Source organism: Hypomesus transpacificus, chromosome 19 (genome assembly GCF_021917145.1).
Source record: "Hypomesus transpacificus isolate Combined female chromosome 19, fHypTra1, whole genome shotgun sequence".
Lineage (NCBI taxonomy): Eukaryota > Metazoa > Chordata > Actinopteri > Osmeriformes > Osmeridae > Hypomesus > Hypomesus transpacificus.
In genome coordinates, this window is record NC_061078.1 from 9,105,893 (window position 1) to 10,235,191 (window position 1,129,299).

General features: G+C 41.0%; 74 protein-coding genes, 2 long non-coding RNA genes and 1 other non-coding gene across 163 annotated transcripts; 43 read left to right on the top strand and 34 right to left on the bottom strand.

Annotated features, from left to right (window-relative positions):
- Nucleotides 1-1,820: 1,820 nt before the first annotated feature.
- On the bottom strand, nucleotides 1,821-11,851 carry LOC124481905 (CD151 antigen-like). 2 transcript variants are annotated; one of them, XM_047042191.1, is made up of 8 exons: nucleotides 11,755-11,851; nucleotides 9,413-9,497; nucleotides 7,940-8,131; nucleotides 5,187-5,261; nucleotides 3,843-3,947; nucleotides 3,477-3,635; nucleotides 3,141-3,227; nucleotides 1,821-2,922 (listed from the first exon to the last, which is right to left on the bottom strand). In XM_047042191.1, the coding sequence occupies exons 1-8, from the start codon at nucleotides 11,760-11,762 to the stop codon at nucleotides 2,863-2,865; spliced, it is 771 nt and encodes a 256-aa protein (XP_046898147.1). In that variant the 5' UTR covers nucleotides 11,763-11,851; the 3' UTR covers nucleotides 1,821-2,862. The 2 variants fall into 2 exon arrangements, with proteins under 2 accessions (XP_046898147.1, XP_046898148.1); XM_047042192.1 differs by having other exon boundaries at nucleotides 11,660-11,842.
- A 100-nt stretch (nucleotides 11,852-11,951) lies between these two features.
- Nucleotides 11,952-14,656, top strand: LOC124481906. The gene is made up of 2 exons (XR_006957703.1): nucleotides 11,952-12,552; nucleotides 12,774-14,656. It is a non-coding gene; the product is annotated as an uncharacterized LOC124481906 (long non-coding RNA).
- Nucleotides 14,657-15,855: 1,199 nt separating this feature from the next.
- On the top strand, nucleotides 15,856-24,202 carry LOC124481903 (transmembrane protein 138-like). 3 transcript variants are annotated; one of them, XM_047042187.1, is made up of 5 exons: nucleotides 15,856-16,237; nucleotides 21,290-21,979; nucleotides 22,381-22,552; nucleotides 22,944-23,019; nucleotides 23,249-24,202. In XM_047042187.1, exons 2-5 carry the CDS (start codon nucleotides 21,852-21,854, stop codon nucleotides 23,359-23,361), a joined length of 489 nt encoding a protein of 162 aa, XP_046898143.1. In that variant the 5' UTR covers nucleotides 15,856-16,237; nucleotides 21,290-21,851; the 3' UTR covers nucleotides 23,362-24,202. The 3 variants fall into 3 exon arrangements, with proteins under 3 accessions (XP_046898143.1, XP_046898142.1, XP_046898141.1); XM_047042186.1 differs by lacking the exons at nucleotides 21,290-21,979; nucleotides 22,381-22,552; nucleotides 22,944-23,019; nucleotides 23,249-24,202 and adding an exon at nucleotides 16,402-18,231 and having other exon boundaries at nucleotides 15,856-15,992; nucleotides 16,091-16,237; XM_047042185.1 differs by lacking the exons at nucleotides 21,290-21,979; nucleotides 22,381-22,552; nucleotides 22,944-23,019; nucleotides 23,249-24,202 and adding an exon at nucleotides 16,402-18,231.
- An 898-nt stretch (nucleotides 24,203-25,100) lies between these two features.
- On the top strand, nucleotides 25,101-40,309 carry ddb1 (damage-specific DNA binding protein 1). Its single transcript, XM_047042183.1, has 27 exons — nucleotides 25,101-25,247; nucleotides 26,140-26,288; nucleotides 26,397-26,513; nucleotides 26,857-27,078; nucleotides 27,264-27,378; nucleotides 27,777-27,874; nucleotides 28,118-28,276; nucleotides 28,457-28,540; nucleotides 29,029-29,145; nucleotides 29,594-29,696; nucleotides 30,533-30,608; nucleotides 30,936-31,044; nucleotides 31,671-31,849; nucleotides 32,205-32,365; nucleotides 32,555-32,662; nucleotides 32,892-33,099; nucleotides 33,309-33,404; nucleotides 33,749-33,860; nucleotides 34,641-34,764; nucleotides 34,975-35,139; nucleotides 35,547-35,641; nucleotides 36,215-36,385; nucleotides 36,931-37,040; nucleotides 37,476-37,645; nucleotides 38,677-38,779; nucleotides 39,370-39,493; nucleotides 39,681-40,309. The coding sequence occupies exons 1-27, from the start codon at nucleotides 25,187-25,189 to the stop codon at nucleotides 39,762-39,764; spliced, it is 3,420 nt and encodes a 1,139-aa protein (XP_046898139.1). The 5' UTR covers nucleotides 25,101-25,186; the 3' UTR covers nucleotides 39,765-40,309.
- A 5,390-nt stretch (nucleotides 40,310-45,699) lies between these two features.
- Nucleotides 45,700-89,279, bottom strand: tspan4a (tetraspanin 4a). Of its 2 annotated transcripts, XM_047042190.1 has the most exons (8): nucleotides 89,145-89,279; nucleotides 73,946-74,025; nucleotides 58,633-58,824; nucleotides 54,531-54,605; nucleotides 48,548-48,649; nucleotides 47,443-47,574; nucleotides 46,302-46,385; nucleotides 45,700-46,117 (listed from the first exon to the last, which is right to left on the bottom strand). In XM_047042190.1, the coding sequence occupies exons 2-8, from the start codon at nucleotides 74,006-74,008 to the stop codon at nucleotides 46,049-46,051; spliced, it is 717 nt and encodes a 238-aa protein (XP_046898146.1). In that variant the 5' UTR covers nucleotides 74,009-74,025; nucleotides 89,145-89,279; the 3' UTR covers nucleotides 45,700-46,048. The 2 variants fall into 2 exon arrangements, with proteins under 2 accessions (XP_046898146.1, XP_046898144.1); XM_047042188.1 differs by lacking the exon at nucleotides 89,145-89,279 and having other exon boundaries at nucleotides 73,946-75,310.
- Nucleotides 89,280-89,595: 316 nt separating this feature from the next.
- Nucleotides 89,596-92,477, top strand: LOC124481901 (zinc finger protein 501-like). The gene is made up of 2 exons (XM_047042184.1): nucleotides 89,596-90,003; nucleotides 90,215-92,477. Exons 1-2 carry the CDS (start codon nucleotides 89,826-89,828, stop codon nucleotides 91,306-91,308), a joined length of 1,272 nt encoding a protein of 423 aa, XP_046898140.1. The 5' UTR covers nucleotides 89,596-89,825; the 3' UTR covers nucleotides 91,309-92,477.
- Nucleotides 92,478-93,163: 686 nt separating this feature from the next.
- On the top strand, nucleotides 93,164-100,066 carry taldo1 (transaldolase 1). 2 transcript variants are annotated; one of them, XM_047042664.1, is made up of 8 exons: nucleotides 93,164-93,412; nucleotides 95,607-95,730; nucleotides 95,811-95,921; nucleotides 96,347-96,478; nucleotides 98,405-98,580; nucleotides 98,704-98,901; nucleotides 99,336-99,481; nucleotides 99,619-100,066. In XM_047042664.1, exons 1-8 carry the CDS (start codon nucleotides 93,313-93,315, stop codon nucleotides 99,649-99,651), a joined length of 1,020 nt encoding a protein of 339 aa, XP_046898620.1. In that variant the 5' UTR covers nucleotides 93,164-93,312; the 3' UTR covers nucleotides 99,652-100,066. The 2 variants fall into 2 exon arrangements, with proteins under 2 accessions (XP_046898620.1, XP_046898621.1); XM_047042665.1 differs by having other exon boundaries at nucleotides 95,814-95,921.
- A 1,777-nt stretch (nucleotides 100,067-101,843) lies between these two features.
- LOC124481474 (paired amphipathic helix protein Sin3a-like) lies at nucleotides 101,844-117,827 on the top strand. Of its 5 annotated transcripts, none has more exons than XM_047041410.1 (21): nucleotides 101,844-102,056; nucleotides 103,971-104,178; nucleotides 105,338-105,520; nucleotides 105,638-105,744; nucleotides 106,084-106,393; nucleotides 106,524-106,784; nucleotides 106,905-107,057; nucleotides 107,207-107,362; nucleotides 107,536-107,622; nucleotides 107,833-107,951; nucleotides 108,145-108,355; nucleotides 108,474-108,590; nucleotides 108,742-108,980; nucleotides 109,098-109,281; nucleotides 109,686-110,295; nucleotides 110,699-110,868; nucleotides 111,159-111,332; nucleotides 111,611-111,703; nucleotides 112,292-112,386; nucleotides 114,950-115,157; nucleotides 115,382-117,827. In XM_047041410.1, exons 2-21 carry the CDS (start codon nucleotides 103,993-103,995, stop codon nucleotides 115,598-115,600), a joined length of 3,882 nt encoding a protein of 1,293 aa, XP_046897366.1. In that variant the 5' UTR covers nucleotides 101,844-102,056; nucleotides 103,971-103,992; the 3' UTR covers nucleotides 115,601-117,827. The 5 variants fall into 5 exon arrangements, with proteins under 5 accessions (XP_046897366.1, XP_046897369.1, XP_046897367.1 ...); XM_047041413.1 differs by having other exon boundaries at nucleotides 101,851-102,056; nucleotides 109,713-110,295; XM_047041411.1 differs by having other exon boundaries at nucleotides 101,851-102,056; nucleotides 107,539-107,622.
- A 134-nt stretch (nucleotides 117,828-117,961) lies between these two features.
- Nucleotides 117,962-122,869, bottom strand: LOC124481475 (cellular retinoic acid-binding protein 1). Of its 3 annotated transcripts, none has more exons than XM_047041417.1 (4): nucleotides 122,679-122,869; nucleotides 120,743-120,921; nucleotides 120,439-120,552; nucleotides 117,962-118,221 (listed from the first exon to the last, which is right to left on the bottom strand). In XM_047041417.1, exons 1-4 carry the CDS (start codon nucleotides 122,746-122,748, stop codon nucleotides 118,171-118,173), a joined length of 414 nt encoding a protein of 137 aa, XP_046897373.1. In that variant the 5' UTR covers nucleotides 122,749-122,869; the 3' UTR covers nucleotides 117,962-118,170. The 3 variants fall into 3 exon arrangements, with proteins under 3 accessions (XP_046897373.1, XP_046897372.1, XP_046897371.1); XM_047041416.1 differs by lacking the exon at nucleotides 122,679-122,869 and adding an exon at nucleotides 121,805-121,993; XM_047041415.1 differs by lacking the exon at nucleotides 122,679-122,869 and adding an exon at nucleotides 121,623-121,799.
- Nucleotides 122,870-125,665: 2,796 nt separating this feature from the next.
- On the bottom strand, nucleotides 125,666-128,339 carry LOC124481623 (solute carrier family 25 member 44-like). The gene is made up of 4 exons (XM_047041737.1): nucleotides 128,086-128,339; nucleotides 126,827-127,495; nucleotides 126,568-126,695; nucleotides 125,666-126,206 (listed from the first exon to the last, which is right to left on the bottom strand). Exons 2-4 carry the CDS (start codon nucleotides 127,452-127,454, stop codon nucleotides 126,015-126,017), a joined length of 948 nt encoding a protein of 315 aa, XP_046897693.1. The 5' UTR covers nucleotides 127,455-127,495; nucleotides 128,086-128,339; the 3' UTR covers nucleotides 125,666-126,014.
- Nucleotides 128,340-128,884: 545 nt separating this feature from the next.
- psma4 (proteasome 20S subunit alpha 4) lies at nucleotides 128,885-132,625 on the top strand. Its single transcript, XM_047041739.1, has 9 exons — nucleotides 128,885-128,985; nucleotides 129,622-129,650; nucleotides 129,928-129,970; nucleotides 130,263-130,425; nucleotides 130,707-130,784; nucleotides 130,925-131,013; nucleotides 131,171-131,301; nucleotides 131,809-131,932; nucleotides 132,361-132,625. Exons 2-9 carry the CDS (start codon nucleotides 129,648-129,650, stop codon nucleotides 132,513-132,515), a joined length of 786 nt encoding a protein of 261 aa, XP_046897695.1. The 5' UTR covers nucleotides 128,885-128,985; nucleotides 129,622-129,647; the 3' UTR covers nucleotides 132,516-132,625.
- A 1,071-nt stretch (nucleotides 132,626-133,696) lies between these two features.
- Nucleotides 133,697-137,383, bottom strand: oaz2a (ornithine decarboxylase antizyme 2a). Its single transcript, XM_047042364.1, is given in 7 exon segments — nucleotides 133,697-134,218; nucleotides 134,368-134,453; nucleotides 134,676-134,848; nucleotides 135,455-135,535; nucleotides 135,537-135,609; nucleotides 137,052-137,122; nucleotides 137,124-137,383. Coding segments are annotated over 7 exon segments (648 nt in total). The 5' UTR covers nucleotides 137,157-137,383; the 3' UTR covers nucleotides 133,697-134,087.
- Nucleotides 137,384-154,814: 17,431 nt separating this feature from the next.
- On the top strand, nucleotides 154,815-162,632 carry rbpms2a (RNA binding protein, mRNA processing factor 2a). Of its 2 annotated transcripts, none has more exons than XM_047042232.1 (8): nucleotides 154,815-155,282; nucleotides 156,735-156,812; nucleotides 158,108-158,146; nucleotides 158,392-158,454; nucleotides 159,485-159,635; nucleotides 160,239-160,402; nucleotides 161,330-161,399; nucleotides 161,576-162,632. In XM_047042232.1, the coding sequence occupies exons 1-7, from the start codon at nucleotides 155,049-155,051 to the stop codon at nucleotides 161,393-161,395; spliced, it is 795 nt and encodes a 264-aa protein (XP_046898188.1). In that variant the 5' UTR covers nucleotides 154,815-155,048; the 3' UTR covers nucleotides 161,396-161,399; nucleotides 161,576-162,632. The 2 variants fall into 2 exon arrangements, with proteins under 2 accessions (XP_046898188.1, XP_046898189.1); XM_047042233.1 differs by having other exon boundaries at nucleotides 154,816-155,282; nucleotides 160,239-160,387.
- Nucleotides 162,633-167,173: 4,541 nt separating this feature from the next.
- Nucleotides 167,174-170,764, top strand: cln6a (CLN6 transmembrane ER protein a). Of its 3 annotated transcripts, none has more exons than XM_047042262.1 (7): nucleotides 167,174-167,337; nucleotides 167,767-167,881; nucleotides 168,002-168,100; nucleotides 168,822-169,010; nucleotides 169,137-169,192; nucleotides 169,291-169,413; nucleotides 169,834-170,764. In XM_047042262.1, the coding sequence occupies exons 1-7, from the start codon at nucleotides 167,279-167,281 to the stop codon at nucleotides 170,102-170,104; spliced, it is 912 nt and encodes a 303-aa protein (XP_046898218.1). In that variant the 5' UTR covers nucleotides 167,174-167,278; the 3' UTR covers nucleotides 170,105-170,764. The 3 variants fall into 3 exon arrangements, with proteins under 3 accessions (XP_046898218.1, XP_046898219.1, XP_046898220.1); XM_047042263.1 differs by having other exon boundaries at nucleotides 167,225-167,475; nucleotides 167,846-167,881; XM_047042264.1 differs by having other exon boundaries at nucleotides 167,241-167,337; nucleotides 167,846-167,881.
- A 521-nt stretch (nucleotides 170,765-171,285) lies between these two features.
- LOC124481958 (calmodulin-like protein 4) lies at nucleotides 171,286-173,947 on the top strand. 3 transcript variants are annotated; one of them, XM_047042265.1, is made up of 5 exons: nucleotides 171,286-171,559; nucleotides 171,671-171,701; nucleotides 171,912-172,052; nucleotides 173,204-173,392; nucleotides 173,624-173,947. In XM_047042265.1, the coding sequence occupies exons 1-5, from the start codon at nucleotides 171,557-171,559 to the stop codon at nucleotides 173,719-173,721; spliced, it is 462 nt and encodes a 153-aa protein (XP_046898221.1). In that variant the 5' UTR covers nucleotides 171,286-171,556; the 3' UTR covers nucleotides 173,722-173,947. The 3 variants fall into 3 exon arrangements, with proteins under 3 accessions (XP_046898221.1, XP_046898222.1, XP_046898223.1); XM_047042266.1 differs by having other exon boundaries at nucleotides 171,314-171,559; nucleotides 173,641-173,729; XM_047042267.1 differs by having other exon boundaries at nucleotides 171,317-171,513.
- Nucleotides 173,948-174,652: 705 nt separating this feature from the next.
- rxfp3.3a2 (relaxin family peptide receptor 3.3a2) lies at nucleotides 174,653-176,461 on the bottom strand. Its single transcript, XM_047042261.1, has one exon. It carries the CDS (start codon nucleotides 176,348-176,350, stop codon nucleotides 175,115-175,117), a length of 1,236 nt encoding a protein of 411 aa, XP_046898217.1. The 5' UTR covers nucleotides 176,351-176,461; the 3' UTR covers nucleotides 174,653-175,114.
- Nucleotides 176,462-177,194: 733 nt separating this feature from the next.
- LOC124481802 (A disintegrin and metalloproteinase with thrombospondin motifs 7) lies at nucleotides 177,195-235,615 on the top strand. 5 transcript variants are annotated; one of them, XM_047042047.1, is made up of 25 exons: nucleotides 177,611-177,627; nucleotides 180,681-180,743; nucleotides 180,848-181,048; nucleotides 185,043-185,223; nucleotides 186,307-186,503; nucleotides 190,160-190,243; nucleotides 191,804-191,928; nucleotides 192,568-192,717; nucleotides 194,928-195,071; nucleotides 198,143-198,287; nucleotides 203,984-204,076; nucleotides 204,291-204,436; nucleotides 206,149-206,318; nucleotides 206,904-207,037; nucleotides 208,334-208,454; nucleotides 208,714-208,958; nucleotides 210,678-210,825; nucleotides 218,904-219,030; nucleotides 219,378-219,591; nucleotides 220,082-221,989; nucleotides 222,235-222,387; nucleotides 222,556-222,729; nucleotides 222,906-223,052; nucleotides 223,920-224,082; nucleotides 232,366-235,615. In XM_047042047.1, the coding sequence occupies exons 2-25, from the start codon at nucleotides 180,735-180,737 to the stop codon at nucleotides 232,512-232,514; spliced, it is 5,328 nt and encodes a 1,775-aa protein (XP_046898003.1). In that variant the 5' UTR covers nucleotides 177,611-177,627; nucleotides 180,681-180,734; the 3' UTR covers nucleotides 232,515-235,615. The 5 variants fall into 5 exon arrangements, with proteins under 5 accessions (XP_046898000.1, XP_046898002.1, XP_046898001.1 ...); XM_047042044.1 differs by having other exon boundaries at nucleotides 177,195-177,627; nucleotides 180,681-181,048; XM_047042046.1 differs by lacking the exon at nucleotides 198,143-198,287 and having other exon boundaries at nucleotides 177,195-177,627; nucleotides 180,681-181,048; nucleotides 206,957-207,037.
- A 1,923-nt stretch (nucleotides 235,616-237,538) lies between these two features.
- LOC124481780 (neuronal acetylcholine receptor subunit alpha-7-like) lies at nucleotides 237,539-249,832 on the top strand. The gene is made up of 10 exons (XM_047041984.1): nucleotides 237,539-237,715; nucleotides 239,265-239,404; nucleotides 239,844-239,888; nucleotides 240,431-240,540; nucleotides 241,624-241,703; nucleotides 243,930-244,097; nucleotides 244,408-244,602; nucleotides 247,729-247,815; nucleotides 248,196-248,305; nucleotides 248,725-249,832. Exons 1-10 carry the CDS (start codon nucleotides 237,664-237,666, stop codon nucleotides 249,265-249,267), a joined length of 1,530 nt encoding a protein of 509 aa, XP_046897940.1. The 5' UTR covers nucleotides 237,539-237,663; the 3' UTR covers nucleotides 249,268-249,832.
- Nucleotides 249,833-251,939: 2,107 nt separating this feature from the next.
- trip4 (thyroid hormone receptor interactor 4) lies at nucleotides 251,940-291,626 on the top strand. Of its 2 annotated transcripts, XM_047041982.1 has the most exons (13): nucleotides 251,940-252,119; nucleotides 252,501-252,682; nucleotides 253,026-253,156; nucleotides 253,282-253,500; nucleotides 253,752-253,830; nucleotides 253,920-254,022; nucleotides 254,262-254,477; nucleotides 254,593-254,722; nucleotides 255,140-255,327; nucleotides 255,735-255,859; nucleotides 256,064-256,155; nucleotides 270,392-270,494; nucleotides 291,258-291,626. In XM_047041982.1, the coding sequence occupies exons 1-13, from the start codon at nucleotides 252,040-252,042 to the stop codon at nucleotides 291,320-291,322; spliced, it is 1,713 nt and encodes a 570-aa protein (XP_046897938.1). In that variant the 5' UTR covers nucleotides 251,940-252,039; the 3' UTR covers nucleotides 291,323-291,626. The 2 variants fall into 2 exon arrangements, with proteins under 2 accessions (XP_046897938.1, XP_046897939.1); XM_047041983.1 differs by lacking the exons at nucleotides 270,392-270,494; nucleotides 291,258-291,626 and adding an exon at nucleotides 257,456-257,843.
- A 4,990-nt stretch (nucleotides 291,627-296,616) lies between these two features.
- LOC124481548 (zinc finger protein 609-like) lies at nucleotides 296,617-344,756 on the top strand. Of its 3 annotated transcripts, none has more exons than XM_047041594.1 (9): nucleotides 296,617-297,049; nucleotides 306,062-306,955; nucleotides 330,286-330,511; nucleotides 338,279-338,366; nucleotides 339,343-341,674; nucleotides 341,879-342,251; nucleotides 342,478-342,846; nucleotides 343,112-343,190; nucleotides 344,300-344,756. In XM_047041594.1, the coding sequence occupies exons 2-8, from the start codon at nucleotides 306,191-306,193 to the stop codon at nucleotides 343,183-343,185; spliced, it is 4,227 nt and encodes a 1,408-aa protein (XP_046897550.1). In that variant the 5' UTR covers nucleotides 296,617-297,049; nucleotides 306,062-306,190; the 3' UTR covers nucleotides 343,186-343,190; nucleotides 344,300-344,756. The 3 variants fall into 3 exon arrangements, with proteins under 3 accessions (XP_046897550.1, XP_046897549.1, XP_046897551.1); XM_047041593.1 differs by having other exon boundaries at nucleotides 343,112-343,181; XM_047041595.1 differs by lacking the exon at nucleotides 343,112-343,190.
- Nucleotides 344,757-348,073: 3,317 nt separating this feature from the next.
- Nucleotides 348,074-367,283, top strand: gramd2aa (GRAM domain containing 2Aa). Of its 3 annotated transcripts, none has more exons than XM_047042253.1 (12): nucleotides 348,074-348,371; nucleotides 353,111-353,221; nucleotides 357,099-357,156; nucleotides 358,972-359,044; nucleotides 359,706-359,809; nucleotides 360,853-360,951; nucleotides 362,094-362,165; nucleotides 362,293-362,355; nucleotides 363,337-363,514; nucleotides 364,622-364,715; nucleotides 365,224-365,328; nucleotides 365,609-367,283. In XM_047042253.1, the coding sequence occupies exons 1-12, from the start codon at nucleotides 348,106-348,108 to the stop codon at nucleotides 365,610-365,612; spliced, it is 1,227 nt and encodes a 408-aa protein (XP_046898209.1). In that variant the 5' UTR covers nucleotides 348,074-348,105; the 3' UTR covers nucleotides 365,613-367,283. The 3 variants fall into 3 exon arrangements, with proteins under 3 accessions (XP_046898209.1, XP_046898211.1, XP_046898210.1); XM_047042255.1 differs by lacking the exon at nucleotides 348,074-348,371 and adding an exon at nucleotides 349,628-349,767 and having other exon boundaries at nucleotides 365,609-367,282; XM_047042254.1 differs by lacking the exon at nucleotides 348,074-348,371 and adding an exon at nucleotides 349,674-349,906 and having other exon boundaries at nucleotides 365,609-367,282.
- A 4,966-nt stretch (nucleotides 367,284-372,249) lies between these two features.
- senp8 (SUMO peptidase family member, NEDD8 specific) lies at nucleotides 372,250-374,279 on the bottom strand. 3 transcript variants are annotated; one of them, XM_047042117.1, is made up of 2 exons: nucleotides 374,186-374,279; nucleotides 372,250-373,663 (listed from the first exon to the last, which is right to left on the bottom strand). In XM_047042117.1, exons 1-2 carry the CDS (start codon nucleotides 374,196-374,198, stop codon nucleotides 373,035-373,037), a joined length of 642 nt encoding a protein of 213 aa, XP_046898073.1. In that variant the 5' UTR covers nucleotides 374,199-374,279; the 3' UTR covers nucleotides 372,250-373,034. The 3 variants fall into 3 exon arrangements, with proteins under 3 accessions (XP_046898073.1, XP_046898074.1, XP_046898075.1); XM_047042118.1 differs by having other exon boundaries at nucleotides 372,250-373,713; XM_047042119.1 differs by having other exon boundaries at nucleotides 372,250-373,751.
- A 178-nt stretch (nucleotides 374,280-374,457) lies between these two features.
- myo9aa (myosin IXAa) lies at nucleotides 374,458-452,116 on the top strand. Of its 7 annotated transcripts, none has more exons than XM_047041358.1 (44): nucleotides 374,458-374,773; nucleotides 390,096-391,063; nucleotides 411,767-411,861; nucleotides 412,111-412,173; nucleotides 412,955-413,054; nucleotides 414,873-414,926; nucleotides 417,865-417,962; nucleotides 418,103-418,229; nucleotides 419,662-419,751; nucleotides 422,628-422,744; nucleotides 423,180-423,314; nucleotides 426,312-426,433; nucleotides 426,525-426,666; nucleotides 427,483-427,678; nucleotides 429,351-429,470; nucleotides 432,266-432,341; nucleotides 434,316-434,459; nucleotides 434,620-434,659; nucleotides 434,753-434,875; nucleotides 436,285-436,365; nucleotides 436,657-436,767; nucleotides 438,044-438,166; nucleotides 438,817-438,966; nucleotides 439,485-439,804; nucleotides 440,232-442,100; nucleotides 442,351-442,450; nucleotides 442,756-442,968; nucleotides 444,081-444,184; nucleotides 444,355-444,485; nucleotides 444,643-444,863; nucleotides 445,125-445,241; nucleotides 445,409-445,597; nucleotides 445,766-445,813; nucleotides 446,056-446,167; nucleotides 446,475-446,536; nucleotides 446,802-446,994; nucleotides 447,136-447,264; nucleotides 447,434-447,539; nucleotides 447,731-447,862; nucleotides 448,117-448,240; nucleotides 448,518-448,571; nucleotides 449,762-449,970; nucleotides 450,175-450,317; nucleotides 450,445-452,116. In XM_047041358.1, exons 2-44 carry the CDS (start codon nucleotides 390,179-390,181, stop codon nucleotides 450,933-450,935), a joined length of 8,259 nt encoding a protein of 2,752 aa, XP_046897314.1. In that variant the 5' UTR covers nucleotides 374,458-374,773; nucleotides 390,096-390,178; the 3' UTR covers nucleotides 450,936-452,116. The 7 variants fall into 7 exon arrangements, with proteins under 7 accessions (XP_046897314.1, XP_046897315.1, XP_046897316.1 ...); XM_047041359.1 differs by having other exon boundaries at nucleotides 374,458-374,631; XM_047041360.1 differs by lacking the exon at nucleotides 448,518-448,571.
- A 2,230-nt stretch (nucleotides 452,117-454,346) lies between these two features.
- Nucleotides 454,347-460,680, top strand: scamp2l (secretory carrier membrane protein 2, like). The gene is made up of 9 exons (XM_047042394.1): nucleotides 454,347-454,620; nucleotides 455,076-455,153; nucleotides 455,269-455,355; nucleotides 455,785-455,905; nucleotides 456,019-456,147; nucleotides 456,428-456,587; nucleotides 456,725-456,826; nucleotides 457,498-457,615; nucleotides 457,875-460,680. The coding sequence occupies exons 1-9, from the start codon at nucleotides 454,564-454,566 to the stop codon at nucleotides 458,019-458,021; spliced, it is 999 nt and encodes a 332-aa protein (XP_046898350.1). The 5' UTR covers nucleotides 454,347-454,563; the 3' UTR covers nucleotides 458,022-460,680.
- Nucleotides 460,681-461,634: 954 nt separating this feature from the next.
- Nucleotides 461,635-472,365, top strand: dapk2a (death-associated protein kinase 2a). Of its 3 annotated transcripts, none has more exons than XM_047042650.1 (11): nucleotides 461,635-461,881; nucleotides 462,045-462,185; nucleotides 463,641-463,862; nucleotides 464,139-464,277; nucleotides 465,549-465,678; nucleotides 465,803-465,878; nucleotides 466,014-466,166; nucleotides 466,526-466,571; nucleotides 468,400-468,489; nucleotides 470,444-470,531; nucleotides 471,192-472,365. In XM_047042650.1, exons 2-11 carry the CDS (start codon nucleotides 462,124-462,126, stop codon nucleotides 471,200-471,202), a joined length of 1,017 nt encoding a protein of 338 aa, XP_046898606.1. In that variant the 5' UTR covers nucleotides 461,635-461,881; nucleotides 462,045-462,123; the 3' UTR covers nucleotides 471,203-472,365. The 3 variants fall into 3 exon arrangements, with proteins under 3 accessions (XP_046898606.1, XP_046898605.1, XP_046898604.1); XM_047042649.1 differs by having other exon boundaries at nucleotides 470,444-470,527; nucleotides 471,192-472,364; XM_047042648.1 differs by lacking the exons at nucleotides 468,400-468,489; nucleotides 470,444-470,531; nucleotides 471,192-472,365 and adding an exon at nucleotides 467,018-467,990.
- A 1,010-nt stretch (nucleotides 472,366-473,375) lies between these two features.
- Nucleotides 473,376-519,016, top strand: herc1 (HECT and RLD domain containing E3 ubiquitin protein ligase family member 1). 16 transcript variants are annotated; one of them, XM_047042002.1, is made up of 80 exons: nucleotides 473,376-473,629; nucleotides 474,985-475,089; nucleotides 476,045-477,030; nucleotides 477,193-477,288; nucleotides 477,744-477,938; nucleotides 478,379-478,690; nucleotides 478,828-478,924; nucleotides 479,108-479,251; nucleotides 479,661-479,788; nucleotides 480,160-480,331; nucleotides 481,323-481,494; nucleotides 481,852-481,986; nucleotides 482,297-482,462; nucleotides 482,793-482,918; nucleotides 483,341-483,565; nucleotides 484,544-484,696; nucleotides 484,993-485,125; nucleotides 485,540-485,731; nucleotides 485,987-486,211; nucleotides 486,398-486,571; nucleotides 486,811-486,925; nucleotides 487,195-487,315; nucleotides 487,447-487,618; nucleotides 488,627-489,011; nucleotides 489,567-489,687; nucleotides 490,099-490,150; nucleotides 491,256-491,521; nucleotides 491,746-491,961; nucleotides 492,231-492,351; nucleotides 492,584-492,821; nucleotides 493,111-493,280; nucleotides 493,447-493,602; nucleotides 493,969-494,075; nucleotides 494,173-494,283; nucleotides 494,387-494,557; nucleotides 495,120-495,359; nucleotides 496,156-496,239; nucleotides 496,539-497,104; nucleotides 497,847-498,540; nucleotides 498,786-499,053; nucleotides 499,365-499,575; nucleotides 499,776-499,942; nucleotides 500,111-500,227; nucleotides 500,494-500,755; nucleotides 500,968-501,089; nucleotides 501,321-501,547; nucleotides 502,040-502,308; nucleotides 502,443-502,498; nucleotides 502,706-502,906; nucleotides 503,066-503,240; nucleotides 503,518-503,785; nucleotides 503,972-504,185; nucleotides 504,432-504,691; nucleotides 505,338-505,465; nucleotides 505,836-505,969; nucleotides 506,514-506,714; nucleotides 506,926-507,056; nucleotides 507,234-507,457; nucleotides 508,031-508,151; nucleotides 508,359-508,514; nucleotides 508,852-508,953; nucleotides 509,099-509,272; nucleotides 509,528-509,836; nucleotides 509,963-510,028; nucleotides 510,253-510,378; nucleotides 510,557-510,695; nucleotides 510,953-511,134; nucleotides 511,394-511,549; nucleotides 511,810-511,932; nucleotides 512,091-512,193; nucleotides 512,370-512,539; nucleotides 512,757-512,895; nucleotides 513,587-513,756; nucleotides 514,150-514,319; nucleotides 514,560-514,725; nucleotides 515,007-515,083; nucleotides 515,303-515,555; nucleotides 517,017-517,169; nucleotides 517,461-517,766; nucleotides 518,259-519,016. In XM_047042002.1, the coding sequence occupies exons 3-80, from the start codon at nucleotides 476,071-476,073 to the stop codon at nucleotides 518,442-518,444; spliced, it is 15,093 nt and encodes a 5,030-aa protein (XP_046897958.1). In that variant the 5' UTR covers nucleotides 473,376-473,629; nucleotides 474,985-475,089; nucleotides 476,045-476,070; the 3' UTR covers nucleotides 518,445-519,016. The 16 variants fall into 16 exon arrangements, with proteins under 16 accessions (XP_046897958.1, XP_046897957.1, XP_046897961.1 ...); XM_047042001.1 differs by lacking the exon at nucleotides 474,985-475,089; XM_047042005.1 differs by lacking the exon at nucleotides 474,985-475,089 and having other exon boundaries at nucleotides 508,362-508,514.
- A 93-nt stretch (nucleotides 519,017-519,109) lies between these two features.
- On the bottom strand, nucleotides 519,110-535,253 carry LOC124481790. Of its 3 annotated transcripts, XM_047042018.1 has the most exons (8): nucleotides 535,229-535,253; nucleotides 535,104-535,145; nucleotides 532,246-532,308; nucleotides 525,676-526,182; nucleotides 524,599-524,674; nucleotides 523,724-523,802; nucleotides 521,980-522,109; nucleotides 519,110-521,037 (listed from the first exon to the last, which is right to left on the bottom strand). In XM_047042018.1, exons 2-8 carry the CDS (start codon nucleotides 535,143-535,145, stop codon nucleotides 520,630-520,632), a joined length of 1,305 nt encoding a protein of 434 aa, XP_046897974.1. In that variant the 5' UTR covers nucleotides 535,229-535,253; the 3' UTR covers nucleotides 519,110-520,629. The 3 variants fall into 3 exon arrangements, with proteins under 3 accessions (XP_046897974.1, XP_046897976.1, XP_046897975.1); XM_047042020.1 differs by lacking the exons at nucleotides 532,246-532,308; nucleotides 535,104-535,145; nucleotides 535,229-535,253 and adding an exon at nucleotides 527,368-528,089 and having other exon boundaries at nucleotides 525,676-526,220; XM_047042019.1 differs by lacking the exons at nucleotides 532,246-532,308; nucleotides 535,104-535,145; nucleotides 535,229-535,253 and adding an exon at nucleotides 527,370-528,088.
- A 1,645-nt stretch (nucleotides 535,254-536,898) lies between these two features.
- On the bottom strand, nucleotides 536,899-551,977 carry LOC124481791 (tetraspanin-18-like). 2 transcript variants are annotated; one of them, XM_047042022.1, is made up of 9 exons: nucleotides 551,778-551,977; nucleotides 546,241-546,306; nucleotides 539,485-539,580; nucleotides 538,928-539,122; nucleotides 538,296-538,370; nucleotides 537,889-537,987; nucleotides 537,532-537,708; nucleotides 537,347-537,430; nucleotides 536,899-537,046 (listed from the first exon to the last, which is right to left on the bottom strand). In XM_047042022.1, the coding sequence occupies exons 3-9, from the start codon at nucleotides 539,545-539,547 to the stop codon at nucleotides 536,999-537,001; spliced, it is 741 nt and encodes a 246-aa protein (XP_046897978.1). In that variant the 5' UTR covers nucleotides 539,548-539,580; nucleotides 546,241-546,306; nucleotides 551,778-551,977; the 3' UTR covers nucleotides 536,899-536,998. The 2 variants fall into 2 exon arrangements, with proteins under 2 accessions (XP_046897978.1, XP_046897979.1); XM_047042023.1 differs by having other exon boundaries at nucleotides 546,232-546,306; nucleotides 551,778-551,899.
- A 9,358-nt stretch (nucleotides 551,978-561,335) lies between these two features.
- Nucleotides 561,336-576,977, bottom strand: LOC124481995 (CD82 antigen-like). Its single transcript, XM_047042318.1, has 9 exons — nucleotides 576,868-576,977; nucleotides 570,608-570,680; nucleotides 569,474-569,546; nucleotides 565,913-566,037; nucleotides 564,951-565,025; nucleotides 563,638-563,736; nucleotides 563,216-563,389; nucleotides 562,970-563,053; nucleotides 561,336-562,680 (listed from the first exon to the last, which is right to left on the bottom strand). Exons 2-9 carry the CDS (start codon nucleotides 570,668-570,670, stop codon nucleotides 562,603-562,605), a joined length of 771 nt encoding a protein of 256 aa, XP_046898274.1. The 5' UTR covers nucleotides 570,671-570,680; nucleotides 576,868-576,977; the 3' UTR covers nucleotides 561,336-562,602.
- A 1,642-nt stretch (nucleotides 576,978-578,619) lies between these two features.
- Nucleotides 578,620-595,241, bottom strand: LOC124482081 (tumor protein p53-inducible protein 11-like). 2 transcript variants are annotated; one of them, XM_047042430.1, is made up of 7 exons: nucleotides 595,115-595,241; nucleotides 584,750-584,904; nucleotides 582,966-583,024; nucleotides 582,723-582,771; nucleotides 582,519-582,609; nucleotides 580,929-581,030; nucleotides 578,620-580,401 (listed from the first exon to the last, which is right to left on the bottom strand). In XM_047042430.1, the coding sequence occupies exons 2-7, from the start codon at nucleotides 584,876-584,878 to the stop codon at nucleotides 580,268-580,270; spliced, it is 564 nt and encodes a 187-aa protein (XP_046898386.1). In that variant the 5' UTR covers nucleotides 584,879-584,904; nucleotides 595,115-595,241; the 3' UTR covers nucleotides 578,620-580,267. The 2 variants fall into 2 exon arrangements, with proteins under 2 accessions (XP_046898386.1, XP_046898388.1); XM_047042432.1 differs by lacking the exon at nucleotides 595,115-595,241 and adding an exon at nucleotides 591,004-591,160.
- A 2,747-nt stretch (nucleotides 595,242-597,988) lies between these two features.
- Nucleotides 597,989-606,952, bottom strand: kmt5b (lysine methyltransferase 5B). Of its 3 annotated transcripts, XM_047041529.1 has the most exons (10): nucleotides 606,622-606,949; nucleotides 603,952-604,215; nucleotides 603,595-603,742; nucleotides 603,300-603,465; nucleotides 603,103-603,212; nucleotides 602,746-602,912; nucleotides 602,523-602,542; nucleotides 602,300-602,436; nucleotides 601,970-602,169; nucleotides 597,989-601,858 (listed from the first exon to the last, which is right to left on the bottom strand). In XM_047041529.1, the coding sequence occupies exons 2-10, from the start codon at nucleotides 604,124-604,126 to the stop codon at nucleotides 600,357-600,359; spliced, it is 2,625 nt and encodes an 874-aa protein (XP_046897485.1). In that variant the 5' UTR covers nucleotides 604,127-604,215; nucleotides 606,622-606,949; the 3' UTR covers nucleotides 597,989-600,356. The 3 variants fall into 3 exon arrangements, with proteins under 3 accessions (XP_046897485.1, XP_046897483.1, XP_046897484.1); XM_047041527.1 differs by having other exon boundaries at nucleotides 603,300-603,742; nucleotides 606,622-606,952; XM_047041528.1 differs by having other exon boundaries at nucleotides 597,989-601,855; nucleotides 603,300-603,742; nucleotides 606,622-606,951.
- An 808-nt stretch (nucleotides 606,953-607,760) lies between these two features.
- LOC124481523 (heat shock factor-binding protein 1) lies at nucleotides 607,761-609,430 on the bottom strand. The gene is made up of 4 exons (XM_047041532.1): nucleotides 609,344-609,430; nucleotides 608,612-608,678; nucleotides 608,154-608,277; nucleotides 607,761-608,062 (listed from the first exon to the last, which is right to left on the bottom strand). The coding sequence occupies exons 1-3, from the start codon at nucleotides 609,386-609,388 to the stop codon at nucleotides 608,156-608,158; spliced, it is 234 nt and encodes a 77-aa protein (XP_046897488.1). The 5' UTR covers nucleotides 609,389-609,430; the 3' UTR covers nucleotides 607,761-608,062; nucleotides 608,154-608,155.
- A 150-nt stretch (nucleotides 609,431-609,580) lies between these two features.
- On the top strand, nucleotides 609,581-614,357 carry si:dkey-246g23.2 (solute carrier family 66 member 2). 2 transcript variants are annotated; one of them, XM_047041531.1, is made up of 5 exons: nucleotides 609,581-609,688; nucleotides 610,144-610,352; nucleotides 610,455-610,588; nucleotides 610,913-611,129; nucleotides 612,364-614,357. In XM_047041531.1, exons 2-5 carry the CDS (start codon nucleotides 610,147-610,149, stop codon nucleotides 612,536-612,538), a joined length of 732 nt encoding a protein of 243 aa, XP_046897487.1. In that variant the 5' UTR covers nucleotides 609,581-609,688; nucleotides 610,144-610,146; the 3' UTR covers nucleotides 612,539-614,357. The 2 variants fall into 2 exon arrangements, with proteins under 2 accessions (XP_046897487.1, XP_046897486.1); XM_047041530.1 differs by having other exon boundaries at nucleotides 609,596-609,688; nucleotides 610,111-610,352; nucleotides 612,364-614,355.
- A 1,718-nt stretch (nucleotides 614,358-616,075) lies between these two features.
- Nucleotides 616,076-618,994, top strand: LOC124482301 (potassium voltage-gated channel subfamily G member 4-like). The gene is made up of 3 exons (XM_047042832.1): nucleotides 616,076-616,447; nucleotides 616,812-617,625; nucleotides 617,728-618,994. Exons 2-3 carry the CDS (start codon nucleotides 616,867-616,869, stop codon nucleotides 618,562-618,564), a joined length of 1,596 nt encoding a protein of 531 aa, XP_046898788.1. The 5' UTR covers nucleotides 616,076-616,447; nucleotides 616,812-616,866; the 3' UTR covers nucleotides 618,565-618,994.
- A 1,204-nt stretch (nucleotides 618,995-620,198) lies between these two features.
- On the top strand, nucleotides 620,199-625,906 carry LOC124482305 (beta-1,3-galactosyltransferase 2-like). Its single transcript, XM_047042837.1, has 2 exons — nucleotides 620,199-624,689; nucleotides 625,152-625,906. Exon 1 carries the CDS (start codon nucleotides 620,953-620,955, stop codon nucleotides 622,141-622,143), a length of 1,191 nt encoding a protein of 396 aa, XP_046898793.1. The 5' UTR covers nucleotides 620,199-620,952; the 3' UTR covers nucleotides 622,144-624,689; nucleotides 625,152-625,906.
- Nucleotides 625,422-626,345, top strand: LOC124482040 (beta-1,3-galactosyltransferase 2-like). The gene has a single exon (XM_047042365.1). The coding sequence runs from the start codon at nucleotides 625,422-625,424 to the stop codon at nucleotides 626,343-626,345; it is 924 nt and encodes a 307-aa protein (XP_046898321.1).
- Nucleotides 626,346-628,273: 1,928 nt separating this feature from the next.
- Nucleotides 628,274-631,600, top strand: LOC124482303 (beta-1,3-galactosyltransferase 2-like). Its single transcript, XM_047042834.1, has 2 exons — nucleotides 628,274-628,891; nucleotides 629,354-631,600. Exon 2 carries the CDS (start codon nucleotides 629,357-629,359, stop codon nucleotides 630,545-630,547), a length of 1,191 nt encoding a protein of 396 aa, XP_046898790.1. The 5' UTR covers nucleotides 628,274-628,891; nucleotides 629,354-629,356; the 3' UTR covers nucleotides 630,548-631,600.
- Nucleotides 631,601-632,742: 1,142 nt separating this feature from the next.
- On the top strand, nucleotides 632,743-635,802 carry LOC124482304 (beta-1,3-galactosyltransferase 2-like). The gene is made up of 2 exons (XM_047042836.1): nucleotides 632,743-633,093; nucleotides 633,556-635,802. The coding sequence occupies exon 2, from the start codon at nucleotides 633,559-633,561 to the stop codon at nucleotides 634,747-634,749; it is 1,191 nt and encodes a 396-aa protein (XP_046898792.1). The 5' UTR covers nucleotides 632,743-633,093; nucleotides 633,556-633,558; the 3' UTR covers nucleotides 634,750-635,802.
- Nucleotides 635,803-636,957: 1,155 nt separating this feature from the next.
- Nucleotides 636,958-639,947, top strand: LOC124482302 (beta-1,3-galactosyltransferase 2-like). The gene is made up of 2 exons (XM_047042833.1): nucleotides 636,958-637,295; nucleotides 637,758-639,947. Exon 2 carries the CDS (start codon nucleotides 637,761-637,763, stop codon nucleotides 638,949-638,951), a length of 1,191 nt encoding a protein of 396 aa, XP_046898789.1. The 5' UTR covers nucleotides 636,958-637,295; nucleotides 637,758-637,760; the 3' UTR covers nucleotides 638,952-639,947.
- Nucleotides 639,948-648,206: 8,259 nt separating this feature from the next.
- Nucleotides 648,207-650,650, top strand: LOC124481575 (gamma-aminobutyric acid receptor-associated protein-like 2). Its single transcript, XM_047041639.1, has 4 exons — nucleotides 648,207-648,439; nucleotides 649,292-649,347; nucleotides 649,443-649,615; nucleotides 650,005-650,650. The coding sequence occupies exons 1-4, from the start codon at nucleotides 648,406-648,408 to the stop codon at nucleotides 650,093-650,095; spliced, it is 354 nt and encodes a 117-aa protein (XP_046897595.1). The 5' UTR covers nucleotides 648,207-648,405; the 3' UTR covers nucleotides 650,096-650,650.
- A 1,256-nt stretch (nucleotides 650,651-651,906) lies between these two features.
- Nucleotides 651,907-653,646, bottom strand: LOC124481576 (eotaxin-like). Of its 2 annotated transcripts, none has more exons than XM_047041641.1 (4): nucleotides 653,557-653,646; nucleotides 652,679-653,067; nucleotides 652,449-652,572; nucleotides 651,907-652,325 (listed from the first exon to the last, which is right to left on the bottom strand). In XM_047041641.1, exons 2-4 carry the CDS (start codon nucleotides 652,737-652,739, stop codon nucleotides 652,181-652,183), a joined length of 330 nt encoding a protein of 109 aa, XP_046897597.1. In that variant the 5' UTR covers nucleotides 652,740-653,067; nucleotides 653,557-653,646; the 3' UTR covers nucleotides 651,907-652,180. The 2 variants fall into 2 exon arrangements, with proteins under 2 accessions (XP_046897597.1, XP_046897596.1); XM_047041640.1 differs by lacking the exon at nucleotides 653,557-653,646 and adding an exon at nucleotides 653,191-653,230.
- Nucleotides 653,647-654,830: 1,184 nt separating this feature from the next.
- LOC124481577 (C-C motif chemokine 13-like) lies at nucleotides 654,831-656,323 on the top strand. The gene is made up of 4 exons (XM_047041643.1): nucleotides 654,831-654,933; nucleotides 655,213-655,602; nucleotides 655,709-655,832; nucleotides 655,956-656,323. Exons 2-4 carry the CDS (start codon nucleotides 655,542-655,544, stop codon nucleotides 656,098-656,100), a joined length of 330 nt encoding a protein of 109 aa, XP_046897599.1. The 5' UTR covers nucleotides 654,831-654,933; nucleotides 655,213-655,541; the 3' UTR covers nucleotides 656,101-656,323.
- A 240-nt stretch (nucleotides 656,324-656,563) lies between these two features.
- Nucleotides 656,564-662,581, top strand: LOC124481572 (uncharacterized protein KIAA0895-like). Its single transcript, XM_047041636.1, has 7 exons — nucleotides 656,564-656,725; nucleotides 657,285-658,092; nucleotides 658,358-658,501; nucleotides 658,672-658,804; nucleotides 659,099-659,404; nucleotides 659,598-659,695; nucleotides 659,903-662,581. Exons 2-7 carry the CDS (start codon nucleotides 657,316-657,318, stop codon nucleotides 660,062-660,064), a joined length of 1,620 nt encoding a protein of 539 aa, XP_046897592.1. The 5' UTR covers nucleotides 656,564-656,725; nucleotides 657,285-657,315; the 3' UTR covers nucleotides 660,065-662,581.
- Nucleotides 662,582-662,670: 89 nt separating this feature from the next.
- Nucleotides 662,671-667,639, bottom strand: csnk2a2a (casein kinase 2, alpha prime polypeptide a). Of its 2 annotated transcripts, XM_047041638.1 has the most exons (13): nucleotides 667,484-667,639; nucleotides 666,623-667,011; nucleotides 666,295-666,406; nucleotides 666,003-666,104; nucleotides 665,767-665,817; nucleotides 665,319-665,378; nucleotides 665,112-665,195; nucleotides 664,551-664,661; nucleotides 664,307-664,408; nucleotides 663,974-664,074; nucleotides 663,602-663,750; nucleotides 663,303-663,390; nucleotides 662,671-663,145 (listed from the first exon to the last, which is right to left on the bottom strand). In XM_047041638.1, exons 2-12 carry the CDS (start codon nucleotides 666,724-666,726, stop codon nucleotides 663,317-663,319), a joined length of 1,050 nt encoding a protein of 349 aa, XP_046897594.1. In that variant the 5' UTR covers nucleotides 666,727-667,011; nucleotides 667,484-667,639; the 3' UTR covers nucleotides 662,671-663,145; nucleotides 663,303-663,316. The 2 variants fall into 2 exon arrangements, with proteins under 2 accessions (XP_046897594.1, XP_046897593.1); XM_047041637.1 differs by having other exon boundaries at nucleotides 666,623-667,639.
- Nucleotides 667,640-667,967: 328 nt separating this feature from the next.
- On the bottom strand, nucleotides 667,968-673,205 carry LOC124482215 (zinc finger protein 319). 2 transcript variants are annotated; one of them, XM_047042669.1, is made up of 2 exons: nucleotides 673,020-673,205; nucleotides 667,968-671,966 (listed from the first exon to the last, which is right to left on the bottom strand). In XM_047042669.1, the coding sequence occupies exon 2, from the start codon at nucleotides 671,763-671,765 to the stop codon at nucleotides 669,966-669,968; it is 1,800 nt and encodes a 599-aa protein (XP_046898625.1). In that variant the 5' UTR covers nucleotides 671,766-671,966; nucleotides 673,020-673,205; the 3' UTR covers nucleotides 667,968-669,965. The 2 variants fall into 2 exon arrangements, with proteins under 2 accessions (XP_046898625.1, XP_046898626.1); XM_047042670.1 differs by lacking the exon at nucleotides 673,020-673,205 and adding an exon at nucleotides 672,780-672,980.
- Nucleotides 673,206-674,244: 1,039 nt separating this feature from the next.
- jph3a (junctophilin 3a) lies at nucleotides 674,245-683,538 on the bottom strand. Of its 2 annotated transcripts, XM_047042220.1 has the most exons (6): nucleotides 683,009-683,538; nucleotides 679,669-680,455; nucleotides 678,960-679,084; nucleotides 677,062-677,523; nucleotides 676,244-676,629; nucleotides 674,245-676,031 (listed from the first exon to the last, which is right to left on the bottom strand). In XM_047042220.1, the coding sequence occupies exons 1-6, from the start codon at nucleotides 683,388-683,390 to the stop codon at nucleotides 675,951-675,953; spliced, it is 2,223 nt and encodes a 740-aa protein (XP_046898176.1). In that variant the 5' UTR covers nucleotides 683,391-683,538; the 3' UTR covers nucleotides 674,245-675,950. The 2 variants fall into 2 exon arrangements, with proteins under 2 accessions (XP_046898176.1, XP_046898175.1); XM_047042219.1 differs by having other exon boundaries at nucleotides 676,244-677,523.
- A 3,030-nt stretch (nucleotides 683,539-686,568) lies between these two features.
- psmd13 (proteasome 26S subunit, non-ATPase 13) lies at nucleotides 686,569-690,618 on the bottom strand. The gene is made up of 13 exons (XM_047041744.1): nucleotides 690,403-690,618; nucleotides 689,677-689,755; nucleotides 689,561-689,595; nucleotides 689,411-689,466; nucleotides 689,232-689,275; nucleotides 689,049-689,135; nucleotides 688,763-688,934; nucleotides 688,519-688,598; nucleotides 688,252-688,377; nucleotides 688,013-688,075; nucleotides 687,838-687,918; nucleotides 687,309-687,425; nucleotides 686,569-686,929 (listed from the first exon to the last, which is right to left on the bottom strand). The coding sequence occupies exons 1-13, from the start codon at nucleotides 690,501-690,503 to the stop codon at nucleotides 686,834-686,836; spliced, it is 1,137 nt and encodes a 378-aa protein (XP_046897700.1). The 5' UTR covers nucleotides 690,504-690,618; the 3' UTR covers nucleotides 686,569-686,833.
- Nucleotides 690,619-690,913: 295 nt separating this feature from the next.
- Nucleotides 690,914-693,817, top strand: sirt3 (sirtuin 3). Its single transcript, XM_047041745.1, has 8 exons — nucleotides 690,914-691,228; nucleotides 691,349-691,439; nucleotides 691,708-691,884; nucleotides 692,015-692,247; nucleotides 692,411-692,511; nucleotides 692,732-692,893; nucleotides 693,081-693,293; nucleotides 693,419-693,817. The coding sequence occupies exons 1-8, from the start codon at nucleotides 691,138-691,140 to the stop codon at nucleotides 693,440-693,442; spliced, it is 1,092 nt and encodes a 363-aa protein (XP_046897701.1). The 5' UTR covers nucleotides 690,914-691,137; the 3' UTR covers nucleotides 693,443-693,817.
- A 5,985-nt stretch (nucleotides 693,818-699,802) lies between these two features.
- LOC124481630 (D(4) dopamine receptor-like) lies at nucleotides 699,803-702,942 on the bottom strand. Its single transcript, XM_047041747.1, has 3 exons — nucleotides 702,658-702,942; nucleotides 701,673-701,772; nucleotides 699,803-700,660 (listed from the first exon to the last, which is right to left on the bottom strand). Exons 1-3 carry the CDS (start codon nucleotides 702,908-702,910, stop codon nucleotides 700,033-700,035), a joined length of 981 nt encoding a protein of 326 aa, XP_046897703.1. The 5' UTR covers nucleotides 702,911-702,942; the 3' UTR covers nucleotides 699,803-700,032.
- Nucleotides 702,943-712,240: 9,298 nt separating this feature from the next.
- cdhr5a (cadherin-related family member 5a) lies at nucleotides 712,241-719,314 on the top strand. Its single transcript, XM_047042154.1, has 14 exons — nucleotides 712,241-712,455; nucleotides 712,977-713,149; nucleotides 713,412-713,474; nucleotides 713,718-713,807; nucleotides 713,891-713,977; nucleotides 714,089-714,193; nucleotides 714,445-714,630; nucleotides 715,004-715,094; nucleotides 715,188-715,285; nucleotides 715,649-715,855; nucleotides 715,984-716,097; nucleotides 716,203-716,269; nucleotides 716,524-716,684; nucleotides 717,011-719,314. Exons 1-14 carry the CDS (start codon nucleotides 712,365-712,367, stop codon nucleotides 717,611-717,613), a joined length of 2,136 nt encoding a protein of 711 aa, XP_046898110.1. The 5' UTR covers nucleotides 712,241-712,364; the 3' UTR covers nucleotides 717,614-719,314.
- A 74-nt stretch (nucleotides 719,315-719,388) lies between these two features.
- Nucleotides 719,389-724,373, top strand: ctsd (cathepsin D). The gene is made up of 9 exons (XM_047042155.1): nucleotides 719,389-719,587; nucleotides 720,428-720,584; nucleotides 721,921-722,044; nucleotides 722,187-722,305; nucleotides 722,462-722,661; nucleotides 722,764-722,886; nucleotides 723,050-723,194; nucleotides 723,437-723,535; nucleotides 723,782-724,373. The coding sequence occupies exons 1-9, from the start codon at nucleotides 719,526-719,528 to the stop codon at nucleotides 723,941-723,943; spliced, it is 1,191 nt and encodes a 396-aa protein (XP_046898111.1). The 5' UTR covers nucleotides 719,389-719,525; the 3' UTR covers nucleotides 723,944-724,373.
- A 1,645-nt stretch (nucleotides 724,374-726,018) lies between these two features.
- LOC124481637 (troponin I, fast skeletal muscle-like) lies at nucleotides 726,019-728,563 on the top strand. Its single transcript, XM_047041757.1, has 7 exons — nucleotides 726,019-726,068; nucleotides 726,835-726,866; nucleotides 727,025-727,061; nucleotides 727,433-727,561; nucleotides 727,714-727,803; nucleotides 728,068-728,247; nucleotides 728,350-728,563. The coding sequence occupies exons 2-7, from the start codon at nucleotides 726,859-726,861 to the stop codon at nucleotides 728,434-728,436; spliced, it is 531 nt and encodes a 176-aa protein (XP_046897713.1). The 5' UTR covers nucleotides 726,019-726,068; nucleotides 726,835-726,858; the 3' UTR covers nucleotides 728,437-728,563.
- A 5,661-nt stretch (nucleotides 728,564-734,224) lies between these two features.
- On the top strand, nucleotides 734,225-753,054 carry LOC124481639 (caldesmon, smooth muscle-like). 7 transcript variants are annotated; one of them, XM_047041760.1, is made up of 15 exons: nucleotides 734,225-734,483; nucleotides 738,022-738,168; nucleotides 739,714-739,975; nucleotides 740,061-740,197; nucleotides 740,712-740,976; nucleotides 741,160-741,300; nucleotides 741,474-741,497; nucleotides 742,018-742,059; nucleotides 742,330-742,373; nucleotides 743,296-743,377; nucleotides 743,931-744,071; nucleotides 744,228-744,347; nucleotides 744,953-745,036; nucleotides 745,180-745,282; nucleotides 752,688-753,054. In XM_047041760.1, exons 1-14 carry the CDS (start codon nucleotides 734,425-734,427, stop codon nucleotides 745,273-745,275), a joined length of 1,644 nt encoding a protein of 547 aa, XP_046897716.1. In that variant the 5' UTR covers nucleotides 734,225-734,424; the 3' UTR covers nucleotides 745,276-745,282; nucleotides 752,688-753,054. The 7 variants fall into 7 exon arrangements, with proteins under 7 accessions (XP_046897716.1, XP_046897718.1, XP_046897717.1 ...); XM_047041762.1 differs by having other exon boundaries at nucleotides 744,249-744,347; XM_047041761.1 differs by having other exon boundaries at nucleotides 740,715-740,976.
- On the bottom strand, nucleotides 745,517-754,926 carry LOC124481638 (mucin-5AC-like). Its single transcript, XM_047041759.1, has 3 exons — nucleotides 754,746-754,926; nucleotides 754,302-754,338; nucleotides 745,517-752,452 (listed from the first exon to the last, which is right to left on the bottom strand). The coding sequence occupies exon 3, from the start codon at nucleotides 752,435-752,437 to the stop codon at nucleotides 746,747-746,749; it is 5,691 nt and encodes a 1,896-aa protein (XP_046897715.1). The 5' UTR covers nucleotides 752,438-752,452; nucleotides 754,302-754,338; nucleotides 754,746-754,926; the 3' UTR covers nucleotides 745,517-746,746.
- Nucleotides 754,927-756,186: 1,260 nt separating this feature from the next.
- LOC124481451 (troponin T, fast skeletal muscle-like) lies at nucleotides 756,187-767,758 on the top strand. Of its 10 annotated transcripts, none has more exons than XM_047041347.1 (16): nucleotides 756,187-756,263; nucleotides 758,201-758,236; nucleotides 758,394-758,404; nucleotides 759,064-759,072; nucleotides 760,249-760,401; nucleotides 761,619-761,636; nucleotides 762,017-762,037; nucleotides 762,583-762,601; nucleotides 762,750-762,795; nucleotides 762,935-763,051; nucleotides 763,264-763,341; nucleotides 763,504-763,617; nucleotides 764,208-764,323; nucleotides 764,598-764,688; nucleotides 766,288-766,328; nucleotides 767,441-767,758. In XM_047041347.1, the coding sequence occupies exons 2-16, from the start codon at nucleotides 758,220-758,222 to the stop codon at nucleotides 767,475-767,477; spliced, it is 888 nt and encodes a 295-aa protein (XP_046897303.1). In that variant the 5' UTR covers nucleotides 756,187-756,263; nucleotides 758,201-758,219; the 3' UTR covers nucleotides 767,478-767,758. The 10 variants fall into 10 exon arrangements, with proteins under 10 accessions (XP_046897303.1, XP_046897302.1, XP_046897305.1 ...); XM_047041346.1 differs by lacking the exon at nucleotides 766,288-766,328 and adding an exon at nucleotides 765,125-765,165 and having other exon boundaries at nucleotides 756,188-756,263; XM_047041349.1 differs by lacking the exons at nucleotides 762,017-762,037; nucleotides 766,288-766,328 and adding an exon at nucleotides 765,125-765,165 and having other exon boundaries at nucleotides 756,188-756,263.
- Nucleotides 767,643-770,246, bottom strand: LOC124481453 (myoblast determination protein 1 homolog 1). The gene is made up of 3 exons (XM_047041357.1): nucleotides 769,564-770,246; nucleotides 769,362-769,440; nucleotides 767,643-768,994 (listed from the first exon to the last, which is right to left on the bottom strand). Exons 1-3 carry the CDS (start codon nucleotides 770,068-770,070, stop codon nucleotides 768,765-768,767), a joined length of 816 nt encoding a protein of 271 aa, XP_046897313.1. The 5' UTR covers nucleotides 770,071-770,246; the 3' UTR covers nucleotides 767,643-768,764.
- A 20,534-nt stretch (nucleotides 770,247-790,780) lies between these two features.
- Nucleotides 790,781-826,921, bottom strand: otog (otogelin). The gene is made up of 53 exons (XM_047042371.1): nucleotides 826,912-826,921; nucleotides 826,602-826,700; nucleotides 826,262-826,419; nucleotides 825,562-825,683; nucleotides 825,191-825,399; nucleotides 824,768-824,898; nucleotides 824,466-824,572; nucleotides 824,065-824,174; nucleotides 823,564-823,689; nucleotides 823,260-823,368; nucleotides 822,873-822,919; nucleotides 822,460-822,605; nucleotides 821,142-821,274; nucleotides 820,469-820,646; nucleotides 819,521-819,645; nucleotides 819,077-819,289; nucleotides 818,668-818,833; nucleotides 817,550-817,624; nucleotides 817,387-817,430; nucleotides 816,961-817,111; nucleotides 812,530-812,637; nucleotides 811,373-811,511; nucleotides 811,018-811,152; nucleotides 810,647-810,793; nucleotides 810,263-810,382; nucleotides 809,701-809,817; nucleotides 808,703-808,859; nucleotides 808,528-808,554; nucleotides 808,125-808,292; nucleotides 807,109-807,387; nucleotides 804,866-804,983; nucleotides 804,445-804,524; nucleotides 800,900-803,973; nucleotides 800,495-800,672; nucleotides 799,747-799,898; nucleotides 799,462-799,551; nucleotides 799,172-799,358; nucleotides 798,708-798,928; nucleotides 798,120-798,258; nucleotides 797,746-797,934; nucleotides 797,267-797,476; nucleotides 796,945-797,049; nucleotides 796,619-796,723; nucleotides 796,399-796,500; nucleotides 796,161-796,259; nucleotides 796,011-796,051; nucleotides 795,847-795,922; nucleotides 795,506-795,684; nucleotides 794,951-795,055; nucleotides 794,684-794,803; nucleotides 794,498-794,543; nucleotides 792,779-792,858; nucleotides 790,781-792,665 (listed from the first exon to the last, which is right to left on the bottom strand). The coding sequence occupies exons 1-53, from the start codon at nucleotides 826,919-826,921 to the stop codon at nucleotides 792,465-792,467; spliced, it is 9,753 nt and encodes a 3,250-aa protein (XP_046898327.1). The 3' UTR covers nucleotides 790,781-792,464.
- Nucleotides 826,922-827,596: 675 nt separating this feature from the next.
- Nucleotides 827,597-829,862, bottom strand: LOC124481420. Its single transcript, XR_006957640.1, has 3 exons — nucleotides 829,829-829,862; nucleotides 829,382-829,436; nucleotides 827,597-827,858 (listed from the first exon to the last, which is right to left on the bottom strand). It is a non-coding gene; the product is annotated as an uncharacterized LOC124481420 (long non-coding RNA).
- Nucleotides 829,863-831,899: 2,037 nt separating this feature from the next.
- aph1b (APH1B gamma secretase subunit) lies at nucleotides 831,900-835,840 on the bottom strand. Its single transcript, XM_047042714.1, has 6 exons — nucleotides 835,461-835,840; nucleotides 834,833-835,003; nucleotides 834,523-834,596; nucleotides 834,137-834,259; nucleotides 833,647-833,774; nucleotides 831,900-833,392 (listed from the first exon to the last, which is right to left on the bottom strand). The coding sequence occupies exons 1-6, from the start codon at nucleotides 835,571-835,573 to the stop codon at nucleotides 833,225-833,227; spliced, it is 777 nt and encodes a 258-aa protein (XP_046898670.1). The 5' UTR covers nucleotides 835,574-835,840; the 3' UTR covers nucleotides 831,900-833,224.
- Nucleotides 835,841-837,549: 1,709 nt separating this feature from the next.
- LOC124481925 (immunoglobulin superfamily containing leucine-rich repeat protein 2-like) lies at nucleotides 837,550-841,945 on the top strand. The gene is made up of 2 exons (XM_047042217.1): nucleotides 837,550-837,756; nucleotides 838,435-841,945. The coding sequence occupies exon 2, from the start codon at nucleotides 838,444-838,446 to the stop codon at nucleotides 840,574-840,576; it is 2,133 nt and encodes a 710-aa protein (XP_046898173.1). The 5' UTR covers nucleotides 837,550-837,756; nucleotides 838,435-838,443; the 3' UTR covers nucleotides 840,577-841,945.
- Nucleotides 841,946-842,330: 385 nt separating this feature from the next.
- LOC124481926 (receptor for retinol uptake stra6-like) lies at nucleotides 842,331-849,191 on the bottom strand. The gene is made up of 17 exons (XM_047042218.1): nucleotides 848,981-849,191; nucleotides 848,364-848,430; nucleotides 847,567-847,652; nucleotides 847,331-847,470; nucleotides 846,943-847,109; nucleotides 846,642-846,749; nucleotides 845,872-845,939; nucleotides 845,632-845,711; nucleotides 845,452-845,513; nucleotides 845,177-845,339; nucleotides 844,977-845,052; nucleotides 844,668-844,801; nucleotides 844,365-844,482; nucleotides 844,072-844,173; nucleotides 843,756-843,919; nucleotides 843,376-843,513; nucleotides 842,331-843,177 (listed from the first exon to the last, which is right to left on the bottom strand). The coding sequence occupies exons 1-17, from the start codon at nucleotides 849,079-849,081 to the stop codon at nucleotides 842,933-842,935; spliced, it is 2,019 nt and encodes a 672-aa protein (XP_046898174.1). The 5' UTR covers nucleotides 849,082-849,191; the 3' UTR covers nucleotides 842,331-842,932.
- A 4,059-nt stretch (nucleotides 849,192-853,250) lies between these two features.
- LOC124482097 (photoreceptor-specific nuclear receptor-like) lies at nucleotides 853,251-856,429 on the bottom strand. The gene is made up of 8 exons (XM_047042458.1): nucleotides 856,348-856,429; nucleotides 855,619-855,769; nucleotides 855,300-855,407; nucleotides 854,864-855,180; nucleotides 854,405-854,583; nucleotides 853,902-854,142; nucleotides 853,535-853,640; nucleotides 853,251-853,452 (listed from the first exon to the last, which is right to left on the bottom strand). The coding sequence occupies exons 1-8, from the start codon at nucleotides 856,427-856,429 to the stop codon at nucleotides 853,320-853,322; spliced, it is 1,317 nt and encodes a 438-aa protein (XP_046898414.1). The 3' UTR covers nucleotides 853,251-853,319.
- A 9,170-nt stretch (nucleotides 856,430-865,599) lies between these two features.
- Nucleotides 865,600-875,213, top strand: LOC124481608 (E3 ubiquitin-protein ligase arih1). 2 transcript variants are annotated; one of them, XM_047041710.1, is made up of 14 exons: nucleotides 865,600-866,046; nucleotides 867,193-867,260; nucleotides 867,522-867,666; nucleotides 867,962-868,054; nucleotides 868,403-868,458; nucleotides 869,574-869,640; nucleotides 870,106-870,212; nucleotides 870,427-870,469; nucleotides 870,601-870,672; nucleotides 871,103-871,233; nucleotides 872,072-872,129; nucleotides 872,596-872,880; nucleotides 872,985-873,097; nucleotides 873,313-875,213. In XM_047041710.1, the coding sequence occupies exons 1-14, from the start codon at nucleotides 865,771-865,773 to the stop codon at nucleotides 873,395-873,397; spliced, it is 1,599 nt and encodes a 532-aa protein (XP_046897666.1). In that variant the 5' UTR covers nucleotides 865,600-865,770; the 3' UTR covers nucleotides 873,398-875,213. The 2 variants fall into 2 exon arrangements, with proteins under 2 accessions (XP_046897666.1, XP_046897667.1); XM_047041711.1 differs by having other exon boundaries at nucleotides 872,620-872,880.
- Nucleotides 875,214-875,309: 96 nt separating this feature from the next.
- Nucleotides 875,310-879,887, top strand: LOC124481609 (very-long-chain (3R)-3-hydroxyacyl-CoA dehydratase-like). Its single transcript, XM_047041712.1, has 11 exons — nucleotides 875,310-875,640; nucleotides 876,291-876,333; nucleotides 876,427-876,500; nucleotides 876,688-876,852; nucleotides 877,014-877,065; nucleotides 877,299-877,409; nucleotides 877,606-877,733; nucleotides 877,884-877,996; nucleotides 878,104-878,210; nucleotides 878,362-878,493; nucleotides 878,758-879,887. Exons 1-11 carry the CDS (start codon nucleotides 875,560-875,562, stop codon nucleotides 878,832-878,834), a joined length of 1,083 nt encoding a protein of 360 aa, XP_046897668.1. The 5' UTR covers nucleotides 875,310-875,559; the 3' UTR covers nucleotides 878,835-879,887.
- A 1,049-nt stretch (nucleotides 879,888-880,936) lies between these two features.
- On the top strand, nucleotides 880,937-888,463 carry LOC124481969 (sodium/potassium/calcium exchanger 1-like). Its single transcript, XM_047042283.1, has 8 exons — nucleotides 880,937-881,905; nucleotides 883,555-883,663; nucleotides 885,720-885,800; nucleotides 886,488-886,651; nucleotides 886,804-887,019; nucleotides 887,274-887,363; nucleotides 887,610-887,776; nucleotides 888,214-888,463. Exons 1-8 carry the CDS (start codon nucleotides 880,937-880,939, stop codon nucleotides 888,461-888,463), a joined length of 2,046 nt encoding a protein of 681 aa, XP_046898239.1.
- Nucleotides 888,464-892,165: 3,702 nt separating this feature from the next.
- LOC124481509 (C-myc promoter-binding protein-like) lies at nucleotides 892,166-931,496 on the bottom strand. Of its 9 annotated transcripts, none has more exons than XM_047041491.1 (34): nucleotides 931,338-931,496; nucleotides 922,803-923,133; nucleotides 921,463-921,709; nucleotides 920,174-920,243; nucleotides 918,151-918,320; nucleotides 916,480-916,775; nucleotides 916,080-916,146; nucleotides 915,881-915,939; nucleotides 915,584-915,728; nucleotides 915,039-915,214; nucleotides 913,940-914,040; nucleotides 912,655-912,870; nucleotides 910,879-911,024; nucleotides 910,196-910,234; nucleotides 907,091-907,224; nucleotides 906,856-906,988; nucleotides 906,531-906,737; nucleotides 906,162-906,290; nucleotides 904,513-904,657; nucleotides 903,104-903,223; nucleotides 901,047-901,166; nucleotides 900,632-900,787; nucleotides 899,334-900,511; nucleotides 897,960-898,173; nucleotides 897,056-897,165; nucleotides 896,337-896,512; nucleotides 895,912-896,082; nucleotides 894,998-895,181; nucleotides 894,484-894,738; nucleotides 893,699-893,816; nucleotides 893,443-893,469; nucleotides 892,775-892,937; nucleotides 892,569-892,633; nucleotides 892,166-892,401 (listed from the first exon to the last, which is right to left on the bottom strand). In XM_047041491.1, exons 2-34 carry the CDS (start codon nucleotides 923,111-923,113, stop codon nucleotides 892,265-892,267), a joined length of 5,985 nt encoding a protein of 1,994 aa, XP_046897447.1. In that variant the 5' UTR covers nucleotides 923,114-923,133; nucleotides 931,338-931,496; the 3' UTR covers nucleotides 892,166-892,264. The 9 variants fall into 9 exon arrangements, with proteins under 9 accessions (XP_046897447.1, XP_046897446.1, XP_046897450.1 ...); XM_047041490.1 differs by having other exon boundaries at nucleotides 894,998-895,184; XM_047041494.1 differs by lacking the exon at nucleotides 910,196-910,234 and having other exon boundaries at nucleotides 894,998-895,184.
- A 642-nt stretch (nucleotides 931,497-932,138) lies between these two features.
- trnaq-cug lies at nucleotides 932,139-932,210 on the bottom strand. The gene has a single exon. It is a non-coding gene; the product is annotated as a tRNA-Gln (tRNA).
- A 3,716-nt stretch (nucleotides 932,211-935,926) lies between these two features.
- On the bottom strand, nucleotides 935,927-944,497 carry LOC124481922 (calcium and integrin-binding family member 2-like). Its single transcript, XM_047042213.1, has 6 exons — nucleotides 944,149-944,497; nucleotides 943,340-943,374; nucleotides 940,309-940,420; nucleotides 938,722-938,869; nucleotides 938,416-938,611; nucleotides 935,927-936,951 (listed from the first exon to the last, which is right to left on the bottom strand). The coding sequence occupies exons 1-6, from the start codon at nucleotides 944,197-944,199 to the stop codon at nucleotides 936,930-936,932; spliced, it is 564 nt and encodes a 187-aa protein (XP_046898169.1). The 5' UTR covers nucleotides 944,200-944,497; the 3' UTR covers nucleotides 935,927-936,929.
- Nucleotides 944,498-944,943: 446 nt separating this feature from the next.
- idh3a (isocitrate dehydrogenase (NAD(+)) 3 catalytic subunit alpha) lies at nucleotides 944,944-949,075 on the top strand. The gene is made up of 11 exons (XM_047042745.1): nucleotides 944,944-945,049; nucleotides 945,403-945,465; nucleotides 945,633-945,716; nucleotides 945,858-945,972; nucleotides 946,205-946,392; nucleotides 947,102-947,235; nucleotides 947,352-947,454; nucleotides 947,550-947,614; nucleotides 947,804-947,888; nucleotides 948,168-948,320; nucleotides 948,596-949,075. The coding sequence occupies exons 1-11, from the start codon at nucleotides 945,023-945,025 to the stop codon at nucleotides 948,677-948,679; spliced, it is 1,101 nt and encodes a 366-aa protein (XP_046898701.1). The 5' UTR covers nucleotides 944,944-945,022; the 3' UTR covers nucleotides 948,680-949,075.
- A 281-nt stretch (nucleotides 949,076-949,356) lies between these two features.
- Nucleotides 949,357-958,840, top strand: rab8b (RAB8B, member RAS oncogene family). The gene is made up of 8 exons (XM_047042429.1): nucleotides 949,357-949,600; nucleotides 953,540-953,600; nucleotides 954,062-954,122; nucleotides 955,389-955,466; nucleotides 955,731-955,820; nucleotides 955,950-956,015; nucleotides 956,130-956,180; nucleotides 956,302-958,840. The coding sequence occupies exons 1-8, from the start codon at nucleotides 949,477-949,479 to the stop codon at nucleotides 956,392-956,394; spliced, it is 624 nt and encodes a 207-aa protein (XP_046898385.1). The 5' UTR covers nucleotides 949,357-949,476; the 3' UTR covers nucleotides 956,395-958,840.
- A 551-nt stretch (nucleotides 958,841-959,391) lies between these two features.
- LOC124482046 (transient receptor potential cation channel subfamily M member 1-like) lies at nucleotides 959,392-968,087 on the bottom strand. Its single transcript, XM_047042376.1, has 16 exons — nucleotides 968,072-968,087; nucleotides 967,830-967,930; nucleotides 967,568-967,738; nucleotides 966,708-966,842; nucleotides 965,887-966,027; nucleotides 965,323-965,618; nucleotides 964,933-965,161; nucleotides 964,518-964,646; nucleotides 964,281-964,412; nucleotides 963,953-964,081; nucleotides 963,574-963,825; nucleotides 963,081-963,255; nucleotides 961,726-961,870; nucleotides 961,257-961,459; nucleotides 960,901-961,033; nucleotides 959,392-960,634 (listed from the first exon to the last, which is right to left on the bottom strand). Exons 1-16 carry the CDS (start codon nucleotides 968,085-968,087, stop codon nucleotides 959,392-959,394), a joined length of 3,630 nt encoding a protein of 1,209 aa, XP_046898332.1.
- Nucleotides 968,088-969,557: 1,470 nt separating this feature from the next.
- LOC124481660 (transient receptor potential cation channel subfamily M member 1-like) lies at nucleotides 969,558-974,417 on the bottom strand. Its single transcript, XM_047041800.1, has 8 exons — nucleotides 974,304-974,417; nucleotides 972,647-972,723; nucleotides 971,854-972,049; nucleotides 971,413-971,626; nucleotides 971,039-971,163; nucleotides 970,673-970,844; nucleotides 969,992-970,166; nucleotides 969,558-969,858 (listed from the first exon to the last, which is right to left on the bottom strand). Exons 3-8 carry the CDS (start codon nucleotides 972,031-972,033, stop codon nucleotides 969,723-969,725), a joined length of 1,002 nt encoding a protein of 333 aa, XP_046897756.1. The 5' UTR covers nucleotides 972,034-972,049; nucleotides 972,647-972,723; nucleotides 974,304-974,417; the 3' UTR covers nucleotides 969,558-969,722.
- A 13,279-nt stretch (nucleotides 974,418-987,696) lies between these two features.
- On the top strand, nucleotides 987,697-1,004,269 carry LOC124481529 (Krueppel-like factor 13). The gene is made up of 2 exons (XM_047041543.1): nucleotides 987,697-988,465; nucleotides 999,003-1,004,269. The coding sequence occupies exons 1-2, from the start codon at nucleotides 988,030-988,032 to the stop codon at nucleotides 999,302-999,304; spliced, it is 738 nt and encodes a 245-aa protein (XP_046897499.1). The 5' UTR covers nucleotides 987,697-988,029; the 3' UTR covers nucleotides 999,305-1,004,269.
- A 3,563-nt stretch (nucleotides 1,004,270-1,007,832) lies between these two features.
- LOC124482280 (OTU domain-containing protein 7A-like) lies at nucleotides 1,007,833-1,046,130 on the bottom strand. The gene is made up of 14 exons (XM_047042774.1): nucleotides 1,046,015-1,046,130; nucleotides 1,033,392-1,033,524; nucleotides 1,033,250-1,033,272; nucleotides 1,031,997-1,032,150; nucleotides 1,027,963-1,028,145; nucleotides 1,027,574-1,027,792; nucleotides 1,025,450-1,025,551; nucleotides 1,024,657-1,024,784; nucleotides 1,022,591-1,022,703; nucleotides 1,021,442-1,021,569; nucleotides 1,018,955-1,019,104; nucleotides 1,013,455-1,013,569; nucleotides 1,012,161-1,012,245; nucleotides 1,007,833-1,011,790 (listed from the first exon to the last, which is right to left on the bottom strand). The coding sequence occupies exons 4-14, from the start codon at nucleotides 1,032,079-1,032,081 to the stop codon at nucleotides 1,010,123-1,010,125; spliced, it is 2,976 nt and encodes a 991-aa protein (XP_046898730.1). The 5' UTR covers nucleotides 1,032,082-1,032,150; nucleotides 1,033,250-1,033,272; nucleotides 1,033,392-1,033,524; nucleotides 1,046,015-1,046,130; the 3' UTR covers nucleotides 1,007,833-1,010,122.
- A 1,289-nt stretch (nucleotides 1,046,131-1,047,419) lies between these two features.
- gtf2a2 (general transcription factor IIA, 2) lies at nucleotides 1,047,420-1,050,296 on the bottom strand. The gene is made up of 4 exons (XM_047042069.1): nucleotides 1,050,069-1,050,296; nucleotides 1,049,101-1,049,205; nucleotides 1,047,911-1,048,037; nucleotides 1,047,420-1,047,722 (listed from the first exon to the last, which is right to left on the bottom strand). Exons 1-4 carry the CDS (start codon nucleotides 1,050,138-1,050,140, stop codon nucleotides 1,047,697-1,047,699), a joined length of 330 nt encoding a protein of 109 aa, XP_046898025.1. The 5' UTR covers nucleotides 1,050,141-1,050,296; the 3' UTR covers nucleotides 1,047,420-1,047,696.
- A 30,563-nt stretch (nucleotides 1,050,297-1,080,859) lies between these two features.
- Nucleotides 1,080,860-1,081,807, top strand: LOC124482137 (forkhead box protein B1-like). The gene has a single exon (XM_047042507.1). It carries the CDS (start codon nucleotides 1,080,860-1,080,862, stop codon nucleotides 1,081,805-1,081,807), a length of 948 nt encoding a protein of 315 aa, XP_046898463.1.
- A 34,300-nt stretch (nucleotides 1,081,808-1,116,107) lies between these two features.
- LOC124482166 (annexin A2-B-like) lies at nucleotides 1,116,108-1,122,295 on the bottom strand. 2 transcript variants are annotated; one of them, XM_047042559.1, is made up of 13 exons: nucleotides 1,122,181-1,122,295; nucleotides 1,121,313-1,121,375; nucleotides 1,120,905-1,120,998; nucleotides 1,120,435-1,120,529; nucleotides 1,120,197-1,120,310; nucleotides 1,119,623-1,119,713; nucleotides 1,119,424-1,119,503; nucleotides 1,119,265-1,119,324; nucleotides 1,118,792-1,118,885; nucleotides 1,118,454-1,118,549; nucleotides 1,117,626-1,117,684; nucleotides 1,117,171-1,117,293; nucleotides 1,116,108-1,116,967 (listed from the first exon to the last, which is right to left on the bottom strand). In XM_047042559.1, the coding sequence occupies exons 2-13, from the start codon at nucleotides 1,121,361-1,121,363 to the stop codon at nucleotides 1,116,908-1,116,910; spliced, it is 1,017 nt and encodes a 338-aa protein (XP_046898515.1). In that variant the 5' UTR covers nucleotides 1,121,364-1,121,375; nucleotides 1,122,181-1,122,295; the 3' UTR covers nucleotides 1,116,108-1,116,907. The 2 variants fall into 2 exon arrangements, with proteins under 2 accessions (XP_046898515.1, XP_046898516.1); XM_047042560.1 differs by lacking the exon at nucleotides 1,122,181-1,122,295 and adding an exon at nucleotides 1,121,532-1,121,643.
- Between the last annotated feature and the right edge of the window lie 7,004 nt (nucleotides 1,122,296-1,129,299).

Genomic DNA, 1,129,299 nt, shown 5'->3' on the forward strand with positions numbered 1-1,129,299 from the left:
TCTCTTCCTCTCCTCTGTCTCTCACACACACATATGCCCTCTGTTGCTCTCATTCTCTCTCTCTGTCTCTCTCTCACACACACACAAACCCTGAGGTTACCTTGCCTGTAGGTGACCCTGAGAATAAATGCCTGAGGACAGTCCCTCATGTTAAAATCTAGGGACAAACTACACTGAATGTCCCTTGTGTTTGTTCTTAACGTCACCATCGAAACCAAAATGCCTCCTGCAAAGATTAAAGGTCAGGAGTGTAGGAGCTCCACCATAAATATGTTTTGGAGTATACTGGGCCAATAGGGCTCAACATAAGTGTGTGGCGCAAGGGGGCAGCAAGAGGACAACTGGCCGTGGAAGCATGCCGCTGGCGTGAGGATATGCATGACTTGTCATGGCACTGGTGTGGCTAGCATGCTATGGGTGCTAGCTGCTGGGTGTTATGGTGTTTGACAAGAAAACAAATAAATCTGCCCAGGCTAACCTATAGCTTGCAAGCGAAAGAAGGGGGTGGGGTCGGGTGTGGAGGAAGGGGGTATATTATTAGATTAAGTTAAATCCATAAACAAATAATGGCAGGACATATTGAGTTTGGCCAATTTCAAATATTTCCCAAATATATCAATTAGTGTAATTTAACATTATGCTCTATTTTTTAGAACATCCTACGTACCATAATGAAATGGCTATAATTCCAGAACACTTAATTTATTGTTATGATATAGAGCACAAAGACTTTTACATAAACTTGGTTCTTACCTAAGTAAACCTTAATAATAAATAAAATAGTAATGACAGGTTACTTCAAAAATGCAGATGGATATATTAAATCTATAACCAAGTGGCATTGTCTTTTTTGGTTTACTTGCATGCTCTGCTTTGTGGACGTTGACACTTATTATGGTCTCCAAAGCAATTGTCTAATTCATGCAATGAGATCTATTAATGTAAAGAAACAGAAAGCTGACCTTTCAAACTTGTCATTTGGTGAGCTACGTTTGAGACAATGGAAGTTTTACTGACATATTTTCCATGCTGAATTAGCCGATTAATTTACCAAAGTAGGAGTCACTTCATGTTACATGACTGCCTGCTCTTGAAAATACCTTTATTCACTATGGACTAATTCACCCTAATGGACTTTCTTCTTGACAGCGCATATTCTATTTGACAGTAAATCTCGTCATTTGGCATTATTAAGACAGGCACACTGGGGAATTATTAAGCTTTACGGAGGAAATGTATTGATACAGGCTTACCAGTTGTTTTCATCAGATTTTGCGTCAGACTCAAGCACATTGTCTGCACAAAAAGCTGAAAAGTGCTGCCATCATGTGTTTCCAAACTGTAATTACCACAAGGATGGCATGATATCATTGCAGGCCAATGTCGCATCGTGGGGTTATTAAAGGCTAAATAATTGCCAAGAGCGAGAATCGTGTGACTTCTACATTCTCTAGCTTTATTTTGTATTCAAAATCTATGCAATGGTTCATATTTCACTTGAATGGGAATAGTCGTACAGCAAAATATATCTTAACACAATGCAGCAACCTATATTGATCTTTAATTAACTTTTGCTATAAATCTGGTGCCAATTTATGGGAGCTGTTGACCATAAGCTGGTGAGAAAGTACTTAAACTTCAGAGATTCCTTTTGTTGATTGAGCGGAAGGTACAGAAGTGTTCAAATGTTTCAGGAGCTTCAATAAAATATCCATAAAAAAAACTAACTTGGATAACAAATTCTTACATGATGTATTTATATATATTCTAAACGTATTTAGCATGCAGCTTTTCTTATGCCCTAAGAATTTAACAATGCATGACATCCTTGTGTTTATTTCAAGAAAATATTATGGTATAAGATATTTAATGTGACAGACAAACATAACTACAGCAGATTGATTAATTCCGTGGTATAGCATACATATAAAACAAAACCGTGTTGTGTGATACAGTGATCGTAATAGTCTCTTAAATAAAATTATGTTTTGTATAAAAGAAAGATAACTTCAATTCTTTAAAAATACTACAAAAGCACAGACAGTATGGACATACGTTGGAAATGGCTGGCAGGAGTAGTCCGTTTGATATGATCTTACACAATGTCAGGGTTGACAACTTTGGCTTCAGTGGATAAGTCCCTCATATAAAAAGATAATGCTGACACTTCTCTTGAAACTTCTTGTAATGGAGCGTGAAATTGCCTTTTAGCCACATCTTGTGTGCAAAAGAGTCTTGCTAGGAAAATGCCTGGGGTTCAATATCCCATCACACCATATTGATTAATTGCATGTTCAGAATGTTTAATGTCTGCATTAGGTGTTATTGATTTTCAACAAGCAAAATCACACATCATAAAGTGCATCAACTTGTGTCAGAAAGGTAATGTTTCCAGAATAACAAAAAAAAGTTGTTACTTTATAAAAGCAGCAGTAAAAATATGTGTTTCAAAGCATAATAATCTATTAGCACAAAAATAAAATAATGTGTTTGTTATTGATGTATTCAGCCACTCAAGAGGTCTTCACTACCTAGTTAAACTGTGAGACAAGATTATTCCAATGGTAAGGTGAGTGGTTCTCAGGAGTAAATATGGAACTCTGCATGTTATTAGTATGTTACATTTAGTTCAGTAATCTGAACACCACATTGGGGTATAACCCAAATGATGCATTTGTGGCCTTCTCCCCAGATGACAATTTGGATCAAACAGCTATTTTGCATAAATGGAATCCTCAGTGTTCTACTCCCTTACACCTCATCCTCTGTTTGGCACGGTGTTTGTGAGAGGCCCATTTGGGTTTGGCAGGTGATGGAGACTGGACCATTATCTCCCTCCCTCCTTCACAAATCAGTCCTTCCTCAGTATGGCTCTGCTTTCAAACTGCGATATAGACAGCATGTAAACACCATCCCTATGACCTGAAATTGACAGTGAGGGGGGGGGGGGGGTCATGGACATGCCACCTGATTAAGCCTCCAAGCATAATCGATAACATTTAAATTAGCTTTACAATGGGAGACGAAAGCACAATGTGATAATTCAGCGAGTTTAACAAATGTGGCACTGGTCTCCATTTTGGATTGGGTTTATACAAAAAAAAAAAAAATTAAAGGGCAAGATGGTCTGTGCTGCTCACCTGCACACAGGCTATACCAACACCCACTGCTCCTATGATCTTCAGATGGTCCAAGATGAAGTTCTCCAGTTTAGTGATGCAACCTCCCTGGAGAGGGCAACAACATTGTGTGTATGTGTTTGTGTGTATGAGACATGAGCATATGTAATTGCAGATAGCTTTTTTTTGTGTGTGTGTGTGCGGGTACAGATTTACCAACATAGACCATAACATGTCACCATAACACCCCAGATTCACAGACTGAAACTGGAGATCACGCCACCCCACTCCCTACCACACCCCTTCCCTTTACGCTCCTCTCCCTCGGCCCAGCAGCGTCTCTTCCCAGCCCCTTACCTCCACTTTGTAGATGTTGGAGGGATGTTCCCGGCGCCCACAGCGCTCTGTCTGGGTCTTGCAGCAGCTGTCTGGCACGGCCCGCCCCTCGGCTGAGCTAGAGCGGATCCAAACACTCTCGTTCCAGTCAGATGAGCTGTTGCTCCCACAACACTTGAACTGGTGGAACGAACGTGGGGGCAAAGGGAGAGATTTGAAAATCATAAAGCTCCTGCTGCAAATGCTGAATGCTGATGCTAAGGCAGGACTGCAAGGCAAACGTCTACTGAAAATACAAAGTTGAAACATTCTGGAATCAAATTAATAAAAAATAAAAAAGATGACATGAGGAAAGGCCTAAAGACATCCAAATAACTGCAGCCTTACCTCCTGCTGCAGCTTGTCAACAGCCCCAGTGACGTGCTCCTGGCCCGGCTGCTGGTACTTCTGGATCATGGTCTCCCGCAGGTTCTGCTTCAGCTCCTCATTCAGCTACAGGAAAACAACATTTAGGTCAGATGCAAGTGTGGTCACTATGAGTGCCCTCTGTTTGCAGACTGACCAATTGGAGCAGAACTTATGAATGATGTAGCTAGTTAGTAAACAAGTTAGTAGAACACAAACTAATATGTATGGAGTATCAAGATTTGAGTGTGACTTAAACACAATAGCAATAGGTCTAACTATTGTTTTCAACATTTAAGACAAGCACCTGATACTTGAAAAAATAAAAAATAATACATATTATTTACATGTTTAAGTTCTTGTTTTGGACAGGGCATTGTATGACCACCCATTATAGACCAAGCATGTGTTCTTCAGATACAGCACAACAATAGCAGAGAGGGAAATGGTGGATGTGGCACCTGCAGTTTCTATGGTAACCTCAGCACAAGAGGAACTACAGCACTACGTAAGAGTGTAAAGGAGGGAGATGAAGAGAGAATGAATAAGTGGGGAAGAAAAAGGAATGTCAGACAGAGAAAGAATGAATGAGCAAAGAGAAAAAAAAATAGCTTTCATTTGATTTCAATAAGGAAAACACTGCAGCAGGGAGGTGAGAATAGCACAGGAAAGGAGGTGCAGGGTTCACACACAAGCTACCGGTTGTCTAACTTTACTCTGACAGAACATGCCCAATTGGCAATTCAATCACAATGCAAGTGGGCAGCTACGCCACATACCATGGATCTGAATGGGAGTCCTTGCCATAAGTTCTGGGCAATTATGTTCTGACACTTCACCATCACAATATGTCTTTATGAAAACTGTTAGAATACATTAAACACAGGTATGAAGACAAGAATAATGCCAATAAAAGAAAGGGCAAAGGTAGCAAGAGAATAATGGAATTTCATATTTGAAAGTTAGTTCTTGTAAGGGCAAACCAAGTGGTGGATCATCTGTCTAATCAGCATTATGGGGGAAATAAAATGTACTGACACATTTTTACACTCCTGCCCTTTGATGTGCCATAATGTTTAGGACTGTACATCACTATATATCACAGTAAGAACATGGAGAGAGGTAAACTTCAAGGGGGAGGGTTGTTATTGTTTTATGTGACACCAAACTGTTGAAATTTGTCACAAGTGCTGAACAGTGTGTGATTATCTCAGCGATGCCCTTCCATGGTGTGTGTTTGGACAAATGTATATGGCTGTGCGTTGGTGTGTGTGTGTTGGGTACTGAGAAGGTGGCATCAGGTGGTCAGGACGGTGGAGTGATTACCTGCTGGTAATAGATGTAGGCCAGGACACCAGCAAGGATCTCCAGCAGGAAAATACACAACAACAGGACAAAGTACTGTGGGAAACCAGAGAGCAAAAAGGTAGAGAGAGGTAAAGAAAGAAAGAAAGAAAGAAAGAAACGCAGTTAGAATCAATGACTCAGGGATTCAAGGTTACAACAATGAAAGGCAAATCTGAATTTAGTGAGGATGGAGTTGAAAGTAGTCAAGGACTTCTTGTGTTGACACTGAGCTAGGTAAGGAAGTTAAGCATGGTGACTGTGCAGTTCTAGTCACATTGTGTGTGAAAAGTTTACTGACACCACTTAATCACATAGGAAGTATGATGGAAAGAGTTAAATGCTCTAAAAACTGGTCAAGGCTGACAAAGAAAGACTAGAGTTTTTTTGTTTTAATCTTTCTGTTGAAGGACCCTTCATGAGAACTGTTATCTAGGCTGTAGAAACTCAGACTAAACCTTAATGACTGGTCTGTACTGGCCTGCTAATTACAGTATATACTGGTAAAACATGGAACAATGGACATAAATAAATTTGCTTCAAGAGAACATTACAAGTGCAACTAGTCCCCAGGTAAAATCAGAAAGATCTAGATTAGCAAGTGTGAGAGATGGATAGTGTTCCTCTGAAATATCAGCGTATCTCAAAGGAACACTATCTCTGCTGGCATAGGTGTGTACTTGCTCCCAAGACTTCCCCTTTAATATGGGCACAAATCACATGGGGTGGAGTGGTCCTATTCCAACCTAGAAGGCAGTTTACTTCAGACCACGCTGCTCCCCTGTGAACATTAACTTAAATAGCAATAAAAATAATGAGAAAGTCCACTTTTGCAGCCAAAGAAAATCAATGCTGAGTTTGACGTGTAAGCATCAAAACATCAGTTTCCCCCTAGGAGAAAGTGGTTTTGCTATACAATTACACTACTGGTGACAGATTGGATCCCCTATGTGATTTATGCTTTAAGTTCAGAACTGCACTTTGGAACTAACGTGTTATGGAAAGTATGGTTCATCGCCAAGCTTCTTTTGGAATTAGATGGACAAGGGGAGATGCAATCAGGAAAAACCTTGACCCGATTCCTTTGGACCAATGCTATCTGGTATGGAAAATCTGTGGAGTTAAATGGACTGGGTTCTTTTGATTTGATAGTGGCCTCTGATTGCATCCCAACGTGACAGGGCTTGAATACTGAGTGGATGGTTGAATGCTTATTGATGTGCCCATCTCTCTGGAAGAGATTGAGCTGGAAAGCGACAAACACACACAGTGCCACACAAACACAGTGCTGACAGGCCAAGTACCTGAGTTAGTCTACCAACTAAAATTACTCCATAGCAGTCTCCTGTCTCCTTGGGGCGAGGGTTACATTTCTTTTCCTTCCTCTGCTTGACTCTCCCCCGCTCACATAATCACAGATCCACATTCCTTTCCATTTTTACCTCTACTGCTCTCTCTCCAGACAAATACATTACTTCAGCATGATTCATCCTCATAATATTGACTCTGAAGCATGAACTCTGCATACTTTATGTATTATGGTAATATCGGTCTCTGTTATGAACAAAAAGGTAAAAGGAAATTGCTTTTAATGATGTTCCTTGCAGTCTCTTGCTTTCAAATCTAGCATTGTGCTAATTATAATTATTTTCATGTGAAATGAGAAGGAATGTCTAAACACTAGCTATCCCCTTCTTGTATGCGCATTGGTATCCTCAGACGCACACACAATCTATATGACAATACCTTATGACATAAGCCTTGTGTCCTTGTAGAATAATTATACTATATCCACACACAGTTGCTTTGGGGTTAAACAGTGAGAAACAGTGAGGAACTGACTGAGGTTCATAGGAGTACATGAGGTCAGTATCTGTTTGCACTAGGGCCCTGAGGGGGGTTTCTGTTCCGACTCAGCCAATGTTCAATTCATGTCATTTGGTAAGATGGAATTTTTCCTTTCCCTTTGTCACTCCTCAGACACTTCTTCCCTGAACAATGGGGCTGTGTTTTGACACACACACACACACACACACCACTCTTTCACAGGTTGTCCATCTCTCTACTTCTCTCTCCCTTGTTCTCACTCACAGTCTCACGAGTGTGAGTGGGTACATTTGAGTTATTCTCTGCTAAGGTGACTATGAGAGACTATGGGCCTGGAGAGTAAAATATTTGATTACAAGCAGGACAGACATGTAAAACAATTACCAAAAGTGTGTTTGTGTACGTACTGTATAATTAAGTTCTGTCTGTTCCATTTTACAGGTGATGGCTTGAACAGCGAGTAAAGCATTTTCCCGGCGCTGCAGGTGTTCCTATTGGCACATCTTGCCTCTCGCGCCATCTCTTTGGTTCAGCCCTTTGCCAACTTCTAAAAATCACAGATAACTGATGTCTCAGGTCATCTTGCTGCTTAAGCAGATGAGCTGCATTGCAATAAAGGCAGCAGTCTTACTGCAACTATGTTGATGTCCTGGTGTGTAGTTTTCTATTTGTGTGGAATGGCACTTGTCACCAGTTATAGTTTTTGAATTATGGCATCCAGAAGAGCTGGTGTGATGTTACATGGATGGCCCGGTGTGTGTCATAATAGATCATTAATTTGTTTTGAAATCCCCTACACCATATCCCACAATCACCAACTGTGTGTGTTCAGGCACCCTTTAACACAATTGTGCGAACACTAAATATGAACTTGCACCTGAATGTACATGAGTGTGTCCCATTCTCACCACTCTTAGTAGCCTCCTCTGCTCTTTGAAGGTAGCGCAGCATCCCAGCACTCCAGTCACCATGACGATGACCCCCGCCAGGATGAGGATGTAGGCAGAGGCAGCATAGGTCTTGGAGGAGAGCAGGCTGATGTAATCACTCTTTTCCACAAGTGTCCAGATGCCCACCGCCATTACTACTCCCCCTGCCAGCTGGGAGGATACAGCACATGAAAATAGTTAGATATTATTAAAGCCTACCATGTGTAGGATTCAGGTACTCAACAAGGAAGGGATATTTTGTCATTGTTAAAAATTGTACACTTTGAAGAGACTTCCATGTATAATATTGAACAGCTGCCTGCCTCATTTGCAGTTCCTTGAGGTCCTTAGTATCAATATTGGATTGGGTACGCATCCAGCAAAAGGTAAACAACTTAGATTTCTAGCAGAAAAGGGGAATCTACGACAATGTTATTTTTGTGTTCTATTCAGCAGACCTGTTTTTGTGGGAACAACACTGACTTACCGGCTTAATAAATTCTACACAACAAGCACAGCATATTCTCACACCCAATCATCATCCACATCATGTACACTTTTATATGTAATTTCAAGAGAGTACGCCCAAGTGAATACTAGTAGCCCACTCTACTGTGCAGAGTCAGCAGATGTTGCAGCACTGCACCAAAAATTTGTCCCATTGCCAAACCAATCACTTAGACAGCCTCTGATTAGACCATGTTTAATGCAAGGCCAATCAGAGAACAGATGCTTGCAGGCATTCTCTAGGTGTGTGTGTACACATAATATTTAAGCAATGAAGCTTTCATAGTTTCTAAACAGTTCTAACACAGTTTAAGCAGGTGGTGGTGTGTATTTCTTACTAAAAGACTATACATTAATACATTTAGTCTTCATACACGTTTAATGTGTGCACATCTATGTGGCTGTGTACATTTAGACATAGCAGATTCCATGTTCTAATGTATTTCAAATGTGATTAGGAATACAAGCACATTTCGTAAAAAGTGTTTGTGGTTCAGGGAATGTATTCAAATGCATGGGAGATGTGCAACTTCACACTTCAGCACTTGACTGAGAGATGTGCCCTGCTTGCATACCAAGTGAGAAATACATTATTTATTTTTTTAAGAAGGAAGACGTTGACAACTAAATGGTGACAAAAACATACATACACACTGACTGAAAAGATCGACACACACATAGCCTACATGAAGTAAAAAATTCCATTCCACATAATAAAATACTTCCTTAGCTTGATGTTGCCCCCCACTATAGAGTAGTAAGCAAAGCGCTGAAATATGGAACTGAAATTGTTCATGGTCTACATTTACCATTTATTGGTCAAACAGACATTATGCATATAGTTACTGTATTACATTACCGCATTGCACTTCTGTACATATCAGAAATCTTCCAAAGCATCACCAATATGCCTCTTAACTTTATTTTGAATCAAAAAACACTCACCCAGAATAGGAAGTTGAATGTAAAGAGCAGGTATTTCAGACAGATGGTCCCACATGTTTCTTTCTTCTCCTCGTACACTCCCATGCTACCAAAAAGAGATGGGAACTTGTCATTCTTTGCCACACCAACAAAATGCATCCTGACACTGAAAATAGGATGTACAATCTGTGACACTGTTGCACCAACTACAATCCATCAATAAAATCAATGCAATACATTGACACAGGAACACAAAAAGACAATGTGTGTTTTTATGAGAACGGGTAAAGTTGAAGACGACATGGGTGAAGTTCACTCTACTACAATAGTGTTTTTCTCAGGTGATAGTAAAGCCCTACAGTGTTGATATGAGCTCAGTACCGGAGGCAGGGTCAATGTGAGACTGAGCCAAAATGCCACTAGAGCATACAGAAGAAAAAAGAGACCTAAAAGTATGCAAATAGCACTTAAAAATTACTTGCACAGGACTTTCCACTGAAATTGGGGATGGTAACAACAACAAAAAATACAGGGGGAGGATTTCTATTGACAAAGATTGCATTTTACCTGACACAGATGGTAGACTTAGTAAAGCAGCTTAGATTATGTTACTGCTCCACTACAATAAGCAGGCCTAGGTTTTGTCAGAAACTAAGTTGCTTGTTAAAGAGAAGCAAAACCTACAGACACAATATTTTTTCTTTCCAAGTCTGATAATCTTCAGCCCAAAACTCTCTTGCTTACTCACTGCTCAAGTCCAGACTTGCCCACTTTTAGCTGGACTACCTCTTGCTCAGTCATCAATATATGGTCTTTCTGCTCTTCCCTTTCTCGTGGCTGGTAGCCTTATTCCTATACTCTGAAGTAAACTAGCCTGTATCTGAATACTCCTTTTACTTAAGCAGTGTGAAACAGCCTTCTATGGTTGTGCCTCTAATCAAGGCTATTTAAAGCAACAGTGCATACTGACTGAAAACTCATTTAGTTTTCCCTCTAAGTAACACTTTTCTTTGCCGATTAAACTTTAGGGGATTCAAAATAGAACCCAAAGACTTAACGTTGGTTTTCGTTTATCAGGCATACTACTCTTACCACGCCACCACATTGCACTTGATAATAATAAGATGGTATATTAGCTTTATATGTCTGGAAATTCAAGTGCAGACAACACAGATTTTCCCTATTCTTGTATTTTAAATGTATTTTAAAACAATAAATGTGTGTCTGTGCTCGTGTCTGTGTTGTGAGAGTGTGTGTGGGGCAGTTTGGACAACAGCAGCTGGGCTTTGTTGACCAGCTGTATATAGGACCTCTTCAGAGTGTCCCTGTCAATTAAATTCAAACAACGTTTTATTGACCGCACTTCATTACAGTATAGTTTACGAAAACATCCCCCAGCTGTGTCAAGAAAACTAGACTGATTACAAAAGGAGCAATTAAACATTCAAAGACTAACAAGATATCATTAACTTTCTTAGCTTTAAATGTTTACATGAAATGAGGCTTTGCCATATTTCTGTTATAGTGTGTTCCCACTATATGACCACTTCACAAGACAGCAGACAGCTTGTCAGACATACAATGATTAAAAATGACATGGATGATTTCTCAGTTCTGCATGACGAAATTAAAATGGTGGAACGTAGGATGCCATTTCAACTTTACCCTGTTCCCCAATACCTAAAACCATGACAAGGTTTTAATACCAAATTATATTTATTAATACATAACACCAAATTAGTCTATTTTAATAACATTTATGTTGTTAATATATTTAAATATGCTATTATGTATCAATTATGCAAAGAAATGCAAGAGGTTTAGTCAATTACTTTTCATTAATGCAATAAAGCACAAAATTAAGAGTCTAATCCCGTTGTTGCATTAAAAGTAGAGGCCTGCATTTTGATAGGCCTAATTAAGGCATGAAGACTCTGTTGAGCTTTAGCTATATCCAACCCAAAAATAAAACACGAAATGGTCAGACACGACATTGTTGATATGCGCAGAATCTCAGGAGTTGAGTGCGGTGAAGTAATTCACAAAGAAAAGCTAGGCTAACTATAAGCTAAATCAGAAAGCAATCACATATCTTACTGCTTCCAACAAAACAACAATTATAAAACAGAGTTTAAAAACAAAAAACAAACCAATCGTTTGGCCTTTAGCTCTAACTAATTTCTGCACAGAGCAACATTGTAATCGTTGGGAACAGACGGCATTATCCGTGTAACAAAGCGCTAGCAATTTAGCATAGTTCCTGCTTACCTGTTGGCTGTTCACAATAATAGGCTATCTGTGACACCTGGGAAACAAAACAAATGTAGTTGATAGTTAACGATGTAAAACAAAAACAATCTCACGTTTTCATTCCAAAATCCCCTGGAAGATTTCCTTTAGGTGGACTGCGAGATAATGGAAGTGCTAGGCAGGATAGCGCAAAATGTTACGCCCCGGGAGTTGTCTATCTTGCGTTTGTGGCTGTCGACTCCACCCCACCACCCACCATCACCTTGGCGATTTACTATTCTGTCATGCTGGGGCGCTATTCCCCTGTTTCGTAAAAGAGCTCGAATATTTTGGAATTATCATCCTACTAGCACTGTACAGCCCTATACGTTCTGTAAACAAGACTGCCTCATATCTGGGTTCATCTCTTCTATTCTCATAACAAAAAATAACAATGTGAAACAGCTGTCTCTCCTCAGTTACGATAATATAATATCAAGTCGACATCTTTCACTTTTTGATTCGAGTGGTTTGTGCACGCGCTCTCACGAGGGGGTGCCTCTCATGAAAGCCGTGCATCTGATCGCACAACACCGGAAATCAACAGAAGAAAGTCGTGTTGGTTACAGAGTGATATTTCTGCAACTTCTGGTGGCACTCAGTCTACAGTCGACAGCCAGAAGGCGTAAAAATAGGGCTACATTAATTAATGGTTACGTTCATTTCTTCTTTAGCAAAAATGGCTGGAATACTCACTCTGAAAGCGTTCGTTAACGAGCGACTAACCTCTGCAGCTGAAGAGATATTTGGAATGTTTGAGAAAACCATTAACGAACATCACGCGGAAGTTTCCCGTTTAAACAAGGAGCTCAAGATTCAACGCAGACAACTGGAGACCGTTTTACACCCAAACAAACCATTACACAGAACAGGTTAGTGACAGATAAGTTATATCTATCTTTATTGTAATAACGTACGTTTGGATACACGCGTATGTTTGGATAAAGTGCCTGTAGCTTTTAAGATTTCAACGTTATTCCTAGTATATCTAGCTAGCAAGCCATATGTGTCCAACAAGAACTGAAGTTGGGTGTCTTGCAAATAATGTAATCATACATGCTGGTTATGTCTAATGTTCCTATGCCCTCTTCAGACCCACAGCAGTTCATTCTCAATGATCCTGAACCGGAAGCTTGCCATGAACAACAACAGCACTGTGACTTGGATTGGAGGACCAATGTTATTCTGGTTATGGATGAACCAGCACCCCAACAAATTAAAGAGGAAGAGGAGGTACATCGGACCAATCAGGAAGAAGAGCGTAATCAAGGGCTGGAAGCTTACTCAAGAGAATGTATATTGACTTTTGAACATTTGAAGAACAATCTCGGTTTTCCAACACATACCTAACCAGAAGTGTAAAGAACATGACAGAAGAACCTCCTCATAAACTACCCAATCAAAGGGGAGGAAAGCATGCTGTGCAAGAACGGGCATGTAAGATGAATTCCATTGAGGTGTCAAATCCAAAATTGCCTGATGAAAGTCAGTCTGTGTATAGTTGTAAGGTGTGTGGAAATACTTTTCACTATAAGGGTAACTTGGTGAGGCATGTAAGATTGCATACAAAGGATGCTGAATGTCGTTGCGGTGTTTGTGGGGACTCCTACCTGGAGGCCACTGAACTGAAAGTCCACTTAAGAACCCATAAATCGTTTCAGTGCACTGTTTGTGGAAAAATATTAGTCAATGGTTCAAGTTTGAAAGTGCACATGAGGACACACACTGAAGAGAAACCACATTGTTGTAAAGTTTGTGGCAGAGGATTTAAACAAATGGGGCATTTGATTGTACATACAAGGACACACACCAGAGAGAAACCACATTGTTGTAACATATGCAACAGAGGATTTAATCAAATGGTACATTTGAGTGTGCATATGAGAACTCATACCGGGGAGAAACCTTTTTCTTGTCATGTCTGTGGTAAAGGATTTGTCTCTAGAGGAAATTTAGTTCAACACATTAGAGTCCATTCAGGGGATAAACCATACATTTGTAATGATTGTGGCAAAACCTTTACCAAGCGTACAAGTCTTAATTACCACATGAGGATACATATTGGAGAGAAAGCATTTTGCTGTCATATCTGTGGTCAAGATGTCTGCACTAGTGAAGACTTGAAAAACCACATGTAAATACACATTAAAGGAAAACCATATTCTGACCTGTTAAAGTATTAAGTGGAGGAAGGACATCATTATTTCTTGTAGATGTTTTCAAAGTACTTAAGGTAAACATTTAGAATGAATACATGGAAATAATACCAGTACTGATAATACTAATTCCATGGAACTTGACATGTTGATATACTAACATATTACCTTATAACACTAGACAGAATATTGTAAAGTAGACCTAGAATGGCTACTATACTAGCCACAAATACAAGCCACCAATACTAGGAATATTTAACAACATTTGATGTACGCAGGATAGGCAAGTTTTGCTTGAATTTGAAAGGATTCAAACCAAAATATCCCACCTATCCCTTCAAAGCCACTCCTCCAAAACACATGAACATGCTGCCTTACTATAGCCGAGAGGTAGGTAGGTAAACAGACAAGTAGCCTGTCCAATAATTGCATTCGGTCCAAATGCCGTGCAATCATAAGTGTTAACTTAATGATTGATCGTTTTTATTATAGTCCTGCGATGCCCACAGATATCAGGTTGATTTAATTTGACTGTCCAACGTTTATATTTATTGGTTCCTATCAGGATGCAGTTTATTTCAGCAAATATGTCAAAAAGAGCTTCTCAACAACATTACCTACCCTGCCAAGTAAATGGAACTTGTTTTAAGTTAACACCGCCTTTCTTTTATTCATCAGCCCACATTACAATTTTCTTCTTTGACAACACTTATATTTAATATAGTGTTACATATGTAAGGTTAGGCCCAAATGATTCCAATGTAGGCTTACCTGTACCGATAGAAAACGCAAATAAACTTGTGCATATTGCATTCTTATACCTTGAGCTGTTACTCTGCATTTCCTAGCATTTACATTTCATACTGTTCATAGTGTTCAAACTGTATGCATAGGCCTAAATACCGCTGTTCATACTATTGATTCTGTGCTGTAAATATTAGCACTGCACATTCATATCTGCCTGCCCTTATGACGTTTACTATAGCATTTAAGCACAGACACCTATCACCACAGACACTGTGCACACACACAAATCCAACTTTCTCTCTCTGGAGCTTTACAATCACTCAAGCCCACAGATGTACTGTCTCTACAGTGTACAAAACATGTTCATGAGTGTGATGATGACGCACACATGAGTGTGTGTGCTGGCGTTCCTCTGTCTAACAGTCCTGATCTCGAGGAGGGCTGGAACTGGGCCAGGGAGCTGATGATGGAGGACAAGGTATGGTTTCCCCCTGTCCCCTCTGAAGATGTTTCACTGGTGAGACTTTGACACTGGAATGCACATACACACACACACACTCATAGGGACACACAAACATGCTTGCATGTGTGCATCCCGTGTGTGTCCTGCCCCCTCCAGACCAGAGACAGTGCCAGTGTCCTGGCCCTCCAGAACCACGTGTTTGGGGACCGTGGCTCCATACTGCAGAGCCTGCAGTCCTTCATGATGCCTCTGAGAGCCAGCAGCCAGCCTGACCAGCCCTGAACTGTCCCCCGTGGTCTTCCTGGGGGACAGAGACTACTTCCCGAGGGAGTGGCCCGACATCCACTACTTCCCTAATATCCATTTCACAGCCAAAAGACGAATAGGCAGACCGTCTTTGTATTACTGAAGCTGCTCTCAGACTACCCCTTTTCTCCCTATTTTTTTCCCTCTCTCCTGTCCTCTCTCCCTCCAATGCCAAAAACCCCCTCTCTAGTTGATATTGAGTTAGCCTATATGTTTCGTAAAACTGGCAAAAACTTTTTTTAAAGTTTATGTAATATGGTTTTGAGTTAATGAAATGTCGTTTTGGGGAGCGTGTCTTTGTATTAGGGGAGGTGATTCTAATCATCCTATTTGGGGGGAGTTGACTCGTATTTGGTGGGATGTACTCACATTAGGTACGTTCGACTTCATGCAGCACCGGTGTCGCCTGCAGCAGCCTGCAGCCCGGCTGACTTGAAGCAGCCAATGACATTCTCAGCTTCAAGGCAGCCGGCTGCAGCCGCTGGTGCTGCATGATTCGAATCCACCCATCATTAGTGGCTGTGTTTTGCACTTCAGGGCCGCCATACCAAAGCGCCGTTGTCGTGTAAACGAACGGCCAAACCGCATTCAACGTTTTCCGTTATTAGTTGAAAACGTTGTCGTGTAAACATCCCTTTCGGTAGGCTATATTTAATCGTAATTAGCACTACAGTAGTTATTAGTTTGTGAAAATGTCTCAAATAAACACACTGAAACTATTTGTCAACGAACGATTAGCTGCTGCAGCAGAAGAGATATTTGGAATGATGGAGAAAACTTTTATCGAGCATCACGTGGAAATTTCCCGTTTATCTAAGGAGCTCGACTATCAACGCAGGATACTGGATATTGCCCTCAAACCCCAGTTAAAGTTGCATAGAACCGGTGAGTAACCACTATCTACTGTGCATTTTCATTATTACACAGCAGAGTCGGATACTTAGCTAGCTAGGTAGCAACTGTACCATACGAATCTTATAAGTGCCGTATTGCAGCTACAGTAGTACGCTAGCTTCACTGAAGTGTATTGTTCCCATGTCTCTTCCTAGACCACCAGCATAAGAGTAGCGTCTATTCTCCTGTAAAGGAGATTTCCCCAAAACAGCAGCATGGTGAATTGAAGTTGTGCTTCAGTTCAGTGAAGGAGGAACCAGAGACCCCACAAGTAAAAGAAGAACGCGAGGAAGTTTTAATCAGTCCAGGAGAACCTAATCAAGGGCTGGAGGTTGACACTCAGGAGTTCATATTGAGTCAAACTTCTGTGAGAAGTGAGGACCAAAGCCCAACCAGAACTCAAGAGAAAAGTGAAGAACTGCCTGGCACACCAACCAACCAAACAAAAACAGAGCTTGCATGCAAGCTGGATTCCATAGAGTTGTTGCAGTCAAAAACACACACTGCTCCTTATACATGTAAGATTTGTGAAAAGGCTTTTCAATATAAAGGTAACTTGGTCAGACATGTCCAATTGCATGCCAATGATGCAAAATGTATTTGTGGTGTTTGCGGTGAATCCTTCCTACAGAGCTCTGAATTGAAATCCCACATACAATTCCACAAGACTGTACAGTACAGACTTGATGGCAAACCGCAATGCTGTAAAGTTTGTGGTAGAGGATTTAATAAAAGGGCATGTTTGAATGTGCACATGAGGAGCCACATGGGAGGGAAATCATTTTCCTGTCATGTGTGTGGTAAAGGATTTGGCTCTAGAGGAAACTTGACAGAACACATTAGGACCCATACTGGGGGGAAAATGTATAACTGTAATGATTGTAACAAGAGGTTTACAAAGTGTACACACAGAGTGAAACTATATTGCTGTCATATGTGTGGAAAAGAGGTCTATACCAGTGAGGACTTGAAAAAGCACATGGTAATCCACATAGGTGAAAAGCCATATTCTTGTCAGGTTTGTGGTAAAGGAGTCAGTTCCAGCACAAACCTGGACAAACACATGAAAATCCACATAAGAAAATGAATTTTACTCAGAAGGGTGCAGGTCCTAGTATGATTTAGAAGGAAATAAAAACATTGCAGTGGAATAATGTGCCCAATGTTGTATGTTTATGTCCTTTTTCCAGCAAGAGGAAAGGAGTAAATTAATTAGCATTTAATTAAATTTCAGTTAATTTATCCCCATGAAGTACTTTGTTTACATGTGACAAATACCCCCAAATTGTTGTGTTTCAGGAACATTTTATACCAGCCAATCAATGTTATCTAGGTCACAACAGGTACACATTTAAAAGCTAGGGTAAGAGTGGCAGTCCTGACAAAGTAGTTAAGTAATTAATTGTGGTCTAGTAAAGAGGCGTGTGTTGTTTTAGTATAATTTTTAGGTCTGAGGAATAATGTTCACTGGTATTCAGTGTAGGTCTGAATGTGTAATCCAGAGGGTTTGTTTTTGCACCTAACTGAGGTTTGCCATTCTGCCTTAAATCTTAAAATGGGAGCATTGTATTGTCTGTAAGTTTTGAGTCACATCTTTTCTTTTGACTTTGTTGTCACTGATATGACAGATTTTAAGATGATGTTTCACTAGTAAATAGAACTATAGCTTAACATGCAGGATGTTATATTTACAATGTGTTTAAATCTTGCATTCTTTGTCAATTCAGTAAATAAATTCCCAAGTTACTGTGTTTATCAGGGTTTTCCTCATACAAAATGTATTTACAGAATTGGATCAGAAGTGAGTCCACAGATGAAAACCCCCTTAACGTAACCCTGACAGCAGACACTTCTGGTTCTGGAAAGATTTGACAGACATGAGCAAACAAGGACTGTTAGACAGAGGAACGCTAGCACACACACTCATGTGTACGTGGTTGTAAGGCACATTTTCTGTGTACATGTACAGCCTGAGTATCTGTAAGGTCAAGAGGTCCTGCAGCGAGGCTCCCTCTGAGCAGAATATAGCACACAGCCCAGACAGTTAGGAGACAGTAAGGCAAAACATGTACAAACTGGGACTTGAATGTAATTAACGACCACCTCACCTGCTGAACGTTCTAGTGTATCAGTGTACTGACCACTGAAGACCCGTTAAGAAAGCGATTCTGTGCATTCTATGTTTGAACATGTCCCACAACTGTATTTAAGCTCTCTGAAGAGAGATCTTTCTCACTCATGCTCGCCACTCTGTTGTGGTTTGGTGACATGATCTGACGTTGAGCTAATAAAAACCAGAGTCAACCCTTTTTTATAGTTGTTGTGACTCTTTCCGGCCTGCCTGCTGACAGATCCATCCTTACAGTCATCATCACACTCATGAAAATGTTTTCTACACCGTAGAGCAAAAAAGGGCATGATGACTTAATATTTGGGAATGGACACTCACGTCTTGACATAGCAGGGATGCTGTAATACCACTAGATGTCATCAGTTCTAGTTTTCATTGTAATCCAGTTGACCAAAACCTATAGAGTTGCTTCCATGCAACAAAAAATAAAAAAAGTGCATAAATACACGGCAGGTTGTCCATCAAATTTTAGGCACAGATCATGTTAGTTTGAGTATCTTAATTGGATTTCAAATTAACGGTGGTGTTGGGGTTAGTTTTCGAATTACCAAACTAAATTGATTAAGAACCTGAATTTAAAAAATACAATTGTGTCAAAATACATATGATTATAAAGTGTACTCTTTCTGGGACAGAAAAATATGTGCACCTCTTTTAGGGGAATGGTGGTATTAAAGCTGTTACTGGTCAATGCATGGTGACTGCTCACAGCTTTGTGAATCCTCTAGAGTACGTGTGTCATTTGGAGGTAGCTACGCAAGCTGTGAGACGTCTAGTCGATTAGAATAATCACCAGGAATTTTCCAGGTAAGTGTAACTTTACTTTCGTTTGAAGTACCAATTTACTTTTGGTGGATCATTTTAGAAGACACCAAGCTGCCAGGTAGGTCCTTAAGATGATTAAGTGGTCTAAGAACACATTTTATAGATTTACCTTCTGGACCACTTCACTTGTGCCACTGCCTTGACTGAGTGATGCAAGCGTGGCTCAGTGTGATAAATGAAGTGATGATTGTACGAGGCTTGGAGCTAATCAGTGCAGTGACAGGAGCATTTTGAGATATATCTTCACAAAAGAGTTGCCATTGGACATCTACTTCCAGCTGTGACGTTTAAAGGTCTTAATTGTAGTTACAAGATGACTTGGTTAACAGCTACAATACATCGTACAAACAGTTAGAGCCCACATCAGTTACAACCAAAGTATTCCGGAACTGGCAAAAACTGTTGTTGCCCTCTAAATGATAATAGCACAATGAAAGTCCTGGAAGAAATGTAGTAGACTTTCTAACATACAGTAGAGTTATTAGTTTAATCCTCAAGTCTCTCTGGCTTCAGCAGGTGTTGGACAGGTCATTGCGATGAACATGGGCTTGGATCACAGGCTTATCCAGCCTTTAATCCTACTCCAACCTAAGTGAAAAAAAACAGCTGACACTAGTCGAGGTTGCCAATGTTCAGTTCTCAGTCAACCGTGCACATCTTCTTGGTGATGGCTGTCAGGTAGAGGAAGTACAAAGGAGGTCCAGGATTACATTATCAAAACATGTTAAACACAAGATTTTAAGTAATAAATTGAAATAGCCATAGGGTGTATAAACCATATCCTGGTTTAAATATGTTGGCATGTCTATTTATATTACTTACTTCCAAAAGATACCTTGCACATGTTTAGAAAATGAAATAGATGAGTATATTTCAAATGAGTCTGGAATCCATGTGGCAACATTCTTTGGCCAATGTAATAACATGTAGCACAATACCAGTGCTGATTATCTGACAGATTTGAACAGTTTTACAAATCAAGCATATGAAAAGAGCTTGCTGTACACGTACAATTCCAGTACAATCTCATAATTTACTATTGACGTTTCTGCCCCACCTTGTTTCACCATGTTACCACAAAGCTGTGTAACATGGTATATGTAAATATGTATGCATTGTGAGGTAGCATTGGCCATTCTACTTACAGCAAAGTATAGATTTTAGTCCTTGAAATATGTATGCATTGCAGAACATAATTTCATTTAAATCTCAAGCATCACAAAACTATCTTATTAGCTGTCAATCATGAAAGCTGATAATAGCAAACACATTTTATCCGCTCTACGGACAGTGTGAAATACTTGGCTGACATATCAGTCTGTGGTAGTAGACTAGTAGGCTTACCAAACCATCCTACCCTTGTTGCTAAGGTGTGCTGTAGATATGGAGCTTATTTCCTCTGGCTAAGTTTATAGTGAACTTCATGGGAAACAACAAGAAGTAACTTCTCATATACACCTACAACAAAGCTCAGTTGCTGTGGGGTAATTTCATGACTTACTGGCTTGCTACTTTAGTCCCTTCACTTAGTCATCTACAGTTAATATTCCATGCTGTGCCAAAGTAATTAATCTGGTCAAAAGAAGGACTAAAAGTTTCTGTGAATCCAAATCAATAGCTTGTGCAAGGCAAGACGTGTGTGTGTGCCCCAGGTTCCTGACAGGTACTGTGTTGTTGTTGTGCTTTGAAAGGAGGGCGAGAATGGGATTACTGCAGATAGTAAGGGTTTCTCCACTCAGTGAAATTAAGAATTTAATCCAGTGCCTGACCTCTAATTGCTTCTGTCTGCCGGTGTAACACGCTTACCTCATCCATGACCTTGTGCAACTCTGTCATAGGTAAGAAATAAGCAGTGGCTTAGTCACATGGTTAAGAAGTGTAAAGTATTCTTATACAGTGTGCTTTTACCTCATAGTGCAAAGACCGACCATTGAAGTCACTGGAATTCCATGAGAGGAAATATTTGAATACAAATGTTGCCATCTTTTAAAATGTGAACATTTTAAAATGAAGTAGAACACTCTTGACATTGAAGACACTAAAACTACATGTGATTCATGTTTTTCTTTTTTCTGTCTCCTAAACAGTGCTCAATTGATGTACAGCTGTGGAATGGATGTCTCTCCATCAAAAAAGTATGCATCAAGTAAAAGCAATGCATATTAAGTTTGAGAGCATTCTCCCCTATTGCTTTCCTGCCAAAACAGCCACCACCATGACATAAAGAGCTACGTATTGCACCCTACCTCACACTTGTTAGGACGTTTTGGACTAGGACTGAGATGCTGCATAATTTTACCATGTTGACAGACAACATCTCCAGAGAGCTGCTCCAACGACTCAACTTGGAAGACTTGACAGACGGAACAGGCAGCAGTGCTTTTCAGTCCATGCGAGTGATTCAGTTCACTTAAAATGGAGCCCTGAGGCAGGAGTTTGCGTTGTAAACATCCACATACTGTACCAGCAATTGGACAGGCACTGTACAGTGGACACAACAATATCAGGGGACTACTTTGCTAAAGCTCAGGACAGCCAGGGCACCATCGTGTGCTCCTATGTTTCTTTATAAGGTGAGTGTGAGTGTGTGCAACCGTGGATCCGTCGTGGAGCCACTCACCGCCCGGGCGAGCAGCATTTGGCCCCGAGATGCTACAGACCAACAACTACTCCCTAGTACTGCTGATCCAGCTGAGCCTGCTCACCTTCGACCTGTTTGTCAACTCCTTTAGCGAGCTGCTGAGGGCAGCGCCTGTTGTCCAGCTCGTGCTCTTCATGTAAGGGGGCGGGGGGATTCAGTTGACCATAGCTCAGGCTGTAAGGCCCTTTGTGCTAAGGTTCTAATCCCGGTCCAGGTGGAATCTCCCTTTCACCCCGTCTGTAACACCTTTTTATGTTATTTTATATTAATACAGCAGCTCTGAGTGATAAACCAATGTTTGAAACCATTGGAACACAGATCTGTTCATATGAGTGTTTTACGGTGGCAAAAGGAGGATTTCCATGGGAATGGATTGGTCTTTGTTCTGCATTGGGAAATGTGATATCTGAAACTTCTGGCCTGGTGTTTCAGGAAGACACTAGAATAAATCTTGAGGCCATGAAAATGGTCTAGTCAACAAATGTCAGACTGTTCCATTTCTTTCTCGTTCCCGTACTTTACCTGTCTCTTTCCCAGTATCCAGGACATCTCCATCCTTTTCAACCTAATCATCATTCTATTGATGCTGTTCAACACCTACGTATTCCAAGTCGGGCTTGTGTCTCTTCTTTTGGAGCGATTCAGAGCTTTGCTGTTGCTGTCGGCCCTCTATCTAACCTTCAGTATCTCATTACACTCCTGGATCGTGGTATGTATGCATTGAATAAATAAACTGTCTCTGTGTGGGGGGTCCATCCAAGCTTTTAGTTGCCCAGTCTTTTGAAATTATAATTGAAAGAGACAGATAAAACATAACAGCATATTTTATAAATGTGAAAATTTTAACCTTATCAATTGTTGAGTCATGTGCATGGGTATTTAGGAGCTAGAAACATACAGTCAATGTAAAATGTTATGGAGGTTGTTTTGTATTAAAGATACTTAATGCTAACTCTTTTCTATTTTAAATAGAAATGAGCAGTCATCTGGTGGCTGTATAGTTGACAGTAAACACAAGCTAGATGTTAAATGTGAAACCTCTCAAACTATATCCCTTGAAATTGGCAACAGACGAAATTCATGTTTTTCTGTCGTACCAGAACCTTCGCTGGCTGAATTCAAACCGCTATGTGTGGACTGATGGTCTCCAAGTGCTGTTTGTGTTCCAAAGAACAGGTGAGACTGTTGTTACAATGCAAAGCCTATTGAAAATAAAGCATGGTATTACAGCAAATATAGTGTGACATTTGCACTGTGAACCTGGAGTGCCAAATGGGTGTGAGTTTCATTCGCCTAAGTGGCCAAGTGGATTGTCAGTTTTGTTTGTTGTCCTTTGAGTAGTTGCAATTCTGATTTCTGTATTTGTTTGTAAATGGTACTGTGTATTTGTGTCTCTTGTGTGCAGCTTCTGTGTTGTACTATTACTTCTACAAGCGCACTACAGAGTACCTGGGAGATCCTCGCCTTTATGAGGACTCGCCCTGGCTGCGAGAGGCCTTTGCCAGGGCCCGCCAGTGAATGGACTGCATGTGCATTGAGATGAAACTGACATGAGTATAGCCAAATTGGACTTCTCCTTCACACTCAAGAGATATTCCCATTTGCATTGCCAGAATGGATACCACTAAGCTTAAACCCACACAGGCAAGAGATGCCAGATAGTAAGTGAGAGTTAAAGCAGTGTGAGTCACAATGTGTGAAGTCAAAGCAAGCCTGTTCTCAACAATGCAATATTGGCATCCATGTGAATCTCCCAGCGGAACATGGAATTCAAAAGGAAGAAATGGATCATGATACCAATACATTTAGTCATTTTACATTTAGGAAGTTGTCTGTGATGCTAACATTTTGAAACTATTGTTGTTACCAGCACTACACTCTTCTGTTTGAAAATGTGATAAATACATTCACTTATGTTAAAAGTTATGGTAAGTGTTAAAGGCATTCTGTGTAGTTGTTGTTCCCACCAATTTTATTATGCAGTACATACTCTATATGAATTTTACCAAATTTGCCAACATGCTCTATTTATTTCAGGATGCCTGCACTTTAAAAAGTGAACCCTCCCCCTTAGCTACCAGAAACAAACAAAAGTACAACTCAGACAATGTTTCACATCCCTCTAACCTGTTTTAATGCAAAGCACAGTTACACGGACAAAACTGTTCTTAAATTCAGTTATTGTGAGCTTTCTGATGCTCAAAACAAGCACAACACTGACACGAAGAACAAAAACTAAAATGTTCTACTAATCAAAAAATGTATAATGACAAGTGTGAAAAGTGTTTGCCAGATTGCCTTGTCTGTGTGGTGGTGTCTGGAAGGCCTTTGTGTTTATAAGGGCAACATTTATGTTTATAAGGGCATAATATTATTTTATTTATTTAATGTTGTGTGATTTTGCATGTTCTGTTTGATTTGTCTTTTCTTTTTTTTACAAATGTAATAAAAAAATAAAATAAATGTGTGACACCCTTTTTAATACTGCAGTGCCGCATTTACAGTATACAAACAAACACAATTTAACTTTTTAGTGACACCATTTTTTTTATTTTACGGCATTTGCATGTGTGTGTTTATATGTAATTTTACTATTAGACACATGTGCTTTACTAGTAACTTCTTCAATTGATTGTCAGCGGAAAACATTCAGACTGAGTGAGGCTATGAACACACTCACACACCCTTCATTGACAACAGACTAGGCTCTATTCTTATCCCTGGGATTAATTAGGGATTGAGGCCTGAAGGTTTCATCTACAAGCCATCTAAAAATAGCCTCTAGGCCAGTGCTGTTGACATCCATGACTTCAGTTACTGTAGTCACACCCATGCTCACACCCAAAACACACTAAGATGTGTAAGTATTAAGTAAAAAAAAAAAAAGAGGTGGGAAAAATGTGACAGAGTACAGACAGATAAGAGTGTGTAGTATGAATACTATAGTTAGTCATACCTATAAGCAATCCCCCCAAAAAATCTGCCTTGGATTTTGTATGTGTCCAAAGAGCTGACCATATTATTGTATTGTTATGGAACCAGACTTGAAAATGATAGGTAGAATTACAGGATCACAGCACCAAAGTAAAAGTGACGAAATGTAGGGGTGCATTGATGGTTATGTGCCAAACAAAATCCCAAAACAGAAAAACCTATTATCTTGGAGTTGTGAAATGGGGCCAATGGGAAATTGATTTAAATGTACATGCAAACCACAAGAGGCGCTGTGAGGAGATGTTAGGCACTCAACTGGGATATTGACTTCCGTCTGTTTTTAACACCTTCCTATCCATGGTGGTGTCTAGACTTGTGGAGAACTAAAACTATTTTGTAGGTGTTCGCCATGTCTTACAACTACGTGGTTACAGCGCAGAAACCAACGGCTGTCAATGCCTGCATTACAGGTACATGTATGCCTCCAATGTCGTATGGACTGTCTGCAGAGCTTCGTATCAACATATCGTCGAGCCCCTTATTCTGGCACGCAAATGCTCCCGCGCGAGAACTCAAGCTTCAGGCACATACAGGCCCCTGAAATTGCTATTGTTTCCTAAATGGTAGCAGCGTGTAACTGTCGATGTTATTTTGTAGCGAAATTGAGTTTCCATGCGTAGTCTAATTAAAAATGTCTATGACATGTGGTCAAGAGTATTTGCCTCTCAGCTATGGTGTAAAGTCAGCTAGCTTACTTTCATTAGCTTACTTAACTAGCTTGGTACTGATGTGTGTCACGCAGGATGTTTTGAAGCCAATGCGTTTAGTGTTACCCAAAGTAAGAGATCCGAATGTTTGTTTATAAGGTATTTGACTTACCGATTTCACAACAACAACACTATCGTCAACGACTAGCTCCAGTCTTCACGTATCGACTTGCAAATATGAACTAGGTAGTTGTGACACCAGCTAGCGAACTAGCTTGTTAGAGCTAGTCCAGATAGCTTGTCGACCTACATTTAATTAACTTAAGATATCCATAAAAATGGTTTGTAAAAATGGTTTGTATATGTATATGATATATCACTACAGTAACAAACATACTTCTTCAATAACTGCATTTAACCGGCCAGTCATTATAAATTGGGTTTCCCCCATTCAAATCAATGACAATATTTGGATTAAAAGAGGAATTGTTGATTTCAACAATTTATCATTGCAGTGACAAATTTGAGCAATTGTTGGTATCATACAGGTTATTATTGTTATTAATATGGCCCTAAAGGTTTATCCTCTACCACGGCATGGCTCTTCAACAGAGATAAAGCTGTTTGACGGAATTTTGTCTTTCTAATTCTTCAGGCCACTTCACCTCTGCTGAAGACCTGAATCTGCTCATAGCGAAAAACACACGGTTGGAAATCTATGTTGTCACTGCAGAGGGGCTCAGGCCCGTTAAAGAGGTGGGCATGTATGGCAAGATTTCTGTCATGGAGCTCTTCAGGCCCAAGGTGAGTACCAGGGTGGGTGGAAAAGCACAGTCAAACTTTGAATCAATGAATTGTTATCCCAATCAATAAACCTTGTGTATATTTGTTGTCTACAATGTAACTTTTTAGGGTGAAAGCAAGGATCTATTGTTCATTCTCACGGCTAAGTACAACGCCTGCATCCTGGAGTACAAACAGAATGGAGAGAGCATTGACATTATTACCCGTGCCCATGGCAATGTACAGGTAAGCACAAGCAGTAGTCCCACTTGAACCTTTCCATTAATAACTCAGTGTAAGTATGCTGTCACCTCACTAGGGAAGTTTGGACTTGCCAGTTACTATCAGTTTATCTGTTCAGTGTGGATTTGACTGAATCATTGCGGTTATACTAAAAACATAACTGCTGTAGAACAGTCTTGTTTTGCACTCATGAAGCCAACAAAGTATAATTCATCAATGAACAGGATCTACCTTCCTACCATGTGAGCCGTGTCGTTTCCGGTGTTTGCAGAGCAACTCAATGCTCACCAAAGAATGCTGTCTTCTGGAATTTTGCCATGCACTCACGACCCTCTTTTTCCATCAGGACCGCATTGGCCGCCCGTCGGAGACGGGCATCATTGGTATTGTGGACCCGGAGTGCCGCATGATCGGGCTGCGCCTGTACGACGGATTGTTCAAGGTGATCCCTTTGGACAGGGAGAATCGCGAGCTGAAGGCCTTCAACATCCGTCTGGAGGAGCTGCAGGTCATCGACGTGCACTTCCTGTACGGTTGCCAGGCACCCACCGTCTGCTTCATTTACCAGGTAGAGTGTGTGTGTGTGTGTGTGGTTCAGTGGTTGAACTGATCCTGTTATCCTGTATACATTTTTTGGTGGTTGCTGAACAAGCATTAAGATGAAAGAATGTGAGATTGACAATATATTAATTTGGGTTTCTAGGGCTGTACCGTACGTCTCTTATATCTGATTCGATGTTTGTTTTGCCTCAGGATCCACAGGGGCGCCATGTGAAGACCTATGAAGTATCCCTAAGAGAGAAGGAGTTTAATAAGGGGCCGTGGAAGCAGGAGAACGTTGAGGCCGAGGCCTCAATGGTCATCCCAGGTCAGGAGGAATCCTCAGAAGCCCAGTTCCAGTCACTCACTCACTCCAAATACTCCTCCACTGCCAACAGAAAAAGACAAAAATGAATTGTCCTCACATTCAGCTGTGTAAAATCTAAGATGTGTCTAAGATTGAAGAGGAAGGGATTCATAAAGTATTAGAAGTGTTAATAAAGGGACATAATCTGACCATCACCAATGCACAACTTGCAACTAATCCATTTTTAGTTTAGTCTGAAAACGTTTAGAGTTTGAGTTAAACATTGTTCTTTACTCAAAGGCAGATTTAATCACTGCAGATGAATAGAGACTTTTAGAGCATCATTTAAAAGGATATTGAGTAAATGTCTGAAATAAAACATTCTGCATGGATGATTTAATGTTTTGTTTATGTTGTAGTCCCAGAGCCATTTGGCGGTGCTATTATCATTGGACAAGAATCCATCACTTACCACAATGGGGACAAGTACTTGGCCATTGCACCTCCTACCATCAAGGTAACAACGCACATGGGAAACAGCGTCTGTTGTCAGTGATAGTGGGAACATAATCATCTGTATTCATTTGACGGGTGTAGCCTATTGTCTACACTCAGTAAACGACAGAGTAGGTAACTGAACTTTGTAGAGCATGCAGTAGGTAAAGAACCTGCGACATGTACATACCTAATCAGTTTTCCTTTTACAACTTCCCACCGTATCGTCCGCTGGTTTATTGAAACGTGACGTCTGTCTCCACAGCAAAGCACTATTGTGTGCCACAACCGCGTGGACCCTAATGGCTCTCGCTACCTGCTGGGGGACATGGAGGGCCGTCTGTTCATGCTGCTTCTGGAGAAGGAGGAGCTGATGGACGGGGCCGTGGTGCTCAAGGACCTTCGTGTGGAGCTGCTCGGAGAGGTGCTGTTTTCTTTCAGTCTGACTATCTCCACCAATCTATTTAGCAAGTGTATACATTCATTGTATATATGAATAACACAGGGCCTGAAAATACATGTATGGCTAGTTTAGTTCTGTATTAGCGTGAGATTACAGATATATCATCACATATCGTGATTGGCTGTTGTTTTTCCTCCCCAGACCTCCATTGCAGAGTGCCTGACCTATTTGGACAATGGTGTTGTATTTGTTGGCTCAAGACTTGGGGATTCCCAGCTGGTTAAAGTGAGTAAAACATTTTATGTCTTGTAACTGTCTTTAAATGAAACACCCTCTGCATTTATCAACAATTTACTGTCTATACTTAAAAAATTTGAATGTACTTGTCTGAATGCAGTTCATATTCGAGTCATTGGACTATGACACAGTTCTGATTTTGATTAAATACTCATGGACTGGCATGTATACACTCATGACGCAGACTGTAAACTGCTGTTTTAGAATCTTGACAGGATCTTCTTAATTTGATCACTTAAGGGTCTCAGTTCGAGATCTTAAGATGAGCCAAATGAGAACCCGCAGAGATTACTGGCACTATTTGACATTTTGTGTGAAGTTCACCTCTTCATATTTACAAGCTTCGTGATAATGTAGTTAGAAAGCTCCTAAGAAGCTCTGAGCGTTAAGAGCTTCTTAACGAATCTGGGAAAGCTGGCCCTTATCAGGTCAGAAATATGTTTGTTGCATTCAGAATTTTGTCTTGTTTCTAACAGCTCAACGTGGACAGTAACGACCAGGGCTCATATGTGGCTGTGATGGAGACCTTCACTAACCTGGGTCCCATAGTGGACATGTGTGTCGTGGATCTGGAAAGGCAAGGCCAGGGTCAGGTAAGAGCACACTAACATGAAGGCTGTTTTGCAGTATTTAGTGAATTCAAGGCCAAAATTGCTCAACCAACGATCACCATGCATTGAACAAACCATTTGAAGTGTTTTGTAACTTCTTGAATCCAAATATATCTCAGTGCCGTCCCGCTTGACAAACAGCACCAATTATAGCAGCTCAATTTAACAGAGTTTTTGCCCATAATTCATTACCAGCACAGTCTAGAAGTATAAAATGAAGTGAGAGGCATCCAAAAGCAAAGACTTGAGAGGGTCAATTTTCCATTTTTGTCCGAATTAAGGACTGAATTAATAATACCCAGGTGGGTAGATAAATCCACGCGCCTACACACACACTAGCGGACCGTGACCCGTTTTCTCTCTTTCTCGCTCTCTTCCTTCCTCTCTCTTTCTTTCGGTCTTTGTTCTCTCCTCATTGGTGACCCTACAGTTGGTGACCTGCTCAGGGGCATTCAAAGAAGGATCCCTCAGGATCATCAGAAACGGAATTGGTATCCACGAGCACGCCAGCATCGACCTGCCCGGAATTAAAGGTCGATACCTCTCTCGGGTGCCTTGATGTTTATAGGTCTCGGATCAAATCTGATCTGTTCTCTCCACTCTGCCGGAATTTAGATTATTAGCAGGGTTTCTTCTTTGCCTTACCTGATCTCAGGGGCTCAAAAGAGCAGAGTCGACTGGATTTAACATTCCATTCAGCGTTTATTCATTGTTGTTTGCAGACATGTTTTCTTGTGAGGTGTTAAATCCAAAAGCAAAGCAACAACTCATCTTCCTCAGTACACTTGTTTCTGGATAGCAGCTTTGTATGCAGCTCCATATTAGCCTGCAGTTTTCCTAAGAATAATTGTATTGGATAATTAAACACAAACACTTAAATGGTCTTAAGTAGTTGGTAAGTCACATTTATTATACAGGGCATATAAAGGCATGCAAATACTATGTTTGGGTCTAAACACCAAGTTTAAGTTTTAGACTGAAGACTTTATTTTAGACACTTGATTTTGAAGCCCTCAGTAACTTTTTTTTTTTTTGGCCTGGTATTCAATTGTGGCACTAAGGTCCATAGGCTCTTGTTTAATTAGGGTGTTTTATTGAATAACTGGACTCAGTAGGTCTATCAGACATTGACTCCCTCACCTTGAGCTAAGACTTCTTGATGGGATGTAATTACTCACTTACCCGATCAATGACTTGTTGAACCAAAACCTTTAGCCCCAGAAGTTCCCCTAGGACCTCCGTTTTGACAAATTAAACATTTGGGTAAAACCAAGCTGCATATATTATCTTTCTGTTACCCATATAGTGAATGTTCAGTGATCCATTTATTTGATCTTTCCCCATACCAATATCTTTTTTCCTGTTCCAGGATTGTGGCCCCTGCGCTCTGAGGCTGGGAGGGAGACTGATGATATGCTGGTGCTGTCTTTCGTTGGACAAACTAGGTGAGATAACCAGCCTCCAGACTCTTCTTTTTTGGGGGCCTTGTGTAACATGGCAAAGCTTACACGATGGTTATCTCATTTATGACAGTTAACATCGGTAGGTTTTTAAATGTAAGTGTTGGCTGAAAAATATGAGGGTACATACAACGTTTGTCATAGTGTCAACAATATCTCTCCTCCAGACAATTTCCAGATAAGATCCCAGTGGCCCAGTTGGCTCCATGATTCAAGTTCTTTAACATTTTGGTCTAAAAGCTACGGTAGAAGAGTCATGATTTGGGTGCTTTATTACATCTGTCATGACATGAGGGATTTGTCCTTCCCCAGAGTGCTGATGCTCAGTGGGGAGGAGGTCGAAGAGACTGAGCTGCCTGGTTTTGTGGACAACCAGCAGACCTTCTACTGTGGCAACGTGGCGCACCAACAGCTCATCCAGGTACACATAATTATGCTATACATTTTGGAGTAAATGAACACTTTATTCCACAATTAGACCCCAATAGATATTCCATCATTGGAATCTCATAATCTATTTCAAGATGTACTTTTCCAACATTCAGTCATTTGTAGTATTCATAGTTTCCCTTTATGTTGAATATTAACTTATACAAATTTGTGATCAATTATTCATTCTAGATTTTTTTTCTTCCCTTCAATAAAATATACTTTGCTGATGTCGGCTCATATATGATTTAAAGGGGCAGTGTTGTTTAAGGGCATCGGGGAAATATTGAAATGATACTGAGAAGATAAGGTTAGACTATGATAAGATTAAAACCAGGAATATTATTGTTATGGTTTCAGTTCTTATTCCTCTTGATCACTGTGCTGAGATGTTTCATGCTGTTAGCTAGTTGTTACACATTATGTAAGGCAAAATGTTAGCGGTATGTAATTGGAGTTTTATCATGCTCAAGGGATTACTTAGTGTGCATGCAATATTCAAACAGCAGCCTACCAGCTTGTTTAGCTCACATCAGTAAAGTCACCATATACAATTTTCAATTGATGTAAATTATGTTGTGTGTGTGTGTGTGTGTCACTGTTTTTGTGGCCCCCTAGATCACGTCGGGCTCTGTACGCCTGGTGATGCAGGACAGCAAAGCCCTGGCCAGCGAGTGGAAGGAACCACAGGGCAGGAACATCAGCGTGGCGGCCTGTAACTCGTCCCAGGTGGTGCTGGCCGTGGGCCGTGCCCTCTACTACCTCCAGATCCTCTCTGGGGAGCTCAAACAGATCAGGTACCTGAGGCACACTTGAGCATACAGGGACACACACACACACACACACACAGTAACTGATCCCCTGCCTATACAGCGTGGAACTACAGCCGTGCGTTTTGTCATTCTGTGTCTCTCTCGTCTGTCTCTCACGTTCAGATATTCATAGGCCCTTTTTGGTGTATAATGCTGCACCTCTCTCTCTCTCCCCTCTCTATCCTCTCTCCCTCCAACACAGCTTAGACAGTTGACACATAACAAGTGCAGTGTTCTCAGACACATTCTCACGGTACCTTAGTCTCTCTGCACACACGCACAAAATGAATCACAAGTAACTTGCTAAACCACCCCCCCCTTGCCCTCCCACCCCTACCAGCACCACAGAGATGGAACATGAGGTGGCCTGCCTGGACATCACGCCCCTGGGGGAGGGAGGGGAGTCGCCCCTCTGCGCCGTGGGCCTGTGGACAGACATCTCCGCCAGGGTCCTAAAGCTTCCCTGCTTCACTGCCCTGCACAAGGAAATGCTGGGGGGAGGTGAGAGTAGGAGGGGAGGGAGCTCCAACATGTGGGCATTGACAGTGGGTGTAGAGATGGGCAGAGATGAAGAACAAATAGAAGCAGGATAATTTTAAGGGATTTAAATGGGGTTTGGGTTGAAGTGTAGTATTAAAACTAGTCAATTTGTAATATGTGCCTCAACACAATTTCTGTGTGTGTCTGCAGAGATCATCCCTCGCTCCATCCTGATGACCACGTTCGAGGGCAGCTACTACCTGCTGTGTGCCCTGGGCGACGGAGCTCTCTTCTACTTCGGCCTGGATCTGCAGACAGGTCAGGAACTGAAGCTTGAATAAAAAATGTTTCACTGGTGAATGTTAAGGGCCTGAATTTGTAAATCAAGGTGTGCCACAGCAACACTATCTCTGATTGAAACACGGTTTTCACTTTTAAACAAAACGGTCATAATGCATGCATATTAATAATAAATAAGAGCTGTAATAATGGCAATCAAAGTAGTAAATTGTTGTTTTGTGATTGACTCTCCCACTGTGTATCTCAGGTGTCCTAAGCGAGCGTAAGAAAGTGACCCTGGGCACCCAGCCCACAGTGCTGCGCACCTTCCGGTCTCTCTCCACCTCCAATGTGTTCGCCTGCTCCGACCGGCCCACCGTCATCTACTCCAGCAACCACAAGCTGGTCTTTTCCAACGTCAACCTCAAGGAGGTCAACTACATGTGTCCGCTGAACTCGGAGGGCTACCCTGACAGGTCAGTGGCGTCTGGAAGACGGTCGTGCTACACTAAATGTACTGAAAAGTCTCTTGAAGTCTGATATTTTTGTTCAAGACTCCCAACATAACATTTAAACTCCTATGTGCTTTTTAATGCACCTGAATCAACTTGTGACATACCATGGTTGTTTTAATGAGATTTTGTAGTATTAGGTTGGTGTGTAATTTGTTTACGTTCTTCGACAGTCTGGCACTTGCCAACAACAGCACTCTAACCATCGGCACCATCGACGAGATTCAGAAGCTCCACATTCGCACTGTCCCCCTCTACGAGTCTCCCAGGTGAGCCCCCTCTGGCCAAACCGCTAGGATTTAGCAGTAGGGAAAGGGGAAATGCATGTGTCCTTAACATTTTTCATCAGAGTACTGCATGAACAAATTTGAGAACAGTGGCAAATTGATAGCTTCTCAGAATCAGTATTCTGAAGACATATTAGATAGTTCTTCACTTCCAATCCTGTTTGCCTGTTCCCATCATTGAGTGATGGGTTTTCTCTTTTCTTTTTACACCACTTGTTCCTCCATCTCTGGCCTGTCTACACATTTCCTCCTCTTCACCCTGCTTTGTTTAATCGAATACTCACTCAGCCGTCTCATTCTCCCCCCTCTCTTTGTTCCTGTCTCAGGAGGATCTGCTATCAGGAGGTGTCACAGTGTTTTGGGGTGCTGTCTAGCCGAGTTGAAATGCAGGACGCCAGTGGAACCACCTCGGCCGTTCGCCCCAGTGCGAGCACTCAGGTAGATATTCGAGCAATCCGGTTGCTATGCAAGTGCTCGGTTTGATACACCTAAACTGTGGTACACGCACAGTTAAGTCAAAGGATAACTTTGACAAAGTAAAAGCTTAGCTTCTGCCATAGACCAAAGCATAGGGTATTCAGATGTAACGTAGTATTCAATTACTCTGGTTTGGTTTTAGGATTTACAGGACTTACAAGTCTGACTCGATGACACAACCTTTGATAGCTCAAGGCTACATGCGCCTTGGGATTCACAGGTTCCAGCCCCCTTCTTTTCTGTGCCAATTCATTAAGCAACTGCTCACAGTAGGATAATTTGGCATTCGTGTTAAAAGGAATTGTATCCTGTGGGACTCAAACAAGGAACAGTACAGAGACTAGGAGGGATAATGAGAACATTTTCCTCATCCTCATTGTTTCAGCAGTAAAGGACATGAGCTGTGAATATTACGCCGCAGTGAAAATCATAGAAAAGAGAAATATTGTGAATTAGTTGTCTGGGTTGTTCAACATATTAAATACAACAATACAGCACAAAGGGAACAATGTATATACCAGATAGCCATGCTTGTCGATGTTATTGACCAGTTTTATTGAGGTCTAGAAGCAAACCCCTGTTCCATAACAACCCGACATGTCCTGGTGGTTTCCTCCTTTTCACTTGTAGAGACTAAACACCCCCAACAACCCCTCATCCTATCATATCAACCTGACAGGGGTTTCATGTCCTCATCTCTTTCCCTCACCGCCTCTTCCTCCCCCCACCCCCCTTTCCCAGGCCCTGTCCAGCAGTGTGAGCTCCAGCAAGCTGTTTCCAAGCAGCACCTCCCCCCATGAAACATCCTTTGGAGAGGAAGTAGAGGTTCACAGCCTCCTCGTGGTTGACCAGCACACCTTTGAAGGTACAGTGACATGGAAAAGATAACTGTGGTTCCTCCGATGCCCATTACTCTGATCATTGTCATTTACTATGTCGAAATGGGCAAAGTGCCTGGAGTTGTAGATGCCAACAACTGTTGTGCACATAGTTTCTACAGAAATAAAATGACGTGGTTATTTAGATAAGATGGACGCAGCAAATGAATACGTGCCCTTATACATTTTTCTGCCAGTCCTCCATGCCCACCAGTTCCTCCAGAGTGAGTATGCCCTCAGCATGGTCTCATGCAAACTTGGCAGAGACCCGGCGGTCTACTTCATCGTTGGCACTGCCATGGTGTACCCGGAGGAGGCGGAGCCCAAGCAGGGCCGGATCATCGTCTTCCACTACACTGACGGTGAGCAGACTGAAGAATGGTGCTTTCAATCAAGTGGCTTTTTTTTACTGTCTTTATCATTCAGGCCACTATCTCTGTTCCCACGCTGTCTTTCCTTTGATTGGAACTTTTAGTTTTTGCCCCCCTCCCTTCCCCCCCGGCTCTTCTGGCTTCCCTAAAGTCCCATCTCACCGTTTTAGCCTTGATCGTCTCCCCCCTAAGCTGTCTGTGTGTCACTCTTTCCTCGTTGTCTGCCCCCCCCACGCACACATTTTCGGTCCTATGATACTGGTAAACATGTACGCACCAGTCGAAATCTTCCTTTTCAAAAGGCCTCACGAACGTCAGTTTGATTCTGTGTCAACAGTGGAGAGACATTATGAATACCGATTTGAGTCCTGAATGTTGTGGTTGTGTCCCTTGTGCAGGTAAGCTGCAGACAGTCGCAGAGAAAGAGGTGAAAGGAGCGGTTTACTCTATGGTGGAGTTCAATGGCAAACTGCTGGCAAGCATTAACAGCACAGTGAGTGGCATGTTGGTTGATTAAATGTCACAGGCAAACCTAACACCCTAGACTTTTACTAGGTTGTGGTGAATGATATTTTGATTAGTGAGATAAGCCAAGGAGAAGCATTTTGAAAGTAGTCTATTTTTTTGGTTCTCATCACCCACCCTAGACATCTCACACCATTAACAGGATAAAGCCATAGGGCACTGAGGAGCTAGTGGGTATGTGTGTGTGTAATTGTGGTTGAAACACACTGTTGTAACCTGAGGGAAAGCATCTGGGCCTATTGCTGAAGTGCTAATGGAAAAACAAAAATGTGTGAAACTGCAGTTTGCAGTTTGGGCTATTTTAACAAGTGTTGTCTCATTTAAACAGTTTTTACCAACTTCTGGTCTATAAATGAAGCGGGTTAGACAAATAATTATAACCCTGTTCCATAAGTATTTTTGAATTTATTTTGTATTATTATTTTGAAGACAGGACCAAGTAAAACTTATTATTGAAGCCACTCCTAGTCAAGATAGATGTTTATTGAATTTTCTTTGTCGACTCACATTCGATCGATCCCCTGGACTGTGGTTGTCTCAGGTGCGTCTGTATGAGTGGACGGCAGAGAAGGAGCTGCGCACCGAGTGCAACCACTACAACAACATCATGGCCCTGTACCTGAAGACTAAAGGAGACTTCATCCTGGTGGGAGACCTGATGAGGTCTGTGCTACTGCTGGCTTATAAGCCCATGGAGGGCAACTTTGAGGAGGTGAGAGAAGATCTGACTCTTTTAGCGTGTTCCACTAAATAAGAATTCAGGGCTCGAGTCAGCTACTGCAATCTTTCTGTGGGTTTCAGCGCACCAGGGTCTTGATCGAGGCCAGCGTTCATAGTAATGGTTCCTAATTGGAACATTTCTGATTTAGTGGAGCCTAGCAGGAAGTTAAGAGCAGAGTTTAGTCCAAAGAGACATTAAAACACAAGGGGTTAGTTATTAGCTTGAGACAGTGACCGCTAATGAGATGCCAGGAGTTGGGTGATACTGATGGGTCACAGACTTCATGGAGTCGTAACATTTAAAGAATATGCCACAAAGTAAAAAATGAAATATTTTTTATTATTAATATTTAAGTTTAAAATAATTGGTCCAATTATTTGACTATATAAAAAATGACAAAGGTTCCTACATGCTTAAGTTTATGGGTGCACATTAAAACCCTCTAATTAAAGCTGGCAAGTCTGCCCTTTTTATCTCATTGTACACAATGAGTCATTGTTCCTTCCTTTTATGACACCTGTGTACTCTCATTTCAGATAGCACGTGATTTCAATCCCAACTGGATGAGCGCCGTCGAGATCCTGGATGATGACAATTTCCTGGGGGCAGAAAACGCCTTTAACTTGTTTGTGTGTCAGAAGGACAGGTAAGGACAGCTGGCCCATGTCAGCCCTCACTAGTAACCCCCTCTCTCTAGCTGCAGGGGGCTGAATTCATTTGACCTTAAGTTTTCAAATCACTTTTTTGCCATCATTATTTCTCCTTGCCGGCTCAAGTTAATTGTTACACGAACCATATGTGGGATGGACTTTCTCTAGTCTTTGAGCGTAACCTGACACAGGTGTTGGATTTGGTGCTTTTTCTGTCCTGAGGGCTCATGGTGTCTGTTTGGGTTGATGAACTGACCGCCTTGATGAGATTCTGGGTGGAGTTCATGTTTATCATTTGGGTAGACAGTTTAAAGCCTCCTCAGTGTAACAACTTCACTCAAGGAGTGGACTCTCATAGCCCTTACCACAGAATGCCTTCCACTCACTCTCTCTCCCTCCACCTCTCTTTCCTGTATCGTTGCCTTGGGCAGCGCTGCCACCACAGACGAGGAGCGCCAGCACCTGCAGGAAGTGGGCGTGTTTCACCTGGGCGAGTTTGTCAATGTCTTCTCCCACGGCTCGCTAGTGCTGCAGAACCTCGGCGAGAGCTCCACCCCCACCCAGGGCTCTGTGCTCTTTGGCACAGTCAATGGCATGATCGGTAGGCCGCCAATATGATTCAGTACCATGCAGAGCACAGAGTTATAAACTACCAGTTTGAATGGTCTGATTCCACATGACATAGTAATGCTTTAGCTCATATATTGGATACAGAAAAAATGGGGCGCAAACTGTCTTGAAGCACATACTGTATACAAGCAGAGTAAGTGAATGACTTTGAAGAGGCGTTTGATGGGTTTATTAGCCAGCAAGACTTCTCATAGGCATTGGACTGCATTCCTATTCATCCAATTTGAAGCACAGAGACAAAAACATTTTAATTTTAGGGCAGATTGATCTTTTAGGAGGGAAAGAAAGTGCAAGTCGGGTAGAATGATCACTTCATTCCATGCTCATTGTAGTTCTGTCATCCTAAAGGTAAGGGCAAGAAATCATTGAAAAGAGGTCGGTGAAATCATTTGGACATGCTTATCTTACCCTTAGGGGTACCGTGCACCACCATTATTTTCTCCTTGGCACCTTCATGCTTCTTCTGAAAGTATCCTTGGAAAGCTTTGAACAGAAGCACTTGGCTACTGCTGCCAATGGTCAGCCAAAGGGAATTGTAATGAGGGGGATAAGGGATACAGAACACCCTTGCATTGTTTCTGCTCTCAAATAAGCGATGATGTATTCGAGATGAGGGAAAAGGCAGCCCTTTTAAGGATTTTGTATTACTCTTGTCCAACGTTCACAAATCAAATTCTGTGTCAAAGGTATCCTGCTGTCAAACTAATGGGACTGCCACATAGGATTTTCACTTTTTTCGTTTTCCTTTGTTCTTTTTTGGTGAAAGAGATGACAGGGGACCAAGATTAAAGAAACATGTAAATGAAGGTTTGTGCAAGATAGAGATAAGGGGGCACTCAATATATGGGGGGGGCAATCAAGAGTGAAGAAGAAACCTTGAAAGCATGACATAGAAGAAATGGAGAGGAAGAGAAATGTTTCTCTGTAGATTATGCATTGTTAACTGCCATGAGACATCTCTATATGACTGACAGCCCTCCATCTCCCGCATGTGCTACACAGGTCTGGTAACCTCCCTGTCAGAGGGTTGGTACAGCCTCCTCCTGGACCTGCAGAACCGCCTTAACAAGGTCATCAAGAGCGTGGGCAAGATCGAGCACAGCTTATATCCTTTCACTGGACCCAGGGTGTCCACACACACTCACTGTCAAACTGTGTGTGTGTGTTCAAGATTCCCCTAACTGAAGGTGTGCTGTCAGAATGCTGGTCGTTGTCTTAATACACCTCAACAGTAAATGTCTGGCCACCTTGTCATGCTGTCCCATGTGTGAAACAAGTGCTGAGGAGCTGTATGATATTTTGTTATGTGTACAAGGCTGGTCCGTAGATACTGCCTCTCCCAAATGTTTTATTCAACTTCATTCATCGTAGTCATTACAGGGCAGAAATACTTGAGTACCTTGGCTTGTAAAATAATGACAACTTGTCAATGAGATGGGAATCTCATTTTATGCATGTTCTTTTGGCAGCACACCAAACGGTATTTTCCTGTAATAATACTTGGCCCTGAGAGCAATCATTTGAAACTAATTGAGAATCCAAGTTTTGTTGTACTGTGAAAATCTTTGCAATGCCATTTGTATCCCGTTTTGATGTATGAAATCCAAGTTCTGTATTGCCATGGAATGCTAAACGTTGCTATTTGTATCCTCTTTTGTTGTGCAATGGTTTTGTGTTCCTTGACCACCCTAGCACCTGGAGGTCATTCCACACAGAGCGCAAGACTGAGCATGCTACGGGTTTCATCGACGGTGATCTGATTGAGAGCTTCCTTGACTTGGGCCGAGCTAAGATGCAAGAGGTGGTCAGCAGTCTACAGGTATATGAGCAAGCACACTTCACCCAACTCACTCATTCAGTCAGACATAGCAAGCTCAAACAACTGGCAGTATACAATTCCTGTGTAAATATAAGTATAGGTTATTGCTTTACAGTTTACAAGACTAAACAGAGCTTGGCTGCAACGAAGGTTCACGACACAGTACTCCCCTCCGTCTCTATTTCAGATTGATGATGGCAGTGGCATGAAGAGAGAGGCGACAGTGGATGAAGTCATCAAGATCGTGGAAGAGCTGACGAGGATTCACTAGCCCCACACCCGGACCCCACGGGTCAGGCACACAATGTGCTGGGGTGAGAGGGGAGACGCTCGTGGCTCTGTAAATAATTATAAATAAAATCCAAGTGTGTGCATGTCCGTCCTTCGAACCTCAATGAATGGACACCTTTTAATATCTAAAGGTGCTAATCACACGCATACATAATTTGAATTTGAAGACCCCTTTGGACAAGATGGCTGGCATCCTGTATGCTAACTCAGAGGCAAACAAAGGGATTGGTCAGCGTGTGATTGTAGGTCGGTGTGTGCTAATGTCGTAAGACTCCCTACGGATCTTTGTATTAGGCTTTAATTATAGGAAAACCTTTGAGCTCCACCAAAATGTTCAATAAAGTTTGATGGAACAATCACTGTAGTGACAGAAGATGAAACTCTTAAACCGACATTCGCTGAGTAGAACTGTTTGGAGAACATAATGGCTAAGGAAGGATGGAAGGAAACACAAAAGATTCTTAGCTTTTTGTCTTTGTCAAGTTCTCCATGTTTCTTTTAAATAAAGTTTGCTTTAGTACTGTGTGCATTGTGTTTCAACCTTTTTTGTACTTGACATTCAATCATCCTGTCACTAAAACACATACTATATTCCATCCACCCACAAGTACATCAGAAGATAATTTGACATGGCAAGGTTGATGCCTTGGATTACAAGGCATCAAATACAAGGAACCTTGTATTTTTGACAAGTGATGTTCAACACCAAACTGGATTCTAAAGCCTCAATTTAGGAGGCATTAAAGCAATTACTTTTTAATAGTAATAATTGAATTAAAATTCATTATAGTCCAACGCATCTTCGAAGATGTCGGCAGTACATAACTTTGGGTCAATTCAACATTATACGATAGCAGTGTACACTCTAGAAGTTCACTTTCTACCCCGGCTGAGCTGTTTTGGGTTTGCCTTCAAACCTTTGATGAGGTAAGAAGGACCATATTATTTTCAGTTCACAAGCAAAGCATTTTAGTTAATTTAGTATGCTTGTTTATTAGGGTTTTGCCATTGGTTCCGTTTTCTGAAGTAATTATTCAGAAGAAACCTAAAGGGCGCATGTGAAGCCCTCTGTGACATGCTTGCGTGTAAAAAGGGCTATACAAATAAATTTGATTTGATTTGATTTAAAGGAGGCCTCAGGGGTTGACCAACAAATGAACAATATATTATTTTGCATTTAATCTTAGGCAACAGACAAATAGCAGTCATCCTGTAACTGTATGCCTGTCTTTAAAGTATCCATCACAGTTATTTGTTTGGAAGGTGATATTTGTCAGTCCTATCAGTGAGGTGTGTTGACTGCTATTCAGGTGCTGCAGATTTGTTTAGATCATTAGCTTTAGTTATGCCCTTGCTGAATAGTAGGCCTATGCTGTTGCATCAAAGAGGTTTTTGTACAATCGGCTACTTTGCCAGCACTATATGCTACAATGGCCATAGATTGCCTTGCATTATCTAATGCGTATGATTGATTGCATACAACCACTGTCAGGTTTCTCAGAAAATCAGTCAACACTGTTTTATTGTGCAAACGCTCCGGCGTCTGTTTCAGAGACGAGGCGATGGGATCGAGAGGTGAGGGAGAGTGAACGCAGCGCAGCGCAGTTATGTTTTATTGATCAAGAGCGGGAAGGGAGAAAGCTGGCGAACATGGGTATGAATTATGAATCAGATGAGTGAAAGGGAAAAGAGAGGTCGGCAGAGAAGGGAATGAACTCAAGAAGCCATAGATATGGGGTCTCATAGACAATGTAAAGCTGTGGCAAACATGAGGAGGGAGGAGTTGGAACACGTTCCGAAATAGGCTATGTTGTAATATTCTTAAAGTAGGCTTACGTGATTTGTCTTCATTGCAACCAGATGCCTGGACAGCCTAGATAATGCTAGAATAATGGCTTTGGTCTGCAAAGGCTAGAAATAGGCTATAGTATAGTGCTAATTTTATGTAATGCTAATTTCACTTTAAATGCCCTTAGCCAACCTCCACCCGGCCCCGATGAACATGGTCCTTATTTCAACCATGCATTCCGGTTATAATAATGATCATATTCATCAGTTTGTTGTTTATTGACTGTATTTATTGGTTGTTTCAGATATAGAAATGTTTGAAGTTTCCATTGCCGACCTATCAAAAGCACGTAGGCTATCTAACATTTTAGGACGAGGCAAGTGTATTGTCAAATCAATCGAGGGTATATAACGGTTTGGCTAATCTGCAGTCAGTGTATAACAAAACAAAGTTTATTTGATGAAGTAAACACTACTTGGGAAGATCACAGTTCTGATTTAGGCCTACTGCTTGTCAGTCTTGTAATTATATAATTCCAAATTATGGAATTATATAATAATAAATGTAATAGGCTACTGCTGGACTATTTGAACACGCAAAGTCTATCTAGGTTACAGTGAAGAGTTTATGTTTAATGTATAATAAAGTAAAGACTGAAGATGACTCGAAGCTGAATCAAGGCACCTTGAATGTGAATTGTAATAGAAATGTATTATTCAAAATTCCGAATAGGAATTTCTTGCTACGTTTAAGGTTAAGTTTGCAAAGAAATCTTTATTATGTAAAAAAATAAAATAATGCAATATCCATACACAAACGTCAAGGTGAACTGTGCCACAGTAGCCTATAGTGGATTGTACGGTGGCCCTGAAGTGCAAAACACAACGGCAAATAGGAAAACACAACGGCAAATAGAAAAGCACAACGGCGAATTGAAAAACACAACGGCAAAGACCAATTATCTATGGAAGCAAATTGTGACCAAAATTCAAATGAAAATGCATTTCCAGAAATGCATTTTCATTTTAAGAATGTGGCTGCATTTTTTGACTCATAAATGAAATTAGTAATCAATCACCCTATTTGCATTTTAATTTTCTTCCTTAAGACTGCTCATTCTTTCACTTAATTAAAATGAAAACGAAAAAGACATTTGAAATTTAATTTTCAAAATATGCCCCAGCAAATAGATACCAAAATTCAATTTGAAATGTAAAATTTGAAAATGAAAATGCATTTCCAGGAATGAATTTTCATTTTAAGAACGTGGCTGCAAAATCGTGACCACAATTCAAATGAAAATGCATTTCCAGAAATGCATTTTCATTTTCAAGAACGTGGCTGCAAAATCGTGACCACAATTCAAATTCAAATGCATTACCAGAAATGCATTTTCATTTTCAGAACGTGGCTGCAAAATCGTGACCACAATTCAAATTCAAATGCATTTCCAGAAATGCATTTTCATTTTAAGAATGTGGCTGCATTATTTGACTCATAAATAAAATTAGTAATCAATCATCCTATTTGCATTTGCATTTTCTTCATCAAGACTGCACATGTTATGCCATAATCAAAAAAAAACAGAGCGGACATTGCATTTTCATTTTCATGTTCTGCCCGCAAAGAACTGCCCATAATTCGAAAACGAAAATGCATTCTGAGCGGCGCAGTAGAGTGACGTCAGTAGCCGTTCTTCTTCAGCTCCCTGCTGACCGAGCTACCCATCTTGTTCGGTAGGGTGCGGTGTGCACATACGCATTGCATTACATGGCAAATGTGCCGGGAAATTGATTGAATTGCCGGGTCTTTAGAGGACGCATCACAGATCATGGCGCTCCCTCAAATTGTGCAGACACTGATATAATTAGCTGAGCTGGTAGAAACTAATAAATATCTGAGTCTGATGCCCGTGACCGAGTAGAACAAGTCACAGAGAGCTTGGCTGCATACTCTGCCGTCACAGACGTACACATTAATGAGGTTGCCATAGTAAACCTCTCTTCAGTCCTGGAACGGCTGGATGCTGTGGAGCCTCAAATGGGACGGGGACGACCAACCATCCACATCCCGTTCGAGTCCATCGAAAACTATTTGAATTGAATTTTGGTCACGATTTGCTTCCATAATTATCACCCTACGTCTCACAACTGTCAAGCAGGCTCAACTGCGCATGTCAGTTGCAAAAGACGAACTTCTCCCCGGTCTATTACACTTGGGCTGTGTCTACTACCGCGCACTTTATGAAGTACACCGCAATACAATTCCCTGCAAAACAGTGCACTTACATATTCAGTGCACTCTGTCGCTGATAAGTAATAAACGGAACACTTACGTTAAACACTTGGTGGAAGTGACGGACGCAAATCTGCTCGCCACACCCGCAAAACCTGCCAAAATAAACGCGCTTTTCCACTCAAGTGGAAAAAACTGCCGAAAGGGCTCCTCCTTTCCCGCTACGTAGCCAAGATGGCGCCCGTTTAGGGCGAGTAGTGTCCATCGTTGTACACTGTTTTTTTGGACCGTTTGCGGTGCACCATCCGGGTACTTTCAGTGCACTGAATTCTTCTGGTTTTGTGAGTGAAGCGCCCTAAGCACTGAAAGTCAGTGCTCGAAGTACACAAGTGCGCGGTAGTAGACACAGCTTTGGAGTGTCGATCAGGTCATCATATATCTCTGGCCACTGGATTGCAGGGCTTGATATAAACTTTTTGAGGCTCTTGGCCTTTGGACCAATACATTTACGTTTCACTTATCTATGCACAAAAGTCACTTGAGCCCGATACCCTTAAATAGCCTGACCAAGTGATCGATCGGGCAAAACTAGCCTGGCTAACGGAGGTCGCTTTCTCCGGCAAATGACGAATGAAACAGACTCGGTTAAAGAAATCCAAGATGCTGGCTATCTTCATCAGGCTTGTGTCTACATTAGGCAGTCCTCCCTGACGTTTTTCGTGTATAATGGAGTGAAATACAACATTGTGCACACTGCCAGTGAGCGAGTCTGACTGAGGCTAACATCAAAACAGTGTAACGGGGACAGTCTCACTCAGATTGCCAGTTTAAACAAATCAGAAAAATAATCGGACCAGCTGGCTAAAAGCACAATTCGCATGTATCTTGAAAGCTGCCCTGTTCAACTTTTTTGATGTAAAATTGACTGTAAAACTGTAAAATTATGAACTTTGTGACATGACGTGAAGACATGGTTACTCGACTATGTGGTCTGTACCGGGCGACATTCTCACTCAAATTTCAAGACTTTCGTGACCCAAATCAAAATTCTGATGCGATAGATCAATGGGTAATCGCTTTTTCTCTTGAAGGCTGTCCTCCTCGACCTTTTTGGTCTTTTTAAATCGAACTATTTGTATTATCCGTGTGGTCCTTTTGCCATTTAAAATGCTATCCTTTCTTGGTTTTCTGCAACCACGTCGCGCGCGCATCCCGAATGTTTACAAATAAATAGTTGGTCTATTCGAGATTAGTCCACTCGCAGATTTTGCAAGTGTAGTCGAAAGATATACAGCTACAACCTATTCTATTTCTAGCTCTGCTTCGCAATATGGCTGCCTATTGTTATAGGTTAATCATGTAATACATGAATGTTAATAAGGTATGAGACATAAACATGATGCAACACACCAGTAACCAATTGATAATATGTGTTAGTAGGCTATACCGAAAATGTCAGTAAATCGAGATGGTGCTGCTGTCTGTCCCGTCGAAAACCAATCAAACAGGTGCTGTTCATGTTTTTCACAGCTCCTTCCTGTTAAAAGACAGACAGTCCGTTTTGTCCAATCAGGAGGGTCCGACTTCTGCTGGAGGCCCTACCTTTTCCGTCAGAAGTTAATGTTGTTGTGTTTTCCTATTTGCCGTTGTGTTTTCCTATTTGACGTTGTGTTTTTCTATTTGCCGTTGTGTTTTCCTATTCGCCGTTGTGTTTCCTATTTGCCGTTGTGTTTTGCATTTCAGGGCCACCGTAGTACGGGCTATATTCATTTCTCATGAACAGAGTTATACTCAGGCAAGATTCTTGTTATGAGCCAAAACATTTAATCAACACCACACCTGTCAGAACCATGCACACATACTTGCATGGTGCTTAGCTTCCTTTTTTTAAACACTTACATCATAACGTTTTCAGAATAAATAAAAATTAATATATCTTTAAGAAAAAGAATCACATTTCTATATATGTTCGTAATCCTGTATGTTGATCACAAAACTGAATGTACAATCTTACATAGAGTAGCCTACTGTATACCTCAGCCCAATAATTAAATTGACTTAGTGTTGCTGCGTAACATTTACAGAAATGTTGTGGACTGTAACATAAGGGTAGGTCGGCAAGGCAACAAATTGAGTGTCACAGAGTAGACAAGGGTCGGAAAAAAAGCAGTCTTTGGAAGGAAAAGGGTAGGTCTATATCCCACCTTGAGATCAATCCAATTCTCTTTTACGACCAGGTTTTAGGCATAGAAGGTTTCCACTTTCACAGCCTGGCAGAACATGGTCATTGAGAACACCAAGCCAAGAATCTGTAGAGATGAAACAGAGATTACATTAGAGACAAATAATCCATGTAATGGACATCAAATCACCCATCACTTCTGCTGTTGAACCTTCTTGATTTGAATGTAGCTGCTGTTTTACTCTTGTTTTGAATGTAGCTGCTGTATTAGTCGTTTTGAATGTAGCTGCTGTATTATTCTTGTTATGTACCTGAGTGAGAGCAGTACACAGAGCAAATATCCAAAGTGCCACCAGGTTTTCATTTAGCCAATCCTTCACTCGCTCATAACATGGCTGCAAGATACAGAAAAGAATACATTAGAATATAGATACAATTCAATATATTACCTTCACTTCAAATAAACACAAGGTTTTAAAGTATTCAAGTGATTCAATAATGATTCGGTTATATGGGTAGTTTGATTCTACAATGATCACAAAAGTACAATTATAATCAACATTTTGAACACTGGCTTAGCTGAATGTTCTACTAATTAAACCAGTGAAGTCTGTTGTATGAAAACCTCAATATTTTAATATCTATACTTTAAAAAAAAAATTTGTATCTAAGAAGAAGGCCCTTGACTAGGATTTCTTTATTTCATCCACGGTAAAGTGTCTTCTCCTCCCCCTTGTCTATGTTTGCACTAACGATTAGGAGTAACTTGCACACAGTACTACAGAAGTGTGTTGGGACATCATTTAGACAAGAAAGCAAGCTTAATTTTTCATGGTCAGAAGTGAATTTCAAGCCCCTCCACTGAGGCCCTCTGTCGCCAAACGGTTTACTGAACATCCCAAATTATTAATGACCTTAATTGAACTTCCATAGACCGTTGTACATCATGAAAGAAGGATTATTATTAATGAGATGATAAAATTGAATATATAGATATTTCTCTTGATCTCCTGTTAAAAGAGAATACATTTCCTGAGAAGCAAAAATGTTGTGATATGTGGTGTTGCCATAGAAAGTAATGTGAGTGTCAAAATATGACCTGGAGAAATGTATTTAGCTTTGACATCCAGGTTCCAAAAGACAGAACCAAAGCTTGTAAACACTTGATATCTGCCCAGTTTTTCCAGTTTTTGCTGAGGAGAAATGTAGACAGATATTGAAGTATTTCAAGGACTCACGGCCTTAGAAAAGCATTTCACTATTTCTCACCAAATGAATAGGGTTTAATTCACTTGCTCCCCCACCCCCTACTGTTGCCATGATTCTGACACAGAACCAAATATGAAAAACAGAAACAGTTGGCCCAAAAATGTTTCCATAGCTCTATGCTGTGCTGCAAAAAAAGCATTTTTCAATTAGTTTGTTAGTCTGTCTGTGTGTATGTGTACGTACTGCAGTCCACCAGGTCCCTGGGTTATCCAGACCACAGTTGTCACTGTACTCCAAGCAGCAGGAGTCTGGCACACGTGTGGCATTATATACCTCAAACCAATCCGTATGATTGGTTACACCACAACACCGGAACTGCAAAACAGATAGATACAACATCAAAGGAGTACAAAGGATTTATTTTTTATGCTAGAAATGTCACACACAATCTCTCTCTTAGTCTGGGGTTCATTAACTTACACTGACAGTGATTGTTCAGGTGAGTTTATCAGCACAGTTACTCAAGCAAATAACATATACTGTCCCAGAGTCCGTGCACTCACAACCGCACCAACTGTTTCTCTCCATTTGTTTTATTTTCTCTCCATCTTTGTTTTCTATCTTTTTTTCTCTCTATCTCTCTCTCATATACACATTCCTCTATCCCATCACAGTCCTTTATTACAAGTAACAACCAGTCATCACAATCTCCATGTGATGTAAAAGTAGTCCACTCTATCATAAAAAACCCCACAGCATGGAATCAGCGTTTGATGTTTTCCAACAACTTTCACCACAACCGTGAAAGTTACGTTCCATTTCCTAAATCCAAATATCTTTCCTCACCTTGTGTTTACTTTGGTGTGGTGATTTCTGACTATGAATAATACAAATGGAAAAGCAAAATCAAAGTGAAGCTGTAAACAAACTCAGATCACTCTTTCGGCAGCTTTTGGTAACCTATTTTAAGACCCAAGGCTTCACACTAAATCAGATTATATTGCATCGCTTTAAGTCCACTCGGTGGTAGAAGTAAACATGTAATTTGACCATTTTCTAACAATACATTTGTATGCCACTTTTTTCATAGCCCAAGTTTTCTTTATTTACCAATTGTAATAATTTACCACCAGGGGGCACTTTAAGTAGCACAAGTGGCATGATCATGTGTGCAAGCATGATTACATCAGTAAAATTATTTTTCACACATTTAAAGACAGGGCCTGAAAACTATCCAGTCTGACCTTCTCTTTGAATGTGGATGTATGATTTGAGAGGGGCCTAAGGAAAAATGACATGAGGCTGGGCTTTTGAGAGGTAAAACCTAGCCTGTCTACAGGCAACTTACATCCGTTTGTACAATCATCCAGGCATTCGTCAAGCCCACGTTCCCCTCGGTGCCAAAAAGATGGAGCCCTCTCTTCAGATCCCTCTGGGCATAGTGGTCAATCTGAACAAGGCAGACAGGGAGAGAGGAATCAAAGAAAATATGTACATTAAAGGTTTGTGTTATACAAACCCCTCAGGGGCTACTTTTTGCTCCTTCACATCTTGGCCCAGTTTGAGGATAAACTGTACAGTATTAGTCTCGGTAGTGATAAAACATTTTTTTTTATACAACCTTCCTTCTGTTCTTCCTTTCTTAAACACGTTTGTGCAAGTGCCAGATTTAATCTAAGATTTAATCTAAGATTTAACTTAATGATGGTGCTCAAGGGAACTAGAGCAGTATGGATTGTCATGAGTTTCCAGTTGAGACTTGTCTCTATTTGAACTACATTTCATTTGGAGTGCAATTAGACACATACATGGATGTGCAGAGGTATTGATGAGGTTAACAAACATGAAATAGAATGGTAAACTATCACATGTAGGACATTTGTAATGACATATTGACAAATGACCATAACTGATAACCTTTATTGAACCAACTATAAAAAAAATATTATTTTAAAAACGGTGTCAAAGAAAAAGAAAGAGCCTTTCTTCCCCTCTCTCTCTCTCTCTCTCTCTCTCTCTCTCTCTCTCTCTCTCTCTCTCTCTCTCTCTCTCTCTTTCACACACACACACACGTACACACACACACACTAATGTGCGCCGTTTAACTTTACTCACACATTGGCAATGTCAACAACACATCGATCTCAATGATCTCCATTGACTAAGAATCCTATTCTCAACACTGGGACTGGATAATGTAGTTCAGTAGAATCTCAACCCAGAGGAGGAACTATGCCTGTCAACCCTGCTGTCAGCCTCCCTCTCCCCTCCTTGTTCAATTTGTCTACAGACCATTCTGTTTTGGACCCTAGGGCAGGGAACTACAGCACTTGGCTAGTTTGCCTTTAGAGTTGATCTGGTTGTTTTCCAGATTCAGTGCATCTGGGTACAATTATGTGAAAGGTAATTTGGTTATTTCCAATCCCTACATTACATTTGCTAACTAAATAAAACTGGAATCACACAAATGTTTTGAAGTACCATTTTTTAAATAATATTGAAAACAACATATTAAGCAGACTATTATTAGACAAATAACCCAGTAATCCTTTTTACAACTTTAGACACCACAAATCTCTGAAAGCTTTAGTTCCCCTGTCTACAGCATTTTGTCCTTCGCAACTGCAGTGGCCCTCAAATACAGCAGGTAACATGAGAATGAACAATCAATTATTCAGAATGAGAGAAGGGTATATAGAGAGGAGGGATTTTAAGAGAGAGTTCTAAGGGGTGAGATGGATAGAATGAAAGAGAGGGAGAGAGTGCACACAAGGGAGATGAGGAGAAGAGATGGTACAACACAGAAGAGATTAAAACAAACCTAGGTGAATAATTCACACCTATGTGGAAACTGCTGCCATCTAAAAGTACACCAAATAATGTACATTAAGGAGACCTTATCCCTGATTAAAAAGCATTGCACGAAAATCTTGGCATAAAGGGAGGAGAAGGAGCTAGCGGAAATAACTATCACTCTGGCTAAGAGTGTCTGCTAAATGACTAAAATGTACTAAAGAAGGAAGACAAAATTAAAAGAGAAGCGTCAATTCAGCTACCCACATGTAATGTTTCCATGTATTTGATCATAAATGGGAAGAAAGACAAGGACAGAGATTAGTTACACGGGAGAAAAAAAAAATACTGAGGACAAAGAGAACACATACCTTTGGATGACCCTTTTGAGCACATATTTTAATTAGCCCAGATACAGCTAACACGCCATAAACATGTCTTCATAAGTCAACTATCCAGGCTCTTTTGGCAATAGTTTTTCCATCTGCTGTGGAATTGTTTTATAAACCTTAACCATTTTAAGACAATTATTTGAATACTTTAATTTGATCAATTATCCTTGTCCTTGTTTGTTGTCCCATACATACATAACATGTTTGCTTTTGTTGAATCAAAATACTATTTGAGTCCTTGTAACCGAATCTAAAACTAAACCAATAATTTAGAACATTTTATGATATTGAGAAAAAAACTATTGTTTTATTTACTTTTTGCAACACAGGAAATATGAACAATAGCCAAAGACCCAAATAGGCCCAAAATTGCTCACATTCTTATCTTCGCTTTGTGTAAAATTACTCCCCGTGAGAGTAGTCAAAATAGGGGCCCTTTGTGTTGCATTTCTTCCTATATTCAAATGCATTCATATTTATTCATAGTTATTCATAGGAATCCTTACACATGCGTTTCCTGTCTGCGATTTTCCCATCATGGTTTTGCTTTACCTGATTGTTCTTTTATGTTGTGATCTCAACATGATTGTGACATTGAATCGTAACACTCAGATAATTGTTTAACCTTTTGTTAATTAACTTTAAATAGCTTTCATTACACAAAAAAAAATGCTTAATTAATGACAAAAGTACAAAAACAATCAAACATGCAGCCTGTATTAGGAACATTCAGATTATTGTCACATTGATGTCAGTTTTATATAATGGGCATAGCGATGTGATTCGTAGGACATTTTACCATCACCAATCAGATAGTTCTATGCCATAAAATAGAAACAATGTAATCAGGCACGGGTAAGACAACCCTGATATCATTGGTTGTCCCAAATTTCAGTAAAAAAGTTTCTGAGGTTAAACAAATGGGGCGGTTGATGCCAAATCAGATTAAAGGGAGCAGAGCGATGTAGAGTAGGTTGGAGATGAATTAAATTGTGATATTACTACTTTTCTGTTGTGCATAACTTATAAATGTATAATCACCTCACATCCAATGAACATTTTTCAATTATTTTCCACAGTTTCATGGGAAACTATGCTGATTGTCACAAGACAAACAACTCAGTCTCCAATCTAGTCGAAGTCATGAAGGCCAATTTTTACTTCAATGCCCAATTTTAAAATTATGATTGAAAGGGAAACAAGAGGGATGGGGTGGTGGTGTACAACCTGTCACTCACTATTGTGTAGTACTCAACTGGGTGATGCTTGGCTGACCATAACAGGTGTAGAAGCCATCTTAGATAGAAAACCTTACAGAGAAGGGATAAGATATGACAGAAATCCTATTTGTTGTAACCATATGCCACTTAAAAGACAGAAGGGAACAGTCTGGGAGACAAGGTTGTCATTTAGACACAGCTCCCATCCACAGCTCAATCGTTACACTGGTAACCATTTTGTTACATCGCTATGACCTCACCTTCACCTATTTATTAGGACCCGTCCATCTGCAGAGGGAAGAGAGGTCAGGTGTCTTGATTGACAGTCCCTGCATCCAACCAGACATTGAAAATGCTCACGGTAATATAGTACATTGGTCTCAATGGTAGCCTTGTACCTTCAGAGGCCTTATTTGGAGAATACAAATTGACAATAGATCCACTTACACCTAACAATGCAATACACTATGATTGTGTTATACTCCTCATATACAGGCTATGTTGGAGGGTTGTGTGAAAGCAATAAAGACAGACAGTATCCCATTAACAAAACACACTCATCCCAAGGCATGGTGGGTGGCTGAGGAGTCAGAATAAAAAATAAAAATACATGTCCACATTACAGTCATTTAACTTTACTTCTTTTCTTAACTTGATTAGATTTTAGTGATTAGATTTTGAGAACTTTAATATATAAATACAATTTAAAAAGTTCTGAACGAAACAAAGAGTTGATTACAGTCACAGGAAAGTAGGTCTTGATGTGTAGGCTTGATGTGTTACTGAAACAGTGAAAGTGCTTTTATAGTTTGAATACACCTCTTTTTACTTAGTTTTACTGACAACTTCCTTTTTATTTAGTAATATCAAATACCATACTGTGTTCCCTATGAAAACATGACCCCAGCATGTTAAATAGAAAATAGATGTTTCCACACTCTGAGTACCTCAGGGAGAAAAAAACTCCTTTATGGTCTATTAGAGTGCAACAGATTGTGAGCCTGAAGCCTCTGGTAGTATTACTGTAATCAATGCCAGGCCAATGCCCAGAACTGGAGTGGGGTTAGTGTAGATGGAGATGGCACAGACACAGCTGTACGACTGGCACAGAGGGTTAACCGCTGGCTCTTTGAGTGTATGTATGTATGTTTGATGTATGTATGTATGTATGTATGTATGTATGTATGTATGTATGTATGTATGTATGTATGTGTGTGTGTGTGTGTGTGTGTGTGTGTGTGTGTGTGTGTGTGTGTGTGTGTGTGTGTGTGTGTGTGTGCACTTGTATGTGTCTGTATGTGTGTGCATGCTTGTGTGAGTGTGCATGCATGTGTGTGCTTGTGACATGAGACAGCTGGTGGAAATCCAGACCAATAGTGGAGGCGAAGCAGTGTAGTAAACCAAGGCTACAAGACTAATAATATTGTAAGAGCCGGATCTTACCTTAAATAAGCCTAAGGATAGAATTACCATTCCTAAATCGTGACCATCAGTTGGGGAGTTGGGGGGTGGCAAGGGGGGTGGCGGGGTAATGGGTGTAAAGATGAAACTGATTTACAACTCTTTTTTGGAAGTAAAAGGTAGTGATTCAGTTTAATGATGTCCTTTTGTGTTTTTAAAACCTGCACATCCTAATGTGGAAAAAGAACTCCCTTCCAAAGTACTGTTCACAAGTGTTAAGGTACAAAGGTGCCCATTCTTTTGGTCAGACTAGCACCCACACTTGAAATTAAGCGGATAACGATCTGAATCCAGTCCAGTATAAATTAAACAAGCTTCCACAAATGTCAAAATAGAACATGAAGAACACACACTTTAGGCATTGGCACTGTATCTCTCTGATGAGTGAGAGTGCTCTGGTTTGAAAGATCACTATTGGTCTTCCCATCAAGCAGTTCCTGCATGTCAACCAGACTTGCTAATTTACCCTTTTCTGAAAACAAGTCTTTCTACTTTCTTCTTTTTCATTTTCTAATCAATGTGCTCAATAAGAGCAGATTGAGTTGTAACTGAATAATTCTGAAAGTGTGTGTGTTTGTAGATGTTGGGGGGGGGGGGGATTGTCCCACGCAATTCATTGGAACACAGACCCAGGGAGGCACTGAGTCCTCAGTGTTGATGACATTCATAGCAGTGAAAGAGAACTGAGTCTATTGGCTGGGAGCCCAGGAGACAGGGCCAATTCAGCAACAGTCATAGGATTACACACCAAGACACAGACTGCAAAGGAAATACAGAATGGATTGCTGCTTCCAATTGAGGCTGCATGCATATTACATAATGCCAGATAAAAGACAACACAAGGTACAATGCTACGGTGTCAAAGAGAATACACTAAACAAGGATGGGGGAGTTATCAAACATAGAGGCTTGGTATTTTCAAAGAGAGACATGGCTATACAAACACTGGCAGACTTGGCCTCAGACCTTGGGGAACAAAAAAATCCCAATTCATGCATAATGGAGCATGTGGTCAATACATTAGAGGACAACTTGTCATGGGAGCTAAAGATGGATACAATTTGCAATGCCATGAGTTGTATTATTAATCTCTTGAAAAATGCTCTGATGCACAAAAATTACATATTAATGTTGAAAAGGCAGCACTTTGTTGTTTTCAACTTGACTTGTTTATTTCACAGGGAAAACATTTAAAGCACATTTTCAACCCATATTTTCACAAAAATAACTTGGATGGGAGGCATGGTCAATATTTTTTATTCAAACCACACACCCAGCAAAATGTGTTGAAGGAGGACTACTAACCATCTAAAATTGCAATTCTTTTGAATTTCTAGAACGTCAACTTTCTTTGTAAAATAACATAAAATGCTTCCATCCTATTTTTCTATATTGAATGAAAAGATGTATTTATTATCAAAAATAAACAGTATGGTGATGGAATTGTGATTAGCAATAAACATACCTGATCTTGGTAGATAAAGAAGAGCATGATGGATAGTATCTCCAGGAAGAAGATGAGGACAAGAAGGATGAAGAACTGTGGGGAAAGGGAGACAGAGAGAACAAAGTATTTATGGGTGCAATTTATCAGGAGCGAAGGAGGTGAGCTCCTCTATGGTGACAACACCTGTCTGTGAAGAATGAATACTAACGCAGCAGCATAGAAGAGAGACAGACAGCTGGAGAAGCCCACGGTGTCAGAAGAGAGTGTTGCTGTAAGACGAGAGATCCTAAACCCTTACATCCCTCAATTTTGGTGTTTATGATTGACAGCCCAGAGAGAGCATGGATGTATAACCATCCTTCCAAGTTAGGCTGGTTGGAGTGGAACAATAGAATATCTACTTTTGGGCTCTATCATGTCTCCCGACAACACACACATACACACACCCATCCTGACAACCCATGTGAGCAATTGAGACAGTTAGCTGACTAATCCATCAAGCACCCTGCGAAAACTACATCTCACCCCTCACACAAGGGAGCACCTGTCCTCTTCACTGTCATTGAACAGCGGTAGCAAAAGGAGCGAGTGAGAGAAAGTGAAATGTGAAGGAAGATAGAGGGAATCGTAGCTCTAGAGGCCTGACGGCAATAAGACCAATAAACAGAAAGAGAAGGAGAGTGACAAAGAAGAAGGAAGGTGGTCAGTGTTGGTTGCTGCATTACCACCAAATCCTTCTCATTTTGTGAGAGCTATCCAGAAATGTGATTTGTGAATTGTCCGTGATACAGGCGTCAGGATGCGGTGGTACAGTCTATTTGCCCTCAAGGCCTCTCAGCAGCCACACCGCTTGAAGGCTAGACAAGGCATTAGTCATCAACAATAGGAAGGTATGAAACATCTCATTGTGAGCCACACAGTCCTTCATTCTTCTGTCCTCAATTCAAAGATCTGTCCCCACTGTTTCTTGATTTGTGCCTGAGTTTTTAGATATGCTTTGCAGTTATGCAACCATGTTGAAAAACATGTAAAGTAAAAATGAAATACTGTGGAGGGGGATAGACACAGAGAAACAATTGCGGTCAAACCTATATTTAATTTACACACTTTCCTTCTAGATTTGATGTTAAACTTTTGGGTTGTTGTGCGTGTGCACCCTGTTGTGACCTTTTACTAATCCGTCAGCTCATTATTATGTCAATGACACCTGAAATCATAGGATTTGTCTCTTAACTATTGAAGCGCAACATATACGGCTAGGGACAAAAAATAAATAAATGTATGGAATAAAAGAATAAAAGATGCAAATCGCCTCTTGGGAAGTTAATGTGAGTCAATTTAGTAAACTTATTAAGAAAAATAAAAAAATTAATTGACCGATCATGAGAAGACTTAAGCACTTCCTGTTTTGCCTCAGGCAATAAATATATCTCAAGATATTTCAGCTGTACAATCATGGTCATGGCAAACTTAATGGAAATCCTAGACAATGGCATTCAGACATAATTTTTTACAATATGGTGAACCAGAAAAATGAAAGGAAATGAATAACTAACTATATTGTAAGAGATGTGTTGCTCCATTGAAATGAGAGACAATCAGCTGTCAATTATAAAAACAATAATTGGATGGCAATTATGCTGACTGCCAGAGGATACTGCCTTCAAAATGTGTGTCTTAATCTAACTTAATTATACAAATTTGTCAACAGGAATTTGTCTGTGAATTCTTGAAGGAGAACCACATCAAAATCAGTTTGAAAAAAATTGTGAGAGCTTATGAGGACTCAACTGATCAACATTCATCGTAGTCAAACTGAAATGTTCACATGTTAAATCTCCAATGCTATGCCGATGTCAATGCCATGTACTCATAGTGTTTGTGACGCATTTCTGTGCATGACACATTGTTATGACTGTCACTGAAAATATATGATAACCCACGCAAACACTGTTGAGTAATTAGATGTGTTGTTCAAACAATATAATGTATACTTATTTGTTTTAGTGTGTGGGAGCACATCAGTGTGCACACGCATCAGCATTTGTGTCAGTTTGCTTTTATGTTTGTGTGTGTGTGTGTGAAAACTGTTTAACCACCCACCCACCCACCCTACACACACAAACACACACACAAATAACTGTGTATGTTATGATTCATTGTGCACACTTTGCTGATATTCCAATTTAGCTGAGATCAATCCCTTGGTAGGAGAGTGTGCCATGGGATGAGGCACAATCAAAGCCCTGGTGCCTAGATTGATTTCCCCCACATTTAGTCCCTGCTTAGGATTTCTACTTTTAGCTGTGCCTCTTTGTCCATAGATACAAACCAACACTGTTGATGACGTGCAGAGCTGACAGTTCAGCGCAGTTGGACATTTCCTCTCAAATCAATGGCATTTGGGCTCCAGCAGGTTGGGACAGCTTGCTAACACACGAGGGAGCACTGCCAGGAGTAATAACTCAACTGGTATTTAGTTCCTGCAGTGTCATCAGAATTTATTTTTCTTTCAGCTGGCCTATTTCCTTCTGTCACTCTTACATGTTATTATTGCATGTCCACTTTTCTGAAAAGATTGTTTGTGTATAAGCAGTTTGGTTTTGGTTTTCCAATATATTAAGGTAAAGCCTCAGCGACTTAACCCCTCCCCCCAGTTATCACAACCTCGCCTAATACCTTGAGCAAGTATTGACAGTCATGTTATATACGTGTGAAATGCGATTGTAATTTGGAATAAATCCGATGGAGATTGGATTTCTGGACCCTAATTAAATGTACTGGTGTGGATAGAAAGCTAGAAATATTTCTGATGAAGGTGAAGGGTAATGGATTCATAACCATTTTGAACTACATTCTGCTTTATGGATCTTCAATATTACAAATACAATCAACAGAATATTTACTCAGCTTCTGTTGACAAACCATAAACAATATCTAGCTCTCTGTTTGAGGAGTCTACCTGGTAGTTGTTGTCAAAATCATATTCTTAAGACAATGCTTTCATGATCCTATGTTGAATTAAAGGGAATAAGCTACCGTATATGGAAGAATGTCCATCCCTCAGTTAATGACTAATACCAAATGACCAATGAAAGCATATAGAAGACAACACTAAAACATGACGATTTGATGGAAAGTAACTGATGCATTATTTAGAGTCCTGGATAAACCATATGTCATATGTAGACATACCACAAATGACATACTAAGTCTTTACACTAAACTGATGTTTGAACATCTCTTAAGACTGTTTGTGTATCTCTCTCCTCAACCCGTAATTAAAGCACTAAATTCTTCTTGAAACAAAGGTTTTTGAAATCTTCATCGTCACACACAATGATCTCCGATCAATCTATATAATGTGCCGGCGTTTATAGAGGGGTTGGCTTATTATCTTGGCACAGCAGTCTGTGCCTTTGAGGGCCCATGGGAAATGTCATGACAGCTGCTAATGACGGGCGCATGGTCTTGCAATTTCTTTTTATGACTGTCCTGCTGAATAATTGCAACCCCTGCTGTGCCGTTTCATAAAAATTGTTTGGATTTGATCCGATTCTTTGCAGGATTATTGGGGAGCTTCTCTAATGAACACTTTTAAGTATCAGGTTTGCCAACTGTGTGCTGTATTCAAAGACATTTATTGAAGTTATTGATGTGTTGTTACTTGGTCATGGATGGCTGTGGCATGAGATGTGAGTGAGTCTCCAGATTGTTTAAGAATCAGGACAGTGAGCATGTTAGCTGTTTTCATTTGGAGATCTGATTAATGGATAAAGATCTTGTTTTTCAAACACTTTATTTTCAGCCTACGGGATAAAAAGTCAAGAAATTGGAGGTCATGCTCCGATTGTAAAAGCCTCAGAATAAGTTTGAACACATTTTCTTCCTTCATGAGTCAGTACTAACTGCTTTAATGCAGAGCGTGTCTAGTTAGTGCGACTAATGTTAAATTATTTTATTGTGGATGCAAGTAAATTGTTATGGAGTATTATGTCATATATTTAAAAAGATCCATCCTGTTTACCTTTAAGCAAAATTCTTTATAAATAAAAAAAATTACATCAACATTCCTTGTTATGTTGATGATGATGCAAGTGTTATCATGGCAGATACTTACACTCAACAACATAGGACGGCTTTCTTTGACAGCTCCGACGCAACCAAGGCACCCAATCACCATAATAATCGTCCCCACTGCAATCAGGAGATTGGCTGCTGACAGGGAGGGGAGGGATGATGAGAGTGTGGCAAAGTTCCCCTGGGTCACCGACAGCCACACCCCCACTCCGAGTATTCCACAACCCCCCAACTAAAGCAGAAAAAGAGACAGGGAGAGAGGTAAAGAGGGAGAAATAGAAAATAAAAAAGACATCATTAAACAAACTAACCCTAACACAAAATATAGCTATATCGAAAATATACCAAATTGTAAACCCATCATTACTCTCTAACACACTCAAACACACTCAAACACACTCAAACACGCACACACACACACACACACACTCACTCCCCAGGCACTGCCTAGAAATGCACATCTGCTCCACATACACATAACAAGTACTTTGAGATTTTCATGTGTAAATATGTGATTATTGTTTCCCCCTTCTCTCTCGTCTATTCCCAAATGTAACACAATGCTAAATCCCTCTTAATGAACTATTGAGCTAAAAGTAGGGCATGGCAGTAAATAAACCATGTCTTTGTGTTCCCCAAATGATTAGATAGGTTTTGTGTTGTGACCATGTTCTGAGAAGCTGGACAGTCATTGTTTGACAGTCTTCCATTGTAACCCCTATTCCCTCTTTAGAGTACTCAGCGTGGGAATGGTGTTCTGAGAGGAAGAGTGGGGGAGAGAGAGAGATGAGGAGAGATGATGAGACTGCGAGATAAAAGGAGAGTGAGAGATGGATGAGAGTTGGAAGAGAGATGACAGCGTAGCGCACTCTCTTGTACAGATATTGTGTTTTTTTTCCTTGGGCTATGCTCATGAAAATCTACCTCCAAAACGATCAGGAATGTGTCTATTCTTTAACTGTTCAAATCCTAACATCTCAATAACAGAAAGTGCCAGATAATGCCAAGGCTTTGAGCCAAGCCTATAATTCTACTGTCATTGCTGCTCCTGCAGACCTTTCTCCAATGACCCCTCTTTCACAACAATGTTCACAACAGTCGGATATGGACTATGGCAATCAGCTGACTGAAAGTTATTGGTTGACCTAGAAACAAGTTTGATTGACAAGTGCCTTGAATCACACTTTAGTCTGGACTCTCAACCGACAACTCTGGTACAGTGTGGACAATTGGGAGGGAGGGTATAGGTAATATTGCACTGTGTATAAATATTGTGGATGCCAACAAATAAGTGTCTACATTTGTTTCCAATGATCTTGACTAATCTGTGCAAGTGCTATTTATCAGAGGGTATGTGTTGAAAAGAAACACTCCAATGTCTGTGATCTCTGACAACAGGTGTAGAGTAACAATAATAATAATCATCATCATCTGTCTTTTTAGGCCACAGAATGCTTATGCTGATAAATTGAGTATTGCTAAATTGCCAGATGTCATGTTCTAACATACTGTTACTCTACATGTACCATACAGTATGTGCATGGGTGTGTGTAATAGATTATTTGTTTGACATTATATATGGGAAAAACAAGTGTACCTGAGAACGTCACTTGAAACATATGTATGTTGTCCCCATGGTCTAAGCCTTATCTGAGAGCAAGAAAGTAAGGGAGAGAGACATGAGGTTATCAGACAACTCTGACAGCTCCAGTGAGATGAGGGAATAGAGAAAAGAGTCTCTGGAGAGTTTTTCGAAGAGCTGCCTTGTCATACCTCCTTGAAAGACACTAGCCTACACTTTACTTCACTTTACATGGTTCACTGAACAACATGCACTCTCTCTTCATTGTATTAGTTTTCTAAACAAGACCCAGGCTCCCAGACTTGTGTCGAGACGGTATCTTAAAATCAATATATTTTGCAGCGTTCAGTCTTAAAGATTATGATGAGTTGTACACCCCCTAACACTGCCAACCAATGGCTTGGACTATCATGTCAACCAGAGGCTTTGAGAAGAAGATAAAGGGATTATGCACAGATGGCAACTCAAAACAGCTCTTCAACAACAATGAAAGTAATCTGGTTTGCTTATTCAAAGTAGAGATGAAATGACAGACACCCTTAATTTGTTGTAACTGATCATTTTTTCCTGTATAATTTCTAAATGTTTTCCCTTCCACAATCAACTGCATTTTATCCGGGGGGGGGGGGGGTTAACATTGTTTTTAGAACCTAATTAAAAGTCCCATTAGGAAAGACAGATTAATTCAGAGAATTAGCATAAACACAGCAACATCACACTTTTTATAGCTTTCCTGCACATAATGTAATTCCTGTGCATGAAGGTGTGGGATTTACCACACATAATGAAGCGTTTTTTTTCTTTCTTTCTGCATTAAATAAATAAATAATATACATAAACAAAGTTTTATTAATTCCATGTTTCTTTTAACAAGCAGTCATATGTTGAAGTAGGCACTCAGCTTGAGTATGTTTCCCATGTTGCTTTAGTCATTCCACTAGATGGACATACAGACATACATACAAAAAAGTCAAGGTTACCAAAAAAAGGCATTTACAAAGGTAGACGGTTAAGGTTAAACTTGTAACATTAAAAACCAATAGTTAAAAAAGTTTTAATTATGCCTAACTTCGGAACTTTGTTTCAGAAACAATACTTTGTACATCCTGGTAAAGCATTTTGTGTTGTGTTCCATTACACACAGTGCATGTCCTACAATAAGAAATCAATGAGAAACCTTTAAGTACACTTGTATTAATGTTTTTGTTGATTTTATGTAAAGCACCTTGAGCTGCAATTCCTGTATGAAATGTGCTATATAAATAAAGTCTTACTTACTTACTTACTTACTTACACAACACCTTGGACTGTTTCAGTCTACTTTTAATCTACAGAATATTGCCCAAGGTATTTTTGTTTTTGTAAAAAAAACATCTTTAAATTGATTACAAGGCTTACAAGGCTATGACTCACAGCAGTTTTGTATGACCCTGATGAGCCACAATAAATAGAAGTATATATTTCCAAAGAAAATGTATTGGTACACGTCTTTCAGACAGTGCTTTGAAATGAATGAAAGGAAAACAACCCATTTTGGAGTTTCAGCACTATATCTTTTCTCTGTGACTGGTTTTACAATCTACTTTTCATTGTCTGTTCCACGTTAACTGCTTTTGACCACCAGTCACTGCCAGAAGCAAAATACATTAACATTGCAGAAGTTGTTTTTTCCCCATCAAAAGTAATATGTAAATCTGTTTTTGTGCCGTTAGCAGTGAATGAGCCATTACAATTGGTTATACTTTCATGCATTCTTCAGGGAATAAAAGCAAGCTATAAGGTGCAATATGTATACTTTTTTTTAAACATCTATATTCTAAAACATCTTTACTTTGATGCATCTATACTATAATCTCTGTCTGTCTGTCTGTGCCCAAAATTCCAAGTTTTATAGTATTGTATTTCAACAGCATCACAGGCACTGTGCCCTGTGTATAATTCCAGGAATCTGTGTGTGCGTCTCACCAACATCTTATTCACTGCATCACGGGTAGTGCACTAGTTTATTTAATTCCATCATCTAGCAAAGTTGATGTCTTGCCAACAGCTGCAAGTTTGTTCAGTAAGAGTCATTTGATTAATTAAGGGATTCATTTGTTAGACTCAACAGCTGTGATCCATTCAGTGATTTATTGGGCTCATCAATTGCCCAAAAACGTGAATCCTTCACTTCACTCACTCACCAACTTCATAGTTAAACAACTATTCAGTAATCGATTCAGTAAGTAAAACCCTTAATTTGACTTTTACACTAGTTGTAAATTAGCTTCCCTGCTACAATGAATGACCAGTTAGTATGAACAGATCATTCTCTGTATGTTAATCAAGTGTAGAGTGGGAGTTGGATCGCCCTTGGCCCTTGTAATTGTCCTCCCTGTAAAAACTGATGCCAAGGAACTGGATTACAGCTGATCAGCATTCAAGAGGAGGTATCTAGTTATTCTCCACATGTTTGAGTTATCTCCATCCAAAATCCCTGCTCTCAGGGAACACACCCACATAGCTGTGTGCACACAAACATGCACACACACACTTACACATGTCATATACACACATTGATGGGAGACAAAGGCAGTACATATTTATTTTCCTCTGTCGCTCTCTCTATCTCTCACTTACTCACTCACCCACACACACACACACACACTCACTCACAATAACTCCCTCACACATCACATCATTATGTTCATCTGCTGAATGTGTTTTTGCAGTCTTTCTATTGTGGTGCATTGAACACAGTAAGTCAGTGCTTTTCTTATGTGAAGCTTCTATTTGAATTGGATAAGAGCTGGATACATTTCTAACTTGCATACCAGTGTTTAGTGCCAGCATAGCATACACAAGGACCATGTGCTGTGTGTGGAGACCCAAAACCGCATGTCGACCCCAATTGTGGGATTCTGAGACAGTTTATCTAGTTAGTCATCTACATAGTTACCAATGAAACAGAAAAATGTAAATAACAACTAATTATAATTTTTCTCTGTGTTGCATCCTGTGTAATACATCTTTGGAACAGGAACACCAACCCTCAATTCCCTTTCATGGCCATACTGCATACAATAGTTAAATAAAAAGAAAGTAATGGATGTAGTAATGGATGCAGCAATGAAAGTCGACAGCTTAGATGGTTAAATACGTGTTTGGGGGTTACGGAGCAGGAGGGAGTCAGACCAGGGCACAGTGAAAAAGGATTTTAGAAACTCTTCACAGCACGGCAGACCGGGTAGGAATCCAGGGACAGTCAAGATCAAAACAAAAAACAAAATTCTGGGTCAAAAAACAAGCATAAGTCTGAACAAGAATGTAACACATGTAAACGCTGGAAAACAGGAAAAATACTGGCACAATCTCGTAAGGATATTGAAATTGTACTGGGTTGGAGCTAGACTGCATCAGAAGCATGGCTATCCTCTGTTCTGCCCTTCTGCATTATATGGTCCCTGCTTGCCTGTCCCATGGGGCCTGATAGCATGAGGAAGACTTTCCTCATAAGTGTCACAAGCACACAAAGTAAATGCAAATACTAATATTATATAGGTGTATTCAAATAAGCCCAGTTGGCTTTTTGCCTCTTCCTGCACAGTGCTATTCATTTATCTCTATTATGTTTGTTTATTTAGTAATTGTATTGCTTGAATTGTGCAAAATAATATTAAAAAATAAGAATAATAAATGTATCACTCGAAGGTGCCCAATCTAAATACTCTCTTTTATCGAATGCAATCACAGGGAATGGAATCAAATTACTACTTTCCGAGCGGTGCTGTGTTCTAGGAGAGTGTTTCAATCGAGGTGTGCCCATAGAAGGGCAGGGAGGATTCACTGTTTCCAGGTTCTGTTATGAAATTCCATCACTCAAGCTGCTTATAGATCCTGTTCTAGATTGTGTGGTAGTTGGCCTACTTGATGACGGAGCACATTGCGCAATGCCCCTTTCTTTTTATTACAGATCTGTGATCTCTGCGTAGAGAACAAGCTCCAATGGCCACACCGTATAACAGGAGATGGGATACAAAGCCTCTAGAGCACTGCACCACACTAACAAAACTGCTCCTGCAAAACCCCTATAAATAAACCTTGTCAGATATACAGAGAGAGAGAAAGAAGGGAGCGAGAGAGAGAGAGGAATATCGAGGGAGAGGGAGAAAAAGAGCCCCCGCAAAGGGTAATCAATAATACTCTAATCTCTAGGGAATTCCTCCCTCTTTCCCTCTCCTCTTTCTCCTCCTCTGTTCCAACTGCATCCACTGTACAGTCAGGCATGCACACAAACAGAACACAGTGGGCAAACATGCACAAACACAGTATTCACATGCACCCATGTGCTGTCTGTGTACACATACAGGCCCTGTGTACAGTATGTGTGCATACCCAATCACACACACATACACACAGGTCCTGGCTGGGTCCTTAGTCATTACATTGACATTGGGCAGAGGAGTAGTGATTTGTGGTGGAGGCTGACTAGTTTATCAGACATCGTCACACCAGCCAAGGCAGCATTAATCTCAGCCCACGGTCATGTCACACAGGAAGGGTACAGTCCTCGATACCTATATTCCATGGTTATTTGCCTTAACACTGCACATTAACGCCAGCTCATAAAGCATTTGAAGTACATGCATACACACTAAATAAATACAACTCAGCACTACAGGCTCACATTTTGGGGATTTAGTGCCAGCAATGTTGAACATATTATTAGAAAGATTTGAGAGAAGCACAGCTAGGGCATTCGAACAGCATTTTATTGAGTTGTTATTTCATGAGTTATGGTGGCAGTGCTTACGTACGCATTATGAGAAGAACTAGAAGATGTTTTTATTAAGCGAGCCTAGTATTGACTGCCTAGTGGACAAAGGAATTGAAAGATGTTGTCCCATATCCAGGACATTTTTGATGGCACATTCAATTGAATGTGCCATCAATTTCCCTGAAAAAGTCCCAAACCTTTTATTTAGCAACACACATCGTTTATAAAAGCAGACATAAGATTCTGTATCTATATCTGGTCTCTGTTCTCCACTCATGAGGCATTTCGTCGCCATCGCAACTACCATGACATCAGAGCCAAGAGCTATACACTTAGCAGACCTCAATGACCTTGTGATTCTGTCTTTGAAAATGTCTTCATAAATGATGGCCCTTGCAGTAAACTGTTTTGTGCGTTAAGGTGAGGCTAATAGCATTACAGAGCTACGATATTCTACGCCCCAGTGGCTGGCTAAATAACTTCTAAATGGAGATGGGGTTGCTGGTAAAGCTCCAGTGGTCCATAGCTGTGTGCTCTGTAGATAAAGGCATCGCAGCTGACGTGCCTCGGATGAGGCTGGGAGAGATTCTCTCAGGGTTACACAGCCTGCAGGAGTTTGAGAACAAACAGGAAGGAGACATGAAGGGAGGATAGGTTGAGTGATGATAAATATAAACGGCAATGGACAGTGACCAGATGTGGCAGTAGAAATGACTAATTAGGGATGGAGGGTGAAAGAGGAAAAGAGAGAGAGAAAAGAGAGAGTCACCTTGACCAATTGCTACTGTACTATAGCAAGTAAACGGTAAACAAATCAAAGCCTGATGGATGGAGAAAGAGACAGAATGAGAGCCTGTGTATTTCTGTAAGAATGGACAGGGGAAGTCAAACAACCTCACATTTAGAGTCCCATTACTATCCTAAAGCTAATCAATTCCTGTCCATTTACTGCAACGGATGGACACAATCACTCAGAACACACACATTCACACACCCAGGGGCCTCCTCAACTTTCCTCAGCTAATAGAACCTCATAACAAAATGTGTTCCAACTCACTAGCTAGCAATCAACCCTCTGTCTTCCCCCACTGTGTGTGTGCATTTGTAATGTGTTTGGGAGAGTGTCTATGTTTTCACGTGCATGTGTGTTCATCAGTACTGAATGTTTGTATGTGCAACTGCCTTTTAGCAATCTCTGCATGTATGTTTGTGTTCACGCTGTAGCTGAGTGAGCAGCCATATTTCCCTTGTTATTCACCTTTCTCCTCCGATCCCTCCCCCCTCCCCTTCCCTCCCTATTCCTCTCCTCTAATCTGCTCTCCTAATTATCATCAGTCTGTCCTTATTCCCGTTTCTTCTCTATAACTGTATAACCTCTCTTTGCTGTATCCTACTCCTGCCTCTTTCCATCCATCTCCTCTCTCTCACTCTCCCATTTTCTACTGCCCCCCTTACCTTCTCTCCCTCCATCTCCAGTCTCCTCCACCTTTATCAATTACCTCCACCAACAGCAGCAGTATATTCAAAGGTTCAAACTTCTTAATCAAAAATTGAAAATGTGCCCATGTTAAAGAGAGTTTAACCAGGACCCCAGGTACCAAGTCCTCCAAACAACCAGAACTATTCTGAAAGGCAGGATAGGAAGAGTAAAGAAGAGGATTAACAGAGGGCTTTACCAGAGCTACACTGGCTCTGACACAGTGCACACATAAAAGGGGGCTTTGTGCCCCTTACTTCTTTTTTTGGACAGTCAGGTAATGTGTAGGGAGTGTTAGCCAGTGATGAATATTTCAACAGATCTTTGCATCAAACAGACAAGAAAAGGGTTGGAAGCAACAACATGAAGGGAGGAGAGAGTAGTTCATGAAGGAATAAAACCATTTTGTTTTTAGCAACTGAGCGCAAAGCTAGTGCATTCTATAGGAACAGATGAAAGATCAAACACTCCCAGAAGTTGGTTCTGTCTAGGATCATCCAGCTGCAATGTGCTACTGAATGTATATGTCCTATACAGGAGCACAGCACTCATTCTGTTCAAAACTGCTCCGTTTGATCTAGTGAGCATCAAATGTTTGTTTGGTTTTTCTTGTTGACCATGTTTGGTCTCCTAAACTACAATGTGAAAACGTTGGAACAATGTTGTTGAGTGTCAGGGAGCATCAACTGTAACATTGAAGTCACAAAATAAAGGAGGCTGCACACTACTTGGCTGCTGTCTTTGTTGGTGATTTTAAGCTAGTGCCTGTTCTGCCTATGAAAACTGACAGTATGTTTATAATATATATTTGCCAGTTTGTTTGCAGGATCCACTGTAAACAGAAGAATACACTGATTTGGTCACAGATTGAGTAAATAATGAAGATGGGACATTGCCAGCGGAGTTGAGAACCATACCCTGCACAAGTCTAACTCAGATATATACCACATTCCCTACTTACTTTGCAAGGCATTTTGAAAACCTATTCATAATTAAGAGTCATATCACCAGCTGCTGCGTCAACTCGTTAGCCACACAGGAGATTATTTTGGACTGTGTATCTGTAAACAAACAACAGTATGTATGGCACTATCTACTATGTAATAAATCCAGTACAATAAAGAAAAAGCTATTCTACCCCAGTATGACAGTCAGCTCTCTATTCTATGCTTTGTTTGTACCCCATGGTCCAACTACCTGAATGGGGAAGAAAACAACTAGAAAGATATTTTTCTCCCTTTTTCCTTTTGAAATGAGCCGTGTTTGGCACAATAATACTCTGACTCCTTCATTGTGACAACTACAATAGACAGGGCAGAGGTGCATCTTGAAATTATTCACATGGCACAAAGCTTTTTAATGGGCTCGAGCTGGCATGCAGTTATCTCCTTTGAGAAGGAAATGATGTAGCTTTGTGGTGGATGTTGTTACAAGGTTTTGCCAGGTGAGCCTGTCTGTTAGCAAATTCACAAGTGAAAGGTTGGGGTTAAAAGATACATTAACTCTTGAGTAATGTTGAATAGTATCACTTAGTACTGAAGCAGGTATGACAAAGTTGAGGCAAATATAAGTAAATATAATATGCACATCCTTAGTGGGTATAAAATACCAATCTAAGTAAAGGGCACTAATACCTAGCAGACATTGCAAGGCTGAGCCACAGGGAGAGCTCCATATTATGTGTACAAATCTCAGTAAATATTAAATGCATCAAGGTGGGTGGGAAATAATGAGTCCTAGAAAACATCAGTTATTTTATTTGAAGCACACAAAGGGCTTGTGACAGTTGACAGTCCAATGCTCACCAATCGATTGTGCATGGCTAATAGATGAGCAGGTAGGACATTTAGAGTCCACACTGGTATTCTGTATACTGTATCCTTCCCCCCTCCCCCACATTGCCTCCTGCTGTTTCTGCACCTGTTCTTCCTGACCTACTGTTATTCCTCTCAACATGCTCTCTTTTCCTCTCTCCTCTAACCCTACCTTGCTACTCCCTCATTCCACTGTGGTCAGTTTGGCTTAGCACGGGTGTGTGGCTTTCTCGCAGGTCCTTACATGTTTACAGTTAATTCCCTGCCATTTAGTCCCCTCATTGTGCACACCTCACGACCACCTCATTATGAGGAGGTCGTTTTTCTATGCCACCGGGTGGTTTGTTGTTTGTCACTTTAATACGGGTCACCTTTCTCCCCTGGACTGTTTGAGTGTTCTTGCAGAGCACATTCTCCGGTACAGCCACGGCTTAATTACAGAACAAGGGCACACAGATGAAACCAGAATCCCTCCCTCTGACTTTATCTCATTCTTTTCCTATTTGTACCTCTCTCTCTCACTCTTCCTCTCTTTGGACAGAAGGATTAGTGCTGAAAACCACAATTCTTTCATGCTGTGCCTTTACCCCAACCTCACTCTGATCATTTCTTTTAGGATTTTTACTCCTCATTTTTTCTCAGCTTGGATCGATGGAAACCAACTTCCTCTCAAGATACTTCTTGAGTGTCTCTCTTCTTTCTCTCTAACGCACAAATTCAATATCACTCTTTTGCTCTCACAACCAGTACCCATACCTACCTCTCTCTTTTCTCTCTAATTTCCTATCCTGTACCATCCTTAGTCTTGATGAACCACCCTTCTCCATTTCCCTTGTCGATAAGATGTTTTTTATCAGTGTTAATATACTTCTCTTTTTATAACCTGGCAAGGAAACAAGGCTGGCATCTTCTAATGTGTATGTGTGAGAGAGAAACAGAGACAGAGAGAAAGGGTCGACGTGTGGCGTTTATCTGCAAGATTAATATAAAGAAATTACAGAAGAAAGTGAAGAGGAAACATAAGTGGAGGGAGTGGGCCTATGCACAATTATCTTTATTTCAAAGCTGAAATGGCCATGTGGCTCCCTTGACCTGTTCTTGATTAGAAGCCCTCTTCTTGGCAGATTCTTCACTGTGCTGTGCCAATTCAGATGGTTCAGCTCAACTGCACAAATTGGTGCTTCTACAGTATATTTCTCTATCAAAATGTCAGTACATCATGTTAAACATGGCATCAGCTGCTTGACATCTGTTTAAAGTCAACATAGTCTTTACTTGTACAATATCCTACATTTCCTGACCAGCTTTGGTAAATGGTAAATCATCTTCCCTTGTCTATAAGTCTATGACCCTGCAGCTCAAGGTTGACCGATCAGAATGTCTCAGGTGTCACACATTGTTCAATGACTTCAACAGTCTCCACCTTACCAGTTACCCATTACTGCTATTGTGATATCATAGAAAAGCTTGCGTGTAGCAGCCAGGTGCTTGGTGTAATTATGAGGTGGCCGTCATTAACGTAATCAAATTAAATTAACTGTGTTCTTGACATGGACAAAGACTCAGAAACCAACCCTAACCATGGAACCTTTTCCTGTCTGTAACTGTGTGATTAGCCACATAATTTAAAATTATATTCGAACAGCACTAATTAAATGATTGAGGGGCTAAATAAATGTATCTTGCGGCTGACATTTCAACCAGAAGGGATTGTATGTAGGTTAGGATAAGATTTAGCTTCATACATATTGTGGATGAAGCAGGACAAGTGTATCCATTGTATTTCCATCTTTGGTCCAGATTGTTGTAGCTTACTGAATGAGTTGCAGATGACATAACTTGCTCGTACATTTCTCTGCAGTGGTGGGCTAATAGGAAACCGCCTGAGGCCAAGAAATGTCAATATAAAAGCAGCTTTTTACACATCCAGAGATGAATGAGAGCGCAGTAAGCAGCAAAGCCATTTATCAAAGATAATTTTTTTTGAAATTGACATTACTTTCCCTCTGTGGCTTATTCTTTGGACATAAAGAATTTGTCATTCAACATTTGTACATTGAGCCCCTCTGTTCTCTCCTGTCTTGCCTTACCTCAATGATAACCTTTTCTACCATTCTCTATCTTGTTCTTTTTTCAACACTTTTCTTTTCTGAGCAAGTCGTTCCTTTTTCTCATTCTCTCCTGACATGTGCTCATGAGTTTTGTGCAAAATTGAAGGGCCCCTTTTCTTTTTATTGTTGCTCAAACAAAAGTGTCTCCCAGCGCATTGTGGCCAGTTTTCAATCTTTTAGAGATATTTTTTAATTAACATTGATTCTCTTCCATTTGCAACTCTAGAACAAGAGGTTCCAACTGGGCACTTGAACCATTTTGCTGCAGGGATTATCCCACGACGCACCCAGTTTGATCAATGTCACTCAGCTGTTTACTCATTCCAAATGGGACTTCGGCACCCCCTGTTCCTTTGGCGACAAGGTGCTGTCAATTAGGAGTATTGAGCTCTTTCTTCATCTGTGCGTCAGCATAGATAGCGGGGGTGTGAGAGCACTTGCAAGCTCCATCTGCTACCCATCTGCAGGGATGAGAAAGATGTCGGGGTCCAAGGGTCTCTCACTGATGACGGTACTGGTGTACACTGGTACAAGGTAACAGAAATGTTTCTGGGTTGCAGCCATAACAGGCTTCTTGTTGTGTAAACCTCAAAACAAAGGTAGGCCCCCTTTTTGCAATACTGTCTTGTTGTCTTGTTTAAAGATAATCTGTGTCTTTTCTCCTGGCTCCTTGGCTCTGTGTAGTTGCTTTAGTGATATTGTTGCACAGATGTAGGTTAGCGTTAACTATTGGGTCTACTTGATTAAATACATTTTTGGATCATGGGTAATTAATAGCATGAGAACAGCTTCTTCCTTCAGACTTAGGCGCTTTTATTCAGCTCAAAACAGCAGATCTTTATAACACCGACAACTAAATTGGTACATCACTTTACTGTCCAGTGTATCACTCCCAATCAAATACTATCCTAAACATTGCAGTTAAACTGCATAGTGTTATATAGTTCCTAATTTACATAAATATATTAAGAACATACTGTATTTATCAAATCCTGAAACATTTATTAAATCATGTAAAGCATCCAAGATCAAAACAATAATATTCTAAACAATGATTTATAAAATCAATCTAATTTTACAATATGTATCTACTAGCATACATAGTAAATAATGTACATACTGTAGTTTATAGGACTGCAGTATGACATACAGGTAACAGGCCAACAATGCATATTGCTAGAATTGTTTAACTAGCCATAGATATAAGGAAGAATCACATACTGTGAACAAGTCGCCCAACATCGACTGAAAAAACTGAAAATTCTTGCCATAGACATTTATCACAACATGGCTGTTATTTACCCTGGAAAGTGCTAAGCTTATTTATGCATTTTTTCAACCTTCCAAATTGTCAGAGAAATAATAGTAGTGTGTCCCATGACAGAAGTAACCCATCATAGTCAGCCACATAGACTGTCCTTAACCCAACATAGTCAGCCACACAGACTGTCCTTTCAGAATTAGACTGTTGCTCCAACCTGTACGTAGAACAAGCTGTAGAGTCTTGGCATGATGTGAACACGCCAAAAGCAACAGACTCAAACTGCAGTCCTATTATGCAAGGCACATCAATCCTACAGGTATTCAATTGACTGACCAAGTGGAAAACCAAGATCACATGGAAGGCAAACTCAAAATCAAGGGGAACAGATTCCACCCAAGCCAATCAGAAGCCCTGCAAACTGTGCTTGATAATCCCACTGACTGCTGGGGTCTGACCTACATTTCCAAGGCAAACAAAACACACTTCTGAAGACGGAACTTCAATTTATTTCTCTCTCTCCATTTCTTTCTCTTGCTCATCAGCCTCCTCTTGCCCCCAGGTCCCCACAGTGTGAAAATGGTACAATGGTGCAAATTAGATTAATTAGGGAGTGACTGTAATTGAGAGCATTGAGAGCCTTATTTGGTAGTTGGCCTCTGTGCAGGGTTTACCCCACCAGTGAGATGAGGGTGACAGTATATGATTAGCGTCAAGCATCCTTGAGTATTTTGGGTGGCCATTGTTATTGTAATTCCTCTGTGAAGTAATTTCCGCTACACTGATGTCTTATTGCTGTTTGCCTTGAGAAATAGGATATTCTTTTATTTAGGTATTTTTATGCTATGTCTGGAAAGCACTGATACACCAGCATTTCTCTCCCAGCTTGGTAGACACAAATTCTCCAGGCTATTCCGAGAATGTATTCCGCTTATTTCACTCTGTTAAGGTAATAGAGGAATTAACATAAGGATAACTGAATATGGCCCCAGACTAAGTGAGTAGTTCTTGGATTTCAATTTGAATGAAGTGGCGAGGCAGATGTGAGTGTCATAGTGTCACCATGGACACAGACACACACACAATCCTTTTTTAAACCCATTGACTTCAAAAGGACTTGCTGCCTCACCCTGACAATTTGTGAATCATTTGTGTTAAGGACATTGTATTTCATTGAAGCGTTGAGTGGGGAGCAGAGAAGCGAGTGTGTGTGCACATGCATGTGAGAAAAGAACAAAGATGAAGACCAAGAAAAGAGAGAAGAAGTAAGTGCAACTGCATCACTTTCTTACCTTTCAACACTTAACACTTTACTTGAAGGGGGGTCTTCATAATCATTTGTTATACCTATGAAACCCACTATTAAACCTACACATATCAGTGGTAGTATAATAATTCATGCACAATAAAGGTCTGATCATATCCTACGGTTTTATTTGTTTTTGTGGACCAACTGACGAGCCATAGAGCTACTGGTCGCAGCCAATAAACAGGCTTTTTTTAAATGTGTGTTTTTGGCTTAATTATATTTGTAGGTAAGCATATTCATTGCCACAGACAATTAACCTCTACCACACTGGGCAACACTACACACAGACAAGCCACTAATCACAAACACATTGACCCTTCTCTGACAGCAGTTTATAGCTGATACTTGAAGGTATGGATGTCTTGAAGTCCCAGGAGAGGAGTGGACCTTGGAGCTGAGATTACTTTTTCAATGCCCAAGGTCTCATTTTATAACCAAAAGGACAGACACATTCACAGGGAGTCATAGGGAGCCATATATGGATGGTGGTGAGATGGTGGTGACTGAGAATACACCCCCCCCCCCCCGGGCAAAACAAAAAGACAGAGATTGAGATCTGGGAATTTTTGTCACACCAACAGCCAACACTGTGAGTTGGTTTGTTGTTATCTGTGAGATGACAAGAACAGACAGACAGGGACAGGGAGAAGTTCCCAAGGGTAAGGAGATAAGATCACTTTGGCTGACTAGACTGACAGCAAATGCTTTTGTGGGAGAAGGGATAAGCACTCACTGGGAACCATCTAAAGAGTTGCAGGTGGTAATACATTTTTTGTGTGTCCGTTTGAATCCACCGACAGCCACGATTCAGTTTGAGCACATCACAGCTAAACAAGGACATGTTTACACCCACTCTGGCTTGGTGTGTAAATACGGCACATTTGTATTATTGCAACTGACAGCACACATGCCTAAACCAGTAACTATTCAACTCCAAATGCACCATCCAACCAACCCCCCCCACACACATACACACCCCCAAACACACACAGACCAGGCAACGCAGTAAAGATGAGAGTATCCCAAAAGTGGTTATTACTCACCCAGAAGAGGAGGTTGAAGAAGACCATTCCATAGCGCAGCCCCATCATGCAGCCCTCGGCCATCCTGCAGCGCCGCAGCTCTAGAAGGAAGATGAAGGAGAGGTCCAGGTAAAACACCACATACTTCTTCCCAAGGGGGGTGCCATAGCGACCTTTAGTGGTCTGTGGCCCAGGCCCCGCAGTGTGGAACCCAAAGGCGAAGGGCGGACGCTTGTACTCAAACTCCCCGCTGTATCGGTGGAAACCAGAGCTGAACGGGGGAGTCTCTGGCTTGCTGTCCAGTGACGGGCTGCGCCGGTAGGGGGTCTCGTCTGTGCTGGAGCGCCTCATCTGGGGCCAGTGGACTAGACTATAGTCAGTTAGTGTTCTAGTAATTTCCTATTTTCGGAGCTCTTCAAAAGCCCACTAAAGTCTTCTTTGTTGGACTACCTTCTGCAAAACTGCCAGAGACTAAAACCAGATTGGCAGGGATGCAAAGTCCAACGGAGGAAAGCATCTGAGAGAAAACATGTGCTCAGAGGACAAATGTGCATATTTGAGAGCAATAACATAAAAAACCTGGCTTTCAGTACAGTATAAACACCAAAAACATAGCTGAATCTGACATTTGATTTGTTTTAGGATTTGAATTTGATTGCTGTTGAAAGATTAAAGTCCAAACCCAAGTAGTTTTTTTCTCCCAATTCGATCCAGTTTCTAATTCTTATCCTACAACATCTGGATATTCCTGTAGTCCATCATCTTAATCCTGTGAAGCACCTGTGGAATTACGTGGAATTTTCAGCAAATCCCTTAACACCTGTTCATCGCTGGCTTCACTCTGCTAATCCCTCAGCGCCTTTGCCTTGATCTGTGAAGATATCCCAACGAGCAATTAAATTTCTGCCTATTTTTTACCCAAACCATAAAACCATGGGGAGGACATTTTACACCCCAAGCCTCTGCAATCTGGACGGTTGGTGAAACACCTCGGATACGTCACACCTGGTGTCATAAAAGAATCCTGGGCAGGTTCCTCTGGCAGATGCATCAAAATCAGACACAGACAGGAAATCCTTTTTCACAGATCTATCTGCTTTGCACAAGTACTAGTTTCCAATCAAAAATACATGGAGTTAAAATAGATTTTTCACAAATGCCTGTTCTTGACTTTTGCTGACATGCTAAAAAAAAGTTAAAAGCAAGGTGCAGGATGCGGAGATGAAGTGATATGTAAAGCGCACGAGAAAAAACTTTGGTTTCTTTAGGTGAGCCTTAAATGTAGACCATCTTCTGTTCCTTTTCTTCTTCTGCCTCCTGTACAACTCCCACTCTTTCTTTTTTTCTACAAGTCTTCAGATATTTCTCTCTTTCCACCTACCACTGCTCCTTTTTTCCCTGTCTGCCTGCTGCTTATCTTTCTCCCTTTCTATCCCTCACTCTCACTCCCTCTTTCTGTCTGTTCCTCCACCTCTCCTTCCTTCCCTCTCTCTCTGTCTACCTCTCCGTTAGAGCTGATGGAGATAAATGTCCTTGATTCACAGAGTCCCAAAAGCAGAACTACACGGGCAAGCTGTCCTCTCTCCTCCTCGTGTCGTCGTCTTGTCTGTGCGCTTTCTCTGCCTCTTAGGTGGGTGAGAAAATAAAAGTGCACACCAGGGTCATGGCTATGCAGTGAGGGAGAAAGAGCAAGGCAGCTTCCTTTGAGAAAGGAGAAAGAACGAGAAGAAGAAAAAGACTGCAGTGTTCTAGCAGCCGTCCAGCCTGAATGCCTGGAGCTCCTCTCTCTTTCCCTCCCTCCCTCCCTCCCTCCCTCCCTCCCTCGCTCCCTCTTCTCTCCCTCCCTCCCTCCCTCACTCTCTCTCTTTCTCCTTGCCTCCCCTCCCCCCCTCTCCCTCCCTCCCTCACTCTCTTCTCCACTCGTGCAATCTCAGCCCCCCACTACCCCTGCCCCTCCTCCTTTGTCACTGTCCCCAAATCTGGCTGTGACATGGGCTGGAGCAGTCATTCACAGTCTAGCCACACCCTACTACGGAGCTGAGCCAATCAGTCACTTGCATCCCATCCTCCCTTGCACACACACACACACATAGATACAGAACCTCTTTCACTCTTCCACACCAACGCATGAACGAGAGAGATCCTTTTTGGTTAAGACAGCAAGGTTATGCAGCATGTTTTCCTTGCTACAGTGCAGTGTCTTCATTTCCTTTTCTCTCTCTCTATTTACATTTCAATATACAATTCTCTCTCTTTGTCTCTTTTTCTCCACTCCCTTCGCCTCTTTCTCTTCCTGCTCACTCTCATTCCACATTCTAAGGTCGTTCTTGCACACAAAAACCTGACCACGGTCTAGCTATGCCTCACTTCAGTTATGTTTCTACCCTAGTCCCTCTGGACAGGGTAACACGCACCAACACTGCATAGTTCAATTCCCATGTTACAATCAACTCTTCCCATTTCATGCATATGCATGAACACATGGAGGGAAAAGCGCATTGGCTCAACGCTCTGTCACACACACACACTCAAATAAAATAACAATGCGCTTTCTACATCCCTGGGTCAATACCCTATGAATCCTTATGAAGGTTGTATTGGTTTTTCATAATAAGGGTCAGATTGTATTGAACGTCTTTCTCTCAGGATGATGTTGTGGAAACTGACATTGTTCTCTTCAGTCATGAATCTTGGGGTGAATGAATACTGTGAGGTATCAATGTTGTGCTCACTAATGCAAGAGGTATCCATGGTTGATGTTTTCAATAAAAGCATTTGCACAATGCATTTACTGAGATCAAAATCTTGCTCTGTTGGCATGAAGACATCATGCTATGAATTTGTCATGTGCACCTGAACACTGTAGGTATGAATTAAAAGAAAGACACACACAGACATCTGTAGTGTATTTCACATCATCCATCGAACTGTTTTGACACTTTAAAACATGTCATTTTGTGGTTGTCTTTTTCCAAACTTTACAAATCTGTTCACTTCCTTAAAAAACATAAGAATACACAGGTAACAAATTATGTTATTTAAAAGAAGGAACTCCCTCTTGTCAGTTGATTTTTTGAAGATTCTTTTCTCAAGATTTTTTCTCGGCTCTAATTATTTCTTGGCAGTTTTTCCCTCAGCACAACCCCAGATAAAATAAAATCACACAACATCAACTTCCATCTGTATTTGTGCCAGTCTGCTCAGCAAACTCTCGATTAAATAAAACTGAATAATTTATCAAGTCTATATTGTGACGCAATTTACAGCCAACACTTATTCAGACAAAGTATCAGACAAAAACATATTCACACTCACATGTACATGGAATAAGGTTATAGGAAAGTGAGTAGGCTAATCAATTATGTCAAATACTGTGTAATAATTAAATCTTTAGCTGTTACAATGGTGTTGTGACTGTTGTGACTGTTTTAGATTCCAAAGTGTCAGAGACATCCATGTCAGCTATTAATCTCACTTGTCACCTTTGAATGGTGAGCATGAAAAAGATCCTCCAGTAATCATTCTGTATGCATATCTGTCACATCTTTCATTAGGATTATAGAGCCAACCCATCTTGGCTCACATAAAACATCTCATCCCTTTTGCCAGTTCACTTCCCTAAAGTAGTCAAAAAGTGGGAAGACGATTACCCTAAGGATTTGCGTGTTTGTGGTTATGCGTAGATAGAAAGGAAGACTGTGTAGGTATGTGTGTTACACAAGAGTTGACATTAAAGGAGGGCTTGGCTCATCGCATGGTATAAACCCACTGCTTTAGTCTCTCAAGGAATTAGATGAGATTAGAGAAGAAAATCTATCTTGAAGACAGGGTGTAAAGGATTGTGCAAATAATCCATCTGTTTTGCACATACAACAAGCACACTTGCGCACCCATACAGATACACTTACGCCAATCCAAGCAAATAAAAATATACATATACAAATTCAATCAAAAACAGTTACAGTATTCATACATACATTATATTAGAAAATTGAGCAACAAGCTAATTATCATTAGATTACTAATTATGCATGTAGGCTAGATCTTAATGAAAATGGTCATGTAGGTCTGGATTGTGCTTAACCTCCTGCAGATAAAACAGCTGGCTTTCCTATCTGTTACAGTAACCAAGCAGCCATGTTTACTGGGTAAACTGAAAGGCTGTGAAATGTTTTTAAGAAAATGTATGTGATATTTGCACAAAAGACCAAATACACAGGTTTTCCTGTATTGGCAACTTCAATGCTTTATGGAATCTAAGACCATTAAAAATGTGTATGCCACGTACTTCCATTTGATTGTTTTCATTTTAATGGAACTGATGTTCACACATGCTGAAGGATTTTTGAAATAACGGTTTACCTCATATGTGTTTTGGGGTACCAAGCCCACATCACCACACCTAACTATTAATTATTAAAATGTTATTAATAATTACTGTTAAAAGATGCAAGGCAATAGCATAATCATGAGAAGATAAAAGGAGAAAAACGAGACATAAGGCTGTCTGAAATCGCAAATGGTGCCTCCAGCAGATTCTCAGCTTGACAGAGCAAATATTGAATTAAATGTGACCATTTGTGCTTGGTTTAAAAAATAAATAAATGATAATAATGCAATAAATGCTGGTATCCAAACTCTGTGAATCGTCTCTGGAGGAGGGGATCCCTCTCTGAATTGCTCCTCCCAAGGTTTCTTCCATTTTTTCTCCCGGTGGGAGTTTTTCTGGGAGTTTTTCCTTGTCTTCCTTGAGGGTTTAGGTTGGTTGAGGGGCAGTTCTATGGGCGCATGTGAAGCCCTCTGTGACATGCTTGCGTGTAAAAAGGGCTATACAAATAAATTTGATTTGATTTGATTTGATTTGTGAATGTACATTATATACTTAAGACTGCAATGTATCAAATAACTAAAACTGAACATGGATTTCAATTGGAGGACATTTATAAAACAATATTATGGAACGGAACAGAGACAATGGGGGGAAACACAAAGAGCTACTTCAACCAAGTGTTCATGGGTTTTTGCGTTGACCCCTTCACCCCCATGTGGTCAATTTACACACTGCATGCAGACTACACTTCTGGCATCCATTCTAAAGGCTCATTATCTGTAAAGCACACTGTGGATTATGCACACAGTAGATGATGCACACTGCTAATGATGCCACAGGTCCCCTGTGTCTCAATCAGTTTCCCTGTAAATCAAAATACTCATAAACACTGTTCACACAAGGGGCCAACAGAAATTAGACAAGGCTGACAGCCAAGGTGTCCTTGCCTTGCAAATTACACTGAACACAAAAAGTCAGTAAAACTACAATAACTCCTGTATGCTTTATTTCAATCTATGTTGATATACTGCATATGTGATATGTGAATGTGGGTATTGGAAGGCAAGATTGGAGTTAGAAAAACGATGTGATGCACAAATTTATGCATCAAAAGGTTTGATGCTGTAAATAGACCGTGGGGATACAGAAAAATTGAAAAGAAGAAAATTTAGAGATTTTCTTCTGACATCGTATTTTCCTTGAGTCTCCATGCACACAGACTCCTGTCCTTTGATCAACCTCAAACAATTACACTTCCAAACATGATAACTGAATCAACAACAATCTCTAGCACTAAAGCGATATTGGATGCTTTGACAAGAAAATCCAGGATCTTGTATGTACACTGAAGTCTCAAACTTTCTTCACCAAAATAAAGAGCTGGAGCATTTGGACAACACATTCGTCCTGATTTTCAACAGATTTGTTTCCATGACAACTAAGCCCCTAGCTGAGGAAGTAAAAAAAGCACCTTGTGAACTTTTCAATGAAAGCTAGTCACCGTGGACTTCTGTGTGGTGAGCCGTGAATACTAATGACACCACAGGCCTAGTTAGGGATATGCAACACATACAGTGCCCTCCAAAAGTATTGGAACAGTGAGGCGAATTCCTTTATTTTTGCTGTAGACTGAAAACATTTGGGCTTGACATCAAATAATGAACGTGAGACCAGAGATCAACGTTTCAGCTTTTATTTCCAGGGATTTACATCAGGATCTGATGCACAACTAAGAAAATATCACATTTTGTTTGAATCCACCCATTTGTCATGTGAGCAAAAGTATTGGAACAGATATACTTAAAACATATTTAAGTGAATAAGACTTAATATTTAGTTGCAAATCCTTTGCTTTCAATAACTGCAGCAAGTCTGTGACCCATTGACGTCACCAAACTTTTGCATTCTTCCTTTTTGATGCTTTCCCAGGCTTTCACTGCAGCCTCTTTCAGTTGTTGTTGGTTTTGTGGGGTTCCTCCCTTCAGTCTCCTCTTAAGCAGGTAAAATGCATGCTCTATAGGGTTTAAGTCTGGAGATTGACTTGGCCAGTCTAATACCTTCCATTTCTTGCCCCTGATGAACTCCTTTGTTGTTTTGGCAGTGTGTTTTGGGTCGTTATCTTGCTGCATGATGAAGGCTCTGCCAATCAGTTTGGTTGCATCTTTCCTTAAATTGGCAGACAAAATGTTTCTGTAGACTTCCGAGTTCATTTTGCTGCTGCCATCATGTGTTACATCCTCAATGAAGATTAATGAGCCCGTCCTAGAAGAAGCCATGCAAGCCCAAGCCATGACATTACCTCCACCGTGTTTCACAGATGAGCTTGTGTGTTTGGGATCATGAGCAGTTCCTTTCTTTCTCCAAACTTTAGCCTTTCCATCACTTTGGTAAAAGTTAATCTTTGTCTCATCAGTCCATAAAACTTTGTCCCAGAATTTTTGAGGTTCATCTCTGTACTTTTTGGCAAATTCCAGCCTGGCCTTCCTATTCTTCTTGCTAATGAGTGGTTTGCATCTTCTGGTGTAGCCCTTGTACTTTTGTTCATGAAGTCTTCTGCGAACAGTAGATAGTGATACCTTCACTCCTGCCATCTGGAGGTTGTTGCTGATCTCACTAACAGTTGTTTTAGGGTCTTTCTTTACAGCTCTCACAATGTTTCTGTCATCAACTGCTGATGTTTTCCTTGATCTACCTGTTCGACGTCTGTTACTTAGTACACCAGTAGTTTTCTTCTTCTTCAGGACATTCCAAATGGTTGTACTGGCTATGGCCAATGTTTCTGCAATGGCTCTGATTGATTTTCCATCTTCTCTAAGACTCACAATTGCTTGTTTTTCACCCAAAGACAGCGCTCCGGTTTTCATGTTGTTTTCACCTCTGAATACAGTCTGCATAGACAAAACCTATCTTACCCAATCTGAACCTGAGTGTAGACATTCAGTGGTATTTATTGATTGAATAATGTATGTAATAGGACACACCTGGGCAACAAAACACACCTGTCAGTCATATGTTCCAATACTTTTGCTCACGTGACAAATGGGTGGGTTCGAACAAAAAGGTGATATTTTCTAATTTGTGCATCAGACCTGGAAATAAAAGCTGAAACGTTGATCTCTGGTTTCACATTCATCGTTTGATGTCAAGCCCAAATGTTTTCAGTCTACAGCAAAAATAAAGGAATTGGCCTCACTGTTCCAATACTTTTGGAGGGCACTGTATAAGGCAGATTTGGTGGGATTTTTTATTGTATTTGGAATGTATGTGATGCTTTCTCTCTGTATCTTTGTGTGTGTGAGTGTGTTGTGTGTATAATCTATCTGAGTGCATCAAGATTATATTGGCGTGATAAAGTACCTATGTTTATTTGGGTGATTTATTGGCAATACAGCCCTTGTATTGGCACTGTTTTAGAGGGGTTGGACACAAAAAGTAAATGTGCCCTTTTAACATGTGAGCTTCCAGCAGCTTCTTGTCTATGTTCAATTAATGAGGGCAATGCTACTCTGAGATACATTTTTAAACAAGTATTTGTTTGCTAATACTTTTTTTCCAGTCAATCATGAACAAAGCAGCATTTATTTTCCCATAAAGGTGGTCTGAAATCTGGTTCCAGTAAAGGTGGTTAGCTTTTAAACACTAATTGGTTTGCTTTCTTCATAGCTCCAAAAGTATAGTAGCTGTATCTGTCTCCAGCACAATGTTGTTCATATTCAGATCTACTGAGGTAGAAAGCTCTTAATAAAATTATCATAGAAGATTATCTTGTTGTTCAGTTTCACCCGTTGCTCTTCCAACTCAGTTTCCTGATAACAGTGCCACCTTTTCAGAAGTATTATCTACGTCTAAAGCTGCCAAAAACCCATACTGGAATGTTGGGCTCCTAAACATCAGATCTCTATCCACAAAGGCCGTTTTGATTAATGATCTGATGTCTGACTGCAGCCTGGACCTGATTGGTTTCACCGAAACCTGGCTAAAACCTGATGAATATTTCCCCCTGAATGAAGCTTCGCCTCCTGATTTTGCGTATTCACACATCCCTCGTGTTTCAAAGAAAGGTGGTGGTGTTGCTATGTTATATAAAGCTAGCTTCAACCTCAGCCTAAAATCTGTCAATACCTTTAAATCATTTGAGATAATTTGTATGAAACCACCAACTACTTTAAAAAGGACTAATTCTACTACTGTTGCCCCCCCTCCTTCGTTTTGTATAGTTACTCTATACCGGCCCCCTGGCCCATACTCCCTCTTCCTTGAGGAATTTGCTGATTTTAGTGCTGATCTTGTGACATACACTGACAATATCTTAATTATGGGTGATTTTAACATTCATGTCGATGACCCAAAAGATCCTCTAAGTAAGGCCTTTACTGCTCTTATGGATTCCACAGGTCTCACTCAGGTGGTTTCTAAACCTACCCATCTTCACTCGCATACATTGGATTTAGTTCTCACGCGGGGAATCAAGATTAGTGATGTCATTGTTCATACCCACAATCCTATATTATCAGACCACTGCCTGGTAACCTTTAAAATGGATCTCTGCCAGAGCCTTGGAGGCACCCAGAATATTTCTATTAGCCGCTGCTTAACCCCAAATACAGCTCTGGAACTGGCTAGTATTCTACCCGCTGCACTAGAAGCACTTGATGTCCCGAATAAATCATTAAATGCTAAAACAAGGGATCTGAATTTGGTTCTTCAGCAATCCCTAGATTCTGTTGCTCCACTCAAACCAAGGAAAAGAATAGACAAGAAACTGGCTCCATGGTATTCAGAGGAAACCCGCACTCTCAAGAGGTCCACTAGAAAATTAGAGCGTAAGTGGCGTACCACTAAATTGGAGGTTTTCCGCCTGGCCTGGAAGGACAGCCAAATAGAATACAAGCAAGTCCTCATCAGGTCCAGATCAGAATATTTCTCTAAGTTGATTAGTAAGAACAAACACAACACTAAGTTCCTATTTGATACTGTTGCAAAACTCACTAAGAAAAGTACACTCTGTGTTAGTTCAGATCTCTCTCCCAATGATTTCTTAGATTTCTTTGACCAAAAAATCTATGCAATAAGGGACAAACTACAGACTAGTCCTGGAGGAGTGGCCATCAACACTGATTTTCCCTCTGTACCCAGCATTCTGCATGTTGAGACTCTCACTCACTTTAACCCTATTTCTATGGAAGCATTCATCAAGCTGATAGATTCCTCGAAACCCACTAGCTGCCTTCTCGATCCCCTCCCTGCCAAACTTTGTAGGGAACTTCTCCATATTATTGGACCGCCCATGCTTAGTATTATTAATGAATCTCTTGTAACTGGACAAGTCCCTGACGATTTCAAACAAGCTATTATCAAGCCCCTTCTTAAAAAACCAAACCTGGATCCAGGTTGTCTTAGCAATTACAGGCCCATTTCAAATTTGCCATCTCTCTCCAAAATTTTGGAAAAAGCTGTGGCAAAACAGCTCACTGAGCACCTCTCCTCAAATCAGCTCTATGAACCTCTCCAGTCTGGATTTCGTCTTCACCACAGCACTGAAACTGCATTAGCCAAGGTAGTCAATGATCTATTATTAGCCTCTGACGCGGGCTTTAGCTCTGTCCTTGTTCTTCTAGACCTAAGTGCAGCTTTTGACACTGTAGATCATGAGATTCTCCTGGAACGTATGGAGAACTATGTTGGGATTTCTGGTACTTCACTTCAGTGGTTCAGATCGTATCTATCTGATAGATCACAATATGTCCACTATGATGGTTGCTCATCCAGGAGCTCCATTGTAAAATACGGAGTACCACAGGGTTCAGTTTTAGGCCCTCTGTTATTTGCACTCTATATGTTGCCTTTAGGAAACATAATTAGAAGTTTTGGGGTAGATTTTCACTGCTATGCAGATGATACTCAGCTATACATGTCTATAAAGCCGGGAGAATTTCCACATGCTATGGAAACCTGTGTTTCCGGGTTGAAAACTTGGATGACTGCAAATTTCCTTCTTCTTAATTCGGATAAAACCGAGGTTCAAATTTTTGGTCCGAAAAAACACCGAAATAATTTATCCCATCTAACCTTAGACTTAGACGGCGTCAAAGTATCTCAAAGCCAGCTGGTAAAACATCTGGGAGTCACAATGGACCCAGACCTTTCATTTGAGTACCATATTAAGCAAATCACCAGAACAGCATTTTTCCATCTACGTAATATTGCCAAAATACGAAAATTCCTCTCAAAGGATGATGCTGAAAAACTAATACATGCTTTTGTTACGTCCCGATTGGACTACTGCAATGTGTTGTTCTCTGGCCTCCCAATTACCTACCTAAAAAACTTACAGCGGGTGCAAAATGCTGCTGCTAGACTATTGACTAAAACTAGAAAGTTTGATCATATAACATCGACTCTTATCTCTTTACACTGGCTCCCTATCCAAGCCAGAGCTGATTTCAAAGTTCTACTACTAACTTACAAATCTCTGCATGGATTGGCACCACTGTACCTCTCCGGTCTCCTTGCACCCTATTGCCCCGCAAGGTCTCTAAGATCTCAAAATGCCGGCTATCTGGTAATACCCAAAGTTAAGAAAAAAACTGCTGGAGGTAGGGCGTTCTCATATAGAGCACCTCTTCTTTGGAACAAATTACCCATCTCAATTAAGGAAGCTGATACTGTCTCGACATTTAAAACTAGATTAAAAACGTTCTTGTTTAGTCAATTCTATGATTGTTAAAGGGAAGTATGTGTGTACTTTCTATGTAAACCTGGGATGTGTGCTTGCCTATGTGTGTATCACATGTAACTTTTAAATTTTAATTATAGCTTATGTTCACATTGCCCAGCTAGATGTTACAAATAAAGTAAACCTGTTACTGTATATTGTTAGTATTATTATTATTATAGTTCCGTTGCTGTATATTGTTACTGTTATAGTTTTTATTACTAGTTGGAGACAACGGGGGACTGGCTGTTTTCATCCTTATTCGTATAAGTATAACCTACTTTAGAGTTCTTTCCCCTGGAACAGATTTCATGTTCCAACTGAGGGGGGCTGTCGTTGTTTTGGTGTGTGGGGCTGCATCAAATACCCTTTTTGCTCTGTTAAATTGCTGCACTAGTCCACACTTGACCGGTGGGGATCTCATTCTATTTTGACTGTAACTGTTAGCTGCTCCTGGCATTCTCTAATCCCTGCTCTCCTCTCTGTCCCCCCCCCACACATTCCCTGTGGTGTGGGGGGTTTGAGCTGTCAGGACCTGCTTGGTCGTCGGTCTGCCAACGCTGAACCAGGTCGTCACCCGGAATCCAGTCTCCATGACGGCCAACAGCGAGTTTCCCGGTCCCATCCAACGTCTATAAAGCCGAACAATGGATTTTGGTGTTTCAAAACCCATTGACACTGTATGACTATGTTTAGCTTGTGTTCTGCTCCTCTCTCTTACCAACCGTCTCTGGAGGAGGGGATCCCTCTCTGAATTGCTCCTCCCAAGGTTTCTTCCATTTTTTCTCCCGGTGGGAGTTTTTCTGGGAGTTTTTCCTTGTCTTCCTTGAGGGTTTAGGTTGGTTGAGGGGCAGTTCTATGGGCGCATGTGAAGCCCTCTGTGACATGCTTGCGTGTAAAAAGGGCTATACAAATAAATTTGATTTGATTTGATTTGATTTGAGTTTGAGAGTTCCACTAAATCATGGTAGACACATGCTCTTGACTGGTTTCCTCCATTCCAATGAAACATTTCTCTCCAGTTTTTTCCAGTAAGGGTGTAGACAACAATGGAGATATTGTAGATCCATTGAATTATGTAAATTAATGGTTTCCTACAATGTGTATGTGTGTGTGTGGCAGTGCAGGCTCTGCCTATATGTCAAGCATTGCTCCTGGGACCCTATAATGGGTCCTAGGCCATTGCACTACTAATTTAATGTTGCCCACTCAATTGATGATGTCAGTGTCATCTGAAATTGTAAATTTGCCTCAAAAAAGAATTAGGTTTTTTCTCAGGACAGCCCTTATTCACAGGACATTCCCCCAGAGCCCCTCCCAAATCTAGCCAACGGCCCCTTGTAGCCTACATCCAACCAGATATGTATGTGTTAGTGTGCAGACAGGTGTGTGTTGTGTGTGTGTGTTGAGGTTGGATAAGGTGGAGCAGATATACTGTAGATGAGAAGCCTCTATACGAGGGTTAAAGGTTTGAATTGTTTGGAATTGAAGCTAAAATAGCTGGCTACGCAGAACTTGCCTACACAACCTTTAATTACCAGGCTGGGAATATACAGGTAACAAAGGGTAATGACGTGTGACATGAGCTACCGGGAGCTAATTGGGGATATGATTAGACAAAGCACCTTGAATCAATGTGAAAATAAGATATTTATTAAATGAGAACTTGTCATATTAGCAGCAATGTGATTCTGCAACTTTAAGACGGTGAGGATTAACCAGCACAAAAGTGATAATGTAGTTTGAGACCGATTTCCATGGAATAACAGTTTCTATATTCATGGGCCTCATTAACACCGTCCTTTAGTAATAGCAGTATTGGGTCAAGTTGATAAAGTTCTTACGCTGTTGAATCATGCAAAGATCTCGGACAAGCCATTTGTGCATTTAAAGCAGCTCTGTTGACAGCAGCAGAACAGAAACAATCATTTCTATTTTAAAGCAGCTTCTGGGACCACACGCCCATTTCTGTGCAAACCAAATTTCGACAAACCTCTATTTACAGTAGTAAGGACACGCAGTAAGTACATTATCTTAGCTTGTATTATGAGTTTTATTGTACAAAGAAAACCTGTCAGGAATACAGACTCAAAGCCTGTATAGAACCTCCATGTTTTAAATCCCCCAATTTGACAGATCAAATGTGACATCAAGACAACATTCCATTGAGTGCTGTTACGTGGCTGCATGCAGTAAAAGGTATGCACTTTTTTCTTACACATTACACTTAATACAGAATAATATTGACAAAGATTGTTGTTGTTGTAGAAAAACAGGGTATGATGGTGTGACTAAAAGGAAGAAAAGTGTGGTTCAGGCTTGTGGTATTATTCACTCCACAATGTCAGTACTCAGGGAATGAAAGCAAGCATCAGAAAGTAACACTAATGTGGCCTTACATACAACTTGACTCCAAGCAGACAGGGACACACAATAGCAAAGACACTTTAAAGGCCTCCACATTACAGTTAAGTTCAACCTTGTGGTGTAGTGTGAACACCCACTCTCTTTTGATATCAGAATTTTTATTGGATTTTTCTTTCATAATGCAGCACTTTCAGCAAAATGTTCTCAAAGAAGCTTAACTGTAATTTGTACCTCAATGTGTTCTCATTACCCATGTCTCCCTCTTATGCACACACATTGATAACATTTTTCCCTCACTCCCTCACTTTTACTCAAACCCACCCAGCCACACGCACACACACTGCTGCACTACAACAGTGTTGTGCTTTATCACTCTCTGTGGAGCCAGTGTTTAGGATAATTATCCAGAGGGTTGCCACACCTAGAGGGAGCCTCAAGTTGGCCACAAAATTCACAGAAAAACACAGCTGCCAGAGTAAAAAAAACAGTAACTCCCCTTTCTCACTCTTCCTTCTTCCTTCTTCCCTGTTCCATCTCTCTCTCTCTCTCTCTCTTTCTCTCTCTCTCTCTCTCTCTCTCTCGTGTATAGTCAACTTTCGCCTGCCTTGTGAAAGCATATTCCACATCTTAATCAAAATATTAAAGCCCAAACATGGAAGCAAAACCCACTACTTTGCTCTCAACTTGTGTAACTGTAAACATCGGCCAGCTGCCGTTATGGGTTCATCAGTTCATCCACGTTTGGATTTGGAAGCGTAGGAGCACATTTGGAGGAGGTTGTCTCTTTCTTATGTGTTAAACTGTGTACCATGGAGATACACAGCTTTACAAAATAGATGGGGTTGATTTTTTTTCTACATGTAGCAGACATAGCACAAAGGTTAGCAAAAACACGTTTGACAGCGTTCCAATTGAGAAACGTTCTGCCTTGTGTAATCTCTTGAATCAATACTAAATTAACTGAATCACACATTAACAGTTAACTAACCATGTTCTGGTTATTGGTCAAATACAGGACTGTCCAACTTTTAAGTTGGGTTTCTCTAACTTTAATCTGTCCTGCTTCTAATAATTGTCCGTTTGACAACCCAACTGACAAGAACTGTTGAACAGACCTACTGCATTAAGGCAGTACACATTACAAAGTTTACATTTTACCTTTGAAATGCAGGCACTTTGGTTTGGGCAGGCATTTGCCTTTCTAACCTCTCCACACAAAAAAAAGAAAACCAAGGGAGGGATCAGTTCCTGGAATGCTTGAAATTCCGAAATGTTATTCTCTTCCTGAAGTTTATTTTTGTCTTTCATCGAGAACCAGAGGGGAACGCTCTCTTGCTCTTTCCCTCTCTCTATGGACCAATCAGAGCTTATGCATTTAATTTTATCCCCCCTCCTCTCCCATCAATATGATAACATGGAGATTACTTTCTCAGTTACAACATGGTTGCTTTACCATGTACAGTTTGGTTGCCATGGAAAGAGCATAAATATTGACCGTAGTACAAATGCTGAGTGAATGTGTGACAATTATAAAGTCCCCCCTCATGATAAAGGGAGTGGTATAAAAAACCTAGACACTGTGGTCTGTATGTTGTCATTTCAGAAATAGAATACACTGATCACTGCAACCAACCATCTATATTATTTGTAAATTAAACAAGGACGGAGAAAAGTGATGTACTTGACTGTAAAACAAACTGAATGTGTTTGTCTGTGTCTGCCTGTACTCTGCAGGAGAATCCGTCATATCAAAGAGTCAACAGAATATTCATGAATGACGAATACAAAAGTATTTTCATGTTGCTCACCTCTGTAGTTCTCAGTTTACTTCAACAGTATTCTTGTCCGTTGTGTTAGAGTAACTTTTAAATGCCTCAGCTGTTTGAACCACTCTCTCTCTTTCTCTCCACTCTCTCTCTCTCTCGTAACATATTGAAACTGTGATTTTCCCAAAACAGTCATTCAAATGGAGATGGAACACGTGTGAATTCCAGTCGAATGTAGCAACAGGGACATCTAGTGGAGACAAGATCAATCCACCCTTTGTACCAGCCTGCAAAAATCTCACAATGTATCTTGTGCTACTGTAGTGAGCGCTCTGATTTATAAATTAAGTTAACTCCACTGGAGGTAAAAACCACACACATCTGAAATCTAAGACCGTCATGTTTTGGAATTGTGGATGAACAGTCTCTATGAGATTGCTGTGCCGTTGGGGAGAAGGGAAGTTTAGTCACACATTTGAGATAGAATTGTGGCTGGGTTGGGCGGTGGGTAGATAAAATGTTTACTCTAGGGTCGTAGATTAAGCTGTCATGTATGTAGGCGTAACTGGCTACACGCTCCTGCACAGTAGGTGGCGGTGTAAGCGTAGCCTACTACTTGGATGCGATCCACCAATAATTGTCGAGAGAACACTGTACCAGACTGTACCCAGTTAGCTTGCAGCATAAGCTGTATTTATTCAGCGTTTAGCAATTTCCCTGAAAATGGCCACATTACAACGGTTGAATGGATTTCTCACCGACCGACTAGCCGCGGCTGCTATAGAGATATTTGGGGCAGTTGAGAAGACGATGGTTGAGTATCAGGAACAAATTTCAGATTCTAAACAGGAGATAAGGCATCTACGAAAACTACTTGTGGATTTGGGTTACAAGTCAGACGGTAAGTGTGCTACAGTACAGTGGTTGCATTTTTTGCTTTTAAAGGATGGGAACTAAACGGTCCGCTTTTATCGCTGCCATGTGGCCGAATGAGACGAAACGAGAGGCACGTGTTTGCATAATGTGTGAAATGCAACAGCAAACAGTATGCATATTCAGGAAAATGTTTAATGCTCTTCACTGTTATAGAACTGTCCATTTATTTCAACCAGGCGTGCTTTCCATTGCCCCTGCCAGTGAAGACGTGTTTGTTTCTGAGCTAGAGGATGAGCAGGAGAGGGATGCCATTCCAATAGAGAAAGAAAGTGATGAAGACTCCCCAATAGAACCAGACGCCACTCAACATGAAGAGAGCAAAGGTTTTTGTGGGGTCGACGGAGAAATGACATTGTTCAGCACAAAAAGAACCAGGGTCACAAGAAAACGTAAAGAGAAAACAGCTAGTTACCACACCGCTGCTGCCCAAGTTGAAACCAGTGAACTGACAATGAGGGAAAACCCAGGGGAGAAACGCCACAGCTGTAATGTGTGCATGAAATGCTTTAGCAGGCCGAGCCATTTGAAAGTCCATCAGAGAACACACACTGGTGAAAAACCGTATCAGTGTAAAGACTGTGGGAAGAGATTCAATCGCAAGTATTGCTTAGAGGTGCACATTCAGACTCACACATCTGATAAGCCGTTTTGCTGCCATGAATGTGGCAAATGCTTTCGTCGAAATGCAGATTTAATTCTGCACATGAGAGTGCACACTGGAGAGAAACCCTTTAAGTGCCCTTTTTGCGACTCATGCTTTAAGTCGGGAGGTCACTTAGTTCGGCACCAGCTGAGCCATACAGGTGAAAAACCATATCAGTGCAATGACTGTGGCAAATGCTACAAGCGGAAAGAACACTTGACTGAGCATATGAGGGTTCATACAGGGGAAAGACCTTACTGCTGCACAAAATGTGGAAAGTGTTACAGTCTGCGGGGAAACCTGAGAGTCCACATGAGGACCCATGTGGGGGAGAAACCATTCAAGTGTAGTTTGTGTGGCATTTGCACTGTATCAGCAAACCACCTCAAACGTCACATGCAGATTCACACAGGAGAGAAGCCTCACGTGTGCCCAGATTGTGGAAAGTCCTTCAATCGGAAAGAAAAAATGACAGAGCACATGAGAACTCACACTGGGGAAAAACCATATTGCTGTCAAGCTTGTGGCAAATGCTTTAGGCTAAGGGCAACGATGAACATACACATGAGGACACACACATCCTCAGAAGATACTTTTCACTTTGAGGTGACTGAAGATGATGACTAATGCTCATAACCTAACAGACACCTTACACTGACAAGAAGGGTTAGTTTTGTGTATAAATCCAATAAGAATAATTGAAAAACTGTATTTATCCTAGCTAATGAAGCAAACTGATGTTGTGATGAAACATTTTCAAGGATGAAACCAGTTTTTATCCCATTTATTTTGCGTAAGTATGTATGATGGTGTCGGAGAAATGTAGAATGTAAGGTTATATTCTGAAAATACTGGCATTCCTTTGTCAGTAGAGAGCCCTCTCCCCACATGACCTATATGTATCGCTTTCATCACTGCCACATTCTTAAGAAATTTAATTTGTAACGTTTTGAAAGCTTCAGCGATTTATGTTTTCTCAAATTGTTATTTAAGTGTTCCAAAAAGTTGGCTCCTGAACCCCTGAGTACATTTATTCAGAGACTAAATAGCGGTAGTGACAAGGGGCTTTACCAAAATTGTAAAATCCCACAGCGCAGAACATCTTTTGGTACATCAGCCTTTTCTTACAGGGCTTGTAAACTGTGGAACTCACTGCCCACAGAGATTAAGATCATTTCTGAGTTTAAAATGTTCACCTTTAGACTTAAGGCATGGCTGAAAGCAAACCAAAACTGTACCCATGTAAATGTCTGAGCGTGAATGAGTTTTCGATTAGTACAATTGCATTGTGTACCCTTCAAATTAGTTCTTAGAATGCGTGTGTTCTGAATGTGTATTTTTCTATTCTGTATTTTTTTTAATGTATATTGTTTTTATTATGTGCTATTGTAGAAAGGCCCATCCAGGGACGGGAGTTGAAAATTAGCTCTTGCTATAAACTCCATGTGCATCACGTCAGCTGCTAACTTTGCTCTGTAGCTATGTTTAACTCCATTGTCCCTGTCAAATAAACAAATAAATACATAAATAAATTGATGACACTAGTCTTACGTAAACAAACTGACCTAGGTTGACCATTATCATACTAGAGGTGCAATAAACCTTATCTGTGTTGACTGAATCATATGGTCAAGCCTAGGGTCAGAAGTTTCCACGTGCATGCGCACTCTGTCTCTGGGATCGATCATATTAACAGCTGGTATGCCGGGGAGGAGACTTCTTACCAATAAATGGTCTTACCTGAAGACTTGTGAACTAAACAAACTTTGTAGCACAATAGCGTGATGTTTTGTCTCTGCGGCCGCAAGCAATAAAGCTTTCTAAACTTGTTCACTGACTGACTGTGCTATGCTTGATAGATTAATATTTCTGACAGATGGGTCTCCAGAACCAATTGTTCAAGCTGAGTCAGCACATGTAGGCCACTATGCTAGTTAACCCAATGGTTGGTGACCAACATTAACTAGTAAGATTTGTTTGCAAATTCCTGGTTTCCTTTACATTTCAGTGAAATTCCCATTGGAATTTACAATCACAAAATATTGTTTGTTATTGTTTTTGACATATATAATGTAGCTCATACAGGTGTACTAACATATATCTATTATACCATTATGGACTTAAATTTGGTTGTAAAAAATACTTTTAGTATTTTAGAACTTGTGACACGTTCGATTTAGCGATTCAGTAGAATTGCAATTCACTCATTGCAATGTGTGGAAAAAGCTTACATGATATGCACAGACACTGAACTAATAAAAAATCACACAACTGTAAGACACTCTACTGCATTTAGCCCTATAAGCATGCATTACTGTATGCTTGGACGCCAAATAAACATGCTAAATGTATGTGTAATCAAACGGTTATTGTTTATGTCTGATATGTAATACTTTCAAACTTAAATGACATATTTCCTTGTCGTATAAGACGCCTATTTTGAGCACTAAAGTGTCTTGCAGTGGGAGGTGTGTAAGCAAGTATTGCTCTCCATTGGTCGAGAGATCAGCTGGTGTCTCCCCATCTTGCATCTCCTCCGAGCGCTATCGTTAAGCAACCTCAACGCGTTCTCGTCTAAAATTCTTGTCTCACGTGCTTTCTGTGTATAAAAGCTCTCCGTTTCCCCTCAACATGTCCAGTGTGTCACCAGACAAACGGCGAAAGATGGAGTCAGCGCTGGACCAACTGAAGAAATACACCGTGGTTGTGGCAGACACAGGAGATTTCAATGGTAACAGCTCGATAGTTCGAATGGCCGCGCATTATACATAGGCTAGCTAATAACATTAGCTATATGGGGACGGATATGACTGTACGTGTAATGCTAATATATGGCATATTCGGCAGTTAAATGACTGTTTGCTGCTAGCTACTGTAGTTAGTTTGTGTCGTGTTTGTAACTAGCCAGAAGTGAATCATTTTAGTGAAAGTAGCCTGTGCAAATTTAGCTAGCTAGCAAGCTAATGAGCTCGGCCTAAACTTTGGCATTCGGATGAATCAGATAATCCGATTGATGCTACTACTGTAGACTAGCTGTCCCGCGCCACGGTAGCCTAGCATGCTAGTGACTTCGGTACGAGCTGGTTTGGTTATTCAAGTTGGTTACAAACAAGACAAACCACGGATCTGTATTGTGCACAACTTGACTACAGTTGCTAACTATCTATAAACACTTATTTTTTGCTGTGTGATGACTTGTAACTACCTAGTTATGGCTACCTAGCTAATGATCAACAAACTAATTTTGCTAGCACGAAGTTTCTTTGACTGCGTAATCGGCTACAAAAAACTATTGATACTGGCAACGATGGTTGACTGAGCTAGCTAAAACTACTTATTTTGCTTATTACCTGTTATTTGTATATGTACAGTTACCTTGTGTTATCAGAAATTGACACGTGGGCTAGTAGTTTTTTTTCGTACCTGATGTGCACATTTTGTTGTTGATGGTCACGCCCATGGCCATGTTTTCCTAACCAGCAAACTTCCTGTTTTAATGTATGGATTTACAAGAAGTCTTAACTAACCCAATATATATTTTCAATCAAAATGGCTAATCATAATCAGTTGTGCCTTTTTTATCAATACTTTGTCGTCTCATGCCTTGTTGGTACAAGGAAGAGGAAGTAAAAGTGAAGTAATCAGTTGCTCTTTCAATTGTGATGCAAAACAAACATTTCGCCATGCTTGCTTTGCGAGTCAGGATGACAAGACAGAAATGGTGTCTATGTAATGTAGGCTAGCTGTAATACAAACCGCAGTGACATGCTTTGTGACTTGCACAGTGTCAAGTCCTAAGTGTTTGATCTTAATGCAGGACTGGCCTTCACTTCACTCATGATCATAAAAGGGTACTTGATGCTGAATCACTTGTAAAAGGCTTTGACCATATTGTGAAAGTAACTTTAAAGCAGAGGTTTGGTTGTTTTCTTAAATGAAATGATTACAAACTCGAGTCTTAAATTTGCTAGCTTACATCCGTTGCTGTGCTCTGCCCTCCTTAGCTATCAATTTTATAGTTGGTGTAATTATCTGCTCATGACATGATGATGCTGGACCTGATGGCCTGATGTAAGCCCAAATAAATGGCACTGAATCCTCATGTAATAGCACCTTTAGGCCTCAGTGAAGGGAATAGTTAGATGAATATCTAAATTAAAGTGCAGGTTTACTTGCAGATGGATCTGCACTTCAGTTGGTCCATTTTTCTAAGAGGACTGACACCAAATCAGTTAAGGGTTTGAATGCCCATTTCTTTCATGTAGCCTACCATGTAGGCCTAATGGGAATTCTGTTTTCACACACACAGAAGGCCTTTGTTCTCATTGTAGTGTTCAGGCCAGTCCAGAGGCATTTGAAGCTGGTCCAAATTTGTCATAAAAACTGTGCCTTATCTTGATCTTGAGAAGGAGATGCTATGAGAACATCTCTACTTGAACCTTGTCAGACTGACAGCAGTGTTTACACATATATATTTTACAGGAACAAAACATAGAGAACTAACTTCGAGCATATGCTCTCTATGTATATCAGTACTGCACTACCGATGTCATTCTTATACTGTTTCTTAATTTGACAGAACGCCTCTCTTCAAATAAAAAAAATCTAGTAATTCAGTAGCTTATCATAATTGCTGCGTCTGGGTCAGAACCCACATGCGAGTTTGGTTTAATAGGCTGGGCATAATATTTGTCAGTGTCTTTTAATTTATTTTGAGGAATTCAGATGTGAAACTGTGACTACATACATTTGGCTAGGTTCTTGTGAGGGCAGGAATTGAGGAAATGCAGTCTTTTGTAACAAACAATAAAAAGGAATTCAAAAGAAGTTGTCCCACTAACCTTTGTGTGCTAATATCTGCTTGTGTCATATTTTTCAATTGGTCAACTTCCACTTTGTTTTGTTTTTCCAATTTCCCCTATTAGCTATTGAGGAGTACAAGCCCCAAGATGCCACCACCAACCCATCTCTTATTTTGGCTGCTGCCAAGATGCCTGCCTACCAACATTTACTTGACCAGGCCATCAAATATGGCATTGCCAAGGGCGGGTAGGATTGGTATTCATCTCACCACCTGGGGGGGGGTGTCTACAGGGCAAGAACATTTCTAATGCTACGTTTCTGTCCAGCAGATCTGAAGAGGTCCAGGTGACCAACACCATGGACAAGTTGTTTGTGAGCTTTGGCTTGGAGATTCTAAAGAAGATCCCAGGAAGGGTCTCCACGGAGGTGGATGCCAGGTACTAGAAACCCTCTGGTCTCTGAGCTAGCAACTGCAGTCTGTACTGTTGGTTTTACTTCCTTCATGTTTACAGCATAAGAGAAAAAGAATCCTAGACAGCTAATCCAGTCCCACAGGGTAGCAATTAATCATGCCAATAGCAATCATGTATTGTAATGTTGCACATTCAAAAGGTAGCCAAAGGTAAAGTTATTACATTTAAGAACATTAGTCTCAAATTACCCATTCCCAACTTTCAAGCAAAGTTTGTTTTCAAATACACGTTACATGACATGCTAACCTACCTACACTTAGAAGCATGATTTGCCGGAAATGGCAGAAGGGTAGATGCCTTTCTTTATACACTGTAATGCTCTTACAGACGTATTTGTTTAAACGTACAATTTGAGACTGCATGATCACTAATACATCCTCCGACTTCAGGCTCTCCTATGATAAAGACGAGATGGTGGCAAGGGCCCTGAGGCTCATTGCTTTGTATGAAGAGGCTGGAATTAGCAAGGAACGCATTCTCATTAAACTGTCCTCAACATGGGAAGGCATCCAGGCTGGCAGGTGTGTCCCTAATATTTTCATTAATCATGAACTTTTGTCTTAAGTTTTTACACTTAAAATGTGTTTGAGATCCAACACTCATTCATTTAGATGTACAGTGCCCTCCAAAAGTATTGGAACAGTGAGGCCAATTCCTTTATTTTTGCTGTAGACTGAAAACATTTGGGCTTGACATCAAACGATGAATGTGAAACCAGAGATCAACGTTTCAGCTTTTATTTCCAGGTATTTACATCAGGATCTGATGCACAAATTAGAAAATATCACCTTTTTGTTCGAACCCACCCATTTGTCACGTGAGCAAAAGTATTGGAACATATGACTGACAGGTGTGTTTTGTTGCCCAGGTGTGTCCTATTACATACATTATTCAATCAATAAATACCACTGAATGTCTACACTCAGGTTCAGATTGGGTAAGATAGGTTTTGTCTATGCAGACTGTATTCAGAGGTGAAAACAACATGAAAACCGGAGCGCTGTCTTTGGGTGAAAAACAAGCAATTGTGAGTCTTAGAGAAGATGGAAAATCAATCAGAGCCATTGCAGAAACATTGGCCATAGCCAGTACAACCATTTGGAATGTCCTGAAGAAGAAGAAAACTACTGGTGTACTAAGTAACAGACGTCGAACAGGTAGACCAAGGAAAACATCAGCAGTTGATGACAGAAACATTGTGAGAGCTGTAAAGAAAGACCCTAAAACAACTGTTAGTGAGATCAGCAACAACCTCCAGATGGCAGGAGTGAAGGTATCACTATCTACTGTTCGCAGAAGACTTCATGAACAAAAGTACAAGGGCTACACCAGAAGATGCAAACCACTCATTAGCAAGAAGAATAGGAAGGCCAGGCTGGAATTTGCCAAAAAGTACAGAGATGAACCTCAAAAATTCTGGGACAAAGTTTTATGGACTGATGAGACAAAGATTAACTTTTACCAAAGTGATGGAAAGGCTAAAGTTTGGAGAAAGAAAGGAACTGCTCATGATCCCAAACACACAAGCTCATCTGTGAAACACGGTGGAGGTAATGTCATGGCTTGGGCTTGCATGGCTTCTTCTAGGACGGGCTCATTAATCTTCATTGAGGATGTAACACATGATGGCAGCAGCAAAATGAACTCGGAAGTCTACAGAAACATTTTGTCTGCCAATTTAAGGAAAGATGCAACCAAACTGATTGGCAGAGCCTTCATCATGCAGCAAGATAACGACCCAAAACACACTGCCAAAACAACAAAGGAGTTCATCAGGGGCAAGAAATGGAAGGTATTAGACTGGCCAAGTCAATCTCCAGACTTAAACCCTATAGAGCATGCATTTTACCTGCTTAAGAGGAGACTGAAGGGAGGAACCCCACAAAACAAACAACAACTGAAAGAGGCTGCAGTGAAAGCCTGGGAAAGCATCAAAAAGGAAGAATGCAAAAGTTTGGTGACGTCAATGGGTCACAGACTTGCTGCAGTTATTGAAAGCAAAGGATTTGCAACTAAATATTAAGTCTTATTCACTTAAATATGTTTTAAGTATATCTGTTCCAATACTTTTGCTCACATGACAAATGGGTGGATTCAAACAAAATGTGATATTTTCTTAGTTGTGCATCAGATCCTGATGTAAATACCTGGAAATAAAAGCTGAAACGTTGATCTCTGGTCTCACGTTCATTATTTGATGTCAAGCCCAAATGTTTTCAGTCTACAGCAAAAATAAAGGAATTCGCCTCACTGTTCCAATACTTTTGGAGGGCACTGTATTTTAAACTGGTTTATAATCCATAATATGCAATTGTTGTTATATGTATCATATCAAGTACGGTCTTCCTTTTTTTTCAAATTTTACTGACATTTTGCCTAAAGCAACAATATGAGTGAACATTAACCTTGTCAGTGTCCTTCAACTGCCCACCTGCATGTCTTTGCAGAGAGCTGGAGGAGAAGCATGGGGTCCACTGCAACATGACACTGCTGTTCTCCTTCGCCCAGGCGGTGGCCTGCGCCGAGGCTAAAGTCACACTGATCTCACCCTTCGTGGGCCGTATTCTGGACTGGCATAAAGAGAACTCAGATCGTAAGAGCTACGAGCCCCATGAGGACCCAGGTATAGGACTTCTATCTTGGTATAAATGGATGTATTGTGAGTCAAATTCTTTGTCCATAGGCTCACTTTAACCATCAAAGTACAATCCTTTTTTTCTTTTTCTTACCTTTTCTACCTGTCTAGGAGTGGTCAGCGTGACCAAGATCTACAACTACTATAAAAAGTATGGTTACAGCACAGTAGTTATGGGTGCCTCCTTCAGGAACGTTGGTGAAGTGAAGGCCCTTGCTGGCTGTGACCTGCTGACCATCTCACCTAGCCTGCTGGGAGAACTGACCCAGGACCATGCTGTAGTAAAGCCAGCACTCACGCTGCAGAATGGTATGAAATCTATTCTTTTAAGGATGTGGAGGAGGCAGCATAAACATGCCCCACATGGTGCCCTGTATTATTAATTTCATACTTGTATTGAGTTGTATGTAGTGATACAGGGGTAAAGTTAGCATTGTACTTGTAGAAATGGAATGAGAAAAATTAGACCTACTCCAAACAAGACATTTGGTGTTCTTATTTGCTCTCCGAATGCAAAAGCTTTTAAAGGACAGGCTACAAGTCAAATTATGTTGATGAAAGTCCTGGTAACATTGTTTTGATGAAGTCCTGGTATTAATGTAGCTTTGTTATATGATAGTTGCAGTATTCAAAGCCAATTAAGGACATTGTTAGACAGGCCCCCTCAGACTTTCTGATGACAATCCTAAATTTGACTGTGCTGTAATCATTCAATTCAAAAAATTTTTTTAAACTCTTCCCAGCCAAGGCCTGTGATGTAGAGAAGGTGCACCTGGATGAGAAAGACTTCCGTTGGCAGCACAACGAAGATCGCATGGCCGTGGAAAAGCTCTCAGATGGCATTCGCAAATTTGCTGCTGATGCCATCAAGCTGGAAACCATGATTAAGGTAAAATGGAACTGGATTTTTCTATTTCTCTTACCATTTGTCAACCACTCAGTGGATCTGCTTTTTTTAGTCAGTTGACATTCTTTGCTTCTGCTATTCTGAAGTCTTTCTGATGGTATGTCTTCTCTTCTCCACAGGAGAAAATGCTGAATGTGAAAAACGGCCAGTAGAGAACTGTCAGTAGCCTTGGGATGGACTTCTACCACTTTGTGGGAATCTAAGGGACCAAACTCCTATCCTCCCCTTAAGCCCTTTTGATGGGCCCCACTGAACAGATGCCTCATGCCCCTTTTAAGTAATGCTGAGTTCGTAAAGTTAGGACAGCACTGATTTAAATGATCTGGAAGTAAGAAAATAAATGGTAGTTGCCCCTGGAAATTTGATCTGAAGGAAATAACACTGTAGTCATACTTGGCCCAGGCTTAGAGGTGACCTGTGTCAGGTCATTTGCACACAATGTTTGTTTTGCTTCTCAGGCCCGGAGGTTGATCTAATAACCCACACTGTAACAATTATGACATTCCTTAATATAATCAGAATTAAATATTTTTTTCTGAATCAATTAAACTGACTCCTTGTTGAGAAGTCTTGTCTTATGTCTTTCATAATCTTTTTGCCTCCAAAACAGGTGTAAGGCTTGGCACTGTAGTAAACCAGCCTGGTGGACTGTTTTTCTGGCAAATGAATGTGGCCAGGCTATCCATAAGTTAGTTACTTAGGGACACAATTATTTCTGTAGATCCAAGAAATTCTGTAAAAGATTTAAGCCGTTAATCTATGGAGAACACATTGGTGATACAATAGAAAGCTTCCTCATCCATGTAGTGTCACTTCACCTATCCAAACTGCAGGCATTGGTTAAGACTGCATCCTGAACTGCATATTTGTACTTATTTGTAATAAATGTATTATATATATATATATATATATATATATATATATATATAGCAATACTGTAGGATGCTGTATACATATACAGTTGCAATGCCGTTTAAGCTACCAACCAAAAATTGTGGTTTCAGAATAGTAAACCATCATGGCTTGCATACTGCAAAATGTGACCGGATGCAGTAGGGCATCTTGGTATTTTTGGCGTAGTGCATTTGACATACTATGTACTAGGATGTTCTATTTAGTATACCTGAACTATTTGGTAAGGTCGGATGGGTATTGGGAAGCACCAGCAGATAATTGTCTCTCCAGACTGCAACATGAAATCCACAAGGTGGCTCCAAACCATGCATTGGGAATGGGCCCAACCTACCACACTTTGTCCCAGAAATTCCTGATAATTGATGCAAAAGGGTACAGATGAATACGACGTGCTGAGGTATTATTAATGTCCACTAATATTTATCTTATGTCTGTCAGGTGGACTTCAAAGATGTTGATGACCATTTCTGTCAGGTCAGATTGATGGTTACAATACATTTTGTGTGGTTTCATTCAAAAAACTAATGTATCTTTTTCGTTATACAGCATATGGGAAATGGTGGTCTGTGCTGATTTGTCATCCCAGCCTTAAGTGAGCTTTGGTCAGCAAGGGTTCCTGGAGTTGTGAAAACCACATATTAGACAATAAATTGTGGCTAAATCCAGACATTTTAGTAGGTACTACCGCAGAACATGCTGTTGCAACCAATAAATATGTGCAACCATTTTGGGACACACTGTCATGGCATATACACCCCCTTCCTGTCCCCCCTCTATGTTTATGTCCAGACAGCATTTAACATGTTCCATCAAAGCTGGGACCATATCTTCCCCTCCTTTCTGATGCCTAAACCCGAAGGCCCCTGTACATCCTCACCATGCAGACAAAAGAGGTATTTGGCATTGTCTCTCTGGCCTTGAGTTTCACATCAGTAAAACTGCACCTGTTGAACTGAAAAGTCACTGAACGATGTGTATAAATGATCATGTTGTTGCAGAAAGGTAACAAACAGACTGCAGCCACAATTGGAGTTTTATAATTGTAATGCTTACAAGATGCTTGTAAGACAACCCACATGAATCTACTTTTGATAAATATAAAATTGTAACATGTGCCTGCCTTACATGACCCATCGACATTTACACATAAAGCTGTTGGATAAAATGCGTGATTGACTGAGATGGCAATCTCTAGTCACAAAAAAAGGCACAGCCAGCTCGGCAATACGAAGTGTTCAATAGAACGGCAAGTGTACAAATTGTCACACATCTAATCCACACATTCACGTATACATGCAACATCCATGCTGGCAAATACAGGAAGGATTCTCTGTCTCTACTGTCTCTGGGTAAGCAGCCCACTGTACACGACTGACCAATTGTAGTTTAGAATAGGAGGAGACTAACCCGCCTTCTTTGGAACCACGCCTCTGACTGTTCAAGGAACGTAGCCAGTGCTTCAGATTGTTGTTAGCGGTTTTGCTATCACGAGCCGTTCTTTTTCCAGACATTTCAATTGAAGATTGTACCATCAACTTTGAACAGCTTTGAAACTAAGTCTTCGTGCAAGTTTTTGTGAAGTCAACTAACTGTATCCGACTACATTTGTGCGACGAGTTGGTGTTGGCGGTGGTCTTGCGAGGTAAGTTTTAGCCCTCTCTCGAAGGCTTGTTCGCTAGCTACCTGCTAGCAAGCAAACACCATAGCTAGCTTAGTTTATTTGGATCTCGCTTACGTTAAGTGACGGAGCGAGCTCTGCTAGCTACATAACCTTGTCAACGTGACCAAATATCTTATTGACATTTCATAGCGTTTTAGACATTTGCTAATCGATTCCCTTAACGAATTTATGTTGCCGTCCACAAAATGTAGCTGGTTAGCTAGCTATCGACTTAAGCTATGCTACTTTCGACAATTTTACTGACTAGCTAGCAAAGTAGCTTTTTTTGCCGTCGTGTGTACCGTGGTGGCTATCATTAGCAACCTACAACAGCTTGAGTTGGCCAGTCTTCTTTCTAACCCTGGACAGATGATCTTGAACAGCGTATGGGTTTGTTGTGCAGTACAAGCTAATTATGTGTTACCAGATTCACGGTAGGAAATTGCAATGATCTGCTGCAACCAGTTGGCCAGCTTGGCCGAGCTAGTAGTAGGGTAGTTGCTAACGGAGAATGTGGCTAGGCTAGCCAGTCAGACTGTTGATTTGTTATTGTTACACCTTGAAAAATGGCACAATTGATCGTTTGAAGACACATCCAGTTTGTTTAATATTTCAGTTAAAATGTTGAATCTATGTAAACCAGCTGGTGGGGCAACAGTTGCAAAAACACTTTTGACCTGACATCGCTAGCTAGCCACAAGTTCGGGCGCGCTCGAGAGTAGCTAGCAAACATAGCGCAGCTAGTTGTGCAGAACCAGCAGTCCGATGATGGCGTCAAGTACTGGAAGGAGGGGGATGGGCAGGTCTAACGTCAGCGATAGTGTGGCGGCGCTGTTTGTGTGGCTAGCTAGCTTTGGGAAGCGTTGGATTTCCACTCTTAATGTAATGTTAACCAGCACTGGCTCAGTAGTAAAGTGTTTTGTTCCGTTTCTTAAAGGCTCAAGTTCGACTTTTCTTGCTCTTGTTGTCGATGTGGCCCGCCTTTATGTTTTCTACCTTGTATACGATCAATGTTGTAACACCCCTACTACCAGACTAGCAATGCACGTAGTAACACATCTCTATCAACGTTGGCTGGCTTGACGCCATACAAGTAACATTTTGTGTCTGCTAAATGAATACATTTTAATGTCACCATGCCATGTACCTAGCTGCTTACCACCGCTCCGTATCACTAACTAGCATTGTTCCACAACTACGTTCTGCAAACCATTAGCTTTCTTCTTATTTATCCACTAGTAATTTACCTATTTAGGTTACCTTTTGAGTCGCTGTAAAATTGTAATTTAATACCCCAAGTAGCTAAGTATTGCCAGGTGTTGTACGGATTTTGACAGGGGTTAGCGTTGTTGCTAAAAGTTAGCTCTACGCTCCGTTAGCTATGTTGTAGTATACATTTTAAATGGAGTGACGTGGACTAGCCTATATCATGGTCCCTGTTTCAAGATAGTTAGATTACTTCATATTGTAACTGAGAGAACTGCTCAGAACAAAATTATAGGACATGCAAAAAATCTCTGATAATGCAGTGTGATATTTCTGTTTTCTTCTAAAGGCAAAGTCTCATACCCAGGACTAGCTGATCCGTAGAGTCAGTTGTTTGTTACATGTAACTTACTCAAAAGTTGCATTTATATATAGATAAACCATTGTCCAAATATTGTTTGACTATATTCAGGCTTTGAACAAATTGTGGAATCCACCCTGTGAACAGCACGTGTATATATGGTATTGATTTTGGTGTAAATGTTGTGGTGAGGAACTTTTGGCAGAATGTTTTTAGCTGTGCTTTGAACCTATGATGCTTTATAAACACCATCTCCTCCTTTTACATTCACATTTTAGTTTATAACTGGACTATGCTAACTATTTCATGTATATGTTTATGATTTCCAGCCCCTTTGAGTATGAGTATACAATGAAGCGGCGCTTGGAGGAACAGGAAACGGTATTTGCGTCTCAGCAGCGTCGTCTCCCAGTCCCAGGCACCGCAGAAGCTTTCCAGCACAGAGTCCTAGCCCCAGCCCCAGCTACATACGAAGCAGTCTCAGACAACATGCAGCCTTCCACTGGCATCCAGTACTCAATTCCCCAGGGCTATCAGGTATGGTTTGGTCTGCTCCTCTTTATTTTGGCTGCACATTAAGTCATTTTCTAACACAGAACATACTGGTGTTTCCCACACATAGACAAATTTGTGGCGGTGCGCCAGAGAATCAACATCGGCCGTCATATATTGCGTTTCGTTATTATATATATTTTGAACGCTATTTAAAACGCACAGCGTATTCATTCAGCTGCATTTCCTTTCCCTGCTCTCCCTCCGTCTCTGTCACTCACGCGTCTCTCTCAAGTCTCTCTCAAATACACACACACAGTCACAACATCAGCACAGGGTAGCAACGACGCATAGATTCGCCCTTCTAGTAAGACAAACAGCTATATCAGCGAGCCTTCAGCATTAGTACCATAGCTAAAAGTCTCTGCTAGACAAGTGGGTTCCTCTTCGTTCTTTTGGTGAGCAGTCTCACAAGCCCTACTTACCCGTCATCATGGAGCCGACCAGCTAAATAGTTATTCAGCACTAGCGTTGCTACCTGCATATATATAGAACTTGTGAACAATATTTTCAGACTTCAACCAGTGCTGCTCAAGCAGAAGGACAGGGTCAGAGAGAGAAAGAGATAGATTCGTTAGGCATTGAAGAAAGAGTAGGAGAGGAGGACAGCATCCAACATGCTGCTGTCAGAGAGCCAGCTAAAGCAACAGGTAAGGTGGACAAACAGAGGCAGAAACAGGCAGCTAAGAAAGTAGGACTCAGGACAAGGGAACTAATTTCTAGTCTTTGGTTTCTGCCAGATTGGACTGGAATGGGGTGTGAATTTTGTTTAGGGTGTTAAAAGTGTGGTGTGTGAAGGTGTGAATCATTTTTGGTTAATATCTAAGTTCTGTGTAACAAATTATCACCCAAGGAATTATTGTCAAGAACACGCCCCCCCCCCCCCCCCCCCCCCCCCCGTCAGAAATGGGGCGACCCCCCCACAAATTGCGTTCTTATCTGTGGGAAACACTGCATACCCTTTTGTACTGGACATGAATGGATTTAACAAGTACTCCCACCGGCTCTCTTAGTGACAGTTTAAAGTTGCTGGCATATTGTTATACCTGTCACCTACACTCATGTCACAACAATGAAAGGTAAGGCTCAGGGCCATAAATGTAGGTGACCAATACAAATTAAATGTTTTCCCTCTTATTTTCAGGTTCCTACCATGCCCCAGAGTTCCAGTGGACACGGACATGCCAACAGTCCTGCCGCACATGTAGGGCCTCATCCCCACAGCCCAGCAGTCCAATCCCAAGGGCCTGCAGTGGTCCAAAGCCACACCCACCCCCCTGCCCCCATGGCTGCATCACAGGGACAGCAGCAGTTTCAAAGACTGAAGGTGCAACTAATTTACTTAACATCTAACAATAAGAACATATGTCTCAGGTTATAACTAGGTTTATGGTTACATTTAACTACATCTGTAATTAATGCTACTGTGAAATCTTGTTTACAGGTTGAAGATGCCTTGTCCTATCTGGATCAAGTAAAATTGCAGTTTGGGAATCAGCCTCAAGTTTATAACGACTTCCTTGATATCATGAAGGAGTTTAAGTCCCAGAGGTTGGTTGCAGTTTTGTAGTGTCTGTATTGCGCTACCTCTTGAGTTATATTGTTACTTATTTTACTCTTATTGAATGTTTGTAATTTGTATAAATATAGTATAAATGTGCATGTGGGGTTCGGGGCGGGAAGTTTGACTGTCTTTTATGGAGTCTTTTTTTGTGCTTTTGTTCGGCACCTCGATCAGCCTTGCTGTGTTAGTGTGCTTTATAAACAAAATGTACTTACTTACTGTACAATTATGGAAATTTCATAGTGCTGCAATCCCGCTAAAATGATGTGAAGATGCATTTTGTTGAAATTGGGTGCTAACCAATTCCCCCCCCCTTACCTTTACAGTATTGATACTCCAGGAGTGATTGGCCGAGTATCCCAGCTCTTCAAGGGACACCCTGATCTCATAATGGGCTTCAACACTTTCCTGCCACCGGGCTTTAAGATTGAGGTCCAGACCAATGACCTGGTCAATGTAACCACACCGGGTCAGATCCACTACATCACACCCCATGGGATCTCAGTCCAAAACATTCCTGTGACAGGACCTCCCAGTCAGCCAGTGCCCCATCACCAGGCCCTACCACAACCTGGGCCTCCCACCTCTGCTGCCCCAGCACTGCCCTCTCAGCCAACACCAGCCAAGACGAGCAAGGTCCTTCTTACTCAAGTTACAGCATCAAAAAGTGTATTTGAAATGCATTCAGTGTTGTCCTATTTATTATTACTAACAGATGTTTATATCGGAAGGAAGAGCTCATTGTAATTTCCCCATCTCTCAACAGCCGATTCAGTCTCCAGCTCTAACCCCAACCAGCCAGCCCAACCCATCTATCCCTTCATATGCCTCCCCTCGCTCCCCTTCAGTCCAGTCTCACACACCAGTGAGCAGCACACCCTCCAGTGGCCCACCTCTGCAAAACAACCAGCCTGTTGAGTTCAACCATGCCATCAATTACGTAAACAAGATAAAAAACCGTTTCCAGGGCCAGCCCGACATCTATAAAGCTTTCCTGGAAATTCTGCACACTTACCAGGTCAGAACAGTGAGTGATGCGCACAGGCAGCATTTATATCTGCATGCTGGGCTTAAGTTCAACATGTTTTAATGTTTACAGGAAGAAAATCCACCATAATTCCTAAAGGTGATCTTTGATATTTTACAGAAGGAGCAGCGCAATGCTAAAGAAGCAGGGGGAAACTACACTCCAGCGCTAACAGAGCAGGAGGTCTACGCTCAGGTAGCAAGACTTTTCAAGAACCAGGACGACCTGCTGTCAGAATTTGGCCAATTCTTACCAGATGCAAACAGTTCAGTGGTGAGTCTTGAGCAAAAACGAAGCGGTTTGCACTGTAAGTGATGCTGTTTGCAAGTTATTTCTTGTATATAATACGCTTTATGAAAAGACACCAAAACCAGCCCTACGGGTTGAGAATTGTTGCTCAAATGGTACAATTGTTTCCTCAGCTTTTGAGCAAGACCACAGCAGACCGGGCAGAATCTGTGCGCAACGACCATGGGGGGACGGTTAAGAGACCCTTATTGAACAATAAGCAAAGGCTTAATCAGAATGGCCTTCCAATCCGGAGGCACTCTGGAGTGGGTGCCACTCCCCCAGTCAAGGTAAACCCTTTCTTATTAAATAAGAAAAGACACCACAAGATTGTAACATTGTTATTTATGTGTAATTTTATTGCACCCTAACCCGTAATTAATTAAGAACATCAATTTTGAGCAGATCATGTGTTATCATTTGTAATACTCATTTTGATATTAATTATTTGACTTGACTACAGAAGAAACCCAAGTTGATGGGGAAAGATCATGCCACAGCAGAAGTCGGCAAACATAGTTGTGGCACAGAGTCTCTCTTCTTTGAAAAGGTTACTATCTACAGTTAATTTTGTGTTTATTTTCTAGTGTTTAACATTTTATGCAGATGAATGAAATGTGATCATATTTATTTTAATTTTAAACTTAAATACCACATTTTCAAAATCCATCCATGTCTGTGCCTGAGAATGTCTGCTTTACCCACAGAGTTTTCTCTGATATATGCCGTAATGGTTGTGTGTGTGTGTGCTATTCCACAGGTGAGGAAAGCCCTCCGGAGCTCCGAGGCCTACGACAACTTCCTGCGATGTCTGCTCATCTTCAACCAGGAAGTGATCTCTCGGGCAGAGTTGGTTCAGCTTGTTATACCATTCCTGGGGTAAGCATACAGAGTCATGTTTTCAGAGTCGAAGCGTTTTACTGAACAAACAAAAAAGATACTAACAAATGTACAAGTAGCATTGTTCGAATCTTGGTTTTCATGATTACAATTATATGAAAGTATGCAAACTTTTTGGATATTTACATAGCTGACTATGGATGGGTAACACGTTTTGGAATGACATTCACAGAAAATTCCCAGAACTTTTCACTTGGTTCAAGAACTTCTTGGGCTACAGAGAGTCCACACACATCGAGAGCTTTCCCAAAGAAAGAGCAACCGAGGGCATTGCAATGGAGATTGACTATGCTTCTTGTAAGAGGCTGGGCTCTAGCTACAGGGCACTGCCTAAGAGCTACCAGCAACCCAAGTGCACAGGGAGGACTCCACTGTGCAAGGAAGTGAGTTTTCTGAGAGGTTTATAGAACTTTTGAGCTGGTATTTCGATGGCCTTTTGGTTCTGCTCATGTTATGGAAAGTTCTCTTTTTATATTTTTTAATAAATCCATTCCCTATCAGGTTCTCAACGATACTTGGGTGTCCTTCCCTTCATGGTCAGAGGACTCTACCTTCGTCAGTTCCAAGAAGACTCAATACGAGGAGCATATTTACAGATGTGAAGATGAGCGTTTTGAGGTGAGGGCTGTTTCCTTAAATGTCCTGTCATACATACTTTCAGAATGTTTTGGTGATGGATATCCACCATATCAGCTTGTTAAGAAGCTAGTCCTTGTGCATACTGGTAACATATTAAACCCATCGCTCTTTTCTCTCATAATCCTGTTAGCTGGATGTTGTGCTGGAGACCAACCTGGCCACCATCCGAGCCTTGGAGACAGTACAGAAGAGAATCTCGCGCATGTCGGCTGAAGAGCAGATCAAGTTCAGGCTGGACAACTCCATGGGTGGCTGCTCAGATGTCATCCACCGCAAAGCCATCCAGAGGATATACGGGGACAAGGCGTCCGACATCATTGATGGCCTCAAAAGGAACCCAGCTGTCTCCGTCCCCATTGTGCTCAAGAGGTTAGTTGTTGTGAATGCAGTTGTGCACAAATGTAGATACATTGATCTATACATTATCTATATTGATTTGTTTCAAAAACGGTTTGATGTCTGGTTCTGTTGATAATGTGTTTCCAGGTTGAAGATGAAAGAGGAGGAGTGGCGTGAAGCTCAGAGAGGTTTTAACAAGATCTGGAGGGAGCAGAACGAGAAGTATTACCTGAAATCTCTTGACCATCAAGGCATTAACTTCAAACAGAATGACACCAAGGTCTTTCGCTCAAAGACCTTACTCAATGAAATTGAGACTATATATGATGAGGTAAGAGACAGCAAGCCACATTATCACCTAGACATTTTTAAAAGACAGCCTAAAACCTACCTTTTTACCAAAGCATTCAAGTAATTTTATCTCAAAAGGCTCTACTTTTATTAGTTATATTATTGTTCTTATAGATTAGCTATTTTAATTATTACTTTTGTCAGTTGTATTATTGTTTTTATTGATTTTATGTAAAGCACCTTGAGCTACAATTCTTGTATGAAATGTGCTATATAAATAAATTCTTACTTACCTCTTTAGAATCCGATAGCAGATTTCTCTCGAGCGAGTCAATATTGTGGTCTGATGTTGGTTGGTACACATTGGGTGTATTGTTCATGATGACATGGAAATTATCAATGTTTTTGTACTCTTGTGCTTCTATATCTCCCTTTTCATTTAAGTTGGACCAACCTTTTTGTGTCCCACAGCGCCAGGAGCAAGCATCTGAAGACGCAGCCACCCCACCCAACGGCCCCCACATGACCTTGACCTATGAGGACAGTCAGATCTTGGAGGATGCCGCTGCTCTCATCATCCACCATGTCAAGAGGCAGGTGGGGATCCAGAAAGAAGACAAGTACAAGATCAAACAGATCATCCACCACTTCATCCCTGACATGCTGTTCTCCAGACGTGGGGAGCTTTCTGATGTAGAGGAAGAGGAAGATGAAGATGAGGAAGATGATGCCGAGATGGAAGAAGATGGTGCAAAGAAGCACAATGGGCTACCAGGCAGTAGCTCTGGAAAGTCTAAGCTTCTGTTCAACAACACAGGTGCCCAGAAGTTGCGAGGGCTAGATGATGCCTACAACCTGTACTATGTCAACAACAACTGGTATATCTTCCTGCGTCTGCACCAAATCCTTTGCTCCCGCTTGCTGCGCATCTATGGCCAGGCCGAGAGACAGATCGAAGAGGACTGTCGAGAGAGAGAGTGGGAAAGGGAGATCCTCGGTGTCAAACGGGATAAAAATGAGAATCCTGCCATCCAGCTCCGACTGAAGGAGCCTAGTAAGTAGAGCAACAACTTTTCTGTATGAAAAACCCAGATAGACATGATGGTAAAACAACAGGTATTTTGAAGGGAGATTGAACAATGGCAGTCCATTTATTTTTTACAATACAGTTCATTGGTGCATTATCGCCAGTGTTTCGGTATACACCGTTTAGGATGGGGGTGGGGGGGCATTTTGTCACGTTGTCTAAGCAACAAGCAGAATGTGTAACCAGCATAATACCATGTGGCACGACATTTACTCATTATGGGAAATATTATATAGAAATGCATCATAATAATAATGCATTTATTGGCTACACTTTTATCCAGTGGGAGTTTCAAACTGACATCTCTTGAGCTACTGAGCTGGCTCCTTATATAATGTTTTACTATACTCAATTGTCCTCACCCCTGCAGTGGACATTGACGTGGATGACTACTACTCAGCCTTCTTAGAGATGGTGCGAAACCTTCTGGACGGTAATATGGAACCAGCTCAGTATGAAGACTCCTTGAGGGAGATGTTTACCATCCACGCCTACATAGCATTTACCATGGATAAGCTCATCCAGAGTATTGTCCGGCAGGTTAGTCAGAACAAAGACTTTCGTTTGGACAATTATCTACCCAGGCTACTCAAGTTAAAAAGTTCTGAAAATGCATATTTATATTAATAGTTCTTTTCAATGTCCTTAATGAAGCTAGAACTTGAACAAAAGCGTGTATTTAGGCCAAGTAAGTCCTGTTTAGAAACATACCATACAACAGACCAAGGAGAACTTTGTCAGATGCCTGTAATATCTATTTGTTCCATTAATTAACCAACTTGCACCCATTTGCCATGTCGCTGTATTTTTGTTTTCGACTTAATATCCAGCTCCAGCACATTGTGAGTGATGATGTTTGTGTACGGGTGACTGACCTCTACCTGAGCGAAAGTGCCAACAAGGCTACCGGAGGCAGTCTGTCCACCCAGGCTTCCAGGACCACTATTGAGGGAGCTTACCAACGCAAAGCAGAGCAGCTCATGGCCGATGAAAACTGCTTCAAGGTACAATGAGCTTGTTCATGAATGGCCATAAGTAAAATACTGTTTTCTCATAGGACTTTGAAACGTATGTGCAAATATATACAGGGAGAACTCATTCTACTTGCATGCATTTGTGTTTATAAAAAAGGTATGGCAGGAGCCCATTGACCATTTAAATAATGTTTGTGTTTGCGCTCCAAGTTTCTGCCAACACCCTACTTGTTGTCTGCATCCCTATCCTCCACTTTCTCCCATTAACCTTTTAACACATCTTTCCATTTTAATCTTCTGTGGTCTAGCTGATATTTGTGAAGAGTCGAGCAAGTGTTAACCTGTCCGTAGAGCTGCTGGACACAGAAGAGGATAACTCTGATGAGCCTGCTGAAGCAGAGGTATGTGTGTCATCACAAATACTTAATGGAGCCTGAACTGAGTGTTTTGTATTTAAGAACTTATATTTAGTCTTTAAGAAGAAACTATGCTCCCCCCTCCCACCTTACAGTGCTATGAGTGTAATAGAAACCAAAATATCACAGAACAATAGGAATATGTCCCATTCTCTACATTACAAATATATGGTTATGCCAGATCCACACATGTTATATTGTAGTACATAACTACTAGTATAACAGTTTAAAATAGAGCAGTTATGCTAAATCTATTAAGCAGGGGGAAATGGGCAAGTGTAAGGATTTGAGGATCAAATTGTGATGGCTGGGTCATAGCATCTCCAAAACTGAAGCTCTTGTGGGGTGTTCCCGGTCTGCAGTGGTCAGTACCTATCAAAAGTGGTCCAAGGTAGGAAAAGCAAGGCTCATTGATGCATGTGGGGAGTGAAGGCTGGCTGGTGGGGTCCAATCCAACAGACAAGCTACTGTAGCCCAGATTGATGAAAAGCAAAGATGGTTCAGGAATGGTTTGAGGAATGCAACAATGAATTTTAAATATACTTTAAATATCTTTTTTTCTTTTCTGTATAGCGGTGGTCGGACTATGTGGGAAGATACCTGAACTCAGACTCGGCGTCTCCAGAGCTGCGTGAACACCTGGCCCAGAAGCCTGTGTTCCTCCCCAGGTGAGGCCTCGGCTGTGTGTCCCTCTGTCTACACACTGCCAAAATTGATGTCCTGACTAGCCTGGCACTGTTTCACACGCCAAACCAGCTGACAAAAAAGGCTGATTTCAGAACCAGTGCCAGTCCTTTTCCGATGTAATGAAGGTTCTAGGTTCTCCTTAATATCAAACCTGAGCCTCAAAGGCCCATCTGGTAAAGCACTTGTTCAAAGGTTCTGTCGTTCTAATGGACAGTCGACAGTTGACTTGCAAGTATGTTTGTTTTTATTATTTTCTCATAAAATTGCCAGTGAAGTTAGTTTAAAAAGTTGAAGGAGGAATGCTGTTAGTACCAGTCTTCCTATGTGGGTCAAAAGAAGAAGAAGAAGAAGAAGAAAAAAAATAAAAATAATAATAATAATAATTGGAAGTGAACTTCAAAAGCTTTTTTTCTCAATTTATGATCCCTCTGCCTTTTTCTCATGAAGATTGCACTTTATCTGGCCACATTTTTTAATAGGAGGGACTATTTATTTATGCATTAGTTTAGTCTCTTTTTAATGGGGCCCTTTATTTATAAGTGTTGTATTTTTTTAGACTATAGTTGTAGACTAGTGTTCATTTGAACTTTCTACTTTTCCAACTGAAAAGCTATCAAATCATTGGGTTTGAGTATTGAAAATGTATTGCATTTCATGCAATTTTTATTGTGCAGATAGGGCATCTACATTGGTTTGATACATGAACTTAAAAGTAAAAGCCTATAGGTTTACTTTACACATTTCTTATGTAAGTATGGGAGTATTTTTATACCGTCACATATTGGAGTTCTGTACAACAACTATTTTCTCTGTTAGAATAAATCTATTTAGTTGAGCTTAGTCTATATGAACAAATTATGGTATACCCCATCTCATGATTTAATGTGATGTCACATCAGCTATTTTCTTAGTGTGACATTGAGATGAGACTGAATGAAACCATGCCTGTAAAGGCCAACAGTGAAAATATATCAGAGAAAAAAATTCGGATTAAAGTATACTTTCTTTTTCAACTTACTATCATTAGATGCCCTATGTTTGTGATTGTATTCATATGAGACGTCCTGTATGTGACTTATTTAATCACTGTTTAGATAACTGTAAATGTTGTACGATTTGAAAGTTTGGGTGTTCGGTGTACTCAATATAATGTGTAAAACAATTTAAGGATACAGTGCACTCCCGTTGCAATTTTTGTTGTGGGTGAGGTTTTATACAAGTTTTCAAGTGCTGATAACTCATGAAAACGCTGGTCAAGCACACATCTGCAACACTTGTACAGAAGAGGGGCTTGTGAATAAAATGGTCTGAATTGTATGTTCAAATGTTCGTGTATTTCTTTCCAGACGTCTCAGAGCATTGCATGGAGGGTTGTTTGGGTCTTGTTTTAAGCCCCAGATGAGTGTTGCACATCAAGCCTGTCTGTCTTTGATTTTCAGTGCTTGTAGCTGTTTTTTGAGATGGCTGTCCATAACCATAAACATTTCAATGGGCTGGGGGGAAAACCAGACAAAAGAGAAAATCTTATTCAGTTTTCCTCTTTTAACCCCATTGCTTAATTTGGTACTTGTCTTGACAAGATATGATTTATCAGTGCTCTCACCCACATCTTTTGTTTTTCATATTAAATATGAGGTCGGTGCGAAAGAACCTTTTCCGTAGAAATACTTTGAACAGCAGTAAAAAAAACAAAAAAAAACAGCAGTTTGTTTTGCAGTTCAGTTTGGTCCTCATTGCATGATCATAACGCTCTGTACATTGTCAGTGAAAGTATGTGCACATCAAAGTATATTTCAACCCATATCCTGGCTTGTTAACTCTTTTGGCGGCAATATAAAAAGTGTTGTTTGTCACATTTTATTGGAAAATTGGCTACTTCACTCTTATGTCTTTAAGTGGAGCCCTGAATGCAAAATATGCTTCATGGTTTCAGTCCTCGCTCACCTCTACCCTCTGTGGTAAGTACACATTTAAAACTTTCATTCCAGCGGGGTGTATAATTGCATTTTTTAATGCTTGCAAAATTGGATTAAATTTGATTGACCAAAATATTGTTTGCCAAGGATATTGAGACTTTAATTATAGAATCATTAAAAGAATGTTAAACGGAAGTGCACTGTACAGAAATACTGCTGCTGCTGCTGCTACAATAGAACCTCCCTCCCTAATGATTTGATTCCTTCATAAATTATCTGGACAGTTGCTACGCATGGATATCAAGCCAATTGTTTTAAGGGACAGTCCTCTCAAATTTCAGAATACTCCTTTCAAATTAAAGGGATCATGATTGTTACAATGTTGTCACAAGTTATATTACCAAAAACGTTGACTTGTGATTATCTCTTTTTTCTTTAGGTGAACGTGTTTTATTTTATACTTACACTTAGCCAGTGGTGTGTTTACATCTTTCACTATGATTTCCCGGAAATATTTAGAAATTTGCGTGAACTTTCCCTGTAAACATGACTGAGTGCTTGGTTTATGGGCACATTAAATTTATATCCGCTGCATTGTCATGTGTGTCTCTACTTTATTTTTTATCAGAAATCTCCGTCGGATTAGGAAATGCCAGAGGGGTTGGGAACAACTTCAGCAAGAGAAGATGACAAAAGGCATATCTGACAAGTCCCAGGACAGCACTGAGGACCTGAAAATGGAGTGCATGTTCAAGCTGAACTCTTACAAGATGGTGTACGTCTTCAAATCGGAGGACTACATGTACAGACGCACTGCATTGACACGAGCTCACCAGGTAAGCACCACAGCGTCTTTTTGTATTATGTCAAAGTAATATACCTATTGATTTTAGAACAATTTCGTTTTTTTTTTTTTTTTTTTCAAATGGTTCATTTTTTAATTTTTGGAACTACCATCCCCTCTTAACCTCCTTACCATTTTTAGTATTTTGATACTTACAATGTTGAGTGTTGTAGAAGGAAATGGTAGCTCACCTTATCAACTCCCATATGTCTCCAGTCACACCAACGAGTGAACACTCGCCTGCATAGACGCTTCCAAGCCTGGGTGGACACTTGGGCAAAGGAGCATGTAACCAGCGAAATGGTTGCACACAACCGCAAGTGGCTGATGGGAGAAGGGCGGGACGGTCTGCTGCCTTGCACTACAACCTGCAATCCCGAGATCCTCCATTACCTGAACATCAACAAGTACCGTGTGAAGTATGGAGCACCATAACCACCCATTCATCCTTGTATAGTATCACTTATCATTGTCAGAAAACATCCATGTGTCAGCAAGTATTTGATGCTGCCGACTGGGAAAAGTAATATAGTTGATGATTTTATTTGGACTGGTCTACTTCTGCTTGACTAAACGCCAAATTTTGGGGGCTGCCACTTTTCCATTAATTCTTAATCCCCCCATCTCCGCACCCGCTTTTAATTGTGCACTTCTGAAAATAGCTGCATTGTTGGGACTATGAACCGTAAAAGGACACGAGTAATAGAAATATGTTGAGTTTGGATTTGATCTTCCATTGTTAGCAGATGTAGATTATGATTGTAAGAACTTGAGCATATAGCATGCCATAGAGGTTTGTTGTCAAATTTCATCATACAAATTGAACTGCTCACAAGAAGTATTTTTTTTTTTCTAAGTAATTGGACATTCTGTAGCAATATTTGTGGTTTTTATAATGACCACTCATCCCAACAAATAATTGAGGAAAAAAACAAACAAAGCAAGTGTCACCATTTGCGTGATAGGAAGAACATGAATACGAGGAAGGTTTTGATCTCAAACTGTAAAGTTGTACAGGCTGTGAATGTTCTTTCCCTGTGGTGCAGGCCTGTGTGGACTATATATTGGCAGACATCTCTGGCATCATTGTTATGGAAATAGTGCACACACACACAAAAAAAACTTTGGTAGTACACCAGCTAGTCCAGCTCAGTAACATCCAGCTGCATACACACTGTCCACAACCTTCTGTAAATAGCTTGTTTATAGTTGTCTTTTTTATTACATTGATGTGTAGCGTACTCTAACAAACTTAGTATAAACCTTAGGTAGAAGTTGCAGAAAAGAAGTATATTGAAATTGCAAACATTTTAATGATGGTTTTTACCAAAGGATGTTTATTAGGCGTTTCCTTTGTGTTCTGTTATCGTGTTTTGTAGTACAAGCCTTCCTAAGCATAGCTAAGTCTTTTCATCTTGAAATCAGCAATTGGATCAGTTTCAAGACTGTTGTGTTACTGAAACATTGGCTTAAAATCTCACTCAGACTTTCTGAACAATGAATGTAGCCATCAAACAATTCATGCTTTTCAGTGTAGATGTTAGTTCTGAAAATCTGGTAAATAGGTCTTTACCGGCATAACAATGCTCTTTTCAGTCTCTGATTTGAAATGGATATTCCTTCAAAGTTGCAGTTGGTTATGGCCCCTGTTCCTTTAAACATTGTGATTGAGAAACTGGTGGGTTTTCAGCATGTAAAAGAACCTTCACTATAATGGGCTACAACATGGAACATTTGTCTTCTTACTCCTTCGACAGAGTGTGTTGACAATAAATTATGTTCCAATCTCAAAGTGGTTGCAGTATCAACAGAATTATTTGACATTATAGTTTCCTAAAGTCTAGCCAAGAGTATAAATTGTTTAAAAATCCACATAATTATTATGTGATTGTTAACCATGTAACCTCTACAAAGTCCTAAAACAACAACCAAGCAATAAATGCAAAATGCTTTATGGCAAGCTTTTGTTTTGTATAATACAAAAATGAATGTTTTCTCATGTGTTTCTAGTGACAAGGATTTATTTTATTTTCTTTTATTTTTAAAGTTTGATACAAACATCAACCAACACAAGGTTGCCCCTCAATGGATTTCTTGCTAACATATTGCACATCTTATGTCCCATGTGAACCAACCAATGAATCTAGTTCTATTGTCTGGTACCAGCTGTCAATTTGGACCTCAATTCACATTACAAATTAGGCACTAGGCCTATATGAGAAAGGAACAATGGACTAGACCACTCAACTATCATCTGACCAACCAAGTGAACTCTCAAAAGTAGACTGTACTTTTAAATCTCCAATTCAACTACCAGGAGAGCAGAGAAATAAGACCCCCACCTTCCACTCTAAATGAAATGTTTTTCAACAGTTTCAAGAAATCCTTGTGTATAAATCAGCTCTGTCAGCACTGTAACCAGCTACAGACAATCTTGGAACCGTTTATATCTTAGGACTGGTTTTTATTTTTATATATTTACTGTGTCGATACATTGAAATACAGGATAACTACCGGGCAGCTGGATTGTACATAAACACAAAGACTGCATTTGTAACCCATTTACTGTGTCTCTTTACCACCTCTTTTCTTGACTTCTATGATGTTGTATACTTTAGTGTAGTATGGTGTTTGGCATTAAACTATCCTTTGAATAGATACACTTTGGTGTCTTTGGTTTATTTTTGTTTTCTTCCTGTCCAAGAGAAGCATTTTTATACATTTGACATTCCTAAAGAGCCTTGAATAATGCTATGCTCCAAACAGTTTTTAATGAAAATGAGCTAGAAGAGAATGAACAACGCACACAGTTATTTTTTATTTCCATCACTGAAAGCACGTTAAATACATAACAGAATACATGTTACGGTCAGTCGCAAATGATTATTTTGCATAAACATCTATAGGTTGTTAACTATTTTGAGAGAAATGTTGTTGGATTAGATGATTCTGTTTTGCAAGCTTTGTTATTGTGGTGATCTGTGCAGGTAGCTCTTTCTGATCTGCTACTCTCGTAAGTAAATTCGTGTGCACACAATGTCATCTGCTCCAAAAGTCTGAAAAGAGGTGAGGGAAAGAACATGGTCAGTATATGATATATAATTTCATATTCCATTTAAGAACATTGTTTAAGCTTCAGACTGTGCAGCCTTAAGATGCTACATGGAGATTGTACACCTAGTATTTACACATTCACATTTGTTCCCATTGGACACCACGCAGTTAGTCACATGGCAGTTGGTAAAGAACAGTGCAGTCGCTGTGAATGAATGAACGCACGAGGAAGAGCGGGGGGGGGAAGCGTTGGAGAGGTGTGTTGCAAGGGGTTGGTAGTCAACCCTGCAAGATGCATGGGTGTTTCAGAATACTGACAAAACTGCATCTGAACTTCTACCAGCTCCAGAAATATTATCCCAGAACATGGGTTAGAAGCAGGGGCGGTTCTACACGAGGGCCTACAGGGGCCAGTGCCCCTGTAAAAATATCCCTGGCCCCCCCTGAGCTGACAATTTTTTTTACACTTTTCTTTTAGTAGTCATCATGAACTGAGAAAGGGACATTGCAGTCTTTTTTGCTCAGTAAATAAAAAAAGTTAGAGAAACATAAGGTATTGAGCCAGAGGCGTTTGCATGATTTCAATGTAAAGCAAAATTAAAGTATTTAATGTTTAAATATAATTTGTTCCCGTTTTTTATTGTGCCCCTCTGATTAAACACTGGCCCCCCCCAGTAAAATGTGTCTAGAACTGCCACTGGATAGAATAGAGGGAGGACAAAAAGATCGCTCGCCTCTGAAGAATGGTGGCAAGAAGAGTCCATCTGCCGTCGGTTGGGGCGTCCAGGGAGACATTAAGGCGCGGTGCGTCAGAGACCATCGGCATTTCCCCAACAGAACATGATCAATGAGGCCCATTACTGCAAGGAGACTTGGGCGACAGCCAGAAACCCCCGCCCCCTTTGCACTGTTGTTGGTATGGTCCTGCATCAGTCATTTATGACTTCCATTTTTCGGAAACGTTGGACATTTTCTTAGTTTCAAATCTAAAGCATAAAAGTTCTATAAAAATATATTTGTTATTCTGTTATTGTAGAAGACCAAGTTCAAATGTAGCCTATCTTCCAACTTATTTTCACATTGCTTCTAGATCCCAGTGTTTTTTGTATGGGAATCACTCATACATAGAATAACTCATAAATGGTTGATCTAGGAATCAAGCCCATAAGTTCAAAGTTTAACTGTGCCATGTCTATTGAAGAGTGAAGACAGCTACAACAGGACACGAGGATCTGAATTATTTCACTCATGTAAGGGTCGTGTATTTATTTTTTACCAATGATAATTTGTTATGGTTTACAAATGTTAATTATAACTCAATTATCTAAAATGATTCACAAGGGCTCCAAAAAAATACAGTGGTTGCAATTCCTTTAAAAAAAGACAACAAATGAATTAGGGTTGCCTTGATTTCTAATGATAAATGGATGACGACTTGATATTATGTGAAACAAGAAGAACATTTTGAAAAGTTTGGCTTCACAAAGCAACAGGCATTTGATCTGCTCTCTCCCTTTTTACCAGACTTCCATCCAACATGACCTCAAGGCCATATCATATTACTTATCAATCCAATATGGACTAAAGTACACACCCTTATGTTGGGTGGGAAAATGCTGTATTTTCTTGTTGTTCAAAGCCCATTTTTTGTTGTGAAGCCCCTGCATTTTTTTAAGCATTACTTGCAGAGGTTTTCCCCTCAATTTTACACTATTAGTTGGAGTCAATAAAGAGACTGTCCTCATCACATAAAAATGGAAGGATGCAGTTATTGGCCTCAGTCATTCTGTTCCCTTTGGTCTGTGAAACAAAACAGGCCAGATGTTTACAAAAAGCACATGGCTCTTGGTAATATCACAGCCGGTGCTGGCAAACGTGAGGTGTTTTTGATGGAATCAAGAACATCCAACTCTTTGTTAGAGGATAGTTAAACAACAAACGTATGGTTGTGTAATATCAGCCTGGGTGTGTACACCTCAAAGTATTCATTGAAAGTCCCACTGGAGTTTTTACAGAGGTGTTGTAGAAACTCTGTCCAGTCTGGACTATGAAACTTTCTACAACATTCCTTAAAAGGTTTTGTTCAATTTAGGCAACCTACACAAGTGTTTCTCATTTGGGTGCAGTAGAGGTGCAATTATCAATTGTTTATACAGTATTCTGTAGACCGGTGTATATGGTTTGTTAAAGAGAACTATGAAAACCAAGACGTTTCTTACCAGTATGAGTTCGTCTCCTTTCAGTTCCCGGGTCCAGTATGTCTTGGGGCCATTTCCATCCAGAAGGGTTTGCCTGCAGTGCATTTTGCTCTCGGTCTCCCATGTGGCAAGGCTCTGGGCAGAAGTGCAAAGCATGAGTATGACCCAATATAGAAAATGTGGTCTGTGTATATCGATATGATTGATTGGTAATAGCTGTGTAAAGGGGCACAGTTTCAGTAATTCAGTCATGTTGCATCAGACATAAAAATATAGTGTCTAGATTGGTATAATTGCAAACCGTCTTCTCTAGCCCAGTGGGTACCTTGCACTTCCTGCCATCAACAGTTTCCTCATTAAATTCCTGGCCAATGACAAATGTAATCTCTGTGGTGCGCACAGTGGTGGAGGTCTTGATGTAGAACTGCTCGCCAGTCTGCCTGATCTCAACGTGGGGTTTGGAGGCCGCTGCCACAGCCACCTTTCTCAGCATAGCATTCACCCCTGTGAAGTACAGACAACATTTTTATATTTAACTAATTTAGCTGATGATGTTTTACTAATGCAACAAATAAATCATGCATACAGCAAGCACAGCAGATAATCAAGGATCAGAAGTGGACAGTGATTTCAGTGTTTAATGCCATGGAACAATCGGTGCACACAAATGCAATATCTGTTAACCTGAAGTGAGCAGGGCGCTCTGGTGTCTCACTGGGTAGAGAGTCTCCTACATGGGCTAAATCCTTACCGCAGTGGCCCGGGTTTGATTCAAGCCCGGGTCGTTTGCTGCATGTCTTCCCCTACCCTCCCCTGCCTTTTCTGTCTGTCTTAAACTGTCTCTATCCAATAAAGCTGCCAAGCATAAAAATTGCCAACATCAAAAGGGTAATTCAAACCCTACAAAGCAGACCTATATTGCAGCATTTGGAAATACTAGGTGTGCATGTTATGTATCTTACCCAAAGCAAAGAAACAAATGCATCGGTCCATAAAGTGGCAACTGTGAAGTAGCCTCACAAAAAAAACTTTTCAAAAGTAATTAGTCAATGCATTCTACCTAGGTTTGCAAACATTTAGATGACTACAAAATAAGCCATAAAAGATATTAAAACACTACTGTCAGTTCGATTTTGGTATTTCATACCAGATTTTATAAGCCTCTATTTCTTCTCATTTCATCATGCAGAGATGAATACAGTTACCACATTTTTGTCTGCTTCTGGCGCCATGGAGTGGAACAAAAGAGATTTAAATTCCCCTTCTAAACATGAAATGTATCCTCACAAGAAGAATGGAATGCTTAAATAAAAGTAACTTCTTCATAACGTTGTAGAACATGATGGATATTCCTCCTGAGAAATGATTGCAGCAATACAGTGTTTACCTCCTCTGTCATAGTCACTGTACAAACAACTGGATGAGAAAATGTCGGTCTGTGCCCCATTTATTTCCCAAATTCTGCTTGTTTCCTATTCCTCAAGTACTGCTGGGCCAATACTAAAGCCTTATTGTTTCCACTGCAATTAAAACTGGTGTACAGTACTTGAGTTTCCCAAGGAGGGGATTTCAATCTTTCCGTTATTTTATTTTCTTTCCCTCACATCTTTGTTTGACGATGAAAAAAACAAATGATGATGCCGGGGAGTTTTGTCTGAGCCAATAAGTAGGCTAGACCTTGGGCTCAGGGAGAGAGATCTAATTTTGAGTCACAAGAGACAAATTGGAGAAAACAAACACAGTGAATTGTCTCACCCATTCAGCATCCATTTCAACTGAAATGGTGCTGGAATTATTTGAAGGCAGTAAAGGAGAAAATTGATAATTCCAAATGATTTGCATCACCAGCAAAAAACCCATGTAGGATATTTTATGCCCATATTGTACACAGGGCATACTTTTGAGTTTGTCCCTGCATGGAATCAAGCCCATAGGAATGCTATGCATCTGCCATTTGAAATAGTGATTATAATAAGGGAACTTAAGTTACTCTTAGTTCTGACCATTGAGCGACAGAAACAGAGAACGACTGAGAACCAGAGACAGAAATAGGAGTTAAAAAAGAGAAAGGGAAAACAGTTTAAATATACTCAAATCAAATTGACAAAACATAGCGTATTGAAAACATCTATAACTACTGTGTTGAGCAGACACATTAAGGTATCAAAAACACAGTCAACCAATGAGCCCTAGACATTGTGGTAAAGATTTAATTTGATCTCACCTTAAAATGCACAGTAATTGAAAGTATTTAGGCTTACCAAGGGCTTTCAGCAGATCATCAAAATGTTCACTGCTCTTCATTTTCCAAGTGCCGGCGAAATTGGGCATTTTCTTGGGGTGGCTGAAGATGTACCTGCCTGTGTCTCTTCTCCTCTTGATGTAGTCTGAATGCTCTCTTTCTGCCTCCTCGCAGTCTCTTCCTCTCTCTCTCCTTGTGTAATGATCCTTCACAGTGTGCCTCTCCCTCGCTTTATCACCCCCCCCCCCACTCTTCTCACACACACACACATTTTCTCTGTCTCCGACTCCCTCTCTTTCCCTCTTCCTCTCTTTATGGCTCTCTATTTCTCCCTCCTTTTTTCCTTCATTCAGTCCCTGGTTTTCTTCATTTTTCCCTGTTCATTTATATCTCTCAATGGTCAGAACTGAGTGAGTTAAATACCCTTGTTCTAATGACTATTTCAAATGACATGCAAAGAGGTTTAGATGGGCTAATTTTCAGGCTGTAATATAAATGGAGCCATAGCATATTCAAGTGGACCGAGTAAAGCCGAATGATGAGGCCATGATCATTGATGTATGATGTCACCACATCAATAATGCCACATTGCATACAATATGGCATTATTGCTGTAGAATGTTAATGGGAAAATTATATTTCATGAAACATATTTGAATGAGCCATTGTGGCAGTGAATTCCCCTTTATTCCCCCCTAATGATGGAATGTAAAGTAAACATTTCCCCTTTCTTGCAGATTTTTCTGCTTTGTTCAGATAAGGCAGGGCTGAAAACCAAGCTTACCAGGCTTTTTATGAATTTCCCATAAAGGTAAAGTCATTGGCCGGGTTTCCCAGATTCGTTAAAAAGCTCTTAACGCTAAGAGCTTCTTAAGAGCGTTCTATAGCGCTCTTCGAACGTTCTTAAGAAGTTATTGGCGTTAAGCGCTTCTTAACGAATCTGGGAAACCTGGCCATTGTCGGTTCAGCTGTGTACTCCCCAAAACCTATGAAGCACTGCAGCTCTTGAGAATAAGTGGCCCACCCAAGCACCCACACATTTCCCCCACCACCACTACCCAAAGTCTGACTTGTTCTCTGTCTCCATGCCTCTTCATCAGTCACTTTGACCGAGTGCCTTTCAGACAGTGGTTGATGAGACTCAGGAAGTCTCTTTTTTTTTAAGGGCTCCATCTAGTTCCCAATGTTTGCCTCAATTTGTCTCATTAAACATCTAATTGTTTTCAGCCTGGCTTGCTAATTTGCATTCTCTTTTTTTTTTTAAGCCCCCCAAAAATAAGAAAAACTGCACGAGGCAGAGTGAAAAACATCATCTGACCCACCGTGCTAATAAACAATGTTTGACATGTCTCGGATGAACTGTCCCAGGTGCATATTTTTTTCAAAACACTTTTTTATATTGCTTGTGAAAGACAACTCATGGATTACTGTAAATGCCACAGTAGCACATTTAAAGGACATCTTTGGAGCATGCCAACTCAAACAGTGCATGTGGGTTTCATTGGGCAATTGATTCTGTGTAGAGTCTGGGGTGTTTTTCTTCCTAAAATAAGTATGCCTTTGTCATTTCATTTTCAGAAATAGTTGAAAGTGGAGTGATATTGGAGGAAACCATTTAGATTGGATTATAACTAAGTTGACTAAGTTCTAAAGTAGACAATCTTTCTTACCTATTGACTAGCTAATTGAGACATTTAGTTATACATGTATGACCTCTATTTATCATAACATCAACCATTGATATTGACCGGGTTTCCCAGATTCGTTAAGAAGCTCTTAACGCTAAGAGCGTCTTAAGAACGTTCTAAGGGCGCTCTCGAACGTCTTTTAGTTGGATAAAAAAACACATTCCAAGAAGTAGTCCTCATTCAAGTCAAATTACTCCCTTGCTCTCTTGGTTAAGTATTTCACAGAGCAAGTTTTCAGAGGAGAAAATGATCCATTACGAGTGAAAATGACCCAGGGTCATTTTTTCCCACTGAAAATGGTGTGAGAAAAAGAGAAACGTGTTGGAAATATATATTTGAGGATTGGTCATGATATTAACTTACCACAGTATCCACAATATCTACTACAGCATCAGCTTTGCTAATGCCCAGAGAAAAGCAAACGGATCAGTTCCATGTGGTTGTGTAGATCCAACCATAAGCTTAAACTATGAATGCATGGAAAGTGTGTTTGTGGAAAAGCATTAGAGATGAACACTGGCGTGATAGAGATATCCAATGGGTGCTCTGTCCCTTTTAAATGGTCACTCAAATTCAATTTATTTACAAAGTCTGTCTAAAAATCATCACAAAATATTATTATGGCCTCAATTGTCATTTGATCTATATCAATATTACAGAAACTACTTGAAAGGGATTTATGTAAAATACTATATTTTTGTGGTTGCTAAAAAAACTACAACTGCATTTGAAGCCCAAATAATCAGACTTAATTCACACTGATTGCACTCCAGTGATTTACTGGTACAATACACAAAATCACAACTTGTAATTTCTTACACCTAACACTCCATTTGACATGGTTTCCTTTACAGAGTAGTTTGCTGGTGATCCATAACATTTTTACTTTACCAATGTTTTTGTTATCAATGCAGCAATGGTAAGTATTAAGTTACGTATAGAATTTGAGTTTCGAAGTGGAAACCTATTAATTTCCCTGCTTCCTTAAGTGTGTATTCATTCTTAATTCTAAAATACTGCAATTATTCAGGCAGGCATGATACTATACCACCATTTTTTGCATGTGTCTCATCCCTGGTAAACAAATAACCAAATTGTAAAAACGAATTTTTCAAGACTGGTGACTTCTCTTCCACAGTAAAAAGGTTTGGTGCAAAGTGAACTATATTGATCTGGTATCTTTGAGACTCCTCAGGCACAACACTTCACTAATTCTACCACCAGGGATGTGTCGGGAGATAAATGGTTACATTGGGCAGCTACAAGTTTACGTAGATACCCTATAGTTGCATACAAATGTTAAATGTACGAGATTCTGTTTCACATTTGGGGTATCCTTAAAGTAGATGAGCCACTATGGAGTCACATACAGATTATAATCCAAAATGGCAGAGTTATTACCCCACAGTAATACAACTCTCCACAATTTACTAAAAAGGCAACCATTCAAAAAAGGCAAAAATTAATTTACTTAATTAAAAGACAAGGAAGCCATAATGAAGGAACAGAGCAGGGAGATTCTGGCTCATTTCCATTTTGGCCCCTAAACCTTCAATCTGCAGCTATTTTAGTTTCTCCCGTCCAATCCTTTTATGTATGTGAGACCACCTCTGGATGCAAACCCCTGGGGCCAAAATGGAACTGTGCTGACATCAACAAAGTGCCTTCTACCAGTGTCTAGAGTCCACCAGTTCTGGTCGCAAACTCAGTTTCTTTAGGGTCTCATATCCGACCACCATGACGATTGCTGTGGGAGTGGAGGATATGATGCGAGCCGACAGGCCTTTGGTCATCCCCCAGAATCCCTCCTCAACTATCAGCTGCTTCAGCGTCTCAATGACGGAGGTCCTGCCTTCAACCTGTCAAACACACAAAGACTGTAGTCACAAAATTACCAGCCAATTAAGCAACATTTGTTTAAGATATTTGTGTTCAATGTCTGTTAAAGGCTTTAAATGCAAGTAGTTTTACAGAAAGAAAACTTTGAAATATATGGAAATTGTTCAATAGTTTTTTCCAATATGCCAGTGTGATGGCAATTGGATAAATGAATCACGCCTGAATTAAGGCTGTTATCCATCTTGCTACAGGACGTGGAGCAAACACTGAGACAGACTAGAAGTTGACAACCAACATTTGCTCTTTTGGTGAAAGTGTCAGGTGACAGTGACACCCCCTGGACTTGACCAATCTGCCTTTTCTTAAAATACTTAATTCTACCTGTACTCTAGCTCTAACCACATCCATAGGGTTGGTGACAGTTGATGCAGTTGCAGCAGCAAGTGGTCCAGCCATGGCTTGCAGAATCAGATGAGGGCAGTCACTGGGTGCCATTTTGGAAAGCTGTTCTGAAAGTCATTGAAAAACTCAGTATGATGAATTTGGGGTAAAATGCTTTAAAAATAATGTTCATAAATATATGTATCTAGAAATGGATTATACTGCAACAATAAAAAGACAGTACACCAGCTCGTTTTACCTGCATACAAGTGATAAAAAGGCCACCAGACGGCACTATTAGGGATGTAAGTCAGCAGAGAGGCCACATATCCCCTGTAAAAACCGCGAAAGCCATCGGCAGCAAAAATCTGCGCAATTATGTCCCTGGTTTGGCCAAACGTAATTTTGGCCTTTCCACCTTCCACTCTGGGCTTGATCCGGAAGCGAGTCAGGTGCTCACCTTGTCCCTGCATCATAAGCTGCTGAGAAACCACATCAATTGGGACAGTGATGCTCTGGGCGACCAGGGAAGCTGAGCCGCCAGCCACCAGTGACTTTATGGTATTGTCATTAGAATAGTTGGAAACATACTTCCTGACCAACTCATAGGTTGTGATGTATGCCTGGCCTGATATTAGCGTGAAGGTATTGACCATGAATCCTCGGTAGAGGCCCCGCACTCCCTCCGAGCGCAAGATCTTAAAAAAGGCATCAAAGGTCCCATTGTAAAGTGACTTGCCCTTTTGCACTTGTAGCCGGGTGCGTATTAGGGTGGCGGGGTATACCGTGGCCCTTATGGACATGGTCATGAACACCCCAAAAGAGTAGAACTTCCTCTTGTCAAGGTCCTCCCATTCGATGATCTGTATGTTCCTCTTCTGTTGCATCCTGCCTCCCAGAGATGCCCCTTCATCAGACTAGCAGCACTCTGATGAGAATAAGAAAAATGGTCAGCAGCCATTTACTATGCAAGCTTCTGCAGTGACTACAGACAGACCTGTGACCATTGGTTTGTTGTTATGCTGGACAGCTGTTGAATCAAAGAGAATTGTCATGAACTGCTGAACGAGAACTATTAATATGACCACAGTTGGCCCGCTATTACGTTACACTGTACCTAGGCCAGTTTATGGTTTTGAGACACTATTCACAACGTAAGTCTGTCAGTGATCAGTGACTGTTATGTAACGCTTCCAGCAACCTGGTTTACGTGATACTTTCATTCGCTAACTAGCTAACCTAGCTAGCCCAGGTCACACAGGACAAAATGTTCTGAAAGCTGACACACAGTACCAATCATATAAGGAACAATGCATATTGGAAGTTACTTTTTGACCTAAAAAAACCGACAAGCAGAATGTAATCGGGTGTTCGATGCTGTGTAGCTGGCAAGCTATTTATTTTGATATTAAAGCTAAACATTAGCTTTGCAGATGTAATGGCCTAGCACGGGCTTGTTCGCCGAGCTAGCTAGCTAAATGGCTAATGTTAGCCAATGGTCACCCAAGCAAAACTTACCTTGTTGGACAGGTGTTTACAAAAATGGTAAGGTCATCATCAAGATTAATATGTCATAGCTATTACCGCGTGATAAAACAACAACTAATTTGAAGAGATTCCCCACAGATGTAGCTAAATGTTATGACCGTAAGACGTCTAGTTAGCCTAGCTTGTTTGATTGCTGCTAGCTAGTAGTGTTCCTGTTCTCCCATCAAATGTCATGCTGCTGATCAACCAATTGCCAACAGTAATACCGACATAACTGCGGGTGGAAGGTTATCATAAGGTACGTGTCCGGATCATAGACTGTATGGTCCGGATGTCAATGTATTCTGACTAATGTAACTATTAGCGATTTATAATATATGTCGTTTCTTATATTAGTAAGATCTTATTTTGGAACAGACAAGCTACATGCTGCAAAGACTAGTAGTTAGACAATGCAACTTCAAAAAGAAAGAACAAAAGGATAAGACAGGTCAGTGCCTAATTAAATGAGAAGGGACATACATTAGCCTACAGAAGAGTCCATTAAGATGTTGAGGCATTTAAATATTTAAAAAAGAAGGGAATAACCATATTGTGGAAGGGAAAAGGGTGAATTCCCACAGGAAGACATCAACATTTTTTAATTTCAAAAAATGTCTTGGCCAAGACACTCGGATTTAAAATCTCAGAGAGGACTTTCTGGTTGAATAAAGGTTATAATAATTGTATTCTTATTCTTGAAAGCATTGAACATTACGTATCCACAAATTCTTCCCTTCAATTCAGACTCAGAGGCAGAGCCGACGACAGATGGCGGTACTGAGAAATTCGACAAACAAATCTGCTTCTTTTCTATCTTGCTTTCTCTACGCCCACAGTGTGTCAGCAACAAACCGCTAGCAAAGCAGACATCAGTATAAGGAAATCGTTGTAAGTTTTTGTTATTTTATTGATAACTTTTATTGAAATGCCTTGTGCAGTTTGATTGTAGCAAGAATTAGTTATCCAACCAATAAGTTGTAGTATGTGAAATGTTAGGTTTGTTACCGGTAGCTATATAGCTAGCTAGTAGCATTGTTACAGTAAGCATGCTACTAGTAGCTGCTAGCTGAATTTACTTTCTGTTTCCTTACCTTATGCGAACGACGTTATCGTCCATGATGATTTTGTTATCATGCTAGCTAATAGAGCTATGCTAGCTAACAGAACTATAAAGCTAGATATTAGATTGCAATCTTCAGTCAATCCATTTTTTTATATATTTTTTTGCAGACTTCGTACATATATGTACACCTTACAAGTTTGCTGGTAACATTTTAGTTTTTGCTCTCGGTTGCTAGAGATTTGAAAGCTAAGGCTAAAATTGCTAACCTAGTCACAGCCAGTCAGCTAGACTGACTAGCTTAGTTTTAGCTTCAAAAAGTTGCCAAGTGTAAAGTGTATTAGCGTTAGTTCAGTGCTTCATGTAGCGTTTAAGTAGCACAACATTTGATGATTGACTCCAAGTTGTTGTATGTGCTCAGTACCGTGATACACTTGGTGGTTAAATTATATATTTTTTTACAGGTGTAATTTGCCTTAAAGCTTGCAGAATGGTAAGAGTTGCAATTCTCTATTTTGCCCTAACACTGTTATGATCCTCTAAAATAGTCGTCAGGCCCAGATATGAAAACAGAGACGATCACTTGTCTCCCCAAAAGTTTAAATATATACTGACTTTTAACCTGCTCATGGTATTTAGTATGCAGTGTATTGCTAAGGCAAGGGTGGATTCCATGGCTGGGTTTTTTTTCTGCCAGTAGTATCCAATGAAATCTTGGAAGAAAAATGCAGTGCATATGCCATCCTTAACAATGCTCTCTCTCTTCCCAGTCCCGCAGATATGATTCCCGGACGACAATTTTCTCACCTGAAGGTGTGTGCTTCAGTCTTTATCTAAACCTTACTCTTAACCTATTGTTTGAAACTGTTCTTGCACCATAATCAATAACAGAAATATAGAAATTGACAAGATAACTACTATGTCTTGGGTAAAATGTTGTGACAGTTGTCTATTCTTTCGAATATTCGTAACTGAGCAGTAGCTTGCACCATAACTAAGCCAAGACCTTGATAGTGTTGCTTTATTGAGCCCTGGGGAGAAATCGATACAGCTGCATTACAGACACAATGACAAAATATACATAAACAAAATGTACATTTTACAGGTCGCCTCTATCAGGTGGAGTATGCCATGGAAGCCATTGGTCATGCTGGGACATGTCTGGGGATTCTAGCCAATGATGGCGTGCTGTTGGCAGCAGAGAGGCGTAACATCCACAAGCTGCTCGATGAAGTTTTCTTTTCAGAGAAAATCTACAAGCTCAATGAGTAAGTGGAGTTGTGACGTTCATTGGAAGTGGGTCACCTCTTGTCATGTGACCGAAAGAAATTTATTCATCTGATGTAGCCTGTCTTGTGACGACACTTGCTATTTTGTTGGTATAAAAAGCTTACATTTAAATTAAATTTGTGAAGCCCTCTTTGACATTGCTTGTAGAAAGGGCTATACAAATCAAATGTATATGAATTATAGGTAACTGTTTCTTAGATGAGCAGTGTTGCCGATTGCAAAAATGTCAAAAGTATGTAATCTGCATTTTGTTTTTCAGAGACATGGCTTGCAGTGTAGCTGGTATAACCTCAGATGCCAATGTTTTAACCAATGAGCTGAGACTAATTGCACAGAGGTAAGTGTGGTGGTGTAGTTTGATTAACCATCTACTATGGATGTCCATTCTTCCCTTTCTTTACATGAGTTCCAGTATTACCGGAAATAAATGTACTCTTTTCTGGATGATTTATAATGTCTGTAAATTATTTTGATCAGATATCTACTGCAATACCAGGAGCCAATTCCCTGTGAGCAATTGGTGACGGCCCTGTGTGACATCAAGCAAGCCTACACACAGTTTGGAGGTAATCCATCTAAAGATGAATTAATGGATAGGATAGGTAGCACCCTGTAGAATATGTAGGATGTATATAAATAGCAATTGATACACAATAGACATAAGGCATGACGGTAAATTAAACAGCAGATCTGTGTCTTTAAAATGTATAATTTGTTTTCCAGGCAAGAGGCCGTTTGGAGTGTCACTGCTGTACATGGGCTGGGACAAACACTATGGCTTCCAGCTGTATCAGAGCGACCCTAGTGGGAACTATGGGGGTTGGAAGGCCACTTGCATCGGCAATAACAGCGCTGTGAGTCTGTCCAAACCTTCAGCAATATTGCATGGTTACCTTCGCATTTTACTGGCAGGTGTGGTACATTTGCAAAGGGATCTTTGCAAATCTTTCTTCAAACCTGCATGTGCTCTATAAAACGGTATTGTAGAGAAACGGTCTCAATGAACAAGGCTGAAATGTAGGCCTAATGTGCGGTAAAAAGAAGTAGTTGGTGTTCTCCAGTGCCCGTAAAGAACAAAAAGTGTTTGAAGGCATTTAACTAGGTGGATATATGCAAAAAAAACAAAAGCACAAAAGCAAGTGTCTGAGATGGCACAGCAGTAGATGGCGCCATTACACTAGATTTATTTTTGAAATATTACTGGCATTTTGGAAATTGCGAACAAAAACATTTTGGTAAGATAATGTTGTATGGTAGTGTGGACAATTTAAGTTGTGAATATTAGTAAAAACTATCCAATAAAAGTGTGACCCTATGTATCTATTATTTTGAGATTCAAATGTTGTCTGCTGTTGTTTCAGGCTGCAGTGTCCATGCTCAAGCAGGATTTTAAAGAGGGTGAGATGACCCTGTCTTCTGCCCTGGCATTGGCCGTTAAAGTGCTGAACAAGACCATGGACGTCAGCAAGCTCTCAGCAGAGAAAGGTGAGGTTGACATTTCCTAAGCCGTGTCGAATGCCTCGACTAGCATGCGCTACATGGCTGTTGAGGGATGCTATTTTTGCATTCAGAGCACGACTGTTTATGTTTTTGTAACCAGATCTCATGTAAATACGTGGTGATGCCCTTTACCACCACTATGGTGTGCTAGTCCATACCAAGATTTTGACCAAGAACAATATACATAGTCCAGGGCTTCCAATGTTTAGATCTAAGTTTGGAATGGTGGTTAATACATGTGTGTTCCATATATACAAATAAAACCCCATCCATAGGAATACAATTAGTCAACACCATCTGGAAACACCATTTAAATTTAATTTGGTTACACAGTGCAACGTGCAAATCCTGAACAACAGCTAGAAATAGTCAATGGGATTATCTGTGACTCATGGATGTTCTGGCTTCTACAGTGGAAATAGCCACACTGACCCGTGAGGAAGGCAAGACCAAGATCAAGGTGCTGAAACTGAAAGAAGTTGAGGAGCTCATCAAACGTCATGAGGCAGAGGAAGCAAAGGCAGAGAAGGACAAGAAGGAGAAAGAGCAGAAGGAGAAAGACAAATAAGCACTCGTCAATTGCACAAGTGATAGTAAATTGAAAAATAGATTCATCCACCTCTAACATGTTTAACGTTTGTCTTTTCTTTAATAAAATATGTAAAACACTCTGTTTCATTCCGGGAGGGCGTCTTATGTTTGTCACCATTGACTACCCAACATTATTTCTATTTATGTTTGGAGCTATTGTTCTCTTAAGGATGGTGGTTTTTCTCTTTTTTTTTCTCTTCTATAATTTGCCATTCAAGCCCTTGATGTAACCGACCCGAGGTAGCTTATTTGCAAGTCAATTGTCAAAGTGTGGTGGGTGAGTTGGGGAATCCTGTTAGTGAAATCTGTTCTGGGAATATTTTACTAATTTAGTAAAATATTAAGAATTGTGGTTGTCAAAGAGAATTTTCTTGGTAAATGGTATCCCTGCCTTACATGATTATCTCTAAGCTACTTTTGCCACCAACCAACACCTAATGTTCAAATGTATTAACAATGCAACAGCTTACTCGTAAAAAGAACAAAGACTAGAGTCAGAGACAAAATAAAATGTTTATTTGACAATTTACACTACCCTGTGATTACCATTGCATGGGTATGGAATGTTACATTTTGGATATCTAGCTAAATAATGTGCACTTGGTTAAGTATAAATATGTGCAACTACAAATTTGCAGGAGGTGGCTAATACATTCTCACGCAAATACCAAATAGTTCTCTCAATTCAATGCACAACCATGGAAAAATGCTTTGCAAGCATTAACTTGACTTTCCTACCCTACTGCAGGTCCTGCTGAGCAATGGGATTGCTTTCTAAAACACAAACTGCACAAGCCAATCTTTGCATTTGTGTCTTGAAAAGCTATCAAATCATTCACTCACTACAGGAATATAGATTCAGGTAATGGCAGCACAGTAATATAACTAAGTGAACTGGTTTAAATTATTGAATACATCTGAGCAAACATAAGGATTAGAATTTGACATTTTGGATATCAAAAATCCAACAACTTGCTAGCTTGTGCTATACTTTCCTTTATAAACTGTCAAATTATTTGACTGTCTACTCTTTTAGACTTGTATTGCAACTACATAAGGTCGAAGGAAAAAGTAGTATTTTTAGCACCAAGTGACCCACTTACAGTTGAAACTGTGACACAAGCAACATAGTCGAAAAAATACAAACAACCAAATGGATAATCTTCAGTTTTTCTATTATTTACATTTAGTCATATTATTGAAGACTGACTAACCAAAAACATCCACCAGTCTGCATTTGAGCTACAGCATTTAGGGCTTTCTTCCAGTTGAAGTGACATGTAGGCTACTATGAAACAAGACAACAGACAAAAAGGTGATACAGCCAGTCCCAGTAGGCTTAACTAGCTTCCATCACTTCCATCCTTTCTATCCCAGTTACAGATCAGACCTAAGGTAATGAAAGAAGCTATGTAAGACTGTAGGGACAAGGCACTAAATAATTCTGAATAGAGTTAACCTGGAATCAAATATTGCTCCAGTTTGAGTCATTGTCATATCTGTCAACAATAAATAATAACAATCCACTGTATCCATCCATGTGTTCAGTTCAGTCTTCATCAGAGCAAGCCGGTGCGATGGAATAGACTAGGAACAGAAGGTCTGCCCTTACGGGCAACAGAGGGTGGCCTGGCTTCACAACTTCAAAGCCCATGTAGTGGAAAGTTCTGGTAAGAACGGCTGGAACGCAGACAAAATGGAGTGTCACTGCAGTTTCCACTACATTTGATTATGTATGTCATTATTTTGTAGCATGGGTAAAAGTGTTCAGTAAACCATTATTACTAGAGCCTGTTTACTGCACTAAATGTTGATAAAAATGCACTCACATCGATCCTCCCTGCTTTTGGAGAACCAAAGAAACACGTGGCTGACACCCAACTCCTCCTCTGCAAACTCGAGAAGACTGGTTAGACTGAATAGAGAGAATAGGAAGGGATGAGTGAATCTTAGACTAATCTTCATTTTCATTCCAATCTACTTATAATGCTGTATTTCCTTCTTCAACAGAACTGATACCTAAATCATTATACAGTTTAAAGTTATTTAAATTGAGAGATGCCCTTTTACACTAAGTCTTAAAGAGGATCATAATTACATTCTGACTATAAAAATCATTTGCATGTCAAGTCCTTACCCTTCTTTACTACCCTCTGGGAGAGTGCCCTCTGGGATTTCCAGGAAGAGGTTATCTGCAGTCACCACCGTCTTCCAGCATGCACTATGGCGCTCGCTCAGCCAGTAGTTAAAGTATAGGATGGGAAAGACTCCATGCACAGAAGTCACCTGAGTCACCGTCAACCTACCATCCTGAAGAAAGTCACAATTTATTACCCACAAATATTATTCATTATTGGTAACATCCTTTTTATTATGTTTTGTATTCTTTGTATTCAACTAGGCACGTGATTGGGATTGCCAATATGCTTAATCTTTTCAAAACAATGATGATTGATGATGATCATTTGATCAATGTTCCACTTCAGAGACAAATCACATGAATCAATTATTCTGAACCAATTATCCTACTTGAGGTCTCTTATTTAGTTACTCTTCTCTTACGCAGTCACCCATGTTTTACATTACAATTCCCGTGCTTCAAAGCTGTCTGAGGGTGCCAATCAAGTAATGGAATGCTAAACCTTGGATTTATATAATGTGGTTTAGTTTCTTTCTAGGCCAGATTATCTTGAATGCCAGATATAGTGACCCATATTCCCCAATACACATGCAAAACACTATTTGACTCAATTTTCATTGATGGACACAAGGACTTCCAATTCTTATAAGCATTCATTTGTAATGGAATTGTATTTTAAGTTTTTAACATTTACCCAACCTATGGGTTTGCTTGACTACATTTTTTTATAAAATGTTACACCAAGCTATAAAAAAGACACATGTAAAGAAATGTACATTGTGGAGGAGCTTTTGGAGAGGGGGATCCCTTCCAGTCCCTCGCCCACCCGGGATCTTCAGCTGTGGGTGAGGGACATCAGGAGCACCACAGAGGCCCCGGGGCCTCTTCTTTGGGGAAGCAAATGTTGGCCTTAAGCAACAACGCCACAGGGCTGGAATGACAATAAAGAGTAGACATCAGGCCTAGAATAGATTTGGTCTCTGATCATAGATTGTAAATGGCAACAATAAGTGTTCCCTGCTTTTCATCTGTTAACATTTTACTGGTAAGAGGTCCAGTCATTGTTTGATTTATCCTTTTAACTGATTTTGACTTAGGACGATTTGTTTATGAAATATGTAAATATAAAAAAAAGCTTGATGTTTCTTTTCATGGTCTAAATTCTCTTCAATCAGAAACATCTTGGTCATTTTAAAGCTTTAACAGACAAGTGGATTTGAGTCAGGAATTAGGACTTTCATGTATTCATTTAGACTTACCATAGGCTAAAAATGCATTATACCAACACCCAATGCAACAACATAGGTATAGTTGGTAATTATGCATTCAGGAGTAGATTCATTATTAGGAATGTCTGTGCAGCAGAATGTCAGCAACTTTCACCCACACACTGTAGCAATGGTTGGGAAACATGCATCCTAAGATTATACAAAACTTCCAAGGAACGGAGTAGACCCAAATACTTTAATTAGTTCTAAAAAAAATTCATAATTTACATCGTGCAGAGTGAGTAGGGGATTTTTCCACTGTTGAACAAGAGCGGTTTTGAAGTGTCTTATATAACGTCCTCTTGGGAGCATTCGCATAGAGCAGCGGTTGTGTAACAGAGCGAGATCGGGTGGCAGAGATTGTGCTGAGACATTAGTTCTCCTATGACCTTTCTCTGCGCAAGACTATAGTCTTATAATTATGTAGGGTAGATTTTCTTGAGAAACGTCATATTTTGGACAGAGTGAGTTTGAATGAATAAAGTGGTTGGTTTTTCTTAAAAATCGCATACATATGTCTTTATTGACATTGAGTCTGAGAGGTGTGTTTATGTTCTTTTATTATTGTATAACTTCCTTCCGCCCTATCTCTTCTAGGCCTACTATGTTTGCAAATGTGAAGCCATTCAAATGCAAGAAATTGATTAGCTAAGTTCAAGTTCAATGCATTCGACAAGGCTTTTAAAATAAGACCAATTTGTTTTTCATATTCCATTTTATATTCAATTTCTATGTGTCTTACAACATAATGTAGCCTATAATAAACAACATAACATCAACCATGTGTTGAACATATGTAACAAATAGGCTATCCTTGTCTGGCACTTTTTGGAGCCTTATTGGAGCTATTATAGATAATATAGCCTATGCTAGCTGTAATAGCTAGCTATAATATATCATATAAGCTAGGCCGATATTACATTAGCATACCTCAACGTCCATTAGGCCAACCAATTAATCGTTTTAAAATGGTGTTGACAATATGAACTTTTGCAAATCAAACAGTTCTGGTGGCATTAATGGTGAATTCTACTATCAATAGGAAGTTTTGGTGATACCTGTTCAACACGTCTAAGACATCCATTTGTGGTATGCAAAGTCTTACCTTTCCTCAGTAGCCAGCATTATTTTCAAAAAATGAACAGCAATGTCCCTACAACCGAAACAATAGCCTAACTAATAGCAAAAGTTCGACAGACAAATTCACCATCCGTGAGGTGCACACGATGTGCACACAATGACTTATCTTTCAGACAAGTGGAGGAGAGGAGAAAGGCTATGAAGAGAGGATAGACAGCGTTAAATCCAGAACATAACCTACAGCCACAACAGAGTATGTGCCTGGTCTATTTAAATCGTTCATGCTTACTTTCAGGCGCATGCGCTAACACGTCATTATCGCTGGACGTTGTTTTTCCGATCACCAAATTATACAGTAGCCTAACAAATGTCCCCTAAAATCTATAATTAGCATTACAGCATTTTTACCACTTTACCTACTGTGTGTAGCACAGATTTTAACTGCGGAGACCTCACCGGTGTGGAACGGAGGGGAAATCAGTTTCATATTCGAGGTTCAACAGACATTCATATTCGTATCTCCGTTCAGGTTCCGCGTCTTATTTAGGGACCGGGGGAAAATAATAGAACAGTGTTGACAGTCCGAATGTTTGTTCAATATCTTTGTCAAAATCGACCATACAAACTTCAAACTTCTTGCAAATTCTTCTACTACTGACTGACCAATTTGTCCGACCTTTGGTTTTGCGATAATGTTGAATATTGATTAACCCATAGCCAATACATCAATAAAAACATACATTTTCCGGTATTTAATCTGTATCATTGTCAAAAATGACCACAGAAACCACAAACTTGTTTCACATTCTTCTATTACTATCTGACCAAGTTGTCCAAACTTTGGTTTGGTGATAAAGTTGATCATTGATTAATCCATAGCCAACAAGTCAATAAAAACACCAATATTTCAGTATTTCGTCAATATCTATGTCAAAAATGAACATATAACCTTCAGACCTGTTTCCCATTCGTCTACTACCAGCTGACCAATTTGTCCGGGCTTTGGTTTGTGATTAAGATGATTATTGATTAACCCATAGCCAATAAATCAATAAAAAGACACATTTTCCAGTATTTCATCAATATCTTTGTCAAACATGAACATAAGAACTTCAGACTTGTTTCACATTCTTCTACTCCTAGTTGACCAAGTTGTCCAACCATTTGTTTGTTGAAGAAGTTGATTATTGATTAACCCATAGCCTATAAGTCAATAAAAACCCCAATATTTCAGTGTTTCATCAATATCTTTGTCAAAAATGATCATTGAACCTTCAGACCTGTTTCATATTATTCTACTACTAGCTGACCAGGTTGTCCAAGCTTTGGTTTGGTGATAAAGACGATTATTGATTAACCTGGGAAGCACCTAGGCTGTTAAGCACCTGGGAAGCACCTAGGAAGCACCTGGGAAGCACCTGGGAAGCACCTGGGAAGCAGCCTGGAAGCATCTAGGCTGTTAAGCACCTAAGAAGCACCTGGGAAGCACCTGGGAAGCACCTAGGCTGTTAAGTACCTTGGAAGCACCTTTGAAGCACCTAGGCTGTTAAGCCCCTGGGAAGCACCTGGGATCACCTAGGCTGTTAAGCCCCTGTTAAGCTCCTGGGAAGCATCTGAGAAACACATGGGAAGCACCTGGGAAGCACCTGGGAAGCATATGGGCAGCACCTTGGCTGTTAAGCTCCTGGGAAGCACCTGGGAAGCACCTTAGCTGTTAAGGGCCTGGGAAGCACCTGGGAAGCAGCTGGGAAGCAGCTGGGAAGCAGCTTGGAAGTACCTAGGCTCTTAAACACCTGGGAAGCACCTGGGAAGCACCTAGGCTCGGAAGCACGTGGGAAGCACATAGGCTTTTAAGCACCTGGGAAGCACCTGGGAAGCACCTAGGCTGTTAAGCACCTAGGAAGCACCTGGGAGGCACCTAGGCTGTTAAGCACCTGGGAAGCACCTAGGCTGTTAAGCACCTGGGAAGCACCTAGGCTGTTAAGCACCTAGGAAGCACCTGGGAGGCACCTAGGCTGTTAAGCACCTGGGAAGCACCTGGGAGGCACCTAGGCTGTTAAGCACCTGGGAAGCACCTGGGAGGCACCTAGGCTGTTAAGCACCTGGGAAGCACCTGGGAAGCTCATGGGAAGCACCTGGGATCACCTAGGCTGTTAAGCCCCTGGGAAGCACCTGGGAAGCACTTAGGCTGGGAAGCAGCTGGGAAGCACCTGGGAAGCACCTAGGCTGTTAAGCACCTGGGAAGCACCCGTGAAGCACCTGGGAAGCACCTGGGAAGCACATGGTAAGCACCTAGATTGTTAAGCTCCTTTGAAGCACCTGGGAAACACCTGGGAAGCATCTAGGCTGTTAAGCACCTGGGAAGCACATGGGAAGCACATGGGAAGCACCTAAGCTGTTAAGCACCTGGGAAGCACCTGGGAAGCACCTGGGAAGCCCCTGGGAAGCCCCTGGGAAGCACATGGTAAGCACCTAGATTGTTAAGCTCCTTTGAAGCACCTGGGAAACACCTGGGAAGCACCTAGGCTGTTAAGCACCTGGGAAGCACATGGGAAGCACATGGGAAGCACATGGGAAGCACCTAAGCTGTTAAGCACCTGGGAAGCACCTGGGAAGCCCCTGGGAAGCCCCTGGGAAGCCCCTGGGAAGCCCCTGCGAAGCACCTGGGAAGCACCTGGGAAGCACCTGGGAAGCACATAAGCTGTTAGCCACCTGGGAAGCACCTGGGAAGCACCTGGGAAGCACCTGGGAAGCACCTGGGAAGCACCTGGGAAGCACATGGGCTATTAAGCCCCCGGGAAGCACCTAGGCTGGGAAGCACCTGGGAAGCACCTGGGAAGCACTTGGGAAGCACTTGAACCCTATTAGGTTTGAAAAACCATCAGTAAAAAAGTAATTTAATTTATTGATACAAAGATATTTTGGCAATGTAGATATTTACATTGCCACTGCTACGCTGACGACACGCAGCTGTACCTGTCATTCCCTCCGACCGATCCGGGGATCTCAGCTAGGATTGAGGCCTGCCTCGCAGACATCTCCGCCTGGATGACTGAGCACCACCTCCAGCTGAACCTTGCCAAAACGGAACTTCTCATCATCCCGGCCAAACCCTCCATCTCCCATGACTTCTCAATCACCCTGGGATCTGCGACGGTGACCCCCTCATCCTCTGCCAGGAACCTTGGGGTTACCATGGATGACGAGCTCTCCCTCACGGCCCACATTGCTGCGGTCTCCCGGTCGTGTAGATTCACCCTCTACAACATCCGGAAGATCAGGAGATACCTGTCTGAGCACTCCACCCAGCTGCTTGTCCAAGCACTTGTCCTCTCCAAGTTGGACTACTGCAACTCGCTGCTCGCCGGTCTCCCATCATGCGCAACCCGCCCTCTTCAGAGGATTCAGAACGCAGCGGCCCGTCTGGTCTACAATCTACCCAGACGCTCCCACGTTACCCCGCTCCTCATCTCCCTCCACTGGCTACCCATAACGGCCCGCATCAGATTCAAGACCCTGGTTCTGACCTTCCGAGCAGTGAACGGGACTGCGCCCGACTACATCAAGTCTCTCCTGCAGCCTTACACCCCCACCCGCCACCTACGGTCTTCTTCAGACAACCGCCTGGTGGTCCCACCTCTCAAGACCGCCCGGTCCCAGCACAAGCTCTTCTCCTGCCTGGCACCCCAGTGGTGGAATCAACTCCCCACCTCCATCAGAGACACGGACTGTCTCTCCACCTTCAAGAGAAGGCTCAAGACACACTTGTTCCGGGAGTACAATGGTACTTAGGAATGGTTTGCTGAACCCAACGCTAGTTTCCTCAAGGTTCACAATGACTCTTGCTTAGACTGTTGCTCTTGTTGGTTAGTGGTAGCTGATTTAAACTGTTGTATTCTTTTTTAGTTAATCCTATTTTTATTGCTTTCCTACAGGTACACCTGCACTTAGAGATTAATGTTGTGTAATTTTTAACTTGTTTAACTACATGCTCTTATGGTTTCTTCCCTTTAGCACTATTTTTTGGTTGTTCACAATATGTACTTCTTGTTTTTCACTACCCGCAATGCTGTGGGGCTATCTTGTTGTTATTATCAGTGACCTATGCAGTTTGTGAAGCTCTCTCTTGGAAGTCGCTTTGGATAAAAGCGTCTGCTAAATGAATACATGTAAATGTAAATTTACATAAATACACCCTTTTCAGCCATTTTGAATTGCATTTATTATTCCATGTCACCCTATATAAAGACATCAATTATATACATGTGTACGTTTCTAATCATTTGGATCTTTGGTTTAATAGTCAAGGCATTTTAAAGATTTCCCCAAGTTTTCACTGTATAGGAAAATACATCATGGCAGACCTTATGGGTCCTCAGACTTTTTCGTTCCCCATGAGAAATCAGGCGTGTACACCAAGTTTCAGAAAAATTGGAGCAATGGGGTGGAAATGCTATCACTTTGAACATCGGACTTTAGGGCGTGGCCTGTGGCGCCCCTACAGTCAAAGTTGTCCCATATTTGGTGTGGGGGTACCCACTTGGATGTAGTATCAATGTGCCAAATTAGAAAATGTGTTACCAATAATATGTTGAGTTATTGTGGCGCAAGTAGAAGAAGATCAATAATAATAATAATAATAAAACTAACAAATACAAATGGTTCCCTCCCACCGGAGGAACCCTAATGAAAGAATGATATTTCACCTGGCTAGAACTACTTTACACTTTCCCCTGTGCTGATTGATATGACTGACTGAAATTATGTTAGCAGTCATTTTATGCCAAGGCCCAGCAAGCTTTGCAAACACAAAATGTATGTCGCTCCCAATATTGTTGGCCAAGTTTAATCTATACATCAGTTTTTTACTCTGAGAACACAGGGGGAACATTTCCCTGGAGGCCTGAGGAAAGGGGTCCCCCCCTGTATATTACAGCCTGATGATTTTGTACGCAAAACAGTGATGCTGGTGGTACACACTACATTACTAGTGTGTGTCTAGGGTCACTAGATGGATTAGCACTAGCTGTTACAGACCCTGAAAACAGGGACTGACGAACGATTGATTGCAATACAACTTACTACTACTGTATTTGTGTGCAAATTAACTAACCAACATCAATAAATGTACCTAAAGCTCAAGGAAAGTAGGTAGATTATATAAATCACATTAAAACTTAACCAAGCAGCAAGAGAAAACGTCATGATTTCCCGCATGCGCAAGAAAGGGAGAAGAGGGGAACTGAATTGTCCAGAACACCGGCAAGAAAGGGTTAATCTTTATGGAGGGATGTTGAGTGGACAGTCAGAATTTAAATAATGACTTACTAAGTGATCTGACAGCCCACCTTTACATCTTATCACCTCAAGTGGAATGTCTGAGCATTGGTGGGAGCTTCAGATGGTGCATATAAGACGGAAATGGCGAGGGAGGGGAGAAGTTACCACATTAATGTGTCATAGAAAAGGAGTCAAGAAAAGAATACAACAGAATACAACAGATAGGTAACTATTGCCAGTCAGATGGTGAACATGGACTAAAGTTTGTCAATCATAAAGCGTTCTACTAATTATTCACTACTTTATGGAATTGTTTTGGTGGTGATTTTTAAACGTTTTTCAGCAAAACAATCAACAAACATTATGGTTTTAGAGTTTTGTATGTTTTGCCACTTGATGGTGCTGTGCAGCAACTCTGATCACTTAAAGGACTGTGGACTTTTGTGTCCATCCTATGGTATTGTGGTATTGTATCTGCTTTTTAACAAATGCTTGATGTAATTCTTTAAATTCTTTAAATTTTTGCTCTTTATACATTATATTATCCTATCCGTCAGTGGTTTGTTGTACCACCATGTTGTCTATCTATAATGATTCATTTTTTTAATTGTTTTTCTCTTAGTGAAAGATTAAAGAGTTTTACCCCGTGTATCCCTAATTCATCAAGAATGTTTAGAAGTTATTTCTTTGACATTCGGTATGATTTTTTGTCTGACCAAGTTAAATTGATAGAATATTGAAACAAGTGGTGCCTTTTAGATAGTAAGCAACATGAGTTTTAGCAGTGTGTGGTCAGTATTAATGACTCAATTACAGTCCATCGGTTAAGCCTGTTGTCTCCATTGATACCAGCTGTTGCCATACCAGAAATGAAGAGACACATGTTTTAGTTCGAACAGATGCAAATTTTAAATTGCAAATGGAGGTTCTTCAACAATCCTAGAATAACATCAATGATATAATAATGTTATGAGATGTTAAAGATATATTGAAACTTTTATTTTATTCTTGATATAATTAATAAGTATTGAGATTGTTCCAATCTTTTAGGTTTTTCTGTAATCCTTTTACCACATTTGGTGAAAACTGTGGTTGAGTGTAATGGGGCAATTACATAATTTACACATAATTCATATCTTTAGCACACATAGCTTATGTTATAGGGTTTGAACAGTCTGTTGGAGTATCTGAACTAAAATGCCAGAACTAAACATTATAATTATGGAGATAAAACTCAGTAAAGGTAACATTGATCAGTTCTTGTTTTGGTGAAGGACCACCATATTCAATTCCCACTAGCACCATGATAAAGTGTTTAAACTATCGGTTGTCTATTGCTTTAAAATTCAATGGACACAATGTGTAAATCAACATTTATTATCTTTCAGATGGGGCAAAAGCGATGAGGTCATGTGCAAGCTTTCATTGTGTTGACCTATGGTCCAAGCCCGATTATTATAGAGAGGATCTTGGCAGCTGATGCTGTGGAGTAACCCCCTTGGCCCCCAGTCCTGAACCAAGAGAGAAAAGGAGGCCATTTTGCTGTTCACTGTGATGAAGCAAAGAGAGCAAGAGGTATATATATATATATATATAGAGAGAGGAGAGACAGAGGGAGGTGGGAGGCAGAGAGAGAGGCCCAATGCTGTCCATTGCATAGAGGGCAAGACAGAGGGAGAGAGTGAGAGGAGAGCTGGGTAATCTGTTGCAGTGTAAACACTGGCCGAGAAAGGCCCTGGAATGTCTCTGCAGTGGGAGTTAGAGGACGAGGTCAGACGGAGGCTAAGGCAGGTGGTATACATCAGCCCAAGAGTTGACGTCTCAGCACTAACTTATCCAAACAAGAGACAGGCGGTACACCAGGCCGCTCGTAGAGTAGGAGGAGGAAGATAAGGAGGAGTAGGAAGAGGAGGAGAAAAAGGAGGAGTGTAGAGATGGAAAGACAAGGACGGTGGTACAGAGCAGTCTGTTTTCATCCGGGCTTCCCCGTGTTTCCCTCCTCTATCCCAGATTTACAAAACAGACGTTAGCATATGAGGCTAAACATGAAAGGGGACTATTGCCTTACCAAAGCCCATGAGCTTGAAATCCGCACTGATCTTGTGAACTCCAGCCACAAATCATTCCCAGCAGGTTTAGAGATGGTTTATATTGCGCGACAGCACAAGAGATACAGCGTCCTGGGCAGGCTGGAGGAATGTGGCATACAAGATGATCTGTTTCTCCACTTCCTTCTGGAGTGCTAACACTGGCCCATACACTGTCTCTTGAAGAAACAAACTTGCTCTTCGAACAGCTTGCAGTCTCTGTCAGAGCAGTTGATGACATATGCACTAATATGGACTAGCATGCACTAGCATAATAAGAGTCTGGTAAAGTCAAATAAAGACTAGTTAGGATAATCTGGATTTTAGTATGTTAAAAAAGGAGCCATTTTTTTGCCAAATCTCATAGAATTTGTAGTACTTTCATAAATAGATTTTTTATGTGTTGGCTGACAAGGTTGGTGGCCAACATACCAGATGAAAAAAATCTATGATGTGTCCAGTTTATAGGAACAGAAGCAGCAGATAACAGAAACATGAAATTAGCTAACACTTTCTGTTCCTAATCCCAAATTCTTGTTTTCACATCATTTTGAAATGCACATAAAATTACGTTTTCCTTGTATATAACTTTGAAAGAATTACAGCTTATGTAACTCTCTTATAATATTTCTCAAATCAAGACTGTCTTTTGGTTCATATTGATTCTAATTTACCTTAAATGGGAACATTATTTCCATGGAAGTCATCAGTAATTACGAGCCTCTGGACTTGACCTAGTATGGAGTTGTATTAAGGGACTGTTTATACTGGCACATAATAACAGGTTGCATTGTGGGGAATCCTTTCAGAGCTTGGTGGAGAAAGAGGTGCTCTGTTCTTGTCTTGTTATGGCCAGGCAGAAACTTTAACTGAACCTTCATTGTATTCATTGTATCTGTGATTTTAGTTGAAAGGATAGGCTGAGCATTTTACATCATGCACTAATTGGTATTTTAGCTAGGATTGGTAAATATTAACTATTAAATAAAATTAGATACAATATCCAGACTGACTCTCCATCGCTCAGTTTATTTCTTACTTAGAACATACAGTTCTTCCTGCGATGCTAGTCTGTTTCTGCTCTCTGCTCCCACAGCTTGTCACCCAACACCAAATAAGGCAATGATGTAGCTTCATGAGTTTCATGTGAAATTAGTCAGGTATTGTCGTGAGGCTGGAAATGTTAGAGAGACATTGTGAGTTTTTTCATTTGCCAAAATAATAATACTGATATGCCTTGTGAAGCGGATTGTCTGAAATGATCTGAGTGCTTTAAACTACCTACATGTTAATAAGTAACAGCACATATCGTTCTCAACATCAGAATTGTGTGTGCTGTCACTACAATTTAAAAGATAAACACATAACACTAAACACCATTGAATCAGTTTCATAATTTTAGATTTAGGTACACCATGACAGATAAAGGACAAGTAAGTTGAGTATCCAGACTTTCATTAAGATGGTAGAGAGATCGTATACAGTGAAAGTGCATGCCTCCCTGTTTATGCTAAAACTAGCTTGTTTCCCAAATAATTACAGTCCCACTTAACCTTCCTGCATGCGTACATCTTTTTATGTGATCCCTTGACCTTTTACAGTACAGAATCACAAGGGTTGTTAGACTCCTCCTTGTCAACCTAAAATCCTTATTCTTACTGGTTGGTAGCTCTAATGGCTTTAGAGAGAGACCACTCACATGATACAGTACTTGTGCAGAACACAAGTCATCCAGTTTAAATGTTTTCTGATGTGAGACTTGATGCAATATCTATTGCATGTTGGACTTAAGAAGAGTAGGGTAGACCCTTGAATAACTTTCTCACAGAGCTTGCAGCATCAAAAACAGCTAATTGTTTATTTTCTTTGACTGACTGTTGAGACTGTAATAAATGAGGTTTTGTTTCTCAAAAGGATATGTTGCATCCTAAGACCTAGAACTATAGACAGACAAGTTGTCTACACCTTCTAGATAGACAGTTTAGAATGTTTAAAAGTAGAACCTCAAGAGAAAGACTAGATACTTTTTTCCCAAGAACTTTACTGCAGGTGTTTCTCACCTTTATGATTGTTTTGCTCTTCTACTGTACAGTAACAGATTCCTTCACCTTGAATCGTTCATCTGCAGCTGTACTCTCTGGCTCTCAGCCCTTTGCTGTAAGAGATTCTGTTCCTGGTTTATCACAGTTTAGAAACACTCACATATTTAAGGAATCCTGGATATGTACACTATATGTATAGTGTTTCTCTGAGGTAATCACTACGTCTGGTACAAAGCTCATACTGTATTTCCTTCATAATCTCCTCACAGATATTCACAGATATTTTCTGCAAAAATGTCCATTACAGTAGATAAACTATGGTTGACTATGATGCTGCGGGGACAATGACGTTTTTGAACAAGTACAGTGAGACAAAGCTCGTCAAAATGGTATCTGGTAGTTTTGGATAATCCAAATTTGTCTCTGTCTCTGATGCTTTTATATGGTGACTTTATCAAACTTTGACAACTCCTTGAGGGACATGTAGCATTCAAACAATTTTCTATGGCTACAAATGTAAATATATCCACGACTCGAATTTTAGACTGAACTAGAAAACTGTGTTGACAAAAGCAAACATTTCAAGATCCAAGCCTGTCAAGACTAGGAAGCTGCAGATGCATTAATACTGTAGATAGTCACAAATGGGTTTATTTAACTCACTCCAGTAAACCAAAGTAAAAAGTAAACTTGCAGATGCTTCCAAACAGGGGTTGAGATTTTTCTTTAGGCTCTGTATCAGTGTGCACACACATGCATGTTATAATGCCTCGTACATGTTACCATCCCAGTTAAGGGGCAAGTTTGAGAAAAAGTAGCAATTACACCCCCCCACATCCATTGTCTCAACAAGCTCATCTTCCATTCGGCCCTGAAAAGTACTCCCAGTACCTCAGTCTGTTACATTTTTGATTAGCAATGGGCACCACACACACCGGGTGGCATCTAAATTATGCAATGTCAGCATCCTCTTATGGGCAAAAGTAGAGTTTGGTCGAGTTGTTAGAGAAAACAAGTCATGACAGGCCCATGCAAAGGGGGAAGGTGGGCATGAAATATTGATGGTGCTAAGTAAGCCTCAGCTGCAGGAGCTGAGTGGAGGTGATGGGGGACGATGTAATGGTGCCAGCCCATAGGCCGCCCACGGGTAATGCACTTCAATACGCCTGAGGAATGCTCCCTCCCCTCTTGGCCCACTCCACATCACTGCTTGTTAGTTGCAAGAACACCAGCCTCAACACTCATCACCCCCTTAAATCGCTATAAAAATCTACTTGCAAGACTTTAGTTAGTAATAGTTCCTGTGAAACAACAGAGGTCACGTACAAAACTGGGAGTCAGATGGCTGACCGGTTAGGGAATCGGGCTAGTAATCTGAAATTGTGTCTTTGGGCAAGGCACTTCACCCTATTTGCCTTGGGGCAATGTCCCTGTACCTCCTGCAAGTCGATCTGGATAAGAGCGTCTACTAGTAGTCAAATGTAATTCTATATCAGACAATGAAATACTTATTTACATTTTTACTGTATCTGGACCTCGTTTCACCCATAATGTGAAACATACATTGGGATGGCAAATCTAGCTCAAGGTTTGGTACAGAGTGCTAGTTTATTTAATAGCCTCCACAGATTGAACAAACAGCACTTGTAATGAAACAAACAGTAATCAAATGAATTTCAAAATGGCTGCTTGGATTTCACTTCCTGTACACTGCATCCCGTAATCCAGCTGCCTTTTCTTTCAGACTGCAGGGAATCCCAGAGGACCCAGCTAGGCTGAACCAGTCGTCTAACCAGGTTTAATATTTGATGAGATTAGTTCTGCTCACTGGTTCTGCAGTGTTACTTCGGTTCAGTGCTTCACAGACCTAAATTGAGGTACTGGTATTCAGATTGCTTTTTTGTTGTAGGCTACGCCATATGGTCTTTATCCTTATCAAATGAAAACTTTTGTTGACAGTTTTTTGTATTAATTTTCAAGAATGCTGAAAGAGGCCACGGACATAGGTTTGTTTAAAAATATGGGTTGGACAGCTTTTTCTAATAACCAAGATTAACTCTATCAAATAATCATTAAATAAGATTTTCTTGAAGTGGGCCGTTTTCAATAACGGTCTGTATAATTAAACCTGCGCCCCTGATTGTGTTACGAAGTTGTCAAGTACCTAAAGGTTTCAGTTTTACCACAAGTTGACTCTGACTTTGTCTAGTTTGTTTTTGTGTTTAATTTTGTTTTTTAAATTTCCCTGTAACCTTTGCGGAAAGCACAAATTCCAAAATCTAGTGTTTGAGGATGATATAGTAGACCAAGATGAGATTTGTTTATTTGGAGAAGATTGATTTACTCTGTCTAAGTGGTGTAGGACTGTGTCTTACTGCCACTATGAAGTTCTTGTTATTGTCCATTAGTATCAGGGGTTTGTAAGACAGATCAGAACAGGAGGCAACGGGTTAATCATGTGTTTGGGTTTTAGCTGTTTGATTGATGTTTCACTGACACAAACCTTCAACATTGACTCCAGAGCTCCAGACTTGTAAAAGAAGAGGAAGGGATGTTTTTTTTACATATAAAGTGGACCTAGTAAATGTCTTTGTGGCCTTGCTAAAAGCAAACTAAGTAAAAGATTTGCCTAACCACATAAACAATACAAAATAAGAAGTGGGATAAGTGGGGAAAGCTTCTTGGTTGATTTACCTTTTTTGTACTTTTTGAAAATTGACTGGAAGCATTGTCAAATTAACTAGAGAAGTACTGGACCTGAAGTAGGCTTACTTCCAATAGGAAACCCTGGGATAGAGTCAAAATGTCTTGTCCTTAGATTACATGGCAATACTCTACATCCTTACATGGTAAGGAAACCAACTTATTTTCTGACAGGATCACACTTCGATAATATCATTACTCTCCGGTCTCTTGCAAGGCAGTTCAGTAATAACATCAACACAAACACTGCGAATTCTACACATATTTGGGGGACCATGGCAACATCCAAAAATACATCTGACCTTGAGCAAAACGTCCTAATGTAAAAAAAAGAGGCATAAGGAAGAAATCCAAAATGTAGCTATGAATGTTTTTAAGATGTGGGTAATCAAAGAAAGGAAACAAAATTATAAATGTTCTTATTACTTTAAAAAAATTTATTTTCAGTGTCTTTGCCCACATTTTGAACTATGTGTTATCTTGACACAACTTAAAAAGATAAATACTTTAAAAACATAACACAAATTAGCCTGTTGGGAGTTTTTGTAGTGGTTTTATACCAGAAAGATGGCCAAAGATAGAGTGGGTTATGTTTATAAACACAGAAAAGTATCCTTAAGTTGTCCAAATGTCATTTAATTACATGGAAAAAGATAGGGCTGCCTCAAACCTTGAGAGCCATGCTGTTTGAGGGAGTTTCAATCACTGACTGCTGCGATTCTTATCCAAAAGAACTTCCTGTCTTTGAAATTACGAGGCTGGCAGTATGCCATGGGCCTGTGCCTGCTTCCCTCATAACAGCCATGTAACAACTGAGCATAAACATGATGACGTCAGTGAGTGGTGGTTCACAATTAGAGAGTCCCAAAAGAACAGGTTTCCTCTGTTTACATTTGAGTTATCTCATTTGGTATCTGGAGAGATTTTTCATTTACAGATGGGGTAGTCGCAAGGATGGTGGTTCAGTTGTGTCATTCAGATAATGTCATGTGTTTGGTTAAACCATCTTGTTTAGTGATACCAAGAATAAAGACTTGTGTAATTCAGCAATATGTAGTACTTCTCTTCCTTCACACACACGACACACCCCACATACACACACATTCCAAAGCCCCTCCCCTTCAGAAACTGGCAGCAGGGTTGTAGATTCTACTATAATTTATTTTTGGGAATGTGTTGCCCTTTGATTGAAATAGCATTCCGCACTTTCCATGCACAAACAGGAAGTAAAGCCAATGAGGAGGACCGTTGCAAAGACAGGATGTCGCTAAATGGTTTGTGTTCGCACAGAATCTACTGTTGTTTTGTTATATTTCAGTTGTTAGTTTTTGTGTCATCCCGCAACTTCAAACCAAGTACTTATCCTTTGTATTTGGTGCATATGTAAGTGTATGTAAATTATTTTGCAATGTCAAAGGCTGAGTTCATACAATACACATTTACCCAATGTTTACCCAATGTTTGAACTTGGCCACTTTGACCATGTTTCTCTCCGGATAATATGATCTCCCATCTATTCTACTTTTCAGATTCCATGTGAGAATTTGTCCTATTTTCACTCATCCCAAAGGACAGATTTTCTCATTAAGCATTTCCTGTGTTCTTGGGAAAATTCTGAATTCTTAGATGTTAGAAGTATGGTCTTTCTATGGTAACTGGTTGAAAGGAAAGAAAGGGGAGTAACGTGAAAGGAATCTGTTGTTCTCTCTCTGTTTTACTGTATGCATTTTTAGATGGTCACAGTAGTCCTCTGGATCTCATACTTTAGCTAGGACAGAGTTGAGGATAAAGCTAACATTGTGACAATTTTGCCTGTCATATTCCAACCCGGTTGTTGAATTTCTTTCTTAATAAAACAATAAACACAGTCAATCTTGGAACAGGCTTTGTTGTCATAGGGGAAAACAGAACAGCACTGAGGCTGAGAGGGGTTGGAGGCAATGAACTGAAGTTAGTGACTTTGCAAAAGGTTTTGCATCTCAAGAATGTGAAAGATGGCCAAGATGTCAAAGACTGCTGTGGTCTCTCAGCTGTGATGTGGACCTGATACAGCTGGGTGTCCTGTTGATGTGAGAACCAGGAGATTGTTACAAATGTTTAATTTCTCATCTGCCCCATGTGACAAAGAGGATATTCAATAACGTATTATGTATGCAGCAATAATTGTATTTTATTTAGAGGAAATCTTAATCTAAAGAGGCAATGTAGCTAGAGTACTTTCAATACAAAACTCCCACATCCACTTTTGAGACTTATGGCATACATTCTGTTTGGAGCCTTGCACCTGCTGATAGGCCATATCTATCCATATATAGATAGCCAGTAATGGTTTTGGTCTTGTCTCTTTAGTTCTCTAATGTTCTTTAAAATGACAGTGGCAAGCTGTCAAACCAGCAGCATGACCAGCTATATTAGCCATACATCGCCTGATGATAGAGAAAACCTCTGATTGTCCACAAGTATCCTCCAAAACATCGGAAGGGGATTTAGTGCATCTCTGTGTGGGTGAGAACTTCGGTTTCCTTGGACTTCCAAATGGATTTTTAGCCCTACCACAGAGGACACTGGGAACACAAGCTAAGTGCTTTAACGCTGGGTGATACTAAAACGATGGGACAGGCTCAGTGTGGCGTGCAACCTAAGAGTGCTGTGTGAGGTGACTTATGGGACAATGGGGCCGCTTTCCGCAAATAAAACATGAATCTTCTCAAGAGCCTCTGAACTGTATGCCCAGGCTTTGTGTAGGGTGCTAGAAAAGAATAAAGAGACAAATCTGACTGAATGATCTTTAAAGGTTTCAGTATTTGAGATCGCAGGCTGTAATCTGATGTTTCCATGACAGTCTTACATCAGGCACATGTTTCAGAGCTGTGGTTGGAATCACAAGAGTGTTCCTGGGTTCAGATTATGAGTTTGTTAATCTGTGGACATTGTCAAACTGGCTTGATGGTAAAATGAGAATTGAAATTCAAGAAGCATTGTGTTCCTCACATACCTAATTTGGACTATATGGACTTTTGAATAGACTAACTGAAAGGCAATGACGTTAACCTATTCTCTGTCAATACTTGTTCTTTCTAAAGTTCAGTATTTAACAAGGTGACTTGGATAATGCTGACGAGGAACAAACATCTGAGCCACTTCATATACATCAGTGTATCTATGCCATACAATTCAGATATTAAAAATTATTTTTTAAATGCACAAGGAAAACAAATCTCGCATTTATATTGCAATTTCTCTTTTGTCAAATGTTATTGAAATTCTTTCCTTGGTCTGGTGCCAGTTAATTTGTCCCAAGTCTAATGCCTTCAATGTAATCAAGAATGTGTCAAACTGTCATAGTATTGTGTATGTGTGTGTGTATCCTAATCATCATACATGGTTACGCTTGTCTAGAACCCCAATTGTATAGGAGTCATGCAACATCCTAATAAAACAAACTAAATAAAATGTTAATGGATCACTGAATACTTAGCAATGGAGTCAATATTTTATAGTCAGTGAATTCTGTTGCAATGATATTGTCCTATGTCCTCTTGACCTCTTAATTTGTATTTTGAACCACAGTATACAATAGCTGATTAGAATTAGCCTTGAATACATCAGATTCAAAGCTAACAATTAGCGCTGATTTCCTATCAATCATAAATCATTTCCATAACAAGTTTTGATCTGTACCCTTCACTGTTCAGCCTCTAGAATAGACAGATATGTAGACAGAAAGTATTTTTCAACTTTGCAAACGTAATGAGGCTGAAGAATCGACTGTGTGGAAGAAGTGCAGTGAGATGGAAGACCCTTGGAGGACTGCTAAAAGCAAGGCCTTGACTTCTCCAGATCCCCCCCCCCCCCCCCCCCCCCCCCCCCCCCAAACCTACCACCAACTCCTACCACCTAGCAGAAATCTATTGGATATTCACTGCCAAATGGAGTCAGGAGAAATAAGCTGTTGTTGAATAGATATTTTCCTTCTTGTGGTTTTGGAATCAAATCAATGTACATTTTCCACTGACGGAGCATCAGAAATATCAAAGGCAATTATTGTATATATATATATATGTTTTATCTCTGTAGTTTTCACTTTCATTAAATCATATTAGGACAGAGCAGCTTAACAATAGGTTTTGGATCCTGTTTATGGTTGTCATAAGAAAAGATGTAGGTTTTTATTAATTACATTTCATACTAATAAAAAATAATAACAGAGACTGACAAAACATTCAACAAAGTTATATTATTAGGTAATACATGTATGACATGTTCAAGACATGTACTTTTTGTGACTCACTAAATCACTTTTTTGTTGTATCGACAATTATCATGACTATATTCAATACATCAAGCATCAACTCAATACTGGTCTCATAAGACAACTTTTGACTCCTCCTTCTACAGTGGTACAAGAATTTAGTTTGGCTCTCTGACACCAAAATGTCTACACATAAATATCTGGCCCATGGGATTTATTTGACCTATTTTTAGCACAGAACTCCCAGATGCACAATAAACATTGTCAAAGACTGAGGGATACAAATCTTTGCTAAATTTAGACTTTACAAAAAAACATTATGCCAAATGTTCTGAAATAACAAAATCTTTCTTTCGTCCAGTAGCCTACAATTTTTCAACTGACTGTTACTTCTGCACAAAGTCAGGAAACTGCCTGCTATTTGAGATTCTGAAGTCCCGCTGAGGAATACACACTGGGCATCCTTCCAGCACAGGACCTAATCATACCACATTTCTTTTGTTCTTCTTTTAACCTAATTTTCAGCAACAGCATTTCTATTGAACCTTTCTAATACGAAAGATAACTTGAAGTAGGCCTACTTACCTACGCTATATTATAAGAGAAAATCATACATTGTGAGAGTACACTTGATCACCTACTTTTGTCATGATGTCCAAAACAAAATCAGATGGTTTCATTTGATATCATTTATTTGATTTCGTTTATTTCATAATTTTGTTTATTTATGTAGCTATACTATGTCTAATTTATGAAATGTTAATTGTACATTACGTTTAACATTGGTGTTATATTGTATTATTACCATAATTATTTTATAAACGAAATATAGAGCGGGGTAGACAAAATAAAAAACAAATTGTTTCACAAACGAATCCCCGTAGCCAATTGTTGAATGGCCCCAACAGCCCCTTTAGCCCCTAGATTTTGACGTTATTCAAATTCAATAACATTGCCCCATATTTGTCAGCTTATATTTTCCGTTCACATTGTTAAAATTAAACGAATGTTACACATTTCCAAACTGCAAGAACTATCAATCTAATCTTACAACATCCATGTCAGTTTATCATGCTATGAAAGTTTCACGTGTTTCATAATGAAACAAACAATCGTTTGGATAGGCTACAACAATTTTGTAAAATGTAGCCCGATAAACAAAACGACGGGCCTAATTTGAAAACTCCAATCTCAGTGTTATAGGATATATTGTTGCATTACATCAAATAAGAAATTGATATCATAGTATATCCTACAACGTGAACGACAGAGGAGTGTTCTTTTTCATGCCTAGCAAAATTATATATAAAAAAGAAAAGAAATGCGAAGGCCTAGGAAAGGTTTTCTATTGGCTCATTGGGTCCCATAGAAACGATGATGAAGTTATGAAGGGGCTGGGTTTTGTGCCAGCTGATGCGAATCTTGAGCACGATTACAGCTCACAGAAGGCTGGAACATAATTGATGTCCTAATTGAAAAGCAGGAGAAAAACGACGGATACGAGCTCCAATGAAAAAGTTTACTTGTTCGCCCACCAGAGTCCCATTGCAACGACATTGATGTGAGCAGAGGGGTATACGCGCACTTCTTTTCCCCTCTTCACCCTCACAGTGCACCTACCCACTTTCTCACTGTTAGGTTATAGTTTTCTTTTATGAATGATTCTCTCTCGCAACAATACATCCCTGGATATCTCCTCTTTAGCACGAACTCACTTCGGCACATCTTTCCTGAAGTTCAAACGCCACCAAGAATTCCTCTGCAAACGCACTTGGGGAAAATATCCAACAAGAAAAAACTTCACTTTTTCTCCAACTGTCGCTGAAGCTAGTCTCAAAATGAGCCTTAAATCAGATTCCGAGACGAATAACAACGTATCCATTGAGGAAGAGGTAAGACCGTGCTTAATAACATTGTTCGTTAATGTATTGTGGAGTTAGTGCTGGTTTCTTTGGTTTGGAAGTCGTAATGGAAAAGGTTCCTTTTTTCTTTTGCTATACGGCAGAGTAAAAGTTGGCCAATTATTTACAGTCATGTTTGGGACCAGTCGTTACAAAAGGGCATACTATGGTTAAAAGGGTGTGCCTTCTAAAGCTCCCGGTCTTATTAAACAGTGTTTGGGCAAATAATTTAACGATTTAGACATTGCGTGTGAATTAAAACCCGTTATTTAAAGGCTAGTGTGTAATTTGTTCACGTTTAACTATGGCCATACTTGTATTGGAGTGGAAGCGTTTGTATTGTCATTGGCCGGGTTTTCAAGACTCGTTAATAAGCTCTTAGCGTTAAGAACTTCTTAACGAATCTGGGAAACCCGGCCATTGACAGTCTTTTACCTAAGGATCTAGGCTATTGATAGGCTACTAGTTCTTTTCCTACTGAAGGGTTACCGTGTGTGTCGAAGGCAAATGATTGGTCAAATAATGACTGATCACTTGAATTTAGTTGACTTATTCCTTACACGCAATTTTGACGAGACTAGGCTTGTGACGCAGTGTGCTATCTTTCAAAACACGAGCAGAGGGCCTATAGTTTGCTTGTAGGATTGACACCTAATAAATACATACTGAATTTATATACATCTGCATCCCCCATGAAGTAATTGCATTGGCTAATTGTGTCATCACCCAACCGCATTCTCTGCTGCACTAATATCTTCCTGCACGAGATTGACAAGTTCAACGGGCTTGCATCCTTCTGTGATGGGGTTACACCACACAGTACGCGTGGATGTGTGGGTCCCATGTTTCAGCTGCGAGGCACCTGAAAAATGCCGGAGCGCCGTCGAGATCGGGTGCGGGTCAAAGGAAGGAAATTGTGTCATGCTGTGCGCTGTTGTCTACCGCTGTTCCTCTGGCAGTCCATTGTACTCTGTAGGCCTTCCTGCCGAGGAACTAATGGTCCCGTCTCACTCCTGTTTATTTCCTCTGCCAGTGTAACACTTTCAGTCCATGTTTGTGTTGATTTCGATGTTAAATCTATAACTTTGGTTGTATCTCATCAGTGTCGTCAACTGATGGAAGTGCCCAGCATTAAAAAAACATAGTTTTTGGCACTCAAAAGGGTCATTACTGAAAGGAACACACCACTCAACATTAGTTGGTCCCAGTTGGGGGTTCTATTTGGATCCACAGGGCCACTTGGCTTGTGATTGCAAGAAGCAATTTCTTAGTTGGATATAATGGTTTAAAGGCCTACATATTACCGAGTGCGATTATTTTTATTTTTTTGCTGATCATGTGGCCTCTTGAGTTAAATGTAATTTCTATTTGTAAATATTTAGATTTTATATTGTTCCAAAGTGAAGGTCTATGGCGCATTACAGAACACATTTTGGTTTTCAGGTACGAACACTGTTTGTCAGTGGCCTTCCAGTGGATATCAAACCTCGTGAGCTTTACCTGCTGTTCAGACCATTTAAGGTAAGCCCAATGTAGCACTATTTTGGCGAAGATGCAGGCAACTATCCTTGAATGCAGCACATGACAGAAGTGTGCTTCAAGAGCACAGCTCGTTTGTCAAGTAGACTTTCAAGTTCCAATTATCCTTTTTTCAATAAAACATTATTCCTCGTTTCCCCATCACCATGAATTTGTTACCAGATTATAAATTTACTCCGTCTCATTTTCTTTTAAAACGTGAATATAAAAAAGAATGGATGATGCGTATTTCAGTAACTTCAGCTTTACAAGTTTGACGGAAATCTACAAGAGCACAGTAACTTCCCATTGTGCGGTGTTGGTAAATGTCCAATACATGGATGATTTTGTTCATCACTCATAAATCGCTAGCTATTTACATAACGCTAAGAAGGCTGCATTGCTGTTTGTCATTCAGACTCACAATCCAATTCCACAAAGTATCCCCATACCAATGCCCCCAACATATCTACATTGGAAGTGTATCCCTTACACATGGATGCCCCTGTGGAATGTGTAAATGAGTAGCTCAGTTATTGGCCAACCATCCCAGTGACCTACCTCCCTGTCCGGGAGAATATAATTTGTCAGTTTCTTGTGAATGGGGCCAAACATGGACGTTGTAAACACATGTTGGCAGTCTATTCCAAGTTTCTTGAGTTAGAAGTCTCATCATATTCTAGGTACAGGATATTTAAAACTAGTTATTGTCTAACATTTAATTGATGATTTGTCTATTAAAGGAAGATCCTAATCTTCTTACCCTAAGAATGTTCTGGATGACATCATGCTGTTTTCTAGTCCTGCAGGTTTTTTCTTTTGAAGAAGGAGAAGTTGGCAGGATTTGACAAGTTTGCTTGAATTGTTAGAACATTTTGAAAATGTAGTCTAGATTGCTGTAAAAAAATATTTAATCCACAGCAGTGTCATTTAAATGTCCATGGTTGTTAATCAGTCTGTCCCCCCCCCACACACACACACACCATTCATCAGTACTTTTGTCAGGCAATAACTCACTGGCTCATCCTAGGAATTTAATTGTGCCTGCACTGTAATTCCAGTCTCGGTAACCATATTGGGAGAAACCCCCCCCCCTCTTCCAAGACTATTGTTTCCAGTTTTGCCCCATCAACACACAAAGTGGCTAAAAGTGCCTGCTTGCCTTGCTGCACCCTCCCCTTAAGACTAGCAGACACCACGTTGGGAGGTTTCTCCTCATATGGCAAGATGGGTTAATTCCCCCTGCCTCTCCACATGTGACTGCATGCTGCTTAATTGGATATATTTTCTCTTCGCAGGGTTATGAAGGTTCACTGATTAAGTTAACGTCAAAACAGGTGAGAAGCTTTCCGTTCTTGTAGTGCAGCAACTTCGGGGTTTTATTCAGAGAACTTCACATGTATTGACGTGACTATTTGCATGCCATTTTTGACAGACTGTATTTATTCTGGTTCTGAGAATTGATTACATTTTTTGTTACTTTTGTATTCAACACATGACATGGGTTTCTGTGCCTTCTATGATTTTGAGGTGTGCCGTTACAATGCCGTAGTTTCATGGAAATGTTTCTTCTCTCTTCCAGCCTGTTGGATTTGTAACCTTTGACAGTCGTTCTGGAGCTGAAGCTGCAAAAAATGCATTAAATGTAAGCCCCATGTTGCTGTGAACGTTCACTCAAATCACCATTTACTTATTGAGGTTGTCTCTTTCAAGTCTGAAGCCAACGGTGCAGGATCCTCAAGTGTTTGTCATTTTTGCAGTTTCAGTTATTTCTGTAACGAGGGATGGATGGGGGATCACTGACCAAATTTCTCTCGTCCAGTCACTCAAAACCAACTATTTTGTCTCTCACAATTCAAGGGCAGGGCCATTTTTGGAAACTGAGACCAGAATCCTGTAGACTTACGGTAGTTTACTCTAACCTTGGTACACGTCTTTCATAGTCTGGTATTAATAGCCTTCCTAATTTGCAAACCACTGCTTAGCCTTAATTCCTTATAAAGACACAATGGTAAAGTTTTTGAACACATGTCCTGTAGTGTGTATGTTTATCAATATATAACCTCTTTGTCACTACTTAGCCACATTGGCAGTATCTAACACTTCTCTCATAGCTTAGCTCTCCTTAAGTGAGCATCACTTCCTAGACACATGAGTAGTCACACACAGACGCACACACTGAGATATTCACCTGCATGTGGGCACAACGCTTAGGGCACAAAAAAGCAGGGTCAACCACACACTCCACCCAAGAGTCTTATTGTCTCTTCCCTTTCCTAGTCTCCTTTCCATTTTAAGAACTGCAGTCAATGAAGTTCTAGCAGTGGAAGCAATGAGTGGAAATCAATCCATGTGCTGTCCCCTCAGTTTCATGGGTAAAGGAGACAACTTGGTTCAGATACTTCATAAATGCCTCCTCCTAACCTTCCCTTTAGTCAGAGGAATCGTGTGTCTGACACAATTGGAGTGGTGAAAACAATTTGAATTAACTTGTTCTCTTCAATCCAATAGCGTGCAGAACAGTGGTTGCCAAACGGAAGTATGGATGCATTTCCTAAGTATTAGAACAGGGCCTAGGAAAGGGGGGGGGGGGGCTATGTAAGACTGAGATACAGCCACAGTCTCATCCCACCTCCCTTACAATACTGTGCCCCCCTCATGTCTCTCCCACCCAGGGCATCCGTTTTGACCCCGAAAGTCCCCAGACCCTGCGCTTAGAGTTTGCTAAAGCCAACACGAAGATGGCAAAGAGTAAGCTGATGGCCACACCGAACCCCACAAATATCCACCCTGCTCTAGGAGCTCACTTCATTGCACGGGACCCATGTAAGTGTACGGCTGCACCCCTTTAGGCTCTCACCCACTCTCACCTATGCAGTGCCGATCCTCAATTCCCCTCAGTGCACCCATCGCCTCTGCAGGCCTGTTTAGGTAGATTATGAAATAATAATATTAAACACTAGGGCAAGAGTAGAACCCAAGAGCTAATGAAATAAAACTAACTCACATTCCACATGCATGTGTCATCCTTTCTGCGAAGAAACCCTTTCTGCGAAGAAACCCTTTCTGCATCATTTCTGACATGGAGTCTCCACCATTTCACATAGATTTCCCCCCCACTTATTTGCGCTCTCACCTTCCTGGTCCATCATTAGTTTAAGTTGGGATGCCACGTGGCTGGTTTGTAGTAGTGTAATATGAGGGGGGAAAAGTACATTTTGATTGAACTGAAAGCCAGGGAGGTTTCAGATTTTAGCAAGGTACACCTTACCCATTTCTTCAGTCTAGGCAATTATCCTGTTGTAACTTTTTCTAAGCCTCAATCTCTCCTTTCGTATCCTCAACAAATGTCAGCTTTTTGCATATAAAATGGGCCTTTGCTGTTTTTGTTTTGTTTTTTCCTCCTCATTTTTCCCTTGTGCGCTCCAGATGACCTGACAGGGGCAGCCCTGATCCCGGCATCCCCTGATGCCTGGACTCCGTACCCTCTGTACACCACAGAGTTGACCCCTGGGCTTCCCCATGCAGCCTTTACCTACCCAGCGGCTGCCGCCGCTGCTGCTGCCCTCCACGCCCAGGTGAGGGACCAACCGGTGTGTCTCCCCTCTTTTTTTCTATTCCATATGTAGCCCTAGAGTAGAGTGCAGGCATGTTGGTCGTTTATCTTTGGTGCCACCGCAGTGGAGCCTGCACGAAGGAATGCAAGGTATTAATTTGGACCAGTTGTCAGTCATGACTGTCGTCACTAGAGGTGCCAACTTGCTGTCCACAACCTTGGCTGGAACATATGCTGTCTGTGTTGGAAGACAAAGAAAAGGCTGCTAATTGCAATCTGGTGAAAGATTCCTAATATGCAGTGAATTCTCACTGAGCCCCTCTCTTTCCTAAGCTATGGATAACGTTATGATACCTTACTTGATAGTCTTCCAAGTTTACCAAACAAGAATTTGAAGGCTCAACAAAATTGGGTCCCTTCCAATGACAACCAGTAGCATGTAAACAAAGTTAACTGATGCTGACTTCCAATTATGCATCCAGGCTTGTAGCACAGCTATGGTATGGAAATGCATATTGTTTAACCCAACGGTAACTTGAGTGGAGGAAATGCAGGCAATTGGGTAAATGTGGTTACTCAGTGAAAATGGGTACTTTCCTAATTTCCATGCTTGTTAATTACTACACCAGCATTGTCTCCCATTGGGGCGCTATGTGACCCACATTCCGATTCCACAATAACCAGGGCTTATTCAGACTCCATCTAACCAACACTTTTGATCTTCCACAATGTTCCGCTAATTCAAACTTCTCAATAGAGCGAGTATGTAAAACTTGGCTCAATTTATAAGCACATTTGTTTTCAGCATGCCAACAATATCCAAGCAACCAACTGCAGCCACTGTGTGTGTGTGTGTGTGTGTGTGTGTGTGTGTGTGTGTGTGTGTGTGTGTGTGTGTGTGTGTGTGTGTGTGTGTGTGTATATATATATATATATATATATATATGTGGTTTTTTTACTCCAGATGCGTTGGTACCCTACTCCCTCTGAGACTTCCCAGCCTGGGTGGAAGTCCAGACAGTTTTGTTAATATAGTAAGTTACCAAAATGTGTGTTAATTATTTTTACATTCAGCATGTATTCATTTCGCTGTTCCACTGTAGTCATACGGCAACCTCAGTCATCTGTGTGTGTGTGGGGAATGCAACAAGGAAGACATTTTAATGACAGGATGGTAATTAAATAATGAGATATTGATTTCCCTTTTTAGACCTCCATCGGAACCAGATCTTCATCCAGTTGAAGAAAGGTTTGTCAATACAAAATTAATCAGGTTTATTTAATGGACAAATATAAACATCCAGTATTTATCTCCTCTGGATATTTCCCGGGGAAGTGAGAACTGAAACTTCCTCACCATTGACAGCCTGAGCGTATGATTCCTTTTTGGCAACTATTACGGTACAGTTTAGCACTTAAAAAAAATCAAAAATATAAAAACTGCTCTAGTCTATGGATTATATTTGCTGTGTAAGATGTGAGTTAAAACATTATTAAGCTACTACTTCGATAGGTTCTCATGGCTCAAGAGGGAGGTGTCATGAGTGGAGTCATTGCATGTATTTTGGCATGAATTAGAACGAAGAGTTCTGTGTATCCTTGTTTCTTAGTGCTTGTGTTGCCTCTTTACCTGGGCTAAACAATGAAGCCCTTTTGTTTTCGTGTACAGTATATACCTGTTTGATCTTGCTTCTGTGAAAGCTAGGCTGTTGTAAAAATGGCTTATCTTGCATGGAATTTGTGAATGCATCCCTTTGACAATCCTGGTCTTGCCCAAAATATTAATATTAACATCAGTTAAGAGTATATATGAGGAAAAAAGTACAAGTATTTTTGTACTTTTTTTGCGTGATGTATATTTATGCATTGATGAACCTGTATAAGTTGGGTGTTTAGTCGTCCTTTTGTGTTTTGTGTTATTTTGATCCTATAATCCTATTGAAGTAGTTTAAGTGCAATTGTATTTGTCTAAATGGGGAAGGGAGTTGAGGGTGGTATATTTGTTAAAGTACTGAAGTGTGCAGAATGTGTCCCATGTGCCATTCTGACTGCTAAAATGAGATTGCTGTCAATTGCTGATCTTTTCAGAATGTGAAACTGGACTACAAACATGAAGGGTTGCTTTGGAGGGTGCCATTTTTGAAATGGGCGTAAGGGTTGGATTGGAATTTCAGTTTGTGGTTTAGAACCTATTTGTCTTTGTATCTGCTGTGCATAGGATGTAAAAAATATTCCCATCTTATGAATTAAACAAGCAAGTGAATGCATTTGATGTTTGTTTTCATTTTTGAAGGGCTGGGCAAGGAGTTATTTTAAATAAAATGTAGTACTCAGTTTGTTACTTTCTCAGGCCCTTTAAATATTTAATTCAAACACCCATGCTGATCTAGCATATATCCTATACAATCTGGACATGTTTTTAAATTGCATTACATGTGAATTATTAACGTTATTACTGCATTAGTGTCGTTTTCCATCATGAGCAGAACTGACCCTCAAGTGTAAGCAGTTCTGCTTAACCAACCATTATGACCTCTCAGGAGACCCTTAAGTGGTCAATTTCAATAGGAACAGCTGCTTAATTATAGTGGGTGGTTATGCTTACTAACTTGGCAAGGTCCACTGAGTTCAGTGAATAATGAACTGAATTAGTAATTTAAATGAACAAGTTCAAAGCTTTGACCCTTGCATTATCTTGCAATGTCACCTATGTACAACTATATTCAAGGCACTAACACAGGACATTGCTTAAAACCTTGTCACATTTTAAGAATGGCAAACAAGCTCATGCTTATCAAGGCACTAGCACAACAAAACACAAGTCAGGAAAACATTGAGGCCAAGATGGTTAAGAATAGCCTACTTTTAATCCTAAAGAATGGCTTACCTTTTTTGAGGAGAGGCATATTTCTTTGAAGGAAAGAAAGGCAACATAACTTTCACACCAGTAATGAATTGACAGAAAATCAATTAGACCTGCCGGGGCATGCAGGCTATGGATTGAAGACAACCGTCTTCCTGCTGTCAATTTAAATCGAAAAGCAAACTTTGAGCTGAGCGCAAGGAAAAGTGCAACTGCACAACATATGATCAGTGCAGTCATGCACATCAAACGGTAAATCGTCAATGGCAGGATATGCAAACACTAACATCTGTAAAATAATGGATGTCTTAAAAAGGACACTGAATAAAATGTTGTAGGCTTATGTAGGCTACAGTAACCCTATTTACTTAGTAGTATAGGCAGAAGTAGCTATAGCCTAGTAACAATCGCTTTGGATAAAAGTGGCTGCTAAATTAAAGACATTTAAATGTAAGCCTATCCAGTGAATAAATATTAGCCTACATATGAACAGAGAATTTGCTCAAAATACATTATTGTTGATATTTCCACATTACTAGCCTACTTGGATAGGATGAGTGAGCTAGCTACTAGGCTACGTAAGGGATAATGCCCGACGAGGTGAACACCTGATAATGGCCGATGCGGAGGCGTGAACCGTCCGACGCTCAGCGGCATTATGCCGCTTATACCATGGTCACTTGCCAACGTTTCTTTTTTACAAACATTAATTTATGTTTTCAGGCGTTATGCAATATAAATCGAACGTTTTCTTTTTCTTTAACGTTTACCAACTCTGATATTTCTACATCGCTCAGCTTATAGAACCACCACCGGTATTTCTTTGGTTGAGCTATTAGCCCTAGAGCTAACGTTATGCTACCAAGATTCAAAGGCAATTTGAAAAGTAAAATTTTACAAATAGGTTAAAATAAATATTGAAGTCACTCATTGTTGCAAATACAAGTTAGCTTATTAAAGTATGTAAATGGAGGCTTTGACTGCGTCCCTGTAATAGTTACTTATTTCAGACACGTTGTAGGTTCTATCAAATTATTTAACTGTTTCTGATTGGACGAGAGACGTTCCATGAGTTTAAATATCACAGAACAACCCAACTCTGACCAGTGTTGCCACATTGGGCGGGTTCCCGCCCAATTGGGCTGCTTTTGATAATGCTGGGCGGGGCAAAATAGCCTTGGGCGGGTTGATCAAATTTGGGCGGGTTTCGTTACAATTGGGCGCTTTTTTTAAAGACTGAAAACATTAAAACAAACTATTTGATTGGCATGTGTTACATCCGCTACTTTCAAACCTCCCCGGCAAATGTTTGGGAGATTTGATTCTTCCATCTATTAGCCAGTAAGCTAATTGGCTTGTTCAGTGACTGTAGGGACAATCATTTGGAGTGGGGCTTTGGAATCCATGGATACTGCGATATCAACAATACTGTAAATTCTAGCAATTCATTTTTGTGTTTGTGTATAAGGGATAGAGAGGAACAATCGCGAAGGGGAGAGAACAATCGGAACAAATACAGGAGGCCTAGTAGTGTTTCTGTGCTTGTTGAAAAAAAAAATAGAGAGCTATATACATTTTAAATAGGTTGGATTTTGGAGTTTAATTGTGGCTTAATCTAGCGTTACATGTCATGGCAGAATGTCATTACTTTATTGTGTTGAGCTAAAAACTTCAGGTGTAATGTTTTTTCTCATTCTGCTCTTAGTGATCTGTAAATTTAATCTCCGTTTTTGCAGATTAAAGCTTTGAATGTTTGTGGCGTATTTTCTATTGAACATGTCATGGTTTTACACGGCTTTCTGGAAAAGTAAGGATTTTGGCGGTTTTTTATAGAAGTGGGCGGGTTTTAAATTGTTATTGGGCGGAAAACTGTCAATCTAATCTGGCAACACGGACTCTGACTTTTCACAGCTAATAATAAATCACTCCGCGATGAAAGATTCGCGTTGATAGAATTACTTTCTTCTTACAAATCTTGATTTTATTTGGGGACAATGACATGGCTCGATAGCTGGCTAGTCTTGTTGTTAAACATACTGTCAAATTATAATTACTGTTTGGAGAAAATGTCAAGTTTGATGCGGTCATCTCACATCCATTTGCTATTCAACTCGCTGGACAGGCTGCGGCCGTACTGTAGCCTACAGTACTGTAGTACTAGTATGGCCGATACTTTGTTCGTGAAAATCTTGATATTGATTTTGGGACAGTAACACCCGTGGGAATATCCCTTACCAACCATTAACTCTATGTTACCAACCCACTCGCACTCGTTGGCTACTCGTTGCTTAAATATAGTACTACGATGTATCCAGCGCAATAGTCAAGAACGGTGAAAAGACAGTTTTGCTGCAATTACCCGTTGTCGGTTTTGTTAAGGGCTATTTTAGGTAAAGCGTACACCGCATCGTGAGCTGTAGGCATATCAAATGTGTTAGGTGTTTGGGGGATGGCGGGCTGTTTAGAAGCGAATTCCTACCCTGCACACCCATGTTCGAAGGACAATCTATACAGGGTTGTTAGTTACCCACAACCGAAAACATGTATTCCGTAAAAATTGAACTAATCTCAGTCGCAGTCCTAGCACATTTCATTTGGCGCCTTGGACAAGGGGCAACCTCCCCCCATATGACGTGACGCGGTTGGCGCCTTCTGCTGGTAGTGCGTTTGAATCTCAAGAATAGCGGGATGGTTAATTCAGGGCCGTAATCATAATAAATATTGGGGGGACACATCCCCCCCAATATTCAAATCTGGTCAAAATGTCCCCCCCAATATATTGATATAAAAATATAAATAAAATATTTAAAAAAATGTTAATATTCATAACTAATCGTAAAAGGTTTTTAAAGAGGGGACCTTCAGACTCCCCAGCAGATTTTGTCTCCCCCAATGTTGACTCCATGGCTACGGCCTTGGGTTAATTTAATTTGATCCACTTGGGAAATTGCCGCCCCTCTTCATGCCACCCAGGGCGCCTGCCCGGTTCGCCCTGCCCAAAACCACTACTGGTTAAACTACACCACCATTTCAATAAGAGGCTATATTTTGACACCTTTAGAGGCATGCTAGTTAATCACTTTTTAGGTCGCCTGCCTCTTCTTGAAACAAGGATGCCTCCTTGTGGACAAATTAAAGGAGACTACTTTGAAGGCCTGACTGGTGTTTGAAGTCACATTGAATGTTACATAGGCTAAACTCTAAAATGAGTATAGGCTCATTTTAGAGCTCAAGGGGTCTCTGATTAATTTGATTCGTTTCAGATATAGCAGCCAAGGCCAGTGTGTGTTGTCTACTGTCTAATGAGGTGGTTTCACAATCAGATGACGCCTGTAAAGGGATATCCAAAACGTTAGAGCCATTTCCGTGACGAACCTGATGGCATGATGGCATGCAACGCGTCAAAACGCCCAGTGTATCGAGTGCAGGCCTACACTCCAGCACAGCATGTGGCAGTAATGTACCAATAATGTGAAGGCCACACTATTTTAAACATCCCTAGTTAAAGAAAGACGTGACAGAGGTGACGAAGGAAGCTGAAAACGATGGGATGATATGGGTAGGTTTACATTTAGTCATTTAGCAGACACTCTTATCCAGAGCAATTTACAGTAAATCAAGGGACATCCTCCCCTAGGCAAGTATGGTGAAGTGCCTTGCCCAAGGACACAATGTAATTTGGCACGGCGGGGAATCGGTCCGGCAACCTTCGGATTACTAGTCCGACTCCCTCGACGCTCAGCCATCTGACATCTGGTTTAAATGTCATTCGTGAACTATTTGGCTCTACATATAGCCTAGACTATAGGCTAAATATGTATTTATATGATGGGAGTTTTTTTAAATAAAGACGGTTGTAGATGAGAATAGTGTAGATAGACCATGACTGGCGTTACACTCCAGTACAGTAGGTGGCGGTAGATGCAATTTAAAGTTGGAATACGATCCGCCAACCAAAACTCAAGAACAAAGTTGTGACAGGAAGAAAAAGGAGGATTAACGATTTGAAGTTGTGCTTGACAGTCTTTATGCAACTGGAATTGAAAAATAATGCAGACGGTTGTACGAAAAAGACGAACCAGTACAGCACAACCAACATCAAACCCTAGGTTTGGATATTTAACATATAAATTATATTAATCACTGGTTGAACTACACTTTGTTGAATGTAGGCTGTGCCCGGTTCCCGAACTAGTCTGCACAGACATGCCACAAAGCGAATTAGAAAACATCCGGATTCCATTCAAGTAAGACCCGAGTAGGATAGCAAAAACGAATAAAAAATAACCACGAATGCATAGTTATAACTATGCATACGCCTACATGAAAAAATTACAAACATTTCTGCCAGCCTTGCATACTAACCGATTTTAAAGGAGTCACCAATTTATAAAGATAATTTGGTGGTTTATCTTGTGCCCAGTTTACAGAAAAATTCCAATATAAAGTGGCTAATGGAATATCATTTTAAATACCCACGTTTGTGGTATCGCTCAAAGCTCACTGTTGTAGTCCATCACGTGTCTCTTCTTCAACAGCATATCGGGGGCAAAGGAAAAATGGGCATCGAACAAAAAAAACTTCCACTTTGACATATGGTTCTGCCTGATGTTACAGAACTGGGTACTGGACTTCGGAAGGCCTATTGTTATGGTATGATCACTTATCTTGTTTCTGTTCCCAGTTGATGTGGTGTGTATTGATTGACCATAGATGGTTGTAACAACAATAATGGTAACCAGAGTGTGTAACGTCTTTGTATGTTATCTTTAGATTATCCTTCCTCTGGAGTGGTTTCCCCTAAACAAGCCTAGTGCTGGGGACTACTTTCATATGGCTTACAATGTCTTAACACCCTTCCTACTATTAAAGGTACAGTAAGACAAGGTCTATGTGTGTTTGTGTTTGGTAAAAGGACATGCCTTTGTTTTGTGTGGCTGAAATATAAAGAACAAGTCTTAACATGACTGGAGCACATTGATGGGTCACAATCATGAGGATAACCAACCAGACCAACACCAAAAACTCAGTGAGATTAACTGATCCTAAATGGCACAGCTTAAAGATGGTTCACAGTTCACACTTAACTAAAGCATTATTATATATTATAATAATTATTCAGTATAGTTTAAGATGTTTTCTGTATTCTGACTATCTCCTGACCTGCGAACTTGTGGAATACAGAAAATGATTAACTCCCTCAAGTTCTTAACAGGAATGAAAAGTCAAGTGACGAGGTGAAAATACCCCCGCTTTGTTCTCGTGACCAGGGAGTGGGGTGTATCCATTTCACAGGTCATAAAATGGACAATGAGGCTCATTTACTACTGTAATTATTTCCCTAGCCTATGTCCTGGAGCCTGGTTGTTTTTGGAGTTAGGTCAGGTCATTTAGAACTCATAAACAGCTACTATGGGGAAAAGAACACTATCTGTGACTTACACAATTAATGTATGATTTACTGATTGGAATAAATAAATGAATGTGCTTTCTAGTGTGTGAAATATGTACCAGTGTTTTTTAGCCCCTATCCTGTGATTATAGGGTTAGGGTTAGCACTCTGCACTTACACACTTAAATTTCCTCGCGCCAGCTGATAGAGCGCAGCCCCAGGTCTCTCCCACGATCGGCAGTTTACCTCTGCATCATCACATTTGTCATGGGCGCCAGCATCCACCTGGTGGGAGACTCCATCAACCATCGCCTCATCCTGAGTGGCTACAAGCTTCACCTGTCAGTCAGGGAGAACCCCATCATAAAAGATCTCAAACCCACGTCGTTGGTAGGTTTCAACAAGTTTTAGTGGAGGTTTTGTGCATTTATATACATTTCTCTGACTTAATGTTTAGTACGCATCATTTATTTTAGGTATTTTGTCACTTGCCTTTTTATGTTTTCTGTCTTTTAGATTGATTGTTTTGAACTGCTTTATTATTACGATGAACAGCTGGGACATTTAATGTGGTATGTGGATGAAACTATTTTGGTGTCACATATGATAGAAGTATATTTTGGTTGTCTTATAAAATAAATACAAAACTGCTTTCTGCTCCTTCCTGTAGGTACATTCCTTTTTTCCTTATACTGTTCCTATACTTCACTGGTTGCTTCACTCAAATCAAAGAGGAGAAGAAAATGCCTTTGTCTGGCTGGCTGTTACTCTGGCCCAGTGCTCTCTACTATTGGTCAGTTTCCTCCTCACATCCTCCTTTGCCTCTACTCCATCATCACAAACTTCACAATCATAGAATGTTTTTTACTACACCATTGGGTTTTGAATCCCTTAACTGTAAACTTGACAGTTATTCAGTTCTTTAATAATACTGAAAAAATAGTACCGTGGTACCAGCTTTGTGTTGACTTCTATGTGTATACATACAGTATCATCATATTTCTTAAGTAAATGCATCAAAATGGCATAGAAAAAATCTGATAGATGTAGCTGATCTCTAGTTTGAAGGCCCCTTTCTCTGCATCAGCTCAAATGGTGATAACTCAGCATTGAGGATGCCAATAAATACTATTTGGCTCCCTTTTGAAAAGCATCTTAGCTTCTTATCGTCCTCACATCCGTCCGTCATTAATCCATCCTTTAATCCCATCAGGTATTTGGTTACAGAGGGCCAGATCTTTGAACTTTTCCTTCTCAGCTTCCTTGCCATGGGTGCTTTGGTGGTGCACCGATGGCGAAAAGGCTCAAACTTGGACAGCAATGGAGAGTTTCTGTTTTACAGTTTCTTTCTTACCATGGGCCTGGTGGTAGTATGGGTAACCTACCTGTGGAATGACCCAGTGTTACGCAAGAAGTACCCTGGGCTCATCTATGTTCCAGAACCCTGGTCTTACTACACTCTATACATTAAGGACAACCATTGAAGAAAGGAAGGAAGCCTGTGAGCTTTTTTTTATGATCTGCCTGTTTCAGGGAGTATGATAACCACTGGCCTCGGTGCTATATTATGTACTATTTGGTTTTATGATATTTCATTTTAAGATGATTAAGTGAAATGTTTTCAGCACATTAAGTAAAAAATTGAAACGGCTAAAGTAGATAATTCATTGTAGACCTAATGGCTGTCTTCCTCTCTCTTCACAACGATCAAATGGTAAAAACGGTTAGGGTACACAATTATTATGTCATCTTATTTCTACGTATTAAATGTAGAAGTGGTCGTTATAAAGAATATGGGTCAAGTCTGCTAATGTTGATGTTCACATCCTTTTTCATTCCAGTTGCACTGTTTAATTGCAAGTGGAATCTGACTTGACCATCACTGAATTGTATCTGGCCTTTTTGTCACAACGTGCTTTACTGTTACCTGAGATTCAACCCAAACCCAGTGTTATTTTGTTATTGTTTTTGACTAGCTATATGCCATGAGTGGTCAACAAGGTAGTCTATTCCAGTGTTGCTGTAAAATGTCCTGTTGCACTCGAAAGACATGCAAAGGTCAGATATACTTGAACATATGCATATTCAAGGGATCAAAGTTTTTTTGTGTTATGTTTTATAATAATAAAAAAAAATGCCACTTTTGTGTCTTGGTTTTTGTGAATTTAATAACTAATATCTAACCCATTCATAGATCATTAGAGTACATCTAGTGACAATGTCACAAATTGCAAATACCTCAAAATTAACTCTGTAGTCAGTATATTGAGCCCATGAACCCAGCCTGTAAGGTGCTAACAGTACAAACTGGCAGCTGTGGTGTAATGATCTGGGGACTGTTTTCAGGTACCTGGTTACTAGCGGAGCAATGTTTCAATGGGACAGCATATTCGAACATTGTTGCTGCTAAAATGAATACCCTCCTGGCAATAGTTTACCTTTCATGAATAAGTCTAGTACAATAATGCGCCATAAAGCAAAGAATGTAGAAAGTTTAATTTACTTCAGTTGAAATGCACATTCCCAGACAAAATGCTTTGGATGAGATGGAGTGGGCTGTTCACAGCATGAATGTACTGCTGCCCAATCTGTAGCAACCTCGTTATGCTGTCACATCAGCACTGACAATCAACTCCTTGGAATGTTTCAGATACTTTGTAGAACCAGTTCTGCAGACTTTGCCTGTCCTGGAAGCAAAGATGGTCAGGAGCTGATAACATATATACTATGAAAAACACTTGTGTGCCACGTCCCTCTTATTTTGGATGTCATAAGACCATAAATGGCTGGTTTTATTGGAGCGTAATATGGCACTGGGAATGCTGTAATGTGTTTTCCACAGCAACAGCCATTAGATTACACATTCAGGAGGTGGACTTTGGAATCTGCATAGGTGAGTCACATCATTACAGGAAGCGAGAGACACAGCTCAAGACATGGTAAGAGAATTGTACGATTATCAATGTGATTTTCACTGTGAAGAAACAATAATAATAAGAAATAATAATATTGTCTTGTGAAATTGTGTCCAAATTGTGTCTATTTTGCAGGCTAAATTCCTCACACAAACTCAAATTAATGGTGAGATGTGTTTTGTTGCATGTTCCTTTCACTTTGGGTATTTGTGGACTATGTTAAGTAACAACAACTTTAAAATAGAATATCCAGTATTGTAGTCCTTAATAATAAATTATTTGTATAAAGATTTATAAAACACTGAATATCTAATAAACTCTGAACACCTCAATCATACACAGTAATAATGTAGTGTGCTATCCACCCTCCTAACAGAGTTCAAGGAATGTTTTTCCTTGTATGACAAGAAGCGTAAGGGAAAAATAGAAGTCAAGGACCTGATCACAGTAATGCGGTGTCTGGGCACCAGTCCGACCTTCAGCGAGGTGGGGCGACATTTACAGGTCCACAAGATAGGTAGGTATTCATTGTTTCGAACAATATATGCCCCTGCACTGCATATGGGAACATCTCAACACTTTGAAATACTCTTCTCATATTAAGCTATTGAAACTAACATAAATAGGGGATACAAAAAATGATGACTGTGTTCAATATCTGTCCATTATTACCAAATGTGTGAGGTATAGGTTAAGGCTTTGCAATGTGCTATCTTAAGCCTTAAGGCAAAGGTTAGAATTAACACAGTAATTGTTCACAATAAAGCGTGACTGTCAAGTTTAGATAACTACCTTATCAGGTAGTATTCCAGGGTGGAAGCACAAAATGCAACTCTGAGGAACACCTAAAAGAACCAGTTGTTTATCTTAATCAACAAAGACCATTTAGCCTACCCCCAAGATGTCCATCAAAATCTATTTTTCATTTTGTCTGACTTTCCATCCAGTTCTGAGGGTTCTATGGCTGATGACTTTATAAGTAAATCTCAATTTTAAAAAATTGCTTCAGAAGGTGGAAGGAACAAATGAAAATCTAAAGCAATCCGCACATTTACAAAACCACTTGAATTGGCAAAGTATGGCAAATTGAAATTAGGCTAATTCCCGTCCATTATTTTCACAGTGCACAGGACCTATGAGTTGTTTTGGAATTGGTCACATGTTGGTTTATCATTTTCTCTGCGTGAATGCATCATGGAAAATGTGGCCATTGAGAAAAACAAGATTAGTGCAATTACATAGGCCATTTATATTGAAAGAAAACATGTATTTAATGTCTCTCAGATGCTCATAATTGTTAAATAATATAAAATAAATTGGGAGAAGGGCTTTAGAATATACAATGTCCACTTTCCAAGTAAGTGCAATTTAACGAAACCTACCATGTCCTCCTAAGCACTTTTCTCCATCAGTCTCTGGCCCATTTTAGCACACCTTCATTTCGTGGATGGTTTGTCTGCTAAACCCTAACTCAACTTTGGGGCTTTTGAAGAAAGACCTTTAACACATATACCACTTTGTATTATAGTTATTGTGGCATTAATGTGCAGAGGCTCAACTTGAATGAACAATGATGTGTTATGTCCAAATAGGTTGAGTATATTGACTGATCCTCCACCATCAAAAAGCATCCTAATTCCACAAGTGGTTACTCTTGTCCTTCCCCAGATAAGAAAGGTGAAGTGGACTTCTCCACCTTCCTCACCATGATGCACAGGCAGATCCAGCAGGAGGACCCCAAGGCAGAGATCCTGGAGGCCATGAGGATGACAGATAAACAGAACAAGGGCTATATCCAAGCCACTGAGCTACGATCCAAGCTCACTAAGCTTGGAGAGAAGCTAACAGATAAAGAGGGTAAATATAATTTTATGAAGCCAGAACGTTATTATTCTTTTTTGTGTGGAAATTGAGAATGAAAGCATCTTTACTGGAGTTCTCTACTTACCTGGCTAGGCAATCTACTTCCTGAAATGTGATAGAACACGCTCCCAGGGGTCATTTTCTACAATACTGAATGTATGGACATGAAATGGACATTAGCCTATTTGATGTTGCTAATTATGTTTTCTTTGCTGTTCTTATCAGTTGATGATCTTTTCAAGGAGGCCAATGTCAAGTTTAATGGAAAGGTGCACTACGAGGAGTTCACCAGGATGGTGACTCTACCGCCAGTTGACTATTGAGAGCAGATATGATTTGCACCTGTTAATCATCATGGGGACACTAGCAACGATGGAGTTTTATAGTCCATTCACTGGTCATCTATTAGTATGGAACCATCCATCAACTAAAATGTGTGCATGCAGTATTTATGACCTTATTTTCGGAGGGGGTGTTCTGGGATACAATTATTGTTAATGTATTAACTCTGTTTTGATACAAACAATTTATAAAATGTAACTTAAATAATGGGTTTTGTTTTGATTTATTATTATCTACAGATGTAGGCATATTTGTTTCATGAAAGTAATTGCACTGAAAACTATTTCGGCTTAACATGAATATACTCATACAAGATTGCAACTTTATCTGGACTGTGCATAAATGTGCAGATTAACTGAGTGTACGTACAACTTCTACTCCTCTCTGTTTTGATTTATTACACACACAACTGGATCGTGTGCTCAGAGCTGCATGCGGGTGTTGAATTGGAACTGGTACATTTTCATTTAGATTGCTTAAATCCTGGAAAAGCCAGTGTTTTGTCAGTTCAGTCTTCATCAAGGACAACAGGCATATAGGATGGTAATTATCCAACAGAATAATACCTCCTCCAAATTATTAATAAAGATGATGTAGCCTATGTTAAACTGAAACCACTGATTGATAAAGAAACACACCCACTTGTGATCAAATAAATCAAAATAAAATAAAACAATTCATAGATGTTTCTCCGCATTGCTATAACTTTCCCATTCCCAATATTGTCTTTTGCGTCATTGTGGCACATGAAACATCAGTCATCACAAAGGCTAGTTACAAAGGCGCATTAAAGTTGGCTGCACAGTAACACCAAACTCAAATGAATAAAGTCTTTATTACAGTAAGTTCACATTACAGACATAGTATTTTATTTTTTACATGCCTACTATCTGCATTCAAATATGGTAGGCTACTATGTTTCAAACAATAGCCTATACCACAAAATTAACACCTAAAACCTAAGCTTCCATAAAATTATGGGTCAGTGATATTGACCAAACGGGTTATTATCGTTAACATTTTGCAAGAGACTTGATGTACCTTTAACATTAAAAGTTTTTTTGCGCTGGAGAATAATTCAACCCATTAGGTAGCCTAGTTTACTTAGACGTGTAAAGGTAACCAGAAATCATTAGATCCAGATTACGCGGCTCTGACAATACACATGCCACAAAATATGTGCATTTAATGCACTTTTAATTTAAAAGTATTTGACATCAACATTCACTTTGCTCAACTGAATTGCTTGCGAATAACCTATTGGCAATTTATGATGTGGTTTAGAACGTTCAACGTGTGGCACAAATACAGGTCCCAGTTCATGCGCATCGTGCTTTTCCGTTAATGTTCATTGAAATCGCGCTTGAATCACCTTTAGATGTGCGGGATGATGTTGGAGGCGGATAAGCCTTTTCTGTCAATAATGGAAAGTCGACATTGTTCTGCATCTATGACGTTTAAAGCGATAACCCCTTGGGTGCCATCGCACGGCGGGTTAAAGGAACCCGAGAACGTGCGTATCGCGCAGACCTTAGAGGTAGCTGGAGACGAAATTTTCCAAAACAAGTCCTTGAGCATCTTTCTAAACTCCCGTCGCATGAGACAATATAGTACTGGGTTCAAACAGCTGTTGGCGTGCGCAAGGCACACAGTCACAGGGAATACATAGGTGTGAACCATGTAATAAGACTTGTCCCAATAAACTGCGTTGAATTTGACCAAGACGCCCCAGAAGGTGATGGCATGGTTTGGCATCCAGCACAAGAAGAAGGATAGAACCACGATGGTGACGGATTTGGTCACTCTCGATCTCCGCTTTGGGTTATTGTTGTTATTCATGCTTCGCAAACGGATGAACCGTAGGAGCATCAGATAGCAAATACAAACAATTAGCATGGGTATGATGAAGGCTATGATAATTTTCTGAATGTGGTAGAGCGCTAGCCAGTCGTGGCCCTCTGGGAACCGGAGAAGGCAGAGTTTCTCTCCAGCTACAACAGTCACAGCAGAGAAAATTGTCGTTGGCGCTGTGGCGACAGTTGCCGAGACCCACAATACCGCACAGATCCATTTGACTGAACATGATCTCTGTCTGACTCGGCTCTTCAGGGCAGAGGCGACAGAACAGTATCGAGTCACACTCATTGCAGTCAAGAAGAAAACACTTGCATACATGTTCATAACGGTGACCGATAGAATGATTTTGCACATGGCGTCTCCAAATGGCCAGCTGAAATCAAGCGCAGTGTCCACTGCCCAGAACGGTAGTGTCAAAACAAACTGAAAGTCCGTTACAGCCAAGTTGATAATGAAAAAGTTAATACTTGACTTCTTTCGACCCTGTCTTAACCTCATGAGGAAAAATACTAAGAGGTTGCCCACTAAGCCTACTGCGCACACCACAGAGTACACAACAGAAATAACTATCCTAAGAATAGGGGTGCCATCTGCGGTCACATCAATATCCTCAAGACTGCCGAATTTGTCCTCGTCCAAAGAAGTCATGTTCAGTATCCCGCTCCCATTGTGGTTGAGGATCTCGCCCATCTTCACTGATAGGTAAACGACAACAGGTGCTTCGACTAGCACTTGGTCGTTGACCGATGGCATATCAAAGTCAGCATTCAGTCTTCCCAACTCATGCGACACCAGTTATCATGTTCAGTTGTATCATTTAAGTAAAGAACTTATAGTCTAATTTCGTGTCGTAATTTTGGAAGGTTTCGTCTCTAAAACAGGAGACTGAAAACGCAATGAGCGCTGGATTAGGGTTTTATACAAGGGCGCGTTCGGAGTGCCCTCCCCCGCAAAGTAAGGATTGGTTTACAGAGAATTGACGTTTTGGAGAGGACTGTGGGTAAACGGTTATGTGAAAAATGGTAAGGCACACATCTCAACTGCAAGAAACGTCATTACAAATAGCAACATGATTAAAAATCAGTATCCAAGGCTGCGCTAAAGAGGTGTATTCTTTCTTTTTTGTCTTAAATGTGGGAGTAGCTGCGGTAAATCTCGTCTGTCTATAACAACATCCATGGAAGTGATGACGATATCTCCTGGTGAAATGTATCTTCCGCTAGAGGGAGCAACAGATTGGGCACTCCCTCCTGCACCTATAGTTATTAACCTAAGCGTGCTTTGACTGATGCACCTACTAATTATGGCGTGTAGTTCTTACAAACAAGATAATATTGTCAATGTCTAGATTAAACACATAACCTTGATGAGGATTTTCCGATATAAAATGGGGTTGAAAGCCGCAGTAGCTCGTCTAAAATATGCAACATTATTGACATTGTTAGTACATGTGTTTTAATTCCAACATACAACCCAAGAAAGCTAATTTTGTTGAATTTTCCCAGACTCATAAAGAGACTTTTACATTGTTTTCTGAAGTCAACCCTCCCACTGTTTTAGAGGGCGGTTCTTCAACTAAGTTTGGCTTTGTTAAAAAGTTCCGAGCTGTCATGGGCTGCTTGAAAAGACCGATGGATGGAAGAGGGGACAGAGTCTAGTCAGCAAATAACTCAACCTGGTTAACATTCTTGGAATGCAAAAGACGCAATTGACAAGCTGTGCACAAGGGAGAACAATGTCTCAAACTAATGAAGTTTGGTTGGGTAGTCACCATTTCTCGTAATGTTTATATTTATGGTGGCCGAAGGACAGTAATTTATTGCACATGGAAAGTATTTAGAAAAATTAGTTTTTTCTTGGGGAAGGAATAGGTAAATGTTTCGTTTACTATCGTTCCAGCAAGATGACTTACTTCCACCGCGGCCTTCAAGCTCGTGCACAAACTCCATCTCCTATTCACTTTTTTGTCGCAGCGTTTTTTTTGTCGGTCATTGAAAACAATCCAAGTTTGGGATTTAACCAAGAGGCTGGTAAGTCAACGTTGTGAAATTCATATTCTAATTCCTCGGCTTTAGTTTTTGTGGAAGATGTTGAGGTTTGCCTTTTGTGGTTCGGGAACAAAGCTGAGCTGTTGTACAGCCTCTTCTACGGTGCATTCAATATGTTCAAATTTACTGTAGCTAATGTTTAAGATTGGAGTAATTATTTCTCAACAATGTTTTTTTGGATACGTTGTCGATACTGTAGGCTAGGTCGTTGTCTCTAACATCATATTATATGTTATATGAGACATGCAGTAGTATTTTGTGACTGTCAGGCTACCAGTCAAGAGAAGGCACATCACTGAGGCCTTAGGTAGTTGTTGATAGTCATGTATCACGCCTGAACAGCCCAATTACACACACGGGATTATGAGAATGACATGTTTCACCTAGGCTAGTTTATTGTGTTGTGAGAATCAAACAACAGGAAACATACGCCCTTCTGTAATATCGATTGACTCAACTCCCATCTGTATTCAACATGAGCACACCACCGGCATGACCACAATCATGAAATAATAAGTTACACGACCTGCATCCTTTTAACAAAGAGTATGACAATGAGAAATGCAGCTACTTTAATGCATACACACATTTGAAGCTTGATTGTATGCAAGGACCCATGTATTTAGAAGGAGTTTTAACTTCTTGCTCATTGTCTCATTTAGGAAGGGTTTGTATAATTTTTTTCAGGAAAATTCAACATAAGAGTACATTACAGCTTTCAGAGGTTTCACTGGGTATATAATTTCTGACTGTAATTCCCAGATTCTCCCTCATTAGTTTGAGCGCAAAGCCAAATCAGTCTTCTACTTTTGGCCTCTGCGCCATACTTTCTTGACAGACAACCGGATTATTTAAAAGAGAGGATTTGTAAAAATCTTAATGCACAAGATTCAAACTCTTATCACTTTTTAGTGAGTAAACCAGCTTATTAGTCCCTCTATCCGGCCCAGCCCCATTCGATGTAGCATATGAGCTCTTTTAAAAATGTCTCCACAGTCTAGAGATGTACCCTCGGGATAGGTGGCACGGCTCCTACAAAACCAACCATAGCAAGTGTTTTTGGAGAGGCAAAACTATGTTCCATGTGTTTATTTTGGGTTGAAGGGGTTTTGGGTCACGAAGAAGACTGCATAGCACAACATTGACACAATGGCACCCCGACAGGAACCATGAAACAACTCCTACACATCCTTGTAGAAAAGTACCCCTGTCCAGAATGTCCAGCATGAAAGTAAACAAAGTGACAATAAACTGTACATCGTAGGCTGTGTTGTAATTTGCCTGCAAGGGTTTATATGTGCTTCTGTATGGACAAAGTGAAATGTATGCAAGTGTGTGTTGATGCACATGTATTTGTGTAGAAAGAGAGATGACTCATCTTAGCACAGCAAGATGTGCATGTGTGTTTGCTCATTAAAAACATCTGACTCGCACTGCACTCAAAAGTGAGCTGAATACTGAATGATACCAGAGAAAGTTGAAATGCGCTTTGGAATGACTTTCATGGATTGCAAATACACTCACAACCCCCACAGAGAAGTGGCAGAGATACACAGGCATTTTCTAGTGGCTGAAGTGGCTTTTTGTGTGTATTTGCATGAAAGTGCTGTGTTTAGTCATATGAATGACTGCCTCTGTAGATTACCAGTCCCAAAATTCTTTCCAGTCCTTCAACACTATTGTTTGTGTGTGAGTCTGCGTGCCTGCGTGAGTGCATGCAAATAGCTGTATTCAATGCCTGTATTATTGTGGGTCTGGTAAATGTGTATCAAGAGTTTCCATTTCTGTCAGTGGAAGGATACATCGCTTGTGCGTACATACATACATAGCTATGTGTGTGAACTGACTCGCTGCGCTAGCTCTGTGGACCCCTTCCTCTCTTTGTTAAAGCTTGTGCTGCTGCAATCACACTTGTTGCCATGACAATGACTCTCGCCGGGTCAAGATGAGCATACAAAGAGTAGGGGCTGACAACTGTGACCAAACATGAGATGTTCATGCCAACCATGCATTTGCATGTGCACAGTGCATTTCGATTGACTTACTGTCAATATTCCCAGCTGAGATACTGGCACAGGATCTCAAGCCAAATGTATCAGAGCTGGAAAACCTGCAGGGTATGCAAAGTTTTTGGAACGTGTATTCCCTATTTTGTTTTTGAGATCTGTTTAGATGCATTGTCCAACCCTTGTATTAATCTCTAATGGTGGTTTGTGTGTGCACACCAGGGGCCACACTACTGAGATCTGTGCCATGTGAAATACCTCCTCAGTAATGGCTCAATAGTGTAATTGCACATTTGTCTGAGCTTCCCATGGTAGTGTAGATACTAGGTATATGATGATGTCCAGATGGTTTTGTCTATAGGTGCGTTCGACATGGACTGCGGCTGCATGAAACGACCGGCGAGAGTAGATGCTTGCAGTCGGGGAGGGGTTAAAAATGCCTCCTTAAAGTCGGACATTCCTGCTTATCGTGGTTTGCTGCGTTGACGTCAGTCATGGCCGATCAAGCGCTGATGCTTACTTTACTTTATTTATAATTAAACTTAGTCTTTCCGTTAGTGAAGAGGCGGTCTAAAACACTTTCTTCAACACATTTTTTAATTTAATGAAACAGTTTGGTCCGGATTTGAGCATTGACGAAATTGAAGGCGTCAGAATAATGACAAAACACGCGTAAAAGTTGTTGTGTGTGAGTCTGGCCAATCATGAAATAACTTTGTCGTCATTAGAACCCGTGCAGTTGCTCTTGAGAAAATGCGCTCGGCTACACAGCCGGTAGTTCTCGAATCGATCTCACGGTACTTTGATGGCTACGTCACAGTGACCTAGCCTCGGTGCCGTCTCAAATCGGACAAAAAGTCTAACCAGAATTCACTGCTTCAAGTCAGCTGTCTGCAGCTGGCTGCAGCGCTGCATGAAGTCAGTCCATGTCGAACGCACCTTATACTTCTCTCATGCTTGTTTATAAACTCAGTCAATTAGTGGATAATGACCACACATCCTTGTCCTCTCTCTCTCTCCTTCCCACAGAGAGTTTTCTGAGGGAGCTCCAGCAGTACGAAGTAGTTCATCCTTCTAGAGTGGATGCCAAAGGTCACTTCCTGTCCAACTTCCTGTTCCACCATGCTGGCCGGATACAGCGGCGGGAGGCCCCAGGGGATCTGGGAAGCTTAACGCGTGTGTTCTACCAATTGCAGCACGACGGCCACAATCTGCATTTCAACCTCACCCTTAACCCACACCTGCTGGCTCCTGGCTTTCTGACGGAACGCAGGTACGGTGGCTTGGAGGGCGCCAAAATACGTGGCCAAGGCTCCTTGCTGTGCCACCTTTCTGGAGATGTTTGGGATGAGGCGTCTGTGAAGGGGAGTGCAGCAATAAGTACCTGTAATGGCTTGGTGAGTTTATGTACTGACTGATATTGTTGTCAATTAGTGAAGAGGATGTAACCAGTTGGATGACACAAACAGGGCCTAAACGTTTTTGTCCAAACAGATGGGGATATATTTAGATATCACAGTGTTAGTCTCACGTGGATCCCCATCTGAAGCTCTGAAGTAATCAAGACACATTTATAAAACATAAATGTGAATACCTATTTGTGATGGAATTTATGCTTTTTTAAAGTGATTTTGATCCACTGTGGCATCAAAGGAAATCACCTCAAACCGTTTAATATGTATTTGATTGTGCATTCAAGTTCAAGTATTTTATTGTCAGATGCACAGAACAACACAGGGTCAGACTGGGCACTGAAATTCTTTGGACAAGACAACGCAAAGCAACTTGGCATACCATGACATAGGTGTAACCTATGTTCTGAGTACTTATGATAACAAGCCAACATATAATATAATAAACCTCCTAAATATATAAAATAATAAACCATACAGTATACTAAACCTATAAAACACATAATATCCTAAATTAACCTTATAACCTATACTAACCTAGAGACAAGTAGGGTACAATTAGTGCAATATTGCTGATTGTGCAACCAGTAGCTGAAGTGACAGTGTGTAAAGTGACTAATGTGTGTCGACAGTGTATCAATGTCCATATCAATGTTCATTCAGAAGCCTAATGGCCCTTGGAAAGAAACTGTAGTCCAGTCTGCGTGTGCAAGACCAAATGCTTCGGTATCGCCTGCCAGAAGGCAACAGGGCAAAAAGACTGAAGTGGTATGAGTGTCTTAGAATCCTGCCAGCTTTCCTGAGGCATCGTGTGAGTGGTAAGTGTCCTGTAGGGCAGGGAGCTTCCAGCCGATGATGAACTCAGCAGACCGGACCACACTACGTAGAGCCTTGCGGTCCCTGTCTGTGCAGCTCCCATACCACACTGTGATGCAACCAGTCAGTGTGCTCTGCATCTGTAGAAGTTAGTGAGGATGACTGAGTCCCTGCCAAACTTCTTCATCTCCTCAAGAAGAAGAGGTGTTTCTGGGCTGCTTTGACCACCTTGTCTGTGTGAGCAGACCAGGTGAGATCATTGCTGATGTTCACCTCGAGGAACCTGAAGCAGCTGACCTTTTCCACTTAGAATCCGTTGACATGAAGGTGTGCATGCTCCTCCTCCTGCCCCCTCCTATATAGTCCACAATCATCTCCTTAGTCTTGCTGATGTTGAGAGAGAGTTTATTGTCCTGACCCCATGATGTCAGGATATCAACCTTCTCTCTGTAGGCTGACTCCTCACTGTCAGATGAGGCCCACAATGGTTCTGTCGTCAGCAAATTTAACAAGGAGGGGGATGGGGGGGTCGTGTCCCCCCCGGGATTTCCGCTTAAGGCGGTGTGCATTGTCAGGGTGATGGCATCGTCTGTAGACCTGTTGGACCGGTGTGCAAACTGCATAGGGTCCAGAGTGGGAGCCAGCGAGGAACAGATGAATGATTTGGCTAGCCGCTCTAAACACTTCATGATGACAGAGGTCAGTGCTATCGGGCAATAGTCGTTCATGCAGGTGATCTTGGTGTTCTTGGGCACAGGCACAATGGTGGCGAGAGTTGATCTTTTTGAAGCAATGCCTCACCTCAGCTTCAGAACATTGATGGAAAGTATGATGAAAAAGGCAGCATCTTAAAATGTGTCCTGGAGCATCTCAGAGGAGATGCAGGTTTTTAAGAACATATACCGCTGCTTTGAACTTGCGATGAACTCCACTCTGTTGTTCTATTAAGGTTGGTGTCTGAAAAGTGGATTTTACTTGCTGCAAAAGCTTTAAATTATTGCATGTTTTTTTGGCAATCTCTAGAATACCTTTTATTTTTCATACACCGATTGAATGTTAAGCTATTGCATCAAACGATACACTCTAATCCCCTTTTGGTCTTCAGGACATCACCTCTGTGTGTCAAGGATGTGTTGCATCAGTTATTACTGTCAAATCATGTCCCATTGTAAAATAAGGGGCCTGTCTTTCTGTGATGCAGGTTTACAATAAAGCCTGTATATCTGTGTGAACGAGTGTGCACGTACCAGACAAAGCCTTTCATTCTGCTTCATTTAGCAACTAAAGCTCACCTCAAATTAAACGATGTACAAAGTGTGCAATTGTCTACATGGTTGCTCTTTTTATATCTCCTTCCCAATCTTATCATCAGAGGGTGATTTCAGAGTGTCAGATGAACGTGCCTCATACAGAGCAGGGGTATAAACTAACAACGTGCAATTTACTTTTCTTTTAGTCTTAATTCCATATCACATGCTATTATTATTGCTTTGTTGTGTGATTGTAGTCAATTTAGACAGTGTTTGTGCTAAGGTTATGTGTTTACTACACTCGCATATCGTTATCAGAAGGGCATTGTGAAACAATAAGAACAACTAAAACAACTCAAGCCTGCATGTTCCTGAGCCATGTTCTGACATCCATTCCTGTCAGAAGTGCACACTAAGGTTCCCTGCACCCACAGGGGATACATGTTTTAGTTCTTAAGATTAAGCTTGCCCCTCAGCTGTGAGGAACCAAGGTTGGATACTGTTTAACAGGACCTCTGGGGAAAACTGCAAAGAGATGAGAGATGGAGATGGAATTAATCCTTAAGAGGTGACTGGCATAGCATAGCATGGCACTTTGAAATAGGCTGCACCAACCAATCCTCTGTGCTCCTTATTAGTATCGGGTATGCACAGTAGAGTCACTGACATCTTTGCAAAATTCTCTTTTCATGGGGCCACTATGATGTAAAGATTTTATGATATGCCAGTAAAAGAACACTGGTACTTACACATTCAGGGGGAAAGAAAGGAAACATGAATTGTTATAATATCTGTTGCTTCATTAAGGAAATGTGACTTTTTGAATTTTCCAGTTGCGTCCCAGCCCATTCTCAAGGGTTTAAGAAAAGAAGACCAAATGAATGGTTATGATCAAATTTAATTTTGTTATATCATACTACAGCTTATCTTTGCCGCAAGGGTACTATAGCTTCTTTGTTGCGCACTGGTAGTGTAGACTAATACTTCTTATCTTCTATGCAGACAAAAGTACATGGTCTTTATTTAATCTTACAGTCATTGAGGGATTGTAAAATATTCTTCTCCCTTTGAATACATTGGAAACTCAGATCTCTTATATGGAATTCTGGATGTTTCTGGACATTTGCAAATTTAATTTTTTATCTTTACTCTTGATGCATGACTATGTTAAACATATGGTCTGCATCTCTCTGTGTCTCTGTCTCTGGCTGAGGGAATCCCTTACAGAATTGCTCCTCTCAAGGTTTCTTACATTTTTGTTGCGTTTTCCTGTGAATTTTTCCTTATCTTCTTTTAGGGTTTGAGTTGGTTTAGGTGCAATTTATTTAGGTACAGTTCCATACACCTAAATGGGCCAATGTGAAGGCCTCTGACATTGCTTGTAGTAAATGTGGTCGCCTATGTAAACATTTGTAGTTGGATATAATGACAGGTCATGGCCCTGTAATTTTATAAATGTCCAAACGGTTAGTCCAAGTAAAAAAGAAGAGTTATTCACTGTGATTATGACTCAATTTCTCTGTCCGCCTTTGGTCCCCGTGAGGCAGAGAAAATGATGCGAATAATAGTAATTTAATGAGTATAATACTGTATTCTATGGGTATTTAATACGCAGCTCTATGCATTGCCTTTTATTTCTTCTATTAATTTTAACATCTCTCCTATACTGTAGAATTTGCTAAATCATTTTTGGCCAAGCCTAAGAAGTTTGGATCCACATAAGTCTGTGTGTAATGGGCTTGATATGTTTCTCATAACAAAATATTCTGAACCCCACTGCCACCCCGTACTATGTTGTTCTCATTTCAGAGCAATCAAACCTTGCATTTCAAAATAATCTACGTTATCAATGTTCTTAGAATTTTCATTATGTCTAACAGCAACCAAATTTGATCCCCTCTTCCTCTCTGTAGACCGGACTGTTTAAGCTGACCAATGATGAATTCTTTATCCGCCCATTGGAGCAGTCCAGCGATGACTCTGGCAGGCCACAAGCCCACGTTATCTACAAACGTCATGCCTCCTCTTCCTTCAGTCAGATTGTACAGTCCTTATCTGGAGAGCAGGCTTTCAACAGTACCTGTGGTGTTAAAGGTGAAACATACACTTATGACTTCAACGTGCACCCTCGATTGGATCTCAGTCAATTGTTGTTGATCTTTCCTCTCAGTTTGGATGGCTGACCATTGGTTCCTTGGCACCAGGCAAATTCAAGCACTGCTAAAACATTTGTCAATCGATTTCTATTTACCAAGAGCAATCCTAAATGTGACTCCAGAGGCAGAAATAGGAGCTTTTTCAATCATATAACACACATTATCTTAAGGGACAGTAATTACACAGTATAACTGAGCAGGTCAAATCATGAATTCTACCTCTGCAGTACCAATCCTAGTCATGTCTGTGAATATATTTTTTAATTAACACAATCTAATTGATCCCACATGCTCCCCTGATCTCTTTGAGAATATTTGATTAGCACACACTCAATAAAAAATCACCCAGGCAGTTGGCTCAATACTTGTTCAGCTGAAAATATGACTTGACTTAATTGAGCCTGAAACGAAGAAAAACACCCACAAGGTGTGACTCTGACATTGGTAATTCAAGTAAAGCCTTTGCAGCTGGAGCTGAATGTATAAACACTATAATATACCGTAGCCTATTTCTTTGACTTACAAATTGGTTCTTGATTCTCTTGAGGAGAGAGAATAGGTCAGTTGGATTTCTTGAATATTCCACAAATGGCTTAGGATGGTTGAACTGGTTTGGAGGTTTGTCCGGTTTACATCGCATTTTGTTGGAAGAAAACAATTGTAGAAGGAATTATCCTGCTTGAGTGTAAGGGATCATTCTGGGATGAGACAGCCACCTGTCTCTTTGAGTGAGTGCATGTAGCATCTAATGGGGTGCCTAAAAGATGTTGAAGATGTTGGCATCTGTACTTATACTGTCTGGTGCTATACAGCCTTTAATCATTTTTATACACAGTTTTCTGAAGAGGGCTCAGCAGACATGTACAACACAACTTGTAAGACAGGGCTTGTGACCAGAAAATACCCTGTAGCACCCCAGACTGTACACATACATTGCATGGTCATCCAACATCTGACATCACACAATAATCTTGACTGCGCTGCTTATACATGAATGTCCCTGTTGGGGTCTTCTCCCCAGATCCAGATGGCACTTTGGAGCGTTTTGAGAGGCAACGGGAGCGCTGGGAACGGCGCCAGCGAAGGAAGAGGAAGATTCGCCAGCGCTCCATCAGCAGGGAGAAGTGGGTGGAGACTCTGGTGGTGGCTGATGCCAAGATGGTGGAGTACCATGGAAGTGGGGGCGTGGAGAGCTATATCCTGGCCATCATGAACATTGTGAGTTGCCAAGTACTTTTAGCGCTAGCCAAGTCACTATGATTGTAGTTACAAATACTTTGTAAATGAGTGTGCAACCAAGGAAGGGAAGTTTCATTAGTTTTTCACATCCAATCACGTCTTGCCTACAAAACCGATGGAGATGCCAGAAGAGGTAAATCATGATGTTTTCAGTGGTGATATTCCTGAATATTTAGTCAAGGATGATGTAAGGATTCTAATAATTGATTGGAGAGTTGGCAGCCTAGTTAATTAATCATTATTTTATAGACACCCTAATATCTCTCTCTATCTCTTTTTTTTTTCTTTCTCTCTATTTTTCTCTCTTCTCTCTCAAGTGCGAAAACGGCATGTGGAACAAAATGTCTGGTGAATCTCTGATCCCACATTATTCATATCAACTCTCCTTGTACCTATCAGAAGTCCCATTACACCTACTAAACATTCAACTATACCTTCTACAAACCTCACTGTCTATCTGAACGGTTCTTTCTGTGAGGTCACAATATGGGAAAATGTGTCCAAATGTTTGACTGGTACTGTATATATACATATTTTACCTTCATACAAATCATTCAAGATTCTACAGAAGTCACAGACTGTAAGAATTTCAACTTGACAAATTGAAGTGCCCATTTTGATGTGTGTGTGCGGGGTCATTGACTTTCCTCTCTTGCCAAAAAACATGGTTGTAGCTGTAATTTACATGTTATCAGAGCATGATTGGATATATTTCTGGCAGATCTACTTTGTCAGTAATTTGTTACACCCCATCCCCTAACAACACACACAACACACACAAGTATCCACACACACAAACACACTTGATTTGTATTGTAGCTGCCTTCCAACTGTAACCTTCATATTCCCTTTTTCTAAATGACAGCTTCCTGCCCATTCACCCTTACGTTTTACCACTTCTTGGATGGAGGCCAAGCTGAAGCCAGCTGACCTCGTCCATTGTCAGATCATTAGCTGCTTTTTCCAAAACACAGTGCGCTCGGTCTTGCCACAGCTGCTTGAATGGTCTAGCAAAGGATGCAATCTCAGGAAAGAAGACCGCAATGTCATAGTATTATGACGTTAGTTGGCTTCACAAAAAATAATACAGAAAGGAAGTAGCCTTTATCCTACCAATCCTCCCAAGATGTCTTGTTTTTCAGCCCCCTGCATCTCCCCTTTGAACTTGAAAGCTTCAAACCTGTGTTTTGGTTGGAAACTGTAGCATTTGGTTTGCAAACTCCAAACAAACAGAAATGGCATCATCTTCCTCTGGGCCAACCACTCCTCCATTGTCTAAGGATGTTGATCCAAAATGTGGAACTGTCAAAGGGGTTCACATTCTTTACAGGATGTTTGTGTCTTTGGAATGATCCTGTGGGCAAACTTAGGACCCACCTTGCAGGTTGAATACGACAGTCCTGAAAGTCAAATGAAAATGGGGTCCTCATATTTAGTCATATTATGTTTTGGTCTATAAATACAATTTTCAAGAGGTTTAAATGGGGTCATATCAACCTAAACACAGGGATACAAGTACACATGGGGAGTTACATTTATGCTCATGCAGTAGAAGTAAAATGTAAGCATAGCAGCTATAGCTATGAAAGTCTTTTCACAATACTTTTAAGCTACAAAGTTGTCAAGATGACCTGCGAATGTTGTTATAGGTCTGAATTAACCTTTATTTTGTATACAGTAAGGCTAGGAAACAATGTATTTCCAGTTAATTAAAATTATATATTTTGTATATGTGGGGGTTTTGGACGTTTGTGTAAAGGCTTTAAAAGAATATGGTGGAAAAGTTGATTTGGCACAAATGAAACCCCAGTGCTTTCTGTTCAGTTTGTACGTTTCATCTTTTAAATGGCCTTTTCTCCAGTTGAAGGCTGAGGAGTCTTAGGGATAGACAGCATGCTGATGAATGACTTCCATTATACATTGATTTGAAGCTGTGCTGGTCTCCAGTGTCTCAATGACAAAGCCACTGCACAGACAATGTGGTGTGGACACATTTACAAATCAATGAGGACAATGATTGGAATTTGACCCTGATGTTGGGGAGAATGTTGTTGAAAGTCAACGCCCATTTAAAAGTTGGTTTTCCTTTACATGGCACCCAAAGTAGAGAAAGGTTTGTGTTGTTATTTAGAAGAACCAAATAGATGTTTTTATGTATTATAAGAAGTAGTAGCATAACTTTTTTATATTATAGATTCTATAATAATTAAGTATTACATACTAATACGTACTACAGTTTAATGTAAACCTTTACTCCTAAGATTGAACAGAATTGGAACTCACAGAACCAGGACAACTTTGCTAATTGAAAGACAGAGAAATACATAAAAAACCTTATTCACAATGTTCTTCAGGGCTGAATGTTTTCTGTGCAGGGTGCTTAACCTTCTGTGGTATGACTTATTGCCTTGTGACATTATTGGTTCGTAAACTTGTGTAAAACTTTGGGGCCTTGGGGTCCCCACAGGACTTTTGTTTAAGACTGAACTCACCTTTTTTTATTTCATGTTATTTAGAAATATCCACTATATAATAGCTAAACTTGACGCTCCTCAGCCTTTTGCCTCTACAGAAAGATAAGTTAAAGAGAGCTGCCCCTGTACACTCTCCCTTGCCTCAAGGGCATACCATTAGCAGCCTCTTGTTCGCATATGTTATTCAGGCTTCAAGGTGTTCCCATTCCTCATGTGCACAACTGCCACTCTGAATATGGAACGTATTGTGTGATGGTTTGACTTCAAATACAGTAGCAAGGAGGGGCAAGGAAACATTTCTCTGATGAGTTTGGAGTTAGATAATTAACCACTTAATATGCAAGAGCTAAGCCAGGCAAGCGACAGCACATTAGCAGTCCAGGGTGTTGTAACCTCCTCGTTGAGTGAAGGGAGAGAGTACTCGGCCACTTAACGAGATTAGCTCTCTCTTCTGTTCAGCAAGGCGTCTTACCATCCATGTGTTTGTATGTCTGTGTCTATGCGTGCATGCGCATCTGTGTATATGATCACATCTCCAAAACCCTCAAGGTCTTGAAGATTCAGTTTAAGATTTTTTGTGAAGATTTGTTATTAAACAAGACTTGGTGTTCTTCAATTTTACATTTGAAAATGTCAACAGAAGTCAGGTCTTTGAATATATATATATCATATTATATAGTGTGTATATATATATATATATATATATATGTTGTTTCAAGGGGAAATTGTAAGATGTATGTGTGAGTATGTGTGTGGAAGGGGGGGGGGTCTTGGAGAAGCACTTTGTCTCCCCCCCAATCTTTAATATGACTCATCGTCATTTTGGTAAGCAGCACACTGTCTTGAATCAATAGTTTGCCTTTCAAGAGTTTGTGTAATGATATTTGTAAACCCTTCGGGTGGACTTAAATTGAATGAAGTACTTTCACTTGCAACCCATGGGATGATCTCATGAGATCCATCGATCACATTCACCCCACAGTCTGAGATAAAGCGTGTTCACTTAAGTAGCACGTCTTTTATTTACTATTTAGTATAATTTAAAACTTTAACATAGTCCTAATAAGTACTGTTCAAATTATTAGTTTTTCCTGTTAGAAAAACGTTCTCACTGTACAAATGTTATCTAATAAATTGCTCATTTTAAATATTTTGTTTTAGGTCTCTCTGATTTTTCGTGATGCCAGTATTGGCAATGCCGTCAACATTGTGGTGGTTCGTCTCATACTGCTGGAGAAGGATGAGGTAAGAGCGGTTTTCAGAAGCACGCCATGTGATCATTTTGGGCGTGGTGATCAAAGATGGAAATTGATCCAACTTGGGCTAAAAGTGATGCTCAATTTTCAGAAGCAAAACATAACTTGGTTTTCAATACACCTAAGCCTAATATTTAAAGTGAATTTACACCACATTATTTGTTTGGATGGTATAATTTTCTTACTTCTTGAGAATACAGTATAGAATACAGTATAGTCTACTTCTCATAACTATAGAGAACCTTACAATTCAAGGCTGCTTTGATAGCTTCATTGTAAATACTACAAATGAACTGGAATTAACAAATTGCAAGTTTTTCTCAGATTGGCTTTATAGTTCTCACAGAGGCAAAGAGATGGCAACATTACCATGTTCTTCTTTTGTTTCTAAAACATTGTCCGATTGACATTTCCTACTGGCTCATGTTAGAACCTTTCCATGATTAAGGTTTTGTATTTCCAAAGTCTGCAAACAGGAGATTCCTGTGCATAAACATGAACTGGTAACACTTAACTTTGTTGCGTGGGATGAAAGGCATTGCGTAATCACATCATCCACGCACCTTGTACAGTACATGGCATTGAGATGATGCTTTCATCTACCGTGACCAACATTAACTTTGGGAAGTTGAAAGACCTCAGCTGAACTCACACATACACACACACACACACACACACACACACACACACACACAGTCAGGCGACTAGCTGGCAGGAAAGAAGGCAAGTACACCTACTGGACACACAGTAAAAGTAACTAAATCCCTGCACTACCCAAAAGAGAACTTCTGAAGTTCTTTACAGACAACATTTTTTATGTTATTTTACAATTCAGTCAAAAAGAACCATACAAGTATCTGTCATTTTATTTTTTCCAGAGAGCAGTAATGCTTTCTTACAAGTGACAAAGCTCGAACAAAAAAGTAATGCCAGGTTAATAATTTAAACACTGTGTAGGCAAGTATTAATGCTAATTATATTTTGCCAGTCATTTACATTACATAACATTTACATTTAGCAGACGCTCTTATCCAGAGCAACTTACAGTAAGTACAGGGAGATTTTCACAGAGGCAAGTAGGGTGAAGTGCCTTGCCCAAGGACACAATGTCATGTGCACCGGCCGGGAATCGAACTGGCAACCGTCAGATTACTAGCCCGATGCTCTACCCGCTCAGCCACCTGACTCCCACATTACATTTACATTTAGTCATTTAGCAGACGCTCTTATCCAGAGCGACTTACAGTTAGTACAGGGACATTACCCCTGAGGCAAGTAGGGTGAAGTGCCTTGCCCAAGGACACTATGTAATTTGGCAAAGCCAGGAATCGAACCAGCGACCTTCTGATTACTAGCCCGATTCCCTAACCGCTCAGCCATCTGACTTATGCTTATACTTATGCGCTACTCTGCATTTATGCTTCATGCCCTATGAGTTATTATTCATTTCTGAAAACTAAACATGTATAAATTGTAATCTTACCACTTATCCAGTACCCAATATTTATATTTGTCATACACACTAGAAGGACATGCTTGTGCTTGACAGGAGGAACTGAAGATCACACATCATGCTGACAACAGTCTGAGTAGCTTCTGTAAGTGGCAGAAACGTCTCAACATGAAGGGAGATGAGCATCCAGTACATCATGATGTAGCTGTCCTGCTCACAAGGTACAGAGTGAATGACAGAGTGTCTTTTTAAGTAAACTTTAGCAACCTACCATTCAACTGCCCATGCACTTAATTCACCTCAAAAATGTACGTACCCTTTCTTTTTAATCTGGTTCCTTTGACCGTCAATGAGTTACAAAGTATTTCTGAAATGGACTCGAGACAATATTGAGATGATAAGATTCCCCTTTCAATATTATCCTCATACTCCCTCCTGAGCACTTCGGACAGCTGACTCTGAATCACTCTGTACCTCTCTGCAAATTGAAAACCACCTCTCATGCACACATCCTAAACTGTGAAACTCACTATCCGTTTCCATCAGAAATGTTACTTGGTCATTTTCTTTTGCTTAAAACTTACCTTTTTAATCAAGCTTTTAACTGTTCATTTAATTTTTGTCTGTTCTTATTGTTTTGTATTATGTTTTATGACTGTAATTTTTACTGTACTGTAGAACCTTGAGTGCAAGAAAGAACCATTATAAATACAATTTATAATCATTATTATAATTATTATGATCTTCTGGTGTCCTACATCTTCTTTTGTCCACCATCATTTTTTGTTCTCTATCATCTTTTGTCATCTATCCTGTTTTTGTCCTTTCTTCATCCTTTGTACTTTTTTACCCACTGACAGAAAGGACATCTGTGCAGCCATCAATAAGCCCTGCGAGACTCTGGGTCTGTCTCACGTGGCGGGCATGTGTCAGCCACATCGCAGCTGCAGCATCAGCGAGGACACGGGTCTGCCACTCTCCTTCACCATTGCCCATGAGCTGGGACACAAGTAAGATCACTTCGCTCACCTTAGAATACAGATGCACATGCACAAACACGCACACTTGCTAACTTGTACATGTTGTCACATGTACATGTGGTCATGTGGTCACATGTACATGATGTGGTCACATGTACATGTGGTGAATGGGAATGTTTCGTATCCTCTTTTCAATTGACGGACCCTGTGTTTAGTAAAATACTAAACACAAATTTCCACTGATGTCATGTGTACATAGTTAAATCATTCTTTCAGAAACCGAGTGTAGGGATCATGTTATTAAATATTGGGATATTACATTTGTGAGCTTACCAAGTGTTGTACTCTTAGTTTTTAAAGACCATTTCATATAGTATGGCATATGTTTCATGTTCCTTGAGGGTTTAAGTTGATTTAGGTACAGTTCAATAGACATTCTTAAAGCCCTCTGTAAAATTGCTTGTAAAAAGGGCTATACAAACAAAATGTTATTAGATCTAATCAATCAAATATATTTAATGCATTAAGTCTTCAGATACAAGCCAAAATGGCATGTTGCGCTATGAAATGCGCTATGAAAAACCACATTAAAACACCAAGTAAATTGGTGGGGGTGTCTTCAGATTTCAGATGTATGCAGAAATAATTTGTTTAGCAAGTTTTCCAATATGTTAAATAGCCCGTTTACTTATAAATACACATTTCTTTGATTATAGTAATGAAACAAATGCGCTTAATGTGGTTAGTGTGCATGCAGAGACACCAAGCAACAATTTTATTCAGACATTTCTGCCTATACAAGAAAAACAATTATACCACCAAAATGGCTTCATGTTATAGTCTCTAATGTGACTGTTAAAATAGATCTTTAGAACAAAACACTTGAAAAACATGTCAGTCATCTGTCAGATATTTGAAGATGTGTTTTAAAATGCATCTCCCACTCACTGTCTTGGCTTGGAAATCCAGATACTGTCAACTCAGGAATTATTGACACTATCAAAGATGAGTAAAAGTTGTCAAATGTCATAAAATGACACCTTTTTGTAATTTAGTTTAATGTCACACAAAAAATCATGGGATCAATCCAACTTTTGGTCTCATAATTATACTAACATGTTGCACTAAAAGTTCCTAAGTCCAACCAGCCAGGTGAAGTTTTTGTATAAAGAAATCCCTCAAAACAACAATTAGTCCTCTTAGTGCAGTGTAGAGTAGACAACCCAGTTTTTTTGACACACATTCCAAACACTTGTAATGTATTCCATTTAAGATAAATTTTTCACAGGAGATCTGTGGCTGAGTTATTCTTTCTGCAGCACATCATTCACTTTGGTGTGCCACAACACTGCAACAGGTGCTTTCATTTACAGAATTGCTGAATAAAATTATTTTGGATAAAGTATTAACTACTTTTTTTCTATTTTACAATAAACAATAAAGCAAGGCATACAGACCTTTTGTACAACAGCAATTAAATCTATGTTGGGAATCAATTTAATTTAGACTACTCGTATTGTATAAATCTTGTACCTAATGTATAGACTGTTTCTGAGGCTCAACTCAATTCAACTAGAAGTTATCGGAATCTGAATGGACTCTGACCTTATTATTTAGAAAGAGAGCTTGATCACTTCCAACTAAGAGCTTAGGAGCCCCCGTGTCCTGGCCTGCTATAAACCTTTGTAGATGTATTACTTGTGAGGCCCCCTTTAACGATCAATTGTAAAGGTCATGCTCCAGTGCCCATAGGGGATAATGGTGTCAGGAATGTCAGCATGAGGTTAACATCTGTCTGTGTTGATGAAATAAATCTCCTGTGTGTATGCATATGCGTGTGTGGGCGGTCCTACTGGGCCACCAAGCAAACACACGTTTTGTTAACCCATTAACTGTAAATAAGCAGTTTTATTTTGTCTATACTCTGCATGTGTTTGCACACTCTCATCATCTCTGGACATGTGTGCTTATGACAATTGAAGATTGTGATGATTGTAAACCAGGTACCCATCACCCCCTGTATGTTCGATGTATGAAATGCAAAGTGTAGCACACCCCCACTTTCCACTTTTTGACAGCATTATTTAGTAAGACAGCAGTTGTGCCATATATTCTAAACTTTTCGCAGTACATTGCACGTAGTGCCTTCATATGTGTGTTTACCCTGCAGTATCTGTCCCTTCAAGCCCATCCTTTCCCTCCTCACTGTGTCTGTGGGATGTGCTTCTTCTATGCCGCAGCTTTGGAATTCAGCATGATGGCAACGGCAATGACTGTGAGCCCATTGGGAAAAGACCTTTCGTCATGTCTCCACAGCTCCTTTATGGCACTGTCTCGCCCAGCTGGTCACTCTGTTCCCGCCAGTACATCACCCGCTTCCTAGAGTGAGTGGCCCACGCTTGTGACATCCCTGTGTGCGTGCGTGTTTGTGTGTCTCTGTCTGTCTGTCCGTCCGTGTGTCTGTCTGTCTGCCTGACTGTTCCGTCTGGGTTTGTCTCTAGCTACAGTTTTTGTGTCGAGTATTTTGGTTTGTCATGTTTTTCCTCAGTCTCATTCCCTTTTTTATCACTCTCTCTCTCTCTATCTATCTCTCTCTCTCTCCCCCTCCCCCCCTCCTTTGCTCCATCCTTCTCCACTTCTACCAGCTTGCTTTCTTTTCTATATATTCTTTGTTCACAGTCTCCAACCATGTTTCTTATCCACTCAAATTACCATTCTTTGAATTCCACTTTTATTTTTTTATTTTCCATTCCATAATGACATAAGGCTAGAGGGATCTCACATTTCTTTCTCATTTGTAATATTCTATTTAATAACTTTTTGTCTTGTGTCATGTGTTCTTAAGCTTTCCATTCTCCCATAGTTCCAATGTCCACTTCTCAGTCCTACATCTCTCTTAATATGAGCCTTTACAACTATACAGCTTTTAAGTATAATAAGGACCCACTCTAATGCCTTATATGTTGGGCTGTTAGAGACCCTTTAATACATTTTGTTGATACTCTGCTAAAAGTTGCTTCAAGCATTCTGTTCAAGTGAACAGCATAACAAATCTATTTACAGTCTTGTCTGGGAGCCAATAGTATCTTGTAGAATTCTGTCTCAGTGTTATGTTTCTGGTTGCCAGATGTAGAGCCGACAGGTTGGAATCCCCTTTCCGCCCCCTTCTCTAAAAACATTGCGCATTGGGTCTGGGTTGAATCGCCTGTCAAAGTTGCCCTAGTTCCGCAGCTCAAAGCACCATATGGAATCCATTAACCACGAGTTAGGGAAGAGGGAAGAGGAATAACACTCACTCATGGGAGTCCATACACAAAGGCCTCTTACCGCATGCATGGATGGGGGACTGTGTGCACGTACGTGTGTGTACTGTGTATGCACACATGCGTGTGTGTACAGTAAGTGTATGTGTTTTGCAAGAGCTTGCCAATTTAATCAATTATTTATCTTAACGCCTGGCCAGAAAACCCTTGGTCGCTTTCCCCTTCCAAGTGATTGGTCCCCTAGGATTTCTCATACTGTGAGAATCATGTTTCAATGATATAATCATTTGAATAGCTGTATTGGCACCAAAAGAAAAGCTGTGTTAGGAGTTTGCATCTGTTTGCTGAAAGTGAGTGAGTTAGAAATCTCAGAAAGTGTGTCTTTTGTTCTGCCTTTGTCTTGGCTGCAGTAAAGTTTGCTTGAATCCTGAATCCAAAGCTGCAGGGCAGTTTCAATATATTTTCTTTCTTTGAGTGGGTAAAAAAATAAACTTGTGTAGTTACATCTGGAAAAAACAATCAACTTCTTGTGCTGTATTGCAATTGGGTGGGACTTCAGGGACTTGTACTTGGTTTTATTAGACAGGAGAACTATGTGAAAGTTTTAAGTTTAGTTGTTCCTGGTACTGTACAACCAATTGATTTTCACCCTGTATAACTAATAACATTTGATGCCGTTACCTGCCAGAATATTAGTCACAACAAAGTGACTGTATAAAATATTGAAACTACAAACATATTTGTGTGTTGACTCTGAAGAAAAAGCCTTGATAAATTACTCTTTGACCATGTTTGACCTTTTCAGGAAAGCTTCCATTTCCAAAAGCTGCTTTCAACCTCCAGTATCCCTGTGAACCTCAATTCAGTAGACCCCATGCACAGTACAAAGTCACTCATGGAGAACAGTTTAATTGCTGTCGCATAGTGGCCAGTAGTAGGTCTCCCAATGTGTTTGATTTTTTGATTTGTGCATAAAAACTGGCCAGTGAAGTCTCACTGAGCAGGAAGTCTAGTGTATGGGTCAAAGTGAGGTGAGCAGGTGAAATAAATGTTGCCCTTTCTTAGAAAAAAACTATGCAGTTATTCTAAATAGTGCTGCCCTGAGATTAACCCATTAATCCACGTTTTGAATGGGGGAAAAATCATGTATATAGTTTTGGATTAAATTGAATGGGATTACTACAAATGTACACAGAGATTTGTTTTTATTACAATATATTAGTTATGTCTTTGCATAGTTAATTATCTGTAACTAGTGTGTGTTTTTATGTATTTCTTGTATAGTTAGGTAGCTTTAGCTGTGACAGTAATATCTTGGTAAAATGTATCTTAGATTTTACAAATGCGCTCTGCTGTGTCAGCAGTTTTGAGTATTTGACTATTTAGTGCAGCTGGACAGAGCACCTAGATTGCTTCTTCCAATTCATTTCAGCAATATGCATACTTTATCAAAGCCAACAGTCGTCTTTTAATTTCTTCAGTTCAAACCAATCTCTGTTAGATCTAGTACAGGATTCAGGTCACTGTGAACCCATTCAGTCCAGGAAGTTTTTGGAATTCACCTTGTGCTTTTGGAGAAAACCCTTTATCATACTTTCTTGATAATGACAGAAGTCAGGAAATTGATTATTTTATGCAAATGAAGTTTTAGATCGTCACTGCGTTCTTGATTAGTAGATTAAAGCTTCATCCTTCACGACAAGGTTAAATGGAAAGTATTGAGATACAAAAAAAACTGGGTTGGGGTAGGCCATGGAGGGGTGTGGAGTGTGTGAAGGCCTTGCTTAATGTGATATGTCATGGGCACTTCTGTCAAGTGTGTCACTTAGTGTTCTGTCAGCCTGTCAACGTTTTTCTAGTCATTTTCTATTCTGTCACTGTCAACACTGTCACATAGAGCTCTTCAACTCCATGACATATTAATTCATTTGAGTATTGACTGGCAAAATGCGCTTATGTCCTGAATCAGTAGATATACAGTATGTATTTATAGTATGTGTAACATAAAGTGCTTGGTGCATGATTGCATATGCATGTACCAGTGGTTTTATCCATGTGTGCCTACCATATATCTATCAGATCTATGGTTGTGTACTCATCTCTACATGTCAGACACATATTTATGTGTCTGACTTTACTTATAAAAGAGTCTGACTCCACTTTAACTGTGTATCATTGTCTCCCCTGAACAGTCGTGGTTGGGGCTGGTGTTTGGATGACCCCCCAATGAGAAATGAGCTGGCTCTTAACACCAGACCCGCTGGGGTTTTGTACGACGCTGCTCACCAGTGTCGACTGCAGTATGGCTCTGGGTCCTTGCTCTGTGACGACGTCGATGTAAGACACCCAAACACTTAAGCACCACCTTTATCTTTCTCACACAGAGAGACACACAGTACATGCACACAGTACATGCACAAGCTGCCTCTATCTGGTACACACGCAAGCTCTCTTGCTCTAACACACAACACACATACAATGTGCACTGTTTCTCCCACACAGCCTTGTGTGTCACATCCACACAATCAAATTATTTATATTTAGTCACACATACATACTGTACAAACCATCCTCACACACAAGCACACCACACCAGCACACTCACAGCTAACATAGTTTTTTCATACAACAGCCACATGTCTATTACCAGTACACCCCCTCACCCTCCACTCCTCTCATCTTCTGTCATGCATCTACAATCTTTAATGTGACGCCAATAAACCCCCCACACTTTCCCACTTATCCGCCCAAACCCTCTACTTCATCTTCCTCTCCTGCTTATCCCTTTCTCTTTGAGGATCACCAGCATACCCTTAGATCCTTAAGAGGATCCTCTGCACTCACTTTCCTCCGTTTGCTTCCACTCGTTTCAGAAACCTCTCTAGCTACCATTGCAGGAATTTGATATTTTTCACGCCACCTCAGATGCCTTTGCGCAGATTCAGTTTGCAGTTGAACATGTTTTGGGAAGTGGAGTAGGTGGTGCTAGTTCTAGGAGTGTCAGGAGGAGGCCTCAGGAGGAGGAGTGATGCATAAGAGGAGTGCCACACCTCCTACCAAATAGCCTTTTCATCATCGCATGCAATCAATGGTATCAACACCCCGAGTTGTTAAAGAAAGAACATTTGGTGCATTCAAATGCATTTCTGATTTGATTATATCAGGTAGGGGGAACCTACAATACAGTTATCAATACAGTTTTCAAAACCGGGGCTATGGCCTGAAGGCTTGGCAAAAGGCATTTTACTGACCATATGGGACGAACCATGTGTGTTTACTTAGGCTACTATTAATGGAGTGAATTGGCTGAGTTACCCACTTGCAACCTTAAAGCTAAACTCACGTCCGTCTCGCCTCAGCAAATAATATTTTGGTCTGAGGTGGAAGCAAACAGGGAAAATGTATACTTACTTATCCGGGCTGGAATGACTGTGATTTAAGATGGATTTACTGCAAGTGCCCCTGAAAAAAATAACACCATGTGTATTTGGTGCTTTGATACAGACATTTTAAACTATTAAAGCAACTGGATTGAAACGTTGTGGAGTAAGGGCGATGAGCAGGCCCAGCGCTGGGTGCTGAGCTCACAACTTGAGCTCACTGGACAAATTGGAAGTCATTTCAATGTCAGGGATGGATAGTGTTCTTTTTCTGAGATTTAACTGAACTGACTTTATTATGGGGAGTCTAGTTCCAGGATTGTGTGTGCATGAGAGAGTGTGAGGTTTTAATTATCTTAAGAAACAAACACCCTCTTGGTTGTTCACAGCTGTTCGTAACGTTTTTGAGAGACCTAATAATGGAGAAGGGGCAAGGAGAGGATGAAAAGAGAGAGTCAAGGGAGAAACAAGAGAACAAGAGACACAATGTCAACAAAGACAGCAGGAACACAGTACAATTAAGATTCTGTAGTGAGAAGAGAAAGGGGAGGTAAAAAGTCACAAAGACCCCCAAAGGAAAGACTACAAAGAAGATAAAAGAGAAATAGACATGAAGCAGGTGATGATAGAGTGTACAAGGCAGGGAGGATAAGTAACAGGAGAGCGACAAAGAGAGTGGGCAAACAGGAGAGGGAGAGAGGTGTATCACACGTCAATGCTCCAAGCCAGAGGTAGGATTGATTCCATGACAATGAATACCATTAGTTTTATAGAGAAGCCCACTCGGACAGACGCCTTTGGATAGACATCAGTCACTGCTTTGCCAAGAATTTGGTGCCAATGCCTGTAAACAAGAATGGGCAATACAATTTCCCTGAATTGCCTGTTCACGGGTATGTTGGGGCTACATTTGTCATCCCATTTGTAAATACTTTGAATGAAAATTACTTTTGAAAATCAGAGAAAGATTCCTATCAATCCATGGGCACAAACTTCACTTAATTTAATGCTTGATTAAAATACAGAGTCGAAATGTATTTAGGGTTGGGCGTTCAAGCTGGGCTGTGGTTTAAAAATAGAATGCTTAATACTTATCAATACATAAAGAGTTAGCCTTCAAAACAGTTGTAAGACTTGACATTAAGATTAAGCCTGATTGGCTAATGAGTGTTGAATATTTCAGCAGAAGATGCAAAGACATGAGTATTGTTTATGCAGATGAGGCACAACAAGAAAAAAGGTGACATTATTCAATTATGCATGTATTATTGGCATGGTATGGCTACACACAGAATTTGACCTTAAAGTATTATCACTTTTCTTTAGATGCACCTTCCTTGTAGGGTATTATTGTTAGGCTGACTGCAACAAAAAGCAGTATCACTACCAAAAGTCACTTTAGGTTACAGTCACACCCTGCCTTATCCCTAGTTATCCACCGTCAGCAGCATTTTCCGATATAACACATAATGTAACTTATATAAAACAGTTTTTTTTTTTTTGCTCTGGCCCCCTGGGAGGTATTGAATCATGCATGAGTACTGCAATCTTTGACACAGCTTTACTAAAGATAGAGGGGAAATGTCCCTCTCATGTTTAGAAAAGTTGTTCTGTGTTTGTTCCATTTACTTTTGGAATGGTGTATTTAAGTGATACACACCCAAATGGTTGTATTTGGTTTTATAACAATACATTGGTACACAATGCATTGGTGATTATGTTTTCTAGACACCATGCAGTACTCCAGATGACAAGCAACTGCGTAATGTATGACCTTCCTTTTGCCCTTTCCTGTCTCATTTTATCTCCGTAGTGACCAGCCAACTATCAGTCTCACCAAACATATTGTCATTTAAATAGAAGGGCATCAGATCCTTCACAGCTCAGTACAATTATCTATTGTTGTTTTCAGCTTCTGCAAGCCCAACAGACTTAAGTCCCCCAAGAGCCAAAGACAAAATTGAAAAACGCTCTCACAACCCTAGTCTAATCAGAAATGACAATATGGTCACCGGTTGTTTGCTCCAAATGTCACCACCTGAAAGCTACAACAGCCGCCTGAGAGCAACAAAAGACCAAGTTCCACATCTCAGATAATCTCCCAGCTGCTGCCTCTGATAAACTCGAAACTGACCTTTGGGCTCTTATTGCCATCTCAACGCACATACATTGCTAATTGAGGAAATAATTTAAGTTGTTCAATATGTACTACGTTTTCAACCAATATCCAAAGTGAAACTCAGCAAAGTTTGAGATTATTGACATAATCTTCTCGCCCTCAGCCCCTAATTATCCAGATTTGCACTTTGGGTTTAATAGCATCTGGTTTTCAGTAATATAAGGTGATTAAGAGGTTCATTTTCAATCATATAATCCATAATCATTCTTCATAGTTACAACAGTGTGTCCCCCTTAGTAACACATAATATATATTATATAATATACAGTGCCCTCCAAAAGTATTGGAACAGTGAGGCCAATTCCTTTATTTTTGCTGTAGACTGAAAACATTTGGGCTTGACATCAAACGATGAATGTGAAACCAGAGATCAACGTTTCAGCTTTTATTTCCAGGTATTTACATCAGGATCTGATGCACAAATTAGAAAATATCACCTTTTTGTTCGAACCCACCCATTTGTCACGTGAGCAAAAGTATTGGAACATGTGACTAACAGGTGTGTTTTGTTGCCCAGGTGTGTCCTATTACATACATTATTCAATCAATAAATACCACTGAATGTCTACACTCAGGTTCAGATTGGGTAAGATAGGTTTTGTCTATGCAGACTGTATTCAGAGGTGAAAACAACATGAAAACCAGAGCGCTGTCTTTGGGTGAAAAACAAGCAATTGTGAGTCTTAGAGAAGATGGAAAATCAATCAGAGCCATTGCAGAAACATTGGCCATAGCCAGTACAACCATTTGGAATGTCCTGAAGAAGAAGAAAACTACTGGTGTACTAAGTAACAGACGTCAAACAGGTAGACCAAGGAAAACATCAGCAGTTGATGACAGAAACATTGTGAGAGCTGTAAAGAAAGACCCTAAAACAACTGTTAGTGAGATCAGCAACAACCTCCAGATGGCAGGAGTGAAGGTATCACTATCTACTGTTCGCAGAAGACTTCATGAACAAAGGTACAAGGGCTACACCAGAAGATGCAAACCACTCATTAGCAAGAAGAATAGGAAGGCCAGGCTGGAATTTGCCAAAAAGTACAGAGATGAACCTCAAAAATTCTGGGACAAAGTTTTATGGACTGATGAGACAAAGATTAACTTTTACCAAAGTGATGGAAAGGCTAAAATTTGGAGAAAGAAAGGAACTGCTCATGATCCCAAACACACAAGCTCATCTGTGAAACACGGTGGAGGTAATGTCATGGCTTGGGCTTGCATGGCTTCTTCTGGGACGGGCTCATTAATCTTCATTGAGGATGTAACACATGATGGCAGCAGCAAAATGAACTCGGAAGTCTACAGAAACATTTTGTCTGCCAATTTAAGGAAAGATGCAACCAAACTGATTGGCAGAGCCTTCATCATGCAGCAAGATAACGACCCAAAACACACTGCCAAAACAACAAAGGAGTTCATCAGGGGCAAGAAATGGAAGGTATTAGACTGGCCAAGTCAATCTCCAGACTTAAACCCTATAGAGCATGCATTTTACCTGCTTAAGAGGAGACTGAAGGGAGGAACCCCACAAAACAAACAACAACTGAAAGAGGCTGCAGTGAAAGCCTGGGAAAGCATCAAAAAGGAAGAATGCAAAAGTTTGGTGACGTCAATGGGTCACAGACTTGCTGCAGTTATTGAAAGCAAAGGATTTGCAACTAAATATTAAGTCTTATTCACTTAAATATGTTTTAAGTATATCTGTTCCAATACTTTTGATCACATGACAAATGGGTGGATTCAAACAAAATGTGATATTTTCTTAGTTGTGCATCAGATCCTGATGTAAATACCTGGAAATAAAAGCTGAAACGTTGATCTCTGGTCTCACGTTCATTATTTGATGTCAAGCCCAAATGTTTTCAGTCTACAGCAAAAATAAAGGAATTCGCCTCACTGTTCCAATACTTTTGGAGGGCACTGTAGCTCTTTCTCAGCATTATGTATACCAAACACAATGATTATCAAACCCTGCAACACCCACGTTTTCTGAAATGCTCCTTTGACTGCAGTGCTGAGCACAAGCATACATGAAGGCATCATCAGCATGCATCAAGGGAAATATGAGATAATCTTGACTCTCCAGGGTACCATTTGGTGGACATTTGCAGTAAATGCTCAGATGTGGCCATTTCTCCTTCCATTGAGAAAGTATATAAAAGTAATCCTAACGTCAAATCTTTAATTTTCTATCTCTAATCCGTTGCTGAGCTAAACCCGTAAGGAAAAAGCTGTATTAATAACAGTAAATATTTGCTGCATAGGTCATTGCAGTATTTTATTGGTGAATGTAATCTTTATAAATGTTTTATGCAATTCGTGCGCATACATAAACATATTTTATGTCCACTCCAAGTACTAAATAATGTCCATTCTGACTACTGTAAAATAAAAAAAACATGTAGGTTTTAGATGGTTCACACATAAGGAGAGTCATCTGTAATTGATAGGCAATTGCTCTCCTTCTATAGAACATCTGCAGTACATTGTGGTGCACCGTGGGGACAACCTGCCACTCCAAGCTGGATGGGGCAGTGGATGGGACCAGGTGTGGGGAGGACAAGGTGAGAAGCATTCTGTAGAAACTAAATCTAATTGTCTTTTTACTCGGAACTCCTTTACCTATTGATACTCCTTGATCAAGTATAATAACTACTACATAACCATAATCCAAGGAATCACATCATACTTGTACCCCTACTGCAGTTGTAGTGCTTGCGACACAAATAACATGGTGATTTATTAGCTCTATGTAATAACGCAGTGTGTTTCCCTCAGTGGTGTTTCGATGGAGAGTGTGTGGCAGCAGGTTCCCAGCCAGAACATGTCAACGGAGGCTGGGCGCCATGGAGTGAGTGGACATCCTGTTCTAGAACCTGCGGGGCCGGAGTGCAGAACGCCCAGAGAGACTGTGTCAACCCTGTGTAAGGTTTTTGACAACCCTAAAATATGTTTCAATTTTTTTTTCATATACATGGAGATGGACATTACATTTACATTTAGCAGACGCTCTTATCCAGAGCGACTTACAGTAAATACAGGGAGGCAAGTAGGGTGAAGTGCCTTGCCCAAGGACACAACGTCATTTGGCGTGGCAGGGAATCGATCCGGCAACCTTCTGATTACTAGCCCGACTCCCTCACCGCTCAGCCATCAGACATCTGACTCCCGACATGAATCTGATACAGATTTCTCCTCAGAACTCTTGGACAGACAGTAGAATGGCTTTGACTATTGTCACGGGGGTCACGTACAAATGAAGCAGAGTTTCTTTTGAACTTAAGAGACAATTTTAGACTGCCCATCTTACTGCATGGGTGCACTTCTATGGTTACATCTTACTTCAGCTCAGTTTTTCCCTATAGAACAAGAAGAATCTGAATCAAAAGGGATTTTATTCGCCATGAATGTTTGCACAAACAAGGAATTTACTTTGGCAGAGAGGTGCATGCATTAAACATAAAGGAATATTGAAACTTAAATATGTGGACTAACTATACAAAAGGAGCAAAGTCTAGCTAATACTAGGGGGGTCTAGCTAATACTAAGGGGAATAAAATATAAAATATAAGTAGCCATAATTTACAATCTAACCTAAAAATACAGAGAGTGCAAGAGAACAATGGTGCAAATTGCAATGTAAGCCATAATACTACCTCCGTAAAAGTATTATTTCTCACGGTATTGTAACCAACTTTGGAACTGTAAATGGTGAGACCGTGTGTTGGAACTGTAAAAGGGGAGAACTATTCCAATGCCATTTCTGGATGCTCAGACAATAAGAAATACTTTATCATATTTTGAAAATGTGCAGTGAAATTGATACTTTAGAAGAAATAAAATCATCACCTCAGTCTCAGTAATATCTAGCTTTCGGTAGTGCCAGAATGATGCCTGTTGTCTCCAAGGTTATGGAAAATCATTTAATTTAGGTGAAACCTAAAGGATAGGACCTAAACCGTAGGAAACCTAAACCTACACCCAAATGACTGTCATCCTCTTAGAGGACAAGCCATTTTGTATTGATGGCAAGCAAGCAAGGCATCTGTATTAGGACTTAATATTGGTTTCCTGTCCAGAGGGAAAAGGGGGGAGCCAATTCATATCGTTTTCCATTTCCTCTGAAGTGTGCGAGTGGGGAGAGGGTGGAGGTGGGACAGCTGTAACTGTCATATCCTTTGGTGGATGCAAAAGAATCACAGAAATATGTTTAAACCATGTCGAAATGTACTAAATATACCCCTCCGTATTCCATTACCCTGATTTTAAAACCTCTCATATAAATGTTGATTGTTAAGTTATGGACTCACTTGGAAACAACTTGAAAGGTATTAGTATTCAAAGATGTGAAGATATGTACTGATGGCAACTGTAGTTGCAAGCTTTAGCACTGTGCTAAACGTTCAACTGTGTCAGTTATGTAATGTCTCACATGGCCTATTATCATATTTGGTATGATAAAATCCAATGTGTTTGTTCTTAGTTACTTTGGGATAATGAAGTGTTTTCAAAAGGGAATTGTGATATTGTGTTTTTCTGAAGCCACAAAGAACTTCTTTAACATATCAGAGCAACTATAAGTATTTTATTGGATTGAAAAAAGTCTGTTTGTTTTTCCTTCTGTCTGATCTTCTAGGCCAAAATATGGAGGGAAATACTGTGTGGGTGAGCGTCGGAGGTACAGGATTTGTAACAGTGCTCCGTGTCCTCCTGGACAGCCCACGTTCAGGCACAACCAATGCAGCCACTTTAACACAATGCCTTACAAAGGCAAGTTCTACAAATGGGTGCAAGTCAACAACAAAGGTGAGTGTTACCTTGGGACAGACCTTGGCGTGTACACCAATCAGCCATAGCATTATGACCACTTATGACAGGTGAATAGAATTGATCATCTAGTTATCATGGCACCTTTCAGTGGTGCCAAATTAGGCATGGAAGTGAACATTTTATCTTCAAAGTTGATGTTTTAGTAGCAGGAAAAATGCAAGTGTAAGGATTTGAGGGACTTTGACAAGGGTCAAATTCTGATGGCTAGACGACTGGGTCAGAGCATCTCCAAAACTGCAGCTCTTGTGGGGTGTTCCTGGTCTGCAGTGGTCAGTACCTATCAAAAGTGGTCCAAAGAAGGAAATCAGTGAATAAGTGGACTCCAAATTCCACAGATTTCAATCCAGTTGATAAATACCACAGCACACCTTCAGAGGTCTAGTGGAGTACATGCCTCGACAGATCAGGGCTGTGTTGGCGGCAAAAGGGGGACCTACACACACACAACAACAAATTGTCACATTTTAAGATACATTGCCATTGATACTTAAATAAAATGTGTGATGTTTTTGTTATCCGTTGGTCTTGTTTAGAGACTCTTTTATTGTCTACGTTTGTCAGTGAACCCTTGTGAGCTACACTGCCGTCCTCTGAATGAGTACTTCTCTGAAAAGATGCTGGACGCAGTTATTGATGGAACCAAGTGCTTGGAAGGCAGCACAAGTCGAGACATGTGCATTAATGGTATCTGTAAGGTAATTACTGATTTAATTTGATTTCACCTCTAGTATCTTACCTACACTGTGCATGTATTACAATTTCCCTCATCAATCGCCAGGTTGGAACCAGGGTCACTGCTGTTTGTTTTCAAGGTTATCCTGTTGACTCAGTAATCTTATTCTATCATGGTGCTCAGGAACTGCATTGGATATGTGCATTTTTTGTGTAGTCTGCTTCTTGTTGTGTCATTGTAAAATTGCACTACATGTTTCGCACACTGTATGAAGATACTTTTGTTAGTTGAAAGACTAACAAAGGGTCTCGCACATGCTGCACCATCCTTAACTGTTATATGGAAATCAATGTTGCAAAGGTGTCCTGACTTGACACAGATGTAACAATATTCATATTTCCCATGATGGTTTAGTCTGGTTGTTTGAAGCACAAGGAAAGGAGGTTTGTTATCTTAGCTTCAGTTGAGCAGCTCAGTTGGCTTAGTTGTTATGGTTTTGGCTACACGTTTGTAGACTTTAGACAAGTTAGTGCAGAATTTATGTTACGATCCGTCATCCTTTATCGTCCATTTATGTGTTCTTCCTGGCTCAGACTGATTTATTTAGACAAGTTACTCCCAGATATGATCTAAGGAATGGAAGACTAACATAGTTCTACTGCAAGTTCACTTGGAAAAACCAATTAACTGTAGTTACCAAAAAGAATGAGAACTTGCTTCTAAGATTTCATCTTAAAGTTAGTGAGATTGTCCTAGTTGAAGGGTTTAGACATTGACTCTTTAACTTTTATGAAGCAAGAGGGGAAACAATGTGGCCTTAGTTCAACTTCTTTGAAATTATGTAAATGTTTGACAAATATGATTTTAATGTATTATAATTGTTGCTTTTCAACCAGACTATGCTCATTGATGTATCTTGTACTTTCAACAGCATACATTTTCTATGGTCTAACTTTTTAACTAACTTGGGAGATGATTATAAAAATAGCTGTTTGTATGCTGTTAGCATGCTTTTCTAGCAGGTTTCAAATGTTATTTATACAAAAATTATGAATGTGTTTTGGAAAGCTTGTGTTAGTAGTTTATATAGATCTGTTCTTAGGTGAATCTGACTCTAATGGCTTTCAGAAAATTGAAAGTGTAAAACATTCCTCAGTCTCTGGTGAACCTATACAGATGAACATGAAAGTACAAATCATAGCATTTGCACATTGTTATCATACTACACTGTATCCTCCTTGAAGACAGGCTGTCAATATTCAATGCTCGCTGCAATTAGTATACCCAGAGTATGCATGTTTGGGTTTGTGTGTTACAGAATGTGGGCTGTGACTATGAAATTGACTCCAATGCTGTGGAGGATCGCTGTGGGATATGCAATGGCAATGGTTCTACTTGTGAGACAGTGAAGAAGACTTTTGAGGAGAGCGAAGGACTTGGTAAGGCAGCACACTGTCTTCAACCACTGATCAGTTTTAACCTTTGAAAAGTTCAAACTAAGGGCAAATACTATTTGCAGAGGATGACTCCAACTGAGAGATTCTAATAGATTACTACCCATGGGCATTTTGGGGGAGTATGCTATCCCATTCATAGTTGAAGGCACATCTTGAAAGTCTGTCTCTGTGACAATCCCTCTCAATATTTTTGGGGACAATATTTCAGTTCCACCAAATGTTTTGCCTGTGTGTCTTCCAGGCTACGTTGATATCGGACTGATCCCAGAAGGGGCGCGGGACATCCGCATTGAGGAGGTGGCTGAAGCTGGAAATTTCTTGGCACTCCGAAGCGATGACCCGGAAAAGTACTTTCTGAACGGTGGTTGGACTATCCAATGGAATGGAGACTACAAAGTAGCAGGGACGATATTTACCTATGAGAGGACAGGGCACCTGGAGAATCTGACTTCCCCCGGACCAACAATGGAGCCAGTTTGGATACAGGTTGGAGAGGCACACGTATACACGCAAACACCTGCACTCACACACACACAAGCCATCGTTAAACTAGTTAAACTGAGGACAATAAAACACATTTGGTAAGTACACAGCTGTACACACTGACTATTTACTCAGCTCAGAGGTTCTTTAGCAATGTAATTATTAACCTTGATTATTATTATTCACTCACAGGTTTTAAAACTTTGCAGCCCTCTCATCTAAGACATCATTATTATTTTTTTACTGATAGTTTCCCACTATGGGCATTAGTAAACAAGTAATTATTATGAGTGAATTGGCCTTTGAACTTAAGGCTTTAGAGGTGTTTGCAATGACTCACATTAACTCAGTGTTTGTCGGTCTCAAAGAGAGCCCTAAATCAGTCAAGCAACCTACCAAAACAAACTGTGCCCCCAATTTAGAACCTGTCTTCATGTTATCTTTTAGTTGTGTTGTGAAATTATTGTTTAATGACTGTAATGAGGTTCTTGAGAAACATTGTAGGCAAATTAAAACTTATTGGATACTACAATTTTTCCTCCTGGAAGTGAAGCTATTTTCATAATGTTCCCCCAGCATTTTTTTTCTGATGTTTTGTGGAACTGACCCCTTATCGTTTTTATTAATTATAGAAACTATGCTGAGGACATGTTTTTCGGGCTCTTTGAATTGAATGCGGCGGCTTCTGTCATGCCCACATGAAAGTGGCGGCTGGCATCATTAGTGGACTGGACCGGGCTGGGAGGGGTGGGGGCGGGAGGGGGCAACACCAGGCGGGTGTATAGTAGAAAGAACTCTTTCCTTTAGTGGGATTTGAATCCCACTCCACACAAACTACATATCGACACACGCACAAACAAACATACATACATGCATACCGTACTGTCAATATTTTCCCTCTCACATGCTGACACACACCCATACTTAACCAATCAAAACACACACACAATAACTAACGGGATAGATCATTCAGATTCTGAACGCTTGTCAAAAGTTTCAGTTCATTGTATTGTAGCATTTTAAAGATTTTGCAATGCAAATCATTGTTTTTCTGGAGTTTAGATGCCAGGGTTTGTTCTCGGCAGACTGTTAAGCTGGAGGGATCCCGTATTGTGCCCAAGCCTATAAATCCATGTTTGCTCAGTATTCAAAGCCAAACGTCAATGTCTGTTTGCTGGGACTTTCTCAGACTTTTAATGCAGTGTCCCAAGATGACCCCAGAGACTTAGTACTCTTGTTGGCGTTAAGAGTGTATTTGAGTAGCTCCATTAGGCTAGCAGGGCCTCCCTGCAACCATTGATCCAAGAAGGTGAGTGAAAATTGGGGCTTTGATTGAACTGTTCTATAACTGAAGCGTTGATGGCTCTGGAGAACTAGGAGGTTACATGGACTGTGGTCAGCATCCCCTGCAGTGTGTTTACCTTTATGTATTCTCCTTAACAAGTGGCACCTAAGAACAATTTTATATGCATACACACACACATGCATGCATGCACCCCACCCCACACACACACACCCTCACATGCACACATACACCACTTACACACACACACCACTTACACACACACACAGCCCACACATGCATGCACACACACACACACTAAATGTAACCACATATATACATCCCTAAATTGCTAAAGACTACAAGTGCACACATAATCCTTACTGTAAGTACACAGTGTACTGCTGACACTGATTATTTCTTTTCTCTGTGTGTTTCAGCTTCTTTTCCAGGAAACCAACCCTGGAGTGCGCTACGAATACACCATCAGTAGAGAGGTCTCTCAAGACTCTGACAACAACATCCCCAGTTCAGATTTCTTCTGGAAATTCGGCTCATGGACTGAGTGTAGTACCACCTGTGGTATCGGTAAGAAGCTCTATTTTAACATCATATGGGTTGAAATTATAAGTAAAACATTTATTGATAAGATGACAGAAAGTCTTTGTCTGTACTACTAGTATGGTGTTGTGAGCCTGCCACACTTTTATTATGGAATGTGGCAAAAGAGATTTGTTAAAGCTTTTTCTTCAGTGGTTGAGTGAGACATGTGACCACTTAGCCTGCTTATTGGAAAGATTAAATCTGCATGCTGACATGACAGTGAATATCTCTTTTGTAAAAACATTTTATACATTTCTTGTGAACATTTGTATGGTTAAGTGTCCTCACATTATATTTGACCTCACTCCATCATTCATGTTGCTATTTTTACTCTCCCTCTTTTTTTCTCAAAAACATGTATACAAAGGATATACACAGTTTCACTTAGTCACAACACATTTGCTAATATTGTGGATGAACACTCAAGGACATTACTTTTAGGTGTAAATGTGGACTGACTTGAGAGATTATAGTTAATTGGACATCAAGGGCCAAATGTTGGTCAAAAACATTCATTCTGCTTGAAAACCAAGCACTTTAGAGGAATAAAAGTAAAGGCACTATGTGGTGTGCTGGTTCTCCTAGGGTTGCACAAGGATGCCTTTGGGACAAAGGCCATCTGTCTGCAAACATGGCTGGCTGGCCTTCTGAAATAGCTTTTGGAGAGATTTTCCAAACAGGTATTTGTTTTTTTAATACCAGCCAGAAGGTTAAACGGTTTGTTACACATAACCATACAGTGAAGTAATCCTTGAAGGAAGCCATACTGTTTGTAAAAGGGCAGGCACTTTCAAAAATACTTGGCAGGTGATTGGCTGGATCTATCTGTCCACATCTATCACGGGCTAACTTCAACCACATCCATAGCTGGCAGTATTTACACATATGAAGCTGATTGGTCCAAATGACTGTGGTTCGGGCACAAATAGATAACTGGGGGTTGCCAAGAAAGATTATTGCATGGTCGTTATTCCGTGAATTTAGCCTCGCAAGGTTAAGAAGGTGGTACTCCAGACATGTTATTACAGCAGCAGAATCAGTTGGCATTTTAGTGATTTTTGTACATTACGTTGTTCTACAGTACTGATGTCAATGTGTACATGTCATACACACTACAGCCTTCCATGTAGTAGAAACTATAAGAAACGTCTCACAAAAGTTAACTGTGTAAGGCGTGTGTTGCTCGACAGGGTCTCAACTTGATGGCTCTCACAGCCCATTGTGTAACTTACTGTAGCCATGCTAGTCATATGTTGATAAGTAAGGGTCAAGATTTGGTCTGATTGGTTGTTCTTGTGTATAAAAGGAATTCTGAAGCATTGTTCTGTGGATTCTTCATCTCCTGAGACATTCTCCTCAGCTCTGGCCTGTCCTTGTACTCATTCTCTTTGCACAGCTCTTGCTGTCTCTCTGATTTACAATAATCATGGTAGAGTAGGTAAGAGTTAACCTTCATTTTGTAACATGTTAGTCTTGTAACACATTCATTTGCAATGTTATTAAATGTTTATTTCATTTAACCTTACTTTGAACATTCTTGCTCTGATTAAACCCATAGAGTCAAGTAACTATAATTCTATTTGTGTTGGCATTATTTGGTTCATGCTAATACACTGTTCAGTTTCCCATCTTCCTTTAAACCAGAGGAAATCGTTTTGGTTGTTTGGCCAATATTTAACCCCCTAAAATTGTGATTTCAACTACTTATATGTCTATGGTAGACAACAAAACCCCCCATTTAAAGGTCAGGTTATGGTTAAGTATTTAGTTTAAAAAATAAGCTCTGTCAAGCGGTTAATAGGCCAGTGTCCTTTGGCAAGTTAATGAGGCGTAGACGATGGGTATCTATCTTGGTCCCTCTTCTGTTACAAAATCCGGTGTTAAGGGGTTATCTGACTATGCCATTGTTTGCTTGCATTATGCAAATATATTCCTAATAGTTACTGTCAAGCATCTCATTGCCCTATCATTTATTTTCATAGCATTTACATTCCACTCAGAATATAGGGCAAGCTTGCCCTTGCTTGCAATGAAGCAATAGATAAGACACTAATGAGAACATTGCATAATTGCTTATGTCTTTATTAAGCGAAGCTTGATAATTGAAGGAGTTACAGTATACCTATGTATCCCTTTAAATTATCAATACAGATATGCAATTTTGAACATATATATTTTAATTTAGTACTACATAATACATAAAAAAAATCTCAGACTGTGTTTTTTTAGTGCTATTTTATTCTAGCTTTCAATGTATGTAAGTTAACGGAAAATTGGTTGATTGTAATACATAAATTACCCTTTAATCTTGGGGGACGGGGAAGTCATGCCATGCAGTGTTTGAATGGACTGACTCATATCAAATCACTAGTGTCAATACCTTCTGAGCTGGATACAGTATATTGCTACATTGCTACCGCAAACCGACAGTGATACTTCTTCATGTCTGAATAGATAGCCAAATAACTTAATTCCAGACACACTCTTAGCCATTGCTTCACCCTTGTTAACTTGAGGGCCAACCAATGACTGTAGTGGCTATACAAACATTTTGAAATAGTTTTTGAACCATATGATTTAGTTTTCTGTGTCATGAGTCTTAAAGCAATCTGCTTAGTGCACTGTTATGGCAGAACTCTGTGTGTTTCCCACATTCATCGTGTACAGTGTCATGGTGTCTTTTATACATTGGTTTGGCTGCTTCCCACAAGAAATATCTTCTTTCTGTCTCAAGTTTTACAGTGAAAGGGCTACTTTGTGCCTGCTATGATCATCTTCAACTTCTCACCTATTGATCACCTTTAGTATATCACAGCACCATAGGTGGCAGGTCATTCAACTGCACAGCCTTCATTCCACACGCAACAGACTTAGTGTGGCCCTTGGGATGATGGGCTGATTTGGAGTTTGGGGCGGTGGAGCACCCCCTCTGTGCTCAATTTGAGTTAGTTATCTGGTTCTGGGACTCTTTGAAGGTTTCTGGATAATCTGCAGAGCCCTGCCTGTTTGAAAGGTCTAATGATTGGGTGGGAGTTTTGGTTTGGGAACTCTAGGGCACTTTCTAGTGGGTTAGGGTTAGATCAGGTCCTACGTGATGCACTGCTTGGATTGGAAATAGATTAGAATGTAGGGAACAAAACAAGTGTAATGGCTCTAAGACAACCCTGAAGACATAGCTCCCAGGCACTCAAGATAATCCCCAGACCTTGCTGTGAGCAGTTTCACTATTTTCTTTCTACCAAAGATCTGCCCGGACCAGTCCAATCTCATCATTATAATTTATCCCCAAGGGCAATTGGTTCTAAAGCAAGACTAGTATACAGAAAAAAACACGTTATGGCATTCATTATAAACACCATTTTAAATACCATACAAAACACAACAAAACAACTCACAATAACAGCACTAGACAATATCCTCACTACCTACTACCTCTGCTCGCCCCCATACCTACATTTTACAAAGAAATAGCAATGTAAATGAAAGAATGTCTCTACCTGTTACTCCTAACAGGGGGATCTGAACCAAGATCCTGAAGGTAAAAGCTGAAACTCAGCATAAAGAGGGTGGGGTTTTCCTCATTACCTGACCATCGTATAGGTTGATAGGGTGACTCTGCTGGACATGTAAAATCTTACTACTACAATCTAGTTACATAATATTTGAGAGAAGGTCTGATATCGCCAAATATTGGCAACTCACACCAAAACAATCTAGATGGATACATAGTACTACAGGTAGGAGGAAAAATTGGTATTTCTGATTTGGGACGAACTGTCCCTTTAATTCGTATCTACAGTAGGAAGTTATGCCTAAGTTAACTTAAAACATAACTGTAAAAACACAACTTGCTGCTGCAATTAAAGCTTCCCTTCAGGCTTAACTGTAAAATGATGTATATCTGCATTTTCCAGCTCCATATTCATAGTTCAGTATTTTTCTTGAAGGTGTCACTGGCACCTTCTAAAAAAAAAAGCTTGCCTGACAGCTTCCTCTGTGACAGCAGGTGTTTTCATCCCTCACAACTCATTGTGCACTTCCTCCAGTTTAGTTTTTCAGTTTTTCCATGGAGTTGTTTCATCATCATAAAAAAAAAAAAATTGCCTTCTGATGGATCTTTCTTTTAACTTGATGTACCATATGACATTTATTGTTTGTTCCTCATATCCATAAGAGTGAAGAAGAACACATTTGTCTTTTCAATTAGCTGCAAAAACTCACAGTTGACTGTCCAGACGACTCTTGGTAATTTCGCTTACTTTATTCTTAAACAACAGTAGACCAAAACTTTGTTACGAGAATGCCAATTACCGCTGAGACTTGACATTTGCTTGTTGTCATTGCTTCAGTGGTGTTGCTATGCTATTCCCTTACACTAACACATAATTGATGAATTATGGTAGGACAGAATGCTCATTTGGTTTACTCCAGGCAACTCCTACAGAAAATCAGAATGATGAATCCAGATAATTGGTTAGAAGATTGATAGTTTATAAAACCATTTATGCTTTAATATTAACATGCGGAAAATGCAGTTCAATTCAAATTTTAAAAACAGTCTTGTCCATCCCAATAGGGGTAGAAAAGTGTCTTTAGACAGAGGTTCAAATAAATAATACAAAACAAACAAAAGCGAATAACAACAATATAAAAAACCCACACAACTTGTGGGAGACCTATTAAATTAAATATATCTTAAAATCATATTTGAAATGGAATATATTATGAAATAACTACTCGCTAAGTACTCTCTGTGTATTATATTATTGTTGCTTGCTTTCCTTCAGGTACACTTTTGAGGATCATGTTGTCTAATTGTAACTTGTTTAACTACATGCTCTTCTGATTCTACCCATTGGCTCTTATTTGCTTTTCACAATGTATGCTTCATGTTTTGGCTACACACATTGTTTTTGGGGCTATCTCGTTGTTTATGATCATTGACCTTCATTTCCTTCCTCATGTTAGTGAATCATGGGACAGTTCATAAGGGGAGTTTCCATGGGGCACAATATTAATCCCAGAAGTTTTACTTCGCAAACAAGGCTTATCTACTTTCAAAATAGTTCATCCAATGTGTGTTTTCCTGCAGTGTAGCGTACAGATTGTTAGCCCACTCCCTTAGAGGTTTTTGATTGAAATAATAGCTTGATGAGGTCTAAAAATACCTCTGTTTTTCCTCATTGGTTCACAACTTTTAATTAGCTCCGATGGGACACCATATTAGTTGCTCGTTAATGACGTCAATGTCGAAATTCACATTTTACTAGCCGTCTAAATAACAGCCCAGTTTAAACGTCTGGATATGTGAAGATAACTTTAGTTGTGACTGACTGAATAGCCCATGTTAGACGTACAACACCATCTATGTGCATTTGGTAATTAAATATTGGTATAGACTATGTAACGGTCCAACTTGGTATGGATTACTTGACCTTCTGTATAAAGGCCTGAAGTTAACTTGCAAATGAAGCATGCACAACATGTGCATGGTACATTTAAAAACATATTAATTATTCGGCCATATCATTGTTAATTGCCAAAGAATAATGAACGAGAAGTTGTTTACAGAACATCAAATAATCTGAAATAAACAGCACCATGGGGCCAATCAGCACAGCACTCTCTAATAAAGGGATTTGAGGCTTTAATGTTAGCAGTTGAATAATGAAGAAGGATGTTTAGTACAGTACCTTGTTTACACAACTTTCTAGATATGAGGTGTACTGACATATGCTGCACTGTTGTCTCATGTTTTCCCAGTGGGGAGGCCCTGCTAAATGATAAACTTTTTCATTAAAACTATTTGACATTTATCTTTGGGCATGGATGCTCTGCTACCTTGTGCTAGTTTACTGAGGAATAAAAATCGAGTTACTGATCTATTGCTCAGCTGGATTGATTAAAAGCAGTGTATGTCCTGTCCACATACTGTGCATGTACTGCATTTCTGTTTGAGGGGAAAAGGAACTACTGTAAGTAGTTTTACAAAACAATTTTGGCCAACACTTTATATTAAGGCTACATTAACTACTATGTAACTAAATAACAATACAGCATTGTATTTATATTCATTATGGTTTAGTGGTACATAATGGCATGGGGAGTTGGGCTTTCCACCGGTAAGTGGATGTTAACATTGATCTATTTTCAATTCCCCTTTTACAACATCCACTTACCCCTTACACCCCTCCCCCATACTGTGCCTTTACATTTGATAACCTATACCGCTGAAACTTAATATAATTTCATGAATTAAACCAATACCTATAGTATGTACCTATGTTTTTAACTTAAGGTTCTGTTATGGCAGTTAATGTAACCTTAATGTAAAGCCTCTTTACTGTGTGACCTTTTAAGATAAGGGTTTTCCTGTTTGTGTGTGCATATTAGAATTTCTTAATGTAGATACTTAATGCATTACAACAATTAGCAAAGTTTGGCAATATGCAAACAGAACATACTCTACTACATCCAAGAGTCTCTGTTGTCATGAAACATCACCACATATGTTTAACCACCATTGATCTTTGCGAGACAGCAAGGACAGACCCATCAATGCTACCACTCACAAAGCTGCATACACCTTTGTAAAAAAAAAAGGCATGTGGTGAAGGAGATGCCAATAGAAAGATAATGTAAAAAAATAAAAATTTTAACAGATCCCTAAGCTTCTTCTTGCCAAGTAAGGTTACAGTAATCAGTGGTAAATGGATCTAAAATAAGATATTGCTGTGTTGGTGCCAGCTATTGTTCTTTTTTCAAACACATTTAATTTCCCGCCATAGAAGGGGGTTTAACAATTTGGCATTTATCATTTTAATTGTTCAGTTTAATGTAATATGACTCCAGGGCTCCACATTTCCTGCTATGGAGGGACGTTGCAGTGCCTAACTGTTGAAAGAGACAAGTGAATATTTGGGGCTAAGATTCCTGTATGATTTAAACTGAAGAGGGGATAACATCCACATTGTGGATTTGCAGTCTTTTATTGTGATACTGTTAACTGGCAAGGGAGTGAAAACAGTGGAGACTCAGTATCTGCTAAAAAAAAAGGATTTTTACAGCTCAAGCATCAGACATTTCTCCAGAGCATTGCACCAATTGGCATCTCTGATAACAAAGCCCTCCAACACTTTCCTACCATCTGTCTTCTCCTCCTGCCTGTCTCCCTAGTCCCTTATCAAATGACATTCCCCTTCCTCCCAGCAGTCCTCTTTTACTTATCTCCTCCTCCTGTTAAGCAATGGACAGACACTGAAGAAGGCGACGGAATAAGTGGTTAAGCCTGTTCCGTCCCTCCCTCATTTATGTCTGTCTGAAGAGTCGTCTGTAAAAGCCTGAATAGGCTAACAGACATACAGTATTGTATAACCCTCAGTGGACCATGCTGACAGGAAGTGGGGAGGTGAGAGGAGGCCCCTGCTCAGCTGAGTCGGAAGCCCCTTAGGGGTAAAGGATAATTAGGGGGAGGAACATCAGAGGAAACAGATAAATCTGTGGCGACCCTGGGGGATGTCTCTTGACATGTGCTACTTTGTGCTGTTTGAAACCAACTCTCATCCCACCCTTTATTGGAGGTTTTAGGCTTGCTCACAATTTGACAGATCTGGCAACGGTTATTTTGTTATCTGAGGAATGTATTGCACTTTTGACCTCAGTATGCTAAACAGACAGAAATGTCACCCTAGTATAGATCTTAGATTACATAGTCAGTTAGCTACAGCACGGCATACTACTTGGGTAGATTGTAAAAAAGAAAAAAGCTGACTCAAATAAACAACTTAATGACATTATTAATTCATCAAAGTGGTGTCATTTTTGTGTTTTCTTATGCCCATACATTAGTTTTTTACTTTGATGTCTACTTTGTGACGTGAGTTTGGGGGTTCACTTCAGCAACTTTCTTCTATTGTCTTAGACAACCTATGTATAGTGTGTGTGTGTTTGTGCAAGAATGTGTGTAGACACAATATCTGTATAGCTATACTATGTGTATGTGTGTGAGTGTAGTCTGTGTGTAACATTTCAAACAGCTGTTCCACTCTTCCCTGGCATTCCAGGTGTCCAGCGTCAAATTGTGCACTGTGTAGAGAAGACCTCAGGGATAGTTGAGGAGCACTACTGTGATCCTTTGACCCGCCCCGATGACAAACGGGCCAGCTGTAACGAGGAGCTCTGCCCAGCAATGTGAGTTTTATCACAAGCAGCCACGCACAAAACAAAAACTCAGTAAAAACCCCTAGTCATAGCACACAGATACATACAGTATGCAAACAGTAAACAAGTGATGCACGCGCAGCATCAGCACCAAATTAGGACACCAATAAAAACACTTTTATCCAGTATAACCTTACTTCTCTCCATAGTGGTTCAGACACGCTCAATCACACACACACACACATCAATAACAAAGTCAAATTCCCTTGAGCATCAAAAGGTTAAACAACCCTAACAGGTTTGACATAATTCATAATTGAACAGACTTCCAGAAATGTCTCCCCTTTACACTCCCTATTGTTAACCCAATCCCTCAGATGGTGGGTGGGGGAGTGGCAAAAGTGCTCAGCCCTTTGCGGGAGCTTAGGCCTGGCCAAGAGGACCGTGCTCTGCATCCAAGCTGTGGGTTTGGAGGAGCAAAGAGCCCTACAGCCTTCCCAGTGTCAACACATGCCCAAGCCTGTGTCTGTAGCACCTTGCAACACACACATCCTTTGCCCTGCAGACTGGACTGAGGGCAACTGGTCAGAGGTGAGGCTGTTTGATGTGAATGTAGGTCAAATCAGCTCCTGAAGCTGTGGCGTGAGCCATGCAAAGAGGAGTGGGCCTGGGGTAAAACTAGCTTGTTCTTGTTGAGTGTGAAATGAGTCTGTGAAGACTGGAACCTTTTGAAATTGTCTTCACCCAAGTGAAGTTTTAAAGTTTGAACAATACAGCTTGGTTTGCAGATACTGCCACATAGTACAGTCCAAAATAAGTTATTTCAATTCAATTAAAGGTTTCTGCATCCTTTACAAAAAAAATAATTGACCAATAGAGTTTTTTGTTCTGGACAGTACAAACTCTTAAATACATTCTGTGGTCATTCTTGACTGTTATATAATGGTCTAAAATCTCAAACTCTATGTGCACATTGTATGTCATGATATTCCTTCCCTGTGTGTGTTATTTGAGATGTTCTTCAAACATAGCTTGGACCAGAGTGAGTTTTAATCTCAGTCCCTCCTCTGCTTCCTCACAGTGCTCACTAACATGTGGCAGTGGCGTGCAAACCCGGAATGTGACCTGCTCAAGAAACACCGGTGTCGACTGTGATCTCAGAAAGAAACCCAGTGGTGTCACTCCTTGCTACATCCGGGACTGTCCCCAGGTCCCAGACGTCTTTGGTGGTAGTGACTGGTCTGGAAGTGGTTCGTTCAGCAAAGAAGTCTTCAACAAAATCAACTCAATCCCTGATGCCAATTCTCTGCCCAAATACAGCACAACACGAGCACAGCCAAAAGACCGCAACAAACTGTATAACAGAATGGAAGGCGATTTCTCCCCCAGAAATACAATTGAAAAGGCCCAAAACAAGCCCGCTGACAATAATGTAAAGGTAGATGACTTCTACTATGACTACAACTTTATCAAATTCCATGAGGACCTTTCATACGACTTTGACTCGGGAATCATCAGTCAAGCTGAAAAGAATAGTATTGAACAGGAACCTAAACCCAATTCAGGTGTGGAAGAAAATATTGACAGGGAAACATCTCTTTTATCTAACACACCTGTGCCTGAAATAACGACTTCCTATCATTTACAAGATGACAAACAACAGAAACCGCGTGCGGAGGATGTTGAGAATAGCAATTCATCACTAAAGAAACTCGTTGAAATGAACCAGGAAAAGGAGGACGATTTATTTTCTGAAGACTATTTTCTGCCCATTGCAAATACTCCCCCACCACCAGGTTCAACCACAAAAATATGGAAAGAAAGCAACAGTAATCTTGGCTTGCCTCTTAACCCCAGCACAGCACACAGCCTGGTATTGACAACTAAAGTGGCCCCCGTGGACATAATACGAAGCAAACATGAAGAGAAACCAGTTGGAGACAAAGATTTTTTCCAAGATTTCAGCCAAGAAAAAAGCAATTATGGGAATATTGATGACACAGTTGAGGTGACTACACCAGTCAAAAAGGTGTACAAAAATGAGGACCTCCCCTCAGTGATAATTGGTAGGGAGAAAGAAAAGGCAGGGGAGTTAGGCTACAGCTATTATGAAAAAACTACAGCAGTCCTACAATTCCCCGACTCCCTTGGAGAAACAGACAGCAGGGCACCACATTCCCATTTTCCTCTTTCAGCCACCATGTTTGAGGTGAAGATGCACGAAGACAGCTTTTTCAGTACAACTTTGTCTGAGTGGGATAAAACGATGGTTGAAACTATTTCAATTACCACTTCTCTTCCATATGCATCATTAAACCCAACTTCTACTGAAGAAGGCAATCATGATGTGCTTTCACCTGAAGAAAAAACACACTTTGATCAACAGGACTTCAGTACGGATCCCAACACTGTTAACAAATACAATAATTTAGGAATTACAGAAGGTTACACAGTAACCTCACATCTGGTCTCTCAAGAGAAACCTCCTCCAACTCCCGCTCACCTCCGTCCCCTCTCAGAAAGCCAGGAGAACATCAACGCCCCATGGACGACCAGAAAGGACACCCTACTTCCTACACATCTGGAAAGCATAGTATCTCCACCTCCGTCCATTGTGACCCAGACCCAACCTGCAGCTAAGCCTGAAAAAGAGATTTACACACCCTCTTTTCCTCATTATGAAGTCTCCCTTGGTCAAACGGATTCTAGTCTTCTGACTCCTTCAACATATCTTTGGAATGAAATGGACCACAATGAAATCCTGATCCCCCCTAGGTTACAATTGAGTGGTACAGACCACCCATCCAGCACATTTCAACCCTTGACAGATGCTGTCACCACGGTAACTAACACAGCCACTCTGCAGGATGGTACGAGTCCCACGTCCACCACCCAGTCCCATCTGTCACTCCATTCTCTCATGCTACAGTCCCAAACCATCCCAACACCAAACCCAGCTGCCTACTGGGTTACTGGCAACTGGAGTGCAGTGAGTGACTACACCTACGTTCATGCATCCCATATAAATATAGCACAGATCTGCTGAACAACAGGTTTGACATCCCTTATTAGCTAGTTCTAATTAAAGTAAACAGTGAGCTGTTTAATTTAGTGCACACAAAGAAAGTTTGCCAGTGTCAATCATCTTGATTCAGGGACTACATAAAGCAGGTTACCATCAATTTAACTTAAAGCCTATTGTTTAATATACTCCTACTACTATTATTTTTGCAGTGCTCGACCAGTTGTGGCCTGGGAGCTATATGGAGGATGGTGGTCTGCAGCTCTGGTAAGGACACAGACTGTGACCTAGCAAAGAAGCCTGTGCCGGCCCGTCGCTGCTACTTGCGTCCCTGCTCTGCCTGGAAGACAGGCCAGTGGAGCCAGGTAGGGTCCCATGTCTGAATTTTGTGTGATCCTTATTTTAAATGTCCTTTTCATACTGTAGGCAGTAGAGTACTTCCACAATATCTCTACATTAAACTAAATACATAAAATCTCTGAAGACACACACGTAAACAAAATATATATAAAATGTGGAATACCTCATCCCAGTGTTCCAAGAAATGTGGTGGAGGGGTGACCTTGCGTGAGGTTCAGTGTTTTGACACAAGAGATCAGAGGCCTCTTCGACCATTCCACTGCCAACCGGTCTCCCCCAGGCCCACTGCACGCCTGCCCTGCAACCCCCAGCCCTGTTTGGAATGGTACAGCTCATCCTGGGGACAGGTCAGGACCTTGCCTCCATCCACACTCTTCCTATATCACAATTTTTGGCTGATGCCCTCAGTATACCTCACAAGCAACCTCATGCCCTGGGACATAAAATGCCCTGGGCTTAAAATAGTGTATGTAATAGTGTATGTAATATGTACGGTGTGGTTTGTATGTTTATGGATGGCCAGTGCTCAGAGGTGTGTGGGGGAGGGGAACAGCAGCGCCTTGTTACCTGTCCTGAGGAAGAACAATGCGATGAGGATGTTCTGCCCAGCAACATCCAAGCTTGTAACAGCCAAGTCTGTGCCCAATGGGTCACTGGCTCCTGGGGACAGGTACGGACAGGTGGATGACGTATTGCATGACACACAGTATACAATGTACACAAAACAATTTTAAAATGAAGTACTAAGATAATAGCTTTTGCACTTCATCATATGAACAGTCATTGTTCAGTTTAATTATCTGTAATGAAGTTAAATGCACAAACCTCATCTTGCATCATTTATCCACCTGCAATGACATGACTTGCGTGAGGCATATGTCCCTTGAACTCCATCTCTTTCTAAAGCCTCTCTTCAAACATTTCTCCAGCTTAAGAGCTGACATGCCTTTGATCATGAGTCTATTTAATTATTAAATAAGTCAGTACTGCCAGTAGCCCCCTCCAGTGCTTTTGTGTGCCATCCTCAAAAGTGCAACTGACCTCAGAAGCCCCCAGTGTAGTACGCAGTACACACCCACACACACATTGAACATGACATACCAACAATCACATATACTGCTCAAATGTACACTTATCCACATAATGCAGACATTAGTAGACATTAATATAAAACTGTGTACTCACATACATGCTAAATGCTTTGAGGCTACCATAAATACATACATAAACACCACACACACACAAACACCTTTTTCATTCCTTCAATACATGCTCAATCTGCGTGTGCTCACATATTTGCGCGCACAGAGACACATTCTAAACCAAGTTATACTGGTGTGGGGTGTGTTTGCTTGCACATGCTCACCTCAAAGGCTTAACTGAAAGCGGTCTACAGTTTTGATTGAAGCATGGAGGTCCAGGGATTTGATCACTGTCTGATACAAGGTTAAAATGGGAAAAAAAAACATCACATGTCACTGTCAATGAAACTCTGTGTGAGTGTGAGGGAGTCTTTAAAGTGTCTCCTTGCCCGCAGTGCTCTGCGTCCTGTGGCGGTGGTGTGCAACGGAGACTAGTCAAGTGTGTCAACTTGAAGTCTGACACAGAGGAAGAGGAGGAGCATGCTCAGTGTGACCATGAATCCTGTCCAGAAAACACTCAAAAGTGTAATATCCAGGAGTGTGAAAACATCACGTTCGGTAAGTGTACTGTATGCAGTCATCTCCATAAGATAAGTTATCCTACCTATAAGGTTTAAATGACAAACATTTATTTTAATTACTACATGAAGACATTCATGTGTTTTAGAACAAAATAAAGTATGCATTTTTTTTACTAGCTAGTTTGAGGTTAACGTTAGGTTTAGTTTTCTACAACATCTCTTCTTTTCAACTGTATAGCTAGGAGAGCTGGCCAAATTCTGTAACTGCTTTGAGTTATTATGGTGTGTCTTTTGTTCTGGAAAGTCCTGACATCACCATAAATAGCTTCATCTATACTAGTTTATGTTGGCTAGCTAGCATTGGTAGGCAGGCAGGGCAAGTCAAACAAGCCACCATTTTAACTCAATAAGGATTCAGAGTACTCATCTACTGAGACGTTGAAATATTGTGTTTGTCACTTAGGAACATGGTGGTGATCTGGAGAACAGCCTTGTGCTGTCATACATACTGTTTTCATCCTAAGCTGTTTTGAAACGGCATACAGTGTGTTACATTGACTTAAACAAAGGTTTGCTTATATGTTCTGAAAGACTTGTGTTTGTGTCCATATGTCTGTCTAAGTGGAGATGATGGGTCTGCATACATTTATTCAAGTTTGTCCCTCTTCTGGTTTTTAGTTTTGTTGCAGAAATGAGTCAAATATGGCATTCAGTTGGCATAGCACACAATTTTTCCTCGATTTGTGGTGTGTGAGTGTGTGTTGAATGCCCGAGTGGTTCAGTCCAGGGTCAACCTGAATGCCATAAACATCCTCGGGCAGGGATTGAATGCTTTAACAGCACCATGCACCCTATGTCCCCTTTCACTTCAGCGAGGTGTCTGATGAGTCACCAACTCACAAGGTAACTGAAGCATACTGCCCACCACTACCCATCCAAACATTTCCTTTCCATGGAGTTCCTCCCCAGTAGAGAAAGCTTGCTTGCTTGTTTCCAAGTCAGACACTTAGAAACTCAACCAAAACTATTTTAGTTATGTTTATCAATTGAATAAAATGCTGCATGGAAAAGGGTGAGGAGGCAGTATCCAATATGTTTGCATACTCTCAATCCTACTCGACAGTGTTTTGCACCAAACTGATATTGTTGAGAGACAAGTCTTTAGGATTGAGGTAGAAGTTTAGAATAGAGATAGTTTCAGATCATGTTATCCCTCAACAGTTTCCACAGTATAAGGTCCACTAAATTCTGTGTAGAGCTGTATGAAACCTTTTTGAAGTCTGCCTCTTCCTTTCATCCTTTCTGTTTTAATTCACCCTCCCCTTTGAATGAAAGAAGTGTCCTTACTTCAAGGGTCATTCATCATTATTCAAGCATAATTAATTTAGGCCTACACTGAATCTTTTAGACAAGTTCAATTTCCAATACTTCCAATACTCAAATATCCACAATGATATCGATATCAGAAGCTTTGGAGTATTAATTTAGATTATGTATTCCAATCAAGTTAAACTGTGACAGCTTATCCCTTGACAGCAAAGTAGTTTGTGTCGGAATGTCATGTTTGCACTTCTTTCATACCCTCTAGACTTAAAGAAGTGTGAAATGATCATGCCTTTTTTGGCTCCTCTTTTATACTTCATTGAAATGCATCTGAAGCTTTGAGTTTGAAAGATAGTAAGTGAGTATGAATGTGAGAGAGTGAGAGAGTGACTCATGGTTGGCTGTAGCAGATTTCTGATTTCTTTGCTTTCACAAGATGAGATGTGTGAATGTTAATGTCCAAGGGTCACACCATTCTCAGAATAGCTGTGATCTGTTATTGTTGCATTGCAGTATACTGTATATACCAAAGTATGGGTTCCTGTAAAATCAAATCAAAGCATCAGAGCATCCTCATGCTCATGGCTTACCCAGTAAGCAGAATGGGCTTGTTTTCTGTGGATGGTAGGCTGAAGCTCATTTGACTTGTTGTCCTGAGATGTGGAGAATTGGATGACAGCTAAAACAAATCAGAGTTGTCAGTTGAACTATTAATCATTCTTAGTCTTCTTAGCTGTAGGACAGATGTATTCTGTTTGGGTACAGCTCAAAATATGAACGGAGATTCAAAGACCATCTCAAATCCATTAATCTTCTTCCACTTAGTTTATTTAACACTAAAACATTATGCTAAAACATTTTATTTGTCATCATTGTGTTAGAGTAAGATAATACCAGCATAGTGAAAAAGCCCATGTGTGCAGCATCATTAGAATTCAAATGAGTGTAATTACAACAACAGTTTACTGAGTAGATAATTGCCTTGGCTGTCACACCCCTGCTAATTAAATACATTCAATCAACAGAAGTCAAGCCTGTTCTCCCTGGCTGTGCATTTCTGTCTAACCGTTAAGTTGCTAAATTAGATACATTTGTCAGAATTAACTTAAGTATTATTTGGGAACTTTACCAGGTCCTCTTTTGTGACATGCACACATGTATGCTATGTCCTTACAAACAGTCCATAACTCTTTTATCCATGAGTCACTGAACGGATTTTTTCCCCTGGCAACAGCCATGGCCGGAGACATTGTTTTGCAAATGTCTGTCTGTCTGTACGTATGTTGGTCCCATTCTCGTGACCGCTATATCTCAGGAACGTCTTAAGGAATTTCTACATGTTCTGCACAAACGTTCACTTGGATGTACTGATTCGATTTTGGTTTTCAAAAGGTAAAAAAAAAAATCTTGGTGATTGAAAAGGAAAAACTGGCTAGGTATGACTGTACAGTTTTTTCCTTTCATTTGCTAATTATACCCTGGCTAATTAGCTTTGACAAGTGATCAGCATACAGTAATGCAGCGCAATCTAGATAACAAACAGCAACAAACATGATACATGTACATGTACACGTATTAACATAGTCGTTTGTGCAAACATTCGTTAAGAACGGCCATAAGAAATGAATTATTCAGTATTTATTAACAATATCATTGAAGGGGAAGGCACATGAACTCTTTTTTTGGATGTCCCTAACCAAATAGACTACACTACATATTTTTTTCAACTTGACTGGCTGGCACTCGCATAAAACCACAAGGTGGATATTTCTAGTTGCCTACACTCGAGGACCTGCACACCTCGAGGACCCTGAGGCGAGCGTGGAAGATTGTGGCCGACTCCTCCCTCCCTGGTCACTCCCTGTTCCAGCTACTCCCCTCTGGCAGAAGGCTGCGGTCCATCAGAACTAAGACCTCATGCCATAAGAACAGTTTTTTTTCGATCTGCTACTGGTCTCTTCAACAAGGCCAAGGACTCCCACTGACAATAACTATGCACTACGCACAAGCCACTTTTTTTTCATTTTTTTTATTGTTTAGTTCTTATAATTAGTTTAACTATTGTACTTTTTTACTTAATTTAAGATCCGTATATGTTTATTGTCTGCACCTTCCTGCCACAGTAAATTATGTGTTTGTGTAACATACACGGCAAATAAACCGAATTCTGATTCTTGTCCAAGAGGTCAGTGATCCACGATATTTGCTGTGGCAATTGTATTTTTTATATTGCCAAAATAAATTGCTTTGGCTCTAGACCATAAGCTCTCATCTTGTATTTGAGTAGTAATCCTGAAAAAATATCAAATCTTCTTTGATATTCACCACTATCACATGCGTAGTTGTTTGTTTTGCAAGTCTTTGGAAGACATCACGTGTAAGGAAATTGGCATCTTCATTGCCTTCGCTCTGATGTTCCTCAACCTGTTTGCATCATAGAAACACTGGAATTGCTAGAATATTCAACTGATAGATGTTTGTTTGATGTTTCGTCATGATTTCATGACGTCAATGCTTGAAACGAGTTCTGGTTAAATTGTGAGTTGCCTTTATACATTGTACTTTGACCAGCGCTGGTCACAATTATCTTTCTTGATCAAAGCATGTGCCATGCCAAATAGAACGTATTTTATATATATAAACAATATGTTACAACATAACATATTTTATATAAATAAAATATGACTGTCTGAAGATCAAAGCCCACCCGCTCAGTGCTCACTTTAATATTACTTAACACAAAGCCTTTCATTGTACTTTCACACTTTAGGTTGGTATACCTGAGGGGAAGTACACAGAAATATGACATCCATTTTGTTTGGCTACAAAGGTGAGAGATTGCTTGCAGAATCGAAAACTAGCCAGTATACACCATCAATAATGCTGGTTTAATGGCTCAGCTAATTGTGACGTGTGTTATCTCACATGGACACCTGTTGGGTCTGTACAGTGAGATATTTGAGGTGGCACAGCCTTCCTGCTGGGAAGTCATTAATTCTCCCTCCATGTTTATCCCAGTTGTAGACACAGCAGGTGTTGTTGGTGAGACACAGAAAAATATTGAGGCAGTATCCGGATAGATTTCATGTTCCAAAGCTTCAAACAAAGAGCATGTATTGAGACAATATCTGTAAATGCACGTGGACATGAAATACACGTGTTGTGAGAGAGAATACATATTTGTGGGTGAGGTGGCTTGTTTTTTCTGTGTGTCTTGGTTGCTCTCTGTGATCTATTTGAATAGATGAATAAAACAAATTAAAGGGAGAGGTGAGGAGAAGGATGACGGTAATACATTCTGAGATAAATGACCTGTTATCCCTATCTGGGATCTGGGAAGTTTTGGGAGTGTTGATGGATATGTACATTATCCAGCGGATCTCAAACGTATTTGAGAAGGGTTTGATTTGGTTTCCAACAGGGACAATTCACTCTTAAACAGTAAAAATGGCTTCACAAGGAATTATGAAGAATTTTATATTGTGCTACTTTACACTGTGAGCTACCACATTTAGGTGGGAGTATGGATGGGGGCAGACATGTTCACATGCGTCAGGGGGATAGAGCATAGGACCTCTTCTTTTCAAACGTCAACTGAATGTGCCCACCTTTGTTGCCCTGGCCTCCCTTTCTTATTTATCGGTCTCTGTCTCCACCCTATTCTTCTTCATGCTTTTCCCTCCCCTTCTGTCTCTCCTGGAGAGAGAAGAGAGTGTTGACAGTAACAAGCAGTTTCCGTGGACCAATAATGAGGGCTACATTAGGGAGACTATACCTAGGGAGAGACGTACCAATGCTGACAGACAGGAAGACAGGCAGACTGGCAGCCATGTCGCAACTGCTCGAATTCTTTCACCAAAGCTCATCTACCGGCCAATCTGAGAGTTGCTTTATACAAAAAAGATGCCTTTTTAGTCAGACATTTAAAAATCAGCTCCTGTTGATGAAATGACAGAGCATGGCTCGGATCACTGATCCATCTTTTTAGCTCCTCAGTTTCCATTGTGAGCTTCTCCGCACAACCATAGGCTGTTTCTCTGACAGTCTAGCCATTTTTTTTAAACTTTTTTAACAATATTTCTGCTAAGAAGAACCATCACTTTTCCAATAACAGTGTGGGATACGAGTTAAGCCAGAGAACATCAGCCCGAGATGGGTTTGAATATCCCCCTGATGCTAAAATATCCAAGGTAACAGATGTAGTGGCCCTTTCTGATGAGTGGGGAAAAGAGCTTTGCGACAGAGGAAGTCATTCTATTCTTTGTTGTTCACTGTTGTGTGTGAGCCTTGGTAAGGTTTTGTGCGTTTAAAGGAGGTCGAGGGGTTGGAGTGGGTCCCTGTCATCTTACAGGAAATTCTGTGCGACTCTTGCAGCTGTGAACTCTGACCCTTCTGATGTCATCATTCTCTGGCCTTCCGGGGAAAAAACATGGTGGGTCCTGACAGCAGACCTTTTGAGGCAGAGGATGAATTGGTGGCTGTGTGGAGACAAAAGACTGGCAAATTAATGATGTTCTATTGGAAGAATGCATACTGGACTGATTGACGATTTACTTCTCTCATGCATATTAATGTTTGGAAACTTTGCTATTTGTGCAATACTGTCATTTATATCTTGAAATTCCACAGAAATTAACATGTTGGTTGGTGGATTCAAAATATAAAAACAAAAGCTTTTGTAGAACTGAGTATATCTGCTCTGTCAGGTCCTGTACATTCTTAAATCCAAACCTTTGCCTGTCTAATTATAAATGGCTTAAAGGTGTCTGGCATCATTAAAACATCACCTAGGGACACAATTCTCCATTTTTCTTTCTTGATAGCAGTCTTGATCTTAAAAAAATCCCTGAAAGGTGAACCCTTCGCTGACAGAAAGTAGAACAATATATATTTTCTAGTGCTGTCAGTTTAACGCGCTATTAACGGCGTTAACGCAAACCCATTTTAATGGCGTACATTTTTTTATCGCAAGATTATCGTTATTTTTGGCCAAGCAAACTTTTTCGTTTTTTTTCACATTCTGTTGCAGCAACTACTGTCGTTAGAAAAACTACAACACCACACCGGATCTAGCTATACCTGAAACAAAACAACAGGCACGCCGCACACACTTGTTTGTGCTTGCGAGCTGAGTAGCTAGTAGGCTAATGTTTTGAGTGGATAGCGAGCACGAGACACCAAAATGGATGCCAAAAAAATTCCTGAATGGAACATTTACTTTTTTGCCAAATGGTTCCATTGACAGGAGCAAAGCGATCTTTGTGTTTTGTCGTTGTGAACTGAGCTATCATCGCAGCACGTCCAGTCTGAAATACCACTTCATGGCCAAGCAAATAGCTGATGCGAATTCTCCGCACCCTCGTCAAAGCCAGGCGATTGCAGGGTTCTCAAGTTTTGAAGACAGGCAAGAGTGACATTCTCTCTCTTCCTCCCCCCCCCCCCCGTCGAGGGGTCAAAATTAATGAATGAATTGCTTTTTACCTGACATCTTTGAAAGGCAGCAATGCTTGATACATCCGTGGCCAGGATATAATAATAAAACATTACATTATTTTAAAAGTCCTAGGAACTGGGCCTCTTTACGTCCCGCACTGGGTTTGATCCTGACACCTCAGGCATCTCAAGCGCCGCCACTACCAACTACGCCAACGAAAAGCTGGATATTAGAAGATGCGGGTGGCGTTTTAGTTACGTACCTGAGGAGTAAGTTTCACCGATATACACCGGCTACATCTATGAACTACTTGTTCTGAGCAGGTGTTGTCAGTGAACAGGCTGTAAAACTGTTGGTTAAGAGACTCATGAAAAACTGATGCTAATTATCTGTGATTTTTTTTTTAACAGCAGTCAATGTTTGTGTCAAACAAGTTGTTAATTTGTTGTAACATGCTGTAAAACAGGAGATCATGACTTTGCTCAAAGTGATGCTCGAGCTCCAGCGGTTTGCTTTGTAGGTGAACAAAACTTTCGGAAGACGTCGCAGAATCACGAAAAATTACAGGATATGCTTTTTTTCAATTGGTTGTTGCATTAAATCTTACCCAGATACAATGGTGCTATTTTCCGATTGGCTATTGTATGGACCCTTTCTTTTTTTTGATTGGCTGATAAGTGGCAGGCTCGACTAAGAACTGAAGTAGGGCGGCCAGAGGAATTTTGGTTGGGTGCTGCGGCATAATAAACATATTATATATATTTTTTTTCTGCGTGAGAAATACAATGTGTGGCGGGAGGGCGTGACTAAAGACCAAAATGAGTGACTGTCACTCTCAATGCGTGACACTTGAGAGCCCTGCGATTGCAATGTTTGCACTAAGCAATCCGATCCACTTTTCTATGTTGATAAGAGCATCAAAATGAGAAAAAATAATAGGACAAAAAGAAATCAATGGCAATTTTGAATATATAAAAATGTGCGATTAATCGCAAGTTAACTATGACATTAATGCGATTAAATATTTTAATCGTTTGACAGCACTAATATTTTCCACAAAAAATAAATGAAGTGCAGTAGACTAACCAGGCTACAGTCCATAGTGAGCTTAAGTTAACAATACACAAAATGTAACTGCCAAGCAAAACCTAATTCACCCGAGTCAGCTCAGGATTCTGGATGGTTCCAGTTATAAGAATAGCTTCACCCATATCTCAGCCAAGAAACAGTAATTTAATCTCGAAGGCTTTGACTGTGATGGAGTTGGGCTCTGGGTAAGGTTGTGCTGCCTAGTATTATATTAGGTTAAGCCTGCAGACTCTGTACAGGTCAATCTAATTGGATCCCTGTTTTATCATAGGTATTGAAAATGTGTGTTTTCAAACACCAATGTTCTGAAATAAGATGGTTACTTTATTTTATGGGATAGGTCAAAGTATTGTGAAAAATGCCATAAGTGTAAGCAAAATGTATATCCCTGTTAATTTTCTGCACTATGGCAACAGACTTTTCCTTTTTATTAATTCTCTGTCTTCTCTCTGTTTCTTTTTCACTCTCCTGTAGGAGTGATGTGTGTTCGGGACCGGCTCACATTCCGGTTCTGTCAGACCCTTCAGTGGCTTGGCCACTGTAACCTCCCCACTGTTCGGGTGCAGTGCTGCAGAACCTGCAGCCAGCGTTCCCGTGGCAACGAACGCACATCACGTCGCTGAGATTCTGAGAGACATGTCCACATAGCCCTCCAGATGTGAACACATAGCCCTCTATGCACATGCATTGTATGTGAATGGGGACATATGGACACACACACGCACACACACAACTAAGGTTCTGGGCACCACACATTTAGCATTTGTTATCTGGAAGGTGAATCAAGCTCACACTTTATTTTAGGGGCCCTATCTATAATCTTTTCTGCACAATAAACCAAGTATTTTTTTACGCTTTAACAGGTAATAGTTAAGATTAATTGATAGTGTGCTGAATGTTTATTGACATTAATTTCAGCATTTACAGACTATTTCTAAATGTCCTCTCAGGTTAGTTTTTCTGAAATCAGTAAGTGAAAATGAACTCTGAGATTTGTGTACATCATAGTAGGATAGTAAGACACTCGCACTGTTTTCCAATAAGAATCAATGCTCGGAGCAGGGATGCAACCAAAACCAATAATCCATCCCAGAGAAGGAGGAGACACTGCCTGTCACCACTATACATGTTGTATTTAATGTATTATCTCAGTTCCGAACCGTCATTGCCGTACAACCCTCACAGACTCTCTCTTGCAGTTTCTTTACTTACTGACCAGAGTTTGAAAGAGGAAAAATCGTGCAGCTAGCAATTGGTGTTTTAATTTAGGTCTGGCTCATACCATAGCAGCATGGGATTTGACCAGGGTACTGATTTTAGCATCCAATACTTTTTACGGTATTCACTTTAGTTTATTAGCTTATAACAAGGAAAGATTGTTCAGACAACACTTTCTATTGATAGCAGCTGACACTGCAGTATATCCAAAACAGACTTGGGAACAAAAAGGTGGGTGCAAGTCTGGAAATCCTCATTTATAAATCCTCCAATAACATACAGCTTTGTTGATTATTTACAGATATAACATTACGTAACAGTTGCTTTAGTGTAGTGCAGATGGATAGATAAAAAAAAAAATAATGTTCGCTTTTTGAATGAGTTATTCAACAATACTGGCTTGTTAAAAAAACATTTGGTGTATGGAAACTGTGCTGCAAAAATAACTTGGTGCTACAGTATAGGCAGTCGCAGATTTCAACTCTCATGTCAGGTGTTGGGCAGGCCCAGTGCCTCTTCTACTTGAATCATAGCTTTTGTCTCAGAATTGCCTAAAATTGCCTATTTTGATCTCAAGTCAAATTTTACTTTGACCTTTCATGACAACAGAATTGTCATTTAAATATTGTGTGGAAGGCCCCTCAGGCCCACACTTTCCTGCTCTAAGGGGAAACATTTTGCTTGAGAAGTGTCCGTTATTCATTGGCTTCTGTAGCTTCTATATATTCATAGCCTAAGGGGAAGTTAATCCCATGGTAAAAGTTGTGCAAACATTCCACTGTCAGTTATATTCAACAAGAAGGGTCAGTCTTTGCCCACATTCAAATGCTATCTACTTGATTGTGGAAAGGAATTCATTCAGTTGATGCAGATCAACAAAGCCATTGTGTATATGTTATTTTGTAAACTGCTATTGCAGGGGTAACTTTAGGTTGTCAATAAATAATTTTATCACATGAAGTCAAACTATTGCAGAATGTGCTGGTTAATTGTATCATAAGGTGTAGAAGTATATGTTTCCAAAATGCATAATATTTTAACTCACAATTGAGTTTAAGTAGCACATTTTCAATTGTTTATTTAGTTAGCACAAAGTTGTGAAAAGCATGATCATAATATTGTAAAACCTGAATGGCATTTAAACTATTGATGACTACCTTTTGAACTGCAGATAATGGGATATAATGAAACATGAATGAGACCAGCTCTCTCCACTTCTGAGGGAAAGCCATCCAACAGATTATTAAAATCTCTATCACAGTCCTCTGTGAGCGCAATTCATCACATTAAGTCCATTTCTGCTCAAGCAATTCCAGGCATGAGGCTTATTGTAGCCTAAGAGACACAGTGCCCCTTACTGTTCCCTTATATCCATTACAGGAAGTTCCCTCCAATTTATCAAATTTGTGTACAGGTTGGAAAACCTTAAAATTGACTGATTCGCTTGTGTTTGTTGGCCAACTTGTACAAGTGTACAATTCATCAGTACAGCTTTGTCTAATCTCAAACTATCATTTTTCTGTATTCTGCATTGACAGAAAAGGTACAGATCAAAGAAGGGAACATTATATTTCATACATTTCTCCTCAGGCAGATTTTCTAATTTAATTACTTCATATCACAGGTCTCGAGGTTTAATTAAGGGATGCCAATATTCTCCTGGCAATGTGTCTAATGCTGTGTGTAATTCAGATATAAAAAATGCCAACATCTGTTTCACGGACTTTAGTCGAGAACTAACCAAGCAGCATAGGGTTCCACCTTAAACTAAGACCTTTGGGGCTCCAAAGCAATTGCAACATTTGAATGCAATGCCTTTTGTTAACATTCTCAGTATTAATCACACACAGCCAAGGACATTTTTGAGCCTTGAACAGTGTAGCTTTGAATCTCTGATTAATTGTTATGCGTACTATATATCAGCTTCATCCCAGGCCATAAATTGTATTGGAAGGAACAAGGACATAATGTACAATAATCATAATGGAATTAAATGACAAAGGACTCGTTGTCATGTGTATGTACACTGGATGTCTTGCCTTGTTTCCACAGCTACAAAAACAGTTTGAACTAACAATATAAAATACTGACAAAAGAGAAAAGACATTAGCTATGGTGACATGTTTATGATGCTTCATCAATTAGTCCCATCTGTAGCCCCATGGGTCAAGGCTTGGCCACCAGACACTCGCCGGCGAACTCCGCTCCCAGGTCTGACTCTAGGGCTTTCCCTTTGCTGGGCAAGGTGCTGCAACTACTCCGTGGCCGTTTTATACGGGGTCTAGTGCATCTAGTGACATCAAAAAAGAAATAGCTTTCAACAGAACCTACATGTAACCCTACTGTAGCTTCCACCAATGGTTCTAATCTACCTAATGGTTCTAATCTAGCATGTCTGTGTTTCATCATTTATAGGCCTACATCCTATTTGTTCAGACCGTTTGTGATTAAACTAGAGAGGGTACAATTTCTGGGGAAATTGTGGGGTGTGCATTTCTTGGTTGCAGATGGGTCCGTTTTTTTACAACTGATATTTCTGTATATTTTATATGAAAATGCATACTTATTATTTATAATGATTACATACATTTAAAAGAATACATTTGTTGCTGTTCATTTACAACAAAAAAATACTAAGAGTAGAATGAAACAGTTATCTTCTCATTTCCCCTGCCAGAGGGAATGGTGATAGGATATATAACAGCCTAATAGTTGAATCAAAACGAATAAATTGGGCAATCCGGTTAAAAAAAAGTCCTAACCTCTTTGACTTAAACGTCCCTTAAGTTTTTCCCCTTCTAGTGATATTTTCAGGCATTTAGCCGACTCATTGCATTCATTCATTAAGAACCCCCTTTGAAGCTTATTCTAACGACGTTGTGACAGGTGTCGTGGCAAGGCAGTTATCCCCGCCAGTAATTGCATCCCCTGGCCGCGGGAGCGTGCGTGCACTCAGAAGCGGAGTTTAACTGCTGCACTTCGAATTCACCTCTTAAATGGAACATATAACGCAGTGGAAGATTCAACAGGGTTTTCCATAGTAACAAGGGACTCATTTATCTATATAAATACTTTTTCTTGTCTGTTACATTAAGACGACAATTGTTTAATGCGTTATTTAGTGTTGTGGATTAGGCCTAATTGACAGTGTTTTCCAAAGTTCCATATTGACATGGACCTTAGCTTCATAGGCCGACTCGACATCACATGCAGGTTTATGAACAATATGTTTTCCTTTAATCTAGGCTACCTCCATCTGTCCATTCTCTGAGGGTGTGGTCTGACAAGGATGCCCCGTCTTTTTCTAACCCTTCCCTACCTGCCCTCTAACGTGATTCGTTTCAATTTAATTTAGTTGAATATGGCTATTCAATAAACTGCTTATGGTTTTGTCCTAAATCATTGTCAGGTGGGTTTATTTACATAAAAAATTATACTTTTGTGGAACAAAGGCTTAATTTCTATTTTGGGATTACCTACATTAGTGGTTCCCGAACCTGTCCTCAGGGACCACCTGTCCTGCATGTTTTACATGTTTCCCTGCTCCAACACACCTGATTCAAATGAATGGGTCGTTATCTAGCTCTGTAGAAGCTTGGTAACAAACATCCATTACATGATTGAGTTTGGTGAGTGTGTGCATTTCACAAGATGGGGCTAGTACCTGTAACCAGAGTAAGTTTCAGGCATGTACCACTTTCCTAGTCAGAGTTAGCAAGGGGTGCATTTCATGGCAAGAAGGAATACAACAAGCCTGCCATGAAATGCACCCCCCTCTAATGTCTCTTCTGCATATCCAAGCATCAAATGATTCTTACTGTACACTGAGGGGACTAATGTGTGTAACCAGATCAATGTTCAGGCATGTAACACTTTCCTAGTCAGATTTAGCAAGGGGTGCATTTCGTGCATCTGTTATTTACACAGATAACCGACATTCTTCTCTTGTATTCTATAACAAAAGTATAATGTGAGACATCTGTCACCCTTCCGTTTGGTTGTGATATCAAGACGAAATCCTTCAGTTTTTGTAAAGGATTTTTTGTGATAATGAGATATATGAGAGAGAAAAAAAGTTGTGCCCTAGCAGAAGGCAAAGCCAGGCACACCCAATTACACAGAACATGTCAAAGCAAAGCCTAATGTAAACCTAGCGCCATCTACGGTCTTGACTGGATATAATGAATAATATCAATCAGTCAATGAATACGATGCACATTTTGACAGTCACTACAGTCACCGCGGTAAAGTGACAGTAAATCTTCCCTAAGACGCCAGCATGTCATCGGCAAGTGCACAATGTGGTTGCAAATCACAAAATATATAACTATTTATATTGTCTTACAGGATATTTAGTAGGGGGCGTGGGACAACCAATATCGTTTACTCCTTCGTCCCTTTTCTCCTTCATCCCATCCCATCCCGCTTCGAGGTCTGTTATGTGTCAGGGGGCTGGCAAATATAGTCGATGTTAAACACTTCAAATGCCTGAAATAATCTAATAATAATATCTATTCTGCTACTCTGCTACTACTACTGAAATTCTACCTTAAAATGGGTTGGAATACGCTTCTATACATTGCAGTCGTTGCATGTCTCTTGAAAGGTGAGTTGGGAATGTTTTTAATTTAATTTTAAGAACATGACTACGCTATTTCGCGCTCTATTCATGTGAGCATGTCTAAGATCAGCGTCTTCGTCATATACATTATGCCATTGGAAATACCTTCATTGGCATGTTATTAGGCTATGTGAGCTTCCAATTAAAGTTACTAGAAATTAAATTAAATTGTTCTGTAATGGAACCCGTCAATAGAATCGAGAAAACCAGGACCAGGAGTCTTGACTTGACCCACAACAAGAATTGAAGTGAAGATCTGTTTTAATTCACTCTTCCTTGAAAGGTTTCACTGGATCAATTGAGAGAAGGTTTACTTAATGTATGCACAGTAAACTTTGAGTTTTAAGCCTGTATTGTAGCTGTAATCTTGAGAAAATGTAGGTTGCATCTTTCATGCTTGTTAAACAACAACACACGCAATTCTGCATGCGAAAAATATCTGCCTGTCGAAGTTGGCTAAATGTTCAATTAAGTGGCCACTAAACATCTGTACACTGCACCTGGCAATGCATATTTTATCACAAGACTATAAAACTCTACAGTTTACCTTGTAATGCATTTTAATATGTTTCTATACGCTGTCTGTTCAACATAATTGCAATGCCAAAATGTCATGGGTTCAAGCCAGTGTCCCACTGGTTATTGAACTGTCTCTTGCTTTTGTTTTTGACACTGTCGAAGACTTCTGTTTGAATTTATGTTGACATTGTGAGCTTAAACACGGATGTTTCCTTCTGTTGTCCATCAAAACCACTACTCTTCTCTGTTTTGTTTCAGTTAGACATTGGGCCTGAGAAAGAAAAATTGAAAGACAGAGAAAGAAAGACTTGGTATTGGACTGCTGTGAGCTTTGTCCATCTAGTTAACATTCGTATGACCAGTGAATTTGATTGAGTTACTGGTAATGCTGTGCCTTTTATTGTGGTGCCTTTGCTACTTCTCTCTCATATTGGCAAGACACCAGAAATCTTCTTTGTATCTCCATGCCACTCCATGCGCTCAGCTCAATGAATTAGATCTTTTGCACAATAGAACATTGATGTCATATTGCTGAAGGCAATACTGAAATTTGATTATTGGGCTGAGGGTAGGGGGTGAGTGCTGGAGTGTGAGTGGATGGCTTGGGAAAGATCCAAAGAGGATTTTTAGTCCACAGGAACAAAGGCAAGCTTTTAAGCTATCTGATCTTTCAGTTACAGTCCCTTGTCTGTGAAACATATCTGATGAGACACAGAGAACCAAAAACGCTTTGTAAAGGAGATGGAAACAATTTCTAGACAGTCTAGCTCTTTCTGTCTGCCCTTGCCAAATTAATGGAGCTAAGTGCGTTCCCATGGGTGTCTTCAGAGTAATTGTGCTACGGCCATTAGTAAAGTAAAGCAATTGGCACAAATGCCCAATTTATTATCAGTGAGGTAAAACGTTATCCAAGGAGTATGCTCTAAAAGGGTGACAAAAGATAACACATTTACTTTGACAACATACAGAATATTTTCCTCATCAAAGCTGTCTCTTTGCATGTAAATGTTTATAGTGTCCCTACAAGGGGACTCTCAGCGGAGACTCTACAGAGATCTGATGGTCAACTATAACCCTCTGGAGAGGCCCGTCTTCAATGACACCCACTCCCTCACAGTCTACTTCAGCTTCAGTCTGATGCAGATCATGGATGTGGTGAGCTACAACTGGTCTGCAACGTGCCTAGTACTGTAACTCACCTGCTGTCAGCTGATTGCCCACAGTAAACAGTGGTTGGAAAATGCTGATCAACTCCAGCTTACCAACATGTGCTGTCGGCAGACTCACGGCTCAATGTTAGAGGATTGTGATTTAAAGCATTGAATATTCAGCAAATCACAGTATTCAAGTTCAAGGGATATTTGAAGAGGGATGGATATTTTGGGATCAAGCAAGCAAAAAAAATATATTACTGTTTGAGAAGACAAGTACTGTAGCACAATAAGTTGCACAATAAATTGCAGAGATAAAAAAAAAATACTCTATGAAGGTCAGGTGTCCAAATACAGGCAGCCATTCTGACCCTACCATAAGACTCTTGATTCTAAAGTCTTGTTATCACAAGATGATGTTAACATGTGTCTTGATGCTTTAGGATGAGAAGAACCAAGTGCTTACAACCAACATATGGCTACAGCTGGTAAGCCAATTTAACATGGCATTATATTTTGATGTCTGTGTGGACCTCAGGTGGGATAAAGAAAGACAAATGAATAGTACAAAACATTACCATTTACAAAAATAATCTGTTTCAGTGCCAAGGGAAATGTTGATAGATCCTCTCTATGCAAGTAAATAGCTGCTTCAGTTCAGTTTGTGATGTGGCTAGAATGTCAATGATGTGAGATTTCCTATGAACATTTCTTTTTTTAACATAAAAGATGTCTTTCTCTTCACCATCTGTTACCTAATTTATCAAACTATTCAGTATTACGGGGGCATATTTTGCCAACAGCAATAGTGGCATTCTCAGCGTACAGTGCAACTCAAGCCCGGCTTGACAGTGTATTCAAATGTCTGATTATTCACCTAGAATTATAGGCCAAACCATTTCCTTAATTGGCTTAGATGAAAATGTGTCTGTGTGTGGATATATGTACCGTATGTGTGCAAGCCTGTGTTTGCTTGTCTGTGTGTACAGATGAATGTAGAATTAAACATGCATTATGTCTGTCTCTCCAGTACTGGAATGATTATTACCTACAGTGGAACACTTCAGAATACGCAGGTGTTACCAATGTGAGATTCCCTGATACCCTCATCTGGAAGCCTGATATCCTCCTGTACAACAGGTGAAGCATGGCATTGCATTTCTTTTCTGCTCTAAAATGGGGGGTTCTTTTCCACAGTAACTATTCACACAGAATATGAAGTAAAACAGCTTATGTACAGGATCTTCTGTGTAGACAAATGCATCTTTTATAACCAACATACTTGAATTCTGTGGCCATGGGCTACAATAAGAAAGAAAAAGGGTTCTTCCATGTCAGTCCTATTCTAGCTTGTGCACTACTTTTAAATTGATGGTTCAATTTTTGTACTACAGAACTGTTCTAGATTGTAAAGTAAACAAATCAACACATACAACATCAAATTCTAATTGGACACCATGGAAAAGAATACAACACGTAATGCTGATTTGCAAGCCAATTAATCAGAGGAAAATGTAAATTATTAGAAAGGGGGAATGTCAAAATGTTTACACTTTAATGAAAGAAAACACAGATTCAAGTCTCATTCATCACTGTTATATTCTCAAAAGTCGTTGTTTTAAGATGTGATTGCACCTCGGTGCATGAGCGGCTTTTTTTTTTGTCAGAACGGCAACTCTGAACTTCAGCTCACCTTGCTCTGTTTCAATCGAAACTCCAGGGAGTTAATTTAGAGGACTCAATTGTGGATTGCTGACGAGTCAGGCATTCCAAGATAATTACCCTTTACTGCACTAGAGAAACCACTTACTCATGAGGTACCCTACGTGTGCCACTGCACAGAAATAGACCTCCTGTTTCAGAGAGGGTACATTTCCCTGCTTATTTTTTACTTCCATGAGCACCCGCTGCTCTAGTGTTTCAATGCTTTATGGCAGGGGTGGCCAATCCTGGTCCTCAAAGGCCGCTATCCTGCATGTTTTAGATGTTTCCCTGCTCCAGCACACCTGATTCAAATGAATGGTCATTACCCGGCTTCCACAGAGCTTGATAACGACCCATTCATTTGAAACAGGTGTGCTGGACCAGGGAAACATCTAAAACATTAAGGACAGTGGCCCTCGAGGACCAGGATTGGCCACCCCTGTTTTATGGTGTTTGTTGCGACAATCTTATTACTAGTGCGTTTCAGAAGGTTAAATGAAGAGTCTGTTGTTTCCACAGTGCTGACGAGAGGTTTGATGCTACCTTTCACACCAACATTTTGGTCAACTCCTCTGGAACCTGCTCCTATTTACCTCCGGGTGAGATCAATTGGTTGTTTTACCCCATATTTAGATCTCTATATGGTCCAGCAGTGAGTCAGCTAGTCAGTCAGTGTAATGACGATATCTGATTGGGAAATAGTAGTGAAATAACTTAGATATTTTTTGATGTACAGGCCTAGAATCATTGGTCCATCACAGCCTATTGCTTGTTGATCAAATGGTGAAGCGGGAAGAATACAGAGTGACTTATATAAAATGTAGTAAATAAGTACAAATAGTTTCTAAGGTACAGCAAGAAATGATTAATTATCAACAAAGAATACTGTTGTGTACATATAATTGAAAGGGTGTACCTGTCAAGGTGAGTGTAGGGGGTGGACCCAAAAGCAAGAAGACAACGGCAGGTAACAAGAACTTCATCAAACAAAATAAGAGCAAGGCAGGGATACTCCCGTAACATCAACACAACGACCGACAAGGACTGACAAAGGGAGCAAACATATATATATATATACAGGGAAGGGTAATCACACATGGACAATCGCTGGGTAATTGGAAACAAGACACACCTGTGCAGGGAGCCAGGAGAGAAACACATAACCAGGACCAGAACACACAGATAGGGAGATGGAGCATTAGGGCAGTGAAAACCCAAACTCAACATTACATTAACAGGGGCACGGCCGTGGCCGTGACTGTACTATGACAATATTGTTATTTATCAAGGGTCTACTATCTCCTTACAGTCTCAAGCTGGATGCCTCATATATATATATATATATATATATATATATATATATATATATATAATATAGAACTGAGAACTGTCTGCAAGATGAAATATGACCTTGGTTCAACACGTGCCTAGCCTATACTACAGTCAGTCATTCAGTTTTAGCTGGGCCATGAAAGGGTGACAGAGGCTGCAGCTGAAGAGAGAGAGAAAGTAGTGTTTGAGCCCTTCTATTAAATATTCTGTTTTAAATGCTGTTGACATCCAGAATACATAATCAAATTTGGGCTTTGATATCCCTTTCTGAAAAGTCTAGAGTCCTTGTGTAGTGTCTTTGCCAGTGTGTTTTAAAGGTATTGTGAGAAATGTGAAGTCTGAATTCGATGTTTGCTGCTCAATTAGTTTAATTGATTTGAATTGGTTTTGCAGAAAAGCACTATAGTCGGATTGACCGCATCAGTGTTTATTGCTGTACACATTGCTGTACACATTTTTGTGAACCTATCTTCCACTGACCCAGTCTTGTCATTCAACAAGGGCTCACAATGTTCATAACACTGTCTTTGATCAGTCCAAACATACACAACCACAGACACACAATTAGCCAAAGAAGAATGATCTCCCCCTTCATCATCACAGGCGTTACCTACTTTTGTTTCTTGACCAAGTCCACACTCCCTTTTCTCCTGACTCAGCAGAAATACTTTGCCCGGCTGCTTTAGCCCAACATCCTAATCAATACAGGCGTAAATAAGCTCCATCACAGGGTTTCCTCCGGATTGATAGTGGCCCTGTGAACAAATTGCTTCCTAACTTTTCAAAATGAATTTGCTTTGAACCCTACAAACCGTTGTGCCACAAAACTCTTGTCAGTACTTTACTGCTAAGTCATCAAGCAAGGCCAGAGCAGTTGGGTGGGGGTAAAGGAGGAGACGGGTTGAACCCTTCCATTGAAATATCAGTGTTGGGGAACTGTAAAGGCAGAATTCGGAACCAAATTTAATTTTCAGACATTTATCTTTAAAGTGACAGGGCCGTCTTTTCCTCCATCCATCTCCCTTCTCTGTCTTTCGCGATTGATTTCCTTCTGCCTCTTCTTTTATAGTTTTTGTCCCCTGTGAGGGAGTCTGCTTGTTTACTACCGCCTGCTCATATTTTTTCTTAAAAATAATTGGGTTATTTCTGTGGCTGTCTTGTCTTCCTCCTGAAGGAAAACACAGCCTGGTTGTGTGATTAGACTTTACTGTTGGGTCTAGAATATGACCTCATATATTTTTTGAGTTGACAATTGAGTTTTCCAACTTCCTCATGCGTCTCATGTATTCATAACACACAAAGGTTTGCGTCACCACCCCCCCACCACTTTTTCATTCACTCATCTCTCACCTTTTCTAAACCTACAGTACATTTCCTCTATTACTTACAATAAAAACAACTATTTTCCTTAATTCATTACTCTGTCACAGTGTTCCTTGTTGACTTATGAGACTCTCCTATCCACACTTCTCTTTCATTTTTCACACACCAAGGCATCTTCAAGAGCACCTGCTACATCGACGTGCGCTGGTTCCCCTTTGATGTTCAGCGCTGCGACCTTAAATTTGGCTCCTGGACCTACGGCGGTTGGTCTCTTGACCTACAGATGGTTGACGCAGATATTACCGGGTACATCGCTAATGGAGAATGGGACCTTGTGGGTAAGAGCTCTATGGCAGGGGGTGCACTAAAATACAGTGCTTTTAAGTGAAAGTAGTTTTCTTCAACTTGTTCAGTTTTTGTTGTACAGCAGCTGTTTTGGATTTAATGAGCACAACAAGCATGCTTTTAGGAGCCAAGAGTTAAAGTTAAACTGCCAGGGCCACAAGAGGAGAGAGGAGCTAACTTACACCTCAGAAGTGTAGTTGTGCATGAAGTACCTCACAAACCTCTCCCTTTTCCACATTAGGAAAAAAACTGTTTAACCTACCATTAACAAATCATATCCCCGGTGGTGTGGGTTTGATGCAGAGGTCCCTGGACGGAGAAATGAACGTTTCTACGACTGCTGTCAGGAGCCCTACCCTGACGTGACCTTCACGGTGGTGATGCGCAGACGAACGCTTTATTACGGCCTGAATCTGCTCATCCCCTGTGTCCTCATCTCCACCCTGGCCCTGCTGGTCTTCCTGCTGCCAGCAGACTCTGGGGAGAAGATCTCCCTGGGTAAGGAGAGATTTTTTGTTTATTTGTTTCTTACTTGCTGTTCTTAAGGCAGTCTTAAGCTGTAGCTGCTGTTTTGTGAAATGCAAAACCTGGACAACTTTGTCCGTCCTGAATGCTTTTCCACTCAAAGATTTAAAGAGGTTTAAAAATGTTTTTATTGTATACAATTTTACCTGGGGGTCTTAGTGTAAATCAGAAGAATTCTCAACAGTGGTTCAAACAAAAGGAAAAAATATGAATACAATAATTTTAGGGAGTCAGGTGGCTGAGCGGTTAGGGAATCGGGCTGGTAATCAGAAGGTTGCTGGTTCGATTCCCGGCCATGCAAAATGACATTGTGTCCTTGGGCAAGGCACTTCACCCTACTTGCCTCGGGGGGAATGTCCCTGTACTTACTGTAAGTCGCTCTGGATAAGAGCGTCTGCTAAATGTCTAAATGTGAATGTAATTAATATACAGCCCAGTTTATGGAAATAAGAGACTGCACAACTATTCCTTTATTCTCAGCTGTGGCATCTCTTGTAATTCTGTGGAAATAGCGCCAATGCTGTTTGGATCTGAGACAAGATTGAGGAGCGATAAAAGGAGAGATGTAAATCTAAACCCTGTCTGTTCAAAAGCAAAGGATATACATAATGCAATCGTCAAAATTATTTGAGGCCATGAAAAGAAACAGGCAATGTAATCCATTAGATATGCACTTGCGAACACCAATAGGCACAATCTTTTACATTTTACTAATGTTTCCTAATAATGCATTGGTGTCAGTAGTAATCTTTTAGAACATTATTCACACAACAGCTACCAATCAGAGTCTGTCAGTCAGTTAAAAGTGGTTTGGGTGGCAACGTTGTACATCAAAACGAGGATAATATTATGATATTAGTCATTATCTTTAACATTTTCATATCCATTGATCTTATTCCTCCATTAAGCCTGCAGTGAAATCCTCAGAGATGCCTTTCTTATTCGTATTCTTGAATTATACCTACTGCTCTACTGTCACCTTAAAAAGCACATTCTGAAGTTTTATGTCTAGTAAGTCAGGTCTTCAGTTTATGTACAACTGGAGAATGACTTACCATCCAGTACCCAGTGAGGAGTATTGAGAGTCTTATTCCAAGTTCTACTGTCTGGCGGAAAGCCTCTGCTGACTTCAAACTGTATAAATTGTGGAAATTCTTCTTGGGTGAACAGAGCACACGCAAGGGTGGGGATTTATGACGACACATCTCCTTCGTAAGATTAGGGGCCTGCAATGCTGCCAGTTTCCTTAATTAACAAAGCAGTACTTAAGAGCCAGATGTGCGTGTGTGTGTTTCAGCTGTTTTGGTTTCTAGACTCAGTCAGGCCTCTTTAATCAAATCAGCAGGGAGCTGAGGGCAAGACGTAATCATGTTTGACATTTAATCAAACTTAAAATCAAGTGAAACGTACTGTATGACTTCCTGTTATGTCGGAATGATTACAAGTATCGGCAAGCAACAAAAAAAAAAAATCAAGGATTGAGTAGCAAGCTTTCTGAGTAAGACTTTAAATCATAACATTCAAATGTAAATACCTTTGCTCAGCACATTTTTATTATGGAATATTAACCTCCCATGAGAATCAAAGACGACAACATCTCTACATTACAATCGTCACACTGTCGTCCAGGACTCATCCATGCATAAAAGGAAATATTGTGCAAAGATATTCATAGCTGCTACAATTGAAGTGGTGGGACAGAGTACAGTACCGCAAATATATTAGCATTAAAATATAAAATATACATAGAAATAAGTATATAATAAGTATAATCTGGCACATGCTTGAGCATGTGCCAGATTTTCACCCACATACACATAGATTGATAGACCCAATGACTGCCAACATTTTGGAAGATGGACCACAGTATGCTTAAATCATGAGTTGCGCTAAGGTAATGACAGGTGCTGTTTTTATGTTTATTTGTCCATTATATGGTTCTTAAACCACATTTCTCCCTTTAACTTGTTTATTTGTTTTTAATTTCAGTGGTAATGGGTAACAATGTAACTTTTATTAAACAATTGTTAAAAATACCTGTTGACCATTTGATACCTCATTTGTGGTGTCAGTCAAAGATAGTTCTGAGGTTTGAGACTTCTGCTGACAATCCCTGAGGCACTCAGAGGTCCTATTAGCTATGGGAAGAAGACATAGTTGTTGTCATGGCAATGGAGAGGTAGATGTCTTTGTGTTTTTCAAGGTGTATCGGTGTTCTCTGAAATAATCCCAACTTGACACACACTTAGTTGAAGATCTCCTTTCCCAGGTCTTTTGCTGAATATCACTATTTTAGCAATACAGCAAGCTCATTAGTCAAACCCAACTGGGAGAGAGACCCTAAGCCTTCCGAATCTGCCCACCAACGTTTGATGTGGTGGTAACCTCTCCAAGCCACTCTGCCTTCAGCCATGTGCCTTTTAGTATCCCTAGTCATTAATGTTTTAACCCTAAAAGAGAAGCATCCATCACTCTGAAGACTATCCAATTAGCATAGACTAGAATATAATAGTTAGATTACTGGCAGTAAAATGGAAGGTGACAATGCAACATAGGCTAGAATACATTTCAAAACAAAACTAATAATATACAATGCTGAACCTGAAAGAGAAGTTGTAAAAAAGACTGTTTTATATTTAATTCCTGACTGATTTAACTCTGGTAACTTAACTTAACTGGTAAATTATAAATTGTCATTGTCACAAATGTTTTGACAATGATGTGCTTTGTGACTAGTGTGACATTTTTCATCTGAGTATGATATGTGAAATGAAAATTAAATGAGAAATGAATGCAATATCCATATTGGAAAGTAATTAAGTTCAGCATGTTAAAGGAACCAGGGCCCTGAACTCCAATCTGACGGAAGCAAACACAGACGGTTCCAGCATCTTCAAATATTAAATATTCATAATTTAGAATATGCATTGTAAACAAAATGTGGATATTGAATAACACCCATTTTTATTAAATCACCCCGTGGTCAAAGGACTTATTGACTCTATGATAAGGAGCTTCACAACCTATATTAAACTTCTGATGAGAGAAGTGCTAGCGACAATACTTTGGGAAAATGCTCACTCAATTGTTTTGTTTCAGGAATCACAGTTCTGCTTTCACTGACTGTCTTCATGTTGCTGGTGGCAGAAATCATGCCGGCAACCTCCGACTCTGTGCCTCTAATAGGTAAGCCACTGTGGAGAAGTCGATGTAAGACACACTTGAGTTACACGGTGTGCTTGAACTCATTCATCTACTCAGAGACAGTAAATGTGACCACAGAGTGTTTCTCATTAACAAGGTGACAATGAAAGTAAACTATCATGCAGGCTGCCCTGTCATGCAACCCATACAATATCTCTTTTTAATTTAAATCTGATTTGGAGCGTTGTACTTTTTACTCAGATCTAACCATCATTCTAATCATGCTTTCTTGCTTCTTCTTCTTTCTTTCTCTCACTCAACTCCCCCTTCCTCCTATCTTCAACCTTTTCCTTACCCCTTTTTATTCATCTTCTCATTACCTGTTCCATTCCTTTTTCATTACACATTTATGTATATTACAGCACAGTACTTTGCAACCACCATGGTGATTGTAGGTCTTTCAGTAATAGCAACAGTTCTGGTTTTGCAATACCATCACCATGATCCAGATGGTTGCAAGATGCCCAAGTGGGTGAGTGCAATACCTCTTCTGAAAAATCCCTTACATAATAAAAATATGTTAGTCATCTTATTTCTAATGTTCCCTATTTAAAGTTTGCCTGCTGCCAATGCAGTTGTTATTTATATATATAATTATATATATATTGAATATCAATTTACGAATTAGGCCTAGGCCTTCTAAAAGGCTTTGTAGGGTACAGTATTATCTGTTATTTGGGTTTTGTACATTAGATCAGCCATTTTCAATGGTTGACTTGAAGTGTTTATGTTAAAAGATTTACAATTATATAAATCTGGTAAATGTGAGTAAGAAAATATGTTCAGAAAAGCTCAGGCTCTAATGTTTCCTAACTTTGTAAAAAAAGAAATGGTATCATGAATGATCTTACTAAATGTGTCAACCTTTCCTCTTACTCTCTACTTGCAAAGACGCGAGTAATCTTGCTGAACTGGTGTGCTTGGTTTCTGCGCATGAAGCGCCCTGGTGAGGAGCGGGTACGCCCAGCATGCCATAACAAGCGTCCCCGAGGTAGCCTCACTAGTGTGGACCTGAATGGAAGCACATCGCCTCCCCAGTCTACTAATGGCAACATGCTCTATATTGGCTTCCGAGGCCTTGAGAGCATGCCATACTCCACCGCCGCCACCTCCCCTGACTCAGGCGTCCTTTGTGGACGCCTACTAGGCAGGTCGGGGGAAGACGAAGTTCTCCTACCCACAGGGCCAACCTCTTCGGTTGGCAATGTGGAGCCCGAGCTCGCCAAGATCCTGGACGAGGTGCGCTATATTGCCAAGCGCTTTCGTGACCAAGATGAGGAGGAGTCAGTGTGTAACGAGTGGAAGTTTGCGGCATCCGTTATTGACCGGCTCTGCCTCATCGCCTTCTCACTTTTCACGACCCTCTGTACGATCGGTATCCTCATGTCTGCGCCTAACTTTGTGGAGGCCATCTCTAAAGACTTTTTCACATGAGAACACAAAACATTAACCATAAGTCAGAAACACACTGCACGTCTTTAGGCGAAACCAATGGCTACCTAAGCTTTAACTTCAGACAGCCACTTCTCCCACCATATTTTTGAGAAATTTAACATTTGGTGATTACAGCAATAGCAGCGTGACCCATGTCGTGGAGCACTGTTGTTTTTCGAAGGCATCTATTGCTGAATAGTCAATCGCAGAAACTCTCGATTAGACCTCTATAATTTTAAATAGGTGTGATAGTGAGACCATTGTAGTAGGCCTAATTAAATCCTTTCTTGTCACACAAAGACCCCCACACAATGGCAATATCACTCAAAAACCGTTACCTTGAGTTTATGTTTTGAAGTAGGCTACTTACTCAAAAAATTTTACCTGCTATTGAAAGTAAAAATATGTTGTCCATATAATATCATAATTTTACTACTTTTATAATAATAACTACTTTTGCTGTAGGCCTATTCCTTTTTCCTTGATTGATTTCAGAGCTCCATTCACATGGATCGCTCCTACTGACAGTACCTATTTCTTATGGCTGTGGCTTATTGAATAAAGCAGGCAGTACTGGTTTATATATATATATATATATATATATATATATATATATACTTTTTATTTTACTGCACATCTATTATATATATGCTATATTATATTATATATATATATATATATTTGACCCCATAGTACACAGCCCTTGAAAGGCTGGCAAAGAAAATATATTATTATATACAAAATAAAAGATAGAAAGTTACACCAACCAAGTATGCAATTGTCTTAAAATAAACTATGCCTTTAAAAATGAAGCCATCAGAATAAAATGTATAGCCATAACTTACACAGTTCTTCAAGACATAATAATTTCCATTATGTACCCTAGGGCCTACATTAAATAGTCTGCTCTGGAGGGGGGGGGGGGGGGGGGGGGGGGGGATTACTGGATTATTTCAAATTCCAAAATTAAATGGCAATGAAAAATGCATCAAAATATCCCTCCCCAAATACCCTTACAATATTAGCATTGGATTAAGTTCAAGATTAAGATTCTTGGGCAGTAACATTAGTTTATGGTTAAGATTGAGTACCTGAGTACATTTGTTTATTGGGGTTTTTGATCCATCTAAACTGAGTTCCCGATGATGCTATAATGTATTTTGAACTGGTGTCAAGAAAGTAACTGGGATAGTAATAATTGTGTAGTGTTGTGTGTTGTGATTTGTTGTTTGAATATATTCAACACTAATGGTACAGTGTTTTGAGGTTTCCCCACCATATTAACAAGGAAAAATATATAACTTTATTTACAGGAACAATATCAGTATCAGCATACTCCAGTTTTAGGGTTGAATTGGAGGACATTTGGTAGATGGGTGGGCCCAACTCACAAAACAAGGGGGCATGATTGTTCAACTCAGCATGTCAGTAAAACTAAGAGCTGCAGGAGTCTAGCTCCCCCACCAATTCAAACCCTTATATACTGAATTGTCAAGCACTAATGCCATTGTTGTTTCATATGTCATGTTTTGTTTTGCTGCAGCTGGAAGGTCTATGTACACCAGGAGCAAGTGTCACCAAACAACGTTCAAACAAAACAAAAAAAGTTTATGCTTTGTTAAAATATCTTTTTTCTTTAATTGAAGGCACAATGATGACAATCTGACTTTTGTTATCAATGTTATCAACATTACATTTCTGTCACTGTTTGATGCTTGTTGGTCACTGTTCAATGCTTGTTTTTTCACTCTATAATCCAGCACTTGTGTGGCAAACATTCTTTTTCTCTCTCACAAATAAATGTATTTTTCTAAATGTGAAAAATGTGTAGCCTATCTGATATATATTTTATTTTTTTTACTAAATAACATGTCATTTGTAGGCTACACTAGGGTTATATTTAGTAAGAAAGACACATTTGATGTAGGGTAGTCTGCGTACTAAAAGGACACAGTATTTCACAAGATCACTGTGGATAGAAAAAGCCATATCATTTATAGAACAATAATTTCGTGCAGCTTTCATAACCTGCAATTAGATCAATTTATTGTTTTTCTTATGTTGTTCGCATAATCGTCCGCCACATAAATGACTTTTGCCTTTTGCAAATAATAATTGACGTTTGGAAATCCCCATAGGCCCTAGGCAAATTCTTTCTGATGCTCCACAGTCACATACACCTCCACATAGGTAGGGACGTGTGGCCTGAAATTGCCCGAACAATATCCCATTGAGATCTTTGGCTGGACCACTCTCGCGGGACCCCAACAAACTTAATTAGCCTTTGTCAAGGCCTGCTTCTTTGCCGTGGGATGGTCATTGTATTTTTAACCAAAAGTATTAAGTTTCATGAAATGAGGGTTGTTTTGCAAGAAGCTGTGAGACAACCACCAGAATAAATTATTTTACAATGGTTAGAGCTTTAACGTACGATGTCGTAGTACACTGCCATCTAGCGACTAAACATTTATTTATGAACCTAAGCCTGGACTTCAGTCTATGAAACCTTATGAATCGATTAAGTTGATCCAAGTATACATTTCGATAGTGTTTCAGATTATAACATATATATTTATAATGATATAGATGATTTAGAATCCTTTTCTGCACTATTCTCACAACATATTACCTTTGTGTTACATGGGAACCTTTGTGTCCAAAGCAATGTTTTCGACAGGAAGACATTTATGTTGCAACGTGCACGGATCTTAGTGTACTCCGACCTGACTCCGACTATTAATTTGCCTTGTTAAATTGAGTTTATATTCCATTATGTCGGATGCCTTGCTTCGTTGGTGTGTGGACCAATTACACCATACCTTTGGATTGGAAGCTTGTGAAGACATTGTCCAGTAAGTGAACTGTGTGTTTGAAAATGGTGTGTAAGCCAGCTGGCGTACTAGCGAACCCTAACACTAACCCTAACACTAGCTAGCTGTCAAAAAGTCTCACCAGCTACTAGCTAGTTTAGCTAGTCAGCAATGTTAAAACCTGCAACGCATGCTAGATAGCTGGTGGAGGTGCATATTTACATAGCTAGTCTCCGTTTAGGTAGCTTGGCTACAATGAATGATGACTATGTCATATCAACCTACTTACTAATTACACGCCTACTATTAGACAAGTATTAATGTTATATCACTACGTGAGTTATCTCTCCAATGATGGCTATACGGCCATCAGAGGTAGTCAAAGTAGCCTACATGTATGACAACATACATTTTTGTCCTTAGATACATTCTAGCCATAGACAATGAAGATGAGATAGCTGAATATGTTGGCGACCTCCTGCAAGGGACGGACGGTAGAAAAAGACAGTTCATAGACGAGCTGCTGGACAGGTGGCAGAAGACTCTGAGACAGACACCTGACAACTCTGGGATGTATCTCCTCAAAGACTCTGTCACAGGAGCAGGTAACATACTTTCTCCTGGCACAATACATTTAACAGAACATTTATTATTATTTAACATAATTCCTGTTGTGTACCAAGAATGTTTTGGTATGTATATGACTTGATTTCAAACCAAATGCATAACACTCATAACACAGTGAGTGTACACAACCTCATGATGCCAACCTTAATTGTCAAGAAGATGATTGTAACACAAAGTTTTTATTTTTACTTAATTCTAAAACTCAATTAATAACTGTGAGGGCTTGATGACTATACACAATATGGCTTTAATATTGTCTTTAATAATCAAATATTAAAGATCAATAATCTTTTTTAATAATCAAATGTGTTTTTTCTCCAGATGGTATAGATATGACCAAAGACTGTCAAAAGAAAACCAAGCGCAAGGGCAGGAATAAGCAGGAGGTGATGGCAGTAAGCCAAGTGGAGATAGAACCTGAAGCAGTAAAAACTCCTATTGACTTAATGAAGGCTAGTACTCATTACCATGCACTCATCATCACACACAGTAGTTCACATGTTATACCCTGACCACTTTCTGTTGCGTCTTGTATCTAAACTATAATTTTAATATGAATGGACCATTTTACCCACAGGCCCAAGAGAGTGGAAGTTCATCCTCGCAAAAGAAAAAGAATAAGTTTGTTAATCTCTATGCCAAAGAAGGCCAGGACAAACTGGCGATCATGCTCCCTGGGCGCCATCCCTGTGACTGCCTGGCCCAAAAGCACAACCTTATCAATAACTGTATAAGCTGTGGTCGTATTGTGTGTCAGCAGGAGGGGTCTGGCCCCTGCCTCTTCTGTGGAAGTCTGGTGAGAGAGATTTTACTGATGAGTTAGGATCCGGTTTTGTGCTCTTCCCTGACTTTTGTAGTTAAATGTATTTGTTGTATTTATATTCTTGATATTTATACTTTACTAATGTAATTCAGTTAGCATCTTATTCATACACACTTAAAATCTGTTTGTCATAAAAAAAACATAAGAAAACACATTTAGCTCTCTAATAATACTGTACAATTATATTACAATAATAATGACATAACTTACCATTGCTTAATCAGGTGTGTACCATAGAAGAGCAAGAAATCTTGCAAAGAGACTCTAACAAAAGTCAGAAACTACGCAAGAAACTAATGGGAGGTAAGAGGCAAAAACATTCCAAATAGTTCAAAGTAAAATGTTAAATTTTGTAAAGAGTTGTAATCCAAATATGTGTCTGTGTGAGCCAGAAGGGGATAGGGACCAACTTCCTCACCAGGAGGCTCGAATGAGTGCAGGGTTAGAAAAGGCCCTCCAGCACAAGGACAAACTACTAGAATATGACAAGAACAGGTACCTTATAAACATTATATACGTTCCAAATGTCTATCTGTGATATAATTGCTGAGTGTGGTTAGATAATTGGTGGGAATATGAAATAAAGTCTAATACCAATTATAGATTTACAACAACATTTTGATATACTTTGAAAACCATACTTTCAATGTATTTTTAGCATCTGAAGCGTTGTCCTTGTGTTCAAAGCCAGGACATGAAATAGGCTTTATTTTATTTTGTCTTTATATAAACAGTGTTAAGAGAACCCAGGTTCTGGATGATGAGTCTGACTACTTTGCCACCGACTCCAACCAGTGGCTCTCGCCAGGCGAGCGCGATAATCTGAGGAAACACGATGAGGAGCTTCGTGAGCTTCGCCACGCCTCCAGGAAGGACAGGAAAATTACACTAGACTTTGCAGGCAGACGGGTGCTGGATGAAGGACAGAACCTTAACCAATACTATAACAAGTGAGACCATTACATCCCCAATGACCTCCAAAGAATTCCTTATGATTACATTGTTGAACCTCCATACGTTTGGTGTAAAAATACTTAACATTTTACTCTGTTTCATGTTTTATAGGTTGGATGAGACAGTAAAGGCTCTCAGCACAGGCTCTCAGTTGAAGTCACCACAACGCTTTGAGGGACCAGGAGATCAACAGCATATGGGAGAGTTGGTGAACCCCAACATAGTGCAGTCTGCACCAGAGGTGAGTTATATTTCAAATGTTACACAGTTTAGACACATATTTGTTAATTGATGTCTTTAAAACATTGCCAGCGAATCCATTTCGAGATTGCAAGCTGTGATGCCATACCAGCTCCTATGGATGAATTTAACATAACGCAACATATTTTTACAATAACATTTCCCCAAAATATTAAATATTTGTGTGTACTGTAAAAACTGCTGTAGTACATATTCTAAAACTATTGTACTTTGGCTGCTACACATCAAAAAAGAGGCACAGTTTATCCAAAGCAGTGTGAGACCGGGCTGAATGGCTTCAAATAGCTCTCTATTCCTGTTCTCTCAGAGGGAATGCTGCATATTTTTGAGATTTTTAAAGCTTTTGAAGTTTGCCAAGTCACTAAGCATGTGAACATGCTTGTCCATTTGGTGCCAGTGGGTGAATGTAGGCTGTGGTGAGAGCTACCGGAAGAACCAGGGCAAAGGCCTGGTGCAGGAGGCTGCCAAGGTGGAGCGCTCCAGACTCCGTCTGCAGGACAGGGAGTTGCAGGAGATGGCTGACGGAGGCTGGTGCCTCAGCATGCACCAACCTTGGGCCTCGCTTTTGGTTAAAGGCATCAAGAGGTAATATGTTAAGAAGTTACTGACCATTAGGTAAGTGGGTCAAAGACATCAAGAGGTACTTATACCACAGGGCATGTTAAAGAGTAATCTAGTCTTAGTCAAACGCATCAAGAGGTACTTAAGCCTCTTAAGTTTTTGGGTGAGATTTTCCTTGCCTCCTCTGGGGATTTAAGTGTATCGGTGATGATCTGTAGGCTTCTGTGATGCTCTTTGTGATATTAAAATTACTACTACTAATATTACTTGTAAAAAGCGCTTTACAAATACAGTTAGATATCAATTGGTTCATTATTCATTGATACCCTTCAATGATATGTTAATAAGGATCATTACTTGGTCAAAGGGATCAGAGCAAGATACTCTAGCACTGTGGTAACAATGCAGTGTGTTTATGCGTGTCCATGCAGAGTGGAGGGGCGCACCTGGTATACTTCTCACCGGGGTCGTCTTTGGATCGCTGCAGCAGGCAAGAAAGCCACCCCTCAGGAGATCACAGAGGTGGAAAACATGTATCGCCAAATATTCAAGAGAGGTACACTCACAGAGACTGTGGTCAGAAAGAGAACAACTGTAACTTGCAGTGTTATGTAATGGATAATGTAGTTTAATAAAACATGGAATCATGCAGTTTAGCATGACATCATAGACTCAAATTCTTTAGAAGGTTTTCATGTAATTTGCCTTTTCTCGCAAAATTTTACAGATGTCTCATTCATTGTTGTTACGATTTCTACAGATCCTAAATTTCCTAAAGACTACCCTACTAGCTGTCTGCTGGGATGTGTCAACATGACAGACTGTTTGACCCAGGAGGACTACAAAGAACAGGTCAGTGTGCGTTTATAAAGATCAGTACCAATACAAACACACACATACACTAAAACATTTATGACAAACTCTGCTTGGAAAGTTCCTCTCATTGGTGACTTATCACCAAAAGTTTAGCCTGCAGCGGTAGTTATCCTTTCGTTTTATAATGCCGAATGACTTCTCCTTCACTTAAAATGTAAACATATTCTCAGTTACTTAACTGTTTATCTGAAGTATTACAATTAAGATCATTGGGCCTCATTCTCAAAAAATGTCGGAAGTTTCTTCTGAAATGTTTCTTACGGGCTTTGGAAAAACAACGTAAGAAAAAGACATCCGCCAAATTCATGAACGCTTGAAAATGTGTTCCTTCGCAGCAGAAGTTTTCTGAGCTGTGCTCCCCTGGAAGAGTTTTCTTAAGTTGAAAGCGTGTCCTCGTGCTCCTGAATTTGCATACATACACGCCCTGACAGCTCCTATTAAGGGTACGCAACAGCAGTGACGTGTGCAATCAGAATCAACACAATTAGGAAAGCAACAGGAACGCAAGTTATGTCCAAGCGAAAAGCAATCGTGCCATATTGTATGCCTAGGGTGCACACTCGTCCCTTTAAATAGGTCGAGTGATCAGTGATAATTGGATGGCCTGGTTGAATTTTTATGATCAAGTCCAAGTGCAAGTTAAAGGTTTTATTTGTCTCATACAACATATTACGTTTAGACATACAATAAACATCATATGTCAAAGCAAACACCTTCCTGCCAAAGCAAATTGATTGTCTTTGCAAACTTTCATGGCAAATAAATCCCATTCGGATTCTGATACCAGTAAGATGAGCAGTGGAATTGTTCTCCACTGGATCTAAGTGTGCACACTAAGCAAGGTAATTGCTTATTATAATTATTTTAATCCAAGGATGTCTGTAGAGTTGATGTGAACGGAATCACTAACAATTTCTCACGGAGAGTTTACTTAAATGCGATTGGCCAGCTTGTGTTTTTTTAAGGAATCGCATTTGAGACAACTCTGGGCGATTTACGACTGTTATTTCGAGTTCGGAAAGTCTTCTGAAGTTCAGAACAAATCCCAGATGATAAAAATTTCATGAATGCCTAATGTTTTTCATAAATCCAATTCAGAAGAAATTCCTTCTTAAATTCTTCTTACCTGCGTTCGAGAATGAGGCCCATTGTTCTGATTGGGTCTGGGGCCAGTCTCCATACATACATTTTTACTGCTGCTATGCTACATCCTATCAGTAGAGGGCGTGCAGCTCCACACAAGAGTCCACTCTCAACCCTCTTTTTTGCACTGCAGACAACAACCACCCTTCTGCCCACCCACAGAGCAACAACACAATCCAGTCCCAGATTATACCTATCCTCTCACTACCTCCTCTGTAGCAACAATGAACATGAAATTCACAGATTACGATGCCTCTTCTGGCACGAGGCTGTGTGATCGTACTAGATGCAGTAAAGGGCTTATTGCAGGAAGGTTTGGATTGACTTAGTTCCCTTCTTGATGAATAATAAATCAATAGGCTCCACTGCTGCTGCCTGTACCCTTTTTATCTTTTGCCTTTCATGCTGTTTAAATGTCTGGACGCCTCCGCCTTAGACGATCCTTTGCGAAGAATGGTGTTGTCAAAACACGAATAATAAAGATGTTTCTAAAGCTGTTGTGTAGACAGTGACACTAAAAAGGGTTGTTAAAGCGTTTTTATTTTTATTTTTTGTTTTTTTATGGGTACATTTTACATTTGATTAGTTTAGCACATGGTTTTATCCAAAGCGACGTACAAATAATGCATACTGCATTTTGAGAAGGTTGTTTTTCCTTATAGATTTATTTTCTTAAAGTGCCAGTCACTTTGTTGACCTACAAAATCATTTGTGCTTCTTTAAACATGAAACATATGCTTTGGTCCTTTCGTTCACGTATAAATACATATTTGATCACATCCCTTTGTGTGGTTGCACCTGTGCTTGCGTGTGTGCGTTAGTGTGCGTAAGTGTGCGTTAGTGTGCGTGTGTGTGTGGCTGCCTGCGTGTGCCTTTGAGCAGATAAAGCCTGGCAAAGCATCCAGCCTCTAATTTACCTCGTTCTTTGTTTAATTTCCTCAATGTGATTGTGACAGTGTGAACATCTGTGCCTGCCTCCACCACATCCTTACTCTCACCCCCCCTCCCCCCCACACACACATGCTACCCTCTCACACACATTAGCTTTAATGAGATATTGACACAGACACAGTTGTTGAAATTGCACATGCTTCTTTTCTGCTGAGACACAAACTGCACAAGGGAAATGTAATTGCCTCTGATTAGGTTGCAATGATGTGTGTGTGTGTGTGTGTGGGGGGGGGGGGGGGGGTCGACAGTAAGTAACCATGATACTGATCGTTCATATCTGTCCTCATAATTTATGCAGACAACATGGAACTAGCATGAAGGTCTGATAAATATGTGTCATGCTTCTGCTTATCTTCTAACCTGTTTGGTAAAGATACTTTGTGCTATATAGTATTTTACTCTGTATTCCCTAGGGTCTATTTGTCTCACCTCTTTCTATTCTTTCAAGGGCCAGAAGATCACGGGTTTGCTAGCTGTGTGACTGCCCTTTCATTGTGTCTGTGTGTCTGTCTGTGTGTGTTTGGGAAGGGGGGAGGGGGAGTGCAGAGGTCATAAATAACACCGCCACTCCACCCACCGTACTCCATGACAAAAGCCCTTAGAGGAAAGTAAGCGGGTAGAGAACAGAAAGCTCTTGAAAGAGAAACAACATTGAGAAACAAGCTGACCTGTACTGGGGCACAGACGCTTGTAATTATAACCCTTACTGTGTACCCAATACCAAACATGGTCGAAATAGCATGTAGCAGCAAATGTATCACTTTTATCTCTTATTTTTGTTAACCTATTTTAATACTCATGTAGTGTATGCTAGGAAAAATAATGTCATGTCACTAACCCTTTTAGTCGTATGTTACAGGCAAGCTAGCTGTTTAACTGCGTGTGTTGGGGAGTCCTACGAGACTAGGCTGCAACACATGTTAGTGCCTGTGTATAGGAAACATGTGAAATGCATGATGCAATCAAAGTATGAGAAGGTCTTTTGTTAAGAATTCACAGCACCACTTTACATTAAGGTTGCATGAACTACCATGTTACTACATTGCAGGACCTATAGTAACAACATTGTAGTAAGATATGAACTGCTATGTAGTTAAACTTGATTACAGTTTAGCTGTACAAGTTAATACACAACTAAAATGTGATATGGGTTGGGTTGGGCTTTACGTTGGAAAAACTTGGGCAGTTGAGAAAGGGGGCACCCGACAAGAGGGGTCTATTTAAGTGGTATGATGTAGCAATATAGATGAATCTCAGTGGAGAATGTGCTTTAACAATAGTGTGTCAGGTAGAAGGGGGTCTATTTGTCCCCTCAGGCAAAAAGGCTTCACATCGGCTTGACCAGACCAATCCTTCCTTTCATTAAACCATACCGCTGTATTGACGTTCTCCCAACGTCCCTCCGTCTCTCAATCTGCCTTCCTCCCTCCCCCCACTGGTGATGGGAAGCCTGTATGACCTATACCCCTACCTCTCCACCTCCCTCTCTGCTGTGCTCACCCAGCATGGGAGGAAGACATGCAGTTCAATGCACGTTTGGGAAAGAGGAGAAAGAGAGACAGGGAGCCATTTACAAAGCACACAAAGTGAGAGTCAGCAGTCTTTTCTCATTAGTCTAATTGTGGTTTATTGAATTGGACTGAATGTTTTGTATTTTGGATCTATATTACATTTATTAAACATTTCAAACACAGTCAATGCTTAAGAGATCAAGTTCATTTAATATCTGACAGATCATTGGAAAAGATCCCATGTGTTAATGCACGCATGTAGGGTAGGCTCCCCAATGTGTGCCCAATCGTGCATGTGAGCTCTGCATATCCAGCTTATTGCACATCCTGCACACTCAGCCTCACACTCGGCCTCACACTGAGCCTCACACTGAGCCTCACACTGCGCTTCAATCTACCTTGAAGCAGCATCTCCATACTCAAGTCAAATTAAGTTGATTGATCTGAACTGGTAATAAGGCCTGGATTTACTCTCTCTGCTGCATAGCTTAGCTAGGCTTTAAATTAAAATGAAAAAGACATTCTTATGTATTCCCAGTTTGGGATCATACACGTTGTACACATCAAGTTTAAAAATGGGGGGTCAGATGGCTGAGCGGTTAAGGAATCGGGCTACCAATCAGAAGGTTGCCAGTTCGATATTTCGGCCGTGACAAATGACATTGTGTCCCTGGGCAAGGCACTTCACCCTACTTGCCTCGGGGGAATGTCCTGTACTTACTGTAAGTCACTCTGGATAACGGCGTCTGCTAAATGTCTAAATGTAAATGTAAATTTAAAAATATAACCTTCCAGAAGATTCCTTACAGGGGTTCTATGCATGTGGACTTTGTATGCAATAAGCACCTTGCTTCAGGAGGAGAGAGGAATACATGAATGAGGTTAATTGCACACAGACAAAGGAGCAGGATAATGGAACAGTTTACTGGTTTTATTAGTAGAACATATCGATAATTGAGATGAGGTCACCTCAATGTCTTTTCATCAGCCGATGTCCGATCAAGTTCAGAAAATTAAATCACTCAAAAGACTTAACAGCAGTCTTTAAAGCAGTATTGAAACTGGAGGCAGCGCAGTGTCTTCTACTGTTTAAGAAGACACATTGAGAGCACTAAGGCCCTATTTCACCATCGGTGAGAGCTGAGTGTTTGTATTGATTTGTATTGACCATGAGGGAGCTTCAGTCAGTTTCAGGATAGAGATTCTACAGTGCTTCTGTGCATGTGTACGTGTAAGGGTACATTTATATGTGATATAGTAGCTTTCCCCCAACAGTCTTTGTCGATTAATAACACTTTAGGAAAAAACATTTATAGCTTAATGACCCCCTATCTCTGTTAGCACATGACCACACGATGATGAATCTCTCAAAAAGTTTGCAGTAAGATGCATGGCACATATGTGATATTTAACAGAAGTAATAACATTTCATAAAATAATGCTTAACTGTTATGCATTAAGCAGGCGAGTCTTATGTGGGACATTCCGTATGGCTTGTCAGTGGTCAGACCTCTAGAGAGGCTCTGCTTGTTAGTGCAGCCAAAGGCGCCAACTGGTGCATACGTTTCTTTGTAGTAATGTAATATTTATATGTTAAAAAGCCCATCCTTACCAAACACACACACACTATGACACACACTCTCACAAACAAGTACACACAGACACTCTCACACAATGGATTTATTGGAAAGAGTCCAAAGGAAGTCAGGCAGGCCTATTTTCTCCTCTTCCTTTTTCTCTTTAATGTTGTATGACTCTTATGTAGGCCTGCTGTCTTTCCGTCCCCCTGTCTCTATCTCTCCATCTCCTCATTTTTCTCACTTTCCTCCTCAAGAGAAGACATCGGTTTTCCTGTTAGGGCCATGAGTGTGGACGTGGTCACGGGAGAATTCAATTTTGCCTGGAACAAGCTTCATTATGTCTGGTGTGTGTTCGCGTGTGTGCAAGCTCATACTTGAGGAACAGAGGGAGTGTGAGTAGAAGCATGTGCATGTGAGTAGAGTGTTAGCAAGTGAGACAGACTTGGAGCAGTCACCCCAATGTGTACACCCCCCCTCTCCCAACCTCGACTACAGTCTTGTGAGCACACACACACTTCCTCTCCGTTTCCATGCTGGGCAGTTTGCCACAGTGGAGAGGTCAGACAGCATGTGATTCTGTCATGTGTAGAATGCATTCAACAAGGATCTCTACCACAGGACCACAACACCAAATCGCATAGGGCCATCTGCCAGAGTAAGTAGTTTAGTTGTTGTCAATTTCTCAGACCACATAACGTGGCTTGCTTGCCATTTCAGTTTGTGGAAACTTGTCAGTTGGGGTCTTTTGTTATGTCTGGCACTGTCATATAGTGAAATACTATATTTCATAGTTTACCAGTGACAGCTAAGGAGTTATGATGTGCTTGCCCTTCATGGTGACTCACTTTAGCAGTGAAACTTAACTATAACCTCCTAAGAGGTCACCAAACGTGAGTTTTATTAAATATGCAGTGTAATCTGTACAAATGTGGCCTTTTAATTACTTGTTTCAAAGTAAATTGTAACAGAGCTATGTTGACGCATTGCAATGTTTTGTAATAGAGCCACAGAAGATGTACTTGTATTTCCCTATAGGCTTAACTGTCTCTGGGTACAAATGTGCTGGACCCTAAAATCCTAAGTTAATGGTTTACTAAGGGTCTGTTCATTCCGTTTATTCATCTTTTTCATACACTTCAATGAAAATATCCAGGGAGGAAGAGGTTAATGTCTTCATAAAACTTGTAGACTAACAAGGAGAAGAAAACAGGAATTCCTTTGCCTGAAATGCTGCAATCCATCAGAACCTTGCCAAAGGCTAAGCCCCCCCACCCCTTATATGCTTTTAATGAAGTAAAGAGTCAATATGTTAGCTGTTCTTTTCTCCAGTATCTCTCCACATCTGGCTCACACACTGGAGGATGCCCCAAAATGTTTTGCTGTGAGGCCTGTGTTCATGCCAGTTTTCTGTTGGTAATGTTTGAATGGAAGCTGGTGAGTCTCTAGGTGTATACCAAACAGCCATTTGTCCTGTTATTTATAGTCATTGGAAATAGGAAATGTCTGAATATGTGCCTTTGTGTACTTCAGCTTTCAGTATCACAAAATATGTGACATGTACGCACTTGTTCCGGGAGTACAACGGCACTTAGGAATGCTTGGCTGGACCTGATGTTAGTTTCCTCTAGGATCACAATGACTCTTATTGAGTGACTTGTTGCTCTTGTAGGTTAGTTATAAGGAAGTTAAGTCTTGTACTCGCTGTGAAATATTTTACTGCTGATTGTTCTTCTACAGGTACAGTCTTGCACTTTTTGTGGTTCATGTTGTTTTTAATTTGTAACTTGTATAACTGCATGCTCTTATGGGTCTTCCCTTTTGGCACTTGTTTAGTTTTTTCACAATGTATGCTTCATGTTTTGGCTGCTTGCAATGTTTGGGACTACCTCGTTGTTATGATCAGTGACCTATGCTCTTTTGTAAAGCTCTCTCTTGGAAGTCGCTTTGGATGAAGGCGTCTGCTAAATGCATAAATGTAAATGTATTTGCAGTGTAAAATGTTTTAATCCAGTTGACATAGCAGTCATTGCTGCCTCGTTTGACGCTTGACAATGCCTAATCTTTTACGAAGAGGTGTTACATCATCACTAGCCGTTTCCTGTCTCAGAGTAAGATTGTACTCACAGTATAAATCTATCTAACATTTTAGCATTGTTATTTGAGTCAGCAGCCCACGGGTACTGGCTTTACCATCTTTTCAACTCAATGGAGACAGCTGGACACTCACAGTTTGTGTGTGCTTGGTCACATATTAATTCAAAAAAAGCTGTGGATGAGATCTGTGTGTGTGTGTGTGTGTGTGTGTGTGTGTGTGTGTGTGTGTGTGTGTGTGTGTGTGTGTGTGTGTGTGTGTGTGTGTGTGTGTGTGTGTGTGTGTGTGTGTGTGTGTGTGTGTGTGTGTGTGTGTGTGTGTGTGTGTGTGTGTGTGTGTGTGTGTCCATGCGTATTCATAGGGTGATGTCCTCTGCACCCATCCTGTCAGGCCTCCGCCCAGTAGCAGCACGACCACAGGCATCTGTCTTCATGACACGGGTGGGCGGAGAATCAGAGGAGAGATAGAGGAGAGAGGGCTTGGGAGAAGAAGAACCTCAGGGTCAGAGATTACAAACTCAATTGTGTTGTGGCGGCTAAGGGTTGTCTGCTCAGCAAGTTCCTCCCGGAGATAGATCAGAGGGTGGAAAGGAACAAGTACGTCCGCCTCATCTCTTCCTCCTTCTATCTCTCTGTGTGTCCCTAACACAGTAAAGATATCCTGCCTTCATTGAATGCTACAGGTTTGTCCCAGAGGGAAATGCTCTTGAAGTCAAATTCAAGTTTATAACATTTCTTCTCGTGCTCACATACACTTGGAATGGAACTTGAAAGGAAACAGAGTGATATTATATTGATAGGATAATACTGAGAAGTATATTGTAAATGTTTATGGAACATGTGTAGTTCCATTTGACAAATTCTATCTTAAGGGATCCCTTTCTGATAGGATATTTTTTACTATTGTGTGTAGTTTTCTTGAGCTGTGTTTCATGAGCATTTTTTTTATTACCAGTTTATGAATCAACTTAACACATTCGGCTTTGTGGAAAGATGAGAACGACATTCCCAAACTGCTCATTGTGTCAGTCCTTGGAGATGTGTTAACAACCAATTATTTTACCATCTCACCCTTTCTGAACTCCAAAGCCTCACTTGAACCATAAGGTCAAATAAATATGAGTCCTTTAGAATCATGTCAACTAGATCCTACTGTACATCTGTTTTCAACAGTTCCCTGTGCAAGCTGCCAAAAAAGAAACCCAGACAGAAAAACCGAGAGAGGGAGAGAGAGAAAGCCAGCTATTACCCACTGTGTCTGAGTGAATACAGATGGGGGGGCCAGCAAAAAAAAACAGAGGAAAAACAAGAATCAAAGCAAATACTCACCTCAGGAGACAGATGTGTCATAAAGTCCCACTCCTTCTCTATTTCCATATTACGAAATCAAAATGCCCGCCATGAAACGGTTTGTTACCTGACTTGAAATCGTATCCATTCGACTGACAGCGGCTGCGCTAAAAAGGGATGGATTTGTGGTGGCGATAAAAGCACATTGGGGGGGAAATAAGAAGTTAAGTTTTAATGCTTCAGATTCCCATGGTGTTCTTTGATGTCTGAGTTAGAAGGTAGACATGGTAATGGTCGCCAAGGGAGAGGTATGTGTGTGTTTGTGAGTTGTGTGTGAGAGCAGTGTGTAGGTGTAGTAGGTAGAGGAAGTGGGTTAAAGGCTCGTCCTAGGCAAAGAGTTTAGACTACCTATCTGGCTCAGCTGTAATGAGATCCAGATGGATGGTAAGTCAACAGCTTAATCAAATGTGTGCCATTATCCAATAATTTAAAAGTGCTTTTTCCCTAGTACTGTTTCTATTACTTTTACCATTGCTACGTGTAAGAAATAGCATTACAGTAAGAGTGTTAGAACATGTGTTCTATACTTCCTTTCCACATTGGCCTAAGAAGTGCATTAACTGTCCAACAACTGTGCCACAAATAAAAACACCCCAAAGTTTGAACTCATACTTTGCTTCTTAGTCCATATGTGTACAGTAGATATTTTTCACTCCATGGTTCTTAGACACTTTTCATATCCCTTAACAGTGGACCAACTGTGTGTGTGAGACATAGCCCCATGCCAGGGAAAGTTCCAGCACTTTGACTCGCTAAGTCTAAAAGAGCTTGACTGTTGTGAGGCAGTCTTGTTTTCCTACTGCCTCAAGGCCCACCACGGGAGGTGAAGTCATAAACATGGCTGGGAAAAGTGGAACCGGGCTAAGCGAGGCAGCCTGTGTAAATCTCCCTCCTGCGCAAACACATGACTTCACTACACCTGTCATCACCAGAGCTAGCTAAATGGCTAATGTTTGTCTTGTTCTCGAGGCAAGGTCCTCTTTGTAAGTAAATCGTTTGCTGAGGGGAGAGGTAGAAAACGAGCCTCACCGCTAATTAACAGGAGAGTTTTAATGAAAATATTCAATTTGTAGCAATGACTTATGTTATGCATTTCATGAGGCTTTAAGTTCAAACAGACGTTTTAATATCATAAAAAAAATGATATTCCTTTATTTGAAGCACTGAGCATACACAAGCAAAATGTGTACTTGTGTGTAGTTTGATCACAGTGACAGCTATCTTAAAAAACATAATCTGCCTTTTATGCCAGTATACGAGGGCTGCCTGTAAGATCAGATATCATTGTATATATCCTTGAATGGCTCAACAGGGTGTGTTTTAGCAGTTGAGAACATTGACACAATGGCAGGAAAAGAAAAAAACAATACTAGTGGTTAGCTCCTTAGAACTAGACTCGTCTCTCTTCACGTTGAGGGTATTAATAATGTAAATATTCAAGAACCTATGTTGGACACTCTTCGATAATTAATGTTCACCCTTCAACTTGACACCAGTTGATTCTGTGGCTGAGGGAGTGTGTTGAATTATTAATTCTCATCTCTGCAAAACTCAATATGACGAGTTGGAGAAGGCCTGCCCAAGCTGCCCACTCTGATGGAGCAATTTTATTTTGATTTGAATTACTCTCTTGTAGAGCTTTGTGGTGATAAAAAAAATAAAAAATCTGTAATAAAGGTTTTCAGCCCCAACATATAAGTGTGTTTATATGCTGTTGGCTCTCTCAAAGGGAATGAGTTAGGTTTTAATTTGGGTTTGCGGTCTTGTAATAAAATGGGATGGTTGCATTTTCGGTTCCAAATCTATTGTCCTTCTTGCCATAAGTCTTTCAGTAATATCTGACATATTGAGCCTTGATCCAGCAGTTCTTGACATTTCAGTGGTCTACACTATTGTTACGAAACAATCACTTCCAGTTTTCAAAACCATTAGTATGTCAAATACAGCATATCCCCATTTAGCTACAGTTTAGGATAAGTACATTTTATTATTATGGCACTGTGAAAGATAAGTGTAATAGGATATTGGAACATTGTAAAAATGATATGGATATAGCAGGCCAGCTTTACCACCGCCTCTCATCCTTTCATGAAGTGATCCCCTGGGATGTTAACACCCTGTCACCTCACAGGCGTCGCTTATCAACAGGGCTGAGTTGGATCCATCTGTTTCTTCATTTTGAGGGTTAAACCAGCCTTGACAGAGCCCTCTACTTATTATTTCACCTTTTCTCTTCCTTCCCTGGAGAAAACAACTCTCTTTTTCACCCTTTTTTTCTCTCCTGCTCTCAGTGACCCCACCTGTATTTCGCCCTTGCTGTCTAATCCCAAACCTCCCTTTGTCTCTTACCATCCTGTCGCACGGCTCCCTCTCCCCGGCTCTCTTCTCTTCTCTCTTCTGCTCTCTCCCCTGCTCTCTCCCTCTCTTCCAGCCCCAACCCCTTTCCCCATCCTCCTCATTTTTTAAAAGGCTCTCGCCACATGCTGTCTGTTCCCTTGCCTTGGTAGCACTCAACTGCCAATGAAGGCTGTGTTCATTGGGCTGAGATTGAATGCAGTCAAGCGGGGACGTGGCTAGGGCTGGGGGCCGAGCCAGACACACAGCTCTCCTATTACCACACAGACACCTGACCTGGCCCCACTCTGCCCTCGCCATCTCCCTCCCACCCCACCATTGGTGAAGGAGATTGCTTGTCTCTGCCTGCCATAATTGCCATCAGCAGAATGTGTTTTTGGACTGTCCCATGACTAGTTTACACCTTTCTGAGTTCTGGGTTCTTGTAACCAAGAGTAAACAGTTCAAGGCATTCTTTTTTTTTTTTTATTCATATAAACTTCTTTGTTTTCAAATATCCTAGACCTGGAACAGGGGCCTACTTGAGTGTTGTATAAAAAGGTCTTGGGTGGGCCACTGAGGTGGCTGTGTCCTTTCTCTGCCCTCTGATCTAGTATGACCCACATCTCCCCCTCCCCCTCAACCAGACTTTCCTCTTTGTACCATGTTCTCTCTTTCCTCAGCAGACTCTCTGTGAATTTCATATCATTACAGCCGGTTATTGTTGCAGTCCCACTGGCAATATCCCAGTAAATTGAAAATAATGGGTTTTTGGAGAAAGAATTGGTCATTTATTGACTTGGCAGAGTTGACAGAGGCAAATGGCAAATGTTTTTCCCCCTTCCACTGCTTCATTCGCTTTCTTTCTCTCTGTTTATTGGGCTTGAATTTTAATTCAATAAAATCCTGAGCTGCAGCAAAGTTGCTTGCCAACTCCAAGGAGCTACAGTACATGTAGGTCACAACCTTTATGTTGACTAGACACTTAAAATATCATGAATCTGGAGAGTCTGCTGTGATAGCTTTTAACATGGTTTGAGAAACTGTTTTCTACATATTATTATTCTCCAATAAGGGTGTCCTTAAAATGGTAATTGGCTTTAACAGTTTTATATGAAGTTTGTATGTGTGAACGTCGTTTAGAAGTGGTTCTATGACCCCTCTCTTCATGGAAGTTGGCATTATAATTCAGTTTGAATTTGAATGTGTATTCGCTCATTGCCTATGTGCTTTGAGTAACAGACACAAATGCTTCCCTTGTTTCATGCCCTTTCTATTAACACGATATAGAAACAATTAAATGGGGGAGGGGAGGCAGAGAATCTAGATTCAACAGCTTTAAATGCTAATTAGCTAATGGAGGATGAAAGAGGAAGGCAGAAAGAGCTGCATTTAACATGAGCTCACTCAACCACTTTGTCGAGTGAGCACAGTTACACTCCATTCGTTATACTTTCTTTCACACCCAAGAACGTATGGATTTACCATGAAAATTTAATGAAGGTTTAACTTGGTTTAGAATAGATTCATTCAAACTTAACCGATGACACGGAAATGTATTGTGTTGTTGTCACAGTCCAAAAGCACATGATTTGTTGGTGCTTGCCGATTTTTTCATGGCACAAGTTGTTGTCTACAGTCACAAATGGGATGTTTCACCATTATGTGTCATTCATTGAAGCAATGTTAAAGAAACTCACTAATTTCCTGTTTAAAAGCCATGCATGGTCAACTCACTATTAGCTCATCCATGTCTTACCTGTGTTGTTAATGTGAAAGGGACATTACATTCACAGACCAACAGTACTTTCATCTCCATTCTGTTTAATACAAAACATACAAAAATTATAAAATATTTCTAGAACATAATCTCCATATTTTGTGTGAGTGAAATAAGGAAGAAAAAAATATATATATATCATTTTTTAAATCCTGCCTGAACAACAAGGACCACAAGTGTTTACATATTTTATCACATAACGGGTATTACAGTAATACCTCAACATAGACTGCAATCTAAGATAACCAACTCCACCATCCCTCTCACTTTGTTAGGGACCACACAGAGAGACAGTGTGCTTGTCGATTTTCACCTTAAAGCTCTTGAGTTTATCACAACCTGCAGTGCTCCTTTGAGAGGGAGAGAGACAGAGACAGAGAGAGATTGAGACAGAGGTTGTAAGAAGGGGGAAAAAAGCATGCAGTCATAAAAAGCTGATGCTTCCTGGCTGCGAAGATGCAATCATTGGCACTATCTGATAGCGGTGGAGGAAATTGGATGAGCTGAAAACTGTTAGCCCCAGACAATTTGGAAAGATGACTCCTTTGTCATGGGCGTGTCAGTCAACCCCTCACCCCCAGCACCACTCTCATCTGAACAGCCGATAAATAAGACACAGAGAAGAAGATCTTTCTGGGCTACATTGCAGTCTTCGCAATGTTTGGGTCACATAAAGTTGCTTATTTTAGATCTTGTTGATTTGGCATTAAGTGTATTGTGAGGTGGTGCAAGACACCATTCAAAGTAGGTCATCATGTCTTTTGACAACATTGTTATCCACTTCTTGTACACATCAAATTCATTTATTTTAGTACAGACGTGCTCAAATTTGTTGGTACTCGTACAGCTCATTGAAGTAATGCTCCATTCTTTCTGAAACAATCTACCTGGAAGTAGTCGCTGTGTTGTTTGCCATCATTATGACCCAAAACACACAGCTAAGAGAAGGCACCCATCAAACCTGAGGGAGCAAGAGCAGTTTGCTCAGGAAGAGTTGGCCAAACTACCGGTTAACAAGTGCAGAAGTCTCAGTGAGAGCTACAGAAAACGTTTGATGGCAGTGATTGCCACTTAAGGTTGTTCAACAAAATATTAGGTTGAGGGTCCCATAATTTTGGTCCATGACATTTTCATTTGTTTTATTATTTACAATATTATGTTGGAAAACAAAATGAAAAGCAACTTCTGATTTCTATTCAATATTGAATCAACAATGGTGGATGCCAATTACTTTAGTCAGTTTCAAATGATTTCAGTGGAAATTGTGTATTCTTTGTTTTTTGTGGAGAGGTACCAACAAATTTGAGCACATTTGTTTGTTTTGTCTTCCCTCTAGGTTTTTCCATATTTGTGACACTGTCACTTCACTCACGTATACGGAAGCAATGCATTTTCAAGTGTGTCTAGTGGAGAAACAGCTTTGTGAGGTGATAGCTCACTACTCATATCCCTTAACTGTCTCCTCCCTGCAGTTTCCCAACACCTGTGAAGAGTCGGCATCTCCATTTGTTTTCATCTGTACCAACCCTCAGGAGTTGGTAGTGAAGTTCCCCATGAAAGGGAAGCACAAGATCTGTAAGTCCTTCCTTTTCCATGTCACAAATTAAGATGTTGAGATTTATTCTATATTGCACGCTAATGGAAACTATACAAATAATATATACCGAAAATGCATAAAATACTCATAGACGCATAAAATACTCATGTTTTGTATGAGATCTTGATTAATATGCACTTGTGTAGTAGATAAACGCCTTCTCTCAAACACACACAAAAACACATTTTTATTACAGTGCCCTCCAAAAGTATTGGAACAGTGAGGCGAATTCCTTTATTTTTGCTGTAGACTGAAAACATTTGGGCTTGACATCAAATAATGAACGTGAGACCAGAGATCAACGTTTCAGCTTTTATTTCCAGGTATTTACATCAGGATCTGATGCACAACTAAGAAAATATCACATTTTGTTTGAATCCACCCATTTGTCATGTGATCAAAAGTATTGGAACAGATATACTTAAAACATATTTAAGTGAATAAGACTTAATATTTAGTTGCAAATCCTTTGCTTTCAATAACTGCAGCAAGTCTGTGACCCATTGACGTCACCAAACTTTTGCATTCTTCCTTTTTGATGCTTTCCCAGGCTTTCACTGCAGCCTCTTTCAGTTGTTGTTTGTTTTGTGGGGTTCCTCCCTTCAGTCTCCTCTTAAGCAGGTAAAATGCATGCTCTATAGGGTTTAAGTCTGGAGATTGACTTGGCCAGTCTAATACCTTCCATTTCTTGCCCCTGATGAACTCCTTTGTTGTTTTGGCAGTGTGTTTTGGGTCGTTATCTTGCTGCATGATGAAGGCTCTGCCAATCAGTTTGGTTGCATCTTTCCTTAAATTGGCAGACAAAATGTTTCTGTAGACTTCCGAGTTCATTTTGCTGCTGCCATCATGTGTTACATCCTCAATGAAGATTAATGAGCCCGTCCCAGAAGAAGCCATGCAAGCCCAAGCCATGACATTACCTCCACCGTGTTTCACAGATGAGCTTGTGTGTTTGGGATCATGAGCAGTTCCTTTCTTCCTCCAAACTTTAGCCTTTCCATCACTTTGGTAAAAGTTAATCTTTGTCTCATCAGTCCATAAAACTTTGTCCCAGAATTTTTGAGGTTCATCTCTGTACTTTTTGGCAAATTCCAGCCTGGCCTTCCTATTCTTCTTGCTAATGAGTGGTTTGCATCTTCTGGTGTAGCCCTTGTACTTTTGTTCATGAAGTCTTCTGCGAACAGTAGATAGTGATACCTTCACTCCTGCCATCTGGAGGTTGTTGCTGATCTCACTAACAGTTGTTTTAGGGTCTTTCTTTACAGCTCTCACAATGTTTCTGTCATCAACTGCTGATGTTTTCCTTGGTCTACCTGTTCGACGTCTGTTACTTAGTACACCAGTAGTTTTCTTCTTCTTCAGGACATTCCAAATGGTTGTACTGGCTATGGCCAATGTTTCTGCAATGGCTCTGATTGATTTTCCATCTTCTCTAAGACTCACAATTGCTTGTTTTTCACCCAAAGACAGCGCTCTGGTTTTCATGTTGTTTTCACCTCTGAATACAGTCTGCATAGACAAAACCTATCTTACCCAATCTGAACCTGAGTGTAGACATTCAGTGGTATTTATTGATTGAATAATGTATGTAATAGGACACACCTGGTCAACAAAATACACCTGTCAGTCACATGTTCCAATACTTTTGCTCACGTGACAAATGGGTGGGTTTGAACAAAAAGGTGATATTTTCTAATTTGTGCATCAGATCCTGATGTAAATACCTGGAAATAAAAGCTGAAACGTTGATCTCTGGTTTCACATTCATCGTTTGATGTCAAGCCCAAATGTTTTCAGTCTACAGCAAAAATAAAGGAATTGGCCTCACTGTTCCAATACTTTTGGAGGGCACTGTATGTACCCAAGTGCCTTTCAAAAAAGCCGCCTGTAAGGGCAGGATTCTGTTACCCAGGCGACGTGCAAGGTTCAATTTCCGCAATGTTGTCAGTGCATTGTGTGATTTATAATGGGCTGAGCACATTCTCATGCGGTAGCTAGGCCAGAAAAACAATGTACCTGCAGGTGATTTTCTTAATGTTTCAAAATCTCTCAAGAAGCAAGAGGCAGTGCATGCTCCTTTTTAAGGTCCTTTAAAGTTCAACTGTAGATTTTTGGAATATTTATCATGAAAAGGCTTGATATGCCCTTTTGCTCAAATAAATAAGGTTTTTCTTGAGATGAATGCCAATGTTTGAAATCGTGGCACACTTCCAAAGGGTAAATGTCCTTATGTCCTGCTTGAATCTACTGAGCCACAGTACATACATCTGAAAATAACATGCCATGAGGGGATACTTATCTTTATTCTATGCCTTTTGTGGTCAGTTCTGATTGTACATTAATAACTTAAAAGCGTGCTTTCTGTAACAGAGAAATCTTGATGTAAAATGTGTATTTGTCTTTTTTAGAAAGTTTCCATGAATGACCTCTTCTGCATGTGTCCAAAAAAAAATTCCCATACGTTTTAGAAATGTTTTCACGATTCACTTTTTTATAGCAGCAGGAATGAAGGAATTTGGCTGAACCAGCCAACTAATGCTAGCTGAAGGTTTAGTGTCTGTTAGCTGACTAGTCTACTTACTGCTTTTCATGCTGATTTGACCACTTTTGTATCTTGTTGTGTATGCCAATACGGGGAAATGTGTGAGTGTGCTTTTGTTAGGAAGGCTCATACGAGGTGCTGCATTTTCCTTCATTCATCCAGTTACACGGATTGCATTCCACTCTCAACCACTCACCGCTTCATTTCAGTGTTAAAGCTGAAGGTCACCCCAAATGTCTAGAGCTGTTGGGTATTCAAGCAAGTGTCTCTCTATTGCAATCTCTTTATCCTTTTCTTTCTCTTGTCTGTGTGAATATGACTTGTTAGAGTAAGAGAGCTCCCTTACTATACGTGAGAGGGCTAGGAATGGACCACACGTACGCACACACACATACACACAAAGCCTGGTCGATTTGGATCAATTTTGCTCCCATGGCCAAACAAGAATGACCTGTCAATCAATCTGTCAGCTAGGGAGCACTGGAGATCCAGGTCATTATATCAGAATCTGGAGCTGAGACCCTACCAGTATCTGCAATTTAATTTGGGTCCGGTAATAGTCTGTAACACCATTTACTCTCAGTCACCGTATTAGCTGGGCCTCCTTTAACATTGCTTTTAATGGTTTGGTTCATTCATTTGGCCCATAATTATATTTAGGAAAATAACGAAAATATTGATATTGATAAAATGTCATCAAAGTTCATCCCTTCAAGTTCACAATGTATCTTCAATGGATTGACTGACATTTGAGATTGATACTTGCATGTTAGTTACTTCATCTAGAAACATATCTGTATTAACATGTAGTGTGCGTTTTTATGGACAAAGCCTGTGGGAATACTGTGAGAATTTATTTTGAAGCATGTTAATCTACCATAGGCCTATATTTACTTGTCAGTTCTTAAAAGCTACATGTCTTGGGAGTTGAGAGTACATCACTAGCAAAGTTTACTTGTTTACTCCATTTGTATTGTTGGATCCCATACATTCTGTGCTTTTCTCACTCTAATCATCATGTAATTTGCATTGTTTGCTTACATTAAGAAGCACTGCAATATTTATGGATTTGATCCCTTAGGTGGTGGCTTGCATACAGAAATGCCTGGGTATTTCAAGTGAAGTTGTGAGGAGAATTTGTTGTAGTAACCATCAGTTGTACTATTACCTCGTGGCTACCCTTTTGTTTCACGTGTGAAAACAAGGCACCATGGGATTGAAAACAGAGAAAGCCAATTAGCGAGCCAGCGTCCAGCTTTTCTCCTGAGGTGGTCATGATTTTTTTCTCCTTTCTTCTTCCCCTGTCCCGTATCTCCTTCTGTCATTTTTTCCATGCTTGTCTTCTGGGGACACAGAAAGGGTTTTAGAAAAGGAGGAAGTCCTTTTTCGTTATTTATTCATGAATTCCATTTAATATTCATGCCTTTTCCAGGGCTATCTGGGTGCGGAGGAGAATTTGCTGCCTTGGAGGCGGCTGGGCCAAAATCTGGTTTCAGCTCCAATGAGCCTAGCTGATGAAGGGAAAGAAGGAAGCGCAAGAGAGAGAGAGGAAGGTGGAGGGTTTTATGTGTTCTCCAGTAAATGCGAGGCAGGCCTGAAAGGTGACAGGCTGTGTTTATTACTGAGCTGTCATGCGGTTAATAGGGAGAGTAGAGTGGAGCTTGGCTGCCAGAGACTCGGCCAGCCAGTCAGCTAAGCTAGTAGATAGAGAGGGGGTGGGGAGGCTGTAAAGAGACCAGCAATAGGAATACGGGATTGCGGATGACTCCTCGAAGGACAAGGGATTTTATACAAGAAATCCTGATATTTATCTATTTTTCATCTCTGTTACATGTGATCTGTGATAGGCCAATTTTCTTCTGTTATCTCTCCCATCTTCTAATCAGTCATTTGTGATGACTAATTCCTGATTCCTTCCCACTCCTACTGTCTATTCTCTTCTCTCTTAATCCCTCACTTCACTGTCCTTTCCTCTCTTCCCATCTTCCTTTCTCTCTCCTTATCTTCCTCTGTTAAGCCCTTTGCAGTAGATCGATCCTTGGTCAGAGCTGTGCAGGCAAATGTAGACAGATGTGGTTGATAGTGATCAATGACCTTGATTAGCGAGAGATTATCCGGGTGTGAGGCAGTACTGGCCCAAGCTAACATTGATTGCACTTAGGCCACTGCCTTGTTTTTGTTAATTTGGCAGGTTAGGAATTGAGGATCAATAGCAGGTTTATTTGCCTATACTGAGCAGCACAAGGGATGAGGATGTTATTATGGTCGTTTTCAATTGGTCATGGTTACTGACTGGGCTGGGATATACTTTAGGGCTATAGATTTCAATAATTTATTTCACAACATTTTCTGTAGTTAATCATGATTATTCTGAAATGTTACATTTGCTTTGGGGCTCTAAATAATTGTAGTATTGTTTTTAAAACATTCAGCATTCAAGCTCAATTAATCTAACTAAGATTGGTACGTGTTGCTTATGACCTTGTCCATGGCCCTACAGTACAATGTGAAAATGGCAGAATATTAGCTTGCTGCATTTTCCCTCTTCCCTTTTCGTGGAGACACAGATGCAATAGCTATTAGACTCAGGCAGACTTCACAGCCATGTCAACATGGCAGACTTTTACAGATCAAGTGTAGTCAAAGTAAACAGCGCTTGTGTAGGGCCCTGTGTGGCTGAGCAGTGATCCAGGAACGTGGTCGACATTTCCCTGTGGCTCCAAACAGACCGTGACTCCAGTCCTCATTACAAGAGCGGGTCAGACCACCTGAGTAGGGAAAATAAATAATGCAGAGATAATCTGAGTGCTGCCACCTCACTGACACCATACCCAGTCCACCCCCACTCTTTGCCATGTGGTTGAACCCAAATCCTGGTGGAGTTACAGGACATACTGTAGTCAGTAAACCCATTACTTGGCACCTCTTTTACTGTACTTTCTTTTTGTATCCTTGCAATGGTTGATGGCAGAACACCTATGTTACCCTTTTCATCACAGAAAACACTTTTTAAGCATACCCAGAGATAGACACATGACAATGATGTTTGACACCTTGACCATGCCCTTTTGCTGATATGTTTCTCCACCATATTGCACCCCTATACAAGCAATGGCCAACAGCTTTGGTCTGGGAAAAAAACCCACTGTGCAAAATTCAGTTCTCTATCTTAATTCAATCCTAATTTTCTCCAACTGAGGGAATGAAAAGTCCAAGATAACATAGTTGCAATTCCAATTAAGTCTTATAGCAGTGCTGAGCTGATTGTGATATTTCCCCGTTTCCGTCTTTGTCCTTCTCATTTATGTTTAGCTTTGAAAATGTATTTCCTACTTTGTTATTAGAAGCAAGAGCCCTTGACTCGTTGGCCCCAGCCTCTGCCAAGACAGCCATTTAAGCTGTGATTAAAAATGTATATCTGAGTGAGAGGCTGGGGATGAGAGAGGGAAGTGGAGGGAGAAAAAGACTATTCCATGGCGAGATGAGAGTTCACATTTGGAGAGAGGAGCAGCCCAAGCAGCAGCTGCTCCCTGATAGCAGGTTGGAAGGTCTCTTCAGTACTCGGCCGTGTTCAACTGCTCGCCTCATGCCCTGCCATGAATATTGCATTAGACAACTACAGGGCCCCTTGTGTTAGACCCAGAGAGCAAAGTAGCAGCCATGGTACTAGAGCGTACAAGTGAAGATCTCACACACTTACTCTCCCTACCCCCACTGAGCACCTATCCATGTTATGAATGCACTGTGTTGACACGGCAGCAACCAGACCGGTTATAACACCATATAATCCCCTGACTGTCTCAGAAGGACCCCTATCTTGTAATGTGTCAAAAGCAATTACATTCATGTGCATCTGCAAAAATGTATGTCATTTGCTGTCATTTCCATGCGTGACTTTTTATTTTTGTCCTGTATTTTTGGGTCAGCATAATTGTCTTAGTGTCTTTAAGATGTTGTACGTTTCTGGCTCTGTTCAGAAATAAGCATTTAACATTACAGAGCAAAATAGCATTTGAGAAAAAGAGGGCAAGGCTGTCATTATAATAAAACCCAGTATTTGTTTATAAATGTTCATCTCAAGGGTAATTGAAAATTTGCATTTCTTTCAACAAGGTCACTGGAAGTGGAGGGACGGCCATATTTGTAAACTAGCCTGTATTACTATTAGCCATTAGCCTGAAACCTTGGCCCTTGCTCTGAAAGCTAAACACAAACACCTTGGAGCCAGAGGGGCCTGACCCTGAGTTCAACCAATGATGAGCAGAGGCTTTCATGTGTTCTCCCACCTTCCCCTCCCACTCTATAGTCTTTCATTACAGTGTTTCACTGAGTCCATTACCCAACCGTAATGTGCACTTAGCTGCCTAATCTCCACCGACATGCGACTCCCCCAGTGCACTACACACACTGTTTCTCATTTGAACGGGGACATCCTCTGAGGACGGCAATTTACGGGTTATTCAGATGAGGAATGCGTCCCCTCCCCCCTTTCCCCAGCCAGATTTCTGTTATTGCAGTCTATCTCTCCCTCTTCTTGCTTCTTACGTAATTTTTTAATTCTGTCCTATTTCCTTGTGTCTGCTGCTGCTGTTGCCGCTCAAGGTGGTGTTTGCAATGCTAATGAGGCAAGTCAGCAAGCAATGGTTTGTGGGGGGAGAATATATCCGAAAAGATGGGGATATGGTAATACAGCAATCTTAAACACAAGAGAGGTGCTCTAGAGAAAGCTGTACATTCTGTTCTTTTTTATGTATGAGACGTGTCATATAAGGAACGTTCAGAGAAACCAGTCTTGCATATTGCTGTTAACTGTTCAGGACTGTTGGTTTTTGTTTATATTTTAACCATTGCAATGTTCCTTCTCAATTTTCTCCAATTTGAATGTATTTGAGTTTTTTGCACCAGGCTTTTTATCTTCTCCTTGCTGAATCAGAATTAATGTTAGAAGCCAGAGGGTTCTCCACTGTGGAGAAGTAAGGACATGTCCAAGTAATTGTAGCTCTTTCTCAAGAGGTGGCACCTGCAGGCAGTTCCTGCTTAGTGTTTCCTCCCCTTAGCTTACCACCAATCGGGGGGAAAATAACTTCTGTCACGAGAGCCCAAGCAAGGACCCCTCAAGTGGATTTATGAAAAAGTATGAAGTTTTCTAAGAGGGTTCCTTGGTTTTGTTAAGGATTTAAAAGATTTATGGCTAGAAATGTTAGCGTTGTTTGTCAGCTTTCTTGGAGTGATCAAGAGTTGGTTAATGATGTCAGTGTTTTTGCTTATTGTCATAGTCTTTTTTGTGTCTTTTTCTTTAGTCTTATTTACTCTTATAAAGTCCCCAATGCAACTCTACACCATATTATTTGTTTCCAAAGTCCATTTGTAGATGCACTAATATACTCGACTTCTCATGATGCAACAGAATGTTTTTAAAGCATATACACTAACACTACTATTGTTTCAATAATTACTGGACCCAATTTAATTGGCTAGCTCGGTAGGCAAGACTATTCCAATGTAACTTGATATACTAACTTAACAATTAAAGGTGAACTAGCAGACTTTCCACAAATATAAAATCACAAGCCATTACAAGACAATAACAGTATCATACAACAATGAAGACTACAGTTTTTCCGAAACAATTTATGGACTGACAGTTTTTATTTCATTTATTGTGGCATGACATTGAAAATTAGAAATTGTTCCCTATACATATGGACCTTATTTTGTTATACGTGACTGTGACTCAGCCTATTTTTTGCGACTGACATCCAACCATCAACTTCTTCCTGACCTAGATTTTAAGACTCTAGAGATCTTCCTGAGTCCAGGAATATATGTTATTCCACATTGTTCCATGGAGCATATTTATTCTTCGAGCGCCTGAGCTAACTACCTTAGCCCTGGATCAGAGGCTTGAGCAGGATAATCCTTCGTCTGGCCTCCCCCTCCCCCACCCCCCGTTGTCCATGTTGGACTAAAAAGCAGTAACTGCCACATCCTTGGAAGAGAGCCACTTAGAAATGCCCTCCAAGCACCACTTAACACAATATCTCTCTTGATGGCGACCCTAACCTCATTCTACCTCAGGGGGGAGGGGAAACTGACCTCATACTTCCTTCTTCCCAGAGCTGACAGTATTGGAATTGGTTAATGCTATGTTTTAGACTCCTTATGTGGGATGGGTTTTAAAATATCATTATTTTTGTATTTTTCGAACCTCACCGTGATTAAATCATTTATTTGTTTTAATGTTCCACTTTAGGTCTCATGAGCCCTATCCCTCTACAAAGTTTAGTTGCAAGGGTATTAAGCCATATTAAGCCATGGCTTAACATCTGTCTATCCTCTGGTTTCTATAGTATGTGTTGATTGTAGACCTGAAGTGTAGACCTATTTGCTTAACCAACTACATATGTAAGTGTTAGTGGTTAAACCTTCAAATATTACTTGTGCTGTCAAGGAAGGAGTAATAAGCAAATTCATTTGAACAGGAATACCATGTTTGATACCCGCCGGCTTTTTGGAATTGTTCAGTGTGCCTGGAGGGTTCTCAAAAGCACCGGCACTATAAACAACACACAAACCTGTCAGATGTGACTCCTACATATAAGAGTTTTACTGCTTGAAATGAAGTATTTGAAACAAACAACAAGACACACACTGTGTGCAGTGAATACATTGACATAACTGCTCTTGGCTGACTTTACTGCAGTGAGCTTTGTTCCCATGCTAGAAAGCAAGAATCAAGTTTGTGTATATGGAAAGTAATGTGGAATAAAGTGAAGGGATAGGAATGTTTTGGTAAAGGAAAGGCTAGTTTTAAAAATAATTTGAAAGGATAAGTAGGATGTGCTCTGTAAGAGCGTTTGACTCTTAACTTGTGTAAACTCTCTTTGAAGGCATGTGATTTCAATCCACCTGTCTAACTAAGAAGCGTGAACACCAAAACACAGACCATGGTACCACTGGAAATCCATCATTACATCAAAATGGCTCTCAGTTGAAAACGACCCTCTTATAAAATATGTATTTAGTTAACAGGTTATGGGGATTTTATTTTAAATTGCCTTATGAATGTATTTTCTGTGGCATTCACATTAAAATAATTATGTTTTACATTCTGACTCTCTTTCCCTTCATAAAAAGGGATGTATAACAATAATATTTTATGTTTGTGTACACCATTATCTATTGGAAGAAAAAAAACTAAGCCTAGATTCTCAAAAATAAACCCTTACCAATATAAAATTTACAGTAAAAACTGCTGATATAAACTTGGAATATTAACTAAAACATATGCTACCCTCATGTTTTGTTACATCTAGCAAAAAAACATAGATACTGTAGGTGCAATGTAACATGCCACAATCATGTAGGTTATTGTTATTTTAAATAGTGCATCTGCCTACCTCTTTGAAATGCAATCTATTATTAGGTTTTACCACAACTTTGGTTTGTGAGTGCTTGTGATGTAGTGAGACACCCAAAGCCGTTTTGACACATGATTGACAGTGATTCTCGTATTGATTCAATATTCATGATTGAGCTTTACCCTACATCATTTCCGGCACCATTTGACCTAAGATACTTTTTCACATTGCCCTGTTTATGCCATTTTGCACTTCTCCTGAGAGCACCTGAGCTTCAGGGGGATAAGCACAAACATGTGTCACAGACACAGCTGATCCTCACTTTACAGTGCTGTTACAACAGCATCCTGGAAGCAGTCTGATTACTTATAGTGGGGAAGGAAATTGCCTTGGGCGTAAACAAGTCAAGTCCAATGAGATACACACAAAGGGCACACTGTCATCACTTACTGTCACTAATAGTTTACTAATTGTTTAAAAGTATGTCTTTTTTTTCACTTCAAAAGGTTCACATAGTTTACCAATGTGGTGGATTAGTCCTGTTTATTCTCAAGTTGTTATTGTCTACCTCTTCAATTTTTTCAAGTAAAACAAAGTATGTCCTTTATAAGAACCATTTCAACCCACTCTACTCCCTACTAAACACCTACTCATTCCCTCTCCCTACTGCCCACCTCCCCCGTACCCCCCTCCTCCTCCCACTCTACATGCAGATTCTCTCCCATCTTCTCTTCTGGATAATTATTGAGCATGCTGCCTGCTCGTTAAGCTTTCCAGGAGCAGGGTTGACCCACTTTGCATGTGGAGAGAGCCAGAGGGCCCTGAGTGAACGGCTTTGCTGTCTTAAATGAACCTCCCTGCCACACAGTAGGAAATATAACCCTTTCACTCACTGCAGGGGTTTGTTACCAAAGGAAGGGCGAAATGTACACACTGTTGCAATACTTCTGTATTGCAAAGTCTAGGTTCAAAAGCAAGTCTGACAGATGAAAACAGAGATTTTAGGGATATGTTGTCCCTGACCAAAACGTGAGATTTGGATCTCCACATCAGACATTACACTGAGTATTTTGAGTCAGCAAATAAAACTATTGGATACTTTCATTGGCCATGCATTGTCCACATTTTGTTAAATCTTTTGAGAGGTCACTCATAAGATGGGACCCTGCCGAACAAACAACACATAATGGCATACAACATGTAGAGACAGTACACACAATGTAATACACACATCCTGAAAATATCATAAAAAAGCACAAAGGCAAGACAATGGTCATAAAAAACAGTATGGGGAAATATATATATATTTACCTATTTCTATTTTTACGTCTCCAGCTTCAAAGCACTCCTGTTAACAAGTTTCATAGTTAATGCTTTTACAAGTAGTTTTTTTTTTTTTTTTTAAGAAGAAGCTACCTTGTCTCTAAAAACGTAAATAAATATGATGCAAGGTTGCTCCCTTGAAGAGATGGCCACCCAAACTTTTGAGACTGTCCTAAAGCAATCTCCAGTAAGTCATTTAAGGACTTTGTGGTAGACCGCATCAGGCGGTTTTAAAGTGGATGCTGTTGAGTGCAAATAAATTGTCACTGTAAGATGTTGCCTGAACCCTTTATATTCTGCATAGTATTGTGAAACAGACTTTATTTCAGTTGAACAATCTGTGTTTTGCTTTCAATTTCTTTATTTAATTTACATGGGTTTTAATAAACAGTTTATCATCCAGGCATTTGAATGAGGATATCTGTTGAGTTTGGATCCCACTAAAACTCCACTTTAGCAACAGATAATGGGTTTCCATTGTGGATTCTACAAGCTGACCTGATGCCAAGCCCAGCTTTCACGAAGAGACGATGGGAACACCCTGCACCAATTATCTTATCTGCCCTGCATGGGCCGGCCAGAACTGAAGTGCTGCCAAACTAGCTCTCAGAACAATTATTGCCTCGTCATTCGGAGGTCACACACTGGGCCATCATAACTAATCCATCTTTGGCTTTGTCGATCGCCAACAGCACAGTTCTCCATAAAAGCATGTAGTCCTCTTAGAAAATGCGGACCATTAGATACACCCCGTCTAGATACAAACCCCCATCTATGGAGAAATCAATGTCGGCCGATGGTGCGCGACTATGTCTGCTTTGTGGCTAAGAGCTGCAAGGAGCCAGAGGTTGGGCTTGATTGATTAAGTATCACACTGGTTTTTAGAGATGATGGATTCAGGAATGAGACGACCCACCTTGGCCTCTTGCTTTTTTCTCTGACGACGATAACTCTGTGTGTAGATATTATTTATTTTTTCCCTTTCACCTACTGCAATTAATAATTGGCCTTCGGTGTACATTCATTACAGACTACACAAAAATACCTGTGACAACAACGTTATTGTTACACAGGAACTGCTCTTTAAATGTGCGAATTAGTGGAATAAGAAGTGGAACGGGATATGGGGAAGAAGAGTGGGGGGCTTTTCGTGAGGGAGGTAGAGATTGTAGTTTATGTCTGTAAATCTAGCCTCCATTCCATGGAAGACATCTATTTCCATTTCTCTGTTGAACTTTTTTCAATCTCCCTTATACCCAGTGTGCTACAATGGTTGTCAAGAATGTGTCGACAAATTTAATGTATAAGCTGCAATCAGTTCCTTCGCTCATAGTGTCAGTCCTGTCATAAGCGTTATCCTTTAATAAGCATTTGACGTGAAACAGTGGTATGTTAACGATGTATTATTATGAGAGCCAATTGCGTGTTGTGGCATATTTTCCTTAATTATCACTCACCACCACTGCCACCACAAAAGGCGGATTGAATTGTTAACCCTCTTAAGTGTTTCATTTGGACACATGACAGAAAACTGCTAATCCGGAAGAGGATTTAAGAAATCATCCCTCTTCTTTATCTCTGTCTTTTTATCCCTCAACGCCCCCCTCTACCATCCATCTGTTTTTTTACCCTTTTATTTGCTTCATGCGCTACTGAGGAACACAATAATAGTTGGGAGGTAAGACAGCAGTGTGTCAGTATATCTGTGCATCTATGCATTCACGCATACTTTTCGTGTAGGACTGTGTGAGAGCAGCATGGCTCAATTTAAATTTTTATTAACAATCCGGTTACCTCTGTCTGTGAGACGGATGGCAAAGGGGCCTGCCGGATCAATGTCATCATGCCTCTAGCATGCCAAACAGCCTTGCCCATTGTGTTAACCACTTCCTATTCTCTTTTTCACTACACGATCACACACACACACACTCGCTCCCCCTCTGCCCTTTCTCACCAATCAGTGGGCTGGATGGAGATTGACAGCCCCATCAGCACTCCCTCATAGAGACAGGGACACGTCAATTGCCTTTAGAGAGTGAAACCTAACCTTGAGCTAACATACCCTTGGGCTAAATGGGCTACTTAGTCTGGGCCAATGGATCTTCATATTTGGCACTGTTCGGCATGCTGCATTCATAAATACCAAAAGTGGCCTCTTTAAAAACAGAATTTACTGTATTTCGAAGAGTATATAAAATTACAGAAATTAATGTCTTCAGATATAATTTTATGTTTCGCAGCGGTGCCCTCAAGATATCAGTGGTGCTGCCGTAGAAACCCCCATTGCAAAAGAAAAAAATTGATGAAGAGGTTAAACAACTTTGCAAAAATAGCTTTTGTCTAAATGTTATGAAGGTGGTGAGTAGATGCCATGAAAACTTCAATGGTGGTACTAACACATAGCTTTTTGGCTTTTTTCAAAACTGTAGGCCACCACAGAGGAGATCTGTATAATCTATTTAATGTCCTGGGGTTTGACTGTCAAAAACTGTCAGCTGAATCCTGACTAAAAGACAGATGAATCTTGTTTAAATCTGTGTGCAAGTATCTGACACCCACTCATGGACACCATGGATGGACAAACACACAAACAAACACACACACCATGGGGGTATTACATACACCCTGGGCAGACACTCAGAAACACACACACTGTACGAGAGCAGGATTGTATGTGCTGTTGACCTGAGCATAAAAAAATGCTACTGACAGTCTCATAGAAAGAAAGCATGTGTAAAGCTTCCTATCTTTTGGCCTTAAGCCTGTGTGTGCGTAATGCATGTGCACACATATACTGTAATTTTGCATGTCGATATACTTACCACTGTCCGTGTGTGTGTGTAGACGCAACTGAAGTGTATGCCTGTAGGGGTGTCAGCAGAGGTTTAAGATATTCAGCTAGCTGTCAGCACTGACACATTTCTACCTCTGCACTGCTGCACAGATATGCAAATTCAGCTTCCCCCTAGAATGCAGAGCACTGAAACAGCTTCAATTTATACCCCCTACCACCCACCCCCTACCCCCACCCCACCCTGCTCTGATTCTTCTCTCACCACTCTCCCAGGCTTTCTGTTTGGTCTTGGCTGCTCTGCTCATGTCATATGCCCTCGACAAAGAAATAAGGGGAAAGAATCCACAGAGACCATGAAGCACATGCTACTGAGTCTCACATATTCAGATGTCTGTGTGCACTATACACACCGCACGTCCTTTCTCCAATGGCACTATAGTATTAGGATTGTGTGGGTGTTGTACACAAAGCACTTCTCCCCACTCTGCCTCTCACGAATTAACCATGATGCAACACTGATAGCCCTTACTGCCACTGGTGAAATGCAATTAGTCAGTCACCAAGCCTCTCCAAGAGGCTATCTCACCAGCACACGGTGTCATCAGTAATCTAGTCTCTGCCTAATCTAAATGCCAATGTCTATCCCCAGTGATCCATTGCAAGCCGACAGACATTTGCATTCTAATTAGATGTGGGTAGGCATCTTTTATGGTGCTTTCCCTAATAACAGGCAAGATTCACCTTTTCAGAGTCCCACAGAGGCTGTTAAAAGTAGGTTACACTTTATGATATTCTGTCCCTTTGACATTGAGGCTGCCGAGGAATTAAGGAACGCTTTGAAACCACGCAGTGCAACTGCATGTCGCTTGATTAGACGTTTCCTCGAACGTCACATTAATTCACGTAATGCGTTCACTGCATGGGAATATATAGAAGGGGTTCAGAGACCCTTTTCAAAACCACTAACCCCATTTATATGACAACCTTTTCTTTCATCAATATTCCCATTCTTATACGAACATATCATGAACATGCAAAGATAGATGTGTCACATAGGCAGTATGGTCATACTTTTTTAATTGTCAGTAAGCTCATTATGTTACAATCTTAAGAAATCTGCATTGCTTTATTGGAAGACTATTCATAATGAGAAACCACTTGTGAGCTGTGAAAACTGCAATTTTAATCATGCAAGTTTTTAGAAGGGTTTGAGTTTCTCTACTTTAGGATATTAGCATGAACAATTTGTGAGCCAACGGTAGAATGGGATTCCTGCGAAAATAATAAAACCTCTAAATGTTGCTGCATTGCCAAAAGCATTCACGCAGGAATGACACAATAATCCAGTTTAAGACAGGACAGCTTCTTTGTGCAGTTTGCAGTCTGTGCTCAAGAACAGGAAGACACACCATGAGCAACCACCATGAAATCACTTGAAACATTTTACATAATAACATATGAGACAAGGAACATGCCTTCAAAACAAACAACACCAGGCGTGAATCCAGTCACTATCGTCTTCATCATTAAACGTAATTAAAAGATGTCCACGTTCTTAACGCTGCACATGCTGTTATTCAACAAAAATCAGAGATCAATTTCTGGGTGAGCCCAGGTTTAAATAAAGGAATCGGTTGATCAAGGACACATGCCATCTCCTAACATCACAGCGCACTGTATCAGAACACACTGCAACAAAGCGCTCAAGTCTCTCTCACGGTGAAAGCCTGAGGTGATTGATAACCAGCAAGGCGCCAGCCCCCTTCCAAGAATTACTCATGGCCGCAGGAGGAATCTGCTCTCTCTGTTAAGGAACATTAGCTCGGGCGACCCTTGTTACTGAGAGATTTTTCACTCCTGTTGCTGTAGACAGCAGGTTGGTAAGATAGAAGCTGAGAATCATCGGGTAATCTTGGACACTGGATCTGGGTGAGAAGGAGAAAGGGTCATAGATGTTCATTTTGAGTTGTGGAAAGATAAAGAAGGATTCTGAGAAATTCTGGCAAGCTAACAGATTCACATCCTCATTATTTTGTATTATCATATTTAAATGGGGACATACAAAGCCTGTGTTAACAACCTGGTGTCAGGCCATTTGGGCATTCCAACTATGTTTTTGTGAAGAGTCTGTGTCATGTTTCAGACTAACCTCAAATACTGCATTTAAAACATGGATATCAACATGCATCAAATAAATGGATGGGGTGGATGTTATTCAGTAAACAACAAGCCTATTCAAGTCTCACACATGGCACCGTCCTCTCTATAAATTGACCAGCCAGAGTGCAGGTTGTAGGAAGGGAATGTTAATTAGATGTGACTAACAGCAGGGTGGGAACCCAAGCTCCCCCCACCAAAACTCCCCTTCCCTCGCCATGGAAAGATTTGTTCACCTCTACTTTGCTGCAGCTGAGCTCCCTTGGGTATGTTTGGTATGTAGGATAGTTCACTTTCTGTGTACTATTGGCTCAAGATTGGCTCTAGATTAAAGAAATGGACTAGATGTCCTATTTTTGTAAAGGGGTTCAATTGAGTTGCGCTGACTCGAAGTCTAAATTTGGATGGTGTTATCCTTGATATGTGCGCTTTGTCATTTCATGGTTTAAATGGTCACTTTGTTTTACCCATAGTCATCTCTCACAGTTCAGATTGACTTCAGATCAACGTGTTACATTATCTATAGCTATTTAAAGTTGCATATTAAATCCATCCCAGTGAATATGGATCATTCTCAAGATAGATTTTCTGATTCCTCACTAGGTAAAATGCATTCCTTGCAGACATAAACAGCATAGCCCTATATTGTGATTATTTCAGGGTCAAGGCTAATGTACTTCAGTACGCTGAAAGGGGATCAATAGCTTTCTGGTAAATACTTTAAATGCATCTATATTACATTTATATTTACATTTAGTCATTTAGCAGACGCTCTTATCCAGAGCGACTTACAGTAACTACAGGGACATTCCCCCCGAGGCAAGTAGGGTGAAGTGCCTTGCCCAAGGACACAACGTCATTTGGCTCAGCCGGGAATCGAACTGGCGACCTTCAGATTACCAGCCCGATTCCCTCACCATTCAGCCACCTGACTCCCCATATTAGCTCTGTTGTGTTTCACAGATTTTATTTTTGTAATAGTTTGTATGCAATCAGAGTATGGAAGTTATTCACCGAACATTCTGTTTATTCAATTGGAAATGCATTTTTTAAATTGCAATTCGATATGCAAAGGAGCAATACAATCCGCAATTCAAATGGCGGCAGTTGTCAAATTGCAATTCAATGTGCAAATTACAATGCAATCCTCAATTCAGTTTGAATTTGTTGCAAAATTATTGCATATCATATTGACAATGTTTTTTTAACTCTTTATTCAAATGACATTTCAATGTGGCAGCGAAACAGGGCCCCCAGTCAATTGCATTACCATTTAATTGTCATCACGCTCTATTTGGGGCAAAATTCAAATGGGAATGCAATCTGTCAGTCCTCCCATCAAGGCGGGTCCCCACCCGTATTCAGGGTAAGACCCATCCCTACTCTGCTCCTGATTGGTTGATTGGCACTGAAAACCCAGTCATAGAGAGAAATGCAGCCGAAACTTAATCTAGCCAACAAAGGTAACAAGTACCAACCAATCAGAGGCAGAGTAGGGTTTTGGGGGGAAAACAGACGCAGCTTCGTTGCTAACAGCATTATGGCGACGGAAGAACTTGTTGCAACATTCACTGCCTTAGCAGTTGAATTGCCATTTGAAAAGTGTACTGCTATTTGAATAAAGAGTCTAATAAACTTCCATAGTCAGAGTAGTGAGGTATAGCTACATGTCAATGTGCTGCCCGGCAGGCAGTGCGTCTGTGTGTGTGCACATGCTCTGGGGAGTGTATTTACTGTCTTGATGATTGAGAGCTAGCCCTCTGTGAACACCCTGCACCTATTATACAGCCCCCTCCCCAGCTGCACTGTGAGGGCAATAAACCTCTCTACAGCAGGCCCCAAACAGAGTAGCAATCAATGGGAAATTATCTCAACCGATCGATGAGCCAGGCTTTCTATCTCTCCCTTTCCTCCTTTCATTCTGTATGTATTTCTGCCTCCGTCTTTCTCAGTCTCTTTTTGCTCCTTGCCCTCTATACCGGTCCCTCTTTGCATCTGTTTGATGTCCACCTGATAAACACACTCACTCACACACACACAGACACACACTGTGTCTCAAATATGCTCACACACACTCTTTACTGTTTCTTTCTCTCTCCATCGTTTGTCTCCTTCTCAAAAAGACTATGGCTCAGTACATCCAGAGCTATTAACTGTACCAGTCTGAACAGGCATTATCACGTCCTTGAAACAATCATCCCTGCTGGTAAAACACAGCCCTTAATCCAGCATTTGAGAGGAGTACTATTATCTCTATTTAATGCATTTCAAAATTTTTGAAGAATAAACAGAGAGCTTGATGTAAAAGCAATTGAGGTGAAAGGCCTGATAGGCCTAATCTATTTTAGGATTTTATATCACTTGATTATTTAATCTTTGTTCAATACGCTCGAGAGTTTTTGAATGCAGATTGTAACTGGCAGTATGGTCTCCAGAATATGGACGTTTATCTATTAAAGAATATAACACATTTAAATGCACTTTGAAATTGTTGAATGTTTTTGTACTATATTCTGCAATCACACATAAAAGAAGTAAGCCGTTTTGATGTCCATCTTAAAACCAGTAAACACGTTTTAGATCCCCTACATTTTCACCAGGATAAGTCACACTCCTTTTCTGGCTACAGCAAGATGCATTCCCTTTGCTGTGTAAGCTTTGCTCCAGGCATAACTGACAACACTTTCTGAAAACACTGACAGTATTTTAGACAGTATTTTAAATGATGAACAAACAGTGCTCCTTTCTAACACCTTGTTTACACTGCCACTACCCAGGTTCAGAGTTTAGTCTTAATGCGATGAGATGGATAGCAAACAGAAGTGACAACCACCAACGCTGCCTGATACACTTACATCATGTTTTTCCTAACTCCCCCAGTGAAAAATACCTATTGTCAGAGCTAAAGTTTGGAATTAAAGTTCAAGATTATTGTGTTCAATTGTTCACAGCTGGTTCCACACAGGTCATCTAATGCCCCTTTCACACCGAGAACAAGGGTCGTACCTGCTATATTGAAGTGGGTCAGACCACTTGTCTGACCAATTCAAAACAAACATGCAATACCTGTAATTCCTTTCTTTTCCAGTTCATACCAAAGACTGTGACAAAAGTAGGGCAGTTTACAGATCACCCATATCAGGAATTGAAGTTTGTGGGCAGACATAAACTGATATTATTAACCCAGTGCTCTATGGGTTAATAGAGTTTGGGGTTTACACTCCCTCTTGACCCATTTTGCTTACCCAGGTCACTGACCAGGGTTTCCATTTTCTCTGCATTTGTAGGTTATGCTTAAATGTGACATAAACTAAATGTTAGCACAGCAAGCAACTGAAATCATCTATTTATGTTGTTCTTCCGCTATTGTTTTTGATTGGTTCAAAAAAAAAGGATACAGAAATATGAGAGCCAATAAACGCTATCAATCTCAATTAAACAATGTAATCTCTTATCTGCCTTGTTTACCTCATGTAAAATATGTTTTAAACAAACTTCCTTCTATATTTGTTATCGTTATGATAATAAAAGAAAACACAAAGCATTGAAATAAATGATCCTATTGTAGTCTATTTTGTTTTACATATTTCTCTTTTCATACGTAGAACATATTTCTAAGTAAGACATTATGTTTAAACTGTGTACTACAGATCTTGGCATTACTCCCAAAAAGATGGCTTGCTAAGCGATTCGTTAAGTGTTACATAAGGTGGCTGAAAGGCCAGGAAAGTAAAGCCGCTCCTGTAAGATAAACAGCTACAAAAAAGTCCTCAGGTTTCCTGCAGTGGAGCAAGGCACTAGAACAGCTTGCCAAGTTTTATTGTCTAAGCTAAAGACCAAGCAAAAGTTTATATTTATATTTCAGCTATAATCTCCTTGTGTATGAATCACTTAGTAGAACATGTTTTTCCATGCATTTTGCTGATAAAAATACCAATTACAAAATTATTCAAAGCTATAGGAACAACATTATAGTATAATATAGTACATTGAATGTAATATGTTAATACAACACGAGTCAATCAATTCAATTCAGGAGATGGAAAATGACTATATGCTATCCAAACTCTAATTTATAATTAAATAAAAAGTTTGTATAACACTCTTATACATTTTGAATGAGTGGACTGTGTCACCTCTTATCTCCTCTTTCCCAGGCTGTCAAATTATTCCTACAATTTACAGGAAATTTCCTAAACAAAGCTCATTAGTACTACTGCTACAGCTTCATGTCAATATCATAGACGAGTGTCTCTGAATTTCTTAGCATCATAGTTTAGAAGATACATCTGCCTGGCTGAAAGACATGGATTAACGTCCCTACAGCTAAAGACAAGGGGTTAATCTCTGTTAGCAGTAGGATAAACAACCTCTCTGGCCTTTTCTCTAGCCAACCCCCCCTCTGTCTCGCCTATCTGCTGAGGCCGCCTCTAATCAGTGGGCCTTGAGCCCTCAGAAAGGTCACACTGTCCCTTTGATGGTACTTTGATTCATCCCTTCCTCCTCTCTCTTCCCTCCTCCCTTCCCCTCTCCCCTTATTTCCCCCCCCCTCTCAAACACACAGGGAAGCTGGAGAGCCAACACCACCAGGGTGCCAAAAAGGGGCTGGTTCCATCGGCAGCAGTGTGAATTCTGAGAGACAGAGGAGGAGAAGAGTGAGATGGAGTGAGATTGCGTAGGCAGTCACAGCTGGAGACGAGACGGAGGTTGACAGAAAGAGAACTTCAGATTCCAAATCATCTGTCTGTCCCTTGTGTTTTCATCAGGATGGACTAGCATGTATAACTGCTTCAAAGCCAGCCACATCTAATCAGGGGTTTTACAGTTAAAGAAAGTGACAGTGGAACCATATTAAAAAATCAAGCAAATATTTTGCCAAATTACATTGCCTTGAGCAGCTGTATTTTCTTCATTAATAAAAATAAAATATCTTCAATTTGTTTTTGCCTTTTACTGCCATATACACTCATTCTTTAATATCGAAATGTGTTGATCCCCTTTCTTGGTTTAATGAGGCAGCAAAGGCTAGGACATGCCATTTCTCTGGTGACTATAAAGTACCAATTGGCCATAAGAGCGATTAAGTCCCTGTTCCCTGTTCATTATTTCTGCAACAATGGCTGTCAAAGGCAGGCCTCTTGGATTCCAGGCCTTGGTGTGATTGAGAGTCCTCTTGGTGACAGCAGCGTCTTTACCTCAGTGAGAAATGAACAAAGGAGCCAAATGAACACCATGACTCCATACAGAGACTGAGCCTGGGTAAGCTGGAAGCCCTGGAGCCATTTATTATATTTGATTCAGTGTGGTTTTGCCACTTTAACCTTCAAGCTCATACAAAAGTTGTCAAAAGTCTTGTGTCAAAACAGACTCAGTTGAGTTATTTGCCACAACATTGTAACTGTGGTATAGCTGCTTGAGATGTGGTCTGTATATCTCAATTCAAATGTTTTGACTGTTTCCTGCCCAAGGGTGTACTTGAATGTGATTTGGACAACGTTGCACGAATCTCCAGTACAGCCCATCAAATGCCATTGTGTTTTTGTGTATCCCCATGCCTGGCATTGTAATTCCATTGATTGGCAAAGATTTACCCTTGTTTGAGTTGCAGATTAGCCAACAAAACCCTGCTCTGCAGCATTCAGCATGAGACCACCTAATTGCAGCAATACTCACAGTCATATCAGCCACCCAGTGCGTGTAAGTGCTCTCCTTTGTGAAGTTCCCCCACAAAAGGTGTTTTCCTGAAGGGGTGTTCAAGAATTTGTGAAATTCAGCCTCTGTGAATCAATGATGACAGCTTCTTGCCCTGTGGGTGGCCCTTATTCCCTCCTCCCCCAGTTCTGGACATTTCACTGGAAGAGAACAGACAGCAAGTTCAGACAAACAGATTGTTTGTGTTAGCCCGACAATCAAGCATTTGCAATTTTCTCTAACCATGTTTAAATAAACATGCCGTATATCATTTGTTGACATTTTTCACGCGTAAATGACTGAGATCTAATTATGGGCACAAAAGGCTTTGTGAGATACATTTGAATGTGAAAGAACTGCACTCACTCCAAATAGAATGAACTCTCACGGATGGTATGCGAGCAACAGCAGCTCTTCCTGTTTCTCAATCACGCTAGCTTCCTCAGGGCTCTTTCTCCCACTCCCTCTGTCCTTGCAGAAACTGCCTTGATAGCTACACTACTTCACAATAGCCGTATTCTTTTCTTACTCTAATGGTTGGGAAACAATAATAAGTGTACTTGAATCACTGAAAATGGGGCCATTGTCCAGCCCCCTTAAAAATTGGTATACGCATGACCACTGCCTGGTTTAGTGTCCAGTTTTATTCATTCCAATGCAGCACAAAGACTACATATTTAAACAGGAAATGGAAACAAATGTAATGTTGTACATTAGATTTCCATTGTTGTCCATGTTGTCTAATACAATTTCCAGATAAAAGTAGAATGTACGTGACTTGAACCAAACAAGAGTACTCAGAGCAGTTGCTTCTGCTTGGCCCCCTGCAAGGGTTAATTGGTGAACATCCCCCCACACACAAAAACACACACAATCTGGGATCGGAAACCACCCAATCTTCGAGGAAGTACATTTCTGCTCGGTGTTGACCGTTTGTTCAATGAAATACATTAAAACAACAAATTTCACTTTTGCAAGGGGGATGTACATTGTTGTAAAACAACAACAAAAACAATAATTTTATGGTAAGGTAAATTAAGGTAAACTAAAATCATGCTTCCATAACTTGCAAGAACACCGATACCGTCATACGGTTGTATGTCTTCTTCAATATCTTCTATTAGGTATTGTACATGGAACGTCCTCATAACACCCATGGTTGCCTGTGTATAGGGTGTGCCACAGATTCTTTGATGTAAGACCAGGCATGCATCGCTGTTAAGTAGAGCAGAAGTCCTGTCGGCAGCAGAGGCATGCCATCTCCTGTGTTCATCTACAGAGCCTGCGGTTTGGCTCATGACTCGTTGGCTTTGGTTAGTCAGGGGGTCTAAGCCATAGATGGTTGGAGGAAGTGAAGCATGTGAACTTCTGAAAGCCTGGTTCCCTCAAGCTAAGTGTGTAAAATTGAGATGAGAAAACAGTATATACAACATATTGTGTCTTCACAAGAAAGACAGGTGGCGATCAGATTTTTTTGTCCTCAAGGGTAGAACTGAGCTAGGTAGGATACCATTATCTATACTTGTGGTTGGCTGCTATTGTCTAACTAGATGCATTATTCATACCAAATGCATGGAATTGGTTTTGTTGTCAGACAATTCAAAAGATCTATTGATTAGTGATCAATTTTCCACTTAACATATTTATCTTAGTTACTCAAATGAAAACTCCAGAACAATAGTCCAATGTATCAATAGGGCAATTCTGGAAATTGTGTAATCCTACTTTATGATAAAGACAAAAGTATCAGCAATAAAAGTCAAGCTAAAGGTACACAAATATAAAGAAAACATAATCTCAGATGAATGTGCAGAATGTAAACTCAAGTACCAATATTGAATTTTTAATCTTAAAATGATTTATTTCTGTCTTTATGAATGCTATTTTGCTATAGTTGTGAAAGAATCTGCCCCAACAAGTCACTTAAATTTCTCCACTTTGAGAACCCATCGGGTTCGGTAGAGGTATTTTTCTGATATGTCATCAAGCTACCAGACTTCTCAGCTCTTGAAAACCTGAAAAAGGTAACCTCAAGGCTTCTATTCTCTTAGGGAAAGGGATCGTACAGGAAGAGGTAGGCTAGTATGGTTATAGCATATTTGTATATTATGTTGTTATTTTTTTTTATCACCAGAATGATTGCTAGCATAAGTGGTGCTATTTAGTTGAAGGGGAGAGACACAGGAGGAGACGCACAGTGAAATGGTTGTGAAACATCTCTGTGAAATGATCATCCTCAGGAGTCCTTTATTTTTCACAGCTGTCAGAGAGATAAAGTAAAGTATGTGGTTTGTGTCTTTTTTCTTCTTTTCTTCAAACTGCCAGATTGTTTTAAAAAATTTCAGTCATGGAAGAATGGTGTTTCTCTTGAGTTGACACATCCTTAAGGAATACTGAAGTATTCTACTGAGCCAAGACATTACACATTACATGTTGCTGTGCATTTTATGATTTCAGTTGTCAAATTAAAATTGTCAGTCAGGCCAAAGACAACAACAAAAACATATACAGAACTTAACAGTATTTTCCCTGGTATTTAAATAACATGACTTGAATGACATAATGAACTTGAAACATCATTCAAGTACTTTACATACTGAACTTTTACACTTGACATAGAGTGATAAAGGATACAAAACGAATCAAGCCAGCTGACTTGATTATTCCAAATGACTGATTGATTAGGTATAGTCATTTTTGCGTGAATGGAAATACATGTTTTGGACACTGCTTGTTCATTTTGGGTTACGGCTGGCATACCACTGTCACTCTGACACAGGGACTCTGTTTGAAGCCTCTGACTAGAAGACCCATTCATCAGTGATCTCTCTTCCCACTGTGCCCACTCACTGTTATTTAGCTTTCCGATGGAGGCTGGCTGCTCCCTTGGGGAGCCATGAGTGTTTCTGCCAGCGGAATCGCATGGAGGTAATGGAAAGAAGGAGGACAGGGACTGGCTGCTGCTTCTCCCTCTGTGTGAAAATGAGACCATTAATTCAGCTCCCCCTTCTGTCCTCCCTATGCCTGTTGTCTCTGTTTGTTAGTGAGATGATTCCTTCTGTCATGTCAAAGGCAACATTATCATATTCTTGTTGCCGGGGAAACCAGCTGAGAGAGAATCTCTTTAAGCTGCCACAACCACGTTTGAAGTGGGTAAACATGATAGTTTATCGGTGGTGCTTTAGGAAACTGTGAATATTTTGCACCATTCTACGAAAAAGTCACAATTCTTGAAATGTGTCTAATAGACTCAGCTTGTCCACAGGATTTATTATTCAAGTTTCACGTGATCTTTTATTGACCTGACCTTCAAACAGAGAATTAAGACCCGAAGGAAGACACCATTCCACTAATTAATTTTGCTACATCGGTTTATGTTGAGCACAGACCTGTTGTTAAAATTGCCACCTTACTTTAGTGAAGTAGATGTTTTGTATATCTCACCATGAACAGTTAGACCCAGCCATGATGTTTAAACACAATTCGGGTAACTTAGTGAATGGTCTGTTGAAATATAAAGATCAACTCAAAATTCAAATGTATTCGTATGTTTGCTTGAAGAAAAAAATCCCACATTCTCACTACTCCTCAAAACAAATAAGTGATTGGGGGTGAATGTGATAGATAGTGATAGTATGTTACAAGATCCACATGGAAATAGTTCCTCTTTCTAACCGTGACAACAAATCTACCACAGCGGATGTCTAATCATGTCTAAGAGTCTAAAAAATATTATCTGCTTGTGATTGTAGGTGGCTAATATAGCCTACAGTAACCTGCACATTAAATTGAAACAAGCACACATGCTACAGGGGTCAAAATAAAATAAAAACGTGTAACTGGAAAACATCCATGAAAATAAGGAAATCTGAGGTTAAATTCCGATTGCATTAATCTAGAAGTTCAAGTTCAAGTTCAATTTAATTTATTGAGCACATTTAAAGAAGAAGAAGGCATTTCTCATATTAAATACGAATTTACTGAAAGCATGTTTAGGCTACATTTAAAGCCATACGACAACTAAGATCGTGCATCAAAATTATCTTCTGTAAAATATTTAGTTGAACATTAAGAAATTACTTATGAAGGGAAGTTGTTGTAGATTTTCCTTAGTCATCATCAGTGCCAAAATCACAGTCCCTTTTACGATCCAGTTCCGTCTCTTTTTACTCGAACGCGCCCCTTCTGACAGTTCAATCCGAGTAGAACATTTGTCCTGGATTTCCCAACCGCGCGCTCTGCTTGTTGGTTACATTGTATCAATCTCTACTGAAGGAGATAGCTGCGAGCAACCAACAAGACTGTGCACGGAAGGACACATCGAAGGCTGAGGAATGATCCTGGGTTGGAATCGGTCGTTCTATGTTGGATTAATTATGCAATGAAGCAAGAAAAAAATCTTTATAGCATGTTAAATTTAACTTAAAGATGTCCACTTGAGCTGGTATGTTCTATTTGGAACGGGGAAGTATGACGGCAGGAGTCCAGTGAATTGCTGGCCTCTCCTTCCCTTGCCGTTTCGTTGGATTTCTTGTGGAGTGCATTGGTCCTTGGGCATTAAGGCTGATTTTGACAGAATTTGACCAGATTTTCGTGAATAACTTCCAGTCATCTTTATCTATGGAGTGTACATAACGAGACGACGCATCGGAATTAGTAAGAGGGGTAAGAGTTGTCTTAAATATCCCGTTGTTGTTTTTGGTCCACTGCTAGCACTACTAGCTCTGAAGCTGCCAAGGAGGGCTAGCTAGCTAGCAAGCTTTTTTTGTTGCTATCTAGCTAGTTAGCTTAGCACACTAGGAGGAAGCTAGCTAGCAAGCCATGCAGTTTGTGTCTACTTTGGCTTTGCCTCCGATCTCATTGTTCGAAATAACATGCTAACGCGTTTTCCAAAAGTTCATTGCAGAAAGCAAGTTCAATAAGGTTAGCATATTCCGAATCACTACCAATGCTCTCAATGTAAAATGGTTTTCAACATAGGATTTCTATGAAGATTCAAACTCTGGTATAGTTAAAATTAGAATGCTACTAGCTAGCTTTGCATATTGTACTATTATTGTAGCTAGCTAACTGGCTAACAAGCCTATCCCAAACCGTACTAGCTTGCTACCGAGCACAATGCCTGAAAACAAGAAAAGCTTTAAACGTAATGTTAGAGTTCCCTTGTTTACTTATCACCAAACAAGTTATATCTAATGTAGCTGGAAATGTCAGGTTTTTGGTAAAAAATTATACATTAGATGACCTAACTTGGTATATGAACCAAGTGATTAAATTGTGACTTCTCATTGTGGAGCACGTCTTGAGTCCATTGAGCTGTTTTAGGACATGGGCTTCAGGCTTCTTGGTAGTGACCCAGAACGAAGATAGAATTCATCCAATTAGCCAACAAATTATTGAAATGTTGGAAAATACTCCCCATGAGCTCGTTGAAAATCCCCAAAGTTTAACTCTGGAAGTCCTATGTTCCTTGTGGATAGCATTTGAGCAGAATTGTTAATTATATATTTTTGATGCAGACACACCACATCACCACTGAAGAGGCCAACAAATGTAGGTTTTGGTACAAGTGTTATAACACTTGGGTTAGCCATTTTCAATTGGAGGTCGGCTAAGGTATGTTGTGAGTAGTTGGCTGGCAGTGCCTCAAATTAATCAAGGGGATTTCCAGCATGTGTTTTGGAGCTGTAAGTATTTGAAAGTAGTTGTATATTGGTAGAAAGCTTTACAAAGGATTAAGTAAAACTCCAATCATCTCATGCCACTGCTCCAGTTGATGACATACTCATGATGTACACATACAGGTAACGCAAGTCTGGGATGTGAAAACACTGGGGAGACTTATGGTGACTTGAAGTCCCTATAAGGGGTACCTAAATGTGAAAGAAAAGGGCTACAATGTAGACTTGCAAGGTTTGGTCAAGATGACATGAATAGCTTAAATCAAACTATTAATTTGTTTTAGTATTTTTGTGTTAAGGGCATGTTGCATGGACAATGTACTCGGAGGGACCTGTTTCTCCTTTCATCCTTTTTTATTGATTGAAACTTGTTGTATACCTATAGGTGGTGAGAACAACATGAGCAATCCAAGAGCGTCATTGTTAGCACTTTGTTCATATTTAATGGTATACAGGTGTGGATAAAAAAGCAAAATCCTGCATACACACCTGATTTGCAAGGCATAGTTGAATTGACAGACATCAAAATGGTACTGGTTACTTGAGATGGTAGGCTACACAAAATATCTAGATTCTTTTAATTTGTTTTTATCAATGCTGTTGGCTAGCAGTGGATGATGGAGTTGACTAAAGAAAGACGGACGACTCGGTTGTGCAATTGTAGCAAATACAACATTGTAAACTGTGTTTGTGTCCAGTCAGATCATTTTCCCCTATCATCCACGTAATTTTCTCTTTTGAATGTTTGTACACATGATATAAAGCTTGTTGTTGAAATGGGCACTGTGTCATACCAAGTTCTGTTTTTGGCCATGCAGACCTTGGGATTTTACTGTACCTGAACATTTCAGCGTCATTACGTCAGCAAGTCTTCAGACATACACAGCTAGTCTCCTTCTCAATGAAAAGCTGCACTTAAAAATGTCTAGTATAAGATTCCGAGCAACATTTCACTGTTCTCCCTTATTTCCGTCAACATTGTTTTTGAGAGATGTAGGCCTATTCACTAATGCGTAATTCTTGGCTAATTACAAAATGAAAGTCATTTTAGCTTGTATACACACAGACCCACAAACAGAATGCTTCATAAGATTATGCTATCACATTTAAATTGGGCACATTGGTCGTGAAAACCCCAAATTGGCAGGCAAAATCTCCACGTTGTAGAGTAGTTCATTTAAGGTGTATTTGCACAGTAATTTGTGTATCAAAGTGAGAATGATGGAGAAGAAGTAAGTAGTGAGATCTTTCTATTGACATTATCAATAGATAATACTCTGGCTCACATTATCTGTCCCAGTACCCTTAAATGTGACCCTCTACTGGGACACATAGTGGCTTACGAGACTAATGTACTAGAATCTAGTTCTTATTTTTAATTTGTCTTGAATTAAATTAGCTGTCTTTCAATATACTGCACAATGCCTGGACTATCTTTTGAAAGCAGTTTATACTTAAATTTTAAAGGTTATATTTAAATATGTTAAAAATCCTTAAAAAAAAGCATAACTACTAAGCATGTAACAGGGTTTCCCGCAGCACTTTCAGTTAAGGCGGTCGCCTAAGCAACACACGCCTGCCGCCTTAACTATGTCGTAAAAAAAAAAAAAGGAAAAATAGCTTGGATTCCCCATAGGATGTGTGTGGCTGTGTTTACTGGAGCTATACAAAGAGGAATATGCAAATGTGTATGAAAATATTAGTGCCAGTGGTGGATACAAAGAATGTCAATGCATATACCCTCAACCTAATGGTAGTGAATCTTAGCTTGATAACTGTCTTCACAATTACCCACCATTAAATTAGATGGTTTTACTTGTCCAGCCAATATAGGTAGCTAGCTATCTGGCCAGGTAGACTAATTAGGATTCCATTGGCCTGTTTCTCGACAGGTGTTGGGAATGCTGACATTCTGTTAAACTAAGGTGCTTGTCTAATTGTGTGTTGAACTTTATTGCTTTCGTAATGTGTATATGTGAGGTAGAGTAATCAGAGTAATCCTCTGGCTATGGCTTTACTAGGGATTTAATCTCCTCCCTTTTCATAAATCACTTTCATTGTTTGGGTCTGACCAAAATAATTTGTTAAATTCCATCATATGTGATGTTCTACATTCATTTGGTCTCAGTTGGCATCAGTGTTTTGTTAGTTTGTTAGGTTTGTCCTAGTGTCATCAGGCTAGATGCTGAATGTTAGAGATGGAAACATGGTTTGGAAGCCTCTTTGGACACAAAAGACAACCTGATAATAAAATAGTAATAGAGATCAGAATCCAAGATAAGATTCAGTAATCTTGATAAAAACAAGCTACATTTATCATAGTTGGCCAACAGCTCTCTAGAGAACTGATATGTTAGCAGATATTCTGCCTGTTCACCTTTTTGGTTGTTAGACTAATTTAAAACTTGGTTGCAGCAAAGCACCATTATGTGTTATTTTTTGCAAGGGACAGTGCCATGTTGGAGACTGGGCACAATGGCACATCTCCAATGCCACCTATGCCCAGGATGCTTCAATAAGCATCCACTATTCTGTGACCTATTACCGGACTATTATGTTTCCTACCAGTAGACTAGGTGCAGGCCCTAGGTGCAGGCCCTAGGTGCAGGCCCTAGGTGCAGGCCCTAGGATGCTGATGTTTGAGGTTGATGTGAATTTTTTCACATCAACCTTGTTTGTTTACTCAACCTCTGTTTTGTGGACATGTGAACAAGCACAGGAAAGAACATTTAAATGTAAAAGGCACTTCTGTTCATGGCTGTCTGGTTGTGTGGTTGCCTGACTCAATTTACTCTTACCTCCAAGCATAGAAACTTGGTTAGTGTTTTCCTTTATAGTCATTGAAAGTTAGGTGGCCAGAATGAAAGAATATGAAAGTAAAATGAAGAACAGGACATTAAAGGACAGATAGAAGAATAAAGCTGTTCAGGCAAGAGATCATCTCTTGAAATTATTCAGGAATCGTGTCTGAATGCCATGGGGACTGAAGCTGTAAATGGAACTGCTCTTGTCACTGCCGAGTTCCTTTTTGAGCACAGAAGAAAAAAAATCGATCTGGCAATTTGTCAGACCCTAAAGATAGGACTTTCCTATCTAACTGCTGCCAATGTGGTATTTTTTTTCCAATTTCCTCCATCAGTTAGGTGGTGTTGATATTTGGTTAACTGCAAAATATCTTATTGTAAAATGTAGACAAAATACATGGTTATTAAATTTTCACGAAACCTCCGATGCAAATTTACATCCCTACACATGCCGGATCAGTGTTAAGTCAATTGGAAATGTCTATTAAGCATCGCAAATTAATTTTAGGGTCGGGTACAGGACTCGTTTGAACACATTTTGTGTCTGATACAAAAGCTATTTTATTCATTACTGTATTTAGAACTGTCTTCATGCACACTAAGGACATTTAAACAGGCTGCTCTTTTTTAAAAGCTTGTTTTTTTTAAGCCCAGATTCCCACTTGGTTACGAAGTAAGATGTACCTGTATTGACATTTGTTGAGATTGATGCTGGCTGACCCACAGGCTCCTGATTCCCATCACCTGGAGCAGCCCTGTGCATTTCTATTTTGGTAACCAGCTCAAGCACACAATCCAATTACATGGATGTTACTGTGTGGCTCTTTGGAAGGGACCTGTCTTTAACCAGCAGGGAGAGAAAAATTGCATCCTGGTCAGACTCTGCACATTCAATTGGGTTATTACTCTGCCACAGTAAATTATTGGGCTGTTCATGGTAGGTGCCACAAAATATCTTTATAATCTGCTGACGACTCTGTCAGCTTTCTCTGTGGCATACCCCTGTGACTTTTTGCACAGTGGTGTTGTTGAGTGTGTTGTGAAGGAGGTGGGAATACTTTCTTTTTTTCATGGTTCTTCAAACAACGATATTGTGTTGAGGAATTAGGCCATCTGAATTGTTCACTGATGTTGAGATTAATGTTTTGATATTCTGCTCACATCACCCGAGTAACTAAGCAGCTTTAACACTAGATCAATTCCAATAAGACAGTGTGCAACAGAAGAACAACAGAATGCAGTGCTGTGGTGGTTTTCCTTGTCACCATTTCTATTCAGGCACTGTTAGATCTTGGTTATCCATGACTGATTAGGGCTAAGTGTGCTCGTCTCCAGTGTATGCATAGATGGTGCTCTCTAACATTTAGATGTATAAACTAGATTAGACCATTTAATTAAAGCAATTCAGAATAATTTCATTGAATTGAAAATATTCAGTATTTAGTAGTTTTTGTTTTCTTATTGTTTTCCTTTTTATACTCAGCAGCAGAGATAAAATCAAGCCGACATGGCTTCTGTGATGTAGAGGAAATCGGATCTTTGAATGAAAGGACAGGCTCTAAGGGAGGTACTCAGCCCCATGCCTTTTGGTCAACATGCTGCTCACTGGGACGTTTCCTCAGCAGGCTTTTCAAAAGGGCTTGCTCTGCAGTTCTCACTAAGGGCAGTACAGTAGGTCAACTGCCGATAGAGTTACAACCCCTCTTTTGTGGAGGTGTCGGACAAATTAGACCCCGCAACTGTTTACCCAGCCAAATGGGGACAGCTGCATCTCCCTACCCCCAACCCCACCACTAGCGCCACTTCACCACTGACTGTTCTTCCCATGGGGAGCCATCTGCAATTGGTGAGCAAGCAGGGAGCTCAAATGGCAGTTTCCCAGTTTGACTTCAGTTGCCAGTTGTAATGTGAGTTCCATGATTCACTACATGTTGAAAACCTGGTGAACTGTGTGCCTGCCAGTTAGATGTGTAGCAGCCTTTGTATAAGGTATTTTTATGTCACCCGAATCATGTAAGCTAGACTTTCATTCTGCTTTCTTTCTTACCCCACATTCCAATAGGTCAGTAGTGACTAGCCAATACAAGTAAACAGTCAAAATGGCAGCAGTAGACATTATAAAAAGGATCACTATACCAATATATTAAGGGTCTCCTCAGCATTGGACAACTATTGAAGATCCCGTTCAGTTTCTTTGAGAGTAGAAATTAAGACAACATAGATGTAAAAATTACCTAAGACAGGAACTCAACAAAGATACCACAACCAATGGGTTTCAACTCCTCTGTCCACTAGACTGCAGAATGTTTTTCCTTAGTGCACTAGTCGAGGTCATCCTCTCTTCAGCTAAGTTTATGAGCAAATCATTGACAGAAACAATAAAGTAGGTTGTCAGTAAATGTACATTTGTTTCAATGTTATTTTCTTAAACTGTAACCTATATCTACTGTTCTGCCCTGGCAACCAGCTCACAAAAATACTTAAACTTAGTTAGGTTAAGTTTTAGATTATAACTGATTAATTATTCCATAACCAGTCTGCCACAGAATGTTGAGTCTCATAGACAGGCTAAACCCACCAAAGAGACAGCCTAGTCTTTTAGTCAGTTTCTTCTGGTGGTGCATTGAATTGGTGTGCCATGGCCTTTAGGCCTTGTATATTATCCAGTCTCCTCTCCACAACCGGGTCATGGGGATTATTTGACTGGGTTATTTTTTTGTTGTTCTCACTATTCTGCCGCATGTTTGCAGCACAAAGAACATAATCAGAATTCAGTTCTCTGAGGGTGTATTGATCTCACCTCCCTGGTTTCTCTGAAAACTATTTTGTGATGGGTTTGTTTGCCCCAGCAAGTCCCTTATCACAGAGGGAGACGAGCACTACAAATGTGAGTGTTAATTATTTACTTCTGCGTTGGAGGGGTTGTGAGGGGCCATGTCTGCGATGTTCAGAAAGGGGACAAGGTCCTGGTCCCCGCTCAGCCCACCCCATGCTGGGCTTGAAATTGCGACCATTTAGGTCACATTTGCTCCTGGAATTGTGTCTGTGCGACCCAAAAATTTGAAAGCATTTGTGCGAGTGCAAATAATCGTTATGGTGCAACTTGTTTTAATTTCTTACAAAACACTCGCTAATTAGTCTACTACTCAGTAAGTGCCCGCTGTGACCTGATACATTGACTGGTCCACCATTCTATTCAATGTTTCATAACCAATTAAACGCAATCTTTACACAGTAATGCATATTTTAGATTGCTTAATATTAGCCGTCAGTCACTCCTTGTCACTGCACTCTGTTGTCACATGACAAGGAGCTAACTAGCGCGGAAAAGAAATCCAGGGCTCTCAAGTTTCACGCATTTACTGTGAGACTCACTCATTTCAAACATTTCCCACGCTCTCATGCAACACATTGTATTTCTCACGCTGAGAAGTAAGGGATAACTTGTCCCGCAAAAATTTAGGGACAGGCTGCAGGCATACTTAGAATTTTTTTCCTGCCGTGTTGAGAGCTGTATCAAGTTATACAGTCAATCAAAAACAACCCCCATGAAGCCCTGTAAAACTATAACATAATTTGTTGTTGTTGTGATGCTCCTTGATATTTGGTGGGTGCTCCTAACTGTGATTTTTGCTGGTGCGTCAAAATTTTCCAAGTTGGGAGCACCAATACCACCAAGTAAAAACGTGAATTTCAAACCCTGCCATGTTCTGTGAAATGTGAAAGACAATTGTACATTTGTAAATGGATGTTATTTACAGTCATTGTAAGAATACCAGTATCATCAGCAAACATGCCAAAGTCTGTAGTTGTGTGTGTATTGGTGGGTGGGGTGGTCAGGAGACAGTCAAAAGGACCACCTGTTCAGAGTAGGGGAACTTGGGCATACCAAGCGTAGCTGTTTGAGCATGGTAGGCAAGCCTTTGAGATGAGAATCCTTATTTTGTCAAATAAATCAATGGGTATCTTAAATAAGGTTGCAAAGTGGCGAAAAAGTCTCTGTAAATTTCCAGAAACTTTCTATGCAAAGTTAATCTGGGGAAATTTGAGGTGGAAACTTCCTGGGAATGCAGGAATTAAAGGGATTTAATTAGAAATTTTGAATAATTTATACAAACTCTCATAAATATAAACACATAGTTTGATAACTGTATCTTGATGATACACCTTGTATTTTATTTTGTAGTATTGTAGTTGGGCTACTTTGTTGGCACAGCTCGTTTTTTCTGAATGCTAGGGTGACAAAAGTAAAAGTCCATTCATCATAATCAACTTTTGTAGCAATATGTTAACATGAAAATCCTTCCCTTTTAAAAGAACTGTTGTGGGCAAGTCATATTGAAAAAGAGGTAGGCTACAGCCTATTTATAAGTGCAGTAAATTATTTGCAGAATAATGCAACTGCTTCAGCCAAATTGTGAGGGCTCCATCTTAAACTGGACATGGATATTGCGAGTAGCTTAGACTGTTTTTGAACAGATATCGGGTTAATGTTGTGGTCTGCCTTCCCTGATGTAATTTTATTTGAAGTGGAGTCAGTGAAGTAGTCTTCGGTCTGATGAAGATGGAACAGAGAAATCGTACCAAGAAATGCTACGAACGTCTCACAACATGTTTCAAAATGCAAGACATTACTTTTAACAGCTTTTAGTGATACTTACTTAATCTATATGAAAGTAAAATAAAATGTGTTTTATTTGTCTCCCAAAACTAGACACATTTCACTTAATTTCATGTCACTGCCCCATCTTCAGTCAAATGTTTTTGAAACAACAAAGAATTCAGAGTTTTCATTGCCCACTTCAAATAACATGTCTTGTTTCAAACCTCTGAAGGTGAGTGACAATGGTTATCTGCAGATTTGTGTGGCGCGAGAGCCGGCCCTCAGAACAATTGGGCCTCATTGTCCGTCAGTCAGGATTTGGCCTACACTTTCGTATGGTTGCCATAGTAACCTTTTGGAAGGTCTTAAGATATCTGAGCTAGGCCATTGGGATTCCCATGGAGGTTGTCCAGTGGTTATGTTATTGTGTTTGTAAGGAAAATGCATGTAAATACTATTTTCAGGGTTGACTAGACTGTAAATGACTTGGACCTAACCTTGGACTGGAAAAGTATCTGCCTCTGCAGCCAATTTTTAGTAGAAGTGTTTAGTGTTATCACAGCTAACTCTGTTTTTCTTTTTCCTTCAGGGCAAAAATGTGGGTAAATGGGAAAGGAATACCTAAACCGTAAGGATTCTCTAACCCCTGCCCTAGTGCCCCAACCGTCTGAGAAGGTGTCAGACCTCATTGAGGCAAACCTGGGCCGTTGGCACTAAAATGTCCCTAAGTGGTGGCACTGCAGGCGGGAAAGGTGTGGACTCAAATGCGGTGGACACTTACGACAGCGGTGATGAGTGGGACATCGGTGTAGGAAATCTAATTATTGACCTCGACGCCGACTTAGAAAAAGACAAACTCGAGATGTCTGGCACCAAGGACGGAGGGTCCATGGCAGCACCACCAAGTGCTGTGGCAGCGTTGCCTGACAATATCAGGTTTGTTAGTCCTGTTTCTGGCCCTCAGGGCAAAGAAAGCAAATCCAAATCTAAACGCAGCAAGAACTCTAAAGACAATGGTAACAAGGCCTCAGCTGGAGATGGGGCCAAGAAAGAAATTTTGGGACGAACCCAAGCAGAGCCAACGGGCACAGTGAGTAGTGCAGGGGCCCCTGCCAACAATTCCACCACTGGCAAAAGCACAGAAAAGGGTGGCAAAGCCTCCCGAGGAGTGCTTAGTGGTAAAAAAGACAAGGAGGGGGCAGGTGGGAAAAGTAAGAAAGAGAAAAGTGAGGGAGGCCCAGTAGTGGCAGTAACTGCTGCTGAAAAGGAGGTTGTTTCTCAATCCCAAGCTACTATGGGGGGTAATCGCAGTGCCCCCTTTGAGAACACACAATCAACAGAATTGGCTGGAGCCGATCAAATGGGGAATAATGCACTTGAATCTGTTGGGATAGTCCCAGCGTTGACCATTAAAACTGAACCAGAGGAACTGGAGAATAGTAATAATGAATGCAGAACACTGAAGAAGGTGAAAAATGAAAAGGTAAGAGTTATTTTTTTATTTGCTGCTTTGGATCATACTCTTTGATGTTTTGTGAATCCAAGAGCAATTAGCTGAGCTGTGAGCTTTAGTTGTTGTAGCCCAAACATTGTAGGCCTTCCCGAGGGTAAGAGTGCTGATGAGTTTATCCTTTTAGACCCTTTTGGTATCCTGGTTTGGCTGGAGTTATATTTGAAGGTTATAGATTTACATTTACATTTATTCATTTAGCAGACTCTTTTATCCAAAGCGACTTCCAAGAGAGAGCTTTACAAAGTGCATAGGTCACTGATAATAACAACAAGTAGATGCCTGTTATTTCTCCTTTATCCCTTTTGAATCCATAATATCATACAATATCAAGTAGCTTGACTACAACAGGGCACATTGTGCCTTTGGGGATTGATCTTAGTTAATGTCAAAGCATGTTTCTCTCAACATTTTATGAAAATAAATCAATGAAAGTCCTGATAACTAGTGCTACTTTTGGTTTACTAATAACTTGCTTTGCTTTCTCCCATCTGAATGGGAATGTTGTTGTAGTAAAAACTAATGAACAGTTGCTTAACTATTTACCCGGACATATCCTGTCTCCTTATTGAGCTGGTTCATCAGTGTGTGTATTGTGCACAGCAGAGCAGCCTTTTCATGGTCATGCAGTACAAAAGCCTGCAGTGCTGGGAGGTGCTGGGGACTGTTTTGTCTGTTGTTGGGCTCCATTCTTAATCCCACAAGCCCCAGTAATGCCTGCTGGAACTGGGTGGGGGAGGGGTGAGGCCAGAGCGCGCCTTGGCTTTCTGTGCTGCGTAGAAAGTGAAGTGTTAGGGGGAAGGGCTGAAAGGGCTGGAAGTAGAGGCCAGTTTGACTCCTTAAACCCAAGTTCCCCATGTCAGGAATGCTTCAGAGTATCCTCAGACAACTCAAACATGGAAGGAAATCTAAGGGCAAAAGCAACCAGAAAATACTCAAGCTGCTCAGGTAATTGAGCATGGGTTAACACATTTGAACAAAGGAGAGGGGTCACCGCTGGGTTCAAATTGTTTTTTAATCCATAATAGTAGCTTAATTTGTCCTGTGGATGTTTTCCACCTTCAGATGTTTTATATACCAAATTTTTTTCCTACCACTGTATCAGGACATGTGGTACTTACTGCCTTGAAGTATGTTGCACATGAATCTGTTGTTCATGTTTCATGAACATAAGCGCTATCCGTGCCAAGTCAGATAGACAACACCAGCTGATTTGGATAAGGCATACTACTAATAGTTGTAATGTTTTTGACCAGGCCTAGAATTTGTTATGTGATTGTCTTACTAATCATCCCAAATGCAGTTTTCTTATGATTAATCACTCAGACTCTTAACCAGTGTTTTAGACAATCTCTGTCCCATGACAGAGACCCTAAAGCATTGGCTCTTGGTGCTGAAATAAATCATCTCTGCTTCCTCAATTCCAATACTGCTTCCCCCTCCCCCATCCCTCTCCCGCCTCTCATTATACAAGCCTGGAGAAGCCAGGCACTCGTCAGCTGCCTCAACGTGATGCTGGCCTTGACGAATGGAGCAGCTCTCATGGAAAATTACATTGGCAATGTCAGTTCAAAAGAGGAAGGAGTGAAAAAAGGCTGTGCTTAAGAGTGAAAGAGCATGGCCCCCACTCAGTGTAGCTGCTGATGTCCTGTTTGGGGAGAATGGGGTCTCATGAGAGCTTGCTTGATTTCCTTTTCTTCCCTGTGACCGACTGACTGGTGCTATTGTGTTACAGCACATTCCTTTTAACTAGTGCCAGGGCTTTAAAGGGCTCTGAAAGGAGATGAGTGTGTTTTGAAGAGAGGGAGTACATAGAATGTCTTCCCCCGAAGAAAAACAACTAATTCCTGTCCATGTGTCGTTAGGTGTTTTCTTTGCAGGTTTGTATTGGTACACCACCGATTCTACAATCCCTTTTCGCTTTTTTTTTGACACGTTTGATAGAATGTTTGCTCTGTTGGGTTGCTTTCCCATAAACCACTTTTTTTACCTTGTGGCCACATATCTTTTGTCCATCTTAATATGTTTGAACTACTGCCTAAAGGCCTTATTGAATTCTAAAACATTTCTCCAAATGTAGCCTATTTCAACTAGGGTTGCACATTTTGTGCATTTTCCTTAACCGATAGTTGAACAAGTTAACAATTAATGATTGTTAAAGTTATTCTTATGGTTGTGTAGGCAAGTTGTGCAAAGCTAGCTATTTTATCTTCAATTCCAAATTATTCAAACCATAATATCCCACTCCCTCCCCTCAAAGCCACTCCTACAAAACTAGAGTAATGAGCATTGAGTGCGGGGGCAGAGTGTGCGCAGGTAGGTAGGTAGACGGACAGATGGCTCGTCCAATCATTAGTCAGGGTACGGCTTGATGAGTGGTTGTGTTTATTACAGCCTTGCGACGCCCACAGATGTTGAATACATTTCATATTACCGTCAAACCGTTTATATGTATTGTTTGCTATCAAGATGTTACGTTTATTTAGGCAAATATGACCAAAAGTGCTTCTCTACAACATTGCATCTTCTGCCTTTAAGGACTAAAATACAAAATGCACATAGCACAAACAATTTTAACAAACAGCCGGAGTTCGCTAGCTACTAGTAGAAGTGCTACTGTAGCTAGCTAAAGTTAGTGCTAGCTAGTGTCCTGTACTATCCTCAACCCTGTTTGTCACTGCCTGACTGAGCGAGCAGAAAGTGTTTTGCTGTAGGCTACTCGCAATGTTGTTTATTTGGTTTCATGACTTTGCGAGTGATTGACATCCTTTCACGGTTACAGGTGCTCATCCTCTCAAGTGGAGAGAGAACGGAAGACCGTTTGAGTTATGTGGACTGGACAGCTCCACAGTCATACAGCTTTGTTATTCTTAATTAAACAAATCCAGTTAAACATACCTAGTACTCAGAAATGGGCCTATTTAGAGTTAGAATGGGACTTAAAGTTGATCCCTCAACATTGCCAAAAATCTTTAGCTGAGACAGCGCCATGATAAGACAGAGTGTCTATTCATCAATGGCTTCTATAAAAATGAAGGAGGACCTTGGAGCCCCAGCCAGCATCTCATGGACCTAACCCTTTCCTTTAAATATTAGAGATTGGGATATGTCACAGGAGCTGGTATAAAGGTCTGTATGTTCGCAATCTTCAAATTACGCTAGTTTTAGGGCCATAATAAGGGGTGGGTTTGATTAGGATCTCTGGTTTGTGGCTTTTGTCATTAAGTTTCATCAAGCCATCGCCCATAAAAAAGGCTTTCTAGTAGTAGGCCTATGTTTTTTTCATGTATTTTACCAACTTTTGCAGTTCTTTGCCACGGACGAAGAGCAAATTATGTATCTTTCAACAACACGTTTATGGGATTGCACGAGAACTTCTTTCAATATTTGTTGCCAGCTAGCTATAATTATTACGTGGCTGAATACTTGATTATGTTGGCCTACATTAAATATTTCACAATTCTAACAAACCAGGCATCTCTGCTTGCATGTTTACACTCTTACATGTTGTATTTTTTACATTGTCTCTGTAAATGTCAGAAGTAGTGTATACAAACGAAGGATAAAACCGAAAACAAGGCTCTCCTCCATTTGTGCAATACTGGTTCAGGATGCGGAACATTTTTACTGGTGTATTTCTATGCCGTTCATACCGTCCACCCCTACATGGAACTGACTTGACGTTTGAAAGGTTTTTAGATCAATTGATGTGAGAACAGAACACAGATTTTACAAAGGAGACGGACAAGATACTAAGCTTTGCAAGAGCCAAAAACTCCTCTGAATTTGTCTACAGTACCAGACTGAACACAGTGTCGTTGTCAACAGACAACAAAGACATGCTTGTTCTAGAAACTAGACTGACTTCTAGTAATGATTCAGAAATCAACAAAAACTGATGTAAACATCAGAAAACAACATACAAGATGAATATGCTTCAAGAATTTATGGTGTTGATTTCCCAGTTTAGTAGGTGTCCTCTCAGTACATCTCTTGGACATGATTAATTATAGAAATTTCCCCCACCTATTTATAGTTTATAAACTAGTGTTGTCTTGCCTGTAATTAGGACACATTTAAATAAACAATGCTATTGGTTTTATTTTTGTGATTTTGACATTCTGTTGTATGCATGTAGGCACGTCTTAGAAGTCGTTGTTATTTGAATTGAGAAAGATCAATGGAGGCATTTTGCTTATAGCTGCTGAGATTCTTACACGACTGCTTCTGCCATTTTTAAACAGTTGCCCCTGGGGAGCCCCTCATTACTTCAGCAAAAACACTCAACACTAATTGTTTTCCACATGTCTGCCATCAGCCTCTGTCTTCAAAACAACGTTAACGGCTTTGAGGTTACAGGCAAAGCGCAAATACAGGTCTCTGAAATGGGAGGTATAAAGGGAAGATTTTGAGGGACGGTTTGCAAGTACATGGCCTCCACTCTGGACATATGGTTTAGATGGTTGTTGATGTAGCTGTGGTGTTGAGGATCTGGGGTTGACGGTCAAACATCTTGACTAAAAAGAAAAGTAAAGCTTTTACTCTGACTTCCATATTGCACCATTTCATTCAAATCTTGACCTCATATTTGTTTTCTCTTTTTGAATAGGACACATGTTACTAATTAACCTATCTTTTTATTTCCCTAAAACGTTAAATTGCAAGCTGTTAAATACCTTGTTGAGGTTCTCTTGCATTTTACAGAAGCAGTTTGGAATGTAAAATGGATGCAATATTTTCTTTCTTATTAGACATGATTCAATTGGGTAAATTCATTTAAAGGGTAGAATACTGTAGTTTTGGTAGCGCCTATGTGCAGCAAGTTTACAGGGTTCTTTACATTGTGTTGAAGAAATGTGTTTTGCCAATTAGGTCATGTTTCCTCTCCAACTTTCCAATGAAAATCTAGTCATGAGAATACCATGCGGTGGACAGCAAGATTTGAAATAGAGTCAAAGTTTGAAAAGTATTTTAGCTGTTATACGGTTGTATTTAGTACATTTTCTCTGCCTGTTACAGAAAGGCTGAAGCATAGGCTACTCCCCATCCCCCATCCGCCACCCCCCATCCCCCACCACAGAGCAGAAGCTCTGCTAGTGAATGGTAGTGGCAACGCTGCGGGCCACTGAGTTTATAGTCTTGTCGGACAGTGTTCCAGGAAATCCTCGTCAAGAGTCACGAGAGACCCTTGTGTGGAAATATTTAATATTGGAACCTGGTCCTTTCTGGCCATAAACAGTGTCTGTAGACATTTAGCGGTCTCCTTGACCTTAAAAAAATGCTGGTGCTTGATTTGTGCCCTCATGCTCTTTTCTGAAGGCTCCTAGAGTGGTGCAAGTTCTGCTTTTGTACACAAAGGAAAAGATTTTGCCCAAGTTACTTTAAATAGCAAGATGTTTCCACCAAAGCTTTTTGAGATGGAAAATGTACAGTCAAGCGCCATCTACAGACCTGAATGCCCCTGCCTAGCTGCAGCTATGAATTCCAGGCAAGGCATCTTGGATGTTTAGACTTTGTCGACAAATTATTACAAAAAACAGTTGTTTATCTGGCTCTGGTACAATCATTAATCCAGGGCATTTTGAAAACCAAACATTACAGAAAATGTTTTCTATTTTTACTCAACATATGGAGTCATTGTTAAAGGAGGCAGTTCTTGTTTTTTTATTTGCGCCTAAAGGTGTTGCAATAAACTGTTGACTTTCACAAAGCTTGTTGAGGAGCCTATGAACCTTGCCACATCATGCTGGGAGTCCACATGCTATTTTGTTCCTACTGTATTACGATAACAAGGTGACTTTGGCAGGAACATTGCAGCACTGCAGCTTTCAAGCTGAAGGATGGTAGTTCTTTGCCAGCATTTTCGTCCGTGCTAATTTGGCAGTTGGTCCCCAAATTTACAAAATAAGCCTTTTTGTGACCCTTTTGTTCAAAATTTGTGAAATGTTGAACGAAGTCAACTGAAATGGAGCAGGCTCACTCTATTGATTCCTCGTCTTTTTTTCTCAGGTAGGTTATTTAAATTGTTCTGAAGTGTACACAACAGTAATATCCTCATTAAAATGGATGGGGTTGGCTACATGGACACAAAACGTCTTGAGTGAGTCCTGCAAAAGTGATCACAGATCTGTCAAACAAAGCCCTGTCGTGCCTAGTCTTTCCTCTCCCTCTACTCCTTTCTCTCTTCAGCTTTGTACAAGGCGTGTGTGCATTTGTGTCTGGATCAGGGCGCTGCGAGAGAGGCATGTTGGGGGAAGGGTGAGAGGCGAGCTTGCACTGCTAATTCAGCTCATGAAAGACTTATGCAGCAAGAGCAGCTGTCTTCCATTGTCAGCTAGCAAATTTCCAACGCGCCTCATTTCGCCTCTCAATGCGTGAGTAGCAAGAAAGCAAGGGAGGGGGGAATAGGGTGGAACAAACAAACAAAGAATCAAAGGGAAAAGGGAGAGAAAGCCAAGATTTGAGATTTTGATTGCTTCTTGTCAATGTATTTTTTCTCTTTATGGTTGAGTTAGGTATAGGGTTAGAAAATGTTCAAGTAATAAACCATTAATCTTACCCTACCCCTGCTATTCGTGGGGAAATAAAATGGCTGTGCTGTGGCGAGAGGAAAGAAAGGGCACATGAGTGGTAGAGGAAGAGTGTGAGGGGGGAGAAGACCTGAGGTTAAGGAAGGAAGGGGGAGGAGAGGACTGTGTTATGAATGGTTGAAGTCTTTAACCCCCTACACACTGAATAGTTTGTTTGTGGTCCTTCAGCTGCATGGGGCTGGTGGAATGAGAGGGAAAGGCTGTTGAAAGGGCTAGTCTATTAAGGCAGACACAGTTCCAGGCTTACTGAATCCTTGAGGCATGTGGTCTGATTAGCAGAACAAAACCCACACAGTGGGGAGGGGCAGACATGGCTCTTTCCATTGCATGGAATGTTCTGCCTTGGCTCTATAGGGAGAGTTGGCAATACGTTTACTCCTGAACCAGTGTGGTAAACCATATTTTGAGACTCCAAATATTAAAAAAAAAAACACGTTACCTTAAATCTCAAATGAAGTCATGTCTAAATAGTTTTTCTTTAAACGTAATCTATAATTAAACCAGAGGCTAGTTCAAATATAAGTGGTACATGATGAAATGCTGACTATTCTATAAGTTATCTGCCAGTGTTTATTTATCACCCTTTTCTCTTGAGGGACTACTGTATAAGCCGTTGTTTTCCCTCTCTGTCTCACAGCTCTATAGGAAGTCATTAAGCGGCAGATTGAAAAGATCTGGTTTCAAACAAGATTAGCCTAATTGAACTATTTGCCAGTTATGCTTTCTGAGAAAGAGAACCCTTGGTCTTTTACTGTTGTCTAAGTGCGTGTTCACACGTAAAGGTCCGGTTCCTAAGCCGAATAAATGTTAGGATGATAAATTTGTTAACATTTTCCAATTGGTCTGGTTTGCGATCACTAAGGCCAAACTATTAACGTTCCAGAAATGAAAAAGAAAAGTTGTGGTTAGAAATGTAGTTCAGTAAATGGTCATACTGTTACAAACCGCATTGACAGAGAACATGCTCCAGGGTTCGGTTGAACCAGACTAAGCAAGGCTGGTGTGAACACTCCCTCCTTCTATTCTATCCAATTGGTAAATTCCTCAATTTGGCTCCCACTGATCCAGGGTTGCAAATGACCTCACATTTCGCCCTCATACGGAAACCACTACAGACTATTTCTAGAATGTCAATGTCTCGTAGTATAATCAGTGGTAAGGTGCATTGACAATTGTGACAACATAAGACAATTTATTGGTCTAACAACATTAAAGGGACATGCCTGTCTGTCCGTAAACGAGCCACAATCTCTGCCACTGAGTTTCTCAACTAAACTTGTTCCCATTTTCCATGAATGACAAATGTAGGCTATAGTGTAAATTATTCTTAAGCATTATTGCAGTGCAGTTAGTCAGTGTAAACTAGATCATGTGCAGCTTTCTGAATGGCTTGATAGACCTAGTGGCCCTCAACCAAAAGTTAAAACCAATCAAGTAACCAATCCATGGTCCATTGCAAAGTCGATACCTTGCATTGTAACAGGTGCACCGATATCAGTCTTGAGCTGTGGCTTTGTGGTTTAAACTTATTTTACTCTAATGAGGTTAGTGTCACAGACAGGAATCCGTTAATGTGATTAAATACATTCCTAAATACAGTAAATAGAAAGTACACAGGTTTGTGAGGCGTGCGATTTACTTGCAGATTATTGTAATGGGAGTAAAATTGATATTGTGTTGACTTGAATCATTTTAGACAGGGTCAGCAAACCCATTTATTGGCCTTCTGGTCCTCATTAATTACCACAAGCCTTATGTAGTGGCATTGTCTGGATCAGTTGTCATGAAACAGTTACAGTCAACCAATCTATGCTTATTGAAGAAATCATACTCTTAAAAACAATTAATCATCTTAATAATGAATAAACTGAACGCTAGCCTCAACAGTAATCCTTGTGAGCATGTCCAGGACATCTTTGTTCCAACAAGAGAAATGTTGTACAAAGTAAACGGGCATAAAATTAAATTCTGTATTTCATTTCAGGAAAGTACGTAACATTGAGATGTGCTTTACCAGCAGGATATTGCTAGTCACAAACTAGCTATGTGCAGTAGCGACATCACCAAGTTTTTAGTCTACCTTAACTCATTACAAATTAATCATGTCAGTATGCGGCCTGAGATCCAATGTCATTGGTTTGTCAGTGTGGTGTCTGTTAAGTTTATTTAGATACTTCTTTTAGGATCAATGAAGGGAATTGAGTTATCTTGTTACACATGTGCTCTGTTGTTGCAATGTAACTATGAGCAGTCATTAACCTACACACCTGCACACGTCAATCACATACCATGTCTCCAAGCACAATCATTGCATCTACACAATATTGTCACTGCTCTCAGGCACATGACTGCTTACCTGTGCAATCACTAGGCAAGTCTTTTGAGTGATTTAAGGTGATATGTCAACCCCTTTGTGCTTGGTTGATTAAGCCCTAATTACTTTTCCATACCACTTTTCTTTATGGGTATCTTTGTATGTGTCTAGCTGGGAGGCCAGAGAGCAAAGATTTCATGGGGCTTTACTCCAATCTGGTGATAACACACAGGCTAATTGAATATCATTTGATTTCCCAAGGAACACAAATATATTTTAAAGATGAAAATTCATAAATGACTGTGCTGCTTCCTCTGTCATCTGTTTGTGCTGTGTAAATTCTTTGTAGCTGGGAAGTTTGGTTCTGAGATGAAAGGATTTATTTTTCTATTCTAATCCATGTAGACAGCTAGGCCCTTGTGATCATTGCCACCCCTTCCCTCTCCACTCATCTCTTTGAATACAGGGCCTTTCTAAATCACCCTAAAAAGGATTTCCAATGGGATTATGCAGCTGATAGGAATGAAAGAGAACACTGTCTTCATTGGGAGCTGTGTCAAACATTTTGGATTACAGTGCAAGAGTATGTCGTTCAAATTATGGTATTTTATTTGGAGAGATCATTACTAGTGCCTTCCCATCCACATTCAACAAACCTTTAACTGTTAATGTAATGACTGGAAATATTTGTAGTTTTAGTTTTTTTTTAATATGTTGGTATTTAATGTCAACATTTTTGTTATTTTAATTTAGGGATGGACTCCCTTTAGAGGCTCTGTCAGGCCAAATAGTGTCCTAAGGTTAAATACTGTCCTACCTGACGTCACAATGCCGCTCCGAAGCAAGGACGCGTCCGTCGCTATGCCGACCTTAAATTCCTGAGATATCTACGCGTGCTAGCAGGAAACTGTCATGGTTGCTATACTAGTTACTAGGTAGGACGTTTTGTATTTAAGCTTATTTAAAACAGTTTATTCTAGAATTTAAAGTTTTCACTCGTTCGATAGCTGCTAGCTAGCTAGTTGTTTTCGTCAAAACAATTACTTATTTAGCATCAATTTTAACAGACCGGGAAGGCAACACGTATAGTATTCTACCTGCGCGCATTGCTGTCTCGGGAATGTCAAACGAGTGAACTTTAAATAGTAGAGTAGAATAAACGGCATTGTGGCATCTTCGGAACGGCATTGTGCCGTCAGGTAGGACAGTATTTGGCCTGACAGCTCCCTTTAATTGCTCTTGCTCAACATGGTCTTTTCCATGTTACTTTTCATTGTTCTTGTCTAGGACTTTGTGATGCTTTTGTTTTGACCTGTTTTAAATCCAGTGCACCATTTCCTTTAGTGGATCACTTTCACTTGAAAGCCCAAGGTGAGGGGGTGCAGACCACTAACACCACTAACAATTTGCTATTCCCCCCAAAAAAGCAGAGTTCATTAAACTATGGCTAGTAGAGGAGTACAGATGCAGTACAGGGGTTGACTATGTGACACTCAGACCATTATGATTGAGACCGGTGGGTGAGCAAGAGTATGTAAACTAAATAGACAGTAAAACTCTCCAAACAGTAGGCTACTGCCATACTCATGCAATAACATGTTTACACAACCCAGGTGAATCGCAATCTGCTTACCGGCAGTGTGTAATATCGTTTTTTTGTGCAAGACCAACATTTTGCGTAAACTTTTTTTTATAGAGCTCTTTATTCATAAGTGAAACATTGTCTGCTTGTGTTTGCTGCTTGATGCATTTAAAGCAGCCAGTATTTCACAACCCAGATTAGGCTGCATGTAGTTGCCACAATCTTTGAATGTCACAAAAAAAACATTTCTTGTCGTTTTTATGCACAGTTCTTCAATACTTGGTTGTGTGCCATGGAATTACAATGTCTGAGGTGCTAGGAGCTTTTATTTTATTTTATTTATTTATTATTATAAGTTGTTATCTTCCTCAAAAAGATGGGTCCAATCCAAAGTTGTAGCCTGGCATAGCCAGACCCAATCGGAAGCTGTCAGTTCATTTTAGATTTCCTCTGGGCGCTGACAAAAGTGCTCCTGGATGCAATTGGATTGAATTGAACAGTGCAACAAAATGTGATCTTAGTTACCGAAAATGCCTCTACAACAGTCCTCTGTACAGTCAATGAATTATTATCATCATCATCATCATATCAGATAAACAGTTGAGATCTGCCAAAGCAAATATAAAATGAGCTGGCAGATTCGTCTGGTTCCCAGGCTATCAAAGTCATCTCGTTAGAGAACAACTCAATGAAGACTAGTAAAACGTCCTTGAATGAACTAGCCCAAAGCTTACCATCTTTTTAGATAAGAAAGGCTCCTTGTCAAAATATTTGTATCTGTGTCTTATCAATGCACTTTTCCCCACTCCTGAACTGACCTTGTTGTCCGGACATTCCAAATCCACTAAAGTCCAATAAAATTTTTGTGGGAATTGAGGAGCAATATGAGTGGTACAGATGTAGGCTGCTTGATTTTATAAACTTTGTGTCCATGTGTCTTTTGGTAATGCTAAATGGACAAACTGATGTGGCATTTGGTTTTGCATTATAGAACATGTAGACTTTGCCCAGAATGTGCTGGGCTCATTTGAGCATGTATTGCCAGCAAATAGTGTCTCATTATTTCCCTCACATAATTTGTTTACACAAGTAATAATTTTCTTCAACTAAAACAGCATTCCAAAAACAGATGGATTTGCCTGGCAGGATGTGAAAGAGATTGGATCAATGAAGGAAAAGTCTGTATGGTAATGAGATCTTCTTATAAGATAGGATAGGGAGTAATTCAGTGGTTGGATTATGCTGAGCTCTCAATTATGTGTTGTATGTGGGGCCTCTTTCTCCACCTGCAAAACAACATTAGTTTTAATCATATCAATCAGTTTGAGGAATGCCTTAAATAGAGCGAGAGTGCCAGCAGTTAAGTGTATTCATTCACATGAAATTGGATTGTCACATTTTCCACTGCCAGAGCTAATACACACAAGCTCCAGCCAATTGGTGGTTTTTGGACTAATAAATCATGGTAAATCAAGAGGAAAATACTTACAACTGCAGAACTGCTGTTGACCTTAATACTGTTAACTCCAGGCTTGTTCATCAAAACACCTTCTGCCTGTGTTGTAAAACCTCTTCATATAACCTTTTTCATATTACACCACAACACATTGTCAACAGTCACTTAGCTGTGCTCCCTTTAACAATTTCTCACTTGGGATTGTTGAACAGCTGTAATACTCAGTGTTCACCCCACATCTTTCTCTGCGAGTTTGCCAGCAAGGTCTGGTGCCAACCACAGTCTGTGGGAGATTGGTTTGCACAGACTGTGCTCCGACAGTGCTCCCTGGTAAATGGAGATGGCGGCCTCAGCTGTGCCCATGGATAGCAGCTGTGTGTGGGGGGTGGCTTGCATGGCCGCCTTGCCTGTTTATTTTTATCAGGGCATTAGCAGATTAGGCACTCGAACTAACGAGGTCATCAAACTATGATGGCTGGGCTGTAGACTTCTGCTTAAGGGACCAGTAGAGAGGAAATGGGAGCTTTTATATTTCAGTGAATTAAATTCACTTTCACTCCCTTGACATCTCCTACCGACTTCTCTGTTCCTTAATGATCCGAAGGGCATGCAGATGTAATTTGTTTAGTGAGATCCCCTACCAGTGGTCCATGACGGCCTGCTGTTTTTGAACTGACACGTTTGCATGTGCCTTGACTATACAACTGTCTCTGGGATTTCTGAGGCCTCCATCTGATATCACAGACACATGTGCGTTGTCACTCGGTTAGTCTTAAATATCCCTTTGGTAAATCTAGTCTTTCAGTCTAGATTTAACAGCACCATGGTTCATGACTAGCATTGTGTTTGAATTGGATTATCTTTAGATCACATGAGGTCTGTCCTGCCTGAGTTTGAGGTAAAAAAAAAAAAAATTAATAATAATAATTCAAATTAATTACTACACCATGGACCTCACCACTTTTCAAAGTTAGAAAGAGCTGGATTTTGCAGATTTATCTTTTATCATATATTCTGTAAATGCTTCAAGGGTGCTGAATGGACAATTGTTGGGCTGACTACTCAGTGCTATTTGGTGCAGTGTGTGCCTGTGTTAATGCAAAAGAATGTGAACCCATAAATCCCAAGTTCAGGAACTACTTGAAGTGAGTATTAATGTTTATCAACTTATGTGAAGCTTAACATGACTCAATGGGACTGTTTTGAAATGTTGGGACTGTTTTGAAATGTTGATCCAAGCAGCAAGTCTTGGGTAGTTTGAGAGAGTGAACAGGCTTGTGTGTGTTGCCACTATGCTATTTGTAGACACCACCCATCCCACTCAAATGGTATGGTACTCCCCCAAGTCAAGACCTCATCTGACTTTTGATTCAACAGTTCCAGCCTACTTGGAATAGAGTGGATTAACACAAGGATAGACTGTTGTTTTAAGTCGCTCTATAAAATGTTATATTATTATTTCTTTTCCGGACACGCAAAAAACGGTCCATAGCACAATACAAAACATAGCAGAAGACAGACAATTACAAGGTAAAACACATAGAAATGACTACAACAGTCAAAATTCCACAACAACTCAGATATTAGCGTATAGACTAAAACGCCAATGGTTCCACAATCTCGAAGTGAACCTAAGTCATTACAGGGTTCACTAGTGTTGCAATGATGCTGTTTAATGACTCAGTTAATCTACACATACATCTGTACATTAAATTCCTGAGTACAGCAGGACAGGTTGATACATCAAAACTTACAAACATTTGGCTTGTTATACTGTCATGGTTGAGTGATAGAAGGTTTTTTTATTTATTTATTCTTTACAGATTTTGTTCTGGTTGGCACACATTACTTTAGCCTCCATTTTAAAAGTGAAATGCAGCTGAAAGTCAATTGCATACATTGACTGACAAACATGCATAGTTCAAGTGAACCTATGTTGCAAAGGGAGCATGTTTAATGCACATCAATGAACATTTCTCAATGCAAGGCAAATCTTTGCACTTTTGATTAGTGTACTAAATGTAACCCACCAGTATCAGAAAAATAACCAACAAAATAAAACACTCACTAGGTGTAGGCTTGTTATTTATTTACATTTAGTCATTTAGCAGACACTAAATGGAATAATGTAAAACATTTGATGAGCAAAAGTTTAGTCAAAAACAATGTTTACAAACTTTTTCTCTGATGGGGTGAAAGATGTAACCTACTCACTGTTAGCCTGTAGGCCAATATCATTTTCTGTTATGTTTGTACCTATACCATAATTACTTAGTAAATATAGGCAGTGCGCATTTCCAAACACAAAACCCTTATGTTCAACTAACACAAGGGTTTCCTCTGAGTGGTTTGAGAAGGCACCACCCACAGGGAGCCTCTGCACAAGGGAAACGGGCAAACACAGAACTTCTATAAATAGTTTGTCGTTGTGGTCTCCTGAGAAATATCACAGCCTGAATAACAACTGGTTTTCCATGTCTTATGTGCAGGCGATACCTAAACATCCATTGTGCGTAGTTGGTTGTGGTCCTCATAAAAATTCTACTGCTTTGTATCGTTTTAAACTGGAGTCTCCAGTGCCTTCAGGCTGCCACTCTTTTGGAAGAAAATGAAAGTATATTAAGGGCTCAAGGACATGAGGATGTATTTATGAGGCACCAGTAGCAGACTAATGGTCTATTCCAATATAACTACACATTATTAAACAGCATTTTTTTTTGTGAAGAGTTTGTGTCAAAAGCCCTATTTTATTGTACTGTTGGCTTGCAGGTGGATAGAGAATACATTAACCTGTTACTTTGATTAGCAAATCACTGCTCGTTTTTTGTCTGTTAAAGATGTGTTCACATCAAGATGTAAAGGAAATAATCATTGGGTGTTTGGATGGGAATTCAACTGGGCTGAGCTGTCAGTGGCAGCTCCAGAGTTTGGTTGTAAGGTCTCCCTTTTGTATGAGATAAGGTTTATTACTATGGAGGGCTGGGGAGGAAGAAATCCTCTGAGGCTCAGCATGGCTTATCTGGATTTCTGCTCCCAGTTCAGCCTCTCTCTTTCAGAGCCAGAGTGGGTGACCTTGACAAGAATGTGGCTTATTATTGTAATAGATACCGTTGTTGCTGAATGACTTGCGGTCAGAGTAGGAGGCTATGTGAGGGGAGAGGGGTAGTAGGAGGCTGGGGGATGGAATATCCGGTATTTCACTACACAGATGGAACTTTGTCAACCTGCTGTGAGATGCTAAAATTATATTCAGTTCAATTCAAATTTAATCAGTTATTTGTTCGACTTAAACCAACAGCAATATGCTTGGAACTGCCACACTGAAACTTTAAATCAGACAAGGGAAATACGTCCGGTTTCTGATACAAGAATGAGGGAGGAATGGTTGCAGGCAATTTCCCAGACAGACTTACCTTTTGCCATTGCAGACCTTTCTGATCTGCAATGGACCGTAAAAAAATATATTTCTGCCTGGGGACTCTTCAGTGCTGACAATATCCAACAGTTTACAAGAATGTACACCTACCCCACCCCCACCTACAGCCTTGCCAGCTAGCAAACAATACTAGGCACAGGCCCAAGGCAGCCAGCTGCATCAGTATAATGAGGAGTAGAATTGGGGTGGTGGGGGTTGGTCGGGCAGGGTCAAGTTGGATCTAGCTATGACAAGAGGCCAGTGTACCAGAACACCTGCTGATATCAAGCCAGTTAGCCAAACTGTCAGCAAGACAGTCTGCCTTCAAAGAAGAGGATGTTCATCAATCCTCAACCCTCAATATATTTCGCAAATTCAAAATAAGCCATGTGATGATCCAGTACTTGCTATAAAGGGAGAACAATGATCACTATATATTTTTTTTTAACTTTAGTAGCTAAAACTTGACACTTGTGGCTATTTATTTGATTTATTGACTCAACAACCCTTTGGTACAGTTATCTTTAGCTGCTGTCTCGTCATCCTTGAAGGACCCTCTCCAATATTCAAAAAATGTATTTTGTGAAACAGCTTGCTCTACTACCTGCTGATTCAATGAAGGTCTATAATTCAGAGTACAGTAAAGCTGTAAGCTTATCCCAACACTTTATCTCAGACGTAGTGCCCCCCAGGGATTCAGCCTCCTCTCTCCCCAAATATCTTGTCATGGCCACACAGTATTAAACACTGCTGCTTCTTTCGCAAGGTAAAGCACAGTTTTTTAGGGGCACCAAAGTATTGTGTACATTTAAAACGGCAAAAGTTAACATAATAAAATATATTCAAATATGAGCAACCGTGCCACCAGTTCTTGTTTGAACTTCCTTGCTTTCTTTGAGCTTAAGTTTGATTGACATTGGTTTCCCAAATTGAGTCAAGGAGAAAGGCCTGCCCAGCCTAAGGCAATTGGCTGGAACTAGATTGCTGGAACATAATTGTCTGGAAAGTAGCGGTTCTCTCAAATTTGTAAATGACAATCCTCTGGCACTGAGCTGTTAGTGTTGCTAAACAACTCCTAGGGCCTCATTAGCTTACACAACATGTTTGTAGAGGACAAAACATTTTTTATTTTACCGAAACAATCTTACCTATAGTACCTTTAGCCCATTATTGTCAATGCCTTTTTAGGTTTGTAGTAGTTGCTGTTCGTGTTGTCACAGTACCAAAATCTTTTGGAAAATAAAACAGTTTTCTATAAACCGCACCAAACCAGAATGGAAGCTTTGTGTTTGTAATTCGGATTATAAACCGCACTGGAATATATGCCTCACTTGATATGGGAACAATGATACCAAGCAATGCACAAGTATATGCAATACAGCATGCCATTGTGTAACACTTTGAAAACTAAAGTAGTGCGTAATGTATGTTTTCTATTGCCTGGGAATGAACTAATATTTACCTTTTAGATGCATGAGTTATAAATATTTCCTAACATCCCCAAAGCGCAAGTTATTTTTCAGAAACGGTAGCTAGCTAGTTTTAGTTGGCTTCCGGGCAAAATTGGCAAGCATAATACTCGTAGAAATGCTACAACAATGCTAGCAGACATCCCAACCTGCAAAAACAAATTTCTGGGAGGTTTCACCTACTACGCATATATGCAACGTTACTCTGTGAGACCCGCATTCGAACAATCGCATATGTGCGACGCTACTCCTTAACGGGTTAAATAGCATTCACGAAAAAAGTGTTTCTACTGTTGTTTTGTTATAAAAACATTCTATAAGCCGCTTCGAATTGTAAACCAAAACCAAAAGACCACAAGAAAAATTTAAAATAGGGTTAGAAACTGCGGTTTTATTTCCAAAAAATACGGTAGTCGGTGTTCTCATTGACGATGACAATGTTCTCATTGTCATCTGTCTCACACCCAAAGTATTTCCATACGTGGCTCTTCCACTTTTCTTGTTGACAAGTTTTAGTGGAGTCCCTGCAGCATTAGCTACTTGTCCAGTGTTGCCAATTTAATGACGACTTTTCAGAGCGGCGCCACTGGTGTCATCCGGTGAGACTATTTTGGCAACACGGTGCTTGTCAGCGTCCAACTCTGCACTCGGTAGGCCTATTACCGTAAGTTCAGAAGTTCTTGTGTTGTACCGTTTTTATTACTCACCGGTTTTTGTGACAACTGTAGTGGCTTTAACGCTCCCTGTAGTTCACCCAGCTATGACTGACATGCACCTCTTATATTAGAAGGATACTTAAACTCTATTATTTGCTTGTCAGTCATTACAAATGCCTTAGCTTACAAATAAACTGTAGGCTTTATATGATCTGTAAGAGTTGACCTTTGCCTTTTATATTACTTTTAACTCTCCAAAACCAGTTGAAGCGCAGGGTGGAATTTCAATTTGAATGCACTTAATTGCAAAACCTGATGTCTATTTAGATTGTATTCCTCTTGCATACCTTTTTGGAGTGTCTTTGCTATCTCTTCAGTAGGCTACCTACTTCTACATCTGTGCAAGTCATTTAAATCGCAATGCTCATTGTAGCCTCAGGCAACAATGTAGTTCACGTAGACGTGTGCTGCATTTGCCCACAAGGACAGTTCATTCGATTTTATTCCTTTCATATTTTGATGTAAATGCCAAGATTATTTTTGATAGTGACTGGTGAGCTGCTGCCCAAGATGTTGTTAAGGACTGAGAGATTAAAGGACAGTCAAGGCATGTGCCTCTACTATTTTTTGGGATGTCCTGTCATTTGATTTGACAGTTTACTCACTTCTACAATGAGTTGTTGTGGCTTGCAAATGTACAGTGCTTAAACAAACAAATGGTTGGTCTGCTCCTGTTTTTTTCCTCCTTTTGAAGGTAATGTGTATGTGCTCCAGAGGAAGGCTATAATATAATGTTTTGCTACTTCTATTGTCAGATCTCTAATGAACCAGTATAGCCTATTTTATCTTAAGAAGGCAAAATACAATTGTTAATTGATTAATACAAAAATATATAATGAATAAATGAAAATTGTCTCCATTTACCCTTCAATGCTGTGATCCCCCTCTCGAATACTTTGTTTGGAATGACAAACTGTCTCCTTAATGGCTTAGAAAGATTGTAGGTCATGACATTCTAGTTTTCTTAGTTTTATTTGTGTGTGTGTGTGTGTGTGTTTTTGAAAGGCTGCAATTAGAAGCTGAAACCGAGAGTTGCCTGGAAACTGAAAGTGCACTTTGCCAGCTGTTGGTATCAGCAAGACTGTTTGTCTTTCTATCGTCTTCTGTTTTTTTTGGTAAATGTAACTAGAGGTTGCACCAAAGAAGTACTATCTCAGTGGGCAAAGGAAATGGTAGTAAAGAGATGTATTGAATACAAAATTAGATTAGACAAAATCTAATAAGAATGAGGTTAAGCTACAGCCAAGTCATTGTGTTTTTGTATCTGATTTGCATTTAATGTAGTAATTCTGCGGCCTAATTATTGTTTGCCATGTACATTGTAATGCCTCTAGATGAAATATGCGCAAATTTTACATTCAAATCCTCTATTTGTCTTGTTTGAAGTTAATTGTATTTACAGACTGTTAAGTAGTTTCAGGAAAAGGTGGTTTTCAAAGATAAAGATTTCACTGGAGGCCCTATTTTGATCATGTAAACTGTCAATTTGGCAAAATAATTTCATGCCACCTCATGCATTTGCATGCGTGTTTAATGAGAGAGTTGTAAGATGTGTCGTATGAAGGGACGTTTCAGTTTACATATACATTTGCACATCGTTTTTGGTCCTAGACATCCTATACCGTCTTGTGGACCTAGGCGACAATGCGGACGTTGGTCTCTAATGCCCTTTGATGTACTGCACAGAGCTCCTGGTTCCTACCTGACCATGCTGGTGTAATGCTGATTCTGTGACTCACTGCGCTGTAGCTGAACAACACCCAAACAGACAATGCAGAACACTGCAATGCTCTACTAATTCAGAACTCTGAATGTCTGTGCACCATGCATTCAAATGTTAACTTTTATCTCTATTCTTACTGCATAATTGTGTCCTGCCTATTATTATTTTTTAAATCACCAAGCAGCTTTGTAGAATGGGATACCTCACTGAATTGCCAAGGTTTATTACATTTTCCTCTGAATTTTTCCTTGTCTTCCTTGAGGGTTTTAGGTTGGGTTAGGTGCAGTTTTATGGGCATCTGTGAAGCAATTTGTGACATTGTAAAAAGGGCTATACAATATATATACAAACATCTAAGAGGTTGCTGAATTCCACATCTTACTGGTCCAACGATCTTTTTTACAATGCTATGGTAATGTAAATTGCTAGTTCATGTTTTTGGGGAAAGAACATTTCAATTGACCTGCATGCTCAAACTTGATGTCAGACTAGCTTACTGTAGTTCTTGTCATTAACTTATTAGAGTGCCTTTGCAATGCTAGCCTATCACTTTTCAAATCAAATGTAAATTGCATAGCTCTTTTCACAAGCAATGCCACAGTGGGCTTCACATATGCCCATAGAACTGCATCCAAACCAACCATCAAACCCTCAAAGAAGACAAGGAAAAACTCCAAGGAAAACAGAGAATGTTTGAGACCTTGGGAAGAGCAATTAAGTGAAGAATACACCCCTCCAAAAAGGGTTAGGGTTAGGGTCAGTTATAGAGAGATGCACTCCATTGGCTGAACACGATACTGCATTTTAAGAGTTGGTGCATTATGTAAAACCAGTCCGATTATTCACTATGGTTTCATCAAATGCAAATGACTGTGACAGAGCTCCTTTCCAGTAAAAAAATTATATGATTCAGGTCTGGCAGTTATTCAGAAGACTATCTGATTTGGCACTTCTAATGCTCATATTCAATTCACATTTTGCCAAATTAAAGTGTGAAATAAATTAGTGACTCAATATGACACTACCTACCATCTCCTTGTAATACTTGCTCAAGCCATGCACTTGGTTTCTTCATTCCCCCCCTTCTCCGATCCATAGAAATCTGTTTACTGTCACTGTGGCTTTTCCTATTTCTTAGAAAATGGCAGGGGACTGTTCTCAGAGGAAAGGCTTGCGTGACTATGCAGAAACCTCTCCAAATCTTGTGGGCTGGGGAGGTTTCTGTATAACCAGACTGTAAATCCTGCCTTAAGATTTACAGCTGTTTTGTACAGCTACAAATGCAGCTAAAGTGTCGAATGGAGGCTTGTTAACAAAAGTCCGTTTTGTTGCTCGTTTGCATGCGGATTCTGCTATCCAGATATGGACAAGCAATCCGCCACATGCTTCTACGCACTGGTTTTACAAAATGTAAGTGGTAGTGTGTTGAGAATGGGGGAAACCTCAAAATAGAGAACCAGGGGCCTCTACACTGTCGTGGAGGAAGTCTCAACCACAACCATTATATTTGGATCATATGCTGAAAATATCTCACTTTTTTCAAGATGGTTTATGTGGATTCAGAAGTTACCCTTTCCTGTCTACCTGAATGTCGATAAGTCTGACAATGTCATGAAATGTATGGTCACATGCACAGTACAACACGGACATTCTGGTCAATTACATTCTTTTGACGTGGCAAGCAACAGCTATGTAGTGGCAAAAAAAGGAAAAAATGTATCTGATACAAAACACAATCGGGGGGAAAAAAGTGAATAGCAAAAGGTTTCAAATAGCCTATAGCAATAAAGCAATACAAGAATGGCAAAGTTTTATAGATATAAAATGATAAGTGCCGCTGAGTGGCTTATATTAAGCTACCCTTTCTAGAATCGGTACATTGCAAGGTTAAAAACCTTGTTGGCTAAATGTAGTATCAATGTGTCTACGGGAAGATCCACATCTAGTTTTTCATTAAATGGTGGGGGAAAGGTATGTAAATGAAGTGTTTATTCCACAAAGTAATATCTGACTAGCAATAGGCATGTTACAACAATAATTTATTTTTGCATTTACAGTAATCTGCAGACAGTAAATATTGCTGTTTAGAACACTAGCATAGATTAAATGTTCAAGAAATGAATCTGTCCATAAAATCAATAGTAATTTTTCATGGTCACATATTCATTTTGTAATTGTCCTGCATTGAATTAAGAGAATATCCATAAAAACATGCTACAATTTCTGACTGCAATCAGCTCAGAGTATGTCACCTGAATTGACTGGGGTAGTCCTAGAGCTATGCACCTCTTGGTATAAAAGATACAGAGGTCTTTGTGAAGGCTTGGGTTCCACACAAAGACGGTCCTTCTTAGGCTATGCAGTCTGGGGAATCCTTTTAATTCATCACTTCCTGGAAACATGCTGTCCTGTTGTCATTGTTTTTGTTCTATGCAGCAATCGTTCGTTTCCCATGGAATGTCAAAGCAAAATGTATGATTCCTTGTTATTACATAGCTATGATAGTCTCAGTCCATCTTTCGTAAACTTAGTCTACAGTCCCAATAACCTAATAGGTTTACAAAGTGATTCTGCGTGATGTATGGTTCAGGTCAGCTCAGATGTAAACCTACACTCAGGGATTATTGCAAGATTAGATTGAAAAATGTTGTAACCTTTTGACACCCAGTTTAAATGTATAGCTTGAGTTTAAGTTGTTGTAGTAGCATGTTGGAACTGGTGAGTTTCCAGGAGAGAACCGTGTGAAGGATGTTTGTGGTGACAGCTCAAAAAGCGAAAGCAGGTGTAGTGGCCGCACTCACTCACTTTTTTCTTTTTTTTTTTCTTTTGCATTTCACTGCATAGCTGTCACTTTGAAGGAGAGTTCATTGTGCGGGCTTGTCGACCGAACACTGCACCTCCTATAAGGACTGGGAACAGAGCAGGTTGACAGCGCGGGTGATTACGTGTCCTGTCCCATTCACTCAGCCTAGCCCAAAGCTTGCCCATGTCATGCGTCATAAACTGACACAGAATGATTACGATGTAATTAGGCCCCAGCTCATTTCAACTTCTGCCACCTTCATTTGCTTGCTTGATCTCCAGGGTTGTCAACAAAGATGTCTCAGAAGCCTATATCCTTTCAAAATGTTGGAAGAAACTCATCCGGTCTACAGCATACATTCTTTATTGAATACAGTATAGGCACATTTTTCATTTATCCCAATATGTATGGTTTGTTGTTTGCGCCTTTGAAAATGTTTAAATTCTAAACTTTAGAACATAACATTTTAGGCTAATTATTTCTGCAGTCTCAATCCGTAACGGGATGTCAGTTGAAATGTATTCAAAACCTGAATAGAATCCATCATTGGCAAAACACTATTCCCAATTAATGGATAGTGTTAGGCAGTGCTATTGCTTATACCAGTGCTAATGATCTGAAGCATTTTAATGTAGTCTGCTTTGAATAGTGAGTTCTAAGCCTTATTCCACCATGGAGCTTAATTCAGACTGCCTGAAAAGACCCTCCCCCCTGCTTGCATGTTTGTTGAGCGCATACCCTTTTTTTCCTCTGCCATCACAGTGCCTCTGAACAGGTGGACTCAATTACTGGGCCCTAACAGCCCCCTTCCCTCACCACAACTAGATTCTTAATTGAGCAAATTAGTGAGTGATCAGTCCATGAGATGATGTGGTGTCAAGATCTGACTGTGTGGCAACAGAGGGGGAGAGCTTGCAGAAGGAAGAGGGAGCATTCACAACTCCCTCACCTTTGTAGGGGTTTGAAAGGGTTCAGTGGCCTCTTTGCTAACCAGCTCGTGGAGTTGGGGGAGTAGAAAAGTCACGCAACCGCAACAGAGCACATTTTGTCTAATCTATGCATCAACTTTACCTTGACAGACTTGCATTCCTGGGTCTCTCCTATGCTTTGAACAGTTTGTTCACTTCCTCTTTTTTTTGGCATTTCCTCATCAAGAATCTGCTGACACATGTTTACATAGTTTTTTTTTATTGTAAGTCAAGCATCTAATGTCTTTTTTTCCATCTTGCCTCCAGATGGACTCTCCAGTGTCCACGCCAGCCCCTCCACCTCTCCACTTCATGACAGCCGTGGGCAACACCGAGATTGCCTCGCCATGCGAACAAATCATGGTTCGTACACGCTCCGTGGCTGTGAACACCACGGATGTGGCGTTGGCGACGGAGCCCGAGTGCTTGGGGCCCTGCGAGCCAGGCACAAGCGTTAATCTGGAGGGCATAGTGTGGCAGGAAACGGAAGACGGTAAGTGCAATCCATGGGTTAACCTCACGGGACTGAGATTATTTGCGCTCATAAAACTGGGGACAGATAAAACTGCTTTGTTGGGACTTGAATGTAAACAAGAGGCCATTTTGTCTCGTCTGGCTCATGAATATAAATGAAAGCAATTGATAACCCATTGGATCAGTTTACCTGTGTTTAATATCAAACAGCTTTAGTAAAATATCTAACTCTGACAGATACAATTATGAGGGATAAAAGGTCTGACATCTTGAACATTTCAAATGCCATTTTCAGAGAAGGTATTTAAAAATCAAGCAACATGGTGAATGTCAGTCAGTTTTTCAGTGGTCTTAATTTTCTGTGGTTGAGGCATACAGACCATTTTCAGCAGTATACCTCACAACACTAACCTCTACTTTTAAACCAAGAAGGAATAACTGGATTCCCCCCAACAATGTTGTTCGGTCCGAGTGAAATAAAGATGCAGAATTTCTCCCTTTTGATGTTTTTATTTTTATTTTATTTTTGTATATCACTCGCAGGCCCAGTTTGTCGGTTCTGAATAACTGGCCTCATTTTCAGTTGTGCATGCAAAATAATGCAAACACCTAATCTTCAAAGGGACTCGTGTTCCATCGCTCTGCAGGCACGCTGGGTACAAATCACCCACGCAGACACTGTGACTGCCGGTCTTTTCGCAGCCACTGTAGAAAGGTCCCTGCCTCATCAACATTCCCACAACACAGTCTGCTTTCAAGTGTTTTTCTTATTTCTCTCTTCTTTCCCTCTCCCTCACACGCTCTTGCTCTTTATCGCTCTCTCTCACTCACACCGCTTATTTCATCTAGCCGTGGGCACTGTGTCTGATTCTCTCTCCAGCCTGTGCACCAACTAGTCTTTCCCTCACTCAGTCTTCAAGCCAAGGAAGGGAAAGCAACTGCAGGGTGGGGGTTGGGCACGGTGCAGGCGGTAGACAAGGCCATGTCTGTTAATGACACGACTGTGGCAGTGAGCCAGCAAGAGTCTGTGTGCTGTCTTTTTCTCTGCTTCCCACAGAGAAAGTGTGTCTCCTCCTCCTCTCTTTGGTGTCTTTCTCCCTTCCTCCCCTCATTCTCTCAAGCAGCTATTTTGGCTGCTGAAAGAGGTAGTGGTTAAAGTTGACAGACGCCTGTTTTTTCATCTGCCTCTACCTGGTTCAGCAGGGTGAGTGGTTTTAAAGAGTGAGGGGGCAAAGGCACTCTTGTTCTGCAGGTGTGGAGGTTACCACAGTGCTCAGATCTTTAGAAACATAAGGGTCGTCAGAGTGCACATCCCCTCGTTTGAAGCCTGTTTTTTTTATCAATATCACAGTCATTGTGCTTGGAAACCAATGTGCTTTGTTAAAGGAACATTCCTTTAAAAAGGTTGGTTAAAAATTAGATTCCATGGCATTGTTACATATTTAGACTTATTGTAACAGTCTTCTTCCTTTAACAGTGAGGCCAAATTGGATAATCAGTTTATTTAAAGAGATATAAATCTATCATCAATTACCTAGGTGTAGGCACAAAAATTTGTTACAACAATTGAGCTAGCTTGCTAAGTTCTCGATATAATGTGAATTTTGCATCTCAATTAGTCACGTGATGGAAAAAGCTGGTTTACTGGGGGGATTCTGGACCTGAATCTGAGGTTTACACTGTACTGGTAAAGTAGATGTTAGACCTTTATTTTGAGAGTCCTAATGCCACTAGCTTATCACCGCTCTAACTAACTATCATCAATGGCTTACTTGAAGGCAGGATAGGTAAGTTTTGCGAACCTAGCAATTTTAGTTTGATTTTGGAAGGATTGAAACCAAAATATCCCTTCACAGCCACTCCTCCAGAACGCGCTGCCTGACTACTGCATTCAGTCCGAAGGCCGTCCAATTATTAGTGCAGGTCCGATGATTTATTTTGATTTATTTTGATTTATTTCATTTTATTGTCAAACAGTAACAACATTTCATAGATACAAATCTATGATGTGGTTTTGAAAACCAGGTGTCAAAGATACACATCTTTAATTTGCGCTTACATGCAGTTTTACACTTGCAAATCTAATGGCTAAGGTGTTAAAATATGTTTATTTGTTGTATTCCTGAACTTGGTCAGGATGGTTTTCCTGAACAGTTTACACAACAATATTCTGTTATCGTAAAAAAAAAAAAAACTGCCATACTGGCAAGCTGACCTGTTCTTTTTTTTTATCAGCAATGTCTTCCTCACTCATTTTTTCACTCCACACCGTTTCTGTTGTTGCGTCACATTTCGATGGTGCCACTGAACAAAACAATGATTGGCTGTTTGAGCGTGACTTGTAGCACACACCATTATCAAGGGATATGAGCCAGGGAGCGAGCATAATTGGAGTTTGTTTGCAACCAAACTATACAAATGTATGTACCTTAATGGTGGTTTGAATTTAATGCATTTAAGTGCATTAACATATTTATCGATCATTCTATCAAGCAATTTTCTTATTGCTATTGATGACATGTCTATCACAGGACAACGTATATGGCTTTTGTTTTTATTGCCCAGTACCTAACAGTTAGTAACAGAATTATAGGAAAGACCCTTATTATCGTCTACCTCTTTACCATGAGACACTGGAGAAGCGCATCTCTTATGTTGTCAAAGCCTTGAATCTTACAAAAACCAAACAAGGAAGTCGGGGCTAATCTATTCCGGCTGCCAGGAGGATCGACATTATACAGAGGCGCCACTGCCATTTGAGATGCAACCTAATTAGTAATGATGCTCAGCAGTCCTCTACCCCCTTCTGCATGACAAGACTCATATTGAGCTGTTTAGGCATGCAATGTGGTGTGTGAGTTCTGTCGAAGCTCATTCAGCATGCCCAACAACAGCTGCTACTTTACCTCTGCCTTTCGCCCTTGCAAAAGACTCAAGCTAAACATCAACATCAACACCTGGCCAAGAAGTTAAATGCAGAAATACAATTCCCTGGTAAATTCACCTTGTGCCCATGCAACAGTTAGCCTTCAAGAACCACAAAATTAACAATTTATCCATTGTAATGTACGGTTGAAGCGGTTGACGGTGAAACCTTTTGCAATGGATTTGACTAGCAAATGTCGACCTTTAAAGAGTAGTATGGATCTGCATGCAAATCAATTAGATTTCACTGTGTTTCCTTGTATTCTGGAGGTCTAATGCATTCAACCCTTGACAGGAGGAAACTAGTAAGAGAGAGGGAGAGAGATCCTGTCACGTAAAAAACCTTGAAGCACATGAAACAAAGACCAGGGGAGAAGCAGGGTTGGTATTTTAAGGCTGAGCTTTGACACAAATCCCTCAGCACAAGTGTGGCAATGTTGTCGTCAGTGGCAGCTCGGGGGTTGTGGGGGTGGCAGCAGCGAGCCAACCCCTCTCAGGCTTAGCATGCTGATACCTCCAAATGTCATCTCTAAAACGCTCGGGAAGTTTATTGCTCTTGAAGCGGGTCCCAGAAAGCTCTGGCTCAGACTCCCTGGCTCAGGGAACACAGAGAGTGCCCATCTAGCCAAATACTCCAGACCTACGCCAATATTCCTCTGCCTCCCCTTCCACCCTATGTCATACCCATCAGCAATGCATGCCAGCTGTTCACTAGTGGGTCCTCGAGGCACAGTAGCATCTTAAAAGATGAATAATACAGTCTGAGAATTGTGACATCAGTGTTCACTTTATATTATGCTATATTATTGTCCTTATGTTGTCAGTGGAGAAAGAGGTTAATATCATTCTAATGATTTATTTTAACCGGCACACTTGGAGAGTAATCTTTTAGCCACAACTGATTTTTATTTCAAGCTTCTTGTCAGGTTGTTGGAAGGGAGTACTTTAGTCTGAAGCACAAGGCTGGCCATGCTTCCTTGCTCTTTTGAACACTACCTGTCAAAGGCCTCATTGAAATATTTTTACAAAGGGGTTCTACCGTCTTACAGCAAGCTTGCTTTAGCAGTATGCCCTTGAAATATGGAGTGAACACTGACAAGTGGCCTGCAGCTGTCTGCACAGGCCAAAAAGGAAAAAGAAAGTTGAGATATCTAACCACAACCAACTTGTTTTAACAGTAAAGGAGATGTCCTAAAGAATGGAAAACTGAAATCCATGTGTGCCACATATCAATGAGCCTTGCATTCTTTCATTTATCATTTGAATAATGCTCCTTTGACAAACCTGTCTTTGCTTTATCACTTTGTCATCTAATTTGAAGGACAATGCTCCAGGGTCTATTGATGAGGGACTGTGAATTTGCTCGTCTACATCTAAACCCCTTTCCTCATCACTGTAATCATATTCCATGTAAATTAATTGAATGACTATCAACAGTACACAGTGGTCCTAATCTACTCAGAATTTTCACTGCCGTATTTAAATAGGCTTCTTGCTAAAAGGTGACACCCAGTCTGATGATTCATCAACATGAGCTGATGTTCTGGATGAATACAAAGTGTTTCTTATAAGTGCTGCTTAAAAGTACTTATGACCACATGACAGACATACTACTGTACAAATTTCACTCCACCTGATGCAGTTATTTCAGTAAGTTCATGGAAAATACCGCTCCAGTAGACTATTGGTTTTGGTATGTGGACATATGACTCATAACCCATTAGAATGTCCCTTTCTCAACACAAGTCTACTACTCATTTACCCAGCAGTCACTAAAAACATGGAGTAAAGGGTCAGCAGCTTCAAATTCATAATGAATGTTGGCCTGGTAGGTAAGAAAATTGACAAAGTAGATATGAATCTCCACAAGCTCTGCTTCCCTTCGGGGTATGTAACCACAATTGTGGAGAAACTGAAAATGGCGGTGGATTTTATATAAATAATAAACATTTAAAAATCACCTCAGTAATTTAAAATGCGAGGACATGTCAAGATGTCAACATTGTTTTTCCATAACATGTGCAAACTTTTTTCTTGCAAGCAGTCATCCAGTTTCTCTTAATCATCATCCATTTTTCTACCTACCAAGCATAACAACTTCCAGCCCAGCCCTCCTCCCCCCTTTCAGTTCTCACCTCCCATCGCCACGGAGCCTTGAAGAACAGAGCTCTTATTACAAAATGGCTGGTGTGAGCACAGTGCAATCTCCACAGGGACACCGAGCACTTGCAAACCTTATTAGTAGCTCGATTTACATCAGCAGCTTGTGGTGTTGCAGTGTGCGTAATGATAATTAACCTTTGCTGAAAGTGCGATTATGTTGTTTGAGAGTGATTGCTTTTTTCCTTAAGGTTCACGAACAAGTTATTGTTCAGATAAGCTTTTATGCTGACTTTATGATTGCCAAGTCTTCATTTTTTATATGTATAATAATGGGGTCATACTTTTTTAGTTGTAGATACCTTTTCATGACCGAACACTGAAATGCTGTTAGAAATAGGCACTTTTGACCCTTTATCTTCTGCCGTACGTTTAGCACTATTTGTACATACCTTTGGATAATAACGTCTGATAATTAATAAAATGTCAGATATTTCATGTAAACACACTTGTTTTGTGCCCAGTAAGCCTACAGGGGACAACCATTTGTATTTTACCACAATGGTCAGGGAAATTGGTGCAAACCAACTGAAGTCTCATTGAGTCCGAGCAGACCAGAGGTCAGACGCTGAAACCCTAGCCTAGAGCCGTGACCAGCAGCAGGGGACCTGATTATGTAGCCCCAACTGGAACCTAATGAAACACATTGTCAGTAGGGGGGAGCCAGTGACCCATGCAACCAGGTACAACCCCCATCCCCTTCAACTGGTTTTCCCTGCCTTCAAGGTCTTATTAAATAATAGTATTCAAGGGCACCTGGTGGACGAGGGCCGCTGTGTGTTCCTCAGTGGCATTTGAGAGGAAATGAGAGGTGAAATTACGGGCCAATTCCCCTCATTAATGTTGGCTTCACTCAGTCGGCCTTAGCAACCCTAATGAGGTTGAAAGGGAAAGGAAGGGGGATGTCTGAAATCACTTTTCTCACTGGACTTCAATTTTAAATAAATTGTATCGTTTTGTGAAACCCAGTATGATCATTCTTTCTGCAAACAAGTTCAAAGATTTAATTGAGATCACTCATGCAAACAGTAGAGTTTCTCATCAGATATGTGTGTTTTTTTAGAAATGGAAGATTAGCTTAAAAGTAGAATTGTGTTTTCTCATTTTAGTATTTATTTTTTGGGGGTATTTAGACTGATATAAAGCTTGTAATTACTGCTGTCTGTCAAGGTTGAATTTCATGTCACAGTGTCCTATGGTCCATGTTTCAAAAGGCTTCAGAGGTGTAATCCTTTTAAATGTGGTGCAAGACTAAACTCAAAGACCTTCCTTACTAGTACACACTTATGCGCAGTTCACACCAGTCAAAAGCGCAAGGACCAGAGACGTCCAGTCATGTTTACTGTCCAGAGCAGCAAAGTGCCAGTGGCCAAGTGTCAGCAAGTTCCTGTAAAAGTATATAAGTGCCCTATGCACCATAATGTGTTTTACACCAGAGGCAGTAGTTCAGCAAAGAAAAATTACACTTGAACTTAATCTTGTCAGGGTAAGAAAAGCTGGAGGAGCTTATGAACTAGCCTAGTGAGGAGTGGGTGGGCAGTTTCCTGAGCTACTAAAATGCAAGCCGGAATGGAAGCTGCCAGCCAGCATTCTTGAGCCATTAGACAAGTTACTTCACTGCAGCCTCCGGTTTCTCTGCAGTGCTGAGGTGGCACTCTGAGGGCACCAATGGAGAGAGGCAATACATTTAGATCATTTTTATAGTGAGACCACTTGGTATTTTCTAAAGCAATGTTGCTCCTTATCATTATTTAGTGCTTGTATTGAAAGTCCACATTTTGTTTTATACGGAACAGTTTCTTAATGATCATTCTTATGTAGCAAAGTACATTTGCCTATCATTGGTATTAAATCCTTAAGTAGCCTCCCCCGTGATGTTTGAGAAAGATCCACAATGAGATTTGAAAATGTCTGCTTGCTGATCCACTTAGAGCTAAAATTAAGTACCCTTTTTGAATACTCCATGATTAAATAGAAAATGTACACTAACTGCATAAACAAAAAAGTATGATCACAAATGCAATTTATGGGAGGCAGCAGATCTGTAGTAGAGGAAGAAACAAAGTATAACATTTTAGCCTTGTTCTGTACTGACAATCTTGCCAGGTCAAGTGTCAGTCTTCGCTGGTAATATCTTTACAAGCAACTTGGTGCTGAGCCAAGTTACACTTGTGAAATGGAAATACAGAAGCCAAATAGTAGCCTAAGCCAAAGATACCGTACCAGAAATGTCAATGATATGTATCAGATTCAATGTTCACTGTGCCAGCCTGCTGATGCTGTAACTGACGTACATTAGTTTAACTTCTGTGTGCTCTACGCTGTGCTTCACTGGCTCATGGCAGAACTATTAAAGCTTGACATGAGTTCTACAAAGTAAAAATGGACCACAGATACAGCTGGTGCAACCCAGCCCTAGTCTCTTTAGACTTTAACTTTTTTCTTTCAAATAATTCAAAGGGGCCGAACAAAACCTTTACAGATGGTAACCCACCATTTGTATAGTGCTTACTTATATAAGGCTGGTAGACAAGCAAAATCTTTCATTCAGCTAACAACTATTGGTATAGCTTAAAGGGGATTTGAGGCCTACTGTATTATTTTGTCCACTGATTTAAGTGGTCTTATAGACTGTCACATAAATGAAAATACTAGTAAGCAAAGCTCAGACATTGTTGCGCTTTTTTGTTATCATTTACAGGCATGCTGGTGGTTAACGTCACCTGGCGAAACAAGACGTATGTTGGCACCCTTTTAGACTGCACACGGCATGACTGGGCTCCACCAAGGTAATATTTCTCTCCTTGCATGAAAACCAGGAAGTGTCCATTGAAACTCAAATATAGACTTAACAATATGCTGAACAAGTGAATCATATGATACTGAAGTGTAAGACACATCAGGTTGTTGGATTAAAATCAATAGAAGTCTGCCTTACCACCATGTTTTATATTTTATATACTGGTTTTCAACGATGGTGTTGAATTTCCAAGTAAAAAAAGTATTTTATTTTGCAGACTTTCATCACTCACTATGCTCTTACTCTATACTTTATCATACCAGCACTTAGTTGCCCGAACTGTTCATAAAGTGCATCTCATTAATCTGTTAATATCAGCCCTGAGCCTGGTCTATGCAATTTAGGTGTATTTCTTGAGGTGCTGGTGTTTTATATTTATTAGAAAAGTATTTTGTTTGACCCACTCCCATACACATTTTTTCTTCTATTTTTTTTTACTTGAAAAATAGATTTGTCAAACTTAGTAGACTGAACATAATCATTTTCATGTTTCATATAAGTAATGAGTCATATATCTGAGCCTCTGTCACCCTACTGATGTATTTACATCTCCTGCTGCTGTTGAAATTGTTTGTCAAGAATCTCAGGGAGGAAGCTATGACTTATTGCAGCCTAATGTCTATTTGTCACAGATTACTAACCTTCTCTGTTGCTCAAAAAAATTATTACATTAGAATTAAAGAGACATGGGGATATGAATGAAGTTATGATTACAAGGCAGGTGTGCACAGGCCTCGTTTTAGCATTTCATAGCCATGAGTAAGGAATTGATGTTGAGTTTTCCTATTTTCCTTTGCACACTGTTGTACTTATACTTATTAGTTATTGTGTTGCATGTTGTCCTAATGTTGACCTGTAAAACAATTCGTAATACATTTGATTATGAAGAATTATCAAGTCATCACTCCATTTGCAGTCATTAATTGTTCATGTGTTATACCAATGTATATTTTTCACACATTTAGGTTCTGTGAATCCCCCACCAGTGACTTGGAAATGAGGAATGGGCGAGGACGAGGCAAGCGGATAAGGCCTAACAGCAACACACCCATAAATGAGAACAGCAATTCATCGGACAACAAGGGCAACAACAGCAATAAGACCCGGGCCGCGTCCAACAGTAAGGGCAGACGGGGCAGTCAACCCTCGTCGGAACGCCGCACGCCACCCAACAGCAACACAGAGGACATCAAGGCCAGCCCCTCCTCAGCCAGCAAGCGCAAGACCAAACCCACCTCTGACATGGAACCTAATTCCAGTTCAGAGGACACCAAAGGCAACAAGCGCATGCGCACAAACTCCAATAGTGGAGGCGCCATACTGCCCTCTGTCCCCATCCCTTCGATTAAGACTGAACCCCTCCCACCACCCCTAGACCGTAATTGCCCTTCGCCAGCCCTTATTGACTGCCCACACCCCAACTGCAACAAAAAGTACAAGCACATCAATGGTCTCAAATACCACCAAGCTCGTGCCCACAATGATGATGACATTAAGCTGGACCTGGATGGGGATAGTGAGTACGGGGAGGATTCCACTCTCCATCCTGATCCAGGAAACTGCAATGGAGCCTCTATAAGCCAGAAAGGCTGCCTCTCTCCGGCACGGTCGGTCACTCCCAAAGGTAGAGGCTTTGACGCACAGAGTCAGTCCCCATCCCCTGGCAAGTTTGGCTCACGATCAGCCAGTAAAAAGAAGAGCGGTGAAGCAGACCCAGAAGCTGGTGGAACACCAATGGAAGGTTGTGATGACGGGCCTTGTCTGACTGATGAAGCTAGCAATGATGGAATGGAGGAAAAGCGAGGCTCAAAAAAGTCCAGCAGTGGCGTGAAGTCTGACAAACTTGCACAGAAGACTATGAAGACATCCAGGCCCCCACCCCCACCACAAGGCACTGTAGCGTCCCAGCAGCTATACTCCCTCCAGGCCTCGCCCTTCTCTGCAGGAAACCCCAATGCTTCTCCAGGGGTGTCTCCAATGATGCAGGGGGTTCCCAAAAGCCCACAAATGAAAAGTGCTCAGCCTAAACCCCCCAATATGGGAGATCCTTCCCTGAACCCTGCATCTAATGGCTCCAAGGACAAGAAAAAGAAGGACAAAAAGAAAAAAGATGTTGGGAAGGAAGCAGATAGCCCCAAACCTCCAGGGAAAGGTGGAAAACCTGAAGATGGAAAAAGCCCATATTCTGAATCCTCAGATCCAGGAAGCAAAAGTGAAGGACTCCTTAATGGCTCCTCCGACCCCCACCAGAGTCGATTAGCCAGCATCAAGGCTGAAGCTGATAAAATCTACAGCTTCACTGATAATTCCCCAAGTCCATCCATTGGCGTGGCCAGTCGAATTGATAGCACAGGGATGCCACAGCCCTTAACACCACTCCATGTTGTAACCCAAAATGGTGCTGACAACTCCTCAGTAAAGACCAACAGCCCAGCATACTCTGATATATCAGATGCTGGAGAGGACGGGGAGGGGAAAGTAGAAGGTGTCAAAGTCAAAACTGAAGACCAAGCCATCAGGGAAAGCGCCAAGAAAACCCTATTCCCCAACCAGACTTCCAATAAGGATTCTCCTTACTATGCTAACTACGAGACATACTACTCGCCAAACTACACCAACGCCAGTCCGGGTGGGCCCAACACAGGAACACCAATGGCAGAAAGTCAGGTCAAAGTCAAAAGGGAGGAAGATCAGGACCAGGGGGAAGAGAAGATAAAAGTTGAACCACATGAAGATCGCAAAGCTGACATCATTGCTTCTAGTCAGCCACAACATCAACCCTCAGTAATCCAGCAGCGATCCAACATGTACATGCAACCACTGTACTACAACCAGTACGCTTACGTTCCCCCATATGCATACCATCCAGACCAGGCCTATCACAACCACTTACTGAACACTAACCCAGCCTACCGACAACAGTACGAGGAGCGGCAGCGACAGGTGGCCGAGCAACACAGAGCAGCAGAAAAGAAATCAGATGCCATCATGAAAGAGCGAGAGGTGTCCATGAAAGAAGAGTGGAAACAGAAGGCATCCATGCCTCCTACCCTCTCCAAAGCCCCAAGTCAGTCAGATTTGGGCAAGGGACCTCAACCTCCAGGCAAGACTAGGGATTCCCCTTTAGAACCTTCCAAGTCCACTGGAGGCATTAAGGGAGAAGACTCAAAGTCCCAGCAGTCCGAAGGGCTAAAGATAAAGCTGAATGAAGGGGGACACCAGGGGAAAGAGGACTCCAAGCCAGGTTTAGATTACAGAGGGCAGACGGGAGTAGAGCAGTCAATATGGCACAGACAGGTAAAATGTCTTCTTTTTCATATTATCAGAGATGCACATGTCATTAGCACAACATATGTCTCACTAAACATTTCTAGGAACCTTTATTAATTATGTTTACCCTATGGATATTACGTTATCAGTTTTAGACCTTTATGTAGGATTGTATCATTTCTGTAGGAAGGCAGCCCATTTTAATGCTTAAATATTGTCTACCTCAACAAGTACGCTGAGAACCAGAAGCCCCAACAAGAAGATGACCAGCAGCAGCATCAACAACAACAACAACAGCCTCGATGGAAAGACGAGAGGGACAGAGAACGTGAGCGAGACAGGAAAGGAAAGGACGATAGGCCCAGACCCAGCGGTGGTCCCAAAGAAGAGGGCAAAGAGGGCTCAGACCCTCGTGCAATGTCTGAAGAACACCGGGGCATGAGTAAAGACCCACGTGGCAATGCCCACATGCAGTTCTCATCCCCCCTGGCACAGCACCAGGGGTACATGCCCTACATGCACGGTTATCCCTATGGCCAGGGCTATGACCCCAGCCATCCTGGGTACAGAGGAATGCCCTCAGTAATGATGCAGAACTATCCAGGTAAGAGATTTGATGCTATATAAAACCCACTATTACTCACATTGCAATTGGAATTTACACCCCCAACACTTCAATTTAGTTGATAGCCTTATAGTGCTGTAGGTCTCTGAGGGTGTTATGACCCAAGATTAAACCAAGACGACAAATGAGCGTGAAAGCAATACTGACAAGCAGCACAGTAATCTGTTACTTAATCCATGGACTTACTTCAGCATTTCACTTTCAGGGTCATACCTGCCTGCAGGCTACCCATTCTCTCCTTATGCCGGCAAGATGGCCGCAGGCGAGGAGGGCGGTGACAAATCCCGTGCAAGCCCTACCGTGAGCAAAGCAGCCTCAGACTCCAAAGCCCTGGATATCCTACACCAGCATGCCAGTCAGTACAAAAGCAAATCCCCCACGGTGGGTGACAAGTCTTCCCACGAGAGGGAGAGAGAACGAGAGAGAGGAGGTGGAGGGGACCGTGACAGGGAGAGAGAAAGGGAGAGGGACGTGGACAGACCTCGCTCCTCACCCTCCCAGCGCATCATGCCCTCTCATCACCACCTCGGCTACCCACTGCTCACGGGGCAGTATGATCTGTCCTACGGCACAGGTCAGTCTTGAGATGAGCTCTGATCATGATACTTTTGTTGTTTTGAAGGGGTTGAAGTGTAAGGTCCCCCTCCAAGTTAAAGTTGGTAAAAAGGTTTAAAACCTTAATAGAGGTCTGCAGATGTCGACTATCTTTCCTTCCTATTCCTTTTAAGTTCTGGATGGTAGGTCATTGGAGATTTCCACAGAACTGATACAATTACTACTGATATAAATACTGATATAGGAGCTATAACTGACATACAATCATGTTCCACCTCGCACAGGTCTCTCATCATCCGCTATTGTTGCCAGTCAGCAAGCTGCAGCCCCCTCCCTCTACCCACCGGCACGGAGGTGAGAACGGTAAGGCCCATAGCCAGACAGACAGACAGATGTAGACACATGAACAAAATTCCCCATATATTAACATATTAGTTGGAAGAGGCTATCATCAATATTAAGTGCAGTTCTAGAAATTCTCAAACGACAGGCCTTTTTAGTCTTTGTATAATATTCATTTAGGAAACTGGGCCACAGTTGTCTCAGTAAAGTACACTGTAATGAAATGTAATAGATCAGAGGAGTGCTTATATACACATTTATATTTATATATTAAAGAAACTGTATTTATGAACGTAGACGAGAACTGTAAAACAAAGACTGAGAAAGAAACAAGCGGTGGGATGACACAAATATGCAGTGACACACTTGTAAGCAAAACAACAGTAATTTCAATGACAGATGTGCTAGGGCGTGGAAGGAAATGCTGGCCAAAAAGGGTCCTAGTCAGACGTGTAATGTTGTCAACCCTGTAGTCTGCAAAAAAAATCTTCACCCAACCTTGTGAAAAAGAAACGAAGCAGTTGGTGTCTCACAGCGCCCATCTCCGTCTGCTGGCGTTATACCAGTCTTAGCCGAGGCTCCCAGTGCACTGAGCAAGGCTCTAAACCAGCCCTCACTGCACCAGAGAACCCACCTCAATATGCAGTGCAGCACTTGCCCCCTTCAGTTGTATATCCGAAACAGGTCTTTTGAGGACAGCAGCTCAATACAGTGGTGATGAGAGGAAATTGTAGTGTGATACTGTACAAGTCACAGCGCTGTCATAGCCTGCACTGGCCTCTAGTGGTAGAACACATTCTCTCCTTGTTCTGATTATGATACTTATGGATGTGGCTTGTATTAGAGAATGCAATGGTCTCATACTCTAAGAACAGGGATATTGAGTTATTTATATATTTTTTTTAATTGTTCAAATAGTTATTTAAATCCAGCCCTTTGAAAAATTATTGCTGAATAGCTTTTGTTTTATTACTTTTTACTAGACACAAACAAACTAGTTATGGATTTTTAAAGACGTTTTCGCCTGAAATGTGATTTGGTTTATAATGACACATGGAAACTTTGGGACTATGTTAATGGGGGTTTTGATCTAAATATTGTATCTATGTCTGTTTGTTTTGTTAATATAGGGAGACCTGACCGACTCACCTCAACGCTGCAACGATTCATGTGACTGGATCACATGAGCGGAAGTCCGTTCCCCGAATCCATTTTAGACATCAGTTGAATGGTGTTTCTATATTTTTAGTTCTCTGCCAGGATTTTCTGGCAGAGGTCTTTTTTTCTTTTTCTTGCATCCCCTAGCATCTCTTAACTCGTTACTCCCCTCTCCCAACCCCAGACTTTAATAGGACTGATACACTCAACCAAGGTTCCAAGCCATCACTCTCTGTCAACTAGGCAGACAACCAACCAACTGCTGATATCTTCTTGTCTTTGCACTGTCGACAAACACATGCAAAAAGAAACTTGACTGGCTGCCTGAACAGCTAAAAAATGTTTTGACTGCATCGTTTTTTTTGTCATGTGCAGAATATGGCAGGGGATTGGGCTCGGGTGGCCGAGAGAGGGGGGGGGGGGGGGGGGGGGGTCAAACAAAATAAAGACTGACAAAAAAGTAAATCATGTTGAAATGATTGAACTTGATGTCCTTGGTTTGTTGTTTAAGATGTAAAAGTTTATCCTCACAAAATACAGGTTACATGTTGAGAAAATAGATTGGAAAATACAATCCACAGACAAAAACTTTCCGAGATTTTGAGTTTGCATTTTACCTTCTACTTCCAATGATTCTTTATTTGAAAAGTATGATAAACTCAAAGTTCATTTTTCAGGGAATAAGTCATATTAGAGGAGATTGCAGTTCACACAATCTAACAATATCTAAGGTTTTTTTCTTCTGTTTTACTGACATGTTTATTGTTGACTTACGGCATGACTTTTTACCCTTTGGTTATGTCCTCTGTCTCAGCTGGTATCTCAATCCCAATACCCTCTTCTTACTCTGAAACACCAACATCCTCATACACATCCACACCAACACACTAGTCAAGATGGCACTTGACAGTTTGACCTCTATCTGAGTTACCAAAAGCTGAGCATTTACAGTCCTGTAGCTCATGCTAACTTCCCATTTGTGCAAAAAGAGTACTGGCCCATAATGGCAGTAGTGGAATCAAAGAATCAACAAACAGAAAAGGGGAGATGGAAGCAAGCAAGGGAAAGCAACAAGAAAATAAAAATGGACCACGTACAACCAGCTGCTACATCAAGGATAACACCATCCTGCTGACTGCACCACTGTTATGGAATACATTCAGCCTTGTGTTTAGTATAGCCGATATAGATTCAACCATGCCTGGATGGTGTACCTGTTGAACTCTTGATAGATTAAGGCTCCAGAGGACGTACCCCAAAAAACTGATACATGGTCATATTACAGCAGGGCTCCTCTACTGGAAATCACTTGTACCTACTCCTCTCTTCCCATATTATCGGTGTTCAATTGCAAGTCTCTCCTCTAATCTATAATTATCATTGGTTCATCGGCTGCTGCTTTTGGGTGTCTTTGAGAAATTATACTTTTTTAATGGGGATATGGTATATTTAATCTACTTGTCATCAAATTGCAGGCATTAATGCCATAGCGTTGCCTGGTTTAGGTGGCTGTGGGCAAGCTTGGTAAAGTGTATTGAGTGCTTTAGAGGTGTACTGGGTTCGGAAATCTCCACTGGGGAAGGGTGGGATGGAGTGGGCGGTCTCCCATAAATGCTCAGTACGGCAAAATACAGTACATTGAAGCATCCAGCAGGAAACTTTGCCAGTGGAATGAGCTTTCTGTGGCATGGTGCCACATCTTAAATGATCATTAAACCTTTATCTATTAGCCTTTTTAATTAAAGTGGCACAGACTTGATAGGCTACACATATTTTAACATCATGCGCTTAGAGAAATGCTTAGATATCTGAAGGAGCAGTATAGTCAGGTGGCATATTCACATAATTGGCAAGACTGTTCATGTTACACCCCTGAAACAGCATGACTTAACCCAGAAAGATTCATTCCAAGACTACAAAAAGTCTGGGTGTATTTCTACTAGCTCGTCTCTGTTGTCAGAGTGATTATTAAACAGATTGATTGTCCAGCCTGTAAATCTGAATGTGACAGTGTTTTGACATGTAAGATCTCCTACTGTAAATAGTAGGGTTATGGTACATAGGCAGCTGTGATATTGTCCTGTAAATCAGTGGAGTATAATTCTAAATGTACCTGAGAAGGTGGCAGAAGAACCTTTCTCTACATCAGATAAGGGATACACTGTATTTGGAGGGTTTCCTTATATGTTCTGTAAATGTCCAACTCACTACTGTCCCTAACCGTAACCATGTTTAATATCAGATTGGTTTGTTGGTATTTTGAGTGTCTGTAGATTATCTACAGGGGCAACCTCAATTGAAGTATTGTCTGGATAGGGATTAAGATATTACTTGTGAAATTATCATATATGGTTTAGACAAGCGCAGTTAATCTCAAAATAAGAAAAGTTGATTTGTAGGCGAAACAAGTTGAAAATTAAGCATCATAAAATGTATGGAAAAGCCAAACATGTTTATACTCCTGGCGAATGACTAGAGAAATTGATCACTTTATTTCTCTACTTTGTCATTACTCCTTTATATAAAAAGTGGCACAATAATTTTCTCATTTGGCTCCTGCGAAATGTAACCTAAAAACTAGGAGATATTTTCTGATGCCATTAAGGGCCAAACGGTGCATGTTACAGACCCCTCCACCCTCCTTTCTTGGTCCTCCCAATCACATCTCTCGATACCCCAAAAATCAGTCTTCGGTACTTTCAAGGATGTTTACAACCCCTTTCTCTTCTTAGTGAGGAACTTAGCACTCAGCATCCTCACCAACTCTACTCTGTTTCCCCCTCACCCCCCACCCCCCAGTTTGTGTAAAGTGTACATTATCATGGTTCTTTTTTATACAATACTGTAACTTGCCTTGTGCAATTGAGGCAAACAAATAAATCTTTTTATGAGACAATCATATCTGTTATTATGTGAGTGGATCCCTTCGTATTTAAAAGAGAGAAAATAAACAGCTATGGTAATTATATGCAGCTATAATTATTGCGAGCCTCTTTGTACTTTATGCAGTATGCAAGTTTTTTCTTCTTCCTGGGAATACCTTCTAAAGGTATAGACTAAAATGCAGAGCTTTCAATTGTCCATTTTTGAGCAGTGTCATTATGGCATTCACTGCATTTAATTAAAATAACCACTGGGGGGCAGTCTTAATGTGTATATGTGATCCTGAGAAACAGTCAGGTCATACAAACCAGTCATCTTTTGGCCTTAAATGTGACTTAATATGCTGAGCCAATGACTTCCTGCTTTAACTGTGATAGTATTAATCATGATGCACTTTAAAGCACAGTAGGATTTGCCAGGATTTCCTTTTGAGCATAAGATCAATTGCATATTTTGAAGAGGAGCCTCAGAATTCATGGCCATGAAAATCCAGCCAGATTGAATACACTGTTTTTGAACAGCCTGTATCAGTATAAAAGAAAAAACCCAGTGAGACTTACCTGATGCTGAACCAGAATGTCTATGTAACACAATTATTTTCATTTGCAAGTTGCAGTTTTCACACTAAGCACAAATGACCTCTTGTTCTCTTTCCAAAGTGCCTCTATTGGAATCTAAAGCTCCCACACGCCAGTGTTCTGTGTCTGAGAGCAACATGGTGATGCAGTGGCAGAGAGATTATGCAAGGGATGATTTTGCCGAGTGTAAATGTGAAATCTGATTATCCCCTATGCTCTTTGGAGGGAGGACAAGGGGGGTGGGGGATGGCAACAGGGGTTGGCTAGAGGAGAAAGAGGCGACGGGGGAGGAGAGTGAATAGAAATGTGCTGAGGCAATGGCTTATCCAGAGGACAGCTCTGTGCCGACACTGTATTTGACAGGGCATCGCCGGGACGGACACTGCGTAGGGAGGCTCTCTCCGGGACATCAAAGGTGTGCCGAGGGCAGACTCCGGGGGGGGTTCATGGGATGCACTATCTATGCAGCCAGCCCTGAGGCCCTGCCTGTGGACGAGGCCACGGGCCAGGACCCACGCCAGCACTTAAACCAGCACCACCCACATGGTACCTGTAGCCAGAGGATAGCAGCCAGCAGAGCCAGGTCAGTCACGACTGTCAATCCGAACTTTGTCTGCCACAACAAAGCAATAAACATACTCCCAAGTTAATTTCACTATTGGTATGTAAAAATCCCTCAAGTCCTAAGATTGTCCAGAGGTTGCTGTATATGAACCTGAAGAGTAGTGGAGCCCCAACTCAGAAGGTGTTGGACAACCTGCCCTTGTCTTTTGTATCCCATAGCACTATTCCCTCTATTGAATGTATGCAATAGTGTGTGAGTGCATAAACTTTTTTTAATTGAGCTGCAATTCCATTTAATATACATTATTGACCTTGCCTCAAGACGGTCTTCCTATATAGGTTGTTGGGATATCTTAGCATGAGTTATTTGTTTAAGTTTACTTTATTTAACCTTGCTTTGTTCCATGATTAACTGCCTCATGCTTGAGCATGTGTTGTTGAAATATGAAACCCGTCTCTGACCGCCACATAACAATAAGCAAAGGGCAAGTTCCTCACCACAAACAATTTACTCTGATGGTAATATCTATCATAGACATTGCAAACATTTTACAACTTTGACCAGTGTTTTAAAAGGAAACTTTTTCCTTGTAAAACCCAGTGTTTTACAAGGAAACTTGTGGTCATTTCAATTCAAGAAAACCTGCAAGTACTGTAAACTGTGTTAAATGATTGCAAACTTTAAGACTGTACAATTTCTTATCATAATAGACCAATAATGTCAGAATCGTTTCACTCTTGAAAAATCTATATGCCCATTCTTACAGGATTGTATTATTTTTTTTGCAGAAAAAGGGGCACACACAGCAATCTTATGAAACATATCTACTCTGTAGTAGATCATAATAAAGGGATTAAGTAGGTGCCAGTGTACAAATAATGGAATTCCTGTAGTGATGCTTTTCTATGACAGAACGAAGTGTTTAATGCCTCTGATTTGATACAAACAAATAGGATGCTTGAGAATATCTAAAGTTTACATATTTGGTTACATTTGTGTATTTAGCAATGTTTAGAATATAGTTATTATAGCTTAGCTTGGCTGTCTATTATTGTCTGTATTTAGTGGGTTACGCTACACTGCCTATATCAGACCTGTTGATAACAAGCCATTATCATCACTTTACGATAATCCATATGTATGGACCGTGCAGTCTGGGAAAAGAGGTGCCACGTGAGAAGACTACAGTTTATTAGCGGTGATTCAACACCAAGTCACAGTGGACGAAAATAGCATAAGTAAGGGCCTACCTGTACTGTATACTATTAGTATTTAATCCACTGACCGCAGATACACGGATACCACGCCATGTACTAGGTTGTAGCTCAACCCACCTTGATTTGTGTGGGCGCAACACATTGACTCAAGCTCAGTTTCTGGTTGTGGAGCTCAAGGCGCGAAAAATCTTTAGATTGTGAGTGACATATTGACATTTTCTGCCTATTCCTCGTGGATATTCATATTTCTGTAATTATGTACTTCCGTGTCCTCGAAAGTCTATGCATCATGAAGGATGATGGCTATCTTGTCGTCATAAACGCGTAATTTCACAGGTAGGAGATGTTGGCGGAAGAGTAACGCTAGTCAGATTTAATGTTCGCTGTGCTGTTGTTTCTTTCACACTTTTGACCTATTACGACGTTGAAAGCTTGGCATGGAAGTTGCAAACATAATAGGCCTACCTGTTTACATACCTATCCTATACCAGATGCTGGATTCGCTCCTCGTGTCATTTTTAGCATTGACAGTAGATGAACAGCACTTGGTTGGATCAATGGCTTTACCATTTTGAATGATCAAATAGTAGCAGCAGTAGTTTGTAGTTGTTGTTGAAGGCCTATTATTTTGACATCAAACTTCAGAAGTTTGTAAGCATGGAGAACTGTGTGGACAGCACATGCATTTGGAGTCCAAAGTGGTATGATGTCTGAAATGAATCAATGGACAGTGTTTGTTTGAAAGGTGCATATTTGTTTTCTAATTTAATAGACACCTGCCTAATTCTCACCCTTTCTCAGTTTAACAGGTATTATTGTCACACTGAGACAGACTTTTTTTTTTAGAAGGAGCTGCTAGGCAACCTATTGAAAGCACCACCATATCGTGTCTTTCCATGACAAAGAACAAACCCGCAGGTGATCACAGCTTCAGCCCATTAGTTTTCTCTGCAGAAGTCCAAGAAGGGAACTGTCCCTTGAGGATGATAATCACCACACGACAGGTGAAAGGAAACTCAAGTGACAGCTTTTTCCAGTCATTTATTAGGTGACCTTACATTCAGTTTTTGGACACTGAGAAACTAGAAACACCAAACATTTATGTAGCACATAGTGTGTGCAGAAAGGGTGAAGTTCACGTGAGCATAGATTACATTCCATAGCTCAGTTGAGCATATAATGTACAATGTCATTTTGAAGCCGCACTAATCTTGTATTTCATGACCTTGTGATATAATTTTTAGTATTCAATACATTTTTTTTACCCACTATTGATTATGGTTACCTATGTGGACCTTGTAACACTTCTGAAACCTTCAGTTCCCCAGGATTTGTTGACTCTTATAAAGGGATGTGGAGTAGTATTGCAGAGAAAGGATAGTGATGATCCTAAATTAAGCCCTTTACTCGCTGTCTGAGCCTTTTTGAGTCTTTCTTCTTAGTTAGTAAACTGACACCAACATCGTGCAACTGTGATCAAATGATTATATGTCAAGAGCTGTCCAGGTGTGTGTGTGTGTGTGTGTGTGTGTGTGAGAAAGAGAGAGAGACATCCATTCTCAAGTTGTCCACAACCCTAAAAGTCTGAGCTTGTGGATTTGAGGGAGAGAAAAGAAGAGACAAAGAATACGACTATGTTTGGCCCAACATCTTGTCTTATTCACACTGCTTCCATCAAGTTGCATATACAGATCACTGGCCTGGACATGCAGTTTTGTTCCCTCCGCCATAGCATCATTAAATAAAACACCTTCGTAACTTGCATAGGGAAAGGTTATATGTGTCATGTAGTTGTAATCTACGTGTTTATGTGAGGCTGTGTACAGACTGGCAAAAAAATTCCTTGGACAAGGACGGTAAGCAATCTATTTATCTGTCCAGGAGGAGCACTCCATCAGGTTGACTCATACTGGTGCCATTTCATTTTCCTTCTCTTTTACTCTGAACACAAAAATACTTTTGAAAGAGTGAAGAGGAGGTGGAAGGAAATATGGTGCTATGCACCTTTAACAGAAGTCCCAGTGGCTGCCCAAAGTGGCTTAACAAGATTAGGGCTAATTGGATTGCAGGCTATCTTGTGACGTCCCAGTAAATGTCTAAGAAGGACGAGAAGGAGGAAGAAGGGGAATGAAGGGGACAAAGAATAACGATTAACATTCATTTGTATGGAGGACAGTCTGCCTGTGGAAGGACAGTTCAGAGAAAGAGAGAGAGAGAGCTTGTATTACTATTATTTATAACAAACTTCTAGAGATACCACTACTCCTTTCTTTTCATTGTGATGGAAAATTTGTTTACCAAACATGCTGTGGAAAGACACACTTGTGTGTAATGGTCAACGGGTATCAAGCAAGGATGTTACTTACATTCTGTGACACATTCCATTCCAGTAAGAGCTGGGACTAAGATATAACAATGTGTAAAAACTGTAACATACTTGAGGTGAGACCTTTCAATCACCTTGTAAAATCATGTTGTGCAAGTGAACACAAAATAATTTTGGTCTATGGTTCAAGTTCAAGTCTGCTCTCGGGTATAGTCGATGTTGATAATTGTCCCAGTTACTTTCAGTATGCCGTTCAGTCTGCAAATAAACATTAACCAATTAGTGGTGTTTCAACCTCCCTTGAGAATGGATTATATAATTGGTGCCTCAAAAACAGGTATGCCGCCAGGACTAAAAGCATATTTTGATATAATATCCTTGTCCTGTCCTACACTGCAACTATGTTTTTTGTTTTCAATGGGGTGGCTTTGCATTGTGGGACATTTACATTAAGTGTAATGTACTTCTGAAGGATTTACCTAAGCTCACTGCAGGGGGCCAACTGTCTTTACCAAATTGAGATTTTTCAGGGAAGATTAAGATTTGGTCAGTGGGGTCTAAAGTTGTCAATTTAGAAATGTTTTTATCACTTTGATTAAAATAGCCTTTCTCCTCCTCTTCTAAAAACAACATTCAGACAGTAACTGGAACAATTCCACTAAAGAAATGCAGTTCATTAGTGCAGTGATATAGAGAATCTCTCTGGGCAGAACTGAAGAAACTTTGATCAATGAACATTCCCCCAATGGTAACACAAACTACTAGCTATGAAAACAACTAAACTGACTGTCTTATCCATGATGATACTTGGGGAAATCCAATTTAAAATATGCTAACCTTCTTCTGACTTCTAGTAACAGAAATAGCCTTTTATCTGAGACATATAAATATTGGCTAAGGTGAGCATGTTCTAACAAGTTAGAGCTAATAAAAAGGAAACTTGAATTAAGGCAAAGCGTGGTGATGATTAGTCAGTGGTTCCTCTTGGGAAGACCAATTAAGAGATTTTCAGTCACACCTGTAACTATACAGAGTGGGGGATATCTGCTGACCCTGTCCGAGCAGGAAGTCCTGTGTGTGTAAGTGTGTGTTTGAGGGTTAAAAGTACTAGCAGCTGTATGACCTTAATTTTTTTTTCAACGTGGAAAATAAAAGAGAGACTGGCGTTTGTATAAGTCTGTGTTGCTGATTCTTTGACTTGTTTGTGTGTTCAGGCCCAAGACCATGACTGAACACCAGGAGCATAATGAAGAGACAGGCCTCTTGTCGCCACAGGACCTGGAACCTTCCAAGGAGGAGGACTCTCATGGACCACCGCAGTTCAGGCAAGCTGTGAACACACGCTACATTTTGTATTCCACCTGAGGAGGACAAAACAACACCACAGCATAGTGAAATCATATACACACTCCACCAAACCTGTGTTCCACTCTGGACCACAAGCTCAAATACCAGACATTCTGCACATGTAGCCCTCTTACTTTGTTTATCACTGTGATAAAAAACACACCCTGTACATTCTGTGCTTGGTCCTGGGGTGAAGCCCTTTGGCTTTGGTTTAAAGATGGGGTATTTTATGTTCTTCATTATCCCATATGTGATGTTAAGGTCCATTCCCCGCAAATGCATCCATAGAACAAAATTACCTAACAATAAGTGCAGAGGAACACCTATCCCTAAATCATATAGCATCTGCTTCTCTACTGATAGCCAAGCTAGACAATGTAAGGACATTTCTGGCGTACTCTTTTTGTCTGTTTGAGTGTTTTGGGGGTCTTTTTTTAACTTGACTCCATGTAATGGGCCTTGTGTTATCTCTGTGTGTGTATGTGTATGTGTGTGTGTGTGTGTGGACATGTGTGTCAGAAAGAGAGAGGGCATTACATAATACGGATTCAAGGCAGTAACATTATAATCCCAGGGAATCTAGGATTGGATCTGGTGCTGCATCATGGTGCAATGTGAATTCATCTCACCACTCTAAGGGAGGGTGTTTCCAATGATGTTGTCCCTGTGTCAATAGTGTGCCATTGGCATGTACACGTTATGAAAGTGGAATGTACATCTACTGTGTATAAACAAACACTTTTTAAAAGTATGTTTATTTAGAATGCCAAGCACAGTGTGATGGCCGAGTTTTCTTAAATCCCTTACAAGATAGTCCTTAAAACCATTGCCATTAAGATGTGTGAGCATTAATATGTACCTTTGAATATGAATACCTTAATAGCGTGGATATAATAAGATTTGAACCTCTGTAAAGCTAGAGTGAAATGGAATCCCCAAAATATGGGGGTGATATCCCATCAACCAACATACATGTTTTGTAAACATACATGATATACAGTTGAAAGTGTTTTTTGCCATTTAGGATTTACCCCTAGATATTCAGTGATTAGTAATAGAATTCTAATAACAGGAAAAATATTTTTTGCATCCTATCTCCTATCACATTCCTCCTAACTAAACAGAGAATGAGGTTGCCTTTTCTACCTTTAACCTCTTCCGTCAATGCCTTTTTTTCTTTCTTCGTTTGCATTATTGACTGAATGGGTCTCTCCGCTGGCAGCCTTTGGGAGGTATTCACTTTCTAATTTAAGATTCCTCTGGCTTGTAATTAGCTACACTATTCAGGGCCACCGCCAAGGACACCTACTGTAAGGGCAGAGACACACAGACACAAGCATAGACACACACACACAAACTCTCACTCTCTTTTTCTCTTTATCTCTCTATCTTTCCCATTCTCACATGCTCATTGACACACACCCACATTCACACACCACACTGCGGGCTCAGTAACACTTCCCCCATCTCACATGAAGGTAAAGGGCACCCGTTCATGACTCTCCAGGTCCAGTTTGTTTTCCATGCCTCAATTAGTAATAAGACATTAGCAAGTGAGGCTAAGCGGGGGGAGCCAGTTGTCTGATCTTGGACCATGGCTTTATTCAAGTAAACCCCATTTGACTTTCAATCTGTACAACGTGTGCTTGAACAGATATAGATTATATACATTTTCCTTTTTACCTGGGAGAGTTATATTTATAACCGTCTTCCAACAGGATCAGACTCACATATCAACATCCACCAACCACATAGTAATTTTTTATACATGCTGTTGTCTGAGGGAAATTCTGAATTTACTGATGGAAAATAAATGTCATGATCATATGTGTAGAATAGCTTGCAAGCCTACATGGGTGTATGTATGTACAATAGACATAACTGTCAGTGCCTATTGGTTGTAACGGTATGTATTTAACAATAAAAATGCAACCTTGCCACAATAGAGAAGGCGCTAGATAAACTGAACTGCTCTGGGAGATAAACAAAAACTCAGCAACTTCAAGCCCTTGATGCTCTGATGGGCTTCAGTGTGGTCACACCACCGTCACAGCAGGGTCAGGGGTCCCATGGTTACGGCCCTCTGTTTCGACCCTGTCCCCTCCACCCAGCTGCCCCGCTCAAAAGAAAACAAGAGGTTTGGAGTTCCCACACACACACAGCTGGAAGTCACAGTGACTCTGTCCTCTCTTCCTTTGTAGCCTATTCCTCAAGCAACCTCCTAGCTCACGCCCACATCTCGGTCCACTGTGCTTAGTGATAGGGTCTTAAATTGTGTGTAGGATTTGACCCTCTGTGCAGTAGGAATCTATACTTTCCTGTTTCTCTTTCAGTCTCTCACTCCCTTACTCTCTGCCTTACAATATGTCAAGCATGTCTTTCCTGTCTGTAATCATCTTTCCCTCTATCCTTATCTCTCCAATCCCTGTCTACCTACCAGAATATTACTCAACCCTCCCTTCCATCCCGCTTTTCTCCTAATCTTCTTTCCCTTTACACTCAAAGACACACTCTCATAACAGATGCTTGACCTTGATACTACCCAGCTGAGCCAGAGGAGTCTTAGCAATACTCCTGAGGTGAGGTAAGGAAGAGAAGAGTCATGTGACAGGATTTGCCAAGGAACAATCATGTTTTACTAGCGGAGTCTGAATCATGGTTAATAGGCCGACCTTGAAATTATTTACCGATAGATAGCACCACTCTATGATAACAAGTTATAGAATGACTTGGCACAAAGGTGCCACTGTTACATTATTGTGAATCTGCCTTGAGGTTATTTAGATTTATAACATGGTCCTTAGATATGATTGAGAGATAAAGGGATGGTAGAGAGGAGATGAGTAGAGCATATGTAAGTACATACTGTGGGTAACAGACTTCATGTTCTTGTGCTACGAGAAGAATCAGAACATAATAATAACAACAATTTAACAATCTATAATATTTATTTACAGACACTTTTATTAATGACCTCTGCAGTCAAATGCTCTTTCACTGAATAATACCCATCCCTGAAGTGGGGTAAATATGTGATATTGTTAAATTGTGATGCGTCATATTGCTCCTAGCACTGTCAATTCCAGAGCCTGTTCATAATAACAGCACTGTTGTTAAAGTCACTACTTTTCAAAGGTTTGTAAGCTTTCCGGGCCCTCTGGGTTGATGGAGTGAGTTTGCCTATGTTAGGAGTAGTCATGAGTGCCGTGGTGTGACTTACCCCATAATGCTGAGGCTATCCCTTGTGAGGGATTATGTATGCCATTGGTATGTGTGTTTTTTTTGTGTGCACTGTCTTAGTGGTCAAACAAACTTTATTTGCACTACGGTGTATGTCATAACCTTCTTTAGAGACTACCGCTTGTCCTCACTTGTACTTAGTGGTGGAAAAGTTGAATACAAACGTATTTAACTGCCTCAACTTGCTCAACGAATCAGTTTCCTTGGCTAGTTAGATCAAGCTCTTTTAAAATGCACCCTCAGCAGTCTGTGTCTAGTCTGTTTCTTTTTTTCTTTAATCTGAACAGAACAGGATACAGCCACAGCAAGGCTTGTGTTATCTTTTTGTACATCTGTATCTGTCTTTGCCATGTAAAGTTTGTTTTGTGTGTGGGTGTGCCTTCAGTTCTGTACATTGATATGTTGTATCTGTCTGGCAGCCTTGACCCAAACTTGAACCTTGCCAACATGTACTGCTATAAACAATAGATACACATAGACACACAGACATAAACACACACACTACTGTTTGATAGTATTCCCTTGCAAAGGAATACTATCAATACTTTTGTCCTTAACAAAAGCTAATTGAATTACTCCAATAAACTTCCTATGTCCTTTTCCTTTGTATTTCAGGATACAGTTGATTGACGACCTATCATATGAAGATTTAAAAAAATGTTACAGAGGTTCGGTAAGTGAAGTGCTTGTAGCATTACTTTCCAAGCTTCATCTTCATCAGTAATCTCCATTCTCTTGATAGTGGCATTGATATTGTAAAGATATGCACATTTGTTTAAAGGTTAATTATTTTAAGTCATTTTTCTTTTAATAATTTTTTGCAATGCATTGTTGAATTAATGACTCAATGTTTTGCCCATGACCTATGGGAAACCTGTACAGAGTAAAATGGGCACTCTGTTTTGTAGTGCCTGCCCTTCACTTTAGAACCATGAGGAATTGTGACACATGAAGCCCAGGTTTAGGTGCTAGGTCAGGTAGGAATCTCAAGGGAAGATCTAAGAATCAACATGTTGAATGATCAAGCAACTCCTTTGATGTCCTTCACACTACGATAGAGCCAAGGTTTCATCCATCCAAGCACTCGTCACTCTGCTCTGATCTAACATCAATAGTAGGGTCAGGCCATTAAATATGTAATACCCTGTGATTTGATTGTAGTGAACCTACTAAGCCTTCACTGGTTACACAACAGCCTAGAAGGTTAAACATTAACTATGTCAGTCCTCTTCCTAACCATTTCAGTCCAAGCAGATTAAAAGGCCCTCGGCTATGAATATTATTGCCCATAATAGTCATGGCAGAAGCAGATCTGCACGCAGTATACCAGATACTGAGAGGAGGGAGCCGGTATAGATACACTGGAGCAGGGTCCTTCACAGTGACAGAGCGAGGCGGCTGTGGTTTTGTGGTGGAGAGAGAGATTCAGTAATCATGAGAGTGAGAGAAAGACACAACAATGTAAAATCCTTTACAGGTAAAGGACAATATAACAAATAAGCCTACAAAGTTAAAGCATAGGATACATAAGATTGATTCATAAGATTGATACATAAGATTGATCAAAGAAAGTGTTTTTTTTGTTTTTTTGTTTTTTAACTATGCCCTGTAAGGTGACCTTGGGTGCTTTGAAAGGCGCCCTCAAATAAAATGAATTATTATTATTATTATTATTAAAGACAGAGGGAGTGAATCAGTTTTTCTCAACCACGTATTCCTTGTTTTTAATGACGACTAATGAGAGCAGGAGTGAGGACTTGAGGTAGATGCAAGGCTGTTTGTGAAGACAAGCAGGAAGAAAAAGCGGCATGGTGTGGGGTGACACATGGTGAGGAGTAGGGGAGGGGAGTCACCCTGCAGAGTCATTTGAGCAGGCAGAGAGAAAGGGAGGGAGGGGGGAGAGAGAGGAAAAAAGCTCTGGCTTTCTGGCTCAAAAGGACAGGGTGTGTGAGAGAGGGAGAAAGACGGAGTGTGTGGGTTTTTCCGTGCAGCAGTGAGAGGGGATTAGGGAATGTGTTTGTATGTAAGGAGGAGAAAGTGTGTGCATGTGAGTCAGTGTTTTAGTCTTCCGGTAAAAGAGGAAACAACTGCGTGAAAGGAAGACCTCAGTGAAGCTAAACTGACATGTACAGTGCATGTGTGTGCATGCATGTGTATGTGGTCTACTTGTTGCGGTGTATGTGTGCGTGCATGTGTAGGTTAGCTCGTAGTCAGTAGCACACCTCTCTGTCAAAGAACGTCAGTGACTGACTGGCGTCTGGGACAGTGTGTGTCTTGCAGCGGGGTGCTCCACGCCATCGATGTGCGTGAGTGTGTGTGTGTGTACGGTGCCAACATGCTGAGTCTGGTGCAGAGCACTCGTCCTCTGAGGGAGAGGGTCGTGGCGGCAGCGACGGCGGGCGGTGTTGGTGGTGGTGTTGGTGGTGGTGTTCAGGCACGGAGCCAAGCCAAGGAGCTCCTCATGACTCTGCCCTGTCCCTCTGCGCAGACTGTCAGCAAGTACAACTCCCAGTACCACAAACTCTTCCAGTGCGTGCCCAAGGAGGAGATCCTCATGAAAGGTACTGTTGTCAGGACCCTAAACATCAAGACTATTAGTTATCTAGCAGCTTAAATGACTTAAGGCAAAATATTAGCTGTGTAAAGCTTTTTGAGCTTGTTCTGTTTCTTTTCATCTTAACAGGCTAATCTCTGTATCAATCTTACGTATCCTATGCTTTAACTTTCTAGGCTTATTTGTTATATTGTCCTTTACCTGTAAAGGATTTTACATTGTTGTGTCTTTCTAAACTGGTGTTATGCGTACAACATATGTGCAGAAATGTACATAGATCAGTTGCATGACAATGCATGCCATATAAAATGCAGCAGACAACATTTGTCATTTGTTACTATCCAATGATAAAGTATCAACTCTAGCCTCCTTTAATTAAGGAAGTTGGAACTTCAGACACTTTGTGGTTAAGTGCAACTGAAAAGGTGTCAGGTTAACCGCATCTGCACATCTCCACGTCATTTTGTACAGGAAGCGCGGTTCTTGTTTTGCTCCATTTACTTTGTGGTTAGGATGGTAGCTTTTGTTCCTGTTAGCACATATATTCAAACCCTAAATGTCTAGCCTTGTTTGACAGATTTTAACCAAAGACAGTTTCTGGTGTGGAGTCAAATCAAATGAGTGTGTCAAGATGTTAATATGTGTAATATGTCTTTTCCCTCTCTCAGTGTACTCATGTGCCCTGCTAAGAGATATCCTCCTGCAGGGCAGACTTTACATCTCAAGAAACTGGCTGTGCTTCTATGCCAACCTTTTTGGCAAAGACATTAAGGTGAGACATGACCAGATTGATTAGCCGTCTCTAATCAAACAGAGTGGGTTAAGTTAAAAGCATGTTGTACCCAATACAGCTGTTACTAATCCAGTCACTTTGGATCGATCTCTTTCTGTAAGGAAGTAAGGATTGAAGAAAGGATGCTACACAAACAGGACCATAGACAGGAAGAGGAACCAGATAAACATACTTACAGGCTGAACAGGCAGGCAGGCAGACAGACAGACCATCCGTTCTTCCGTTCGTCCCTGACAGATACGTGTGTGTCTTGAAATCCAAGGCCTGCTTTTCCCCTCACTTGCCAGGAAATACAGTAGTTTATCCACACTACCTTTCGCACCGGGCCTCATGAGGCTGTTTAGTAATAAAATAAATATTTGTTGGCCTTATGGTAGCTGCTAAACAAACTAAAATACATGGATTGTCCCTCACCCACACACTTACACACAGTACACAATTACAGCATTGGCAGACACACAAGTAAGGATTTTGTGTGTCTGCCTGTGCTGTGTTTGTGTATGCATGTACTATGTGTACTGTCTATAATGTGCAGTGTACTTATGGATTACATTTTCACCCCTTTGATTAATTGCTTGTTCCTTTCACTCTCTGAGTATTGGAATGCCAACATCCCCTGACTCTCAGGCACAATAAGCTGCTTAGTTTAAGGGCATTCCTTGTATATTAACTGAAACCAAAAATTTGTATTTCTTTTCCTCTCATAATGTTTTTCTCTCAGATACTGCAACTACTTGTGTCTTTCCTTTCAGTAGTGTAATAGTCTTAATCTTGCATTTTTTTTGCATCTGTTTCCTTTTACTCTCCACTGCCATAGGCTTATTCAAAGTTTAAGTAGTGATGTGGTCAGATGCTAAAACAACCTCTCTCCATAACCTTCCCTTTTATTTATATCTCTTTATTGTACAATTAGCCTTACTTATCTTTCTGCTGCATCATCTCAGCTTTGTGTTTCTTCACTCACAGCATGGTAATGTGATATTATTGCTCCTTTTGCCTCCTTCCCTTTTGTCCTCCTCAAGGTTGCCATCCCCGTGGTCTCAGTGAGGCTGGTCAAGAAGCACAAAACAGCTGGCTTGGTTCCCAATGGCCTAGCCATAACCACAGACACGAGTCAGAAGGTGAGTTCAGCAATGTGGTTAGCCTTGGTCACTACGAATGGAAACATGGCTGATGCTCGTTGGAGTACTGTAGCTTGATTTTATTTTTATCCGGTACAGAAAGATGTCAAAAACAACAGTGTGCAATGCTAACATGCTAAGCTAGGCTGATGAGAATCAAAACACGATTCAGCAGTAGCGAAGGGGTGTCAAGGTCATGGTCTATTTTGGTCGTGTTTGGTCTTCCACTTTCCAGTTTGTGGAGGTGTGTGACTACATACGTTTGTGCTTGTGTGTTTGTTTTGATTAGAAACAGAGTACAGTACAGATCAGTATATGAACTGTAGGCTCACTCATAAAATATGAACTGACGGTTTGACACAAAGCATAAACAAAAGGCTATGTTTCTCATGTGTTGGTGTATGTTTATGTTAGTGTGTAAAGCTCAGCCTACAGTTGTTTTCAATGTCAGTGATATTCCGAAAGTAATTGCATAGCTTTGGGAATTTAGGCCATGAAGCTTTCAAAATGTTCTATACATTAGTTCGATGACATCATATTTTAGTTAAACATATAGCATTGCATAGTGGAAAGATGTTCTATGTCACAGAGGTGCAAAAAAGTAAGTAGGTTAAGTTCCTGCATTTGGGACAGGAAACACTTCAAGGTCACCTATATCCAGTAAATGGACACCTTATGCTCAGTATCTTAATTTGCATTTGATTGCCTTTTATCACATCACCTGTCTGGAAGTGTAACATGTTATAAGACTTGGCATCTGCCATTCACAGTTATTTTTTAAAGAGTAATAGAAAATAGTAAAAGAGTTAAATAAAACAGGTGGAATAAAATAGAAGAATGTATGACCAAAGGTCTTTCTTAGTCTTTTGAACTGTGTTTATACTTTAATCCTTAAACGTTAGGTTATGCTTTGTTGGTTTAGCCTCAGTGAACACAGTGATAGCTTATTTCTTGAAAATAATCATCTGTTTTCCCTCAGTAATAGGATTATAATTTTTCAGGGTATGTGTATGACCATATATAGACATAACTGAACTGTGTCTGTGTTCCATATGTCCCACATACTGTAGGTACCTAGCTGAGAACATTATGAACAATGTGTGAATAAAGTAGGTAAAATGTTTCATTTTCTTTCCCCACAGTATGTGTTTGTGTCTCTACTGTCCAGAGATAGTGTGTATGATGTCCTCCGAAGAATTTGCACACACCTTCAGGTCTTGAAACACACAGACAATTCCTTAATCCTTCAAAACTACATGTTTCATTCAAGTAATATTCCAAATAATATGTAAACACTGATGCATGTAAGCCTCTTGACATCTCTTGTAATTCCTTCCACAGGTCAATGGCAAGAAGAGTCTGAGTTTAAAACAGTACATGGAGGAACCTAACTCCTTATCTCTGGTAAGACTGGATAGATAATCAAAAACAGAATAGAATTTATAACAAAATGAAAAATGTCAGCCCAGAACACCAGGCTACTAGATTTGATTTAATTACATTAGAAATACTTTCGCTACGAGGAAATTGGTTTGTCGAAACCTGCAGAATTGTATTGCCTTATTTATTGCAACTTTTGCAATATTGGCCACTGTTCCAACACTGTCAAACACATTTTAGCCTCTGGAAGAGATCTGTGGAGATTCGGATGGGTTATGTTTATTTGTGATGTTGTAAACTGTATTGTATGAATGTAGGCCTGTGATATATTCTAAAGGGCTACAAGATAAATGTACTATACTATATTGTCAGCACTAGTTAAAGGATGGAAGCACGTAGTAAAAGGAAGAAAAAGGGACGGTACTGTTTTTCATTTACTTTGATTTATAGTCAAAACATTGTCCCATTTTTATCAATAGCTTGAAAAGCAAGGTGGTTTGAGCTCAGATCATTCAGTGAAATTATTGATTAAACACATTAACAAAGGCTCAGACAGGTTTTTCTAATGGCCATGTACAATAATATTATTAGCTATGACCAACAAATACAGCTGATCTTATCAATGGTCTACTGCTAAGGAAGAGGAAATGGAGATAATCTCCTTTTGATTAAATTACAAACTGGGGAGGCAATATCCACAGCATCGCCTTCTAAGAAGTATCGATAATTATGATCCGATTTATAATCTTATACTTGGTGGTTGCTTTTTGAATTGAGAATTCTTTGTATTGTTAGTTAGACTACTTTTTTGGTTTTATGTTATTTGCAACTGCTCACAACATTACCAATGAACAGTACAGTGTTGTGTGTAACAGGATCTGATCCCTCATCATCAAGGTTGAATGTGTCTACATCACCCAAGAGATTTTGACATAGGTGAAAAATTAAAAAAACTTTGAGAATGCCAGTCTACTTATCTGTTCTCCACCTTGTCCCTTACTCCAGGATGGGTTCCCAGCCCCAGATGAGTTCCCTGTGTCAGATGAGTACCCCCCGGTATTAAAGTGGAGGAGGAAACCGTCCGTGGTGTCGGTGTCCTCGTCCCTGCCCGACCTCCTGGGCAACTCCACTAGCATCTTGAGCGCTGTGGACACGCCCTTCCAGACCGATCAGCCCTTGGAAGGTGAGGAAGTGTCTCACTGTTGCAAAATTGTTGGGGGATGAGGGAGGCAGTGTTCTTCTTTCATCCCTAAGAGAAGAGGTTCTCTGCTATTTGAGATTCATATGTACTGAATCTTAAGTCCGACATTTTGGCTGGTCATGCATTGTCAACAGATGGATTTTCTTCCAAAACAAAAAAACATCTCTCATACTATACAGGGCATCGCTCATAAACATGACACAACATATTACATCATAGACCTGGATTATCATAGATTTGACACAAGGTGATCTTTGGCAGACGTCCATTAAGATATTGGTTGCAGGAGTTGGCTTTTCTGGATATAGACGGGGGGCACATATTTGTAGCATGGTCCTTTTTCTGTGTGTGTGTGTGAACATGTGCTTGTTCATCTGCGGGTGTGTGTATACTTGTGTATAATCATGTGCCTAAGTGTGTCCCTCTCTTCCCTTTCCTCCTTTTCTTTTCTCTCCTTCCTTTTCTTCCTTATCTATCCTCTCTTTCTTCTCTCCTCCCTCTCTTTGCAGTTTTTGCTCTCTTCCTTCTCTCTATGGATATCCCTCTCTTATGCAACAACATGCTAAGCTCCAAAAAGAGACTTGCAGAGACTTGTATTAGAATAGCATGCCTTACTCCAAGCTATACTTGAGACTTCCTGGAACATGCCTGATATTCTCAATCCAAAGGGCCTGTTGAATAATTATATTTTTTCTCTTCAAGATGAAATATTGCTGATATTTTGGTCTGTAATATTGCTACTAAAAAGATTGTTTTTGACATGTTTAACCCTTCCCGTAGATCGATGCTCATTCATTATGCCACGTTTTTGTTGTTGTTTCAGATGCATTTCTGATGATGTAACTGTCTGGTTATGGGAGCAGTGTATAGACAATGTATTTGTACACGGTCCAAAACTATCTGCACAAATACAGTGTGATGTAGACTGATTTTGCGTTTAAATAAAAGTTCATGTTTGGGACATGAACCCATGGTTTACTTTAAGATTGTTGTGCCATATTGGTATTTTATCTTTATGGATGAATTCATAGAACATGTGTAGTCTGCCCTCATACACACAAACACTAACTCATCAGCTATGTGCTGTAGAGCGGGATTTGCAGACAGAGAAGAGTTTTCTATCAGAGCCTGTACCAGAGCTTGGCCAGATGGAGTATCAGCTGCTCAAGTTCTTCATCCTGCTGTGAGTACACACACACACACACACACACACACACACGCACACACAGGCCACCAGCACATCTCAGGACCAGCTGCCTCACATCAACAATTTCATGAATATAGTGATTTAACTGTTTATATGACGTAATTAAAGTGTATATCTCTAGGCTGGATAAGTTGTGTAATGCATGATGGGCATATGGGATTTCCTAGCTGAAAGCATTTCAAGCATAGTGTTTTTTTTTTGTGTGTTTACAATTAAATATTAATGTTAAAATTGATAGCTAAAAACCTTCTTACTCTAGTGTAGTTTTATTTTTGTAGATTTGCACTTTATGTTAATGACACTAGGTCATGCGTATGCGATTAAGCAATCTAGTAAAACGGCCCCACCTAGTGTTGGGTTGCATACGTTACATTTCCATTCATCTCATTTGTGTACGTATACACAACATATATATACAGCATTTAAAAAAGTACTGGATGATATCAATTGAATATCAATATTTTGGTGTTTTTCCTTTTCTTAGTATTATTCTGCTTATCCTGTCCTCATGTTATCTGGCCTTCCGTGTGTGCAGTCTAGAGCAGCAGCTCTCCTTCCTTAGTAATCCTACGTTGCCACTTCGGGAAAGGTGAGAGTCCACAGCTGCACGCTGCTCTCTGCATGTCACTCCCTAAACCTAGTAGTGGGCTGACATGATGAACTAGCCCAGGGTTTTAACAGCTGCAAAGGGCATCCAGGAGGGGAAAGATATTGACCTTATGTACTGAATTAAATCTGAGAAATGTATTGACTCTGCTAGTAAAAAGGTATTCAAAGGTTTGTGTATGGTTTCATAATAAATGACTTGATTGTTGTATTTTATATGGAAAGCCTAGTTCTAACCCTTCTTTTGTGTTCCCCACTTCCAGGTAACCACTGCTCAACTCTGTGATCCACTCTGCAGAAATGTTTAACCTTTATCGACCCAGGAAGTGTTGTGGCCCATCAGTTTAGACTGGACATCTGTATAGATTCCTAGAATTAACTATGAAGACTCCATGATCAACTTCAAGACACATTCCACTCTGGCATCGCTTCCAGACTATGCAAACAGACTCCTTATTTATTTATGGTTTAAATACTGTATAATGTAATAGTCTTACAGTCATGTTTACTGTTGTGCGGGCCTCATTGACAGTTTACAGAGACCATAGAAGAAAGCAAATGACATTCAAAGATATCATGAATGAACTCAGACATCTGGCAAAAGAGTGACAAGGAAGAGGAGTTGAGGCCAAGATTGGGTCAAATTAGTTGATGGACTGACCGTGCTACGAGAAGATAGCTTGTTCATTTTTGACTCCCCTGCACTTTTCCCCCCTTCAGCTCAACCAGACATACTGTAGATCAGTAAGAAATCCATTATCCACTAACTATCAACTTTGCTCATGGCAAAATAGTTATTTTGGTGCATTATCAGACTCGGAAGTTCACAGTATACTTGTGTTTTTTTTGTGTTGGGGCATTTGTGCACTTTTGCAGATTTGTCAATCGATCCAATTGAAGGAACACTATGAAAAACATTGTGTGCCAGGCAATGATGTTTATATATTCAGTTTAGACTGAATATATAACTAACATAACTGTGTTATTCCTGTGACAGGTTAGTGTGTTTACCAAAGAGAGTTAGATGACACTCATGTAAGAAACTTTATTTTACTTTAATGAAAGTAGTTTATTCTAGATGAACTATGCTCTCCTAAGTTCCTTGAACTTAAACAGAAAGCCATTTAAACCATCCACAGTGTGTTATTTACATACAGTACCATGTTTTCATTATACTTACTACTTATACATAAATTAAAGCAGCATATTATGCGACAGAATTTGCAATCCACTCTGATAATGCTATATTTTTTTTCCATGAAGAGCCCAACTTTTGAGTATTAAAATAAAGCAAGATTGTCAAAGAAACAATTAAGCTATGTTTATGTATCCTGAACAACTATAATTATGTTTACATGAAAACAAAACTGTTTTTGGAATTTGTCTATGTGCTAAGTAGGTTTAGGCACACTGAAAACTTGTTTTCCATTTAAACAACACATTGCCCTGGTGTGATACTGGTCTGAGATCAGTCCATCTTCACTTGCGTTCCTTAAAAACATACATGTACATCTGTGAAATCTTTGACATGACTGTGGCAGTTTTAATAAAAAGGAGAAGGTGAAAACACAGGGCATTCACCATTGGAAGAATGTAGCTCGTATACTAAATGCAAAGGGTCATTCATTGTATGCAATTATAAAACTGTTACATGTGTGAGTGTAGTTGATTATTGTATGTTTTCATGTTTTGTTGACTTATGTTGATGTTATTTCTGAGACCCAGTTCCATTCCTGACACTTCCTTCTTTCTACTAGATGGAGCCACATATTTGAATGAGATAGAAAGAGAAAACAGCTGCTGTATGTTGTTCATCAAGGCAAGAAACCCCTATTTGAGAAAAACTGATTACACACAGCTGTGTTTTTCAGCATGTATTAATTGGTTGATTTACCTTTTAAAATAAAGAAGTATTGAAAGTGTTGTCAACAGATAATGTCTGCAGCATGTCAAAGAGCAGCATTATCTCACCTTCTGCGATTCGGCCTATAGTCTCCAGAGTCTCGTGGGGGTACAAGCGGCACGTTCTCCATCATCGTCAAGTTCAGGTTGTTATATTTCTAAGCTGCTAGGTTCTTAAACAACATTTTAGTATCAGGACTTGATTCTGTTCCCCTCAAGTGGTAAATTGCAGCACTGCGCCTAAAAAAATCATTTTAGACTACAATAGGTGGTCAGTGTAAATGTGTTTCTGACCAGAATATCAGGAACAACTAACCATTATGAATGTTGCTCTTAGGTGACTTTTTTTTTTAAAGCAAAATCTGCAGCAAAATGTAAGAAGAATGTTTGGAAATAATGCTACAGTGGTTACTTCAACATTCTCCAAAATTAGGCTACTGCGGATAAAGCACATGACAAGGTGTGAACATGAAGCGCATTTAACGTGACCTTTCATAGCATGACGGGTGGATTGTGATGGGAAGGAACAAACAGAAATGGACGTTAAAATACATAATAGGCTTGTAATGAAACACTGAAATGAATAAGGATTTATATATATACATGTAGGCTAGTTATGTAGCTAGGCAGGCCAACAACTGGGATGTAGGAAGATAACCACTCTGTAGCCTACTATTAAGACCAAATGTGATTGACTGGTAATAGATTGTGTGGTTCCCACAGTCCAATCAAGGGAATGTCCAGGCCAGAGAGGGACACCTGGTTCTGAGGTTCCAGTAGTCATGCTGCAACACTCTTCTTAGCTATGGTTGGAATGCTGCCAACAGAGAAGACAAGCACCCTAGGTTGACAGGCAAGACTAAAACTGGCTACTTTGAGACCAAGTGGCCATCAACTTTGAGAGGAGCATTATCATGCTCATCTTCTAATCAGATTCCCATTTTAGATAGTGTCTACTAGAGTGGCTCGATACAATTCCATTTTGATAGCTTAATTTTATGTCTCTCCCTTCTATTTAAAGTAGTGCACGATTTGTTGAAAGTTCAAAGAATGTAATTATTTGTTATTTTGAGTTTGAGTTAATTTTGTGTCTTGGCATCCACTTACCATAAGGTTGGCTACTTATGCTTAGAATATATGGAGTGGTGGTGGTTGAGGCAGTGTAGGGTAGAGAGGTCAGATTGAAGCAGATGGACAGAAATACAGCCAAGACTGTTCCTCCTGGAGGATATCTTGTGAGTTCAGGAATGTTCCCAAGATGACCCTTGCCCTTGATGGTGTGAACATGAACATAGAAAGATTAAGGTTACAGTGTTGGTCTACAGCACCAAGAAATATTCTCCAACTTGTTAACAAAACATTTGAGAGGAAATCATGTGATGCAGACATCTACATTAAATATGAATCAATGGTTTTGACAATGCAGTCTTTATTAATAAACAGGATCAACACAGCATTTGTATGATAGGCTGTATACCTACTCACATTCCCAATAATCAAGTACCTCACAAAATGTTTATGTAAATACATCTTTATTGTTTTGTTGCTGAAACTAGGTCATAGTGAGGTACCAGACCTTGAAGTCCCGGGACTGTTTGTTTGGCTGCCAAGTGGTAAAGAGGCCAACTTGACTTTGAGTCACAAACAATCTCCAGATTCTTCTTTGGCTGGGCAGTCTGGACTTCTGAGCTGAGGTAAAGGGGGGCTAGTTCTTCACAGCCAGATGAACTGCCCTGTCCTCAGCTAGAACTTGACTCTACATGTGCTTATCCTTTGGTTTTTCATTCACTATTTCTGCAAACACCAAATACCTACAAATATCTACAAATACCAAACAAGGCACAGTTACATATTTCACCTGGGTCTTAAATTAGTAGCTACATGTAAGGGTAAACCCAACAGCTGTGCTTGTTACCTGCTAGACTAGCTATTTTAAGGATTCACTAATATGCATTTTCATACTCCAGGGATGTAACATAAAATGAGGTGTTTAGGGTCATATAGACCTACTGACCTAGTCAACACACTGTTATTCTGTCATGCCTTGAGGTTATTTATTGGTCAGACCAGATGGTTCAACATATCCATAATGTAGGTTGACACTAAGTTTATTGATGTTAAGAGCTGTTTGGTGGACAAAGCAAGCCTAATCTAAGACAAGTAGGTCTATACTTCTAAAAGATGTTTTGAAATATTTATGTTCTGAAAATGGCTGTAGCTCAACTAACAGCTGGTGTTACTCTTGCAGACAGGGATACTACCTATGGTATCAGACTTCAGAATGCCACTACTGGCATTACTATTTGTGACTAGAAGACAAGTGTCTGCAAGCATTTTCTTTTATTTATATATACATGTATAAAAAAATATATTTTTTAATGTGTCACGTTCCTGGAGAGTCAGAGCTGTACCGGCCTAATTGTGGAATGACAGAGAACCTGATGCCCGCTCCTCACCCCTCTAATGATCTTCATGGCTGAGACTCATTCCCCAATCAGAACAAATTAAATGTTTTCAGCCTCCAACCTCTTAAACGGAATGCTTCTCAGTTCTCTGACTCTCAGGATGCAACAAAAGACAATATGACAGATGAAATTGTTGTTTTTAAGCCTTTTTGCAGTTAGATTCATGAAACAAAGACTCCAGCCTGGTGTCTTCTTTGGACGTTTGCAGATGTTAAGAGGATGCTGCATGTTCAAGTCAGTGAAGATGCACGCATGTGGGTGTAAATGAAGTCCAAATGGTTTCAATCTTAATGTAGTTGGTTTCAGATGTTCCTTGCACCAAGAGGAAAACACAGAGTTCATAAGGCTGGAGGGAATTGCAAGTCGTGACCTGTTACAGTATTGTGCGCATGTGTGGGTGGCTTTTATCTAAATGGCAGCAGGATGGGCATATGTATGTATTTACATGTTTTTGTGGTACATTCCAATCTGACCCCTGGAGCAGATAATACGAAACACCTGAGATGTTAAAAATAACCTCCCAGGATCTCAACTCCCAGGAAGTATGCTAACCCTAGAGCTGTGATCAGATACATACCCTGATCTAAGAGTACGGGCACATCTGTCTTCAGCCAGACCCAAGAGGATTTGTTTAAATTGTATTTAAAGTATATTTAGAAAAGATATTTAGAAGTACAAACATACTTGCATATATATCTAAGTTGTCAATAAGCATGTCAACAAACAAAATCCATACATTTTAGGTATACTCCCAATTGTGTAGAAAATGATCAATATTCTGAAAATGCCCTGGAAAAAAGCCAGTTCTAATCGAAAACCAGCGTCAGAAAACTGGAGAAAGTCAAACTATCCCAAATGATAAATATAGATAAATATTAAATAAAATGTATTAGACTCTCATTTAAATTTGATTTAAGTATACTCCGGGGAATAAACCCTGCAGACTGGTAAAGCGGCAAAGATCCATTTGACCAAGCTTAGTGGTCAGGTGTGAGAGTGTGGTGGTGGTGAGGGTCTTTCTGCATGAATACAGGGCTCTTCCTGGGAGGCTTCTTGGGCACACTTTGGTCATATTTGTTCATGGCATGCCATGGTGCCTCTCTGTTGGACAGCTTCAACCCAGGTTCATGCCACAACCTAAAGGCCAGACTTGAGCACACATAAAACATCTGAACACAGGCTGACATTGTCATGGACATATGTAGATTTAAACCAAATATACATTTGTCAATATATGTCTAAAGAGAACTGGACTACAGGGTTCTCTGCAAAAAACCTCTTCAGCCCACCAAATACGTAAATCCCCATGCAAGTATAGTCTGTTAATACACCCAATTGTCTACAGTTTTTGTCCTCAGTACTTAAATGAAGTATGGTATAGATCATATTTACAGAATTTTCATGGTATTTTTATTATCAATTACCCTGAGTACCAGTGAATGGCTCTACCACTAATGAACTTTTTTGCCAGGGTGGCGAGAGGCACAGCACTCTAGGTGGTTTATAGGTACACCAGTAAACCTTTTAAAGGGACGTCCGTCTGGGCACTCCTGGTGAAATACGACCGTGAATTGTATATGGGTGGGGGCGACCAGTCAAAACGGTCTGGAAGGTGGCACATCTCCAAGTGGAGTGAATACAAGAGCAACAGAGCCTTCACTCAAAAGGAGGGTGGAGGACCGGCAGTGCCTCCTTGAACCAGTTGTTTACAAATGGCGGTGTTTGCTTTTCTATTTCACATATGTAGAAATGACAGGATAGCTGATAAGTGACCAGTGTATATTACTTTAAAACAAATACACTAAAATCTATGCTATCTTGCTAGGAAATCTGAATGATTAGTCACAATAGTTTAACATAATGACTATGACTGGAAATATCTTTAAGTATGCTTAATACAAAAGTGGATTTGTTGATTTATTTGAGTGCAATGTTGCATTCGTATTTGAGTCCTCGGTTAGTCTGCCACTTAAATGTCTCTGAACTGGACAATCTCAGACTGTCCCTGGGGTAACATAAGGTGTGCTGTCTGTAGAATATCAACCACACCCCCACCCCCACCTTTAGTGTAGTTTCCACATTGCTCTTACACATTCTACATCTCAGCTGACAAGGTAAGCCCTTCAACCTGACACCAATATGTATACATTGGAAGGTCACATTCTGATGGTAACTCTACAATTGAGAAGAATAGCAACTCTTTCCAGTTAGTATGGATTTTAAAATGTATGTTTTAGCAGTGAGTGGACTCAAAACTATTAAAAACAAAATACTGTTGGGTCTGCTGGGAACAGCAGTCAAGGTTACGACTTCCCTTAAGGGCACAACTGTATTTTTGTATTGGTATTCACAATGCTTTGGTTTAGTTTAACTGTTCTTCTAAAACATTTTGTTGCAATTAACTAGGGTTATGGTTTTAGAGGCAAATTTAGAGTTCAGTAAGATGTATATTTCTGAGTGTACCTGTTACCAAAAAGTTATTGAAACAACCATCAGCTATTTTATAAATGTGTTTATCTGTTTTATTACAACTCAAAATACCATTCTACTCATTAACATATTCATTCAAAACAATAGTTGGCACCTTTGGATGTTTCATAGGAAGTACTGTAGTATCATTCCAAAATGGCATTGAATAAATCCATTAATCTAGTCATAGACTAGAATTCACCCGCAGATTAAATAGAGGTGTAATGAAACGAGCTGTTAGCTTATTCTTTCAGGCAAACATTCATACAAGTACTATGAATGTTTGTATTTAAATATGTCTTCAACATAAAGTAGTTGTATAATAAACATTCTTTGTCAATTCAAGTTCTTTTAACATGACCCTGAGTTAACATTCTTGCTAAACAAGAAAAATAAAAACATTGAGTATCAGTCTCCTTCCCAATATGTACCAACTACCCCTCATTAAATATACTGTTAAGGATGAAATTGTTCAAATAGTTTTTTGTAAGCATGCTGGTACAGTGTGTAAATGTTATGATTCAACTTGACAGAAGACTATTCACATTATTGTCCACAGCTAAACAGTACCCTAATAGCCTACTTTGCTGCACTGAACAAGGACATTCTAAAAGGATGCTCTTCGAAAGATTGAGGTAGCAGAGTACTGTTAAGATCTGCACGACAATATGACGAGTATAACTGTTATATGAATCTGAAAGATTAGAAACCTAGTTTTAATACATTGGCTGTGACAGGGAATATCTTGCAGCATTGATAATAGGAAGTGCATTCGTTGACTTATTGTAGACATGAGAGTGGCTGTTTGCTGTTTTTGACAAGCTAAAGGTTAAGGAAGAATGGGTAATGAAGCTCAACTTTTTGCCATTTTCTGGATCAGCTTGCCCCACTCAGCTCTCTTCTGCGTGATATAGGCCGGGGTAATGGTCTGGACAGGCAGCCGAGGTGACCCTTCTACTCTCGCCTTCTCACACAAGGCCTCTGCGTTACAGATCACATACATGCCACAGTCATAGCTGTTCTGCTGGGAGGGACAGGGTTCCTCCACAACAGGTATTTTCCTCCCAGTGCAGAGGAAGGTCTCCAGCTTGCTGGCGATTCGTCTGGCATGTTGTGAGTTGCTCCCACTCTGAGAGTCGTAGTGGGCAAAATGGCCACCATCACGGCGGAAGAGCAGCAAGCTCCAGTGGGACCCGCCGGCAGTCTGGTTGGAGTTGTCATTGACGGCCAGGAAAACCCAGCGCTTGGAGGCAAGTCCTAGAGGCTCAAGGAAGAGGGCTAGCTCCTCAAGACAGGAAGCACACTTGATAAACTGGGTGACCTCGGGGCTGATGAAAATGGTGGCTTCGCCAAGGCTTTTAAAACGCTCAGCAGCAAAGTACTCAAAGGCAAAGCCAATGACTTGGTCATTAAGCCAGTGAGGTCCATCTAGTAAGGCAACATCTGAACGTCGCAGAAGGCTGTCCTGGTAGCTCAACACCACTGGATCCATTATTCAAGATGGGTTGGGCAGACAGGTGGACTGAGTCAGTCTGGTGCAGGGTATAGAGACAGTTTGGTTGAAGATCAACTGTTTATTAACAAACTATTAGGATTGCATGTAAGTTGTAAGACACAAACAAGTTCATTTCTGAGAGACTGTGCATGATGTATAAGCTATCACAGATACAGATGAGAATGGGATCATCTCTTGAAGGTAGTACACTAACAGCCAGTTTTAATCGAAAACCAGCATTGTAAACCAGCGTCAGAAAACTGGAGCAAGTCAAACTATCCCAAATGCATTCTGCTGCCTCATAGTCTCAAAACGATGCCAAATAGTTGGTTAAAGTTCTCTGGCCTGGGGGATGTGGCATGACGTTTTGCAGACCTAGGCTAAAGTTGCTAACGTTGAAGGGTACATGCTCACCACTTTGTTATCATTTAAATGGTCATTTTAGTAAACTGACGTCCGAAACGTGTTCATTATCACATAATTAATGTACAGTCTATAATGTCACATACCTTTTAAACACATTCAATTGGAAAATCTATTTATACCAAAAAACCGTGTCCTCCCATAGCAGTAGCAAACGTAAACCGCGTCTTTGAATGTAAACTCTTTGCGACACTACTGCACGAGTGGGTTGTCCCTGTGTATTCTGGTCTGTCAAGTTCTCTGATTCGCGGGATGTTCACATTCATCCAATCACGTTAACGTATCTGGAAATCCTCCTTTGCTCATTATTTTGTCTCCGCCCATGACTAGCGTGAGCGCGCACTGCGCGAATGTGAGAGGCCGCACTGATTATCAAGGGAAAAGAGGCAGTGGAGTTTTCATCGAACGTCACTGGGCGAGGAAGGACTGCTTTTAATTATTTTTTTAGGCAGAAAGAAAATGGGATGTAAATGCGTCATTCTTTGACACGGTCGTGAATTGCAAGGATTTTCTTCCGAGGTGGTTCTTTGCCGTAAGAGAAAATAATTATTCTTTCTTGGAGTCCAGGGAATTATTGAGTTGCATTTGTATCCAAGCTCGAGCTGCTTTCCCCTTAAGAAGTCCTCCTTAGTGTCAGCGCACAGGTTTTTTTGTTTAATATTCCACTGAGAAAGGTAAGAAAACTAAGTTGTAATTTGTGCTTTCCCAAACAGGGTATAGGGGCTTTTGCATGTAAAAGCTGAGAGTAATCGAAACCAACAGTACGATTCCTATGATATATATTTTTAATACCAGTCATCGCGCACTTTCCGTGTAACCAACATTCAATTTACAGGCTATGTGCATCACAAACTGGCTTTTGGCTTTACTTTACTCTTGTGTGATTGCTTGGAGAACTCTTTGTGAATATAGGCGATCTTTTTGCGATTGCAATGCAGACAGCTTCGTCGGCCAATTACTAATGAAGTTTGCAAAATTATCGTTCTGGGTGATTTAGCTAAGTGTCACATTTCAAGCCACTTGTAGTAAAAAAATCTGTTTCAGTGACGAAGTTGCTATCAACTTCGAATCTTGACACGTAGGCTATCATCCTGCGCCCGTTCAAATTGTACCACCAAGTTGGCTTACTTTCAAGAACTACCAACATGTCCTTTAATCTTTCTGAGTGTTCAATGTCATTTTATTGTCCTCTACATTTTTATTACAAAGTGTAGCAATCCACGCCATGTCATAACTCAATTCATAAGTGTGCTCGCGCATGTGTACGGCTTTGTCTGGGGCAAGGAAATGTCTGCATGTATTATTTAGTGGAGGTCAGCCAGAATTGCTTAAACGGTAATGCAGTGAAGGCGATACAGACTGCAAACCATCGTGGAATAGAGGAGGTCTAATGGGGTGAGGAAGCTGCTGAATCATGCCTGCCTTGTAGCTGGAAGGACAGTGAGCCTGCACCACCGCATCAATGCCACTGTGCAATAATATTCAGCACAGTGCTATTGGAAATATGTTGTCAGGCTTGATTTAATGTTGGTGTTGAATTTGAGTTTTAAGTATTTTGATGTCCAAGTAGCCAGCGACAATGGAGTATTATCATACAATCAGAAAATTGCAACCTCACACCGTAGACTATTTGAGTTTTCTAAATGTGAAATCTGTTCTGATCATACTATGGTTTTAAAATAGGTTGTTGTCCATCCCATCCTTGGCACAGTATGGTACAGTACACTATAGTGAAGCAGAGAGAGAGTCTGGCCTACAGGAATGTGAGGAGGGGTCGGCACTTACAACTGCCACTGTAGGGTGAGGGAGTGGTGCCCAGGAGTCAAGCAACTGGTCCCCATTGAAATCCGACACTCCACTGCTTCGAAGTCGGCTGTTTACAAATGACAGGGTACTCTTTAGATCATATTGGTAGTAATGCTGTAGCCTCTTCTTTACAATCAAAGGTGGTTTCCCAGACACAGTTTAAACATAATCTGGAACTAAAAGAATCTATGGCAGGGAAACTAGTCATTATTTAGGCTGATTTAAGTCGCAGGCAGTTTATAATGTTCCCTGTGGTTGTTAGATAAATTAGTTACAACCACACACTGGACATGTATCTCCAATCACATTGTTGCCTATATAGTGCTGTTCTTTTCAGCTGAAATCTAGCAGTGCCTGACTTATAGTTAGAAGGTAGGACTGAGATACCGATACGGTTTTTATGTGGAGTTATTCTGTGGCTTCTCTTTAAGTGGCATCTCTATTGGATGCTGTGAATGAAATATAGCTCTTACTCTGTAGAAGAAGCAACTTCACTGCAGTTTTGAAATGCTCAATCATGAAATATTAATATGGCCTAAAAATAACCCATTTTGTCATTCTCTTGACAGGGAAATTTGTCTGAGGCAATATAAAAAAGGAAATAAAATATGTTTTTGATACTGTTAATTGATTTTCAGTACTATAGAAGGCTTTGAGAAAGATTTCCTAGAGACATTTACAATGATGAATCTGATTTGTCAATAAAGAAACGCTTCATCCTGTTTGAAGATACATAAGGGTTTATCGTTGGATGAGCTGTAGCCTTCATGCTGGAGCTAATGAAGCAACACTTGGAGAATACTGAATCTGCCATTGATACTGACTGACCATTTAAGCCTGTTGTTTTGGTTGACCTTTTAATTCTCAGACTGGAAAGGAGAAATACTCTAAACACACAGACACTACTGAAAGTTCTGCCACCATGTCACTTTGTGGTACATCGAACTTGTTTAGCTAACTTGGGAAACGAAACGCTTTTCTGTGACCAGAGCCTTCCACATCCACAATGGCCCACTGAGGGTAGTTCACATTCTGAAACCCAACGTGACCTCAAATGAGAATGGTGCTTCCTGCTGGACTGCTCTCTCATCTTTGTGTGTGTGTGTGCGTGTGTAGAAAGAATAAATTAATGCAAATTCACAGTGGCGGACTCAAGCTATCTGAGAGGCAGGGGTGAACAAAAATTTAGGTTTAGCACAGGGGTGTTGTACAGTTCAGGGAAATAGGTTTGATATCAGCTTAGTCAAGGACATCAATAGTAAATACGAGCGCCCATTTTCTTTGCAATAATTAGCATGCAAAAAAAGCTTAATGTAATATAATACATAGGACTCATGTTATTATTATGTTTGAGTCAAAATAAAATCCATGTTTTCTCCACTGGTAGGGCACCCAGATGGCACTGCATCATGTTTTATGCACTGAAAGCCCCCTCCCCCCATATCCACGACTGCAGTGTCACATGATTCTAGCCAACAAAAAATTATTTTTGCCCTATGATGGTATTGTGTAGCGTAAGAGATCGGCATGCACATGAAGTTATTAAAGTGGAACCTGCTTGTCTTGTGCTGAACAAAGACCCCCATTCAAAGAGCCATTACATGAGGAGGCTACAGCCTCAAAGGCTCCCCCCTCGCCATGACATTTTCCCCCCCCCCAATTACCCCATGGTGCTTGCAGTGGCTGGGGCTAGATAGAAATAAGTAGACCCAATAACAAGGAATTGTGTTTATGTATAGTAGGAAAATTGTGACTGTGTATCTTGCTTTGCAATGTATTAAAAATATTCATTTAACTTTTGAAGTTTTAGTTTTACTCTACAGAAATGTAGGCCCTATCCCTGACCCAGCATATGAGTTAGTAACCTACTTTAGGTCAGATGGTGTTAAATAAAAAGTGCCTAGTAGATTTTAGCATCTAATGCAGCCTCTCTAATGAGAAGAAGGCCACGCCTTTATGTTTAAATCCTTCTCTGTAGAGAACCCATGTGATCATTTAGTTCATATGTTAAAACAATGACCGGAAAGCTTGAGGGTATAGAAAGTTACTCCTGAAAATAACCCTCAAGTTAATTGAAGCCAGTGCTTCATCATGCCTTGAAAATGAGCTTTGAGGTATGGCATGATGAGTTTCATAGATCTGCTAAGTTGCATTGAGCAGGCTAGTCTTTATAGTTTTACACATGTAGTGGAATTATACACATTACACTTGGCTGTGTACTAAATTACACTTCCTCAAAGTATAATGTTGAAGAAGCACCTTGTATGGATGATGTTTGGAAGGAACACTGAGTGGCGTACTACAGTGTATAGGTGCCATACTCTGAGGAATGTGGCTAATGAAATGTGTGTCACAGAGTTTTAAAACTCTTGTCTATGATTTCCTCATTACCAGAGGCTGTTTTCTGATCCTTTTAGTCTCAGAGACCTTCTCAGCCAAGGTGCTGCAGGATGACCACCCGCTCTGCTGCACATACATAGTATATAGAGCAAGAATCAAGACGGAAAAGGAAATGGGTGAGGTGGGTGTTTCGAAACAGCTTTGACGGTTGCTGCAGTGGGCCCATATACAGTGGTGGACACACAGGACAGGTCCAACGCTCATCTCCTGGCATGTGCTCCTCTGTGTTGGTACAATGCAGGCCCTTTGATGGGGAGGGCAATAGTTTAGGTTGAATAGTTGGCCTAGTAGGAGCATTGCTGGCATAGTGATATGTTCTTTTCACCCGAAAGACCCCCACAGTTTGTAGGACTTGATTGTGTTTGCCCTTGTAAACAAGAATATGTTTGACCAATATGGCCAAAATAATAGTTGAATAAATTGAATACATTATTTGTTGAATTATAGAGTATGAAAAACAGAACATTGCCAATGCTGCTTGCTATTTCCTTGGTTTTGGCCTTTGGGAATTCTTCAGCCCAGGGCTGTATAGTGTCAATGGGTGAGGCAAGAGGGGAGGATAAGTGGAGTTTTTTGGTTTACTGACAAAAAACAGATCGTAGTGCAATTTCTTTGTGATAAGGTAAAGGCCCTACTACAGTTCCTCCCCCGTAGATTAGCTCATACTGACTCATTAGCACACCTAGCCTAGCTACTGGACTTTAAGGCCCAGTTTCCCAGACATAATGAGATAAAGTCAGAGGAAAGTAAGAGAAAAATTGAATGAAGATCTCTAATGAAAGTTTTTAAGCTAGGACTAGTCTTAATACATGTTTTGGAAATGAGGCCTACATTTATACCCTATTCTCTCTAATCAATAAATTCCATTGCAAGTATCTGGACATTGCAAAGATGCATGCATGTTGAATTATTGGCATCCATGTAGTATAAGTAATTTAAAAAAAATTGTACTTGTAAACAAGTCAGCATTTAAAAAGTTCTGCCATGCAGCTTCTCTGCTGATTGATTAGTACTCTCAATAAGGCTGCTGAAACCATTAGATTCTCTTTAGGGTCTGTTCACCTCAAACTGTCTGCATCCCAGCTAATAGTTAAATTGCTCTTTGGTTGTCCTACGTGCTTTCCTACACCTATACTCCTGCTCTTTAGCTGCAAGTGTACTGAACTAGAAAGTTCTATGTGTCATGTCACGTGGGCCTCGTGTGAGTGTGGAAAGCTACCCTAAAATTGGGGGTCTTGAGGGGAAACTGCACTGCAAGGACCTTTTTGAACCCAAGTAACTGGATATTGGATGTTGTAGGCTAACTGTTGAAGCTAGGTGATGATCTCAGTAACTTTTCATGTCAAGAATAAGTTAAGCCTATGGGAAAAAACAACCTTGATACTTGACAAACTAATCAGGACAAAAGCCTCGTAACTGTCACAAGAACGGCAACTCTTTCTCAGTCCTCACAACTGTCTTCCATATCTAGGCTGTACAGGTACAAGTCCATACTTTCACACCAGTGAATCTTACACCATTGTTGCCAGTGCAGGCCTTACCATCTTTATCCACCCACCAGGGCACCACCCTTCTCCGATTTCAAAGTGTGACTTTCTGCTCCAGCCAGCCAGTCAACCATCAGCCCCCATCTTCGTATGACAGACTCAAGATAATGCTAAACGTTGCCTAGTAATTGGAGTTCACGTTTCAATTTAATGCCATAAGAAGTGCTTACCATGTGCTTAGCACTTATTCCCAGGGTTTGACGTTTACACTTTATACAGTAACTACTGCTGTAACTGTACTGTAGATACCACTTAAGATATATGCATGATGTCATGTTGATGTTTAGCAACATTCAACATGACATCATGTAGACCTATTAATTCTCAAACATTATATGTTCTGTTTCTTGGACCCTTCTGAACGCATTGCGTTCTGTCCTTTAAGAGAAATTACTTCAAAAAGGCAATTTCCTTTTGATGTTCAAATCAAATAGAAAAAACCTGAATCAATCTCAGTAGATCCTTTATCAAATGCTGGACCCTGGCATTGTTCCATGTACATGAAATACCCCAGACCTTTTGAGAGCCAGTCAACCCTGAATTCCAGTTCCAAATCAGATTTTCCATCTATCAGGAGGACAGAAGTGAATTACTGGTCTAGTCCTTGAAATGGACAACAACCACGGGAGGATTGGACTAATGTCAGCACTGGATCTTAATGTGAAGACATGTTGGGTCAGAAATCACTCAAACCTCAAGCTAGGGGTCTTGGGACAGAAAACAAATCAGATTCTGTATTCTTTGGTTGATTGGTTTTAACTCACTTAATTGTAATCTTCAGTTTCATTCTGTCCCAAATATTGTCTTTGTAATCTCCAGAAGAACCATTTTAAAGTAATTAATTGTAAAATAAAGTCTGGCAGAGGCAAATGATGTTGCCTTTGATTACATAAACAGTCCTCCCACTGTGTCATTATGTAATGCTTCTCAATAGAATCATCCAGCAGCTAATTTGATCATCTTCAACAGAATTAATTGACCATGATGATTGGGGTTTACATCTAACAGTATTCATTCCCTCAGGTTAGGTATAAAACTTACTGAGTATCTTTAAACGCGCTAGACTTGGTCATGACAGTTTCTGTCTGAAGAGTCATAAACTAGAAACCATTTTTTTTTAAGCTGCTCATTACTGGAGGGTTTATTGAAGTTTCTGTCTCTGGCACACTGGTTTGGGAGCACCAACAGCAGCCATCAAACAGCATATCAACAGTCAGCTAAGAAAGAGATGAGGAGGCCGAGCATTTGGTGCTTGTCTTGCCTTGTGTGTGGCTATGAATGTGAATTGTATGACTGTATCACTCCGCCATATCTCTGCCAGCAAGTGGGTTTGGAAGCAGCCTGCTGCCAGATACTGCCCTCCCTCCCTCCTCCTGGTAGCTGCCTTGCCCCAGGCCAGAGGTATCTGTGTGGGACCGTTTGGCCTCATGGCCACTTTTCTGAGGGATAATAATCCAGTTCATTGACATCTACTAGTTTCCCCACTGTCTCCTCCTGCTTCCTTATTTCTTTTCTCTGTATCCCCCTCCCCAACTTTGCTAAACATTGTTCCTCCTTGCGCTTTTTTCTTGTAACATGTACATTCTTTCTTCTTTGTTTGGAACCTAAAACCTTATTATTTGTATAATAAAGTTTAGAATTGTTTGCTTGTTTTTGTTCATATCTGGAGTTAAATGGAAGTGTTTTATAAATAGTGTTGTTTTGTTGCTTTCATTATTGAACATACCATGACTAGAAGCACACTGACATCAAAAGTGAGTTTGAGTCAACAAAAGAGGAATAACCAGAATGTGACTGTCAAGCATTGAACTCCTGACAGTGACAGACAAAAAGGCAGATATTTGGAAACCTGGTAAAGGGTGAGACTCTTTGACAAGTTGGTAGATCTGTGGTAAGTGTTCTACTCCCCCGGGTTTCTGACGGGTGTTTGTAGACCCACGTAGACTACGGCTTCTGCCATGCCGGGGAATGGGAATAGATCCTGGAAGTTCTCAAGGAAAGCTCACATTTTGATGGACCCTCTGCCAGTTTGTCAATCCATAATGTTTCTTTACTAGAACCCGCCACTTTACAGGACACCTATGGCTTATCTGTGGCATTTGCAAGCACTATTTTTATGTAGAAATGCTTTCTTTGACAGTGTATCTGCCTGTTGAAGTTCATACTCTCAAACTTGTGTGTATAGTCTGTATCTAATTACAGATACAGGAAATTGAGAGGGCCATGTTTGCTATGATTTCTAATCTGAGATAACAGCAACTCCATTGCACAATTTTCTAGAGTCTTCAAAAGTAGAAACGTCTTCAACCTTCTTGGAGACATTCCGGACAATAGACCTCCTGGAAAGTTTTTTGGACATTTACTCCTTACAATGTGTAGAAAGTGAAAACCAGACTCACTAACAAGGACACACTGTTGTTATTGAGAAGCCCCCTGAGTCACTCTTCCTGTTTCGCCCATGCCGGGGTCATTGTCCTGGGTGTGGATGCAGGAAGAGGGTTTTGCCATGGCGACCATGGAGGAGTGGTTTTGTTTACGCTCTGTCTCCCCAGCTTTCTACTTTATGTTAACTTTTGCTAGCGTTATTAATAGCATTTCCTTTCTGGAACCTTTACTGGACTGATGATGGGCTGGGGGTTTTGTGTGGTTGAAGTGCACCAAAATGTCTTTGTGCATTTATAGAATGTTCCCCCCCCTACCAACACAAAACATGGCCACACCTCATTAAATATTGATGGTGCCTAATGATTGTGCACTTTTATTTCATTTAATGCTGTCTGCTTTTATGTAACAAATATTTTCATTCATGTTATCTCCTCTGGTGTTCATCTCACAGTACATATTTGAACTTCACTTAAATATATTTTGGAGCTTTATCCACAGTAGCCTTGCCTTGATGTTCTACAATTTACTAGGTTGTGAAAATGAATGGTTGCGGTTTTTTCCTATTTCATCTTTGACAGTAGGCTTTTAAAACAAGCACAAACACTAATTTCTTATGCTTTACCTTTTTAACTTCCCAAAGACACCTTTGTCTGGTTGAACAAATTGGAAATGACCCTTATCCACTCTCCTATGTCTAAATGGGTCAGACCTTTTTTCCTGAACTCTGTTCAGTCTTGACAGTCATCCTGTTCATGAGTTAGACATCAGATTGAGATTGGTTAGACACGGCACATATTGCTTTTTTTCTTGAGTTGAATGCACATGATTTAGTGCAACTTGCTTCTACACAATTGGCCTACCTTTTATGTCCTTGGATGGGTCCGGTGCACTGTGTAACAATACATCTTTCACCACAGTCTCTCCTCATACCCCACTTCTGTGGAGCTACAACAATAATAGCTCATGCATGGCTGGAACGAGGATCTTAATTTAGCAATGACACATGGAACTGTCAACCTGGCCCTCAAAACAAGGTCCCAGTCCTCTCAACAAGACCCATATTTTTTTGCCAGTGCTTATCCACACAGTTGTTCCACCTGTTCCACCTTTAGCGCAAAGGCTAGCATGTTCCTATTATAGAAAGAATGTAGAGGGATCTAATATAGCCCTTGTGTTTCAGTCAGACTTCTATCAGCCATGGTTATCTCCATGGTGTGTGCAGATGGGGATAGGAGAACTAATCTTTAGTTACATTGAGGACATTCAGGCTGATTTGACCTTCTGCCAGCACTGAAGAGGTGTCAATTGTGACCACATGCTACTGTAGCTGTGTTAGTGGTGTACTGTTAAGTTGGTACGGTCTGCTTGACTCCCGAGGAGCTTAAGATAGTCATGATAACTGGGGTCCCCTCATTTGACCCAGTCAGTGTTGGTTTATAGGGACTCCCTGAAGCCTGTGTAGTGCCAACAATCTCATCCTGTTTTACAACATGGATTTAACCTGTGGGCCAGATTAAAAAATCCAAAGGAGTTGTCTTTTGTTTTAAGTCTCAGAAATCTGTCTTCCCTTTTAAGTGACTTGGAAATTGTAACTGTCTTGCTCTTAGCTTGGAAGTAGTGGGTCTGTAGTGACATATCCTCTCACTGACCCTGGCCTACAGACTAAGGTGTTTCCAGCCACGTTGGTTTGCCTGGACGCAAACAGCGTTGCCTTAAAAAACTTGTCCTGTGGCCTAAGCTCCTTCAGTGAATCAAATTGATTTTTATCAAACTGGAAGTATTTGTTTATGGCTCTTGCTCTTTATTCTCACATAATTGCCAACTGACATTGAGCTAAACCTGTTTTGAAGAAAGATTGTTTCTGTTGAAGCTTGAATTCTTGCCAGGCTTATGATCTAGCCTAATGAAATATTGTGGAGTCCACATGTTGTTTTGCAAAACAGATGGCGTACATATTCCTAACATGCAATTAATTACTCCAACTCCTTTTAGTGTAGGATCTACTTTTCAGGTCACTGAGATGAGGGCTGGGCTTATTCAAAGCAAACCTATCAATCTAACTGTCAAGCCTAACTTTTAGAGTCTACATTTTCCCTGGATGCAAGATGATAAACATTTAATAAACTTAAATAAACACATCATTGTGTGCATCCTGCTATTTCAAACGTATTTTTAAGGTGTCAAACAGACTAGTGTTTCATTGGATTGGCACTGTACTTCAAAGCCAGATTTAGTGCACATTGTTGAATCTTTTGTTTGTCTAGTTTTTTTTTAAGATTTGCCAATATACATACATCCGCAGTATATAGCCTAGGCGATCAGTGCTCACTTTCTCGAGATTAGTCACATTTGCTAGGATTCACCAATATCAGCTTTGTTTAAAATTTCTGTTGCAATCCTCTGGAAAGTATTACTTGTCAAAGTAATAGTAATACCTATACCGTTGCAGAGAAGAATACTGTTAGCTAAACGGGACATGGTGCCCATTGCCTCACATTATTTTCCTGGGTGTAGCCCACAAAGGTCTTTTCACAAGCAGCCATTACAGATCTAACTGTACTCTCTGCCACGGAAGGGGTGTATTTGTTGTGCAAATAGAGCAACTATATGTTGAACCATCAGTGTAGGGGAAGAAGATGGGGAGCATTAGGAGTTGGAAGGTATAGTAAGGAAAGAAGGATACCGTAGTGAAAAAACTTTGAGCAAAAGAAAGATTGTGAGAATGTGAAAAGGGTGGAGAGAAGCCAAGGTGTATGGACCCAGAGCAGAACACAGACAAGGGGTTGAGTGATGTCCTCCTCCGTCTGCGCAGGTCTGTGGTAGAGTTTGATGGGCCACGGATTGACTGTGGGTAGACTCTGGAATCTCTCCCTCTCTGTCTCTTGTGCTCCCTCTCTCCCTCTCTGTCTCTTGTGCTCCCTCTCTGTCTCTTGTGCTCCCTCTCTGTCTCTTGTGCTCCCTCTCTGTCTCTTGTGCTCCCTCTCTCCTGCTTTCTCTTATTCACGTTAGCTTTTGCCCTCTCACTGGCTCGTTCTCTCACTCTCTGCCTTTTTCTTCTGTTGTGTTAACTCTACCGTTGGTCCAATTTCAGAAAACCAGCATCCTATCTCCCTCTCCCTGGGTCCGCTTTGCCTCCCAAGGCAGCTATCAAGTCATCCTAGGCAGACAAACAAATACTGTGTGCACCAACCACCACTTCCATGTCATTACTCCAAAGACTGACCAGTGAAGATACAGTTACAGGATACAGGACTAAGGATGAGGAACGAGGTCCCCCATATCCTTATGGATCTCTTACAGAACAAATATAATTGTCTATTCTGCAATGTTTAATTGAGCAAAGTAGACGGACACTCTCAGTCAAACTTCCACTGTTAAGCTCTACCAACTGACTAGAGCACTCTCTATAAGAAACATCCTCCACAAACTCTGAAACATGACTTATAGTCCTGCTTTCTTCCCTCTTTGAAACTCAGAACAGACGGTGTTACTGTACCATAAGCTGTATTCCTGCGTACTCATGTTTACATTGGTTTAGAAGTAATAATGTCTAATTTACATATGTTCCTGGATATTTTGTATGTTGGAGACTGACACATCTGTTTCATTTCTGGCAGCAAAGGGGAGGCCATATGGTCAATTTGCAAGTCAAATAATTCTCAAAGATGAAATTATACTTTAACAGAAATGTTGCCTTTGCAATGTCAACAACTTAAAAATGTCTACCCTTTTGTCTTTCCTATGTCAGGCAGTAGACCGGGTGAATCGGTTTTAACCGATGATGTACTGAACCAGTATCATATACCAACCAAATAAATACAGTTAATTTAATATATTATTGAACATAGATTAAGGCAGACTTGCTTTGGAAACTTGACTTGCTGTTGCACAGAATATTGTCCTGGACAGGATCTGACTGTATTTTTACGTTTCAGTTAATACTTAAGTAGCCATTTGGTGCAGTTCAACTATTTGCAGGCTACATTTTTAACTTTAACAATTAATTGTAGATAGTCTGTTTTAGAGTGCAGTAAAAAAAGAAATTGCTGACCCAAATTACTCCATAACCCCCTGTTTCCAGTATGGTTGTGTAACTCTGGATGTCTGTGAATTGTACGTACTTGACAAGATTACAGCTACTAGTGAGCTACAATCCTTCCAGGTTCACTGTGAATGTATTTCCCTGTGTGCATCTATCTATGCTATGCAGCACATATGTTGACTGACTTCTAGAGGGCTTCAAGCACACACCTACCTCATTGAACACATAACTTAGGTAGCAGAATAATAAACGGTTACCTGTGCTTCTGTCTCTCTCTTTCTCTCTCTCCCCCTCTCCCTCCAAACTATGTCTCACTCCCCCCCTACAAGCCTCCCTACAAGCCTCCTATCCCATGACCCTCTCCACCCAAGGTAGCCAAGATATTCAGTGTCTACGAAGCAGGCTTGCTTTTGAATGAACTTAAGTTATGCAAGTCAAGTTAGTTAGTCACTAGCTCCCATTTTCATGTAGGCCCCCAAACAATACGAGACAGGATGTCACATTTTTCAATGCGTCTTTTTCAAAGAATCCTACCTCCTCTAACATCAGTTAATGGAAAATCAAAATAATTCAGTCTTAGATTACAGTCTAGTTCCTCTCCCTCAAATGTTCCTTGCTTTTTTATGTGCTGCAGTAATGTCTTTTATGTCGAAAGTGCAATTTCCTCTCAGACTTGCGCTGTAATTGTTTGAGACCTGTTTCTGAGAGGCAGCGGAGCCTAGCATTGCATTGCCACAGAGCCATTAGCCATCCACAGACATACACTCACACAAGAGTAAGTTTGGGCAATACGGCATTTTGGATGCAAACACAAACTACTGTAATCTATCAAAATAACAAGCTATGACATTTGGAACTGTTAGGGCCCGGTTTGTGGGTCAAAAAGAAGCGGATCAAATTTGATCCGTCAAGAAGCTGAATCATGTAATTTACTCCCCCCCCCATTTGCTTCTTTTGTGTCAACATCCAGTGATAGTTTGGAGGTATTTTTCAATATTTTCCATCTGCATGTCTGTTCTCAGATTTTCCTCCAGACTGAAGTAACCACAAATCTTACATCAAACTACCTGAATGTCTCCCAGTGCACTCAGAGAAAGGTCAAGTCCTGGAGTCCACTTTATCCAACCAGACCAGATTACCTGAACATAAATCTTAACCTTGACCCCATTACCAATTGTCTTAACCCCCTAAGCAACTTACTCTATATACTTTTGGCATTTATTTGAAATATGTAGTACATCCAACTAGGAGATGGTAATGGCAGAATACTTTGCTAGAAACTAATTTTTTTGTCGAAGTGATTACAAGATGATGTTCACCATTGATGGGAAGGGAAGGCCATGTTCCCACATAACTGATCAGATTACCCTATAGTGTATCTTAAAAGGTGAGGAAACCAAATCTGTGCCTGGATCAGCACTTACAGGGACAAGGAGAGGTCAGTGGGCGTACTCTCTCGCTATTTTTCCTCTCTCTTTCCAGCTCTTTTTTTCTTTCTCAATCTCTCCCTCCCCCACCCTTGCGCTCTTTGCTACTCTCTCACCCACCGTGTTAAGTCAGTGTGCCGTGTCACTTCCTTCGGGGCATTAACCCCATAGCTTATCTTCACCACGAGACCTTTTCTCCTTGTAAGAACGAAATCACACACACAGAGACACACACACACACTCCTTAGACGGGATGACCTCATGCCTCAAACATTTACTAATTTTCTCTCTCTCTCTCTCTCTCTCTCTCTCTCTCTCTCTCTCTCTCTCTCTCTCTCTCTCTCTCTCTCTCTCTCTCTCTCTCTCTCTCTCTCTCTCTCTCTCTCTCTCTCTCTCTCTCTCTCTCTCTCTCTCTCTCTCTCTCTCTCTCTCTCTCTCTCTCTCTCTCTCTCTCTCTCTCTCTCTCTCTCTCTCTCTCTCTCTCGCTCGCGCGCTCTCTCTCTCTCTCTCTCTCTCTGCAAGGACACCTCGCAAAGCAAGTAGCATGATTGTCAAGTTTGTTTGCCATTCCGAGTAGATCATGGCTTCAGAATGTGATACAACAATGATCAGGTCTGTCCTTGGTCGGAAGGGCGTGCTAGACATGGTTAGGCTAAGTTCTGACACTTTGTAAATCCATGATAGCATTTACACACTGCTGGGTGTACTTGTTGTTCTTTAAAGCTTAAAGAACATATTACAGTATTTTGAGAAATGTCATTGCAAGGAGAAATACCAGGATGAATTTGGTTTGCAAAGAATTTGCAAATAATTCTACTGGATGTTGAAAGTTAATGTTGGTGACTGATGGACACACTTGGTGGAAAATTAGTGATCTCAAGTCTTTGCTAGTGAAAATTATTTTGATGTTCATTATTCACCATTTCATTCAGTAGAAAGAAAAAGAAAAGCATGATAGGCCAAGTGATTGCCAGGGGCCTCTTATTTCCCAGGGGAAACCATTAGCTGATTGTCCCAATGTGGTTAACAGAGGGGCCAGCATGGCCTAGCCACATGCAGCACAACCTTAAATCTCCCCCTATCCTTTAAGCAGTGCATTGACCATCTGCCCTGTTGTCCGCCAAGCCCAATCCTCGCCACTCAGCCTACTAATAGCATAGTGTGTGTGATCCACCCTTATGCAATTTAGTGAAGAAGACTGTGTGAAGAGAGATTGCTGATATGAGTAGGCCTTTGTGTGTTTATGTTTACACATAAATAATGTCAGTTGGCAACATGGCTACATTGGCCTTAAACATGGTGGGGGGTGGGTTAATATTTGCTTCCTGGAAATGGGCATGAAGGCGCGAAGCATTGCATTTGGACACAGACAGAACCTGCTGCACTACACTTTGCACACCTTTCCTGTTTTTAAATGCTGCCCGGCTTCTGAGTTAAAGTACCATGAAGGCTACATGTATTTGTACTAGGTTAGAAAATAGTAGTACAAGCTTTGTTTTAAACAACATTAATATCACTGTCAATTTGATAGAATATGTTTATAAAACCCCTTTAAAGAAACTATGGACTTCATATGAATTTGTTAAAATTACTACATTGAAAATCACCCTTTTTTTACCCCTTGTACACAAGGTATAATCCACCTATGAAAGGCAAGTTGTGGATTGTGTCTGGGAAATGCCACTATTGACGTCTCAGTTGGCTTGAACAGACACAGAAACCTGTTTTTGTAAGATCCAACAGCTGTTTGTGTGAATTGGACAGAGAATGCAACTGATATGTTTTTGACCCTTTTGATTCAGTCATATCAGAATATATTGTACAAAACTGCATTCTTTATCCGCAGTAACAATACTTTGTGAGAGTTTACGCACATGTCTTAACAAGTGGTTACATTTCAAATTACATTCATGCAAGTGACAGCAGGACAGAAGCTTTTTTGTCACCCGCTCCCTAATAATCTCTGCGGCCAACACTGACCCCATGATGGCCCTCTGCTGTGTATTAAGAGGGGGCTTGTGAATAGTGTGATTGTGTATTCAGGATGGCAGCTGCTGGTCTTGGCGTTGGGATGAGTTGCTGTGCAGTGTATGCGGATGGTAATCCCATAGATCCAGATGACTTATCCCCTTTTATATTACCCTCCCTCTTCATGAGTGTGCATGCGGGGGCCTCTGACAAAATAATTTGGTGCTTTCAAAGATTATGTAACAGGCACACTGTCGCTTTGTGCAAAATTTTCATAAATATGCTGTCTCAGGAAGTTCTATTTGTGTTTCAGCTTAGATAGATGATTAGGTTGTGTCGTGAATAGTGGTTGTTTTGTCAAGGAATACTCAAGCCAAGATGAATCATTTTATGCATTGGTCTCTTCCTTCTCTGTCTGCAGTGAAGTCTTGATGCGGTCATTCGTTCAGCCCAGCGAAGGACGTGCGAGCGCTAGGTGCTGCTAATGGGAACTCCTGCTTCGCCATGAGTGCTCGTGATGGCGGCGGCGGAATTGGCGGCGTGGGTACCCTTGGCAGGAGGCGCCGCTTCGAGGACTCGGAGTTCACCGTGCGCATCTACCCTGGCACCTTGGCGGAGGGCACCATCTACTGCCCTGTCAGCGCCCGCAAGACTACCACAGCAGCCGAGGCCATCGAGCGTGTCATTGAGCGTCTACGCCTGGACCGCACCAAATGTTATGTGCTCGCCGAGGTGAAAGAATTTGGTGGCGAGGAATGGATCCTCAACCCTACCGACTGCCCCGTCCAGCGCATGATGCTCTGGCCCCGCGTAGCGCTGGAGCAACGCTCCTTTTCGGGCGGTGAGGACTATCGCTTCCTGTTACGCCAGAAGAACCTGGACGGCTCCATCCACTACGGCGGTAGTCTCCAGATGTGGCTGCGGGTGACAGAGGAGCGCCGCTGCATGGTGGAGCGTGGCCTGCTACCCCAACCGGAACCGCAAGGCGACCATGCGGACTTGTGCCGCCTGCCGGAGCTCAACGAGCGTTCGCTGCTGGACAACCTGCGCTCGCGCTTTCGCCAGGAGAAGATCTACACCTATGTGGGGAGCATCCTCATCGTCATTAACCCTTTCCAGTTCCTGCCCATCTACAATCCTAAATATGTCAAGATGTACGACAACCATGCACTGGGAGAGATGGAACCACACATTTACGCGGTGGCGGACGTAGCATACCACGCTATGCTTCAGAGACGAAGCAACCAGTGTATCGTAATATCAGGCGAAAGTGGGTCTGGAAAGACCCAGAGCACCAACTTCCTGATTCATCACCTGACCGCCCTTAGCCAGAAAGGATTTGCTAGCGGTGTGGAGCAGATCATTCTCGGAGCAGGACCTGTTCTGGAGGTAAGGATATTGGTTTTGTGGAGGGAATTATTCTAGGGAAGCTAGAAAATGTTGGTATTGTATTCTGGAGGCTTTAGTAGCAAGTGTGAATTGTGGAATAAACTGTAGAAGGGCTCCAAATTGTGCCAGTAAAGGTTCAATAATTAACATAGTAATATTGTCATTATGAGGAGACAAGATATTGCTTGGTTCTAATTGTCTATCATCTTCTCTATTGGATCGGGTTGCATTTCTTACACATTTCCTAAGGAATTTGGAAAGTTCCCTCAGATTATTTCACTGCTCTCTGTAGTCGCAAATGCAATAAATACAGTGATGTGCTCGGTTAGATATCTGACTGCTGCTACTGTGTTCAACCTGGATTGTTGTTCTAGGGGGGATGAGCTGTGTTTGGACTCGGCTGTCCTGTAACATTAGTTATGCAATGGTGCTTAGCCACAGCTGCCCCCACTGAGAGCTGCAGTTGCTCCTCACAGGCCGTTATGACGGTTCGAGTTCATCTGTGCTGCGATTACAATGTACACAGAGGATCTTTTTTTCCCCTGTGCATAACACCTTTAGAATGGTTACAGTTGAATCCCTGTAGTGTTTTTCCTTTGTTTTTGTACAAACAATTGGATTGGAAAGGCAGCAATGAATTACATTTGTGTAGAAGGTGCAGGACTGAGAAGGTGGCAGATACTTTGGGATGGATGACTCATCTAGCCAGACAAGTTGTTCGGAGCAACGCTTGTTGTGTTTTGTTTGTGTTGACAGTTACTCCTTCACAGAGAGGTTGTATGAACAATAAGTTCTGTAGGTTATTTCAGGGAATTCCGTCCACCATTTCAAAACATTCCAATCATAACATGTGGACGAAGAGATACCTGAACTTGTCACTGGCGAGATGCTCTTAAAAGACAAACATCCTGTGTTACTGTACCTCTCTTCAAGTCAACCAAAAATCTGAACATGCTTGCATAATACCCAGCAACTACAGGTACAGCATTGTAATAAGATTCTAAAACCCTGAGATTTGAGAAATACTGGCACACACGTTCAGATATTACTTAATCCTCTTCTGGTCAGCTGACACAGAGCAATTTTATAGTAATCTAATCCTGTCAGTAAAATGAGTGAGAGCCAAATTCTTCATTTAGGATTTATTTTTTTATTTTTATTTCTGCCAACTTGATATTTTTATTAGTTGTTAAGCATTTAACTTGTCCACGTAGCTAATTAAACCGTGATTTGAAAGGGTAAAATGACATGAATTATAGGGGGGGGGGGGTATTTAGCTATCTAGACTTGAATAAATGGCAGTGGACCTAGGCTGTGTTTGGTTCACTGTTAACTATACTTCAAGAGTTTACACTACAGTTTCATTGAACATGGGCGTGTGCAAAGCAATGCATAGCTGCATTCTTTCTGGCATTCCTGTTTGAGGAATTCAGACTGGCACCAGTCATGTTGATGCCACAAGGAAGTAAACTACTGGCCTTCAAAAACTTGATTTATAATTGTTTGAAGAGTTTTGAAATGTTTATTCACAAAAATGTCTTCAAAATTAGTCCGCTGTCTGAAGTGTCACATAACAAATTACTAAAGCTTCCTCCATGGAATAGCCCACATGACATTCTTCACACCTTAACGTTTAACCATTCGGGTGCCTGTCGCTGTAGCTGATGTGTAAGCACTGTGGGGTTGATCAATGTAAGAGCAGCTCCTTGAACTGTTTGCACAGTGAGTTTGTGCTTCTGGATGGTGGTAATTAATGCAAGGCAAGAGTTGAGCCTGAGTTTAGGATAGGAACTGGCTGTTAGAAGTACCATCCTAACCTGACTGAACAAAACTTGAACTTGTCCACTCCGACTGGGGTCACTGGTCTCAGGATTTGAGTTGTTACAAAAGAAAAATTATCATTTAGACAACGGGAAAAATATGCGTACAACTTGATGTGCTGTTGATCTTTCAGTGACATGTCTTATTAGAATCGTAAATATATAAATCCCCCTGCCTTTTACACATCTTTAGGACTGCTGTCAAGTTATATAAAGTCTCTTACACCTTTCTCCCTTTTAGTGCTTTAATGGGCCACTCTCCCACTATTCAATGTAGGGCTGAAGGGTTATGTCTTTCAGATCCTAATGCTAACCAGATACCTTCATGCTAACTCGATTTTCAAGTTCCATCCACCTCTGAGATGAGTAAGCATATTGTTCTGCTTGACAGAAGTGCCCTTATGTAAGCAAGTGGTTTGACAACTATTTCTCTTGATACAAACCAAGTGAGCTCATTTGCTAAAATGCATACTAAGGAATGGCCACATTCATGTCATTATGTTATCTATTTTATCCAAGCTGTGAGGATGAAGGCATATTTCTAGACTGACTATAAAGTGACATGTTTACTTGAGATAAACATAGGCTAGATAAATGCCATAGCAGTTTAGTACTTTAGCACTAAATTATAGTAAGTAAACTAAAAATTTTTTTTCCATTTTCCCACAAGTGAAATGGCTAAATTTGCTAAGTTGAATGTTGCATGGTTGTTAGTTGGGAAGCTGGCTCACCCTGGGCTAATTCTTGTCAGATAGACTATATGTTATTGTTTGATGGAGGATATTACTGACTGCTTTTTTGTCTGGTTGGAGTTCTGCCAAAACACTGGTTAACTGCTAGGTTCTGACAAGCCCTGTCGCTGATTAAGTAAATGAGGACTAAAACTGCTAACAGGTATGTCAGTAGCAACAACTTAGAATATATGTAATGTTTATGGTGGTGTGTGGCCATCTTTTAAAGCTTAATGGAGATGACTTGACCATCTTATCTCCCATATGAATGTGTAGTGACTTGCCTGTATAAAGAAAATCTGAATGAAAATAAAAGATGTTACTGGATGGGGAACAAAACTATGTAATCATATACTGCATGTCTGGAACTAATATAGTTTACATTATTCCTGGCATTAATGGTCTCCTGATATGGAAGAACTTTATGTTAAACTGCATAACTATTCAATGTTTGAACTTGAGAGAGAAACAGCAACTCCCTGTAAATCTTTTTAACCTTATGTTGTTTTGGGATTTTAAAAGTTTATTTTTTAAACGGTACTATCACTGAGCATTAAATAGCCTGTAAAGTCAGTCTGATTGATTAATCATAGAAGGAATTTTCTTTTTTTTCTGTACTGTGTATTGGCAATAACCATATTGTACAATGACTATTTGTATTCCTACGAGAGAGGAAAGAAGGTTCACCCTCTGTCAACTATTGACCATAACATTTCAGATCTGAGCCCTTTTCCCCTTTGAGCTCCAGTTGTCCAACACTCCCCATCAGTAATAATAGCCTAGTTCAGGAAACAGTGCATCCTCTTTCTTTGAGATAACTAACATGTTTGCCAAATGCCACATACAGCCTAATACTTTTCCCCACTCGCTATTTTTAGTCAACCTGCCACGTCCTTGCAGAGAGTAGTCTTGACAGATTGATAAGTGTTGAAAATGCTCCTTGTCCAGTGTTCAGAGAAGAAGGCTGGCCCTTTTTCAGATTTTGGAGATGGGGGGGGAGGGGGCAGATAGGAGTCTTTTTAATCTTCTCTTTTGGGAGATAGACAGTCCCTGGAGGCCGTGTAACTACCACTCATGGTTCGTATCCAGGTGTCAGCCGGTTAAAGAGCTTTTGGTTTGCAGGTGTTCACTCACATTCAGGATGAATGGGACCCACAGTTGTGGGAGAGCTTCCAAACAGGTTTGAGACCAAAGTGTAGATTTGGTTAGGCTAGACTGAAGATGATCACCATATGAAGCGTGTTTGCCATTATGTCCGAATCTTTCGACCAATCCTTGGTCCAAATAAATACTCCCAGAGTGAGTCCGCTCAGGTCAGCAGCTTCCATCCTAGCTCTCCTTTGGATGGTTGGAACACATGCATTCACATGCATTTGCACACAGTCCCCAAACATGTCTTTCTCTCTCTTTCTCATCCGTACATAACAGCTTCTCACTCCCACCCAGGTCCCCCTGAACTGCCATAATTATTGGCTAGCAGGACCCTCACACACACACACACACACACACACTCCATCAGGGCAGGCTTAGCAAAGACGTAAGGGATTTACTGTTCACTGTAAGTGTCGTTTTACGTCCTCCTGGCACCAAAAATAGACAAAACCCAATAAGAATTGATTGATGTATGCCCTTAGTCAGACCTTTGTCACTTGACAACCTCCTTAGCCAATACGTGGCATGTCCACTCATTATATTCATGTTGGCCCAGCCAGACAATCGGCTCCAGGAAGTGAATGAGCCCTGATTTAATCTAACCCTGATTTTGATGTCCCTGATTTAATCTCCCTCTTGCCCTAATACGGAGAAAATGAAAAAATGTGAGATTATAAAATGCTTAATATTAGCCCGGTGGAAAATGTGTCTACCTTGTTCTAATGAGAGACAGTGGAATAGACATAATTTGCAGAAAACGATTGCTTGAATCTATTGTAGACAGTCATTCATGCTCCTCAAGGTTTCTTCTCTTCTGTTCTCATCTTGACACAACATAAATTATCATCTTGACACAACATAAATTATCAATGGTTTGAATTTTTTTTAACTTTTGCTTGGTACCATACTCTGCAAGATGTGAAAGGCTGGTCACACTTGATTCTGTCATTAAATACACCTTAAAAATAAGAATCCTGACTTGATCATGACACAGCTTTTCAGGCCTAAACAGTTATGGTGTTGAATTGCTACTCATATGAATAGCCTATGCCATAAACCGAATGCTTGTTTTCCATCACATTTGGAAGTAGATTTTAAGGGCTTAAGCATCATATCCAACACATTACTCTGTTAGCTAGCAAGTGAACCCACCAAACAAACACTGACACCTCTTCTGAACACAATTCCCCCAAATGGAAAATGGATGCTGTGTGCTGTACCAATCTTGCCCACCCATTCCCTAGTGAAATACTGGACAGACTCCTGCTGTTTCTTTTCAAGCCTCCCGTTTCCTTATCTCCTCCCCGTGGTGCCAAGCATTTTTTTTCCCTCATAGACATAGCACTGGAACCTTCCAGAAGGTTTGTACCACCACACTAGCAAAAAAACAGGGAGGCTAGCGTGTAGTACAGTACAAACTGTTCCTAGATTAACATGCTGAACTAACAAATGGCTTCTTAGACCATCACTTTATTTTGGCCTCATTTATTGGGTAGGAACGCAGGACTCAAGATCAAAGTTCACCCCTGTATTTGACAAAACGTAAGGTCAGAGTAAATGCCTTTTGGAAGAACTTTCATGTGTTCTATCCACTCCCTCATTGGGGGGTTAAAGGGAAGGAAGCCTTGGAAAAGAAAGCATCTAAAACCCCCCCCCAAACATCCTGTCTCCTTGCAAGTGGGGGTTATGAATTTGGCTGAGCCGAGATGCAAAATAGATTATGTAATTTTGAAAACTACATCTCATCACCCTGCATCTGAACATGGTTGTTAAAGACAGTTAATTATCACACAGATTGTAGCTAGTACAATAATATTCCAAAAAAAGAACTGCTGTCGGGCCGCAGTCTCTGGTCAACACCTCGCTGGCTGGTGTGTGTGTGTGTGAGGCTGGGCTTCTGTCTCAGTGCTGCACCATTTCAATAGTCCGTAGCAGATGCTGTGGCCAGTGGCAGCCTAACAATGTGTCTGTGTGGATCCCCCCAACATGCTCTTTATTTAAGCTGAGGCACGTGAGAGTCCTCAGATGACTTGTCAGCATTACGCATGCACACATGAACGTACGCTTATACTCTCACACACAAGCTCAGCAACAGGCACCTGCCCTCAGAATGGACCAGCTGCGCCACTGCCCTCACTACACCTGCAGCTTTGTCACTGGAACAGATAGAAATAGACTGGGTAGAACATACTTGATTGTTTGCCATGTAGACAGCCAAACACAATGTCGACTTTGCTCAGTGTCCAGGCCTGTTTGCAGTACACATGAATGTTGAGCCTACGTCCTATTGTGAGGGATCTAACTTGCTAGGCTGTCTTTGGTATTGCCAGTGAGTTATACTGACTGCATGATTGGAAAAAGGTCCATTTTTGTATCTATTTGCTATGGCTTTGTTAATTGTTTTTCAGTTTGTATGACTTGTGTTAAAATCATTAATTTGTTTCAGTTTTAAATGCTCTCCATCTTCAGTGAACTAAAGGAGAACATAGCCCTTTTTTATTTATTCTTTACTGTACTTTACACACACACACACACACACATGTGTTCCCTTCCCCTATGGCCTTGACTCCATGTCCAACTGCAGCTTGCCAGATATTGTTATTCCCCCCTCATCCCTCTCCTGCAAGTCTCTTCTTTCCTTCCTGCCTGTGTCAAGAGGTGGGTGTGCAAGCCCTTTGCCAACTCTCACTTTGTGTTCTTCTCCCTTCTACTCTCCTTCCTCTGCAGACATAAAGGGGTTTGGGGGCTGTGTTGTAATGTTTGTAGTTTTAAGTAAGCCTTCTTGCAAGTAATCTGTAGGATTCAATTCACTCCAAAGTGAAGTTTGAAAAAGCCATCACTCCTGAACCTTTTATTATAGACCCCTATGTCTAGACTATTGACCTGACTACTTCAACATGCTTTTATGGCCGTTTTTGCTTTGAAGTTCTATGTGGGATGTGGAAGAGGAGTAGACTACGAGCCTTCCAATACTCACTGGGTTGTCTGGTCGTAACAGGATATTGTGTATTCCTTGCATACCTGTTTTATTGAGCACACGCTGCTGTTTTGCATGTCCTTATGTCTAATTAATACCCCAACGTATTGAAAGTTTCAATTTGAAACATTACAAATATACATTTTAGGCCTTAAAAAAACAATGCCTTCTCAATGTCATTTCTACCTCCCAGTGTGTGTTCGGCCATCTGAACTGGGCCTCACTGACTCAGCCCAGTAAGAGGATAAGTGTCACCACCATGCTAAGAATAAAGCGCTTGTCCCTCTTGGAATGTTGCCGGCGGTGTAGTAAACGACTTATTAACTGTCCATAACAATGACTGGAGAGAGTCACTGTAGTGGTTTTGTTGGGAACGGTCCGGAAATACGGTTCCAGTCTTTTACAGCCTATTTGCTGTCTACCAGATTTAGACTACCTCTTTTGATTATGGCTATTGGCGTAATTCACATTGTGGCAAATATCCATATATAATCATTTAAATGAAACTTTGATTCACAAGGGAGAACCAAGGGACTGAGTTCATTCACTCTTTGCTTGAATACCACTGTGATTAAATTGGTAGAGGTCTAACTATGGGAAAAACATTTTTTCATTACTTATCCACTAAACAACAGATAATTTGCTTATTTAATTTTTAACAGCCATATTCTTTTTAAGATGATATTTTTAGTTTTGTGTTTAGTAATTACATTCATCTGCAAAAAAGAATTGGGCCATTGACATTTGTGCAAGCAGTTGGCATGAGATTGAATGGAGTTGCACTGTTTGTGTGTCTCAGTGCCAAGTAATGGGATTGACCTCCTTTGTTCCTGGTTAGCCTCAGCATTAGCCTCAGTGTGCTAAGTCACCCTCCATAGTAATGTATGTTGCATAGCTTAGTACCTCAACCTAGTGTTCACCAGCCAATGCTTGACCTGTGGTCTACTTTGGTGTGTATTGCAAGATCACCTGTTCTGGCTTTGCATCAATATACCCTGTAAGGTGACAAGATCTCTAAAAACACACCCTTATAGTGTTATCTCAATGAATTAATATCAGTAACAGTGGAGGCCGGGTATCACATTCAGGCAGACACTATAAATGCCCTTGTCTTATTTTCCTCCAAAAAGGGTGAATCATTATCCTGTAATCTCCACTTTATTTGTAAAATGTCTATGATGTGTGGGAGCTTGGAAGCAGTCACCACAAACTAAACAGGAGCTTGAACTAGTGGTAGTATCGAGTCTGGTGAAGTATGTTTGCTGGGTAAATATTCTGCTCAGATTAAGGGATGGGAAGCGCTCCAAAGTAAATCCTGCTTGTGAAAAATAGAGAAACTAGAGGCGGAGGGCCAAGTGGTCTTTCTTCACCATGGTTTGTCGAAGGCTTTGCAAACACAGCACTGATGAAACTTCAAAACAGGTGATATGGATCTTTTTTAGTGAATCTCTAAAGAAAATCTCCACTAAGTAGCTATGTTCCATTTGAACCAGAACAAAAGGGATGAACTACTGCAGTCCAGTTTAGTATTGACAAGCTTCTATAGACGGCACTCACTGGCTGTGAGTCAGCTGCTTCCTGGATGAAAAAGGTTTACTGACTTATGGCAATTTCTTATCACAGACACTCTCTTTGGCTCAGTCAAATGATTGTTCCTGAGTTACAGGCCGAGCCCTATAAAGATAACATCTACTCCAAAGGTACTGTAACACCAGTCCATCTTCACATGATGCAGTTAATAGTATCTCATTGAAGGATTTCAGAAGAAGTCTCCATACAGCCATGTACTATGAAAGGTACTGAACGTTGGAAAAGCTAGGCAACCTTGCGAACACAATAGCATTCATTGTTCCACAGTCTCAGTTGGATGCTCTAAGCTCACTGCAGGTTTCCACTTCAGAATTTTGACCTCCTGACTTGCGGTTCTTTGTGTAAGATTCTTCCCAAAAGTATGAGTTACTATCACAAACATGAATGTTAAAATGAGACACAGGTGCAGAAAAAAAGCATTGACACAGTAACAATAAAAAGGTTGGCATTCAGACAAGACGCCTATTTGGAAATACATCTGCCTATCTTCCTTTCAGACTGTGTTTGTGAACATCCGCCCATCCTCAGCTAGTGCTGTTTCAGCTACTTCCCACCACCACTGCTGCTTCAGTGGTCTAGAACATAAAGGAGGAACTCCATCCCAGAATGCACTTAGCCTGGTGAAGCTGTGTGTGGGACAGTGGAGGCCCCAACCCAGCCTTGGCTAACAGTTACTGATCTACAATAACAATTAGCCGTAGCAGAGTTCACTTAGTAGAATGCTGGCCCCTTTCAAATATGTGAGAAAAGGAAGGTTGACATTGCCTAAGCTAAGGAATCTCAGTATGTCCTCTGCTGCTTAGCCAATAGTAGTTGTCCAACAAAGCCCCAACATTGTCAGGTGGTAACGCTTTTATGTTTCACATGAATGTTTTTGATGTGTGTCATAGAAATATTTTATAAATCTGGGCAACAGATGTTGGAATCGTGCGACAGTTAACATTTGTGTGAGAAAGGGAAAACCAATGCTGGTCAAAAGATATTGACCTGACCTGGAAGCGAGTGGGGTTTTGCAATATATTGGGCTAAAGCATCTTAGGGACGGAAGTTCGTTTTTTGCTAATTGTTTATAGAGACAGTATAGTCTTTCTTTCAGTCACATGCTCACACGCATTCATACATGCATAGCCTACGTACTGTCATTCTCTCTCTTTCTCTGACTCCTACATTCCATCTCTCTGTATGGCCACCAGATTGAGGAAGTTCCTATTGCCAATGGCTGCATTTCCTCTCCTTCCGCTTGAATCTGGGCTGCCTCTCTCTCTGTCTCCCCCATTTCTGCCACAGCAAGTCTTAAGTCTGGCAGCCCCTGCATTGTTTTAGCGGCATCCTCATTGGAGCAACTCTGCTTAGTTCAGCGTGTCTGAGTGGGAGCAGACTCGTGAAAAGGCAGGAAATGGCAGAAACAGTAAACCATCGTAAGACATGTTGTGAGTTTTCGGCATCACTTCACATATAAGTTGTGGTGCATGGTCTGAATAGCCTACGCACATACCCACACAGACAAACACAACGTGAACTTAGCCAGATGGATAAGGCTTTCTCCACTAGATCTGTCAACACTGCATACATTCTTCTGGAGATTCCTCTGCACACGGGAGACTAGTCCAGATACAAATAATTTGTACACCAGCACAGTCATGGCCTGGCTTTTCTCCTGTTGTCTTTGACCTTCTCTGAGTATAAACCTTCTCACAAGATAAAATTTCCTCATCACTGCCAATGTTCATCTACCTCTCAAATCATTGAAACACCTTTTAGTGAACACCTAGCTGGGTTCTATGTCAGTTTTTATTTCTTGTTATGTCTGGGTGTCATGCTATCAGTGGTATTAGCTATGGACCCTGATTTCTGGACACGTTCAGGCCATAACCATTTGTGTCTGGAAGATAGCATGTCTGAACATCTTAAATGGTTAAATTCGTTCAGAACTTCATTTAGGCCCAAGCATGACTTGGTCTCGTCAACCCTGTCTCTTACTATAAAACCTTTGTTGGCCCTGTTCCTGCTTACATTACTAAATCCTGCTCAGTTAGCGAAGATCTGCTGTAAGTACAGGGAGAACAACGCACATCCAAGTCGGAAGCTAAGTGGCGTTGAGATATCCCATATTGACACAGCCTCGGGAGCAAGTAGGCTTCAATGTTTGCTTTAAAAGATTGTGTGTCTTTTTGTCTAATACTATTTGCGGAAGTGCAGATAATGTTTGTGTCTTAAATTCCTCCCTCTTCACACTTCCGCCACAATGAAAATGATAGGTCAGCATTGGCCCCAGTGGGATTGGACTGCAGATGTAATACCTTGACATCTTGGCTCAGGATTCCTGTGCCCAGAATCATGTTTATTTTGAAAGAGATTGTGCCATCAGAGGAGGGCTTATTTTACATATAGCAGCAAAATAATGGCCATCTGTTTATAGTTTATGTAACAAAAGAAACAATAAAATTGTATATTATCTCTTTGGAAAGGGTAATGTACTCAATTAATGATCAAATAGTCAATTTCTGAGAAAAATGAGAACATAATTCTTTTGGAAACTCAGATAAGCAAAAAGAGAAAGCATGATTCACTGAAGCCAGTTCTTAAAGAAGCATACATCAAATCCAGTCTACGACACTGTACACTTTTCTGCAAATAGACAACTGAATCAAATTTCAGACTTTTAATACTCAAAACTCACAGTCCACAACTGGAAATTGACATCATCTTTCCCCCATCACCCATCCCTTTTAAAACCCTTAGAATATGCGAAAACACTTCACTTTCGAGTGGAAAGTGCCAATATAAACCAGATGTCCATAAGCTGACATCAGACCATGGCCTTTCTAGTTCCAGGCCCACGCCCTCTCAGTTCCAGATGGTTTGCTGCCCACTGTCTGTCACTCAGGCTGCGGCGGCTAGAACTAGATTTGAGCTTTTCACTCTAGATGTCTATCTCCTTTGGGACTGATCACACTGGAGGAACACTCATTACATAATCAGGATTCTCTGAGTCTGTTTCTCTTCCAGCTTAGCTGGAAAAGCAATCAGGGATACTGCCAATATAGACCCTCTGTACTCTCAGCACAATTTGCACACACACACACACACACACACACACACACACACACACACACACACACACACACACACACACACACACACACGTAGTGGCAGTGATTGTGTTTCCCTCCCTGCTGTTATCTGCTTTTTTGTCATTTTGCTCCATTGCCCTTTATCTTACCCCTGTGCATGTGGTTGTGTGTGTGTGCACACTTCACTTTAATGTGTCCAGCCCTACTCTGGTACTATCCTCTAGTCTTAGACAACCACAGCATCCAAAATACTCCCAGTACACACAAACACATGCAAGCACCTATAAAGTATGTATTCCATGTCCAGATCCTGGAATATGGTGTATTGGTGAAGTTGAAGGCCATGCAGTTGGCCAGAGGTCAAAGCCTGAGGGCCACAGCCGGCAAGCCACACTCAGATCATAGTTTGACCTCCATAGAACAGCACGACTTTGTCAGTTTGTAATTCATCAATATCACTGTTAACCCCACAAATAGACCTGCCCCATGGCAATGACATTTTTTGACAACTTTAGGCAAACTGTAAGCACATAGTAAGATGACAAAATGCCAATATATACATGGGTAATACATGATTGTATTACCAGATTTTTCCCTTGTCAGAAACAAACAGTGCACTGGTTTTTCTCTTGAGAAATGTATAGAATCCAGTACTTGGCTTGCCCTTAGCTTACAACCACATGTCTACAGTGCTGCAGTGTGTTGGAATAGATTCAGGCGTGTGCAGTGCTGTGTAGACTGGTCCGTGGAGGGATCAATACCAGTAATGGCTGCTGCCCAGTGTTTCTCGCTGTTGGTTGCATGGGTCGCTCCTGCCCCTGAGGCAAGGTGAGGCACCAATGCAGTCACTCAGCTGTCGAATATCAGTAAAAGGCTTTCTGTTGTTTCGTAGTCTTTGAATATGTGGCACTATCCTCCGATAACTGAGCCTCCAAAAACTGACTGAGAATATTAGAATACAACATATAGTATTTCTAATGAAATCCAATTGATGACGTCATTGTTTCCTGTGACTACACTGTGTAGCCTTGTAATGTGTATTGGGGCATGATTTTGGAAGGCAACAAAGCAAAAGGCATCATGGGTCTCTGCAGTACATTAGGCCTGTTCCATAAGGCTGCCTTCACTGCAGAACAGCCTGGTCAGAGACCCAGCCAGAGGGAAGCAGACCGGGAAGCAAGCCCTGCCTTTCAGGAAGACTGCCCATCAGGAGGCCTACATCTGCAAAACGCAACACGGGCCTAGCCCCGGGCACTCTGCCAAGGCTCAACCCACCACACACACAACACACGTGCATGCATACACTTTGGCTCACTCTCTGTCACACAGACACGTAGGCTCTCATTAGCTTTTTTCCTCGCGTACACACACACAGATTGCAGTTGACCAAGAAGGGATAACAAAGCTCAAGTTAAGTCAACTGCAGGAATGTTGAGATGTCAAAGGACATCACTGGCTCTGTCATGGAACTGTACAAATTCACGGCAATGGTCTGTTTAGATCTACTGTAATAATTGCAGTGAATCAGATGTGCTTCATACTTAAGGAATGGCATCATGTCTTCCAATTTAAAAAAATTCACTCTCAACATCACTGTTTCTCTGTTAACGTTTGCAATTTTTTGTCCAGTATTTAATAAGTGGATCAAAAGTTCATTCAGTATCTAATGCATTTGACCAGGAACAGTTCCATTGGCAGTGACAAACTCTAACCTTTGTATTATTACAATTTAACACATACATCCGTATCTTCCCCCCCTCTCCCTCAAGTGCTGATATCAGATCTTTTCAAGCCGCGGTCAGTTATATGGTCGTTTGGCTGAACAATTGGGTCTTGTTTCACTTGTGGTTGGTGGAATGACTCGAAGGCTCTGTCTGTGGGCGAGTGGAAGGAATGACTAGCATCATGAGATGGTGATGCATCAAAGCTTTTTTTTCTTGAAGCCTTCCATTTTTAACACTTCTTATGGTGTTAACTGCACCAGAAATGTGGTAGGAGGTCAGCAGTCAAGTGTGGTCTAGGGCAGATACAAGTCTCTAGGGTAGACATTGAAATTGACACAAGGTGCGGTCAGGGAAGGACTTTCATATTCTTGCTCATGCTTTCCTTCTTATTGTTAGCTTAATGATTCACCTGAAAGGGCTCCAAGCCTTGGAGCGGTAAATGACTGGTGGGATGACGCTTAATGTCCTTTTTAGTTAGAGACCAATGAGCTGGGAGGGTGCCCCAACTTCTGTAGTCAGTAGTTGTCATGCTTAGTCATCTACAGGCTTGTCATTAAAGTTAAGATAGATGCTCGATTAGTGTCTTGGGCAACAAATAGACTAGTAGTATACACTTATTTAGGTTAAGTTGTCTGACCAATGATTTTGTTGGATACCGGTTTTCTTTTTTTAAAGTAGGTAAAAGTCAATTTAATACCAGTGTTCTGGAAACGGAGCGCATGCACAGAGGAAAACATTGATTATTCAAATATATGGGTTAGGAAACTCCTACCCCAATTTTTTTAATTTTCATTTTGAGTCCTAGGAAAAGGACTACAAGCTACAGCCAATGTTACTCCTTCTGTTCTTAACTGTTAGCTCAGCTAAGCTAACAAGCTGCTGAAAGCTTCTTGAAAGCTTGTTTCTTGCTCTCAAAAGCACCCATAGTGTTGTTACAAGAGGGTTTCAAGGAGGGTTAAAGATGTATTAGCAGGGTGCATGGCTTTACATGACCAGATAGCCCAGGGTAATCTGCTTAGCGCTCATGTGCAAAGTGATGACTGTCATCTGATTACAGGTAAACAAACTGTGCTGCAACAGAGGATTTGCTGAGGATGTCGCTTGTTTTTTGAAAAGGTTTGCTGCAATAGCAAAAAAATACTTCTGGAAAAAATATCAGCTTTAAGAGTCACTAAGTGAAGTAAAAATAATCATTTTAAAGTGATTTGAGTTGTTGAGCTTCTGTTGGTCCCTCGTTCCCTCATTACCACAGAGAAACACAGCTCCGTTGTTTACCTCTGTAGGAAAGTTGGTGCCCAAATAAGGAACCCCAACCACCTTTGTTTGGGCCATTCATATTCCGCCACGCTTCGCTCATCATTTTGTTTGTCATGGATGCCATGCTAAATTACGCAAGCTCTAATTAACTCTTTTACCATAGAGGAAACTCCTTTCAATGGCCTGGATGTGCAGGGCTTCAAAAGGAATGGGAAGATACACACACACACACACACACACACACACACAAAACATTAAACACACACACACATAAGAAAACAAACACTTACATAAGTCAGTCAAAAGTTTAGTTAGGATTTGAGTGGGTGGTGTAGAGGTTGCTGCATACAATTTACATTTAGTCATTTAACAAATGCTTTTGTCCAAAGCGACTTACAAGAAAGAGCTTTACAAAAGGTGCGTAGGTCAATGATCATAAACAACGAGAACAATGTGGGTAGCCAAAACATTAATCATACATTGTGAAAAGCAAATAAGAGCCAATGGGTAGAACCAGAAGAGCATGTAGTTAAACAAATTACAATCAAACAACATGATCCTCGAAAGTACTAGAGTGTACCTGGAGGAAAGCAAGCAACAATAATATAATTCACAGCGAGTACAAGTAGTTAAATCAGTTACAACTAACCAACAAATGCATAAAACATCAAAACCAGGGACTTCAGAGATTATTCATTCAGTGCCAGGATACGTCCTAAAAGCTGAAAGCCACCCTATGGCTGATGATTAACTCTGGGTTACGCTGGTAAAACTTTGGTAAGAGTCCAAATGATTTTTTTTTGTGCTCTGAGTGTAATTTATTATATTTATATTTAACTATATCCTGCATTTCATTTCTTGAGTGCCTTGCAAATCCCCATCTTATTTTGTGATCTGGTAAAACAAAACTCCCAGTTCTCCTTCGCATCAAAGAGTCTAGGTCTAACGTGTAGATTGACAGAGTTCCTACCCCATACAAGGTTTAGAGGTACTTGTTTCCCATTTCACCACCTCTTTATTGGATGCTTCCAGTTGCCTTGACACGTCGCCACCCGTTCCATGCTTATGGCCACACACATTCGCCCAGCCCAGCCCATGCATCAGAAGGGCTAAATTTAGCTTTGTTATACAGAGAGAGACAACCTCTAACGTATACACTCATCTTCACAGTTGTGCACAAGCCCTTGCAGGCCTGCAGGTACAGTACACTTATTTGTCCATACACACACACACACACATACACACACGGGACATCTATTTCAATGCGCATGCACAGACACACACCGGCCCCTCCCCATAAGCATCTGCGGTAGATTTTGTGTACTGTCAGTACAGTAAACATCCCCTGCTTTCAGCAACAATCGCTCACGGGGGAATTCTACTCCAGCAGGGAAACATCAAAACAAAGATGACTAACCTTCAATTTAGGCCTGGCATCCCCCCACCCCAGCACTGCACCTGCTTACATAGAATCCAGTCTTATTTCAGTTCAGTTTGGCTCATGGGTAGTAAAGAAAGCTAGAATGTTACATTGAATTGGCCTTCTTTATGAAGCCTTAATCTCTTCCCTTTCAGTCATGCACAATATAGGCCTAAAATATTCTGAATTGTATACAGTAAATGTTAATTGGTATTTGTGTGTAAGCACACCTTTCCAGGAACACACAATTTAATATAAAGTGAAGATGATAGTAGACCTGTCATGAAGGGGCATAACCTTGTAATGGCCATACATCAGTGCACTCAAACTTCATCATTCTAGGTTTGTACTGTACTGTCCTCATCACCCACATTGTCGATGTCTGGCAACATCCCCACGCTGGTTCCCTTCTGAATACATATAAGCTGGTCTGGATGAGCTGGTAACAGAATGACGCTATGCCTCATTATACATGAATAACTGATGTTGGTTAGTGTGTTTTTGGTGAGATGGAGAATCTGTGAAGAGATCAGAAGATCACAAACCCACAGGGCTCAATTTCAATGAAGGACTGATTGGTAACATAATGTTGCTGATTTACTAGAGAAAGAAAAGTCACTACTAAACCACATGCACATTTTCTTAAGCCCTTATTACAGTGGACCCATGGACAGCTACAGTATGAAGGAGGAATGTAGCCATTTTCTGCTCTGCCTTCCTTAATTCCAGGAGGCTTACATTAAATTAAAGATGTAGGCTCTGATGGCTGTTTTGTCTATGAGAAACAAGCCTGAGAATGACTTTCCTGATGGTGTGCTGCCATCGCACCCCCTGCTGCTAACATCTTAAACTCCTGAATAAACTACTGTTAGATCTGAAGATTTGATTAGACTCTGGAGCTGTATACAAGTTAAAAAGCAATGGGTCTCAATCCTGGTCTCAGCTTTCTCCCTTCCTCAGAGGACTTATACAGAGGAATAAAGAGGTCTGTGTATCACATTTTAATGGTTATCCTCTTTCTCCTGTGGGCGTACTGTAATTTCTGTTTTATCTCGGCTATTATCACTCAAACTATAACTTCACTCCTTTGTGAGTCATCATTTCATCACTCCTGGCTGTGTTTTTTCAACAATGTTTATTTTTTTTCGGAAACAAATTATATTTGCCAACAACCCTTTCTTTGCGAGGAAGACAAAATGCAAATAAATATTTTGAAAATGAAACTAAACCTACAAAAATAAATTGCAGAGAGAGTGTAGAGAAACAGTATAGATGAATGAAAATGTTGTAATTTTCACAACAGAAAGCTTTGAAGAACAGAATGGAAGTGGCTGCGGTGAAGGTATTTAAGGGCAGTGGCACTTTGCAGCAGCCAACTAATTAAGGGCATAGCACAGTCCCTCAGACTCTAGACATTCTTTGCTCATTGACATCACATCTGACCCTCGGGGTGTTGAGTTTGGGGGGTGGGGGTGGTATTCTCAGAACTGAGGAAGAGGCTCCGACAATAGGATCTTATGTGCTCCCACTCTAAAGAGTTTGATTGTTGAAACAGAGCCTTGTACTGGACCAGTGCTTGTGCGATGGCGCCTTTAGAATGTTCCGGCTGCTTCGAATAACATACTATCTATTATTAGAGGTTTGAGTCAAGTCGCAATTTCCTGCCTTGTTCAGACGATTACTGTATTTAGTGAGGATGTTTCACATGCAAATATCTTGCTCGTTAACAGTGGACTTGTAACAGTGTTGGATGTGACACTTGCTACGTTGGGTTGGGATCTTGGCAACTTTGAGCTTTGGTGTAGCTCATCAGGTTAGAGTGTTTACCACTTAGCCTAAGGTCTTTAACCAGGTGACCGAGTTTGATTTCAGCCATCCCATGTCTTCCCCTCTCTCCATGCTTTCCTGTCTCCCTCTCTAACAGTCTCTATTAATAAAACCCCAAAAGTTCCAGAAGGTCTTTACATTAAGGTTACATTCACTTAAAATAAGTGGATGTTGTAAAGGGGCAGTTGAAGCTTACCAAAGTGAAATCAATGGTAACATCCACTCACCACTGTAAGCCCTGCTTCCACTATACCAAGTTTCACCATAGTAATAACGTACCGCAAACTGTAATGAAGTGTAACTACAATGTTTTTACTATAGCTAGTTCTATACGGTTACGTGGTACTACAGATACTTTACTTTTAAAGTAAATGTGTATTGCCCACATCACTGTATTACATGGACCATATAGACTACAAATAGTAAATAGTTTAATCAATTAAAGTTGTGTTGAACTTGTGAAAGTACTAGTAGTTACCTTTCAAAATATTCAGCAGATAAAGGCAACTTGTCAGTAACCTTTAATAGAGGTTGGTAGTGACTAGAAATCCCAGGACCCTTGGCCCTCACTTTTAACATGACTCAAAATACCCAAGCGCACCCAACCACAATGACCGCAGCACCCAAGAGCTTGCCTCACATCAGGTTCAGGAACACAGAGTAACATGGTTAGCACTTAGCTTCTGTAAAATACCACTTGCCCACACATGCTGGGGTATAATTGTGACACAAACCAAGTCTATTCACCCATGCTTTCATGCCATTGTGAAAGCCTCCAAATACCACAGATTGTGATAAAGTGAGTAGACCAAATGGTAGGCTTGTTAAATGGTGTGATTGTTTGTGGGATTTAGGTGAGTCATTCGCAGCCATAGAGAGATTTTTAACATTTCAAGACATTAGTCAAGCATTATAAATCACTTAAAAACCTTAGTTGGCATCCTCTGGAGGCAAACAAGCTTGTCTGCAAGAATGATCCGTCAACATTTTTTAGACTCATTCTGAAAGAACAAATGTCAAGAAAAAGTAGAAAATGCTGCTGTTAAGTCTTTAAACTCGAGAAGTCTCTTGCCTTTCCTTGTCCTCTCCTTTAGCTATATTAGTCGACCTCTTAAATCATACAGGCAAGTAATTATGAAACAATTGGGAGAGGAAATTACCTAACCGTTGGCACAATCATGCAGCCTGATAGAATTAAAACAACGTATTCTTCCTCAGCTCTCTTTTGTTCAGCGAAACACTTTACTGTAAACAACAAGACACACAGAGGACACTACAACCAATAAAATGCCCCAAAACTCTCCAGACCTTGGTTTGTTCTGGACTCTCAATACAGACACATCAGTGACATGAGAAGCAGACTGGTCCAACGTTGACCTGTTTCCATGCCCAGAAGACATATCAGCTTTTTGCAGGGTACGGCCGGCTGCACATGCAGGCATTAGGTCATCATGTTTTTGGAGTGGCAGAGCACAGAGTAGATTAAGTGTACAAGTACAGCAGAGCAAGAGTTCCCCCCCCTGCACTAATTATGTGTCTGCTATACAGTTATTGGACCACTCAAAATTTAACTGTATGTTTCTGCTTTGATGTAGGGATGTTATGGGTGCTTTTGAAGTTTTCGATTAGGCTGCTCCACCAGTGGTACCGCTTTACCAATGGCAGTGATCTATTTCCTCCTAGTGACTTGATACATTAGAAATTCAATGTCGTATCAGTCCCAATGCTTCGACGGACTTGTCTGTCTTGGGATTGTCTTGTCATTCTGACTTCATGGATGCACCTGTTTCTCAGAAGGCCCCAGTGTTCTGCACCCTGGAGGCTTGCCACTGCCTGACTTCCTAGCTTAATCTGATGAAGATTTAGTGCTGCAGATATGATGTGAGCCAAAATACTGATGTTTTAAGTCAAAAGTGTCTAGCTTAACTATGGACAGTTTTACACAGACCAGGTGCATGTACACACACTGTACAAGTCTCTCATATTTAATGACTCCAGATCTGTATTTCTGTAGTGATTCATGTGGAATTTATGCCATTTAGGCATAAAGCATGACCTGGAATATACCTCTCTCGAAGTGTGATTCCAGTTTGCTTCGTGTTCTTAAAAGAAATATGCAGGCTAGCGATGAGAATTTATTTTATTGGCTGGGACTCATTCTCCAGAAAAAAGGAAGTGGTGGCATGATACTGACTGATGATTGGCTGTTTACATCGGTGTCCTTTGTCATGGAGCTGCCAGGTTTGAGGTCTGAGGCTCACTGAATGAGGAATTCTCCAAAACGGCCCTGTGCATTTATCATGGGGTACATGGAAGCCCTATTCACGTCATTATTAATGTTATAATTTCATGCCTTCCGGGCTCTGCATTATAAATGTATAATATATTCAATTTCTCAAATGTCATTGACTTTGCAACTTTCTCAATGGTTGAACTTGTTGTGGGAGCAGAGTTAATACATATTACTGTCTGCCTTCTAATAATTGGTCTGCTTGTAGAACCAACGTGGTGTCGTTCAGTGTAGCTTAGAGTTCATTGCATTAGCCTAGCATCAAACTGACTGGTTATGGTGATGGTGGAAGGGGTGTGGGCCGGGCGGGTTCCGGACACGCACTGGGGCACCTCAAAGTGATTTGCCAAGGAATTTGTTTACTTGTGGTGTTGCTACAAATAACCATGGGGTTTATACAGGGCAAATAACTACTTCCCCTCCAGGCAGGCTTACAACACAAACACACCAGAGGGGAAATACTGGACCTCTTATTAAAAGCACACCACTACACATTTTCCACAAGTACACATGGATCACATTACTTACAGGGATGTTTTTACATTGGAGGTGTCTTGCTTAGCTGCATCATTTTTTGACTTTAAGTGCTTTTGTGGTTTTTGTTCCAAAACCATGTTATGGTCCAGAGATGAGACTGATTAAGGACAGGACTTATGTACTATTCACCTTGTTTTGAACCATGATTTATCATAACATTTGCTTGTATTTTAAATAATATCGAATTAAAAGACTCAAAACTTTGAAAGAACATACATTTTAGCATTGGTTTGTTGATCTGCGATACATTTTCTCCATCGTAGTAAATGTTCTCATCACATTTGTGCTTGTCCTTTCTCCTTAGGCATTTGGGAACGCAAAGACCGCCCACAACAACAATTCAAGTCGTTTTGGCAAGTTCATTCAGGTCAACTACCAGGAGAGTGGCACAGTGCGAGGGTAAGTGGACCATCTTTAACCCATGTCTAATCAAACTGACCGGAGCTAATAGCCACAACTACTGGTGGTTGTTGTTGTTTTGTAGATCGTATATTCCCTTTTGGTTTTCTCAGGTCTTAACATCTCATAGTTTAGGATTGTTTAGTTTGTGTCTTCAAGCTCATAAATTCAAAGCACATCATGCAGCCAGCCTACTGTGATGTGGTGCCATCACACTCTGATTTGAATGTCTGGTTTTGTGTGTTCCAGAGCTTACGTGGAGAAGTATCTTCTAGAGAAGTCCAGGCTGGTTTACCAGGAGCACAATGAACGGTAAGCAGCACCAAACATACAGAATAATATCACAAGGCGCCATTTTAAGATGGCCTACACATGCTATCAACAGTATCAGCCTACTTTTTACTTTTTAATTGCTTAGTTAAGCAAAACCAACTGCCGTACTTTCACTGTTCAGATATTGTGTTATTACCCTCAGGCCAAAAATTATTATTTTGCCTAGAAATTGATTGGAGAGAAAGAAAACACTGTTTTTTCTTATGTGTATTTTGATATTATAACCCAAAAGTCAACAAGCTATTAATAAATCCCTGCAATTCTGATAGAAGATACTCATTGTGAATAAGCCATCCATTGTTATTCAAAAGAAACATATGGGAATGATTCAGCAACATGATATCCAGTCCTTCTGGTGCACATGCTCACACTCTAAATATTCAAAGTCAACAGTAAAGGGTCAACTCGGTCATGACTATCTGGGCGTCCCTTTGCTGACTCCATGTGTAAAGTTTTTGACATGTTAGTGTGGAATCTAGAAGTTATTATGTGCAGTCATGAAACAAAGAATTCTGAGTAATGCTGAAACTGATGTTACAGTAAATGAATAGTTCCAACCTGTTACGAAAAGAAAATACTCAACCAGTTGAGAACCTATTTGCTCAGAAGCACAATAATAACTTCTCACAGTCCATGACAATGTGTCTACTGGTGGTAGATCTTAGCTAAACACATGATTGAGGTGGGTTTTTTCCTCTTTTCTTCCATTCATTTATTCATTCCTTCCTGTATTCCCTTTGTTCCCTTCCTTTCTTTCCAGAAACTACCATGTGTTTTACTACCTGCTGGCAGGAGCAAGTGAGGAGGAAAGGACGGCATTTCACCTCAAGAAGCCTGAAGAATACCATTACCTCAATCAGGTTAGCATTCAGGCTGGTCAGCTCGACCTCTTAAAGAGACTCGGACAAAGTCACCTGGTCTGTCAGAGAGAGTCACCCAGGGGTGTGTGTGGTGTTTTCTGCATTGTATCTATTTGTATACAAGTGTGTGGGTCTGTCTCTCTGTCTCTGTGACACACTTATATTACATACATACACACACACTTACATATATATGTAAGTATATCTCTCTCTCCGTCTTGCTGTTTGTCTCTACCTCTCTCTCTCTCACCTCCCCCTCTCCGAAAACCGGAAAGAGAGGAAAGCAAAGCACAGAGGAAACACATTCCATTGTTGGTGCCTTTCAGCAGCTCCCCTAGTCTCTCTCATAGAGAGAGACCTTTTACAAGGGCCTAATCCCTCACCCATCAGATAGACAAGCTGTGTCTGTGTGTGTGTGCACTTATTACCATCACATTGCCACCCTGTCTAGGAAATCAGCTTGAGAGTTTTGACTTTGTATTGTTCCATGTATTTTTGTGTTGGTCGTCTTTGTGTTTATGTTTGCATATATAAATTAATGTCTGGTTATCTTTCTATAAGATCCTGATCTAGCAAGTTTCAAAGGATTTTTGGTGTGTATGTGCGGGGTCTCGTGCAGGAGCCCATGTGAGCCTCTTAGACATCTGGTAGACAATGCGCACACACACACACACACTGTCACACTACCTACAGCTGTTTGCGACAATATGCTGCCAACATACTCTGGTAGCACACAGAGCCCCCAGGCCACAGGGGCAAACCATGTCATGCTGCCTGGTTAAAGCATAAACAAAGAGAAGCACACACATGCTGAGAGGAGAGGCTGCTTGGTGTTAGTCTCTCTCAAATCTTTCCCATACCAAGTGTTGTTTCCCTCTTGCTTTTTTGACTGCAACAAACTGGCCCCATCCAGATACACACGCACACAGTGTCTCTCTGACATATATTTATATAAAATCATGGGGGTAAAGATACACACACACACAAAGCTACACAGCACACAGACAATAGATGTGAATCTAGAGGCTCACAGGAATACTGTTAGATACCACTTAGACAATCTCTTCCTCTGACACACACACCCATACACACACACTCTCTCAAAGAAACCCATCAAAGGTGTGGAATGTTGATGTTGTTCATAACTTGTGGCATCTCTGCTAGTACCTGAGTTTACATGTCCATATCATGGTACAGAGCCAGGGTCTGTCCGAGAGCCCACTAAGAGAAGGCTGTGAATTCCTTCTATTCCTCAGATGTGCAGTCCTCTCCCTCACTCTTTCTGTCTCACTCCTTCCTCATCCTTCACCCCTCTCTCTCACTATCTCTATTTCTCTCCCTCTGTCTTCCTCTGCCCCAGCCCTGTGTGTATATCTTTAACTCCCCATCTCTCCTCAATAGCTCAAGCGTTCCCAAGGACTTCATAACTTTCACAATTTTCCACCTCAGCCTCCCCTCTGGCATGTTGTGCACAAGCTAAATAAACCATTTAGAGATTAGAGCAAATTGCAGACCCAATTTTTTCTTATAGCAAAAGCTCAGGTATTCAAATCTCCTTCCATCTTTCAACCTTAAAACATCCAGCCTTTTCTTCCTGTGTCTGTCTTAGTGGTGCTCCTCCATGCTTACTCTGTGTGTGTGTGTGTGTGTCTGTGTGCGTGACTGTAAAAATGTGCATTTGTATCCAATTGTTGCTCCCCCCCACTAACTACATTACCCTTGCATTGCCAAGAGAAGAGTGTGTATGTGTGTGTGTACGATGTCTGTCAATGCTAACGCCTAACCTTAACCCCCATCTAATGTCCCTCAACCTTCCAGATGACAAAGAAAGTCCACAGACTGCACTGGGAAAATTACGATGAGAGCGAACCGGTCAGTATCTTAAAGTTCTGGGTGTGTCGTGGTGAGACGCTATTGGTGTGCCACCAGGAGTAGTAGACTTGCTGCCACTTGACTGTACCTCACCAATCACGTGCTTGCGCTCATGCCACACACCCACTGTGCGCAGGGTCACCCCACCCACTCCTTCCTAATTTGGATTTAGTGGTCTTTATTTCCAAGTTCCTGTTTTATTTTTTATTTTTTGGGGCTTTTTATCAGTTTGTGTTTGTATTGTCCCCAGTTTCTGCTTTTGCTCCATGTGTGGTTTGGGGTGGCTTATTTGGTCATTGACACAGCCAGTGTTTTTTATTTATTTTTTTATTTTTTATTACTAGACTTGCTTTCTGTTATTTAACATCAGGGGGATTTTAATGCCAAGGTTTCAAACTAGTTTGAAGCCTCCTCAGAGATGTAGATAAAGCTTAGCAACAATATAGTTGTTGTCTTTTCAGTATCCAAGAGTTGTAATGCTCCACTCCATGATGGGGGATCACACATCAACAGGGTGTGATTTTACTTCCCCATTCTACGCATTCCATAGTTTGGGACTGTGCCAGTGGTGCCGAAACCACCATCCGCACTTGGCCATGACTGGTGGTTACTATTTATACAGTAAACCTCCCTGCCAGGATCCTAGTCAGATCACAATCTGACTACAAACACTAAGGCCAGATTGAATAATTGCAGAGATAAGGGGTAGTTCAAACACTCAACTGGCTGCTGTTTGCCCTAGGTGGAGATCTCTGTTGACTTAGCCCTAGTGTGTGTGTGTGTGTGTGTGTGTGTGTGTGTGTGTGTGTGTGTGTGTGTGTGTGTGTGTGTGTGTGTGTGTGTGTGTGTGTGTGTGTGTGTGTGTGTGTGTGTGTGTGTGTGTGTGTGTGTGTGTGTGTGTGTGTGTGTGTGTGTAAGCGTGCACATGTGGAAGGAGAGTATGTTTGAGTGTGTGTATGTCCGAGTGTACTGTGACAGCAAGGAGGTAAACATGTCAGTGACAAGCCCCTGGTGCTAGCATAGTGGAGTCAAGCCTTGACCCATGAACTTTTGACCTTTGCACACCAATCAGTTGTGAACTGTGGTGAACTTGTCAAACAAACACAGTCAGTAGTACAACTCTTCCTTAACTCCAAACACATCAGTTCTGGTTACAGTAAGTTTTCCTGTGATTGGAGTCAGTGACCAAAAAAGCCATTGGTGTGTGATTTTGATTGTGTTAATCCAATGGGTGGTGGGCTAAGGGGACAGTGTAAGCCATGGTTACACTGTAACCTGCATATTCAATCAGTGTTCTATTTACACATTTGCACAAGAAATTACTTCAAATGTGTTTTAAAATACAGTGCAATCCAAGGTAAGTAGTCTGATGTTTGATCTGCGTCAAGTTCAAGTTTGTCCATGAATAGCTCTCGAACATAAATGCTTGGAATGGGCACTGCCATAATAAGGCATCGTTTTTCATGGATGCATATAGGAACATCAAATATTTGTATTGCCTGAAAGCTTGTCGTCATTGGGAAAACTTGCAATCTTCAAGGCAGATGTAGGGAGGGGTAAACTAATGATGAGACTAGATGAGAAAGATGCACGAGAAGAGAGGGTTAGAAAGTGTTTGCCTTTTGCCAGGCCTTGGCATGTGATCATTATGGCAGCAGTAGTAGTAATAAGCCTGTAAAGGAAAGACTCCCTGCAAGAATGTGCATGTGTGCATGTGTTCCAGTCCTGCTAGCTGACACTCATGCCCCCTCTCAGAATATGTGACAAACAGCTGTTACAGTACCACCAGCGTACTTGAACTGGAGGTGCCATATGTTATGTTTTTCATCCCCTCAACCACAGTCTGACAAAAGAGCCAGAACTACCACTCAACCCATAATGCCAACCAGTAGTTGCCTGCCTTTGATCCACCATCCATGTGACATTATTCAACTAAGCCACACCAAATACAATTCAGTGCTGCAAAACTTGGCCTTTAAGTTAGACATGCAGGTACTGTGATCCCACTACAAGGTATACTTCAACCTTGACAAACTAGGTTTAGCACTACAGTGTGTAACTCTTGGCTGTTTAGTTTCATTGTAACATCACAAGGAGATTGTGGTGAACATGTGGTGCGTTTGATTTGCATGTAATCAGAGAAGCTGGCTGGCCTCTCTCTGGTCAATCTCTTTGTCTCTGGGACCCACGCCAGAGACATTTAAAAACCTGTGAAGAGGACATGCTGCCTGCAGGGTTACACACACAGGGAGATTGTGTACGTGTGTCTGCATGTATGTTTGTGCACAACTTAACTGTGAGCTCATGAAAAGTAAGAAAACAGACATATCCTCCATCTTGTTCCCCCTCTTGAAGCCCCTACTTGGAGCTCACAACCCACCAGATCCTATAAAGACTCTCATAAATTGCTACTTCTCTTATTGCCTTTTAACTAGCCTGCCAATTTTCCGTGGAGTAGAATGGTTGCAGCAAAAGCACTGAATTTTCCACTACATGGGCAGAACATGCATGTGCAAACGTTCACCAGACTCCCTTGAATGTGGCCAGAATTGCAGTTACACTGACAAGAGTTTGTTTGCCCAACTTTCATAATGACATGGTCTCATAGGGAACTCAACTTGATGAGTAACTTATCAGTTTCTTTTGAGAACTAGCCAGTCATAACAATAGACATTTTAATGGGAAGTTCTGTTAATAGTAAGTTGCTAAATGTCTTGCTGTTTGTGGAAATTAGCAACTATAGGTAGCTTGTCATTAGCTGTCTATAGTGTAGAGCTTCGCTCGCTGTAGCAGTTCTGCTTTTTGTTGAAAAATCCATGTTTTGAACCGAAATGGCTGAAGCATCACCTATGTTGCTCATGTCTAGTTAGAGCCTAAATGTATACTACACATTAGCAACATTGGTAACACCTGGTGTTCTTGTCATTGGCCCATTCAGGACTGCTTTACAGTGGAAGGGGAGGACCTGAAGCATGACTTTGAGAGACTACAGCTGGCCATGGAGATGGTGGGCTTCCTGCCTGCCACACGAAAACAGTGAGTCCCTACATACACACACACACACACACACACAGTTCTTTAGTACCCTCTCACTTCACCGGTGCAAATGAAACAAATAAATAAATGAAAACACTATTCCAGTACACTGCCTTTTTCTTGTACCTCATCCCCTGCAGGATATTTTCCCTGCTCTCTGCCATCCTCCACCTGGGAAACATCCGCTACAAGAAGAAAACCTACAGGGACGACTCCATTGACATCTGCAACCCTGAAGTTCTGCCCATAGTCTCGGAACTGCTGGAGGTACAAGGAAATGAAAGGACTAACTAATGAAAAACATTCTACCTAATTCCGTCCTTGCTGTGCTTGGAGTGTAGGGGATGTTGGACTGGCTTTACAAAACGTTTCATAACTTTAAAATAAATAATTTACGATATTCAGGTAACAAAAAGAACAGTCAATGTGGACATGGAGTGTGAGCAAACGCACCCACATTTAGTTCAGCAAGCTCAACTTGTTTTCAGACAAAGTTTCAGTGAAATACTGGTCAAGACACTAAGCGGAAAAACGCAATTCCTCGGTCAGGAATGTTGGTTTGCATGGAGAATGTAATTACATCATTTCCAATTCTGTCACCCGTCTGCAAATATTCTGTAGGCGTAAGACTATTTCTCTCTCTCACTTCTTTGACAGAGTTAAATGATGGAGTTTTTGGGGTGGAGGGGGCAGTGGTGTGAGGGAATTGGCCTTATACGGGCAGATTGGTGGCACTGACACATACTGGCAGTCTCACATAGGAGCGCGCACACCAAGTGACGCACAATGACACACATACTGAAGTCAGGACAGGCACATGCTCAAATCAGCATGGACTTGTGCTTCAATTTAGCAATAATGGATTGTTGGAAAGGAATTTCACAGTTTTAATCCTGTTTGGCATTCTGTTAAGATGTCAGATAAAGGACAAACACAATTGGAAATGTCATTCACACTCCCATGATAAGCCTTACTCACTTCCCTGAAACAACCTGGCCAGCTGTTAAGACAGCGTTCTTGCCGGACTCTCATCTCAGTCCCGTCAGGGCAGTGTTCACACACCCTCATAGACACTGATTCATCATATAAGGTCTATGGAGTACAGGTTATCTGGCTTAAAGCCTTCAGTTAAGCGGACCATGGTAGAATACTACTGTCAAACACTTGAGGTGCACTGACTTTAGGCCTCCATCATCCAAAATTTGATGGGGCCATGAATCAAATGCATTGCAATTAAGTGCACAAATGAATAAACAGCTTTCTTCAACTATTAAATGCTATGTGGTGTACACCACGTATATGGAGAATAAAGAGGTAAGTCACAACGGAGCAGAAAATCACGCTGTATCAGTTCGTACAATGAAATGTTTTGAAGCCTGGGCCTCGTCTCTCGTCTTCTCAGAACAGGATGTTTATTGGACACTCCACTTCTTTGGCCCTTAGTCAATAACCGGGAATTAATCTTTCTCACGACCACAAGTGCTACTAAATGGATTGGAGAACCATCCCCCCCACCCCCACCCCACATACAAACACATCACTACCTAAACACTATAGTGAATCAAGGCTTTGATGTACAACGCCCTGACGTACCCTGGTACAACGCTGTTTCCTGTACACAGCTATTTAGCCCCAAAAAAGAGAAACATTTGGTAAGCATCAGGACTGTAAATAAGTGTTTTTCTTACCACGCACACAGGTCAAGGAGGAGATGCTTTTTGAAGCTCTGACGACTCGAAAGACTGTGACGGTGGGCGAGAGACTGATCGTGCCCTACAAACTGGCAGAGGTGAGACACCTACATGAAAAAATCAACCCGTTAGTTCTCCTCTAAATCATCTTCACCATCACTGATGCTTAAAGTGCCGGGTTATGACACACAAAATACCATTCCTCTGCTTAATTCCTTTGAAAGTTAAGGGTTAGGAGGGTTATAATTAAAAACATATATTTTTAAGGTGCTGTAAATCATACATAAGTCAAAGTAGTTTGTCAATACTTACCAAGCTGCATTGTGGTCATTGTAAAGGAATACACTGTTTCCACATGCATCTCTGTCTAAACTGGTAATGTTGTAGAGGGTCATGCTGGGCCAGGCTAGGCCTGTCTGGCTACAGGCTAAGACAAGGATGCTTTGGAAATGAGATGTATGGGTGAGTAGGGGCCAAAACAGATGTTTCCAGGGCCGTTAAAAGGGTCCGCTCGGCCCAGAGTCAAGGACTGAAAGTGTGAATACTGCTTTTTCCATCAGCCACCTCATCCGGTCTGTTATGAAAGACCAGCAGTGCAGTGCAATGCTATCTTTTGTCAGTTTCTTCTAAGCAAGCTGCATTTATCTTAGTGCTTGTCCAGTTGTAGGCCTACTTGTTATTCTCCTGAGGAAACACTGTCTTCTGTAGTTTAACACCAGATAATTTCCCTCATTGACATAATATTTGTGACTCTTGAAAATACACAGATCTGCATGAGTCAGACGTTCTACAGATACGCTCAACGTCCCATTGACTATGTTATCTACTAAGCCTTACAAATGTACTGGATACCAAACCTTCAATTACCTAAACAGGATTGGGTGGAATGTTCCGACTAATGGAGGACAATAAGTAGGTCTACATCTCAGACCTTTACCATGTTTCACCTACAAGAATGCAAACAGTTTGAAATGCCTGTGCATAGAACAGCTTTGTTCCCTTGTTGTTAAGATTTGTGAAAGGCCTCTTGAATCAAAATGGCATTGATGCAAACACACCACATGTCCTCTGGAAAATAATAAACATGGTCTGAGATTAAATATAGGGAGAATTTACTTGATCACACCCAAATCTGTTATTATTGTGATTATTATTATTATTGCAATGTAGAATTACAATGTATATTGTAATTCCTTCCAATGTTTGACAGTGTCAGATTGTACTTTTACAGTACCCTTTATAAGCATGTGACATTATCCACTCCAGCACATTGGAGTAGGGGCTGTAGACTGTCCTTATAGTTTTAAGTTACGCTGGTTGGCTATTCCCCCCCACCCTCCCATGGACCTCCACAGACCCGCCACTTTTTTCCGGGACACTTGGCTCCCAGCACGTCTCCCCTGTCCGGCACCCTCCTCTCCCATGCTGCGGCATCACACAGCCTCCCCTCTCTGTTTACAGGAAGCAGCATTCCAACCGCATAGAGAGAGTTAGTCCCCCCCACCCCCCACCATGAAAACAAACACACGCCACATCTCACTGAGGAACCCCTGCTGAAAATAGGGGGGTGGGAGGGGGGACTATTTCGAGCTGGACCAACAGGCATACACTCTCCAAAGGAAAAGCCTGTGATATTAAATATGTTATTTTAGGCCATGCCGTCCAGGGCCTATCAAATTGTGTTCGCTTCCCAATATATTTAGTTTGGAGTCATTTCAAGACTTGTATTTCATTTCCAAAGCTAGGTTTGTCCTGTTTTTAGGTTCAAAACAAATGCACATGTAAGATTCTATTGCCTACTTCATTATTCACAAATTATTACTGTAAAAAGGATGTTGAGCATCGAGTAGAGGATACTTTATTGATCCCTGGGGGGAAACTGCACAAACATTTAGGGGTATGAAGGAGATTCACAGTATTCAAAGTAAATTGAAAGTCATTTTTGCTTTTAACTGGGGTTAATTTACCACAGTAATTCTATAGGCGCCTCGTTCAATATCAAAACACAGTCATATCCCCCTTCACTGCAATAATTGTAAATGTTTAGAGGTCATTTAGGATGAACAAACAGTGGTGAATTTTTTGGCAGCTTGTTGGGTGGCCCATTGTCAAAGAGCCCCCATGTACCGATTTCAGGGTTGCAACATTCTTAGAGGCCTTCCTACTGGTACTATAGCACTTGAGAACTCAAGTACAACTGAAACTTGCCTCTTCTGTGTGTAATTGTGTTCCTGTGTGTCATTAATGAGATGCTTTAGAATGTAAAACTGAATAGCAAATTGTGTGCAGCTACGTATCTAACCTTTCTGGCTATCACTAGCTGTTTACTGGCTAGCCCAGTGGCTGATGCCCTCATAAGACCGAGTGCGAGACGCCAGCACCTATCAGCCCAACCCAGACAGTTGAGAATGCCCTGCGACTGGAGATTGTGTCTGCTACAGTAGATTGTGTCTGCTACAGTAGATTGGATTGAAAGTGGCTGTGTCATCCTCAACGAGTATTAGACAGGCTAATGTCATTAATCCTCACCCTGACAATATGTTGTTGCTGTGCCACTGCTGGAACACATGCTGGTACCACCTGCGGCCCAGTAGGGCACACTGCCTGAACTCTTTGATTGGATGTAAATCAGTCTTTAGCAGTTTAATGTTGTCCATTTAGTTTGAGACAGTTTAAATGATCTACATACAGAATTGGTTTTCCCCTTTTATGAAGTGTCTGATATTACATATACAGCTGTACTGCTGTTATCATTCCTGTCATGTCAAATGAATGAATGATTTCTTCACTTCACAAGGGGAATTCTTGGGTCTAATGACCTGATATTTTGGTCTGTTTATGTAGCAGGTTTTTAAATCCAAACATACAAGAAGTACATTATGCTTTCTCCAAGCTCTTCCGGGTTCCCGGGTAAATGACCACAGATAGAAGAAAATAAAGATACTTCTAAAGTAGGTGTTTTTCTTCCATCCAGGCGGGGACTGTTCGTGACTCAATGTCCAAGTCTCTGTACAGCGCCCTCTTTGACTGGATAGTGTTTCGAATAAACCATGCGCTGCTCAACAACAGGGACCTGGAGGACACAGCTAAGGTAAGGTTGCATCATTGACAAACGGCTTCATACAGTACAGTATTCGGCCTCACTCATGTCTGGGCTAAACATCCTATTTAGAGTTTCCCTAAAGGTCTCTGCAGAGCTAACTATGACCTAACTCCACAAGCCCTCTAATCATTACCAGTTGTTGCTGCATTCTAACTTGAGTTGCAGATGATAGCTTGGAGTTGGAGAATTATCTCCAAGGGTCTTTTAGAATAAATGTTATTTCATAATTAAAAAACTTAGGTTTACTTACTGTAGGTTGTGTTTCAAGCTCAGCTTTGTCATTAAAACAGCATGATCAGTTCAACCCATGACCCGTGGTGTAGTAAAAGACAATCTAAACAATACTACTGTACACACACACGTATGTATATATATATATATTCCCCTATCATGTAAATATCCACTTGTTCCCTCTGTTCCCAGATCTTATCTATTGGAGTATTGGACATTTTTGGCTTTGAAGACTATGAGAACAACAGCTTTGAGCAGTTTTGCATCAATTTCGCCAACGAGAGGCTGCAGCATTATTTCAACCAGCACATCTTCAAACTGGAGCAGGTAAATGCTCTTTCAAGTCAATTTCCGTGTTCTTATCAAACAATGCTTTTATTGACGTAAAACTCTCTGAACATGCTTTTTTGCTCAGTAAATATGAATTTGGAGAGGTTTTATCTTCCTTTGCAAGATGCAACTGCAGGACCTTATTTAGATACTGTATAATAGGCGTGAGATTATTAACCTGCTCGATGGTTTTATCATACAAAATGCTCACTGTACAATAACCCTTTAACAACAGAGGACATGCGGTTACACAACAGGTCTTGGGTCAGGGGCTGACGATTGCATGATCCACATTATCATTTACTTCCCTCCTCTGATTGCAAACATGACAGATTTGTGCCATGTTAAGTAGACACAGATTGACATGAGGGTGTCACAGTTACCACCATCAGGATTCCTGCTCTAGAGAAATGCAACGTTTTCTCAACCGTTGTTTGTGTTGGACATTGAAGCCCATAAAAAGTCAGCTTTTCAGCTTCCAGTTAATAGCACCCTGAAAAGTCCCATTGCATGTATTGGTTAATGAGGGACTTCAGTGAGGGACCAAAAAACACATTTAACCTAAACAACGTGCTAAGGCTTTGCGTCATAAAAATCCCTTCTGAGTGTTTTGTCTTATTGTTGGTTGTAAGCTTAAGTCAAGGGTCACTGTCCTTCATCTTGTAATGTAAGCTCTTGTCAGATTTGCTGCGTTAAAATGTTCTGTTCCTAGGCACAAAACAAGAAGCTTATGTAATAAATAGCTGGTGAAAGTGCTCTAAAGCAATCTTCAAAAGCTCACGGGATGCATGACTTTGGAGCATTAAACTGTTTTGAATCGTTACCTTTTGTACTTTCTCACGGTTATTGCTGCATGTCTGATGGCAGAAGCAAGTCACGCTTTCCTACGCTTTGAATGAAGGGTCAAATCTGGCAAGAGTCCTACCTGATACTTGTAATTCGTGTTGAATGAATGATGCAGTTTAAAAACGTTTACCCTTACACTTTTACTGTACTCTAGGTCTTATAGCCCTTCCATTTCTCACACATGATTGTGTAAGTGTGCAGGTGTATGCATATATGGGTGCCTGCATGCGTACAGACTACTTGCAGAGGTCCTAGAAAGTGTCTATCTGCAGGATGTCTCTGTCAACCAATATCATATAACTCCTATGTTGGTATAATTATTATTATTATATGGTAGATAAATGACTAACTATACCAAGCCGAACTTGCGTTTCAAAACTATTGCCTTGCAACAACAACACTGTTTGAGACTAGCAACCAAGTTTGGTGTTGTGTGAACTTGCAACTGTGTGAACATACCAATTCAGTGTCGACATGTGGCTGTTAACATAAACTGTTTTTACGTTCTATCCCACTGAAGGAGTTTGTTATAAAGCACTCTGTGTTCCTCTGTGTGGTTGCTGTATTTTTCTTTCACAGTGTAGGCCTACTTAGCAGGTCTTTCTATGCATCATGAGAGAGAAGTATAGAGAAAGAGAGGCAGTGATGGAGCCAACAACCTTGGGCTAAGGTGCTATGCATGCTATCATCACTGAAGTGTTTTCTGGAATACCCAGTCACCACACACACACAACCAGGCACCCTCACGCACACTCATTACTCTTCTAATGGTGTTTTTTTCTTTCTCTCTTCACTGAACCATTTATAGAATTCTCGTAAATTGACTTTTATTGTCTTTTCCGTGTGGGCCTACCAGAGTGCAGGCACGTTGTGGGGCCAGATCTAGGCTGTCCACATTAGGTGTTCCTGTATGATCAGAGACATATTTTTGGAAGTGCAAGATAAAAAAAAATGTGGTTGATTTGAGAACAAACTGATGTCAGTGAAATAAGCTTATTATCTGTCAAGGTTTACGCTCCGTTGAAGTCCAGAGACGCAACATGTTGCGGTCAAACAATCAATCAGTGATTGAATAGTCATTCCAGTTGACCCATGCAAACGTGTAAAACAATGCTTAGGCAGAATTCAATTCATTACAATATAATAATATTATGGTTCACAAAAATCTAATTTTAAAGTCTAATCTGACCTGTAGGTAGTAAAGTAAGCAATAAACTGCTTTATACTTATTCAAATTATATGCCATTGTATATCAACAAATTATAATCATAATCCTAAATCATAATATCCTAAAACATGTTTTTCTTTCGTATTTTCTTAATTCGGACACGTCTCGTGTCATGTCTGCTAAGGCCATCCTCGCCTAGTTCTAAGTGTGTCACAGGGAAGAGGAACATGCCAGTTAATTACATCAATCAGATACAAAAACATTTTTTTTTGATACTTTCGTTTACTTTTAATTAAAGTACTTTTGTGACAAGCATTGTACTTCATTTAATCACATTTTGTTGTATGTTACCTTGATAGTAGTTCTCACACTCGTTACATCGTCCTGTTTATTGAAATACATTGTTGGTCACAGTAATTTGCACACTTGAGCAACATACTTCGATCACAGTATGTGTGCCCACATATTTTATCTTTGAGCCAAGCACTGAAGGACAAGACCAGTGTTCATTCCGATCCTTTTAAGAGCTACTGAATATACCGTATTAGGTTATTGTTTTCCATGGTAGGCACGAACAGGATTTCATAGTGTAGACCAGTCCTTATTTGTGCGGGAAGTAGAATAAGCAATGCAAATCAACCTCTGTTGGTAAGGTTGACCATTTGTCTGGGTAAAAAGGGATCAAAAGATTTGGATATCATTAAGAATAAAAAAAAAAACAATAATTATGTCATTATTACATTCTCGGATTAAAGGCCTTTATTACGTTATTCTGACAAAATGCTAAGAATGCTGTACATTTTATGAAACCAGAAAAGGGTCTGGCTGCTAATTCATGCTGAAGAGAACTTGTTTTGGAATTCAGATGGGACTGGTTTTATGGATGGTTGTATGGAGACTTTTGCTATCGACAATTAGACAATAGAGCGACAATTCACCTCACCCATCGTCCTGTTTGTGTTGCCCCCCTCCCCCCACAGGAGGAGTACAGGTCAGAGGGCATCAGCTGGCACAACATCGACTACATCGACAACACCGGCTGCATCAACCTGATCAGCAAGAAGCCCACAGCACTGCTCCACCTACTGGACGAGGAGTGCAAGTGAGTGCTTCTGGCCAGCTGTGTGTCTGACCCACCCATACACCTCTTTGAAAATACTCTGACTCCATTCCCTCTTGTGCACTGGCCCTAGCTTTCCCCAGGCCACCAACCAGACTCTGCTGGACAAGTTCAGACGGCAGCATGAGGGAAACAGCTACATTGAGTTTCCTGCTGTCATGGAGCCCGCCTTCATCATCCGCCACTATGCTGGCAAGGTCAAATACGGGGTCAAGGTCAGTGGCCATCATTGAAAAGGCATTTCTGCTGCTGCTCAGATTTTCCTCTTGTTTCTGGGTTTAGTATGGGTTTGTAGACGTTTGGTTCAAGTGACAGAGGAAGTCGCCCGGGGGAATGCTGAACACACATACAGTAACACATACACACTCAGACCCAGCATAACAAGATAACATGAGCCGGCATACTGCTCTTGTATAGCTAGTAAATGGGGTGTGAAGGCTTATACATACCTGCACTGGGGATTTTTTTTTATCACTTACCTGGCAACACGCCCAGGTGTGCAGTCACATTACCACAATCAAGATCTGGCAACTGCTGGAAGATTTTACTCACTGTGCAGGTCTGGGCTTTTGTTTGAATGTTAATGTTACTACCTTCACTGAAACAACAACCTTCTCATTTTCTCTAGAAGTCTTTTAGGGTACTGGTGTTATGTTTGGAGCCTATTCTCAAGATACAATACATATGAGTTAATTTGATACTGCATTGGCAATCTATGAGGCATAAATCTGTCTGTCCGGTATTTGTGCTGTGCCTCGAGTTGATATAGAAGGCACAATGGAAATTTGGTGGGAGATCTGTCCCCACATCTCCCTCCTTCCTCTGTTTCTGTGTCTCTGTCTGTCTCTCTCTCACACACATACTCACACACACACACACATATTTTGCCCTCTCTCTTTGTCTGTTTCCCAATGCTCTACAACAAATAAACACACACTCACTCTTCTCACCCTTCTTCCCTTTTCACACACACACACACACACACACACACACACACACACACACACACACACACACACACACACACACAGGACTTCAGGGAGAAGAACACAGACCACATGCGGCCTGACATCGTGGCCCTACTCAAGAGCAGCAAAAATGCTTTCATCTGTGGCTTAATCGGCATCGACCCGCCGGCCACCTTCCGCTGGGCCGTGCTGAGGGCCTACTTTCGAGCCATGGTGGCCTTCCGAGAGGCCGGCAAAAGACACACTCAGAGGAAGAGTGGTGAGTGGGGAATGAGGACTCAACGCACTGGCATTCAACACAAATACGTTGAACACACACAGAATACAAACTCAAATTATACCGAAACTTCTTCCACAGAGGATGTTGGAGATAATGATTAGTGTGATTACTGTATAGATGCAAGGAAACACGGTTTCGCTGTAGGTTCAAGGTGGCTGCTTGGGCCAACATTCTGTAGAGCAGGAGCTAGTCCCCCTTACACTCTTCCTTGGGACACAGAGATGTGTGTGTGTGTGTGTGTGTGTGTGTGTGTGTGTGTGTGTGTGTGTGTGTGTGTGTGTGTGTGTGTGTGTGTGTGTGTGTGTGTGTGTGTGTGTGTGTGTGCGTTAGTGTGTTTGTGTGCATGTGAACATTTTTCCAAACATAACAGAATCTAAGGTCTCTCACCCACCCCTGTGCTGGTACATTGTTGTATGTGTGTGTGGACAGTAGTCTGTAGTGTTCTCCTGCATTCAGCAGTCTATTCCACCTTTAGACCTATTCTCCCTCCACCTGCTAATCCTCTTAGTGCTCCTAGCTTGCTCTGTCTGCCGTAGATATGCAAGATTAATGCTAGATCACATTTGGTAATCAACAATGCTTGTTATGCTGTATACAGATCCTTTCTAATAACTCTGTCTACATTTACATTACATTTACATTTAGTCATTTAGCAGACGCTCTTATCCAGAGCGACTTACAGTAAGTACAGGGACATTCCCCCCGAGGCAAGTAGGGTGAAGTGCCTTGCCCAAGGACACAACGTCATTTTGCGGGGCGGGGAATCGATCCGGCAACCTTCTGATTAGTAGCCCGACTCCCTCACCGCTCAGCCATCTGACTCCCTCCCTCCCTGTCTACTGTATATACAGTTTCACAGAAGATCCTAGCTTCCGTTGCCATTTCAAATAAGATAGCCAACCACTTAGTTTCAGCTTTTGGGAACAGATTTACCAGTCTTAACAGTGCCTGGATTGCGTAATTAAACCCAAGGATTTTCATGTGATGGCTCAAGAAGTGTAAGTCTTTGATTTGGTTAATCTGTCCAAAGTCACATACCCTTTGCTCCTCCTGCTTTTTTGCTCAATGTATCCCACATCTAAAAGACAACCTGAAACCCCTCACCCCACCATCCCAACTCTCTTGCACACACACACACACACACACACTGAATGGAATATGTTGTTTGACACAGATGAGCTATTCAATTAGCATCCCCCTCCCATAACCCCTCCAGGGTTGTGGAACCCTGCCAAATGGAGCCGTCAGTCATCCACGCCATCACTTCACCGGAGGGGAATGTACATGAAAGTTGTGATTGATTGTTATCTCTGAGTCTGAAGACAACCAAATGAGGAGAAGGGGAAATGGCCGGAGGGAGGACTCTGGGGGGGGGGGGGGGGGGGAAGGCACCCATAGAACCACTATTGCTGAGAGGAGGTGGTGGGGTGGGGGGGCACACAACAGGTTTGAATGTGAATATACTGTATCTTTCTCTCCTGAAAGGTCTTGCACAGGTATTTCTCTTGTAGATTGCTACCTCTATTCGTCCGCTGTCTAATCTGTCTTTTTTCTCTTTGTTTCTCTCCCTCTCCCCCTCTTTCTATCCTTTTTTTCCCCTCTTTTTTCTTCTCCTTCTATTTTATTTATTTATTTTTTGCTTTTCCCAAAGGGCATGATGCCGCTGCTCCCTGCGCAGCTTTGAACAGTGTGGATAGTTTTAGCTTTCTGCATCACCCTGTGCATCAGAGAAGCTTAGAGATCCTGCAGCGGTGCAAAGAGGAGAAGCACAGTAAGGCTGCAATCCCACAATACCCCTCTCTCCCCCTCCCTGGCTTCCATGCAAAACTGTGAGTGGAGGGTGGGCGGGGGGGGGGGGGTCTCGGGGTTAGACCAACAGCATTCTTTATCTACCTGCTAAGTCATCGTTTCATTTACAAATTAGACAAGCTTATAACAACAGGCTATATAGCTGTAACTGCCTCCTTTGCATTATGTGTGCATTGGATATTTGTACACACAAACAGTTTTACACTCGGCTAGGTGTTTGTTGGTCTCCTCCTACACCCACCCCCCCACCCCCACGTCTCTGTACGCGCCTGGGAATGCATCTCACTAATCACCTGTCTTGCATGTAATCCACTGTACGCAGGCCCCCCATCCCCCCCACCCCCTTTTCACTAACCCTATCTGTTGTCGTGGGGACAGCATTGCATGGAAACAGCCATAGCACCCCTGTTTAACCTGCTCAGTGGTAATGGGGTTGGGGGGCACATGCACAATATCACCTCTGAAGTTAGACTTCTTTAAAACATTTGTTTTCTCAGGGGTGGGGGGGGGGGCTGGACCTATTTCACTGTAGTAGGCAGTAACAATACTGGGCACCCACCTTGGTAATAGTGTGCACCTTTTTTGTATCCCTCACCTCCCTCCGTTTGGGACTAATCTGGGCAGAGGTTATGTGAGTGTGTGCACGTGTGTGCACGTGTGTGTCGGAGGGTGAGAGGATGTCTGACTGAGGTTGTGGTATTTAGTTGGGTGGTGGGAATAGATAAGGCTCCATCTCCTTCATGTGCTAACCTCATTCCATGGACTCCATAATACCATGCCTATGGGTTTGTATACTATATCTGTCTCCAGTGTCAGCAGTGCCAAGCTCTTTAAAGCGCCACAACTTGCTTGATAGCAGAAGTTTGCAACCTAAAGCTCTTTTATGCTTAGAGCTTATGATGATACCTCATTATGCTTATTATTTTTATTAATTTGCAATTTTTTACCCAGCAATATCTCCTGACATAACAGGAAATGTTGCACATCTGACTTAAGCAAAAACAGTATAATGTGTAATATATGGAGTTAGATTAGTTTCATAATTCAAACAAACAAACGCAACACGATTCAAACAAACTTAACACGATCCAAACAAACGTAACACGATTCATACAAACATAACACGAATCAAACAAACAAACGTAACACGATTCAAACAAACGTAACACGATTCACAAATGTATTTCGTGATTCACAAATGTAAAGCGATTCACAAATAAATGACCTTATTACATTCGTTTGCAACCTGACAAACACAAGTTACAAATCCCTGCATTCGTTGGTGTGAATCCTTGCATTCGTTCGTGTGGATTTTTGGAACTTTCCTGACGCGCTTTGATCCACAAATGCATTTTTTCTAAAAGATATCCTCAGCAGCCTATCAGATCGTCTCTTCCAATTTTAGCCAATCACATTAACGTGTCTATGTGGACTTCAACAACCTGCCATAATGACGGACATCGTCTCCTTCAGATCACGAGCAATGTCGTCTGGTAGCATGTAGGTGAAATATTGCTTGTTAATCTTATTAAACCGATGATCATACCTGATTAAATATTGTTGAGAATGGCAGGATTCATGTTTAGTCATTTTCCGTGTTTCCTAGGCTAACGCAGAGCCCGTCTACCCATATTAGACATTCTCCGGTGATTCTCCGGTAAAATTGGAGACATCTGATAGGCTGCAGAGGATATCTTTTAGAAAAAATGCATTTGTGGATCAAAGCGCGTCAGGAAAGTTCCAAAAATCCACAAGAACGAATGCAAGGATTCATACCAACGAATGCAGGGATTTGTAACTTGTGTTTGTCAGGTTGCAAACGAATGTAATAGGGTCATTTATTTGTGAATCGTGTTACGTTTGTTTGAATCGTGTTATGTTTGTATGAATCGTGTTGCGTTTGTTTGGATCGTGTTAAGTTTGTTTGAATCGTGTTGCGTTTGTTTGTTTGAATTATGAAACTAATCTAACTCCATAGTAATACCACATAATGACACGACCAGAATTTAGAACCTAGTCATTAGACTACTGTGAAACTATTTCTTAGCTGTCTCCTGATTATTGATTCTTTGTTTAAATTTCTGTTTGATTGGCAGTTCAAGCCTGTTAATGGGGTGGAATGTTTGCATATGGATTACATCACTTCCTCTGCCAACTGTCATAATCCAATCTGATTGACAGAGTCCTAGCTGCTGCTAAAAACACAGCTTTCAGTTACTTAAAATGGTTTCCTGATGAAACCTGTCTTTGGTCTAATTTTTGAAGGCCACCAATATCTCTCTTAAGTTACTCTCCAAATTGAATATTTAAAAGTTCACCCTTCAAAACACCCCACAATGACGAGTTCAAAAGTATGATGAATACCATCCACACATTTCTCATTCAGAATGTTTAAGTCAAATTATATTTATGTTGATCAATTTGATATCTCAGATGTATTTAATTAAAGTAAACTTTCCCTCAAAACTAAGTTCAGTAATGCCTCAAATGCATTATGTTTTGTACTGTATTTTTCACACCCACACTAACGGGGAAACATTAACCATTACTGTATTCTACCTTGTTATGCTACATATTCTTTAACCCATAATCAGTCTTCATTCAAGGCCCATGTAATATTCATAACTAATTTGGGTTGTCCTATGGTGTTAGAAGAGTGTTGGTCTGGAAATAGCCTGGGTTTGGCTTTGTGTATATGTGTGTGCCGTGTGTGTGTCCTCTTACCATCTTGTGTCCCTCCTTTCTGTCCTGGACCAGGTGTGGCCCGGAAGAACCCACGCACACCCCTGTCAGACCTGCAGGGTAGCAACATGCTCAACGAGAAAGCGCCACGGTGAGTCCCTAATGCAAACAAAAGAGCAGGCTAGATGCGGTCAGTTTGACTACAGTGTATGTACCTTATTAAGAGAATTGTTTGTAACGTGTTCCTGTCATGGCCTATGGTACAAATGGACTCAGAGAGATGAGGGTTCTTCCAGACCCTTTCTTTGGGATGAGTCAATAGATTTCAAGTCTGGTACCCCCCCCCCCCCCCCCCCCCCCCCCAAATAAGTCTAAAGGCCACCCGCCACAATACGATTTGGTGATTGTGTTACACAGGGGCACAGTTTGGGGTTATTAAAGACCTCCTAATGTGATTTGCAATGCCCCCCTCCTGTTCAACTCCACACTCCTCTTCAGTAAGTGAGCACTAAAGCCCCCATGCAGCTGCTTCCTGCGTGATGTCAGAGAGTTCCAGAGAGGACGACCCAGGGAGTGATAAATATCTGCTCTATGCAGGGCGCTTCACGGTGGGGCTCTACAGTGGACAGTACAGTACTGTTTAAGTCTCTTAGGGGTATTGTTTAAAGATAAACACCACCAGCATGCCTGGCTTGGTGTGTGTGTGTGTGTTAGAGGAAAGTTTTGATAAGGAGTGCCATAACCCCTCAGCCTGGATTTAATTTGTGTCATTTCCTCATTTAAAAGTTGATATCCATCTGGTAACTTCAGGCAAACTGGAATAAAGCCTAGAGGAAATAAGATTGTAACGTGCCAAAGTTTTTCTTTGTATACACTTTATTTATAGATCTAGCTATCTAGCTATGTCTCTAGCTATTCCACCAAGTAAACCAAATGTATCCCATTTTTCTTCGTAGAGCAATCATTTACAATCCCTGCAGTATGTTGCAATCCTCGTCCTCAGTTGAAATTAGCAGGACGTTTTAGGCGGCCTAGTTTAGCTGTAGGTACACTTTTCCACTCGGGATAAAGAGGATGTGCTTTGCTGGACCTTAGTCCATAGCTGGGTTCTTGTTAGTCCTCTGGGTCTTGTCCCAAGGTGGGAAACCTAAACCACCAAACACCACACCACAGACATGCTTGTCTTTTTACGCCTCAGTCGCCGTCCAAGCTATTCCTGGCTCCAAGTGCACCATAACAGAGACAAAGTATGTTAAAAATGAAAGCCATGTTCTTTTCCAATGTGACCACAAAAGAAAATATTGTAAACATGAAGAGAATCCGTATTTGAGGCCTTAACAGTAAAAACTCTGTTACTTTTATAGTTTTTTTTTCCTGTTGTAAGAAATACTTTTATTTTAAGTACCCATAAAGCCAGATGACCAGATTGAGCTTCTCTACTTTTTTTCCCAGCATTGAAAAATATTCGAACTTTGACAAATAGTTCTCAGAATTAATTATACGGCCCAAAATCCTGACACTCCTAGTATTAGAAGAATAAACAAACCTTGAATTTCTAAAAGTCCAGCTGTATGACTAAGAAGCATCCACAGGCATCCTGTACTACCCCTCTATGCCTGTTGGCCGCTGCTCTCTTATTACCCATGACAGCACTCCCTGGACTCATGTCATGCCCAGTCTTTTTTAGTAAAGAAGCATACATGTGCACCTTAGTGCGCCTACTGTGTATAGCATGGTCGCAGTGTGTGGCCCACCGACATAGCTGGAAGGAAACCCTATAAATCAGGGTTGGGAGCGTGAAAACAAACCCATCCCTGCTCCAGTGGCTCGCAGAGCCCAAGCTATGATGGATGGTCTCCCCAGTCCCCCGGTCCCAAGACCACAAGTTGTTACGAACCTCTCCCTCTCCTGCAGTGGTTCAGTGTGGTTCACCACTGTGTTGATACTTGAAAAAAAATGTAGTGGTAAGAGGTTCAGTGTACCTTGAGGCCTGAGGTTTTACAGTGTGTAAAGCGCACACACAGAGGTTTTACAGGTTTACATAAGGGATGTTCTGAGCCATCATGGTTGCTCTGCTTTAATTGGAGAAACATTATTCCCATTACCGTGTGTGTGTGTTTGCTAGGGAGTCTCCATCCCTGGGCTGGAACGGACGTGGCGGGAGGCAGAGCCACCTCTCCTGCTCCAGCTCAAACGCTGGGGAGGACGGCGGCATCTTCGTCAACTCCACTTCCAGCAAGCTTCTGGAGAGGGCCCACGGCATTCTCATGTAAGTGTGTGTGTGCCAGCCCTAACCCCACATTCACTGATCCCCTTCTAGTGAATGTGGGGCTCAGTACCTAGCCTGGTGCTGCCTGGCCTCATCAGGCTGAGTAAAGAACAAAGGAACATAGTGTAGTTACCAAAACCATATAATGTGTTTTTAATAGGAGGAACAAAAACTACAAGTTAAAGCCCACTCTTCCAAAGGTAATGATACGCATATCTGTGCTTCACACACACAGTATTTTCCATCCAATTGCTGTTCTGTATGAAACTGTCCATGTGTTACCTCTCCCACAGCACCTGCTGGATGTCAAGTCCCTCAAATACCTCAGCAACCTGACGCTCCACGACCGCATTACCAAGTCCCTCCTCCACCTCCACAAGAAGAAGAAGCCGCCCAGTATCAGCGCCCAGTTTCAGGTCAGAGGTCACTCTTCCCTGTCTGTGTTCACCTTGACATTTGGAGGAATTTTGGTGAAAACCAGAAGTGGTGTGCCCTGTATAGCTCAGGCTTATTTGCACAGGCATGACCCTGGTCAAAAAGTTTAAATCCACACCCAGCTTCTCCCCCCCCCCCCTTTAGTCATCTTTATCACTCATTCTGAGAAATGTATTTTAAATTACAAATGTTATTTTTTCATAAGCCCTCAGAAATTATTTCAAACTATTTTTGTTGTTTGACAAGAACCCATGGTTTGTCCGGGTTGTGTGCACACTTGATCATCACAAGTGGTTCAAACAGTGTCCAGCTGTGAGAATGACGCCAGTGTTCTATGGACATGCTCTGGAACTCTGTGTTCAGTATGCGGCCAATTCAGACACATTTTACATCCCACACAAAAGACATAACATCATGTCTGGGTGGTAACATTTTTATAGGCCATAACCCTTTCCCCTTAGAAAAAGATGTTCTCAGTCACTTCGGGTTACTAGTTTAATCCGCAGAAATATAGTTACAATAAAGCTCAGTAACTTGTAAAGCCCATTAAGATATACTGTTGTCTAATAAATAATTTTCCATACTTTATATCAACACATTTATGATAGAGATGGAAGATCCTTCTGAACCTAAAGAAAAACTAACCTAAACACCAGGAAAGTTTGAAGAAAAAAGTCAAACACGTCTTTGTATTATTCAGTATTCTGTTGAACAAAATGAGGTTGTCTTAATCTAACAGCCAAGCTACCCAGCTTGGTGGAATCTCCCCCTGGGCCCAGTGTGAGTGAGAGTGGAGGACCGTGAATGCCCCACAACAGTCCCACCCTGGGCAGGAAGCCCAGTCAGAATATGTGGATGACTTCACTTCCCACATCCTGTTGTGTGGCTGATTGCTTTAATCCTCCAAAAGAGAGGGGGGCTGGGGTGAATTCCTCTGACCTCTGAAACAGACACACGTGGACACACATGTGGGACGCATGATCATGCACACAGACAGTCTCCTCAACACACATGCATGCACACATGTTAACACACACGCACACATAAACCAGCTCAAACCACAGGTGCAATTCATCCACTGTGTTCCCTGGTTGTCAAAATGAAGACATACTGCAAGAGAACCGGGTTGTTTTGTACACCCAGTCCTTTTCACATCAGGAGCCAACCGCATACTGGTTTTTTATGATCCCAGACATTGTTTTTTAATGTTACACACAGGAGTCATAAAGGCAGGACGACAAATATTCACACCCGACAAAACCACCAGTCCACGTCACCCTGCATTTTCCACCACATACATTTTGTCTACAGTGCAAGTTTGTATTGTTTCACTGGGTGTCTGACAGTTTGTAAAATGACTGTTTTTTGTTTCTTGTCTGTCTAATCATAGGCCTCGCTGAATAAGCTGATGGAGACTTTGGGCCAATCAGAGCCATACTTTGTCAAATGCATCCGCTCCAATGCTGAGAAGGTATGTTAGCAGTTTTCACTGACGTTGATCTTTTCAATTTAACTTTCAGAACTCGGTTGCTCAGCTATGGATTAGTACATTTATTCATTTCTTTAAATTAAAATTTAGTTATTGATCAAGATCAAGTACATGTAAAAGTAAAGTTTCCATATGTATGAAAGTGTGTTGAAGGCCTTACTGTAGGAAATTACATTACATCTATACCCCTATACGTCTCACTCCAGTAGTCTCTTTCCCACCCACCCCTGTCTTAATCTCTCCTTTTTATTTCTCTCGATCTCTCTCTATCAGCTGCCTTTGCGTTTCAATGACAGTTTGGTCCTGAGGCAGCTACGCTACACTGGAATGCTGGAGACTGTGCGCATCCGGCAGTCAGGCTACAGCATCAAATACACCTTTGAGGTGAGACAGAAACAGATGGAACATAATCCATACTGACACAGACTGGAGCACGCACACCTCCCACTTCCCTCCAATACCTCCACTCTCAAACCAGAGGGGTTTCCCTCTGCTTCTCCTCACCATCCCATTGAGAGGAGTGCTTCTCCTCACCAGGACTAGTCAGTGTGTTGGGCCTAGGCCGCTCCTACTCTCTGAAAGAGACTGAAATGAGGACTGTGTGAAATGGAAGGTGCTGCTTGTACCAGCCTTTCTTTTGCAGGTCACGTTAACATGCGGTCAGAGTGTGTAGGAGTCCCAGTAAAGGTTCTTCTGTGGGCCTGAGGAGAACCCCCCCACACACACACACAAATATCTCAGTTCATCGTCTGTATTCATATGGAAGTGGTTTGCTGCCCACCTGTCCATATAACCCTAAGGATTTTGTAGTCAAACACATGCCATGAATACACACGTTAAAAAAATGATTACTTTGAAAGGTGTCAACATCCTGTTGACATAAGAAAATAAGACTGTCAAGTCGTACCCATTAAATCCTTGAGTATTTCATATGATACAGGTCTAGGCTTGAGTGGCCTCTGACTTGCTTGGTAAGTACTGAATTTAATAATGGTTTAATGTAAGATCCCAACATTTACTCAAATGTAAGAGACTGAGCATGAAATTGAAAAGGCTATTCAGTGAAAGGTTGTATATATTATTTCTGAGCCAAATGCTCATTTTGTTGTCATTACCTCACAACTCAAAAACGTACTTCACGTCTACTGCATCCTTGCCCCCCCCCTCCCGCCATTTTACGTCTATGGATTTTAGGTTATTAAAAAATATCTTGTCCGTGTGTCACTTAATGAGGACTTATGAAGCATCCTGACCTGGCTTGTGAGCACAGAGACTTTCCATTGAGTGTAGGTCTGTGTGTGTGTGTGATGACATCAGCTCTGCCTGGGGTAATTGTATAAACACAGCATATGATTTTCAGTCCTGCCTCACCCTTTGACAATGAGACCAGACAAAAGCCCTTAGTCTAGGGGAGTTCTGGACTTGTTGATGCGAGGTCAACGTGGACTCTGACCCTGAAACCATGTGTCTCAACAAGATCTTTTGTGCCTGACGTCGTGAGGTTGAGGGATGCATTTCGCATTGTACAGTAGCACACTTCCATTGTGATTCAAAGGATTCAAAGTGACCTCATTATGATAAAGGTAAAATAGTACACATTTTGTACACAGTCTCCCTGCTGTGTGTGTCTGACAAACCCACTTCCCTTCTCTCTTGGCAGGACTTTGTGCGCCACTTTCGTGTGTTGCTCCCCGAGGGCACCAGTGCAAGCCAAGAAGGCATCAGACACTACCTGCGCCAGGCCGACCTTGCACCTGATGGCTTCCAGGTTGGCAGATCAATGGTACGTCTCTCAGGCACCTGTAGAGTGCCTCATCTCACTGTAAGAATCCACAGCTGTTTGTTGTAGATGGTCCTGGTCAAGGTCCTGGCCATGAAAAGATGTTGAAGAATGGATTTTTTACATATAGTTTTGCACAACAGGAAGATGCCAGTAGCCAGGCGGGCCATTCAATCCATTGGTGTTGATTTTATTTCATATTGGTCCCCATTACTTCATTTAAATGGCCTGTTTGAAGGGGGCCATGCGTAACCTTGAATAGACAGCCAGCCATGATAACATAACCCCACCTTTCAAGCCAAACCTACACTCCTGACTAAATCTATGTTGCTATATTTGAAATGGGTGATTTCCTTCCACAACCCTGGAATTTCACTAGTCATAGATGAGCAATGAGCCAGCTTTGTTTTTAACTGTCCAAAAATTGAATTCATTAAATGCCTTTATAATGTGCAACCCATACCTGACATTTCTCGATTCGAGTTGATTGTGTACACATTGGCACACTTGGTACATCAAGCAACCGTGCAGATCCCATCTAGTTATACCATACGTGTGTGTAATAAAGTGTCCCAGTCCTGTGTGACCGTAATTCCACCCCTGCTGCTCCCGCATGCTTCTTTTACCCGACTCCTCCCCTTCGGCCCACGCAGGTGTTCCTACGAGGGGCGGACCGCCAGCGGCTGCAGGCCCGGCTCCACGAGGAAGTGCTCCGGCACATCGTGACCCTGCAGCGGCGCTTCCGTGCACGGCTGGAGAGGAAGAACTTTGTCAGGATGAGACACGCAGCCGTGCAGATCCAGGTAATGTCCGGCTACAAAGCCATCTTCAGCTTTTGCTTCATAACAAATTTACTTTTATTAAGTGTAATAATTGAGATATGAATTTACCTTAAAGTGGGCATACTGTTGAGCCTTATTGATCATGGACATTCACTACATGTATATAAATTTTTCTTCTTTTTGGATTCTGATGTTAGCTTGAGAATTTATTTTCTGTGGTAAATACTGTGACATTGTCTTAGCGCCAACATTCACAGTATTATGGCTTCGAGTTTTAATGCTATTAACTGAGTATCAGATATTGGAATGTAGTTGCACATTAAATAATTAAGTTACAAGAAACAAAACCTAAAACATGTATTTAGAAACATTTGAGTTATTTGCGATTATGCCAATTCTTCCATTATTTTATGTGGTAATTTGCCTGTGTGTCTTATACACCACCCTAATTTACCGCTAAAATGGTACGGTCCACAATCTTACTGTAAACACAGCATCATCCACATATATTTATAATACATGCAACATAACCTCCACAGCAATGGTGGCGCAACAACCAGTCCAAGGACGAGGAGGAAGAGGACGAGGAGGACTACGACCCTGCCGTCCAGGAGGGGGCAGCCTTGTGCCTGCAGACGGCCTGGCGGGGCTTCAGGGAGCGCCGCAGGCTGGGGCTGTGGCGCGGGGCGGCCCTGCTGCTGCAGAGGGAGTGGAGGCGGTGGCTGTGGAGGCGGATGGCGGCAGCGCTGGTAATCCAGATGGCCTGGCGCCGTCACCGGGCCAAGGAGGCCTACCTCAAGCTGCGTGGTGCGGTGGCACTGCTGCAGGTGGCGAGCAGAGGCTACTTGGCCAGACAGAGGTAATCTACCTTCAATCACCTGACCACTGGTATAGAACCAGGTGGTATAGAATCTTACAGTATAGTATAGAAACTTACTTTTATGGCTCAAGCAGGGGCTTGCAACAGGGCTCACTTTTGGTATTTGGTCATAATTCTATATCCAATCCCCCCTCTGTATCCCCGGCTTATTCACAGTGTGCCAACCACACAGTCTCCTGTTAAGATAATGTCATTACATAAACACCCCAACACAAAGTAGCTCCAGTCAGCTGAGCCGGGTGAATGAGAGTTCTTTCGCAAGGCTGCTACTTTTAGTTTACACATCTGAGAGGAAGTTCTTTGAGGCAAATGTACTTGATTGGCTGGACATGAAGGAAAGTTTCAATCCAGGGAGTTTTCTCTCCTGATCTGGCTGAACTTGTAACCATGTGTCCTTGATTGATAGCTTCAGGGAGCTCAAGGAACAGAAGCAGAAGGAAAGACTCCTTCTGCAGCAGGAGGAGCAGCTGCAGAATGGCCAGACGAGCCTTTCGCCCGAAAGAGAAGAAGAGGAAGACGAAGAGCCAACGAGCATCATGGGTCTGGACCTGAGCACGTGGGAGGATCGCTCGTACGAGGAGCGGGAGAGAAGCCTTCAGAAGCTCAGTGCACAGGAAGGGCCAGTCGAGGACAAACAACAGGACGAAGCAGCAGGAACGAGAAGAGCAGGAGCAGGAGGGGAGACCAGGTCTTCTGAGAGCTCGTCAAGAGCACATTCAGAACCGCCGGGGTCCACCACGACTCCTCCAGTGGTGGTCCGTGAGAGGACCAGAACGCTGGATGAGCCTAGCCAGAAGACAACACGGGCCAAGAGGGAGAGCAGGCGGATGAGGGAGCTGGAGCAGGCCAAGTTCAGCCTGGAGCTCCTCAAGGTGCGGGCCACCAGTGGGGGGGCCTCATCACCCTCCGATGAGAGGCGCTGGTCGGCTGAACTGGTTCCCCCCACCACCCCTCCTCTGCGCTCCCCCCAGGGCACCCCCGACAGTCAAAGCTCCAAGGGCAGCTTTGAGCTGCTCAGCATGGATGAGGAGCCACCTAAGGAGAAGCCAGAGGTGATGGATGCAGAGGAGCCAGGCACCCTTTTCCCCACCGTGCTGGCTCAAGAGATGGAGCTCCCAGCAGAGGTCTTCTCAACCTTCCCCAAAATGGTTGATGAGCCGTCCAGGGCTTCCGTTCCAGAGGTCATTCCCCCTCCAGACAGTCAGGCCAGGCCTGCCTTTGCTGACCCCAGTCCCACCCCTCCGCCAAAAATCGAGAACTACCTCCCGATCTTTTACGTCCCAGTCCATGAAGGCATCTCGGTCACCGCTTGCCCTCCTGGTGAAGAACTTTCGCAACCTCTAAACCCCCCCACCTCCACTACCACCACCGCCGTTCTTACCAAGCCACCCAAAGAAAGGCGGGAGTCATCCCGGCGGCCAGTGGTGGTTGTCATTAGCATGCAGAAGGAAACTCCACTCAGTGAGGACCTCCTGGGCATGGTCCGTCCCCCCGTGGAACTCCGAGATGAGGCGGCGCAAACAGGAGAGTTGACTCCATCGCCTCAGCAGCCTGGTCCCGTTCCACCACCGCAAGACCCCCTCTTAGTCCCTGCCCCTGCGCCTGTCCCCACCGCAGTCCCTGCCGCCAACCAGGCCGTGTTGGAGAAACTAGAGAGACTGAACGAGGAGAAGGAGGAGAGGCAGCGGCACCAGCAGCAGCAGAACGAGAGAGAAATGATGGAGCAGATCAGGAAGCAGAAAGAGGAGCTGGAGAGGCAACGACGTTACTTTGCCCAGTACGAGAAGGACATGCTTGAGAAGCAGAGAGGAGAAGCCTTGCAAAGAATACAGCAGAGCAGGCAAGGAGGAACAATCCCCGGGTACGATGTATCTGGGCCAGGTTCCAGGTCTGGGTCTGGAGCTGGTTCCGCCAGCAGGCCCCTCAGGCCCAGCTCCCTACTGATTGAGAGAGCCCCTTCTCTGGGTCCATCTTCCAGGACCCAGTCTGTGTCTGAAGCTCCCTCTGAGGGCTCTTCTGCTAGGGGCAACATTCAGACTGCTGGTGCCCAGGCTCGACTCCCTCCCCCTCCCACCTCAGGCAGAGAGAAGAGGCCTGGTCCCGAGGGCTGGGCACCCAGGCTCATCCTGGAGTCCAGAGACAGTGCGGGAGGAGAAGCAGGGGCCAGGGAGAGAGTCCCCAAGAAGGCTCCCACCAATCAGGTTGTGTCTGCCAGTATGACTGACAGGTCTGGGAAAATCTTCTTTTCCCCAAAAGACAAGGTGTCGTTTTCAAAGTGAGTATCAAATTAAATTGGTGGGGTGCGTTTTTTTTCCTTGTGTCACCAAAGTAATGGATTACGTCAGGCAAATTATATTTTGGATTATCTGTAGATCAAATATGACCTGTTAGACAATGAAGCATTTACATCAGGGCATTTGGAAGCTACTGTTTCCTTCTATTTTCATATCACTGTGAAAATGTAACCTCTTTGTCTTCTGATTGTCATGGCTAAACCTGTTCATGTCAAACTTGTTCATTACAAGGTTTGACAAGGACACCGCTGACCAAGAGAGGCCTGCTACCGCCCCAAAGGATGGGCCCCCCTCAAGCTCCAAGCCCTCCAAGACACTTAAAACACGGGAGGTGAGCTGCTTTTTTTATTCCCATAAAATGTATGGCAACTGAGTACCTTAAGAGAAAATCTGTGCGTTTGTGGGGGCACGTATTTGCACGTGTGTTCTTTTGAATGCCTTAATTGGGTGCAGTCATGTGTTTATGTACACTTTCTGACAGAGGACGACAAAACCAGTAGTAATAGGTCATGCAAAGGTCACCTGCTGTTCTAAACGACAAAAGATTGCCCTCAGACTCCACCGACCACAGGAGGAAGCCACTTTCGATACCTGCAGTGTTTCACTTGTGCTGTTATCGTTTTTGGTCAACCCCAGGTCGGCAGGGCTGGCTACAAAAAGAAAGCCCGCATGGCGCGGACACGCTCCGACTTCCTTACCCGCGCCCCCATCCTCTCTGTAGGGGGCGAGTCCGAGGAAGATGACGGCGACAACACTCCTCTCTCCCCTCGTCATTACACCCTTCCCCTCCCCAAACAAGTGTCTCCCCATTCGGTCTTGGGTGAATCGTGTTTCAGTGACTCAGAAATGGTAATGGAACCGGGCTTAAAAGCCATAATTACTACTACTACTACTAATACTACAACTGCTGCTGCCCTAAGTCTTCCTAGGCTGATACACCCAAGTCTGCTAAAGGTTGACTTTTGGATAGCCAAACTTTCTCTGCTAACCACTTCAGCACTGCATGGTTAGTCCTGCGTTACACTGCTGACAAACTAGGCTACAAGGCTTTTCACTTGTTAACTCCCTTATCTCTCAAATGTATTTTCTTTGAAATACTGTAAAATATTTCTGTGGGTCAAACCCTTGCCAGAATATTCGTTTGAATTTTCAGCAAAAATGGAAGCTTTATATGATTTAACAAGGTTTATACAGCTACAGCTATCTTGGAAATGAATTTTAACGCCATAACCTTTAACATCAATCTTACAAATTCTGTACTAATTATGGATTATAGTATTGACTCAGTACTGTATTCCCCAGGCTCTAAAAACAGATTCTTCTGAAGTACAACTTAAAACATAAGCTGAGATGACAATAAGCTTCTTTGAAAAGTAATCAAGGCCACTAACGTACTTTAGTCCCTCTTCCCTATTTTTCAAAGCCCTAACAATGATTTTTCTCTCCCTCTCTTGGTATTTTTTCTTCATCCTTTCAGTAAACAGTCTTTGCATGAATTAGCCTGTTAGCTTCTTACACTTCTAGCACTTTTCAGCTGGCCTGGCCCTGGGACACAGGGATCAGAGGTCAACAATCATCCACCAGCTTTCCTGCCCGTGATTTATTAACCCTCACCTCACTCAACAACTTTCTTTGTTTTGTTGAGGATTTTAATGTATTTTTTTGTGACACTGTATTTGGCTCTGTCTCCTGGTATGTGACAGTGAATGATATGTTTGTATGACAATTCATCACAGTTATACACATTATTTAAAGACTGTTCAACAACTGTCATTCCAATTTACCTTGAAAAAAGAATATACAGGTATTTGCATATGCTCAAACCTGATACTATGCTGCCATCTACTGACGTTTGCCCTTGGTGCAGGCTTGGACATAAATACTGCATAGTAGATGCTCAGAGAAGCTTCGATCCACTCAGTTTTTTAGTTGACATTGTCTCCTATTCAATGACATTTCAGCCATCAGTGGGTTCCGAGGAGAAGAAAAAGATGCAGAAAGCCATGTCGTCCGGGGATCTGGGCAAAGTGGACTTGATGCCGAAGAACTCTCAAACAGATGGAAGGTTTGTGTTTTTATGTACAGCCTTTATGGGTAAGGGGCATTGACTGCCTGAAGCTTTGATATGAAGACGGTTGGAAGAACTGTCTTCATATCAAAATCACTACTTAAAATAAATTGTCCTTGTTGGAAATGCCCCTCTCACAACAACTAAATGCGCTGTTTTCCCACCAGGGTTCGGGGTAAGATGCGTTTCTGGGGGAAGACCAAGCAGGGGGAGAAGAAGCCATCCAGAGAAAAGCTAATCTGTGGTGCAGACTCCATGGATGGTGACTACGGCGACACAGGTCCCCTACTGGGCGAGGGTGAGCGGGGGGAAATAGATCAGAGGACAACGGGGTACTACCGGAATGAAAGCAGCACATTTCAACCCTACGCTAAACATGTTTAAAACATAGTGTGTTTGTGCCAAAGGGCTTTGCAATTGGTTGTGAGACCCCCCCTCCAACCTTGTCTTTTTAGGACAAGAGCACATGTCGCCCCCTCGCAGTCCTGACTTGACACTGGAGCGTGCGGGGCGGGAGTTCAAGGAGAACAAGGAGCCCTCGCCCAAGGTGAAGCGGCGGCGCAGCGTGAAGATCAGCAACGTGGCTCTGGAGCCTGCCCAGTGGCAGAACGACTCGCTACAGATCCTGACCTGTGCCAACGACTACAAGAGCATGAATGACTTCTTAATGAAAAAGGTGTGGGGTAAAACTAAATGCATGCATGCAGAAAGCACAGATACATACACACACATTTACACTCACTCAAATCCGGATACATTACATACTTATTGGTGAGTTTGAATGTAGAAAGTAGAATGTTTGTGCTTTTGTTGCTTTGCATCAGTTTACTGTCTAATTGTAGGAGTTGTATGTATAGTTACGTTCCCACAAATATCAATCTTTTCTCCCTTGAAATTATGTCAGTTTTAATGACCATTACTTTCATCCGTATCATAGATCAATGACTTGGACACGGAGGACAGTAAGAAAGATACCATGGTGGACGTAGTCTTCAAGAAGGCCCTGAAGGAGTTTCGCCTCAACATTTTCAACTCCTACTCCACGGCTCTGGCGGTTAGTATAGTGGAAATACCCTCTTATCTGTCAAAATATGTTCCTGAGGACAATTTATTAAGGAGAAAGGAATACAAGAAAGCCAGGATAAATGAGTTAAAGTACTTGAACTCAAGTGAAAATGTGTATTTGGTACCCCTTATGTGCATCTCTAATCCATTATCCAGATGGATGATGGGAAGAGTATCCGCTACAAGGACCTGTACGCTCTGTTTGAGCACATCCTGGAGAAGACCATGCGCCAAGAGCAGAGAGACTGGAGGGAGTCTCCAGTTAAGGTGTGGGTCAACACCTTTAAAGTCTTCCTGGATGAGTTCATGACAGAGTACAAGCCTCTGGATCCCATCCTCAGCAAGGTACTTTTAGATTATTTATTTTTCTTTTCTGAATTTACCAGTATTTTCAGGGTTATGCTATACAAATAACCATTGTCGTCTGCATTTATGAGACAAACAACATTTGTTGTTATTTGTTTGAAATCAAGGCAGAAGAAAATGTATGCACTGTCTATTTTCTCCCTACAGGTTCCCAAAACGGAACGCAAAAAGAGGAGGAAAAAGGACATGGACATTGTGGGTCTCGGCTCATGCTTTCTAAATCATTTGCAGATAACCAGTTTACTTTCTTATTTGCAAAACTAGACATTGGACTACAAGTTGTTGGTCCAATATCTAGTGCTATACATAGTCTGTTTACCTTGCTTCCACCTTACCTATTTTATTTTATTAATATGAATAAACTTACCAATGAGTTAAGTCCACAGAAACGTTCTAGTTAAATACAGTACGTAAAGCATGTTCTCTGCCCCCTGTAGGTAGAAGAGCACAATGGCCACATCTTCAAGTCCACCCAGTACAGCATACCCACCTACTGCGAGTATTGCTCCTCCCTTATCTGGATGATGGACCGAGCCTGTGTCTGCAAACGTGAGTACGCACACGGACGCACACAAACACACACTCAACCACACAGTCCTATCATTCTTAATTAGATTGTTTTCAACTGGACTCATGGGGTCTGTGGCTGCCCATGTCTGGAGCTCTCCCAACACTGTTTACCCTCTTTCAGACAGGATGTTTTCTCCTATCCTGCCAAGGTTGCTTTTGTCTTGCTTTAGTCAGTTAGCCGCAGATATCTGTTTGATTTTCAAAAAAAACTAAGGAATGATGTGGAGGCATAGTCTTTCAGTGGTTCATTGTTCTGACATGCATTTCTCCGGTTGTGTGTGTTCAGTGTGCAGGTATGCTTGCCACAGAAAGTGCTGCTTGAAGATGACGACCAAATGCAGTAAAAAGGTAAGGGCGGCCATATTGTGTCACTGCACAATCCAGTGACATTTATTATTTGTGTGTGCAACTCAAGCTGGGGAAGCCACTGGAGATCAGTTACTTGGAAGTATTGAGATGCTAGCTGAAAAGGGAATGCAATTCCAGGAAAATCTTTGTAAAAGAAAGTATAATCAGTCTGTATCTTTCACTTTCTCTCCCTTTCACTGACACTGCCATCTGTATTTGACTGTGTTCTGTGTTTCCGCAACTTAATGCCTGTATCCATGAACAGTACGATCCGGAGCTCTCCTCCAGGCAGTTTGGAGTTGAGGTTTCACGTCTAACCAATGACGAGCGGACGGTGCCCCTTGTGGTTGAAAAGCTCATCAATTACATTGAGATGCATGGCCTCTACACCGAAGGAATCTACCGGAAGTCTGGCTCCACAAATAAGATCAAGGAGCTCAAGCAGGGTCTAGACACAGGTAATGCTGACTAGTGGTAGTGGTAATGGCCTGATGATAGATGGACAGGAGACCAAGCTAGCCTATTCACTAAAGCTAATGAAATGTTCATACAGTTGCTAAATACTAAATGTAACATATTTCCCTATGCTGTTTGTCTAGATGTGGACAGCATGAATCTTGATGACTATAATATCCACGTCATTGGGAGCGTCTTCAAACAGTGGTTACGGGACCTGCCGAACCCCCTCATGACCTTTGAACTTTACGAGGAATTTCTCCGTGCCATGTGTAAATTCTAAAACTTAATTAAATTAGAATTTAACTCTAGTTTATTTTCTTGTCATATGGTATCCAGCAAATGTTATCCTCTGAATTTCCAGGAACATTTAATTCAGTGTGATCAAGTGGATACATATATGTAATTTGAAGATCAGTACCATATTTTCTTTCTTTTTAGGTTTGCAAGACAAAAAGGAGGTGATCCGAGGAGTGTACTCCATCATCGACCAACTGAGCAGAACTCACCTAAATACCCTGGAGCGCCTCATATTTCACCTGGTCAGGTAAGAGGTTCTAGAAACTGGCATGGCAGTTTGGGATCAGGAATCGAATAATACTGAGACCTGTATCAAATCTAATTTCTGCTCCATCGAAAATCAAGTGAAGAATTGTAAAACCAAGCCATCAAAATAAAAAACTTCCTATCCTTGTAATCTGCCTGAGCTGAGGTGAATCATGGGATTTGTATTTTCAGGATTGCCTTACAGGAGGAAACCAACCGTATGTCAGCCAACGCGTTGGCCATCGTTTTTGCCCCCTGCATCCTACGGTGTCCAGACACCATTGACCCACTACAGAGCGTCCAGGACATTGGGAAGACAACAGCGTAAGACTTAAATTTACTGGCTTATATTATTTATAATACTAACTGCTACTGCCAAGTCAAAGCCACCGACAGTAATAGTTTTAGTCCAACTAATTTAATAATAAATCACTTTTATAGTTGTGACTGCAGGGCCATTGGTATCCCGCAGGGGACCTTTTGAATTTTGTACTAGTAGAGTTTTTAGTCTACAGTATTTTTTATACTGAATAACATTTACTTAAGTATTTTCAAATGACTGCCATTTTATGCTGTAGGTGTGTGGAGCTTATCATTGTGGAACAGATGAACAAATACAGGGCCAGACTAAAAGACATCAACAGCTTGGAATTTGCAGAGAATAAAGCAAAGTGCAGACTGACCCTCATACGAAGATCAATGGTAAGATCCAAGACCATGTCCCTCGTCAGGTTTGAGACCATGAACTGCAAAAACTGCAAAGTGCCTTCAATTATTTATTCATTATTTGTTGAAACTATATGCCTCAAACTAGCTGACCTTTCCTATTTCCTACACACTAGCAGACCTTTCCTATTTCCTACACACCTCATAGTGTATTTTCTTACTCCTTAACTCTGAGTTCCTTTTTTCCACCTTGTTTTTTTCCTCCTAATTCTGTCACTACCTTTCTTTCCTTTTGATCCTTTTCCTGATCTAGAAACCTGTAATGATAGCTGTTAGATTTATGAGCATAGCCCGCAGTGCGGTACCGGTATGTATCCACACATTGTAACGCATTGTGCACAGTCATCTGGCAGCCATTTTGTTGTGACGGTGTCAATGGCTGATTGTCTGTGCCTCTTTTTATGGCTAATGTTGAACTTGTGACCTCCCGCATCATGGAATGACGGCCATCATGTCTCTCTATTTTCTCATATCTCTTCTTTTGTATATTGTAACTATGTCTGACTTGTAGATTAAAGTTCATGACATTGACTGGACATAAGGTAATGTAATTGTGCAATTGTTTTTAATTTGATTGTGACTACGCAGGCAAGCCTATGGAACACAGTCTGCCCACTGCCAGCAGCAAAAGCCCTCTGCTCTTGACTGTTTCCATACAAACACATGATAATTATTGCATTACCTTATGGTCCAGTATACTTTTCAGTTTGGTCATTTTCATTTAAACAGTTGACAACTTCATTAATTTACTTAACCCTTTTTGATAAAATACGTTATCAATTGGTTATTTGAATAACTGGTATACTAATAAAATTGTTTATTAAATAATAATGGTTATGTATTGCCAGGAGTAGTGAATCCAAAAATATTTTTGTATTATTACTTTTATACTCACCAATCTACATGAAGACGGTTATTTATTTTGTTGGATGCATTTCTATTGACCTCCAATCTATAGGCCTTCCTTTAAATATGATATTTAAACATTCTCTGGAACAGTCAAAGAAAAAAAAAGTTTGTGGTCTGTTTCAGAGACTGTAATCAATTAGATGTAGGGCATATTGACATTCTGTGCTCTCTTATTTATTTTATATTTTGAAACATGCAGCAGAATTCAGCCAAAAAGGTAACACTAGCTTAATTACACTTTCATGGATATACAGTAAGGTGGAGCCAATAAGGTTCTTAGATGATGTGTGAGAGGGTAGCAGCATGTAGTTGTGTGTATTCGGGAGTATACTGCATGTCTGCGATGTATGGCCATGGGTCTTTGTAGTTGTTAACTGTAGACTACAGCATAACACAAATTGATGATTAATGGCACAACTACAGTATGACCATGGTATACTAATGGTTGAAAACACTCTGAGAACGCTCTTAAGAAGCTCTTAGCGTTAAGAGCTTCTTAACGAATCTTTTTCTTTCAGTTAGTCCTGCTTACAAATATACACATAGACATGTGCTTCTCTTGCTAAATGTTTTTGTTTGTGTTTGCAGGGCAAGGGCCACATGAGGCGACTGAGTTATCACACACCCTCACCACCAGTGAGCCCCCGGTTGCCGCCGGTAACTGATGCAGGGATGGAGGACAACACGGGCGAGGAGGGGGCGGGGCTGGAGCCCGAGGTGTCGGAGCACCAGCAGGCAGTCATGCAGCATGAGGAGAGAGTGCTGACAGAGCAGATAGAGAGGCTGGAGAAAGAGAAGTACGTACTTCTATTTCATGTTTTTTCACAATGTCATGACAGGGAATACTACTAATGCTAAGAAATAACAAAAATAGTCTACAACCACTTCAGTGTTGATGAATGCAGGTGTCAAGAGAGGCACAGTTTAACATATCCTATGACACTAAAAGTAAAGCGTATTGGTGAATGGTTGTTTGACATCTCTGATGTTGGTTTCCACAGAGAGGAGCTGACCTTCGAGATGCTGAGCCTGGAGCCACGAGCATCCGACGATGAGACCCTGGAGTCGGAGGCCTCCATCGGAACGGCAGACAGCTCTGAGAACGTCAACTTGGATTCTGAGGGAGGCACCTCTGACTTCTCTGGTACAACATGATCATACAGTACAGTGTAGCAAGATATATCACATCTACATCCCTTTAAGGCTGCTGTTAACAGATTGACTGAAATGGTTCATCCTTGACCAGCCATGTTAATGTCTGTCCCTGTTAGAGAGAGGCCCAGCGCAAGCCACCACCCGGCCCAAGAAGTCTGAAGGAAAGAGCCAGCGTCGGCGGGCCCTCCACAGGCAGCCTGACTCCCTGGACTCGGTGGACTCCTGCTCCACAGTCTCCTCTCTGTCATCTTCCTCACACCTCCACCCCTCTTCCTCATCGTCCTCCACCACCGCCCGCCGCTTCCGATTCCGCTCCAAGTCACCCTCCTCTGGCTCCAGCTCTGCCCAGGGGCCATGCCTGGCCCAGTGTCCTCGCCATGACAGCCTTGACTTTGCCCCCACGTCGCTTGATCAGGAAGGTCTATATGAGGAGAGGCCCCAGTTTACCAGCCGAGGCACCTTCAACCCAGAGAAGGGTAAACAGAAACTCAAGGGGGCAAAGCCATCGACCTTGCGACACTCCAGAGACGGTGGGGGCCACAGTAGGGACCCTCCAGATATACCACAGCAGCTGGTCTTATACGGCAGCAATGAGTTCATGGTATGAAGGACACCAAAGCACTTCCTGCCCAACCCCCTAGCTGATAACCACGCCCACTGAGGGGCAGGCAGTCGCCCCTTGCTCCTCCTCAAGCACTACAGCTTAGCCTTTTCCCCCATCAGAGTCCACAAAGAGCAGAAAACTGTCCAGAAGTGCCATGCATCGAGTGTTCACCTCCAGAGAGGATTGGTAGTTGCAGTGGGCCCAGGGGAAGAGATCACTCACTGTGGTCTCAACTACCCCCCACACCCCATGGTCCCTCTGTAGGTCTGGGCCTCCGAGCCGATGAGAGACAGATGGAGCAGGAAAGCAGAGAAAAGGGAATGGGGTAGCTGGAAGTCCTTTCTGCGTGTAGGAGTTCTCCTCTCGCTGGGATCCCCGAAGCAGAAAAGAGGAGGTGGAGTTAGACGGATGAAAGCGGATGACTGTGCCATCAACAGCATGGTATTAATGAACTTGATAAGCTCCCAATCATTGGCTGCTTTAAAGTTTACAGTTCAATTACAATCAGTGTAAGCAGTGATTGCTCTTATTATTACAAATGTATTTTTCCCTTAAGCCTATTTAATAAATTTTAATTTCATGAAAAATATAAATCTATATAACTATTATACAAGTATAAATACTGTAAAAAGCCTGAACACCAGTAACTGCTGGGTAGTTGAAGTCAAATATTTATCTTTTGCTTGAGTATTGATTTATGGATTTGGGGTGTTTGTGTGTGTGTGTGCTTGTGAGTGAGTGAGAGAAAAAGAGAGAGAAAAACCACTTCATGTGTTTTAAGTTTGTGCTGCTTTTCCTCTTGCAAGGAATATACCGCCATCAAAGGGACCAAGTAAGCTGGTGCGTGTTCCAGCTAAGGGGATCCTAGCTCGGTAAAAATGTTGGATGTGCATACAATCACTGCATTCACTGCTTAACAGCCATACAATAATTGTGTTGTACAGGATAATGTACCCCACCCCCCTTCTCTCCCCCATTCTCCAAATTCTGGTCTTTCAGTGTTGGCTGTCAATAGCAACCATACCATACCATACATGAAGTTGTATTGTATGTCATTATTTGTGTTATTGCAATTTGTTGACCTTTATGGTTATTTTTGTCACTTAAAATGTGTTTTCTATAGAGAGAGCAGTCTATTGGAATAATGACAGATGGTGCCATAAAGTTTAAACGTTCAAACATTACTCACTCTGACTCTTTTTGTTTATGATGTACACAACAACAGTTTATAAATTACTCCCTATAGTCAGGTTGTCTGGAAACTTGACAAAAATCAAACACCTCAATTTGGTTCTGAATATTTGCCGTTTAAGTAGGCTACTTGCAATTAATTCAAAGTTGTGGATGCCACAAACCAATAATGCACAGATTCTCTGATTTATGTATTTTCATACACTCTTATTTCTAAATATTAATGCAGACAATATAACATGGTTATTGTGCAACTTTAATTTGTCCGTGTTTACATCCCTGAGCAGACTGGTTCAGATGTCGCTACAAACAGCAATTTGTTCGATTACATCATTATACAGTCTGACACCTAATGTGACTACTATATTGCGGGGTTATTTAATTTGATTTTGAAATTTGGAGCAGGATATTGTGAAGGTACAGTGCCCTCCAAAAGTATTGGAACAGTGAGGCGAATTCCTTTATTTTTGCTGTAGACTGAAAACATTTGGGCTTGACATCAAATAATGAACGTGAGACCAGAGATCAACGTTTCAGCTTTTATTTCCAGGTATTTACATCAGGATCTGATGCACAACTAAGAAAATATCACATTTTGTTTGAATCCACCCATTTGTCATGTGAGCAAAAGTATTGGAACAGATATACTTAAAACATATTTAAGTGAATAAGACTTAATATTTAGTTGCAAATCCTTTGCTTTCAATAACTGCAGCAAGTCTGTGACCCATTGACGTCACCAAACTTTTGCATTCTTCCTTTTTGATGCTTTCCCAGGCTTTCACTGCAGCCTCTTTCAGTTGTTGTTTGTTTTGTGGGGTTCCTCCCTTCAGTCTCCTCTTAAGCAGGTAAAATGCATGCTCTATAGGGTTTAAGTCTGGAGATTGACTTGGCCAGTCTAATACCTTCCATTTCTTGCCCCTGATAAACTCCTTTGTTGTTTTAGCAGTGTGTTTTGGGTCGTTATCTTGCTGCATGATGAAGGCTCTGCCAATCAGTTTGGTTGCATCTTTCCTTAAATTGGCAGACAAAATGTTTCTGTAGACTTCCGAGTTCATTTTGCTGCTGCCATCATGTGTTACATCCTCAATGAAGATTAATGAGCCCGTCCTAGAAGAAGCCATGCAAGCCCAAGCCATGACATTACCTCCACCGTGTTTCACAGATGAGCTTGAGTGTTTGGGATCATGAGCAGTTCCTTTCTTTCTCCAAACTTTAGCCTTTCCATCACTTTGGTAAAAGTTAATCTTTGTCTCATCAGTCCATAAAACTTTGTCCCAGAATTTTTGAGGTTCATCTCTGTACTTTTTGGCAAATTCCAGCCTGGCCTTCCTATTCTTCTTGCTAATGAGTGGTTTGCATCTTCTGGTGTAGCCCTTGTACTTTTGTTCATGAAGTCTTCTGCGAACAGTAGATAGTGATACCTTCACTCCTGCCATCTGGAGGTTGTTGCTGATCTCACTAACAGTTGTTTTAGGGTCTTTCTTTACAGCTCTCACAATGTTTCTGTCATCAACTGCTGATGTTTTCCTTGGTCTACCTGTTCGACGTCTGTTACTTAGTACACCAGTAGTTTTCTTCTTCTTCAGGACATTCCAAATGGTTGTACTGGCTATGGCCAATGTTTCTGCAATGGCTCTGATTGATTTTCCATCTTCTCTAAGACTCACAATTGCTTGTTTTTCACCCAAAGACAGCGCTCCGGTTTTCATGTTGTTTTTACCTCTGAATACAGTCTGCATAGACCTATCTTATATAAACCTATCACCTATAAACCTATCTTACCCAATCTGAACCTGAGTGTAGACATTCAGTGGTATTTATTGATTGAATAATGTATGTAATAGGACACACCTGGGCAACAAAACACACCTGTCAGTCATATGTTCCAATACTTTTGCTCACGTGACAAATGGGTGGGTTCGAACAAAAAGGTGATATTTTCTAATTTGTGCATCAGATCCTGATGTAAATACCTGGAAATAAAAGCTGAAACGTTGATCTCTGGTTTCACATTCATCGTTTGATGTCAAGCCCAAATGTTTTCAGTCTACAGCAAAAATAAAGGAATTGGCCTCACTGTTCCAATACTTTTGGAGGGCACTGTATTTTACAGCGACAGATGTAAGCCTGTGTCAACAAAATGTTGCCATGTTGAGGCTTATTATTTTGTCAGGGTCAAGATTGGAATTTAGTGTTACGCACTTTAAAACAGACTAAAAGGCAGTCATGCGAACATTACGAATTTGTAACAAATAAGAACTTATTTCTAAGAATAAGTTAGGTAAATAATTTAAGACGGCCCCTAAATGACGCAGTCCATAGACACTCCCACGCGTGCGCACAAAGTCCCTGTCGGTGCGCTATCAACAGACACCAGCTAGCAAGGAGGCACGATCTGTCATTTTGTTTACTTCCAAGGGAAAACACGGTCAGAACAATGTCGGAATTTGACAGCAACCCTTTCGTAGATCCAATGGATGTCAACCCTTTCCAGGTGAGTAACGAATATATGCCTGTAACTGACATATAGCCTACTTCAATGTATTTGTTCCCGTTCCAAGGCTGTAAAAAGATATGCTGCAACAGAAACCTGTTTGGTTGGTTGCTGGGTTGAGCCACAAGGCTACTTCCGTGTTCAAAATTGACAACGTAGTGTGATTGATATATCATCAACCAGTCATATCCAGGGAAATTTGTGTACCCAGAAATGACACGTGTAGTCTGTGGAAAGGCCTTACCTAAAACAGGTAGGCCTGCAGGTAAACGTCAACCGCATTCGATAAGAGAAAGGTGGTTTACTATTTTGTCTTAAGTTAAAAGTTCACATCTTTGTGTCGAACTGTCGAGGTGTTTTTTCCCCGAGATTAATGTTAGTGTTGCACTTTGTCAAATTACAGTGACGAAAACGGTTCAGTAAGGCTAGTAATGTTTGTGTCTTCTGTCATCCAGGATGCCTCAGTCACAGAAGTCACAACTGGTGGGATTGAACATGTTGAAGAATTCAACCCCTTTTCATCAAATACAATGGTAAGATTTGTCGTGTAGTAGTAGGCCATGTGTTCTACACGTTCAGTGTTATTCAACATTAGTTCACTAATCACATGTCATGGCATAATTGTGTTTTGGTATCTGTGTCTTTCAGGGGAGCCAGTCAGGCACCACTATCCCCATATCTGCTGCCTCCTCTCAGCCAGCAGTTTTGCAAGCATCAGTGGAACCTAGTCCACAGGTGAGTGTTGCCTTAGGAAAATAAGGACAAGAGACCACCAGAGAGACTATCTATTTACCCACCTTTAATGTATTGGTCATTGTAATCCCACACATTCTCAGTTGGAGTTTCTTGTGTTGCCTCAGTTAATCCAAGGACAACCATTGGAATTTCAAATAGAAAAGTTTAAGATGGCACGGCTTTTTCATCGTAGTTCTATTTTTCTAAATATTGAGACACTTTCAGGTAAAAAGTATCAAATATAAAATCTTCCAAATAGCATCCATCTGCAGTATTCCACACATGCCCTTTTGCCGATAAAATATATATTTGATAATATAATTAGGTAAAAACCAAATTAGGTATATATATTTGACAATATAATTAGGTAAAAAGTACGAAAACAAAGATGTGCCCGTTAATCAATATCTGTTTCATGTGGCCCACCAGGCTACGGCTGCTGCAGCTCAGGCCAACCTGATCAGACAGCAGGAGGAGCTGGAGAGGAAAGCAGCCGAGCTGGATCGCAAAGAACAGGAGCTGCAGAACAGGAGCCCAGGAGGATCAGCAGGTGACCCCGCGTTAGGTTTACCTTTCTGGTCAGGGTTAGGAGAGATCAGAGTACTGCACATGTTTGTTATTATCAGTTAACGGATTACAAAGTTATATTTCTATCTTTGGCAGTCAAAGAAAACAATTGGCCACCACTTCCCAAGTTTTTCCCTTTGAAGCCCTGCTTCTACCAAGATTTCAATGAGGACATCCCTGAGGAATACCAGAAGATTTGCAAGAGAATGTACTACCTATGGATGTGTATGTATGCTGTGATTGGTTAACCTACAGTTTAACTGGGCCTTTTAGCTGTAACTCAGACTTTTGTTTGACCGGCTGGTTTCCATGTGAGAAAAAATATTTCTGTCATTCTTGTTTAGTAAATTGTAAAGTTTACAATGTACATATTGTCGATGTAGAAGCTGAGCCATGTTCCATGGACTAACCATACTGCTAGTGTAATGCTAAAAATGAACATTCCAGCCCTCTCCAATACCAGCTTCTACCTAATGACCCAAACATAAATGTCTTGCCTTTCCAGTTCACAGTGTCACCCTCTTCCTCAATGTGTTGGCCTGCCTGGCCTATTTTACCACTGACCCGGGGAGGGGGGTGGACTTTGGTTTGTCCATCCTTTGGTTTATCCTTTTCACCCCCGTCTCGCTCATCTGTTGGTACAGGCCAGTTTACAAAGCCTTCAGGCAAGTGCTTTTCTGGTCTTGCTCTCAACAATATTGTATGTATTGTATATCTATGTAATATGTATTAATATGTATTTTATTTCAGCTGTTTTCTATTTTAGACTTCATTTCATTTTTTCCCCTCTCTCTCTCCACAGGTCGGATAGTTCCTTCAGCTTTTTTTTCTTCTTCTTCGTCTTTTTCTTCCAAGTGGCGGTTTACATAATCCAAAGTGTGGGGATCCCCAGTTGGGGAAACAGGTCAGGAAGTGTGTGTGTGTCTGTGTGTGAGTGAGAGAGAGAGAAAGGGAGAGAAGGCAAGCACTCCATGGGGTTTTAAACAATATGTAAAACAATTCTAAAATTGTACCCTACACGTGTGTGTGTGTAAAGGCATATGTCCAAATGCTTATATTGAATTGTCTGTGTATGTTAGTGCATGTGTAGGTTTACGTATGTATTGTAAGTGTGTGGGTTTTTTCTCTTCTCATCTTGATGGGTGTTGGGTGTATGTGAGTGTGCACACATCCTGTCCTGCATCTCCTCTCTTGCCATCTCTTTGACAGATTCCTGCTGAGCCTAACCTGATGGTGTGCTCTTTGTCCGGGGGGTTACTTTGTAAGTGTGTGGCACTCTGTTCAACTCTCTTTACCTCTCTGGGTTCTCACAACTATTGGCCTTTTCTCCTTTCTCCTCTCATTATTGGAAACAAACATCGCTATTGTCATTCATATAAGCTTTGCCTACGCTTTACTGTTGGTCATTGGTGTGAATTTGCGAATGTTTGCTCCATTCATATGTTTGTTTTTATTCATTTATTTCGATTGATATGCATATACAATGCACTGATTATCCTGTGTTTCCGATAAATGTCTGGGTGCATATATGTAAATACTGTAAAATCATGTCCTTGTTGTTGTGTGGTTCTCTAGTGGATGGATAGCATCAATCTCCATGATCGGAACTAACGTGGGGGTAGCTGTGGTCATGATGGTAGTGGCGGGCTTCTTCACTGTAAACGCTGTTCTCGCAGTCATCTTGCTGAAAATGGTACAGTGTTTTTTGGCTCTTACTAGTCGATGAAATGAAATTGTGATTTATATAGGGGTTGTTCATATTTAGCCAATAAGCACCTTGTGTCACACCTGTGTGGTGAGGCTATACAATAATGGAAGGCAGTGATACAGAAATGTGATGGGGCCATAAACGGTTTATTTTCAAGGAATCCTTGAAGAGAAATCTAGGAAACAAGTCTGGCTACACTGGTAACTCCCTGCTTGGTATTTGCTTTACCCTTCCCTTACACAAGGTCCACTCCAAGTACCGGCGGACAGGAGCCAGCTTCAACAAGGCCCAGCAGGAGTTCTCCCAGGGGGTCTTCACTAATAGCACCTTCCAGAGTGCTGCAGCTGGCGCAGCCTCCTCTGCCGCCCAGGGCGCCTTCCAGAGAAACTAGGCCATCAGACCACCAGAGCCAACTCCAAAGTCTTAGTCTTCCTCATGCAATTACTTTCTGCTGTGCATTTATTGATACCAGTCTGGTCAGTTCCCAATTTCCCAGGTCAAATTCCAATACCTTACCACCCCCTCCAAGATCCAGTTTGTTTATACAAGTGAAATAACAATCTGATTGCATGGCTTGAACGGACAGGTGGATGCATGCAAGTGTCCCATATTGTGTCATATTGTACATCATCAGGTTTAAAAGGGGAGGAAGCTGTACACACATTTTGGGACTCTAAAGCAGTGACAGAAAACTAGTCAGTGACTTCAGAGAACACTGGACTGTCTGAAAAATACAAAAAAAAAAAATATATATATATATCCTAATTTATTAGAGAAATCAAGAAAGTAACGTGTTCTTATTTGTGTACTTCTGACACGTAGAGCCTCCTTTCCTGTCATATCCCTGGAATATCTATTCTTTATTTTATTTGTATTATTCTTTTATTCAATAATTATTTATGATTGTTAATCATAACTAATCAGGCCAAGGAACACAATTTGAGTGGCTCTTCTTGAAATTCCCTGTACTAGTTTTATTTAACCATATCCAGACGGGCCTGCTCCTCAGGACATCTGTTTGGATTGGAGAACTGTACACAAGCAAAACTGTTTGGCCACAGGAAAGGTAGAAACATATTACTGAAGGAATGTTACTGAAGGAATAACATCTAGGATTGTGAACAGCCCAGTCTTGGACAGGATAGCAAAGGGCTGCCACTTTACTTATTTGCAGGTTCCTCTAATGTTGATTGATGATGGACGTGGTATGACGTTTTTTTGTTACATATTATATTTCTATAATCACGCAGTTGTACAATACGGGTAATTGGAAGAGCTACTATAAATGAAGTATGGAAATGGCATTTGTGAATGCCTACAGGAAGATTTGTAGTTTACCTGAAATTACCCATTAAATCTGGGTTTGAGTAACAAGCTTTTAACCGGTGAAGGTTTATTGCAAAACAGATTATTTATCAATTAAATCGCCCATGTCTTTCTGAATATACACGTAAGTTTGCATTTGTATCAGTTTAATCTGGTTATATGCATACTTTTCTTTTTCTCCATTTGAATCACCTTAGAATTAGTTAACATGGGTGTTGTGGCATTATAGCAATGGATTTTGAATGTATTTAGTGCAGGAATGGATGTTTGTGTGAATGAGCTGACAGAACAAATTACTTGTAGGAACTATATTGTTTATTAATGATGTATCTGCCTAAAATGATATAAGATGTAAGGCAACTGTATTGTCTGCAGTGTAAAGTTCAACAAAAATGGCAACGATCAAAATACAACTTCTGTCTTGACTCAAGTAGCAGCGTAGCAGTTGTATAACCCTGTGTTATTGAATGTACGTTTGCCAGACAGTTCTCTTCAAGTAAAGCTGAATACTGTCTCTTTTTATATTCATTGCTATGTGCCTATCTGTTACATCTAGCAGACACTGGCTTATGTGAATTTGCATTTCGTTAACTCAATTGCTGCAATTATGGATGTTACAAATCTTTTCTAACCCAGTGAGGAAAGTATACAACATATGTACAGTCTGCTTTTTGCATGTACATTTTGCTGACATCCTTTTTGTTGTGTTTATCCTAAGATGGTAGAAATGTACAGGTATGATGTTTTTTCTTTCTCCTAATAATGTAACTGGGTTTACTATACTGTAATTCATGGGAGTCATTGCAATCTGTCTTGTTTCTCTGTACATATTTCTGAAATGTTATAATGCACATTTGACAGAAGGCCTTTAAAATGTCATAGATTCTAACCTGATAGGGGCTGGCTGTAGTTTTGTTATAGTTCACCCAAAGAGCTCCTTCTAGAACTGGCACTGCATAATTTATAGATTTAATGTTACCATCATGTTCCATAAATTGATTACAATTGTAATTCCAGTCCACACATCTGAATGTGAGATTTCTTTTGTGTCATTGGACCTTATTTCAACATTTGGTGGATGATGCTTGTCAAAATGTCAAGTTTTGGGCGCCTTAAGTGCCGGGTACAGATAAATAAAAGTAATAAACTCCAGAGGGTGCCGTTGTGCTGCTTCTGAGCGTTAGTTATTAGGTGTCCGAGCCAAGAGATGTTACAGTTTCATTAGAACTACTGACAAGGGGAAAGTCACCACGAGTGATCCCTATGGTTACACAACGCTAACCCCAGCGTGGTACAACAATGAATGGGTCTCGATTTACCCACAACAGATATTGCAACTGAATTGTATATTGGAAGGGGGAATTAAGGTGCCCCTTCATAAAGTCGGGGGTCCCGTACAAGTTGTGACATTTTGCTGATATTTTCACCAACTACGCCTATACGCTATGGCAATGATGCTGTGAGAACATCAACAGGTGTGCCCATTTTCAGGGTGTGCTTCCTGCCTGTCCCTTTGGCATCCTCACATTCATGCCAGTTTGTCAATAGGCTACGTTGGAATCAAATTCCTTTATCTTAAAACTGTTTTGACCAAGGTTTTTACAGCCCTGCGGCTGCAAGGTCTGTTGATGTCTCTCTGGGTGTGGCTAAAGAAGGTTGTTTTTGTTAATAAATGTGACTCTGATGAGCAATGTTAATTAAAGAGGATGTTGTTTTGTTGACTACAAGGTTTGTAATCCTTTGTCTATTCTATGTCAGGATGTGGGTGAGGGCTACATTAGTTACACCCTCCCTCTCCTCTTTACCCTGTTCATCTCTGCCCGTGACCAAGTCTTCTACCATGCAGACATCATTGTCAGTTCCTGTTTGATATTGTCAAATGATCTAGATCTACTCATATCAAAAAATTAAATCTACTCATATCAAAAAATTAAATGACTGACTTAAAATTGGACCAACTATTATGTCCTTAAAGAATGCTCCAACTCACACAAAAACAGCTGAGCTGAAAGTGAGAAAGGAGGTCAAACAAGAAAGGAGCGATTCTTTCTCAAGACTACTCACACTCTCCCCCCCCCCCCCCCCTCCTGGTCCTTGCCCCGGAGCGTCTCCGACTGGAGGGGCTGTGTACTGAAAGGGGCTTCCTGGTGTTGCTGCACCAGGGGGCCCGGGAACTGCAGTGGGAGCTCTTCCTGGGGTCCAACCGGATTGACTGGAAGCTGATTGAGATAGGAGGCTTCACAGTGGAGACAAAGCAGGATCTAGTCAGTGTGGAGATCCCTCTCTTCAGCCCTGGCTGAACCTGGGCTAGCCACCTATGAGGTGATTGCTTGAAAGCAAAACATCTACATAAAAAAGCCTTGTTGATGGGGTGATTTTTAATGATGATTTTAATGGGGATTTTTTGGGCTGTCCAAAAGGCTCACAAGCTATTCATTAGTGTCAGCATCAGAAACAATTTCCTCCTCTCCCCATTCTATGTCTGTGTGATGGTCATCTGAACTGTCATCCACCTGAGGAGCAACTCTATACACGCGTTAACGGTCTATCCACACATAATTGCGAAAAACATGACATAAAATCTGTCCGTTAGATGCAACCAGGCTAAATCGCCCCTTTGTTTTAGACATTTTTTTTAAAGGACACTCCCACAACTATTTAGTAGGAGTACACACCAATAGATTTAGTTTCAGGCAGACAAAACTCAATGTAGATTCTGTAACTGTTAATCTCGTACACAATTTGAAAACACCCACTAGTAATTAAATAGAGCGTCGCGTGGTAAAACAGGTGGTTCAGGAGCGCGAGCTTTGGGAATGCGTGAGCGCTCGTCGTCAGCGACCAAAACGCTGTTGAGCTCATAGCGATACACTAAGAAATCTCAGCGGACGATTGAATACAGGTTTTGGGAGCAACTGAAAGATGGTAAGAACTCGTAGATGTCGATTTTTGTGGTCGATTCGGTTGCTAGACTAAGCCCACGAATGTTATAAACAGTTTTTTTGAATTGTATTTGTCAAGGTTTACAAATATAAGAGACACGGCCATACATGTTTTTCATCATACTGTTGGACCCTGTTTGTCACAGGGTATTCCAAGACAGTAAAGAAAAAAAAGTGAAACTGAATGGATGAACCATCCCAGCTACAGCAGAAAGAATTGCAGATATGGCCCTTTTCAAGCAACAGAAAGTGGAAGAATTTTATGAAATAGGGGAAGAATTGGGAAGGTAAAGAAAATATCTTAAATATTGTTATTGTAAATTGACGAAGGTTTCATGTACTTATTGAACATAATTTATGTATGAGGCATGAGGCAGGTTTAATGTTTTGTTATTATTATTGATCAAACTAATTTAAACACAAGTCACATGAATGATAGAACCATATATCCTTAAAAGTCACAAATAGAGTGTTGTGAGATATGTATGTGCTATGCATGTAAATAGTTAAAAAAAGTACCATGGAGGTGACATAAACCTAGTGCTCAATAATAGTGCTATGCTTTAATATTTACATCATCTGCAGTCTATGCTACCACATTTGACAGTTTTCACAGTAACTGTCAACAAGAACGTCAGTAATTTTGTGTAATGTCTCATGCCATCTGCTGCTCAACGCTGTTAACATTCTGCTATACACTATCACTATCATACACCCCCCCACACACAAACACACACACAAACACACACACACATTGTGTGCCTCTGTCTTTCATTCAATGTAGACAAGCAACAGGTGGACTGAGGAGGCGGACTGTGTTTAAATATAGTATATTAGTCATTGCGCTCTGTACTTTGAATTAAGAAAAAACAGCCTTTTCTCACTTAGATGCTTACCCACTACATTTTGTGCATGGTGAGTTCTGGACCAAGTGACTAGATGTCCTTTCTATACTTTTCCAAACATTCTTGCTACTTGAAATATTTGCATATAGTACTGTTGCAGCCCATTTCCAAAGTGAATGTACCCTGCAACCCAGTATGTGTTCTTTTTAAGACACAACTGTGACAGGCACTTCTCACTGTGCTTTTTAAAGGCGTGTTCTATGTTTAGGGTTGTCTGTATCTACTTTCAGAGCTACTGTGAATGAGGAAGTGGAGTATAACTTTACTCACCCGCGCAACGGACATGAAGAGAAAGCAGATGCAGCCGTAGCTTACTGACCTTTGAATCTGGCCAACTCCATTAAAACAATACTAACCTTGAAATAATTTATAATTGTCTCCTTTATAATTATCACATGTTCTTGTTTTTATGGATATGCATCAGAACATTGAGTTCCTTAGTTTAAAAACTAACTAAGCTTAAAATACTTTGTAAATGCCTATTGATCAAATGTTCTTGTTAATGGAAATGTATGCATGAAACCCCAATGCCTGAGGTCAGACTCCATGCTGGCAGTCCAAGATAACTGCTGAATAAGCCACCCACTAATAATAGAATAGCTGCCTCTCGTCAACATTTTACATTGCAAATTAAGTTACTCTCTATTGAGTTAACCTTTTGCATACATAACAAATATACTAAAGAAATACATTTTATTTTAATTATGAGATTTTAATGATATGTGACATATACACCACAGAGACCCATTCCCTGCTCTTTCCCCTCCATGCTCCTTTATGTTTTCCTACTCGAGGTTTTGACATCATTGTGTCTCACTGTGCTTCTCATGGTCACAGTGGACAGTTTGCCATCGTAAAGCAGTGCAGAGAGAAGAGCACAGGCCTACAATTTGCTGCCAAGTTCATCAAGAAACGGCAGAGCGTGGCAAGCCGACGAGGGGTGAGGAGAGAGGAGATTGAGCGAGAGGTGAACATCTTGCAACAGATCCAGCACCCCAACATTGTCACACTGCACGACGTCTACGAGAACCGCACTGATGTGGTGCTAATCCTGGAGCTGTGAGTGAGATGAGACCTGTCTAGACAAGCCCTGGCTAATGCTAGCGCTGACCTCAGAAGTTGCATAGACTGGACCAACCAGATTCAGTCCGACAAACTGTTTATTCATGTTAATTATATTTATGCTATTTAATAATTGTTTGACAATGCTTTTTGTTGATCAACAGCTTCATACTTGCTTCTTATGTATTTTCCTTTAGTGTTCTTAGCAGTAGTTGGCATATTAAGTAGAATTCAGGGACATTATATATACAGTATATGCATAATTTTTTACAGGGTATCTGGAGGAGAACTATTTGATTTCTTGGCTCAGAAGGAGTCTCTGAGTGAAGAAGAAGCCACACAGTTCATCAGGCAGATCCTGGAAGGTGTCCACTATCTTCACTCTAGAAAGATTGCTCATTTTGATCTGAAGGTAAGTCCCCTGTGAGTTTGTGTGTGCGTGTTTACATTACGTTATGTGTAAGTGTAGGTGGGGTGTGTATTCTCTGTGTAATTTCCTTTCCTCTATTATTTGTCTATATTGTATTGCACAGATTAATTAAACGGCGTTGTGCAATTAAGTTGATGGTGACATTGAGAAAAGCATACTATTTCAGTTGTAAAATATTAAAGAGGTAAGAGGGTAAATAAACCAGTAGCTATGCAAATAGTTTTACACTATCAAATTACATTTCAATTCCAGGCCACTTTAAGGAAACATACAAATAGGCCTATGACTTTATGGAGAATCAGATGAAATTAATAATCAAAACTGCACCGTAGGAACCAGCCTATCTAAAACACGTTTAAACAAGCTAGCAAACTGCATGACAACAGTGCAAAATGGAAATTGCATGGGCGTAGCCACCAAACTAGCACACTGCTCCTGAAAGAAATTGCTGTCAAGTAAAGAACAGCATTCAATAAAGGTGCAGTCCCTGGCAGTGATGACAAAAATATATGAACTGGACAAATCACAGGAAGAACAGTGAGGAGGCAGACCTTGTACCATAGAGAAATGAGTACAAGATACGGTTTAGGGCACAAAACACCCTTGTGTGAAGGTCAGAGCTCAGTGCAGGTCTCGGTGTAACGTCCTATTGGGATGATTTCAAAGGCGTTGTCTGTCAGGGGTTTGAGGGAGAAGTAAAGCCAGGCAGAATGTAACATTCAGTAATACGTGTTGGAATGTGCTACATACAAAAAAAACATAGCTAACAATTGTTAACAATTATCCCACTTTTCATTTGATCTGTAATCGATTAAATGTTTGCTAATATACCTGAAAATTCTTACTCCTTAGTTCACATATTTTATTAGGACAATAGATCAATAAAACATTTGTAGAGTGAGTTATGGTTGAGGAAATAATTTTAGTGTGAACTGTGAACACTGTAATTTACACCACTGTTGCGGAACTGGAAGGATGTCCCTTCCCTAAAAGGCTGTGTGGACTGATTTTCAACAGAGGAAACATAATATTTGGGTGAGGTTTCACAATAAAAAACCAATAGACAATTCAAGTGTCACAGCTGTATCCGATAGTTTAGACATTCCTTTCCAATTATTACTACTGTTACAGTAAACTTGTGCAAAGGACTATACAAATAACATTTGATTTGATTTACTGACAGGACACTGAATTTTTACAGGGTAGTCTTCTAAACTCTGTTTACTCAGCAGTCATACTTTTGTGATTCACAGCCTGAGAACATAATGCTGCTTGACAAGCATGTGCCCTTACCAAGGATCAAACTGATAGATTTTGGCCTGGCTCATAAAATTGAGGCGGGGGCTGAGTTCAAGAACATATTTGGCACTCCAGAGTTTGTGGGTAAGTTGAGAAACAATGGTAAAACATATCGCTTACTATTCAAAGTATGCATTGTTAAATCTGGACAAAGAGAAGGCATACTTGTTGGTTTTAAACATCTTTACTACTAACATTCTGCTACTAGCTCCAGAGATTGTCAACTATGAGCCTCTGGGACTGGAAGCAGACATGTGGAGCATAGGGGTCATCACCTACATCCTGTGAGTACACAAATACAAAAGACTCATCTTGAATTTGCTTGAAGAATGGTAATACATGACCAAAGTATCCAAAAAGTTTAAACACGGGCAAACACAAAATCAGCCTTTACCTATACTATACATTTCGTGTTTCAGTCTGAGTGGAGCGTCCCCCTTTCTCGGCGAATCTAAACAGGATACATTGGGCAACATCTCTGCAATGAACTATGAGTTTGATGAGGAGTTCTTCTGCCACACTAGTGAACTGGCCAAGAGTTTCATCAGACAGCTTCTGGAAAGGGATAAGAGGTGAGAGTTCATGTGAGAAGAGGAAGGCACATACATACATGTCAAATAGTATTGCCTAAGTGTACTATTGTTCTATGTTTATTGTGCTATTGCTCAATCTTGTTGTGAGTATTGCAGTGTTGTTTTGTGTCTTGATGTTTGTTTTTCCCCTACAACTCTATGCTATTGTTGCATTTAGCATCTTAAATGATAAAGAAAAACCCAGTCTCTCTCTGTCTCTCTCTTGCACTTACTGTTGAGGCAATTTTTTATGGCAGATGGCCTGTATACAATGTTGAGAAGGATGTTCTCAAGCTGTGTCCTCTTGCCCTACCTTGTAAAACACTTCTATACTTTTTAAAGCAATTCTTTGTCTACAGAAAGAGACTGACTATCGAAGATGCTCTCAACCACCCTTGGATCAAGGTACTTGTAAATATATTATATTTGGGATAAGAAAGGTTTATTGAATTCAGTAAACCATAATCTGCGGCTTCATGCTATTTTGTTTTTGCATGTTTTATTCCTATTACAATGTTTAACAACTTTGCAAATTGTCCAGTAAAAACAAACACACTTTTGTTGATCTGGTAGGATGAAAATAATTAAAGTCATTTGGTTTGTTTGTAGTGATTGATAATAACTGCTTTGAAGTAAACACTTCCACCCTCAGATCATAATAGAGCATGACCCTAAGGATGAAGAAAAAGTGACTGACCTCATCTGGAATGTTTTGCCTCTTCTTGGAAATAGATAGTACAGTGTATACTCACCCAAGTACTTGCATGTGTACAGTGTGTTGCATCAATGCACACATGCTTTTGTGTTGCTCCTGTATGCTGACAATATACTGTATACTCCTCTGTCTCAAGTCCAATGAGCACAAGGAGGAAACCAAGGAAACCAAGGCCTGTGTGACGAAGAAGCGTGAGCGGCGGCAGTTGAAGACCAAGCGCCTGAAGGAGTACACAATTAAGTCTCACTCCAGCATGCCGCCTAACAACACCTACGTCAACTTTGAACGCTTCGCTCAGGTGGTGGAGGACATCGGTCAAATGGAGGGCACCTTCAGCGGCTTGGCGGCAGCCCATGACTGCCTGCAAGAAGATATTGACGCCCTGGTCTCCATCTACAATGAGAAGGAGGCCTGGTACAAGGAAGAGAGCGAGGGTGTACGCCATGAGCTCTCTCAAATCCGCTACGAGTTCCGCAAGGTGGAGGCCATGAAGAGGAGCCTGCAAGAAGACATGCAGGCGGTGGACAACAGCCTGGGGGCAATTACCAACCGCTACCAGGAGAGGAAGAGCCACTTTGATGCCCTTAGGCAGGAGCTGAGTGATGAGCTCAAGTGGGTGCAGGATGTGGTGGGGTCATTTCCCTCTGACGGCAGCGGTGGCAGAGGCTATCCCAACTGTCATTTCTCCACCGTCTTTAATAACGATGTGAATGAGGCCCTGAAGGAGCTGCTAAACAGATCCTGTGGAGGGGACCTGTTGTCTGGGATCAACCTGGATTTCACCGAGGCTGGCCAGCAGAGATGACATAAGCGACACTGTAACTGACCTAAGTACAGAGAAAACAGCTAGAACATGATGACATGACGGTTTAGGGGCTTTATCTTTGAGGGCTTTATTTTTTACTGTGGTCCTAGTCCTTAATTATATAACTCTATGGTATGTACATTTGATGGTTAAATAACTTGCCGAACATCTTATGACTCTTATTTTAAGCATGGACATTGCTTGGTAGTTCATGCACTGAAATGTGAGAAGCTAAAAATGTATTTGATGTTAACAGGAAAATTAACTGATAAAGAAGGTGATTATTAAATGTACATCTAATACACTTCTACTTCTCTTGTATTTCTAAATACATTTGTGTTATTAGTTTTTATCCAACCTATTCAGTATTTTGCCATGTGAACTCTATCACTGCATTCTTTACTGTAAATGTTCAGATTAGATTGTTGCTCTCATAAAAAAGTGTTTTGAAGGTATGTTGGTGTGCATCATTCAGGAACAAAGGTATTTTATCTTCACCTGGTGCACCTGATATCAATTGGAATGGACTCCATGTGTGTAGTGTCTGGTAGATACACAAGCTACAGATACACTGGCAATACATTTTATTCAGTTTGATATCCAATATGGCACTGGACAATATTGCCTAGAGCATGGCTAGGGACTTGAGTCCGAAATCATAGACTGAGCCATGGACTTTTGGCAACACAGTTTTGTTTTTTGGTGTCTTCTAGCCCTCAAACCCACGCCAAGCTTTAGTGCGCAGGCTGTCCGTCATAAACCTGGAAAACTTCAGAAGACAATACGCACGACGAAGATGGAAGGTAATATATTACACTACCAACAACACATTTACCACAGAGGTCATTGCACATACAACACAGGCCTTTACTGAAAATGTGCTTGTGAATATGTGCTGGTTCTCTGTCTTGGACAATATAATAATGTATTCAATTTGAATATACTTTTATTCAAAGCAACAGAAGGGGGGACCAGGAATCTGGGGGAGGCTTCAATGCTCCACCGCTGATCTACAGTGCCCTCCAAAAGTATTGGAACAGTGAGGCGAATTCCTTTATTTTTGCTGTAGTCTGAAAACATTTGGGCTTGACATCAAATAATGAACGTGAGACCAGAGATCAACGTTTCAGCTTTTATTTCCAGGTATTTACATCAGGATCTGATGCACAACTAAGAAAATATCACATTTTGTTTGAATCCACCCATTTGTCATGTGATCAAAAGTATTGGAACAGATATACTTAAAACATATTTAAGTGAATAAGACTTAATATTTAGTTGCAAATCCTTTGCTTTCAATAACTGCAGCAAGTCTGTGACCCATTGACGTCACCAAACTTTTGCATTCTTCCTTTTTGATGCTTTCCCAGGCTTTCACTGCAGCCTCTTTCAGTTGTTGTTTGTTTTGTGGGGTTCCTCCCTTCAGTCTCCTCTTAAGCAGGTAAAATGCATGCTCTATAGGGTTTAAGTCTGGAGATTGACTTGGCCAGTCTAATACCTTCCATTTCTTGCCCCTGATGAACTCTGTTGTTTTGGCAGTGTGTTTTGGGTCGTTATCTTGCTGCATGATGAAGGCTCTGCCAATCAGTTTGGTTGCATCTTTCCTTAAATTGGCAGACAAAATGTTTCTGTAGACTTCCGAGTTCATTTTGCTGCTGCCATCATGTGTTACATCCTCAATGAAGATTAATGAGCCCGTCCCAGAAGAAGCCATGCAAGCCCAAGCCATGACATTACCTCCACCGTGTTTCACAGATGAGCTTGTGTGTTTGGGATCATGAGCAGTTCCTTTCTTTCTCCAAACTTTAGCCTTTCCATCACTTTGGTAAAAGTTAATCTTTGTCTCATCAGTCCATAAAACTTTGTCCCAGAATTTTTGAGGTTCATCTCTGTACTTTTTGGCAAATTCCAGCCTGGCCTTCCTATTCTTCTTGCTAATGAGTGGTTTGCATCTTCTGGTGTAGCCCTTGTACTTTTGTTCATGAAGTCTTCTGCGAACAGTAGATAGTGATACCTTCACTCCTGCCATCTGGAGGTTGTTGCTGATCTCACTAACAGTTGTTTTAGGGTCTTTCTTTACAGCTCTTACAATGTTTCTGTCATCAACTGCTGATGTTTTCCTTGGTCTACCTGTTCGACGTCTGTTACTTAGTACACCAGTAGTTTTCTTCTTCTTCAGGACATTCCAAATGGTTGTACTGGCTATGGCCAATGTTTCTGCAATGGCTCTGATTGATTTTCCATCTTCTCTAAGACTCACAATTGCTTGTTTTTCACCCAAAGACAGCGCTCTGGTTTTCATGTTGTTTTCACCTCTGAATACAGTCTGCATAGACAAAACCTATCTTACCCAATCTGAACCTGAGTGTAGACATTCAGTGGTATTTATTGATTGAATAATGTATGTAATAGGACACACCTTGGCAACAAAACACACCTGTCAGTCACATGTTCCAATACTTTTGCTCACGTGACAAATGGGTGGGTTCGAACAAAAAGGTGATATTTTCTAATTTGTGCATCAGATCCTGATGTAAATACCTGGAAATAAAAGCTGAAACGTTGATCTCTGGTTTCACATTCATCGTTTGATGTCAAGCCCAAATGTTTTCAGTCTACAGCAAAAATAAAGGAATTGGCCTCACTGTTCCAATACTTTTGGAGGGCACTGTATAGGCCTATCCATCCCACTGTACGTCTTCCATGTAGTTCTGATAAAGTGTCACATATGCTGTGCTCGCTTCTACTCTCACCCAGATGTCTATAAGGATCGTGGCCCTGTGCAACCATCTAACCAGGCTGATGAAGAGAGAACCTTCTTTGGAGCAGGACGACGATCCAGTAGGTGGCCAACATCTTTACTGCTTCCCTTATCTTGTTAACGTGTTTACTTGCAACGATGATTTACCCCCACTGTGCTGATGTCACTACATGCAATTAGATTATGGAGCAGATTAAGAGACTGGAATATGGATGTCATGGGATGCGCTGAGTGAATGTGCTAATGTTGGGGGTCAAACGGTTTTGACTTCCAACTGTAAACAACATTCAAAAATGTATAATATCCATTTGGAAAGTAGTTAGGTATACTAATTTGAATTCCTGAAGATCTTCTTGATCGAGGCAGACTCGGAATACTTTAATTTCAGTATCTGGACCAAAAAATAATGGAAAGTGTTCCAAAGTTACAGACATTAAAACCTACTGGAAAATCAATCAAAAAAATGTACAATAGATTTGGTTGTGAAATTGTTGCATTTTTATGCTACAAGTTTTTAGAATGGTACATTTCACATATTGTCAAGTCTTTACAGTTACAGTTAATATCCTATTGTAATCAATAATAAGTTAAAACTCCATTACTTTATCTATAGCATTTCTTGAGATACGTTTTGCCCCCAATTTGGCTCCAATCTCCAGGACTGGGTCAGCAGGTGTTGCTAAATGCAGCAAGCGGGTGTGAGAGCCTGAGAAGAGAGATGTGATGTATACAGTTCTGTTGCAGAGAAAGTATGAGAGTGACCAAGAGGAGGAGGAGACCAGGAAAAGAAGACCCAGAACAAGGAAAAGGAGCAACACCTCCTGAAATCATCACAGAAAAGCTACATTCTATCTCACTCATTCACTGATATTTTAGTGAGTGGCCAAAGTTTTGGAACATGGAATGGATAAGGCAGCATACCTCTGTCTGACAAAGCACTTTGTGGGAATGTGTTGGGCAGAGAGAGGAATGGCCTTATAGCATACAAATACTCCATAATCCAATTCGGATGACATCTTGATTAGGTTGTGGGACAAAAATTGCTATTCCATTCACTTTTTTCTGTGGTGGAGCACCTCTATCACTAAATGTATTACTTTGTGGGGCTCTCCGTCTGCTTGGCTCGATATTTTCAACAGTTTCAGAAACTGTATGAGACAAAAAGCAACAGTCAGTGAAATGTGCATGTTAAGCAACAAGACCAGCCAAAATGTAAAGGACCAAATATTGAACATTTTACTTATGTGTACTCTTCTCTTAAAAGAGAAAGAAACATTGCAAATGAATACTAAATTACTGTCTCATTTGCAAATGAATATGTTCCCCCATTTAGATTTTTTTTTCAATATTGATCAGTAACGATGTGTGTAGATGTTACAATACAATAATCTGTTAAATTACTTTTACTTATGCTATCTTTTTGTTTACTCTGAGAAATGCTAGATCAATTAGTCCTGTATATGTATGGCAAAGGACAACCAAGGAGATTCCTCCTAACATCATTTGCCCCCCATGACTAATTGTGTTAGCTGATTTAGTTTGCACTTTGCAATAATACTCTCCTCCTAAAGGATAAGGTCAACAAAAGAGATGCTTTGCCCACTATAGTGATTATATAATCAGGCATATGTGTAAGATGGAACATTTGACTAACATCTACTGAGCTATTGTAAGATTTAAAACAATATTGAAAGAATGTACGGTGAGTAAATTCAATCAAATCTTCAAACACTGTACATGTTAACTAACAATTTTAGGTATTTTGGGTCAGCTAATAGAGGGTTAGCTGCTCACCTTCCAATATGTTCAAACAGAAGCATTTGTTTTTCACACACTCGTGTGCCAAGAACTATGAAACAAAGTTATTTAAATGTTTTCAAAATTAATAAATGTTGACATGTGAAATGTAAGGATGATCTTCCCGGTCCCATCCAACGTCTATAAAGCCGAACAATGGATTTTGGTGTTTCAAAACCCATTGACACTGTATGACTATGTTTAGCTTGTGTTCTGCTCCTCTTTCTTACCAACCGTCTCTGGAGGAGGGGATCCCTCTCTGAATTGCTCCTCCCAAGGTTTCTTCCATTTTTTCTCCCGGTGGGAGTTTTTCTGAGAGTTTTTCCTTGTCTTCCTTGAGGGTTTAGGTTGGTTGAGGGGCAGTTCTATGGGCGCATGTGAAGCCCTCTGTGACATGCTTGCGTGTAAAAAGGGCTATACAAATACATTTGATTTGATTTGATGATCTCTAGGGGGCAGCATATACAATGAACATAAACTAGCCAATGCCTTAGCTAGTCTGTTTCACACTACAATCTGGGGGCTAAACTAAACTAACTTCAAGTGCATAGATACTCCCAAACTGGGCCCCTCGTTGTTTCTGCACTGCCCAGATAACTTAACTTAACAGATAACGGACTTCCACTATTTGCTTAATATTCTTACCTTCACTCCTTGCACTGTATACCAACTTCATTGATTTGCAATACATTCTAAGTTAGCTTTTTAATTACCTTTTTATTAGGCATTATTATAATCGACCGATGTACAACAAAAAAGTACAAAAAGTTTGAAAGTTGCCCCGCAAGGAATACTATGCAAAGCGGTGGATCAGACGATTCTATTCAAAACATAATTTTTGCTGTGGGTGATGTAATTCCATTTTTAACTCCGAAGGAAAAACTTGGAAATTTTTGGTGATGCATTACATCGCATGCATTAATCCATTTGTCAAGACGTGTGATTAACTTACGGGGGCAAAATATGGTGAGGAAAAGCTAGATAACACTAAGTACTCCCTGGATGTTCATCTTCCCCCCGTTGTTTTGTTGAGTTGTCATGTCCACTGGACAAATGGAAGCAGTATATACTGTTAATAAGGAAGACATACATGCACAGGAACACGTCACTGGCTCACTGCGCCCTAGGGCTGGGGCTCTCCGGCTAGGGTTGGGAGTGAACCTCTTGTCTGAATTCATTGCAGTGGAAGGTGCAGGAACTGAGAGGTGGGGATATGGAAACCTATCCCTGATTGACTGAGCCCTTATTTGTTCAGTTGGCATAAACAAAAGCATCAAAAGATAAGCCTGTGAAGTATTACAACAAAGGATACTGGAATTATTTATACCATGCAATGAAGATTAGTTGTATGTAGCTGGCACCACGGAGGCCTTTGACAGTTGATGGTAAGCTAAGCAACGCTTCGAATCTGAATCTCTGCAAACGGATCTCACTAGCTGGCAGTGCTGTTAGCAAGCTATGCTAGTTAGCTAGGTACATAGTTTGTTTACGAGCTGACTAGAGCTAGGTAACAGTATTTTTTGTTGCAGCTAGGTGCAACCTGCCATTCCGTTTTACTTAACCCGCTAGTGTTATCAGTTGCTGTCTGTTTTATTCTTGAACAGTGTGGTGTGGCGTGCCTGTCAGTTTGGTGAAGTACTGTAGCACACAGATTGGGCACTCCTATATGGATTGGAACCTATGGCTATGTGTATGATCCGTGTTGGCTGCAGCTGCTTGTGCTTACTGGCTAACTAGCCACCAGCTAGCCAGGTAGCTAGGCTATGACCATCGCGAGCAGCAATTGTAGACGAATCAGTCAGATACTACAACTGTAGCGTTACAGTAGCCGTCTAGAAATACTTAGTATCAAGCACAGCTAGCAAGGCTTTCAGAGAAGCACTCAACCACATACTGTGTAGCTACCCGGCTATCTAGCTGTTCTAACCAGTTAGCTATGAAAAAACTATTTGTTGAACTAGGTAGCGTAGTGTTACAAAACTAGCCAGCTACAGTACTGTACTGTATCTGGGAAACACACCATATTAGCTAGTTGCTCGTGAGCTAACGTCAGTTTACATAGTTCCCACTCCCAGCTAGATGACTGGCTAACCCCCTTGTTTCAGTGTCGTGTTGCTGACTAATGGCTTCAAAGCTTTACGTTAGCAACAATTAAATCGGTGGTGGCTAGCTAGAAGATCTGCCAATTATGCAAGCCCACCTGATGCAGAAGAGTACACTATTGGTAGTTACTCAACTATCCCCAATTTCTTTTTTAGCTAGCTTCTAAATTACTTAAATATCGAGTACTATCTGTTTGCAAAGCAAGATCTAATAAGCTACAGGTCAAGTGTCAAGAATAAAAACAGGATATAGGCTAGACATTGGCAAGGTTATAAACAATGTTAGGAGCAATGAACCGTGATGCCTTTGCTTACTAAATACTGTCCGTATGGGATATTTGGATAGATGTCAGGCAGCATATTACCCTGTCTTTAAATCTGTGTGTGCAAAGGCTTGTGTTTAGTCAACTCTTGCAGCTGTGGAATATGCTAGGGTTAATAGAAAAGCTACCCATGACTGAATTATTTCCTTTTTAGTATATAATGACTGTGGTTGAGAAATTCCTACTGTGGAAAAAGCCTTTCTGAGTTAAATGTTAACTTGCAAGTGCATTTCATGGTGCAATTTCTAAATTTGTTGAAGCATTTGGTGTTGGTGAGATAGTTGCAGACTTCCCTGTTTCTTACATTTTCTTTAGGAAGTTAATGTCTCTGAGCTTATTTCTTCAATGCACCAAGCAAGCGTTCTATTACCAGATATACCAGATCCTTCTCCAACCAACAGACCCTTGGCCTGACATAAGGTACCACAGCCTAGCCTTAGGCTATCTGTGTATGTGTTAATAATGCAGCAGGGGGAAAATGCACTGTCACTCCTGGAGAGTTAGGCTATGAAATTATTTCAGTACACTTGTGTCTGTAGACAAAAACAACATTTGTATGCATCATTAAATGGTAAAGGCATTTTGTCTAATAGTTTGTGTGTATCAAATGCAAATAGCGTTGTGTTCAGGGAACTTACAGTGTAGGCCACAGTTGTGTCTTATGTGTGTCCAGATAGTTTGATCGCATAGTCAGCATGTTAAGGAGAAGTCTTTTCTTGTAATCAGTTTCAGATGGATGACCTACTTTTGCAACGCCATCAGCTAGATAAAACAGGTTAATGATCAATTTAACATCATGTTGAAATACCTGTAAAATTCTAATTTACAGTAAATTTGTGAATATTTTCCGTCATTTAGCTCAGGTTTATTACTATCTGAGTTCATGTTTAACTGTTATGATTGACATCATGGTCCATGGAAAGATAGAAAAACTACACACAGTAAAAGTTGTTTACTGTCAAATGAATGGTTTAAACTGTGGAGTTTGACCGTTTATTATCTTGAACAAGCTCATCAGTTTGTTGTTCTTTTCTGGGCTGTTGGATTCCTGTCATAGTTATGCTTTATTGGTCTTTTTGTCATTTGAAATGACTCGTGAATCTCTAAAATTATAGGTAAGTACTGGGGCACATAATTAGCCTGTATTAACATTACTAGCCTAAAATGTATAGGCCTGAAGGCTCTTTATTTTATTTTGCTACCCTACTCTTTCTGCTATTTCTTTGAATAAGGACCAACAGTGTTCTTAGTTATGACAGTATATTAGTAAATTAATAGAGTTTAAGTATTGCTTCAGTATGTTCCTTTGTTGATTTGAAAGATTAGTCTATCTGATGGCCTGAACTTCGGTATTCCACCCCTGGATTTTGCCCAGGACTGATGGCCCCAGAGTGACGTGCCATGGCTTTGATGATCCCTCCAGTGAAGCTCAAATGGCTGGAGCACCTGAACAGCTCATGGATTACGGAGGACAGCGAGTCCATCGCCACACGCGAGGGCGTCTCTGTTCTCTACTCCAAGCTGCTGACCAACAAAGAAGTGGTGCTGCTTCCCCAGCAGGTGCTGTGCCTCAAGGGCCCCCAGCTTCCTGATTTTGAGCGTGAGTCTCTGTCCAGCGATGAGCAGGAGCACTACCTCGATGCGCTGCTCAGCAGCCAGCTGGCCTTGGCCAAGATGGTGTGCTCCGACTCCCCCTTTGCTGCCGCCCTGCGCAAGCGTCTGCTGGTTCTCCAGCGCATCTTCTATGCCCTCTCTAACAAGTACCATGACAAGGGAAAAGTCAAGCAGCAGCAGCACTCGCCTGAGAACACCTCAGGCTCAGCCGACCTCCACTCTGTGAACGAGCGGCCGCGCTCCAGCACTGATGCCCTCATTGAGATGGGTGTGCGCACGGGCCTCAGCCTGCTCTTTGCCCTCCTGCGCCAAAGCTGGATGATGCCGCCCCTACCTGCCCCCAACGGAGGCGGTGGTGGAGTAGGAGGAGGCCTCAATCTCTGTAATGACGTCATCCACACTGCCATTGACGTGGTCAGCTCCCTCCCACCTTTGTCTTTAGCTAACGAAAGCAAGATCCCTCCCATGGGCCTAGACTGCTTGGCCCAGGTTACCACTTTCCTCAAAGGAGTGACCATGCCAAATTCCGGGGCAGACATTTTGGGCAGGAGGCTGGCTTCAGAGCTGTTGCTGGGCCTGGCTGCCCAGAGGGGCTCACTGCGCTACCTGCTGGAGTGGATTGAGATGGCTTTGGCTGCAGCAGCATTGGTCAGCACCATGGAGAAGAGCAAGGTTGTGCAGAACCAGGAGGGGCTTATTGGATACGACTGCTTTATGAATATCCTGATGCAGATGAGACGCTCTCTGGTAAGTCCTCAGTAAACCATTGTATATACACCTCGGCCCAAATGCTGTACCTTGCCTAGAAGATATTGGTAACTTTTTGAGCCAAATGGGTTTAGAGTTTCTTTGAGGGTTTTTTACAAGCTTATAAAACAATAATCTACAAATATTCTCTGTGTGTCTCAGGGTTCCTCAGCGGATCGCAGTCAGTGGAGAGAACCCACACGCACATCTGATGGCTTGTGTTCACTCTATGAAGCAGCACTCTGTCTGTTTGAAGAGGTAAGACACTCATGTGGTATTTCACTGTTCAGACCCTGTGCATTAGTGAGTGGCATCTCCAATGAATGTACAACATCCACAATGACGACATTTGCTGTACTCCTCCTTCACATTACAGGAAAAACCTGGAGAGTTATAGAAAAGTCAGGGGAAAGGGTCCCAGAAGAAAATGGCCAAATGTATATTAACAAAAATATAAATAAAATGACAACAAATAACATCAGGATCCCTGATGAAATTGGGTGTATGCTTTAACGGTGGTAGACTTTAACCAGTTATTGTGGTTCCTTGTCTTCCGAAACATCATAAATACAGGACTCAACAAGAAACACAGTCCCTGGTTTCCCTCGCCAACCAGGTTTAAAGTTGTGTTTAGATCGGATGGTATCTGTCCTCTTGATAAAGGATGACAGTGCCAACACCTCTGTTTACAGCTTGACCACTTTTTCTTTCAGGTATGCAGGATGGCATCTGACTACTCCCGCACCTGCGCCAGCCCCGATAGTATCCAGACAGGTGAGGCGCCCATGGTGTCAGAGACCTGTGAGGTGTACGTGTGGGGAAGCAATAGCAGCCACCAACTGGTCGAAGGCACCCAGGAGAAGATTCTGCAGCCCAAACTGGCACCAAGCTTTGCGGATGCTCAGACGGTAAGCAACAGAAAAGGTCTGTACTGTTCCACCAAGACCTGATCAATGTCTGTCTTATGTCTGGGTTGGGGATTTGTGTCGTTTCTTTGTGATTTCTTTCTGTACCTTGGCTGCATGTGCTATTGTGCGGCTGCACCTAGATTTTACAAGGTAGTGCAACATTTACTGTTGGAGGAAAAGTGTTGGCTTTCAGACTCTGGGGTCTAAATTATCATGGAAAAATGTCTTAATGAATCATGTTTTGATGTGCGCTGTTGAAATACACTTGACACACACTGTTGATATATGTGCACCATGTGGGAAATATGAAAGGAAACTATTTCCTTCTTAGCCTTTCAGTTATTCTAGTTCATCGAGGTTAACATGGGGAAGTTAAAGAGTTTTTGTGTAGCCAGCCAAACTCATAGCAACTCATCCCTGTACTTATTGATGGGTGTCAGATCGAGGCTGGCCAGTACTGCACCTTTGTCATCTCATCTGACGGCTCAGTCCGCGCCTGCGGCAAGGGCAGCTACGGCCGCCTGGGCCTGGGTGATTCCAACAACCAATCCACGCTCAAGAAGCTGACCTTCGAACCCCATCGTGCCATCAAGAAGGTGTCGTCTTCAAAGGGCTCGGACGGCCACACGCTGGCCTTTACCACGGAGGGGGAGGTGTTCAGCTGGGGGGACGGCGACTACGGCAAGCTGGGTCATGGGAACAGCTCCACGCAAAAGTACCCCAAACTCATTCAGGGCCCCCTGCAGGGAAAGGTAGGTTGACCCTCGCACCACACCCCCGCTGCACCATTGAAGGCACAGAACATTTTCTTATAATGGTAATGTGAGTTCACCGCAGATTTGAAAGTGGGTGGTAATGAAAGTGTGTGCGTGTGGTTGCGTTGCTGCAGGTGGTGGTGTGTGTGTCTGCTGGCTACAGACACAGCGCTGCGGTCAGTGAGGATGGAGAGCTCTACACGTGGGGGGAAGGAGATTTTGGGAGATTAGGTAACACTTGCATGGCACCCTGCATGCTGCTGGGACCCCATTTTCAGTCATCACCTATAGTTGGTTACCAGATGTATTGTAACACCACAAACAACTCAGAAGGCTATATTGATATACACGTCGACATGCTGACATGTTCAATTCCCTGTGTTCACAGTCTATGTTGTGTGTGTGTGTGTGCAGGTCACGGTGACAGCAACAGTAGAAACATTCCTACTCTGGTGAAAGACATAAGCAACGTGGGCGAGGTGTCGTGTGGGAGCTCGCACACCATCGCTCTGTCGAAGGACGGCCGCACCGTGTGGTCCTTCGGAGGAGGGGACAACGGTGAGTCAAGTCACAAGTCTTCATTCCAAGACTATGTGTATTAATAGTCAATGCTTATGCAACCAACTTTTACATTTAGACATTTAGCAAACACTCTTATCCAGAGTGACTTACAGTGAGTACAGGTACATTCCCCCCGGGCAAGTAGGGTGAAGTGCTGTGCCCAAGGACACGTTATTTTGCATGGCCGGGAATCGAACCAGCAACCTTCTGATTAATAGCCCGATTCCTTAACCGCTCAGCCACCTGACCCCAACATACATGTCAAGATGTGTTGGTGCCACTGGTAGAATTATCATTCTCTAATGGAGAGTGGAACTACCATTCTAAAATACAAGTTCTAACTCTTAACTAACATCTGAAACTGTGCCAGAACTCAAAGTACTGGATGTGCTCCCATCTACTGCAGGGAAACTGGGTCATGGTGATACAAACCGTGTGTACAAGCCCAAAGTGGTGGAGGCCTTGCAGGGCATGTTCATCAGGAAAGTGTGTGCTGGAAGCCAATCGTCCCTGGCGCTGACTTCCACAGGACAGGTATGGCCTAGTTTCTGGAATCAGCCACAACAACGGCACCACAGCCAGCTGTGCATGGGGAGGGTATGGGTGGGGAGAGGGCAGTAGCACTTCTGGGATTTTTGATGGAATTTCTCAAGTCAATGTTTTGTGTTTGGGTGTGAGAAGGAAGTTTATAGTGATTTATTGTATATAAACATTGTATATACATACTTTGTAGTTGTGTTTAGCACATTGACATGCAATTAGGCTGCTATTAGACTTGTACCTTCTGTGCCCTTTTCCGCTCTTAAAAAGAGCCCCATTTGCCAACTTGTTTCTAATCTTCATATGCAAGTATTTTTGGTTTTGAAGCGACTGTTTAGGATTTCTTGCCCTGCTGTGCGTTTCAGGTGTACGCTTGGGGCTGTGGTGCCTGTCTGGGCTGCGGCTCCTCTGAAGCCACGGCCCTCAGACCAAAGCTGATCGAGGAGCTGGCTACCACCAGAGTGGTGGACATCTCCATAGGCGACAGCCACTGCTTGGCTCTTTCACACGGTAAAGAGAGCAGGATTCATCTCAAAGGTAGCCATGTCATTCATCAGAAAGGTAGCCATATGATTGATTAAAAGGTAGCTGTGACATTCAACCAAAAAGGTAGCCATGACATTCATCATAACATCCATCATACCTAGAGGTATCCATTATATGAATCCACAAGGTAGCAATAATATTCATCATGAAGGTGGCTAAAACATTCATCATAGAAGTAGCTATGTCATTCATGAGAATGTAATTTATTTGAATAAGGTAGCCGTAACATTTAACTGAAAAGGTAACCAAAATGTTTATCATGAAGGTAACAACCATCACACAGTTAGCCATATAATGACACACTGCACCAGCAGGAAGAATACAAATGGGGGAGATTCAAATTTAAAGTTGCTAGCTTCAATGAACTCTTCATTTCGACTCTTTCTCTGTACTTTGCTTGTCATAATTGAAACATGACTGTTTACTTGCTCTTCTAAACATATGGTTGCAGTTTAAACTGCATAGTTTTAATTTCCTTGGTGCCACTGGCCAAATACAATTATTAATCTCTATAATCTTAATTTACAAACATACTTGCTGTGTCACACCCTAGTACAAATGTAGTTCTGCTGATACACACAGACTAGTGTTTGTAAAGCAGGTGCTCTCAATGTGAGGACAGAGTTGTCACGAGTGACATCATTACATTTACATGGGATTAATTTTAGGGTTATGTGTAACTTTTTGGCCTTCTGTACTGAACAAATAATGACACAGTGAACTTGGTGACTTTCACAGTTTCACTACTTTGTGAGCAAAGTATACTACAAATAATGCTAATATAGACTTGTAGAACCCATAAATATAAATGTTCTATATAATTTTGAATCTCTACATTTGTATTTTTACAAAGAATTCCATACAGCACTTTTTTTTTTACATCCATAAATATATCCATGTGGATTCATTCATCCAACTGTCCTGTACATTGAAATGGCATCATCATTCTTTTTCACAATTGAAATGTGTGTTATGTCGCTAGACAATGAAGTGTACGCTTGGGGCAACAACTCCATGGGCCAGTGTGGCCAGGGCAACTCCACAGGGCCCATCACCAAGCCAAAGAAGGTGGTGGGTTTGGATGGGGTGGCCATTCAGCAGATCTCAGCTGGCACCTCCCACAGCCTGGCATGGACAGCACTGCCCAGGGACAGGTCAGTAGCACCAGACTTTAGACTCCACCACTCATCCTTTTGGCTGAGGGTCGTCCAGGGGGAAGTATCCTCTCACTCTCTTATGTCACAACCCCGGGCCTCTGTGTGTGTGTTACGTAATTTCAGAGGTTAGGTAATGTCTCTTTTTTTTCTGTGGATATTGTTGAATTCTCAATGTCCAGTTCATGGCCACAATACGCCGAATATGATGTAATGGGTTCAATGAGTACATCCAAGAATTCCTGCAGGACCAAGGAAATAAATATGCAACGCTAATAAAGATAATAAAGGTCATGTCTCAAATATCAAAGTCAGTGAAATGGTCTTCCTGTTTTCCTCTTCCTGTTCTATTGACAGGCAAGTGGTGGCTTGGCACAGGCCCTACTGCGTGGACCTCGAAGAAAGTACCTTTTCCCACCTGCGCTCATTCCTGGAGCGCTACTGCGATGGCATCAATAGTGAGGTGCCGCCCCTCCCCTTCCCCTCCTCCAGGTGAGCCAGCCTTCAGAGCGTGGTGTTCCCCTACAGCGGCTGTCATTCACACAACTCAGTCCCAAAACGGACTTGAAGAGAGTTTACTAGCAGTTTATTGCCTATTGTTATACATGCTGCCATATTTTCATTCATATGTTTTTTTCCTGTCCATAGCTTCAATCTGTAGCTATTTCATACTGCATGATATTTTTTATTTAGTCCAAGTGGAAGGGTTCTTAAATCGGTTTGGTCATGAACTGGTATGATGTTTTGCACATCCCTTGTTCATAAATACAGTTTTAGTAATTCAGGTTTATTCATTTCACAGGGAGCATCACAACTTCCTCAAACTCTGCCTTCGGTTGTTGTCCAATCACCTGGCCTTGGCTTTGGCCGGGGGTGTGGCCACCAGTATCCTGGGGCGACAGGCCCGTCCCCTTCGTAACCTGCTCTTCAGACTGATGGACTCCTCTGTGCCTGATGAGATTCAAGAGGTCAGTGTCAGCTTAAGATCCAAAACTCGAAAAAACCACATCTTCTCTAAGCTCCAGATGTAAACTTTATTACGCTAAAGCTAGTCTACCTTGGAGACCTGAAACAAGTGCTTCATGGCTGTAAATAGATTTGTAATTTGATGTCCACTAATTGAATTCAATCCCCTTTCCTACTTTCTTACTTAAAGCTAACATTTGAGTTTGGCACTTCTAACCTCACAAGTAACTAGTGAATAAGAATCCATTGATCTGCCTGGCTTCCCCCATGTATACATGTGTCCGTGTCCCAGCGAACCAGACCCTTGATTGTGTGCATGTCTGTTTTACCAGGCGGTGATGGAGACCCTGTCTGTGGGGGCCACCATGCTGCTGCCTCCTCTGAGAGAGCGCATGGAGCTGCTCCACTCTCTGCTGCCCCAAGGCCCCGACAGATGGGAGAGCCTTTCCAAAGGACAGGTACAATATGTCGCCTCACAGCCAGAGCTTCACTGCCTGCTTCTTCTATTAGCTAACCTGTTACTGCTGAATGCTGGAATGACAATGCAGTGTACGTTACATGAGTCCCGATTACAAATAAATGTATGTATATTTTCTTAAGATAACATGTAATGTTTAGATATTATATAAATATAGATAGATAAGAATATAGATACATTTTGTGTGTGTCAGACAAGGCAGTAAAATTTGTATCTAAAAGGTCCTTGTCAGTGATGCATAAACCTTCCTAAACCATAACTGTTGCCAGACTGTCCCAAGCCGTAACAAGGCAGCCATAACTATACCTGATGCTTTTAGTGAGCCTGTTAGCTGTAGCTTCTGGAACCTGCAGTAGGACTGACCGCACGTTGTGTTTGTGTGACTGGCGGGTGTCTCTCCAGAGAATGCAGCTGGACATCATCTTGACCAGCCTACAGGACCACACGCATGTGGCCTCGTTGCTAGGCTACAGCTCGCCCCCCGACGCCCCTGAGGGCCTCTCTTCTGCAAGCCTCAGTTTCGGCCTCCCCACGGACCCTCCCTATGGCTCGCCTGGCAGCCACCCCGACACCCACCTGGCAGAGATCCTCATGAAGACCCTGCTGAGAAACCTGGGCTTCTACACGGTCAGTTTACAGTCCACACGCACGTTTCAGTTGAATAGCGGTGTGACCCGTTCACATGCCTTTTGTTACCTATTATTACACCATTTGTGACCCACTCATCTGTCTATTGTTACTCGTTTATACATCCTTTAGTTACCTATTCACACCCCTTTCACACCAATCTAGAAACACATGCTAGTCATTGGTGTGAATGGGACAACCCATGTCCATTGACCAATGTAAGCAATTCTGGACTGGTCATTTGTCAGATGCACCAGACAGTCACACCTACTCATCAGGAATTCTGATCATGAAGCTAGTGAACGCTACATTGTACCGCAAATTCCTTGTAGTGACCTTGTCGTGTGTGCCATTTCCCCCCCAGTTGTTACCAGTAATATTAATGTTACACGGTGATGTCTAAATACACAGCAGGCGTACTCGCAGGCAGGACCGATGTCCTCCGTTCCATCGTATCATTCCCTACACTTTCTTTAATTCAGTAAATGAAACTAACTGCAGGTCCTTTAAGTGGACCATAGGACCTATGGGCCTCTCCCAAGACACCATCCTGTCTGGAGAAACTCTGCATGTGCCCCAGCCTCAGTTCTCAGCCTCCCCCCTGAGTCTGGAGCCACCACAGACAGCAGCAGCACAAAGGAGCATGAGGCATCCACAATCACCCGCTGGGATCTTAACCGTCCCTCTATTCCTGGCCCAGTACCTCACACAGACTCACGTCACAGTTCAACCTTGTGTTAATGAACGAGGCTCATCCAGTGTAAATATATGATGCTGATAATGGGCTTCATGGCTGTGTGATACGTAGGGTAAATTGATGAGGAAATGCTTCATGGTGTGTGATTCTTCCCTTCTGTATTCTTGTGTGTCTGTCTGCGTCACTTTGTGTGTGTGTGTGTGTGTGTGTGTGTGTGTGTGTGTCTGTCTGCATGTGTGTTTGTGTCTGATTTGATCGGGATGTGTTTTTGCCCCTTCCAGGATCAGGCGTTTGGTGAGCTGGAGAAGAACAGTGACAAGCTGCTGCAGGGGACGTCCTCGTCAGACAGCAGCCAGCCTGCCCACCTCCACGAGCTGCTCTGCTCCCTGCAGAAACAGCTGCTGGCTTACTGCCACATCAACTGTGTCACGGAGGTATTGGAAGGACACACTCGCATACTGATAGAAGCGCACATGGATTTGATGTTTTTTATCGTTATATTTAATTTGTTGAATGAAATTGTATTAGGATGCGTGAAATATATTATTTATGAAAATATATTCTGATATTACTTAAATATATGTTGGTTTTTAGTTGTACATTACTTGTTTGGCATACATCTGTTATATTATTTGCCATCATATTACCACAGTGATAACACAGACCTTTGATGCACACCGTGTGAATATGAAATGCAAGTAATGTGTCACATTACATTGCCCCCCCTCAGAACTCCAGCAGCGTGGCTCTACTCCACAAGCACCTGCAGCTGTTGCTGCCCCACGCCACCGACATCTTCTCTCGCTCTGCCGCCCTGCTGAAGGAGAGCTCCTGGAACGGCAGCGTCAGGGAGAAGCTCCGAGGTGGGTCAGGGCTACCTCGCCACCCTCCTGCTAACGCTGAACGTTCCCCTTACGGGGGCTACTCATTTGTCTGCGTCCTTTTGCTGTGCTCTCTTGCACTCTGTGTTTCTGTATTCCTCTTCTCTCCCTCTTCAGTCTGTATGGTGCCACTTGTATTCCAACCCTAACCCTGGCTATCAGTCACAGGAGAATTCAATCATTGGATTTAAGAGCAAGCCCATATATCATGACACGCCTGTGTCGTCAATCCGCCCTCCGATAACGATCCATTCACATCACCCATCACATCTACATCACTCAAACGAGGCTACGAACACCACTGCCGTCGTTCAATTACCTTTCTCTGTTTCTCTCCCTCTCCTTTCCCACCCCCCCCCCCCCCCCCCCCCCCCCCCCCCCCCCCCCCCCTCCCAGATGTGATCTACGTGTCGGCGGCAGGCAGCATGCTATGTCAGATCATCAACTCCTTGCTGTTGCTGCCGGTGTCCGTGGCCCGGCCCCTGCTGGGCTACCTGCTGGACCTGCTGCCCCCTCTTGACCGTCTCAACAGACTGCTGCCCGCAGCCACCCCCCTGGAGGACCAGGAGCTGCAGTGGCCCCTGCACGGTAAGGAACCAGGGGACAATACTTAATGTGATCCAGAGCTACATGCTAAACTAAGGAGCTAGGCTTTCAACTTGCTCTTTCTCTCTTCTCCTTATCCCTATATCTTTTCGTAATAAGATTATAAATATGTAACAGTTACAACTGAATATACAGTACCTAAATATATATCGATGGTGGAGAAAGGCCATTCTCTCACTCTCTGTGCTTGAATACATAAACACTAAGCCCCACACGACCCTTCTGCTTGCGCCTTAGGCACCCCAGACTTTGTGGACCCTGCGGCAGGCGTGCCCCTGGCTCAGCCTGCCCAGTCCTGGGTGTGGCTGGTGGATCTGGAGCGTACTGCCGCCCTGCTGGTGGGCCGCTGCCTGGGGGGCATGCTGCAGGGAGCCCCCACCTCCTTGGAGGAGCAGGACACCGCCTACTGGCTCAAGACCCCCCTCTTCAGCAACGGCCTGGAGATGGACATCCCACAGCTAGGTATGGAGATCATGGGTTAGGGTTAGAGCTTCCACAGTGTGGCAGAATGGCCTAGGTTCATTTAGAAGTGCAGGTGCTTGCAATGCAACACGTTCCACTCTACAATGTACATAGCCTGTTACCACTGTAAGCAAAGAATCCATAGCATGCAGGTATATACATGATATTAGTTTCTTTGTCTCTAAGACAACTGCATCAGCTCGCTGCTAGATGTGGCCCTCTCTGGTAACGAGGAGCAGAAACCTTTCGATTGCACTTTGAGACCCGACATGAGCGTCCTTGTCGACCTGGCTCTGGGCTCCACCAAAGAACCCACCAACAGCCTCTGGATCAACATGCAGGACTACGCTGTCAGCAAAGGTCTGTGGGAGTCACCCAGCTTCATGTGAGGTTGAGGATGTGCGGCAGTAGAGCATTAACGGAAAAGTGATCTTGCTGGGCAGCAACATGGATTCAGCAGCTTAAAACAAAAATTACTAAACTAATATATGACTCTAATATGAATATCTCTGCACTATCCTGTCCTGTCTTATTGGTCTAAGCTACTAAAAAATCTAATGTATCCTCATGATTTTCCTGGTCTATGTTTGTGTGTCTAGATTGGGACAATGCTTCTCTCAGCAACGAGTCCCTGTTGGACACAGTGTCCAGGTTCGTGCTGGCCGCTCTGCTGAAGCACACTGGACTGCTGGGACAAGCTTGTGGAGAGGGAAGGTACAGGACTGCTACTGCACACTCTCAAACAACCCTACATGCACTCACTCATACACACCTACACTTTGGCTCTTCTACACTTACACACTAATACATTCATATATGTACACATTCATGCACTCACTCACACACCAGTTTTATAGTACAGACCTTTAGTAAATTTACATTGTGCAGCCCTGGTTGTTGGGTTGAAAGAGTTCTAAAACTATCCAGGCTTGAAGAGCTGGAGAAGAGAGCCTTACTGTGAGGATGTGTGTTCTCTCCACCAGGTACCAGCCCTGCAAGACCCTGGCAGAGGTCTACAGGAGTGTGTACAAGGTGCGGAATCGCCTGCTGGCCTGCAAGAACATGGAGCTGATCCAGACCCGCTCCTCCTCGCGGGAGAGACGGGTGAGTCAGCAACTACAGCCTGCTCCACTCATTATAGCTATGCAGTGCATGTGAGTTGTCTGGGAGACAGAGGGGAGGAGGGGCTGTCATTCCTGTTTGCAAAAAAAGAAGTTCTCACTCTCCATCCATAGATTTCTGACAATCAAGACTCCCTGGAGATGGACCCCCAGGAGCACTCGTTCACACGGACCATCGACGAGGAGGCAGAGTTGGAAGAGCGGGCAGACCGGGAGAGGGAGGAGGGCCATCAGGAGCAGGACGAGGAGGAGGACGAGAGGGAGCACGAAGTCATGACGGCTGGAAGTGAGTAGACTCTTACTGAACCTGAGAAAAAATCATATGTACATCGTCTTTTATTTGATTAAGAAAGTAATTTAAACATTGGCACATCCTTCTACCGCCACTTTTTGGTAGACTACAGTGTACTGTACATGGAATTAATGCGTTGACTTTACGCAACTGCTTGGGAATTAACTGCATGGTTCTATCTTAGAATAAATAAAGTCTGTGCTCCTAACGATTTCAGGAACATTAGGGCAGAAAGCAGACTTTATACTTCCACTAAAAATAGAACGTTCTTTTGCAATAATGAACTGGATTTGTAAAAAGGTTATCAAACAACCAGCCGTGGCCACTACTAGCACCACTGTGTGACCCCGGTGGCCCAGCTGCAACGTGAGAACAGAGCTTTCAGTCGTAGCTGCACCATGTGAGGCTGCATTGCTTTATTTGTTTAGACTTGCAGGATGTGTCATCATCTTTCTAGGAGGCTCAGGAGGGGGGAGTCTACTGGAAAATGCTTCTGAACCAACCCTCCCTGTTCATCATGTTTTCATGACGGGTCATAAGGTCACACCTTAAAACACAGTACAGTTGAAGGAGGTCTTGAAGTAGACACAGTTCTCTTGTCTGAAAGCTCAATAGCCACTTACCTTGAACTTTTAAATATTGACTAGAAATGGCAATTGTACACTATGCAATATATGTGTACTGTATATCTATTGAAAATGATTTGCGCCTGACAAACAGTACTTGCAGATTTGAAGGAATCACATTGATATAATCCCCCTCATGAGGTGGCACTAGGAACACTTCTACAAAAACAAACCAGGCCTCAGAACTGCAAAGGCTATACCAGGGCACATGTTGTTAGCTGTTCGCTTCAGATTGGGCCAAATGTGAGAATTTCTCATAAATTAACTACCGGTAGCTGGGCGCACGTTTTGACTGCAGCTTCCTCTAACTCGGGTGCCCTGTGTTTGTTTGTCTATGCATCTCTCTCTTTCTCTGTGTCGCGACCACGGCACACAGAAATCTTTCAATGTTTCCTCTCAGCGCGTGAGGCGGCGCGGAGCCGTGAGAGGGAGCGGGCCAGCAGCAGCACCGGCCTGGGCCTCAGCTCCACCCCCCGGAGCGCCGGCAGCGGAGGAGGTGGAGCGAGCAGCGCAGGCGGAGGAGGAGGAGGAGAGGAAGAGCCCACGCCTTCCCTGGAGGAGAGGAGGGACAGCACGGGGCTGCCAGAGGGCCAGGATCTATACACAGCGGCGTGCAACTCTGTGATCCACCGCTGTGCTCTGCTGGTGCTGGGGGTCAGCCCTGTGCTGGGGGAGCTGGGGAAGCAGAACCAGGAGGAAGGAGGCCCCCTGACCACTGGACCTGGGGGGGTCCAGCAGGAGGGGGTGGGCTTTATGACCAGGTAAAGACCACCTGTTTTACGGGTGTGATAACCAGTAGAACTAGTACTGTAGAACTAAGAACAAAACATGCATTAGCAACCCCTAGCCACAGGGAGAACTGGAAAGATTCCCCCAATCATGTTGTTTCCAAAACAACTGAAGGAAAAAAGGTTTGCAGATGCCAAGGAACCGACTTCCCCAGCAGCGTTTGACCTAGTTCAACAAGTTTTATCTTGTACACTGACCTTATTTTGCAACCTCATTTAGGAAACCATCAAGTTTAAACGTTCAAATGTGGTACTTCTCTCACATTATCACTCTCTGTCGTGTGCTGAGTGTGTCATCAGTAAAACAGAATGAGGAGTGATAAACTTGTTGGCTGCAACCCAGCGCATGACCCAGTTAGTGTTGCTATGATAAAGCTTGACTATGTACATATGGCAAACAAGATGATAGTTCTAATGCAATTGCGTAGAAAATTGAACTGTGTAATGCTATTTGTATGAGTTCATGACACTAACCATTCTGAATGGGTGTGTCTTGGTGTGTGTGTGTGTGTGCGTGTGTGCGTGCAGGAGTGAGAGCCTAAGCGCCGAGAGCCATTCTGTCCAGACCAGTCCCAGCTACAGACTGATCAAGTCCAGGAGCGAGTCCGACCTCTCCCAGCCGGAGTCTGACGAGGAGGGCTATGCTCTGGTGAGGAACCACTCGCCTCACAGGATACTGGAGTCCTGCAGTACAACAAACATGATATCTTTCACTTTTTCCATGTCTCTCTGCTGTCTTTATTTATACTATCCCCTTTGCACGCACTCACACACTTTCCCTTCTGTCTCTCTGCCTCCTTTTATCTTTTTCATGCATTATGTAATTTGCTTTATCTCTCCCGTTCTCACTTTCTCTATCAGATGTTTGTCGTTTTTCTTATCTTTCTCTCTCGCTCTGGCTCTCTCTCTACCGTATCTCATGTCCTCTGTGTGAACTCCCAACTTCCCAATCTCTCTCACCACTTTGTGATTTTCTGTTTATGAAAGTCATACCATACACTCATGCCAATGTTCCTTGTCGTGGTTATTAATATGGTAAGGCTTGTTGTTTTCTTTTCAGAGCGGCAGAAGAAATGTTGACCTCGACTTGGCCTTTTCTCATAAAAAGAGAGGTAAACATCCTTCATAACTTATCCCAAATGACCTATACCATTAAATATGGTAAAACAAATTCCTATTGGATAGATGTTACTCTGTTTAGACGTCTACATGTACAAACATGATTGAAATCTGTCTCTCTGTCTTCTGATTTCTGTGCTGGATAAAGTGTATTTGCTCCTTTTGGGCCAATTGAGCCCTAAAAACAAGAGGAGCTCCAAGCAAGTACACGATGGCATGTTTATTCCTGTCTTCTTAGAGCCAGTTCAGATCCTCACCTGTGAAATATCCCTCCTTCAATTCATCTCTTTCATTCAACTATGGCTTAGCGGCCATATTAGGTCCCAGAAGTGTTTGAACTCATATAACGTTGAGAGCTGATCAAATACCCCAACAGCAGCAAGTTGTACAGTACTTATCGCAATCTGGATAATTGTACCTAATGTTATCCCAACTCGTAGTAGGGAATTGAGCAGCAATTGTTTGGGTGGGCAAATTTGACTTTTCATTCCTAAGCACAGACATCCATGCATCTTAATGGCTTAATATATTTTCTGTTTGGAATGTCAGCGTTCATTATTGCACAGCTATGCTTTGAAATGAAATCGATTTGCACCGCCCCACAGGTTTCAATAGTTGGCCAATTAGCAAACCAGCAACAGCAATACAGAAATGCCAGCCTTGTTATCCTGAACGTGCCGGATGCCTTAACTGCTCTTCATTTCAGTCCACCTTACAGCTTCCTTCCTCATCATTTGATCTAAGGAAAGAAATACCCGCATCATAGATATAAATCAAATATATTTAAGGATATCCTGTAGTTTTCATGGCTGACCAAAGCTCATGGCATGAAGAATCAGAATGAGGCTCTGAATGAGAAAGTATTGTATTTAGCAAACCTCTTTAAAAAAATATTTGAGAAACCATGTACTTTTTACTAACCAATAGAAATACATATTAGTAGGAATGACATTATTTTAATCACCAGTTAAAGACTCCTTCCGATATTTTATCTGAAAAGCTGTCTGGCCTCTTCTGTCTGCTCTCCTTCTTTCCTCCACACTGTCTTCCCTTCACCCCTCCTCTCCTCCTCCCTCTCCTCCATCCTCTCCTCCTCAGGTTTACTCCATACCTCGCCGGACTCCCTGGCTGACTCGTGGTTCCGCGCCAAGCACAGCCGCCAGGGCCGCTACAGTTCTGCCTACGACGAGTCAGACCTGGACTTGAGCCACTCACTCGGGGTCCACGCGCTCATCGACAACATTGTCAGCTTTGTGAGCGGCGACGTGGGCAACGCGCCAGCCTTCAAGGAGCCGGAGGAGAGCATGTCCACCAGCCCGCAGGCCACCATCCTGGCCATGGAGCAGCAGCAGAGCCGGGCCGAGGTAGGAGCCCCGGGAGGAGAAGCGGGAAGAGACGGGAGTTTTGAAGAGAAATGTTCAAATACCTGGCCTTTTCAAGGCAGATTTAAAAACGTCACCATTATGTTTCCCTGCTTTTACTAATGGAATTCACAGAAATTCCTACACAATTGGATTCCGCATGAGTATTCTCTCCTTTTAATGTTGTTATTTATTTGTTTACAACGTGCGTTTGTTTGCTTCCCCAGTTGCGTCTGGAGGCGCTCCACCAGATCGTGGTTCTGATCTCGGGCATGGAGGAGAAGAGCAGTCAGACGGCGGGGGCTGGTCGTCCCAGCGCCGCCTTCCAGTCCTCCTCCCTACTCACCTCCGTCAGGCTGCAGTTCCTGGCGGGCTGCTTCGGCCTGGGCACTGTGGCCACCGGGGGACTGAAGGGAGAGAACGTCCAGCTCCACCACTATCAGGTACCTCAGAGGGTTGGCACGCCAGGGTATAAATGTCCAGGATGGGTATGGAGGGCATTTTGAGATGATTCTGTTCTCTCATCTGGTTTTTGTTGTTGTTGTATATCAGTGAAATCAATACAGAAAAATAAACTAATCAAATACTTGTTTTAAATGAATGCTCTCATTCCTTAATCGTCCAATTTTTCTTAGTGTGATATAGTGTGTGATAGTTTGAATAATACTCATTGCATTCTGTAAATCCTCATTCTGATTGTGTTTTGATCCAGGACTGTGTAAAGGCAGCTAAAAGAAGTCTCCAGATGGACATCCAGACCGCTGTGCACAAGATCTACCAGCAGCTGTCCATCACCCTTGAAAGAGCCCTGCAAGCCAACAAACATCACATAGGTACAATGCTGTTTTCAAAAAATGCTTAAAGACATGAGAGGTGCTTATCCTTTGCACATGTACATGGACCTTGTAATGCCCTTCTGATTTTTATTTTAGCTGTCTTGTTGACTATAACTTTATAGTTTCAAATGTTGTATCCAAGTCATCGAAACACCTCAAATCCACCTTGAGAATGAACGGTCGATGCTGTTTGTCTAACTCTGTCCTTGGTCTGCGCTGCCCCTCTCAGAGGCCCAGCAGCGCCTCCTCCTGGTCACGGTGTTCGCCCTCAGCGTGCGCTACCAGCCGGTGGACGTGTCCCTGGCCATCTCCAGCGGCCTGCTCAACGTGCTGTCCCAGCTGTGTGGCACAGAGACCATGCTGGGCCAGCCTCTCCAGCTGCTGCAGAAGCCCGGCGTCTCCCAGCTCAGCACCGCCCTCAAGGTGGCCTCCACACGCCTGCTGCAGATCCTGGCCATCAGCACTGGGTGAGCCGAGAATGTGGGCTGTTGGGGGGGGGGGGGGGCTGTTGCGACCCTGTTGATTTCTGAGTCTGTTGCGACCCTAGCAACAGGCAAGAAGTCGAAACTATCGATATTCCCCCCCCCCCACATTGAATGATTTGAATGTTCGACGAGAATAATTGACGAGGATAATCACAACATGTTTTGTTCCAAAGGTGCACTTATGCTACAGGATTGCCTCATTACCATGCACATTACCACACACACACACACAGACTGACACCCCCCCCCCCCCCACACCTTTCTTCCTCAGCACGTATGCAGACAAGCTGAGTCCCAAGGTGGTGCAGTCTCTGCTGGACCTGCTGTGTAGCCAGCTGAAGAACCTGCTTTCCCAGGCCGGCGTCAGCCTGCTCTCCCCTGCTGAGGAGGAGGACAAGAAGTCAGAGGATGGAGCTGACTCTGAGAAGAAAGACTTCAGAGGTAAAGGACGACCGTCAGGCTGATAACAGACTTGGAGGCTGATTTGCCAGATGGAGCATGTATTTCTGTGTCAGTGTTGGCTGGATTAGGATCTTAATGTATTCAGGGATAAAAAAAAAATCCTGGTAACCTACACTTTATATTTTTGTTTCTTGTTATTTTCCAGCCCTCCTTCGTAAACAGCACACGGCGGAGCTCCACCTTGGAGACTTCCTGGTCTTCCTCAGGAGGGTGGTGTCCTCCAAGGCCATCCAGTCTAAGATGGCCTCCCCCAAATGGACAGAGGTGCTGCTTAACATTGCAGCCCAGAAATGCTGTTCAGGTACCAGCAGAATTGAATATCCATTGCAGTTGACCTGTTATGTATTGTAGATTTACTTCAGTGTTTTCTTTTTTGTTGTTACCTCTGCTACTGTAATTGTGCAATTTCCTCTTTGAGATCAATAAAGGTATAATGACAGACTACAGTCAACCGAACATAATATAAATGCGCCCAAAACTTTTCCCAGGTCTCATATGCAAAAATATTATGGTTAATTTGTTGCATGTTTTCCATAGATTTTTGTTCAGTATATATCCACTCTCCTTCATATGAGATGTTATCTGTCAGGTCATGCCAACAACTAATGCCACTTACCTCAACATAGAAGTGACGGCCCCTGACATAGGGTTGTTGTCTTGTCTCCAGGAGTTCCTCTGGTGGGGAACCTGAGAACTCGTCTCCTGGCCCTGCATGTCCTGGAGGCCATCCTGCCCGCCTGTGAGGCCAACGTAGAGGATGACCAAATCACCCAGGTATGATGGTGTGTAACAGACACACACAAACACGCTCAGTTCTGGATAGTTATTCAACCTATGGTATGTGTGCTTGTGTGTGTGTGTTTGTTTCCAGGTGGTCGAGCGCCTGTTCTCCTTGTTGTCGGACTGCATGTGGGAGGCCCCCATCGCCCAGGCCAAGCACACCATTCAGATCAAAGAGAAAGAGCAGGAGTTGAAGCTACAGGTGAGGATCTGGGACATTTGGGCAACTCTGTTGTGATGGCACTTCCACCGTTACTCTGATGCAATAGGTTAGGTGAGTGATTGACATGTGGTGTGATCCACAGGGAGAGGTGGAAGAGGAGGATGAGAACCTCCCTATCCAGGAGGTCTCGTTTGACCCGGAGAAGGCCCAGTGCTGCGTGGTGGAGAACGGCCAGGGTCTGACCCACGGCAGCGGGGGGAAGGGCTACGGCCTGGCATCCACTGGCATCTCCTCAGGCTGCTACCAGTGGAAGGTACTGAACTTGTGGTGTTTCTATGGTGACCAACACTGCATCTGGGATGCTCTACCGAGGTAGAAGATCAAGATCTGCTGTACAATAGCTGCATTCAACAAAATATTCCTGTGTACAGTAATGGCCCTTGTCTTTTAAGTGTTTCTTAAAACAAAACAATATTGAGTCATCACTTGTTCACACACCTTTCACAGATCCAGTAGGCCTGGATACGTGTTCTGTACACAACAAGGTGGAAATTAGAAAAGGGCGAAGGCCAGATTCACCCATTGGGCTGTGTCAGGTTGTGCACAAAGCTACATCAAATAAAAATAATGTGAGCAACTGCTCCCCTTGTTGTCTGATGCCTCCTTTCACAACTTGGTGAGAGAGAGCCATGATTTGCCAAGAGGGTCAGGGGAGTATCAGGTGATGCCCTAGTGTGCTTATCAAACCTGATGTCTCCCACAGTGTACCTGCTCTTTAAGAGGTGGTCTAACATGGTCCTCATGGGAGATTGTTGGATTGATACTGAAATGACAGCAAAAGGCTGTAATAACAATGACCATGTCTCTGTTTACAGTTTTACATTGTGAAAGAGAACCGGGGCAACGAGGGCACGTGTGTGGGCGTGTCCCGCTGGCCTGTGCATGACTTCAACCACCGCACCACCTCAGACATGTGGCTGTACCGCGCCTACAGCGGAAACCTGTACCACAACGGAGAGCAGACGCTCACGCTCAGCAGCTTCACCCAGGGAGACTTCATCACCTGCGTCCTCGACATGGAGGCCAGGACCATCTCCTTTGGCAAGAACGGAGAGGTGAGGGGTGGCACAGGCCTGGTGTCTATGGGAAGCTGTGGTGTAGTTGTGACACCTCCCAGCTTGCCTATCACACATTTTTCCCTTGATGGAAATTGTTTTCTTTTCTCTGTGTATTTTAACAAAGGCTCCACATGCATTGTCATGACCTCAACAGTAGAATGCCAAATACTGCTGCCGAGTGTGGTTCAAGTTGCTTGTTCGAAGTCATGGGTTTTCTTTTGAGAAACAAGAGGTTAACAACAGAACATCCTGATCCATTTGTATTGATCCATCACAAAGATGGTTGTTATGACCAAGCCCACTCTGTAGAAACCTTCCATAATCATTCAGAAAGCCCTTGTCGTCTGGTATTTATCTCGAGCCACAGGCAGGTGTGGCTGAAAGCCCTGTCATTACAGCCTGCTGTCAGAGGGAGAGATCAATCTCTCTCCCCAGCTCCACTATTCTGGAGACACACTTGCCAAATCCTCCCAGCAATCTATCTCTTTCAGCAGGGGTTTCATGGCTTCAGATAATGCCAACAACGCACACACACACTAAACCTAAAGAGCAGGAGCACATGCTGCATGTAAAACGTCTGTTGGATTTTTGATAGTCTACGTTCTCAAGCACCTGGGAAAGGCTACACGAAATGTAGCCTTTGTGTTGGTCGCATATGTGTTGTTAAGGTTTGACTGTTCCTAGTCCTCCCACACACACCTACATATACACACACACACAAACTCCCACACAAAGACTGATCATGATTGTCTTGGATGGATGTACTGGAGCTTGTGATTGGTGTTTTCTGCAGGAACCGAAATTGGCTTTTGAAGACGTAGATGCGTCAGAGCTGTACCCCTGTGTCATGTTCTACAGCAGCAACCCAGGAGAGAAGGTAAGAGCACCATCTAGGCATACGCCTGAATGTTCAGTAGGGATGCAGACAATCTTGCATTTGAATTTAAAAGTAGATCTGAATAATCATGTCTATCTTTTGGTTCAATCCATTTCACAATGCGTCTGCTGTTTAAAAAAGATGATGCCTCCCTGTGGTTAGTTGTGTTACTGCAACAACCTTTTCGTCCTCAAAAACAGTGGGGGTTGCAAAGACTTTATGCGCCGTGTTTCCTCTCCCGTCCTCCTCTTGTCCCCAAGTCTCACCATCCATGATCTCCTCACCCTTCCCCCCCACAGGTGAAGATCTGTGACATGCAGATGCGGGGCACTCCCCGTGACCTCCTCCCAGGTGACCCCGTGTGCAGCCCTGTGGCCACCGTCCTGGCCGAGGCCACCACGCAGCTCATCCGCATCCTGCACCGCTCCGACCACTGGACCCACCGCATCAACAAGATCATGACCGAGCGCCTGCACAAGATCAAGCCCTGCTTCCGCGAGGCGGCGGCCGGCGGCGGCGGGGGTCAGAGGTTAAAGAAGAGCCGCTCGGTGCAGAGCCGCGAGGAGCACGACGCCACGCAGAGGGAGAACACGTCCCACGACGCGCCGGGCCGGCCCGGCGAGGAGGAGAGGGGGCGCCACGGGCGGCAGCACGGCCTGGGGGAGCTCTCGGAGCAGCACCTTCGGACGCTGTGCACGGAGGTGTGGCCGGTGCTGGCCGTGATCGGCGGGGCCGACGCCGGGCTGCGCGTGGGCGGGCGCTGCGTGCACAAGCAGACGGGACGGCACGCCACGCTGCTGGGCGTGGTCAAGGAGGGGAGCACATCGGCCAAGGTCCAATGGGACGAGGCTGAGATCACCATCAGGTACAGGAGGACTCGGAGGGGATAGTTGAAAGAGCAGAGGAGATGGAAGGGGAGGATGGGGATGAACTAGGTTATAGGGAGTGGGGAAGTGAAAATGACAATGGAACCATGATCAACAATGGTCTTTGACAATTTACATTTTTGGAAAGGGCCTAGTTGTCTTTAGAAGCAGAAGTAGTTTGTATTATGAAAAATTAATATTTTATCATTACTCTGGGTACTTCCGTATCACTTCAGACAAGTTTTCACTTGTCTTAGTTGTGCAAAGCCATACATTTGGCTGCTGTAATTTTTTAAACATTCATATTTGTTCCCCCTTCTCATAGTGTTGGTTAATCTGTATGTCATGGTTTGTTCTAAATATGACTGTTTGAACGAAATGCAGTGAGCAAAGGTGCTGAATGTGATCTGTTGAACTAATGTTGATCTAATTCTAATGCACTGCTTTGCTCTAGGCTCATTTCTCAACCCCTTTGTCAGTCTTCCTACCATCACCCATACTCATCTTCATGATACATGATACATGCTGATGCCAGTTAACCCTTTTTTAGTTTCCTGACGTTCATGATTTGTCTAGCGTTGGTAGCTCATCAGTTTTGTTTACATGACTTCCACATTCTCATCTATCCACCTCTCCCTCGACCAGTCCTCTACGCACGGTCTCTTTTCCTCTCCTCCTGTCCTTTTCCCTCACTTTGTGTTTTCTCCTGTGTTTCTTTCTCACTCTGATCTTGATTGAAAGCTTCCCAACTTTTTGGTCGCCTAGTGACACGCCGCTGTACAACCTGGAGCCCTGCGAGCCCCTCCCCTTTGACGTGGCGCGCTTCCGCGGCCTGACCGCCTCCCTCCTGCTGGACCTCACCTACCTGACCAGCATCCACGAGGACGCCGCCAAGCTGGGCGCCAGGCGCCACGACAAGAAGCACCGCGGCGCCGGCGCTCACGACTCGGCCCCCGCCGCCAGCGAAGACGCCGCCAACAAGATGCCCGGCGAGGCGGAGGGGCACCGTAAAGCGGAGCAGAAGGATGCCGCCGCAACGACCACGGCCGCTGCTTCCGACCTCCGCGTGTCGCACAGCCTGGACGAGGTCAAAGCGCACGCCACCCCGAACTCGAAATCCGAGAGCGAGATCTCCTCTTACGCCCTGGACTCGCAGCAGCAGCAGCAGCAGCAGCAGGCAGGGGAGCGAGGGGGAGGGGGAGGCAGCGCTGGTGCAGACACTGTGTTCCCTGCCCCTCCGACGCCGGCAGAGGGCAACCGGAAGAGGGGCCATGAGCACGGCACACGTAGCCACGAGCCGTCGCCCTCGTCGAGCGCCGCCACCCAGAGTGAGATCCACGCCGTGCAGCTGTCCTACCTCTACCTGGGGGCCATGAAGGCCCTGAGCGCCCTGCTCAGCTGCAGCAAGTACGCTGAGCTGCTGCTCATCCCCAAGGTAGGACTCACACTCGCCTTCCAGTCCCAATCCAGTGTTTGTTGTCATTTGACAGAAACAACACCATTTATAGATACCTTAGTATTTATGGACAATCTATGATCTAAGTGTGTGGAATGGAAATTGGGACAAACGAAATGACACCATTAAAGTTTGCCTATGTATGTTTTGATGCTAATAACCCTAAACATCTTGATGTTGATCATGGTCAGTTCATTTATCAGGGGTGATTTTCTTCTCAAAAGGTCGTCCCAGAAGCTGCTTCAAGCGGCCACAACGCCGACCTCAACGCAGGTTCCGCCAGCGCGGCCAGCGCTGCTTCACCAGTGTGCCAGGAAGAGGTGGAGATGCGGGCGGCGTTGCAGTTTCTAATGCGCCACATGGTGAAGCGGGCAGTGATGCGCTCGCCCATCAAGCGGGCGCTGGGCCTGGTGGACCTGGAGAGGGCACAGGCCATGATCTACAAGCTGGTGGTGAACGGGCTGCTGGAGGTGCCCAGCGCGGCCAAGCCTGGTGAGACTCAGACTGGAGGGGGGCGGGGGGGGGGGGGGGACATGCCACCATGAAGGGCTGGCGGGCCTCTCATCTTTTCTCTTGTATCAGACGACCCAAGTGGCTGTCGTATTTGCTGTTGTATTTACTCCACAATAAATCAGAAATATACTTGGCAAAGTGTATAATATACCCTGTGGTTTATTGAATTGTGGTTTAAAACAATTTAGAAATGGTGGCAGGATCACCAGTGCACCCCACCAAGTTTTCTAGCATACAGTAAAAATGTGCGTTTGGACCCAAACTGACTTGTTGTACTGGCCCATACCCAGGTGTCAAATCAGACCCAGAGTGTGAGGGGGAGACGGAGGGCGGCGAGATGCTGGCCCAGACGCCCGTCACCACCAGCCCCTCGGCCTCCAGCACCACCTCCTTCATGAGCTCGTCCCTGGAGGACACCACCACCGCCACCACCCCAGTCACCGACACTGAGACCGTGCCCGCCTCCGAGTCCCCTGGGGTCATGCCCCTGAGCCTGCTCAGGTCTGGACAGACATACACACGTACACACATTTACACACACGCCACAAGTGTGTGTAAACACATATATACTCTTTCATTGCATACATGCACAAATACAGGTTAACAGGTATATATCCAAATGACTTAGAATACATTTCCTTATTCAACCACAATCAAAAAGGGTGGGTTACATCACCATATTCCACTTGTTTATGGTACAGGCAAATGTTCTCCAGCTACCCAACCACCACCTTGCTACCGACTCGCCGTGCTCAGACCCCCCCGGTGTCCTCTCTCCCCACCTCCCCCTGCGATGAGGTGGGCCGCAGACAGAGCCTTACCTCCCCTGACTCCCAGCCTTCCAGGCCGGCTAACAGGACCGGTATCTGTACGTACCAACCTCACCGTGCACCTCCATACTACACCACACACACACATACATTAACCCCAAACATGCTATCAATCCCACGTGAACTTGAAAATGGCATGCAAGTATGCTGTACGTACGTTTGTGTTAGTTTGTTGTAGTTGTAACCGTCTTGCCTTGTCCTTCCAGCCCTGTCCGACCCCAGCAGCAGACTGTCCACCTCCCCTCCCCCTCCTGCTATCGCTGTGCCCCTGCTGGAGATGGGCTTCTCCCTGCGCCAGATCACCAAGGCCCTGGAGGCAACAGGTTAGCAGAACAAAGACAACTTTGTTCATTAATAGCCATAATATGGAATAACAGATTACGTGTTACGTGTTATGTTACGGAATAACAATGGGAACAACAGGAAGCGTGGAATAACAATGCAACAGCTTGCACTTTTAAGGTCACCTCAGTAGCATACCTCATTGATCCCAAAACTCGCGGAGGGCCTACTGAAATAAGTAGCTTCTTACTGACCAGTTATTGGCGTTACTATTGTAAGTAAACGTGTGTGGAATTCAACTTCCCAGGTGCCCGCGGCGAGGCAGATGCCCAGAACATCACGGTGCTGGCCATGTGGATGATAGAACACCCGGGCACCGAGGAGGAGGAGGATCCCCACCCCGAGGGAGGAGGCTCGGACTCGTCCTCCTGCCCCGGGGCCTCTGGAGGAGGAGGAGGAGGAGGAGGAGGAGGAGGAGGGAAGTCCCTGGACAGGAGCTCCTACCTGCTCTCCCCAGGGGAAATCCCCAACGCTGACGCTGCTGAGATGGAGGAGGGCTTCAGCGAGAGGTAGAACACCATTTCAGTGGGAACATCAAGTTGAACATAGGAAGTTGAACTGATGGATATTACATTTATTTTTGGTATAATTTATCGGGTTTCTTTTGACCTATTTGAGTTGGTACATTTGGAATTTTGTTCCCCCTTTTGAAGAAATGGTCTGTGTACATTTTTGGAGGGGGAAAGGGTGTTTATTTAGTGTGTATGTTGTGTGTTTGAAGTCCTGAGGGTCTGGACCAGGACAGTGCCTCAGCCTCCAGTGGGCCTGCTCCCAGGGGCCGCTCTGCAGTCAGCAGGAAACACCGCTTTGACCTGGCCGCTCGCACACTGCTGGCCCGCGCTGGTGAGAAACACGCCTGGCATGCACAGTGTTCTTACTCGCTCACTCACTTTCTCTCTGTTTCACCCTCCCACTCAGTCGCACACATACACACTCAGTCGCACGCACGCACACTCACTCACTCAAGAACTCATCCACCACACCCGGAAACCTTGGCTGGTCTAACAAATCTTTCCCTCTTCGCCATCTCCTTCCTCCTCTCTCTGTCTCCTCCCTCTGTCTCCTCTCTCCCAGCCGGTCTGTACCGCTCAGTCCAGGCCCACAGGAGCCAGTCTCGGCGGGAGGGCTCAGGGCTGCAGCAGCAGCAGGACCCAGGGGCCCTGTACGACTTCAACCTGGACGAGGAGCTGGAGATGGACCTGGATGAGGAGACCATGGAGGCCATGTTCGGCCAGGACCTGGCCAGCGACACCGACATTCTGGGAATGTGGATCCCGGAGGTATTGGACTGGCCAACATGGGTGTGTTGGAGCGCAGCGAGGGGCGCTTTTCTACCGCTTAACCCCTCCCCTTTGATTCACTGTCTTACTTGCCACTAACTTACTGCTAATTTGGACCAAGCGTACACTGTACTTGATCTAATAAAGGCGATGGAGAAAGTAATTCTTGGGAACATACTAATGCACTCACTCACTCAAAAACACTAATTCGAGAATGATGTGGAATGCCTCTAACTGCTTCATGTTTGCACGTGATCAGAATTGAATTAATGAATTGGAATTTCAAGGGGGGTTTGGAACCTTGAACCAGATAGTCGACATGTTGGGATGTGTTGACAACTCACTGGTTAACACAACGCCGGCCATTTACCATGCTACGCTATCACACATTCTCTCAACTTCCTCCTCAAATTGACTATGTTATTCACTCTACTGTACTAACCCACTGTGTTTGTCTGGATGTGTGTGTCTGTCCTCGCACGTGTGTGTCCCGGTTGCCCCTCCCCCACCCAGCACGTGTGTGAGACGGAGGAGCGTGACGAGGTGGTGGCCTGTGAGCTGTGCGAGGCCAGCGTGGCCAACTTCAACCAGCACATGAAGAAGACCCACCCTGGCTGTGGGCGCAGCGCCAACCGCCAGGGTTACCGCAGCAACGGCTCGTACGTGGACGGCTGGTTCGGCGGCGAGTGTGGCAGCGGCAACCCGTACTATCTGCTGTGTGGCAGCTGCCGGGAAAAATACCTGTCTGTCAAGAGCAAGGCCAAAGTCCCTGTCATGGAGAGGTGAGGAGACGCTCCCCACTCTGAAACTGACTGGATTCAAACATTCCTTCAATGAATGGAGCCCTAAAATGCTAATCAGGTGTTCATAATAGATGCTATTTATTTCATGACTTCATTTGTTTTGGTTACCTAAGCAGATATAAAGGGCAAGCTCCAGACCTGCTAGGAAAGCAAGACAGCGTTTACGAGGGTAAGAAAACAAAGATGAATCGCCAGTACATGCCACCACGTGTGTGCGTCTGTAACAACATGTGTGTGTGTGTCTGTAACAACGTGTGTGTCTGTTACACCGTGTGTGTGTGTCTGTAACAACGTGTGTGTGTGTAACAACGTGTGTGTGTCTGTTACAACGTGTGTGAGTGTGTGTCTGTAACAACGTGTGTGTGCGTGCGTGCAGAGGACTGGGACATGCTGGACGTGGATGAGGATGAGAAGCTGACTGGGGAGGAGGAGTTTGAGCTCCTGGCCGGCCCGCTGGGCCTGAGCGAGCGCAGGGTGGTCCCCGAGGCCGTGCAGTTCCCCGACAGCGACCCCCTCGGAGCCTCGGTCGCCATGGTGACGGCCACCAACAGCATGGAGGAGACATTGCTGCAGATAGGTAGGGATAAGGGGCTATTCCTGTTGTCAGACAGTCATTGTGTACCGTTCAAAGACCTGTTTTTAGTTGAGTTTGTTGCCTTGTGGCATGGGTGTACTCTCTAAGGAGTGGATCAGTAGGTGTGTGTTTATTGAAGCGTGTATTTGCATGCGTGTGCAGGATATCACGGCTCAGTGGAAAAGGCCTCGTCAGGCCGGGTGACCTTGGGCGAGCAGGCGGCCGCCCTGCAGAACCCCCACGACCGCGTCATGGCCCTGAGGAGGGTGACGTCTGCAGCCCAGGTGCTCTTGGCCAGGACCATGGTCATGAGAGCCCTCTCCCTCCTCTCCGTCAGGTACAAGACAACACTGATGTGCTACAGAACAAACCACCTTAGCACAAAACACGGTATCAAACTAATTGTTTGATATACTGACTCCTTGATTTCTGTTCACTGAAGTTTACTGTTCAAGAGGCGTTAGTCACAGTCAGGAGGCGGTGAATGTGGGGGTTCAACGTGCAGCTGTTATGGGAGTGAAATCTCCCTCGCATTTACTGATGAAACTGTGAAGTGGGTGTAATTATAGGACTCTGTGCATGCGTTGATTTAGAAGTGTGTCTCTGTGTGTCAGTGGTTCCAGCTGCAGCCTAGCAGCCGGTCTGGAGTCTCTAGGCCTGACAGACATCAGGACCCTGGTCAGACTCATGTGCCTGGCTGCGGCGGGCAGAGCCGGTCTCTCCACCAGCCCCATGTCGGGTGGCGGGGGGCTGGAGCGCCCACGCGGGGCCACCAAGGCCAGCAAGCCCATTTCATGCCTGGCTTACCTCAGCACAGCTGTGGGCTGCTTGGCCTCCAACAGCCCCCACGCTGCCAAGCTGCTGGTTCAGCTCTGCACTCAGGTAACATTATCGAAACGCCATCAGCCATCAGTAGAAAAGCTTTTGGTTCTACTTTTTTGTATATAACTTGTAAACTAAACTTCCATGAATCAAATCAAATCAAATGCATAGCACCAAAGGAGGCAAGTCTTGACAAGTATTTCTGTTGCCTATAAATGAACCGTATGTATGTTAATTCGTGTTTAGAACCTGATCGCTGCTGCCACAGGGATGAACCTGACCACAGTGGATGACCCCATCCAAAGAAAGTTCCTTCCCAGCTTCCTGCGGGGGGTGGCAGAGGAGAACAAGCTTGTGACCTCACCTAACTTTGTGGTCACCCAAGCTTTAGTGGCCCTCCTGGCTGACAAAGGGGCCAGACTGAGACCGAACTATGACAAGGCAGACATTGAGAAAAGAGGTTTGTAGTATTGATGATGGTTCACATCATGATAGTCTGTGTCATTTTCTGGTCATTTTATGTGCTCCATGATTGGGACATCAATTCTTCTAATCAAAACATGACTTGCCACCTCACCACTGTATTGACATTCCCATTGTTGCCTTTGCCGTTTTATGCTTTGCTATGATTTATTTTTCTGTCTCTTTCCCCCTCGTTTTTCTCTCTCTCTCACCGGGCATCCTTGTCACCTTGTTTTCGCTCAAGCAGGTCTAATTGCGCATTTGTATGCCCATCCTTCCTATAACCCCTCCGTTGTAGGAGCTCTGGAGCTGGCCAACGCCCTGGCGGCCTGCTGCCTGTCCTCCAGGCTCTCCTCACAGCACCGCCAGTGGGCAGCTCAGCAGCTGGTCCGAACACTGGCTGCACACGACCGCGACAACCAGAGCCGCCCACAGACCTTCGCCGACATGGCGGGGGACCTGCGCAAGTGCTCCATGGTCAAGCTGGAGGCCCACCAGAGCAGGGTGAGTGGGGGGGGGGGGCATTCGGAGGAGTAACTTTCTTTTACAAACTTCTAAAATGGCTTCTCCAGAGCCACCATGATTGTTAATAAAGTGTAAGTGATGTTGCTTTTTCTATAGGTCTATATATATATTCAAAACAAGTCTGTAATGTGTCTACTGATGAGGTATAAGTAGAGCATAGTTGTATCTAGTTTCTGTTAGGTTAGCTAGGGAACCTTGAAGAAAGAAGTGTTTTCTATCCGTCTCAAAGTTATCCAACTCTTTCTGTAGCACCCCCCTTGAACATAAAACCCTACAGTTGAGTAGACTCATCCATCCATGACATTTTGTCTCCTGCTTCTTGTGAAGATTCTATCTTTTCATTCATAATCTGGAACACACTCCTTTCATGAATGAAATGTTGCCTCCGGAGCAACTGTCCATCTGTTAATGCTACAATGAGTCTGCCCTCACTCCTGGGAGATAGCATTGTGGAGTGTCCTTCAGACTCTTGAGCACTGGCAGTGTGTTCATACACAGCTGGCTAACCCCCAGGTGGGAGGGTCTAAAGGAAACCTTCAGATAGGATCAGAACTTCACAAGTTGCATGTATTCAGCATCTATGTTTTATCAATATATGCTTTTGGGATTTGTTTTTCCATATCAGGTTATCACGTGCAGTTGGTGCAGTAAAAAAGGCCTGTTGGCCACAAGTGGAAATGATGGAACAGTCAGAATGTGGAATGTGACCAAAACCCAGTACACCCTTCAGCAGACCTGCATCTTCAATAAAACGTAAGCTCTCATGTTGGCAGACATCCCACCTGAGGGCCTTCTTCTTAGAGCTCCCACACACATGACCACATGTTACACCACAGCCTGTCTGTTTTCCCATCAACCCCTCTCCTTTTCACCCACACACATCATCATAGATTAGATCAAAGATCACTACGTCATCAGCTTTAAATGAATGTCAACTTCCAGTGAGAGAGTTTTGTTGATGTCTCTGCCGTGGGTGTGGCTGCTCTGTCCTCTTGTACTGGATGTTATGTCTCTTCAAGGTTGTTTTGTCTCTCACTCCATGTTACTGGATCTGTCCTCTAGGAATGTTCTGTGTGGATGTCGTCTCTTCCTTTCCGTTTATTTTCCGTTTTTCTGTCACCAGCGAGAGTTCTGAGGAGGGCATGGCTAACCTGGGCTCTCCTGGCGACCCCAGTCTCTCTCCTGTGGCCTGGAGTGTCACCGGCCAATATCTTGCTGCTGCCGTGGAGAAGATGGTCAACATCTGGCAAGTCAACGGTGAGGCTTTCAAAACCACATCAGCACCAAATGGTCCCCCCTCGCTCTCACATGAAGGCATTATACCGCCGATTTGGCATTGGACGCCAAATGCCAAGACCATATTGAGTGGATTGAGAAACTTTTTACTTTTTTACTTCTAACAGTGCAAATACCATGCCCTCTATTTTTACTAAACTAACTGGCATCAGATTGTTAGCAGTGTGAGGTCTTATGTGAATGGAAAGGTATTAAGATTTCATATCATGCATAAAAAATTCATGAGCCTCAGGGCTGGGCAAACCTCCCAATCATACCCAGCATCCAAACGCCCTGCAGCCAACACCATCTGTCCTTGGACATGTTCAATAGCCTCCTGTGTGCAAGACAACAATAAAATTCCTGTTGGATTTTTATGATCATATACTTTCATCAAGCACGCTTCAAGCTCTACCACAGCACGTGTCAAAGAAACAATACCCTTTTGCGAAGCGCCAACTCTCCAGAGCTAAAGAATAAAAGTCCCTTTTGACTTTGGGTCTCTTGGTTTCGTCATCTGTCACAGGGGGGAAGGGCCTGCTGGACGTGCAGCCCCACTGGGTGTCGGCCCTGGCATGGCCGGAGGGCGAGGCCGTGTCCCTGTGGAGCGGCGAGCCCAGAGACCTGCTGCTGGTGGGCCGCATGGACGGCTCCCTGGGCCTCATCGAGGTGCTGGATTCCTCCACGATGCACCGCACTGAGCTGGAGCACTGCTACAGGAAGGATGGTGAGAGGCTGTGTTGTGCATGTGTATAAATGGGAGCGTGTGTGTGTGTATGTAGGGCGAGGTGTGTGTCATTCTGTGTGCATAAGAGAGAGAGAGCATGTTCTATATGTGTGCACACGTGTGCTCTCTTTTCCCCTGACCCATAAGTCCTAGCAGTATGGATTGCGTGACCTTGGTACACGTGCTGGAACATCTTTCTATTCTTCTCCAGTGGCTGTGATGCATATAGCCTGGTACAGTGAGGACAAGCCCTATGCTGTGGGATATGCTGATGGGAAGCTGCTAATTGGAACCAAAGAGCCTCTGGAAAAAGGAGCTTTTATGGTTATTGATGCACATAAGGTAAACCTAGTGACCCAATGATTTATTGTTTTAATCACCATCATTTTTATCAAGGTCAAACTCCTTCCTATCCATGACCCTAATAGTCACAGATGTCTGTTGAACGTTATACTTTCAACTTCTTGCCAAAAGGCCAACCAACCAAAGCCCTAAAAGCCATTACCTCATATATTCCAGGAGTCCATCACTAGTATGAAGTGGGACCCTAGTGGGCAGCTGCTGCTGACCTGTGCCAAAGAGGAGACGGTGAAGCTGTGGGCCAGTCAGAGCTCGGGCACCGGGTCTGGGCCTGGGTCTGGCTGGCGCTGTCTGCAGAGCCTCCCCCACCCTGCGCTGGTCAACGGCCTGGCCTGGTGCAGCCTTCCTGGCCACGGCCCCAAACCCTACAGCATGCTGGCCACGTACGTACACCCACCACAATCGACTTCCCTCTTGTACAGCTTTCAAACAGTACACCACTATTCACTGTGTATTGTGTTCTGTTTTGCCATGTCAAGACACGTCATGACAGTTTGATAAAAGAACGTCCTCATTCGACCGAAAACATTAATTATATGGTGACATCTAAGAAAATAAAAAAGGGGGGTTTAGAAGAACAGTATGTGTGCCTGAATTAACTATTTTGATTGAAGTGTGAATGTGAAATGTGAAATTACAGAAAGATGGAACTTTGCGTTGTTTACTCCACTCTTAACACCCAGTTTATAGGGCAAGGTCAGTCTTTTGCCAGCACTGACACAATGCTGACTCCAGTTCAACTCTTAAGCCAGACCAGAAACAATTCCATAGAAAAGCGCTGTCCTCGATCTTGTTTCATTTAGTGCCTTTGTCGATTTTGTTACAATCTGAACTCTGTGGTTTTCCTGAACGTGTGATATTCTATAAGCCAACCTTCAGAATTTTGCTTCACTGAATTCTTTATTCTTTAGAAAGAAGTTAAAATGTATTAAATTATATGTTTGTGTGGGTTTCAGATGTTGCCAGAACGGTCTAGTCTCAGTCTGGACTGTACCTCAAGACGCCTCCAGCTTCCCAGAATTCTCCTCTTCCGGCTCTGAAGGATGTTGGGAAAACGAACCGAAAGCCAAACTCAAGGTACTGTAGCAGAACCCACCCCTCACCCACTCATGCACACACACTTCAGTGTTTGCCAGGACATGGGTTGGGAGCACCAATTGCCACTTTCCTTTCCTCAAGCCCTGACCCCCTTGAAAAGCAACATTGGTTCTGTACCGTCATCAACAATTCCAAACCCGCAGACGTCTTCTCCCCGCCCCCCTGTCTGTGTGTTCCTCTCCACAGCAGTGCTCCAGGCGGTCCAGGGGCTCAGAGGGCGTGGTGTGTGTGTTCCAGCTGAAAGGTCACATCACCCCGGTCAGGACCCTGGCCTTCAGCCCCGACGGTCTGGCGCTGGCGTCTGGAGGGGTGGGCGGCCTCATGAACATCTGGTCGCTACGGGTGATTACACACACACTTTCCGCACACATTTATAGCATATGTATACAATAATCACACACACTTTTGCTGTACACACACCAGGTGGAGACACACCTAGAGCTACTAGACACACCTAGAGAACACTTTTTAGATGTAATTTTTACCACATTTATACAGATTGCTGGATATGTAAAAACAAGAAGAAATAATCCGATATTTTTTACCTAGTCTCTCAATAAACATAAAACTACTTTTTGAGAGTGCTTCTGATCCTGTTTACAGTGCAACTAAATACATTCTCAGTCACGTCACTGACTGTGAATGCTTACATCTGTCTGTGTGTGTGTGTGGGACACAGGATGGCTCAGTGCTCCAGACAATAGTAGCCGGTTCCGGAGCCATCCAGAACATGGTCTGGATCCCAGATGTGGGCGTCGCCATCTGCTCCAACAGGTCAAAGGTGAGCCAGCTCACTAACTAACCTTATACGCACTGAAAATTACTTCCTCTGACCTCTCGCATGTCTATTCAGTTTAAACATAAAGAGCATTTACAATCTTTTAAACGCCATAGCTTTTACAAAGATTCTTCTTCCTCTTTGTCAGGATGTACTGGTGGTAAACTGCTCCACAGACTTCGTTTCTTCCAACCATGTGCTGGCCACCTGTCGGACCTCCCTCAAGAAGCAGGGGGTTGTGGGATTGAACATGGCGCCCTGCATGAGGGCCTTTCTGGAGGGTCTTCCAACTATGCTTCAGGAACAGTACACCTATGAGAAGGTAGGGGTTACTTATTTTTTTGTAATCAGATCAAATGGCTTATTCTCAATTCCTGTATCATACAACATGATGCACGAAGACTCTATTTTACAGGAGAAATAACTTTTCTTTCTCACTAGTTTGTAGTTGTGACACTGCTGCCATACCTGGGACCAATGCCCACTTCTCTTTCTCTCTACCCCCCTCTTCCTCTCTCTCTCCCTCTCTCTCTCTCCCTCTCTCTCTGTGTCTCTCTCTCTCCTCTGTCCCCCCTAGCCCCATGTGGTGTGTGGGGAGCAGCTGGTCCACAGCCCCTATATGCAGTGCCTGGCCTCACTGGCCGTGGGGCTCCACCTGGACCAGCTCCTGTGCCGAGCCCCTCTGCCCCCCCACCTGCGCCGCTGCCCCCCCGAGCCTGGCACCTTGTCTGCTGCTAACTGGAGCTCCACTGAGTGGGCGTGGCTGGACTGCTTCTCCACCACGGTGAAGGCAGCGGAGGCGCTTGCACGCGGCGCCACCTTCCCCGACTCCTTTGCCGTGCCTGACCTGGAGCCCGTGGCCAAAGAGGAGATGGCCCTGCTCATGGTGAGTGTTGCTGTCAATGTAAACCCTTCCTAGTCCCCCTCAGACACTTGGTGGGGTGCACACTGGGGGAATGGTGTGTCTGTGTGGTACTTAACGTATGGTCATTTTATTGTCCTCTCTTCTCAGGATAACAGTAAATGGGTATCTGGTTTGGATGAGCAGATCATGTCTTGGGCCACATTCAGACCAGAGGTGAGCTATAAAGGACTTATTGTATAACATTTTATTTGACATTTAATTTTCTTTTTTTTTCACATTATTTTGGATTGATTTGAATTGATTTTGGAACGAAATGTTCTGCCTATGCAATGGTGTTTTAAGCTCATGTAGTGGCTGTAGCCCACTCCTTGACAGGGAGGGTGACAATGTCATTGTTGACCTCTTGTGTACGTGTTTGTTTGTTGCATGGCAACCAGGACTGGCACTTGGGAGGAAAGTGTGACGTGTTTCTGTGGGGAGCTGGGCGCCACGGCCAGCTGGCAGAGGCGGGCAGAAACATCTTGGTGCCAACCACGGCTCCATCTTTCTCTCAGGCACAACAGGTACACACACACACACCAGCACGTGTGAATACATTCATATCCCTCATATGGTATGGCTTTTATTCCCAATTTACGGATCTGGTCAGGGTATGAAGATTGTGTAGGTTTGTGAAAACCTCCCTTTTTCTATATCCCTCCCCACCTCCAAACACTACCCACCCCCCCATCTTCCTCCAAGGTGGTGTGTGGTCAGAACTGCACCTTTGTCATCCAGGCCAATGGGACAGTGTTGGCCTGTGGAGAGGGCAGCTACGGCCGCCTAGGACAGGGCAACTCAGACGACCTGCACGTGCTCACTGTCATCTCAGCCCTGCAAGGTACTGGACTGCTGAGGAATGGACTTTGATAATAGCGGCAGCAGATAAAGATTTTAGGTTTTCAAAAAATTTGAAATAAGATAGAATGGATGGGATGGGATGAAAACATAGCCTGGGTTATTGATTCCTACCAGTCATTTGTTTTCATATGATAAATAATAGCTGGTTGGTTATAGATGCTACACTGTATCTCCATTTGAGGATCGTCATCACCTGTCTGTCTTTTCACCCACTTGCGTCGTTCCTTTCCTTCTCAGGCTTCGTTGTGACACAGCTGGTGACGTCATGTGGCAGTGACGGCCACTCCATGGCCCTGACCGAGAGCGGCGAGGTGTTCAGCTGGGGCGATGGAGACTACGGCAAGCTAGGCCACGGAAACAGCGACCGCCAACGCCGACCCAGACAGATAGAGGCCCTGCAGGGGGAGGAGGTCGTCCAGGTAGGCAGAGTTTCACCTCCTTATAGATACATACAGTAGATATAGATATACATAGATGACAACATATTCAAAGATAATACTAAGGAAGTGCTATAACATGACAGAAGATATACATTGTATGACATTAAATTAACACATACCTACTACCCATATTCAAACCTACAACCACATCGTCTAGTTCAGCACAGCCACACTAAACCATTTGCTAAAGTTATCGTCATTCATTAATTTTTCACTATCATCTTTGTCTTTCTCGCAGATGTCCTGTGGGTTCAAACACTCGGCTGTAGTTACTGCAGACGGAAAGCTGTTCTCTTTTGGCAACGGAGACTACGGCAGGCTGGGTCTGGGTAACACCTCCAACAAGAAGCTCCCAGAGAAGGTGACAGCCCTGGAGGGCTACCAGGTTGGACAGGTAAAGAGAGAAACACAGCCTGTCGTCCGGGGCTATACACCATGCCTGTGTGGTCATGGAATTCACTGCTCACTGTCACACATACCACTTAAGCTTTGAGATCTATTGAAATAGAAAACATTATATAATTGAAGGTACATATTCATTATTACCACTTAATAAAGCCTGGCAAACACTTATCTTTACCGAATTACAGATCTACCCGTAAGTCACCTTAAACATATTGGTTCAACTTGGTGAACTATGTTTTCTCATCACAGGTGGCGTGCGGCCTAAATCACACCTTAGCAGTCTCTGCAGATGGCATGATGGTGTGGGCCTTCGGAGACGGGGATTACGGAAAACTGGGTCTGGGGAATTCTACAGCCAAGTCGTCACCTCAGGTATGCACCGCTGACTGAGACGTCTGGAACTCTGCATTATTTTCCCTAAAATCGTTCTACAACTCTACAGCTGCTGAGGTGCTATGACTGCACCTCAGCAAGTGTTGTATTTGAACTTTTTCTCTCTCTCTGTTTGTTTGTTTGTGTGTGTGTCACAGAAAGTGGATGTCCTCTGTGGAATCGGCATCAGAAAAGTGGCCTGTGGAACACAGTTCTCTGTAGCCCTTACCAAAGATGGAAATGTGTTTACATTCGGCCAAGGTAGTTTATTAGACAATTTAACTAAATCTTTTAAATAATTTTATACTTTTAAGCTTTCCAGTAGTCTCGGAAATAATCTAAATTATACTTTTTATCTTTCATACCCAAATGAATCTAGCGTTATTACCGCCCAAATATGTCAAATCAGTCATAGCTAATTTTTTTTCTATTTTAAGACCGCCTAATTGGCTTGCCCGAGGGATGGGCGCGGAACCACAATCGCCCCCAGCAGGTGCCGGCTCTGTCGGGGGTCTTCATCGAGGACATTGCTGTTGGCGCCGAACACACACTGGTGCTCTCCTCCACAGGAGACGTCTACACCTGGGGCAGCAACTCAGAGGGACAGGTAACAACCACACACACACACACAGCCAGATACACAACTACAGTATAGGCATACATAACCTGCAAAGTTGTCCATCTTTATGCCCTTCACAGTTTTGCCCAATATTTAGTTGCTGTGGCTTTTGACAATAAATGGCCATACCATACTATGTCTTCTGCACTGATAGCTAATGTGTGGTAACAGTACTGTATTATACTTTGGTGTGTGTGTGTTCCAGTTGGGTCTTGGTCACACCAACCATGTGAGGGAGCCTACCCTGGCAAGTGCCCTGCAGGGCAAGAACATCCACCAGATTTCTGCTGGCCGCTGCCACAGCGCAGCCTGGACCGCTCCGTCGGTTCCCCCAAGGGCTCCAGGTGACACTCACACACACACACACACACACACAGACACATACACATACTCAGACATACATGCACCAATATACAGTACAAACACACACACAAAAATATACATGCACATTTAAACACACTCATACTGTATAAACATGTAAACATAAACACATGCTCACACATATGCATGTATGCATGCCCATGTATGTACATACATACACTCACACACTGAAATACTAATTCTCTCTTTCTCTCGCCCTCTCTCTCGCTCTCTTTCAGTAGTATATACAGATATTGTATTCCACATGGGCTATATGCCCATAAATGTACACAAACCCACACGTTCACTGTACACACGCATGCTCACAGACAGTACTTAAGGCAGTTTGCAGACAGGCACACTATATACAGTATTGTACAGTGTACAGGATGCACACGCTTAATCCGTGCCCTGCGCCAACTATAAACACACACTGTGTGTCTATTGTACTGTGTTCTGTATGAGAGTGAGCTGCTATATAATAGGTGTCTTGTTTCCATACACTGACTTAAGTGAATGCTACAGCAAATAGAGAAACATGTAGCTTGTTGTGAAATAGGATATCTTAGTGGTAGGAGACTTGATGTAAGAGAAATGGCCCAGGGGCTTTTTCTCCTCGTTAAAATGGTCTGTGTGACAATGTGACATCCTCCTCCTCATGCGGGTGCCCCACAGGCTCCTCAGTGCCCCTGCAGCTGGGCCTGCCTGTGGCTGTGCCCCCCCAGTACAGCTGTCTGAAGGAGGTCAGCATGGAGGCGGTGAGGGCCAGGCTCAGGCTGCTCTACCACTTCTCTGACCTCATGTACTCCTCCTGGAGACTGCTCAACCTCAGCCCCAACAACCAGGTACTGCACACACACACACACACCATACTGTACAGACACACACACCATACTGTACACACACCACCTGTACACACACACACACACACACACCATACTGTACACACACACACCGGCTCCAACTGTACACACACCAACTGTACACATTCCATACTGTACACACACACACACCATATTGTAAATACACCATAGTGTACACACACCATACTTTATACATCAGTCACGCCTCCTTTACAAACATTAAATACACAAACACACCTCTGTCCCATATCTCGTGCCAACATTGCAGTGCATTCACCAACACACACGCACACTATTCACAGATCTCCCAATGACACATACTCACCAAGATGCACTCTTTGAACTCTTCTTACCTGAGTACCATTTGGGTTCCAGAGCTGCACCTCTCACTACAATGCTGGTACGTGGGGGATCGTCCAGGGCCAGCTGAGGCCCCTGCTGGCCCCCAGGGTTTACACCCTGCCCATGGTCCGCTCCATAGGAAAGACCATGGTCCAGGGCAAGAACTACGGGCCTCAGATCACTGTCAAAAGGATCTCCACACGGTCAGTAGCTCCCCATGTGTCCATGTAGAGTGGCCAATCATCTGACAAAACTAAATGTGTGTGCATAAACATTAACACAAATAAATTGAAATGACATTTCAAAGGTTTTCCAAAGAGTAAATCGAATTCTGCATTTGTCTGAGGGATTCATTTGTTCAAATCTTAACAGCAGTAACCTCATGATTGTGACATCGACCGATTTGTGTTTGCCCTTCCTTCTCCCGCTCTCTCTATCTCCAGAGGGCGCAAGTGCAAGCCCATCTTTGTGCAGATTGCCCGGCAGGTGGTGAAGCTGAACGCCTCTGACTTGCGGCTGCCTTCGCGGGCCTGGAAGGTGAAGCTGGTGGGAGAGGGGGCTGATGATGCCGGGGGCGTCTTTGACGACACCATCACTGAGATGTGCCAGGTAACGCTCACCGAGCTAACCCACCCAACTACGCTCTCCGGCGTAAAGAGTGTGGTGGGTTTGAAAAAGAAAAATGGGAGAAAAACTTCACTGATTAGAACTGGTATAGACTAACTTAATGTTTTTTTGGGCAGTGATTTTGAAGCCTGTGTTTGATACGTTTGTTAATATTATTCAGCTGTGTATAGGATGACCTGTGAGCTGACGTATGTGTGTGTGTATTTTCCTTTCCCCTTTGTGTCTGTGTGTGTGTGTGTGTGTGTGTGTCTGTGTGTGTGTAGGAGCTGGAGACTGGTGTGGTGGACCTCCTTATCCCCTCCCCAAACTCTACAGCAGAGGTGGGCTACAACAGAGACAGGTGAGGAGCAAAAATCCACCAAAGGCCTAAAAAATTAAAACACTGAAGGAAATGACCTAAACCCTTTTGACACATGACCGTTGAGAAACACTGCATTTTGGTTGGTCCAGTGAAACAGAAAATACAAGGTGTAGAATTTACTTCCACATAAAAACTAAAAAGTGTAGTTAATTACCATTTAAATATTAACGAATCAGCTAATGTCCTTTTTCTCCCCAGGTTCCTGCTGAACCCGTCAGCCTGCCTGGACGAACATCTGCTCCAGTTCAAGTTCCTGGGAATCCTGATGGGCGTGGCAATCCGCACCAAGAAGCCCCTGGACCTGCACCTGGCCCCACTGGTGTGGAAGCAGCTGTGCTGCATCCCCCTGCTGCTGGAGGACCTGGAGGAGGTGGACCTGCTCTATGTGCAGACGCTCAACAGCATTCTTCACATTGAAGACAGCGGCATCACGGAGGACAATTTCCATGAGGTGGGTTGTGGGCGGGACAAAAACAAATACTTTGCCATCTTTGAACATTCTTTAATTCTGGAGGAATTACAAAGTTTATCTAGGAGATTATGGGCAGTGATTTAAGGATGGGTCTTCTGGCTATTCTTTAGAAGATAGCAGGTTGTGACGTAGAAAGATTTGATATACTGCAGGTACTGGATGACACAGTTAATGCCCTCGGAAAGAGGTGTTGGTGCTTGGGTTGAATTACAACTAGTTGGTAAGAAATCCAGCACTGATTTATTGTATACCAAGTTTTTCTTCAAAGTACTCTTTTTCTCTTTGTATTTATTTAAAGACTGCAGCTCTAGTTCCAGTCTACTTCTAGAACTCAGCCATTTTACGGTTGAAAATTCCTCTGACTGTGGCCACCATTTTCCATCCTCAAAACTGTTGAGCAGATCCGATTGAATTACAGTCTGTGACTCTGTAAGCACAGGACTTTGACTAGATGTCTGAATTTGACTGTAAACCTTGGAACACCATGTTCTGCACTTTGCTCTGATCAGCCCCTCTCCTCTCTCCTTTTTTGGACATGATTGTTATTGATACGATAACCAGTCCGCCTAGCTCCAACCGCATACACAAATTTAGTACACACATCTATGCACTCACACAAGCACCTCCCACAGGCACACACTGCCTCACACAAACTCCCCCGCACCATCATGGCTCCCCTACAGAACCAGGGCTTACGCAAAGGAAGCCAGTCAGTCCCAAAAAGCCCCTTCCACCTCCTCTATGCAAACATCCTCACACAACCCCAGTACTGTACCCGACATGGAATGCCACAGCCTCTGTCGATGCAGCATATCCTGAATGGGGGGGGGGGGGGGGGGGGGGGGGGGGGGGGGGGGCTTGGCCTCAATCCCAGCCTTGTGAAGGGATCCGGGGGCCTGGCCCTGGGCCATACCCCTATGTCCAACTCAGCCAGGGGAAGGGAGAGAGAGTGGGATGGACAGGAAAGGGCTGCATCTGTTGCTCTGGCATTGTTGTCTGTGTGGAGAGGATGGGAGATGGTTACCTCGTGCCACTTCTTCTCTCCTGGCTGTGGTGTGTGGGAGGGGTTTTAGAAAATGGCCACAAAATATATAACTGACTGTGAATTCACTGCTCTGAGTAGTTTCTACACTTGTAGTTTCTTAGATTTCGAATAATTAAATGAATCCATGTGTTTCTTAAAATAACTTGATTTGTTCATCTTATTTGATGGTTGGAGCATCCAAAACCCGGAAAAAAGTAAACCCGGAAATGTATTGTTATCCATGCTCAGTACCAAATACCTTGTGCAAGATATACGTGTATATATTTTCATTTGATTAATGAGTCTGTAAAAAATAATGAATCAAATCCCAGCTATAAACTGACTTCATAGTAACCTCTAGGCTCAGTGATTTGTGGATGTACTGACTCAACCCTGATTTGTGTTTTCCTCCCCAGATGATTCCTCTGGATTCCTTTGTGGGTCAAAGTGCCGACGGCAAGATGGTGCCCATCATCCCAGGAGGAAACAGCATCCCCCTCACCTTCTCTAACAGGAAGGAGTACGTGGACCGAGCCATAGAGTACAGACTGCACGAGATTGATCGACAAGTAAGTTCTGTACAGCGCTGCTCTCATAGAATGGTGGTCCACTAGCTGGTGAACATGGGGTGTAGCTGCTATTGAAAACCAGAATTAAAGGTTAAATTAGAAATTCTGAGGTAGACAATCTTTTTACTGATACAACATTTCTACTGTCAACAAAATTACATTGGAAAATGTGTTGTCCCGCTGTATTATGTGAAGAATTCCATCCAGGCATACTTCCAACACTTCCAAACCGTAAAATGTTTTGCCTTTCAAAGCAATCTGAAATAATGCCCCAAAATTGCCATCCTCTAGGTGGCGGCGGTGCGCGAGGGCATGTCATGGATCGTGCCCGTGCCTCTGCTGTCCCTACTGACTGCCAAGCAGCTGGAGCAGATGGTGTGCGGCATGCCAGAGATCTGCTGTGAGGTGCTGAAGAAGGTGGTGCGTTACCGCGAGGTGGACGAGCAGCATGCCCTGGTGCAGTGGTTCTGGCAGACCCTGGATGAGTTCTCCAACGAGGAGCGCGTGCTCTTCATGCGCTTCGTCTCCGGGCGCTCCAGGCTGCCCGCTAACACGGCCGACATCTCCCAGAGGTTCCAGATTATGAAGGTGGACAGGGTGAGTTGGTCAACTAATGGAGGTGGAGTCAAAGCCGGAGGTTTGTTTGATGTTGGTGTGTAGGCTGTAGGCGTCCATCATTTTAATAGAGAGCACTTTAATAATAATCAGCTGTTCATCAATAAGCCTTATTTTGAGCATCTAAGTTTTTGTGAGTCCTCAACTTCATTCATCTACAGCAATGCCCAATTGTGAATAGGAAAGAGTATTTTTGTGTTTTTTGAATTCAAACCCTTCTAGATGCAAACATCCCTTCTTAGCATAAATGGTTAATCCCAAATAAGTGCATTCCTTTGTCAGCGTTTACAGTTTAGTGTTCGTGTTCAAGGCTTGCAAGGTTTTCTATTTATTTTTAAGCCTTGGTTTCCATTTCTCATGCACAACTGCTTCAGCTTCCTAGCAACAGCAACACAGTGGAGTCAAAGTACCTTATCATGGTAGTGTGCGACTGCTGAGGTAAGACTGACACCGTCTCTGCTCTTCCTCCTCCAGCCGCATGACAGCCTGCCCACCTCCCAGACGTGTTTCTTCCAGCTGCGTCTGCCTCCCTACTCGAGCCAGATCGTCATGGCTGAGAGACTTCGCTATGCCATCAACAACTGCCGCTCCATCGATATGGACAACTACATGCTCTCCCGTAACGTTGACAACGCTGAGGGCTCCGACACCGATTATTAGATCTCGATCAAACACACATACACACGTATTGTTCTCACATACTTACCTTGGAAAGACTGAGCCTGGCTATATGCTGTCTGCTCACAGACTGCAAATAAACACTCAGCAAGAACCCAGAGGTGCATCACAATCACATTACCTAATTGTAGGAACTCCTGAGCAAAAGAGGCATCTTATTCATGAGAACCGGACAGTCACTATTTAATGCATTCTTTGATGTACTCACAAGACACATTACAATTTCAGTATTTGATTTCACCTTATGGTTTCTTATAGCAGTTTCAAGAACAGCAATCCACATGAGCAGTGCATCGGGTATTATTGGTTATTGCTCCACATCCTATTTTCAGGTTTTTAGCATGGAGGTACTGTATGTTTATTTTGTTTGGAAATGTGTATAGAATTATTGAACCCTGTGGAGGGGGGGGGGGGGGGGGGAATATTGTACATTATGTATAATGCTTCATTAGGAAAATGTTTTACATGAATATCCATATTTATTTTCTTTTAATTTTTAATTGCCTATGCCGAGTTTCCTAAAGCAGAAAAAAACACAATAAAGGCTTCAACAATTATAAAAAAAATTTGTTGTGTCTTTGGTAGAAACCCAAATTGACAGTGTAAAAAGTAAAGGTTGATAGGATGAACATTAGGCAGAAGCTCCATTGATGAAAACAAGCATTTTTATTTAAGTATAAAATGTCACAAAGGCCACCTTTTAGGGGGTAAATAAACCTTGGACATTGTCCAAAAATGATATACACAAAGGTTAACTCCTTTTGTCATCCCACATGTAACCATTCATTGTTAATCATTGCGTAAAAACATCATGTAGATTATGTATAGGATCCTTGTATAGAAAGATGTTGGCAAGACTTGATGATTAAGTTGAAAAATTGGAAGTGGCAGGAATTACTGGATCTCTGGTCTGCAATGTCCCTCCAAGTCCATGTAGTTTCTCTCTTGTTACATTATATTACAGGCATAGTGACAGGCACTGACCAGGTGTTTTTTAAGAAAATTGAAATCCTTACAATGACCCACATAGATGGATACTATCTTTCGAATATGGTTTGGCTCACATCTTTGGGGTATATCACAATGTAGGACTACCATATTAGCCAGCATTCTGTAATTCTTCACTTCATAGTTATAGATGTAGTGTGTGAAACTAGCAATGTATTGCTTAGAGCACCCCGTTCAGGGAATCGAAAACAAAATATGTCAGGTTGGATGGCTAATGATTCATCCTGGTTTGTGACAGACTTTACAAGATGTTGCCCATATGCTTTGTTATCCTTTCATGGCCATGTCTTGGCAAGGTGTCAACATGAGGTAGAGGAATCATATCAAAAACTAAATAAAAGTCAGGGTGCCCTGGTGGCTCACAGGATAAGTGTGAATACCACAAAAGCATGCATGTCTTCCTCCTTCTCTGCCTTTCCTATCACACTTAACTAACTCTCCACAAATATATATATATAAAAAAAAAAAACCTAGAAGCTATTTTATAAAGTAACAGTCATTATTCAACTCTCTGGAGCTGAGTTACCATAAAGTGAGAAGATGGATTCAACACATTGTACTGCCAAAGTTTTTTGTGGATATTATCATCGAAAGTATCATTGACACATTCTCAAAAACGTCACAAGTCTCAAAAATCATTCCTTCTTTTTCCCTTTCTCGCATGCCACCATGAGGAACCAGGAGGAAATCTGAAGAATATCTCAAAATGTTACTATTAAGATGACACTCACTCAAAAACATAAGTTTGTGTTGCGCTCAAGTACAACCAATGAAAACTCCTAGTTTCTACATGTTGGTATATCCCATTAATGTTTAGAATAATTTCTTGAAATCGCTCGAAATCCTAAACCAAAGTTTACAAGTTTCAGAAAAAAAAAAAAAAGATTAACTACGTCTCATTGTGATCTATTTCCTCAGGCTTTGTTAATGCAGGTAAACAGAAGTTGGTACGCAGGATCTCAAACATGCTCTTAAAAGGGCCAGCAACATGTAAATTCCACTCTACTGGAGCCTTAAAGGGCCTGTGTGGACATTAAACCTCCTCCTGTCTTGTGTGGTACATGGGCCAACTCAGTCCCTCCTTCAGCCATTTCTCCTCTACCGTCGCTATCACTGCATGTAAACAGCATTTACGTTCCCGAGTCCAGTACCACCAACATTACGACCCGCTACTCTCATTGCTACCATCGCCCATATGTCTGGGGGTGATGATGCTGCCCTTTGCCTTGAGCAGTCTTTCCAGGCAGGGAGAGCTTATTTTAAAAATGGGCTGCCGCCTGGGTCGAATAACGTGGGGTTCAGTCTTTGGGTCAGTGCTGGAGGAGACTGCATTGTCCTGGGTCATGCCAGGGTCCTGGCGGGACGAAGGGGGGCAGGTGGAGGGTCGAGCCGGTGTCTGCTGAGTTGTCTTGGAGGAGCAAATGGGGGAGGTGTGGAGCCATTTGAGGTGTGGAGCAAAGTAGGAGCCAGGGAAAGGGGCGTCGTCTGCTTTCGGGGTGTGGTCCCCCTCAGTTGGACACAGTGAGGAGAGTGGGGCAAGAGGTGGCAGGTTAGCCGGGCTGTGGTACTGCAAACGAAAGACAAAAAACTGAAAGTTAGGTTGGCATAAAAAGTATGAACATTTAGTTTTAAATAGACTTCAAACTAATTGTATCTCATCAAACAAAAATACTTGACTTAAAATGTTGTACATTCCCAACACACTTCTTTTGAAATAAATATACTGTATAGCCGTTTTTACTTTAATTCAGATTTTGGAATATGTTAAGATTTTAAGGAATGAATATAACCCTGTAATTAAAATAGAATTCTGTGACCTTTACCTGTTCTCAAAGACATTCCTTTCTGAATGCCTGTTATTGTAACACTATTGTTCTCAAGATCTGGATACACCACCACAATAATTATTATAAACCCCAAAATATTTTTTTACTATAATAATCAATAATCTAATTAGAATATAGTAACAGTAATCCAAGTATAATTCCAGGAATCTTTGTATGTCTATCTGTGTTAGATTCTCAATTATTCCGAGAACCAGGCACTGTATGAACATGCAATATGGCAGGTGTCTTGCTCAGGACCCAAGAACGTGCAATGCCGCGTGTGACGTTGTTTGGATGAGCACTTCACGCCCTGTTAAGCTCGCCCTGAGCAATGAATCCACGGAGCCATGCTGAGCTCACACTATGACATCGAGCCATGGATCTCATGACACACAAACATGCATACGACAGTAACCCTGTTCTTACAAATTTAGCCAACAAGCCTCCCTGGCTTTTTCAGTCACCACAATGTTACATTTAGCCATTAACCTTTCTTAAAACTAATAATTTCCTGAAATTATGCCAACACTTTTAATGCAAACGCACACAAACTCCAATTCTTAATTACCAGTGTCATCACAGGAACGAGCTTCACAGGCACTGCACTATGTGGACAATGTTACTAGCGTCCGATAGTCGCTTTTTCTCCATCAAATATAACTGCATGAATTTGGCAACTGTACCTTTTGCCTCTTAGCTTGAGTGCTGTCATCTTTCTGGTTGCCAATGAGATGGTCACAGCATGCTTTCACATGGGGGAACCAGCTATGAAGCATTTCTTCCATTTTCAGTATAATGCTGATGTAGCGTTCACTGGAATAGAGACAGAGAAAAGATTAGGTAAAAAAGAAATTGTACATTTTACAGTGGTTGGGCACACTTATCTTTTTTGTTTTCGTATCGTTTTTTAATGAAAAGTCCTAATTGTGAAAAAGGTTTTCCTTTTAACTTGCTGAGTTGTCTGGATTCCTGAACGTCTTCAAAATGTCCTTTTTAGATAAACATTTACAAAAATATGAAGCCGCAGAGCAGCTCAAAATAATGCAATAGCCATTACATAATCGTACCATAAAGCATTTCCACATTCTGTTCTTTCCAATTCATCTGAGTCACCAAGTGAGTTAAAGCTAAACTACTGAATAAAAATGCCAGAGGGCAAATCTAATCTATTCCATGTTCTACATTCCTTAATGTCTGGTATGTGATCTTATCTCCCCCACCCATCCACCCCTCACAGACACATGCTCTGCAAATGGAACACATTATGCCTGTACGAGAGGATGAGTGGGGCATGTTCTGTTCCACATGAGAAATGTGACTGTAGAGAGCCGCTATTCTGCTTTACGCACACATGGCCTGGCCCACACGTGGCAGTGGGGGAAGGCCCTTGTTTCATTCACCACTATAAATAGCGCAGTAAGCCCCAAGGCGGCCCGTAGTGGCCTCTCTGCTGCTGTAGCTGCTCTAAGCAGGATTTAAAACAGTTACACTCGCTAGCTAACGCCCTCCCAGTCTCCTCTCGCTTCTTCCTAGGATGGCTGAGCTATCTTGTCAAGTCTCTTCATTCTACTGACTCCTCCACAGATGGGAAGTCTGGAAACAATCCAGCACCCTTGACAAAGGGACACCACTGTCTCTCTATGTGGTCTGCTCCTAAAACAAACACAGGCCAAAACTGCTCAACTCTTTCGTACATTTAAATTTCCCTGAGTGCCAGCTGATTTGGTGGGAAATTGTGTTTCTGGCTTATAAAGCTAGTGTGCTCTGCAGCACTTTTTGGCCAGACAAGCAGACAGCTGGTAGTGTCGATAAGATAATATCTCAGCTCTGGGCTTTTCAGATGGATGGAGGGGGCTTCTGGAGCTTTCCTTAGGAGTCTTTAGTTGCTACAGACTGTAGTTCCTGGTTCCTGGCTCATTTCTGAGCTAATCACGCACGTGTTGAGCATGTGCCAAGCTAGCTGAAAGCTGCCAATAGAATTCTCCATGAAGCATAACACACAAAGATAATCACTTCTAACAAAAAAATCCTGATAAGCTGAATAGACATCCCCTTTTAAAAAAAGCTGAAGTTAAACCGTGGACTGCAGTGTGTTGTTGCATCACTACGAGACTTAATCAATAGGAGGCGAGTCTTATTATTCAGTAAGAGATGGTTCAGTGCTTTTTTGAATAGTCTGGCTGCCAGGAATCGTCCAGTCAACTGCCTAGTCTGCATTCAATATTTCAGCACGTCAGCCCCAAGGTTCTGACCATGTTCAGCCAGCCACACTGCTAGTGTCACCGCTGCAGATCTGTCACTAGTCGAATGAAGCTCAGAGAAAGAGGAGAGAAATAAAGGCTAGGTGGAGAAAGACTGAGGTTTGGAGAGGTTTGTGTTGCATAGGTAGTGAGAGGCAGGATAAGAGATATTTAGGGAGATATTTACCCCATATTTGGGTTCTGAAGGACCCCCATTATTCTCTGAATACGATCCATCGCAACACTCTCCTGGAAACTGCTGAGGCCTACAAGACAGAGGCACATTTGTCATTTGTATTGAATGCCTTGACTAGGCTCTATTTGGAAACAAATGGGTTTGCATCTGTGTGTGTGAACAAGTTAGATAGTATAATATTGAGTTATTGTGACATATCTAGATATACAGGCTGGATAGCATCAACTTGCACAGTACTGAAACTAAATTAAGCATGTCTTTCGAACATTGAATGCAACAAATGTCAACCTTCCTTTGATCATAGCCTTTTACCATGTGTACCACTCTTAGGTTAACAAGCAGCTAGATTATATGTCTAGACTATGATCTTTGCTGATTTGGACGTTCTGCCCCTTGTAATTTATGTGCATTTGGGCTGTTCCCTTAAAGGGGCATTTAGCCATTAACTAAAGAACTTCAACATTTGAACTTAAGTACTACGTAACAGTGTCTTGTTCTTATTACGATTCCTAAAGATTTAACTTTAACCCAAATACTAATACTGTTAAATGGATAATGTGATTGTTTCAAAATTGGAACAATGTTTTTGAAAGACATTGACCTCTGATGCATTGGGGACACTAATTCCTGTCCTACTGACATCATCCTATCAGTAACGATCCTTCAGTTCTTTAAAAGTCCTGGCACTTTTTCTTTATTTAGCGGATCTATCTCAATTGCTAGGCAAATGACGCACCACACCTCTATTGAGAAAGCCGGTTGGCCATGTGTGTACTAGTCAGGGAAAATAAGTAGGATGGTCAGGAAGGGATTGAAGGGACATAGATACACAAGTTCACAGAGCAAGGATTAGACGACTCACTTACGTTCAGAGTATCGGCCGGATTGCAGACCTAGAAGGATGTTGGATAGCGGGCGGATGTAACATTGCAGATCCAAGCACTGTTGTTAATAAATGAGGAGACATTGAGTTAGAACTGGGTGAAAAACAAAGCCTCTATTTCTATGGTGTTAATAAAATGATGTGGCAAAGACGTCTGTTTATCAACCAGGCCAGCCAATTATTTCCTAGAAAATCCTTTGCCATGATTGGTCTATTTCAGTGCTGTCCCAACAGTAACACCTGATACAAGTTGTAGTCACATGACCCTTCAGCCCTCACTTGTCTGTGGCAGGTACAGTGTGTTCCTTTCGAGGTAGTAGCAACATGTGATGCACTCCTGTTGACATGTGACTTTATAAGAGCAGGGTGATTGAATATTCAAAAACGTATATGAATGATTATTAATTTTTTATCTGCCCATCCCAACAACAAAGGGTCATGCTGGAAAATACTACTGGTAAGCCAACAATATTATTTGCTCTGAATAATGCCAATTGGAAGAAGTTTGAATTTACAAAACACTCTTTCCAGACACTTTGAATTATGGAACCTACTATCGGACCAATACTATTTTCTCTTACACACTATCAGTCACTTTCACCATTAGGACACTGTCAATAATGAAACTTTAATATGTGACCCATTTGAATTGGTTTCAACTTGGGCCTACTCTTCAGTATAAATACCTCCCACCCATGTTTGCTATGTTCAAACCCTGGAAATGCAATGAAGGAGGAAGCGATATTGAAGAGCTAAGCCATGACCTGTGACTACGTTTGGATTTTCCCAGCAGACTAACAAGGTTTTGGCTGTAGTGAGAGTGATACAGCAACCATGCCCACAGTAGGCTAAGCCATCCGACAGTGGGACTTTCTCAAACTTATGGAGCTCACTGAGGTTGGACACACAATAGGCAGGGCAGAGGAGAAAATATATTAATATGTTTTCTTATGCCAACACTGTGTAGGCCTACATAGGAATTTGCACTTGTCATGTGACCTATCAAGCAAATAAGATACAGCCTACTTGAGAAGATAAAGGCTAATTGGGAAACTCTCACCTTACGTGCAAGCAGTTTATCTTTATTCGCCTCCTCAGGCTTTGTGCCCTCTCTCTGTACTGGCAGCCCAGGACTGTGGGATCTCTTCCTAGGTTGACGATGCTTCCCACCAAATGCACTTTCTGTGCTATAAGGAGAGGTAGTCCAAATGGCCCAAGACTGTCTCTGCTGTTGGCCAAAAAAGATGTAGCTCTGGGTTTCTGTGACCCAGGAGTCATTGGCGGTGGTTGGGGTGGCACTGCTGGAGTCATTGCCGTCCCTGTCATTCTTTACCCTGGAGTTCCCCTTTCGTATTTTTACGTCACAGTTTTTGTCACTGTTAGTTGTGCTTCCAATGAGTCCAGCGTGTATGGTTATTGGGGTTTCCCTTGACAGTGATTGTGGTTGGGGTAAGGATGTTTTTTGTCTGTCAGGGTGATCAGGGCTTAATCCAACTGGGCTGTCGTACTCCTCGTCACTGGCCAGCCAGTCAATGGAGTAATCTGAGTCTGATGCCGACATCCTCACCTGTGGTTGTTATCCACGAGAGAGCATTAAAAAAAAAACCTGACAGCATAACACAGGCATGGTTTAGACACAGGTAAAGGTGGACAGCAAAATGATTGTCAAATATCCTTGCAATCACCTAACATTAGAGTACAATGTAGTCCACTCACATGGTAGTACAATCATAGACCTAGGCCTACAGCAGTAGCCTACACTGGATGTCAATCTTATGTAAAATATCATACCCGTTTATTCAAAGTCTCTTGTCATTTGCACAGAAACTCATCTGCATATCTTTTAAATATGCAAGTTAATGTTTCTACAAAACCCATTTCAACCGCCATGAACCTATTCCCTGTTGATCGGAAGCCGACCAAACAAAACCATTAGGCCTTATGCTACATACTATATTACAATCGGTTACATTATTTGGGCATAACGGTTTTCTATTTATAGTTTGATGAGGCTTTATAAAGCCATATAATTACTTCAATATGAATATGTACAAATCGAGGCTTTTTTTCATTGGAATCCTGTTTTTGAACGAATTGAGTTTGAGGTCCCTGACTAGCTGTAAACGTTGAATAAGGGACAGCACAAAAATAGTGTAAGCAGCTGCTTTGCAGTTTAATTATTTACTGAATCCACTAAGCAGCCTACTCCTCAAACCAAATAAGCAATATTGTGTGATTGTGTAATAGCCTACAGCAAAACAGCGAGCGGGGGACACGAGTTAGACTACTTTAATTGACCATTATTAGGCTACAGTAGCCAAAGAGCAATACAGCAGCCACACTAATGCCTAACCTACCTACGATTTCTTTAAACTAGCCTGGACAAAAATAAAATGAAGAAGAACCCTGAAGCTCTATATTGCACAGTTGCAATATAGACTAACAAAAAAATATGGAAATGGAAATAATGCAGAACTGACACACAGATTAAATGTACAATATTTTCCACAATCCGGACCACAGAACAAGCTGTAGACAAAATTATTTCAGTAATTCAGTTTTTAAATGCGACAGATATCTTAATCTAACGCTGACTCATTTTACATGAATCGTAAACGTAGACTACATGAATAGCAAATACAATTCAATGAATCTAACACTGAGTGATCATTTTCACTAAATATTCCGCAGCATCTATTGATACTACACTTTTTACACGTCTTGAGCCAAACAATGCAGGTAAAATATGCTTACCAAAAGTGAGTTGTGGCTTCCCCTTTTCTCAGCGGTGAATTAAGGACAGTTAGCTCTCACTCATGACCGGACCTTGTAGTGATGCGGTAAATTGAGCGATGTAGGAGTGTAACCATACACCCCGTGCAGCCTTTCCTAGGGCAACGTGTCTGAGAGGGCGGGTATAAACAAACTGGGCTCTCCGATTTGTGCTCTCAAGACCATATCTGACAAATAGACATTGCGGTAGAGACCAACGTAAGGCGATAGGCGAGGGAAGCTTACATATTTAGATCAAATGGAAATTATAAAAGCACGTGGTCACGCGGAACAGTTTCAAGTATAGGGCAGGGAATTAACTTTGGACTGAGGCTGCTCACAAGCTATTCTTCTTTCTCGTTATTGAAAAAATTGCTTGACACCAAGCGCCCTAATGTGTGCACATATTTATTTTCAAAGTAAGGTGTTTGGTAAAGGACATGACATTCTAATTCAGTTTAACCCTCGTTGTTAACACCTTAAAAGAGACACATGACATTACATTACCGATTGATTAGTAGCCTATGTGATAGATTCAAACATAGCCTACATTGCCTTGCCATTAAAACGCTTTGGACTGTTTTGGAAAACCTAATGACTGGTATAATGAGCCTACTGTGGTAAAGAAGAATCATTTTTTGATGTTTTTAAAAAGCAAAGTTTAAACAAAAGGTACATAGAATGAAAATGAACAACACACCTTTACATGTAAGATTAGGATAGTATTTTACTAAGCCCAATGTAAATTCTAAGAATTTCTAAATGAGATACCAAACTGTGGCTACAATATGGTTCAGTAGATACAGTCTTGCTCAGCAAGTAGAACAAATACAAGAAAAGTATCTATCATGGCAATTTCTGGATCCTGTTCTCACAAGGCCAGCATTGCTCAGAGCTTTCCTCCATGCATAGTACAAGCCCTATAGTGTGTCTACCTAGACACTATACTACTCAGTTCTTCTGCCCCAGCAATGACTTCTTTGTCCCCAAGGTAAAGAGAATTTCTCAAGCATGCCATATCATTTCAACAAAACCATTACATTACATGAGGAATGAAAGAGAAAATCTTGATACTTTGGTGAATGTGTTGTTCAGACAAAGGTTTTCCTCTGTCTGTGCCTTTCACCAGAGCCTGTGTGTACAGTAATTCACAAGATACTTCGTATAGTATACATCCCCTCTATAAACAAGAGACAGATTTTGTTTATGGCGAGATAGCGGAACATATGGGATCTCCCATATTGTATTTCAAGAGGATTTTCCATGTGACTCACTTTTGATCCCTGTGTCATTGTGACATTTGTCATAGAAGGTAATCAGATGCAGTTGAGACTTCTTATGAATCGGCGCAAATGCAACATAAAGGAACATAGTACTGTTCATGGAGAGAGGGGATACATGATTCACAGTTTCTGTTTGTACTGAGGATTGCAGTATCATTTGAGGTGTCATTAACTAATACAAATTTGTTATTTGCTTGTTTTGTGAGTGCATCTGCATCTTGTTCATGTGTTTGCCATTAGATTTAGAGGGTTTTGAAACACTTGCTATCCATAATCCCATTAATCCATAATTCAAAGTGATTCAAACTCACACACCGCCCCCTGCGCAGATTCTGAGATCAAAACGATCAATACAGTATGCCGCTTTACCGGTCTAATGATCCATGCTAAGTGACACTGTGAGTACTAGCCCAAAAGTCCAGAGGGGACATGTGTGAGAGAAAATTATAGGAGTAGGTTCATCCTCATTTGCAGTTGTTCGCTATTCTTTGAAGTGAAGTTCTGCGTGCTTGGTTAGTTCTGCTTGGCTTTGTACAAAGGCATGTAACAATGTGGATCACCTATTCTGTGACAATGCTAGGAGTTACAGTGCTAGCATATGCTGAGAGTAATGAATCTCATTTAAGATGACATGTCATATTGTAGAGTTTGAGATGAGACCAGAGAATGGCCCGAGGCCTCTGGGTAAAACAAGGGAACACTGATCTGTTCTATAAGCCTGGAGGAAGAGAAGTCAAATGCCATCCAGATTGTCGGATTGCAAGTAAACCATATTCACACAGTGGTTTCGTCATCATCAACCCTCAACCCCTATCTCTGTGAGCCTTATCACATCCTTGTCTTGGTCCTGATCCTGAACACAGACGTCAGCTCTCTATGAACCTCAGCTCTATTCCCCGAAGCCTAAGGCGTGGCTTTGCTTCTCGTCTCCTTTTCTTTTCTCTCTCCCTCTCCACCTTCCAATAAAAACGTTGGCCGGGGCTAGTCACATGTTTATCTCTCAGAGAGAGTGAAGTCCCTGCCCATTTTTTCCCACAGACTCTTCACATGCAGGAAGGCAGTGTCTGCTAACGAATCACTATTGAATCTTTAATGATGTTAATGTCAGTATCGCTGCTAGTACAACTTGCACCTCACACTCTAGATATTTCTATGTGTGTGTCTGTGTGTGTGTGTGTGTGTCTGTGTGTCTGCAGACCTCAATGTGAACATGTGACTTTGGGTATATTTCAACACAGTTATGTAACTTTTTATTTTCTCTCTCTCTATCCCTACCTCTCTCTCTCTTTCTAACTGTCTCTCACTTTCTAGATCTTTTTGCTATCTCTCTCTTACTCACTTGCTGACTCACTCTCGTTTTCTCTCTATGCCACAATGGACTGGTGAGTAAGGTGACACATGCTGAGAGTGATGCAACAGTAAATGAGCACATCTGAAATGGCCTTCATGAGATCTGGTTGCATAATTATGGGCTGGCCCTAGGGAGGTGTTTTTTTCCTTAGGGATGTTTTGGTACAGCTTATTCAAACACAACAAGCTTTGACTGGATGGAGACAAATGTATTTTTTATCAACAGCATATTAAACAACATTTACTGCTGCCTTGTTTATCCTAAAACATTTTTGTATTAAGTTTTTGTAGAGACAGCATTTCTTTTTTAAATCTATGGGCTGATGATAAAGATTGGTTTTAGTATAAATAAAACATAGAGGAACCTTTGTCTCCTCTATATCTATGGATCATTCTTTCAGTAAATAATGTATCTTGACTGGTCTGCGTTATTAAATAATAACATGTCATGATACTTTGGTAGATTATGATAGTATTGACTTAATTATGACTTGTGGTCCATAAATCATTCATACATTGAATAATCTATCCACTGAAATCATCTATAATTCAATGGAACAATGATTGGTGTCCTATAGAAAGCTGTATATGGTTTCCTCAGGGTTTTAGGAGCCTTTTAAGGGCAAATTTAAATTTAAAAATACCAAAGGATGCTGTCAGTGCTTTCTATTTTCTATAGAAAGTTTCAAATATATTTGTATCTATTCATTCTTTCAGGTCACATACATGTGAATGAACATTCACCTGACTGACCAAGCATCTTCCAAATCAAGATTACCTGTATTTACAGCCAGGGCATGTATCACGTCAAAGATACATCTGTTAAATTGCTATCCTGCCCACCATGTTTGAACAAGCCTGTGACAGATTATTGCTTGACTTGCTCTGTTTGGACATTCAACATAATTACAAGGTTCTAAAGGTTTTGACCAAACTTGGTGACACGACACCCCTCACCCATCCAGTCCATGTGCATTAGAACAAAGTCAAAAGGTTCAGCCAAGCTTCTTCAAGCACAGATGGTATAAAAGCTTAGAAACTCAAAGCGTGACAGCCAAATATTCACACCACTTTAAACCTTTGGCCTAATTTCAAGGAGGCTGACTGAGCCTATGGTATTGTAATTCAGGTTCTCATCAATTGTTGCTCAATGACCTGTAGATGTCTTGTTCTGTTTCTAGTGGTGAGCTTAGCTCCGACAACCAGAAGGAGGAGGGTTGTGGTTTGTTTAATCAAATATTCTTTCAACTGTTGAATGCAAACACAGAGCTATCGGGTAATGCACTGTGTGTGACCTCCTGTGTCATCACTCCTATGGCCCGTCGCCAAACCTTTAGGTAATCATTCTGCACAAAGTCAAACCCCAACCAGGATACGTATCTGTCAAGATATAATCAATTGAAAGACTGAGTCAGTCTTTCCCAGTCAAGGTCTACTTCAAAAGGAGAATAGAACATAAAGTATATCATACATCAAAACAAAGCTCCCTTGCGAAATCCATAGTAAAGGTTACTTTCACCAATCAAAAACTGCACTTTTTGTGTCGTTTTTTCTTTATAATTGTATAATTTTACTATGATTACAACTACAGTCTGCTAATCTCATTGATAATTTTGACAGCTGGTCAGTGATGTTTTTTATCATCACCTTAATGATGAACATTTGAATATCTATTTGACCATTATGGTTGGAGAACTTTTCTAGAAAGTGTGAAGGCTTTGATAGCTCAAGAATGCGTGTTCCCTATAGGAGGTAGATCAGTCTTTTCATTTGAAACCATTGTCTACCTGTCAAGTATAGAATGTCACCGCTCTCAGGTGTATACATCATGAAAGGCTTAAAAACCGATTACACTCATCCACTCAATAACGCACAACTTTTGCAACATGAGCTGAATAAACCCTAAGTGATGACTCCTAGATTCTAAAATGTATTTAAAGGATAACTCTGTTTTAATTGCTCATCCAGATCCAGATACTGGTGTGGTTGATAGTGTGTTCATACAAAGAACATTTACTTCTCACTACTTGCTTGCTTGACTTGTGGTAAGCCTGTATGGCAAATAGAGCAAGCTTGAATGAAGGGAATAGTGATGTGGAACAACCAGTAGTCCTAAATTGTCTTAAAAGTAGCAGAAGGCACCTCCCTGAAATGAGTCTCTGCAGGTTGGGATGTCTGTCATTATTCGGTCTTAACCATCAATACTTGGTAATTTTCGTACTCACCTTCTTGTCTCTCCCATGCTGCACATGCTCTCCCCGCCTGTTGGCAGCACAGGCGGTGGTCATCTGTGGATCAATGGTTGAAACTCAGTGAGCGTAAAACTGAATACTGCCTTACGACTTTCAAAACTGAAATCTAAATTGAGTTTGTCTTCCACATCATCTATTTTAACTATCGTTATATGGACAAGTAGATGAATTATGAAACAATTATGATAAAACAGCTATTGGAATCATATGCCACAGAGTAGCCAATCAGCCGTAGTTGCACATGTGATTCCAAAAAACTAAACCAGAAAAAAGTGTTTGAGTTGTATAACAATATCAGATAAAAACTCATGGCATGGAAAGAATGTGTCCGGACGCAAACCTAAACGTGAGCCAGGACGCGTCAAGGTATATGTGACTCGCCACCCACACACACTTATACAAACATTGGTCACGTGGATCACGCAGACCCTTTGCAACCTATTTTCATGCCCCCTCCCTGTCTCTTACATAAAGGGGATTCTATTCAAAACCCTGGCGGTCCTCCAGCTCGTCCTCAAGGAACCCGAGCTCACGCTGACATGGTCACTGTTTGCCAAAAATTGCTCTCGCGCTGATCTAGGCGGGATGATTCTGAAGATGCAGTCAATCAGTCAGACTTCTCAAAGTTCTACTCCAGATTCCCTATGTAAATAAAAAATGCATAGCCTATGTATGTCACAACTCAATCTCAGTGTGTGAGCTAGAAATATAATAATTTTATATGCATCCTTTTGAATTTGGCCAGGCCAAATGTTGCTAGAAGACACTGCGAGATGCATTGCGATTGTGATGGGTGGTCTAGTTGTAGGCTAGGGTGACGTTCTTTTTTACATGTCCTCCTTCCGAGACCTAAAAAATGCGTCCGGGAGGGATTCCAAAATTGTCCGGGATTTTGTCGGATATTTGAGTTTCTCTGGGTCTTTCACAAACTATAACACCCTTCCAAGTTTTGGAAAGGGTATCTTCCTTACGTTCCACCTTCTTGCGTGAGCTCTGACTGGCGAGAGAACTGTCATTTTGATCAGATAGTGCGGCATGCAATACACGAACACCCTGTAATTGTGGATGACAAATAGGCTCGGTTGATAGAGGTCTGCGCTATATTGGTAATGTCGTTCACTAAAACACACTGCAAATCACTCCAGATAGCCAGACTCTTCCAGGTAGGTATAAAGCATGTTCTGTGAAATACCCGGGTATAAATTCACTCTCTAGCTGACACCCAGCGTTGTAGCAACTTTGCCCATAGGTTGCTGCAACACTGTGAATCAGCTGGTGGGTTAATTTACCCGGTTATGTTGTAAAACCTGCTTTCTGGAATACCCCCCAGACTATTCTAGTGCCTAGTTCAATAGGTTTACTTAAGGGAAAATGTAAATAATGCGTATACTGACGCCCCATGTGGTCAATACTTGTATCGCAGTGCAAAAGAACGCCGTTCGCTGTCACTGATGCGGATTACGTAAAACCTTATATAATATTACAATTTAAACACATGTGAGACAACAGCAAGACAGCGTTCCTACATTTCGATAGGAGGTGGTCTGTTCCAGAGCCTGGAAGGTGGACTGGACACGTGTTTGTTAATTTATGCATTTATTTATAGCAAAAGTGCAGGGGGGAAAAAGCAATTGAAAGCAGGGTGAGTAGTTGGGAATACTTCCGTCTCTGGCATGAAATAGTGGGTTTTCCAACATGGGTAGAGATCATGGGTTATTACCAGGGAAACAATTTTCTCAGCTTTTCTTTTCTTTAGGAATTTCAGTTACACTCCAATGGTAAATGGTTCCAAGTCATGCACATGCCCTACTTCTAGCACAACATATGGACAAACAGCCCTGTAATTTAAAACCTAGTGCTCATTATGTTCCTTGCAATTCTTAGAAAGACAAACACAGACGTGCTGAGTCACACGAACAGTATTCAGTATTCTTCTTTGCAATAACATGTAAATGGTATTGAAGATTTTTCTTAGAAGGACAAACCTTATTGAATAAAATATCCATGGAATTGTATTTATTAAATAAAATTGTTGTTTGGCAAATTAATCATCAGACTGTTAAGAGTCAAACCAACCTGTTGTGGGCAATGAATTATGTTCCTGTACACATAGAGAGAGATTCTGACCGATGAGGGGCTTAGTTCTGAATGCCCGATAATACGCAGTGCAACAGGACACATAACACGGGGGACAAGAATGTGGTCTTCATCTAGTGGCATGTGAGAGGCTGAGTCTTGATGCCACTCTCCAGAGGGCCTCACACACTCACACACACACATTCCTTTTAGAAAACACATGCACATGTAGATGCTTGCCCACACACATGTACATCATAAAACACTGACGTTCCTGTGTATAATGGAACATGACATAATACCAGGACACGTGATATAACTAAACCTGCTGAACCTGCTTACTATTTTTTTTACTAAAGTAAAATATCAAGCTGTTAGTAATCAACATGAGTTTTTTTTCATTTTCTATGTTAAATCATAGTATCGAGGTACATATTATAGCAATCCATCCCAGAAGAAAATCAATACAGAGCTAGCAAGAATAGGAATATGAGCCTTGGAAAAACCTGGCGAGACAAGATTTTCCTAAATTAGTTACCTTACATAAACAAGTAAACTTGTACTACAACAAATAGTAGATACATATTAAAGTCACATTTATTTAAGATATCAGCAGGTAAAAATATTTCTTAAGTTGTAAACTTCGACATTTTAGTGTTTGTACGTAATCTGCATTATTTTTCTTACATACATTTTTTACATTGTGGAACTTTTCAAATGGAGAATTGTGGTAGCAATAGAGGACAGTAACATACCTGATGGATCCCAGTTACTTGTTGGTGCTGAAGTGACCGCATCTAAAGAAATAAACTCAGACTGTTAGCCAACTCCACTGTTGACTCACATATTTTATGCAGCAAATGTACAACTGCAAAGCTACCTAGTATGAAGGTCAACACACACTCAACCCAAACTCACCTGTCATCATGGCCAACTCCAGGCTAAAGTCAGAGAACTCATGACGCTTGCTTACCGAGCAAACATGAGAGCCAAAATCATCCATTTTGACCTCTTTGATGGTAAGAGTTATCTTCCCAGGTATGTAGGTCATTGAGTGGCCCTCAGTGCAGTTCTGAAAACCCTTGTGTTTAATATAGTGGCAGAGAAGACCATTGTTGGGTCCTCTCCATTGGACTGACAGTTGAGGGATGTTGCTTTGGTCCTCATAGTGGTACATGCACGGTAGATTTACCAATTCTCCAGGTTTCGACAGGACCTCTACTGCAAAGCATTAAAGTGAAATTTTACACATGCAAAATATGACTGGACAAAAACTCAAATATATCTCAGGAACAAAACTTACCTCCGTCGACAAAGTGTGACAAAACCAATCCAAGATATAGCACAGCTATTCTATTACACAGACGAATAACTACTTTTCCCAACATTTGTCTAGAAGGAGATTAAAAATCAATGAACATGATTTTGAGTCTTTAAAACTGTCAGCTTCAAAAATTAAGTGCTTAATGTATCACTTTTGTTTTCAAGAACTGGTCTTGACTCGATATTTGTGTATCAAATCTATGGAAACCAAAAAGGAAGGTACCGAAAGTTTGCTGTAATTCTGTCATCCTTGCAAAGTCCCTGATTAAGTATACTGTAGATAGGCTTAACACTAATGGCCAAACCTCCCATTTTCAGATTTTTTTCTTTCTTTTATGGGGCAACACCTTTCTTTACATCAATAAGAAAGAGGAGTGATTGTTAAATCACAGGGTTAAACTGAGTTTCAAAGTTCACTAATACAATTAAATCACACATCACGAAAACTATTTTAATATCGATCATTTACATATACTTCAGGCCAAATACAGAAATAAACATCTCACTCAAAATCCCATGTAATTACCACTGTTGCAATGAACATCACTACACAATGTACAATGAGTAGGTTTTAAGAAAAGAAACTCACACATCTACATGCATGCAAACACTCATATCCCATGTGTGCGCACACATACATGCACATACACTCACAAATATGTATTTATTATACATATTCTTTACAGTACATTTCAGAATTGCAATAATACTACATAGCACGATGGCTGTGCTTCAAAGTTTTTTCGGATATTTGGAACAACTTGCTTTGTTGTAGCACAGGTTTGGTGAAAAAATATTTTTAGAGGGCACTTACACACCAAGAGCCAATTGGCTCTTGGTGTGTAATTATTAGATTTATTTAGAGCACTGTCAATAGCTTAAGCTTATTGACAGTGCTCTAAATAACGCAATAAAATATCTAGCTTTTGTAATACACTGACAGTGCAATTACAAGCGGCTCTGCTTTGAGACTTTTTACTGTGCTGCAGAGTATCTGAACATTTCGAGACCTGGAACTCAATCGTTGATAATTCTGTAGTTCTAGTCAAAAATTCAATCCCAGCATTGGTAATTACCAGTTCGAGAATTAGTTCATTCACATCGTATTTTCACCTGACGCTGTTTATCTTTTGTGTCTTCAACAGTAACCCCAAGATCCAGCTGTAAAGTCCAAAAACCCCAGTCACTCATCTCCACATCACAAAAAAAACATACAAAGACAAATGATGTACATATACATCTGGTTTATATTCTACATATGTTTTTATATCCATTCTCTTTTGTGTTCCTCTCATCGTTGTTATTTTTGTTGTGTCTGGGGGAGGGGTTACTGGATGCCTCTGAACAAGCACATGGCAAATACCATAGCAAAGAGCTGAGGAAAGAATGAGAGAGGAAAGATTAAGAGGGGTTATACTGGGTTTTCAGAGAAGGTAGCTAACCCATTCAGTTCTGTATAGCATGGAACTGTGTCTTCACAGCAGAAAAGTGTATGTCTTACCTTAAATGTCCACAGGGTGGACTCATGCAACATGGCAACATTATTATTTTATATTGTATGTAATATATATTCCAGAAAAAACATGTTGTATATACCGATGGTATTTCAAGAACAAGGTTATGACATATTTTTTTATGTATCATAAATACAAAGAAATACTTTTTTTGAACATACTTCTATTGTCAGCACAACAATGGCCAAGGCTCCTGCCATATAGATGTACGTCTCAAAATAATCCACCACTGCAGAATAACAACCCTGAAGGATTACCAGGATACACAGACATGTGGAAAACAAGGTTATTAACCCATAAAAGGAAGTAAATGTGTGTTTGTGTGTGTAAATATCTTAAGACTGACCTTGTTGTGGTGAAACGCCATGCTCCCACTCACACACTCCTCTCTGCTGATGTACTCTACATCTCCAGGGTGACTGTTTCTCTGGCAACAGGCCTCAGGAACCATCTTGTTGGGGTTGAGCAGTCTGAAGAGGCTTTCCTCAAAGTCCTCAGGGCTATTCACCCCACAGCAGTCAAACTGCAGAGGGAGGCACACACGAACACATACAATATTAAGTATGGGTAATTAGGTGCATGAAAAAAAATCTTCCTGTGTATTTGTCCTTAGCATTGAGGTAGGCCTATCATCTTGAAGGCATGAATTATTAATATGTAATAATGTATGTAGTTTTAGCCATTTATCCATATCCTTGCCTACCGTGGACATTATGGCGTTCCATGTGGAGGTAAAGACTTCAGTGTTGTTGTGACCTTGGTAGTGGCGTTTCAGCTCCCGGGTGAAGTACTCCCTCGTCAGCTGATCTTACAAAAACACAGACATGGGCTAGACACTGACCTCGATCAACAGGACAAGTCCGTAGTACTGAACCATGTTGTATTACTTCCAGGTTGGTGAAAAAGGTAATTGAATGCCACTATAATACAGTGATGGCATGTTGTAATGGGTGTAGCCTGTAATAAAGCTTACAACACTTTTCGCTAGTCGACCCCCAATGGTTTTGCCATCAGAATCTAGGTAGATATGGCTGAATCCTCTATTATAATGCTTTAGACTCCTAATAATTTTTGTTTGCCTTATCCCAATCGAGAGTAATAAACACTTACATGCTCCCGGAATATGAAGGCCAAAATGGCCGCCGCCAGCTCTGCCAGGAATATGATGAGAATGAGCAAGAAGAACTGAGAAAAGCAAAGTTGCACAATCAGAATATAAACAGTATCAATTATTCAGTCTGGAATTTTAAAATGAATAATGGTCAACAACACACTTTTCATTTATTTTTCTAATAAATGAGACACCTTCATATTTCTAGAAACTAGCTTACAAGTGCATGTAAGTACAACACAAATGGTACTAAAGGTTGGCGGGTAACTTATTTGATTATGCAGTGGTTACATCCTATCCATCCCATCCAGTAAGGATATAAATTAAGCAGTACAAGTAATATATTATTTATTAATATATTTTTTATTTATACTTCAGGGTCAATTCTGATCTCTACTGCATTGAGATAACATTCCCCTAGATGGCAGACTTGTCTTTTGTATTGTCCTACTAGTTACACACGGGAAAATGACTCAGGAAACCTCTACCCACCTCTGAACACTTTGCCATTAGTATATATTATTTATTTAGCAGACGCTTTAATGAAACTAGAATTTGAGAGAGCAGGGTGTATCTCACAGGTTCTTTAAATTATGTTGATGAAAACATTCTCATCAAACAGGTGACTTACAAAGAGCAGCAGACACTTGTTCTCCCGGATGGCTCCACAGCAGCCCAGGAATCCCAGCAGGAAGAGCATGCCCCCCATGGCCAGGATGACGTAGACCCCCGTGAAGAGCAGAGGGTTGGCCGCAACTATCTCCCTAAATCCCATTGGGTCCACCAGCACCCATACCCCCACTCCCAACAGAAAGGAGCCACCTAACTGGAGGAGAAGGGAGACGGGAAACCAATCAAATTGATGTGCGGTTCAAAAAGGTACATCATAAATGTTTCTTTTCCAAAAACAACCTCCTTTTCCAGGTCCCTATTTTTATTGAATGGGTATGAGAAAGAGAAAGATGAACACGTTTTGAAACAACCTGCAGTACGTTATCAACAGGATGTGGAGTTTTTTGGATTGCTTAGGTCCAATATTTTCAAACCCTGCTTCTTAGCAATATTTTACTTAAGCAAAGCTTCTATCTCTGCTGTATGAACTGTTCTCAATGTAACATGATTGATAACAACTCTGCAAGATATTACTCTGCTGACAGAAAATGGCATGTATTATGGCAGCGTGCTTACAAAGATAAAGAAGTTGAAGATGAACATGAGGTACTTGATGCAACCGAGGCAGTCCCCCTCCATGGCTGAGCCTCTTGCTGAAGCCTCCCCGCACCCCTGGAGACACACACAAAACTCTCGGCTGTTACTGATGAAGTAGAACACAAGGGAGCAAATCAGTGATTAAGAACAACCACATACTGCAGTGCCACAAAACTTAATGAGTCACTTGTTTGACAATGGAGCATGAAAAGCATGATGAGTGCATAGCTGTGGGTTTGATAAGAGAGAAATGTACAGCACAAAAACATCTCTGCTCAGACATTTGAGATTCCATTTAAAAGCCTGACACTATCCTATTCAACAATTATCGTATTTTTCACATAATGAATGTATGTCTGTGTGCTGATCTATTCCAATTTTCATAAATACCAATGTGTATGTTAGTATTTTGTATTTTATTCTGCCTATTATTGTCAACAGCATTGAAGACTAGTCTTGTCAATACCATGTTGATGGATGAGCATGTTTGAGTCTAACCATTTGTGACTTCCCAGCAGAAGATTTGAGGAAGGCTTTTTAAGCTTCTAAGAGCACTACAGCATTCTCTCTGCAGAGCGAGGAAAAGCAGGGAGTGTACACAGCTGTCCTTGAGCAACCAGTGATGCAAAGAAAAGTTAGAATGTACATTTATTCATTTTAGCAGACACTCTTATCCACAGCGACTTACAGTAAGTACAGGGACATTCCCCTGAGGCAAGTAGGGTGCCTTGCCCAAGGACACAGCGTCATTTGACACGGCGGGGAATTGAACCGCCAACCTTCTGATTACTAACCCAATTCCATAACCGCTCAGCCATCTGACTGTAAAAGTCCAGGGAGGCACTAGTCCCCACTGTGACACACTAACACACATGCGCACACACACAATTATGTACACCTGACACTATGACACATGGTGATGCGTGTGACTGTGTAGGTGGGTGAGTAGATGTTTTGCAAGTGGCTATTCAGTGGCAGTGAGAAGAAAACCAACTGTGCTTTTGCAGTCCTGATGGTGTTTACCAGGGCTGGCCAAGACACTGCCACCTGTCACATCTGAGTCAAAACTGGGACATGCAAAATGACACAACTACTGAGACACGCAAAATGTTCCTGTTGAATCCACAACAGCATGTTTCACACCTTCTTCATACTCAAAGGCAAAAACACGCCAATATCCACTTTAAGCTTTAGAAGTGTTTAGTTGTCACCCCCAGTATTCATATCGGATTTACATTATAGTAATCTGTTGTTTAGGTGGTTTGAGAGAAGCCTATTGATAGATGCTTTGAAGAAATGTATTCCTGAAATTTGAAACATATCTTTAGCGTAAACCGTTCATCATCAACATTTGAAATTTGCTTGTATTTGGCACAGGTGGTTTTGACCACTATACCAATAATTGCTTTCTAACCTCTCTAAAAACAGCAGACAAGACCTACTTGTTAGCACCAGTAATTAACGACCATTCCCAGTGTCCTCTTTGTGGGTCCAGGCGCAGCTTTGTCCGTGTGTATTTACTTCCCATTTGGACAATATCTGCCCTGTGTAGTGCTCTTACTCTAATGAAGTAACACTGGGTGTGCCCTCTCCTGCTGCAATTAAATGCAGACTCTATGACTGACAGTGCACTCTAGATAATTGTACCTCTTTGGAGCGAAATTTGGGTTAATGACGCGAGTCTTTTTCATAAGTGTATGGGGAATTTGCTTCGTACGCACACACACACGTGCACTTGCACACACACAGTACCACTACGGTCTCCATTTGCAGCTGTGGCTCCTTTCAGAAATACGTCTGGGGGCAGCTGGACGATTTAACAGGGCCACATGGAGAATGGCCACAAATAATTCCCTCTTCCTATGGCCCTCTCCAGTCACGGAGAGCTGCTCTGGAATAATTCAATAATCCTCCAGCCCTCTTCTCCCAAGGGCTGTTTCCTGTGCTGCAATACTGGAGGTCCCTCAGGTGTGGAGCTCAGTCTGCCAGGCTGTAAATGTGTGATTTTGTGTCATTTAGGTGTGTGTGTTGTGAAAAGCACCACGGTGTGGTGTACATATACAGTATATACCTAGAATATACCTAGATTGATTGTTTGCTGGGTTCACCACTCTAGAGAGCATTTGTGGAATTTCTTTTATGACTAAAAAAATGAACTGAAATGAATTCAATATACCTTTACTAGTTAAAACCTTAACTCCTCCACAAGGACCTTTGATATCTTCCTTGAGAGTGTTACAATTTCTGGGGGGATGTTCATTTGAGAGGGTATTCTGAAGTCTAATATGTTAGTCTAAGTGACTTATATTTTTCAAAGCATGACTAAAGTTCCCAGAGTGATTGGGTAAGACATGTACTCATATGGAGCATTCACACCAGTAGCCTGCTAGTAGTACTGCTAAGTCAGCATCCGACCCACTGCAACTGGAGACCAGTGTAAGGCCGCTTGAGGTTTCTCCATAGGGTGTGCAACCATATCGTTTCAATAAGAAGTGACTGGTAGTAGAGGCTCCTGTTCAATAAATCACTCTGTCAGTGGGGGCTGAGGTGAGGCCATGGAGGACGTGCTATGTACACAAGAAGAATTTTCCCTTAGCGCAGGAGAAACATTGGACCAGATTGCCTTCATCCATCAGGACAGTACCTCAGCAAAGCATATGGTGAAGTTGTTGGTGGAAGTCCTGCTGGACTAGACCCTGAAGCCGCCTCCCATAGTCTTAATGCGAAAGCAATGCTGGTGAAAAAACGACATTGGAAACCTGGTGGGAAATATTGTATGTTGTGTAGATACATTTGTGTCCTTATTTACGTTGTTTAACACTTAAAGGTTGTCGACCAATTATTCGTCAGTTAGCTTGAGACTCAGTCAATACTTTTCCAGCACATAGAATATGGACATTCATACTTACAGTTACACAAGCATATAGTACAGGTAATATGCTGCATTTACTTTTGATTCTATAGATGTCAGCAGCAATCATACTTTGTATGAGCAGTCATACCACTGATTCCAGATATGGGGGTTTACAAAACAGTACATTCCCTGGTGTTGCCTAATGTTCCATCCAGGTTTCTCTTGCGTTGGTATAGCTCCAGTGTGAGAACTGGAGGTGATTTTTGTTTTCCTGGAATAAACACTGTTCTACAGCAGCTTTATTACATTACCTTAACATCAAAGGCAATAAATTCCAGCCTTGCCTGTCCGCTTTCTGTCGTTATCCAGACATCTTTTTGCCATCAAATTCTAATGTAAAAATGTATTCCCCCAAAACATTTCCATGGGGAGTTGAAACTGGTTGTTAGGGTTAAGGCACCATTCCAAAGAAAATTTAAAACTATACGCTACTAGAGATCCACCTTTGTGATTTGGTGATGCCTGGCATTATGGTAGCACTTTGGCTGTCTCCTACAGACAGACATGTCTCCTACAGATATCTTATATGCTCAAAATTATCTCAAACATGTACTGCACAGGCCAATACCAAGGGTTATCTATTCTCAGAAGTCAAGGTTAATGCAAATAAAATATTTTTGCAGTTATTGGTTTAAAGCTCAACATTGTTATTAAATTCAACCCTTCCATCTTCTCCTTTGTTATTAGCCAGTTCCTGATACTGTATATATCAGGATAGGATAAATTGGCAGAGATCAGTTACAACAACATGAATCAAAGATACTTTATTGGATAAATCTTAAGAGTTGAAAAGCGCAACCCCTTGAAGAGGTATTCAGTTCTGCTAACTTTCCTTTTCACATCATTTTATTTGCCTTTCTCTCTCTCTACAGTGTGTCTCAATGGCTCTCGTCTTTTTGCAAGGCACCTGAGTTTGTTGTCAGAGCCAGTAGCAAAGGCCGGCACTGCCGTTCATAGTCTGCCGGTTCACTTCATAAACAGAAATAGACCAGCGGGACAGATATCAAATGATGTAGTAAGAGAACTACATGAAATAGAGGCCATTGTGAAGGTGGAAAACTAGCTAGGTTTTGCTGGAGGTCGACATATTGTCAACTTCTGCAGCACAAATGAGCAGGAGTGGAGGAAGCCCCGAGGCTGTGGTGCACGGTGCTGTGGTGCACGGTGTTGTGGTGCACGGTGCTGCTGTGGTGCACGGTGTTGTGGTGCACGGTATTGTGGTGCACGGTGCTGCTGTGGTGCACGGTGTTGTGGTGCACGGTGCTGCTGTGGTGCACGGTGTTGTGGTGCACGGTATTGTGGTGCACGGTGCTGCTGTGGTGCACGGTGTTGTGGTGCACGCTACTGTGGTGCACGGTGCTGTGGTGCACGCTACTGTGGTGCACGGTGCTGTGGTGCACGGTGCTGCTGTGGTGCACGGTGCTGCTGTGGTGCACGGTGCTGCTGTGGTGCACGGTGTTGACTGTTAAGCAGTAAGGTATCACAAATGTGGAGAAGAGGCCAGGAGTCTAGCCCTCAGGAGACCTCAGCCTCTCCTGTTTGATCTGCTTCTAATTCGTCCACCTTTTGGAGAGAGTAAGCTAATCAATCAGCAAGGGCCGTCGAGTACTGCTGACTTTCATAAGGCTAAGGACTGGGAAATAAGCATGGCATGGCTGCTTTACTCATAGTTCCTAGCAAACAGTACACTGTATATCAAGACTGGAGGAAGGAGTATGAGTTCCTATATTCAACAAAAATCATCATATCATAACATTATTATCAGACATCTGTATGAGATTGCCACAACTGTAGCTTCACTACAACAACAGCAACGCAATCTAGTAGCTGACAACCAGGCACCTTCCAAATTGTAAAATGTATCCTCCAAGTGGACTCCCCATAGAATTGTACACAGCTGAGCCAATGAGGTCAAGGTCATTGAACTTTTGGCACATTGTATGTTTATCTGCATACTGTGGAAATCAAACACCAAGCAAAGACAAAAAACAAAGATAAGATGGCTTCAAAGTTAGCACAAATTGTGGTAGCACTTTAATATGCTTGCTGAAACATATCACTTGTCACATTCTGCAAGACGAAACAAGGTCTCGACACGACAGATCGATGGCTGATTAATCGCCAGCTCTAATACAGTTCATTCATCAAGACCAGACACCTCATCTGCTTCTTTCTAAAAAAGAGGCTTGCTAGCCAGCTACGGGACGGTGTAAATCTCACACATTCACTGGGATCCATTTATCGAAGGGTGTCTGTCCCTGGATGAGGCATGTTAGTACCCCGAACATAGAGGTGTCTTAGAGTAATTAGGTGTGGATATCCCATTGACATCGATTTAAGTGACTTTGAGCCAAAACCGATTTGACATTACACCTATCTGAGTTAACCAAATCTAAAACTCTACATATTCTTGCCCCTGAGCAAAGTGAATGCCTTTTCTTACAAAACAGAGCAGGAATCGTTTCTAACCAGCATCACTTTATATAAAGTAAATAATTTACCACCCTTGCCTTTGAGCTGAAGCACATGCTCCAACATGCCTAAAAACACTCAATCCCAAATTCAATATTGGCAAACATGTCATGTTTTAGTGAGTTGCCCCTGGCACAGCGTGATTCTTCCAGCCTGTTAGGCCAGATTCATTTTGACAGAAAGTGCTAAAAGACCTCTCTTTCACTCTCTTCCCCTTAGTTTCTCTATCTCTCTAACAGTTCCTTCCCCCCTCTTGGTTCTCTCTCCAAGACACACAGCACGGTGGTTGAAAACAGGGGTCCAGCAGGAGAGAAGGCTGGTGTGAGTGTAGAATGAGGGCTGCAACTGAACAGTCATGTTCACAAGCACTCCATACTACGTAACAACCCACCATCTGCCATGGCTAGATACAATAACACTGTGTGTGTGTTTATGTGTGTGCGTGTGTGTGTATGTATGTCTGTATGTATGTATGTGTGTGCACATGTGTGCGCAAGTACAAGCGCATCATGTGACAGTGTGTGAAAGCAGAACAAGTCAATGATATTAAGGCACAGTTAAAATGTATATCACTGCTGCTGTCAGTTTGTGTCTAAAAACGGAGGAAATATGCACATACCATGGCTGTCAGATGTGCAAGATTCATAGGGAAAGTCAGTGACCAATTGTTGCCCCAGAAAGAAAAAAATACACCAACATGTCAGTTGAGGTCTGAGATATAGCCTACACTATTTATCAGATTTTTTCTGATCTAGAAGGTAAAAAACGAAGATGTTAATAACTCAGTTATCCTAACATAGCAACACCATTGTTCTGGCAACATGGTACTACTGTATGACAAACTAAATTGCTTTGTGCTGCTAGATCATTGTCAGTTGACCAAAGCCACAAAACAATAGTTTTCAGAACATCAACTTCAGTGTTTATGAGTTCACCAAGTGGTTTCTCAGGGAACTTTCAAACACATTGTAAAGTTGTACTTGAGCATAACTTACTGCAGAAGGTGCCTCTTGTCAATGACATTTAACAGACTGTTCACAACATGTTAAAGAGGACCTGAAGGGTTCTATATAAATCTAAATGTGTTTCACTGATACAAAGGCTGAGCCATACAGTATCCATCAGAACTGTATTGATCCAGAGAAGGAGATGGTGGCAAAGCAGCATGACAATGTAGTCAATCACCTCTAAGGCTGAATCAATGATAATGTATCTTTGGTATCAAGGTAAAGTGTTAATTTTCAGGGCTGTTGGAAATGTGCTTATAAATGAGAATGCATGGGTGAATCGATGTTTATGTTTGATGGTGTATGATTGAAAAGCAACAGAAAGCACCATACCATATTTACCTGTTTTTGGCTCTTGGTTTTAAATTGAGGTTTGGGATAGATGTTCTCTTCAGCCTTCAACCTCAGCTGTGGACAAGACAGAGAAGGATGGTTTAAGTACATTTTTTTATTTTAATTAATGATGGCTCTGTTGGTTAACAGCAATTAAAGTGTGAACTAACATTTTCAGAACCCAAGAACCTACATGGAACTATTTGTTCACTCAATATATGCTGGAGAGAAAGGCATCTAAATCCACTATGCTCTTTATTTTCTTCATAACCTCTGGTACAGCAAAGACGTACAGTATGATACAGGCAAAATAACATTCAGTAGAAGAAACCAACAGTATAAAACGTTGTAAAATGTTTTCTCATTAAATCTGTCTTTTTATCAAATGAAATCTCAATAGCTATCATGCAATATGAGATGACAATATGAAAGGAATTAAGGGAAATGTTTAGCTCCAAAATATGTACCTGGTGCTTCATGGGACAAGGATGAGGCATCTATACTTTTTGTTCTTATTTGTATAGAGCCATTATAATGCAAAAACAAACAATGACTCACTATTGAGCTGCAAGCATCTCTTTGTGGTGCTTTACTGTTGATCTTGCCAACTATTATACATTAAAGAAAGATGAATGAACCCTTTCCCATTTCTATTGCAAATAAGACTGAATAGATTATTAATAAATCTTTAACATAATGTAAAAAAGCCCCATTGTCAAACCTGGTCCCCACAGAACAGTGGGTGCCTTCTTTTCTGAATACTTTCCTGTATACCAAAAGCCTGAAAACACTGGTGGTAATAAAATAAAATAGATATAATTTAATTCCTGATTTGGCACTTGCATGCAATCTCTCTTTTCAGTGTTGACAGTTGACATAGAATTAAAACTGAGATAAATACTGCAATTCAAGCTGACCCAATCAGAATGTTACTTTGAGGTAAATGGAAGCCTGAGTTCAGACTGTACCAACAACAAAGCTGGGGTTTCTTTAGAAACCAACACAATAATCGAGTATTGTCTGTCACTCTGGACAATTTCAATGACACACATAATCTAAAGTAAAATGACAAAACTGTATCTGCAGCCATCTCTTTATTCCATAGAGCTAAATGAAACTAAATGGTTGGTGTTTGGACAGATCGACAGCAGAAGCTACAGGTTGTTGTTGGCAGTAGAGCAGTATCTGACAGGGCTGTCAAACAGAAGGCTGATGACTCATCTGTGGAAAACAGATAGTTGGTACCAGGACTGCTACCCACTTTCCTCGTTCTCTCCCTCACATTCTCTAATGAGCGATGATAGTTGACAGAGGGCTCAGGAGTCACACAAGGCTACGATAATCTAACAGTGACTCAATCCATATTCGTTTACCTTTTAATGCATCTAAAGCAGCAAGCTTGTACCATACAAGTGCTCTAGAGTCATATGTCATAGAGGCATACCAGGTAGAAAATAACCTGTAGTCACGCTCCTTTGGGAATGGGTTTAAAGGCAAAGCCTGCTCCCGCTCTTTTGATGCTTCAATAAACACCTTTCAGTTAAAAAAAGTGTTATCACTTCACACGTGTTCTACCAGTAAGGTTTTGTCTAGATCTCAGCATTGCCATTATCTGCAATAACCTAAGAAGACATTTGTGGAATCTGAGGATTTTGAAGACCCTGCTTTTGACAACAAAACACCACCTGGTGTACAATTCTTTCTATTGAATATTTGAACACAAAATCTGTTGGTGTCAATTGTAACCTTTTGTGTCCACACATCTGTCATCAAATCAAGTTTAAGCTTGAGAGATGGAAGTAAAGACCTGTGCTGGGGAGAGAGTGAGAGAGTGAGAGAGTGAGAGAGTGAGAGAGTGAGAGAGTGAGAGAGTGAGAGAGTGAGAGAGTGAGAGAGTGAGAGAGTGAGTGCAAGAAGGAGAAAAGAAAGGAAGGGATAAGAGGAAAAAAGGGAAAAAACAGTTGGCATAGGGGGCCCTGGGGATTCAATTAAAGTAGATCCTCAAGAGGTGGATGTCATAAATGGTGTGAGAGGAACAGAGAAGAAAGGAAAGGGTGAAGTGAGGTCAAACACACAGTGCATAAAAATAAGGATTGAAGTTGGGTCAGGGTTGCAGGGTTTAAATAACAGACTTACATACAAATCTTAAAACCTAAATAGGGAGTATGGAAAAAGGGTAATTGCTTAATTCCTGTACAGTAGGAAAAAATCATGATTCATGATTAATATTTTTTTAGGGGTGACTGGGCACAATCACCTTGCAGCATGTGTTTGTGTCTGGTTGAAGCATATAATTTAAACCTCTAAGGTATCTGAACTGCAAATTACAACAACCAAGTCTGGTCTAACTAGGACCACACAAAGAGCAGAAAATTCTAGCAAGGATGGTTCTGCTTTGAAAATGTCATAACAGCCAGCACCATCTGGTTCTGTTTTTTGGGAAAATAAAGAAAAGAATATCGAGAAAGATTATTTACCGTTCTATCAGATTAGCCATACTGGGAGATCCCTTCACTAGTAAACTGTATCACTCACGTCATGTATGTGAATATGTTTACGATGTAGTACTTTGACTGTTGAGACAACTTGTTCTTCCCAATACTTCGGTAAGAACAATAACTATCTCTACTGACAATGACAGGGATATAAATCATAGACAAACTTCTTGTAGGCTACTTGCTTTGGATAACGTTTTTTTATTATTTTTTATTAAATGTGGACATATTGTATGCCAACCAAGTAATTGAGACCTATATTCTGAAATGCAATCTCAAGAGATCTTGCATGAGAAGATTACAAATGTTACAAACATTTAATCTAAAATCCAAACATCAAGATTTTCAGAGCACAAAAAGAACAGACAGACAATAATGTCACCTCCACAAGTATTGATTTAGGCAATAAAGAGAAAATGGAAGAACGTCTTAAAACATTTTGTGGGAGTTTTACATTTGTGTTTTGAACATTTGCAGCCAGACAGAGAGATAAAAACACATTTCAATTGAGATGTGCAGGAGGGATTTACATTTGTTATGTGCGTTGCCTTTGAAAAGCCTAGTGATCAAGAGGTGGGGGTGGGTGTGGATGCCGTGGTCACCAAGCTGCCAGACAGTGACAAAACAGTGGTGGGTGCAGTTCATGGGGGGTGGGCGGGGTCTGTCTGTAAGGGGCCTGGGGTGACCATCTGCTTTTAATTCAATTTAGCTGTATTTAATCCCATTAAATCTAGAAGACCCTGAAACAGCTTAGACATTAGCGTTGTATATCCTTACCATAGTCTATGTTAATGCATGATAAGAAACGTTTGTAAAAAGGATGGACATTTCCTCAACAGTGGATTGCCTATTGTCAAGCTGTAGCAAACTATCTCAATATTAATATATGTGTAATTATGACTTGATTTGTTGCATTTGAATACCTGCCAGATGACAAAAAGGAAGGAAGACCAGAGTGGCAAAAAATCTGATAAAACACAGATCGCTTTAGTCCTTTCACACCACCTGTGGTCCCATCTTTGTGGCAGCTTTTAGTCAAAGACAGAACATAAGCAGTCACTGCAGCTTCTCCACAAGTATTCTTCTAATTAGAAGCTGTCAATGCCAAGAGTCCTGACTGAAGGTCTACCCTCACACAGCAGCCTGCTTCCTTCAGGCCGTCCCTGTGTTCTTCTGGGGGGGTGGGGGGAGTAATTGGCCATCTAGTCTTTCAGGACCTCTGCCCCTATGGTGCTTCAGTGGTTAGGTCCAGGCAGGCAATGACCACGCTGAGAGTTCAAGAATAGACAATGCACATTTGTATAGCTCGACAAGTGTGGCAGATGGACCAGCAGGATCAAGTGAGTCAGCCTCTCTCATTCAGCTCCACCTGGATACAGGCAGGTATGCTCTCACATGCTGTTTCACACAAAGACAGATGAACGTGCCCTTCACTTTCAGTGTGGCTTAATTCCCTAAATGCATGAAACTTCAGACTTGTCGAGAGCCTGCTTCTGAAAACTACCAAATTCACCCATAAGATTTCTAAAAAGCTAATTGCTTTGAAAATGTGTATCTGTCAAAGCTCTTGCTTAAGTGTTAATGTCTGACTTTTAAAAATAAGGCAATACAATTCTGTTTTGATCGCACAAGCAACCCAGTGTTCAGCCTGCCCCCAAAAAAAACTTCTAGAGCAGTTATGACAGTTCAATTCAGAAACATCACAGGATGAAATGCTTTGTTGAAGATAATGTCATCCTCACTAAACAGACAGCATCCATGTGTTTGAACACATAGATTTGAAAAGCAAATTCAGTTCAAATAAGCCTAAACATTTGTATGGCTTTGGCTGTTATTCCGTTATTCAAAACACACTCTTTCTCTTCTTTGAATGATGATAAATAAATCATTGTAACAGCTTGACCATCCTAAAAAGACAGCAGAACTTTTAGACTTTTTACCTCTTTACAGGTTGGCTGTCCTGCTCTACTGCTACTCATACATCTCAAGGCTTTTTGTACTCACACACCAGAACAGCCTTCAGGGCTGCATGGCTCCCAGCCTTCAGGACTCCAGTGACAAAGTGTGTAATCAACTTAAACCATTTTATTATACAGCTCCAGGTGCTGCTACACACAAGTGTGTGTGTGTGAGTGTGTGTGTGTGTGTGCCTGTCTGTGAGAGAATGAGAGGGAGAGAGTGAAAGAGAGTGATAGAGAGAAAAAAGATTGAGAAACTGAATACCAAGTGTAGTACTGTAAATTACAGTATACTGTAGATAAATGGCATGAAGCAAACCATCTCTCTCTCACTAGTCCTCTCTCTCTTTCTGCCAGGGAATCTGTTAAGTCATACGGGGGACTGGTGCCTCAGCTGGATCTCAAACCCACCCACAGACCTGTTCCAGTATTCCCTCCATTTCCACCCCTCCTTGTTCACCTTTCTGTCAACTCACAACAACTTTGTTTACTTATCAAACCCAAGGATGCTCCGGGAAGTAAATTTGTGTCTGTCTGGGTTAAGCTATTCATCCACCATTGACTCTGATATGTCTTTAATCTGGTCTCTCCAAATGAACTAAATGTATGTTTTTGTGTGAATAAAACTAATCATGCAATGACCAGTTTCATCTACGAAGTCCTTTTAGGAGTCTGACAAGCCACATTTTAGCCCAATATGGTCAAACTGCACGGATTTTTTAAAACCCCTCTTGAGACTCTGCTCGTTACCGAAGCTTTTTCATTGAAGAATTATTTTAGAAATGATAGTTATTATTTATATTGAATACCACTGTTTGAATGCATTGTTTATGACAGTACACCAAAATCCAAGTAGCCTTCGAGGTTCATTTCAATTGTATTATCAACTCGTGTTTTCAAAAGCGGACACCATGCACAGGGTGGTATTTGGTATTTAACTATGTAATCAGTGTGGTTAGTCTGTGAAACATGACATTTAAAAGCTTGAACTCTCGAAGTTATCGTAGCGGGCTTAATCGTTAAAATGCAGTTTAAGCAAGCAATATAAAACCAACGTCAAGCCTATCGATCAAGCAGAACCGTGCAAACTTACCGTGCCCTGTCCCTCCACGAAAAACTGAGAATCCAAATATATTGGTAAGAAATTGATGACAAGACTGAGTGATGATTTGTATCCCAAAGGTTTAGATCCTGCACCCCCAGCTTTCACTTGATAAATCCAGAATCACTAGCAGAAGACAAGCGTTCACTTTTATGGGCATTCTCGATTGGTTGGACGAGATCCTTTCTACACGCGCTACAAATCTGTTACTCACAGCGTTGGTATACCCCAAAGGTGGGGGAATTAACTCCCATTCACGCCCATCTCTCAGCAAAAACAAATCCAAGGTTTTCCTTCATAAAATCTATTTTTGTCAGGTATATCAATGCACTTTTATATTATATTATATGATTAATGTCCTTGCATCATTTTGTCAGGTATATCAATGCACTTTTATATTATATTATATGATTAATGTCCTTGCATCATATCTCTTCAAACTAGTTTTCTAAAAAATAACAAACCTACTCTTTCATGTGGGTTTTAAAGTGATGCACAGATGGCCACTCAAAGATACCGAGGAGCTTTATGACACCCAAGCCACTCTTTGTACAGTTGTCTTCTCTCTCAGGTCATGACATTTGGCTTAACATTTCACTTGTTCCTCCTTATCCAGTCAAACCCTTATAAGTTAATATGCAATTTATAAAGCATCTCATAAAGTCTGATACAAACACTGTTTACGGACTCATGTTGTGAGGAACAGACACAAAACTTCCACTCGGACCACAAATCATTGTAAATTGATTTTTCAAATAACAAAAACTGTCTTCTAGGGGTTCTTTCTGTATGGGTTCCGTTTTGAGTTTGTCTTCTGGAGAGTAAGTCTATAACCAGAGCTCCCCCTCAGTGGGTGAGGGGTCGTATTATTTATTTATTTATTTAATTCACAATACCACTTCAAATATTACAATAATAATACAGTTGGGATACAAGACCAATTAGGTAGAGTGAAAGGGGTCCCCCAAAGAAGCGAGGAAAGCTTATAGGTGGGGGCCGATGTTCTCCATTGTAAGAACTAAGAACTTATTTGTAGATTCAATATGACTTTGAGCTTTGACCTTTCCTCTGCTACAGTCTCACTCAGAATAGGGAGAGTAAATGACACATTCCTCCTTACTGAATGTCCTCTCAGATTAACAGCATCCATATTCTTGTAGTGCTTTCTGACTCGTTAATTTTAGAGGGTCTCTAGTTTGGATGTTAAAGGGAAGTTACTAACAGGTTTAAACAAACTTTCAGAAAATGCAAGCGGATGTGAGCAAAGAACATAAGAAGGCAACAAACAAATCATACAAACAGTTTCAATGTTTATTTTGTAGTCCACTTTCTCCAGGTCACAAGTTGTTTTTGGTCTGCAAAGGCATCCATCCATGTTATGTGCAGAAGACCAGATATTGTAAGAATAAATGTGCCATCTCTAAAAACACATTTTAAAAGATCCATATACAGCGTTATATTAAATGATTATTAGAACAATGAAACCTCCCCTATATTCAGCTGATAAAATGCATCAATGGCACCAATGACAAGCCAACACTAACAAATCTAACATTTACATAATGCATTTACTAGAGAATAAAGGAGATTCGGAATAAAAAGGGAAAAAGATAAAAACATAACAAAACGAGTCGTCATGGTGAAGCTCTAACAATTGACTGTAGTGAACATATTGGTAGGCTAACAGTCCTCGAAAGGAGACAGGTCCTCATAATGCCTTTGGACAAGGTGACCCATGAATGATTATTACATGCTCTGTTTTACTCATATTTCTAGACAGAAGCTATAGGTACATAATTCTTTTATTTCTGTACAAACAGTTTAACTACATCAGAATCTTCCCCCTTTCTTCCCCTTTGTTTACACCTCTTCCCTATGAAGACCATTGAAACTTATTTGACTCTTAAACCACTCTAAAGCCTGTCCTTTCTTTCGTATTTCTCCCTCCTTTTCTTTTCATCATTTCCACTGGTGAACAATTAATTCACCACAAAGTCCGCAAAGTTTTAGAAGTGATCAAAAGAGTTGTTAACTTAATTTAATGCTCACAGAGAAATGTTTCAATTTTCAATAATGTACAGGCTTGGTGTTGTCAGTTACCTATGTCCATGTATTTAAAAGCATGACGCTTGGTGGACGACTGGAACACTATCCACTATCAACGCTAGTGTTATTTCAATGCCAAATCTGTTTTGTAAATTCCTAAACTGGATAGTGCACCACACCAAACACCAGAACCTTTCATTCTTTTGTGGTTTCATACACTAGGCTACATTGTTCCATTTGTAGATACAATAAAGGCAAGGTACAAGAGTCCAATTTGAAGCATCTTCCTGAATGTTGTTCATCCTCAGTTGCCAGGATACAACCCCCTCCCTCACTCAACCACAGACACATATTTGCCCTCTCTCTCTTTCTCCTAACCTCTTTCCTCGCTCCATGTCCATTCCTCTCCCCTGCTCTGTATGTGTGTGTGTGTCTTTCTCTGACTATGAGGCCAAACCACCTATCTCTTGCCCAGGCATACACAGTACCTGACGGACACAGACTCAGCTCAGCTGTCAGTGAGGGCCCTAATCTTGGTTCTCATTACAGCTTTCTATCTGACAGAAAGGTTCCCTATCTCACTGCTGGACTTTGTATGAGGATATTTAGTATTTTGGTCATTTAGCAGACGCTCTTATCCAGAGCGACTTACTTACAGTAAGTACAGGGACATTGCCCCGAGGCAATTAGAGTGAAGTGCCTTACCCAAGGACATAACATCATTTGGCACTCGAACTGGCAACCTTCAGATTACTAGATTTCCTAACCGCTCAGCCACCTGACTCCACCAGGATATAGTAGGACATTCACAAAAGGATGGAGCCTTTCCTTCACAACACACACAGACGCAAGCACACACCTGGAACAGGCACTCACTTTACAATTCGCCTTGAATCTTAAGAGGAGGGAAATGTTTCTTTCATTTAGTGGCTCACACAAATTCAGTTCTCAGTTTGTCATCAGACTTGTAAAAAGTTAATCGACACAGCAGTTATTTTATTTTTTTTTACAACAAATGTCATAAACAATCCATGCATGCCCTCATTCTCATCTACCCATGACTAAGAGGTAGTTCCATACTGTCATGTGAAAAACTTCCAAAACGCCTTCCTGTCATTCAGTCACCGTCAAACAAGTGAGTTGATCTGGTGTTCCCTCCCAGTCTCTCCATGCTTTGTTTCCTGATTGACTAAGTACCAGTAGCCAGCTCAATACAGATAACAAAAAACTCAGAAGAACGTGTTGTTTTATCTACTGATAATTAACTTCTTTAATGTTCTCTTACTGAACAGTTTTTCCTCACAAACAATGACAAAACTTGATGGGCTCGTACTTTTCCGGTTTCCTCTCCAAATACAATTGCACTTCATAAAACAATGCAGATGTTATGAGTAAAGTTTGAATTAAAGTAGGCACTGAAGCAAGTTTGGTTGACCAATTCTTGTGGGATACCTACAGTACAAGATCATGGAAAAAATGCACTGAAGACCATTGAACAGAGCCCCAGTGTTCAGTCATCTTATAGAAAAACTCCATCTGTTAGAGCTTGTTCAGAACCCTTGGGATCTCATGTCCATTCAGGAGAGACAAAAACTGTGATGAGGCCTGGGGGGGTCTACGTGCACACACACACACACACACACACACACACACACACACACACACACACACACACACACACACACACACACACACATAACCACACACTCACACTCACACACACACACTCACACACATGCACCATCACCTAAAGTGGTCCATTCACACTCAACCAAAACTAAGTTTCATCATAGTTTGTAATTTTTTTGACGTAGATGTAGATGTATTCATTTTTAACTTTTAATTTGTTTTGTTAAGCGACTCACTAATAGTCTCTTATCAACTAATGGTTAGTTATATCAGGTAACGATCATCAAGTTTATGTATTTCATGCCTGCAAGTTTAAAAACGTACAGTACAGTTCACCCCGGGGATTGCACGTTAAAGCACAATTTCCAAAGTGTTGCCCAGGGGAGGACAACCCCAATGACAACATTTGACATCAAATAACTTGCTTTAAAAAGCTAGACTTTTTACAGTAAAATGTCAAAGAACATACAGTACACACCACACCTCCCCAAAAGCATACTTATTCATAGCATAGAAATATTCACACTTTGTTTGCAGTGTCGGAATTTATAACCTAATAAGAGTTTATACTTATTTTGTGATGCAGCGTTAATAACTGTCTGTTCTTCTATATCCTAATGGAGGATTATTTATTACTGAAATGGCTGACCTGAATTGCTAAACGTTTTGTGCTAAACTGAAGGCAGACATTAAATCATCAGGTTTGAACTATTGATCTTGAATGCGTTTTTTGGAAATTTCCAAGTAAATTATTTTGTCTTTGAAAAGCAGTTTGCCGTTAAATTACTTCACAAACAAGTTAGTTGACACCATATTTAAATCTGTTTAGAACACCAGCTGCTGGTAGTTTCTTGCTCATACTTTCCATCCACATTACCTCATTGTACAGTAGATTGAGTTGTAGAACGAAAGACTCTTGAACCATTTCATAATAAATGTTTCTTCCTATCACAATTTTCTTATTCAGAGAATCTCTTACAGGACGGTTGTCCTTTACTTGGAAACTTGTTTTCTTCTGAATGTACTGTGCTGTATTTGTGTGGTGGAAGGAAATAATTGTCGATGTAGCTTGATTTTTCAACAAAAGATTTACTACAGCAAACAGATAATTGTTTATTTGACAATTATTATTTTTTCAAATTTAAAAGGGAGTCTGGTGGCTAAACGGTGATGGAACTGGGCTAGTATTCAGAAGGTTGCTGGATCGATTCTCTGCAGTGGCAAAAAATGACGTTGTGTCCTTGGGCAAGGCACTTCACCCTACTTGCCTCGGGGGAATGTCCCTGTACTTACTGTAAGTCGCTCTGGATAAGAGCGTAGGCTAAAATGACTAAATGTAAAATCGTTGTATTTTTAAATACAGCAAAAGCGGTCAGAAATAGGTGTAGTTGTTACCTCAAAAGGAACGTTTCACTCAAGAATCCTAGACGATTTCATGTCCATATTTACACAGAAATTGAGATTTTCACTGCAAAGTCACTTGCCTTTCAAACAGAGGTACCGTTTTGGATGAATACCTCCCTCTCTGCATGCTCCAAAGGCTTGTAGACATGTGAAGAGTAGTGTGAGGGTGCGTGTAGCAGAAGCGAATGCCCTGTCGCTGTCCATTACCTCACAACGTTCCCCTGTCTGTTGTCACGGCCCCTGAGATCCCCTCTGCAGGTGTCTGATGTATGAGTCCTGACAGGCTGCCGGAGGGGCTGCAAGCATGAAGGACTCTGGGTAAAGGAAGGTCACCCACGGGGGCTGTGCTTGTAGGAGTTGGTGAGTTGAAACACTCTTATGAGGCATATAACTTCATTTTTCAAAGAAAGTGTCCAGAGATTGCAATAACCTGTCAGGGTGGACAAGCTACCTTGGCAGAATGGTAAAAACCTGAAAAAAGACTGTGATTTACTAGTGTACCAAGCTAGGCCAGAATTATACAGAGAGTATCATTATCCGCAGTCACAGTTTGACTTTGAGACTCAATGCGTTCGTTGGTGTGTCTTCAAACTCCATTAAATTGTATCATGGACATCGGTACACCCCAAAGACAAGACATAAATAATGTACACATTATTGTACAGTATGTTACCTCAGTTTCCCTAACCCCTGTGCAGTTTGAATCAGTGAAGTTCCCACTGCAGTTATGAGTAAAAACTTAGTATCACAGTGGTGACAGACACACACAGACATACACACACTGGATATCAACTTCCTGCCTAATTGAAAGTTTTTTATTACAAACTATTGTAGTTGCAGGGTGCTTGGAACAGCCAAACACACAGTACACTGTCAACCCAAAGATGGTCCTGCCGCCTCGCAACAAGAAGGTTGATTCCCGCTTGGGGCCTGATGGTGCCTGCCGGTTCTCAGGTGGCCTCGTCATAGCCTTTCTGCATGGAGTTTGCATGTTCTCCCTGTGCTCATGTGGCTTCCATCAGCAAAGAACACCAATATAAAGACATGTAGAACCGATTGCTTTCCTGCCTACGTCTCTGGGTGAGCACTTGGACTTGTCCCTGGGCACTGCTGATGTAGCTGTCCACTATCCTGGAGGAAGGACCGCAGAATGGGGAAAATACCAATTTCTCCTGTAGACGCCCTGGCGTGTGTGCTCTGCCGCTTGCTGCATGTGTTCACGATTGTGAATGTAGCTGAAATATGATTACTTAGCGATGTGGCTAGTAAATACCAAACATTGCTTGACTGACCATTGAAATACTGTAGAATTATGCACTTCCTGCAGAGATCCTTGATCTTTTTTTATGTACTTTCTATACATCCTATTTGTATGTCTCTTTGGATAAAAGCATCTGCTAAATGAATAAAATGACTAATGTAAACATTTGTCACACCTAATTGTTTGGCCAATTTAAGTTCAAAGACACATTCCAAATAATGTAGATCTTCAACTAGTATAAACATATTTATCTAATAAAACCATCAAAGTTGTGAACTCATAGTGGCTTGATCATCATGATGATACCCCACTGCATGTGGTGGCTCTCATCATAAAAATAATTGGTGATCATACAGTGATGTCCAGGCACCGTATGCCCAATGTATATCTCAATGACTCCTCTGTCATTTCCACATAGCTTACTGCATTCTAGCCATACGTCTCCAAGTCCCTTAAGTACAGCTTGTGGTGTCTGAAGTCCCATGGACTGCAAATGAACCTGACAACTGCACACATGTTTGAAGAGGAAGACTGGTGTGGAAAATAAACAACCCTTGCCCCCATTGTTGGTGTTTCTTCCCAGAGGAGTCTGCAGTAGGCATTTACAGCTATGTCAATAACTCTTTGTGAATTTATCCGTGTTACATTATTATTGAGAACCCCCGTGGAGTGGAAAACTGCATGCTCAGTTTGGGCTTTGGACCCAAAGGATAGATCCATAGGAATGTGTCTAAAGTTATATAGTAATATAGTGTGCTGAATTTAATAAAAGTTAATTATGCGGGCAACTAACTGTCTATTAACTGGCCAACATGGACTTGCCAAGAACAAAAAATTGGCTGTACAAAATTCACATAAATATGTGCATTTCTAATTAATTATTTCAACACACCATCAGTCCTTCAGCTGCAAACAACTTAAGTGTGTGGCTGCTAGTATGTCTCTGAGTGCTCAAGTCCCATACTGCCTTCCACTCGTTCTATTAGAGGACAGGTGTTGTACCTTGAAGAATCATCTATTACAAACAAGTGCAACTGCTAAATGTGATTTCTGCACATTTTCAATCAGGATCTTCTATCTGGAATAAAGAGACCTTTGTATAGGATCATCTCCCTCTCTAACATAGCTGCTTGTGAATGAATAGATGCCCCCAACCTCGACCCAAACTACTAATGACTTCCTTTCTGCGCCTGCATTGCTCCTCATTATGAGGTGTAATTAGATTATGTCAAAATAGACAGAAGATGAGCGCATTTGTCTTGATCTGAGCATGTGTTTGTGTTTTGTATGTTCAGAGGCTATCTGGCTGAAAGACAGTTCTATGTCCTTCAGTCATGCATGCGCGGACACTCTCATACACACGCACACGCGCTAACACATGTCTAGCTTGTTTCCTGTCTGCTGTAGTTTCTCACACAGAAGGCCCTCACCAAGGATGTGTCATTCGTTGTATGTCTGCTTTAGTAAACATAATACAAGTACATTTTAATTACTTATGTTCTTGACAAGGACCGTGCACAGACTTGTGCAGTATTTGCATCAAAGTACATTTGGAAGCACAAGTCAAGGCAACACATCACACACAAACCATAAGGTCAACACCTAACACTAGTCTAATAGTCAACTGTAATAATCCCTGTGGTTTTGACTTTAACCCGTCTGACATCTAATGTTTCAGTTTCGTGTTGAGGTTAAAATGATGAGCTCTGCTTTAAACAATGATACTGTGACACAACCTTTGAACAAACACTCATACTGACGATCTGTCTGAGTCCTCTGCTGTCTTAATTAATCCTGTCTGGCTAGTTCAAGGAGGTACAGATCACAGCTTTTGGGAATGTAAACTCCCAACTTGTTGCTATTCCAAAACAACTCCAAATTGAAAGCGAAAGAATTTGAGTGCTGTGGTATTGAAATCATTTTATGTAACGCTAATCAGACTAAGACAATCCTACCATCATTTTAAGATGACTGTCCTTTTTTTACTATGGCAGTCAAAATACTATTTAACAAACAAATGAATTAGCTTCAGTCAGCTTGGAAAGTCAAGTGGTTTCTAGTGAACAATTTTGGGATGAACCCGTGGTCCCTTGTGCCAGCCATGATCCAAAATTCATATGTCATCAAACTGATTCCAAGTATTTTGGCCCGGGTCTATTTCATATACACATATGGTGAGGGGGCAAGAGGTTTTCTTCCTTCATTCCTTTTCTCCTATCTTTACTTCCCTCCTTCCCTCAAGTGAGTAAACATAGGAAGGCCAGGACAGAGAAACTACATTTTAGTTTCAAATCAGTTTCACTTTGTTTGCCCTCCATTTATGAACTGAAATTAAAGTATTTTTCCATTTAGAAATTGGGGGGAACAGTAGAATGGTAAGGGGGAGAATAAAAGTTTTCCAGCCAACACTTAAGCTCTTTTTTCTGGGCAAGAGAGGCGGGGGTGAGACGTGGGAGGGTAACTATCTTTTCATAACAGGATGTAGGACGGAGGGCGGGCGGAGGGTGGATGTGAAGGGGGCCGGCAGGTGGAAGTGTCATTGTTAACTGGGGGAGAGAGGGGGGGGGGGCAAAACCATACAACCCCATTAAAAAAGTTTAAAAAGACTTCCATTGTTTGGATGTTGAAGGCCAGAGAGAACCCTGGGACAAATCTAGGGGAACAACTTTTGGGCTTAGGGCCAAACAAGTACATAATTGTACCGAGTCTGAAACACACATAGGACACACATGCACACAAGCAGTACAAGATATAAAATGTACTAACACACAATCCAGACATATTCTCAGTCAACAATTTCTCTCACACTGAAATATAGAGATTCACACAGACATACAGAAAAAAATGTGGGCATGACATAGCAGTCTCATACATACTATACATCATGAGAATGTAAAATTAAATGTGGAAACATTTTGTCAGCAGTACCACTGAAGAATTAGATGTATTACAGAGGGCTCTTGGCAGAGTAAAAAGTTAGGTCTTTATGTAACTGCTACAACCTTGGTAGTTGATATATTTTTGTACATCGAAATAATTTTTTAAATGTTGTTCTACAATACCTCATCAAACAAACTATTTGCTTATTGTTAGCTACTGAGGGTGTTTGACATCAGGTTGCTAGCTCCCCCTACAGGATATAAGCTTGCTTACACCTGCAAGAAAGGGCATATTCTGACTAAGTAGTATTACACACACACACCAACAAATCAGTCTATTGAATGTTTATTGACAAAATAAAACTGAATCAATTGGGTGAGTATACATTAACTAATCCAGCTACCAAACAAAAATGTGTAAAGTTTTAATAGTCCCAAAAAATTACTTGAAGGTCATGGAATGTTTGTCAAACATGTAAAAAAATAAAAAATAAACAAGAGGGCATTTTGTACATTATAAAATCAAAATATGAAAGACCTTCATTCAAAGTAAAAATGTACAACATATTTTCAGAATAATTTTAATTGTATCCCAAATTTTCTCGAAATATATATATATTTCTTATATAACAATTCAAATTATTTTGTATTTCCTCTTATTGAAATATCCCTGATGTAGAATATTGTATGAAATATATAATTTCTCAAACAGTCTTGACATACTTAGATAAAGTGATCTTCATAAAAACTGCCACTCAGAATACACAAAAAACATCCTGCATGTGATCAAAGAAAAATGTAAACCGTGAGTGTGACACTTGTTGGGGAGCATGTTTCAGAATTGGTCCTCTTTAGTATTTTATTATTCCTATTACTTTCAAAGAATTATTGGTAAAAAAAAATCCTTCAATACAATTCAAATGTAATACATGAAAAATAAAACAGAACAGAAGAAACAAATCTACTCTTCTTTTTAAACAAGGAGTGACCAGCTTCCTAAGTCGATGCTATCTCAGATTTAAATGCACACCAAAACTTTATACAAAACCAACAAAATGCACAAAAACTCGAAACACTGTATAACCTAAAAAGAAACAACAACAAAAAAGTAGTGAATGCAGTTGGCTTTCTATCACCTGCCTTCCACAGTTGTCACGGAGGGTGTTTTTGCCTCCTACTTCTCAGAACTGCCTCATGTCTCACCACCCAATCATTCCTTACTTCCTTGTCTCTTTTGGACTCTTGGTAAACCTTTGTTTTACTCCAATGTAAACCGAGGACCATACTTCCTGGCTATTTGTTTTAAATCCAAAGCTCTCAATTTACATCTCTAAAATGCTCCATGAAAACTGTACTGATGGAAAAGACAGAAGTGCCTCAGGCCGCCGCCCCCCCCACACACACCTCAAACGTAATGCAACATTTGGACATAATGTGTTTCAATAAACAAACAAATGAGAAGATGTATTACTGTGTATGCCTGTGTGGGCATGTTTAAGTGTAGATGTGTGTGTGTGCTGTATTCCAAAATTCTTATTTGTGTGTGTATGTTTGTGTATGTTCATGTGTGTTTGTGTGTTCTTTCTGCACCTCATCTTCAGTACTTTGGCACTTTGGTGTAGTCTTCTTTGTGTATGCCCTTACACAGGCCAATAGAGAGAATCATGCCCAAAAGCTGCAGGGACAAAAACAAAGGTAACATTTCAACATATAAACAGGTCCTTAAGAATTTTGTTTGCATCTACAACACTGACTACATCTAACATATTAATGTAAGCATGATCAAAACACAAACTAGTGTCACTTTGTAGGAAAGCTGTACATGTGCACTACACAAAATCCTATCACTAGTTAATGGGGGTGAATTATATACTGTTATGAAAAGTCTATTCAGAACTATTCATTGAGGATTTGGAGGGAACAAACACATAGGAAAGAATTGCAGCAAATGATGAATGGAATACCTCAATGACAGCCACTCCTAGGCAGATTCCCAGGACAACACCAAGGTTGGTGAATAGCCAGTTCTCCACACTTGAGGAGCATCCCTGAGCAGGGTGGGAGAAAGGGAAAGAAAAAAAGGAAGAGCGGAAAGGTGAGGTCAACATATTTAAAATGAGACCTATAAAATGTGACATTTGACTGTACAATGAGTCCACAATTCAGATACTAGATATACTGTCTACCATTAGCATTCCAAGTGACCTCACCGTGTCGTACACAGGCCAGTCAGGTGACTGGGCCTCACAGAAGCCACTGTCAGAGTAATTGCCGGTGAAGAATGTGACATTTTGACAGGAGCAGGGAAAAAGCAACTGGGAGCTGTTGATAATAACACCATTGCCATTCCAGTCCATGCGACCATTCCAGCCACAGCATTCCATCTGGAGTGAGGGAAGGGGAGGTAGAGAGAGGGAGATAGAGATATAGAAAAAGGAAAATGTCAATTGATAAAGATAATTAGGATATATAGTTATTAATGAAATTAAGGATTACAGAAAAGATGTAATGTAGGTGGAACTGGATGCAGGCCCATGGGAATCAACTTCAACTTCACATAACAAGCAGGATTCAAACCACTGTAGACTGGCCATGGAGGAATAAACAAGACTAAACCTGCAGTTGAACTTACCGTCCTCTGAATGAGGTCCCAGGCCTGCTCTGTGGTGGTGTTCTTGCCCGGGTAGTTGTTCAGGATCTGGGTCACAATGTTGGACATCTCATTGTTCAGCTGAGATGGGAAAAACAACAGACTTCAGTCAAACAAACGGAAAAAGAAGAAGAATCTGGCTCATTCTCCAGACAACTGAAACGCCAGAAATTGGGTAGTGCACAACCAAGCAATGGAAAAATAACCCAGATTCCTTATGAAACCTTACATAACAATTAACTTTTCAACAGTTGTTACTTGGCAAGTTATGATCTCATGGCTTCAGTTCAACTCTAGAAAGCTCCTCATTTCACTCTTTACCAATTAGATCAATCAAGAATAATAAAGTGTAAAGGTTCAGGAAGACAGCTATTTACTACTCCTTTCAAAGATTCAAGGTGTGTCAAATACCAAAAGGTGTGTCAAATACATGTAGTTTTGTTCACTACATGCAGTTTAACAAACAAAGCGTTTGTTAAACTGCATGTAGTGAACAAAACCTTTGGGTAAACCTTCTGTTGTTTGAGTACTGAGACAACATTGAACCTTGGAAGTCAAATTGGCATAGGACAGTGACTGGCTGGCTTTCACCAAAGGTTCACTTTCAGATAAAATAAGATGGAGAATTCCTGCTTTTTTTGGCATATAAAGATGCTTCCCTTCAGCTGCCAGGGGAGATAGGCAGCTGGATCACACCAGAAAACGACAGATCAAACTCAAACTCCTGCCTGACCAAGATGGATTCTAGTCCAAGACCAAATCAAATACCCCTTTTTCAGGTGATCCTTGTATGGTTGAGAACTTAATTCAGACCACAATTCTACACTGCCGTGAACCCAACATTTCCAAGACTATACACTAGGTGGCACTATAATACCAACTGTCTCTGTGTCATTTTTATTGTTGGCGATGCTATCAAAACATCAGGTCATGAGAACACTCCCTACAAACACCTACGTTCCTTCCAATAATACAGGTGGTGTACAAGTCAGGAAGTCCATGAATGTTTGGAACAACTTTCAATGCTGCTTTCTTGAAAGTCAAGTCCTCTTCTAGGAAAACATGTTCAGACCCATAGAGACATGGCTTTTGTTTTTATCATTATAATCATAGTTTTACTCAAAAGGAAAAAAAAGTGTACAATCACAAACTTCCTATGGTAAATTTGTTCACTTCCATGGTTTTATAAAAAAGAGATGTATTTGGCAAGAAATTGTAAACTGGGCCACTTCCCAGCCAAAAGGGGGGAGTGTGGAAAGTAAAAACTGCAGACTTGAGGAAGAGACATCACTCACCAGGTCCTTCTGGAGGTAGATCAGAACACCAGCGACAACTTGGGCAATTAGGATCAGTAGCAGGCAGGTGAAATACTGAGGGGAAGAGGATCATAGGTCATGAGAAGTCACAGGAGAGACATGCATAACATAGCAGAACATACCATACTTACATAGTTCAAGTCATGATTGACACATGTAACAACCTCCATCCACATTCAATGCACTTTTCATGCACACACCTTCACTAAATGCTACACATTTGTCTTAATAATATTTTAGCATATTAAGTCAAATTTCTAAGAAAAACTACAAAACACCAGATTTATGCATGATTGTGCAATATGCATCCAGGCTAAATACCAAAGCTGCTCTCAAACTTCTACAAAGAACGATTAGGGAACAAACATTTATAGTCATTTTTTGCTGAATTTCATTAGGGAATCTTCAACAGTCCCTGTATTAGACAATGCTAAATTTCTCTCATTATCATCCAATTACATTAATATTTGGCATCATCCTTAAAGCCGTTCTCTCAAGACCTTTCTCCTGGGATACTACAAAGGCTGTAAAAACAAAAATTATTCAGAATAACCCAACTTTTCCTCTTGCTTCTTCCTTTCTCCACCTCCTCCTCCTGCACCATCACTACAACCTCCTCCTCCTGCACCATCACTACAACCTCCTCCTCCTGCACCATCACTACAACCTCCTCCTCCTGCACCATCACTACAACCTCCTCCTCCTGCACCATCACTACAACCTCCTCCTCCTGCACCATCACTACAACCTCCTTTTCCTGCACCATCACTACAACCTCCTTTTCCTGCACCATCACTACAACCTCCTCCTGCTGCTCCACCACCACTTGCTCCTCGTCATCCTCCTCCTCCACCACAACCTCATTCTCCTCATCCACCACCACAAACTCCTCCTCCTGCTCCTCCTCCTCCATGCCTCCTCTATCAGCAGGGCTGACTCACCAGGCCCAGCAAACAGCGGATCTCGTAGATAGCACCCAGACAGCCCAGGAAGCCCATGAGCATGGAGAGAGCTCCAACCCCGATCAGGATGTAGGAGCCCACCTTCAGAGCCATGGAGGAGTCTTCTACAAGGGGGCAAACAGAAGAACACACTGGTTCAGTTTTAACATTGTGTGCTAATCTCTTCCCCACAAAATATATCGAAGTCGTTTCACACCAATGTATCATCTGTCATGAAAAATGTGTAGTTATATATAAAGATATCCAGTGATAACAACTATGTTAACAACTGGTTCTGGACGGATGTAAAGCAGAGATGTTTCCAAAGGACTTTGTTTCAGAAGAAGGCCAGTGGAGAGGGGTCTAGATGTGGGAGTCCCTGCGTTCGTGTGTGTGTGTGCGTGCGTGTGTGTGTGTGTGGTTGACAGTGTTTAAGTGTGCGCGCACTTGTGCCAAGCTCTTTCTGACGGCAGAGAAGGGACGCTCTCAGGCCCACTCCTGGTAACACTCCAAGACTGAGAGCCATGAGCGAGCCCAGACACTCTCCAGAGTCAACCACTAACAAACAGTACAGAGAGCAGAGAAAACTTGACCTAGCAGACACCCTCCTTGTGGGCCATCTTCTAATGAGCTTCAATTACATCAGTACGGAATATTGGTTGTGTTAGAAAAAAATTCTAGCCAGTTGGCTTTAAGGTAAAAGGACATCTTTCAGATCCAAGTTTACAATAGCCTAACAATTGTCAGTTTGTTCTAGCAAGACAAGCATCTGAAGGCGTTTAGAGTCTAGTTACCTAAAGTTACCAATGACACCATTCCTCAGGCTTACGTAATTGAGGAACTACTATGTGTACAAAACGTCAGACATTTTGCAAACATTGTTGTTAAATTTAGCCTTGCACAGGAGAGCAGTAATGCATTTGACCAACCAGAAAAGATGGGGAACAACAATTACTAAAACTGCTGTCAGATGGAAAATGTAGTTTGCAGCCACAGGGCTGAAGTGTGTCTCATTTAGAAAGCTAAATCTGGAATACAATAGAGGAAGGTCCCCAGTGTAGTGGCATGTTAGCCGGTATGCACGATGGTTTGGAACTGGAAAACTGCTTTTTTGAGCAGGACAAAACGCTGTTAAGCACACCCAGACAGTTTCATCTGGTTCATAAAGTGAGACCCTGCGGCGTATTGTGGGGTAATAGAACCTTGCTGGAACTTCAAAGGCCGAACCCTGAATGCATGAGTCTTTCCATTACATTGCCTCTAAAGTTAGAACCGTAAAAGTCTATAAAAACCTGAATGGAAAGGGTCTGTTTCTAAAGTAGGTTAGAGACCTGTAGGGGGTGATCAATGGACGGGCACATGCGCACACAGACAGGTTGAGTAGAACCACTGGAGGGAAACAACCGTGTAGTGTGTTGACATTCCCAGATGTTGTCGTCCCCCCCCCCCCCCCCCCCGGGGGGGTCTCAGCTGGCGTCTGTCTTGGGGACCGCAAGGAAACCTGGGACCTCTTGTGGGGCTATAGAACGAGGGCAAACCACTGGTGGCTGGATCCCAAAAACATAGCAATAGGGAGAGCCTTATGATGGAAAGTGGAGTGGAATTGGGGAGGGAGAAGGAGTGTGTGTGTTAAGATTCTCTGTACTGGTGCAGGTGGCTGGGGACTCCCAACCAACAAGCACACGACCCTGTTGTGATGTTGGAATGTGTCAGCCAGCTGAAATTTAACAAACAGAGGGAGAGTGTTGACCTTGGCCACACACACACACTTTACTCTGCTTGTTTGGCCTTTGTTTCCCCTGTTCCTCCTTCTTCACATGACTACTGTTGACTCCTAATTCAAACCACCAGGCCTTTACATAAATTAGCCTTCATATCCCATACACACACACCACCAAACTCTGATTTCATCCAAAGCCTCACATGCATCAAGACGATCACTGATTCCAGTTGGCCACACTACCATCGTCTTTTCCAAGCAGAAAATGTGTCATTGAGTCCGTCCAATCAATACGGCCCTTTTACATCCAGACACAAAGCTAATCTGTCCACTGTACTTTAACTCTTTGTGGTAATACCAGTCCCATGTCCTATGACCGCACTCCAACCTCGGGCGAACCCACGACGGAGAGAACGAAGGACATTCTTCTCTTTTTTTCGCTCCTCCTCATGTCTTCTCGCACTGGTGGTCAGTAGCGTTAATCCTGATGATGCGAGAGAGAGAGTGTGTGTGTGTGATGAGGTGGCCGTGAGTGAGGCAGAGAGAGCGCTGCTGGCTGGTGTGCTGGGCCAGACTGACGTGATGCATGCTAATAGACAGCCTCGCAGAAAGAGCCCAGTGTCTGAGGACGTGACACCTGTGGGGCCCAGTGGACAATGTCCCCTGTAATGGTCTGACTGAGTGCACTCTCTCCCGTCTCTCTTTGTGTCTGCTGATCGCTCTGTCTAACACTCTCTTTGACTCCATCTCCATCCCGGGTCTCTCTTAACCCCCCACCCCTCTGTTTGTCACTCCTCTTCTCTTCATGTGTCTTCTGTCTCTTTCTCTAGTCTTCCCCTAGTCTCTCCTCAGAGCTAAGTTCAGTCAGGTTTGGCTGGACTAGCTATGGTCTGAGGTGAACTGAACTCAATGGCCAAGTCAGGGTCATGGCTGGAGAGAGTGGGTATCGTCTAAACTAAAGCGCTTTACATTGTTAAAATCCAAGGTGTGTGTGCGTGCGTGTGAGAATTTGGTCTGAGTTTTGTCTCACACCTGTGTGAATAAGAAATTTGGTGCGCCTTGTATTTAGTCTGTCAACATTAACGTTCTAAGTTTGTATGCTTTAAATATTTGTGAGTGTGTGTGTGTGAGCGTGTGTTTCCAGGCATGTGTCAGACAGACTTTCTGAGTGTCTGCCTAACAGTTGTGTTTAACTGTGCTCAATGTTGCGTGTTGGCAACACCATGCAGGTTCCATTAATCACTGGACAACAGCCTCACAGCCAGATGGCCACAGAGAGAGTTAGCAGAGGGCACTGACACACACACACGATTGATCCCCAGCCAGACAGGAAGACCTAGGTCAGAAGCAACATACTGGTTGAAGAGAAAGATATCTCTAGGGAGGAAGGTAAGAAACCCTCTCACTGCTTCCTACGGTCTTCTTAATAGAACAATGGAGGATATTCAAACACACACACACACAGATAAACTGTAAACGCACAGCTTATATACCACAAACACAGAAAAACACAGACACACAGAGAAATTGGGGTGGGTGCCTAAAGCTAAAACTTGGCCCGGTTTCAGGAGTGTTAATCACAGGTCAATTTGTAGAGCTGCTCTTGACTGTATGCACATTAACCCACGGATTACAGTAGCGACCAATGGCTGGACATCTGTTTTAAGTAGTCATAAGCCTCGAAAAAATACAAACCAGAAATGGGTACTATGAATGTGATTTTTGTGTTTCCTTTAGATAAAAAAGAAGCAGACATACAGTAACTGTGTGATGTGACTCCCAATAGCTTAAAATATGTAGTTTTATTGGGTGATGGCATCACTTTTGAGACAAACACTTACGCAGGACGGCCATGAAGCTCTGATTATCCAGGAGGACCCACAAGCCAAAGCCCATGATCAATGCTCCAAACAACTGAAGAAGAGATTAAGAATCATTAGACACAGAGGTACAGAACTGAGGTAATAGTGGGAGTGACCTTTCTGTGGTTGTTTAGGTGTGTGTGTGCGCGTGTGTGCGTGTGTGTGTGTGTAGTGATCCAGGCCTGCAAGGTACCCTCTATACATGTCCCTCCTTCTATTAACATCTGGGACTGGTTAAGTAAAAATCCTGCATGTCAGGAGAGGAACAGCATGTTTGTGGGATGTGGGATTCTGTGTGTGCGTGTGTGTGCATATGTGTGTGTGTGTGTGTGTGTAGGGGAGGGGATTGGGGCACCGTGGATGTAGTCTATATTCCAGAAAACCCAACTGATCACAATCATGACCCACTTCTTCCTCACACACAGGTCACATTTGGATGGACAAACACACAAACACAGACACACACATATATTAAGGTGATGAACTTAGGTATCATTCACCTTTCAAGTGCATCTCAAGATTAGAAACATTGTTAGCTACTTTGGTCTGGCAAACGAGAGGAATTATAATTTTACTTGTTCCTACAAAACCACGCTCATAGTCAGTGTGAGGATTTGATTCAGAACAAGCTGTGTTGGTCTGTGACAGTAGTAAAGTATGGGGCTGGAAGGGTTCCTTCTATTCATCATGCTAGCTAGGTCTCTATGAGGACGTACTGTGTAAATGCAGAGGTCTTAAGCCTCGGATCACAGATTTAATTTCCTCTGTTGAGGAAAAGGAGAAGGAGAAAAGAGAGAGAGAGAGAGAAAGAGAAAGAGAGAGATGGTAATGAGTGGATGAGTTTCACCCAGGCAACTAGGCCACAAACACTTCATCAGCCATGTAATTAATAATGTGGGTCGCGGGGAGAAGGAGAAAGACAGGGGGATGGAGAGAGAGAGAGAGAGAGAGAGAGAGAGAGAGAGAGAGAGAGAGAGAGAGAGAGAGAAAAATAAGAGGGAAGGGTTGGGTAACAGACAATGAAAAGGGTGGTTAATTTTTAGGCTGACATTTCTTCCCCCAAAAATACTTTTTGGTCAGCACAAAGAACACCGAACACTAAAGATTACTTACAAAAAAGATGAGGTTGAAGAGGAACAGGAAGTACTTGGTCGCCGTCATGCAACCTTTCCCCATGGTGCTGAATCTGTGCATAGAACAAGAACATGAATTTAGTGTTACATAACCTACATTCTGTTGATTAAGCAAAATTGATATAATTTAGGTATATCCAAGATGTGAATCATATGATGCCATGGGAGTACTAGCTAGTGCGAGTGTGTGTCCAGATTAGATTTGGGGGCTACAGTTAGGGTGATGCATGTTAGTGTTAACAGACACATAGAAGCAAAGGGCTGGACAGCTAAGATGACTGGCAGGGAGTGTTTGTATGCTTCAAGCTGCCAACAATTATACACAGCATCAACCTGTACAACCTGTACCTGAACCTACAGCACACAAAAGACAAGAGGGGGTCAGATATCTCACAACCTGTTTACTCTCTGTCCTTTGAAGGTGTGCGTTTCATTTTATTCAAATACTCCCATTGTTATTCCTCTTCTCTCTTCCACGTTATTTTCCACACTCTCTACCTCCAATTCCCTATGCCTTCATTTCATCTTCCAATCCCCAATTCACACTGTTCACTTTTTTTCTTATTCACTTCCAGTTTTTATCATTCACTCCCGCTCTACAATTATGGCCTGCTGCTGTCTAATAACTCAATGGAAAGTTAGATGAACTATGGATGGATGGCTCAATATTTCCTTCTGGCACAGATACTGGTGTGAGTGAGCTCTGTGCAAGCGACCCAGAATCTTGCCACTGTAAATGGGTTACTGTTACACTGACCAACTGGGCCAGTTTGGTGGGCCCCATGGGTTTAGCGTGAGAGAGAGCGAGAGAGAAAGCGAGAGCGAGAGCGAGAGAGAGAGGGGGGGGGGGGGAGTAGGGAGGAGGGAGAGAGGGCTAGATGGAAAATATAATGGACCAGAAACTTAGTGAACAAGTGAACAGGTTGTGACACAGGTCAGACTTCTGTTCAAATTATTTTCCAAATAATGTACATGCTAAATACACTGATTTCCTGTTAAAGCATCTCTTACCTCAAACATTTTCATTTTCAGACATATTTAGACAGACAGAAATGCAGTCAGAAATCTGTCACAGGCATTATTTTTGTTAGACATACATACAATCCAAATTAAATCGTTTATTGGCAGAGTTTATTTATGTTAAACAGATTGTGTTCTCTGGGATCACAAAACATGGTTTACTGAGTGATATGTTTTCAAAGAACACACCAATGCAATGTTCAGGCACTTGTATGTTTACCAACCAAGGACTAACCTGTTCTCTAAATTGAGTCTCTTAAAAAAAAATCTCTTTGGATAACCTATTGTCAATAAATTGCACAAGATACAGATAGAGATAGAGAAACGTTCCTAGGGTATTAACAGGCTTTATGTGCATGAAATTAATGTGTGACAATGCTCTTTATAGCCTTGGCCTCTAAATCACAAAGTCAGCTCTTGGCATGGTCCAAAGATCCAACAGACAGACATCTGTCATCATTCAAAGCACGTGTTGACACATTAGCGCAGTAAGCTAACAAAGGACCATTAGTAGCACACCAATGTGTTAAACCCGGTGGCTTCTAATAGACTGTTCTAGTTTTTGAGTCAAATTGCAATAAAGCCCCTTCATTCTCCTGTTCATTCTTTTCCCCTCTTCCTAGAGCACCAGATATCTCACTTAACATACTTTGTGTGTGTGTGTGTGTGTGTGTGTGCATGCGTGTGGGGTCTTCAAATATCTTGTGGGTAGAGCAAAGGGCCGACATATCATATGACTGCCTTTTCTTCTGGTTTCACTCCGGGTGTCGACAAACAAGTCCTTCTCCTCACCCCCACCCCCCACCCCCACACACTCGCATTTCTTTCAAGCTTTTTTCAACTTCTGTCACTAGAAGTACCAGGCACCACAGAGAGAATCCTTCTGGGTGGAGTGACGCAATAGGCCTCAGAGAGAAAAAGTTACTGGTGTATGAGACGTGAGTGTCTGTGTTTGTTGTGTGTGTGTGTGTGGGGGGGGGGGGGGGGGGGGGGGTTGTGTGGATGTGAGAAAGTGCTGGGTCAAGGTCAGACTTTGGTGTCAATGTGAGTCAGTGTGTATGTATGAGGAGATAAAGAAAGAGAAAGGGAGGGAGAATCACAGTGTGGACATGCAGCTGCCTATAGGCCTCTGTATCTGCCAGTGCCAACCTGATGATGTGTGTCACAAAAACTCTTTAAATATTCATCAGGCCAGCAGAACAGAGAAAAACCTGTCAACTGACCTCTGCTGTTCAGCTTGGTGCTCGGTTTAAGGTCCTTGTGTTTTGTTATCTTAGTTCAGATAAAATGGCAATTAGAGGGTCAGGACTTCTAGGATCTGGGTAAACATTATTATTTTACTGTCGCTGTTGCTATTCGCAAACAAGAAGTGATTATGTGTAGGCTACACAGTCCATAGCCAAACTTTCAGGGCTTGGGTGATGAGTTAAACATCCTGGAGTTAGTTTATGTGGAACACCCCTGCAGTTCAATGAAAGCAATTAGACCTGTACTAGCAAAATGTACCGGCACAGCTCCATGCAATATTACACAACAAGGCAGAGCCAGACTGGGTTTCAGTCCATTCCCACTTATTTCTCAGAGCTTCGCAGGAGGTGTCGGCAACCACAAGACAACAATTCTGTCTTTTGTTTTGCAACACTCTACTCTCTACTCTCATACTGTACTCTACCAAGTAGTCTGAACTATGTCCATTGCTCTTAAGCACTTAGTGCCAAGCAACAGATTTTTAAGCATACAAACCACAAGCCGGTGGCAACATGTAACATTTATTATAACCTGACGCAAATGGATAAAACAGTACTCTGACTCATCCCAACATTGTCTGATGCTCCTGTAAGCATTCATAAGTATTTTGTCAAAGCTTTTTCCTGGCTAAGGACTGTCTATTGGACACCGGCAGTTTTATGACTCCCACAGGCACTTAGTCGTTGTCAAACATCATCCTGACTGTTGTCTAATTGTTAATGGAGTTGTCTTCCACTTGAGCTAGATGTACCCCGATCCTGGGGGGGGGACTTCATCAGCATTCAGCTGGTCTAGCCAGTGTACCCAGAGACCCATGGTTAACAGCCACAAACACACGCACACATACGCCCTACCCCCTGTATCTCCAAATCATTGCCCCTAACAGCACAAACCCTAATTTCCCACCCTGAGCAAGAACATTACCCCCCCCCCCTCCTCATTGCCACACACACCCCTCTTGCCTCACAGTGTGACAGACAGGGCCCTGCTTTGAGTATCCAACATAACAATGGATGCTTTCAGCCATGGTTTTTCTCAACCAACAAAAGGAGAAACTTGACACACCGAAGACCACTCCAGCCTTACATTCACCCCTTCACAGTAACAGAGCCAACCAATATGAAAGATGCACTTTTCTAACCGAAGCACTCCTGTTTATTTCTAACTGACAACCGAGGAAGCCCTCATTTTCAAGATGTTAAATGATCTACTACTTACATTGGAATAGGTGTAGGCCTACTCATCTCAATGAAGTGCCAAGGTGGAGTATACAGATACATAGGTGTACATGGGAGAGTGTGCTTGTTGGGGGGCAGGGGGTTTGACCAAACAATGAGGGGGTGCTGCCTGAGCTTGTCCTGGGGAACCCCTGGACCATAATCCTTGCAATGTGAGACGGTTCCACAGTAAAGAGCCCTCTTGGCTTCCAGGGAAACTTCTCTCATGGTGAGGGGCGAGAAGGTGGTGGTTCCCATGACAACAGTTTGGCTGGGATAAGTGTAGGATTGGGGGGGGGGGGGGTCGAGACCTTTGGTGAGAAAGAAGTCTCACGCTTGCCTGGACACCCCCTAGCCACCACCCCCACCACACACACATGTAAACAAATGGGAGGACCCACACAAGGTCGGGAATTTTAGTCTAAAAGCTAGCAATCCCTATTCTAACCACTGAATTACTGCACACTATTTGCATGTCACTTTGGATATAAGCAAAATAGATTAACTGTTCAAAGCAACTACAGGTCGGCCTTTTGCCACATTTTAAAGGCACAGGAACTGTTTTCAGAAAGTTTAGATTTGTTCTAAATAGTGCACTGCATGTGTATGATGTCATTTTTTACGCATGGCGTTTATCAAGATCCAAAAATAGGGAGTAAAATATACTACTGTACAGTAGGTCCAAAAGACTATTCTGTGATGCTCTTTGGAACATCATGTCATTGTCAAATCATGTTGAGTTCATCAGGAGTCTACCCCCCATCTCTGAGCTCTGCAGCACACGGTCATTAAAGGAAAAAGGGGACATACCAAATAGGCCTACTAAAATATTCTGAAATGAATGAAAATTCATTTAAAATCTAATTCAGAGATTAAACTTTTCCCTCAAATTGTTAAATTGATATAATTTGTAATGAAAATGTGTATTATAGGCCTATTCAAAACAAATGCAAAATAGAAGCAGGCTATCTTGAATAGTGTTCTCAGACTTTGGATCCTTCTAAATCAAGAAAATTTGTTGAACACACCCATCTAAACATGCCCTTAGACTAGGCGTTGTTGTCCATGCCTATGTGTGTCATTCTTGAACAGTTTGTGTTCTAATGGAAAAGCATCCTTTTAACCTGCGGCAGAGGCATTCCACTGAACAGGGTAAACTGGTAAACCTGCATAGTGTCTTGTTGTAGTGTTAGCCACAAAATAAATAAACAAAAAGCTACACTATCTAGATTTATCTCAACCTTAAAGAGTAATTTGATGTCCAGTATGCATTTAAAGTAAGCAACAAAGCAAAATTAGCACTGTCCCAAAGCATGCATACTGACACATTAAAGCTGATTCACAGCTTACATGCATCTGTCTGCTTGAGTCAGAAGTAAAAAAGTTTGAAAAACCAAACCGTACATGTGCATTATTTAACATACATGATAACTAATCCCAGATCAACAGTAGCAAATTACAATAGCAGCAAACTTTACTAGTAAACTTAATTTCCTATTATTTACCAAGTATGGGAAGTTAATTAAGGTCAAAGGACCTTCATAGGGAAAAACAAAGCATGCCAAGATGATTTACATCTCTATAAGAAAAGTGAAAGAAATACTGCTTTATTTACCACTGATAACATTAATGCATGATAAGGAGGGAAGTGTCAACTTCACATTTCCCTGTGCCCACCAGACACATGCACACTCATGACCTAGTTACACATCTGTAATACAACAACGTTTCATCTGCACTACATTGAATGACCCAGATCTAGTCACGGCCCCTTTACAAGCCATTCAGTACAATTATAAACCCATAGGATCCAATATAGTGTTATAATATGCAGATTGAACAGAAGTTACCCGCATGGCTGGTTTGTGTGTGTGTGTGTGTGTGTGTTTGCACGTTTGCATGTGTGCGTGTAGCAGGGGGACTCAACTAAGGGATTTGTGAATCACAAGGCCAATGTCCACTGCCTGTCTCCTGCCATTAGTCCCTTTAACAGTTGATCAGCTTCTGACTGAGCTTGCCTGGGGGTCTATCCTACCACTGCAGCACTGACAGTTTGAACAGATGGCCTCTGTTTTAACCATCAGTAGAAGAACAGAATTTCAACTCTCTCACTGTTCAAAAACTTACCATCAACAATAACTAGCCAGAGATGGAAACTGATATATCAACGTTGTCATGTAACTTTTCTTTGATAGCAATGAGATAAAATAAAAACTTCACACTATATAATTAAACACCAAAGCTGTAGGCTACAGTTTAACCATATTAGAACAACGTTGTTAAAGGCTTAGATTATTAAGCTTCTTACATATGACAAAATGTCAGTGTTTAAAACAAGACGTTTTTTTCAACTGCACCAGGCCTTGAGGCAAAACATTTTCATTCGAGTTGTTGATATTCCAATAAAGCACCAGCTGCATTGACTATTAGATTCGGAAACGTGTTCCATAATGCTAAAGTTTCGATGTCAACAACTGGTGTCAATTATTGCTGTGAGCTATCTGGTGGCCAACTCGCCACTCTTAAACACGCCACATCAGCAATCCTTGATGGGGAAATCAAAAACGTGTTCTTTTTTATTCTACCAAAGAACATTTACCTAAACGTTTTTTTTCTTCTTCATAGCAAATGCTGTTAAAACCCCCCACTTTGTCTTTCCTCAAGTCCTGTTTCATCTGACCCAATTAAAACGATATTCAACACCAAGTAAGCGCTTCTGAATGCATGACAATTTCAGCAAAAGTAGGCAACTTACGTTACTGCGCTGAGTTTCGAAGAAAAGTTACAACGGAGAAATCTCCTTGACCTGTTCGTAGAGACTGTGTTGAGAGACTAACAAAGCGCAGAGTAGACTACACAACATGAAGCATGGGAATCTCGTGCTGTCCCCCCACCATGTGGCAGATATGAGAATTAACTAGTTCAATGCCCTGTTTAACCCATTCCGTAACTGCTCAGGCGTTTGTGCGGCTACTAAAGATGCGTTGATTACAAATAACACATTACTGTTTATGTATTTCGCAGGGTAATGTTGAAGTATGCTAATGAAAAATATCGGCTATTAATGATTTTATTCAGGTCTTTAGAGAGGGGTTCTGAAACAACTGAGTAAGGACTAAAGGAGTCAATCTACTGTTTCCATAATGAAATAGGGTAAGGTATGAGCCAAATTGTGGCAAATAAAGCAAGCAAGAAATTCAGTTCTTCTCACAGTAAAGAGCAACAGCCTTCTACAGGCATCACAGGCAAACGTAAGTGTGAATCTCATACAACTATTGAATTATCCCCTCCACTTTCTGGAATCTTTGGTTTCTGTAATGTTGCTCATCTAATCATTCATCAGCAAACATTTAACCAACGACTAACCACTACCTTTAACTAAATGTTGCATTTACTGTACATAATATTAATTTGAGCATCTTGTAGATCTCAAGGGGCCTGACAATGGAGTTTGCAATGTGCTCTCTACTTGAATGAACATTGGTTTGTTACAGAAAATCATGCATTTATCCTGTGTTCAAGGGTAAGACGTTTGGAAGATGCAATATTAGGGAATAACAGAAGAATCAAACATTATAGGGGAGATTACATTTCCAAACCTTACTTTCCCACCACTTTCGTACCCTCAGCTACACGCTACAGTATCTGCCCAACAGGGTCAGTGTCAAGCACCATTCAGTATTGATCAACCTTTCCGAGCTTGAGTTGCTACAGTGTGGTGAGGTCAGTCAGGCCAGGGCCTGAATACAAAACAATGGTTCATTCACCTCAACATTACAGTGCGTACAGTATACACCAGTGTGAGGTTACATAGGCCCTGCTCAATGGAGTCCTATATTGTGATACTAGAGACTGGGGCTATTATATAAACAGAAGAAATCTGAGTTCCACACCTTGAAAAAAACATCTAATTTCAAAGGTTTTGAAAGATGGAAAGGATGTCCTCATTCCAAGAGCATTGACTAGCAGTACAGTCTTACTGACCTATTATGTCTTACTAGAATTTATAGATTGTTCCAGAGCTCATTCGTGATCAATGAATGTGATGCATGTGCACCTCCAAATCATTCCCTCTTATCCCAAAGAGAAGCACCTGCTTTTCACCCTTGTGTTTCCATTAGCAAGTGACTAAATTAGTAAATGAACATCGAACACACACACACACACACACACACACATACAGACACACACACACACACACACACACAAGAAGAAATGCATGCATACATTTTCAAGTTGATAGGTCAAAGGGTCCTTCTATAAAGAGAGAACTGTTCTCACAAAATTCTATTTTTTTTACCACACACACACACACACACACATGAGATTTAAGATATTAACAGCTTTCAACGTCTCTCACTCCTATCACAACAGTGAAAACAGCACCATCTGGAGTTACCCCACTACATAGAATGAAGGTCCTAATGTTAAAAAAAATTGAGATAAAAAAAGAAAATGTGGAGAACAAATATCCTGAACATAAAATTCAAAATGATTACATTTATTGTACTCTATATGGTAATGTTTGACAGTTGATGAGATACAAAACCAAACAGATACAGAATAATTAACATATAAAGCATTACACACAATTGCTATGGTCCCATGTGCACTATGAAGCAAATATGAAATTAAGAAGATAATGTTAATTTAGGGAATGTTTGGGTCTGCAAAGAGCTGGCATTTTCTTGGTATCTGTTTGTGATACATTATGTCAGATATAAATCATTATTATTGTTAATACCAATGGTGAGGCAACAAATTATTGTTATTTTGATATCAGTTTCACTTTAGTTTAAATTAGGAAAAAATTTTTTTTAAACATTTTTAAAATAAATAGTGTATGTATGGTATGGTATTTCATTTGACATGATGACCATAGAGAACCATTCATTATGAAGTGTATTCACAACAAATTACAAACCCTGAAATTCATATCCGAACATTATGAATGAAGCCCTTAGGGGTGTTACATTTGTGATGTCATCAAATGTATGTATAATCCACTTTGAGTGTGGATGAGCTTCAACTGCAAAACTAACAGTTGGAAGAATTTCTTCTCAATATTAATATAATTCTACTTGATACTGCAGGACCACATAGAGTTGGACATAAGGAATAAAATGTCATATCTGAATTTTATATATTTATTTTAATATGATTCCAGCTTACATTCCCAAAGTTTCCAAAAGTCACCAATAGGTTTCCATTAAATTCCAAAATGCAGAATTTGCCACCCTAGAAATATTGTTAAAAAGTGCAACAATTCCAAAGTGTATTGGTGTAAAGATTTTACCCAGTGATTCACTGTCACATTTAAACACCCATTAAAAGGTAAAATTAAAAGTTTAACAGCACTGTAACCAAACACAGGATCCTTCAAAACTCATATGAAGTTCTTTAAACAAATATAAGAAGAACATTTGACACAACTGCAGTATATTCAACTAAATTCTCAAGTATTTTAACAAAACTCTTTTGTGCTACACAAAATGTGCTGTCTAACTCACTATGCACTTTAACATTTATAATCAGTTACTGAACTAAAGAAATGATCCTTTCTACTTTAACAGTTTAAATATAGGAATCCACAATGCTATTACAACCACCCTTTTGGGGTTTGAATACAAAATGCATTTGTACAACCAAGTAAATTACCACATCGATTTTTAATGGTTGTCGCTTTTCTATGTCTAAATAACCCAATATTGACCGGTAGTGAATAAATCGTCTATAGGCTACTATGTTTCAATTCCCAAGATCAATATAGTAACCTTGACTTGTAATATTTGAAGAGGAATTCACTTCAGCTGTCTATTTCAAGCACAAATCCTTAACTGACTTTCCTCTGTGTTTCTTCGTCCTCAGAATAAGTTAAAAGCCTACAAAAAAGGAACAAAATACATCCTAGTCACTGCTGTTGCATTCCCTGGTTCTTAGTTCTATGATTCGATCTCAGAATATATTTATATCAGTGTATACAACTCACGCACCAACAGTTAAGGCTTTATTTGAGTCCCCCTAAAAGCTTGGTGCCCAAGGTGGACCCATATTAGTAGGTGAGTTTTCTGGGGTGCAACAAAACATAACACTGATCTTGTTTGATGCTACATCTTTCCATCTACTCATCCACTGCATGTAGTACAAGGAGTCTTTCATATCTTCTTGAACTTGCGGCCAAGCTGATGGTAGTAAAGCAGGGTGATGAGAAGGAATAGGACTTCACTGGTGAGGAGGAGAGATAGTGGGTTTGAAACCTGGTCAACCTCCAGGAGCGTGACAGACGTAACTGCAATGATACACAGATGCACACACACAAATTTGTAATTTTGAGGTCATAGAATTTATTCAACCATCATCGATAATGAACTGCCAGAAACATTGTTTTGCCATTGAAAAATGAATGCAAAACATTAAACTAATATATCTAACGCAACTGTGTTAAAAAAATACTACACATTTACTTTGCTGGACATCCTACCTAAAACACCTTCCAAAACCTACTCTCAACATAGTAATGTTCTGCTCCACAACAAACAACATACTCCAATAAGAACAATACAATATCTACACACTCATTGAACCAACAGAGCTGACAGAATATGAATACATGTATTAAGCACCAGCACTAGAGGGCAGTATGTTCTTAGTCATTTTCAATCCCTTGGGCTTTTTGTCTGCGGCGCGAGATGTAACAGAGATTGATTTTCCACTGAAGTGTGGCTTTCAGTAATGCACGTGTGAGACAAGACTCATAGAGATAGCAAAGGCTTGTGTGTTCTCTCCAGTTCTTTTTTGTTCCAATCTCTCACTCACCTAGGAACTGGACAGCCAGGTAACTTGCTTCCGTTAGGAGGGTCCACTGGAGGATGGCCTTCTCTGCTGTGTACAGGCCATTCCACATGATTAAAGAGATACCTGTAGAGAGAGAGAGAGAGGGAGTTTTGTCTCTCTGGGGAGGCTTTGTGCATGTGTGTGTGTATTTTGTGTGTATATCTATTCTGCCACTGTTACTAAAATGAAGCCATCACACAATAATCTTAAGAAAACCCAACAATTTACAGTCATTTTATTAAAATGGTCTCCACTCTGTCAAAACTATTTAAGCATGTGAAGATAATTTGGTGTAAATGATAAGTGACTAAATGTAACCTTAAACAATATTATACTCCAATCAAGCAACCAGAGTTGGCAGCTGTTGCCAAACATAACTGGTACAACATCATAACAAGTAACCAGTACTTGGATTGGTCCACTCTGGGATTGTGAGTTAAAGTCCCCCTAGTTGATACAGTGTGCAATATAACTATGGCATCTTGAAATTATGTCTAAGTAGAACATGTATCCTAGAAATTGATAACAAAGCTTTGGTTACTAGACCGGGTCAGAAGTTCATTCCCATAAAGAGGGAGCTGGGAGTATGAGCTCTGTTGGAGTGCTTTAGATAAGCAGACATGCCCAGAGTGTGAATGTGTGTATTTATGGCTTCATACCCCCCACACACACACACCATCTTGGGACAGAGAGCAAAGGAATTATATTTTTGCCCCTGCCTGGAGCCATCTGCTATTAAGGGATTATCCCTTCCTAGCACATAGAGGGGTTTCTTCCTGAACTTACCCCAATCAGGGGATCGTAAAGAGACAGTGTTCCTGTTTGAATACTCAAAACACTTCCTAAAAGACTAAAGCACCTCCATTCTTCTTTCTCTACATGGATCTATCCTTTTAGATGATCTCAATGAAGCAATGTGGAAAGGATGCATTCCTAAGGTTTTCCTAAGGACCACAGATCCACATTGCCACCTCATAGACCAGGATTGGGTGGTGGTGATTGTATGAATAGGACAGCTTGCTGTTGGGTTTACTTAAAATGGATATTTAGCATTGGAGCTAGAGTATTCTCCTTGTTTTCAAGTGAATGTGTCAGGTTCCCTGAATAAGGGCTCTTATCATTCTCTCTGGAAGATGATGCACTGGTCTGCATGGAAATGTTTTGAGTACAATGATTACCATCAAATAGACTGACCATGAAGGCTTGGTTGAGATGGGGGTATTTGCACAGAGCTACCATTTATGGCCATGTGGAGAAAGGAGGAGGGCTGAAAGCTAATAGCCAAAAACACTTTTCATCCAACACAATATCATTGTTTCCTAAAAGCATTTGGACATTCGGTCAACAAAAGGTTGTTTCAGACTCAAACTCAATACTAGTTTACCATAAAATATGCATTAACCTTGGTAGCTTACACTCCAACATACCATGTACAGTTAATGGTAACACTATTAATTTACACACATCTATACACCTATACTCCCCATATATATTTCTTACTCATATTGTATATACATACTGTAGGGTTTGATGATCGTATGTATATAGTATATTGTTGTTATGAGTCCTTACTGAGAAGTGCTCCACCATAGAGTCGAATGGAGACCTGGGTGGTGGTGAGCTCAAACACAAACTCATAGAGCTGACTGGGGAGTACCAATGCCTGAAGGAGACAGAAAGGCAATCATGTCATTTTTAGGACTTTAGTTGAATTATAAGTACTAGTAATCAACAGAGTATGGCTAGGTGACTAGTTCACTTCTGAATGGTACTTACTATCAAGGCCATGCTTGTGAACAGCACAGCGGATACGAGAATCCATACCCTGGTGGAAATACAAACAAGATATATTGATTAGAAACACCCCCACAGCTGCTCTGCAAAGAAAAGTTCCAATCAGTAACAAAGACATGAAATTGAATTGCAACTAAGTCTTTATACTCTCGAGGGTGTCGTTGAACTGATTGGAGAAAGTGATGCTATCAGTAAGTGGACAGGAATTATCGTTTTGTTTCTTACCGTAGACCTATTGGCTCTCGTACCGCAAACTTCATTTCGTTGCCAAGCATTTGGCTGATCTGGAATATTAAAGCAAGGCACAACTACTTAGAAAAGAGAAAAGGAGCTTCTCAATCAAGTATAGCAATGCAAGACTCCATAACCAAATAACTTTTGGTGTGTACAACTGTACATCTGAGAGGCACAGAGTAACAATTATGTTGACCAATGAAAACGTTGGCAGGCTGTATTAACATTTGAGAAGCCACCCATAATTTAATTAGCAGCAAACTGAAGGGAATGATCTGACCCTACTTTTGGGTGGTTTGAGTGTCCCAGTCCTGAAAGGCCTCAACACAGACGATGGATTATGCTCCAAAGCAACAAAGATTTTGTGATACAGAGACTCTGCCAGCATGGAATAGCGTACAAACAAGGCATTTAAAAAGTACTTCTAGCAAGGGGCCACAAGCTTGATTATAAATGAAAGGTGAAAATATATTTTATGGGAAAAGTTGAGTGGGGTTTTGATTCATGGACAACTCCTTTTTGGCCAGAGAAACAGCCATAACCAGCCACCGCTACTTAACAGTGCTCACTTTGTTTCAGAGATGACTGATTGAATCTTGCTGGTTAACAAGAAGTGCAGGTAAGAATGATACTGTTGGTAGAGATGATCGTGTGTGGTGTTCTCTCTCTGACTCTCCCTAACACATACATCGAGGCACAGGCATCAAGGCTGAAAATGGGCTATGGTGAATAAAGCTCACGTACTTGTACTCGTACACGTAAAAATACCCCCGATACCAAAGACCGATACCTCAATGGTAATTATGCCCTTTGAAGGTTATGATAAGCACATCAAAATAATACTTTTTTCATTCGAGTAATAATAAAGAAGCTGTCCTACATTCATTAGTCTCACTGTGTGGTTCTTGGAAAATTGCCACATTCCCCCCAAAAAAATTTATCGGTATCGGTGAGTTCCAGAAAAAAAAAACATATTACTCAACTCTTAAAAAATGGTAGCGGTGCATCCCTAGTGAATATTCAGTCTCTGTCTGTTACTTCCTGCCATCATCTCCACCCACTTTAAGTCCTATTCCTTTCCTTTGAATTATCCACTGGTGGATAATAAAATAAAATAAAATATTTTCCTTCTCAACAGGGCAAATAATATTCTACTCATATTTTCGTCAATCCTATTTCCTCTCTAATGGTTATTACCATATCCTGCCAGTCCAAATTAGGTGCAAATGTCGTCCTCACACAGTCACTATTTTATGTACTGTAACCTCAACAATAGTTGGAGCTTTCAGATAAAAGTGTAACGAGAACTGCATATCCTTTATGAATTTGATCAGTACAAACCTTTGGAACTCAAAACAAATACCAATCCTAGATTGGAGGTACTCAAAATACTAATATATATATCAGTAAATTAGTCCAAAATATGAATCTGTTTGCACACATTTTCTGGTATAGTTACTTAAAACAGTGTTTGGGCATTGAAGTTGTTCAGGTACACTTTTGACATTACATTTTCAAATCATGTTGTAATATTTTTCACATGTACTCTCAGTTTAGTATCATCATCCACCAATATATAAATCAAATTGGTTTACAATATAAATCATATTTAGATTTAGACAATTATTACAAAATAAACCTAAGAGAAATATTAAAAGGTGATTGTGAACAACTTTTCCCACTTTCTACTGTCAATTCTAAAGTTTCCCAATCAGCAAGTTCCTAATGTTGTACAAATAAATAAAATGTAATGTTTAGTTATGGATGTCCCTCACCTTAGACCTGTGGATCTCACCATCATCATCTTCGCCTCCAACACCCAGGACCTTGCGGGTCTTCAGTCGACTGACGAGGTCCGTCTGACTGTGCTTCTTCATGAGGGGAGGGTGATGTTTGTTGTTCATGGTAGTGAGGAAAATACCTTGGGTTCCTAAAATGCAAACATAAAGAGATGGTTTAAAGGATTGATTTAGTTGTATATCGCTGCTGTTTTGAAAAAGTAATGCAACACTGACCACCCACGCCTGGGGAAAAGTAAACACTATCTTTGTGGTTACTGTTTAAAATGCAAACATGGGCCACAGAAAAAGTCCATATTGAATGAGACAAGAAACAAAACCAGAAACCCTTAAATTACTGTTTCCTCTCTACTATGCCTCTCTCGCTGCTTTCGTTCATCTTCATGGACAAGATTTACACAGGTAAATATCTTTATTTGGATTTCGCCTTCACCTTCAAAATCAAACACACGTAAAACATAGCAGGAGATTTCCACATCACGTGTTATAGCTGCTGTCTAAGCATATACGTTTCCCCTCCAGAGGCATAAACTACAACTGCAGTATGCTGATTATATGCATCCTGAATCCTAAACTACCAGTATCTTTTCATTATCCAAATCTATTACTATGCCATACATTTCTCTTTGGCAAATAACGTCAGCCTTGATAATAGTGCGTAGACTCTGAGTGAATTCAACATTTCAATAAGAAGTAATTATGCCATCCTTAATTGACAGACCAGTGAAAAGCCTCCTCTGCACACACAGTATGTGGTCCTTTATCTACGTTAGATTTGAATTGATGTGGGTGGATGTATTATCTATACATCAAAAGGGTCCATTTAGCCAGGTCAATGTTGAAGCAACTTCCAGGTTTTAAAGGTCATCTGCTTATAGACTGGGAGATCAATGGACAATTATGAATGGGAAACAGGTACTGGGTTCAATGTTTGTGATGCTTTTTCTTTTTCTCTATGAGTAAACCTTGGCAACCATGTTGTCTTCACCGTGTTTGAGAAGGAGATAACTGCACTTGTACAACACCAGGTCTTCCCTTTATTTACATTATTGCCGGTAACAGCTTAATGTTGGCATATTGTTGATTGCAGGAGGCCAGAGATGGAGCAAACTAAGGTGCAAAAAAACTAGCCTTTTTGAAATGGAAGAAAATGGAAATATAGATGCTATCAGACTAGTCGACTTGATTGTTTACTTTAATGTGAAGTCACTTAGTAATTTTAGTTTTTGATCTCCATTTGATGGGAATCCAAATGAACCAATAGAAAGTCAATTAAAGCATTTAGCCCACTAATGATTTTCCTTTCATGAAAAAGATTTTACAGCCCGAGATGTGACAAATACTTGTTTATTTGCCTTATCCTCCATCGTAATGACCACTATAAAATACTTTTTGAACAAGGTTGCTAAGCTACAACAACAGTTTTATGCAGACATGCTGATTTAGATTCCTTATATGGTCAATATGGCTTTTTTTCAAAGATGAAAACTTCATAAACCTAACAGATATCTGGACCATAGCCAATAAACAATAACTGGTGCATTCACAAGCAGCTCCAAACTTCTATTCCATTTTTTGCTATTTTCCTAATTTAGTCTACTATTTTGGAAAATGTTCTTATATTCCTCGACACCTTCGACTGTCTCTGTTGCTTTCTGTTGCTCTTAAAAAGAAGAAATATCTCTCGACAACACCAACACCATGAATACTGAACCCATTCTACCATAGTACACTCCTTACTAATATCCACCACCTATATACTGACTCCAAAAATGAGTCCAGCAGTAACCCTTGTGCAACTAGCCTCCATCCTCAAAGATCAGTAAGACTGATCATGGTCATCTGGTCATAAGGCGAAGGGTTACTAGTACCCACATGGCACCAGAGCATAAAAACAACACTTCACCCAGGATTCACACTGGCATAATGGGACCCTTCACCCAGAGTAAACAGCTTGGCAGTCATTTGGTCTTTAGTTTTCCTTCGACCTGCAAAAATTTGACCATGTCTAGCGTATTAAGATCCTCTTTAAAACACCGGACCTCTTTAATGTATAAAGCCTCTCTGTGTTGTTTGATGGCAGGAGAGCCATTAAGAACATGCTTATTGTACTGAAAACGGTGCATGATTCTCTGACCACTCTTGTGTCCGACATCAATCCCCCAAACCCTACCCCACACACTAGAGCACCATGGCAACAGTTTCCACTCTACAGAAAGGTCAGTGTTGATCTGGGTGGATTCGGGGACATGCATATTGCATGGGCTGAGGAAGCAGATGGATTATATGAATTCTACCGGGGTGACACTGTTTGGAAAGCAGGCGAGAAGCTTAGTTTCATATGTGTTCAGCAGAGGAAACACACAGAGCCAAAGGGCAAATTTGCTGTGAATAATCAAGAATGTCACCAGACATTGCTCACCAGATTTTATCCAGCAAAACAAAACAAAAAATATTATCAGAGTACAATTTGTTTGACACTCTAAACCTTACAAATGGGCTACGGGAAGCAGGGGGTGGGGGCATAAATGTTATTATTTAAGGAGGGTTGTTTCGATTCAAAGTCGTTTATTTCACCAAACAGTCCAGTTCCATCTACCGAATCCCAACCAACTTCTCATTGAAAATCGGGGGAGTGTTATGTTAGATTATTGCATAAGGTCAGCCCATCATGTTGTTTCTTTTTCAAATACAATGGCTCTGGAAGGCTAGCATGCAATGAGAGAGACATGCTCAAACCACAGAGCATTTCACCTTTATTATTATTATTACGTTATTATTAAGGCCTGTCCCTGTGACTGACATACATTATTAAAAAACATTAATGGAGATTTTATTAATTATAAAGCTGCCCATTTCTTTTGGATTTTGGTTGACTTATATTTACCTATATGAGACTCTACATAGGTGACAGAGTACTTCTCATTCAAAATAATGCTCACTCAGACTACATAAAAGAAGCTGATTACATCTGTGGAATTACTGCTAATAAAACAGAAACATTACGTCGAAGCCCAATAAGCACAACTATTACATGCTCAGTGCAGGCAAGTCTAATGGTGTTAGACACTGACACAGGGCTGGTCCAGGGGAAGTAATGCTCAGGTCTACAGGGACCACGGGCGAGGGAAAACTGTGCTGACACCATTCTCGGTGTCTGTGTCTCAAAGGCGATTCATCTGCTCACACCTGACAACCACTGCACAAAGACACACATGCACTACATGCTAGTTTCCTCAAGGATCACAATGACTCTTGCTTAGAGACTTGTTGCTCTTGTTGGTTAGTGGTAACTGATTTAAACTGTTTATTCGCTGCAAAATATTCTATTTTAGTTTATCTTATTTTAGTTTTACTGCTGCTTGCTTTTTTTACAGGTATACTTGCACTTAGAGATTCATGTTGTTTAATTGTAACTTGCTTAACTACATGCTCTTATGGTTCTTCCCTTTGGCACTTATTTTTGGGTTGTTCACAATGTGTGCTTCTTGTTTTGGCTACCCGCAATGCTTTGGGGCTATCTTGTTGTTATTATCAGTGACCTATGCTCTTTATAAAGTTCTCTCTTGGAAGTCGCTTTGGATAAAAGCGTTTGCTAAATGAATAAATGTAAATGCAACACACATTTCAAAATGTCCCCCTCAAGCTAAATTGATTCATTATTTCTTAACATACATATCTGTCATTAGGAAATAAACTCGTCTGAGACATCGGGATTAAAGTATTGTATTGTCACTACATGTTCCTATCACACATACAAATCTCAGCCCTACTGTTGATTACTCGTATACACTGAATCTGTTGTTTGTCAACACTTGGTAAGAAAAAACTGCTGTTGTATTATTATTATCATTATTATCTCTTAAAATAAAGATTTCCTAAATAAGGGATAGTCATTTATGTATGGCAAATTTAAACAATCTTTTATCGATTTGAGTACATTTTCTTTAACTCCATATTTGAGATTTCTGTTCAAAATGTAGATTTTGTTCCATCTTATAGGCTGTGCTTATTGCTGTTTAACAGTAAATGTTTGTCTAAATTGACCAAAAACATAATAAAGGCAATAATCGGTTCGTCCTCTTGATTCCTAGTTTCTCAAACATGGCATAACCTACAGAGCAGATTCTATTAAAAAATGATTCTCAGCATCTATTTTCCCATAGCCATTTATTGCTGGCAGGTAAGATGAGTTTAGATCTCTCTTGTCTCAACAGTGTTGACTGAACAGATGAGTTGGGGTTAGGGGGGAAGGAAAGGCTCCGGATACAGCTCTCACAAGAAGACAAATTGTCAGATAAATTGATCATTCTCTATCCAGCAGGGGCCCCACATGCGAAACAACAGGATAACGCTGTCTAATAGCACCTTTTTAAATCAGCAGAGACACTGCAATGTCCAGGGCTTTAAAAAGAGAAGCCCGGACTGGCCTTGGACACCTGGGAATGGTGCCTGCAACTCGACCAGGCTTTATGAGGCTTGATTAGAATGGCGAGTCAGTTGACAAATGTGTCTTGATGTAGTCCTGTACATTTGTATATAACATAATAAATACATTTGCCATCTGCAATTACAGTCACAAAACATGTTCTATAGTTGCTAAGAGAAATACCCAAAGTTCCTTCATTATTATTGAAAAGAGACCCTTTCTCCCATCCCTCTGTGAATGACTTTGTGCCAGCTGCCTCCAGCTGTAATCCCTTTCTACAATTTTATCTTATGTTGCAAATTTCTTTTCCAGTAATTCATGGTTTTTGGGTATAAATATGCCTACAATATTGCCTTGAACACCCTCATTTAATAACATCCCATCTTTAACGACCACACTTTTCAATCTACTTCTAATCTTCTTCACTGTATTATACCCTCTTCATATTGATGGCTCTGAGAGGTTCACTTAAATCAGCCACTACAAATAACCATCCAACCTCCAAGACAAGCAGGAAAGTTTTTTTTACCTGTATAATGAAAACCTTTTCCCCTGACAAATTGATAGGAGAAAACCTGTCAACTTTACTCACCATCTCTAACTTTTGGCACAGCTCTCAGAGATGTATTATATTCCAAACTATGGTGGTAGATGTCCCAGAGTCTAGTCAACTCATCAGGACACAGACAGACACTGCTCTACTCTGAAACTATGCATTGGTTCAGTGACCTTGGGTATGAAAGAGTCAATGTTGGGGAAAAATCCATTGTTTTAAATGGAGGAACAACCACCCGAGGGCTCCAGCTCAAACAGGCCATGGCTTTGCAGCCTTTTTAGGTTAAGTTAGGAACTGAAGGCTGGAGTTACACTGAAGCTTGCTCTTAGTTAAGCTAATGTTATGAATTCTCTCCACTTGCGTCTCAGATCTCTCACACTACACCAAAGTTTATGTCTGGTCAGCTAACAACACATACTGTATACAAGCGAGACAATTCCTGAGAATTACTTATGATATGGAATTGTCCTCAATTCCATATCATAAGAGTAGGTTAAAGATATAGCCCAATGTGCACATATTTCCAATCTCCTCATATCTTCACACCTACGTATAGGTCTTGATTTAAAATGAAGACTTGTATGTTTCGGACATTTGTTGAAGTGGAGGCAGCATGTGTAATTTCTTTGCACTAAGGAGTCAATCAATGTTAATTGACTAGAAATTATTGACCAGCCCAACTCATGCTGGGCAGAGTAATTAGTGCTTTTAGGGATGAGCGCACGGACTAACCACTGTTCCTCACCATGGAACATTTCAGTAGATCAATAATTTCACCGTTTCACCAGAACAAATCACTCAAGCATCCAATAGGAGAGTGCATTACTAAACACATAACAAATAAATATTATTGGCCATCACCACAAAAATAACTACATGTTGGCACATGAGTGTAGGTTTAAATGCATCATATAACAAGCTACTGAGTGATCTTTAATCCAGGCTAAGGATTAATTTGAGTCGAATGTGTACTTTTGTCCAATAGTTGATAGATCAAGAAAGGCCAAATAACTAGTTTATTTTGTATTTATTGAAACAATTTTCCAATTACAAATGATCTAAACATCCCATTAACTGAATGCTTTTGAAATGTGCTAAATAGTTCCGACCCACTCTTTCAGCCAATGTTCCCAGGGAGGTGACTTTAAATAACTGTATCAAGTTTCTTCATATCAATCTTTCTACTCTTACATCTGATCTGGGACATTCCTGACACATTAAACAAATTGAATACTGGTTACTCACAATATCCAAAAGGTTATGGAAATGCCCTTTGTCAGATATTCCATGGGAGTAAGCAGGTTTGGGTCACCTCCATGACTGATGACTGAAACACAGACTCTGCTTCATGTGCAGGTGTTAAGTGCATATAGACACCCACGCCATACACTCACAGTGAGCAATAAGAAAACAGTAAGCCCATCACATGTCCTGCTAGGGGAGGAATCACCACAATAATTGTTTTCTATTTCCCCTGTAAGGACACATCACCTCAGAGCCTCCACAACTCTAGAAAACACACAAACAACATTCTTAAGCGTGTTTATTGCTTGTAAATAACAAGAATACAGTTTATTATATTACAACAAGCCCTCATGCCACACGCACACTCTCTTCTTTTAGTTGTCATATCAGGTCTGAATAACAGGTCCGACAAGCACCACCAACATGATGGAAGCCATGACGATTCATCTGATAACATGGACATGAGAGAGAGTGATAGAACAGAGCTCCACAGGAGACAGGCCAGGGAAATGATTGTGACGGAGAAGTCACAATTCTACAAGAACAATATTGACTAAACAGCAACAAAACACATATTTTTTATGCTAAAGACGAAATTATCATAATGGGTATGAGCTTGTTTTGTTCTCTTGAACTGTAAGTGTCATACATTTTCCAAATACCTATTTTGTGCAATGAAAATAGCATTCTGCACCATCTGTAACTTTTAATTAACTTTACTGAATGTGATTAGAGAATGCTGCTGAGAATGCAACCCTTTTGCATACTGCCTGACTTTGTGAATAATACAGTAAACAACTGATCCTCATTTTACCCATTCAGACAGGCTGTTCAATGAAAAGCCAGGGTGGAAAGAAGATGGACTTCTTAAAATTGTCCCCAGATCCAAGTGAGAGAGAGAAACAAAGAGTGAGAGCCAAACAGTGAGATAACATGAGAGAACGTGAGAGAACATGAGAGAATGTGAGAAATAGAGAGAGAGACACAGGCACTCTGTTCCCTGGTGGTACACAACAGCTTCACATCCATGGGAAATCAGGCAAGTCAATGACAAGGAAATCAGGCATTTGACTCGAACCTTTAACTAACACTCCCCACCAAGTTCCTCCATCTCAACGGAGTGAATGTGCAAAGGACCTTTTGTGACTTCTCAAATCAGAATTACATCAGAATCAAGACCAGAATCACATAAAATCTTATCAGATACAATTGGCTACTGTGAACATGGATTTCTTGCAACATACATAATACTATTAAAACACATATCACTTTTACTCCCATTTTAAAACATAACCGTTACCAAAGGGTTAGGCAAATAAGATCCCTATTAAAATGATCTTACATTGTAACTGGCAAACTGCCTCTAACTTGACGATAACAAAGAGGGAGACCATCTGGATGTGTAAAACTGAGAGGGCAAAATTGCAGGTCAAGTTCAGTCATGAGTCATCTCAAATCCCATATCCCAATCTGCATGGGCTGAAACAGAAGCCCAGACAAAGAGCTGTGTTTGTGATTCTCTACCAGTGGATTTCAGAAGGTAAAAACAAGACAGGTTAGTTACTTTAAGGCTCATGTTGATCTTGTGAAGACTACTGTTTAATATGTTATGTGTTTTGTTAAATCGATGGGATTTCAATGTCCTGTTATTCAAGAAACATCTTAGAAGACCAACACAACAGGAGTGCAGTTTCTTAAGCTTCAAAGGCAAGTGTTGCAGACATATTGACATACAAATAAGTCTTCAGACGGACCATGGACCTTCCTAAAAAGAAAACATCAATATTATAATATTAAACATCAATATTCATCATTTCACATCAATATGCTATTCGTGTTGGCATGTGGGTTCACTACCCTTGAAATGTACTTCAGAGAATGATTCAAGCATTGAAAAAAACAAGCCATCAACTCATTAAAAGTTCAAAAACATACAAATGTCATACAAATGCCTCAGAGACAGTGAAAATAATACCTATCTTTTCCTATCTTTACCTATCTGTCATTTGAAACTGGCTACTCTGTGAACAGAAATTCATTTATTTATAAAACTATTAGGTTGTCTCCCTGGCAGGCCATTGGCTGGAAACAGCTTGACCTCAGCTCGATCACACACCAGAACATGTGGAGCCATGCCAGACCCTGTCAATTGTCCCCGTATTTGGAAAAACAGCATTCCTCTAAGTGCATTATTCTTAAGGCAGACGTGATGGAGGATAGATTGCCTGCCTTTGAGTCTGTTTCTCTCCTCAGCAGTTATTGTACTCATCAACTGCAAGAGGAATCATTCCCGATACCAGAGCTACTCTGGGGCCACTTCAATATGGTGAGAGTGGGGGAGGGGACATCCTTTATGTTTGGTACAAAGCTATGGAAAACACTCATAAGGCTTATAAGCATGTAACTGAAATATGCTCCCCATACATTCCACATAACAGAGCAACAAAGGCACCACTAGCTATGGTGAGCTTTGATTAGTGCATTTGTGAGCAGCACAAACCCAAATGCATTAGCTGTAGGAGCACAGTCCGATGGCTGCAGAATAGCAGCTAGTGAACTACCATCAAACCCCAAGGCACACTATAAAGAGACATTAAAGCTCTATTTACAGCCATGTAAAGGCATCTGTATAAGATGAGCCCACATGAAGGTGCTGATCAGCTGAGTTGAGGTGGAGCCCTCAGTTGGGGGGGGGGGGGGGGGCACAGGAACTGAGCATCTTTGATCACAGATTTGTTGAATAGATACAGTGGACAGTCTGGCTTGAGGAACTAACTTGTAGCATGACATTACTCTGACGAGATAGATTGTGTCAGTGATCATACTGAGAGGTGTTCACAACAGCAACTGCTTACAGGGTTTTGGGGAAATGAACTGGTTTTCGCACATACTCTTCCAGTGATTCCAGTGTGAAATCAGCCTGTTCCCATGAGTGTAACAGCACTTTCAGTTTCTCACTACCAAAGCTCCAGATGTCACTTGATCAAGCTAGCTCATTGGTAGCCTATATCGCTGCAATTATCTTCCTCTGCAATCACAACAGGAGAATAATTGCTGTGTATTTCCTTTCACTATTGTGATTGGTTGTCAATGAAAAATGAAAAAAGGAGCTACAACCCTCTTGATGGTGATGAGGTCTTAATAATGACATACAAATACATATTTAATATGCTACAACAAATATGTTAATAACCTTGCTGTAGTTATTGCATTAAACAATATTTAATACTAAGTCGTTGATTTCTACTTCAAATATCCTTCTACAGATGGTGGACTGATCCTAAACAATCATCCATCATTCAATACAGGGTTAACCAAAGCAGGGATTATGGGAAGATGGAGTATGTAGATATCTCTTTTCCTAAATGTAGGGAGGGGCACCCCTAAAACATACATTTCAAGTTTCCAAAAAATGTGTCAGATGACCAATGTTAATACTAGCCTACTAAAATCAAATGGAAAGTTTGGTAGGCTAGTAATTTACAGGAGGTGAATATTATTTCTCGGCGCCAGTTAAAATCTCATAAAGAGCAATAAACGAACTGCAATTGAATTAGATACCAACGCAATTAGACTTTGAAATGTTAGAATTCCCCATATATAAGCGCTCAAATGTCCTCCTCAGGTAAATAATAACCCGCTCTTAATTAAACTGCAGTAGGTATAGGCTAGAACAAAAGTAGATTAATGAAGAGTGGCCTATGGTAGCAACTAACAAGAGACTAAACGTAGAAACAAGATAGTAAAGTAATCATCGAGGTAACATGTTCCATCTTTCAAATGCGACAGTATACAATATATTGAAAGTTATTCAGAATAATTCAGTTTGACCCTGGTCTGTGCCAAACGGAAGCACATTTTGGCTACCTAGGCTTCACGTTGCATGCAAAAAAGCACAGTAATAGCCTACTAACGTCTACAATCGACAGGTCATCAACTAAAATATTTTTTTTACAAATAAAAAAACATTGACGTGCTGACTTTTTACAAGCTTCATATGGCTTCCTGTAAAATCAGACCTTATTTATTATGAAACAAAGCGATAAACTAAAACTGCAAATACATTCTGATAACAGTCAGTTCTTGTTAATAAAGTAATTTGGTTTCTTACCTTTGAGAAACGTTTTCCCAATAGTAGTTAACTCCAAGACAGTCTTATTCCTTGCGGAACATCTCACTGTGAAGTTGCTCAACACCCGCAGAAGCAGAATTCAGGACAAACAATGTTTACCGTAACTGAAGGCTTACAGGATTTCGCGGGCAAAATGTGTACTGTAGTTCGTAGCAGAGGTTTTATTTCTCAATCCTGCAGCTGTTCTACTTCCAACATTATTTTACCACAATTATGTCTCTGTCAAATTTGTCCTCTGGGATAATAATAAAGCCAGGACTGTCTTGATACATATTTAATCGACATTGGCTTCTTAAAAACTGAATTCTGAAATCTTTTGCATAATTTCCTTCTTTTTTTTCTTCTTTTTTAAAAATTACATTTTATAAACAAACCAGTAACAAGAATAGTGATTTCCCTCTTGAGAGAAGATATACAGTGAGCTATTTATTTCATAGGTGATTATATTCTTTAGATACATGTAAATAAGCATTTCATATTATTTAATCAGGAAAGTCTGAAATTATTGTAGGGCCAACTGGTAAAGATCTCTCCCATACACTAATGGTTGTACTTAACAAACCCAATCAGAATGGTAGGTCATGGATGCTGAAATTTTGTTAAAGCAAAACAGCTATTTACTACTACTATCTAAATATGATGGTAAATATGATCTTGCTTTGATGTGAGCAATTCTGCTTATGCAGGCAGCAAGGTAGAAAAAGAGCTTACATGAATAATGTGGGTTGTTGGGTTAACACACACAGCTAGGCCTCATAGGGGAACGCCTAATGAAGATACATGTCCTGATACGCCTACATGCTGCTGTGCAAGAACACACAGCACACGTGACTGTATACACATACACATGTATAAACACAAAAAGACATGCAAGTACATGGAAGCGCACTGACTCACAAAAACACAGGGGTCAGGAGTGATTTAAAATACACTCACTCTTTCTTTTGCACCATGTTCATGATACACACACCAACTCTTGAATTGAGTTGACTAGAATCATCTCCCTTGTGAATTTCTTGTAACACAAACAATTCTTCAAACTATTCTCAATTATAACACGTGGGCTTGCTTTCTTCAGCCTTGGATATCCTGGAGGTCGTAATCAGGGAGAGCAGTAGTATGCAGGAAGGGATGAGTACATTGGGTTCAGTACAATGCTACCCTGCAACTCCTGTCTACTGCTATCACTTTCTAAAGAGGTGTTCACAAAGCAATCAGAGACAAATCACATCTCCTTAAGACTATAGAATAACTTGAGCAGAAAAAAACTGCTGTATTTGCCAGACAGCTTATTAACAAAGGACATTTCAAGGATGAGTAAGGCAACTACCCTTTGATCATTCGAGTAGGTCTACAGTGTTAGTGAACTTTAACCACTCATGTAAAAGTGCTTGTTCACTTGATTTGTTCTCCAAATGGTCTTGCATGCAAGCATATTTAGACAAAATGGAGGGAAAGTAAACAAAGGACTGGTTAACAGTAAAAAGTCATAATCAGGCACATAATCATTTAGGCAGCCTAATATTGCAGAAAACTTTCACTTAATTAATTTTCGTTTGTTTCCCTGTGATGAAAAGGTTTTGTTATTCTTGACAATTTAAATACGGGTTTATGACATTGTGTCACCAGTTTCACAGCTTTACAGTTTTTATATAAGTTGTTATCTGGTGTGACAGAAGCCACATCACCATGGAAACAGAAACCCCAGTGGCAGGTAGGGTGGTGAGGGGTCTCCCTCACTTCCGCCCAGCAGTCCCCCAGACACAACAACCACAACGGTGAGACACAAGCTGTTAACACAAGCATGCAGAAACATCTAAACTGAACAACTCTCAAAAAATAACTGGCCTTTTAGGAGCTGTTGGTATGGATTAAATGCCCTTGCTGACTATAGATTCACAAGAGAAACATTTTTAATTTTCTTATTGCAAAGAACCAGATGGAGCCAGATACTGCATGTACAAAGAGTGCAGCATGCACAATTATTCTGACCGGTACAATAAGCTGTTTTATTTCCCTTATAAGGCGTGGGGTACCGCAATAGTCATATCTCCGAACATCCCAGACTGGAGCATGCAAATTGTACATAACAGAAACAGCTCCATCTTGTGTACACAAAAGTAGCACATTACACCACCATTTATCAAAACATCAATCTTTTTTTTAATCCTTATTATATATTCAGCAGGTTTGGGGGCATTTATTTCTCGACCCTCTTATAATTTCAATTATATCTTTATGTCCTAAAGAAAGGAATCCCAAGTATTAAGAGGGCACTTAGGGTCATCAATGAGCTACCCACATTTACTTACTGTTGGGCTGAATAAGGACAGGCTGTACAGGGACAAACACATGGGGCCTACAGCTTACCAATCAGCAAAACCCCAGGGCCCTGCACAGGCCATCTATATTGGGCCCCTACAATGCGTAAGCTTGCTTGCAGATGAAACATTGACAAAATGTACAACATACACTACACTTAATATTTGGTTTCACAGCTTTTGGTTAAAATAACTGCAATATAACTCGTCCGATAGGCATGGATGAGCTTCACCCTCCTACTGGCAATTGGCCTACTCTTTAGAGCAAACTGCTCCAGTTCAGATCTGAACAGTACCTTCTCCCAACACCTGTTTGTAGATCTCTCGAATGTTTTTGAATATAATTCTCATCCCCAATGCTACCTACTAAAAAGTATATTAGAGGTGGAGGAAATGGCAAAACAACAAAGGTTTTTTGTTTTTTACAACCTGTAAAAGTAAAATAATCTATGTCCTGAATCCTTATTTATGTAAGAAAATGTACTTCATGTTTATTTACTCAAACCTCCAAACAGGACACAAAAGAAAATAATTTATTCTCACAAAGAAACTTTATGTTGTTTTCAAGTATTCAAAACTGTTAAATAAGTACAAGGTGTGTTCACATGATTTACATACTGGACAATACAGTATAAGCACTGCCCAATTTCAATTCTCTTAAGTCTTTCCCGCTACCCACACAACACTCTAAAATGTCCGCAAACTATTCACATTTCTTTCTTTTTTATTTATTTATCAGGAAATCAGAAATCTCGACAGCTGGCTATTGAACAAAGACCACACAGACGGTACACCTGGAACAGCATACAGTGTAGAATGGAGACATCCACAGAGGGAAAGGACATATTTAGCCAGGTTCTGAACTGTGATTAGCTGCTGGTGATATGAACAGTACATAAGAAAAACAAAAGTGGGTTAACATTCATCTCAGTTGATCCCTTGATCCATTTGGCAGTTCAGTACTTCCACACTACAAAAACTATTAAAATAATATACAGAAGGACTGAAGAGGGGGCCTGTAAAGTGTTCCCATTGTTACCATGAATGAAAACAAAATTGAAATCCTTTTTCAATAAAACCTAACTATGTCCGAGGTTTAATGTTAAGGCACCTAATGCTGCTTGAAAAATGATTATCACGTTTGTTGTAATTTGGCAATTTACAAATGAAGTCAGATGCTTATGTTTTTGTTTCAAGACAAAGACCCAAGAACATAGTCTTTGTTGTTGATTAAATGGTCCGACCCAACCAAAATTACACTGGACCTAATACCTTCTATGGATTTGATGATCTATCAACTATGTGGTTCATTATGGGGCCACGCATTTGATCAATTAGCAATTAGGTGGTTAAGAATTGAATAGCACCAAAAACTCAAATACAACAAAAAACTAAATGTGCGTGAAAGTAACATCTGCGTTATTCCAGAGAGCTCGACTGTGTTGGGAGGACATGTTATCGGATGGTATTTGAATGATAAGTAACTATGATCAAAGAGTTACATCTGTCTTTTGGAGAAGATGGGGCAGTCTTTCTGTACATTACTTTTTTAATTTTTTACTGTCATGATAGTTCTTTTCTAAAAGCATACAGGCCCCCTTTATACATGTATGCTAATAAACCCTTTAATTGACCTTTTTCAGTGATTAGTGTTCAAAAGATTGAACCACACAAGTGCCATGTTGCCATTCAACAGATGTACACCAACGTATTCAGTTTTTACACAACTTCACATCACTGTTCCTTTCCTGTTGTAAACAGCATTTTGTGTGTTTTTATCGGGCAGCGTCGCAGCAGGGCATGAGCAAAACCACTGAACTGAAATAATAGTGTTATAGTGATATAAAACCTATCCTATTATTCCAGTAGTTGGATTATGCTAGCAGAAAACACTATTATAATGTCTGCTTGAAACTCAGGTTAATATTGAGGGTGCTCCAAATACTTAAATCATCTTAATTTGATAAACTCTGATAAAATGACCTATTAGAATTTGAGATGACCTTCCTTTTCAAGAAGAGAACAAACTACAATTAACAATAGAAAGTATTCAGTAATATCCGGTGGCCATCGGTGGAGAATTAGCTGACATCTCAAACCTATCAAATTCAGCCCTTAATGAGTTACACTGTATAATGGAAACATGGCACCTGATCTGCAATAACTGATATAATCAGAATGGTTCTGGACTTTCCAAAAAAAAAAACAAGTCTGGTTTGCCAAAAGGATTGTGCAACAGAAACAAAAACGTTCAATAAAAGTCTGCCTATGAGACAGAGGGGGTAGTCACCATACTGTACACTTTCTACAATATTCATGTCCATTATGAATAAAACAACAGAAGTGCATTCACTTAAAAAGATAGTTCACCTAAATACATCTCAACCATTGCTTTTTACTTACGCAGGGTCATTGTCAATAGACCAAAATGAATGCCCATGTTCAGGTTATCAGGCAGCTTCCAAACGCATCAGTAATTTATTTAAATTAATAATTATGAATAGCTCTCTGAAAAGAAAGTCTCACAAAGCTGGCCTTCACCTTATCTTGTCTGTCACCATTACAATTTGTTCAAATGATGCATACTAGCCATAGGCTCTGGAAAGTTGCCCAACTGTCTGTCTAAATGAATGTGGGAGAAAAACAAAACAAATAAACCCTAAGTGAGAAAAACAAAGCAAGACGATATATATATCAGGGTATATACTCTGATATATATCAGGTTATATCATATATCTGGTGAACTATCCCTTTAATATACAGAAACTTTCATTTTGATTCTTTTACATTTTTCAGCAACCTTTTGTTTTTAAATTACTGTACTTCTTTTACATCAACACAACAGTTGATTAGTGAGTCATCTTTATTTACATGAAAGGTGGAGTGATGACCTCCAGAGCTTATGCATTGAGCCTCAGAGACTGATCCTCCCTCCTCCTGGAGGAGATATCGATGTCTATGGAGTCTTTACCCACAATGAGTCGGAGACGCTTTGCCGGCGGGAGTGGAATGAAATCGTCCTCAAACTCATTGTCAAAGTAATCATCGTCATCGTCCTCGTCTTCCTCTTCCTCCTCCTCGTCGTCGTCTTCATCTTCTTCAGACGAAGACTCCTCTATGACATTTTGGGTCCTATGCCCGCCATTCCTCTCAAGGGTCTGGCCCATGTCCCCGTTATAGCTAACCTCATCGGAGTGAGTCTGGGAGGCCCGCCGCCCATCATCCTCCCTCTTCAGCTGGATCTTCAACTTGGTGGAGCTGCTGTGAGCACTGGGACCGTAGCCGTTGTTCAGTTTGGCCACGTATGAGCTGCCCTTGTCCTTGTCGTGGTCCTTGCTGAACTTAATGCTGATTTTGGAGGAAGAGGAATTCACGGTGGTGGCGGGGGTGCTGGTCGATCCAATAGTCTCACTAGGCTCATTGGTCTTGCTGCTGCTACTGTCTCTCCGCCGGCGGAGGGTCAGTTTGGGGATGCCCGTGCTGTTTTCCAAGATCAGCTGGGCATCATAGCGTGTGATTCGTCGCTTCTTCTTCCCCTTGCTCTGTGACCTACAGCTGCTTTTGCCCTTGTCTCGTCGGAGGGACTTGCTACCATTCGACACCCCGTTGTAGTCCCTGTGCCGGTCAGGGAGGCCGAGAAGCATATTACCACAGTCTGTAATGCTGTTTCCACCATGAGCGGCTGTTGCCGCAGGTGTAAACGACTCATCGTAAGAGTCCTCACGCTTTATCGTTCGCTCGGGCCGTAGCTGAGTCAGTCGGTTGCGTCTGGTGCAGGTCCCTCTCCTGGAATAGCTGGAGCCCAAAGCCGACTGCTCCAGCTCAAGTCCGTGGTGGAGGTACTCATCCATGTCCGCTGGTTCTGTTTTAATGACCACCCCGCTAGGGACCGGGCTGCGGCCGTCCACAGCGCCAGTCTCCAGCTTGACTCCAGTGGTGTCCTGGGCCTTTACAAGGGTCCTGGTGGACCTGCGAGTTCTGTAAGTGCAAGACTGATTAAAGTCAGAGCCTGGTATGCCCGGCAAACTGCTGTTCTCCTTGGCCGCGTGGCGGGTCAAGCAGCCCCGCTGACCCAGCGTCTGGAGTGCCCCCTGCTCGTCTTTCTCCTTCTTGACCGAGATGCCTTTACACAGCGACCCCTTAGACTCCCTGAGACCCAGCCGACCCACATCCACTTTGGCTGATGATGACTTGGACTCTGACCCTCGCCCACGATTTCGCAACCGAACTCTACTGAGCAAAGGCTTGGAGGGTTGGGATTTTAGTCTCTTTGGTACCCTGTTATTGTTTATATGACTTTGTTTAGAAGGTGAGGTAGAGGTAAGCGCTCTCGAAAGAGACTGTCTTGTTTGAGTCCTGGTTTTGCTAAACTTCATGCCAGGGGAAGTCCTTTTCCTTACTGCTGAAGGGAAAGGAGAAAACATCAGACATGCTTACTGCCATTCAAACCATATCAAATCAAAACATTTATAGGTTAAATTACACATAAAACGGGTAGGGCTAAAGCTCTTACATGGATGTGTTTTTGGCATTTCCTGAGAGTCCATGTCTGTGTGGGAGCCCACAGAGTGACTGTCTGAGCTCCTGCTCCCCTCCCCCAGCTTCTTCAGCCTGTTTAGCCGTTTGTCTGTCTCCCGCAACCCGTACTTGCTATTGATCACTGGCACTTCTGCAGGTAGCCCTGCCTTGGATTTAAAAGCACCTGTGCCTCGTCTTCCAGACCAGAATAGTGGGTAAAAAATCAATATTTGGCATTAAAATGGAGCCTTTCAGAGTTCATGTGGAAACATTTGTGTTGCTTCTCAGCAGTAGGTATTAAATGGCCAGAAAGGAGGATGCCTACCGTTCACATGTATAGCATTCACAAAATTCATTGTTTTCCCCAAAAAATCCATCCCCGTAGTAACATGATATTTCCTCTCCTGGTTCAATGTCCCTCAGAACCTTCACACAGGCAGTGTCTCTTCCTGTTGACACAAACTGGAATGCACACATTTTTTATCATCATTTAATGTCCAAGAATTGCTTTGTTTCCGCATAGTTTAACCTAATTTCATGACTCTTACCTTGCAGTTTGGCCGGCAATCTGAAACAGCAGAAGAAAACACTTGTTTATTACACCCTTGCCATCTTTTTGAACTTGCTTGAATTTGCTCATATTATTTAGCAATGCACTAAAAACTATACTAAAAAACAATGTCTGCTAAATATATGACTTTGGAACTAGATTGGATGATATTGTAAGCTACATCACAATGAGATGCAATTCACAATTAGAAAAGACTGTACCATGATTAATAAAGGCGGCCGGACCCAACCATAGCTGAGCACAGTTCTTGCGTGTAGAGTACATGACACTAAAGTCATTCTCCCCGTGCCGGAGCAACATGTTTTCCTCACTCTCTGAAAGCTCGGCAATGCAGCCAACTAGGTACTCGATCTTATCATTCCGTTTCCTTCAGATAGACACACAACACATAGAATGGAGGAATGCTCAAGAGGGCATATTGGCAAGTTTGTTTCCAAACTGACAGGAGCAAAAGCTAACATATTGGTACCCATGTAGGTAGTTCTGAATAAACAATTGCATTATTGTAAAAATGTGATATGCTGGATGACAATCCTAAAATGTTCTAATGTTCTTACCACTCTTTTGTAGCTACGATTTTAGCTCCATTTTGCTCAGAGGAGTAGCGATTACATGGAAGAATCTCAAACCCACTGTCAGTGGCAAACATCCGGAGATAAACAAACACCTGAGCAAGGTAGAAAATTATTAATGACCAAAAGCAAACAAGGTTTGCAGAAAATAGAGATCTACTTCCTTGAAAGTCTAATCTTACATGCTGTTTGAAGAGTTTTTCCTGGGCCTTGGTCTTGTGGAGAAAATGGTGTCTGGACCAGTCTCCTGAGGTTAGGGACCTGAATGCTTTCTCAAGGTTGTCATGCTTCTTAAAACGCTCGATAATGTCCTTCAGTTCCTCCTGCCTACCCTTGATTGTTCTAAACCTGTAATGACATAACAGGTTCAGAATCTTTTTTTTCCCACGGCAGTAATTCATTTGAATTGAGTGAAGAAAAACAGTGGGAGACTTAAGGGAAGACAACTGGCCTTGATATTGGGTTGGATTTACAAACCTGGTGTTCATCTTGTGAGTCTGAAAGCCCAGGTAAGGGTCAAGAATGAGGCTGGTGGTCAGATCATCGTTCTCACACAGCTCCTTGGCAGTCATTCCTGAGGAGGGGACATAGCGCCTCTCTGCTTCCAGGCTGGCCGCAGTGAACCCTGGAGAGCATAGCAACGATGTGGAACAGATACGCATTCATTAACTTCATCACATAATGGCTGCCTCTCTGCTTTATTATGTTTGCTCAATGACTGATTTTCTTGACTGGACAAACAGGAAAACTATTTAATAACAGGGAAAAGCTGAAAACTATTGGGGAGTTCACAACAAGGCCAAAATATGTTTTGGAGAGACATTTCTCACTCACGGCGGCTACATCTTCTGCTGCTAGGGTGGCTCTTGCCTGGTCGCAAGGACGTCCGCTGGAGGTGCTGAGAGCGGGTCTGGCTCTGACTTTGGCTCACTGGCTGCTCAGTGGAAAACCTGCTTCCATGTCGTCTGCCATTTAATACCATGTTCTTGGATTCGCCCAGCCACTTCATACCCACAAGCCCCCTGGTCCAGTTGCATTTAGTCTTCGAGTTGAGGGAACGCTCTTGAGTGGGGAAGGCTTGAGTTTAGAGTTTGTCACCTGTGGGTAGAGAGGGAATTGATGACTCGTAGTGACCATATAAATGAAAATACATACATCAAATCCATGGTCAATATTAGTTGACAATTGGGCCTATTAACCTAGCTCAAGTGTTAATGTCTAAAACCCAAAGATTTTCTGATCAAATTTACACTACAACAACAACTCTGGTCAATTAGTTTGGGTTAAGGCACTCATGGACCTAATAGGTTATTCTTAGTTTATCTGTGAATTTTTGTAAGTATTATTCACTTGGTCAAATTCATACTTTGTTACATGCGTGTTGTATAATAGCTCATATAATTTAGGACTCACAGATAGGTTTAGCTTATTTATTATAGTTTAGATAGGCTATTAGGGACTGTCAAAAGGTGCTGTACCAAATAATAGGTACATGAATCTCTCACAATGTACCTGCACCTGTTACAAAAGTAAGGTGGCTCTTAAAACGAAAGTGAGAAACTAAGATAATGTCCCTACTTTTCTTTGATGTTTCATGTGAAAACATTCTTCATTCTAAATTGGGAGTCTTTACACTGACGCAAACACACTTTTGTACATTGGTATAAGGGATACAACTTTAAACCAGGATTGCATGATTTCAATTCAACACTGCCTCATAGCGGTTAAACATGATAACGTGTTGGCTTAATGTCAAGTTTAAATATGCTTGATGAACAATGTATCGTATACAATCTAGGAGACGATTAGACGCATTTGCATGATAGGATTTGTTTTTGGACTTAAGTAATTTTAGATGGTTTCAGACCCGGGTGATACAGGGCATCAAAACCTACTCAAATATAACCCGGCACCTTAGTGCTCGAATGCATGGCTGTTGACACTAGGCTAACTAAAATGCAAACAAAGCGTCGGTCAAGGAGCCCTGGGATCGCCCATAATACCAACTACACTATTCTAACCTGCTAAATTAGGCTCTGTTGAAAACAAACATTACTATTGGCCATAAGCATTTCGAGGCTGGTAATGAAAAATAAAATCCAATCATACAGCCGTAAACCAGACTAGTAGTAGTGCGTCAGTCCATATAGTCAGCCTTGCGAGCTAGCTAGCCTGTAAATGTAGTTAGCCCAAGACCCATTCCAATGTCAGTAACCTACCTAGAACTGGCACAGCAACTACAATGGTTAACTAACTTACGATCGACTGTCAAATATTTCACGACGACGCATAACATATTTAATGCGTTTCTAGATGTTATTTTTTTTAAGTTCACGAAATTGAAAAGCAGTGGCCGACGGGCAATACACTAGCTAGCCGGTTATTGATTAGCTAAGGCAAGGTAGCAATGCTGTTCACATAAGTCAATTCAATTAAAATGTAATTTCGACTGGTTTCATATCACAAGATTCCCCGGGTCTCCTGTTCGTTTACCCCGGAAGGGGACACAAGTAGCTAGTTAGGGTCTAAAACCAGCTGATAAAGTCAACTTGTTACAGTAGCAATGTTGCTAGTGCCGGTGGTTATGCGGCGGTGGGACTGCAAACTAGCTAGTTAGCCATATGGGTGGCTAGCCTCTAGAGATAATGCAAATTGTGGACTGAAATAAGACTGTCAAAACAATGTAGGTAGGGGTTAGGGACGTAGATGAAAAGTTTGCAATCGTGATACAGTGTGTCTAGTTAAAGCAGCATAGCGAGGACCCACATTAGCAAGACGGACTAAGAATGGACAATGAATGTTAGCCGCGCAAGCTATCTTAATAATACTCTTAGCACGCCTCTGTCGAACCAGCTTCCCCCCTAGGTAGCCACTACCGGTTAGAAAACTATCCCCTGCCCTGTGGCCTACATATTTGAAACTTGCAAACGGACAAATACACAACCACTCAAGCTTACTGTAACCGAATATCCTTCGGAAGGAAAGGGTGGATATTAGTGTCTAGATAATGACAACAACATGATCTGTTCAGCGTAATCCACGTTGACATTAGCTACAGTTTGAAAACAAACCCCGATTGGTCAAACAGCGGGCCCAAGAGCCGTAGTAGAAAGCAAGCTACACAGCGATGGCTGAAGAACGACTAGCCTGCTCGTGTAGCTGGCTTGGGTATACAAAGCTAACTTGGCTGGATAGCAAGTTAGCTAACGTGAACAGGCCAATAACTATTGTTAGCTAGCTTAGTTTGCGAACTAACGTCAGTCACAACCCGGTTGGCTGCATTCATTTTTAATACCAACTAGCTACTGTACCAATATGTACATTGCACATAATTCGTTAGCTAGTACGCTATACACATTTAGTCATTTATCTAGCTCTAGCTAAAAATGATCGAAGCTACTTGTTTGTAGCTAGCTAGCTAAAATGAAAACATTTTTCATCCGTTGTGTGAAAAGTGGCAAAACACTGCAACGACTACCGATTATACAAACAGGATATACTCACGAAAATGTTTCTTTCAAAATAAAACAACAGATAATTCTTCAAAATAAATGCACAATTGGCACAACACCCTAAACGAAAATATCACAGGAAACAAAATTTTTCAGAAATTAACATTAAAATTCAAGATGGCGGCTAGCACAGGAGCGAGGAGAAAGGCGCACCACCGCCATCTAAAAGAAATAGTTCCAATGTCCCTTGCCACGCTTGTTCCTAAGATGAAACCACACACATTCCTTTAATTGTATAGTGTAAATAAAGTTTCGCATGTTCTGTCGTTGAGTCAATGCAACATGTTCTAATATAATCACAGTGGTCTGACGTTAAATAAAAAATCTCGGATGTATACAAAAGTAGTGCTGCATAAACAAACCTCTTAAAGCGCTGCCTAAAAGAGTCAAACGAACGTCAACGATATGATCTGCAGCCTCTGCTAGTGAGCACACCAAGCAAGTGACTGCAAGCGTCAGACCTATCTGCATGAAGACCGATTCAACCGTTTATAATACCCTGTGTGTATAACAAACAACGCGGGGTAATTGTGTAGCAACATAAAATGTTTACGAACTAATTATTGAGGTTATAGCGTGTAGCGGTCTCGTATGGTCGTGGAACCTGTGCTGTGGCTAGATGGGTTTAAACTTAAGCTTGTCGATGTCGCTCTGAAGGTTAAGCTTTTAGCCGTTTCTGATCCAAATAGTCTCTCAATTTGAGTATTGGCAGTAGCCTAACTAAACTGGGATGTCTGGAAGACACCAAATTCTATGCTTACCCGGAGTTTTTTTTCACAGTTTGTCTTGTTCCATGACACCTTTCTTGCAGACAGTGTACGATACAATTACTTAGTTTTAAAACAGTGGCCTAAATGTGCCATATTTAGATCAACATCAACGCAAAATTGTTCGTACAGTATACTTTCATCAAGTGTCTCCTTACTTAAATTGATTTAGAGATGGGTAATGGATGGGTTAGTGAGTCGTGTTAAGGAGCTGAATCTATGCTTAATTCATTCTACTTTAAGTAGGCCTATCTACATTTACATTTATTTAATGTTAAATGTAATGTAAGTATCTACCCAGTCAGAGATGTGCCGTCTTAACATTCACCTTAAATAGAGAATAACGAGATCTCAAAACACCACACTCTGTAGGAAATCAATTTAATAGTGGTTAATGCATATACAATGGAAAATTATTGGTGTTGTAATTGGCAAGTTAACACCTGAGTCCGTTATTGGGCTATTTTAGTTGTGTTTAAAAAAATTGTAACAAGAAAACATTTTAGCTGTTATTAATACTGTCTGTTATTACAAGAGTTAAAATCACTCGGAATATAAAACATCTTTCCAACACAGCAACAAATGATAGAAAAAAAGAAGAAAAGAAACAAAGAACTCTTGGAAATGCTTGCTGCCTAGTCCCCTTCATCTCAGTTACTTGGCAACCTAGGAACAAGATCAATATCAATTAATCAGAAGTTGAGAAAAAAAATCCCTGACAGAATCTTTTCTCAAACCAAATGAATTTGAAAGTTACCTTCAAGCAGAACCCTGATCTTCCTTGACCTTGTTTTCTCCCTCTATCTCCTCAACACCAGCCTGAGTCATGAGGTCAGCAATGTTCTTCTCCAGGTCATCGATACGAGTACTCATCTCATCAAGTTCTCTTGTCAAGGACATACAATGCTTTTCATTTACATACTTCTCATTACACAGTCATTGTTTTTAGTCATAGTATTGGTTTATGTACTTTTCCTTTCTGAACTTTGGAAAATTAAGACCCACAATATAAATCAGAATCTTCTGAACCTAGCTCTACTTAAAATACATTTTACTGTGTAATTAACTTGATCTAATCTTTCAAGGAAGCAGTGAGAAGTATGTTGTGCGATTGTAATGATCAGACATAACTGATTTGGGCACAGAGCTCATATGTACATTTCAGAAATTCACATTGGAAACCAATTAAATTGCACTGTAATAGAAGCAGGATATTTCTCCCAATTATCTGGTCTGACATTGTCTGGAATTTATCCTGCATCTGCTGAAGCAAAGTCTGGACCTAAATGATTAGGAAAGAAAACAGGTGTAAACTATAAGAACATACTGTGCTGGATATTTGTTGCAATGTGGGCGTATACATTTTGCTCCTAGAAGCACAGTTGAGCGGTGAAAAATGTATTGAACTGTGTGGGCGTCGAGATTGCATCCATGCCTACTCAACAGCAAGAAGATGGCTACTTCGAATAGTGTGATACCATGGAAACGCAAAGACCTGTATGCATTTCCATCAAACAAACGCTTATTGTTCTTCCAGCTAATGTTAGAATTTTTCAACTAACAAATGTTACAACATGCCACACAAAAAGCATCACGTTTATAGAAAAATATAGCGTTACAGCGTTTGTATAGCTTTAGAAAGCATTAACTGGTGTGCTGGAGCCAGATTGCCAGACAGGGTTAAGTTACTGGACTGTAGCAGTAGGTGGCTGGTGAGCTGATGGAGCTGTAGGGTCGACTCCCACAGTACAGAAGCCTACATCACTAATTCTGCCGCGCCTGTCAAGTAGTAGTAGGCAACAAGCCAAGCTAGCACGGGACATTATTGGCTTTACATAGTCAGCTACTCACTCATTACATTAGCTACACTATGACTAACTAGCTAGACTAGCTAGATAGTAACTAGCGTAGGCTGTAAGTTTTAGATTGTTAGCTGTAAAGACTTACCACCCCAGTTAGGTCCTGCACAGATTTTGGGTCCGTCTCTGACATTGCACTGGTTGGTTAAGCTATTTGCTGGGTTGCTAAGAGTTTAGCGTTGTGCTGGCTACAGTTGATGTGAGGAGATGCCTGGAAGACCTGACCAACCAAATCCTAGCAGCGTATAACGTAAACACTGCTAAAGCGTGTGAATGTAAAATCTCGCGAGACTATTAGCCGGAATTGTGAATTACAGCGTTGTACCAGAGCCTGTTTATTAGACAATAGACATTCTCTGGTTGTACGTTGGTACTGTGTCTCAAGGATGTATGACAAAATTACTATGACTGTAACTGAGAATCTAACACGACGGTAAGAAAAGATAGAGGACACGTTCCATGTAATGCAAATACCATCGCATTATCTTCGTACGTGTTTACTATGCAAATAATTGCTATCTTTCTTTGACGAACAAAGGAGATATTCGCATAAAATCTTGGTCGTTCTTAATTTCCAAAGAATTATTTGGTTATTCTAGCATTTTAACGCACTACAAATGAATCTTTCAACTGCAAATAAATGGTTCTTCAATGGGAGCTAATGCGTCTATATAAATAAATAGCATTTACTCTATGTATAGGCCTATGCATGCGTAGTTGTAGAGCAAGACAATTCTGTCGTTTCAATATTTTCTGGTCTTAAATGTAATTGAAAACGTGACTTAGTTAGATATGAAATGGGTGGGCAGAATTTTACATGTCACACTTGTACACCTGTCTCCTAAACCATATTAGATAAGAGCTGTCCCATATGACTTCTGGCCTCAGGATATGGATAATGGACAGGTCGGTGAGGAAGATGGGGGGAGCCTGTGGCTCTTCCTGGGCTGGGTTGCCTCCTGTGTAATGGTGTTTGGAAGTGCAGTGCCATATGCCCCTCAATACCATCAGATCCAAAGAACCAAAAACACAGAAGGCTTCTCAACACGGGTTTGCCTGGTTCTCCTCGTTTCCAACATTCTACGGATCCTCTTCTGGTTAGTCTTTGAACAAGGTTTACATAGACTTCCATCTTTTAAAATGTCATTTAAAATGACCAAATTGTTTGTGTGATGTGTCTGTGATTTTCACACCTGCAGGTTCGGGAAGCGGTTTGAGGTGACTTTGCTTCTTCAAAGTGTGGTGATAATTTTCACTATGCTGGTTATGCTGCACCTCTGCTGTTGTATCCAAAACAGCAACCGGATGAGTACCAAACAGCACCACATCACAGGTGAAAAGAACCAACTTCTGCCAACCATGCATCTGCCAACCATCTGTTAACAAAATTTTAACACTAACACAGGATCTGTTGTTATACAATCTTACCACTAGAGGGGGTATGTGAGAGGGGGAAAACATATACATTGTTGGCCAGTTTTGCAGACACAGAAGCCTAGTCCAGGACAAATAAATCAAATTCAACAGAAATGTGTTGTCCTAAACTAGGCTTCATCTGTGTCTGTGAAACCAGCCCATAGACTACTATTCATCCAAACTGTTTTTCTTGTCTGTTTGTCTCTAACCCTTTTGCACCACCCCTCTTCCTTTTGAATAGATTTAGACCCACAGTTTTTTTGGAGCTGGGATGGCTTTGAGGATTACCTAATCTTCCTGCTGGCCTTCACTGTGCCTTGTTCCTTTATCACCCTCATCCTCATGGACTCTGCTCTGTTTGTAAATGCTTTGGGTTCACTGGCAGTGATGTCTGAGGCCATGCTGGGGATACCACAGCTGGTCCAGAACCAACGGAACCGCTCTACATTGGGCATGAGGTGAGGCTGCTAATCCAGAAATGTAAAGCAAAGTTAAACAACTTTGAAAACAATTTTCCAAAATTGACCAAAAGGAAGTCCATATTACAGATTGAAGGGACACTTTGCTTCCTGCTAGTGTACATTCTTGACGCTATTACATACAATTTTACATTTTCTACATTTAGCAGATGCTTTTATCCAGTAGTGAATATAGAAAGTTAATCAGAACATTAAGGATCTTAAGTGCATAGGTCCTTAGTATTTTGGTGATCAGAGTCCAGAAACCGTGTGCGTTTACTTGACACATCGCAAAATAACCACACCATTATTTGTAACTGACCAATACGACAGTGCAACAATAACACCCCGATTACAGTAGCTATCTGATTAATGTGAGCAAAAAATGATAATAATACAGTGCAATGAGGACCTCTCAATTTCTCAGCTACGGTATTACAATAATGTCTCAATTACAGTTGTACCTAGTGCAGTGCCTAGTACAGTGCAGTAAAAAACAATGACATATTTCAACCACGGGTGGGTGCAGTTTCTTTCCAGAGTGTGTAACAACAGGATATCAATGTCAAAGTGCAGGAAGGGACAAAGTCGCAGGTATCACAAGAAATGGTGATCTGCCAAGTGCTGCTTTCAGTGCCCTTAAGCCAAGCAAAACAGATGTTAGTCAAAGTGAAGCTTGAAGAGGAGCATCTTGAGTACGACAGAAGGATTATTGGGAGAGATGCGTAGTTGAGTGGGGAGGTCATGCCATTGCTGTGGAGCATGGAAAGAGATGCACCGCATGTTGGAAGTGCAAAGTGTCATCTGTCATAAACTGATGCAGTGCTGCAGAGAGGGTTGGCCGAGGTGTGAGGAGCTGATGAAGCCCTACCATGTATTTAGCACTTCATCAAGCTACAGTAGGCTGTACCTGCAGCCTACTCATGGGGAAAAGACTGGCTTGCTTCAGGGAAGATCTTTTGCGTTCATCCTGGGAAAAAGCACAACAGTATGGTAGCATGGTGGTGGAGATAACATTTAGTTTTTATAAAGTATTTTACTTATTTTGGTTGGTGTTTTACTTGGGGACTTTGTGTTTTAAATTCCTTAATAGGTTTTATGTTTGCACTGAAACTCGCATTAGACCTCCATCCCACTCCACCCATTCTCCAACACAGGGTAAACTGCTCAAATTGTGTAAGCTATTTTGTGGTAACAGCATGTGTTCCCCCCCCCCCCCCCCCCCTCCCCACAGCATAAACATGGTGCTGCTATGGATGGCCGGAGACTGCTTCAAAATGGCATACTTTGTGTTAAATGAAAGCCCTTTCCAGTTCTTGTTGTGTGGGCTTGCTCAGATCTTAGTGGACTTGTGCATCCTCTTTCAGTCATTTTTCTACAACCAGGAGACATTGGACAAGCTGGAGTAGCTACATCACCAATTCCACGTACAGACTGCACGCACTGAAAAAAATTCTAGGTTGGGTTATTTTTTGCCAAGCAATTTGACTGGGTTGTTTTTGAAACATTTAATATTTTTTTCTTAAAAAAACTATTCTTGCTCCATTTTTAGTTTACTTTAAAGTTGGTACACTTACATTACATTTCTTATTTATATTATTTGCTGCTCTTTGCTTTTATAGGTCAATCAGTGCATACTTTGCTTTATTAAAAAACTCTCATTGCCTAAATTGTTTCCTTTGCATATTGTGAGAACGTTTTGTGACTTGAAGCCATTTTTCATGGTTAGCAGGTGAAACTGTTTTTACAATGTCATAGTGGTTCATTTCCTGGTTCTGGTAACACTGCGGGTCTGCAGACATGCTGATGAAAGATTAAACATTACATCATGTTGCCCTCACCTTTTACTGCTTAATAATGTCATACACTGTAGCCTGTTCACAGTAAATCCTTCAGACTAATATCAATTTATGTGGATATTTGTTGATAAAGTGGTTTGTAATCTGCAGTGCACACTTTCTGGGACAGCATTAGAGTTCTTTGGTATATTGCACAGTGATACACCTTATATACATGTCCAACAAAACAACTGCTGAATCAATTCTGTTTATTTGAACAATTTACAACTGCATAACTGTGGGATTGCTGCACCCACATTTCGCCTATCTTTACAGAATTTGAGCTTGTGAGGTCAGGATGGTTTACAAGACTATGTATTCAGGCTGCAACTGTAGAACTGTTGATGAAAAGTCCCTTAACACCTTATATCAATACCATGGTTGTAATAAGTCAGTTATAACTACCCCAGTTGTAGTCTGTTTATTCATTAAAGTGGATATGTAAGTATGGTAAACTGCAAAATGTATGAAAAATTTAAATTATAGTTGCAAAGCAAGTGTTTAATTTCTGGATAATATAGATTGGATTCTAGACAACCTTGACTTTGAAGTGTTAACATGATAACAAGGCTTCACTTACCAGATTTAGAATATAGCAGGATACAACCATTATTGTCACGTTACACTGACATGAGGGATGAGTGTATTTTGTTTCAACCCCACAAGGGAGAGGACAGCTTGGGATATAATTACATTTCCATTTATCTTTCCCCGACATTCTCTCTCTTTGTCTCTGACACTGTGCCTATGTGTGTTTTCATATGCCAGCTGTTATTGTTTGAAAAAACATCATACATGCCAGACTACAACACCACTCTTGCAGGATGGCATGTATTTCACCTTCACCTCCATTGTTTGATGAGTGCTCCAGGACCATAAACATCACTAAAGGCAAACACTGCCTCACTCAAAGTGATTCAACCACATTTTTACTCTGACCCCTAGAGCTACTGAGTTGTGGTACGGAAGAACCTGTTTCTCCTTGCAATCTTCCATCAACAAGGATGAACATAACATGTTGAAACTGGATATTTTGTAACTCACCCATGTAACAATGTTCCTAAAGTGTTTAGGAAATACACTTATACATTCTTTTCTATTGATTTCAGTTAAGTAGGTGTCTGTCACGATTCAATTGATTGACCACATATGGAGGTTGTGGATCACCTGAAAGGACAATGAAAATACTGTATTAAAAAAAAACCTGTATACAATATTATATTTATTTCAAAACAGGGAGTTCCAAGATTATACTGTTTATGTTAGTACAATAAACAGTACCCCTACTTCCTCTGTGCATTGGATGGACTAACCTTATATGTTCCATCCACATGGACGCCTGGTAAAATGAGAAGGGACAAGGTGTAAGTAGACACTATCCATGTAATCAGAGTTTCCTCCTTTCTCACCCATTACAGGTAACCTAAGACAGGAAGACCTGGGACAGGGGAGACAAGAATCTTGGTTTAGGATTGAAGAACCAATACATCACAAAGGCAACTAGTAAACGTCTGTATAATAAAATGTCTTTACTGTTGCTCTAAGGGGGAACAACAAATTGGTTTAGAACTTAAATAGAGTATAAATGATTTTTTTGCTGCATCAGAACTACATAGAAATATTCTAAGACAGTGCTCAATAGGGTTGGCCTGAAGCAATGGCATCAGAGAACTTTGTCAAAGTCAAAAGTATCTTGAAACTTCTCAAATGAAATAAAACTTCTTATAGTTAATTGCACGAAGAGTATATGTTACAAACTGATTTTACAGTCATGCTGTTCTTACAAAGTTACTCTCACTATGGAAAATCTCAAAAATTGTAGATGCTTCAAAGCATCCACTCTAAACTGAACTGAGAAATGACTGATGTGTCATGGCCTTATAGCTATTATTGTTTCCTTCTTTAACCACCTGATTCCAAGTAGTATGATTTATGTACCTCTTCCTGGTCACATGACAGCCAAATATTCCAGTATGTTCTCTCTGCCTTTGTCTTAATCTGCATAGGCATGGTTGCTGGCTGCCCAGACATCATTTCCTGTGGTAGGATTACAACTTAATCCCTGATATTCATCAGACGTGGGGATCAGAGACCAACTTATTACAATTCGTCACCCTTGCCCTCATCTGCATCCTTATCTTAGTGCAAATGATTGTATTTGTATAAAAGCAATCCCAAGATCTATACAGCCAATTGTATGGTTTGTACATTGCCCGAACACTGTGTCCATTCCATCACCATAAGCAAGAAATGATTGTGCTCATTTGAAACCAGACTTGGATTTAGACTGTCAATGTGTTGGTCCAGGATAGAGAATGCCAGGCAAATGCCTTGAAATTGGATCTCTACTGACAACTTTCTTGTAACTTGTCTATTTACATTTGGGGTCACCTTCGACCAATGTCATAGAATGGCTTCTACCAGTCCAAATCCACTCCTATCTGGAAATAGGACTTTTGTCAGGCAGTCGGTTATCAGTCTATATTCAGGAAGTCTCCACTTACAGATTCTGCATTAACCTTTATCTTACTTGTCATCTGGAGACACTGTACCTCTAAGATTTTCCACAGAATGCAGAATGACCATCCCTTTTTTCAAAAGATGTACAAAGTATATTCAGTTGCCTATTCCGCAATGAAAGAGCTGTTGTATGGGCTACTTATGCAATTTAATAGCTTGTGATAGTTTGTGTGCATGTTTGTTGGTGTGTATGCAAACTTAAACCGTTAGAATCAGAGACTTTCTGATTCTGAAATACATACATATATACTTAAATATTTATCTTTTGTCCTGCATAACTCCCCTTTCTCTTTTGATGTCTGCATCTTCTAACTTTGTCAATCAGGATGTATATGCATTAAAACAAAGTATCACAGTATGTCTCATTTGACCAATAGTTTATCCCAGTCCTCCAACAAGGAGAGAGAGAGAGATAGAGAGAAAGACGGGGGGGGGGGGGGGGGGGGGGGGGGGGGTGGGGGGATGTGGAGGTTATCAGCCTGTCAAACAGATGAGAACAGCAGGTTTTCGGAGGACATCGCCGTTAGATAATCGCTGTAATTCCCAACTCCTCCAAAGCGCCCTTGACGCCGCCTCTTGGCGCTCACCAATGAAAATGAAGTATTGACACGGATAAAAATCTCATAAATTCCTAAAGCCCGCGGTATCATCTCCTTATAGCGGAAGATGCGCTATGGGAAACATTAACAGGTTGACGACAAATGTATCCGCGTGCCCACGTCATCTATTCTAGCCGTAAAATAACTGTCATGGTTGCAAAGTAACATTTTCCAGATAAAAGTTCTTCCAAACTACTATTTTGATTTTGAAATTTTCGCCAGTGCTTCGAAAAGTCCCTATGAACAAATCAATGGATTTTGTTCACAGCCCTTGAAGGCTAACCAAGGAAAGGCTGCATCAGGATAGCATTTTCTTCAAAACGTGACCAAAGGAGAAAAACAATTGTCACTTAGGATTGAGGTGAGACACCTTTCGGGCACTTTTTCGCTAACTGTTCTGTGCTTCTTCATTGATGTAATTATACAGACGATATAGACCTAACTATTTCTAGACCCATTTTCAGACGTGCTTACTTCATTAGTGTGAAGTTTGTAGCAGAGGCCAAGGTATCACAATTTTGTCAGGATACAGCTGACAACCTTGCCAACCAGTAACATTCTCTAGAACTAGTAAGCCAAGCTGTGTATGTCTCACTAACAGTCAATGTCAGCTCAGTTGTGTGAAAAGGTAGAAGATATTTGATAGATATTTGATGAGCATCATTTGAGTGAGCCTGCGTTTTTATTCACATATTTGTTGCTCCTTGTTTGTGCCTCTTTTCCAGTGTTGTCCTTCTCAAACACCTCTACGGCTGTGCTGTAACACATCCCAATGCCACAATGCCTATCATCAGCAATGCCAACCATGACTTTGGTGCTTACTCTGTCAGCAGTGACAACAGCAGCCTCGACCGTTTCTTCACCGAGATTACAGAGACCGAGACCATCAAGGGTGTTTATTATCAGCGCGCTCAACTGCTCCGTGGTTCAGAGTCCTTGCATGTGGTTGACCACAACCTTCAGGCCCTAATCAATGTAGGCGGTAACCATTATACATTTCTCTGGAGTACCCTGGACCAGTTCCCCCTTAGTCGCCTCGGCCACCTACGGTTCTGCACCAGCCCTGAAGAGATAGCACGCCTCTGTGATGACTATGATGAAACCAGACGTGAGTTCTTTTTCGACCGCAACCCGGCAGCCTTCCGTGTCATCTTCAACTTCCTGGTAGCCGGGAAGCTGAGGCTGCTGCGTGAGCTGTGTGCCATGTCGCTGCACGACGAGCTTGACTACTGGGGTGTGGACCCGGCCTACATGGAGCGTTGCTGCCGGCGCCGGATGATGAGTCGTGTGGAGGACATGGCTGAGCGTGAGCGTAAAGAGGAAGAGTGGAGGCAGATGAGAATGGAGCTAAAGAAACCCCCCCCTGTGGCGGAGAAGGGCTATCGAAGACTGATGAGCATGTTGAGGGAGGTAGTGGAGAACCCACTCTCCGGCCTTGCAGGGAAGGTGTTTGCCTGCTTCTCCATAGTTATGGTTGCCGTCACAGTCATCAGCCTGTGTATCAGCACCATGCCTGATCTCCGTGAGGAGGAAACCAAGGTAAGTAAAGAACATATACTGTTGCAGATAGAAGACACTAGTCTGTCCCATCGCACCTAATGGGTGTCTCCACTTTGTTCCTCTGTCCTTTGCTGTTTGCAGGGTGAGTGTTCACAGAAATGTCACACCATGTTTGTGGTGGAGACTGTGTGCGTGGCTTGGTTTTCACTGGAGTTCATTATGCGGTTCCTCCACGCTCGTAGCAAGCTGGCCTTTGTCCGTGGCCCCCTCAACATAATTGATGCCATTGCCATCCTACCCTACTATATATCTCTGGCTATGGGGGACACAGACAAGTCTCTGGAAAACGGAAACGCCGGACCAGGAAGGGGATACTTGGATAAACTGGGCCTGATCCTGCGAATGATGCGGGCCTTGCGTATTCTCTACGTGATGCGCCTGGCACGCCACTCCCTTGGTTTGCAGACCCTGGGGCTAACTATGCAACGCAGCATGCGTGAGTTTGGCCTGCTGCTGCTCTTTGTCTGCGTGGCTGTGGCCCTCTTCTCCCCGCTAGTCCATCTAGCCGAGAGCGAGCTGGCACCGTACGCCGCTACTGCCCCACAGCATCGATTTAGCAGCATTCCGGCTTCCTACTGGTGGGCCATCATCTCTATGACAACGGTGGGATACGGCGACATGGTACCACGCAGCATCCCTGGTCAGGTGGTGGCGCTGAGCAGCATCCTGAGCGGGATTCTCATCATGGCCTTCCCAGCCACCTCCATCTTCCACATGTTCTCCCATTCTTACCAGGAGTTAAAAGAAGAGCACGAGAGGCTGTGGAAGGAAGAGAGGGGAGCAGAACTGGCGGCGGATGCCCAGGAGAGCAGGAGGGACCGGGAGCTCTCTTGGCCACCTTCAGATAAAGTCAGTTTAATCTCCTTGGATGAGATGGACAAAGGTCACAAAACCACACTTCCAGCTGGAGCCTTTTGAAGACTTTGGACTTCCATCTCACTTTTTCATGTAAATGATATGATCTGTGCATGGTATACTGTACATTGTCTCACTCATATCACATTATATTCTACTGTATACAATAGTGTGTATTATTGTACTAAAATTGACTTAAAAGGGTAGTTCTGCATGTTTATTTTGTTATAATCCCACCTGTATCTAAATCAATTACTGTTATTAAGACCTTATGGTAGTTCTCATTTTGTTGTTGTATTGTTACAACACTAATAGCAGTCATGGGTGCAATGTTGCACTCTGATTTTACAGAAAGGACACATTTGTTGCTAATTATCATCAAATGTATAGTGATGCCTATTCATTATGTTTTAAAGTATCCTTTAGTACTTTTTTCATTATCATTGCTAATTGTGCTTTCAATACCATTAGAACAATAAAGATAATATTCAAATGGTTTGAAGGAAATAGTCTTAGATAATTAAGTAATTAATTGAACTATTTACAACAAGTCTGTTTAAATATGTTTCCCTGCTTTGAAGGTTATTCATAATCATAACATGTAATAACACATAACAACATGTTTTATACTATGATATATATCTATTATCTTAGTTGCATTACACAGTATGAGAGTTCATGTTGCCCTATCCCCCAGCAATATACTGCTGTGTTTGTCCATATCGTTTCTCTGGAAATGTTATAGAATGTTACATTTTCTAAGAAAATTACACTATACCCTTTCTCATTGAACTCAAATTGTAATTATGAGTTCTGCTCTTGATATATTTTTTTAATATACATTTGAATTGGGTTACATCTGCATTGAACATTCATAGATTTTTACAAAAGAATTGAGCCTTTTTGAGCCACAGACATTAGAAGATCAGTAGATTTTTAAATGACAAAATCAATATATCCCAGTCACAAATAAATGTGAAGCAAGCTGTTCTCAGTGACAGTATCAAAGTCACAGATTTAACATGCAGGTTAAACAACTTGTTTTGACAAACCACAATAGATCTGGCAATCCATGATTATTTGAGGCAGCAGAATCAGTCAAACTAATCCAAATTAGACTGCTCCTTGTTTGAACCAATAATGAATAAGTGGTTCAGACATTTACAGTGCAGACAATCTCAATTTAAAGTTCCTGTTCCTGTTTCATTTAGGTCCACAAACAAAGGTGGCTAACATATTAAATTACAGGTTGGAACTACATATTTGTGACACAGCAACATTCTTTAAAAAGGTGAAGGTTGTATACATTTTACAAATATCTACTTACAAAAGTTCGAGAACATTCTACTAAACATCTAAAATAAAGTAAAATGTTTTACTTGTAAATTCTTTAATGGGAACTCTTTAAAATGTCATATACAGCCCTAACAAAATAATACAGACGTGACAGGTCTGATAACACAACTATGCTGATTATTAACTGAACAAAAATTACCACTTGCTCTCAAAATACAATGTCGTGGTTTTAGTATTTATATTTGAAGCATGAGACATACGATATGAGATCTAATGTTACCTGGAAAAATAGGTTGGTCAATATAGGTGTGGTTTCTCTCTAAGTAAAGCGACCTGGGTGCTATGGTTACATGACATTTGCATGTCCCTACAATAATACCCAGTAACTCTAGAGACAGTACCATAGTTACATGGAAGGAGGGACATTTCCTGAGCCACAGAAGAAGACGTAAAAGACTCTAGAGAATAAGGGCTGTTAGAAGTGATTCGTGAACGTGTCATTCTGAATACCTTTAACTGGGTTGGTCTAGGTTATGTCGCCAACCTGCAAACATCCACCCTCTCACCAGTGGGGGAAGTTTGTCTATAGAAGATAAGCAAAGTGGAAGTTTTGCAACCCTCACAGGGTATGAGTTGCTTAAGGAGTATTCTCAACCATGTTTGAGACTGGCTTGAATAAAAAGGAGGAAGGTAAGTAGTTTACTTTTCAGAAATGTTATTCCTGTATTGTTTATATTCAACATCAACATTTTACAAATGAACTTAATATGTAAGAGCTTAACATTAAGGTGGGTAAAATGCAATCAATGTAACTGCAAGAAACCTAGTGGTAGGTTAGCCACCTGCTCGAATACATTTGAGGTATTCAGGAACTTAAACGTTGTTTACCATTTTTAAGCATACATACATTATTATGTGTACTGATTTTAATCCAATCCATGTATGCTTACAATTTTTATGATAAAAATAGGTAGCTACTGTACACGGAAAAGCATTTGACTTATTTGACCTATAGATTAAACATTGGCATTTCAGCAGTTTTACTTTGAATTTGAAATCAGTTCTGTTGTTGACTGGAAGAATGTCAGCTTGTGTCACAATATCATGCTGTTTAATGATTGTTAAGTCAACTGTCTGTCTCTTGTTCACCAGAAAATGGACCACAGAGGGAGGTTTGTGATATGGTCACGATATCGCTGTTATTTCTTTATTGTTTTTTTGGCTTTGACCCTAATTATCTACAACACTGACCTAGTGGAAAGGACTGAGGACTTAGTCCCTAAATGGTGGATGAGGTTTGGTCAAGTTGTGAGTACGGTAGTTCCTGTCATTACTACATACTCAAACAGTACTGCCACCGTCATTCAGAATGCAACTCTCCAACAAGGAATTGAACTCAGTGTCACAAACATTAATACCACCATGGAGAATTCAACCGTGACAGAGGCACTAACTGTACCCAATCTCCTCCCGGCAAAACAATCAGTGCCAATTGAACCTTATATTTCACCAGGATCTTTCCATGTGGAATACCCTCATGAGTATCACTTCATTGTGGATGAGCCTAAGGAATGTCAGGAGAAGAATCCCTTCCTGGTTCTAATGGTGCCAGTTGCACCTCACAACAGGATGGCTCGTGATGCCGTCCGCAGTACCTGGGGCACTGAGAGTCTGATTCTGGGCAAAGTGGTGAGTCTGTTCTTCCTGTTGGGACTGCCAAGTGGAGAAGGGGCAGAGAAGCTCCAAGAGCAGGTGCTGCAGGAGAGCAGAGAACATAGAGACCTTCTGCAGAGTGACTTCACAGACAGCTACAAAAACCTGACCATCAAGACCATGATGATGCTGGAGTGGCTGAGCTTTCGCTGCCCCAACGCTTCCTACGCCATGAAGATTGACTCAGATATGTTTCTCAATGTGAACAGCCTGGTGCACATGCTGCTGACTGCACCACAGCACGACTACATGACTGGACTGGTGGCCAAATGGGCACATGTTCTACGAGACCCTAACTCCAAATGGTACCTTCCTGAGAATGTTTTCCCTGACAATTTTTATCCTTCTTATGCTCTGGGACTGGGCTATGTCATGTCGTTAAACCTGCCCAGGAAGCTAGTGGAGGCATCCAGGCATGTTAAAGCCATTTATATAGAGGATGTCTATCTGGGACTGTGCATGAAACACCTGGGTATCCAGCCCACTGACCCTCCCAGTCAGAACCTGTTTCAACTTTTTCCTGTGCCTTATAATCGCTGCAGCTATTCGCAGATAATAGCCACCACTACATACACTATCACAGATCAGGTTAACTTCTGGAAAGACTTGCACAAACCTGGACCTACGTGTTAACATGCCATTGGAATAATAGGTTTTTACAGTGAGCCATAAACTTTAGAGATAGTGTTGGGTGGCAGAACTAAAGATGTTTTATATAGGTTAATCTTCCATACAGGATGACGTTTGCTTTACTACCTGCTCATGTTTGAGTAAAAAAGAAAGGTCAACATCAACACTGACTTCAGTCATTAGAGCTTTGTTACATTAGTATTCTGTGTAATATAAAAAATAAACGTGTGACAGTGTAGCAATAATTCAGCAATTGAGCATAAACCAAAATTACATTAAAACAAGCCATGGCCATCATCTCTATGACAACGGTGGGATACGGCGACATGGTACCACGCAGCATCCCTGGTCAGGTGGTGGCGCTGAGCAGCATCCTGAGCGGGATTCTCATCATGGCCTTCCCAGCCACCTCCATCTTCCACATGTTCTCCCATTCTTACCAGGAGTTAAAAGAAGAGCACGAGAGGCTGTGGAAGGAAGAGAGGGGAGCAGAACTGGCGGCGGATGCCCAGGAGAGCAGGAGGGACCGGGAGCTCTCTTGGCCACCTTCAGATAAAGTCAGTTTAATCTCCTTGGATGAGATGGACAAAGGTCACAAAACCACACTTCCAGCTGGAGCCTTTTGAAGACTTTGGACTTCCATCTCACTTTTTCATGTAAATGATATGATCTGTGCATGGTATACTGTACATTGTCTCACTCATATCACATTATATTCTACTGTATACAATAGTGTGTATTATTGTACTAAAATTGACTTAAAAGGGTAGTTCTGCATGTTTATTTTGTTATAATCCCACCTGTATCTAAATCAATTACTGTTATTAAGACCTTATGGTAGTTCTCATTTTGTTGTTGTATTGTTACAACACTAATAGCAGTCATGGGTGCAATGTTGCACTCTGATTTTACAGAAAGGACACATTTGTTGCTAATTATCATCAAATGTATAGTGATGCCTATTCATTATGTTTTAAAGTATCCTTTAGTACTTTTTTCATTATCATTGCTAATTGTGCTTTCAATACCATTAGAACAATAAAGATAATATTCAAATGGTTTGAAGGAAATAGTCTTAGATAATTAAGTAATTAATTGAACTATTTACAACAAGTCTGTTTAAATATGTTTCCCTGCTTTGAAGGTTATTCATAATCATAACATGTAATAACACATAACAACATGTTTTATACTATGATATATATCTATTATCTTAGTTGCATTACACAGTATGAGAGTTCATGTTGCCCTATCCCCCAGCAATATACTGCTGTGTTTGTCCATATCGTTTCTCTGGAAATGTTATAGAATGTTACATTTTCTAAGAAAATTACACTATACCCTTTCTCATTGAACTCAAATTGTAATTATGAGTTCTGCTCTTGATATATTTTTTTAATATACATTTGAATTGGGTTACATCTGCATTGAACATTCATAGATTTTTACAAAAGAATTGAGCCTTTTTGAGCCACAGACATTAGAAGATCAGTAGATTTTTAAATGACAAAATCAATATATCCCAGTCACAAATAAATGTGAAGCAAGCTGTTCTCAGTGACAGTATCAAAGTCACAGATTTAACATGCAGGTTAAACAACTTGTTTTGACAAACCACAATAGATCTGGCAATCCATGATTATTTGAGGCAGCAGAATCAGTCAAACTAATCCAAATTAGACTGCTCCTTGTTTGAACCAATAATGAATAAGTGGTTCAGACATTTACAGTGCAGACAATCTCAATTTAAAGTTCCTGTTCCTGTTTCATTTAGGTCCACAAACAAAGGTGGCTAACATATTAAATTACAGGTTGGAACTACATATTTGTGACACAGCAACATTCTTTAAAAAGGTGAAGGTTGTATACATTTTACAAATATCTACTTACAAAAGTTCGAGAACATTCTACTAAACATCTAAAATAAAGTAAAATGTTTTACTTGTAAATTCTTTAATGGGAACTCTTTAAAATGTCATATACAGCCCTAACAAAATAATACAGACGTGACAGGTCTGATAACACAACTATGCTGATTATTAACTGAACAAAAATTACCACTTGCTCTCAAAATACAATGTCGTGGTTTTAGTATTTATATTTGAAGCATGAGACATACGATATGAGATCTAATGTTACCTGGAAAAATAGGTTGGTCAATATAGGTGTGGTTTCTCTCTAAGTAAAGCGACCTGGGTGCTATGGTTACATGACATTTGCATGTCCCTACAATAATACCCAGTAACTCTAGAGACAGTACCATAGTTACATGGAAGGAGGGACATTTCCTGAGCCACAGAAGAAGACGTAAAAGACTCTAGAGAATAAGGGCTGTTAGAAGTGATTCGTGAACGTGTCATTCTGAATACCTTTAACTGGGTTGGTCTAGGTTATGTCGCCAACCTGCAAACATCCACCCTCTCACCAGTGGGGGAAGTTTGTCTATAGAAGATAAGCAAAGTGGAAGTTTTGCAACCCTCACAGGGTATGAGTTGCTTAAGGAGTATTCTCAACCATGTTTGAGACTGGCTTGAATAAAAAGGAGGAAGGTAAGTAGTTTACTTTTCAGAAATGTTATTCCTGTATTGTTTATATTCAACATCAACATTTTACAAATGAACTTAATATGTAAGAGCTTAACATTAAGGTGGGTAAAATGCAATCAATGTAACTGCAAGAAACCTAGTGGTAGGTTAGCCACCTGCTCGAATACATTTGAGGTATTCAGGAACTTAAACGTTGTTTACCATTTTTAAGCATACATACATTATTATGTGTACTGATTTTAATCCAATCCATGTATGCTTACAATTTTTATGATAAAAATAGGTAGCTACTGTACACGGAAAAGCATTTGACTTATTTGACCTATAGATTAAACATTGGCATTTCAGCAGTTTTACTTTGAATTTGAAATCAGTTCTGTTGTTGACTGGAAGAATGTCAGCTTGTGTCACAATATCATGCTGTTTAATGATTGTTAAGTCAACTGTCTGTCTCTTGTTCACCAGAAAATGGACCACAGAGGGAGGTTTGTGATATGGTCACGATATCGCTGTTATTTCTTTATTGTTTTTTTGGCTTTGACCCTAATTATCTACAACACTGACCTAGTGGAAAGGACTGAGGACTTAGTCCCTAAATGGTGGATGAGGTTTGGTCAAGTTGTGAGTACGGTAGTTCCTGTCATTACTACATACTCAAACAGTACTGCCACCGTCATTCAGAATGCAACTCTCCAACAAGGAATTGAACTCAGTGTCACAAACATTAATACCACCATGGAGAATTCAACCGTGACAGAGGCACTAACTGTACCCAATCTCCTCCCGGCAAAACAATCAGTGCCAATTGAACCTTATATTTCACCAGGATCTTTCCATGTGGAATACCCTCATGAGTATCACTTCATTGTGGATGAGCCTAAGGAATGTCAGGAGAAGAATCCCTTCCTGGTTCTAATGGTGCCAGTTGCACCTCACAACAGGATGGCTCGTGATGCCGTCCGCAGTACCTGGGGCACTGAGAGTCTGATTCTGGGCAAAGTGGTGAGTCTGTTCTTCCTGTTGGGACTGCCAAGTGGAGAAGGGGCAGAGAAGCTCCAAGAGCAGGTGCTGCAGGAGAGCAGAGAACATAGAGACCTTCTGCAGAGTGACTTCACAGACAGCTACAAAAACCTGACCATCAAGACCATGATGATGCTGGAGTGGCTGAGCTTTCGCTGCCCCAACGCTTCCTACGCCATGAAGATTGACTCAGATATGTTTCTCAATGTGAACAGCCTGGTGCACATGCTGCTGACTGCACCACAGCACGACTACATGACTGGACTGGTGGCCAAATGGGCACATGTTCTACGAGACCCTAACTCCAAATGGTACCTTCCTGAGAATGTTTTCCCTGACAATTTTTATCCTTCTTATGCTCTGGGACTGGGCTATGTCATGTCGTTAAACCTGCCCAGGAAGCTAGTGGAGGCATCCAGGCATGTTAAAGCCATTTATATAGAGGATGTCTATCTGGGACTGTGCATGAAACACCTGGGTATCCAGCCCACTGACCCTCCCAGTCAGAACCTGTTTCAACTTTTTCCTGTGCCTTATAATCGCTGCAGCTATTCGCAGATAATAGCCACCACTACATACACTATCACAGATCAGGTTAACTTCTGGAAAGACTTGCACAAACCTGGACCTACGTGTTAACATGCCATTGGAATAATAGGTTTTTACAGTGAGCCATAAACTTTAGAGATAGTGTTGGGTGGCAGAACTAAAGATGTTTTATATAGGTTAATCTTCCATACAGGATGACGTTTGCTTTACTACCTGCTCATGTTTGAGTAAAAAAGAAAGGTCAACATCAACACTGACTTCAGTCATTAGAGCTTTGTTACATTAGTATTCTGTGTAATATAAAAAATAAACGTGTGACAGTGTAGCAATAATTCAGCAATTGAGCATAAACCAAAATTACATTAAAACAAGCCATGGCCATCATCTCTATGACAACGGTGGGATACGGCGACATGGTACCACGCAGCATCCCTGGTCAGGTGGTGGCGCTGAGCAGCATCCTGAGCGGGATTCTCATCATGGCCTTCCCAGCCACCTCCATCTTCCACATGTTCTCCCATTCTTACCAGGAGTTAAAAGAAGAGCACGAGAGGCTGTGGAAGGAAGAGAGGGGAGCAGAACTGGCGGCGGATGCCCAGGAGAGCAGGAGGGACCGGGAGCTCTCTTGGCCACCTTCAGATAAAGTCAGTTTAATCTCCTTGGATGAGATGGACAAAGGTCACAAAACCACACTTCCAGCTGGAGCCTTTTGAAGACTTTGGACTTCCATCTCACTTTTTCATGTAAATGATATGATCTGTGCATGGTATACTGTACATTGTCTCACTCATATCACATTATATTCTACTGTATACAATAGTGTGTATTATTGTACTAAAATTGACTTAAAAGGGTAGTTCTGCATGTTTATTTTGTTATAATCCCACCTGTATCTAAATCAATTACTGTTATTAAGACCTTATGGTAGTTCTCATTTTGTTGTTGTATTGTTACAACACTAATAGCAGTCATGGGTGCAATGTTGCACTCTGATTTTACAGAAAGGACACATTTGTTGCTAATTATCATCAAATGTATAGTGATGCCTATTCATTATGTTTTAAAGTATCCTTTAGTACTTTTTTCATTATCATTGCTAATTGTGCTTTCAATACCATTAGAACAATAAAGATAATATTCAAATGGTTTGAAGGAAATAGTCTTAGATAATTAAGTAATTAATTGAACTATTTACAACAAGTCTGTTTAAATATGTTTCCCTGCTTTGAAGGTTATTCATAATCATAACATGTAATAACACATAACAACATGTTTTATACTATGATATATATCTATTATCTTAGTTGCATTACACAGTATGAGAGTTCATGTTGCCCTATCCCCCAGCAATATACTGCTGTGTTTGTCCATATCGTTTCTCTGGAAATGTTATAGAATGTTACATTTTCTAAGAAAATTACACTATACCCTTTCTCATTGAACTCAAATTGTAATTATGAGTTCTGCTCTTGATATATTTTTTTAATATACATTTGAATTGGGTTACATCTGCATTGAACATTCATAGATTTTTACAAAAGAATTGAGCCTTTTTGAGCCACAGACATTAGAAGATCAGTAGATTTTTAAATGACAAAATCAATATATCCCAGTCACAAATAAATGTGAAGCAAGCTGTTCTCAGTGACAGTATCAAAGTCACAGATTTAACATGCAGGTTAAACAACTTGTTTTGACAAACCACAATAGATCTGGCAATCCATGATTATTTGAGGCAGCAGAATCAGTCAAACTAATCCAAATTAGACTGCTCCTTGTTTGAACCAATAATGAATAAGTGGTTCAGACATTTACAGTGCAGACAATCTCAATTTAAAGTTCCTGTTCCTGTTTCATTTAGGTCCACAAACAAAGGTGGCTAACATATTAAATTACAGGTTGGAACTACATATTTGTGACACAGCAACATTCTTTAAAAAGGTGAAGGTTGTATACATTTTACAAATATCTACTTACAAAAGTTCGAGAACATTCTACTAAACATCTAAAATAAAGTAAAATGTTTTACTTGTAAATTCTTTAATGGGAACTCTTTAAAATGTCATATACAGCCCTAACAAAATAATACAGACGTGACAGGTCTGATAACACAACTATGCTGATTATTAACTGAACAAAAATTACCACTTGCTCTCAAAATACAATGTCGTGGTTTTAGTATTTATATTTGAAGCATGAGACATACGATATGAGATCTAATGTTACCTGGAAAAATAGGTTGGTCAATATAGGTGTGGTTTCTCTCTAAGTAAAGCGACCTGGGTGCTATGGTTACATGACATTTGCATGTCCCTACAATAATACCCAGTAACTCTAGAGACAGTACCATAGTTACATGGAAGGAGGGACATTTCCTGAGCCACAGAAGAAGACGTAAAAGACTCTAGAGAATAAGGGCTGTTAGAAGTGATTCGTGAACGTGTCATTCTGAATACCTTTAACTGGGTTGGTCTAGGTTATGTCGCCAACCTGCAAACATCCACCCTCTCACCAGTGGGGGAAGTTTGTCTATAGAAGATAAGCAAAGTGGAAGTTTTGCAACCCTCACAGGGTATGAGTTGCTTAAGGAGTATTCTCAACCATGTTTGAGACTGGCTTGAATAAAAAGGAGGAAGGTAAGTAGTTTACTTTTCAGAAATGTTATTCCTGTATTGTTTATATTCAACATCAACATTTTACAAATGAACTTAATATGTAAGAGCTTAACATTAAGGTGGGTAAAATGCAATCAATGTAACTGCAAGAAACCTAGTGGTAGGTTAGCCACCTGCTCGAATACATTTGAGGTATTCAGGAACTTAAACGTTGTTTACCATTTTTAAGCATACATACATTATTATGTGTACTGATTTTAATCCAATCCATGTATGCTTACAATTTTTATGATAAAAATAGGTAGCTACTGTACACGGAAAAGCATTTGACTTATTTGACCTATAGATTAAACATTGGCATTTCAGCAGTTTTACTTTGAATTTGAAATCAGTTCTGTTGTTGACTGGAAGAATGTCAGCTTGTGTCACAATATCATGCTGTTTAATGATTGTTAAGTCAACTGTCTGTCTCTTGTTCACCAGAAAATGGACCACAGAGGGAGGTTTGTGATATGGTCACGATATCGCTGTTATTTCTTTATTGTTTTTTTGGCTTTGACCCTAATTATCTACAACACTGACCTAGTGGAAAGGACTGAGGACTTAGTCCCTAAATGGTGGATGAGGTTTGGTCAAGTTGTGAGTACGGTAGTTCCTGTCATTACTACATACTCAAACAGTACTGCCACCGTCATTCAGAATGCAACTCTCCAACAAGGAATTGAACTCAGTGTCACAAACATTAATACCACCATGGAGAATTCAACCGTGACAGAGGCACTAACTGTACCCAATCTCCTCCCGGCAAAACAATCAGTGCCAATTGAACCTTATATTTCACCAGGATCTTTCCATGTGGAATACCCTCATGAGTATCACTTCATTGTGGATGAGCCTAAGGAATGTCAGGAGAAGAATCCCTTCCTGGTTCTAATGGTGCCAGTTGCACCTCACAACAGGATGGCTCGTGATGCCGTCCGCAGTACCTGGGGCACTGAGAGTCTGATTCTGGGCAAAGTGGTGAGTCTGTTCTTCCTGTTGGGACTGCCAAGTGGAGAAGGGGCAGAGAAGCTCCAAGAGCAGGTGCTGCAGGAGAGCAGAGAACATAGAGACCTTCTGCAGAGTGACTTCACAGACAGCTACAAAAACCTGACCATCAAGACCATGATGATGCTGGAGTGGCTGAGCTTTCGCTGCCCCAACGCTTCCTACGCCATGAAGATTGACTCAGATATGTTTCTCAATGTGAACAGCCTGGTGCACATGCTGCTGACTGCACCACAGCACGACTACATGACTGGACTGGTGGCCAAATGGGCACATGTTCTACGAGACCCTAACTCCAAATGGTACCTTCCTGAGAATGTTTTCCCTGACAATTTTTATCCTTCTTATGCTCTGGGACTGGGCTATGTCATGTCGTTAAACCTGCCCAGGAAGCTAGTGGAGGCATCCAGGCATGTTAAAGCCATTTATATAGAGGATGTCTATCTGGGACTGTGCATGAAACACCTGGGTATCCAGCCCACTGACCCTCCCAGTCAGAACCTGTTTCAACTTTTTCCTGTGCCTTATAATCGCTGCAGCTATTCGCAGATAATAGCCACCACTACATACACTATCACAGATCAGGTTAACTTCTGGAAAGACTTGCACAAACCTGGACCTACGTGTTAACATGCCATTGGAATAATAGGTTTTTACAGTGAGCCATAAACTTTAGAGATAGTGTTGGGTGGCAGAACTAAAGATGTTTTATATAGGTTAATCTTCCATACAGGATGACGTTTGCTTTACTACCTGCTCATGTTTGAGTAAAAAAGAAAGGTCAACATCAACACTGACTTCAGTCATTAGAGCTTTGTTACATTAGTATTCTGTGTAATATAAAAAATAAACGTGTGACAGTGTAGCAATAATTCAGCAATTGAGCATAAACCAAAATTACATTAAAACAAGCCATGGCCATCATCTCTATGACAACGGTGGGATACGGCGACATGGTACCACGCAGCATCCCTGGTCAGGTGGTGGCGCTGAGCAGCATCCTGAGCGGGATTCTCATCATGGCCTTCCCAGCCACCTCCATCTTCCACATGTTCTCCCATTCTTACCAGGAGTTAAAAGAAGAGCACGAGAGGCTGTGGAAGGAAGAGAGGGGAGCAGAACTGGCGGCGGATGCCCAGGAGAGCAGGAGGGACCGGGAGCTCTCTTGGCCACCTTCAGATAAAGTCAGTTTAATCTCCTTGGATGAGATGGACAAAGGTCACAAAACCACACTTCCAGCTGGAGCCTTTTGAAGACTTTGGACTTCCATCTCACTTTTTCATGTAAATGATATGATCTGTGCATGGTATACTGTACATTGTCTCACTCATATCACATTATATTCTACTGTATACAATAGTGTGTATTATTGTACTAAAATTGACTTAAAAGGGTAGTTCTGCATGTTTATTTTGTTATAATCCCACCTGTATCTAAATCAATTACTGTTATTAAGACCTTATGGTAGTTCTCATTTTGTTGTTGTATTGTTACAACACTAATAGCAGTCATGGGTGCAATGTTGCACTCTGATTTTACAGAAAGGACACATTTGTTGCTAATTATCATCAAATGTATAGTGATGCCTATTCATTATGTTTTAAAGTATCCTTTAGTACTTTTTTCATTATCATTGCTAATTGTGCTTTCAATACCATTAGAACAATAAAGATAATATTCAAATGGTTTGAAGGAAATAGTCTTAGATAATTAAGTAATTAATTGAACTATTTACAACAAGTCTGTTTAAATATGTTTCCCTGCTTTGAAGGTTATTCATAATCATAACATGTAATAACACATAACAACATGTTTTATACTATGATATATATCTATTATCTTAGTTGCATTACACAGTATGAGAGTTCATGTTGCCCTATCCCCCAGCAATATACTGCTGTGTTTGTCCATATCGTTTCTCTGGAAATGTTATAGAATGTTACATTTTCTAAGAAAATTACACTATACCCTTTCTCATTGAACTCAAATTGTAATTATGAGTTCTGCTCTTGATATATTTTTTTAATATACATTTGAATTGGGTTACATCTGCATTGAACATTCATAGATTTTTACAAAAGAATTGAGCCTTTTTGAGCCACAGACATTAGAAGATCAGTAGATTTTTAAATGACAAAATCAATATATCCCAGTCACAAATAAATGTGAAGCAAGCTGTTCTCAGTGACAGTATCAAAGTCACAGATTTAACATGCAGGTTAAACAACTTGTTTTGACAAACCACAATAGATCTGGCAATCCATGATTATTTGAGGCAGCAGAATCAGTCAAACTAATCCAAATTAGACTGCTCCTTGTTTGAACCAATAATGAATAAGTGGTTCAGACATTTACAGTGCAGACAATCTCAATTTAAAGTTCCTGTTCCTGTTTCATTTAGGTCCACAAACAAAGGTGGCTAACATATTAAATTACAGGTTGGAACTACATATTTGTGACACAGCAACATTCTTTAAAAAGGTGAAGGTTGTATACATTTTACAAATATCTACTTACAAAAGTTCGAGAACATTCTACTAAACATCTAAAATAAAGTAAAATGTTTTACTTGTAAATTCTTTAATGGGAACTCTTTAAAATGTCATATACAGCCCTAACAAAATAATACAGACGTGACAGGTCTGATAACACAACTATGCTGATTATTAACTGAACAAAAATTACCACTTGCTCTCAAAATACAATGTCGTGGTTTTAGTATTTATATTTGAAGCATGAGACATACGATATGAGATCTAATGTTACCTGGAAAAATAGGTTGGTCAATATAGGTGTGGTTTCTCTCTAAGTAAAGCGACCTGGGTGCTATGGTTACATGACATTTGCATGTCCCTACAATAATACCCAGTAACTCTAGAGACAGTACCATAGTTACATGGAAGGAGGGACATTTCCTGAGCCACAGAAGAAGACGTAAAAGACTCTAGAGAATAAGGGCTGTTAGAAGTGATTCGTGAACGTGTCATTCTGAATACCTTTAACTGGGTTGGTCTAGGTTATGTCGCCAACCTGCAAACATCCACCCTCTCACCAGTGGGGGAAGTTTGTCTATAGAAGATAAGCAAAGTGGAAGTTTTGCAACCCTCACAGGGTATGAGTTGCTTAAGGAGTATTCTCAACCATGTTTGAGACTGGCTTGAATAAAAAGGAGGAAGGTAAGTAGTTTACTTTTCAGAAATGTTATTCCTGTATTGTTTATATTCAACATCAACATTTTACAAATGAACTTAATATGTAAGAGCTTAACATTAAGGTGGGTAAAATGCAATCAATGTAACTGCAAGAAACCTAGTGGTAGGTTAGCCACCTGCTCGAATACATTTGAGGTATTCAGGAACTTAAACGTTGTTTACCATTTTTAAGCATACATACATTATTATGTGTACTGATTTTAATCCAATCCATGTATGCTTACAATTTTTATGATAAAAATAGGTAGCTACTGTACACGGAAAAGCATTTGACTTATTTGACCTATAGATTAAACATTGGCATTTCAGCAGTTTTACTTTGAATTTGAAATCAGTTCTGTTGTTGACTGGAAGAATGTCAGCTTGTGTCACAATATCATGCTGTTTAATGATTGTTAAGTCAACTGTCTGTCTCTTGTTCACCAGAAAATGGACCACAGAGGGAGGTTTGTGATATGGTCACGATATCGCTGTTATTTCTTTATTGTTTTTTTGGCTTTGACCCTAATTATCTACAACACTGACCTAGTGGAAAGGACTGAGGACTTAGTCCCTAAATGGTGGATGAGGTTTGGTCAAGTTGTGAGTACGGTAGTTCCTGTCATTACTACATACTCAAACAGTACTGCCACCGTCATTCAGAATGCAACTCTCCAACAAGGAATTGAACTCAGTGTCACAAACATTAATACCACCATGGAGAATTCAACCGTGACAGAGGCACTAACTGTACCCAATCTCCTCCCGGCAAAACAATCAGTGCCAATTGAACCTTATATTTCACCAGGATCTTTCCATGTGGAATACCCTCATGAGTATCACTTCATTGTGGATGAGCCTAAGGAATGTCAGGAGAAGAATCCCTTCCTGGTTCTAATGGTGCCAGTTGCACCTCACAACAGGATGGCTCGTGATGCCGTCCGCAGTACCTGGGGCACTGAGAGTCTGATTCTGGGCAAAGTGGTGAGTCTGTTCTTCCTGTTGGGACTGCCAAGTGGAGAAGGGGCAGAGAAGCTCCAAGAGCAGGTGCTGCAGGAGAGCAGAGAACATAGAGACCTTCTGCAGAGTGACTTCACAGACAGCTACAAAAACCTGACCATCAAGACCATGATGATGCTGGAGTGGCTGAGCTTTCGCTGCCCCAACGCTTCCTACGCCATGAAGATTGACTCAGATATGTTTCTCAATGTGAACAGCCTGGTGCACATGCTGCTGACTGCACCACAGCACGACTACATGACTGGACTGGTGGCCAAATGGGCACATGTTCTACGAGACCCTAACTCCAAATGGTACCTTCCTGAGAATGTTTTCCCTGACAATTTTTATCCTTCTTATGCTCTGGGACTGGGCTATGTCATGTCGTTAAACCTGCCCAGGAAGCTAGTGGAGGCATCCAGGCATGTTAAAGCCATTTATATAGAGGATGTCTATCTGGGACTGTGCATGAAACACCTGGGTATCCAGCCCACTGACCCTCCCAGTCAGAACCTGTTTCAACTTTTTCCTGTGCCTTATAATCGCTGCAGCTATTCGCAGATAATAGCCACCACTACATACACTATCACAGATCAGGTTAACTTCTGGAAAGACTTGCACAAACCTGGACCTACGTGTTAACATGCCATTGGAATAATAGGTTTTTACAGTGAGCCATAAACTTTAGAGATAGTGTTGGGTGGCAGAACTAAAGATGTTTTATATAGGTTAATCTTCCATACAGGATGACGTTTGCTTTACTACCTGCTCATGTTTGAGTAAAAAAGAAAGGTCAACATCAACACTGACTTCAGTCATTAGAGCTTTGTTACATTAGTATTCTGTGTAATATAAAAAATAAACGTGTGACAGTGTAGCAATAATTCAGCAATTGAGCATAAACCAAAATTACATTAAAACAAGCCATGGCCATCATCTCTATGACAACGGTGGGATACGGCGACATGGTACCACGCAGCATCCCTGGTCAGGTGGTGGCGCTGAGCAGCATCCTGAGCGGGATTCTCATCATGGCCTTCCCAGCCACCTCCATCTTCCACATGTTCTCCCATTCTTACCAGGAGTTAAAAGAAGAGCACGAGAGGCTGTGGAAGGAAGAGAGGGGAGCAGAACTGGCGGCGGATGCCCAGGAGAGCAGGAGGGACCGGGAGCTCTCTTGGCCACCTTCAGATAAAGTCAGTTTAATCTCCTTGGATGAGATGGACAAAGGTCACAAAACCACACTTCCAGCTGGAGCCTTTTGAAGACTTTGGACTTCCATCTCACTTTTTCATGTAAATGATATGATCTGTGCATGGTATACTGTACATTGTCTCACTCATATCACATTATATTCTACTGTATACAATAGTGTGTATTATTGTACTAAAATTGACTTAAAAGGGTAGTTCTGCATGTTTATTTTGTTATAATCCCACCTGTATCTAAATCAATTACTGTTATTAAGACCTTATGGTAGTTCTCATTTTGTTGTTGTATTGTTACAACACTAATAGCAGTCATGGGTGCAATGTTGCACTCTGATTTTACAGAAAGGACACATTTGTTGCTAATTATCATCAAATGTATAGTGATGCCTATTCATTATGTTTTAAAGTATCCTTTAGTACTTTTTTCATTATCATTGCTAATTGTGCTTTCAATACCATTAGAACAATAAAGATAATATTCAAATGGTTTGAAGGAAATAGTCTTAGATAATTAAGTAATTAATTGAACTATTTACAACAAGTCTGTTTAAATATGTTTCCCTGCTTTGAAGGTTATTCATAATCATAACATGTAATAACACATAACAACATGTTTTATACTATGATATATATCTATTATCTTAGTTGCATTACACAGTATGAGAGTTCATGTTGCCCTATCCCCCAGCAATATACTGCTGTGTTTGTCCATATCGTTTCTCTGGAAATGTTATAGAATGTTACATTTTCTAAGAAAATTACACTATACCCTTTCTCATTGAACTCAAATTGTAATTATGAGTTCTGCTCTTGATATATTTTTTTAATATACATTTGAATTGGGTTACATCTGCATTGAACATTCATAGATTTTTACAAAAGAATTGAGCCTTTTTGAGCCACAGACATTAGAAGATCAGTAGATTTTTAAATGACAAAATCAATATATCCCAGTCACAAATAAATGTGAAGCAAGCTGTTCTCAGTGACAGTATCAAAGTCACAGATTTAACATGCAGGTTAAACAACTTGTTTTGACAAACCACAATAGATCTGGCAATCCATGATTATTTGAGGCAGCAGAATCAGTCAAACTAATCCAAATTAGACTGCTCCTTGTTTGAACCAATAATGAATAAGTGGTTCAGACATTTACAGTGCAGACAATCTCAATTTAAAGTTCCTGTTCCTGTTTCATTTAGGTCCACAAACAAAGGTGGCTAACATATTAAATTACAGGTTGGAACTACATATTTGTGACACAGCAACATTCTTTAAAAAGGTGAAGGTTGTATACATTTTACAAATATCTACTTACAAAAGTTCGAGAACATTCTACTAAACATCTAAAATAAAGTAAAATGTTTTACTTGTAAATTCTTTAATGGGAACTCTTTAAAATGTCATATACAGCCCTAACAAAATAATACAGACGTGACAGGTCTGATAACACAACTATGCTGATTATTAACTGAACAAAAATTACCACTTGCTCTCAAAATACAATGTCGTGGTTTTAGTATTTATATTTGAAGCATGAGACATACGATATGAGATCTAATGTTACCTGGAAAAATAGGTTGGTCAATATAGGTGTGGTTTCTCTCTAAGTAAAGCGACCTGGGTGCTATGGTTACATGACATTTGCATGTCCCTACAATAATACCCAGTAACTCTAGAGACAGTACCATAGTTACATGGAAGGAGGGACATTTCCTGAGCCACAGAAGAAGACGTAAAAGACTCTAGAGAATAAGGGCTGTTAGAAGTGATTCGTGAACGTGTCATTCTGAATACCTTTAACTGGGTTGGTCTAGGTTATGTCGCCAACCTGCAAACATCCACCCTCTCACCAGTGGGGGAAGTTTGTCTATAGAAGATAAGCAAAGTGGAAGTTTTGCAACCCTCACAGGGTATGAGTTGCTTAAGGAGTATTCTCAACCATGTTTGAGACTGGCTTGAATAAAAAGGAGGAAGGTAAGTAGTTTACTTTTCAGAAATGTTATTCCTGTATTGTTTATATTCAACATCAACATTTTACAAATGAACTTAATATGTAAGAGCTTAACATTAAGGTGGGTAAAATGCAATCAATGTAACTGCAAGAAACCTAGTGGTAGGTTAGCCACCTGCTCGAATACATTTGAGGTATTCAGGAACTTAAACGTTGTTTACCATTTTTAAGCATACATACATTATTATGTGTACTGATTTTAATCCAATCCATGTATGCTTACAATTTTTATGATAAAAATAGGTAGCTACTGTACACGGAAAAGCATTTGACTTATTTGACCTATAGATTAAACATTGGCATTTCAGCAGTTTTACTTTGAATTTGAAATCAGTTCTGTTGTTGACTGGAAGAATGTCAGCTTGTGTCACAATATCATGCTGTTTAATGATTGTTAAGTCAACTGTCTGTCTCTTGTTCACCAGAAAATGGACCACAGAGGGAGGTTTGTGATATGGTCACGATATCGCTGTTATTTCTTTATTGTTTTTTTGGCTTTGACCCTAATTATCTACAACACTGACCTAGTGGAAAGGACTGAGGACTTAGTCCCTAAATGGTGGATGAGGTTTGGTCAAGTTGTGAGTACGGTAGTTCCTGTCATTACTACATACTCAAACAGTACTGCCACCGTCATTCAGAATGCAACTCTCCAACAAGGAATTGAACTCAGTGTCACAAACATTAATACCACCATGGAGAATTCAACCGTGACAGAGGCACTAACTGTACCCAATCTCCTCCCGGCAAAACAATCAGTGCCAATTGAACCTTATATTTCACCAGGATCTTTCCATGTGGAATACCCTCATGAGTATCACTTCATTGTGGATGAGCCTAAGGAATGTCAGGAGAAGAATCCCTTCCTGGTTCTAATGGTGCCAGTTGCACCTCACAACAGGATGGCTCGTGATGCCGTCCGCAGTACCTGGGGCACTGAGAGTCTGATTCTGGGCAAAGTGGTGAGTCTGTTCTTCCTGTTGGGACTGCCAAGTGGAGAAGGGGCAGAGAAGCTCCAAGAGCAGGTGCTGCAGGAGAGCAGAGAACATAGAGACCTTCTGCAGAGTGACTTCACAGACAGCTACAAAAACCTGACCATCAAGACCATGATGATGCTGGAGTGGCTGAGCTTTCGCTGCCCCAACGCTTCCTACGCCATGAAGATTGACTCAGATATGTTTCTCAATGTGAACAGCCTGGTGCACATGCTGCTGACTGCACCACAGCACGACTACATGACTGGACTGGTGGCCAAATGGGCACATGTTCTACGAGACCCTAACTCCAAATGGTACCTTCCTGAGAATGTTTTCCCTGACAATTTTTATCCTTCTTATGCTCTGGGACTGGGCTATGTCATGTCGTTAAACCTGCCCAGGAAGCTAGTGGAGGCATCCAGGCATGTTAAAGCCATTTATATAGAGGATGTCTATCTGGGACTGTGCATGAAACACCTGGGTATCCAGCCCACTGACCCTCCCAGTCAGAACCTGTTTCAACTTTTTCCTGTGCCTTATAATCGCTGCAGCTATTCGCAGATAATAGCCACCACTACATACACTATCACAGATCAGGTTAACTTCTGGAAAGACTTGCACAAACCTGGACCTACGTGTTAACATGCCATTGGAATAATAGGTTTTTACAGTGAGCCATAAACTTTAGAGATAGTGTTGGGTGGCAGAACTAAAGATGTTTTATATAGGTTAATCTTCCATACAGGATGACGTTTGCTTTACTACCTGCTCATGTTTGAGTAAAAAAGAAAGGTCAACATCAACACTGACTTCAGTCATTAGAGCTTTGTTACATTAGTATTCTGTGTAATATAAAAAATAAACGTGTGACAGTGTAGCAATAATTCAGCAATTGAGCATAAACCAAAATTACATTAAAACAAGCCATTGCATTTATTATCTAAAAAGTCTATAAAGCATGTATGCACTAGCAATGACATGGAAAATAAGAAACATGTAAACTGTCTCAGGCTGTGTTTAGTTGTATGTCCTGCCCTGTCTTTATATTGATGTGCATTATTATTTTTTTTTTATGTGGGTGTGTTTCTAACTGCAGGGCTCACCGGTAAAATATACTTTTTCCCCTTGTTGTAACACCCTTATAACAAGGACATACAGTTATATTGGACTTTAAAAAATTAGACAAACTGTAAATAATTTGGCAGTTTTCCACGTAAAGTAAAAAGTTGCTTTTTAGATTTGCAGACAGACAGACATGACCTGAAATGGTACAAAGGTAAGCGGTAAACTGCCAGAGGTAAAAAAAAAAAAAGGTTTACATTTTTCGATTTACAAAGGAAGACAGACAGACCATTATAACCCTCAAAAGTGTAGGTCTTTACTTAAGATAGAATATGCAAAGAAAGCCAAGGTGTCAGTGAGTACCGTTTCCATCAAAAGGGAACTAGAGGAACTAGAGGAAACTCTGACAGCGAAGTACAGACCCAAAGCCACAACCAAATTAGTTTCAACAATCATCAACTGAGACTTGCTAACTTCGACAAGTGTTAAGCTGTACTTGAAGCTGTTGTCCTGTGAGCCGCCTATCACGCAAGCTGCTGACTTTCAGAAACATGTTTTCTGAACTGCTTAAATTTCATTTGAAAAAATGGGGGTGTTCTAAAACTTTTGACTAGTTCTGTACATGCAAACGGATGCATTTACCAAAAGTGATGTATAAACGGCTCATGCAGTTAGTGCACCATATAATCAGGAACTATACATTTTATTACATATAGTATTTTAGTGGTTACCAAGCAACTGTCTTTTTTAACAAGACAATAGCACAATCTCAACTCACCTCTATACAAGCAATAGTTTAACCACAATTCTGCAGCTACGGCAGTGCGATGACAGTTACACGTCATATCTCAATGTAGCACTGCACAACCACAATCTTCAGGCCTGCAAAGAAGCCACAATGTTTATTATATCCTGTCTAATGCCACACAAGATAACTCACATTCAATAGTTGTTGCAGAACATTACAGTATTTTTATATAGCAAAGATTTCATGTGGAAAAAATCCACATCTACTTGAACTTGATCCATTGCAGTTTTCAAACTGATTTAGTGAATATAATTTAGATAAAGCCTGAATGGATTAATACATGGAGCATTTACCATTACTATTTAAATACTGGATGTCTTCAAATACTGGACCCTAATGTGTCTACAATTAACACAAATATTGCATTAATGTTACTAAAGATTAAGCACACCTATGTTCACAATGATTCTGAATAATAAAAAATGACTAATGTGTCATTACATTTGACCCGTATAGGATACCCGTGCAAGGCCATTTTGACATGGTAGGAAATGTCACAGCCCTACATTTATCAAACTAAATAGAAGGATTTTAATAATATGAGTTCTAAAACAAACACAACTTTCATGTGAGAAAACTCACTACCAATTGTTTCTCTGCCTATGTTATCTGAATGAGACTAACTTGACTAAGGGACTTGGCTAGGCCACAAACGAGGTACAACACAGGTGCAGGCCACCGGAATGGTGACATAATGTGCTTTGATCAAATATTGTTGGGGGTTGTTTGGACACAGAATCATTTTCAGGACCCTCAGTGAAACATTCACAGGTACTGAGTTGTAACTTATGTCTTCTTGCTTGTTAATGATACAGCCATCACACAGGCACTCTGCAATAGCGATTTTTTTGTGGGATTCTGTCAGCTTCCTCATCCATTCTACAAGAAACATTAAACAAGTTAGACATATCATGTCAAATCCCAATAAAGGTGCATGTCATAAAAGAGAGTTAATCTGATTACAGAGTATCTCAACAAACGAAATCTTAAAACACAGAGAATAGGTGTAGCTCAGTGGCCGAACATTAAACTACATGTCAAGATGTTTCAGGTTTGAATCCCTCCGAAAAGTTGCTTTGGATAAAAGCGTAAGATGAATCTAGCTTAAGTAGCCTTAGATATATCATTAGTTACATTATACTTAGGCCTACTATAATAACATTATAGCGCTTAATTTCAGCCTGTGGTGTATATACATGTGACTAATAGGCTATCAGCAGTGTCTGTTAGTAATTTACTATACCTGAATAAATAAAGTTTCCCATTTTTCATATTTCGGTTAAATATTAAGGTCCTATCGCTCAAATAGGTGCCATCTTACCTATACCGCCAGGGGGACAATGAGCGGTTGTTATACACCACCGACGAAGTTTGGAGTTGGAAGGATGAGCAAGTCTGTTTCAATTTCTGTGTCTTTGCTACAGCCGACGCAAATCTCCCAGCCCAAGAAACTTTCAGAAACCTTCTTGCTCGTAATTCGACCAGCGTTTTATTGAAGCAACCGTTTGCTGATGATTTCCAAGAAAAATTCAGAACAGCCAAGATGCAAAGCACTGAAATCTGACATGACAAAAAAAAGACAATGCACAATGCAACTCAACAATACCACGATTCTGACATTAAAATGCAAAAGCCTCGTCACATTTAAAGAAAAAACTACTTTGAACACAAATGTTTCGTTTACCACCTGATTGATTTTTTCTTAGTAAAAAAATTGCTTTAGGATTTTGTGTAAAAGCTTATACTGACCCGTGCCATCCTGGACCAGCTTTCCCAAACAAACCTGCATGACAGGTCGCCGTCCCTCATCTTCCATAGGCTGTCATTCAATATATAGCGGCAAATGATGACTTCAGGGGAAATGTATTGGCTGGTAAGACAAAATATTTATTATTTCCTTTTCCTCTCTCACCACAGTCCTTCCTGAACGTTCCGGACCTCTGAAATCCCCACCCCTCCCATTCGATTTTTCATACACGCCTTACATCCTAGTACATTGACCAAGCGATCTATTTTAGCATGTGAATCTGGCACACTGGGGAATTTTGATTTTGTTTTTTTTTGCAGTACCCTACTGGATATAGTCAGTGTCCTATTTTGAATTGCATTATTGTGACTTAATATCTGCAGTGCAACTTGTCACAACAGTCGAACTAGGATCACCATCAGCATTTAAACAGAATCTGAAATATATTTCACATATCGTACGCCCCTGCAGTTGAAGCTGTGGAACCTCTTAATTTGTGTGTTGCTGACACACACTGCCCCGGCACTGCCTGCATGGTAAAGATGAGTAATTTACCAAACATGTGTTTGCTAAAATAAAACTAATATTAGGACTGCAAATGTTTAGTGACAACAAATCTACAACTAAAAATAACAACACCTGGCATGTTCTATCTATAGCATCGGGGAGTCAGGTGGCTGAGCGGTTAGGGACTCGGAGTAGTAATCTGAAGGTTGCCAGTTCAATTCCTGGCCGTGCCACATTACATTGTGTCCTTGGGCAAGGCACTTCACCCTACTTGCCTCGGGGGAATGTCCCTGAACTTACTGCAACTTGCTCTGGATAAGACTGTCTACTAAATGTAAATGTAATCTGATTATTTTTCCTGGCCATGACCAGGGTCCATGACCAACGAACCTTGACCAGGTCGTTTGCTGACGACACAACCATCGTGGGCCTCATCTCTGACAGTGACGAGTCAGCCTACAGAGAGGAGGTTGACACCCTGACACCATGGTGTCAGGACAATAACCTCTCTCAACATCAGCAAGACCAAGGAGATGATTGTGGACTATAGAAGGCGGCAGGAGGAGGAGCATGCACTCCGACTCATCAATGGATCGGAATTGGAGAAGGTCTGCTGCTTCAAGTTTCTCGGGGTGAACATCAGCAATGACCTCACCTGGTCTGTTCACACGGACAAGGTGGTCAAAGCGGCCCGTAAGCGCCTCTTCTTCCTGAGGAGACTGAAGAAGTTTGGTATGGACTCAGTCATCCTCACTAACTTTTACAGATGCACTATCGAGAGCATTCTTACTGGTTGTATTACAGTGTGGTATGGGAGCTTCACAGACAGGGACCGCATGGCCCTATAAAGTGTGGTCCGTTCTGCTGATTTCATTATCGGCAGGAAGCTCCCAGCCCTACAGGACACCTACCTCACACGTTGCCTAAGGAAAGCCGGCAGGATTCTAAGAGACTATTCCCACCATTCCCATCCTTCAGTCTCTTTTCGCCGTTGCCTTCTGGCAGGCGTCACTGCAGCTAGTATTTCGTTGGCGTAGTTGGTAGTGGTGGCGCTTGGGAAGTCAGAGGTGGTGAGTTCGACTCCCCGTGGGAGCGGACGGATGCCCGTATACCTCTGACGGAACTTGCAAGACCACGTCTGTTACACGCGCACACGCAGACTGGACAACAGTTTCTACCCAAGGGCCATCATTGATTTACTCACCCAGTCACTTATACACTGTCACTTTCAGATACTGGTTGCACTATCAGTAACATTGCACTACTGTACCTCACTGTACCTTGCCACCAGGCTCCTGTATGGTCATTGACCTAGTTGAACTTGAACCAATAGGTGGAAAATACAGTCTTTCTCAGAATTAAAAACTTCTAACTTTGTGTGTCATACCTGAAACTCTTAAAGGCATAGGTAGTCGTGGTGTGATGCAAGACTCCTCCTTTTGTGTATAATGAAACCATGAAGCTATGTGACAGTGAATGCTGTGTGTAATGCAATAAAGGTGTGATGCAATGACTCCTCCCACTTATGATGGTGCTGAGTATAAATGTGTTGCAGATCTGTATTTAGAATCTTAGAATGAGAAAAGTGTAGACAACAAAGCCTCAATGCTCCTTATCTGTCCCACTTTTCTTTTCAAATTGACCCACACTTCCTTGTGGATGACATCACTTTTGTGTATAATGAAACCATGAAGCTATGTGACAGAGAATGCTGTGTGTAATGCAATAAAGGAAACTAAAGTTTTCTTAACTAAAGAAACCTGAAGGAATGGGCTACAAGCAACTAACGAGGCCAATAAATCCCTGGGCATTTTCACACAAACTGTCTAAAGTTTGTGTGTATATATGATGTATATATATAATTATTTTTGACCCTGATGGTACACAATTGTGTCATTTATACTCTAATATTGCTAAATTAACAACCAGGTGTTCAATTGTAGGAAGATATCATCAATAGGAAGATTACACCATATTAATGAAGTTCAACTTACTGATAAATTGGTCGATTTGAAAGGTGGGTGCCTGCTCTCAAAGAGTTACCTGACAGCCTCATCTGTCTGTACCACAACATATTTAGGCATTGCTTCTTTTTCTTGATTTTTTAAAATATTTTTAAAATGTATTTACTTTGTATTTTAATTTAAATATGCTTTGTCAGGTGACTTGAGGTTATAGCCACGTGGTTCTGGTGGATATATGCAATACATGGACCATTGAATGAGATATAGGGAAACAACATTATGGTTACCCGTTGTGGGACTGTACTTGAAACTTCAAAAAGTTTCATCATTGTTGTCTCTCAAAGAATGTGCTGACTGGATGACAGCACAATAAGAAAAAAAGCTCACGAGAACATTCTAAACTCCTCCTCTCCCTCCCAATCCCTTACATAAAAGAAAAAACCCTGCTCAGTCTTTATTTAGACCAGTTGAAACCCCAGGCAGCACAAACCATAGAGACCCAGAGTAAGCTGCACCAATCCATTTCTTAGGATTCATAGCAGTCTACATATTTTTAAATGTCTCTACAAACAACATTCAGAACTTGGCCAAGGAAGAGGAGGTTAACTCTATATACCTCCGGCCATTGTTTTTTTGTGGAGCAAGGTAGAAATACAAATGTGAATTACAATTTCTTAATCCATTTAGTAAATACTTTCAAGTATTGATGTTAACCAATGTTGTTTTGTTTTAGTCTTTCATTAACAAAATAAATCACAAAAAACAAATGATAACTGAAAGGTTTGTATGTTTACTGTCGACTTTTGTGTTTGTTTTGACTAAATATTCCTCAAGTTGGAAACGGACTACCAAACACAAAGTCCCACTTAGAAGATTTTCATGTGGATGTGGGTCTTTAAAATGCTTCTGTATGGTTTTGACAACAAATCCTTACAGTGGGGCAACTGAAACTATGCTCTGGCTTCACACTAAGCATTAAGGCACTCATTTGCTATGCAAAACTAGTAAAAGGGTTACTGAAGCACTTGTGACTGTGTGTGTGAGAGAGAGAGGTTTGTAACTTTAACTTTAACAACCTAAATCCCCCATTGCTTTAGACTTTTTCAGTGCAAAATATATATTTAGAATAACTAAGTGTGGCTTGGAGTCTGCTCAGTCCCATCCTTAGTTAACCTTATTTTCCAGAACAAACCCGGTTTAGTAAGGGTATGGCAAACAATACCTTATTACAGGGCTCTCAAGTTTTAGCAAAAGTTTGCAGACTTGAGAGACTTGTCTTATTGTTCTCTATTGCTGTGAAAGTACAAAGTCCGAAATCAATAAAATCAGTTCCTAAATAGGTAGGCTACAAGTTCACGACAAAATCTAAGTATTTATTAGGCTATTTATTATACTACCTGTATAACGCGGGACAAGTTATCCCTTATTTTCAGTTTGAGAAATGGTTGAAACGTGTGAGAAATAATCTCACGGCGAATGCGGCTTTTATTGTCAGATGCACAGAACAACACAAGGCCAGACTGAGCACTGAAATTCTTAAGACAAGACAACGCAAGCACCTAGCATAACATGATATAAGTACACAGAACATAAATTACATGTATGCTAAGCTTAAATAAGTTAAATATGTTAACAACATATATTAAATGTGCACCTGTCTTGCACATTACAGAATGGCATTCTACACTTTTGTGGGTTCCAAGTCCTTGCACCGCAGATCTTCTGGTACCCTGCTCACTGTCCACCTTTAGTGCGCACCACAATGTTAAAGGACTGGCGAACCAGACTGAGAGGCTTGACGCCTTGACATTTGCTCCCTGGGAGCTCTCTGATCTCAGTTTCCCAGGGTTTTTTAACTTCGTCCAGAAGTGAGGAAGGAATGCAGCTCTCACCCCAGCGGTCTCACTGTAGGCCAACATCTTGGCAAACCCCTCCTCATCGAGAACCAGCTGAAAGCTCCACCCCATGACAAGATGACAACTCCCTGACTCAAGTCAGCCTATAAGTCTACTGAAAGTGTTGTTTAGATCTTCAACTTCGAAAACAATACTTTATACGGAATAAAACGTGTGTAAATGACCGTCCTGTGTACTATGTCTATTGTGGACTATTAAATAGTCATGCTGTTGCTTTTTCATTGCTGGAATAGTTCACAGTGAAAATAATTAGCAAAAAGAGCACTCGGATGAGCTGGTAGCTTCTAAAGAGGGGCGAATTGGGGCGAAATGACAGTTCGAGACAATATTCTGTCAGATGTGGTCAGGGCCGTACGCAGGCCCCAAAAAATACTGAGGTCATGAGTCAGAACTTCTAGGCGGGTTCGGGGGCATGCTCCCCCGGATTTTTTTTAAATTACATTATTTAAATATGGCCATTTTCTCTTATTGAGTCTTAAGGAGCAAAAACATCATCATTATGACATTTCAATATGGGGCGGTGTGGAGCTTTTGAAATTTTGAGGTAAACATGGGGCATTCTGAGGCTTTTTGAAGGACCTTTATGGGACTCATGAAGTAAGGGCAAGTTACCACAATTTTTTTTAAATTATTATTATATGGCAACGACGGTACGAGCGTTTTGATTGGATAACGGGTAGTCACCCCAGCGTGTTGCCCTCCTCGCCGGTCAATACGGATCCGTATTGCCCTCTGACGTCAGCTTCAAAATGAGCGATATCGACGAGTCAGCTGCTGAGTTTTACTATCCAGATGATGCTGAAAAGCTTTGTCATCGAAAGTGAGGATGAAGACCAGACTCTTTGAATCACTTGTGTCGTTATTTTGTGATGAAATTAAAGCCATTTTAGCAGAACCATGTTGTCCGCTTTCTATCAAAAGTAATGAGTTGCTTGGCAACACATGAAACACACCGTGAGAAGACTTAAGAGCTAGCTACAATTAGCCTAAAGGTACCATTTATTTTCGTTTACAAAATGAAAAGAATCTAAAATTGCCATATAATAAACTACTTACTAACCTCGACCGTTCGGTCATGCCGGGAAATATCAAACTGAGGCTGGAACGTATCGACCGAGATAGCGAGTCAGTTTGATATTTCCCAATTGCCACTGAATTTCATTTTCAATCAATCACATCAATGACATATCATATCAATCGCAAAATGAATGTTGATTCAACCGGTGGAAATTGATTGACCACCGGTACAGTACTGACGGAGTTAACCAAACTTTGATTTGATGTTTCCTTATCTGAGTAGTACGCTGCTGCAATACAATATTTCCACATGAAAATGAATCTTTCTTCTCACAGTCATCTGCCACTTAAACTTCTCTTAACCTACATGTTTAGTTTGCTGCGCTCCTCTTCCAGTGACTGTAACTAACATAGGCTATTCACTAACAGTAGCGGTATGTCTATGGCGGTAACATCAGCGTCCGACTTGTGTTTGGTGGTTACCATAACGACAGTACGTTTTGTTGATGACGCGCAGCACATATGTCCAAACTCTTGAGCTACTCGGCTCTTCAAGTATAAAATCACGTTACGGTTTGTGGGAGACCAAGATCATCGTCCTGCAGTCAGTTTCACGTGTACTTTATTTTGAGTTTATATACCACGATTTAAGCAAAAAAAAAACAGAAATACGAAAAAAAATACCGAGGACACGACCTCGGTGTCCTCAATGGTAGTTACGGCCCTGGATGTGGTACAGGTTTATCAGAAGATGAATTATTAATTAAACTTTTTACCAAATCTCATTTGAATATCTGGTGCAGTTATCGTGGATTTTGCATTTAAATGTTAAGGGGATCAGAAGCTATTTTGGATGTCCCCCTGTAATTGGAATGGTACAGTCTTATAGTGATGTCATCATTTGGGCAATGCACTGCTAGGCCGGGGTAGCTTGTTTTGCTAAATTGTTGACGCTAGTTCGACATTTCAATATTGTTTGGGGTTTTGGACATACAATTAGTAATCTTTACGACTTAATTATTTGACGTGTATCATTTCAGTCACTATCGTGCGAAAGCGCTCAGAACCCGCAAACATGAAATGGATGTTTAAAGAGGATCATTCTCTGGGTAAGGTTTATTTCATGACAAGGCAAATTAAAATGTCTATCGTCCTTGCACTTTACCCACCATATACAAGTTATCAGTCTACTTGATAGCCTACGTTTCTGTCTTAATAGGTGAAGTGGCCTAGGGTTGAGGTTTCGATTTGTCTTTGTTTCAAGAACGAAAGTCACGAATCATAACATGACATTTCAAGAACTGTTTAACATAACCTGGGATACATTAGCAGTTTCTCGTTTATTATCTTAAATATATTGTTGTATAGTTAAAGTAGATGCATTTGTTTTGTTCAAGGTATGAAGTCGGTAGAATTTCTGCAGACCCATGCATATAAATAAACAGGCCACGACTCGGTCTGTGTGAAAATGTAAGATAATACTAAACTCGTTTTGGCAAAGGCTACAATTTTCTGCGACAAACACTCCATTCCCTGTGCAACGAAAACTTTAAAATACATTACATCTAAAAGCCTAATAAACAATAGTCTGGTTTAACAGGTCCATTATAGTTCCATTCTGAACTTGTGTTTTACACTCCTATTTAAATTGATTCCAACGAAAGCCACATTTATTATTTTAATGTAGGCTATACGATTTTTAAATATGATCAAGTCTGCGAATTGACAGGTTTACTGAGGGATTACCCAAGGTGCATCTGTGTCCACAGCTGCTCCTTGTTGATCTGTGGAGCAGAGAATATCATGTGACATCAGCATTCAAATGTTGTACCTGTTAGGGAGACTGGCTCTGCTGTCAAGAGTAAAGAGGTCTACTGCCAGATTTGCACTGGTCTAAACTGTCACTCAATCTTGACCTAATCTCTTACTCTCTTTCCATCTCTTTCGTTTTTCCCGAACAGAACATCGGTGCATAGAGTCTGCTAAAATACGTAATAAGTACCCAGACAGGGTTCCGGTGAGTGAGAGCGCAACTACATTTGTGTCAATATGAATGACTAGTTGCTTAATATTTTTGTGAATAAATTAATGTCTATTACCCTGTGTACCTAGGTTATTGTGGAGAAGGTGTCAGGATCACAGATTGTGGACATTGACAAGAGGAAGTATTTGGTTCCCTCCGACATCACTGTGGCCCAGTTCATGTGGATCATCCGAAAACGCATCCAGCTCCCTTCTGAAAAGGCCATCTTCCTGTTTGTTGATAAAACTGTGCCTCAATCCAGGTCTGAAATCACGCAGGAAAATACAATTAGCCTGGTAGTATATAATAGCCGAGCGACTACTAGTTTGATTAGGCGGAACGGAAGTTTATGCATTCAAGCCAATCTGGGATGAATCCAAATCACAATCCTTTTCTGACAAACGCTATTAAGAATAGTGCTTTTTTCAAAAACATACAGTAGGCCTACCAGTCAAAAGTTTGGACACATTTTATCTTATTTGAGATTTTATCATAGGTAAAGCTTAAGGTTAAGATATTAGAGCCTCAACTCTCATATAAAACAAATAACCTGCTCTCATTCAAGTGAACAGAACATTTTATGCCTAAACAGCTTTACTGATGAGAATTTCAACCCCCTTATTATTTTATTCCTGGTCTTTCCCATTGCAGCATTACAATGGGACAGCTGTACGAAAAGGAGAAAGACGAGGACGGCTTTTTATATGTGGCATACAGTGGAGAGAACACCTTCGGCTTCTAGAACTGCACCATCATCATCACTGTCATTATCATGATCAGCCTTATCTACCGAAACACCTGGCCACCCCATAGCCACATCCTCCCCATCATCTACATTCAATTACAATCACCCTTACTCACCCATTGATCAAAGCTGAATGAAACCCCACAGAGAATAAAAGAGGCTAAAGAATTTGAGGTTTATAATAAGTGTGATCACTTAAATTATTGAATGCACCAGTCTGTTCTGTTCTTGCCCATGCTATATTACTGACATACATATATATCACAAAATATACATCCATATATTGAGTTATGTATAGTGCATACATTGGAATTATTGTTTTTATATAGCTGGGCTTTGCAATTAGGAGATGCTTGGTTTGTTTATTTTTGACAATGTTTTTTGTTTGCTTTGAGTTTTGCTTTCTTCCTTGAAGATTATATTTAAATACTTTTAATTATTTGAAAGGTAAGGTAGCTGGATGACCTAACCAATAAAAAGTAACAGGATCCCCTTGTTTTTATTTGAAAATTGTGTTTTATTTGAAAATAAAAGTTACTGTTGAGTTTGGTGTATGGGACTCGGGATCAATCAATTTTCACGGAGTGTTATGTCTATTCTGCATGAGACTTTCAATCACATCCTGAATAAGATAAGGGACCCCCTCCCATGCACACATACACCTTTTAAGGTTTTCAAATTCACTTTATTTAATTTGGTCTACCAGAAAGAAAATCCTTAGCAATAATCCTTAGGTCATAATCGTATGATTTAATCTGATAGTCAAAAACAGAGTTAAGTCAGCCACCAGATGGCCATATCTACTCTTACAGTACTTTCACAAAAGAGGACCAAAGCAACAGTTACTTGTAAATGACTAAATGGTGTACTAAATTATAAATGCATACTAAGTGATGGTAATTTATATTAAATACTTTGACAACTACAATTAGAACAAAATAGTGTGCTTTCACTGAAACCATCTTACCTAAGTATTAACAAGTATTTTATGTTTATCTACATATGTATTTTGTGCTCAAACATGTAACACAATTGGTATATGATAGCGTACATATTCTTCTAACTTACACTATTGCTCTCATTCTTGTAGCTGATGCATCTTAGATGGCTGTAGCCATAGACTATGGCCCATAGTGTTGAAACACTTCCTCCTTTATTTAATATTTGGATTATCTCTGTTTCCTCAACCGCTTCCTGAGAGACCGTGCTAATTTTTACACTTTGTGTCAAAGTAAGCCAGTAAGCCAGTCCATAGACCAGGGCAGTGTTTCTCAACAGGTGTTTAACATCAACTGTTACTGAACAACGTACATCTGATCCTTGATTTTCTGTTGTACTTTCTAAATGCACTGTTTATATGTAGCTTTGGAGAAAAACATCTGCTAAATGGAGAAAAGGGAAATGTATTTAGATTCATGTTCAATTTAAAATATAGGCTGCTTAAAATGTGTTTTGATAAGACTTGAGTTTACTAGATTTGAGGATTCCCAGAACTAAAATGTTTTATAAAACAACAGTTTTGATAAGTAACAAATTCAATTATCAAGTGTGCTCTAGCTTAGTACAATAGCATATACTGACTGATTGTATATCCTTTTTTTTAAATAAAGGCATTAAAGGTGTTTATCTACATTGAATATTAGCAAAGAAATTGCATGTCCTATTTTGTCATCAGACAATTTCATCAACATTTAGAAGCACCTTTGTTGTCTGTTGTAAATCTTATGATTCGCAAATAACAAAGATCACTTTTACATACGTACAATTTAACAACCATAACCCTGTCATGCAGAGACAACTAACTGTAATGATTGGATAAAACGTCATATTTTATTTCTGTTCACATGCAAAATGTATTTGTTCTCAGTATATACAGGGAGGGGGGGAGGTTACACTGTAAATAAAATGTATCCATCCATTGTACTTCCTTTGAAACCCAATTCTTTGTAACCATTTTCTGTGTATAGGGATAAATAAGTTGATAAAAATGAGAATACTTTTCCTTCTGTCAATATAAAATATTACAATTGTTGCAATTCTTGAGCTAACTGTGGATCTGCTACCGTACAGAATTGTGATGGGCTATGCTGTTTTGGTTGATGCAGTGGTTGAGGACATCACTGATGACATGACAGGTGTTGAACGGCTACCAATGTTTTCTATGTGGTTCATCACCCAGTTCTGAGAGGGGTTGACACAAAACTTCTTGTTGGCTTTTGTTGTGAACCTGTAAATAGACACATTGAACACAAACATTACTCATCATAACACACATTAAACACTTTAGAGAAAATGTAGGCTACTCAGCATACTTTTTTGAATAATTAATAAGCCTATTCATCCTACTTACACTATTGCTCTGAAAGGGCAGCGACTAGGGGTCCAGGCAAACTCTTTTAACCTGTGCAGTGGAATCTTGTAGTCAATGAATTTTGGACAGCAGGAGCCTTTTGTAGTATCAATGGCCTCTGAAGCTGTGAACACAGTATACACACTGATTAACACATAGAAACCGTACTTCATGCAACCCAATTATCTGTCATGTACTCCTTACCAACAATGACACAGACAAACACTCACCCTTAGACATGTATATGGAGCAGAGCATCCCCAGAAGGAGTAGAGCGGTCATGTTCTGCATGGTCCTCACAGCGATGGGGAGAGATGCTAGGCAGGACTGAGAGACTAAGATCTTTTCAAATTATCTGGTGTGGCTCTGTGTCTGTCCTTACCTCTATTTTATAAGGAGCTGAAGGAACTCACATCATGTTTCCTTTCATTCTTGCAGCTGGTACTTCTTAGAAGGCCCTCCATCTTGTTCAAACACTTCCTTATCAACTTCTTGTTTCATTAATTTGGTGATATTTCCGATTATGCAAATTATTGCATTACGCAGAAAATATTTTCATGTCAATGGAATCCAATTTGTTCTTCCTGTTATTGGTTTCATAATGCTCTACTACACTTTGCTGGAAAAATAAAGAAATTCGGTTTAATATTACAATAAAAATGTTGTCTTCTAATTCCCACATATTCTGTAACATTCTTTACATTTAGTTATTGATCAAACGCTCTTATCCAGAGCGACTTACAGTAAGTACAGAGACATTCCCCCCATTCCCCCAAGTAGGGTGAAGTGCCTTGCCCAAAGACACAATGTCATTTTGGCACGGCGGGGAATCGATCCAGCAACCTTCTGATTACTACCCCGGTTCCCTCACCGCTCAGCCATCTGACTCCGCTCACATTACACAGGTAAATCTATGTACCAGGTAAGTTTAGTAAGTAATTCATAAATAATTGTGTTTCATGTAATTCCTTTACAACAGCATCAGTACTGTGTTCACGCATAAATCCTTCACAACTCTGCCAATTTGGTTTTAATTCATAGCATCTTAAAAACTCAATAGACAATACACATTTCTACTAGGTCTATAGTCAACTGATTTTACACAAACCTGGCGATTACAGTGTAGAGTATTGGAAGTTCTTATTCAATATCTAGTTTTAAGAACGGGTATGCACCTGGGGATGTTAAAGATACTATATTGATTCTGTTGTGTCTGTAAGTGAATGTTTAGCAGTATGCTTGTAGCAGTTTGAGAGCTTATGTCCACATGTCGAGTGCACGTGATGTAGAAGGAACAATACTGTGCAACGCTGTTTTGTTACAGTTTTTGTTCCGCTGGTGTCTGTTTCCTCTAAAGCTTTTCAGGACTGTAGGAAGTATATTTCAAAGAAGAAGCTGCTTACAAGTAGAAATACCCTGTTCATATGATCAGTTTTGATGTGGTGGTAAACTGTTTTGTGCTTGTTTGCTTGTATTTGTAACCTGGACGTGTCTCATCAAGACAAGGTTAAACCATATAAAGGTGCTTTCACTTATTTGTGTGACTTGTTTTGTAACTTTTGCATTTGTATATCACACAAGCATTATTTTACTTTGTTAAAGTTTTCTCTTAAATCAGTACTAGACAATCCATGTATGTGAAACTGGGCCTTTCAGTTTTAATAAACACTTAGGTTTCCAAACATCTGAAAATTATAATAATCAACCTAAACCATTTTTTTTTTGTCAAAACCACAACCCTGTCATGCAGAGACAACTGTAATAAACGGATAAAACGTTCTCTTTTATTTCTGTTCACATGCAAATTGTATTTGTTCTCAGTATATGTTGGAAGACGGGGGGGGGGGGGGGGGGGGGGGTTGTAACTAAAATGTATTCATCCATTGCACTTCCTTAGAGACCCAATTCATTGTAACCCTTTTCTGTGTATAGGGATAAAATTAACTATGTGGTAAAGCACATTTTTGGGGAAATGCATACCAGTCAAGCTAGATTTAGATGAGTATGACGTTTGGACATCTGAGAATTATACGTTTATACATCTGAGAATTATGATAGTCAACCTAAACCAAAAATGTTTTTGTCAAAAAGTCTGTTTTTGCCTTTATCATCCTCATTTTTGTACAAGGAAACCCCTTGGGTTCAAGATACTTTCTCTAAAATACCTACTGAGGCAGACGTATTTTAGCATTACAATGAATACATTTCACAGTCATGATATATTTCAGACATCAATACTAATAGTTTACAGACACCAGCGGAACAAAAACTGTAACAAAACAGCGTTGCACAGTATTGTTCCTTCTACATCACGTGCACTCGACATGTGGACATAAGCTCTCAAACTGCTACAAGCATACTGCTAAATATTCACTTACAGACACAACAGAATCAATATAGTATCTTTAACATCCCCAGGTGCATACCCGTTCTTAAAACTAGATATTGAATAAGAACTTTTAATACTCTACACTGTAATCGCCAGGTATGTGTAAAATGAGTTGACCTAGTAGAGATGTGTATTGTCTATTGAGTGTTTAAGATGTTATGAATTAAAACCAAATTGGCAGAGTTGTGAAGGATTTATGTGTGAACAAAGTACTGATGCTGTTGCAAAAGAATGACATGAAACACAATTATTTATGAAGTACTTACATAACTTACCTGGTTACCTGGATTTACATGTAGAATGTTACAGAATATGTGGGAATTAGAAGACAACATTTTTATTGTACTATTAAACCTAATTTCTTTATTTTTCCAGCAAAGTGTAGCAGAGCATTATGAAACCAATAACAGGAAGAACAAATTGGCTTCCATCGACATGAAAATATTTTCTGCGTAATGCAATAATTTGCATAATCGGAAATATCACCAAATTAATTAAACAAGAAGTTGATAAGGAAGTGTTTGAACAAGATGGAGGGCCTTTCTAAGAAGTACCAGCTGCTAGAATGAGAGGAAACATGATGTGAGTTCCTTCAGCTCCTTATAAAATAGAGGTAAGGACAGACACAGAGCCACACCAGATCATTTGAAAAGATCTTAGTCTCTCAGTCCAGCCTAGCATCTCTCCCCATCGCTGTGAGGACCATGCAGAACATGACCACTCTAGTCCTTCTGGGGATGCTCTGCACCATATACATGTCTAAGGGTGAGTGTTTGTCTGTGTCATTGTTGATGATGAGCCATGACAGATAATTGGGTTGCATGAAGTACGGTTTCTATGTGTTAATCAGTGTGTAATAATGTGTTCACAGCTTCAGAGCCCATTGATACTACAAAAGGCTCCTGCTGTCCAAAATTAATTGACTACAAGATTCCACTGCACAGGTTAAAAGAGTTTGCCTGGACCCCTAGTCGCTGCCCTTTCAGAGCAATAGTGTAAGTAGGATGAATAGGCTTATTAATTACTCAAAAAAGTATGCTGAGTAGCCTACATTTTCTCTAAAGTGTTTAATGTGTGTTATGATGAGTAATGTTTGTGTTCAATGTGTCTATTTACAGGTTTACAACAAAAGCCAACAAGAAGTTTTGTGTCAACCCCTCTCAGAACTGGGTGATGAACCACATAGAAAACATTGGTAGCCGTTCAACACCTGTCATGTCATCGGTGATGTCCTCAACCACTGCATCAACCAAAACAGCATAGCCCATCAAAATTCTGTATGGTAGCAGATCCCGTTAGCTCAAGGATTGCAACAGTTGTAATATTTTTTACTGACGTAATATTCACATTTTTACCAAGTTCTTTATGATATTGTGGTACATATTTCCTTTTTAAATAAATTGTGTCTTCTCAAGATATACAACCTTGCCATTGTTGTAACTTTGATGAAAAGTATAAATAAAATGAATATATTCACATAACAGGCTATTAAGGAATCTATGTCCGTTCCAGTTTGAAACACAACTACGGCTTTATTTTAGTTTTTACTTAATTCCACAGTTTGAGTTGAGTTGGTTAAACTATTCATCGGTATGTTTCATGGTTTGCAAAGGTGGTTAACTACACGTACCACGTCATTGCGTCAAATTAGTCCGCCGTGTCCACGCAAAGGAGTGGCACGCACGACGCATGGCTCGTTCATCAGCTGTGCCACCACGTCATATCTTCCAACACAATCCTCTGTTATCCGCGCCCATACCCAGGACCGCTATATCTATTAAACAGTTTTTCCCCACCGGAAACCTTCATGTGCACGCAAAGGCGTCATGAATGAAAATCATTGTCTGAATTCACAAATCTGAACATAAAACCCAGGACACGCTGCAAGGTATGACATGTATTTGTCGTTTTGGTGTTTATTCCGATTCAGTAACCCACAATTCCTCTTTGTAAACGGAGAGTCAGACATTTTCGAGCAAGTAGCTAAGAAAACAAGACATGATGACAGGACATATGCATGTTTTGGTTTTCAGTCAATAAGTTATCAGTATGTTTTTTTCTTCTGCTCCAGTAGCCCTATCCAACAGTAATTGCTGCATGAACAGTCAGTCTAATCTTTCCAACGTCCCACTGAATGAATGGCTAACATACCGTTTCAAAGTGTAAAGCGCAACGAAGAATTTGTTCTCGTTTGAACGTAAATGACAATACCAATTTATCGGTGACCAATTTCATATTAGGGTGTGAAGCCACACCTTGTCTCAAATTTCGTATTTTCTTACTTGCATGCCCTGTTTGTCCAGTAAACGCGTATGACTTGTAATTCCTTTTAGGGCTGTGACACGTTTTGTGTATATAGACAATTTCGTACAGGGCCTGCAAAGGAATTTCTGTACATAATGTTACAATGCCTAATACTAAAACAATTATTTTGGGATCATTCACAGCGTTGGGGCGGGAGGAAGGGTTTTTCCAGGGATGGTTGTGGATCTGGATGAGGGTTGTATGGACCGGGCCGTGGACGGGGATGTTAGGGGGAGTTGCAGGGACTTGCTGGGGCCAGAACATAGACCAGACCCACCCAAAACCACCATCACCTCTACCAGGTCTAGGGCCAGAACTGTCAGTGTCAACAAAAGGGAGCAAGCGTCTCAAAATGGACTTCAGGCTCAGTCTGGACCCTCCCACTCTAACTCTGGCCTGTCTAAAGAGGCAGTGGTGGAGAAGAGGCAGGCCACTGCTACGGCAACTACCATAGCGAGATCAGGGCCGACCACTCCCAAACCGCCACTCCGACAACCCCTCAGCCTGGAGGTCACACCCCAAAGCTACCGGAGGTCAGAGCCAGCAACAGACAGACGGGTCCTACAGCCTCCCTGGCGCAGCGGTGGCCCTTCACCCCCCGCCGGCAGCCTGACCAGCCCCAGCCTAGGCCCCGGGGGCTGGATGCGCCGCAGCGAGAGCACCTGCACGGTTAACTCCTCTCTAGGCCTCCGGACTGCCAGAGGGCGCATGCGCCCGGCCACCTCTCTGCCCCATATTGCTCGGGGGGTGGGAACCAGCGCTCTGCCATCGCCTTCCACCCCCCGTGGACCCTGCCTGCTGGTGGCCCTCCGGCCTGTTAACCTGGATCAGGAGAAACAGGCATTCTTCCAATCTGACTACAAGTACGAGCCACAGTTTGAGTACTCCCAGCCTGAGCCCAGCACAGTGCTGAAGAAATACAAGGAGGGTTCGGGCCTCTTTCTTTCACAGGTAGAGAAAACATAGATAAAACATATTGGTGGGAGTAGGATATGGGCTTAGGACAGCTTGGTGTGATATGACACTGTCAAGAGAATCTGCCATATTTTATCAATCTTGTTTTTCTCTCTAAATGTATAAGTTGAATAAAAGTACTGAAGATCATTTTAGAATCTCTATCTTAGAAACCCAATATTAATTCAAGTGTGGTAAAACAGTTATTTGTTGACATAAAACCGAAACCACCCTTTGACTTCCTTTCTGTCTCCATCCATAGGCTGTAGGGATCATGGAGTGTGTTCTGAGGAAGTTTGGCTCCTATGAGAACTTTGAGGAGGTGACAGGAGGAAGTGTGCTACCCAAGAGTCGAGTCTGGGCAGCAGCTCGAAAGTACCTGCAGAAGGAGGGCTGTGTTGGAGAAGTGAGCTTGGGTGTCTGTTAAGAATGTACCATCCTTAGTTTGTTTTATGTGTGCTATGTTTTTATCTGATGATCGTAGATCAATGATGACAATTCTTCTGGTATGTGTTGATCCAGATTTGTAGTCTTTGTCTCGATGATGATGATGATGATGGCATGTGGGGACTTTAGGTGGTGGTGTGTCTGTCTGAGGAGCTGCTGTCTCAGGCTGTGATGATGGTGGAGAGTTGCCGGCCTACCCTGACCATCAACCTGTCTGGGGCTCGGCAGCACTGGCTGGAGGGCATGCTGAGGCATGAGATAGGTAGGTACGGTACACTGCACCTACACAGCCCTGACACCTATAGGTACTATTTCACCAGGGTTTTACACAACTATTTATCTTGTTTGTTTGGGCCCATTTTAAGACTTAAGGAGAAGGAATGTCGCCTAGCATAACAAAGCATAACAAGCTTGTGACTCAATATTGTCAAGATTCTTTCCATCAGAAATCCTATTAACCTTCTGTCTCCAGTTTCCTTCAGTTTGTATTTACAATGTTGAGTGTACGTTACAAACCAGGACCTGTTTTGACCAAAATCTGCCTTTTTCCGTATAGGCACACACTACTTGCGTGGCGTGAACAACAATCTTCAGCCCTGGGGCACCTCGGTGGGTAGAAAGCAGTATGGCCTCAAGCCAGCCAATCCCACGGAGGAGGGCCTGGCGAGCTTGCACAGTGTGCTGCTGCGGAAGCAGCCGTACCTGTGGCGTGCGGCCCTGCTGTACTACACAGTGTACCACGCAGCTAATATGAGCTTCAGCCAGCTCTTTGTTCATATCGCCCGCTTTGTCCAGGACCCAGCAGTGCGTTGGGAGTACTGCCTGCGTGCCAAGAGGGGCCAGACGGACACTTCCCAACCAGGTGAGCATAAATGGACATACACACAACGTGTGTAATAATGTGCATGTGCACATGGCCTTATTTATACTGGCCATTTAAGTATTCTAGGAAAATACATAAGATTACATATACAGAAAATATTCTACACCCATGTTGACCCAACTGCATGAAATGAGAAATAGGTTTTCATTTATTGTTGCTTTGTCTATGTCAGGTTGCTTCAGTAAAGATCAGGTTTACTTGGATGGAATCCTCAGGATTCTCCGACATCGGAGGAACATCGACTTCAAGATGTTAACCTCTCTGGGAAAGGTCAGTCTGAATTCTGGTGAACAGTCTGGTCAATTTACTGTACCCTGTAGACCTCTTCTAGGTTCTACCTACTAAAATACCTTGATTATCTGCTATTCAATGCACTGTGTGTCTGAAGCTTTGGATAAATGGTAGATAAATGTACAGACACCCATGATAATATTACTAATAATGATGATGGTAACTTCTATCCTGACCCTTTTTAAGGTGTCCTATGAAGATGTGGAGAGGCTTCGTCACCAGGCGGTACTCCGTCGTACAAGAATCCCTCACTTCATGCAGGACCAAGAGCGTTACCTCCAGCACCTAGACAACATTGTGACAGTCAACGAACTAGATGACGCCCAGCTGCAAGAAATCCTACCATGATTTTCTACCAGGTTGGAGGTTACAATCCATTAAACCAGGGATTATACATGTACCAAGGCAATACCATGTGTACAACATAGAACCTGTGGAACATATCGCCAGTTGGGACACTTGGATTGATACAGTATTATAGATTACTTGAGTATTGATGCAAAGAAGGTACCTGGGACTTGGATTATCATATCGTACAGGGGTTCATACGAGAGGTGGATTATTATAATCTCCATTCTCGAATCATGTACTCTGCCAGTATCTATGAATCCTGTGAACATCAACTTTTGTCCAATGCATGTCTGGGCAGCATTTCCAACAAATTATTGCAAACACACCCCTTGCTTCCACATGCCTTTACTCGCGCCATAAAGTTACCTCAATACTGCAGTGCTGGGATATAGGACCTAGCATCAACCTGCATACATTTCGGTGCACACAAATATTTTAACTGCATCCAACACTTGTGTGTTTTAGCCTTTGTAACTCATGTACTGTAATTATGCAAGTATTTATTATTTTAAGTTTGTTGTTTCATTGTAAAACAAATGAATGTCTATGGTATTAGCTTTATACTGTATCTCCCTTTTTGCGGAGGGGTTAGTTTACGCCTTAGATTTTTCAGCTTTTCAAAAGGGCACCAAGGAGCTCTCCATATAAGAACCCAGGGACAAAGTCAACTGAGACCTAGTGCCAATGGACTCAACTTTACACAACTCTTCTAATGTTGTGTTTTATAATCAGACCATGATTGTGTTACCGAGAGCGTCCTTGGTGGTCTTTGATATCAACGCTAATGTGATGTGATCGCCCAAGCTTCCGTGGCAACCAACCTTTGATCCTTAAGCCTATAGACAGCTAAAGATGATGTGCTACCATGACTACCTAAATACACTTTCATGCCTGTCTGACAGGCAGCCAAAGCTGGCCAGTCACCATAGCTTCCTCATTACTTTGCATGACATGCAGGTTAGTGATTGGCTGAGGAAAATAAGGGGGAGGGGTGTTTGTGGGCGTGCCTTAGATGGGTTTAGAAACCATCTATTTTAGCTAGCTAGGATGTATTTGTAGACACTGCATTTTAACCTTAGCAGTTGAGTCAGTTTGAGGGTGTTTGTTTAGTAGACCGGGCAAAGCCTCTGGTGACTCAAGAATTATTCTATAATGACTATGGATCAAATTTTCATTATAATAACTTCTCATGAATTATCAGTCTAAACAAATTGAAAAGTCAATCTTTTCAGTATCTGTATATCTTAAGTTTGCCTTTGAAATTAAAATGTGATTATAATAATGATCAGTATGGCAGGTTTGTTTACATTAGACCCACTGGCAATTTAGAAATAAGTGGGCTGCTCCACCTCCACAAATTCTACCAGACTTTTGAAAAGTGTTTTGCCCGGGTTCAGTCTAAACAAACATCTATTTGTATTGCACGAATGTTGCACATGTTCTGGAAATAATCTGATATTTCCAGGCTATTTATTAAAACAACACTCCACACTCAGTGTCATCTTTGATTCTGTAAAAATTGAATGTGCACTCTGGTCTTCCTAGACATGTATGTAAAAGCTCTACATTTGAAAGCAAGCTCAAAGCTTTTTGGGGCCTTACTGCCACAGAACATACTATTACCTCACCATGTTTTGTACACATGAAAAGTAGACACACATAATGCAGCTCATGAAGGGCAAACATGGTGATTATCAATCACAAACAGTGGATGACACCATTTATATGTCTCCTAATCATATTTTGTCTAGTAAATAGTTTACACAATAAACAGCATAATGTCAGTTATGCTTAGTCACTAACTGACTTGGCGACAGGAAGTTCCTTCTGGAGGCTTATCCACTGAACTTACATGGTTGTTCTCCAAACCAGATGCTCAGTAGTGTATTGGGCTCTGCCCCTCCAGTCCCTGTTTTTCTTCTGCTGCCTTTTCTGGACAATGGAAAATAAAGACAGTCCTGTGAATGCCTTTGGGATACTCTCCAATAGAAGGATATGAACATTAACAATCAATAACTAATAGACTTAAAAGTGAGTATTGGGATTGCTCTAAGTTGTTTTTCCAAACCTTTCCTAATTAACTACATTAACCATTTATGGGATAGCCCCCCTGTTTTAGTTGATCTTTGAGCATTTGATTGCTTTATATTTGGGATATATTTTTACTGCTTGTCCATGTTTCTGAAGTTCATGCAAAGTACATTCACTACTGTAATTAATTTGAATGCAGTTCAAATTGCTTTTGTCTGCTAAACAAATATGATTTATTTAAATGCTTAGTGAGTGTAATGAATGAAATCAGAATCATCGGGCATGGGATCATCTTTAATTAACCTGGATAATCCAAGCTAGTTTGTAACAATCCAGTATTTTGTAATCCAACCTTCTCACCCTTATCTAAACTCAGAAAATTGTTTGTCCATATGCTTTTTCCTTAATAAAAATAAAAGAGATGACACACAACCTGACACGATATTTACGATCGATCAGACTGCTCTGACAAATGTATTTGGGACTGTTATCCCTTCAAATAACTAAATGCTCATGATAAATACATTTACAATGAGAATAGTCTAATTTTTCATAAAATAAAACACACCCCCTTTAAATAAAAATGGTTTATTCTCTTTCAATATAGTATTTGTTCTATCCATAGCAGAAAAGAGCCTCCATGCCACTCAGTGCTATTACCTGGAATATAATCTCAGGTCACCACAGCTTCATACTGACTCACATATCTTACAGCACAACACTGGCTTTATACTGATCCAACAACAGTCACTTTGCTCATTTTAAAACTGGGGTTGAGATGGGGAGGGGGCAGGACTGGGATATGTTGAGGGGGTTCGAGAATGGAAGTCACACGTCGAAGCTTGGGTCCAATGCACTTTGTTGGTGACTGGGCCAAGCAGTGCCACAAAGGGCTATGGGGGATTGTGCAAGAAGATATAAGGTTTGAATCCAAGTGTGTTTGTGTTTGTATGTTGCTAATTGACATATCGCTCCAGTATGGCTGTTGACTTGGAGGCAGCGGTTTCTGCCACGAAAAGGTCACAAGTTGAGGTAACAAAGGTTTTCCTGGAAGAGTGAGAAAAATACAAACCAAGATAAGGCCCTGAATATGGGATCTACTCAAACATTCCACTGGATCTCTAAGATTGGATCAGTTCAAGTCATGTGGTGGTCACCCATTATTGCCCCTTTGACTAAATGTGTGTACATGTTGGCATTTCACCTCCTCTCTGCTCATCATGTTGCATTGGAGCCACTTATTGCCTTTGTGCCATCTGTGTTGGAGTTTGATTGTTCCTTCAGCACGGGATCTGGGGGATAGACACAACCATTCTACCTCAAATATGATAGAACAGAATAAACCCACCCTTCAATGCACAAAATAAAAAACTATTTGCGCTTCAGAGACAAGCATTTGTGACACACATAAATACACAAACACATGGATTCTACATGATTTCCAGACTGACAAGTGAGTGAGTGTGAGCATGTCTGTGCATAGCACTAAAGAGATACACTTACAGAAGTAAGGGTGTTGCATGGCCTCCGCAGCAGTCAGCCTCTGCTGGTGGTCGTAGCGCAGCAGCTTGTCCAGCAGGTCCAAGGCCTCTGGGCTCACCAGGTGCTGGTTCTCCGTCTGGACAAACTGCTCCCAGCGCTTCCTCGTCTGCCTAGGAGGAGAAAGAGGTGGATGGACAACAAGAAGAAAGAGGAGGGGTGTGGATGAGAAGCAGGGAAGAGAGGGGTGTGGATGAGAAGTAAGTAGTGGGGTGGATGAAATGATGGGGACCAAGGAGAGCATCCAAATCAATGTTAAACCATAAACTTTGATAAAGTCCTAGACTGACTTCCCTCATCAAGCTAGCCCTCTCTAAAGGGTGGTGGTACACTCACTGTCCCAGCAGGTCTTTAAAGCGGGTGTCCAGTTCTATGTGGTACTTGTGCAGGTAACCAAACAGCTCATCAGTCCCCAAAACCTTGGCAATGCGGACAAGCTAGGATTCAAGGCAAAATACAGTCCAGGGGTTAATAGCTACTTCTAAACATGGGCCGTCAACATTTGCAAAAATAAAAAATAAAATAAGTTAACTGTTCATAATGGATGCTGTGTGTACATGATTTGTATGTTATAAGTGGATTGTACAGTAGACAGATTGACTTCAATTATAATAATACATTGGTCAAAAGACACTATTCCTCTTTCTCGTGTTTTTGTGCTGTAGTTACCTGGTCATAGTTGTCTTGGCCATGGAAAAAGGGCTCTTTCAGGAAGATCATGCTTGCCAACATGCAACCTAGACTCCACATGTCCAAGCTGTAGTCATACATCTGGAAACAAAACACCATGTTCTTTGAGCATGGTTCTTCACTTGTTGAACAATTTCTCATTAAATGACACTGCCGATACAAATGCACCGACGGTGGTTATCCTATGCAGTTTGTGAGTGTGGTGAGTGTTACCGGTCCATACCTGATAGTCCACTAGTAGTTCTGGGCCTTTGAAATACCGGGACGCCACTCTGACATTGTATTCCTGAGCAGGATGGTAGAATTCTGCTAGTCCCCAATCTATGAGACGCAACTGTGCCACAGAAAGACAGCTGTTATAATACCCCACTCAGCTCTAATATTCAATGGGAATGCGAAACCTGCAGTATCTTTTCTAGTAAATTACTGACACCTAGCGTTTGATTGTCAACATGACAGACTAGACGGGGAAAGTAGATGCATTTCCAAAACTGCTCTGAGCCATGACCCATAGGAGGCCCTTTTTTCGGCCTCCATGAAAAAAATCTTGGGTAAACTGTTGTAAGCAACACTTCTTCCTGTGCAGTAAGTTTACCATTGTTTCAAACGACTAAAAGAATGCACCATCTAGCAATGCCAATACAAAAGAATCAACACATATTTCTGTTGACTTGCTGTTGTACGTTGTGACAATTGGAAAAACTTATGTTTTCCCTAATCTACAATAAGAACATTGTTCAACTCAGATAAAGTATTAGGGCTGAAAAGCTTTTGTAGACTGTACTTTTCTCATCTGATGGTCGATCATCACGTTGTGTGGCTTCACATCCCTGTGCATGATACCCATACTGTGGCAGTAGTCCAGAGCCTTTATGAGAAAGACCAGACACAAGCATGGTGTCAGTCATCCAAAAAATCAATATACTATAGAAACCAAAAGGGACTGAGGATAAAGACCTTGGTAGGTTGTTTTATGTTTAACTACTCTTACCTTGAGAAGCTCATACATGTAGAAACGGATATCAAAGTCTGTGAGCTTCTGGTAAAGTTCCTGTGAAAAAAAGACAAAGGTAAGGGGATAGTTTAGTGAAACCTTGAAAGCTGTATAAAGACAAGTTGCTTTAAAAGCCATTCTATAAACAAAAACTTGAGTTGCAGATGGATGTAATTTGTCTGTAAATTGTTAGGAATTAGGAAGAGAAATTAGTGCTTTTAATGTTAAGAGTACAATTTTATTTTAAAATAGATTTCAAGTTTAGTGTCTTTTAGTATATTTTGACTTGGATCTCATAACAATAAATTAGGTCAAACTAGTTAGATACAATTCAATATTAGTATCTTTGGAGGAATGTTTAAAACAAAAATGGACATAGATGACTTAACATGAATGGTATTTCCTTAGTAGTTTCACATGAATGATCTTGACCAAACATCAGTACCTTAAAATCTGTGTTATTGATGCACTCAAAGACAAGCGCTGGTGTTCTGGACTGCAAGAAGAAGATAACAGGAATGCTTAATTGATGGGAAGGACAAAAATCAGCTTGACGGTAACACTGACTGAAATCCTGAAGCCTTACAAGCATGAATTTCAAGTGTATCAAATATGGAGGCCAGAGGAGAACACTCATAACAAAAACTATTCACATGTACCAAAGATAAAGAGCAGACATACCACAGGATCCTTCACCGTGTCAACCAATCGAATAATGTTGGTTCCCCCTCGCAGGTTCTCAAGGATTTTGATCTCCCGCTTTATCTTCTTCTTCTTGACAGGCTACAAACGGTAAATCAACGGTAACATTCAAAAGAGGATCAAAAGAGGAATAACTGTGGGAAAAACATTCACATCGTGTTGGGATGTAACCTAGCCTGGACTGCCAAAGGTAAAATAAATAAATACAACATGCATGCATATCCCCAATATCTTGCTTATATGTACTTTGATCATTGGTTTAAGAGCTCACCTTCAGGATTTTTACCACCACTTTCTCATTGTTACTGACGTTGATGGCCTCAAATACCTCACTGTATTTGCCTCTTCCTAATTTGCGGACCAATTGATAGTTGTCTTGATTGCTGCGGAAATAATTGAGAACAATTAGCAGAGAAGGACAGATTAAGTATGAAAGAATTATACCAAATTCGATTTCAGCCGGTTACATAGTTGCTGACTAGATTTGTAAATCAAATTATTTATGCTGGGGTAGGTATATTACACTGTGTTTAACCCAAATCTTTACGCCGACAGAACACCAGTCCATCATCATGCCTTTCTCAAACTGTGATAGTTACCTCCAGCTTGGCACGTGTGCATCATAGTCCCAATATTCCCTGCTCTTCTGCGTGTTGACATCGGTATACACCCGAGCTTTGCTACTGGCCGCGGGACCGGGCATCGCGAGCTTGGGCGCTCGTTGTTGATGAAGTTCACCTTGCACAGCGGTCCTCTTGGCGCGAAATTGGAAGGCAAAGCACAGACTTTCGGAGATTCCAGGCTTTATTATCTCAGAGTACAGTTTAACATTGGTTTGGGCGACTTTCGCCAGGAGTTGCTGACTGTAGTCTACTGCCAAATTCTTCCGACCCGCAGCACTTGCGGTGCGAATAGTTAGTGCTACAATGAACGAGTGCCTGAGCCCCCTGAACAGCCTGTTAGGCAGGATGTGATGATGGCCCGCCAGCTTCAGGGAGGCGACAGGAGAAGGGAGAAAGAGGATGAGGTAGAGCACAATATTGAAAATGTGGGATTCAATTGCGTACAGCTGGCAAATATATCTAACACAAAAAAAATCGGAACTAACTAATAAGCTAACTAGCAAGCTACACAAATCAATAGGCCGAGAACAGGTTTAGCTAGCTTAGCTAACGTTAGCAAGCTAATTTAATTTGAAAGACCCCCCTCTTTGAGGGCAAGGGCCGAACAACTCTATAGACAAGCGGGTATAACTATGAAACAATTTGCTTTGCAAAAATTATATTTGTCAATAATTAGCTTGACAAATCAACTACTACGATAGCATTGCTAGCTACGTGTGAGCTCATTTGTTATAGAAATGGTGGTTGACAGCTGGCTAGCCCCGCACTCACTCACTGACTCAGAGGAAGTCCTACCGACATGTAGCACGCTATCAATGCTGTGCTTATGACCCTCACCGGGGCGCAGAGTTCGAAAGATGTTGGAGAAAAAAAAATCACTAAATAAAATCTTTGAATAACCGTTACGAAATAGATGTATTTTCACGCTATCGTCTGCTGCAAGAGAGCACCGCGATTCCTGCCGTTGCTGGTCTCCCGTTGCAACAAACATCACCCGGAAGTAATAATGTACATCCAGTAACCCCAAGGTTTTGAGTAGAAGAACCTGCCCAAGAAACTACATTGATATAATTAATGTCTTTGGTTGCATCAAGGCGTCCATGTCAGCCCATACCATTTGCATTTTGTTTTTGTTATTTAGTCACAGCTGATTATTTTTAGTATTCTTTTTTTTTTCAGGCAGCACCAACTAAATCCTGTTTCCAGTAACATTTGTGTTGATCTAGTCAATGATTACGAAGCTCTACTGGTGACACATTTATTGTAAGCTACTTGGACACAAAAAACTTTAAAGTGATCATAGATTTATTTGTTGGTGAGATTTATTTATTTTTTTGCGCTGTCTGTTTACAGTATGAACATGATGTACATTTTCAAAGATTCAATGCACATATCTCCATTGCCACACGAATGATGCTCTAGAGTGCATTTCCACATGAAATAGGTTGGGAGGCATATGCACCACAACATAGCTGACCAGCACTGACATGCAGAACAACGAGGCATATTGTTGGCAAAGTGCTTATACTACATGTGACTGAATTCTTACTCCTGATTGACTGGTCAAACTAAATATCCCATCTTAAATCCTTCCAAGGTTTGGTTAGAGAAACTGGGAATATAGTTTATTGTTAATATATAAAATAGCACAATGTATAACTAGCACACATTAACATTGTTATAATTTGCCCTCAACATTTACACTAACATCAGTCATAACACAACTTTCTCAGAGGCAACTCAGAACAATAATGAATTTATCCAAATAAGGTTAGATTCATGGCAACATCCCACACACCAACTAAGGCAGACTAAATAATGATTACCTATAGATTTTAGTTTTTTTTTTTCACACAGTAACTGCTGATCTGAAGTTGAGGTGAGTGAAAAAAGTGCAGTCAACATGTCCTTAACATCTCTAGTATGATCTGAGTAGAAAAGCAGGTAGCAGAAGCACAGTACATTTGAATCCTCTATATGAGCATATATATCTATGCTAAGTATACAAACAGTATGTCAAATAATTAGTAGATGAACATTGAAGGTATGAGCCAGTACACATTGGTGTGTTTCTACAGTTTTAAATCATACAGGATACGGAGCTAAGTTTATTTGGAAATGGCAAATAACAGTTGCCATTTAATTATTATACAAGAATTATGTACAACATATTTACAAAACATATATTTGCAAAAGTATTCACTCCCTTGTAAACAAATCACTCAGTTCAACCACCCAGTCTAATTTCAGCATTGTACACTAGACTATGCTCTTGAACACTGAGACAGAAGGGGATATTTTAAATGACCGCAAGTCAAGGGTTTTTGGTAGCAGACCAGAATCAAAACTGAACTCTGAGCTCAGTGTCATCTCCAGTTACATTTTCAGAGATGTTTTATACGTTTTATTTTCGATAAATTAGAGAATTTATTTGTATACACTGTCAATTTGGGTTAGTGTAAGTAGGCAGGTAGGAAAAGGTCATTTAGAAATTAATCTATAAGGTTGAAAAAAAGTGAATTGTTTAATAATAGGAAGTAAATACTTGGCATGGTATTGTATAAGATATAACCTATTACAATTGAACGACTTATCTTTATACAGTTGTGAAAGAAACAAACAACTATAATTCAACGCCAATGTACAATAATGAATTCACAAATACTCATGCAAAAACCTTTTCATTTAGCCTACTTCAGCGGTTTTGGGATTAGCCTGCAAGAGTATTCAGAGTTCTAAGAAGGGGTTCTAGCAGTGCAGAAACTAAATAAATCAATGTAAAGGAAAACAATTTAAAGACAACACTAAGACCAACATAAAGGCACATGGAATTTCCTACCTTCTTTTTATTTTATTTTTTATTTTTTTTACTTTAGACAAAACACATGCAATGGTAGGAGGTCCCACACTCCACCTTTGATCTTCAATTGTTTAGAATACCTTTCTCCGTTACATCGATTATTTTTTAAAGTTGCATTTTGTGATTCCTCAATGGCCAATGAACATGCCTTCTGTAGATGCGGGCCATCACATGAAGTTAGGAAGACCCAAAGTCACTTATCAGGACAAATTGTAAGTTGAGGATAAAAAATTAGCAAACTAATTTCTAATGATATCAGTTTATGCATGAAGATGAAGATGCATCTCTCCGTCAACAAAAGGAGACAAATGTTTTTATGCAACATGGAAGGTGAGGTACAGGTTGTGTCTATAAATGCAAAGAATGATTGTGTCTATACATAAGTTGGGTGGTATACGGTGATACTCCATGCCCAGAGGGCCTTACTCTCACTGTGCACAGGGCCTCTGGTTGGCTAAATCATGGAATGCAGGGGGCCGCAGGATAGCCACTTCCTTCTGCAGTATGTTGGACTGTGTGCTCCTGCAAGGCTGTCAGGTCAACAAAACGCTCACCACACCACACACACTTGAACTGGGTTTCCCGGGAGTGTACACTCTGATGCTTGGCCAGGTGTTCACGTTGCTTGAAACTCTTATCGCAACTGGCACATTTGTATGGTTTCTCTCCAGTGTGAACACGTCGATGGCGTTGTAGCTCAGAGGAGTACTTGAAGCGCTTTTCACAGTCCGGACACTTTAGCGGTTTCTCTCGAGTTGGGTCACAACGGTGCTGGACAAACTCAGAAGATGATACGAAACGTCGGTCACACAGGGAGCATTTAAGAGGTTTCTCCGTGCAGTGAGAGTTCTGGTGTCGTTGGAGTGTTGAATTTTTCTTGTATCCTTTACCACACACATCACATTTGTATGGCTTCTCCACTGGTGCAGAGCTAGACCCTGATCCGCCACATTTGTGCCTAAGCAGTTCTCCCGATTGGCTGAAACCCTTCTGGCAGGAAGCACACTTAAACAGGCTCTCCATGCCGTGGACTTGCTGGTGGTACAGCAAGTGAGATGGTTGCAGGAATCCCTTGTCACACAGGTTACACTTGAATGGGCGGTCTGCAGGATTCTTGTGAGTGCGGCGGTGGCGCACCAGTGCGTACTGCTGCTTGAAGCTCATCTGGCATTCCTCACACTGGAAGGGACGCTCCTCAGAGTGGGTGCGTTCGTGCTGCCGTAAGTCTGACGGACGCTTGAAGCCTTTTCCACAAGAGCCACAACGAAATGGCCGTTCCCCTATTGGCTGGCACTGGTGGTGCAGGAGCTCAGACGATTCCTTGAAGTGCATTTCGCACAAATTACACTTGAACAGATGCTCACCTGAATGAGCGTACATGTGGCGCACAAGGTGCGACCGGTGCTTGAAACACTTCTCACAGACAGCACACTTGTATGGGCGCTCCGAGCTATGGGTGCGCTGGTGGTGGGCCAGGTGAGATGACTGGCTGAAGCTCTTGTCACACGTGTCACACTTGTAGGGCTTCTCACCTGTGTGCACTCGTTCATGACGTGACAGCTCTGACAAATGGCGGAAGCCCTTATGGCACACTGAGCACTTATAGGGCCTATCCGGAGCGGAGGCTTCAAACGCTGTTGGGGCTGAGGCACCCATCGAAGCTCCACCGCTGGAAGCTTCGCCAGTAGATGCCTGCAGAGGGTTAGCAGCGGAAGAAGTTGGGGTGGCATTTCCAGAGCCAGGTCTGTATGTTTTCTCACAGATGGAACATTTCATGGGATTGTTTCCATTGTTGTGTGCATTGTGATGCTGTGCTAGCGAGGTGAGAAGAGAGAACCCCATCTTACACACGCCACACACAAAGGGCTTTTGCTCCACTTGTACACACTGGTGTTCCAGCAGGTCAGTAGCCTGGCTAAAGATCTTCATGCACTGCGTGCACTGAAAGGAACGGTCCTGGTTTACCATGCATTGATGCTCATGTGGATTGGCCAGGTGAGAGATATCATGGCCACAGGCTCCACACTTATGTCCTCCCTCACCACCTACCTGTAAGGAGGGCTGTTGGGAGGGCACAGAGAGCTGTTGGCCATGCTGGCTGTGTTGTGGTTGCTGGAGGGCTGAGTCAGGTTGCAGGACAACCCCATAAACTGCACAGCCAAGAGGGTTGTCGGAGGCCGGGGGAAGGGTGTGCACCACTGGCGGTGGGACCACAGCATGCTGCTGCTGCCACGCCTCCGTCATCCTGCCACTTCGCATGTATGGATTCAGCTTTCAATGTGTGAGGAGGCCAAGGAGTTTCAAAAGGAGCCCGTTTAAAGAGATAACGATTTTGCTTCAGATAAGTCACCAACAGTGTACTATTAACAACTGGAATGTGATTGTCCATAAGAGACTTTAATTGTCATATGGTCCAAAATGATGATCTTATCATCCGTTTTCACTTTACCAGATGAAACCCTGCAAAAGGGGAAAAAAGAGTCGAACATAAATGGAGTCATCAAGTAATCAGTTGTAAAAGAAGCTAGTTATCTCCCTCAATACTGTTACTTACTAGGCTACTACTCGCCGGTGTTTAACGTGCATCATTGAAATTTCAGCTACAAATACTTTCCAAGTAACAATCCAATAGCACACAACACAATTTATTTTAAAATCCAAGTAATCAATCAAATATATTTCAGTTGTTTTTCCAATGTACACTGTGTACAATTGTTAAAAATGAAAATAAATAAAAAAAACCATCGCACTTCGTTTATGACATGCAACATTAGGAATAAATTAAGATTTTAGTAGATTAAATTGGGTTTATCTGGAAGAGATAATGACAGTCGTTAGACATTCATCTGCAGGTATTTTAAGCCACGGCTGATTTCAACAATCTCAACAGTAAAAGCAAACTGCTGTATTGTCATTATATCTTTTGATCATGGCTTTGCGATGTGCGATTGATGATGCTAACGCTAGCTAGCTAACGTTATGTGTGCGAGCAACGGTTTAGCAGGCACAAAATACGTGGTGCAAATGAAAGATATTGAGATAACTCTAATCGTAAAATTGCAGAAGGATGACAATGCACGTAATCGTTCTGTTACTGCATATTTAGATAGCTGGCGTGCCTTGTTGCTTGTGTTAGTTAGCTACAGTAGCTTGCTATATGTGGCTCGCGCAGGCATCAAAATGGATTTCCATTTGCAATTTGTTATTACCAAATGGACCAAATATTTGCAGTGGGTCACAGTCCAGGTCTACAAGTGAGCAAGTAATACATACAAAATAAGGTCAAGCTGTAGCAGACCATCGTTCCCGGCTTGTTATTATCCAGATATTTCCCGTAATTATTAGCTTCGCAGTAAGGCCCCCTGATGGTCTGTGATTCAACGAGACCATGGACTCTCAGTAGCCCTCGACCTGGGCCACCCTGGCTGCAGCCAGCATACGAGCCGCTTGGTTACAAAATATACAGCCACTAGCTTCAACATTTTTCCAGACGTTATGTCAGTGACAACTTACAATTTCAATGTATAACTGTGAGGCGTGTTTCCCTTGTCGTATTTTTGACCAGCAGTCGACGACCTTCGAAAAAAATATTCTGCTGGATTGAAGACTGGGCGAGATGCGACTGAAACCAAACGCCATCCCCTTCAAGCGCGCACCGGAAACATCCAGAGTCTGCTGCATAGTAGCCTACTGTACACATTTGGCTGTCTTTGCAGTCCATTGTGTGGAAATTCACTTAAACCGTGTTTTTATTTTTTCATAGTCAAAAGGTGCAATACAATACAAATGTACACAAATATTTACTTCATGGCTACCTGTGTCTTTGGAGGTAGTCAGGGATGTGTGATACTTTTTTGTGTGATGGTTTTCACAACTAGCTATATCATGATACTGAAACGGAGTTCATAGTCAAGTTTTGTGTAACTGGGCGATAAGTAGACTTGTGCTGTCTGTTGGCAGTAGCCTTGTTAAAACGAATCCATAACGTATTTACATATTTAAGTGGTGAGCCATTTTATTCCAAGCCCTCACTGGACAATTTTTGTAAATTCTTTCATTTTCTCAGACTCAACTACATATTGCGCTCCCTGTCTCTGCTGTAGCCTACTGCACACACAAGGTTAACGGACACAACATAATTGGATCGACCAATTATGGCATGTGAATTGTTTGTTAGAAATTAATTCTGGTTGTTTGTACTTGTGTTTATTTTGTTGTTTTGTGTGTTATTTATTTATGATTTTTAAAAATTAACCTCTACTACGTTTATGATCTGTGCCCTAGCTGAAATTCCTTAAGGATTTTAAGTTTACCGATGGTTTGTGTGCTTTACACCCTTTCTCTTAACCTTGTTGTCCTTTTTTGTATAGTGTACTGCTAAGATTTGTCAACTACATGAAATGATTTAATTCTAAATACCAATGGTTTTCTCTGACAAGCTTATTGTTTTGAAACAATATACACAACAAGTACACTTTGTTGTATTTTGCTAGTGGTTTTCATAAAATAAATCCCCAGTTGGCGTTGTAAACCCTTACAATGTGGGTGATGGAAAGAAAGTCTTCACATTGTAGTGTATTATTTATTTGACAAACATAATTGTTTCTTTAAATACACACAGTTAGGCTTCATGTTAAATTTTTATAAATTAGAAATATTTGGTAAAAAGACAGTTGCAATAACCACACCAGGCACCTAATTTCAAACAATTTATTATTTTCTCCACAGAACTTCGAAACAACCTCATAAACCAAAGAGTAAGAAAGAGCATGCTTGGGCATGCAATGATGTCACAACATGATGATGTCACCGGGTGCGAAGTATAAAACATACAGTAGCAGAGAGTTTCTTTTTATATCATTCATAAACTCAGGACATTTCAGTTTCCACTAGAGTTAAAAGCTAGCGTTTATTTTACACTGCTCTCAATGTCTCATGTCGCCTGTGTTGCTGGATAAAGCGACGAGAGGCTGAGAGACTCACAAACTGACACCAGATTGAGCAGGCTAAACAAACATGCTGAAAAATATCCCATCTGGCCCAAAGTGCCATGAAGTGACACTGAATAACCCAATCTTTCCCCTTTTGGACTCAGGTCCGAAAGTAGGAGCAAGAGAGACAGACAAAACAGTGCATGCCATTTCAGGGAGGGTCCCCTTCCTTAATGTCAAAGAGTCCTCACCTCCCCCTAGCTTGCCCACATAATGGGTGTTTTATCAAGGAAATAAACAAATTTGAGACAAAAAATTAATAAATACGAGGCACTCAGCATTCTCTCTGTCTTGCAAACTGCAAAAAAGTAACAAACTTGAGTAATAATGATATACATACATATATATTTAGAATCAGTGGTTATAACTTAACAGTCTCAAAGCTGTACAAAGGGGCAAGCCTGAATCCTCTAAACCATGTTCCTCATAGTCAGTATTTTAGTGTTTGCCTCGTGTTGATGCGTGCGAGAGTGTGTGTGTGCAATGTGAGTGTTGAGACTGGATGTGATCTGTTGTGTAAGTGGTAGGGTTAAGATAAATTCCATCTAATTTACAAGTGATTCAGGAAACGAATTTAAGTTTGATTCATGAATCTATGTTCGCAGAGAATTTTGCGATATATACAATTCATTAATCAAATTCAACCTTCTTAAAATTCCAATTCCCTGATTTGACCGGATGTTCAATGGCGTTGATCTCAACTGTCAGCTTATATTAGCAGTGATAAGAATGAATAATATCTGGGTGGATTGTGTACAAATGAAGACAGAACATTGATGTAAGAAGGGATAGAAAGATGCACTTTAAACTCCACACACCCTCATGCAATGGCTGTGTGTGTGTGTTGGTATAATGGTGAAAAAAAGAATCATGACGGAGCCCTTTAAAATGGATCTACTGTTGCAGCATAGTTTCGTAGCATAGGGCTGATAGATCAGGGGTTGGTGGATGGGGCCAAGGGGTACAGGGGTTTAGGCTATAGGGTTTAAGGTATAGGGTGGATGAAATGTGTCTGCCATGCTCTAGGATATAGCATGTTTAATGGTTGGTAGAGACACACAAGGTGGGACATAGGAGTTGCAGTATGCTTGTCTTGGATGAGCAAAGTGCGCAAAGGGTCTACCATCTCCTGTCCGTTTTAAAGTTGGTGTCAAAAACCCATGCATGTGTGTAACCTACTATAACCACACCATCTTAAAACTGCACTCTTAGCTTTCTTACAATATCTGTGATGTCCTGTTATAGTCGCAAGCAATAAAGAGGCAATTCAAAAGGAAAAGTTGTGAAGTAAAAACTCATGTTTCAGATAATAATATCAGAGAAGATAACAACAGACCAATACCAGACCTGTGCCTGTGCTTGGGCTGTGGGCTCCAGTTGGATGGGCAGAATGTCTGTATCGATAAGTAATATAATGTTGGTAAGAATATGCCTTAGTAGATCCTGTAGAAGCTTAAATAAAGAAGTGAATGAACAAAATAGCTACTCCAATATTAAGTAAAATGACCATGACCACCAGAATAGAGCTGGAGCCCTATGGAAGAGAAAAGAGAAGAGAAAAGTTAGTTTACGTTATCTAATTTGTTATAGATAATGCTGTCTAATAAAGTAAAAGCAACCGCACATCAGTTTACTTCCACTTGAGAATTTGAATGGAATCCACAACATTGGTTAACTGGTTAACGTTAGTATCATTCAATCATTATTTACCATAACCATCATGAGCAGAGCATGCAGTTCACTCACTGAGTTTGATTTAAGGGTGAGATGCTCCCCGTCCTGCTCCAGTGTAATAGGCTGGGACTTTAGGGGTGGGGAGAGGGTGAGGTCCCTGTGCAGTGGCCACTCCTCCAACTCTGCTCCCACATTCAGACTGTCCAGCATCTGTACAGAGTCCATGGATCCCTCCTTCACTGGCCGCAGGCCACGGGGCCGCACCCTGTTGCCTTTAGGGCCTGGAGATTCCTGGCCCAGCCCCTGGGGCATCTGGGAAATGGAGTCCGGGGGCTGAAGTCTCATATCTACTGTGTAGTCACCTAACTTCTCGTCCTCCTGCTCTGTGAGGCGTGAGTGGGCGGGGCTCCACCTAAGGGTGCTTTCAGCAGTCCAGACTCCTGGGTGGCCGTCAAGCCCTTGGTCAGCCAAGGCATGCTCGCTAAGCTTGTGGTTGGAGGAGATGTGGTGCTTTGTGTGGTGGTTGGAGTATACATGCTCTGGTGGGTGGTGGTTGGAATACACATGCTCTCGAGGGTTGTAATTGGAGGAGACATGGTCCTTTGGGTTGTGATTGGAGCAGGTATAATCATGGGTCTTGTGATTGGAAGAAGCATGCTCAGAAGTCTTGTGATTGGACATGTTATGCTCCAAGGCCTTGTGATTGGATAAAATGTGCACCTGCGGCTTGTAATTGGAAGAGGCATGCTCGCAGGCCTTGTGATTTGTGGAAGTATGATCCCATGTTTTGTGATTGGAGGACGTGTACTCTCTCGACTTGTGATTGGATGACACATGCTTAGAGGACTTTTGGTTGGATGAGGAATGCTCCCAGGACCTGTAGGAGGAAGTGTGCTCCCGGGACTTGTGATTGGCTGAAGTTTTCTCCCTTGGCTTGTGATTGGAGGGGGCTTGTTCATGGCCATTAACCTGGCCTTCTTGTTCTTCCAAGAGGGAAGGTGTGGTGGAGCGACTACTACCCCCTCGATCCGGGTACATATCCTCTGTCCAGTTGTTAGCCCCGGCCCTGGGGAGGTCCATGCCCCGGCCCTCCACCAGTACTTGGATCTCAGCTCCGCCCTGGTCGTCCACGGCACTCTGGCGCATGAAGCAGGCGTTTCTGGGGCGGTGGGAGTGCTTGGATGGACTGTGGGGAGGTGAGGGCGGGATGCTCAACACGGGGCTGAGATCAGGTGTTATTACAGGTGGCGTGGTGTCGGGCGTGCACAGCTCGGGACTGTCTGTTCCTGTGGAGATGACCTCGTGGTCTTTGTCCTTGATGTCCTGGCGCTTGGGCCTCTGACACTCGAGTCCTAACAAACAGTTGGAGAACAGAACTCAATGAGGTGTTTTGGCATCCACCACAAGTACATGAGAAGTACACAGTGATTTCAGTGTTAGCAGAAACATGTACAACAGAAGGAGAATAAGAATGCATTCTTGACAGGCTGAGTCAAACCGAGACAGTCACAGTTAGCTGTGTCGGCGAGGATTTAAAGATATAGTTCACTTGAATTCTACAATGTTTATAGGATTATCCTCTTCAAATCCTACATGGCTAATATGGTGAGTATTACTGACAGGCAAAACTAACGTACATGGTTGTTCGTTACTATTAAAGATAAGCATGCTTATTCTTTGCTTATACTCAAGGTACAAAGGTCGGATTTATGCTTTAAAATCACAGATCAATTGTATAATGAGAGCAAGTACTTTTGTATTTCTCTTTATTTAAGTAGACTGAATTATAAAAATGTTACATGTTGCCTGCATAACATGTAATTGTAGGGGGTTTAATATACCAAAACTATTCCCCTATGTTTAAAGGGATAGGGGTAAACTGAACAGTGTATTAACATTAACCAAAGTATGCCTATACCAATGGAATTACAGTTATTACCCTTACTTATCAACATATGACTAGCAATGCAACAGTAAGTTATACAATGAAGTAAAGGCTCCTTCCAGAAACTCCAGATTTTAGCATGGCAGGGTGACTACAACTGTGTGTAAAGTAGTTAACTGTTGATTTACTTAACAGCAAATATTCTAAGTGTTCCAGATCCCCCCTTTGTAATCATGTAACAAGTTTGGTGCCATTTCACATGCAATCAAGAGACACATGGAGTGTAGCAAGTAACTACCCTTTAACTTGGATTTGTTACCATATTTAGCAACTTAATTGCTTGGTGACAATATTAATCAACCACCAATGAATAGGTTTAACTATGGTCTGTCAGTTCAGCTTAGCTCTCCTCATTGCACACCCTTTGACGTGAAAAATGAAAACTTCCCATCCCTTGTTCCCTGTCTTCACACTCTCTTACATGAATACACATACACTCCCACACACTCACTCTCACACTCATACTGGAACCATTTTATTTTAGCCTGGCTGCCAGCCCAACTTAGCCCCGCCCACAAAAGAATTTGGTTGAACGGAAGCTGTTCGGACTAATGAAATTGTCAGGGCGGGCTTTATACGATGATGGACAGATGATCAACAGTAACGTAATCAACCACATCACCAAAGAGCGCTTGGGTTGAATTCGTTTTCAACAAACAACATATTACGTTGCTCTGATTGGTTGTAGGTCTATCCAATTTAGCGAAGAGGCATTTTTTTCCTGGTTCAGTTGAAACACGCCCCATACTCAAAGCCCGGTTTTAGACTCATTTTCTGACCAGAATTATGAGTATGACAACGTCAAGATAATTTTATTTGGTCACCTCTAAGTTTTAGACTCACCATTTCCGTAGATGTGGAAGGAAGGCGAGAGCTCTTTGGCAGCAACACGAGCCATTCGACACTCCTCTATTGCCTTCTGGGCCACACCCTCTGCTGCCTCTGCCTTTCCACGGGCGTGGCTCATTCTGAAAGAGAAATATAGGACTTAATCAGTCACCACAGGTCACAACTTAAAATACCACTTGCATGCAACAAATTCAGGTCTCTACGATACTGAGGTTTTTCTTTGTATTTGAGGTGCTCTGAGGAGTACACAGATCCCTTCTGCCCTGGTTTTAATTACATTGTTCCCTTTTTAAGGAGAATGTTCCAGTGAGTGTATTACTTTCCGGGATATTATTGTACAGTATATGGCCTGGTTTTTATTGTTTTCAGTCTGACATTCTCATAATGTGTTTTGTCACCTCGGACATTCTGATAAACTCTTTGATACAGGGAAAAGATCATTCTCAAAAATATATTTCTTGGCAGTACAGGGCATCTCAATACAGTTTATTTGGATACAGATCATGAGGCTCTTTAGTATGTTTCTATCTAGTTTGGCCTATTCCTGATTACGGTTGATTTTAGACTTGCTTTTATGGCTACCGCAAAACACCCTGAAACCAATGCCACACTGATAATAACAGTGTGTTAAGTTAGTCACAGTGAGTACTGGGACTGATTCCAATAACTGATTTCAAGTGGTGTCCAGGCAGAGGTATCTTACCTGGACAGGGCAATCTCCGCCTTCTGTTTGGCAATGTCCGCAGCTTTCTCAGCTGCTTCCACGGCCCGGTCCACCTTCTCTCTGATCTTACTGGCCCTCAGTGGGATGAGATTCTTGCGTTTGCCGCTCACCAGTGCATTCTGCTTGTACTTGCCTTCTTCTTTGGTGCCATCGGGGAACGTGGTGCACCCGTAGCCATGCCGCTTGTTGGCGGCCCACTCCCCCTCGTAGCGCATGCCGTCGGAGCGCCGGCTCACGCCCCAGCCTGCTCGTTGATCGCTCCTCCACTCTCCGGCATAGGTCTCGGTCACAGTGGCATCCACAGGGGCACCCTGCTCACCCTCGCCCAGGCTGGCGTTGGAGTGGATATCAGAGGCTGCTGAACTGACAGTGCTCATGCCGGCCTCGCTGCAGAAGGAGCTCTGCTTGCTGAGCTGGCTGGCCAGGGAGCTCTTGGACTCGGAGCGTCGCAGTTTCAGCCCGCTCAGGATGGATTGGCGGAAGCGGCCTTTCCTCTTCCTCTGCCGGTCAGCTTCACTTGGAGCGGTGAGAGCAAAACCGCCTCTCCCCACAGGGCTCCCGGCCAGGCCCGCCACAACACCGTCTGGAGGCGTGATGGTGGTGCCATCCTCTAATAGGGTGGGCGGGCCATGGCTGTGCTCGGAGCGGAGCGAGTTTATGGACGTGCGCAAAGGGAAGAGGATGACGGCTGCCATGCCGTACGGCACGCTCTGCCGCACACCGTAGCCATGACGCATCCCACCCAGCCACTGGCCCTGGTACGTTCCTGAGAGACAGAGAAAGAGAGAGAGATAAAGAGAGAGACAGAGAATTTAAGTAAGATATGTAATTTATGTTTAAAGTAGACTAAAATGACCAAAGTAAGTGATTAGTTGGTTAAAGACAATGATAAGTAATTAACCATAGACAGTATGAATGAACACCGAATGAGCTTAGTAGTAGTAGAAGTAGGTAGTAAGTAAATTGTAGGTAGGTAAGTAAATTGCGGCAAAACATGTCACATGACAATTCAGGAAGAATTTCACTGTTCCGTGTATGCCTGAACTGGCAGTTCATATGACAATAAACTAACTTAAACTTGAGCATGAATTGGGGAAAATACATTGAGTATGGGTGTTATCTGACATGATGGAAGATAAATATTTTCAAGATTCTAAATAGCCTGCTGAAAATATAATTGGCAATGAATGTGCACTTAATACAGTAGATGAACAGAGATTATCTACTTAGACTTATGAGTGTCAGTTGACACTTGCTGCTTAAATCCCTAAACTCCATGGGTGACTTTAACAAGATTTACACAACGAAGTAGGCCTACTACTTATTAGCCAATAAGCCACATTACTGTCCCCTCTTGATAAATACATTATAAAGACTTCTTAGAGATGTTCTACTTATTTGCTATGCCTGCCAGAGTAAAGGAGCCGTTCTGGTGAAAGCAATATGTTGGTGGTCGAGTGGAAATGTATTGAAGGCAAATTGAGCGCATGTTACACTATACAAACATTGGAATGGGATCAACCCCAGGCCAAATATGCATGTTTATATTTGCTGTGAGGCTGGCTAGTCACTATGAAATAATATTGACTTAATTCTGAAATACAACGTAACAAATTACAGATTTTCGTAATAATCAGGCATAAATATAACCAACATTTTTTTAAATTCAACAATAATCAGCCCCACAATGCATTTTCATCAACACTTCCACACTTTTAGTAGGTTTTGGTAATTATTTGTGTTTTGTCCACTCTGCCGTAACCTACATGAATTGTTTAGTAGCCTTTAAACAACACTCTCGCACGATTTTCGTCTGGCTCTTCGTAGGAGCTCTCCGTGGTGCTGAAATCATAGCCCATCTAGCCAGGCAAAAATTGTGTGATGTCTTTGACAACATATCTGACACAATATCCGACACATCCCGACTCAATGGTTGAGTGCTTTGCTTTACAATATGTCCCGTGTGTGTTGGAAGCACGTTTATTGGGTTGTGGAAAATGTGTCAGCTCGTGCGTGCTATATTCATCTGTCGGCGGTTCTCCACGTGAGCGACTGGAGAGATATCTCGTGACGCAGTCTTTTTTGCAGTCATGTTAGAGTGATGTTCCCGCTAATTCATAAACCAAATCATGCCGCGGAGTAGTTCGCCAACGATTGCAGTGGATTCGTTTTAGGCTACAACTGCTGATAAACAACATTTACACCAATGCAGCACTGACAGACCGTTTTTCCACGGTCCCCTGCATCACTTATTGACCTCGCTCTTTCCCTTCACCGCACCCCCGCCTCCTCTCTTAGCTCATCCGGGTTCTGGGCAATGGAAGCAGTGGAGCTGCATTGGTTATCAAACGGCCTAGATAAGCGCCAAAGTCAGAAAACGCCACTGACGATGCCAAAGCGCCAATCAGGGCGCAGAACAGAGATGGTCTCCAGTGACACGCTGACCTGCTGTCTCTGCGTTACCATGGCGATTTACAGTACAGAGGCGTCTGTGGTATAATGCTGGCAGAAAAATGAATAGACTATGTACAGGGGAGGAGTATATGAAATGCTGTAAATGTGAAGATGCAACAGGACTCAAATTAGAAAGCAGATACTAAATGAAGATGGATTCATGATTTATGCAGATTGTGGCTTCAAGTTTTTACCTTTTCAACAAAGTTTCTATTATTTACATTTAGTCATTTAGCGGACGCTCTTATCCAGAGCGACTTACATTAAGTACAGGGACATTCCCCCCGAGGCAAGTAGGGTGAAGTGCCTTGCCCAAGAACACAACATCATTTGACACGGTCAGGAATCAAACCGGCGACCTTCTGATTACTAGCCCGGCCCTTACCGCTCAGCCACCTGACTCCCTGACTATTATGAAATCCATTGTAGACTTGTATTATTGTCTAGTGGTAGATTTGACTGTGAAGCTCAATTACAAATGAAAAATTATAAACAAGTATAAATAACTTAGTATTATTTCTTTAACACCCAAACTATGGTGTGCAGGTGTTTCCGATTATGTTTTGGGTTTGATGTTTTCTGTATCTATGATATCAATAGATTGTAGATTTACCATGTTTAGGCTTGGGTTGTATTATCCCACAGTATCATCTGGAGGGAGGCTAGTGAGAGATACAGTAACAGTGTCTATGAGCTACAGCAACTTGACCACAGCAAATGGGATTGAAGGTTGAGGGTTTGAAATGAAAGGAATAGAAGTGAAGGAAATTGTTGACAATGAGTCTTGGTTTGAAAAGTAGTGACTCTGCTTGTTGTTGAGTAACATGTTGTAGGTGTTTAAAGTGAGGGTTGGCTTAGTTCTTACCTCCGTCAGAGTATGTCTCAGTGCCGTATCCATCCTGTAGGCCGTTGCTCCAGGTTCCCTCATAGCGGGCCCCACTGGCTGTGCTCTCCAGCTGCCCATAGCGACCCTTGAAGCCCTGTGTCCACTCGCCCCTGTAATCCCAGCGGCCCTTGCTCTCCACGCCCACACCGTGGCGCTTGCCCTGTGCCCAGGTGCCCTGGTAACTATTCCCGCTTGGCCAGGTGTACACGCCCAGGACCTCAAAACCGTGGCTCCAGGCCCCTGCATACTCACCCTGGCCCTGTGGCCCCGTGCAGACCCCTCGCCCATGGGCCTTGCCCTGCTCCCACCCCCCGCAGTACGACCCCCCGTCATCAAAGTCAAACCTGCCTCCAGTGGACATGCATGAAACAGGTTTAGGCAAATCCTCAGAACGTCAAGAAGAAAGGCCCGGCAGACAGCTAAAGGATCATCAGCTAGAGGCCGGATAGATGTGGTAACATGGAAGTACAGCACTCTAGTTCTTATTCCTCTTAGTTTTTTTCAACAATACAATGAGAATACAGGTTGCTCGCCTCAAATAGAGAAAGGTTTAATCCCAACAGCATAACTTCAGGATAAAGTGGATCCTCACGATGGAAGTGGCTTGCTTTTCCGTGCTGGATGCTACTGTCGGGCATGCTACTTCCCATGGGCATGCAGGCAGCGAGCGCTCCTCCTTCTCCACCTCCCCCTCCTTCTCCACCCTCCTACTCCACACAGCCTCGCCAGCTGGGGAGCTCAGCAACCCACCTGCTTTGCCGCTTTGTGGGGCGCTCCAGACAGACTAGGCCCAGGCTTTTCAAGTACTCCCAGAGGCCCACACAGCGGCAGCAGCGACCGTGCTGGGCTCAATCAGACATTACACCACCCCTTCAGCCGTGCCGCACCGGCACACAGAAATGGAGAGAGATACAGGAGAGGGATGGTACCGCACCAGCACAAAAAAAAGAGAGTAGGAGAAACGATGAGGCTATTTCTATAACATGCCCTGGAAAAAGCAGTGCAGGTTCCCTGCAAACACACACACGTCCATAATCACACACACCTCAGACGACCTGACAGGCTGTGTATATCCCCTTTGCTCCTCTTATTCCTTGTTCAGTTTTTTTTTTCTTCCTCTCGCTGTGCTCCTGCTGTGATCTAGTGATGAGCTAGTCTCCATGAGATGGGGATGCAGGAAAAAAATGCACAATTATGCTCTTCTGTGTCCTTTTGTCCTTTCCATTTTAGCGCTCACATGATTCTGGATGGTTATTTTATCCCATTTCCCATAAGTCATATTGTGCTCTTTCGCTCTGCCTTCCTCTCTCTCTCTGACTAAAATCTGCTCATTACAGGACTGTTCCACCCCAGCCAATACCCCTCCCCCACACGCACACTCCTTCCCTCAGCTCTTAAAGAGATAGAGACGGAGGAACAGGAGGAAGAGCAACGCACGCTGAGCTCACTGCGCTGTCCCTTTGGGTATACACCATGCTTTTCCTAATTACCCAGCCTAATTTCACTGTCCTCTTCAATCCTCCTAGAAGAGACAGGAAAGTCAGCAATCAATTTATCCTCTACTAGTGGTATGTAGCTTTCGAACCTTTAGTAAAAAATAAATAAATCTGCTATTCACTGCTCATTGAATTGTTCTAGAAAACTAAAACAATTATGACACAACTCTTTCAAAGTCTTCTGTACTGAGTTTTATTGGCCATTTAAAGACATATACAATGGTAAATTAACAGAAGTCCCCTATGTTAATGTTTAGAAATGTTTAGTAAGGAAGATGTTCCTTAACCTCTTTCTCACATCATTACATTTCTGTTACATTCTAGTAAGTATGTCACCATCCTAGTAGAATGGCACAACAATATGTGATCTTAAAGACACACAAATGACCTTCTAATCAGATCAAAATCTACTTTTTTATTTCTTATTTAACAAAATAAGAAAGAGCCGTAAGAGTGTCTTTGGGAATGGCCATTTCATTAATCAATAGGTTATACAATGTATAAACAATCAATTAAATATCAATACATCAATCAAGAACACCCTGACCCTAACAGCACTGATTATACAATGAGAACTGACTTGGAAGGAAATATTTCACAAAATGTAAATGTTTATTCAAAGTAAAGAGCAAATTTGTACTGAAATCTATTAGGAAATTGCATTTTGGATCACAAATTGTATTTCCCTCCAATCAAACTACCATCAGATCCTTGAACCCCAAAAAACAAAACACCCAGTAGGCACGCATTCAGAAATGCTGTTATGCTCTATAAAATATATTCAGTGGAACAAATTAATGAATCACCACGGAATAGGCAGCAATGATAGTGGGTGTGTTTGTCACGATTCTCTCCTTCTGGGTGGTTTTCTTTTGCACAAGGGAATATCAAAGACTGATTTAGCTTGACAGATTGTCTCTGCACATTTTCTGAAAGCCTTGATAAAGTCCCTGATAGTAAGATAAATACATAAATACACAAATGCTAAGCATTAATGGCAGTTTCGATTTAGTACTTTTGGACTACTATAAGACCTAATGGATACTAATAAAAACCTGTGTTGTGTTGAAGGCTTTGACTGCTGCAACATGTAAGCTGCAAAGAACTGGTAATTAAAATGTGAACCATATTTATCCCTAGTTATAAACCACAAGGGCCCCTGGGGCCATAAACCACATTTCCAAGATTTTCATGAACACAATTCTAAAGTGTAACTTATATAACTATGCCATATGGACTAAACAAGCAAAAAAAAAATGCCATTGCCTCTGTACTTAATCAATGTGCAATGGCCCTAAACTGTTTACCAATTGTGTAAAATAAAAGGCACCATTAACGATGTCTCTTAATCTACAGAAAATATGCCTTAATGTGAACATTTTAAACTTTTAACAATGTTATGAACAAGGTTTGTTTGCAATCACAAAGAGGTAAAATACTTTATTTTCAGTTAATCTATATTCATTTTCATCACAGATCAAGTCAAGACCAAATTGACTGATTCACACCCAGACCGACACCAAACTACTGGAGACCGATACCTAGACAAGTCTGTCAGGCCTCAGACGTTTGAACACTTGGTCTTATCACGGTCCCTATCTCTTCCAATTATAGAGCAAAGAAACATAGACCAGACCAAGTCTATCCATCCTGTAGACAGGTATAATAAGGACCGTAAATACCATTCTATAGCATCAATGCTACATAAAATCAGGTCGAAAGGCATTTCACTCATGAGGAAAATCTAAAATAACAGTTGAACAAAAAGTATTTTTATGTACATTTATGTTTGGCAGTCACAATCTGAAGATGAATACAAGGAGATTGTTTTTAACGAAAAATACTCCTGACAACAGATTCTTGCAAAAACCGATGAGTGAAATAATGTACTATATGTAGCTTAACATAAAGTAGTAATATCACAAACAAATTTAAAGGCATTTATAGTCAACAGAGAAGCTACTTTCTTCAAAAACAATCTGTGATATTGAGTAGTGGTCAAACCCTATTTATGTTTTGAATCACAACAATTGATCGGCAATGTTTCATCAACTAGCATTTTTATTTGCAAAATTCAACACTGTTACATGTACTGCAAGTGGATATAAATGTTTACAGTAACACAAAGAACATACATGGTATCCAACCAAAAAAAAATAAGAATAAATGTTACAAAACCAAAAATAGCTGGATGCACAAGTCCTCCTCAAAGGGGAATCAAGTGTAAATTCCCTCATAGGTTGTGCCTATGAAGGTAGGTGAGGCCATTTTGGCAGGTGGAAAGGCAGGGTTGCCAGGTATGCTTAGCCTAGGTGAGAATATCGTGTGCCTGCTGCTCCACCAGCATGGCCATGTTCTTCACATCTCCACACCAGAAGTCCAGCCTCTCTTTCATGCCCTTAATCTGAAACCACAAAGGGAAGGTTTAAGAGGATGATAAGTTACTTGACGGTTAATCATCAACACCGTGTCATTAAGACCACTGGTAAAATATGAAGGCATTTCCCTGCAGTTTTCAATTCCAATTTGTATTTGTACTGGTAAGGCACACGTTTAAAATGTACAGTTTACACAAATTGGACTGGGGAAAAAACCAATACCTGTTATAATGGAGTGTTAAATACTAAACATTAGCTGGGTCACTTGAATTTATAGGACATATTTTCCAAACATACTTATCTTTTAAAATAAAACATTGGACTTAAGAATCATCATGCACAAAAGACTAATGTTATGATTGACACCACCAACTCAAACTCAGTCTTGGGGTGGTGTGCACTTACCTGTTGCAGGTCCAGCACCCTTGGTTGCACCCAGGTCATCTGAACCTTCTGGTCCACCTCATCAATGTTGCCCTTGATCAAGCCCACTGACAGAGCCTTCATTACCAAGAGCTCAACCTATAATACAAAGCAGACATACAAAACATAGAACATACCATCACTACAAAGGCAATACAGCAAAATATGGCAGGTTCACCATAGGAAAATGTGTTTGTCAATCAATACAATGTATTATGTATATTTAGGATAACATACCATTGGATCTTTCCAAAACATTGACAAATGCTGATTACTACATTTAGAAAAATGTCCAGGTCACAATGGGCATTGACAGAACTATTTAGTAGTGCAGGGAAAAGATTAATGTCAGCCACTGTGTAATTGACTAGGAACAACATTGGCAACCACTTATATAGGTTAATGTTCTTCTACAGCCTGTTAGGTCAGCAATCAGGTCACCACTTTGAAATAGAATTGACAAATGCAGATGTGATTGACAGGTGAAATATGTGCTTAGCATCAAACTGACCTCGTTTACAGGGATTTTGGCACTCTGTGAGATCTCATGGAAGGTCAGCTGTCTGTGGTTAGCTGGGCGGGTGAAAGTCATCTACAAGTAAGGAGAGAATGGGGAAGATTATTTTGAGATACCAAAGTATTAAACATTCACTATGAAGAAAAATCACCTGGTTAGGATTACCCACCTCCATCACACAAAGGAGCTGAATCTTCTGCATTAGCTTAGCCTCATGTGTTGCCAGGTCAGGCTGCAACAAGACATTCATTTAGTTCTGTTTTTGATAAGGCTGCATACATCCACTGTACCTTTCATTTTATATAAATATTCATTAAAATAAAACTACAACAGAAAAGCTACAGAGCATGCCTTGTCTTTTCCAAAGACAATAGAATGCCCAAATGCATATTTTATTCTGTCACTAACCTGCTGGCCCCAGGCAGACTTGAAGGTCTGGAATTTCTCCACATTGCCCCCATTGAAGGCATACAGAGTGTCAATAAGCCATTGCTTGTCTGTGCTTCTTAAAGACTCAAGCACTGGATGCATGAGCTGCAGAAGAAATCATAGCCAATTGTGGAATAAAGGTAAAAAATAAGAACATGAATATAAATGTATTATGTATGTTAGTTGCAACAATTTATAACCGTGAAAAAATGTGTGTGCCCCAAAACACAGGCAATGTTTATTTACCAGCTCCCCGAAGTTGTAAACTCCTTCCCCCAAGAGTCCAGCCAAGCCCAATGTGAAAGCCCTTTCCTGCTTCTCTGTCTCTATAAAATGGGAACAATTATCAATCCTAACAACTATGACATAACTAATAACCGCAAAACAGAGTACAGTACAAAAGTCAGCACTATAGGAATATTCAAAAGCCTAATTAAGTCATTGTCAGTGTGATTCCCTGTGGGCTGGTTTTAGCAGCCTCTCACAGTACCTGCCAAGTCTTTGATGTCCACACAGCCCAAGTAGCGCAGAGCATCCTTGTAGTAGTTGGCGTGGTTCCCAACAATGCGATAGTATTTGCTGGACAGGTCATAGAAGCGTCCATGGACTGACGTTACTCCAGGCAAATTGTTTAACATCTCATCAACTTCCTCAATGATTTTCTGTCGGGAGGAAGTTTTAAGTCATGGAGGTTTATCAGCTTTGCAGACATCAGTCCTTTGAAAGTGTCTAGTTAATAGTATCTAATGCCATGTACACATAGGTCTCAGTCTTACCTTTGTTGCTGGAAGGTCACTGATCTCTAGCTTTAGAGTGCCAATAGAAGTCTTACACAGAATGACTGCCTCATCACTGCTTTTCACCTGTAATATTATAGTTGAGTGTGTATTGTAAACACACTGTCTTATTTCCTAAAAGATTTTAAAATCTTATTAGAATATTGACAAATTCTGGTTAACCTTTTCCTTGGTTTTCTCAAGGAAAGTGATGGCTTCTTTTGGATCTGAAAATGTAGTTAATTACACAGAATGCTGAATTGTACTTCAAAATAGTACTCACAATAATTTAAAAGTGAAAAACCCATGGCATCAGAGTATAAAGTATATGAGCAGATTAAAAATAAGGACCAAGCATTTACCTGTCATACGTCTAGTAACATACAGGATTATCTCCACCAGGGACAATGGGTTGATTCTGGTAGAAAGAAGTCAGGTGGTTGGGATACATGAATGCAGCAAAACAGTCATGCAAGAACAATATGCTTTTAATAGTTAACAGACATCCTTACCTGTGTTCAAAGTCACTGAGGAAATTTTCGTAAAGCTGCAAAATTACAATGAAACGTTAGCTAGTGATGTAGTTATAGCAAGACAGATTAACTCGTCAATAAATATCTTACAGTACCTGTATGAGTCCATCCCCTGTGGCAAAGCAAGGATCCTTTACAAAGTCTGTCATCTTCAGTGTCAACTGATGCCACAGCCTACCAGGTGGTAAGACCAAAACAGAGTGTGAGCCCCATTAGCTCATCACATACATCAATAAAAAAGTAAGCTAACAGGATTACTTTTTAAATCATTTTTAAATCATGGGTCCACAGCATTCTGCGAGTCTAAATTTGCATCTGACTGCTATTAACCCATAGAACTAGCTGAATACATATCTTTGAATGTACCAAGCTAACGTTAACTCAGAAAACATGACTAACACACACGGTTAACTTATAATAACTGCATTGTAACCGTCCGCTTAAAGGAATAATTAATTACCTACTGTAGCTTATAGTAACCACAATGCAATGTCAACTAAATCGACTACAGTAAGCTAGCTAGACACTAGTCTTGCCTAGATAGAATATAACGTTAGTCTACAGACTGATTGCAAGGTTGCTAGAGATAGCACTACTGATGTACAGTTTATTTTCATTTAAAACCTGTTGAGAAACTCTTCCAACAACACAAGACACATAAAATGGCTTTATTGGAGGTTATGCTAGTCAAATAATAGATTTCTGGCTAGCTAGCTAGTTAACCAAATCCATCCATGACTCAGCGGATGAATGACATGGAAAGCTAACGAGACTGCTAACGTTAAAGCTAGCTTGCTAACCAATGTGTTAGAAGTCTTTACTTTTTGTTGTATAACTCCTCCAATGTATGCCATTCTGCCGCCATCTCTGGAGTTGAGCTGTTGCTCTGTTGTTGTTTGAGGTACCCGGTGACATCTTTCATTGTTGCGGTCTGTGTGATTTTCTATTCAGATTTAGATTTTGAGAGTTGAGCCAACTAGCTTTAGCTGTTATCTGTAGCCAAGCGCTTCTAATAAAGACTGCCTGGAAGCAAAGGATCATGGGAGTTGACCTGGACGGAAATAGTTACTAGGTACTGTCGTAATACCGTAAATTCTATAACAAACAATCACACAATAGTATTAAGTTGAAACGTTGACGTTCTGTTGAGTTACACAAGGACATACATATGAAATATGAAGGTAGTTATATTTACATAGAATAATGGGCTCGGGATCTAGGCCAGTATAACGTGTTGCAATAGCTTTATTATCTGTTGGAATTAGTCATCAGCTTGAACTCAATTCGGATCTGTCCCACATTTACAAGTTTGCGTTACATTTAGATGTTGTCGTCATGACGTTAAAGGAAGATAACAAACAAGGGAACCATCCAGCCACCCTTGCAACTTAATTTCCCCTTAATTTCAGCAAATATATTGGGGCATGGCTGAGTGAATTTACGACAGAAAACATTTACATTTGTTTTGCCCTGGAATGCAAAGCTTTTAGACCAATTGCTTTCATGTAAAACAAACACGCGGTGCCATCCACCAGCTGAATATTGTATGTTCTGCAATGACTTATTTATTGACCTCGACATTGATTCTGAAATGCAGGTTGTGTTTATATCATAATATTAGGTCAAAAAGAATGATCGCACTAAAAGGTGAGCTACTTTGCAGAATAAAAAATGTGCTTTCTTAAAAAAATTAAAACGTCTAATGTCGAAAGCAATATTGAGGATAGGCCTATTATGTGAATGTAACACTTCTTTTGTTTTTCACAGACCAACAGAAAAGATACATTTGTTTGGCTCAAAAGAATATAGGCCAGACAACGAGACTCACAGGATTTCAAACCGTAGGCCTACTGTCTGGGTAAATGCAGAAAGAGAAGTCATAGTGAAGTCCATCCAGTTAATATTTTCACTCTAAATTCCAGTCTAGAATCTGGAAATATTGTGCAGGCCTGTCAGCACTGGATTACACTTTTGCATTCAAACAACAAAAGGGATTACATTGTAAACTGGTGTACCCTTCTGCCTACGATAGTGGTCCAGAAGCTGAGTAGCATTTGAATAACATCAAATCTAAACAAAATAATAGACTCATCTTCTGCAGTTACTTAGCCAACTCTATCCTACAGGACCTACTGCCTCAGGTGGATTGGGGTCCGTAGGGTGTTCTCCAGAGGTGGTGGCGCAAGTTCCAAACAGCAAACCCTTGAGGACATTGCCAAGTGCATCAAAGAGAGAGAATACAAAAGGATTGTGGTGATGGCTGGAGCAGGGATCAGCACTCCTAGTGGCATTCCAGACTTTAGGTGAAGAGTTTTAGAGATGAGATTGATCTGATGACTGCTGTGTCTGTGGTTATAAACAAATAGTTTACAAATATCCCTACAAATGTATGTTCCACAGGAACATTTGTTGTTTTTCTCTTTCTGTTGACAGATCCCCAGGCAGTGGTCTCTATGAAAATCTCCAACAGTATGACCTGCCTTATGCCGAAGCCATATTTGAAATAAATTATTTCCACCACAAACCTGAACCTTTCTTTGCCCTAGCTAAAGAGCTGTACCCAGGGAATTACCAGCCAAATTTGACTCATTACTTTGTACGTCTTCTTCATGATAAGGGCCTGCTTCTCAGGATGTACACCCAAAATATAGATGGTTTGGAGCGATGTGAGTAGATGGACTATACTTATAAATCTGACACTTTACACTTACAAAAAAAGATTGTCAATAGAATAAGAGTTTGATTTGTATCTCTCACTATCGTTCATTCACTCTCTTTCTTGTCTCCCCCCCCCCCCCCCCCCCCCCCCCTTCTCTTGTTATGACTTAGTGGCAGGCATTCCTCCTGAGATGCTGGTGGAGGCACATGGCACGTTTGCCTCGGCTACTTGCACTGTTTGTCGCAGAGTGTATAAGGGAGAAGACCTGCGTGTGAGTTGCTTACACTTTTATGCACATTTAGCCATGAGCAGTTCTGGGTATGATTATGAGCTGTTCACTATAAATACAATTTGTAAATACAAAATCCCATTTTGTTCCCACTTTTAATCATGTAAGATAAAATACGTGTTTTAGAGTTTGACAGTCTTCACATGACATGTTATGATGACAAAATACGTTCTCTGTCTCTCTGTTTTTCAAAATCTCTTAGCCCGACATCATGGAAGGTAATATTCCTCAGTGCCCAACCTGTAAAGGAATGGTGAAACCGGACATAGTCTTCTTTGGAGAAGAACTACCCCTGAACTTTTTCAAGTACCTCAAAGACTTCCCACTGGCAGATCTCCTTATCATCATGGGAACTTCATTGGAGGTGAAAAGCTGACTCCCTTCAACTCTTGAAAAGGGGGCATTAGTCAAAAATCTATTATACGTAATACATATGTATGGGCTGTCAGTCAAACCCAAAAAGTAAATCATTTAAATTCAGTCAACAAAATATACTACTTTAATATGTTAATGTGACCTTGAGTGATTGTTGTTTTGACTTGGTCCTGCAGGTGGAGCCCTTTGCCAGTCTGGCGGGTGCCGTACGCAGGTCTGTTCCCCGTCTTCTTATCAACAGGGACCTGGTGGGGCCTTTTGCCTGGGGGACCTCTTGGCCCAATGACGTGGTCCATCTTAGTGATGTGGTCAGTGGGGTACGTGCCCTGTCAGATGCCCTGGGATGGACAGTGGAGCTGGAAACTCTAATCACTGCAGAGTCTGAAAAGGTGGGTCTTAAATAACCATACTGGCACTTAGGGAACATGTATGCATGTACACACATACTGTACACAGACAACTTTGTGTTCAGAGGCCTTGAATTTCAAGTGATTACATAATATTCCATTTGCAGGCTACAAAGAGCAGGGAGGAATGACAGGGGATTCATTAATCTCCCATCCAAAACTTGATTTATGCTTTGATCAACAGAAAATAATCTGGGTCTTTGAAACACTCATGAAACACATTGTCACATTGAATTTAGGAGGTCTTTGTTAAGCATCCGTGTTACTGTTCCATGCTACCAAGGAACTTTTAAAGTCATATTTATATATGCAAATAAGTTAAATGCTTTTATTTCATAATAATTCTATCTGTGTTGTATCACTTCTCTTTTATCAATGTGCTGCCACTGACCCATGAAGTGACATGGAAAGGTAAAAGGTACTATTTATTAGTCCAGAGTGAAATGTGTAAATAAGATTGTCATTTCTTTCTGTCTGGTGTCAGACATTAAAATATGGAAACTGTTCATGAGCATGTACTTGCCTTTCACCAACAGAGGGAGTCAAAGTAGCTTAAGTTCATTTAAGTCGCTTTAAATCAATATCTTTACAGTTGCGAAGAACTTTTAAGCCTGTTACATACATCCTCTACAAAAAATTAAGACAGTCCAAAAACCCTCCATCACGTCTGCAGTCTTCAGATATATATAGAGTTAAAATGATCACATTTTAACCGGATAGTTGGAGAGTTCATGATGGCATTTTGAAAGTAATCTCACAAAGGCTCTGAGTCTCTCAACAGATAATTGGGGTTTATGTACAATTAGCATGCTGATTAATATCACTAAAGGTGGCTACCCTCTTTGTATGAAAGAGGACTAAATGTTTAAATTACTCTGGATATTTGACATTTGGTAAAACCCAGTAGATCATGATATGGATTTTGGATGCATTTTGCAACTAACATAATTAGTCCAACAAGGAAATGCTCATAACATAACTAATGCATAGTTATGTTGTAGCAACCTAGTGTAGCACTTTGTTATAACTGCATTGTAGTTATGTAGGAATATGTGCTTTAGACTTATCAAGCAGGTTGGTTCCCTTCCTTCCAAATCCAACAAATGATGCACTTGTTTTGATGTTCCTGTACCATTTACAAAGAGTCACATCAGTGTTGTACTTTCATTATAGAAAAGGATTGGTCCTTAGCTAACCTAATAGTATTGATTGTCTCACACAAGGGCCATTTATTCTATTGATACATTTTTATCAATAGATTCAAGGCCCTTTATCACAATATTCTAAATTATTGTAATATTGTACTGTATTAGTAAATTAAAGTAATTAAAACACACAAATTGGAGCAATACAAAGCAACAGGCTAGTGGAATGTAATGTATGAAAACATCTAAATACATAACAGTGTGAAAGGTAATTGGTAATTGACAAAAAAAAGAAACAGTCTTGTATAGTTGAAACATGGCAACATTTACATTCAGCAGTTCAACAGAAGACCAATGGAAATATATTATTTGTGAGACAGTCAGGGAGCTATGTATTATAATAATGCATTCCTCATGTAGAAGTTCTAGAAACCCCAAGGTTAAATTATTTGAATGCTAAGCATTTTAAGCTTTGTTTGGAAAATACATTTTTTCGCTTGGCAACATACCCAAGGACTGTTAAGAATGAAAGTTAGAAAGGCACAAGTTTAAGTATCAGAAAGATGCTCTTTATTGGAAAGCTTCCACTTAAAACGCGGATATGGCATAACAACAGTAGGCACTGTCAATGACCAAACATACATACTGCTGTATCAGGCAGAAACATTGGCTTTGGTAAAATGGCAATAATAATAAAAACAAAGTGAAATAATAAAACAAATACATTTAGAGAGATTGTTTTTTGAGGTTAGTAATAAAGTAATGTGTATTCATACTGTAGGCTTATATGCTTTTTACAATGTTACTTATGTTTAAACATCATGAGTACTTAAGATTAAGATGTAGTCATGAAACGCTAGAATATAACTGTTAAATTCTTGAAAGCATTAAGACCTCTTTTTTATATGATTTTTTAAAAATATTCTTATTCATGCAATGCCCCAAACAATTAAAGGATAGGTTCTGAATTCAACTACATAAAAAATATATGTAAGTCAATATATCACTCCTGTGGAGTGACAGGACATTTGGAAGGACAAAGTTCTAGGATTTTCAGGACAAAGTTCAATTTCAAAGGTGCTCTAACTTTTCATTTTATCATGTTGAGGCTGCTCCAGGTATACTAATATAAAGGTATAAAAATAAACAAAAAGGCTTGTCTGCACCTTTTTATAGCATGATGATAGCATATCAGGGCCTATCCTTCAAAGTGTTGGCATTACAATCACACATTGATGTGATCATATACATTATCTGATCATAGTGCTATCCATTACACTGACAATGTTTTAAGGGCCTTGCTAGTCTCCAAGCAGCTGCTTTTTTAACCTAATGGTCTTAGTCCTAGACCTACATAGTCTCACTTGTCAGAAATTGAGAGTCCTGCACAGGGTGACCTATGACTCACCATGATTAGGTAGATTCTCCACTCAGGTCACACACTTCATTTTCAGAAGGCGCTTATATGCATGGGATATCATACGTAAAAAAAGACACTACATAAACATTGTTCATGGTTTGATGAAAACCAAGAAATGTGCAGAACTAGAGATTGACACCACTGTGTGACACATTGTCTTTGAAGAGGGGTTGTCTAATGCCAGAAACAGCTGTGAAAGAACTTTTTGAAAAACTTTCGGAACTCTGTATTGAAGACGGTGTAGATGATGGGGTTGAGTGCACTGTTGACGTAACCCAGCCAGGTGACGGTGCTCATCAGACCGTCCGGGATATCACATGACTTGCAAAGGGCACGGGTGGTGTGCACTACAAAAAATGGCGTCCAGCAGAATAGAAAGCAACCTGAAAGGAATAAAAGTAGAAATTAAAGGGAGGCTTTGGAGCCTTGTTCTTACAGCATGTTTGTAAGGTATGAAAAGTGAAGGTAGGTGGGAGGAATGCATATATATTTACATATATATTTAAACAAAGCAATTAAAGAGATGTTTTGATATGGGCAGTTAATGTCCACCTAATCCAACAGGTAAGCTATTGAAACAAACAGTCTGAGGGGAGCAAAACCCATCAAACAAGCCTGGAGTAGGCCATTTCATTAAACCTTTTAGCTGAATATATTAAATGACTGTAAGGACATGAAATGTCAGATTAGCCTAAGCAGTATAAATGTGTTTATATTTGCCTTTTACTGCTCAGGGAGAAAGAAAAAAAAACATTAGGAACTAAACTGACATTTTATCAGAGACAATATTATATAAGAAAGGGAATTACACGTGGGGGGGGGGGGGGGGGGTCACAATGACTGAAGGGTCACAATTATCCGAAGATAACACAAGGGTTAAGAGGGCGCAATGACAGGAAATTAGTATTTACACTGACCCACTGTATTAAATTTACCATGTTCTCTCCCTAGCAAAGAACAACCTGAAACAGGAAAATAACAATACAATTGATAAGATAACCATGAATATTCAGTCAGGCAATGAAGTTGCAATGCAAGCTAGGTTTGCCCCTACTATACCCTCTTCCAGCACCTGTGCACTCTGATACTTTGCTATATGCCACAAGCCAATTTTTTGTTGAGTGGCTTGGTGTCCTTAATTAATCCAGGTCATGTTAACACTGAAACAAAAATGGGCATTTACATGGGAATTTGAAACAAAGTCCTAAACTATAGCCCAATATATTAACATTTTGGGGCATAAGAGGAACAAATACGTATAATCTTAATATTTTACCTATATTATTTATACATATATATTTTATAAAAAAATTCATTTAATTCAATGTGCCAAACATTCAAAGACCTGTTTTAATCTTCAATGACTACAGTTGACATGAAAAGGCTTGTCAAAGGTACAATAAGTAATGTTATGTAGGTTGTGTTTCAAACTAGAAACTGCATTCTGTGTTACCTGCTTATGCTAATGACTTTGGACAGCCTAAACTGCTTCCTGCTGTCACCTACATTATCTGCTGACAACCCAATTCGTAAAACATTTGTTAGTAAATCTACTGTGGCAACCAATGCATGAGCATCTGTGAAAACTGTTTGTTAAATTCAGGTTTGTCCCCATTAACCCACAAATCTACTTTGGATAATGAGTATAAACCCAAAACAGAGATGTGTTTAGTCAGTATACACGGTATGCACGTGCAAGAAATGTTGCGGCTAAAACTTAAGAGACACTGTGTTACATAATAATTGGATTGAAGGCTTTAACCTATACTTAGTCGGTCAGAAATGGTCAACCAAAAGCACTTTCATCCTAGGACTTGGACCACTGGTTGGTTTGCTCAATACAGCCTTCCATGACCAAAGACCTTTGGCATCGGTGGCTACAATGTAGGCTACTGATCTGTCAAAATTTCAGATATGATAGCATTAATGTCAAAGTATAAAATCAGCTAACCCATCTAGGGTGACATTTTACCTTTGTGGTGAAAATATAGACCACATTAAGTTCAATCTATAGACTTGTGTCTTGTACGGGGTGTGCAGGGGAGACCTGGAGCAAAATGACCAAAAAATGACTTTCTGTCAAAAAACGTATTCCTGTCCGAGGAAGCTGTAGGCTATCATCCGGTTTTTATGTGTCTAGTCTACAGCTGCTTTTGTCTGGATCAGACAATCATAACATGCAAATACAGATACCTTTATGTCTCTGGTAACAGAAAAGGTAGGCCTATGTCTTTGTGAAACTTTAACTTTGTAACCAAAGTAACACAATTATGGCAAAAGTGTTTGCAGTTTGTTGCATAATCAGTTAAATTACATTTCTGTGATTAAAGGCAATACCATCCCATAGTATTGTTTCGTATGTCTATTTGTGTTTGGCATGTTTAATATCCTTGTTAAGGCCTATGCTTGGAAACTAGACTATTAACATGATTAATTGATGGGTTATAAAATAAATAATTTCTTTTGCGAGAATACTTTTGACTTATTTACCTGTTACAAGCCCTTGATTAAAAGCGATCCCGTCTTTTTTACCAGTTTAAATAGCTTGACTGCTGACACAAATCCGTTATTGGCAGAATGTCATTTTTTGGCACAACAAGGGCAATATTTAAAATATCCTCCTATCAGAAAATGTAGGCTTCACAGAGACCCAGCGTGATTAACAAGAAGACAATATATTGTTGAGGAATAAAAGTTACTCAAATATCTTTGTTACACTCTTTTGATCCCTATAAATGTAGGCTACATTTAAATGTAGTCATTTAGCAGACGGTCTTATCCAGAGCGACTTACAGTAAGTACAGGGACATTCCCCCCGAGGCAAGTAGGGTGAAGTGCCCTGCCAAAGGACTCAACTTAATTTGGCACGGTGGGGAATCGATCCAGCAACCTTCTGGTTACAAGCCCGACTCCCTCACCGCTCAGCCATCTGACTCCCACATTATTATGTATATGACCACATAAATAATAATGCAATCTAACCATCCATAAATAGAAAAATGACTTCTGACCTTTGAATTATCCCACAAGCCTGACTCGGTAGTCTAATGTTCAAACTGGTGCCCACTGACAGGATTTGCGAAATGGCAAAAAGAAACATAAAACTAATCAAACATATTTTATAGTCAGATTTTACAATGTGGCAGAAATGGACCTATGAATAAACAATTGTAACCATTTGCATGCTAGTGAGATTTTCACATATTTATTTTCAGAGAATAAGAGAATGACTTAGACAAGTATCATGTTGCCAGAGTCAGATCCACTGAAAAGCCGCAAGTATTGTGGGAAGCAAGCCCTTTTTTTTCTTTATTCCAATGGAAGTAATTCCACTGGGAAAGATAAATCTGTATACCCGTGCACCACTTAAACATCTTTCATGAAAAATTCACCCCATCAGCCTGACACCAAGAAAATGACTCAAAGCTTCAAATTATTCATGAAAGATGTTGCTGTGGCCCAAAAATGTTGAATTCCACAAACGATGGAGAACTCCCTCTTGAGGTATATCAATGTGCACGATCCTATTCATTCTGTCCTCCAGGCTCTTGATTAGCGCAAGCATTTCCACCACAGTAGATCCAGAGGAGCAGAAGGATTGTATCACACTCATCATTTTTATTGCCTAGTCATTATATTGTAAGTAGAGAATCCATTCTCATTTCCAGTAAAAAGCTAAACTAGAGGCCTGCTCTGATTTAGGGCTGCCTATGAAAATCAGTCAGCTACGTAATATTTCAGTCAATCGTATTATTTCTACTTTAGCTATATTACATTTAGTCATTTAGCAGACGCTCTTATCCAGAGCGACTTACAGTAAGTACAGGGAGGCAAGTAGGGTGAAGTGCCTTGCCCAAGGACATGTCATTTGGCACGGCTGGGAATCAAACTGGCAACCTTCAGATTACTTGCCTGTTTCCCTAATCGCTCAGCCACCTGACTCCTATATTAGAATGGTCAAATAAAAACACAAAACTACTACTAGTAACATCCACATTCAGACAGATCCAGATGTTTCTGTAGGTGCACTGGCACACCAAAAGTAATATTACAGATGATGCCACAGACAACAAAACATCCCATTTGACCAAAGCAGAGCTCTCACTTCAGTCATAGTTATAACCAGGTCATTCTCAGATGCAACAAGTCAAAGCTCTCAGTGCCACTTACCCACCACAACAGGGAGCACCCTCATGGCCTTCCTCTCCCGGCTGTTAATCTTAGCTCTTGTTTTCCTCGGTGGCTGCTGGTTGTAAGAGGACAGGTCTGGGTAAGTTACACTCTCAATGGAACTCTTCCTGTACTGTGGAGGAAAGGGGCAGTCCGGCTGCTCACAGTCCTCTTCCTCCTCCAGGCCAGACTGGGCCAGGTCCCGTTCGATTATCCTGGGCAGGGGCATGGTCAGTGGGCCAGGGAGGGGGTCTACAGGGGGTAGAGTAGCGGCAGCATGCTGGAGTTTCCGGCAAGCCTGGATGCTGTTCCTCAGCTTGGCCTTGCGAGCCTCCTCCCAGCGCCGAAGACCCCGGAAAATTCCAAAGTAGAGGAGCAGCATGATGGGACAGGGGATGAAGAAGGAGCAGACGGAGGAGTACACCACATAGTTATCATCCTCCAGCTTGCATTCGCTGGTGTCGCGTGGGGGGATATCATTGGGATCATTGATGCCAAACATGACGGGTGATGCAACGGCAAGGGCCAGGAGCCATGTGGCAGACAGCAGGATCATCTGACGGTGGTCCACATGTTTGCGGTTGTAGTTTAAAGGAATGGAAACGGCAATGAACCTGCAGAACAAGAAGAGGAGAAGGATGTTTCAGAATAGAAAGGAGAGGGGACTTGGTTAGTTCAGGTCTCACTTTGTCTTCCCCTTTGTGAATGCTAGAGGACTGACATTTTGCTCTTGATCACCCCAGCACATTCACCTGATCAAAGTTACAGTACCAGGCTGGGTGGTTTGCTGTCATTTTATTGAGATCTATAATACTGCATCAGGGCCGCAAAAGAAGATCACCTCTTTGCATTAATCAGAAGAAACACAGAAATTAATCAATACAACAAAAAAATTATAAGACGTTGGGAATTACAATGTACTTTACTGGTTTATCTATTAACAATGCTTTGCACTATGCAACAGTTGTCTGCAGAAGTAAATTGTGCAATTAAATGGGTCACCACAGATTTTTTGGCCAAGTCTCCCATCAATCACAACTCAGATTTTTTAAACAGAAATTCTATGTTCAGTCTGATGAAATGTAAACAGGGTCAACATTGAAGACAAAAGCTCAATCAGGGTCTCCATGGGGAGTTTCCAGCATTCCCCTCTCAGAGATCTAATCTGGTACTCCTTTCTCCATCACTTTCACTGTCCTGCTTTTGCAGATTCTGACTTACTGGGGGGCTGAGGAGTGAATCTCATCAGTATGTTCAGCAGATGCACATCAAAGTGTGAAAGTAACTAATTCTACCACATTTTTGTTAAAAATTAAGAGCATGACAAACTGCATTATGTGTGTCATATACTATAGATTACATAATTATTTGAGTTAGCAGACATTTTTTATCCAAAGAGATGTTGAAAGGGATCCGAACTTATGACCTCTTGATCTAATCAAATGCTCTACAACTGAGCTAAACCCATCCCCACCCAGGTAAGGAGATTGGCGGCTTTGTGATTTTAATCATTGTGCATTTTAAGATAGTTAATTCCAGTAAAACTGTTTCATTTTATGACAACCAGCTAGTCACACAACAATTTTGCAGTGAGCTAGCAGATGTGCTGGTTGGACCCAGACTGACCTGTCAACGCTGATAGCGCAGAGGTTAAATATGGAAGCGGTGCACAGCATCACATCCATGGTCATCAGGCCGTCACACACCAGTATGTTTAAGGTCCACACTCCACCCTGGAACTGGATGCAGCACACACACACACACACACACATACACACACATACACACAGTTCGACACAATTAAATATGCAACAGTATTTAACAAATGTGTTTGTGTTTGTACTGTTTGTATGTGTGAGTGAACGTGCCATCAGCTATCAGCTAATTTACATCATGATGCTGACTTCTCAGACTGTCCTCAACCACCCAGTGAATGGGAGTCTGACATTGAAACAAGTAGCAACTCTAACACTATCAGCAGATTAACTATTGCACCTCAAGTAATAAGATAACGGTGTCCCAAATAAGGAGTACTTAAATTAGGGGTACTTAAATGGCATCTCTTGTACACCTCTAACAAAGTCATGTGATACAGTCAGAAATAGCTTTATATTTAGATATGTATATCAGATACATATTTTCCCCATGTGATTATGCTGGTGTTAATAATGTACCAACTATCTGATTCACACGAGTCTCCAAATGACGCATAGGGGATTCACATCTGTATAAAATGACTGACCTTTAGTAAAAATGGCAATTGGAAAATTTGACAGCTGAGAGAAAGGACAAGGGAATTACATAAAACGGGATGTTCTTTCTCTTTAGTTCTTTTTATGTGCTCGGTCTTATATTAAATTACCACGAATTATAGCCTCCTTAAAACTGTTAAAGTCAGACAAGCATAAGCCTTCAGACATTCAAGAGCAACTAGAACACAATTATTACGAATCAGTGCTGAAGCATGTTATCATTATCAACTTTATCCTACCCCATTGTTTGAAAAGTCAAACTTGACTCATTCTTTTTAAATCTTAGTAGGACAAGGTTATTCGACATGCACACGCCCGCTTAAAGTAAAAAGCCTTGTCTAAAACCATATGTCCGTCACGTTGACTTACCTCTGCATACACAAAGAGGGGCAAAACCAGAACAGCCAGCAGTAGGTCCGCAAAAGCCAGACTGACAATGAAGTAGTTAGTTGTAGTTTTCAACGCTTTCTCCTTGTAAACACTAAGGCACACAAGCACATTTCCGCCAATGATAACAATGATCAGCAATATTCCGAATATTAGAGCAGGAAAGTTGTAGTCGGTGACAACCGGCTGTGTTGTATTGCCCAAATCGGTAAAGTTGTCAGACATGCTGCTTGTCGCCCCTCTCGCACCGTCCACCGATTGGCAAATTCCTTCTAGGACACCTAGTCCGTGCGAGAACGGCTGTGTCTACACAGGTTTTCATCTATGCATAACTTTCAATTGCCTTTCCACGTTGACTTGATATTGACTATGTATGATAAGCCCTACATCAGGTCCCGCCTTTGGAAACTTGGCAAGTGGCAACCCCTTGAAACGCTTCCACGATTGGTGCTTCCTCGAGATCAGCACCAAAAGCAATGGATAGTCCCCGTGAAACGCACACAGCGCTAGATGACACTCCAGCGTGTTTCAATGTAAGTTTCCATTTCAGAATTACACAGCCGTCCACAATAGCGTTGAAAAGATGAATAGCACATTACTGCTGTAGCCTATGTTCTTTGCCTTTCCTTCATAGCCTTTTAGCCTATCAGATCACAAGTATTGCGGGGTAGGTAGGTAGGCTACCTGAGCTGACTAATCAGAGCTTTAAATCCAGTGACTCAAAGCTGCTTAGGACTGTTGCCTGGCCTTATTCGTTTTTCAAACAAGTCGTTATTATAGCTAAGTATCCTCCGATTACATCTGAGCTCTGACAGTTCCAACGTAGGTTTGGCACTATGCGTTTTTATTGCTGCAGAAACTTTTAAATTAAAAATCAGACAGCGGTCAGACGTGGGATTTCATAAATAAACTAGAGAGGGTACACATTCTGGGGAAATTGTGAAGTGTGCTTGCGTCCGTTGCAGATGGGTGCGTTTTTTTAACTTAAATTGTACAAGTAATATGTTGGTAATTTAAATAAGTATGCATACTTTTTGTTTATGAAGATTACTTATATTAAAAAGTTTGCATTTGTTGCTGCTCATTTACACTTCAAAAATAATCAGAATAATGTATAATGAAACAGTGTTCTCTCTCTATATATTTTTTCTGTATCAGCCTCCTTCAATCCTGGTCATTGATCATAGTCCCTGGGTCTACTGTAGCCCTGAATGTTTTTAGATGTTTATCTGCTCCAAATTACTGGTTGTGAAAACAAAAGTTGGACGCAAGATAGACTACGACAGCTCTACAACTCCCCCCACCTGTAATGAAGACGTTAGGCTAGCACTGAGGTCTTTTCTGCCACATTGTAAATAAATCCACTCATAAAGAGGAAAGAAATAACCAATTTCATCATTTTCAATTAAACACATGTCAGACTACAGCACTAGCTACTCTAAGGAAGTGAACAGAGATTGGGAAAGTTGAATGGACTTAGAAAACACAAGAAACTCTTAACAAAAAACGTAACTTGTTTTTAACACTACAAAGAAAGCAGCAACATCATCATCAAGTTTGGACAGACCCTGGCTTTATGTCAACCGTTGTTGGATTCCAGCAAAGTCAAGCCCGTATCTACGATAATTGATGTCTCCAGGAGAGGGTTAGGCATGTGCACACACACATAAATATACACATACACACACACACACGCTTACACACACTCATCTGCCTGGTAAGTAGTAGATGTGTGCTCTGTGTTCATTCAAGACTGAAATAATTGGTTTGAGATAAGAACTTTCTGATTCCATGGAACCAGGACATGGCTGGATGGGGTTGTTAAATATGTGTGGGGGTTTTCGATGCATTTCTTGTATGCACCGGCCCACCATAGTAAATTACACTGGACACTAACTTGGGGAATAAAGCTGCTTCTGATTCTTAAGTGTGTGTTAATGTTGTGTCATTTGGCTTGTGGCTTAGCATTGCATAAAAAACTAGAGAAGGTACAATTTCTGGGGAAATTGTGAGGTGTGCTTGCATCAGATGGGTCATCAGAAAAAATGCTAAGTATACTAAATCTTAGCATACTTTGTAGGCCTTGAAGACTGATTAATCATCAGCAAACTTCAAGTTATTGAATCATTAGTTCATTTGAAGTGTGCTATTTTGGAAAAACTAATTTTGTACTAAGTATGTTTTAGTTGTAATTAAATTGTACTAAAGCACAATTTACATTTATTTATTTTTTACATTTAGTTATTTAGCAGACGCTCTTATCCAGGGGTGCGTTTCCCGAAAGCATCGTAAGCCTAAGTTGATCGTAGAGTCCATCGTACGATGGATCTTAGTTGTACGGGCCGTTTCCAGAAACCATCGTAGCTAAAGAGGCACTTGAAAATCGTCGTAGATCAACGAGAGCTCCAGACCAGTCGTAGATCGCTAAGTGCATCGTAGCACAGAGACTCAGTGGAGACACGCGTAGGCCGACCATGAAAACTACATTAAACTCATGCTGAAAGTTAATTCCGATGGAAAATAAGATTTTTTTGGTCCTCTTTTTACACCAGTTACGCTGGAACTGGGATATTTGAACCATACAAGTTTAACTGCCGAAAAAATATCAGAATCCGGTTTATCCTCAAGTAAATTTAGGTTACACAAAATAATTTGATTTAGTGGGTTTGGCGCATGCAATGAAGGTATTTAAAAAACAAATGTCAGTCTTATTCAAAATACTATAACATTGAAATATGGCTGTTGTAATGTGCAATAGAAACTAGAAATGCATTAACGTAACGCTTTTACGAGTACAATAACACAACAACAATCGAACATTGAAGATGTTTATTAGAATTATAGGGCTGGTAGCACGCCAAGCCCGGTGGATGAAGAGGCTGGTGGCAGAGCCGAGCCTGATGTTAGGAGATGGTGGCGCCCAGGAAATGGAAAGACTCCACAGGGTTGAAGTCACACAGGGTGAAGGGGCTGGGAGGGAGTGAAAACTCGTACGAAAATCATAAAAGCCATTGAAGATAGCCTAAGTCCTGCACTGCAGACTTGTCCCCTCTGATATGGGGAATTGGATGTGGTCTGAGATGTGGCAAAGTAATGCAGTTGTGACAGCCTGCACAGATCTTGACACTGAGGCCTTGGCGAGCCCATGTCCATCTCCAATAACCTCCAGAAAACTGCCAATGGCATAGAACCTTAACACTGCCAGTAGTTGGGTTACAGGGGTCAGTGCAAAGGACCTCCTTGTTAGCCTCTGCAGGTCTGCTTCTATGTGGTTCAGGAGCATCATGATATCATGATGTCATCTGACATATCTTACACTCATAATGAGTATAATTGATCAACCATCAATTAAAGTAGAGTTGATTATTCATGTCAAAAACAATGATTCCATGTTGAAGACATGGGGTATTCATTACTTATGTGTTTGTCATTTGTCACAATGTCATTTGTGGCCAATATGTGATAATTATGAGATTGCAAACATGGTCTTGGGAAGATGTTGGCCTATGCAAGATTGTAGATATAGTCAGCACTAGAAAATAAGACAGTAAATATGTTGGATTGAGATGCTTGTATTTGTACATTGAATTGTTTAGGATGCTAGCTGGGACATGCCATGTGTGATACCATTCATATGCATGGTTTTTAACCTTGCATAACCCTCCATCAAGTTGCGTCAGAAGAATCACATTTCAGTACAATGGACAGCGTCTTGTTAAGTGCAACTTAAGAGATACGTACGATGGTTCTCCTTACGAGCATGTTCGGGAAACGCACGTAAGAAATAACGATGGATCGTTATTTTCATCGTAGAGAACCCTCGTAACAGCTACGATCCATCGTTATCGGGAAACGCACCCCAGAGCGACTTACAGTAAGTACAGGGACATTCCCCCCGAGGCAAGTGGGGTGAAGTGCCTTGCCCAAGGACACAACGTCATTTGGCACGGCGAGGAATCGATCCGGCAACCTTCTGATTACTAGCCCGACTCCCTCACCGCTCAGCCATCTGACTCCCAGATGTAGTCAGTGTACTTTTAAGTCCTAAAGTGAAACAACTTCAAGTATAGCCTTCTTAGTACACTTTAAGTATATGGCTATGTCCTATTAAAGTGTACTAAGTATTTGTTCACCTGGAAATTGTCATTTTTGTGGTTTACAGTTGTAACCATGAGTTAAATGACAGTTACGTTTGATCAGAAGAGCTGGATTTTAATGACATGAGTGCATACACAGTAATTAGCTTCTTTCAACAAATAATCTGCAGTGTCACTTGGCGAGGGGCCCGTTCTCGTCAAATTACGCAAGATTGGCGGCGTTTGAGGTGACCTTACGTAAACATTTAACTATGTTAGTAAATCATAGTAAATGGACATTTGTTAAGTTTACTTCTTGAAGTAGGCCTACTTAAATAAATTTAAAGTGCACTTGAAAGTATTCCAAAGTATACTTTGGGGTACTAGTATACTTCATGAACTGATAGTGCGCTACACAGGCTAAATTTACAGTATTCAAAAGTGAACCTCAAATACACTGTAAGTGTAGGCTACTTTAAAGTGTACTAAATAACGTAAGTGGGCCAATTCTGTTATTGTGCTATATAAACACTGCTAGTATACTTTAAGTGCCATGATAGTATACTTTTTATACTTAAGTAGCCTATACTTACAAATTAAAGTTGAAGTATAGGCCTGCTTCTTTTTCATGGTATGGCAAGATTAGTTGGTAGTTATATTTAGCCTGTTTTGTTTGTCATCATATGTAATTTAATTAAACGCATGGTACCTATTAGAAACTATCCGATTACTTTGTTTTACGATTGTTTGGAATCTCGTTTGTTTTAAAGGACAGTTAGCTATTGCAATGAATATAAGTTCTTTGCTATCATTAGCTTTCAGCTAACTCAGGGTTCCGTTGGGAGGAATTCGAGAATAAACACGTAAAAGCCCGTAAAACAGGGATTTTGCATATGGCACGCGAAATACAAGTGTAAACCCGTGTCATAGATACGCAGCAGTATGAGACTGGGTTTTAAACAACATGGTGCATAACTGTAACTAATAACATCTAGACACACCACACCGTGGAGTTGCACATCTAATAGCACATGACTTCTTTGTAATAAAATGAGACAAATGAACTCACAGGAATCTTCCTTTATTGTACTGACAGACTCTGCTCGGACAAACAGACCTTATACACACTAACAGCTGACAAGCCTGTTTCCTGCTCCTTCCTGCGTCTTTAAATTAAGGCTTGAATATGATTAAAATAAAATAGCGGCAATTCGCTTCTAACACATACACACGCTAAAGCTCAGGGCAGAACTGTTGGAAAGGAGCATCTGTTGGCTTCTGAGGACAACTCGAGAACAAGCACACATGTTAATTGAACACAGCGCAGATGTTCAGCTCACCCCTGATTCCTGAAACAGATTGGGGAACAAAAAGATACAACCTATAACAACGACAAATGCCAAGAAGAATCCACTGTGAAATTAGGTGTTTGTCATGACACACATTGTTAAAATAGCTATTTTATTTCTTACGTTCCTAACTCAGCCTCAATGATTTACTTAAATGAGTAATGGTAGAACCATACTTATATCTGTTCCCACAGTGCAGGTGAGGAGGGACAAATTGCTCTGGCTTTTGCAAGGTCAGTGATTGATCAAAAGAAGCAATTCATTCAGTGCTCTCTGACAGAGAACTGCTTCTCATGTTTGCAAATTATCTTGTTAAGAGTTCAGACACATCTTCATGTCTTTGGCTGACACCTATGCCTTTGAAGTGAGAAATGTTTCTATATGTGCCACTAGTCTATGATTAAGTGAACTGTGCACCTTTGTGGCTAGAACCTCTTAGCTCATCAGAGATTGGAGCAAGCCAGTTAATCAAGGCCCCAAATTATCAAAAGTTATCCATACAAACATGCAGGTTGGGCAGACAGGAAAGGGGCTTTGTATAGAGCCATTCAACAGACAGTGCAGGAATGGTGGGAAAGAAGAGATATTCATAGTCTTTCATTGATCCCTTATGGCCTTTAGCCTTTGGCCTTTGATCCCCTTTACAACAAAGAGCACCGGGACTATTAGAGTTTAAAATGCTTCAGTTTAGCATGCACTTACAAAATGTCTTGGTTACCTGACTAGGAAGTGAGAAATGACTAAGCATACAGAACAGTGTGTTCTTAGAATTTAAATGATCATCCCCTGTTTTCATGACAATATTACTGACATCTATGGTATCTCTGGTCCATTAAGCCCATGTCTGTACTGAGCAATGGGGTTAAACCTGGTTCACACAGAGTTTGCTCTCTAATTGATAGGCTTAGTTAGCACATTGGAAGGATTCTGTATGTCAGAAGAGTTTAAAAGCTATGGAAAGACTGTCCTTGTAGTGGAATTCACTTTGGTAACAGATTATATTTGTTCTACTGTTTTGGAAGACTTGTTTTCTATGTTTTGGAAATTACGTTTGGACAAACATTTTGAATGCATGTTCAGAATAACGTTATTTTAAACAATAATATAATGTATTCATGGGCACAACACTTGGCATGGTTATATTCAGAACCAGATCTGTGTACGGAGAATAATTTCTTTAAGATTCTGATGACTATTTGTAGATTGAATATCACTGACTTTGAAAATAAAGCACTGTAAAAAGTTGGGAGCAGGAAAATTAATTACACAAGCACCACACATTCTATTTAGAAGTGTCATGTCACCTCAACCTGAGTGTTGGCATGTGTGCAATACCTAATTGTTACCATGCTTCTTTCTTGATGATGCCAAAGGCAGCGGTGAGAAAACGTTCTAATCCCAAATGTTTTGAATGACGTTTAGATCACATGGAGGTGTTTTACTATTAATGTTGACTAAACAGTGATTGCAAAACTTTTACTTTGCTATGAACAAGGCAATTGCTGAGTGTTGAGTTCATCGGAGTGAGCATCCGTTGTTATGCCAAATGTTTATGTGAATACAGATTAAGTTTATAACTGCATAAAATGTAAATGTAAATAACTGGGCTGTAGAAAACCTAATGTGTCTGTAATGTGTCATAAGGCATCAGTTTACCAAAAACAATTCAGGACAGAATTACTCTAAGTGTGCATAGACTCGATACAAATTCCAGGTTCATAGGAGGAGATGGGATCTTCAAAAACATACTTACTGTACAGACCAATTGTGCAGATATATGTACTATCCATCTGACCTTTTCACTGTTGGTGGAACTGTGAACAGTTTGCGCACTGACCTACATTGTCTTTTGTACACTGCTGAACCAGGTGTAATATTTTGGGAAGAATGCAGTTATATAATCTGAGAGGGTAAAAAATAAACTGTCTTGTCCTGTCTTTTTCTTTGGTCGACTGTACTGTATTAGTACTTCCCCTTGTAAATAATTTTTTTTTCATAAACAGTACTGTGCAAAACCTATTTACATGACTAGTTTTGAAATATATATATTTGTGTCTTCTGTATGTATAAGGCAGTATAAAAGTGCAATGATGAGAACATCTTTGTTTGGTCTAATATTTAATTGTTTATTAAAGCATTTTCGCTTTACTTAATTTGTTTTTGCCTTAGACTTACATGTTGGGGTGAATTGCAGTTTTTTTCACCAAGCATGTGCCAATGCAGCATACATTTGTGTGGCGCTTGCTTCATTTTTTTGGTTAAGACTTATGTCCAGCCCAAATAATACAACGTTTAGTAAGGCAGGATTGTGTTGGAAGAAGGTGACATCACACTAACTTCACAGGGTTAATAGGAGTAACCCAGCACTAATTCCACCAGAGATGATTAGCAATGTACTTAGAGACATTCCTTTTACCCATGCAAAGCTCAGAGAGCTCCCAGTCTGTGACCTCAGCATCAAGTGGTGAAAGAAGGACTTTCACAACATCAACATGACTGTTTGCTAGAAGTTAGCATTCCGCAGTAGTTTAAAGGCCAGTTTTTACATGTGGGATTAAACAACCACAGATTGAAAGCAAGAGAAATAAGGGTTTGTTTAGAGAGTGTTTTGAAGATTGACCCAGCTATGTGATACGGAAAGTCATAGACTTGCTACATCTGTGTTTCAAGAGGTTAAATTATGAAGTGGTTTGATTTGTTAACAGTAACAGAAACTGCTCCACTATCTATAAATGTAATTGATCTTAATTGATTTAACAGTGCAGGATATTACAAAGACAGTAACAAATGGTGAAGTAGTAAAAGTTGCAGAGATGATCACTTATGCCTTATGTCTTTTTCCCCCAGTTAACTGGCATGTCACCCTAGTCTACCTGGCATGAATGTGCCACGTCTTAATGTGCCAGCGGTCAGCAAGCTTGTTCCAATTAGGTTACTCGGGTGAACCAGTCTGACCTGGGCTGTTCTTACCTGTAAGTAGCTGCAGTAGAAAAGCTTAAAGCACCCTGACAGTATTAAACCCTCTCAGGCTTGAGAAGTTAAAGTATATACGGGTCTTGAAACATAGGTTTCTGAGTTCCATATGTGGTTTTAGACATCTACATAGAAATATTTACCTGTCATTATTCATCCTCAGGCTATCTTTAATGTAGTTGATTTAGGCTAGCTGTGGCTGCATCTCTCTAATGCTCTCTGCTGGTTGTGATATGAACTGTTGGAATGCTATGCGACAAGAGAATTGAGGGCCATATTTTTTTTCTAATTTGTAACAGATATTATTACATGTTAATAACTACATGGTCTCAGCTGAAGTTAAGTCTACACAGTAAAGTCAAGCTACATGCATGAAACAATCCATGTAGACATTTATTGAGTTTTTAGGCAAACTTCTGTAAATACAACCCAAACATTGGTTTAAAGCTAAACAAAGTCACTGCTTCAAGCCAAATGTTGTGTGTTACTAGAGGCTGTGTTCTCTCTGTGGCAGTGGCATGTCATTAGCAGGGTTCCGTCATGCTAGCACAATGTGCTTGCTTCATGTGACACCATGACACTGTGCACTTGTTGTTCCCACACCAAGGAGTAGAAGGGGGTGGCTCAATGTGTGTGTGTGGCAGAGATAGTGTGTGAGTGAGCGGGTGACAGTGGGGAGGGTGTGTAGTGTGCTGACTGGGTGAAGCCATACATGTGTTCCAGTATGTACCAGCGTTTTGGGCCTTCTAAGGAGAGCAAGTGACATAGGAAGGTGGAAAGAGAAAAAAGAGGGGTTTAGATTTGATCACTTTTCTGACTCCACACAATACCATCTGAAATGTCATTTGCTCAGATTGTCATTTGCTCAGATTGAATCAGTATTACATTATGTCAAATAAAATGTTGTATATAAAAATCGCAACCATGTCATTTCATGGAATCCAACATCTAAATTATTTAATTCAGGCACAAAATAGTAAAGAGTCCTGAACCATTCGTGCATTCCATTGAAGGCCTTTGTGAGTGGAGCATGGGCACCAATACAGAATGACCCCTCTGGCTCAAACAGATGCAAGTATTTTTGTAGGAGGCAGCAGTCCACTGTTGGCAAGCTCTTTAGGCAATATATGACCGTAAGATGAAGTCACAAACATTGCAACTGTAGTCGACTCCCACTCGCCAGGCAACACAGTCAGTGCTTTATGTGGAGAAGTACCAGCTGGTACCAAGGGTTCCTCCGTGTCCTGCTGACTTTATTTGTGGCGCGTCTGAAATCAGGACATGGAACAGATTCATAAGAGCAAAACTGTGAATATCTTCCTTGGCTTTCTGCTGGCTTTATCAATATGTTGTGTTTGTAAGGCCCAAAAACGTGAGTACTGCGCATTGTCTTTCTCTCTTGATGATGTCATCCTGGCCTGTGCACGCACAAAACTTGCGGATGTTTTCGCTCAGACTTTCTTTTCTGGTTGACTGGATTTGGAGACTTGCGTCTTGCATGTCAGAGTGATTTTGACCTGAATAGTATGAAATTTGAAAGGCCTTCAAACTGTTATTTGGTTTCCCATCTGGGATGGGAACAAATAATAGGTTTCCCATCTGGGATGCACATCACTTATTGAAAGTACTGACCACTCTTGATGCCCAATCAAATGTGCTTTTTTTTCATTTAGACCAATGATGTGTGTATAGAATTACTTGAATTTAAGTATTCTGTATACATGAATACATGAGTAACACAACAACAGAACAAGGTGCCATGAGGCCTTCATGCCACCACGGCACAACCTGTGAATATGCCAAGCAATTGCGTACTTATAACTTGTCTTTGTTTTCGTTGTTTCTCGGGCTGTTGAGCAATTTTTTCCCAAAACATTTTGTAATGTCTTTCAGTTTGTACAGTTTCTTCCGACCCTGTATTTATTCAAGAAAACAGCACAGTAGACCTGCTGGTTGCAAAAATCAACTCCAGCGAAGATGTAACACTTACCTTAACAGAAAATCCAGAGGAGGGTTTTTACCTGAAGGGTTCTGAACTCTGGGCTATAAAAGGAATGGATTATGAGGTAATATAAAAAGACAATGTTTTTGTTTTGGAATATTTAACCTCACTTTATTTATCATGTGTCTTTGACCTGTAGGGCTACTTTAGTGACATGCAAAGCTATTGTGTAGTCATCATATGAGATAAGTACACATGCAACTTTGTTCAGAAGGAAAGCTCTATGCAAAACATTTCAGTGACATTGATGATTTTTTGTTCTGCATGCGAGTCTTGTGGAGTTAACAATTTTAAACCCTTTTATTTTATCTCCATCTGCTTCCCAGACCCTTCCCAGTGTAGACTCCTTCTTTGTCCGGGTGCGATGCAACAGAACAGGCTCTAGATCTGTGAGTAGAGATGCCACCTGGACCTTTCTTAGTATCTGGTTTCAATACTTTTGGGCGGTCTGTCAAAAGTCAATGTCTTATTTTTCTTGATTTATGCACACATTTCTGCATTCCATGAGTAGATGAAAAATTACAATATGCAGACCTGCAAGATAAGACTTGTTAGTAAGGTGTTAATGGTTGAAGGGCGTTGCTGTTCCATTTAAGCTTTCTAACTAGACTATTCATCATGCACTTTTCAAGGTGAACGTGTCAATTGAGGTTTTTGTGGAAAATGTGAACGACAATCCACCAAACTTTGCTCAAAACCATTATGTTCTAAATGTGAACGAGGTAAGACGTTTTTAGTCTCTTGCAAAATTACATAAATAAAGGAAAGCTGACCAGAGCTTTAGCAATAACTCTGTCACTCATAGCTTTCCCCAGTCAATAGCAGCATTGGACTGATAGAGGCCACAGACATTGATTCTGACCTACTGTACTACCGACTGGAATCAGCGATGGTAAGATAATATTTTGCTTTCTATGACCATACTGTATTTATCATTTCCTCTGGATTAAACAATTTCCCTTTATTTGCAACTTGTCTTTATTATTATTATTATTACTACCAGGACAGGTATTTCCGACTAGAGAATGTGAACACTCCAAAGATTCTTGTGCAAAACATTCTGGACTATGATGCAATCCAAAAGATTTCCCTTGTCTTGCATGTGCAGGTAATGTCATTTTGAAGACGTATTGGTTGCTCAAGTCTATAACATGGTAATATTAATTAATAACAATGCCACATTGTCTGTGGATGCAACATAGACCAACTTTAGTTTAAGAATAAATAATAATAAATACAATTATAAAACTGTACCATGACAATGTTTGACTGACGTTTTTGTAATTCAATATTTAACAAACACCACTTCCCCCACCGAGTTACATCTGACCTTTGACCCTAAGTTACATCATTCCCCAGGACACCTATAATGGTTCAGCTTCCAGTGAACCCTTCTTCACTTCAGTCACCACTATAACGGTCAATGTTAAAGACATCGACAACCGCCCACCATGGTTTCAGCCCTGTGTACGGACAACCATTGGCCCAGCCAAGCTGTGTGTCAGCACAGGATACAAGGGCAAGGTCAACCTCACAGAGAGAGAGGTAAAGCCCATTGCTTCTCTTGACTTGTTTCACAACTAAAATGCTTCATCACAGGATTAAATAGTACCCTGTTATACTGATGAAGAGAGCTCATATAAAATATTTATCATTCAAATATTAATAATTTGCTCATGTACTGTAGTTAACAACCTACATTTGAAACATGCCAGAAAATAAAAAAGTGACTGAAATCACACCTTACACAACAGTAATTGTAAATGATCTCATTCGACAGGGCTCTAATTATACAGCAATTAATTTGTTAAATGAAAATCTGTAACATTCCATACTAGGCATGATCTGAAAGAGGTGTGAGTCTCAAAATAATTTTCATGTTTCAGACATGAGTTCACACAATGCTTTTCATCCATAGGATGGAGCTTTGGCTTTGGAGCCTGGTCCTGTATATGCCAAAGATGGGGATAGAAATAGAAGTGAGCAGATCAGCTACAGAATACTCAGAGGTAACTGGATGAATGGCTCTTCTAAAATACATTACGAAAATTAAACTTATAACAATATCTTATTGACAATATGTTGTGTATATTTTCATCTAGGGAACGAGGGCAACATTTTCCAGATTGATGAGGAGACTGGCAACATAACCATGGCCAAAGCTGCTGATATCGTAGGACTGATAACTCTCACTGTTCTGGTAACAATGTTATAATTTATTTTGTATGTGTGTTTTTACATCAGTGTAACGATACAGTGAGGATTACCTGGTTCTACAGCATCACTATCCCATCACTTCAGCCAGGAAGTGTTTGATTAGACATGTTTGCTCATTTAACTTTTGTTTATTCATTGTTCTCAGTGGAGAAAAAGCATCTGTACTGTTGGTACTAATATTCAAGGGCATACTTATGAAATAGCTAACCAAAGAAACTTAACTACTAGTTACGTTAGTTCCTAATAACTAATTCTATTTGGGGTGTAAGTTTGTTTTAAGTTAGAATGGCAGGGCGCTAATGTCAAGAGGAATTTGAAAAGTCTGAAAAGTCATTGGTTCTTCAAGGCTTCCCAGGTCACAAACAGAGACCAGTTTGCCACCACAGCAGTGACCATCGAGGTGATGAAGAAGAGCAGAAATCCTCCTCGCTTCGAAAAGGACCGCTACGAAGGCTACATCTACAGCAACTCAGTACCCGAGAGCATGATCCTCCGAGACCGCACTTCCAACAGGCCCTTCAGAGTCAAGGCACTGGATGAAGACTTTGCAACTGTAGGAATTGTCTAATCAGGCTTAGGATAATCAATTTGTTATTAAAATCAAGTCTTCTGCAAGAAATCAATCAGACACGTCTCTATGTCTCTCTAAATCTGTTACTTTTCTCGCATTTTTTGTTTCAGGGTATCAACCCAGATGTGAAATATGAGGTGCAGTACAGCAGTTATGTCAATGTGACGACCGAGGGTTTTGTGATTCTGAAGAGAGTTGTCAAGACAGAGTCATTTGCATTGCAGGTCTGAGATACTTTGTCAACAATGTGTTTTTTTCATGAATTCAATGACATCAAAATGTTTTTGATTACATTAGGTTTTCTTGTTAATGTTATCATGGATGAGTAGCTGCGTGCAGTGGATAGCTCAACAGGGGAATTTGGTACAACTGCCCTCTCCGTCCAGGTAATACCAGGTAAGACAATGAGTGACACAGAGAAAGGTAAATATCATGTGGAATTAAAGCATTCCTGTACATTGGTCATGTTGATATACACTCTGGTTAGCAGACAATATAATAGAAATCCTGTTAATAATTCCCAACTAGGGTGGTTAATATCATTGTTTTCACTGTTCACTGTGAAATTGTAAGTTTGTAGGCTTGTTGCAAGACAATTCCTAGAGCACCACTCTATTCATTGTCACTTATTTCCCTGTTGACCTTTGCAGCAGTGGCAGTCCCATCCCCCTCTGGAGCAGGCTACCGTGCTGGTGACATGGCGCTTCTGGGCCTGATCATGGCGGCCGTGTTGGTCCTCTGTCTCATTGTGATTGGCTTCCTGATCTCTCGTCTGAGGAAGGGGAACACTAGTTTTCATAAGCTATCTGAGGTCAGCACTCTCATCTGAGTTACGCTTCAAAACACTTTTTTCTGCCATTTCCCCAAATACCTTATCTCTCAATTGGTGAGGCAGTTCAATCGTGTCAGTAAGTTGAGTGCTGAACTGCCTACAAGCAAAGGGATTATCCTCAATGGCTGCATAAATATTTATCAGACGAAACACACAGAAGGGCTCTCTGTTAAAGAGAATAAATGAACCTACAGGAACGTTCCGAAGGCTGTAGCATCTGTGGCTGTGAACAATGTGCCCATGTTGTATCCTATGGTTCATTAGATACTGTATTAATGAGATCCTCTCACCTTCTGTCCATGTAGTGTTTGGGCCCTTGTCTGCGGTTTGGTCAGCCCCAGGGTCAGCCCAAGGACACCATGCAGTACACCAATGATGGCTTCCAGAATGAGGGCGACATGGGCCGTGGGGGCTCCAGGCGTCTGGAAACAGCCAGCCCCAGGCGTACGGTGCCCCCAGCTCGAGATAGAGTGATCCCCATGGAGCAGCGAAACCGTCATTGCTCTTCCTGTGGAGTATATGCTAACCACGTAGGCAAGGCTCGACCGGCTAGCTTCTCTGGGAGAGGGGCAAGACAGGGAGAGGAGTACGGAGTGAGATCAATCCTCAGCAAGGAGAGGAAGAGGGACGAGAGGCAGAAGACTGTGTGGTTCAAGGAACATGAGGAGTCTTCGGAAATTGAGGTTGAGATCATCCCAGACTCTCTGGGCCAAGAGGAGAAGGCGGCGGACGAAGTGGATGAGGAGGAGATGGAGGGGGGAGGTGAGAGCATGGCTACCCAGCAGACAGATTTGGGTGACGGGCAAGGGGAGGTGACTGGGGGGCCTGTTCAAGAGCCTAAGGATCAACTCATTGCTGACTCGGCAGACGGGGACAAAGGGGACGAGAAAAAGGAAGCGGAGGGCTGAGATCATGAAAGCAATGAAAGTCTTCGAGCCTTAAAGAGAAAGCGTTTTACATGAAAAGTCGCTTTTGTAGAGATTGGACACAATGGATAAAATGCTGTTTTCATTTCACTTTTTCAATGATTTTTTGTAACAGTTTTTCACACTCCATAAAGGCTCCTGATGAAGCAGGACAGACTCAAGGAGACACTATTTATTTCTGGTGGGAATATCCTATATTTGTCAGCGTCTTTGATAATATTATAACCATCCTTTACATAGTATGTGTAGACAGTAAGTCTACAAGAGTAACAAGAAACAAAAGACAAGAGTACACAAAAGGGGGAAACCCATTACTGCTCAGTTCCGAAGAGTAGAAGTCTAATTTCAGATTTAGTTGTGAATGAAGTAAATGTACCGTAGTAGCGTTTTATAAATCATCTTAATTATCATGGAGTTTTACTAATGTGAGAAAAGACTTTTGGGGGTAAACAGGCATTTTCACTTTGCCACAACATGAAGTCTGGGAAGGAGGGAAATTATATCTACTGAATACTACACATGGACATAGATGTATATAACACATTTTGGGGTCTTGGGGCATTGTTTATTGTATCTGCAGATCGTATTTATTAAAAAATGTGTCAAGACACCCACGTATTGATTCAAACATTTATTGCAATGGAAATAGGTTTGTCTTTGGCGGTGTGATTATGTCTAAGGGGGAACTCCCTGCCTTGGCGCATAGCTAGCATTCAAGTCCTCTGAAGGGGAGGGTCTGGACCTTCAATTAACACACTTTAGGCTGAATGCGTGAGTGATGTCAGCTGATGATACGACGCACCACTTTCCGAACTAGCTCCGCCCATTTCTCATCAAGAAACTCACTTATTGATGAAACCATTTATTACAATGGAAACAGATTTGTCATTGGCGGTGTGGTCATGTCTAAGGGGGAACAATGTTTCAACTGCCTTGAAGCTAGCATATCACAAGTAAAACAAGTAAGTAAGGGTTGGTAGTTTATGAAGTACACACATGAGACCAAAATATCATCCCCAAAAACTGCATATCCACACTACGGCTCATATGACCTACAATATGGTACAGTCAGGCAACACACGTCTTTTCCCCCCACTACAACGCCTCTGTGTACAGTCATCTTGTGATTGTGTTTGTGATTGATTGAGAAGGAATTTGTGAGAGAAGAATGGACAATTCCACCATCACTGACAGCTGTTGACAAATATTGTCAATTATAATAGAGTTATCATTCACATGGCAATTAGTTTGAAAGTGTGGACTGGTATAATGTATACTGTTTTTTAATTTGTAATTTATAATTTGTATTTGCCTTTCAATTTGCATTAAAAAGCATCTGCTGTCAGTGGACCCACATGCACATCAAGCTAATGCCATGTGACTAGTACTTGTCTGCATTCTGATAGATTTCAAAATACCCATCTTGTGCGAGTCAGAAAGACTGTCAGTTTGCAATAAAACTAACAGTGACTGAGCCCCCTTTAGAATCACTTCTGTATTTATTTTGAACCCATGATCTTAACAGTTTTACAGTTATTTGTTTTCGTTTTGGTGTAATTGATAATCACTGTCTGTCACATTTAAGCATGTGATTCCTCCACATTACATTTGAAATTACATACAATGAAAGCGTGCCATAACTTTGTCAAACATTATGCCACTTTTTGTTCTTTCGCATTTGATCTAGCCTCTGTAGTACTGGAACGTAAATACAATAAAATACAAAAAAAAAGTAGTTCTGGAACGTCACCCGAATCACATGCTTATGACTCAGCGCTACCACCAGTTGATAAAAAGGCTGTTGTTGTTGATCACAGAAGTAGAACTGCGAGGTCATTGTGCTGGTTTGGAGTTGTCATTTGCGCAGCACAGATAGTTTACCTGCAGCTGTATAATGAAGATTTTATACCTGTGTCTGTTTGCGGCACTTGCTTTGACAAATGACGCCCTTATTCGGTAAGTCACATTGGCTTACAAGTTAAGCTAGCAAGCTAGCTCCAGTTACATGTCAAGCAATGCTGTTTCGTTGTTACCTAGCTAGCAAGCTAACTAGCCTAGCTAGCTTTATTAATTAAATGATCTAAGCTAGCAATCAGTTACGTCTCCTTTTAGCTGACAGTCAGTCAATAGAAGTTGACTAGCCTCTATATGAACAAAAATGTAACGTCAAAGTTGAAATTATGAATTGTGTTGTATTCTACCGGCGAACTAGCCTATTTTTTCCTTAGTACATATAGCTATAGTAGTTGTGTGTCATATTACCAGTACAGTAGTAGCCGGTTAGTTGGCCGTATGTAAAACTATTAAGATAGCTAACTAGTTATTTGCCCTTTTTACTTAACCTAGGTGTTACTGCGCAATAAGTGCACACACTTTTAGTGAAAATCTGTGTTTCTGCAACATATTTTTAGACAAAGTTTGTTGTGTAGTTAACTGGCAACTTGACGTGAATGAAGGTACAGTGACAGGGAGCTTCTGTGCTGTTGTCTTTGTCGTGGAAGTCATTAAGGCAGAAACCTTGCTAGAAGTGTTAGGCCCAGGTTGCAAACAGTGGCCAGCCAAATGCAGCTCTTTTCGTTGGCATACCAAATAACAGGACTTGGGAACTCTTCCTTTCCCTTTAGGTTTCCAATGGTCTGATGGTCAAGGTCTGTTGAGTCAGTGCCACAGAGAACTGCAATAAGGAAACAGTCCGAGAGAAAGAATACAATGTCCAGTGTGACTGGCTATGAAGCTTGCTGACCAGAGTTTCAAACAGATGTATTACACGCTCTTCTCTTTCTGTTCCTCTCTTAGAATTCCGTTAAAGAAATTCCGTTCCATTAGACGTCAACTAACCGACTCTGGAAGAAAAGCTGAGGAGCTTTTGGCTGGGCAACACTCCCTTAAGTACAACTTTGGCTTCCCATCCAGCAATGGGCCCACTCCAGAGACCCTGAAGAACTACCTTGATGTAAGCTGCTCCCCACTCAACTAAGCAGTGACTTGTGGGCTGTTAGTCTTTCTTTTTCCTTAATGCACTATTTTGAAGCTAAAAACCAAGCAGTAGGAGAAAATGCTACAAAGACTTGCTTGTGTGGCAACCTGTCTGGCCTTCCTTGTTAATCCTCCTTCACAAATTGGAATAGTGCCAGTAAAGCCGACTACCTCAACATTTATAAATTGTAAGATTTCTGCTCCGATCAAATTTTACATTAGTCTTAGGTGGTAATCTTTTTTGTAGGGGTGTGACCTTGGTCATATGACTGGTGACTCAGATGGGACTGCTGATCTGTAACCTTTCTTTTTCCTGACCCGTTGACACAAGCTAGGTTTAGGATATATAGATGTATAAACAGTACTGTATATATGCTGCAGTATAAAAGTGCAATGTTAAGAATTTGTCTTTTTAATTTAATTTTCTCAAACAATTTTTGCTTACTTTTTAATTTATTTGTTCATAAGACTTTTCCACAGTACTGTTGTATATGCGCGTGTGCATAGTGTAATAGTAAAAAGTGTTGGAGGTTTAGGCCTCTGCAGCTTTTCTACAACAATAGATGATTCCCAATCACATGATAAACCATTCAGTCCTGTGCTAATCACAGGGCATGCATCTAACCCCTGTCTGCCCCTGTCAGGCCATTTAAATACAGGGTAGCTAATGTTGAGAAGCACTTTTAGTCATTTTTGCTTAAATACTTAACTCTCGGTAGTAATCCGGTTCATATGTTTTGGAGGACTTTTAAGGGACGGGCTCTCTCTAAAATTGCTAGGTTCTCAAAACGTACCCATCTTGCCTTTAACCAAGTAAAGATAGCCTTTTGTAATCTGTTGGAAGAAAGCTTGCATGTATTGTTTTTCAATGGAGAATGTTTTTTTAACCAAACAGCGATAACTTAATCTAGAAAATCTGGTTGAATATTGTCTAGAAAGCCTATTAGTCATTAAGTAATAGCCCTGTTTTGCATACAGTCATGTGAGGAGGAAATTGAGTCAGGCGTAGGAAGTGTCATAATTTTTTTTGCTGAGAAATGTGCTTTGTGCCAGTAGCATACCATTGGAGCATTTTTAGGGGGAGTCAGATGGCTGAGCGGTGAGGGAGTCGGGCTAGTAATCAGAAGGTTGCCGGATCGATTCCCCGCCCCGCAAAAATGACGTTGTGTCCTTGGGCAAGGCACTTCACCCTACTTACTTGCCTCGGGGGGAATATCCCTGTACTTACTGTAAGTCGCTCTGGATAAGAGCGTCTGCTAAATGACTACATGTAAATGACTGAACACAATGCTTGTGTTGTTTTTTGTGTTTAGGCCCAGTACTATGGAGAGATTGGCCTGGGAACGCCTGCACAGCCCTTCACTGTGGTGTTTGACACAGGCTCTTCCAACCTGTGGGTACCCTCAATACACTGCTCCTTCACTGACATTGCCTGTTGTAAGTATGCTACACAGACTTGGAACTTACACTGACTCACGCACACACAATAGCTGAGCTCAGGACTATTGAGTAAGGCAGTGAACCTGAAACCTGAAGCTTGTTATGCAAAACACTAACAGTGCGAATTGTCCCCTCACAGTACTTCACCACAAGTATAATTCTGCCAAGTCCAGCACATATGTGAAGAATGGAACTGCTTTTGCCATCCAGTACGGCTCTGGTAGTCTGTCTGGATACCTCAGCCAGGACACATGCACGGTATGACAACCACAACCATTGATAGGTTGTTTATGCTTGATTGAGAGGATGTGTAAACACTGGGTTGGTTACTGTGAGACTTTTAATGACTGCATGGTCTCTTTCTTTGTTGGTCACTCCCTCTCTGCATGTGCCTGTCTCCTTTTGGGTTGTCAGATTGGTGACCTTTCAATTGAGAAACAGGTGTTTGGGGAGGCCATCAAGCAGCCTGGGGTTGCCTTCATCGCTGCTAAGTTCGACGGCATCCTGGGCATGGCCTATCCACGCATCTCTGTGGACGGAGTGGACCCCGTCTTCGACAACATTATGAGCCAGAAGAAAGTGGAGCAGAACATCTTTTCCTTCTACCTTAACAGGTGACACAGAGACGAGCGCTCTATTTTAGGTGGAGAATAATATGATAATATGGGGGGAATTCTGAACAGTGAACACAACTATTTGTGTGCGGGCGCATCCAGGAACCCTGATACTGAGCCTGGTGGTGAGCTACTGCTGGGAGGAACCGACCCCAAATTCTACAGCGGAGACTTCCACTACCTCAACATCAGCCGCCAGGCCTACTGGCAAATCCACATGGATAGGTCAGTAAAGATGATTAGGCATTTCGCTCTCTTCATATTTGTGGGGGGGTACATTATCTCTTTTTTTTTTTTTAATAAATATTTCGGTAATATATTACCGATTACAGTTAGTAAAGCAGTTCAAGTTCCCAGTTGTGAGACTGGATGTGGAACTGTGTTTCAGTATGGATGTGGGAAGCCAGCTGGCCCTGTGCAAGAGTGGCTGCGAGGCTATTGTTGACACAGGCACGTCCCTCATCACCGGCCCCGCGGCTGAGGTCAAGGCTCTGCAGAAGGCCATTGGAGCCACCCCGCTCATTCAGGGAGAGGTATGGATCTGAAGTTCCTTTACCAAACTGGAGAGATCGACTGTATTTGTTTTCAAATTCCTATCTCATAGCATACTGGCCTAATATAGATACCGAATTGTGTAAACATATGTGGTAGTGCTGGGTTTATTTCATACAATGCTCTGCATTTGAGATGGCCTGCTTAGTTAAAAACTGTATTTCTAAGTTCACTAGGGGTTCTTCAGTGTTTCATTTATGAGGTTTGTCTTGTGTTGTTGTAGTACATGGTGAACTGTGACAAGATCCCAACCCTTCCCATCATCACTTTTAACCTGGGTGGACAGGCCTACACTTTGACCGGAGAGCAGTACGTACTCAAGGTGAGGAGAACATTGGCTGAGATGATCAATTTTCAGGGAAGACCAACAGGGGGCCGTAGTGTCCATCTCCATAAAAATAATCCAGTGGAAAACCTACTCAAGTGGCATGTTGTATCATGGACAAAATAAGGATTGTGTTTTGACTGTTAATTATTATTAAGAAATATTGAGGTAATTATATTTAGATGATCGATCATAGGGCTTTGTGTCTGACTGAATGGATGTGCGTATCCTTCACCTCTTTAGGAGACCCAGGCAGGCAAGACCATCTGTCTGAGTGGATTCATGGGTCTGGATATCCCCGCCCCAGCTGGGCCCCTGTGGATCCTGGGGGATGTATTCATTGGCCAGTACTACACTGTCTTTGACCGTGATAATGACAGAGTGGGCTTTGCCAAATCCAAATAATCTTAATGCTCAAGAGGAGCAAAGTTCTTCGGTACGGTATGCTTTAAAAAAAAAATGTTTAGATGAGATCAAAATTTCAAAGTATCAATGCTACACAAGCGCTTGTTGCTTTTAAGATCTGGAGTAGCAATAGTTTTGTGTATATTTAAAATGCACTGAGCAGAATTTCTTTTGTCTAGTTATTTGTGGATGTGTGGAGAAAGAACATGGTTATACTGGATAATGTGGCGCACATGATCAGGGATTATGCGATGGTATCAGCAATGCCCTTAACATCTGTGTGATCTTTTTTTTTAAAATCAGGGATGAATTTTAAGAAGCAGAATTTTAAATTTGTTTTAGTGTATGTATTTAGACAATGTACATCTTGCTACTGACTTTTGTGATGTACGTCAAATGATTTGAACTGAATAAAACAACTAAAATTAAACATACTCATGCTTGTACTTAGCAAACAAATATATTTTAATTATTTCAATACAACCCATAGAGCAATCTCAAATGACAGATTAAAAAAGAACAAACAGCTGCTTAAAGACAGCTGATTTATGATTGGGATGGCATTTCAGGATGAAAGTGCATGGCCTATTGGCCTGACAAGGACCTATTTCTATAACGAGAAAGCTGCCCTACACACTGGCTTGGCAGTAATCTGTCTTAATCCTCATCTTTCTGTTTTCTCATCATAGAGGTGAGATATGATACTCCCGTGTGTCATTTTCTAGTGAATGTGCTCAATGTGGATGCCTTTTGGGGTGTGCAGACGGTGTTAAGAGTTTCATACGTTTCTACTTACATTCCCTAATGCAATATTGTGGAAGGTGATGTATTTGTTATTTAAAGTGAATTTATGAACTGCTGTCTTGTACTTCTACTTAATACAGTAGTTGTAGATCATAACAATAAAGGAAAATGGATCAATGTTATGTTACTGAAATACATTTTAAATTAAGTAAATGTAGTAAGTAATTAATAATATTAATGTACATTGATAGTTGAACATTTTTATATTTGTTTATCCATATTATTTACTGTATTTATCCTAATTTCAATATTAGTGTATAATAGAAATGTCAATGGATGCACTTTGTGTATCATTGATAATTGCAGGTCTCTGTAGAGTCCTAATTCAATGGGTGCTATGTTTTTACTAAAGTTGTCTGACATCAAAACATGGATAGATGACATATCCACATCCTATGGTCAAGATGTTACTTGCTCTAGCCAATGCTGACCATAACACTGTGCACATCACTTCGGAAGCTGTCGATCAGCGTCAACCTAATTGGATCAATGAACATGACCAGTTAAGAAGACAGCTGGTGTTGTCACTGAAGACGCCTCTGTAAGGTCAAACAAAGCTGAAAAAGTTCACAGGGCACTTATTTTTACCTACTTTTTACATCTGAGTTAGCTCATTCCCTGTATTATTTATGTGGTTACAGTTTTAGTTTCCCCATCAATGTTTTTGCTTTCTACTTTCACTTCAATATCCTTTCTGAAGTTGAACAAACATCTTCCACCCATGCAGGAATCTTTTTATGTATGTATTTAAAAAAAAACACTTACATTACAGTTTTCTTGTTATCTGAAAGTGCTGTGTGATAGGCAATGTAACTAACTGAGTTTAATAGCTTACTAGTTATATTGTGGAACAGTCTAGAAGTAAAAACATGACCACAACAGCAAAAAGACTGTTTTCAGAGTGGTGCTTAAAAGCACAAGTATATTTGTGTAATATTTTTTCTTAACTTAATTGCATATTAGATGTACTCTTATGTTGGTCATGCTGTTACATTGCCTATTACACAGTTTTGTACTAATTAAATTACACTGTAACAAGGTTAAATTAAATTTGTTAGTGAAAAATGCAATATTTGCAATTATAGTCTTACTAGTGTCAACTGATCCGATTGTTAATTTTGCTACTACTGATTCTTGAGGACATTTTATGGAGGATATTCCTGGGACACCACACCATTGGTTTAAGGATGTCTGGACGTCCATAAACAGTGCACTGGTCCCAGAACTGCCCTATATATACCCTCATCATACATCTTCTCACTTGTTTGCCAGTCTCACACATCTCTGTGCCAACAGAACTGCTCTTCTTCTTCACTCATAGGTGAGATTCTTTTCATTCCTTTATTTATGTTTGGCTTGTTTATCATCAGGTGTTAAGTATCATGTGTTTTCCAATAAACAGATAGTTACACTATCTGTACACAGATGTCTGAGAAGATGGGTAGGGTTGGTTTAAATCCACAAAAATGTATGCTTTTAATGATAGCTCACAGCGGGGTCAGTGTCCTGTTTGTCTCCCTTGGCAGTGGGTTTTTGGTACTACATTTAAGATATGAAAATGGTTGTCTGATAAAATACACCATCCTCAGTTGCTGTAATTTATTAAATCAATGGATAGATGTCTGTTTATTTCCATTACAATTAATTCAGTTCAATAGATTAATTCTAATCAATTTATTTAAGTAAAAACAGAAGATTTTCAATAGGTAAATAATTGTCATACCTACTTCATTGTGTCAATATCCCAGAGGTAGTTGTGGCGTCACTTGCCATCTAGTCTAAACTATTCAGAGTAGGCACCCAGTGGGACCTTTTGATAGGTTTTGTCTTGGAAGACTTCAAGAAAATTCCAATGAAGGCAGGACCATTCTCAGCTGTTGTGGTTTTGGGGTGTGCATGTGTGACCACCTCAGTGAGGAATTCACTGAATGAGCACCATATGAAGACAACAGATGCTCCAAACCCTTGCCAAATATAGACATGTGTGCTTTAACAAAGTTTCAAAGTCTGAAGATAAAAAGTGTCTTCAAACTCTGGAGGATAGGGACACAGGAAACATATAACAAGTAAACCTTTTCTATTCAAAGGGAGGGTCTCAACCACCAGCGAAGATGTCTGAGTAAGTGATAATTCTGGTATTGTTTTCTCAAATGCTTAGCTATAGTGCTTTTGAGTATCAATGGTAGCATAGAGACAGCAAATGGCATTGATTAGATACCTACCTTTGGTTATACATTTTACATCATTGCATTCTTTGTTCCCTCAACTTCTTGAAAGTAAAAAGATGACATCAAGCCGCAGGCATCATCTGAAGGTAAATACACAAATGTAGAGACACGAACAAAGTGAAGTTGAACCCCCCTCACTGAGTAAAAAGTTAATATAGCATTTTAAAATGTCTATGGACAAATAGGTATTGTATTTCATTCACTTTTCTGATTTTTCAGAGATCTAGATAAAACCATGTCTGTAACAGTAGTCACCACAGCAATATAACCAAGAGCAATAATAATCTGTTTAAACTGCCTTTTTTCTTTTTAGTTATTTCTCCATCACTGAAAACTGTGCAATCTCCATGAAACCATACTCTGACGCCATGAAATCTAATATAATAGTTAATCTGGCCTTGTGCAAAGTCACTGTGTAACTGGCCACAGTAACCCTTTTATCTGATCTATGTTCCAGAGTTTAATACTCCACATAGGTCACAAATGGTTGGAGCAAGAGGCCACCAAGGCTGTGCAAGAGAAGCAAATATACATGGAGGAGAACTGCCCTGTTTTATCCCTCCCTGGAAGCATGCTGGAGCTGCAGGTACACTCCATCTGGAGAAAGTCATCTGGATTTCTTGGGGCCCACATTATATCTGTCCATTATCTGCTAAGGTTGTATATTATCTGCAACTGCCATATACTGCTAGTCTGCAAGGTGATTTTATCTCAACACATCTTTACTTTTTTCTCTAGGATCTGTGCAAGAAGCTACATCATCAGATTGATGTTGTTGATGAGGAGAGATATGACATGGAAAACAAAGTCACCAAGGCCAACAAGGAGGTGTAGCCTTTTCCACCCATTTACATAGTAATCCTTTTTAGTTTAACGTATTCCAAAGTATTTCATTCTTCATACTTACGAGACACACTGTCTAGTCTTCAACGATAATAGGTCACGGGTAATATACAGTATACAGTACACAATATGTTTTTACCATATATCCTTATTTTTAAATATTTGACAAAGGCTACAAATGTTGTGATTTAGTTTGATCCTGCCAGTAGAAGGAGGGCTTGTCTGAAAAAAAATTCTCTCTATAAACAGATTGAAGATTTGAAGATGAAAGTGCAGGACCTAAATGGAATGAAGTTCAAGAAGCCTGCCTTGAAGAAAGTGCGAATGTCTGCTGATGCTATGCTTGCTGCTCTGCTGGGCTCCAGACACAAAGTAGATCTGGATCTGAGGTCCCACTTAAAACAAGTTAAGAAGGAGCACAAGGAAGAGGTGGGTCAACCAAACTTGCTATTCAGTCATTACCTTTCAAAGAAGAGCTCATTTTAACTATGACTCTTAACCACAGCATTCATGTCTTCTCTTAAACAACAGGAAATACAGACCGGTGATTGGCGAAAGAACATTGAAGATAAGGCTGGTATGGACGGAAGAAAGAAGATGTTTGAGTCTGAGGCTTAAATCCTTTCTAAATGTCTAAACACATTCAGTTGCAATCATATACTTCCATGATCTCTCGTATGTCCTTATGAAGTTTATTATATTCTCCTCCCAACCAGTGTAAAGTAATAAGCGCCTGCCCCCCATGTTTTAGATGGTGTGAATAAATTCCAGAAAAAAAATATGTCTTTGTTCAACGTGTTAGACTCTGCACAGCCCACACAGTATACAGTAGCATACTGCATTAGTATGTCATAAAAAGCAACAGGAGTTTCTAACAAGTTCTGTATCAGTTGCAATACATTTAAGCATTACAAACCAGTAGCAGCTGAGCAAGCACATTTGCTAAAAAATACTGAACTAAACATTGTCTTTGAATGGAAAAATGGGAATAGGTAGAGTTCAGTGTTAAAGCATTTTCCTGCTGATGTCACAGGTTAAAAACTCCCCCTGTACGTCACTTTGGGTAACAGCGTCTGCTAAACGAGTTAATGATGATGTAAACTTGACTGGTCCGAGATGTCAGTGAAAGCTGTGTGGTCAAGATAAGACAGAGATTGAGGCTCTCCGTCTACACTCGTCTCCATTCAAAGTACAAACTTCAACGTGTTTACACTTACAGGCTTATCTGTATGCCGAATGACACCTGGGAGAGCACTTTGATTGTGCTACTGTGTTATGCAAATAAACATATGATGTTGAGGTGCATTTCAATGGTATAAGCTACTTAGCTACTCATGAGATGGGCACATATACATCTAGTAATGGATGTATTTGAACATGTAAAACCATTCAATAACATGGCTTGTTTAGAAATTGTAGTGGAGAGTAAATATCAATGATTCTATAATTTACCCTGTACCTTGCTGTGGAGAGACAATGTTTTGTTGTTTTGGATGACAATTTCCTCCACAAGGTGGCACAATGTGATCAGTGTAGAGCTCTGGAACATGCATACATACATACCCACGATAACTATAAATGACTGCTGTGTCGATAGTTCTCTTCTCAAATATCATGATTTAAAAAGGGACATATCACCACCTTCCTCTTAATGTACTCACTTGCACCTCTCTCTCTTTTTCTGAATCTCTCACACACACAAACACACACACCACACAAATGGAAACGTTTCAAACATGCAGAATTTTAAAGTTATACCCAGTTGCCTTTTGAAGGACCATCTCATTGAGAGATATGAAATATTTCTAGGACCCCATGATTAACCTTTCGTTCAGTGTGACCAATTTAAGCATCCTCTAAACTCCAAAAGTCCTCCAAACTTCCTTCTATGATGAAGCAAGTGTCTGGCAATACACCATTCTTCCCCCTTTGTCAATGTGATCTTAAAATATCTTGAGCTCAAAAAGACTGCTACGCTGGGCGCCCCTCTTCAGTAAACCTCATAGTAGGAAGCCCAAGACAGTGGGCGGATTCTTCCACCCCACTTTCGTTTGGAGTGATTGACGCCCAGAGGACCAGTGCTTCCACTTCTAATGACAATTTAGAGGATTTCAAAGTGAAGAATACTGTTACAACCATCATGTTACGCAATATATTTTTTTGGGGGGGGTTGTCTGATGATCTGTGTGGATGGCAATGTATGTTTATGAGTTAAAGGTGTTGTGCTGATATGAACCTTTGAAAGGAAACTAAAAGATCTTTGAGAGGTTCTCCTTTACTCTGGGTTCACACAAAAGCCATTATTTATGGTCATTGGACAGATGGAAGTATAAAATAGGAACATGAGCTTACATCCCTCCAGGACAGAGTTCCAGTTCAGAGGCCCAGTGTCCTCTTTTTACCAGCAGGGGGAATACGTGTGCTGTCACATTGTTTGTTTAGTCTTGTTTAGTGTTGATACCCTCCCAATGTAAAAAACAATATGTCAATAAATATAATATCCTCATTGGCATTCCATTTTGGGTTTTAATGAGAATTAAAACCCTTAATTCTTTAAAAATAATTAAGTCATGCAACCTCCTACAGTAGCTCACCCTTAGGATGGACCAACTGGCTACTGGTGGGTGGACCCAAATGCACGACTCCACTGAAGGTATGGTTGACTGGTTTATTTGAAATGAGGTTAAGGAGAACGAAGGAGATCCGGTGGCGCAGGCAGGTGGGGCAGGCAGGTGTGGTAGGCAGGCAAGCGTGGCAGGCAGGCTGATGAACCGGGGGATGTGGCACGGTCTATAGCAGGCAGAGAGAAACCGGATATTTAGGGGTGCACTAGTTAGTTTACCTTAGCATGGGAGCCGATACTAACACGTCTTGTTTGTATTGAACTGGCGACGAGTGACTGGAAAACCAGGGTTGAAATACTGTGGTGCTGATGAGGGGATGAGTTGCAGTTGTGTCAATAACACAGGAGGGATGGAGTATGGCAGGAAACCTGGAGCCAACACCTGGGAAAAAACATAAAACCTGGCCCGGATCAGGCCGGGGACATAACACTTACATTTGAATAACTAACTTCCAGCATCCCTGATTGAGGATCAACCTTCACAAAAGAGGACTTTTTAAGACTCAGTAGATGTTAAAAAGGTTTCCTTTACCACTGTAAAGATGTGCTTTGTAAGGTCAATAACCATTTCCATTTGCTGGGGTGTTTGTGTAAACACCCTTCAATCTCTTACTATTCAAGCTGGTGTGTAAGTGACCTCATATCAAACACACCACTCAGGCAACTACAAGTGGATGCTCCAAAATGGTTAGGTTGTTCAAAAGTTAACTGTTTTGTTGAAATAATTTAATATCGTATTTTGTGTTACCCTAAATGACAGTCACTACCAATACATGTTTGATACACAGACATCATAGAGACAACATGTTTTAAGCTGAGGTGTTTGACAAGGACAAGTGTCTTCTTCAGACAACCGCCTGGTGGTCCCACCTCTCAAGACCGCCCGGTCCCAGCACAAGCTCTTCTCCTGCCTGGCACCCCAGTGGTGGAATCAACTCCCCACCTCCATCAGAGACACGGACTGTCTCTCCACCTTCAAGAGAAGGCTCAAGACGCACTTGTTCCGGGAGTACAATGGTACTTAGGAATGGTTTGCTGAATCCAACGCTAGTTTCCTCAAGGTTCACAATGACTCTTGCTTAGACTGTTGCTCTTGTTGGTTAGTGGTAGCTGATTTAAACTGTTGTATTCTTCTTTTTTAGTTAATCCTATTTTTATTGCTTTCCTACAGGTACACCTGCACTTAGAGATCAATGTTGTGTAATTTTAACTTGTTTAACTACATGCTCTTATGGTCTCTTCCCTTTAGCACTATTTTTTGGTTGTTCACAATATGTACTTCTTGTCTTTGACTACCCGCAATGCTGTGGGGCTATCTTGTTGTTATTATCAGTGACCTATGCACTTTGTGAAGCTCTCTCTTGGAAGTCGCTTTGGACAAAAGCGTCTGCTAAATGAATAAATGTAAATGTAAATGTAAAGTGGATACAAAAATAATCGTATAACAGTTTTCCCCTGATTATATCCATTTTGGTGACCATGTGTGATCTCTATTATTACTTATGGAGAGTTAGTTCAGTTAAGCAGCTGTTCTATTTACTCTCCAATGTTGTTTTAGAAATACAAGTGGAAACAGCTGATGGGATTGTTTGGACTGAACACACACACACACAAAACAAAATCATATGTACAGTATGCACACACACACTGTCACTCAACAATACTGTAGGAAAAGCTAAATCTGTGGGACTTTGAACTTCCAGTTCTGTACTGGGATGTTGGTTCCACTGGTTCACAAACGCCAATGCAATATTGCATAGGCCTATACAAAATGTTACTATACAAACTATTAATACTTTCTAACATACCTTTTCATCATATATTGCACTGTGACTTGACCAGTAAACGTCAAGTCACAAGTTTTAGTGGTTTCAATGCTATGTGCTGCTGCTTTGACTCTGTTTTTCCCCAAACCCTGCTTTACAAGGGACCTGGCAACTCCAATGGTTTGGTGTGGGGGGTTGAGGCACCAGACAAGGATGCCTATTGGGTACTGAGTGATTCCTTTGTCCAACAGCAGCCTTACATGTAATCATGAAAGAATTAGCCTGCATCTGTTGGTGAGTGAGCTTTGTCATGTTGCCCTGGTAACCATTTGGTGGAGTGTTTGTGAGTTTGTGGGTCCCGTGAGGGGCTGAGGAGAGACGGGTGGACTGCTTATGTGGGAGCATGTGTGTGTTTGGTGGTGTGTGTGTAGGGGGTTCTTAGAACTTTTGATATGGATAAACTAATAAAAAGACAAAGTAAGAATGGCTGTTGTCATCCTGTGTTAACAAGATGTATTGATAGCCACTGTTACACAATGATGAGACCAAAACAGCTTCATACATTGTGTTGTTGTCTTACTGTCATCTTGCGTAAAGAGAGGGCCATCATGAGAGACAAAAATTAAGGAGCGATAGACAAGAGAAACAGAAAGGCAGTTAGATGAGAGAGACAGAGAGAGAGTAACAAAAAGAGAAAAAGAGAAAGACCTAGGAAGACATATGCAGAGGGGTAACAAAATCTTCCCCTCTGACATCTGTTGCTCGTAGCACAGTCATAACCAAAGATGGGTGCAACCAAACTAGACCATTTCTTATTCATCAGCCTCTCAGGAAAAATTAGTAAATTAATATGCACGTCTAGCTGGGGAGGTCGCTACCTGCTGCCAACAATACCTCAGACCCATGACCAAACTCACGTTGACTGTGGAGAGTCATTTGCATTGTTCTCAACTTCCAGAGTTCTGTGTTCAGAGCTGTGTTCTCTCACGATTTAGCCTCCCTTCTCAGTTTCTTTGTGGGGTGTGATTATGCCTTCCTTATCCAACTCTCGTTTTTTTCCAAGAAAAGTAAAGAAAGGCCCACCCACTGTATGAGAGCAAGGTGGTTGTTGTTGTCTGGTGAGGTGTGGATAGAGGGGGTGGATATCAACTAATAGATTATAGGATTTAACTTCACCTGAATATAATGGAATGTATGAATATTACTTTACTAGAGTTTTTTGCTACTGGGGTGGAGCCAATATAATCATATATATTTATTAATTAAAAAAAATGCAAAATGTAAAATATTCAGTCAATATTTGTCTAATTTTTTCAATGAGACAAAATAATTAATCACAGAATGTTTGCGCACAGGAAGTTTATCTCTCGCATGTCATATCCATTTATTTGGGGCTATTGAATTCCTTTAAACTGACTGTTTTCCTTATGAACTGTAACTCAGAAGTTTTTGAAGTTTTTACATGTTTCTACTTTATCTCAGTGTTTTAAATGTGATGGCAATTATTCTTATTGGAACACATTATGAGTCTCACCCTCTATCACTTTCACGCTTTCTTTAAATAAGTGTCTGTGTGTTGTGGTGGGATATTTATCAGAGAGGCATTGTGTTGAATATCATCTTTCTTTTCCCCAGGGGAAAGTTACATGACCCTAGAGGTCTCCTGCAGATTCACAGTGGGGAGGGGGGAGGGAGGGATGCATGGCCAGGTTTTCAAAAGCCTTCAATGAGAACCACATGCGGGAATGAAGGAGGAGGGGAAAGGGAGGAGGAGAATGGTTGACGCAGGGTGGTGACTTAAGCCTAACTGACTTGAGACACATAGAGACTGAGAGAGAGAGGCAAGGTCTTTACATTTCCAGCAAGCATCAGAAGAAAGAGGAGTTCTAAAGGAAGTCCTGTGTTTATGTGAGAAGAGATAGACAGACAGACAGACAGACAGACATACAGACAGAGAGAGAGAGAGAGAGAGAGAGAGAGAGAGAGAGAGAGAGAGAGAGAGAGAGAGAGAGAGAGAGAGAGAGAGAGAGAGAGAGAGAGAGAGTAAAATAGAAAGAGGGGGAAAGTAAAACTCTGCACAAAGAGACAGAGACCCTTTCCTGGAAAAGCCCCCACCACTGCAACACTATCACCATTGAGACAGAGCAACAATAGAGTATTAGTCAGATAGAGGGGTGTGATTGTCATCTGGGCAAAGACATAGGCATTTAAGAAAACATGTCCAACTCTATCCTGAAGAGAAACTCCAGCAAGCAAGGCTTGCAAAACCTGTTAAGGTAAGGGCATGTCATATTTGTTCTGATACTATAAGATGTTTTTTTGTCTATAGTCCTGTACAGAAGGTATTTAAGTGTGTTTTGGTGCGGATTATCTTTGTATGTAACACTCACAGCTTTCCCCTGTGTTCCTCATATAGTTCTAAGTAAAAATTGAAATGGCTAAATAATCTAACCCATATAGAATGGTTTGATAGATGGAAGTTAGATAATGGAAACACCAAATACACCAGATATGTACGATATTGTATGACAAGTCATTAATTACTGGAAGGCCATATGCAAATAGTTTTTAGTGATTTGTTCATTTACCTGTCTTCTTTTTAATAATGTAATTTTTTTGTACAATTTTGTACATTTTATGTCTTTATTTATGTATGTGTGCAGTGTACTTGTGTGTATGTGTTCTTCAGCGAGACAAAAGGATAGCTTAACGCTACAGTAGAGTGCAAGTCAGGTTAAAAATATATTACAGATACATTCTAAGTCAAGCCCTCTGTCTCAACGGTCCACCCCACCCCACCCCTCCTATTCCCTCTCTCCGGCCTGCCTGCTCTTAAGTGACTTCACTGGAGTTGTTTGTTTTTTGGGGAGGCTGGATGAATACCCTCAAGGTCTTTGATTTGGGTTCAGGGAACTGACATGTTGACCTGTGTAGGTTAGAGGGCTTGGGGTATGTGGGGTAAGTATATTACTCATTCTATTCACTGCACCATCTTCTGAGCTGATGTAAAGATGTGTGAAGAGTAGGACATCTATGACCCACTTAACAATTTAAATTGCAATTGTTGGCCAACTACGACTCTTCCTTAGCAAAAGAAAGTAACTCTGCAAAGGGACTTATGATATGTATGTATTTCATTGGGATGGGCTTAGCTCATTTTAATGGGAGGAAAAATAGATTTTCCTCCAAACCACTCGTCGGCTGGCTCTGCTCTAGTGCTTGACTGTGCAAAGCCAACATCATCCAGAAGGTTTACTGTAAATCTCAAGCTCATAACCATTGTGCTTTGAGCTAGTTCCTTCAAGGAGAGGTTAGATCACACAGTGATCTGTTGGGGTCATGTGTTATCAGTGGGCCTCGATGTGAGACATACTGTACTAAAGTATGCCCAACTGTAATGAAAACATGCTATATCAAAAATGTATGGTTTATTCATGATATATGATGTTGAAATATGAAATGTTTCATCAAAATCAATGGCACTCAAGTAATGACATCTATTTACCATCTATCTACTGTATTTCAACCCAAAACAATTGGCTTATATCACTAAATGTTTATTTGCTAAATGGCTTTGGTTAAGAGTCTATGTAACGGGGCTGACATGAAATGTTCTGTGCTTAAGGTTTTGCTGTCTCACAAACAGTATGTTGTCTGCAATGATTTCTTTGTCTGTTATTCATGCCTGAGGCCAATGGCTGCAAGTAAGGCAAATTGGTTGTTAGAGATCTGCAGTGCGTCACTTCATGACATCACCAGAAATGACACTAGGGTCTTCGTTCAATGGCTTCTTTTATGGTCGGAACTTCCCTAATGGTGATGACCTCATCTGGCTGTGCCTCATCCTGACCCCAACTCCCCCCGCCCTCCACTTGTTCCCTTCGCACTCTTCAGTACCGCCACTCTTCAATCTGTCTCCCAGATCTCCTCCTTTTTCTCAATCTCTAATGAGTGTAAAAAATGACACAAGTCAGACAGATTGTATGTGTTTGTTGTTCTGAGGGAAAGGAGAGGAAATGATGGATCACAGCTTGAGACTCGTCTAAAGTGAGAGTTGGGCTGGTCCCATTTTCAGACTGTCCTAAAACTATACATGCATTATTTGTGTGCGTTGTTTCTTATGAATGCCATCACATTTTTAAATTTTTATATATTGTCTGCAAAGAACAAAAGTTTAATATGATGTAATGCTCCACCATCTGTTTCTGTGAGGAGAACAGAACACCTGATTGTATTCATAAACCAAAGTCTTTGGATAATTAAGATCCGACTAATAAAAAAAAAAACACTCTGCAAACAAACAAGGAAGTGTTGCCAAGGAAATGTAATTGCCAATCTCCCATGCTAACAGTAATGGATTCAAGTCTTTTTGGCAACAATAACCTGCTAACCCCATCCTCAGCTTGGAGAGAAGGGTTCTTAGTACAGGGGGCATTATGAGTTTAGTCAACTTACGTCTTTAATTACTCTGTCCCAATTGTTTGGAGACTGAGAGGCACCTCTGTTAGTAGCAGGACTTTTCCCGCTCGGACAAACCAAATCTCCAATCCTGAAGCAACGTATTTCTCCAAATTGGCAAAAACATGTCTACATGAAGGATTGTTTATTGCTAAGATTTGGTTGATGCACCAATTCCATGTTTAAGTCTTGGACTAAACAACATCATGTATTATTTGCATTCCTTTCTCTCATCTAATTGGGTCATTTCTAATAAAATAAATATCATGAAACGTTCACACTTCTCTGTAAGATTTCTTTTAATTGCCTGGCAAAAATCTGCTGTCCATTTATTGGTTAAGAGAAAGAGAATTAGAGCAAACAGAGTTTTATTGCATCATTGCATTGATGATGAGAAGCAACAGCACAAGTAATAAACCCTTTTTGGAGGCGTTTTGCTCTCTGTGGCTAATCAGTACCATGGGAATGGAGAACATAGAACTTTCATGTGGTGTAATGCGAACTATTTTCCAAATAAGGTCTATTTATTGGGAGTCACTTTGGTCAATGGTATTTAATTGTGTCCAATTTCATATTTTCTATGTTATTTCAATGGCTTTCCCCTGTAATGAAATTGCTAACTTTAAGTGTGCTATGATTTTGTTGGATTAGCAGTGATTGTCAAACTAGTTTTGGTTACTGCATTGGCTCTAAAAGAATCTAAAGGAGGAAATGAAAGATCCTGAGTGTGTGGATTCCATGTTCAGAGTTCAGATCAGGACATCCCACTCCTTTCACCGCATAACCCCATATCCTTCTCCTCAGCCGTGACCGCTCACCTCTCTTGAGTCCCTCCCCTCCACCTTCCTTCCCCTTCATTCTTCTTTTCTTCCCTCCTACTGCCTTTTGACCTTGTCACCTTTTTTATTATATGTTTCTCTCTATCCCTCTCTTTTACTTGTGTCAAATATAGCAAATATTATGGCTGGGTTGGAGAAAAAAGGGGAGGGAGTCAACCGACCTACAGTGTACAGGAAATACAAGCTTACAAATGTATCTTAATGTAAAATAGATTTTTAGAATTTAAATTAAACATTGACTGCCATTTTTCAAATAATTAGTGTCAGTCATGGAAATATACAAATGTGTTTCTTTTCAAACTAGTTAAATATTGAGTGAAAAACAAAGACACATTTTGCTCTGGCACAATCATACGTTTTAATCACATTACTCATCCTTTGTCAATACTCTCCACAGTAACAAGCTTGTTCACTGGTGTTCATTGGACAGGCATCTGACACATTTTCACAATTAACATGAGCAGAGTCATTGTGCTCGTTTGTGTTTCTGATGCGGTCTGATGTACGTCTTCAAAAGGGTGACAGCCCAGAGGAGTGTGGAGGATGCTGAGGAGATCGAGCGGGAGCGCCGACGGAGAGCCAGAGAGAGGCAGCAAGGCCAGGGACTCCCCCTCAGGCCCACAGGGCCAGCACTGGACAATGGTCTCCACACAGAGGGTGCACTGTGAGTACAACATGACCAAAGATGTTCTTACATTGCCTGTACTCCATCATTGTGCATCATTGACTTGACAACTCTGGCATCACTCTGGCAACTGACTACCGACGAATGTCCTCATACAACGCCAACCTCTACTATTTCTAAAAGAAATATAATGCAATATTACTATCCAAAATTACTATCAATATGGAACACTAGCCCCTGGCGAAATTATTAGTCCAGTTAATGACAAGATTAGGATGAGGTAAATTAGGTAAAATCGGGACGGGTATTTTTCTGATGTTAAAGCACTTAAAAGTAATGGTTAAAAGAACAATCTTGTCCTTAGCGTATCCTCTGGCTATGTTCAAGAGTTGTGGTTTGGATTAGCGGTGTTCTATGATTTTGTATTCATGAAACAGTCATGTCTTTGTTTGAAAAACAAACAAACAAGTATAGTCTTAATCACATGATGTGAACAGCCTCAGTCAGCTGGAGGCCCAGTGGTGCTGATTGTAGGAAAGAGTGTAATGACCATGGTCATTTCATCATCATCTGCCACTGGAGTCTTGTACCACATACACACATGCAATTCTAACCATAGGGCTATTGCTAAGGGCACGGGACTTGCAGTTCTCATGCTTTCTGATTTTCCATTTGTGTTTAGCTCCAGTTTTCAAGTTTGTCTGCATCCTTTGAGATAGCATTTTGCTTACTAGGAAGAGACCACAATATCCACATGCTGCTTAGCTACAGTAAATTGTTAAGGAATGTTTCGAAAATGTTATACTGTAATTTGGTCCTGTTACATTTGTGCAAAAAAATTTAAAGGTACTTTGGTCTCCTACAAATATTTCTCGATTAGTGGTAGGGTTATAGATTCCCATTTTGGGAGGGCTTAGGCCTGTTTCAAGTTTGAGCACAAGGACAAGTGAGTGAGTCACATGTTTATAAAGGGTAAAACTCTGGTTCATGAAGCGTATAACTTTTGCTTGTACAACTGTTTTGATAGGGGCAGCCTTTGTTTTTTTTTTACAAAAAACATGCATCTCAGAAGTTAGTGAGGGGTTAAAGTCTGTGTTAGGTCAATTATGTAGGTCTCCATGGTTACCACATCCGTTTCCATGAAGCCCAAGGCAAAAGTTAAGCTTCCACCTGCTATGTAGATAAGATCCTGACATTGCCCTGGTGGCCTGTCCACTTCAATAAATAAAACCTTACTGAAGGCCTAAGCTCTATTCTGCAGGTGCTTGGTTGTTGAGGCACACTTCCCCTGACCTCAGGGTAGAAGCTATGGGACCTGTCCAAAGACAAGCTGCATTCAACCTACCATTGTTTAAACATTGTATGCGGATTGCTGACAGTAGCCTCCTTATTGTTTACACAGTGGCCTTTTGCCACCCAAATTGTTGAGTAAAACAATGGACTTCCATTCCAAATAGCATTCTATGTTCCTTTGTTTTCAACAACTAATTCATCTGAGGGCTACTCGATGGTTAAGTACAGTATGCATCTTTGTGTGTCCTAAACATTTTTTACAGCCAATGTGTGTGTGCCATTTCTCCTCAGGTGTGACAGTGAGCTGAAGTCTGGTTGCCAAGTGGCTCTTGAGGAGGACGAAGGCTTTAGTGACTGGACACAGAGGTTGGAAAAACACAAACAACGCCACATAGAGGAGCAAGAAGCCAGGGATGACCGGGGACTCCAATTTAATGGAAACTACAGACCCAGTCCGAAATCAGACTCAGTACCAAATGAACATGAGGAAGAGTGGGAGAGAAGCGTTAACAGGAAGACGCAAGATGTGTCAAAAACGTTCACAGATGACAAGGTGAATCTACCTGATAAGTCACTACCAACAGATCTAGATGTCAACAAATCACTCACCAGCACTAAACTAAAATGTTCAATCCTAGGTGACAGAAAAGACAAAAGAAGTGAGGATTTCATACACCTCCAAAGTCTTCATGCCACAGGACACAAGACATTTGAACACTACTGGAGATGGAGTGGAGAGGACAACATATCTAGTTGCAGGAAAACTTAGCCCTAGGTAAGAAACAAAAGTAGGAAATGGCTCTAGTTTCAACTTTATATGTGTACTATCTTATGTATCTCAGTTCCATGGCTCAGTTCTCTGGATCTTACTACAAAATAAAACAAAAGTGACATGGCGAAACTCAGTTCATGTCATAATTTCCTGGACAAGAGCTTGACTTCCTCTCGTTAGGCACGCTTTAATCCATTCAGTTGACATAGTTGGTAGTAGAATAGAGAGATATGGCTGACAGAAGGAGATCCTACTCTTCATCTTACACTAGACTCAGGTAAACTGGGTTCTTGAAATCTACCATCACTGAATTCCATTGATTCCATTGATAATTCATATGAATTATATTGATACATTTGAAATGATTTGCTTATTTGCAGTGCTAATACTAAGGAGGCCATTCCTTAATAAAAATGTTCTCTGCACTTCTCCTCTCCCCTGTTCTCTCATCCTCTGTCTCTCCTTTCCTCTCTTCTCTCCCATCCCATCTCCTCCTTCCACTCCTCCCTCTCAACAGAAGCAGCTCCAGCCTGGCGGATCAGGTGGACGTGGATGGAGAAGTGGCAGACGACTCATTGGAGGCCGAGCGGAGACTGGAGAAAATAAGACGCAGCCATGCAGAGAAAGAGAGGCAGGAGCTGGAGGAACTGAAACAGAGACAGGTCCTGGAGCAGCAGGAGCTGGAGGAGCTCAACAGCAGGAGGGGAGACAGACGCAGGCTCAGGGAGGAGGAGGAGTGCAGGATGGAGGAAGAGAAGCAACACAAACAGATGGAAGAAGTGGTGAGGCCGAAGATGCAGTTTTTTCACTTTTCAGCATACATAATGTGCAATTACAAGAAAATGTTGTCATGTAATGTGCTACCGCTTACAATTTGTGAGTGTACAATATTTCGAAATTTGTTTCCATGTGATGGTAGCCTATGCTGCAGTACAGCTAGTTGTAAGTAATAACTCTTTTGGCAGGAAGAGAGACAGAAGATGCGTGAGGAGATTGAAAGGAGGAGGATGGCAGCCACAGAGAGGAGGTTGAAGAATCTCAGCGTCTCCAGCAATGAGGGGGAAGATCATCTAAGCCCCTTTATCCCAATGAGTCCTACCTTCAAGGTACTCCTGAAGACCACACACTATACTGTAACTTGTAAAGTCATGTCAAACACATGCAAGTAATCTCAAACGTTACTCTAGCATTTAGCTTTTCATAGGTACTGTACATGCATCATCCATTCATGTTCTCTGTAAATGCATTGTCTTTTTCATGCTTCATGCCAATCCAATAGAAACTCCTCATTCAGTTTTATCCAGTAAGTCTTATGTTATATGTGTTGGTTGAAGGCTGTGATGACTGTGATTGGCTCTGGGATTTGAAGTCAGAACATTTCTTCTGGTTTTACATTGACTGCATCCAACACAATACTGCAAGCACATTACAAACCTCCCATTGTACTCCTCCAATCTGCCTCACCAGTTTAACATCCTTGAGCTGTCTTTCTGAAAGAGTTGAGAAAGGTTAATCTGACTTCCTGTGTTGACATAATCTAGTTGTGTTTTGTGTCTGCTATGTGTAAATGCATGTCATCAGCATTGCTTCCTCAGTGTAAATCGCTCGAATTGAAGCACTTGTCGAAACTGGGTATCCGATTGCCCCTTGCTGAGCATATGAGTGCTTCGCTCTAAACCATTCTAAAGTAACATTCTATGTTACATTAACTGCAGTGTCTGAAGGCATGACTTGCAGAATGGTTCTTTGCTGTACTGTAAACTGCACTGTCTGTCTCGCCTTCTGCCAATGTGCTGTCCTGTGCTGTGTGTGTACCTACACAGAATGAAATGGAGGAGAGAGTAACAGCAGAGAATACATGCACGGTAAGTGGATGAAGTTGCGCAAGGGTCAGAGATCTAAATGTGATTACTGGACATCTTGTGCATGCTTGCTATTTGTTGTCCTGCTTTTTTTTTTGTCAAATCTTTTCAAAGATATTTTGAGCCTTTGTTATTCTTCCATCAATTGAAATTGTTCAGCATAATGTAATGTAGTTGCCACTACAGAATGTTCACAATCTCAGGTGCAACACACCTGCAACACAAAGAAAATGCTTAGATGCCAATCCAATGTTCTTTTTTTCCACCATTTAGATTAATGAAAGGACAGAGTCTCTAAACCGCTCTCTGAAGAAAAGGTGAGTCAGTACTGCATGACTAAATGCCTTAGTTTAAGAAAGGCTATATGGCGATCAAAGGATCCAAAGGTGAGAATACCCTGGTTCCCATCCTCAACACACAATAAACCCAACATCAAGAGTACAAGTGGGTACTAATTGAGCAGAAGGAAGTATCACTGTAAGCAGATCCTGAACACCATGTGAATGAAAATGCATGACAGTGAGATAGAATAGTGTCGGACTTGACAGCTGCTACAGTCTCTCTTTTTGTATTCCATCCCTCTTTGTCAGTAGGTGATTTACAGTCGGACTGCTGTAAGTTAAACCAGATGTGGCCTCCATGTTTTTTTTTGTTGAGCTGAGAGGCTCCTTATTGTCTGCAGTCGCACATTATTGACACTAACCAGTTAGCCTGCTGTGCTATGTACAAAAATTAAGAAACATTGAGGGATGAAAAACAAAACAGCAACTTTAAACCAGACATGCAGTGTCTGAAGAGTGCTAAATAATTTATTTTGGGGTTGCAGCCTTTTGCATTGCCAGCAATAATGGTTTGGATAGGTGATTTATTGCCTCAAAATAATCATTAAGTATGTTTTTGCATTGGGCACAGTCATGGGGAATGTGTACACAAACAGTTTGCTGCAGGATCACACACTGTGAACCTGATTGAACACATACTACCTACCCTGGCTCTCCTGACAAAGATGATAACACCATAAAATGAACTCAAACACCTTCCTATACAAAGCATATGTCTCTGTCTCAGTGGCTGAAAGAGACTTTGAAAGACAAAATTTAATTAGTATTTAAACTTTGATAAACTTTGATAAACTTTGCAATGAATACTGTTAGTGGCCATCATACAGACCACACACAAACACTACAACATCCAGTAGGATTAAACCCATTTCCTAAAACATTCCTTTGTTTTAAACAGTAACAGCCTAAGGAAGACTCTGCCACCCGTGGCTGTCTCTAAGATCGACAACAGGCTGGAACAGTACACTCAAGCCATCGAGGTAATGCTACACCCCTATCTCTATGCAGTTGCTTAGGTTTAAAGATTAAAAGTCTAATATGTATTCACATTGATTTATAGGATAGTGTCACCCAATACATTAACAAGGAGTCAGCCCTTGAGCACACCTGTCCCAGTCACTCGTCTTGTAGGGTCATGTTGCTCTCTTATAGACTCACGTAAGGTGACATTATGCCCATTCAACTTGACACAAGATCAAAGTTGTTTCACACAATGTGAATTTCAGGGCACCTCAGGCTGTGCTCACCTGTATTTGTTCCAAGCCAATGGACTGGGCTTGTTCTTCCTGTAGGGAGGTGTGCTGTGCTGCCAGGTGGTGAGCTCAGAGCAGATGTTTCTGGGATGTGAAATCATCCTTATTGTTCAATGGCACAGATACCATTACCATAAAATATAGACAGGACATACATATAGTGAAAAAAAACCTTGGTCTAAATAGACTGAATAGCTCAACATCCTAAAATGATTTCCCCAGATTTCCCAGAGCCTTGCATGATGTAATCAACTGAGCCTTCAATCCTTAACCTCACTAGATCTCCACAAAGGAAGCCAAGGCAGCCAAACAGGCTTTGATGGACCTTCCAAGTCCCACTGAGCCTGTCGCAGCCAAGAAGAACCTGTTTGAAGCTGGAGATGCCTGGGGCCAATGCTCCACTAAAGGCACACCATCCAAGGTAAGGCCTTTCATTCACATCTTTACAAATTGTTAATGTTTAAGAATCAAATGTTGAGAACATGAGAAAAGCTCTAGGGAGCACATAATCAATGGAAATTTGATAATAGTAATGAATAATATTGAGGCCTGTCATTTTGTCTCATCGGTGACAAAGGATTATTCATCACTGTCCCAGGACCCAGAGGGTATAAAAGTCGGTGTGGCTAACCTCATCACCCAATGGGTGAGAGGGAGCTCTGATGGTTCCTGCAAAAACTCCTCCTCCAAACCAGCAGTGAGTAAACAATGACTCCCAACTGTATTTCAAGAGATATTCATGAATGTGTCCCCTGTACATTTCTATCAAGCTTTAAATCATCAATGTATATTTGTATTCATTCTGTTGAAGAACAATTTAAAAAGTAATGCACAACTACTCTCCATGACAACTTTTAGGCTTTTAGGATGGTCCTACATTTGCACAGATTATTTCTCTTACCTTTCAGTTTTCTCTTCAACTGTCTACATGTCTGGTATCCTTTTTACCCTTTCCTTACTTGAGGTACCTCTCTATTTCCTCTCTTTTTCATACCTTTACATTCCTCTCTAAGCTTTAGTGTGAATGGCCTAATACAAACCTGTAACTCATTAGTGATGCACTCTATAAAAGTCAAGTAAAACAAGTTGTGTAAAGAAACACTTTACACATCAACTTTACACACAGGTTAGTCAAATTGAAAGAAAGTATGCCCCCTTGTGGAAAAGTACTCCTAACTCCAACTACTGCACACTGCACTCAGTCACATTGCACCTTTACTTTATGTACCAGATATACAGTCATAGTATACACTTTAAAATAGTGTGTTAGCTCGATTCAAGTGTTTGCTTTTCTTTTGACAGGAAATAAAGCCAGGTGATGTGCTAAACAAGAAGAATCTGTGGGAGAATTTAGGAGACACATCATCCTCTGGGAGAGGCGAGAGGGTATGTTTCAAGTAATGTTTAGGTACATTGTAAAACTGAAAATAATTCAGTATTGCAATATTATTTGTATTCAGTTATCTTGCCAAGGTTTGAATATAATTTAAAGATCTGTCAAATGTATTTACTCACAAATCTATTTTCAGGGGGCCTCTGGTAAAAGATACAAATATGTGGTAACGGGACATGGAAAGTACGAGAAAGTCCCAGTGACTGAGGACTATGACGAATACTCAAATTGAAAATCAAGTAAGTCATTAATCATCAAAATTAAGTGAATTAAAACATGACTGAATGAACAAATTATTTGTATAAAACAATTCCTCCCCTCTCAGACAACTGTATTTATAACTTTGTTCGAGCAGTCTACAGTTACATTATACTGTATTCATTGCATACCTCAATTTCCTTCGGATCACAGCATGTGATCTGTGCATGTTGTTTCAGTTTCGTAGCCCGAACTTGTCCTTGTGGCGCTGGTAAGGAATTGACTGGTAAAGTGTTAAGGCACTTGGGGGTCAAAACAACAATGTTGAGACTATTGCTTATCATTTAGCTTTATATAAACATCTCAAAATACATTATACACAGCTACTCTATAATGTACAGTACCATCAAAAGTTTGGACACGTGTCCAAACTTTTGATTGGTACTGTACATGTCTAGAAACTATATATACAGTACTAACTAATAAATAAAAACTGATTCAATAAAATACACAAAAATGGTTTGCTAATGGGGTTTTCATGGCATTTTATACAGTTTTCAGTGACTGTTATGAAACAAACATCCGAAAGCAGCTGGCTAAAACAAAAGTTAAAAAAATATTTTTCACAATTAGCTTTCATTTCAAACGTTATGCGTAGAAGAAGAATACAAGAAGAGAAAACAAAACACTTGGCTGAACAAAACATGCTTACAATAGCTATTGCAACAAAACAATCATCATCTTGGACTCACTCTTGTGTCCATGTGTATTTCTTTACATCTCCCTACAGAATACCAATGAGATACATCTACAGTTCAATGTGAAAAAGTGACCATACCCTTCCTAAATCCTACTTTCTTATCCATTCAGTACAACTGCGTTCTGTCCTCATAGAGCAATCCATGTCCCACCTCATTCATTGAACAAGTTATGAAGGATCCATTATCTGTTATTTCTATTTCACCTTTTCTTCATCACGAAGCAAATCGATAACGTGTCTTTAACCGTCTCTTTCTATATCCACATACCAACTTCAACGTCAAATCTGCTTATTTCACAGCTACACTCTTGTCATTCTCCCTTCTGCTTTCTTTATCCAGGAATGTACAAACAAGATCACATTTTGTACCATAGGCCTACTTAAGTCTACTCTACAATTACAATAATCAATGCTTAAAAAAATATATATTTTTCCTGATTCATGCTAGAAACACAAAACCCAACATAAAAAACGATCTACATGCATCAAAAATGTCAGCTAAACTTTTCACATGAATAACTTGTGTAAAAGCCAATGCCTTAGCTTTTAAACAATGCATTTTGCTACATATTGATAAACACTCTTTCAAAGTGTGACAACTGATAGATCCTGTGATGTGTATGACTAAGTAATGGACAGTGTATGACTTAGTAATGGACAGAATACCATTAAGGTTCTTTCTGGAGTGAAAACATAAACATAATCTTTCATTTATCAATTCAAGTGTGTTATACTTTAACTCAGTTCAGGCATCAGCAGTTGTTTGTTTCAAAGTGCCAAACCCTTTGGCAGTTCTATTAAAGTCCTTAGGTTCCTCATCCTGATTTTTACGACCAATCAGACCCATCTCAAACACAGACGCAATTTTGGTGAGAGGCTTTTCAGCAGCCTCCTTCAGCTTCCTAGCATCAAACCGTGGGCTGTACAGAAGAATTGGCAACCGACTGACAAAAGATGGGACTTCTATCTGATTGTCTGTTGAAGTCATATTTTTGGAATCATTCTTATTTGACTTTATCTGCTTCATGATGTTCTCCTTAGTGGAGAACATCTGAAAGAGCATAGCGTCCCACATCTTCAATGCCCTGGGTTCCATATTTTCCTTGACTACCTCCTGTGCTTTAGGCTGACCTTTGGATTTATTGTCTGGTTTTCTCTTGTCAGTGTTCTTTTCACAGCCACTGGAGTCTTTCACAGATTCTGGGGGTTCTGGAAACTGGGGTTCATCTGGTTCAACAACCATGTGTTTTTTAAGTCGTGTCCATCCACTGAGTTTGGCCTTTAGACCCTTGGGTTTAAGTACTGCCTTGGATATTTCTGCAATCTTCTTTTTGTCAGCAGTTGAAGATGCTGTTGATGTCGGGAACTTCGTAGAGTCCGTCTCTTGTGTTGATTTCCCCGGGGAAGCTGTAGCAAGTGGTTCCGTAACTTCCTTGTCTGCTAGTCCAGCCTTTGACAGAGATGGCGGAGACATTCCTCTGTTTGTGGATGGCCCTTTTATTGAGACTGAGGCCTGAGGCAAAGAGGCAGGAGTGGTAGAGTCAATCACAGCGGCTTTAGATATGGATGGTTTCATCACAGTGGCTATTGCAGGGTTTGAGGAGGATATACTTTCAATGGCAGACTCTATAGCAGGTTGCATGTTTATGGTAGGCTTGTTAGTTGGGATGGACTCAGAAGAAGATTTTATTGAGTCTTTTGTTTCTATAAGAGATTTTGTAAGTTTGGTTTCTACGGCAGGGCTTAAGTAGGAATTTTTCTCCATCTGCTTTGTGGAGGGTTGATCCTTTATAGCAGGTTGGTTAGTTGGGGCAGGCATGGGAACAGGCTTCATAGGGTCTTTGGTCCCAATATTCAATTTCGAAACAGGTTTAGTTTCTGAAGTAAGATTTAAGGGGGCCTCTAAATCTGAAGAGGTCTGTATTAAAGGCTGTGCATTTACATTATTCTTGTTAGTTTGTTTACATTCTGGGAAAGGGAAATCTTTTGTATCAATTGTGGGATTGGTAACATTTCTTACATTTACAGTAGGCTTGTTAGTCATTGTATGCTTGGAAATGGGTTTTGGGGAAGCTTCCTTCAGTACTAAAGGTTTTGGAAGTTGTTTACCTTCAATTGTTGAATGTGAGAAGGATCTTGTTTCAGGGGTGAACATGGTGGAGGGCTTTACATCAATGGCCAGCTTTGTTGGTTGCTGGCTTCCCATGGTTGAGTTTGTTGGAGGGCTGATTGGAACAATATGTTCCATGGAAAGACTATTTGTTGACAACAGTGTGTCTAAAGTAGGTTTACTGGCCCTTGTCATTTCTGTGTGAGACTTTCTAATCTGTAAAGTTTCTGTGCTGGGTTTGTTTGAGAGTTTGGTTTCTGTCATAGGTTTGCTGGTTATTACATTTCTTATGATATGTTTGTTTGGAAGATTTTCTTCAGTGATTGGTGTGCTGGGCAGATAGCTTTCAGATGTCACTATGCCAGGCTGTGGTCCTACTAAACATTTAATAGGCTTGCTCTGTAATTCAGTTTGAATGGTATATGTTTTATGGAGATTTGATCCTATTATAGCCTTGATGGGTAGATCATTGTCTATAACAGGCTTGCTGTGTTGTTTTGTTGTAGGCGTCTCATGCACTTTTATATCTGGTAAGGGTTTGTTAGATACATTGAATCCTTTGGTTGATGTGCTGTTGAGATTGTTTTGTATGCTAGGTTTTCTGGATAAACTGTTGTCTATGGTGGCCTTGCTGAAAAGATTGCATGAAGTTTCCGGGCTAGGTATGCTACTATGTTTTGTTTCTGCAAATGGTAGATTAAAAGGCTTTTTGCTTTGAGTTGAAGATTTTGCAGATAGTATGGCTTCTACAGCCATCTGAGGTGGTACTTTATTTACAATTGACATTGTGCTGAATGTGCTGGGTTGTGCTTCCATACTTAGTTTACTGGGCAATGTAGTTTCAATGACTGGCTTTTTGTATTTTATTTTTGACTTGTTAGGTAGAGCTGACTCTGTAGTGGGTCTACTAATCATCAATGTTTCTGAGATAGGCTTGTTGGAAATATTTGATTGTATGTTAGGTTTCCTAGACAAATCGTTTTCTGGGGTTAACTGTCCTACAAAATGTTCCATGCTAGGTTCACTTAGAAGTCCAGAGCGAACCATAGGATTGTGGCATAATTTGGTTTCTTTGAGAAATGTAGGTTCTACAGAATTTTGGGGTATCTTGGTTTCAACTGTATTTTTGATATCATGCTTGGCATCATTATTAATTTTACAAGGCAGTATTGACTCTACAGTTTGCTTGCTTTGTACAAGGGTTTCAGAGGTAAGCCTAACATCTGATCTGAGCATTACTGGTAATTCATCTATCTGAGCATTACTGGTAATTAACGTTCCAGTTTTAAGGTTGTTGGAGCGGGTGGTTCCCGTGGTGGGTAGAGCATCGATGACTTGCTGTGTTGAATGAGTAGCTCTTACAGGATTTACATTGATTGGACTTTGAGTACCAGCTGGCTCTAACTTTCTACTTGGTTGTGGGTGATTTGTTAAATGTAGCCTTGTTACAGAGGAATTTATAATACTTTTGGTTTGAGGTTTAATAAATGTAGGAACCATCTCTGTGTTTACATTTTCATAAGTGATATTTGGAACATTTGGCATTTTCTCACTTGCAGAATTTGCTAAATGCATTTCCATATTATTGAAAGGAAATGAGTATCTTGTCACAGCATTACTATCAATGAACACTGAAGGAGTTTCATTTGTATAAACCTCCACTGGAAATATTTCTGCACTTGTTGTTTGCACCTCACCTGCTTTAGGTACTGGTATTGGAGCCTCAGAATACGAGGCTTTAGGTGTGGACACTTCAGGTTGCATAGTGTGTGGCCCAAAGGCCAATAAAAATTGTTGTTTTCTTGTGTCCATGTTAACATCTTCTGATTGGATTTCTTCAGATATGTCTGTTCTGAATGTTTTTGGCTGGTCTGTTGGAATTTCTGAGAAGCCTCTTGCAGCTGAAAGTGTTTGCAGAACCTGAGCATTAGAATATTGTACCGATGAGGCTGTTTGTTGTGCAATGACAGCTTTAGTAGAATTACATTCTTTTATGGATACTTCTGATGATAGGAGAGCAATAGGAGATCCAGTTAATCCATTATAATTTAATTTGGATGATGCCAATTCATTGACATTGGGGCCCTTGGGACCATAGTAAGCAGAGTTGGTGCGAATCCCACCATGAGCAACATATTCAGATGGGGTAAGTCCATAATATGTTGACCTTGGTCTTGGTTTTGGGGATGTCATCGGAGATGATGGTGGTATTTGAGATCCTAACAAGGATGTTAGGGATTTCCGTGCCTCAAGTACAGGTGAGTTTGGTGTTTGACATCTGGGAGACAGAGGATTTGTGCTGAGTGGTGCCTGTGCTGTTATTGGTGTGTGTCCACTTGAATATGTCTTTGGTATACCTTTGGGAAATGTTGTTGTCGTTGGAAAATCATACCCCGATTGAGAGGTTTCAAATCTGGAACTTTCATCAATTTGAACTTTTAGTATTGGTGATTCTGTCAGCAGTGGTCTTGGAACTGCCATCTCATTTACTGCAGTGTTGGATACTGGAATTGCATTTGGAGATAAATCAACAACAGCTGCTCCAAAGCCAGTTGTTTTAAAACTGTTGTGAGTTGAATTGCTGTTATCACTTACTAAATCATTAGAGAGTTTGTTTGAGGCAGTATTGTTCAGTCCAAGTGGTAGACATTCTGATGCTGAGGGAGTTTTGATTGTACTTGTAAAAGGCACAGGTGATTTAAACATATGTGACTCTTTAATAACAGCAGCATACACATCCCGAGAAGAGGAAAAAACTGGACTTGCTGCAAATAAGAGTGGGTTGGGTTTTGAGATCTCAAAGACAGGTGTTGTTCCTCTTGATGGAAGACATGACGATGTCTTTGGTCGACCAGATGAGGTCTTTGCCACAGACATCTTACATGAAGACAACGCTTCATTTTTCACGTTGGATACAGTATTGGCTCTGTGTAGAAAGGATGATGATGCTCCTTGGTACAATGCATTTATTCCCATCGTGTCATTAACAAAGGGCTTTGAAATTTCATAAAAAGTTGCTTTGGATGTATAAATCCTTGTCTGTTGGGATTCAGACTTAATTCCTGTAACACCTTCCAATATTGACAAGTGTGAGCTGTCCATCTGCGATGGCAGTAGGCTAGCCATGGAATTGCTTTTACTTGGCCTTGCTGCAAAAGTTGATGTTTGGCTTTTAGGTATCTCCTTTAGCTTCCAAGGTGTCTGCTTCTCAGTGGGAATAAGAGGTTGTTCCTGAGGGGCTAAAACTGATACTAGTGCTGGAGCAGGAGGTGGAACTGGAACTAGAGCAGGTGCCAAGGCCTGGCCACTGGGGGCTGCTGGAAAAATAGTGAAACTGTGAGTTGATATCTTTGGGGAAGCTGGAGCAGACTGTGGCACTTGGGGTGATCCTGGAGGACATACAGTGGAGGCTAATGCATAGGAATTCACTCTTGATGAATCTGAGCTTTTAAGAGTCATTGGAACTGTAGGTCTTTGAGGTGGCGTTAAAGCCGAAACCAAAATTGGGACTGGAGCTAAAAGTGGGACTGTAGCTAAAGCTGGGACAGAGGCTGCAGATAAAACTGGTGCTGGGGCTGGAGATGAAGCTAAAAGTGGAGCTGGAGGTAAAGCTGGGACTAAGGTTGGAGCTAAGACCTGGACTTGGGCTGGAGCTAAAACTGGGGCTAGAGCTAAAACTGAGGCTGAAGATGAAGTCAGAACTAGGGCTGGGGCTGGAGTTAAATCTTGAGCTGTTGCTGGGGGAAGAGCTTGAGCTAGGGGTGGGGGTGGAGCTGGGGCTGGGGCTGGGGCTGGAGCTGAAGGGTCAACTAGACCTGGGGCAAGAGCTGGTGATAGCATCACCTGATTTTGCACAAGTGGAGGTGGAGGCATCATGACTGGGGTGGCATCCTCAAACCAAAAGGATGAGCATTCATAAAGTGGAGCCACCTGATGCTCAGTCCTGACTGGAGATGTGTAAGATTGTGGGGGAAAGAACCCTGTGTGGCCATGTGGGCTACTTTGGGGGTGTGGGTAGGGAGATGCTGAATGCTGATATAATGGTCTGATGGGAAAAGTAAAATGTTCTCCATAGTAGGAGGACTCAGGTGTCTTGGGTGGGGTTGACTGGTCGCTGTGCTCAAGATCAGTGCTTGCTTCATTCACGGGAGATAAGCAGGAACGAAAGGGTATCGGTGTCTGCGAGGGGCCAGGCTTTTTCTTGGCACTCTTCTTTTTCAGCTTCTGTAGCCGGGCATTGTCTTTGCTTGGTTTGGGTAACAGGGGTGGTCGGAATTGCTCAGAGAGAAGGTCTGGCTGTAGTCCATTGTAGTGTCTGACCTCCATCAGCTTTCCAACCCCCTGTAGAAAAAACAGTAGACATAAGGCGAAGGCACATTTCACTGCCAGTATTATATTTAAAGAATTGTTACATCGCTTTGGATAAAAGTGTCTGCTAAATGAATACATGTACATGGACCACCCAGTACTGCATGGTCACAGTATGATGTTGAAGCGGGGTTGAGTACAAGTAAACACATGATTTTGTTTCTAACATTGTATAAATTGAATCACTGACATTTCCTCTTTTTTCCAGGTGGACAGTGCCATGAGGATTTTAAGGAAAGATTTGTTTTGATGACTATGGTGACCACTCACCATCTTGTTGACATACATTCTTTGCATTTTAAACATGCCTTCGACAAAACCTTACAAGATCCTCTTTGAAACAAGGCTGTCTTGATTAATCTATTTCTCCATTTGAAAAGACACTGCCTACCTAGTATACCCTTCACAAAGTATCTTTCTGTTTCAATAAGGCAATATTTTTTTATATAAGAAAATATTACTCATTTTTGTCCTTTGAATAATTTGTTTTCTTGATGTACTGTGTCCAAGCAGCAAAATATAAATAAACTCAATTCATCGACTTGCCTTGTTTATCAAAGGTTCTGCAATGATTCCACTTGAAGTACAATTCTGAAAAAGTGACTGTCCAGAGTCACCGGCATGCTTACAGGTACTAACATCCACAGCTGCTTTGAGTCTTTATTTAACCCTAGTTAACAACTCAATAAAAATTTTTAACTTGGACAGGTTTACAAAGATACCCAATGGGGCTAAATTGTTAATAATTGTTAATGAGAGTATTATTAATAAAATTAATACATGTTAATAAATAAGTATTTATGAAACAACCTTGACAGATAATTACCACATTGAAAATGATCATAGTAATTTAGAGTTTCTTACTACATTTGGTTGGATAAAGTATTCAACTCAACCAGTACACATTTGTTCCACATTCTAATAATACAGGTATGTGTTCTTTGGTCTAACTTCTATAATTGATTTACTGTTGACGTTTACAATATCATATAACAGCACAATGTCCTTCAAAACCCTGTTGAGCTCATTACAATGGGAGTGGATATGTTTTGTTTTGTTTCTCAAACATCCACCTAATGGATGTCTGGATACCTCTTTAGATTGTGAAATTTACCCATGGCCTAATTTTAGAGGGTGGTAGGGGAAAGACAACCTATCATGAGCCAGCCACCTGCTCCCTGCAGTTAAGAACTGTCTTTGAGGCAGTGAATCAGTTTCACTGATGGAAATGAACCCCTGCGTAGTCAGCCACTACTATGCCAAAGCACAGTTTAAAGTTATAAAATAATATACTTTTCTATGATAACATCTTTATAATGATTTTGGTGGCCAGTGATTTTTCACTGCCTTAACTGAATAAATGTAATACCTAATAATAAATAAATGTTTAGACATGTGTGTTTATTATTAAAACATAAAGGTGAAAGAACCAATATATATATAGATGCTCCTCAAAAATACTGCTTATGTTACCAATTTGATCAAAAGTAAGTAAGTTAGATTTTTTTGGGATCCCTATTAGAAAGTAGGCCATGTTGTAAAAGTGGCAAAACCGACACTGCTGAGACAACCATTGAACCCAGCACTTGGCACAGGAACAAGGTCACCCTTTTAAGGTTATGGGGTAAGATATCTGGGACACATCCAACACTCCACTCAAAAGAGGGAAGAGTATGATTAGCTTTCCAATAAATAATAATAGCTTGCACTGTTTAACAACCTCAAATTAGGCTTCACTGTAAGAGACATGAACTAACCACACGTAAACGGAGGTAGACATAACTCTGTAAAGGCCACAGTATCCACATTATGTTATACTTACCAGTTCATGTAGAAGATGAATACTTTTATTGGTAATGCTACAAAAAAGGACAATTGTTTTTTAAAATACATATAGAAAGCAACCAAACCACACAACTAAGAAATATGTTTACAAGTATAAGTTAAAATATTAATGTTAATGCTTAGGAAGCCTTTGGTGGAATTACATTCTTCATGCACCTTCCGTCCATTCATAACATTTAATGGATGATTATGTTAAATAAGAGAAGATTCAGGCGGAAGGATGTGGTTGACATGAATATACTTTAATACTGGAATTATGTTCATTCAAACATTGCAAAAACATATGCATGCAATGTAGAGTTTTAACTACTAATCTTAATTCTTAGCTGTAGGCCTGTACCCTGTCTCTTGGTCATGAACCCAATACAGTACAGTAACATGATTCTGTCCATGAACAGATGGTGAAATGCATTGTGTTTACCTTTGTAAGTGCTAGTTGGGGGGGGTAAACTGCTTGCTTCCTGCTAATCCAAGTTCGAAGTGTCACAGGGCCAGTCTCATCTTGAAGTGAACTGCACCTTGCCTGGGGGAGCGGGCAACAGTCTCCTTGGCCATTCCAAAAATAAAAAGGTGTTGCCCTCAATACATATTCCACTGGGACTGCGCTGCAGGCCCCTGACAGTCTCACCCAGACAGGGGGTTTCCAGGCTACCTGAGATATATACGGCAGCCCTACAGGGAGCGCTGCTCTGAACTCCACTGACATGCATCCCCTTGAGGTAGCTATGAGCCAGCTCAGCCAGGGTTTTTTAGCCCATCTACAACGGGTCTACCAAAACATATAGGTTAGCAATTCCAAGCCTCCGGGGGAGACTGAACACTCCTTCAATTTGTTGGGTGGTTATGTCTGTGGGTGTGTCTACTGTGAAGATGTACAGTACATGTTTATGTATGCTAATTTCACACATGATAATGTATGAATATGCAAGAAAGCTACATTATATAAATGTATCAGTATTGATGCTACAGTACATATAGTACAACAATGACATTACAAGTTTAATAAGAAGTTTTACGTGATTGAGTAAAGCTTCTTCATGGTCTTGAACAACCCATATTACTTAGTCATACTATTCACACATAAACAACTCTAGAATATGTTGAATCTGCATAATACAATATAGAGAAATTAGAATATATAATATTACAGAGAATCCTTTCACTATATACACAAATGTGTGCAGCTACCAAATCCGGAAAATATTTACAGCATTTTGTAAATTAATGATCAGTTAAGCAATGAAATCTCAGTGGAAAAGTATATAAATATTGTGGATATAATATTATTTGGAAAACATATGGCATCTCTCCCTCCCCCCTCCCCCTTCTCTCTCTCTCTCTCTCTCTCTCTCTCTCTCTGTCTCTCTCTCTCTCTGTCTCTCGCTATATATATATATATATATATATATACAGTAAGTCATATATGAAAATAAAAAACATTAAAGAATAAAAGATTAAATGACCGTGAAAACTATTACTTTGTGTAGGATGAAGACTGGCTACATACTCACTACTTTCCCTAAAGAAAAATAAGAAGGTGCTTTGTCTGAATACCTCAGGCATGTGTCAATTTCAGCCACAGAATGCTAAGAGCTTTCCATTGCTTGTCTTCTTGCTCCCCCTAGGATCATTTTTGCTTGCCTAGTGCCATGGTAAATATAGCTGCGGACATCATTTCAGCTGCTCCTTTCTAAAACTTGAGCCACTCTCCTTCCGTCCAGAGTGTTCCATCAATCTCCTTATTCAGTGCCGGGGGATAAGATGTCTCCAACCCCCCCCCCTTAGACATTACCCCCTTACCCCCACAATCTCAGCCAATAAGGGGCTTCAAAATATCAAATATCACTATAACACAAGGACTTATTCTCTGACCAAAGTTGACAGAACCTTACAGCCAATTGCCACCACCAGAGAGCCTACTTCTTTCAGCTTTTCAGAGGTAAGATAGACAGACAAAAGCAGTTGGATGGATGTGAGGGTACTGTTGCCCAATAACTTTCCTTTAACATGGGTGATTCTTAAGTGATTCTCTTATATACACATTTTTATTCCAAATTTTAACTCTCGGATTAATTAGAATGGATGAGGTTATAGTAAACCTTGTTTATATAGAAGTCTGACAGGAAAATGTACACCATGTAAATAATAGCTAATTGTAATTTAAGCTCCGTCTGCTCAAGTACTGTAGTCATTTGAGCTAGAACAGGTGGCTGGTTGACATGTCTTCTATTTGAAAAATATGTCAAACATGCGTTATGTTTACGTCTAACTGTTTGCAATTCAATTTCGTATACTTGGTGCAAGAAATTACATATGTTTTATTATGGAACATCACATAGTTTGTAAATGTGGTGGTAAATGTTTTAATTTTAAAAGCACTGACTATGTAAGATCTATCGACTGAAGTTTTTACTTTGATGTATGTGTGTATAAATCTTTTAAAAAGCATGTAATGTGTTCCTTTAATGTGATCAACTGCATTTTATAAAAGGAGAAGGCTATTTTGACTGGGCTATGTATTTGGCTACATTTCATCCTGCTGTTTAAAATGATATCTAAACCTTTAAAGTGGTCTCTCTGACCGGAGAATATAGAAAATGAATGTTAACAATGACAACTTCGAACGGGACAGCTAATATTAAACTTACAGTGGCCCAAACAAGAATATTTCTGTGTTTGGAGCATGATGGTTAGTTCTGGGGTTTGACAGTGATTTCTCTTCCTACTTCCAACTTTACAGAGAGACATTTTGAAAATCTACTATTCCTGCTTCTGCAAAACAAGCAAGTTATACCATAAGTAGAGTGGCACATTATACCACAGACATTCGGTATAGGCTTCTACTGACAGCCACTTTAAGGCGCATCTTTAATGGAAATGACCATGTCCATATATAGATAAGGCAAAAGGATTAAGACAGCTATTTGGACAGAGGTCTCAGCTGATGCTCAGAAACACGATCCTGACCTGGCCTAATCCTTAAAGACATCTTGGCAGCGATGGAAGGTCAAGAGGGAAAATGTCATTCAATGACAAACATATATAGCCCTGTCTAAAATGGATTGCAACAGCAAAATGTCCAAGACTTTGAATGAATTTGCTATGCGGTTAATTTTTGTTGCAGGCCCCGCCCTGTATGATACATTTTTATCATAGACCCATTAGAGCCTACAGAGGTATATACAAAAGTTAATATCAAATGATGATCAAAAACAAGTTGTCTTTATGGTGTTTACTAGCCTGACTGCCACCCCAACTTAGCCCCACCCACAAAAACATTTGGTCGGGAAGTTGGGTCTGGGGAAGCTCGGTTGGGGAAAAACTATGTCCGGAAAGGAGCTGTTCGGACCAATGAAATTGTCAGTGCCGGCTTTATACGATGATGGACAGATGATCAACAGTAACGTAATCAACCACGTCACCAAAGAGCGCTTGGGTTGAATTCGTTTTCAACATACAACATATTACATTGCTCTGATTGGTTGTAGGTCTATCCAATTGAGCGAAGAGGCATTTGTTTTACGAGTTCGGTTAAAACACGCCCCATACCCACAGCCCAACGGAGAGTTATCAGACTCAAATTCTGACTACAATTATGAGTATGACAACGTCAGGCAGGGTGTTTAGAACCTTGTGAGGTTGCTAGGAATTTGAGAGCGGTCATCAAATTAGAGAATATTCTGTAAATCGTGACACGTTCATGACAAAATTCACATTCCTTCACTTTCTTATGAGATTTTCTTTCAGAAAATTATTTTGAGATGTTGCAAACTCAAAGCTTCATAAAGTTTGGGATCAGCCACTGGACGCTGTCTGCTTGATGTTCTTCTATGTGCAAGTGATTCCTGTACCTTAAACTATTTTGCTTTGTTTCAGTTTTACATCCACTGTGAACATGTCTGACACCGAAGCGTAAGTGCTCTGATCCGGTCATTTTACTGACCAGAGGCAATTATTGGACTAGCTTGCTGATTGGCAGGCTGGTCATCATACATTATTTTAGGTCTTTATATTGGCCTACCGTTCTACTGTATTTCTCAACCTAATTTTTTTTCTCTTCATTTTTCAGCGATGCCTTAGGTAAGCAACAATTGTAATTAGTAACAATCCGACCATTATTTTTTAGATGACGCTTCTGTCAAGTGAGGCCCACAGTTGAATTTGATGAATACAACTTGTGCTAAATAGGAAATTAAATGTGTAAAAATTGTGTTTATTCAAAGTTTTTTCTCCAATGTTTGACACAGTGTTTCTCATGATTATGTACACATTAATAATTGATAATTTTGTGCAGGTTTGGCTTTGTTCCCTAAATAATGGTTAATATGCAGCTGCCCACGTTTCGCATTTTACAAACCTTGTTTGTTACTGTGAATCTACCCTGAGTTTTTAATGCATATTTTCAGGGGAAGAACGTTTTGTTTTTAATATTTAAATCATCTTCAATTGGCCAAAATATTAAAAGCATTTGAACACTTCCTCAACCTGGAATTATGTTTGGAAAACCAAGTGTGCCAAATGCTGTCTTTCTAGACTTATGGCCTGATAAATCATAGTTGCAGTTAAAAATTGGAAATTGGTTGGAATTAGATTTGATTTTGTTTGTTAAAATTCAATTTGTATTGTCTCGAGAGACAGCATAGCCTTACTGTGCTTATATGTATGAATTTGATTTTTATGAATTGAGAAATGACGTTCTTTTTTAATTGTTTCACCATATCTTTTTGCGGATAATGAAGAGGATGAAGGTAAAAAGGATGGACAATTTGGTTTTAAAAACGTATTTTTAAATTACTAATTTGTCAACTCTACACCCTTAATATCAATTGTGTTTGACAATGCTTCCTTTGCTGACCTGGGGACTCCTCATGTTTGTGATTGACTCATTTCTTAATTAAAACCTCTGTCTTCAAAGATCATCATGTAATTCATTGATCCTCACCTTGTATAATGTTTTGTTTTGTGTGAAATCAGACTATTCATGGTTCATCTCAGTCTTCACACTCAACAAAGCAAGTTATAGGTGCTCTGTGCTATCTTTACTGGCCTTACTTGAATAATTACATAAAAGTAATATGACGAAATCTTATCTAATTATAGGTTTCCATCACATCACATTTTATCTCTACTAAATGTAGCATTCTGAATATAAATTCAGTAACTAACTAACTACATGTATATATTGTGTGCCTCTACCATTAACTGGAATGTAATGTTTTTTTTGTGTAAATCATCTGCAACTAAATCTTGATACAGCTTCAGCTAGTGATAAACACACCTAATGCAAACATGCTTGATGAGTACAACATTTGCCACTTGGACAAAAAATTCATCATTTGCTAAGATTTGTCTGTCAAGTGGGAAACATACAGTACTGTATTATGTTGTCAAAAAACACCTGCTAGCTAGGAAAGTATTATTAATAATAGTGTGCCATGTTTGTCAAACACTAGTTAATTAAGGGTGTGCTCTTTCTGACTGAGTGACAGTGAGTTAAATACTTATTTAAACACATGAAAAATGTGATTGGGCCATAGATTACTCCACATTTTTTGGTGTGTGATAGGTTTTCAACCCAGGTATCTCCAGTACATAGAAAAACATCATTACCATCAATATCTAACGGATCATTTCTCTCCTGTTGTTGGTCACTGACCCATCTCTCTCTATTTGGTCACCTCTTTTCCATCACTCTCCCATTTGATAAAATGATTTCCTGTTCCCTATTTCATCTATTTACTCTCTCTTGTCCTCACACTTCTTCTCCTCTGCATCAGTGGTCATGGCTATTCCCTCGCAATGCTGCCCACTCTTAACCCTTTCTTTGTGTCCCAATCGCTTTCTTTTTTCCTCATGCCTTCATGATCAATAACCTCCGAACCCTTCCTCTCCCTGGTTGCTCGTTGCATGCTGCGTGACCATAGCCGAAGAAGTAGTAGAAGTAGAGGTAGCCCCTGAGGCAGCCCCTGAGCCAGAGGTAGAACCAGAACCAGAACCAGAACCAGAACCAGAGGTAGAACCTGAACCAGAGCCAGAGCCAGAGCCAGAGCCAGAACCAGAGCCAGTGGCGGAGGAAGGTATGTGGCATGGGGTATTCATTCATCCTTCCCAGCCAGAACAGTGCATCTGTTTCTAGCTAGACCAAACCCACTAATATAGCAGCGCCTAGTGGTCGTGTCCCAGCCCTTTGAAGTAGCTTACTGGAGGTACCTCCTCTTCATAACTGCCCACTATGAAGAAATAGACATACTTTATATGCATAGTCAGTTATGCGTATTCCTGTAGTTACTGAGATGGCCATTCACACTGTCAAAGCACCTCTCTCTCCCTACTGCTTTAGCTGCATTGTCTCATGCTGCTTACTTGCTTTTGTGATGCGGACTCTAGTAGCTACTGGCTACTCTGTAGTATGTGTTACTAAGTCAGCCATGATGCTACAAACTAAGCAAATTTCCTTACTGCATTTATTCTCACATCAGTCATCACGCTAGAAACTATTGTGATAACACTACTTCTAAGATACAGTGTATACCTTATTACCAAAAAGATGACTTTTTTGCTCTTTTGTATATAAATGTGAGCTAGCATATATCACCATATTAGAGATTGAGGTAGATTATACATGTGCCAGTTTGTTGCTTTCTAGCATCTGTGCTGAATGTGTGATTTTATGCTTTTGTTGATTATAGCAATTGTAGCTATGTAAAAGAGTACTCAAAGGTACAAAGAAAGTTTTCACGGTAACCAACTCTTACATCACATTTCAAATTAACCTGCTTTTACTCGAAGAAACTTCTCCATTCCAACATGGCTCTGAAATTTCTAAATAAAATAAAAATATAATCTGATTATGTGCTGACATTTACTGGTTACTGCTGGTTAACATCAGCATTACATGATAATGGGTGATGATTTCTTCATGTAAAAGACACTTCTTTGCCCCTTCTGAGGTATTGTATTAATTTTTGTTTTCAAATGATAGCAAGTGTTTGCAATACAGAAGCTAAAGTATGTGTCTACTTATATTCAGCTTTCACATTGGGGTGTCATACAAAATCTAAATTTTCAATGTTGTTATTGATGGCCTCTATTTATCTTTACTTCAAATGCTGATTCTGTGTTATTTTCAAAGATAGAAATATTGTAATGTGTACACCTCAATTTGTGTGAATGTGTTCATAAAGCTCTGCATTGTACACAGATCATGTGCTGTCAGGCCTAGCGACTTGTGTTGAGCCTATGGTTGTGTCACTAATGATGTTCTGCTTTTGCTTTGGACGCTTACTGCATGCAGAGGCCTATGAAGAGGAAGGTATGTTGACCCACATTCTTGTATGTGTACTTCTTATTGGGCTGTCAGCTCTGTCTCCTTATTGGCTGGAAGGCTGGTGGGGGAGGGGGATGGGTAGTCCAGGAGGCTGGGGGTCTTCATGTTGGAGAGTGCATTTATTGCAAGCCTAAACCTATGTCCACAATACAAAATACTGTAAAAATATGTCCCTTTATCTAAAGAAATTCCCGTGGCCCAAGCAACAAATATTTAAAATCAGAGGCTTAAGTCTCCTCTAGAAGCGTGACACCGAGAGAAAGGGTGAAGGATTATATACTGCTGACTTGTCCGCCGCGGGGGTTGACCCCACAGCTCATGTCTCGCTCTGCTTCTTCTCTTTTTTGCATGATGTGCCAAACCAGTCGAGGAAGGAGATCAAGATGGTAGTTTGTATTTCCAGTGTTGTTGCTTTGCCAGTGCTTTGGTCAAGCCCAAAAACTAATTACCCCCCCAAATTTAATTAACTTACTGTTGTTGTTAGTTTTTTTTTATCATACTGAAGTACAATTAACAGTTATACTATCATCCAAGTACAGAGTTAATCTTGGATTGGAAAGTCAAATATGGTAGATAATGTAGTTAGGTTTGCGAGTGTGCATCATAATATGGATCTGATCTGTAGAACAGAGGTTTGTATACAGTGAGATATTCTGCATCATACTAATCCGTATTAGCACATCCAATGTAATTTTACCAGTTGGATTTTAAAACTAATGTAAGCCCAATTAACAGGAACATTAAAAAAGACTTATACACATTTTACCTTATCTTTCAAAACAAAGCATAACCGGGATCCCTGAAATGATACTAAAAGTGTGTCCACGTGAATACACCTCGAAATTAACCACCAATGTGGTGTGTTGCCTAAAACCTTGACCTCATGAGACATCTAACCTTGTAACATATTCTTCTTTTTTTAACCAAACAGAAGAAAAGCCAAAGCCAAAGTAAGTCTGTTTAATTTCACTTGTCAGTGTCACACCCTTCACCTTGTATAGCATGTTTATACTTTTAGCAGTTACTACAGTGTAGCACCATATGTTATATAATGGGGTACTTCTTACCAAATCAATTATCTTCAATGAATCTCCATAGACCTACTGCTCCTAAGATCCCTGATGGAGAGAAGGTGGACTTTGATGTAAGCAGATTCTTGGTTTCATATCCCTCTCCATGTTTCCCCTGTCTGCACACATCCCCCCACCACGATGCAAATGTAAAGTTTTACCAACATGGTCTGACTCAATGTAACCCCCAAACATCTATTATGGTTCTAACAGGACATCCATAAGAAGAGACAGAACAAAGACCTGGTTGAGCTGCAGGGACTGATCGACGCTCACTTTGTGGGCAGGAAGAAGGAGGAGGAGGAGCTCCTTGCTCTCATGGCCAGAATTGTTCGTGAATACAGCAACGTTTTCCCAATGTACTCTCAGTACAGCACAGCACATTAGTTACACATCCGTATCGATCCACTCAACATAGCTAAGTGGAGCCTCTCTCAGCCAAGCGCATATAAAATCCATTTCTAAGCCACTCAAAATCCAACAGGGCTAAGAAACAGTGCCTCCAGGTGGAAGTGAAATAACTGTTTGTGTGTGGCCCGTAGGAAAAACGTAGGACTGAGAGGGCTGAGCAACAGAGAATCCGTGCTGAAAAGGACAAGGAGCGCCAAGCGAGACGTGAGGTGAGTGCACCCCTGTAATGTATTTACAAAATGTAAAGATGTTAAGGTACTTTTGGTTTCCCTTTGGCGTGCCTTAGGTGCAACTGGTTCTTTGCATGAACAATCAAATGCAGGCAACTTAGGTGCCACAGTAATTCTTCAGTATTTGGTTTGTCCTGGCAGGCTGAGAGGCTGAAGAGGGAGGAAGCAGATGCCCATAAGAGAGCAGAGGAAGATGCTAAGAAGAAGTCTGCTCTGTCCAACATGGGCTCCAGCTACAGCAGCCATCTGCAGAAGGTACTGTACATGTAACATATGACAGAAAATAACACCCCAGACCTGAACTTCTCAATTATTCAGCGTAGCCAGGTACCAGTGATAGTACAGTTCATAACCAACTATTTTCAAACGCAATATAATGTTCAATTTCACTGGGATTACAGTTTTTGATGTCAAGTCAAGTTTATTTATAGAGTACATTTACTAAACAACAACTGTTAAACAAATTACTATACAGTCAGAGTAGGAAAAGCCATAGAACAACACAAAACAAAACAACATTTTAACAAAAAAAGAAAGAAAGGCAACTGTCATACTGTGTTAAAAGCCAAATAATACAAATGAGTCTTTAGACGGGATTTAAAAACATGTAGTGTATGGGCCAGCCTAACATGTAGAGACAGCGCGTTCCAGAGTTTAGGGGCTGCAACTGAAAAGACATGATCACTCTTGTGCTTCAACCTAGATTTTGTGACCCTCAGAAGCTTACTTATTGGACCTTGATAAGACGTGTAGCTTGAACAGATCAATAAGGGGAGCTCTTGTTGGCTTTTTCCTGTTAAAAGATGCAGCAAACCTGCAATATTTTATTTTTCTATAACTTAAAGGCTGACTCGAAGAGAGGTGGTGGTAAGAAGCAGACTGAGAGAGAAAAGAAGAAGAAGATTCTTGCAGACAGACGTAAAGCAATCAACATCGATCATCTGAGCGAAGACAAGCTGAAGTGAGCTGTTCTTTCTTTAGCGTTATTCATTGCCAGCTGGTGATGTCCACAGCTTAAGGAAATACGCATACATTCCTACATTCCACTGAGCAGTTTATACCATATGTTTGTGAATGGTCCTTATTGAATGTACACTTTTAAAATACCAGCCTAACACTCTGCTCTGGACATTATTTTCATCTAAATGTATTAGTTTGTTTTTATTGTGGCTGCAATAGACACACTCTTTGGGTGAACGGTCTGTAACATGTTTCTCTTTCTTTGCCATGCTTAGGGAAAAGGCCAAAGAGCTGTGGGACTGGATGTATCTTCTTGAGGCTGAGAAATTTGATCACCTTGAGAAACTGAAAAGGCAGAAGTATGAGGTGAGTGGCTGTTCATAGGGAATATGTTGTCATGTACATAGTTTTATTTTCACTAGTGAATAATGATGGGTCTGTAGACAGTTCCTCCTCCTTCAGATTATATGTTGTTGCTCCATAATATTCCTTATTTTAAAGCAAACTATGATATAACAAGGTGATTCTGATCAGGAGCAATGTCATATTTGTCAACAGGCTTTTATGAACAGGCACTTGAAATAGACTACACATCTTGCTAATATTTTCTGTTATCCATTCATAATTTTGTGTGTATTACAACACTCAAAAACAACAACAATCCAAATCACAATTGTGTTTATGACTCGTAAATAAATCAAACTAAATTACATAACAAATGTGTAAAAGAGGGCTTGAACACATCCTCCAGCACTGATGCTTGATTCCCATGTGAACCCAAATGTCCTTTGATATCCTTCAGATCACCTCACAGCATAAGAGAGTGGAGGAGCTGAGTAAATTGTGAGTAATAGTGACATGCTCCAAAGACAGGCACAAGCCACAAGGCCGGGCCTTGGGAGCGCATGGTCTGCATGCCTGGGAAGCTTGTTAATATGGACCATGGAAGCCAGTTACCAACTGGAGGGCAGGCGCCCTCAAGTAGAAGTGGAAGGTTATTCGCAGATGATGATATGGACGTTCAACTGAACTTTGATAATACATGGATATTGGGTACAACGCACAAAATTTAAGCCGTCAAAATAGCAATTTTGATAAGTAAAATAGTCATGCATTTTAGATTATGCTTAACAAATAAGTGAGTTAATTAGCTAGTATTATTCTGTGCATTTGGGTTAAGTATGTTAGTGGAATACACTCACACAAACTTCACCAGAGAAACAAACAGAAACACATTGATTCGACTTTTACAATATATTGACACTGATGTAATTGATTTTTATAAGGTTTATAAACTTAAGTCCATATAAGTAGTCATTGGTTTTTGAGTGGAATTGAAATACCAAAATGGAGAATCATTATTTCTGTCCGAAGGTAAGTAAGTGTTTTCTGGTCAGTCTGCTGGTCAGCTTTGTCTCCATGCTATCTGGCACTTTCTTCCCACAGTTAGGAGCTTTGTTTAAGCTGCTATGGCAACACTGGCCTACTCGTTTGTTGTCTCGCTCTCCTCCCTATCTTTTCCTATTTTCATTTTTTTTAACTTGAGCTGGAACACCAGAGAGACCACACATATTACTGACACACTAAAGTTGTAAGTAAAGAGGAAAGAAAGAAAAAAAGAAAGAATTAAAAATAACAAACCGTAACAAACAAAGGAAAGTTATCATTGGAAATAATATTCAATATGAATAACCTACAGTTTAATCCATAGTTACCAATCAATAGTGTAATGTTTGTGTTCTGTTGAATAGAGTTGAGAGCACATTCAGTAAAGGCTAGTAATATATGCCATATCGAGTAAAGTATGTGTACAGTATGTGTGTGAATGCTCTAGGTTTTCCACCTCAAGTAATAATGCGGCCCTCACTCACAGGACTGCTGTCTCCTTCAAGGTGAGCGTGGGGTTCTCAGAGGTCAGAAGTACTCCGCTACTGGTTTAAAAAGTTGCCATGTGTCATTTTGCAGGTTATATCCCTCAGAAATCGTATTGATGAGCTGCAGAAGCAGTAAGTGCCACCTCCCACTATATTTCACTCCCCCCCCCCTTCACCATACTAGCATGGGAAACTGATGCATTTGCTATTTCAAGAAAGTGACTCTTTCCAGAAGAAATGCATTTGTCATTGCCATTGTCATCTTAAAGTAAAAAGAGAACTTGCCACATTCTGCACACGTATGCAACAGATGCTGGTAAGGAATAATTGTTCTCTCTGTTGCATTGAAGGATGCACAACACATGAAATGTCCCATCAGTCATTGTAGCTTTAGAAATGACAAACATAGCAAAGGATGTACTCCATTCAGACTATTACAACATCCACCCACTCAACTGTTCTATAACCGTGACTGACCCCGTGTCAACTCAGAGGTATTTAATGTTTCTCTATGGTTGTTACATCTCACTTTTGTTGGATGTAACAGAGAAAGGTGCGATCCACATGATCTCAGTTTTATGTCTGTGTGCAGGTTTAAAGGGGAAAGACACTGATGCACACATCAACATTCTCTCAATGTCTTTGTTACACTACACACTTATGCCTAAAAGCAGCCAATTACATTATTGTTATTACATTGAATAATTTAATGCACAAAGAGTAAGACTGCTACCTGTATCTAAACTTACCTACATAAGATTACTTATTACAGTAGTGTATTGTATCTTTTACCCTTTGCCTATTATCTTAGTCATGTGGATCACAAAATGTGTGTCGTTTTTACTCGTTTTCATTCTTCTGGAATGAAAACTAAGAAAAACCTTATTACATGAATCTCCAGTCTTATGACTCTGTGGGCATACATGAAATGAGCTGCTGAATAACAAGACGGTAAGTATTGCATGGCATTATAGAAAACAGCCGCATGATTTTTAACAACCACATTTTTGAATACATATTGTTGTCTACGTGTAGAAGTTGGCATGGACTACATTTTCGCACTAAATTAGGAAATATTAATGGGGTAACCTTTGTAATAGTCCTACTTCATTACTTGGCTCATTTGTTTGATCATAGTGCAACGTGTTGGGCAGTCATGTACATTTGATCAGTGTTTGCCACAAGTGAGCAATATACTTTACAACACCACTGACCTGTTGCTTGCGCTCATTGCGCATTTGCAGCAGCAAGAAGGGAGCCGCCACCCGCCGCAGAAAGTAGACTACACATTCAAGAGGCCACAGAAACAGCCCTGGAGCGACAAAACCTTCAATGCCGTCTGTCCATTACAGCTCCTCAGACAACATATAGACCTACATCAAATGCACAAAAACGACAACATCTTGACGTGTCACTGCCTGTTTCGCGTTATGTGGAATTATGTTGTCATGAAGTCAGTCAGTTTCTTTATGGTGTTCATAAAGACCTGACTAGGCCTATAGGTTTTTATGACTTTTTTTGTAAATAAAGGGTGACGCCTCAGTTTGTCTTACGATCTTTTACGTTTTGCTTAGAAATATATATCTCCTTTCAACAGAAATCGTGCATGACAATTTGGTATATGATCTCATAAGGGAGCACATGGTTTTGTAGACCTAGAGTTAAAACAAATAAAAAGTCAAGACAATGAGACAATATATTTAGAAAATCTAACATGCCCTCCAACATTTTTATAACGTCCAATTAAGGATAGGTCTAAGTGTATCAAATCGATCGAGTAGGCCTATAACCTTAAAAGGTCTGGCATGCAAGGTCTAAGTAGACAGAAACTACTAATAAACCATGCCAATCCTTAAATGATGTAGTTAACGTTCAGTAAGATGTTCTTATTTTAGTTAACTACAACTTACGTTCAGTTTGATGTGGGTAATTCACCTTTTTTTTACATCAACCTCCATAATTATTGCTATTACATTTGTTGAGAAAAAAGCGGAGAGAGGGAAAACAATATTGTCATCCCAGTGACAGAAAATGCCATATGTATAAATATTTATTCATTAAAATGCTGACATTCACTCATATTGTTATTATAAATAGGCCTATAGTTAAACATTGTACACAACAATCCAAGCCTTCGTTTGAACAAGCTATTAAATAAGCATACAATTCTGCATATAATTTTTTCTGACAACTTATTTACAAATATACAAAATGGTCCTCATTTTCCGGATTGTTTTGTCTATAAAAGGCAATTTTAACCAACTGGAATCAGGAAACATAACAAAAATATGGCTATTAAGATTATTTCACTTATTCCTGCTATTCCTGAATCAATAGCATCGCTGACAGGCCTAAACATTTCAATGTAGACCTAATTTAGGCTGTTTTAAGAATGTGGTCGCTTTGCCAAAGGCTGGTAACTTCACCACTGCCTCGTAGCCAGCGATCTATGGCAAACAATTGACCTATGGCGTAGAAATTCCATACTAAATCAGGAATACGTTTGTTCTCAATAATGTTCCAAAAGTTTTGTTCCCCGGCGCTTCTCTCTCAGAATCCATGGGATGCTCACAACACCTGGTAGACAGTGTTGGGGTCATGCGATGCCGGGACGCAGTTGGTAGGAGACGGTATGGGTGCTCCAGTCTCGCTAACGACAGAACCCTCTTGAGGGGAGCAAGGGCCACAGTCGGACCCCTCCTGTACTGCGGGGCAGCTTGAAGTGTCCGTCGTAATTCGCTCGACGATGCTTGATAAACAGTCTAAGCTGGAAATTACAGAGTTCTTGGTTCTGGAATCTGCAAAAAGAAACAGTCCATTTTATAAATAAAACATGACATATGATATAAACATGTGATATATAAATATATATATATATATATATATATATATATATATATATATATATATATATAGACATACATGTATATCTGATATATATAAATATATATATATATACATGTATATATGATATATATATCACATTATTGTCATGAATAACAAATAAAGACCCTACAAAATATAGACATTTGTTTCCTCAGTTTGACAAAGTTTGATCAAATTTAAATTGACCAAAAAATGTTTTTTTTCTCCGGACAGTCAAACTGGTGTTAATTAATGAATGAACGTATAAATTGTAAGAGCATGATTAGAGATCAATCTTACCATTTGGTGCTTCATTAAAATAGGTGCGATCATAGTTGTCTCTTCGTCTTGGGGGACATGAAGGCCCATTAAAGTCCATCTAAAGATTGTGCAAAATAAGTGATCAATTCCAGAATAAAAGACCATTTGCTATTTTATTTTTTGTATTTCGTTAGATCCTAAATTATAACATTTTACAAAAAACTGTTAGCATATTTCTTACCATGCCGTCAGAGCAGTTGGAGCGAGGACTGGACACATCTGAGTCCCCACTATAGTGATCCAGAACGGGGTAATAGTTCTCCTCCTGTCCGACCCGAAGCAAGGCCTGGAGGGACTCGATATAGCTGATGGCATTACGCAGTATTTCTACTTTGGGGAGCCTCTGGTTTGGGTTCGTGGAGGTACATCTTTTCAGTGTCTCGAATGCGTCATTGACCTTGCCAAGTCTCCTCCTCTCCCGCATAGTAGCAGCTTTCCTACGGTCTGCATTGGTGGTCTTCCTTTTGCAGGCTTTGCATGCCCATAACAGGCACCTGCCAGCCTGGTGGTGCCCACTCGGAGCTCGAATATGCTCGTCCTCGTTGTGATGGTGATCCTCCGGCTTTAGGAGACCAACATGCACCAGTCTCGGGTCGAGGTCTTCAAAGAACTGCATGTCACTTGTATTAAAACAAGGGTCGTCGTAAAAATCATCTGCAGAGGTAAAAGGAATATCCGGCAACTCCATGGTTTTCCGTAGAAATATTCTGTAGAAAATGTTAAACGGACCCTTTCCAACTCTTTGTTTATTTCGTGTAGATTTCTTACCTAAAATTAACTGTTTTTTATTCGCTAATGGTAAACTTGTTTTGACTGAAATGCCCTTGGTTGCTTGTTTGACTGTGTAGCTTTACCAATTATATAAAGTGGTCAGTAAGTTTGGGGCGTGTCTTTTCGAAGACCGTTATGTCAGATAACCAATAAGCGATGGTCTGGGAGGAGCCTGCAATGACTGTCTTGAAAGATCAAGAAGTATAGTTAAGAAGAAAAACAATTATTGTACTTCATAAGTTTAGATGTATTCAGTATAAAATAGGTCAAGGCTATAAAATCCCTTGAGTTTATTTAGCGACATATTCTTATATCAATTAAGATTACTCTAATCAGGACTAATGCTCAACCCTAGGGCTATGGTTGAATTGTAAATTCAGAAGACTTAAGATAACTTTCATTTATTTGAATGTTGAATCATGTGGTACGTGATTTATTCCGTCGCTACTTGACTTTTGTTCTTTTTATTTTGAGTTTGTCCAAACTCTGAGAGTTTGCCCAACTCCAAGTGAACATAAGACAATTATCATGTGAATTTGTCTAATTGATAGTCAGATTATACTCCTATATCCCACTTTCAAACTGGAATTTGTTTACCAAATTAATTTAAAGTAGGCCTTCTAAATAAAATATCATGTAAAGCAAGGAAACCCCGACCTAAACCCAGTTCATCAGTCGGTTCTAACTGAGGAACGGTAGATGGCGATGTGGACGTCCAACACCTTCAAATTAGAAGGGCAACCCAAAAATAGCAGTTTAAAACAAGACTTAAATATATAATGTCAACCGTAGCAGTTTAATGTGTAAGTAGGCCATTAAATTACAGCTTACATGAGTTGTAAGCGTTAAGATGGTCCATCTTGTCCTGCGTTACAGTAGGCTATTATTGCCAAACCGCCGGATATGCAGACAGGGCAGTGGCTGATCAAAGTCAATCGAACCTTCTCTTTTATTTAGAAATCTAATAACAATTAACATTTGTTTGATTACTGCAAATACAAAAAGCAACATGCATGCTATTTATGTCATGGAAAATGCAAATGAAAAACAACGCCCTCTAAAATTTAACTAATTCAAAGAAAGATCAGTGCTTTGTGAATGGCTAACATAGCTATTCATTAATGTATTATAATAAGTCTGAACTGTAGTTATTCAGATGACAAATGTATATGTATAATATATTTATTTAACTTATTTTGTTCTGCTGTCCAGTTTTCTACAGAAATGATTGCCCAACAAAAAAGTCTAAAGGCCCGTCTCCACTGCCCACCTGCGTATTTTACTTGAAAAGATTCGATGGAATGTACACGTACAGGGATTATAACAAAGATGAGTGAAGAATAATGACCTTCACAGATAATATACAACAATAGATTGATCGAAAAGTAGGCTAAAATTAGGTCTATAAAAAACGAAACCCGTAAGTAGAAACTCCAGGCTGTCATTTGTCTTGTCCACTTCCCTGGTGATGGTGTCAGAAGGTCAATTAGGCCTTTGATCATGGTGTTGAGTGGGACACCAGCCTGAAGTGACCAATGCGTGCCTTGCTCAGGACATATTCTCATCCACTGCTCAATCTTCTGCTGTTTAAAATACATCCTGTATACATTATTTTAATGTACAATTACTTGAACTTCAAATTTGTACAACCATGGTCTGTGAGATAATGTTATTTATTCGATTAATACTAGTAACAACTGTATATCCTATATGCAGCATTTAGGCTTAAAAAAATAGAGAACAGACTTTCTATGCAACAGAAATTGCAAAATTGTATGTACCAAGAGTGTCTCATTGCAAAAAAAGATGTCTATGATGAAATTTCCCAGACTGTGACTGCATCTGGCTATTTCTTTCCCTGCTTGCACCTCCCTAGCTGTCCGGAACATGGCTGTAATGGACACCTTTGCTGGCAATAGAGCCTAGATCCTTGAAAAGCTCCCTAGGTTTAGGTCTACCCTGATCTAGTTCCAGCAAAAACTCTGTAGTTTTTTCAAATACAATTTGTACATGTTATGAAATAATGTGTCCTCATTCTTTTACAACTTAAACATGCCAGACAAAAAACAAAAAGCAAATTATATTATAACAGAATATACATGTGGTGTGGTTAGTTGTGGTGGTTCATGGACATATTTGATATGAAATTGGGGGATATGCATCTTTTTAATGAGCTATGTAGGCTTGAAAGAATTGTACAATAAGTTTGACTAAAAGGTTTCACTGATGTTATGGAACATCTTCAGGGAAAGACAGCCCAGAGCGACAGTATGAGAGAGAGAGAGAGAGACAGAGAGACAGAGAGACAGAGAGACAGAGAGACAGAGAGACAGAGAGGAAGAGAGAGGGAGAAAGAGAGACTTGATTGAGAAGGCTAAACTGAGGGCAGTCCAAGTCCTGTCTCTGTGTGTGTAGGTGTGTGTGTATATGTTTTGGAATGTGTGTGCATTTTGTGTTGCTCATTCCAAGTACTTTTGTGGATTTTCATTACCTGACTACCACTCTTTAATTTGTTAATATCTTCCCGAGTCTTCAGATCAGGAGCCTAGTTACTGTCTTAAATATAGTAACTTGTGAAATTGAAGACTAATGGCCTTTTACTTGAAGCTGATATTGGCTGTAGGCTGTTCTTGGGGTACATTCAAATAAATCAAACCATATGAACATGATATTGCAGGACTTGATCACTCCGAAAAATATCAATACATATAAGATTCTTTGTGTTTTTTTGTGGTCAAATTACTTTCCCATTGCAGAATTTAATACATTGAGATTTATATTGGAAATGATTAAACTACATTTGTAAACTGTGGATTTTGATTTAACTTGGAAAAAATATACACACTTCTAAAAACACTACCTATATTTTCAAATTTCCATGGATACAGTCCTACAATTTGACTGGAGAACATTGTGTTTTCCTACAAGGGTGTCTATTTACTTTCACAATACTGATTGCTAAAATGGTCAAAGCTAACTGGGAAACAAAGTGATGTGGTCAAAATACAAACCACAATGCCCATCCCTTCCAAAATCCTACACGTTAGTCACCACTCATCAGTTTAGTGAGGGGAATGTCGAGAAGAGACACGTCAACATCAGCACTATTGAATCCCCCCTGCACTGCAACCTCCAGCTAGGACTCCATATTCAGTGCATAAGCGACTGTATTGTTATTAGCTCATCAAGTTGTTGTAAGTTTAAAGTAGAATCTCTATTGGTTTATAATGCCTTTTCCCTTCTCCTCTCCCCACCTGTCCATTTTGTTGATTCAAGTGTTAGTTAAAGCATACTTTTGTCGAGAGTACAGTGAAATCAGTCTGTCTATATACTGTACAAGTCTGACAAAATGTGGATGTTGTTGAGTCACAGATTTAAAACACATTCTGAGTATAACTATGTCGGTGTCCTTAAAAAGTGTTTCGTTGATTTAAAAAATCCATAGAGCCAGTAGACATGATCCTATTCTTGGGGATGGTTGATCCATAATAAGATGCCTCGCTCGAGGTATGTAAACATTTGTCATATTTGGTTTCCTAAGACAGAATGGAGGAATCTGGCAAGAGCCTTAAGCTAAGCATGTCCTGTAAGTAAATAGTGTGGCATAGTGTGTGTGGCTACTTTTATTCCAGGAATGCAACCAGCAAGCACACACCTTATACATTGACCCACCCCACACACACACACACACACGCACAAACAGACAATGCCACACTGTGTCCTTACAGTACCTGATCTTCAACTTAAAGCTTAAAATGTGTATGTGTGTGTGTGTGTGGTGTTTGTGGGGTTCTATCTTTGCGTCTGCTCAAAAGTGCGTAGAACAACAGAGCAAGAACAACATAAACAAAAAGTTCACCTAAAAGAACACCCATGAACTACTCAGAAACAAACAGAAACATATTCTGAACTGTTAAACGGGTCATGTTTAGGATATTTATGAACATGCTATATGTCCCAGATAGTCTGAAAATAGTAGGTCTTGCATTTGGCTCACACCTTGTGTATTCCAAATTTATTGGCATACTGTACTTGGCCCCACACAAACATGGTTGTGAACCAATGGGAATCACACCCGGATTACTGAACAAATTCCGACTGAAATTTTACTTATGAGCTCCAGGGCCAATCTGGCTTTGGTCGTGTCATACTAAGGTTTATTTATCAGGAGTCGACCCATAATCAACAGAGGCCTTAACATGTGCATCATGCATCTCCATTAACATCAGCACTATGTCTGTCTCCACCCACCTTTTATACGTGTATGTGGTAATTATCCAACTGGTGGGGTATTGCTTTCAGGGGCATCATCAGAGCCACTGAAAGATGTAGACGCTTTCACCCCATTTTGTTTTGTAGTGTTGTGGATAGCTTTGTTTTTCCTTTCAGTAGGCCTCTCACAACATGTGAATATGTGTGTTTACATTGGTGTGCATGAAATCAAACCTAATATCTTTCAGTCTAATTTATGGTGTATTAAAAAAACTTTTATCAAAGTTATGAGTAGTCTAAGTCACAAATGTCACCGATAGAGCATTCAGTCCAACTTGCGGCTGCCCAGAGCTGTCACTGAGATGGTATCTGTACTAATAATCCTTCTGAGATTTGTCTTTGCTCCAAAGCAACTAAAAAAGCACTGGCCAGGTTGAACACCCCCACAAAGTCAGAGGCCAAGTTTTCTAACACCAACAGGGAGAGCAGGTGACAAAGCAAGTCAGAGGGACGCTCCGTCTGTGGGCCAAATTAAGCTTAGGTGCCTGAAGTTTTTGTTTGCCAGGTAGAATTTCTGGGTAGTAGCTAGTGTCAGCTTCTCTCCTTTGGTGGTCTAACCTAGCTAGATCTTTTTGTGAAAAGTGCAAATGGCTTGAGTCATCAGACAAGGCCGTTTCAGATGTAAACAAATATCAACAGAGGGGGGTGGTCCTGTTCGACGTGACACTGCTGACAATGAGTCTACATGGAGCAGTAGCTGTGTGTGGTGGTGTCACACTGGTCATTTTGACACATTCTTTATTTCATGAGGTATTCTTAGGCTCCTGTCTCCTGTAGTTTTGGAGTGAAGGTACACATTACACAGTATAGACGCATTTCAGAAAGTGGGCACCGACTTTTAATGCATTTCACTCATTGAACAATAAACAATAAAAGGGTTGGCTATCATTGAGATGTTTTTTGTCTGTCTTTGTTTTCTCTATTTTGTTTCATATTTTGTATTTCATTGAAAGAAATACAAAAACAGTGATGTCATTAGAATTCCAATATGGTGCCCCAGGAAACAAGAGATTCAAAGGTCACACAAGAGGATTTTGTTTTCACTATGCCTGTTTTATATCTGGAGGAAGTTGGAATGGCTTCCAGGGATATTGTGTGCCTTGACCATTGTGTGATAAATCCCCAGAGCACCTTCGGCCATTTTGTACTAAAAGCCTCATTAGGGCAATTCTGGTGGTTTGTGTGAGTAATGACACCATCCCAAAGACCCTGTAACAGACCAAAGCCCACTCAAACAGTATCATGTAACACAGACTCTAAATCCTGTTGTAACAGAAGTCTTGAAAGTTAGACAATGTATGTGGCCAGAATCCAGACCAGAAACCCTGACCGGTCTGTGTTACAGTTAAGCCAACGCCTGTCCATGACAGGTCCTGACCAAAATCTTACAGCATCATTTCTAGTATTTCTGTTGGGACCAGATTGTTTTTGCTGGAGATGATATATTGTCATGACATTACTTATGATTCACAGTGAATCACAGTCATCAATGTTTGAGTCAGTTATGGTCCAAGGTAGCCAACATGTCCAATAACTGATTGAACGAGCTGGACATGACTAATCTCCTCACCCTTTGAATTGCATTGTTTCCTGGTGCAGTATTGAAAAACCACATGCTGGTCTCTGCTATAGCTTTAGAGAGCACTAGCGAAATAATCCACCATAGCACAGTGATGTAAAACATTAGATATTGTTTTAAGTATCGGAGGCGCCGTTCTGCCCGCCCTGGTTGCTATACGACAGGCACCATGCCAGTGGGTTTATTGGCACTGCCCTCGTAAAACAGAGCATGTCCACGCTAAGGGAACAATGCATGAGCCAGGGGCCAATCAGGGCTCGCTGTTGAGAGACAGGAGGAGGCTGGGATACCCTGGACATCTGGGAGTACTCACTGGCGGATGAACCCCCCCCCACACCCCCCACCAGCACACGGACACATACTGTGTACAGCTTACAGGAGCGTATGTGCACACACACATCATTTCCTATATTACATTTACATTACATTTATTCATTTAGCAGACGCTTTTGTCCAAAGCGACTTCCAAGAGAGAGCTTCACAAAGTGCATAGGTCACTGATAATAACAACAAGATAGCCCCACAGCATTGCGGGTAGTCAAAGACAAGAAGTACATATTGTGAACAACCAAAAAATAGTGCTAAAGGGAAGAGACCATAAGAGCATGTAGTTAAACAAGTTAAAATTACACAACATTGATCTCTAAGTGCAGGTGTACCTGTAGGAAAGCAATAAAAATAGGATTAACTAAAAAAGAAGAATACAACAGTTTAAATCAGCTACCACTAACCAACAAGAGCAACAGTCTAAGCAAGAGTCATTGTGAACCTTGAGGAAACTAGCGTTGGATTCAGCAAACCATTCCTAAGTACCATTGTACTCCCGGAACAAGTGCGTCTTGAGCCTTCTCTTGAAGGTGGAGAGACAGTCCGTGTCTCTGATGGAGGTGGGGAGTTGATTCCACCACTGGGGTGCCAGGCAGGAAAGGAGCTTGTGCTGGGACCGGGCGGTCTTGAGAGGTGGGACCACCAGGCGGTTGTCTGAAGAAGACCGTAGGTGGCGGGTGGGGGTGTAAGGCTGCAGGAGAGACTTGATGTAGTCGGGCGCAGTTCCATTCACTGCTCGGAAGGTCAGTACCAGGGTCTTGAATCTGATGCGGGCCGTTATGGGTAGCCAGTGGAGGGAGATGAGGAGCGGGGTAACGTGGGAGCGTCTGGGTAGATTGTAGACCAGACGGGCCGCTGCGTTCTGAATTCTCTGAAGAGGGCGGGTTGCGCATGATGGGAGACCGGCGAGCAGCGAGTTGCAGTAGTCCAACTTGGAGAGGACAAGTGCTTGGACAAGCAGCTGGGTGGAGTGCTCAGACAGGTATCTCCTGATCTTCCGGATGTTGTAGAGGGTGAATCTACACGACCGGGAGACCGCAGCAATGTGGGATATATACAGGATATATACAGCATCATGTCTCATGTTATCAGTAAGAGATATTACTGTACAACAAATTTCACATTCTTTTAAGTAATTCATTTTTACCAACAGTTTTGCAATAGTAGACGATGCAAAAAATTGGAATGTGAATCATTTAGTGCTGAGAAGACTATCAGACTGAAAGACACTTAGTCACTTCCTCACACAGTCCTCTCAGTGGAGAGCCTGGGGTAATCAGAAGGTCATTTTGTTCCTCCCCTTCACACATACAGTTGTGTACCACTGAAGTATCTGATAGCTTCCTGAATTGAGTTGAAGCGTGTCTTGCCAGAGAGACAAACTGTACTTATTACTCGATTTTCCACATCCATCGTACATTGTCAAGACAAACTATACACATTTTGAAATTAGAATATCATTATGGCTTGAAATGTTGAATTGGGACAATGAGTGTGTCTTCCTGTACCCAATATTTGAGGTTATTTTGGAACTTTCTTCTGGTCCTGGGGCTGTATAGGTGGTGGTGGAACTGATCATAGAATAAAACCTATCAAGTGACCAATAAAAGGACTTAACTGTACTCCACATTCAAACATTTCTTACAAACTCTCAGGAATATCTGTGATTCATTCCAGAGCAAAAGCCCACAGAAATGCCATAGTATTGTGTTCATGAACATCCCTGGGCAGAAAAATCCCTCCAAAACACTGCCTATGGCAAATAGCACATATCAGATTTAATTTAGCATTGAAGGACCGTACCTACTTTGTGTCTGAGGGGCTTAGAGAGTTGTGGAGAACCCCGACCCAGAGGGAATCTGAGCAAGTGTGACGAATTGTACTGGATCCCAGGTACGGTTAGTGAGGGCTGTTAACACCGTCCACTCTGGACGGTGGTCTGAGCTGCATTCGAGCTGTAAAGCAGCCAACGATTCCATCATCTTTGACACAGGAACCAGCTGGACGTCTTTGTGTGGCTTGGACAGAGACAACAAGAAAATAAAAAATGTTAAAAAAAAAAATAAATCTGTGGGGGGTGTCATGTTCTGAGAATTCTTTCCCAGGCTATCTCAATTACTTTACAAACCCTTAAGAGTGATGATCACAAAACACTTTCCTTCAAACCCTTTTCTTTGGTTTTGAGTTCTGTGGCAGGACGCAGGTTTTCTGAACCCTTAATTCAATTTCCTTCTGCTGGTGTTATTGTGGATATCTCTTGTTTCATTTGAAGCATTCATGTTTTATGGAGTTTTGCTGTATCAGTTTGTAATGTCTTATACCACCATCCTTGTATATTTTTATTAGTTCACATGTGCTAGGTAGCCGTGTATATTGTGAGTGATGTGCTACACTGTTATAGAGTTTAATCACATTTCTTACCATTAAAACGCATCTGTATACACTGTTTTGGAGTTAACTGCAGAGTCCTCCAGACTTTATACAATCCATTAGATTTGCCTCATAGACAGAAATATTGACATGAACCATGGATTATATCATTATATCATATTAAATTCTATCCACTCAGTTTTCTTCAATAAAAGCATGTAGCAGCTCAAGATACTTTCTCTCAAAGTTTTTTCTATCATCTCAAAACCTACAAACACTGTTCCAGCAGTAGCCTCCAGCCAGACCCACTGTAGTAGCTCCTCGGATGATTAAGCAAGGATCCACATTGATGCTACCTAGGTTCCTGGATTTTCCATAATTTTCTATATGCAATATTTGTATGTCACTTTAGATACATGCTAAATGGATTACATTTAAACTGCATTTTAAATTGCGGCTATTTGTACGTTTAGTCACAACTACTGTCATCAGGGCATGGAGAAAAAGATGACTTCATCATAAAACTAATAATTCTAACCTTGAACTAAGAGAACTGCTCAAAATCTCAAGCTTTGCAACATCCTTCAATGAAAAGCTGGCATACCTCAATCTCATAGAACATTATAACATAGAGTTATAGAACATTATAACATAGAGTTATAGAACATTATAACATAGAGTTATTTCCCAACCACAAGCTGTCAACATGTTCTATTAATCATTTATAACCATTGACTACTTTCTCCCTATCAATCTTAATTGAAAGAGAACACAGATATAAATTGGTTTTTGATTGTGTTATGGCTACACTTGGCCTGTAAGTCATCCTAACAGGTGTAAAGATACTTCTAGTCTCTAGTAAAATGAGTTTCACGGTATTTTAAGGCACTTGCAGACGCAAACCTTTACGTTTATTTCCTGTTGCGTGACCTTGGGGTTGCTGACCCATGGTCATGGTATAATGTCTGTGAATAACAACCTGCTGGGTTTCCCCACCTGCACTTTGACTTGGGTGCTGAGCAGCTGAACCATGTCACCCCTCTGCCCTGTCCTCTCACTCTGCTTGGTCCTGGTTCTTAATTGACCTCACAGCAAATAACCCAAATCCTCAATCCATTCAATAAACTTGTATTTATTTCATAATGATATTGTTGCATTGGTCAGATATGAAGTTGTATAAGAAGACCGCAAGATCTCTAAGCAAGGATTAGTATTCACCAGATTTTAATCATTTTGTACTTAACTTTATGGAATTTGGTTCTGCCGTACTTCAAGTAAATCTTGCTTCACTGGATGTTATCTGTATACTTACTGTAGTTCTATGTGTTGGCTATACTTAGAAGGAATTCAAGCTGTGATGTGCTCTGCTGGTAATATACACTCATCACTGCAATTTTTAGGCTTGGCCTGATGGATTACAGTTGTACAGGCAGAACTTGCGATCTTTGCCTTCACTCTGAAGATTAGACGGGTTCTTACTCAAAGAAATATACATCAATAAATTGCACAATACACTGTTAAACGTAAACAGCTATAGTCAAAATGTATTGTAATTAAGAGACAGTGAAATCTGGTGTCTGGAGATTTAATATGAATCTAAATTTGAGTGTGACTATTTAATGAATGCAAATGTTCTGCTAGCTGTGTTCCATTATATTGTTTATTTTAGATATGAGTTTGTGATGCAGAAACAATTTCAACATTGCTGTCTACTCTTCAAGGTTTCACAGCACAATATTGGTGTTCCAAAGAAGTGGCTAATTACAGGCAGCGGCTAAAGCTCTAATCCAGATGCAAATCCAGACTCTTTGATTACTCAAGCGTGACTCTCTGGCCAATTCATAAAGAACTCCATAAACAACTTAAAATCAGTTGATTGATGGTTCATGAGTTCCCTATTCTCTTAATTATTCTGGCAGCACAAAGGCAAATCATTCTGATCTACCGGTGATAAAACAAAGCAATGAAGATACAGCAGCCGCAGTGTGTGTATTGAATTACCAGACAAGACAGGCAATGTATTTTGGAGAAGAGTGTGAATCTTGAGAACAGATTAATGCCATTAATGGGTGGCCTGTCCACACTACAAAACAGATCAATCCTTTCCCCTACACAAGGTCAAAGGTTAAGTCAATGATAAACACTAAAACAAAGAGACCTGATTCTTCAATCTGTCCCCACTAGCTATAAGGAGTAAGGTCACTTCCTGTTGAAGGGGACAAATGTCACGCACTCCTTGGTTGGATGTCATCTGGTCAATGACTTCTTCAGCATGGGTAACAGGAACGTGGCCCAGGCTCCCAGGGAACTCCCAGTGTCTGGGCTTGTCGTTGTCAAGAAACAGCCGCATGTTTGTATAATTCTGACACCAGGATGTTTTCTTTCACCTCCCACCAGACATAAATTACAGCATCAAAAACACAGAGAGGACTCCTGAGTCCTTAAGAGGCTGACACAGGGTCTATTGAAGTGACTACTGTGGTGACATATGTAATGGACATGTAATCAGGACAGGAAGAAGGAGCAGGTCATAAATGAACGTGTAAGACAAACCGGAGACTGGTTTGTCAAACCATTTTTTTGTACTGAACATTTGTCAAGAGCAATAGGACTAATTAAATAAAACATTGGAACAAATGTATTCCTTATTTTTCTCAGACCTTACCTGGCATTTGATCAAATCATCTTTCTCAAATCCATAAATTATTTGTCTGCCATGGAAGTGTTCTTGATCAATCCCTTAAAATCAAACATAATTAGTTTTCTGGTGTGAGATTGAATACTTCAAATACTTCAAGAGCCTGTGAGGCCTTCTCCCTGTGCAGTGAGGCCTTCTCCCTGTGCAGTGAGCCCTTCTCCCTGTGCTGTGAGCCCTTCTCCCTCTGCAGTGAGCCCTTCTCTGCAGTGAGCCCTTCTCCCTGTGCAGTGAGCCCTTCTCTGCAGTGAGCCCTTCTCCCTGTGCAGTGAGCCCTTCTCCCTGTGCTGTGAGCCCTCCTCCCTGTGCTGTGTGTCCAGTACATCCAGGGCAGACCGGTTGAATGGACATGTGTTGGGGACCAGGCTGAGGAATTCACGGGAATCAAAGCAGTCTGGGGGTAAGTCTCAGTCTTCCTCTGTATCAGGGTTCATTCAGACCAGTCTGAAGCACAGCACTGAGTGAGGGAAGAAACGTCATGTAGATCACTCTCTGATATCCCATACACTTCACAGGCAATGAAGGCAGCAAGGCCGTAATCATAATACATATTGGGGGACACACATCCCCCCAATATTCATATCTGGTCAAAGAGTCCCCCCCAATACATTGATATAAAAATATAAATGTGCTACGCTATGACAGGCAACCACCCACGCTGTCCAAAATTATAATTAAAAAATATATCCGTCCCCCCCAATGTTGACTCAATGGCTACAGCCTTGGAAGGCAGCATATGTGAACATTACCATAGGATCCCTGGGGTGTCAGTTTGCCCTCAATATCCGTGATCCAAGCACTGAGGGAGAATGTTCACTGGACAGATAAGGCTTACATGCGTACACGTATAAATAATGTGTCACACATGCCAATGTGTTGAATTTTGTGTGTGAAGTCATAATGAAACTGAATCTTAGGTATCTTTTCCAAGCCAACATAATTGTAATACTCTAACTACTACCAAAAATAACCTGAACGAAACTCAATGGTTTTAACTGTATAATGTTTTTAATAAGACCATACCGTATCCTTGGGGGAAGTTGAGAAACATTGGCTTTGGTCTCTGTTGGTCACCAGGTGGTTGTGGCCACTGGTTGTCACACAGTAGTTTTACTTTAGCTGTTTTACACACAGGATGACGCGCACGGTGCCCCCTAGATCCATTAGGTCAACATTGGTGTCATTCCTCACCCTGCCAAGCTATGTTTGTCACTTCTCACAGGGGCAGCTTCAAAACAGCCCCCTAGTCATTGCTTCTCTTCATTGCAAGCACCTTGGTTTCTCTTTCTTTTTTTCTTTCTTTCTTTCTCTCTCTCCCTATGCTGTGTGTACAGAACGGTATGTAAATGTGTATATGTTTTATAATAATTTTACTACCAAGCCAGTTTATTTTAACAGCATGATGGCATCTCCTAACTAAATGCACACAAAAGAGAAAACAATGAGGTTGGGTCTGAAGAAATCAGTCTGCTTTGTAAAGATAATGTCACACTGCAATAAGCTTCAGAACTACCATACACAATTCAGTTCCGTCTGATTGATATAATGTGGTTACCTGACCAACAGGAGGCAGCAGAGTATACAGTATACGATGTGCATGTGGGTGTGTGCATAGTGTAAGCACCTGGGTCTTCCTTGATTCAGTCTGTATTAATTTAGCAATTTAACTCTACACAGTGTGTATACAACAAGGTACTATAGGTCCATGCTCCATGAACTCAGACTGCTCTACCAGGAATATACTGTGGGCAGACTGCCTAACACAATGTAATTCAGTACAGGTGAGCTGAGCAGCTTTAAAGACAATTCAGGATTACATTCAAGAATGCTGTGTCGTACTTTTTAATTTCATCTATTGGTGTGAACAGAGAACAGAATCACCTGTCCAAAAATGTGTGCTCTGAAAAAAGAAAAAAAGAAGAAGAAAATAACTGGTAGCAAGGAATAATTTTGTTTGGAAGTAGTGCCTGCCTGCCTCCCTGCACTGGCCCCTCTCTCCACATTGGCTCTCCATTGTCGTCATAGAGACAACAGCTGTCCGAGGGATGAGAAGGCGTCTTTGAGGGTGCCAGCCAGTCTGCCTGCCTTCAACCAAAGAGGCCCAGGGGCCCCAATCATTCCCTCTAGAAATACACACACACAACTGTAATACACACACACAGATATTACACAAACTATTGTAGGAGCTAATGGTCGCATAAATACACACATACACACACACATACATATACCCACATGCACATATACACACATGTAAAACACATGTGGATAAACACATGAGGATACAACGCTCACATAGCTTTTGAACTATTTGTGTAGCATCCTTGTTAGTCAGCTGACATTGACTAGATAAACTGTTTACCAGGGTTGATTGAGCTAAACCGATTACCTGTGAAAAGTGATGAATTAATAAGTAGAGCAAACAATATTTGAATGACATTGCTCTCTACTTATACTTATACTTATCTTAAAATAGTCACACCACCCAACCCTGTAAAACACTCGCACCACCCAACCCTGTAAAACACTCACACCACCCAACCCTGTAAAACAGTCACACCACCCAACCCTGTAAAACAGTCACACCACCCAACCCTGTAAAACAGTCGCACCACCCAACCCTGTAAAACACTCACACCACCCAACCCTGTAAAACACTCACACCACCCAACCCTGTAAAACACTCACACCACCCAACCCTGTAAAACACTCACACCACCCAACCCTGTAAAACACTCGCACCACCCAACCCTGTAAAACACTCACACCACCCAACCCTGTAAAACAGTCACACCACCCAACCCTGTAAAACAGTCACACCACCCAACCCTGTAAAACAGTCGCACCACCCAACCCTGTAAAACACTCACACCACCCAACCCTGTAAAACACTCACACCACCCAACCCTGTAAAACACTCACACCACCCAACCCTGTAAAACACTCACACCACCCAACCCTGTAAAACACTCACACCACCCAACCCTGTAAAACACTCACACCACCCAACCCTGTAAAACAGTCACACCACCCAACCCTGTAAAACACTCACACCACCCAACCCTGTAAAACAGTCGCACCACCCAACCCTGTAAAACACTCACACCACCCAACCCTGTAAAACACTCACACCACCCAACCCTGTAAAACACTCACACCACCCAACCCTGTAAAACACTCACACCACCCAACCCTGTAAAACAGTCGCACCACCCAACCCTGTAAAACACTCACACCACCAACCCTGTGCCAGGGTTTAAAAATAAAGAGGGGTCATTTTTCACTGAGCCCCAAATGTTGAGAGCAAAGATAAATCAAATGGTCAGAAAAAGAGATAGAAAGGGACAAAATAGATCAGGAAAAATGTTGTCCTTTTCTGGTATTAGCCGGGTCGTTAAAGTACAGTTGATGGATAGAATCATTGTCATACTTGCAGGTTCGGGTATAGAAAGGTTAAACCTTCAACTGTCAGATGAACCTTTACCCTAGAATGGAGATCCATTAGCCCACTGTTTTTGTGGATTTACGACAACAGTAGGATGTGATTGACTCATTCCATGTCTCCAAGTAAAGATGTGTTTTGATGCCCAATAGTCAATGTCATCAATATAGAAATAAATGTGTCAATTGTGAACCTGATAAATTGGAAGGTTGGTGCATTTATTGTGATGCCCATTGTTAAAGTTTAATATCTTACAACTGCTGCTTCAAGTAGTTGTATGGACTCTTCGCTAAGTATTGTTTGTTTAGCTGAGACTGTCAAGTAAGTTTATGTTTACCCAGAAAAATTGAAGGTATTCAACATTGTTGTTTATGTTTACGTAAACACAAAGGGTGGATGTTGGAACTCCCTTCTACTAAGAAAATAAAAAAATACACTTTGTAATACCATAATGTCAAACCATAAAAACTTTAACGACAGAATTAATAACTGTAATTATTGTCAGCTATACTTAATTATCTATTTGGATGGGTAAAAATTCTGGCTCAATCTTTCTATACTATTAGTTTTGCACCATAAAGGACAGAAAGTACATCGAGAAAAACTTGTATGGGACAGAAGCTCTGACTAATGTTGAAGTCACATGCTGAGAAAATTGTTTAAACTTTATGTTACATAATCAATGCTTTGTCCTTAATTAACCCACCCAGGAATATTTCATCACAGTTACATATCATCTCAGGTTGAAATCAGCATTGCTAAACATGTTTTGACTATGCAGAACATTTACTTTAAAACTTGGGCATCACAGACAACTTATTGACAGGGGGTTTTGGTTCGGTATTGAAAGCTAAATAAATGCTTTATGCTTGTTCTGTTTTTATTGTTATGATGATAAGATGTATGGGACCATAACTGTGCATAGTCCATACCAAGTACAACACAAAAACATGGTTGGTCTCACACATGGAAGAGACTTGCATTCCAGAGGCTGTCAGCAGCTTGTGCCAGCCAGACTGAACATCTGCTGTGTTTCACAGTTTTTCAATTGTCGTTTTTTCTTTGTCGGTTAAAGATTGAGCAGTTTAGCCTGTGTAGCTTTCATTTCAAAAGAGCCCAGCTTAAGATCTTTTAAAGTGTTCGCACAGTCTTTTGATACTGCTGGACACAGGAACCTAGCTTTGATATCAGAGCTGGCTACACAGTCATGCAAAAAGTTGATGCGTCATCGCTAACAAACCCATTCCGATAGATCAAATTTGTTGTCAATGGCAGCAGTTACCAGGACAAATGTTCAGTCCAAGGGCAAAGGTTTGGATTGAATATTGTTGGGAACATAATTTTTCATCATTATATGTGCCAACAATAGCCCTGCTCTACAGTTAACATTCAATGGAGGTGTTTCAATTGTTTCTTGACATTGGGGTATCTTCACTGTCAGTCCCTAAACCTACTTCTATAGTTCATTCATCATATATATATATATATATATAAATGATGTTCAGTCATTTTAAGACATGGTAAACTTTTGGAGAATTATAGATGTAACATTTGTTGATGTCTGTCTGAACAGACTCTTAAAAGGTAAACAGAGTAATGACATGAAGAGGGGAATGGGGGAGGTGTGACAGGGTGAAACAGGGTGAGCTTTCAGTTGGGAGGGGTGGAGCAGCTGTCAAGACATGGGGTTGGAAATGGGACGTAAATAAATAATAAACAGAGAACAATCATAGAAACGAGTCAAGATTCAGGGTTTTGTTTTAGAGTTAAATAATTAGGAAATTTGAGTTGACAGTTGTGGCAACCCTGGAGCTCAGGGCAAGGTGATTCAGGGGAAGTATTACAGGTTTCCCGCTCCCTGGCCGGTTAAGGAGGACCACAGCTGCACCTTGTCATCAGGTCAAGCCGCTGCATAAAAGCTGGCCAGTGCAGGTGAGTAGGGGAGAGTATGCAACCATGTTGAGAGTGACGACCAAAGCGCCTTGTTTTCTTATTTCATCAGGGCTACAGCGCCACCAATGAGATGGGGGCTGGTCGTGGACCTTTCCCTCCACTGAGGAAGTATTTTATTTTTTTGAACTTTGGTTTTATGTTTTTCGTTTGATAAATACCCTACCTGGGCTGAACCTGTCCATGGTTGTGTTATTTTCTTAGGTCATACAAGGTCAAAGCCTGAGTGAGCACCCTGGTTACCACACAAAGTCACAATGGTTAACATATACTCACTAAGAAAGCAGACCATGGGGAAACCACTGGATGGTATAACTGAAATTAGAGTCCGCATGAAATTGAGATTTTGGAATTTAAAGATTAAAAGATGGACGTGGCTATGACTACACTCATAATCCCCTCATTTATAGCTTTAAATTCTATATCACATCTACAATTACCCTTTTTAAACTGATTGTTATTACTTTAAATTGAAGTAAAATTGAACTTTAGGCCACTGTCCAGTGTTTTTTTTTGATTGGGGATTTTAAAAGGAAAAACGTTAATATTGATTAATAAAAATTATTTCCCATATTTCCCCACCCATCCATTGTATATTAACATTTCATCAGCTTTCCGTCATGACAGTGACTTCACTGGAGAACAAGTTGCTGCAGAGTTTCCACAGCGGGTGCCAGTTTGGCACCTTCAACCTTTCAATGACATCAGTGGGTACCACACTTTGGCCCACTTTCCTTGATGTATGACTCAGTGACGTTATTTCTGACCCCCCCTCGTCACCATAGGCCCCTGCCACAGTCATATCTCTTCTCATATCATATCTGCCCTTTCCCGCTCCCACTCTCTGTGTTGTTTCGGGCAAATGAGGTGACAGAAGACATGCATCTGAAGAACGCAGGATTAAAGTCCGACATTGTGGAGAAGCACAGAGAAACACCTAATCCCCGTATGATCCCCCTTGCCAGAAGAAAAAGATCAAATGACATCAATACGAGAAGAGAACATCTTACTAGAAGTCACAAGCTAAAACTGTCAGTGTGATCTTAGCTTGAGTTTTATGAACAAATAAAGATGGTCTCTCTTTGCAAAGCAAGCAATGTTTTCTAAAACAAAGATTGAACATAGAGAAGATTTTGGTGACAAAGCTGACATAGAAGGATTTTCAAGTCAAAACCATACTATCTACTCAGCACTTGAGGTATTTGAGGTACAGTACAGCTCTATTTTATGATGTTTCTATTGAAACAATGACACTACTTTTCAATACTTACATTTTATGACTTGACACTTTGTGAATTGGTATGGCTCAGTGATAGATCGTTTAAATGCAGATCAGAAAGTCCCAGATTATAATCCCCCCTCTTTGTATCTTTGGATAAAAGTGTCTGAAGATTGTTTTTTTTGTTTTGTTTTTATATTTAGTTTACATTTTGCATCCAAATATGTTCTCTCTGTGATGGACATGTGCTTCACTATCTCCCCCCAGAGGTTCTCTGGGCATACCACATACATTTTGAGTTCTTTTTGGAATGTCTCCTCAGAAACCTGATAATGCTGAATAAGTTGGAGTCAAACAAAACTACCAAATAAATGAGACTACCATCCACTCTCACTGACTACCACTAAGGGGTTCATGAACAGCAATTTAGGGAAATGATCAATGACATACAAGGAGTCACAAATCAAGAAACCATGATTCTACTTAATCATTCAGTGTGATTTTCCTACTCCAGCTGGCATAAACTTCTTTCAGGACTGCAATATGGGCTGTAAATGGTGAAGCTGTGCTAATGTCCACTGTAACATTTCAGGACGGCATCTTCACTGTGAGTTATCCCTCCCAGTACTGAGAAGCTGTGTAGTTAGTGTTGCCAGGGAGCTGTGCTATTCTTCACACAACAACATAGGGATCACATTGATTTCCATGATTACATTGTTATGCCTTAATAGAATCCAAAGGAAGAAAAAGCAGAAAACAATGCAGACTGAATTTGTATTACTAGGTTTAGCACTGGTCTGTGACATAATTACATTGGAAAATGTATGTATCAAAACATTGTAATGCAAAGGTCATGTAAAATCTACACTTCTTCTAAATAAATTTATATTCTCAAATTCAATATTATTCATAAATTCATATGAATAATATTTTTATACTTTTATACAGAATTACTTAGCATATTAAAACATGAATAAGGGGCAGGAGTATGTACTTGTATGTAAGAGTTTTCACCATTTTGGAGTTTGGACCATTACCGGTAGACCTCATTAGACAACCAGCAGGATAAAGAGCTGAGTTGTCACACTTCCAAATGTTAATTGGGACCTAAATGTTCAAGTGAATATATACAGTACCAGTCAAAAGAATGGGAAAATGTGTCCAAACTTTTGACTGGTATTGCATATTAAATAGCTGATATCAGATACTCTTGACGGTTCCCTAAGATGTATTTTCTCACTGTAATTGAGAATGTGTTTACATGACTCTACTGTAATTGGTACAAGTATCTGTTTATAGAAACTGAGCAGCACTTAGTATTGTATGTCAGTCTGATGATTTTATCCTTACACCAGGGAAATGTTTTACTGCAATCTTTTTAGGATGTTTTCACCATGCATTTCAGTATTATATTTGCATTACTAGTAGTGTAATTCTTGAAAATACTATTTTGGGCCAGAAAATGATTGCACAGTAAAGTAATGACCCATAGTATAAGACTTAAGGTTCAGATGAAGAGCACAGAAAAGATGTGGAACAGCAAGATAAGTTGACGGTTACACATCTGCAGTATTGCTATGTTCCCCGGATTGTTGCATCAGGATAGCTCTTGACCTATTATTGGCATTCTACAGGCAAATTTACGATTGCATGACACGGGTGACACTGCCTCGATTGTGTCATGGGGTATCCCTGGAGCATTAGGCACCTGTACTGCCAGGCTCCCTGGTTTAAGGGGGCTAAGGGGTGCTTAATCTACCATGCTTTGGAGCAAACAATGGTCACTCTATGGAGACTAAGTCACTACACATCTATCAGGGGGCCTGCCCGACGATCCATGGAGCTGACACGCTTCTACCACTTGGCGGTAATCCGTCACTGGGGCAATGTCTGCACGAGACAGCACACGCAAACCTGTTCACGTGCCTTAAGTCCCAGTGCTGCATTACACCATGGTGCACACATGAAAATGCACACACTGGTGAAACCACACAGGAAAGGGCACAAACGTATAGACACATACACAACTAAGCTAGTGCACAAATATAGATGCACAAATACACACACATATCTACCTACATTCACATGTGCACACGCACCTACAAACACATACATATGCCACTTCAGTTTCTGCACGACTTTGGGCTGGTTCTAAGGACCTTGTGGTTTGGGACATCTTGTTTTTCCATTTGCTCCAGGGAAATTTGTTATGCCTCTGAACACGTCCTACAGGACAATATCCCAATGTTCCAGGAGTAGACAGCTGCAGGGGCAAATTACATTCACTTTGGGGGGGGGGGGGGGGGGTGGGGTGTGCATGAGTGTGTGTTTAAAAGTGAGAGGGGGTTAGGGGAGAGATAGAGACAAAGCACGAATGTGTGTATGTGTGTACTCGTCTTTGTGTGTGTGTGTGTGGTTTGACTCACACTCTTTAGGAATCAGCTCTGAGGTTTAGGGGTTAACCTCAAGGTCAACCCTTTTTCCAGTGCAACTTTAAGAGAGTAGAATGAGCAGTTTATTGTTTGAGATGGACAGGTGGCTGCTGGAGGTGCTGTGTTTTTGTGGTCTATATATTGGCTCTTCTTTCTGGCTGTTTACCTGAATCAATCAATTTATAATCTCTTTCTCACATTTGTCACATCTCCCATCTTATTTTATCACACATTTAATATGTATTTTATCTTAAGATTAAGCCCCACATATCACACATCACCTGGAAATACATCAATCAATATTAGCAGTTTTTTTCAGGACACTTTTATTGAAAATCGCAATGTACATTTTGTATGGTACACATTAAGTTAAATTGCACTCTGTGGATGCTTTTAATATTTCCTTTAACAATTAAATGTGTAATTAGCTAATTCAATAATTAACCAATCCAATAATTAACCAATCCAATCATCTACTAACACCTTAATTTTTCAGTACAAAAGATAAACATTACATTTGTATCCAGATTTTCCCAAAAATCTTCAGTTTTTAATGTGTCAATTTTTACACTAACATTATAAAGGGAGTGCAATTTGACTAGTGGTTTGTCATAAAATTACATTTTCTGATCAAGGCAAACACACTGGATAATACGTCAAAATAATATACCCAAATGATCTTTCATATATCTTTTGGTTTTCAACATAATCAAAACATGAAGGACATATGTCCGAACTGTGCAATAGTAATACCTATAGTTATAATATAAGAACTGCTATGTAATTACTTGGTACTACACAAAGGGTATTACACAATTGAAACAAGGAAAATGCATATAGGAAAATCATATTTTTCAATGGGAACTGGAAACAGAAAGTTGTGTTGCAGAAAAAGACATCCTATTTTCCTCTTGATTCCCCTCCACCATATCTATCTCACTAAATGGTGAACCATGTCATTATATAACAGTTCCTATGTTGTTTCTACAGGTATTAGTACTTACACAGGAATATGGTAAAATTACTGTTAAGCATCCCCAAATATTGAATAGGCCTGCGTTCAAGACAAAACCTAGGACAAGATAACGGCCAAATGCTTATCTGAAATCATGACAAGAAAATGGCTGCACTATGTTGTAAGGAAATAAATAAATAAAGTGCTCAACATACAGTTTGATTTTCATTATTTAGCAACACCTGTCTAGCATGGGTTATATAAAGCATCTTTAATATTATGTGATAAACAACATACTGAAGTGTTATAGTTCTAAATGTAAAACAGCTACATAACATGAAAATGTAAAAATATTTGAATAAGCACAACAGGGAATTTAAATATTTACAAACGGGGCACAACTTGAATAAATTCAATGATAGACATGGATTCTACACAAAGGGGGTAACCTACAAAATAAATACATGTGGGGGTGTTTCTGAGAATCCTTAAAGGGTAGACTACTTTGCAGAACTGTGTCTGCACCACATCATCATAAAATAGAATAGCCAAATAACCAGGTTTAGCGAAATTCCCCTCACTTTACCCATGGCCAAACAGTCTTCTACACTGGGAGCATTTACCTGTATTACACGTCTAGGTTGACTAATTTGAATGAAAGATAATAATTCACGAATGAAACATATTAACATAAAGTGTACAGTACCGTGCCTTTTGGTTATGCAATTTAACAGTAAATCACTACAAGTTTTACTGCCAATTTTGCACCCACTACTCACTCTCTTGTAATCAATGTAAAGAGGCAATGTTATTCCAAGTCTTACTTCCACCAGCCCAAAAGCCTCACAACCTGCTACACAGAAGCATGCATATGCTCCCAGACTCATAGTTCATCTCTGACATGCATTAGTCTCTCCACAAAAAGTGTTTGATTGTGTGTGTGTGTGTGTGTGTGTGTATATGCGTGTCCTTAGAGTGTGTTTGTGTGTGTCTGTGTGCGTCAGTGAGGGGGGGGGGCTGAGGTTGTGTTTGTTCATGTGTGTGTGTTTGTTTGTTTGTGTGTGTAGACATTAAGACCACTGGCAGGAGCAGTCAGTGGGCTCCTGGATGGAGTAGCTGACCCAGGTGGAGTTGCCGTTGCAGTAGAGCTGCACGGAGCGCCGCTGGAGGCCCATCTCACGACAACACTTGCAAAAGCGCGCATACGTGTTGATGTTGTAGTTATAGATACTGGCCGAGGGACATTTGCCATCACATGACACAATGTTTACCTGGAGGAAAAGAAAACAAATATCCCTTTGAGTGCACACAGTAAAAAATCTGTTTAATTCAGTTTGTTATTTTTTGAAAAGAAAGACATAAAAATGTCCCTCCTTAAACGTACTGGTCTGTTACTGCGACAGTCATTCTTCCTAATTGTCATCCTCACTGTCACCTTCTGACATGATTTTCCATCCTCTTTACCTGCATTGACAAAAACAAGGAAAAAAGATTGGAAAGATATCCAATAAGCAGAGCGTTGAACTACTAGCCTGAATCTAAAGAACAAAACCAAAGAGGAAGTGATACACTGTGAGCGGTCTGTCTGATCTTTTCAGATATCTGACTGTAGTGCTAATGGTGTCAAACATGCACAAAGTTGATTAACAATCTGTTTTAGTAAGAAATGGGTGAGAGGTTAAAAAAAGTATTATAAAAATATACAAAAACTGTCATTACAGTAAACGCCTTTGATTTAAGGATGTATAAATTGTCTGTGACACTTGTTGTTGGTACAGGCATCGCAGACATCTTTCCCCACATGGCTGCCAAGTTGATCATTCATAATGAGCTGAATGATACCGTATGTGATATTGCACATACATAACACCATTAAAGGTGTCTGTAATCTATACAGTAAGAGCTACATTCTACAACTTGAAGTTACACAATAGTAACAACTAAATATTCCAGACTGGAACAACATATATATAATGTATATATATATATATATATATATATATATATGTAATGTTCACGATTGTACCTAACAAAATGTATGTTTCAAATCAGAATGTCTAGTAACGTGGATGTACAGCTTGTTAATAGACTGATTCCATGCAGAAGAAGAATGTTCATCTTAGTTTGTTTAACAAAATATACCACTTGTTAGAAGGTAATGTCATCATTTGGGTAATATGGCATAAAATCCTGTCAAATCCTGTCATATGTGTATTCAAATATGAAAAAGGAAACTACTCTAATGGATATATTGCATTTTTATACAATGCTAGTCTATGTTATGCAATGTTTTAAAGTGTATTCTTCAATAAATTACAATACCATATTACCCAAAACTTTACCAATAGATCCCAACACCTGCGCCCACCAATTCTAAAAGATTAGCATCTACTGACACACTCATGCAGACATCTAAATGAATGCTGACTACTTGGCCACTACCAACAGTACATTGTTGGCAATCAACAATGCACTGCCCAGACAGTGCAAAATGGGGAAAGATTTGAGCAGTATCGTGTACGTGATCCACAATATTCGAGGAAAATCTGATGCAACAAATGGAATGAAAACATTTATTTTCTTATTTTTTCCCACAAAATACAACACAGGACTTTTGGGCTTTGCAATATCCTGTGGATGTTGATAGGGAGTACATTGTTGGATATCAACAATGGTGCTGGCAAGCCTTGTTCTTAAACCGTGTCTGGTACCTCGTTCACAGTTTGTGTTAACTGTAGGTGTCAAAGGACTAACAGGGAAGGGGAAGAGGGAATATCCAGTACCTGGTGGGATTGGTACATGAGGGTCAGCTTGCAGATGAACACATGAATGAAAAATCCGATGTATGCATGTTGCTATTTACTTTTCAATTATGTTGTAATTACATGAATATATTTAAAATGTGTTTATTTACAACACATTCAGCTGATGGAGAACAGTTTAAACGCTGAGGAGAACATTTTAATGAGGTAACTGAAGGGCAAACATGTATTTTGTAAAACATGTTAACAGACAATAGGTAACCAAAGAACACTTCCTTGTAAGCAGGTGGTAGATCTGCAGTTACTGTACCTACAGTGTGGAATATGGAACAGATACTCACATGTCTTGCAACAGCCATCCATGTAACTTACAATGGTTCCACCAATCTAGGGTTCAAACCAGTTGGTCAATGTACATATCTGGAGTGTTAACATTCACAGTCATTAAACAAATATACATAAAGAGTTCTGAGGCTCTGTGTGTGTCTATACATAATAGATGTATTCAAACTGTGTGTGTTTCTGACCTTCATGCACTCTGTCTCGTTGAAGGGCGGGCAGCTATAGGAGTAGGTCACCAGGGTGGGGCCTGACAGGGTGTCAGTACAGTCGTATTTCACACAGTTGGACACCCAGGATTTCCCAGGCTGAAGAACAACATCAACATCAATAACAACAAATAACACAATGTACACTACATTGGGTAAATTCAACCTTTATGCAGACATCGATTGGGTATGTAATGAATACAACCAGTACAACCAATACTCAGAACTACTGCAAATCGGTCCTACCTTATAGAGTGCTGAGGTACCATTCTCATTTTGGTACAGGCAAGAAATGTTCTTGCACACACCACAACATGTAGTCTGGTCTTTAGGTGGGATATATATTTGATTCTAAAACACAGAGGTTTACACATTACTACATTTGTATCAGTCGCAGAACTATCAGTGCTTGTTATCAAGGTCAAATAGATGTGGTGGAAATAACATATATGAGGGATTTATGTTACACAGTGACAACACTCATAGGAAATGTAATATTAATGCTACAGTATTGAAAAGCAGTAAAATAAAAAAATATACACAAAGAATCAGAAGATCATGTCACTGGAGAAATACAATTGAAGATGTTATACTGTCTGGTACAATTTTGACCGTTCCTTGGCTCTAAATACTGTTATATTAGTAGAACTGCATTTCAGATCCTTTATTATTTGCTTTACTTATGAACTCTATGCACTATTTGTTGGGCCTATTAGATGAAAGGGTATGCAAAATAAACCAAATGTAAACTGAAATAACAAGTATTAGCCCCAGCTAATATTTAACACATGGCCTACTCACCATTTGGCACAGTGCGGAGCAGTTGGTGCTGGTGGTGCGGATGCGGTGGTAGCCCGTGGTGGTGTCCAGACCGCGGGTACACTGAGCGGTGTGACACACGCCGTCCTGGCTGTGCTCCACCAGGGTCTGGCCTGGTCGCATCACACCCCGCTCCCCGTCCACACACACTGCCTCGCGCACTGCACACAGAGACAACGGGGAGACATGGTGTTTCACACATAATCTAGGAACTTGGTTGATATTTGGTGCTATAAAGTTGAACTAACACTGAAAAACCAGGACACATGGACATTTGTATCACTGGTGTGGATTTTTTGCAATGTCCTTGATGTTCAACTCACCACATTTGTATCTCTTGCAGGCACATTGGTTGACTGGGTCAGTTTGGAATGCCCTATCAAGCTGCATGGTTTCTCCCTATCACAGATACATAAACACAATCAATACATAAAAAACAACAAGGATTGATTGTAGTCTTAGTAAAAAGCGTCTGAGTTAAACCTACCATAACACATTTTGGCCTCAAGAGTTTGTCACAGGCACACTCTACAAAAACACAGAAACACAAGAAGGTAAATCCTTCACTGTAGGTGAAGGTAATGACAACCAGGTAAGTAAGTACCGATGTTTATTAGAAAACATTATGACTCATTACCGCATGTATGCATGGGACAGCACTGATTTGGACTGGAGACTATAACAGGGGACATCCCCAGAGGACATGTGGTGTCAGGGCAACGGTACGGCTCACACACTGCACACAAACACACACAGGAAACAAACATTCAGTCAAGTACATAATGCACAGGTATGTGCAGAAACTGGGGGTTTGCTGGTGTTTGTGATCATTATGATGTGTATGTGTGTGTGCATGTGAGTGTGTTAAGTCTCACCACAGTGGTATATGGGGCAACAGCGGTCTGTGCTGTTGGCATCCACGGTAAGCACCTCTCCATCCTGGCATTCTGGAATGATCTCTGTGCAGGCACTACACACTGTAAACAGAATGTAAGTCCGAAAACACATTGAACATAGACGCACAGAGTTGAAAGAAAGCATATGTTAAAGTTTACTAAGCAGTACTTTTTGGTCTCAAATGGTTTGGTGACTCACTGCAGATGTGGGCAAGACAGCAACTCCCATCAGTCTTTGTGGCAATGAGGGTTTGGTCTTCTCTGCATGTGGGCAGGTCTAACTCACAAAGCTCAGGGTCACACTCTGTGTAATGTGCCACACAAGAAGATCAAAGTCATTAATTACAACTATGCACACATTATTTATCTAGCCGTTATTTGGCTGAAATGTGAAGATTTGGTCTGTACTTGTGTGTTGAAAGGAGAAAGGGGTACTGTAGTAACAGACAGAAAAATAAGAAGCAATTATAGCAAATCCATATTTTCTGAAATCAACAGTACCTGCGAAACCAAGGTAACACTCACCACACACATATTCAGGACAGCAGGAATCCTCTCGAAAGTAGGACACCAGCTTCTCTCCGTACTTGCACTCCGGGGGGAAGACTTCACACAAGGACTGGTTACAAACTACATAGGCAGACAGGGCGGGATTTCAATGAGAATCCAACACTGACTATCAAAATCAACTGTACAACTACATTGGTCCATAGTGTGTGTTTTATTTTAGCGCACGCTCTGTGTCCATGTGTCTGCCTTGGGTTTCTGATCCTAAAGCTACAACGGCTGGTCATAGAAGGCTTCCTCAATAGAGGCTGTCCTTGTGGCGTCATTTCAGTCTGCTTACTGCAAGCTTTCTGCGGGCAGCAGCTGGTGTCATCGGCCAGGCTGATGACCATCTCCCCTGTCCGCCGACACACGGGACTGGGTACGGTGGAGCAGTTGTACTCCACAGGGACGATGGAGTCGTTGTCACAGCGGTACATGCAGCAGCCGTCTTTGGAGGCCTTCCACACCTCACCGTGACCACGTGGCACACCAGAGCTGTCCGTGCAGGCTACGATTCATGGGATGGGACACATCATATGAACACGGACGACAACGTAAATACAAGCCTTAGCTTGTCATTCTTTTTACATGATGTATTTATTACTTAAGCAGACACTTAAATGATAACATCATAATGTTATTGTGTAATGTAATTGAACTTGCCACACCATAATAAGCATTCTGGAATCACTTGAGAGCCAAACTAACGTCTATTCTTCCGTTTCAATCATGTTTGTGTGCTTGCTGGCCTTTTGAAATCAGGAGGCAAACACTCACCGCACTTTTCTGGAGGAATGCAGAGGGCTGAGTATGGTCGGTGGAGAAGGGTCCCCTCTGGACACACGCAGCCCTCGGTGAGGCCAGAGCACTGCTCTGGGTCATAATCAAAGTCATGGTTAGAGCAGGTCTGAGCTGTGCAAGCAGGTAAGCAGGCCTGGTAGCGCAGGTCCTCCGGACAGATGAAGGCTGGGGGAGGAGAGAAAACAGCATACTTTTTTAGCAAGAGAGACACCACAAAAACAACATGAACTTGATAAAGTACAGTATGATAGAGGACTAGTGGAGTCTCTATTGAGTCTTGGTTTGACTCCATTTGACTAAAATAGAAATAAAAGGCAATAAAGAAGGCAGTAAAAATCTTCTCTTCTTACGACAGTAGTCAGGACTCCTCCACTCAATGCACACGTTAAACTTGTGACAGGAGGCTACATAGGCGGCTAGCGCCACACATGGGTTGTTGACGTACTCCGCATCGCGCACCCACATCTCGCAGAATGTGGTGGGAGGAACCTACACACACAGAAGGTGACGACAAGTTGAAGGATTCTTGAGACAACAACATTGGTCAATTGTACTGTTATGGGACAAAATATGTCCCACAAACTTGTCACATTGGGCAAAAAATGCTGTCTTCAGTCAGTTGTATAGAAATGCTTTTGTTTCCCCTTTATAGTCAACTGTGTGTTTGTGTGCAGGCGTTACTGTGCACACATGTCTGTGTATGTCGTTTTTGTGGTTGTGTGCACAGGTGTGCGTGTATGTATGTTTGGGCCAAGAAAGCTGTAGCAGGGGCAAGGGAGGGAAGATAGGAGGGCTAATATGGATATGGGAGAGTTCACGGATAAAAAAAGACAGAGTAGACAATGCTGTTTTTATAGTCATGGCATGATGTTAATGATGGTCCTTACATTGTGTGCACATGTGTGTGTGTGTGTGTGTGTGTATACATGTCAACCTACGAAAGCATGGCAGGACATGAAGGAGTGGTTGTGCAGCATGGACAGACACTGAGAGCAGTCGCTGGTGGAGCAGTTGACCTCACGCCGACGGCTGGGGCTGACATAACTGGTGGTGTTAGGCACCTGCCAGCTGTCGATGAACACCCCCGGGTCCTCGCTCTCACCAACCGTGGTGCCATTGGATAGCATCAGGTCATTGGCAGGGTTACCATCACAGCAGCCTGGTGGGTGGGGGTATATGGAGGGGGGTTGGGAAGAAGACAGGAGGGTAGAGAGTACACACATGACAAGGACATTATTCCAGTCATGGTCACGCTCACCTCTGAAATTCGCATGACATCTCAATAACTCAATCTTCATGAGTGCCAGGACCAGGTGAGCTTCTGTTACTCTCCACTGAGCCACTGCGTATCATACAGATGCCAAAGTACCCATAAACCACATTAACTGGATACACCACATACCACACAGTCCCATGGTGAGCAGTTTGTTGTTGTAGCTCTCTGTCTCAATGACCATCATGCCTGTGCTGTGGAACCACTGGAGCCTGAGGCCTGCTGGAGTGCGGATCAGATACATGTTGCCTGTGTCCAGGATTTCAAAGCCAAGCTTTTTGAACCTTGGCTTGGCGTACCTTGAGTTGACATATAACTGAGGAAGAAGTAAAACAAAAAAGAAAATACATTGCCAAATCATATTGGTGAGAGACATCTTGTTAGACTGGATAGTGTGAGAAAAAGAAGGGGAGACTGACCCTCCTTTGCAGCCTGTTGATGATAACATGGTTGGACTGGTGGGTTATGTTCAGAGCCACCAGGCACAAGTTGGTGAAATTCCATAAGAGCTTTGGAGAAAAACATTGAAACAACAAAACCTTCAGATTTAAGATAGCTGACGACTGACTCTTAAGAGCCCAAGCTTACAGTAACTTGAGAACCCCATCCTCTGTATCTGCTCTCCAAAGTCAGTAGGTACATTGTTAATTCATACTCATAGGAGCTCTGCAGCTATTTGAGGGACACTTGTGTCATGGCCTCACCGTATTAGAGTCAGAGCTTGGGCATTCTTGGACCAGCATGCTAACAGTCTCATTGGGTAGCTGGGTCACAATGTATGAGGCTGCCTTGTAGATGGCTACACTGTTACCATCAAAGGTGATCACATTCAGGTCTGGGAAGACTGAGCAGCGACCTGGAAAGCACAAGCAACAAGATTATATTACCTTATATATCAAGTTCAGTCAAGACAATCACGTATTAGATTTGAGCATTTATTGTTACATGCCATGGACATGTAGATTTGACTTTGGCGGAGTGGATGATCTAAGGGAAGCACTCCCTGCCTCCTCGATGCAACACATACATACATGACATATGAGGCAGGGAGCAATAGAGATATAATCCCCCTGTTGGATAGATACACAGACAGCATGGGGGAGAAGGGGACGGTGGAGGGTGGCAGCAGCACTGATCATACAACGACCGGGGTGAGTGTGTGCATATCCGCGCGTCTTTTAAAGACGCCTTATCGGACGTGGCCCAATGGATATGCGCTGCTACATGGGTGTGGTAGTGGGTGGAGTAAGGAAGGTGGAGTAAGACGCCTTACGTCCCCGATAACGCGCGCTGCCCGATTGCCCTGCCAGAACTAGCTGCGCTCATGTGTTGAAGTCAAGCATTTCAAGTATGAAACTACTTGGCCTATTCTGAATGAGTAAGCCATTGAGAGATTCGGTGTTTGAGCAGAGAAGTACTGTTTGAGCAGAGGCCTGTTTGTGTGTTTCTTACATGGGCAGTCCCACTGTGGACAGCACTTGTCACCATTGACCAGTATGGCGAAGCCCAGAAGGCCACAGTTGGGAGGGGTGGAGCTGTAGGGGCAGTTCTGGGATTTGTTGAACAGCACCAGTTGGCCGGTCACACAGATGTACTTTGTGCACTCATCAATGAACTCTGCATAAGGGGGCTGTAGAAGAAGAAACAAACATCTCATGCGTTGTTTGGGATTTGAATAGAGTATATTGATTTTGAATTCTTAATTAAAATAATATATATATTTAAATATTTTTTATACAAAACAAGGCCACACACAACATAGTCAAGTCTAGTTAATTGCAAGATTTATACTCCATATAGAAAGTGAGGCATTGAGTTACAGTATACTACAGCTGTAGAATGAAGAAAGAGACTCACCGTGCAGACCCTGGTTGATGACACCACCATAGAGGTTGTGATCTCTGCTGCCAGGGTGGTCTTCACCGTGGTGGAGGGGGACTCTGGTGCTGGTGAAGGACTCAGCTCTGCAGGGGTGGTCTCCACTTTCTCGGGCTCTGGAGTGTAGGAGGGAGTGGCAGTCGAGGACAAAGTGAGGATGGTCGAAGTTGTAGTCCCTTTGGGTGTGACTTCTGTGGTAGTGACACCAGCTGTAAATGTCTGATTATCATGAGGAGGGGTCTTTGAACTCTCTGTGGATGTAATATGTATTTGTGTAGGTGTTGAGGGTTTTGTGGTCACTCCTATGGGAACCGCTGTAGAGGCTGTGACTGTGGTCAGACTAGGTACAGGAACAGAAGTAGCAGCAGTTGTGGATGTTGTGGATGGAACAGTGGTTGTATAGTCATACTCAGAGGTGCTGGCAGTGGTAACCACTTTAGTGGATGTTCGGGCAGTGGTGATGGGAACTTGCGAGACTGTAGTTGAGGTATCACTTGGAGGTGCCGTAGGTGGACCAGGTGTGATTGAACTTGTTGGTTCTCCTGGAGACCTTGTAGTCAAAGAGACCCTGTCTGTAGTTGTCCTGACAGTAGACCTTTCTGTTTTTGAAGATGTTGGGGGGACCTGTGTTGTGACGGGAACCTTGGAAGTTATCCTTGTTGTCGTTACCCTGGAAATTCTTGTTGTTGGTGCCATTGTAGTCCTTGTAGTAGAGATGACTCTTGTAGTGACCCTCTCTGGGTGAGTGGTTGGTCTTGGAACTATGGTGGAAGTTGTGTACAGTAAAGGGGGCCTGGTCAAAGGTGTAGATGTTGTGGCTGTTGTGGACACTTTCACTCTTTCTGTCACTGGAAGTGCTGGTGTGGTGTCTTTTAATGGTTGAAAAGTAATTGGTCCAAAGGTTGTGGTTAAGGTACTTGGTGGTTCAGGTCTGGTGGGGACTGTGATGCTTGGTGTTTCGAGTAGCCGGGTTGTTAGCACATCCGGAGGTTTCGGTGTTGTTGGTTTCTCAATCGTTGATGTTGACATCACCATGGATGAAGGCTCTGGGAAGGTTGAGATTTTTGAAGTGGTCATTGACAATATTGAAGTTGTAGTAGCGACAGAAGTTGCCATGGTAATGGATGGTGAAGTGGATGGGGGACGGGGAGGGATCGGCGAGGAGGTTGTGGAGATGACTAAAGGGGTGAAAGGTTTGGGTGAAGCCTCTGCTGTGGTCACCTTCTCAGTGCTATATATGGGTGTTGAGGAAGTTTCACGATGAGGGGGCCTCCAAGGTTCAGTGGTCTTTGCTGTGGTGGGACTAGCAGTAATGGGACTGGAAGTTACTGGTGATAAAAGCACGGTTGTGGTCTCTACGGGTGACACCAGGGATGTGGTTGATGTTGTAACCATAGCCTCTGTTGAGGTTGACATGGTAGAGGTAGATGGTGAAAATTCTTCAGTTGGTAGTAGAATCTTAGGTGGTTTTGTGGTGACATGGGCGATATCGGGGGAGACAGTCAGTGTAGTATGAGTGGTTGGACCACTGGTGGTGGTTGTGGTCTTCCCCCAGTCTACAGCTGTGGTCTCGTATTGGGTTGTCTGTGTAGTTCTTTCCGTAGTTGGAAGACTAACCGACCAGGAAGTTCTCTCTGTATAGACTTGTGAAGTAGGTCTAGAAGGTACTGTTGTATCAGTTATCTTCAATGGTGGAACAACAGCTGTTGTTGTGGTGATATGGGTTGTAGGTACAGGTACCGTTTTTGCCGTGGACACTGATGAAGTTTCCTCTGTTGTGACTGCCTGTTCTGAAGTGGGTGGAGTAGGAATTGTTGATGTTGTTGTAAGTAAGATATCAACAGAGGGACTTGATGGTAGCTCAGGAATAGGCATTGTGGAAGTTCTTAGCTCCATAGGGGTTGTGTGCACAGTCTTCTTAGTGGTCACCTCAGAGAAAAGTGTTGTTGGTGTGGGACCAGTGAATGGTGTTGTTTTAAGTGTTGTGAAGGCAATGACTGGTGAGGTTGATTCTGTGGTGTGTGCTGAAGTGGCCTCTAGTGTAGACAAAGGTACAGTGTGAACTGGGTAGGGTGGTGAAGAAGAGTACTCTGTGGTAGCATCTGTACTTGTAACACCAGGAGGAAGTGATTGAGTGGTTGGTGTCTTTCCTGTTTCCGCAGTGACTACTAGCTTTGTGCTGGTCTCATTGTAGACGCCAGTGGTGATTATGGGTAATGTAGTCCGGACTGTATCTCTGAGCGTGTCTGAAACTTCTGTCGGACGAAGGCTGGAGGTGGTTGAAATGGGAGACAAGTCCACTAAACGTGTTGTGGCTTTGGTGGTGTCCCTGGGAGGAAAGACTGTGACAGAGGGCAGTGTACTGATAAGGGTGGGCCCCTCAGTGGAGCTCATAGGCTGGACCATGACAGTGGATGGTGGGGAGGTGGTGGTAGAGGTGGTGTAGAGTGTTTCTTTGGAAGCAGTGGGACTGGTGGACGAGGTTAACAAAGTACTAACGGGGAAAGGAGAAAGTGTCGTCCTCACTGTGCTGATACCAGTAAACTCAAGTGTGGAGCTTGGAGCTGACGTAATCTGCTCCGTCGTGACTATTGGAACCGTAGTTGGAGCTGTGGTAGTTTTTACAGTGGAAACAGGCTTTACACCCTCTGGGCTGACTGTAGGGGGCAGTGTTGGAGGAGATAGAGAGGCAACTGCACTGATGTGTGAAACTGGGGCAGGAATGGATGAAGTGCTGTCTGGTAGGACCACCTTTTCAGGAACTGTTGTTGGTACACTAACAGTTGTGGTCTGGGTATACACTGCGGATGTAGCAGTGGTGAATCTGACTGTCGTGGTAGCTGCAGTGGAGAGGGCCATGCCAGAGGTAGTAAGGATTGGGGTGGAGGCTGTGGTGAGGGGTCCCGGTGTGGGGGAAGGGGTATAATGTTCTGTGGAGAGGCTAGGGCTAGCCGGGGTGGTGGTGGCAGTGATAGGAATGACAGCTGCAGGTGGTGTCTCAACGCTGGCTGCCGTTGTGGTAATGGGCGGCACGGCAACTGGAGGCTTAATGCCTAAGCACAAACAATAAAACAACTGTTAGCATCACTGCTGGTCAGGAGAGAAAGAGTGAAAGAAAGGGTGAGATAGAGAAAGAAAGACAGATAGAAAAAGAAGGATGTGGAATGGGGTTAAGGAGCAGGGCCAATTTATCCCTCTATGGTCAGACTTCAACTACATCTCTCATGGCATTGGGAGTTAAGGGGATTGAGAGTGTTGAGCTTGATTAAACAGATGTTAGGGGTGGACATGTCAACATCTAGGAAACGCAATATCTTACAGTGATTATATTTTTTACAAACAGACCTCAAACATATCAAAGCACTGTGGTAAGTTGGCTCTTGTAACAATACAATCCAAAGAAATATTACACATTCTTAGATAATAAGCATCTGCTCTGATATGAGAAGGGGGGAAGAAAAGGGCCATAGTTATAATAATGTATAAGCAGGTTATTTCATGAGTCTCTAAGCTGTAGTACTCACAGTCTTCAACATGGACACATCTCTGGGTGACCTCATCCAGAACCATGTGGGCAGGACACATGGGAAGACATCCCTCCACTCTACAGAAAAAGCCACACAGCTCTGAAAATAACCCCCACGACCCAGAAAACAACAATTTCTCTAGACAAACAGTGTTATATCTAAGACTGTCTTTGGTTGTCTTCATAAGAAAGCGTATCGTTTTTGAAACATCATCATAATGACAAATGTAAAAAAAATAAACTTTTGTTTACAGATGAATTATGTGATAAAGCAAAATTAACAATGTGCATCTAAAATGTAAATCTCAAATCACACCACCTCTTGATAATTTTTTAAGAAATTGAAATGTAAAGGGTTTTGAAGGTACTGTGAATGCTGACACTGTCTGTTGGTGTTATGAGGACTTAGGAAGTCTTACTTTGGAATAGTGACACATGCCCCACCCGAGGGGTCACTGCAGGTCTTGAAGCAGGGGCTGACACACGAATCGTACCTCCACTGGCACCGTGGACCAGTAGGGATATCTGGAGCTGGGCCTGACAGAAAACCACATATTATAGGAATGTAAAAGAAACTGGTGATGAGTGTGAGAGATACTGATCATTTAACATCAATGTGGAATTCATTTTGTAATGCAACTGTTACCTATGGTCAATCCACTTTCAAATATGGATATGTGTGATAATAATACATGAGTGTGTCAAATGTCATAGTTCCTCACAATGACAAGAATAGATGAAGACGTGTAACATATCACCGTGTTGAAAAAAGGAAGTGAGTTTGTCTTCAAAGCAAATTTAGATCATCTCTTCTCTCTGTAATTTTAGCTCAAAAATTCTCATCTCCATTTAGTACCCCACTGGAGAGCCAGGGCACCCGAGCCCAACATTTGACGGTCTGGACACTGCCTAACCTCTGCGGCCTTTTCCTTCTTTGATATGCCTGGCATCCACTGCTGTCAGCGAGAAATTCTATCTGCTTTTGCCTGCAGTACTGGTATGACTTTTCCATTAACTAAAACAAATGCCATCATATTTTTAGCAGTGGTAATTACTCTGCTTGCATCGGCGGCACTGTCTCTGTGAGCTGAGAGTGGTGAGAAAGAGCAAAGCACTCTGAACTTCCCTCACCCTGCACTTTGACCTGGAAGATGGTTAGTGGTGACCTGGAAGATTGTTAGTGGTGACCTGTCATGCTCACATGGGCACTTCAAAATCTTGTGATTGACTGTTTTGTTTGGCTAAAATTCAATCAAGTGGTTCCCCCATACCTGTCCTGGGTTTGACCCTGTTTTCCACCCCTCTCTTGGTTCACCCCTACCCCCGGAGAGTGATTCTGGGTTTTAGTGAGGGTAAATCCCCTCTCTCTAGAGGGGTCTTTGTTGTAAAACAGCCTTAAGGGGGTTTGGTTGATGCCATTGCATAGCATACCACCCAACCCTCTCTCACATAGACTGAACCACACAACCCCACCCACAGACACACGGACACACACACGTACACACACAACATAACTGTGATTAAAGGAGCTCCCCAGCACACATCAGCCACTCGCAACTGACAAAAGCTCTCATTTTGCTCTGAGGTAGGAGTGTGCCAGTCAACAGCTGCAGAGGGTTGCTATTACAGAGCAATGCAAAACATGGCCACCCACACAAAGCACCCATTAACTGGTTAAACGGGTGTTTTAAACAAATGGCAGCACATGCATGTTGGAGGAGCTAATGTTGGGGGGTTGGTCAGTCTGTATCCCCTAGTGAAACTCTTTGTCCTGCAGCCCAGCTGTCACGTAGCTCACATAAATACAGTAAGTATTGGGTTGCTTTGACTCACCCAAACATGCAAGGACTGGACATCAAGCTATGTGATCAAAGCATGTTATGGTCCTTAACTGCTATTTATGCTATAAACTATCTAAGTTGAATGGGGTAAAAGTTTAAGTAAAATGTTATATCACAACAAATGTTGATTATTAAAATGCCATGCTAGTATGGAATGTGAAAGTGGAATTTAGGTTTACTTCTAACAGAAATACTGATTAAAATGTATAGTACACTGCATCCAATGAAAGCTGCAAGCAGAATTCATCTGGGTCCAAGTTGTCTTGTCTACTGTGTCTACTTGTCTACTGTGCAATAGTTATTACTTTGCAGTCTATCAAATCTGTGATTGAAGGCCTCTCATAACAAGTTGGGGAATCAACTAATTGTGCTATTATGGCTTACAGGACCTGACTGCATCGAGAGATTCAGCCAAGTAATTTATTTTTTGAATGTTCACAAAGATTCATCTTGTCACTTCAGTCACACAGAGCTATTATATGTGCTGTATTTTTGCTCACTAAACATATATTTACATAGTTGAACTATTCATTTATGTACTTAATATATTTTGTGATTGCGTGTAACCAACACTATATGTCGTTTCAGGCTTATTGCTTCCTCATGATAATATTCAATTAGTTCCATAATTTTAGATTTGATCATTTAAGAATTAGCTGTTAGTGTTGATTCTTGGACCCTTACTTAATTTATATGTAAAATATAGTTCTATATACTTACTTTTATATAACTTAATGTACTAACAGTTTTTAATCCTCCATTGAAGATGCACACAAAACCTTTCCCCCAAAAGCCTCTCTCACACTCTGTCACACACTGACCTGTGAGTTTGAAGAGAGTGGCTTTGCGGAAGCTGTCTGTGTGTTTATATTTCATGAGATGAACCCAGGACAGCATGTAGTGAAGGAAGAAGCCCGTTTTGGTGAAGGACTCCAACGAGTCGTATCCGGTGATCCAGGTGTCCCCGTGGAGGACGAATGTGGCCTGGTCCCAGAATGCCTCACTGTCCTCCCACTTGGTCACCCTAAGACGGCCATCCTGGTCCACATGCAGAAAGTAGTTGGGCCTTTCAGAAACCTCCAACGACACCAGGGACGTGTCTAAGAGTTTGATGAGAACAGTTTATGAGTAATATATGGGTACCATTATACTTTACTGGGTAACAATGTATTATTATACAATATAGTCATTTTGGAGTGGAAAGAGTGGATAGGATTGACAACCATAGCAATAATGAGACGCAAATGCTTGTGGTCCAAATATTTTTTCTTCTGCAATACTTCAGTTAAACTACTGGGTGTCTCCTTGGTCCTATGGTTGGCAAATATCAGGTTAGCTGACAATGGTATCTGCACACCAGCTATAAACACTGCTTGCTAGCTGCTGGTAACACCTCTTGGCTGACTTGCCAGTGGTCTCAACAGTTTGACTGGTCGAAGGATCAGGTTTCTGTATTAGCATTTAGAAATCTGATTCTCAGAAGACGCTTGCCAATTAAAAGTCAACGTAAGGCTATCTTGCAATCTGTGTTTTCGCTGGGCAAACCAACTCATTCCAAACATGGTCCAAACCAATAGCAACAGTGGAAGAGGAGAACATTGTCTGATTGGCATTCAGTGGGCCTATTAACCAATGGAAATGTTAGAATGCTCTCTGTAAACAAAGATTAAGATAAACTAGAAAGGAATTCTTCCTATAAAACGAGGGATTTGTGGGCTGGACCTAACAAACCAAACTCAGAGTAATGTAGAGTATAGGAACTGAGGGTAAGGATAGTAAAAAATGGGATAGAAATGATCATTGGCATTGACAGTTTGACTTTCACATTGTATCTCACCGTGCGGCCGGGATCTACTTAGTCCAGGGGTCACCATGAAGACCGACAGGATACCAGGACCCATGGAGGCTAGTTTCTTTGGGAAAACCATCCCACTGGACCGGTTGGCAGCCAGCACTGTGTTCCTTTCCAAGTAGGTGAGCAGCATGTAGGGGCCTTTACCTAGGACTGCACAAGAGAATTAAACTGTGAAATGTTTGCTATAGCATAAGATCTGTGCACATACTACTCCCCCTTGTGGTTTAGGAGTGAAGTATCTTTGCATACAAAGACAACTAAATACTGAGATTCCAATAGATAATGTAGATTGTTTATACGACATAATAAATGTAATACATGGATATGAGTTACAGTACAGATATAGTAAAGAAATGTGTAGAAATAAATTGGCCAAAATGTTTACCTTTGTTGTAGAATTCACAATCAAAGGCTAAAGAGAAAAACAGACAACTTAGTTAACAAAAGTAATACAAGCAAGGACAATTTGACAAAAACACAGTTTTATGAGACAAGGGCTAGCGCTTTACAGTAGATTATGGCACTGGGCCAACAGTATGTCAGCAGGTCGCCTGACTTACGGCACATGGATGGGGAACGCCAGTCAATGGTGATCCCTTGGTGACAACAGCGGTGGGCGTAGGCGGCCACGCTGGTGCAGAAGCACTCGCAGTCTCCTCCGCGGCTGCAGCCACACGTGTCAGACAGGCAGTTCATGTAAAACCAGGTCACATCCACCTGGGAGGGGGGGATATGAGGTCTTATTCATTTAGCAGATACGCTCATCAAATGCAACACCCAGATTCATATAGTAATAGTGCATATTGTAAGTACAGCAAATCGAAGATCATTATATGTCTAGGATCCACTTAGGGTGTGCCAAGTAAAATGTTTAACTATAATTGTAATTCTACTATTTCTAAAATAGTATATTGAGATTTATTATGAATGTTACGGTGGAGGGTACCATCTTGATAGTAACTAAAAGATAGTCATAACAAGTGAAACAAATGAACCAGGTTGAAGATTACATGTACGAGGGAGAAGGTAGACTTGAGAAAGTGGCCCCATTTATACTGTCAGATAGGGAACAGGGACAGTCTAAGCTCCTGATTAAGTTAACCCCTTTATTCTGGAGTCAGCTGGACCTTGAAAGCTCAGACTCAAATAACCAGTGGCACCCCCACCCCAGCACTCATCGACACGGACAGCTGAAATAGCACACAGAGAAACTGCATGTCACGGCACAGACGCAAGTGCACATACTCGCGTGTGCAGGCACACACACACGCCAGCATGTAAAACATAAGAAACTCCTGTACATTTGCTTAGTAACCCACATGATATGTATGTACACATGGGCATGGGCACAGGCATTCACAAACACAGAAGCACACAAAGAGCATAAATACTCAAAGTTTCAACACATACATTTTTTAGGTCAATGTATTATATATAGGTCTTGCCATAAGCACACATACACACAGCAAATATTTGAATACAATTCAAATCAGAGCAAATTAGACCAAGTGGCATTCCTTCAACTGGCAGAGGATTTGGTGGTCATGCCTGTACTCACCACTGGATGGCAGAGTTGGAAGACTTCACTAAGCAGGACCCCACACTGCCTCTTTGCAAAGGGCTCCCTCAGGGGACTCAGACTACAGGGGTGTCTAATGTCAGGACTGTTCACACACTGGAACATACACACACAAGCACACATCTGTCATTAAACACAGAGATGCACTGTCACTTTTTTTTTAACATTCTTTGTGTTGTGACGTTGTTGTACTCAACAAAGACTTGAAAGGTAGTAACCTATGTTAGTTAAATGACTGCATTACTACATCTTAGTAGTAAATGATAATGCCAGCTCCAGCATGTTATAATTAGTGAAGGCATTATATATTATATATCCTTATTTAGCAGGGGCTTTTATTTAAAGCAACTTACAAACTTTCCATGCTGTATCTAATAATATAATAAGGGATGCGGGCTCAAACCCATCACAAAAAGTATACGCTGTGCAGAATTGCAGGAACCTTACTTCCTTGGGTATTCAAACCCATGATGAATTATGCACAAGGAATAACAGCTTACAAGAAATAACCCCTTATCACAGTAAGCAACCCAGGAGCTACCTCCGCTGCCTTCCAGCTGTTGCCAAACTCCTGAGCCGTAGGAGAGTCAATGTTCTCTGGAGTCCTCATCTCATTCACTGTCTTCAAGTCAAAGTTTCCACATAGCCCACTCAGTTTGCCCTGAACACAAGATCCCCAAGTCAGTTTCATCACGTAACATGACTTGAAACTAAAATAAATGTTTATCTCTGCTGGAAAAGAGGTGAGGAAATGTTTTCTGTATTTTAAAAGAGTTTCAACTAAATTATGATTTCTCTACTCAAATGATTTCAGGTGACAATTATGCGTTGGTCCATTGGTTCTCTGGACTGCCTCTGCAGTATGAGGGGCCCTGAGGGAAGGGCCATACCAGAGCAGCAGGGACTGGTCACCTTTGGTCCTCACCTGCCAGCGAGGTCCCGCCTGTATGTGGACTGTGGTCTTACGATCCCACAGCACTGTCAGGTCCTCCTCGGGAACATGGACCATGGTGAAGTACCCGGCATGCCAAATGAAGACACTCTGTTTCCTGTCAATCACACTAGAGGGGTTCTGAAGGAGACAGGGCGGGGCATTAGGCACAGTTCAGGTGAAAATGATTAGATGGAATATGGATGCTGATGGTCTGGATGGGGTAGTATTGTATCTTTTGTTTTGAGATGGTTTGATGTTAATTTATGTACATTTCAAAGGGATGAGCACATCAAAAAATATCTGAATTTCAATAGTATTTTTTAAAGATCAAGGACATGGGAGGTACACATGTACTGACTTACTGGTTTGCCACTTTCGTTGTCAAAAGCAATGAAAGATCTTCCAATATTGATGACGAGAGACTTTCTGCAGATGATACCGCTGTCAAAACAGTCCACGTTCTCAGCCGACACGCTCAACATCACCTCAGCAGTGCTCTGAAGGATAGGTGCCAAAAGAGTCAAATAAACCACAGAATCTGCTGATCTGTTAATTCAAGTAATGTATTTACTCGTTCATTTGTTTATTTATGACATTATTCATCTTTCCTTCAAACCTTTCCTTAGGTAATTCATACCCATGAATAATTTATCCTGCTTTGTAATCTAAAGCACTCACACAGCCCACTATAATATTTGTAATACTTAATATTTTTACCTTTACTAAATAAACTTTACATGCTCCAACGTAGTCAAACAGCAGACCGTCAAATGTCTTGTAGTGACGATCTCCATAGGCAGTGCACATGGACGGACATGGTCGAAACACACATTGGAAGGCCCCATGCTGGCAAATGCTGCAACACACAGCGTCAACCAAAGGAAGACTATGAATACATCTGCTACCACTTAAAGAAAGAATCCTATGTCACATCTAAGGGCCTCCTTTTGTGGGGATTCGGAGTGAGCAATTATTGCTGGGGGGCCCGATAAAGTGAACAAGTCATCAAATGTTGGATCCCCGCTTATTGCACCATTAGGGTGTCATCTGTATCTTCCCTCGCTACAGCTGGGAGAAATGGAGGGATGGGAGAAAGGTAGGACAAGAAAAGACTGAGATCACTGTGAGAACGTTTTCATCTCTCTAGGGACAGACAGTCACAGGCAGAGTCCAGATAAATGAAAGGAAGTCATACAAGGGCTGGCTTATTAGACCTGGTCTACTGAGGACCTGTCACATCTTGAGAGAATAGAGAATTATAGGTATCGGGTGATGAGTTTCACCGTGGAAGCAATCTCAGGACTCATCGCTTTAAGCGAGAGACGATTCAAAAAAATTAGCTGTGCCAGTACAGATTTGTCTTAATTTACAAAGACATTGTTTGTGGTAGCTTGGTGCTGAGGACACAAATTTGTCCTCAGACAGGTATAATCCCATGGAATACAGCCACTGGATATGAGTACAGCCTAATGTGCAACCTGATAATGTACTTCAGTCCTATGGTAGAGTTTTACCACAATTTACACAATAAATATATTCTCACTGCCTGAGTGTTTTGCAGAACTCTTTTGTCACCTGTTTTGGTGTCAATCATGCTTTCTGGTTTTCGGTCCTAGAATTTATAGTTTGTTTGCCCTTGTTTTGGGGTTAGCTCAGAGAGGCTAAGTATTTTTGTCGTATTCCCCCAGTGTGGATTTTCTTGTTTTGTCCTGGAAATCTGATAAATTTGGATTAATTCTTCTTTTTGACATCCGCTGCGTGTGATTCCTACCACTCCCACTAACATACTCAACTTTTTGATTTATAACAAATACATGGTTCATAGGTCTTTAGACTCAGACTACCTTATAAATGAAGTTTCTACATTAAGTTACCATTGATAACAGGGGGAGATGACTCTGTCTCCTGGGTAATACTCTTTCCCCTTCCAAAGACAGGGACATGCATCGGGTTCAAAGCACTCGTCACCATGTTTGAGCATCCTGGAAACAAACAAACAAAAAAACACAGAAAGGTAGTGCAGGTTTATAGACACAATCAATTCTGTTGAGGATAACATAAAGTTTTTTCAAAAAGGGTTCTCCATGAATGGATTCATTTAGCAGACACTTTTATCCAAAGCAACATACAAGGGTTGTCTTGAAAGTGGGACCTCTGGATCTTCTGGAAAATGCTCTACGACTGAGCTATACCTTCCCCATATAATTTTTATTCTAGGATTAGTTTTGAACTGACTCCATGAAACCAGCCAGGGCTATGATGTCCAGCTCTGAATGAGATGTATAAAGTGTTGCATGCTGGGATGTTGAAGAGAGAGCCAGAGCAGTCTGGGTCCCATAGCAGAGCACTGCCAGTGAACAAGAGTGTTTCAGGGATGGGCAACTCCAGATGAAAAGGACCAACACTTGTTAGCTACATGAGAAAACCAGACAATTAGGATTCTCAGAGATAGAGAGAAACAGCCTTTGTCTGGGTGGTTCCATTCGCTTTCCACGCTGTTAGGCCAGGGCTGATAAGCATCTTGTAATATCCAGGGGCGAGCTATACCCACTGGCGAGAGAGTGTGGACAATGAAGCGACACATTGAATGGTCCTCGCCACAAACCTCAGGTTCATCTGAGTAAAGTTACACCCGAGATAAAGCGGTGTTAACAGTTCTCTTTATCTGCACGCCAAGGCACTGTATCGATTACTCTGATCAAAGAATCCATAATAATCCATTCTACGGACTCTGTGAGCTATTTATGAATAAATCTCCATGAGCATCTTTCTCCTCTTTGATTAAATTGTATCTGACAAATTTGGAAAACTGGATTTAGGGGGATTTGATACTGTACCCTAGTGAATAGACATTTGATACGTGTTTGAAGATTTCAAATTTGAAAATTAGGTACATTGGAATCTGATTTTTAGTCCAGTTTTGTAGTTCAATTCAACTTCCCCTTCATTTTACGTCTTGAAAGCTTTGGATAGACGGGCACAAGCACACCCTGTCTTCTGTCTTCCAATCTTTTGTCTCTGTAGTTCCTATTTCTGCCAAGAATGTCACAATACCTAGGTCAGGAGATCTTAAAGGGCTTTGGCATCCCCGTAAAGTTGGAGGATGTTACGGTTGCCAGAAATGTACCTTACACTATGAATGGTTGCGAAATCTATGTCTAAAGAAAGAAAAGAAAAACAGGGGATATGCCATCCTCGTGTACTTCTAATGTGAACTGCCTGTACTTAACTATAGTGTGTATCACTAAAATGTTGAGTGTTGAAAATGGTTTGATGCTATATCTTTGCACCCCTCAGACCTCAGTCAAATGAAAAAGTGCTGATGGTCCTAAACAGGTAGCAGGAATTCTTTAAGAGGCTTAAGAGACACCTGAGACTACACACTGCCTAGTTATTGCATTAATAAGAAACACTGCAATTTATAAAAGGGAGGAGTGACAAAGTAAAAAAGAAAAAAGAGAAACTCAAACGTAATTGCCTGGGCAGAGTTACAGAAGTTCATTACTACAGGAATGCCTCTGCTCACAAAAACAGTGTTATGCCGTTACTCTCTAGAGAGGAAAGGGAAAAAAAGAAAGAATGAAAGAAAGAAAGACAAAATGGATGGGCGGTCATCCCTTACTAAAAAAGAGATGACGAGGAAGAGAGAAAAACAGACCTAGATGAAAACTGGTACCTACAGTAACTGGTAAAAAGCGGAGTTAAAATTGTTGGAGTTGACCATAATTGTACAAGACAACCTGCAAATCTCCAAGTCTAAATTATTGATTGTGGAGGAGCTCACCCAAGAAGAAGAGAATGGTAGAGAAGCTCATACTAGTTTAGGGAGTCTGAGGACATAAAATACTGTAGGCAGTGACTAGTTCTTGTTCTAGTTTGTCAGAGTTCATTAGACTTCTTATCGTAAAAATTAGGAATGAATGGTTACAATTTTTTTGGCTATAAACAAAGTCTGCCATTGTGAATGGCAACACAATAGTTCTGCCTGTCAGCACCTCAACTAATGATTTCCTAATAGGGTTTTTTAGGTCTGGGTACAAACGAATAACTGTAGTTGACTGCATTCCAATGGCGGTGGGACCTAGCTGCTCTAGATATTTATTTCAAATAATGTAAATGTTTATTTATAGATAGCTATTAGTGACTAATTAATTGAGTATGATAACATGTTTGCAATTTAAGTTATATCCTTTATTATTTGACAGTATATAAAACAGACTGTGTTTTCCAACCACTGTGAGGCACCATGTTAAAAGCCAATTCAGGATTATATGTAAACTAATGTATGGCCACGTCTTCACACATAATAATACCATTCAGGTCAAGATATACTTGTAATTATATCTGAAAGAATGTAAACTTCAGTATAAATATTTCCTAGCCTTGATTGGATTATTTAATCGGATGAATCAGTTTACAATTACATGTTAAATCACTTCCCCATTGCAAAAGTTATCAATATTACCATCTCCAGCACAGTGTCTCACCATTAGCAACATAAGGACTCTTTGTGTCTATATTTACAACTAACTTCCCGCCAAACTATCAAGTTGCGGATAGTTATTAAACACTCATGACAGGATTTTCTTCATGCACCAAGATTTGGTTCCCATGATGATCGTGCATACTTGAGTCTGAGTGTGCGTGTATAAGCCGGTCTTGTTATTAAGGTCACTGACTCTGCGTGATTGGAATCTATGAATCACACCTCTCTCTTTGAGCCATCTTCCAATTTTCCCGCCACCCAACCACAGCTCTGACTCGGCCATCTTGGGTATCACGTACAAGTGGGACGTCTAGACATTTCGCCCTGTCACAAAGGTATCATCTTCATACAGTGGGACAAGCTTTTTGGGTTTTGTCTGTCTACCCCAGAGGACTGGCACAGGTGAACTCATTAACCTTTCTTATACCTTTCATTACATCACATGCTTTACCGAGGTTGTCAAATTTAAACTACAATTCAGAGCATGTGTCCATGTTTGTCCATTCAGCAAGATCTTAATACATGAGCTAATGAGACTGAACCTTTGTTTGCTAGCCCAGGGTGGGTCTTAGTCAATTCAAATGTTATAATCTGTGTTGGTTAAGTGAGTCATATTATGGTCCTAAACACAAATGAAACAACTTCCAAACGAGAGATTACATCTATCATAGATGGGCTGCCCACCACAAGCGTTTGAGTCTATGAAACCGTAAACTCGTAATATTATATGCGTAAAACCTTACAAAAGTGTCATAATCTTGGATATGCCACCATGCAGTATTTGGCTTAGGAGGCCCCTTTAATATGCTCATCACCATGACTTGTCGGGTTCTATTTCATAATATGGATACTTAACCCTCTCTCTGTCTAGCAGACATGGGGTATTAAGTGGATCAGGTAGCCTTAATCTGGCCCTTACTGTCTGTCTTCCTCGTCTGCGGGTGTAATGAGAATGGACTCCCAGGAATAGAGGGCATTTGAAAGCCAGGCAACGTCCCCTCTTGGTACTCAAAGGGTATAGTGAGTACACTTAGACTAGAGGGTGCTTAGTCAGGACAAAGATCAAGGCAGATGACTCTGTGAGTTGTGGCAAGTAGAGACTGTGGAGAAGACATCCTGAACGGCACCTCCGAAACTACAGCAGTTAGTCAAGGTACATCTTCAAAGAAACTACAGGCCTGCAACTGAGTGTTTGGAGGCTAATTATTTACTAAGTCTAATCACTAAGCGTATGGTAGATAGGGCAATATCCATGTTTTGTATCATTAATAAATATGTCACAGAGTAGACAAAATTATTGCCACATTTCCGAACCTCAATTTTCCACTACCCTGTGTGGTGACCTGGCCCACCTTTAGCTCCAAGTGTGATAGTCATTACAGGGTTACCAGAAGCTGAGGGCTCAGTGCTCAGATGTTTCCCAGGCCTAGACACTGAGCTGCTGACCTTAGCAACAGTGACAAAGTCATGGATCACCCACACAAACTGACATCATAGGGTTTGGCTAGGTTGTATGGTACGAGGGTTCCCACACGTACTTGAACTTCAAAATGATGTTCAAGGATGTTCAAAGGTAAGGCATGTCTCATAAATAGTGACTGCTTCAACTCCAGATTAAACCTCAACCTTAAGGACAAGGTTACCTTTGAAAAAATCATCTGTTTTCAAGGCATTATATATTTATATTTTTCAAAATCACTTGGATGGATTTCCAGGGCATTTGGGCATTAATGTTTGCCTAAATGTGGTGACATTTCAAATATGTCCCAGTGCAGTACTCATACCAGGTTGATAGTACAAAATATTGTGCAATACTCACCCAGGTGGACAAACACAACCAGGTACACAGGGCTCGTGTGTTGAGCAGGTCAGGTTAAGGAGGAAGGATTCACAGGTTTGTTCACAAGCCAGGCCCCTGTCCATGCCCTCAGAGCAGTCCAGGTACATCTGATCTACTGGGCATAGCTTGTCTGAAAGAATGAATATGGTTTCAAAAACAAAGACCTAGCAAACATTTTCAAATGTAAGTGATCATTTGTCATCTTTTGTTACAGTTTCTACGATTAGAAGTCAAAATGCAAAACAATGCTCAGAAAGACACACTGAGGTAAAGAATGAGACACATCCTCCCTAAGTAATGTTTGGAAAGAAATATGTACAAACTTCTGAAATGATCTATTTTGAGGTGGGAGACACACATCTGTTTCTATCTAGGTAATGTGAAATGATTGTGAATTGAACGTACCGCTCTCAGAACTTTGCAAAATCAGCTTGCCATCCTGACAAACCCTGAGGTGAAAAAGAGAGTAGTTACGGTTAGACTGCAGTTAGGGTTAGACTGCTATAACAGGGCAAGAAGCCTGGAATCATAGTGAATTTGGCAATGGAGATGAGGAAGAGAATCTTACTGTACACCTGCTGAGGTCATGATCACGTCACCTGGTGCATAGTCTGCCCCCAAAAAGCTGCAGGGACACTCGCGCCTAAGGAGGCCAAACACACACACACACACACACATATATAACAGACACAAAAATACATGTACACACAGGCATACATGTACAAACTCTGAATGTGTTGCATCATGATGAACACTTGTCTATTTAAACACTTCTGTGTCTTTAAATGACTATCAATATACCGCTTATACTTCTTTAAACTGTCATTTTTTTTCTTATTGTGAATTTGAGAAACATAAATTCCTAACCCGGTTACATCAGCACTTTAAGTGAATCATTGCCATTACAAAAATCTGAGCTAAAATGGCTGCGGACTCAATCGAGTTGTGCTAAACTTTGTTTAGCGGAGGCTAAAAGCCTTTGTAACATATAGGCCAGTGCAACACATCAGGCTCTGTATTACAAATTCTTTCTCACTGGTTATCAGATATCTGTGTCTTCCACAGCTTGAGTGGGGAATGAATGGGGGGGTTTCACGGAAAATTCCTTGATGTAACCCTAGTACATGGTAAGTAAGGCACAGAGCTACAGAAGATGTAAAAAGCTAGGGACATTTAAGGGGAATTAAGCTGCATGTCTCTCTGGGCAGAGAGTGTTGAAAAGGGAGTGTAATTGTTAAGGTCGGAAGGGGTCTGTCATGTCTATCGGACGACTTCAACAAGTTCCACTTAAAAGTCTGACCCTAAACTTCAGCTGAAATACAAATATCACTTTGAAGGGATTTGTTTTGCTTGCACTTCCTTAACCAGTTGCGATAAGCTTGACAGTTAAAAAGCCGACTTGCCGGGAAACGTGTGCAACCTAGCAGTTGAGATTGAAGTCTGCTCAAGTCAATATTTTCATGATACAATCATCATAATTAATAATCCCCACTGCTGCACAAATTTGAAATAATAAGCTAGAAAAAAAAAGAAAAGTGGAATCAAGTGCTTTCCTGGTCACATGCTTTCCTTTGCAAAACTTTCATTAGAAAAAATATGCTGTTTCACATTCATTTTTAATTAACATGAAAACTCTAAATTTGGAATTGCTTTCCTCTTGGATGTGTTGACCACCTGCAGTCTCACCTGGGTACACAGGTGTGTGTGCGGGTGCTGTAGAACGTGCCCTCCGGACAGACACACCCCTCCTCACACTCCTGCCCACAGTGCTGTGGTACAGCGAGGGCAGAGCAACGGCGCTGGCATGATGACACACACGTCCCATACTCCATAGTCTCAGGACACTGGATGGCTAGAGAGAGGAGGTAAGGTGTGTTACAGTAACATCGTGAGTAGACAAATGTTCTCTTTAAGGACGTTTTCAACTGGAGAAACGTTTCTAATTCCATTCTTTTAGGGCTGATATTAAGTACTTCAGCACATACATTTGATTATATAGAACCTTCTATGGTATGAAATGTCTCCAATCAATCAAGTCCTGCAAGCAATCAATTGAAGGCACATCAAAATCTAAAATGACATGAAAAACACTCACCGCAATCCGGCACGTGTACTCGGAACCTCACAATGATGTGGTACTTGCGGCAGTGGCGTGCATAGTGGGCCAGAGCGGAGCACAGACAGGGTGCGCCACACTTGCACGTGTCGGCCCGGCACTGACGGTGAAACGGTATGGGGCTGAGGTATTCGTGGCACGTGGCGAACAGCTCCTGGTTGAGCACATCGCACATCTCTGTGGCGTAGGACGCTGGGTGGGTCGGGATTGGGGTTAGACAAGAATCAATATGGAAAACACTGGAGGATTTAGAGTTTTAGAATAATGTTAGGCAAGTATAAAACAGTGTGTGAGAGGACTTTTGACTTGGGATCAACCCCAGGATAACAGTGTAGGTTCAAAACTTAACATCTACAACAGTCAAAGGACATATGGTACAGTACATCCTGTCGTGAGAATGTAGAAAGCATTAGGGGGACTCACCTGTTTGCTGGTGTGTGTCACACGGATCGAGCTGGGGCAGGCTGTGGATGGGAGCACAGGCTGACGACACTCTCCAGGCGTTCCCAAACAGCAGTGGGGTGCTTTCTATCATCCCCGATGGAGACCTGAGGACAGGGACAAGCAGGTGAGTAGCATCCAGAGCAGTACCTATCAAGGGCATCTTAGAGAACAGGACAAAGGTTTATTATTTTTCAAAGGAGGATTTGGCGGCGTTACTCCTCATATCAAACGAGGAACAGGGTTGTTCCTTGGTGCTTTTAACCCAGATGTGTGAGGAATACACAAGCAAACTTATGTTATGAGGGGTCATATTCTTTTGCTCGTTGAAAAAGCTTAATTGATTGACATTTACAGAGGACACAGAATACCCATCCTCTCCTTCCCTATTCCAGTAACTGGGCTGCCCATGATTCCATTAAGGAAACATTTCAGGTGAATCTGACATGGCCACAGCCATCTCACGGCCACAGCCATCTCACTTGGGCGCTCATCTGTCCCTCTAAAAGAGGCGATTAAGGAGGTAACCTTTTGATGCCAACCGCCTGGTCAGTGTCCATTACAGAGAGAGAGAGAGAGAGAGAGAGAGAGAGAGAGAGAGAGAGAGAGAGAGAGAGAGAGAGAGAGAAAGAGAGAGAGAGAGAGAGAGAGAGAGAGAGAGAGAGAGAGAGAGAGAAAGAAGAAGAGAGGGGCACTTCACTCTGGATCTCCTTGGCCCTGAAACGAGAGTATCCCCTCTCTATGACCAACCCCTCTTTTTTCTGTCACACACACCCCTCTCAAACACTCACAACCACTCTCTCTTTCTGTCTCTCATCTACCTCTTTCCCCCTCATAGCAGAGTGGCACAAAGAGTCTGGCGCCAATCTAAGAGAGCGCCACCCGCCACGATAGGGTCAGGGGGTCTGGAGATAGGCCGGACACACTTACAGAAAGTCGTCCTGAATGTTGCCATTGAAAGTGCCACACAGGCCGACCGTGTCCTCCTTCCACAGCTCGTCCACCTGCAGGTAGAGGCGGAACTCGCGCCAGCCGTACTGAAGTCGCAACCCGGGAGACGTCCTCACCTGCAGGAACATGGAGGACAGCTCCTGGATGTGGAACACGTCTGGGGAGGGTGGGGAGCATGGAAGGGGTGGAAGGAATGTTGAAAATATACTTTATGATTATTTCCGTATTGTTTCACAAAATCCTGAGTTTATACCACCTAGAGCATATATTTCCTTGTTCCCTTTTTCTACTATTTGTTGAAATAAGTCAAGACATCTCCTACCAAATGAGGGAAGATATGAGATGTCTGAGCTTAATGACACAATTTTCAAACACTGGGGGCACACAAAATAATTGACCCCACCATGAGAAAGTCACAGGATTGAAACATCTAAAGGAGTGAAATATGAGCCCGGACAGGGGCAATACAATATGGCGTAATTGACTTAGAACTGAAAAATGTTGCCATCTAAGAGAAACAACTTCCATTCAATACATCTCTGGTCCAGTCCCCCAACATCACCTGAATGTACATGAGTTTGTTTTAACAATGCCAGCCCCCCCCACCCTCACCCCCCTCCATCCCCAAGGCACAATGCTCATGTGAGGTTACCATCTGAATAGGGCAGGGATATGCGGTACTGGCCCGCCATGAAGACCTCTCCAAGGTGGCTCATTGTGATCTCTGTTCTCGGATCCTCGTCAATGACCAGGCTAACTGATTGGATGCAGGCTCCATCCAAATTCTGAAATTGAGACAAGATGGCTCGATAAAGAATACCGCCATTTTTCCTAATGGCGGCAATTCAGAAGCAGTAGATGAATGGGAGAGAAAGCACATCAAGAGAAAGGGTTGAGGGGGAGTTGAGGGGGGATTGAGTGGGAAAACTATACAGGACAATTATCTCTTTAGAGATCTACCCACTTTGTCAATGGCTAGATGAGGTACTTAATAAGTTTGCAAAACATTCCCAGCAATATCTCAGTTTGAGAGATGGTTTGGGCAGTCAATCCGCAGTGCAAGTTTCTTAAGATAGGGATGCGGAGAAGGGGCTGACAGTAAGCGATATGCTTCCATGAATCGTGTCTTTCACACAGCTGAGAAGTCAAGCCGCCCCCCCCCCCCCCTCACCACCATAAGACCCCTCATTCCATCCCCTTCGTACACTATCCCGTTTTCACACAGCCCGCCCTATATCCCGCCACCTCCGCCTCCTCCTCCCTTCATCGCTCCCAACTACAAAGCAGTCGAGGACTCAGTCACTCTGGACCGAGATAAGGTCATCCAAGGGAATTGCAACATTTGGATTGGTTAGGGGCTGGGAGGGGCCCCTCTGACTTGACTAGAATGCTGTGTGTCATATTATACAGGGGCCCCACTTGCTGCATGTTGAGTAGTGTCATCAGCGGCCGGGGGGTGCTGCTGGGAAATTGGAGGCTTTGAGGAAGAGATGCTCTCAGTCTTTTGTTGCTTCTCATGTTTTATCTGTCAGGGCATTAGATGGTTTGATCACGACACACAACACGTCGCAGAAGGGCTTTCATCTGTGCTCCCTCCCAGCCATCAGGTTTCAGAGCAAAATGTTAGAACCAAACTCCAGTTTCTGCATGATAATACAAACTGGACAGGTAAAACATTTTCCTATCAGCGGAGCGATTACTGTGCAAACTCCTGTTCTATTTGAAAGACATACAGAGCAGGAGTTTGCCAACAAAGCTGATGGAAAGCAATATGATTTTAGTTATCGGTATGGTTTGAAAATGTTTAATTTGCTCTCATCATTTAAAAAGCAATTACATAAGATCATCAAATACAACCACATTGGGCACTATTCATATCATTATGTTACCAAGCAAATCAGTGTGTAATCATATCACTGTGTTGTGATATGATTGAGCACAATGCTGAAAGATATCCAAAAACGACTCACAGGTCCACAAGGTGCATTCTGTATGGTGACAGTGAACTTCCCTGAGTTACGACTCTTTGCCAGGACATACTGGCACGATGCTGGGAAGCTGTACGTCCGACCATCGAATGACTGGAAGTACATATCTCCAGTAACAGAGCACTCTCCTGTGAGGGGTGAGGTCAGAAATTAATAAAAAGTATAACATCAGCTAGTGAGAACCAGTATCATTTCTTGAAATACAATGTTCGGCTCAAACTTAACAGCAGCCTCACGCTGAAATTCAGTATATAAGTATATATTGATGAAAACATGTGACATATAACATATAATTCCATTGGATCATGTTTTGTAACACCTCGTCATTTAAGTTGACATAAAATCCACACGAAAAAATGTGTGCATTGTCATGTTGGTAAGGTAAAGATGTGGACCTGGGCAGCTGTGGTCGGTGCAGTTCCACACTCCCCCCATGCATGTGCTGAAAGGTAGAGAAAGGGGAGAAGTGACCAGGTGGCTCTGGAAACATGAAAGCCTGCACTGATCATCCAGGACCACTGACAGAAATGGGACTGAGAGCAGAAGGCACCCCTCAATCCTGCCCAGATCCGAGATGGCTGAGATTAAATGTAGGATTGCACATTTCCTGGGGAACATATGTGTTGTGTGGATAGAGCAGGAAAGAGTTGCAACAAACATATATCAAATATGGATAGAGCATCATATGTATTCATATGTATATGCATCATAAGGTATATTCCTGTCCCATAAAGTATTCTGAATTTAGTTTTGAGAAAACAACATTTTGCATATGGTCTCACCAGTTGTTGCATTCCTCCTGAACAGTCTGTCCAGATGGGTAGACCATGCCGTGGTACTCGCAGGGGCAGTCTGAGGGCTTCACACAGCTCCCGTCTTCATAGATCAGATCTGTGAGAAGATGTTAGACTAAGAATATACACATACACTGTGAAGGTGATGGAGACCTTGGGACCAAGGCACCAAACCAAAAAAACAAGTTTTATGTCTCACACAAACACTGATATGGAAAAAATACAGCTACAAAATAGCTACATTTAGTTCAGGAGAACTGCTATCAAGAAGAACACAGATTCCATGTCTTACCATCGGGACAGTAACAGCCATCCAGACAAGGCAGTTTGCTGTCGATGCACATCCGGTCCATGTTACAGGAGACAGGGCAGCAAGTGATGCACTCCTTGTACTGCAGCTCAGGAGAACACTGCACCGCTGATGAGAACACAAGGACAGGAAGTGACATCATAGGGGAATGCACTGATACAGGTCACTGGAGTCATTGAGGGCATGGGCGAAACCTTTCGTGACTGTAATGGCCAAAACAAAAATGGTTGATGTGCAAACTTAGCCACTAAAGCAGTCAGCTTTTACTGGCAACTGAACATAACTTGTGGGTTAACAAGCCCGTTAAGGCCAGACTGCTGTAATTTCAACATTTACATGTCGACATAACAAAAAATGTATCTAGGAATTTATACGCTAATATACATTGACACATATTTAGATTTCTGTCATGTAATTTCTGTCCGACCTAAAATAGTTAGATCCATCATAATGAATTAAGGAAGGGGCAATGAGATTACGTACCACACTGCGGTATGTGTGCCCGCCAATGGTGCAGTGGGTGGTCAGCATGGGCACAAGCACGGGCATACTCAGTAAACACCTGGCATACCACATCCCCATTGGGACCCGACCTTTAAAGGAGAGTAACAAACAACGACTCATTCATTTGGGCTAGATAGATGTGTGTTTAGAAGGGCTGTTTAAATTAACTTCTATGCTAAAACTATGCCAGGCCAGCTTCAATGTTTTAACTTAACCATTTGATTTGAAAATAAATTAAGAATTTGCCTTCTTTATTATATGCCATATTTTTCTTAGTTATCTATTATGCACTTTAACATGTTATCTGTTATTAAACTTAAACTACTATAAGCAACACACAATCATAATATGCAGCGTACAGTGGTAGCAGTAGAACTTACTGGCAGAGGTCATTGGAGCAGCTGGACATGTAAGACATCGGACTGACAAACTCATGGCAGGTCTTGAAAGGCTCCTCCAGCAACATGGCGCACACCTCCTCTACTTTCTATGACAATAAAAAAGGATAAAACCATTAATGATTTTAATAAAGAGATTGACCACACTTGGATCCAAGTTCAATCTAATTCATATTTCTTAGTAATCTAGAAACATAATTTACTAAAAGAACAGATAGTTAAGAAGTTAAGTTTGGAAAAGTGTTTTAATGGGTTGCTGGTAGAGATTTGGAACGGTACGGTACCAGCATGGTGTGGGCATCCTGTGAAGCACAGGGCGAGAGAAACATGGAGGGCACCGGGGCACACTTGGCCTGGTGAGGCTCCTCCTCCACCCAGCTGTTCCCAAACATGGCCAGGTCCTGAGTCAGCACATCTGGGGAGATGGACAGAAAGAGAGACATGGCCACCACTTCCACTGTAAATCTACCATTCAATTTTTCAGTGTTCAGACACTGTTTTCTAGACTCAAAAACTGTGTTCAGACCCAGTTACAGACTTTGCATTCAGATATCCTCCTATGCCACTTTTGATAGAAACATGAAATTCAGTAACTGACTAACACAAACAACGGTGCACAATGATCAAGTCTTTCAAGAAAGGTCAACAATGACTTTATTTTTAACGTTTTTGTAACCTGTCTCCAAAATATTTGAGCCCCTACTTACCGTAGCTAGTCTTAAGGTCATCTTGAACATCGGCATTGAAGTTGCCGCACATGCCACAAGTTCTGCCCACATACTCTGGGCTGAGCTTGATATAGACAGAGCCGCTGTGACCGTCCCAAGCCAAGGTAAAGCCCTGCTGCTGGGTGACCAGGACGTAGTGGGAGATGTACTCCAGTTCAATGTCGTGGATGTGGTATGGGAGCTGGAGCCTGAATGAGGAAAGAAGGTTGAGTCAGTCCATTAAATAATAGAATTAGCAAAGAAGAACCAACATACATGTACAGTGTTCATGACAAGTACACATTCAACCTTTTTCTTTCACGGAAATAATGTGGGTTTATGTAGATGGTATACGGATCCTAATTGTTCACCTTTGGCCTTTGAAGGTCACATTGGTCCTGTGCAACCTGATCTCGCCTTCCCATGGCAGAAAGAGACTAATGGAGCGAGTGCAGGTGTATGGAGATGACCGGCAGCCTGGGTCATTGTGAACCTGGAGGGGATCAATCACTCAAAGTCTTTACAGAGAACAGGCAATCATTTTTCAGAGCTTTTCTCTTCTTTCCAAGAACCAGAAGATCCAAGATGATAAAAATGATGGTCACACGGCTAAGGCTGTCCATTTTGTAAGCATCTCTTTGATTAGCGGAGAATTGATATTGCCACTTTGCTTACTATTCTTGTGCTCCCATGGAGTGAGCTTTCCCCTTCTCTTTTTGAGGAACAAAGTAGAGCTTTGTTTTGAATCTATTCATTCATTGTGTGTAATTACAGTATTTACTGATAATGGACATGGATTGACTCTAATAATGAGATGGCCCAATCTTCAGAGGAGAATATGACCAGAGGCAAAGAGTGTACTTAGATGCAACCATTTTCAAAACCACTCCAAGTAGAGAACAGTTCGAAGCAATGGATACTTGGGGAAAACTTGGAGATACTTTTTTCCAAAAGCTCGCTTCTTTTAAACCAGTGACTAAGTTTGGTCAGTTTAACACTTCATCTTTAATGTACTTTCTATGGTATACTAGGAAGCATGTGGTGTTGCTATGGTAGAAGTTGAGGGTGTACCTGTATGATTACATTGGACTGAGTCGTGTCCTCACAGTCCCGCAGCAGAGTGTAGGTGCACTTGCCAGGGTAGAAATAGTACAGGCCATCAAATGTCTCAAAGTTATACTGGCCCCATGCCCGACATGTCATCTCTCTCTCAAACCCTGCATTGGGAACTGGACAAACAAACAGACACAAACATAGAAAACAAACAGGCCAACAAGAAGATAGACTGAGATACTGTAGACAAGCATTAGAATGTATACTTTGATACCAAATGTTATGGCACCATCAAATCTATTGTTTTCAAGGAGGTTCCCAAAGACTTCCATCACATCAGGTAATGACTGTGTGTTACCTGTTTGACAGCGTGTTCCAGTGGCTTGATATAAACTGCAGTCACAAGTCTCTGGGGGTACACACTGGCCTCCATTTAGACAAGGAAACAGACAGGGATCTAAAAAAAAGACAGAAACACATGTCCAACGAGAAGAACAATGTTGTTAAAGGTAATGGTGCAAAACATGTTCAATGTTGTGACAATGTTGTGTGATGCCCTCAATGACAATGACATCCTCATGTCAAGACAAAGTAGCTCAACAAATTGTGTTAGGTGTAGCCCTCTTTGGCATCTTTAGCCTCTCCAACCCAAATTCCTGGAAAGTCACAACTTCCCATAACGATGACTTCAAGGGAAAATCCCCACCTCTGTTTCATGTTCTTTCCCTTCTTCCTCCACCGTCTCCAACGGTGACTTTATGTAGTGTCACACACCAGTGGTCCTGAGTGTCCCCCCACCCGCACACCAAAAACAGAAGGTTCCAGAGGGTGCACACAACGCCCCGATTATATCGTGCCAACATGAACAACATATGGCCAGTGGTTAAGGAGACAGCTGAACAGTGGCCATACAATCTGACCCCGGGCCGGACCCCCGACAGCCTATAGAGGTACACCTGACATCAGAGACCCCCAGACTGGGCTGAGCTTGGGGTTGGATAAAGGGTCTCCCCTCGCCCCTTCCCCTACTCAGTGTGCTCCATGTAAAGGGAGGCCAGACAGAGAGGTCAATTGTTCTTCCACTGAAGCATAAGACTGGTTGTGGATCTGGGGGGTTTGGCTATGAGTAGAGACAGGACAGTAACTTTGCACTTTGGGTTGTAAAACATGCTCCTCATTCAATGTATGGCTTTAACTGAATGTCTCACATTGAGAACTTAGGGACTGAATATGGGTATTATAGTGGAAAGAAGTGCATATTTTGAGGTGCTAACAACATGAGTGAGCATCTTTCATGTGAAATACATTAATGTATAACAGAAGCTGTTCAACAAGTGGTACCTGTGGCTCTGCGTATAGATGGCTTGTTTGAGGATTTGTAGAGGGGAAACGTATTGTTTGGAGCTTTGTATACTGACGGTGTACCAGTTGATGCTTTGACTGAGGACAAATTGACTGATGTGGCAAAAGTTGTATTGGTTGAAGTCCCACTGGCCGATGTCTTATTGGTTGATATCGTGATGGCTGACATGTCACTCGATGATACATTGGCTAATATTGCTGTTGAATTGGCAAATGTGTTGGTTGCTAATGCTGCAGAAGCTCTTGGGAGTTCCTTAGGAGAGGGTAAAAAAATTAAATCAATGTCAATCAATGTGAATACAGTACAGTAGCAGAGCATAAACTTGACCCTGGACTTGCGTTTCTAAACCTGGTTTAAACAACTAGCCTATGTTAAATGTTATCATATGGAGATCCTTGGCAGTGTTTGATAAGTGAGCAATTTATCTTTGTCAGCAAACCAAAACTAAGTCCTTGTAACACAACCTGGATCGTTTAATTAATTGTGTTACGTTTCTCGACTTTAATATATAATACAGAAATGCCTCAACAATCTGGAGAAACAAGCCCTGCTCTCAGATAACAGATTAATTAAGGTTTGATTAAATGTTGGACATTGAAACGTTTTACAAATCTGCGTCTTGTCTGGCAAAATTCCGTCCTGAATTACATTTGTTGGTGCCAAATCAAATCTAGAAAATGATCAAGAAATCCAGGTATCGCATAAGTTAATATGTGGGTGTGTGGATAGAGCTGTCATCCACCATTGATTATCCTACAGCAATAGACTTTCTGTCACATAGAAACTTGCCAATAGGACAAAAAAAGTGTTGGGTGTTCTCCCATTTGAGTTCAGGAACAATGCAAGCGGGCTTGGTAGTTCTAGATATAAAGCTTGTGCAGTTTAGGTTTAGATCAAAGTTGAGACAAAAAAGAATCAGTTTGTCCTGTCTGCCCCAGAATACGCTTTTCCCTCCCCATAGATGCAGCACATATACCTCACCTGGGACTCAACCACCACCTGTATTACAAACCTTCAACCCTGTCTGAACACATGAGCCCTCAAACCTCTGCTTTCATCTCAGAGAGCAGGGACAAAGCCTGGCCAGCGGAGAGGGGAGAGGCAGCATTTGTTTGAATAATTAAAGATAGGTAATTAGCCAGGGTATTGTGAGCAGGAGTGAGATAACAAGACCACAACAACGTTGTTGTGCCTACTGTAGTCTTGTTTTCATTCTAAATTACATGTATGGGATTCACTTTGCACAACCTATAAACACCATGATGTTGATAGCATATTGAGTAAGATAGCCTACGTGTTCCAATAGGCTCCTGAGATTATATAGATTGCTGTAACAATGCATTTGAAAGATTACTGTAACAATGACTAGCCGCAATAGACTGTAGTCTACAACATATACCATGATATAACCATTTGACCTTATTATCGAAATATGAAACTAATCAATCGAAGTGGAATACATTATGGCAATAGCCTAATATAAGGACTTTTGATAGTGTGGCTCCCTGACGTTACTAATCGCCTGCATTTCATTTTCCTGGTTTATTGACTCGAAATATTTGCTCGAAAAGTCGGCTGAGGAGGAACATAAGAATAGGTTGATTATGCAATCAGTGTCATTATTCAAGTTCATGTTGGGCGTTAATACATTTGCATTATATGTGCATTTTATGGAAATGAAACTACTAATCATCCTGACTGCTGGCTTCTGTGCCTGACGTATTTAACGTGCTCTATCAATGCAACGTTTCAAAACAGCGACTCCGTTCGCCTACCTGCCCTCTTTGGGAAGCGGTATCCCATTTCGGCAGCATTATACTGCTGCTTTTACTGTTGGAAGAAAGAGAACAAGGCAAGGTTTGTTCTTCACAGGTAATCAGCACTTGTGTTAGTCCGAAAAAGAGGCATTGCGCAAAAGACAAAGCTTTTTCCCTGACACCAACAGAAAAGGCTTCCACTCAAAATGACTAGGCAATAGAAAACAATTGATGGATGGTTAAAACTTCTGTATAATCTTTCTGCATGCACAAATTCGATTTTGCACTTGATGTTACAGCAACAAAATTGTAATAACAATAGGACTACGTGTTATTGATATTATTAGCTAACGTTATCCAAAAATGAATTAGCCTAGGCCTGTCATTTGCATGAAATAACAATAACCTATAAATGAGGTAATCTCAACATGCGAAAGAATGAACATGCATCAAATTAAGACTCACTTATCAAAATCATTCCAGTTTGTTATGTTCACTCTGTCAATACCCCAAGACATATGCGCTGAAAAAAATAAAATAAAAAAATAACAATCATAAACAGAATCCTGAAATAGCCTTCTGTTTAAGAGTCAATGGTATAATTTAGGCTAGAACAAAACATAACTGTCGTAAAGGTTATTTGCAGAGTTAACTTATTGCAGGTGGCCGTGTGAGGCGATTTGTTAAAAGTAGATTCTAGAGAAGTGCACAGCTGCTCCGGCACGTCTACAACTTCAAAGATAGGCTAACTAACAAAAACGGTTGGATTGAACAAACTAAATGTTGTTAATTATAACCAAAACAATGACACACAATTAGACATCACCTACCTTGATAAATAAGGATAAAATAGAAAGATAAAAAATGCAAAAATCTTTTCCTGCTAAGACTTAAATTAGGATCCATTCGTGATTCATACGACCCACGATGAGTGGAATCAGTTTCTCCCTTGCCAGTTAAAATCAAGTTTAGCTGTACCATCGAAACATTTTTTCTGATACCATCACGTTTATTTCCTCCGCATAGACTCGCACTCCCTCTCTCTCTTTCTCCATTCAGCTGATCAAGTGACCATCCTTGCTCCTTGGTTAAGGACTATCCGCTCCATCCTATTTGCATAATATATGCAAGGTGAACAGGTAGTCGCGTAAAGGCAGACGTGAGAATGTCGTTTTATGCTCTATGTTGATCAACGAAGTCATAAGACCCTGGGGTAGTCAGGAGATATGATATTGTTTGGGGATTCATGTCAAATACGTAAATGTTATCAAGGCCTATAGTAACATAAAAACGGTTGGGCTAAGATTTATTTAAATGATTCAAGGAGAAAACAGGTGTAGGCCTACCCAATTAGGCATCGAATGTAATTTGTTAGAAATGTTGGAATTTATATAAAGTTGAACATGAAACCTTCTAAATTAATGTTGCAGTATATTTCAGCCTAATTGAAGCCATCGACTCTACAGGCAAGTCAAATTGGCTCGTTAGCATAGGCCTACCGGTGAAGTACCCACCTTGCTGTTTCAATGGCGCCCTCGTGTGGGAAGTATAAGGAAAACATCGCAATAATTCTGATTCTGTTAGCTTCTCCCTCATTCTTTTCTCCTCTTGTAATTATCAATAATTATTATTAAAAACAGTATCAGCTGCATCTGTGAGAATGAGCAAAGATTTAGGGTAAGTGATATTATCTTTCTATGTGAAGCATCCATTTGTCACATGGCAAACCTCCAAGGGAATGATGGGGACACTAAATGTCAATTACGGGGTCAACACCACAGGAATTCCAGCCAGTTTATGAACTGCACACCTGTGATTCCACCCAGTGTGGGTGGAATTGTGACCTTTGTTGACCATTATTGTACTCCACAAACCCTCTAAAAACAGGTAATGAAACCCAACCCTCAGGAGTGAAACCTTACATGTTTAACATGACCCGTGGAAATACAATCTCACTTTCCATGCAGATTACTGGTCATGATCTCATGATCTCAGCGTGGTTGACACACATACAGGTCAGATTTCAACAGAGGAAGTGGCCCTATGTCTGGGGGACACACAAGCAGTGCTCTCACAGAGAAAAGGGCATTGAGCAAATCCCCTTGGAGACTTCCCGGGGTGCTCCCATGTCCCACGCCCCCTTTATGCTGCTCCACCATTGTGAGTCTGGTTTCATAAGAGGAAACAGGACCTGAGAAAAGGGGGGACATGACCGGGGGTGGGGGCCACTGTACTGAGATGTGGGCTCAGAGGTTTGGTAAAGCCTGATTAAAAGTGCACGCTAAAGCTAACTCACACTTAGGGTCTGAGAGCATCCCCGGGTGCTCTCAGGGTGCTTCCCAGTGTGCACCGGGTCAGTAATCTCCTTTTTGCTGAAAGCCTGGCGCCTGCTTTGTGCCAAGCAGCGAAGAGAGTTCTTTCAGGCTGGTTATGAAGCAGCTATAACAATGCATCTGTTGACTCTTTGATGGTTCCACCAGGAATGCATTTGTCTTTCAAACTGTCAATACTAATTATGAATTTATTTCAAAGTCAAGACATATCAATTCGACTGTAAACCATTATTCACTCTTGTGAACCTGTTAAACTGTCATATTTAAAATGAAAACTAAGATATTTGGTGTGACATGAGCATTTTACTAGACATTTAAAAACATTTCCTATTTATACATGTCCTATACATTTCAAATTGCATCAAAACCTGTACAATAAAAACAATTGCAGTATAGTGTTTGTTTTCTAAATAATGTTGAGATGTATTTTATGTTTGGTTTGCAATAGTATGACTGAAATTAATGAATGTTTTTACAAGGAAGTGGTATAGGCATGGTCTGCTACTCTTGGCAAAGTGGTCTGTAAAAAAAGAAAATCTAGCCAAATGAAGAGTTGGGAGTCCTTAAGCTAAATGTGATGAGCTACCGAAACATATTAAATAACAATTTCTGCAAAACAATGACTGATTTGGCATGCTTAAGAAGGGAAGCCATAATCAGATTGACAACTGGTTAATAAACTATAAAGCTTAACAACAAAAGATGATTATAATGAATGCAATCAATTATATGTCAAACTAAAATTAGTATTTGGGACATTTGGTATCTACAAGTTCAACACAAATCTGTATGGAAAAAAGGATGTGGAAGAGTCCCATATTGACTGATATGCAACACTCTAGGTCAGTTTTCTGGACTTTATTTGTCCTCTAGTGATGATGGACAGTGAATGTTGCCCCAACTTTCCAAAATCACAACCAGAAATTAACATCTGAGGTATTACTGGATAAGCACTATAAAATGGCTTGGTACAATCACAAGGAAAAATGGGATGTGACCTCATGTTTATTGAAGGCACAGAACCAGAAAGGGAGCAAAGCCCATCGAATGGTGGGTGGGTACCATCATTTGAAGGAAAAAGAAAAGTCTGGACAAAGACCGGCAAGTAGCAAAACCTACAACCCATTACTAAGATTCTGTGATTCCTTTTTCAGTAACAGCAATCTTGTCAATATCACTGCCAAACAGAACCGGATGGCACAATCTAAAGAAAGCAGCTTTAGGTCTCCAAGAGGGGCAAAGGAAGAGAGGTTGAAGAGCGTTGCTCCCTCAAGGAAAACAACTCACCTGGGTGGCAAGACACCTACAATAGCAATATTCTACAAACACTGAAGTTCTTACCTACAGTACAGCAATACCCTGATCCATCAAATTTATGCAACACAGAACATAACAATAATTAGACCTTAAAAAAAGAAAACAAATATAAATCAACCCAGTGTGTCCACATTATTGAGTGGTTCTGCGTGTGTGTGTGTGTGTGTTAGAGAGGCATTTGGATAGAGTCCCGAGGCTGTCTCGTGTAGTGTTATCTAGGCCGATGGTTAGCTAGGAGGAAGTCCTTGTCTTTGCAGGTGAGGCATAGTTTGAGGTTCCGGAGGGAGCCGCCAGCACATGAGAAAGCCCACATTCCCATCAGGAACATGATGATGTAGGTGGGCACCAGACTGCCCACATACTGAGGGTTCTGGAACGTCTGCAACAAATGACATATGTTAAGTTCTCCTGGTTGCTTGTCATACTATACTTGTATAGTGGAGTTGAAGACTTGTGCCAGTTGGTCAATATATTCATTAGTAGGCAACACTGAGACCTTTAAAATTATGGTAACTTCTCTGCAGGCCTTCTTTGAAGTATGGCTAATGACTAAGGTAAGTACTTGAATGAATGAACTAACTTCCCTTACAGGGGAAATGTTGTTCCCTAAAATGTTAAATGTTGCTCACTTACCAAACAAGATACCAGCAGGTGGCTGATGACCACCACACCCACAGACCACCAGTGCTTCTTCTCACAGGCCTCAAAGAACACCACCCCCCAGAACATGTGCAGTAGGATGATGGCCATAGTCATGAAGGCTGGGGTTGGGCACAACACAGGTAGCATCTGTTAGCATGCTACAGTACATTGAGGTATAAATAATCATGACCTGGAGTCAAGAGGAGATGTATGCACAAATTCTAGAGCTACAAAACCAATATTATTTTTCTACGCTTCAAACAAAGCTTAACATGTATTGGCCTCAGAAACTAAAGTAGACCATGCTTAGTGCTGACTTAGTATTTGTGAAGGTCAGATTATTTAATACGTAATTCAAGGAACCCTAAGGTAACCTCCTGTTAGTTCTGAGTTAAAGTGCATGACAACACCTACCGACACTAAGCTAGTAGATTGTGTACTATGCTAAGTTATGAAAGTATGTAGCCACATATATCTTTACCTGAGGACAAAAAGTAGTGTTGGGAGTCCCCATGGATCCCTATAGTCCCAGGGCCTGCAGAGTCTGCCAGGATGTTGACCATTGAGAACGCTCCACTCATGAAGCCAAAGCCCAAGCCAGACACTGAAGGACACACATGATGACATCACTCACACATTCAAATCACATCCTCCAACTTCATCTCATATAGAGGTATCATAAAAATGATGGCAAGGATGCAAGCAAAACCACAACATTTTTTATGAACACAACACGACATAATAGGCTACCATGTCAGCTTTAACAAGTATCCATCTAAAAACGTGATTGTCCCCCTACTTTATTCACTGTATAGCCGAACATTTTTGAATTTGGAGTGGGACATAGTCTCAGTTCTTTCAACATACCGTAGGCCAGCTGCCTTATGGAAATTGGCATGGTCTCCTCTTGACTCAGAGCAAGCAACCCTTCATTTGCTTTCCTGACAACACAAACAAAATGTACATTATAAATAAAGTTGACTAAAGTTGTTTCTTACACAGACTGAAAACAAAGAGATCAGATCACCATGTACAGTATCTATGTCAGTTGGTGGAATATCAAGTTCTCTTCTAGCAATGATATGCATCGTTCTTTGGTTCACTGTGTGAAAAAAACCCAGAGGGCTGATGAACCCATGGTGGAGCAGCACACAAACAGGTCATGGGATAAGCTTACTTCAGTAGCTTGTAGTAACCAAAGCGGAAAGTTTCCTGAAGGAGTACAGCGAGCACCACTCCGAATATGAGCAGGCCTTTCTGTTGAGAGGTGCTTTCTTTGTTGCTGATCTGAACTGTAATGAACCACACCAATGAAGATAGCAGCAGCGACACCAACCAGAAGAAGGCCCTGGAGAAAACAGTTGAGCATCAAGAATACATATGTAGCTAAATACATGCTGCATGATCATTTTCAATCAACTTGGAATAAAGACACGGCATCCAATAGATTGATGCGGAAATTTGCCAATACAATTTCCTATGCATTAACCGATTTATTAAAAGAGAAAGCAAAGAGAAGTTATGCACCACTACAAATCACAAACATCGCTGTTTTGCGGGCTCAGACTAATTGCTGGGATAGACCAGAATCTTAAGAGTATGGATTAGAACGTATTGAAATACATTATATGAAAGTATATAGTCCTCATGTCCACACACTAACTCAGAAAATCACATGTCATAGTTAGCTCACATTCAATGATTGAATGTTGGCAATCATCATCGTTCCAGAAAATAGTCTGAGCCACAATACGCGTTGGCTTGCATGCAAGCTAACAGTTATGCTAACTGATAAAGATACTCACCCGGCTATGAGAAAGATGACCCGCAGTGGGTCTCTAGCAATTGTAAACAAGAACAAAGCAATGGCTGGGCCAAATGCGATGAATGTACAGCCGAAAAAAACGGCTGCTGTCATTTTGTGATTTAGAAACCAAGGAGACGAACAAAAATTAGCAGCTAAAACAGTTCCTGACGCGCCCTGTCCTCTTTCTTATTGTTCAAGTGACCTTGTTTTTTCAGTCCTTTAACGCTATAAAGATACTACCTTACTGATGTACTTCGTTAAACCCCTGATAATCTAAATGTGTTATTTAAATGTAATATAATTATAAGACGCTTTTGTAGACCCACATTTATTCTGCTTCTGAACACTTCCTGTTCTCGTTTTCTGAAGTCATGTGACAAAGCAAAACAGTGAAGAACTTGTGCTGAGTTTTGGCTCGCAAGTTAAATGTATTGTTGTGTAAACTCGTGTTTGATTTTTCTAGATGTTTCCGGGTACTGGAATGGTGTTTGTTTAAACTACTTTGGTGCAATACCTTATAAATAAATGTCCTGTGTCTGGAACATTTTTCACGACGAATGCCCAGTTTTTACACTTTCTATGATCTATGAGTTCAACCACAGCGCCATCTAGGGCCTGTGTTTACAGGTTAGCATTGTCATCACCCTAGCCTGGTCTGATGATTGCCAAAGCCCTATTACTGTTAAAAACACATTGCAAACCATTGCAACCGTAGGGCAATCTTTTCCAGAAAACCCACTAAACGAAAATCAGCTGCTTTCATTGTATAGGCTGAACATGACTAGCCTATATTTGAATCTTTTGTGCAAATATTCACACAGCAGAGGTCACTGTCCCCTCTCAAACAAACAATCATTAAGTGGAAGGTCGGTCCTGTCGGACATTCCCATTGGCTTTCTAGTTCAATCACCTTTCGTTGCATGGAACACAAATTTACTTCGACGTCTATTAATACAACATGTTTTGTGAAACATCACCAGGTCACCATGAACTAAAACCTAGCAGCTCCGTTAATCTTATTCTTAACAAAACTGGACAGTTAAAATGATGTGGAAATATTATAACAATTATAACATCACGTGTTATGAATCATAAACCTTACAGTAATGTCGCATGAGAGACCCATAAGTCATTAAGTCGATAATTATTTGCGAGCCTTGGGGGTTATGAAAGGGTAGAAGTAGGCTATTGTTGCTGTTACACTTGAAGTTTGTATAATAACAGCTACAGTTATTGGTGATACACAGCCTAGCCTGACGGGGAATTCTGTCATGGTACTCGGGCTTTGCTTCACGTCTTCAGCTTCACTCAAGCAATCAACTACAGGTGTGCTAATTGAAGGTATAAAAGCCTTCCCCTTTAAAGACTTGAATAGGCTACTGCATGCATTCACAGACCCGGACACACATGACATGCTCACATCATGCATGATGTACCTGCATATTGTGTAATTGCTGCCAACCTCCACCATCCCCAGCTCCTCCATTTTCTGTATTATCACTACAATTTTTGTAATGCTCTGTGAAGCCTTTTTGACTCGCTTGTTAAAAGGTTTGTACACAGAATGTTAAATGTTTCCTGTCCACCTGGGATCTTATATTCTGCTCCCTGCATTGCTGTACTTGTGCTATGCTATATGCTCCTAGACAGGGAGTTTGACCTTATATTGAACCACAAATACATTTTTCTTTGCAATAAATGTTGCAATATAACGGTAAACTACAGTTAAATCAATACATTTTCTCTGATATTACATCACAACCATTGTTTAGGGTTGTTGTGTGGAGGAGTCAAATCAGCTCTTGATTTATGTTGCTGTAGGCTTATTAGCTGCATGGTCTCATGCCTTGTATTTCTAGCAGCCCACTGTAACCTACATTTGTCTGATCATGAAAAAAACAAAAACATAATTCAAGGCAATAATCTACATTGAAAGAATACAGTAGCGGATTGTTGGAAGAGTTTCGTCATGATGTGGGTTGGATAGACTTTAAGGGCGCATCCCTTTAATTTTAGGGACGTATGACTTTTTCCCGTGGCGGGAGGGGTCCATGACTCTATTAAACCAAACTGCAAAAAAAGCCGCTGCAGTAGACTACTAAGAATAGCATTTGAGGACGGAAGGTCTAGTATGTTTAAACCATGTAGGATAAATGCCATTAATCTCACTTTTAACTTTCTCCCAACTCAACATGTAGGCTAGGCTTGTTCAGCTGGTGAGACAAGCATCCGAACCTATAGCAAAATACGAACATCAACATCTCTTTCATTTCGTGAAAGACAACACCAGACAGGTAAGATTCAATGTTATTTATGACTTATGATATAGCCTACAATATTATTTGAGAAGAATCAGCAAATGTCTGTTTGCTTTTCACCAATGCGACGTGACTTATTCACGAACATTTCAATATATTTTTCATAATGTAATTCCATGTATCCCCACATTTTAGGTATTAAAGTATTTCAATGAAATATATTGATAACCACAATAGTCTGCGAGCATAGAGGAGTGCTAAATCAGATGCGATCCCGACTTTCAGCACCAAGGACAGGGGCACAGACGTTGTGGCGTAGTTCGAAACAAACATAAGCTACTGCCCTCTACTTCCAAGCAGTTTGTTCTAGCCCAAGCTCCAACGTCAGTGTTTTGTTTGTAAACTCAAACAAAAACAACTAACTAAAAAAACTGAAATAGAGAAGTGATTTCAGAGATAATACACAAATTGTATTTGAGTATGGACTAGAACCCAAATCTACTTGCTTGTTAAGTTTCCTCCTTTCCAATTTTCAAGATATACCCAATGTACAGGCTATTAGTAGGCTAAACTGTAAGAGCTCATTAAGAACCATGGCAAGTGGGTTAATAATGAGGAAGACGAGCAGACATTGAGTTAATGATAGTGATCAGATTTGATTTAATAATTTTAGGGTACAAGATCTTTATTGACCATTTGAAATGTGTTTCACAGGTGGGGAAAATGGCGTCTGTATCTATGCTTTGTTTCTTCCTGTGGATTTCTTCTGTCATCAGCATTGGACACGGTTGTCCTGAGCTATGTACCTGTTCCGACAAATATGGACGTCATTTTGCAGAATGTTCGTACAAAGACTTGGTTGAAATCCCTGACGGATTCCCCCCTAACGTGACCACTCTTAGTCTTTCTGCTAATAAAATCTCTCTGATCGAGTTTGGAAGCTTTGACAATGTGACCCAAGTGACTTCCTTATGGATGGCCAACAATGAGATACTTTCCATTAAGCCGGGGACCCTGGCCCACCTGATACAGCTGCGTAACTTTGATATCAGTCACAACAGAATAGTGGATTTCCCTTGGGAAGATCTCCAGAATCTCACAGCTCTGCAGCTTCTGAAGATGAACCACAACAAGATGGTCAGTTTGCCCAAACATGCCTTCTTTAACCTCAACGATCTGAGGTCGCTGCGTCTCAACAATAACAGGTTCACGACTATTCCAGAAGGGACATTTGATGGCTTAATCTCCTTGTCTCATCTGCAGCTCTATAACAACCCGTTCACATGCTCCTGCTCCATGGACTGGCTGAGAGACTGGATATTGAAGACCACCATGACCATCCCTGAGCAGAATTCCATTGTCTGTGCAACCCCAGAAAAAGTGAAAGGAGCAATTATTGTGAAATTGCCTGAATCAAAGTGCATGTCCCCTATCGTCACCATAACATCTCAACCAGACATTGGCAACACAACACTCTATGATGGTGCAGTGCTGATGTTGACCTGTGAAACTGAAGGCAATCCAAATCCTGAAATCATCTGGAAAATCCATACCGAAAGACACAATGTGACATTGAGTTTGTCGACAGAGGAGGATGACTCAGCAGAGTCGGTAGAATCCAGGGAGCATACTAACATCTCGGACAAACCAATCAAATTCTTCCACAATGGTACCCTTATCATATCACCAATCAGCAAAAAGGACATTGGCAACTATAGCTGTTTAGTAACAAATGAATTTGGTAAAGCTGAGGATTTGGTGTCTGTAGTGATTGTGGATGCACCAACACCCCCTCCTATAAAAAAGTTGATTGAAACTCCCATGGTGCCAGAAACCAAGCCTTCTATACATCAACCAGATGTCATAACGTCCATCTTCGACACATTCCATGTTGCCAATGTAGAGAGAAAGGACATCATTGGTAACATCCCAACTCTTCCACCATCTGCTGAAGTTAAAACTAAATATACAGACCGGGTTGTGAGGTATCCAACCCGTGCTACCAAATGTGGCTTGAATAGCCAATCACAATACATCTCCAACCATGCCTTCAACGGGACCCTAGACGATGTCAAGCAATACACATTTGACTTTGGCATCATTGCCTTGGGGGTGTCAGAGACAGAAGCCAAAGTACGTCTTAACCCTCTTCTCCTACCTAAAGACAAGACCAGTATCCAACTTAGCACCTCAGAGGAGTTTCACTCTGTCAACAAAGAGTTTCACAAAACATCTGAAGTCTCAAGAAGGGTAATCTCAGACGGCTTGTATCTATGTGTTACTGCTGACCACAGACACTCTGCAGTCCAGTGGTCTAGGATTGAAGATGGTGTCAACACCTATCTGTTTAGGGGTTTACGCCCTGGAACCAACTACTCCCTCTGTCTCACCTACAGAGGGGAGGACTGTGAAGTCCAAGTACTCTTTGCGACGAGGAAAAGGGTTCCAGACTTGTTAATCATCATCTCTGTCAGCATATGCCTTCTTACTGTGTCCACTGTGCCTCTGCTCGGGGCCACATGCTTTCATTTAGTGTATAAATACAGAACCAAAACCTACAAGCTGATTATGAAAGCCAAAGATCAATACCACATAGAGAGGAATCTAGGTGCCAACTTTAACATTAGAGCTCCCAATGCTGAGTCTCAAAGGAAGATCTACATTAGTGAGATAGATGAAGGAGCAGAGAGCGTGGAGGGCGACAGAGAGGGGGATGTGGAGGGGAGCATTGCGACAGAGTCCTTTACTTTATCTCAGTACAGAGGGAACCTAGATGACTGTGAGGTAGGGTCTGAGTATAGCGACAGACTTCCACTAGGGGCAGAGGCAGTGAATATTCGGAGTAATTACAAATAGTGGAGTCATTAAAGGGGTCATAGAATGCAAAACCGAGTTTCCCTTGTCATAATCGAATAACGACAGTTTGGTGGGTAAAATGGACATACAGAGAACCTCAAGTCCCATTGACACCCCTTTCCTATGAAAATCTCACAATTTGAAACTGCTCCTGTAAAACGGTAGAATCCAAAAGAAGCCCCAAGTTCACGTCAACTCGTGGCTGTACATTATTTGGCTCTGGTCTGTACCTTTGTCAGGCCCCAAAATGTACATATAGTAAATGTATAACTGTTATGTTGCTTACAATGCTAAAAACAAACCTAATACAAAGTTATGCTTAGGCTACGACACTGAAGTGCGAGTATTTCACTAGTATTACAAGGAACGGGTGCTGTTGGCCATGTTGCGTCTTTGCTCCACAGCTTCGCTCGTTGTAAACCAACCAATCAGCTCGCAGCTCATCTAAATATTCATGAGCATACCATAAAAGGGAGAAAACCTCTCGTTTCATTCTAGGGATATTTCACAGGGTTGCATTAGGGCGCATAGAACAGCACCTGGGCCATTTTCAGCCCAACCAATGTTACATACCCTATTCGGAGACCTTAAGGAACAGTGTGAAATACCCTATAAAATCATTCATGACACCTTTCTATTTGTGATCATCCAGGCCTATCTGGGTGACTTTAATATTGGTGTTGGTGTTTGATTTCTGAGATTTTGATTGGCTTGACATGAGAACTATAACACCCAGGTAAATAAACGCCATATACTGTTGCCATAACCAATTACTTAAAGTTAAACTTAAAGATACCTCTTTGATGTCTCGATGGAAAAACATACTTCACATACATTGGAAAATTAGTTGGTTGAATGTTTTGGATAATTTTAGGTCATTGGTTCACAGTTCAGTCTATTTCCTATAAACATGCTAGAGTATAAATACATGTTAGCAGGTAGAGGTACATTTTTTAAGAGCATTTGCCAGTCAAGTGTCCCATGGTTGCAAATTAGTCAAAGTAAATGAGTGTAGTCTGCGTAACAGGCAAGTAGGGGTAAAGATCATTTGTACTGTGTCCTAAATGTCTCGGCACTCAACAGTTGCACTCATGAATGTGTTCGTCACTCTATTGTAACTATGCTGGTACATGTTGTTATTAACAAAAAGTGATGCTAACAAAATTAAGAAATGTTTTATGCTAATACTGCATGTTATTAGTATTATATTGTAGACCCAAGCATTGTGTCAGTAACTATAATAATAACTCTTTCTATCTTCAACTCTTAACAATTCTATTTTCTGCTGTTTGGGTTAGGAGTAGGCTTTAATATGTTTATTTCTCATGTTACTGACTCTATGTGCCTGAACTAATAAAGTTAGATTAGTAAAACATTTTAAGTGTTTTTACTTTTACCAATGAGTAATACACATTTTAAATGTTAATAATTGTCACTTCAATTTCTTCAATTCAGATATTATTTTACACTTGGACACTGGAGATAGAATCATAGATTAAAAGTGATAATCTGTGATGGAAATGAATAGAGAACATGCAACGTCTTATGTCTTTCCATACTAAACGAGAACCCTTTATTTTTTCAATAGAAATATCAAGAAAAATGTTCTCTGTTATTACATGAATGTTAATGTAAAGTTATTTCTGAAAGTTTGCATACAGTTATCCTGGAATTGCATTAAATCAGTAGATATTGGGACCACACTTTGCATTAAGTAATAGCACATAACAATAACTTTAGTAAAAACATTGTAGATACATAGGTGTTCATGCTATAGGTTATTACAAAAGTTTAAGAAGGCCCAGTTACAATAGTGGTTGTGTCACCAAAATAAGATCAATGTTAACATTTGCATATCCCTACATCGCCCAACCACTCCAATACCAAGTTTCACTACCTTAATGAAATGTAACTACATTGCAGACACTTTGTAACTACTATATTGTTACTATTGTTACTGGGTATTGCTAAATAGTTGCATGGCAGTTATGTAACCTTAATGTAAAGTGTTACCAACATTGGACACATCAGACAAAAGGTAAGACAACCATCAAGATTATTGCAAAACCTGATAATACACAAATGTACGTTGAACTGAAAGTTGAATCTGAACAGAAGGACACAAAAAGAAATCTCAAGATGCATCAGTGAAAACGTTTGGCTGTATATTTAGCAAGGGAGCCAAGTCAATCCATTCAACCCAAATTTCTGTATTCAAATGAACTATGAAAATTCGACGTCCACATTCAAAGCCAAGGTCAATAGAGAACATATAGGACAAAGCAGGAGCGTATCCACCTAGCTGTATGCCAAAGTAACTCAGCCACAACCATTCACAGTTGTCTCCCAGTTAGAGTTAGTTAGCCCCAGCAGTGGCGGCTGTCTCGACAGACTTGACAGGTTCCTTTTTGCTGCCCTCCTTGGTGGTGCGGTTGAGGGCCCCATTGATGAGGCTGTCCGAGCTCTGGAGCTGGAAGTGCTTCCTGGACCCTAGAAGGGATGGGTTGTTGACCAGAGTGTAAAGGAGTTGCCAGCGGGCCCGGTTCTGCCTGCTGTTGGTCACCTTGTTCTGTCTCTTCTCCTGTTGGACCATCTGGATCCCTGAAAACATGGAGGGGGCAGGCTGTCAAGGCAGAGGAAACTGAGAAACTGATGCTAAGAGGTCCAAGGGTTCCCTTCTCAAAGAGCGTAGACATTAAAACAACTGTGGTTTTCAGTTGTAATTGTTAGCAAAATACAAAGATTTCTCAACTGTGTGTGAATGTGTGAGTGCCTATGTTTTTACTCAGAATCACCAACCTTCCTCTGCATCACGAATTTTCTGCCCTGCACTTCCCCCTTGCTGTGCTGACTGCAGTAACAAAGCACAGAAAGCCTTCATGACAGGGTGGCACTGGCTCACCTCCACCTTCAGGTAATGGGCGTAGTAGCGATAAGCTGTAGGTATCAAGGATGAGGAGGGGCATGGGTGGGAGGGGGAAGGAAGCAAATACATTGACTTTTAATTGACATTGCCACTAAAGGGCCAATCGAACAACTCGGTTTCTGTATTTGTCATGTATGGGACCGTGTATTTCATTGCTGTAATAAAAGAAAACCATAAGATATTTTGGATATCGTTTATAATATTATTCATGTTCATGGCCATGTTCTACACAGTTACTATGAGGCCCCTCTACCTGGATCATAGGACTCTGCAGCTCGGTTGATCAGACTGATGTCCATACGGCAGAGGTGGATGACGTTGAAGAGGGCAGTGATCACCATTCTCCATATGGCAGCTATAAGTCCCACCATGATGTTGACCAGGAAGAACAGGTAGGTCAGCAGGAACAGACTTCCTCTGCAAATGACATCGCAATCGAAGGCAGTTGCAGTTCTCAGATTGAATACATGTAGGTTGAAGGTATTACATCCGATGGAAAGGAAAATAAATCTAATTAGTGTGTCATTTTAACATCTAGTTGTTTACGTTTGTGTGAATGCTGTCTCTACCTGTTATTTAAGTCTCTTGTGCCAGCATCCTTTTTCACAAATGCAAACTTAGCTGTCACATGCTGAAGAGCAACCACCAATATTAAAGTCACCCAGATAGGCCTGGATGATCACAAATAGAAACAATTACAATTTGGCAAAGAAAATAAACACAAACATTTCAAAGGTTGAGGATTAAGATTAATGATATATATATATATATATATTCCCATATAGTGCACATAAGGTGTATTTGTCTACAGTATACTGTATGTACATGAAGAATGAACAGAAACAGAAACACATCTACCTACCATGCTTTTGCAGCAATTTGGAAGAGGATGAGGTTCTGGCCATATAAAATGGGTATGATGATCAGGAACACCAGAAACAGGAAACAGATGAAGAACACCACAGTCTGAATGACCATTCCTGAAGAGGGAACACAGAAAATGTCAGTGCTTTTTAGTGCAATGGATTCTCAAATCCAGCTTTTTTACATTTTACTTAAAAATGGAGAAGAAACACCTCAGCATGATTAATGTTGAAATTATAATTTGATGAGACAAGATAATTCTATACTATAAATGTTTTATATCATTAGAAACATATTGCACCTAAAGAGATAACTGCAGCTTGATATCCTGTGAAGCCCATCCAGCAGACAATACCAGGTTTGGAAGGGCGGATAGTCTTCTGGCAGTTGTAGACGTTGTAAATATCTCCCTTGTACAATCCTTTTAGGTTTGACCTATTGATAGAAAGATTAACAGTTTGATGTTCTGATGTTCTGGTATAACTGTGCATACCCCTTCATCATTGTTTATCACGTATTTAAAGCAAGTCAAATAATGGTCCTGCTGTGATTACATGGAATAAACAAGGGACATAATTTTGTCATTAAAGCTTTGTTGTGTTGTCATTACCTATGAAGGATCATGGATCTCATTAGCATTACTAGGTTGACCAAACAGGACAGCGTCAAGGCACAGAGGTAACACACTGCAAACACAAAAATAAAGATGAAAGCTAAAAATAGAAGATAGTGATAAGTGCAGAAAACAAATCTAAAATGCAGTATCATGCATACTTTTATAACAGTCACTAAAAGAAAACAGCTGCTCACCTTCCAGACACCACGTATAGTGGATCACAATTTGGACCACCTCCATCCTGTCGTCTGATAGGACGATATTAAAGCCAAGCAGAAGGAAGGCAATGTTCTCATCAATACCAGCACGGACAATGTGAAGAGTAGGGATTACCAAAATGACCAGTAGCAATGCCACCTGAGAACAAAGAACGGAATTGAGGTTAAGAGGTTACCATGAAAAAAACAGTTTTTGTGCTATGACAAAACAAAAAAATCCCTAAAAATATCAATTTGAATATTGAAGTCACCTGATATATTGCCACAACAGACACAAAAGTTGAGATTGCCAATTTAAGTGGAAACTGGAACTCTAAAAAGGGAGAATGATTGGCAAATTCAGTTAAAATGTTGGCAATTCAACAACATCTTAAATGTTTTAAATTATGAATTGAATGATTCAAGATGAATGGCCTTGGTATGTATCCTACCTTTCTCTGCTGTGTAGATGTAAGACTTAATTGCATCAGATATCCTTTCTGTCAGTTTAGGTTTGTCGGCTATTGAAGTGCTACTGTACAAAATTCAGCAATAATCTCAGTAATCACGATTCAGACGACATTTGAATGTTGTTTCATAAAATGGTGACCGTTTCTTAAGGGTTAACTATAGTTTTGTCTGGGAAAGTTTTTCTCAAATATTTTAAACATGTTTTATCTTAATTTAAACACCTGTTGGAAGACTTTTTCTTCTTTAGAATTGACTTCACATAGTCTTTGTAGTAACTGTTGTCAAGGTCCTACAAGGCAGAAGAATTATTTTTGAACGACACTGTACAAACAAACAATCAACAATCATTTCTCAAGTTAAAGATTATATCTGTTGGTGTATAAAACGCCCGCTATGATGTTCACACCACTGAATTCATTAGGTCACATCAACATTAAATTGTTTTCCAAATCAATACTTATAATCAATACTTGCAAATAGACAGTATGTGTGTGTGTGTGTGTGTGTGTGCGTTTGTATGTGTGAAGGGGTTGGGGGTAATCAGTATATTGTGCTAAATATCCTTCATTCTACACACGCTGCTTCTAATAATCCAGCAGGAGCTAAAAATATGTTTGCCTAACTGAACTGTTGTCCTAAAACTAAATTACATTTTGACTTACAACATCTTTTTAATAAATTGCTTGAAATATAAGCCAGGGGACCATAATAGTTGTCATAGGAACCTGATGCTTCATCATTTTATGTAATTTTCTCAGATTTTCTTGTTGGAGAAATGCCAGATGCAATTTTGTATTGCTTGGCACACTTTTCATCATGCCCTCATATTTTTCCATGTGTAAATGGGAATGTTTTATACCCATGCATTTGATGCTGCCTTCAAGTTATTGATAGATATTGTTACACTTTAATGTACCTGTGATCAAAATTGGAATCCAAGAATACAGTAAAGGGAACAAGTCTTCATTCAAATGGTCAAGAATGAACTTACCTCCCCAGCGTCATCCCCTTTCACAAAGAGCAGAGGATACTGGACGCAGAGACAAGCGAGGCAAGCTAGCTGAGGGAGACTTGCAAGCAGGGTGTAATACTTGTAGAGCTTTGGATAAAGAAAAAACAGAGATTCAAGATTTGGTTCAAGCACACAAAAGTAATCAGATGCATTCATGTATTAAACGTGACGTAACTGCCAATAAGTCAGAAACTGAACTTTAGCTCCCTTTCAACATGAATATGACACAACTTATATAGGTAGGATATGATTTCACTTTCTCTCAAATATTGCTGCCCACCTCAGGAGTTTTGGGACAGTCAAACTTCTGCCAGATCATGACTCCAATGTGGGACAAGGACAGCAGGCTACCTAGTGCATAGCCTGGTTTGCTTTGTAGTGTGCCACAGACTAGGAGTGGGTAATACAGTAGGGGATAGTAAAAAATTGAGATAATCTTCATGTATTCTGAAAAAAGAGTGTGAGAACTCATCAATATTCAATAATTAACAATTACATAAAAATATCAATTTCAGCTGCCATTCATTTTTTTGTTACTGCTGTAAAAAAAAAAAACATTCCAGGCATCTCATCTGAAACTGATAATGATGATGGAATGGTTGCATCATGTGCTATTTAGGTAGTTAACATGATAATAAGAAATGTCGAGTCCCACATTGATGTGTCACCTTTGATGCTCGCCGAGGTGTCTTTACAGAAAGGAAGAGGATCTGCGGCCAGTACCAACACAGACAGTTTGCTGAAGATTAGTCCGAAGACAGCCATAGCCAGGCCTTTGTTCTGGGTCTGGTTCAGAAAGTTGCCTGGACTGTGGGATCACAAAGAGATATCACTGATGGAGAGGTCTACATTCCATGGGATCCTTGTTTTTATGATAGTTTTTCTTAGTTTTACATGCATTTACCTTAGGACACTGGAGGATCCTTTTGAGAAACCCTGACATAGTCTCTTACGCCTCGTGAGCACTGCCAAGATGAGGATCATAACAAGCTATGGAGAAACAGAATAATCAGTTCCTCTAGCCCCACTGAGTACCATTTCCCTCTAAATTGCCAAGTTAATCCAGAACTAGATACAGAAAATAACAGCCTAGTTCTCAATTATTCTTTGGAATGTACTCTCATTCTTTCTTATTTATCCTGGGACATTGAAATCACTAATTGGCCCAGACAATTTGTGACGGATGATCCCTCCTCTCTGTGGGATGGTTAATTGGCACATTCTGGGAGGAATTCTGTGCAAACTGGCCCAGAGGTTGTTTTTCATCATAAATTGGTAAAACCCGGAGAGGAAACATTATTCTGAATGTTTTATTCGTTAGCAGACTCCAGAGCTTGCTAGACCATTCTGGAATGTTTTATGTATTTTACACAAATCATCAGTCACCAGTGAATATGTGTACTTTCTGACAGCAGATGGCTTCTACTATCTCAACTGCTCCTACTCCATCTACAATCTACTAAGCATAGTAGGTCCAAAGTAAGTCCATAGTACGTCCATAGTAAACAAATGCAGCATTTTGTTCAATTGTTTATTCAAGACATTTATTCTTTTGGTCAATGCAATATATTGTTATGAACTGTTATTGAATACTATTACTTTCTTAGCCTCTAGTCCTTTTGAGAAAAGAAATTTGGGAAAGATTGTGAAGTGAGAGTATCTTGATTTATGATGAGTATGATGAATTCCTGCCAAACTTACTGATATTGAGGCCATGCATATGTGGAAGAGCTTATCATCCGCTGTGGGGTCACAGGGTAGAATCACCCTTTAAGAGTCACATGACACAATCAGAAATATCACATTTTATCCATGCAAAATCAACTTTCACCAAAATTCTCTTCAATATTGAAACAAACTTAGTGTTAAGACGTAAACAAAAAGTATCTGTAAAGTAGTCCTTTTACAATGTAGTATAGGTTTTTCAACTCATTTAAACTCAAAGCCCTGTTCCAACAAAAATAACATCCTCTGTTTTATCAGTTTGGAAGTTGCAGTTTGGACATTGATGTACAACTGACAGTAGAATTGTAACTTTCTGAAAATGTAATCTGATATTTAAACAATGGAGTTCTTGCCTTGCACAATAATCTGTATCTTGATGACACAAGTGTGAGTATGTGTAAATATCTATTTAAGTAACTAATTTAACTGTACTCAGGGAAAACGTGGTCTAAAATCCATGACCTAAGAAATATGTAAATAAAGAAGCAAACTTTTCTACTGCAACATTCTTGCATTTCAAAAAGATTGCATTTGTTTTCCTTCTCAAGATTGTATTTCAGTGGCAGATAATTACGATAATCTTCCATACTTACTCCTTTGGTGGCTTGGTGGGCTCTAGATTGTTTGAGTACCAGTCTGAATAATCATAATAGTTATACGCTGGTGGTTCCGATTCAACTTTGGTCTGGTTCATACTGACTGTCACTTTAATCCAAGCATATAAAAACAACCAAGAAAAATCCACCTGTCTCACAACTCTATTTCCAGTTCTCTCTTCAAGCCTCAAGTCGTTCTGTTTACAAAACTTCAGATTTTGTGAGGTAATTGGTGGATCCCACAGTGACTGAGGTAGAGAGACACTTCTGGTGAGCTGTTCTGTCTCCCCACTGTGCTGGTGTAATGTGGCTGGGTCAGGGTTTAGCACCTGCACCCCTTAACACATTCCTTTGTGTCTAAATAATCAGCGCCACAAATCACCATGACTACAAGCTACCTAAGTAGTTGAAACATGTAGTTTGAGTATGTGGAGAGTAGAAACCAAGAGTTCACCTATTTTCACCTATTTCTTGAACTGAACAGTTTTACTGAAATTATTTGTGTCATTGCCTCAAAGCTTTAAAATACCATTAATACAATTGTCAATTCATTAATAATTTATTGTAAAATATTATGAATATTATTATTTGTAAATGCTATTTTACATGCCTCTGTCACTGCATAGAATATCAAGTTGGAAAAACAAAATCTTGATTTCGAAACACTTTACACTTTAATATGGCATAACATGTTGGCCTTACCCCTGTTACTTCAGAGTCTAATCCTTTAAGAAGATGAAAATCATTGCGTGAAAATCTCTTATTCAAACAGGGGCTAGATTTGTGCTTCAAACCTGGAAGAGATGGTAGAACATTTGATTATTTAACATGTAAGGGTTCCTTTCCATTTTGATAATATATAATATTTTGTCTTAATAATGATGAGCAAATGGTCTCAAGTGTGTTGGCTGTTGCTTAATAGTATTTGTAGTTCCAGAACAGTTACCCCAAAAATCAAGACATGTATGAGTTGAAAACATAAGAAAACAACTAGCAAGAGAAAGCACCTACTCATGTCTCCTTCATTGTTTTAATGAACACAAAACTAAAATTGACTACAATACTTTCCTTGAGTTCCACAACTAGGGCAGGGAAGCCAAGTTTAACTTTTAATTGAATTCCTCTAATGGGCTCTGCAATGTGGAACCAAAGCTACAGTTCATGGAAGACTATGCATTGTATCATATTGTGAGTCCTGCAGAGATAATAAATAACTGTCAGTGACAGTTACTTTCAAAATATAAAGCAAAAGCTGTAGCTCTCTTTTAAAATGCTTGATCAGTTGTAGTTTAACTGCAGGTTCCTTGGCGATCAAAGTCTCCTAATCTCAACCTGAAAGTTGGCTCATACTTTCGTCTTGTTCTGATCCGGCCTTGGGTCCTCTGACGGGGGAGATTAGGAGACAAAGCTCTCACGAGGCCCTGGCACGCGCCTGAGGGAGAGACTGTTGCTTCAAGATCAGCTAAGGAGGCTTACCGGCCTCTGAAAGGAGAAAAAGCCCTAACCCAACCCTAACCAACTTGAATTGTTATGTTGTTATTGTTATGGTACACTGATTGGAGATGTGGACCAAAATGGTTTAATTAAAGATGATTTATTAAATTAGAAATCAACTGAACTGTCAATTGAGAAGCACACTGTCTTCTATCAGTGTTTTAACATGATTTTCATTACTCTTGTTTCTGAAATCTGTACCAGTACAACTTAGCTTTGCTTTTCTACAGAGATGATGTACTGTAGTTACCGCAACTGCTTGCTTACCAACCTCATGGTATTGGTTGAGTTGAGGTGGGATGACACTTAGTCTTTACTCTTTCCTCTGAATGGTGATGCAGACTTTATAATATTAACTTTCACAATACAGCACCGTGTGACACACCCTGATCCGCATCACCTGTTGGTTTGTCTCCACCCCTCACCAGGTGTTCCCTATTGTCATCAGTATTCAACCTCTGTTCTCTGTTCTGTCAGTTACCAGATCGTCTTGTGCTTCACAGTCGTTTCCAGCATTTCTGATCAGTTTTCTTGTTCCTAGTATCTTCTGTGTTCACGATTTTGATCGCTGCCCGTTTTGTCTCCCGACCACGGACCTGCTTGCCCCCAGTGTACCTCTGCCATTCGGCCCCAATATGACCTCCGACCGACCAAAAAGCGTGCCTGCCCCAGTGTACCTCTGCCTTGCTATTCTGTTGCCAACCCTTGCTTACCCTGGACTACGAGATTGCTTTGTGAACAAATAAACTGTTCTATTGCAAACTACCCCGCTTCCTGGCTGCATTTGGGTCCACTATCTTGCCTTGTGTCGGTAACACAAAATAAAAGGGACATCGTTTGTTGTGTGTCTATTTCCAATTATCAAATCTGATGGAAAGGCAGAGTGGTATTTTACTACCTTGCTCCCAAGCTGGTTCTCAAAGTCTTGATGTTCAACATCTCACAGGTGGTCTGAGTTCTCTTCCTCTGTAGTCCGGTTTCTGAAGTATTTTAGAGGAGGCTCCTTACAGATTTCTCACCTAATACTGAATGGCATGCCTTATCTGGCTGACATTCTTGGAGCTCTGCAACTACGGTATTTTCCTGAATAATTAGGCAGGCTAAAGAGTAGAAAACTGGCACAAGGAGGCAACATAAGAAGACAGTTTCCATATTAAATAAAATGTGTGACCATGCAGTAGGTGAAGTCAGTAGATATGTAACAGAAATTCAAATCTTATGCAGTGTGTGTCTTACAATATGCATTATATGTAGGTGGTAAAGCCTATACTTATGAATTGTACAGACTGAATGTTGCTTCAGTAGAAACTGCTTTCCCTTCTTGTGCGAGAATAATGTTTTAAATCATTCAATATGAATTTTAACCATGCAATTATACAGACATTACTCTAAATGCTGATATTATTAATAAAATACAACCGTAGCAAGATTCTCAAACCTCCTTTTCTTCATGCTTTTCTTTGACTCTAACTGGGTTCCCATTACCTTTTAATAAATAATAAATAGAAATACAGGCTTAAGAGAATGAAATAACAAAAAATAAAAAGGAACACTAATTCTCAATTTGGACTTGCACAATTATCAACTAGAGTGATATTGTACCTTGATATTGTTTGCTGCTCTAAGGATGTTTTTGCTCACGTAACCGAACAAAACCTGTTTGCTTACTAAATTTATATGGTTTAGCATTATCCCTTAAAAAGGGTGCTGAAAGATGATTTGATCATTGTCTAAGCTTGGTATTTTGCACAGTTTAGATGGGGGAAAAAATGATTTTATTTGGACAAACTCCTAAATTAAATACTATGATAAGATTTAACAACGCATGCTTTAGGGACCGATCTTGTCCTCTGTCCAGCCTCAGTGGTGTTGATTGTAAACCGAGAAGGCCCTCTCGTGACCATTATGAGTAGTGATAGATGTTTGGCTGCAGTGACTACAACCATACATGAGGGGGTGCTGTGCCGTCATGGGAAACTTGTTACTGACCAGCGCAAGGAAGTGACGTGAAGTTTTTAGGAGCTAGCAGCAATAGGTGGGTTCGACTTCATGCAGCGCCGGCGTCGCCTGCAGCCAACTGTCTTGAAACAGCCAATGGTGTTCTCAGGTTCAAGCCAGCCGGCTGCAGCCGGCCGTCGGCGCCGCCGGCGCTGCATGATGTCGAATGCACCTAGAGTCTCAGGGTTTCATCTATGTGTTCTGCACAAGGTTCAAAGAAAGGTATCAGTGTGGTTCAATTACAAAAACAAGTGGAAGTTACAACTTTCGATTTATCCAGGCATCAAAACAAAACACACATATTGGTATTTGTTGCAGAGTAAAATGTATCTAGCACAAAACAGATTTTCATATAAACACAGTTCAGACAGTTACATTATTTATGAACAAAACATAATGGATGGCTACACATTGGAAATGAATTTTTAGTGACTTTCATTAGACTTAACACAAAACCTCAGCAACAGTCAATAGAGTCCCATAGTGCAATTAAATCAAATCTGAGTGTGGTGTGTCATGTTTCTGTTATCACCACAAAACATGGAAGTCATAATAAGCTCCATAAAAAGCAACAATACAATACATATCAATTTAACTCTTACAAATAGCATGACAGCTTTAGCTTTTTATCTGTAGAATAATTTGATGTGTCATGACCACAACAAAAGTGTTTAACGTGATCTAAAACACTCAGCATGCAGAATAGCTGATATGCACAGTATCATATATACAATTGTTTTTTAATATCTCAAACACCAGTCTTTTGTTACTCAATATATCCACACAGTTGTGTGCCCACAGTTGTCCATGTGGGCACTGTGACTCTATCTTGAGTGTTCTGGACTCAGTTCTTGAACATGTCGCACAGTAGCTTCTCCATCGGGGTGTTGCCAATGGTACGGTGGAAAAACAGAAGCTCGATACGCTCTGAGCTGACGAAGCGAAGAGAGGGAAGGAGAAGAAGAAGTTTCCCAAACCTATAAAAAGTAGGGGAGTTAGAGACATAACATTCACAAATCATGTTTATTAAATCTCCTGTTCAGTGAGAAGTGTTTGTACCTTGCTGGTTGACTTGAGTAGTGTGAGCGGATGTGTTGGCCCAGCATCACCTGAGATTGGTCTTGAAGGTTTTCCACCTGCTCTGGATCTTTTAGACCACGAGTTTCTGTTACAACAACAGAAAAACAAGGTCAGTACCTTTAGTCAAAGAAAATGTCTGGCAAAAATGAAATCTGAATGAAATTAACCATTTCTCCCTGGTAGATTTTCAACTAGACTGGAAATAATGATCTATTCACAAAGCATAGGAACATCCCAGAACCCAAGTTTTAGCCAACACAAGTTTTAGCATTCTGAATGAATGTCAACATCACCATCAACAATATCTTCCAATCACTTGAGTCCCCTCATATCATGTCTAACCCACCTGGCTTGAAGAGAACAATGGCCTTGAGGCAGGCAAACTCAGTGGGGTCGACAGCAAGGGCCTTGAAGCGGCTAAAGACCTCCTGGAGAAGCCGAAGGTCCAGCCTGGTGTAGCTGGTCTTGCTCTGCATTGTGGGGGACAGGTCAGGAAGCGAGAGCAGTGGGCAGCTGTCCAGGGGCAGGGACCACTGGATGGCACAGAGAAGGAAGAGTTCACTCCACGCCTCCTCCAGGAGGATTACCTGGGAGGAAGAAGAAGGGGTCAGAGATTAAGGCTCCGGATAGGGATGTTTTAGCTAGTGTGTTCTACAAAATGTGAATTGTGTCTCTCTAGAAAACTCGATCTATGTTGGAGCCACAATGTGTCACTCTTAGACTTATTTTTTACATGACTAAAGAAAGGAGTTAGTGTGTTGTTTATACAATAACTTCTAATGAAGCTAGAAAATACCTGTGTCCACAAAATCAAGTGCTAGGGAAATCCGAAGGGGAATTCAATCTTACCTGGTCTCTGAAGGGTAGGTTGGAGAACACTGGCAAGTTCTTGGCCCATTTCACAGACATAAAGAGCAGACGGGCTGAGGTCTCATACACGTTTTCATTGCTGGAGGGGTACAATGCCATGTGATACTCTGACGACGCTCTCTCTGGCTCATTGCTCGTCACATCAATATTTTCGTCAACTACAATACAAATGATGGGATTTAGAGACACAAACAGACTTTGGGTATATTGATACAGCTTTTTGTTCTAATAGGTTGTATCAGTAAGATTAATAAATATCTCCTCTATCAATATTTCCTTATAGATTAAGACAAAGTCAATCTCTTTCATTGAATGGGAGCTGGTAGAGAAATACTGTATCAAATGTTAAATGTACTTTCTATACAAGAATTAGTCTTAAACCCCTGGTTATGGAGTGCCACAGTAAGTTCCCCTTTCACTACAAGCTGTTAATCTCACCATCCTCAGGCTCCAGCTTGGCGCAGGTCTCGGCAGTCATGAGGCTGGCCATGAAGCGATGGTTGTTCTGAGGGCTGATACAGCGCTGCGGGGGGGCAGAGGAGCTGATGGACATGGAGGAGGTGATGTGGGGCCGCGTGATGACTGAGCAGGTGGAGGAAGAGGAGGAGGAAGAGGAGGAGCTGGGCTCCCGTGTGGTGGCCAGGTGCTCCTTATCTGTGTCTACATCAATGGAGTCCAGACGCACCTGGGCCGTGCTGCGAGGCTGTCGCTCGTTCTGGACAGCTGTGGGAGGAGCCGAGGGAGAAAATGAAAAGGAGCCGGGTGGAGGGTGGTGGAGGTGGGGAGGGGCGGAGGGTGGTGGAGGTGGGGAGGGGTGTGTTAGCTTCTCATCATGTAAATTGTTTGGAAACGTGTTTGACTGAGTTGTACTCACTCACCATCTTTGTTCATGCCTGCCTGTAAGCATTTCTTCAACCTGCAGGCTTGGCACTGGTTGCGATGGGCCTTATCCACAGGGCACATTCCCGTACCAGCCTGACACCTGTTGAAAAATACAAACATTATTTAATAAAGCTATAATGCATACAAAAACAAATCTATACTTCAAAAGCCTTTTTTGTAAAAAAGTTTTTAACCATGATAAATTATAATACAGTAATTATATAATGTCTTTTTCATATTATTGAATCTTTAAATGGTCAATTACAAAATTGGCTAAGGATAATTTTACAGTGAATACTACATGTCCATACCTATATATGAGTCTTCGTCTCACACTGCGCTTGAAGAAACCACTGCAGCCATTGCAGGCGTATATACCGTAATGTTTACCACTGCTGGTGTCCCCACACACTTTACAGAGCAGAGCAGGGCTGAGAGCTTTGCCTGGGGCAGGACTCTTGGCTGGAATTTGACAGAGAGTATTAGTATAGTATTAGTATTACTATTTTTTGCTGGTTGGGTGAGTACTGATTTAGGAATGTCCTCACCATCTGCATATGTGCTAGGGGTAAATATATATGTATATATATTTATACATATATATATATATATATGTTAAATACTTTTTTCAATATTTCTTCATGTCTCATATTTATTTTATATTCACAAAATATATAGAATATAAGCATTAATAATTAAAGATTAAACATTACTGTTTACGTTGTCACAGAAACTTGTCAAATTCATTGTAATACTATGGCTATACAGAAAACATAAAATGTTTTTTGATTGTATGATTGTTTAGCTTATTTTACATTAAAGGTACTGGTGCATTGCCGGCATTATCAAAATCGAAATTATAAATAAAAAAAATATGACCATGTGTTCAAAACATAATTATAAAAAAAAAAATGTATGCAACATTTATTATTGCTATACATGTACATACTTAAGAAAAAAAGATCTGAACAGCCCAGAAAGCAGTACATGGAACTTGTGGATCCTAACCAGAGAGCAAGTGTCTTTCTTACCTCCTCTGCTGTCTTCCGTTCCACTGCTCCCTGTGGATTCACTGGGAGAGGAGGAGGGGAGCATGGAGATTTTCGACAGGTGATCCTCCATCATGTTGACAAGATGTCCAATAGGACTTTTGTGTTGGTCACTGAAAAAAGAAACTCCTCTGTGCTAGAACAAAATAGTATCCCAAGGTTTCATTGACTGTGACAATCTTCCTTAGGAGATGCTGTCCTACCAATGTCTGATGCTTGCTATCCTGGTACTCAGAGATGAGATGCTTCACAGACTCCTCCAAAAGTTTAGAAACGTCCCAAAATGAGCAAATGGTTCTGGCAGCCCTCTGGCTGTGACTCCCTCACTCAGACGGGACAGATGGTTGACCTGGTCCCCTCTTCCCTGAGCTCACCTCCCCTGTTCAAGGATGTCCCTGTCGGGGTGCCTCTCCCACGTCTCTCTCTGATGTGGACGGAGACGTTGATAGGCTACTCGTGGTCTTCCCTTCTGCTGTCCTCCACAATGGCAGATTAGCGTGTTCTGTTCCTCTGTCCTGTCACTTGGCTGTGGCGGTCAGTGTCTGTGGATCCTCCTTCGTGGCGGGTCCTCAAAAGGGAGGCCGTGGGGGTAGGATTAGCCCAAAGCGCTGTGTAAGCAGCACGCTTGTTTGTCATCCTCTTAATCTTTACTGTTCATCTACTGGATCAATCAGTCACATTGCCAGGACTTAAAAGCTGATGGTGACCATCGGACGAGGTCTTCATAAAGAGTAAAATATTTGAATTCTGTGCTGGGGCCAACTTACAGGCAAGAGGCTGTAACTTTAGACCTGTCCCAATCCAACTGTCCCTCTCATTCTCTCTCTCTTTCTCTCACCATTTTGTCTGTACATGACAGCAGCCATCAGTCAATAGGCCTCTTCGATGTCTGCATTTAAGAGATGATTGCACGGGACACACATTATTATGTTTACCGACCCCTTCAATTTGCATTGCCCTTTTTTTTCTTCTGGCTTCCAAATTCCATCTCAATTTCTTCCTGTGTATTTGATCTATGTGATTGCCCCTCTGTTCAAAATGACTCCCAGTATTTGCCTCTCCCACTTACCTCTTTCCTTTTTTAGATCATCCCCTTTTCAATGACTGCACAAGGAAAGTGGTGGCTGACAGAATAATGATGCTTTGGTTTGGTCAAATTTTGTTCATTCATGAGGGATCCTATGAATTATTAAGTGTTCAGAATCACTGTACTTAAATCATTACAGCACCATTTACATGAGCACATAAAGAGGACATTCAACAGGAACTACAAGAGACATGCCACTCAGAAGCAAGGTACAAGCAAGGTTTGCTAAAAGCCTGCCTATGAGACCCTAGTTAGGATATTCATCATATTGCATATTGCCTCAAAACCTACAGTATATGTTCCTTTCTAAAGCACACAAGACAAATGTAATGTTCTAATTTGAGTAAAAAGTACAGTGACTTGAAAATAGCTATAAGCTATCATACTGCTTGTAACACAAAGCCTGCATTTTGGCGCCTTCACAAGTTTCTGTTGATTTCATCATTTGTTTGGTCCTTCATACAGTTGAGTGGCTTCTGTGAATGATCTTAATCTGAAGAGGACGCGCTCAACAATATGTCCCAGCTTGAATTTTCTGTATTTTCTGTTACATGGCACAAAAAGTGGCATCAGTCTTTGGCATCTGTTTAAATAATAACATTTTTTCAGTTTGTGTCGTTTTTCTGTAACTGAAACAGGAAAGAACTGCAGCATCACATAATAACCCAGATTCCATGTTATTCGTCATTAAAAAGATTGATCAGAAATATGTCAAGGATCGAATATCTTTGCACACAACTTTTCATTATCTCTACACTACTTATATGCTCACTGAAACCTATCAGTTTATGCTGTGAATGTATGAGTGCTTGGAGAGCATATTAAATGTGAATGTCTGCAACCAAGGTCTCAAGCAAAGATGCAAAAAAAGTGAGTCACACTGCAAAATATTTACTGGTTGCTTCAGTTCCATAGGATAGGATAGGAGAGAAAAAAACAATTAGCCCAAAAGATTAACAATGTGGTCCTGGTGGCTTCTTCAGCCATATGGTGGCTGCTCTCTGCATCCTTGCCAGACTTTGTGCTGACCTTTGCAAGATTTTATCATGATTAGTTTCCTCTGGCTGTTTTCTTTGATTTATCTAATTAAAGACTTAAGTGATAAGTCATTGAGGGCTGTCGCTCAAGTCATATTTGTTGTCTATGTGGCTGTTGTTTGTCTGGAATTACTTGAGAACTGAGTCCAATCTATTCACATCAGTCACCCAGAGCTAACATTAGGAGTTTCTAAATTGTATTAATTGTTTTCATTGAGAAGTATTCTTGGTCCCACGATAAATGTTAGTAATGGTCCTAATACATGAAAGTAATTATTAATTCACAATGCTGTCTTTAAAGTACTTGGTATTGATATATAAAATGTACTCACAAATAATTAAAAACATTCCACAGCTATATAAACACATCTGCATGAAACAACATTCAATGCAGGTCAGTTTTCTTAAAAGCCACAATATGAACCTTTCAACACGGCTTCATAGCATACTTTTAGCATGTACTGCAAAACAAAATTGAATAGCCCTGCTTAAAAAGGATAATGATCCCTAACAGTGTGATGGCATAAATTTGAACAAAATATAATGTAATCAAAGCAATATCTAATCTGACAATCAACAGGTATGCTTTTTATAAAGGCATACGTCAAAATCTACAAGTCTACAAGTTTAATAATACAAGGTTAATAAACATTATGACATTGCATTTCAGTATACAATGTATACAATTTATGAAAGTAAAAAAATAAAATTGGACATTTTAATATACAGTATATATTGATAATTCATTCTGAAATCATTAATCAGCTATTCTTTTAGATCCACAACTGGCATAATGGGTGACAACCCTAAACCCTGGCCTTTGGAGTATGTAGGATCCAAATTTTGAAAATGAAACACACTGTACCTGTTCACAAAATGACCACCTGTTCAGGTACAAGTTCAGGCACAAACAAAGCATTATGGTTTACATAACAAGCTCCTAGCAAGCAATGTATATGACACCAACACAAGTTTTAAGTGTAGACTTGCTTAGATGAGCAGGCTAGAGATTATGGCAAGACAAAGAGATTAGAATGGGAGCAACCTAATATTAGAATTCAAAGTATGATTAGAGCTCCTGTGTTATGTAATGATATTAATGACCGCCTATTAGATTTTGCATATATTGAGGACATGTCTTTAGTAACACCAAGTCTGACCATCTATCTCTTACCCTACCTTATTACTACTATATTTTTGCAGTTATGTTTTACTGTATAATTTTTTACGTAATTGATTACAATGACAAATATTTAAAAAAAATGTTCATTCCTACAGACTGCTATACATTCACTTGTATTGATGGAGTTGGATGCCGTGTCACATATATAAAGTTATACCAATGAAGCAAGTACAAATGTTGAATTATTTAATCATTTCAGTAAACTCACGTCAGGCACTGTGGCAGACTCTTTGATTACATCACATTTTGTAGTCTTTAAATTATAAATGGCATACAAAAGAATGCTGATTCATCCTCAACTAGAAGACTGCTAGATGTGATCTTCGGATCAAGAGCGGATCTTGAGGCACAGAGGAGGAGTTTGGGTCCGAAATCTGATATTGCGGGTGCTGACGGTGGCAGTGTGGCGGTTACAACTTTGGTGTGTGTGTGTTTATGTGTGTGTATTGTATGTTTGTGGGGTTTTTTTCAATTTGTATATGTGGGCAAGTTTGTTATATAACCAGGTGACAAAGCTGTCTGTGGGATCTGACCTGTAGAATTTGAGCCTCTTACCTGTACGTCAGGGGAAAGCTCCAGGACGTCAGATTCACAAGCACCACAAAGCTCAGGCCTCCCTTGCATTCAGCTTATGAGCAGATCTCAATAAAGATTTCGATCCCTCGGGTTAGACCCTAGGATCTGGTTATGAAAATATGACCCTGGCACTCTGACTCCGCCTGATGTGGACCCACATTAACCTTGACCACCGATATGTCCACCGAGATATTCTTGGGAAAGCAGTTTGGTTTTGAACCTTTATCAATTAAATTTCATTGAAATTAGTTTACCAATTACTGTAACTTGGCATTGGCTTGCTGAAGTATAAGACATGACACTGAGTTTTAATCATCACTTAAATTACAAAAGTAAAAGTTATGACTGCAAAGTGGAATCATTGACCAAATGTCCACAATTAGATTACATAATCGCTGGGACACAAAAAGGTTAAAGTAGAATTCTTCCTCCAGTACGACCCTGCTTCCACAGCAAGAGCTGACACCCTGTCCCGACCTAGATCTCTGACAGTAAACAGCTGCTTCCCAAAGCGACTTGGTGCTGCCATCAGCAGAAACAGCCGAGGAGGAGGAGAGCAGGTGAGATGGGGGTATAGATGTGTGGGGGAGGGGGTTCAGGGCTGAGGGAGATAAGTGTCAGATTGGACCTCCGTTGAGCCTTTTGACGGAGCTCATACCCCCTGTGCTTGTTTAGAAGATCCAACAGCACGTTAACAACTAGCTGTTACTGCTGCTCACACTGTATTGCGTTTAAGGGATTCAGACAATGGAAAAAGTATTGCTGACAACTTGCATTCTCTGCCAAGCCCATCCTAGGCCAAATATCAGCTTTTCATTGTAGTTTAGCAAACAGTGAGCTTTAATTAAGGTCACTGCTTCAGTCAGAGGTATCAGATATGAGTTTGAATGAAAGTTCCTTCATTCATTCAAAACATAGATGCTGAAATGCGTTTCTGAAAATAATGTTGTGGAGCATGGTCTAGAAAGCCTGAGGATTTTCATCAAGGATTTCCACATCCATCTATATCCATTTGTTTAAAAAAAATTGATGTTACTTTGAGAAGCATTGAAATATATTAACTTCACAGTTAGAGAATACATGACTCTTTTTCTTCATTCCCAATCAACCAAAGAAGAATTGTATGTAAACCTTTGAAATATCAGCTCTTGTCAAGGTTGGATTAAAGAATTGGGGTAGTCTATTGTTTTCAGGACTGCACATTAGAAGTCACAATACTTGAAATTTAACTGTTGCTGAGTTCACATTGTCGTAAAAATTCATGATGAAAAAAAGATTTAGTTGTACAAATGTTTTGGTAATACTCCCAGTAAAATTATAGAGTGATGATATTGATTATTTCAATAATAATGATGAGTCAAATATAGGTTAGGGCCATGAGATATTCAATTGTTTTAACAAAATCTGAAAAATGAATTTAATTTTTTAACTTACTACGGTAAGATTGCACAGAAAGATACCACAAACAGATGGCTATCACTGAAAGATGTAATTTAACTTAATCATCACCATCAAGGATGCTTTAAACTGCAGTTTAGAGCCCCTTTGAAATATGGATAAGAAAATTTGTTGTAGAACATGGGAATGACCTTATATTATATCCAAGTACATTAATTCTATCACAACTGGTTTATCCAACAGGTGGGTTTAAAAAGTCAAACAAATAGTTTAAACAGTAATAGTATGGCAATTATTAGTAACTGATCTAATTTGCAACTTTTTGTTATTAATAATTGCTTGAATAATGGTGAGGTGTTTTCTTATAGGACGTTTGCAAACAAGTGTATTTTTTTGTGGATAAATGTGCTTAGTTAAAACCAATTCAACCTGAAAAGGCAAAGTAGATAAGGGTTAGATGACGGGGGGTAGCAGGGACCTGGTGTGGGCGTGGGTCAAGCTAGTGGCCAGCTGGGATTATCCAGAAGCCCACCATCTGCCACCATGAGCATAATTATCAAAATGAGAAAATCAATTGCTAGTAAATATCACAGGCATGTAAGCTCATTTCACCAAGCAAATTAAACATTAGTATGACTTAACTTAAAGACCATTTACTGCTGACAGAGGACTGGTGGGCTTATTGTGTGCTTGTGTGTACGTTAATATGGGTGTGTGTGTCAAGATAAAAACATTTTATACTTAATATCACTTAATATTTGACATTTGAAATTTGTTTTTAATGTAATCAGGGTATGTGTCCAATATATTCATTGAACAGATATTGGATGGATATATGGATGGAGCGTAAAAATATCTTCAAGCAAAGACAACAAGTCTGTCTTGCATCACACCAACTCAAAAACAAACACTATCATGAATGCACTCACAGATGTCCCACAGATGTCTTCGAATGAGTCACCCTAACAAAACCAAACACATTCCAGTTACAAAAGCTTACTGACAGTAATTCAACCAGATGCCATGCTTGGCACAAGTTTGTCAAATTCATCATATTTCTACCTAATCATCCATATCAAGATTAAAACATTATCCTTTCATATGAGCTATATTAGCTTGAAACAGTCCGTTTTGTAAACCCGCTTAGTGGTTAATCTGAGACAATGTTATTAAGTATAGACCAATAATGTGCTTACGGTAAGGGGAAACTCAACTTTATGTCCTAAAATATGGTCTAATCCATTTATAAATGGTACTTAATGGGTAAATGGATTTGCAGCAAACAACATGGCTGCCCTTAGATGCAATAGCAACGGCTTGTGAAATGTTGCATGAACCTGTTGCAAGCCAAGCCAGATCCATGGATCTGGTCAGGTATTGTTCTCTTATCTATTGTGACGCTATGAAGAGGCGTTGGTGGTGGATTATGGAACAGTGGCACATGTCAGGGAGTGAGAGTGTGGTTAGGAGTGTGCCAAACAGACAGAGCCTTATGGGTCTTAGTCTATGACACATGGGACACACTTCATACATGGGTGATACTAAGCGGTAGGGCAAGATTTAAACTGACTGGGCCATACACACACACCCTCAACTTTGTAACACGTGAAATGCTTCACTTGCAGATGGTGCAGCAACAGCTAATCGCCTTAAGAGATATGGATGGTAATTATTTAGGAACTGAGATTCTCTGATTCAATTACGATTGACAATTACGATCTCACACAATTTGTAACAAAAAGACCATTCCGATCCACAAATATCCATTTGATGGCACGATTCAATTTGGTAATGTGAAGTAGCTTCATCAAATAAAAACAAAACCCACTTAGCTTCCAGGTGAATTAAGACGATTCTCTGGACAAATATATGATTTCTGCTTAGCTCATTCACCCGAAAGCTACCAGCAATGTTCGGGCATTCACACTCTCACATTGACTGGCACTGTATGCTCAGGCTAGATGAAAGTCAGCCATGTCATATAATCAGTACTGGAACCTGAGCTGTGCCTCCACAAGCCACTGTGGCCCCACTCATTATCTTATCTCCCATTGTAACCCTCTGTAATTCCCCCTCTCATGATTGATGATGTCGCTGTCTGATTACACTGGGACAAAACCTCCTGAGATCACCTTTCCTGTCTGTGGGGTGGAGGAGTGTGTGTGTGTGTGCGCGTGTGTGTGTGTGTGTGTGTGTGCGTGTTTGTGTGTGGGAGAGGAGGGGTTAGCAGCTGAGATGAGTGGCCATTTTAGTTACTGTCTTGCCACATGCTGAGCTACGCTCATCTGATCATACACCCATGGTCTGTCACCCGACCAAAGCTAAATGTTTAAATTTTTTTCAGAATTCAAGTTTTCCAGTTACACATAAATGTGTACATTTTACTGTAAAGCAAATGTCTAAGAAAACTATTTTTCCATAAAACCCATGATGCACAAACTGATCTTGATAAATTACAATGGAAAACCAGACACAAAACTACCACTGCAATTGAAGACAAAAACGCTGGTGGAACCATGGTATAAATCATTCAAAATGAGTGTCTATTGGCTGAGATCAGGTCACTGCCTTGCCTTGTATAAATCAGATTGGTAACCTGTGCTCTTTATAAGAGAGACAGAGTCCCATCTCTCTATGCCCATGGTGGGGACAGATGCCTCATTATCCATGCCACTGGGGACAAAGCCAGACCAGCACCCGATGCCCCCACAGCGGCATCTGGTTTCCCAGGTGACGACACACGCCAACCCCAGGCCACTGTCGGACCGGCTCATCTCTGACCTCTGCGAACACAGGCCACTCACCAAATCACATTAAAGATTCAGAGGGCCCAAAGATCCCCATCAGGTGTGTTAACAACAGCATTGTTCCTGTTACCCCCCTGCTCAAGAGCCAGTCTAGAAAGGCACCTGTGTAGCCACCCCCCCTCAACACACACACACAATGCCAAGGCCCCCTCAAAGATACAATGACCAACCAACCAAGCTTTATGTGTGTGCGTGTGTGTGAGAGAGTATTCAGTATGTACCCCAGGGAGCTTGTACTGAAATTAAGTAGCATTTGCAGTTACATAGGCCTACCAAAATTTAGTATTGCAGTCACTTCCATTGGTTAACTACAGGCACTATTTTGGAGCAATAATTTGTTACATACATGTGCACTCAAAGAGGAGAAGATTAAGACAAGTATGAACAGAAAAATGCAAAAAAAGGATGAATTGACAATCAGAAAATGCTGAAACTTTTTGTATTATTTTCTTTCTTTCTTTAACACACAGCGACATACATTAAGAAGAATAACATTGTATTTTTAAATTTACACTTTACAATAAAGTACAAAGTAAAACTTGCAATCATGTAACATAATTAACAGCAATAATAAGACCATACACAATTAAATTAACATTATTAAACCTGATTAACCTTATTGAAAAGGTAGGTTTTAAGCACATTCTTAAATTGGCTAAACGAAGAAGCATTTCTGATAGAAACAGGTAGTGAGTTGTTTATTACTTCTAAATAAACCTATTAATGTAGACCAATAGTCATCGAACAGCCTGGTTGATTGTACAGCTCTCCCTCATCACTTAACAATTAGGTAGCTAGCTACGTGGTGTCATCTAGTGGTGGGAAAAAGCTTTCCTGTGTCATGCTCTTTTGCAGGGCAAAGATATGCTGGAAAGCTTTTTTGTGAATGGGACAAGTGACATTAAACAACACTCACTCATATTTCCAAGGTAGCCTATATGTAAAATGTGTCCTTTTTTATACACCTTATATGGGAGCTTTATTATTGAGAAGAATTTTTTTTAACGTTTTACACTCTAAATATTCATGTGATACTAAATCACACCCTCTTTAAAAGAGTATAATAAGTATATTGAGGATGAATATGAATAAACAATTTAAACTTCACAAAAGTTTTTCATATGTAGTGACGTAAGTTGGCCGTCAGTAACTGACGCCGCGTCTCTTTGTTGGTGTAGCAGCAGCTGCGCTCATGTTGTTGTACTCCGGCTACGGAAATATTTTCCCCTCTCGAAATATATCGTCTCCTGTTACAGCGAAGTCCACACATATATTAACGTCTTCAGTTCATATATTACTTTGCTATAATACAAAGTTGGCAGAGTAATGGACTCAGACGAGGGTTATAACTATGAATTCGACGACGAGGAGGAGGAATGCAGCGAAGACAGCAACGAAGAGGATCCCGACGACGACACCCTGGAAGTGGAGTTGGTTGACCCTGTTGTGGCCGGTGGTGAACGAGATGAATGTGGGGAGACTGGTGGCAGTGGCTTAGGCCCCGGCCAAGACGAAGAGGACTATCGATTCGAAGTACTGACTGCTGAACAGATCCTTCAGCATATGGTGGAGTGTATCAGGGAGGTCAACGAGGTCATCCAGGTGAGTGTTTGGAGGCATACTGATCTCAGGAAAGGCCGTGGATGTTGTATATCGATAGGCCGCAGGTTATTAAACATGAACACAGTGATGTCGGCTTGCTAGTTGTGATAATATAGGTGATTGAATGTTAGGTACCCATGTTGGGTAACTACCTTGTGTATAACCCACATTCACTGATACATGTGTCAACTAAGCGATTTACTGGCTAATATACTTGTCGGGTAAATTAGCTTACGTTAGCCTAGCTTGTTAAGCGTAGGCGAGCTTGTTAGCTAGCACTAGTTGTTGGCTAGCCATCTAGGTCAGTAACTTTTTTACAGTAATTGGCATTGGGGACAGTTGGATAGTCAGCTTGGTAGTTTACTGTCATGTTATGTGAATTATATATATAGAAATCCAATTGACAGAATCAACGTGAAGTTTGCTTTTATTAAGCTAACTTGACTGGGTTGTATGTGATTGATACGGTTGGCCAAGTTGGCAATCTCTTGAAAGCTAGCTATCTAGCTAGATAACTATCCCGTCTGAAAGCTAAAGTTCGCTAGCTAGCTGGTTAGCAAGCTGACATGCTAAATAGCACAACTAGCGTAGAAAACAGAAGATCCATCAACCTAGCTACTGATCTCAATAGTCATGTCATTAGACTTAATCTCGTGTAACTGGACAATTAAGCTCAAAGTAGGTCATCATGTTTATGGTTCAAATAGTTTATTAATAGGTGAAGAGAATGTTGATTTTCATTAAGATTAGTAAAAACTTTCTTTGGGGATTAGTGCTACAGTAGCTAGCAAGCGGGAGTAGCTAGCTACAAATTCCACCTGAGTCACAGCCATCTGACATGTAAACTAATTTCTGTGGTTGCAAGCTATCAAGGCCTTAAACAACATGGCCGAATTCAGAATCTTTGCTACTTATGCCAGCCGTTAAGTTTGACTTCAATGAAATTAGAAGGCTTATTTACGTGTATTGGTTGCCGTGGTTAACTTGCCTCCATTAAACGGAAGTAATGTATTCTATCAAGTATCTCCGACATGTAGTCTTATTGCTACAACCAATCTTTAACAAAGTAGCTTTTGGTTTGTGTCATAGACTATATATAAATGTTAAATGTTTTTTTTCCTTCTTCCAACTTCTACTGTTCTGTAGAACCCTGCTACAATAACAAGAATACTTCTTAGTCATTTCAACTGGGACAAAGAGAAACTGATGGAAAGGTTAGTTTGTGAATGTATTATTAATTAGCCATTTTCTGTACTAAATTGACACTAAAGCTTAGTATAATACAATTGGTTGCTATGGCCAGAAACATATTCTAATATGTTGTGTTGACTGCTTTGCTCAATTACGTTATTGATGGTTACATTTCTTTACTCATGCTATGGGACCCATGACATGGGATTTAATTTAGCTTACAACTTGAGTACTATAAAGTATCATACCTTTCCAAATGTCTTAAATACTTTGTTGTCATCCAGGTATTTTGACGGGAACCTCGACAAGTTGTTCTCAGAATGCCATGTCATCAATCCCAGTAAGAAATCAAGGACACGATTGATGAACACAAGGTCTTCAGCTCAGGATATGCCCTGTCAAATTTGCTATCTGAACTACCCTAACTCGGTTAGTACCAGGAAGAACACATTTTGGTCGGTATGTTATAGACACTAGTTTGATTGAAGTTCACTTTGCAATCACAGCCAGTAGCCCGTTTTACTATGTACTTTGTTGAAAAAAAAAAGTCTTACCCACTAAAGTTTTGCTTGAATGTATAGATACTCTTACAGCATGTTTTGCCAAAATACTGTTGTCATGCTACTTAAGTTGGCGTACGATAGCGATCTAAAAGTTATCGTCCCCCCCCCCCAGCATTAGAACAGTTCTGAATCGTGTTTTAAGAATTTGTTTCCATTTATAGTACTTCACCGGCTTGGAGTGTGGACACAAGTTCTGTATGCAGTGTTGGGGGGACTACTTGACTACTAAAATCATTGAGGAGGGAATGGGACAGGTAGGAGCCACACAGAGTGCTTTTATCCCCTCACACAGTTGATGTTTTGATGATTTATCTGTTTAAAAGTAGTGTGAAGAAGCCTATAGCTGTAAACAAGTAAAAGTTTGCTGATTCCAGCATTCAGATTATTGAGCCACAATCTAATCTCTTAGTTATCACAGGCTATGTTTTCAATGTGTTTGTTAGTTTCTTTGCATTCTGTGCAGAGTATGGATTTTTCGGTGGCTCCCAGATCAGTTGTTTATTTACATTTACTTACATTTACATCTACCAACCGAATAGTTGTATAAAACCAGTTTGTCTATTGATTTAGCTGTTAAATTTCATTTGTTCTCCTTTTTAAAGACAATCTCCTGTCCTGCTCACAGCTGTGATATATTGGTGGATGACAACACAGTCATGTAAGTAATCAGTTCCAAATAGTTACTTTTCTTTTCAAGTGAAAAACAACAGCAGGAGCACACACACTAGGGCTGTCCCCACTTACTCGACTAGTCGATTTTCTGGTCAATATGCTCTTGGTCGACTACGATTTTTTTAGTCAAGCTGCCATATGGCAGTGTGAGATCTGATTCCTGCTTGTGTCATCATTGCTGAATTAACAAAATGTTCAACAGAAATTGTATGTTATATTATTTAAGACAAATAAACCAACTCTAAAAACATAATTTAAAAGAAAAGTTGTTACTGTTTTCCCTTTCGTTAATCTGCGCTTTGTTTTGGTTTGGTATTTTGCACACGGCACAAGCACAATTGGCTGCAGAACTACAAACTCTGCCAAAGCCTACTTTGTCGATGTTGATAGTCAAAATGGCAAAGAAATCTGTGGTATGGCAGCATTTCATTAAAGTACATTTACAAAGTACCGGGTGACGCAAAAACGTTGAATGCAAACTCTGCCAACAACGGTTTATTTTTTATAGTTCGATGTCGAATATGATGTAGCCTACCACCTGAAAAACGTAAGTTGGTCTAGCCCTACCTCGCTCATGCTAACACGCTGGGTTGAAAATTGAATATGCCTATTATAAGAATCACATCCAAATCGAATGATATTATCTTCTCCGGCCAAGACAACAAAATCTTTCTCTGTTGCAACGTTCCCCACTCAGCTTCTACGTAAGTCCGCATGCTGCTAGTTTTCAGGCAGTGATAAGCGCGCTCTGATGATTTGCATGTTAAACAAACAATATTTTTATTTGTAGTACATTGTAAGAGATACTAAATACCATTGGCATTCGGTTACAAAAGGACTGGTGATACGAGTCATATTATTAGTAGGCTATTAGCAGTTGAATCTGCAATGTCCAGCAGCCATTGACTCAGATTGCGAAAATGTTTTTTTTTTTTAAAGGGTTTTCAGACACTTTAGTCGAGTCTTGATCGACAAATAAAATCTTAGTCGGGGACAGCCCTAATACACACCACACCATACCAATTTAGTGTGAAATTATGTAATTCTATCCATCGAGTCTTGATAAAATCTCCCTCATCTACAATTAATTTATTTTCACAGGCGACTGATAACAGAGTCCAAGGTTAAGTTGAAGTACCAACACTTGATTACCAATAGTTTTGTAGAGGTAAGTCTAATTGAGAATTCACATATGCAGCGGTGTGGCACATTAATTCCATGCCGTGCAGTACTGTGTTGGTATCAATTTAACAAAGTAAAACTGTGTGCACCTAGTTATGTTTGATAGGTATTGGTGTACTTGTTTCCGTGTTCTGTTTTATAATAAACTGATAAACTACGATCAGTTTAAATCTCGGTAATCATACCCCCCAAAATGATATTGCATTGGGACTATTAAAGACATCAAGACAATGGAAATTGTGCTTCAACATCACTTCAGAAGAAATGTTTCATGAAACATTTCTCATATTTTGTTCACCCCCCTCATTGCTCAGATCCCATGCTCCTCGGCTCCTTTCACAGTATTCCAACACGCCATAAGAATCTGGAAAGCTTGACGTATACACAGACTAAAAATGATTGATTCAAGGAATCTTCTGAATCAATGCTCCTTTCTGTTTTCTTGTCTCAGTGCAATCGACTGTTAAAATGGTGTCCAGCACCCGACTGCCATCATGTTGTCAAAGTCCAGTACCCAGATGCCAAGCCTGTGAGATGCAAATGTGGACGGCAGTTCTGGTAAGGGGATAGTCATAGTCAGCACGTCATGTGTTTTGTTGGATGGTTTAAATGTTTTTTTTTTTCTCTCTTCTCGATCATTTTATCCATGATTAGTTAGATCTGTCATTTTGGAATGTTAATTGACATGGCAAACACCTAAATGTAGACATTAGTCAGTCAGAAAGTATCAGTGTATTGACCTGATTTTATTCTTGTTTACACACCATTGCAGCTTCAATTGTGGTGAGAACTGGCACGATCCTGTAAAATGTAAGGTATGTTATATATACAGAACCTGCACATGGCCGTGGCAGATACTCCAAAGAAAGAGTTCCTTAAATATTATTATTGCGTATGTCCTACCTGATTTTAAACTTTCTGTAAATTTTTTCTCCATATTATTTAGTGGTTGAGAAAATGGATCAAAAAATGTGACGACGACAGTGAAACGTCCAACTGGATCGCAGCAAATACAAAGGTATTTAAAGGGATACTTCACTCAAAATGCAAATTGACCTCACTTTATGTACACAAAGCAAGATTATTCAATCTTGAGAGTCAGAGACCAATATATGGCGTAGTTTTCTCAGTGTTCTCACCCACCTCTTACTTTAATTGTTGAATGGAAAACAGTGATGGTGCACTGATAAATGATGGCATACTCCAGCACAAACATGTAGTTGGATTATACCATTGCAGATCATGGCACTTTAATTGTTTTGCTTGACATTTTTTCAATGTTAAGTGGTGGGTACGCAAACTAGGCCATACAATATGTCATACCTGACTCTGACATGAAATGAGGTGAATGTGTATTTTGAGTGGGCTATTCCTTTAACCATCTTAAAACGTATTTGGTCCACTGCAATGTGTGACCGGACAAGTCAACTTTCAACTTTGGCCGTCAGGAGTGCCCCAAATGCCATGTGACCATTGAGAAGGATGGCGGGTGCAATCACATGGTGTGTCGAAACCAGAATTGCAAAGCAGAGTTCTGTTGGGTGTGCTTGGGACCCTGGGAGCCGCATGGATCTGCTTGGTGGGTGCATTTCCATCTCAACTGGATGTTTACAAGTTTCACCTATCCTGGTGACCCTTTATTTTGCTTCGCTTGTTGTCAACTCCATATTTACGTTTGCCACTGCCATCAAAGAGTTTGGATCTTTTTTTCAAGTCCTACATTCCCACTCCTTAAGTCATCTTCTTTTACATATTTTTTCACACAGATCACACAGTAGCTGTGGGTAAAATGCTAACTGAGCACACGGTCTGTCCTACTTTGTCTGGGTTAGTTATCGTTTCTATGCTAACATTCAAATTAAACTCAATGTCTCAAGCTCAATTAGCAGCAGACGACCCCAAAGTCCAAAATTGTCTTAAAAGGAAACATGCAGAGTAGTCACCATCTGTCCTGTCCGCTGAGAATAATGACATTTCCAAACTTGAGTGTGTATGTATATATATATATATATATATATATATATATATATATATATATATATAAAAAATGAAGCTACCATTTTACTGTGTGAGAATGTAATTTCAGTAAAAAAAAAAATTTTTTTGAGTCAATTTACACTTATACTTTCAGAATGAGAAAGAAGTTGTAAGAATAAGACAGATTGAATCAAACCAACCTCAGATTCACATTCTGCTTTACAATGAAAAAGAATGATCAGTTCAAATTAACTATAACTCATTGATAAAGTCAGATACTAAGGCCGTTCCAAAATATTATGTCACACCTATTATCTTCATCCTTCAGCAGGTACAGGCAGCTATTTTGAACCTTATGCCATACGAAGATATTTCTACGTATTTAATCACAGCCTTTACAATTTTCTCACACTCAGCTAATTAATTGCTGTGTTTTGTAGGTACAACTGCAACCGCTACAATGAGGATGATGCCAAGGCAGCGAGGGATGCCCAAGAGGTAATATGAACCATAGTCTTAATGAACCTCATTCTGGCACAGTACCACCACAGACAAACATAGTCGTCTCATAAACCTACGTCTTCTTTCTATCATTCGTTTATTTTGTATGTTTGTAGTAGTAATCTTCAGTTTTCTTTATTTTACATACATTATCTGTTGGAATTATATCCTATCAATATTTAGTGGTTTGGATTTGTTTGTTTTTTTACCTAATGGTATTCATAAAGTTTAAATAGCCCCCATCCTTTTAAAAGTTTAGTAAATGCAAATGAAACATCTGTTATTTGTATGTAGAATATTCTTCTTTCTGTAACCTACACAAGTCCAAATAATGAGCCTCTAAACTAGCACTCTAAGACCCTTTGACTTTCACACCTAATGCCTTGTCAGTGTAGAGCATGCGTGCGTTAGGCGTGTCTCCCTAGTCTGTCAGGCCCAGCTACTAGTTCTGATTAAGAGCCAGGTGTTGTCCTCCCTCCTCCTCCAGCGTTCCCGAGCTGCCCTGCAGAGGTACCTGTTCTACTGCAACCGCTACATGAACCACATGCAGAGCCTGCGCTTTGAGCACAAGCTGTACGCCCAGGTGAAGCAGAAGATGGAGGAGATGCAGCAGCACAACATGTCCTGGATCGAGGTGCAGTTCCTGAAGAAGGCTGTGGACGTGCTGTGCCAGTGCCGCTCCACGCTCATGTTCACTTACGTGTTCGCTTTCTACCTCAAGAAGAACAACCAGTCCATTATCTTTGAGGTATGAAAGAGGCAGTTTATTATGCACATCCCATACACTGCAATTGGCCTTTGCAGAAAATGTTCAAGATAGTGTTTTATAATTTTATATATATATATTTTTAGAACAATCAAGCAGACTTGGAGAATGCCACCGAGGTATTGTCTGGGTATCTGGAGCGGGACATTTCCCAGGATTCCCTGCAGGACATAAAACAGAAAGTACAAGACAAGTACAGGTGAGGGGGCATTTAGTCACGGGGACAGCTATCCCAAAATTGTAATATACCTTGAGGTTTACTTACTATTTTGTGCACATTAGGTTGTCGTCTTTGTTGTAAATGTGAAGTTATAACCAACATTTCAAAGGCATGTTTGAAATGAACTGTTGAACTCCAGTGAACTACCTTGGCTTGCTTGCTAGGTTTTCATTGACCTTTGTTCACTACCTTAGATACTGTGAGAGTCGGAGACGAGTGCTGCTGCAGCATGTGCACGAGGGCTACGAGAAGGACCTCTGGGAGTACATTGAAGATTAAGGATAGACTTTTAAGAATCTACCAACTAGAGTGCTGATGCAAAGCGTTTGGGGCAGCACTGGTCTCAGCCATAGCTGTTGATTGTCCCAATATTGCGTTTCTTTTGTTTGTTTTTTCCTCTTGGATTTGTTTTATGGCAAGATTAAATAAATTATATCAAAATAAAAAGATAGACTATTTAAAAAAGAAAAAAAAGGTTAATTGTACAACAGTATTGTTTGTAGAAAATTTGATCGTGAGGACGAAAAAAAGAAAAAAACTCCCCCTCAATTGGTCAAGTTTGTAACATCACTCCCTTTCAGGTCATTTTATGTTTTTCATTTTTCTTCAAAATTCCCTTGTGTGGGTTTGTGTCCAGCTCAATGCTACATGTTCAAGCCATGTCTTGTTAGAGCCTGTTTTGGGTTTTCGAATGTTGATTTGCTGATTGTAAGGTGCAAAACTATGGTTGTAAAGCAAACACAAAAAAATAATAAGCATAGGGTGTGCAGTATAGAAAGATTTTTTCTTTTCCCCAAATGTAAATAATGCATATGCATGCAACAGCAAGTGTGGCACACATTTCTTTCTTTTCTACAACTTAGAAATATTTATTCTTTGCAAATATTCAGTATACTTGCTGCGTAGAAGACATGTTCCTCTTGCTTCTTTTGAATCCATTCTTTGTTAGGGTTTTGGAAGCTGCATAGCTAGTGTACACAGGACACTGGAAACGGTTATTTGATGTTTGCTGGAATTGGATGAGGTTGTAATAGGTTTAAAACTATTCTGACTACATGAATGGAAACTTTCATGAAAGGATTTCTGTAGGTATGACTAAACCAACCTTTTTCTAAAATCTTGTCCAATTTTGGTCCAGAAACAGGCAATGCAGATGTTGAACTTGTAACCCTGGGTTTGAAAAAACAAAATCCCTTTGGAGGCATTTTGAAAGAAGAAAACTGGACTGGGAAAGGAGTCCTGTCTGTTTGATCCTTTTTTTACCTTTCTCTCTGTCTTGTTTACTAGCCCCCCAGTTTTTCCCTAGACATTCTAATTTTAAGATAACACACTACCAACTGTTTCATGAGAGCCAAATTGAGTGACATTCACTCATTGTTAAAAGAAAAAGACAAAAAAAAACTTTAACAGACTTGAGCTTTTACTCATATGGTTTTGTATGCACCTTGGTAATGAGGAAGATGATTATATCCTGAAAGCACTGTTCAACTTTGGAGTCGGCATTATCTAGGTCTAAAGAACTAGAAGCTGTGACAGAGCTACAGTCAATGCTTCCTTGTTTTCCTTTTCTTATTGTCGTGACGAGGAGTATTGCTTTCGATAGCACAATACAATTGGGCTATAATACCTGCTTTGTGGGCTTTAAGGAAGTCTTGTCATACAGCTGCATATTAAATAAAGACAAACACGCATAGAGATCTGCGTAGATGTCTGCTGTAAAGCGCTGGCATTTAGGCTGTGATGAGAGTGGTGTTTACACTGGGTTGTACAAATAGGCTAAAAGCCAATTACCTTTGTAACACTTTCCAGTTTTTTTTATGAGCTTACGAGGTCCAAAACAAGACAGCCCCGGAGGTGTGGTGAGGCACAGCGCTTTTCTCTCAGTGTTTGTTGGCATTTAGGATGTTGATGCTGCTGGCAAAGAAAGAAATCTCTTCACCAAAGCGTGAGTCACCTGAAAAATGATATTTTTATCTCTGTTTCTGATACTTCTGGGAAATGGAAGTTCAGATACAGTTGCTTTCATGTATTGTAACCGTTCTTACAAAAAAAGTCCTATTTAAGTAAATGTCATTAAAAAGGAACTGTGTAGGTCTTTTGTGTTCTGTTGATATTGTAGTTAAGTACCACCTCTCATTCTTAAAATTACAATAAACAACCAATAATCAAGGCAATTATGTAGCCCACTTTCAGCCAAGATTTGTACTGCGTCAGCAGCAACACAATTAACATACAGTGAACATACGACTGAAACGCGCACGTAGGCAGTGAACGTGCTGGGGCTGGGCCAGTCTTGGGAACGCCCAGAGAACGGAACGCCTTCACTTCTGTTTCCTGCTTCCGTTTGGGTCGTCAGGATGGACTATGAGACTCTCCATCCTCACTTTAAAGCGCACTGCTTATGATATTTGTTTTAAACACTGAAGCTATAAACCACAGCAATGCAGACACTCACACCACACGTGTACTGGGCACAACGTCATAGCGAAATTTACCTGCGTGTTGAACTCTGTGATGCCAAGGTAAGCGAGCCAGTAAGTGATGATGATGACCTGTCGAACCCTCAAACCTACAAAGTAAGACAGCTTATATTACTGCAGCCAGCTATCCAGTGAGCTAATGATTCCGACCACGACGGATTGATTGCAAAAGGGCTCAAACTGACTAGCAAAATGTATGGCTCTTTGTATGTCATCTTGTCATGAACTAGTGTTTAATTGTTGCCAAACATATGTGGGTGTAATTGCTATCAGCCCAGAGGGTTAGCTAACTTTGCTAGCTACAACGTAAGGCTTAGCTAACCAATTGATTGCTAAAGAAGTGCACTTAAATGCATTGTAACCTGAAACATCCACAAGCTTGCTCGTTTCTTCTAACTGACCTGGTACGATTGAGTACATCATTCTCTCTCATTCCGCATATGTTCGACTAACACATTCCTTATGAAACATTTAATAGTGATGACTGACGTGTCGTATAGCATTACCTAGCTTTCTAGCAAGTCACTAAATATGCAAGATGAATTAGTGATAGTGCTCGGGTAACACGGTATCTATAGATTCATGTTCACTATTGTTAATTGTGTGCTCCATCCATCCTTGAGTGAGTCACACATTCTTCTAGGGTGGGTTATGGCTGTAGTTGCTCATTAATAAATTATCCTCCGTTTCAGAATATTGACATCAGTGTGCAAGAGAACACCCTTCAATTTAGAGGTTGGCAATTTATTGTAGTCTATTTGAATTTTTCTTGAGTACATTTATTTTATGCATCAAAAAATATTTTGATATATGTGAATTATTTCTCAGCACGGGGGCATGGAGCCAAAGGAGATAATGAATACGAGTTCAGCCTGGATTTTCTAGGGCCTGTAAAACCAGAGGTACCTTGTTTACATTTTTACATTAGACTACCAATCTTTTTCAGCAAAGAGCATGTGGAGAGTAAACTAAATGGCAATAGGACACATGCATCAGGATGTGTGTATCAGGAACAACTTTGTCAGAGCTCATAACATTTAGTCTGCTATGGTCTCACTGTGTGTGTGTGTTTTGTGTGTCCCTCCACAGGTGCGTCACAAGTCTACCCAGCGTCAGGTGAACATTTTGGTAAAGAAGCAGGAGCACTGCTGGTGGAATCGACTCACTCTGCAGGAGAGGAAGCCTCTCTTCCTTGTCCCAGACTTCGACCGCTGGCTGGACGAATCAGATGCAGAGATGGAGCTTCAGGCTAAGGTGAAACCCTATTTGGTTGTCCCTGTAATAAGTGGGTGAGAAAATGATTTACTGGCTGGCTTTTAAAAAGACAAGAAAGACATAACGATCTGAGTATTCTTTATTGATGCTTTCTTTTGGCAAAGTTGATGATATATGTCCATTAAAACATTCTTTCCCAGGAGGAAGAAAAAATAAACAAGGTCAGCATAGAATCAAGAGTTCGTAAAGATCGTGAGTACCCAGTTTCTTCTACTTCTATGTTTGAAACTAAAGGTGTCCTTGTTTATATTTTGATGACATGGTTTTCATTATTTTTTAACTTTAAATTAAAATATTATATTGAATCATACTGTGAAATACTATCCTGGACATTTACTGTACAACGTCATTGCTTGGATCACTCATGTAATAGTCCAGTTGGTTTGCTTCAGTTTTGTAATACATCTCCTGTTTTGACTGTCCAGCATACCTTGGTCTGAAGAAGGGCTATCTATTTATGTACAACCTGGTGCAGTTCCTTGGCTTCTCCTGGATCTTTGTCAACATGACTGTTCGCCTTTTCATACTCGGTCAAGGTCAGTATTCAAGGTCAAAGACAAGTAAAAGTAAAAAATACAGTTTTCTGTTCTAGGAGCAGATACAACATGCCCTTTGTTCTGACAAGGGAGTGCTCTCTATTTATAAATATGCTTATTTGAATATACAATAAAGCAACACTGACACCGCATTTGTATTGCAAATGACTGAGGACAATACTTCTTTCTCTTTTAGATTCCTTTTACGACACATTCCACACCACAGCTGATATGATGTACTTCTGTCAAATGATGGCTGTGGCTGAAGTCATTAACCCTGCACTGGGCCTGGTCAGGACAGGGGTCCTCCCAGCCTTGATTCAGGTACAGGACAACATCATTCATGGTGTCCCAGGCACATATAAAGCCCTAATCAACATAAATTTGCACTCTGGATGAGAAGTGGCCCAAAGAGAGATAATGTTTCCTAGCACAGAATTTCTGATCAGTGATATCTGCTTTACTAATCGACAGGTTGCAGGGAGGAACGTGATCTTGTTTGTCATTTTTGGAAGCCTGGAGGAAATGCAGAACAGGCCTGTTGTCTTTTTTGTGTTCTACTTGTGGAGCTCCATTGAGATCTTCAGGTATTTGTCTACTACAATTGGCTTTTGGACTCACAAACAATATTGCAGGTCTGAAATCTAACCGCATAGCTACATGGTAATGCCATATGTTCCCATCTTTGCTGTAGGTACCCATTCTACATGCTGGCATGCATTGACACTGAATGGAAACTTCTAACCTGGCTGAGATACACTATCTGGATGCCACTTTACCCAATGGGGGTTGTGGCAGAGGGTAAGTTGGACTAAATCAATGCACCTATTTATAAGCACCTTTTATTTTCTTGTATATAATCTTAAAGATGGGGTTGCACAACACAATCTTTTGCAGCCTGCTTCCTACAAAAATCCATGGTCACTATTTCTCCCTCTTTCTTGCCATGTAGCCGTAGCTGTGATCCAATCTCTGCCAATCTTCGACGAGACGCTCATGTACAGCATTCCCCTCCCCAAAGCCCTGGGCCGGTCCTTCAGTTTCTCATATACACTGCGGCTCTACCTTCTCCTCATGTTTTTGGGTGAGTCATTGTTACAGAGAAATCAAACCGCCTCTCCAACTGCCACACACTCAGCCCGTCAGACAATGAAACATATATGAAGGACAATTGCATAGCACTCTGGAACAGAAGCAAACATTGAGGTTTGGTGTGGCCTCAATCTATTGGCTAAAGATGTTCCATTTGTATTAATAATTTATTTTGCCGTAAATTCCCATTCCAGAATAATCCTGGCAAACAGAATAATCATGCAGATAAAAATGTGAGTTTTGAAATTATTCTCAGGTCTTTTCATCAACTTCCGTCACCTGTATAAGCTGAGGAGAAGACGATTCCGCTCCAGGAAGAGGAAAATGAACTGAAGACGAGGAACATGTCCTCATTCTACCTCCAACCCCCCCACCGTCCTCCCCTTTACACCAGAATGGATCTCCCCGGACTCACTGCCGGTTGCCTTCTCTCACCTCTTTAGCTAACTCCCCCTCATTTAGGAAAGTTTATTTGAACTTATCCTGCCATGGAAGGATACACTGGCCTGTTACACCCAGTAAAAACTCACAGATCAGGCAGTATTAGACCTAGTCTATTGAAGGTTAAAGTGAACACTGTATTGTCATGTTTGTAATAAAATAAAAAAAGTTACTCTGTTCTAATTGAGGCTTGATTTGGACCAGGCAAATCACAGTGAAGTGCATTCATATTATTGGTCATTAATATGACTTGTGTCAAGTAATTTACAAAGCCATATGGTATTTACATTCACAAACACATATGTACAGTGAATTACCTTGGAGAAAATCTTGTGATACTGTGTTATGATACTGTACATGTAACTGGATACTACACATGTTTTTCTTCACTGAACTCACCATGCACTACATCATTGTATACCTTTCTTTTAATTTTTTGCTTCATATTTATTGTTGGTTAAGACATTCTGGTTTTATCTCTTGAAGCACTCTCGGTCACTGAAAGTATACATCTTCAGCAGAAAGGCTTTTCAACTGAACACTGTAGAAACTTCCCTTTTCCCAATGTCAGTAAATAGGTTCCCATAGCCATGTGATGTGAGATGTACTGTATTCATCTCTCTGCTCTCATTCTCTGTCACTGCTGAATGTTCATTGGCTTACTGACTGAAGACCCAGAACCTCTGGGAATGTGGACATAAAAAGAAAAAAGGGATTATTGAGTTGTTATCGGGTTATGAACAGTTGACAGATCAGCACTGCATTGCTGTAATAAAGCTGCGTGGGGGGAGAAGTTACATTTGTGTATTTTATATTCTGAATTCCATAGAAAACATTTAATGCGTGCTATTAAAGCACATATCAAACTAGTCCAACGGAACTACCCCCCTTGCGAGGGATGCTGTCACTGTTTTCCTTTACTTCTGTTAAAAAATAAATCCTGTGTCACTAAAGCTCATCATTCCCAAACCAAACCCCGCCTGCCAGATCTCTCAATTGCAATTATTCCTTGGCGACCGAAGCAGACGTGCTTGGATTTCATTTAGCGTCGCAAAGCCTACTTTATCATGACTAAATCAACTGCAATTCCTTGAATTAACAGCACAGTATATGTGTTAATGAGAATTTGAGAGCTGTACACCTAATCCTCTTACAAGACTACAGGTATTATGCTGAGCTACGTTGCAGAATTGACCCGCGGTGCGCCCTTGTAGCTGCCCAAAAACTAGTGTCAGCATCTCTCAATCCATTACGCACAGCTGGAGTGACCTCGCATGCAGAGGACTGGGAAACAAGCCTGGGAAATAAGGTAGGCTGTGGTTATGTGTTATAAAAAATTATTACGTTGTTGTTTTCTAGTAGCATAGCTGGAGGTAGATTTTTCTGGAATGTATTTGACCTTGTAACGCCTCCTCAGCTGTCTTTTTAAGAATATTTCATCATCTTTTGCAACATCTTCATATGATTTTTTGGCACTTTAATTCACACGTGCACACTGGTTCGTGGATTGAATTTCAATCATGGCTGTTAGGATTTCTGTCCCTAGATATCATCACGTTCTGTTTGGTTCTTTTGACACTGTAAAGACTAAATAACATAATGTGAAATAATCGCGAGATACATTGTGTTGTTTTGTCTAATACACGTGGCTTTTATTTTCTGCTCCCATCGAAAAACCGAAAGCTCCTGTTATGTAGCCATAGTAACAGGTGGCTGTGTCTTTCCCTTCTCTACCTTGCCGTTAAGGATATGGCTACTGAGGCTGCACATGAAGCTGCGTGGATACAAAAAAAAATAACATTTATATATCTGTTCCCTTTTCCTAGGTTGATGCTGGGACATAACACTACACCCAGAAAAACACAATGCTAAAGTGTGTTCACCTCTCCCTGGGCTGTGTTATTTTGCCAAATGATAGTGCAAGGACCAAACAAAGTCAATCATGTGTCTGACATAATTTGCGCTTGGACTCGACAAGCGTTCCGGAAGTGACCATGCATCTGCCTCAAAGAAGGAGACTCCATCATAGTCGCATACTCTTCTTCCTCTCAGGTGTGTTGTTATGCTGCATCTACACACTAACTTTCAAGGCCAGGCTCTCAGAGCCATGGCTAGCCCTCCAGACAGCGAAGGACACTGGGGGAAAGGAGGACGATGATAGCGTTTTAAAGATAGACACACGGGATCTTACTGTGTCTAATGTGACTAAGGTAGATGTTATGTCTGAGAGTACCCAGGCACCCCTAGTAATAACCGTCAACAGGACTGACCTCAAACACTGTATCTATGTGGACCACGAGCCTCCAGATCCCACTTCAGCTCCAACTCCCACAACCCCTGCACCAACCTCCATCCCTTCGAACCCTGAAGAACCCCCTCACAGAAAGGGAGAGTACCCAGAGGACATCTTTTCTGTGGAACAACGTAAAGAAGGCTGGGTGGTTCTACACATCCTAGGGATGATCTACATGTTTGTTTCCCTTGCCATCGTCTGCGATGAGTTCTTTGTGCCTGCGCTGGGTGTCATTACTGACAGGTTGAAGATCTCTGACGATGTCGCTGGTGCAACCTTTATGGCCGCCGGTGGTTCTGCCCCTGAGCTTTTCACATCTCTAATAGGGGTCTTCATCTCCCATAGCAATGTTGGCATCGGCACCATTGTGGGCTCAGCTGTCTTCAACATCCTGTTCGTGATTGGCATGTGTGCTGTCTTCTCCAGGGAGATGTTGTATCTCACCTGGTGGCCCCTGTTCAGGGATGTGTCCTTTTACATTGTGGATCTCCTAATGCTAATAGTCTTTTTTCTGGACAACACTATTATGTGGTGGGAAAGCATGATGCTAGTTTGTGGGTATGTGTCCTACGTGAGCTTCATGAAGTTCAACGTTCAGATTGAACATGCCGTCAAGACACAGCTCAACAAGCACATGAGCAGCGTCAAAGCCCTGGAAGAGCCAGAGAAGGTTAGTAAATGTCGAGAAGAAAACAAATTAAGAAAATAACAGATTTGCCAACATTGACATTACAAAAACACCAACTTGCTAACAGAGCCTCAAGTAACAACAACCATTGACAGGAAAAATATAGGTACTCTCAGATACAACAATAGCAGCATACAGACTAATCACAGAACAAGTTCAATATCAATGTGGTACACCTTTGTGGCAAACTTTAATGCGTAGCTATGCAACTTGAGACAAAATGTTCCCTCGAATGCAAACAGAAACTGTAGCCACTGTATGCATGCACTGAACCGTTGACAATGATTTGCCCCTATGTTTATTCATCTGGGCCCTTGAGCAGGTCATGGAGAGGCAGTGTTTGTGTGGCAGCCTTTGATGAGGCTGAGCTGAATGGATCCCAGGTGTCAGTGGGTGTGTGACGGTGATGAGATGTAAAGTAATGTGAATGTCATGTCTGAAGCACTCATGGAAACATGGAGAAGCTTGCTCAACTGCCTTTTGCTAAATAGCCTCAATAGTCCTATAAGTTTCTGTTCCATTTATGTTCATGTGAATTGATTTTCTTAAAAAAAAAAAGCAATTATTAAATTAGGATCGATCAGTGAAGAGTTGATTTGAGGTTATGGTCTTCAACTATGACAGCAATGCCATATTGACACCCACTGAAGCATCTGCACAGGGCACACCATTGTTAAACCCCTGGTTCTGATATAATGCTAGAATACAATATAGCCTCTATAATGGCCCTCACAGAACCTATAAAGCTACCATAACGCTCATTAATTTCCATCCACACACACTCCAGAAAACACTCCTGCAATCAAAATGTAATGAGTGTAGGAAGAACGTGACTCTGCACCAAATGGGTGTCTTGGGTCAAGGAGCTCTGCATTTTGCTTGGAGAATAAGTACCCTTCAAGCCCATTCTACAGGCTTTCTCTTTTCAGTCTCTTACGTCTTACTAAAACATAGCATCTAAAGCGAGATTAAGAAAGAGATTTCGGAGTTTTGATTTAATTGCCACTGTAATTTAAACAGGATCTGTTTGCCTTTTGTAACTTAATGGTTTGCAGGTCATGTATTGGTTATCATAAAATCAGTAAACTACACACAAAAGCCAGTTTCTTGGGGAGCTAGTATCTTGGGTGTGGTGTCAGAGCTGAACATTTTTCAATGCTAAAGGAAAATGTGATGGTGCTTTAAACATGCTTTTCTTGTTCTATTTGGTCTTAATGGTCCACAACAAATATTAAATTGTTTCTTTCATTCATTGTGCATCTGAATGTGCAGGAGAGTGGACCACAACCCCCTCCGGATCCAAAACAAAACAACCAACCAAAACCACAAAACCTGCCATCACCACAGCCTGCAGAGGACCACGCCAAATTGAAGGTATTCATTTGAAAAACCACACATAAACACACCTTCTCGCACACTTCAAACATTTAAGATGCACTAGTCTGATGAGAATCCAAAATAACTGTGGAACTTGGATGTTCTGCTTGGATGTTCTTCATCATTGACGCTTACATGTTTACAGTAATCAATTTATGTTTGTTTGTGACCCAGTTTTGTATGGCTTGTCAGAATGTGTTTATATATGTGCTCAATGCCAGTCTGAGTGTGTATCATGTTCTCTTCTTCCTTAGGTAAAGCCTGTTTTACAGCGAGGGGGCAGTAATGCTTCTCTCCACAACAGCAACTTGAGGAACACCATCTTCCAGCTCATGATCCACACTCTGGACCCAGTGGGAGAAGGTAAAGTGCGACTTTCCTTGATCTGGTTAAGAAAGGTAAACGTTTATCCACTGGTTGATCAAATTAAGTTTCTGTTTCCTAAAAGAACAGTTGTGGCTTTGATCCAAACACAAGTGTCCCAGCAGCTTTTTAAACCTCATACATTTTAGGTAGGTAGCAGAAACCTTCAGAGTTTGGTGCAGATTGTTATTGGTTGGCTAAATTCAAACTCCTTTTGCGCAAAATGAAAACAAACTTTATTGTTGCATACTGTAGTTACCATAGAGCACAACTCGGTGTCAGGCAAACCATAAAGACATACAGGTAGTCCTACATACCATGAATGGGCCATAAGAATTTCATTGAAACAAACATGCACAGCTGGTAAAAAAACTTACAAAATAGGAAGGAACATGTGGAACCCGATGTTCAAGTTAAAACATATTTGAATAAACATTCACTAAATCTACCCCAAACCCTAACCATAACCAGTCATTGCCTTTTATTAGACTTGTTAGTTTGATGATCATTTTAGAATTTTATGTCACAACTTCATCCAATGGTAATACTAACAACCAAAGGACACAAAGACTCTTTGTCACTTGGGTTGGGCTCATTGTGGTTATTTAGGATTGCTCCTGAGTGGCTTCATCTCAAGGACTGTTTAAGAACTGGTAGCCCAAGGACTGTTCTTCCTCAGCCGCACCTCCCTCATTATTTATTTGTACCTGTACCTTCTGGCAGGGGAGTCACCTTCAGTCTGCCCTCAGGCTGGCCAGGCCCTCTCCCCACCTCACCTCTCCTGGCTGTGGCTGATCCTTAATCAGCTTTTCAATACCGGCTAATAAAAGCTGGTTAAGAGCCAGCCTCCTAGCAGCTCAATCTCTTTATCTCAATAGGACTGTATTGTTCTGTACTGGGCTGGTCAAAGCTCTAATGTGATGAAACTGCAAGTCACTGTCACTCTTTGGCGACTTGCAGACAGGAGAACTTGGGTTTGAGACTTTGAGTCACTCGTAAGTTGAGAAGAAATTGACTTGAGTCTCAACTAAGACTTGTGATCAGTTGATAGCTCTGTAATTTACACATCTATTTGCTCCTACACTGCATCTACCTTGAATCAATCATTTTACAGCAACTCTGCTACATACAAATTGCATTAACTGGCCAATTACGAGTTCCATAAGAGCAGGTAAATAAACTTATAGTTGTACTGTAGGTTGAGTGTTGTCAGAAATGTTACCCATGTCTGTATGTTCAAATACTTTTTTTTACAAAAACCTTTAGTCCTCCAGATCCAGATTTGGATATCATTGGTCATTGTGTGTGTTGTTGTGGATTTACTATGATTTTAGTTGTTGACACGGTAGACTGTTACTACAGTGTTAACTAACAGCTGTAAGAGATGTGTTCTATCGTTTTCATCATAGATACAGTCTTTAGAGGGGACATTAGAGGCCCTGGCCAGAGGAAAACTAGACGAGGTAAGAGGGGCATCAAAACGTCCCGCTTATCAAATCTTTACCTCATGCCAAACCCGTTCTATTTGGGCTCCATACTCTTTCAGAGGTTTCCTTTCCTCTGTAATGGAGAGTGGTGTGATGCTTTTGCATGCTCATTCACTCATACATGAGTAAATTGGTGTATTGTGTGATTGTGGTGACTGTTCTCCGTGTCTGAAAATTAGATACAGCCTTTAATGGAGATGTCAGGGTGGAGGGGTCAGTGCAAGGGAGAGGTCAGTTGAATGATGCTTGTTGTCACATTTCGTGGTTTTCAATGGTGTCGTGGCTTTTTCGCAATTCGCAATTCTGTTAATTAAAGGAATATGCTGCAGGAGACATTTTCAGCAACGGTGGATTTTGTTGTGTATTGTTTGTCTTGTGACTGTTGTGTCCTGGCTTTGGAATGTTTTCTAAGAGACATCAGTTGCATGTAGTTGTACAGATCTGTCAGCAATATTCATTGTGTTTGGGCAATGTGTTGCTTGTAGAGGTGACAGTCGTGTTTCTTATGGCTGATAAACATTTACCTCAAAGCTGTGAATTGTACCAGGGAGAAATCTTCTTGTTTGCAGTGAGAAAAAAAGTCAAGACTGAGGTGTTGAACCCCCAGGTCAGAGAGAAGTTAGAAAGCAAGTCCCACTGCAAAGCTGAAGGTGAGATGTGAATTGTGAGTCTATTGTGAGTCTCTCCACCGCTGTCTGGTCTTGGTCTCAGCGTCTCACATCATCTTTATGTTTTGTCTGTGAATTGTAAGTACGTAGTATGATGGAGGGTGGGTTGATTTTGGCTCATTCCCCTCAATCACTTGGCCTCTCAGTGTGTGTGTGCAGACGTCACAGTGAAAGGCTATTAGGTGCTTCAGTGCCTGGGGTGATTGTTATTGCCACTTGCACTGGAGTGTAGCAACAAGGGGCCCTGTGACCATAGCCTAGAGTGGCCCCAATCCAGACTCAATCAACTCAGGGATTAACATGCAGATGGGTACTTTGTGTGTGTGTTTGTGTGTAAAAGAGAGCTATTGTGTATATTTTGAACGCACGTTTATGGGATGTTTGTGCATGAGCAGGGGTAAATATACATTTCAAAACAATAATGACTTAATCATTTATTCATATTATGATATAAATATCAAATGTGCATTGTCTAACTAGTTTGTGGATTTAAAGTAAGTTATAAATCAGTCAATGTGTGTGCAGTGAATGACAATTCATGATTGAACTATCCCCTGCTGACCTCAAACAAGGGATTTTTCAATTCATGAATTGAGATAAGTAAAATTGAATAATTCCAATTGTCCCCAGCCCTGTCGGGTTGTGTCTACTTTTTCTGTCCTCGTTCAGGAATAGACAAGAAGCCTGATCAGGCCAACTCTGTCAGTGTGCAGGTGAGCCCCGTGGCCGAGCCCTCCACATCTGAGCCCACCAAGACGGAAGAGAAGGAGAAAACAGAGCAGCCAGAGAAAGCAGAGCAGCCAGACAAACAACCAAATGAGATACACTCTGAGGTGGGTAGGCCCTACTGTAATATTTTAGATCTTAAAATAAAAAAATGAATTTCAGTAAAACCTTCTGCCTCTGTTTCTTCCCTGTTTTGAAACAGGTTGCAGCAGTCTGCCCAGGTGGGGGTGAAGACTTGGGGGGCAGCGATGAAGATGAGAGCAGTGATGATGAAGATGACGACGATGATGATGATGATGACGACAGTGGGGATCAAGATGATGAAGAAGCGGGGGAGGAGCAAGAAGAGGAAGAAGAGGTTGAAGAGCCACTGTCATTAGAATGGCCTGAAACTAGGCGCAAACAGATCACCTATCTCCTGCTGCTGCCCATTGTGTTCCCTTTGTGGCTCACTGTGCCTGATGTTCGCAATCCAGTACGTAACACAGACCATTGTGTTTCTACAATACTTTACCTGTGTTCATGGACTGTGTTTGTATATCCGTCAATGACCATGAAAGTTTATCAGGCTCTACTAATGTTCTGCACACGTACAGTATTCACTTTGTATATCAGCATGAGAGCAGTCTATCATTACATCTTAATGTACTTCTGCTTGTGAGAGTTCAGAGCGTTTTTCAAACACAGTTTTCTACCTGAATATGTTGGTTACTTATTTTGTTTTTGCAGGGATCGAGAAAGTACTTTGCTATGACGTTCATCGGCTCCATCATGTGGATTGCAATATTTTCCTATCTAATGGTGTGGTGGGCACATCAGGTTAGTTAGTTGAGAATTATGTGATTTTGTTGGCTATGGTTTTTGTTCGTTTTTAGGCATAAATATAAACTGGAATCAATACCGTTTTCATGGCTAGTGAACATACTGTCCACTCCATCTCCATGGAGATCTGCATACAAAGCAGACAACAAAACGGACATTTAGGGATGTAACTCGGTACACAATGTGTGTAAAGTTGACTAAAACCAATGTGCATTGTGTCAACACCATCTCCACCTGCCCTAGGTGGGTGAGACTATAGGCATCTCAGAGGAGATCATGGGTCTGACCATCCTCGCGGCAGGCACCTCCATTCCGGACCTCATCACCAGCGTGATCGTGGCTCGTAAAGGCCTGGGAGACATGGCTGTGTCCAGCTCGGTCGGCAGCAACATCTTTGACATCACTATGGGGTATTCAACATTATGACCATTTAGACATGATCCTGGTTTACCTGCTGTGTCTCCGCCATTGATGTTCATATTGACATGCATAGGCGAGGGATAGTTCTCTGAAAAGAGGTAGAGGCATCACATTCCATGTACCTCGACCTGTCAGTCCTTGACAGAAACCATATGGATGTATCCATAAGTGGTCTAATTGAGTGGAATATTCTGTTATAGTCAGTATTACTGGGGGTTGTTTGGCATGTGTATTCATATATCAAATGTATGATTATCTGCTGTACCTGTATACTGTACATACATTATGTATGTACATGCATGTTGCTTATTATATTTGCATGTCGCTTTGGATTAAAATAATCAGCTAAATCGCATGAAGTGTAACATGTAAAATGTGTGGAATATTGACTTTTTGTTTGTAATTGACGCTGTTTTTCTGTCGTTAGCCTTCCTGTCCCCTGGCTCATGTTCTCCATGTTACATGGAGGTGTGCCTGTGGCGGTCAACTCCAACGGCCTCTTCTGTGCCATCGTGCTGCTGTTCCTCATGTTGCTCTTTGTGATCATCTCCATCGCCGCCTGCCGCTGGAAGATGAGCCGCGCGCTGGGCTTCACCATGTTCCTGCTCTACTTTGTGTTCCTGATCCTCAGCGTCATGCTCGAGGACCGCCTCATCATCTGCCCCATTTCTATTTGAACACAAGCAGGGGGGCTGCAGAGGGTCAGAGAGCACAGCTTCTAAATGAAGGAAGTACAGTCTAGCATGCCGCACTTTTAAAAGTGATGTTTGAAGGCTTACAGGTTTAACCAATTGGTTTGGTACATTAAGCCAGACAAAGTTTAAAGCTTTTAAAACAGTTAACACACACTTACAAATGTTTTCATCAACGGAAAAATACATCAGTCAGCTCTATTTTAACAGCTGTACAAAGCGCTTTTGTTTGAGTAATTATTTGCCCCTTTTTACAAGTATACAGGTTTCATCATGTATTTTCTTGTATGCAAACTATTTTCATTACTGTTTTGGAGGTGTAACCTTATATCTGGCCTGTTCATCACATATTGTTTAATTGACCATTCACTATAGGCACAAACTGTAGAGTATCAAATACACTTGCAGTTTTTTTTTTACTTTGATGAGCAAAGCTAGCCTGACGTTGTCATACTCATAATTCTAGTCAGAATGAGTCTGTGAGTATGGGGCGTGTTTCAACTGAACACTGTTGTTTGTTGAAAAGGAATTCAACCCAAGCGCTCTTTGGTGACGTGGTTGATTACGTTACTGTTGATCATCTGTCCATCATCGTATAAAGCCCGCCCTGACAATTTCATTGGTCCGAACAGCTCCTGTTCGGATATGGTTTTTCCCCAACCAAGCTACCCCAGACCCAACTTGCCGACCAAATTTTTGTATGGGCGGGGCTAGGTTGGGCTGGCAGCCAGGCTAGAGCAAAGCTTGTGTGAAATCAGAATTAAGTTTTGATGTTTGTTTAAAGAGGGAACTGTTTCAAAATGACAATGAATTGAATGTCATCAACTGAAAATTGTCATTTTAATTTAAAAAGGTTATTGAAATTTTTCTATATGTTGAAAACTAGATTATAGTGCAACTTAACACTGTATGTTGATGGGGAAAATGCTGTTAAAATCTAACCTTTTTATATATAAAGGAATGTATCGTTGATGTAGAAAATGTGGTATTATTTTGAAAAGATTAATATTACAGTCAAAATGGGAGTGTTGACAGAATGTGAGCTAAATGTTTGCAAGAATATTATGTTTTAATAATTATTTATTAAAATAAACCAGGTCATAGTTAACAATTCACTTCAGAACTAAATGTCTAAGGTAAAAAAAAGAAAATAAATCCCTATTCACTGTGAAGTGGTTGTCTTGACATTTTATGGAAGTTTGAATAAGGTAGTGTTTTCACAATAATCTGTTTTATGTATCCCTTACTCACTTTTCTTTTAACAGGGAAACATTGCAAAACATTATACTACAAATGTTATGTTAATCCATGTTTAATGTAAAAGTAAAACAAATGCTGTAAAATCCTTAAAAAGATTATTACACAAAATAAGTTTGACAGGTGTACAGGCGCCTGTTATGTCCATAGAATGTTCTGTCTTGGAAAATCATAAAAAATAAAACACTTGTAATCATTGTTGAACCACCTGTCAGTATTATTGTGTTGAATGTAAATTGTGAAATGCACTTGTGTGGGTCAGATGGATACAAATGTATTATTGATAGTGTAACTATCAAATGCTGTACTTACAATTCATGCTGCAATAAAATTATTTTTAACACATTCAATTAAAGTTCAAGGCACTGTATTTTAAATCGAGCCTCGTCAGTTTTATTACTTACCTAATAATGGTAAAATAATATTCTCCTTGATTTTACTGAAGGACAGTGAAGAAACTGACTATGCACAGTATAAGTGTTTTTATTTACAGTCAAAGATCACCCTGAAGATCCAGTCAAAGGTACATTATCTTCACCAGATCCAAAGACCTGTACAAGTACAGATGTGTAAACACTATGAAGATTTACAAAATGTATTTTTCTACAAAGGTCAGATAAAATATACATGACCTAAATACAATGCAACATTTACATTTTCTTTTAAACAACAAATATATAATACACAAATTGACAGCACAGCTTTCGCAAGCTGCTGGTACCCTTTTACTTGTTACTTTATCTTCTGAACTCATGGGGTTTGTTTTATTTTTACAGACAGGCTGTAAAGAATCTCAAGCTTTCAAAACAAAAAAAGTGACACTTCCTGATCAATTGCATAGAACTATTCTAGGCCTGGTGACCTCAGCTGTCAATCACTGAAGTGGCCAGTGCTCATTGGACGCTACTTGAAAAGAGGTCCTCCTCCAGCCATTACGTTAGTCTGTTGAGTTTTGACTACAAGTCAAGAAACATACCTCACTTCAAGTGAGACACCTCTTTAATGTAAACCCATGAGATGAACAAAGCCACTCAGTTACAAACACATTCTGATATAACAGGGTATCTGATGATAATGCTCTGCTACACTTAAAATGAGGGGTTTGGGGCACAATTTGAAATGGTGCCTGTACAGTTGACAAAAGCCGAGCTTTAAAATAAAGAGGTGTCTACTTCAGGTGGGTCGAGACTATTCAAACAAACATTCGTTATCATATTTCAAGGCAAAACTGTGCCTAAAGGCTGAGATTTGTACTATTCATTTGAACTGTATCAACACAGCTACTGATATCCTGGTGCATTCATCTTTTGTCTTCACCGAAGTACTGCGTGTATCACATAACATTCTCGTGTGCTTTTGCACAACCATTAACTGGTTTTTCTGATCCTACCACATGTAGTTTAAACTATACTGCAGGCTCATGTTAATACAGAATGCTAACTTAGATATTTGTCTGCAAAATGAACATGTAAAGCTTTTAAGGATGTTTCAAGAAAAGGATGAGCTTTGAGTTCATCCATCTGGACGACAACTGAACTGTTCCTTTGATCAGTATGGTTACTTGGACCAACACTGAACAGTTTCTGATGTGAGAGAGAGGGGTAATCAGTTACTGCATCAACTGTTGTGTCATTCATCACATCTATAACAGACCGTAACCACTTACATACCATCTATCATCCATACAATCTGTTGTACCATCTTTGGACAATAGAATGTTGGTTTGTTGAGCAAAAATACTAGAAACTACTGGACAGAAAATGCCTTCTCACTGATTTGTATAGACATCTACAAAAAACCTAATGTAATCTGGAAGGGAGAACCCCAGATATTTAAGACAGAAATAGTAGTATTGCATGTGTATTACATTTAGGTAGAAACAATATTCTCTTCATTGGACCACAGACCAAATGCAGTTAATGTGTCTTTGACTATATTAATACTAATACTGCTGTCTGACGTTCCATTTTCTACAGCATAATGTCCTATTGAGGAAGTTAAAAAAATTAAAATAGCAACAATAAAAAGTTTTAAGCTAAACCTTCAAATGTTTCACGGTAACATACGTTTTCGTAAAAGAGGAGAGCACAAATTCAACATTATAAAATTGACTTTTGACTGATTTAAAATGACTTTAGTGCATCCGTTCACTTCTCTATTTCAGCTATTCAGATGTTTAAACTGTGTCTAACTTATGCAAGTTGTCTTGCCTAGTTGTACAAGTTGATAAACAGGATGCGCTAGCAACAAAAGCTCCATAACACTAACATTGGTTTGTCAGGGATCTCCCCATCCCCACCGCTGCCTGTCTGCTCATTACGTAGGTGACCAAAACACAATCTCCTTACGGTCACTCACATTCACAGATTCCTTTTTCTTCCTGAGCTTATCTTAAAGTGATCCTCTCGTCTTCTGTCTTCCGTTACCTGTAGTTCTGGTTGTGAGCTGAGCCAGGCGCACAAGGGCGTGTGCCGTAGGTCTGGGGTCACACATCGAAGGTGAGGTGGTTAGGTGGGGGGGGGGGAGATGTCAAAGGTAGGGTTCGCCAAATGTCTTGCGGCACTCCATGACTCCTGCGCTGGGGGGGCGGTCACAGTTATGAGTGAGTTTGACCAGGTTAGGAGTGAGGCGGTCGTATGCCATCTTGTACTCACGGTCAAACGCATCTGAGGAGGGATGGGAGGTGAGATTGAACAGATTGATGTCATGTTCATACAAATAAAAAAGGATACTTACAATTATAATACCCATTTCCATTTGACATAAATAGTTGGAAGTTGTTGGAAAGTGGAAGTTAATAGATACTTAATTTGTATGAATTCATGGAACTCACCAATATCTATATTATCCTTTCCCAAAGCTACCAAGGACAGGAAGAGAATATCTCTGTACAAACTCCTGTGAAACACAGAGCACGACAACAGTAAACAAACACAATTCCTTCCCACAGACTTCTGCATCATCCATCAAGTGTATATTGCAACATGCCAGAAGCCCTCAGGGCTCCTCAGTGTTTCTGTGGCCTGGGTGACCCCTGACCTGTGCCTCCTGACGCCCAGCGTCTGGCCCAGCAGCTGGAGCAGCTGGCCCATGGGGCGCGTCACGTCGTTCCTCTGGATGCTCTTCACCACGCTCTGCAGCAGCTCCTCCCCAAACGGCCTCTCCTCCTCCCTCACCGGCCGCGCCAGCGGGTAGCCCACGTCTGCACAGGACACAGGGGCAGGGTGGGGGCAGAGTCAGTGTGGGCCAGGCGGATGTGGCCAACTCTTCCACCTCGTGTGTACGTGCAAACACGCACACACCTTGTCATAATCATTTACCTGTATATACACACGCAGCAGACGTAAACCAAAAATGCAAAACTCGACCTCAAATACATTGGTGTATTTGAGATCCAACAACATTACGACAAACATATAGCGTTCCATAAATAATTGATCACCACCACTAATATGAATATAATCATAGTTTCACTCAAATCACCACAAGGACCATCATTCCAACCATGACTAAACAAAAATGGAGCTGCTGGATTGACAACACTATCTCTGTATATCCAGCAAAGTTGTGTACGATAATAACATTTGACAACAGAAATGCACTTGAAAGTTGGACTTTCCAAAAGAAACTTTTTAAAACGCACAAAAAAACAAAACAAAGGACAGGTAACAAACAATGGGAAAGCCCAGGACGCAATTGACACTCACTGTCTAACAAAAGCGTACAATTATGTCCTGCAAGACAAGGAAACAAGATTTCTGTTAGCCAATAATCAGAGGACATCACAGTTATGACACGTCCCAGACTCTTAGTATGGCATGTTCCTAATGTAAGATTGGAACAAGGTTTGGATATGTTACATAAATAAATACATTAGAAAAATAAAAAAACTGGTTTCAAACAGACAAAACGGCCCATGCCTTTGCTGTGTTGTGTGTCCCCGTGGCGAGGGGGAGGACTTACTGTGTGTGTTCCAGAGGATGTAGAAGGGCTGGACGGGGTCCTGGTGAAGCTTCAGGTTGTCCCACAGGATCTGGATCAGCACGTGCTTACTGTCCTCGGACATCCAGCTTCGGGGGACCTGGGGGCAGGACACCAGGGTCTTGAGCCATGCGGGCAGGAAGACACATGCGTATGCAGACACAGTACCTCTTGCACTGTTCACCAAAAACACTACTGAGGAACACATCTCACAACTTCGTGTGAATTATCATCATGACCATTACAAACAAATGAAATTTAATGTTTCTTTTCTGTGTCCTCTTCGTCTAAGGCAGTAGAGAAAAGACAGTGTGACCGTTTCAGAGATAAGGTAGTGTATTTCTGGATGGAAGGTACTGAATCTAAATGGTTGTGATTGCTCTCCAGCTCTTGACTGTTCCGTCCGTGGAAAATGTTGAGCCATATGCAAGCCAGGGCAAAAGAAAGTACTCCGTTCGCTGTGTGAGCCAACCATTGTTCTACTGTTTTCAATGTTTTTTGATCACTTGACTAATGGAGGCCGTGCCACTCTCACAAGTGGCCAACAAAGACTCAAGCAAGTATAAATGAGACATTTGCCAAATTGGCAATGGATAATGTCTGTTGGTCCAGGCTACAGTCATATGGAACCTTATTAATCTATGTTTTGAGTTTTGCCAAATATTCTTAATCATAAAACAGAATCAGGATTCCCATATGAAGAAATGTTTCCCCACCCCTAGTGTATCTATCGAGTATGTGCAGTACGTGTGTGTGTGTGTGTGTACCTGAGAGCCCCTGTTGCAGTGCTCAGAGGTGAGGATGAGGCCCGGCAGGTTGCTGGGCAGGTCCAGCCGTCTGAAGTACCACACCAGGTTCCAGTAGATGATGGGATGGAGGTCCACCATGTCGGATGCCGTGATGACGGCGTCGCCCTCGTTCTCCAGAAGACTCTCCAGCTCCTTCCACAGCACCAGGGGGCTCAGGTAGGGCACCGTCACGGGCTCAGGGTTGTGAAGACGCCACTCCATGCTCAGCGGGTCCTGGGGGAAGGGGGGGGAGACAGGGAGGACAGCGAAGGGAAACGGACATGGTTAGACCTCCGTATTTATTGTTTTTAGTCAATGGTACAAACAACATGAGGCGTTTGTTGAGAAGTACGTCTCAGGACTTTGAGGGTTTAATGAAAACACACTTTAGGGAGTCAGTAAACGTTGTGAGAGCGTGCAAGAAAGAGAGAGAGAGCGCCAGAGTATGAGTGAGGGTGTGCTTAAGTGTATTTGCGTGTGTGTGTGTGCTCACGGTGGCTTCGTTGAGGCGGCTGGGCAGGCTGCCGCTGGTGGGGACCCAGTGGTTGAGTCTGGGTGGCTCGTCCATGGGGCCCAAGGCGCTGACGCTGCGAGCCATGGGGGCCCCCGGAGACAGAGTGCCCTGGCGACGCTCGCTGGGGATCTCTATGCACTGGGCTCTGGATGAGGACAAAACTCTGCTGGATAAAACGCACACACACCCGTACACAAACACACACACACACACGCGCACACACACCCCCGCACGCACACGCAGAGAGACACATCAGCAATCTGGTGGATCCTTACACAGACAAATAGATAACCATATGTTTGGGCAAACTGTTAGACACGCACACACCAGGCTGCAGCAGGAGCCAGGTGTGGCAGATTGGGAGCCTGCTGTTTTACAATGCAGATGAACAACATGTGGATGCTGAGGGGCGACTTCAAAAGCATTCTCTAATGAGACAACAGAAGCTCAAAGAGGGTCGGGCCTCTGGGTGAGTATCCAGTAAACAGACAGAGGGCCCAAAACACCTGGGCAGGTCCCTCCACACTGGGCTCTTCCAGCCTGCTCAGGTCTTTTCAAATCCAATCACATTTGATTTTCATGGTGTTTTAGCTACGACACAAGAGGCTAAGCTCATGCGATGTCTTGCGTGACCATAACCAATGTCCAAAGCCGTCGCAGCTTGATTATGTCAGCTTACTGGACAGTCTTCTTTCAGGATGATGACCCAAGCACCAAGTCAGCACTCCTATGTAGCTACTTGGCCCGGTCTCGGACAGGGTCCAGAGCTTTATGATGGATTAAGTACTCAAGACCATCGTCATTAGTGAACAGAGAAAAGCTAGTTGGTCTACTATAACAAAGGGTCACTCTAACTACGAGGACGATTCAACTGGGGTTGGGGGGGCAGTTACCTGCTATTCCCCGCACATTCCTGGATGGTGATCCTGGGGGAGGGGGGGGAGAGGGCGGTGGTGGGACAGGGGGTGGAGAGCGTGGACGTGCCCGTGTCCAGGCCCGTGGACACAGAGTAGGAGGAGGAGCAGGCCGCCTCGTCTGCAGACGGGCTGCTCTTCAGGAAGAACCTGGAGGGGAGGGAGGGAGATGGGACATAGTGTTTGTGGCAGTGATATGATTTCAAAACAAGGGCAGATGCGTAGAGAAGGGACGAGAGACAGAAGAGAAGGACGGGGAGAGAGAAAGGGGAACAACAGGAGAGGAGGACGAATGGTAATATGAAATACAATCGGGAACAGTCTTTCAAATGCAAGGGACATCACATTACTACATGAACAGCATTGTCATGTCAAACGAGTGCTGGTGTGCAGCGGTGTCGTACCTCCCAGGGCCGCGCAGGTCCCTGATCTCCACGTTGAGGAAAGGGAGGAAGGGGTTGCCGCAGAAGGGGCAGGTGGTGTTCAGGTTGGAGTCGTCGGCCGTCCAGCCGGCCATGATCTCCTCGTCGTACACCAGGCAGTCACACGTCTTGCAGCGCGAGCAGCTGGAGATCAGCAGCTGGACAGAGACAAGATGGCGTCAGGAAGAGTCGGGACAGGACAGCTCCCCTGACTGAGCCATATTGTATCCCCATGGGTCTCTGACAGTGAGAATTAGCGAAACCAACATATCAATGTTGGTTTCGCTAATTCTCACTGTCACTGTGTAAGAACGTCATCATTTTAACAGTAATAATATAATGGCAGTAGTAGCAGTATTAGTAGTGAAAATACTACTAGTAGTGCTAGTAGTAATAGTCCTTACAGTTACAGTATAGTAGTGCTTGTAAAACTAGCAGTCGTACTGGTTGAAGTACCATTACTGTGGGGAGTCAGGTGGCTAGGGATTTGGGCTCATAATCAGAAGGTTACCGGTGCGATTCCTGGCTGTGCCAATGACATTGTGTCCTTGGGCAAGGCACTTCACCCTACTTGCCTCGGGGGAATGTCCCTGTACTTACTGTAAGTCCCTCTGGATAAGAGCGTCTGCTAAAATGACTAAATGTAGTATTGAGTACAGTGGTTGTAGTGGGGATTGCAGTAGAAGTAGTAATGTTCTCACCTCCATGGCGTAGTTGTGGAAGATGCTGGTGTTGCTGGTGTAGAGGGAGGAGCCCAGGTCTGACTGGGCCCCCTCTGGGAGAGGGAAGCCAGGAGAAGAGAGCACACAGCCTGGGGAGAGGAAGAAGAGGAGAGAGAGGAAGAGGAGAGAGGAGGAGAGAGAGGAAGAGAGAAATAGTATGGGAAGAGAGAGATGTGAGGGAGGGATGTTTGGTCATAGGAACAAAAGGTGGGAATAAGAATGAAAGGTGTGCAGAAAGAGGGATGGAAAGGGAAAAAACTGACACTATGCTTCCTCCAAATGTACTTGGTCTCCTCATTGACAGTCAATGAACACGGCCCAACATTCTGCATGTTAACTAACTGGCAATGGAATGCAAATCAGTGTCTCAACAGGCCAAGTGAAGAGCTCCAATCAGAGTGCATTCATCTTGAGCCATCTATAGGTCTGATTGTTGGCTTTGGAATTGCATGTCATCAGTCTAGTTTCCTACAGTAGTGTTTGATGCTGTAAGGTTTGACTGGGTTCTCCAGCTGTACTCTCCCCCCAGTCTGCCACAGTAGACCATCACAGTGACCTACTGGGGGGATTATTCAAGTCTATTCCCCCCCCCTCAATTCATGGTAGATTGGCCTGAAACAAATGCAGGTAACCTTTTTGATGAATGTTTTGCATAAAAGCTATTTGACGGTATGTTCAGTATGTCAGCCATGTGAGTATCTGTGCTTATGTCCATCCCATAACTGAGACATACCAGCCAAGTTTTCTGTAGTATGTTAACTATGTCTAGTTTTGGTGGTAAGTCTGGATGTCACAGTGTCTGACTGTGGGTGAGAATCTCAGGTATGTACTTAATGTAGGTATGTACTATAAAGCTTGTTCTAACAGCAGAGGCAGGTCTCACCTGGGGTCCGGCCAGAGCTGGAGCCCAGGGTTGGGCTCTCCAGCCTGGAGCGGAGGGGGCTGCGTCTGGGGCTCCTGCGGGGCCCCGCCGGGCCGTTCCTTTGGGGGGAGATGGGTCCATCTGGTTCTCCGTAAGCCTCCTCATCCAGCAGGGAGCAGCAGTCTGGGTCTCCCATCCCCAGGGAGGACACGCTCAAACGGTCACTGTTACCGTCCTAGAGGAGAGAGAGGGGAGGGGGGAGAGAGAGGGGAGGGGGGAGAGAGAGGGGAGGGGGGAGAGAGAGGGGAGGGGGGAGAGAGAGGGGAGGGGGGAGAGAGGGGGGAGGGGGGAGAGAGAGGGGAGGGGGGAGAGAGGGGAGGGGGGAGAGAGAGGGGTGGGGGGAGAGAGGGGGGAGGGGGGAGAGAGGAGAGAGGGAGAGAGAGGGGAGGGGGAGAGAGGGGAGGGGGGAGAGAGGGGAGGGGGGAGAGAGAGGGGTGGGGGGAGAGAGGGGGGAGGGGGGAGAGAGGAGAGAGGGGAGGGGGAGAGAGAGGGGAGGGGGAGAGAGGGGAGGGGGGAGAGATGGGAGGGGGGAGAGAGGGGAGGGGGGAGAGAGGGGAGGGGGGAGAGAGAGGGGAGGGGGGAGAGAGGGGAGGGGGGAGAGAGGGGTGGGGGGAGAGAGGGGGGAGGGGGGAGAGAGAGGGGAGGGGGGAGAGAGGGGAGGGGGGAGAGAGGGGAGGGGGGAGAGAGGGGAGGGGGAGAGAGGGGAGGGGGGAGAGAGAGGGGAGGGAGAGAGGGGAGGGGGGAGAGAGGGGAGGGGGGAGAGAGAGGGGAGGGGGGAGAGAGAGGGGAGGGGGAGAGAGGGGAGGGGGGAGAGAGAGGGGAGGGGGGAGAGAGGGGTGGGGGGAGAGAGAGGGGAGGGGGGAGAGAGAGGGGAGGGGGGAGAGAGGGGAGGGGGGAGAAAGAGGGGAGGGGAGAGAGAGGGGAGGGGGGAGAGAGGGGAGGGGGAGAGAGGGGAGGGGGGAGAGAGAGGGGAGGGGGGAAAGAGAGAGGGTGGGTATGAGGGTGGGGAAGAAAGAGAGCGAGAGGCAGAGAGAGATGGTTGATCAAGGAAAGGGTGGGGGGAGGTGAAAATAAGTATGGAGAGAAGACAGAGAGAAAGAACAAAAGGAATAATGGAGGGTAAAGAGGGCGGAAAGGGAAGGGAGTCATTAGGGGGAATACATTTGCATGGAATTTAGACATTTATTGTTTTTCATCAAAGCAACAGGATTACAAATTGCTGTATATTCTTTGAGTAGCCACCTGGGGGCAGTTGAGTTCTGAATGAGTGTGGCTGGCACAAAATATCACTCAAATACGTATAGAAAATAACTCAATAAAAACATCCAATTGTACCTTAGTGGGGGTGGTGTAGGTGGCCAGACGCGAATACCAGCGACTGGCCTTCTCCGCAACGCCTTTTCCAGCAGAGAACATGCTGCTCTTGAACACGTCCAAGGTGGGGGTGAGGAGGGAGTCCAGGGCGAAGGATGAGGATGTGGGCGAGGGTGACACCAGACCCATCCCCTGGCTGTCATCCAGCCCCCTCTCCCTGTAGGGGCTGGGCCGGGGGCTGGGGGTGGCGGTGCCTGACCGAGGGCATGACGGGGAGGACCAGAGGCGCTGGCGGGAGGCCCCGAGGTGGGACGGCGAGGGCGAGTGGTAGGTGCTGGAGCGTGGCACGCCCGCGCTCCTCATGGGGGAGCTGTGGGGCAGGCTGGCGCGGCGCGGGGCGGAGAGGGTGGACGCGGGGTGGAGGAGGAGGGGGCTGGAGGGGTCCTGGAGGTCCATGCTGGGGGTGCGGCTGCTCAGGGGGCTGCCCATGTGGCTCATGTAGAGCTCGATCTCCCTGGCCAGGTGGCGGCGGACGGTCGGGGTGCTGACCTCGTCCTCGTCACCGTCCTGGTCCTCCTCCTGGTCCTGCTGCGACTCCGACTGGGCCGCCAGGAGGGAGAGAGGGTCGAAGCCGGTCTGGATGCCGGTGCGTTTGACGGTGCCCCTGGAGGCCGGGGGGGTGCCCTCGCCGGCGTAGCTGGCGCTGCGACCCACTGCTTTCTTGGCGGGACCGACGTCCATTGTAGGCCCGTCCAAATCGAGGTCCTCCAAATCGAAAATGGCGTCCGTGTTGCCCTTCTCGTCATCGCTCGACTCCCTGTCCTCTGCATCCTCGAGGTGCTGATGGACCCTGGAGGCGCCTGGTCGACCCTCCGCTCCCTTCTGCCCGCCCAGCGCCAGCGAGCGGGGCCTCGAGGTGAAGCTGGTTCCAGACAGGATCTTGGCATCGGCGCCCAGGTTCTCTGCTATCCTGGCGGGGTCGGTCTCGGCCTGGCTCATGCCCAGGCCCAGGACTGGGATGCCGCCCACCGTGTCCCCGCTCAGCCTGCGCGTGCGGACCGCCTGCCAGTCCAGGGCAGGGCGCCCGCTGGCCGAGGACGACTCCTCCAGCGCGCTCTTGTGTCTCCGGCGCAGGCTGTTGCTCTGGATCACCCCTATCTCCTCCAGAGAGGAGGTGAAGAGAAGACCGGCCACATGGCCTGGGGAGGGAGGGGAAGGAGAGAGAGAGAGGGGGGGGATGTATTCATATTTATATCAATATCCAATTAGGCAAGTAAAGATGTGTCCTGACATTATTTCCTTTAATAATGTGTTATTACCCGAGCTGGTTATGCCCTTGATCTCACAGGCTGCGTTGTCATAGGGACAGTTGCCACGGACGATACCAGGGCGAGGCTTGAACGGAGCGTTGACTTCTGGGAAATCTAGCTGGGGCAGGCAGTCCCCACTGCCCTTAGCACTCTCTGTTTCTGATACTACACACACACACACACAATAAACACCTCAAATAAAACGGCAATTTTATAGCGCCTTGCAAATAAAAATCCACTAGAGGGTGGCAGAGATTCAAATAAAGCAAGCTTGCCCTTGATAGAACAATCTCTCACTGTCGAACATCAGTGTAAACAATGACTCACGTAAAAGAGTGTTTGTTTAATACAGCATGGAAATGGAAAGCGAGAAAGGAAGTAGATCGAAATATTTGGGTATAGACGTTGCTGTGGCAACACTCACGGGAGCTGCAGTCACTCTCTTTTTTGTCGTCCTTGTCGGGGATGGCGTCTTGGGTTGTGGGGTCTCCTCTACGCACCTCCTCTTTGGACAGAGAGTTGTAGCCCAGGTCTGACTGGTCACCTGAGTGAGCGAGGGAGGAGATTCAGATGGGAATGAGAGACAGGAGAAGAGGGAGATGAAGAGCAAGAGCAAATGAGAAGGAGAGAGAGGAGACAGAAGCACATCCACATACAAGTCACGTACTGTGCAGTCAACACCACTGAAACAGGGGAATAAGACGTGTCAGAAATAACTCTTAGCTAATGGTTGCAACCTTCTAAAAAAAATAAAAGGTAGATACACAAGTACCACTACTGATACAACCAACAATGCCTTCAATGCACAACGCAATGACATGTAGAGTTGTTCATGTCCTACCAGTAGCAAAACAGGTGAGTGTTAAACCAGCTAAACCTAAATCCTGTCTCTTTAGTAAAGCTACAGATGAAGAAACAATAAGAAAAGAAACACTACAGGCCAAGTTCTCCCTCTCTCTGCATTGCTGCCTGGTTCACCTCATACAGATGAGTAGAGTATGATATGCCTGCTTTACATCAGTGCTCTCTACAGCCATGAGGGAGCGGTTTCTCTCCTTTCATCTGGTGAGATATGCTGAATAAAAGAACAGGCTCATCATCCTCGGGGCTTCAGCAAAGTTAAGTTATGGAACTTCAGAGCCGTGTTACAGCGCATACTAAACTAGGCCTATACCGTACTCACAGTATGACGACAGCAGCTATCTGTCAAGTCGATGCTATTTAAGGCTTTCTCTTTCATTTATTCCCGCCTCAATTTCTGCATGTCTGTCTATCCATGTTGCTGCACGGTGGGAAGCCAGGTTTGGGTCTCCAGGCAACGAGCTGTCAGATGATGAGCACTCTCTTTCATCTTTCCCGTGGACCTTTCCGGGTTGTCCTCTTTTCAATAAACCATGAGGCTGCACGCCTCTGGAATCCTACACAAAGCATCTCACTGCCAGACTGATGACTCCTGACTCGTGCAGTGAGCAACAAGCTCTCCCTCCTTTGCAACACAAAAGCCTTTTTCCTGTGTTATAAGGACTTTTATTCTCTAAAAGTCTCCCAGTAGAGTTGTAATATCCATAACAACCATAATTTCAACGTAATCAAAAAAGAATAGGCCTCCTGGCTATTTCTCAGCTTGCACACATCACTTTAAGAGCAGTCAGGTGGAAGACAACAAAAGAGAGGGAGGGATAAGCTGAAGGAGTGGAGTGGACCACAAAAGACCAACAGATAAAGGGACTGAAAGAGAGATACGGACATAAGAGACACTGATTCTTCTCTTTTATCGAAGGGCCCGAAATTGGTTGAGAAAAACAATACAAAATCAAGAAGACAAAAACAGTGGAGGAGAAAGGGGTAAAGGTGTGGGGGTAGAGAGAGAGAGAGAGAGAGAGAGAGAGAGAGAGAGAGAGAGAGAGAGAGAGCAAGAGAAATGGGGGGGAGAGAGGTTGAATCCAGTTCTTTTCTGCCAGAAAAAGGCACAAGAGAGCTGTTGAGAGAGACGAGTCAGACAAAGGAAAAGGGATTTCCAGACCGACACACAACAGACAGAGAGCTTTACCTGAGAGGTGGGGGGGGGGCTCTTTGGGCTCAGAGCCCCCCCTGTGTGAGAGGCCCCCCCGGCCCTCCGAGCCCATACCGCCACCCCCGCGGCCCACTGCATGCAAGGGCACACACAGGCAGGGCCAGAGTAAGGGGATGGGTTAGAGGACAGGGCACAGAACATGGGAGGATCAAACAGTGAAGGGAGGGGGCAGGGAGCATGACAAAATAGAAGGCAGGATCGGGCACGATGCGAGTGGAGGATGAGGGAGAAAAGAATGTAGAAAAGGGAGGGAGGAAGCCAAGGATGAGGTAAGGAGAGAGGAGGGGAGGAAATCAAAGAGAGGGTTAAGAAGAAGGTGGAATAGAACGAAGAAAAAAAAAAGGCGGAACAAGATGGCGGATGGCCCCGAAGGTCGTAGCCAGACAGCCGCCATTTTGAAGGTGTACCTGTGCTAGATCTATCGTCAGTGGGGTCTACTTTGATGGAGTCAGTGGCGAAGGGGCCCTGCTCGGCCGTGTTAGAGCTATCCAGGCTGCCGTGACTCACAGCGTCCAGGTCGCTGCCATCTGCCCAAAGACAACAAGGCGTTAAAGGAAACTGGTGCCCATCTTGGCTCCAGGGTTCTCAGTTTTATAGAAGGCCTGGGTGAAGTTGACCCATGAGACACCGTTCAAAGATCAGATCTGTGATCAGAAGATCAGAAGTTAAGGTGCGGATGAAGCTGATCTGTGTCTAGATCTGTGTCCTGAAGGCCAACTTCAACCCAGAAAGTTAAGACTCAATAATGAGAGGCCGTTTATGGTCATTCTACTTTGGAATGGCTTCTTTGTGTCAGTTAAAACAGACTGAACGACTGACAATTCATAAATATACGCAAATAACAACTGCTGTGAATGGTGATGTGGACTGGCCTGTCTTGTGAAGGATTAGTGTATATTATAGTGGATCTGAGTTTGCTTTTAGGTGGACGTCTGAGGACAAGCAGTGAATAAAGGACCTTCTGTGAGGGATGAACAACAGATCCTATGGGGGAAAAACACACTAACCCCATCCTGTTAAAGTTGTCCCTAAGCCGGCGATTTCTGTGCGGGTGAAGAACGAGAGAATGCGTGAGCTTATTCGGCAGAGTAGATGTGCGCTTGGCTGTAGGGATCAAGTGAGTCCAACTCAATTACGGACAGATGATGAGGCCAATACAAAGATAACACTAGGGGAGAGGGGTCTGGGTCACTCAACTCCACTCCACGTTCTTTGTCATTTAAGAGGAGGTTGGGGGGGTTGATGGGGCAATATCTGGAATATAATTGAAGTTATATATGCGTGTCCTGACCTACAGGTCTACACGTTAAGTTGACCAAAAAGGGGAAGGAAAAACTCATCGTATTTCTCATGAACACCTCACCTCTCCCACTGCCCTTTCAAACATACTTAAAGCTCCGACTCTAAATCAATATGATGTTAATTGGGACCATGCAGAGTGCTGTGCTCAGTCGGGGTTAAGTGAAAAGAAGGGAGTGATTGCTGTAGGAAGCAGGGGACTGCAGGCAGAGGATGTGGCGTGCTCTCTGGAGGGGCTGGGCGGGGGGGCTGGGCGGGGGGGCGGGGGGGACTAAGCTGCATGCAGAGGAGCTAGGCTGTTTACAGTAACACTCTGACTATTGTTTTTCACTAGCTTTATATGTCTATTTGATATATCATTAAAAGAAAGTGTAAATGTCAGAAGGATTGTGGATGATGGAGTTCAAGTGCTGCTGTTGTATAAACTGTTGAGGAAAACAGCAACAGCCGGTGGTGTTCCCCTAAAACATAACATAAGCAATATTTCACATTTACAAGGAAGGAGTCATGCATTTACCTGACAACGGGCTCTGGGTGGGATGGGCCTGCTGTTTCCGTAGCGCCCGTCTGAACTGGGCCACGCCGAGAACCACGTTCCTCAGTTTCATCCACAGGAAGTAGCCTCCTCTGGTGCTGGAGGGCCAGGTGCTCTCCAGCACCGCCTGGAGAGGCAGAGGGGAAAAGGAAGATGTGAAGGAGGGAACATGGAGAAAAGGGAGTCAAGGGAGGATTAGCAGGAAGAAAGAGAGAAGAGGTTGGAAGACGGAAAGAGGAGAGAATATGGGCATTTAGTCAAAAGAGAGGGGGATGAGGACAGGGAGGGGAACGAGAGAAGCAGAGAGGAGGAGGACAGGAAGTAGAAAGTTGTTCCCCAAGGACGGAGAGATGGAGGAGCAGAAAGAAGAGGAGAGCGATGACAACCAGGAAGGGAGAGGAAGGGGGAAGGAGGTTCAGAGGTGAAAAAAAGATGACAAGGTGAAGAAAGGAGGCAGTCTATGCATACCAAGCTACATTTGAAGGTTACAATAGGTACACGCTACTCCCACAACAACGTATTTTGGTCCTCTGTCTCAAGTCCACATCACACAGTACTAGAACTCCCACACAGGAAAGGAACACTGATAGAGGCACGTACACAGCCAATTGCTATGCAGTTCTAGCAGGCAGTGGAATAAGGGAAGCTGTGTTTATTAGTGAGTCAAAGCAGTCCCTGTGCAAAGGCTCTTGATAATTGGCCAGGTGAAATTAGGTTGCTGAGCTAAAACGGGCCCTACGTGCCGTTGTGATGACAACAGAGGCTCGCCCAATCCTCGCAGGGACGCTGTCTGGAAGAGCCAGTCAGAGTGTGGGTGATCCAGACAGCTGCTCGCCCTGCCACCAGGACACGTTCCCCACACACAGTCCAATGGGAGAGGGGGGCATTAACCTCTCACAGTCCTGCTATCGGTTCATCTGTTAGCACACACATAGGCACACAGGCTGCCACACGCAGCCATCAACAGGCTGCCCAGACACAGATTAAAACCTTGCATGCAAAAACTGTCTAATCCTCCGTCTGCTTCAGATGATTTGCGTCTGAGGAAGACAGGGGGAAAAAAAATCCTAGAGTAATCAGTGCCTCTGAAGCAGCCATTGATTACCGAGATAAAATAACACCGCCCGTGGCTGCCATTTGTCACCGAATGTCACAGAGGCAAAGATAGTACAGGACACTGATGCAACCTTTAGCAAGGCCACATTGACTGGTAACCGCAAATGAACATCAATGGACTCATTTCTTTTTTTTTTTTTTTTTACTTCTAGGTTGCCAGATAGATGGCGGGTTGCCAGGTTTGAAGACTCACAAGTCATCTTGAAGCCATGTGTGATTACAGAGGCTGGGGTAACAACCTTGGGAGATTGAAAATGTGAGCATCTGTTACTTATCTAAAGGCAGACTCCAGACTGCCTAATCAAAAACATAACATTGATGAGGTAAATAGCCAACATTTTGATATCTGTCCAAAAAGAAATTCAAAAGAAAAGGTCTCCTTTGAAAACTTTAAAAATCTATCCAGGAAAAGTTGAGATTAATAACTCAAGTCTACATTTAAATATCACAGGGTGAACCGTCCGCCTCAGGATGTTCCAGTGCTTTGCCTGATTGTTCCAGAGTCAGGCCCTCACCTTGTTGTAGTAGCCGTAGGTGATGGCGTTGGGGTGGACCCCGGCCTTTTTCATCTCAAAGAGGACCCTGACGGCCAGGACAGGCTGCCCGTACTGACCACACAGCTGCATCAGCACCCTGTAGCACACCTGGGAGTGCACAGAGCGAGAAGGCTGCTGTATGTTATCCTGGCTTTGAAATGTGAAATGATCACATGATGACTGATACAGATGATGATATGGGCTTTGACACTCAGTAGAATACATCACATAACAAAAGAACATTACAGAGCATTGTAATCTTTATTTACATTTGAAAAAAAAAAAGGATTTCCCCTCAGTTTTAGCCTGACTGACGGCTCAACATGTTGTTCACTCTCAGCCTCGTACCTCGTCCGGAGGCTGCAGCTTCTTGGTCTGCATCTTCCGCAGGACGTCGTAGGCGGTGCGCAGCGCCCGCACCTTGGAGTGGCACACCTTGACGTAGGCGGGCAGGCAGATGAACCACAGGCCGTAGCAGTGACGCAGCAGACACTTGGACCACATCTGGGGGATGGACGAGTACTTCTTGGCGATCTTCTGGGCCGACTTGATCTCCTGTGAAGACGAAATGAGGTTGGGTATACTTCACCTGTTTACTGTTTCATGCGTGTGTGTGTGTGTGTATGTGATAATGTGTGAGTGTTTGTGGTGATTTGTGTGTGCTTTCATGAACCTGCTTGGTGCGTCTGAACATGGGCGCGGGGCTGGCGGGGCAGCTGGGCCGAGCGGCGAGGCGAGAGGCCGGGGTTCGGAGCCCCTCCATGGGGTCGAACAGGTGGAGACTCAACACCGGGAAGCCGTCATAGCTGTGTACAAAGAGGCCCAACACGTCACGCACGGTGAGGTGAGACAAAGCCACTGTCACCTGTCCACATGCCACACTGACGGAGCAGACGAGCCGCCCCTACCTGTAGCACAGGGGATACTCCTCGCCCTCGGGGAGAGGGGGCAGCTCTGGGGGCGTGATGAACACTGTGTGCTCGCTGCGTTGGGATTCGTCGATTTCGATCAGCCTGGTTTCCTCCGGCTTATCGCTGTCCACCTGGGGGGGGCATCATTGGAAAAGAGGATTTAATTGGGGGAAAGGTTGAATAAAAAGACATGAAAACAATATACAGTCCAGAGCTGGTACAGGCTCGCTCTCCCCAACAACTCAATAGAGCTCGCTCCTATTGATAGAGACAACTGTGTCTGTGTTGGTTGTTCACAAGACCGGAGGACTGCGGGTGACCTCGTTTTCACAATTGCACTCTCTTATTGTCTTCCCATTTCTCTCACTCCGTCTGTCTCTCGCTGTGCGCAGCAACTGTCAGACAAATTGCTTGTGGAGTGGGGAGTGTGGGCTCCATCTCAATTGCTTTTCGCTCTGTACTCCCTGATAGTTCCTGGTGATTCACTCATCAATCAGTGTCAATCCTCTGAAGGGTCTACTGATTAGGTTGAAGTGTTTGTGCCAGTGTTAGAGGTGGAGCTAGCAATAAAGCTAGTGGTTCTGTCTAGCTTTATTGATGAAGCTCTATTGACCAAGCACAGTGGGACTGTAGCACATACTCAAAATGTGTTGCTGTACATAAGCGGCCCATTATTCTTATCATCATGAGTGCAGGTTTTGCCGTGACTAAGCACAGCACCACACTCCAGGTGTGGTCTGCCACTCTGTCAGTGCCACCCACCCTCAGACATCTTAAAAACATTTGGAGCAAACTGCAGCACCAGTTGCTTATCTAATCACATACGGCCACAGATGGGCAGAGAGCATAAACAGAAAATCTACCAAATTGATATTTGATACTAAAAAAATGCTGCCCGATGAGGAAAAATTAAAGGAAACCAAGCCTTTTATTCTACTCTCAGTAGCAGAATGTTACCCCTGAGAATCACAAACATGATCAAATTATAAGTGCAAAAGCTATTGTCAAAACATGGACGTAATTGCCATTCTTATCTTTAATGCACAAATCCTTTCTATCCCCATGATCTCATTCTTTCTATGTCCTACTCTTCCTAAAATTACTTGTTCTTCCCATTGTGAAAAAAAAAGATGTTTTGTTGTTATCTCTCCTTCACATATCTCTTTATACTGGCACCACAACATAGAAAACAGACAGGTACATCATTACCTAGCCTCCACAGTAGAAAGCAATAATTATTAGAGCATTATCGCGAAGTGCTTTTTGAATGGGTACTATACTTTGCTGTCTGGTTCTTAAACAAATGGGCTTTTAGAGACCAGGAATGTATACGGAAAACACACCTTGGCGAGAAGATGGTTGAGAGACTCTGAGTTATGGCTTGATGATGTCTGAGACTGGAATATGGAAGTGTACATAATATTCAAATGTAGGTTTTATTATTTATATATCTGTATTGTATAACCTGTGTGTGTAGAAAGAGAGAGACGGAGAGAAATGGCAGAAAGAAAATGTACATGCAAGCTGTAGACACCTCAGAAAGGGAGGATTTATGAAGTTCAACAACAAATCGATGGTTTAAAACGCTGTTTATTCTGTTAGTGGTTGAACTCAATAAATGTACACCTGTCAGGAGCTCGGGTCAGAGTACGAGCGGGCTTCTGCTGAAAGCTACCTGAGACCACAGAACAGCTGTCTCATCACTGACCACTGCCGTGTTATCTGGAAGAAAATACTACCTCTGGTTTATTTGTTTTAAGCACTAGTACAGTTTTGGCACAAGTATACCTCAACACTACACAAAATTGAAATCTCTTCTTGAGTGTAGTGCTCAAGACAGTTATTGATTCCTATAACATGTATTTTGTTACAAATAAGGTTTAACTTCACGAATAAAACACCAAGAGGAGAAAGTACAACCTGCTTGAATGTGTAAAAGGTCACTGAAAGTGAAGACAGGCAAAGCAAACTAACCACTTTGAATTGTTGAGCTTGAGAAGCAAAGATAAGTTGTTTTTCTTTGTTTCTGCTTAGGAACACTGAGTCCTGTTGGACTGAACATGCAGCTCTCTGAGGGAGTGTGGGAATATTCTGTGTGCGTGTGCAAGGGGACAGGGAGGGACAGTTGTGTAAAATATGTACAGTACGTAGACAAAGCTATTTAATCTGAGTGTAGAGGGGGTGTGTGTGTGTGTTTGTGTAGCAGGGAGACTGAGTGGGATGAACTCTTAGGAGCTTGTGTACTGGACCTCTTAATCCTCCCAGGGACTCCATAGCACAGTGAGAGTATCAACAGGGATTACCCGAGTATAAATCTGACACTGAGGGAGGAGATGAGTGAGTGTTACTGCTTACATCAGCCTGGGAGACAGGGGAGGGGGGGAAGAGCCTTGCAGGCTGGCCCTCAATTCAATTACTTCAAAACGGTCAATTACAAAGCCTCATTGTGGGAAAATCTTATTTTGGTGTCAATTATCAATTATACCTCTAATAATCAACACCTTGCATGACAGTATCCAGATGTGATATTACAATCCTGCTAAAAATATGATTTCACTCCCTGCCTTTCTCTCAAACACAGAAAGACACACACTCTCTGAAACGCAGAAGATCACGTTTGATTTCAGGTTCAGCATTGAAAAACTCTCTGGGCAAACTGACTGGGTGAGACAAATGGAGCAGTTTAGGAATCGTCTCATAACATCATGTTCGATCAAGCATTCTAGAAGTCACTGAGCCGCAATAAGGCTCTATAGTACCTTGCTGGAGTCATGAAATCTTTGGCCCCAGAAATAATTTTTCTGTGATCTGCAGTATTGCTGTAAGTGCTTAGGTGGCAAATTGCACAGTAGCTTACATCTCAATACAGGGAGAGTGTGGAAGACACACTCAAATCAAAGAGTTAAAGTTGGAGGAATTCTGCTTTTGGTTGCAAAACTGACAGGCCCTTTAAGTGTGGCTCAGCTTGTAACTACAGGCAGGACGGGGGTTGCGTGTTCAGTTCTAGTCTGGATCTGGTCACTGGACTGGACTACAATGTACCTTTTCAATGTTCAACACAGTGAGGTCACAGTGAGCGGAGCAGGCACAAAGGACACTTACCTTGCCTCCTTTTTCTGCACTGCGCTCTGAGCTGTACAGCTACTCGCAAAGGCAGGCAGAGAAGAGGAGAGAGGCAGAGAAAGGCAGGCAGAGAAGAGGAGAGAGGCAGAGAAAGGCAGGCAGAGAAGAGGAGAGAGGCAGAGAAAGGCAGGAAGAGAAGAGGAGAGAGGCAGAGAAAGGCAGGCAGAGAAGAGGAGAGAGGCAGAGAAAGGCAGGCAGAGAAGAGGAGAGAGGCAGAGAAAGGCAGGCAGAGAAGAGGAGAGAGGCAGAGAAAGGCAGGAAGAGAAGAGGAGAGAGGCAGAGAAAGGCAGGCAGAGAAGAGGAGAGAGGCAGAGAAAGGCAGGAAGAGAAGAGGAGAGAGGCAGAGAAAGGCAGGCAGAGAAGAGGAGAGAGGCAGAGAAAGGCAGGAAGAGAGAAAAAGAAAGAAAGAAAGGGGGGGACAGGAGAGGACAGGAGAGAGGCATATTCAGTTTAAACGATAGGTGAGAGCAGGCAGGAACGATGGTCACAAGTAATATTACTGAAGACGAGTAGTCATACAGGATAGACAGAACAGCTGGAGAAGAAAACTTGAAAGAAAAAAGGAAAAATAACGGTGGGGCGGGGAGAAAAGAGACATTTGAATAGTAAAGGAGGATTGGAGAGAGGTTGACGCAGAGGATGATTAAGAAAGCTGTGCTCACTTTGTCCACACAGTCGTCGAAGAAAGCCAAGCTGGCGTCTTTGTCACTAACGAAGGAGCACTCCTCGATGAAGCGGATGAACATCTGCGTCTTGGTCATGAGGGAGTAGAACTTCTGGTGTGAGCGGTCACGACTCTTTAAGAAGCCTGAGGAGAAAGAAATAGGTCCAGTTACTGCAGAACAACTGTGATTTATATCAGCATCTAGCGCTATAATATATGTCTCAATAAATTATGATTAACACTAAAGCAAGACCAATGAAAAAGCCTATCTACTAAGGTGACAAAACAATTGCACAGCAATTTGTGAAAGTGACACTTTCTAATAGGTGGTTACTAAACGTGATACACTACATGCCCATGACTATCTGGTTCAATCTATACTTTCAGCAAACAAAATGAGACTCAGTCATGACCTGGTAAACCAACCTCACTAATGAAAAATGGATGGCACTGAACATAAGATTCCCAGACTATGCACACCAACACAATGTTGTATAAATAATTAAAAGGTGCATAACGATATGGCAACATCCAGCTGGTGGGACTAATGGCCCTTATGGTGTGAGAGACCAGGATAAATAACAATTGGCTCTCAGTGCAGTTAAGGAATCCAAGCCTCTGCACTGTGTCCTGGTGGTAAAGCACATAACGAAAGCGGATTCTCTTGAAACGCACGCACACATTCACACACGCTCAATGTGGCCCCCAACACAGCTGACAGTCACCTGACAGGCCACTCCCCCTTGACGCAATTGCCCCTTTGGCACCTGCCTGGGTATGAGTTAACCTTTCCAATTCCACAAAGCTAGTACGCACGGATGGACTGGCATGTGTGTGTGTGTGTGTGTGTGTGTGTGTGTGTAAGTAAACCATCGTGACCAAAGTTAAATTGCAGTTCCTTCAAGTCATTATATGATGTATAACACTGCAAGGGTCCCTTCAAATCTCCAGTGCTTATTCTGCATATCCTGTTTCTCCTATTACACATGGCCTTGGCTCTACTGAGTCTTTCACAGCAATCAGATCAGCCCAACTCATTTCAGATGTTGTATTAGCAAGCTTTGAGGGCTTTGTTCCAGACGCTATCCTCAGGAGCTTTCAACAGCTGTAATTCTTGCTCACAAGCTCGCTGGACTGCTACACACACACACACACACACACACCTTTCAAACACCCAAACGTTCCTTCCATCCAGTCCCTGAGAGAGGCCTCTCATGCTTTAACCAACACCATCTGGGTCTGAGGCAGACCAGCTGTACTGGGAGGGAAAAGGGGAACTATGGATAGTTGGGGGTAATTTTATTTTCTACTGTAATAAACCTGTAGCTACTAATGATATAAAGCTACACTGCCCGTGGTTCAAAATGGCTCTATATATATATATATATATACACACACAGAGAGAGGGAGTAAATAATGACAAACAAGTGTGATGTATATTAGACAAAGCACGCATAAATCTCTGGGAAGAGGGCCACAGCCGCAGCATCCATCAAGATGGAAGACCAACAGGTGACAACAGGGAGGTATATTCTGAATGATTTCAGATGGGCTTTCCAAAGCTTCTTGTTTTGATCATGTCTTGTGCTTTTCCCCTCTGGGTTGTAGTGTTACTATCAGGGTCTAATGACAAACAATTAATATGCCATCTTATGCTATTTATTGTGATTTTATTAAAAGATTTTGGGGACTAAGGGGAAAAATGACGACTCTCGTTAGAGATGTGCCTTTAAACTAAACCTATAGTTGAAGCAGTGCGAGAGTCTGTCCTGACCTTGGAGGTCGAAGAGAGAGCTGGCGTCGGTGGCCTTCTCCGAGGGAGCTTGGGTGATGGGTCGCAAGTAAGAGCGGTAGCCCTTCAAGATGGCCGCCATGAAGCGCAGGAAAGCCTCCTGGATCTCCATCTCCAGCGTGTGCAGGCTCTTGCCGCAGCTCAGCTCGGACGAGTCGCTCATGCTGAGTTCCAGGAGACCGTCTGGCCTCTGTTGGCCTGGGGGGAGGGTGGGATAAGAGAGTGGAGGTTAGTCAAGGATGTTTATGTGTCATCCCTGTGACCATGGTTGGAGCAGGGCTGGTTTGCATTTATGCAGGCGCTGCACCCTGTGTGTGTTTGAGTTGGCACAGGGAGTTTGACAATATCTCTTCTTTCAAGAGGAATTTAATGCACTGTATTTCCCTTTATAGTGCACTGTAGCCAAATTTGGCATTCAATTGAGGAACCCATCAAGTGCAAAGCATTTGGAGGACCATGAACAAAAAGTAGAAATGATCGCATAGCACTGCAATGCAGGTTGAACACAGTTCTGGATCCAGAGTAGTTTCTTTGATTACCATTGATTCAATTTGGTTTTTGATGGAGGTAAAGGGTAAACAACAAGAACCAGGAACTATCGGAGATTTACTTTCAAGAGGTCCTTGAAACTATGAAGTTGCTGCCCCTATGGGTGTGTTGATATTCAATATTCCTAGCAAGGCACTCAAGCAGAAACCGCTTAGATTTTCAGCCTGGCTGCATCCTAAAAATAAGAAATTATTTGTTTCCCACTCCCCCTATTCCAGACTAAATTTTTGTAACACTGAGCTCCATAAATAACAGAGGAAAAACTCCACAATGACATAATGAGGACAGTAAGAGCTGGAGATGAGAGTGGAGAATAAAAAAGAATGTATATTTACAAAGTCTGTATTGGCATGTAGTGTCAAGTCATCAGAACTTTTGAGTGTTGAAAATCACCACCAAAAAACAACTACATCTTTTATTAAGGAGTAGGGCCTAAAGCAGCACACGTTTACTTCCTTGTGAGCCTTACAGATGAACCAGAATATTCTCGTCCCATTTAATGGAACAACATAAAAGGAATAAAAACTGTGATTTTATAAGTAGTTTCCAACATGACTGGACCTGTGACCTACCCTGGTTATTACATATGCTTCAAATCTGATCTGACAATGATATAAAAGCTGACTAAAGCAGAGAAACATCTGGCAACCCGTCAATACTTGACCCTGGTTTTGGTTCCTTTCCTGGGTTTTTGCTGTTCTGTTCAGCAGTTACTCACCGTCCACAAGTTGCTGGTAGAGATGGTTCAGCACATTCATCAGGTTTTTACAGGCTTTCTTTGGCAGGATCTTCCAAGTCAGGGCTCGCTTATCTTCATTGCTGTAAAGCAAAAGCACATGGTCAGCTCAGGAGAGGTTGGGGGAGGGGGCAAAATAAATATGAGCGTTGAAGGCTGTGCTGGGGACCACCCTGGTTTGCTGAGTGTGTCTGGCAGGCTAAGTGACCGCAGGGTATCAGACCAAATGAAGCCACCTGACTAAACTCGACTCTTTGGTACGTGTGCTCTGTTTACATTGCAAGTCACCACTTCCCTAGCTCAAAAAGGGAAACAGGTTGGCAAGCATGAGGTCTATTAAAGAAATATAGTAAATCAGGTGTCCAGTACAAAGGAAGAGGTTTGGGGTTAGGTTGTTGTGGCAGCATACTTTTACATTGAACTGCACTCTTTTCTAGTCCTTCATTTTTACATGAACGCTTTAAAGTAACAGTTTAAAGAAACTCAACTTCAAAAGCATTTCTGTAGAGTTAAATCCACAGTGTTACTCATGCACAGCTGAACACAACTATCCTGGTCTTGATTTCAACACATCATTGCTAAAGTGTTATTTTTATTTGGTGGTAAATCCCTGCTCTTTTGGCCCCATGTTCAAATGCTACATTTGTGACATGAGTGCCTTTTTCAAGATACTTTGACACTTCAAAGGGATGGGTTGTGAATGATAATTGGCAATTTTCTTGTACCCGTGACAAATTCACTTTGAGTTTTCGAGGAAGCCCAAAAATATTCATGAACATTTTTTCACCAGACTTAATTTATCTATGAAAGGGGTGGTTTTGTCCTTAATGAAACTGACCCCACATGCTATTTAACTGTATTATATTCCATGCAACTGCTTGAGTATCTGTTCATTACACTGAAAACAATGAATGAATCTACTAAATAAAGTACAGCATGTGCATCCGGTCTGTATATTTTTGGAACTGGCCTCAGTCATTAGCATTTGCCTAACCTGATATCCAGGCCTCCCAGTTTCTAAGTCTAATGGAACTGACATATGCTACACCCTAGCTCAGAGCGTGGCAGAAGCAGTGCTCACTGGGAGATGGTGTTTGTGTCTAGGTCCACACAGCTGACGTCCGGCGGGGGGTCATAAAGGTCAAAGTAGCGTGAGTCCAAGCCTACGATGAAGGGGCAGGGGGCGCTCAGCACGTCTGCCAGCGCCAGCGGGCAGAGGGGGATGTATGGGCACGGCCAGTGAAACGGAAAGATCATCTGAGGGCGAGAAAAGGAGGGAAGGATGTCAATATTGGAGGTCAGGATTGTAGTGTTTAATAAGGGTCTATTTCTGTAAGCACTCCCCTATGCATTGTTCTCCTATGGGTTATTCGCCATGCACATGTATACTTTGAGTGCAGAACCTCAAGTAAACCAAGTGATGTTTCACGTGTGAACTTAACCTCCGAGTGAGCCTGAGTGAGTTATTATGTTTCCTAAACTGTGTATATAAGTATAAATGATATTTCCATAGGTACAATTGCATGTGTTACAGCTAGAATGATTTTGTGCTTCTGCTAAAAAAGGGAAATCAAATCAAATAAAGAATCTAAAACAAGTTTGCTTTTTGGTCGAGTAACTACTCACAGACACCAGAGCCTCGGTGACGCTGGTCAGCACTGCGGGCCGCAGGGAGTGCACCAGGATCTTGTGTTCTGTCACAGCAAACACCAAGAGCGTGACGGCGTTCTCTGGACCCAGGTTCTGAAGCAGCGTAGAGAACCGACCCCCACTGCAATACCCCCAAAACACACACAAAGTTTTACACTGGACATGCATAATACCCAACAAGCGCCTGTTTCCAAAAGGGAACAGGAAACCACTACAAGATGAACACAGTGTAAATCCTGTTGGTCCTGTGGTTAGGACACCAAAAAACCTTACCTGAGAGGTAGAGGAGACGACACAGGCTGGCTCAACATCAGACTGTCGTGAGGCGAGAGCTATGAGAGTAGAAAGTGAACAAATCAGCATGCAGGGGTATCAGCTCAGACCCAAAATGGCGGCGTGATGCATCACTCAGACAGGCACTACTTTGTGAAAAGATCCATACACGTAGGCTGTAATTCATCAGCAGACTCACCTGCACCAGGATTCTGGGCCTCTGTGAGGAGGGGAAGGGGACCTTGTGCATGAACTGGGAGATGTGCCTGGAAGGAGGAAGATTGGGAGGTTTGTGAGGCCAGAAATAACTCAAATAAATAGAGTGGGGGTGCTTCATCTGTCATGACATTCCTGCTGCATGGTGCAGATTTAGTAACTGGGCCGTAAAACACAGTTAGCATGAGTGTAACCCTCATGCAATGTGTGACCAAAACCTTCCCCTTGTTGGTGTTGAACAGACTTAAAACAGGGCTGGCATCATTTTAGTTGACAGGGTGGGGGAAAAAAACCTAAAGGCAAAGAGCTACAACAAATTATTTTGTCTACAAACAAAACAAAGAAACAAGAGCAGGTTTCATTCAGGGACACTGAAAGCTCACTTCTCGATGGGCAGGACGTGCGGGCCGGAGATGGAGTAACGGTAGAGGAAGGTGAGGAACTTGCGGAAGGCGTCGAAGAAGGGCCAGTGGGAGAGCAGGCAGATGCACTTGTTGGTGTAGATGGAGCGTGGGGGCGGCGCGCTGGCCGCGGTGCCGGTGGGAGATGTGGGGGTGGCTGCAGTGGTGGGGGGGCTCTTGAGGGGGTCAGGGCCTAGCAGGCCCAGCTGGGAGCGCTGCTGCTCTGTCAGACACTCCTGTGGGTAGGGCTCATGGAACTGGATGGCTGCACCATACACCTGGAGAGGAACACACACAGAGTCATGAGGAAGGGTTGCCCCGAATATAGCCGACCTCCAATGGGAATCAAAGGAAAATGACGACTACATGTCTCTGCAAATCTTTACATCACATGCTTATCTGTTCTGTGGGTCATATCCTAACCTCTCTCAGGGGGGGATGTTTTTGTCTTTGGCAGTGTGACACATGTGCGCGCTTGCAAAACACAGAGGCGGGTTCCTGTCCCTGTGTTTGTGTATGATCGGGTCAAAGGCCTACATGCCAACTTCTAAAGGGAGCAACACCTTTACACAGTTAGAGGCGATGGGCCAGCTTCCCACCGTCCCTCTCTCTGACCTTGCCCGGGTTCAACACAGTTCAGTTTACAAAACACACACTGGGCTCAGCAAAACATCCACAGCACAACGGCTAGGCTTGCACAAGCACACACGCATTTCTGAAAACGTGCACGCTCTCACTCAAGAGTCAGCAGAACCAAACCCGCGGGGCTGCCCGCCAGCCTTCGTCTCTGACCCCTAACAGCCCATGTTTAGCTTTCCAACCCAAGCGGCTGCTGCTTTCTGGACAGTAGGCGGGGAGTGGGTCATTTGTATTCATTTACACCAGAGCTTTTGGAACATATTTCAGAGACATATACAAACCCATGGTCATAACCCAGTGGCCCACTTCTGTGGCATGTGTGTGTGTGTGGGTGTGTGTGTGTGGGGGTGTGTGGGGGTTAGATGGTGGGAAACTAATGGTGCCTGTGTGCTGCTTCATCAGTGATGTAGCGAGAGCCCTTGTGGTCCACTCTGGACAAAGACCTTTCAATTTGATTTTGGCATCAGTATAGTCATATTCTTTGAACATTTAGAGTGAGCTGGTTTACAGCAACGACAGACTGCAACTTCAGGGTGATACCTAACGAGATGAGCTCTCCTGTGCGCAGCGTTGCGAACCCCCTCCATGGTTGATCCTGCTAGGCAGTAGTACCGGCCAGCTTGTGGAACTACTGACTGTGAGATGAGACTTGCAAGTCACAGCTCCTGCACTTGGTGACAGAGAGCCATCTGCAGGGTTTAGCCAGCTAGCAGTGAGAAATGCTTCTCCCTCAGACATAGGCTACTGTTAGGGGAAAATATAACCAGGTGAAACAGGAAGCTTCTTTTAAAATAGGGGGGGTGGAGGGGGTTCTGACACACTGAACTGATCTTCCCCTCACCACTATTAGCTTGTGCTAGTGCCCCACATGGGGAGTGCCTGGATGTGTCAGCAGTATGGCTGGAACACAATACAGGAGGCAGTGTATGAGTGCATCTAATGGAGGCACCTTTAATAACCATCTGAAGCAGATAAGGTCAGTGGTGAGGAAGCATGCTTGAGTGAGAGCGTCACCTTCTCTCCCGAGGCTCCGGTCAGGACGAAGGTGGAGAATACAGGGAGGGAGTATTTGGTTGACGCGGGCCAGCACTCGATAGTGGCCCCCATGGGCAGGCAGAAGAGAGGGACCGACTCTGGCAGAGGGAACGACTCGTAGTCCTCTTCTGGGTATCTGCTGAACAAACCTAGACAAAACCCCAACAAGAGAATTAGACAGCACTCAAATCAAGTTCTGTAGCAGCAGAACGCAAGCGTTCTCCTGTAATTAACAATCAATTAAGGTCCCTATGGAGCTCATGGTTTGTAAAGTGTTAGGCTAGTTCAATTAATCACAATCACTATCATTATGTGCAACGCTAAGTAATCAATGTTTGGCAACAGACACTGGACTTGAAATAAACCCTCACTCCCTGATAATTAACCCTTAGCTAATTTGTTATTGTCATTAGACAGAAATAAACAAAATAGTATACATACCATTGTGAATGCTTGTTTTAGGCTATTTGGATACTGACAACCTTGTATTCCCATAAAGAATATTTGGCAAAAAAATAAGAAACTTTTCTAACTTTTAAATTAAAGAAGCAGTTTTAAAACAGGTATTTGTGCCAAAGATCCAATGACATCTGTTTAATTACAGCCCCATTACATCAGCTAACATAGAAGAGATGAACTGAACTCAACATGTGCATTCAGTTTCTAGGTATGGTTTCCTAAACCCAAGATGTCAAGGCTCTGCTTCTGGTAGCTGATGCCAAAGACACATCCACACAGCTCAGATGAGATCACTGTGTTCAGTCTGTGTTCAGCCTGCAGTGCACACTCCAGGCATGCTCTGCAGTGATACCAACCAGCCACGTCAGTGTGAAGGCCACAGATGGTCTGGGTCTTGGCTGTTATGACAGCATAAGTATTCAGGGTTGGGATTTGGTTGAGTCAACGTAGTATAGATGCATGTCAAATAATGGTCTGGAAAATACATTTGAGGTGGGTCCATAAAATATAAATGGGTTAGGGTTTGGTCGAGCAATTCAAGGTCTAGACCTACCAAACAAGGTTGAGGTAATGTTCTGGGAGTTAGCCTAGAAGTTGCATCACCATTGAGGTTTGGCCTTAATGTGGAATTAGTTCATGTTGTTATTTGGTATCATAACAACCTTGTGTGTGTGTGTGTGTGTGTGTGTGTGTATAGACACCAACAGAACTGGGTGGCCAGCATGAAAACCAAAGTATCTCCTTTGTTTGAGGATTTTATCTCCCTGTTGTTGGCAGTAACATCTGGTTCTATTTCCCACCCACTGGCACAACATATTTGAGAGGGGAGAGTTAAGGCCATTTTAGTCACAATAAGCAATCGAGGAATCACTTAATTAGCACCAGCCCAAGTCTGCTGGAGGAAAATACCAGCATGCGTGTGCTTCACCAAGAACCCACCATCTGACACCTTAACACGCCGTAACATGCCTGTGTAGCAAAGTATGTCCTCACATGACCTAGTTCAAATCCAGGGTGTTGAACATTGGACTTAGTACTGCCTTACAAGCACGGAAAAGGCAACCATTTACTGGTTAAAAAGCAGCAAAAAGAGTTTATTACCCTCTGTAATTCTGATATAACATTCATGTCGTTTCTCAAAAGTTGATCAGAGGCCATTCTCTGGGAGAAACATTTCTTCAATGTTACCATCCTCAACAACGTGGCCACTGTGTGAAATTAGACTTCCCTACCACGACCCAGTAGTGATGAAGTAAAGGATGCCGATGTTCTTCAAAAACAGACAATAGGATCTTGGATAGCATTAAGTCTTGAAAGACTACAATGCACCCCAGACCAGATAGTAATTATCTATATGAACTTAGGATATTGGGAATTATGAACTTGGCGATTGTATTTACAGAACATAGAGATTGAGCATTTCCAGGCTTACCATAACAAAGAGAAATAGACACAAGGCCCACACAGACAACTGGCTGAATATTGCCTGATTCATTGGTGCACTTTAACGTTTCAAAGGGAAAAAGATTGAAACATCCCTCACCTGCTTTGTAGGCTATCATGTTGGTTTTGGCCACCGACTTCTTATAGCACAGATATACAGAAGAGCCCCACTGAAAACACAAGGGACAGGTTTTGTTCTATGAGTGTACGAATTCCACATTAGAACCTATTTCTCAGTTAGTCTTTTTATCTCATGGATTGAATGCATCATGTATAGAAAATCAAGCATGTTTTCATTGGTCACTTTACTGAACATTGAACTGTTGAACATTGAGTGCAGATGGTAAGGTCTCCTGTGCATTCCCCACTGGGTATGTTTAGCCACAATGTTTTCTATAAACATGAATGCACACACACTGGGGGACTACCACGTTGCCCAGTGATCAAAGCAGACCTTTCTGACACAGCAAGGACATCTTTTTATAATACTGAACAGCCGCTGTGTGTGTGTGTGTGTGTGTGTGCGTGTGCGTATGTGTGTATTGTGCAAGTACATAAACCATAACACAATACGACAGGTAGTGGGTAGAGGGTGTTTTGCGGCATTAGGCACAGACCGAGGGGGGGAAGGAAAGAAAGATGTATTTGTTTAGAGGAAGAAATGGTGTGGATATGCTACTGTCATTAAGGAGACATGGAACATGGTTTAGGGTTGCTATCTAACGCACAACTCTGCAGCCTAACAGTATCCTGAGGGTCTGACTGTGTTTGAGAGGCTTCTTTGTTCATAATTGGATGCACTTGCTGTTGTCTCCATCTTGATATAATGTCCCTTGGTGCAACTTGCACCGAAAAGAGAAAAATGTACTAACAGAAATAGCTTTTCTCTTTGTGCATGTCCATGACAAAGCTGAGGAAAAATATGCAAAATATTGCATGCTGGTATTGTCGGGTACCTCAAACACTCTTAACAACCAGCATCATTTTGATTGCATTTCTGTAGTATGACGAACAAACTGAGTCTGTTTGTCTGCACAGTATACTATAATTCCCTGCTCTCCATCTAAAAACATATGTTATATATAGAACACCCCTGTTTCCAAGACAGGCCCCAATTCACCGTGTGGCAATAGATGCTTCTGTTGCCAGGGAGAGGGTTTTTTTTTGTGGCTCTTCCTGTTGAACATTTTTACAATTTGCATGTCAAACAATGGGCATCCTGATACAATATCAATACAAGCATTATGTAACGTTTTCCTCCTCTGAAAAAGCCCCAGAGCTCGCTGACCTATCAAGCCTCTATCACGACAAACATTCTTTTGCGTGCAAACTCAATGTCAACATGACCTCCCTGCTTGTCCAGAGACACGGCCGAGGCAGCCATCTTACCAAGCTGCTGTTGAGGTTCTTCTCCACCTTACAGAAGGTGTGCGGGGGAGTCTCGCCCTTGCCCGGGATGATTATGCAGATGTCTGTGACGGCCAGGGCGGCATGTGGCTGGCTCTCAGGTGCCCGGCGGTAAGTGATGTAGATGCGTTGGGACGAGGTGCTGCTGATGTTTGCTGGACGGCCAGAGGGAGTGGTCTGGATGATGTGGCAGCCCTGTTTCAGACGCTCCTTCCACTCGTACAGAACACTGGGGAGGGAGCAAAACGGGAGGGGGAAAGGGGAAACATTTATTAAAAGCTTCAGTGATTTCGCTTCATTGCACGGCTAGCACTACTGTGATCAGTACCTTCTTTTTTAGCAAGCAACTATACCGAAAGGCTTTCAGTAGGTTACAATTGACATGGTGGGAAACTGTTCCAAAGGGGTTGGTACTTCACAGAAAATGAAGCTGTGCATAAATTCCCAGCCTGTTGTGTCTTTTCCATTCAGGTAACTGTGACATTGAGAGGCCAGTGTTACATTAGTACAAGAGGGAACGTTTCAGAGTTAGAACAATGACTTTGATATATTATGAAGCTAAGCCTAATATTTACCACCGAGGCCTCTTTTCGAGCTTGGGAAATGGGGCCATTTCCGCTCAAAGCTCGGCAGCAATGGACTGAAGATCCATCTCTATGGTAACAAGAGAGGTGGTCTGGGCTTTGCTGCCATGTAGGGAGGACACGCTAGTGGCTAATGGTGGGAGCCGACTGGGAGAGTGTGTTTACTTGCCTTCGACCTTACACAAGAAACTCGCTTGCACACAAAATAATGACATACACATTCCATTTGACCCCATAAAAGAACCTAAATACATGTCGACGCACGTTGTCATTTTGTTTATGACACCCAACCACAGACAAAGCTGATTACTACCTCTCACAATGCAGTCGGAAGCACAAGCTCTCTGGGTAATCACCAGATAAGGGTTGTTGGTACAGAGGCTCTGTGTAAGCGCCTGATAAGCACTGAACATGGCAGGTTCAGAGGCTAGCCTAGCACACTTAGCCCTGTCCTCGTCTGCCTCCCGGCGCGAGATGTGAGGGAGCTGACCCCTAGGTTTTTCTGCTTTTCGAGGCTGCTTCAAAACAGTTTAGATGAAAAAGGTTCAGCCAATTTAGTAACCCCACAGATTTAGGCCTAGTTCAAATTAGTCAGCCCTCCTTCTGAAGAAACGTGTAGATGACCATTTTCAATATCAATTCCAGAGGTTTAGCGCAGCAAACTTCATTGTGGTTGTAACATCACCGCGTCACAGTTTGGACGTCCCACGCTCATCCTCTCCAGGCTCTCCCACTCACCCCAGGTCGGTGAGCGGAGGCTTGTCACGCCCTCGCCGGTAGCAGAGGAAGATCTGCGGCGCCATGAGGCCGCCGTTGTTCAGGTCGGCTGACAGGCCCGAGGGGGTGGTGTCCACACAGGTGTAGCCGGACGGCACCTCCTCCCCCAGCGACCGCATCACCACGGCCACGTCGGTGATGGGCTCCTTGGGCTTGGCCATCTTATGGCAGACATCATCAAAGTGGATCTCCTGATCCAGCGGCGTGGAGGCGTCTGTCAGGCCGGCCACCACAAAGTAGTCTGCTACGCGAGGGCCTTTGTCCTCCATCATCTCCCATCCCCGCCGGCTGTCTGCACATGGAGAATGAGGAGAGGGGAAAAGAAGGGAGGAAAGGAAGAAGGGTGTGGAAAAGAGGGGAGAGTGGAGAAAGGGAATGGGATAGAGGTGGAAATGTTTATGAAAATGTAGTTCATTTTCTTGGTGCTCCCTTAGCCTCTTCTTTGTCCTCACTAAGTGGATTTGCCGTACCAGTCCAATACAAAGAGTTCCCAGGAATGAAGTCATAATTGAAAACAAGTGAAACAGACAAAAACAAAGAAAGAAGGAAAGGAATGGGGCGCATCAGATACAAATGGATTTAAGGAGAGGTATGACTGACAAGGTGTCTGGTTCTTCCCTTTGGCATTTCAGAACAATTATACACTGTACAGGCATTAGGGCTGGAGATGTTGAGGATTGCTGCATCTTTAAAAAGCCAAACAGTCATTTTGTATTATAATAGTCAAAAGCAAACTAAAGAGTTTACTCCTGCAACAAACGGAATGAGGAGCCAAATGTGTCTGCTGGGATGGTAATACAAGTTGACAGTAACTGGTGCTCAAGCCTTTGGGTGTGGTGGAATATACTCTGATTTCAGTATGTCTTCAATTTGCCTTAGTAACCAGATTCATCCTTCAACTCCCTGACACCGGGCGGAGCACAGGGACAATAGTCTGTCTCAATGGGTAAACGCAAAGTCATGTCACTCATCTAAGCTCTCCTGCTATTTTCATTGGCCTTCACAAGAGTTCAGAACACAAACCTGGTTAGTTTATGCACAAATTTAATATGATATAAACTGGAGAATACATCCCGGACTAATTTAATGTATTTTCTTTTTTTTAACACAGGACTACATCCTGGAAAATGTCAAATGTAATGGTGACAGGCATGTTGAAATTAAAACCATGTTCCCCACTTGGCGCGTCTAAAGCACAATTGAGACCTTGTATTTTCAATTCCTGATGCTCTAGAGAAAACAGTGGAAACTGATTTTTTTATCTGGGAGTCAAAAAATGCCTTTAAAATGATAAAGTCAGTAAGGCTATGCCTGCGACTCCAAACAGTCCGAGGGTGTGGAGAATGTAGTCTAGCCTAATTAGCAGGGTGTTAGCTTCATCTGTTGGCAGCAGGCTAACTTCAAGGATGGCAGCACAACAGGCCAACTCACTGGGAGACAGATCGGTGTTAACTTTGACTGTCAAGCAAACCCCTACTTCTTTACCTTAGACTTCAGTGCAAGTGGCTCTGCTGGCTTAGTGTTTTTTTAGTGCAGTTCCAATAGTGCTTGAACATTGCTGTTGTGCAGTAGCACTATTTCCAAATGAGCAAATGGACATTAGTTATCCTCTATTGAGTTATACAGTACACTAGCTTTGACCATGGCTGTGTGTGGGGCAAAAGCAGGGTCAATGAGGCTGTTTTTCATACCATACTGGGAAATAGGAGACAAGTGTATTCCGAATCAATCCCCCCTCCCTCCATACCTCGACTGTCTCATCCAACTATTGATAGACGGACAGAAAATGCTTGTTCACTGTGTAGTGCCACTTCCACTCCTATTACAAAAAGATCATCATTTTTTCCTACTGTGAGAATGCAGACTGAAAGTCATCTGACATAAGACAAACGGAATGTTATCCCACCTAATGCATAATGGCTTATGATCTGAATGAAGAGGTTTCTCTATTCTGTTCAAATAGTCAATATACGTTCCATTGTATTTGCAAGGCTTTTCCCTACTAAAAATAAGTTATTAGCCTTCGCAATTAATCAGCTGTTTGGCGGGACCAACTTTAAATTCAGTGTACAGGGCATCTTGGAATCCATGGTGAGACAAAAATAAACTATGTGGTGGTATTTCCACAAGCTTCTGACCCAAAAACATGTGACTTCCAACCGAAATCTTACCAGCCTAGTCCTCACTACTTGAAGACATACTTAGGGTAGCCAAGTCTGTGATGGTTTTAATCCTGCCCTTTTTCAGAGTGGCGTTTCATTAATCCACATGATTAAAGGGTCCGTCACCCCACTCCAGCAAATCGGGAGCAGCCGTTAAGGGGCTGTGAGTACACGTGAGGGACGGCCCATATTGAACACGTACAAGTCACGGATGTTGAACACGTACACACGAAACACGCACAGATTAAAACCCCTGTTCTCCCACGCAAGTAAAACTTGGAGTGTATGTGACCTATTGGCACGAATCACACACCTCCAGAAATGTGAGAGGTTCCATACTGCAGGGTGCTAAAGCGGGAGCAGATGTGTATGCGGTTAAGGACAACAACAGCACCAGCGCACCCCAGGCAGCATTCCACCAGTTCACAGGCATTACGATGGGCAAAAGTCAACACAGAGAATGTGGGTGTGTGTGTGTTGACATCCTCCTGCCTAGACATTGAAGACAGACTTAAGCAGACTAATTCAGGACTGTGATACAAGGTAGGGGCCGCTGTGGGTCAGTTCTGGTATTTGGGTGGTGATATAGCCTCTAGCTTACTTACTCTTGTAAGAACATCAGGTGAGCCATAATTACAGAATAGTTATGGACGAACGCCCAAAGATGTCTTTTCATTAACTTGCCTAGGGCTTCAAGGGGTAGAGCCCCAGAGTGGAATTCTTGCTTAATCATTTAGTAAATTAGATATTGCATTGTGAAACTAACTTATAAAATAGCTGAGCAGTTTATACTATAGCCTACAAGAATGCTTATCAAAAGCCATAACTATTGGCTGGATGGTTTCAAATGAGAAGCCTGCTTCTAGTTTGCATGAGCCTAAAGATAAGAGGCAAAAAGCCTGGTCTAGCGCACTATTCCTGTGCATGTCCAAGCTCCTCTTTTAGACCACACAGCCACGAGACAGGCCAGAGTATGCAACTCATCCTGACCATGCTGCTAGTCTGCTAAAAATACAGCGCAAAAAGGGACAAGAAAAAATAACTGCACTGTGACGTGCATTACATAAGCATTATATATAGGGACGAGGGACCCAATCCTCGGTTCTCACTCTCTCCTCCATCCCAACCCTTTTATCCCCGCTCTCTGCCTGCCCGTCAGAAGTAGAATACCTCCAGAGTTGCAGATGTCACCATGGCAACCCAGGAGACAAAATGACAGATTATGAGACCTGTTCTTATGATGACCTGCTCCAGTAAGCGGACGGAAAGATCATTGTCAAGCCTCAATAGATTAAGGACAGAAATTAGATCTTCAAATTGTGCAGTCACTACTCGGACCACAAAAAGCACAATCTCTACACTTGACTTTGAAACAGAACTAAAACTGTAAGTCATTTGAGACTCAGTCTTCCACTTCAGCAGCAGATTCTGCATCCCAGTGAAAGTGGGCTACGTGGCTGTCCCCTTGCTCTACGCCAGACCAGCTCTAGAAGAGCGCTGGAGAAAATCCAATCTCGGAGTCTTCTTCCCACAAGACCCAGCAGACCCTGAAGGAGCGCTGTCCGCCCCTGTAAGGACCACACCAGGAGTCATCCTCAGCAGTTCTGTGGCATGACAGGAAATATTGATGCTGTTCTGAATTATTTACCATGCTAGCATGGCAAAGGAAAAGCAGACATCCTCTTTTGTCCTGAGACAGGTCTTTCCCAATTCTCTCTTGCAATGCTTTTCAAACTGAGCAAAGCAATGTTTCATTACCACCCACCACAAGGTAGTGAAACACTGATAGTGCTTACAACACTGATGCTGTGTTTTAGTGATACAGCTATAATAGTGATATGGGGTGTGCAAACCCTACAATACATTAGACTGGCTTTCTACTATCAAATCAGGTTTGGTCTGTTACGATAGTCACAAGAAACTCAACAAATCCAAAAACCTTAATGTGGGAAGAGCCTGGGCTAAACCCACTTGACCCCCACACCCTAGCAAGGCTACAGCACGTTACATAGTGAGAGAGAGAGGGGGGGAGGGGTGGTTAGACCCCACAATAACTCTAAGTCCTTGACCATAGGGGTTTGTTAAAAGATAACATGATAAAGCAATATCCTCCAGCTGTCCAAAGCTCAGGAGCGCCAAGGTTGAGGGAAGCCAATAAAAAGTGCTGTGTTTCACGGTCTCAGGACGCCCCTGCTGCTAACACCCAGCTGTGTGGATGTCCAAAAGAGGAGTGGACATGGCCAAGGAACGGACAGCGCAGGTTGCACACAGACAGGAGAGTACAGGGGCTGAGGGAGGAGAGAAGAATGGCTTCACTGAGAAACAGAAACATAAGTCAGTAGGAAGCCTCCATGACCAAGCATCTGCCTCTTGTTTGTCCAAAAAGGGTGGGCGTCCATTTCCCGTCCCTCTCAGACAGCCACGTAAACCCATCTTTTATCTGGAGGGAGTTAAGATCTTATGGGAAATCACACGTTTTTTTGTTACGTTGGTATGCAATCCCCCCTACACCTCTGACGTGTAATTGAGGCGTGAACAGAGGCAAAAACGTGAGCAGATTTGTTGACAGGAGTTTGACTTGGTTCCTCGACAAAATGCTTGATTCAGAAGTGCCTGTAAATATGGCAAGTACATTTCCACAAGGGAATACGTTACAAAGCTTTGCGTTGTGCTGTGCATCTCTCTAGAGGAGGGTAAGGTGGCACAATCTGGGCATGTATAGAATTCAAGATTTACAGCGTGTCCTGGTTGCATAGCCAAACTGGAACATTGGTCATTGGCATAAATCACTGTGAATGCTTGTTGGAGGTTATGGCTGCAGCAAGCAACAAGCCAAGAGGAATGACACTGTCTAAGAAGAGCTTCCTTGGGTACCCCTTCTCACACAAGAGACTGAGATGTCTCGTTTCAATTGAACACATTGTGAGACACATTCTGTGCCTTGTCACTGAAGTATTTGGATTTGAAGACAAATATATTTAACGTCTCCCAGGGGCAAAACTGTCAAATCAAAGAATGCCTTTGATTGTTCAACTGCTCACAGTAGTAAGATTTACACGTTTCAGAAAGAGAGAGGAGAAAGAGAGAGAAAGAGAAAAGAGAGCTTCAGGTGTTTTGTGGCACTGAAGTAAAAAGTTTGTTGGATTGACAACTATAGACTCATCCTGTTTGTTCAGGTATATCTGAATAAGGGCATTGTGATTCATAATGAATGTGTTCAATGTAGGCTACTCCCAAGAATCCTCAACTTCCTTAGCCAAGTATAAATTATCTTCAACAGTAAAATGTTACAGCAGCCTGGCATTTTAAGAATGTTGCTGGTTTTTCCACTTTGTGTGTAGAGGCTTTATTGTTTTATCTTTACGACAAAAGGTTTGCTTCTCTATCATCATATCACTCTTCAAGGCCCAGTCCTTGTGAAGCTAAAGTAAGATTCTCAAGGTTAGGCAGTATCCTTTATTGACATGTGGTGGCAATAATTACTGCTGGCTTTGGAGAAAACAGTAAGATAACTTTGTCTTGTAGGCCTTTAATGAATACATGGCCCCTGAAAATACTTAGAAAGATCTTCAAGAACATCACATTCTTTTTCCTCTCTTGAACACAGATTTTATTAGAAAGATGAACTAGACACAGGCAAGGCATACAGCCAAGACAACATTTAAAAATACATAATTTTGTATTTTTGTATGTTGTTGTTCAATTGTATCAATTGTATGTAGACGTTAAAGTTAAAACAATATATTGTAAGGCCTACACAATGAGGAAAACCACACAATATGTGAGGTCTCTGATGACTGATTTATAAAAAGTCTGTGGATTAAAATGGATATGCATGCAGTACACATGAAATTGCCTCTTATTTCATCCATAATGGATGCAATGTTATTGCCGGGCAAACTGCAAAGCTAGAATCTGTCCACCAGGTAAAATGATATCTCCTACATTCTGAAGCAAGTTTCCTCGTCTTTCTTGGACAGTCTAACAGAGGAAATGGCCTTGCCCTGGCCATATTACTGCTTGCCTGGCCACAGGTTACTAAGCCCTGCCAGGAAAAAATGAATTGGACAAGCGGGTAATGAAAAGCACAGTTTGCCAGATGTGGCAGATCGTCTCAGAGTATCATCTCAGTGGAGTTCCACACCATAGAGTTTGGCTCATGGCCCAGAGAGAATGAAAGTATTGTCTCCAGGAAACGGCATCTCCCCCAACCTCCAAGCATTTTACTTTCTAATTCCCCATAGGTAGAAAACATTAAGAGAGCATGTGTGACATTAGGGCAGTCACATGCCAGAGCACACACCTTTTCTCTAACTTGTTTTATTCCCAGCTTTCTTGTTACATACCGTAGGAGCTCTGATTAGGCTATGTGAATTATGAGGTCAGGTAAACGTTTTCTACTACCAAGTTTTATTTCAGTGTCTTAAGAGAAATAATTGTAATGAAGAGCCATTCAATGGTCTGAAGTTAGCTCTCACGCTGACATCTGCATGAAAGTACAAGAGGAACAGACCAAATACAACCTAGTGAACACGACAGTGAAGGTTGTCAAACTAAATCAGAAGTTTCATTCCTGGGGTGATCCAGAAAACATAGTAAATAAAAGACATAAGGTTGGGCCTTCCTCATTTGATCCAAGCAAAAATGCTAAAAAACTAAGCATAACCATTCTACAGCAATGTCAAATTAAGCCTAACTGATGCTTTGGGGTTCAATTACCTTAGTAAGTCTGTGGGATGCCCTAATGGAATGTTTTCCTCGGGTCTGGTTAGCAGAAATGTCCCATTCCACTAAGATGTTATTATTTGGGTGTCTTAAAAGACCATCGGTGCTGTGCAGTTTTGCTTGGTGATATGACAACCATTCAACTGTAGGTCACCACTGAGCCAGGTCAAAGTAATCGTAAGGGTAACTGACTCTGAGAATAGCCAATGTGTTGTATTCAGTCTGCTTAACAGACATGGTTGGACTTTGATATTTTTCTTCACTTCTGCAGTAACACTACTTCTGTAAGATTCCTTGACATTGCTGTCAAGATTAGTACAATTGCAAACTCACTTGTCTGCAAGTTCCATGTGTTTTGCTTCTGTAATTCACATATTGTCCTCCTTAACATTCCACTGTGGGGGACACTTACAGGAAACGCCAACATACACGGGCCAGCCACGCAGACTGTAGACATTTCAAGTATTCTTACACTGTAAGCAACTGAGTGACAATTGAAGCTCAAGATCATGGACATATGTGATCCATACAAGACCTAGCTAATGCTGGCTACTGCCATTTTTGTAAGGCTGAAGCAGGCTAGGTATAACATACTTCTTCAGTTAATTTGTATGGTGAGGTTACAGTCTGATAATAGTTGTTATGCTCAACTCTAGTTCTTAAATCACAGGGTAACACTGTCAGTGACTGATGCATGATTTTGACCAAACGTGCCTGTCCTGTGTCACCATTACAACACTCAAGTGTTAGGAAATGTATGATGCATTCCCCATTATTCCTTAAGGCTTAAGCTAACACCATTGCTAGTGTACTTGGGTTGGGTGCTTAGCTCCACGTCATATCAACTCTTAAATTTAAGTGTGCATCGATTCTGCTCTTATGGTATCTTTGCTACTATAAATTGTTTTGACTCAGACAAAAAGATCTAGCATTTTTAACATATTTTTTATGTGAAAAGCTAGAAATTGTACATCTCAATTTGCAAGCGGGTTATCTTAATAATGCGAATGAGTAAAGGTGGTTTCCATCGTAGTATTGAAGTTGTTCCTGAACTATCTATACTCTATTCCAAAATGTCAGAAAACAGTTAGGAAAACCCTTTAAACGGGATATCTCAACACCGTGAACAGAGTAAAACCTCACGTGCTGTGCATGAACAAAACTTGTTTCCTTAACTAAATCAGTTTATCATTTGTGGCAGGGTACGCAGTGGATATTAAGCTGTAACGATCCCGTTTTATTAAAAAACTTCGTATTAAATGCGGCCACTCAAATAAATCAGCTACAACGGTTTGGCCGGTTGGCTAGCGACGTATACTTCGCAAAGGGACACTCAGCGAGGGTGAGGACTGCATACACAGCAGGGACAATATGGTTCAAACTATGACATGCCACTTTACACATGATTAGCTAGCTGTGGCCTGCTAAACAAGGCAGTCATTGATACATATTAACTACAATACCTCAATAAACAAGTCCAGTACGCCAAAAAGATAGGCCTCCCTGACAATTCAGAAGGATACGAGTTGGATGTATATAAACGAGCGAGCTCTAGTAAACTCACAGTCAGTTAGCTAATAAACACAAAATAACGGTTCTTAATACTTACACCTTTTGCAAATGTGACGAGTCTTCTCACAACTTGAAATGGTGTTGCTTAAAACCCCACTTTCATAACAAATGTAAATATTTTAACAAGCGACAAGTGCTTGAGATACAATTTACTGTCCAGCTCCTGCCGATCCGACTCTACCTTCCGCCATTTTGGTTGTGATGAGGGTGTGGGGTGGGGTGTGTGTGTGTGTGTGTGTGTGTGTGTGTGTGTGTGTGTGTGTGTGTGTGTGTGTGTGTGTGTGTGTGTGTGTGTGTTACTCAAATCCGTCTCAACGTTTGCTTGGTTTTTGCCAAGCATCATCATAGTTTTACGCCGATACCATCAGGTGGGTGCTTTTGCAATCTTTACATTTGACAGTCAACTGTAACAGTAACTAACCCTAACCCCTATTTGGTTTGATGTTAATTTGCAATTCATACAATGAACATGACCCCAAAAATATGTTTTAACTGAAGGTTTGTTCAACAGAAGAGAAACTTGAAGTAGCATTATGGTAAACATTGTTATGCTGTTTACTTTTTTATTTATTTTTGTTTTAGGAACTCAACTATTAATCTATTCAACAAGGCATACCCCAGATGGTGTCATCTTTAGTCCGTGGTTCCATTGACTATCCTGCCACCTAGTGGTTAAGAGTTGTAAAGGCTTCCAATTGGTGATAATACATAACGTGCCTTCATTAGAAAAACTCAGTTTTGTCTCAACTTTGCGCAAGAGTCAGTTTCTAACTCTAGAAACGACGCTTGGGAGCAAGCAAAACTTTCTAATCGGTTTCTCAGCTGATGTTAAAAACGTAGGTCCTACCGAGATTTGAACTCGGATCGCTGGATTCAGAGTCCAGAGTGCTAACCATTACACCATAGAACCTCGTGTTCACCGCAATAGAAAACAGCGATTTTATTCCTGTACTACTAGAAACTTGAATTTAGCTGTACATTTTTGTAATAAATGTTATGTGTCATTATTTACAGCTGACACCCTAACACTTGCAGACATTGTACACTGGCTAATTGAGCTTTAAAGAAACCAAACGCTAAATATTGGGTAACACACAAAAGAGCATATTATCACGAAATGGTAGTGCAACAACATTATTGTGTTAAATTGATTTGCAAAATAAGCAGGGGTGGTCTGGTTTAATCCATGATCAGTCAGATAAATGTCTCGGTTATTTTATGTAGGCTAGTTAAACAACAGCATGCATATATGCTTACCATTATTTTAGCTTGTCTTGATGCCCTGGTTGATTGAGCCATTACATTTCATGCTCAGTGCATGCCAAAATAATGCTCAGGCTTAGCAAATGCTCAGTTACATTTAACTTCAACATTGACTGACTTTTTTTTAGCCACTCAAAGATAACACCATCTTTGTACTTGCCGCTCGCGATGAGGTCAGGTGTAATTGGAAGCTCATGCTTGTAGTGCTGTGTACTTCTTAATGACTTAGCCTGAAGCTAAATGTCATGCATAAATGACTTGACTTTACCACTGCACATGAAATGTTAAATTCATTTTTTATCTGTGCACTTTGAGCTGGTTAATTAACAGGGTGGTAGAATTATAGTTTTTTTGGAGAATATGATTCCAAATGCCTTAATACAATCACTCAGAAACAGACGATTAGATTGGCCCGTCAGCGAATCAAATGTGGCACTGTTGAGAAGATGTGCAGGTGCATGTCTGTTAAATTAACATTTTTTCAAAGCTTATAAAGGAGTTATATTTCTCTTGTCGTAGAAGCAGCTAGCCTTAAATGTGCACAATGGTACTTTTTACCTACTAAAAGAAAAGTTGGAAATGTGGTGGAATCAGTGATGAATATGGGTTGTGCACTGTGGGGGAAAAAATCCAGCATCCTGCACAAGATCATGAATGTTAAGAGCAGACTAGAACTCGCAAAAGACATATATACACACCTGCCAAACTCAAAGACAAAGAAAAAAGACAAAACTGCAATAAAGTCAGAGAAGAGACAAAACAGGGGGGAGTTTTAAATTGTCTCCTGTGTGAAGTCTCATTTTCTACACCAGCAATCCTGGCCAGGCTTTCAACAGTGATATTACAAGAGCCTTCAGACAGAACCCCCTATTTCAATTTTGCCATAACTGGCCCTTCTGCGCTCTCCTTGGCCAAGATCCAGCTGTAGCTAGCTTCATAACTCAGGGCTTGGCGGGCCCCCTGGACGTTCCCTCTGAATGCATTCTGGCATGCACAGGTACAAAGAGGTCTGGAACACTGTAATGAAAACTAAAGGTGAAATTTGAAATCAGTCATCCGAGTTACGGCCACAGTGGCCATCATGGGTTGTTGAACTGGCACAGGGACGTCGAGGTCAACACAAACAGATTAACGTTAGGACCCTATTATCGCCCAAAATAATTGATCTGCATTAGACTTTATGTAGCCTAGTTGTGTTTAACCGACACTCTAATTTTAAAAAAAAGTTGACATTGAGGCTACCATAGCAGATTTTAGATTAATTACCCTGAAAAGACACCGCCCATGGCCCAAAATGTTTTTTTGTGAATTATTATTGTTCAGTTGCTTCATTCAAAGAGCAAAGCATCGCAGAGCTTCTTAGAAACAAGTATCTACCGAATGCTCCATTCTGCTATTTTACCCAGGATAAACTTTTTAAAAAAAAAATCTAATCGAAAGCTCAACTCCACAGTTTTGTAGCTTTTTTTGCTCTTACCGTAAAGTGTAGACAAAAACTTTTTTTTAATCTAATCGAAAGCTAAACTCCACAGTCTTGTAGCTTTTTTGCTCTTACCGTAAAGTGTAGACAAATCAGCGTGCCAAACTCATCCACGTGTACATTTTTGCTGGTTAGATATCCCTGAGATCCCAGGATTCATGAAGTCTACAAAAGTGAGTTGAACCCTGTCACAGATAATGGGCAGGAACAACATCTTCATCATATCAGGGAGGTTATCAAGATGTCAGCCACAACAGTGTCAGTATTTCATGTCTGAGTTTTAAGTATTTACTGCAGGCTTCACATCATAAATAACAGTAGAATATGGTAATGTGTTCGGATGTGCAACATAGAGGGCTTTCTCCATACTGAAAAAGGTAAGGTAAATTCATCTGAGTATTAGGTCTCAGAATTCTTTCAAAGGGCTCTACGAGAGTTAGCTCCAGGGGAAAGAAGGGCTGTGCACTGCCTTCCAAGTTTAATGTTACCCACCCAACTGATTATGATGGCAAATTGCTCATTCACAATAACAAAAATTGCTAAAATGGCAACTGAGATGCCTAACCGTGCTTCTGTTTTTACGAGAGGATGCAAATACAGCTGTTTCTTCCCAGAAGACAACAACTATCCAGTCTGGAAATTCCATTATTTGGAAACAATATATGGAGGTGTCCTTTGACAGTTAGGAGTCACACTCATGTAGTCTGAAGGCCTTATATAAATGTAACATGGCGCCACAGTCAGGTAAGATGATGAGACTGACTGCGGCGGAGTGAGGGGGCCACTGGCTGCAGCATCGAGGACACAGCATCACTGGACTTGGCTGAGCGGCGTAATGAGAATCAATGTCTTTATGGCCGCTTTAGTGCTTCAGCGATATCCCTTTCACTGTGGAACTCTATAACAGAGACTGCATGGTATTGGAAACCAGACCCAGCAGATGCTAGGCGAGGGAGAGAATAGCCAATTAATAGAGCAGCACAATCAGTGTGATCTCCTCTGCCTGCAAGTACGATAGGCATTCTCATAAAGGGAGCTGGAGGGGATGTGATGCGGAATTAAGTGGTTGTTAAGCTTGGGCCCATGCTTAACAGCCATGCCACACTGGAAGAAAAGTTTGGAACTTGTCCCGTTTTCCAATTTCCTCCCTGTCCTTTGAAGTATTAGCATTGGGTCTTACGTAAGGATGAATTTATTAAATTACATTCAGGTACCTGCACTGTTGAAAATTGCTTACTGCCTATATTCAAATTACAATCCATTTTCACTGGTTAGCTAAAGGAGGATGTATGGGTTTTATGGCTACATGATGTCCTTCTTTGGTTTTTATAGATCGTATAGGTTTCAGCTCAAGGAAATTTACTAGTACATTGCTTGGTGATATCTTATTTCCATAAAATGTATGCACACACAACAGTAGGTATATATGTAGAGTACCTCTGTTGTAAAAACAGCAAGTGAGCATTAGCATAATTATGGTTTCTAATAGCATTCATAGCATTTTCAACTGGGCTTTGCAGAGAGAATGCATAAATCTTTCAGTTGCAAAGCATCTCATGAGAACACATTCTAAATTGATGTACAGTATGACATCCAACTCTACTCATCAAGCACTTTAAAAACTTAACATTACCAATTATTTAACTAAATATATTGTCTGCACTTCTAGTGCTAATTCAGCAATGTTTAGCAAACTTTATGAGGTTTGAATGTGTTGATTATCTTTACAGTTTATTCTGGAATTATCCCATCAATCCAAAAAACAAAAAAATCTAGCCTAATCTGTCATCTGTTAAAATATGCACTTTATTAATGGATAATTTAGCAAGAAAATAGTATTACCCAAAGTTGAAAAATTAGCTGGAAAACACTGCATATCTTGCAACAGAAAATGTATTTATTCAAGTCTAGCCAAATGTTAATAATATTGTAAATACTACATTCACAAGTAAATTACTGCTATTGTATCAGGTTTAGAGGCATGAAAAGGTATCAAAGCATGACATTATGGTGGAGACGAAGCCCTTCCATCAACTGAATAACAGTTTAGTATGATTGTCAATATGCTCCATTATGTTAGACAATACTTGATGAGAAAAAAAAAGATATTTGCAATTTAAATTAGTCTCATGCACATCATTAAGACAGATTGCATAGCTCCTGACTGTTCTGTCTTATGTGCTAAAACTGTGCTTTTATACTTTGTATGCATCTTTCTTTCTGGCATAAACTTCCACTGCAAAAGCCCTTGATTTATCTTGTCCATTTTTTTGTCAGTAATAAAATAATGGTTGCATGTAAAATATAGCCTTCAAAAAAATCTGCAACAAAGTCCTAGGTTTGCTATTAAAACCCTTGCACATTGTGTAAGATAAGCACTACTGGTATCAAAATGAGCCCATCTTGGTTCACCCTCTGTCCACCACCATTGTTTGTTCCATTAGAGTTAATGTCCATCTAATTGTCCAACTTTAAGGAATAAGAATTGATTACAGAGAAAACAGTCATGCATTATTGATTTTCTATTTCAAAGTGTCTAATGTGATACTTCCTGTAGAGCATGAATCGGCAAAAAGGCCTGTGCTTCCATGAAAAAGACCCCCAGGGTACACAATCCTGTATTCAAAACTCCTGGTTCCACTTTTCAGATTATATCACAAAGGTCACATTGAAAATATAATTCAATGTTCAGATAGATCTCCACTTGTGTTTGGTAGGACAGGCACTGTGCTTCAGTGAGACTAAGGTCAGGGGCCTAGCTGTGGTATGGTGATAGGGATCCTAAATGTCTAATCCCAAGAAATGTGCCTTGTGATGACTTCAGAGGAACATGGATGTAGTTCAGCATCACCTCCATAACAATGTTCTGTTCCTCATCGAGTTTCCTTAGATTCGTATATGGAAGGTGCTATAAGTAGACAATAAGAGTCATTGTTAGATATACAACATAATGTAATGCATTTCACACATTTACCGTTTTCCCTCTTTTCAATGCGTCTCCAGGACCTGACATGACTAGACTGGAAAACATGGCAGTAATGATACATTTTCATGTTTGGGCTCACTATTAACGAAAAATGACCATAAATAAACTAGATATCATATTGTTATACTGTTGTTACAAGATGGGTTTTCTGAGATGTTATTTTGCCAATGTCATTTTGTCACAGGACATTGATTCCTCAGCAGCATGACTGAAGCCAGAGTAGAGAACCACCAGCTGCAGTGTTCATATTTAAATTATCCCAACACATTTTAGAAAAGTCCAAAAGACTCATGCTTGCTAACATTTCATGCCATTTCATTACCATAATTTTTTCTCTAAAGCTTTATGTGTCACTCTGGCAGACTTTCAGTTAAGATTTACAAAAGCGACTTCTGAAGTGAGGAACAATGCCATGCCAGGGAGGGGGATCACAGAACAGAACTCCAATACACCCATTAACTTACAAGTACGCTGCTAGTAGTGCTACTTAAAGTGAAATAGAGGCACTGTACTGCCATTTTACAAGGGTTGGCCAGTGAACTATTACCAATGTCACATTGGACTGCACTGCCGTGACAGGTTGATAGACAGTTTATTCTCCCAAACATTAGTAATGGCAGTCTTTTGCATGGACTATGTACCTCGAAAGAAGACTGCTGCCCCATTTCATGTAGGTGTGAAATAGAGACTAAGGAAAATGCTTTATAATTGAGTTTGCAAAAGGATTGGGGAAACTACTGAAATTCATCAAAGTCTTTGAGAAAAAACAGCTTCTGGTCTTTAAGGTTTTTCTTTTGAAAATGAGTAGAAATGTGGTGGGATGGCTTATTAATGGGGAATGCACCTCTCTCTTAAAGTTACCAGCATAGCAGCTATGGCAACCGAACACTAGTCTTGCTCAGAGCTGTAACTTAAAATGAATTCCCCAATGACAAACAAGGAAAACAAGTTGAAGCCAATCTAAAGCTGACCCTGTGTGATTGACAAATTTCCAGGTAATTTTACTGCCAAGATAAATCAAGCTTTCAGAAATAGGTGGCCTTCCACTGGCTGTTTCATCTGCATGGTTTTGGTACTGAAATGAAACAACTATTTACAATGGCATGATCAATCACCCAAAAATGTGATCAAGCACTATTGAATTTTTTTTTTTTAATTGAAACTATTTTTGCTGAATTGCAGAATACAATGTCTCACTCATTTGACTCCATTCGTCAAACTCAAGACTCAATGTTGTGGCTGTTTTTGTCCTAACATGTGTTTCTGTAATGTACAAGGAACAACTATGGCCTGAACTATTAAACATCCTTGAATACTGATGCAGATTGTTCTATCATAGGTACTTTTCCATCGTAAAGAATCCCTGTCCTCTTAGAATCGCTGTACCTTAAGAAATCTGGGGCTTTGGAGATCATGTTCTCAAAGTCAGCAAATGAGAGCTTGCTATCTCCATCCAGATCTGCCTCCTCGATAGCCTTGTCACACACCAGGTTGACCTCCTCCGGAGTCAGCTCCCCTTTCGTCAACTTGGTCAATGTCTTCTCCATGTCCTCCTTACATATGAAATTATCCACATTGAAATCTGTGAGCAAGGAAAATGTCACAGTTAGTCAACAAGAAGAATGACTGATGGTACCAATTGCATGTACTTTGACTTCTGACAAATATTCAGTCAGTGACAGGCAGGCTCACCGTAGATCTTAAAAGCATATATTGTCTTCAGTTCTCGCGGTGCTGTTTCACACAGTACAGAGAACATGTCTACAAAGTCGTTGAAACTGAGGTTGCCTTCGCCATCTTCTGAGAAGGTCTCCACAATGCGATTTCTAAAAGGGTTTTCCTTGAGGGGGAAGATACAGAGAAAACAGCTTGTTTTGACCAGTCAACTCTGTTGCACTGACATGACAAACTAAACCAGCTTGATAAAGGTAAAATGTCCCCATAAAGATGATATTTTATCCCTCTAAGTGCTATGAAACACTCAATCTTGCACAACATATTTGCATAAAAAACAAGTACTTAATTGTGATACAGAACAAGACTAATGCACATATCCAATCACTCTAAGAGCCTGTTTAATTGTATGTTCCAGCAGCTCCTGATCTCACTCTCTCCACATTGCGTGCCAGGTTCCATTCATTAGCTAGTCATGTACAGTGCCGTCTACCTGATTGCTATGTCAGCAAAGTGGCTCTTATCCCTCATCGTCAGCTAAGCTAGGCTATAGGCTAAGCTTAGCTGCAGGCTATAGGGTACACTCGGCTTGCCTAGGCTAAACTGAGGTAATTCATGTCAAAATCTGCACAGGTGAAACACAAATTTACGACTGTGTGACCTTTGGTGCCATTTTGGCTATGCCTGTTGTCAGGGAACCATCATTCATGCTTCCAAATGGCTCCAGTCTGTGGAAGTCAAGCACTGGGATGTTTACAACCACAGGGGTAGGTGACGGGACACTTATCATGTCCCTGGTATGAATGGGCTATGGATACTGTCTCTACACTCATAATCCCCAGGGAGAAACATGTGATGGGTATGATTTGATGAGACAACATGCCACTTAATGTGACATGGGAATGGATGCAGTTTGATGGAGTGAAAACCAAAGTAATTGACTGCTATAGTATCATAACATGAAGCTTTACCAAATAGATTCTTATAGATGGTTTAAATGAATAGCTTCTTATGTACGAAGCCTGTCATGAGCTTGTTGGAGATGTGTACTTTACATCTAGGTGTATTCATCTGTTAATCAGATGCAGCTGACTGTATGTGACATATTAGTATGTATCCAGTCTTGGCTAGTTTTAGATGAAGACCAATCTAGAATTGATACATTTGATCAACAGAGAATCTGTACTGAGACCTTTTTTTTTTGTCGATGGCAAAGCTGAATCTCAGTTTCAACACTGCTGTATCTGTTCAGTATGTTGCTCTCAACATGTAACAGGCCAGGCTGGGGATTGGCAGGAAGGGTGAGTGACATATTGAGGCTGACTAATCACAGTGGGTGCTGACTAAGCAGAGAGTGAATGGGATGTTTCTCACTGGCAGGGCTATCAGAGCAGTAATGACTACGGCCTTGGACACATGAATCCTCACTGATACAATGTCACTACTAACCCATTTCACTTCAGCAACCAACAGCAGCATTTATTTCCCATAGGAGATTGTGTTTGGACCAACTTTTATTACACTTTCAGGCACTTTAAAAACTTTCATGGTCTACATTTTACATACAAAAATTGTATCATCATAACATAAAGAAGACATGCTCACCTGCAGTTCTGGCATGCTGATGATCAGTGCCATAGGGAGTTTGATATCTGGCTCGTTGGTGTAATCCATTGGAACTAAGTGGGGAGCCAGTTCACGGTATCTGGCATGTAATCTTCAACAGAGAGAGGGAACACATGATGCACTGCAATATGTTTATATTTCCCTCTGCAAATGATGGCACACTTTGTGTAAAGTATACTATACCTGCCTACCTTTAGAGTAGAATAATTAATTTGGCCTTAAATCAACATCGTATGGTTTATAAATGGGAAAGGAATAAACAGATTAAGTAATTAACACCATGTATCATAAACCCATTTAACTGCTTTTTTATACCAGTTTGATATACTGTATATCATTGGTAACTATCCACAATGTGGCAAACTGTCTCATTGAGTTGAACAATATTTGAGCAAAGAGCAGCCTGTCGGTCAAAGATGTAAGTAACCTTGGCTGAAACATTGCTAAGAAGTTAATGAGATGTTTACAGATCACATTTAAAATGAATACTAAAACCAGTGCTTATTCTTCACCAACTGAGCCTTTCTGGCGTTTGTCTTATGTCTTCAGGGCAGTGTGTCACCACTTCTGGAAAGATGAATCCGTCTGTGCGCGGGAGCGGCCCAACAGCTCTGTAAATTAGCCTTATCAGGTCTGTGAGGTAGTGGTGAATGTACTTTATATCACACAATACTGAACCTCCACACATCTCCACTGAAGGAAACGGTGAAATGCCATAAGGGGAGCTTCATGTATCAAATATCAGGGGGAAGCAATTCAAGACCGAAGACTAAATATGAAAAACACATCACAATTTTTGCATTTTTCAGCAAAGACACAAGGCCACACAAATATTTTGTGAAATTATTGTTTCCAAATGTTTTGAGAAATTACTATATTTCACACTCCCACAAGCCATTTACTCTCTTGTTGTCAATAAAGGTAATTCCTTGGTCAGATGATAAGTTGTGAATTGAGTGGTAAACTAATGCCCAAAACCTGCTCTATCACCACACAAGGGCCCAACCTTTTCTGCAAATGACCAATCAGAGGTTGTCTGGGGTGATCCCAGATCAAAGTAATTTTCAGACTATAAACCTGAAAGAGATTCTCTCCTGGCAGGCAATTAGCATAAAGCAAAGCACTCCTGTCTTTAAGAAATGAATGAGTTCTGGAAGGATTCCAGAAGATACCGCACCTTGGCAGGCTGGTTTTGTGGTCCTAATCCATACAAGGATAAATCTTGATAGCAGATGGAACAAAACATAATCTGACCACATGGATCATTTTGGCAAGATACGCCTTTCTTCTGTATAGGACATAAGTTACGATAGATCTAACTTAACATGGAAATCGTTGTTAGTCTTTATCATTTGCACCTTTCCAGACTCTTGGTAACTTTACTGATGGGGTACAATTATATAAACCTAGGGGAACCTAATGGTTGAAATGTTTTTACAGCACAGCGACACATACTTATCAATATAAAATAAGGACAGGGACTCCAGTGTACAGTGTATTGCCTGATGACCTTTAACTGAACCGTGTGTATAAACCATCAAATCCAAGGACAGAGAAAAAAATGCTATTTCAGTTCAAACAGGAAGGGGAAAATCATACAGTATCCACTATCGCCATGACCGTACCTTGGGAACAGACAGCACTCAAATGGCTCCAGATAAAATATCTATCGGTTCACAAATAAAACCTCCGCTTTATATCAGGACCACCTACACGGTCAGTCTTCCTGCCTACCTGCTGGTCTGCAGTAGAGCCCAGCTCATGACTTTGTGTTACTGGCGTTTCATGTGACTCACACTCCAGGCTGCAAGTTTATTGGCCCATTTGTGGCACATCTGTGCTTGCGACAATCCATCTTGGGGGACTGTGTGTGCGTCATACAGCAGGACCCAGTGCTATCTTGCTGGGAATTTGTTCAACTCAAGTCTCCTGATACAATGTTGCCATGATGAGGATAATGTACCCTGAAGTGGTGTATGTTTTACAATGCCAGACAAAAGCAAAATGTGAGGATACAATTGTCTGGTTCTGGAGAGAGTGATTTTGACTATTACTATGGTTACATTTACTATTGAATTTAGAATATATTCTTCATGTTTTAAGATAAGATATAAATTACGTGAATTAAAGGAACACTTCAGTAGTTTGCTAGTTAATGATGCATGATGTAATCAATACACTACTGTAAACACAAACTCACTAAAGCAAAGAGACGTAATAAGATAGCAAGAGAACATTGATTACGCAGAACACACAATGAGTCAACAATTATCTGACTGTAATCTACAGTAAACTGATTCTCCAGAATGCATCACAATGCAATATACTTAATCATAATATAAATCTCTGAAGTCATAATCCCATTGACTATGTAGCATTTTGAAAGCAGTATTGTGGTCATGACCTACATTTGAAGAAAATAAACGGCTGACAGAGAAAAAAAACACACCATCCCCTGGCAACAATACAGCAATTTAATTGCTTTAGAATACTGAGGCCAGCAAAAACTAGCATGAGACAGAGATTCACTGGTTTTGGACAAGCTCAAATTACAGAGGCAGTTTGAAATTGAGCAACAAAAGTGGGGGCTGTAGAAAACCACTGGTCAAAGAACGATGAATAATAGACAGTAGATTGATGTGGGCCTAATTATATATACATGAGCAATACAACCATTGGATGATTCTTGATTTACAGTCTTAATGAAAGTTCCTTTGCCCCAAAGAACCAGCGAAATAGATATTTAATTACAAACTGTATCTCAATTAATTTTATTTCGAAACAACTCAGAAAGTATCTGAGTTGATTGTGTGCTCAACACCACTAAGACATACGTTTTATCGATGTGGTCGGCCCATTATTACTTTCTTATGAAGTGTCAAACGTTCATGTTCACGTGTATTTAAGTTGTTGAAACAACCACATGGTCCAACAGTCCTTCATTAGAAGCTACTGAGATGACCTACAGAAGGTCTTTAAGCTGGGTTGGTAAAGCAGATATTTAACTTACCGTAGGATCTCTTTGCGTGTGAAGAAAGTGCAATCCTATAAGAGGAGCAGAACAACACAATTGTGCAAGATTAAATCAGCAGTGGTAACCAGATATGGCTCTGCCATGATGATATGATAACGGCCAACATTTGGTAATGCGTCTGAGATTGTGTCGGGCAGGTCCGTAGTTAGACAAAGATAAAAGCCTAGTCTTAGGGTGAAACACAAGAATATAGCCAATTACACTATCTAGTTTCTATTACATCTACTATAACAAGCAGATTTTTTTTTTCAAACCACAGATTCCATTACAAAAGAATTTTTGGACAACTTGGAAATTAAATATAAACCATTTCTTAACTATGTATTTTATGGAATTACCATACCACTATTTTAATGATTCTCACACGGTTCTTTGTTTGAAGTAGCACCTGTGAGAACAATGTTAAGAAGAACCCAGCGATGCTTCATGGTACAGAATGGGAGCTTGGACTTGATACATTGCTGGGCCAGGTCTAACCTTTGAAAGTACTATACAAGCCTGGATCAATTAACATCATAAAATGTTATAGCATATGAATAATGATCATTAGATGAGAATAATTAATGCTCAAATAATGTAAAAATCTATATTGGTCTCATGAAGGTGTGTCTCTCTAACCTGAAACACATAATGCATCACGCATATGATGTTGATGAAAATCAGTTAAATGCACTCTTAATAATATTTTTTTAACAGAAATGGAAAATGGTGATGTGAATACAAAGGCTACATTATACATATCCAATAATAAATAAATAAATAAATAAATATAATGCACATCTTACCTGATATGCCTCGAACTGTTCATCAGTAAATATTGTTTGCTTATTACCCATCCTAGTCGAGTAATTATTCCATTACACAGACACATTACATTGGAAGTTCGTGATGCTTTCTCTGTTTTAGTAATTTAAGACGACATCATGTTCTCTGCATGAAAACATGATGGATGCATTCTCCAGACATATAATTTTTGATCGGGTTTCTTGGATTATTGGTATATTTACAAACAAAGTAGACGTCGTTGCAGAGCTCGTTATTTTAGACGCAGTCAAAGGCAGAAATTCTTTTTCACGCATTCTTGGAGTAGAGTGGCTCGCACATTGAGTCCTTGTTGAACGTTGTTTCATCACTGGATTGTTTCAGGATGTTGCACACAGAGCAGATGAAAATGATGAACCACCAGGTGGCGCCATTTAAAAGTAATCTGCTATCATAGATTTTATGTGTGCAGAAGCATTGCAACAAATATGGAATGCAACCATAATACCTACATCCAGGTAGTTGTTAATATTTTTCTTATATATTTATTTTAAAACTAAAATAACAAAGTAGCGGTAGTAGTAGTAGTACAGTTTTAACAATGCACTGAGAAACGACATACTTTGTAAGTCAGTTAGTATGCTACTGATTGAGATGAAAATAATTGAAGTAGTAGCACTAAATATATATTGCTGTGCGTAATATGTAGTTTGTTTAATGGCCTACTTGAACTTTTTTCAATTATAAACTAACGTTTCAAAAGCAGTAGCACTTAAAGTGGGTTATATAATTTACTGGCAACCTTGTAAAGACTCGAGACTGGACTTCCTGTATGTGACGACATCAGCTTACACTCCGGAATCTGTAGAACAGCAGTAGAAGGACCAAATCACAAGTATGGCAGGGAACGCGTGGAGGTCAATGGTAAGAAAACATGTATGCCTTAATCAATTACGCCACTATTACCCTCCTTTCTATTGAATGTGCGTCTACAGGGTCTCCTCCACTTCGGTGCTTGGTGGCCTCTGAAATGAAGTATGCTGTCCACTAATACTGTGTGAGGCCTTTTCTGTGCGTGTCCTTCACTGACACCCAAAATAACGTTTGCAATCTATGTGCTACTATGACATACCGGTTTGATGGTTTAACAAAACGATGTTTTTTTGTTACGTGTTTTCATGTTGCAATGCTTTCCATATGTGCTGTGATTATCATATAGGTATCTGCACGCTAGACCTACGCGATCTATAACCTTACGTTTCTTGTTTTCGCTTCAGGTGTCCCAAGTCATTGGGGCTCTAAAGAGACCGGTATTAGGTTCGAAACCTTTTTCGAGGGGGGTAAGTCAGCTCGCATGCTTCTCAAGAGTTCTAGAAACTTACACATATGTCTAGTGTGTTTGCTTGGTGGATGCTATGTCTTTTCATTTGCTTTGCATCTGAAAAGGTCCCTCCTGACTGAGTCCTATATAATGTTAATAGACGGGACTATAACTTGCCTTCCATAGATCCAAACGGTTACACTCATTCCTGGAGATGGGATTGGTCCAGAAATCTCATCAGCCGTCATGAAGATCTTTGAGGCGGCTAAAGTACGTTTTGAAACACCAACTCCGTCCATTCTCGCAGTCTGAACAGACTGTAGGCTAGACTTCATAAGAGAGTAGATGCATCAACAGTTCAGACGCTGTTATAAAACAAAATTAAAGCAATGTATAACATTCTTTCCAAAGGCTCCTATTGGGTGGGAGGAAAGGAATGTAACCGCCATCAAAGGACCTGGAGGCAAGTGGATGATTCCCCTTGATGCAAAGGAATCTATGGACAAGAGCAAGATCGGTTTAAAAGGTACCTGTATGAAAATTGTTATTATGGGTAAAGCTGGTAAAGCACTTAACATGATATCAAGAGGTCCCAGGTTAAAATCCCCCTTATGTGTTGTTTTGAATAAAATATGCTAAATGAATGCATTGTTATATTTTTGGTTGGTATTGTTAGTTTGTATACATTTGTATTATTTATATTTTATCAGTATTAGAAAAGGAGCCAAATGGAACTTGATTTTTGTTACTTTTTGCAGGGCCCTTGAAGACCCCCATTGCTGCAGGGCACCCCTCCATGAACCTGCTGCTGAGAAAGACCTTTGACCTGTACGCCAACGTGCGTCCGTGTGTTTCTATTGAGGGATACAAGACCCCCTACACCGATGTCGACCTGGTCACCATCCGTGAGAACACTGAGGGAGAGTACAGTGGGATTGAGCATGTGGTAAGGACATTGTTTCACGCCATCAATTAATAGTGTTGATTTTTTTAAACAAAGACAAGTCGCTGATGATTTTATGATTTAATGTACAACCTGGACAAGTGATGGGAATCCAGCACAGAACCTCATGGCCTGTAGGCAGCTGTATCAAATATGTTTTTCTAGTTGTTTAGGACCAATCATGGTTTAGTTGTCAATACTGGTGTTCTTATAGCCTTTTACACTGTTCCAGCTGGATTTGAAAGGGAACACTTAGGCTATTCCTCAGGTTGTTTCCTAGGTAAGGTGGAACAGCTGAACTAACCAGCCCATAATATGAAACTTCCTTAGTGCTTAAAAGTAGTTTTAACAAGATTCCCTTCTGTATGTTCATCAACTTCTGCTTTCCAGCTTGTCCTCCTTTGCTCATTTTGTCATCATCAAGTGGTGGTTGATGGTGTTGTATGTCATTGCTCAATGAATCCTAAAATCACTCCGTACCAAATCCTATTGTAGTGTTGAGATGTATTTCCCTAAAATTTAAGACCAAATTATCCTTAATATTCTGTTATTGTTGTCTTGTTCCGTTGCTCAGCTGGTATGCCACAGTTATCACTGTCCCTTGAACATGTCTATGGCTAAGCCAATCCTCTTCCTCTTACAATGTAAAAATTAAACATATGTTGTCCATGTTAACATTTGTGTCATATATAACATCTTCTTTCTGTTGTAGATTGTGGACGGAGTGGTGCAGAGTATCAAACTGATCACTGAAGATGCTAGCCGGCGTATAGCTGAGTATGCCTTTGAATACGCCAGGAACAATCAAAGAAGCAGCGTCACTGCAGTACACAAAGCCAACATCATGTTAGTGTGACAGGGCTTTAATTGTATTCTGAAAATACATATAAAATGGCTGTCAAAGATTAATAGATACCACAAACTAAATCATTGATTTAATTGTGCTTTATTCTTTCGAACAGGCGCATGTCCGATGGCCTTTTCCTGCGAAAATGTCGGGAGGTGGCAGAGAATTTTAAAGACATAAAATTCACAGAGATGTACCTTGACACAGTGTGTCTTAATGTAAGACCAACCCCATATGCAAAAATGTAACTGTTAAAAGTGTTTCAATTAGTTCAGTTATCTGATCTCAAATTTCAAAATTATTTCTCTTTCAGATGGTACAAGATCCTACTCAGTTTGATGTGCTTGTGATGCCCAACTTGTATGGTGACATTTTGAGGTCAGTGTTCCTTTGAATGCCTGTACACTGAATTTACTTAAACTATTAAACACATTAATAGCTTAAAAGAGCTTCGATCTTATCGGCCTAACCTTGGCTTGTTTATTTGTGTGCATTAATGTCACTACACCGTTCTTTTGAAGACTGTTATTACTGCAGAAGTAGCTAGTGTATGTATGTCTGTTGCAGTGATCTGTGTGCTGGACTTATTGGAGGTCTGGGAGTTACTCCTAGCGGCAACATTGGAGCCAATGGGGTCGCCATTTTTGAATCGGTTTGTTTTGCGCTATTTGGGCCGTTTTCATTAATAGTTTCATTGTTTCTCGAACAAATGCAAGACACTGTTTTGTCAAGTTATTTCATGTACACTGTTAAAAGTCTTATCTTTAGTCACATGAAAAGTGACCAATAACATGTCCATTGCATTCCCATATAAGTCACATAATAGCCTTGATTCCAGCCAGTCAAATTATACATTATACATAGCAAATTGGAAAAATGACTATTTAGTTAATACTGTAGTAACTGACACTTATGTTTTTGTGGCTTCCAGGTTCACGGGACAGCTCCCGACATAGCAGGACTGGACATGGCCAATCCCACTGCTCTGCTACTGAGCGCTGTGATGATGCTACGCCACATGGGTCTCCATGGATATGGCAAGAAGATTGAGGCAGCTTGTTTCGACACCATTCGTGACAAGAAGGTGGGTATTTATCTGGCAAAATGTAACACTAAATTGCCTAAATCAGTTTAATACTTTTAGTAAATTGCTTAGAATACAATGATACTTTAAGGAAATAGTTGAATACATTGTTTATATTAAAACAGTCGTGAGTTGTGGCTTGACATTTTTTGTCAAACTGGAGACATTGCTTTTATCTGATATAGGCATCAGTAGTTTCCGTGGATATGGGTGGTATAGCATGGGTGATTATTGAAGTGATAAAAGTTTCATGTTTTTTCCTCATTCTCTTACAGGTACTAACTAAAGACCTAGGTGGAAACTCCAAGTGCTCCGAGTTTACAGCTGAGATCTGCCGTAGAGTGCAAGATATGGACTGAAACTGCTGCTAATTCACAGTTTAATACATGACAGTACATGGGTGAAAAGTTGTTACAACTTGTGGATACAAACTCATCAAGAACTTTCACTAATGAAAATCATTCTTAAAATATATGTACGCACAACTTGACTCACGTATTCCAAAATAGTGGGGGACATTTCAGACGCATAACTTGTATTTGGTTAAATATAATAGCAGTCCTCTGCATGTGTTGTCTGACAATTCTGGTAGATATTTGACATTTTTTAATGGTAAATGTTACTGCTTAGACATCCACTATTTATTATTTCTACTTACTTTCTCTGGATTTTATGTACGAAATGTATCAATGTATCAAAGCAGCTGATTTCAGTTCTAGAGTTCCATATATAAAGATAACTTGAAAGACTAAAAAGGATTCATGTCATTTTGTCAGACCCACAGAAAGTTGAGAGGATGTCCAGTATGTATGCAAATTAAGCAATTTAAATGAGAAATAGACTAATATAGTTGTACATTTTTTTAGCGTTAATAAATTATATTTCATGTCAAAACTTTTAAATTACCTGGAAAACCGGCATAGAAAGAATAAAAGCAAGGTTTAAGAAACGTTAAAAAAACATTCTCACCAATCTGGCAACCCAGATGAGAAGGATGCGCCCTGCCTCTTATGTTGTAGACGTCATTCAACTCACATTTCCCTGTTTCCTCTTTACTGTATGGTTACAGTGTATCAAAGAGGTGTAGCTAGCTGGACCCAAAGTGTCCAGTTTCGTTAGAGACAGTCAAATCTAAGGGATTGAAGCGAAGGAGGATATGGCAAAAACATATGATTATCTTTTTAAACTGTTACTAATTGGAGACAGTGGAGTTGGAAAGACATGTCTCCTGTTTCGATTCAGCGAAGATGCATTCAACACTACCTTCATATCAACAATAGGTCAGTTTTCTGTCATTTGTACATATACATTTAAAATGGACTGCTGTTACTTACATAACGGTGATGAACAATGGGAAGCAAGGTAACGGACAGCTGAATGTTTTGTCTTATGTTGTCTTTTGACCATTGTGTGCACGTTAAATTAGTATGAGGAACGAGGCCCTCGCCTGTATGCAGAATAAGCACGAGTTGTCAGTAATGTTTCTTTTGTCAATGAATTTAAATCAGAGGTGATGTTTCGTCTAGCAACGTGCAAAACGGAAACAACCAGTTATTGTCATGTAGCTTCTCCTTACCTGTTGGATGTGTACTACAGGTAGACTTGTGGGCAGAGCCCTGGTAGAAATAATGCTCATTGGATTGTTTCTTCTGACTGTCACTTTCAAAATACTCTTCGTCAAATGGGACATTTTTTCAATCTCAAAGTTGGGTTTCATACAATTGAGTGTTAGAATTTCAAATAAAGGTAGAGGGAAATTATACCTTTTTACTCGGAAAATAAGAAACATTCCTTAGTTCAGTTGAGCCTTCTTGAAAACAAAATATGCAGCCTGCATTGATTTGAAGGAAATTAGGCAAAATAGGTATCTATGTCACTTTGTTTCATGTGCATTATTGGACAAAACCAATTTATTCTCTCATTATAATCCAGGTTAAAAAGTTAACTTATTTAATTATTTTTACTAGAATGGCAGGAAGGTGTTGGTTACTTAGATTGTGTTGATTTTAGTAAAACTCTGCCTTTCCCTTTTTTTTTCCCCCATGACTTTACTTCACTACATTGTTGACTTATAAGCTTATTCGTCTATTATAAAAGCAGGTGATTGAAGTCTGTTAAAGTTAAGCTATGTGACCCAAGAACACAAAGTTCACTCCAAACTAACTTCTAATGATTTAGTAAATCATCATCTTAAAAAGACAAAGCTGAAATATGATTACAGTTGATCACCACATTCATTGTAAAACAGACTTCTTTAGGAGACTTTCCTCTGCATCAGAGTAGACAGGTGGTTGAGTTTATTCAGGTTTCTATGTCTTTAGTCTTCCTGAAACAGGAAGTGTGAGGAGGCTTTTTCTTTCAACAGGATGACAATGTTATACGAAGATAGAGGCGTGCTCTCAACCTTGTGCCACAGTATAAGCTAACCACAGGTACAGCACATGCACATGTTAATGTGATGTCTGTTTAAGTGGTTCCTGTGGTTAAAGTTGCTCAGATGCACATTTAGTTTCACTTCAACCCAAATTGGCATGCTATGACTCTCTATTCACTGATTTGATCCAGAGACATTAATGTGTAATCTCCTAATCAGCGTTGATGTGCTTCTTACTATGGAAAAAAAATCTAAGATACTGGATAGCTGTTAGGCAAACCCTTCCTCCCACCTCTCCACTAAACTAGCTGCTACTGTAGGGCCACACAACAACCATAATGATCCCATCCTATTCAAAAGGGTCACAAATGTTCCACAGGACAGCTGTGCTGTTCAAAACTGCACTGTACAGCATGAGTATTGGGAAGGTTGTATGACTAAGAGGGTGAATATCTAATGATCTCCCACGATTCAAGTCTGTCCAACAATGGTCTGTGGAAACAGAAGCCGTACTGTCAGAAATCTGCTTTGAGTCTCGTGAGTGTCAGCTGACCGGCTGTTGTGTTCAGGGTTGGGCTTTATGTGTGTGTGTCCGTTATGTGTAGGCTGTGTGAGTGTGTTTGCATAGTTGTATAGGCTAGGCCATCAGTGTGTGCGTGTGTGTATAAGTGTTAGTGTATGTGAACGAGCAACAACGTGTGTTTGTGCAGCCCGTGTGTGTCTGTGTGTCACTGTGTGCTTATCCCACATTCTTCCGCCTGTCGGGGAGCTACCAGCCGGTCTGTCACATCCCTTCCTCTTTGTATAAAACCTTGAGAGGAGAGGTTAGTGACCCCGGGGCCGGCTCCGCTGCAAGCTTCCCTAATGACCACCACCAACCAGGTTCTTCTTCCTGGACAGTGACTGAGGGTGGAGGGAGGGAAGAGGGAAGCTCTGACCGCCAGTAACCCCCCCCCCCCACACACACACACCCCATGCTGTGGAATCAGAACCACCCACCAACACTGCATGGAGACTCTCTGTCTTTCTCCCTGGTGGAATGTGTAGCCAAGCCCCTCGCAAAAGAACGGAAATTGAATCACAGCCATTGGAATTCACCCGCTGTGGAGTTGTTTCTAAATAGTGAATTCCCCTCATTGTTGTTTTTTTTTGCTGTTGTTGCTTGTTCTGAAAGGAAGATGGGCAGATGACAATTCGTCCCATCCTTGACGGGGGTTTTTCTCCCCTAATATGAGTTTAGGGTGACTGATCGGTGAGGTTAAAACCAAGCTAGCTAGTCTTCATCCTCTTGGAAGATGGATTTTTTTGTTGGTGCGGGAGAGGAAGTTTGATACATTTGGTGTTGTGAGGAGTGTTGTTTCAAAACCTACTGTAGGCTAATAGCACAGCTATTCTGTAGGTTTGTCGAGCCTAATTTGGTTCAAGACCCATGCTCCTTAGTATACATAATGCAGTTTGGATTGGAATTAAATAATTATTACAGATGATCTGAAGTGAAGACATTGTTGTTAATGACATGTTTTTTAACCAGTTTTTGCTGCAGCCCACTACTTCCTGTCAGAGCTGCTTTGACCTCTATTTGTCATGTAGCACCGGAAGCCTCAGGACCATCTCATTATGCTTTAATATGGACACTTGTTCCAGCCTTCGACTGATAATTGACAAGGGTCCTCTCAGGTTACACACCAATGACATGCTCTGTCCTTTCCCATGGTCTATTTTGATGGCGGCTCTTTTCTGTAAGACATTCAAATGTACGAGGGTTAGCCAAACGCAGAGCAATAGTGCTAATAGTGCTTTGGAGTAATTGGCAAGATGCTACCAAATTTGATTTGCAAGCAATAGCTTCTTATTGTCTCTCTCTCTTTCTCTGTCTCTTCCACTCTCACCAATATGGTCATTGTTAGTGGAGAGCTTTCATGAAGCAGACAGCTGTCCGGGCCAGGGCCAGGGTTCCTGCTTTATTTAGCCATGTCAGTTTTGGGGCCAGTGGGTGTCAGAGGGGTTGAGGATGCCTGACAGCCCTGCATGCTCTCTGTGCTAGGAGAACCAGGAGAGATCATCACCAAGCTAACAGCATTCCCTTGAGCACTTGGAGATTAGGGTGGACACCCTGGCCTGCCTGTCACTGCATTGGCATGACTATCAACTGACATCAGTGGACATGCTCTCATGTCTTGTCCCCCACCTGTAGTTGTCAGAAGTCAGAAAAATATAGAACTTCCCAAGGTGTGTGTGTGCCTTCATTACACATTGGTATATGTGAGTAGGCATACCCTAAGGTCCACACTGGTGATGTGTTGGTGTGTAATGGAGCTGGGCAGTGTGTTATATGAGCCTGGGACTGTGGACCTACTTTAAGCACGCAGACCTTTAAGCCTGATTTTAGACTTCCCCCGCAAGGGATCTTCCTGAGCTCTGAATGACTCCAAAAGTTGTGTGACCCAATCCCACTTTTACTACCCACTTCTTATCCTTTCCAACATTGTGGATTGGAAAGACTTTGACGTAACATCCCTGTGCTTAAATTAGGTCTGAAACTGTGTTATCTGAGGCAACCAGATTGAGGTACTGGTGTGCTATGTGTTTGTGCTTCTGAACCAAAATGCATCAAAACAATTGACATTGATGGACAGGAGGCAGGAGATCAGGGTGAAATGTAAGAAAATAACGTTGTTTTCGTAAACTGATTAAGCTAACCCAGGTGCCTTTGACTGAGACAGTTCGTATTGGATAGATGTACTGTTGTTTCAACACTAGGTTTTAGATTCCTTAGACTTCTTGTTCTTAATTCACATATCAATTGTTTCATATTGATTCATAACTTTCCCTCATTCCATTACAGGTATTGACTTCAAAATCAGGACAATTGAGTTGGATGGGAAAAAAATCAAGCTTCAGATATGGTAAAATATTTTCATAATCTTTCTTGCAAAGACCATTGACATTAATATGATTTGTGTGTACCGTATACATTCTGTTAAAGTAGCCATCCAGACCACATGACCAGTACTAGTTGAATAATTTGCCAGCAGCGTTAGGTAAATCTGATACATAACACAGTACAGTGATTGTGTGTGTAGTTGGGTTGATGATGATGTAGATTAAGTGTGTGTGTGTGTGTGTGGGGGGGGGGGGGTTGGGTGTGTCCATGAGTTTTGGCTATGTGCTTGTCTGCATTCATGGTCTTGCAAATGTGTGTACATTCTCTTGACCTACTTATCATTGGCAAATTCACATATGCAAAATATCCCTGTCAATGTTTAGAATGAGATATGACCCCCCCCCATCCCCTCTTGACTATCAGAGTCTGTTCCAAGCATGTACATTGTGTTTCGTCCTTATCATGCACTCTCTTCTCACACAGGGACACAGCTGGCCAGGAGAGGTTCAGGACCATCACAACAGCCTATTACAGAGGAGCAATGGTAAGACACCGCCCCTCCTATTCACTCATTGGACACAGTATCATTGAAGCAACCTTTTAGGTCCGTTTTTTAGATGAAGCCCTATCAGACTACGGGACCTAATCTGACCCAGATGGGTATTGAGTCAAACATAGTCCAACTATGGTGGATGTTCTGGCATGTGTGTGTCCCTCCACTCCCTGCACATGTGTGCGTGTTCCATGACCTGTGAGATTCATTATTTATTGATTTTATGTAAAGCACTTTGAGCTGCAATTCTTGCATGAAATGAGCTACATAAGTAAAGTCTTATTAATTAGGTTTCTTTGTCTGTCTACACTTAACACAAATGAAGATCTAAAACGCTTGTTTTAAGCCCAGTCAATAGATAGAGACTTACAGTATGTGTTGCGTTGAAAGTTAGAGACCTTTTAGCTTTTGCCATTTTCACAGAGATCATATACAGACAAAGGTCACTAAACATAGTCCAGACGAGGGACTGCTAAAAGGTTGGATCAGAGTGATGTGTTTAGAAAGCTAACACCCCTCTGTTTTCTGTTCCTCTCATTATGTTACCTTGGTATCACAAGCTCACAGTCCTGATTTATTTTTCAATCTACAGAGGCAATAACAGATAAGATATTCACCCTCAATCCCTATCTCACTCTCAGGTATTTGAGGAGCAAAAGTCATTTTTAGTGCTGTAAAGCGTTGTTGATGATCATGAGCTCATTGTATATATATGAAACACATGTTCTGAGTGAAGAAGCACACGTGACTGTGGAGTGTCCCGCACTCATCCCCCTCACTGCAAGATACTGGACCAAGAAATCCCCCCAGTTGATAGTGTTGTTCCTGTCGGGGCTGTTCATATTGTTCCTTCATGTTGGTCACACCCTCTCAGTCCTACTGCGCCTGACCTCTCTCTGGTACGCCTCCCAGCTGGGCCTTTTCACTTCGTTTATTCTGTGGTCAGTTTAACCATTGGTGTGTTCTACAAACAGAGAACAGAAATGTAATCTAATTCCCTGCGTTCGTTCCTGAAAGGTTCTGAAATGCTCCCCGAGTTGTGTTGTGAATTTGTGTTAGATTAGATACATTTTTGGCTTCATAAATGGTCTTGTTTTGCCATCGTGGGACTTGACAAGTTTAAAGACATATAGCACCGGAACAGCGCAGACATCCTTACTGGGTCATGGTTTGAAGGCTGAAAGGTTGGACTTTTCCTGTTCATACCCCAATGTGTGTCACTTCCGCTGAAATCACTTCCTTTCCTTTGTCCTGCAGGGCATAATGCTGGTGTATGACATCACCAATGAGAAGTCATTCGAGAACATCAAGAATTGGATCCGGAACATAGAGGAGGTAAAGCTAATTAGCAAGGCTAAATCACCACTGTGGAACAGTTGCAATGATCCTCGAGAGGACCCACAAAAAGTTTAATTTCTTTATACTATGTTGCCATCTTCTGAAAGATTTGGGTATTGCATCTAAGCACTTTTGATTCTCGGTTTCAAATGAACCTAAACAAAAAGGTCATTGAACATTTCTCTGGGGGGGGTTGAGGTGAAAGATGCTCTAGTCTTTATCAGAGACAGCTATGTAATAGTTCTTCTGTGTCCCTCTTAGCATGCTTCTTCAGATGTGGAGAGAATGATTCTGGGGAACAAATGTGACATGAATGACAAGAGACAGGTGTCCAAAGAGAGAGGAGAGAAGGTATGCAAGGTTCATTATGGCACATTTGCTTTTGCAGTATCTCATAGTTTGATTGATGACCATTCAAAAATATTTTGGTTGACGATTCTGATTGTTTTTTTGTCTTAACATATGACTCAATCTATGCAGTTGGCAATTGACTATGGGATCAAGTTTTTAGAAACCAGTGCAAAATCCAGCATAAATGTGGAAGAGGTGAGTTACACTGTTCATCATCTTGCAGTCCTGTGTTTGTATAGAAAGAACAGTTTGTAGTTTATTGTGCAAGCCATACACTTTGACCAGTGTCTTTGTGTTTTATTGGAACAGGCCTTTTTTACCCTCGGCAGAGACATAATGACAAGACTCAACAGAAAAATGGTATGTTTACGACCCTGTTTACCACCCTTTTTACGACCCTTTTCAGACAAGCTCAGAAGTATAAAGAATAATAATAGTTTTTGTCCACTTCACATTTCATGTCACTGTCTCTTTTTTCCAGAATGACACAAATCCTTCAGGAGGGGGTGGACCCGTTAAGATCACAGAGAACCGGTCTAAGAAGAGCAGCTTCTTTAGGTGTTTGCTACTCTAGTTGCACCACCTCCACAGACTATCACTGCCTCCACCTGCTCCTCCTCTTTTACACACACACACACACACACACACACATATATACATGAGCACATAAACACAAGCTCAGTTGGCCTGGGCAGGGCTGATCCTGGTTGCTGCTCTTCTGTTGCTGCTGAGAAGCTGAATGTTTTGCAGCCCCCACACTGTCTCTTATTGAGAAAATATACAACAACAAGTAAAGAAAAGGAATGCTCATCATCATTTACTCTGTTCCCCCTCCCCATGTTCAATCCACCCTTCCATAGACTTAGCAGTTGTTCCCCTCTCCACCAGACGGCCTGTGTGTGACATCCTCAAGCTCCTCCTCCATGTCCCCTTCCACTATTTTCGAATGCCCATTTTGACTACCCATTTGGGATACCCATTCGGACTACCCATTTGGGATACCCATAAAGTTGCTAAAGCTGCCTCCCCTACTTAACTTTTTGCACAGTGCAATTTTTTTTTATGGTGAAGATTGGCCTCAGAGGGTCGGTCAAGTTGCTTTATATTTCATCTGCCTGCCTCTGAAGAGGAAAATCACAAATCATGACTGAAGAATGCCTGTGGGAAAAAAACTTTGCAGCATGACTTGATAGGAAGAAAAAGTCCCTTTTTAATTGACCAAAGCTGATTGCATCTCATGGTGTTGAACACTGTTTTTGACATGCATTGTACATCTATCCTTGCATTGATAATTTTTTAACATCATTGTGTAGTCCCTGGATGCGTGGAATGTTTTATAGAGAGCGTCCACATTTCGGAGGGAATTGGTGTGGGGCAGAAACTGATTTTTTACCACTTCTGACAATATAGTGAGGGTTAAAAGAGGTTATTTTGCACTTTGACTAAGGTTTCACGTCGTTCTGACTGTAGGATCATTATTGCTACCTTTTCCCCTCAATCACTGCACTGTATTAGGACAGGCTCTATATTACACTGTAGAACAAATATGTTTATTTCCATAATGTGCAATACTACATAGAAAGTCTTCCCTGGCCACAGCCCTCTGTATTGAAGACTGATTAGACTGTAAATCTTTGACCAAAGCCAATGTCTATTAAACACCTGTGATTTCAGAGTTTGACGTAGCGATATCCAATACTTAAGTGTCTTTAAAAGCCTTGAATGTTTTTGTGTTGGATCTTCAGCATTCCATTCACTGAAAATGGCCTTGCTAAAAGGGTTGAGTACTGTTTTTGAGTCAACAGTCCTGAAACAAAAAACAATAACTTTTGTAGCAGATATTGAAGGAGCAACGTATGTAATCCTCTGTAGTGAACTGTTATGTGTTTAATGCAACATTTATTATCTTAACTATGGTCTTATATTTTTTTTTTGTATTCTGTAAAACATTGGACTCACATGTTACTCTTAAAGTATTGTGAACCATAGGAAAACCACTTAATGCATGCTTATATTTGCGCATTGATTGCAGAAATAAGTTGGTGAGATTTTTATACTTTTCCTATTATGATAGTATTTGATCACTCTTAAAAAAAAAATATTCTATTCCTTTTAAAAATTAGTGTTAAACAATTGTTTACAAAACCACTGCAGCAGTATTACGTTATCTTTGTGCTGTGTGTATGTCAGTGTGTATGTTGTGTCTGATACAAGGTGCTTTTTACAAATGCAGATTACGTGTCCATTGCTAGTTATCAAGGATAGTTAATGGTTATGTGTAGATCACCCCTTAATGTCAAGATTGTATTGACATAAGAAAGCACTCATTTAATTTTTTAACATACAATCACATTTATGTGACTTAAAGTTCATGATTGTAATTATTCTATCATGTAAAACCTTTTTCAAAACTTTCTGAAGTTTTCTTTTAAAATGATGACTATTCATACTGCTATCAGTCATCATTCCCTTTTTTATCATACATGTGCCTCAGAGTTGTACTGAGGATTTTAATATCCTACGTTTTACAGATTTAGATATAATAGATTCAAGTTCAAATCAGTGGATTGTCTTACAGTTGGAAAAATACTGTCAAGTTATTTCTACACATTTTCAGATTGTGTGTTTTGACACTGCTGAAATGTTTTATTGAAGGATATTTGAAAGCTTGAGTTACATGGACCTATGTGTTTATTATCATTAGACCTGTTCTCGTCATGCAGTGATAAAAAACAAACATTTATCATTTCGGGACCATGAAATAACATTTGCAAATGAAAAACACATACAGAAATATGAAGAATTTCTAGAACAGTGTAACAATGAAAGTTAATCAGTGCTTTGATACCCTTACAGTCAAATCTGAAAGACACATTCAAGCTAGCTCATTCCTCATCTGCATACTTGTACGGAGCTTTTAACTTGTCTTCCTTGACCATTTGCCCACTCTGTAACATATCAATCTAATTGCAGTGTGAACTGACATTGTATAAAGAATAAATAACTTTGTTTTTATTCATTGTGTTTGCACTTAATGTCTATATGTTATGTTTATTGTTGCAATTGTGTGCTTGTTCATTAGCTTTTCATGGATGCTTTATTTTTACATCATATGAACATGTTTTTTAACTTTCCCTTTATTCCTCATAAGCATCAAAAACATGTCAAACCCTTATGCCTCCAAAAACACAGATTCTCATTGATTCAAGGATTCTTTAATAGAAGTAGAATAATTTGAATGTCAGTTTTTAAGGGTTCTCGCTTGGTTGTGAGTTGGTCTGTGGTCCAAATACAAATCCATCCACAGCCATTCAAATTGTATAGCCAGACAACAGGATGACGTTTGGTGGATTCATCAAAAGTTATTAACAAATGTAAATTAAGAATATGAAGTATTCTGATTTGTTGATTTAATCTTGATGTGTTCACCATCCCCATACCTATCCCAAAATATCGGCCCTCTTGCTACTATAGGTTTGAGTTTGTGTATATGTAAGGTTCACTTTCCCTTTATAATGAACATAATAATATATCACTCATATCCACTAGACAGTATCAGCAGTCTTTATCTTTATTTGGTGTCCTTAGAGTCTCCCCAAACTTTTTCCCCGGATCCTGCAAAAGCTAATGCCAGGTCCCTGACACTGCTTGCTGACCTGGGCTTCTCCAGACTGTTCCCTCTAACCTTAGCTTTCCTGGGGTTGGTGTTCAAGCTCTTCGACCTGAGAGATGGATAAAACCTGTCTTCCGCCACTAGCAGATGATCAGTATCCTTGGCCTCCTTCCCCTCCTTGTTCTCCTTGGCCTCTTGGGCTTCCTCCTCTCCATCTTGCTGGCTCTCGACAGTCCCTGGCTCTTGTGTATCTGCTAGCACTCTTTCATTTACTGGTATTCTCTCAGTAGTTTGTCTAGAGGGGAGTGGTATTTCATTGGAACTCACCATCGATACCATGGGAGAGTGGCCAAACGGACATGGGTGAACTTTGTACTCAAACTTGGACGCCCAGTCACCCATGATAGGGGACTTAATCGCCTGCTCTGTAGTGGAGCTGTTGTAGTCCATGGCCCACTTAGTCCTTGCTCCCTCGGAACCTTCTGCAGGTGTAAACATCATGCTACTCATGGATCTTCGGCTGGAGGACGGAGAATTGCTGAGGGTCTCTGAGGGACAGTATTGCAGAGTCTTTGCCCTTTCCAGGGGATACGAAATGGCCGCTTCCAATTTGATCTTCTCCATGGCCACCCCAGCTTTCTCCAGGGCAGCATCCATCAACTCCGTGCTGGGCTTTGATGGAGGTTCTACAAGAGCAGGTGCTGGGGTCTCCTGTTTCTCTGCATCACATGGTGAGATCAGGATGTCCACACTGGAGTTGGATCGTCTCCTGTCCTGAGGGACTATCACATCCAGCGTTGCCCCATACTCTCTGACTGTAGTATTACCAGCCGAAGCAGGACTCAAATCGTGAAAACTCCCCTTCCCCTCTGGACTCTGGCTTCGTTTTTCTCCAGACTCTCCATATTCAGAATGCCGATCGTCGCTGTTGTCCAGGTGGTAGCGATAGACGCTGTAACCGTCTGCGCTGTTGATGCTGCTGTGTCGAAGTAGGGTGTTTGGTTCACCGACAGTTGAGCCCCCGGATCGTGTCCGAACTAGGTCGGCGCGGTCCACCCCGGCCAGCTTCTCCAGGGCATTCATCATGCGGCCAGAGAACTCCTCCAGCTGGGCCAGTCGAAGGTCCACCGTCTGCAGGGAGGCCTTCATGGAGTGCTCTCTCTCGTTCACCTCTTCCAGGCGCATGGACATGTTCTCCACCCTGAGAATAGACAGGAGAGCACAGTCACATGTCGGTGTCAACTTGCTGATGAGCAGGACACATTAGGTTTGTTTCAGTATCCCAGTACAACGTCAGGTTTGGATCAATTACAAGTATTTTAAAGTTTGGGATGTGTATTTGATTCAAGAAAACCTTCATTGAAGAGAGGAGCATTACTAAGACTAAACCAAGCACTCCACATATTTCAACCAAGTCTGTCCTATGTGACCATGAAATTAAGAGTTTGTTTTCAACCGTGACTTTACCTCTCAGACGTGACTCGAATGCGTTCGTTGTTAGATGACTGTTCCTCATCCTCCTTCTCACGGAAGTACTCTTCGACACACTGCTCCTCAAACTCATACAGGCTCTTAAGCTCCTCTGAGTTCAGCACAAGCTCTGTTGAAGGGCAAATATCAACTTGAACAGTAGAGTAGCAGTGTCCCACCTTCTCATAAAACAATGCACATACATACAAATACCTAATTAAAGCCCATTCATCTTTCATGATAGTTTTATGTATACTTTAAGTCTGAGACATTCGTTTGTTAACAGTGCTACCATTGTTTGTTAGGTTACAGAGCTGTTGTTGCACCAATAATACGATGGACACAGCACTCACGGAGGCCTCTGTCTCTTTCATCTTGCTCTCCCTCCTGTCTTTTCTTGCAACGGCAGCAGATGCGTTTGAGGAGGATGTAGATGTGGCTGAAAATAATGAGGGGGGGGGGCAGGATTGGCCGGTCATGGAAGGTCATGATCAGCTGGTAGCGCTGGAACTTCCACACCTGGTTGGATATGGACTTCACCTCAAAGAAGGTGTTGCTGTCAAAAGAAGGAGGATGCGGTTGACTGGTCACTTCAATACACCTTTTCTGGGTTCCCCAGAAAAACTAATTGCTGTAGAACCTGTATATCTGACAATTACAAACATTATGTGAAAATAATAACCAACTGGACCATGTATTTTATACTTTACAGTAGACAAAATTACAGCATATGAGCAGGACAAGTCCTCTAAAAAAATACAAATTACAAGTGTTCATGCTTTCCTTCGGTGCAGTATTCAGTCTACCATTGTGCCAACTTACTTGAAGACAGCTATAAGAAGGTTGACTAGCAGGATGTTGGCCACCAATAAATAGCAGGCCATGATGGCAGGAGTTAGCCAGGCACCGGGGATACAAGGTGGCAGTTTTTTTCCGTCCTCATCATACAAATTGTCACCACATGGTGCTGGGCAAAAGAGGTTGAGTTTCAATGTCTTTTGTATAGATTTATTGATAACTTTATCGGAATATAAGTAGATTTTGCTCTTGCTCTCATCCAGGTAAATACATAATTACTTTAACATTGTTTATGGGCATTATAGAAAACAACAATGGTGGAGGTGGGCAATGAAATGTTACTCACGGTTGATTTCCATTGCATAGACTACCAATCAGTGATGCAAGCAAGAGAAAGAAAAGTAAAGGCAAAAAGTAGAGAAAGAGAATAGTACAACAACAACCAGGCAATCAACCAATCATCATTCTGCCAGGAGGAGCACAATGTATCACTGCTTCATACATGTGTCTGCTTTAAGTGACACATAAAATAGAAAAGGAATTGACCTTCCATATTCCATATTTTCTGATTTGTGTGCACCAAAACAAATTCGAAGGATCCTTATTCTAACTGCTGTCTGGATCAGGGCATCAGTAGATTTGAATCGGTAGATAATGTTTATTTTCTGGTGCTTCATCCATGTAAATGTTTTTAATGAAAGCTTTAATCAGTAAGAGATTCGACTTTTGTGCTGTCTTCCTCTAGGCATAGTGCAATACAACAATTTAATTATACACTAGTACTTCTAGCAGGCAGATGATCATGATAAAAGGCTGACACATTTTACATGATTAAAAAACACTTTTGGTTATGGAATTAATGTTGATGATTATTCTGTCAGTAGTGTGTGCTGTGTATGCACATACAATCTCTGAAGTAGTTATGTAATTGATTAGTGCACTGTGTAAATGGAGTCCAAAGGATTGAGCTTGATGCTTCCATTGGATGTTATGGATATTAAAATAAATATGTTGACCACATTTCCCTCTCAGTTGTCGCAAGCACACAATCTATCCATCATTGCAGACCTTAGTCCCAAAAATATTTGGTGAAAGTATTAAGTAATTTTCTGTTTGACATTTCCATAAGCAACATATTCATAAAGGAGTAGTGAATGTACCAGCAGAGGGAGCAAAGGACCACAAACAAACTCACAAACAGACACAATGCAATCACAATAAAAGTAAGGAAACGTTTACAGTGAAACTGGGGCTGGAGAGGCAAAGAGATTAACATTGAAAGGTTTACGGGATGAGAGGGCTATCATGGAGATTAAAGTACAACTGATCATCCGCCCATGAAACAGGAAACAGAATCTTACTATGAATTCTAGTCTTACGGTCTATCGAGTCCGCAAACACTTCTCCATAGATCATCCAGTAGGGCATGTAGAAGATGTTCCGGGCCAGGCGCCAGGTAGGCTCCTCGTCAGGGTGAAGGATGGCCTGCCGTGCCACGCCAAAGCTCATGAGCACCACCAGCATTATCACCACAAAATATAGCATGTCAATCATCTGGAAGACAGGAAGAAGATACGCCCATTGTATCAGTGGTGGTGAGAACGAGGAATGTTTCTGTGTTCGTTTTGACAGTCTCGGATGTGACCACAAGAGATAGGGATATTAAACTTTACTGAATTTCCCAAAAAGTAATTTAACTAACCCTTGAGTTTTTGATTATTAACATAACATTCAAGTTTTGGATCTCAGGTTTATAACAAATTACACCTGAACTGGGGAAGTGGAACCAGAGAAAATGAACTGGGGCAGCTAAGCCGAGCAAATGCTCAATGAAAAAAAGGTTGAACAGTCAAATCCATTTCTTGATCTTACCATTTTCCCAATCATCATGACATATGGTCCCAGGTACTTGTTGACCCCAAAGATGTCCAGAACGCGGATGTACCAGAAGATGATGTCAATGCAGTAAATGACCCGGCCCCAACCCATGTAGGGCTCGTTCTGCAATCGCAGCATTAGGCCCAGAAGGAACACAGAGATGGCTACCAGGTCTGTTATATTCCAGTACTCCTCCAGCCACACGTTGATCTTCTGCTTTAGCTTACCCGGCTCAGACATCAGGATCTAGGGGACAAGAGAAAGGTCAGAGGTTCTGAGCCAGGAATGCAATGTACTGTGCACACATCTAGTGTAGTTCTTGTCTGAAAAACAATTTAAACTTTGTATCAGAATCGGCCATTTGCAACTTTACCTGCCTGACTTTTTCCAGTCCCAGAGTGATGATGTAAGAGATAACGATACCCTCTTGCAAGGATGGCCAGCGTTCCATCTTCACCAAGATGATGTAGTTGTATAACATGAGGTATCCAAAGTAGGTGATCTGTATATCAAATAATATCAAGATCAGAAACAGGCATCTTGAAAACCCCCATTATCTTGTCAGGAAAGTCAATAGAATGAGGAACATTGAAGAACATCTAACCTTTTGCATATTTAGTATACTTGTACTAAACTGCAGTATGAGAGGTCAATGTGTCATGTATTTTCTTTTTCTTAATACGTAACAAAAGAATACTTGCAGTGTTGAACCAGAACTTGGTGAATGGGGTGTTGTAGAAGTCATAAATCTTCCTTCCAATTGGAACTCTCCTCTGCTTCTTGTGGCCTTCCTCTTCATCCCCCTTCTTGGATACTGCATCAGTGTTGACATCCTAAGATCATGGACAACATCTGCTTATCAGGCTACATATTGGAACACAGTACACACAAAATAAATAAACACAGCTACCATGTGGTGGATTGCCATTAACAAATACCCTGCTGGATTTGTTGTCATCATCTTTCTCCTTAGCGTCTTCATTTTCTGATGCGTGATATGTGGCTTCATCTCCAAGGCGGAAATCCAACAGTAGAATTGATGGTGGAAAAATAATTCCAAAAATGACCTGAGGACCAATGAATGAGAGCGTTTTTTAAAAACCTTAAAATGTGAATATTACAGTCAACTAGCCTTTACAACCAATCTGTTTGTTGTCTGTTTATCATAATGTATTCTAAAACTCCAATATATGCATTGCATGAGTTAGTCAAACTCTCAAACAAACTGCATCAGTCAAACAAAAAGTATAGTAAAGAATATGCAGCCAAACTGGTATTTGAGAGATCTCATCCAGTCTTCATTTCATCCCATGTGAGTAACCCCCGGAGTGGTAATGCCAGAACACCACCCACCCTCAACCCATGGCTCTTTCCCATCCTCAGACAGCCCATCCACATGTCTGTCAACAGCATCTGGCTGCAGGTGTGGGCGATGAAGTCTCTGTGTTTGGCAGCCACCGCCAGCTTCAGACAGGTGGAGTTGCTCCAGTTTTTCAGTTCGTAGGTCAGAAGCTTCATTGCCACCTGCTCGTCGTGTTTATAGGATTGGTCCAGGAGTTCATAGGCAAGCTGGCCAAATTCCCTGGGAATCGATGACAAAGCATGTTTGAATATTTCACTGAGCTCATGGGTTAGATCTGGTAGTGGTCACTAATCAGTTGGTGCTGTTCTAAAATTCACGTCTTACATCCTTTATCCTTAACTTCACAAAAGAGGATACAAACATTTTGATTGACTACTCACTTGGAGTTGTTTTCCAGGTCTTGGAAAATGTCATCTACAAGTTCACTCTGTGAAGACTCGTGGGCCATAGCCTTATAAAGCTTACAAGCGACCAGTGCTTTGGCCATGGCCTCTTCCCCTCTCTGCCATAAAAAGAGCGCCATCTTCTGGCGCTTCATCAGTACTGCCCAAACCATCAGTTCATGGAACGGGTACTGGAACCGGCTGACCTCAGGGTCATCTACATCTATGTCCAGTTCCTCCTCTTTCTTCTTCTTATTTTTCTTGCCCTTGCCCTTTGAACGTGGGTCATCATCCTAGTTTGGTAAGATGTTACAAATATTACACTTTAACGGATATATTAGCATTGTGTTGAAATCCATTGACAGTTTATCTGAGCAATATTCAACAAATATCAAAAGACAAACCTCCATTCCCAACAGTTTTAAAGCTTTTGGCTGAAAAATTAGGAAAATATACAGGGTAAGAAATACATTTATGTGAGTCAAGTAAGTAAAGAAACCCGAGTAAATACTGATATAATTTATTTGGGGGGTTTTGTTGAAGGAAAAAAAAGATCCATACTCTTTTCAACCCATATAGGTTGTTGTAAAGGATGCGGAAACTCTTCCTGGTGTAGTGACAGCGATAAGCTCCGCCCATGAGGAACTCCAGGACCAGACCAATGTCGATCAAGGTAATCTGGTAATCAGGTGGAAGATTTCCCTGCGATAACAAAATCCATTCGATTATTGAATAATTATTAAAATGTTTAGGGTTGTCCCTTGATTCAGCAGATAAACTAATCAACATAAATTATAACAATGGTTGAGAAGGAAATAACTACCTTTTTTACATCCCTGACAACAAAGTGGAGGGTGTTTGTTGGCCCCAACCTCTAGAAAGGACAAGAATAACTATATCTTTAAAGATGTGTATGCACAAAAACATAGGAATAAAAGGTTCAATGGATTACTGTCATATATTTTAAATATAAACCTGTGAAATACAGTATACTGTATTTATTAGAATGCACACTGAAAGCTCATACATAAATGTTGACCCAAATATTATATTTCCATTTCCATTGGAATTTTGTACCTCTTTAGTTTAAGTGCACTTTACTGTAGCAGATTAAGATGATCCCAAACCTCTTCATGCAAAGGTTAAGCGATAAGATAATAGTATGGAAAATGTAAACAATTATGATTTTAAAACATTGTTGAAAAAATTAGAAAAGGAAAAATTTGAGGTAAAAGTGAAAGCTTTAATGGATGTTATCTGCAATGTAATTTGACATTTTGTCGACAAGCTTTTCATTCATATGTTTCAAATGTTTGTTTCATAGAAAGCTGCAACAACGTTTTCAAAGACACAGAGATTCATCAGCGAGGTGTCATGCTCACCGTGTTGTACAGTTCCTCCAGTCGAGGAATCGTGAGAAAATTGTGAATATTGACCCCGTTCTCAATCAGCAGCTTGACAAAATCCACTCTGTCCAACACAAGTGCATCCATCATGGCCTGCTCCAGAGAGTTCACCTAAATGATGAAAAAAGGGTAAAAACATGTATCTTTCTGGGGATTACCCCTTGACACTGCATGCAGTGTCTCTCTGACAAACTTGTCTTTGTCACATCCAGATAAATTAATTGAATGGACGAAGCAGGTTCAGGCAGTATTGAAAGGAAGCATTGACATTAATGATATCACCAGTGTAACCCCACATGCCTTACCAGTATAATTTCATAATTCAGCAGATTTCATATCATAGCAGAGTTCTCATAAAGTATGACAAAAGATAGTAGCAACAGAAGCTAAGCCTAACCTTCTTCTAACTTTTGTTAGAAGTGGAAGGAGCAAACGTCTCCTGTTACCAAAGTGCTCTACAGAGAGATTCAGGAGGTCTTTTGTTCCTGCAGCAGCTAGGCTTTTTAATCATGACTGCTGATTTGATTTGATTTGATTTGATTGTATTACTGCACATTGCTCATTTGCATGTTATGTATTCCCTGTTTTAACCTTCTATTTTTACTGTGGTAGTGGACCACACTTCCCCTGTGACTATGCTTGTTTTATGTTGTTACTGTATTCCTGTTTTGTATGTTGTACAGACTATGGTGGCAAACCAGTTTCCCCATTGGGGATCAATAAAGTAAATCATCATCATCAACCTGTTGTATTGCCTTGTATGGCAGTGCAATTAATGTTCATCTTGTGTTTCCTATTGTCAATTATATGGGTTATTGCCTCTGAAGGAATTTTACCCAGTTAAGCAGCTCTAATTTCCTGGGATCAGTCTCTACAGGGGGCTCAGGTTTGGTCTTTCCACCCTTGCCCTTCTTGCCACGGGCCATCCCCTTCCCAACTCGGGGCGCGGCTGCTGGACTCTTGGGACGGTCCTGTGATGGGGCGTTGGTGGGCAGGGCACTCACAGGCTGCGAGTGGGAGCAGGAACATTTGTCATGTCACTGATTGTGTTCTGTGCGTATATGTAAACATTCCAGAGCTAATGGTCTTCCAACTCACAGGCCAGTGGTGTCCGTACACAAAGATCTGACTGCGAGCGATGTCCACTCTGTTCCAGGCCAGGGCCAAACTCAGCTGGTCTGGGGCTGAGGCATTTGTGCCTAAAATCAAGAAAACAAAAGCTGTTTTGTTGTTTTCCAAGAATGAATTCTTCATCCAATACTACACGATCTTTATCTGCATTTAGCTAATATTTAGCTTATATTATTTACAACAATTTTAGATGTTTCTCTAATACTTACTTTCAGCAGTTTCCATGTGGATTGTATTATACATGTCTATAATTTACAATCTAAATGTACAGTGTATGTAGTTCAATTCAATGTACCTTTCAGTAAAGCAGTCAATATGGACATTTCAATGTCCTGCTGTCCTTCTGAGCCCATACGAAACACTGTAATCTACATAGAAATAGAACAAATGACTTATGGGTCAATAATCTCCCAATATTGAGTGAACATTTGTTGGTTTATACTGTGGGGTCAAGCTGGAATCATTTTGCTTTTTCATATTTTCTTTTGAGTATGCCTCACAGTTATCAGTTTTTCAGGTGGCACCAATAACATAATTAATTCACATTTTCTATCTCTACTTCATCAACCTTCATTGTTTGCTAATACTATAACTGAAAAAATGTCATAGGTCGGACAAATCATTGTCCAGTGAGCAATATAACCACTCAGTAGACAAGTGTAGTCAGTATTACATATTGTGCATTGTGCATTGTGGCCTGAACAACAGAACCAACCCTTGTCAGTTATTGACCAACACTGCAGCACAAACTCAAACAGTGAAGTGCTAGCAAATATCCCTTAACTTGATAAGAGTGTCTCTCTTGGTGGTGCCACAGACTTCCCAATGTATTGAAACTGAAGTGGTGTCACAAGACAGTTTCTGTTGTAATGCAGCTTTGTGGTTGACTGCTGGCACTACAAGTCTGCAAGTCATACGAGCCTCATAAATAATTGATGATAAACTACTGCACTGGCACAAGGCGCTTGTTTTACAATTCCCTCATCGGGGCCAGAATAAAGTCCTTTGACCTCTCCTCCTTTGTGTTCAACTCAAAAGCTATATTTTTCATTAATACATGCATAATACATGAATCTACGTGTAATTCAGAGGTTGATTATAAGTGGACTTTCAATCAATCTGTGTACTGGTATGTGTGGCCTTCAGCTGTTGATAAAAATAGATGCAGTGGATTGTGAGATTAAGCGAAACACAGGGTTATGAACAGTGATTGTTGAACAATGGAAAATCCCTATTTAAGCTGTAAAGCTTATTCAGTGCACTTATACCCTGCCAGATAACATGGGTGACAATGATAAAAAATAACTGTTAAGAAGAATATTGATGTCAGAAGAGATTCTTGAATCCTGGCGTCCTTATGTTGGGTGAAAGACAAGGAAAGTTCATGAAGTATGGAGATATACAGTACAGTTCACTGGGTTCTAACACTGGAGAAGGTAAAGTAGAAAGGAAAGGTGCAAAAGGGTAATGGTGCGGAATGATTTGATGTTCGGAGATCATTGTTTGATTTTCAGGTTATGTTAATAATATACTTGCAGTTCAAATGACCACTGTGCGATATTGGTGGACTACTGTATTGCTTTATCATGTTTAAGTATTGTATTACAACATTTTGGTAGTTGAGAATATTCAGAGAGAGATGGAAGTTTGATGGATGGACAATGACACATAAATGACAGTGCAAGATGACATGATTGAATGGTTGTTTTATTGACCGTAGACACATAAAACAAAACATTTATTGACCTTAAATAGTCTATCAATTTCCATTGAAATATTTGTTGAAATCATTAGTAAGATTACATTCTTAAAAAGTGCTGTTCAACTTTCCAAAAATGACCACTAGTCATTTGAATGCAGTCACAGACTCACCAGTTCTCTTTTCTTCATACACTCCATGACCATGAGGAAGATTTGTTGGGCTTGGCTGCGGTTATAGTTAAAGGTCTTCTGGATGGTCACCAGAAGCTGGTCTTTCACGTTATCACTCACCAACCTGTGAGGAGTCATGGACAATAAATGCCACCTCGAGGACCAGACAGTGTCTGCAATTTGACCCGGTTAAACTACAGTATGATGAAAACATGACACATAAGAACATGAGATACAGGCACATAGACAGTTCTTACCCATCCTCCTCTGAGTATCTGTGGGCAAAAGAAATGATGTCAGACGCCCTTCCACTTCCGTCACACACAACCACTGGAACCGGAGGGTCCTCCCTCAAGCTCTCCAGCACAATTGCAATCACATTGGGTCCCCCTTCCAGAATCAGACACACCAAAGGGACCCCTTGACCCAGACCTAGCAAAGCCAGATAAAACAAAGACATGTTATGATAGCACAGACCAAACATATTTTGGTTCCAACCCCAAAAAATTAAGGAGGCCAATCTTGAAAGAGTAGTATTTAATGTGTACTGGTATTACATAGCTTTTGCAGATTTCTAGAAAAGTTGAAGTAAGTGGTGACAGCTGAGCATCCCTTTGCGGTCCCTGCCTTATCACTAGCTCCAGGCATAGGATGACAAAGGGAAACCCACAGGTCACATAAGGGTCACATCCTCAGGCACTTCAAGCTCCAACAATCCCTCTCTTGACCGCACATTTAAATTATTATGACTACGCCACCTTTCAATTGAATGGAAATGTTAATGTTGATAACATAGCTGAAGCACATCTTCTGTCTGCTTATGTCAATGCAGCCTTTTTTGAACATTAAAGACAACACCAAAACCTACAAGAAGACACTCAAACCCCAGATATTCTTTTGTTCAGATGGTTGAAACCAGTATCCTGTGGGTCACCTACGTGTGTTGATCTTCTGCAGAGATATGTGTTTCTCCAATTGTCGACGAAGCCTGACCTCGGCTCCATACTTTCCACATGTCCCGTTGTCTGCCAGTATGAAGTGTGAATGACTGCTGTTCAGGACTGATAGCTTGCTGAGAGGGTTGGACATGGTTTGGTATGGCCTGGTTACCTGTATGGAATGAGGGGAACTTTCAAATGACTAGATAAACTTGGGTGTTGCAGAACATATTTCATCAATTTGGGATGAGTAAACATTCTTCAATGTTTCTACAGTGTCTTGCTGTTTACTTCAGCTAAGTCTAATTTTGCAGCTGACAAACGTTGATAACTTTTATATGTTCCTGTCAGTTCCCCTTGACTTACATCTCTGCCAATGAGATCCTCCTTGTTCTCCACAATGCCCCAAGGTGCGATCCCAATGGCACAGACCTTCCCTCTGGACTTTGAAGAGTGGTCTTTCAAAGCATCTCCAACATGGCGGATCACTCCTGTGATGCAAAAAAAGTACTTGTCAAGGAAAATATTACTATCGACTCATTGAATTACATATTATTAAAAATACACAAATTCTTTATAAAAAATTGATTTTTTTTAGGTTATGTAATGTTTCTTGTACATCATGTAATCACTCGCTTACTCTGTTAGCACATCACTGCATTTGTACTGTCACTTTTCAGATACCTACTTAACTACCAGTAAGATTCTGTTGTACAATGATCTGACTTTTAGTTACGCACCGGTGCTGACTCCACCAGTAAAGATCCAAGCTCCTGTGGTAACTGCAGCCTTAATCAAGCCTTTTCCAAACACTTGCTTCAGTTTGGGCTGCAAGTCAAAGTTCTGGAGGCCCCCGTGGACAGAGATGAGAAGCGTGGGAAGCTCTAATTGCCAGTCTTTCACCATCAGATGAAGCAAGTTGTCTGGTTTGGAGTCATAGGCCACACGAATGTACTGCAGAAAAGACAGGATAAACAGATTGCTATCAGAACAAGCAGAAGTGAGAAGTTTAAGTGGAACCCTTGATCTTCTGTCTTATATTGATATTGTCATAATAACTGAACATCAATTACATAACTACATTCAGACGGTATGACACAGTTGCACTTAGACTCATAAATCTACACATTCATAAATAATTACTAGAGTTTGAAAAGGGCATTGGTGTTTTTGTGCTTTACCATGGCCTTGTTGGCGTGGCCTCCCCCCTGAAACTCAATGATGCCATAGGCATCTGTTGGGGTAGCCAGTGAGTGTTTGAGGACCGACCATCGCTCATGAGGGACCTCCACCTGCTGGTGGCCTTCTTCTGAGGCCTTGTTGGTGGCTCCAGGTAGAATGGCTATATGCTGGTTCACCATCTGACCACAGCTGCACCTAAGGCCGACAGATAAGCAATGCAATGTGAGGGAGTGTAAAAAAAGAAAGAAGAAATGCCATTCTCCAACACAGAATGGGTGACGATGTATAGTTGATGTTTGGGGTTTGTTTGAAAAGAATGCAACAACACTTGAGCTAAATTCACATAAGAGCTACTTATAATTCTGTTTGAGATGTAATTCAATCAGAAAAACTTGTGCTCGGAAAATGTAACGTACAGAATAAATGTCAGTGATGAATGACCAAGTTAAGTATCATCCGTAAAAACTGATAATGATCTGCTCTAGCGAAAAAAGCTTTTACTGCTTTCCCCACACAGCATTGAGCCTTCATGCAGCAAAAAGCTGATTTTACTTTTGTCTCGTTTGGGAGAGATTTTAGCCCAAGGATAGTCAGCATTTTGGATGGATTTCATCCACATTATGCCTTGTTGTTGATACATTTTGTTACTAGAGAAGGGGGAATGGTTTATTAATCTGTGGCTGTTTAAAAGCACAGAGGAACTTGGTCAGTGAAAGCAATTATTCACCTCACCAAATATTCCAAGACTGAAAAATAAATTGAAAGGGAGTAAATTGTAAGAGAAAAAAATACCTGTTCGGCTCTTTGCTGGGAATGATTTGAATACATTCTCGTTTTTGGAAGGTCCTTTCAATCCAAGCCTTTTGGGCCTGCCATAAAAAAAAAGACATATAAAACCTCGTTTTTAAAAATACAAACATTATTGGTTATTATTAACATTATTATTAATACAAATATTATTATGTAGACAGGGTTTACATTTTCACAACAAATGCATGTTACATTTCAGATTATGTCTCTTCTGTCACATAAACTGAATAATTGTCTTTGGAATGTATCAAACCTTTTAACTTGAATGTTCCAATTACAACAATTTCTCTTTTCCCTTTAGACTGTCTGGAGAATGTATCTCCCTAATTACTGTGAGAAAGGTGTTTTCTATTACACAAGTACCAAAATGCTCAGTTCTTGATGCATTAAATCCTCTTATGTGGGGCCTGCACCTAATCCTGCCTAAATGCGGCAGTACAGAGCAAGCTAAAAACCCTCTTCCATTCTAAGGCAACTGCATGTGTGTGTGTGTATGAGGGGTGGTGTTTACAGCCAGATACTTGTAATGACTTAGCGTTATTATGCTGGCATGATTAAGCTTGCACTCTACAGCAGAAACATTGGCCAATATTGTAAAGCACTTAGAGAAATACCTTCACTCCAGATTATGTTAGATTTAACACAAAACCTAACCAATACTAGTCACATGTTCAAATAATTTTGTCAATTATTCTGTATGTTTCTGTTAATGACAACTAATTTGATTTAAGGTTCTTGTTCAATTGCAGCAAATAGTTATTGGCCGAGTTTCCCAGATTCGTTAAGAAGATCTTAACGCTCAGAGCTTCTTTGGAGCGTTCTAAGAACGCTCTAGAATGTTCTTAAGAAGCTCTTAGAGTTAAGAGCTTCTTAACAAATCTGGGAAACCCGGCCATTGAAAGTATGTTTAACTAATGTATATGCATCAACTTAATGGTGTGTTTTCAATTTGACCACTGTATTTCTGCATGCATGCATATATCAATATTGAAAAAACCAAATTTGAATTTGTATGAAGGTGGTTAAAATTATGACTTCCAAAAGGTGAAAAACATCCCCTTTTTTGAGTCGAAAACTAAACCAATTAAGTTTTAAATATTGGTAAGAGTAAAGCGGAGGAAAAAAAATCTGAGAAATGCAATCTAAACTTTGTTGCAGAAGAGAAATTGAGCAAAAACCCAACTTCCAGTCCCAGCTCGCCAACTTGTAAAACCTGTTGAGATTGTGGACACAGTGGACACTGGAGATATAAAACCATTCGCTCAATCAGATGAAAATAGTAAATGACTAAAAATAAATCGCATTTGCCTTTACCAAGAGAACATCCATTCGTAGTTTGTTTAAACAAATTTAAAATCATTATTGGACTACCAATCAATAACTGTCCCAAAATGCTGAAAGAGACCTGTTATATTCAGTCTCTTTTCAATCAGGAGTACAGTATTAGATCACCAGTCCACTCAGGTTTAGACCTTTTTCTAAATCATGCATGTTTCACAGTTGTATCAATTCATGATACATTTACAAATGCAAGCAGACACGAATATTGCACCAAACTGTAATACATAGTAGACTGTCCATTCAAAAGATGTTTGTATTAAGATGCAGTTAAAATCATAAAAGCCAGTGGAATACTTACCGTTCACCCAACAGGAACACACCAAGAGTCACTCAGCAAGTCTAACTCAACGCTAGTGAGAACCCAGCACTAGTTAGCTGTTCCCACTAGACCTCCAAGCCCAATGAAGTCTACAAGACATGAAACTACATCACTTTATGGAGCTGGGTTCATATGATGAGCATGTGAGCAGGCTCTTTGTTCAGGCAAGTCTTATGACTCCAGTTCAAGGTAATCCTTTTGGGAGTCCCATGACCCATCTCCTTGCACACAGGGTATTTTCATCCTTGGCTGGAATGAGGCACAACAAATCTACTTTGAGAACCAACCCCCCTTTCCATTTCAAATCTCTCTCCTTTGGTGAACTTTCCTCTAACCAGCTCGCCTTTCCGGCATTGCAACTCATAGTTGTCTAGATGTTACTTGAATACTTGGATAAGATGAGGCAGAGGAAGTATCAACAGATGAATAAAGAAAGAGAGAGAACAATAAAAAGGACAAAAGCTCTGTAATGTTTTATATCAGAATGTCACACCCCCTACTGCTCTTCTTGAACTCTATTTGCATAATTGAGAGAATTGGACTCTGGAACATTTTGAAAGGATTTCTTGTTGGAAATTGACTGAGGCAACTAGTGAACATAAATGTATTTTTTTTAGCTGCTGTATGATGTATGAATCTTTTGTCAAATCGTGTTGACCTTAGGTCATTTTTACTAGAGGTTGCATTTTTACACTGCAGTATATCTACACATAATCATCGCATGTGCTGCTACAACACCACTTTTACATGTAGTTAAGTTGTCGGTATGTAACTGCATTGGTCATTAACATTAAGGAAAAGATTCATAATTTCACTTATTTTATGAACCACATTGCTGGTGAAGTAAATGCCATTCTTTGAAAAATAGCCAAGCAGATTATAACATGTCCTCTCTCCCCCTGTGATTCAGGAGCAGTCCTAATATGCCATACAGCTTGTTTTAACAGCTGAGCCACTGCAAGACGTAGGTTCTTTGAAAAGGATTAGCTTTTGTTTTAAGAAATTAACGGAATTCACGTATAACAAGCGTAACACAGTATTTGTTTAATAAGGGGGAAAACATTTTTGTGATGACTATTGAGTTCAAGAGAACAATAAACAATGGTCACTTCTTTGATTAGAAGTAAGTAGGATTGAGGTTTTTGGGATTTAGACTTTGACAGGAGATTATTGGCACTTGTAAAGGAACAAACTGTTTTGTTAACAAACTGAATAAAACATTTTGAAATGCCTAAATAGCATTGGGATGACCAATGAATGAATATACATGGTATATGCGTTAGACATTATTAGAGATGTCATGAGACACCACAAGGTTTGTGGATCCAGTGAACACACCAATTAAAGATGACAAAGTACAATTGAATTAGATCAAATCCATGGAGAAAAAAAACACCCGGCCATGCAGTTTGAGAAATACTGCTATTGAAATCGGCATAGGATGCAGAAGATCTTTGTAAGAAATTAGTTATAGAAGGCACAAAATACTTAGGGTGTGTCGAAGATGCAACTGGTGGCATCTGATATATTTTCTCCAGATAGTGATTTCACAGCTGTGTGTTTTCCAAGCCTATAAAGACCCTGATTGTCTTCTTTGCGGCCGGAAAAAGCAGGGAGTCAGTCACATGAGGCCGGCATGCCGTCGATTAGCCCTCAAATTGTATCAGGTGGTCTGTAAGACTAAAAGTCTGTGAGGGTAAGGAATGCTGCAGTGGCTGATGGGATTCTTCTGCTAAAGCTTTCTCCATGTTTACTTTCTCTTAATCCAAAATCTGGATAATTTATGTTCTAATCAAGTAATAGTATTTGAAACATTATATAACATAATTGTTGCATTATGTATTTTGGGGAAATTCAAATGTATTTTATTTTCGATCATTTCAATTTGGAAAAAAGATAAGCAATTGAAAAATAAGCATTAGACAGATGTGGTTTTGCTGCTGGATGCCTGGATGCCTGTGTATCCACTTAAATGCTCATTTTCAGATCACTCCGTATTATATTTGAGTGCCGTCTAGGAGTTCATTTGATACATTTGAGATGATGGTAAAATCTCTCAAATGTGTGCGATTATGTTTTATGGGCTTTTCCCAGCCTGGTGGGTTAAGTTATACTATCCTGCATGACCATTCTACATACACAAGGGAAACATAAACATAGTCATACTTACTGATTCTTAATCTAATGTATGAGTCATGAAATCTTAACCTTTAAAAAGTGTTTTGCTGAAAATAAGGAATGGAATGTTTAACACACAGAAACACAGGAAGCCAAACAAACAGACTACTTTCCATTACTCTGTTTTGTCTCTAAATATTAATTCTTTAGTTTACTCTTTAGTCTTCAGTCTACTGCTCAAACTCAGTATTTGTTGTGCACTGGGGGGAGCATTATTGTTGTGTATTAATCACATGAAAGTGAGGCACATTAGAAAGAATAAAAAGATTAATCTGGGTCAGATTGTGGAACTCTCACCACCCTTTCACCCAGATTAACATGTAGTACTCAAATCATATCCTTGCATGGTACTGTAGGTTACTTCCTGCCTGGAACCCCTTTTACAGGTGGAGACAGAGGACAATCACGGTCATCACTATAAGTATTGATACAGTCCACTTGCTGAGGGAAGGTACAGCACTACACCGACAGTAACTTCAGAATGCTACTGCACTTCGCTTAAAACATTTCTGGCAACACTTCACATTCACATGATGTACCATTTAATTATGTAGCAAGACCTAGATGCAGGAAATTTGTTAAAGCCTTAATTTACATGGTATGCACTCTACCTGGTGAGTGACCAGGGCACCCTGTATAGTAATAACAATGTAGTTATATAGGAAGTGCTTACATTTCCCCGGAATTAAATACATAAAAACCCTCTGAGTACTTAAAATGTTTTTAGCATAGGTATTGCCATGTAGTTTAGTTACCTTATTGTAAAGGGTTGCCAAATGTATACCAAATGCATTCATTGTACATGTTTTCAAATCATGCTTTGTCAATATTTTTGACATAAAATAGAATGGTACTTCCAAAAACAACTTCCCTCAAAATATCAATCCATTATCACCTGTTGACAACTTTCCAAACATAGAAATACATACTCGTCAACACACTCCGGCCATAGGTCTTTTGCCTACCTTCTGAGACCCGGCACTAGAGGAGGAGCGCTTGATGGAGCACCGTTTGATGGACCCACTGGTCCCTCTCCTCCCTCCCAAGCCTCTGTACTCCATGAGTGCTTCCTTGGGCGTTCACACAACCTCATACACAAAGCCAAATAGTCCCTCAGAGTCCTCCAGTACATCACCTGAAGTCCACATTTAAACACCAAAGATACTAATGATAGCAAAACTGACGTAGCAGGTCTTCAAGATTCTGAGTTAGTTTCAGGAAAAGCCCCCAGGTCTTCCAACCCTTTATCTCTCCTCTTTACTTTGTCTTCTATGAGAGAGATGTGGATGATGCCAAGCTCAACAGCAACAGCTTGACACATAGACCCCTTTCTCTTTTCATGTCCCTGTCTCTCCATAATCAGGCTTAATGGACACAGCTCTGACTGGGGCCAGTGCACTTTAATGGATGGAGATTTAATAAATTATGATTGAAGGTAAATCTACTTTGGGACAACTCTGGCCCCAAAAAAGCTTAAAAGCATGCTTAAATGGAACACACGGGAGGATATTGTAACTCTAGTTGGAATAGTGATACTTTGGTATACAGATGTTAAAGAATATCTTCCCTAATAGGATTAGTACAGTCAAGGCATATCGAGGCCTGTGTATGATACACAGGCCAGCATGGGTCTAAATAGAGTATGCTACTCAAATTGAAATGAAAAATTTATATCAAATAATTTTACCACCTCAAGTTCTCATGTTGTTTAACACAATCTGAGGAGCAAAATCCATGACCTGGTCATTATTTGGTCAAATAAGTAATAAATGTTGAAGTGTTCTACAGAATAATTTACAATGTCTATATTCTTTTTATAAAGGTCTCTTTTATTTAGAAAACACTGTACAACTTATCATCAGAATGATTCTAATGCACTCATATTTCAAGAAAATCTATTTAATAAATATGTACAGCATATACAGTATGATCAGAAATATGTTTTATTATCGTTTGGTTCTTTCATCAGGATAAAACAAAGAACCCCAAATCTGTGACTTTCTGCATTCACCTGGATTATAATTCAGTGTGAAATTAATCCGTGTCTGGGTTTATTTTTATGAGGGACACATAATGCATACACAGGTTTATTAAAGCTTACACAATCATACATATTAAACACCCACAACTGAAAACTTTTCACCTTTGGTCGATTGATTGAATGAACCGATAAATGGCAAGCCATCATATATGGTTCCCAACAAAGATGTGTATCAATGTAAAACATACTCACTCACCTTTGTGTATCTAAGAGATCTCTATCAACCAGAAGGACAATAGATAAGATGGAAATAAGTAAAATATTTAAAATATTGTTGCCCTAAAAATACTTTCCTGCACTTTGTGTGTACTTACTTGTCTTTATATCATACTGGACAACTATTGAAACTGTTTTATAAATATAGAGATCTCAGAGTAAAGATAAGTGTCTTGAACAATGAATAATCCAGCAGATGCACAGTTAATCATGGCACAAACAATCCTTTAGAAGAGTGCAAGAGGCATTAGTCATAGTAAATGTAATAGCCCCGTCTGCTGGAGGAATACCTAGCAACATGTCACCTACCATACTGTTTATGGACACTTAATGCAGATCTAAGCATTGACAAGTAACATGATAAATAAATAATAATTGATCAAATTAGGATTTGTTAAAGTAAACAATGAATAGGGTAGGGAACGTACATAATATGCGCTGAACCCAGTGTACAAACTTATGATCTTGAAAGGAAACAAAAGTCAAGAGGCAGCTGATGAGGAAGTGTATGAATGGTTAAATGTAGATCACGCAAAACTCATTGTATCCACTAAGTGGCGCTCTGGTTTAGTTTGTGTGTACATCTCTGGTCATGGACAGGAAATATTACCCCCTTAAGATATAAGAACCTAGGATCTCCCCAATACTTTTTGCTTCTGCCCTTAGTAGCCCCTAGTCATTTAAGAATTATTAAAAAATTAACACAAAAACTTTTAAGTGCATTCTTTGGTACTATTTGGCTCTATGTGATTGCTGACGCAACAAGAAAAAAAACATATGGTGTGGTAAATAATTCCATATGTTCACGGCACATTTTGAGGAAAAAGCTCTGTGGCTTGTCAGCTTTCTTGTCTTATTAATATACAATGTTAGCCAAAAGCCAAGACTTGAAAGTTCTCAGTAATATGACATTTTTGCACTTGACAGATTAAGCCTTAATGGTGATCTACAGTATACTAAATACCAATACAATACCTACCAAAACACAAATTACCCACTATCCATATGTTGACATGCTGATGCATTGTATGTATAAGGACAGCAGGTCCCCTTATAAGTCACTGAACAGAAGTGGACTGGATGTAGGCCTGTGGTTGTGTACTGTAACAGTGAGGAAAGAGTGTGTGTGAGTGTGTGCATTTAGTCATTTAGCAGACGTGTGTGCATGGCATGGTTTTGGGCTGTTTACAGTTTTTCACACTAGTTTGATTACAATGCTTGTTAGGACATGTCTGGCCCCTTATTTCAGGCAATTCCCTCCACTGGCTGGTGTACTCCCAACAGAGAGAGTTGACAGATACGTTAAGCCCACATCCAGCAGTAATTACAATAATTTTCCAGGTATGACCCACACATTCCCCAATAAAACTAACATCTAAACAAATATCCTAATACTGTATGTCGTTGCTTGTTTTGTCTAGTAATGCTAAGCTATTGCAGACAAAGGGAAGGGTGCTCCCTTTCAAGGTGATGGTTTACTGGCACGCAGCGTATGTTTCTTTAATTGTGGGTCTTGGAACGTGAATGAATAGAAAGATACAAAAAGATAGACTCAAGCAGTGAACAAGTGGTTGCTGAGACACTTATTATTGGAACCACTATGGTATTATTATTATTATTAATATTATTATTATGCACTATCAAAGACAGTGATGTCATTAGTGAGAAGCAAATTACAAAATGGCATACACTTTTCATGACATTGATGTTAATTTGTATGTTACTGAAAAGCAAAACACAGTAAATATTTAGGTAATATGTATTTGCTATGTTCTTACTGTAGGAATTGCTCTAATAGGTTTTAAGTTGATTAAGGTTTTTTATGGGCATCACCAAGTCAAATGAGCAAACTAAATAATTTAAAACGTGTTATCAGAGACTCTATTCCTATGTTACTTGTTGCTATCCAGTATGGTTAACATTAGTGAGTACTATTAATGTATTTCTCATTTGATAGTTGAACTGATAGAAGTACTTTGAATGTAAGCATTCAACACCTTCACAGGTTGTTGATGACCAAGCAGAAGTCTCTGCATGGTCAAACGTTATCAGTTTTTCCCATGTCTAGAGATAAATCTAAAACCCACCGAAATATATTGAAATGACTATAACTACCCTTGAACTGCACTCCTGTAGTCTTGTTTTCCAAAGGTTGGTAGATTGTTATCATTTCACCAGTCTGTCCATGGTTCAGCTTATCACCGTCTGTCATAGATACAGAACAGTCCCTGTGTCTTATAAAAGGATTTCTGGAAATACATCATCTGTCACTTTTATCTAGGTTGCAGTCTGCTTACCCATAGGAAAACTGATCAGATAACACCTTTAATTCACCTGTACTTTCTGGAATGTATTGCCAGGTATTGAAAGTACATTGGCAAGCACCTTTCTTCCTTAAGGTATTGGCTTACCTCCCTGAGGCCAGTGCTATTGAAGCGAGAGGGTACTCTAAAAAAAACATGTCCTTGGTGTTTGGATAAATGACAGTTAACATGATACAGGATAGGTTGTTTCTACACCTTAATGAATGTTAACAGACTCAAAAGGTTTTAGTCATGCTAAGCTATTGCATACAAAAGGAAGGGTGCTCCCTTTAGAGGTGATGGTTTAATGGCACGCAGCTGTTTGTTACATTAGTCACTACCCAGAAAGGAAGTACAAAACAATGTGTAGCTGAATCACAGTGTTAGATTGCTAGAGGTATCATTTCCCTCGCCTTTTATTTGGTATGTATATGGTTATATGGTTATTGCTGTCGCAAGCAACTCAAATGGACAAAGGTTCATGTCCCAAACATCAAACATAAATACAACCGACAGCTACATTTAGGGCGCAGACCCAACAGAATTATGGACCAACTTAAATTTCAGATAGTAAGTAATACTTGGGGGGGCTTGACACAAAATAACTCAACCATTCATTGGTTAATGAATGGGTTTGTCAAACCAAATCCTTGTCAAAAACATGAGCCTGGTTTATCATGATGGTCATTGAACTGTCAGGGATATCACTTTAGGGATTGTCCTTCAAATGGGAATGCTGTCAGCATTGCACAGGAAGGTGAGGTTCATAACCGTTCCGCAAACGATGGTGAGACAAGACATCATCAGAACAAGATCATCAACAGCATATAATCCCACCACCAGGCTACAGTGGTAAGCTTTATCTGAGCTTGGTCATACCTATTAGCTAATGTGCAGGCTAATCTTGGAAACATATGGCTAATACATGGGGAGCATTCTCCATACATTGCTGACTGGCAGACTTGCTAATATCTGTTGTACAGTGACATATGTTTGTTCTGTCTTGTGCAGCATATGAATTCCACTCAACCAAGTGATTAGGAGACACAATGTAGACTGGATGTCCTTCTTATGTTACTCTGGTACGTTCAGTGTTCTTCAGTAAACATTCTATTGAGATACTGAAACCGAAAGGTGTCATCATTCACATGAGTTAGTCCCAGAGCGTTATTTGTAGATAGATGGTCTGGCTATGTACCTTTGCATACAGCCTCACCATTAAACTGAAACAGGAAAAATGAATGTGGGTAGTGTTAGCTTACCAAACAGTTTCCAAACCTTGCATTTGTAAAATTCTAAATTGAGAAACTGAAATTTGTGCTTATTTAGTTTCTTTCCAGTTTCTTTCCATTGCACACAACTAGCATTCCAGTGACCTTACTGATGACCTGGCCTCTCATTTGTAATTACGAGAGGGTGTGTTTGGATTATCCTATAATTTCCATGGTGCCTCTTGTCTGGGGAAGTGGCCAGGGAGAGACCTGCTTGGCCGGTATTTAAAGTAAGTACAGCCATGTTGATCACCCCCATGATGAAGGGGTGTGTTCACCATTGACAGTTGGAGGACGTTATCTACTCAACCTGGAAACCGTAGGGGAGCCAACAACTGGCATAGCACTGCTTCACGGTACACAAATAAAAGCATGTCTGTTGTCCAGATTGGAGATATTAAACCGAGGATACCAATGTAGGTTGATATTTTGTGTCCTGTGCGCCAAAACAGCCGAACAAAGAGGTCAGAACCGGCAGCTCAGGATAAAGACACGTCTCATGCTCCTCTTTCATAACAGCTCTGTGTATGTATACAGCCACTCCCCACTAGGAGCACAGTCCCTCCCTCTAGCAGCCCGACCAGTATACCCTCTGTTGGGATACCGCCCACCCATTTGTCTCTCTTCCCACTGGAGCTAAGCCAATTCCTTACTCCTCACCCAGCCCCCTCTCTGCTTAACACAGGCTGGCCTGGGCAGTGAGTTGTGAACTAGGAAGTAGGTCAACATGAGGTTAGTGTGCAAAGTGCTACCACAAAACAAATGTATAGGATGACAGAGTACAGCTATGGTAAATCCTAATAGGTATTTTGTTTGCCATACACCTATATAGAAGTGATTGGAAATGACCAGTTAAGATTATGCTGCACTTATTTCCATTGTATTTGTTAAAAGAAATCTGCTCAGGGGAATCTAATTAAACTGAATTGAAGCTAAAGCCATCCAGCTGTGCTCTATACACATACAGAGATGACTGAATCCTTGTCAATGTGGGGCTACTATTACTGAATTATTGGATTTAGTCCAAATTGGTTGTAACTGTGTTTTATAGCCTACAAAAGCCAAAATGCTAAATATGATTTCTTTTTTTAGGTTACACTCATTCTAAACGCAAGAGAATTACTTAATTGTGAATAGACTGTGTATAACTGTGCTTAGCTTTGTGTATTGGCTAAAATGTATGTATGTAAAAGTCTCCACCATAGAATCGTCACTCATATGATTTATATGGCGAGAATTTGGTGTCTCAATGAGGTGTGGTTCCGTTTCAGTCATCTTGATATACTCAAAAAATGTTGATATAACTTTCAATTACATTCAATTGGATTGTTTTTTCATATTTGCTACGATGACCTTATTTTTTCTCCAAAGACAAATTGCGGTGTGTGAACAAAATGTTCACCCCTCACCCCTCGCCGCGTGGTAGTCAGCAGTCGTCTTCCAGTCGCGCCCACCACTAAACTCGTTGACATTGCGTGCACGCAGATGAAAACAACCCCAGAAAAATGTTCCCGCTTCTGTCACAGGCTTCCACAGCAGTCTCGAAAACATATGTGAGCACAGAGATATGAGCACGTGTTCTATATATTATCAATGTAGGAATGTATATTATCTTCTACATTTTGATTATATAATAGTTTACTTTTGATTCTAGTCATTTAAAGACCTCTATACAGAGTATATCTATTTACGATCTGCATTTTGTATACTCCAACGTAGATCTACATGTTGTTGGCGTTTTCAATCAAAACATTTATGATATGGCCTGACAGCTTGACTTATGATAAGTAGCCTACTGACTGAGCACCCAGTATACGCTTTAGTTGTTCGAGTGCCAGCATATTCATATTCAAGGCGTTGATTTGAAGTTGAAGGGATTGAGGTGGGGACAAACTGGTACAAAGCTCCACCCAGTGGCGGATCTAAGGGGTGGTAAGGGGTGGCAGCTGCCACCCCAATAAAAAATACTGCCACCCCAATCTTCCCATGGAAAAATATTATTTATACATTACAGAACATTTCAATACATAATATTAATGTAACTGTTTAATTCAAACTACAATGTTATAGTAATAATTTACCATATGGAGTACTGTACCCCCCTACTTTGGGTTTTGATTCGCCTCCAGGAGGCCACCCAACAACTTCCTTCTGCCACCCCATTGCCACCCCGAATGAAAATCTCTAGATCCGCCCCTGGCTCCACCAGCATTTTACCATGTGATCCTACTAAGGACAGTAAAGTCCATCTGAAATAGTCACGCAAAGTTCCGCCATTTGCAATGAAGTTGTACCCATTGTTTTCCATTGTATTCCACCAAATAAACACATAATTATCATATGGGGTAGTATTTTTTGTTTTATTCGATGGATTTTTTAATATGTTTAATACTGTATTTTGCATTAGTAAGCATTAGAGAAACAAAGGTCACATGCTTACTCACCCACACTTACACATCTACTACATATAGGGCATATTTAACACAACATTATAGAAAGATTAACATCTTGAGCAATTATCAACTTTTCTAAATTTTGGTAAATGCAGGATATGGGTGCAGGACAATGCCCTCGTGAGTGAAGACAGCATACACGTAGCATACTGGTTCATTGGGTTCTTTCTTGGAATCACCTTTAAGGCCACCTCAGCCGGGGGCCTCACAGACATACACACTCCACCTCGCTACCACAACAGTGCAGCTGATGAATGCGTACGGCTCCTCTCATTAGTGAACTAAGTGTATAAGTGCAGTAGACATCTGAATGGCCTATGTCAAAAGGGAACTAGGCCCCGGCATCAGTATAGGTTAGTGCCGAGTTCTGGTTCACACTGTGTGAGTGAATGGAGCCTGTCATGGGAGGCTTTTCTGACTGGCCCCCCAATGAGGCCCACCTCACATACACCCTCCCCTAACCACAATGCTGTAGTGGGCTCAATAGAAACACTGTCCTTAGGTACAAGGATGGGAAGAGCAACAGATAGCCTGCTATTGGTTTGTTCAGTTTGGCCTCTTTGTATGGAGGGCAGGAAAGCATGACCCCTGTCTGACTGAATTGAACTGATAATAAGGGAACAATGATTAGAACAACAGCCTGGTCTTGGTTGTAACTGACAGTCATGTAATTACACACAGTTATAGCCCACGCTCCAATAAAAACTTTAATATAGTCAACACATCATAGTTACACTCATGGCTGAAACTTTACAGTGTTCACCTACTAAAAGCACTTAAAATAAAGGGGTGCATATATGGCATGATAAAACAGTATATTTGAGAAGGTGTAATCCACTTTAAGCACACAAAAAGACGTGTATTGCCTTAGCTTTAGGTTTTCTTGAGAATGTAACTTGAGTGACATATGAGGATGAAGTGCAATTATTTTCAATTCAGGCCATTCATCTGTGTAAAAAACAACCTATTTATTCCTTCACATTATTTCCCATGAACACCGTCAGGGATTATTGGTCAGTATAAATTGTAAATCCAATGAAGTTCCTTCCAACCCCATGTGGTCAGATAGAAAACAGTACAGTATATCATCAAGACCCCTGCTAGTAATGGATTTTAGTTACTTTACATGAAACGTCGCTTTATTATCTCCTGATCCTACAGTCTTCAGCAAAATGCTTATTGTTATGACTTTAGTTTATGTAACAGTTGATATTCATAGACTCTGAATTTATGACATAGTATATAAAAATGAAGCCAAATCAAAATGTACATTCAAAGTTCTGCCAGGTCTGTGTCAGTATGACTTGCATGTATCTGTTATCTGTGATCATACTCTGAAATGAAATATGCAGTTTATACTATTTGAACTTTGACACTTGCTTTGGAGGAAGTGTTGATTTCTGTTGAGCACGTGTTCTCTAAAACCAAGTGTCCCACCCATTTCTTCATTTCCTGTGGCAGAAGACCGAGAGAAAGACACAAACAAAGAGAAAGAGAACCAAGGGAAGTCACTGTCACCAACGCCAGCAATTATGAGAAATGAAACCACTTGGTTCAGATCTGTGTCGTCAGAGGAGGAAAGCCAAACCACAAAGCTGAACAACAGGTGCTTGTGTGTGTCCTGTCCTTCAGAGCTGTAAAACTAAGCCAAAATTCACAATCATGAGAACAGTTTTGAGTCATAAGACCATTTCTTGTTTCCTCATAAGGAAATCATATCAAGGAACCAGCTCTGTATTTATGTAAGATGATTGCATCGATACATATTTAAATATCAGTCAACTTCTTAAAAAGTCACAAAAAAGAGCTGAAACACTGTCAGGATTATTATCATCCAGTTTCTAAAATTCTACTACTCAGCAAAGCAAAAACCTAACATCATATTCCTAATTCGGAAGCTCCACTACTTTATGACTTTGCTTTGTGAGATAAGACTTCAGGAACTTTGCTCTCTAGACTGCTATACGGTTTGACTAGTAGGTAACTACTGATGTGTTTTCAGAACCAGTGTACTGGAAAAATAAAGAAAGATTATTAGATGTCAACACTAATAGTATAACCTGTTGTGGACTCATGGTATATGACAGTTATTATACATCAATAAGAGAATGCTGCTTCACATGATAATAATAATATTGTAAACATCTTTTAGACGCTTTTATCCAAAATGACGTACAGTATGGGGGACTTGAATCTGCGAGCAGTCGAAGGCCCTACCACTGAGCAATATCCATCCAATAAATACAACCTCGCAGCTGGTTTATCAAGAATGTGTACATCATTCTCAGTTTTGAGAGGTTTTAATTAGAAGGTGCTCTCACATCCTGCATACTTTACCCAGAATCATGAGGCAGTAAAACAATTTGTTCAAGCCAAGACACACTCGGTGTCCACGTGTTGTTTAAGGCCAGGGGGAGCAGGGGATATCCTCTGACTGTGTGTCCTTTGAATGTCCCAACCCTGACAAGAATGCACTGCTTTGCCAGGAAGATAAGGCAGTGCTGTACCTTGGAGAAAACTTGTCCTCTTCCTATTTAGGATAGTTGGCCTATGCAAATGCAGAGTAGCTCATGTATATTGTGTTGATTTAGAGTAAATATGCATTATACACACGTATCATCCTATGCATACTATTTACTTTGCATGTAAACAAGTATTCCCTTAAATGCTGATCATATTTTCAGGATTTTTTTTGTCAGGGCCATATATAGGTTACTTGCCTCTAGGTACAACAGACCTCATTTTTTGAGCTGGTTGACTACAGAACAGTATGTCCCAGGGACAACTTTGCATTTCAGGTTTACTGAGGGCACAGCTATCGCGCTCCGGAGCGCATCGGTATCCAATGGATAAGCAGCTGCAATGACGACACTCGTTTATGCATTTAGGCGACACGCCCCCAGCATGGAAACGGCTCTAGTCGGCACATCGTCCTGTCATTATGCAGGAGATTGAGCACCGGCAGTGATGGAGTTCGTTAATTTTAAGTTTCTTAACATGTCATAACTGACTCGTTTTCAGAATCTGAAAGTCAGACGCACATTTTAAGCATTTACGCTTCGACTGTGATCTTTCAATTACCAGGATGACCATTTTATGGAGAAACCGGTAAATTATGGGAGTTTCCTATTGATAGACCGAGCTACCTCTAGCATCATATAAAAGTGTTGACGGAAATAATTTTGCGAAGTTGTAATTTTTGAATGTCACCAAGACAGATTGGTGACGGATATATGAAAGGATATGGATCATTTTGCAGCTGAGTGCCTTGTGTCAATGTCCAGTCGGGCTATCGTGCATCCTAAAGAAAACAGAGAGTCCAAAGCAGAACCTGCATGTTCTCAAAGGAATGTGGAAGAAAAGGACGCAATGATCAAAGACAATTCTTCTCTATTTGTGGTGGCTCGGATTCTAGCGGATTTTAACCAACAAACCCCTACCGATATTACCGAGCAGACTAAAATAACAGAGGAGTGCGCATCGCCAACAGCCTCGGAGGATGGAAGTACTGCCACACCTACCACAAACATCGACCCCGGCCGCACACAAAGAGGCAAACGTGTCAGAGGTCGAATCGAACCCGAATCTCCTCAGAAAAAGCACAAATGCCATTTTTCAGGTTGCGAAAAAGTTTATGGCAAATCGTCCCATCTCAAAGCGCATCTAAGGACGCACACAGGTCAGTTTAATAAAGAATAAAAAAATACACCTTGCAGATTGAGAAAGCTGTGGGAATTAGATTTCCAAAGTTAACTTTTAACGTTAATAGCCTGCTATCCAATCACTAGCCCTGATCTGGCTGTGGGGCTTTGAGTGGTGAGAATCAGTTTAGGCCATCTGTGTGCAATGCATATTATGCAAATGTATCACATACAGCCACACAGTTATCTTTACGCAACTGCCTTCATATAGAAAAGGTTTTCTGTCAAATAAAATTGATTCCCAAAGCTCGTTTTTCAAGCCACATTGGAAAGCGACATGAAATAACAGTGTGTCTTGTCATTGCCTGGAAAATAAGTTGGTCGTGCGTGGAGAAGTCCTCTATGTCTAGCATAGGTGATGTAACCAGTGGAACTGTGCGTTCAATATAATTAAATAAGTGTACCGAATGTTAAACAATGTTCCCACATAGCCTAACAAACCTCGAGCTTGAAATCTCCTAAAGGTTTTACACATCTAAATAAAATGTATTGCTTTACCACATAGTTCCATAAGCTATACATCCAATAGGAGAGGTTGTAGGGGGTTGGCAAGTTCTGCAGTTCCCTGTCTGACTCTAAGCTCTTTGTTGTGATGTACCACACCCCCGCCAGACAGCCTGCCAGCTGATCTGGCCAGCAACAGACTCAGCTAGCTGAGCTCAGAAACAGAGAGAGGGAAGAGAAGGAGGTTCTAAATGCATGAGTTAGGTTCCTTACATTGGAAAGATGCTTCTTTTTCATGAGCTTCTCCCCATAACGTTATTCTAAATACAACTATGTTCTTATATCTCTTATCAATATGAGCAGAGAATAGTCACTTTGTTCTTGACCCCCTGACCCCTGACCTAATCTGGGAGTTTACAACACAATACTGACACCCCTTCTATGGAGCAATCCCATGATAGGAACATCTTGGAATTCTATTGGCTTTCTTCTCTATATAAAATGTGCTGGAATGCAGTACTGTAAACTTCTTGTCTCACAGCTGGAATAGTTTGAGCCTTTCATGTTCCAAGCCCATGTGACAAGTCTCCACAATTATTCAATATTTCATGATCAAAGACAGAAGAAGCAATTGCTTTGATGTAGCAAAGGTATTCTCAAAAGCTCATAGAAAATCATTTTAAAGCAAGATACTGTTTGTCAGGTAAATGCCCACTATAAGTTTTACCATAAGATCTGAGCAAAGGTTTGAAGTGTGAAGAATTATAAAAAAATTGGATACTAGTTGACAGAAATGTGTATTATTTAATTGAAAAAAATATTTTATAGATTGCAAACATTTTACAGTGGTTTGAATGTAGCAAAGTTTATACTCCACACAAGATTCTTAATTGAAACTGACTATATCTGTTTGAACTCCAAGACCCAGTCCAGATCTTCCTAGTTTAGTGAGACCCTACCTCAAAATAAAAATTTGCAGACACTTTGTCTAGACTGGTCGGATCTCAACTTGTGGAGTACAAAGTGTTCGGTTGATACACAGAATTATGTGGCTTAATACTCTCAAAATTGTATGGGGACTTCTACTTAGATTAACATGTTACCTTAACTGGGCCTGACCTGGTGCTTCCTTTACTCCATTTCCAGCACAGTGTTCTCCTGCCAGATGCTTAAGCGTGAGCGTGACAGGGTGTGTACGTATATTCAGGGTGAAACCAGGATATGTTCATATGAGGTTAGCCGGTGTTATGCTATGTGTCTGTGACGGCACAGATGGTAAGCAGATCTTAGAGCAGAGTAGCGCCTGTGCAAGGTATTTCCTGCTGTTGTTTGAAAACTGTGCCACTTGAATTACTTCTTTCTCAGTTTGACTTGTGTAAATTGTTTCAGCTTTCAATATTATTTTGAGTTCTTGTACTGTGATTTGTTGTCATTATATTTGGTCAGTGCAGTCAATGCATTTGTCAATTGTTGTGACATTTGCTTCTCCCTGTTTTCTGTAAACTTGCCCACAGCTCACTTGAAACTTTGGAACACATCTCTGGTCTTGTACACAGAGAACTTTGGAACACATCTCAGGTCTTGGACACAGAGAACATACAGCTGTTGAAATAAAGGCACTGAGCAAAATAAGGTGCCACATGGAAGTGAAAGCAACAGTTTGCATATGTCAATATCACTCCTTCTTCTCAGTCTCTCTCCACCTATTCTTTCTTCTCTTTCTTTGTCTCTTTCTCTCTTCCTCCTCCTGGCTCTTGACCGACTAGTGCTCTACTCAGATAATATGTTTTCCGTCTCTCGTTGGGTAATCAGAGAATGTGGGTCATTTGAGTTCAGCTCAGGCTCAGCCAACTTGCTCTGTCCTGGAGTAGCTTTCTTTTGCACTCAGCAGTTTCCTCCCCAGTCTCTTCCAGTCAAGCAGAAAGAACAAGGAGTTCCCCACACTTAGGTCTAGGAACTTAAACATTTCTGCACTTAGTCAACGTCTGGCTTTTGTCAACGAATACCCTTTTTGTGATATTGTCATGTTTTTCCCCCAAAAATTATGAAAATCCTTGTCATTGTGGGGTTTATTATTCCTCATCATGGAGCATTGTTTGTACTGTAGACTGTTGATAATTGCCTGAAGATAATAATTGGTGTCTGAGTATGTTCAAGTGTGTCTGTAAGAGATAGTCAAAATAGCCTGAGGATATGCTGAGGATATCACTTAGGAATTAATGACAGCACCTCCCTTGCAGGATACAAAAACATAACTCACATCTAGATACAGTAGATAGGAAAAACTGGAACATACTGTTTCCCTTGAATACTATTTTGAAAGTCATAATGGAGATTATCGCAAGCTTTGAAATTGCTCTTTGGAATCAACAGATGCCAAGAGCTCAAGGGGATGTGAATAAGAATAATTAACAAGTTTAGTTTATTCACACATTTTATGATATTGTCCAAATTCTTGACTGCATAAAACCTGTGTGACACAATATACATATCTTGATTAATTAATCTTTGTTACAACTTGTTCAAGTACAAGAAGTCACATTGACAAGTTCTCCTCAGTAAATTGTTGATGTACACACAGTTAACCAGGTGAAAGCAGATAATTCAAGGGTTGCTGTTCTAAACATTGGGGTTCGTTAACTCGGGGTTACCTCAGATTGGGGTCTAAGGTTACCAGACAGCTTTGTCTGATCTTCCAACAGGAGAGAAGGCTTTTCCTCTGTAGCTGCAGTGTTATGTCTTTCAAAGACTGGGATGAAGGGAGCATAATTCAGCAGAAGGGTCTACTGTGAATGTAACCAGGAAGTCTCTGAAAATACTTGTCTGTTCAGTCTTGGATGTATGCCTGGCATGTCTCAAAGGGAGTCGTGGCTGAGCGGTTAGGGAATGGGGCTAGTAATCTGATGGTTGCCTGTTCGATTCCTGGCCGTGCCAAACGACGTTGTGTCCTTGGCCAGGCACTTCACCTTACTTGCCTCGGGGGAATGTCCCTGTACTTACTGTAAGTCGCTCTAGATAAGAGCGTCTACTAAATGACTACATTTAAATGTAAAGGGCAATGATGAGATGCATATCAAAATGAATGTTCTTTGTAATGAAGCGATGCCATAGAACCAATCCCCTTCCACTTGCTTGAGTTTAGTATTTACTGCCATAATTGGTGTGTACTTCTGTATCGGTGTAAACAACCATATTGGTGAGTACTGCCGTATTTTAAAATAGTGAGTAGCTTGAGACCTGACAGTACATAACGTACTGTAACAGTTTTAGTAGATAAACTAAACTCAAAAGGCCATATTACTATTATGTACTATACATACACTACCGTAGTTACATTTTTTTTACTTGAAACGAACCTGGAACCAATACATAAATCCACATAGACAAAAGCTGTGACAACATATTTCACAGTCTGTTTGCTTTTTTGTCTGGAGTTGAGGTCTTTGTCCTTGGCTTTTGTCACTGCATGATCACCCCTCTCACTCCCCATCCCTCCAAGACACAATTCACTGACCGACCTCTTTGGGAACCCATGTGCCCCATGCATCTAAGCCCCAGGAGCTTTAATAAAGAGCCTTAGTGGTGGAAAAGTACCAGCCTCCATTTCCATTGAGGGTCACTAGGCACCATTTCCTGCAATGTGGCAATATTCAGTCAAGTAGATATCTGCCAAACTCATATCTCCCCTCACTAGGAATATTGAGTGGCACATATCCTCTCCCATCTGTCTCCCTCTATCTCAATGCTGAGATAGAGCAAGAGGGTTCTCTGATATCTGCCTATCCTATCTTCAATGTATCCTTGACAAAAAAGACAGGGAAACAAGTCCAAGGGTCAAGCAGAAGGTCAACCTGTCCATCCGTAACCACCCTTGTCAGAATGCGCACCCATTTTAAAGAAGTCCGCTCTGTCCTAGGAAACAGCCTGACATCTTTTCTGTCCCTGGTCCAAATGACCAATATGGCCAGATTGGTACTCACTGTGACTTTTGGCTAAGGAAAGGTAGGCTAGGTAGGGGCTGACTACCTAGGCCATTTCCCAAGAAACACATCCAGAATGGACGCTTGAACTGGCCAACGACTGTGACTAAAATCTACAAACCATCTACCACTATGGGCCATAGACATTCCAGGCTTGTATTGAGTGTGTTTTATGAAAGAACCAAGTTTCTTCTTCCCTTGTCTCAATATGGCAGTCTCTCAGTTGAAGTGCAACTGAGCAGTTGGCCATTCTGAGACTGTGCCATAGCAGCAGACAGTAGGGTGTTGGTTTCCATGAACAAGGAAGGAACAGACCAGTGACCTTTGGTTTTAGATTATCTCTAAGCATCATAATAGGCCACAATAAAAAAAGATATTAAAACTTACATACACATGCAGGATGTGCTTCCACATAAACATGCACGTGTGCACACACACAACTAAAGTATTGAAGTCATTACAATATTAATTCATTCAGTCCATACTCTGAATTGATGTAGGTTATTTGTTAAACTGCCTTTGCCTCAGAACAGAATAAACCATATTGAAGTCCACATCAGGAATGCTTTGATCTGTCAGACCAGATGCCTGGGGATTTCTTATATATTTGTGCAAAAAAAATTCATGTAATGTATATTCTATATGTGATACAGGCACAGAGTGAAACAGAGAGGTCTTTCTACCAGGATCATGCTATTTACCTATGTGTAGTCAGTACGACACACACACGCATGCACGCGCGCACACACACACACACACACACACACACACACACACACACACACACACACACACACACACACACACACATACACTACCCCCCAGTAATGAATCAGACAGTCTGGGGTCCATGTCAATGTGGAAGAAAAGGAACATTCAGCAGATGGTGGGGTGGGCTACCTTTGTGGGAGGGGTCACTGTAGTTTCACATTCAGTGGTGCACCCGTTCCCCTCTGCCCTTCCCCTCATTGAAACTAACACCACTTTTCAGCAATTTCCACTTGAAGACTGTTGTGCCCCTGCCACCTATGGGACGGTTAGTTTTATTGTAACTAAAGCATTCAAGAAACAACTTGCTATGAATCCCTTCATTGTGGAGCAAAGTTGATGTATTCTTTTAACAGTGGATGTGGGCGTTGGTCTAATAAGACTGGATTTTGTCAGTTACTGTAATTGTTTACTGTAATTTGTTGTATGAAAGCATCTAGGTTTGCACTCAATTACATGGGACTAGTCAAAGGTAGAAGCACTAGAAGGTTTGACATGAATTCACTAGTTGAGTTGCTATTCCCACCTGTTAAGAGTCTTAGGCTGTTTTTAGCTCTAAAGTGTCCCTCCCCCTCATCCCCCCCCTCCCTCCCAGGTTAGAGTTGAAGGGTTAATCTCATTTGTGCCCAGACCGTTTCTGGTGTTCACATGGATTTTAGTGATCCTCAATGAAACAAGTGTGTGCGAAGGAGTCGTTAAGCGTGGACATCTGGATTTGTTTATGTCGCCATCTTGGTTATGTTGGTGCTTCTCATTTTCCCCTCAGATGTTATTGTCAGCTTTAATTAGCAATATGTGGCTCCATAGCTTGATGTATATTGTTCTGGCTGTGGCCTGGCGGCAGACATGGTAGATGTGTTGGTCTTGCTAGTTTGTTCTGCAAGCTAGTGCAAAGTTACCAGAGACATTTTTGCTTTGTATAAGGAAATTATTTCAAATCAGAGAATCATAGCCAAAGAACCATAATAGTAAGTTTTGCTGTGAATATGTGAAATATGTGCTTTGAGAGTTTGAGGTTTTATCAAATTCATTGATATTGCTATCAGAGAGGACAGCTGTCACTGAGCTTGCTTTTGTACATGCAGAGTGCCTTGACCCTTTACTATAGATTAAAATCTCAGGTTCACTTTGACTGAGAGCATTTCCGGGGACGATGTGTACAGCTTGAAATTTGGATCCAGATGTTTTTCATGCATCTGTCACATCTGGTATTTTACAGTTGAAGTCATCATACCTCACAAGTCATAACTCGGTCACAAGTCATAACTCGGTCACAAGTCATAAGTCAGATTTGGGTTTTGGGTGAGATACACAGTACATTCTGTTTCAGTATTGTGAACATTTGGTAAGTCTTCTCATTGAGTTTGTGACCACACACGCAACTCACAGTCACACATATACAAACACCCCTCCATAATCACACCAGTCTGCTGCCACAGAGCGATGTGAGTCAATGACTCGCAGTAGTACTCTCAGTTCTCCCACACGCTCCTTAGCACTTTGATAACATCAGATAGTTTCAGGTTAAATTCCAGGAAACCTGCCCCCCCCCTTCCTTATTTTGTGATTTGACTTATGATCAAAAAGTCTGAAATGTAATCCTGATATTGTCTTTCTTACTATTGTCTTGCAAATACATACAATAGATTGTGGGGCCAGCAATTGTCAAGCCTTTCTGAAGGTTGTTAAAGTTCATTCTCCACACGTACTTGAGTGTGACAAAAGCCAATCTGTCTGCAGATGATGGGTTTGAACTTGGTGACCATTCTTTTTGGTTCAGTCATCTGTTGCTCTCCATGCTGGGGCAGTCTTCTTTAAGCGTGGGACGGTTTTTGTGTCTTTGTTCACTCATGACCACCGATTGCATTTCAAAGTTCACAGCTGCAGCTCTAATGCCCAAATACATAAACATGGTATTTTCTCATATTACTTTGTATAATTAATACTGACACTGACCTTCTCTTTCTTTACAACTTTTTTTTTCTTTTTTTTTTCTTTTTTTAAGCAACTGTAATGTAGTCGGCTTTTTTCTAAATTATCTAATTCATTTAAACTTGAAAACTATTTTCCTCAAACTGGACACTAATTCCTGGTAATTCTTCAAATTCATAAATAGACAAGGGCAGGAATGTGATCATCAAGCTCAATCATGTGTTATTTAATTCAATATGGGTGACTTCAGAAATGGTGTGTGTGTGTGTTTGACCTTCAAATGAACTGAGAGTGTTCTGCGGTGCTCCTGTGACCAGTAACCATGAATGAGGACATTTACGCCAGTCAGCTACGTGTGACATAATGGACAGGGCTTGAAGGGAAATTACTCTCTGTGGCTTTGGCCACATTGAAGGTCTAGACAGACAGATAGACACACAGACACAGACACACACATGTACAAACATCAAACATACACACACACACACACACACACACACACACACACACACACACACACACGTATACAACAGCTTCACATTGAAAGTGGGTCAATGTGTTAATTCTCATATAATGCTTCCCTAATTGTCAGGCCCTTTCTGAGAAAGATTTCTTGTGTTTGTGTGCATATGTGTGTGTGTTTTTGATAGGACAGGGTACAGTGTTGCAGGTGCAACTTGTGAATGCACAACCTTATAACTGAGCTCCTTTTGGACAATAGTCTCAAGTACACAGAGACACACATATGCACACCAACTCACACGTGCACACACACTCACAAATACTCACATTATGCACATACACATGCACACACACAGACACACACATGCAGGGTCACACAAGGAGAGACTACAGGTATTTATTTTTATTTTACAGGAATCAGTTGTACAGGAGTAGCATGCCTGATGCTCATTAGTGTGTTTGTTTTGGAACAATGACTCCACTTGACTGCAGCTCGCTTCATTGTTCCCTCAGAAGGACAAAGAGGGTTGTTTTCAAAGCTTCTCCAGAGTTCTGGTCGTACTCTACCCATCACAAAAGCAAAGCTGGTGTCATGTTACTCAACAGTCAGACAATCCTGAGCACTATGTACTTATATAAGACCAACTTGGGCTCTGTAATTATAACAGGAAGGTATAAACAACAAAACTTGTTTGATTCAGGCATTTCCTGGTCGTTGGCTTTTATTGTCAGTTGTTGAGAGGGCAATTACTGTTGTGTTGTGGGGGAGTTGGAGCCAGCATGTTGCATGAGCAGTGAGATGTTGTCCTTGCAGAAGTCTATTGCTGACATATGGTTATAGCCTCTCTCTTATCTTCTTCAGATTCAGACGGGGAGAGGGAGTCAGAGTAGCAGGGGATCGCTGTGTGTGTGTGTGTGTACGTGTCTGTCTCGTACCTGTCATTTGTCACCACACTCCTCGTGGGGGGAGCACACCTAACTTTCAGTGGTTTGTTATATGATTTTGGTCCATGTGGCTACTGGACTAACAGTACAGGAGATATTCTCAACACCAAGCCCTTTTATAAACAGAAGCATAACCCCAGATCTGAAAACTTCTAACCATTGTTGACTATTCAACATTTTATGTGCAGACCTATGGCATGACATCCTCTGCATTATGCTCTCATGCCATGTTATGCCTACATACTGCTGAACGATATGTACAGTTTTGTGTTGCTTTCAACTCTGTTTATGGTACATAGTTCTAAATCTATTCAACAGTTGTCGATAAAGAAGCTCAGAAGGAGCTTAAGCCGCTTCCACCACGTGCCATTTTTGCTCAGTTTTACGGAGTATTAATTCACTCGATACCATGAGGTGTTGCGATACCTGAAGACTGATATCTCTCAGTCAGCGTCGCCATGCCACTCCCAGATCCAATCACCTCTGATAGCCTGTTAAATATTGTAGCACATGGATCTGTTACCCAGCGACGTGGATTAGCTTGAAGGTCTGTGGTTTTGACTCACCGGTGCTTTGAGCCTTTTGTGTGCGTGAGTCGGAATCCTACAGGACATCCACCAGTCTAGTGATTGACTTCTCAAATGAACTTTATTGATTAAAGAAGGAGTGTTAACTTCGCAGTTATAGTGACACTGACGTAATAGTACCTGCTTTTAGTTTTGTTAGGATCTATGTGTATGTGTGTTCTATTGAGATGTATAGCCCAGGGAGGCTGGAAGCCCTGAGGGAAGTGAGAAGCCAAGGGAGTCTCGGTTTGCTTTGCATTCTACTGACTTGATCTCTGTAACCTAGTGACGAGGGCTAGTCTTACGGTAGTGATCAGGTAGGCCCTGTGTGGGTGTGTGTGTGTGTCTGTGTGTGTCTGTGTGTGTGTCTGTGTGTGTGTCTGTGTGTGTGTATGTGGACAGGCTGCATATCATGTGTTTCACTCTTGGCTTCTGGGACTGCACGTTTAGTTGTAGGAAGCACTAGAATGGAGATCTTTGTTCCTACTTGTTTTTCCACCACTCTAAGGACAATATGTCTACAGCAATGTTTTCTTTTTGATATTGAATGCCTATTTCACCTGATAAGGAGGTTATTTGCTCTGTGTAAGTGCAGAGGAAAAGTGCTGGTTCTTTGTTGTCTGCCATCTGGTTCTCAGTGGTCATGTGTTGAAATCTAGGTTTCTTGCAAATGGTGTTGGAAAGGAGTGAGCTACCTTACACTCCAAGGCTGTCGTGTGCTGGAATGAGAACTAGGATTGCTATTTCAAGATTTTTATCTATTGCATGTAAGGATAAGGCCACCATTCAAATTATATAAGAAATCATAGTAAAACCATTTATTTTTGTGCTGTTGTTCACCCAACCCTATTTAGCTCAGCAGACAAAATGATCCTATGTTGGTTTTGGTGAAATGGTTTGCATTTTAGTTATGAAAACATTCATTTAGGTCTGCATTCAAGTCTTGCATGTCAAAAAGGCTTCACAAATGATTCTTAGAAACAGGACATTCCATTTTTATTTGAAGACAGATGCATATGGTATCTCGTGGGGCTAAAATAGACTGTTGACCTAGAGCAGGCCTCAACATTCCCACCAGAACAGAACGTCCAGGAATTGCAGATGTTTTGGATACGATTACAGTGTGTCCATGTTTTCCTTGAACAAACCTGTGAAGTAGATTTACATCTGCTGACACTATCAGGGGTCAGGTGCGGTGCAAAGGTCACCTAACGGTTATCTCTCATCAGAGGGACTCAAAGAGGACCAACAAACAATGAGTGGCTACAGTTTTGTTTTCCCTTTACTTGTGTGTTTGGTCTGTAGCTTGCAAGTGTTTTGTCTAGCCTATTTGCTTATTCAATTTCAGATTATATTGTGATGGGATTTGGAGATAAAGCATGATGAGTTGAATCGCTTATCTCGTGTTTGTTTTTCAGGAGAACGTCCATTCCCTTGCACCTGGCCTGACTGCAACAAGAAGTTTGCCCGCTCAGATGAGCTGGCGCGCCACTACCGCACCCACACGGGGGAGAAGAAGTTTGGGTGCCCGTTGTGCGACAAGCGTTTCATGAGGAGTGACCATCTTATGAAGCATGCACGCCGCCACTCCGACTTCCAGCCTGGCATGTTGAAGAGGCCCTACGGCGGAGCCGTCAACAGTAACCGACCTGGCTCCCTCAGCGACTACAGCCGCTCCGACGCGTCCAGCCCCACCCTCAGTCCCGCCAACTCGCCTTAAAGCCCTGCAGCACTTTCAGTCTCTGCCCTGCCATCTCCACATTCAGACACACTCATAAGACACACCCCAGTCTCATCGACTCTTTCAACCATAATGGTGGACAGTTCAATGGATTCTGTCCAGGGACTTTGGTACCCCCCCACCACCTCACCCTTGATCTACTTGGTCAACTTTAATGCTGTGGAAACTTTGATTGGGGACAGGGCCATACCTGCCAGCCTCCCTCAGTTTTGTCCTTTAATTGGAGCTATTCTAACAGGGTGAAATTCCAATTACACTTCTACTACACAGTTGCATATGAATCTACTTTGCCAATCCTACGCTTGCTGTACTGTGTCGTATGTACCTGCTTACTGTAGTGCAATTTCTTTAAGCAACTCCACAAAGACATACATGCCTTCTTCATGGCTATATCTCCATTTACAAACGTGTACTATCTATATTATTTCTATTGTAAGCTTCTGACAGTTTAAATAAGATACATTGGTTAATAGAGAACACATTATTTAGGACAATTGTGTAATCTTATGTTAGTGTGCAACCTTCATTTAAAAGCAGATCACATTTACACCTCAGGATTAAGAAAATGATTTGTATCCACTTAACTTGACTGCACAATACAGACATCACTTTACCGGCATTTCAACGTGTGTTGAAATTCTGCCCTGCTCAGGGAAGGCCTAGGTTGCTTGAAAGAATGAATACAATGTTGACATATATACACACACACACACACACACACACACACACACACACACACACACACACACACACACACACACACACACAGTGCACAGCATCAATCAAGGAAAGTATGTAAGAAAGAAACCCCGTAACTTGAACATCTACTGGACTGACTTTCAGACTGGACATTAAGCACCCTCACCTTCATGGCTAATCTATATTCCAAGGGGAGTCTCACCTGTCTTTTTCAAAGACTTAAGTGTAGGAAGAGTATTACACTGTTTTGGTGAGACACCCCATCAGAAAGGTTGCTTCAAAGATACTGAGAACTTAGTCACTAAAAACTGAATTGACCTGGAAGAGAACCTTCCCTCATCCTGGAAAAAGCCTGCACATTACTTAATGAGGCTACAATAAGAATATTTAAGAAGATGACTAAAGCAATATCACTTCACCTGACAGCATTTGTTTGATCAAGAGTGGCCTGTCAACTACAGTACATTACCGAGAATCATCACCAGGTTTGTTCCGGTACTTTGTGGAGGTTGGACTCACACACACCAAGCCTTGGTGTCTTATCAGAGGGTGTTGGCGTTGAAACAGCATAGCGAAGGAAAAGACTCATTAAAGGAGTCATGAAGAGACTTTCAGTTTGTTCATGTCAAGTTAAGTCCAGTGCCTGTATCTATTGCAGGTGGACTTAGGGGTTGATACAGCGGAATGAGGGGACCATGAGGTACAATAAAAGCCTAGCTTTATCAGCTGGAGGGAACACCCAGTGAGATCATAGCGAGTTAGAACCTCACCCTTCAACCCTCTGAACACATCATGAGAAACTTGACAACCGCCCAAAGAAGAGTGCAGCCATAGATGGAGAGAAAAAGTAGCTTTTAGGAGTATAGGCAAGAGACTGTGTTTGATTTTCACACTGAGCTGGTGGTTGTGTGATTTATGCACTGTCAATATACACTTACAATGGAAAATGTACTCTCAGAGGGAACTTCGACTAAAACGGGAGAGGAGTCAAGTCTCCTTTACAGATAAGCATAATGTTAAACATTGTTAAATCATGCATGGAGACTATTTTCCTTGCATATGTTACCATGGTGTCTTTTCATGTGTACTGTACAATCCAACCTTTACCACTGCCTCTGATTAAGAATGATGGGACACACCCAATGCTCTCTTTATAGATCCAGTAGTCCCTCATTTTTTTCGTATGCTTATTTCCTTAAAATGGACATTACAATTGCTGTACAGCTTTATCGTCATAGGGAACAGGCTATAAAGCCTCAGAAAGACATTTGCTGCATAACATTCTCCCTCAAAATCTTTTTTCTGAAGTTAGATGCAAGAGTCCCCTTTGTACTTCTTTGGAAGTATTTAAAGAAAATACTTGGCACCAGGCGCTTCTCAAGACCCAATGAAACCTTCAGGAAAAACTAATCTAGGAAATACAAGACCTAGCTAGCTTTCAACACAGCAATGCTTATGTCAATCAGTACAATGTATCAAAGACCTTCGGTAAATGATGGCTGTGCTTTTGGAATCAGGTCTGAAATAGTCAAAGGACCTCAGACCTCTCCCTCCTGAGGAAATCTGCTTGAGGTTCTCAGTGGGATAAGCCATGGACTTGGCTGTGCTGTTCCTATGCTTCAGTGTTGGCTTTAAACAGAGAAGTCGAATTGCACGCTGATTGGTGCACACACACAGACACACACGCAGACACACATGCGCACATACACACATGCGCACCCACACACACACACACACAACACACACACACAGGGGGGAGAGGATTGGTCCAGCTGGAGAGGACTAGGAATGTTTCTGTGGGGAAGGAAGCAGGTGTCAGCCTGTGAATGGCCAGCGTTGTCCCCTTGCTTCTCCCCAAGGCCCCATTTTCCCAGTCACCTAAAAAGAGCCATCATCAGCTTTTTCCCTCCCTCGTCCATAAAGACAACACCCCTTATGAAAACACACTGCATCACCACTGCAGCATTCCCAGTCATAAAACCACTGTAGACTTACTCTTAGATAACCCTCACACTGTTTTATAAGGTTTCAGTTTGATGTCTGACTCAAGGGATTCCTCAGTGACTAGAGAGTGCAAATAGGAGGGAAGAAAGACACAGCCCTGCTCTAGACCCTTTACAATAAGAGCTCATTGTAAAAGTCGTAAAAAACAGACAACGAGCATTTCAAAGTTGCGTCGGGCTGTACGATCCCTCAATGACATATCCCTCAGCCTATTTGACTCCTTTCGATACAGGAGAAGTTTTGTATAAATTCCATCAGTGATGTGTTTTTATGTGATAGTATCTCAACATGACAATAATAGTTGCATGAGAGACCAAGGGTGACAACATTTTTTATTTTGGCACCTGCTTGGCATCCAAGAGACCCGTACCACAGGGTGTGACTGGTCCCCTACCGCAGGGTGTGACTGGTGTTAAGCTGTTCATTCAGGATGTTTCATCCACGTTTTGTCCATGACAGATAATAAAACTAAAAGGATTCGTCCATTCCGTCTTCTGTTCATCTTACCCATATTCAAACAAAGTGGTGTTCCAGTCCAAATATGATGTCAGTAAGTGTGGATTTATACATTTACATTCATTACATTTAGTCATTTAGCAGACGCTCTTATCCAGAGCGACTTACAGATTTATATTAATGTACTGTCATTTAAAGGATTGTTGGAGCATATTCAACGTTTTAGGGCCTGGATAAAATAACTTTACAACAAGGAGTTAAGGTGTGAGTATTGAGTCAGTCAAGTGCATCAATCAACAGTTTCAAAGATGGCCACCTTTTTAACTGGAACCTCAGTATGGTTGTTGAGAAATTATTTCATAAGATATGCTGTGTGAACTGCTCTTTTTTTTATTGATGACGACCAGACATTTGTATGGTCGGGTCACTTTCTTTTTCTCACTTTCTGTCATTATTAGTATTTCTATCATTGTAACTTGATTTGTGTTTTGTACATTTTGCTATCACCCGAGTGTCCATATCATGTTTTTATTTGGGGATATTATTTAATGTTTCTCATGCATATTATGCAAAGCGTTATAAACATACTGTATACTGTATCATATCTGCACAAAGATAAACTGGTGACACAGCAGGGAAGTATTCAAAAATATGTATTCAAAGGAAATACGTTTAGTGTATATTGTAATTGTAATCTCTTCTTAACATGCTTATGACATTTTCCTTGACATAATTTGTTACTCCATTGTTGAAATTGACATAAGTTTCTCCATTTGCTTTTTCCAATGTTTTTGGTGTAATGATGTCATTATGCATGACTTGGTTGTGGAAATAAATGGTTATGTCTTACTGAAATTTAAATATAGTGTGCCAAAGGCAAAAATGATTCCACAAACAGAGATATTTACATCCAGTTGTCCATTATTATAGTATGACATGACATTTAAAAAAGATGTTCTTGTAAATAAACATGTCTTGTGACAACTGAACACAAGAGCAGAAACTCAAATGTCCATTGATCTTGTTTGAATTTGATTACTTTAATTTGCTTTATATCTGACTGAAAAGGGATAGTTGCTTGTACTGTCTCATTTCTGAATTTTCTTCCCAGCTTCTCTTGATTTTTGTGACATAGCACAAGAGCCGTCAGTTGCAGCAAAATGGTAGTTAAATGTTTATAAACTCAATGCCTGTTCCAAAGGATTCATATTTCATTCAAGTCATGTACACTGCTTTGCGTCAAACCAACGTATCTGTCTTTTTTTTTCTTTTTATGTAATGTATTTATTTTTGAATGTGTATTATATATATTTTTGACTGTGATTCATTTACTATTCTTTACAAGTCATAGATATATTATAAACTTTTTCTTAGTTGGCTTTTTTATTTATGTTTTGTAGCATTATTGAATAGTCATTGTGCTTTAGCAGCGTAGAAAAGAAAACGCTAAGAATGAAATGCTAGGAGGTGAATCCTATTAAACATTGCATTAAGCTCCCAGTGACAAGTTGAGTGTAAGTATCTGTACATACATGTACCCAATGTTAACAGATTTGACAGCAAAAATTGTAGTGTCTGTAATGTCTACGGGAAAATGTGTTATGATGAAATTATCAGAAAAGTGGCCTACTTTTCATCCAGTAATAGTTACCAAAGTATTCAGCTACAGGTGATAGTTCATATCAGATATTCCTTTGACCACTCCCTCCCACTGAACCAAGCTAGTACATTGATTATTCTGCTTTTCAAAAAATGTACTACAAATAAAAGGAACTTGATATGCTGTTCTAGCCTCCAAAAGTATTTATTGTGGGCGGGGTCAAAACATTGCAATTGAGTTACTTTTTCAGTTAATCTTTCTTGTCTGCATCACTATTACAGTAGAGTAGACTGTTCAAAGTGTACACATTAGCCTTATGCAAGTATAGCCCTGGGGATCTGTAGTGTCATTAATCTCAAAGTAAAGCACAATGTGCAGGTAGAACTGAAAGCTGAGAATTGCATTCAACCTTGTGAAGTCGTGGTATATGTTGACCTGCGGATCAACTCCAGTGAGACTAGTTGGATAACTGTCTGTCAGTTCAGAAACATTATGTACAGTAGACTAAGTTCTTATCCATCAATGAGGGCCCCTGTAGTCCACATGGTAAGTCACATGATTACTTAAGCCCCCTCAAAGGAAAATATGTTGGAATGTGTGGTCCTCTACCTTGTTGGTTTGGTTGTCTTGATCCCAGTCTGACAACATAGATGTACAAACACTAGTAGGTGCCAGCAGAAATATGTGACTTTTAGTTTGATTTAGCAGAAATGGATTCTGTCCTGCAACCTCTGTAGAATCACAATGTTTTTAGTGTTTGAGACGGTCACCTTTTATTTATAATATTTCACACTCCTTTAGGTTTTTTCGTTAGTGGGGTGCCCCTCATCAACTTTCTAACTTGATTTATCTGTGCAATCAAAATATAAATGCCAAATACAGTTCAAGCCAATGCGTTTATTTAAACAATGTATATCACTGTTAGTTGCCTGTAGTGCAGTATGGATGTTGTGGTGTGTCCCTCTTGTCAATACATAAAAAGCTGCTATTTACCAAACGTCTTTTGAAAATCCCAACTGCATTTGTTGTTGAAGTGTTGGAAATGTACAAGCCCATAAATGATATACCAACAATTTAGCCTACGAATAATAATTTGTTACTCGTTGCTCTGCTGCATCTTTTTTTATTTTTATTAAAACTTTGTTTACTTCTTTTGGCAGGATCTCCTTTACAAATCCCCAATAATATTGGATTATTGACCGTTTATTTCAACAATGTTCCTCTTTAATGCATGCATTAAGTTTGGTAATAAATTAATTCATCAACATTTATTTGAAGTTTATTTTTTGGGGTAATATTGCTAGGGGTGCTGTTACAACGAGTTACCACTCGTGACACATTGGAGCATTCAAACTAAGGGTATGGCACCCTGGCACATGGATGTCAGTCTTATGTACTAGTGCAGAGAAGGAACATACTGAGGCATGGCAACCTGCTAAATGACTACATGTAAATGCCAGTGTCACTGAAATAACTCTCTGTGCTTGTGAAACTGCCATTTTCTGCTGTCATTGCAGTTTGTCATACTGCATTTTGCAAAGAATTATATTTAAAACTAATGGAGGAGCTGAAGAGGATGCAACTCATATAAGCTGCAGCAATATATTTCACATTATCGTGATTCAAAGTTCTATCTTTGTTCTTAAAACCTAATGGTGTGTCTGTGTGTGTGTGGGGGGGGGGAGTTTAAATGCAAAATGGGGTATTGGAAAGTTGATGTGAGTCTTCATATTACAACACAAATAAGTTGTTGTGACTGTTGTTTTAGCCGATATGGACTGAAGCAGCATTCACACCATCGCCCACTCATCGTCCGTCAGTCTCACACTTCCACTGCCACAGAATGTTCCAGAGAACTGAGTGCTGGGAACCAAAAGGCTGGCACTTAGGACACAACATCTCAAACTTGTACCAATAAAGTGTCTACAAATCAGGGAAAGCTATTTAAAATCATGTATCAATATGGTGAAGACCATTGATCTGTATATACTATTGAAAGAATTCCAGCTTGAAATACATGGAGTTGTCTCCAACCTTTAGCTAAATACACCTCTGTTTTGACTGTTACTGTAACAATTGCATTGTCTTTTTTAATCTTATACTGTGAACTAAGGACTGTTCATTAAAAGGTCCCAAGATGTTTAAGGGTGATGTGTACTCACTGTGGGCAGACAGTGACAGCACACCCACATGAGGACAGAGAAGCATGAGGAACTGACACCATTTTCTCACAGCAGCGTTCACATGAGGAAAAATGAGTCAACAGTATTCTACAAATCTCCCACGTCATTTTTCCACATTTCGAAACATTGTTTCGTGGTTTCACTTCATTGTATCAAGCCCCATTCTCCCTACTCTCTTCTGTGTGACTTTGATTCCAGTCTATATGCTAATATATATAGAACAGTGTGTACTGTAGGAGTGACAGTGTAGCATAGAAAACTGAGGGGTTTCATTAGAAAATGTCTGGCTGCTGTCTTGATGGTTGTGTTTGTGTGCACCACAGAATGAAATCCATTGTGTGGGGTTCCTGTTACAATTCTGTATTATTCTACTGCATTGAGGTCAGGAATGAGGGGTCACATAAGTCAATAGGACGCCAGTCAGGTCAGAGAGCGGCTCAGTGAGCTCAATAGTATTTGTTCTTTGTATTCCATTCATTATGCAAAAGAAATTGCATACCAGGAATAAAGAGCTATAGTGACTGAACTTCCTGTCCATGTGACCTTTTGGAAGAACTGGACTATGCAACCAAGCCGGCCAGAGTTAAACAAGATGTTGGGAAACATCCGTCAAAACACATTGTTATGCAACAAGCAAGGTCATTTGAGCTCATGGAGGAAACATTACATTGAGTAGTTTGAACATTTAAAAGTAAGAGCAAAAAAGGTTTTCACAGAACAGGTTGGAGCAAAACTTAGGCTCGGGCAACAAACTTGAGGCATCAATTGTGTGTCACTGGCTATCGTCAGTTGTTGAACCATTAACCTTAATTGCATGGCTCCAACATAAGTGACTGCCTCACATGGAGGCTACAGTATTTAAATAATCGGCATAGCACACTGTATGATGTTGCTGCTACTGCTGTTTTCTTGCTTGATTGCCATCTTCCCAACCTTTACCTGTTTTGTACTGTTGTGCTTTGCATGTTGGTCAGGGAGATTGCTGTTTATTCCTTGTTTTGTCAATGTAGTGCTATTGCAGGGCTTGGGTCCACCCTCTTAAGCAAAGCCACCAACAACACCACCTAATTTCTTTGTTACAAGAACGCTAATTTGGTTCTTAAGTTAGAACTACAACATACTTATTGATGTATGGTATACATATACAAGTTCTGTGTGTACAGTGTGTGGAAGAGTTTGATTTTTTATTTTTTGTTTTCCTTCCTGTAGTCAGGTTCACATTGCAGTATTTCTTTTTGAGCATCAACTTTATAGTTCCCGTTTGCCTGAGAAGCTGTGAAATCCCTGCTTAGTGTGGTTTGTTTGGCTGCCTGGGGGCCAATCCCTGGATGAAGCTTCCGCTACTTTGAAAGAAAGGAACAGAACTCCTGAAATTGATATCCGCACAGTGGGAAAGTAGAGTCAGCAAAGCCTGAAGTGGTAGAGTTACTGGGTTGATATCAAACATACTGGCACCACCACACACAACCACCACCATAGCTACTCAACATCTGTCAAACAGTGAAACATAAATAAAGAGACAGGTATGAATTATTATTTTTATTGTATTTTTCTTTTTTGATATGAACACGTACAATCCCATTGCTCATGGGCTATATGAACCACACACTATCTCTCACAAGGTAAGACAAACACTCAGGAATTCACCTCACACACTCACTGATATTGGCGCTAAAGCTTTTTTTAAATATCATAACAGTTCTTTCTTTAAATAAAGGGTTGAATTTTCCAATAATTTTGAAATGTCTATCGTTATTGCAATGTAGGGCAAACTAGGACAGTTATAACTATAATTTGGCTTCTTTGACATGTAACCTATATAAACATTGTACTGTAACACAGTTCATTGGAAACCATGTGTGGTCGTCTACCAACAACATAATACAAGGACAATTATTGCAAATGAAAGACCTTAAGATCGATACCAAACCATTAGGCAGCCCCTCAACTGGAAAACTCTGAGGTATTTCAGAGACACATACAGGCCCACACACAGGCACACAGACACAGTCAGACAAACAAACAAAACACACACCTTGCCATTTCGGTTTACGGTCGACATACAGTATGTATAGGTTCAAGCACCGGCACTGCATATGCATATAATTTCACCATAGGTTGAGCTGAAGATATTATACCAGTTATGTGAGTTAGTCACACAAACAACTGCAGGGTTACTGTACACAGCATTCCAAAGGACTATCCATGGATTCAATCTGGAGACAATTGATCTAATACTCCCTACTATTATGTTTTCACTAAATAAGAAAGGACATCATAACGCTATGTTAGAAATCATTAGCTAACCACTGAATAAACAACATAGTACAAAGATATGTTGTGCTTAGAGATTAAGACAATTTAATACACCCTTATGTGAATCTCCTAATACACGATGCAACAGCAGCATGATTTTCCATTAACTTTTTAATGTTTAGTCAAACTTGATACAGTTACAGATCTGTGGAGCTTCCATGAGGGGTGATTATGCCTCTAGTCCTTCAAAATGCTAAGATATTTCGAAACCCGTTTAAACCCAATTTTTTTCATTACAAGATTAATCGAAACTAAAAACAATAATATAGGTGTAGTTCCTTGATCTGACATCTGATCAATTATTCAACTGCTCATCAGCTCATCCTCCTACAGAGAGTCATGTTTTTTTCAAATGGCCGTGCACTTAAAGTAAGTTACCAAAGTGAAAACCGTGTCCATAAGAAAAAGCGCAAAATATTGCTTCATGGCATTTTGTGAAAATCATATAAAAATATTTTCAATATTTTACACTTTAGCCTTGGCTTGTAAATTCCCAATATTCTCACATTCTGTAGTCCATAGACAAAAACACACAAACTCTTTTAACAATATACTAATCACTTTTTTCAGGTAATTTTTGCTATGTACATTGTTATCTAATGTGCAAATAAAAAATGTAATTGTGTAAATCTCCCAAATGAATACAAAATCATATCTTACATTTAAATGGTGAGAGTCCATGAACCAGTGACATAAAAGGGTTACAAATTGCGGCACAGTATGTTCAGTTGAATGTTGAGCGTTAGAGGTTAACAACTTTGACCAGGAGAGATCCATTAAACTGTGAACATTTTACTTTTTAATTTGAAATAGTGCCTGTAAAAATATCGGTAACTTAATCCCTTGATTAAAGATATTCAAAAAATTGAAAAAAATAATATATATATTCAAAAAAAGCAAGGCGTAGGCTATGTTTGAATTAAACCATTTCATGTTTTATTTCGCTGAACCCTGTAGTAATTAAAATCTACCATTGAAAAAGTGCATTACCAAGATGATTGAATTTTGCCGCGGGCATTCATATTCAGCCCTATTACAAGCTGTGCAACTGTTCTACTTGAGCAAATTAGTGCATAGACAACGGAATGTGGTCATGTTAATTTGACAACAGGCTACTTATTGCTCCAAAAAGTGCTTTGTCACATTTAGTACTTCGACAAGCAAATGTGAGAGATTATTTAAAGAATTTTAGTTGGAAAATGATTATGTATCACTGTCATCTTCAAAATTCACAAGAATGGCTTCTGACAAAAAAAACACAGACACACTTGTACCACACATTGAAGATTTTAAACAGATATAATGTCTTGGCCAAAGTTGTTAACTATTCCAAAACACTGCTTCTCATCAAGTAATTATGTCATTGTACAGTAACCGACACTGAGACAGAAGTGACAGGTATCAAGACTCTTTTCTAAATAGAGGCCAGTTCTACTCTTTACCCTATGTTAACTGTCTGGTACCTTCCAATTATGGCCATTGCTCTTGCTCTAAGACCAGCACAGGTTATACCAACTCTGGCTGACAGGTGGGTATGGGCTATCCAGGTCTGTGCGACTTGCCTTCCCTGTCTCTACGTTTCAGCTCCTCTTTGAAGCAGTAGGAGCAGTAGTTCTCTGTCTCAGGCCTGCCGTAGAATGAACAGTTCTCCCTCCTGCACCTCCTCTGCTGGCTGCAGTACATGGTGCCACTCCGGCCTTTGGGCTTGTCCGTGCTCCCCCAGGTCTGAGGCGAGTCAGCGTCGGCATACTCTAAGCAGTCTCGGATATCATTGGCATTGAAGCCGTTTGTGTATGTGTGGGACTTGTGCTCCCCTGGCATGTTGTAGGGTTCGGCGGAGGTGGGGTTGTTGTTGTTGTTGACAGTGCGGACGCCAGACAGGCGTGCCGGGGAGTAGCTTTGGGAGGACAGAGAACGGTTCTGCTGGGGGTAGGTGGCACAGGTTTTCAGGGTGCCCACCATTGGCCGGTAGGGTTCCTCCTGGAAGCTATGCGGGGCCGTGTTGCCTTCACGTAGGTGGATGATGCTGGAGCGCTGGATGGGCGGGGTGTGGCTGTAGTGGGCCGACACCGGAACGGGGGGCGTCACGCACCCTGCCCCGCTCCTCCTGCTGCTGGGGGAACTGTGAGGCGAGGGGCTGTGGCGGCCATGCATCCTGAGGGCGATTTGTGGGGGGATGTGGGAGGTGTGGCTTTGGTGGTGGTGCCTGGCCGGGGAGCAGCCATCCTGGGGGGTGGCGGCTGGTGGCGGCGGGATGGGCGGAGGGGTTGGAGTGGAGTTCCTCTCAGTCCTTTCGACTCTGTCCGTCACCCTCTCCCTGTGGGGGGCGCTCTCCTGCTCCGGCTTCCTCAGAGAAGCCGCTGAGGAGGAGCTGGGCCCGTTGGTGGTGGTCGCCGCCGGTTTCTTCTCCGTCTCCTTCCTCTTGGTCTCCTGCTCCTGGCTGAAGCGCTCCTGGGCGCTGCTCAGGTAGAAGCTGATCATCTCCTCATGGAACTGGTGCCGATGGCTGGTCAGCAGCAGGCCGGCGAAGATGAACTTGCGCTCCCCTTGCATGGCCGCCCGTAAGATGTTCAAGCTCAGTTTCACATCGGTGCTGTACTTCCAGTGTTCTGTCAGAGCCTTGTCCCCCACCAGCCTGGCCAGGAGGCTCCCCCGGTCTCTCTCCACCAGGGGAGACGGCATCCCAGGGAGCCTCTCCGTGGGCGAGGGACTCATGGTCTTCTCTGAGGAGGATGAGGTGCTGGCCGACTGCCCCGACTCCTCCTTCCCTACGCCTCCATCCTTCCTTGCCTTCCCCTCTTTCTTACTCTTGCTCTTCTCCCCGTTGTCCACCCCGTTACTGCTGCCGTTCCTCCCAGTGCCTGTGGAGTTGGAGCGGTTGATTTTGCCATGCACCAGCCCCCCCAAACCCCCCATATTCTTCTTCAGCTTGATGCCCAGGGTCTTACTGAAGCTGCCCAGTTTGTTTGCCACAGAGTCCGTTCTGGTTTTGTCTTTATCCTTCCTCTGCTGCCCTGGCGGCTGCCTCTCGGTCTTCTCCTTTTGCTCCCCTCCTCGCTCCTTGTCCTTACTGGAGGAGATTGCCTTTCCATTGTTGATATTGGAGTTGCTGCATACAGACTCGCGGTCAGAGTCCATGGAATCGGCCAGGGACTGTACGTCCTCGCCCGCAGACGCCGTTGGAGACTCCGGCATGGCCAGGGGAGCCTAACGGAAAAAGGAGAGAAGGGGGAGAGTGGATATGGCAGAGAACGTAAAGACCTTAGCAACAGCTCATGAAAGTGTAAGAGGCTCCTCAAGGCTGACTCAGCTATGTAAGAATAGCCGGCTAATAACTAGTAATGTTCTCTTTTCCTGTCAATTTACATTAGCCTCACAGCTGGTTCTCATAGGCTAGAGAAACAAGAGGATGCTACATATAGTATATTGCTAACCTATCTTTCAACATAATGTGAATTCATGCTTATTTTCCTTTGTACAAACAAACCACATAATACAATATTCTGAATGTGACATTCATCTTGTTTACTGTGTTGAGCTTTCATTCTTATCAATGAAGTGAAATGTTAAACGTTACCCTTGTTTCAGAAGGTATCCGAACCCATGTTACATTCATGTAGTTGTGCAGGAGGTTCAATTTGGCTTCCAGAGACAGGATTAAACTAAAGAAAAAGAAGAAAAAAATCAAGGGATATAGCACTGTACTGCAACAAAAGTGTTTATTTGGTCTGGCCTGGAATAAATTGGAATCCTTATTTGAACAGGAAATGGATCCGGTTATTTTCATATTGGCAAATGATCCCTTGCCAAAGAGCCCAGCTGTTTCAAAGCCGCTTAACCTTAAAGGACCCCACAACTACATAGCATTATTATGAACCCTTTCAACATCGCTACATTGTTACAGTCACAAATCACCATTAGTCAGCTATTTAATGTGAAGTGATGTACCCCCCTTATGCACCTCACCTAACCTTAAAGACATGATCTGAAGCTCAGTAGTTACTGCTTTGGAATGCTTATTGTAACTCGTGTCCTGTCTTGTGTCCTGTCCCAACAAACAGGCTTCATGTGTGTCTGATAGACAGTCCAGAAATGTCTCTATGTTGGGTGTTGAGTTCATATCTTCTAAATTAGAGGGAATCTCCTTTCCCTCATTTTGTGTTTACCTTCCTCCCAGTGGGCGGAAACTCAGGCTTTATAAGATGGCCAAGACTTACAGGCGTTCTGAGCACAGTCCTGCCCCTCCCTTCTCTTCACACCACCACCGCAAGCCCTGGGGCTCCTCTCCCCTCTCCTTCGCTCCCCTGCTCTTTGTGACTCAGTCTCTCATTTTTTTCTATTTTTATCCTGTCTCTCTTTTGCTGTCTCTTCTTATCTCCCTCTTTCCCTACCCTATGCAAATCAGTATTTGTCTTTTTTCTTAAACACTTTTTCCCTTCCCTCCTTACACAGTACATCGACTATCTTTTTGTCCTTCCGTCCTCGCTGAAACTCTCTCTCTCTTTGTCTCTCTCTGTCTCAAGTTTTTAACTGATCTTTCCCATACGTAACACATCCCCAGGCCTCTTTTCCCCTTGTCCTCTCCATGAAATATGACTCAATCTTTCTCTTTTCTTTCCCTCTCCCTTCCCTTCCTCTTTTCCTGAGCTGCTGTGGGGAGACAGCACAAAGAGACCGGGGGTGGGACCACTGTGCTCCTACTCTCTTTGTTCCTGGCTCTGTGGGGGTCGGTGTTGTCAAACTGGGCCCCTGGGAGGTCAGGAGCCCAGGGGCCCACCTATGGATCATGGAGGAGGAGTAGGAGGAGGAAGAGAAGGAGGAGGTGGAGAAGGAGGACATGGAGGAAAAGGGTTGTCGCCACGCTAACTTACGTGGCTAGCTTGGTGTTGTCGTTGTCGTCTCTGCCCCACTCCCAGTCCTTCCCGGGATCGGTAGCGAAGTGGAGAGAAAGCAGCTTGTGTTCTGAGTCGGTGAGCGGGATCACAGCTGGAAAGACAGAAAGCACATCGGCCAGGTTGGATCAGAGGCAGTCCGAATCTACGTTAACCTGGAGGGCGATTCTGACTTCCATCTCATTCGCACATGAATCCCCAGAGGCAGTGACTCAGTAATCCCACACTGTGACTATCATATAAAGTTTCAGTACCTAAAGCAGGTTATTAATGATGTTCTTGACACAGGCCTCATTTGAACACTTTTCACGCACTCCTGGTAAAAGGCATTCTCTACCTCACACTCTCTACTTTCTCAACCTTCCAGTCACCCTAAAACTAGTGGGATAAACGTTTCGACAGTTATGAAATGACTCCATTGAATTTAAAAAGTGAGTAAGTGTTGTGTGGGCGTTGACACTTTAACAACACAGTGTCAGGGAGACCTGTGACTAAGTGTCTTATTGTTGCAGTTGACGCGAGGCTACAGTCTGCTGCCTTTTACGTACAGTAATGTTAAATACTTTTTTTCATGCCTTAACACTTTGAAGCTCTAAAATGATAAGTAGCACTTTCAGCCATTGTCATAAATTCTACAACTAGTTTGATCCAAAAGCATACTGTAGAAGGACACCAACAGTTAAAATATCAAAACGTGCCTCAAACAGGTTCACTTGTTATCTAAGAGTCCCTGCATCCGTAATTAAGGATAAACTAAAGGCCTGAACTTGTTATTCCTGCTGTGCATTTTGAACATTCTATCTCCCTTATTAAATGTAATGAGAAACTGCCAGTAAACCATGGCCTGGCCTCCGTGTGTGTTTTCTGTTCTCTTCTCCCACCAGTCCTCTGCTTTGTTTGGGGGTAATGTATGTGACTAGAGATATAGGAATCGTATGCTCTCTACAGTAGCTTGTTGAAATAGAGGATTTTCCTGTCTGCACTGTCAGACTATCCTCATTTGACATTTAGCTAGCCAGCCAAGACGCTCAGAATGTTCTGCATCCTGTGTGTGTGGGAGTGTTTGCTTTTGAGTGTATGTGCGTGTGGGTTGATTTGTATGGGTTCCTTTGTTTAGGCTTGTCTGTTGTGTACTGTAAGGGTGGTTGAATGTTCATATGTTCCTTTGTTTGCATGTGTGGTGTTCAGCTCACATATGTGTAACTATGTGAGTGCATTTTGAGAGATTGTGTTTATGTGTGTGATTTGAGAAAATGTGTGGTCTATGTTTCTATCTCCTGTGTGTGTGTCCCACGGACATGTTTTTGTGTTACAGTGTGTATGTGTGTGCAAGTGCGTGGATTACGGTGAATTTCAGATGCGTTGTGGTGTGGGAGGATTCCTCCAGTGACGCCGTCCTGTTGTTGACTCCTCAGACTGTTTAATTAGTTGGACGCCATGACACCAGTGCTGTAAAATGGAGTCCTAGAGGCCTACTAAACAGCATTCACAAAACCATAAAAAAATGAATCCACTGCTTGTGTCAGATTCTGTCTGAAACTGCCACTTAAATGTCTTTATTTAAGACTGAAATGTCTTTATCTGATGCACTTTTTGGAAATAGTGGAAAAGTCAGTTGATAAAAAGAAAAGTCTGCTATCCATTGTGCACCTCAGCTAATCAACTTTTTTCATGAAGTCATTTAGGAGTGTTAGTCATTTAGGTAAGTAGAGGGCTGAACGAAAATATCAAGGACTCAACACCAGTTGGAGCTAACTCTTGGAGCTCCTGTTACTGAGTGATTTATGCCAGTCCGGACAAGTTTAAAGTCATAACCCTACCGACAGCTCAGAGTTATGGCCATCTCTCGTGCCACGCAACAAAACAGGCTGTGCACCTGTTTGGTGTGTAAATAACCAGCCAGTAATGTGACTCAGACACAAGCACACACATGCACACATTTCATTCATTTGCTAATTGTAGGCAGAAACACATATGCATGCACACCCGCACACACATACAAACAACACTCACACCACACACATAGACAGACATACACAAACACCCCCCCCCCACACACACACACACACACAAAGCTTCTCACCCACTCAAAATAACCATGATGAGAGGGAGAGGTTTTAGTAAAGCAATCATAGGAGTGGTTTCACTGGGCTCCTTCCAGTGGGGAAGATAAACCCGGAGATTCTGTGAACAATGCACCAGAGAGTGTGTCATACAGCAGCTGTGGGAGCTAAGAGAGAGAGAGAGAGAGTGTGTTTGACCCCATAAAGCAGGAGCATTCGTGAGACAAGCCTTGGGCAGGTGTGTCAACAACACAGAGGCAGTTATAGCAGAGGGGAGGGTACTGTAAGGTAAGGTACTGTAAGGATTAGTATTGTTTGGTTCCTTTGTGGGAACCCAGGACCCACATAATCTGTCCTGGGTCGACCTCCAGCCTGTCCATTACCTTCTGTCACTTCTACAGTACCGCTCAACAGCTATCTGCACCGATGACAGCCATTGTCAGTTGCCAGTTGGTGTTGTTTTAAACCCAATTTATTTTTAATGATTTGAGGAAGTACAGAAACAGGTCGGTGGGAACAAGGATATGAGTGATGAGATCTGAGCACCAATCTGAGCTGTGCACACGCACATACACACTGATCCAGACCTACAATGGGGCTGACAGAACACCCTGCACAGGCCATCTAGGAACACCCCACAGATCTCTCCTCTTCATTGTGCTAAATGAGCGGTGAGGGAGCTCAAGTAGAAACTCAATCTACTTCTATGAACCAGGCCACTGAACACAAAATGGACGTCCCTACTCTCTAGAATGTTTCAGCTTTCAAATTAAGTATTTCAATTCGGACCACCTGTAAGGCAATAAGATTCTGTGCTGAAGGCAAAGTCAAACTCTTCTGGTAGACGTGCAAGGCTGAGCTGAATTGGGTAGTTCAGAAGTTTCAGTAGCTTGCTTGTGTCAGGAAGTTATATTCCTATCTCTCCCTACACAACAGCTTTACGCAGGCAGGCCTGCCCCCTGGTGGATAACATGACTGGAAGGAGGTAGATATAAGGGAGGTTCGGAAGAAGAACACAGCACAACTTTCATCTGCCACCTCGAAAAATACAGTTGATGACCATCAGCCAAACACATCAATTACAGACCTGATTTCCACTGGCTAAGCACAACATATGCCTGAGAAACCAGTCAAAAAGATACCTGAAATACACCAATGGTAGACGTATCGCTTGTGTGTCTCCTCTTGTGGCCCTCCCCATCCTCACCTACCCTACTCTACAGCTCCTCATCGTGATGTCTAGGCAGCTCAGGAGGATCCGGCTGTGCTCAGGAAGATCCGGCTGTGCTCAGGAAGATCCGGCTGTGCTCAGGAGGATCCGGCTGTGCTCAGGAAGATCCGGCTGTGCTCAGGAGGATTCGGCTGTGCTCAGGAGGATCCGGCTGTGCTCAGGAAGATCCGGCTGTGCTCAGGAAGATCCGGCTGTGCTCAGGAGGATCCGGCTGTGCTCAGGAGGATCCGGCTGTGCTCAGGCCCAAGGACTCACCCACCACACCCACAGTCGTCTGCCTGGATCCCTCATTCATTCATCTATGCATTATGATTCCTTCAAGTGTAACTAAACAACTTATTTTGTTGCTGGTGGGATCTTGAACTTGTATAGACATAGATATGGATCCAAGAAAGGATGAAAACAAATAATTGAATACAAATAAGGTATTGTAATTGATGTCAAGCTGTACCTATTTTCTCTCCTCAGATGAAAATTCTGCATTTTAAGCAGGTTTAGGGATAAAATGGACACATTCATTGGAGAAACCGGGTGGAAATGCTGATTAGGCCAACTAAAACCAGGAAATGTTAAAATATTAAGAGAATTCTAAATATAACGTTTAAGGTTTACATTCACTGCCTGCTGAGCTAATATTTGTTTAACCACAGCATTAAAGAAGCATATAAAACTGTCAAAGACAGAATATTTGATATAAATACTTTTTAAAACTGTATGTTCCCTGTAAATGTATATTATATGTATATTCCCTGTGCGTGTCAACTTTGAAGAGATCTATTTATATTTTTATAAATAAGAATACTTCCTGAGTAATTCAGCTCTCTTTCAAACTGTCCCTTCCTCTGTCTCTCTTTTCCTCCTCAATACTCTCTCTCTTGTGCAACCCCCTCAAACACACATACACACACACAAACACACCCACACACACACAAAAACATGGACATACACACAAACACTCTCTTACACTACCAGGAAGTCAAAGCTGGGCCAGGTTCCAGGCTATCTGGCGTGTGTGTGTCCGTGCAGCTGTCTGCCAGGGGAGGGTGAATGAGGCCAGTCAGGATCAAAAATGGCCCGTGGTATGAGGCTGTGGAGGCCCCTGGCCCAGATGTGGTCAGCCTTGGCTGTCTGGCTGCCCTCAGCTCTGATTAGCTTTGGCATGGCACTGGGCACCGTGTGTGTGTGTGTGTATGTGTGTGTGAGCATGTGTGCACATGCGTGTATTTGTTATTTAGAGTTTTTGGGCGTCTGAGAAATCTGTGTGTGGGTGACGTGTATGCATTTGATTATGGGTGTGGTGTTTGTGTGTGAGTTTGCCAGACGGGTACTAGCCCTCTCCACAGCCCACAGGGGGCAGACTAACACAGGAGCTCTAGAACCATGACTGCAGTGAGATCACATGCCTCATTCACCATAACAGTTCTGTCTGTATGTCTGTCTGACTGTCTGTCTGTCTGTCTGTCCATCAGATAAACCCAATTATTACAAACAGACCGTAAACATCCAGTGCACTTAAGTTCCTCCTTCCAAAAATCCTAACAGTAGATATAGTATAACCTTAATACTTCTGTGGTCTTAGCTAACCAGGCAGATCAGTCTGGACACTGGCCCATGGTCAACATCTGGTGGTTCCTGGGGTACATCTAGTGCCCAGTCAGCAAGTCCAATCTCTCTAATCTGTGTGTGTGTGTTTGTGTGAGTGTGTGCAGTCCACTGTCTCTATGATAGCGACACACAAACAGGCTTACCAGCCGGTGAGTCAGGTCAGACAAGTTGCCCTAGTATAGCTCTAAACAGTATGAGGTCAGTCACAAAGCTAGTTCATACAAATAGAATGACACATAACTAACTACCACTATTTAGCTGAGATTCATTATACCTACACTAGTTTTCCCTCTAATGTCTTGTTTAGTTTCACTGATTGGACACCTGATGTATGGTCCTTACACCTGGATCTCCATCTGTTCTCAATAACATTCAAAGAAGGAACCACATAAAAAAAACACCTAGTCAATTTCCTGTAGTATATCTATACAGTTAGTCTGTTCTAATTTACTGATACTAATGTCTATGCCACCAACCTGACAACCCTGAGCCTATCCACCAAAACAAGCAACTTTGTGACTTCATAGCAAACCAGGACAGTCCACAGCACAAACAACCAAATCTGACAACTCAAGCCTACCTTGTTCTCTGTGCTGGTCCTTCTGCTCCATGGAGACCAGGGCAGAGAAGTGGGCCTGATCGTAGGCCAACACCAGGGGAGAACAGTGGCAGCGGTTGGGAGGCACCTCCAGGGGCAGGTACAACCCTCCAAAGGGGATAGGAGCAAACGCTGGAATAGAGAGAGATCGAGAGAGTTGGAGTGAGATAGACATTAAAGGGAAAGATGGTTTGATAAGATTTGAGTTTACTGAAGAGCGTACTGTATAAAGCTACAGTGTTACAGTTATAGGTAGCTACCTCTTGCTGTGTTTACCAGCTTTGAGAACAAGTTCAAGTTCAAGTCTTTTATTTGTCAGGTACACAGAACAACACAAGGTTAGACTGGGCACTGAAATTCTTAAGACAAGACAACGCAAGCACCTGGCATAACATAAAATATAAGTACACAGAACATCATTTCCAAATTTTAAGATCAGTGACTAAGTCAATGACCATACAGGAGCCTGGTGGCGAGGTACAGTGAGGTACCGTGGTGCAATGTTACTGATAGTGCAACCAGTAGCTGAAAGTGACAGTGTATAAGTAACTAGTGTAATCAATGTCCATATCAGTGTCCATTCAGAAGCCTGATGGCCCTTGGGTAGAAACTGTTGTCCAGTCTGCGTGTGCGTGACCGGATGCTCAGGAGCACTGTTGGAACAAGCACTGTTGTCCTTCAGAAGTTTCTGTTGTTGGTGCTCTACTACAATTGACCAGCCAGTTATGTCTTCAAGTATGCAGGCTATGTAATGTAGCAGTAAACCAATACCTTTCTTATTAATTTCATGGTGGAGTTATATCATTTAAAGGGAGATCGATACACATTAAAGGCCAAGATGCTAATACCAAGGTTAGGATTCTGTCCTTTTCATTTATTTTACTGTGCCCATTGATTTCTGAAAATCTTGAAAGTATGGGAGACTGTGTGTGTGTGATTGTGAAGAGTGAGACTTAGCTGTGTGTGTCGGGTGCAACAATGCAATTATACTTGCAAGGCAAAAGCTTCAGAGTTCAGTGTCGTCCCTCTGCCCCCAAAAGGCCTCACAGGCAGGCCTGAGTCAGGGGCTGACTTTTAAACCATTAGTTCTATCGAATACGCTTGAGCTGTCCACTTCAAACAAGCCAGCGGCATGTCAGATGGCTTGTTATGTGCTGAAATCCCATCATGCACTGCACTTCAGAAGAGGGCAATAACCCGCTGTGACCATGTGTGTGTGCGTGCGCGCGTGACTTTGTGTTTGTGCTTATGCACTCGTGTGCAAATGTGTGCTTTTCCTTTTGTGTGCGTGAGTGTGTTCAAAAGTCAGGGGCCATGGCATCTTCAGAGACAATGAACTCTGGAGTTAATGAGAACTCTGGAGGAATGGAAGGATGGAGGGAGGTGTGCTCAATGTTTTATTTTCCGAACTGCTCTTACAAACTTAAGGTTGCATCGTGGGTTAAAAGATGGCTATTTAACCGCTTGATTAACCGTATACCAACATATATTTGAATTCAGTTTTAGCTAAGCCTTTTAGTAGAGACACAATCTACCCACAGAAAAAACTTAGGGAATACATGACTAATAACATAAAATGATTCAAAGTGATTTGAAGTAATTACGCCCATGGGCACTTTTGTCCAACACTTTTAACTGGAATCATTAAGTATGACTTCCATATGAGTCACACTAATCATTGTGTGTGTGTGTGTGTGTGCATGGAACATGTGTGTTTGTGGATGTGAGAAATTGTGTGTGTATCTACTTTTGGAAGTGTGGTATTTGTGTTTCTATAACTGGTTGTTCCCATCCTTGATTGTGATTGGCCATATCGCATTCCATGCCGTTGTAAAATCCAGCATAACCTCACAGGTTGTCCTCATAACATTCTTGATGCGCAATAATATGGAATGCTCCGCTTCACGTCGTGCCTAACAACTCCCCTTACCTGTTCTAAAATCAGCGTAAACCACGGCCTCTTGGGGCTTATTGCTTAAGTGAGTTTGCCAGTCAGGTGCCTGTCATAACCCCTTTGTGTGTGTGTGTGTGTGATAGAGAGACAATGAAAGAGTAATAGGGTAAGAGAGAGAGAGAGCAAAAAGGGAATTGTGTGAGAGTGATATATCAAGAGAGTGATGAGTACATACAATTTCTTAAAAAAGTTCCTAAGCCCTTATAGCGGATGTAGACAAATATAGTAAGTATTGCAAGCACAGTGCAAATGTTTTTTTTCTCCTTAAATAAGATGAGTTTTTTCCCTGGATTAGTTCATGCAAAACAGACAATGACACATTTACTAAACACATGGTTTTTGTCAATATTTGTCAATATTTGTTTCTAGTCTTCCATGTATCCATATTTGTTTGTGTGTGTGAGAATGTCTGCTTCATGAATGAATGGAAAATGTAACGTGTCTATTTGTAATGTTTGCATGTGCGTATGTGTGTGCGTGCTTGTGTGGGCATCTGACCCCGCAGACGAGCATACCGTCTCCCCCTGAGTCTCGGAGCATGGTGTCGGCCACCACCACGATGGGCCTGCGCAGCACGTGGGCCAGGACAAACACGTGGAACTCCTCCAGGCTCTCATACACCGGGTCCTCAGAGTTGTCCACCCTTGAGACACAGGTCCAAGTCAGACAGCTGTACTATGCTGAGTGCTACTGGGACAGGTGGCCTTAACACACTATATATTCGGGGGCAAAGTGTGTCAATAGTGAGTAGAGTAGAGCAGTTCTTTACTGATCTGAGGAGAGAATACTGTTACGCCCGCCTAGACAGGAAACAATATAAAATGACAGTACATACTACAAAATATACAAAGTAACTGTGGAGGCTGATTTGCTATCTGTTTTCCCCTCTTTGCATTTCTAGACGATGACACACACTGGCACAAACACACAAACACATGCACACATTGGCACATTATTTTCTCGCAGATGTGGTACGGTATGTTGTAATGTTGTGCCTAGTCGCTGCATCATGGCTGAAACAAAGGCAAAGTGTGTCTGATATAGTGCTGTGTCTGTTAGCGGTGCTAACCTTTGCATAGTTAGCTAAGCTTGGCTTGCTCTCACCCATGACTGCTAAACAAAGCGCTCCTCACAAATTGCAGTGTGTGGCTAATTAATGCTAACCGGGTCCCTTTATTCATGGGACCTTTTCTACTATGGAACCTATGGGCTCAATGAGACGAGAACCACACAGTCAAGGGAACACAACCAGAACACAATATTTGGAATTACAGGTTTTTTACATTTTGTAGTTTATCGTTCCACTACAAGTCTTTATATCCATAAAACACATACATGCGAACATGCTACGGTCAAATATTGATTCCCTCTGTGGCAACTGATTTTACTGTGACACTGGGCTTTGTGTCTGAAATGATAGACTTACTATGTGGCACCGTTATATATCTGTACAATAACTGAGTTTGTGTCATGACATGCCACTTAAGGTCCAGAGCTGTTTACGTAAGGGCTTAGTCTGTGGTAGCATTAGCATTAAAAGGTCAAATCTCACACAGGTCTGTGGCCTACACAATCAGGGTCTAATGGTGACATCAACCAAAATGTGCATGTGGATGTGCATGTGTGTGTGTGCACATGATTGTGTGGATGTGTGTCAGCCTTACCCTCCAGTAGTGTTGTTGTTCTTGCTGTTGTGTGTCCGGGGCTCGCTGGAGGCCAGCTTGAGCAGCTCGTTCCACTCTCTCTCCCACTCCTCCTCCGTGTACACCAGCCCTGACTGGGGAGGGAGACGCCACAGAGTTACACTCACACACACATATGCTAAAACACACATGCATCCACAAATAAACACACACACAGTATACTGTACTGATATTAGTGAAAAAACAACTTATTCAGATGCAACACTTGATGCTGAGGGTAGTGAGGTGACAGTGGGACTGTGTATCCCATCAGGCCCAGTGGGGGTGGGGGACAGGAGGGAAGAGGGGGCTGGAGGGACTTTACTGACGTCAGAAATTTATTGAATTTAGCAACAACAGCAACACTACCTAAATCATTGCAGATATCAGAATAGACCTACCTGCAGTCTCTGAGTATTTTATGTGTTAATAAACCGTCTGTGATCTGACGTAGATAGGTGGCTGTGACGTAGATAGGTTGGGTTTTGCCCCACCTAAACAAAACCTGAGCTGAAATCGGGTGAGAAACTGTTCAACGCTCTAACTCCACATATCAGTGCGATAAAGTTTTCGTCCTTTGCACATGCTTTCAGCAACTCTTTTCACTCGTATATAATGTACTGAGAAGCAAATCAAGGAATTCACTTTACAGCATCTTTAATATGATTCAATTACATGGCAATTTGTTGTACTTCAAGGTTATTACCGTGGGCATTGCTATGTAGTTACATAGTCGTAAGTGTTGCCTGCTCCTCTATTGTGCTTCTGTGCTACTAAGCATCCAAAAGTTCAAGTTTAGGATATCCTTGCTTCACACAGAGCAGCACTGCGAGACAACAGAGCCAGACACACTCAACATTTCAATTCCCACCACACCACCATTCCCCCCAATAGGCAGGACAAATGATAACCAAGCATTTTCCCTTGAATGACCCTAGCCTGCACTCTCTCACACACACACACACACAGACACACACACACACAAACACACACAGACACACACACACACAAACACACACAGAACAGCCAAACCCCATCTTCTGACACACAAGCACACTTCCCCACAGACAGGCCCCTGCTCAGCCGTACAGGGTGTTCATCACGGCGGCGTGTGTCCATTGTGCCATAACTCCTCATGAGTTGCCTTTTTACTGCCTGTCAGCTGTATAACGACTCTCTAACTCTTTCATTAGCGCTGATGTCTACAGGCACGCTGACACAAGCTAATAGTCGAGCAACAGCCTCTAAAGTGTTCTCCCGGCCCACTGTGGCACTGTGTGGACTGAGGCTGATATTAATGGCTACGGGAAATGCTGCCAGTGCTTTATCACAGCCACTGTTATTGCCCTAACACCGGGCTACATGTCAACTCAGCAACGAGGTACATGGTGAATGCTAATGCTAATGTTCACAGATAAGGGAAGTGGTTTCCTGTGCACTGTGTACTTGGTGTATTGGGATACACAAGCCAACATGAACTGGTAAGTTCCACTTTTAAGTACAGTATAGGTTAAACATGGGTGCCTGTCATTCTCCACGTCAGCCAATGTGTTGACTGATGTTTAGCACAGTTTGATGGCACAGTTTAAGTTGGTTACACTTTACCTGAAGCTTCCATTACTCATTGTATTTATTGTATTTATACTGTGGTAACGACATTGTTGTTGTTACACAGAAACAACATTGTTGTTGTGCACAGAAACAACATTTAACTACATTTTCCTTTAATGACACAATTAAATTGTTTTTTTAACATTGTTTAAAATGCCTCCATGGGTATTTTAACATTGTTTCGGAAACACAACTTTCTGCCATCCCATTGTCACATCCAAAGCCACATCCATAGAAACAACAATTCCTATATAACAACAATGTTATCACGGCAGGCATCGGTGCCTAGCACACCATAGTAATGACTGTACAATGACGGCAAATTGTTAGTCACAAGCAATGGATGTTTGTTGCTATTTGTATTCTGTGGACTCACATACAGTAAGCGGTTGTCCTGTGTGGGAGTATGCAGCTTAGAGGCCTAATGTTCTACATACCTCCTTGTTCTGCTGTGTTTGCTGCCATCTCCACCTCCTTTTCAGAGCTTCCCTCTCTGCCCCACTCTTCATCATGGCATATAGGGACTTTCGCAGCACCAGGTCCCTGTCATGGAAGCCCCACATTCCTGTAGAACACACACACACACTAATTACCAACCATCCCTACATCTGTACATTGTCAACGTGATTAATGTGAGAAATTCAATATAGCCTTTGCTGGGGGGGTTCCAAATGTGCTGAGGGGAACCTTTCTCTGTGCACCCTGCAAGCACATCTGTGCACCCTACAAGCACATCTCCAAGGAGTTACAAGGAGTAAGGAGTTTAGTAAGGAGTAAAGTTGCCTCAATATACAAGCACGGGTGTACCCCGGGACACTTCCAAAATCTTTTCAAAAAGATGAATAATTATTTTCCATTTCCCGTCAACTGCTTGGGTTATAACCTTCTGCTTTGTTACTGCCAGCCCTCTGATTCTTAAGACGGGAAGAATCCGCCAGTTCCTGCTCTGTACCCTGACTGACTGACAGACAAGTGTGGGTGGTATTTCTTTATGTCTATCTGGCTTTGTCTTCTTCAGGCTTGCACTGAGTCTGAGTGGCCCTTTAGAGAGCCTTATGAATGCAACCCTCTCTGTCTCCATTTACAGTAGAATGTTGAGTAAGCAATCAATTGATATATCAATTGATCGATCTATTTATCGTAACAGAACAAGAGGGGTAGGTGTTCTGTTCCTTCTTCCTCCTCCTACTAGGTCATCCTTTCCCCAATCGTGGCGGAGGTCAGGCTCACCTAATGACGCGGCGTGGAGTAGACAGTTCCCATCCCCAGTGGTGGCCAAGGGGAGGAGCTTCTTACAGCTGGTACACATAGTGGACCACCAGTTCAGACGACCTGAGGAACAGGCACAGGGACCGCTAATGGTAACATTGACAACAGTATTATTACTGTATGAGTACAGTACCTGTGGTAATAACATGAGATTACAGTTTATTCACATAGGCTATTACACAAGAGGGGAAAGAGAGGGTGGAGGTGGTTGGGGGAGGGGGTTGGTTGGAGGGGGAGGGTTGTCAAGGGAGATTGAGAAACTAGAGGCAGGGGGGACTGGTGCAGAAGCTATAGGTGGCTCTGAGTAAGACATTAGCACTCAGTATAGATCAGACTAGACACTTCCAATTCCACTTCAAAACACACAGAGCAAAAGCAGAGCAAATCTGAATGTGCATGTGGCAGGACTTTCATTCCTCAGTACCACACTGTAGTGTGTTCTTAAATAATGCAAAACTGCAGTCAACCTGTGAGTTATACCAGTGAAACGTACTCGTACTGTATGTTCAACAAACAAAAACAAATGATCACATCTCCTCCTTTATCAACATAACAGCTGCATCTCCACAGTACCAGGCAGGAAGACACACTCTTTAAAGCAGATAGTGAGGTTGCTTTCTGAAAAGAACCTCTTAGGTACTCCTGTGTGTGTGTGAGTGCATGTGTGTGTGTTCATGGTTACACGCCCCTGTGTGGATGTTCTGCTATTTGTGTTTGTGTGTGCGTTTGAAAATGTGTGTGTGCAAGCTCTCATTCATCATTTAGCAATGCTCTTGGTGGGTGCTGTTAACAGGGTTAGTTTAGAGAGATTGAGAAACCAGAAGCAGGGCACTGATGTAGAAGCTTCCATGGCTCTTACTGGCTCATCCATAGGAAACAGGACAGAGAAAGTGAAGGGAGATCATCTCGGAAATAAATCAATAACAGCTAAGGATGATTGGCACAATCCACCTATATTTGTTGGTCATTTACTAAGACTGATTCAGGAAACATTCCCTGCTTGATCCCAATACAAATTTTAGAGAATAGCCCCATTGCCTTAGTAATAATAAAACATATTGTATATAGTATTTATATATAGATAGAAGTCATATCTCAACAATGTGTGTGACAGACACAATAGAGAACTTTGTTTTTACATTTCACATTATGATATTGTAGACAGAGTATTGAAAAATGGCTACTTGTCACACTGCCAGATGCTAAATTCATCATGGATTATGTAATTTGATCAACTACACATCTATCGAGGCCGTGGACAATGCTGAGAGAGAAATTCTTTCCTCAGTAACACCACGGTTGAAAACTAAATTGCATGTTCTTCTGTAATCTGTAAACTGAAAAGCCTGAAAAGTGGCTTGTAATCAATCTAGGTCTAAAGTTCCATCTAGGTCTTGGCTGTATTGTAATTGTCAATGTAATTGGGTAACCTGAGGTTTAGCACCTCAGCTTTTCTGTTTAGCCTTGCACTGTAATGTTCATTTCAATTAAAAAGGAAGAATATAATTATTGCATCAACATGTTTACCTTTGAGAAATTGCATCCCAAGGTACTGTGTGCTAGGCTGCCTTGTTGATTGCAGTAATTGCGGAAGGCATTTTTCATTTCAAATTAAGTTGTCTTTGAGAACTTCTCATGCATTTACTCAATCCATTCAGACCCTGTGTGAGACTAACTGGCCTAGAGCAATTGTGGTAGATGACAATGTGGCACTATCTAGTTTCATTGGAAGCCATTCAGAATATGATTATGAGATACTGACTCATGTACTCGAGCGATCAGGCTGCTTTAGAGCCAACATGGAGGATGCAGAAGGCTGAGCAATTAGGCTGCTTTAGAGCCAACATGGAGGATATAAGCAGAGCGATCAGGCTGCTTCAGAGGCAACATGGATGACATAGGCCGAGGAATCAAGTTGCTTTAAAGCCAACATGGAGGATGACTCCAGCATTTGTATTCCTTGTGTCTTTTGACACTGTCTTCTGAGGCCTGCCCAAGAGCCACAATGGTGGACCGTTCATTGACACTTAAGCCCTAGGTGAGTCCTAGCCCCATCCAGAATGGTAGGCTCATTGGGTGACTTACCTGCCTGCTCCAAAGCCACCATGGTGGACTGCTCTATGAGGTCTCTCTCTATGAAGATCCTAAAGTCCTCGCTGTAGACGCTGAGGTCGGGCAGCTGGAAGGTGTAGATGGGCATCTCCAGGGGGAACTGCTCGCTGGTGCACTCGCTGGCCACGTGGGAGCGCGCCAGGGACACAATGGCAGAGCTGGCATGGGAGATGCCCCGAGACAGGCGCTTCTCTGGAGGATGAGAAGGGGGGGGGGGTACAGGTAGAGAAAGAAACAGAATGAGAAAGATGGAGAGAGAGAATTGACAGACAGACCTATACCCTTTCCACTTTAAAAAAACAATTACTACTGCTCAGAAAGCATTTTTTGAAAAGATGACAATGACACCCCCCTTGACTCACCCTGCGTGTTGTCCTCCTGTCTCTGGACACCAGCCCGCTCCACCTTGTTCATGTGCTGGGGGGTGTCGTGCTCGGGTTGCCGGTAGAAACGACCCTCGTTAAAAACTTGCGGCAAGTTGGCAGTGTGAACCTGCCGCAGCTGCTCATAGTCTCTGAGGGCAGCACTCAGGTCCCAGTTTTTGCCTAAAAACACACGCACACACACCCATGCCCACATTGTCAAAGGTATAACATCACTTAAATCTAGATTTGGCAAGCGCAATTAATTAACCTTGACTAAAGTAAGATGTTTCTTTTATTCATTCCCACAAAAGTACAATCAAGTCCAAGAAAGGTTTGCATTGAGCACAACAAATATACATCTGGGTGTAACAGTATTGCTGTGATGAAAGAGTACAGGTCAGACCTTTTCGCTTAAACTGGACATTGTTGTACTGTAACGTTACATTTGGATGCAGTTATTAAAGCTAAAAACTTGGGTCCCACACCCCTTGCAGATTCTGTGCAATGTTTGTAAGATGTAAATGTACATAGACGACAACATATTTCAAGACTACACTACTGTAGTTCAAACGGCATCACAAAGGGGACAGACCAGTTCAGCAGCATCTTGTAGACGGATCATCACCCCCCTATCCCCCAATACAACACTCATTTAGATTTGTCTGACGAGGGTAGAGAAAGTTGTAACGTAATACCACACACACAGTCACACACACACACACATGCAAGACACATACTGTAGCTTTAAAGCACCATTTCCATTTTGGAGAATAACGAGGCAACTACTGCAAGCGGCTGTTAAAATGCCATTGTGTGTCGATGGGGTCAAGAGAAGTAAAGCGAACAGCTGAACTCTAGCCAGACAGACACAGATACAACACAATGGATAACACAGGGGCAACAGCTTTAAAGACTACCATGTTTAATTTGAGTGGGGATATCAATGAGCAAGACCTAGCAACCGCCACAGAGGAAAGCCCTAAGAGGGTGCATTGTATTTGTGCATGTACAGTGTTACTTTAGCCAGAGACACACCCTAACCGGACAACTTTTATTCAGTGTCCAACTGTAGGTTACATATACCCAATAACTTGTTTTTAGTTGTTTAGTTTTAGCATTCTCTTTTACTTTACAAAGTTGCTGTGGTTCAATGTTATCTTTTTTTGTAATAGTTTCCCATTGTCTGACAGATTTCACTGTCGCATTTATTATTACGATTATCAGCCCTCAGCTATCCATTAGAAAAGTGCTGTACCTTTAATGTATTGTATCCTGTTACAATTGACTGAGGGAGATCATATGATAGGCTAGCCATTAATTATTCATTCAACAGCAACAACACAACAAACATTAAAGCCAGCAGTAAAAGTAAGGTAAGCTACAGTAGTGCACTTGTTAATTTTTTTATGTCCCTTTTGAAATAGTATTAATGCCCGCAGTTAATCTGATGTCCATGCTGAATGCCTGAACCTTGTGATGGAATTATTTCATATATGCCTTAGTTATAGAAAATATTTGAGTCTTTTGGAATGTCTACCACAACCCCTTTATGTACATGTGATCACATATTTATTGTGGACACGAATCGTTCATTGTTTAAAGCACTAGATGACGTTTTAAACTACAAGTACTCAATGCTGCGGTGCCACACTTGTATATTGTGCATGCTGTGTGATGCCAGCATTTGATGCTGGAGGATGCAGTCAAGCAATCAAATTAAAAAGAAAAATTGGGTCAGAGCTTAGTCGGTATGATTTAGACTAACGTTTTAACTGAACAGTAATTCTGCAATATTTACACAAACAGACTTAATTGAGGATATTGCGATTCATCCGCATAATACAAAGTCCTGTGTATACTCTTTCCACACCTCTATCTCTTTCTCTTTTTCTCTCTTTAAATGTGGAGCAGCCGCAGTTACCATGGTCACCACAAAGTTCCCCTGACTAGTGTATGGGTTGAGTGCCAGTTTACTCTGGCTTCATGACTTTTGTAACGTTACATTAGGAACCTTTTCTAATCTTTGACATAAAACCCCCTTAAAACCCCATTAACATCAGTTAGCCTAAGGAGGGGGGTTGTGTGTTCAGGAGGAAGAGAGAGATCTCACTTTCTTCACACAAGTGACTATGGCTCTCCTATCCTACAGAGGGCAGTACTTCACATCACCATGCAGACATCTCCACTGGGAGCAAAGCCCTGGAAACAGATCTAGGGAGTATTTAAGGAGTGCAGACACATAAACAGTGTATGCTGCAGATAGTAGATATTGTAAGATATTTAAAATAACGGGGATAGTTCTTCTTTTTACCTTCAAATGTAGAGACGTCGGTTTCATCATACCCTTACAATTAAACCACTTTTTGAAAACGGTAAATCTTTCCCCCCCACACATTTTATGAAGAAAATCATGCCACATCCATAATACAAAAAAAGCTGTCCCACTCACAGCTGAAGAAAAAAAAAAATGCCTTGATTGATATGAGATGTGTGAAAAATCAATGTTGCATCTTTTATTGTGTCAGGTCAATTCTAATGGTTTCTTTAGATTTTCTAAACACAACCATTTGAAACAGCGAATGGACATGCCTGGGTGACCCCGTCAACCCCACACATTTTTAGAACGCTTTAGTAAGCCAACATAAAATGGAATTGACAAATCATTCTTCAGTAGTTCAAAAGGATGTCAGATAGAATTGCTAACTCAAGAACTTTTGTTTCTCAGCTACTCCTGTGGATCTCTCTCTCCCATGGATAATTCCCACCAGTACTTCTATATCATTTCCCTGGCTTCTCATCCCCAGCTTTAACTTCGACATTGTGCTGCTTTGATGAGTCAACTTACAGAAACCTATAGCAGAGGAGAAAAATGAATCTCTTTTATCTAGGTTGAGTTGAAATGAGTTGATTCTATTACATTAAATGTTCCTCAGCTATAATCATGATTGATGATAACTGCAATTCAACATTCATTTGTAATTCTAACGTTTGGATTCTCAATTCCAGCTCAGTTCCAAGCCCCAAAAAACACTTCCATGGTGCATGCTTTGAAATAACTATTTATTTTCTATGTTTGCATCCGAGAGGCTTCAATGAGAATGCAATCGAGCCGACAGAGCATAAAGACAAGAAAAAATAAATCTGAGCTTATTTTATGTGCTTCCAGAAAACTGCATATGATGAATGATCAAAGAGAAACCTCATAAAGGGAATGATTTTGAGCTGGATTAAAGGAGAGGTTTCTTTTTATCTGTCTGCCGTATATGTTTTTCCTGACTAAATTGGGCTCTGGTTGCTCTTTAATGAGATAACGCTGGGAAATTACCCACTCCTTTGAGCAAGCGTCTGTCTGCTTGGCTTCCTGCTTGAGGCCCAGTCATTGAAGAAACAGAAAGGAGTTTAGGTAAATAAATAATTCATTCTGAGAAAGGTTGTCTGTTTCCGACATATCTTATTTTAATCATCCCTTTATGGATGTGCAGATGACTGTCAACTTCTATTCGATTAACTAACCAATTTCCCTGAAGCAAACACCAGTTGTTGCATATTAGATTATTTGCAGACTTTTGGGAAATACTTTTAGAATGGTTCATTACTAACTAACTAACCAACCAACCAACTATCCATCCATCCATCCATCCATACAAACAAACATCCATCCTTCCATCCATCTGCTAAATGAACACACACATCGGCTAACTTGCAAACATACAAACTAACTGATCATCATCCTTACCATAACCAATTGTTGCATATCAGTTAAGATGTGGGTAACTGTGGTTAACTTGTGGCTATTCTTTTAATAGATTATTGATATAGATCTATACCTTAAATCAATGGAACTGTTAAATAGGTAAACAGCCTGGTAAATTATTTTATGCTATATATACAACAGTTCTGTAAAGCATTTCCATCGTTGCTAACAAATGAAAACGTGTTGTATTTGCTGTAGAATGTGTATTGTCTTACGACTAGAATGCTAATATATTAGCCTTTGGGGTTAACAGTATCACGTGAGTCCAGCTTCTTACCTTCCAGCAAGTCTCTAGCCAGACCAGGTTCCGCCCCAGTGGACTGAACAAAGTCCGACAGGACTGCGTCCATATCCAGAGTCATGTGATCATGCGGATGGGCTGCCCAGGCCGCAGCGGTCACCTTAGTCGACGCCAGCCTTCACACTCTCATCTGTGAACACACACACACAGTACAGTACATACACATGCACGGAGACACCTAAAACCAGTCGGATGAGTCTCTGTAAATACACATTGTGAGAAAACTAACCAGAACTGATGGACGCTATTCACAACAGCACATATCTGAACCGGACATACTTGCAGGTGGTGTGTGTATATGTTTGTATGTGTGTTGTCTTAACCTATGCCCATATGGTACATGGACAGATTCATATATTGTGAGGTCTAGTACACCCAACCCAACTCTCTCTGTCACCTCCCATATGGAGAGACTCAACAATTTCCCCAGTGTGTGTGAGAATGACTCATGAAGTCATTCACTGCACACTCTGTGTCCACAGTATGACAGTGATGTGTTTTTCTCTCTCTTTTTCTCGTCATTATTTTTCCTTCGTTCCACTCATTCTTCTCATATTCTATGCACAGTCAATCCATGTTAATGTTATATTTTGACAATTCCATTTTGTAAGATGTACAGACAATGTCACTTTTTTTTCAGCAGATGACAAATATTACAGTAACTGATCAGGTTATGGTGCTCATTCCCAAAAAAACAAGGTTATATTTAATTGACAAAAACAATAATGGTACAGTAATACAAAAAAAAACATTTTCCAGCATCTCTTTAATGATCTTGCATTTATTCTTACTCTCAAAAGAAGTCATGCCATATTGGATTCTCTGTGAATATACACGTCAATACACCACTTTCCTGTGATCTTTATGCCCAATGGAAGACTTACACCGACAGGAGGTTTCCACCCCAAATCTCTCTATCTGTGGTGTTATATCACTTTCTCTACCGACAAATAAAAACATGAAACAATTCACTCTTCCTGGTCACTCAAGTTAGAAAACAGAACGCATCAACAGGACAAAACAAGCCCCAAAACCCAACAGGAACCCAATTACATGTCCAATGAGAAAAGGGAACCAATTCGTTCTCGCCTGACACCCTGAGGGATGGAGATTTGTCGCACTGGCAGGCTTTTTGTGTCTGTGGTGAAGAGACTACAGGGAGGATTTAGTAGCCGTGACGGATGGAGAACCACTAGTTCAGTCTAGAGTAGACCATGCTTTGGATATACCAAGGATGTATCCAATGATGAAACTGTAGATTGAAGCAGTAAATTACCCATCCTCTACTTGAGTGTCTCATAATAAAAAGATGATCTTCGTGAACATATCTGTTAGTATAGTCTTCTCGGATGTTAAAAACAGCACACTTACTTTCTGCTTGATCACAGTGGAGTCCTCAGCAGCCCTCTCAGGGGCATGCTTACAGTATGTTTGACACGAAGAACAGTTTAGTCCATTATTTCACTGGTACAAGGGATGGAGGGAAGACTGGTTAACGGACGGCCTGGAGGAAAGATAACACATAAAGACTGGGCTTGAAAACTTGATCATGGGGGAGTATTAATAGTAATACAGCCGCTAATACACGCACAATACATCCGCTGCCATTGTATGCACACAGCCATTGTGTTGTTTACTGCCCACACTTCATACAGTTGTGAGCCCTTTGCTTGCAGTTCTCCCTCTCCTTCACCAGTGTGCATTTGCAGGTTGTAAAACACGGAGGGACACATAAACAGCCTCATCATCGGTCAATGCTACAGTTGATGGCACCATGGAACAATATAGTAAACACAGTATTGTTTCTTCTCTCCAGCTTGAATTGCTTCAAACCTGGGACTGCATTGTAGAAAAGATGTACCGTAAAATCAACTAGAGTGTCGGCATAATGGTGAATGATGGTTTTGGCCTAGAATCTAATTGAATCTATTCCTTTTATATTTGAATATCCATTTGAACAAGTAGTATCATAAGGTTTCACAGATGCTCACAGATCAGCACATATAACAAACCAAAACCATCAGAGAAGACAAACAGCGGTGTCCCTGTGGCTGACCAGATCAGAGCGCGTACCCCACAAGTGAATTGACTTTGAGGCTTTAAAAACTTCTGTTCTGTATGTTATTTATTTATTGATGTCTGCAAGTACACGTGTAGCATACGGTACATCCTGTCTCAATTCATGTGAAGGCCTATCACGTCTCTATGATATTCTTCAGGGTATCAAAATAAAATACATTGACATAATATTTCAATTTAAAACCACACCAGCAGAGCGTCCTCCAAAACAAAAGCAAAATGTTCTTCATGTTGATGCAAATCAGCCTTGTAGGGAGACATCGTGTGTGTTTTGTCCTTAGAGTTGTAGTAATACAGTACATGCAGTCATGTTAAATGCTCTGTAGCCTTAGAAAGCATGAAGGAAGAAGAGCTGGAAAGACTCAATGAAGGAACTGGGGCAAAGCACACATTGTCAGACTACTGTCGTAGAACATCGAAGCAAAACGTCTTGGGACTTAGGGGAGGAATGTCTCCCACAGCAGGTGAACTTTGATTCCTCTAAAGGAGCAGTGAAGGTTGAGTCCTAGCATCAGATAGCTATCATGGAACCACCATAGTCCGACTATCAAGTAGTAGCATTGTCATCCAGATATTTGTCAAGGCCAAGATGCAGATTTATCTAATTAGTAATAGAGGGACGAGAGAGGGAAGTGTCTGTCCTCCAGAGGAACACAGCAGTGGGTAGGAGAGCTGCATAAAGACGGGTTTTCACGGGTTTTTCTGAGCATAGCCAAAATGCCAATGGCATAGCAGCTTAGCATAGCAACTCAAGCCCACACAACTGGGTCACCTACTAAGGACTAAGATAGAACCCTTGGGACCAATCAAAGCTTAAAGTAATGACATCGATAGTAATTGAGCATAAATGTGTCCTCAATTCAATTCACGTTATTGATCCCGAAGGAATAGGTAACAGTTCCACCTAGTTTTCTCAGGGGATGGTGTAGTGGTTAGAGCAGGGTAGCTGGTTCAAACATCCCCTGTACTGTATGCCGTATATGAGACATAAATAAAGCAAATTAATCAGATTTGTAAAGTAGAATAGAAGTATCTGTATAAATCTATCAATCTTATTGAAAAACAGATGGCCTGCAATGTATAAAGACATACAGAATTATATACGTGTTTGATTATAGATTATTTCATCTTTAAAACAAGATAGTTAATGAATAGTTTATCTAGTTATAGTTAAATATGTAAAACGATTTATAATAATATCAACTACGGTCAATTTAAATTGCAGCTGAGTAGAACAATTCTTGTTCTTCTTGTTTTATTCTAAAACACTTTAATGTTTTCTCATCTTTTTCTGACCCTAACTTGAAGAAAAAGCATGTGACAGAATTACTATTCTCTAGTGTTATTTCTGCAATCTGAGGTTCCCATTTTGAAATGACTACAGAGGCAAAGTCTGTAAGCAGAAACACCACCTTTATTTTACGGACCATGTTCCACATGGTGAAGAGGGTAGACCTGCCACTGACTGACCATCTGCTGCTGCTATTGTCGTAGCAACCTGCCGGCTGCAAATGGGGGCAAACCAAATGAATCTCTAAATGCATCTTGTCAATCATGACCATAGAGGGTGACAAGTCACGATCAGATGACCCTCCCTCCATAGTTTATTTCAATGAGGACGTCAATCTCAGACAAGACTCAAATGGGGATTCTGGTAATCCATCCTCAAGAGGATGTTTTTGGATGCAGACTCTTTCCGTACTAGCATAACATAGATCCTTGATGTCGCAGACCTTGAAAAGTAGGAATAATAGACAGGTTGTAGATAGGTTGTGGAAAAAAACGGACAGTGCTTCTGCACGAGGCATGAAGTGTCTTAAAAGTTAAATACAATGCAAACCTGCTCGAGCACTCCTGGATAAATGGTGTGTAGTTTGTACAAGAGACGGAAAGTCAGAACGGGAAGTATTGAGTTTAATACAAACATTAGCATTTATTCATCAAGCAGACATATCCAAATACAGTGCACACTGTATTTGATTCACCCTGTGTACTACAACAAACAAGTATCCTGATGATTCATACAGCCTGGTAGTGCTGCTGTGGTATTTTTCAGTGTACGGGTGTTGTGCTTTCACAGGATGCTGTGAATCATCATTATCTCTCCCTGCTCTGGATGTAACATCTCTTTCTGAGATACCAGAAGAGGGCGAAGGCTAGGAATACACACATGCACAGAACACTCTCAAACACATACAGTACATTCACACACAAGCACCCACACACAGATAAACCACATACAAACAAACCTGCAGCATAGCTTCTGAGCCTGACAAACCAGACTTCAATATTCACTGGAAAAGAGTTGAGCCTCTGTGTAACATAAAAAAATAATAATATTTGATTTGATATCTTGCTTGTGCAATAAGAGATTTATTTTCTATGGTAACCTGTTGCAAATATGAGTTTATAGATTAGAAAGATTCATCCAATATTTAATCTGGACAATTTAATTGTGTCATTATATGAGAATTGCCAAATAAGTACTTCATTTGCATACAAATTGGTGATTCACAGACTTGACATCAAAGACAAACAATTTACATGTTGTTCTCAAACATGTGCTAAATATCCACTAAACATTAGTTCAGGTCCCAAAATGTTCTGAAGTAAGCAAAGACAAACCTTAAAAAACATAATCCACAGATGTTCTACAGCAGATTTTGAATGGGCTTTCAGATGGAACAGAAGGTTTTTCAAGTCCTAGAGGCTATTTTGTCCTTTTTGACAGCAATAGGAATTCATTAGAGTATCTCAGTGGTTCATCGAATAAACAAAACAGACCGAAATGCTTAAGCCTAAGTGCTAAAGTTTTACAAGTTTCTAAACGTCAGTTGCAGAGTAGGTCTAATAAACATGAAATATATGTACATGCATGTAAACTACACCCAGTCAAGGTGACCCTTGCAAAGCTGTTTCATAGTTACATTTTCGGATTAATCCCATACGCTAATTCTGGCAGCAATGTCATGAGAGGACCAGGTTTCTTAGGTCTTTACAGTCCTGTTTAAATACTCAAAAAAGAAAACTTTCTTCCATTTGAGAATCACTAATCTGTCATGATTTAATGGTAATGCAGTGGATCAGATCTTACCTTGTGTATATATATTTACGTTAGATCTTCTAAAGCAGGTCTTAACCTCTGTATCGTGTCTCTGAAACTCAACAGTGACACAACAGCACAGAGGACTTTTCCCACGGTCACTACCAAGGCCCAGCAACACAGTCCACACAATGAAGAACAAAAATATGTTGTTCTTTAACAACAACAACAACAACAGTGCAAGCTCACACATACCCAGGAATGTGCTTACTCATGTGGGAAAATGTTAGGGTCCTTTGAGACTCATGTTTGTACTGTATTGGATGCATAGTGAGACACTGTTCAACAGTGTGCCAGAGAAAGGACATGCTCTGAAGAAGAGCAACATTATTAAAAAAGTGCCAATCAGCATCTCACTGTGGCCAAGCTCATTATCCCCTGCAAAAGGAAAGGGAAATTCATCTGACTTCATTTCAACAATACTATCAAATTAACATATCATGTCATACATGTCATAATGGATGACCCAAGTTTAACACTGCAGAAAATAGACACCATTACAACTAAGGACATTGTTAAAGACAGCCTCTTTCCAAAGTTTTTTAGTTTTTTGTAGAAATAAGGGAAATGGATGAGACGGGTCAAGCAGTGACACATAAAGATTTCCTTCTGAATCTAGTTAAACAATCATGATCCACTCTAGGGAATGAAGAAGACAACGCTCTATCCTTATCTCTCCCTCCTGCTTTCTCTGTGCCACAGACTACCTTAGATCTTATCGTCTTCTGGACCCAAATTGAATTGGACCATATGCTGCTCAGACAGTTTGTGGATGGGCTGTCCTTTCTGTCTATGCTTTCTGGATAGACAGAAAGAGGGACCAGTTTCAAGAATTATCTCACACACATACACACACATACATACACTTGACCCTTTGAGTTCATCGTTGTTGCCATATGCTTATTGGTTAACTAATAGGATAGCATTTTATCTTAGTAATGTATTTTGGAATAAAATCTGCTAGTGTCCCGACTCAAGACTGCAAGGGTGGAGTCAACAGGAGGTCAACTAGTAGGTTACGAGTGAATACATTACTTGTCAAATCCAACCAACGTCATTGCAACACTAAACACCAGTAAACTATACTAGGTGGAGCTACAGGCAGATTTACTAAAAATGCTCATTAACATGCATTCGGCAGGCAGGCAGGCAAACGTCATCCTGCTTTGAAGAGAGACAGATGCAGGCGAGCTGGCCCGGCCCAGGGCCTCCCATTTTCTGTCCTAGATATGAACAGTGGGTCTCAGGGGGACAGCCAGGCCACTCTGCACAGCATCCTCCAGGTCCCTCAGAACAAATAGGGAGGGAGGGATGGAGGAAGGACGGAGAGAGGAAGAGAAAGAAAGAGAGAGCGGGGGGCAGAGAGGGGAGATGGAGAGCAAAAGAGATATGTAGAGAGAAGGTGAGAGAAAGAGACAGAAATGGAGAGAAGATAAAAAGAGAGTAAAGAGGGAGAGGGATGAACAAGAAATGGTTTCTATACAGTTTACAACACTACAACCAGTGTCGGCACAAGAGAAGTTGCTTATTGCTTAGAAGAGATAAAGACGGCTATGAAAACCATAATTGCTCAAAAGCACCGAGCCAAAATCACAAAACCATTCACACACTGTATAGAAAAGGTATCATCAGCTTATGATGTTCTAGAAACAAGACTCCAGTTTAGACTAAAGCTAAACAGGCGTGATCCAAGGAGTATTTTCTGAATCAAATCAAATTTGATTTTTGATTTGATTTTCTGGAGGATATTGCTACAAGGTTTCTTTCGAACATCAAATATTAGACAGCGTTAAACAGTGAGAGTTTGAGATGTTGATTCTGTCGGGTGCCGCCACTCTTTCAATTAATACTGGTTATCAAATTGCAGAAAGAGCAACAAAACATTGATACAAACTTGCAGGGATACAGTAGGTATATCGTTGGATTAACATCAGAAGACTAATTGGCGCTATTATGCTGTTGCTCTTTGGTCAGGCAAAATAATTTTGTTCCAATACCACAATTCCAATAAAGACCGTCAATCTGTCAAACAAGCACAGGAATTCATGGAGCACTATGTCCGTATGCCATCTATATATATCACAATAGATTCCATTCCGTAAATGTTCAGGTTGTTTGCGACGCAGGGGGTTAGCCACTCATGTCTACTTCATGCATTTACCCCAGCTCAGTACATTCTTTTTTGTAATGGGTATCATTCTTCACTTGTAGTATTCCTGAGTAAAACTAATGATGGGTCTCTGATAGGGGACAGTGATTATCCAGGCCTGGCTCATCTGGCCAAACTGTACATAGTCCCTACCTCTCCGTATCAATACTCTTTCGATCAAAGCTGTCAAGGTACATGAAAATGCCTTTCCGACGTTGAGAAAGTAACACATTACAACGGAGACATTGCAGGGTTGTAGGCAACATGAAGAGAGAGCTAGATGAGGACCAAATGGCCTAAATGCTGATTCCTCCTTGGTAAGTGAATGGTCAACAAGTAATTGGGCAACCAGAAAAGTATGTAGTTCAGTTGAAGACTTCATTCACACATGTATTGGAGCTTTTGCATATTCTTCGACTATATGCTTCACATGGTTGGAGCGTTACAATAAATACAATGTATTGTGCGTGCACTACATACTTAAGGTACTAGACGTTCTTGCCTCCATCCCTCTAAACTCCTACTGAGGTTATTAATCCTGGCTTTGCATTTCTCAGGAGGTCTTGAAACTGCAGACAAAGATGAACTGAAAGCCCCTGCTCCCATGTGGTTTTAGATTATTAATCAAATATTAATTATATATTTTTCCATCTTGGTGAGTTTCCATTTTAGCCTCTGTTTTGGTTGTCTCAATCTCTCCGTTAATAATCACTTATTTTCACACAACCTTGTTTGTACCATTGCACCTCACTGGTTTTAGGGACCAGTTAAATTACTAATTTAAATGACTAAATAAACGACCACATAGTGAAGCTAGTGTCGCCAACTTCCGGATAAAGTGCATCCTTAAATGTGATTCTGCAAAGTAGGCTCTACTATGCCAGGTAACATACAAGGTTGTGGGCACCAAGCAGGCATGTAGCCTTCAGGATGCAGTCCCCCTGTAAAAGAAAGAAGGAAAAAAAGGAACCTCTGTTGCTGAGGCTCCATGACGGTGATGAATGGGAGTTTCGTTTCTTTGCGCATCTCCAAGGAGGGAGTCCACCTATAAATCAGGCCACAATAACAATCTACAAAAGAAAGTCTCCATAAAAATGCTGAGCAGTCCACCCTTACCTAGATACAGTGTTATGTATGGCCCTGGGACAGAGCAAAGTATTTTCCCCGCAACCTCAATGCATATTAAACATTCTCAAAAGGGAGAGTTGTTTCTTATGGGTTAAGAAGGGGTTAAGCCCTTAGGGGGCTGTGTACATAGATGGATGTCAATCTTAACTCCCAAGACTAAAGATATAGGACCTACACCTTGACACAATTTCCAGTCACACTATCAATATAGTCTATCAAATAGGGAATCTAACACAGTTTTGCTTAACACCTTATAACACTTTATAAAGTAAAGTATTATCTAGATGTAAAAAACTTACAATATGCCATGTGAGTTATTCTAGAAATGTTTTATAGGCTCATCCCAGCCTAAAAGACATCCTTAAAAAATCGGACTAATTTGGCTTAATTAAATTTGTTAGCTGTGCCTCAAGCACAGGAAGAAACTGCTTCGTTCAGATGTAAATTTACTCAGTGTGTGTGTGCCACTAATGATAGTACTGGAATTGAGTTAAAAGTATTTAGCAAGTAGATTTTTCTAGCCTCCTGGATTTCCTACAATCCTAAATCTTTTATTTATTTCAGGCCTTCCATCCAACCTATGCGGATATCACTCTTCACCAGCACCTGTGCCGGAAAAGAGCTCCCTTCAGCAATGGAGCTCTCTCTCTGAAGGCACTGTGAAATATGACTTAGCTAGCCGTGCACTCCTTGTGGACACACAGAGTTCATTTAGTCGGTCCAGAAATACAATAATTAAGTGTTGGGAGTCACACACTTCTCTCCCTGGGCCCACACACCCAGAGTCCATGTTGATGACTCCCAGACACAAAGAAGGCACCAAGGTCACCTTCTACTTTTTAATTTCCTTAACCAAACTCAGTTGCATTACTTGACATGTTGTGCTGAGTCACTTAGATGTATAAATTAATTGTTAAGGCTTAATGTAGTTGTTTTTTTGTTATATCACAGTCTGCATTGATGGAGGCGAAGAGCACTGCTGTGTTTTGGCAAATCTATACCATATAGTGCATTTTTATTGATTTGTGGGTTAGTGAATTGTCCCTCAAGGGCAATGGAAGCTGAAATATAAAAATTAGATTGGGTAGCACTTTATTTTACTTTACTGTTTAACTGTTGTCATTACCCTGTAATCAGGTAACAAGAAATATGTTGCCTACCATCTGGAACTAACACAATTAGTACTAAGGCCCTGCAAAAGACTATCTTCCTCTTCAGGGGTTATGTTTGTAGCCCAGGCTGCGGATCAACACAGAACCAAGGTACGGTCAAGGCATAGTTATGGGACTAAATGGCTGATTACTATATAAAACCATCACATTTTCTAATAACACCATCTGGTATTTAAGTGCTCTCTCGTTGTCAGTCTCTATATGGATTAGTTTTTTCCTCTGTCTGTGTGTCTCTAATTCACTGTCTCTCTTCAGCATCTCTCTCTTTCGTTCACAGTCTATCTTTTATCTCTCTCTCTGTCTGTCGCTTTATCTCTCTATAATACTGTCTCTCTCTCTTTCTTTTATAGTGTATTTCTCTTCCTCACTCTCACCCCCCTCCCTCCCCGCCCCCTTCCTCTCTCTCTTTCTTGTCAGAACCAAATAAGGTAATTCCAGCGTTTTGTTTGCTCTTCCATTCAGTGATGAGGTGGATGGGTGGGTGAGAGCAGCATCAAGGCTGTCCTGAAGCGGAAGGTCCTGCGTCACCACGAGGCCTGTTTCCAGCAGGGGAAGTGCAGTCCCACGCAAATGTAATCAGAGCAGCATCCACTGTGCTGGGCACTGGAGAGTAAAGTGTACACAAACAAGTGTAGACACACACACTCAAAAGTACCTTGTCACCAAACAAACAACACACATGCAAGCATTGCTCGCACACCTTCCCAACTCGTCACAGCACACATCGCGTACATATATACACACACAAACACACACCACCTATTTAGCTCAGACACACACAGCTGGTGGGTGAGTGGACAGCTCACTGGCCGGTGATGACATCTGCTCCCAGACATGTGGCAAAGCCAAGTTTGCTGGGCCTGCTGTTTACCAGCATTGAAGGGGACACACACTCACACTGCCTCTTCACATCATGTTAATGAACACTGAGTGGAAGGAGTTGGTGGGGTGTGAGGGGTAGATCACAAAGATCCACAGAACAGGATGAGGGCCTTCCGGGCTCTTACAGTTAAACATAGAAAGGTCAAATCATGTCCTTCTTGACAGTTGCTCATCAGATCTAAAATACACACAGATAGCTGGCTGAATTAAATTCAACAAACTGTAAAGATAATACTTTTGTTACATTTCTAGCACTGACTCATTCCACCTGGACAGGACCCGTCATTAAAAGCACACAAAAAAGCAGCAATTGCCAAGCAGATCTTATTTCTGTGACATGAAAAGCTCAGGATGAAAGCAGATTGTGGAGTGATTACAGAGAGAGTAAGACTCCATATAATTTAAACGCAAACATATAACAATAAACAAAACATACAACTTCATAATTACATTATCTGTACAAGCTTCCAGTTACCACTATAATGGCACCTCTGTCTGCCGATTCTGCTTGACCTTGGTCAGAGTGGTCTATATTACCTTCATCCATAAAGAGCCTTCAACTCTTCCTCAAGAACTCTTGGAAAAGCTTCCTAACACATCTTTGCTCAGTTGTCATCCACACAACCTCTAGATTTCCGACTGGTTGCTCTTGCGTCTGCCCTGTTGTCCATCCTTTGCAGGGAAAGTGCAGCATTGCATAACGTCTTGGTTGACCTTTTTCAATCAACACAGATGCAAGATGGTGATTTGATCAAATGAATAATGTCCAAATTTATTTTTTTCTTAACATTGACATTTTTTGTGGTTAATTGTTCTATTTTATAATACAGTACAATTTACCTTTGTTATACTTCTTCCTCTATGTTTATTATATGCACCAACCCACCACAGCAAATTCCTTGTTTGTGTAACTCACTTGGCAATGAACCTGATTCTGATGTGCCTTCAGACAGTATGACAATACCAAAACAACAAATCTCCAATACTCCAGCACTGGCTTATGAAGCCATGCTGATCACTTAACCCTGATTGAAATATGTGCAATAAGAGCTAGGCATAACTCAAACTAAAGTACACACAGAATGTCCAGTTAAATGTGTCCAACAGAATGTAGCGGAAGATGCTCTCTGAGAACGTCCTTCTACATTTGCTAATGCTTTCGACTTCAATCAATATTAGGTCATCCAATAGATGGGCTGGAATCATGTCAAGAGGACTTATTTAAACAATGAGATGAGATTTGAATCAGACAGACCCCAAGTTGCTAGACGTCTGTTGAACCCTTCAGATGAATTGGAAGGATGTAAGATCAAATATCTGACCAACAATAACAAATACATGATTCATATGATATAATATATTCAATAAAATCCATATTTCAGTAGAGTACAGGTCCATACAATATCTATCCTGCTTATATCAAAATGGAATATGTATTAATTATCTGTACTGTAACTTGTTTTATCCCTCAGTCTTCCGAAATAATTAATTCTTCTCAATTGATCTCCTGCAGAGTGGTGGACCCGTTCACTTGAACTATTCACAAGGGGTCCAGAATTGTTAAGCCACAATTAGCCAACGCAGACCCCATTGAAAAGCCACAATGTCTTATTCCGGTGGGTGTTTTTGGTGGAACTAGGAGCCTCAGAGCTAGAATTCACTGTAATGTCTGATCAATGGCCAAACGGTGTCCCCGAGGCTTCCGTGTCCACAGCACAGCAGTTTAGACTGAGCTTAGCCCAGAAGTAGCACACTTAGGCAGTTTGTGTAGTGCTCCCCAGGCTCAGAAGTGTGCTGTCCGGTCAGGTGCTTGTACACCTGTTATACAACCCTATCTGTACCACCATGAGAGTAAAGATAGACTATGTGCTGTATTTATGGGTTCGAGTTATCTCTAGCTGGCACATGCATGTGGACAGAGATGGAAGGAGATCTTCAGGCAAAGTTCTGAAGTTTAAACACTTCATTAGAACATGAGCTGTTGGCTCTATTTTGGTTTTGCAGACACATTTTCATTTTCATTCCCAAATAGCCTACTGTGCTTTAATTGGAATAAAACTATTTGATAAGATGTAGGTCCAAACACTGAAGCTCAATCATTTCACACTATAATATTTCAACATGTTATTTTGTTTACTCTTCTCAGTCAGCCTTTAACAAGTGTAAACATTTCAGCTCGGGCCTCTGTATTTTATGGTCAGTCTGAGACATGAATATCCCTTTGACCTTTTTTTTTGTCTATGCCAAAGGAAGAGAACCTCCCAATACCTAATCTCTCATTCCACAAGTACATGCAGCTGGGACTTGGCCTATATCTAAAATAGGAGAGATCTCTACCTCACACACACAATCAAGGCCTAACAATCAACGAAGAAATGTTACCTTATTGTGGCTTACAAACCAGTGCTACATAAGCCTCTACGTGCAGCTGTGAATATAACTGTCACATAAAACTACAAATACAAACAACATTCAATGAGGTGGGTCTATCAAAAAACCTAAACAAAGTCTAAGATACATGGTTAGTCAGCCAGAAGGGCAATCTGCCAGACAGATTGTGAAGCTTAATTGATAGTGTGAATATGGGCTAAAATGACTTTTACTTCATACAGTAGCCTACTTCTTAGGTAAATAGGCTACATAACATTCACTACATAGCCTACCCGTGGTAGGCTACTACGTGGTACACCTTTTATAGAAGAATATGAAGAACTTGAAGGGATCGTGGTAAGACGGCTTTTAGCATTAATGATCTAAAATTACGTTCAGGCCAGGCAATGGATTGCCTCTGTGTAATTCTTAACGTTAATAAATTGCATTGAGTCTGCTTACACTGCTTAGTAATACTAATTCCTGTCATTAATGACCGACTTTAATGGTAAGCTATGGTCTCAGCCTCTGCTTTAGGTAATTACTTACATTGTAGATTCAATCGGAAATGATAGGCTATTGAATTGAGTCTGCAGTATGCAATATGTAATAACAAGGTAGGTTACGCATGCTGTACACAAAGTCCTATCTTGCATGCCTTATCGTAGGCTATGCGCCTTTGTAGGCTACCATTGAAGCGGTACGGCAAAAAATCATCACCACATCGAACTGGGCCATAAGTCTAGTAGGCTACAGACTCTCTACCATTACCAAAGCTCCACTTTACACAATAGCCTGACCTAATAACATTAAATGGCCTTATTTGAAACAATACCATGGGGTAGGCTACAAACAGCTTTCAGTTGGGCAATTATCACCTCAGTTGCACTGATTCCGATGATTCAGCCTACAGTATTTTTCATAATTTTTCAATCCAGTATGAACATCACTACAAGATAATGTGAAACAACGCTACACGAAGAACACAAGCTGTTGACACATCAAATCTTATGATGCCAGTGCACCTGTCACGTCTGCAGTGATTGAGAGAGATGACAACATGAAATATTTACTATGGCCAAACTACTGATTTATACAGGCATATGCTTACCGTTTGGTTAGTGGTCGGTCCCCATCGTTTAATGTGAAATCCCCATAGACCCTTTCTTGTCTGTTTTATTTTTCCTCAAAAATAAACATGCCCGCCCGCCCGACTGTCTGCCTCTGTTTCTTTCATCCTCATGTCATTCTCCGCCTTCTGCACCAGAAACACAAAGTCACTCCCCCCAATCCATTCCACAACATGACGTCAAGGATCAACAGCATCCACCCTCCCCATCGATGCCATTGACAATTTCCTCACAGAGTGCCTGCCTGGTCTTCAAAAATGACTCCCGGAATAGCCTACGAGGCTACGTGAGCCTGGTTTAATGCCAGGCCACGAGTGTTGTCTTTAAAAAAAATTGTCTTCGGGGTGAATAGGCCTACGTGGCTTAAAAAATGGTGTTAAGATTCTAATGTATCGCTGAGGTTGTGATCATAGTTGCTGACCGGTGGATGGCGCTTTTTGTTCGACGGGAGACCGAGCTAGACAATGCCGTCATGCTTTCGAGTGGCTATAATGTTGGGCTGAGCATCAGTGGCATTGTTCTCGTTTTGAATTGATTATGAGCAGGAGTGCTTCGTGATATCATGTGGCCTCCTTCTGGGTTGGCCTATGCCTGAATTGAGACTTAATGCTGAAATTGGAAACATGTAGGCCTATACATTTTCATCAGTTAGGAATTATCTTTTAATTATAAACAAAGTGTATTTCAGAAGTATGTGCTGCTTTCATAAAATATCTCAAAGACAAGAGTTTAATATTAAAACACGTTTTCCTATTTAACATCCCATTTTCATAGGCACAACACTGTTGGGGAGTAGACATCCCAGATCCAATGCTGCTCTTGAACTTTAGAGAGCACTAAAGACCAATCAATATCTGTAGAAGCTTGTATTTCTCCAGTGTTAAACATTTAAGCCACATGCTTAATGATATTATAAGCCACATGCTTAATGATATTATAAAGTAGATAAAGGACACCACTACAGATAATTCTCTCCAATATCAAATTGTACTCATCTTAACTATTCAACTCTCTCATCATACTCACTACCTCTTCATTCCATGTTTTTTGTGGGTACAATCTCACAGCTGGTCAGCCAGAAGGAACGTGGTTAGTGAGTAGACAGTTGAATGACCACAGCGAAGGGATGGTCATCCCGATGGGAAACATATTTGCTTATAGAAAGTATGTGTTTCTCTGCTGAGACATGTCTGGCAGTACCCTCCAGTGTATGGATCAGGTTCCAGTGTTGGCCAGGGTGAAATCCAAATTCAGGCTAGAATCCATTTGGATTCAGTAGACACTAGACATAACAGTGCATAACACTGAGTAATAATTTACATACAAATAAAACTGTAATTACTAATGGACTAGTATGTCAGATATGCCTTAAAAGACAACACATTATTTTTAAATAAAAGTTTATTAAAGTTATCAAGCTCCACAACATTAACTAAACTGAAAAGGCAGTTCTAAGAAAACCCATTAAAAAAGTCATGCAGTATCCACGGCCAATTGTCTGGTCCATTCATTCTACAATCACTCCCTTTGATGAAAATTGTATATATACATATACACAAACGTATTCATCTTCTTTACAGAAATAACTGTAATAAATTATATATACAGTCCTGTCTGTGACACAAGCTTCATCAGTAACAGTTTGACCAATGCATCTCTTGATTCACTCGCCAGTGTTGGAGCCAGTGTCTGAAAGGAAAAGAGACATTCAGTATCCAAGCTACTTAAAAAGGTGTATAACACATTTTATGTATACGAGTTGCACTATCTAAGACATAGTACACAAGATACTTAAATACGTTTGGCACAGAGCCAATAGCATTGCCATTGCTCATAAGCAACAATAACAACGAGTGAAAGGAATTTAATGCTCGTACTTTTCCCGTCGCAGGCAACAATTTTCACTTTGTCCACCTTCACCAAATCAGTGACTTCCCTGAATTCCACGTCATTAAGAACAAACGTCCACACGTTGTCACAGAATCTGTAAGTGTTTAGTGACCCCTAGAGGAATGGGAAAAGAGCATAGTGTCAGTGACACATTCCAAGAAGCAAAATACAGATTACAACTTTAATGTTCAAGAGCTGGTTGTTACTTCTTTTTTACTAATCCCAAAAGGTTAACAGGCCAATTTCCCTGTAGTCATCTTCTTGGGTTTGCATCATTTTGAATAAACCCTAAACTTACTCAAAGTTGATTTAGCACAGTCTGACAGACGTGATGGAAAGGCAACATCAATCTATAAACACAGCCTATTCCATGAGTGCAAATAATCACAAAAGGGGTGAGTTTACAATATCATACGAGATGGAGTGCCGTTATACTGAGCATCAGCATGGCTGTGATCCAGGCATAGGTAGGTACGAGAGCCAAAGTTCATCACCTTGGTGCTGGTATTCAGTATAACAGCAACAACGCTAGTGTGACATTGGTTTTAAAAAGCAGTTCTACAAGCACCATTTATCAATTAGCAGTAATAAACAAATTATGATTTGTTTGTTTATCTAATCATTGATTTGACTCAGCCAACACAAATAGTTCTGCAACTGGACTAGCACTGGAATGTTGCCAAGCGACACAGGCTTAAAACATTTTTCCTGCACACTAGCTTGCTCCTTTGTGCAAGTCTACATGGTACTGCATGCCAGCTGCTTTGTATCATGTGCATTTTTCTGTATGTTTCTATTTTTTGTGTAACCAGTGAATACAACCAAATAACGTTGTCAGAACTAACTTGTGTAGTAAATCTTGTTTTTTTTCTAAAACACTTGTCTTCTTTACATGTTATGAAAGGTTAAATCATGGCTCCTGATGGTGGGGTGAGACTGAGAGTTAATCTAGTGTAAATCAGATTTCATGTCATATAAATGACTTTTTACTCAAAACGATGCAGACTGAAGTCTGACCAGGCAGTAATTATGAATTGGCCAGGCCTGCATCTGCACCACGATTCAAAGAGGTAGTCTTATTTGGTGTATGGAACCATTTGCTGTCAAGTCAAGTCTCCTCAAATCCTTAAATACATCCAGATCAGAGAAGACCTATGGTGGATGCAACAGTACTCACCCGAAAGTTGACCCTGTTTCGAACACGATTGGCAAGTGCTGTGTTGATGGCTTTGTCAAACTGGAGCAGAACCTGAAGTGCTAACTGGGGTGTTATCTGCTGGGTCTGAAAAGGAAATTCCCAAGAAATAATATATCATATATATTTATTTATTTATTATGTATTGGCCTATCTATTGGGAATAAAGGCCACATCTCCAGAATCATGTGTGGTCCCCTAGACATTTAGGCTTTACAAGGACGCTCTTTTAGAACAGGACAAAACTGCTGTAGATTTCTGTTTGTAAGAGGGTCGTTTTTTTTACTACACCTAGCTACTGGCCTGTCCATGGCAGTAGCATGACAGGGGTGAAGCGGCCCGCTAAATGTTAGCATAGACTTATAACATTCGCATGGAATTTTATGAACAACACTAATCCAAACACTAAGCACTAACGGAGCTGCTACATTCAAATATTGTATTCAGAATTTATATCCAGTTATTAGCATAAGAAACTTTCAACAACGCTTCAAAAATGCAAACGCATGCGCACTGAGAAAACATCCTTTGAATTAAAACCCTAGACTTTATGAATGAGGAAATATCAGCGAGTAGGCCAAAATCATGTAACAAGAATCTCAGTTCATGCTAGAAGTGCCCAAAACAAAACAGATTTACATTGGTTAGGGTGTGAAATGATAGAATTATGCTACGCCACCCAAGCTAATGCACCGCGGGGCAGTCACAACAGCTGTCACGAGTTCACATTAACTACACAAGATAAACAGGGTAGCTACATTAATAGCTGGTTATCTATACAATTAAACTCAAATCGAACAGTGTAGTTCAAGGGAATGAGAAAAAAAATCGTAAAGCATATAGCAGATTTTCATTAGTTGAACAAATTCTTGCAATTTCGGTAAAGAAGTAGGAAGCAAAAAATGGCTAACTTCAGCTAGCCTGCATCCCACAAATAGCATTGCTTTTACCTGAATAAGCTCGTCTAGGCTCTCTTGGAGACTGTTTCCCAACGTCGTATTTCTGTAAAGCTGATATGCCATGGTGACAAATAAATTTACTACCAAACTACAGGTAACTAAATTGTGCAGTTGCACAATTCCCTCCTGAACTACTGGGTTTATTCTTATGACTTGCTCAATGTTGCGTCTGGTGTGCTGGTCGCAGAACAGTCAATCGCCAATTGAAATTACGGAGCACCGAAGGGAACAAACTCAGCCAGCGTACTTGTATTGTAGCCTGAAAATATGGGGTATTTTGTCTATAGCCACCAGATGGGAGCAGATGATAAGAAACATCCAATAAGAAACGAATAAAACGTCAGTGGGTTTTAGATTGCCACTGACAAGATGCTAAGCATTTCGGTTGAACATGATATCGACTGGCTTGTTTTATTTTAGGGGCCTCAATTCACAAAAGTATCAACAACATTGCTCATGAACTAAACAGCAGTTCTTTCCTCTAGCATACCTATTCATTTGTGTCAGAATGAAAGGAAACCGTCATAATTTTTGACATTAGTCACTTAAAGAATTGCTTTCAAGTTGTATCATGTCATGGGAAGGTGCATGAACGTAACATTTAACTGTGTTCATCAGTTTATTTTATCACTGGCCTATAGGACAGTGCCAAGGCTACTGCTTACTGAACATAGTTATTCATTAGTGATGTCAGAGCCTGAAAAATGCATGCCCACAGATGCTTGAATAAGCATTTATATGTGCAAAAAGCCTGATAAATCATTGTTAAAGTAGAATCTTGTTAGCTACTCACAACATTTCAACATTACAAATGGTTGTTTCGTAATTATATCTATTTTGAGTAGATTCAAAGTGACACTTTTTTTCCGTCTGTCTCATTTTAAAAAAAGAATGCAAATATAGGGAATGACATTGTAAATATGTTAGAGTTAGGAATGCAATTATTTGGACAAAGTGAGGGACTGTTGGCTCAACATAAACCAAAACTATTAACATTGATCTATGAATTCAGGTTCTCAGGGTAAAAAATAATTGTGTTCGTTTAACTTATTTATATCTCCTTACAGTTTTATCTGTTAATGGTGGCAGGGGGATGCAGAGAAGGAAATTATGACAAATAGAGAAAACATGGAGGAAATGGGAACTGCTTCCTTCATTTAATTACAGTGTCAACCTGAATTACATAAGTTATCAAAAAGCATGGGCACGATGGCACATACTGTATATCAATTGTATGCACCACAAAAGTCTTTCTGAACACTTGTACAAAATATGTATGTCACAGAATCTAGTCTGACATATAGTCTACAGTCAACTCCAAACTGTCTAATTATAATTATGTTGTAAGTTGGGGTAACTTTTTTGATTGATCTTACCCGCTTTTGGGAAAGCCTGTAATTGAACATCACTGTTTAGTTACTAAAATTACAGGGGCCTTTCATAGAACGAGAATAATCCTCTAACATTTCGAATCCAGTTCTTTTGTGTGTTCCGACTGCAGCATATGTTTGCCTTTCCTTCTGATGGGCTTCACCAAATACACATAATTATCATCATTTGAAGTATGACAGTCTGTCTTTTTGTACAGTATTTGTCAAACACACTATGGCAAATGAAATGGTAGAAAATTGTGATAAAGAGATAACATTTACTTATTATGAAGCAATCGGACAGTGCTCATCAATTACATCAACACTTTTTTAACATTATGAATGCATTCACACTCTTGTCTATGGAAGCATTTATATATGCTTCTCATGTAAACAGTAACACATTTATAAAAATGTAAATCCTCTACACTCTAAATATCAAACGGTATCAGGTATTCTCCGAACGTATGGCATGTTGCTATTATCAGATCACTAGTCTTTTTTATGGTGGGTTAGGGCTAGGTTAGGGTCCCACGAAGGCAAGTTCGATAATGTTTTTCTTTGTGGAAAATAAGTGGGTTTACTAGTTCATGAAAAGGCTATATTCCAAGCAATCTGGGTTATTGTACATCAAAATCATTATTAATGATCACATAAGCTTTAAAGGAGAGTACCAGAAAATAAACTGTTAAAATGTGAATGTGGCGTACTGTTAAATGAATATTTAAGAAGATATTAAATATTAAAAGGCTATAAATGGAGAAAACACATGTCACAAAAAGTTTACTTCACATTGTGGAGCCTCAGAAGTGTTCTGTTTCTATGACAACCTTACCATAAGACTATGCTTGATTTGAAACATGACCGGACCATGGGGTTTCAATATGCCAGTCAGTGGAAGGACAACCAAGGTGTGACTTGAGCTCTGAAATGTACTGTATTGGTTTTCAGTTGTGTTTTTGGATTGAAGCCAGTTGTGATGAATAGTGAAGTCCTTTCTTTTGTTTTAGTTCAAAGGAACTCCTGCGCTCGTTTGAGCAAGATGTTTTGTGCCAGGAGACAAGGATGATAGTCTGGAGAGCAGATCAGCATGGGAACTGAATATTTTACACTTGTAATACAAAGATGGTAATACTCATCAAAAAGTATCATTCGGCAAAGAAAAAATGCAAACATTTTCACTAACCATGTGAATGCTTTCAAAGAAATATATAGTTTGAATACCCCTCCAGCTTGAGTTGTTGGACCCCTTCCAATTACGGATCATGATGAATATTGGATTGTCCTTCCCACCCAATCACACCCTCTGGATGGAACTGATCCAGTGTGTGTTTGGACCACACAGTGATCCTTATACTGTACATTAACAATATACTGCCACACTTTCATAATCTGCAAATTACATCTGCAAACAAATAATTACTTGAGTCAATGAGAACAATTAATTTCACAATGCCTCTGAGAATTGGATATGCATACTAAATGAGTTCATTATCATACTATGAAAAATGGAGTGCATCTAAAGGGAATTTACGCTGGAAGCAGCAGCTTGAATTCCAGTTTGATTCCTGAATCTAACCTCAAACTGTTTTCAGGTTCATTTGTATTGCAGTTACTGTTTTGAAAATATTTTTCAGATACTGTTGTAACTGGTATTTTATAACAATCCCCACATTTTTTTTTGGGGGGGGGGGGTCTGTTGAGATGTCACATTACAATGGAAGACGAGTCTGTGAAGATGACAAAATAGTCCAGAGGGAACCTCATAAAAAGTCCTTACTATTAAAATTCAGTAGCCCCTGCTGAAGGTTGTGAAATTTATATAGCCTCTCTACAAGCTTCATACATCACCCTTGGTCTCTGATAACCATGCTGCACCAGCGCTTGAGACTACCGCTGTGGCCGTTTGACAGACGAATATTTGCTGACATATAACCCAGCCCTGAGTCAAAGATCATTACCCCCGTGACTGATGGCGGGGTAGCGGTGACTTAACAGTTTTATTTCCCGCCCGCAGCTGAGCTCCTTGACCATGCTAGCTCAGCGGACACAACCTTTCAAGTCCTGTTACCAGTTCAATGGCTCTGCCATAAAGATGGGCCCCTTCATTTAGCCTCTCCATCTTGATCATCTCTGATAGGCTATCAATAATTTCAGGCTGGTTGAGCACTTGGCTGAAGGTTAAATAAATTTTGCTGTGATTGTTTGCATGATCGTACCCAAGCGGAAGGATTTCAATTTGCAACAGCATTCTTACCCCCGAACAGAGGATGAGGTTGGGTTTGTTGGGGTCGCCAGTTAGAACATCACTGCAGCATTCAGCTCTTTCTAATCATACAGGAATGAGCTGTCAATAAGTTTTATAATTGTGTCTTTAATGGTTTATCATGGCATAAAAAAAAAGTTTAATTAAATTAAATTAGAGCATTTAATAAGAGTGGCTATAGACTATAACCACATCTAGATGAATAAGTATATTTTATGAATATGCAGTCATAATGAGTCATATAGCAGTTGTCTACCTGTAAATGGCAGCTTTCAAGTGCCCGCTAAAGAGTTGTGACTTACTCATTACAATCTCCCATAAATGAGAAAAGCACAAAATATTCTATGATCTTTTTTTCTGTATTCTTTTGCAGTGCTACATGTCTGTTGTCCCTACTAATTGGAGAAATTATGCATACAGACAGAAGGACTTTCCAATGACTGGTTTCGTGCTTGTGCTTGCGGCACTGGGACTAGACTTGTTTGTGTGTGAGCTGGTTTTTCTTCTGATCTTCACTTTTAATAGTAGGCTTTATTATTGTGCGTGAGAAGATTAGAATAAATTGTGAAACTGTAAAAAAAGAGGCTGATGTTGTTCTCTTTCAAGTCCATGAACAGGCTATGTCAGTGTGTGACTCCATAAACTTTAAAGTTTGATACCACTTTTCTGGCCTTAGTGATTTACCCAGCCATTACCATATATTGCAAAAATTTAGCTACATTTAATGTTGCATGAGGAATAAGTTACATGAAACACATTTTTTAAGAGCTCATTTTCCAAACAACACATAAACCCCTGATTAATTTGGGGTAGGTCGGTTCATCCATAGCAGTAACCAGAATTGATAAGCCTGTGTGTAAAAATAAGCCCATTGCCCATTTGCCCATTTTTAATGACCCAATTTAAAACAAAACAGCTAAATCACAAATAATCGAATTACAAATAACTCCTCAAACATAACAAGCGTCTTACATCCCAAGTTAACAGCAAGTACCCAGCCAACACCTTGTGTTTGCTAACCATGTCCAGCATAGCAATAGTAGTGGACTGCTATGACTCTTTTTTAGGCCATGTTTAATATATCATGACATAAAGGTAAGGTAAACATCTTATTCAGTGTAAAGGCCAATAGGGGCATAAACCTCATATTAGGTTTTACAACAAAGGTTAGTCGAAGCACCTAAGGATAGACAGGACCATATCATATGCATCAAAGAAGGAATCTTGTAAAGCACATCAAAACAGCCTCATAAAATAGGAATAACGGTGGTGTTTACCGCTAAAAGACAGCTGTCAGCCATAGCAGGCCTGATGGATGTCCAGACACCCTAATGTGAATGGAGGGCGAGATGGGAGGGGTAACGGTGTAAGGCGGAGGGACAAGGGGGGTGATACGCTCCCACCGGGACAACCGTCCAAAACATTAATTACTCAGATTCAGCATTTCTAAATGTGCCACTTAATATACCGCCTGCATAATTAAATTCCCAGCCCTGTGACCTTGAGAGCATCTTCGAGAGATAATAAATGAGATGAGCAGATAATCAACGTACACGCAACTCTGACCGTCCATGAAGGCAGTGCTGTGACACAACACCATCAAGGTCACCGCCTGAGGGTCTGACTGACTGTACACTGACTGGTGGAATACTTAGAGCGAGTGACTATAAAGCATTCCTTGGTGTATGTTGGTACATTCTCCCTATTAGGGGAGTCTTTGAAAATATAGCAGAAAAAGAACCGAGCATAAAAGGAGTAAACTAAACAAGCCCCATCCCGATCATACCTACACCTAGTTACGTAGTGGCTGGTTCTGTGAGTACTAAATGTGGAGTCAAATAGAATATTCATATAGATTTGTTGAATGTTGTGACAAAGTTTTGTACAAGCACCTTTATACACTCCTTAATGCTATGACTGTTTCTTATTTCTTTTATTCTAAGTTAAAGCTAGATCACATTATAGCAAGAAAGAAATTACAAAGTACAAACTGACATATCAGGATGTATGTTTAATTATTTTCTTAAAACATATATTTATCCAAAGCTATAGAGGATATCCTATTGCAAAATGTTTGCATTTAAATAAGCCTTTAACTATATACTGCATATATATGTTCATATATACATGTGTGTGTGTTCAAACCCAAATTCATAGTCAATTTATAGTTATAGTTTATAGTTATAGTTGGATGTTTAGATATCTAAAGTAACTTAACTTCCTTGCAAAAACCAATCCAGGTTGTATCATCCACTTTTCAATGTTAAAATGGTTAATAGAAAGATTGAAACCAAATGGGGAAATGCTAATCTAACAAGCCAGTGATACATGATTGTTTTGTAATATTTCTTAGTTATAACCAAATGTATTTCTAGACACAACAAAGGTTCCCAAATGACAGACAATGTGGCTAACCTCGGTCAAGCGTATTTTATGAATGTAATTTAACACTTTCATCATGTTAACCCAGCAGACCTTGCTTTAATACTTACCTTTCCTATGAGTTCAGAGTTAAGTGGTGAAAAAACGAATGAAATCCCTTGTTACTACTTCTTTTCACTGCCTCTGAGTTTGAATCGTAGCCAAATAAGACAAGCACGTTTGTATAGGGATGTAATTAGTGCAGAGTCAGATTAGGGACTAGGTCCTTTGTCCTAAAGTAATATATTACAATAAGTAATTTGAATAGGGAGGAAAACCCATTGAGTCTCAGATCAAAGTACAGAATTAATGGCTAGTGATTAACAACGTGATATTATTTTTTTATATGGCAAATACTATATATTGTGGGCATACTGAATATAGTATATTGATAGATACTTAATTGGCTTACCAGTAAATCTGTCCAACCATATGCCCCAAAACATTTACATTTAGTCATTTAGCAGACATTCTTATTCAGAGCGACTTACAGTAAGTACAGGGACATTCCTGAATTCACAGTAGGCCAGTGTGATCTTACTTGAATTCAATGTATTCTAGTTAGTCTACAATCTATATTGAATGACAGTCAGCTGGTGTATTTTAATAAGTGGTTTGCTCATCTAATTTACAAAATTTTTACTCTTTTATTTGATACATTTTCAAATTCTAGTCCATCTTGATGTTTATTCAAACAGCAAGTGAGCAAATATCATGGCTCGTCAAAACATAATGATGTACCACTGCCTCGATAATACATGTCATGTTGAGAGAGTGCTTTCACTGAACTTTGGCTGTGGGGGGGATGTCATCAGCATTGACATGTCAGGCACTCTGTCTTTATTTAACATATCTGCATTGCCTCCTGTCATTTTTCACTCTGCCAATAGCTCAGTGCAATCGTGGATCAAGAGTGTCATTAATATACTTTGACTCTGTGTGTCTGAGAAAGCAGGAAAGATTAACCCCTGAAAATGCAAGGGAGCTTTCGCCAGCAGCAAGACTGTTGTCTCCATCCCATTCTTCCAATGTTCAGGCTTCATTACACAGTCACAGAGGGCTAACTAAAGTTGAACCTGGATGTTCATCATGTACTTAAAGTAATTTCCCTTTGTTTGCCCCATATGAGGAACAATAATTAAATAATAAAAAAGTAAATGTGTATGCAGTAAAGATAAAATCAACTATACCAGCAATGCATACTGCTGTCCACATAACATATGGATGGCATATGGCTATGCATACACTGTACAGAGGTTGCTATCAACTGTTTACTTCTACTTACTATCCACTTTTGAATGACTGACAGTGCACACTTTATAAAAGCAATACAATTGTAATAATACTAGTCATTCGTTTTTCATTTAGTCTCTCACATTGTAGAGAACATTTGTATTTGCTTGATCAACTTGCCCTCCCTGAAAAACTGGCAAACACAGTACAGCATTTAGTAAGAGCATCAGCAAGATTAATCAGACAAAACTACGCAGTCTTCAGAGAGGAATTACAGTAGACAGGCCCAGACTGTGTTTGTACTGGTTACTGATTGATTGTGGACAGCATAGCAAACAATCCATTTACTAACTGGCAACAACACAATAATCAGCTCATTTCTCATCTTAACCGGGATGCCAATAGAGTATTGACCAAACGTCAACCCTCTGGCACAGGCAGTGAGACACTCATTATGGCTCAATTTTTCGCTCTGAAGGGCCACATGCGCTACTTCCTAATGACCCAGGAGTCATGTTTCCAGCCAGCAGCTCTACTGTACACACATACACACACACACCTCGGACACCATGCGGTTTTATCTATTTCATACACACACAATCAAAATGACATACAGGATATACACATGCATTATGCATTCTATTTTACAATGTGAAACAATTTTTGCATAGCTTTTTTTGTTGTTGGGTTAAGGTTTGGATACACTGTAATATTGGATAATGTATACAATAATCCCAAACAACTGTCATAGCTAAGAAACCTTTTCTTTCACTTTATAGTTATACATAAACATGTATGTTTGATTGTTTCATATCACAGCTCTCAAGCAATTAACAATTTCAGGAGTGTGTCCTGTTGTTTGCAGCTGTTTAGACCCAATACAGATTTCACGGACAGTCTCTGGATATGCCTAATTAAGTAGTAACGTAATTCTGTTCCCGGTGTCAATCTGTCTTCCTTATTAATAAAGAAGGCTTTAATAGCCCATTATATTGTTTATCAGATTATTGAAAATTACAAAGTATTTGGCTTTACAAAACACCAGTGAATCAGAGCAATTGAATTGTCTGTATTAAATTGACTCATTATTTGGAATAAAACATTTCTTATCAGCAATAGACAAAATTAAGTTGAGTATTGTATTTAGCACCACGTAAATTAATGACAATAATAAGGAAATGTTTAAAATGAATTTGAGTAGTTTATTCCGGTCATTATTAAAGTATTACACAAGTATTATACAGTGACTTAAAACAATTTTTGTTTTGTTTTCTGTAAAAAAATATTGTGTGTTTGTGGTTTACTGTTTAGCTAAACAACTGAATTGTCAGCTAGATGGCAGCACATGTTCTTACCACCTCATTAGAGGCTACCAGATCTGGTATCTTTCCTGCCTTAACTGGAAACAGTGATTGGGTCATGGGCACCTTTGTTTCATGAAGCAATTTAAGCTATTTATTTAACTCAACAAATAAACAAAACTAGCTAAAACAAATATATCACTTAGATTATGTTTTGTGTATTTTTAGGCTAAACTTTGTTCTTAATTTTCTGAGATTTCAGAACAAAGTGTTATCTTGAAAATGATTTTAATGATTCACAAATAATACTAATGGAACTAATACAACAAAATGTAATGTTATTGTGTATTTCAGATTTTTGTGAGCAAGTTAAAAGTAAATAAACAAACTCAATGATTCATGCCTTCTTACTTACGATAGTACTATACATGTTGTCTGTGCTAAGTGTAATGTAGTACAGGTATAGCCAACTGTAAACAGCAGCTTGAGGCCAAGGTAGGCTTACTGGATTAATTGGCCAGAAGTGTTTTTGTTGTTGTTTTTTACTATGACAGTGTCAGTCTCACATGTGAACAGTAAACAGCATACTCAGATGAAAAAATCATAACATCAGTTTATCTTCTACAGCCTCAGCTGTAAACTAATTGCATAGAAAGACAAACATATTTCATCTTGCTATTTCAGAGCTACACTAAGAAAGGCGCCCCGTTGATCAGCTGTGGCCTATCCGGAGCAGAAACTGTCTCTAGCAGTAGAAAAATGACTGCCCTTTCAAAGGGCTGTCACGTAAGCCTAAATGATTAACCTTGTCACGACAGTCGACTGGGGACGTAGCGTAGGCTACATCATTCATTACTCACTGCATCATGGTCCAACAGACATAGGAATATATATGATATTTGAAAAAGCCTGCTAATTCTTGGTTAGAAAAAATCTAAAAAGCCTATAACTTGTGTAATTGGTGTTTTTGGATTCTGCTGCTGTGTATGTATGAAGTATGGAGACTTTCATATTTGAAAGGAAGATTGTTACTGTAAATTCTATTTCAAAGTTGTTTCAAAGATGTTTCAGGCTTGACCAGAGTATTGTGGTAGGTTACCACTTCAGGGCTCAATTGTTAAAATAACTAACAAAAATTAATGGGTGTGTCGACTGTGTTTGTGTTGAACAAATTCAGACTTCAATTCTCTCCAAAAATGTAGGCCTTCTGAGCATTTTTTTGTAATGCTGTTGAAAGATCGCAACTCATTAATGTTAATCGGGCCGAAAAGCTAAACACTGCATAACCTAGGCAATACCACCAGATTAAACTCACTTAACTGTTTAGCAATTAATTATTTACTGATCTGAGGTGAACATGTTGCACTTAACATATGCTCTCCGCAATAAATCATGCTGTCTGTTTAGGCTGCTGCTACTTTGGCTCAGTTGTAGGTCTATTCCGTTCCCAAAACTGCAGTCAGTGGAGCTATGCCAAAGGAAATCTCAGGTGGCTAAGCCCCTGTTCAACCAGCGCATAATAGGGGCTTTATCATCACCGCTGAAAAAATAAATCTGCATTTAATCTGTAAAATACGTCACTTGCCACCGTGGAAGGAAAGAATCCAAGAGTCACCTGAAAACCCATAGCCTTGTACTTTGCTAAAACAGGGTATCGTAAGATGAATGGCGACTTTCTGCACGAGTTGATGTCTGCCAGTGTGAAAGAGCAGGGGGCCGATACCCCCGTGCTCCCATGGCCTGCCCACTCCCCCACTCCCCCATCTTATTTAACAACCACAGGGCCAAGTTGCTACAGCTGTATTTTGGTCCCACAGCCCCCGAACACATTAGAGGTGGTAATCGCGGCGGATTGTCTCGGTAACCTTCCAAGACCACATGAATGGCTGGATCCATCTGGGACCCGATCCTTCCACATCTCTGCATACTTGCCTCCCTGCTCTCCAGATACCTAGGCCATTCTTGGACGTGTCCCATTTTGTTTGCAGCCCTGGTCTTTGACAGTCAAGAAGTGACAAATGGCCATACTTATTAAAAGAAGGTTACTTTTAAACATAGAGCCAGGCGACGAGAGAGAGTATCAGCAGCTACATCATTGTCAAGAAAACTAATGATAAGATATCATAAGACAAGAAGCAGTACAAGACAGAGTGTGGTCTCTCATTCCTTAATCAACTGCTGTCTTTCCTACTCTGCATTCATCTTGATTCTGCATGGACTTGCACTTATTCTGCTTTACACTGGAGAAACACATCAATACAGGGTCTCCCAATGCCACTTTGTAGGTTTGAATTGGGCCAACTGTTCCCTATTCTCAAGCTTCCAAGTGAACACTCATAATTATGATGTAGGTTTTACTCTTATTTTTACAAATAAATAAAAACATGCCGATGAACATGGGAAGCATATTGTTATATACATACGTTTTATATATATGTATAGGCCCATTGGAAACCATGATAAAAAAACAAGATTTCACCCAAGCAACAGTGTTATGCTTGTGTTAGCATGAGCTTGTTAGAGGTTGAGGGAAGGTTGTAATTTCAATTGAGAGATTATGGCTCAGAGTTACAGTTCAGGGTCTTTGATTAAAAGTTATGTTACGGTCAGAGTCGAGCTGACATGTAGATCATAACTTAGCTGGCCGTAAACGTATCCACTGGACAGAGCACTGAGCTTACTTTGGAAACTATTCAATGTAGGCTTTCAAGCAGATTCGAATTTGGGAATTGTAATAGCCAATGCTGATCGTAAACTCACTAACATCATCTCTCTTCAACCTTTTCCCTTTATCTCTCCTTTTACCCCACTCTCTATCTCTACGTTTCCCCCCTTCTGTCTCTCCTTCTTACTTCTCCTTCTACCTACCCCCTTCTCTCCCTCTACCACACTAGGCTCTGCTCCATGAAGTGAACCCCTGTTTGAATAGGCTCTGATTCTCCTCCTCCTCCCTGAAGCATGCTTTGTTTAGGGCCAGAATGATCCATGGCCCTCTTAAGGCAAACAGTAGGGCTGCCAGAGCTGCAGAGGGGCTGCCTAAATAACTCTCCCTCATTAAACACAACCTGTTGCTATCACAGGGACACACACAGTGCTGCAGGATGCCGAACACTGCTCTTTCAATGTCTCCGCGTAAGGTTTTCAGCGGGCGGAGAGGGAGGGACTCTACATGTGTGCTATTCGTGTTTCTGTTTGTATCCAGTATATGATAACTATGTGTGTTGACTGTGTGTGTGTGTTTGTGTGTCACAGTGTGTGTGTGTGTGTGTGTGTGTGTGTGTGTGGGCATTTGTGTGTGCCTCTCAGGGGTGCAAGCAGTTACTGGAGGTTATATGGACACTAATAGTACAGAGTTCTCAAGGACAGGTCATTCACCTAGATTAAACAACATTTACTCTCTGTCGATAGGGCGGGCTCTAAAAGTGTTACACATGAGGAAACTGTGTCTGCCTTCTGTCTACTTAGACCAGGCGGTTCATGACAAGATAAAACACCAGACATTTCTGCCCTAGGCAAGAAGGATGATGAAACCGTCTTTAATCTCTGTGCCTTCCAGGCAGACTGAACACCTGCTATCCTTGACGGTATACACAGTGGAAGCTGTATGCATATTCATCTTTAGCATGGTGATTATTGCCGCTAATTACTCATTTAGGTTCAGGGTGATTACAGAGCCTCCTAAAGGTACGTCTCTGGCCATCTCCACCATTAACTGCCAAGGCTAGCCATACACTGTCAAACAACTGTTCTCTCTTTTCCCTTGCAGTTATTTGACCCTATCTGATGATCTCAATCTGTGGGAGAGAGAAGGAAAAAAATAACAACAGTTTGAAACTTTTAATTGCTGGCGGTTATTTAGGGGGAGTGGGTGGGTTGGGTGGGGGAGTGGGTGGGTGGGTGGGGTTGGTTGGGTGGGTGGGTGGGGGAGTGGGTGGGTGGGTGGGGTTGGTTGGGTGGGGGTACCACTAAGACAGATATGAGCCATCTGGTCACTTTGTATTTGGTTGTAATCAGTCAGAGAAAAAAGGTGCAGTTTGGTTGGGTGTCCTGGCTTTTTATGTTGACAGATTAATAGATATTATCATTGTTTCTAGATGATTATTATCTTCTGTGAGCTTCTGGATGTGTGGTCCGATTCAATTTCTTAATTATAATTACTATTTGGTGTACTTGTTAAGCTAGTCAACACACTGAGTATTTATTCAGTTGGTTCTGTTTTCCAAGATGGAATTCTGTGAGAAGAGTGTTTGAAAAGGATTTTGATTCCATTATAGCTTTGAGGAACATAAATCTGACAGTCTTAACTGTTTTAAACAGATCAGAGTTAATAGTTGAAATGCAAATTTTGGTTAATTAAAGCATTCAGTTAAGAAAGTTACGAGATTGTAACAGAGTTTCAATTATGTGTGCCTTACTGTAAATTAATGCATACACACAAAACATTTTGTGTACCCAATTACAGCCTATTCCTTTTCTTTCTTACAGTAATACAATTTAAATAGGAAACAACATACTGTTCAGCCCTAAACACTTCAGTCAAACCTATCAAATTAAGGTCAACCATAAACACTTTTCAACTGGTCTTTTGATATAGAAGAGGTTTGATCAAAATCTACGTGACTTATTAAAAAATAGCCTTTGTGATTATTAAAGGGAGAAAATTGATTTAATTTTTGTAGCATTAGGTAAAGTCCTCTGGCTTGGTCATGGTAATAATATTATTTAGGAACATATAATTCAGCCTAATCAGACTTCCTAGATCTCCTGTGTGTGATCATCTTGTTCTTCAGGCAGGGTAGAGCCTGATGAAGCATTCAGTCTGCTTCAACAGAAGTGGCTGTGGCAGTACAAAGGAGAGCTGCAGGTCTGTCTCTGTGATATGGGGCGTCCTCAAAGGCTGTCCTTGGGATTGGATCAAAGTGCATCAGTTCATGTTTTGTTGTACGACTTGGAGGAAGAACTAGTTTATCATTTCAGTGTAACTTGTACATTTATGGGAGCATGTAAATGTTTATCGGAAATCGCTTTTTTGAGATTAAGTTGAACAATAGCATTGTGGGTAAATGTTCCAACAGTATCTTCTCCATCAGCTTCAATTAAAAGATAAATATAGATAGATAGATAGATAGATAGAGGAGATGTGTGAAAGAGATGTGAAAGTTGGAAACTTAAATCGGGTACTCTGCTGTTGGAGCCATTGTGTCATTCTTCACCTAAATCTCTTAGGGACTCAAGTCGCCTAGGATATTGTTGATGTCTGCTGTCACCTAAAGTAAAACTGGCCAGTTAAACCCTTCGACGTGCCAGTTAAGGTCTACTCTATTTACTCTCTGGAAACATGGCTGTCAACAGATATGTCAACATGTGTCAGACATGGGCGGCAAGCCAAATCCCAACCCATCGATATTTCTCTTACATATTTTCTTCCTCCTTTTTTTTGCTTGTAAGTCTGCTGTGACATTAACAGGAACAGATTGCTGTTGTGAATTAAACCCACACATTGCCCAGAGGAAATCCACACGGGTTGGCACATTGCTCCTACAGGGAGTTTTCAAATCGGTGACAAAGAAATGGAATAACATGCTTCCTAAAGGTCAAGATTTGCTGTCTTGAAGCCCAGCTCAAACATAAATGCTTCATAATACTGTTTCTGGTGATTGCTTTGCTCTCTCTAGACAGTGTCAATTTTGTCCAAAGAGCCAGAAACGCACCCAGCATTAAGTTGGTGGGGTGTCGAGGGCCCTTGTAGACCCTGTGTCATCTTTTCCAGACAGTTCCTAAAGCCCAGGTCTATTACCCGTCAGGCCCAGAGGACAGATGTTCACAGCTTAGGGGGGTGATGGAGAATAATAGCACATTAGGTTCTTAATGTCTCTGATACACAGGACTCTCCTTGAGCCCCGTACCACCATACTTCTGTTGTTTTCATCCTTTTATTTTGTCCTGTTTCACTGTCTCTCTTTCTCTGTAAATCTCTTTATGCTTTTCTCTCTTTCCCTTACTCTCTAGTTCTGTCTCTCTTTCGCTTTATCTCTTCCAGTCTATCTCTTAAAATCTCTCTTTTGTCTGGCTTCTTCCTCCTATTCTCTTGTTCTTCTTCTTCTGACTTTGAGGCCACGGTGGTCTCCAGAGCCAGACAATCCTACCCAGGAGCAGCATAGTCCATAACATTAATCCCAGCTATGCATCAAGGCCTGAGTGACAGCAGGCCGAGAGACTCAGTAGAGTTATTTATTTTATTTACTCAGATAAAATAAATATGTTGTATTTATGGCTAGACCACATATAAAGAATGACATACAAAAAGGGAAATACTTTTCAAACATGCTTCATAATAATATTTTGGGATATGCTTGGGAGCAGGGGAGTCTGAGACTGTTTGACTCATATCAGAATCAGAATCGGAATCAGCATCAGAATCAGCTTTATTCACCAAGTAAGTATGCACAAACAGACCTTGGTTTCATAGACAAGAGTTGGAAAGCACCATCATAAAGCTGCATCAGAGATGCATAGTTGAGCGACATTGAATCAAGGTATATGAGAAATGCTCACCTGTAAAACGGTGTCACAAGAGTTAGGGAAAATACAAATGGATGAAGACATCAGTTGCCCATCTCAGTTTGTATTCACCCATAAATCTTACCACAGAATACTGTGCGTCTGTATGAAATGCTTCCCCATATGCACAGATCTGCAGTTCAAATCCCCAAAGCAATACTATATTGTATAGTGAGACCAACACATCCTCTCTTCATAAGAACAGATTTATCACATTCTGAATTTTCCGTTTCTATGAGTCTAATACCTGGTTCATTGAAAGCCAAGCGTTGATTGATCTGCCATCAGACACATGCAGTAGCTCTCAGGTGTCTAAAACACCTTCTCCCACGGGCCATCGTCACACCTTCATGAGAGGAAAGCGAGGCTAATTCCAACTGCAAGCTTAATTAATCATGTGTCCTCTTTGATAAATGGCTCCTGAGGTGCGCAGTAATGAAATGATGTCTCTTTTTTTTCTGCAAGAGAGGAATCAAGAATGTTGACGGTGTGAAAGTCAAAACTGGTTTTATGGGAAATTAAGCCACGACAATTGGGTTGCTGAACATACGATAAACAACTGTAGTCTTATGATCATCAGTATACAGTATGTTTCAATATTTTTTATTTTATATACAATATGGATATGTATTTTGTTTCTTTGTGTTTTTGAAAGATTAACATGGAGATGAATATGCCTAAATTCCTTACGCTGCAATTAGCTAAATTATTATCAAATATACATGCATGCTATCTGGTGCATGTGTTACCTAAATAAAGCACATTGACTTTAAGTTAACTTTGATTCGCCTGTATGTTTTATTATAGGAAAGGACGTAACATCTTGCAGGTAACTTCCTTCTGAAACAGTGATAATCTATTATTTTATATTCTATTATTTTTATTACTTCACACTGTTTTTAACATTGTAACATTGACAGATATTATGTTTGGATGTTACACGTTTGCATTCTTTCACAATAACGGTACCGATGCATACTGTACTGGGGAAGAAACGTGGAAGCTTGACCCACTGCTGACAAGCACAGCACTCTCTCTGAAAATAGACTGTATTTTAACTCCATCCATGCAGTTTACATTAGTCATCTTCTGAACCTAGGATATTTACAGTTAATATATTACACAAACTGTGTTTTTTCAATTGTTATGAAGTGTGAAGGACGCTTGTTGGCTAAGAATAATATTCTTCATTGCTCCATAAAATGGGTTAATGACAATTATTAAACATTGTGCACACTCTATTAATGCATGCATTTTAGAGGCACTTGGTTTACGCAAAACAATAACGTGCTATATTTTGTGAACTGATGAGCTACTATATAATCATATTTGTTTACTACTAGTCAGTTATTGCTAGTTTATCAGAGACATTCACGAGTGATTGATCGCATTATATACTGCTGTGTAAATCTCACAGTCTGACACACATTGTTTGAGAACAATTAACTAAAGCCACCTCTTAAATGTTTTATTGTCCGATGTTGATCCCTTCATTTTAATGAGATAACCCCCAGGAAAGATTTGAGGAACCTCCTGACCAGACACCAGACATGACTCAAGCCAGACAGAAACAATGATTTGTAAACTCCCTTATAAAGAAACAACAGGAATATATAATTGCTCATACAAGAATTTTGTATCTTTGTGGTGTAAGTGTGGTGGTAGATTTTAATTGTAGCTAATACAAAATTGGCTTCAGTGTCCAATGTCTACTTGACTGACTTCAAACTGAAAATTGGCATAATATTTTACAACAGGTTATACAAATATTACCACCTCAACAAGTAACAATGGAATATTGCCCAAAAATACAGATGGATGCTATAGTGTCTCCAACTGTTGGCGCATAAGGGTTAAACGGTCGCCATAAAGGACACTAGATGAACAGAATGAGAAGTTATACTCTTTCCCAACAGAGCTAATGCTCAAAGCTAATGATATCATAAATTCACTCTGCTAATATGGCAGGCGGGGAGCGAGCGGGGTGGCAAGAGAGGGGAAGTGATGGGATGTGATGGCTCAGTCCAACTGATGAACTTGATTAGACTAATCTCCTCTTCATCAGAGGAGCACACCGATGCCCAGCCACATCATTCATGGTAGAGGGGTAATTATACCGAAGGAAAGGCCTGACGGTGAACATGTCTGTCGAAAATTAACTATGGGTGTCTTGTCTTGCCATGTGTGTGTCTCGAAATTTAGGATTCTGCATGTTTCAGTGGACAGAAAGTCCAGCAAGCCTACTGATTCTGAAACTAACTTTTAGAATTATGTTAAAATGCCAAAACTTCACCATCAGTCCTATTTTGAAAAATGTGTTTAATCTATGACCCCAAGTTGGCTCCAAGTGGACAGCTCCAGTTACATTATCTGGACTGAAACATTCAGCTTAGTTTTTTAGGAACGAACAGGCACATGACAAACTGCTAGACTGGGAGAATGGCAGATACCTGTACACTACAACAACAACAACAACATCATAAACAACAACAACAGTAAACTGTGTTAAATGTTGTGGTATTAGTAAAGTTCTTATTGACAACATTTTAGATCAGTTGAGGTTCATTGTAAGAAATATTGAAGACAGAAAAGAAATCTAAAAGATACAAGTATATACCAAGACAGTAAACCACACTTTGTGATTGCAATGCTTCTTCATACCTTGAGCAGAAAATCTAATTTTCTTTTCATCCAGTGCTGAAGAGTATGTTTTTTTGTCATTCTTATTAAATAATAGAATGATATTAATGTGTTTACAGAAAAACATCTACAAATGTTTGTTTGTGTGTTTACACTCAAGCTGCATTTACATAATAGCTACAAGCATGTGTACTACACACAACTGGAGGCTCTAACACAAGTGCGTTTCTTATCAGTGCTTTTGATGATTTTCTGCGCTAATTACAAGCTAATAAACAAGTTACTTTAATGTAAACATGCCTTAAGATTTAAAAGAATCAAATAATTTCTACAAATATTTCTTTTTGCACATTTTCCCCTGCAATCTATATGCAATACACTGGGGTATGTGAATTTGAACTCCCTCAGGTGGAATAGATGAACACTTTGAATCCAGCCAAGTTAAAGTAAGTATTTTGACGTCAGATAAGTACTACTGAGTGCAGCTTTGTGTGGGCCTGTTAGTGTACTATATGGTCGTCAGTGACACTATGGATGTTTTTGTAGGGGAGAAGACAACTAATATAATCTGGCTTTGGGAGGTCCTGGAGTACTGGGTCCAGTCCCCACCACACTGAAAACTAGACCAGACACAGTCAAGTGCACTGCCTGGGGCCACTGAGATTGTACATATTTTGATGGTAGCTCATCACAGTCTGAGAACAATCCCTTGAGACCTGCATGCTCATTTACATGAAAGGGTAGGCACAGATGGAGCAAATGGGACATGGTCTCTAGATTTAGACCTTATTTGAATGAAGTGTTTAGAGACGAAATTCAAAATAAACATAAATAATCAGGTGTTTCTAGAAATATAGCATCAAATTGTCAACCTTATCTGACCTCAAATGTTGTTTCTTTTTCAAATCTTAGGGTAATTAGCAGACATTCATGATATCAACCACAAGATGGTTGGGCTACTTGGGTACGCAGTCACTGGAATATAGAAACCACCGTAATCCTAATATTGTCTCGAGGTGTCTTGTGTTCTGTATATCTAGGTTTAACTAGACCCACCAGTGTGCCCTTTCATAGATAGGCTATGGTTCACCAGAGCTAAAGTGCTCCTCCAACTGAAAGGAGCTCCAACTGAGTCTGCAGCTAGGGAACTGCCTGTGAATAAATATCTTCCAAAGCCATTTGGTTTGACCATAAATCTGCCTGGTAACAAGTTGATGGCCTCAATAGCATAATTTCAACCATTAGACTGTGGACTCAGCAACTGCTTGAACCTCCTACTAACCCTAACTCAATGGAGAGATGTCTTATTTTCCCTTTCCATTTATATGTTCCTTTTGGGAAAACGGTGTACAATTTAAGTGATTTCTCTTTGAATATTCCATAAGCACAGTGAATATCCCCTTAAATCCCTGTGAATTGTAAAGCATGATATTATTTGATAGCCCTTTTGCTGCATCTAACCCAACCCACTTTCCAAACCTCAACGATCGCCACCTACCATCCAAGGAGATGGGCTAATTAAATTGGTACTTTTTACAAGTCTTACTCAATAAATCTGAATAAATTAACAAGGCATAACTAAGACTGCTACATTAAATTTGCATAGTGCATTTAATGAATATGCAACTGCAAGTGAAAAGGTCTGCCACTGTGAACCCTCCAAATTAGCATAACTACTTCCAGCATGTTTCTTAAATAATGCTCTCATTTGCACATCACTGAGTTGGCTAATTCTAACTTCAGTCAGGGTAGCCTCGTAATTAAGACTCTCGCTTTAATTTTTAATGAAGTTTATGTTACATCAATTCTGACAGTAATGAGGGCGATATGGAAACAAAAAGGCTGCTAATAATTAAATTCACAAACCAGTTTGAGGGATAATAATTCCTGAGGAGAAATTACATGACTAATTATTAATTAAATATTCATACTATTGCGTGAGGCAGGCTTTCATAACTGCCTGCCATGTTGCCAATCGAGCCACGATGGCAAATGCTTTTATATCTGTAACTTACTCTGACTTGAGCAGCACCACACAGACTTTGGTTTGTCATAAATCACGGTGACCTCTAAAACAGAAAAAACTTTAATTGGTCTCTTTTCCATAGGGACGTCTTAGGGTGGTTTAGCTGAACCTGCAGTTATGGACTGTTGTGTAGTCTGAGAGATAATTTGAGATGTTCCTAGTAGCCTGACAGATTAGAACCATTACTGTAAAAAAACTGTTTGAAAACTGTTTTGAAGTATACCTTTGCTATTGTTGATGCATAAAAACATTTAAACCTTGAAACACCAATATTCTACCATGATGGATCCAAAATATCACATTGTTTAAACTATCTTAGAGTTGCTGCCTACTTCATCCTTTAGCAGTTGACAAATAACTGGCTATGACCCTTGTTTTTTATTTTCACCTGCATTTGTAGTCATTAATTATACAGCTCATCTCAGCCAAAAAGATGTAAAATCCAATGGTGATGCCTCTTAGAGGACTGACTCTAGATGGTCGAAATCTGTTGCCATAAGCACAATATTAGCATTCTCAGTGTAAATGCACTTTATCACTTGAAAGCAAAGTGCCAAACATTACCGTGTCATGACATTCGGATGAATATCACAATTAATTCCCAGTATTTCCTGCATCAAAGTGAATTCCTATTAAGTCCATTACTATAAAACAGAGGCCACAGGTCGTCTGAAGCTGCTCACAGCTCACAGCTGCTCCTTGACAGGCTTTTAGGCCATTAATACCGGGTCATGTTACTTTATAAAAAAACTACATTTCAGGCAGGTCCTTGGACTCAATTATGGGACTTCTGAAAAAATTCGACCCATGTGACTGTGTGTTTACTCTTGCAAATGGCAAATCTCATTAACCAAATGTAATGCCAATATGTCCTCCAACTTTCTTTTACGTTAAAGGACAAAGTTAGTTTTCTCCTGTCATTGGTTCTCATTACATCTCGTATACACTGGGATTTACATAAATCTACATTATTGTCATGTTAAAAGCATGTCGGTTCAAAAGTAAAGGTTAACCTGTTCGTATGTGCGTCAACTGTTTCAGATTATTAAAAAAAGTTACAATCAGAATGAGGGATTTACGTTAGCCTTCACAGACCATAATGTAGCGTGCAATATGGAAACCATGGCAACAGGCCACGGGATACTCAGAGGTTCCATCAAAGGGGATATCTTCAACCATTTTTAAACGTTAATTCAGAGGTAATGACTGCCAAGCTCCCGCTAATTCACAGGTTTTGGAATCCACAATTTGCAGAGAAGGGGAGAATCTTGTCCTTTCTCATTACAGACTTGGGAAACATTCTTATTGCGGGCATATTTAATTGAGCTGCAGAAATGCAATATCAAAAGGACTTGGGGATAAATAACTAGTGTTCCCATTGGTCTCACTGAGAGCCTATTGATGTTTCATAAATCCCAGTCAGTAGAAATTTAATTGAGTTACCATGCTGAATTACCTTGCATCTAAATGGCATTCAGGTCCACAAATGGAATAATTAGGCCTGCGAAAATAGGATGTATCAAGTGTTATCCCAAGTGACAACAAGCCATGGATATTCACTCGACTGCCCGCATTTATGAAGCAAATCGGATAACAAGCATAGCTTCCTCAAATGGGGAGCAGTTCATGAATTTATAGTGAGGCATTCAAAAATAACAGCTTTCTTTGCAGAACGCTGAAAAATATCTGAAAGCCTTACATGCGTATTATATTACAGAGATTTCTATTTTATTATGATACAGAATCTCATGACATCTGATCAATTTCACTGTACAGTTTAGACAAGAAAGTGTGGTTGACATTTTTAACAATAAACTAGTACATTGTATGATGTCATGTATGTAGAAGCGAACTATGTCTTGGTTCTGGTACATTTCAATTTGGGTAGCACCTCTAACGTGAACAAATCTGTGTTATGACGGCTACAACAGCATTGTACAGACACTTAAACTCATTTGCAAAAACGTATAAGTGGATATTCTGTCTAAAATCACATAAGTGGAAATCGAGTCTCCGCTGTTCTTGGTATATAACCAAAGGTTAGTTTATAAAGTACAGCTTCATGCCCTGTTTGACCTTGTTGTCTTGTTGTTCATTAAAAAAAATCCATTGACAAAGCTGATGTCCTTTCAAAGGTTTCCTTTTGCGTAATGCAGACTGTTGATCTCACTGTTAACCCAGCACCTGTAAAACCAGAAATGAGACCCACTTCAACATGCACTGAAGCTTCAATTTAAACCACATTTAGGGCTCTTCACATTGAAGTAATCTCTTTAGTAATTTGCACATTTCCAGTCCTCCAAAAGCAGCTCCACTAATTTTCTAATCAGCCTTCATTTGGTTAATAGCCAGTTTAATTGATTTTATTGCACCAATCTGTAGAACTGTTCAAGTGTGAATGTTTTGTTTGTGTGTGTGTTTGTGTTTGTGTGTGTATTTGTGTGTGTATGGGGAAGGGGGCTCTTGTATCGCCTTAGAAAGACATTTGAACCAGTTGAACCAACAAAAACTCACTAAAACACTTCCCGTCCTGGTTGGTTAAGGAATGTGTATGCCATGAGCTATTTCCATTGTAGGATCCATTGTTTGGAGAATCCAAAGGCACAGCAGTTAGCTGAAGGATCATCTGGCAACTCCTAACTGAAAGAACAATGTGATTAAGAAAGGTCTACATCAAAATACCAAATCAGTATCTTTCACTCTAAAATCCATGTCACAGTACATCTCAGGCCTCCTAAAGGCTTACCGTCAAGCATTTCAAAGTCACATTTAGGGCAAAGGTCAAAACCCATCCCAAATGTCTATGTGACTTCAAGACAAACACATTTCAATGAATTAAATACTCCTTTCAAAAAGTAAAACAACAATATTTCATTCTACTCTACCTACTTGCATTGATGATTGATGTCATGTGGCATTATTACAAGTATTTGGCGGCTGCAAGATGTTTGCATGGGTCTGAGCACACAGGCAAATGCAGTGGGTTCCCTTTAATGATATAGGCTCTATCTGCATGGGCGTGCATTAGTGCTGCCTCAATGAGGGTCCAGTCAACAGCTTTATTTTAACCCAAGCGTTATTAGCATCTTGGTGGGGGCCAGTAGGGAAGGGGTCTTCAGATGTAGTGGAGGTGGGGGGATTTAGAGTGCTGCCAGTATGGCATAAACCACGCTCATCATCAACCTTCCCACTTGAGGTCCACTCACGGAGCATTAAGAAGGGAAGCTCAGCGCAATATAAGAAAACACACACACACACTCAATCTAGAGAAACACACACCGAGGCCCAGAAACAAACATGTTCCCTTATGTATACCACTCCAGTGTTATGACAAAAGATAAAAGTCAACAAGCTACTTCAGCCCGATTGAGACATTGTGTTATGCTGCCCCACACTCTGAATCTCATACCACACAGACAGGAGTGTTTGTTTTCAATTCCATTTCTCTTTTATACTGACTGTGGACCTGCAAAGACTTTCCTTATTGAGGGGACAACGGCAAGATGGAATACATTTCTGTTGTGAATACTTTGTATTTCTGTGTGTTGTTTCTAATTGATCATGTAACATAAGAAGAACCCTTCTTTTAAGAGATTTGCATGAAAATCCTAAAGCAGTTTTATTTATTTAAGGTATCGCTTGAATGCAGGAATAATTCCTAAAGGTGGTTGTCTGCACTCCTAGAGATGAGTCTCTCCACCAGCCAAAAGTGAATTTCTTGACCAGAATATTTGTTCTGAGCGGCCAACAACATCATTAGGAATCTAAATATTCCAGAACCATCCACAGAGCCAATTGCAAGCACTGGAGAGTGTCTTCATCCCCCTGCCCCCTGATTAGCCACGGATTAATAACATCTTGGTGTTTTTTCTCAGTCTACCCCACAAACAGTGCGCTCACATCCGGCTCGGGTTAGCAAAGTCTTATTATGAAATAAATGAATTAGTGCCACCAAATGTGTCATGCCTATTATCAGACAGCAGGAGGCTTGGCACGACGGTCACCTCCTCACGAGTTCGCTGCCCCCCCACACACACACACCCCCTACCCCGTTCCTGCTTGCTCGCTGCCTGCCTGCCTCTTCCCCTATTAGGGCCCAGCTGATTTATCTGACAGAGGTGTACTTGTATGCTCGCCTATTGGAAGTGTGGTTAATTCAAAACAATGTAAATCATGCTCAATTACAAGTATTTGAATATGTGTGGCAGGTCGGATCGCGGGGAGGCTGCAGTGGCCTGGAGTAAAGAGACCCCCCCCCCCATCTCAACGCAAAGCCACTCAGGGTTCTGTAGACAGACGCAGACACAAGGCTCTCCAGCTGCAATCACAGTAGCAGGTCAGCTCCCCTCGCATGGAGTGGCTGCTTTATAAACATATTAAGCATACCTTAATGCACAAGATGAAGGGGATGATGTACGTGTGTGTGTGTGCATTGGGGAGGGGCGGGGTTACAAGGTTGGGAGGTTGAGCTCAGTACATTCATAATTTGACATGGAGAGGGTTTCCTTTGTCTGCCTTTAGTCGTATTGTATCATTGTTTTGTGTCTTGAAGGTAAATAGGTGCAGTCAGCTATATATCGATGTAATGAACATTGTTCTGTTTGTTTAAGTTCCTTCTCTTGATTCGCAATCACAAAGCTCTTGCCCATAATAGATGTCCCACAGCAATGCTTCCAGCTGATTATTTTATTATCATATTTCCAAAAATACACTGACAAAAAGCACATACATCTTGTGGGCTATTTCATTTAACTCAATCTAGTCCCTCGTCCTTAGGGCACTCTAAACAGATATGGCACAGAGGAATCTTCATCTCTCTATCATGAAATGTGGAAGGTCAAAGGTTAAGCATACACTTGTGACCCCTTGAGCATGCACAATAGTTTGTGTAATTTAGTCTTTGGGTTGTGACCTTTTCATCGGCAGACCCAATGCGCACTGTGGCATTATATAGCACTTATAGAGCCATTTGTTTCTTTAGTCCATATATCTCTTTTAGTCCATATATCTCTTTTGTACGGTCACTTCCCATAAGTGGACCGCCCCTCGCTACAACTTCTACTGTGACCATGATAGAGATACGTTATCTTTTATCAAATATTTTCAATGTCCTATGAATACCAGAGCATTCATACAAGAGCCTTTATGTTTCAGGAGATGGTTTATTAATCACACGAAGATGAAAAAGTTGAAAAAATCACAAAGAGACTAGCTAATTATTTTATTTTCTGAATGAAATTATATTCTGAATAGGGCATGACTGCATTCTTTACAAGAAAATGTTCTGTTTGTGTTTTAACCAATTTGTTGTGTTTCACTTTTGGTGGCCACTTTCTCCCTGTGGAAAACTGGAAAATATTTAAGTGACCATTTCCCTCACCAGCATCTGTCAAAAGGAGAGAAAAAAACTGTAATTGTCATTTTAGAAGAGCATCACTTCCAAGTTACACCATTCGTCACCTACACATAAGGATGAACATGCTACATCTCCTCATCCATTATAAACCATACAGGGGTCGGTGAGTCACAGTCTCGCCTGGCAACACAAACACGGGGCCTCCAGCTACAGGCCACTTGCTGTCATCAGCTGTTTCTCTTCATATGGATGCAGAAAGGCCCTCACCGTTGAGAGGTGCGAGCCCACATTTATTGATAGCCCCAGATAAACCTGCACCCCCCACCAACACACACACACTCAAGCCCCCCTACCCCCTCCACAACGGGTGTGTGGTGGATGCTATCTATCTCAAAACACCTGGCAGCCAGCTGTGAGGAATTCTGTGGCCAAACTTACCAGGAGGCTGCCAGATGCTAACACGATACACAGCTGGTTGAGCACTAGAGAGGTGGTTGTGAGACTGGGGGACTTAAGGACTGGTTAAGGGGAACATATTTCAAATGGTGTTTAGTGTTACTGGATCATTATATGAAGTACTGTATCTTTTGTTCATTTAGCAATGGTCTGTTAAGGATAAGTAAGTGGATTACGTGACTGGATGGAATGGTTTGACTGGGATGGTTCCAGTTATACTTAGGTATTAATGTGTTTGGCCATTTGACAAAGGAGCTATTATTTATAATAATAATCATATATTTATATATATATGTATATGGAAGTCACTTTCTACTTTCAAAGTAATGCAGTAAATGTCACCACCAGTTGGCAGTAAACAGTAATTGCATGTTTGAGTGTATTCTGAACATTGTAGGTCTGCATTTCTCCGGTATTCTATAATATTAGAATACATCTGGTATCCTATTGAAATATGTGACTTCACAACTATACTTTTTTTTTCCCTAGAATAAATTGCCATGTGAATTATTATGAATTATGAATTATACATGAGCACACACAATTACACATGCATAGTCACACACACACACCGAACACATGCATTTTGGCAGGCATTTTCCATTCAAAAAGCACACTTCCAAAACCCTCCTGACCTCCGATATATCCTGACCGATATATCTAAGGCCTCTAGAGAACACGTGGGAATCAATTTCAACAAAAGCATCTCTGACCTGATTATTGCCTCAGGTATTTTGAGGCTAGGGATGTTTATAGTTCATTTGACCGTTTCTCATCAGTTAGAACCGGAAAAAGGTCGGATCAGTTGAAATTAGAGACTGATCTTTGCCGTCATAAATAGGTGCTTGCATGCGCCATTATTTAATTGAGATATCTTATCACCTGGTGTATAGTCAGATGGAAGCCTAATTTATGTAATCACTCAATTAACTGTAATTCTAGCATATGTTCAAAATGCCCGCAGGGTCTTTTTCTCTCAGGTAGGGCCTACTTATTTTGATGTCACCATGAAACAGCTAATTAATTTTGCATGCATATTAATTCGGGGTTGGGAATCACTCTTCCAGAATTCTGTGTTCCATCTCTGTGGTTACAGGCTAGGTCCAATGTTAGAATACGTTTTTGAAACACATTTTTACAAATCACATTTTATTATTTACTTAATAGGCCCACTCATATTTAGGCAGACTATTTTATTGTTGTATAGTGTGTTAGATCTTCTCATAATTAAACGTTTCTTCCGTGCTTCATTAAGAAAATTAGGATTGTCAAAAAAAAGAGGAAAATATAAAGAACATTTGTAATTTCATAATAACTCGAGTGTGACCAACCCTATATGCAGTGCTAAATGTGTATTATTCATAGCAGATTGGGGAATCTTTTTAATTAATAAAAAACCTGCTGCCAACTTGAGTGATATAATAAGGAAAAGGGATGTACAGTCTAACGTTATCTCTGCTATAATCTAAAATGTCGACGACCCCTCGCCCCCGTCTCTTTCTGTACTTAGCACTAAAAGGGCTTTGAGTGCCTTAATGACATCCTTCTGTCTGCTAATTAATTGAGACCTTGAATATTTATACCTACTGGCCCCACTCTGTAGAGGTCTGCTGTGCAACTCAGGAAAGAATCCCGCCACAGGCAGTAAGATATGATGGATTTACAGTGATTCATGCGTAATGCCGTTAAAACTGTAAAATGAAATGTATGACACAACAAAAACAACAGCAACAGCGAAACCAATAGGCCCAATTGGTTACTACTGTAAACTATTTTATTCTGACAACAATAACAATAGGTTACCAATCATAACAAAATGAATATTTACAATAATAAAAAACATCAATTATATGTTTATTGGTAGGTTATAGGTTATTTGCATGAAGGATAAAAAGTACACCATCGATATTTTGTTTATGCCTACTCATTATTTTCCCATCATGGCTTCCGAAAAAAATCATTATTAAACCTTCACAAACCTAAATAAAACCACTCCATATTGATGCAATAACAGTAGCCATCACTAGATTCATAACACACCTTTATGGTGATATCAGCACACCAATGGTTGGCTTGAGTCCGATCCCAGTCTTATTTTCTTTAATTTGTACCAAAATTATGTTCATTGGTACATGCATGTAGCTGTAGGTCTATTCTTGACTTTACACAACATGTTGCTGAGTTATTGCAGCTAAAGCCCAAAAGGTAGTCTGCAATTTACGAGGTAGAGCAGCGTATAGGCTACATAGCTACTTGAGTACTGGAGGAAAGTTCAATAATTTAGACCCACTGCAGTTGCAATACATTAAAGAACACAACTTTGTTATTGTCTTTTCCAGCACTTCATTTTGTTTTCAAAGTAGACGTTGAATAGACTTCTCTTTTGTTATAGTCCATGTTGCTGCATTAATATGTGGCCAATTTACATACGGCCAAGGCTACCCACTCAGTTTTGACAACGATATTCAGCCATCATTTGTTGCTTCGGGTCGTGGCAATTCTTTTGCGGCAGGCAACATTTGTTTTCTTTTGTGCCGAGGTGCAGCAGTTGAGGGCAGACGTGTGAAAGTGGCTGTTAGATTCTGCTTTTCATCCCTCTGACCTACGCTTTTGTGCCCGTCACCCTGGGAATGGCACGCCTCACTACTCTACTTTGAGAAGCTGAGAAGAGCGCCTTTGTGTCCCCCCTTTTTAAAGACACGCAGAAAAATGTTCTCGGTTCCCCCGCTGCAAAAGCTACTTCAGGCCGGGACTCGGTTCACGAGTGCAATGCAGTTTGGCTTAGCCCAACCTTTGTTCCGTTTGTTGCAAATTACTATACAGAGCACATATTATAGCCTACAGTTGATGCGTTTTGAACAAAAAATATTATTATTGAGCGGGTAAAATGCCTAGTTAATCTATTTAAAATTAAGGTAAATGTTTCCATCTCAGATTTTAGGACACAAAACTTTATGCAGCTCAGTCAAATAATAGGTTACTTGTAGTCTTGGGTTTGGAAAGTATGAGTGAGGCCTACTGCACTCAAACTCAACATAAGTTGGGCACCATGCAACATATTGTACGCAATTGGAGTAAATATAGGCCTACCAAATAATTACATGCATTATAATTTAGATTATCATATTATAGTAATTAACAACTATTACTAGTTGTAACAGCAATTGTACACAATCATTTTTAATAATTGTGTTATCATTATTGTTGCCATTAGGCCCTATTACAATTTTTCTTGTGTTGAATTGTATATTGTCGACTAATCGTTTGGATTTTATATAGATTATCCTTTACATTAGGCTAACATTTGCTTTGTCGCGTTACTAGTTTGGAATTAATCATTTGTATTTATGTTGTCTAGTCTTGTTTCATGACGTTGCAGGAGGCAACATGTCAAGATAATCCACACCCCATCAATATAGTCACCGAAACACATGATGACTGGACCGTTTTCTAAAAGGATTGGATTACTATACTCCTGCATCCTGAGAAGTTGTATCCCTCTTACGCGTATGCTTGCCTCTTTTGCCTGTCTACCTAATGATTCACCTCTTTGTGGACGAATAGAAGAAAATTAGCATACATTATGAGTAAATCCGTGAATGTGTGTGGTCTGTCATTGCGAACTCTTCAAGCAGAAAGGTGGATCTCGGTGTTTGGAGAGTAGAATGGCCATCTATCAGGATAAGCCGCCATTAAGTTTTCACATGTACATAATTGACTTATTGGTATTTTATACAGTTTCTAGACATTGTAGTAATTTTTGAATTGTTCCCAAAGGTTGATCACATTTAACTCGTGGGTAAATGCGGTCAATTTTAGGCCACAATATTGGCCTGTCCAGCTCAAGTTTAGACTTTTCTGAATCTCAAATAATTAAGATACATATACAAAATCAAGTAGGCTTAGTAAAAATGCATTTAGTATGCATGCAGTCTGGTCATTGCGAATTGTTTGTTAATTTGCTGAGAAACATGAAACGTGCCCATGCACATGTAGAGTCATGCGCAAATGGCCTAATATGTGTTGTTGAGTGTTTTACATTCTGACACAGAATCCAACAGATATACAAAGCTCCAGTTAAAATTTCATCACAATGGCATCGTATCTTAGTTGGACCAAATTGCATAGCCTACGCTTTTACAATAAAACGATACAACTTACCAGTTGTAAATTGAAGATGAGACTATACACAGTGTTCAATTATTTCAGTTGTTCAATTTACATCGTTGTCCTAAATAACAGCCATGAGAAAAAATGAGAACAATAACATGTCAACAAACAAAACGTACAAAGACAACACGGAGTAAATTGCAAGCCAGTGCCAAGCGATTATCCTGTCAAACATCATTGCTTTGTAGCTCTATTTGTAAATGTAAATTATTGACTAAGCACCCCTACGATGTCCACAAAGGTTTGCGCATACCTTCACAAGCCATAACCGAGTTCCATCACACTTCAAATCCGGTTGCTGTGCCTTTTCACCCCTTTGCTCTGTCTTCAAATGGAAATGATTTCTATTGGCTCAAGGTGTCCATGTAAATAGGTGTAAATGAAACCAGATTATGCCTCTTTCCGAGCTCCCTCCTCCCAAGGCGATTGTCATGTGATACCAAAGAAGTGGCCAATTAATGAAGCGCCTCTACAGGGGTCTTTTCTGCTCATGTCACCACATTAAACTATCAGACGGTTAGAGGAAGGACATGGAAGCAGCTACTTAGCTCATCTCGTCGTAAGGGGCAGACGATATCGGCTCCGTTCATATGGTGGGGGAAATAAGCTTACTGCCGCTTGCTTAACTAAAGACCCGTCAACTGAGAGAACGGACCGGTTTCTGTTTTCACAGGACAGTTAACAAACGCTACAATTAATACTAGTCGCACACCCCGACGGAGGCTAATAGTAAGTCTGTGCTTCGCTTTGTGAACTTTCTTAAACTTTTACGCACGGAGTGGGAGCATTATTTTGTGTTCCAAGAAAATTTGGAAAAAATGTGCGCCCCCAACGCATCGTTTTTTTGTCGTGCGTAATGTTGTTTTGAAGACTTATCTACTAATGCATTTTGGACATATTTGAAGAGTATCCATACGTTGTTTGAGGGAGAACAGTGGGCTTGAGCCACCCTTTTATCTTAATTTGTTATTAGTCCAGCAGAATGCCTCGACCAGGGAGAAACACGTACAGTGACCAGAAACCACCGTACTCCTACATCTCCCTTACCGCTATGGCGATACAGAGTTGCCCAGAGAAGATGCTCCCTCTTAGTGAGATTTATAAATTCATCATGGACAGATTTCCGTACTACAGAGAGAATACGCAACGGTGGCAGAACTCATTGCGACACAACTTGTCGTTTAACGACTGTTTCATCAAAATTCCAAGGCGACCAGACCAACCTGGCAAAGGGAGTTTCTGGGCTCTCCATCCCAGCTGCGGGGACATGTTCGAGAATGGAAGTTTCTTGAGACGCCGTAAACGCTTCAAGTTAATGATGACATCAGACCACTTAGCGCCTAACAAACCGTCGGATGCTGCCCATTACCTGCAACAACAAGCTAAACTTAGACTGAGCGCTCTGGCGGCTTCTGGGACTCATCTTCCACAGATGTCAGGTTACAACATTGGAGTCCCTCACCAGACGTCCACTTTCAAGCACCCGTTTGCTATCGAAAACATAATCGCCAGAGAGTACAAAATGCCCGGGGGACTTGCCTTTTCCACTATGCAGTCCATGTCTGCTGGCTATCCCCTGCATAACCAACTGACCACAGCCTGGCCCCACATGTACAGCACTAGCGTGATGGACACGGCAGCCCCCATCTCAATGGCCAGTGATTACTCTCCGTACGGGATGCCCCTCAAGTCTTTTTGCCACGGTGGACAGACTTTACCTGCCATTCCGGTGCCAATAAAGCCTACCATGGCCTCAGTGCCGGGTCTGTCAGCGCTGCCAGCTCACATTCCAGCTTTCCTTGCGAACTCGCCGCAATCGTTAAGTCCTACATCCCCCCAAACAGCTACTAGCCAAAGCAGCCCTGCCACTCCAAGCGAAACTCTCACAAATCCGTCCTCGGCATTGCAGTCAGTGGTTGCAGTCCACTGACGAGACGTTCGTGGGACTTGCATAAACTTCTTAAAATCATCCACTCCAAAGCAGTATTTTATTTGCAATTATCACAACCAAGACCACGCAATATCTCGTCTATAAGGCAAGGTGTTTGCGTTTTGTTGTTTATTGATGTACTTAGATGTTTTAATGGAGCATTGTTGTGGCAGTTACTATGTCTATTTATGACACCTGTGTTAGCCGACATCATCTCACAACTTTTCAGGTAAATTCTTTGATTACCAAGTTATCCTCAAAAGCACTGAAATCTCTCTGAATATTCTTGCTATGTAATGCAAAGCCTCCAAAATTGAAAATCACAATCTTTTAATTTCATTTTGCAATCACAAGATCAATTGGTGGCTGATAATAAATAAAGTCTGTTTTAGGTACTCATTGGCTATTATATTTTATTCCTTGTCATGGTACAAGAGGAGAACAAAATAACGGAAAGCAACTAGATAAGTTATTGGCATCCACAGGCCACGATTAGAACAACTCGGCAAAATTAAGTGTCATTTAACTACCCTAAAAATCAGCATATCAATTAGTATACCAAATAGCCTCAGTTTCAATTGTTTATATTTGTTTGAGATAAATTCACTTGAAATGAACAATCAAAGCTATAACATAATACAAATAAAACATTCAAAACATATTTATGATAAAGGTTGAGGTTTTCTGTATTTAAAATTTGGAAATAAATACGTGAACGTAAGAATATTGAAATGTGTAAAATGCACTTTTTAGTTAGACGTTTTTGATTATCTGTAGCCTAGATTACAGATTGTTAGTTGCTATGTGGACCATATAATTTAAAAACCGTGGTAAACTTTAAATGCTGTATATTTGTACGTTCTCTGTATAGATTAAAGCATGTTTCCAAACGTTGTGTTGTATTTGCTGCCAGCATGCGTGCTTTTTAAGTGTGCATTGTGTCTGCAATAAATTATTGGTCATCAAGAGATTTTCCCATTAAAATGTGCATACATATTATGTTATCTTAATGTGTATTCTTAATTAACTGACTATGGCTAACACACAAGCACACACACACACACACATACAAATCTAACTTTCTTGAACTTGTAACGTTCATGTCCAAGATATTGCAAAACGCAAAAGCAAACCCTTGAGCATGAATTGTTGCAGATGATCCTACAATAAACATAAAATATCTCTTTCCATGACCACGCTGTTCTGATAGAACCAAATATATTATGAGCGCACGAAATCTCATTCATTCAACAGGTTAAAATAACCTACAGATTGTTTTGACTTAGTGAGTCAATTGCTTTTATTAAGTATGGATTTTTCATTTACTATTGAAGTTTAAGGAACTTTCAAGGCAATATAAATATCCTAATTTCGTCCACATTGACAACATGTTACTTTTACATTTGGTTGTGTCAGTGTATATTTGAGAATCAAAACGTAGTTTCCTATTTCATATATTTAGTTTTCTTCTATTTCCAAAAAATGTTTTTTTTATAGAGGTATTTAATAACCTTCAAATGACGTTAAACTTATCCCGATACCCTTTATACTAAACCTTATTCAAGAATATGAACAAATATATTAGAATTCCTACAGTGCATACTGATGATACCGAATAAGTCCTTCAATCCACTTCATTTACTCAAATTCACTTGAATGGACAATTCAAAGAATGGCAAACTTCGACTGGGCCACCGGTGTAGATTTAGCCTGTTTTCAAAGAGACAAAAAGACTGATTTTCTCAAACACATTGCTGACTGAGGGATTTGGAAACGAGTTTAGAAACCTCTTTGGAATTTAAATGTGCCCCTCCCCCTCCACTTCTTTGGATTCTGTCTGTTTGGACAGTGTTGGCATTTTTAGACCGTGCCAATGTTTACAAGTTCATAAAAGTAACTCATTTTGTAATGCCTTTTCATTATTTAAACTTTCAATTAATAATACAAATCATGTAGGCTATGTATAGCCTACATGATTTGTAAATATGTATATTACAATTATTAAATAACGAATTCTTAATCGTTCAAGGTGGGAATTTGCCATGTTTTGAGAAAAATTGCTTCCAGTTATGGGAGTGAAAGATTGTTCTTTGTGTACATCTACAAGTTGCCATTTGGTCACAGTTGCCATTTTGGCATGAACCAGTAAAGATGTGTTTGCTTGTGAGAGTTTGAGTGTCTGTGTGATTGTGTGTATGTAAGAGCGAGAGAGGGAATCAAAGAAGCACTAGATGATCTGTACTTGTCCTTAAAACATTTGGTGGAAGTTTTATGATTTCAAGACGCAGGTTGCTTAGGGCAAAGCTTTCTCTCCCAATTTAAAAGTATGTGTCCTCACACTGTGACCTTGCATGACTGTACATTTTCAAATGTACGTAGGGGGACACTTAACAGTCTATATCCTTAATACCCTAAGTACAACTTTCTTCTCCGAATGAGGTGTATTTGCACTGTAAGCTTTGTTGGGTAATCAAGTGAATTACAGTAAATTGGTGTCCTCAACTGCTGCATGATCCATTCACGGAAAGATGAAGGTTATGCGATGTTATGCGAAGCAGATTTTGAAATATAGCCCATCCTGTACAAACCTCAATGTTGTGGTTAATTAAAATAATTCATTAAAGTGCTGGTCCATCCAAGATAATTAGTACGCATAATTTATGCACCGCTTAATGCATGAGGGCAGTGGCCTGAATAATGAACTCAACTTTACCTTAAGTAGGTAGAGATGGAATGGACAAGAACCTGTTATTTATAATATGTTTATAGTGAGTGGTGCGTATGTTAAAAGAGGTGGAAATAATTATTTAGTACAGCCAGAGATTCAGTTTTTCATGAAGAAAATTGTGAGATTATTTATGTGGTTTATGAAAAAAATGCCTGTAGGCCCCAAACAAATGAAATAAACTGCCAAGGAGAAGTATAGATATTTACATGACCATCAATCTCTGGTGGATTATAGATGCAAGAGAATTAATAAATAATCTGGTGAGACAAAACAAACGGCTTCACTTAACTTGAGGGTTTAGAGGCAAGTACGGAAGCAACAGATCATGTATGCGTATGTTAATAAACCAGGAAATAGATCTTTTAGAAAAGCCTGTCAGTCATTGGCTAAAGGGTTTCTTCTCTGGTTCCAAACTTGTGGCAGTGATAAATTGCAGTTAATAATACATTTTCTACTGATTTACGATATGTGAACTTTCCAAACCAAGTGGATGATAAACAGGGATTTTATTCATATGTATTATTTATGTAATTTTCAAATGTTACACCGCCACAGTTGCAAGAGCCAACATGTCAAATTCAAACATTAAACAATTACTTGCTCTGTTTATTGTGGGCATTTTGTTGATCAAATAATATTTACTTTGGATGCCAGCAGGTACCCTCCAAAATAAATAAAGGCTGTAATTCATTTTCAAAACCAACAGCTCCTTGCCACATGCTCATCAATATCCTGTGGATGTAATGAGGAAATGCGCTGATGCGAATACTTTAGCGTCTTTATTATGACCATCACCGATAGAACAAATCAAGACTTGAGGACGAAGCAATTATTGTGAAACGAGTTAAGGCTAGTTTTGAGATGGTTCTGCAAAATGTGTCTGGTTTTGTGAGTGCCTCACCTTTTCCAACATTATACATTCCCTAACGTGTTTGCTTATTGCTATTTGTTAGCATTCTATTAGGCCTACATTTGTTTAAGCAATAATTTGTATTATTTTCAGAACTCTTCTGCAGGTAAGACTGCACAGGTTATGACATGACAGAATGGAGGGGAAGATAGAGAGAAGATGGGGACTACATCCCACAAGGGATGGAGGTCCAGACTCGCCAAACACCCATGTATGCATGAAATTACAATGTCAACATTTGATTCATGCTGCCAGGCTGTGAAAGCGAAACAAATTAGGCCAGTGGGTGGCAGTTCCAATATTAGCCAAAGAAGATAAGTTAAACGGTCATCTTCAGTTCTGTGGCCTTTCCCCTTCCCAATGTCAACACCATTAGGGATCTATAACACTTGTCAAGCTAATGATAAATGCTATATGTATTCTGAACAAGCATTTACACCTTGAATTAGAGTCTTTAAAATTACAATCCTTTGATAAACAATTATTTTCACCAGAAAGGTAAACTTTATTTTCATAGTATTCTACTCCATTTGTTTTAGAATGTATTATATGCATTAATATATTTCTTTACCAAACTTGTGAAGTTTGCCCCAGGATTTTTGTTTTGTTTTACTCATGTGGCATATGGTCAAAGCACAATGGGGAGAACACTTCTTTAGAATAGAAAGAAAACCATTGAAGTACCCTTATGTAGCAGTAGGATAAAAGTAAACACTATCAAGTTTGTTGAGAGCTCTGAATTAACAGCAGGGACTGTCTGGCCAGCCATAAGGGATTAGCCAGTTAACACTACCCCATGGCCAAGACAATTGTGTGCCATCAATGCGTATAGGCCTTTCAAAGCGTTGCCAAGATACGAACACTGTTAACATAAAAATCTCAGTTTCTGGCTACATGCATTTTGTGGCAAAGCAACTAACACAAATTGCATTGTTTGACATACTTTCTAGCCTACCATTATTGACTTTCATGTCAGAAAAAGGGAACGGCATATTGTTGAGCCGATGAGTGTAAAGGTCAAAGTGTTAGAGTAGTTTTAAAATGCCTGGATGGTATGTCTCCTGTTTGAACAATGAAATCTGTGGGGTTGAGTGACCGATTGTCAATGTGGTAGGCCGTGCCACAGCCCAGAACACAACAAGATCTTGGGGCTGCTTGCCATCCAAGTGAGAACTCCAGCAGCAGCCCTTCTGCTTTCATCCCACAGAACACTTCATGCAGAGGGGACAGGAGGGATAGAGTTAGCACTGGCTCCCACACAGTGAGAACCGGAGGGAGAAAGAGACTCCTGCAGATCCCAATGTGTGTTCTGGTATTCAAACCATACCCTGTGGAGCTGTTTCAAAAGTGAAGGCACACACAATCCACCCAAAGTGAGATAATGGGTTTTCCCACCAAAGGGGAGGCAAATCTCTTAACCCCATTTAGTAAACACAACTAAATGGTACTGCTATGCCTTTCTTAGTAGAATGGCCACAAGCTCAAATATGTGACCATGCTTGCAGTATTAAACCTCTGAATGCAACGCTTTGCCTGAGGTGTTTTGTTTAACCTCTTCTAAGATGAATTTGATCTTCTTTGGACTAAGGATGGTACAAGCCCAACATTGCTCAAAGGTAGTGCACAAATTGAAATCCGTCCAGCAAAAATCTGTATCAATTTAGCACAAGGTTTTGTGATTATAGTTTGACCACCAGAGCCCCATGGCACATGTCAGGCATTATTGTTGCTGAACTGTTATTGAAGTATTTCATCCCTGTATGTACGTAAAAACTTGTAGAGGTGTAGAGTTTGTGGAGATGCCCTCAAGGTCAAACATGTTCTCAGTATGAAACCGACACAAGTCCTCACATCTGATAAGTTTCAGAGCTGACTTCAGGCATAGGGCAAGCTTAACCGTGATTCCAGTACATGAGGAATGATTGCTGACAGGGCCTGAAGCATCACTGAACATTCATCATCCCCTTGGCTCCAGTCAGCCTCACTGCTGTCTGGAAATGTATCTTATCCAATCACACTTCTCAGTTTTTTACACTTTCAATTGCCTCACCTAAATCACCATAGTAAGAACTGCTCTGTTTGTTTGTCTACCTGCTGACGATTGGATGAAAGGGTATTGGGAGGATGAAGAAACTGACATGAGAGGGCCTCTGATTTATTGTTTTCAAATTGATGAATTCATGATAGCTGTGGGTCAGTATTTAGAATCAGGATTGTTCTATTAAGCCACAACTAGAGTGAATAGACACGTGGCTCCCATGTAGAAAAGCTCAGCACCTTTGACGTGTTACTTCCTTGACATTGAAACATTTCAATCCTCTTACCCCATTATATTTTAAGACTCTTGGACATTACATGGTGGTTGGTTAACTCACATCTTGCAGAAATGTAGTATACAAGTTACTGCACGCAAATTCATGGAAATCTTTCCATTGGATCCTACATGTTTTGGAATTCCCAAAATGTCCTCACCTTTCCTTTTGTTGTCTGAGAAAATGTACTTAATTGGTTTAGTGTGTTTTATCCATTTGAAATCAACACCCCCCTATTAATGGAGCTGTTACGCTTACTTGACACCCAGTTGTTTGGGCATTAAAGTTCCTCACTTCTATTTGCAAAGAGGTGTTACCGTGATAACAGGTTCTGTGGATTCTAGTACCCCACTCTCTCCCCTGCAGCGACTGCATGACAAGTTAATTTATCACCTGTCCTGGAATCTTATCTCCCCTCATACAACCATAAACTAACACTTTCAGAGCACTTCAAAGGTGCTTTGGGAACCAGAGGTGACAAAAGGTATCACATTGCTGTGAGCAAGATATACAGAAAGATTAGATGTTGTAGTCAAAGGTCCTGGTGCAGAGGATGAGTGTGGACCCTGGATTGAACCTTGTGGCACTACAGCTGGAGAAGACCTATTTGACCTCAGGTGATTTGATGAGTTTTGACAGGAAAAACCTCCACCCACCTCACGAGACAATAGTTGGTCACACCAACACCTGAAGGAAAAGAGGCAGTCAATAAAACTGAATTGTTGCTAAAAACAGATGGTATCTTGTGAAGATTGGGGCTGATGAATCTTAGCTACAGCTAATTTATTGTGTTTCTTTTTACATGATGCCAGCAGAAATAATTTCAGGCATGCAATGTCAAATCTAAAAACTAACTGAATAACTTGGATCTATGAGAAAAGTAGTTGTTTAAATGGGGGATTCATTCCCTGTTTTACATTGCAAAGGGTCCAACTTCCTCTTGCCATTGATGCATCTGTTTTTGATCTAATCTCAAATTGTTCTGTCAAATTCTCAGGAACAGTAAAATCCTGTTGTCCTCCTTTTGTTGTTGTGATAATCTCTACTGCTTGAATTTCACTTTGTTCTGTTGTTTCATTGTCTACAAACTCTGTGTGAGGTTAATTAGCAATGACTGGTGTGTTCCTGGGTTGTATTCAATAATGTTGCTTTGAAGGTTGATAATCTTCATCTTGTTACAACACATTTGGTTAAGTACTGATAGGATTGATTGTTCAAACTTTTGTTTGCATTCTTGAATGGGATTCTCACATAACATGTGCTGTTATGTTTCACTGTAATGTAGACGCCCTGGGGTGGAAGTGATTGGATGAGTTTGTTAGTGTGTTGTCTGTTGCTGAATTTCTGTCATGACAAAACTGTAAAAACAGTTTGCAATATGTTGTTTGGTTTGGCTGACCAGCTGGCTAAATCAGAGCCAAATGTTATGACTGCAAATGTTTATAATTCATTGATATAGATTCATGATAAAATTCACAAGATCCTCTCTTGGGTGGATAAAAAAGTGTAATGCTGAGTACACATAACCTGGAGAAGGAAATTACTATATGTCACTGCATCTATACCATATATCAATCATATCATGACCATATCAAGTCACAGGTTCAACTGACTGATTTGTCTGTGTCTATTTGTCGGCGATTATAGTGGCATTGTGCATTCACACTCTGTATCCCCTTGTGTCCTAATTTATCTTATGTAAGTAATGTACCTTCCCTTTGGCTGTTTTTAAGTTTTAGTTTCATTGGAGATCTACATTAGTCCCTTAATCCCTAGACTACAAAGTCTCTGTGGACACAACATCATTCAGAATCCATCTGTCCTTGTTTTTGTTTCTGGAGAACATATGATGTAAAGACACTACTACAATTATTTAGCTTTCTACAGAAAAAGCAAAAGAACATAATCACATTAAAAGCTCTTCATATCATGTGACGGACATGCATATGTACGCATATGCATTCAAGAACTATCTTGTAGCTATCATGTAAAGAAGCAAAGAAACATTTTGTTTATGTTACATACAATGTTTTTATTAATAATATAACAGTATTATATTATATAGAGTATCTGACAAATAAACATGGCCAACTGATGAACCCAAGCAGAAATCACAGATAGGAAAAGCCCCACCTTCTCCTAAACAGAGCGTGAATCCAAATGCCAGTAGAGTTTTCTTGCCAGTCGCCTATGAATTAAAACAGTTTACACTGTTTCTCCAGGTATAATTAATCATGTGTTACTCCCTATGTTAAGTATTCATTAATTAGTGTCTTAAGGACGAGGTGTGACACCTGGTGTCTATACTCCAGTAGAAAACAGTTACTAATTAGTAAGCCCCCTTATCAGGAAGGCAACCCCATGCCTCCGCAATCTCAGTGAAAGACGTGCCCGCAGTGAGGTGGAATAACAGACCCGTCGAATGGAGAGGAGGGTGATGACACAAAGTGCGTGGAGCTTCTCCTTGAAGAAGCACGTAGGTTATTTACTTTAATTAATGAATTAATGGGATGATGAAATGACATGAAAGAGGGGTTGTACAGTAAGCTAGTCGTCAATAAGCCATAAAGGGAGCTGCCACATCACTGCAGGGGGCATGAGTATTTGGGATGTACATAACCACAACAACATGAGCAGGCAACTAAAAATAACGCAGAAAATTGAAAATGTCAATAATTTGTTCCAGACAGTTTTCTTTCTTCGGTTCCATCATGACCACAGTGCTGAAAACGGGGGGACTGAGGTCATGTATGACGCAAACTTATTATTCACTCTGGTTTTTGTGTGAGTGCTTTTGTGTGTATTTGAGTGCCATTTGAGAATGTCGGTGATTATCTAGTCTGGTTTTTATTACAGTGAACCTGGATTTCACAGGCTGGACTTTCCCAATGATTGCATGCTTACTGGCCAAAGGGAGTCAAGGCAACTTCCCAACAGTGTCCCTGTCTGCAGGTGCACCCTGGGAAGGGGGCTGCCTGTCACCTGCCGGGGGTGGGCGTGGGAAAAGTAAATGACGCTAATTCATTGGCAATAAAAAGTAACCCACCTCCTCCTTCTCTTCTCCCCCATCCCCACTCGTCACCTCCCTGTTCCTAAACGGTAATGTGCTCAGTGCCTCCCCTCCAACAGCTCCCCATGGCTAATTGTCATACAAGCATGGGAGGAAACTACTGCTGTGCTAGCAGCCAGCCTCCCAAAAAGTGCAAATAAGCATCCAAGTAACAAACAATAGAAGGCAAGGTCGCCATGCACTGAATGCTTTGCGGCAACTCACAGGGTCCTTGGAATCAAGAAACTTAGCAACATGTCAATGGAATAGGGTCAAGCAACATACTAAACAAATGTATTGACTTTAGTTCGCTGCCACAGAGGCAAATAAATTGTGATGCACATAGGGTTATGACTACAGAGGCTCTTGCTTGTCTTGTTATATAGGTCACACTCAAAGAATCCAAATGAATCACCTCTAGCTGAAAGGGATGATTTATTCAAACACTGGCATCCAATTCGCATGACAACAGATTGCAACTTGGTAAACTGCCACGACAACGGGATGGCAACAGATAACAAACCTGGGAAGAGCCTGTACTCTCCATTTAGTAAACAATGGAAGTAAGAAAAAAGCTTCAAGATAAAACATAGAAATAAAAAATAAAAAAACGTTATTTGACAAGATTCCTGGCCAAAATGTTTTTTTACTTGTTCCATGCACTATTTCTTGGTAAAATAGAATAGCTCTGGGTAAGATAGAATAGCTCTGTATAAGCCACTGACTCATTGTGTGACCCTGAGCAAGTCACTTAACCTCCTTGTGCTCCGTCTGTCTGGTGAGACGTAGTTGTAAGTGACTGTGCAGCTGATGCATAGTTCACACACCCTAGTCTCTGTAAGAGAACACCTTGGATAAAGGTGTCGGCTAAATAAATAAATAAATAATTAAGAAAAGGAGTCCTGTGGGAAATTGCTGCTCTTCTCGAGTGCAACTAGAGCAGTACATTTCAGACATTCTTTTTAGTGGGTGTAGCATGCTGGCTGTGATTGATACTGCCTCAATGCCCTGTGGCTGCGAGTGAATTGTGAACTCGTTTTTCTGAGCTCGGATCTCTCTCAAGAACTACAGAAGAGGCCCGCTTGCAGATCTGGTGTTGAGCGAGGAAACCTCACTTGGTGGAAATAAAATATACATTTGAATCAATTTCAGTGACGAGGGAAACACCCAATCAGATTGCAACATTTTGACCCTTTGATTGCAGCAGTGTGTCCTCTGTGGACAACACTACATTTTTGTTGACTTTGAAAATGATTATGCTCCACCTGCTCTTTGAGGTTTGTTCCTCTCTGAACCTGTCAAAAAGTCAAAAAGTCGAAGTTCCCCCACAGGTGAGGGATTCAAAAGCTCTGGAAAACTGGGCTAAGAAGGTTCTACATACTCATTGACTTGACAGCATTTGACTGCTCTGAGCAAGAGCAGCCAGACATTTGCAACACTTTGTGTATATCACTGTCATCTATGTGGAGGTATGCACCTGAATAGTTGAGTGTAGCCACAACATCGAGCAATGACATTTTTGCTTTTGCTGTGCTGCTACTATGTGATGCAAGACACATCACAGCGCTTTGCAGCTTCCCACACCTTGTTTCGGCCTGGGGTCTGTGTGGGCAGTAAATTGTTTGGCCCAGTGACCACAAATCAGGCCTGAGAACAGGCATGCGTCTTCAAAGGGTGGGCCTCTTTCATTGGTTTTACGGCCCCGCCGTGAACAAGTTAGACATGGCCACTGTCCCTGCACCTGGGCCCATTATCAAGTAACAAGGATGATCTCCTCTCCAGAGAGGGGAAAGACATTCAAATGTACAAGGAGAAGATTAGGCTGATTCAATCTCCTTTTCCCCCCAAAAAAGAGAATGAAAAAAAAGAAAGGAGACCCTTGGACTTCAAAACAGGGCCGCTCTGGTTGCTTCTGCTCTGGGAGAGTGAATAGGGAGAGGAGATAAAAAAACAGGGTGCATTCATTGTGTATCCTTAGTGCTAATTCAGAACTTATTCCACTAATGCACTTGTGAGACTCTTTTAATTGTCTGAGTTTGCATTCAAAAGGCATGTTTGTGGCTTTTAATTACAGGGTCCTTTTAACAAGTAATTGAAGCGAGGCCTACTTAGACAGTTCTAATATGCTTAACTCTTACGTGCAAAGCCTTCCTCCAGGATTCCAGTGGATGATTTGAGACCCAAGGTAAGTGGAAAGTTGGAAATAAAGAATGTTACATTCCCATTTCAGGAAACATTTGATAGCTTTTCAATCAAATCTATAATTCACATCCAATTTTCACTTTTTTGTCACCATACTTTAATTTTATTTTCTTCATTTAGACCAAGATAATCACTAAGAAATGCAAAAATGTAATTCATTCATGTTGACAAACATGCTCTTAGAAATCTCGCTCACCATAAGTGTCTGCTGTGGTTGTTATATTGTTGCAACCGCATATTCATTAGCGTGCCATTATTCAGTTGATCTAATGGATGCCTCTGTTTGAATAAAGTTGGCAGTTTGAATTCATTTCTCCTGTATGTGTAGCTAGCACTCAATGGTTGAAATAATGCACAGTCTAGCTCTGTTGGCTGCCACAGTGACAGCTTCTCCCATTGCCTGGCGACAGCAGTCCCTTTCGCAGTAAAAAAAGACCACCCACACAGGGACTGAGGGGGATTTCAAGAACCCCATGCCTGGACAATTCTCCTTGGCTTTTGGAGACTGTTTGCAACATGCAACAACGGTGGCACAACTCCTTTCTGTCAGCCAACCACTGTCACCCTGTTTTCAAAGGCCAAAGGCAAGTCTTGAAAGACTTCCAAACAATTTCAAGGATGGATTGAGAGTTGTCAAGTGCTGTTAGACAATGAAAATGTCTGTTTTGTGTTTACTTAGCTCATAACAGGCGGAAAGTATCCCGTTATAAATTAGATCTATGCACCTTGGGGGAGCTTGGGCTTAGTGTGCTCTCTTAGACTTCTGATTCATTGTTTTTATTACATTTGGAGTGAAGTGATGCAACAACATTTCAAATAAAGTAAAGAGTATGAAAACAATAAACATAACATCATGTTGGGTCACACATGTCATATATTTCATACATAATGAATCTACTGGGGCCTATAGTCATCTTAGTGATTTGGGGGGAAAAAAAGTATTTAACTTGCACAAGAATAGGGGGAACATTCCGTTGCAACTCTCATGTGGTTTTAGCAGTAAGACTCTATGGAACATCTCTCCCTCTAGTGGCCATGTAGACTTTAACCTACGAAGTTTGGTTGAAAGGACATTGTTCATGAAGTAGACATGAACAATGACACAAACTTCAACATAGGAAGAATCCCTTTTAAGTGAAAATGCCTTAAACAGAATACTGTTCTGTACTGGTTTTCCCGTAGCATATTCAAACCTTTATTCTTTCATAAAAATAATTTCGTTTTCGAGTGTGTTGTTTTAATGTTTCTCAGAGCTTAATTTCCATATTGAGGCAACAGCTATGCATTAATATAGCTCATGGCCTAATTGAGTTCGGAAAGCAGATTCATTAGTTCTTAGCTAATGGGCACAAACATGAAAAAATTGACTTCTTTACATTGTAAGTCTAACTGGATAGCACAGTCTTAAACAACTAATGTAAATTATTCAGCGTATGTTGATTCTAGTAACAAAAGATAATTTGTTTAGTGGGGATACTACACTAAGATATTCTGCTTTAGTCGTACAATTTTCTAGTCTTTGAAACTGTTATAACATATTTAAATATAACAGATGTAATTAACTTCCCTCCAACTCCTAACAAATAATTAGGTTGGTGTTAACATGGAAGGATGCAAACATATCTCTTTTCATCCTAGATTGCATCTGAATGTTGGATTCAGTGCAATTTAGAACAGCTTGATTTTAATTCACATGCCACACTTCTCTTCAAACTGCTTAGGACGTCTACAATGGTCGACCGATTTGTGTCCCCAGCCCCAGTTTCACATTTACAACTTACAGTACTGCATTGTAGCACTGCTGTTTCTATGTTTAAAACTACTCTTTGAGCTTCAGAGAATTAGAGGTTAGCGATTAGCAAGAGTCATTTTACCATCAGCAAACACCAATCGACAAATTGGACAAAAACACAAACGTACACACACTGAACATAACCTTGAGCTGGTGCCGTCAGAGTGGACAATCCACCTACTGTCATAAAGACAGTCCTACAGTGAACCCACCAAAACTGCTGTTTAGCAATTACATGTAATTGTATTGGTTTCTGCATGCAAAGATTATATTATTTAGATCATTGCAAGATGTTTGTATGGGTATATATCATGGCTAGAATGGTTTTATAAAAGGTGATTTTATTGGTTAAGATATTTTGTTAATGATTCTGAAAAACATTTAAGGACTATACTTAATGCGTGACAAACATGGTTCTAGAATATGATATTGAAGTACGTATAGTTCTATTCATATCATGCTTCTGTATATAAAAATCATAAAGCCATAACCAGTGCAGTTTTTACAGTCAAGTTCAACGGGGCAGGCATGGCAGAAGATACGCATTATATATCTTGTGAAGTGTGAGGGGAAAATGTCATTTCCTGTAGTGGATCAGATGCGGAGGCTCTGACAGGAAAATAAATCGGGTCAGCTCCCTACATGTAATAATTCTTAAAAGTTAAACATCCATAAAAGGCTAAAGAACTCTGACCTTCACAATCTAACTAAGCAAGAAAACCCAATGATGTGTACAAGGCCCACTCGTCCTAGACAGATTATGATAAAATATGTCTCAGTATTGCAAAAAATAACTGTATGTCTTCTGTGACATATATGGGACCAGTATTTCAATAAGACCCCAATTTCTTTTGCACTAAAACGTTTTAGTGATGGCTGTAAAGCATGCATTGCTAGACAGGTGAGGGTGTATTGTTTCCCTCTAGTCCACGACCCGTATTCCTCCTTTTTGTGTGGTTGACAGTATATGAAGCAGTTCAAATACATTTATTTAATGGTCAAATTAATATATGCAAAGCATAGCATTTCTTGACTTTGGTAGCTATAAATTGTTTGTCATGAAAAGAAATGACAACAAAATCTGTACATTTTCCACTTTTTGGTATTTTGATCAAAGAAAAAGTATATTTTAAAAGTTGAGTGCATTTGGTTGTTTCCGTGCAACTTAAAACAGCTTGAACTCATTTCACATGCATCCTTTTTCTTCAAATATAACACCAATGCATCCCTATTTGAAGTCATTAAATATTTAACACATGGATTAAACATTGGGAGGATTAGCTTTAACTGCACAAAGGGGTCTCATGGGATACAATGCATTGAAGCAGAGAGCACCACATGTTTTGCATGGTCTTACACAGACAGTTCCTGTTCATGGGGATTGTCCTATCTTCACTGTCACGCTTAAGTTACTTCTCTGCACTCTACATGGCTCTAAACCTTATAGAGATCTTAAAGCACTTCTTCATGTACAACTGGCGAGAAGAGACACACACCCCAAGAAGCCAACTTTTGTGCCTTTGTAGTTGTGCCACTAAGGCGAAGGGATAGTGGTTAAAAACTGACACCTCTAGGCCATTGTGCCATCGCGATCACACGCCATATGTTTGGGATACCAAGTCAAACATGGGCTTCTTTTTTTGGCACTGATTGGCCCAATACTGGCCTTCATTTGCATGCTTTGTTACCCATTTGGCAGGACACATTTGTATGTTTTGTTGACCTATTTTCTTACATTCAAAATGAGCAGAACCCGTGTTACACATTACATCTTTGATTTGAATCAAAGTACTGGTATTTAGACACAATTTCAATTTAAAGACAGTTGAGACAGACAAAACAAATACATGATGACCATGGCACTCATCCATCAAGTTAAATAAATTAAAGCCAAAACAAATATACATGCACAATGAATCTAGCGGCCATCGTCCTCCAACGAGAAACAGAGAGTATTGTATTAACTATTCCTTATTGTCTACTCACACGATCCCCCCTTTTTACTACTCGGGGTCATTTACAATCCCCTAACATATTCAGACATTGAGAGAATAATCCTGTGATAAATTATTTGCCATGCCCTTCACAGTTGTCATAGCAAGACCATAAACAGCATTTATAACAATCTAGCCAGGGGAGAAGGTGCCGACACTCTGCTTAGCATGCAGAAAAGATTAAGATTGGATAGGTCTGGTTAGGACCTAGGTCCATCCGTGACAGAACCATGCTAAATGTACCATTGCAAACCCCTCCGGTTTAGACTCAATATAAACTATGCTTCAGAAGTGCAGCAAACTACATGTTACAGGGAATTGTTTTAGGTGGAAGTAAAAGGGGGAAAAAAATCATCTTTCAGGTACTTTGAAATATTGTAGGCTATGCCGAGTTGTGCTTCCTCAAATGTATTATTGAATGTGTTGCTGCTGCTCTGACTCTTTAGTCAGCAATGTTTGTTGAAACCAACCGTGCTGTTTTTTAAGGTTGAAAATTACTGATTTGACAGTGATTTTTTTTGTATTTACACAGTGAATAAGGCATTAGAGGAGGCAGAGTTTGCCAGGAGTCAACTGCACTCAGTTTTCAAACAGACCCACATCTCATCACTGTCTTTTGTTTCAAAAAAACAGATACCACTCCTCCACCAGATGCCAGAGTGATAATATTTAGCCAGTCCCATCCTTGCTAAACACTACCAAAGGAGAATTTCCAGGTATGTGATTAATCATAATTAAGCTGGGTGTGACAATACCGCTGAGATAGAAATGGTAAGAGTGCCCCCCCCCCCCCCACCCACCTTCTCCGACCTCGGCCCATTGTTCCTTTCCTTTCCTAGCCTTGACAGACAGAAAAAAATGACTCCGCATGGAATACCCGTCTCAACCCTATGCTTCGACGATGCTACGCTAACTGCTAATGAAGCCCTTAACAGCTATGAGCAGAGGAGGGCCTCGGATGGGTTAGCATGGAATATCTAGATACTCGTCGGTCTTGTAGGCCCAGTGCCCGCCAACGCCATTTTATGATGAGGTAACGTCAGGGGCTCTGACCCGCTGTGAAAAGGGGCCAAGTGGCCTCAGGGAGTGACAGGTGGCCCTGTGCAGTCTATGCCTCTCTTTTTCTCACTCCTTCCCTGCGGGTACATTCAGATCAATGGCAGAGTGTCTCACAGGGCTAAGTAGCATTTCATTTATTCAACATGCCATATTTGTCTTCTTCAGGCTAATTAGTCGACTACACAGGCCGAACTAATACAGTGAGGGGTTCTCTGTCTGGTTTTATGACCACTGTGGAGGATATTGCACTTGACTTCCGATTACATTACCATTGACTATGAGAGTGAGGGACATCTGGTCGATCATGTCTAAATTACCTTCTTGTAAATCTGCAAAGTTTTTTTTCATAACATTTGTGATGTGCAATGTCATTTTATGGTGATTCAATTCATGATGAACTCATGAATTGTTAGCATTTTCTTCATTTCTGACTGTCCACTCATAAAATATAGTATGTTTCCCTCATTTTGAAACATTGTCCTTCCCATCATACAACTCTGTCAATGTTTGTTGTTGCGACATCTCTTTCTTGGATACGCTTCTTAATGAGTAAGGACTGCTTTGTAAAGAAAACAAAGGACAAAAAAGCAATTAAGTCAAGTAATAAAGGCTGAAGTACCATAACATGCTACATTAAATACCTATTGGAGTTCATAAATTACAGCAAGCACCTACTCAAGCATTTTTTTTATTTGAGCTTGTTTATTAAAAGAAACTTGGAAAGTGATGTCTATGCAAACATATTTGCCAATGTAGCACACGCTCACTATTTGATATTTAAAAAATGCCATTAAAATGTAAAAGTGCATTTGAGTATTTATTGTATTTTTCATTTTATAGTGCGTACCGTCCTTTCACAGTCTGTTTGTCTCAAGGTAACAATCCATGTGATAAGATAAGGATGTGATTTAAACGTGGATGCTCCGGGCATATGAAGCTTTGAAATGTGGTTTATGCTGTTTCATAGCGAAGGTGTTTTTATTTGCTCAGTGTCCCAGTGGAAAAGCAAGTAGCTCCGATGTATTGTTTTCCTTTGTCATAATGTTCCCTAACACATTCCCAAGGGACTCATAGACTCAGCAGACTATGGAAGGACAAGTAGAGTGCATGGTGGGGTCTTTAAATCCTATTAATCTTCATTGTCAAAACCAACCCTTTATCTCAATTGTATGTATGCACACTCATATTCAAGCGCGAGTGAGCACACATGCACGCAGACAAACCCACACACCCACACACTCTGACACAACATTTATCCATTAATGCAGTGTGTTGACATGCAACTTAAAGGAACAAATGATTGTGTATCTTCAGCCCATCCACGTTGCTAGACCTTCATCCTGTTAAAAGGTCTTGCAACGCATCCCCTGGGCCTTGAGCACTGTATGTTTCGATCAAGTAACTGTTTTCAATGACTAAAGCGTTAGCATCCACATAATCATATGCTAATCCATGCTATGATTTACACTGAAGATATCTACTGAAGCACTGCAATCATTCAAAGGTGGCCTACATGGTAAACAGCCAAAATTGTGTTTGATTTCATAAATAATTGCAGTCACCTGGGACCCAAATTGTTTTGGGCTTGAAGATGTTGTTTACCATTGCCACATGTTAAAGGGACCGACGTAGCTGTTGTGACACAATAGGGGCCCCTTTTGTGTTTGCAGAGAGAGGTAATCTCACCCAGGGCACCGAGCAGTTGGCACGGAAACCAAAGCGCCCGGTTCCACAGGCTGGGGATGGAACACAAGTACGCCCCCCGCGGCTCCCTTCACATCCCAGCAGAAATTCAGCCCGACATCCCAACACAGCGGCTTCTCACAGGCCCTAATGAGATACGGCTGCTTGAGAAGCTCAGCATCAAATGAAGGGGAGGGGGATTTATTAATTCTGCAAATGCGTCAATTAGGTATTCAGCCCCACCTGTTCGTTTCCATGAAGGGTACCTAAAAAGATGGAACCGTACAACTACAGGAAGTCGGCTGAGACAGGGCTACCACATACAGTATGACACAGTAGCTGTGGATTGGGAGCATTTTAGAAAACCCCAATTTTGACATGATGGTTTATGCTCTTTTTTGTATTTTCTGTAACCAAAACCTAACGATGAGACATTTGGTTCCATCTGGACCTTGCTAGAACATCAGCCTAAAGCCAACTGTCCATGTTAGTGTATGTATCTTAATTTCATTAATTCCATCTGATGCATTATTAAAATACCACAAACTTTATGACTATTACAATTTGAACCAGTAAACCAAGTGATAACAAACAACTTGTTTCTTTCCGTGTTGTACAAACATTTTAATGCTAAATCTGCAAGTCCAGTTGTGAGAATAAATTGAAAGGGATGTAATGTTCTGGCCTGTTCCATGACCGTAAACTTTCTGTCTGAACAATCAGGCAACATATGTTTGAAATCTACTGCACAGTAGCATCTTGACTTATTGTGAGGTGGCAGAACATTATACGAATTTTGCCCTCCACACTCATCCAGAAATCTCTTTATAGTGGGGATACAGGAATTTTTCAGTACATTGAAAATACAGTTTGTATTTCAAAGGAAGACCAGATACTGTAGCTGAAACAATGTACTTGTTCACTCTGACTTTGACTTAATACTTCCTTGTTAACATTTCCTCGTACAGAAAAAGCTGTTTCAATGGCGGTGAGCAATAATTAAGGCATCACTCTTCTTGAACATGAACAACAGGATAGATACCCTGGCATTGCCAGATCAATACGCAAATACGCATTCGTCTGGATCCTCTCAGCTCCTTTTTTTCTTCCAAAAGCATTATCAATGGGAGCAGACCAAAAAACCTCTGGACAGCAACTAAAAAGATACGAGCAATCAGACTAACGGACAAAATCTTGGTTGTTCATGAAAATGCCTCAACAGTGCTACTCTGTACTTTGTTTTAAACCTTTCCCATTTTAGTTAATGATTAAGTTTGACCCAACAAGATCCCGGTCGGATGAAAATCCGTTGGAATGGGAGGGTGGCCAGACCAATCTGCCACAGCAAATTAAAGTTTGCAGAATCATCTTGTTCCCAGGATAAAGAATACAAGTAAAATTGATAGAACATACTAGTCAAGTTATGATAGAACCAAAAACTGGTTGTGTCCCTTTCCCTGTTGGTGAAAAAAGCCCTCCAATCTATTCAAGCCCAATGATCACAGCACACCGTACCCCTGATGTAGCTACAGTAATAGAGAGAATTTATCTCTCCTTCCCCCAGAACAGCAGTGTCACAAAGCAGCATGGTGCCAATTAGCATGTAGCACGCAAACATATGCCCTCCTGTAGTTTCTGATTAAAGGGCATATTGATGGTATAAATTACCTCCCAGTACAATAGATTGTTGGACATCTGTATGTAAATGTTTAATTAACCCGTGGCTAAATTGCTGCACTGGTCTGGAGTGGATATATTAATCTACTGATAGCACCCATAACCAAGGCCCACAACCACAAATTGGGGCTCTGGTGTGACAGATTCATCAGAGGTGGTGGTGAGATTTTGAACTCATTAGATGGCTAGAACAGACTGTTTTACAAGATGTGCACCTCTGTGTTAATAAAGTTAGTTGTTTTCACTTGGAACTTCTTACAAAAAGGTTGACATTTGAAATGTGAAAAATACATCTTAAACTCAGACCAATCCCTGTCAATTTCCTCAATCTTTTAATTCTTGGGTAGATGTAGGCGCCTGTAGATTATTGAAAATACAAAATTATGTGTGTACTATACAGGTTTGTGTGAATTTTAAAAGAGTTTATGAGTCAGATACAGATACATGCGACAGATACACGGTTGTTTATTCCCCAAGGAAATTAGGACATTAAAGCTAACCCCAATGTTGTTACTGAGACACAATTCTTTCAGTTTGGTCATTAGAGGATAAGTCTACACCGATGTTGGAGAGACGACAGAGCCAACACACAATGATGCCGCTTCGCTATTGAATGCAGCAAGGCTTATATTGTGATGTTATAAGGTGTCAAGAGACAAAAAAAGGTGAAACTAGAAATAGGACATCAACATAATTAGGTTTTTAAGAACAATTTGGGGCATTGAAAATATTATGAGCAACTAGATTGACTTACTGCTTTGTGGATATGCTAGTTTAAATAACTTGCTAATATAGTGCAAGAACTGTCAAGGCAAAGGAATTGATACTATTTTCCTTTCCGATTGTATGGTGAGTACTGTGATAGACTGGATGGCATGAAAAAATGTCTGTCAGAGGACCTAAGCCCTGAAGAAAAGTTTCCTTGTGACTGGCATCCTCCTCATTATCCCACTCCATCTCTGAGAAAAAGGAGAAAGAGAGAAAGTGTGAGATAGGGGGGGGGGAGAGAGAGACGGAGATGGTGGGGAACGCTCCTCTCTCCCTCCCACTCAGGCTGTCTCTGTTCTCTACAACGATCGCTTTGGACTTTTTAGCACACGTCCGATTCCAGAGGGGAGGGGGGTTTGTGGGGACGGTGTAGAACCCTCGCCTTCCTCACCAGAGAAAAGTGACAGCCCATCTAATTCGGATTAATCAACTGGCAGCTCCAGTTGTGTGGCGTAGTCGCGATCTGAGGAGAAACAGCGTTGACCCACAGAAATAGGTATACCGCTTGGGGCAACGCCTGTTCCTTTTCATCTCTAGCAACATAACATATTCAAACCTGACTAGAAGCGTCTTTAGGATTCCCGGGTCAAGAACAAAAATGAGAAAGAAACTCAATTTATCAAAAAAAAAAAAAAAGAAAAAAAAAAAAGAAAGAAAGAAAGAAGAAAAGAGCAGCACTTGACAATTTTTCCCATCGAACATGAAAAAAAAATCTCGCACTCTCGGAAGACCGTGCTACATTATTCTTTTTTATTATTTCACTTACAGCTATTGCTTTGAATTACAGAGGAGTCTTTGTTAACAGTCAGGAGGAGGAAAATCAAAAATTCATCTGACAGAGTTTCAGGAGAGAGAGGGTGAGAAGAATGTGTTTTGTGCTGGAACCAACATTTGCAAAAGTTCCAGCTCCTTAAGCAATTATTAGCGGTGATAGTTTGACATGCTCAAGAGTTGTCAACAACTGGCTTTAAACAAAGTACAAAGCAGAAATAAACAGTGCTGCGGGCAAAATTAACTTGGGGGATGTGCAGGCCTATGAATTATACATGGTCTATATTATAGTGGAGTGTGATTCTATCAGGAGGCCTGTGCTACAACAGAACAACGATAGTAGCACATCTATATGGTAAGCAGTCATGGAGTAGGTTGCAATGCACTGCACCAGCCACTTGCATCATTTTCAATGACACGTAATGAAGCGCCTTGGCTCCCCAGGGGGTCATTGTCATCCGCTTTTCATTCCTTTTTTATTCCAGCGCGATTAACTTTTCCACGTCCCGAAATTAATTCTGTCCCCAAAGCTCCTTTATTTTTACACTGGCTAATTAGTTGACTGCTTAAAACATGAAAGCCGAAGTTTTACTCTCTGTATATACTCTCGAATTCCCTTGTAGTTCTTGGAAATGAGAATTGGCTATTGTTTTGGAAGTGCCGACTGTTTTACAATGCAAATTGCAGTTGAAAGCGTTTCCGAGCGTGCAGCATTTAGCGTTTTTATATTTTAGATGGGTTAGGCCTACATTATGTCCTATCTCACTTGTAAGATTGGAATTGTGCTCACTGCGTGCATTCACCGTGGTGCTGGGCCACGTGTAAGAGGGTGTGTAGTTGGTATGATGAGCACTGTACTAATCCCAAAAGGTCCTTCCGCTGCGCATTAAAGATGATCATAGGAGGGACAGGTTAATGTATGCAATAGCAATGCACGGTGGAACAATTCAAGATCGCCGTGTGCGCCAAATGTATTCAGGAAGAGGAATGTTAATGATGTAAAGTCACGTACCGGGCGCGCTGTGTCTTCGCCGCTGTATGTTCAAGTCTCGATTAATGCGCGATAGGAATTCTACAAAACGAGAGTCAGATTATTTTTCAATTGCCTATATAACTGGACCATGTCTGCCTAGAGGCCTACCGTGTTTCTTATACTTTACACCCGTCCATGCTTTATAATTCGTATGCATTATGTACTGATCAGAATGCATATTGTTGATTGATTAAAATGTATATTAGATCAGGGAAGTATGGTAGATTTAGAATGATGAAGTCACAGTCAGGTAGGTGCAACAACAGACCTTGTACATCTGTCAGACTGATGAGAATCACCTCTACAAGCCATAGATCTAGACCTGACGTTCCATTAAACGTGATGCCATGATAATATTTGAAGTGGGATATCATTGTCGGTTGTGCTGTCTTTTTTACCCAGCCTGCACCAGTGTGTTCATCACCTTGGTGTCACTACATTCTGTCTTAACCCCAGGCAAAGTCACACCAGGTCTTGCTGTTGTTCTCCACCAGCTGCTGTGCTAATCACATGGGCTGCTTTAAACAAGATGGTGAACTCTTGGCCTGGCAAATGTCTGCAGAAAAGCAATAACATTTTGGGTGATTTTATTGTGCCTTTATTGTTCCACTCTGTGATTACCAGTGTATTTAATATTACATGTGTAAGAAAAACAAATGTTGGCAACGTTTTTTCACTTACTTAATATGCAGTATTTTGCTGATTGTAAGGGCTACATAGCTACTGTTCGGGAAACTGGACCATGTATGGTACCTTCTCTGTGTCTGTAGATGAATAATTTAGATTAAATGCACCCTGCCTTTTAGTTGGTGAGTGGTGAATTGTCCCCACCTATGGAACCACATCATCAATATTCAAATGATCAGCAGCCCATGAGTAAACAAAAATTGCTGGGCTTAGCATATTTGACACGGCAGCCATTTTAGCATGTGACAATTAAGTTATCTCTGTGGTTATTTATTCTCTATGCTTGTTATTAACACCGTGTGCAATATAATTCTAATTATATCAGACCCAATCAGCAGTATTGCATGTGCAGTTGTATGTCCATTAGCAGGACGTTTTGTCTTTCACACTGTGATACTAATTCAATGAGACATCAAACATTTAAATGGACTTAAGATGCGGAGGTCAGACAGATTTGCCCCTCCTCTCTATTAGTGCTCGGGTGTAATTAGGTTTGTCACTCTCAGGATAACTAATCATATTGAGGGATCTTTCTAACCACAGAAAACCAGCACATAAATACATGTGGTTGCTCTGCAATATCAGTATGTATTTAGTTATGGACTTGGTAAGTTCAACCGAGTTTACTGTCTTGTTCTGTTTGTAACTTGGCACTAATTGTTGGTTTACTTCTGCCAAACTGGTATCCGACACCAATGGTTAGGAGTCGTAATTGACAATGTACTTTGACATGTACTTTTCCTGCTTGTGTTTCATGGTTTTCTGGTATTTTCTATTTTGATTATTAGATTTTTACATCAATATCAACCCTCCAGAAACATAAATTGTATTTAATGAACAATGTAACAGAATACTAGAGAAAAAAAACAAAAACGTTTAAACTGTCTGATCAGTATCTTAATGATGAAATTCTCTATTGAATCAATATTGATTTGTCTTTTCCATTGGCTGTGGAAAGAAAAGCATCGGCAGACACAAGGGACCTATTGTGTTGTGTTTACAAGTTAGGAAGAGGAAAGGGGAGGAGGAAGGGGTTGTGGGGAGAGAGGAGGGGCCCGGTGCGAAGAGTTCAGCATTGATAATAGTATTTAATTTATCACTTAAACCAGTGGGGTGACCTCTGAATGTCCCAGTCCCTTCATCACCTATACAGCTGCTCCATCTAATTGTTGGGCGCCAAGACTAAATGAAAATCAACTGGGCTAATAATGAATGGGGGCCATTACTCTCCACAACCCCACTGCTCAACCTCAGCTCTACTGGAGGAATAGAACTGCAATGGCTCCCACCCTCTCCTCCTCTCCCTTTCCCTCTCCCACCCTTGCTACCTCTACCTCTCCCGCCCTTTGTACTTCAGGCTTTCCTTGTTTCTCTATGTCATGGCACAGTTGTACGGCAGGGTTTTTGGACACTTTTGTTGTTATGATGTAGAGGCAAAAACATTAGAGGGGAGAAGAGCAGGTAAAATAACGGGTGTTTATGGCGCACTCAGAATTGCATAGTTAACGCTATAAACAAAGTTGTTAGTATCCCACTGCACTAAAGTTCAATGATGAGCACTGGATGGATTTGTGGATCCACATCTACACAAAGGCTCCATAAAAAACTCCTCTCTCTCCTCTCTCTGTCTCCCCTCACAGAATTCATTATGCTTTGTCATCAATCCTTCTATTTTCTGAGGCATTACATTCATCAGCAAAATTAAAAAAGTGTCGCGTCTCAAGTGATTTGTATTCTTCCATCAAAAAACACACACGTGGAGGTGGTCCAATTTGCATATTCTTAGGATATACTAATAACTCATTGAGCCAGCCGAGCCGAAGCCTATAAAGGGCTGGGGAGTTGGACAAGTCCCTCAGCGTAGTTAAGGCGGAAATAGGAACTGATTGGCTGATCAAAACTGATAAAAGCTGTAAGCTGTCATATGACTGGGGTCTTGGGCACTGAGGTGACAGCAAGGCAGGATAACAGGCCTTTATAAACCAGTCAGTGAGTCTTATTGGCTTTGGGTTTAAACAAGGTGATGCAACTTAACGCCCGTGGTTCTGGGGTGGTAATTTGTCCCAATGGTGCTGTGCCTGGGGGGATCTTTGGCCAAAGGGAGGAGATAGGGAACCGTGCTTTGATACTGTTGTTGGTTGATGCACTGGAAGGATATGGATGGACACGGTACACATCTCTTTTAGTTTGGGGGATTACAATGATGGCTTTATCCATAATTATGTTAGGTTGGGTTTCAGGTGAATTCTATTGAAGGTTAGGTTAGTTGAACACAATGAAATACAGATTAGGAATTTACGTTTAAATTGTAGATGGCTTTTTGTTTCAACACAAAAAAAATGTAATTGACTAATAATTTGCAGCTGGAAAAAGGTCTTGGTAGCTTTTCAAATATAATTGTTATCGTTGTAGTTTTTTTGTCGTTTAGATTTGTATGTTTAAATTACATATGATAAAATAAAAAATATAAATCATGTTTCCAGATAAGGTATATATTTTTTTATAAACAGTGTTTTTAATGCCTACTGTATCAGTCTTCTTCAGTGTTCTTGACAGAGACTCACAGTACTATGAGGGTGACAACATGGCTCCAAATGATATAAGCCTGCATTCAAGACAACAAAAGCAAATTTTCCAATTTCTGCTTACTGTTGTTAGGACAAAGAACTTGAGTGACCATCAGAGACTGTTGCCTTCATTTTGTTTCGTCATGAATCCAGAACGCCTGGCTCCATTATCGATGAGGGACCAATGAGAGAGGCTCTAATGGTGCCCTTCTTTTCTGTGGTAAGACACATGGCAGGACTGTCTATTCTCCTGTTTATTAAACTACTTTCTGGTGGTATGAATTAACTTGGAGAAAGAGGGGAAGGATAAAAAAGGAGTTCAGGTAATTACCTCCTACAGCTAGTGTGGAAGACCCCAGGGTCCCAGCAGATACCAACTCCACTTGTTTAATTAGCCCAAGCGCGCCAAGGTCTTCTGCATGTTTCAGGACATGGAGTCGGCAGGCTTAGAACACACCACTAGCTTTCCGTACCACTAGTAACAATGATCTCAGCAGGGGGTACAGTGTCTCCCACCTTGTTCTCCGTTAAGGTGATTTGTCCTATTTTCATGAGGACTTGATAAACTCAGCCCCTACAAACAACATCAAATGGTAAACATGATTGCAAGACTTGGAGTGCTTTGGATTGGGTTTGGTGGTGTTTTGAAGTGCTGTTGAGTAGCCAAAGGCATGCAGCACATTTTTTTGCTTCCTTCATTCCTTTAATTTTAATGATGTGCTTCCTTTCCTTAAGTAAAGTCTTCCATGGCAGGAGTGAAAGCCAGTGAGGGTTTTTTAATCCTTTGAAATCAGATGTAAGTATATATTTAGTTTTGCTGCTACACTTGCTTGTAGGCACAACCAGACATAGGGATTAATGAGCATAGCAATAGACATTTTTATAATGGCAGTACACCTTCATTATTAAAAGAGAATGTAAGTAAATGTACAAGGTTTGATGAAAAAAGTTTGAAAGTTTGACTTGATATCTAAACTTCCTGTGTACCTGAAAGTTTCTTGACTTTTTCCTACTTGTCAAACTTTCCTGTAAACAACATTAGTAGATGCAATGGAAATATACATGGTTTACATGGCCTAAATCAGCAACTGAGATGGAACTCTTTCCATCTAGAGTGTAAATAAGTTGGTGCGAAATAAATAATGTGTACTCGTATCTCATGAATACAACATCTTGTTTCACAAATATAGCCCACCACTCTAGAGTGTTACTACTATTATCAAACTGTGTTCATGTCATTACCCAAATATGTTCAATAAAAGATTGCACAAAGGGTACATATGTTTAGCTGTTTGCCTCTCTTGGTTTGTCACTGTATGTTAATGCTGCAAAAAGCTCGCTTTACAAAGGTTTGTCGTTTTGTGATGTCGCCGGTTGACATCTCTGGGACTATTCCAAATGATCACCGGATCCCTCCCTGTTCCCTCCGCTACAGCGCAGGAGGAAAGATGATGAAATATTTATGCTAATTGTCGTGAAACTTCCTACAAAAGCAGACAAGAGGAATATGAAGAGGGCCTGTCAAGTGATGCTGTCATTACGATGAGCTGAGCGTATTGAGGAACAGATATCAAAGCCTACTGGATCACAGCTCTCCTGTTCTGCTGGCCCAAAACCGGGGGCTCACGGAGGTCGGTGCCCCTTTAAAAATATTTATAATGAAGGGCTGGCATCAGGAGGGTGTCAGGACGCATTAGCCAACACGCCCGTCACCTCCCTGACTCACCCCCTTAGGCTGCCTCTAAATGTACCTGACTTTTCATCTCTTCCCCTCCCTCTCTCTCTTTCTCTCACAACTGAAGAGCCAAGGCCTGACTTGAAAGTAGATATGCAGCCCCTGATAAAGTTTGCATATATCATAGAACAAGAGCATACACATTGCAGAAGAAAAAGAATAGAATGATTAAACAAGAGGAACACTGTAGGCAGGCATGCATCAAAAATGTTCAATACCAGAGCCCTGCTTCATTTGCATGGTTCTGGAAAGCAAGGAAGGGAAGGAGTGAAAATATGCTATTTCTGGAAAGGTTGTGTTTTGCGATTTACGCTAACTTTGTTTTTGCTGCAATTTCATGAGGGCTTTGAAAGGTGTATGTAATGAAGAATGATTCAACAAGCACTGAGTCTTTCAAGAATCTATTTGTGAGGAAATATTTGCTGTCTTGTCTGAGTCTGACTGTTTATAGTTCACACTAAACATCACTTGCTTTTGCAACTCATAGTGTTTGTAATTGAAGTCAAACTCTTGTTTTATCCAGCGGAAATGTGTTAAAATGGGGTTTGGTCCTTGGGCGTAGCTTTCATCAAAGACCCATTGGAAAGTGTCCTTAAGGGGAACGCTGCTCGCTTGATCTCTATAGTTAATTAGGGCCTGTGTCTCACTTTTTTGCTGAAGAGAGCTTGCTAGTGTGGGGCCCTTGATCAACAGGGATCATATCCTATGCTTTTGGTGAAATAACTGCCTTTACTGAAGAAGGAAAAACGCAATTCATACGATCTAGGATTTCTTGGACTTCCTGATCAACATGATCTCTTCTGCAATTGTCATTAACATTAGCTTCCTTTAAAATAATAAATATTCCAAACTTAAACAAATATATAATGGAAGATGATTTGGCAAAAAAATTATTTATTTACTTTTGTTTCTGTGAGCTGCCTGTCCTGAATGCTTCAGTAGATGTTCCATGCCAGAAACATTGCATTGCTTCCTAAAAATAGAGAGGAGTAAGCAATGAACTGGTTAACAAAATAATTGCATTGCAGCTTTCTCTACAGTGATTTTGGGCATCATCGCCAGTGGCATGGTCCAAATGAGCTTTGAGTTGTCAGACGCAATGCTGGCAAGGAGAAAAGACCATTTCCCTGGCATCCCAACATGAAAAGGAAGGACCCAAGACCCAATCTCTCCCCTTTTATGGAAAGAGCCCAGGGCGATCATCATCTTCCTGATCTCCTCCCTGTATTATTTTACTTCTCATTACCATTCCCAAGACCACCCGAGGGGGTGGGGGAGTCGGACTGGTAGGCCTAGGCTAGCTAGCGGTGACAACCCAGGGGGTCACGAATATGGTGTGTATGTGGTGGAGTGTTCGAGTCTACCACCCACCACCCTCTTGCCCCTCCCCACACAAACAACCCATAAACAAGTCCAGTTTCCTGTCAAATTCAGCTTTGGCAGCAGTGTGTTCCAGATTGACTACAATGGAAACGTAAATAGCTGAAACAAAAAGGACTACAGGGCCTTTTCTTCCCTGTTCTTCACACTCTCGCTCTCTTCAAAGGCTTCAGCCTTTTCTCACTGCTCTAGGGTTAATTAACATGAACTAACAGCCATATGATCAGAGAGAATGAGAAATCTCCAAAGGTGGAAGGTTACCGCAGAATTATGTTGTCAGCAAGAAAGGGATGTTTCTTCTTCAAATATGGAAAGCAGCCATTACTGTGCATTCGGGCTCTTTGACAACACAAAATGGCAGACAGCTCTTGTAATACATTGAAATCACTAATATAAAACAGCTTCTTTGAGATTTTGAAGGCCAAGTCTTGTTTTTTCAATAGGCCAATGAAAAATGGATACAATACAGTTTATGACTTCAGTGGTTTAAAATTAATGTAGTCTTTTCTCTATATTAATATTTCTATCCCTTTTTTTTATCTCACTCTCAGTTCCATCAGTGTACAGTTTTTTTTGTTCCTTAAGGTTAAGAAGGACACTGCTGATCATGACAGATCCTGGTTATTATGTATGATGAGATTGGTGGACTAATTAGAATGTTAGTCTGTGGCTTGTAGGTGACATTTGGTTCATGCTTGAGTGTCTGTCTTGGTGATTTTGTCTTGCTGCTTGAAGGTTGGGGTATGTGTGCAAGAAATAGACAGAGGATATGAGAGAGAGAGAGCGAGAGAGAGAGAGAGAGAGAGAGAGAGTGTGTAAAGTGTCTGGTGAAAGAAGGGGAATCCAAAAGAAAGCGACCAACAGGATTATGAGACCGTGACAATCCAGGATTACTTGTGCTTTAAACAAACACTCCAGCAGGTCAGAAGATCAAGAATCAAATGTGGAAATTCTGAAAAAGTTACTGGTAAGAGAGTAGGCTCCAACCTTGTCTATCTACTTGTAAGACACAGGGCAAGAGGAAGTGCATGTATCATGTAAGATAAGGTTTTACTACATCTGCCTGGGTTTGAATCCAGGCCAGGCACTTTGCTGCATCCACTTTCTCTCTTCCTACATTTCCCGTCTCTCTATACTGTCACTATCAAATATAATCATCGTGCTGTATATTTATTGGTTCATATATCCTGAGAAAGACAACTGCGTACTTGTGAATACCGGAATTATAGTTAGATGTTTGGGGTGGTGATCTTTTTTTACAGGCCCATCTTTTATGATTAAAACCATCAATTATAACTGAAATCCTCGTTCACCACTTATTGTTTTGTTTGGACTCAAAGTTAAACATCTTGATTGATCCATTTGTTCAGGCCCTGGTCTCTAAATCATGTTTGCAAAGAGGCTCTATTGACGACAGTGTTAGCTATATGCTGTGGCCCGTCTGCATCAATATGCAACCTCCCGTATTGTTTGCCTTAACCTGTACTTGGGAAAATATGAGAACAAATAACTCACCACACTGAACATTGGTCTGCCCATTTGCCCAGCCACTGGCTCTGTATAAACAACCGTGAGGAGCTGGCGTAGCCTCAGACACATGATTAGGGCCACTTCACAGGCAATCATGATTAGCACGTTGGCTAAGTGCCACGCATCTCCACCCACTTGCGTGTGCCATTCCAGCACACGCGCCCAGACACTTTCAATTAGCTCTCCCTTGTTGCTAGCTCCATACTGTGGCAAGCAGGGGCCCAGGGTGCAGCAAAGCATGCCTCCTGGAAATGGAGAAGGGGCAGAAAAGCCGTCACTTTGACACCGCCACCAGGAAACACCCTATCTGTGACTGATTACGGTAACACAGCCTCCCTCGAACCCTAATATACACTAGAGCATCTTTTGTGCTCACTGCCATGCTAGCTGCTCTGTCAAAGGGATTTCTAACATCCACAGGGTGCATTTTGAAACATTGAAACAGTGCATGTGTTGCCGATGTGAATTGGTAAAACTCACTCCTCAGTATGTATAATCCAGCAGTGACGTAGTTCCTGGGTTGGAAGCCCGGTGTGGGTAAAGCTTGGATTTATGTGACTGACAGGCAGCGTGACTCCCCTTGTTACACATGGAAACATACAGTGGCTGGACTCACTGTAAAAGTTGGTGTGATTTAGTAAAAAACATGATCTTGTAACAGATGATTTTTTTAGGGAGAGGTACACAATTATAACCTTAATTGGGTCGGGGGGGGGGGGGGGTGCTTGGGCCAGAGAATAGGGATGGTGGTCTTTGAATCCCCCACCAGCTTTGGACCCCACCCCATCTCCCTCATTCTAATCAGCAGAGTAAAATGTGATGAGGACAAGGGCTGATCCTGTTTGTTTGGATTGAGCCATCAAAGGGGTTCTACTCCTTGTCCTCACAATGACTGCACCTTCTGGGCCTCGCAGAGCCCTCTGTTCACAGCGGGACCTCTCGCTCACATATCAAACAAACACCCTTTTAGCATGTAATGAGGCCAATACCTCGTGCCCACGCCAACAATTATACCAGAGACTTAATGAAGCTGTATTATATCCTGGAGACTGGAGGGTTTGACTGTAGGCAAGGATCGAGACACAAAAGGAGGTACTCTATCTGTGAGTAACCGGACGGCCGTTCTTGGAGTAGAGGGGTGGAAAAGGGGGGAGGGGAAGAGGGGGGGTGGGGGAAGGGGCAGAGGGACCGGAGAGTATAGAGGGGTGAGTTACTTCTGCAGCTGGTTTTAGCCCCAGAACCCATGCATTCAAATGGGACTGACTATGCCAGAGGTGTTTGTACTCAGCACCCAGCAAGCTCAGCTTCACACACCCTGGAGCACTCAAGGATGCCGATCGGATAAACAGCAGAAAGATGTGTGTGTATGTGCGCCTGTGTGTATTTGCGAGAGAAAAAAATATATATATATATATATTCTGCCGTATATATCTAAAAAGAAGAAAAAAAGGGTTTTATCTAGAATATTATTTTGGTTCTACTCAGTGTTACACTTTGATACAACAATCCCACCGTTATCGAAGTTAGATATCTGGCATTTGAAATGTGTCTTCAAACTAATTCTGTCCGATATCTATATGCCTAACTTCCCAAGTAAAACCATCTTTTTTATTTAAAAGTTCTTGTCTCACGACATCTTCAAAGAGTCAAGAACCAGTCCTTCAACCAAGTTTTCTGAACTCCACATCGACTGTCTGAGAACCAACCTTTTTTTTGTTTCCTTCAAGACATGTCGACAGAGGACTGGGGAGAGTGGCAAGTGGATGAGTGCGCAATTGATGTGTCTTTTGTGTTGTTTCACTCCGGGAGTATCATAAAAGGAGAAGGCCCTGTCAACACCAAAGGCAGAGGAGAGAGTTTGCTACTGGTTTGTGAAGCAAGATAACAAGAGTTGTTAAAGAGGAGGTATCCTTCATGGTGATGCCAACTTGCCTTCAGGCTTGTAAAATATGGCTGTGCGGGTAGGGGGTTGAGAGATGAGCTTCATAGAGAACTTCACACAATATCCCTCCTTTAATATATGGATAGGACAATGGAGACAAGGTAAAGATGGGTAAACAAACTGGTGAACAGGTAACTTATATTTGATCAAACATATGAACCAGAAGGTTACACAGTATTTTAGTGAAGGCAGAGGATGTAGTTAAGTCCTTCATTAGTTTGTATGTATCCTCTACTGTGTGAATGATTATTGAATCACTCTACACACCAACATCTTTTTATTCCATATTGCTTTAATAAAACATCAACTGCCACTACAGTATGTTAGGAACACGTTTTTTTAGTTAATGCATTGCTGTATGCTAAGACAGGTCTGAACACAAAGACACATAAATCCTTGTAGCTACAGTGTGCCTGTAAATTACCACTGTTTTGGTAACTACAGATGTTCTCAGCCTCCTTTTTACATTTGAGGAGAGTAGAAAAGCAGGGCCTCTCCAGCAGGCTACAGCTTGGCCAAACGCTAGCAGCATTCACTAGCAACAGCCATTAGCTAAACCCGCTAACACTACTCATGTGACTGGGTCCGAGATGCTAACGATCCTCCTTTTGACTGCAGCTCAACAGCTGGGCCTTTTCAAATTTTAATTTTAGAAGCTTCTTAGAGAGGCACACCTCGCACAGGGCCTTTCCAGACAGCCGGCCTGCTTCCAGCCCTGCTCAGTGCACTGGAACTAGGACAGACTGCTAGCGGGGTATGCCTTTGCTCTAACAATAGGTAGTGAATCAATAGCCTATATTAGACGTATTCTACATAGGCACATTTACAGCTGGATTTGTCAACCTGATATTATCAATCTGAAAATGACACTAAATTGAAAAGGTTTCATATCTGACTCAGATAATGATTAAATCTGAGTCCAGACCTGATGATCAAAGCTGAGCCAAGACCAGTTTTCACATTTGACCTTGTGTCAGTTTGTATTTGAGTCCAGATCAGTCTCCATGTCTGATCTAATGACAGTTTTTAATCAATGCTGAACCCAGACCAGTTTTTAGCCTAGACTAGCTAACTAACAGCAAGACAATATAAAGAGGATAATATACTTTCAGTAGATCAGTGAATTTTGTAAATTAAGTTAGTCAAGGATGGGTTTCCTGTCAAGGATAGGCTTTCTGTTGTATGAGGAGGCCACCGAAAGGTAATTAAACGTGGGTTAGCTTAATATCCACCACTTAGCGTTAGCTACCTCGCTATAATCTGATGTTGGCTAGCTAGCTTCCCACATGACTAAATAGGGAAATGTAGCCGACAAGAGAAAGCACTGCACTAGTCTACTGTATAGGCTACAACTGAAGGAAGAGGGACCAGGAGGGGGATGAGAAATATGGATACCACTCGTGTCTTTATGATCCAAAGATTAATCTGTCAAGCCACCAGGATGTAAATCTCACCCCTTGCTTTACAAAATACCCTTTTCCCTCCCTTTACCCCATATCTTATTTTTTATGGCTAATAAACATAAACCGGCACAATGGGGTAATGTTCTCATCAATATTATTACTTAATGATAATAAATTTAAAGGCTTGTTAGGTGCAGGGAGATTTTTTATTCTGTTTTTGAAAGGCTTTGTAACCGGATCAACCTTTAAGGGGTTAATACAATAACAAACCATGAGGGCTTCTATCACCTCTAATAGCAGTGGTACCCACATATCAGGGTCATTTTAAAGAGAGGGAAACATGAGCTATTCCTGTCTGTCTGGATTCCAGATTTCAGAACTGTACTAATGTTAGTAGCAGTTAGCTAGCACTCTCTTCCCAATGTTCATAATGAGCAGAGGGGTGATTGCAGCATTAGTGACTGCATTGGCTCTGTGAGGCCCCTATTAATTGGCTCAGCGATTTGTAAAGCATTGGTGATGGGATTAAGACGGACCTGAGAGAAATCATTAGAGAATTGAAAGTTGACTGATATTTCCACATCCTCAGTGATGTGTCCCTCTCTCTTTTCATCCCTCTCTCTGTCAATGTCTATCCCCCACTCTATCTTGCTGCCACTCTGTTCATTCCTTTTTCTCCTTATCTCTTCCATTGCTTTCTCTTCGGTTTGTGTTATGATACTGTAGTTTGGAGTCTGTTTAATCACAGGCCCGATTATTCCTTGTGTTCAATAGCTTGTCTGTAGTTTTGCTTCCCCCTCACTCCCACTTTCTCTCTCTCTTTCCCCTCTTTTCTTCTTGGGAGGAAGTGCCTTGTCAACACGATAACGAATCTTTGATCCTAGGAGACCCCAAACTAAACAGGGGAAGTATATAGAAGCTGTTTTGCTACCGTAGTATGCAAATTATTGTTGCTGGAGGTTAAATTAACATTTTTAATTAAAAAATTAGCACCAAACAAACAAAGCAAAACACACTAACGATTAAAAAAACCTAAATAAGCCTATTCACTGTAAATCACAGAGAATAGTGAAGACGCTGAGGTTTCATGTAACATTTTTATTTTATCTGATTTCCAGAGGAATTAATCATGATTTGTGAATTCACAAAGTTAATGGACACATAGGCCTAAACATATAACATAACTACAAGACTGTTGTGGTCTATTGCTGGACAATTATAAATCAATATTTGTTGGTGAAGTTTTAACTTTGAAGCACTTAACATTGATGTTCAAAGTGGGAATTACATACTTGAATGATGTTTCATTCAGGTAAAGGAATATTGGCTGACAACAGATGTAGGATTTTATTCGTAATTTCTATTCTTAATAGGAAGGTAAGGTGAATATTTGTATTTATTTTCATAACTCTAACTTAAGAAATGTGTGCTTGTAATAAACACTTCAATTGCAGTGGGTTGAATCAGGGACTAATGCATTGTACTGCTCTAGCGCACTCTAGTGGATGTGGGAAGAGAAAAAGACCAGGCAAAATGTACTTGAAATGTGAGCCTTAACTTTTAAAGTAAAACAAAACGGTCCTAGATATAAAATAATTTCAAACACAAAACATACTATGAGTGAATAATGGTTTAAAACATTAATAATGTATTCTTCAGTTGGTATCCCAGGGATCATTCTCTTCACAGAAAAAAGGGATGACATCTTTGAAAAATCAGGGCCTCTAATACTGTAGTCAATTTGGTAATGAACAAGCACTTGCTTGAAACCTAATGACCATTACAGTGCTTTCTTCATTGTTTGTATCACTAGAGACCTTCCTCCAATGGGCATCATCATACCTTTGGGACAAGGTATGGAGATGGGAAGTGTAGTTTTTAGTCATCCCCTCCACACAGACTCAGCAGGGCCTTCTGATAGTCTCCTTTAGTGCGCTCCTGGTGGGGAATGAAACAAGGGTGTCATTCGAGATCAGACACATTGTGTTAGTCAGCCTGATTGACCATTATATTCAAATTAGAGAGGCATATGGTACTTAAATGTAGTCACATTACAGACACACTGACTAGAACAGAACAGCAACAGACAGGCTGGTAGACAGACAGACACATGCAGACAGACAGATGGGTGAAGCACTCACAGCGATGGTCTGGTAGAGGGACTTCCCATGCGTCTTCTTAAACTCAGTGCGGATCTTCATGAGATCCACCTCGCAGCGAGACACCATGATTCTGGTCACCACCTTCTCCTTGGCCCCTTTGCTCTGTTGACGACCCAAATAAACAGCACACTATTATTATCATAGATCAGCATCTTCGGCATGACTCTCACAGCCATGTACTGCTGTTAAGCGTCTCTGCAGAGGTGATCACTCCTATGATAACAGATTATTTTCAAAATTGATAACTGAGTATATTTCCGAACATCTTCTCTAAGAGGAACTGCATGTGTTTCCTGTATATAATACATGATGAAATCAATTAATCAATTTGTTGAATCAAATCAAATCTAAATGTATTTGTATAGCCCTTTTTACAAGCAATGTCACAGAGGGCTTCACTTATGCCCATTGAACTGCCCCTCAACCAACCTTACCTTCATAGCTTCGCTGAGTCTGTTCGCGAAGTACAACTGCTTGTTTTCAAAGCACTCAACTGCAACAGTAAGAGAACAACATGTTTAGTTAAGCTGCATTCCTCTTTTTTGTATACTCACAAGGACTTCCTCTCGTATAAAATTAAGGTTTTCCTTGTTTGTGGAGCTGCCTCAAGACTTAAAGCTTTTATCCATTTTACTTTGAGGAATATCTTGAAATCAAATGTCTTTCAAACAACAAACAACGGTCAATTACAGTACATAAAAAAGCATTTACAAGTCATATGATGGATAGGAACGTGTGTGTGGGAACAGAGAAGAGAGGAGGATAGGGGAGAGAGAGGAAAATGGAATAGAGGAAAAGGGTTGGGGGGGGTCTCCCTCCTGGGTTTACGAATAATTTTACTCTGCCAGATGTAATTCTGTTAAGATACTGGAGGGAGAGACAGCGAGGTAGGTAAACGGCGGAAGAGGATCCTGATTGACACAAACAGTCTGCCACATAGACAGGAGGAGACTCATCCAGTATTTATAAGCAGTTGATTCCGCCTGTGGCTAACTATAAAACAAGTCTGAGAGGAATTCAAGGAACGTACGAATGCGAGTATTCGTAGTCAATTAACATCAAGAGTATACAAACGTTGATTGTTGAATAAAGAATATGTTTCCGTAGACTAAAGTTTGATCATCTAATCCTTTTTTATTTTTTTGTATTAACCAGACTTGCAGGAGGGTGGATCATTCAGGAAGTAGGAAGAGGTGGTGTAGATGTAGAATAGGTAGATTGACATACAAGTATGTACAGGGGATTCTATGATAGATCATTACCCAGAGTGAGGAAGGACTTCTCCAGGTCTCCCTTCACTTCCTTCCTGATGCTCTCCTTCATATCGTAGGGACTGTAGCTCTTGTACCTATCGAAGACTTCCAACGAGAACAGAACTTGTGACTTATGTTCTGAAACCTTCAGGCAAGGTTACACATGTGACTGGGCAGATTTAGGATGGAGTGTTGACCCCACCAGGGTTTGAATTTTGTCAAAAGTCTTCAGGGGTTGGTTATTGTCTGGTACACCCCCTCCTCAATTCTAACACTCTAAATTGCTATCACAATAATGGAATGAGAAATACTAGCAATAAGATCTACTTAAATGAATTGCATGGTACCTTTCTGTAGGTGGGGCACACTTCTCTCTGACATGATAGAGATCCAGGTGGCCACATCAGTCCCCTTCCTCTTCACACCTGCTTCGTATAGAGCCTGCATGGACAAAACAGCTAATCAATGGCCCCTGTACATATAACACACTGAGATTCAATGAGGTCAACAAGGTCAACTAAAATAAGTTGTCAAAGCATGTTGGGACAATATAAAATACTGAACACAAATATATGCAACATGTAAAGTGTTGAGCCCATGTTTTACAACATTTTCCATAAGAAAAAGGTTTGCTTATTTCTGTCATGGGTAAGCTATATGTGTATTTTCAATTGACAGGTTTCCTAATATAAAGTGACTAATAAAATATTTGAAATGGTTGCAAGTTGTGTTTATAAGTTTTAACAATAAACCAATTGTGTTTATACTGCGGAAGCTTGGCAGCAGACAATCCAAGCTTACTATGCACATTTGAACTTACTCTTGAATCCTGGTCAATCTTTTCATAGTCCACAATGTTTGTTGGCTCATCTCTCTTGGTCTATTGAAGGACAGAAATTTGAAAGGCGAAGTTAACACCCAGCGCTCAAACAGACACATTTCTTGTCATTCTGTTGAGTTCAAAGCTGTGTGGTTTTACCTGTACGAGAGCCAGAAGCAGCTTTGCAAAATCCCCTGAGGTGTCACCAGAGACCTCCTTCTCTAGCTCCTTCTTGAACACTGTACATATGCAGATTGGGATTAATGTGAGAGTAAACAAATGTAAGAATGTGATAACCTTCCTCATCATTTGAAAGGTCCGCACATTAGCTTCACTGGAGAAAAGGGGATACACTTACACTCCTTGTAAACACTTTTGATATCCATCAGTTCTTCATTGCTCCGTGAGCAGACTATCTCAATCAGGGTCTCTTCATCAGTTCCCAGACCCTGGATGGATGAAATATTTGGTGTCAGGCAGTGCAACAGAACAGAATAGAAAATCTCCAACTGCTACTACTGCCTGAATTTAGTCTGTAGAAGTAATTAATTTAGGCCACAAGAGGGCAGCAATGTCTGAAAATCTCTCTTAGCTTCATGTACTGTTGCTCGAAGATTTGGTAAGACAATCAACATGGGCGAGTCTTAAACTAGTAGAGAGACTTCCCCTCATTGTTCCTCCCTTTATATGCAATATAACCTCTCAATCGCATATTATGCAATGTGGTTTAATCCTTGGTGTGTGTGTGTGTATGTGTGTGTATTTGTGTAGGTGTGTGTAAAGAAGACTAGACAATGGTTAATATTATTAGGGTATTAGACTAACAATCTACCATCAACAGCCCAAAATAATTTGTAATAATTTTGTTTGTACTATTGATTGCTTAAACATTTAAGATGCGTGTGGAAACTGACAAGAGTTCTCCTTATTACCTTCATAGAACCTTTGAGCTCTGAGGCATCATACTGAGCAGTACTCTTCATCAGGCCCAGAACCACATGCTCCAGGGAGCCAGAGAGGGCTCCTTTCAGGGCTGTGATCATGTCCTGCCAAAGGAATAGGCAAATGGATCAAACACAACTTATGATACACAAATCTTTATTTTCTTATGTCTACTTTTAACAAACTCTAAATGATGTGGTCTAAGTGCGAAAGTCAGGTTTTCCTCACCTTCTTCGCTCTCTTTTCATATTCAAAGGCGATTTCTCTCCTCTGGGAGTAGCTACGTCTTGTCAAGATGTCTATGATGGTTTGCTCATCAACACCTTTTAAGACATCAAAAAAAAAGTATTACAGACAAATAATGGGTCATGTTAGAGTACAATTCTTTTTTTACCAGGACAGCCATTATGTGTAATTTGCTAAATAACTATCCAAACTGTTCCAGCAAATTGGTTGGTAGACATTATGGCAGAGGTTTCTAGGCGTGGTCTGAAAAACTCCTTTGTAGTTGGTCAGTGACTCACTGTTCCCAACTTTACCCACACAGTACTACTGTTGCATGGAACGTTCTAAACACAAATACCCCAGCTAGGAGTAATTCCAATTCGGTTAGGTTTCTATTAATTTCCACATTCGGAACAATCTTTCTAACAGCCAGTTGTAAAACTGCAGGCTGTCAACTGTATATATCTTCTTACCCTTAGTTTTAATGGCTGTTTCAATCCGTGTAGCATCTTTGGCTGGGTCAAAGTCTGCTACTGGCACCACAGTGGGGAATTTGGGCTCACTCTCCTACGTGGGACCATGTTACATTAGCACACATCCCACAATGGGTCCCATTTGCTTGTTGATATGTACTGTACAGTGGATGTCATACAGGTCCATGGGTTCTTTGATGATGTTTAAATTAATTATGAACTATAGATTGGATTGGTCTGGACGCAAAAAACACAGCTGATATAAGAGAAGGGATTTATATTGACCTCAATGGGTTGGCCTCATTAATGCATCAATTTATCCTAATCGTATTGCAATCATAAATAACTGTCCTAAATTTAAGAGGTGACTTTTCATTTTCGTATTAGTTGTGATGGAGCTTTACTCACCCCGCCAAAATTCAGAGTGAGCTGTCCCAAGAATTCTGAGACCAATGCCATTTTTTATGATTTCTGCAAAAGACAAGTAATTGACATGTTTAAAGTTCATTGTCTTTTTTACACTATATTATAAAAGGAAACCATAAAAGGGAGGAGGTGGTATTTAGCAAAAATATTTTCAAACCATCACTTAGCAACCAGTTACAAACATCCTAACGTATGACTCACATGTCCTGCTCCTTCAGTCCACCACCAAAGGCCTACAAGTCTCTTTCTCAGTTATAGTACAGCCATAATTCAGCATAAACAACTATTAGCACACAGAGTTGAGGCAATCAATTTATACATCTAAGTATTGTGTAAGCTAATTGAAGCTTAATAATTGTCTCATGGTTATGTCTGTAATGATGATAATGACTGTGATAGCATTGGGGATCCTACAGTCTGAGTCCTAATGACACAGTGTGCAGTAAATGATAAGTGTGTGTTTCCAGGGTAAACTTTGCTCTGACACACCCAGCAACACTTCTATGAAACCATTACCTATCTGCAAAGAATGTCAGAGCAAAGACCCTGTTCTATCTTGTGAAATATTTACCTACCTAAACTAATCAAATCACATTTAAATAAAACATTTCTGATGTGGTAAATCATGCTCACTATGCAAACAAAAAAGGCTTACTGTTTTCAATAAGAAAATGTATAAATTAAGTCTCTCAATATCTTATCATCTCTCTCTTACTACATTCTCTCTCTCTCTAACACACATATTGACACATAAAACTGTCTCAACTCACACAAATGGGCATTTGGAGTGAAAGGGCTTCAGTAGAAGGACAGAGAAAGGTCATCATAGCAGGTCGAAGGGCAGACTTACCTTAGTGGAAGGACTTCAGACAGAACCTCACTGATGCAGCACTGTGGTTACTGTAGTTCCCGTTATGGAGACGGTAAAGGGTGTAGTGTTTAAATACCAGAGGCAGGCTGGAATGATATGACTCACTGAGCATGGGTCCAACTCCTGCCCCATAGCACATACTCCTCCCCTGTCTCTATTCTCTCCACCCTCGACCCAACTTCCTGTTAGAGAACCAGACTCTGTGCAGGGTAATTTTTGCCTTCAGGGCAGTTGTATGGCATACTTTGTTCTGGAAACTTCCTGTTTTACTGTCATATGATCATAACACACCACTCTCAGAAAACCCATGTCCAAACATCTGTCTCATCCTTCATCTCACAATGTTGAAACAAGCAATACACCTCTAAAAACAGCTCTGTTTTTCTGATTCAATTTGGATAGCATGGTTTAAAATGTGATTCCCCAGTGAGAGATGTCATTCTGCATGAAGTATGGCATAGCTCATTCCAGACCCAATTGAAAGGCATTTTAACTGAAGCCTCAGCATTTTTGACATGACTCAAATACCCTCGTCAGGATCGATAAACTAGTCTCTGTTCTTTTCAGACTGCTTTTTCACTGAACTCGCCTAAATTATGATTCATAACACACTTCCTATTACTCACGCTCCAAGATAAATATTAGGTAATCCTTCCCGTCTTTGTTTAATGCCCCTGGCTATGACAGGCACCTATAATTGAAAAAGAGGTTTCCCAATGCATTTGGGGTAATGCAGTTCCACATCCTTCACACCTCCCATCCTATTTGTTTTTAATATTTCATTTGAACCCACTGTTTGTGGGACAGGCTGAAAGGATGGCGTTGTAATTCAATGGATGCCAGTGCAAACAAGCGGGCAACCCCCAAACAACCTTCACTCAATCATCTGCAGGCCATGACACACTCTTCACGCCCCCGCAGTTGTCGTAGCTGAGCACCTCATTTGCTAAAAGGTACGTTAAAGCCCAATAAAGCATGTCAGACTTGACAACTCATTCACTTTAACGGCATAATTAAAAAGGAAAAGCTCTTTTTCTCCGGGTTAAGAGTGTGAGTGGCATCGGTTGGCACGATGCCCGTCAGATTGTGCCCATCATTCACATGGTCAAAGGACTAGGGGTAGTGAAGCTGGGGTGTAACTGGGACTGTAGGTTAGAGAGTCCTGAAGCCAAGTGTTTGTGTTTGTTGATATGTTCTCAGTATTTAGTGTGTAAGGTCAGTTTGGGGATAGCAAATGGTAGTTGCCAGTGAGTATAGTACCAGGTTCATGTATTTTGCTGTAACAGGGAACTCTTCTATTGTATTAGTACCCAAGAAACACTAAGTCATAATTCATTTTATAAGTGAATCTTATCACCAATCATAGATTCTACTTGACCAAGTGTACTGAGGTTCTGGCCGGTCCAACACAACCATATCTTCATCCTCACCTGAGGAAATCACAGGGAACACTCCTCCAGTGATGTAACCGGGGCCTATTCCAAACTCACCACACCTCTATTAGCCTCACAAAAAAAAAAACCTGCCATCACAGACATATAGGGTTAATGCTAACATTGCTAAGCTAATATTTCAATATCTGGTTGTTCAGGCTGCTGTCTCTCACAGCACAGCCCAGAGCCCCTCGTGATCTCACATGATCTGCATTTCTTCCACTGAGTTTAATTTGACCTCTCTCTAAAAGGGATAGTGCTACGAGATCATGCCAGAAAATAGGGTTTATTTTGTTATATGTTGTTCTATTTCCCTAATCCCTTTATGATCTGGTATTTGCAAGTTATGTTTTGTGATGAAGAAAATCCAAAGGATTGTGATGCTGAAGTTCAATGCTACTGTGTCTATTCCCAAAAAGCATGTGCTTCAATTCAATTAAACTTTTACACCTTGTAACTACCTGCTGGCGATGATGCTGGTGAAGGTGAGGAAATATATCAAGTTGAAGCTTGTCTGGGTAACTGAGTTCATAATGAAGCTGAAACATCCCATCACCCTCAGAGGTCTCATAGTGATGACATCATAACTGTGCACAGGCTTGCCACTCATTCTAACTCACCCCTTTTCATGTCACAAGACCAGATACAATAACAGGGTCACGTCATCTCAAAGCACATTGCCACATACAATATTGTCAATGGATAGTCATTGGGGTTTTGAGTCATCTGTGGGGTTTCATTAGTCTGTGACATGTGACATGTTGCTAAAGCCGATGTGGTTCAGCTCTGAAAGTAAATGAGAAAAACCTTTGCAAACATTGATAGAAGCATATGTAGATATTCAACAGATACAAACTCTAACAAGCTAATACGTTGACATAGCAATCAAAAGCAAACAAAGCTATGGTGAGTACTTGATCAAAACAAATTGTGTTAATTGGGGAATGTGTATATCTCAGATCAAGAGACACTAGGTTCACATCCCCCCGGACATCACTTTTGATAAAAGTTAAGTCTGTTTTACAAAATGATGACTTGATTATAGTTAGTTTGATGGATTGAAATGGTATAAACCACATCAACCTACAGGTGAGGCACAGTCTTCAACATCATATAAAATAACTTACACACATGTTCAATTACTTTTAACATGCATACAAGGTCTATCTAAGGTATTTTATCAGCACCATGACTCTATGTGCTTTGAACTTTAAAACACATTTTTTGTACCATTTCAAGAAAGCGAAAAAAGTTTGCTTCTCATGTTGCAATCCATTGGTATGTGAGTGAAAACAAGTGATTCTCTACGCCAAGGGAGGATCTGTTCAAGGGAAAGGAGGGGTGTAAGGGGGGGTTGTAGGGGTTAGGAGAATATCATTGCACCACACCCTCAAGTGTCTTGGCCAGCAGCGTTTCCATGGTGAGATAACACATCAGAGATATGAGAACTGAACCTCTGTGCAGTTCCTGAACTCAGTGTAAAAAACGATGAGGCAAGAACACTTTATCTCTGTCTCCATAGTATCACAGCTCTGTCTCCATAGTGTCTCCATAGTATTACAGCTTTCCTACCATTACCATTAACCGTAAACCAACGAGTGGACCCCACTAATGGATATCAAATCTTAAATAGGCGTTAGAATGACTGTCACTGTACTGTAACTTTTCTGCCATACTAAAAATCTGTTTGTATTGTAAATATCAAAATTCTATTCACTCACACTCTGTCCCTCTCACAACAGTAAGAGAAAAATTGAGAAGGTGATAACCCTGATAACACATTCCTGTTTCCAGGACTAGAAACGCTGTGTAAGAACAAATGAACATGTCAGAACAAAGACTTGCGTTGACATTTACATTTAGTCATTTGGCAGACGCTCTTATCCAGAGCGACTTATAGTAAGTACAGGGACATTCCCCCTGAGGCAAGTAGGGTGAAGTGCCTTGCCCAAGGACACAACGTCATTTTGCACGGCTGGGAATCGATCCAGCAACCTTCTGATTACTAGTCCGACTCCCTCACCGCTCAGCCGTCTGACTCCCACCCTATACGCGTTTGGCCAGGGTGTTTCCAAGGTTCTGTGTAAAACAATCACATTGTCTTTCCAGAGATGCACTGAACATTTTATAAATTAAAAGCTAAAAATGTAAAAGCAATCCAATGTGTGAAACAAAGTAGCTGTAAGGATGGGTGTCACCATGCCCCCACTTCTCATATGCTAAAATATGGCGTTTCTGGAAGGAGTCTCTACTTGATGGGTCTAACACCTCACTGTGTAACTTACTGTTGCATTACTAGTCATATGTTTTTCTCTCTGATTTACAATGATCATGGTAGAGTAGGTAAGACTTAAAGCCTTTATTTTGTAACATGTTTGCCTTGTAATTCATTTTTATTCATTTGCAATGTTATTAAATAACTATTTAATATAACTTTCCTTTGACCATTCTTGCTCTGATTTAACCCAAGAAGTAAAATAATTGCAATTCCCATTGGTATAGGCATACTTTGGTTACTGTTAATACTCTGTTCAGTTTACCCTTCTTCCTACAAACATAGGGGGATAGTTTTGATTGTTTGTTAAACCCCCTACATGGCCACATGCATTCTTACAGAATGTCTCCACGTAAGATAATACAACCCATGTAGTTCTGCACTTGCATTTATGTGCAAGGGAGATCTATGGTCTTTTATCAGTCTCCCACTCCCTGTTGTCGATATGGCAACGTGGCAAACAGAGCAGGGGTGAGTCACGCAGAAGCAGCTTTGATTGGAGAGAGGGAGGGGAAGGGTGGGCGGCAGGGTCGGGTGCGCAACGTAGGGAAGTTGGGGCCAACATTCTGGGTGTAGTGAGGGAGGGCCGGTGGCTTCGAAGGCCGAAACCAACGTTTACGGGCAGTAGACCACGGACCAAACTCAAATGACAGGACAGTCTCCATCGTTTTGACAAAAATTAAGTGATTGATGGAAGACATATTTAGAACTAAAAACTCCACAACTTTCCACAGGTTTGACAGATATAATATGATCTTCAATCTAATAATGTAAAATACACACCCATATTGAGATGGATGTTTGCAACTGCTTGGACTGTTTGTAGTGAACTTATGTTTATTCAGTCTGTAGTCTGAAAAATCAACTTAATGGATATACATTAAGACATGTAGATTCAAATAAAGAAGAACGTCCCAGCATCAAAACCTTGAAAAATAAACTGTATAACTGTGGAGAGGGGTACTGAGGCCTGGCAGGATTCAATCCAACTTGTGTGAAAATTGTCACTCAATAAGCTTTTATTCTCTTTCACACCCTCTGCTGGACACTATGCTCTTATACACGATCCGTATCAGCTTCCCTACATCGATGCTTCAGCACAATACACTGAGCTCAGTTTGGAATGTCAAAGCAAAGGGCTCTGAATACTGAAAATACGATCTTGCAAGTTCTTTGTATTTTATATGTTTCTACAATATCAAAAGTGTAAGTTGATTGTAGATAAGTGAAGGGGTTTTGAATACTTTTGGAAGCCACATAACACAAGGAACCTGAAACAATGACAGCAGACTCAAATCATGACCCGGTGTGCAGTGCTAATTGCTAGCTTCATTTTTTTCTTTTTTACAAGCTGTCATTTTATTATGGGATAACAATACATTTTACACATCAAAATCGATGTGTCCAATGCACCTTTGATGAAGGTCATATTAAAGGTACAGTTTCTAAGTACAATATAACAATAATCATATTAGAATGAAAAGTATTTAAAAGACAACATTAAAATTTTCTTATTTTCTTTACAGTTGTATTTACAAAATAAATCAAAATACTTGAATGAATGAGGTGAGGGACAGAGTTGTTCTCGCGAAGACAACTAAAGTGATAGAGTTCAAAAGAGCTGGGTAAAAAGGTACGTCCCAATGTCATCATTTCAAAATCAGTAGCAAATATATGACATTGAAATGTGACCAAACCACTGAACTGGATCTTCATTTAAAATCACAGGTTGTTCATTTAACAGAGTTGCTTGTGCCTTTTCCACCAACTTATGAGGACTCATTATTGTAAAAGAACAAAGACACACTGAATTAATCTTACAAAATAAAACATGAAATAGATTGTCCATTCCTTTATTATATTATATCATCCTTTTTCTGGCCTTAAAAACTGAGCACTAAAGCAAGTTAAATTTCAACCAGAATGAACTCAAATTGGATTTCTTGTTATACATTTTCAAGAAGTCACTATAAAATTCAGCAAAACGTTTAGTAAGAATCATTGAATTTCCATACATTTTCTTTTGTGTGAAATCCACAATGAACCGTTTTCAAAAACACTGTCGACAGTCCCTCCAAATCCAATGGAATATTCTGTGTTCTGTGTAAATTTAAGCTTGATATTAACACCATGCTGGTTGACATGGGCCACATCATGAGCCTCGGATCGCACCAAAAGGTTTCACAATCACATCTGACAAAAGTTCAAAAACATCACAACCAATTATGGCTTTTCAAGCCCAAAACAAACACGTATCTTTTTTAATTTTTTTATATTGAAACTCCGGTGCTGTAGCTTTATTCTGTATAAAAATCCAAAGCTATTGCCTTTTAACAAACTTAAACAAACAAAGAAAATAAATTGTCTCCCCCAGGACAAGCACACTGATACAGGTGCATGCTGGGTATGGTAGGCATTGTACTATGATCATTACTCATCATAATTACTCATATTAACAATAATAATGTGTAGATACTCTGTGAAATCAAATAAACAAACAGGGTGGCATAGTCTCAACATCTCAAGGACCTGCTGACAAAAGTAACCTAGCACCACACATCCAAGAAAGAAAATGTATACTGCACTCTCTAACTAAACTAAATCTAAAAGAGAGCAGTACTGTATATCAGAACAGATAGAGCACACCATGGTGCATTTAATCAACAGATACATGTTGGTACGGAGTAGGCATCTAAAGCAGTATCTTCATTTTGCCTATAGACAATATATAAAAGCTACTTACATAAGTGAGTTAAAATAATAGTGGAGATGAAGAGGAGGGTGATGTACTGTGTATGTACATCCTGCTCATGTTCATAGTTCTCAGAACAGAACCAATCAATATACCGTACATGAAGCAAACACTGAGTTCAAAATAAGGACAAGAATACAAAATACAATTTATATGTGATAAATAAAAATTTGCACAGACATGCAATTTAACTATACAAAAAAAGAGAGAAAAAGGTAGATTTGCATTATTGCTTGACATTCTGTTATGGCTAAGTTACTTTCTTAATTTGTGAAATAAAAATGCTCTTTAATTTATGTGCTTGAAACTTGAGAACGTTGTCATCAAGATAGAAGTGTAATGGAGAGGGAAACAAATTAAAGTTAGAAGGAAACACAGACAGACAGTGTTCTTCTATTTAACCAAGCGGTCCTGAATACAAGCCTTGTCTGGATCTCTATGTCAACAGAGGAGGGAAATGTAAGCTTGTCATACGGTATACAGGCAAGTACTCACAAACACACACACACACACACACACACACAAGCACACACACACTGCAGTCACCTAGAGGAACAGGTGTAACTCAAGAGACCAACTATATCAGAACTTCAGAAAACTCCAGTCAAACAAAGGAGTAATATGAACATCTATTGATT

Bases quoted from the DNA above. Each gene is read 5' to 3' on its own strand.
- LOC124481523 (XM_047041532.1), bottom strand. From the start codon at position 609,388: ATGTCAGAGACGGACCCAAAATCTGTGCAGGACCTAACTGGGGTG. The intron at 608,679-609,343 runs GTAAGTCTTTAC...CTAATCATTTAG, and splicing joins TGCAGGACCTAACTGGGGTG to GTCCAGACTTTGCTTCAGCA. The intron at 608,278-608,611 runs ATATCCTGCTTC...TGACAAGAGAAC, and splicing joins AGACCAGATAATTGGGAGAA to TTGATGAGATGAGTACTCGT.
- ctsd (XM_047042155.1), top strand. From the start codon at position 719,526: ATGAAGATTTTATACCTGTGTCTGTTTGCGGCACTTGCTTTGACAAAT. The intron at 722,045-722,186 runs GTAAGTATGCTA...GTCCCCTCACAG, and splicing joins CTTCACTGACATTGCCTGTT to TACTTCACCACAAGTATAAT. The intron at 722,887-723,049 runs GTCAGTAAAGAT...ACTGTGTTTCAG, and splicing joins TGGCAAATCCACATGGATAG to TATGGATGTGGGAAGCCAGC.
- LOC124481609 (XM_047041712.1), top strand. From the start codon at position 875,560: ATGCAGACACTCACACCACACGTGTACTGGGCACAACGTCATAGCGAA. The intron at 877,410-877,605 runs GTCAGTATTCAA...TTTCTCTTTTAG, and splicing joins CCTTTTCATACTCGGTCAAG to ATTCCTTTTACGACACATTC. The intron at 877,997-878,103 runs GTATTTGTCTAC...TCTTTGCTGTAG, and splicing joins AGCTCCATTGAGATCTTCAG to GTACCCATTCTACATGCTGG.
- LOC124481639 (XM_047041760.1), top strand. From the start codon at position 734,425: ATGTCCAACTCTATCCTGAAGAGAAACTCCAGCAAGCAAGGCTTGCAA. The intron at 734,484-738,021 runs GTAAGGGCATGT...CGTCTTCAAAAG, and splicing joins GGCTTGCAAAACCTGTTAAG to GGTGACAGCCCAGAGGAGTG. The intron at 739,976-740,060 runs GTGAATCTACCT...GTTCAATCCTAG, and splicing joins AAACGTTCACAGATGACAAG to GTGACAGAAAAGACAAAAGA.
- LOC124481922 (XM_047042213.1), bottom strand. From the start codon at position 944,199: ATGGGTAATAAGCAAACAATATTTACTGATGAACAGTTCGAGGCATAT. The intron at 938,612-938,721 runs GTGAGCCTGCCT...CCTTGCTCACAG, and splicing joins ATATGCTTTTAAGATCTACG to ATTTCAATGTGGATAATTTC. The intron at 936,952-938,415 runs GTACAGCGATTC...GTCTACTTATAG, and splicing joins AAAGCCCCAGATTTCTTAAG to CACCTTCCATATACGAATCT.
- rbpms2a (XM_047042232.1), top strand. From the start codon at position 155,049: ATGATTCTCTCTCGCAACAATACATCCCTGGATATCTCCTCTTTAGCA. The intron at 156,813-158,107 runs GTAAGCCCAATG...TTCTCTTCGCAG, and splicing joins TGCTGTTCAGACCATTTAAG to GGTTATGAAGGTTCACTGAT. The intron at 158,455-159,484 runs GTAAGCCCCATG...TCTCCCACCCAG, and splicing joins CTGCAAAAAATGCATTAAAT to GGCATCCGTTTTGACCCCGA.
- LOC124481451 (XM_047041347.1), top strand. The intron at 763,618-764,207 runs GTACTGTACATG...TATAACTTAAAG, and splicing joins ACAGCAGCCATCTGCAGAAG to GCTGACTCGAAGAGAGGTGG. The intron at 766,329-767,440 runs GTAAGTGCCACC...GCGCATTTGCAG, and splicing joins ATTGATGAGCTGCAGAAGCA to CAGCAAGAAGGGAGCCGCCA.
- cdhr5a (XM_047042154.1), top strand. From the start codon at position 712,365: ATGGAACAGATTCATAAGAGCAAAACTGTGAATATCTTCCTTGGCTTT. The intron at 713,808-713,890 runs GTAAGACGTTTT...TGTCACTCATAG, and splicing joins ATGTTCTAAATGTGAACGAG to CTTTCCCCAGTCAATAGCAG. The intron at 715,856-715,983 runs GTAGGAATTGTC...TTTTTGTTTCAG, and splicing joins TGGATGAAGACTTTGCAACT to GGTATCAACCCAGATGTGAA.
- psmd13 (XM_047041744.1), bottom strand. From the start codon at position 690,503: ATGAAAGATGTCACCGGGTACCTCAAACAACAACAGAGCAACAGCTCA. The intron at 689,467-689,560 runs GTAAGGATGTCT...TCTTTCTACCAG, and splicing joins CTCAGTGACTTTGAACACAG to AATCAACCCATTGTCCCTGG. The intron at 687,426-687,837 runs GTCAGTTTGATG...TTTGTATTATAG, and splicing joins CCAAAATCCCTGTAAACGAG to GTTGAGCTCTTGGTAATGAA.
- rxfp3.3a2 (XM_047042261.1), bottom strand. From the start codon at position 176,350: ATGCCATCGGTCAACGACCAAGTGCTAGTCGAAGCACCTGTTGTCGTT.
- LOC124482081 (XM_047042430.1), bottom strand. From the start codon at position 584,878: ATGAACAACAAACATCACCCTCCCCTCATGAAGAAGCACAGTCAGACG. The intron at 582,772-582,965 runs GTAAGAAACAAA...TATTTCCACCAG, and splicing joins CGAGAGCCAATAGGTCTACG to GGTATGGATTCTCGTATCCG. The intron at 580,402-580,928 runs GTGAGTGAGAGA...GTATCATTGCAG, and splicing joins CCTGGCTGTCCAGTTCCTAG to TTACGTCTGTCACGCTCCTG.
- gtf2a2 (XM_047042069.1), bottom strand. From the start codon at position 1,050,140: ATGGCATATCAGCTTTACAGAAATACGACGTTGGGAAACAGTCTCCAA. The intron at 1,049,206-1,050,068 runs GTAAAAGCAATG...TTTCCTTTTCAG, and splicing joins GCCTAGACGAGCTTATTCAG to ACCCAGCAGATAACACCCCA. The intron at 1,047,723-1,047,910 runs GTACGAGCATTA...TTTTCCTTTCAG, and splicing joins TGTTGCCTGCGACGGGAAAA to ACACTGGCTCCAACACTGGC.
- LOC124482097 (XM_047042458.1), bottom strand. From the start codon at position 856,429: ATGGAGGATCACCTGTCGAAAATCTCCATGCTCCCCTCCTCCTCTCCC. The intron at 854,143-854,404 runs GTAAGATTGAAT...TCTTCCTCCCAG, and splicing joins ACCTACCCTTCAGAGACCAG to GTAATCCTCCTGGAGGAGGC. The intron at 853,641-853,901 runs GTGGGTTAGACA...TTGTTGTAACAG, and splicing joins CATTGTTCTCTTCAAGCCAG to AAACTCGTGGTCTAAAAGAT.
- LOC124482301 (XM_047042832.1), top strand. From the start codon at position 616,867: ATGCCTATCATCAGCAATGCCAACCATGACTTTGGTGCTTACTCTGTC. The intron at 617,626-617,727 runs GTAAGTAAAGAA...TGCTGTTTGCAG, and splicing joins TCCGTGAGGAGGAAACCAAG to GGTGAGTGTTCACAGAAATG.
- herc1 (XM_047042002.1), top strand. From the start codon at position 476,071: ATGGCTTTGATGATCCCTCCAGTGAAGCTCAAATGGCTGGAGCACCTG. The intron at 483,566-484,543 runs GTCAGTTTACAG...TGCCCCTTCCAG, and splicing joins GAAACCTGGGCTTCTACACG to GATCAGGCGTTTGGTGAGCT. The intron at 517,170-517,460 runs GTAAGTTCTGTA...GCCATCCTCTAG, and splicing joins TGCACGAGATTGATCGACAA to GTGGCGGCGGTGCGCGAGGG.
- LOC124481548 (XM_047041593.1), top strand. From the start codon at position 306,191: ATGTCCCTAAGTGGTGGCACTGCAGGCGGGAAAGGTGTGGACTCAAAT. The intron at 338,367-339,342 runs GTAATATTTCTC...TCACACATTTAG, and splicing joins CATGACTGGGCTCCACCAAG to GTTCTGTGAATCCCCCACCA. The intron at 342,252-342,477 runs GTAAGAGATTTG...TTTCACTTTCAG, and splicing joins AATGATGCAGAACTATCCAG to GGTCATACCTGCCTGCAGGC.
- cln6a (XM_047042262.1), top strand. From the start codon at position 167,279: ATGCAGACGGTTGTACGAAAAAGACGAACCAGTACAGCACAACCAACA. The intron at 169,011-169,136 runs GTAGGTTTCAAC...TCTGTCTTTTAG, and splicing joins ATCTCAAACCCACGTCGTTG to ATTGATTGTTTTGAACTGCT. The intron at 169,414-169,833 runs GTCAGTTTCCTC...TAATCCCATCAG, and splicing joins CCCAGTGCTCTCTACTATTG to GTATTTGGTTACAGAGGGCC.
- gramd2aa (XM_047042253.1), top strand. From the start codon at position 348,106: ATGGCTTATCCAGAGGACAGCTCTGTGCCGACACTGTATTTGACAGGG. The intron at 359,810-360,852 runs GTGAGACATGAC...GTCCTCCTCAAG, and splicing joins TTTTTGGCAAAGACATTAAG to GTTGCCATCCCCGTGGTCTC. The intron at 364,716-365,223 runs GTGAGTACACAC...TCCTTTTCTTAG, and splicing joins CTCAAGTTCTTCATCCTGCT to TATTATTCTGCTTATCCTGT.
- LOC124481577 (XM_047041643.1), top strand. From the start codon at position 655,542: ATGCAGAACATGACCACTCTAGTCCTTCTGGGGATGCTCTGCACCATA. The intron at 655,603-655,708 runs GTGAGTGTTTGT...ATGTGTTCACAG, and splicing joins CACCATATACATGTCTAAGG to CTTCAGAGCCCATTGATACT. The intron at 655,833-655,955 runs GTAAGTAGGATG...GTCTATTTACAG, and splicing joins TGCCCTTTCAGAGCAATAGT to GTTTACAACAAAAGCCAACA.
- LOC124482137 (XM_047042507.1), top strand. From the start codon at position 1,080,860: ATGCCTCGACCAGGGAGAAACACGTACAGTGACCAGAAACCACCGTAC.
- LOC124482303 (XM_047042834.1), top strand. From the start codon at position 629,357: ATGGACCACAGAGGGAGGTTTGTGATATGGTCACGATATCGCTGTTAT.
- trip4 (XM_047041982.1), top strand. From the start codon at position 252,040: ATGTCGGATGCCTTGCTTCGTTGGTGTGTGGACCAATTACACCATACC. The intron at 254,478-254,592 runs GTGAGACCATTA...CATGTTTTATAG, and splicing joins CTTAACCAATACTATAACAA to GTTGGATGAGACAGTAAAGG. The intron at 255,860-256,063 runs GTACACTCACAG...CGATTTCTACAG, and splicing joins TCGCCAAATATTCAAGAGAG to ATCCTAAATTTCCTAAAGAC.
- LOC124481630 (XM_047041747.1), bottom strand. From the start codon at position 702,910: ATGTCTGACAACTTTACCGATTTGGGCAATACAACACAGCCGGTTGTC. The intron at 701,773-702,657 runs GTGACGGACATA...TCCAGGGTGGAG, and splicing joins GTATGCAGAGGTAAGTCAAC to TGTGGACCTTAAACATACTG. The intron at 700,661-701,672 runs GTCAGTCTGGGT...CTTGTTCTGCAG, and splicing joins TGCGCTATCAGCGTTGACAG to GTTCATTGCCGTTTCCATTC.
- LOC124482280 (XM_047042774.1), bottom strand. From the start codon at position 1,032,081: ATGACTCTGGATATGGACGCAGTCCTGTCGGACTTTGTTCAGTCCACT. The intron at 1,024,785-1,025,449 runs GTGAGCCTGACC...TGTGTTCTACAG, and splicing joins ACTCCACGCCGCGTCATTAG to GAATGTGGGGCTTCCATGAC. The intron at 1,022,704-1,024,656 runs GTATGTAGAACA...CTCCCTCCCCAG, and splicing joins AAACACAGCAGAACAAGGAG to TCAGGGCTGGTGTACACGGA.
- LOC124481926 (XM_047042218.1), bottom strand. From the start codon at position 849,081: ATGAACCAGACCAAAGTTGAATCGGAACCACCAGCGTATAACTATTAT. The intron at 845,514-845,631 runs GTAGGATACATA...CTCCCTTTTTAG, and splicing joins CATCTACACAGCAGAGAAAG to AGTTCCAGTTTCCACTTAAA. The intron at 843,178-843,375 runs GTTGGTGATTCT...CCATGTTTTCAG, and splicing joins AATTCGTGATGCAGAGGAAG to GGATCCAGATGGTCCAACAG.
- scamp2l (XM_047042394.1), top strand. From the start codon at position 454,564: ATGTCGGAATTTGACAGCAACCCTTTCGTAGATCCAATGGATGTCAAC. The intron at 455,154-455,268 runs GTAAGATTTGTC...TGTGTCTTTCAG, and splicing joins CCTTTTCATCAAATACAATG to GGGAGCCAGTCAGGCACCAC. The intron at 456,827-457,497 runs GTCAGGAAGTGT...GTGGTTCTCTAG, and splicing joins ATCCCCAGTTGGGGAAACAG to TGGATGGATAGCATCAATCT.
- ddb1 (XM_047042183.1), top strand. From the start codon at position 25,187: ATGTCTTACAACTACGTGGTTACAGCGCAGAAACCAACGGCTGTCAAT. The intron at 27,379-27,776 runs GTCAGGAGGAAT...TTTATGTTGTAG, and splicing joins GGCCTCAATGGTCATCCCAG to TCCCAGAGCCATTTGGCGGT. The intron at 28,277-28,456 runs GTGCTGTTTTCT...TTTCCTCCCCAG, and splicing joins GTGTGGAGCTGCTCGGAGAG to ACCTCCATTGCAGAGTGCCT.
- myo9aa (XM_047041358.1), top strand. From the start codon at position 390,179: ATGAGTGCTCGTGATGGCGGCGGCGGAATTGGCGGCGTGGGTACCCTT. The intron at 413,055-414,872 runs GTTAGCATTCAG...TCAACCTTCCAG, and splicing joins AATACCATTACCTCAATCAG to ATGACAAAGAAAGTCCACAG. The intron at 442,969-444,080 runs GTAATGGAACCG...ATGACATTTCAG, and splicing joins GTTTCAGTGACTCAGAAATG to CCATCAGTGGGTTCCGAGGA.
- LOC124481791 (XM_047042023.1), bottom strand. The intron at 538,371-538,927 runs GTAAGTCACCTG...TGCTTTTCTCAG, and splicing joins ACAAGTGTCTGCTGCTCTTT to TTCTTCTTGCTCATTCTCAT. The intron at 537,431-537,531 runs GTCAGTCTTAAG...GTAATCCTTCAG, and splicing joins TGGCGTTTCACCACAACAAG to GGTTGTTATTCTGCAGTGGT.
- LOC124481608 (XM_047041710.1), top strand. From the start codon at position 865,771: ATGGACTCAGACGAGGGTTATAACTATGAATTCGACGACGAGGAGGAG. The intron at 872,130-872,595 runs GTAATATGAACC...ATTAAGAGCCAG, and splicing joins CAGCGAGGGATGCCCAAGAG to GTGTTGTCCTCCCTCCTCCT. The intron at 873,098-873,312 runs GTGAGGGGGCAT...TCACTACCTTAG, and splicing joins AAAGTACAAGACAAGTACAG to ATACTGTGAGAGTCGGAGAC.
- LOC124482304 (XM_047042836.1), top strand. From the start codon at position 633,559: ATGGACCACAGAGGGAGGTTTGTGATATGGTCACGATATCGCTGTTAT.
- tspan4a (XM_047042188.1), bottom strand. From the start codon at position 74,275: ATGAGGCGCTCCAGCACAGACGAGACCCCCTACCGGCGCAGCCCGTCA. The intron at 54,606-58,632 runs GTAAGTATCTGC...CTTTCCCCACAG, and splicing joins GCCGTCCTATGTTGTTGAGT to TTCTTCATCCTTCTTGTCCT. The intron at 48,650-54,530 runs GTATGTTTATTG...TGCCTTGTTCAG, and splicing joins TCTTTATCTACCAAGATCAG to ATTGACCACTATGCCCAGAG.
- LOC124481623 (XM_047041737.1), bottom strand. From the start codon at position 127,454: ATGCAACAGAAGAGGAACATACAGATCATCGAATGGGAGGACCTTGAC. The intron at 126,696-126,826 runs GTAAAACGAGCT...AATGACTTTCAG, and splicing joins TTTTTATCACTTGTATGCAG to AACAGCTTTCCAAAATGGCA. The intron at 126,207-126,567 runs GTAGAATTAAGT...TGTGTTTGACAG, and splicing joins TGGTTAGAGCTAGAGTACAG to GTTGAAGGCAGGACCTCCGT.
- LOC124482305 (XM_047042837.1), top strand. From the start codon at position 620,953: ATGGACCACAGAGGGAGGTTTGTGATATGGTCACGATATCGCTGTTAT.
- sirt3 (XM_047041745.1), top strand. From the start codon at position 691,138: ATGACTTATTTATTGACCTCGACATTGATTCTGAAATGCAGGTTGTGT. The intron at 691,885-692,014 runs GTGAAGAGTTTT...TTCTGTTGACAG, and splicing joins AGTGGCATTCCAGACTTTAG to ATCCCCAGGCAGTGGTCTCT. The intron at 693,294-693,418 runs GTGGGTCTTAAA...TTCCATTTGCAG, and splicing joins TCACTGCAGAGTCTGAAAAG to GCTACAAAGAGCAGGGAGGA.
- csnk2a2a (XM_047041638.1), bottom strand. From the start codon at position 666,726: ATGCCCGGTCCCGCGGCCAGTAGCAAAGCTCGGGTGTATACCGATGTC. The intron at 665,379-665,766 runs GTACTGATGTTT...TTTTTTTCACAG, and splicing joins TCAATAACACAGATTTTAAG to GAACTTTACCAGAAGCTCAC. The intron at 663,751-663,973 runs GTGAGTGTACCA...TTCTCCTCCTAG, and splicing joins TTTAAAGACCTGCTGGGACA to GCAGACGAGGAAGCGCTGGG.
- aph1b (XM_047042714.1), bottom strand. From the start codon at position 835,573: ATGACAGCAGCCGTTTTTTTCGGCTGTACATTCATCGCATTTGGCCCA. The intron at 835,004-835,460 runs GTGAGTATCTTT...TGTTTTCTCCAG, and splicing joins GTCATCTTTCTCATAGCCGG to GGCCTTCTTCTGGTTGGTGT. The intron at 833,775-834,136 runs GTAAAGATATAT...GCCCAACCCCAG, and splicing joins ACACTACTTTTTGTCCTCAG to CCTTCATGACTATGGCCATC.
- LOC124481575 (XM_047041639.1), top strand. From the start codon at position 648,406: ATGAAATGGATGTTTAAAGAGGATCATTCTCTGG. The intron at 648,440-649,291 runs GTAAGGTTTATT...TTTCCCGAACAG, and splicing joins TAAAGAGGATCATTCTCTGG to AACATCGGTGCATAGAGTCT. The intron at 649,348-649,442 runs GTGAGTGAGAGC...CTGTGTACCTAG, and splicing joins AGTACCCAGACAGGGTTCCG to GTTATTGTGGAGAAGGTGTC.
- LOC124481474 (XM_047041410.1), top strand. From the start codon at position 103,993: ATGAAGCGGCGCTTGGAGGAACAGGAAACGGTATTTGCGTCTCAGCAG. The intron at 109,282-109,685 runs GTAAGAGACAGC...TTTTCATTTAAG, and splicing joins TTGAGACTATATATGATGAG to TTGGACCAACCTTTTTGTGT. The intron at 111,333-111,610 runs GTACAATGAGCT...TCTGTGGTCTAG, and splicing joins CCGATGAAAACTGCTTCAAG to CTGATATTTGTGAAGAGTCG.
- taldo1 (XM_047042664.1), top strand. From the start codon at position 93,313: ATGTCCAGTGTGTCACCAGACAAACGGCGAAAGATGGAGTCAGCGCTG. The intron at 95,922-96,346 runs GTACTAGAAACC...CTCCGACTTCAG, and splicing joins TCCACGGAGGTGGATGCCAG to GCTCTCCTATGATAAAGACG. The intron at 98,581-98,703 runs GTATAGGACTTC...CTACCTGTCTAG, and splicing joins CGAGCCCCATGAGGACCCAG to GAGTGGTCAGCGTGACCAAG.
- LOC124481905 (XM_047042191.1), bottom strand. The intron at 3,228-3,476 runs GTAAGGGGCTGG...TGCCCTCTCCAG, and splicing joins CCAACATCTACAAAGTGGAG to GGAGGTTGCATCACTAAACT. The intron at 2,923-3,140 runs GTGAGCAGCACA...TGTCAATTTCAG, and splicing joins TTGGTATAGCCTGTGTGCAG to GTCATAGGGATGGTGTTTAC.
- LOC124481576 (XM_047041641.1), bottom strand. From the start codon at position 652,739: ATGCAGAACATGACCGCTCTACTCCTTCTGGGGATGCTCTGCTCCATA. The intron at 652,573-652,678 runs GTGAGTGTTTGT...CTGTGTTCACAG, and splicing joins CTCCATATACATGTCTAAGG to CTTCAGAGGCCATTGATACT. The intron at 652,326-652,448 runs GTAAGTAGGATG...GTCTATTTACAG, and splicing joins TGCCCTTTCAGAGCAATAGT to GTTCACAACAAAAGCCAACA.
- LOC124481790 (XM_047042018.1), bottom strand. From the start codon at position 535,145: ATGCGGTCACTTCAGCACCAACAAGTAACTGGGATCCATCAG. The intron at 523,803-524,598 runs GTAAGTGAGTCG...TCTGTCTTGTAG, and splicing joins ATCCGGCCGATACTCTGAAC to GCCTCAGCAGTTTCCAGGAG. The intron at 522,110-523,723 runs GTAAATATCTCC...TCTCTATTCCAG, and splicing joins CTTCAGAACCCAAATATGGG to TGAACGCTACATCAGCATTA.
- LOC124482166 (XM_047042559.1), bottom strand. From the start codon at position 1,121,363: ATGGCATTGGTCTCAGAATTCTTGGGACAGCTCACTCTGAATTTTGGC. The intron at 1,119,325-1,119,423 runs GTAAAACCACAC...GTCCTTCAATAG, and splicing joins TGCTTCTGGCTCTCGTACAG to ACCAAGAGAGATGAGCCAAC. The intron at 1,117,294-1,117,625 runs GTAAGGTTGGTT...GGTCGTCAACAG, and splicing joins GACTCAGCGAAGCTATGAAG to AGCAAAGGGGCCAAGGAGAA.
- LOC124481903 (XM_047042185.1), top strand. From the start codon at position 16,045: ATGTCTCAAATAAACACACTGAAACTATTTGTCAACGAACGATTAGCT. The intron at 16,238-16,401 runs GTGAGTAACCAC...GTCTCTTCCTAG, and splicing joins GTTAAAGTTGCATAGAACCG to ACCACCAGCATAAGAGTAGC.
- LOC124482046 (XM_047042376.1), bottom strand. The intron at 963,826-963,952 runs GTAAAGTTGCAA...CTTGTCCCCTAG, and splicing joins GACTGGAAAAAGTCAGGCAG to ATCCTGATGTCTGAGCCGGG. The intron at 961,460-961,725 runs GTAAGTTGGCAC...TTCTTTTGACAG, and splicing joins CTTCTTATAGCTGTCTTCAA to CAACACCTTCTTTGAGGTGA.
- LOC124481995 (XM_047042318.1), bottom strand. From the start codon at position 570,670: ATGGGGAAAGGTTGCATGACGGCGACCAAGTACTTCCTGTTCCTCTTC. The intron at 566,038-569,473 runs GTAAGTGTTTGT...GCCCCCTTGTAG, and splicing joins GAGCTTCATGGCCGTCCTGC to AAGACTCCTCCATGGCTCTG. The intron at 563,737-564,950 runs GTGAGTGATGTC...TTCCCATCTCAG, and splicing joins TCTACCTCCAGAAGGACCTG to CTGAACAATGAGATGTCCAA.
- LOC124481638 (XM_047041759.1), bottom strand. From the start codon at position 752,437: ATGGAGGTCAGACACTACAATGGACTACAGCCAGACCTTCTCTCTGAG.
- LOC124481529 (XM_047041543.1), top strand. From the start codon at position 988,030: ATGGATCATTTTGCAGCTGAGTGCCTTGTGTCAATGTCCAGTCGGGCT. The intron at 988,466-999,002 runs GTCAGTTTAATA...TTTGTTTTTCAG, and splicing joins GCATCTAAGGACGCACACAG to GAGAACGTCCATTCCCTTGC.
- otog (XM_047042371.1), bottom strand. The intron at 799,359-799,461 runs GTCAGTCTCCCC...CTTCTTCCTCAG, and splicing joins TCAACAGGCTGCAAAGGAGG to TTATATGTCAACTCAAGGTA. The intron at 796,501-796,618 runs GTGAGTCACCAA...TTCTGTTTACAG, and splicing joins CTGTCTTGCCCACATCTGCA to TGTGTAGTGCCTGCACAGAG.
- LOC124481969 (XM_047042283.1), top strand. From the start codon at position 880,937: ATGCATCTGCCTCAAAGAAGGAGACTCCATCATAGTCGCATACTCTTC. The intron at 883,664-885,719 runs GTAAAGTGCGAC...TCTTGTTTGCAG, and splicing joins TCTGGACCCAGTGGGAGAAG to TGAGAAAAAAAGTCAAGACT. The intron at 887,364-887,609 runs GTTAGTTAGTTG...CACCTGCCCTAG, and splicing joins TGGTGTGGTGGGCACATCAG to GTGGGTGAGACTATAGGCAT.
- LOC124482215 (XM_047042669.1), bottom strand. From the start codon at position 671,765: ATGCGAAGTGGCAGGATGACGGAGGCGTGGCAGCAGCAGCATGCTGTG.
- LOC124481780 (XM_047041984.1), top strand. From the start codon at position 237,664: ATGGGTTGGAATACGCTTCTATACATTGCAGTCGTTGCATGTCTCTTG. The intron at 239,889-240,430 runs GTAAGCCAATTT...CTGTCTCTCCAG, and splicing joins CCAACATATGGCTACAGCTG to TACTGGAATGATTATTACCT. The intron at 244,603-247,728 runs GTAAGGAGAGAT...GTTTTGTTTCAG, and splicing joins TGGGGAGAAGATCTCCCTGG to GAATCACAGTTCTGCTTTCA.
- LOC124481509 (XM_047041490.1), bottom strand. From the start codon at position 923,113: ATGATGGAGGACAAAGGCCCTCGCGTAGCAGACTACTTTGTGGTGGCC. The intron at 915,729-915,880 runs GTAAGGTTTTTT...GGGGTATTGCAG, and splicing joins TCGTCTCCTCTACCTCTCAG to TGGGGGTCGGTTCTCTACGC. The intron at 914,041-915,038 runs GTGAGCACTGCT...TTTGCTTTACAG, and splicing joins GACACAAACACCATCTCCCA to CAATGAAGATAAGCGAGCCC.
- LOC124481901 (XM_047042184.1), top strand. From the start codon at position 89,826: ATGGCCACATTACAACGGTTGAATGGATTTCTCACCGACCGACTAGCC. The intron at 90,004-90,214 runs GTAAGTGTGCTA...TATTTCAACCAG, and splicing joins TTTGGGTTACAAGTCAGACG to GCGTGCTTTCCATTGCCCCT.
- LOC124481637 (XM_047041757.1), top strand. The intron at 727,562-727,713 runs GTACACTCCATC...TTTTTTCTCTAG, and splicing joins GAAGCATGCTGGAGCTGCAG to GATCTGTGCAAGAAGCTACA. The intron at 727,804-728,067 runs GTGTAGCCTTTT...CTCTATAAACAG, and splicing joins TCACCAAGGCCAACAAGGAG to ATTGAAGATTTGAAGATGAA.
- idh3a (XM_047042745.1), top strand. From the start codon at position 945,023: ATGGCAGGGAACGCGTGGAGGTCAATG. The intron at 945,973-946,204 runs GTACCTGTATGA...TACTTTTTGCAG, and splicing joins GAGCAAGATCGGTTTAAAAG to GGCCCTTGAAGACCCCCATT. The intron at 947,615-947,803 runs GTCAGTGTTCCT...TGTCTGTTGCAG, and splicing joins TTGTATGGTGACATTTTGAG to TGATCTGTGTGCTGGACTTA.
- si:dkey-246g23.2 (XM_047041531.1), top strand. From the start codon at position 610,147: ATGGATAATGGACAGGTCGGTGAGGAAGATGGGGGGAGCCTGTGGCTC. The intron at 610,353-610,454 runs GTTAGTCTTTGA...TCACACCTGCAG, and splicing joins ATTCTACGGATCCTCTTCTG to GTTCGGGAAGCGGTTTGAGG. The intron at 611,130-612,363 runs GTGAGGCTGCTA...CCCTCCCCACAG, and splicing joins CGCTCTACATTGGGCATGAG to CATAAACATGGTGCTGCTAT.
- jph3a (XM_047042219.1), bottom strand. From the start codon at position 683,390: ATGTCCACTGGAGGCAGGTTTGACTTTGATGACGGGGGGTCGTACTGC. The intron at 679,085-679,668 runs GTAAGATACCTC...TTTCTCTTTCAG, and splicing joins GCGGAGATTGCCCTGTCCAG to AATGAGCCACGCCCGTGGAA. The intron at 676,032-676,243 runs GTGAGTGAACTG...TCTCTTCCATAG, and splicing joins TCACCCTTAAATCAAACTCA to GGCTCCAGCTCTATTCTGGT.
- LOC124481572 (XM_047041636.1), top strand. From the start codon at position 657,316: ATGGTTGTGGATCTGGATGAGGGTTGTATGGACCGGGCCGTGGACGGG. The intron at 658,093-658,357 runs GTAGAGAAAACA...CTCCATCCATAG, and splicing joins CGGGCCTCTTTCTTTCACAG to GCTGTAGGGATCATGGAGTG. The intron at 658,502-658,671 runs GTGAGCTTGGGT...TGGGGACTTTAG, and splicing joins AGGAGGGCTGTGTTGGAGAA to GTGGTGGTGTGTCTGTCTGA.
- LOC124482040 (XM_047042365.1), top strand. From the start codon at position 625,422: ATGGAGAATTCAACCGTGACAGAGGCACTAACTGTACCCAATCTCCTC.
- LOC124481958 (XM_047042265.1), top strand. The intron at 171,702-171,911 runs GTGAGATGTGTT...CCCTCCTAACAG, and splicing joins CACACAAACTCAAATTAATG to AGTTCAAGGAATGTTTTTCC. The intron at 173,393-173,623 runs GTAAATATAATT...TGTTCTTATCAG, and splicing joins GAAGCTAACAGATAAAGAGG to TTGATGATCTTTTCAAGGAG.
- LOC124481925 (XM_047042217.1), top strand. From the start codon at position 838,444: ATGGCGTCTGTATCTATGCTTTGTTTCTTCCTGTGGATTTCTTCTGTC.
- dapk2a (XM_047042648.1), top strand. From the start codon at position 462,124: ATGGCCCTTTTCAAGCAACAGAAAGTGGAAGAATTTTATGAAATAGGG. The intron at 463,863-464,138 runs GTGAGTGAGATG...AATTTTTTACAG, and splicing joins GTGGTGCTAATCCTGGAGCT to GGTATCTGGAGGAGAACTAT. The intron at 466,167-466,525 runs GTGAGAGTTCAT...CTTTGTCTACAG, and splicing joins CTTCTGGAAAGGGATAAGAG to AAAGAGACTGACTATCGAAG.
- LOC124481802 (XM_047042044.1), top strand. From the start codon at position 177,501: ATGACTTACTTCCACCGCGGCCTTCAAGCTCGTGCACAAACTCCATCT. The intron at 177,628-180,680 runs GTAAGTCAACGT...TCCTTCCCACAG, and splicing joins GGGATTTAACCAAGAGGCTG to AGAGTTTTCTGAGGGAGCTC. The intron at 185,224-186,306 runs GTGAAACATACA...TCTTCTCCCCAG, and splicing joins CAGTACCTGTGGTGTTAAAG to ATCCAGATGGCACTTTGGAG.
- kmt5b (XM_047041527.1), bottom strand. From the start codon at position 604,126: ATGAAGTGGCTGGGCGAATCCAAGAACATGGTATTAAATGGCAGACGA. The intron at 603,213-603,299 runs GTAAGATTAGAC...TACCTTGCTCAG, and splicing joins AAAAACTCTTCAAACAGCAT to GTGTTTGTTTATCTCCGGAT. The intron at 602,913-603,102 runs GTAAGAACATTA...GTCTATCTGAAG, and splicing joins ATCGTAGCTACAAAAGAGTG to GAAACGGAATGATAAGATCG.
- LOC124481453 (XM_047041357.1), bottom strand. From the start codon at position 770,070: ATGGAGTTGCCGGATATTCCTTTTACCTCTGCAGATGATTTTTACGAC. The intron at 769,441-769,563 runs GTAAGAAATATG...CACAATCTTTAG, and splicing joins CCAACTGCTCTGACGGCATG to ATGGACTTTAATGGGCCTTC. The intron at 768,995-769,361 runs GTAAGATTGATC...TTCTTTTTGCAG, and splicing joins TTTTAATGAAGCACCAAATG to ATTCCAGAACCAAGAACTCT.
- LOC124481475 (XM_047041417.1), bottom strand. From the start codon at position 122,748: ATGCCCAATTTCGCCGGCACTTGGAAAATGAAGAGCAGTGAACATTTT. The intron at 120,922-122,678 runs GTAAGCCTAAAT...TGTACTTCACAG, and splicing joins TGATCTGCTGAAAGCCCTTG to GGGTGAATGCTATGCTGAGA. The intron at 120,553-120,742 runs GTACCCACTGGG...ACTTCTGCCCAG, and splicing joins TTGATGGCAGGAAGTGCAAG to AGCCTTGCCACATGGGAGAC.
- LOC124482302 (XM_047042833.1), top strand. From the start codon at position 637,761: ATGGACCACAGAGGGAGGTTTGTGATATGGTCACGATATCGCTGTTAT.
- psma4 (XM_047041739.1), top strand. The intron at 129,971-130,262 runs GTGTGTGCTTCA...TACATTTTACAG, and splicing joins GACAATTTTCTCACCTGAAG to GTCGCCTCTATCAGGTGGAG. The intron at 131,302-131,808 runs GTGAGTCTGTCC...CTGTTGTTTCAG, and splicing joins GCATCGGCAATAACAGCGCT to GCTGCAGTGTCCATGCTCAA.
- LOC124481660 (XM_047041800.1), bottom strand. From the start codon at position 972,033: ATGGTGAACCAGCATATAGCCATTCTACCTGGAGCCACCAACAAGGCC. The intron at 971,164-971,412 runs GTGCGTAACTAA...TTTGCATCACAG, and splicing joins TACTGGTGGAGTCAGCACCG to GAGTGATCCGCCATGTTGGA. The intron at 969,859-969,991 runs GTAAGAACTGTC...GACTCCTCACAG, and splicing joins AGATACTCAGAGGAGGATGG to GTTGGTGAGTGATAACGTGA.
- rab8b (XM_047042429.1), top strand. From the start codon at position 949,477: ATGGCAAAAACATATGATTATCTTTTTAAACTGTTACTAATTGGAGAC. The intron at 955,821-955,949 runs GTATGCAAGGTT...CAATCTATGCAG, and splicing joins CCAAAGAGAGAGGAGAGAAG to TTGGCAATTGACTATGGGAT. The intron at 956,016-956,129 runs GTGAGTTACACT...TTATTGGAACAG, and splicing joins CCAGCATAAATGTGGAAGAG to GCCTTTTTTACCCTCGGCAG.